This window comes from Hemitrygon akajei, chromosome 19 (genome assembly GCF_048418815.1).
Source record: "Hemitrygon akajei chromosome 19, sHemAka1.3, whole genome shotgun sequence".
NCBI lineage: Eukaryota > Metazoa > Chordata > Chondrichthyes > Myliobatiformes > Dasyatidae > Hemitrygon > Hemitrygon akajei.
Window position 1 is genome coordinate 45,294,547 of NC_133142.1, and position 1,153,433 is coordinate 46,447,979.

Sequence of the window (1,153,433 nt, forward strand, 5' to 3'; positions counted from 1 at the left end):
GAAATGGCAGAGCAGACTCAATGGGCCAAATAGCCTAATTCTGCTCCTACTTTGATAATAAATTTACTTTGAACATTGCATTATGTAGCTCCAGATATTCCTGAAAGATGCAGAGATAATAATGGTATAAGTCACTGCTTCCACTTTAAATGTTAACATTAACTATTAGTTCTTATATCAAAATTTATGGAGCCAAGGAAGAAAAATTAGGTCCATGTACAGATGATCATGACCTCATTGGATGGTGGAGTAGATCCTGAGGTTGAATAATCCTCTTCATTCTATAAACAATATGACACAGAATATTGCTCTTGTAGAGAAATCAATGGGCTAATTTACTCGTGTCTTTCTTGTTTTTGGAAGGGTTCTGTTGCAAATTCAAACAAGCACTAGTGGCAATAGAAACTTGTCCAATATTGGAAGATTATGAGGTTTTAGAACAGTGATAGGTCACTTGCAGAATTGCAACTTTGTACACTGTACAGAAAGAATCTCATAAAGGCATGTCATAGCCTAGCAAATCAACCATAAATACCACTCAACTCTGTTGGCTGTGGGTGCTTAATTGCCTTGACACTCAATTTTTTTTATTTAACTGAAACTTATAACATACCACATGCAGCATTAGTGCTGACATCATCCTCCCACTAGGTTTTATTTCAAACAGGGACTGTGAGTTCATAGAAAATAAACGTCTTCCTGCACTTATTGAAAAGCTTGTTGATTTATTTGTATACCAAACCATTCACAGATAAAGTGAGTTCATGTTCTTACTCAGCTGAAGCACTGGGGAGCATTTTCATAGTTCTCATGGAAACAGCAAACAAAGAAAAGAATACACAACTGCACAGAGCATCTTATACAGACATCCTTAAGGCTTCACGGGCATTGCTGTGAGGAGGGTGAAACATGGCCAGAGTCATATAGTAGTCAAAAATCCTTGCATCTCAATCCAAACACAACAAATGGGACCATCATCTCACTGTACCCTATGCAAATACTAAAGAATAATTCAAGATATTTCTTGTCCCAAAGGACTTTATAGCTAATGAAGTTTGTTGAACTGGAGTCATGATTCTGATGCAAGTATGTAACCTCAAACCATTTCACTGCATATATTTTAGGCTGCAACAGAATTCCCACAGTTCAGCAGCGATGGACAACCTTATTGAAAAAGGTCACAGCTTTAGTAAGATTAGATTATCCATTTCCCTAACTATTTACTATCTGCACTGTCAGGACACCATGCCCACAGGGCTACGCCTAAGACACCTCGTCAGCCTAAAAGGACCAAGGCAGAAGCCACCCTCTAGATCACACACCAACTTAGAAGCATAACACATTGTCACTGGGAAAACCGCGGGTACTTGCTCCCCTCAGCAATTCTTCTACAGTTCAAAGTGGCTCATTATCATCTTTCCACAGGCAATTAGTAATAAACACCAGCCTTGCTAGTGATACCCATATCCTGAAAGAAAGGAGGGAAATGGAAGTATTGTCCTGATACAAAGGGGAAAGTTTAATGCAAGGGACTGCTGTTGTTAACTGAATTCTGAAAGAGATCTGAAAGATTGTAAAATCAGCTCAACACCATACATGATCTCAGTCTGCATTGAACAAAATCAAAAGTAAAATTTCAATGTGGAGCAAATGAGTATCGGAATTGAAATGATTAGCAGCGCTTAGATGATCCACACAAATCCATAAGGCCAACACCACAAAAGTAAATTAAACCTTAGTTTGAAGTATTTTCTATAATGGAGTTATCCTTGATGTCCTGGCTCAGACTATGCCTCAGTCAACATCAGTAAGTATCAAAATGAATTATCTATCATGTTCAGAAAGCCTTTTGAGGGACGTTATGAGCAATTAGGCTACATTTCCAACATTGCAACAGATGGTAATTTCTAAAGTTGATTGGCAAAAGGGAAAGGGGCTTCCCTTCCTCCACTATCAACTCTGCCCTCAAACACATCTCTCCCATTTCATGCACATCTGCTCTAACCCCATTCTCCCGCCACCCCTCTAGGGATAGGGTTCCTCTCCTAGCCTTGTATCCCTTTTGCCAATCAACTTCCCAGCTCTTAGCTTCATCCCTCCCCTTCCTGTCGTCTCCTATCATTTCAGGTCTCCCCCTCCCCCTCCCACTTTCAAATTTCTTACTATCTTTTTTTTCCGTTAGTCCTGTTGAAGGGTCTCAACCCAAAACGTCGACTGTACTTCTTACTATAGATGCTGCCTGGCCTGCTGCATTCCACCAGCATTTTGTGTGTGTTGCTTGAATTTCCAGCATCTGCAGATTTCCTCGTGTTTCCATTTTTAATTCCTTTACTGTCAGATGCTTGTCAATGTTTTTGGTCTACTTGCTTTTTATCCCAAATATTCCCCTTTTGAATGGGAATATGTAGTAAACTTATTAGTTCATTAGAGTTTCATTAGGCATCATCAATATCACACAAGCAAATCTGAGGCAATGCCTTGCTAACCATTCAGCAACACAGCTATTGTTGTCATAAAAATAAATACTGGGACTGGGGGAGGGAGTTTCTTTTTATTATTAGAGATTAATGTCCAAATATTCAGGCAAGCTGATATATTGCTGGAGCTTGTTGAGGAAATTAGTGTTATAACTATATTAACATTGTTAACAACATGAACTGTATCATCTGCCTAATGCAAATATATAATGTGCCAGATGTAGTTAGTTTGCTTTGTCATTATAATCATTTCATTGATTTCTGTATACAGCCTGGAAAATCCTTATAGTCCTGATGTACTAATGTACCATTATTAAACAATTCGATTAATTAGTATAATTAAATACACCATTTTTTGTTTATATTATGTTCAATTATGATACTATTACACAGTATGATGTAGCCTGTCCAAAGCTTATAGAGGCACAAAGTTCATCTCAATGGAGAAACATGTTACAACATAGGCAAGCTATTCTCCACGGCTTGTTGATTAACTAAATAACCAATGAGATGCAAGCATGCCAAGATTTCCACATATCCAGGCAGTCTGAGTCATATTATATCTCCAGTATAATCAATGACCTTTAGTTTCAAAAAAACATTAAATCATAGAATGGCGGCACAGTGCAGTAGGAAACCATTTAGCCAAATATAGACAATTTCCTTAACATTTTTAAGCTTGCTCCGTGTTTTCTTAGTAATCCAAGATTACTCTTTTTGTTCTATAATGATGATATCCCCAGGTAAATTAAAGAGTGTTTCAGACTGCTGGGGACTACAGATGGATGTGAAAGACTTTGAGAATGTACACAAGGAGACAATAAGTCATAGGAGCAGTTTCTGGCCATTCCGCCCACAAGTCTGCTTAATGATTCAATCATGGCTGATTGAGTTGCCCACTCAACCACATTCTCCTGCCTCTTGCCCATAAATTTCAGTAGCTGGGTGCCCAGTCACTGGTGGGCACAGACGTTAGATACTTGGCAAAAGAACCTGATGCAGAAAAGGGGAGTTTTTTGTTCAAACAATATGATCTCAATGTGTATTGCCTAGATGTATAGTGAAAGCAGATTTATTAATTGTTTGCCGGAATGCTGAGTAAATACTTGAAAGGAATACATTTGGAGCCATGCAGGGCAAGGTAATGGAATAAGATAACTGGACAGATATTTCAAGGAGTTGCAGAGACACAATGAATCTATTGACCTCGTTTTAAGAGCAAAAGAAGAAATAGAAAAAGAGGCAGGCAATTTTGCCACTTGTTCTTGTTCCATGATTCAACAAGATTATGGGTCACCTTTTACCTCAATGCCACTTTCTTCTGCCAACACCCAGTCAGTTTGGAATATGTTCAGTGACTGAACATCCAGAGTCCTGAGTGATAGAGAATTCCAGTGATGTGCTATTCCCTCAGTAAAGAAATTTCTCATTGTTTCAGTCTTAAACAGACTTACTCTTTAGAGTCATAGCACAGCTCGGCGAGTCTGTATCAAACTATTATTCTGCCAGTCCCATCGACCTGCACCTGGGCAATAGTCCTCCTTACCCCTCCCAAGAATGTACTTATCTAAACTTCTCTTAAGTGTTGAATTTGAACTTGCATCCACCACCAGTGAAGAAATTCACCCTCAGGTTTCCACCTTTAACCTATGATCTTTAGTTCTAGTCTCAGCAGAAAAAGCCTGCTTGCATTCACTCTATCTGCACTACTCATAATTCGTATACTTCTATCAAATCTCCCCTCATTCTCCTACACTCTAGGGAATAAAATCATAAACTATTCAACATCTATCTGTAACTCAAGTCCTGGCACATCCTTATAAATTGTCTTTGTAGTCTTTCGATTTTTACTTAAGACTGTACTCTTAGACTTTTTCAGGGAGGGAAACACTCTCCCTACATCTACCCACCTGAACCCTTTTAGAAGATTAAATTATTTGGTACTGCATTGAAACACACAGTAGTTCTCTACTGCATGCAACATTGCAATTTTTTTTCATTTACTCCACTCAAACAAAAAGCAAAGACAATTGGAGGGCCAGCACTCTGGGAAAGAGTAAATAATACTTCAGGAAAGCTGACCATTTAGAGGACGAACCTGAGGAATTTTGCTCATGAAAGTATGCATACACATCAGGATGCCACTGCAGAAATCTATTCTGGAAACACTCCATATAGGTAGAATAAAGAAATGCCATTTACCTCTGAGAAGTTATATAAATGAAAGCTCATTAGGATGCTAGTCACTATTTTTTTCATGGCTAATAATACTCTATCTCTATGCAGATGATCCCACTGCCTTGATCTTTTATTACAGCCCTACAATTCCACACCAATACCATCAGTTTGCTTTTAAATATCACTGTCTAATCTGCTTTCTCCAGACATCCAAGCATCACATAATATGGGAGTTTTTCCACAAATAAAATGGTAGAGGCATTTTATGTTTCAGAAAAGCTGTAGTAACTCATTTATTGAACACCAAAAAACTGATCTCAAAGCGTGCTAAAAGCACTTTATGAAACGTCATCAGGTTAGACCAGCCTCTTAAAGAAAAATGTCGGTGGTTGTGAATTATGTACATTTCTTCCAGTTTTGTTGCCCTACATATTCCTGTCCAGAGTTCACTAAAAGCTGCATTGTGAGCCTGCCTGGAGCTCTGAAGAGCTGCGCGGCTTCGATCCTGTGTTCCATTCGTGAAGGAAACGTGTGCATCTGGCTTATCCAGAGGTGCGTTGACACAAGTATGGTCACGTTGTCACATCAGAGGCATGGCAGCAGAATACTCCAAACCTTTGTGGGCTGGTTCAAGGTGATTCAGGTTTGCCCCTCCTATCTATGATAAAAGTCTTTCTCCCATTCCAAAATGAAGAACAAAATAAGAAAGCCTAAGGGGAAGTTGGTGTGTGGCACGGCAGACAAAATCATATGAGGTGGAATGTAGGTCCACAGGAAGCCAAGAGTGCTGTACGACATGATGGCAGGTAGGAATAGGTAAAAGGAATTGAATTTACTGAGGAGAGTGGAATGCTGTTGAGAGGCCTTGTGGCATCAGGAATGAAATCACCTGGCAGTTATCATGGCCGTCTGTATCCCAACTCTGCCACAGGTGACTGCAGATTCTCTTTTGGAGCTCCCCTGAGGTCAAGTAAGCCCTCAGAGCAGCCCTTAAAACTGCTCATGTAGACGATTGGACTGTGGGTTATACGCCATGATGTGATGTAAACTAAAGCTGAGGTTCTGGGCCATCACAGCCCAGAGGTCTGAAATTAATTGGGGATCACCACCGGAGGAAATACTAGATAGAGTGCCAAACCAAGCCACGGCTACAGCCATCATTGAAGCTAGAGGGACAACCACTGGTCACCTTGTGGCATGTCCACTGGTAATAGGTGCAGGAAACCACAGGGCGGGGGTGGGGGGTGTGGTCCGTGGCCAAACCGTTGCTTCGGGACCATAAAAAGGTGTCAATGGCATCTGAACACGATGGTTAAGTTTTGCTCACTGGCAATACACACAAGCTGCAGTCCAATCGTGAACAACTTCTCTGATGCCATTCCAAACAAACTTTAGTGCAACAATCTTCTGTGGATGCGAGATGCGAGAGGCCACGGAGTCAAAAACAGTCCATCTCCAGTTTACAAACACAATGGGGTGAGGGCAAATAGCTGAGACATCGCACAGGAAAGAAACACCAGTTTTCCTGAACTTAATGTTAGCCAGTTGCAGGCCCATTACTGCTGTTCAGTAAGCCTGAACCTCTGGGTCAGTAACCTGGTCATAGTCAACCACTAAGTGTATGGCCTCAACAGCTGGCCATGAGAGGCAATCAGCCATGGCATTGTTTTTCCTCTTGCTGTATTGTAAATCAGTTGTGAACTCAGATATGTAGGCCAGATGGTGTTGCTGCCAGGCAGACCAAATGTCTGATATTTTGGCCATTGCATGCACTCAGATTTATACTCAATGAATGCTGTGAAATGGCAACTCTCCAGAAGAAAACAAAATGGCCGACAACCAGATAGAGACCAAGAAGCTCACGGTCAAACGTGCTGTACTTCCTTTCGGGGGCGGGGGGGGGGGGGTTTGTTGGAGCTGCTGGCTGAAGGAAGTGAGCAGCTACCACATACCTCTGACCAGCCATTCATGAAAAGCACCAGTAGCATAGTCTGAGGTGTCAGCAGTGTGACTATAGGTGCATTGAGGAAGCGAGTGCACCAGCAGGGTCATGTTAAAAACTGCTCGTTTGGTAACATCAAATGCCCTAGTCATGTCAAGTCAAGTCAAGTTGCTTTTATTGTCATTTCAACCATAACTGCTGGTACAGTACACAGTAAAAATAAAGCAACGTTTCTCCAGGACCATGGTGCAACATGAAACAACACAAAACTACACTAAACTAAGCGAAACAATACAAAACTCCGTTAGACTTCAGACCTACACAGGACTACATAAAGTGCACAAAACAGTGTAAGACAGTACAATAATTAATAAACAAGACAACAGGCACAGTAAAGGGCAAATTACAAAATAATAATAAATGATGTAAAAGTAAACAATGTCTTAGCAGGAATTGAGAAAGAAATGAGCAAAAATTGCAAAGAGAGAGAGAGAGAGAAATTTGGTGTCAGACTAGACTCTGGGAATTGAGGAGTCTAATGGCTTGGGAGAAGAAACTGTTACACAGTCTGATCATGAGAGCCCGAATGCTCTGGTACCTTTTGCCAGATAGCAGGACGGAGAAGAGTTTGTGTGAGGGGTGCGTGGGGTCCTTCACAATGCTGTTAGTTTTGCGGATGCAGCATGTGGTGTAAATGTCTGTAATGGCGGGAAGAGAGACCCCGATGATCTCAGCTGACCTCATTATCCACTGCAGGGTCTTGCGATCCGAGACAGTGCAAGTTCTGAACCAGGCAGTAATTCAGCTGCTCAGGATACTCCTGACACATCCTCTATAGAATGCAGTGAGGATGGGGGGTGGGAGATGGACAGTCAAGCACTTTATTAGGTGTATTGCCTTTAAGCTCATTGTACAGGATGAGCAGAAGATCAGCAGCTTAGGGAATGAAGTGGTAATAGAAATTCACCATAGATAAAAAGTCCTGCAGATTTTTAATAGTGTGAGGTGGTGAGAAATCCACAATAGCAGCTACATTTGATGGGAGGGGTTTCACACCTTCTGCAGGAATGTGATAGCTGGGAAAGTCAATGGTTGACAACTCAAACTGGCATTTAGCAGGGTTAGTAATCAATCCATATTGGCTGAAATGTGGAGAAGAGATGTGTTTGGATTTGGATGCACTAGTGACAAGTACGTCATCTAGGTAAACAAGAAGAAAATCTGAGTCTTTTAATGCTGAGTCCATCAGCTGTTGGAAAGTCTGTGCGGCATTCTTTTTCGTCCAAATGGCATACCCAGAAACGCAAAAAAGACCTAACAGTTTTGGAAATGCCTTCCGGGCACGGGGTCACCTGATGGTAGTCCCTAACTAGATCGACTTTGGAAGAAATTAACTTGGATGTGTGGAACTGGATAATAATTAGGGGTGGTAGCTTTGTTAAGGCATGGGTATTCAGTATATGGGTGGCAACCACCATCGGACTGAGGGACCATACAGTGTGGAGGGGTAAGCCAAAGAGCTATTCAACTGGCATACAGTGCCTAGTTTTTCCATGTTGGCAAGTTCAGCCTTCAGTTTTTCAGGGTCCAGTTTTGGGAATTTGGTGCTCAACCCCATGATTTGTGATGGCAGTGGAAAATGTGGGCTTGGTGAGGTTTGGAAACTTAGCCAGCCATCGAATAAACTCACACGTGGTAGTGCATGCACTTGACAGAGTTGCTGTGTGGAACATACTGAGAGAGCAGGGTAATGATACAATGTCCTTGACATGCACAAGCTGGCATTTCTTAATGTTGACTAACAGTCCTTGGGCACACAGGAATCTGCGCTGAACAGAGGTCTAGCTTCCTTAGCCAGGACAAAATCCCATGTGTAACATTGTCCTCTGAAGCAGAACACTACTCATCATGTCCTGTAGGTCTGGGTCTTGCAGCCGTTGGCAGACACCAGTGAGGTTTCATCAATCTTTGCCTTCTCAGCCATTGGTGATGTTGGCAACACACTCACTTGAGCACCCGTGTCACACAGGAAGCATCGCCCTGAATGGGTGCCTGTAATGAACAGTAGACGACCCTGGCAGCTGGAACCCACAGTGTTTACAGACCTCTGATGTCCTGAAGTGCTGGCACTGTTGAGGCTGCAAGGCTGTTATCACTTTCTAGCCTTCGTACCAAAGCGTTTGTGGTAAAAGCACAGACCCGGTGTTGTCTTTTTCACAGCTACCAGCGTGCATGCATTGGATTCCCTGCTGACCCGGTTTATTGAGGCAGGGAAAAGAGGAGGAATGATGCATCGTTGTCAGATTGAGTGTAGACTATCAGCCATTTTAACAAGCCATTTTATCTCCCTAAAGTCCATCCTGAGTGCATTAGCATGGGCTATACAAACTTAATCAGGATTCGCTGCATGAAGAGTTTTTTAAAAATAAAACAAGGATGGTGTTTTCTCTGGAGAGACAGCATGTGATCCATTAGTTTTGAAGGCTTACCATCGCTGAGGCCAGGCAAGGAGAGCAACTTTTTGACATGCTCAGACTCTGATAGTTCAAATGTCTGTAAAAGGTGAGTTTTTAAACAATCGGTATATATCGTTTTCAGGTGGGTGTATGAACCAAACTACAGAATTTTGCTCCCAAAACACAAGCAGTTTCAAAGCGTCTACATTGGCCAACATATTCAATAACCCTGGAATCGTCCCGGAACATCAGAGGCACCAATTTCACAAATAAAATGGCAGAGGCATTTTGTGTTTCAGAAAAGCCCTAGCAACTCATTTATTGAACACCAAAAAACTGAACTCAAAGCACACTACAAAACCTTTACGTAACGTCACCACATCAGACAGACCAGCCCTTTAATGCAAAACCCCAACTCAATGTTGGTGATTGTGAATTATGCACAGTTCTCCCAATTCTTTTACCCAAAAATCCTTCTAGGTGAGCCAGCACTTTACTTATGAGTCTGTCATTTATTGCATCTGGTTTTTTCTGGTGTGGCCTCCTCTGTGTTGCTAAGACCTGGTGTGGATTGGCAGACAATTTTGTTGAACACCTTCTCTCTGCCAACACAAGAGTCAGGATCTCATTTGACCACACATTTCAATTGTACCCCACCATTGCCACACTGACATGACTACCCATATCTCTTCAAGTGCAATGTTGAGGCCAGACACAGGTTGAAGAAACAACTCATGTTCCAATTTAGTCATCTCCAACCTGATGACATCAATATTAATTTCTCGAACTTCTGGTAACTACTCCCGTTTTCCTTTCCTCCCCCTCCATAATTTGTTTTCTCTCATTCATGTGCCCCTCACACCTTCTCTTCTCCTCCTGACCATCATGGCCTGACCATCATGTCCTTTTGGTTCACCACCTACTTCCCATTATTCCTTTCCTCTCAGATTGCTTCTACTTCAGTTCCTTGCCTTGCTTATCTATCGTCTCATAACTTCTGAAAGCATTTCCTTTCATGCCCCCTTACCCACATAGATACCTTCCTCCTGTCACCAAGACTTAACTATCACACACCAGGTTGTGCTATAGCCCTTTCCCGTACTCTTCTCTCATCCTTTCCAGTCTTATTGAAGGTTCTTAGCCCAAATGTCCCTCCATTCCATAGATGTTTCCTGACCTGCTGAGTTCCTCCAGCATTGTGTGTGTATGTGTGTGTGTTCAAGATTTTCCGCATCTGCAATATCTTGTATCTACATTATTCTTGCAATATTGCATTTCCTTCAAAAAGTCCACATTTCCACCTAAGATTATTTAAAATGTGTGCCCTTTGCTTACTGTTTTGCCTTCTAGGAGATTCAGTTTCTTCTCTATCTATATAAGCAATAAAGAGAGAAAATGCTGAATGTAAGCTAGCCAATAATATAAAAGATACCAAAAGTGTTTTTTCAGATATATAAAGAGAAGAATTAGAGGCATGAGTGTATATTGGACCGGTGGAAAATTACAATGGAACAGTAGTATTAGGCAACAAAGAAATGACAGACTAACTGACTGAGAACTTTGCATCACTCTTCACTGTGCAACGCCTGCAACATGCCAGAAATCTGAGAGAGCCAGACCACATAAATTCCATTATTACATTAGAGAATATGCTTGGGAAGCTGAGAGATCTGAAAGTAGATTGGTCACCTGGTTGAGATGGACTACACCTGGTAGCTGAAGAAATTGTGGAGACATTAGTAGTAATTTTTTCAAGAATCACTAGATTCTGGAATGGTTCTGATGGACTGGAAAATTGTGAATGTCACTCCACTGTTTAAGAAGGGAGGGTGGAAACAGGCAGGAAATGATAGGCCAGTTGACCCGAATTCAGGATAAGGTTTCAGGGTACTCGGAGGTACATGATATATTAAACTGATGTCAGTACAGTTTTGTTAAGGGGAAATCTTGCCTAACAGATCTGTTTGGAACTCTTTGAAGAAATAACCAGTGGGATAAACAATGTGCAGTCAGTAATGTGGTTTTCTTGGATTTTCAGAAGTCCTTTAACAAGTTGACATACATGAGGCTGTTAAACAAGCTATTACAGGAAAGATACTATCATGGGCAGAAGATTAGTTGACTGGCAGAATGCCGAAAGGGATAAAGCAGTCCTTTTTCTGGTTGGTTGCTAGTGTCCAGTGATTTTCTGCAGGGATGGGGTTTGGTCCCACTACTTTTATGTTACCTGTTAATGATCTCGATGGCAGAATTGATGGTTTTGTGGCCTATTTTGTAAATGATACAAAGATAGGTGAAGGGGCAGGTAGTGTTGAGGGAGCAGGGAGACTACAGAGGGACTTGGACAGAGTAGGAGAATGGGCAAAGAAGCAGCAGATGGAATACAGCATTGGGAAGTGTATGGTCATGCACTTTGGTAGAAGGAATAAAGGCATAGGCTATCTTGTAAATGGGGAGCGAATTCAAAAATGGAAAGTGCAAAGTAACTTGGGAGTCTTAGTGCAGGAGTCGCTAAACATTAACTTGCAGGTTGAAATAGTTGGAAGGAAGCCAAATGCAATGTTAGCATTTATTTTTGGAGGACCAGATTATAAAAACAAGGACATAATCCGGAGGCTTTATAAGGCATTGATCAGATCACATTTGGAGTACTGTGAGCAGTTTTAGTCCCTATATCTAAGCAAGGATGTGCTAGCATTGGTCAGAGGTAGTTTACAAGAATGATCCTAAAAATGAAAGTGTTAATGTATGAGGAACATTTTTTGGCTCTGGGCCTATACTCCCTGGAGGTTAGATGAATAAGGAGGGATCTTACTGAAACCTATAGGATATTGAAAGGTCTGGATAGAAAGTAATAGAGAAGATGTTTCCATTAGTGGGAGAGTCCAGGGCCAAAGAACACAGCTTCAGAACAGAATAGAAGGACAGTTCTTTAGAACAGAGATGAGAAGGAATTTCTTTATCCAGAGTATGATATATCTGCTGAATTCATTGCCACAGATGACTGTGGAGGCCAAGTCATTGGGTATGTTTAAAGCAGAGGTTAACATGGTCTTGATTAGAAAGGGCAAAGGTTAGAAGGGAAATAAATTGGGCAAAAGCAAATGGTGATTCAAACTTGATGGGCTAAATGGCCTAATTTGTTCTTATATCTTGTTGCCTTATATCAGAACTCATCAATTATCTATAATTTTTCTATGTGTAATGATGAAATATCATTAGCCCAATATGTTAACTCTGCTTCTCTCTCACAGATTCCACTTGACCTCCTGAGCGACTTCAACATCTCCTTTCAAAAGGCAGATCTCTGTAAATTGTGTGCTAACCTTCTCTGTTCCTCTTCTGAGACAGATATATTGTTATTTGAAGTGAATTGAATGTCCTTCAGTGCTGCACTATACTATGATTCTACTGAAAGGCAGCCAAGGTGGACACAGTTTGAGTTTCCCATTATTGTGCCTGTGTGTCTGAATATGTGTCTACATTGGGAGATTTGTGATAAACTTGAAGGCCACTGAGTTTGGAAAGTGTCACTTTCCTTGCCCAATGGGCGTGATTTATTTATGTCATTGCACTAATAACGTTGAGGAATGTGTTTGGGCTAACCATTATATAATACATATTTACTCAAAATTTAGTCACACTTGTCAAGATATTTTGACTGGAAACTGTCTGTTAGAATCCACTTGAGATTATGTCAGCACAATTAAAGTTTTCTGGTAAAATCTCCAAAAAACTACTGGAAATACTCAAGATGATTGCACACAAATGTCCATCATCTCCCCTGCATTGAAAATTTTGAGTTATGATTTTAGTATTCAATGCTTGAAGAAACATTTCATGTTTCTGAAATTAGCCCATAAATCAAAGTAATTCCAATCATTCATTAACAGACAACACATAGTTCATGAATTGTGCACTAAAACAATTCCATCAGTCTGATGTTGACTGATCATAAAAATAATCAGACCAAGGTTCCTGAATCTTCTCAGACAGAACTGGTCTCAAATCATTATTTTTCCCTATTCCCCTGAGCAACACAAATTCCACAGCTAAAATCAAAAATAGACTGGTCATTATATCACCTTGGTGGTATTTTGGTATGTTTCTATTATTATGTACTCCTAGAGTTCATTTTTTTCTGTGGACTGTCACTTTAAATTGCCGGGGACTGACTTTGGAACACTGTTTGAGCTGCTCCAGAGAGAGAGGGAGAGAGAGAGGTGGAGTTATTTGATGGGCAATCGATGTTATGGTTTCTCTGCAGCTTGTTTACTTTTTACAAGGACAGTCACAGTCACACAGATACACACAGCTCAGAGTCTAGATGGATTTGGTCAATGGAAGACACCAGTGAGTCAGTCATTGGTTTAAACTTTCAGTAGCCTAAAAGGGGTGAGTTAAGATCGATCCTGAGTATTGATAAATGACTCTTTCTAAGCAGCCCGTGAGAGCGAGTTTGTTTCCATTCGAATACGGAAGTGTGATTGGCACTTAGTTAATCCGCAGGAGTGGGTTCTCTGGTGAGGAGAAAACATTTGTGAAGACCATGTGGGTGTTTACCCTTTGTCTGGGTGTGCTGAAGAAGGCACCACTGTGGCAAATCACTGTTGAAGTTATTTTGTATGTCATGGAACTGGATAAGTGGCTATCACATTGTGTGTGATTGGGGTAACCTTGTGAAATCTATTGGTGTGTTGACCCTTGCCTGGGTGGTTGTTCCCTTTAAGATGGTCCCCTTTGTGATAAGCTACTGTTGGTGATAATCCATACATGGATTCTGTTTGAGTATCCTGCCTGCTACTTTGGGATGTCCCTTAGCTGAATTCGGGTGTGGTACCACTTGTGTTGAAAGGATATTCATTGAAGATCACTGATAGTGATATTTTGTGTGTGGAGTAGAGCAACTTCGTAGATAAAACCTACTGCTATTGTTATTTTGTATTGCTGTTGTGGGATCTGTGGAATATCGACGTAATTGCCTTCTCACAACATTTGCCTTTGGATTACAAATATCTCGTGTTAATTACCTGTGCATTTGAACTGAACTTTTCTTACATACCATTGTAAGACTGTATCATTTACCACCTAATCTTGAAGAAGTACATATTTACACCTATATATTCATAGCTGTGCTAACCCTTGGATTATCTGGTTGTAAGTTTACTATAATAGTAGTTCCTAATAAAATAGTGTTTGTTAACTGCAGAACCAGACTCCAGGTGTGTTCAATTGTTGCTGATACTTTCACAGGATTGTGTGTACATGACAATATGTTTACTACATTATAAAAGTGACTACACTCATTTTCTTCTTCATGAGCTGTGAAAACAACTTCTGGACATTCTAAAGTTATGAAATTAGTAATAGAAATGCAGATCTGTTCTTTTATTGATTCATATTCCAGGGAAGAGCCATGCATTATCTATGGTTTAATATGGTGTAGTCATCTATTTTTCCATATCGTTACAAAAGTGTAACTAACTTGGTAGGTCCTCTTGTTGATTTATTTCCCCTTTTTGAATTTTGTTGATATTAGAAGTTTGGACACAAAGTGTTTTTGCCTCACTGATTGTCAAACATTGCACTTGCTGGTCAGATTAATCAAAATCTGTATCCTGTAATTCACACAAATTAATGGGAATATATAAACAACCATGTAGACCTCAAGTTCTGCAGGACAGCTAAAGGAGATCCCAGAGTATTGAGAACAACAGATTTGAGATCTCGTGTATCAACCCGCTCTCATTTTCCTACTGGAATTCAAGCAAACATTACAATAATCAGAAAAAAAATCAGGATGCATAAATATCAATTAATTTAAAGCCTTGAAGCAAGGTAAACCAATTGCTAGCTTTTCTAATCAATGTGGTGCCTCTGTATACTCCCACACATCAATTTAAGACTCTCCAAACAATTTCAAATGCATCCTTTTCACTTTGAGCAATGTGGGCCTGAAGTTAACAACAGTCATGGAGGATGTGTGATCGTGGGACTGTTGCAGCAGGAGGAGGAGCGAGGGGCTTGGGAGAGCGCTGAGTGCTGGGAAGCAGCTGAGGAGCTGAGGTGAGTGTGCTTTAAAAGGAGCATGGAGCGCAACTGAAGGGTTAAACAGAGTGTTGATTAGTTGATTAGAGGGTGTGAGTACTTGAAATAATTGGCACGGACAAATTAAAGGAGGAGTAACTGAAGAGGAGGGGCCAGTGTGTGAGTGGCTCAGGATTGGAGTGGAGCTTTGAGGCTTTGGTGAACAGAGGCTGAGGATGAGCTTGCTCCTAGTGAGGTAAGGTTGGGTAAGTTCCTTTAATTAATTTAATTAACATAGGAGTAGGTAAAGGAGGCAGCAGATAGGGCAGTTGAGTGCTCTGTATGCAGTATATGGGAAGTCAAGGGCAGCACAATTGTCCCTGATGACTACACCTGTAAAAGATGCATCCAGCTGCAGCTCCTGACAAACTGAGTTACGGAACTGGAGCTGGAGCTGGATGAACTTTGGATAATTTGTGAAGCAGAGGCAGAAATAGACAGGAGTTTCAGGGAGACAGGCACCCCTAACAGTCAGGAGACAGGTAGCTGGGTGACTGACAGGAGAGAGAAGGGGAATAGACAGAAAGAGCAGAGCACCCCTGTGGCTGTTCACATTAAAGTATACTGTTTTGGATACTGTTGGTGGGGATGACCTACTAGGGACAAGTTGTAGTGGTTGCATCTCTGGCACTGAGACTGGGCCCTCAACTCAGAAAGGGAATAGAGGAGAGCAGTAGTGATAGGGGATTCAATAGTTAGGGGGACAGATAAGAGGTTCTGTGGGACAGATCAAGAATCCCGGATGGTCTGTTGCCTCCCTGGTGCTAGGGTCTGCGATATCTTGGATCGAGTTCTCGGTATTCTCAGGAGGGAGGGTGAGCAGCCAGATGTCATGGTCCATGTGAGGACTGATGACGTGGATAGGAAGGAGGAGGAGGTCCTCCAAAGAGTTTAGGGAGTTAGGTGCAAAGTTGAAGGACAGGACCTCCAGGGTTGCAATCTCAGGATTGCTGTGTGCCACGTGCTAGTGAGGCTAGAAATAGGAAGATAATGCAGCTAAATATGTGGCTAAGGAGATGGTGCAGGAGGGAGAGCTTCATGTTTCTGGACAATTGAGCTTTGTTCCAGGGAAGGTGAGGCCTGTTCTGACGGGATGGTTTGCATCTGAACTGGAGGGGGACTAACATCCTTGTGGGTAGATTTGCTAGTGCTGCTCTGGGGGGGGGGGGGGGGGTTTAAACTAAATCAATATATAGAGGTAACTACGAGAGAGGGTGCAATACTTGATCTCCTAATAAGGAACCATACAGGTCAGGTGACAGAAGTATGTGTAGGTGAACATTTTGGGTCCAGTGACCATAATGTCATTAGTTTCAAGTTAATTATGGATAAGGATAGGTCTGGTCCTCGAGTTGAGGTTCTAAATTGGAGAAGGGCCAATTTTGTGGAAACAAGAAAGGATCTAGGAGGAACGGATTGGGATAAGTTGTTTTCTGGCAAGGATGTGTTCAGTAAGTGGAAGGCCTTCAAAGGTGAAATTTTGAGAGCACAGAGTTTGCATGATCCTGCCAGGATTAAAGGCAAATTTACCAGGCATAGGGAACCTTGGTTTTCAAGGGATATTGGCAATCTGGTTAAGAAAGAGGTGTATAGCAGGTCTTGGCAACAAGGAACAAATGAAGTACTTAAAGAGTATAGAAAATGTAAGAAGATACTAAAGAAGGAAATCAGGAAGGCAAAAAGAAGACAAGGTTGCTTTGGCAGATAATGTGAAGTTAAACCTGAAGAATTTCTACAAGTATATTAAGAGTAAAACGATAGTAAGGGACAAAATTGGTCCCTTAGTAGATCAGAGTGATCATCTATGTGTGGAACCTCAGGAGATGGGGGAGATCTTAAACAGTTTTTTTTTGCATCAGTATTTACTCAGGAAACTGGCATAGCATATATGGAAGGAAGGAAAACGAGCAGTAGTGTCATGGAACATGTAGAGATTGAGGAGGAGGAGGTGCTTGCTGCCTTGCAGCAAATACAGGTAGATAAATCCCCTGGGCCTGACATGATATTTCCTCGGACATTGAGAGAGACAAGTGTAGAAATTGCAGGGGCCCTGGCAGAAATATTTAAAATGTCCTTAGCAACGGGTGTGGTGCCAGAGGATTGGAGGGTAGCTCATGTTGCTCCATTGTTTAAAAAAGGCTCCAAAAGTAAACCAGTTAATTACAGGCTGGTGAGCCTGACATCAGTAGTAGGTAAATTATTGGAAGGTGTTCTGAGAGATCGGATATACAAGTACTTGGACAGCCAAGGACTGATTAAGGATAGTCAGCATAGCTTTGTGCGTGGTAGATCGTGTTTAACGAATCTTGTAGAGTTTTTTGAGGAGGTTACCAAGAAAGTAGACGAAGGAAAGGCTGTGGATGTTGTAAACATGGACTTTAGTAAGGCTTTTGACAAGGTCCCACATTGGACGTTAGTTCAGAAGGTTCAGCCACTAGGTATCCATGGAGAGGTTTCTAAACTGGATTTGAAATTGGCTGTGTGGGAAAAGACTGTGGTAGAGGATGATTGCTTCTCAGACTGGAGGCCTGTGACTAGTGGGTGTGCCTCAGGGATCTGTGCTGGGACCATTGTTTGTTGTCTATATCAATGATCTAGATGATGATGTGGTAAATTGGATCAGCAAGTTTGCTGATGATACTAAGATTGGAGGTGTTATGGACAGCAAGGAAGGCTTTCAAAGCTTGCAGAGGTATCTGGACCAACTGGAAAAATGGGCCAGAAAATGGCAGATGGAATTTAATGCAGACAAGTGTGAGGTGTTGCATTTTGGAAGGACAAATCAAGGTAGGACATACACAGTAAATGGTAGTGCACTGAGGAGTACGGAGGAACGAAGGGATCTGGGAGTTCAGATACATAATTCCCTGAAAGTGGCGTCACAGGTAGACGGGGTTGTAAAGAAGGCTTTTCGCATCCTGGCATTCATAAATCAAAGTACTGAGTATAGGAGTTAGGATGTTATGGTGAGGTTGTATAAGACATTGGTGAGGCCAAATTTGCAGTATTGTGTGCAGTTCTGGTCACCTAACTATAGGAAGGATATCAGTAAGATTGAAAGAGTGCAGAGAAGATTTACTAGGATGTTGTCGGGTCTTCAGGAGTTGAGTTACAAGGAAAGATTTAACAGGTTAGGACTTTATTCCTTTGAGCATAGAAGAATGAGGGGGGATTTGATAGAGGTTTACAAAATTGAGGGGTATAGACAGTAAATGCCAGTAGGCTCTTTCCACTTAGATTAGGAGAGATAAATACAGCAGGACGTGGCTTTAGGGTCAAAGGGGCAAGGTTTAGGGGGAACGTTAGGGGAAACTTCTTCACTCAGAGTGGTGGGAGTGTGGAATGAGCTGCCATCTGACGTGGTAAATGCTGGCTCACTCTTAAGTTTTAAGAATAAATTGGATAGATACACGGATAGGAGAGGCCTGGAGGGTTATGGACTGGGTGTAGGTCAATGAGACTAGCTGAATAAAGTTTTGACACAGACTAGAAGGGTTGAATGGCCTGTTTTGTGCTGTAGTGTTCTATGGTTCTATGCTGCTTCAAACACATTTTTCCACTGTCTGTTTGATAATCTCTTCAAATGACAGAAATCAGCGTGGAGTACCTTATCATCTCTTTAGTATCAGAATCAGGTTTATTATCATCGGCATGTGTCATGGAATTTGTTAACTTTGCAGTACAATGCAATACATGAAATAGAAGAAAAAATAATTAATATGGTATACATATATTGATAGATTAAAAATCATGCAAAAACAGAATATATTAAAAAAGTGAGGTAGTGTTCATGGGTTCAATGTCCATTTAGGAATCAGATGGCAGAGGGGAAGAAGCTGTTCCTGAATCACTGAGTGTGTGCCTTCAGGCTTCTGTACCTCCTACCTGATAACAGAGAAAAAAGGGCATGCACTGGGTGCTGAAGGCCCTTGATAATGGACGCTGCCTTTTTGAGACACCGCCCCTTGAAGATGTCCTGGGTACTTTATAGGCTACTATCCAAGATGGAGCCAACTAAACTTACAAACTTCTGCAGCTTCTGTAAGTCCTGTGCAGTAGCTACCCCCCACCCTCATATCAGACAGTAATGCAGCCTGTCAGAATGCTCTCCATGGTATATCTATAGAAGCTTGAGTGTTTTTGTTGACATACCAAATCTCTTCAAACCCTAATGAAGTATAGTTGCTGCCTTGCCTTCTTTATAGCTGTATTGTATATGTTGAGACCAGGTTAGGTCCTCAGATTTTGACACCCAGGAACTTGAAACTGCTCACTTGCTCCACTTCCAATCTCTCTATGAGAATTGGTATGTGTTCCTTCATCTTGCCCTTCCTGAAGTCCACAATCAGCTCTTTTGTCTTACTGACATTGAGTGCAAGGTTGTTGCTGAAACACCACTCCAGTAGTTGGCATATCTTGCTCCTCTATGCCCTCTCATCTCCATTGAAGATTCTACCAACAATGGTTGTATCATCATCAGATTTATAGATGGAATTTGAGCTATGCCTAGCCACACAGACATGGGTATGGAGAATGTAGAGCAGCGGGCTAAGCACCCACCCCTGAGGTGCAACAGTGTTGATTGTCAGCGAGGAGATCTTGTCACCAATCTGCACAGATTGTGGTCTTCCTGTTAGTAAGTCGTGGATCCAATTGCAGAGGGAGGTACAGAGTCTCAGCTTCTGCAACTTCTCAATCAGGATTGTGGGAATGATGGTATTAAATGTGGAGCTATAGTCGATGAACAGCATCCTGACATAGGTGTTTGTGTTGTCCAGGTGGTCTAAGGCAGTGTGAAGATCCATTGAGATTGCATCTGCCATGGACCTATTGAGGAGATAGCAAGGACCTGGACCCACTACAATTTGCCTAAGGCAGGAGTTCAGTCTAGTCATGACCAACCTCTTATAGCATTTCATCATTGTAGATATGAGTGCTATTGGGTGATAGTCATTAAGTCAGCCCACATTATGCTTAGGCACTGGTATAAATATCAAATCTATTGACAATACCCATATTTATGATGTTAAAGGTAATATTAACAAAAGCTACTCTTGGTTTGTTGGTAATCATTGTACAATTTTATCAACAACTTATACTGTACAGAAGTTCCAGACCTAAATCTTCATGATGACTAAGTATATAATTAAAGCTCAATACCTTATTAAAATCAACTCACTTCTAGCTTGTATCTGAGTAGCAATACTGAAGTGATGATTTTTACTAAGATACTGACTTTTAGAGCTTGTTAGCAATGATGTCATTCAACAAAAACTACCATGTGATGCCACAATTTATTTTAATAGATGACAGAGATAAGCAGTCTCACATCTGTAGCATACAAGATAATCATTGCTACTATGCAAAACAATAATCTCATTTTGGGATTTATATTGTTGGTTTGAAACCACCGCAGTTTCAGAGCATGATCTAAACCCCCAATTAGATCAAAGCCTTGTAATCACATCCCCATATTTAAAACACTTACAATACACACCTACAGTAAGAATTCTAAAACAAAGGAAGGCCATTCAGTTCATTTGACCTGTTCACACAATTACAAAATGGCCAATTTGCAACTCCCTTGAAAGTCACATCTAATAAAAACTAAAAAGTCCGGCATAAGCAGCTCAAAAGTTTGCTGCAAAGACTTTTTAGTAACAGAATTCCAGATTTAAAATATTTTCTAGTAAAAACTCCTGAGTAAGCTAACTGTTCTCAAATAGTCCCATTAGGGGGAAAAAAAACTGAAATCTTACAACACTTCAGTTTGATCATTCACCAAAGAGCTTTTTAACCCTTTTAGCCCCCATTTAATCTGGTGATATGTGATGTACTTGCTTCAGGATCAATACATCCCAATGCAAATACAACTTTCGGAATGCTTTCTGGGGTCTGCCCAAAACTTTCTACGATATCAGAGATGAAGGCTTTTGGTAAATTATTTATTATTTTGGCAAAATTACAGCCCAGTTTTCACAGCTATTCCTTTGTTGGGCAACAGAACAATCTATGCAAAATCTAAACATATGGGATCCATTGCCAATATTCACCACCCATAGTTTCCTCCATACAGTCACAAGCATGCTTTCTTCAGATATTTATCTAAGGAAGCTTTGCACCCTGACAAAGCTTTTCAATTAAACCTTTTAAAATGAAGTAAAATGTTAATTTAACATTTAGTACTGTTTACAAAAAATAAACTAAACTACAAACTTAAAACAAAAATCAAGGAAACACGATTAACATACGACGCATTCTATTCTTCCCTTTCTGCTCCACAGCCTGATTCAGATTCAAATAAACGCACCCCCGGATTCCGCACCAGAATTAACAAGACAATAGAACCCCTAAACGCAGGAGAATAAAAGCAAGCTCCTGTTCCGTCTTCGTAATCCATGGTCACTGGCAGCACTTGGAGAGCAACTTTATGACATCTGTTATCTCGAAATTTACACTTAGGCCTAGTGTTTCAATGTAAAAAAAAAATTAGGGCGGCACAGTAGCGCTTTACAGCGCTAGCTGTAAAAATGAGGTGCAATTCCCGCCCTTGTCTATAAGGAGTTTCCTTCAGGTGCTCCACATTTCCTCCCACATTGTAAAGGTATTAGCAAATGATGGCGCTGGAAACATGGCGACAATCGCGGGCAGCCCCCAGCACATCCCTGGCCGGGCAGTATTAGTTCCGACGCAAATGACGCACTTCACTGTGTTTCGATGTACACATGACAGATAAAGCCGATCTATCTTGTACCAAAATCAGAGTTTCACTATGTTGAGTTTCAGTCTGTCGGTGTGGTTGAGTTGAGCTGGTTGTTTTGTGCCACATGAGGGCATCCTGGTATCATTATTGAGCTACTGAATAAAATATGCCCGCTTTTACTTCATGAATTCGCTAGCTTTTGTGTTATTTTCTCCGGTCAGATAAGTATAAAAAGACATCAAAAAGGCTGGCCAAAAAAAAAAAGTATCATTTCCTTAGTTTATTAAGAAACCACGGAGTATTGTTTTAAAGTCATATTTTGCATCTTAGAGAAAAAAGAAATTATTTCTACCGAAGGGTTAGCAGTCGATAATTTAAGATGAGTTATAAATGATTTGATTTACACTAACTTTTGTCCGCCTAGGAGTAGTCGCCACACTCTTTCTCTGAAACTAATGAAAATATGTTACATGTTAAGTTTATGTGGTGTTTACAGTGAAAACACTACAGGAAATTCGCTCCTTAAATTGGCGGGCGGAAAGCACTCTCGCCTCATCAGATAGCAAAACGTTGTTTATGGTTACTGAAGTAAAGTGCTTTCAAATCCTGATGATTGAACATTAAAAAGAGTCAGGAGAGAAAATGAAATCAGATCCATTGAAAATCGATGTTAAGTGGCCCTTAGATAAATTGATAAAACGACCTGCTCTGATGGGTAATTAAAACCGCCTCCCGGGTTGGCGATGCCTCTGAGAAGGCATGGCTTGTTTCTGTTTAATTATTGTCTGATCGGACGAGACAGCAGTTCAGCATCTGAACACTTAAAAATTTGATTCCTGATTTTATTTTCAATTCAGAGCAAATCAGTTCAGCTGTGAGCTGCATCCCAGATTAGACCCGGGAATCTTCAGATGCTTCTGAAACCCTTCCATCTCCCCCGATCCCAGCTCCTTGGTGGTAAATTAGGGAAGGACATTTAAAATCTCTTCTGGAAAGATAAAACATGTAAAACCGGCTGTCTCCAATCTGGAATTCATTTCCACTGGCAGCATTTTAAATATTATGATCAATGCAATCTGTTAAATAGCCAGTAGACAGTTTTGTGGGAGTCTTGGATTGGTGATGCGACAGAAATCGTGGTATTATTCAATACCTTTTACTGTGAAATGCCTTTTTGCGCAAATTTATATTTACAGGTGGTGTGTACCTTCCTACAATTTAGGGGGCAGCTTTAATTTTAATTCCCCCCCCCCATTCCAATCTTATAATCCAAGCACCAATAAGATTAGAATAGGGTTTTAAGTTGCGTTGATTGTCGCAGCGTTTCCAAATCAGCTCGCTCTGCTCAGATACGATGCATTAACACTATTAGATCTATCTGCTGCCATCACTTAGCTAGCGGACGCGGCTCCGATTACATTTGCCATCTTTAGCCACGTGTCGGGGTCAGGTTATACCAGTGGTAGAGAGCGGTAAATGCAAATCTAAGCAGCTCTCCTTTTCTAATCGCGGTAAGTAAAGGCGGGATTGAAAGGTTATTATCTTAATTACAGTCATGAAAATTGCTTCACTACTTTTAGGCTCGCTCACTGGGCAATGTATAAAGGGAATTAAAATAAAGATTTATTTCACGTCACCTCTCGTTTTAAACCGGTGGTATTTCATTCCCAGATTCAGAGTTTAATTAACCCCTTTAATAGCAACAGTGCAATGTGGCCATTAATTCCCCAATAACCTATCCGGCCCACTGGTAGGGTTGACTCTGCCATGTCCTAGGTGTCGTCGGTGAGCCCGAGGATACAGGGTTCCTTGCGCAGTCTCACCTGTATATAAATCTGGATTCCCTGCTTCAACTCTTCCGATACACAGCAGTCGAGAGCAGTAGCAGCCCATGCGAATTATTACATAAATCCCGCATTTCAAATTCTCCTCAGCACTTCAAAGCAAGGGGATACCTACCAGGCATACTACAACCTAAAGGCGGGAAATGCAAGTGCACTAAGGGTAGAGTGGCTGCTGGTGATTGGGAAGGGCTAATGACTCTCGTTAGATTTGGGCACTGGTAGAGAAGAGTAACGCCAAAAGAGCGGAGCGACAGAGAAGTCAGAGAGGAAAATGCAGTTTGTAAAGCGTCGCATTGTTCTTGCAATTTGGGAGTTATTGCGAGTTCCCCCTTTTTAAAAATGAGCGACAGAGTTCAACTATTCCTCATCGATGAATCGATCATCTGAATCGATTATTGGATGAGGGTGAGATCGGATAGTGGTGATCAATTGAGAAGACTGGTAAAACAGGTGCTGAACAGTTTGGGGGGGGGGGGGGGGGAAGCGTTATCCAATGACGTTGCACGGCTGAGAGATTACCAGTATCCAGCGGCACAAATTAGTGGTGACAGTCGGTTTAAACGGGTTCCACTTTTTTTTCTGAATTGGCTCGGCCGCCGATTTAGGATGGCACCTGTTGCTTCTTGTTTACCGATTCCCTTTTAATAAAGTGTTTTTACAGTGAAGGCAGATGGTGCCAGCTGAAGACAACCGCTTCCTACTTCCAAAATGATTAGATAACGATAGCTCGATGGATAGAGGACACATGCCGCAAGTTTAGAAAGATAAAGTTAGCTTTTTTTTTTAGCCATTATCGTTCATGCTGAAGCAAGCGGCAGAAAAAAAATGATTTTTAGTATTAGACACTGGGTATAATGGAAATGAATCAATTGAAACCAATGCAATATTGCCACAGAGCCTAAACAAAATTCAGGCTAGCGATGAAGAATCGGGTGTCACTCTGGTATTTTGATGGGATTTTCTTACAGGACCAAATTTGTTCTGATGTATAAAATCCAGTTCACCGCATCAGATTTCCGAAAAGAAATAAAATGGGAATTCGCAGGCATTCCGCATGACATGCTCCCCTCAGCTGTAAGAAGCTGTTAAAGAATTCAGCAGTATGGCAATAAAGCCCTCCTCTACCGCCCACCCTATCTCCGACATTAACCCGAGGGACTCGAATCCAAGCGATCACCATCAGTTGCTACATGTCGGAGAGTCTCTCACTTACCCCACCACAGATTGCAACGTAATGCACAGCCACAAGGTAGGAGCGCGAGCAACTAATGCATTTTATAATCATGCAGTATTTTAAATTAAACTTAACGATGCGCGTTCAACAATTCGGCGCGGGGCGGGCTATGTTTTGATGTCTTGAGAGTTTACTTGAGTATTATTTTTAGCTCCGTATGTGCATGGATATTAGTTTACCGTGTCTGTTTTCCCCAGGAACAGGATTGCTAACCCTCAGCACCGAATCGATGGTTTGCTAACTGCAGTGATCCAGGGTGGAGTTGGGACATAGCGTCATTGCTCTCAGCTGAAGCCACTAAATCTTTTCCTTCCCCATCTCTTCCATCTATACCCCCCCCCCCCCCCCCCCCCCCAACCAACAACTCCTTCCTCTGCTGTGCGAGTGCCTTTTCACTGGTCGAATCGAAGCGATCGGGGACTGGATGAAGGTCTGCTGCAGAGAACGGCTCATGCTCAGAATCATGTCGACACCACACGCTCCTTAAGCGGGAGAGAGATTTCCTATGGTCCCGCTGGGCGACGGGTGCCTTCATTGAAGGCGTTTTTAAAAAAAATAATTATTTCCTCACTTCCCAATCTACGCATGGATTCCGCTTCGTGCAACTAGTCCAACTTCCCTTAGCTTCATTTTTTATTGGAGACAATAACGGAGATCGCGAGATTATTGAAAATTTCCGTGTACATATTTAAACATAGACGCGAAGGCGGGATAAGCTGTTCACCAAGATGTTGCCTTGTGTAGTATGACTGCCACCAGACTCCAAACAGAGGTGCCTTTTAACTTAGTTTGATTGCAACTCGAGAACAGCTGGGAGGTTTAACGATGTTCTGTACAGGGAGAGCGCTGCACACCTTGTGGAGATTGCTTTGGTGGGCAGCAGTGGTGTGCGGAGTGAGTTTAGCCCAGGAACCGTTCGCGATTCATTCCATCAGGACAGACGGAGATCTCACCTTGGGTGGCCTTTTCCCAGTGCACGCTAGAGGACCGAAGGGGACACCTTGCGGGGACCTCAAGAAGGAAAAGGGGATCCATCGTTTGGAGGCGATGCTTTACGCCTTGGATCAGATTAACAGCGACCCCGATCTTTTGACCAATATCACTCTGGGAGCTCGCATCCTGGACACCTGTTCCAAGGACATCTACGCATTGGAGCAATCTCTTACTTTCGTTCAGACTCACATTCAGAAGGACTCTTCGGATGTGAGATGCACGAACGGGGAGCCCCCGATCTTTGTCAAACCTGAGAGAATAGTTGGAGTGATTGGGGCATCGTCTAGCTCTGTGTCCATCATGGTGGCCAAAATATTGAGACTCTTCAAGGTAGGGAGAAACTGCTTTTATTTTCCCCCACAATGTTTTGAATGTATGACTGATCGTCCTGTCTCACCGCGCGACCCTGTATCTGGGCTGCGGACACTCTGTGCTCCAGAACAGGTCAGCATCATGGAACAAAAGTAATCAAGGGTAATATTGTGCCTTTTTGCGGGAGTGGACATTAGTTCCACGATTTGATTATAATATTCTTTTTTCTCTCTCTGTGCACGCTCCAACTGTTGTTACTCTGAGCGGATTTGTGATTTCCGCAAGCGGTTTATGTGTTTGCGTGTGTTTGTGATTCCAGTATACAGTTCACATGATTGCCATTGTAGAACATGTTACTGAGCAGTGCAGTTACGTTCTCTTAATTTTGAACACAGGATGTATTTTACTTTGAAAGAATATGGTCCTCCACTTGTACTAATCCGCGGCAGCACTTCCTGCTTGTCAAATCCCCTCGGGGAGCAACAAAGTAGATTTCTAATTTGTTGCAGGTCGCGCCGAAGTGTTTCGCCTCTCCCGCCACATTTACAGAAGGCTGGGTATTCGTGACGGTTCAGCTATAATAGGCCAGCGATTAAATGGTCGGGGAGAGAGAAAGACCGATCGCGCGCTGCGAGCAGCAACTCAGACAGGAGCGAGCTTCAGCTAACTTTGAGTGGAATAATTATCAAGTGAGACTTGTGGACCATCGGTGTATAGAAGGGGGAGGGGTGACGATGGCCCGGAGTTGATGGAGATGAAAGTAATAAAAGGTACATTCTGTCAGATGTGGACCCGCAAAACGTGAAACATCGCCTCATTTATCACAGCCCAGTGGTACAAGATGTGTTCAATCTAGTAACGATACACCTGGCTGCTGGTGTGGCTGTACCACAGGGAGAGGATTAGTGGCGCTCTGAGTCAACATCAGCTCGCTAAAGCAATTTCTACCGAAACTGAGCACCATCTTCCCCCATAACATCCTTGTTCGGCGATTTTCTTTTTTTGCAAAGTGTTATAAGCAGCGTCTTTAAGGAATGGAAGAAGTGTATGTTACGTTTTGCTGGCAACGTGCAGTAGATGATTATCTTTTATTAATTTATTACTGCTCTGAGGAACATCGCAAACCCAAATCCGCTGAGTTACGGGGGGGGGGGGGGGGTGGAGTCGAGAGGGGAGACACCTGTTCCGCCCATGACCACCAAGCCAGGATACAGTGAACGCAGGGGATCCTTAGAGAACCGCGAGGGTAAATTCTGAACCCGGAGCCCCTTTCTCACGTTAGTTGTGACTAAACCTATCGCCACAACGGGAGTCGGGGTTGAGGTACCTTTCAGCACGGGGCTGTCTGGGGAGATGTGTGGTCGGGAATTACAGAGGCATAACAGATCTCGCAAGCCCGTTCAAACATACGGGGGCGGGATTTTAAGACCGCCTGCGTCAAAATAAATGACAATTCGGAATCCAATGAGTCATTTTTGCTCCGAGTTATGGCGGAGAGCTTTCATTAATGTCCCCCCCCCCCCGATTTGTTACATTCTAATGCCGAGAGCACCAGTGGGTCAAGTCTTCGTCCTTGCTTTCAAATCAGTTTGCGTCAAATCCAATCAATTTCCATACAGATGACCTAATCACGACATCCCCCCCGGGTTTAGTGCATGCATATTACATCGTGGTTTGCCCGGTTAATACAGTGATTAGCAAGAATCTCGATCATCTGTGCATCCAGATATGCACTGCTCTAAAGCCAATGCATATTCAGTATTGTGACGTTACACTTGGTGGCAAGGATATCGATATCCAAGGGGTTAACCTTCCGCTGGATCGAAATTAAACGCTTGCTCTAACGGTAGCACTCATGCCGCCGATTGAATTGGCGTAATGACGCCGATGGTGAGATTTGTATTAACTTTCAATCTGTCTAAACAAAGTATTCTAATTTAATTTGCCGTGAAACTTCTCAATGAAAAGGGTATTAATGAGTGGCCATGAATGATTTTATTTAAACAGTATATATTTGTATTTAATATGCTTTAAGCAAACCGTTTCGCCATCTCTTCTACATACCCTACAAACCGTCTGTCACCCAGCCCTCCCACGGGAGATACAATCTTTTGGAATTAACAACAATGCTTTCTTAATTGACCTATTGATTTGTATTGTCATTGTATGTTGCTGGGATCCAAATAGGTTTTGATACGGTTTTATTTGATATGCGAAGGAAGTAAAATATGGTATCTGGGAGAGAAGGTAATCCTGTGTATCTCTCAAGCCTGTCACAAGCGGTTACGGTGTATATTGTAACCGGAGCTTTCTCTGAATGTAACCGCCCATTCTTTCTCATTGGTCTATGACCAAGAGGTTTACAATAAATCAATCCCATTCATTTTTTAAGTTGAGCCTTCTTTAGTTCAGACTTTCATGTGTTGTAAAGGGTCTGATAGGTACATATAAGTTTAGTTTATGTGATTCCACCCCTTCCTATTTTAGTCGATATACTTGAATGTGGCAATTTGACGTTAATCAGTCTCTTGCACTTTTTGCGAGGGGCCTTTTTCTGAATTTAACGCGATAGCTACAAGTGTTTCGACTCTGCTGGTAGCTTGTGGGTTAAGTGAACTGTCATCAACACAGCACTAATTAAGTTGAACAGTTCACTTCCTATCGCGGTAATGGAGTAGGATGGAGATAGATATTTTTAGCAGTCCGATTACATTTCGACAGAGATCGTATTTAAAGTATTTTTTTTACATTCAATAATCCATAAAGGACATCGGACGAATGCTTCATTTAGTTTTGCAGCTTTGAGACTCCCCCCCCCCGCCCCAAAATGTGGAAGAATATTTAACTAGCGACTGCTACCTACCGAGGAAAGGATTGGTTGACTTTGAGGTGCATACTAATGAGTATAGAGATGTGGAGATCAGTTTAGGACCTCCTTGTGAAATAAAACACACAAAATGTAAAACAAAATGTGTGAAATTTCGAAGCTGGATAACCCTGTCTGCCATTGTAGTCTGCAGTTCCAAGAAGATGCAATTGAATTTATTGCTCTGTTGATTTTCTGCTTACTAACTTTCCCAGGTCCTAAGGGCCAACAAATTCACTTTTCCTAAGGTCTAACTGCATTTTGACAAGAGTGCCAGAGTTATCTTGGATGCAACGTGTTTGTGGATATGATTCAAGGTAAAACTGCAGCCCCTGGATGAAAATATGTTTTGTTATATCCATTATTTTCTCTTTAGACAGGTTATTAAATAATGGAATTAACATGTGGATTGATTGTTGAAACAGGTTTGGGAGGCTGAATGTCCACCATTACTTCCTATGTTTATTTGCGTCATTGAACACAGAGAATAGAACACCGCAGCCCTTTCGCCCACGATGTTGTGCTGACATTTTAACCTACTCTAAGATCAACCTAACCCTTCCTACTTACATAGCCCTTATCATCAATGTGCCTAAGAGTTGCTTAAATTACCTCAATGTGTCTGCTCCTAACACTACCCCTTGGCAGCATATTCCACAGACCCTCGACTCTCTGTGTAAAGACCTTGCCTCTGACACCCCCACCTATTTTTTTTTTCTCCTATCAGCTTAAAAAAAAACCTTGTATTAGTCATTTCTAAACTGGGAAAAAATCCCTGGCTGTTCACTCAATCTATGCCTCTTGTCATCTTGTGCACCTCTATCAAGTCACCTCTCCTCCCCCTTCACTTCTGGATATTGAATTGTGCATTATAACTAGGTTGTAGGAAAGGCATAATATGTGCATCATATATCCCTTTCAAGCTGTCCCAGGTTACTGTGAATGTGCTTTCTTGTCAATGAACATCAAAGACTCTGCAGCCATTCTCTGCTTTAAGCAATAAATATTGGTCAGATTCAAAAGTAGAATTGCAAGAGGACACCTCTAACGCTGTCAAATCACCCTGCATTTTGCCCTGGGATGGTAACCTGTGTTCAAGGCTGTGGAATAGACATGTAGTTCAAACAACATTGCTGTTCGGGAATCTATAAAATGGAAGTAACTGGTAGAAAGCTGTTAGCTTTGTCAGATCCAATGTTTTCACAATTTGATTGTAGTATCAAGGATGTGAGCACTTGTCCTGACTAAAATGCGACTTCCACATTGCCTGTTTGTGCAGAACATCTGTGAGCAAAGGCCTGCAGTAGTGGTCCTGTTACTTGACGATGTAAAAGCCAATCTCAACACCACTGCAAGTTTCTCCCGAGGCTGTGTTGAGAATGAGAATGTTCTCCTGTCTGGCTGTACGGTGGTGTGGAGAGAGACTGTTGTTCTTATTCAACTCCATAACACAGAGCACTACTGTTCCCAGCAGGGTATCAGTTGCTTCTGGACATCCTGTGGTCCATATGAACTCCACTGCTGTTTTTAGAAGGGGAATCTATCCATGACTGATGAATGTTAAACAGTATCTGACAATGAATCTGTGCTGCAGGGATGTCTATAGTGAAATGCAAGCTTCTGAGAGCCTGTAGGAGAATGTTATTGGGCCACACTCTACCTGTTAATGAACCATCCAAAGGTATAAAGCAGATGATAGATACATATATAGTGTATTTTTATAAGACTATCTTTTATACTCTTAGATACATGTATATTTACAGAAGAATTAACTTCAGGGTAAGTACGATAGTTTGGTTTAGTTCACCCGCTGTCAAAATACAGTAAATTCGTGGAATAAGAAATCGGATTGTGAATGGAGCCAGAGTCTAGAAACAAACTTTTCACTCCAGGAAACCCATGCTGCCCATCAAGCACACGCTTACACTAATTCTGCACCAATTCCATTTTATTCTCCTCACACTCCTGTCAGCTTCTTCAGATTCCACCACTCAGCTATGCACTTGGGGTCATTTAGTGGTTGAACAACTTACCAACCTACAGTAGTTTGGGATGCGGGAAGTAGCAACACCCAGAAGAAAGCCATGCAGAAAGGTGAATCACACAGACAGCACTGGGGGTTAGGACTGAACTTGGCTCACTAGAGGTGTGAACCAGCAGCTCTTCCAGCTGCTCCCCTGGGCTGCCCCAAAATGAATACCACACTTTGATCAAACTTGTGCCTGCAATGTGAAACTTGGGCAAGCTTCACAAATTTCAAGAAGTCACGACATGTCCAAGTTCTTTGTCTCCAGTCACTTCTAAATGCCTAATGGGTTCCACAGTGGATATGCTGAGAGTACATGAACAAACAGGTATCCATGCTTCATACTACTTATGGAACCTTACCCATACATAGTGGAATCGTGCTAGTCTGAGAGTATACATTGGTGCATCCTCTTACATAAGGTTGCCTGACAAGCATCCAACATGTGTTTTATTCAGAAGTTACCCTTGGTTGTGAAAGCCCTTCTTGGTACTGTCTGAGTATTAATCACTTGTGTCTGAACAGGGTAGGTGTACCTGCCCTGTTGAGGGACTGCCAGTATTCGTCTACCACCAGCCTCCAAGTTCCTACCTTGCTCCTTGGAACTGCACCAACCTAGTCAAATAACATGAGGGGGATGTGTGAGGAGAGGAAGTAGCAAAACTAGGTGATGCAAGGTGAAGCTGGAAGAATACTTGGCCAGGCAACCGTTTGGAATCAGAGTGGGTGTGTGGGGGAAAGTGGGATGGTACTGTGGATGAGCCTTTATGTTCCAGTCTGCCAGAAGATGGAAGCATAAGGTAGAGTAAAGACCTTGAAAATCAATGGAAGCATTATGGTTGGACCTCCAACTAAATCTTGCATCAAGCTATGCTACTGTAGAGTTTTGAGGAAGTGATATTAAAATAAAATTAATTTTATTGTATTATTACAAGTACGAAGGGGGCAATGAAAAACCTTGCAGCAACATTACAGGCACACAGCATCATACAAGTAGCATCCACTAAATAAACACACTTTTTATAAGGAAGAAGCAATTGGAACAAAATAAAGTTCATTTTAGTGCAAAGTGATCAAAATGGTCATGACATTGTTAAACTGCAGTGATGATTAAGGACTTGCGAGGTAGCTCATGGTTGAAAGGAAGTAGCTGTTCTTGAATCTGATGTTATGGGACTTTACTTCTGTACTTCTTGCCTGGTGGTAGCTGCAAAATGATGGCGTGACCTGGAAGGGGGAATGAAGATGGAGGTTGCCTTTTTGAGGCTGTGCCTCCTGCAGATACTACCAAAGACGGGGAGGGATGTGCTCTTGAAGTACTGGGCAGAGCCCACAATTCTCTGCAGATGATATTCCCACACATTTCAATTTTCATACCAGGCTATGATGCAACTAGTTAGGATACTTTCAACAGTACATCCACAGGGGAAACAGATGTCATATATGATGTTTGCTGTATAGTGTAAGCCCTGTGCCTCCATGTGCTTACACTTCTGTGCACAGAATTACAAGCAACAATTTTAGCTCATCAGACATCCTGATCTCTTTCATGGTAGATGGGATTAGCCTCCCATGATGTATGAGCTTTGTAGTGATTTGAACAGGAGACATTTTAATACCTTACAACTTTGAAATATTTCTTTAAAAAAAAACATCTTTGCAGTAGTGGCTTTGAAATTAAGCTCGAATGTTCTTAAAGCTATATCTGTTGGATTAAAAACAGTTGAAACGTTAGCCAGTGTATCAAAATGCACAAAATATACAATGACTGATTATGTTCCTCAGTGGGTTGAATCACTTATCCTCAGGGCAGCAGCTGAGGAAGCTGTACTTGAGGTTTAGGTAGCTGGGGGTGAATGAAGTCACCTGCTACCAAGTATGTGTAAGATTAAAACTGGTGCCTGTGCCTTTAAGTCGTCAAGCATTCTGCCAAATCTGACCTCTCAGAGTTGACTGCAAATTTTTCTGGTGATATTCAAAAGATTGTATCCAGCCAGTCAGAAATAGAGGAAATGTGGGGTCAGAGGAGACTGACAAAAGATGACTTGTCAAATTTCTTAATTAAGCAGCTGCTACAATAAGCTATTGACCTGTTAAAAATTTAATTCTTGCTGTTAGGTGGGGCAGTGTAAGCCTTGTGTCTGAAAGAGTGATGCCTTATGGTGATCCCAATCCATTCATGTATAAAGCTAATCATTGCTTAGTCTCCAGGAAATTTACTTGATTGCCAAAAGATGGGAAACATTTTCTAATACAAGCCTTCCCTGAGAAATGAGCACTGGACTTCCAAATACTCTGCATATGAACAAGTATTTGGGAGACTGCCAGGATGGAGGAGGAGGAGTTGCACGCTGCTGTGGGGTTGCACACATCTTTTTGGTTTGTGGGAATGTGCCTTCTCTCTCAACCCTAGAACTGCAACAACTGGCTAGGTTGAGCCAAGCAGAGCTGTGAGTGCAGATGAGACTCACTTGTTCACTTAGTGAGGCTGGTTGGTGGTTGTTCTTCCTGCACCTGCACGCTCTCTCATCACAGTTGTTTCCGCGATCCTCTCCTACTCATAGTTCTACTTATTTCTAACTTATCAAAAATTCAGGTTACAAGCAATTCTCATAAATAGAACCCTATCACAAGTTAGATGGAAAATTCATGTGGAAATTGGAATGGAAAGATATCTGTGGTATTTAAAAGCAGCATGGACCAATTCGGGAGAATGGACCATTTTTTTGTGTGTCTGCTTTATGCAATAGTTTTTAATGTAATAGGCTTAAATTCTATTTTTGCTTTTCAGGTTTATAAGGCTAGATATCTGATGTACATCCAGCATTAGTTATGGTCAAGGATGAATAGAATCATGACCATGCCAATCCCATATTTCTTTTGAAACAGTTGTTAGCATGTAGATCAGTAGAGCTCCCTTAAAAATACAGGATTCTGAGTGAAATGAAACTGAAGACAAAGTTGAGCTTCATCCATTCAGTACTTTGCACTATTCCCCAAAGTTTTTGGCAGTTCAAACAGTGTCATAATTTGGTATAGTTTAAGCAAGTCCTGGCATTTACTCATGGTAATATAAATTATTTCCTCTGTATCTAGTGAAAGAGCCTAGATTGGCTATTCAAGCTGAAATTGTTAATGCAATTTGTGTAAAAGTTGGCAGTTTAAATATTTAGAAGGAAAAAAATCTGAAAGATATACAGTAATGTGATTTCACACTGGGATATATCTGCTTTAACCCATTTCTACCAGAGGAATGGAATACTCAAAAGTATCCTTGATTTGTTTGAATGTAATAAACCATCTGTCTAACTGATTTGATGGTTGAAATGAAATATGATTCCCAATATAACTGGTTCTGAATGGCAATAGCTCTCCAAAAAATGTGGAATGTTTTCAAACAACCATTTTAAGGGATCACTCACTTCTGTCAGAATGGTGCAAAAGCCACAACAGAACTCCAAGCTTCAGTCACTTGCTTGTATTGAGTTAGATGATGTTGGCCATGTCATTTAGCCTGTTGCTTCTGCTGACATCTATTTCCCAAGACTTTCTAGTTTTTTGAGGTTGTTAGAGCTGTGGATGGTAATGGGGACAAACTCCCACTACCTATTAAATACTCCCAATGGTGTGCACCTCAAATAGCCTGACAACCAAGTCCAGTTCCTGGTCTTCACGTGTAGCTTAGCTACTAAGCCCTGCTGATCTGTTTCTACTGATAGCAGAAGGGGTAAAGGCAGATTAAAACCATTCGCTTCAGATAGATGCAAATCACCAGCTGTGGTTGGCAGCTTAACTAGGAGATGGAAAACTCTGATCTCAAACCTCTGCTGCTTTATGGCTATACCCACTCATGGGGAAGACTTCAGGAATAAACCCCAAGGGAAAAATCCAGAGCTGGATTCCCTAAGGCAGTCCTACATTGAATTCAATGCTGACTGGCAAACCTTGCAACACTGCTGTTACCAAACTGTAGCAGTCCCTGCCGTTCCTTTGGGTTTATCAGATGCATGGAGAGGGGGAGGTTGCTACGTGGACAACAGCTTGCTCTCCATATCATACAACGCAGGCTTGCATATCTAGACAGCTGAGTCACAATATCCATTGTCAACTCTGATTGAGAGAGGCTCTCACCTCACCTAGAATAAGAACTAAATTTGCCTGTTTCTATATACCTTATCTCTTTCCAGCACTTTGCTGCTCAAAAGTGTGTGCATGCTTGCAAGTTTATGCTCGTCTCTTCCTAGAATATAGAACTGGCTGATGCACGTCATTCAGAATGAACACCACAAAAGGATGGACTCATTGCTCTGGTTTGGACAAGACAAATCAACCAGGAAGGGAGAACTATTGACTCTCTGTATATTTGAAGGGAAGAGATGAAAATTGTACACCAGCACAACAGGTGTGCTCTCTTTTAAAGTCTTATGTAAATTGAAATAAGACATTGTAGTTCCAAAGTTCAGGGTGCATTTTTTTTATCAAAGTATGTGTGCAGAATGCAACTCTGAGATTTGTCTTCTTCAGACAATCATGAAATACAGAAAACCATGGAAGCTGTTCAAAGAAAAAAACATCAAGCCCCCCCACACAAAAAAATAACAATCAGACAAATGGCAAGAGGAACATCAACACCCCCCATGCACAAAAGAAACAAATCATGCATATGGCAGCAAGTATATCAACCTGACCCCCACAAGCAAAAGCAAACAAATTGTGCAACTGGTAACAAGAAAGAAGGGTGAAAACACAGAATATAAAAACATAAAACTGCAAGAGTCCAATTGAACTGTAGTTCGATCCATAAATTGCAAGCCCAGATCTCCCTATCAACCTCTGACAGACTGAGGGAGGGAGAGATCATTCAAATGAAATAAAAGCAAATGTATCACTTGAATTCCTAAACCATTCCAACACATATAACTCACCTTTCAATGACTTTTGAACAAGTGTAGCACGGTACCTTTGAAATTAACAGCATCTAATATCACCGATTTTGTACATAAAACGTTTTGTTTTTTACACCAAAGTAGATGTCCTTGCATTTTTCGAAGTGTGGTCTATCTGCCGCAGTCATAGAATCACATCAGTGCATGCAATGAAATGCATCCTTTGACCCACCTCATCCATGTCAATGGCCCCATGGCCCCAATCTGTTTTAATTATACTTAACTGCAAACTTTTCCTATCTGGGTATCTAATCAAATGTCTTTTAAGCAAGAGATTCTGCAGAAGCTGGTAATACAGAGTAAAACACACAAAATGCTGGAGAAACTCAGCACGTCAGGCAGCATCTATAGAGAGCAGAAAAAAGAGTTGATATTTCAAACTAATTTTTGGGATGAAGCTTCGTGGCCCAAAATGTCAACTCCTTGTTTCTCTCCACAGACGCTATCCAACCTGCATAGTTCAACTATCATCTTGTGTCATTAAAACATTGTAATTGTGTCTTCCCTTATTACTATCTCTGGTAGTTTGTTCCAGGTAATCATCACCCTTCTGTATGTAAAAATTTAATCCTTGGACCTCCTATAAATTTCTCCCCTCAAATACAGCTTTGTGACCTCTAATGCTAAAGTCCGCTGCGCTGGAAAAATACTTTATGCCCCTTCAAGTTTACTGTGATCTACACTTGGTGTTAGCCAAAAGGCTGAGAAGCCTTTGTGTGCATGTGATTTGCTAAATGTTTTCAACTACTTGATATCCTCTTTGTATCCTCCCTGCTCACAATCCCACCTAGTTTAGTATCAAAGCCATCTTGGAAACAGACAATTCCTCCCCTCAGGCAAATTAGTGATGTAGTTGATGAATGCCTGGGGCCCTAGCAACAGTTCCTGCTGCTCCCAACTAATCATAATCTGTTACTCTGAGAGAGCTCCATTTATTCACATTTTATGCTTTCTTCTGATAACTCTCAGTTCTATTTGCTGCATTTTTGTCCACATCAACAGTGGCATCATAATTTCTGTTCTTTCTTTAATGACACAGAAAGAGATCATTTGTACCATCAAGTTTCTGCTGGGTCTCTCAACAACCCCATTCACCATCCTCTAAGAATCTAAGTACACCACATCTCTGTTTCACCCTTATTTATTCCATTCACATCTTCCATCTGCAGCAGATTAATCAAACATGATTTTCCCTTTCATTAATCCATATATGCTCGGTTTAGTGCTATATTTTGTCTCAAAATGTTCAGTTATTTCATCCTTCAATGTTATTGGAAATGTATGAAGTGCCCTCTTTTTCTCTTTGAAGGGTTTGGTTGATGAAGAAAATGAATAGGATTTTCTTTCCACTTCGGAAATGTACTTGAGCAATGTGTCCAAATCTCTGTTACTACACCATTTATAAACAAGCTGTAGAGGTGATAGGGCATCGCGAAAAGATGGCATATCAGATCAAAAGCAGTTTTAAATGGAGGAATGCACTGAAAAGCCTTCGCTGACTTTTGACTTTTGATTCTATGTCCCTCATGGAGGACAGATTTGGAGAGGATAAGAGATTTACTAATTATCCAAAGAGACTTGTATATTGTAATCTGTCAGTGAAAGATTAATATACCTGCTCTGAAATAGTGGTTTTGATAAAGATGATTTGCTACAGGACATGGGGAAATGAGAAGTTAATGCAAGGTATGATCTAGAAGGATGTGCAACAGCTTGAGGAGCAAATTTCATAAAGGATTTAGGAATACACACGCACAGGAAAATTTTTCAGGATATTGTGAATGGGGCAATGGGACAAACTGAGTGCTGCTTTCAAAAGGCTAACGTGAATGCCCTGTATGGTTGATTGAAAAGGAAAACAATCACTGACAGACAATAAAACCAAAGGGGTTATTTACCATTGTTTTTCCTGACGGATAAGAGGCTTATTTTATCAGAAATGAAGGTGTCAGCAACCAATTACCACAATGGATTCTGACCTAGGGTTTTCAGGTATGAACAGGGACACTGGCATCAGGAGGGTGTGCTCCTTTATTCCATGACCTGATGTTTTGCTGCCTTCCAGGCGATATCCTAAGAAGTGAAAAAGTGACTCCTCAGATATTCTCTTCCTTCAGGTCACCAACATTGACCCATGTCTCTTGTCACTTTTCACAAGTTGAAAACCAGCCTCCTTGCCACTGAGAACATCTTCAAAAGGCAATGCTTCGAAAAGGCGACATCCATCATTAATGAAACATGATTTTCCCTTTCATAAGTCCATGTATACTGTTTAGTGCTATATTTCCTCTCAAAATGTTCAGTTATTTCATCCTTCAATGCTATTGGAAATGTCTGAAATGCTCTTTTTTTTCCTTTTGAAGTGTTTGGTCGAAGAAAATAGACAGGATTTTCTTTACACTTTGGACATGTACTTGAGCTTGTTTCCAAATCCCTGTCACTATGTCATTTATAAACAAAGTAACTGTCATTACTGATAATAAAATAACTAAATAACTGGGCCCAGAACACATGTACTCTGATGACTCAAGCATTCTTTTCATTTATTTGTGCCCAGAGATAACAGCGTGGCCACTGTCTCCCACACTGTTCTGAAATCTGAACAGAAAATTCCTATTTTATACAGAATTAGCCTATCAGTTATGGATATTGATCATTGTTTGAATTCCTTACTTGCAAGATCAATTACCATTCACAATAGAGGTGTTAAAGTCAATCAAAGCTTCAAGTGGACAGCTGATGATATATTGAAGTTAGTAAAGGAAATAGAGTCTTAGTTGTTGGGTATGTTTCACATTCATTTGTTATCTTGTTTATCTCTGGAACCCCCTAATGTATAAACGATTGCTATGTTTCAGGAAGACCTTTCTGGAAAAGTCTCACTGTAGAGGCCTCACTCATTTGGCTTGAGTACACACTTTTGTGTCTACCTTGACTATAATAAGCAGAGCTTTCTCTAATGATCTCACTTCAATGGTCTCATTTGACTACAACTGCTGCAGGTTATCCCTGCTTTATCATGACTTCCAAATCCCCACCACTCAGGACATGGCATTTTTCTTATTGCCATCATCAGAGAGGAGGTGCAGGAACAAGAAGATGCACACTCAATGTTTTGTGAACAGCTTCTTCCCCTTCAGCATCGGACAATTAATCCATAAATGCTACTTCATTATTTTTTTGCTCTTGTATTGCAATTCATATTTAATTATTAATATATATTTCTTATTTATAGTATATTTTATGTATTACATTGTACTGCTGCCACAAAACAACAAATTTCACAACAGGTGTCAGTGATAATAATTCTGATTCTAGTCTTCAGTATTGGCAAAGAGTAACTTGTATATTAGCCCAATTTGGATCAGAAGGTATGCACATTTGATGTTAGTGACTGCAGAATACAGCATGCAGGAGGAATAAAAGCAAAGATTTGTCAAGTGGTTCAGGAATCTCAGGGATTGTTTTAGTGTAGTGTAGACTTAATGGCAAGTGGCATTACCTTGAGAGATATCCTCTTTGCCACTTACTAATGGTGACATCCTGCTCAAAGCCTGAAGATTGAATGAACATTTCTTCAGCATTTTGATTACGAGTGCATAAAACTAGCCTGGTTCAGGTTAAGGGACTGGATCTGTGACACAGTACTTTCCTTGTGGGTTTCTTAGTGGTTGTTACATTTTGCAGTATACACTGTGAGAGCACCTTCACCAAAGTACATAAAGTTTTGTGGCAAAGAGTTCTGTATTTCCTGTATACATGAGCATCGGTATTTGGAAATGCTGATGCGTGTCTTCTGAGCTACCAAGGAACATATTAGCTTCTGCAGATCATCAGCATGTCATGAAGGACAAACTGCAGTTAGTAATGGACAACATGAGGGTAGGGGAAGTGAGAAAGGCTCCAGAAAATTGTTCTTAGTACAATTATAACAAAGAAGTTGAGAGGTTTTTAAATCGATTCAATCCCCTCTAATTTGCTGACTTTAGTGAGTTTTCATGGACTTCAGTATACCCAGAATGGCATATTTTGACTTTAAATATGCTATTAATCTTTATTTGTCGCTAATAATGTCATTGGAATAGTTTTGTTTCCATTAACTTTATTGTGAACTTACATTGTTTTGAATTGCTTGTTTGACTCCAGCAGTGATTAAGGTGGATAAGCTGTCTGCAGAGATAGTGGCAGTAAGTTCAAGAAAGTGGAGCAAGGTTTCAGAAATGGCCCAGGTAAATTTGAGGGCAGGGTGGAAGCTGGAGACAAAGTGGATGAAATCAATGAGTTCAGCATGGGTGCAGGAAGCAGTGCCAATGCAGTCGTTGATGTAGCACAGGAAAAATGTGGGATGGTCACCAGTTTAGGCTTGGAACATAGATTGTTGTACGTAGCCGACAAATAGGCAGTCATAGTTGGGACCCATGCAAGTGTCCATGGCTACTCTTCACAGACGTCTGCTCTTACCCCATCCACTTGCCATTCTAGCAGGGATAGGGTTCCACCTGTCCTCACCTACCACCCACCAGCTATCCTCCTTCCCTTCCCCCCTACCTTTTCATTCTCTTGTCTACCCCCTTCCTTTCCTGACCTAAGAAAGGTCTCAGTCTGAAATGTCGACTGTTTATTCATTTCCATAGATGCTGCCTGACCTGCTGAATTCCTCCAACATTTTCTGTTTGAGCAACTTGTACTGTGGTCCTTAAGTGCAATTTTACTGAATTTTATCTGTAACTTGGCCATTGTTACAGAATAATTTTCTCATTATATGTAGCTACATTGCATAAACATTGAAAGAATTCACTTTAAATTCCTTTTCTTTCTCAGAAGCTTTTAGGTGTAAGTGTGAGCAGCAGACTCTCAGGAATTCAGGAGCCATTGAATATCTACTCTCACAGCACTTAGTTATAAGAGATGTGCTTTGTGATTCCAAGCAGGCCTGATGAAAGCAGCTTTGGCTTCACTTGATTAACTGCTCCAGACTCCTTTGCTGAAATTTTGGCTCCAGGTTTTGGCCTAACTTTCTTCATTTTTATCAAAGGAATATTGTTTTGAGAGCTCCTTGCCAAATTTTGCATGTTTTTGAGTGAAGACCTATTTCTGGTTATCTGATTCTATGTCTATCCAAGCCATTGAGTGCCTGCCAACAATGGATGCAGAGACGACCCTAGAGGAGCTCAGCATGGCCATCAGCAGCTTGACCTCAGAGAAGGCACCAGGCAATGATGGGATTCCCTCAGACCTGATCAAGCACTGCATGACTATCCTATTGCACCCATTACATGAAGTCCTCTGTCAGTGCTGGCAGGAAGGAACTGTACCACAGGATATGAGAGACGCCAAGATCATTTCCCTCTCCAAAAATCAATGGTGAGAGAATCAACCGTAACAACTACACGGCATTTCTCCGTTGAATGTTGTTGGCAAAGTCTTTGCCCAAGTCTTCTTGATCTACCTACAGAAGTTGGCTGATTGTGTCTATCTGGAAACATAGAGTTGCTTCCGTGCTTTAAGGTTAACTGTAGGCATGATTTTTCTCTCTCTGCTAACTCCAGGAGAAGTGTAGAGAACAAAAAAGCCCCTTCATTTTGCATTTATTAATCTCACCAAGGCATTTTCAGATCCTCAATAAAGTGGGCTGCCCACCAAGACTACAAGGCATGATCAAACCCCTCCACAACAACATGAAGGGGACTGTACAGTGCATCGGCAGCTCTTTGGAGCCCTTTGACATATCAGCAGCGTTTAACGTGACTGTGTTCTTGCCCTAACACTTGTCAGCATTCTCCTTGCCCTCCTCCTGAAGCACATATTTGGCATTGCAACAGAGAGGACCTACCCCCGCACTAGATCAGATGGCAGGCTTTTTAACCTCATCTGCCTGAGAGCCAAAAGCAAAGTGCACAAGGCTTTGATCAGAGACCTGCTGTTACTGATGATGCAGCAATCACAACCCACACTGTGCAACATATACAGAGCTTGCTGGATTGCTTCCCACAGGCCTGCATCTCCTGGAGACACAGAATACCCAAAGCTGAGGTTCTCTCTCATGCAGGCCTCCGTAGCATATACTCCCTGATAGGGCAGCACATGCTGAGCTGGCTGGGCCATGTCTACTGTCTGTAGGATGGCCGTATCCCAAAAGACATCCTCTGTAGTGAGCTGGCTTCAGGCAAAACAGCCACTGGCTGCCTGCAACAAAGTCTGCAAGTGGGAGGTGAAGGCGCTGGACATCAACGTTGAGTCCTGGGAAGAACTTGTAGCCGACCGCACCACATGGAGACGTACTCTGAAACAACACCATAAGTCAGCCGAGGAAAATTTGTTGAAAGTGGCAAAAGGCAAATGGGCCCTTAGAAAGGAACGCTGCATCTTACAAGGATGTTGCCTGGATAGGAAGGCATACCTTATGAGAATAGGTTGAGTGAACTCGGCCTTTCTCCTCGGAACGACAGAGGATGAGAAGTGACCTGATAAAGGTGTATAAGATGATGAGGGGCATTGATCGTGTGGATAGCCAGAGGCTTTTTCCCAGGGCTGAAATGGCGAACATGAGGGGGCATAGTTTTACGGTGCTTAGAAATAGGTACTGAGGGGATGTCAGTGGTAAGTTTTTCACACAGAGACTGGCGGGTGCGTGGAATGCACTGACGCTGGCGGTGGAGGAGGCGGATACAATATAGTCTTTTAAGAGCTTCTTAGATAGGTACATGGAGCTTAGAAAAATAGAGGGCTATGCACTCGGAAAATTCTAGGAAGTTTCTAGAGTAAGTTATATGTTCGGCACAACGTTGTGGGCTGAAGAGCCTGTAATGTGCTGTAGGTTTCTATGTTCTATGTTCTGTCTCTGGCAGAGCTTAGAGCACTTATAGATGCAACCTTTGCAACAGAGACTGCCCCTCTTGTATTGGTCCGGTCAGGCACAGATGGTGTTGCACCAAAACATGGATAGCTAGAATACAAAATCCATGGTTGAACATGACCAACAGAGGGCCACAATATGTCTGTCCAAGTAAAATTTTATCAAAATGAGGCTCTCCAGGCAATCAGGTTGAAGAGTCCTCAGAGATGAAAATCTCTCAGACGTTGTAGCATCATTATGTAGGAGTTTGGTATGAAGCTGTGGAGTGTTGATTCTTGGCATCTGTAATCCTGCACATAATTTGGATGCGTAGATGGATAGGAATGGTTTAGAGGCATATGGGGCAAATACAGGCAAATAGGGCTAGCTTAGATGGGCATCTTGGTTGACAGGGAGAAGCTGGGCCTAAGGGCTATATAAAGCCACGTCAAAATAGACAGTATGCCTCCAAATTGCACTCACAATGATGTGGGAGAGCAATGTGGTGGAAGAGGTCAGAGGGAGCTGAAATGTGAGAGAACTGAAACTGAATCTTTTACCGCTATGCTTGCTGACCGAATCCCTGTAAAGGAGAAGCAACAAATCCCTGGTTAGGACAAGCCTCTGCATTGAAGGCCTGTCATTCATGAGATCAATCAGGGTGTTTACATCATTTTGTCATCACTGGATTTGCCTTGTAGTCTCTATATGTCTGCAGCTCACAGTGCAACACATGATCATTAAGTGCTACTGTGCTCACAGTACTAAATTTGGTAATCAGATTGCCAATTAAAATTATAGTTATCCTACACAAAATTACTCAGCCACATGAAGAATAAAGGAGGAATTTAAAACAAATTCAAATAGGTACTAAAATATGAACAGAGTGGTAGAATTAATGTTTTTTTCACTGTACATTCTCTGACAAGGAATGTGTAATAATACCAAAAAAACACATTTTATGATTTTCAGTACTAATTATATTCTGAAACAAAGGGATAACAAATCTGAAAAACTAAGACTTTCAGCTTGAGATTGTTAGAACAATAATTTTGGAAAACTATGCCATTTAAGAACTCATGAGTACAAAATCACCTGCCCTATTTATTTTATTACTCTGTGTGTCTAGTTGGCAAGTACATAAACTTCAGCCCTATCTGTCTGTTCTGTTGACCCTCACCCACCTTTTAGACCAGGGGTGTCAAACTCATTTTAGGTCACGGGCTGGATTGAGCAAAATGCAGCTTCATGCGGGCCGGATCAGTCGGACGCGTGCGAACGCAGCTTTCGTTGCCTCCATTTTTTCAGCCTGCTCTCATGTGTCTCAGTCTCTGCTATACCTACAAAGTGTTTCACTTTACAAATTCCGTTTCTTATGAAGAAGATTGCCGAGCAAGACTGCCGAATAAACACTAAAAACCCTGAAAACCTGGTACCTGAATAAGCTCAACATTAGCCATATCATACGCCATAGGCGCTTCGATTACTGGGGCCAGCTTTAATAGTAATTAGATATTATCTCGCGGGCCAAAGATAATTCCACCGCGGGCCGGATTTGGCCCGCGGGCCTTGAGTTTGACATGTATGTTTTAGACTGATCTCAATACTGAATTTATAAGCTATTTTTATTGTATTGTTTGAAGAGGAACATAATAATTCAGATTTTTGAATTAGATTTACATTTGCAGTGTGTGCATGTGTGTGTGTATGTATGTATATACATATATCATACATAAAATCTGTAAATATTTGCCTTCTTAAAATAATTTGTATAGTCTGTGCTTTACTGTTTCTCCAATGCAAGGTCTTTCTGTGTGTAGGTGATGTACAATAACGTAAATCCAGTGATATTTTAAGTTGAATCACTGTTCTCTTAATTGCCACCATACTAAAATCTGATGAGTTATCTTAGTGCTTTATACATTAACAGGGCATTGTAAATGCGCTTTGTGATGGGAAGGTGGGTAGGGAGAGGGTGAGATAGTTGCTGACCTTGAATTTGGAGAGTGGCTACCCAGTAATTAGGAGAAATGAAAATTGGACAGTAATTCAGTACACTTACCTATTGTGCAATGAGAAAACCAGTCACATCTTGCTAGCAGTTCCTGTGAAAAATGCTCCTCCTGCCAAAGACCAGACTGAGATTTTAAAAATAATATTCAATACCACTGGTGTTGATTTTTGGCTGTGTGGATTGGTGGGCTGGCAGTTAATGACTGGAATGAGCAATGGGCTAATGGGCTAATGGATCAGGCGATAAGGGTTTGAATGCCATCATATACAACATAGAAAAAGCCGCATTGGACCACTCAGCCATGCTGACAAATCTACCTACTGAAAATAGTTTCTTTTGTCTGCCTTTGGCTAAAAATTAATTTAAAACTGTATATTCCTAAATGATTTTTAAACATTGTAATTGTACCCTTCTCTACCAGTTTCTCTTGTAGCTCATTTCATTTGTCTACCAGCTTACATGTGGAAAATTTAGCCTATTGGGTCACAATTATTTCGTTTCCCTTTCCTCTTAAACCTACACCCTCTAGTTTTGGACCCCCCGACCCTTGGAAAAAGATTGTGACTGTTTTCTTAAATATTAGCTTTATTTGTCAAACATTACATCGAAACATGCTTTCAGTGTCCACTTCATTAGGTACCTTATCAACATAATAAAGTAACCACTAAGTGTATGCTCGTGGTCTTCTGCTGCTGTAGCCCATCCACTTCAGGGATCTTCATGTGTATTCAGAGTTGCCCTTTTGCACACTACTGTGGTAACACATAGTTATTTGAGTTACTGTTGCCTTCCTGTCAGCTTGAACCAGTCTGGCCATTTTCTTCTGGGTGCTCTCATTAACAAGGCATTTTTGCCCTCAGAACTACTGCTCACTGGGTGTTTTTCCACTATTCTCTGTAAACTCGAGACTATTCCATGGTCAAATTCACAAAGATTACGTTTATTCTTCATTCTAATATTTGGTCTGAATAACAACTGAATCTTTTGACCATGTCCCCATGCTTTTATGGATTGAGTTGTTGCCACATGATTGGCTGATTAGATATTTAATTTAATTCAGACAGGATGAAGAGGTCAATACTCCCCAATGCCATTAGGCTTTACAATTCAACCGCCAGGACTTAAGAACTTTTTAAAAGCTATTATTAATGCTTTTTGAGATAGTGATTTAGATGCATATCATATTTTTTACTGAGTTAAGTATTGTATGTAATTAGTTTTGCTACAACAAGTGTATGGGACATTGGAAAAAAAGTTGAATTTCCCCATGGGGATGAATAAAGTATCTATCTATCTATCTATCTATCTATCTATCTAATGAGCATGTCGGGTGTACCTAATAAAGTGGCCACTGAGTGTATTAATACTTTGGAAATAACTTAACTTTGAACTTATTTAGAATCCAAGGAGATCAGCAGTTTCTCAGATACTCAAACCACCCTGCCTGGCACCAATTTTTATTTTTTATTTTGTTTTTTCTTATTTCAAAGAAATAGTGTGGACCAGGCTGTTCCAGGCCAGCCAACAACCCTTTGATTTAACCCTAGTCTATTCATAAGACAGTTTATAATGAACAATTAATCTACTAACTGGTAGGTCTTTGGACTGTGGGAGGAAATCAGAGCACCCAAAGGAAACCCATGCATACATGTGACGGACATACAAACTTTCTTACAGAGGATACTGGGATTTAACTCCGAACTCCACTGCCCTGAGCTGTAACGGTGTTGCACTAACCGCTGTACTACTGTGGTGCCCTAGATGAAGTCATTTAGATCACATTTTTCTTTCCCATTTTGATGTTTGGTCTGAACAACAACAGAACCATGTCTGCACAATTTAATGTATTGAGTTGCTGCCACGTGATTGGATGATTAGATATTTGCATTAATGAGCCAGTGTACCTAATAAAGTGGCCACTGCGCATACAGAGAAATGCATCACATTGTGCAAAGGATTGCTTGGAAATGTGGCAGAAAGCCAGAGCACCTAGAGTTATCTCACATGGTCATGAGGAGAATGTACAGACTCCTCACAGACACTGGTGGGAATTGAACCCTGATCAGTGATTGTTGGTACAATAAAACAATTGCACTAACGGCCAAATTACCATGTTATCCTTATCTAGATCTTATCTATGTACTTCATATTTCATCTACGTCTATAAGCATCCCTCAGCCTCTTCTGCTCCATGGAAAAATCCCCAGCTTGTTCAGTCTCTCCTTATAATCAACAAGAGATTCAGATTCCAGCACGTGTAGTTTCTTAATTCTCTATATTGCAAAGAGTGATTAGATTCCCCAGTGTCAAGAAAGGAAATAGATCTGCTGCTCTTGTGCAAAACCAGAGAAGTATGGTTTTTAACTGCCTCCTAAAATGTATTGGCAAGCCATTTGATGACAAAATGCCCACTTATGAACAAAATATAAATAAAAATGTCAAGATCACTTTTCTGGAACTCCCCAGTCATCAATGCTGAGTAGCTATACCTATTTGAAAGACAGCAGCAGTTCAAAAAAACCAGTACGCTACTATCACTTTGCAGCACAGATCCTGACTTTGAAAAAAGCTGGTCATGTTCTGTAAATGGATAAATAAAAATACCTCTTGTGCTTGAGTTTAGGAGCTGCATCTTTGACGCTGTATTTTTTAAACCATATCTCAATCTATGATTCCTGTGGTGTGAAGATCAGAGGTGAATAGGGAGGTAGGCAGTTGAATGTTTCTTGTCCTCCACAACTATATAGTGGGAATGAGCCGAGGACAACTTTATTTGGAATGAGTCGACTGCTTAAGGCCACTGAACTTCATTCCAAAATCTTATGATGAATGTCTGTGAGGCATTTTCATGCACATCTCACGCTATGCTGTCATGTATCAGTACAAACAGTCCACTTTCATAAAGTCATGTGCTTAACAAATGAGAGACTGTGGAGAATAGGCAAACAAAGGCACTTTTCCAAGGATGGAAGCGAACTTGACCAAGCTAAATGACAATGAGACAGGGAACATTTAAATAAATTTTGTGGTAATTAGAGCAATGAAAATTTAAATGAGTTTTTCTTAAAGAAAGGTTTGATCTTAAAAAAGATTTATCAATTGTATTGGTTATTAAACGTAGTTGGCTTTTTCTAAAATATGTATAATGTTTATATTTTGTGGTAGTTTAACCAGCCCTGATGGAACACTGTATGATCAGTAGAGCCGGATAAAGAGGATCAGGATAATCTGTTTGAGATAACTTCATTAAGCAACAATAAACGTGCCTATTAATACCGGGGAGAGTTGGCCCCTAGTAGATCAGGGCACATTCTCTTTGATCTATTGGAGAAGAAGGTAAAAGGGTAGAGTGGGTGGGGTGGGGGACAGTTGTGCTATTAATCAGAAAATATCACAGTTGCATTCAAAGGGAACATGATGGAGGGCTCATCCACTGAGTCTTTACAGGTGGAACCTAAATAAGAAAGATGTATTCAGTCTGATGGCATTATACCACAGACCGTCCCCCTACCCCTCCCAGAATAACCTCCAGACCACTGAGGAACAGGTATGCAGGCAGATTATAGAAAGCTGAAAAAAACAAGGATGTCATAGTGGGTGATTTCATCTTCCCTAAGATAGACTGGGACTTCCTTATTGTACGAAGTTTAGATGGGGCAGAATTTGTTAGGTGCATCCATGAATCTGCATGTAGTTAGTCTAGCAAGTGGAGGAACCATACTGGACCTTGTGATGGGTCATGAGCCTGAGCAGGTGACTGATCTGTCAGTAGGAGAACAGTTAGGCAGAAGTGACCACAACTTCTTAAGTTTTAAGATGACTATTGATGAGGGTAAATATGGATCCTGTGGTGGAGTATTAATTTGGAGTAGGGCGAATTACAAAATTATTGGGGAGGAACTTGAGAGAGTTAATTGGAAACAGTTGTTTTGGGGTAAGTTCACATCTGACATGTAGAGTGTGTTTATGTTTCAGTAAGAAGGGAGGACAAGGATGGCAATGTAAGGGAGCCTTGAATGTTAATAGGCATGATGAATTTAGTCAGAAGAATATGAGAGATGGATGTAAGGTTTGGGTAGGTAAAATCAAACAGAGCCCTTGTGGATGATAAAGAGGCCAGCGAAGAAATTAAGAAGGGGACTGGGAAAGCCAGTAGGGGCCATGAAATCCTTGATAAGTAGGAATAAAGAGAATTCCAATGCATCTTTACATCAAGAGCCAGAGAATACTTAAGTAGTGGTAAGACCAATCAAGAATAAAGGAGAGAATATTTGCTTAGAGGCAGAGGACATGAGAGAAGTTCTAATATGAACTTTGAATCTATATTGACTAAGGAGAAGGATGTGGTGAAAAGGGAGATCAGTCTGGAATGGCCTTATGTGCAAAGGTATTTTGAGATGGGAGGTAGTTTTGGGTCTCTTAAAGGTGGGTAGGTTCCCTAAACCTAATAGGAAAAGCAGGTTATTAAGAGGGGCCAGAGAGGAGCTTGCTAGGGCTTGACCAATGTCTTCTAGCTACCGATGAGGTCCCTGAAGATTGGTGTGTAGTTAATGTTCTATTATTTGAGAAGGGAAATAGGGATAATTCTGGAAATGATAGACTAGTGAATCTCACCTAAATGGTAGGGAAGTTACTGGACTGGATTCTTATGGATGGGATTTATGAGCAATTGAAAAATCACTCTTTAATTAGGGACCATCAGCATGGCTTTGTGCAGGGTAAGTTGTGCCATAGTAACTTGACTGATATTTTCAAGGTGGTAATGAAGGTTATTGACTAAGGTACAGCTGTGATGTCAAGGGCAAATTATTCCCAGCACTGGTAAAAATGGGGGATCTAGAATTTCGGATGTACATTGCAGCCATTTTGGGTTGTCATGTAGACCTGAGACAGTGTGGGGTTTTTTCTGATCTCGCTTTGATTCATCTTTTCTCTAATAGGGAGACTTTGGATTTACAGTAGGGAGAATACATCAGGAGGACTGTCCTCATTTGTAAATTTTTCAGCTCTTTTCTTTTCCAAGGGTAAACGGGACAATCCATAAGCATTTCCATGATTAGCTGTTCATTTGAATTTGATCTTTTAATTGTGTCCTCCAAGAAGTGGAGCCCATCTCTGCATTTATGTCGCTGCTGTTAGTGGAACACCCTTCTTTGGATGAAAATGGACACCAGTGGTTGATGATCAGTAATGAGGGTAAACTCTCTCCCATACAAATAGTGGTTGAAATATTTTACAACCCAAACCAGACTCAAGACCCCTCTGCCAATCTGTGCATAACTTTTCCCTGCAGTGTTAAGGAAACGTGATGCAAAGGCTGTGGAGCATTCACTTCCATCACTCATAACACATGACATGACTGCACCTATACCATAAGGTGAGGTGTCACAGGCAAGCTTCACTGTATGGTGTGATTCATAATGTGTGAGTACAGTGTCTGTGTCACCATTTCCTTTGCATTTTGAAAAGTCTCTTCACACTCCTTTATCCATTGCTATTTCTTCCCAATTTGTAGTAATGAATTTAAGTGAAATATTCCTGTTATATTAATTGATAAATCCTAAAAAGGACCACGGCTGTGTCTCATCCTTTGGCATTGCAATATCCACCACTGCTAGAATTTTCTCTGCACACGTGTGTAATCCTTATGTGTTGACAGTGTGACCACTGTAGGTGATGCTTGGTTTAAAGGATTCACACTTTTTGCGTCAGCCCCTGAGCCCATAATCTTCTAATCTTTTTAAACACTGTCTTGTCTTAAGATACTTAAGATGTTTCTTGTCATCCTTACCAGTAACAATGATGCCATCCAGATAATACTGAGGGCCTGGGTAGCCTTGTAGCATCTAATCCAAAGTTTTCTGCCAGAAAGCAGGTGCATGGGTGCAGATGTAACTCCGAAAATAAGCCTATTATAGCTACAAAGCTCTTTGTGAGTGTTGATAGTGAGACTCTTCTTTCATCTCCATCTGTAGGTAGGCTTCAGCTAAGTCCATTTTACTGAAGTGTTACCCTCCAGAAAGGTTTGCAAAAATATCCTCTATCCTGGACAGGGGATATTGATCTACTTTCAGTACTGGGTTGATAGTGACCTCAAAATCTTCACAGATCCTGGGAGACCTATTCTTCTTAGTTACTGCGACTACTAGTGTTCCACATGGGCTCAATTCAACCATGAGACTCCAAGAGATCTAGCTCATTGGCTACTTTATCACAGATGCTATAAGGAACAAGATGGACTTTGTAAAACTTGGTTGTGGCACTTTCATGTAACATTATTTTACCCTTGATATGTTTGAGTTTTTCAGTGCCATTCTTTCACACTGCTGTGGCATTATCCAGTACTGTTCTTAATTTTCTTTCAGTTGACTCTTTGCAGGTGATGTGGCACGTAAATGGTGGATGGATCTCCAATCAAGTTGTAGTTGTCTCAGCCACTCATGTCCTCACAATGCTGGCCTTCCTGTTTTTACCAAATACAAGCCCAATGTGGCTTGTTAGTTGTTGGATTTCACTGTAATGAATGCCATTCCCACAGGAGTTATCTTTTTTTCAGTACAAGTTTTTAGTTGGATATCTTCAGGCTTCAGTTCAGTATCTTTGAAATGCTATTCAAACTTTTTTTGTGGCGTGACCGAAACAGCTGAGGTTGTGTCCAATTCTATTTTAATTAGTTTGCCATTCCCTTCTGGGGTAAACCATGTCTCCTGTCAGTTTCACATTGTAAATCTCAAGACACAGTACTGTGTCAGTCTCATCAGTATCAATATTTTCACCAACAGCATGCAGATCAGAGCCCTTTTTGAAACTGCAATTCAACGTTTTATCTTTTTCTGTACCCTATACAGTCTATTTATTTTTGTCTGCCTGACATGCTTTTGTATCTGTCCTACTTTGTTGCATTTTCTGCAAGTTTTGCTTTTAAATCTGCATTGGTCTGATGTATGTGAGCCCCTGCCTCAAAGGTAGTGCAATTTGTTCAACCAGACAGATTTCTGTACAGACGTTGCAATTTTGTTCGCACTTACCTTCATTCCTGTCTGCAAATCAAATGCATCTTTATCTGCTTTTTCCATTGATACAGCAATTTCAACTGCTCCTTTAACCGTGAGCTGTGCTTCAGTTAAGAACCATTTCCAAATGCTTTCTTGTAAGATTCCACAAATGAAACAATCTCTCAGTGCATCCTTAGGCTCATCACTGAACTGACAATGCTCGGACAATCTATTCTGTTCAGTCACGTATGCTGAAATGGGGTCACCTTCATTTTGATTCTGCTTTTGAAACAATGGTTTCAATTCTAAAAGTTCCTGCATTACTTTCATGATATCAGCAAAGCTGATTTTGGATGGTTTGATTAGACCATTCAAACTTCTAAACAAACTGAATGTTTTTCCACTCAATGCACTCAGCACAACTGACACTTGCTTTTCATTGGCTATTTCATTTACTTCAAAATAGTGCTCAGTTCACTCTGTATGATATCTAGATATCTTCTGTCAATTGAAGGTGTCTACCTTTCTGATGTAGTCAGCCATTTCTGCTCATTTAAGAAGTTTATTTATTATTATTACCTCCCAGTTCTCACTGTTTATGAACCCATGGATTTGTCCATTTTCTGCCTTTTTTTTGAACTCTTAACTTCTTGCTGAATTTCAATAGGTAGGTAGTCATCTCAGGTTCAGTTAAAACTTCCTTGTTGCCACTGTTATGTTTTGTAACTCCAAGGCATAACACTAATTGCAGGAAAACAATTAGAGCTGGGAGATGTGTGTGCTTAGTTTTGTTTTTACTTTAAGTGGAGTGCACACTTAGTGGTTGTGTGATAATGTATGCCATTCACGCACTTTTAAAGAGAACCCATAACGTTAAGCAAAGAATGTTTAATCAAACAATATATTTACAATATTACTCATATTTTACTGAAATATTGAATACACAATGTAACAAGTCTCTTAAAACTCTTCCCTCAATTAAAATTAAATGGTTTGAGTGGTGTAGATGGCTGATGGAAGAGTCCTGGGCAATGAAAACAACAGGCATGTGAGCAGCCTATACAATAAATTAAATGCAATGCTTTAAGTAATTTACTGTTTCATCTGGAACATGCAGTTGTGGCTTTTATGGTGTGAAAGGAGAAGTTAGAAGGGCAAATATTGAGTGGATAGAAAAAGAAATGAAGGTGATACACAGGAGAATTAGAATGAAAACATAATTACTTTAAGCTACCTCATTTCAGTTACGCACAACTGCAGGTCACAATATCATTCAGGTGCCAATTCAGAATAATTTCATACAAACATATCGATCTCTGACAAAGAGATTGGAGATGTTAGAGAATGTTAGATCCTTGCATTTAGAAGTACATTTCTGCAAGCACCACTGATGATTGGCAATTGAAGAAATCTATTCTTTAAAAATTTTTTTATGAGTTTTTCAAAACATTTTACAAAATTAAAAACCCCAAATCCCAATGAGGAGCATTAAAATAGTGCAAGATTAAGCATACAATAACAATATGCTACAAAGGAAGAGAATTTAACAAAAAAGCACCTAAATTAAAGACAAGTGAGCTTAGTGTCCTCCCCAAGCCCCACAACACAAGAAAAAAACAACAACAACTCCAGACCAACCACCACACAGTATAAAGAGTATAAGTCCGGACAGTCAAACTCCCAGACTGTGAATGCACTTAGCAACAGAGGATAATAATGCCTACTACCAGAAAAAAAAGGGAGCTGAAAGCAAGGGACCGAAAAGAAGAAAAAAAGAGAAAAAAACCCTAGTCAAGAGGAAGGTTATGAAAGTACTCGATAAAAGGTCCCCAGACCTTATGGAACTTTAGATCCGAATTAAGAACTGAATAATGAATTTTTTCGAGGTCCAAGCAGGCCATAATGTTGTTAAGCCATTGCACATGAGTGGGCGGGGCAACATCTCTCCATCTAAGGAGGATCAAGCGTCTCGCCAGGAGAGAGGCAAAGGATAGTATTCGGCATTTGGTCGGACCCAGACATAAATCTGTCTCGCCCCAAAAACAGAACAGAGCAATTAAGGGGTTAGGTTCTAGGTGCTGATTCAGAATACCCGATAATGTAGTGAAGACATCTTTCCAGAATTTCTCCAAGCTAGGACAGAACCAGTACATATGGATGAGAGAGGCCACACCCCTCTTGCATTTATCACAGAGCGGACTAATGCCAGGGTAGAATCGAGATAGTTTAGATTTAGACATATGGGCTCTATGAACTATCTTAAACTGTAAGAGGCAATGGCGAGCACAAAGGGGGGTTGAGTTAACCGATTTGAGAACTGAGTCCCAGCTCTCCATTCTTGTAGTGTTTGTACATATGATTTGAAAATCCTTGATGTGAATGATGGCAGGCCAAAGGAGAGTTTTTTTTTTCAAATCCTTCATTTACAGATGTATAGTTGTCAACTTCAGTGATGTTCACTCCATTAATAAATTGTTGTCTTATTAATCATCAGAGAATGTATTGGATGTTCATTAATGTGGTTCGAGTTGAGTTCTATGCATATTCCCTCCATCTTCCACTTTCTATTCCTCTCCCCTTGTCTCCCTCATTTGTGTTTCCCCCTTACTGCTTTGGTCTCTATGGCTACTACCCCGTAATAGTGTGAATTAGTGGAATCAATTGGAAACATGGTGCATTCCGTCTAGAAGTAGGGTCAGTAGCTGTATCTTCAAAGTTCCAGTCTATTTGATGAATCCTTTTATTAACAGAGCTACAAAGCTTTCTTGTCATTGAAGAATAAATATACTGAGAGGTTGTTTTCTTTTAACTTTCATCTTGGCTTAGCCACAAGAACACAATCGTAATCTCTTCATGCCTGTGTGATTTCTTTTCTTCAAAAAAAATCCTTCTGATATCCTTGAATTTGATTAAGAACATGGTGATGTGCTTTTTGAAATGATTAAGATGGATACATGAGTCAGAACCATGCAACTCAATATGAGTGCAATGGAATTCCATTATATGTAAGGTTTGAGTTGGGTATGATAATATATATATATAATATTTTATGTTATGGCTGAACAGATCTCAAACATAAATTGACTTTATTGCTTGCTTCACTTGAACTTTCTGGAGCTAGTACAGCTGTGAAATTTCCAAAGGACTTTGGGATGTTTTGAAGCTATCATTCCCTCGTTCTTATTGTGAACCCCCCCCTTGCTAATTTTTCCCTTCCCCATATCCTTTCATCTATGTTCCCCCTTTTCCCCTCGGTCACCTTTGCCTGTATTCCTTCACATGTCCTTCACAAATATTTCTTCTCCATATTCCCCTCATCCGTGTCTCCTCTCTACCCACCCCCCATGCTTATTTTCTGTGCCTGTCTTGTCTATTTCTCACGTCCATTTCCTCTCTCTCCGTGTGCCCTTTGTCTGTGTCCACTTTCATCTGTACCCCTCATGTCTTTGGGAAATGATGACTGTGATTCTCTTTTTTATAAGGGGAGGGAGACAGAAGGTGGGAATCTATAGGCCTGTTAGTTTAGCATCTTGCCATCAATAGAGTCAGAGTCATTCAAAGAAAAAATGACTAATCATTTAAGAAAGCTGAATATAATCAAACTTATCAACATGATCTTATAAAAGTAAATGTTTAAAAAAAGCTTGGTTTGAATTCTCTGAGGATGTGACATGGAGATTTGGCAGAGGGGAATCTATAAATGTGATGTATTTAGAATTACAAAAGACATTTGATAAGGCATCACATGGGAGGCTGATGCATAAATTAGGAGCCTAAGGTGTTGAAGGAAATGTGTTAGCATGTTTGAAAACTGGCTGTCATATAGAAATTGAAGAATTGGATTAAATAGATGTTTTTCAAGCTGGAGGATGTAACCAGTGGCATGTCCTTGGGATCTTGGCCATCCATTATTTGTTATTTATATTAAATGACGGCAAGGAGGAACAAATTGTAAGGCTTCCAATTTTGCTGTTCATATAAAAGAATGTGAAAGGGGATATTGTGATGAGGATATTGATCGCTCTCTGTGAAATAACAGCAAAACTTTCCCATCAAATCCTATTCAAAACATCTTCCTCCCACATAAACCGTATCCCAGCCTGATCTCCCTTTTGATACCCTAATGTGATAAAAAAAAAAACAAATTCTCATTGCCTACCCAATCCTTGCCTCTTCTCATTTCATATAGTTCTGGGTATCAGGGCCAGAGATAAGGGACGGGCCAGTGTTTAGCTTGCTGCTCAGTGTGTTTTATTCATCTCTGTGCTGAACTGAGACTATGGCCTGCAACTAGTGGGCTATTGGACCAGCTACAGTGCTGACTAGCTTCATGGCTATGAACTCACTTTCGTGAACTTTAGTTCTGAATGTTATTTCTTTTTTGGTGTTTTTTGTTTTGTGGACGCCTGTAAGATAAATCTTAAGGTTGTATATAGTATACACACTTTGATAATAAATATACTTTGAACATCTTAGCTTCTGTCTTTCCAGGGAAAATAACCCCAGCATATACATTCATTTCTTTTCACTAAAGTCCTCAAATCCATGCAAGAACCTACTGAATCTCCTCTGCACTCTCTCCATCACAAGCATATCCTCCCTCGTGTATTGTGACCAAAGCTACACACAATACTCCAAGTGTGGTGCAACCAGTGGTTTGTAAAGTTGCAACATAATGTCCCGTTTCTTACATTCTATATCCTGAACTATGGGGGCAAGTATGCTAAATTCTTCGTCTGTTGTCACTTTAAATAAACTATGGACTTGAACCCCAAAGTCTTTCGGTTCACCAACGTTCCTTACTGCCCTACGGTTTGGACTTTCCAAAACACATCACCTTGCACTTGTCAGGATGAAATTTCATCTGTCAATGCTCCAACCAAACTTACATCCTGCTGTGGCCTTAGGCACTGTCCACAATACCAGAAATTCTGAGCCATCTGCAGACTTCCATCAAAGTTTTTGATATATATCATAAACTACAGTGATACACTACTGGACATAAATGACCAATCTAAAAAAAAAACATCTTTTCACTCTTAATCTTACCTTCTACCTCCAATCACCAAGACAACTGTAGATCCAATTATCCAACTCAACTTGGATCAGCTCTATGAAGGATTGTGTAAAATGACTTGAAGTGTATATGGACAAGAATTCCCACACTTGTTATCATTTTTTTTTAGCTATTTCCTGGAGTACACTGTGAAAATAGTGAGGTGGGATTTGCCCTTTACAAAACCATGCTGGTCCTATCTGATCAGCCCCTGCCTTCCCAAATGCACACAAATACTGTCTCTTGTGATATTCTCCAATAACCCCCTTACCATTGGCCTATAATTACCTGACAAATCCTTAAGACTATAAAGACCATAAAATATAGGAACAGAATTAGGCCATTCAGCCCATCAAGTCCTTTCCGCCATTTCATCATGATTCATTTTCCCTTTCAACTCATTCTGCTGCTTTCTCCCCATCACCTTTCACATCCTGACTAATCAAGAATTTATCAAACCCTGACATAAATACACCCAATGAGTTGGCCTCCACAGCCGCCTGTGGTAATTAATTCTTCAGATTCACCACCCTTTGGCTAAAGATATTCCTCCTCATCTCCATTCTAAATGGATGTTCATCTATTCTGAGACTATGCCCTGTGGTCATAAATTCCCCCAGTATAGGAAATATCCTCTCCACTTCCACTCTATCTGTGCCTTTCAACATTCTATCGGTTTCAATGAGATCCCACCCCCATTCTTTTAAACTTCAGCGAGTACAGGCCCAGAGCTATCAAACATGCCTCACAGATAACCCTTTCACTGCTGGAATCATTCTTGTGAACCTGCTCTGAACCCTCTCCAATGTGAGCTCATCCTTAGGGTCCTAAATCTGCTCACAATAATCCAGGTGAGACCTCACTAGTGCCTTATAAAGCATCAATATTATATTCTTGCTTTTTTTTTATTCTAGTCCTCTCAAAATGATTGCTAATAATGCATTTGCCTTCCTCACTACTGACTCAACCTGCAAGTTATCCTTTAGGGAATCCTGTAGAAGGAGTCCCAGTCCTTTTGCACCTCGGAATATTGAATTTTTTGCCCTTTTAGAATATAGTCTATGCTTTTGTTCCTTCTATCAAAGCACATGACCATATACTTCCCAACCTTCTATTCCATCTGCCACGTCCTTGCTTAGTCTTTTTAAATGTTTCTGCAGACTCCCTGCTTCCTCAACATTACCTGCCCCTCCACCTATCTTCATATCATCCACAAACGTGACCACAAAATCATCAATCCTATCATCCAAATCATTGATACATAACATAAAAAGAAGTGGTCCCAACACGAGCCCTGTGGAACACCACTAGTTGCCAGCAGCCAACCAGAAAATTCTCCCTTTCATTCCCACTCTTTGCCTCCCACCAATCTGCCAATGCTCTATTCATACTAGTATATTTCCTGGCAAACCGGGAGCTCTTATTTTGTTGAGCAGCCTTATGTGTGGCATCTTGTCAAAGGTCTTCTGAAAATACAAATACACAATATTCACCGATTCTCCTTTGTCCATCCTGCTTGCTATTTTCTCAAAATAATTCCTACAGATTTGTCAGGCAAGATTTTCCCTTGAGGAAACCATGCTGATTTTGGCCTATTTTATCATTTGCCTCCAAGTACCCTGAGACCTCATCCTTGACAATTGACTCCAACATCTTCCCAACCACTGAGGTCAGGCTAACATAACTATAATTTTATTTCTTCTGCCTTGCTCTCTTTTTGAAGAGTGAAGTGACATTTGCAATTTTCCAGCCCTCTGGAATCATGCCAGAATCTAGTGATTCTTGAAAGATCTTTACCAATGCCTCCACAATCCACCCCAGCCACCATTCTTATCTCTGTGGTGTAGCCCATCTGGTCCAGGTGACTTATCTACCTTCAGACCTTTCAGCTTTCCAAGCACTTTCTTGCTAGTAATAGCATTTGCACTCTCTTCTGCCTCCCGAGTCCCTTGTACCTCTGTATTGCTAGTGTCTTCCACAGTGAAGATGGATGCAAAATACTTATTAAATTCATCCGCCATTTCCTTGTCCCCAATTACTAACCCTCTAGTGCCATTTTCTAGTGATCTGATATTTACTCTTATCTCTCTTTTTCTCTTTATATACTGTATCTCAAAACTTTTGGTGTCCTCTTTGACACTATTGGGTAGGTTACCTCGATATTAGCTATGAAGAAGGCGTGATAGCAGCTATATTTCATTAGTAGTTTGAGGAGATTTGGTATGTCACCAAACACACTCGCAAATTTCTATAGATGTACCATGAACAGCATTTCAACTGGTTTTATCGCCATCTCGTATGATGGAGAGTTACTGCACTGGATAGACATAAGCTGCTGAGAGTTGTAAACTCAGTCAGCTCCATAAAGAGCACTGGCCTCCGTGGTATCCAGGACATTTTCAAGGAGCAATCCCTCAAAAGAGCGGCATCCATTATTAAGGACCCCCATCATCTGGGTCATGCCTTTTTCTCATTGCTGCCATCAGGAAGGAGGCACAGAAGCTTGAAGGCACACACTCAACAATTCACAAATAGCTTTTTCTCCTCTGCCATCCTATTTCTGAATCAACATAGAACCCATGAAAGCTACCTGATTCTGGCTACTTTTTTATTTCTATTTTAGCACTACTTATTCAATTTAACTATTTATGAAAATGTGAATACAGAAAATATATATACTTACTGTATTCACATTTTTGCTATTATTATGTATTGCATTGCAACACTGCTGCAAAGACAACAGATTTCATGACATATGCCAATGATATTAAACCTGATTCTTATTTTGATTCCCTTTTAGATTTTCTCCACAAGTTATACTTCAACTCATCTGACTTACAGCAACTTGGCCCTATCATCTGCATATTCTTGCTGACAGTCTCACAGCACATTGCATCTAGTTGTATACCACAGCCCTATCATTCTGGTTCCTATCCCCATCCCCCTCCCCAACAGCTCTAAGACACCTGACAGCAAGGATATTCATCCCCCTTGAGTTCAGGTGTAACCTGTCCCTTCTGTAAAGGTCATACACTCCCCAGAAGAAATCCCAATAATCTGGAAATATGAAGCCCTGCCCCCTACCCCAGTACCTCAGCCATTCATTCATCTGCCAATTCATCCTATTCTTGCCCTCATGGTCATGTGAAACAGGCAGCAATCCACTGATAACTACCCAGTGGGTCCCACTTTCCAGCTTTCTATTTAACTCACTTCAGGACTTCCTCCCTTTTCCTATCTATGTTATTGGTGCCAATATGTACCAACACTTCCAGCTGCCCATCGTCTCCCTGTAGAATGCCACAGACTTGAACTGAGATGTCTCTAACACCGGCACCTGGGTGGCGACATACCATCCGCGTGTCTCTTTCACGTCCACAGAGTATCATTTCTACTGCTCCAATTTTGGATCCCCTACTACTACTGCAGTCATTTCTCCCCACTTCCCTTCTGAGCCACACCACCAGACTCAGTGCCAGTTAACCAGACTATGTGATAGGTCATCCCTCTCAATAGTACCCAAAGCAGTATGCATAGCATCCTTGATGCCCTTTTTAAATATTAGTGATCATTTAGTCTCTTGGCATTTCACCTGCAGCTTGCAAAGATGCAAAAAAAAATTAGGACCCTGGCAGTGTCCTCCTTTTCTCATCCTCCATTTTGGATATTCCTTTGCTTTGAGTTTCGATATGACTAAAATATCATAAAAGATCGAGCGCCTCCACCATGCAGGCTATGCTATCTTCTCACTGCTGCCATTGGAAAGGAGGTACAAGAAACCAGGTTCGGTAATAGTTATTTCCCTTCAACCATCAGGCTCGCAAACCAGTGTGAAAACCTCAGATCTGAACTGCTTTCACCACCTATGGAATCCCTTTCAGGGACTTTGCAACTCATGTCCTTGGTTCTATCAATTTATATAATTTTTATTTTTTGTGTTTGCACCCTTTTTGTCTTCTTTTGCACATTAGTTGTTTATCAGTCTTTGTTTATGTGTAGCTTTTTTTGAATTTATTGTATTTCTTTGTTCTACTGTGAATGCCTGCAAGAAAATGAATCATCAGGTGGCATATGGTAACATATACCTACTTTGATAATAAATTTACTTTGAACTTTGAAGTGAACTGAAACATTTAAGGCAGCACCTTGGTGCAGCTAGTACTGTTGTTCATAAACTGCAGATGGTGGAAATCCAAAATGCTGGAGGAACTCAGCAGGTCATGCAGCTTCTATGGAAATGAATAAACAGTTGACGTTTCGGGCTGTAATCCTTCCTCAGTGCAGTTGTTGCCACACAGATTCAGTGACCTGGTTTTGATCTTTACCTTCAGTGCTTTCTGTGTGAAGTTTGCATGTTCTTCTGTAACTGTTTGATTTTCTTACGGGTGCCCTGGTTTTCTTCACATCCTGGGCTGTGGGAGTAAACTGTCTACTGTAAATAGACTCTCGTGCATAGGTCAGTGATAGATTCTGGAGGGTTTGATGGGAATCTGGGGAGAACAAAATGAGATTGTTGTAATTGCCGATTGGTGAATCTTGATGGGTTGAAGGTCAAATTTCCCATCTGAATGACTTTGTATTTGGATACTGCAAATTTCTAAACATACTGTGCCTGGTGCACAAGAAAGCTGGTTAAATGAGCTAATGAGTTGAAAATTATGTTTCAGATGTAAATAAGAAATTAAAGTGTGGTTTAGTGATTTGTGTTGATTGGTACAAATTTGGGATGTCTAATGAGTGTCAGATGTTTCATGATCTGTTTCTAAATTCTACCCTGTGTTCAAATCTGAATATTCCAAGCCTGTGATTTTGACTTGTATGCAGTCGATTTGAGCGTGGTCCAAAATGTGATTCAATGCTAAATGCTCTTGGGGAAAATGGTCCATGTGCTATGTAGATTTGTCCTTGCATGGAACTTATTTTACATTTCCTTATGACTAGATGCTCACAGAACAATCTCATTTCTCACCACTAATTTTTACCTCCAATTCCTTCACACAATTTACCCAGATTATGACACTTGAGTTAATTTATAGTACCCAGTTATTCTCCAACGCACATCTTTGAGATTTTGAAGGAAACTGGACCACCCAATGGAAGCCCATGGGGACATGAAGTGAAGGAGCAAACTCCAGATAGTCTACACCAGAAGTCAGGGTTGAACTTGAATCACTGGAAATGTGATACAGAAGTTTAAGTGTTCGTATATTTTGAATTAAATTATGTACAATTATATTATATTTAAATCACCCAACAAATGAAGTAATTTGAGTTAAGATCTCCCAATACACATTTTTGTGAAGCCTGATTAAATGTTTGGAAGCCCTAATAGCTATATTACATCAATTGTATCTTGAAAACTATCAAAATTCTGGAATGAATATTCATTTACAGGACTGACGGTTGTATTTTAAAAAAATACATACTTAAAATTGGGTAAATATCTTTATTTTTGAAATTTTGTCTCAAGTATAAAGATAATATTATGATGCTTTAATATAATTCATGTTAATATAAGTTATTAAAACCATGTATTTTGTGTTAGTTGAAAGTGTAACATCATTGATAATATATGGAAATTAAACCTTCTACACTGAGCTTAGTTTGGCCAATTACAATATTGAGACATGATAAATCCATTCAATACAAGAATGAAAGATCACCATCTGTGCTCAGCTGAGGTGCAAGCACAGCATCGTAGAATCACGCTGAAAATGTAATTTGATTACATGTGTTGTCTATCTCAAATTTTCTTGATACGTCAAGCAATTGGAACAAAAACAACATGCTGAATCCAAAAGAGATACAGAAAATGTAGCAAATGTTCAGTAGGTCAGACTATATCTGTGGGACGAAACAGAAAGGCAACGTTTTGAGTTGGGACCCTTCATCAGAATTAGTCACCGTTATTCTAGGGAAATGAAATGCAGATCTCCATCCTCCTCCCAGTCTGACTGCTCTATCTTAGGCCTCCTATTGTATTCCAGGGATAGCAATTATCATTTCAAGGGACAACATCTCATCTTCCATCTTTCCATGAAACTCCCTTCTCTACCTTTATTTCAATCTATTAGGTTTCAATTAATTTCTGTCTCACTATGTTCCATCTTTAAAGTTATTAGTTTGACAACTTTGCACATCAAATCAAAGGCAGTCCCTTTGTTCTTCTCACCTTGGCGCTGCCTCTCCAGCCCATACTCACCTTCTCACTTGTCCAGTTTTGGTAATGGTCCAGGAACTGTGAGGTCAACTCCATTTCTGTCCCTTCTAAATTGCATGGCCTGTTAAACACTAACAAATTACAAACAGTCTGATGGAAGAACGCAGCGGGTTGAGCAGCATTTGTGGGAGGAAAGGAATTGTCAAAGGTTTGGTCAAAAGCCTGCGTCAGGACTGGGATAATCTACACACTTTTTTGCTAATCACTGATCAATTTGCACTGCCAAAAAAAAAACTGAACCTGTGGACACAGTAATTCAATGTTATTAAATTATAGTAGTGTATTGGTTAGCACATTGCTTTACAGAATAGGTGACACAGGTTCAGTTCTGGCTGGTGCCTGTAAGGAGTTTGTATCTTCACCCTGTGACTGCATGGCTTTCCTCCAGGTGCTCCGGTTTTCTCCCACAGTCCAAAGACATATTGGTTGGTAGATTAGTTGGTCATTGTAGGATCATTGTAGATTAGTTGGTCTTGATTAGGCTAGGATTAATTTGGGGGATTGCTGGGCAGCATGACTCAATGGGCTTGAAAGGCCTACTCAGCACTCTATCTTAATAAATAAATAAATAAATTAAATTTGGAAGAAGGAATTTCACCTACTTTCACACCTTAAGAAGACTTTGGTTTATAAAGAAAAATCTGAAAATGAGGCAAACTTGCAAATTAGGTATATCTGCAATTTGATGAACACAAGTTTTCACACCTCTATTTGGGCAAATTGCACGATGAAGAATTTTCAGTCTTAAGAGTATGAATAAAATTGAACAACGGAACTCATCTTTCTGTAATCTGGAATAAGCCCATTGTAACTTGATTATACTGTAGCCTGTCTTTTAAATCATTTTGAGAAGGGATGGTACTAAAAGTCTCATCCAATTATAATTGAAAGGAGTAACTCCCAACTAAGGGACAAGTGCAAGGAGTGGGACTAATTAGAAAGTTCAGTCAAGAACTTACACGAACACTGAACTGAACGGCAGACTCCTCAACTGTGGAATTGTACCTTAGTGAAAAAATAAGCTCTCTGGCTGAAACTAAATATAGATTCAACTCATTGAGGCAGATGTGTGAAGCCATTTGCTCATTCCCACTACCAAACTTGCACTTGCAATAACAGATCATGGTGACAGATGGTATAGGATGAGAGGTGTGGGAGTTACATGGTTCTTTCACTAGTGCATTTGATACTGGGATACATCTGGAGCTACTTAGTGGTGTTACCCATTTTTGGATCTAGCTGATGCAAATCACAGAGAGACTAGTGAATGCAAGCTAAGTTTTCAATCCTCTTACCTGCATAGTGTTGATTGGATAGGTATTAGCATGCTCTTTAAAAAATCAATATCAGCTTTAGAAATTACAGCAGTTTAGAAATGACTGCAGATGGATACAATTAAGTGTAATTGATTAGATTCTTTGGTGCAGTAAAGGAGTTTGTTCTCTTTTATCATTATGCAGTCTTGCTTGGAAATTGTCTCTTGGACAGCTGTTCTAATATACTTTTCTACATTGTTTCTACTTTTTCATTTTAGATTGTCACTTGGCCAAAAATGTTTGTCCCTAGCACAGAAGGACCATCAGGGCTCCTCTGTTCACCTTTCCATTGCACCATGTTTTCCGAAGAGTTGCTCAGTTGCGATGTCCCACCCTTGCCTGTGCAAATAGTAAGGAAATAAATACAAAACATCCACATCTTTAGGGATAGTTCCATGTTTTTAAACTAGCTTTCTGTTTGGTATTTTGTTGGAATTGACAAGATGATAAATATTAAATGAAAATCAAAATGTTGAAAGGAAACAAATATTGAAAACAGAGCAGATTGTGCAGCATTTCTGGAAAGCAAATGCTAACACTGTTTGCCTTTGCACAGATTTTGCCAGACATGCTGAGCGTTTCCAACATTTTCTGTTAAATGTCAATACTCAGCATATGATCAATCCGTAGAAACCCATGCACTCAGCTCCCAGTTGCACAGGTTTCTGTTCAGTCCCTTCATGTCCCCCAACATTCCTGGTGAAGTCCAAATTCAAATCTCCTGAAATGCAGAAATAACTAAGGGCAGAAGACTCGCTGTGATAAACCAATTCCAAATTGGTTTAAAGTTTTCACTTGAATTAGCACTTTAAAATCCATTTAAAATGTTCCAAATGTTCGAAGTTCAACATATGTTCAAAGTAAATTTATTATCAAAGTATGTATACACTTAGTGGCCACTTTATAAGGTACACTCATACAACTGCTTGTTAAAACAAGTATCTAGTCAGCCAATCATGTGGCAGCAATTCAATATATAAAACATGCAGACATAGTCAAGAAGTTCAGTTGTTGTTCAGACCAAAAATCAGAATGGGGAAGAAGTGTGGTACAAGGGATTTTGATTGTGCAATGATTGTTGGTGTCAGACAGGGTGGTCTGAGTATCTCAGAAACTGCTGATCTCCTGGGATTTTCATGCACAACAATCTCTAGAGTTTACAGAGAATGGTGCAAAAACAAAACAAAATGAAAACAAAACACATCCAGTGCACAGCAGTACTGTGGGCAAAAATACCTTGTTAATGAGAGCTGTCAGAGGAAAATGGCCAGAGTGGTTCAAGCTGACCAGAAGGCAACATTTGTGACATCAGTAACTATTCGCGACATCAATGGTGTGCAGAAGAACATCTCTGAATGCACAACATGTGGAACCTTGCAGAGGATGAGCTAGAGCAGTAGAACACACACTCAGTGGTCACGTTATTAGGTAAAGAAGGTACCTAACTAAGGGCCACTGAGTTGATGTCATTATATTCTACCTTGAGATTCATTTTCTTGCAGGCATTCATAGGTCAACAAAGAAATACAATAGAGTTAATGAAAAACTGCACACAATGACTGACAAACTGCCAATGTGCAAAAGAAGACTCACTGCAAAGAAACTAATCATAATGAATACATAAGTAAATAAATAATTCAAGAGCATGAGTTGTAGAGTCCTTAAAAGTGAGTGCACAAGTTATGGAATCAATTCATAATTGAGGTGAGTGAAGCTATTCATGCTGGTTGCAGGTTCAGGAGCCTGATGGTGGACAGATAATAGCTGTTCCTCAACCTGATGATGTGGGACTGAAGGCTTCTGTACCTCCTTCCTGATGATAAGCAGCGAGAAGAGTGGGGGTGGGCGACCTTCATGAAAGATGCTGCTTTCTTGTGGCAGTTCCCCGTGTAGATGTGCTCAGTGGTAGGGAGGGCTTTGCCTGTGAGGTATTGACAATGTAAGGTGTCTTAAATTGATCAGTCCTTTGGTTTTCAAATGCACCTTTGTGCATTGGGAATGGGAAAGAAGTTGGAAGCTAAGGGCCCAAAATCTACACTCCAGACAGCCAATTGTCTTGCCTAGAAATAATGGAAGTAATGCAAAGCGTGGTTTTAAACAATAATGAGAAGTAAGCTTGGTGGCAAAGGTATATTTGTTATAGATAGTTTGTCCAGTGTGATGACTCACAAATGATCTAAGTACCTCAAAGTGGCAAATGGTTCAGCTTTGCCAATCAACCCAGTGTCAAGGAAGGGTTATGTCAGCAGTTGTGACATGATTAACTCTCTTCAAATGTTTTTTTTTCAGGTGGCAACAACTTAGTATTCACTATCAGCATCAATACATCATCTAGTTTGCCCACCTGTGCAATGACAGAGACTCTAATTCTTGTTAAATGAAAAATATCCTGACCCTGTAATAAATCCGGCAGTTTATACAATTTCATTCTGTCTTGACAGATTTGTATCAAAAGTTTTGAATGTAAAATATTTTCCTACATGATCAATTTATTGCTGGACAAGATCCAGCTTCAGCTCCTTAACTCAAGTGCTCCACTGACAATGTTTTAAAATAAATTCTGTTGCCGTTAGTTTGTGAGGCACCTTGCATTTCATCTCATGGTTAAGTTGAAATTTGCGTTTTTGTCAAAGTGCCAGAATATTGTGCTTTATTATTAGGGTTGATTCAGATTACAAGAAGACCATTGAAAATCCTTCTCTCAAAACGAGTGTTTCATGCAATCAGGGGCATTTGATCATTGTCAGCAGTTTCATGCATTCTTCCCCTGGGTTTAGGTCATATTGGGTCAGTATTAGTTGAATTTTTCTGTAAGTGTCTTTGGCTTAGTTGCATGTGCATGTTATCTATGAACTTAGAATAACGTTGCTATGGTAGTTACAGATGATCAAGATTGAGTAATTATCATTTTTAGATCACCTTCTTGCCCTCTGTCATCATATTTCTGAATGATCAATGAACAAACTCATGAACACTACCTCACAATTTTTGCTCTCTGTTTACACTACTTATATATAAATATACCTGCATGTGTACATATATATGTTTACTGTATTTGTCAATGTGGAGCAGAGAGCAAGTTTGTAAATCTGGCAGGAGCAAAGGATGTTGGGAATGATAAGGGTGGTGCACCACAGGAGGGGTGTGGGGCAGATGGCAGAGAAAGAGTGCCAGGGATGGGGTGGTGGCCCGATGCAGTCATACAGGTCCTGAGACCACCAGGCTGGATAATTTGATTCCAAACAATTGGTTTATGGATCATTACAGAAAGTTGTCCCCTGACTCTTCCTGCTCCCACTCTCAGTCCACAAAAGAGACCCATGTCAGAATCAAGTTTATCACCACTCACATGTCATGAATTTTTTTTTGCAGCAGCAATATACTGCAAAACATTAAGTTACTGCATTACTGTGCAAAAATCTTAGGCACCCTAGCTATATATAAGTGCCTAAGACTTTTGCACAGGACATTATAATTTAGGGATCCTAACTAATGTTATTCTTTTATAGTTTTGCTAACCTGGCCTTGTGTTAAAAAAGTGTTCTGCTGAACTACAGGCTCTGTTTTTCCTCATTGATGTTTTAACATTTAATGCCTGTAGTCTTTTCCATCCTCTCCAATACATCTCCATATTAAATTTCAGTTGACACCTAATTGCCCAAATGTGACACCATCTTTAAGTATTTTAATGTTCCCTTCATTTTATCTGCATTATTTTTGCGTTCTCTACAAATGTTGCTGTTTAACCCCGTATTTAGTCAGATCAATAAATCTAATCCTGACCCATAAGACATCGCTATTAACCTCATTCCAACCTGAGAATCTTCTATAATGTACGTTCTCCAGTCCTTTTTCTCAGGCAACTTCTTATCAGTAGACCTCCTAAAACTAAATCTTTCATTAAAGAGTTTTGTGAAAACTAGATGCATGGTATTCACCTCATTTCCTTTCTTAAGAGCCTCCATTTCCTCAAAGATTCTTTCTACATCCATATAGCTTTTCCAATATCCTCACGAGGACCTAGACCTCATGTTCACAGTCAATGTTCTAGTTTTTCCAGTGCAGTCAGTAATGGTGGAAACAAACATTGCATCCAAAGCACACCATGCCATGTCCCACAGATAAGTGGCAATATCATTTATTTTTGAACAGCAATGTAGCAAGGATAATTATGTTGGAAATCAGTGGGAGACTTTTGCCCATTGACAAATTGAATTACAGGATATTTTATGCCCATTTGCAATTCAACAGAATTCTGGCCCCTCCAATTATGCTGTTCTTCCCTTTAAGCATCAGCTGAGATTAATAAACTCAAGTCCTGGAGTGAGACTTGAACCTATTATCCATAAGTGATTAGATGCAAAGACGTTAAGTGTATGTATTAATATTTGCACAGTGTAATTTTACAGCCAATGGCTCTTAACCACTGACCTCTTATAATTGAAGCCTCAAATCATTTTCTAAATTAGGGGATTGATATTGCAATCCAGTAATAGAAAAAATATTTATATGCCAAAACATCACTTTGAAGCAATGCTGCTTTTAAATTAAGATGGAAAAAAAAGTTGAGAAGATTTCAGAACATATTATTCAGCGATGCAGAGTTCCAGTGTTGTACTTCACTTGCACACAAATTCATCATTTTGGATTTTGCCATTGTCAAGGTTGATTATTTAAGTACTTCATATTGTTCTGAAGTTTGCTTCTAAGCGTGCAACTTAAAAATACCTTCGTTTAGTAATATGTTTTTGCGGCAAGTTTCAATTTACTTTTTTAATATAAATTTCAGAAGTAGACTTGATTTATAATAAAAGATGTACACTAAGGAAGCAACAATGCAAAGCAAACTTCTGCATTGATGACCAATATATTCAGTAATGGAAATTTCTAAAAAGAAATCCACAAACAGCACGATACCCATTTTCCCCTTTCATTGTTTAAGTAGCTTTCTCCCCCAAATCTGCCCCTCTGTGTGTGATAGTGGAATGACCCTGGACTGTGGTCCGTGTTCACAGAGTCTTAGCATTGACTGTACTGAACTGCAGTGCATCCCTCACCATGTACTCCTGCAGACTGGACTTCCAGATGGAAGATCAGCAAGTTTTAGGCAGCCAAAATGACATCCTTCATTGAGTTAATGTCCTTCTAATAGCATCTGATGTCCGTCTCACTGAGAACAGCTCATAGATCTGAGAGGACCAGGACATAAACACTTGCATCTTTCTCCACACCATCTAGGCAAATCCACAGTCGTGGGTGACCATCTCTTCATCATCACAATTGTCCCAAAGGTAGGGTACTTTGTGGGTGATGTGTCATTTGCACAGGAAAATGTATAGGGAGGACACCTCTCAATAGCAGCCAAGTGAGATCTTAGTGCTTGTTGGTCAGATCTGGTGTGGAGTCATTCTGCCAATAGTTTGGACTGTTTGTTCAGAAGGCACACCCAGAATCCATCATTTCCCTGTCCCACAATATGTATTGGGCTGACCACTTTGTGGAAGAATGTTTCCAAGTAAGCACTGCCTGTTTCATTGGAAGTATTCTTGCACAAAAGCCAAGTAGCATGATAATATCCAGCTGACTGGCAGCCCTATCTTCTGCAACACAGGGAACAGGTGAAATCTCAACATGTGGAGCCCACATATGTTTGGTTCACACTTGCCTGATAAAGCCACACACAAAGATGGTCATCAGGATGAATGCAACATTGAGTGTACTTTTGCCCCCATACTCTGTGGACTTGTACAATGTGAACCAATCGATTTGCTCCATCTTGGACCCCAGTTAAACAGGAAGAAATTCCAGGAGATTTTTCCAGGAACTTCCAGGAAATTCCTTTGAGACAAAGGAATGGGGAACAGGCCACAGCTGCACTAGGTACAGCAGTCATTCACATCAGACTCAGTTTCATGCTTAAATGTCAAGATCAGTTAACATAAATGCCTGTTTTAAAAAGGTGGCCTAAAGTTATAACATAATTGTAAATCCATCTCAATCCATTTCAATGAATATTTGGTCTTCTTCCAAAAGCTATTAAGTATCATTCTTCATGAAAGTTGTTGCAGAGTTTTATTCCTTCATGACCTCTACGCAACCTTTATCATGAAAATCACATGGTCCTCTTCCAATTCCATTCCTTTCTATTTCACCATTGTTGATTTCACCACAACTAATGAAAAATACCACAATTACATCCAGTATACATCCAGATCTCTACCACGAAATTATTTGGTAATTTTTTGAGCCCATTGCTCCATAGCTATTTCTGTTTATTGCACACTCCTCACTTGCAGACTGTACACCATCACATCCCAAATGACACTGAACCCATTGTCTTCTCTATCTCAAAAACCTCAATCTTCCTCCCAATTCTTCATTGCCATCCCCATGTAAGCTAATTTGTTAATTAAGACCTCATCCATATCTTTGTCTCATCTTCAAACTCAACCCAAGGCCAACCTCCCATCTTCGATCTGCCAAAAACATTTCAGCTCATATAAATCTCTTCTCTCTGTATCCTTTCTATCAGCAATCTACCTCCAAATACACTCTGGTCTTTATTTGTATTGTCTCAGTCTCTGCAATCAAAACATTTTGAGCCCTACTTTAATCTACTTTCATTTATGCTCTTCTCTTTTATTGTAGGACTTTCCATCTAAACTCACCAATACTATCTTCTACACCAAAAGATCTTCTTATCTAATCCTCTTCTATCAATCCACCCCACTGTCCTTTCATAAACAATTACCAGAAATCTTTTTTTTGTATGCTATCTGCTAGCCAAGATACTGATCACCCTTTACAACATCGATTTCTTTGGCTCCATGTTCACTTTTTTAATGTATTAAAGTCACTTCATTACAAATCAACTACTATAATTATTATCTGTAGCCACACCATTACACAAAGATTAAATCAGGAGAGAATGCATTAGAAATCCATTATTTTGTGAGGGAAATTAGCAGAAAGTTTTAAAACTGACTCATTCTCATAGATTCATTAATGAAGAGAATTCTGCTGTTGAATTTGTCAAGTTTATATAATCAGAATCTATATATCACTGACATACGTCATGAAATTTGTTGTTTTGCAGCAACAGTACAATGCAATACATGTAAGTATATATGTGTATGTGTGCAAAAGTCTTACGCACATATAAGAAATTCTATTAAGTGAAGATGCTTTTGAAACTAATGAAATTAAAAGTTTCTAATTATAAAAAAATAAAAAAAGCAATATACAGTTTAAAAGCTAAATCATATCAATATTGGGTGTGACCTCCCTTTAAAACAGCATAAATTCTCTAGGTACACAATCATGCAGTTTTATAAGAAAATCAACTGGTAGGTTCATCCAAGCACCTTGGGAACTTGCCACAGTTCTTTTGCAGACTTTGGCTGCCTTGTTTGCTTCAGGTAATCCCAGATCGCCTCGATGATGTTGAGTCCAAGCTCGGTGAAGGCCATGCCATCTGTTGCAGAACTCCTTGTTCTTTTATACATTGAGGATAGTTCTTTATGGTCTTGGCTGTGGTTTTGGGGTCATTGCCCTGCTGCAGAATGAAGTTGGAACTCTGATGGTATTGCGTCATGGATAAGAATATATTTGTACTTCTCTGCACAGAGGATTCCATTAATTGTAACCAGATCACCAACCCCATTTGCAGAAAGGCAGCCGCCTGCAGGGAACCTATGTCATGCTTCACTGATATGGGTCTTTATTGTGGACTGAGAGTGGGAAGTTGCTCAGTACTCTAAGTGGCGAGAGAAGGAAGAAGGAGTAATACTTTATCTACATATGCCATTGAGGAAATCTGCTGATAAAACCTGCGTATTTTGAGTGCGTTAGTTTCTTAAGCTAACCTATCCAGAGCAACAGAAACAGAACTGAAGAGATACAGTAACATGAAGCCAAGGGGGAAGACACAAGAGACTATCAATGCTGGAAATTGAAGCAAAAACAAGCAAAATGTTGGAGAACTCAATGGGTGAAGGGTTGATAGGAGAGATGAAATCATTGAGATTCAAGTTGTGAGAAGTAGAGAAACTGGAAACCTTTAGGACTGAAGGCTGCAAGGAACTTTGATGGAGATGTTCAGAATGGAAGAATTGTGTTATAAATTTGGAAGGACAATTTTCACAAGTTGGTAGCAAAGAGACAAAATACTAAGATCATTAAAGCAATGGAAAAAGTGAATGGGGTGTGTCAAAGACTGTATTCTCCAGTCTCATTGTTCCATAGATGTGCTACTGTTCTCTTTGTGCTGATAGTGCTCCCATTGTGGTATTCCAAGGTATTTTGTATGATCATAACCTAATGAGTACTGGGTGTCCTTAAGGGAGGCTGGGAATTGTCTATCAGATGAGCAATCAAAGTGAGTGGACTTTCCGTTCTCAGATACTACTTTAAAGCAGAATTAAGGCTTACCATTTATCTTTCAAACAAGATGATTTTACAACATAAAGTTATTATCACAACACTGTCTGTGGGCCTTGCTGTGTGAAATTTGGATATTGCATTTCCTTCATTTCAGAAGTGACCAGACTTTAATAAAATGCCACTGGATGCACAGCACCTGGTGGGCACGAAAAGGCTTGTTTCAAATGCACATCTGCCTCCTGTTCAGTTGTTTCTCTAGACAATTGCGCATGTTGATGTTGGTTTTTGAGCTGGCTATGGATGATTTTTATAGCCAAATGACTGGAAGAGGTGTTGCCTCAAAGTTTGTGCAGTTAAAGCTCAATCCTGAGTGCTGTTTGAATGGAGGTTGTACGTTCTTCTTCCCGTGACTGCTCCAATTACTCCCTAAATCCAAAGATATTTGGGTTGGTCATTTAATTGGCCGCTAAATTACTCCTAGTGTTCTTGGTACAGGAATAGGACAGGTGATGTGATAATTGAATGTAATTGGTACATAATTATTACAAATGAGTACTTATTGGTTAATGTGGTACTGGTGGGCTAAAGGACCTGCATGTAAAGGTGATTGTATGATGATTTATACTGTAGCTAAAGCATAGAGTCATAGAGCACTACAACATAGAAACATGTCTTTGACACATTTATTTCATGTCAAACGGTTACACTGCCGAGTCCAATAGCTTTCTATACCTGCATCCACGACTTTAGCTGGCAACTTGTTCCATGTTCACGTTAACCTCTGAAGGAAGAAATACCCCCCAGGATCTCCTGAAGTATTTCACCCTGACCCCTCACCATTAACATATGACCTCTAGTTCCAGTTTCACTCAACCTCAGTGAAGAAGGCCCTGCTTGCATTAACCCTAGCTATACCCCTTATAGTTTTGTATACCTTTGTCAAATTTCCCCTCATTCTCCTATGCTTCAGAGAATAAGGTCCTAATCTATTCAACCTTTCCCTGTAACTCAGGTCCTCAAGTCCCAGCAACATCCTGTAAATTCCCTTTGTACAATTTCAATCTTATTGATATCTTTTCTATAGCTAGAGTGGGGTAGAAACATAGAAACTTTTTTTATGATTTCTATAGGAAACATTAATTGATGGAAGCTCTACAGTCAAAAATGTGCTTGCGAAATATCTAGTTCTTCAAAGGAACAGCACAAGTGAGAACCTCAATATTTGTGACTCATCCTCATTGTTTGAATGTTTTCTTTTGTGTCATAGTTACAGCATGGAATTGGTAAAAAAAAATTGACTTCAAAACCAATCCAATGCTAATCCTCACAGCTGATCGATAATACTCCAGTAACTTTTGAATTTGTTGTTAATGAATCTTGAATCATAACTTTAAAGTGCTTGCTTAATATCCCATTTTTGAATACCAAAATGACCTACAAAACCAGTTACACAATAATCAGCATCAAAACCTAAAAAAGAAAATCGATACAATATTTGATTGCTCCTAGTTATGGAGACACTTGCAAGTCTCAAAATAGGTAGCATTTGACAACCATTCACTGGAAACAAATGGTGTTTCAAAGAAAAGCTGTCATGGATAAATACAATCACATTGTGGCCTAGAAATCTATTCTCATTCAAAGTGCCAAACTCCCTCTAATGTAGCCATAGGACATTGCATTCTACCTTTAAATTAATTAGGAACTGGAGTGTAATGCATTGTTGTTGTACATACTGAGAGCTACTGACTGAATTTCTAGGGGAACTCAATTATTATAAAACACCCTGGGACGTTTTACAGGACCTTGTTCACTGAAGCACATTAAGAGACAAGTAACAAATGGCTTGTGTTGAAGAATAGAAATTAAACTATAATGGAAAGGACTGTAGATGCTGGAGTCTGACTAAACAAAAAGCTGTAGGAACCTTGTGGGTCAGGGAGAGCATCAGAGAAGGAACATGGAGAGTCAAAATTTGGGTTGAGACCCTTCATCAGGACCACCCTTTATCCTCTAGTAAAATGCAAATTTCAAAATGAAAACGCATCATTAAACCACCTTCCACATGGATGAAGATCTCAGATAATCTGCAGAGACATAAATGAATAAAAATAAAGGAAGAGATGTTTGGAGATGTGAACAAAAGATGTAAATTTTCAGTAGGGTTTTCAGCCCATCGAGTCTGCTCCACCATTCCATCCTGGCTGATTTATTATCTTATTATCCCTCTCAACCCCATTCTCCTACCTTCTCTCCATAATTTTTGACACCCTTACTAATCAAGCACTTTCTAACCTCTGCTTTAAATGTACCCAATATTTGGCCTCCACAACCGTCTGTTGTAATGAATTGCACTGATTCACTACCGTCTAGTTAAAGAAATTCTTTGTTATCACTGTTCTAAAGACATGTCCTTCTATTCTAAGGTTGTGGCTTCTTCTCCCAGATGCACCCACAATAGGAACTGTCCTCTCCCACTCTTTCTAGGACTTTCAATATGATACAAGAGATGCAACGACCCTCATCAAGGAGTCTAAAATGAGTAAAATTCAGTCATTAATTTTTGTGATTTATTAATTCCAATACTTCATCAGTTTGAAATGACCCATGTCCTACAGGTTATAAGATACAATAGTTACAAGTTATTATGCTTGAACATATGCCTATTGTTTAGGCAATGCTGGTGTGGTCAGGATCACTGAATGTGATTGAAGTTCCTCACTTCAGACAACAGAAGCAAAATGTCATTTTGGCCTGGGTCACACTACTTATCGTAAAATCATTAAAAAATTACAGAACAGAAGGACATGATTTGGCTTATTGTACCCATGGAAGGCAAAAAGCTGTTTTCGACTATTCCATTTCAGCTCTGTAGCCACGCCATTCAAGTGTTCATCCAGGTACATTTTAAATGTCACAAGGGTCCAGCATACTTTCAGGGAAATATGTAGATTTATAGGTTTTTCCTTAACTCCATCTTCTCTATTTTTGGCCAGGTAATTTGTATGGGGTAATGTGATATCTTCCAGCTTCACTTTCCCCACTTTCCTTCACTTTCGGGTAGATAGAGGTCGTCTGCCTGGGAAGGCAGTCCAGCTAAGAGAGGGAAAACTCATATTTCAAACCTCCGCTGCCTTGCGGCCATACGCACTCATGGGAGAGGCTTTGGGAGTAAACCCTGAGGACAAATCCGGAGCTGGAGTCCTTCAGGCAGTCCGATATTGCCTTCAACCTCGTTCTGGCAACGACACTGGTGCCAAGCTGTATCAACCCTTGCCCTTCCCTTGGACAACATCGGTGTCGTGGAGAGTGGAGACTTGCAGCATGGGCAACTGCCGGTCTCCCATACAACCTTGCCCAGGCCTGTGCCCTGGAGAGGACACTCCAGTAGGCTTTCCAGGCGCAGATCCATGGTCTCGCGAGACTAATGGATGCCACCAACTTTCCCCAGTTCCCACCTTCACTTATTAATTCACTTTGCCAACAGAATTTTGTTTTCTTGTTCACCTTTTTATACACGTTGATGAAATCTTGTTTTACTCTGCTCCATATAAAACCTGCCCAAACATTACCGTCTCTCAGTGCATTAGACTTGTGGATACAATGTTGGCTTACACTTCAGTGAAAGCCACACTCTTGGGTATCTTTCAGAGTATGATGTATATAGAGTATGAGTAGTTGCTTGGACTGATTTCAGAACCACAGGGACTCACTGGTGTTGGCTGAGGTTGTATTCATTAATTGGCTGTTTGTGGGACCCTGCTACATGTAAATTATCTGCCATGCTTTCTTCTGCAACCACAGATATTACACTTTAAATGTGAATCCTTGATTCTGATTGATTGTTTTTGGATATGTAAGGTTGTGATGAAATACTTGAGTGTGTGGTTACAGTGGGGTGGGGGGGGGGGTGTATCTTGATATACACTTAGTTAAGCAATTTAATTTAAGCAATTAAACAGTGTTCAGCAACTGTTTTCTATTATGGCACATCTAGAGAGTATAATGCTTGTACTTGACTCTTAAGTTGAATTTACTTCATAATTGATCATTACAAGCCAACAGACAGCAGGAAAGGTTAATGAATTATTTGTTTTTCTTCATTTTCACTTGCTATGATTTTGCACCCTTCCATCATTTTTCAGCCAACCCTCACACACAGCTGAGGCAACTACAAAATGTGACCTCCAATTATACTTGTGTTATGAGTTTCTGCATTACTTGAAACTCCATCTCCATTACAGAGATTTAATTGTACTTGTTCCTTTGGAGATCTTCAAAGCAATTTGCTTCATCAGACATTTCAACAATGCTATTTACATTTTAAAGAATAGATTTAGCATCAATCAATTAATTAAAATATTTTCACAAAAATCATTCACAACTGAGTTGTTCATTTACTGATCTTAAGCTTTGATGTGACGGGCATCTTTAGGCACAATCCCATGATCTATCTAAATGTGCCTTTGTGTACCGTAAATCAGCAGCATGTACTGGGCTAGTCCATACCAGGAAATCACTCTATATCTGCAAGTGCCTCATTGATTTTTCACTGTACTGGAACAACTTATTTTCTTGTTTGTGTGTTGGGGTGAGGGTGGGAGTAAAACAAATAGCTCCTCCTGTTTGAACAAGAGCGTTTCTACTGAAATTGGAATGCCAAAGACTAATACAGTTAAAGTTATTCATTCCATTTGGTCTATGATGCTCTTGTAATATGACTCTTGAGATTTGCTTTGCAAAAATTGTTTTTAAATTTTGACTTGTCACTCACTTCCCAACTAATATAACTTAAAAAAAGCCTTGCATGTTTTAAAATCTTCTGAAAATCCTTTATCATCCACTTAAATGACAAGTATTTCAGCATCTCATAACTCATTTTCCATCCATGACATCATCCCTGTGGATTTGTGCTGCACTTTCTTTGAATTTCCTTTCCCTATTGTGGTTCTCAAGACTGTTCATACTCTGAATTATCTCTTATTAAAAGGTCTAACTTTCGATTTATCTGACTTGGACAGTTATTTCATCCGTAAAATGCACGTTAGTAGATTCAACCTTTTTGTTCTTTTTTTAAAAAAGTGCAATTTTCAAATTTACACTTTATACTGATAAGAAGGATACATTTCTGGTAGGATAGTTAAGGAGAGATACCATATCCTAAATAGTACTGTTTAAAAAGGTGGTCCAGAAGCATCTGGACCTTAGTATAAATACAAAGGTACCCCCACATTACAACCTCTTGGCTAAAGGAGATTCACCTCTACAAAAGTCCCATAAATCGCAAAGTAAAATTTTGAGATACAGTATAAAATTTACTCTTGGGGATATTATGTGGAGAAACTAAAGTAAATAAGCACAGTTTATCTTCTACTCTCATAATCTGAAGTGTGCTCAGATGATTCAGCTTCACGTTATGGGAAATTGTGATACAGACCGTTTTCTTGAATGTAAACCCACTGGTCACCTCAAAACAAATCATTGAAAATGGCAAGTGAAGTTAGTTAACTCTTTAATAATCACACATAGGAAACTGTTATTCTCATGTCAAAAATTAATTTCATTCATTAAGAATTCATGCACGGAATAATGGCTTACTTTACATTTACAGTTTTGTCAAGTCATTAATATATTACTAAATTAATATATTTAATGTATGAAGTACCCATGTCACAAAATGTTCTCCAAATATTTTGGGGAGAGATGGGGTGCTGCAGAGGACACTGCTTCTCACTAATAGTAGGATCTTAGATTGCAATCCTTCCCTATAGACTTTGCATTGACTGCATCAAGTGTCTGTGTATCCTGCAGACTGGAATCTGCCAAGCTACAGCATTCACTAATGGGCATGTCAATGTAGTGGGAGATCAAAGCATGCCTATCATCAAGCTGATGATCCTCCAGCAGTAAGTGATGTTTGTCTTGGTATGCATCACTGTGAGAAAGCCCATATACACAGTGGCACAGGAAGGCTATGCTAAAATTTTAGGCAAGCCCAAATTCTGGATTTAATTTGTGATGATTCTGAGATGGGAAATCTGTGCATATAGCAGGGCTAGTTGAATGCTGCATTTGGTTTTCTTTTATATCCTCATCAACTTCTTTCTTTTCTGGCAAGCTGAATTTGAGAGGATCTTAAGGGAGTGATTACATATGTACTATATGTCCAGCTTAGTGAAGAAATGAGTAGAAGTAAATGGATTGTTGGAATGGTGTGTATGAAAGTGTATCTTCCTGGTGTCTATATACAGAACATGATATAAAAATATACTGCTCCTATTTGAGTTGTGCCCTCTTTTGATTATACCCAATATCTGAAGAGGCACATTAGTGGCTTCAACATTGAGAATTTTAACAGCCAGTTGTATCAACGTGGGAAAAACGTATGTAAGTTGGGATGTGTTAGGTGATGAAGGATGGACAACATTGCAATGAACAAATCACTCTGAATAACTTAAAGACTTTAGAATGTCTCAACTTGCACTTTGCTGCAGGTGGATTTTGTGAACAAATTGACATTTCGATTTCCAATATTTCTTTCCTCACAGGCACCATTAACATTACAATGGATAATTAGGTTAATAAGTTATCAGAGAGATCTGAAGTAATGCTCAATGTCTCTCTCATTTAGTCTTCAATAGAATATCTGAATGTTATAAATCAATGAATGTTTCAGTGGTTACATAATGATTTAAGGAGAAACTGTCAGCTGCAAGAGGTCATTTAGAAGAAAAATACTTTTTTTGAGGTTGGTATATCATCAATAGTTTTTGGCACTCCCTTTGTGTTTAATGTACAGTGATTTTTTTTCCCAATAACTGTCTCATCAATGTCAGGTCAATTTCACTTCAGATTCAATTCATTAGACAGATGTAAATGTTGCCTGGCAGAATTGTCTTACAAGCAATAACAAAAAAAAAAACTGATTAGGTCACAATCTTTGGTGGTATTGTTGTTATGGAACTGTTCATCCATTCTATAAAATGGATCTGTGTTTCAAAATTAAGAACCCAACGGCACAAAGCTGGAAGAACAGTTTAAGAATGCTAGTGAGACTTCTTGATATGCTCAAGTTGCAAGTATATCTAACAATCTATATCAGGTAATGGTAATCCATTTGCTTTTGGTTAGGAAGATACCAAAAGGTTGATAAGAAAACCATTACAAATTCCAGCTAATTTAATGTGCATGACTAATAAAGAAGGAATCCCCAGGAATTTATTGTACAATTGCACGGCTTTAACGAATGGGTTTATCTTGAACTTTCTTGATACAGTGCAAAAGGAAGCAGTAGAACATTTGATTGTTTTCACATTTTGCAAACTTGCAAATTCCTTTTATTATGTACATGTCAAGTTGATAATTAGCATATTGCAAGTGAATTAGATCATAAGACATACGAGCAGAAATAGGCCATTTGGCCCATTGCGTCTTCTCCACCATTAAATAATAGCTGATTTATTTTTCCCTCTCCAATACCATTCTCCTGCCTTCTGCCCATAACATTTGTCATTGTTACCAATCAAGAGCCTATCAACCTCTGCTTTAAGAATATGCAATGATTTGGCCTCAGCTGACTATAGCGATGAATTCCACAGATTCACCACCCTCTGGCTAAATAAGTGTCTCGGCCTGAAATGTTGACAGCGCTTCTCCCTTTAGATGCTGCCTGGCCTGCTGCATTCCACCAGCATTTTATGTGTCTTGCTTGAATTTCCAGCATCTGCAGATTTCCTCTTGTTTTTCTTTTCGTCTCTGTTCTAAAGGGATATCCTTCTATTACAGAGGTCCCCAACATTTTTTATGCCACGGACCTGTGGACCCCAGGTTGGTTACCCCTGTTCTATTCCATTGCTGTGCACTCTGCTACTACACTTTCCCTCTATTTGAAACATCCTCTCTATGTGGACATTTCAATAATCAGTAGGCTTCAATAAGATTCCCCTAAACTTTATTCTTCTAAACTCCAACAAGTACAGGCCTGGAGCCATCAAACCCTCCTGATACATTAACTCTTGCATTGCTAGGGTCATGTCGTAAACTTCCTCTGGCCCTTCTCCAATGCCCACATTCTCACTAAGCTATGAGGCCCAATGTAGCTGCCTCTAGTAGCAGACTGCCATATTGACATCCAGATAGCTTTGTCCACAAGTACCTGCTTATAACCTCCTGTCTCTTGCTGCTGTTTAGATGTTGAGGTAAGAGAGAATGCTAAGTACAGTCTTACAGACTGCTAAGTTCAAAGGATAAAAGAGCACTAGAGAAGGACAAAAATGATCCATACAGAAAATATCAGGCTGGAAATACTTCAATGGAAAAAAATAACCAAATGGTCTTGATTGAAGTCTTAATTGTGAAGAACAGGTTTGATTAGGTAAATCTGGAAGTATCCATTTACAAAGAGGGTTAAAACTGGGAAAACCGCTGAATATATAAAGAACTCAGAAGGATTTTTTTTTAGTATAATTAGAAAATAGAATTTGCATTAACTGGCATAGAGGAAAGAATCTGGTCACAGGCATGGGCAATAAAAATCAGCACAGGTCAGTTGAACCAAATGACTTGATTATCTGTTGCAAAATTCCACGCAATCCACAATGCCTCCTATTCTTTGGGTCAGTGCTTGAAAGTTGCTGCTTTGATGTGAAGCTCCGAACTGTTCTTTTGTGTTTTCAAGTTTTATTGACAGATTTCTAGTATTTGCATTATTTAGTTATATTTAAAGCCATATCTTTTTCCAAGAACGTTCCACCTGAAGAAGCTCTATTCCTATCTTTGATAAGGTTTCTCTTTCTGGTCTCTTTCCTTCAGTTACATGCTATGTGAACTAAATTAGTCAACAGAACCATTTCTCGTAAAAGGGATTCCCCTTTTACAAGAAATGATTCTGTTGTCTAATTTAGTTCACATAGATCAGCATTAAAATAATCCCATTTGTAACAGCCATGTAGCGCCAGTCTTATTGCGTGTGACTGGTTGCCACACTCTTTGAGAAAATCAACTAATAGGCTATCAGAGAGTTCTAGGTATTGGAAGGAGGTAGTGAATAGAAGCCACACACTTCTGGAAATGAGGTTTGTTTATAAGGAAAAAACAACATTCTGTTTAGGTTCCAAATCTTAGATATCAACATAGCCAAATTCCTGTTTAGTTAGAATCAGTAATATTCATTAGAATAACCTTTGTTACTCCAATTTCTCTAATTAACTAGATCTAGTGTTATTCCCTATTTAAAGGTTTACAGAATAAACTTTCCTTTTTACTTATTCCTAGTTAGAAAACCAAATATAATTACTATTCTTAAGTATTATAGTTGACTTCAATTTCAGTTCAAGGCAGTATATCTACAAATTTAAATTCAAATTCAAAAATTATATATACACAGTTTAACTCTTTCATAACAATTCTCCAACATCACAACCCTTTAAAAAAAAACTAAATCTCATTCAGTAACTTACCAAAGCCTTTACAAAAGTAATCAGTTCTTGCAGAAAATCAAGTTTGGATTCCTCAAATGAAAATAACTTGTACAGTACGTCCAACCATATTAAATATTCTGCGTCATTACACATTTTGTTCCCACGCTTGTTCTTCATCGGGGTGGTTCGCCATCTTGCTTCTTGGTTGGTTGGATGAAGTAGTTGATCATCCATGGCAAGTCAATACACAAACTTGTACCAAAACGTGACAAAATCCCTTGGTATAATTTTATAGAACTAATTCCCGACTACACGGTAAGGATTTTAAGCTCTCGCCTCTGCCGATATTGTCTCATTAAAGCTGCCACTTGTTATAGCCGTAGCTTCATTAAATCTTTTACCGCTGTTGTCTATCCACCAGGGGTTTCACCCTGAGATTTTCAAGTTAGCAGGGTAAAGGTACTCACTATTAATTCCACTCTTAACAGTTCATGCCTTCAGCTTCTTATCGTTGCTGCGTTTCTCTCCTTGTCTGTACCTGTGTCTGTCACGCCTCTTCTCGCATAGCGCTTTTTTTTCCAAATTCTCCTTTTTTAAAAAAAATGATAGACCTCATTTTTATCCCTCCATAGGTGGAAACTTCTAGCATTACATCTTTGGTTTTAATTAACGTGGGTTACACTTTCTTGCTTACATCTTTCCATCTGTGGCCATTTAGAAGACCAGCTTTTCTGCTTGGCATGTGCTGCTATGCGCCTTTGAACTCCTCTTATAAATAGTGTCACCCTCGAGGTGTTCCAGAGCTCTTCATGCTCTGCTGTTCTTCATTCTTTAGGACAATGTGGTCAGAGGATTCTTAAGAGCAAACACGAGGAAATCTGCAGATGCTGGAAATTCAAACAACACACACAAAATGCTGGTGGAACACAGCAGGCCAGGCAGCATCGACAGTGTCGACAGTGCTTCTCCTTATAGATGCTGCCTGGCCTGCTGTGTTCCACCAGCACTTTGTGTTGTTAGAGGATTCTTAACCTCATTGGAAGTTCATCGCAAAAGCCATAAGGCATTGAATAGCTCAAACAAATTGTTCAGCGTTTTTCATTGATTGTCTTTCCAAGATATGCTACAAAAATTGTGACAATCTAGAAGAGCAGCAAGTCATGTTATATTCAACGATATTGTTGCTCTAAAATAGCAACCATTCTTTACAACCTGTATTGTAGATAATGGTGGTTGTCTGTCATGTCTGATGATGACAGGAAATCTGTGTGGGAGTGTTTTTAAAAGTGGAAAAGCCATTGCACAGGGGCAGTTCCACTCTCTCAACCTCAAAGGTCTGGGTCCAGTGTACAAACAAGTGTCACAAACTGGGGTGTTCCATGGCTCCAGTGGATGACCATGGCTACTACTGTTATGCCCTTCACCCTCCATAGAGCACTGCAGTACCACCTATCACTGTAGATCTCATCTGCCCAATCCACCAGAGCTGACTTCACATGCTAGGATAGGCATGTCCCTATCTCACCGTGGTAAGAAGCCACCGGCTACCCTCACTTGGTTTCGGCTGTCTGTCAAAGCAACTGTACCGGGGTGTGGCCGCTGTCACATGCCAACAGCTGCTTGGACCCACTGGTGAGAGCTGAATGTCCAGTACAGACCAAAAGTGTGTGAGCTGCCCCAGAATGGACATGACAAGCCCCTTCAACAGAAGTGCTACCCTTCCCTGGACACCCCATTATATATAATTGTGCCGGTATTAATTACTTTTGGATGGTGTTGGAGACCCATAAAATAGAAACATACAATAAAATCCTGAACTAATTGGTTTGTAGTAAACTTGTGCACTGCAGAAATTTTGTTCTGCATGTTAAAAATAAAATTAATAGCAGACACTGTCATTTGATATGTGAGCTTTCATTACAGTAATTATCTACTTAATAGTATTAATTATAATTGAAGATACAAAACACCAAACCGGATAATGTTGCAATTTGGAGCATTTTCTCAGGGAGAAATCTGCCATGTGCACCACACCCTGAATTTTATTGAATCTACTGGCTTTTAGAAACAACTTTCTAATCTTCGATTGAATGGGGACATTATTTTTCTGGAAGAAGAAAAGCCTGAATCTAAATATGTATCAATTCTTTCCTCGGTATTGGACTAGCATCCTTTGTGGAAACAAGCAGCTCAGTAATTATCTTGAATGTTCAGAACTGTATTGTTCCTAAAGTTTCATGTCATTTAGACTTGCTTCAGTTGTATCCTAAGCTCATTGTCGAAGATCAGGGACTTGCTGCTCATGACATAAAGAAATATAGCTGTTATTAGTAAACTCAGAAACTCTGTCTTCATACTTCCAACTAAGTGGCTTGCAGAATTGTCCATGTCATTATACTTTTCTTCGAGCTATAGTGAATTAACTCTTTTAATGAAGGCACTAGAAATTAATATGACCATGCCTCCTTGAGCTACAACTGAATCTCTTCCTTCAAGGCCTCTGTATTATCTTTCAATAGATATGGAGCAAGGCATTTATTATGACAACATATGTGATCAAGACATCACTTTCAACTTCCAAGCTGCCCCCACCACTGCTTAAGCTGCTCCCATATCTCATCAGTATTTAAGCCTGTTATTTTTTTAAACAGAGTCATTTTTGGAACCTTTCTCCAATCTCTATTATAATATTTAGACATGTTTCCTTCTCTTGGAGTTTGTAAATTTTGTTTGTAATCCCAAGTTCTCTACCCTCACAAACCCCCCTTTCTCCTAGTTATGCTCCTTTATAACAGAGGGTCCCAGACTTTTTTATGCCATGAATTCCTACCATTAGCTGAGGTGTCTGTGCACTCCAGGTTTGGAAACCCTGCTTTAGAATAATTCCTGGTTACTCCAAGCATTTTTTATGGATTTCCACAGATGTTGTCTGACAGATTTGAAATTTATTCTTGGGACGTGAACATTGCTGGCAGAACCAGTGTTTATCATTCATGTCCAGTGTTAGTGGTCATCCCCTCTAGTCATCTGATGGGAGCAATTCCTGTCCGATCTTGCAAGGTTCAAACAATGGCATAGATCAGTGGCAGTACAATGTGAGAAAGGGGATAAAAGTCCACACAGGATCTTGTATTTTATAAATAAAGACATAATGAGAGAACTAGGGTGTCATAGTGAAACTTAAAACAATTCTGGCACAGCCACATTTGGAGTATTCTGGATGCCACCATTTAGGATGAGTGTAAAGGCTTTAGCAGATTTGGGGTGGGTGCAGCTGATTTACTGAACTTATTCTAGGGATAAGGGGCTACGGTTACGTGGACAGTCTGGAGAAGCTGGGGTTTGCATTTTCTTTCATAATGTAAAGTTAATTAGTCTCATTGGGTTTATATTGATGATTAAGTGGAGCCCATTCCCTGTTATGTATTCTCATATCCCTCAAAAACAGTTTCCTACATTTCTCCCAGTACCCACCCATGCCAGAAGAAATTAACCAAATAGCCGCAACACGAGTGAATCTGCAGATGCTGGAAATAAATAAAAACACAAAATGCTGGCAGAACTCAGCAGGCCAGATAGCATCTATGGGAGGAGGTAAGGGTTTCGGCCCGAAACATCGTCACTACCTCCTCCCATAGATGCTGTCTGGCCTGCTGAGTTCTGCCAGCATTTTGTGTTTTTATTTCACCAAATAGCCGCCATGTCTTTGGAACATGATAAAATGGCAGAGCATCAGGGTGGAAACCTAGGTGATCCAAAGAGAACACATAAACTACACTGTACCAGATTACTCTACTGGCACCTCCTTGAGAGGTTGTGAGCAGGTTGGATAGACATAGTTAAATGCTATTGACAGAGCAGACCGCATGGCTCAGTGCATAGGGAATTGTGTCTCCCAAATTTGGAGAAGTGTTGAGGAAGGTTGACTAGGGCAGGGTAGTACATACTGTCTACATGAAACTTTTGATAAGAAATTTGACAAGGTCTTACATGGTAAACTGGACAGAAAATCAGATTCCATGGGCTCCAAGATGAGCTGGCCAATTGGATGCCAAAATGAGTTTGGTTTAGGAGTTAGGTTGTGGTAGTGAAGAGTGTTTTTCAGGTTGAAGGCCTGTGAACAGTGGTATGGTGGAAGGAGTGGTGTGGGCTCCACTGTTGTTTGTCATACTTTGATGGGAATATAGGCAGCATGAGTAGTAGGTCTGTGTAGGACACCAAAATTAGCCATGTGTGACAGAGAAGAAAGTTCATGGGTACCCATCTCATCTTGAGGCACTATTTTACACTGCATTTTCCTATCCATGGATAATGCTCTACTCAGCATATGCATGCTCTTGACCTCTTTGCAGCACACTAACTTAATCTATCTGAAAGCAACAATGCTGTATTGTTCACCATGATTGACACTGCATCAGAGCTCTTTCCTCAGCTTTCTTACCTGGGCCCAGGAATGCAGGATGCAACTGTTTAGGGCTTGGAAATATGTAAAAGATCTGAAAAGAAACTGAAGCACAAATGAAGATCAAAAACCTACACTTGTTGGAAATCATTAAAAAATGGTGAGAAAATGCTGCAAACACTCACTGTCGGGCAGCTTCCGCTGAAAAAGAAATGCCTTTCTTTCCCAGTTCTAAAGAAAGATCTTTAATTTGAACTGTTTGTAGTTTCATAAACGAGATGCTGCCTGGAATTTCCAGTATTTTCCATTTTTACTGTAGTAACAGTGTTTTCCACTGAAGTCACATTCACTAATTATCAGGACAGGATGCTTTCTTGTAGTTTTAAATGTCTGCTGCCGATCTTTAAATTTGAAGGCAGTATTTTTTCTGTGTCCATGCATATCCATGTTGTGATTCTGATTTGATCGGAATTGTCGTGTGCCAATTTTGCTTTGCAGAAATGTAATACTGTCACCACCTTTTAGATGGTCATCTTAAAATCTCAACATACAAGTAGTTTAGGTGTCCTGTCTTTCAAATTGGTAAACTTGCTGAATGCAGTGACTGTACAGAGATGACAGATAGAGAATATTGAAATACATTGACCTCTGGTTGGCAAGTTCATAGCATCAACATTTGGTTGCTCAAATCCAGTTGACTTTATTGTTCTGTGCACAGATGTGATGAAAAATCTACATGGAGGAATATCACAGGCATTTTGTGGTGTTCCTTTGCATCCAGTTGTATACAACATCATTTCTCCATGCCCTCTGTGTGTATCAATGGACATGTGTAGCACAGAAAGCCACAGTGGTATTGGGGCTGTCACCCAAATTTAATGGTATTGCTACCTCATTTCCCTCTCTTAGGAACACCAGCACGATTGACATGATTGACATTTCAGCTCTGCTGTAAAACAAAACGATGTGCTCCTTAAAGTGTGCAATCTACTGGCCGTTGAAGAAAGTGATATTGTGATGGCTTAAAACACTGTGATATGTGAGCATGATTCAAAAAAATTGGGGAAAAAGTACACAAAAACACTGGCAAATCTCCTCATGCCATGCAGGCTGAAAGATGTCTTCTTTAAAGATACTGTATAGGAATTGGAAGATAAATCTGGAGCTAGCAGAAGAAACTGAAAGTTGCTACACTTTTGGAATGAGGCACCAGGAGGACAGAAACATTTACTCAGAATGTTGCTACTTAGCTGCACGTGCACTTCTGGTGATTTTTAGATTGTGCCTTAACTGGTAATTGAACAAATTCAATCAAACCTGCTGAATACAGAATGCTGATATATGACAATATGATAGTTGTATATTTCTCAAAGCATTTGTAAAGTGTTACAAAGTTTTCCCTTATCTCCTACCCTATTCCTTCTATGGATGTGTTCCATTTTGGAAATTATTTTTGTTGACACTCAGCATTCAAAACATAGTTTGAACCATTCACTGCATATCAATAGATTTTAAGGTGTTGAATTTACTGATGGGAAAAACTAGAGACTCAAGTCAAGTCAAGTCACTTTTATTGTCATTTCAACTATAACTGCTATGTACAGTACATAGTAAAAATGAGACAATGTTTTCAGGACCATGGTGTTACACGACACAGTACAAAGACTAGACTGAACTATGTAAAAAAACAAAACAGAGAGAAAAAAAACTACACTAGACTACAGACCTATCCAGGACTGCATAAAGTGCACAGAACAGTGCAGGCATTACAATAAATAATAAGCAGGACAATAGGGTCCTGGACAAATGGTCCAGGCTCTGGGTATTGAGGAGTCTGATGGCTTGGGGGAAGAAACTGTTACATAGTCTGGTCATGAGAGCCTGAATGCTTTGGTGCCTTTTCCCAGACGGCAGGAGGGAGAAGAATTTGTTTGAGGGGTGCGTGGGGTCCTTCATAATGCTGTTTGCTTTGCAGATGCAGCGTGTAGTGTAAATTTCCGTGATGGCGGGAAGAGAGACCCCGATGATATTCTCAGCTGACCTCACTATCTGCTGCAGGGTCTTGCGATCCGAGATGGTGCAATTTCTGAACCAGGCAGTGATGCAGTTGCTCAGGATGATCTCAATACAACCCCTGTAGAATGTGATGAGGATGGTGGGGGGTGGGAGATGGACTTTCCTCAGCCTTCGCAGAAAGTAGAGACGCTGCTGGGCTTTCTCGGCTATGTATCTGGTGTTGAAGGACCAGGTGAGATTCTCCGCCAGATGAACACCAAGAAATTTGGTGCTCGTAACGATCTCTACCAAGGAGCCGTCAATGTTCAGCGGGGAGTGGTCGCTCCGTGCCCTCCTGAAGTCAACAACCATCTCTTTTGTTTTGTTCACATTCAGAGACAGGTTGTTGGCTCTGCACCAGTCCATTAGCCGCTGCACCTCCTCTCTGTAAGCTGACTCGTCATTCTTGTTGATGAGACCCACCACAGTCGTGTCATCGGCGAACTTGCTGATATGGTTCGAGCTGTGTGTTGCAGCACATTCGTGGGTCAGCAAAATGAACAGCAGTGGACTGAGCTCACAGCCCTGGGGGCCCTCAAGCTCAATGTGATGGTGTTGGAGATGCTACTCCCAATCTGGACTGACTGAGGCCTCCCAGTCAGGAAGTCTAGAGAGGTTAGGCTATGAACAAAATAATATATTGTATTATAAAGATAGGGTTGAAGCTTGTATTAATTGTAAGATTTGAACATATTTGTACCTAAATTAATGGGTATCATGTGAGAAATATGGTGGTTTGAGTCACTCCTCAATCAAAGGGAGATTAATGTCATAGTTGGAAATCAGTTATTAGGAGACATTTCTGTAGGAATTTGAAGATCAAAGCCCAATGTCGATCAGAAGAAGATTGAATTCCAAAGGTCGATCAGAAATCTGGAGGGTGTAATCCGATAGCCACTCCCTGGAAACCCAAAAGAGTGTGTGGGTGGATGGAAGGGTGGGAGAGAGTGAAGGGGTGTGTTTTGTTGTTGCTGTTTGTTGTGTTTCATTTTGTTGTCTTCTGTGTTGATCTTCTGAGCATTGCGGGCATTCTATGTTAGCACCATGCGATAAATAAATCTGAGATCATCTCATCCAGGGCAGGATCCTAGACCCAGCTGTATTCAGCTGCTTCATCATTGGCTATCCTTTTTTTCTGAGGTCAGACTTGGAGGAATTTCTTGAAGGTTGTCCAATGTTAATTTTTATTCACACCAGCAACCACCGGGACACTGAGGATTAAGGAAAGTTGTAAAAACAATAGGGTTGTTGTCACGGGGGCCTTCATCTTCCCTATTATAAACTGGAACATTCTTGGTGTATGAGGTTTAGATGAGACAGATTTTAAATATGCCCATCCAAGAGGGTTTTTAAAAAATTAATATGTAGATACCCCAACATGAAGAGGAGCTGTACTGATCTGCTGTTGGGTAATGAACCTGGCCAGGTGGCCAACCTTTCAGTGGATAAGCAGTTAGAGAACAGTGACCACGACTCATACACAACAGGGACAGGATGGATGCATCCCAAAGAAGAAATAATATTCTAAAGGCAGGATGTAACAAATGTGGATGACAATGGAAGTCAAAAACAGCATAAAAGTAGAAGAAAGGGCGTATAATAGAATAAAAATTATTGGGAAGTTAGAAGATTGGGAAGCTTTTAAAATTCGAGGTGGTGTTGAGACTGCCTCCTTTTACATTATATGTCCATGATTTGATGATAGAATTGATTGCTTTGTGGCCAAGTTTGCAGATGATGCAAATATACTTGGAGGGACAGGTAGTGTTGAGGAAGTAGAGAGGTTGCAGAAGGATGTAGATAGATTAGGAAAATGTGCAAGATGGAATACAGTGTCAGGAAGTGTATGGTGATGCACTTTGGTGGAAGGAACAAGAGCATAGACTATTTTCTAAATGGGCAGAAAATTCAAAACACAAGGTGCAAAGAGATCTGGAAGCCCTCGTGCAGAAATCTCTAAAGATTAACTTGCAGGTTGAGTCGATGGTGAGGAATGCAAATGCTATGTTAGCACTCTTTTCGAGAGGACTAGAATATAAAAGCAAGGATGTAATGCTTTATAAGGCACTAGTGAGGCTTCACTTGGCATATTGTGAGCAGTTTGGGGCTCCTTATCTAAAAAGAGATGTGATTACATTGGAGAGGGTTCAGAGGAAGTTCGCGAGAATGATTCTGGGAATGAAACTCTTTTCATACGAGGAGCATTTGATGGTTTCGTGCCTGCATTTGCTGAAATTTAGAGGGGTGCATCTCGTTGAAACCTATCGAATGTTGAAAGGCCTAGATAGAGTGGATTTGTAGAGGGTGTTTCCAGAAGTGGGGAAGTTTAAGACCAGGTGCACAGCCTCTAAATAGAGGTATGTCCATTTAGAAAAGAGATGAGGAGAAATTCCTTTAGCCAGAGTGTAGAGAATCTGTGGGATTTGTTTGGAGGCCAGGTCATTAGGTATATTTAAGGTTGAATTTGATATGATCTTGATTTGTCAGGGCATGAAAAGTTTTGGTGTGAAGGCAGGAACATGGCTTAGCCATGATGAAATGGCAGAGCAGAATTGATGGGCTGAATGGCCTAATTCTGTTCCTGTTACTAATGGTCGTATGTCAATGGTAGGCAAGTTACTGCAGAGAATTCTTAGGGATAGGATTTATCAGCATTTGAAAACCCACGACCTAATTAGGGAGATCCAGCATGGCTTTGTGCAGGGCAAGTCATGTCTCACTAACTCAACTGAATATTTTGACAAGGTGATGTGGTTGATTGATGAAGGTAGAGCTGTGAATGTTGTCTAGATGGATTTTAAGAAGGCATTTGACAAGCTTCCTCAGGAACACTCATCCAAAAGCTTAAGATGCATGGATCAATGTTGAGTTGTCAGATTGGATTCAGAACTGTCTTGCCCTTAGAAGACAGAGGTTAGTGGTCGAAGGATTTATTCTAGCTGAAGGTCTATGATTAGTGGTGTTCTACAGGGTCTGTAATGGGCACCTTTTCTGTTTGTGTGTGTACAAATGACCTGGCTGAGAATGCAGAGGTGTAGATGCAGATGTTTTGAAGATAGGTGGTGTTGTGGATAGCGTAAAAGACTAGCAAATAATACAATAGGATATAGATCAGTTTCGGACATGGTTTGAGAAATGGCAGATGGACTTTAACCCAGGCAAATGTGAGGTGTTTCACTTTGGTAGGAGAAATGTAAAAGAGACAGATCCTTAACAGAGCAGAGGGATCTTGGGGTCTGAGTTCATAGGTTCCTGAAAGTGACTACACAGGTTGATATGGAGGTAAAGAAGGCATATGGCATACTTGCCTTTATTAGGTGAGGCACTGAGTTCAAAAGTCACAAAGTAATGTTGCAGCTTATAAAGCTCTAGTCAGACTGCATCTGGAGTATTGCATATAATTCCGGCTGCCACATTTTAGGAAGGATGTCAAGGTTTGAAGAGGGTGTAGTGGAGGTTTACAAGCTTGCTGCCTGGAATACAGGGCAGGCGCTATAATGAGAGATTGGAAAACTTGGGCTGTTTTCTCTGGAGTAGCAGAGGTTGAAGGGAGATCTGATAGAGGTTTATAAGATTATGAGAAGCATGGAAGGAGCAGACAGATCATATTTTTCCCCCAGGGCTGAAATGTCTAATACCAGAGGGCATGCATTTAAGGTGAGAAGGGATAATTTCAAAGGAGAAGTTTTTTACTCTGAGAGTGGTGGATGCTTGGCCTGCACTGCCTGAGGTGGTAGTAGTGGCAGATATAATAGGGATGTTTAAGAGACATTTAGGTTGGCCCATGGGTGTGAGGAAAATGGAAGGATATTAACATTATGTAGGCAGAAGTACTGTAGCATTAGGTCAAGAGCTGCTAGGATGGGAATCAACTTCTTCCCCCAGGCTGTAAGACTACTGAACTCCCTGCCACCTCCCAGGTCTCATCACCAGTAGCATTATACTCTTTACTTTCTTTTAAACTTGCATTGTATATACAATGCCACTTTCTATTTGTGGTATTATCTATGGTGTTATGTGTATGAGTTATAAGTACTGTGCTATGCACCTTCGTCTGGAGGATCATTGTTTCATTTGTCGGTATACATGTGTGCAGTTGAATGACAATAATCTGAACTTGAACTTGGTATGAGATTAGTTTAGTTGGCCATCTGTTTGCTGATTTATTTGGTCCGGTACAACATTATGAGTCAAAGAGCCTCAAAGAGTCGAAGTGTGCAGCTTGAAGAACAATTGAAGCATGACACAATCCAGAAAGTGGCAACATAAATGAATAGGAGTCAATATATCACCATTCTTTTTTTGCTGGGTCCTTATCTGGAACTCCCACTCAATTCTGTATGCAACTGGATCTTCGATTTTCTCATTTGCAGACCCTGGTTAATGGGGTTTACCAACAACATCTCCTCCACAATCACCGTCAGCACAGGTGAACCACAGGCCTGCGTGCTTAACTCCCTGCTCTATTCACTTTAGACTTATGATTGAGTGGCTAAGTGCAGCTCCAAAGTAATAGTTAAGTTTGCTAATGATACCATTGTTGTTGGTTAAATCAAAAGTGATGATTAATCAGCATATAGGAGAGAGATTGAAAATCTGGTTGAGTGTGCTTCAACACAATCTCTCACTCAACATCCGTAAACCAAAGAGCTGATTACAGGAGGAAGAAGCCAGAGGTCCATGAGCCAGTCCTTATTAGGGGAACAGAGGTGGCAAGGAAAGTAGCTTTAAATTTCTTGCTGTTAATGTATCAGACAATCTGTCCTAGTTCTAGCATGTAAGTGCCATGACAAAGAAGGCATGGCAGTGCCTCTACATTTTTAGAAGTTTGTGTGGATTCACCATGTCACTAAAAACTTTGACAAACTTCCATAGATGCGCAGTGGAGAGTAATCTAATTGGTTGCATCATGGCCTACTATGGAAATATGAGTATACAGGAATGGAACAGACTACAGAACATGGTTGAAACAGTCCAGTCTATCACTGGCAAAGCCCTCCCCACCAATGCATACACTTACCTGGAGCTCACCACAAGAAAGCACCATCTATCATCAAAGACCTTCATCATCCAGCCATGCACTCGGCTCATTACTGCCATCAAGCAGGAGGTACTGAAACCTTAGGAACCACACCATGAGGTTCAGGAAGAGTTATTCTACAATCAGCAGACTCCTGAAGTAGCATGAATAGCTTTGTTCAGTGCTGCTGTGAACTGATAATGTGACCTATAGACTCACTTCCAAGGAACTTTATAACTTGTGTAATCAGAATTAATTTTACTTGCATAGTGTGTCTTCTTCTGCACATTAGTTGTCAGTCTTTGCAATGTTTTCATAAAATTGTATTGTATTTCTTTATTTTCCTGTAAATACCTGCAAGAAAGTGAATCTCAAGGTTGTGTATGGTAACATATTTGTACTTAGTGTGGTGAACTACATATACCTGTCTGGACACACCCCCCTGCTGACTGCTCCTGTGGCTCCTCCCACAGACCCCGGTATAAAGGCGATTGAGGTCTGAGCCCGGCCTCTCTGTCTCCAGGATGTAGTATGGTGGTCAACCACTGCTTGTTCATTCTTCCAGTCAATAAAAGCCGATATCTCGCTTTTACGCCTCAGAGTGAGTTATTGATGGTGCATCACTTAGATAATAAAATTATTTTGAACTTTGAGCAATTTGGTGGGAGTGCAATCACTGGAAAGACTGCAGAGGTTCAAGACAGTGGACCAACCAATAAACATTGGCCTCGCCGGTGATTTTCATATCCAAGAAATGAGTAACTAACAAAAAAAACATTGTGGTAACATTGTTGATTAATGATTGAAAGCTTTTGGTGTGATCATCTGCTTAACCTGGCTATATATAGCCCATGCTTGAGTAGGAAGTGTAAAATACTTGAGAACTTTGATTAGTATAATTGGTTCTAAATGTTCGGTTTTGGAGGGTGGAGGATGTCATAGTGCTCCTTTGACTCTTGCAAGGAGTGTAGCTGAATGGAAAATTTACTCTGTCATAATAAATCTTGTTTTGATACCAATTGTGCATGGGAGAGAGAGGGTTACAATCAATGGCAATGGGTGACTGATGAAGGATCTTTGCCTGAAATGTTAACTCTTTATTCCTTTCCATAGCTGATGCCTGACCTAGTGAGTTACTCCAGCACTTTGTGTGCATTGCTCTGGTAATGGGCTGTATTGGGATGTCTAATGGTAGGATCAAATATTCTGAAATGGCTTCAATTAAATCCCATCAACCTCTCCCTTCACCTCACATATGTATTATTTTAATTTCTCCACACTCTCCAGTAAACACTGAAGTTCTGTGAACTGATGATGCAACGGAAGCAAATTGTGGTGATATACCTATTGAGAAAATGATTTAATGCACCAATGCTTGAAAGGCTCTGCAAAACTGTTCAATAAAAGGAATAACATAAAAATAGTCTTTTGTGATTAAATTGCTAAAGTGGGCAATTTATTAAGACAGGCATTTTCCTTTAATAACATTTCTAATTCAATCGAGCAGTATAGTTATTGTGAAATATTTTTCCCCATATAAATTCAGTGCATAGGATAATCTTTTGATTACAGGTCTCTTGTTGATAAGTAGTGGATTAGATCAACTAAAGTACACTTGCTGTGGGCTATTTTTACATCTTGCTGGAGTTATTGAGCATCTTCTTGCCAAGCATCTAGATTGATTTGGGATTTGTGAAATGTTGTTCTTCTGCTACACCTATGTTCTTACTCTGGGGTCAACTGATTTTGACTGTTTGCAGACTATGCAAATTCAATCATTCTTTATTTGACTTCAGAACAGATTGTGGAGTTTGACATTAATGTAAATAAATTCCTCTGTCTTGCAGAGGAACAGTGAAAACAGTCACAAATCCCTGTGAACCCTTAGGTGCCCTGTTAGACCTACCACAGATTATTTTACATTTTGATACTATTAGAAACACATTCCAATATGTTTTTAAGTTTCACACAGCAAATACTTTAAGAACTCAGCAAGCCAGGCAGCTTCTCTGGAAAAGAGTAAACAGTCGACATTTCAGGCCGAGACCATTCATCAGCACTCATGTTGAAATGTGGCATGAAGCAGCCCGAAACATCGACTGTTTACTCTTTTTCATAGAAGCTGCCTGGTCTGCTGAGTTCCTCCAGCAGTTTGTGTGTGTTGCGTGGATTTCCAGGATCTGCAGATTTTCTTGTGTTTATATTCTTAAGCTTGGTCTTTATTTGAGGTCCAGGTATAGTTTTTTACAGGGCAAGATTAGGCTTATCAGCCTCTTCCTTCATTCAATTAGTTCACTGCTGCTTTCAATGCCAACTCTATTTCCCTGTTCTGATTGCTATCTTGAAGATTTTTACTGATCCCCATAACTCAGCAGTGTTTTTTCTCTGGACATCATTTTCAGTTGTTTCCTACTCTTTATGAGAAGATTAGCTATCTGACTTTGTTCCAAAGTAACTTAGCTCTCATACTGTGCTCTATTTTCTATTGGGAACAAATAATTTTTGTTCGTTTTATCAGGTTCCTCAATTATTTTAAATAGCTCAGTTATATCAGCTCCTGAATCTTTTGAAATCCTAGTGAAGTATATGCAACCTTTCTTAGTTATTTACCATTTCAGTTTCAATAACTTTTTATTTGGGCAGGTGACTGCTCTTCATATGTTGACATGGAATTAATATATAGAAAAGGAATCAAATGAAATACAAACCAAAGCAATTGCATGGCCTAACAATCTATGGGAGGAACGCAGTGGGTCAAGCAGTATCAGTGGAGAGAAGGAAATTGTAAATGTTTTGTGTTGACATCCTGCATCAGGACCATCCTTGTGTGTCCATTGTTTCTGCCTGCTGAACTTATCTCCTTTATCTTGACTCTATCCTATCTCTCCCTGTCCAGTCCCTTCCCACTTACGTCTGAGTAAGTGGATGCTCTCCAACATTGTGACAACTTTGGATAGTCCTGATGCAGGGTTTTGACCTGGTTTCTGTTTTCCCTAAACAGATACTGCTTGACTTACTGAGATTGTTTGTCACTCGAAATTCTTGTGTTTGTGTCTTCAATCACATGGCTTTGTTTGAGTTGTTCCTTGCTCCTCCCTCCACAGGTGAATAACTGGTTCTCAAATGCCCCCAAGTAATGCCACATGAATGATGTTCAATGCTCTAATTCAACGTAGGATAGCTCTATGTTGTACTTGACTTTGAATTGGAACTTTCCATTACTGTGAACCTAAACCTATCCTTCTTGCTCACTGACCCCACCCCAACCAATAGCTCATTAGATTAAAATAAGTTATCTGGTCATAGAAACCTTTGTGAAAGCTACAGGAAGAAAATGTTTATGCAGTTAAACTGGAAACTCACTGCCAATCCTTGCAAATTCAGGATGCTGCTGTTTAATATATGTGTGCACATATAGACATATTTTCATGCAGATCAGAATTGCCATGTGTTAATAGTCACCATAGAAACAACAGTTTTGCAGCAGCACATGCTGCTGGTACTGATTATGCATGTATGTTTGATGAGATTTAGAGATTTTGTTTTCATCATAGATTAGTATGGTTTACAATTTCTTTTAGTCTTTCAGCAACAAATTAGATAAAGTACAATTCTATTAATTAACAACAATTGCTTATGGGAGGTGGGGGACTTGCTAAGAAACATATTGTTTGAAGTCCACTTTTAAAAGGTTGGTAAACTAACAACAACAGTCCAATCCCCCAACAACCAGGGCGGTGTGGAACCACAGTTGGGGATTATTATGACACTATGGGGGCCGAATCAAAATGGGTGCTGGTGCTACAGAATTTGTTAATAGATACAATAGAGGAATTTGATCAAGAGTGTCCGATCCTGGTGTTTGAGCTGTGTTGAAAGCTGTTATTTGGCTTAACCTGGGTGAATGGAAGTACGATCACAAGTTATCAATCTTTTCTACTCTGAAAAATATCACAGTAAAAGGTTTTTTTGTCTTGTTAGTCTCCCCTCTTGCTGAGTGACACCTCTTTGCCCTTTTTTTTGGGGGGGGGGGGAGAGAGAGAGACCGTGGTATGTTGAATAGTTGGGTGATTGATTATTGTTTGTTGTATTGCAGATCATGGTCTTTCTTGGGAACTTTCCTATTGCTTGCTTGGTGGGTGGTGGGTGCTGATGCTTTTGGCTGAAGAGATGGAGGGGGGGGGGTTGATGCTTTACTACCACTTGTATGTGTGGGGGGGAGTAGGGGGAGCTTTGGGTTCTGATGTTTTACAGTTACTCATTCTTTGGGGTACCCTTCTATTTTCATAGATGTCTGCGCTGAGTAAGAACTTCAGGTTGTATATTGTCTATATTCTCTGATATTAAATGGAACTATTGAACTATTTCCCGTCTTACAGTAGTTGCCTGGTTTACTGAGAATTTGTGTCATTTTGGCATTTATCTTCAATTTCTGGCATCGATTGTGTTTTGGTTTATCTCCTTTAATAATCTCCAGTTAATACAGTGAAGTCTTGCTTTTTTATGACCATCCACCAGACATTTTGAAGCTTCTGGTGTCAGAAGCATTGTACTTCAAATGAATAAACAGCACTCTATCAAAGCTCTAGATAAAACTCCTGAGACTGGGAATTGATCAAGTGCTATAGCCTGGATAGTGTTCAGCTACTGTTGGAAACCTGACAGGATTTTACCCTTCATAAACAAGAGAAAAACTGCGGATGCTGGAAATCCAAGCAACACATACAAAATGCTGGAGGAAATCAGCAGGCCAGGCAGCATCTATGGAAAACAGTATGGTCAACATTTCAGGCCGAGACCCTTCATCAGGACCCTTATGGTCTAAGAACTCTGTGTATCACAGTTTTGTAATTTTTTTGTAATCCTTTGCCTCCTCTCTATTCATCTGTCGTGAGTTTAAGGAGCTTGGTGATTGAAGCACCTGAGAAATCTCCTTACCAGTGATTACTATGTTGCTCATTAATCTTGATGCATGTTGTTTTCTTTAGATGATTTTAATCAAGTTGCTTTTTGCCAACAGATGGACAATAAACACTAGTATTCTTTGCAACATCTGCTTTTTAGAGGAGAGAGGAAAGTGGCAAAGCCATTATTTGTTCTCAGTGATTTTAAGGGACCTGACAGGAACATGCTTGCCTTGTGCCCAGACCAAGGGTTAACATACTAACATCTGACCAGATCAAACAGGATGAGAAAAAGTGTTGGGAACTCTGTCAGTCTGCATTTAATTTGGTCACACATGGAAGACTGGAAGTGTAGACTGTTACACCTTAGAGAGAACGAGACCTTGGTGATAAGAGGTGTACTGTTGAGCCTGTGCTCCCCAAGTTATTCCGACAGTCACTGATGGGGCATACGTCCAGCTCAGAGCATCTTGTTGGCTCATTGGGTCTTAATAACTCAAAAGATTTTGGAAAAAAACTGAGGTTGATTTAAATAATTGAATGTTTTTAGAGAAAGATTAAAAACACCGATGCACAAATATATAATGAAATATTGATTATGATGCTCATTTTCTCACCTCATCTCCAGTCAAATGAATAGGATCTCCAGTTCTTTTTGATGGTATTAGACTTGTTGACCATGAAGTTCAAAACTCAACCAAATTCCCCAATCTTCAAAGGCTAGTTCGCTTCTGAGTTTATTCTCCACAGCAAATTTAGCTGCTAATACCCACTATTTGAGTAGTGGGTCCCATCTCCCTACCAAGGAGAAGATACTCACAGCTAACAAAGTTGTTTAAAACACAGTTCATTTATTTACAGTGATACACATTTAAATCCAAACAATATTCTCAAAACACATTTAAAACTCACAGAGAATTTCTATTTAAAACATTTCCAAATTACTAGCCATTTCTAAAAAAACAAAGCACAAAGGATTTCCAAAAACACAGGTACAATTCCTATACACTAAAAAGACATACCAATAATGCAGATAAACAGATCAACTGTTGCAGAAACTGAAGGCAGTAAAATGGATTCTACTTCACTCCATGTTTCTTTCATAGCCTCTTGTAGTTCTTTAGCTGAACCAGTACAGAGCCTCAACTGCTCTGTACAATTATACCCTTTTTTCTTTCACTTTGGTGACGTGACACACGTGATATTTCCTCAGATATCCTTTTCATCCAAAAAGTCTAAAACAAATAATCTTGGAGACATTGATCTTAGCTTAATGTTCATAGTTCATAATTAATGCTGCAAAGCTATCTTATTTAAGTACATACAACTCCTAGCTATAAACACATTAATTATTTGATATGTAAATGATGTAATCCATCTGGTCTACAAGCTTCCTTACACTAAGCAACCTAGTTTGCTTTATCTGTTTGAAACAAGCCAAATGAAAAATCCATTGTCTTATACTATACTGCTCGAGCAGCAAGACAGGCTGCTATAAACAGAGCTTGTTTGCAAAGATGTTCTATGGAGAGTACTTTTTAATTTCAAACTGATTACTGCTTTTCATTTACATTTTAAATACAGAAGATTGACTCACATTTATGACTAAACAAGCAATATTAGTTGTAAGTTTGCTCACATCTGTTTGTGGTCTTACAAATTGCAGATTCTGGGAAAGCTGAGATTTGCAAAAATCAAAATCAAGGGAAGTGAATATGCATCACACCTTCACCAGCTGCATTTGATGTTGAATTGAAGAAGTTAATACCCTAAAGTAATGCTAGAGAATCCCAAAACAATCCAACCCTCCTTTTGGGCCCCAGTTGGAATGTGCTGATGGAAAAGAATGGCAGATTCATGAGCATCTGTCAGTCAGAATGTGCCATGTCAACTTTCTAGGAGTAGCTAAACAACTGTGGTTCACAATCAATCACAGGCAAAGCTGAGCCAAATAATAAGTTTGAACCAGTAAGTTTTGTTAGAGGTAGAAAACATACAGAGGAGCCTGCTTCTCCTGCAGTAGATGTTGGTTGTTTTCCCATGGAAACCACGTTATCCCTTACCACACACTAGGTATGACTGCTATCCCCACAACAATTTATTCCAATCCACTGCTTCTAACTAAAGCAGATGATCCTAAATTCTTCATGTATATAGTTATCATGTAGACTTATTGAACTGGGTGGTCTCCCATGAGCAATTCCACCAGTGCCATTACTACACTCTGTAATCTTCTTCACTTGCCTGTTAACACTACACCCCTCTCGAACCTGCCACCACCTATAGTGAGGGATAATTTACAGCAGGAAAGAAGCTTCCTCATCAGCATCTTTAGGAAGTATGTGGAAACTGAAGGAAAGCCAGGCAGATATAGGAGAGCATGCAAACTCCACAGAGATGGTACCTGGTGTTAAGATCAAATCCTCATCACTGGTCACAACAGTGTCAACAGCATGTCAATTTTCATCTGTGGTCAAGTAAGTTGCACTTCCGTGTCACAGTCTTGAGCATTTGAATGAGACCCAATAATTGAAGTTTTGTTAGATCCCTTGATATATCCGTAGTTTGAGTTTTTTTAAAAAGTTGACAGGGAAAGCAGTGAATGATGAGTGCCACAGTAACATAAAGGTTAGCAAAATTGCTTTATAGCACCACCAATCACCGAGTAGGGTTTGATTTCTGTCTCTGTCTATAAGGAGTTTGTATGTTCTCACTGTAACAGTGTGGGTTTCTTCTGGATGCTCGGTTCCTCCCATATCCCAAAGGCGTACAGGTTAGCGTTAGTAAATTGTGGGTATGCTACGTTGATGCCAGAAACACGGCAACACTTGCAGGCTGCCTCCAGCACAATCCTCGATGACTTGATTTGACTCAAATGATTCATTTCACCGTATGCTTTGACGTTTCAGTGTGCATGTGATAAATAAAGCTCTTCTTTATCCTTGAACTGGCAAACTTTGAATATTCTGTACTAGTAACAACCAGAAGGACTTGGGATTGAGCTCTGCTCATTATTATTGGCTAGGGACAATCAATGCTCTTAGCAATTGGTAGCTTTTGAAGTGAAAAGATGAGAATATGTGAATATAATCAGCCAGAGCCTCTGCTACCCACTAATGCTGAAATCCCTGCAAAGTCTTGGGGATGGGGCTTGGACAGAAATGTCTCCCTGGAACTATAAACCAGAAGGTCTGTTTGTTGAGTATTTCATAGTGCAAGCTCTGCTTTCTCTTAGCTTTCCTTATTTGGTTTGCTCACTTGGATCAATAATGCTGAGGATTACACCTTTGCTTTTATCCACTATTTCCACACAAAAAGATTGGGAACAGTACCTGCCAACCCCACAATAATAAAGAATCCTTTCTGACTCAATCCCCCATCTCAATCCCAAGTTCAACAGTGCACTATATCTCATTGAGTGTGTGTCCAATTGAGTGTAATTCCAATTGGAATCATAAGTTATTGATAGCTGCATTCTACTGAGTTACTTCAACACTTTCTTGCACACAACTCTTAATTGTTAGTTTCTCTGAGATACGTAGAATCAGAATTAGGTTTAACATCATGGGATATGTTGTGAAAATTATGAGGGGAATGAGAGAGTTTGCCTCAGTACAATGACCTCATCTCATCCAAAGTATGACTTCTGACAATTCAATGTTGGCTTCGAGCCAAATATCTTGCAAGCAAAGAAGGAATCTTAACCAGTTAATCTCTGGAGGTGAATGAGTGAGGAATTTGTTGGGGCACTACATAATTTGTTCATCCAATACATCATCATGTTGCTTGTTCTTGGGTTAGAATCTCATTTGGAAGGCATTACTTCTCTAAGTGCAGTGTTGTGTCAATACTACACTATAGTGGCAACCTGGGTAACAACACCAATTTTAGTGAGATCACATTGCTCAGATTTCTTCATTACCCCACACATGCCTTGGGGGCAATGGAAAAATAAGAGCCCGGAAGTTGATCTGTTAGCCTGGAAACTGCTGCTCAAAAGACTCCAGGGTCCTCGCCATTAGGTGTATGGTGGGTAGCAAATGAAGCCCACCCACAACACTACTGAGGAAACTTCTGACAGGTGTCAAAGCCAGTTGCCCAGGTATGACATAAATTCAAGGTTATCAACTGTTTGAATGACATTTGACAGTATTGAAGAGATATGAAATTAAAATTTAAAATGATTGAAATAGAGAATTTGAAGATATTTAATTATTTAGAAGCTTCTACTAATGGATTCATTTATGTGGAATCATTTGGATTACAGTATATAAGTTTTTGGATGCATATGTCTTGACTTTATTTTGCAGTCTGTTCCAGGATGAAAAAAAAATGCACTCCATTGTGGAAGAGACTGCAATTGCCAACAGGACTTGGCCTAGTATTCTCAAGTATTTGAGTAGTACACAATTCATGACCATCTAACTTACGGGCGAGATGTCGCTCAATTGAGTCCAGCTTGATATTACAAGTTCCCTGTACTGTTCTAGTTGAGTTCTGGAGACTTATATGTATGTCAGGCTTTTTCACATTCAGTATCAGATATTAATACAGAAGTCATCTGTTAAGAGAAGAAGTCAGCTTTTGCAAAATGCAATTCTTTTCACGTTATTTGAAGATTAGCCGTAATAGTAGAGCTCTGCACAAAATTGTGATAGTTTTCAGTTTAGCTCTGAAATAGAAAGAAAAACCACCAAGAAGATTATTGTAGAAACAGAGATGGGACAAAAAAAAATAAAAAAAAAGCAAAACAGAAGGAAGTCATGAACTTCCATTGTGATAATTTAATCTTCACTTAAGTTTCAGAGGAAGATGACTCAATAGATCAGGTTATTAACATTGCATTTGGAGGGGAATCAATCATAATCATACTACAGAAGCATCTATTAACTTAATGGGCCATAATTAATTCATTACAATTCAGTAAAATGATTAACATGGTCCCTTTTACAAATTATGACTCCACCCTATTTCTCTGCAATTATTTTATTTGAGAACTTCTTTGTTGGATTTGCAGTGTGTAGTCTCTTTGTTTCTGCTTACTAAAGAAAATAATAGAGGTGGAGTTCTCAATTAAACATTCTTTATTGAAGGCAGTCAGTTCTTAAAAGTGGTGTCTGGTTCACCAACATTTAAACTTAATACATTGCATCCTATTTTTACTTTCATGACAAGTAGTTAGCAGTTACAATACCAGCATTTAAAGTTGATACATATTTTTCCCTGGTCTATGGAGGCAGTGAGGAGTGAGATGGCATAGTATCTTGTAATTCATTCCAGAACTTGTCATGTTGCTCAGACCATTGCATCCTGCGGTGGAAAGTGTTGAGACAAAGTATGGAGGGAGAAGTAACAAAGTGCATATGAGGAAGGCAAGCAAAGATCAACAAGGGAAACTCCCATCCATACGTGTAAGGTGAAGTTGGCACAAGTCCAGTGATTATGTTAGTGACTTAAGGCCATAAGACATGGGAGCAGAATTAGGCCATTCAGCCCACTGTGTCCGCTCCATCAATCTATCATGGGTGATTTATTTTCCCTCTCAACCCCATACTCCTGCCTTCACTCCATAATTTTTGATGCCCTTACTCACTGCTTTAAACCTCTGCTTTAAATATACCCAATGACTTGGCCTCCACAGTCATCTGTGGCAATTTCCCTTCACCTGATGGGCAAGTGAAACTAATTGCTTTTGCTTTATGGACTGTTGCGGGTGAGCACCAATATGAATGACAAGGAAGTGTTTGGAATTATAGCTTCCAAGGTTTTCAATCAGATGCTTCATCCTACTTAACAGATCACAACAGAGTACCAGTAGGTGTCAGATACAGTACAATGATATCATCAGGATGCAGAGATGGATAATCCTTCTATTGCAGCATGATTGTGCAGTTGAGCACAAAATCACAAAGCAGAATTCCCTGCCATTTATTCTGTTGAGGGTACAGCACACAAGCTCTAACATTGGGTGAAAATGTTAATGTTGGCTGAAATGCTGGCATTGAGGGCTTGTCTGTAATTTCAGCTATAGCTGTTGAGAAGACTCAGAAGGATTCATTGGAAAGTATCTATGAGCAGACATTGAATGTACTGGGGCACCTACGCAGGCTCCAGCTATGCCTGCAATTTCGTTGGCTACATAGAACAGTCCATGTTCTAAAAAGTTCCTGGTAATGCTCCCCAACTCTTCCTCTGCTACGTTGATGACTGCATTGGTATTGTTTCTTGCACACTTGCTGAGCTCATCAACTTCATCAACTTTGCCTCCAACTTCTACCCTGCCCTTAAGTTCACTTGGTCCATTTCTGACACCTCCCTCCTCTTACTTGATTTCTCTGTCTCCATCTCTGTAGACAAATTCTCTTCCAAAATCTTTTATAAATTTATCAATTTCCTCAGTTATCTTTACTCTTCCCACCCTGTCTCCTGTAATAACGCTATTCCATTTTCTCAGTTCCTTCAACTCCACCGAATCTGTTCCCAGGATGTAGCTTTTCTTTCCAGGTCATCAGAGATGTCCTCCTTCTTCAAAGGACAGGGTTTTCCTTCCTCCACCGTTAATGCTGCCCTCACCCCCATCTCCTCATTTCTTGGATGTCTGTGCTCACTCCACCTTCCTGCCACTTTAACAGGGATACAGTTCCTCTTGTCCTTACCTACAACCCGTTGAGCTTCCGTATCCAATGCATCATTGTCCGCAACTTCCACCACCTCCAAGGGAATCCTCGCACCAAGCATATCTTTACCTTCCCCCTCTCTCCGCTTTCCACAGGGATCACTCCCTTTGTGATTCCTTTGTCCATTTGTCCTTCCCCACTAATTTCCCTCCCAGAATTTATCCCCGAAAGTTGACAAGGTGTGACACCTTCCCATTTACCTCCTCCCTCACCTCCATTCAGGGCCCCAAACAGTCCTTCCAGGGGAGGTGACATTTCACCTGCAAATCTGCTGGAGTCATCTATTGTGTCCTGTGCTCCTGATGCGACTAATTCAACATTGGTGAAACATGTCATAAATTGGGGGCTGACTTCCTAGAGCATCCCTGTTCCACCCATCGAAAGCAAACTTCCCATTGGCCAGACAATTTAATTCCCATTCCCATTCCAACATGTCAGTCCATCATCTCCTCTTGTGCCATGGTGAAACCATCCATGGGATAGCGAGGCAACACCTTTAATTTCCATCTGGTAGCCTTCAACCTGATGGCATGAATATTGATTTCTCCTTCTGGAAAAATAAATTACACCCCCTCCATCCCTGCTTCTTCTATTCCCCACACTGGCCTCTTATCTCTTCTTACCTGCCTGTCACTTCTTCCTGGGTCCCTTCCTCCTTCCCTTTCTCCAATGGCTACCCATCTCCTATCAGATTTCTTTCTTTCCATTCATTAACTGTTCACCTGGTTTTACCTACTAGCTTCTAGTTATCCTTCTTCTCTCACCCTTTCTTTTCTGGCATTTTCCCCTTCCTTTCCAGTCCTGAAGAAGGGTCTTGGCCTGAAATAGCGACTGTTTATTCATTTCCGTAGAAACTGCCTGACCTGCCGAATTCCTCCAGCTTTTTGTGTGTGTTGCTTTGAAAGTATATAATTTGACCAGGGTACTGCCGATAAAATGAAACCATTCCACCATTATGCCAGCCAGTTGTCATAGAGTAGGGAAGCAGCAATGGGGTCCGAGTAGTGATATGTAATAAATGGAGAGTTCAGTTTTGGCTAAAATTCACATTGAGCGTGGAGAAGTACAGGTAGTTGGTATGAGAACAAGAGCAAAAATGCTTTGTTTACTGGTCTCCTTTGTTCTCAACAAATCAGGTAGCATCAACGAGCAAGTAGCAGTCAACACTTCATCAGAGCTGGGAAAGTGACTGTTAGAGATGGTGGGGGAATCATGTACTTAAACAAGGAGACTGTTGTGATGGATATTCACTTTGCAGAGCTTGACAGGCCTGTTGGTAAACACTAGCACAGTGGCATGAGCTTTCCAAAGGACCAGAGTTATTGGTGATAAAGTTAAACTTTTAACAAATATTTTTTACTCAGTTTTTTTTTAAAGAAGCAATTCCCAGTTCTTAATGTAAATTAAAGCTGCAATCAGTTTAAAGTTGGATCCATAGCTTTGCAAACAGTGTTACAGAATACAGGGTGCTATCTACCTTTGGTAGGCCTGCCTGCTAAGTGTTCTAATTTTAAAGTGAATAGGCCAGAAGACTTCTTGTCTGCATTAGCAAAACACAAGACGAAGGGGTCATGTCACTTAGTACATCAAACATGGTTAACAGTTGGGATGTTGGTGCATTCAAAGGGTCAGCCCTCACAGCATTAATTGTGGATGTTTTAGATTTCTGTCACCAGAAGCTTTTAAGGCCATCTGCCTGAGTTACTTTGTCCCAGCAGAAGGATCTTGAGGACAATACAAGCAGATGATGTCATCTTGTAGAACGTAGAATAATTATCAGGAGCATTGGGGATTGTTAGGAATGACAAGGAAAATAACAGAAAGATGGGGTGATGGAAAGAAGAAATAGAATTCATTCCTCAACCTTCGGTTTCTACAATGGATGACTTGATCATCTGCAACTTGTTGGTACGTTCTTCTATTTCATAGGAATTGTACCGGTGTTTGGAAATCCTTTGTAGTTTGTAAATACGAGGGGTAATTGATAAGTTTGTAGCCTAAGGTAGAAGGAGTCAATTTTAGAAAACCTAGCACATTTATTTTTTAACATACTCCCCTATTACATTTACATACGCAATCCAGTGGTCGTGGAGCATACGGATCTTGGACCTCCAGAAACTGTCAACAGATGGGTGATTGATAAGTTCATGGCCTAAGGTAGAAGGAGATGAGTTATACAGCTCTCGTTACATGCACATGCAATTCAACTCCTTGAGTGATTATGCAGAACATTTGAAGTTAATATCTCATCTCCTTCTACCTTAGGCCACGAACTTATCAATCACCCATGCTGTGGAAACTTTCCGGAAGTCCAAGATCCATACGCTCTACAACCGCTGGATAGAGTTTGTCAATGTAGGAGGGGACTATGTTGAAAAATAAATGTGTTAGGTTTTCTAAAATTGATTCTTTCTACCTTCGGCCACAAACATATCAATCACCCCTCGTATTTTGTCGAAAATCTTTTATAAATTAGAAATCCTCTGTGAGCATTAAATGTGTGTTAAGATACAATGGTCTAAATTTATGGCACAGCACATAATGATAATTATGTCTAAATTTAAATGTGTGTCATTAAAAATAAAATAACTGTACTTAAACTACTTTGTTAGCTGGAAGTATCTCCTCCTTGTTAGGGACAGGAGACCCATCACTCAAGCAGTAGGTATTGGCAGCTAAACCTTGCCACAATGACTAGACGGGGATGTAAGTTAGTCCCTGAAGAGTTGGTAGATTTAGTATAACCTCCCTATAGTGAGGGTTCCTATATGTCGGATTGGGAGTAAAATCTTTAGAGTTCAGGGCTTTGTTGTCAGTGAACCCAATGTTGTCACACTGTCACACTGTCAGTGTGGGATAATTGGAAATATCATAGTAAGGAATACCGTTAAGCATTCCTTACGGTATGGTGATGTAACCAGCCAATAGGCTTGACTGAACCAATAGGAGCTTGATCGAGATTGCTCGAGCAATTCATTGTGGAATTTAAGCACCAGATTTTAAAAGTAGGCAGGGCTTATTGGGACTTCATGTAGAGCTTGAGACCTTGCATGTAATTAGGCACCTAGCAAGTGCCAATAAAAAGGAGTAAGATTTAAGTGGAGTGGCCATTGTTGGAGTATGCTAAGGTTAGAGTGGGGAGTTGAGACTTTGACTCAAGAAGCTTTGGTGAGGAGAGACAGAGGCTAAGAGAAGTTTCTGGTAAGTTTCTTATTGCATAGTTATAATGCAATAATGTGGCGGGGTGAAGATATGTCTCTACCAAAGTAGGTGTAACGTGCTTCTTCCATCAGCTAGCCAGCAGGTCATCCTTGGGCAAGGTGTAGCTCCTGCTCAGCCAACTGAACAAGGTCACATGAAGCCATGAGAGCAGGTGGTGGTTGGTCGGAGAAGCAGCTGGTGCATAACACAAGTCCTGGTTATGCTTACCACTGATGCCAGGCAGACAATCTCTGAAGAGTATTGATAATGGCTGGGGTGACCCACTTTGTAAAGACACTGCCCAGAAGAAGTCAATGGCAGACCACTCCTGTAGAAAACTTTGCCAAGTTTAATCATGGTCATGGATAGACCATGATCGCCCACGTCATACGGCATGGCATATAATGATGATGGGTTATAACAGTGGGAATGATATTCAGAACAGTGTAGTGCTCCTCCTGCAGAATGTGGGAAGATAGGGAGACCTCCAGACCACATTTGGGAACTGGAACTGGATGACCTTCCAATCAAATAGAGGCAGATTGACTTCTGCCAGAGGCAGGGAGGTAGTTAGGTTAAGGGTGAAACATGAAATATTTATGGAGAACCTGACGGAAGCTTCACTCAGCGGATGGTGTGGGAATGGGATGAGTGGAAGTTTAGTATATGGGTGGGACTGCAACACTTAAGATGAGTTTAGATAAGAAAGTGGATGGGGGGGGGGTGGGGTGGGGAATGGAGGTCCATGGCCCAGGTGCAATGGGACTAGGCAGAATAACAGATCAGTATGCACTCAGCTGTTCATAGGGTCTGCTTCTGTGCTCTAGTGATAAGAGACTCTAGTCATAGAGACTCTTTGATAAGAAAAACTGATCCAATGTAATTATAAAATAAGGAAACAAGCAACAATGGGAGTCGTTAACACTAGTCATGTTGTTGCTCAAAATAGGGATGTGTGAATGAGGGCAGCATGTAGGTGGGGAAGTGCCACATGCAGTTTCCTAGCAATAGGAGGTATGTGAAAGGACTGGATATTCTTGGGTTGTTATTTTCCTCAAGACATTTAGAGGATTGAATTTGCATATAATCTGTGATATATGTGGTGGTAACGTGAGGACACAAAGACACAGAACCCTATAGCAGAACGATTATGTATTTCAGCACCAAATCTCAAAGCAGAATGACATACCAGATATTCTATTGAGGATACTACACACAACCTTTGAAGTTGGGTGAAAATGTGAAATATGTCTTCAACGTGGGAAAATGCTGAGCGTATTATTTGTCTTCACTTCAGTGTCCTGACTGAGTGGCATCTGTCATAGATACTGCTGGATGTCTGAGCAGTGATTCATTTTGCCTCCGGATATCTGAGGGACAGTGCTGCACGTTGAGCAACTTGCTGGTTAAATTGGCTGATGGCTGTTAATGAGCCAGCACCATGGGGAAGTCCAGACAGCCTGCTTTTTTTTTCTTGGTGTGCGGTGGGGGTCAGTTCAACGTGTAATAGTTTCAATTAATGATACCTGTCTATTTAAAGCCCAGAGGATACTTGAGCATGGAGCTGCAATAGATCAAAGTACAATTGAGTTCAAGCAATCTGAGCACCGAGCACCTCTGTCAATTACCCAATCAGCAAGAATATAGCTTTGTTCTCCATGTAAGGTCTTGCTGTTAAAGTGATGCCCCTGATGACAGCATATTGTAACCAAAGTTCTTAGAATCTCAATTTACTGTGGCAGTGAGGAGGAATGTTCTGTTCTAAACTTATAATCTCTTTCCTGCTCTATACAGCATAACAGAGGTACAATCCATATATATTAGATTTGTAATTTCTAAAGATAATTAAAACTTTATTGATCTTTTAAGTATCAATTAGCCCTTGCTATGTTGAGAGGAGACTGTGCATGCTCCATGCTATGCTGGTGTATTCTTCTGTAAGGTGAAAGGTAGGCCAGACACAGTCCTTAAAGAGATTCTGCAGGTGCTGGGATTCCAGCGGGGGGGGGGGGGGGGGGGGGGGCGTCTCAGCAGGTCTATCAGCATCTATGGTAAGGAATAAAAAGTTGATATTTTGGGCCAATGCCCTTTATTGGGACTGGAAAGAAAGGGGGAAAGAAGCTAGAATAAGAAAATGGTGGGAGGATTTCAAGCTAGCAGGTACAATCATTACAAAGCAGAGTCACAAAATGAAAGCGCAATTTCATACTGCCCTAAATAACACCAAAGTCCAAACTGCCTTAAGCATTGATGTAATTCTGAATTACACTTATTTCTATACAATAAAACAATGCAATATTCTTTAGTTGGGAATAAACAATGCATCATTTTAAAATAATATTAGATAGGTTCTTCAGCAGATTTCCTCTTCTGCCAGAAAATGTATGATATTCCTGACTTTAATATGAGGTAGGGAGAGAAACCCTAAGATTTGGAGCACAAGGAACAGAAGTAAGCACTTCATTTCCTCTGTGACAAGCAGACAATGTCCTATTTTGGTGCTTTTCCAGAAAGGATGCCATGCATGGAGAATGCTGTAAGGTTAAATCCTTCAAATGCGGTTGTTCAAATCAGGAGGCTTTGGAGTCCCATTCTTTAAAATGTCTTGACAACATATATAATGCATCGGTGGACTTCATTATGTATTGCTGGGTTTTTGCATATAATGCCATGGATTATTTGTCAGCCAATGTATGTGACTTGATAATATTAACATGCCTAGAATTTGGATCCCTTAGTATACATTTTTCATGAAGAAATTGTGCATAAAACAATTTAACTAGGGTTGAATCATAACAGTCATTTCCAAGTGAAAATGACGTCCATTTGGGAAATTAGACCAGGTACTTTAGTGTGATCTGCATCTTCTAGTCATCTTGCGGATTTGAGGTGCTTCTCTCATCAGGCATGAGTTTGACTGTGACTTAAAATACATAGCAAACAGCTTTTGATTTGCAACATAAACTGGAGCTTTTAGATGCAACCTATGACCTTTGACACATGACCTATGACCTTTGTTGAGTAGGCACAAAAACATGAGTACTTTTTAAAAATGCCATGAAGATCCGAACTCATTGAACATCCTGCACCTGCAGAAGCATGGGGATTCCTTCTCTCCCATTTATTTTCATTTACACTTGCCTCCATGGCAGTACAGCTGTTGAGTTGCTTTTTCAAAAATATGACAACTGAAAATTTCTCTCAAGTTTTTGTGAGGGATGAGAACTATCTGCAGCATATGCTTGCTTACACAATAGAAAGGATGGCATCCATTATCCAGGCAACACTTTAGTTCCTGACTTCATCCATGGAAGCTAAATCTGGATGTCGCTGAATTTCTCAGTTCCACACGGTGGACAAAATTCTAGAACAGTTGTAGTTATAGGCTAGCAAAGACAACAAATTGGTGATGAGGTGCTGTATTATATTTCAGCAGAAGGCTTACGCTCAATCCTACAACAGCAACAAGCTCAATTTGAAGTGGTGAAGTTGTGAAGTCAATTTTGAAGTTCCAATGCAAATGGAAATGTTTGTTCCTTGTGTTTGAGAAATTGAAACCCCTTCAAAACTTTTCACGTGCTACAAATTTTGAATGAAATTTGACACAATAATCTTTATTGTGCTGAAATTTAGCATAGTTTCCCCAGTACTTTGAACTGCTTATAATGGAGAATTAATTTGCTAAAGCAGAATTTGAATTAACACGGTTGGTTATCATAGTATTTTCCATTGTAGAAAACAAGTATGGTGTCTAGCTTATTGTCTCAAATTATTGACTATGAGCTAATATTATAAACCATTTCTAAAATTGTTAGTTGATAGGATCCTCAGCCCATTAAACTGAAACTATCTGTGTGCTCTTGGGGAGGCTAGATCATGCATTGGGTGGCACGGTAGCATAGTAGTTAGCACAACGCTTTACAGTACAAGTGACACGGGTTCAATTCCTGATGCTACCTGTAAGGAGTCTGTATGTTTAAATTGTCCCATGATCAGGCTGGCATTACATCCGTGGGCCGAAGGGTATATAATGTTAATCCTGATACGCTTGTTCTTCATAAACATCCACGAAAACAGAGAAGTGCCCCAAAGAATGAACAACAGTTATATGTGAGAACCCCAAAGTCCTCCCCCCTGCTCCCCCTTCTCATGCATAAGTGGCAGCAAGCAACAATCTCCCCCCTCCACCGGCATAAAATAACAAACATCAGCACTGCCACCAAGCACTGAAAAGTGAGCAAAGCAATAGCAAAGACACAAGCTTGCAGCTACCCCAAAGACTTCGCGTTTCATCCGGCATTCGACATACCACAGGTTCTCTCTTTTCCCCTAAATAAATTATGGAAAAAGTTAAATCAGTTCTGGACTCAAAATTCACCTACTTGATTACTACAAATATATTTGGCTTGAGAGGTAGGAATCAGAATCTGGAGAAGATACACAGAGGTCAGATTGTACTTCAGTTTTGTTTATTGTGTCAGGGAGCACAAATCAAGGGAAAGAAATTGTGTCGATTTCTCGTGAATGTACATGATGCCACTTTAAGATGCTGTTTTCAACCATTAGCTTCTGCTGTGTTTTAAAAGCTGGGTGGCATGGTGTGTAATGGTAACAGTATTACAGTCCCAACTGGAAGATCGGGGTTCAATTCTCACACTGTGTGCACAGAGTTTTTATGTTTTCCTCGCGACCACTTGGGTTTCCTCCAGCTGCTCCAATTTCCTCCCACATTCCAAAGGCATAGAGTTTACTGTTAGCGAGTTGTGGCCATGCTATACTGGCACTAGAAGTGTGGCGACACTTGGCTGTCCAGCACAATCCTCACTGATCTGATTTGACGGAAATGATGCATTTCACTGTATGTTTCATTATATATATGTATATAACAAATAAAGCTAATCTCAATCTATCCCAGCAACATTTCTTGTTATGTGAGTAGTACAGAGGCTGGTCTAGATTGTGCATTTCAGCTGCTGGTTGTTCTGAAGAGATCTGGGTGCTCTGTTGTTGAGGTTTCAGTTATGCGTGTTCATGGTCACAGCTCCAAGGCATTTGAGGGTGCAGTACTGGCTCAGCTGATTCACCGCTCCGCTGGTGATAGCAATGAAGTAGCAGCTTCCTGGAGGAAATAGGTGGATAGAACACATCTGATTCCTGCCTTTGTACCAGACAGGGTTGGCATAGGAATACGATTACATTCCTATCCTGCACCCATTTTAACAGAGCTGCTGACCCTCTTTAAAAATGTTGATGTGTCATTATACTTGAAGATTTTAATTATTTCGTAAGGCTTCAAAGTTTTCACTTTATTTTATTTAAAAGTTTTTAAATCTATGTAAACAGTTTTTAAGCAGAACCTGATTATGAGACACTATAAGCAGTGACCGTGGTGGGATTCTGGGCAATGTGGTAAGTTTAGGAAGCAGTGACCGCGGTGGGATTCTGGGCAATGCGGTAAGTTTAGGAAGCAGTGACCGTGGTGGGATTCTGGGCAATGCGGTAAGTTTAGGAAGCAGTGACCGTGGTGGGATTCTGGGCAATGCGGTAAGTTTAGGAAGCAGTGACCGCGGTGGGATTCTGGGCAATGCGGTAAGTTTAGGAAGCAGTGACCGCGGTGGGATTCTGGGCAATGCGGTAAGTTTAGGAAGCAGTGACCGCGGTGGGATTCTGGGCAATGCGGTAAGTTTAGGAAGCAGTGACCGCGGTGGGATTCTGGGCAATGCGGTAAGTTTAGGAAGCAGTGACCGCGGTGGGATTCTGGGCAATGCGGTAAGTTTAGGAAGCAGTGACCGCGGTGGGATTCTGGGCAATGCGGTAAGTTTAGGAAGCAGTGACCGCGGTGGGATTCTGGGCAATGCGGTAAGTTTAGGACAGTCCTAGCTTCACAAGTGGAAAATGATTGTGATAGTTTGTCCTTTCCCTTTTCAGAAAATGAAACCAGATTTTGCGTAAAAAGGCCTTGAATATTTCTAGACAAAATTAAATTCTTTTGTTATGTTTTGTATCTTCAAAACAGTAAGCTATTTGAAAGGAAGACATAGGAGTCCAAAACATGAGTCTAACTTTGTGCTTGTTTTAAGAAAGATGGGCATATAGCATTATGATGTATGCAATGCATGTACTTTTACATATAAACTGGAGTGAATTACTTAACCAAACAAGAATGCTTAATGAACATATATATATATATATGATTATTCAAATATTACTGAAATATTAAATACGCAATACTTTTTCCCTCAACACAATTTTAGATTTTTGTTTTCAAGAGCCATCTATTGCTACTTGAGATACAAATGTTATTTGATATAATCTGCTTCTTCCAAGCTTTAAAGCAATTTGGAATTGGATAGCTGCAGTCAAGGATAGTTCTGCTGTGGCCTAGCACATTGACTAGAAACAGGATTGCCTTGGTAGATTCATTGTTTCTGCCTGCTCTTGCCCCACCAAATTCATCCCTCATACTTTGACCTCATCATGCCTCCCCTTCCAACCTCCACCCTCATCCATTAAATCTCTCATGCCCTCCCATCTTCACCATGTACATCCCCCAGTCTCTATGTATTCCCAACACCAATCAAAAGCTCTTAGGGCCTTTGCTTCTTTCTAGAACAAAAGCCTAAGCTTCTCCCCTCCAACAATATTTCCATCCACCGAGCAGAACTTGTTATTGCCCTCAACAACTTCTCTTCAATTCCTCCCTATTTTCAATGAATTAAAAGTCTAGACTCAGACACTTGCCTAGGCACTGATTATGTCTCTCCTTTTATTGGCCATGTGGGACATTCTTTGTTTCAAAATTCTTCAGCACCCCTTCCCAATTCAGTCGTTGACAACTACATTAGTGTTATTTTCAGCACTCAGTCAGAACTTGTGAATTTTAGCACATTCACCACAAATTTCTACTCTGCCCTCAAGTTCACTTAGACTATTTCTACACTTCACTTCCTTTTGTGGATTTTTCTGTCTTCATCTTACCAACTTCCACCAATGTCTGTTATAATCCTGGGCAAACTCAACTGTACCTCCTCCCGCCCTGTCTCCTGTAAGGATCCATCCCCTTTTCTTAGTTTCTCCCTCTCCTCCATGTGTCTTAAAATGAGGACTTCTGAAATGTCCTCGTCCTTTGGGAAGTGGGCTTTCTTTCTGCTAATGTTAATGGAACCATTTTTACTATTTCCTTCATTTCCCACTTATCTGATCTCAGTTCTTTCATTCAGATGTCCTCACCTTTTGCCCAACTAGCTTATGTATCGAGCACATCATCCATAATGTTTTCTGCTGGCTCCAGTGGGTTTCCATCACCTTCCTCTCACTCCTCTTTCTTTTTTTCTGCAGGCACTACTCTCTCAGTGACTCTGTTCACGTATCACTTCCAACTCTCCCTTGCCTCTCCCCAGTACTTTCCCTAGCAACTGTAGGTGAGGAAAAATTTGTTCCTTTACCTTCTCTCTTGTCAACATCCAGAAGGACTGAAACAGATCTTGTAGGTGAGGCAGAGATTCATGTGCACACCCGTTAACCTGCATATTGCATTCTGTGCTTGTGATGTGGCTTCCACCATGACAGTAAGACCACATGCAGAAGAGTGACCATCTTGTACAGCTTCTGTACTCCATCTGCATTAGCTATCTTGAGATTTAGGTTGCATGTTACTTAGAATCCCCTTTCCTTTCCACACCTAAGGCTATCTTTCCTTAGCCTTATCCATTGGCATGGTGACGTAAAATGCAAACTAAAAGAACAACACCTTATATTCCATTGAGATAGCCTACAATTCAATTATAATTCATTTTCAAGCGCTGCGTTCTTTTCTTATTCCTAGCTGTCCACCATAGTTCTCTTTGTTCACCTTTTCTGTTCCGCCTCTATGTTACTGTTGTGTCTTTGCAGATATATAGTAATTAAATAAATGCACAAATGCGAGAGATGGGTTCACATTGCAGCAAGAGAGGGAGATGCATAGACAACATATCAATACGTAGTGCCTAGGGGAGTCATTGCTCCAAAGAAATAGATCCATACATTACAAATCCAGCCCCTTTAGATTAATGCAACATAAAACTGTATGTGTGCAAAACATTTAATTTCCCTTTCACAAGCAACATTCAAATAAGCCATAACTAACTTTACTGTTCTAAAGATTCATTGTTTTGTGTGGTGCCTCTGGATCTGTGGAGTGGCATCAGGTTTGGCAGATGTCTTTTCAGCGATAACATCCACGTAGTGCTTCTAGACCTGTGGAGTGGCATCAGGTTTGGTAGGTGTCTTGTCTAAGACAACATTCTCAATTGCTGGTTACATTGATGTCAATGACATGATCATCACTCAGAGTTAGTTCAGGTGGCTTTAATGTGTCCATCTTGTTGGATGCAATCGACTCAGGTGTATTCTTCAGTTGAGCATCCAGTATCTCGACCACATGACATCTCCATGTCTGATCTCCAACATGCACTTCGTACATCAGTGGTCTGGTTCTTGTAGCAATCTGCCTGTCTTTTTGGTAAGCATGTGCTAGGACCTCCTATTCACCCTCGAAGCTCCTTGTTGCTTCGCTTGGCAACTGGTTGAACTGTTTATTCTGCACTTCCCTCCGGAGGTCTGTTTTCAGGAGGTCTATGCGAGTTCTCAGATTCCTGCACATGAACAGCATTGCAGGTATTCGATTTGTTGTTGCATGAACAGAGCTCTGATATACAAAAAATAAATTGTCCTCCTTGTCAATCACTTTAATGGACTTCCTGAATGTTTGGAATAACCTTTCAGCTAACCCATCCATTGCTGGGTGGTGAGGAGCTGATTTAAAATGTTTGATGTTCTTCATGAACAATCATAATTCTTCTGGTGTGTATTGTTCTCCGTTGTCACACACAATTTGTTCTGATAAGCTATTTCTGGTGAAGATGGTGCTCAGGGTAGAGACAGTCTCTGCTGAGGTGGTTGACGTTATTGGTATAACCTCTGGCCACTTTGAATGACCATCCACAGCAATCAGAAACATGGAGTCCATGAATGGCCCAGCAAAGTCAATATGTACTCTTTGCCATGGTGACGACGGCCACTCCCATGGGTATAACAATGATTGTGGGAGTGCATTTTGAACTTTTAGGCATCCCAAACAGCTTTTGGCTAAGTCTTCAATCTGTTTATCTATTCACTTCTCAAACACCTTCTCATTAGCATTAAGCAGTTGTGATAGTCTCTGGTTAGTGCTACCATTTGGGCTGCAGATGCCTGTTGATGCAACATTGAGAGCTTTGATTGAGTGCCAGTTTAGGTGGATTTTTCTCACCCATTCACATCAAAAAACACTGGCCCTCAACTTTTCAATACATAAAGCTCTAACTGCTGTTTCTGGCCTCCATTCACTTTCAGTTTTCCTTTGGGAGACACCTTTTTCTCCTGTGTATGTCCTTGGCATCACTGAGGTCGTCTCTAAAGGTATCTTAGAAAACAGTCTGTTGTAGTCAGCCTCTGAAATTATAGACATAGCTGACCCTGTATCCAGCTCCATTTTCTGTTTTACACCAGACACATCTATTGTGATCCATATGATTTTGTGATCTGCTTCAGTAATATTACGCAATTCTAGGCATGACAGCTCACCTTTGTCAGACTCTGTGTTGTCTGATTCTGTTTTACGTTCTGTCACTTTATGCATTTGCGTAGTTTTGTGTTTGAGACTTTTCACTCGGTTGTGCATTTTGTTTGCCTTTCACACTCTCTGTGTGACCTTGTTTGTGACTCTTTCTGCAGACTTTTTCTTTGAAGCAACAGTCAGTTGCATCAAGGGAGGATTTGCCACATCATTAAAAATTTTGGCATTTTGCATCATTCAGGGCCATCTTATGCAGTTTGCATTCTAACCTCCTTTTCTCTAGTTTGGTTGCATCCTTTGCTTCAGTCTCTAATGATATTGCAATGGTCAATACCCATTCTAAAGTTAAGACTCTTTCTGACAGTAGCCCCTTCTGAGTGCTTTCACTTTGCATGCCACATACACACCTGCCCCATAATGCATCAGCAAGTCCATCTCTAAAGTCACAGTACCGGGAAAGTTTGCGCAGATTGGCAATGTTTTCAGAAATGCTTTCATCCTTTGGTTCCTTTAGTATAATCTAAATCTCTCAGCTATTACCAGTGGTTTAGGGCTCAAATGATTTTGTAGAATTATAACAATTTCATCAAACACCTTGCTTGCTGGCCTTTCAGGAGTTACTAAGTTATCAATAGATCAATGCACATGCACAGACAACAGATCAATACGTTGTGCCGAGGGGAGTCATTGCTCCAAAAGAGATAGATCCATACATTACATTTACCAAGAGGCATTACTCTCCCCAATCTGGTTCCATCGGCCTTTCACACACATCCCTATCCATGTGGGTTTCTAGCTCCTTTGTTCACCTTTCCTATTCTCCCACTTATCTGGGTTCATCTATCATGATCCCTCCCTTATCTGATTCCATCTATCAACTGTCAGCCTTTGCCTCTCCTCTCTTTCACTTCCCTCACCTACTGTGTTCCATCTGCCCACTCTCCCCTCCCCCCATCACCTCACTCCTTACCTATTCCACCTACCACTTACCAGCATGGGAATTACCCCTCCCTCTCATTTCTATATACTGGCGATCTTCCTTTAGCATTCTCAGACCTGATACAGGATCTCAACCATCCAAAATTCCAGCCACCTGTTTACTTCAGAGATGCTGCCTGACCCATTGAGTTCTTCTAGCGGTGTTTTTTTTTTGCTCAGATTCCGGCATCTGCTGTCTCTTGAATCATTGAAATCTTCTGTTAAGTCAAGTTTATTGCAGAAACTGAAGGTGGACGTGCACCATAAATGAAAACCATTATTTAACCAGGGTACAAATAGACTTTCTATAGTAGAGATTGCCATCTGTGTTAATATTTCTTATTTAATATGATCTGTTTGTGCTGAAACTAGGAAAGTGCAATATCCATAAGAAGATTTAATACTGCGGTATCAATCAGGAAAAAAAGTATAATGCGAGGCTGCCTTCTCTTTACATGTCCATGCATCACTGCTCTTTTGCTATTATAGGTCACAATTGATGGTTTTTGACATTTCTCATATCAATTTCACAGTACTTATCATCTTCCTTAGCTGACAATCTTAGTTAACCCCTTTCTGCCTTGATCTTAATTACGTTCTTGAGCTCCGGTGAAAAAGCTCAGATTTTTTTCCCCTCTTTGGAAGTTTCTGAATGAGTGTGTCACCAATTCTCAGGGAATGTCTGTTTAAAATAAGTATACACATCTTATCTCCAGTTCCTGATGATGTTTAGCTGCAGCTCAGTTTCATTAACAAGCAGGTAAAGAAATGGACTACCGGTACTTGTTGATACATTTTGTCTGTTCTGGTCAATTGCCTTGCCCTGCCCAACAGACATATCAAGGTAAATTTTATAGCTGTTATGTGGAAAGAGCCCCGGACGTGCGGTCAAGTACTTGCATGAGCCATGCACAGAGGGATATGGAATTAATGCAGCCAGGTGGGGTTGTTATAGATAGGCACAATGATCAGCACAGATATAGTGGATCGAAGAACCGGTTTCTCTGCTGAACGTGGAACAGTATAGCACTGGACTGGCCATTTGGCCCACCATGTGCAGATCTTGCTATCAATATACGTTAAGTAATCTGCTCCTGTTTATCATTCATATACTCCAATTCCCTTAAACTTCACCTGCCTGCCTGATTCCACCACTACCTCGGTAATAATATTCCAGGTGTGTACTATTCTCTGAATTTAAAAAAGAAACAATTCCCTCACATCACCTTTAAACTGTGACAACCCCCCCCCCCCCCCCACCCCAACATCTCTACCCTGGGTAAAGGATTCTGAATGGCTTCCCTAATGTATGCCTCTCCTAATTATAAAAAAAACTTCCCTCAGTTCTCCCCTTAGACTTTGAAGATCTATGGAGAACAACCCAAGTTTGTCCAACCTACCCTTATTACTCATACTTCTAATCCAGGCTTCACCCTGGTAAACCTCTCCTGTATCCTCTCCACAATCTCCACATCCTCTTTCTGGGGAAAACAGAACTATGGTCTAACTAAAGTGTTATATAGCTGCAACAAGACTTTTTTACTCTAGTACTCCTCACTCTGACAATGAAGGCCATTTGCCTTCTTCACCAGCATTATTCACTTGCGTAGCCACTTTCAGTGGACTATGGATTTCCGTATTTCTGTGCTCTTGAGGGGTCTACTGTCAGCTGTATGCTTTTTCCTTTCATTTAATCTTCCAATTTACAATACCTCACAGTTGCCAGCATTAAACACTAAATGATTTTTCTCTGCCCATGTCTATAACTGATCTATATCTTTCTGTATTCTTTCATAGTCCTATACACTGTCCATAACTCCATCCTTCTGGTGTCATCTGTAAACTTGGTAATCCACTCATTTACATTTTATTCAAATTCATTGATATATATCACAAACAACAAAAGTGCCTGCACCAATCCTTGTGGAATTCAACTAGTCGTGTATCTCCAGTGAGAAAAACAACCTTTCACCCCCAACCTATCTTTTGTGTGCAAGCCAGCATTGAATCCAAACTTGCAATATACCTGGATCCCTTGCACCTTTATCATGTGAATGAACCTACTATGAGGGGCCTTATCAAATGCTTTACTCAAAAAGTCCATGTAGATAACGTCCACTGCCTCATCAAAGTCCTTTGTTACTTCCTCAGAAAACTAGATCAAGCTTGAAATGCATGGCCTGCCCTGAACAAAGTCATGCTGATTTTCCCAAGGCAAGCCATGATTTGAGTCTGCGATTCCATGTGCTATGAGCCTCAGTTCATCTCTTATTGAGTCTGTAGATGAGAGTTTTCCTAGTTGCTCACTAGGTTAAAGTTCAACCTAGTTGCAAAAGGAAAATATCACTGAGATCTGCCTGGAGTTATTGAATAGCAAATGGAGTAGGAACCTTGATTGATATTTTCATCATGTACTATGCTTATATACATGAAGATGAATTGTGTTATCTTATGTAGCTGTTGCTTCAAATTCTATTTAAGCTAGCTTAGGATAGGATTTAAATGTGATTTCTCTCTGGTTATTATGGCTTACTAATGCTAACCAAATGGGAAGTGCAGAGGACTTCCTTCAACCAACTTGGTGTTGTTCAAATAACATAAAGTCTGTAAAATATATACTGCAAATGGATATACACATTTTCAGCAACTGATTTATCTTGTCCAATCACTGGTGTTGAGGAAATCAAACATATCTTAAACTGATGTACTTCTGTTTGTTAAGCAATGTGGCAGAGTCTTACCAAATTGTTCAAAGTCATTTGGGAGTGAACTTGGCTCACCAGGAGGTGTTCCTATTTTACTAATATGTCAAAATTGATGTGTGTGTTACATTTATCTAAATAATATGTTACAGGGTGGTTTTGTATTATTAGTTGCTCCATAGATTAATCTGTATGCAAAATGGGCACTGTGTTTAAAAATAATATAAGAAAGCTATTTGGGGTTTGCATTCTGTGGAAGAAAAACCTATGTTATGTAAGGATCAAAAATGAAAAATTTGCCTGACCTCCTGTATTTTCTCAGCATTTTCTGTAACGTCTGATCTCCAGGGTCTGAAGTATTTTTAGAAAATTTGATTTATTTCAGGAATTATGAATGGAGCTTGGATAAATAATTCTGGTTTAAATCTTGTAGTGACAAAGCAACTATAGAAGCTTTGCCCTTGCACTCTGATCTGAGGAACTCCTTGGCCACATCCTGCCATTGAGAGATTGGCCTCAAATTATAACAGCCACTGTATCATCCAGTGTCTGCTGTTTCGATTTTTATTCAGTGTTCTAAGTCTGCCTGCTGAATTTTCCTTCTGATCCCCAGCAGCTCTGATGGGTAGGTGTACTCTCCTCACCATGTGTTTGATTTTGGCAGATACAAAACTAAGTGTCAATGAGCAGCTTCCTGGCATATCAGGGACTATCAGACCATCAAGGTGGCTTTCCTCCATCAAGGTGTGATTTCTGTCAAGATTGTAGCTCAAATGCAGTTTAATATTAAGTTCATAGTGGACAGAGAGAGGAGTTACAGGGTCAAGTTATAGTCGGGTCAGGGATATGGAGGAGTTAGAGGTCAGGCTTGTGCTCCACATTTGAAGTCCAGTGGATGGGCGACAAAAGAAATATGGAGTCCAGGCCTCGAAGGCTAGTCAAGTGGACATGTGAAGAAAGGCATCAGGAGTCAAGGCCTCTGCTCTGTGCCCAAAGGCCAGCGAAGTGTCTGGGTGACAAAGATCATCCTTTGATGTTCCAGGTTGGTTTGTCCCAGGATCAGGTAGCCATCCAAGCAAGAGACGTGACGGTCAGCCTGTCATTCAAACTTGGAGGCTGGGGTCCTGTCATCGGTTTGTATGGGTGTCATTATTCAAGATCAAAACCTAAAGGTTGATTGGAATCCTGGGTCGATGCCCAATGGTTACAGCCCGGAAGCCTGACCTGGAGTTGGATGACTGTTGATTGTCCATGTGTGTGGATATCTGGGAGGAAGGAGAGGGGCTTATTCTGTTATGGTTGTTTTGTTTCTCTTTGTGTTCTGTGTTGTTCAGCTGAGCATCGTGGGCATGCTATACACCACTAGAATGTGTGGCCACACTTATGGGTGCCCCCAGTATATCCTTAGCTGTGATGGTTTTTAGCACAAACAACACATTTCTCTGTATGTTTCCAAGTATATGTGATAAATAAATCTGAATCTGTAAAATCTGAGTCATTGGGGAAGTGATAGAAAGGAAGCTGGTTTGGTGAGTTAGGATGAATGCTATGGAAAATGGTATGATTGCTCCACAATGGATCTTACAGATGGAGATTTCAGGTAGACTGCCACTTTGTTGGGTAAATGTTGGATATTGCTGCTGTGGCAGTCTGAGGTCAGCTTAGCTTTAGGAGCAGCTAGTTCCAGAGCAGGTGTTCAGCCCAACAGCCAGGATGTTGTCAGGACTCATCAATTTCTTAATGCTGTTGGATTGAAACACATTTATTGCAGACCGCCTTCTGTAACTGGCAAGGATCTGGAAGGTGGAGGAGTTTGCAAATGCATCAGCCTTCTTTTTCACATTCACTGCCATCACTGAGGAGGGTTTCAGAGCAGTTTCACCTGTTAGTAGTTCACTTCTCCACCAGTCTTGAATAAAGTGTGTCAGGACTGCAGAACTCAATTTAATCTTTTGTTTATGGGATTATTTAGCTTTGTCTATAATCAGGCTGCCTCAGCTGTTTAGTTCCTGTGTACACTTAAAATGCACTCGCCAAACCACATCACAGACTGATTCAATATATCCATTTCATTGAAAATGTATTCTGAATGCATGTGTATGCCTCTGCGAAATGTCTTAAAAAATCTTTCTAATTCAACATATTGTCAAGGGAATGGCAAAGTACTTAATCAGACCGGAGTCCATTTTTGCTTCCGAATGATTGAACGTACTTCAGGAAATCTACCAGCCTATCGTGGGAGTAATATCTCAAAGTACTGGATGTTTTTTTTCAATAACCATTCAACAAAGCTATCTGTAGCAATGAGAATAGCAATAAAGTTGTTGCAGATGGATATATGGGATAGTGTGCAAATTGTACATGTATGTCTTTGAAATGGCTTAAGGCAGAATTCAGTGGAAAAAATTAATCAAAGTTTTCTAGCTTGGTAACATGAGCTTAAATGGTTGGAGACTGAGGGAGTGCACTGTTCATCTTTCAGATGTATTTCTTCAATGTTCAAAACAGTTATTACATTCATATTTTTGAAGTGAACTGAGAACAAAAATATACTCAGGAGAAGACAGTGGTCCCCAATTAATTGTCTATTTATGGTGATATGCACCCTGAGTTATAATGGCCTGGCCTGAGACTACAAAGTGAGGATCCATGACTCTCACTGTCTTCCTCATTGTGTGTTTCTCTCCTTGCATTTATGGTGGGATCTTTGACTTTGAAATCTGAATGTAATGCATGTTAGATCATCATTGTTATAGTCATAGAGTACTACAGTGCAGTAGCAGGCCATTCAGCCCATTTAGTCCATGCCAAACTATTATTCTGCCTAGTTCCACGGACCTGCACCCGGACCATAGTCCTCCATAACTCTCCCATCCAGTACTTACATAAACTTCTCTCAAATGCTGAAATTGATCCTGCATCCACCACTTCTGCTGGGAGCTTGTCCCACACTCTCACCACCCTCTGAATGAAGATGTTTCCCCCTCATGTTTTCCTTAAATATTTCACCTTTCAATCTTAGTGCAAGACCTCTAGTTTAAATCTCATCCAACCTCGATGAAAATAGCCAGTCTGAATTTATCCTGTCTATAATCCTCATAATTTAGTATACCTGTCTCAAATCTCCCCTTATTCTCCTATGCTTCAGGGAATAAAGTCCTAACCTATTCAAGCTTGCTCTATAACTTAGGTCCTCAACTCCCAGCAACATTCTTGAAAGTTGTCTCTGTACTCTTTCAATGTTATTGATGTCTTTCCTGAAGGGAAGTAATCAGAAATGCGCACAATACTCCAAATTAGGCGTCACCAACATCTTATACAACTTCAACATAACATCCCAACTCCTGTACTCAACACTTGATTTATGAAGATAAAAGTGAATTTGTATTAGTATTGGGGAAGGTCTTCAGAAAACCCAGTCTGGTTTCAGTTGTTCAATGGTTCAAAGGTTGACTTATGTTGCGATGTTAGTTGAGTTGTTCAATAAAAAGACAAGAAACTTGCCTGGAGATAAGTTTAAAAGGTTATTCAATAAGGATTTAAAAATAGCAAATGAATTTGACAGGGTAGATAGCTAGACGGTAGTTATATAAATGCATATGAGACACCATTAATTTCTTAACAGTTTTTAACAAAAACTAGAACCATAACTCCCATCGCTTAATAGTGATTTCTACTGAATAAAAACTATTTGTTTTCTTTTTCCTGCTTTTTTAGATGGCCACCACGGACTTGAAACATTGTTCCTGTTTCTCTTTCCACAAATGCTGTCCACCCTGCAGTCTTTTCAGCATCTTCTGTTTTTATTTAAAACTTCTTATAATTGCACTTTTTGATTTGATTTTCAATTCTGAATCTACAAAGTAGCATTGTTCACTCAAATGCCAAATATCTGCCCAAGAATTTGCTGCAAGATTGCACACGTGCAGTTAGCTACCATTTACCCATCATTCCTCGGTTGACTTTCAATGTCTCAATTTCATCCTTCCTTGGTCTTGCCCTTCATGAACTCTGTACCATCTTCTAGCCCCAGATAACAAGCAGAAATGCTGGAAGAGCACAGACAGTCAAAGTTCAAAGCAAATTTATTATCAAAGTAGGTATATGTTACCATATACTATGCTGAGATTAATTTTCTTGTGGGTATTTACAGGAAAAAGAAATGCAATAGAATTCTCCAAAAAAATGGTATAGAAAAACAGAGACTGACAACAACCAATGTGCAGGATAAGACAAACTGTACAAATAAATATTTAGAACATGAGCTGAAAAGAGATCTTGAAAATGAGTCTGTAGATCATAGAATCAGTTCAGAGTTGTGGTGGATGAAATTATTCATGCTGGTTCAGGAGCCTGATGGTTATGGGGTAGTAACTGTTCCTGAAACTTGTGGTGTGGGACCTAAGGTATCTGTACTTCCTGCCAAATAGTAATAATGAGAAGAGAGCATGGCATGAATGGTGTGGATTTTGATGATGAATTTACCTATACAGAATAAGATTTACTTATTTATTTTCTATTATTACTATCATTGTTTTCTTCTAGATTGTGCATTGCACTGAACTGCTGCTACTAAGTGAACAAATTTCACGTCACATGCCAATGATAATAAACCTGATTCTGAATCTGATTTTGAGCACAACTTTGAATTTTTCCCCCCATTCACTGGCAGTCTGTTCCTATGCAAGCTTGAAATAGAAAGTCTCCTTTAGGAGTCTGACGTTGGGCATGCAAGTGCCATTTCCTGTCTTGTGTAGCCAACAAAGTGTAACTGAAGTTTAAATACAAGGAACGTTGGCCTAGGAGAAGGCGTTGACAGTAGTTTGACTATCCTTCTGATGAATTTTTGGAGGATTTGGCAAAAAAAAATTTTTTTGATTTTCCAGTGCATTGGGATTTTTTCTGGCATTCCTGTAACATGTTGGAGTCAGTTGTAACATTAACATTTTTAATTTAATGTAAGTTGTTGCAGATCAGGATTTATTTCGGCTTTGCAGGGTAACCTTGAGCGGGTTTGATGACTTCAGCCTGTGGTTAGATCTGAAGTAACTAAGTTTATTGCTCCGGCTTGTTTATGTTGTTTATATTGCCAGTGGAATCATGAATTGGGAGAGGTGTTTGCAGGCTAAAGCATGTGCAAACTAGAGACTTGGTACTGTCGTTGTTCTGCTCCTGGGAAATTGTTTCTAGTTATTTACACATGGTAGAAGAGATGTTGGAGTGTAATTGTTTCCTGCTGTTCCAATTTATTGTTGTCTAATTCAGAAGGAGTTTGATTATTTTTTTCCTCTGGTTGCCATAGGAAATGATATGCCGGCAAAGCAGAAGTGATCTTTGAAGTTGAGGTCATAATCCACCTTGATCTGTGTTCAGAATCAGTGAGATCATGCACAGAAGTAAAATATATTTCTGCTCATATTCTTCACTGAGCACTATTGCTGAATGGCAAATTAAGTAAAGGCTAAGAATAATGTGTAGACGATAAAGAGAGTTTGATCGTGGTATGAGTACTGAAGAGAGACCAGGTCTTTGAAGATAGTTATTGTTTACTGAACAGAAGAAGCATAAGCCTGTTGAGAAATAATCCAAGATTATTTTGGCTTTGAGAATTAAGCTACTCGCATTAAGTAGAGTACATAACTCATTGATATATTGACATAATTTGCAAGCAACAGGGAAATAACAAATCACGCATGAAGGATCAATAAAGCTATGTCATCGTCATCATAGCTATCCCTTGAGGTCAAGGATGATGGTCTTCGTTCAGTTTCCACATAGCGAAGACGCCTGTGCATGCACTCCAAGAAGAACATGAAACGTCACAAATCAACCAACTGATTCCAATGGCATGGAAACCACGACGACTGGAGCTGATGGATTTGTTGCAGCCTTCATCCGCCTTCACAGCCATTGAGTTCGAAGTAACTTCATCCGGCTGTTCCACCGTTGAGGTCTTGGTTGGATTGTTCTTTGTCAGGGACCTCACCCTCGACCTTACCACCATGGGTGACCCACCAGGAGCATAGCTCCAGACGGCATCACTCTCAGGATCTCAGGACCACACAAGCTTCTCCATCATGACAAGGTGACAATCCACGGAGAAGAAAGCTATGTATGGCATACACTCAGTGCCCACTTTATTAGGTACAGGACTTGAACTCAGTGTAGTCTTCCACTGCTGGAGCCCATCCACTTCAAGGTGTGCTGCTCTGTGCATTCAGAGATGCTCTTCTGCACACCACTACTGTAACATTTTTTATTTCAATTTCTGTTGCCTTTTTGTCAGCTTGAAACAATCTGGCCATTCCCCTCTAACCTCTGTCATTAACAAGGCATTTTCAACCACTCACTGGAAGTTTTTTTTTGATTTTCCACCATTCTCTGTAAACTCTAGTTACTGTTGTGCATGAAAACCCAAGGAGATCTGTAGTCTCTGAGATACTCGACCTTTCCGTTCTGACATTAACAATCATTCCACAGTCAAAGTCACTTTCCTTCCCCATTCTGATGTTTGATCTGAACAACAACTGAACTTCTTGACCATGTCTGTGTGCTTTTGTGCATTGAGTTGCATATTTGCATCAGATATTTGCATTAGCAAGCAGATGTATCTAATAAGGTGAATTCTGAGTATAGATGCTGTGTGTGTACAACACAAGATCAATTTTTGTTGATATGTATGCCTGAAAGGTCATAATTTGGCTTTTAAGAATGTCAGAAAAATGTTAATCTAATAAAATTAAGAACAATGAAAGTGTACCAGTGGACCCATGTTTCATAGTTCAGACTAGTGAGTGCTGGATTAATGAGAAGTGTTCCATTTGCCAAGTCTCATATTCTTCCTTTGATTGCAAAATATCATTACAAATGACACCCAATGTAAAGTTGTAAATACTAAAAAGGAAAGGTGATATCTTGCCTTAAGAAGTTTGTGGACAGAATCAAGTAAGAATTAAATTCCTTTAGAGAAAAGGAAAAGAAAAGAGCATGATTAGGTTCTCACAGTTGCAGGCAAACAGAGAGCATGCTGTGGGCAAACAAGACTCACTATTTCTTGATTATATTTAGAAGAAATTATCAAATTTCTAAACTTGAAATTACACAAGGATAATTTGAAATGGATATCAGAATTGCTATCACAAAAGAAATGAAGCCAACAGCAGCAACAAGAAGGATTAATGTATTTTTTTCAGTGTACGTAAACAAGGTACATGGCAACCATCCTTCTATGGAGAAGCTGAGTGGGTGTGTTATGAATAGCTAGGAAATGGCTTGTACGTTCAATCAAGTCTTTGAGAATTTTCATCAATGATTGTGGACAAAGTGACTCAGGATTTATAACCTACTTAGAAATCAAGCAAGAATGTTCAAAAGCAGTGATTTTTTGGCATGTGTTCTATGAGGACAGGTGGTGAGGTGGTTTCCCAGGAGAGGGGATGTGAAGAGAAAGCCATCTCACTTGATGAGGATGTAGTGGCAAATTTACTATCACCGCCAATAATAAAATAAAATAACTAAAATAACGGCCCAGAACACACGTACTCTTCCGACTCAAGCATTCTTTTTATTTTGTGCACAAAGAGAACAGTGTGGGCCCCTGTCACCCACACTATTCTGAAGTCTGAACAGAAAACTGCTATTTTTATACACAATTGCTTATCAGTTACAGATATTGATCATTGTAAATTTTATATGTTTGAATTACTTACGCGCAAAATCAATCCCCATTCCCAACAGAGGTGTTAAAGTCAATTGAAACTTCAAGCAGACAGCTGATGATACTTTGAAGTTAGTAAAGCCTTAGTTGTTAGGTGTGTTTCACATATTTCTCTTATCTCGTCTGTTTCTGGAACCCCCTATTGAGTAAAGGGTTGCTTTGTTTTAGAAAGAGCTTTTTGGAGAAATCTCACTACGGAGGACACACTCTTTTGGCTTGAGTACACACTGTTACAGTTTATCTCATCAAAAGTAAGCAGAAGTCTTACTTCAAAGGTCTCTCTTAATTACAACAGCCCCAGACTATCTTTGCCTTTCTACAACTTCCACACTTCCTCCTCTTTGACCTGTAAAAGACAACATATATTCATCTTACTGAATTTCAAATGCACAGAGTCTCTGAAACTCTGTGACAGTTCCATCAGAGGTGATTGGCTGTTGTATCATGATGGAGGTGGCTGTTCTGTGGGTTAGCATTCCACAGTCTAATCTCAGGCAAACACTAAAATGAGTATGACAACTAACAAGAATATGGCGCTCATTGCCCACAGTGGAGTTGCCCCAGCCCCCGAATAAAGAGTGAAGTCTGCTAAAGTGCTCTCAATGAGAAGATGGAGGCTTGTGGAGCTCTTTCTCAATTGCTCTAACCTTGGTGCAGTCATGTCACATATTATGAGTAATGGAACTGAACACCCCATAGTCTTTGCATCATATTCCTTTACTGCTGCAGAGAAATATTACTCACAGACTGACAGAGAGTCCTTGAGTCTGGTTTGGGGTGTAAAACATTTAAAGTAATATCTGTATAGGAGAGAGTTTGATTATTAACCACTAGTGTCTATTTTCAATCATAGAAGGGTGTTCCACTAAGAGCAACAGCATGAGTGCAAAGATGGGCTCTGTTTCTTGGAGGACACAATCATAAGATCGAATACAGGAGGACAATTAATAATGAAAATGCTGATGGATTGTCCTGTTTACCCTTGGAGAAGGAAATATCTGAAAAATTTACAAAAGAGGACATATCCCTTGACACATTCACCCTAATGCAAATCAAAAGTCTACCAATTAGATCAGAGATGATCAAAAGGGAAATCAAAACAGACCCCACACTGTCTCATATCTGCATGGCAACCCAAAATGCCTGGAATGTGGAGCAAAAATTATAATTCCCCCATTTTTACTTATGCCAGGACAAACTTGCCCTTAACAGGAGTTGCCTTACGTGGATTGAGAGCTGCTGTACAATCCAAGTGGAGAGCTAAAGTGTTGGAGGAGCTGCATGCTGGTCATCCAGGCATGGTCAAGATGACAGTGTAGGCTTGACACTTTGTCTGGTGGCCTTGGATAGGTCAGCAGATCGAGCAGATTGCCATGCAGTGTTCAGGATTCCAACATATCCAGAAGATGCCAAGATCAGTGCCTCTCTATCCCTGGGAATGGCCTGCATTTCCCTGGCAGAAGATTCATATGGATTTTGCTGGATCATTCATGGGCACAAAGTTCTTTGTGGATGCATCTACAAAGTGACCAAAGGTGTTCCCAATAGCCTCCACTGCAGCCTCGCGTACTGCTGATGTATTGAGAAGCCTCTTCTCAAGGACTGATGTCCAGAACACTTTGTCAGTGACAATGGACCACAGTTTGTTGTGGAACGGTTTCAGTCACTCCTAAATAAGAATAGAATAAGAAGTATTACATCTGCACTGTAGCACCCAGCTACGAATGGCTTGTTGGAAAGGTTTGACCAGAGTCTAAATAACAGATTGCAAGCAACATCAGCAGAACATGCTACATGGAATCAGAAGCTTGCTAATTTCCTTTCCATATGGCGTTGTTTATCATAATGCAGCACGCATCACAACCAATTATTCAGCAAGCATGGGTCATCCATTGTGCTCATGCTTGGATCTCCTCAAACCAATCTCAGATGGAATATGCAGAATGAACAGATGAGACAAACTGAAGGCTCCCCAAATAAGGAGGTTCGATGTTTCACACTTCTTGTCCTGACGAGGGACTACAGAGGTGATCATATGTGAGTACTTGGCAAGATTAAGGACAGAACTGGACCACTCTCCTTCACAGTTGAGAGTGTGTCTGATGCCATCTGGAGATGATGCATCAATAAGTGGAGGACAGCAGAGTCAATTGTTAGAGAAAAAAGGTGTCCAGTGCTGTCACAACATCTTCCTGTAGTCTCAGGGCCAACTCCTACAATCGCCACGGAGGAGACCCCAACCCTGAGATCTCTTCACAGCTGCAAGTCTCACCTGATAAACAGAGTGACACCCCCCCGACCCACATCAGAAAAGACGTTATCCCAGGAGAATAAGAAATTTTCCGCCATGATTGAATCTTCAGGCCTAAATATGACAATTGAAGATTTACTGCGTTGCGGATGTTTGTATAGTTGTTGTTTTATATCGTATAATCTGTGTATTTTTATATATTGGATATATATATATATGTATACCAGAGAGCAGTACGTTACATACTTGTGTTGAGATACATTCCATAGTGCAACGAATACATGTGATATTGGATTATTTTTCTCAATAAATAAATGAACAAGTATAAAGTTTTTTCTGTTATTTATTTACTTGGGGTCTCTTTATCTAGTTTAGGCCATATTTTTGCAGAAATAAAGAAAATTCTACAGGGTTCACAAACTTACTAGCACCACTGTATATTGAGTTGGAGATTATTGCTAAACAGGGAGGAGTATAGTATGGGTTATATGTAAGAAATAATAGGAATGACACATGTCATTATGCTATCATGCTATATGTATATACCTGACTAACATAAAACTAAGTAGGCAAATATCCTGGCTTCTGTGTTTTTCTTTTGATTAGCTTCTGGAGTTACAAAACTTAACACCAATCGACAGTGCTTGGGAAACATTTTCTTAGAAGTCTTACTAGATCAGTTCAAGGTACATTTAAGTCAATGTTTCACTTATACCCTCTGCACCCCTCCACTTCTCATCTTGTTGTTGAGAACTCCCACCTGTGTCAAGGCACCAACTGATGCTGGCCACACCGAGTACTCAGGAGGCATCACTTGGCGTAGGCCTTTTTGAAACCGTGCCTGGAGAAGGCAGTGGTACAGCATGTAGTTCATCTTCAGACTCCAGTGCTGATTGATTCTTCTCAAACACTAACGTAGACACTATTAGGCAGAAGGCAAGTAAGAATTGTCGTGTCTTTTGATCTTTGTGGCTCAATGTGGCAGGCGGGTAGGCCTCTCTGCCTCGTGTGGTGTTCCTTTCTTTTGATGAATGTTGATGATATCGTAGGATGGTACTGAGATTCTGTGTTTATGGATTGGACTATTGCACTTACGGTTTTTATACTCTGTGTTTGTATCGCCTGCTCCTTTTCTGTTTGTTGTGCAAGGGGAGGGTTTTTGGTGGAGTTGATGGTCTGTTGGTGTTCTGTTAAAAGAACCTGAGGGTTATATTTGGTGACATGTATGTACTCGGATGGTAAATTGTACTTTCAACTTTTGAACTTTTGAGTACACACTGCCACAGTCTATCTCATTTGTTGTAGGCAGGGGTTTCTCTTGTGGTCTCTCTTAACTACAAATGCCCCAGGCTGTCTTTGTCTTACTGCAACTTCCCCACTAGCTCGTATATTTAAATCTGACTGGTTCCTATAATTTTGAACGAGTGGTAAGAAAGCCAAGGCCAGTGGACACCTAACTGTTCAAGATGTACTGCATGCAAGGCTTCCCAATGGATGATGATTTTTATTATCAGTTCGATGGAATGGAATGCCAGAAATACTAGGGTAATAGGTACTTAGTTGATAAAATGTAGCCAACAAATATACCTCAGATAAATACTCTGTGGAGATTTGTGATATGTATGATTAAATGATATATATGTACAATGTCTGAAATACATCTTATGGAAATGTTTGTTTGATGATGAACTTCAATAAAAAATAAATTACAAAAAAAAAGAATTGAGAAATTAATTATGAATAATGGTGAAGTTCACAATTTATAAGTTTTTTTGCACTGAATACGACTTTTCCAGGTCTTCTGATCATTGTACTAAGACTGTCATGTTAACTTCCTGGTGGAGGAAGAGCAGCTTCTTGATCCTGATTGACTTTTGCTTTACATTCTCTTGCTCTGCTACTCTTTCAGGTGCCTCACCCAAATCATTACCTTTCACACATAAGCACTGATATTGTATGTGGACAGGCTATTCAATTGAGCATTTCAGAAAGTTTAGACCCAATCCAATAATCAAACATGTGTATGCATAATTGCTGATGTGAGTGCCATACTGTCTGGATGAGACAGGTAAAGCCATATAAATTGAGAGGCTGTGGCCAGTGCAAGGCTTGGCTGAAAGATGAGCTGCTTTAAGGATCGGTGGTAAAATAATTCATATTATTTGTCAATTATCATGTCGTTGCAAATGCTGGTATTCTATCAATAAAATCATTTATTTATTGACATTTAGTGTGGAATAGACCCTTCTGTCCCTTTGAGACGTGCTTCCCCGCAATCTCCCAGTTTAATCCAAGTCTAATCATGGGACAATTTACAATGACCAATTAACCTTCCAATTGATATGCCTTATGTCTTTGGACTGTAGTAGGAAACCAGAACACCCGGAGGAAACCCACGGAGTCACAGGCAGAATCTATAATCTCTTTACGATCAGTGGAGGGAATTGAACGTGGGGCACCTGTGATGTAAAACTTTGTGCTAGCCACAACGCTACCATATACTGACTCCTAAGGGTTCCTTTATTTTAAGCTCCTTAATCAAATCTAGTTCATTACACCGCACCCAATCCAGAATTGCCTTTCCCCTACTGGGCTCAACCACAAGCTTCTTTAAAAAGGAGCACACTAGATAGAATGAGCAATGACTAAATTACAAAAATAGTTTCAAATTGAAAAAAAACTTTTTACTACTCCTTAACTTCTCTTTAAGTTCGACAGAAACTTTCAGATTCATTCACACAAATGAAGAAAATCAGCAGTGAAATAGTGTTTTCTGCTCATTGCAGCATCAAATGTGGCTTTTATCTCTTTTTGCCTATTGCTGGTGATAAAGTAGTGAACTTTTTAAAATTATTTATAGTGTGAAGAGGAAGTTATTTCTCAAACTGGTAAAATCTCAGTAAAAATAAAGTGCTGCAGTGCTCAGCAGATCATGTAGCATGTGATCACCAAGTCTCTGTTTAGTTGCCTGACATTCTCATTTCGATGTGTTGGTCCTTGGCTGTCTTTGCTGCCATGATTAGGCTTCTCTCAGGTTGAAGACCAACATTTTTATATTCTGTCTAGATGGCCTCCAACCTGACAGCATGAACATCAATTTTTCTAACTCTGCTAACTTTTCCCTCCCTCCCCTTATCTCTTCTTCCATTCCCCATTCTGGCTCCCCTCTTACCCCTCTCTTCCCCTCACCCATCTATCGCCTCCCTCTGGTGCCCCTCTTGTTACCCTCTCTCTCATGGTCCACTCTCCTCTCCTATCAAATTCTTCTTCAGCCCTGTACCTCTTCCACCTATTACCACCAAGCTTCTCTCTTCATCCTCTCCCCCACCTACCTACCTACCTACCTTCCACATCACCTGGCTTCAGCTTTCATTGCCAGCTTATATTCCTTCCCCTCCCCCCACCTTCTTATTCTAGCTTCTTCCCCCTTCCTCTCCAGTTCTGATGAAGGGTCTCAGCCTGAAATGTTGACTGTTTATTCCTCTTCATAAATGCTGCCTGATCTGCTGAATCCCTTCAGCATTTTGTACGTGCTATTTTGGATTTCTAGCATCTGCAGGCACTCTTGTGTTTTTGGTTTCTGTGATGTCCATGAACCTCGATCATGAACATTGAATATAATGTGCTGCATTGGAAAAAGTGTAAGTGAGTTGCTGCTTCACCCATCCAGGTCCTTGAACTATGGGGAAAGCTCTTTTTCCACAGATGCTGCCTGACCTATGAGTGTTTGCCAATGCTCATCATCATCATCGTGTCATATGACGTAGGCAATCATGGTGACCATGATCATTCTTGGCATTTCTATGGAAATGGTTTACCATTGTCTTCTTCTGAGCAGTGTCTTTACAGGAAAGGTGATCCCAGCCATTATCAATGCTCTTCAGAGATTGTCTGCTTAGTGTCAATGGTCGCATAACCAGGACTGTGATGTGTACCGGCTGCTCATACGACCATCCACCTCCTGCTCCCATGGCTTCACATGACCCTGATCAGGGGGCTGAGGAGATGCCACATCTTGCCCAAGGGTGACCTGCAGGTTAGTGGAGGGAAGAAGCACCTTACATCTCATTTGGTAGAGCCATCTCTCCACCCTGCCAACCAAATAACAAAGCTACTATTTTTATTTCAGATTTCCAGCTTTTTCAGTTCTCTTGAATTTTGTCTCATCGTAATTTTACTGTTCCCCATAGTGCAAGGATGACAATTCATTGCTTGTTTTTGAGGAATGGGCTAACGCCCATTGTAAACAGAATTCAGACTGAATGACTTTGTTTTGATTGAGCATCCACTAATTTAAACTAGAAGGGGTGGTAGTGAGGCACTTAACAGTAATTACCTTCACCAAGAGGTCTTCAGAATGTGTTTCACTTCAATGGTCGTTCATGAGTTCAGATCATGATGCCAAATGGAGCATTAAACCCAGGTGAGGTTGCACTCCCCAGTCAGTTCCCTCATCCACATGGTGGGACCCAAACCTGTGACCTGCCTTGTGCTTGGAACCATGGTCAGATCGTTTGCACAGTCTGAAGGGCTTTCAGCTTTCCCTTTGTTTTGACCCAAGATGAAAGAATTTTCTACACTGACGTCTCCAATGTCTTACGCATTTTCATGAAAAATCCCAGAGACAGCTGGCACATATCTAGCTCTTTTTAACTGTGCATAGGCTGTCTCTCCGTCAGATGATCTTGGAAATGAGATAAATCTGATCTTGTAATTAGATGTCTGATTTAGAAGCTCTTACTTGTGAATCAGTGGCTATTCAAGTGAAGATCTGAAATTGCATTTCAATTTACGCTTATGTTAATAGCTATCAACATTACTCTTAGAGAATGATGGAATCACTGCATTATGTTTATGTGTAAACATAGTAATGTAGAAATTAGGCCTATATATCAGAAGTGATTTTCTGTTACTTGGATTTAATCGTTGCCAGGTTATTCAGTACACATTATGAAATTGGAATGGGTACTGTATTTGTAATTTGCCTTGGGGCTGCTGCCATTTGCACAATGTCAGCTGTGAAGCTGATGACTTCATGAGTGAAGTTGGAGTTGCTGGGATAGCAGAAATAAATTGGTGCACTGAGGTCCAATCTATGACTTGTGTTTATGGGACAAAAATGAGGAGGAAACCCTGAAACAGATCAATAGGAAGACGAATTGAAGGATTATGTATACAACATTATTGTTTAATCTGTAGGGTACTTTTTTCAATTCACATGCTGAAGTATTGCTGGGTTTCAAGCATAGATTGTAACAGGACACATTCAGATCCTTTAGCCTAGAATGTCGGTGCCAAGCATGACATCAAATTAAGCTACACCTCTTCTGCCTGTATATGAACCATATCTCTCCATTCCCTGCATATTGATGTCTATCTGAAGGCTCTTAAATGCCACTATTGTATTTACATGTACCGGCACCCGGACAGCCCATTTCCAAGCACCTACCACTTTCTATGTGGAAAAGAAAACAACTTGCATGGCACATCTCCTTTAAACTTTCCCCTTCCCATCTTAAATGCACTTCTTTAATGATCCCCGCATTCCCACGTTTTGGACCTTAGCGTGCTGACTCACAAAGTGAGAAGTCCTTTCCTCTCATTGGCACTGGGAGTCTTTCAAGCACTGGATTACATTGTTGTGGGTGATGCCACATGCAGCAAGCTGTTGCTTTCTTCATGACCCTAATTCTCCAAATCTTCATTCCCCTCCAGCCTGTTTGTATTTGCTCTTTGGCTACCACAGAGAAAGATTCTTTCAGGTCTGACTACCATTTATTTAAAGGGGAGGTGAAAGTGTTACTCGGAACTAAAAGGGGGATTGTTCTGATCAGATAGTTGATGGGCTGAATGGCCTCTCCGTGGTAATAAGCTCTGTCAGTACAGCAGCTGCGAGCTTTGGACATGGCTGCTGTTGGAGGATGGCACAGTCCTACTGTGGCAGATGAATCACTTTGCAAGTCATCGTTGTGTATGTTAGCATTTTCTGATAAAATCTGAGAATTATGCACCATGAAATAGTCTATTCAGCCTACCAAGTCTAAATCGATTATCTGTCACAGATTAACCCTAATCCCATTTACATTAGTACCGAAGTATTTTGCATGATCCATGTGAATACTGATGCTCCAAAAGAAGATGATTTCCAGCGGACAATTTCTGAGTAAGCCTGATTTACAGAATGCTATCATTTGGCTGTGCAGTGATTCTCTGTCAGTTCTGGCACAGACTAGTCCACACTCGTTGTGAAGCAGACAGCGCACTATGGAAGAAGCAGCACTGCCCAGTGATGTCAGTGCACAATCAGAGGCTGTTGTTTCAAGCTAACCACTTTATTGCTCTTATTGTTGTTATTTCTCAGCATAGCGCTCTCACATCCCATAGATCGAGATAGTGAGCCCTCTTGCAAAAATGTTCTGCAAAGCATTTGGAAGTACTGTGATGGTATTGGGCTCCCCACCTGCAAAGCTCTAAACTCAAAAGAAGAATTTTAACCCCATCTGATATAGATATCTATGAATGCCCTCACTACAGGGAGGTTATACTGTAGCCACCTTTGCTTCAAGGACTAGCTTAGTTCCCTGCCTCATCTCTGCAGTGAGGTCTAGCTGTCAATACCCACTCCCTGAATGGTAGGTACCCTCTCCCTACAAAGGAAAAGACTCTTTCAGCTAATGAAGAAGTGAAGAGCATGTCAGTCAGAGAATACAGTACATGCTTCATCTTCTGAGAGCAGTATTCGCTGGGATTCTAACTATTGTCCTCTGGTGTACTCAGTCATTTCAAATTTGATGATATACCACAGGAAATTATTTGTATAAACAGGAGTGCTTTTATATATCATTTTTAAACTTTTTAAAATCATCTAAAGGCAGAATACAGTTAATGAAGTATGTTTTTTATTGTTGTATATTAATGATAGTATAGGATAACTTCAGATTTTGAACGGCAGTAACCCAAGAAATAACAATGATTTGACATCACTTTGAACAGTTTGGTTGCTTGTATGAGGGATGATTATCAGCTAGGCACCATTGAACAGAAACCTTCTCAGAAAACAAATCAGAAATTGCATTTGTAGTGTTTAATAGGAGAACCAAACATCTACTGTTTTTATGTTAAAATATGACTATGTTCCTTCATCTTGATAATTTGACACCTGGACAAATATGCTCCCATTATAAAATAATCAATTTGAAAAACATCTGGTCAGACTAAAATAATTCCTCATCAGTTACATCTTCCAACTCCAACACATTAAAACTTAATTCAGGACGTGCATCATGAAGGCATAAAAAGAATGGGAGTTTGACAATTCTTTACAATCTAGATTCACAATGAGCTGTATCGATATGTTAATTTTATATGTTACTGTGAAACACTGGATTTCATCTTGTATCAGACATGGAAATACAATGAAAAGGTAGAAGTTTAAAACAAATGCACATTTGTTGCTACTGAGGTATGGAGGATGTGCAGAGTCTACATAATTTCATTTTCCAATACCTTAAGCTGGTTATAATTAAAACTCGAAATAAAAGCTTCAGATGTTCCACGAGACTTGCCTTTAATGACTTGGTATTGATAATTTCAGAATTACTACAAGCAACAGCTTCTGCCTCATCAAATACAGTTTTCTTTTGCTTTGAATGGGTTTGTGCTTTTCCTGAGTTGTCAATTTTACCTAAGTTCCTCATTACTTAGTCATCGATATTTTTCATGGGATTGGAGACTTCCATTCAATATGTCTTTGACCTTTTCTACCAATTCCTCTAATAATATGAGAATCCTAATCTTTGAACAGGAGACTAAAGCTTATGATATTTGAGTGAAAGAGAAATGTATCTGTCACAAATTTTATCTTTTTTTTCTGAGACTTATTTTATAGAATACATGTTGATCACTGCATAGACCATGGGCATCCTGTTTATAAACTTGGGTTATTCTTGAGTAAAGTTGCAAAAAGGGATCTCTGATTTCTATCCATGAGGCATGCCACTTAATTGATGATCACCAGATGCTTTTAACAAAAATCTAGAAGAGAAATCTGGTTTTGGGACCTGGAGGAAGAACCTGGCATGGAGCCAATTTCTTCTTCTCTGGTTGACTACTGAATTTCATCTTAGAGCTCTCTGCCAAAAAGCACTGTGCACATGCCTTTACCTAAAGGACTACAATGCTTTAAGGTGGCAACTCAACAGCATTTTCTCAAGGGCAGTTAAGTGTGGGCAATAAGATGTTACCCTTGCAGGTAACACACAGATCCCAAATACGAATAACTAAAAAAAATCTCCTTAACTATAGTAGATCTGGAACTAGCACTTGCAGGTTGGTAGGAAATCCTTCCTATTCCTTTGTACATTTAGTAAGAGGACACGTCTTCAATTTGACCAGATTGCCTAGCCCTAACCAGGATGAATGATGGGAAGATTAGATAATTTTCTCCCAGAGAGCATGTGCCCTCTAGAACTTCTAGGTTTGAAGTTCATGTCCAATTCTCAGCCATGGAATAATCTTGAAGACAGCTTTAGTGCTGAGCAGATGAACACATTAAAACAATGAGTGAGATAGAAAGCACAATGAGAGCTCCAATATATTAAACAGCATTCAGAGTTCACAGTGCATTGGAGAAATCAAACACTGATTAGTGATTGCTTTGTGAAGCACCAGCATTCAGTTTGTAAGACTGATGTGAGTTTCCAATTGCCTGTCACTTTAGTTTTTCATCCCACTCTCTGTCTGACCTATCTGTTGCCTCCTGCACTACTGCAAAAAAAGGCCAAATACAAGCTCAAAGAACAATATCTTATCTTTTATCTGGGTGCATTGCAAGATGAAGAACTCAATATTTAATTATTCAATTTCAAATTTCCATCTTTTTTTTTGTTTTCACAATGAAAGTATTTCTTCTCTAGGAAAGTCTGTTCCCCCTTCTCATTATGCTTTCAACTCTACATTGACTTCAAGTTCTCAAATCCACAGATTTAAAATGAACTTTCTGTTCTTTAAAAACTTCAATAACTTCACTTCTTCCCTCCTATATAACCTTTTCTGGCAAACTAGATCCAATATAAACTCTGGCCCCTTGCAAGTCTGTTTTCTAATCCTAGTGGTACCATCATCCAGATCAGACACATGTTCTACAGAGTTTGCAATTCTACTGGAGTATCAGAAGTTGAGAGTCTGTTTATTGAACAGTTTTTTGATGACAGTCCCTGCCTTTATTCCTGAATGATGAGGAGGATGCAATAAAAATGCATCAGATGGGTTGTACAGCAAAAAAAGCTGGCAACAATGAGTTTTTATTCATGGAATGCTAGTAGCAGCAGATAACATGATAATGGTGTATTAATTGATGGAATCAAAATCAAGTGTGTTATCACTGACTAGTAGAATGCAAACTTTATTGTTTAGCAATAGTTGTAAAGTGCAAAGATAAAATTGCTGTAAAATACAAAGTACGACAGGTGATCGATAAGTTCGTGGCCTAAGGTAGAAGGAGTCAATTTTAGAAAACCTATCACATTTATTTTTCAACATAGTCTCCTCCTACGTTTACACACTTAGTCCAGCGGTCGTGGAGCATACGGATCCCTTCTTTGTAGAAATTGGCGTCTTGGACCTCCAGAAAGTGGTCCACAGCAGGGGTGATTGATAAGATTGTGGCCTAAGGTAGAAGAAGATGAGTTATACAGCTCTCGTTACATGCATGTGAGTTCAACTCCTTGAGTGATTATGCAGAAAGTTTGAAGTTAATAACTCATCTCCTTCTACTGTAGGCCACAAACTTATCAATCACCCCTGCTGTGGACCACTTTCTGGAGGTCCAAGATGCCAACTTCTACAAAGATGCTCCCAGACCACTGGACTAAGTGTGTAAATGTAGGAGGGGACTATGTTGAAAAATGAATGTGCTAGGTTTTCTAAAATTGACTCCTTCTACCTTAGGCCACGAACTTATCAATCACACCTCGAAAATCATGCAAAAAGAACACAAGGTAGCTTTAATGGACCATTCAGAAATCTAATGATAGAGTGTAAGAAGTTGTTACTGAATCATTGAGCATGGGTCTTTAAACTTCTGTATCTTCTTCCCATTGGTAGTAATCAGAAGAAGGCTTACCCTAGATGGTGAGGGTCATTTGTGATGGATGCTGCTTTTTTGAGGCATCACTTCATGAAGATGCCCTCAAAAGAGGGGGAGGTTGTGTCCATGATGGAGCCAGTTGAGCCTACAACCTCTTGTAATCCTTTGCACTTGCGTTTCATTACAAACCAAACGTAGACCATGAGACCAGAAAACATAGGAGCAGATATAGGCCATTTGGCCCATCAAGTATGCTTTGCCATTCAATCATGACTGATCCTTTTTGTCCCTCCTCAGCCCCACTCCCCAGCCTTCTCCCTGTAACCTTTGATGTGGTGGCCAATTAAGAACTGATCAAATGCACCCAAATGACCTGGCCCTTTCTTCGTATTTATATAAACAATTTCACAAAGAGAAGAGTCTTGAGGATGGCTGTGTCAGATTATAAAATGGTATTTATTAAACTTTAGGAATAACCAAATAGTTGGCAAATGAATTTTTCCTGGGTGTGAAATTTTATATTTTGGTACAAAAAATAAGGTCACTCACCACTTGGAAAGCAAAATCAAAATTTAGGAACAGAGCAAAGAGACCTGGAAGTACAAATATACAAATCACTAACAGTAGTAACATCAGTTTTATTTTATCTTATAGCTTGGAAACCAAGTAAATCAAAAACAAAAGGATAGAAATGAATAATAAGAAGTTGGGCTCAACTTGAAGCAAGATCTGATTGGCCCCACATGGTTTGTGTAGTTTTACTTGGAATATTTTAAGTGCAATAATAAGGCACTAGAGAAAGCAAGTGGGATGGCAGAATAATGAAATTATACCTGGAAGGAATGAATCTATCTTTGGAAAAAGTGGCCTATTTGTGTTGAAAATTGAGAGAAGCAGAGTGTGTTTTCATTTATTCCATGAGTTAACCCTCACAGAGAGTGAGTTGCATGAACACAAACTCATGTAAACTAAACTCTTCAAGCACAAGTAGGAGAAGGAAATAGATTGATAGAGTTGAAGTAAGAATGGGAAAGGTTTGAGAAGTGTATGGATTGGCTGCACTAAATGATCCATTTTCCTGTCACAATTGTACATATCGTTGCTCTTGAAGATGTTTCTATTCATATCTACTGATCCTTTTCCTCTGCCACACCTACAATATGCTGAACTGTAGTCAATAAAGAGCATCCTGATGAATGCATATTTGCACTCTAGATGATCCAGATTTGAGTGCATGACAAATGAAATGGCATCTACAGTGGACCTGTTGTGCCAGTGGGCAAATTGGAGCAGATCCAAGTCACTTCTCAGTCAAGAGTTAATGTGTTTCATCACCTACCTCTCAGGGTGGCATGGTGGCGCAGTGGTTAGCAAAGTGCTTTACAGCAACAGTGACCCTGGTTCAATTCCCACAGCTATCTGTAAGAGGTTCGTAAGTTCTCCCTGTGACTGTGTGAGTTTCTTCTGAGTGCTCCCACTATCCAAAGATGGGGACAAAATTGGTAGGTTAATTGGTCTTGCAAATCGCTGCATGATTAGGATAGGGTTTAATCAGGGTTTGCTGGGTGGCGTGGCTTGAAAGGGCCAGAAGGGCCTATACAACGCCATATCTGAATAGATTAAACATAAATACATAAGCACTTCATCACAGTGGATGGACATACTACTGGATGATAGACCTTTCTATAAAGTGATACTCTTCACCATCCCAGCATTCCATAATTTAAATAAGTGTGAACAATTAATTTAAACATTGGTCAGTGATGTTCTTTGAGGTCTTTCTGCACCTACTTAGAGCAAAAAAAAATCAATGAAGTCTTTAGTCACTGATTAAAATTAGTCTTGGGAGAAAGAACACCGATTGTCTGCATTCTTTCTAAAGCACATCTGCTATTTTGCCAGTTAATGGAGCTGTCAAGTTTTTTGAAATGTTAGGAGCCAGAACATAGATTCATTTAAACAGATGGTGCTATGTTTATTTTTAGGAGTGTAATATATCAAAATACTCCATGCTTTTAAACATGGACAAATGAGTCTCTGAAAGAAAAGTGCTTTGCAGGTTCAGCTGTCAGGTATGCAAGTTCTTTGAAGTATCAGGGATGAACGGATGTGCATAGATAACGGCAGGCAATTGGGTTATGAGTGTAGTCAGAAGAGACGGAGAAAAGGAGACACATGGAGTGATTGCTGGTAAAGCATTAAATTTAAAGCCTTCTCCATCTCCTTCCTTATTACAGAATGCATTGTGTCAAAGCAGCATAGTGGAATTTTTTTTTCCCAGTTCTGATTAATATACTAGCAGATTATCTGCTCATAATCCCTCTGTTATGTTTTAAGGACTTCGCTAAATCCTAATTGGCCATATCAATTTTATTATAATAGTGCTGTACTTAAAACATATAAAGCATTACAGATTTGAGAAAAAAATGCTGCAGAAATGTAATTATATTGAGATGGAGAAACACTGAGCTGCTTTTTGCCTGTCTCTCTTGATCTCACTTGTGCGCATGCACACTAGCTCCCATGTAGATTGCCCCTCTGCTCTGTACTTGCATTTCTATAGGTTGGTTTGCATTTCATCTCTCCTACTTTCCATATTGGAAGACTTGGGCTGCTGAAGAAGCACAAATTAATGGAGAGAGTTAAATGGTTCAATAGGAGTGAGAGCCCTTAAATAGCTTAGTCTGTTTCCATCTCTCTATTCCATGTGACACACAGGGGAAAATAACTCATTTCAGAGTTCACTACAGTCAGGTAGAATCTCATTCTACACATTTTCGAAGCCACATCATTGAATAGCTTATCAGTCCAATGCTAAAGTGATAGAAAATTTATTTTGGTTAAAATGTGTTAATTGCCTTTATCAATATTCTGAGCAACACTTCACTGAGCAATTTTAACCGGTTTATTTCAAAATGTGATTAGTTATGTTGTGATTGTAATATTAATATTTGTAGGAAGCAAAATTACATTGAAAATATTGAGATGCATGTTTGTAAAGTGCAAGTATTTGTCAGCATGAAGATGATGCAATTTGCATTAAATAATAACATCTGGTTAGATTGTACCAGCTGTGCACGGCCTAACCATTGAGGATCAGTTCAGTGCTCAGCAGCAAGATGACAAAGATAGATTTGCAAAAGTGTATACTTAAGTTGGCAAAAAGTTTGGATAGTTAACTGCTAACTGCAAGTTTGGGCTCATCTACCAACGTATATTACATTTCATTTTAGAGTTTTATAACCTATTCCTAAAAGACAAAGCACTTGAACAATTTAAAAAAAAAATAGTTTCACAGTTTAAAGCAATACATGTTTAATTTCTGCTCTCCCTCTGGGCAGATGGGGCTCATCAGCTATGGCAGGCACTCATCTAGGAGAAGGAAAATTCTGATCTCAAACCTTCGCTGCCTTGTGGCTATACCCACTCATGGGGAAGGCTTCGGGAGTAAACCCTGTGGGGAAAAATCTGGAGCTGGAGTCCCTAGGGCAGTGCTACGTTGAGCTTGACACTAACTGCAGCCTCTGTGATGCTGCTAGTACCCAACTATTTGTGTTTCTGCCTTCCCTTTGGATTCATCAGCTGTGTGGAGAGGGGAAGCCTGCCCCATAGACAATTGCGTGCTCTCTCTATTACAATACCCTGGCTTGAGTATTGACTATGTAGACAGCTAGGATGCAATATCCACGGCTGATCTCAACCAATGGAGGGCCGAACTATGCTCTTATCAGCCAGACATTTCCATGCATTGAAAAACAGTAACTCTAACTTATGTAGAGTCGTGCTATAACTTTGTATATATATTATAAGTGGTAGATAACATCCTCTGTCAACATAATTTGTTGGAAGTGAGACAAGATATTGTGATGATAAAGAGTGCAAAAAGAGTTGGTGTAGTGATGTAGCTTTGCTTGGCAATGGTCTTTCCTGAAATTGATTCTGTTGTAGCCCTAGTTAGACTCAGTTGGTGACACTGACCAGAGTATATTATTTACACTCCTGACACTAGTCTCCGAAAAGCAGATGCACTGTGCAGAAGATTTAATGCTTCCTTGAGGAAATGTAGTATCCTTACCAACTCCTGGAAACCTTTGGACCATCACTATCAAAATGAAGCAGAAGCTCATTGGAATGGTATTGAGAACCTTGAGTCCATGTGTGAGCAGCAGGCTACTTACAAAGTACCCATTCACCCAGCCTGCCAGCCAATACCTCCTCCAGCTATGGAAGAGTCTGTATTGATCTCACCAGCTGCTGCAGAACCTAGGAAACCAAACTGGAAGCAAGTCATCCTTAATCCTAAGGATCAGAAGAAGTGAGAGGTACTCACTCTCGCTTGGAATCCACAACGGACTGGCATCAGAGCAATCAGCAAAATGATGGAAGGCTGCTAAAACACTCCTTTGCAACTTAAGTGTTCATGTTGAAACCCTGAAGTTGTTCTGAATTTTACAGACTATTGTCAGTCACCATTTGTCCATGAAAATGGGACAATAAAGCTGGAGCTTCTTTGTAAGAGTGGAATGAGCTCCAAGGACAGTTTTTACAAATGAAACATTGTATGGTAATAAGTCAGATTGTATGGAGCACTTAAAAATCTATGTATGATCTTTTACAATGTTACGGCAAATATTGTGGAAAATATTACCAGGAGAATGTAATGCAAGACAAGTGTTTGGAAGCTCTTCATGTAGTCCTTTATTCATTCTCAGCTTCCCACCTCATTACACCCCTTCCCAGGCCTTTAGAAGATTTTTTAAAAAATGAGATCGGTAATTGTTTTAAGATGAGATTTGTCACTATTGTACAACTCATTCTATTAAATATGAAATAAATCACAATTCATTTCCTAACCTTACTTCATTAAATTAAATGAAAGGCCACTCAGACTTAATTGTGCATTACGTTTGATGCTTATTGAAAATTATTTATTCTCACTAAGCTTCATTTGAAACTTTCTGTAATTACTTATTGTCAAGTAAATAGGGAAATGGAATCATGTAGAAGCACTCATTTGAAATTGAATTTAAGGTATATCCTTGAGGTTCTCTGGCCAAGGATGACTTAAGCTGTTTGTCAATGTAAAATCAAAATTCAATGTTCTAAGTGTAGAGTAATGCATATACATAATTCACAGCCACCAACATTGAATTGGGGTTCATCTTACGAGGCCGGTCTGACATGAAGATGTAATGATGTGAAGGTTTTTTGTAATCACGCTTTATGTTCTGCATTTGGTTGACAATAAAGTGAGCTGTTATGGTTTCCCTTATACTTAACACGCCTCTGCCATTTTATTTGCAACTGACCCCGATGCTCTAGGATGTTTCCAGAGTTATTTGACATATCTGCCAATACAGTCACTCTGAAACTGCTGGAACTTTGGAAGCTAAATGGTTGCTTGGTTTGTATAAGCTGAGGCCCCATTCGTGCTGTGAGACATCTGCGACAACAGCAGATTTTACTACATAGTAGCGTCCCTCAGTAGTTCCTTGGTGGTGGGAGTGGTGAGGTTGCTTCAGTAGCCACCTAAACTTGATAAGTACGGTATGCTGAAGACTCGCCTATTACAGACTTTTGGACTATCAGTGTTTGAGTGTGCCAAACAGTTGCTCTCCTTGCCCAGCCTGGGAGATGCTAGGCCTTCAGAGCTAATGGACCTCATGCCATCTCTAATGGGAAATCACCATCCTTGTTTTATTTTTAAAGAACTCTTTATGCAGCAAATGCTTGAGCAAGTTCACATACCCCTCACTAATGCACTCGTGAAGGACTTGTTGAAGTGGCTGATAGTCTACACTCAGTCAGGCAGAAGTGCATAATTCCTCCTCAGTTCACTGCCTCAATAAACCCAGTCAGCTGGTCCTCCAACTGTGGCTGAGAAGCAGACAATACTGGGCCTGTGCCTTAGTCGCGCCTGCTTTGGTGTGAATGCAAGGAAAAGCTGACCGCCTTGTAGCTTCAACTGCGCCAGCACGTCAGGACATCAGAGGTCTGTGAACACGGTGGGTTCCAGCTGCCAGGGTCGTATACTGCTCATTACGGGCACACTATCAGGGCGACGTTTCTTGTGTGGCACGGGTGCTCAACTGAGTGTGCTGCCAGCATCAGAAGGTAAAGAGGGACAAAACCTCGCTGGAGGCTGCCAACAGCAGCAGGGTCCAGATCTACAGACTCGACAGGTGACGCTCTGCTTCAGTGGACAACGTTGCACCTGGGACTTTGTCCTGGCTAAAGCAACTAGACCTCTGTCGCTGCAGTGCCCAAGGACTGCTGGTCAATCTTAAGAACTGCTGGCTTGTGGATTTCAAAGACTTTATATCATTACCCTGCTCCCCCAGTAAATTCCTCAAAACGACCCTGTCAAGCGCATGCACCACCACATGCGAGTTTACTTGACTGCTGGGCAAATTCCCAAACCTCACCAAGCCCACATTCTCCACTACGGTTTCGAAACATGGGTTTGAGCACCGCATTTCCACAACTGGCCAGCTGGTTCGTGCATGCATGCGTAGACTGGACCCAGAAAAGCTGGCAAACACGAAGGCTGAGTTTGCCAGCATGGGAAGGCTTGGCATTGTACGCCGGTTGAATAGACCCTGGGCTTTACCCCTCCACATGGTCCCTAAAACTGGTGGTGGTTGCTGCCCATGTGGTAATTATCAACACCTTAACTAGGTCACCACCCATGATCATTACCCAGTCTCACACAAACAAGATTTTTAGGCACGGTTAGTCGGAAAGTTAATTTTTTCTAGTGTCCTCAACTTCAATAATTCCTCCTTTGGCTCCTCCCACTTCTTTTAAACAAAAGGGGTAGTCATGGGCACTTGCATGAGTCCCAGCTATGCCTGTCTGTTTGTTGGCTACATGGAACAGTCTATGTTTGAAGCCTGCACTAGCGACCGTCCAACACTTTTCCTATGCTACTTTGATGACTGTATTGGTGCTGTTTCCTCCACCCATGCTGATCTCGTTGACTTCATCCATTTTGCCTCCAACTTCCACCCTGCCCTCAAATTTACTTGGTCCATTTCCGACATCTCCCTTCCCTTTCTCAATCTCACTGTCTCTATCTCTGGAAACAGCTTATCAACTGATGTCCATTCCAAACCCACAGACTCTCACAGCTACCCAGACTACACCTTGTCCCACTCTACTACTTCTAAAAATGTCATCTCCTTTTCTCAATTCCTCTGTCTCTGCCACCTCTGCTCTCAGGATGAGGCTTTTCATTCTAGAACGGAGATGCCATCCTTTTTCAAAGAAGGGGGCTTCCCTTCTTCCACAATCAATACTGTCCTCAACTGCATCTCTTCCATTTCATGCACATCTGCTCTTATCCCATTCTCCTGCCTCCCTACCAGAGATAGGGTTCATCTTGTCCTCACCTATCACCCCACCAGCCTCCGCGTCTAGAACATGATTCTCCGAAACTTCTACCACCTCCAACGGGATTCCCACCACCAAACACATCTTTCCCTCCTCCCCACTTTCTGTTTTCCACAGAGATTGTCCCCTGCATGACTCCCTTGAACATTCATCCCTCCCCACTGATCTCCCTCCTGGCACTTACCTTTGCAAGCAGAACAAGTGCTAGACATGCCCCTACACCTCCTCCCTCACTACCAGCCAGGGCCCTAAACAGTCCTTCCAGGTGAGGCGACACTTCACCTGTGAGCCTGTTGGGATCATGTACTGTGTTTTGTGCTCCAGGTTTGGCCTCCTGTATGTCAGTGAGATCCAGCATAGATTGAGAGAGCGATTTGCCAAGCATCCACCCTCTGTCCGCCAGAACAAGCGGGTTCTCCCAGTGGCCACCCATTTTAATTTCACTTTCCATTCCCATTCCGATATGTCCATCCATGGCCTCTTCTACTGTTGTGATGAGGCCACACTTAGGTTGGAGGAACAACACCTTACATTCCATGTTGGTAGTCTCCAATCTGATGACATGAACATTTATTTCTCCAACTTCTGGTAATGCCTCCCCACCACCCCTTCCCTTCTCCATTTCCGATCCCCTTTCCCTCTCATTGCCTGCCCATTGCCTCCCTCTGGTGCTCCTCCCCACTTTTTCTTTCTTCCGTGGTCTTCTGTCTCTTTTACCAATAAACTTCCCAGCTCTTTATTTCATCCCTCTCCCTCCGGATTTCACCTACCACCTGGTGATTCTCTCTCCCCTCCCCCTCTGCATTTTAAATCTATTCTTCGGCTTTTTGTCTCCAATCCTGCTGAAGGATTTCAGCCGGACTTGTTGACTGTACATTTTCCATAGATGCTGCCTGGCCTGCTGAGTTCCTCCCGCATTTTGTGTTTGTTTTTCTAAGGTTGACTTAGGAGCTACCATCAGGTGCCTATGTGCCCAGGGGGCATTCCCAAAACAGCTGTGATAACCCCATTTGGCTTCTTTAAGTTTCTGCACATGCTGTTTGAACCAAAAAATGCAGCAGAGGCTTTCCAACAGCTGATGGACTCTGTATTAAAAGAATTTGATTTTTTTTTTGTTTACCTGGATGACATACAGTACTTGTCACCAGTGCATGCAGGCCTGAACAAGTATCCCATCTCCGCACATTTTTCAAGCACTTAGGCCAATGGGGATTGATAATTAATCCTGCTGAATGCCAGTTTGTGTCATGAACCATTAACTCTCTTGGTCAATGCATCTCACCAGAAGGTGCAAAAGCCCTCCTATCAAAAGTCACCAATACTATGGATTTCCCAGCACCCCACCCTACTAAAAAAGCAACAGGAGTTTCTAGGTATGGTGAATTTCTATCACCGATTCATTCTGCGAACGTATGCTTCCCTTGTATTGTATCATGCCCTTAAAGGCAATGGCCCTGACCCTGATCACATGCTTGACTGGTCAGTGGACATGGCCAGAGAATTTGATGGCACCAAATGAGCTCTTTCCAACGCAATCCTACAGGCGCTTCTCAACGCACCCATAGCCATTACTACTGTTGCATCAGACTATGCTATAGGTCCATGATCAGATGGTTAGAGGCCTGAGGCAGCCACTCACCTTCTTCAACCAGCAGCTCCGTCCCCCCAAAAGGAAGTACAGCACATTTGACTGCGAGCTTCTCAGTCTCTATCTGGCTGTCTGCCATTTTTGTTTTCTACTAGACGTTCGCCACTTCACAGCATTCATTGACGACAAACTCCTCATGTAGGTGATGGCCAAAATATCAGATGTTTGGTCTGCATGGCAGTAGCTCCAACTGGCCTACATAACAGTGTTCTCAACTGACATCAAAGGAAAAATCATGCCTTGGCTGATTGCCTGTCATGGCCAGCTGTTGAGGCCATACACCTTGATCCAGGGGTGCCGGCTTGCGGAACTGCAGTCAGGGCCTGCGGTTGGCAGCTTCAGTGAGACCTTCTGCCTCAGCTGTGAGAGGCTTTGTATGGAGTCATAAACAGTCTGTCTCCAGTTTGCGGACATGACGTGGTGACGGCGAAGTTGAGACATCGCAGAGGAAAGAAAGCCCAGCTTTCCTAAACTTAACACCAAGCTTGTGTGCACTGCTTTAGAAAGGACGTGCATGATTGGACTTCAGTCGGTGTGGAGTGCCATCACGTCATCATGCCATCATTAACCATCACGTCCAGGCACCATTGGCTCCTTTTGAAGTCCCTGAGTAATGGTTTGGCCTGGTCAATGTGGACCTTGTTGGTCCTCTTCCCCCCTCCCGTGGTTTCATGCACCTGAAATATTAACTCTTCTTTTCTGCTCAATGGTTGTTGTGTGTATCTTTATCAAAATACATCCCTATTCTTCACCAAGGTCACTTTAACAATACTCTACCACCCAGAAGGAGAAGGACACAAATGCCATCTGTACATTTATAAAAGACCATCTATCAATTTGTTGATGGCATAGCTGGTGTTGGCAGAAACTCAAATGGTGAGGAGGAGGCATGCAGGAGTGAGATAAATCAACTGGTTGAGTGCTGTCACCACAATAACCTTACACTCAACATCAGTAAGACCAAGGAATTGATTTTGGAGTTCAGGACGGGTAAATTGAGGGAATATACACTGGTCCTCATCAAGGGATCAGCAGTGGAAAGGGTGAGCAGTTTCAAGTTCCTGGGTGTCAACATCTTTGAAGATCTATCCTTGTCCCTGCATATTGATGCAATTACAGAGAAGGCACGTCAGTGGTTACATTTCATTTGGAGTTTGAGGACATTTCTACCGATGTACCATGCAGAGACTTCTAACTGGCTGCGTCACCATCTGGTATGGACTGGCCACTGCAAAGAATCAGAAAAACTCCAGTTGTTGTACATACGTACAGTCAGATAACCTGAGCTTGAACTTGGGTGCAGACTTAGCCAGCTCCATCACGGGCACTAGCCTCCCCAGCATTGAAGACATCTTCAGATGGTAATGCCTTGAAAAGGTGGCATCCATCATTAAGGACCTCCGTCATACAGGACATGCTTTCTTCTCATTGCTACCGTGAGCAAGGAGGTATCGGAGCCTGAGGACACACACACAATGCACTCAGTGTCGTAGGAACAACTCCTTCCTCCCTGCCATCAGATTTCTGAATGGACAATGAACCAGCCCATGAACACTCCCTCACTATTGTAAATTATAGTTTTTTAATGTATCTCTCTGTACTGCTGTTGTAAAACAGATATTTCAACATCTTAGTGATATTATATTTGATTCTGATTCTGACTGCAAATGATAGCTTCCCCCCATGTTGTGCCTCCCAAATTTCACAGCATCCTTACTTGGACATAAATTGGTGTTCCTTTCAGCATCACTGTTTCTAATTGTTGGAGCATCCCATCCAGCAGCGTGGTGGAATGCCTTCAATAGGAAGACTGCAGCCATCATTTGAAGGTGGATTTGGAGAGGTGGTAAATAAATATATCAAGCTGAACAAGTCAATGGCTGTTCCACTTGGAAGTGATGTTTAGGTCCAGAAGCATGTGAAGGTGAGATCTCAGGGCCATGGGAAGGCGAGATCTTAGAGAAATGGATCGAGGTATTGTAGAGGTGCTGAATGTTATTCTTCAGTTTAATATAATATATTGTAAGGGGGAACTATTCCTCTAAACTTGTAGTCTTTTATTATGATTTTATCTCAATAAACTGTTTAGTAATTTTTTCACATATGCTGAAAGATAATCCTAATTGGAAGCATTGGCTCCTTCTGTGTATTTGAAGAACCTACTGGTGTTTAGAGTGCAATCAACACATCACATCCCATTGCCTCTTTTAGACTTCAGGAAGGGGACCAGTTATGCACGTGCTCCCATGAAGTTGACAAGATTAAGTGCTTTAAATTCCTGGGGGTGAACATCATGAACAGTCTATCCTGGTCCAATCTCAAAGACACTATGGCCATGAAAGTTCACCAATACCTCTACTTCTTCAGGGTCTAAAGAAATTTGGCATGTCGGCATTGATCTTTAATAATTTTTATTGGTATACCATAGAAAACATAATATCTGAATGCATCATGGCTTGGTAGAGCAACAGCTCTGCCCATGACCACAGGAAACTGTGAGAATTGTGCATGTACCTCAGCACATCACGGATACCAGCCTCCCCTCTGTCTTCACTTCTTACTGCCTTAGTAAAGCAGCCAGCATAATCAAAGACCCCATCCACCCCAGATGTTCTCTCTCCTCCTCTCTCCCATTAGGCAGAAGATACAAAAGCCTGAAAGTACATGACAGCAGGTTCAAGGACAGCTTCTGCCAACTGGTGTAAGAATATTGAATGGTTCTGTAGTACGATATATGGACTCTTGACCTCACAATCTATCAGCTTATTGACTACCTGCACTGCATTTTTTCTATAGCTGTTACTCTTTATTCTGTGCTCTGTTATTGTTTTATCTTGCAGTACCTCAATGGACTGTGTATTGAATTGATCATTGTGAATAGTTTGGAAGACAAGCTGTTCACTGTACCTCTGTACTTGTGACAATAATAAATCAATTCCAATTCAAAATTCAGTGGCTGCAGTACTGACATGAGTGAAATTGTATTTTGTTTTGCCCAGTTGCTCACTTGGACCTAGATGTGTATAAGAGCATTCACCCCACTTTTGGTTTTGATTTGCTCATGGATTTCCAACCATGTACATGTAGTAATCTTTAGTTCTGCTCATTTCAGATGACCCAGTGCTCTTGCACATATCCAATCAATTAAACCTAATGCAGCTTAGTAAGAAGAAACTCATCTGTATCCTTGCAGATGGCATTGCATTTTGACAATGCACCATCAAAAACAAAAATGTGATATGATAGATAGATAGATAGATAGATACTTTATTCATCCCCATGGGGAAATTCAACTTTTTTTTCCAATGTCCCATACACTTGTTGTAGCAAAACTAATAACATACAATACTTAACTCAGTAAAAAAATATGATATGCATCTAAATCACTATCTCAAACAGCATTAATAATAGCTTTTAAAAAGAGCAATTAGCACAAAGCGCAAAGTGCTGGAGGAACTCAGCAGGTCAGGCAGCATCTAAAGAAAGGAATGAACAGTCAATGTTTCGGGTTGAGACCCTTCATCAAGACTGGAAAGGAAGGGGGAAGAAATCCAAAATAAGGTGGGGGAAGAGTACAAGCTGGCAACTGAAAGGTGAAACCGGGGGGGGGGGGGGTTAGTTGGGTGTGGGAGTGTGTATGAAGTTAGAAGCTGGGAGGTGAAAGGTGGAAGAGGTAAAGATCTAAAGAAGGAGTAGACAAGGGAGACGCATAGAGCATATCATTTGAATTTTCACTACATTCTGTCTATTTGGCATGGAAAGTACTGGAAAAGAGCATGTTTTTCTTATGATACAGAGTAGTATTTGTTTTGATGTAAAGCAGTTTGCTTTAAATAATAATTCTGTTTTTAAAATTAATTCAAAATGTAACTACCAGTTAGTCCTCAAGCCATTTCTTTTCCAGAGGTGTTTGCTCAATTTTCCATAGTACCTTTGCTTAGCACTAATCTGACCATCTCTGAGTTAGAACTGACAGTTGACCTGGCATCAACTGGTATTTTAAAGAATCACTCTGGCTTTAACTGTCAGGTTGTGTTTCACAACTTTGCTGTCTGACCAATGTTAATAGTCCCTCTTTCTTCCTAAATCAAATCTCATATTCTGCACTGAATTAGGAAATGTCAGCCTACAGATTGAATTATGGAGACTGTTTTATCAGCATTATTGATCCATTTATTTTTCCACGAATACAGCAGGTTAAGCATTGATTCCAGGTTAAATTATTTCAATCATAAAGTTTGACTGGACACTACAAATGTTAGGGCTGTACACAGAGAAATGTGCCTTTCAGAACACTCTTTGACAATGTCGACCCTCTTGCCCATCTACACTAATCCCACTTGACTGAATTTAGATTGTATCTTTTTATGTTTTGTCTAAAGTCCACTTAAACACAGATTGTATCTGATTCTACCACTTTCTTTGGCTACCCATTTGCCATATTGACCCTGCTTTGTGTTTAAAAAATAATTTACCCCCAAACCTCTTTTAAAATTCAGAAATCTCACTGAAAACCTATATCCTTCTGTATTGGACACCCCAACCATTCTGAAGTGCTTCACATTCTTAAGGTGAGGATATACCTTATACCAGTTGATGGTAGGGGTCCATGGCATAAAAACGTTTGGGATCCCCTGCCTTGTGATATTGCTAGTCATACAATGCCCATTACAGATAACAACAGCTGTAGAACAGACTCAGAACTAGAGCTCAATACATTAGTTAGTTGTTAATCTTGCTAGACATGCTGATGACTTTGGAGATCTAATGGTCAATTTCATAACTGAGTGCATTCTTCCCAAACATCTTCCTGTATTGACAACGTGTGCTTCAATAGACACAGCACTTTATCAAGCATTTAATGTAAGCCTCAATGGTGATGCTGTTGGCCACACTCCTTATCAACAGGCATCATGGCTGTCCTGCTGTAGGTAGGAGGGGCCTTGGGATAGGGAGCCCAGACATGCCTATTGGTATAAAGCCTACTGATATAAAGTTTCAAAGACAAAGTAACCTACTGTCAACTCTCCACTGAACAATGTATTCACAGGCTCAGGTTTTCTGCAGCTTCATTATTAAAACATACAACTTTCTGGAGAAAACTTTTGGCCATGCTTTCGTGCCTGGACTGCTCCCTCTGCCAAAGTCAAGGTCACTCTGACTCTGAGCAATCCTTAACAGCAAGTCCCTGATAATCAGCCTGGTGAATTGGAATGATGCATGAAATCCTCTCACATCTTGCTGCACAGGTCCATCCGCAATGACTATAATACTTCAATCAATGATACCCACTGCTGGAATGTAAATACTTCACGGCAAAATCTACGGCACTGTGGTTAAACAATGGACCTCTACACAAAAGACACCTTCCCTCAGATCAACACACACAAAATGCTGGAGGAACTCAGCAGGTCAGACGTCATCTATGGAAATGATTAAACAGTTGACATTTTGGGTCGAGACCCTTCTTTAGGTTTAGAGAGGAAGGGGGAGGACGCCAGAATAAAATGTTTGGGGGAGGGGAAGGACAGCTAGAAGGTGATAGGTGAAGCCAGGTGGGTAGGGAAGGTAGAGGGCTGGAAGGAATCTGTTAGGACAAGGGAGTGGACCATAGGAGAAAGAGAAGAAGGAGGCAACCCAGGGGGAAGTGATAGGCAAGTGAGAGGAGGTAAGAGACCAGAGCGTGGAATAGAAGAAGAAGGAAGGAGGAGAGAATTTTTTCACCGGAAGGAGAAATCAATGTTCATGTCACCTGGTTGGAGGCTACCCAGTTGGAATATGAAGCATTGCTCCTCCACTCTGAGAGTGGTTTCATCATTGCATAAGAGGAGACCAGGGACAGACACGTGGGAACAAGAATGGGTATCAGAATTACAATGTTTGGCTACTGGGAAATTCTGCTTTTGGCAGATGGAGCGGAGGTGCTCGACAAAGTGATCCCCCAATTTACAATAGATCTCACCAATGTAGAGGAGACTACACTGGGAGCATTGAACTCAATAGCCGACCCAAACAGATTCACCTCACCTGGAAGGACTGTTTGGAGCCCTGTTGGAACTGAGGGAAGAGGTGAATGGGCAGTTGTAGCATTTCGGCTTCTTGCAGAGTTAAGTGCCAGGAAGGAGATCAGTGGGGAGGGATGAATTGACAAGGAAATCATGGAAGGAGCAATCCCTGCAGAAAGTGGAAAGTGGGTGTCGGGTGTCGAGGGAGAGGTAAAGATGTTTGGTGGTAGGATCCCTTTGGAGGTGGCAGAAGTTCTGGAGAATGATGTGTTGGATGTTGAGGCTCATGGGATTGTAGGACAACAGGAACTCTTTCACTGTTAAGCAGTAAGAGAATGGGGTGAGCATGGATGTCCAGAAATGGAGGAGATGCGGATGAAGGCACCATTAATGGTGGAGGAAGGGAAACCCATTCTCTGAAATAGAAGGACATCACTGATGCCCTGGAAAGGAAATACTCTTCCTGGGAACAGATGTGGCAGAGATGCAGGAACTGAGAAAAGGGAATAGCATTTTTACAGGAGAAAGGGTGGGAAGAGGTATAGTGAAGATAGCTGTGGGGATTGGTAGGTTCAGAGAAGATAAAGGCAAGGTGGAAGTTGGAGGCAAAGTTGACGAGCTCAGCATTGGTGCTTGAAGCAGCACCAATGCAGTTGCCAATGTAGTGAAGGATGAGTTACCAGGAAAAGCTTGGAACATGAACTGTTCTATATAGCCAATGAAAAGGCAGGCATAGCTGGGGCCCATGTAGCTGCCTTTGAGTCTAGAGAAAGCAGGAAGAGGTGAAGGAGAAATTGTTGAGGGTGAGGGTCAGTTCTGCAAGATGGAGGACGGTGGTACTCACCTGCCTATCACTTCCCCCTGGTGACCATCCAACTTCCCTTTCTCCTATGGGCCACTCTTCTCTTCTTTTAAATACCTTCCTCTCTAGCCCTTTACCTTTCCCACACACCTGGTTTCACCTATCACATTCTAGCTATCCTCCTTTCCCTCCATCCACTTTTTAGTCTGACATTTCCCCCCTTCTTTTCCAGTCCTGAACAAGGGTCTCCACCCGCAATGTGAACTGTTTATTAAGTTCTATAGATGCTGCCTGACCTGCAGAGTTCCTCCAGCATTGTGTGCGTGTGTTGATTTGTATTTTCAGCAGCTGCAGAATTTCTTGTGTTTCCTCAGAGCGGTTTTCATCTGCCTGTTTAAACATTAGTCAAGGTCTTGAACTTGCTGGATTGCTGCTCAGCATAGTCGATGGCTGCTCTGTGCTGCAAGAGCTGAGCGTGATGCACATATTGGCATACTGAACAGATTATCATTTGATGCATTGACAGATAACATTTCAGTAAAAAGATGCACAGTGATATGGTCTCCGATAAAGATTCGTCTTATGGCTAATTGGCAATTTGAAGGAACACATTGGGGCTTAACTGGTGAAATATCCGGGCTAGAAAAACCTTTCCTGGCTTCTCCCCTTCCCTTCCAATGAAGGGTCTCAGCCCGAAACCTGACCTGCTGAGTTCCTCCAGAATTTTGTTTGTTTCTCGATATTTGGATCTGATCAAAGCTCACAGACAAGGCACTACTTTTTAATTAATGCTCTCTTTCTTAATACTTCCAATATCTTATATAAAGTGTGTGTGTGTTGGAGAGTGGAGATCTCTAAGGTGGTGGACAGTACAAAGCAAAGCTTCTTACCATGCTTTCCTTTCTTACTTTATTTTCTGCCTCTCAGGAATATTTCATAATCAGCTTGCCTGTTACAATAAAGCTATACATTTTTGAAGTTCAAAGTAAGTTTATTATGAAAGTACATAGACGCCACCATATACAACCCTAAGATTCATTTTGTTGCGGGCATACTCAATAAATCCATAAAAGAATAATAGCCGTAATAGAATCAATAAAAGACCACACCAACTTGGGCGTTCAACCTGTGTGCAAAGGACAACAAATTGTGCAAATGCAAAAGGAAAGCAATAATAATAATAAGAAATAAATAAACAATAAATATCAAGAAAATGAGATGAAGAGACCTTGAAATTGAGTTCATAGGTTGTGGGAACATTTTGACGATAGGCAAGTGATGTTGAGAGGTTATCCCCATTGGTTCAATAGAGTGATGGCTGAGGGGTAATTGCTGTTCCTGAACTTAGAGGTATGAGTCCTGAGGCTCTCATACCTTCCTTCTGATCGTAGAAGCGAGAAGAGAGCATAACCTGGATGGTTGGTGTCCCTGATAATGGATGCTGCTTTCCTGTGATGACACTTCAAGGAGATGTGCTCAATGGTGGGTAGCACTTTACTAGTGATGGACTGGGCTGTATTCACTACTTCTTGTAGGATTTCCATTCAAGGGCATTGGTGTTTCTGTACTAGTCTGTGATGCAGCCAGTTAATATACTCTTAAGGACAATGCTTCATACAACATCTACCTACATTCATAGTTTATCTAAAGCCAGGAGACATTGCACATGCCATTTATGGACAGGGCATGTCAGGTATCACCTTTTCCTCCTTGGACATCCCTTTTGGTAAAGAATCAGTTGCATGCTTCAATATCATAGTTTCTGAGGTAACTGAACAATCCTATGCAGGATCCTTTGCTCTGCCCTAGGTTTGATAGGTTAGTTATGTGGTTGTTTAATGTATCATGTGTTGCTTTTGCCAAGCGTGGTTGACATACACATGCTCTTATTAGAGAGCCCTGGGGTGTTACTGCCCATTTTGGATCTGCCTTCCCCATTTTGGTCATAGGCTAGGGTTTCCTGACCAAATACATTTTTCAAAAAGCCATTGAGTGATTTTCTCTATCCTTCTGGAAGTATCTTTCAATTGTGGCATTCAGTGTTGAAAGTTTGTTGGTAGAGTCTGGGGCCATTTCAAAAGTAACAGATTGGGCAGGGTCAAAGGGAAATCACTTTTGACAAATCTATTTAGTGAAGTTGTAATTGGTTATTGATAGAGGCAGCCCAGTTGATGCTATGTATGGGGACTTTTATATAACCTTTTATAAGGCGTACAACATGTTTACTGAATGAAAATGCACACACTTTTGAGCTGAATAATGTTACACCCTGGATTACCAATGGCCTTTGACTATTATGGATTATCAAAGTCACTTGTTCATTGTAAATTTGGGATTTTTTTAAATTAAGCCACACCACATGTATTCTAAATAACTGTTAATTGCATGGACTAGAGTAGCACTACAATCTTATCACCTTGAGTAATGAAAATATATTTCTACTCTATTCTACAGTATAGACTTTCGGTGTTGCTTTATTCAGGCAACCTATTCTGCTGTTAGTGGCAATCAAAATGCTGTTCGAGTGCTTCAAGAATAAGTGAAATCTTGCACCTTGGCAAAGACCTTTTATCAAGTTTTCCACAGATCTAAGGAAAGTCTTTCTCCTCTACAATTTGTGAAGCTGGTAACCGGGCTTGTTTAACAGAGCTGAGAAGCTAGTTTTGGAAATAGTAACAACAGAAGCCATTGAAGTCAGAGTAGCCCATTAGACACCTCACTCTTGCTCCGACAATCAATAAGATCATGGATGATATTGTTAATGCTGAGAGTTATCCATTGGAAGGTGAAAACTTGATACACCATGTGCTGTACAAATTATGTTGAAAGAAGGAACAAGTGTGCTGTACTGATTGAATCAGACTGCCAACAATTTCAATATGAATTGACACTGCAGGAAAGAAGTCTATGAATAAATCTGCTTGTTAATAATTCTGGGTCAGAGTTGGCAGAAAAATAATAGCTACTTCTGCTAATGACAGGATGTAATTTCATTTATTACTTTTTATAAAACAATATATTAAATAACTAAGTTCAAACTGGATTACTGATGCAAATTAGCCTTGAAATTCAACTCAAGCTGTTATGAAAATGTCTTCTTAGCTGCTTAACAAGTGAGCTTAAGTATTTGCAACTTCCACTGTTAAATTTTGTTGGCGGAATTATACAAGACAGCTTTTCCATCAATTAACAGCTCTGTACTTGATATAAGTGTCAGTAAGTTGCAAAAGTAATTGCAGATTCATAAGGATCTGTCAACAGAAGCACGAGTGAGATTGATAATTGACCACTTCCTTGAAGTATAATTGAAGAACATATGACTAGATCCATGGGCTATTATAAGCCTTTGAGGCAAAATTGAAACATGTTGCATTTTCTGTCTGTTTTACAAATACTTAAAGAAATGTTTTTTAAAAATAGTAGCAGGAGATGGGTTATTTAGCTCCTCATGCTTTTAGCACCATTTCCCTGCACTTTGCCTGTATCCATAGATTTTCTAAATACCCAAAGATCTATTGTTCTCTGTCATGATTATATTCAATGACTTATCAACCCATGGCCCTTTTGAATAGAGATTTCCAGAGATCAGGTTCACAGAGTTGGCCATTCAGGCCCAAGATAATCATTTTGCACTGGGGAATCTCAAGGCAAACTCTCCTTTCAAAATTTCTTAAGACCTAAGTTATAAATAGTACAAGAATGATTGTTATTGTTTGGGCATTCCTACAACAAATTTGGAAACTGAGTTTCATCAAAATGTCCGATGCATAAAGCACCTAAGAATGGAGGGCAATGTAGGAGAGAAGGATTAGATTGAGTGTGTTAAAAGGTGGGCACAACATGGTGGGCCAGAAGGCCTGTACTGTGCTGTAGTATTCTATGTTCTAAATTACAAGTATTTAAATTTAATATAAACAATAACTGCATGGTTTTACTCTGGAAAAACAAACATTAATTGCCTTCTCTGATGATTATAATAAGCTATTCACTAGCTGATTTTGGTAATAAATAATCAAACTGCATTCATTGGGTTGCAAATTGTTTCAGACAATCATTACCTCATGGGCTGTCTTTTCTAATTTTGAAGTTGAGAGTCAGAAATTCTTGCAGTCAGGATCAAAAAAGACTGTGAAATTATTCAGCATTTAAGCAAGGTTGCTGAGAAAAGCTGTGATCGCACTTGGGCTTGAAGGACAGTTGGTGGTTATTTTGACTGAACAAAATAAAATGGCTTGTTAGATTGTTCAAAGGTGAAATGTATTCTTTGACTTGAGTCCTGTCATAACTCTTCCTCTGTGACTCAGTGTGTAATTAACATAGCTTAATTTGTATCGGCTATTTCTTACTCGATGTACCTGATACTCAGTGGCCACTTTATTAGGTACATTGTTAATGCAAATATCTAATCAGCCAATCATTGTGGCAGCAACTCAATGCATAAAGGCATGCAGACATGCTCAGGAAGTTCAGTTGTTGTTCTGGCTTAACATCGGAATGGGGAAGTTTTATGAAGCTTTGACCGTGGAATGATTACTGGTGCCAGACGGGCTGCTTTGAGTATCTCAGAAACTGTTCATGACATGGGATTTTCACATGCAACAGTCTCTAGGGTTTACAGAGAATGGTGTGAAAAACAGATTTAAAAATTCAGTGAGTGATAGTTCTATGGGCAAAATTGTCTTGATAGTGAGAGCGGTCAGAGGAGAATGGCCAGACTGGTTCAAGCAGACAAGAAGGCAACAGTAACTCAAATAACCAAGCATTTACAACAGTGGTGCTCAGAATGCATAACATGCTGAACATTAGCTACTGTAGCAGAAGACCACACCAGTTTCTACCCCTGTACCAGGGGTACCTAATAGAGTGAGTATAGATTCAGAATCTGTGCACTTACTCTGACACTTGATGTATAGAGTGTCCACTTCAGCAAAGACGTGGGAGCAATAAGCCACCAAAGGTTTCAAAGAAAGATCCTTGACGTGCAGCAATGATCCTTTAATCCCGAGTGAAAGGTATCAAGTGAAGAAGCTGTTATTATTTCAAAAGCCATGTATCTTGTTCAAATGGGAGTTGAGTAAGAGTTGATTTTCTAAATTTTCAGCACCAGTGAATATTGTGATCTAATAAGCTCAAATGGCCAAGGAAAACCTGCAATAAATGAGACAAAAGTGAAGTGGTATCACTGAAAAAACCATTACTGACCATAACAAAGAAATGTAGCTTTGCCTTCTAGGTATTTGTGATGATGAGTAGATGAAATAGTAGAATACTTGCAGCCTATCTTTGTAGACACAGATTTGAACAAGTAACAGGGTGCTACATGAGTAAATGAGTATTAACTTCAATCCATCAGTTAAAGCAGATTACAGAGTTTAATGCATCTGCAGATAATGGTCCTACTTGTCAGAAGAAGGCTTTTATAACACCCATTACAGAGGAAAATGTTCTAGCGCCATTTGACTGAATGGTAAATTCTTTTTAGGGTTGCTCACACTAAGCAGGGACCTTTTTAAGTGTCAGTAATTCAACAACATATTATGAAAGTGTCCTTGCTGGAGCACTAAAAGCCCAAATTGTTTCACTTCTGTCTGCCTGCTCTGGGGGTTTGAAATGTGACAGTTGCTGAAAGTGGGAATGCTACAAGCAGATTAGACACTGAGAAGCCAGAGAATTTATTTATCCCATAAAATTAAAGGCCTGATCTGCAGTAGAAGTACTTTATGATCTTGCTTATTCAAAATAGTACCTGATTCTGTCTCTGCCCTTGTTTCTCTGCTGTCAACACGCAATGCCGCATATATTCTAATACCCCATTAACTTCATCTGTAAGCCAAATTCTCACTTCAATTCTAATCATGCTGGGACCAGAAACTACCTTGGCCCCCAGTTAAGCAACTTATTAAATTTTAAATTCTCATAATCATATAAAATCTTTTGAATTTCCTGCCCAAGAATGCTCTGGGTTTATCTGCTGCTCCAGTCACAATTTTTTTGCATGTCCCTTATTGTCTTTGCTCAGCAATAAAAAGAAGTTCAGCTGGCTCTTTCCAACCCACTCAGTCTTGTCAGGTCTCATGCAACCCCTTTGATATTCCTTGTGACCTGCCGCTTTGACACAGGCTTTGGGCATTTGCTGTTTTATTTTCTCAAGTGGCGTTGTGTCCACTTGTTCAGTGTCACGGTGCAATTGAGATAAATGTTGATGTTTGCTGTGTAAATGTGAGTTTCCATCAATGTAGTATTGAACTTAACTTATTGTGGAACATCAGGAACTCTGAGTTGGGAGGGTGATTTAAAAGATTGATTGAAGATTCTGTCCTTGGGTTTTAGTTACGATTTATTTTGAGCTACAGCACGGTGACAGGCCCTCCTAGCCCAACAAGCCTGTACTGCCCAGTTGGGCTTATGTGAATAATTAACATACTGACCTGTATGCCTTTGGAATGTAGGAGGAAACTGCACCATGAGGCCACCCATGCAGTCATGGGGAGTATGAAGAAAGTCCTTAAAGATAGAGAGGGAACTGATCCTGGGTCACTGTAATAGTATTACGGCAAACACTATGCTACTGTGGCACCCCTGCAGAAAGAACAAGGCTATTCTCCAACAACTAATCAGTGGATAATACACACCAGTGCCAAAGTGATATCTTTGGGATGTGAGGCATATTGTCAAGGTGGGTCTCTTAGATTTCTGATGGCATTCTCATTAATTGACTTGCTTTTCAGCATGGGGGTTGGGTTTGATGTGCGATTTGAGAAGTTGCAGCTGAAGCACTAGTGTGAAATGAATTTGAATAAGTGAGAGGAAAGTACTGGCAAGAAGAGATGTGACAGCAGGGCAGCCTACAGTTTCTCTGCACCAATCTGTGGAGTGTCATTGGCAGAGATAAGGAGTGGCACTTTGGAATGGAAAGCTATACAGGAGCAGACTGTGACAGGGGAATGTGGCACAGGTAGTTGATGCATCTTCCCCAGGTTCAGAGTGGCTTAACCATCTTATTATTGTTAATATGAGCCAAATATCTGACATGTGCAGATGTAACCCATCTTCCATTCCATTGAAATACATGTCAACCATGCTAGTAGAACTGTGCCTCTCTATTTGTTAGAACATAGAAGAGTACAGCACAAAACAGGCTCTTTGGCTTTTGATGTTATGCCAGTCTTTTAACTGATTCTAATATCAATCTAACCTTTCCCTCCTGCATATCTGTCCAGTTTTCTTTCATCTATTTGACTACCTAAGAGCCTTTTAAATGCCCTTAATGTATCAGCCTCTGTCACCATACATAACAGTACATTTCATGCTATTAACACTCTCTGTGTAAAAAAAACCTCTCATGTTCCCCCTATACATTCCTCCAATCACCTTAAAAATGTGTCCTGTTAAGTCATATTAACCAGTGCCACCCTGGGAAAAAGGCATCGATTATCTACTCGATCTTCTCAGCATAGTTCTGCACTCTGTTACTGTCCTATTGTAACCAACAACAACCTTCTACAGTATCCACAACATCAGCAAACTTCATGTCATCTGCAACCTTACTCATCCATCCTTTCACTTTCTCATCTAAGTCATTTAAAAAATCACAAAGAGCAGGGGTCCCAGAACCGATCCTTGCAGAACACAACTAGTCATGGAACTCCAGGCAGAATGCACTTCATCTGCTACCACCCTTTGCCTTCTGTAGTGGGCAGTCTGGTTCCCAATCCATGCAGCCACGTTTCTTGGGATCCCATGCCTCACATGGGCCTACCATGAGCAGCCTTGTCCAACATCTTACAAAAATCCATATACACCACGTCCAACACTCTCGCTTCATCAATTTGTTTTGTCTCTTTCTCAAAAATGTCTATCAGGTTCATGAGGCATGAACTGTCCCCACAAAGCCATGCTGACTATCCCGAATCAGACAATGCTTCTCTAAATGCTTGTAAATTCTGTCTCAAAGAATATTCTCCAATAGTTTGCTCACCACTTATCTAATACTCACAGGTTTATAGTTCCCAGGGTTATCCTTGTGGCCAATGAGGATGTGAAGATCATTGCCAAAAATGCATCAATCTCTTTGTAAAGAAGTGTCTCGGCCCAAAGCTTTGACTGTTTACTCTTTTCCATAGATGCTGCCTGGCCTGTTGAGTTCCTTCAGCATTTTGTTTTTTGGCATGGATTTCCAGCATTGCAGATTTTCTGTTTCAATCTCTTTCCTCACTTTTTTTAGTAACCCGGGCTATATCTCATCCAGCCCCAGGCACTTATCTTTCAAAAGTTCCAGCAGTGCCTCTTTCGTAACTTTGACAACTTCTAGCACATTAACCTGCTCTATGCTAAACTCATATTCATCAAGTTCCTCCCTTGTGAATACTGAAGCAAAATATTAATTAAAGACCTCCCCTACCTCCTCCAACTACAGGCTCATGTTTCCTCCTTTATCCCTCACTCTTGTCATCCACCTGTTCTTCACTTACATGGAGAGACCCTTATGGTTTTCCCTAATCCTACATGAGGGAGTAGTGGTCACTGTCTTTGAAATGCTAGCCCACTTGACCAGCCTCATTGCCTAGTACTAGTTCATAAATGGCCTGTTTCTAGTTGGCTTCTGTTCACATATTGCGTCAGAAATCCTTTCTGGACACACCTTACAAATTCTGTCCCATCGAAACTTTTAGTCCAAGGAGCTGTCAATCATTATTAGTGAAATTGAAGTAATCCATGACACAAACACTGTTATTTTTACACTTCTTCAAAATTTGCTACCTATCTGCTCCTCAGTTTCCTTGTTGATATTGGAGTGGCTGTAGAATACTCCCTATAGAATGATTGCTCCCTCCCCGATTCTGACTTCTGCCAACACTAACTCAGGAGATGATCCTTCCATGATACCCTCCCTTTCTGCAGGTGTTGCATCTGCATATTGAGTTTTGGTGATGCTCGTGTAAAAGGTTACCTTTAGAATGCCAAGGCTTCCCAGTCTCTCCAATTCTCGATTCTTTGTACAGTAGGAAGCCAAGAATGCAGGTGAAGCTTTTCTTCTATCTTGAGCAGCTCCCTCATTCTTAGTGCAGTTTACCATGCATGGAAGTTACTGTTTCTGGAGTGACTTGATAGTAAAAAACTTAAATGTGATATTGATTTTAATGTACTGAGCATGCTGGTCATCTTGAAGTAGATTGAAACTGCAGCTAATTGATTTCCTGAATTAAATTACCGGAGGTATTTTTATAGACAGGCCATTACTGGTAAAGTTTACACATCACGTAGAAGCCAGTATTATATCTGTACTGTAGCTGCCCCAGAGGCATAACTAGTTTATTGGTGCAGGCTTTGAATATTAGAGCTGAGATTTTGCCCATTGATGAGCCCGTGAAGGGAATAAAATGGAATTAGTGTAAAGGGTGTTTGATGTTTAACATGGGGTTTGTTGGGCCAACGAACCAGTTCCTGATTTTGCTGTGTTTAATGCTGTCAGCCATTTCTTGAGAGGGTGTGGAGTGAATTGAATTGACTTGTGACTGGCTGCTGTAATGACTGGAACCTCAGGAAGAATCTGAGATCGATCATCTACTCGGCATTTCTGAGGTAGGTCATCGATGCAGCAATTTCGGCTGAGCAGAGTTGCAAACACTTCTTCAGCTCTCTTCTCCTTATCCGTCATTGGGGATGGGCTTGCACTTCAAGCTGCCTTGTCCAATTATCCGCTTAATTGTTCACCCACCGTTCTTTGGAGTTTTGAACTGGATGTGAGATTGCTTGGTTGTCTATTGCACATGTTGTGCGCTGTTTCGTTTTATGTTGACGTTTTACTGCATTGACACTTAGTGCATGGCATTCTGCACTTCCCATTAAACCTAGTAATGGTGGAGTGATAGAAAATGCTGGACTATGAGGTTACATATTCTAGTGGTGTAGGTTGCTGCTGCTGATGATGGTCCAGGTCAGCTCATGGACACCCACTTTTGAGCTGTTAGGTATGTTCTCTTGGTGCTTTAGTAGTGCCGCACAAATGCATGAAGGTAATTCTTGGTATGAGGGTGAGACTTTCTCTCCACAGCTGCCACAGGAATATTGGAAATAACAGACTCAAGTAGCTTTATCCCTTGTGTTGTTTCCTTCCTTGCAATGCTGCCTAATTTAGATGTACAACAAAGGGTGGCTGAGTTGTCAACTTAAAAAGTCTAGATTTTCCAGTTTTTGGAAAAAAACTCAGTGACCAAACGGAATTTCTCAAGTGAACTCCTTGTCCAATAAATACTGTAACTGTAATTAAGAATAATTAAGAATTGCTTTTCTATTTAGAACTGTTTCAATCTTTCATGCTCCATTATCTAATATTTACAGCACATACAATTACTGTTTACATCATCAGCAACCAACAGATGCTGCGTTAATTGCACTTTGTGCACTAATTTGTAGACAAAATGCTTACATGGAGCTTGTACACATTTTTCACTAGATTGTTGTATTTTTAAATTCCTCATGTGCTTCTTAATGTTACAGATAAAATTCAACAGAAACCACTGCTTTTAGTTGGTCTTTGGTAACATCATTGATGTTCTTCCATGTGTTGAGCTTCTTTTCTAGTATTGATGACTTCAGCACTGAAGTTATGTTGTCCATATTTGTCTTTGGTGGCAGATGAGCAGCCAATGCATATCACAAGTCCTGGTTGTGTGACCACTGATGCCAGGCAGATAATGGTTGGGGTCACCCTTCTTGTAAAGACACTGCCCAGAAGAAGTCAATGACAAACAACTTGTGTAGAAAAAATTGCCAAGAACAATCAGGGTCAAAAAACCAAGTCTGCTCACATCATACATCATGGCACATAATGATGATAATGATACTTGTCTTTAACGTATGTCTGTATATTTGTTTTATATTTGTCTTCATATACTGTACTTATGTTATATGTTGGCTGGATGGGTAGGGTGGTAGATTCCTTTCTTCAGACATAATGAGTTGTGTTTAAGAGTTTTAATCTAATATTTCTTGTGCATAACAGCAAACTACCAAATTAATTGACTACTACATTATAAAAAATAATGAACTAAATATTGCTATTCAGTACCAGAACCAATAGGGCATGGAATGGCACAGTAGGCATTCTTGATAGTGGTGTAACAGTGCATTGTTTCGACTGGTGCTACAAGTGATTTGTTGATGGTAATTATTCAGTGACTTTTTCAAGCTGATCTGGTTAAAATCCCCCAAAATGATGGTGAAGGCATCAGGGTGTGCTGTTTCATGCATGTTGAACCCATTGTTTCAAATCATCTAGAACCTGATTGACATTAGCCTGAGGTGGAACATATACTGCTACCAAAATGATTGCAGAAATCTCCCTTGGCTGGTAAAATGGACGGCACTTAATTGTGAAATATTCCAGGCCTGGAAGGCAGAATTGGGATAATGCTGACACATTTGTGCACTGAGGAATTGAGGAATTGATCATGAGGCATTACATTGATCATGAGGTATTACAGGCACAGATCAATGTGAAATTCATTCCCAATAATTTCCATGTGTTTTTATTGTTTCAGAAGACAGAAGGAGAAATACAGGAAAACAGGTTGAACCTTATTGTAGTCATCCATCAACAAAACAGTGAACAGTTTTAGTCAAAAGAACTATAGAAGAACATTATTGGGGTACCAATACAGCTTGGGCTGTTGAAATTCAGAGTTCAGGTCCAACACCATCTGTAAGGAGTTCGTACTTCTTTTCCGTGTCGGTGTGGGTTTCCTCTGGGTACTCCCAGTCAATAGACGTACTGGTTAGTAGGTTAATTGTCTAGGGTTAAACAGTGGCTTGCAGGGTGGCACAGCTTGAATCGGAATGATCTCTTCCGTGCTGTTTCCCTAAATAAATAAATATTTCCTTCTGGCAGGTTTAGAGGAAGCGAATGTGGGCAATATAAGTTACTATAAAGGACTCATGCAAGAAAACAGGATTTCTATATATTGATTCCCTGATGCCAGGCATGGGTATGGTAGGATTTTATGCTGTATGAAAGGCTGTGAGGGAAGGTTAAGTAAATGTAATCTTATTGCCTTAAAAAGATATTTCAAATGACCTGATGAATGTTTTCAATATCTTGAAAGGTATTGCTGCAGTTAATTCTGTCCATTTGTTCAGTTCAGTGAAGGGTTCAAATACTTGGAGAGACAAGTTTTTCAACATTTTTCTTCCTTCACAGGTAAAGTGCTCCCATTGGCAAAGGACTTAAATATTAATTTGTCAATACAATTTTTTGAATTCGGGATTAGTACATAGCTGCTCCAATACATACGAAACATATAGGTTTATTGCATATGGCTTTATAGCACTTGAACTCTCAACACCTTGGGGAGATTGTCCAATATTATGTCTTCAGTTTCATGGCATCAGGATATTTCAGACGGGCAGTAATCCAATTAACTTCTGAAGTCTGAGATTGTGTACTTCTAGTATTATGTACCAATTGAAGTAAACCTGCCATACGTCTAATTATTAGTGAATATGGTTGCAGTTGTTTGGGATGGATGAGAGATTTTATCCCACAGTTTCACATCTTTAGTCGTGTGTGACTGAATGTTAGGGCTTACCATGAGAGCGCACAACAGAGATTCTGGAAAACTTCCATTAATGCCAAAGATTTTTATTTTTAAAATTCCAGCGAAAACTTGAGTAAAAATGTCATTCACAGTTGCATCTTTCTTTAGTTGATTAATTATTAATAGAATCATGAAGGTATCACAAAATGGAATTGAACCATAATAGGGAATTATCATTCTAGCTGAACCATATCAGTGCTTCAGTATAGCTCTATAGATTTCAACTGCCGGTCTTCCACAAAAAAAAAACCCTGCCCAGGCTTGCGCCCTGGAAACTTTCCAAGGCGCAAATCCATGGTCTATCGAGAATAACGAAGGCCTACGACTAATACAATAGATTATTGGTATTAATTGCAACAGCTGTGGATGATCTAAGACCTTACTGAACTACTACAAATCATAGCCAATGTATTTAATCTCCTGTTCTATACCAGTGTCCTGGTAATATTTGATTTGTGCTTCTGTTTAATTTGCTGATGGCAAACTGAATATCTGGCATATCCTGCATTTTCTTCATATTTCTGATGTTCTAATTTCCATCTTTCTCCCTAGAATTGACTGCAGTGTTTCCTCGGCTTGTTTCTTGCTCCAAGTGTTTGTTACCTCATAGATTTTAGGATCATAGAACATAAATCACTTCAGCACAGTACAGGCCATATTAACCTACTCCAAGGTCCATCTAACCTTTCACTCCCACATAGCCCCCCAGTTTTCATGTGCCTATCTAAGAGTCTCTTAAATGTTGTTGGTTCCTATTGCTTCTAAAATACAAAGATTTTTTGGAAATCAAAAATGAGGCATTAAACTTGTTAATTTTCACTGTTTTATTAACTGTTATAAGAGCAAAGAAGGAGCATTGAGAGAACAAAGTAAAGAACAGACTAAAAATTATTTGTGGTCTTTTCATACCAAATGAGAAATAAGTGAAATTCCACTGATAACAATTAGTGAATAGACAGATTCAAGTAGTGTAACACCTACTACTCAACATAATATGTTTCTAGAACGATGCAGAAGTAACTGTACCATAATTACTCGAAAATTCACTTAGTAATTACATGTATATTGGTAATTATTTTAAAATACAAGCAAGTATAGGAAGGTTAATTTACAAGAAAAATACCAATTACACATCCCAAGCCAACAATGTTCCTAATGTGTCTGCCTCTGCCACCACCCCAACAGTGCATTCCATACCATATATCCACTACTATCTGTGTAGAAAAAAGCTTACCTTTGACATCCCTCCTACACTTCCCTCCAATCGCCCTAAAGGTATATCCCCTCATATTAGCCATCGTCATCTGAGGAAAAGGTATTGGCTGTTGACTCTCACTATACCTCCTATAGTCATACATCATGATTTCTTCAGGATATCTTATTAAATTTGATAAACATGGGGTTATTGTACAATCTTAGAAACTGTCCATCGGGTATTCTGCTTGTCTTCAAGAACCAGGAGTTGATGTGTCAGGACAAACCTAGTGGAGACAGCTGGAGGAGCCTTTCTCTTCTAAACTACCCAACTGCCCATCTTGTCAAGAACCTCTGTAACCAAAAACTCTCAGTCCCACATCTGCCACTTCATGGAGCACAGAACTAGACTGGAGGCAGTTCATTCTCCATCTCAATCAATGACTAATGAACGAGCAAAATGAGATTCTGTCAGGGCTGCACAATAGAACCTGAAGGAACTGTGCTGGTTCTGCAGCCTTAGTTATGGAGTATATTTTCCCTTGAAAATAAAATTAAATAGGTGTATAGACTCCTGGGTGCCAGGGCCAATGATGTCTAAGAGTGGCTGCACGATATTAAAGAAGGAGGGTGAGCAGCCAGATGGTGTGGTGCACATTGGCACCAATGAGATGGGTAGAAAGTGGGAAGAGGTCCTGCGGAATGAGTATAGGGAGTTAAGAAAGAGCTGAAAAGCAGAAACTTGAAGATAATAATCTCTGAATTCCTTCCAGTGCCACGTGCTGGAGTAGAAAAATAGAAAAGATGAAGGTGTGGCTGAGGAACTGGTGCAGCAGGCAGGGTTTCAAGTTTTTGGAGCATTGGAACCTCTTCTGGGGCAGGGATGACCTGTACAAGAGGGAACGGATGCACAATGACAGTAGGGGAACAGGTATCCTGGCCATGAAGAATGTTAAAGCTACTGAGGGGGAGGGGGAGTGTGGTTTGAACTAGTTTGGCAGGATTATGGGGACCAGACCACCAGGTTAGAATATGGTGAGACTGTGAGAAAGTTAGATGTAACTGCAAAGTAATAGGATGGATGGGTTGAAGTGTATTTCAATGCTAGAGGTATTATGGGTAAGGGTAATGAACATAAAACATGGATCAGTATATGCAACTATGATGTTGTGGCCATAACAGAGACTTGAGAGAGAGATGGGACTGGTTACTTAATATTCCAGGGCATCATTTCTTTTCTTAAGAAAAGAAAGAGGGGTGGTAAAGAGGGGAGACAATTGCACTATTTATCAGAGACAATATCATAGCTACTCTGAGCCTATATACTTGAAACTCAAAAATAAGAGAAGTGCAATCACTCCAATGTAATTATACTAAATAAGCCCGAATAGCCAATGGGACATTAAGGCATAGGTATGCAGGCACATTAGGGGAAAGTGCAAAAACAGAAGGGTGACTTCAACTTCCCTAATACAGGCTGAGACCTCCTCAGTTCAATAGGTTTAAATGGGGAAGAATTTGTTATATGCATCCAGGTAGGTTTCATAAATCAATATCTTGTTAATCCATTGAGGAAAAATAGCCATATTGGACTTGGTGTTGGGTAATGAGCTTGGGCAGGTGACTGACCTTTCAGCAGGAGGAGAGTAAGAGAAAAGTGATCACAACTCATCAAGATTTAAGGTAGCTATAGATAAGGATAAGTATGGACCTTGCAGGGGAGTACTAATTGGAACAGGGCAAATTGCGGGAGCATTCGGCAGGAGCTAAGGAGAGATAATTGGAAACAACTGCTTTTGGGCAAGTCCACACCTGACATGTGGAGGGTGTTTAAAGATCAACTGCACAGAGTACAGGACAGGTATGTTCCAGTAAGAAGGAAGGACACAGATGGCAATGTAAGAGAACCTTGGATGTTGAGAGAGAGGTTGTGAAATTAGTTAAGAAGAAAATGAAATTGTATGTAAAGTTATGGAAGCTAAAATCAAACAGAGCCTTTGAGGTTTATAAAGAAGCCAGGAAAGAATGCAATAAGGAAATTAAGAAGGCTAGAAAGGATATTGAAAAAGTCCTTAGCAAGTAGGATTAAAGAGAATCACAAGGAAAATGGTAGGGCACTGAGGAGTGCAGTAGATCAGAAGGATCTAGGAATACAGATACAAAATTCCCTATAAGTGGCGTCACAGGTAGATAGGATAGTAAAGAGAGCTTTTGGTACATTGGCCTTTATAAATCAAAGTATTGAGTATAAGAGTTGGAATGTTATGGTGAGATTGTATAAGGCATTGGTGAGGCCAAATTTGGAGTATTGTGTGCAGTTTTGGTCACCGAATTACAGGAAGGATATTAATAAGATTGAAAGAGTGCAGAGAAGGTTTACAAGGATGTTGCTGGGGCTTGAGAAACTGAGTTACAGAGAAAGGTTGAAGAGGTTAGGACTTTATTCCCTGGAGCATAGAAGAATGAGGGGAGATTTGATAGAGGTATATAAAATTATGATGGGTATAGATAGAGTGAATTCAAGCAGGCTTTTTCCAGTGAAGCTAGGGGAGAAAAAAAAAAACAGAGGACATGGGTTAAGGGTGAACGGGGAAAAGTTTAAAGGAAATGTAAGGGGGTCTTCTTCACGCAGAGAGTGGTGGGAGTGTGGAATGAGCTGCCAGATGAAGTTGTAAATGCGGGCTCACTTTTAACATTTAAGAAAAACTTGGACAGGTGCATGGATGAGAGGTGTATGGAGGGATATGGGCCAGGTGCAGGTCAGTGGGACTAGGCAGAAAAATGGTTTGACACAGCCAAGAAGGGCCAAAAGGCCTGTTTCTGTGCTGTAATGTTTTATGGTTCTGTGGTTCTAAGGCTTTCTGCACATGCATCACAAGCAAGAGGATAAGTAGGGGTGAAGTAGGACTACCCAAGGATAAAGGAGGAAACCTGCTTGGAGGTGGAGGATGTAGGTGAGGCCCTAAATGCATCAGTATTTATGAAGGAGGAGGTGGAAGATGGGGAGATTAATGTGGGCATACTAATTAGTCAGATATTTCAAGATAAATGAAGAGGTAGTGTCAAGTCTCTTCAAGAATATTAAGATGGATAAGTTTCCAGGGCTTAATGGGCTATACCCAGAAGGTTATTGAGACATGAGATTGCTGGGCCCTTGACCAATACTTTTGTGTCCTCTCTAGCCTCAGGAAAGGACCCAAAAGACTGAGCTGCTGATGTAGTTACATTATTCAAGAAGGGAAATGTATAATCCTGGGAACCGTAGACCAGTGAGTCTCACATCATTGGTAGGGAAGTTACTGGAAAGGATTCTAAGTGACATGAATTAAGAGCAATTGGAAAACAATGCTCTAATTAAGGACTGTCAATATGGCTTTGTACAGGGTAAGTCACATTTTACTAATTTGAGTTTTTCAGGGTAATTGATGAAGCTAGTGCTGTGGATGTTGTCTACATGGATTTTAGTAAAGCATTTGACGATATCCCTCATGGGAGGTTCATCCAGAAAATTAAGATGCCTGAGATGCACTGTGAATTGCTTCTTTGGTTTCAGAGTTGGCTTGCCCATAGAAGGCAAAGAGTGGTTGTTGATGGGGCTTATTTTGGCTGGAAGTCTAGACTAATGGTGCTCCACAAGGACTTATTTTAGCACCTCCACTGCTGCTGATTATATATAAATGAGCTGGATGAAAATATAGCTGGGTAGGTTAGTATGTTTGCAGATAATACAAAAATTGGTGGTGTTGTGGATAGTGTAGAAGACTGAAAAAAAGATATGAATTAGGTACAGATATGGGTGGAGAAATGGCAGATAGAGTTTAACCCAACCAAAGGTGAAGTATTGCCCTTTGCGAAATCAAACATAGGGAGAGCATACACTGTAATGAAGACCCTTGTTAGTGTTGATGGGCTGAGCAATCATATGGTTCAAGCTCGTATTTCCCTGAAATTGTGAAAACACGTTGATAGAGTGGTTAAGAAGGCATATGGAATGCTTGAGTTCAAGAGTCAGGAAGTTAGTTGCAGCTTTCAAATGCATCCGGCATATTATATTCAATTCTGGTCATAGGAATGATGTGGAGGATTTGGGGAGTTGGCAGAAGAGGTTTACCAAGATGCTGCCTGGATTAGAAGTCAGAAGCTATAAGAAGATGTTAGGCAAACTCAGATTGTTTACTTTGGAGTGGCGTGGGCTGAGGGAAGATCTGATAGAAGTTTGTAAGATTGAGAGGCAGTATCTTTTCCCCAGGGTTGAAATGTATAATACCATATTGTAGTTGGTCCTCTTTATCTGCAGATTCCGCATGCGCGGATTCAACCAACCGTGGAGCAGGAAAACCCGAAAGTTCGCTCTCCAGCACTCATTGTTTGAGCATGTACAGACTTTTTTCTTGTCATTATTCCCTAAACAATACAGTATAACAACTATTTACATAGCATTTACATTGTATTAGGTATTATAAGTAATCTAGAAATGACTTAAAAGTACAGGCAGTCCCTGGGTTATGAATGAGTTCCATTCCTGAGTCCGTCTTTAAGTTGGATTTGAAGTCGGAACAGGTACATCCAGTATTATTTAGTGTCAGTTAGTCAGACGTTTTTCTTAGTATATAGTACATATTTTACCTTTCTATGCATATAATACACTTAAGAAACATACGTATTTCAATAATTAAACCATTGCGTTGCTTAGTAATAATTGTAGCTTTCATCGGGACAGGGCTTTTCACATGCTCCATTAAAATTGTTCCGTTCATTGACCGACTGTAGCCTAACGCTTTTCCAATGACCGATGGCATTTCACCTCTTTCTGATCACTTTATTACTTTCACCTTATTTTCAATCACGATCGTGATTATGTTCAAGAACAGAAACACTGCGAATTCAGAGCTACGCCACCAGGTCCTAATGTCCACCGCACTGAACATGTTAAATAAAGTCCGGGATTCTGCTGGGTCCTAAAGACCACTGTATTGATTCAGGTTAAATAAGGGACTTGAGCATCTGCGTTTTTTGGTATCTGTGGGGGGGGGGGGGGGTCTTGGAACCAATCCCCCGTGGATAAGGAGGGCCAACTGTACATGCATCTACAGTGAGAGGGTATAATTTCAATAAAGATTGCAATGAAGATCACGTAGAGTGGTGGGTGCCTGGAATGCACTGCCTGGGATAGTGGTGGAGGCAGATGTGATGGGAACATTCAAGAGTGTCTTAGATAGGTATATGAAAGTACAGGAAATGCAAGGATAGGCATTTTGTGTGGGCTCAAAGAATTATTTTGGCATGAGATTACTGATTTGTTTGGCATAACCTTGTAGGCTATAGGGCTTGTTCCTGTGCTATACTGTTTTATGTTCTATGAATGGGTCCAAGACAAAAAAATAGTCAAAATATTTTAGTACACGATCATACTGATCGTTGAGCCATTATACTGTTGGCACATAATTAATATTTTATATCCTAATGGTGCCTATTTTTCTAAATGAGAGAAGGAAGAGAACAGGTGGAAGATACTACATGAACACATTTAAATTTTATGTTTAATAATCAGCCAACAAAGGTTCAGGAAGGAAGGATTCTTCATGGTGTAAAAAGGTAAAGTAGTATCTCATTCCATTATGCACCAAATGGCCTTAAAATCAATCTGATTTCCTGTCTCATTTAGCTGAATCAATAGATGTTGACTTGCAGCCAGAATGGTCAAAGTTAAGTAATGTTATTAAATACTTTTTCATTCATTTTCTCGCTTGGTTCAATGCCATTGTAATTGGTTCCAGTACAAATTGCTGTACTATTGCCTGTCCCAATGTATTACATAATAGCATGAGATACCTGCTCACTCCAGAGGTCCTTGATTCCTCTCTCTCATTTTTCAGGATGAATAGAAATAAAATCCATCCTTTTTAATCAACGATGGGCAATGTATGCCAGTGTACTGCAGGAATTCATACTTCAGTAAAAGTAGAGAATGGGACAATCTATGTAGATTGGAGGACATCAAATGTTTCTCCATTGTTTAAAAAAAACCAAGTACGTTAAATCCTAAAGTCTATTATAAGAGATGAGATTTTTTTAAAAACCTTGAAAATGAGATGAGACAAAGTGTGAATGAAAAAACAGAATGTACCAGATATTCGGTTTTCCGTTAGCAAATTAAAGAGAAAGGAGTGAAATATCAAAGGGCCATTGATTAAAGGGAAATTGTGTTTGGCTGGTGAGTTACATAGTGATGGAGTGTTTGTGTCCAACCTATTTGTAATGATTTGGCTAAGGGAACCAAATGTAATTTTAAGTTTAATGGGGTTGTGAGGGGGATGGAAAATGAATCCAATGTGATTTAGGGAGAATGAGTGAGTTGGCAAATGGGTGGCAGGTGCAGGATAACATGAATAAATGTGAAGCTATCCACTTCAGTAGGAAAGCTGGAAAGGCAGATAATTATTTCAGTAACACAGAATAGGGAAATGATGTTGGGATTTGGATGTCATGTACACTGCTGAGTCATAAAGCACAATAGCACAAAACAGGCCCTTCAACCCATCTAGCCCATGCCAAACTCCTGTTCTGCCTCATCCCATCATCCTGAACCTAGATCATAACCCTCCATACCCCTCCTATCCATGTACTTATCCAAATTCCTCTTAGAATGCAAAGAAACTGGATCTACCACTTTGGTGGCAGCTTGTTCCATGCTCATACTGGCTACTGAATGAAGACGTTTCACCTAAATTATTTTAGCTTTCCCACTTAAACTATGACCTCTACTTCAGATCTCAGTCAACTTTAGTGCATAACGTTTGCTTGCATTAGCCCTATCCATAATACCTCAAAATTCTATATACTTTTACCAAATCTCCCTTCATTCTCCCACTAGTAAATGAAAGAAAATATGCAGTTACAACAGACAGTTAAAAAGGCTTTTCTTGCCTTTGGCTACCAGAGCAAAGATATGTAAGAACAATTAGTATATAGGGTCTTAAAAGGACTATATCTGGAGCTTTATACATAGTTTTCATCTCACGCATCATAAGGAGAGAGATATGTTTGTCAGAGAGTGTAGCTAAATTTCACCAATCCAATTCCTATTGAATGTGGAGATATTGAGTCAAATAGTCTTGTATTCATTTTGATTTAAATGAATGTGCAAAGATTTAATTGAGAAATACAAAATTTTGATAGGGCATAAAATAATTGGTACATAGGCAGCAATTCCCCCCCCCCCCCCCCGACTAAGGTATCTAGAATGAGGAATCACAATCACTGGATAAGGGGTAAGACATGTAGGACTGAGATGCCGATGGTGAACTTGTGCAGTTCTTTATCACAGAAAGCTGTGGAGGCCAAACTACTGATTACAGGCTATCCACTTGTGGTTAGTGGGTGGGATGGAGGTGTGATGGTGGCTCATTCCAAGAAAACAGCATATCATTTTGTGTAAAATTAATCCATGTTATCTGCACATGCACCATGAAATATGACTTGGAAACAAAGTAGATTATGTGTATATCTAGTTACTTCACATACCTTTTGCAAAGGTGAATTTTATTCTGTATTTCAGTTTTGGGTAGTGATTTATGAAGTTTGAAAGGATGCATTTCCATTTCTGAAATGGCAATGGCATGTGGTTCACCTGTATATTTAAGGAGTAGATCAGGAGATACCAAACACACACACGCACACACGTGTTGAATATTAGAGGGCTAAGTGCCTGATACCTTCTCCTTTTCTTTGTTTTTGAAGCTTCCATGCCTCTTTTGGAACCCTGGATATAAACTTTCAATTTCACAGATTTATCAGGTTTTAAGTTTTCTGTAATTAAGAACACAAGAAATAGGAGCAGGAGTAGGCCATCAGGCCCATTGAGCCTGCTCCACCTTTCAATAAGATCATGGCTGATCTGTCCATAAACTCAGCTCCAGATACCTGCCTTTTCCTTATAACCCTTAATTCCCTTACTATGTAAAAACCTACCTAACTGTTTCTTAAATATATTTAGTGAAGAAGCCTTAACTGCCTCCCTGGGCAGCGAATTCCACAGATTCACCACTCTCTGGGAAAACCAGTTTCTCCTCATCTCTGTCCTAAATCTTCTCCCCTGAATCTTGAGGCAATGTCCCCTAGTTCTAGTCTCACCTACCAACTGAACCAACTTTGCTACTTCTATCTTATCTATCCCTTTCAAAATTTTGTATGTTTCTATAAGATCCCTTCTCATTCTTCTGAATTCCAGAGAGCATTGTCCCAGGTGACTCAATCTCTCCTCATAGGTTAACCCCTTCATTCCTGGAATCAAGCTGATGAACCTCCTCTGCACTGCCTCCAAAGCCAGTATATCCTTCCTCAATTACAGACACCAGAACTGCACACAGTACTCCAGGTGCAGCCTCACCAGTACCCTGTATAGTTGCAGCATGATCTCCCTGCTCTTGAATTCAATCCCTCTAGCAATGAAGGCCAACATTCTGTTTGCCTTCTTAATAACCTGTTGCACCTGCAAGGCAACTTTTTGCGATTCATGAACAAGCTCTTCCACATCCCTCTGCACAGCAGCATGCTGCAATCTTTCACCATTTAAGTAATAATCTGCTCTTCTATTATTCCTTCCAAAGTGGATGATCTCACATTTACCAGCATTGTATTTCATCTGCCAGACCTTGGTCCACTCACTTAGCCTATCTATTTCCCTCTGCAGACTTTCCACATCCTCTGTACAATTTGCTTTTCCACTCAGTTTAGTATCACCAGCAAATTTTGCTACGCTACACTCAGTCCCTTCTTCCAAATCATCAATGTAAATGGTAAACAGTTGTGGGCCCAGCACCGACCCCTGTGGCACCCCACTCACCACCGACTGCCAACCGGAGAAACACCCATTTATAACAACTCTCTACCTTCTATTGGTTAACTAATCCACTATCCATGCCAATACACTTCCTCTGACTCCATGCATCCATATCTTATTTATAAGTCTCTTGTGCGGCACCTTACCAAATGCCTTCTGGAAATCCAAGTATATGACATCCACCTGTTCCCCTCTATCCACTGCACTCATTATGTCCTCAAAGAACTCTAGTAAGTTTGTCAAACAGGACCTGCCCTTTCATAATCCATGCTACGTCTGTCTACTGGAACCACTCCTTTCTAAATGTTTTGCTATTTCTTCCTTAATGACAGCTTCAAGCATTTCCCCGACTACAGATGTTAAGCTAACTGGCCTATAGTTGCCCATTTTTTGCCGACATCCTTTTTAAAAAAGTGGCGTGAGATTTGCTGTCTTCCAATCCGCCAGGACCTGCCCATAGTCTAGAGAATTTTGATAAATGATTACCAACGCACCTCCTATAACCTCCGCCAATTACTTCAGCACCCTGGGATGCATCCCATCAGGACCAGAAGACTTATCTACCTTCAGGTCCTCTAGTTTGCTCATCACTATCTTTTTAGTGACAGTGATTTTATCAAGGTTCTCACCTCCCATTTCGTCCATAACATCCTTCTTTGGCATATTAGACGTGTCCTCCACTGTGAAGACCAACACAAAATAGTCGCTCAATGCTTCAGCCATTTCCTTATCTCCCAATATCAATTTTCCCTTCTCGTCTTCCAAGGGACCTACATTGACTTTAGTCACCCTCTTCCGCTTTATATATTTATAACAACTTTTTCTATCTGTTTTTATATTTTGTGCTAATTTAATTTCATACTCTATCTCCCCTTCCTTATTTCTTGTTTAGTTATTCTTTGTTGCTTTTTAAAGTTTTCCCCATCCTCCAGTCTCCCACTACTCTTTGTGACTTTGTACACGTAAGCTTTTAATATGATACTATCTTTTATTTCCTTAGTTATCTAAGACTGGCTCTCCCCACAATTACTGTCCTTACTTTTGACTGGAATACACTTTTGTTGAGCACTGTGAAAAATCTCTTTGAAAGTATTCCACTGTTCCTCAACTGTCCTACCAAATAGCCTGTGCTCCCAATCCATATTAGCCAACTCCTCCCTCATCCCATTGTAGTCACCCTTGTTCAAGCATAATACACTAGTTTTAGATCTAACTATTTCATCCTCCATCTGAATGCGAAATTCAATTATACTATGATCCCTCTTTCCAAGAGGATCCCTGACTACAAGGTTGTTACCTGTCTCATTGCACAGGACTAGATCTAAGATAGTATTTTCTCTTGTACGTTCACTACCATGCTGCTCAAGAAAGCCAAGACAGATGCATTCTATGAAGTCCTCCTCAAGACTTCCTTGACCAACCTGATTTACCCAAACTATGTGAAAGTTAAAATCCCCTGTGACAACTGCCATTTGGTTCTTCCTAGCCTCAGTTATTTCTTGATTAATTGCCTCTGCCACTGCAATATTTTTATTAGATGGCCTATAGACAACACCCACCAATGATATATTTTTTTCCCTTTTACTATTCTTAATCTCTACCTAGATGGACTCAACATTCTGCTCCATAGATCTTATATCGTTTCTCACAATCGCCCTGATCTCATCCCTAATCAAGAGCGCCTCCCCACCTCCTCTGTCTTCCTACCTATCTTTGCGTATTACCTGATAGCCTTGGATATGTAATTCCCAGTCATCTCCACCTTGCAACCAGGTTTCTGTAATGGCCACTAAATCATATGCCTTGGTACTGGTCTGTGCCACAAGTTCACTAACCTTGTTTCTAATACTACGGGCATTTAGATAAAGTGCCCTTATACTCATTGTCCTTTTAGAATCTAGTGACCTATGTGATTTTTGCACTCTACTTACTTTTCTCTTCACTAACTCTAGCTTTGGTCTCTACATTACTTCTCTCTTCTTTTCCGTGTGGGTTCCCATCCCTCTGCCATATTAGTTTAAAGCCTCCCCAATTCTGTATTTTCTTAAGTGATAATTACCTTAAAGTTCCACACTATCTTAAGACAGTTATTTCCCCAGCATTGCTGTTGGTTTTATTTCATGTCATATTGTGAGGAAAGAAGTGTTCTTACTGAAACATCTACATGATGCTAAGCTAGGGCACATCATCAGTGATGTTACCTGGGGTCTTCAGGTGTTTCGGGTCTTTCAACATCATACGTCCTTGCCAAAGCAACCTGACTGGGGTTGATCAGTCCCCGGCCTGTGCCCTAGCAGCAACCCACGGATCTGCCCTCTTTATCCAGAGCCATCTTGGCGTTTTCTCTGCTGCATCTGTGGTGGTAGAAATGGCTCTCCTTCTTCTCACTCCCGTGATTCCAAGTGCAGTGTATACTTTGCAGAGCGACTGGCCTGCAAAGCCATGACACCCAACCTCCACGGGCTAACATTTTGCTCTCCAGCCTCTTCTTTGGCAGTTGTTCTTCAGGTCTTCATACATGGCTCTTATTCACTTGTAGGCCTCCTCCATGCGTTCTTCCCAAGGCACGGTACGCTCAAGCATAAGAAAGTGCTTCGATGAGTCAGACCACAACACAATGTTGGGCTGCAATGTGGTCTCTGTGATGTGGGGAGGGAACTGCAGCTGTATTCCCAGGTCTGCTTTTAGCTTCCAGTCCTGTGCAGTGAAGAGCAACCCAGTTGCTTTCTGGTGTTCTGTTGGTCTTTCCCCCCTTTGACAAAGCTGATGGTATTCTTGACCAGACTTGTTTTCCGGCAGATGTTAAGGGTGATGCAGATTGTCTCAGCGATTGTCCAGAGGACCTGGTCATACCACCACCGATAACGGCCATCAGCAAGAGCTCTGGGGCAGCAGCTCAGAATATGATCTTCTCACAGAGGGGGCAAGCTGGTCGTTCTGCAAAGTCCCAGCACTACAGGTTGGATGGGCTAGGACGGACGTCATAAACAGCCTGGATGAGGAATTTGAAGCGGTGTGGATCCACCATCCAGAGATCGTTCCACGTGATCTTTTGAAATATTTAGTATCTTGGCTATTTCCTTATTCTCACCCACTCTTCCACTTTTATTCATTACCTGTCACTGTCACCTTAGAAATTACATTTTCTCAATCTGCATCATTGTAGAATATCGATTTTTAAACATCGTTTTTACTTTTTTTTTCTTGACTTTCTCCCTTAATCAAATTTTAGCCATTTATGAAAAGCCTGACAATCTGTCTCAGATTCCTACAGGACTTTTCAAATTTCGGAGTGGATTGGGGATCAAAATGGTTTTGTTCAAAGCAACATCTAAATTCACTTACAAATTTCCAGTTTTAAAAATGTTAAAATCCACTTCTTTTCATCTAATCAAACCTTAATCAGTCTCTGGTAGCTAGTCTTAATGGTCATAAATTCTCAGTGGAATTTCTCACTGGGATCTTTGAAATATCTCTATAAGCACTTTTTAAAAGCACAAAACTTTTAAATTTAACTTCTTAACCTAGCTCAGTCAAGTAAGCTCACATACATGCATACTGGATATGGTTCTCAAATAGAACCATATCCAAATTCTATTTTGTCATCACATTTCTCTGGAGGATTCCTCACTCTGATATGACTAGTTTTAGTTGTCTCAAAGGTAACATATTTCCTTAGCAGCTAGATATAGTTCACCATTTAACAACCATAGTCTCCACATTTAAGACATATCAGGCTATTTTTTTCACTGTCAGTGGATGATGGGCTCTTGGAACTCTCCTTCTCAAAATACGGTGGAAACAAAGATTTTGCAATATTCTTAAGACAGAAGGAAAGAATATTTGATAAACAAAGGGGTTAAAGGTCACAATGAGCAAATTGGAATAGGATGAAAAGAGAGTCAGCTATCTTGTCAGATGATGAATAGGTACTTGGGGGCCATGTCATCTATCACTTCTAATTTGTTTGTTCATTCTATGATGTGTCTCAAATGATCTCTGATCTCCCCACTGATGAAGAAAATGCCCACCCTTCTGTAAGCAGATTAAAATCTTAAAGTTCAAAGTACATTTATTATCAAGTTATGTATGCAGTATACAACTCTGAGATTCATCTTCTCAAGACAGCCAAGAAACACAGAAGACCATGGAAGCCATTCAAAGAAAAACATCAACCCCTCAAGCACAAAAGGTAACAAGTAGTGCAAAAGGCAACAAGGCCATCAACTCTCCCCATGTGCAAACAGCAAATCATGCAGACAGCAACAAGAATGTCAAACCCAAAACTGCCTCTGCGCAAATAAAAATCATGCAAACAGCACCAGGAACATCAAACACCAACATCCTCCACACAAAAAAAAAATCAGAATTGATCCTGAATTTACTCAGCTAGTTCAAATTGTTACCCCTCCCCCCATAACTACTATTGTTACTATTAAAGGAGTTCAATTTTATCTTCTGTCACTGTTTATTCTGCTTTTATTTGTAATTTCATTCCCTATTTTATTCATTCAAGATCTTGTTACTACACTTCTTCTATGGTTTTAATTATGAGAATTACACAAATTCTCTTTGCAAAGGAGAATCATAACTACAAACCCCATTTCCAGAAAAGTTGGGATATTTTCCAAAATGCAATAAAAACAAAAATCTGTGATATGTTAATTCACGTGAACCTTTATTTAACTGACAAAAGTACAAAGAAAAGATTTTCAATAGTTTTACTGACCAACTTAATTGTATTTTGTAAATATACACAAATTTAGAATTTGATGGCTGCAACACACTCAACAAAAATTGGGACAGAGTTAAAATAAGATTGAAAAGTGCACAGAATATTCAAGTAACACTGGTTTGGAAGACTCCACATTAAGTAGGCTAATCGGTAGCAGGTGAGGTATCATGACTAGATATAAAAGTAGCGTCCATCAAAGGCTCAGTCTTTGCAAGCAAGGATGGGTTGTGGCTCACCCCTTTGTGCCAAAATTCATGAGAGAATTGTTAGTCAGTTCAAAAGGAACATTTCCCAATGCAAGATTGCAGAGAATTTAGGTCTTTCAACATCTACAGTACATAATATTGTGAAAAGATTCAGAGAATTCAGAGACATCTCAGTGCGTAAAGGGCAAGGTCGGAAACCACTGTTGAATGCACGTGATCTTCGAGCCCTCAGGCGGCACTGCCTAAGAAACCGTCATGCTACTATGACAATTATAGCCACTTGGGCTCGGGAGTACCTCGGAAAACCATTGTCACTTAACACAGCCCGTCGCTGCTTCCAGAAATGCAACTTGAAACTGTATTACGCAAGGAGGAAGCCATACATCAACTCTATGCAGAAACGCTGGTGAGTTCTCTGGGCCCGAGCTCATCTCAGATGGACCGAGAGACTGTGGAACCGTGTGCTGTGGTCAGATGAGTCCACATTTCAGCTAGTTTTCGGAAAAAACGGGCATCGAGTTCTCCATGCCAAAGATGAAAAAGACCATCCTGATTGTTATCAGCAAAAGGTGCAAAAGCCAGCATCTGTGATGGTATGGCAGTGCATCAGTGTCCACGGCATGGGTGAGTTGCATGTATGTGAAGGTACCGTTGACTCTGAGGCGTATATTAGGATTTTAGAGAGACATATGTTGCCATCAAGGCGATGTCTCTTCTCGGGACGTCCATGCTTATTTCAGCAGGACAATGCCAGACCACATTCTGCACGGGCTACAGCAGCATGGCTTTGTACACACAGAGTGTGTGTGCTTGTCTGGCCTGCTGCCAGTCCAGACCTATCTCCTATTGAAAATGTGGCGCATCATGAAGAGGAGAATCAGACAACGGAGACCACGGACTGTTGAGCAGCTGAAGTCTTATATCAAGCAAGAATGGACAAAATTTCCAATTGCAAATCTACTACAATTGGTATTCTCAGTTCCAAAATGATTAAAAAGTGTTATTAAAAGGAAAAGTGATATAACACAATGGTAAACATGCCTTTGTCCCAACTTTTGTTGAGTGTGTTGCAGCCATCAAATTCTAAATTTGTGTATCTTTACAAAATACAATTAAGTTGGTCAGTAAAACTATTGAAAATCTTTTCTTTGTATTTTTGTCAGTTAAATAAAGGTTCACGTGAATTAACATATCACAGATTTTTGTTTTTATTGCATTTTGGAAAACATCCCAACTTTTCTGGAAATGGGGTTTGTATATACAAATGGAAAAAAAACAAGCCATTTCAAACAATAGGCATTTCATGGTGACTCTCTTAGAAGAATTCTAAAATATTAGATTTCCTTGGAATTGGTCATAATCAGCTACTATAACTTTTGCTGGAAGATTAAGGAAAATCTGTCAAGATGTTTTAATTGGGCATCAGACAATAAGACCTATAAGTAGAAATAGGCCATTTGGCCCATCAAGTCTGCACTGCTTTTCTTCTCTTTTTAAATTTTTTTTCTAATTAATTAGGAAACTAGATCATAGATAGTTTTCTGGGTATTGTATTCTTGGTCAAACATTTTTCCTTGTGTTCTGCTAATTACCCCCTACTTAGACAAAGGGTCATCAACTTTAAATGTTTCTGTTTCCACAGATGCTGCCTGTCCTGACTAATATCTACATTTTCCATTTTATTCAGACCTTGGATAAGTCTGTATTGCATATTCCATTCTGTATTGGGAATGAATTGCTTGCTTTACAGTCTGTGACTTGTTACATTTTCTAATTTTTTACACCTATAAACTATTATAGATTGGAAATTGTTAAAATAATTCTTCACATATTATTGTATACCAAAGTTCTTCTTTTTACAAGAGTTGAATACACTTCAGTTTGTTTAATGTAATCTATTGTTGCCAAAAATTATAAACCAAACATCTGTAATGAACCAGTCCAGCTGTTAGTAATGATGCTGGTTGAGCATGAGTTTTGGTCAGAAAGTCAGGATAAACAAATAGCGTCAAGGATTGATATTTAAAATTCACCTGCTTTACCAAAGTAAGCAATTGGTGACTAAGCTTAACAATGAATACACAATGAATGAAAGCACGGGACTCTGTGGTATCTCTAGAGCATTACATATACCGTTCACATTGAAACATTCTTTGAATCCATGATTTTCTGTTTCCTTTGAATGCTATGAACTGAAGCCAGTGGAGAAAAAAATGTCTTTTAGAAAGGTTCCAGAGAATGTGGAGATCCATCAGTATGGGAAAATATGCATAGTAACTTGAATTATACTGCTATGATGTACAGTAATATAGATGCAGATTATTTTAACTTCTATTGCTGCTGGCAGAGCTTTGCTCAAACTTCAGTCCACTGCACTTGCATTCTGCCACTTTATATTAATTGTTGCATACATCTTATAAATTTTATTGGGTATGAAAATTTAAAAAAAATTATCCTTGTTAGATATTCGGCACTGCATCACTGAAGTAAGTTGTTTCTTAAGTGGTGAGATGTTCTTTTTTGCATTAATTATGCTACTAATGAATTAGCTACAGCCAATGAGCCTCAGTACTTACTCCACTGAGAGTGCCCAAATTCAGTTTTACCCACTGAGATATTGGGACAATTTTTCTTGCACTGAGTTTCCCCCCTTAAGCGATCCAATGGGAAAGATACAATTGGAGTGCATTTAGCAGCAGAAGTCATTAAAGCCAATGTATCAGAACCCATATCTCAGAAACTTGACTGACCTAGATAGGTAAGTATTGAGTGCTGCTACTACAGAAATAAGTGTTGTGAAGTATTCATTGCAATTTAGATGGAAAATGGGAGACAAAGTAAAGAGGTGTTTTGGTTATATTGGAAGCATAGATCTATTTGTCATTCAGTGGCAAGATTTCTGCAACTACTGATATAACATGATAACAAATCAATACATGTAACGTGAACATCTGCACTTAAGTAAATTCAGCAATGATAGACACAATGGTTCATTAAAGTTCAGACAAGTTATTTTTTAAAAATCTCTCTCAACATACTGTACAGACTGACACTTGATAGAAAGATAGAATAGAGCAACAATGCAGCCCATTTAGTCTATTGTACCTACACTGGCTGTTTGGTCGAGTGATTCACTAGTCTGCTATACCATATAGCTCTTGTTTCCCCATTGAAGTAAATATCCAATTCCTTTTTGTAAGTCACTATGTTTAAAAAAAAATGGTGTCATCGCAGTTTCAGGCTATGTTTCTCAATCACAACTCTCCTTAAAAGCCTCTCCTTAATGTCCAGTCTAGTTGCTAAGTGAATTGTCTTAAATTTGTATCATTCAAGAACTGCCATTTGCTACTAGAAGATTTCTCTTTATTTTTCCAACAAAACCGCTCTTCATTTTGTAGGCAGATTTTTTTTAAAGAACATAGCTTTTCCAGCCCAGCAGTTACTTTTATATGTTGCACTGGAGTTCTCAGGACTTTTCAGATTCGGTTTCGAGAAGGGATTTACGAAAAAAAAGAAATATGATAGAATGTTTTGAAAAGCTCTACATAAACAAACACTGATAAACAGCCAATATGCAAAAGAAGACAAACCATACAAATAAAGATAATGCTGAGCACATGATGTGGGGAAAAATGTACCTGAAAATGAGTCTGTAGGTCATAGAATCATTTAAGAGTAGTGGTGAATGAAGTTATCCGGTTCAATAGCCTGATGTTTGTAGGGTAATAAATATTCCTGAACCTGGTGGTGTGAGTCTTAAGGCTTCTGTACCTCTTGCCCAATGGTAGTAATGAGAATGGACCTTGGCCTGGGTGAGAGGGGTCTTCTGTTGCTACTGGATAATTGGATAGTTAAATAGCAGATGTGGCTAGAAAGGAAGAATTTCTTACTTTTGTTTGTATGTCTCTATCCAAGAAGCCAAGAATCCCATATGGTTTTTCTAGCAGTCTTCGCAGTTTGTCCTGCCACCTTCAAATATTTATATACATACAACCCAGGCTCTTCTCTTCCTGTGTCTTTTACCAATTTTTCCATTTATTTGATATATATATACACAGATATATCCCCATTGTTATTTTTGTTTTGAATTTAATCACTTAACACTTAGTTATACATCTCATGATGACCTGTACTTGCTAAAATCATTTAGCATAGCATCTTGTCTTTCCTGTCTTTCTCACGGGTGGATACAGCCCAGTTCACCATGGGTAAAGCCATGCTGTCTTCTCCCTGCTACCATCAGCCAGAAGTTACAGGAGCCTCAGGACTCACACCACCAGTTTATTTCCCCTCAACCATCAGGCTATTGAACCAAAAGGGATAACTCCACTTAACTTCACTTATCTTATTATTGAAATGTTCCTGCAACCAATAGAGTCACTTTCATAGACTCTTCATCTCATGTTATTGATATTTATTACTTATGAATTATTATTTCTTTCATTTTTGTATTTGTGAGGCCTTTCTGAACTCTGGTTGAATGCAAAAGTTTGGTGGTCTTTCATTGATTCTGTTTATGGTTAATCTATATTATTCTATAGATTTATTGAGTATGTCCAGAACAAAATTAATTTCAAGATTGTATATGGTGGCATATGTACTTTGATAATTACTTTGAACTTCTGTTTACTCCTTCAAAAATTCCTCTTGGTATTAAACCACAGAAAACAAGGATAACTTGGTTACCTCAGTAGTTGATAATATGTCACGTGCTATGCTCATGTACCCCTGCAGCTTTTTGATCAGTGCTTTCTGTAGTTAAAAAGCTAACAATGAGGCATTGCCCTCGCTGGCAGTTTTCAACTCAGTACCGAGAAACCCACCATTCTCCAGCCTCGTATGTCCAGAGTATACACACTCTGATTCCTCCTTATCTGTAAGATTGGGATGTCTCTCCCAGCCAAACCCCCGTTTGTGTGAATGCTGTGTGATTTGCTGCCCTGTTACAGCTCTTCGGCAGGAAATAGCAGATCACACAATGCATACAATTAAAGGAAGTATATTTATGAATATTAACTAACTAAAGAGTTAGTAAAAAGAAGAAAAGAAACAAAAAGGGTCCATTATAATTAAACAGTCAAATATGCACAAGTTGGAGCTCAAATCTTCCAAGCATCATATTCACCGTTCTTTAGTCAACTCCCACACCTTGCTTCATCGAATCACAGTCCCCACCAGATCAAATCCTATAACTGGTTCTCTCCAGCATCATCTCCTACTGAACAAAGACGAAACTCACACCGGAATCAGACACAAAAAAACCCCACTTCCCCATCCTTCTCTCCTGGCTCACGTTCCTAAGCACCCATTATCTCTAACAATAACCCGAACACTACTTCTACAGAAAGACCATTACATGAAATACCCTACAATGTTAGCAGTGAAACCTTTACCAGAGTGTCACATTGATGCACCATCTATAACTCTCAGAGATGGGAAGCGAACAATAGGCTTTTATTAGCAGCAAAAGAGACCACAACATCCTGGAGACTGAGGGAGGAGCAGTGCCTCCAATCGCCTTTATACAGGGGTCCGTGCGAGGAGCCACAAGAGCAGTCAGCAGAGGGGTGTGTCCAGACAGGTATATTAGTGTACCACACACATAAACTAAAATAGAGGATAGCAAACATGGGCATCCATTTCTTGTTAGGATGAGAAATTCAGATTGTTTCATACATGGGCCCATTTCTATACTTGTATTCTCTCTGTCTTATTTTCTTTCTCTAAGAATTTGATCAATTGAAAATGTTTGTCCCACTTGAGGAGTTGCCCAGTGTTGAATGAATTTGGGAGAGATGACAATGATGCAGTGAGTAGATCTGCTAGTTCAAAGTTCCTGTGACATGGGTTTGAACCAGACTTCTGGCATTGCATGCTCTTCATATGTCTCAACATATGTGTTAATGTTAGTTGTTCAGCTGTAAATTTCCCCTGGCGTAGATAAGTGGCAAAAAGATCAAAAAGGGATCATTGATAGATGTGATTGAGACTGAGCTGCAGCATTACAGTGATACAAGGTGAATGGACTAATGGAATTGCTTTGTTGGCATCTAATGAGCTGAGAAGCCTACATTTATGCTGTAATGACTAAAGAATTCCCTGGCCTACAGATTGTTGCAGACTACTCTTTTGTTGATACAGCAGCCTCATGGGTCACTCTAATACTGTTTTTGAAAGTCACATAGGAATGAAAACTTGATTCTTGCAATCAACAGAAGAGTGGTGTTGGGTTTCCTTGTGCAACACTGTACTGAAACTAAAATAATCAGTGCCGCTGAGATATTCCTCCTGCATAGTAAGTTCTCACAGCAGTTATACTGTGACTCAGCAGCTGTGACTTTGCAGTCAATTTAGAATGAGGTTTATTATCACAATTTCAGGAAAGTTGTAGTTTTGCAGCATCAATACGGTGCAATACATTAAAAAAAAATAAAGCTACAATAAGTACTGTAAAAACGGTATTTCAAAAAGAGAGCAAAAATAATGAGGTAGTTTTCATGGACCCTTCAGAAACCTGAAGGCATAGGGAAAGATGCTGTTCCTAAAACATTGTGTGTCTTCAGGCTCTTGTACCTCCTCCCTGTTGATAGTAATGAGAAGAGGGCTTGTCTGAGTGATGAGGGTCCTTATTGATGGATGCTGCCACCTTAAGAGATCACCTTTTGAAGATGTCCTTGACAGGGGTTGGGGGGGGGGGGGGGCTAGTGCCCATGATGGAGATGGTTGAGTTTGCATCCCCCTGCATCTTTTTCTGATTCTGTACTTTAACTCTATACCAGGAGGTGATGCAACTAGTCAGAATGCTCTCCACCATGTATTTGTACAAATTTGCTCAGGTCTTTGGTGACGTACCAAATCTCTCCAACTGCTTATGAAATATAGCCGCTGGCATGTTTTCTTCACAAATCCATCAATGTGCTAGGCCCAGGATAGATCTTCATGAGATGTTGACTCCCAGGGAAATGAAGCTGTTCACTCTTTCCACTGCTGACTCCTTGATAGACTGGTGAGTGTTCGACTGAATTTCTCTTCATGAAGTCTACAACCAATTCCTTGGTATTACTGATGTTGAGTGCAAGGTTGTTGAAACACCACTCAACCAGCTCCTCTGTCTTACTCCTGCGTGCTGCCTTGTCACCATCTGAGATTCTGTCAACAACAGTTGTGTCATCACTGAATTTATACATGGTGTTTGAGCTGTGTGTAGGCACATAGTCATGAGTGTAGACAGCAGAGCAATGGGCCAGGCACACATCCTTGAAGGTGACTGTGTTGATTGTCAATGAGGAGGTGGTGAATACAGCACAGTATAGATCAGTTACAGATATGGGCAGAGAAATAGCAGATGGAGTTTAACCCAGACAACTGTGAGGTGTTGCACTTTGGTAGGGAAAAAGCAAGACCCTTAACAGTGTTGCCGAGCAGAGAGACCTTGAGGTCCAAGTTCATAGCTCCTTAAAAGTGGATAAAAAGTTCAGTGGGGTGATTAAAAAGGCCTATGGAATGCTTGCTTTTATTAGTTAAGACATTCAGTTCAATAATCAGGAGGTTCTGTTGTAACTGTAGAAAAGCCTAGTTATGGCGCATCTGGATTATTGCGTACAATTCTGGTCGCGGCACTAAAGGAAAGATGTTGAGGCTGTGGAGAGGGTGCAGAAGAGGTTTACCAGAATGCTGCCTGGTTTAGAGGGCATGTGCTATCATGAGAAACGGGAAAAACTTGGGTTGTTTTCTCAGGAGCAGCGGAGGTCAAGGGGAAATCTGATGGATGTTTATAAGATTGTGAGACGCATAGATAGAGAAGGCAGGGACTACTTTTTCCTCAGGTTAAAAATGTCTAGTACCAGAGGGCATGCTTTGAAGATGACAGAGGATGTGAGGGATAAGTTTTTTATGAGGAGTGGTGGATGCCCAGAATGTGTTGACTGGTAAGGTGCTACAAGGGAATAATTTTTGGGTTTTTTGATTTTTTAAAAAACTAGTTCAGGACAGCATTGTGGGCTGAATGGCCTGTTCCTGTGCTGTACTGTTCTATGTTTTGCTCGATATTATTTCTGATCCACATTGATTGTAGTCTCCCAATGAGGAAATCAAAGATTCAGATGCAAAGGGAGGTACAGAGGCCCAGATTTTGAAGTTTGCTTATTAGTACTGAAGGTATGATGGTATGATGCAGATCTGTATTCAATGTACAGTAGCCTGACGTTCAGGTGATCTAAGGCTGGGTGGAGAGCCAGTGAGACTGCATCCACTATAGACCTGTTGTGGTGGTAGGCAAATTGGAGTGGATCTATGTCCTCGCTCAGGCAGGAGTTAATTCTAACCATAATCTCTCAAGGCACTTCATCACTGTATATGCGAGTGCTACCGGATGTTAGTCATTGAGGCAGCTCTCCCTGCCCTCTTGGGCACTGGTATGCTTGACATCCTTTGAAGCAGGTGAGAATCTCCAACTGCAGCAGTGAGAGGTTAAAGACGGTCTTGAACACTTCAGCGAATTGGTTGGCAGAGGTGTTCATTGCCCTGCTAGTATACCATTAGGGGCTTGATGCCTTATGAAGGTTCATCCTCCTGATACGTACTGATGTCTGCCTCTGAGATGTCACAGGGTTGCCAGATGCTATGGGAATTTTCACAGGTATAGCTTTAAAGGTACATTCACCATACAACAAACTCTTCCAGCTGTTACTAAAAAGAGGGGGATGTCTTCTTGTTTGAGTGACTTCCTTTATGCAGCTGACTAAGATCTGGCAGACATCAGCAGCTGACTAAGGTGAGGGGTAGAAATATTCAGCAGGTGAAGCAGCATCAGTGGAGAAGAGGGACAATTTTTTCCTTTAATATTCCCTCATTAGACAAAGTGAAAAAATGTGCATTTAAGTTGCAGAGAAGGGACAGAAGGATGAATTGGACAATACTAGTTTTTGTGATAAGCTGAGGCTATTGTTGCTAAGGGAATGGGATGCAGGATATCTTCTGGTCAAATAGGACAGTTAAAGGGGGATAATACAAAAAAAGTGTAAAGTGTTTCTAATAGCAGAGCAGAGAACGAGCCAAGTGGGTCAGGCTACATACACAGTAAAAGTAAAAAAACATATGGGTGATTAGTAGCAGAATAGGCCAGTTCCGATACAAAGCCGAATAACCATGAGTCCTTTCTCCACAGGCAAAGCAGCTAATGCATGTGAGTCTTGTAGGAGACAACAGGTCTCAGAGATGACAAGGAATGTAGTCTGAGTATTGGTCTTTTAAATAGCAAAATGCAATTGGAGCTAAAATAACTGGGTTTCTTAGAGTAAGTGAAAGCTCAGTGAGTAAATATGGGAGCTCACTCTAGATGAGTTTTGTGTCTTGCGCTACTGTTGATATCATTTGAGCGAATTTTTAGGCAAAAAACAGAAGTGCTAGGTGGAATGAAATCTCTTCCCAAAAGGTGGATCCTTTTCCAAGCTGGCTTTCCACACATAACTCATTGCAGTGGCTAGTTATCACTGGGGTTGCCTGTGCCTGTGTAATGTGATGAATACAACAGCTGGGTTTCAGAGTACAAACTTAACCTTGTTAGGTTGCTTTGACATAGAAGGAGAAAGGGATTTGGCCTCTCAGAATGCTGGCAGCATCCTAATTATGAGACCTTGCCAAACTGAGAAACTCTTTTCCAAGTTAACTTTGTGCTTTCATTTTAGTATTATGATCTTGTCCTCAGCCCGACTCTTGGGAAATCATAACTAATGGAGAATTACTTGCTGTAGCTAGATATCAGTTCATGGATTGGAATGCTTCTGAATGAAAGCCCTAATTAAAAAGTTATTTGAGATGTGTTTGATCCCAAATACCTTGTTGAGATGGACGTGAACTTTGATGGGTGGTACAACTAGCAGAGCTGCTGCCTTGCTGCATCAGTGACGCAGGTTAAATCCTGACGTTGGTTGTTGTCAGTGACAAGTTTACATGTTCGCTCTTACTTTATTTTATTGTCACCAAACAATAGATACTAGAGCGTACAATCATCACATCATTCACTATTTCTGTGACTAGTTACAGGAGTTTTCTTCACGTATCAAAGATGTGCCGATTAGTATATCAATTTATCACTGTCCTGACGAAGGGTCTCAGCCCAAAACATCGACTGTGCTTCTTCCTATAGATGCTGCCCGGCCTGCTGTGTTCCACCAGCATTTTGTGTGTGTTGCTTGAATTTCCAGCATCTGCAGATTTCCTCGTGTTTGTAGCAAGGAAAGCCGTTTATGAAGTAGCACAGATTCGATGGGCCAAATGGTTTGATTTTGATGGTGTGGCAGTTCATTTTAATATAACTTTCCACTAGACTGTTTAAATGGAGTTCTCATGGGAACATCACCAGTCTGGCTAACCTGAATGCCATCTTGAGCAGGAGTTTATAAAGCTTCATTCTGTTACCAGCATCTGAATATGATGAAAGCAAACTGTTATAAGCATGGAAAATTGCTCGAGGTGCAATGTAATTTAAAAGAAATGTACATTTTTAATCTTAGATTTGGCCTGGGGTATTCACTTCATTTAACTTTGTGATTTTGCCAAAGATTTTTGAAGTACCACACAGCCTAGATATGTTTGCTGTAATAATTAGCTGGCTGTTTTGAGATGGATGTTGAACCAAGAGGCTAGATCAATCAATTCAAATATAAACATAGCCTGTTCCCTGTTCACATACGCTTGACTCTGAAACTTTTACTAACTGAGCAGCTCTTAATATTTCTTCAGTTCCAGTTGCTTTGTGAAGGCGTTTTGTATTTTCTGTCCTCTGCCTTCAAGTAATGAGCAGGGTGTTGACCAATAGGCACAAAAGAGAAATGGTGCCAAAGATATAATTTATATTACAGACAGCTGCAGCGATGGAAAGCTCATATATTGCTTTCTGCAGTACAGGTTGGAAACTAAGTTTAATTACAATAAATAGAAACTTATTTTCAATTTGTTCTTTAGTTTGCTGCTTCTACTAGAATAACCAGCAACCTACTCCCTTCTGCCTTTGCACCTTCCTGTCACCACTACTTAACGTTCAAGTTCAAACTTACTGTCATTCAACTCTACACATGTAAATAAACATCAATCCTCTGGGGCCAAGGTAGTACATGTAATCATACACAGCACATTGTAGTTACAATCCAGCACATATAATTCACACAAGTACCTGAGTGGTATGGCCTGCAGATTGACAGGTTGACAGAAAGTGTGAGGAGCAAGTTTATGTAGGATAGTGTAACGTTACTGGCATATTTTAATAAAACAAGCAGTTGTATGAATGTAAAACAGAAGCAATAATAGATGAAGTGACCAATGCAGGACGAGTGTGCCTGGGTTGGAGGGCTGTGGCCGCAGTGCTTTCGGACAGGTTAAAGTATGAATTCTCCCTATATAAATTTCCAGCGCAAGTCAATGGTAGCTCACTCATGGTATCTCTTTTCGTTAATGCCCAATCCTGAAGGACACTGGAAAATAGATTAACCATTTCTTCCCCTTAGAAGTTCCTATAGAAAACCCAGAAATCAGAGACAGAATGTGGATTTATTCCTCGAAATTGGAACCTTATTTCCACCCTTTTGCAAACCAAGCAGAAACCAATTGTTTTTAAATGAGCATAAAAAGAAATTTGGGAAAAAAAAGCAGCTGTTCATATGAAGCTTATTTCTGTGCCATGACATTTAAATGCATTCAGACATAGCATGGATAGGACAGGAAGATGGACAAAACACAGGTATATGGGACTAACTTTGGAAGAGTTGGGCCAAGAGTTGCCCTATGTAGCTGTTTGACTTTAACACCATGGTGTCTCTGTGACTCACATACCAACTTACTTTGATGCCAAACTAGTCTGCCAGAGAGCAAATGCAATGACTCGATGATAATCTCTTGTATAAATAATTGATCTAATCTGTGATGCTGTTTAAGGCACACTGAAGGAACTCCACTCTTTAAATGGTTTCATAGAATCACTCATCTCCAAGAGAAAATATTGATTTGAGACTTTGTATATATCAAGGAGTTCAAACTCTTGAGATTATTGCAAGATATATTAGCAACCCTTATAGTAAAAAGTTGGAAGTTACTGTGGAATATTTTAAAATATTGCACTATTTTAGCAATAAGGTTGTGGAGATCAGCAATATTTTGTTAGACAGTAAGTGATTTGATTTCTCTCAGTGATTCAGTTGATGTTCCTGTTGTAACTGAATATGGATATTGATTTATTGTTGTATCTATCTGGTATTTTGTGGAGAAATTCACATTTATAAATTTGTAGAGAAATATTCTATTTAAAGTAGTTTCAAATAACTTTGCAGGAAACAATCAAATTTTAGTGCTCAGCAACATTAGGTTTCATTTAAAATAAACATCTTTGGAAGCCACAGAAAAGTACCAGCAAAATGCAACAAACGAAGGTGAAAAAGGCATTTAGCATACTTGGCTTCATTGATCAGGCATTAACTACAAGAAGTTGATGTTACAATTGGACAAGATGTTTGTGAGAGTTCTCTTGGCATATTATATGCATCTCTGGATGCCTAGCTATGGGAAGGATGATGTCATTAGGCTCGAAAAGATGCAGAGTAGAATTATAAGGAAGTTGCCAGGACTGGATGGCATGAGTAATCAGGAGAGACTGGACTGGCTGTGGCTTTTTCCCCCTGGGGTGGAGGAAGCCCCAGGGGAGAAGATTTATAGGGAACCTGAGGAGAAATTTTTCAATACAGAACATGGTGGGCATAGTTATTGACTTATTTGTTATGATACATTGTGGAGAGGTTCTTCCGGTGTTTGGAGCCACACGACCCAGCAACCCCCAATTTAACCGTAGCCTAATCATGGCCAATTTACATTGACCAATCAACCTATTAACTGAAATGTCTTTGGACTGTGGGAGGAAACCCAAACACCTGAGAAAGTCCACAGGGAGAATGTACAGAGTCCTTACAGGTGATGTTGGAATTGAACTCTGATCCAAACTGTAATAGTGTCACAGTAGCTGCTTAGTTACCTTGACGCCAATGAGCTGCCTGAGAAAGTGATGGCGGTAGATGCAATTACAATATTTAAAATATATTTGAATGGGTGCATTAACAATGTTTAATGGAGATATGGCCAAATGCAAGTAGATAACTCTAGCTCAAGTAGACAATTTGGTTGGCATAGACTTGTTGAGCTGAAGGACCTCTTTTCATGCTCTATCTTTAAAGAGTCGGGCATGTGTGAACTAAGACCCTAGAATAAATTGTCATCTTTAAAGATGTTTTCTCAGTTTATTGGTGTCATTTCAATGGCAACACCTGTGATGTTGCTTTCAGTGCTACACAATGGTGCTTATCTCTGGAGAAAGATGTAAATTTGTAAGGAAGATCGATGTCAGGGAAATGAGACCTTTGTTTCTGTGGAGAATCCAGATAATCTGTGGAAAGTGGTATGGGAAGATTTATAAGAGAAGTTGAAAATTATAAAATAGAATATTTACACATATGCAACACAAAATGCTGGAGATATTCTGTAGGTCAGACAATACCTATAGAGGGAAATAAACTGTCAATGTTTCCTGCCATAGATGCTGCCTACACCGGCTGAGTTCCTTCAGCATTTTGTGTGTTGCTCCAGATTTCCAGCATCTCCAGTCTCCCTTGTCTCCAATTAACATAAAGTTATATAATTAAGAAAATTGTGTAAACAGTTAAATGCATTCTTTCAAAAAAAATTAAAATACATAGGCCCTGTATGGTCCCCTCCTCTGACTGACTGTGAATGATACAAACATAACCCTTCAGTTGAAGAGTTCTTTACTGCAGACTGGTGGAGTCCTTGGGGTAAATAGTACCATTTGCTATTTTTAGCAGTTTGTATTAGAACCTGGGATTCTTCCTGTAAGCTGGCAGACTTGTGATGGAAGATTAGCAGAGCTACCGTGTAATTATAGAGTGGTATATTTCTGATAACTTATCATCAGGATTGCAAAAAGTGATTTGTGAAGCCTAACAGGAGTGACATCGAAAAGCACTTTCTCCTGTTTTTGGAATTTTCTTGTAGTAAAGGCTAGTGATGTTAAGCTAGAAAATAAGTATCATGTGCAGACTAATAGTTGATACTGTGACCTGAATTGAAGGTTGTATTGTTGGCAAACCTGTCAGTGTTTACCATCAGGCCACCAAACCACAACTTAAGGACTGCACACAAGTATACTTACAGTGCTGTACAAAAGTCTCAGGTGTGTGTGTACATGTATGACAGGCATTGATCGTGTGGATAGTCAGAGGCTTTTTCCCAGGGCTGAAATGGTTGCCACAAGAGGACGCATGTTTAAGGTGCTGGGGAGTAGATACAGAGGAGATGTCAGGGGTAAGTTTTTTTACTCAGAGTGGTGAGTACGAGGAATGGGCTGCCAGCAACGGTGGTGGAGATGGATACGATAGGGTCTTCTAAGAGACTTTTGGATAGGTACATTGAGGGGTATGGGTAGCCCTAGTAATTTCCAAGGAGGGATCATGTTTGACACAACTTTGTGGGCCGAAAGGCCTGTATTGTGCTGTAGGTTTTCTATGTTTCTGTGTATATCTGTGCCAACCACGCACCTCAGGCTCTTCTTCTCTGCTACCTGCCCTACCTACATTCCTCCCGTGGCACTCCACCTTTGCTCTCTGCTCCACATTGACAAATACAGTACGTGCATAAGTCTTAGGCACCCTAGCTATATAAATATATATTTTTACAGACTTATGCACAATACTGTATATTCAGAAGGTGCTTTTAGTGATTCCCTGACTCTAAACATTATGCACAATTAATGTCACATTTTCCAGTGTAATTGTGAGATAGAGATGAAATAGAAAACTTTCAAGTTTGAATGAAATAAACACAGTGTAAAATATCCTGGATGTGTATCAACTATAGCTTAGTTTTTAACTAAGCAGAAGAATAGTTGCAGATTGTAGTATCTTCATTAATGTTTCATGATGTAATGGATTCTAAAATAATTTGGTGCTCCCAATACAGCCTCCTCTACATTGATGAGACATGTAAATTGGGGTCCACTTTGTCAAGCACCTCTGCTCCATCCACCAAAAGCCAAACTCCCAGTGGCCAAACATTTTGATTCTAGTATCTATTCCTGTTCTGACATGTTGGTCCATGGCCACCATGTGTGTCAAGATGAAACCTCCACCAGGCTGGAGGGGCCCCACCTTGTATTCTGTCTGCGTCGCTTCCTAGCTGTTTACATGAATATCACTTTCTCCTTCCAGTTTTCAAAAAAAGAGTGCCTCACCCTCCCCTCTTCTTCTTTTCCCCAATCTGGTCTGCCTATCACCTCCTCCCAGGTCCTATTCCTTCCCTTTCTGCTATGGTCCAGCCACCTTTCCTATCAAGATTCCTTCTTTTCCTACCTACCTGGCTACTCTATTATGTCCTACCTATCCTCATCTCCCTCCCCCCACCTTTTTATTCTAGTGTCTTCTCTCCCCCCCTCCCCGAAGTCCTGAAGAAGCGTCTCAACCCAAAAACCTCTGTTTACTCATTTCTATAAATGCTGCCTGACCTGCTGAGTTCCTCCAGGATTTTGTGTTATTTTTATATTATTTGTAAGCTCTGACCTCAACTTTAAGTTTAGTTTTATCTTGTGACATGTGAAATGTTTACATGTTTTGTAATAATGGTGCTTTTTCATTCTTGATTGTTTACCTGAGAGCCGCTTTGATGGTCATTAGGCTGCTTTGCCAGCCCGACAAGGTCACAGCTATTGGATGCTGGGGATTGCTTTGAACTTGGCTGATGGAGAAGAAATCCATGCCAGTGGCAAAAATCCTTGCAATGGCAAGTCATTGTGGACATTGTTTTTTTTTAAGGTCACTAGGAAGTGATGTTGCTTTGCAATTGACAGCAAAACTGAGATCGATGTACCTCAATATATAAGCAGTAAAAATAAAGAAACTTTCCATAAATAGGATATACTGAATTTCAGATCTTTGGCAGCTTACATTGATCTGGGGCTCCCTCTTTGGAAAATTTATGGTTAGAGTGAATTATACTGCCACTTTTGACATTTTTAAGATTGTTGCAATGACTGAAACAGTACTTACAATTTAGCATGAATTTCTTATAGAATCAACATTTTTTTTGTCTCCGTGGACTTCCCATTTTGGTTGTTCACTGAAAGACTTTCTACCTTTGTTAAACAGAAGCTTGCAATTATATTGCACATTTTAATATGGTAAAATATTCCTTGACTTTTGATAGCATTTTAAAATTAAAATATTTAACCTGCTTTTGATTGTATTCAAGAAATATTTATTTATGACTTGAATTAGAAATAGCTATTTGCTATTTGCTAGTGAATAATATAGTGAAAATTTCCTTGTAAACATGTGAGATTTTTTAGGTTTCGAAAGATCCTACCTTTCCCCTTTTTCATAGGTCAACTCCTTGTATATCTAAAAGTTGCACTTCAGGTAAAGGTAAAAGGAATATGTTCTGATTTCCTGCAGGATCCAAGAGCTCTTAGTAGTAACAGTGACTAGTCACCCCAATGCACTCTAGTCATACTTAATGCATTGCCATGTGTCATGTGATTATGTAGAAATTTTATAGAGGAACTTTACAAGGATATTTTGGGAATTCAGGACCTAAGTTGACTAGATCAGTACTTTATTCCTTGAAGCATAGAAAAATAAAGTAAGATTTGACTGAGGTATACAAAATTGAGGGATACACTGTAAGCAGTAAGTAAATGCAAGCAGGCTTTTCCTCTTGAAGTTGGGTCATAGGTTAAGTGTGAAAGTTCAAAAATTTAAGGGGAACTACTTCACTCAGAGGATGGTGTGAATGTGGAACAAGCTTCCAGTGGAAGTGGTGAATGCGGACTCAATTGCGACATTTAAGAGAAATTTGGATAGGTACGTGGATGGGAGCAGTCTGGAAGGCAATGGCCTAGGTACAAGTTAATGGCACTAGGCAGAATAATAGATTAGGTGGACTGAATGGCCTGTTTTTCATTGCAATGCTTTATAACTCTAGAGCAAAACTGAATAACTGGAAATCTGAAATACTGAGCAGTTGTAGACAATGGGCATTTTCAATTAATTTTATTGTTGTAGTAGTGTGCTCACTTAATATGATGTATAGCTGAGACACAATGGATAGCATTGATGCATTGTGTGCCTGTCTTTCATAGTTAGATTGTAGTATTTTATAACTACTACACCCACAGTTATACAACAGAATGCATTTCTAAAGTTATATTGAACCAAACTGTCATCCAATACATTTTGGAACTTACATTTCAGTTAGCTAAACATTGCATTCTTCTAAATCTAGCATTAAAAATATAATGGTCCAATTGGCTTTAGATAGATAAAGGTTGAAAGTATGATTGAGACAGATTAATAAAACAACAATCACTCTGAATTCTTTTGATAAATAAAAGATCAACCATCAAAATGCCACCTTTTACTTCTATTACTGATACTTTCAGTGCCTCTTTACTCAAATTGGTTTGCAGTAATAATTTTTTTTTAACATTGTCATCAGCTTTTCCTAGCAAGTAATTATCACGACATCTGTGTCAGCACTGAGGTTACAATTACCATGAGAAAATCACAGCTCATAAAATATTTTCAATTTTCATCCTTCTAATATTCATTGCATTGTTGCATAATTTATTGCTATTACATTGAAAGCAGTAGATGCAAGAAATTTAACATCTTCGATTATATCTTTGCAACATTCAAAAGCCCTCAATAAAACATATTGATCTATTAATTGGTATTTCTAAAACAATCAGAAGGTAATTTGAATTTATTTGCATCTATCATACCCTTAGGATCTGTCTAGGGAGTTACTGTTCTTAAGTGTAGATATTGTAGTTTAGTTGGTAAACATGACTCCCCACAGGCCACTAATAAGATGAATGACAAGTTGTTCTGTTCCTTGTGCAGATGCTGGACTGGCTTCATGATCAGTGCAGTATTGAACACCCTCACCTTTTCTCTAGGTCTATACTCGTACCACAATGCCCCCTCCTTCACCACATCAAGATGTGTTTAAATTAAACTTCCTGTCACTTGTTTATATTACTTTACATCAATGAGCAATTTGCCAACTGAGCTGTGTTCTACTCCTCAAATGTAGGCTTGTATTTAGCAAATCACTATTTCTCTTTTTATTATATTACTTCCCTCTTAAAACCTTGGTAGGATGCAGCACTCTAGATCATTGCTTTCCAATAATCAACACAGCATGCTCATCATTAATGAGTGAAATCTGCGATCCATATGGTGATCTTGTATCCATTCAAATATTATTAGATCATACAACCATATTGTATGGTAAAATAATTGGGAGTAAGATCGTTTGAGATTCCAAATAGATATGTTGTAGATACAGTGTTTCTCCATGATAGCTCCTTTGAGTCCAGAATTGAAAAGTAATTAAAAATAAATGACATGAGTATGAAACACTACTTTAACCATCAGCTCCTGTGTATTAGTACCATTAAATAAGAATATTTTTTTTGTGACTTCCAAGAATGCTGGGATTTGGGATGAATTGGGAGGGATGAAGGAGGAATTGGAGAGAAGAAAGCAATTTAGAGAGAGGCTGTGGACACAGGAACAAATTGGGGGGGAGGTGAGACTAGAAGAACTGAGGTGCAGAGGAAGCTAAGGTAGTGTGATGGGTATTAATTTATTGAGATGGTGTTGTCTGAATGAGAGGAATTGTAATGCTTCATGAGATTCAAGGAAAGTGAAGGTCACAAATGATTAGATTCTGAGCAAGAATGTTTTTAGTTTGAGACCATGGAAGAAATGAAAGTATACGATGAGAAGATGAGTGATGAGGATTTTCTGCAGGAATCCATGAATGATGCACAGCTTGGATTGAAGTTTACAGAGAATGGAGATCAAAATGACGAAGAGCAAAAGCTGTAAGAAATCAGGTCAGGCAGCATGTGTGGAGTGTGAAACATTTGACATTTTTAATTCCGTCAGAATTAGAAAAGGACCAAGTTAAAGAAGTTGGAGGGTTGAAAAGTACAAAATGGAGTATCTCTGATAGGATAATAACTCAGTCTGTGAAAGGTAGCAGTGGTACTGGCAGGCAAGAGTAATAAGGATGTTGTTAAATGGCAGTAGAATGCTGTGTGTTTCTGAGTGAGGGAAGCAGAAAGATTGAGATGATCACCCTTTCCAGTGACAGTGAACAATCAATAAATCATGGGGGTGGGGGCTTGTGGTAACAGTCAGGAGAGGGGTCCAGGAGAATTCTGAGAAGCTTGCAGGAAAGAACCCAAAGGTTGATAGGCTGTCTCATAGGGCCTTACAAGCAATGAGACAGTGAGAATGAGAGGTGATTTACCTGAAACATGTGTAAAGGGTTTTTTTTTTCTTTTCCTTTGTTACTGTGTATGTAATCAAAATGGCGTCTTTGTTTTGTTAAAAGTAGGAGTGCTGGCGCTTTTGTGAAAAGTAGGAATGCTGGCGTCTTTGTTATGATAAGTGCTGGAAGCTTGTTTGGGACTGTAAACTGATTGTTGGCGGGGATTTTGGGGAGTCGGCGCGATGGAGTGAGAGAGAGAGGACGGGATGCTGGAAGCTGGGCGACGGAACGGACCCCGAGCGGGGGTCCCCGGCCCAAGGTTTTCGGTGAGGAGAGGAGACGGCGACAGAGGAGTGTGGAGCGTCTGGTTAGCCACCGTGGGTGGTCCCAGGAGGCGGGTCGAGGAGTTCGGAGGGGATCGAATGCCAGAAGACTTCAGTAATTGAGCTCCAACGGTTGTGCACGAAGTGGTTTGGACTTTGATAAGTTTGGCGCCTTTTCTTTTTTTTTTCTTCTTCATATATACTGTATCGTTAGTAATCGCTTAGTTATAGTAATCTTTATAAATTGTACTCATTTAATCACATATGGTGTCCTGTTTGTTTTTTGGGCGAGGCGGGGACATCACACAGCATCCACACAACCTGATTACCCAGTTTGGCGGGGCCGAAGGCTGCTCGCCCTAGACTAGAACGAGTTTGAGCGATGCCTGAGGCGACCCAGGGGGTTACTGATGCACCATCAATAACTCACGCCGAGACTTAGGAGGTGAGATATCGGCTTTTATTGACTGAAGAACACTACATCCTGGGGAAATGAGGGAGAGCAGCAGGCCACAGTCGCCTTTATACAGGGGTCTATGGGAGGAGCCACAGGGGTAGTCAGCAGGGTCTTGGGAGGAGCCACAGGAGCAGTCAGACAGGTATATCTAGTTCACCACAGTTACATTGTGGGGTGCTGGTCCGGGATTGATTTCTGTGGAAGCTGTGTGATTGCCCTCTTTAAATTATGTCTGCGGCGAAGAGCTGGTGTGCCTTTGTGGGTGTGCGATTGCCGGTTATCTCTGCATGTGTGTTGTGTGGGGTGGCTGCTGTTGGTAGCCTGGAGGTCGTTGTTCGAGTTCCGACTAGCGCTGACGAAAAGGTGGTGGGGCCATTGGCTGTCCATGCTGTTAAGAGAGCGAGGAGTGACAGGTTGGGATGTTTCAGCAGTGGTAGGCTCCGCCCAGTTGTTGGAATAATGTCCAGCCCTAAAGGGGCGGAGATGTGGGCGGAGCAGACCTCTCAGTTGTTGGGTGAGTGGCAGTGCTTGGCTGAGGGAAAGCGACAGGGATTGGTTGAAAGTTTGAGTAGGCGGGCTGGTAGCGTTGTTAGAACTGTCGGGCGCAATTACCTCGAAGTGACAGCTGCCAGTTCTGGGAAAATGTGGGAAAATGCGTGTGGTTCGACTGGAAGTCATATGCCGCAGCTGGGGGGCTTATCATATCCGTGGCAGGAGATTGGTGGGAAGTTTTTAGGGTATCCCTTTTGGTTAGGAGGGCAGATAAATTGCTTGCGGAGCCAGGGGGATCTGTCAAGGGGATCAGTTGTTCCGTTGATCCGAGAGGTGTCGGGAAACTTAGAGGAGGCCCAGTGGGGGAACGGCTTGGGGTCTCTGGGGGAGCACGTTCCCAGCAATGTACCAAGGAACTCCCGCAAGGAACAGACCCTATTCCTGAAGGCTTAGAGGGACCACGCAGTCAGGTGTTGTTACGGATGGATGGAAGTCAAGTTAAAGCCATCCTCGGCACCGGGGCACCTGTTAAGTTGCTGTACAGTTTGTTTTATAACCGTTTTTGGAAGCCTTTACCCTTGACGACATTGACGGCACTGAAGATTTGGGGTACCAGTGCCGGTGATTATAAAGACGACGGTTGTTGGTCAGTGAAAATGGAGTTCTTAGAGGCAAATGTGGAGGTGACTGAGGTTCGTGAATCGTTAATGCTGATGTGTCCGGACACTGTTGAGACGGGCAGCGTTTTGGTTATGGAGAGAACCAATATCCTGTGGTGCGCTTGGGGCCTGCCCGGAGGAGGCGGGTGAGCGCTGTTTGGAGGCATTATCGATGCACCCAGAGTTTTGAGCTGCTTGTGCGGATGTGTGTAGCAGCATTGGGCCGATACTGAATTCAAACAAGAGCCGGTGCTGGTATGGCCTGGAGGAGTATCTGAGGGTACTCTTAGTGGACGCTGCGAAATACCACCAGGGAGGGGAGTTGACTGCTGAAGACACCTCGGTGAGGCAGAGGTTGCGGCGACTGGCCCCTACAGCCGTGGCAGACGTAGGCAGCGTGTGTGTGGATTATATTGGGCCGTAGAGGCGATGGCCTATCTGAGTGGTGCGAAGAGGTTTAAGGTGCTGGATCTGAGGAGTGGATGTTGCCAGATCCCGATGAGTGAGGCCGACAAGGAGAAGACGGCGGTTATAAGTTCCCTAGGAGTCTTCCGGTCCGAAAAGATACCACAGGGTATCTCCGGAGCCCTTGCAACCTTCCTGCAGGGCATGTGGAAGACCATGGGGGTGTGGAGGCGTTTGGAATTTTGACGTATGTGGATGATCTCTTGGTATTTGGATTTGCCTCAGGAGAATATGAAGTGAGGGCATTGCAGGAGCGGCTGAGAACTACAGAGTTAAAGTGTTTTCTGGACACGTGCCAGGGCTGGCGAAGGTCGCAGCTCGTGAGTGTCTGTCTCTACGGAATCAAGTTTGAATTGAAGACTGAGAGACTGGAGAGAGTGATCTGGAACCATTTGAAAGACTTACAAGTTGGAGAGAACGAAGAAAGTTGTTTGACTGAGGGCCACAGCAAACTGAGAGCCGGGAGAAGGGAGTTTGCGGAGGTGAAGAAATTGCGGACAAATTTCGGAAGGGGGAAGCGGTAGCTTGAAGGGAACCTGAAGATGACCATCGACAGTTCAAATGAAGTGCAAAACCTGAAGGTTGATCTGGAAGAAGTCATGAGGAGAAAAAAAGCTGGAGAGAAGTGCAGTGAATACTGAACTGGAGGGTGACCAATCTTTAACTGCTGCTTTTCAGGTCGGGGTGGAAGAAGCTGTTGGAGTAACTGCATTCAAGATTGAGATGGCCGGGATGCAGGAGTCAGAACTGCTGAGCCAGGGGCCAGAGAAGATGATAATCTCAATTGCAGGAGGCTGAAGAGACTGCAGGAGCAGTGCAGGCCACGTGTTTCCGTTTGGAGAAGATCAAACAGCAGCTACCAATCAAAGAAATGAGGAAGAATACGGATTCAAAGGCTGATGTGCTGGATGTGTGGTACATGCTGCCTTTTGCTGACTTTCCCTCGATTGAGGAAGAGAACTTTGGTCCTTCTTCCACTGAGTCAGGTGTAGTGGGGAGGGTTAGCTGTGTGCAGTGTGGGGCAAGAGTGAGAGGTTGAAAGAGGAATTGGTAGTGGACCCAAGGTATCCCCAGCTATGTCCTAGCCTAAGGGTTTAGGTGAGGGGAGTACGGAGGTCTCAGAAGGGTTAGGGAACGCCCAGATAGTTGGCCTATATAGCGCCTAAGGAACAGAACGTGAGGTTTACTGTGTGGGGAGGAGATGTCACTGCTTGTGCTTAGGTTACGGTGTGTTGGCAGGAAAGGTGACGAGTTATCTAATAGTCATGAGGACATGACTTTTATTTGGTGGGGGGAGAGTGTAAAGGGGTTTTTTTTCTTTTCCTTTGTTACTGTGTATGTAATCAAAATCGCGTCTTTGTTTTGTTAAAAGTAGGAATGCTGGCGCTTTTGTGAAAAGTAGGAATGCTGGCGTCTTTGTTATGATAAGTGCTGGAAGCTTGTTTGGGACTGTAAACTGATTGTTGGCGGGGATTTTGGGGAGTCGGCGCGATGGAGTGAGAGAGAGAGAGGACGGGATGCTGGAAGCTGGGCGACGGAACGGACCCCGAGCGGGGGTCCCCGGCCCAAGGTTTTCGGTGAGGAGAGGAGACGGCGACAGAGGAGTGTGGAGCGTCTGGTCAACCACCGTGGGTGGTCCCAGGAGGCGGGTCGAGGAGTTCGGAGGGGATCGAATGCCAGAAGACTTCAGTAATTGAGCTCCAACGGTTGTGCACGAAGTGGTTTGGACTTTGATAAGTTTGGCGCCTTTTCTTTTTTTTCTCTTCTTCATATAGACTGTATCAGTAGTAATCGCTTAGTTATTGTAATCTTTATAAATTGTACTCATTTAATCGCATATGGTGTCCTGTTTGTTTTTTGGGTGAGGCGGGGACATCACACAGCATCCACACCAGCTGATTACCCAGTTTGGCGGGGCCGAAGGCTGCTCCCCCTAGACTAGAACGAGTTTGAGCGATGCCTGAGGCGACCCAGGGGTTACACATGTAAGATCCTGAGGGGCTTGACAGGATGGATGTGGAGAAGATAGTTTCTATTGTGGGAACATCTGGAATTAGGATTCACCAATTAATTTAGATATGAAGTCAAAGGACAGTACTACACTGTCCTGGAATATTGATAGGCAAAGAGGTGAAAAGTTACAGGGGGAAGAAGAGCTGTGGTTCTAATACTGGAACATGATCAAGGGTTGAGTGATCTACACCTGCTCCTAATTATCAAATCAAGTTCAAGTTTAATTATCATTAAAACATACATGGATACAGCTGAATGAAACTGTGTTCCACAGCACATTCAAATTAGTGAGAAAAAAATCAGTCACACAAAACACACATAGCCCAAGTCCCTGAGTGATGTGTCTCACAAATTGATAGCACAGTTCCTGGCAGTGCGCAGATGCATTCAATCCAGCCAGTCATTCCACTCCTTGAACACTGGAGGGCAGCACTGATGGGAGAGGCCAGCTCCTAACTGAGCACAGACCACCTCTGGTGTCTCCTCTCCTGGACAGCAGCAGCAGATAAGCCCACGGCTTGAGGCCAAGTTTTCGCTACAACCAAGTTCTTGTAACTGGCAGCACAACCCCCGCTGCCAGTTGTGCCATCCAACAGGGGAAACAAAGCTGTGGCATCTCACATTATCAATGTCTAGCAGGGTCATGTAAATGTGAGAGAGAAGTCCAAGACAATCTCCCACAGTTACGTTGCATGCTGCCTTCGTGCACCAACTCCGATGCCTTTGAGTGGCAGGCAGCAACATGGTCTGCACCCAGGCTAGCTCCTCCAACATGCTGCCAGTATCTAGGTATGCATATTCCTAAGTGACAAATATATGCATGACTTTCTGCAGCAAGTAGGCTGAAGGCAAAGTAAGGGGGTGACAAATGGGAGAGTGTCTTTTTGCTGTGGGAGACATGGCATTTGAATGTAAAAACCTCAGTGAAGGAGGTGACATTTCCATAGATAGACAATTGGTTGACTGACAGAAAATGGCAAATTGGTGTTAAGTGTGTGGTAAGATGGTGAGTGACATGGGTTGGTGCCACTGCCTCAACATTTTACTGTTTATAAACCTGAAGTGGATGAAGGCACCAAAGCGATGATTAATGATAACACAAAAATTGGTAAGAAAGAAAATTATGAGGAAGACATAAGGGGATTCTAAAGGCCTTTTATCAAAGATCTGGTAAATAAATAGTAATATGCTATGATATGAAGTTGTCCATCTGGCAGAAAGAATTAGAACAAAGCATATGATATAGATTGCCAGGGACTGTGATATTGAGGGATCTGGGTGTCTTAGCGCATGATGCACTAAAGGTGTTGAGTAGGTACATCAAAAGTTAGGAAAGCAAATACTATTTATTGTGGAGAGTATTGGATGTAACAAAAGAGCTGTACTCTGGCATGGGTGAGTTGCCTGATAGTGTGTAGACGTAGGATATGCTGGAGCTGAGAAGAGTTAAAAGTAATAGGTAACTTGATTGAAACGCATGAAATCTTGAGCGGTTTTGACAAAGGAACATGGAGGGGATGTTTCTCTTTGTGGTAGAGCTGAGAACTCAGCGTCATTGTTTAAAAAAATAGGGGGTGTTCATTTAAATTAATGAAGTGAATTTCTTTCATAAAGTGTCATGAATCCTTGGAAGTCTCCAATGAGGGGTAGATGTAGAATATATTTAAGACAGAAGTGGAAATATCTGATTAGCAGAAGTGTGAAAGATTACCATAGATAAAACAAAATTGAGTTTATAGACAGATACAATATTACCTTGAAGCATGAAAGGCCGAATAGCCCACCACTCCTAATTTGTATTCTTGTGAGTGCAAATAAAGATAGACATAGTTTCACACATAGGCAATTTTTAGTGAGAGGAATGGCATGGAATTTGATGCAGGTACTGTAGAGGATTGCAATGGTCTAACATACACTGCAGCTAAATGTATAAACTTCTAATGTTTGAAGAACAGACATTACGAAATGACAGAAAGCAGATTATATGATTTATTGATTTTTTTTAAACTTGTATAGATGTCAATCAAAGTTATAGTAAATTATGATATAGACAATCCTGTAAAAGTTATTGTTGTCTCCAAAATAATAAATGAGGCAAATTGTTGTCAGTGTTGTCTATAGTTACAAATTTGACAAATTGCTTGTTTTAACAATTGTAAGAATTTACTTCCCATATTCCCTGTTCAATTATGAAGATTATTTTCTAAATTGGTAAATGTTCTATGAAACCTGAATTTATGAATTAGGATTTCTAGCTGTAATTAAAGTTTGCTTCAATTTTTTTCATGCGTCTTGGTGTTTTTGAATTAAAATATTTTTGATCCAGACAAATTATGAGACAAACAAGGGTTCTTGATATCTGACAATATCTATTTAGACCTTGAGCCATTTTGTATTCCTTTCTGGAAAACATTTCTCTGTTTAGTGGGAGTGAATCAATAATTTATTCAATGGGAGTCCCTAATCAGAGATTGCAAAACAAACATTTTATTCATAGTGCGTATCGTCAAATTTACAATGATTTGGGCAAATATTATCATGAACTGATGAAATTTAGTTTACAAAGTGAAGACTTTTGCAATTAGCTGAACTTTAGGTTTTACGAAACTATTTCTCTCCAACCTGACAATCAATTACAGATCTAGGCTAAGTGGTTTCTCGAGGTTAAATTTGAAAAAGACAGTTTTGTGGTCTCTAAGTAATTGAATTGTGTTAACAGAAAATCTCTTAAAGCCAAGGATAACAACAACGCATTTATTTTGTACTGGAATGTGATAGACATGCTCACAAATTTAAGTTTACTTATGACACCACGGTTGTTGGCAAAATTAAAGGTGGTGATAAGTCAAGCATGTAGGAGGGAGATTGAAAATCTGGTTGAGTGAAGTCACAGCAACAACTTCTCACTCAGTGTCAGCAGGACCAAGGAGCTGAGCACTAACTTCAGGAGGAGAAAACCAGAAGTCCAAAAGCCGGTCCTCATCAGGGGATGAGATGTAGAAAGGGTATGAAATTTTAAATCCCTTGGTGTTATTATTTCAGAAGATATGTCCAGGGCTCAGGACATCAGTGCAGTTATGAAGAAAGCATGGCAGTGCTTTGACTTCCTCAGAAAGGTGCAAATATTTGGCATGACATCCAATACTTTGCCAATCTTCTATAGCTGTGTAGTGGAGAGTATATTGACTGGCTGCTTCACAATCTGGAATGGGATCACCAATAACATTGAACAAAAAAAATCCTATAAAATATGTTGGATAAAGCCCAGTCCATCATGGGGAAAGCACTCCCCACCGTCGATCACATCCACACTGTGTTGTCGCAGGAAAGCAACATCCATCATCAGGGAACTCCACCACCAGGTCATGCTCTCTTCTCACTGTTGCCATCAGGAAGAAGGTACAGGACCCCCAGGACTCTCACCACCAGGATCAGGAACAGTTACTAACCCTCAACTATCAGGCTATTGAACTAGTGGGGATAACATCACTCAACTTTACTCATCCCATCACGGAACTTCCCACAATCTATGGACTCGTTTTCAAGGACTCTATGTCATGTTCTCAATATTTATTAGAACCATAGAACCATAGAACATTACAGCACAGAAACAGGCCTTTTGGCCCTTCTTGGCTGTGCCAAAACATTTTTCTGCCTAGTCCCAATGACCTGCACCTGGACCATATCCCTCCATACACCTCTCATCCATGTACCTGTCCAAGTTTTTCTTAAATGTTAAAAGCATTTACCACTTCATCTGGCAGCTCATTCCACACTCCCACCACTCTCTGTGTGAAGAAGCCCCCCCCCCCAATGTTCCCTTTAAACTTTTCGCCCTTCACCCTTAACCCATGTCCTCTGGTTTTCTTCTCCCCTAACCTCAGTGGAAAAAGCCTGCTTGCATTCACTCTATCTATACCCATCATAATTTTATACACCTCTATCAAATCTCCCCTTATTCTTCTACACTCCAGGGAATAAAGTCCTAACCTATTCAACCATACTCTGTGACTCAGTTTCTCAAGTCCCAGCAACATCCTTGTAAACCTTCTCTGCACTCTTTCAACCTTATTAATATCCTTCCTGTAATTCAGTCACCAAAACTGCACCCAATACTCCAAATTTGGCCTCACCAATGCCTTATACAACCTCACCATAATATTCCAACTCTTATACTTGATACTTTGATTTATAAAGGCCAATATTTATAAAGGCAATATTTATAAATATTGCTTATTTATTTTTGTTATTTTGTATTTACACTATCTATCTTTTGCACATTAGCTGCCCTTTTGGGTGCAATGTCTCATTTTGATTCTATGATGTTTCTTCGATTTGTTGAGTATGCCTGCAAGAAAATTAATCTCAGTGTTGTATATGGTGACATATACAGTATGTCCTTTGATAATAGATTTACTTTGAACATGGCTGCTGCTCTGAGGAATGCTTTTTGCCTACTGTTAGCATTGTCCTGTTGGAAGGCTGCATTGTGAAAGGTAACATGAGGTGTTAAATTGAAGTTTTGTTTGCTGCAGATTCTGAGAGTGACAGGAAGTTCACTGAGAAATGGAAAAATTTTCTAGTATTAATATTGACTGACCGTTCATCTCATTGTGTTTTATTATGTTGGCATATTTCCCATGCAATAATAAGGCATTTCCTGTAAGAAGTGCTCTAAAATTATAAACTGAAAAAGCATTATATGAATTCACCCATTAATATATGTTGAGGTTATATAGATTGCTGGAAATCATTTTCAATAAGCTTTTATACTCCACTCTGTCTATACGTTCCATTGATTAAAAACATATCCATTCATTTAAGAATGGTTTAATCCACAATGTGAACATAGGCTTGCTGCTTGCCAGTATTTTCGTATGTAGTGCTGTTGACTTTCCCTCTGTTTTGCTAATCATACTCTCTTACAATGAAACCATTTGGCCTATTGTATCAATGCCAAGTTTTAAAGCATTTCCATCAGCCCCATTCTTTTTTTAAATTCGGTACAGCCTATCCTTTCTGTCATGCTTATCAACACCCATCCTTTGGATCCCACCCCACCACCCCACAACCACACCAGATTTTCCTGCTACCCACCTACACTAAGAGCAATTTACAACAGCCAATTCAACTATCAACCAGCATGTCCAATTGTAGTACTCCTTTTGCTTGTGCAGTTGTGAGAATTGAGGCCGCAATTTGCTTTGTTCCAGGGGATCTAATCTCCGTTTGTCTCCTCAATATATCTTTTTTAAGAGTCTAACAGCACAGGAATGGATCCTTCACCCATTGGTTCAAGCCCTTAAAGATTCCCATCAAATCTACTCCCATCTGAGTGTATTTGGCCCATATAATCTCTAAGCCTTAACTATCCATGTACCTGTCCATTTAAAAAAGATTTTCCACATTGTAAAGCTCAAACCTGACGTTTCTTAGTCATCAATTTATGACTGTAATGCAAGCATAAAGATACAAGGCACAGAAGCTGGAGTAAGCCAGTTTCTTGGAATGGACAACTTTGCTAAAGGGAATGGTTTGGAGGTGCTGTGCTTGCTTTCCCTGGCTTGACAGAGGCGAAATGGTGACCTCTTTGAATTGTCTAAAAATGATGATCAGAATTATCTTCGCTGAGTAAGGATATCAAAGATAAGAGGACAATTGTTTCAAGAGAAAGGAAGGTGATTGAAAGGGGATCTGACGGGTAAGATTTTGCACAGAGGGTAGTTAGTGTAAGGTGCTCACTGTAAGGGGAAGTGGTGGAATCAAAATCAGTTATAATTCAAGATATATGGGCAGACACATATAAAGGAAAGGGATTGAATGATATGATACTAATTCAGAGAAATGGAATTAATGTTGTCAGGCATTTAAAATAAAAGATTGGCATAGATGTTGTGGGCCAAAATGTAGTTTCTGTGCTGTTCAATTTAGTGGCTAACACTAGGACCAAACTCATATCTTTGGCCTAATGGCAGAATGCTTGTTACTGATGTGGTGAGTTAAAAGGCTTGTTCCCATGTTATAACACAATGAAGCTTAGCAGAGCCAAAATGCAACCCAGTATCTCAGATTTAATCGTATCAGGTTACATTATGTAATTATTCATGGGAGGTCAGAGATTTTAATTTGTCTTGAGGCAATGTTTACTTTTAAAAGGAGACGAAACCAACATAAACAATTATGTACAACAATGGATAATTTTGGTAAAATTTACATGTAACACAGGCCAATAATTTAGTTGAGAAATTATCAAGAAAATTCTTACCAGAAGTAATATTGTTATCAATGTAGTGGTTTTGTATGTGTTGTATATTCAATACTCTCCTAGGCTTCCTCTGGCCCTACTCAGAGAATAAAGATAAACATGCCTAATACTAGTTAAGCAGAGAATTTAGGCTTGAGATCTCCCTTGGAATCCAAATGTCACACTTCACAGTGCCAAAAGTGTTAGTTGTCTGGTTTTTAATTCCTGAAGCTGACAGTTCATAAGTGAATTGCTACATGTAAACTAGCCTTGCCAAACAGCAGACATTACTGATTAACCTTAGGCTGTGTTTACTTACATGAATTTTATTCTCTGGCTTGCAAAAGAGATTGGAAATATTTCCAACTTTAGCTTTAGTATCACAGTTGATGTGCTACACAGAAAAAGACGATCCTTTTGAACAATACAGCATTCAAACTACCACCATTCTTTTCCATGAGAGGTTCAATAATAACTATTCTACCTGTAAAACATTACTGCACTTTATATAATTCTACAAATGGGCCTTTATACTGTGAAGAATCTTTCTTTCTATACACTCTTGCCAGTGGTAAAACATTTGAATAAAAATTTTGGTGGTATAACACTTAAATATTCTCTGTAACTTTTGATGTTAACAACAAAATCTTAAAAGTGTTGGATGAACTTGATAAATCAGCCATTTACAAAAAAAAGGAAGAAATCTTCTTGACACCTTTTGATTCTTTTGCAGAAAGATTATAGTTGAGATTATGAATAAATGAACTATGATAAAATAATCAGGATAAAGATATGAATCCAGTCCTAGTATTAGTCAAAGTTGTACAGCACAGAAAGTGCCTTTTGACCCATAACATCCATGCTAAGTTATTGTCCATGTGTACTATTTTTCATTTGCCTATTTAAACATCTGTCCAAATGCCTCTTTACTGTAGTAATTGCATCTTATTCCATCACCACCTCTTCCAGCATATTCTAGATATCAACCACTCTCCATTCATAAAAAAAATCCTAGCTCTCATTTATATCTTCTATCTCTCCTCTATTTCTGATACCCTGCATATAAAACAAAATGACTGTTTAGTATGTCACTTCTCAGTTTCTTTTCCAAGGAAAGCAAGCCAATCCTACCCAATGTCCACCATAGCTGAATCCCCACCTCCCTCCCTTGTCTCAACACTACACCATCCTCTCATTACATTCCATCACCTTTAGTGCCTTGTAGCTCCCACTTATCACTTAACAGCTGCTGGCCCTGTTTCAGCACATCCCCCCCCATCTGCTCATCACCCCTCCTCTCCTCACCTGGATCTCCCTATTGCCTGCCGGCTCTTGTCCTACCCCTTCCCTCTGTCTCTCTGCTGACTTCACCGCTCTTTCAGTCCAGATGAAAAGTTTCAACCTGAAATATTGACTGTCCATTTCTTTGGGAGGTTTGCACATGCAATTTTGTTACAATCTCTAGATGTAGTGTTCTAATTGTGAAGGCTGAGTTCAGCACCGAAACAGCATCTGTGCACCAAGAATTTTCTGTATCCTTGCTGTGACTGCTTGGGTATCTTTCAGGTGCTCTGGTTTCCTCTACACTCCAGAGACGTGGGTTGACTAGTTACATGAGTGTTGGTGGGCGGTATGCTCGTTGGGCTGGAGGGGCCTGTTGCAATGCTGCATCTTTAAATGAATGAAATAAATGCAATTCTGGTCATGGTGCACAGTACCAGGATTCTCCTTTTCCAGAAGAAAAGAATGGCAGGGTTATGATGCAAGCACTGATCAAAATGTGCAGAAGTAATCCATATTGACTGAGGAGTATGCTATTTAAAACTGGCACACTGTCCACCTAACTGGGAAAGTGGAAAGAGGAGAGGCAGATGGAGTTTCACTTGGACAAGTGCAAACTGATGCCCTGCTTTAATTTCCCAGAATATAAGACATGCACAGTGAATGGATTGGTTTATGATTGTCACGTGTACCAAGCTACAGTGAAAAACCTATCTTGCATTCTGTACATAGACATCCAATTATTACATGGTGTGCCTGTCCCAGTAGTAAAAAGTAAGAGTAACAATGATGAGAACCAGAGGTCATAGGTCGAGGGTGAAAGGTGTAATATTTAAGGGGGAACTAGAAGGGTAACAACATAATTGAGGGTAGTGTCAGTGTGGAATGAGAAGTGTTGGATGTGGATTCAATTTCAGCATTTAGGAGAAGTTAAGTACATTGATCGGAGGGGTATGGAATGTTATGGTCCAAGTGCAGTTGAATGGGACTAGGCAGTTCAGCATGGACTAGATGGGCCAAAGAGCCAGTTTTAGTGCTCTGCCTCTATACCTCTATTCTGACATCCCCTCTATACTTTCCTACAATCAGTAACTAAATATATGCTCTCATATAATTCATTGCTACCTTGGTGAAAAAGATGCTTGGTAACATCTTACCGGGGGGGAATGTCAAATGAAGCATTTGTACAACTCTGGACTTGGTCATATCATGACCTGATGAACATAACTAACTTAATGGGGCTGTTGGAGTTGTCTGGGTCACTGCTTTATTTAAGCTGACAGTGAATTTGGGGAACTTGTCAGAAATAACACTAGTGGAATACAATGCTTTGAGGAACCTGCTATAGGTTGTCCATAAGAGAGGGCTCTGATCACAACTGCACAAGGGTCAATGATGCCCTGAACTTCAAAGATCCTTTTCCTCAAGGCTGTAAGAGAGCTATAAGGTATATGGTGACCTTCATCAGTGTTGTGTATCTTCACTTAGTAATGACTCCTGGGCTATTGGAAGTTGTCCACATTTTACATGTCTTGTAGTAAATCTTATTATCGGGTAGCACACACAAAATGCTGGTGGAACGCAGCAGACCAGGCAACATCTATAAGGAGAAGCGCTGTCGACGTTTCAGGCCGAGACCCTTCGTCAGGACTAACTGAAAGGAAAGATATTAAGAGATTTGAAAGTAGGAGGGGGTGGGGGAAATGCAAAATGATAGGAGAAGACAGAAGGGGGTGAGGTGAAGCTAAGAGCTGGAAAAGTGATTGGCAAAAGTGATACAGAGCTCGAGAAGGGAAAGGATCATGGGACGGGAGGCCTAGGGAGAAAGAAAGGGGGAGGGGAGCACCAGAGGGAGATGGAGAACAGGCAGAGTGATGGGCAGAGAGAGAAAAAAAACTAAATATATCAGGGATGGGGTAAGAAGGGGAGTGGCATTAACAGAAGTTAGAGAAGTCAATGTTCATGTCATCAGGTTGGAGGCTACCCAGCCGGTATATAAGGTGGTGTTCCTCCAACCTGAGTGTGGCTTCATCTTGACAGTAGAAAAGGCCTTGGATAGACATATCAGAGTGGGAATGTGATGCGGAATTAAAATGTGTGGCCACTGGGAGATCCTGCTTTCTCTGGCGGACAGAGCGTAGGTGTTCAGCAAAACAGTCTCCCAGTCTGCGTCGGGTCTCACCAATAGATAAAAGGCCACACCGGGAGCACCGGACGCAGTATACCACACCAGCCGACTCACAGGTGAAGTGTCGCCTCACCTGGAAGGACTGTCTGGGGCCCTGAATGGTGGTGAGGGAGGAAGTGTAAGGGCAGGTGTAGCACTTGTTCCGTTTACAAGGATAAATGCCAGGAGGGAGATTGGTGGGAAGGGATGGGGGGGACGAGTGGACAAGGGAGTGGCGTAGGGAGCGATCCCTGCAGAAAGCTTTCCCTATGCGACTCTTTGCGAGCGGAACCAGTGCTACGTAAAGGAAAAGAAGAAGACATCAGAATAAAAAAAATGTGGGAGGTGGTGAGAGGAAGAAGGGTGGTTAAAGGGTGATGGGTAAAGCCAGGTGGGTGGGAAAGTTAGCAGCTGGAGATGAAGGAATCTGATAGGAGAAGAGAACAGACCATAGGAGAAAGGGAAGGAAGAAGGGAACCAGGCGGAGGTGATAAACAGGTGAGAAGTGGTAAGAGGAAAGAGTGGGGAATAGAAGAAGTATTTTACCAGAAGGGAAATCAATATTAATGCCATCAGATTGGATGGTACCCAGACAGAATAAAAAGTGTTGCTCCTCCATTCTGAGGGTGGCCTCATTGTGGCACAAAAGGATGTCATGGAGTGGTATGACAGAATGGGAAGCAGAATTAAAATATTTGGCCACTGGGAAGTTGCAATTTTGGCGGATGGAGTGGGGTGCTCAATAAAGAGAGGTCTCACCAATGTAGGGGATGCTGCATTGAGAGCACTGGATATTAACGGAATGGGTCAATTTTATCCCAACTTGTTGGTCTGAAAACTAATGGAACAAAGTACGTGGAGGGTACGCACTCCCATAGAGGACAATACCTGGAAGAGTGTAGATGTGGAATAGGAGTAAATCCTTGTTCCAATTTGTTCCTTGAATCCAGTTTTCCAGCAAGATTGATTACAAGCCATTATTTTGGGAGAGGTACCTTCTAGAAGAAGGTCAACAAAAGCACGAGAAAATCCGCAGGTGCTTGAAATGCAAGCAACACATACAAAATGCTGAGGAACTCAGCAGGCCAGGCAGCATCTCCTGATGAAGGGTTTTAGCCCAAAACGTTGACCGTTTTTTCTTTTCCATAGATGCTACCTGGCTGCGAGGTTCCTGCAGCATTTAGTGCATGTTTCTAGAAAGTACATTGCTCTCTCCTGATGAAGGGTCTCGTGCTGAAGCATTGACTGTTTATTCCCATCCATAGATGATGCCTGACCTATTCAACTCCTCCAGCACATTGTGTGTATTGTTCTGGAAGAATTTGAGATGAGAGGTTATCGATTAAGTAGAGGGCTAAGGGTAAGGGAAGAAGAATTCCACTTGGGAATAGAGAATTCTAGGAAGAAAGAAATATGGCAGAAGTCTCAATGGGTGAAGATTTGATATTAATTAACAAAACGGGTAAAATGAGAATATGTCCTATTTTCTTTAGAACTGATTGGATTTCTTTGCAAAAAAAAAAAGAGATAAAGGCCATTTTTCCCTGTGGAATGTAATTGGTGTGGCCATACTTGATTGTTTCCATGGCAACCATCTCAGACTTCATTTGAACTACATAATTTGATATACCTCAAATGAGCATGCTTTCAAATTTTAGCACATTTTGGGGGTTGGAAGGGGAGCAGGAAGGGAAAATGATCAAAGATATCAATGCCCCAGAATATCTCAGGTCCAAGATAAAGAAAACTCCTACCTACTGCAAATCTGAGACTGGAATTACACCACATATTTCTGTCCAATAGGTTCAGCGACACAACATCTGCTTCGAAAGCATTGGAAAATCTTCATTATTAAATTTTGTAGTCAGCTTGTTTTATTTTTACTGTTTCTGCACTTCACAACATCCCATTCAATAGTCATTGAAATGTTCAGGCGTCATATTTTAGGCTGGCAAATGCGTAACTATCAAAATATGGGCAGTATGTTGATCTATTTATGTTTTTAGATTCTTCACTGCTTCTTCAGTCTCTCAGGATGGAGACTGACTTGCATCTTCTCTAGCTTTTGTGGGTTCTGAGATGATGGCTTAGGTGAGAATCAGGTTTAATATCACTGACATTGTGGAAACAGCAGACCTCCAGAGATGGGTTGGGAGACGTTTTACAGGGAAGGTAAGTCCAAGGTCTGTGAGAAGATTTGCTCCTTCCACTATTTACCCAGCGCCCAAGAGTGCTCCTGATGCATGGGCTTGAGGTGCTCTGGAACTTTGAGCACATCCTTGTATCTTTTCCTCTGTTGCTTGGTAATTTCTTCCTGTAACAGAGGAAACTAAATTCTATTGTTTCAAAGGTTTGCTTCTGCACGTGGTGTACTGCCCACTGGGGCTGAGTGACTATGGCTTCAATGCTGCTGTTAATGGAGCGGGAGGGAACACTGACATTGTTCTTCCTGTAAATTTGACAGATGGGTGTAGTTTCAGAGAAATTTTTTAGACCTAACTGCTGCAGCTTATCCATGTTTCAGAAACTCTTAAGTGCAGAGATCACTGATATTCGACTAGAGAACATGATTCGGCAGAAAGGGATTTAAACTCTACAAAGATAATCAGTAGTTGTACATTGAAACTTTTGGCTTCATTTTGATAATTTTTGGAAGTCAAACCTTGAAACAAGACATGATGGCAGAATTGGGCCATTCAGCCCATCGAGTCTGCTCCATAGTTAAAACCACTGGCTTTCATTCTTGAAACTAAATCAGTGAATTTATATTAATTTTCAATGAATCTTAGCCTGTTCATGTACATCCACTGGCTTCCCTTTCTTGAAGATGCATTTTCTTTAAAGAAACTATTTCCCCGTTCAGTAACAATATTAATTTTGCCTGATTACATTGAACTTTTTCCAAGTATTTTCATTTAATAGCAGTTTCCAACATTTTCTCATTAAATTATCTAGCAACAATTTTTCCTCTTTTTTTTTACAATAGAAGAGTGATATTTGCTTGTTTCCAGTTTAATAGAGCCTGGGTTCACGGGATATCATTCCAGTTATCGGGGATATAATGTAACTCATATATACGATGAATAATGAAGATGATAATACTGGACTTGAGGATTCAAATAAGTAAATGAATGGCAGATCAAATTTAACAGTGGGCTGTGAATAGTCTGTTTGGAGGGTTAAAATTATATGTTCAAGGTGCAATTGAGTTTGGGAAGAAGAATGATAAGAGGTTATAAATATCTTATGATCCACGATTAAAGGGCCTTATAGCTTTATAAATCGTGGCATGCATTTCCGAAGAATTTAGATAGATTATTCATGTAAATTTCAAATAAGGTATTGGACTAGCCCATATATTAGAAGTTCAAACCTTAGACAGAGGAAAATTAATCTCCTTGAATTTCACCGTGATATAAAATTGTGTGGCAATGTCACAGAAACTAGGGTGGCTCTCTGCCTCAGAAGATTAAAGGGAGATTTAAAGTGTTCTTCAGAATTGTCAAAGGTTTTGCTCAGAAAATCAGAAGAAATTGATTCCAGTGGAAGAAGGGAGTGTAAACAGAGGTCACAGATATAATGCAATTGGAAAAAAAATGAGGAAAACACATTTTGCATATGGAGATGTTATGTGCTGGAATGAACTGCCTTGAAGCTTGGTGAATGCATCTTTAATAACAACATTCAGAAAGGATATGAATGTGCATTTCAAAGGAAATGAAATAAAAAGACAGGAGTAAAACTAATTGGAGAACTCTTTCAAAGTATCAGCATGGTATCAACTGAATGGCCTCCTGGGTAGTATCATTATATGAATCTCTGATTCTGCACAGCAGGCAAGGTCACTGATGCAGAATGAGTCAGATCCTGGAGAACTGGCAATATCCTTCATCTTTGCTGGAGTGAACGACTTCTAGAAAGGGAATAACATGACAAGTTTCCAGCCCACATATCATTTCATATATAACAGCAACTGCCCTTGAATATGGCAAAACTTATCAAAGGGTTTTCTCAAAAACAAAATTGAATTGCATGTGACACTGTGCAAAATATGATGTTTTTAGGATAAATGATCAAATGCTTGACAACTTGGAAAGGACTAACATTCATGGTGAGGTTAAAACTGAGGCTGGTTGATGAGAACCCAAAAGTAAATTCACTCTGTGGGAGTGCTTAATGCTGACTATCATTTACCAGGCTATCCTTTATTGGAGCAATATTTAAATTCTGCTGTGAACCCCGTTCTCGAGGCGACATACTTCAAATATCAAAATAAATTTATTATCAACATACATTTGTTATGTTATGATATGCTACCTTAGGATTTATTTTCTTGCAGACATTCACAGGAAAAAAGAAATACAATTAAAAAAATTTATGAAAAACCATACATAAACAGACCTAGACCAAATACAAAAAATAAATATTGAAAACATGATTTGTAAAGAGTCCTGTAAGGTGTGTCTATAGATTGTAGGATCAGTTCAAAGTTGTGGTGAGTGAAATTATCCACACTGGTTAGGTTCAGGAGCCTGATGATTGTATGGTAGTATCTGTTCCTGATTCTGGTGGTGTGGGAGCTAAGATGTCTTTACCTCCTTCCTGATGGTAGTAACAAGAAGAAGGACTGGCCTGGATAGTCCTGGTATTTGATGATGGATGCTGCTTTCAGGTAGCAGCACTCCATGTTAATATACACATTGGTGGGGAGGGCTTTGCCTGTGAAGAACTGGGCTCTATCCACCACTTTCTGTGCCTGGGCATTGGTGTTTCCACACAAGGCCATGATTCAATCATTCAGGATACTCTCAATCCTACTGTGCATCGATGAAATTAAGTCAAAGCTTTAGGTAACATGCTGAATCCACACAAACTGTTAAGAAAGTTGAGGTGCTACTGTGCCACCACTTGTATGCTGATCCAGGGACTGATCATTGTATATGTTAATGCCAAAGAGTTTAAAGGCACTGACCCTCACTAACTATGTTCCTTTAATGAGTACTGACTCATGGACCTCCAGCATTTTCCTCCTTCAGTGAATAATCAGCTCTTCGGTTTTGCTGGCATTGGGTTGAGAGGCTTTAGTTTTGGCACCAAAAAACTAGATTTTCAATCTCACACCTATACTTTGATTTAAAAATTCAAAATACATCTATTATCACAGGATGTATGCAGCATACAATCCTGAGATTTGTCTTCCCACAGACAGCCATGAAACAAAGAAAATCCTGGAACCCGTACAAAGAAAAACATCAAACACTCAATGCACAGGGAAAAAAAGAACAAATTGTGCAAACGGTTAAAAAAAATGAGTGAAAAACGCAGAATGTTAAACATCACTCCACAAGTCATTTGAAACAGTCATGGAATATACAATTTAGTTCAGTTCACTTCGATTGAGTGCTGTTTCATTCATTGGCTGCAGGCCGCAGAGCCAGTCCACTTGAATCAAAATTGCACAAAATAGTAATAAAAATGGAGTAACCAGAAACATCATAACTTGAACAACAGAGTCCAAAGCATAAACTGCAGCATTGAGCGAGTGGCATTGAGCGAGTGGGAACGAGGGTCCGGCTGCACCCAGGCAACTTCATGCGTGTGATCATCATTGGTCATAAGTTAAGTGTGACACGTATCACAGGAAAAACAATAAGTAGATGACTAAAACATATAATAAAATCACAAGGCATAGGACTGGAATAAGGCCATCTGGCCCTTTGAATCTGCTTGCCAATTATCAAAAATGGAATATGACTCACTGTGTTCAGGAGTGTTGGTGGAAATTCCCTGTCTATTAAGATTGTTTATTAAAATATAAATATATATACACATAAAACTTTAGTACTTGAGTGTTTTCTGTATATAAAACAAATACCTAGTATTGTTGTGCTGATCATCCTTACTGCATAAAACTGAAAATCTTTTTTATTATGCATTTGCTCAGTGAATGAATTTGCCCTTTCAAATTAAGTATTGGATTGTTTCTGTTGGTGCCACATACTGTAGACCTGTATATTTCTCCAGTGAATTCCTGGTTATGCTTGATCAGTTCAAGAAATGGAAGAAGGCAGCTTTTGCATTATAAATACCTTGCACCAGGAATGCAGTCATGCATTGAATTTCTGGATCTAATTCCAAGCTCTGAAACAGCTAACAATAGCAACAAATATGTCTGTTTCTATGTGTTCATTCACACCAGCACAGTGAAAATCACAACCATGTATAGTCTGGTTTAAGGGAGATTTTATATCTTGGGTCTTAAGCTAATTAATCTCATACCATTGAGCTAACTTGAGCATTTCCTGATTTTAATCCATTTTGGATCCATTTGTTAATGTAGTATAAGCTTATTGTAACATTTTTCTGGCTCCCAGAAAAACATTAATCCCCACTTTTAAAAGTTTTCAGGGTTGTTTTAGTGGTAGGGCCTGATTACAGTGCTATCCACCAATCTGTCACCTATCAGATCACAGTGTTGGGCTTGTGGATACAGGTCAAACAAGGCTGGCCCTCCACATGCAGTCCAAAGTACGTGAGGGTATGGATAGATTGCAATTCCTGGTGATGGATCTTAACCAGCATTATGCAGCTGTAAGTCTATTAATCACAGGACAAAAGGAAAATGGGCCATTCAGCCCTTTGAATCAATTCCAGTGTTTAGTAAGACCAAGACTGGAGCATACTTCTACTCCAGGCAACATTGCCTAATAAAAAGCTACTGACCATTTTCATAATAAGTTCTTCAAACAAAGTAGTTTCTTCATTACCAGTCCACTGAATCTTTGTTTTAATCATACACTTAGATTCTTAATCAATCTCCTAAAATCATAATTTAATAATTTTAAATCTTGAAATCACTTTTGTGACTTTGTGTTATAATGCATCTAAGGACAGTAACTTCTTCCTGTAGTAACTAGAAAAAAATTCTTTCAGATGAAAGCTCCACTCTGTCAAAGCATTGCCTTCTACTGTTGCAGTTACCCGGAGGTAAATTAATGCATCAGCCGTCATTGCATGTGTGTACCAGATCTTAATTATTTACATAGTCTTGCAAAAGTATTCAGACCTCACAACTATTTTCCACATTTTGCTGTCTTTTTTTTTACATTTAAAATATATTGAAGTAGGAATTTTTGAGCATAATCTACAAAACATTACACTTCATGTTAAATCAAAAGAAAAATTCTGAAACCTGTCAACAAATTACTAAAAATTAAAAACCCAGATTGTGAGGTTGAAAGAGTATTTCTTCCCTTTTAAATTACAATGCTAACTTTCCTCAGGTGCAATATACTGTAATACCTTACCAATTCACCCAATTTGTTGATGTAGAAAATTGGAAGATCACCTGTTTTCTATGAATTCATAAGAAATTGAATGGTCTGTTCTCCCATGTTTTTTTGCTGTTCCCTTCTCTCTGTGACGCCCAGCAGTGTGGTAGATTTTCAACAGACGATGCCAAAATGAAGAGAAAAGAACATATAACGTGGCAAATCAGGGAACTGATAATAGAAAAGCACCAATCTGGGGAAGAATACAAGACCATCTCAAAGGCACCGAACATTCCTTAGAGCTCAGTGCGGTCCATTGTGGAAAAAGTGAAAAAATATTATACCACAGCCATAATGCCCAGGTCAGGATGCTCCTCTTAAACTTGTTCACTGGAGAAGAATGATACTTGTAAGAGAGGCTACTGTTATACCAACAGTCACTGTGAGTGAGCTGCTGAATTCAGTGGCTGCAACTGGAGATGAAGTTCATGGCTCCACACTCTCAAAGGCCTTGCCAAAACAGGGTATTTGTGGAAGAGTGGCAAGAAAGAAGTACTGACTTAAAAAAAAGCATATCCTTGCCCACACAGAATTGGCAAAGAATCACTTAGATACTGTAAAGATGTGGAAGAAGGTCTTGTGGTCGGATGAGATTAAAGTGGAATACTTTGGCCTCAACACCAAGTGGTACATGTGGCATAAATCTAATACTGTGCATCAGCCTGTAACACCATCCCCACTGTAAATATAGTGAAGGAGTAAGGGGATGTTTTTCAGCAGCAAGGACTAGAAATCTGGTCAAGGTAGATGGGAAGATGAATGCTGCTAAATGCAGAGAGATCCTGGATGAAAGCCTGATAGCCTCTGCTAAAAAGCTTAAACTGGGGAAGAAGCTTGTCTTTCACCAAGACAACAACGCAAGACACACTGCCAGAGCAACCATGGAGTGGCTTCAAATGAAGAAAATTGATGTCCTTGAGTAGCTGAGAATCCTGATATTAATCAGATTGAACATATCTGGCAAGACCTCAAGATTACTGTCCACTGCTGTTCCCCAAATAACCTAGCACAACTTGAGCAATCTTGCAAGAAGGAATTGGCAAATCTTGCTCCATCACATTGTTCAAAGCTAATAGAAACTTATCCAAAAAGTCTGCTGGCTATAATAGCTATGAGACGTGGTTCAACTAAGTATTGAGCAAAGGGGGATGAATACTTTAAAACTGCTGACATTTCAGCTTTTGAATTTTTAGTTTTTCATGCTTTATAATCTTCTCTGTTTTCATTGGGCTCTACAATGAAAAAAGGAAGCATGTGATTCACTAATGAAATTTCTCAGTTAAATTGAGCAAAATCTCTGGTTGTAATACTCATTTATGTGAACAAAGAGTTGGGAGCTAAATACTTTTACACAGCATTGAATGGTCTGTTCTCCCATGTTTTTTTGCTGTTCCAGAATTCAAAATCCAAAGGTTTCAAAAGTACACTTAATGTCAGAGAAATTTATACAATATATATCCTGAAATTCTTTTTCTTCGTAAACATCCATGAAAACAGAGGAGTGCCCCAAAGGATGAATGGCAATTAAATGTTAGAACCACAAAGCCCCTCCCAGATCCCCCTCCCACACACAAGCAGCAGCAAAGTGACAATCCCCTCCTCCCCCGACAGCAAAAAAAAGCATCAGCTCCTTCCATCGAGCACTCAAGTGTGCAGCAAAGCATCAATAAAGACACAGACTTGCAGTATCCCAAAGACTATTCATTCACCTGGTAATTCGACATACCACAATCTTTCTCTCTCTCTCTTTCTAATAAGGGGAAAAAGGGATGACCCCATTTCACAGAAAGGGGGAAGACATAACAACACTGATTTACATGTTAAAAGTCTGTGGCGTTGCTTTTTCCAAGTTCTGTGCCCAAAGAACTTGGGTCTCTGAGCACACAGACAGCAGGCAGCAGCCAGCTCACTGCTTTTGATCTTCCTTCTCCCACGACAAACCAATTTCCTGCAGAGGCACCGACCTTGCATCCACCCGCCTCCAGAGCCATGAAACCCCGGAACCCTGAAGGCGCACTAGTCTTCTAGGCCGCGTCCTAGCTATATCGAAAAGTGGCCAATGGTGAGACCCTGAGAGCGGGTCCCATTCCAGCAAAGAACCAAAGTCAGCATGCAACTCCAAGTCGGGGTCTTCAAAAGAATCCTGAAAGGGGAAAGTAGAGATATTAAAGATAGAAATAGAGCTGTTTCTGAAGATGCAAGCAAAGTAGTCGCCGTTAGGTGCCATTAACCCTCCTAAGCTCCAACCTTTCAAAGTAAATTTTTTGTCCAAGTACATATGTCACCATATACTAGTCTGAAATTAATTTTCTTGCAGGTATTCACAGTAGAAAAAAGTAAATAAATTTGAATCAAACACACAAAGATGAACAAACACCAAATGTGGAAAAGAAGACAAACTGTGCAAATACAAAAAAAATATTCCTCTTAGTTATCATTTTTTGGATCCAAAATGAATATTTAAGGGGAGTAACAAAAAGAGGTTAGCTGGGACTTAGTGAGACTAGTCTTCCACAAAATAACTGCACTGCTTTACAATTTAATTTTTATTGGTGATTGTAAAGGAATAATTAAAACTTTATTTATCAGAATGTTAAAATTGTTTTGTGTTATTGTTATATCAGAAAACACCAAAATCTCTGTTAACTTAGTTTGCCTTCATAGACTAGTCTTGTGTTCCTTATTGCAATTGCTGCACATGGTTTTCAGTATGATATAAAAGGGGGAGAGTTTGGGGTTTATTTTGCCATTATGTGTATTTTCAGCTCTATTAGCCAAAATTCACAATCTGGTAAAGTAAAAGATGAGGGTGGAAGTTTCCTGCCTCTGAGGGTTGGTGCAAGTGTACAGATCAAAAGCCCAGAATTAGGCTCATAGTGTAATATTCACACAATGTAAATCTTCCCATCAGTTACCACTGTCACTAGTCTGATAACCTCTCCTTCCCAGCAGAGTAGATCTGGTGGGAAGCTGTAAAGTACTCTGGAATAGCAAAGGCTGTGAAAAGGTGGGAAGTTGTTGATGTCACATCCATTAGGTCTGTGCTATAAAATATCCTCTTGCTGTCAACACCTACGCAATATACGGTACTCTTGTTATCTTTAATTGCGTAAAAATATCAGGAGAGCTAATGATTGCTTTTGTCTTCTATCTCTTTTTTTTAGCTTTTTATGCCCTCAGATGTTTGGTGTTTTGTCCAAGCTTTTATGCTTCAAATTTGGGTGGCTGATATCATTGTCGTTCTCTCACTGTTCTAAAATAATGGTAATTCACCAGAAAATATCTGCACAGTTCTCATTAAAGAACTGCATTCCCAAGTGTTAACAAGCCTGTTCTCCTATAGTGACATACCAAATGCTGGAAACAGTCAGCAGGTCAAGCAGCATCTATGGAGGGGAATAAACAATCAATGTTTCAGACTGACACCATTCATCAGGACTGGAAAGGAATGGGGAAGAAGTCAGAATGAGGTGGTGGAGGGAGGGGAAGAAGTATAACTTAGCAGGCAACAAGTGAGGGGTAAGGTGGGTGGGTAGGTGAAGTAAGAAGCCAAGAGGTGACAGGTGGAGGAGGTTAAAAAATCTGAAAATAGAATCAGATAGGAGAGAAGAGTGGACTATGGAAGAAGGGGAAGGTGGAGGGAAACCAGAGGGAGGACAGATGAAAAGAAGAGTGAGAGGGGACCTAAAATGGAAAATGGAAAAAAAGAGGAGGAGGGATAAACTACTGAAAGTTAATGAAATTGCTTCACCTGGTTGGATTGTTTAGGGTTCTGAGTGGCACTGCAGTTGTAAGTGACGGGGCAAGTGTAGCACTTGTCATGACCGCAGGGATGTGCAGAGAGGAACGTGTGAACAAGGGAGTCACATAGAGAGTGAATCTCAACAGAAAGCAGGGGGTTGTGGGACAGAAAGATGTGTTTAGTGGTAGGAGATGGCAGTTTTTACAGTGAATGATCTGCTGGATCTGAAGGCTCATCGGGTGATAGGCAAGTACAAGGGAAGCCTAACTCTGTTATGATTGCGAGAGGGTGATGTGAGGGCAGCTGTCTGGGGAAATGGGGGAGATGCCAGTGAGGCAACATCGATGGTGGTGTCAGGTAAACCCCGTTCATTGAAACAAGGACATATCAGATGTTCCAGAAAGAAAATCCTCATCTGAGAACAGATGAGATAGAGGAAATGAGAGAATGAAATAGCTTATTTACAAATGATAGGGTGAGAAGAAATATAATCAAGTCTCCTATGGTGTCAACCCTGCAGAAACTGTTGCTGTAAATATTACCTAAATTAATTAGGAAAATAATGAATAATTAAAAACATACTTGATGCATAACAGGAAATATTTTCAGTACTAACAGACATAGCAACTGACTCATGATAACTAAATGTTATTTCATGAACTGAATAGTTAGTAAATTCCTGATGTTGTTAGTTAGCCTGGTGATTATGCTTTGGCTACAGTTACTGAACTTGATTTTTTTTAAAAATTGGAATGTTGCCTTAATTTTGAGCTTTTCAGTTTTCATGAAATCTTTGGTTATTGCCAGATGTAATCGGGGACCATATTACAATTACATTATTTTGCTCTCAAAAATTTATTGAAAAGTATTTTGGCACATTTTTTAATAATGCTGAAACTAGGTAGACACCAATGTTTCCTTTTTAACAGTACTCTGATTTTGGGTAATTGAAAATATGTTTAGAAACAACAGCTATACAAATACGTTTTTTGTTTATATTGTAGAGTAGTCAAGTTTCAAGTTGTCCGTTGAATTCCTGGTATCTAGTAAGGATGAAGCTTAAGATCCTAGACATGAGTGCAGTTGGTGTAAATTCATCATGATTAATTTGATCCAGGAGCATGGTCACAGATCTTAAAATAACATGTACTTTTGGAACATGTAATTTGCTTTGTGCATGAAATACCATCTTCATTTATGTGGAGTTGTCTGATTGCAAGTCAATTATGCTGGAAATGCCAGAGTAAGATCCAAGGCTGTGTGTTTTTGTTGATTGAATTAAACCATATTGATCTAGCTGTATTGGAGCTAAATTCACCCGTTAGATCCCTGATCTCAACAGGTTAAACAGTTCAATAACATTATAATACTCTCTGATTTGAATTGTAACTTTCATCTTGATACTGTCTTCTGTTGTGTGGCAATGCTACTGGAGTGCATACATAAAAAGAGTCAGAGAGTTCAGATTCACCTACTTCAAATCTGAAGGGTCATTGACCTGAAACATTAATTCTGTTTCTCTCTCCATATATGCTGCCTAAACCTGAACGTGTCTGGCATTATTTTGTTTTCAAAACTTTGGTAGGCAGTAAGTTGCAATTTTGGTTCAATTAACAATTGGAGTGTTGGAGCTGTTGAGGCTGGTGAGATTTGCAACTGCTGTCACATAATTGTATTTGCAGAACAGCAAAAAATGGATCGGATGTTAAAGGTACATTTTGACACCTGCCTGTGGTTGCCAGCTATTTTCACTCCTTGCTTGAACCTCTCTCATTGAAAAAGAAATGAGAAGAAAAAGGAGCAGATGACAGAGGCTATGATGGATAGATAATATTACTCAGACAGTGTGTATGACCTTGGGGGATTTTAGAGAGGCAGTTTCCCATAAGAAGGCTTGGTGTGCAGCTGTCCATGTGGTCCCAAAGAGTCGGACTCAACGACTGAACAACAGCAAATTCAGATACTTAATGGTTAAAGATAGTGTAAATAATTACTAAAAATACTGTTTATTTTTAAAAAAAATCATAATTAACCAAAAACACAGAAAATTGCAACCAATAAACTAAATAGAAATTATTAAAACAAATGGAACTTGACCACTTTATTTTCTTTTCCATAGCCCTGCAGAATCCTCTGTAATGAATCGGCCAGTAGATCTTGCAACATGTCTAACGTTATGCAGGATCTGATAGCTGATGCTCCAATGTAAATGCTAAGCAATCTTTGTGCTATCAAACTCTGCCACTGGGCTTCTTGAGGAGTCCCGCAATGAAGTACTGTGAAAGATGTGCCTGCCTAAACTATAAAGCAAGTTAGTGTCTTCTGTCTTTGACTACGCATGTGGAAATATCACAATTTCGCTAGCATTTACCAGGATTGTTTGGAGGTGATTGTATATGCAGTGTAGGTTAAACTTCAACTTAAACAAATTTGCCTTCAGTACATCCTCTGTGTCTCTCCTTCTGCCACCTTACTCTTTTCTCTTTGGATTATCCTAACTTAAGAACCTGACTTAAACAAGAGAAAATTTGCAGATGCTGGAAATCCAAGCAACACACACAAAATGCTGGAGGAACTCAGCAAGCCAGGCAGCATCTATGGAGAAGAGTACAGTCAATGCTTTGGGCCAAGACCCTTCAGCAGGACTCCTCCAGTATTTTGTGTGTTTTGTGAAGAACTTGACTACTTGCTTCAAGGTATGACATATTTTTGTTAAGGATGTGGAGCTACAGAGAGTCAATGAAGCAGAGCTATTAACCAAAAGGGTGACTGGCTTGTTCTTCTATTTCACTGAGTGGCTGTTCTCTGCTATCTTGTGTTATAGATACATCTGTGACTTCATTATAAAAGGCAGCATGTATAAAAGAGAAATTATCATGAACCTTCATTAAATACTGTTCTGATTTCTGTTAGAGTATTATCTTCAATTCTGAATATTACATTATCAGAAAAAAATATTAGAGGACCCAGAAAAGATTTATGGGACAGTTTCCTGTGTAAGGGACTACAGTTAGTAGGATAGATGATAAAGACCAGGGCTACTTTCAGCAGAGAAGATTGAGGGGAGATTTGCATAAAATGGATCGTAGAAAGCTGTTCACTTTGATGTTGAGAAGTAAAGGTCATAGTTATAAAATAAAGTGAAGAGAATTAAGAATGAATTAGGGAAGTATTTTCTATATTGGTTGGAACCTGCAATGCATTTCCTGGAGAAGTGGAGGCAGGTGCTATTATGGCCTTCAAATGGCAATTGGGTAAATGTATAGAATAAATTAAGTTGGAAGAAATGACTGGGGTATGAGATGAGTGAATTGCTCTGATAGAGTGTTTTGAGGGCATAATCTACCACTTTGCTATAACTGTGTATCATTGTCTAACTAAAAGGGAATTTACAGGCTAGTTACTGTCCATCTCTCTTCTATTCATAGTCACTGATCATATTGTCTTTGAAATGGCAGTCAGAAGCTTGGATGTCTTCTTGGCTTTAACAACCCTAGGTTAAAGGGGGCAATTATTGCACATTTTGAGACATATACATCTGAATACATCAACATTGCTAAAGTCAGTGCAGACTGAAGATCAAATTTGAAATCTTATTTGTCTCTGGCGGGTGTTCTTGAAACTTCATAAGTTTTTTCACTGCTCACTATCAAGTCTTTCAGCCAAATGTGAAGTGTGCTTTTTATGTGCTTAGTCATGTCTCAAAGAACTGTACATTCAAATAGTGGAGATTATTGCCAATTTGTCCACAACAAGGCCTCTAAACAGCAGGGATCAAATGGCTGGTATGTGTGAATTGGGAAAGAAACCTTGAATTTATAAAGGGTCATTTATATCCACTTAAGAATATAGAACAAGCATGGAGCTCCTGGCTTTCTGTTTTATCCAACAAAAGATGAGCATAACTTTGAACCGACAAACTCATCCAAAGAAAATTCAGACCTGATGAAGGGTCTGAGCCTGGAATGTCTACTATTTATCCCCCTACATAGATGCTGGCTAACCTGCTGAATTCATCCAGCATTTTGTGTGTGTTGTTCAAGATTGCCAGCATCTTCAGAATCATTGTGTCAAGGAAAGTCCACGTTTGGTTTACTAATTGGCTTGAGGGAGGAAATGTAATTTGATCTATATGTGACTCCAGAGCCACCAGTGTGGCTGACTCATTATTTCCTCATCATAGGGATATAGAATTCACCTGTCCTGTCTTGTCCATATTCTTTGAAGAAATCAAAAAAGTGCTTCACTCCCTCAGTAATATTACAAATTATGAAAAGCAAAATATAGGTTTATTTCCTACTTCAATAGAATTATTTCTGAAAACATTGCATTTTTATTGTGAGATAGAACCACTAATTGCCATTCTTGTCATTCTCATGGTTTTTAATTAGCAATGTTACTATTCATGGCACAATGCCAGTGCCTACACTTACCTGCTTTTTGGTTTTGGGCCTGCAATTGGTGAGTCTTGCTGAGGGATGGATTTCTGGCCAGATGCAGAAACACTGCTGTTTCTTTACAGATGGCAGGTCTTCAAGCCAAAGTACCTTTTGGTATTGCAGTCATCCATTGCAGCTGACAATGCTGTTTATTCCAGTACATCTCTCAAAGAAAACAGGGTCTTGTACTAATGTTCAAACCAATTTTCCATCAGTCACATCATTCCCACTGACTAAATACTGGCCTTCATATTTCTTCACTGTTAGTTGCCTCTGTTTGGGAATGGCAAAAGTTCTTACAGTCTGTCTTTATGTTCAGTCAAGTAGAGAAATGAATTGCATCAATCGTCATAACTTGATTATCATGACTGACTTCACTTCCTCCTTCAGTGCATATTTATCTTGCATGAAAGTGAAGTTTCTGAAAATTAAGATGCGAAGTAGCAATTGCACTTTCCATGCTGAATGAATGATTAGTTTTTTTCTTCTTCTTTCGTTTTCTTCAGATTCCGCAGATCAGCTATGCCTCCACAGCACCCGAGTTGAGTGATAACAGCAGCTATGCCTTCTTCTCACGCGTTGTTCCTCCGGATTCCTACCAGACTCAGGCCATGGTGGACATAGTGAAAGCTATGGGGTGGAATTACGTGTCTACTTTAGCTTCAGAAGGGAGCTACGGGGAGAGTGGAGTGGAGGCGTTTGTGCAGGTCTCCAGGGAAGCTGGTAAGAGCGTGCAAGTGCAGTTCAACACATAATACTAATTCATCCGTGGAGTACCAATCCAATTTCATTAAATGTTGCTTATGGTTATGGAGTGATGCTCAATCTTAATCAAATTTCAGTGCCTTTTGTCACTTTAATTCATGGTAATAGCACAAAACTGAACTGAGTGGTGGTGTCAAATGGGTGCAGAAAAGTGAATGCTTACATGATCAAACTATTGAATTCCTCAGTAGCGATTCACATGCTACTCTAACCCTAACCCAGTGAACAGGAACAGACAGACTCAGCTGCAAAGCTGCCTTTTAGACCCAACTCAATACCCCTGTCACTTGATGTAACACTTCCAATCTCAGTGGAGCATAAGATTTTGATTGAGTGTGGGGGTGGTTAGAATTGTGTATGAAGTTAGGGAGTAGTATGGAGATGAGTATATAGGTGGTGCCTGGTGTACTTCCTGTCCATTTACTTTGAACTGAACACACAGCTACATAAGCACTGGGGGCAATATCTGTATCCCCACACCTTAATCTGGTGGTAGGTTTTGCCCATTTATCAAGACCCCAGACCTGTCATTACCCTGTCACAACTTTTCTGTACTGGACGGTAGAGTGAGTGTCTCTGAGATTCAATATCATTAGCATTTCAGGTTGACAATTACAAACTGTACATTAAGCTGAACACTTCTGTTGAATCTCATTTGTGAATTGAGTATTGGTGTTGTGGTTTATTCAGACAACAATGCGTGATAACTTTGGAAAGTACAATTTGATATGTACAAGTGATAAATGGAGATAATATTTAATCTAATAAATCCATAGCAGAAAATGGTCAGAAAATACTGAAAATGTCTTTGAGAGCAGAGCATGACCGCAGAGTAAAATAGTGACCATGAAAATTCTGGTAGAAGTGTGTCAAATTCAGAACACAGTGCTACCAGTGGTGGGGTGAGTGAAAGGCAATATTAAGATGCACATTAGTTCAGACCTTGCTCAGAAATTCCTAGGAGTCAGAAGGCATGGGATGTGTTTTGAATATAAAGACTCACTACAATACTAGAAATAATTTATTTTGAGAGATTACATGCAGATAGGCCAAAATAATGTTTCTTCACTTCTTTTCAGGAGTATAGTAACTTTCCCATGAGATCAATTATTGCCACTGTGATTAGGGCAAATAATCTATTGTCATGTACAATTTGGTGCTCAGAATTTTGCCTGTGCCTCTTGAGAGTTTTTACCTAACAATGGAACACTGAAGTAGCAATCAACACTATTTGTTACAGTAAGTTGCAACAAGCCAGCTTTGCCCTAGTCATGTCAAATCAGAAGCATCTGGTATAAAACTTAAAACTCTTTGAAAAGCATTGTATCACCTTAAGTAACTATAATTAACTAGGAGAATTGAGTGTGTTTAGATCAAATTGGAAGTGATGAGTTGTGAATCCTTCCAGTGTCTGCTTTTTGAATCAATTGCTATTTCATTAATTTAGATATGAAATGTACCTGTAATCCGTAATGCAAAATTCCATATTGATTCTCAAATTTGCTCTTTAATCAGTATGATATTTACAATGAATTTACTACACTTAATGATTTATTTAATGGAGACACACTTTGAAAGGAATTTGTATTTGAAGAAATAATTGAAACTTAACTTTCTTTTTTTTCATAACAAGGAAAAAGAATGATTCCTTCTATCTAATAATTATATTCACAGTAAATGACAGTTGAAAAAATTGGTCAGCTAATTAATTTACATGACATTGCTGATGCTGTTGAGTGACTTAAGTTACGAATAGAGACTAAAGAAATGTACATTATTTTCCCAAGACTGTAAAGTTTTAAGAGGAGATGTGATAATGAAATTCAACATTTTTAAGAAAGAAATGTTAGAAGCATGACTAAGAAAATTGGCAGACAAAATAACAAGGTGAAGAAAGCTATTTGCTGGCACAATTCGAATCAATGTGTAAAACGTGGCCTGAAAATGTAGTGGAGCAGTTTCAATGATAAATTCCAGAAGGGAATTGAGTAAATGCTTGAAGCAGGCAGGAAAAATTAATGGGTCTTGGGGTTACAACCAGGAAATGTGAATAAATGGATAATTCTTTCAACGAACCAGGTCAATAATAATGAACTTGTGTGAATAAGTGATTGATTCCCTTGAATTTCTGAATAGATGAGTCAAATAAAAGTAACTTATCCCACGACCGAAGAGGCCAGGAATGCTCAATAAGTTGGGTGGCATCAGTGGAGAGAAAAAAAGGTTTATGTTTCAGGTTGATGACTTTTGACCAAACTTAGCCAGAGGTAAAAATTCAATGCTATAAATGAGGAAAGCAAAACGTCTTTCCTCTCCTCTATTCTTATTTATCTTCTTTTATTTGCATCCCTGAAGAGATAAACTGAAACTTAAGAAACCTTCGCACCCTCTCTCAGCCACTCTAGTTCAAGTTATCTTTATTGCCATATGCACAAGTACAAAGAGGTACAGTTACAAAGGAAACATGCTTTCAGCAGCATCACAGACACGTAGATCCCAATGACACACAGAATGTAAATTATTTACTAATTGTAGAAAAGATTGTTGGGGGGTGTTGGAAAGACTTCAAACCAAGACACATGCAACACCACTTAAGCTCCTCAGTCTATTGTGATCTTCACCTTAGCACAAGTACATCCTTTACTCTCTCCACTTCATCCTGTTACTTCTTCCTAATTCTAGTGAAAGATCATTGACCTGTTTCGCTATTCACAGGTGCTGCAGGACTTGCTGAGTATGTCTTGCTCATTCTGTTTATATTTCAGATATCCTGAATCTGCAGATCTTTTGCTTTTTCCGTAACTTATTTTGAATGGAATGATCTATTAAGGTACTTCTGCATGGTTTTGTATGGTGATCCCTCATATACGAGTCCCTTCAGTTAGTGACCCAGCATTTGGTGGGCACAATCATCACCTTTGAATGCAGTAACAGCCAGTGTAATCATGCAGCATTTGAAATTTAGGCATCCCACCCCAGTGAATATAGAGAAAAGTTAACGTCCTAACTGAGATCAACTAATTCATCGACTCAGACTTTATGGAGTGCTTTGTCTAGAAATGCCTTGACTTGCTGGGAGACAGTGGACAGGTTGAAAATATTAACACAATCACAGAATACTTAGTGCCTATCATAATCAGATTCCACTGCAATGCCTTTAAAGATGGCACTCTTGGAAAGCTTGCTCTTTTATCCGAATTTCTGAAGCATTCAGCAAAATCAGACCAGTACCAACATTTTACTAGAGTTTGTCATTTGTAACACAGAGAGAGTTGCTTTAGGAGTCGAGAGGATTGTTTATGGTTTCATTTCATGTCAATTACATTTCTATCAATTTTCAGTTAAAATCACAGTTAAACTAAACTGGAATGTGGATATTGAGTAATTTAGTTAACAAGCTAACACAAACAGCATACGGTATGACTACTTAAAGAACTAGTGACCTGCTATCTTGAACCACTGGAGTTCACATAAAAGTACTGACTGAGCATTATTTGATTGGGAGGTGTAAGATTTTCATTTGTGATACTGAAATAATTATCTTTATTCAAGATTAAACGAATGATAACCTGAAGATGGTGATTTTGCAATGTAGTAAACATACAGTTTCATGTGATCTTGGGTCCAGTAATTTTGGTTAATACAACTTTAACAATTCTATGCTGCTCTCTGCTTTTTTGCAAAGTAGCTTTGTGTGCAAATTGCCAAGGTATGTATGTATCTGAGGAGAAAATCAGCAGAAGAATGCTTTTTACTTTGTTGCTTGACCTGCATTTACTGTTTTATTGGATTGCCAACGCCTGCAGTTTCATAACATTTTCACAGTAGAAAGAAGGTTTCCTTGATGCAAGACATTTCGATCATTTAACTGAGGTGCATCAATGGCCCTTTAATGTTTATTGGTCTAAATCCTGTAATGTCTTTCCCGTCAGCACTGTGGGTGTACCTTTACCAGAAGGATTGTAGTCATTAAAGAAGGAAACTCACCTTCTAAGGTGGCAATGAAGGAAAAGCAGTAAATGTTGGACTTGCTCGTGACACCCAAAACCTGAAACATGAATAAATATTTTTTTTAAACTTATTAATTTGATTAACCAACATAATGGAGTCTAATACAAGTGTTGGTATTTTCTAGGAATGAGAGAAATTCATTTTGGTTATTTCCCTTTTGGTCAATAAATTTAGCATGGGATTTTAGTTCCCGTAAATGTGGTACAGGATTCCATAATACATGATGTGTGGAGGATCAGATATAGGTGTGATCCCCTGGCAATCTTGTTGCTATTTATGGATGCAAGTTACAATGAGATGGTTTTACCTATATAATGGAGTCTAATGCAAGTGTTGGTATTTCATATTGAAAAATCTGATCAACCAGTAATGGTGAGAGAACAGCCATCTACTCCTGAAATTCTTGATTACATTAACTGTTATTTAGGATAAAAGTTAATATACATTATGCTAATACATTAAAACATCTGCTAAGATATAAAAATAAAACTTCACTATGACTAATTCATACCCAATATGGGCCTAACTTATTCTATAATTAGCCCCACATTGCCATAGGTATTATAAGGGAAAACATGTCATTCAGCTGTATTTAAATGGAGTAATTTATGCTCATCTGGATTAAATGCTGATCTAGGCTCAAATGCTTTATCAGATCATTTAATCTAGCCAGGTGTAAATATGATACATATGATCTTGCCAGAGCCCAGATAACCAAGCTCCGCACAGGTTGTTTAAAATGTGATTGTAGAAGTGTGGTGATAATGTTTTGATCACTTATCAATGTTTTGTTGAGCACTTATTGGTCAGTTTTCTAAATACTGTAAATATTGTGATGTTGCTATTAAGCTTGGGCATGTTGTGACAAGGGTTTGTAATGGTGGGATTTGTGAGTAATTTAAAAATAATTTTTCAGTTTAGTCACTCTGTGTGTTTAGTTTCGTGTAAATTTTGATCATTTCATTTAGCAAGAGTGTGCTGGTTCTCTTTGCCAAACTGAACAAAGCGTTTCTAATATGTAGCTAGTATTCAGTTTGGTAGACGCAAATGTTCATTATAAATGTTTTTGAGTAGAGATGTTAGTGCGGCTGGTGGTGTTTAACTTAATGTTATTGATTTAGTAATACTGTGATCTGTAACACTATGGACAACACTGTGGTTGTTATTTGGAAAACATCATGATTGATAGTTGAATTAATGCTAATTGATCCATATTCAAAAGAAAAAATGAGAAAATATCAAACTGAAAACTTCCCATACGCATGAGCTGTCACAAAGCATTTCACAGCCAGTGAATTTCACTTCAGTAATTTCAAACTGGTGTTGATCAAGTCTGCTGCACTACCCAGTTTTCCAGTTGCTGTTCACTATATGGTGACAAGTCACCATCCTTGTGCAAACAGGGTTATGTTCCCTACAGGCTCCTTCCTCCCTTCAGTTTCCTGCTGCAGATCAGATATAACCATGTGGACTTTCAAGGTGTGATGGTAAAAAATCAATGCCGTCAACTGTATGCTTTCTTTGTCAAATGAACTGCAGAGCGTGTTGCATTAATTCCACAGATACTTCTGGGCAAGAAATCAAGGCGTCTAACTGCTTTCGAGATATCAAGCACCATTGACAACATTCTTTTCAAAAAACAGGAATGCAGTGTACTGATATTTTGTCCTCTCTATTGCAGTAGAGAGGGGAAAAAAATCAGCAAACTAAAAAAATAAATATATAAATAAATTGTTCTCTGCAGAGATCCATGTGATAGTAATCAGTTTAGTACAGTATGTGCTATGAGTTCGGGTAATTTGCCAATTGTTTGTACATTGTAAGACAGAGTTAATGTCTTGTATTAGAAATGATTTCATTTTTTGCAGATAGATCAAGATGCTTAACACACTGAGGCCTCCCTCTGGGCAACGTGATTGCTGTTGGAATTGTATCTGAGAAAGAAATTCCCGTTACCTTTCAGACAGAAATGCTGACATTACATAAAAAAACTTCTCTCGCTTTTCGGTAGCCATTTTGAAGTTTTCACCATGCAGATTTTGCCTTGATATATACCTCAAACTAAACAATAAAGATACGTTGTGATAGACTTAGTTTTATTGCTCAGACAAGAGGCATTTCTTGAATGGTTTGCAGAGAGGGGTGATATGACATGTTAAGCTGGAGCCTGATCAAATTTTCTTCATTCAGCTCATGGAGGGAAAACCAAGTGCCCTGCCCATTGGCATGTTTTCCTCTACACCTGTTCAGAGGTCCCTATCTTCATGGACCAAGCCATACTCAGGCAAAGAAGTCAAGAAATTTCTTTGCGATGTGACTGTATACTGTATCTTCGTTGATTTCAATATTTGCTTTTCATTTACATGCTTCAGGTTGCAAACCAGAGATGATCTGTGTCCACCACTGAAGAGTTCCTTACTTAAATGCTCTCCAACTTATTTATGACTGTAGTATGGGGTAGTTTCACCGCAATTAATATAACAACAGTAAATCTACAGTCACCCAAGTTCTCTTTCCCTATTCCCTTAAGCATTGGAGTAGTATTTTCACTCTCTAGTGAAAACCCATTATTTCTAAGCCCAGAGAATAACACTGGGAACTTACGGCTAAATCTGCATGTCTGTAGTATTTTTCTGAACACAGCATTTGGCCATAAATACTTGCACATTTTACTTCATCATTTCTCTGCAAGTAAATTTTTTTTTGTGTATAAACCCACAAAATGACATCGCTAAATAGATTTGGATTTACATATACTGTTAATATTTTTGCATCTTCTGTGAAAGATATTTACTTCATCTGCCCTTTTCATGTTCTAGATTGTAGTCTTGCTTGTGTTCATCATAAAAGTGTTCACATTTCCTCTATCCCACAAGTTTAACATAATCACAAAATATTTTTGTTGAAGATCCCTTGAAATTCTTTACATCTCTATTGGTTTCAGTATGCCTTCATTGATTTTTATTGTTGTCCTGCTACAGTTTCTGTATTTCAGTAATTTTATGTTTCTGCTTGATACTGCCCTGAGTTGGATTGCTGACAACACTGCTCTAAATGACATTATGTTCCAGAATTCCTTGGATATTTTCCACTTTGTAGCTTTACGTATTAATGAAGGAGCCAATTTTTTCTGGTCAATTTCCTTTGCACTTTCTTTAGAAGTGACTTCAAAATTTATACTTTGGTTCTAACATTCTATTCTTCATCCAGCTGCTAATAAAGTCTTTTCTTTCTTTCTTTTTCAATCTTTTTATTAGTATTAAAAGTATTATGAACAAAATACAGTTAATATATTAATAAAGGGATTACAAACATACAAATTCCCATTACACATGAAGGAATACATAAGCAATGAATACAGTATAAATAAGTTTTCCCAAAACATGAACCATATAGTATATATATGAACAAGGTAAATCCAGATATTTCATAATATATAATATATAAAAAAAAGAAAAAGAAAAAAAAATATATGCAAAGTTACTAACCTACTAATCTAATATCTAAGGAAAAAAAAAGAAAGCAAAAAAAGAGAAAAAACTAAAGAAAAAGAGAAAAAAAGGGCTGTTTATAGTATCTCACAAGAATACATAAACATCAATGTCGTCAACTCCGATCCTCTCAACATACATACAATTAAAGCTGAAAAAGCCAATAAGCTTGGCACAGGGCCATATTACATCATATGAAAATATTGAATAAATGGTCTCCATATCTTTTCAAATTTAATAGAAGTATCAAATACAGCACTTCTAATTTTTTCTAAATTTAGACATAACATAGTTTGAGAAAGCCAATGAAATACCGTGGGAGGATTAATTTCCTTCCAATTCAACAAAATAGATCTTCTAGCCATCAAAGTGAGAAAACCAATCATTCGACAGGCGGAAGGAGATAAATGGAGTGAGTCCATCATCGGTAAACCAAAAATTGCGGTAATAGGATGGGGTTGTAAATCGATGTTCAGTACCGCAGAGATAATATCAAAAATATCTTTCCAATATTTTTTCAAAAGCGGACATGACCAAAACATATGAGTTAAAGACGCGATTTCTAATTGACATCTGTCACAAATAGGGTTTATATAAGAATAAAAATGAGCTAATTTATCCTTGGACATATGGGCCCTATGTACAACCTTAAATTGTATTAATGAATGTTTGGCACATATAGATGATGTATTAACTAATTGAAGAATTTTATCCCAATTCTCAATAGGAATAATAAGATTGAGCTCTCTTTCCCAATCATTTTTGGTCTTATCAAAGGGCACTGAACGTATCTTCATAATTATATTATAAAGTTTTGATATAAGCCCTTTTTGAAAAGGGTTTAATTCAAACAAACTCTCCAAAATATCTGAAGACACAAAATTTGGAAACGTAGGAAGTACCGTACTTAAAAAATGCCTAACCTGTAAGTATCTAAAAAAATGAAATCTAGGCAAATTATATTTATTAGATAATTGCTCAAAAGACATAAAACAATTGTCCAAAAATAAGTCGGAAAATCTTAATAAACCCTTAGTTTTCCAAGCCGAAAAAGCTTGATCTATAATTGAGGGATGGAAAAAACAATTAGCTACAATAGGACTATTTAAAACGAATTGAGTCAACCCGAAAAATTTCCGAAATTGAAAGGTATATTTAACTATCGGGTTGTCAATTCGTTTTGGCAATTTAGAAAGAGCAAAAGGGAGAGATGTCCCTAAAATAGAACCCAGAGCATAACCTGATACCGATTTAGTTTCCAAACTCACCCAATGAGGGCCAAAAGGACCATCCCATTCTTTCAACCAACATAACAAATATCTAATATTAACTGCTCAATAATAAAATCTGAAATTGGGTAATGCCAACCCACCTTCCTTCTTTGTCTTCTGTAAGTATGTTTTACCTAACCTGGGATTTTTATTCTGCCATATATATGAGGAAATTTTTGAATCAACATTAGTAAAAAAGGATTTCGGAATAAAAATTGGTACCGCTTGAAAAATATATAAAAATTTAGGTAAAATAACCATCTTAATAGCATTAATCCTACCTATCAGAGATAAAGATAATGGTGACCACTTAGTAAACAAGCCTTTAATCTGATCAATTAAGGGTAGAAAATTAAACCCAAATAATTCTTTATGGTTTTTTGTGATTTTAATCCCTAAGTAAGTAAAAGAATCATTAACTAATTTAAAAGGTGAAATACCATAGCTTGGGACCTGTCTATTCAAAGAAAACAATTCACTCTTATTAAGATTTAACTTATACCCAGAAAACTCACTAAATTGAGCCAACAATGATAAGACTGCTGGAATAGATTTCTCAGGGTTAGAGATGAATAATAATAAATCATCTGCATACAAAGATACCTTATGAATATCTGTTCCACGATTAATACCCAAAATATCCTGTGATTCTCTGATGGCAATTGCCAAAGGTTCTAAAGCGATGTTAAATAGTAATGGACTAAGAGGACAACCTTGTCTAGTGCCCCGAAATAAATGAAAAAATGGAGATCTTTGATTATTAGTAAACACCAAGGCTACTGGAGTTTGATAAATCAGTTTAATCCAAGAAATAAAGGTCGGACTGAAATTAAACTTCTCCAGCACATAAAATAAGTAAGGCCATTCAACTCTATCAAATGCTTTCTCTGCATCTAATGAAATAACACATTGTGAAGTGTTATGTGAAGGAGTATAAACAATATTCAGTAATCTCCTAACATTGAAAAAAGAATAGCGATTTTTAATAAAACCGGTTTGGTCTTCCAAAATAATTTGGGGTAATACCTTCTCCAACCTGGAAGCCAGTAACTTGGAAAAGATCTTAGAATCCACATTCAATAAAGATATTGGTCTATAAGATGCACAGTCAGTAGGGTCTTTATCTTTCTTCAGTATTAAGGAAATGGAAGCTGTATAAAAAGATTGTGGCAAATTCCCCAATCTAATTGCTTCTTCAAAAACCTTGCATAGCCAAGAAGAGAGAGTAGCAGAAAAACATTTTAAAAATTCTACTGTATACCCATCTGGACCTGGTGCTTTCCCAGAATTCGTTGAGGAAATAACCCCTTTAATTTCCGCATCCGTGAACGGAGTATCTAATACTGAAAGATCATCGGATGATAATTTTGGAAAATTCAATTTCCCAAGAAAATCACACATGGTATTATGATCCTGAGGGAATTCAGATTGATACAGGGAGGTATAAAAGTCTTGAAAAGACTTATTTATCTCATCATGGTTAACTGTCAAATCCCCATTCTGCTGACGAACCTTAGTGATTTGACGTTTAACCCAAACATTCTTCAGCTGACTAGCTAACAGTTTTCCTGATTTATCACTATGTATATAAAAATCAGATCTGGTTTTCATTAATTGATTTTCAATCGGAGATGTAAGTAATAAACTATGTTCCATTTGGAGTTCAACCCTCTGTTTATAAAGCTCCCTACTAGGAGTAGTCGAATATTTCTTGTCAATCTCTTTAATTTTATCAACCAATAAAAGAGTTTCCTTCTTAATGCGTTTTCTCAGACCAACAGAGTAAGAGATAATCTGTCCACGTATATACGCTTTAAAGGTGTCCCAAAGTATTCCGCAAGAAGTATCTTCCATGGAATTAGTTGAAAAGAAGAAATCGATCTGCTCCTTCATAAATTTAATAAAGTCCGGCTCTTGCAATAAGGTAGAGTCAAATCGCCATTGTCTAGCACTTAAAGCTGTATCCATAAAATTAATAGAAAGTTTTAATGGAGCATGGTCAGAAATAGCTATAATATCATAATTACAACCAATTACCGATGGAATAAAACAAGAGTCAATAAAAAAAAATCAATTCTTGAATAGGAGTGATAAACATGTGAGAAAAAGGAAAACTCCTTATTATTAGGATGACGAAATCTCCAGATATCAAAAACTCCATTATCAGTCAAAAAGGAGTTAATACAAGTGGCCGACTTATTGGGTAAAGTCTGAATGGATGTAGATTTGTCCATCAAAGGATTTAGACAACAATTAAAGTCACCACCCATTATTAACTTATATTCATTTAAATTAGGTAAAGAAGTAAATAAGGACTTAAAAAAGTCAGGACAATCCACATTTGGAGCATAAACATTAACCATAGCAACCTTTTTATTACAAAGTAAACCCGTAATTAACAAAAATCTACCATTCGGATCCGAAAGGATATCATGTTGAACAAATGCAATAGAGGAGTCAATAAAAATTGAAACTCCCTTAACTTTGGCATTCGAATTCGAATGGTACTGTTGACCCCGCCAAGACCTAAAAAAGCAATATTTGTCCTCCTTCCTCACATGAGTTTCTTGTACAAAAATGATATGAGCATTAAGTCTTTGGAATACTTTGAAAATCTTCTTTCGTTTAATCGGATGGTTTAAACCATTAGTATTCCAAGACACAAAGTTAATGGTTTGAGCTATGGTTCTAAAGTCATCCCTATGGTATAGAAAGGGTTAACCATATTATAAACTCATGCACCCGGAAGAGGAACAAAAATAAAGAGCGGACCCGGAAGTGACGACATCGTAGACATATTTGTAGTTCAAGAACAGCCCGAGTGAAAAAACTAAAACAAATTGATAAAAGAAAAATAAAAAAGGAAAACAGACCAACCCCTACCCCATATGAAAAAGAAAAAAAGCCAAAATATGGCTAAAAAAAGGAAAAAATGAAACTAAATCTACCCCCATATCAGCGGCAGACCACTCCGTGTTTAAAGGATATATGAAAAAAAACCACCCCAACTTTAAGAATTATGATCGCAATACTAAAATCTGCGCTTCTTAATATGCTTAGTTGTAAAAAAAGAGTATAATCACTAAAAGTTTATAAATCGGGTTATAACCCAAACAAATCAAGAAGTATTTAAACTATGATAAGCGATGCATTATAGGAAGAAGACGAAAAAAGAAACAATAACGCCATCTTAAACAAAACCAAGAATATTTTGCAAAAAACTACCATCTTGATAATAAAAAAAAATCCCTTCGAAAGGTTAAAAATATACCTTCAAGGGAACAAAAATAGTAGTCAAAAATATAGTATAGTGGTTAAAGTGTATGAGACAGAGCGATTAATATAACGAAAGCACAATTTAACTTAAATATGAAGTATAGGATAACCCTACACCAATAGCCAGAGACTAACCCTGGTTTAAGGAATCGAAAACCATCTTTCACGATCAGAATCACTCATTTATTAGAGAGTAGTGTCTATAGCAGTAGGGAAGTTCCCCTCCAAATACTTTTTCGCTTCAAAAGTCAAAAGGAAAACCTGGCGAGGAGCGTTCGGCGGGGAGATCATGAGCTTCGCCAGGTATAAAAGCGCAGGTTTTAGATTTTTCTCATAACATTCAGACATCAGAGGTTTAAAAAGAAGCCTTTTCTTCATAATTTCAGAACTAAAATCTTCCACCAAACGGAAATAGTAATTTTGAAATTTAATCATCCCAGCCCTCTGAGCCTCACGAATGAGTTGTTCTTTGTCGTGTACGTAGTGAAACCGGACAATTACCACCGGGGGTTTGGCTGAAGCACTCGATGAACGACTCCAAATTCTATGTGCTCGGTCAAGTACCGGGGGGTTCTCTGGAAAGACCGACGGAAACGCATCTTTTAAAAATTGAGCAAAATATTTCGAAGGATCGCCTTTTTCTATGCCATCTGGGAGACCAAGTATGCGTAGGTTCTGTCTTCTGGACCGATTCTCCAAATCGACACTCTTGGCTTTATGTGTTTCCACCAGTTTAATGGTCGAAATTAAATCCTGTTGCAATTTTTCAATTGTCAAATCTCGTTTCCGAGCTTCTTCTTGGAGAGACGCGATAAGAACTTGTTGCTGGTTAATTACTGAATCCGTCTTAACCATATAATCTTGAAAAGCCTTTATATCTTGTTTAAAAACTTGATGTTGTTCATCAAATTTTCTATCCAAAACCTCTATAAGCAGTTCATAAGTTAACTCAGTGCGTTGCGGATGAGCTTGCTTCTTTCCATTACCGTTCGGGTTGCGCCCCGGTTCTCGTCCTTTGGATCTAAGAGCCATTTCTGTTTGCATATCTTCAAGAATTCACAATAAAATCTTAACGATAAGCCTGAGAAAGTAGCAAGAATCTTTTGGTGTAGGTAACAATAAGTTGAATAAGGGTGATCAAAGGTTAAAAAAAGCAAAGGTTATGGAGCGGATCTGAAACAGTACTCACTCCATGAGCGTCTCCCGCTGACCACGCTAATAAAGTCGAGTGGAGCTGGGCTTCTCTTTGTAAGATGATCTTCTTTGTAAGATGAACTAAATCTGGGTCATTACTTGTCATTCAAATCGTTTTCATCTTTTCCCTCATCAGAGTATAGCTCCAGTGCAAGGCTTCAAATAGCCTTTAAAACTTAAACAATTGCTCATCCCTCAATCTTTATGGAAATTTCCATCTCTCATTATGATCCAATTGTTTTATAGTTAGAACTTTTTGAATTATTTCAGTGGCATGGGCATCCGCTAGTCTCGTGAGACCATGGATTTGCGCCTTGGAAGGTTTCCAGGGCGCAGGCCTGGGCAGGGTTGTATGGGAGACCGGCAGTTGCCCATGCTGCAAGCCTTCCCCTCTCCACACCACCAATGTTGTCCAAGGGAAGGGCACTGGAACCCAAAGACCCGATGACTAGTGTCATCGCAGAGCAATGTGTTGTTAAGTACCTTGCTCAAGGACACAAACATGCTGCCTCATCTGAGGCTCGAACCAGTGACCTTCAGATTAGTAGTCCGATGCCTTATCCACTAGGCCATGCAGTGGCATATGGCTTGTAATAACTAAGTGCAAAGGAAATGGCTTTCATGTTGATCCCAGCCTCACTAACTTATCCCTTTGTCAGATTTTTCCAGGATGATCTCACATAATTTTTGTAAACACTAAGCAGCATTTTTGTTCCCTATGATTTGGAGGGGTAATTTATAAGGCTGCCTCTTAACATTTAAAATACCCTTTGTTGATGATTCAACCTTAGTGTGATGTGGTGAGTTAGCTTAAAATGACTGTCAAAACACTTCTTAATTGGTTTATCAATTGATGGACATTATCCTGCAAGAATGTTTAAATTCACATGACTTTAACTGACTTCCAGAATAATTTTCCTTTTGTGGTGGCATTCTGGGTAAGCATATTAAAAGTTTAAATCCTATCTGTGTGGCTTCACTTATTCAGGAGTGGTAATTCAGAGCAATGCCAACAAATTGATATCAAGGTGAATTGTTTGCTTCCTGCAGCAGACAAGTGAAACATTTGGATGATGGAGGGAAATTTTGACAGCATACTGGTCTGTATTCATCTTTCAAACTGTATCATTAAAACAGATCATTTGTAGGTTTGTGTGTCTTGGCTGGTGCAAAATATCTCCTGCATTTCCTACAATTCATCCATACCTACTCTTCAAAATCATTTCATTTACTGTAAATTGTTTGAGAATCACAAAAGATTATGAACTCTGTTATAAAAATAACCTATCTATCTCATCTATCAACTTTAAAAATTTGTTTGTGCTTCTCTATTTCTCCAGTTTGTTTTAATAGAGTAAAAGTGATATATCACTGTGCATTTCTGTCAAATGCCTGATGTCAATTTACTGTCCAAAAATGTCCTAAAATCACAGTTTAAATAAAATCCTTTGATTAATCTTGGATACTTCTGCGTGAAAGCCAAAATGCTTAATCAATGCTGAGTTTAAGTCTCTTGGAATTGCACTTTGCTACCTTTAAAAAAGTATCAGTTTTATCAAAATTATTGAGCTCTGTTATACTTAACATTTTCCTTAACTCTTCCAGTTTTCTATTCACCTCAAGAAAGTTTACATATACTACATTGATCATCATTATTCTGGGACCTAGTGTATTTAAAAATAAGAGCTGGATTGATGGGAAAAACCCCATGTTGGATATGGGATTGACTGCTGACAGAGGACTTCTATTAATGGAAGTGGTTTTGTGTGGATACTAGTTATAAAGGGAGTTCAACAGTGATCAGTCTTTGTGATGTACATCAGTAATTTAGGTAAAAAGATCAGTCTTTTGTTATTTTGGCAATTAGACAACGATGGGAATGAGTTCTACTGTTTTGCCTTACTTTAGCCATTATATAAAGAATTAATTTGCAATTTTACTACAATGACCAAGAATAGAACACAAAGAACACATGTAGAAATGAAACATCAGTGATAATTTAACATTTGGGTTTATTTTTTTTATCTGCTTTTACTTCTTGATTAATGAGAAATCCTGCTTGTAACTGGACTCTGTGCAGTGTCTGCTTTTCATGACAATCCTCTCTTAACATGGCGTCAGAAGGGTTTGCAATCAAGTTTGACCAAGACTTAAATAGAATCTTTTCCAATTTATTCTGAGTAATACTGTACTTAACATTTAACATTTCATTTTAACATCTAATCAGATTGTTATGAACAGGAATTCAGTGACCGAAGAATTGTGAACATGGTTTAAATAGTGATATTTGAAAGAGTATTTGATATACAAGGGGTAATTGATAAGTTCATGGCCTAAGGTAGAAGGAGATGAGTTATACAGCTCTCCTTACATGCACGTGCAGTTCAACTCTTTGAGTGATTATGCAGGAAGTTTGAAGTTAATGAATCATCAGGGGTGATTGATAAGTTTGTGGCCTAAGGTAGAAGGAGATGAGTTATTAACTTCCAACTTTCTGAGTAATCACTCAAAGAGTTGAACTGCATGTGCATGTAACAAGAGCTGTATAACTCATTTCATTCTACCTTAGGCCATGAACTTATCAATCACCCCTTGTATACTTGAAAATGTAATGATTTAGATAATAAGGGTAAAAAGCAAGGGATTGGGATTAATTGTACAGATCATCTAAAAGCACAATGGGCCAAATGATGTTGTTCTCTCCTATATAATTTATATTATTCTGTGTTTTTATTCACTGATTTAAAAAAATGGAAAGCTAAATATACAATATCATACTTGGAGATGTTAAATCCTGTGCAAGACATGCTGTGCATCAAATAAGAGGCACCATAGGTATGATGACGCAAATAGAATCTGTGTGCTATATCTCAATCTGGATATTTGCCATACTGTATTTGTGTTCAAACGTATCAATTCTGACATTGTGGCATGGTAGATTGATGTTAAAATGCTGTCCTCCTTATTTTGTGGTACTCTTTCCTTGATAGTTAGTTCCTAACAGTGTTTGCATTGGCATACTATTAGCAATAAGATATGAGAAACAGAAGTTTCCTCAGATGAGCTGACTTTGCATTACCAAGTGAATGGAGCTTGCAATATTCCTGGTCTCACTGACCACTCCCCCCTCCATTGCGGCAAGACAGCTTCAAGGTCAACCTCAGGTATTTTTTCTTGGTGCCCATTAATTATATGCCAACATGTGACAGTCTGCAGGCTGGTTGCTCACAGATGGCAGCACAACTTAATCACCTTGTTTCACTTGATGCACACATGACCACCTCTCTGGTAGAAGGGTCACTGGAAAACTGAAGTATTTGCTCTCAGAAATAAAATGTACAAATGCATTTATACTGCACAAAATAGGGCCTCTAACTTGTCTTTTAAAATGATGTCAAAAAGTCTGAAGTGTAAGGGAAAAATCCTCTGCACATCCACTCCATATAGGCCTTTCAGTATTCAGTAGAATTCATTGAAATCCCTACTCATTTTTCTTAACTCCAGCCAGTACAGGCCTAGAGTTATCAAATGCTCTTTGTACATTAATCCTTTTATTCTCAGAATCTTTCTTCTGAACTTCCTCTTGAACCACTTCAAGATAAGATGCCCAATACTTAGATAAAAGGCCTAATACTTCAAGTATGGTCTGACCAATGCCTTATAAAGCCTCAGCATTGCCTCCTTGCTTCTATATTCTACTCCTCTCAAAAAGAATGTTAAAATTACATGTGCCTTCCTTACTACAGATTCAACCTGCAAGGAGATTCTGCGCAAGAACTCCCAAGTCCCTTTGCACCTCCGATTTTTGAATTTCCTCCTGTTTTAGAAAATAGTCTGTCTTTATTCCTTCAATCAAAGTGCATGACCATACACTTCCCTACATTATATTATATCTGTTACTTCTTTGCCTATTCTCCCAATCTTACTATGCCCTTCTTTAGACTCTCTGCTTCCTCAACATTACCTGCCCCTCCACCTATCCTCATATCATCCACAAACTTAGGCACAAAACTAATGATTGCATCTTCGAAATCATTATCCTATCACAGAGAAAGGTGCAGTTTCAACACCGACCACTGCGGAACATCACTAGTCACAGGCAGCTAACCAGAAAAGGTCCCCTTTATTTTGCTTCCTGCCAATCAGCCATCTTCTTTCCATGCCAGTATCTTTCCTGTAATACCATAGGCTCTTATCTTGTTAAGCAGCCTCTTGTGTGGCACCTTGGTAAAGGCTTTCTGAAAATCTAGTAAGCAACATCCACTGACTCTCCTTGTCTATCCTGCCTGTTATTTCCTAAAGAATTCCAACAATTGTTTTTCAGGCAAAGTTTCCCCTTAAGGAAACCATGGTAAGTTTGGCCTACTTTATCATGTGCCTCCATTTACCCTGAAACCTCATCCCTAACAATGGACTCCAACATTTTTCCAACCACTGAAGTCTAACATATTGTGGTGAACTACATATACCTGTCTGGACACGCCCCCCCCTGCTGACTTCTCCTGTGACTCCTCCCACTGACCATGGCTCCTCCCACAGACCACAGTATAAAGACGATTGGAGCCTGAGCCCTGCCCTCAGTCTCCAGGATGTAGTGTGGTGGTCAATTGCTGCTTCTTTCTTCCAGCCAATTAAAGCCTATATCTCGCCTCACATCTTGGAGAGTTATTGATGGTGCATCACATATAATTTCCTTCCTTCTGCCTCCCTCTCTTCTTGAACAGTGGACTGACATTTGCAATTCTTCAGTCCTCTTGAAGCATCCCAAAATCCAGTGATTCTTGAAAGATCATGACTAATGCCTTCACAATCTATAGATACCTCTTTCAGAACGTAAAGGTGTAGTTCTTCTGGTCCAGGTGACTTACCTACCTTCAGACCTTTCAGCTTCCTAAGCACCTTCATAGTAATAGTAACTACACTCACTTCTGTCCCGACACTCTAGAAAATTTGGCATAATGCTAATGTCTTCCACTGTGAATTCTGATGTAAAATACCTCAAGTTCATCCGCCATTTCTTTATCACCCACTTTTCCTCTCCAGTATCATTTTTCAGTGGTCTGGTCTCTACTCTCACCTGTCTTTTACTCTTCATATATATGAAAAATTAATGGTATTTGCTTTTGTTATTGGCTAGCGTACCTTCATATTTCATCATTTCTCTCCTTATAGCTTTTTTACTTGATTTCTACTTTTTTTTAAAGCTTCTCAATCCTCCAACTTCCCACTAATTTTTGTTATATTATATGTCCCATCTTTCCCTTTTATGCTGTGTTTGACATCCCTTGTTATCCTCCCTTTAGAATACTTCAACTTTGGGATGTACAGTACTGTGCTAAAGTCTTAGACTAGGGTGCTCAATACTTTTGCATAGTATTGTATTTGTCAACATGAAGCAGAGAATGAGTTTGCAAATCTGGTGGGAGCAAAGAATTTTGGGAGCAGTGAGGGTGGAGCATTGTGGGAGGTGTGTGGAACAGGTGGCAGTAAAGAAGTGCCAGGGACAGAGGTGGTGCGGGTGCAGACATACCCAGCCCTGAGACATCAGGACATCAGGCAAGGTCATTTCGTTCAAAATAATTGGTTTATTGATCGTTACAGAATGTCCCTCTCATGCTTCCTGCTCCGTGCCCCCTTCCCACTTACAGTCCACAACAGAGACCCATATCATAATCAGATTTATCATCACTCACATGTCATGAAATTTGTTTTTTTTTCGCAGCAGCAGTACAAAGCAATACATAAAATTACTGCAGTACTGTGCAAAAATGCTATATACTGTGTGTATGTGTGTGTGTGTATATATATATAATACATATATAAAATATGTGTGTGTGCATGTATGTGTGTGCTTAAGATTTTTGCACAGTACTGTGTCTAACCTGTGCCTACAGAATTACCCTCAGAAGCTCCAGCCATTGCTGTTCTGATAGTGTCTTCAACAATCAATTTTTGCCGCCTACTCTCTGATGTTTCTATAATTCCCTTGATCCTAGTCTAATACTATACATCTCATTTTAGCTTTTCCTTCTCAAATTGCAGGGTGAATTCTATCAGATTATGAGAAACTGTCTCCTAAGGGTTCCTTTACCTTAAGTTCTTGATCAAATCTAGTTCATTACATAATATCCAATCCAGAACTGTCTTAACCTAGTGGGCTCAACCACAAGCTGATCTAAAACGTCATCTCATAAGCTTTCCATAAATCTGCTCTCTTGGGATGCAGCACCAACCTGATTTTGCCAATCTGCCTGCGTATTGAAATCCACTATGAGTGTCATAACGTTGTCATTTTTAACTGCCTTTTCTATCTCCTGTGGTAACTTGTATCCCAAATCCTGGCTACTGTTCAGAGACCTGTATATAACTCCCATCAGGGTCTTTTTACACTTGCATTTTCTTTCCCATAAGGATTCTATATCATTTCATCCTATGTCACCTCTTTCTAAGGATTTGTTTCAATGTTTACCAACAGAGCCACCTCGCCCCCTCTGCCTACCTGCCTGCCCTTTCCATACAATACATATCCGTGGATATTAAGCTCCTATGATCTTATTTCAGTGATGACTCAGTGATCCCTGCAATATCATAGCTGCCAATCCCTAACTGTGCTACAAAATCATCTACAGTATTCAGTATAATGTGTGCATTCAAATATAACACCTTCAGTCCTGTATTCATCACCCTGACTGTAATTTTCCTCTTATCATCTGACTGTTTTCACACAGTCTCACTATGTACGCTTCTACATGTATGCCAACTTCCCTATCCACAGCCTTAAACCCTCTTCAGCAGCTCTAGCAAACCTGCTGACAAGGATATTAGTCCCCCTCATGTTCAGTACTGACCTGTCCTTTTTGAACAGGTCATATGTTCCCTAGAAGAAATCCCAATAACCCCGAATTCCCCCTGCCCCAATTCCTCAGCCATGTATTCATCTGCCAAATCATCCTATTCTTACCCTCACCGGTGAGTCGCACAGACAGCAATCCAGAGATTACTAACCTGGCATTCCTGATTTTTATCTTTCTGCCTCCTCCGTTTTCCTACCTATATCTCTGTACCATGACTTATGGCTGCTCCCCCTCCCCCTTTAGAATCCCTGATCCTGACACCTGGGAAACAACATTACCACCTGGGTGTCTCTTTTACATTCCCAAAGTCTCATATCAGCTCCTCTAATTATGGAATCCCCTATCACTACTGCACTCCTCTCTCCCCACTTCCCTTCTGAGCCACAGAGACAGAGACGATCATTGTGGCTTCCCCTTGGCTGTCCATCTCCCACAACAGTATTCAAAGTGATAGGCATTTTATGAAGAGAAACAGCCACAGGGCTTCTCTGTTCTGGTGGCGTGCTTCCTTTCCCACTTCTGAAAAGTCACCAGGTACATGCTTTCTGCAACACAGGGGTGACTACCTCCTTGTAGCTTTTATCTATCACGTTCTCATTTTCCCTTACGAGATGCAGCTCCTCTTCCTTAACACGTGCCGCTTGAAGCACTCCAAGCACGTGTAATTATCAGGGAGAATGAAGGTCTCCAGAAGCTTGTGTAAAAAAACATACCACTAACTCTGGACTCATTCTCAGCACACTAGCTATGTGCTAATAGGCAAAGGAAGAGAAAGAAAGACTTAATAGAACCTCTGCCTGTGTTTGCTCAAGCTGTTCTCGTGGAGTCATGTTGAGCAAAGCTTGAACACTCTAACACTGTCCACTCCTACGATGGCTGCCCCATTTACAGCTTGCTTCTTTTCATCGACCTTTGCCAAGTGGCCAAGCATTCATTATGATTGCAGCCTGCCAAAAAGTTCCAAAATACACTGAATTCTTTTTAAATCTTGTAACACCTCAGCCAATCAACCAACTACTTGCGATGACTGCGGACTGTTGTTACGTTAGACAAATTGGAATTCTTTTCCTTGGACTAAAGGAGATTGAAAACTCATTTAACAAAGGTGTAGAACAGGGGTGGCCAACCTTTTACATTCCATGCGTCAACTTTTTCACTCACGAGTTCAGATACGCCATACAACTCTTGTACCCCCATTCAATTCTTGTAAAAATATGTTAATGTAGAACTCGTGCGTGAAAAACTTGCATCTGAACTTGGGCGTGAAAAAATTGACACATGGAATGTAAAAAGTTGGCCATCTCTGGTGTAGAATATTGTAAGAGGTTTAGTTAAGCTAGATCTAAATAAAACGCTTTCCAATTAACTAATCAGTCAAGGACATAGTATCACGCAAGAGGCCAAGGGGTGATATGAATGAAATCCTTCTTTATGCAATAAGTGATAATGATCTGGAGCTTGCTGCCTGTGAGGCTGATGGAAAGGTAGATGATCATTGATTTGATAAGAGGTGGAGATGGCAAGTCTAGAGTTCAGATTTTGTTGATGATCTACACAAGAGAAGCGGGAGATTTCAGGTTAACAGACAAGAAGAGCAGGCATGAGTGGCTGCTACTTTGCCTGTGTGTTAGGCTTCCAAGAGATTAAGATGCAGAAATCATTTAACTGGCTAGCATTATCCATATCAGTGTCATTGAGGTCAAGGGTGTACAACAGTCATAGTGCCATAAAGGGATGCAGCACAGAATTTGACCCACTAAGTCTCCAGAGATCATCAACCACCCATTTACTCTAATTCTACATTAATCCAATTTGATAACCTTCCCACGTTCTCCTCAACTCACCTGTACACTAAGGACAATTTTCAGTGATCAATTGCCCCACTCACACATGTTTGAGATGGGGAGGAAGTTCAAGTTCTACAGAGACAATACCCAAGGTCAGGATTGAACCCGGGTCTCTGATGCTGTGAATCAGCAGCTCTACCACCTGCACTATTCTGCTGCCATGGTGTTGAAAGTCTTTTTTCATCCTGTAGCATGGCCTTCAGGAAATTCTATGGAAATACAATTGTCCAGTTCAATATGTTTCTTATATTTCTCCTTTGCTCATTTACTTCCTGCAACATGGAAGCAGATTGACCACACAATCTCATTGCAGCAGTTGGCACCAGCCAACAGCACTGTAGTACAGTCCTCAATTCAGTCCTTCATATGGGAAATATTTGAGCTAGGATCCATCCTGGGTAAGTATTCCAAAGTTGTGATGTGATTGCTTGAGTGAACACTATAGTAGCAGTCAACAGTTCTGCACTTCTGCAGAAACACTTCACAGTTCTTGACTGATGAGCTTATCGATCTTGATCAGATCACTGTATCTGACACAAAATGCTGGAGGAACTCAGCGGGTCAGGCAGCATCTGGAAATAATTAAACAGTCAACGATTCAGGCTGAGACCCTTCTTCTGGACTGGAGAGGAAGAGGGAAGATGCCAGAGTTATAAGGTTGGGGCAGGGAAAGAAGAATAGCTGGAAGCTGTTAGGTGAAGCCAGGTGAGTAGTAAAGATAACAGGCTGGAAAGGAAGGAATCTGATAGGAAAGGAGAGTGGACCATTGGAGAAAGGGAAGGAGGAGGATCACAGTTAGAGGTGATAGGCAGGTGAGAAGAGGTAAGAGGCCAGAGTGGGGTATATAAGAAGAGGGGAGGGGGAGGAAAGTATTTTTTTAGTAAAAGGAGAAGTCGCTAATCATGCCATTAGATTGGAGCCTACCCAGATGGAATATAAGGTGTTACTCCTCCACCCTGAGGGTGGCCTTACCTTGGCATAAGAGGAGGTCATGACTGACCTGTCAAAATAGGAATAGGAATCAGAATTAAAATGTTTGGCCACTGGGTCGTTCCGCTTTTGATGGATGGACCAGAGATGCTCAATGAAGTGGTCCCTCAATTTACGACAGATCTCATCAATATAGAGGAGGCCACATCAAGAGCACTGGACACAATAAACCACCCCAGTAGATTTGCAGGTGAAGTGTTGCTGCACCTGGAAGGACTGTTTGGGGTCCTGAATGAGGGAGGAACTGGAAGGGCACGTGTAGCGCTTTGGCCACTTGCAGGGATAAGTGCTGAGAGGGAGATTAGTGGGGAAAGACAAATGGAACCATTGCTTGATTATTACTTTTAACCCTTACTTCTTTCCCCCTAGGCTCCCTACCAAAATATATGTTTTGGATTTTGAGGCCTTATTTGCTTCAGACTGATTTTGCAGCATCTTAGAATGTGCCATTGGAAATTCAGATCCCATTCAGTGAATTATTAAAGCAACAGAAACATAATTTGTATCTGAGCCAATCTGGATTTATGTAAATGTGTCAAAGGGAAATTCTTGCGAGAACTGTGCTTGGCATAAAGGGAAATTTAATTTCCTGAGGAGAAGGGACATCAGAATCAGTGAACAGAATACCTTCCACTTCTGCAATGTTTTATTAGCAGAACTTCTGTCAACAAAATGCTGTGTAACAGATTAAAGCACATTCTGTGTAAGTGCACCTCAACCCCAAAGCCATGCTGCAATCATGGTTATCTGTAAAACATGTAAAACAGAAGGTGCTCCCTATGGTTTGGCTTAGGTGGAGCCATCAGAAAAGTCTTATATAACATACAACACACACAAAATGCTGGAGGAACTCAACAGGCCGGGGAGCATCTGTGAAGAAGTGTATAGTCAATGTTTCCGGATGAGATCCTTCAGGATTGGAGAAGAAAAGATGAGGAGTCAGAGTTAGAAGGTGGGGTTAAAGCAGGATCTCCAGGTGGCCATCCATTTTAATTACACTTCCCATTCCCATTCCAGCGTGTAATTCCATGACCTCCTCTTCTGTTGTGATGAGACCACACTCGGGTTGGAGGAGCGACACCTTAGATTCCGTCTGGGTAGCCTGCAACCTGATGACATGGAAATCAATTTCTCAAACTTCTGGTAATGACCCCCTCCTTCAATATTCCCCATTCCCTTTTCCCATTTCCCTTTCTCACCTTATCTCATTACCTGCCCATCATTTCCCCTGGCCTTCTGTCCTCTTCTATTTGATTCCCCCTTCTCCAGCCCTGTATCTCTTTCACCAATCAATTTCCTAAGTCTATACTTCACCTCCCCCCCCCCCCCCCCACACACAAGTTTCACCTATCACCTGTGTTTCTTCCTCTCCTCTCCCCACCTTCTAACTCAGGCTCCTCATTTATTTTTCTCCAGTCCTGATGAAGCGTTTCGGCCTGAAATGTTGACTATACACTTTTCCATAGATGATGCCTGGCCTATCAGTTCCTCCAGAATTTTGTGTGTGCTGCTTGGCTTTCCAGAATCTGCAGATTTTCTCGTTTGTTTCTTATATAACATGAAATTGAAGCTACTCACCCTTTCCACTGCTGACCCCCTGATGAGGGCTAGTGTATGTCCTTTCAACTTTCACTTCTTGAAATTCACAATCAATTCCTTGATCTTACTGGTGCTGCATTCAAGATTGTTATTTTGACACCACTCAATCAGCTGATCTATCTCACTCCTTTACGCCTCCTCATCACCATCTGAGATTCTGCCAATAGCAGTTGTGTCATTGGTGAATTTATAGATGGTGTCTGAGCTGTGCTCAGCTGCACAGTCATGAGTGTAGAGGGTGGATGATGTTATTATCCATCTGTACTGACAGTGGTCTCCTGATGAGGAGACCTTCAGATGATGGAAAACTGAAATACAAATAGAAAAAACTGAGAACGCCCAGCAGGCTAGGCAGCAGTTGTGGAAAGAATCAATACTGCAGGTCAATGACATTTCATTGGAACTTCAGTCGGTAATCAAATCCAATTTCAATACCTCAGCCAGGTAGTCTTAAGGAAGTGTAAGACACAACACAGGTCACTGCTTGGAATGAAGGAGGACTGGATCTGGGCACCTATTTATTTTGCAGTGTCTCATGATATCTAAAACTGTGATATATTTTTATAACTTTTCCATTGAATATTGTGTGCTTTGAACAGTCTCCTGTCACATTGATTAAACAATGCTGTTTGCAGCTTTTCCTAAAGTACAATGATCTGAAAGTCTCCTCAATATTGGTGCAACTGCCTCGCTGGAATCTGACCAATAATATCTGGGGATGCTGGGGCCTTTGATTATGCTGGTTTCTTTATTAAAGTAGCAAAGATTATAGACAAACTCCATGGAGCGGAGGCTGGTTCCTGTGATGTGGTTCACAGGAAACTGGAACAGCCCATCCCTTATCTGTCCTGATTAGCTGCATTCTTTGAAGTTTGATTCTAACCTCATGCTGTCAACAGGCACCACAGTGTCTACTTCATGAAGGCTGTTCAATATTTTTGCTTGTTTCAGCAATTGCTGATGTGCAGAAAGTTGGAAACTAGAAATATTTCTACAATAAAAACATGCTACAATACTTACTCTCGCAAATTTCTATTAAATGTACTATGAAGGGCATTCTAACTGGTTGCATCACCAACTGGTATGAAGGGGATGCTCAACGAGATCATATAAAGAGTTGCAAACTCAGCCAGCTTCGTCATGGGCACTGGCCGCCCCAGCATCTTCAAAAGGCAATGCCTCAAAAAGGCAGCATCCATCATTAAGGAACCCCATCGCCCAGGACATGCTCTCTTCTCATTACTACTATTAGAGCAGAGGTACAGGAGCCTGAAGGCACATTCAATGCTTTGAGAACAGCTTCTTCCCCCTCCACCATTACATTTCTGAGCTGACAATGAGCCAGCCCATGTTTTTGCACTACTTATTTAATTTAATTTTTATGTTTTTATTTTTAATTGTAATTTATTATACTTTTTATATATTACACCATACTGCTGCTACAGAACAACAAAGTGTACGATGAACGCCAGTGATATTAAACCTAATTCTGATTCTGAATGCTTATCTACAGCCACAAATGTATTGCCATTTCCATTGCTCCCTCTGTGACCAACCCAAAGTCAGGCTTCCTCACTCCCATCTCCATAACTCTCTAATGTATTTTGTAGAAATTTGTTGTATTGCATGCAAACACATAAAAATCTATGAGTTACAAAAATAAATACTGCAAAACACATAATAAGGTAGTGTTCATGTGTTCATGGACTGTTCAGAAATTTAACAGCCCAGAGGAAGAATCTGTTCCTAAATGGTTAGGTGTGGATCTTGCTAACACTGAGTGTGATGTTGCTGTTGTGACAATACTCAACCACTGGATCTACCTGACTCCTCTAACATTCCTCGTTGCCATCAGAGACTCTGCCACTGTCAATTGGTGTATGAGCTGTGCTTATCCACTGTCATGAGTGTAGAGAGAGTAGAGCAGTGGGCGAAACACACATCAGTCAGCAAGGAGGGTATGTTATTGATCCGCACAGCTGGTTTCCCCAATAAGGAACTGAATGATCCGGTAGCAGAGGGAGGTAAGAAGCCCAGGTTTTGAAGCTTGCCTATTTGTGCTGAGGGATGATAATTCTGAATGGCAAGCTGCAATAGATAAACAGTAGTCTGATTTATTGCTAATTGCCGATGGGACATCAACCGTCTTGACTTCACCACACCCTGTTCCAATTCCAACCTCACTCCTTCCGAACGCTCTGCTCTCCACTCCCTCCGCACCAATCCCAACCTCACTATAAAACCTGCTGATAAGGGGGGAGCTGTTGTTGTCTGGCGTACTGACCTCCACCTGGCCGAGGCACAGCGACAACTCTCTGATACCTCCTCTTATTTACCCCTTGATCACGACCCCACCAAGGAGCACCAGGCAATTGTCTCCTATACCATCACCAACCTTATCAGCTCTGGGGATCTCCCATCCACTGCCACCAACCTTATCAGCTCTGGAGATCTCCCATCCACTGCCACCAACCTCATAGTTCCCACACCCCGCCCTTCCCGTTTCTACCTCCTACCCAAGATCCAGAAACCTGCCTGCCCAGGTAGACCTATTGTCTCAGCTTGCTCCTGCCCCACTGAACTCATTTCTGCATAACTTGACACTGTCTTATCCCACCTATGTTCGTGACACTTCTCATGCTTTGAAATTTTTCAATGATTTTAAGTTCCCTGGCCCCCACCATCTTATTTTCACCATGGACGTCCAGTCCCTATATACCTCTATCCCCCACCGAGATGGTCTCGAAGCTCTTCGCTTTTTTTTGGATTCCAGACCTAACCAATTCCCCTCTACCATCACTCTCCTCCGTCTAGCAGAATTAGTTCTTACTCTCAACAATTTCTTCTTTGGCTCCTCCCACTTCCTCCAAACCAAGGGTGTAGCCATGGGCACCCGTATGGGTCCCAGTTATGCCTGCCTTTTTGTTAGCTTTGTGGAACAGTCCATGTTCCAAGTCTATACCGGTATCCATCCCCCTCTTTTCCTTCGCTACATCGACGACTGCATTGGCGCTGCCTCTTGCATGCATGCTGAGCTCGTCGACTTCATTAACTTTGCCTCCAACTTTTACACTGCCCTCAAATTTACCTGGTCCATTTCCGACACCTCCCTCCCCCTTCTTGATCTTTCTGTCTCCATCTCTGGAGACGGCCTATCTACTGATATCTACTATAAGCCTACAGACTCTCACAGCTACCTGGACTATTCCTCTTCCCACCCTGTCTCTTGCAAAAAGGCTATCCCCTTTTCGCAATTCCTCCATCTCTGCCGCATCTGCTCTCAGGATGAGGCTTTTCATTCCAGGACGAAGGAGATGTCTTCCTTTTTTAAACAAAGGGGCTTCCCTTCATCCACCATCAACTCAAACGCATCTCTCCCATTTCCCGCACATTTGCCCTCACCCTATCCACCCGCCACCCCACTCTCCGTAACTTCCGCCACCTCCAACGGGATCCCACTACCAAACACATTTTTCCCTCCCCCCCTTTCTGCTTTTTGCAGGGATCGCTCCCTATGCGACTCACTTGTCCACTCGTCCCCCCCATCCCTTCCCACCGATCTCCCTCCTGGCACTTATCCTTGTAAACGGAACAAGTGCTACACCTGCCCTTACAATTCCTCCCTTACTACCATTCAGGGCCCCAGACAGTCCTTCCAGGTGAGGCGACACTTCACCTGTGAGTTCGCCAGTGTGGTATACTGCGTCCGGTGCTCCCGGTGTGGCCTCTTATATATTGGTGAGACCCAACGCAGACTGGGAAACCGTTTCGCTGAGCACCTACGCTCGGTCCACCAGAAAAAGCAGGATCTCCCAGTGGCCACACATTTTAATTCCACATCCCATTCCCATTCTGATATGTCTATCCATGGCCTCCTCTACTGTCAAAATGAATCCAAACTCAGGTTGGAGGAACAACACCTTATATACCGGCTGGGTAACCTCCAACCTGATGGCATGAACATTGACTTCTCTAACTTCTGTTAATGCCCCTCCTCCCCTTCTTACCCCATCCCTGACATATTTAGTTGTTTGCCTGATCTCCATCTCCCTCTGGTGCTCCCCCCCCCCACTCCTTTCTTTCTCCTGAGGCCTCCCGTCCCATGATCCTTTCCCTTCTTCAGCTCTGTATCACTTTCGCCAATCACCTTTCCAGCTCTTAGCTTCATCCCACCCCCTCCGGTCTTCTCCTATCATTTTGCATTTCCCTCTCCCCCCCCCCCCCCACTACTTCCAAATCTCTTACTATCTTTCCTTTCGGTTAGTCCTGACGAAGGGTCTCGGCCCGAAACGTCGACAGCGCTTCTCCCTATAGATGCTGCCTGGCCTGCTGTGTTCTACCAGCATTTTGTGTGTGTTGTAGTCTGATGTATGTTTTGTTTGGGTGTTCAAAAGCAGAATGGCTTTGAAATAACTGCTCTAATTTGACAAGCTATGGAGGAAGAGAGGGGATTCATAACTTCTCCCTGTATGCAGCTGTTCTTAACAATAAATGGAGGAAACATTGTGTTAATAGGGTGTGATAAGAAATTTAAAGGATGAAATAACTGGCAGATTTAACCATCCATGCATCCTGCAATCTTGTCATCAACTCATGATGTATATCCTCTTAATGCTCTTCCCATTACAATAACAAAGGAAAGGGAAGGACGAGACCAAGCTGCTGATGTTACTTGGAGCCTATGATACAGATGTGAATGTTACATGTTTAAATTAATTCAAACACTAGGTATATTTAAAGGAATGTATGATCAATAGAGTGAAGGTCTGTGGTGATAAGAAGAGACGACATAAAGTGGGAGAATGCCATGGTGGAACATAAATATTACTATAGATCACTGTGGTTGAATAATCCATGCCTGCACTTGTGAATGTGTGCAGTTATATATCATTCAGTTCAATGCATCAGTATCAAAATTTATGCTCAAATTGTGTCTCCCCCCATTTTAATTCCCCTTGCCTAACCTCCCATCCTCCCCTCCATCTCATTTCTTTATTAGAATTTTCCATAAACATATCACTCTAGCAATATCATGTGTCCATAGCATTCTGTTTAGAAATCGTAATATCCGAATCGCATCAAAAGCCTTTAGGAGTCAAACCATACCTTGTTAGGTTTCTCATAGTCTACCATAGAACCATAGAACACTACAGTACAGTACAAGCCCTTCAACCCTCCATGTTGTGCTGACCCAGATGATCCTTAAAAAAAAAGTACTAAACCCACATTACCCCATAACCCTCCATTTTTCTTGGGTCTACTTGGGTTGCCAAAACTTCAGAAGACGTTGAGAGAATTGATGGGTCAGGAACTCCCTCCCTTCAAAATCCATGCTGATTGTTTTAATGAGAATACTGATGGATGGAGTACTTTTGAGTTTAAGTAATCAATTCCATTACTTTACGCGCCATTGAATTAAAATTAATAATGTCCATAACTGTTTCTGTCAGTTCTGATTTTCTGTTTTATTATGGACACCATATCTATATCTCAGATTCACAGTTGTCTTTTCAGCATCCATTGACTCCCTGAAAATGATAGCCAGCATGTCACAAATCTCCTTCCTTGTCTCTTCATGCTCTCTGTAATGGATTTTAAATATCCTTGTGGATTTATTGGTTTCTGATTTTTTTTTAAAGTCCGCTCATGATACCCTTTTCAATTATAGCATTGATTTTACTGAGTGATGTGTGTTTTGAGAGGGTGCATGCTGATTTCTTCCCTTGTGAAAGTATTCATGCAGAATATCTATTGTGTGCACTAATCTTCCATTTCAATAGTTTGCAGTTTCTACCCTTCAGATGTGCATTTCCATAAGTCACTCTCTGCCCGTTGATGATACCTATATCTAGTTTGTATTTATCCAATTGAAACTTTCTCTTCTATTCTTGCATGAATTGTGTAGTCGCATTACCTACTGATCTCACTTTTAATTTGTTAATCCATGAAGTGCAGCATTCTGGACTGTACTTACTGATTTATCTTGCAAGCACAACATTAAACTTTTAACACTTGCCTCAAACTATTGATGAATCAACGTTTTGCACTTTTGTTATCAGACTGCTCAATTCATTTAATTGGTTCACGAGTGAATCTGCAGATGCTGGAAATAAATAAAAACACAAAATGCTGGCAGAACTCAGCAGGCCAGACAGCATCTATGGGAGGAGGTAGTGACGATGTTTCGGGCCGAAACCCTTCATCAGGAGTGAAGTAACATGGGATGGTGGAGAGGGGATAAGAAGTGGGGGGAGGGATAAAGTAGAGAGCTGGGAAGTGATAGGCTGGAGGGAAATGGGCTGGGGGAAGGTGGAGAATTATGGGAAATAAAAGAGAAAGAAAGGTAGGGCTAGGAGGAGATTATAGTGAGGGGGGAAAAAAGAGAGAGAAAGAGAACCAGACTAAAATAATAGATAGGGATGGGGGTAAGGGGGGGCAGTGGTATCAACGGAGGTCTATGAGTTGGATGTTCATGCCGGCAGGTAGGAGGCTACCTAGGCGGGAGATAAGGTATTGCATTTAATTGGTTCCCTGTTAAACTTTAGTTTTCAGTTCTTGCTCTTGCATTTTTCAAACTCTGAAAGAACCTTGTGTATTTCTGGTCACTGGCTTCTGTTTATTTTGAATTTGTTAAAGAAAACCAGATGAAACTGTGAATTTCCTTTCATAAATTGTTGGATGAATTGAAATACAAGGCATTATATCTACTGTCTGTATCTCTTAGCCATCTATTAGTATCTCTTAGTCTGTATCTACTGCCACTCGGGTTTTCCCAGTTTAAGTTAAATTAATTAATGTTTTCCACTAAAATAACATGCTTGTTCTCACATCCTTCCTATCCAGTCTTGGGATTGATTGCCCTGCTTTTGTCGATGATCTACATGATGCATCTTGAACAAGTTTTCATCTTTTCCGGATGCATTTTATTTATTTAGAGGTGCGGCACAGTATCTTCTGGCCTAACAAGTCCACACTACCCAATTACTCCTACGGGACCAAGTAATTTATTAATCTATATGTCTTTAAAGTGTGGAAGGAAAATGAAGGACCCAGAGGAAGCCCATGTGGTCACTGAAAGAACCTTACAGTGGTAGATTTGAACTGAAATCTTTGGTGCTGTAAATAGCTTTACACTTGCCATTAAGCTACTGTGCTGTTCATTGTATTCTACCTTCCACAGGACCTCTTATTATTCTACTGCCTCCTCTTGCTGTTGTTAATATTTTATAACATTGGCTGGCCTCAGTTCAAGTGTATTTTCCCGATCTATCATATCTCCTCTTGAAAGTATTGAACATATTTAAACCTATTCAACCTAACCCCTTTTTTTGCCCCTCTCTCCTTATTTCTTTTCCCCAGGCCATTTGGCTGCCAAAAGGAAGCCCAGTACAATTGCCAATTACTTTGGCTCCTGAGTATCAGCATTAAGGGTAATATCTTCTATTTTTGTGTTTCTCCTTCTTCTACACATTTCTACATCATTAAATGACACATGATCTTAATCTCACCACATCATCTCTTGTTCCTAGCCTAAAGTTCTAAGATGTTTTATCTGACTTTGCATATCTAAATCTATATGATATTTATATCCCTCTGTATATATGTGCCTGTTACCTTCTCTCTAAACTCTAATATTTGAACTTTGGTCAGTGATATGTGTGCCTACCTTAACTATCTGGCCTAGGACCTATTTAATCTGGGATCCATTCTCCTCTCATTTCTTTTCTGTGCAGCCACACATCTAACCTTTGTATCCAAAGACTTTCTTAAAAGGAAGAATCTGTACAGTTTACAATGTTTTGATTTTTGGAATGAGCTGAGCTGATTTGGATTCAGCACCTTGAGGGTTAACTTGAAATGACAGTGATTTGGTTCAGGGGCATGTGTTTAGCTGATATCCAGAGAAGAAAATGTGTTGTTTCTCCTGTCTTGTAGGACATGTCCTAGACTTAGGAATGACGTCCACTGTAAATCATTTAGGGATGTGTTGAGGGGGAAAGGGACAGAATGAGATCTCATTTGCGATCTCGATAAATTAATTAGAATATCCTGCTGTGATGTAGCTTTTGGCTTGCCTGGAAGTTTGAATAGTTTAAATGTAATGGTTCTTGGCAGATGATAGACCATGTTGGACTGGTACACTCTCAGGAAATCAATAGCTCTGCAAACTCAGAATTTCAGTCCACTTATTAGGAAAAAGGAACGTCTATGATTACATGTGCCAGTTTTCCCTGCCTGTGCTGACTGGGTGCAGCACACTCACTGCAGTAATTGCCAGATCACTAATTGCATTTTGTACTTGATATTATTTAAAATGTATGGTCTTCTTTTGCTGAATGTATAACAAGTTCATGGCCAACCTTTCACTCTTCTCAAACTAGGTGGTCTCCATATATTATTGCTGAGAAAGAATGACTTGTTTTGATACTACACCTTAAGGTCTCAAGACATCCCTAAATGTATGAAGTAACTTTAACAAGTAATCACTGTTGTAGGCAATGATAGTAGCCAATTATTGCTCCCATACATTTTTGTTTCAGTGATATTAAGTCAGAAATTAGACTAAACTCCTGAGTTTAAAAACTATGTATGGCACCTTTTATGATCATTTGCAGACTGTAAACAGAATCCTGATTTAACTGCTCATCTGAAAAAATGTGCTTTTTTGTTCGAGTCACTCTCCTTACTACATTGAAACAGTTACCTGCCTTGAGCCCCGTTGAATTGTTAACAGCACAGCAAGATGAACCTTGTATAGTTGAAATTTTGTCAGTTGTTTTCAAGTTCAAATATGGAGAAGTTATCCTATTATACCCTTACTAATCAGAGAATGGAATGAACTGGAGTTGAAGAACAAAGTCTTACACAGGGTTACTTCTCCTCCAAATAGAACTTGACATTCTCATTTGATTTTGCCTGAAAAGTACAGGAAGATAGTTCTGAAGTTACTTCATGATGTCTCAGGTCATCTGGGGTTTGTCAAGGCTTATGAATTAGTCAGAGATTGTTTCTCTTGGCCATGAATGAAGCCTGAAGTTGAAGATTACTGTAAGTCATGCATTTGTTGTACTCATAGAAAGACACTAGATTTTGACACCTTGCCAGTTTTTCAGTTGAAACCAGAAGATGGAATTGGTCCTGTAAAAATTCTCTATTGGAATAATCTTTTACCTCTTGGGCAGGGAGTACACCTTGTAAAAGACCACTGTAAAAGGAAAGAAAAAAAGGAAAGAAACAAGCTGAAGATAAACCAGACAATAGTGTGGCTTCAGTGGAAGGACATGAAGAGAAACTTGATGAATCCTTTGAATACTGTACAGACACAGAAGATGAGGAAATTGGAATGTGGTATGACTTGCCTTATGCAAACTTCCTAAGAAGAGTTGATGAAGAGATATTAGAACTGGTCAGTCTAGACCTGGATATAGTGGGGAAGAAAGACATCAAGTGATATTAAATAATGAAAGGGAACTGGACTCAAATATAATTGAAGATGAACCTGAATTTAGTCAGGTGGCAGGAGGAATTGAGTTGCAGGAAGGTATGAATGATAGACAGGATGAGACATGAAATGTCACAAGGAAAGACTGTAACTGAAGAAACTGAAACTGAGGTAAGAAGATCTCAGAGAGCCAGGACAGCTCCAGATAGGCTGGTATATGACACATCTGGAAATCAAAGTGTTGTATCAATCCCAAAGGTGAAATAAGTTACTTCAATTTACAAATGGGTTGGTGGTCATGTAATCACTTAATTTATTTGAATACTGTTAGCCATATGCCTGAATATTGTCAGAACATAAGTCACAACTGTTATTGTTACTGAGAATGTGATGTGTTACTGATAATGGATTTGAGAAGTTCCAAAGGCTTGCAAAGTTATGAAGACATGCCTATTTTGGTGGGGGAGAATGTAACACCCTGGTTTAAGCCCATGCTTTATTATATTAATACAGTTATGCTGTTGAGTATTTTATTTTGTGCAGATTTTCTGAAAATGCAATGTGTTCTTTCAATTTACATTATACCATTGGGCATTTCATTTTTTGCCATTTAAATTAATAGTTCAGTTGATTAAATTAGGCTTGTTGTAATAGCCAATAGGATTTGTCTTGTTAACATTTTGTTCAATGTCATGCCCTGGAACATTCTAGAGGGATTGGAGGGTAGCCATTTTCTGAAGAGAGTGCAGGAGTTTTGGGGGAAGATGGACAACAAACATAGCAGAAGAATATGAACTCATTTTGAAGGACAGGTACTGCTGTTGGAAAATCCTTATGTAGGCTTTGGTCTCACAGACAATGTGCAGATAACTTTTACTGAGGTAGTTATCACACGACCTTGGAGAACGTTCAACACATTGTACTTGCATGGATATTTATTTATGTTTCACTTGGACTGTGTTTTCAGGCAGAATTGTTCAGTACTGTGAATAAATGAAGTAAACTAAATCAGATTAACTATACAGCAATGAGCTTCAATGATTGTATGCACACTGTAGGGTAATATATACGTAAGGGCCCCTTTTTTATTTTGTTTGTTATAATTTAAAATATTTTATCAATATAATTTCAATTTAAGTTTATATTGGTGTGAGTTAAACTCTTTGCTTTCTGGTGAACAGTAAATTTGCAGGGGTATGTCAGTATTCATACAAGGAACAGTTCTATTTACCCTTAAAGAACATACAAACTGTTATGTTCTGTGTTTACCTGAATTATATTTATCCTAAATGTGTTTATTTCTTGGAAATGACCTTTTCATTATTTTTCAGCATGCATTGTAGAATTATTTTACTTTAGTTTGCATCACAGTGTTAGTTAACTCATTACAAGCTTATGGTGAGAGGATTACATCAACAGATCATAATTATTATATGTCGCCTTCTTTCAAACTGTATACTGAAGTTTACAAACAGAAGGTATTTGCAATGACGCAACCCATTACAAAGAGCTGGAAGTATAGTGACTGCCATCAAAATGCTGTTCCATCAGCCCGTATACTGCAATTGCAGACAGTATTCCTTCAAATGGATTACTCTGTAGAATGCTGCCTGAACCCTGAAGGAACTGGCAGATCAATGATATCAGTGTCCGAATGAATGATTTATGTTCATTTATTGTAATGCAGCAAATTCAAAGCAAGTGACGGGTACATTATTGCCTGGCTTAAAGATCTCATAGTTAGGCTAAACAGAAATCTAATGGTCACTCTAGCAGGAGATGCATCAGGGAAGTTATGGTATAATGAATACTTCTAAGATCACATAAATTACCATAAAGAGTAATCCTGTAAAAATATTCTGCTTGCCACAGGCTCAATATAATGTATATGATTACGTAATGATTCTTCATGGCACACATGGCTGTTATTTGAGCAAGACTTCTCTGAATACAGATAAGTTAGAGAGTAGTGTTTTTGTAGCTGCAGATTGGAATTACATAGTCCTATGTAATGAGATGACATAGTACCTTACCCTTTCTTCTTTTGAAACATACTTTGTATCCTCTGCTGTGTGAATGTTACATTTTCTCTTCACCACTGAAACTACTATTATTTCTTAGGCAGTTATTTAGGTTGAGGACATCTTCTGTTCCTTACTATTGACTCTGAGGGGTCAGACATGTCTTATGAGTGAACTCCACACTGTCATAGGCAGGGTGGGTAGATGTTAAGATAATTGGGTATTTGATTTGAATATTGTGTACTTTTTCCATTGATTTTTTTTTTTGGAGAGATCAGAGATACATTGTGCCTTCCTTTATGCTATTTTCCTTCTTGAACAGTTATTTCTAGGAAGCCCTGTGAGTTGGTGAGGACATTAGATTGTTTTTTCAAAGATAAAATTGCCCTTTGAGCATTTTCTCTGTCCTTCTGGAAATATCTTCTTGGGGTAAGGCTTGGAATGGAGTGTGTTCTTTCGGAATCTGTTGTCAGGCTTGTACATCCAGTAGATGATGCAGTCCAGCCACTGAATGTAAGCAGTCTCTTTGCTGGACATGTTGGCTTTGGTAGGATGGTGGCATTCATTCCCTTATGCCGATGATGTAGTATTCCATAGAGGCTATATTGGTGGTATATCTCCAACGTATTGAGATACTTAGTTTAATTTCACCCCACATTTGTATATTAAAATATGCATATAGAATGCAGCATCAGCCAGATGTACCAGTTACTGTTTATAATGCTTAGGGGAAATAAGCCTGCCTTTAGTGTTGCTCCAATTCCAATAATGATTCAGGTCTGAGATTAACTGAGCTGACCAGTTTAAGTGCTGCACGTATCCTGGATTTGTGGATCTGAGTCTGTGCCTGGCTAAAAGCCAGTTAACAGATCCAAGGGTGTCTAATGATGAAAGGGATCAATGGCGGGTCTGTTATATCCAGTGATCGGAGAATGGCTTACATTGTCCACACGTCTGACAATAGTTTCCTAAAACTCGAACCTCCATCAGGTAAGATATCTCCAGGAGCACACAGCATGTACTTAAAGAGCAGTTGTAAAGACCCTTAAAAAATATAACATCCTTACCAACTCAAAGTTCAGAGTAAATTTACTATCAAAGTACATACTGTATAGGCCATTATATACTACCTTGAGATTCATTTTCTTGCAGGAATTTACAGGAAAATAAAGCAATACAATATAATTTATGAAAAGCTCTCTATAAGAAAAGCTGACAAGCAATCAATGTGCAAATGAGGACAATTTGTGCATATAATGAATAAAAAAGTATATTAATAATAGTGAGAGCGTGAGTTGTGGGAGTGTTTGGAAGTGAGTTTATAGTTTGTGGAATCAGTTCAGCATTGAGGTGAGTGAAGTTATTCTTGCTGGTTCAGGAGCCCGATGGTTATCAAGCGCTCCCTGGCCCACTGCAACTCAGAATGGAGAAGTGAGATCAGAGAAGGCACTCGAGTCTTTCTGCTGAGGGCCTGCTGGCAATACCGAGTCAGCAAAAAGAACCCTGATCCCTCGGTACCAATTCCTCACCCACCCTGCCAAACTATATCTTGTCTATCCATGTAATCCAGAGACCTTGACTAAAAGGTCAAAGACAGTACAAATTCCATAATGGAATTTACTTTAGTTATTTTATACCGGACTTTAATGTACTAATTAAAAAGTAACAAAGAAGTCCATTTGATTCATTAATGTCCTTGAAGGGAGGAAACCTGCCAGCCCTACTCTGAACTTTCTGAGGTTCAGATTTATTTATTACTTGTACATGCTGTGAAATATGTTGTTTGCATTAACAACCAACTAAACCTAGGATGTGTGGGGGGCAGCCGGCAAGTGTTGCCTCTCATTCCTGTGCCAACATAGCATGCCCACAATGCTCAGCAAAACAACACAGAATACAACAAGCAACCAAACAACACCAGAAAAATATTATCTTTCCTTCCTCCCTCCCTTCCTCTCACCTACCAGCCATTCCTTCTGTGCTCATGGAGAGTCCTCCATGACAGGCTTCCAGGCTTTGGCCTTCGGACTTCAACTTCCAGTTAATATTTAGGCTTTGTTCTTCAGTATTGAACTCTGGACTAGCCAATGACAGGACTCAGAACTCCAGGCTTGAATGCTGGATACGCCGACTGACTACTGGCCATCGTGCCTCCTGCTCACATGGACTTCTGATCATTGGACACTCCGACTGGGACAGCCCAACATCCATGGCTGTCATTCATCACCTGTCCACGTCGCTGGCCCTTGAACCCAGGCCTACCCTTCTGGTTAACTCTTGAGTGCTGTTTGACAATGGCCGAAGAAGCCATTCGCTTCACGGGCATTGACAAAAGATCATTCAACTGGTTGCTCTGCTGCTGGACAGTTGCGAATTTGTGTCAGAGACTAGGCGTGTGCAAGCGCACGATGTATCTGGTCCTTCAACTATATGCCATCAATGACATGTGTACAGAACACAGCGCCATTCACATGGATGGGTCACCAAGCTTGAATTTGCTTCCTATTTTACTCGATTTCTATCATTTAAATGTGATATAATTAAGTTTTTTTAATGTCCCCTTTTTTAGAATCTTGTATATATCCATTTCATTGTTTCAAATGGTTAAGAATTGCTTTAGATCATCAAGGCTTCCTGAGGGGAGGGAATAGTGAGATCAGTGAATCTGGCTCCCAGACTATACTTGCTATTCATGGATTTGGAGGAAATTTTAGTCCAATGTTTATGCAGTCAAGGGTATAGCATGGATGATGGACCAGGCCAGGCACATTGTCACACACCTGTAGCTTTTGTCATACTTTTTTTTGTATTCCTAACTTTGTATATTGCATGGGTCAGCAACAAATGGGCTTTGTTGGTGAGCCTTAAACTTGGTCTTTGGTAGGTTGAGTTAATTCTAAAATCAGCGGCCACTTTGTGAAATTTTGTAAATGTTTATATATTTGGGAAACACATTGGAGTTTGACATCTGCATTGTAATACTCTTAGAATTAATTCCTGCTTTGATTTTTTTAATTGTGTTTTTTTAATATCAGGACTGTAAAGCAAAATCTGACAATGTTCCTTCTAATTTGTAATGACCAGTGTGCACAAAAATCTTGCGCTGTGCAACTTTTTGCCCAGTGACAACAATATGAGCGTACTGAATAATTCCATCAATAAAAACAATATAAGCAAGCTATTTCTAAAATCTGCAGTCTCCACATTGCAAGCTCCACAATGTCATCATAGTTCACATCAGAAACAGGAAAAGGAAATGTGATTGTGTACAATTGTGAATTATACCTAACGTGCCAGTGAGGTAGAGGGTGACAACCTTTGTGCACCAGTAGCAAAATGTGTGTGTGCGTGCACACCTTAGAGGGAACATTGCTGACAAATCATTCCATCTGTGCAACTACTGCCTCCCGCAATCCATTAGCTTGCTTTTTCTTTTGGGTGTCCTATTGTGGAAGGCAGTGATCTGTTGTGGAAGGCAGGTTCTGTTATTCTTGGGTCCCAAATGGTTAGCTTTCATTTGTGTGTTTTGGAAGTGATTATTAGGCCATTCCTGCATTGCAACAGTGACCACACCTCAAAAGCATTTCTTTGGTTACAAAATGCTTTATTAGCACTGAAGCCTCGCAACTTTGCTATATAAATGCACCTCATTCTTCTGTGGGGGTTATTGTCCCCACCATATCTTCGCAAGGAAGTACCTTAAGAAGATGGTCTCAATCATTAAGGACCTTCACCATCTGGGATATCTTCTTCTCACTTGTAGTATCAGGGAGGAGAGCCAGAAGCCCGAAGACCCACACTCAATATTTTAGGACAAGCTTCTTTCCCTGCACCATCAGATTTCTGAACAGTCCATGAAAACCATTTCACTATTCCTCTTTTGTAATGTTTATTTATTTCTGAAAGTAGTAGTTTTTTTATGTATACTTGCTCTGTACTGCTGCCATAAAACAACAGATTTTACAACATATGTCAGTAATAATAAATCTGATTTTGAGATTTACTTGCACACTCCAGCTAGGATTCACCTGATTTTAAATAGGGGAAATCTAAGTGCTTTTGTCTTCTCCCAGGATTACTGAGTTTATTTGAGGTACACATGCCTCTGCCTTGAGACTAAGATACACAAACCCAGGTCAGAACATTTATCGAATCAAGGTCCTCCCAAATCTCTACATCATTGGCACTCTGCATTTACCATCAGAGCAATCAGTCAGTGATCGCAAAACCCTGTTGGACATTGGTAATATAGAATAGTGCAGCTCTGGTTCACTGGCTCATTGGTGAGACCGATGGCTGGGGAACTATGTAGCTTGGTAGCTGCATGGATCCGGACCTCATGTTACAGTGTCTCCTGCTGCAGCCGCCCAGGAAGGATGCCCGAGAAGTAGTGTGGCTCGGCAGGTCTCCATGCAGGGTTGGGAACTAGTCCCTTCCATCAGTGCTGCCCTCCAGTGTTTGCTTGGTGGAAGAGAAGCTGGATTGCATTAATCTGTGGCTGCACCAGCGTGTAATGAATGAACTATTGCGGATTTGTTCTTGCCAACAACACCCCATGCACCATCACTCTTTAGAAAATAATATTCAGGGATTTTTCTTTTCCTGATGGTGTTTACTGCTATCACAATTATATGTACCTTGTGCTGAGCATCACTTTTGGTACTGTGTTTTGTACCTTGGCCTCACAGGATTACTTTCATTTGGCCTTATTTATGTATGGTTGAATGACAATTAAACTCGAACTTCAACTTGAGTGAGGAGGGTCTGAAGCAGCAGTACTTCTGCTTACAATTTGCCAGATATTTAATTCAATCTTTATGTATAATTTGCTTAGTTGTTGGCTATTGTCTGCCCCAAGTTGCCTTGGAAGATTGGTTGACCACCACCTTCTTGGACCATTACACCATTGCAGCTATTTGTCAGGCATGAGTGATATACACAGTGGCACAAAGATCTCCTCCTTAGGAAGATAGGAGTGCAGATAGACTTTGACAAGTCTATATGATCATTAAAGGCATGGAAAATCATGTTTGTATTAAACTTTCAAATTCTTGTCATGAGACATGAACCTTCATTCTCAATATATTATAGTCAACCCACTCGACCATTGGCCAAGCAATAAAACTAGTCATTCCAAAGGATCTGTATCTTCCAGTTTTTTACCATATGAAATCTTGTTTAGCCAGACCATGCCTCCTTCGGAAAGAACCTTGAAATGAATTTAGAACATTCCCAAATCAGTTTCTGCAAACTGGCCTAACCATTTAAATTAATGGTTCAATTAATTGTTGAATTCATGATGTGGAATTGTCATACTAAACACTCCAGCAATAATGAAATTGAGTTAAGTTTAAATTGATGCCAGGACCCAAATACAGTCAATAGGGGCTCATCAGGACCAGTACATTTTGAGCCAATTAAGCTGATGCCCCAATTTAGCTATAGTTGAATGGAAATAATTTAAAAGGTATAAAAAAATATAAATTATTGTTTAACTTAGTAGCAAATTATGTATTTAAATTAAGCACAGAACAAATTGGAGCACTACCAATATTACTACAGTACTGTACTATAAAACTGGTTCCTAATAGTTATTGATAAAGGAATTAATCTAGCGTATGCTGGCATGTTCTTTTGATTAATGGTAAAAGAGCAAAATCAGCGCAGACACTGAGCATAGACTGCCTTCAAACATTTTGTTTTGATGATTGCATCCTCCAAATATTCATTTTCATTCTAACATTCAAGATGATTATCAATACACTCAAATACTTTGTAGGTCCTAACTTGTTGAAGAAATGAATTTATTTCTTTTTCACTCCTGGCTGTTTCTGGCATCTCCAAGCCTGAATGCACTGAAGCTGATTTAGTAACTATTCAGCAAGTTCTCCTGTCCCATTTAAGTGACATAGCACCCCAAATAAACAAAGGTAATCCCAGCTATTTTCTCCATTTAGTTTTATTCTTCAGGAATTGTCCCAAATAAATGGCTGTCCCTATTAACTGATGGCCCAATTAACCAGAATCCATGGTGCTTAGTTAAAAAAGAATGCAACCAAATTTATTTTTCTCACTGGTGCATTTTGTCCTGTATTTGTATTTTTTTGTTCAATTATGCTAACTGGAAATTCTCTCCGTGTTACATATTCTTGGGATGTGCTCTTGCACATTTGGCAATTAGTGATATAACATTGATACCTGGAGATCTTTACATAATGATATTTAAATACAGTGGATTCCGATTAATTAGGACACATTGGGACCAATACATTTTGGCCCAATTAAGTGGCACAGTGTCCCAAATAAACAAAGGGAATCCCGGCTATTTTCTTGATTAGTTTTTGTTCTTTAAGAGTTGTCCCAAGAAAGCCGCTGCCCCAATTAACCAGAATCCACTGTATTGTTGCATTTTATGTTCCATATCTGTACTGTAACCTCTGATAATTATTATATATTTCATTATTAACATAGTTGTTGAATGTTGTTATGTTGCATGTTGTGCCAATACATCACAGAAAATTCCCAAATGTAAATGTATAAGGCAAATAAGGATGATCCTCGATCCATCCTCTCCCTACCACTTCACCTGTAGCAAGAAGCAAGATGTGTTGGATGTGGCTAGAATGAGATTAGTAAACAAGTAACTCAACCTCTATATTCCATTGCATGACACACAATATGCCTAATCGGAATACAGGCATCACATTAATCAGATTGTGTGTACAATTCTGCCTGGAGACACTGCAGCATTGAATATTGTATGTGTGAAATGCAGTTAATCAGGCATTTTAGATGCCAAGATTTTGTGACAGCATGTATGTAACTAGGTTTGGGGATGGATAGTGCATATTGTTACAATTTTTGCCTCAGGACCTGGCTCAGACAGCGAGGATGAAATCTTCTTTCAGAGAGCACCTGTGAAATATGTCTGAACAGTCTCAGCTTGATCTTTGACATGTTGACCTCACGGATGAAAATGTAATGCATTTGGAACAGTGCTAAATTAATAGATGTGAGAGTTTCATACGGATTTTCAAATGATAGCATCACTGAAAAATATAATTGTAAATGCTGAAAATCTGCTTTGCAAAAGTACCCATAAGTTGGCTTGTAGTGCCTTTAGCTGCGAGAAAATGCCCCATGGTTAACTTAAATAAAATGTTGACATTCACCTTAGATACTCTGCCTGTTTTATCGTGCTGCTGCCGAAGGTAATTATGTTCCGGGGCATCAACAGTCTTTGGAAATTTTTGGAATATTAACATTGGAGCAGACTAATTTGTGTTCTCTTGCAACTTGCAAACTTCTTTGAAAATTCTATTTGCTGAAGATGCCCTGTTCCTACTCCTAATTAGTAACCGTTGCTCAGAAGAATCCCAGGGGTACAGCACAAGTGACGGTTGTCCAGTTAAACATTTTAAGCTGTATAAAGCTTTCAATTTATTTTGGTCCTAGAATTTCATTATTCATGTTCAACTTTCCTTGTAGACCAAAATGCTTAAGGGCAAGAAATCTCTTTATATTCTCTCCACGTTGCAGACTTTCTGCAGATGGGAGTCATGCTGCCTGTTGAATTTCTGCACATGGTCATTTCTTCCTGGAATGAAAGACCGCAAAAGAACAAGTCTGTGATTTGTTCACAGGAGATTGTTGCTTGGATGTAATGTCCTGAGACGCTAATAACTTGTCTTCTGATTCCATTTCCATTATTTTGTGCTCATGATACCACATGTTTACTTCTGATCTCCACCACTTTTGGAGCAATGGAAGTAAAACTTCTGATCAGCTACCTATGTATTTCTAACCAATAACATTTATACTTCTATTGCCTGTTATCTGTAACAGACATTTTTCAAAATCTTTTTCCATTGAGCGTAATTGAAGGTCTTTTGATCTATCACTTTTCTCACGTAATAGCATTTTCATTGATCTCACCTTTCTCACTTACTAAAAATGGAAAGAACATTGAAAAAAATCCGAAAATGTTCAAAAGATAATCTTCAGCCCTTTATATTGAGCAGCAGCCTGCTGGCTTAGGCTTGTGGTCTGGAATCACTGCAGTTGCTAGTTTTTCAGTTCGAAGATTTGCCTTACAAGCCAAATAAGCTCCAGATTCTAGTGGCTTGGCCCTTTGGTTGCCATCTATCGGGTATTGAGGTGGTCCTGTCTCTGCAATACTACTAAAAGCTTTGACATTGATAAAGCTTCCACTCCCAGCTTTGCTCGGTGTAAAGTCTTTTTTCAGTTGAGAACTATGTAGTTTTTGCAGCAGAGGGGTGGAGCCAGCAGCTTTTCTTTAACTTGTGTCTAATTGACTGAGTGTGTAGTAATTCAGCCATTGAAAGGAAAATGGGGTAATGGAGAGTGATTATTATTGTGATTGGTCCAGTGTAGGAGTGCGGATGGGATAGGCTGGACTTACAAACATCTGTAGCTCACGTTTTTGCTCAAGAACTATCAGTGAGGAGACAGAGGTGAATAACAGGAAAGAATAGGGTAAGAATTTTTTATAGTTAAATAAATAGAACACTAAATTGCAACTAATTAAATAAAATGTGAATGCAGATCAAGTGCTGTGTTGTATCTGCAAGATGGGGACTTGGTGGATCCTATTTTAGTTACTTGTTGCCACCTGCAGCAAGTGTTGGTTGCTCGAGGAACTTGGGCTCAAAGTAGATGATTTGGAATTTGAGCTTCAAACAATGACACATCGGGGAAGAGTAAAAGAGAGGCAAGGGTGCACAACAGATCACTGGAAAAGTAGTAATAGTGAGCACAAAAATTAGTAATTATTTTCACTGTGGAAAATAACAGCAACATGCTGAAAAATCAAGAGAGTTGTGGGGCAGAAGTGAGTATGTATGCTGTTATTAAGGCAAAGGTGAAAGGTCCGAAGGTTGATAAATCACCTAGACCAGATAGACTATACATCAAGGTACAGAGATGGCAGTGGAAGAGATTGTGGAGGTATTAGTCGTGATCTTTGAGGAACCACTAGAGTCAGGAATGAATCCAGAAGACTGGAAAATTGCAAATGTCACTTCACTCTGAAAGTTGGGAGGGAGGCAAAAGACAGGAAATTATAGGCTAATTAGCCTGACTTCAGTTGGTAAGATTTTAGAATGCATTCTTAGTGCATGGTTGGGGGTTTCAGGTTCTTGGAAACATATTCAAATACGTTGAAGTAAGCATGATATCCTTCAGGGGAAATCTTGATTGACAAATCCATTGGAATTCTCTGATGTAGTATCAGGCAGGATAGACAAAGGAGAGTCAATGGATATTGCTTACTTGGATTTTTGGAAGAACCTTGATAAAGTGCTGCACATGAGGCTGCTAAACAAGATAGGAGCCCATGGTATCAGGGGTTAGTACAAGAAAATCATGGATAGAAGACTGGTTGACTGGCAGGAAGCAAAGTGTGGGAATAAAGAAGGCCTTTTCCGGCTGACTGCCAGTAACTAATGGTTCTTCAAGGGTTGGTGTTGCGTTCACTACTTTTCATGTTGGATGTTAATATCGGGAATTCAGATTTGATGACTTTGTGCGGAGAGGCAGGGGATGGATGGGGTTTTGGGTCCTTGGAAACACATGATTAAATACATTGTAGTGCTAAGGAAGTATTAAGTCTGCAGAATGTCTTGGATAGGTTGGGTGAATAGGCCAACAAGTGACTTCAGAAATAGAGCATAAGGAAGTTGTGGTTGAAGTGCAGGATTCCTTGAAGATTAATTTGCAGGTTGTGCCAGGTGTAAGGATAGCAATTACAATGCTAGCATCCATTCTGAGAGCAACAGAATAAAATAGTAATGATGTAATGCTGAGACTTTATAAGGCATTTGTCAGATGACATTTGGAGTATTGTGTTCAGTTTTTGACTCTGTATCTAAAGATGGATGTGCTGTCATTGGAGAGGGTCCAGAGGAGATATACAAGAATGAACCCTGGGTTGAAAGAGTTAACGTATGAGAAGCACTTGTTGGAGCTTGTCCTCCATTCCCTGGAGTTTAGAAGGGTGAGGTGCGAATCTCATTGAAATCTATCCAATATCGAAAGCCAGGATAATGAGGATATTAAGAGGGTGTTTCCAATAGTGGATAGAGTCCAGGACCAGAGAATACAGCCTTAGAATAAAAGCCTGTCCCTTTATAACAGAGAAGAGGAGGAGGAATTTCTTTAGCAAGAGGATGCTGAATCTGTGGGATTTATTGCTGCAGATGGTCCTGGAGGCCAAGTCATTGAGTAGATTTAAAGCAGAGGTTGATATGTTCTTGATTAGTAAGATTGTCAAAGGTTATGGGGTGAAGGCAGAAGAAATGGGTTGAGAGGGAAAATAAATCAACAATAATCGAATCGTGGGCTGATGGCTGAATAATGCTCCTATGTCTTATGGTCTAAATGGCAGGATTATTAATTAATAGATTTTAATGTGCTTCCCATTTTGAAACATTTTAAGATCAATCAATTATTAAATACATTTCTGTTTTATTTATTACTTTTATTTAACAGTAATTTTTATATATTATACCATACTGTTGCTGCAAAATAATACATTTAATGACATACATTATTGATAGTAAACCTGATTCTGATACTTTAATACTTCAGAATAATGAAATTTACATAATCAAACTCTTCAAACTGAACAAGCACTTTATTTTACAGAACACACTTTCAGATGTAATGCAGAAGGAAGCTAACCTTCTTTTCCTTGGCTTTGTATCTTCTTCCCCACAATCCCATTAATCTTCCCTAGGCCAACCTTGCCATAGGATGTGTGAGCCAGTTACTTGGTATAAGTAGTGTTAAATCTCAGAAAGCCTTGCTACTGGATGCCACATCAAGTCTTGTGGCAGAGTGAACTGGCAGATTGGCACAAAAGCAGAATTCGTACTCTGAAATTACACCTTAATTTATTAGCTTGAGTAAAAGCTCACAAATTTTGATACCTTTGTCATTCACCAGAAAGATCTGGAGTTAAACTGAATTGCCCAAAATTATGCAATCAGAAACATGGATAGAAATGTAATTCTGAGGCATAAAGTAACAAAATTTAGGATCTCTTCACTCGTGATTAAGTGCTTTTATCACTGACTCTTGTCACTCAGCACATGCAATAGGTCACACTGCATGTATAAGATAATATTGACTGGAAAAACATGGAAACCTTGTAATGGATATTCGAGTTCTGGGCCAGTGGACCTCTTGGTTTATTTGTCAAGCTCGATTTTCGAAATATAACTGCTACCATTTGTAAGATCAAATGGTGTTAAGTTAAACTTCCAAATATATCCTTTGTTTAGCTTCTGGTCATAAATGGGAGACAGTCTTAAGTTCTTAAAATGAAAATAGCATGCACTTTGAAGTTACAATGAAGCACTCTCTATACATCAGTTTTGCAAACAAGCTTTGTGTATAACAGATGCATTGTCTGTAAAAAGTAGGATGTACTTCACTGCACTTAATTTATTGCTGCTCAAGAGGAACAGTATAAGAGAATGGGTTATTTAATTTGGCTTGTTTCTAACAGACAACGCTTACTAGGTTATTTAATTCAAGGAAGTTTACAGACCAAAAAAAAACAAGCAGTTAGCATATTGATAACTGATTTATTAATAAATGGGGAATTTTATTTATTTGGAGATATTAGCTTTACTGCATTAATTGTGGGTATCTGGGAACTGTGGCTCCCAGGAGCTTTAAGACTGTTTGATTAAAAAGGGTATCTGAGGAAATATATACATGTGAAGTCACCCAGGAGGCAAAGAAACTACGTATATAAATATAGAGAGCTGTTCAGGCTTACTAGAAGTGGGGTAATGATCATCAAGAAGCATGAAAGAAACACGGGGTGAACTAAAATCCGATCCTCCTGGCTTCAATTTCTGTTACGGATGATCTATTCGTCTGTATCATTGGTATGTCTTTTTAGTTTATAGCAATTATACCTGTGTTTTGGAAATTCTGATTTAGAAATGGTTTGTAATTTGGAAATGATTGATAAGATAAAAATCCTCTGAGTTTTTAAAGTAGTTTAAGAATGTTCTTTGGATTTAAGTGTGTATCACTTAAAATGAACAAACTGTGTTTTAAACTGTTTTGTTAGCTGGAAGTATCTTCTCCTTGGTAGGGAGAGGGGACCCACCACTCGAATAGTAGGTATTGGGAGCTAAACATGCTATAGAGAATAAACAGAAATGAACTAGTCTATGAGATTGGGTAGTTACAGTACAACTTCCCTTTAGTGAGGGTGCTTGTGGCTATATATCTGATGGGGTTTAAGGTCTTTGAGTTTAGAATGTCACGGTCAGCAAATTCATGACAACCATGACATTCAAAACCGTGACAACCTATGGTACTGAGTTAAATTGTCCCTCTATTACTGATAACTAAATTACCTTAGTCTCGGAGGTAGATCCAGACAATCTGCCAAGAAGAAATCGTGACAGTGCTGTAATATAAACATTGTTACATTAAGAAGCTTGTGCATAGTTTGCAGATGAAACATTAAAGACTGGCTCTTAGATCTTGCAACAACACAATGAATGATCAACAACAGCATGATGCCATGCCTTCCTGGCATAATGGTTGCTTACAGCAATCTAATTACAAATTACACTTAAAAAATGTTGTATTATATTGAAAAGATGTGTAGCAAATGCACACTTTCATTTTGAGCCAATATTTCTCTGATTCAATGTTTTTCACTAGTCTCTGGTGATAACAGAGTTTCTGTAATGTTTAGATCCCGCTGGTTTTATTGGTCTCTAAATATTTGACACTAATGCCCTGCATTTTTTTTGGTAAGGATGAATAGTACTTTGAAGACACCAGGCAGGCATGCGATCAAGCACTTGTTCTCAAGTGCTGGCAGTTGTACTGTAGTAGCTGTTTGCAGCCAAGGGGTTTTAAATGTGCCTTGTCATTCATCAAAGGATATTGCTGTTGTCAAAAGCTTCTGTATTTTGAGATGAGTATACAGTGATTAGATGTCAAACACTGGCAGAATTGGTTGGTGAGCAACCCTGATGTTCGAAAGAAGTAATGCAAAAAAAAAGCATATTGCATAAGTACTTGTACATTGGTTTAAGTCATGGGGAGGAGGGAAGGGGAGGTTGTGTATCAATTTTATCACAAATGTACATTTGCACCAAATCCTGACAGGCTCATCTCTTTAGAGGTCATTTTCCTTCATGCAGATTTTATGTGTGTGCACTTCTCTGTCTGACACCACTTTAAAATGTAATGGAGCCTAGGAAAAAAAAAGAATTTAATGAAGGTGAGACTGCAACCCAGCCATCGGTGCAGATTGCCATTTGATCTTCAGTTCTAAATCCTGGTTCACTATCTTCATGAAACCAGTTTAAAAGGGGAAATGAATAAGTAAGTAAATAATTAAATTTATATATGTATATCCTCATGCTTAAGATTTGTTGTAAAATTTACACATTGTATTTCATTGGTCAGTTTGTGCACTGAAGGACTTTATAGCTTCTTTTGTGGACTTGTGGATGGAAGCACTGTTGGTAAGGGCAGTGCTTCTTGCCTATCCCTAACTGTCCTTGAGGAAATAGCGGTGAGCGATCTTCCTGAACTGTGACAGAACATCTGATGCAAGCACTCCCACAATGCCTCTGGGCAGAAAGATCTTAGGTTTAGGCACAGTGACAATTTTGGACAGGCAATGTATTTCCAAGTCAGGATGGTACGTATATTGTGAGGATAATGATGTTATATGGTTTGTTGTGACTGTGACTAAACCACTGGGGACAGAAGCTAGTAAATATGAAAGGCCCTTATTCAAGACAAGCAAATCTTCTGAAAAATATATTTTTCCTGTAAAGGTGTTCAACTGTACAGTAATGTTTTATACTTAAATATAAGGATAATAATAAGTGATTAACTGTAATTTTAATTAATCTAATTGCATAAATTTATATTTTGATTGTAGACAAGAAACTTTGAAAAATTATGTATTTATTGTGTGAGCATATCTCAACTGGCATAATTCCTTTGAAAATATTCAAGTACTAGGGGGTGCCTCAGGGTTATGAGCACAAAAGCCCAGATACCCAGAATATACTGCTTCTGTTACTATGTGGAGGGATGTCCCTTGGATGTACAAGCCACCTGAATGATAACTGACAAAACAAATATGCCACAAATTTTGTTATCAATAGCTTGGACATGTCATAAACAATGAGCCTATGCCAGAGCTGGCTGCTTAGCACCTCCACTGATCTTACCATAGGAGCTTACAATGAGGGTGATAAATATGAACAATTACTTATTGTCTTGCCCTGCTTGGTTCCAATCAGGAATGTCCCTGATCCTATCGCTAGCTCTGTTGGCTTTAAAGTATACATGGATGTTATACTGTGGGCTGGTTCTCCTTTAAATTATTTACCTGCTGTTGCCTATCCTATGGCTCTGAAAAATATCTCATACCTAATAATCCTTAACATTGGCCTCCTTGTTGGTAATGTTGTGCTGTTAGACTGATCCAGGGAAGTAAGTGTAGATAACCTGTCTCTGCCATGAGCAAGAATGGAGGAGGGAATGCCAAAGCTTGGGAATGGAGTGCCAATCCAGGGTGTGGTGCTTTCTCTTCGATGGTAAGGGAGTTCATAGAGCTGCACTCATTTGGGCAAGTGTGGAACATTCCATCCTGCCTTGTACCTGTGTCTCCACACATAGACCTTGGGTTGCCAGTTGGTGATTCACTAGATGCACACTCCTAGCCCCTGATGCCTCGTATCCACAGCACTTGACCTAAAGACATAGGAGTGGAATTAGGCATTTGGCCCATCGAGTCTGCTCCTCAGTTCCATCATGGCTTATTTATTATCCCTCTTCACTCCATCCTCCTGCCTTCCCCCATAACCTTTGACACCCTATCAAACTCAGCTTTAAATGTGCCCAATGTCTTGACATCCACAGCCATCTGTGGCAATGAATTTCACCATCCGCTGGCTAAAGAAATTCTTTCTCATCTCTGTTCTAAAGTAATGTCCTTGTAATCTGAGGCCGTGCCCTCTAGTCCAAGATTCCCCCACTATAGGAAACATCCTAACCATGTCCACTCTATCCAGGCCTTTCAATATTTGAGAGGTTTCAATGTTCAAGTTTAAACTTCAAAGTAAATCAATTATCAAAGTACATATATGTCACCACATACAACCTTGAGTTCGTTTTCTTGCGGGCATTCACAGTAAATACAAGATACACAAAACAATCAATGAAGGACGGTACCCAACAGGATGGACAAACAACCAGCATGCAAAAGACAAGAAACTGTGCAAATACAAAAGGAAAAATAATAATAAATTAATAAACAATAAATATCTAGAATGTGAGATGCAGAGTTATTGAAAGTAAGTCCATAGGTTGTGGGAGCAGTTCAGTAATGGAGCGAGTGAAATTGAATGAAGCTATTCCCACTGGTTCTACAGGCTGTTCCTGAACCTGGTGTGTGGGTCCTGAGGCTCCTGTACCACCTTTCTGATGGCAGCAACAAGAAGAAAGCATGGCCTGAATGGTGGAGGCCCTTGATAATGGATGCTGCTTTCCTGCATCAGTGCTCTATGTACATATGATCAATGGTGGGGAGGGTTTCACCAGTGATGGGCTGGACCTTATCCACTACCTTTTGTAAACCTGTCTGTTTCAGGGCATTGGTACTTCCATACTTGGCCACAATGCAACCGGTCAATGTACTCTCCATCATACTTCTCTAGTTTGTCAAGGTTTTAGATGACATGCTAAATCTTCACAAACTTCTAAGAAAGTAGAGGTGCTGCTGTGCTTTCCTCATAATGGAACTTAACTGGGTCCAGGCCAGGGCCTTGGAAATGATGGTTAGTATTGTAACCAGTGGAGAGCATACCCTTACTCTTGGGGATTTCACTTTTAGCAAGTTGTGTTGATGCTGCAATCAGTAAAATGATACTATGAGATCATATGCAGTCAGTCTCACCTCACCTCTGTATCTTGGCTTTGGTCTACATTTGGACCAACGTGTTAATGAGGTGTGACGTTACATGGTTCTTGTGAAGACAAATTGGATCTGGGTGAGCATACTTTTGGAGAATAACTAATCCTTGATAACACTGCCAATGCCCCATTCTATCCTTTGCAACTGAGAATTGAATCATTAGTCAGTAAGTAGCCAAGCTGGCTTTGCCTTTTTTATGAAGCCCTGGATTATATACAGGGAAAGAAGTCGTGGCATCGTGTTCGGTGTGGTGAAGGGGCTTGTTCCTGTGCTGTACTGTTCTACATTCTATGGTCTATCCAAGATCAGGAAGTTCTGTCAGAGCTGTCTTGATGAATAAGAACAGTGCACTTTGTGAACGGAAAGGAAGGTGAGTGAGCAATAGAGGGAAGTTGAAATAACATCGGGCATGAATTAATTCAGCATATGACCAAGCGAATATGCATTGCAAATTGAGGATGAGACCAAACCCTTAGCTTGCCTATGCCATGCTATTTTCCCTTCAGACATTTCAGCAATTTGTCATTTGGAGGCAGACACAGTACAGGTATTACATCCAGAGTTAAGAAAACGGGATCTTGCTTGCACAAGAGATTCTGCAGATGCAGAAATCTGGAGTAACACACACAAAAATGCTGGAGAAAACAGCACCTATGGAAAGGAATAATCAGTCGATGTTTCAGGCCAAGACCCTTCATCCTAGTTTACACAAAGTCTAATTGAAGTATATTTGCCTCCAATTTCACCTTTGTGGAAAATCCAAACCCACATCCTTTGGTTTTGTTTAACATTGTATTTCATTAGACTGTTGGAGAATTTTCACTGCATATTTACTATTATACTCTTCCAGAAATGGTTGGTTCAAACACATTTCTTCATTACCTGCTTAATGAGTTAGTTACTGATTATTATTCATTTCTTGAAAAAACTAACTTTGTTTACAAGTTAAAAGTTTAGATTTTGTGGTACATCATTTTATTATTATGACGAAGTTAGCTAACTCACCTTGAAATGGTTAATGATGTTTGTTCTATGATATTATAAATTCCATGGCAAAGCTGAGTACATTATTTGAACCAGTGATTGATTTGACTTGTGTTAATTGTACTGCATGTTTTATGAGCCAATACAGTATTTGGACTTTGGAAAGTGGGGAACAGGAAGATTGGGAAAACTTCAAGAAGTAAGCAGTTAGTAAATGGCAGAGAGGTGGTCAAGCACCATTGTTCCAACTGTTGCAAATGTGGGATTTCCCAGTGGCCACCCATTTCAATTTGAAATCTCATTCCTGTTCTGACGTGATTTTTCATCGCTTCCTCTTCTGGCACAATGATGCCACACTTATGCTGAAGGAGCAACACTTCATATTTGATCTTGGTAGCCTCCAACATTGTTTTCTGGTCATTTCTCCCCCTCCCCATTCTCTCTTTTTCTATTCCCCATTCTGGTTCTCCTCTCACCCCTTCTTCTCACCTGCCCACCACCTTAACTCTCCTTCCCCTCCTTCTTCCCTTTCTTTCATGGTTCACTGCCCTCTCCTATCACACTCCTTCTTCTTTTGCCCTTTACCTCTTGCATTTATTATCACCCAGCTTTGTACTTTATTGCCTCAGCCTCACCCACTGACCCCCCACCTGGTTTCACCCATCACCTGGCAGTTTGCCATCCTTCCCCACTCCTCCAACCCCCACATTCTCATTCTGCCCATTCCCCCTTGCTTCCCAGTCCTGATGAAGAGTCTCCACCCGAAACGTTGACTGTTTATTCCCCTCCATAGATGCTGCCTGGCCTGCTGAGTACCTCCAGCATGTTGTATGTGCGGCAATAAGCAGAAATATTGATTATGGAAGTAAGCTTGCCCAAAGTTCAAGATATTTTTTATAATCATATAATGTGGGGGAAAAGGAAGCCAAAGTGAATATAAGTCCCTTGGAAATGAGAAGAGGGAATTAATATTGGGTAATGTAGAAAAGGCTGAGGTTTTGAATTACTATTTGTTGCCACTCTTTGTGGTGGAGGACACATCTAACAGGCCAAGGAGATATGTTATGGATGTGATGGGAGGAGAGGACCTTAATGCAATCACTGTCACTAACATGGTAGTGTCGAGTAAACTAGTGGACATAAAGGTTGATAAATCAGCTAGTCCTGATGGAATGCATCCCAGCGTACTGAAAGAAATAGGAATTACAGTAAACATAGAAACATAGTAGAGACATTTTGTGATAATTTACTGAAATTCTCAGGACTCTGGACAGGTCCTGGCAGATGGGAAGACAGCAAATATCATGCGACTGTTTAAGAAAATGATGTAGACCTAAGGCATTGTGGTGAACTACATATACCTGTCTGGACACGCCCCCTGCTGACTGCTCCTGTGGCTCCTCCCTCAGACCCCTGTATAAAGGTGATGGAGGTCTGAGCCCGGCCTCTCAGTCTCCAGGATGTAGTATGGTGGTCACTCACTGCTTGTTCCTTCTTCCAGTCAATAAAAGCCGATACCTCGCTTTTACGTCTCAGAGTGAGTTATTGATGGTGCATCAGGCATGTAAATCTAAGCCAGTTATAACCTAACATCTTTGTTTGGGGAAAATACATGACACAATCTTTAATGAAGGAATAGTTAGATATCTGAACAGAAATGGTCCTATCAAGCAGACACAGCATGGATGCATGGAGGGCTGAGGATTCAAAATTAAGTGGAAGGGTGGATTGTTCAGAGGCTGTGGAAAGTCTCCAGAAAGATATAGATAGGTTAAATGAGTGACCAAGGGTCTGTGATATGGAGTTGGTAAGTGTGAGGTAATCCACTTGGGAAGGAAACAGATTAGATGATTATTATTATTATTTATTATTTAAATAGTGAACAATTGCTGCAATGTCTTGTGCAGAGGGTCTTGGAAGTATTTCTGTATGAAGGTACTGTACATCGGTCTCCTTCATTTTTCTGTGTTTTCTTTCTTGTTGATTGGCAGGTGGGTGATATGTTACTTTTTGTGTGAGGGAGGCATTGGGGATTTGGGGACTGATGTTCCTGGTGTTTTTACTGTGTGGGCGACCTTTTAGTTTTTATGTGAGGGAGGGCTTGGGGGTTTGATGTCCCAGCTGCTGTTTTCTGTGTGGGCGATCTGTTAGATTTAGTGCGAGGGAGGGTTAATGACTTTTCTTTCAACAACTCCTATAGTTGTCCTGAATTTCATGGCAGACTGGAGAAGATGAATTTCAGAGTTGTACTACACATGCAAACTTTGACAATAAAATGAATCTTTGAACCTTTGAATTGCAAAAGGTTGGTTTGCAGGAACAACCGGTTATCAAGAAGGCAAATGGAATGTTAGTCTTCACTACTAAAGAATTTAAGAGTAGGGAGGTTATACTGCTACTGTACAGGTTACTAGTAAAGGCACACCTGGAGTACTGTGAGCATTTTGTGTCTCCGTACTTAAGGAAAGATATAATGGTTTTGGAAGTTTTATAGAGGAGGTTCAAATCAACACGTACAAACAAGCTGGATGAACTCAGCAGGTCGGGCAGCATCCGTTGAAATGAGCAGTCAATGTTTCGGGCCGAGACCCTTCGTCAGGACCGAAACGTTGACCGCTCATTTCAGCGGATGCTGCCTGACCTGCTGAGATCATCCAGCTTGTTTATATGTGTTGATTTGACCACAGCATCTGCAGTGTACTTTGTGTTTCCAGAGGAGGTTCACAGGTTTAATTTTGGAGATGTGAGTTTAGCCTATGGGGAGAGACTGGGACTATACCTGCTGGAATTCAGAAGGATGAGAGGGGATCTTACAAAAAGATAGAGGAAGGAAAGTGGTACCCACTTGCAGGTGAGATTAGAACTAGGGAACGTGGTCTCAAGATTTGTAAGATGAGATTTAGGACAGAGATGAGGGGGAACTGTTTTTCCCTGACAGTGGTGAATCTGTGGAATTGCCTGCCCAGGGAAGCTGTAAAAGCTCCCTGATTAGATATTTTAAAGCACTGTTTGATTTCTGCATTGTAGTGGAATTAAAGATTATTTGCAAAAGCCAGATAGGTAGAACTGAGTCCATAGCCAGATACATCATGAACTCATCGAATGGCAGAGTAGGCTTGATAGGCTAGATATCCTATTTCTGCTCCTAGTTCTTATGTTCTGTGTCTATTTGTTCATCTTTTTGTTTGAGAAGCAGATGCTTGCATTGGTGAAAATTCAGAGAGAGTACAGGAAATGACTCCATTGGAAAAAGAGTATCGTCCTGTAAATAATGATCGTGTAGGTAAGCCAGTTTCCCACTGGAGTTTGGAAGAATAAGACTTTAATGATTCTGAGTGAATTTCATAAGGAAGCTGAGAGGATCTTTTTTGTGAGAGAAAATAGTAGGAAGGGGCGTTGTTTCAGAATATAGACTTTGGAAATTTCTAACCATGGAGATGTAAGACCAAGTCATTGAATATGTTCAAGGCTGAGAGAAATGTTTGGATCATAAGGAAATACAAGTTAATGGCAATAAAGCAATAAAATATAGTCCAGGCTGAGTTCAGGATTGAGTGGCATAGCAGGATTGAGCAAGTTATGTGAACTCCTCCTGTATCTTCTACAAATCTAAATATTTTGTTATATATTTCAGTCAATTTCACTGCTTTCAATATGTTGATTTGTTTGGTACACTGTGGCGACCCACTTCCCAGTGCACTCGAACTGGCTCACAAAGCGGCGCGCGCCGGCATTGAGGCCGGTCCCAAAGAAGGCGCCAAGTCTGCTTCACCAGCAAGGGGGAAAGCCCGCGTGCGGGACAGGACTATGAATACGCACCCCCTACAGCATTCCCGCCCGGGGAGGGCGGGATCAGGAAGGCTTTAAAGCGAGGCCGCGAAGTTTGAATAAACCTCTTTTGTAACTGCAGCTCACCGACTCCGTGTCATTATTGCACCGCTGCGTGTAGCACACCGCTGCAATTGGTGACACCGATGGTCCAAACGATATTTGGACCAGAGATGAACGACGCCGCATCTGTTCATGCAGTTTCGTTAAAACTGCCAAGCTTCTGGATTCTGCAACCTCACCTATGGTTCCAGCAAGCAGAAGCCCAATTCCACATTCGGCAGATAACCTCGGATGCCACACGTTACTACTACGTGGTGAGCTCCCTCGACCAGGAGATAGCCGCCCAGGTTGAGGCGTTCATACAGTCTCCCCCAGTGGACGGCAAATACACAGAATTCAAAGCCCTGCTCATAAGGACTTTCGGACTCTCACGGCGCAAGCGAGCTGCCCGCTTACTGCACCTGGATGGTTTGGGAGACAGGCCACCGTCAGCTTTGATGAACGAGATGCTCTCCCTGGCCGGAGGACACAAGCCCTGCCTCATGTTTGAGCAGGCATTTCTGGAGCAGCTGCCCAAGGACATATGCCTGCTGCTGTCCGACGTGGATTTCAGCGACCTTCGGAAGGTGGCGGCCCGGGTAGACGTGCTGTGGAAAGCCAAGAAGGAGAGTGGGGTGTCCGTCGCACAGATTACCAGGCCACGCTCCCAGCAGCAAACCAGACCAGGCCCGGCCACAGAGCCTGCTAACCCCAGAGGCAGGGGTAAGGAGACCAATGAACAATGGTGCTTCTACCACCAGTGGTGGGGCGCAGAAGCCCGCCGTTGTAGCCCGCCCTGCAAGTTCCCGGGAAACGCCAGGGCCAGCCGCCGCTGATGGCTATGGCAGCTGGCCATCGGGATAGCCTCCTGTATGTCTGGGACAAGCAGTCGGGACGCCGCTTTTTGGTCGACACCGGAGCCAAGATCAGCGTCTTACCTCCGACGAGTTACGACACCCACAACAGAGAACCGGGTCCCACCCTGAGGGCCGCGAACGGCAGCACAGTAAGGACCTACGGCACCCGTACGGTGCGGCTACAGTTCGGCTCCAGCCGGTTCACGTGAGACTTCACACTGGCCGCCGTAGCCCAACCGCTCCTGGGAGCAGATTTTTTGCGAGCTTACAGCCTACTGGTCGACCTGCCCAGGAAGAGACTGGTCCATGCCGAGACTTTTCAAACGTTCTCCCTGGGTGAAGCCCAGTTGCCGGCCCCACACCTAGACTCCATCACGCTGTCCGACAACAACTTCACCAGAGTCCTGGCGGATTTCCCATCGGTTCTGGCACCGCAGTTCACGGCAGCTATGCCCCGACACGGCGTACAGCACCACATCCTGACCCAGGGACCACCCCTCCATGCCCGCGCTCGGCGGCTTCCCCCGGACAAGCTCCGACTGGCGAAGGAGGAGTTCAAGAGGATGGAGGAATTGGGGATCATACGGCGGTCCGACAGCCCATGGGTCTCCCCCCTGCACATGGTGCCCAAAGCAACAGGGGGCTGGAGACCATGCGGCGACTACTGCAGGCTGAATGAGGCTACAACACTGGACTGCTACCCTGTGCCGCACATTCAGGACTTTGCAGCAAACCTGCACGGTGCACGGATCTTCTCCAAGGTAGACCTCGATACCATCAAATCCCGATGCATCCGGACGACATCCCCAAAACAGCACTCATCACCCCTTTCGGCCTTTTCGAGTTCCTCCGCATGCCGTTCGGCCTAAAGAATGCTGCACAGATGTTTCAGCGGTTAATGGACACGGTGGGACGCGACCTGGACTTCGCTTTCATCTATTTGGATGACATCCTCATAGCCAGCAGCAGTTGTCAGGAGCATCTGTCCCACCTCTGTCAACTCTACGCCCGACTGAGTGAATACAGCCTGACAATCAACCCGGCCAAATGCCAGTTCGGGCTCGACACCATCGACTTCCTGGGTCGCAGGATGACTAAAGACGGGGCAACCCCTCTGCCCGCCAAGGTAGACGCGGTCCGCCATTTCCCCCGACTCAACACAATCAAAGGCCTTCAGGAATTCGTGGGTATGGTGAATTTCTACCACCGCTTCCTCCCTTCAGCTGCCCGAATCATGTACCCCCTGTTCGCCCTGATGTCGGGTAAGGGCAAGGACATTACCTGGGACAAGGAGTCCGCTGCCGCTTTCATTAAAACCAAAGAAGCCTTGGCGAACGCCGCGATGCTAGTGCACCCCAGAATGGACGTCCCTACCGCCCTCACAGTGGATGCATCTAACATGGCAGTCGGTGGGGTGCTGGAACAACTCATCGAGGGTCGCTGACAACCCCTGGCATTTTTCAGCAAACCCCAAGACCACCCGAGCTCAAATACAGTGGTTTCGACCGGGAACTGTTGGCGCTATACCTGGCAATCCGGTATTTCAGGTACTTCTTAGAAGATAGGCCCTTCACCGCATCCACGGACCACAAACCGTTTACCTTTGCGTTCACGAAAGCATCCGACCCCTGGTCATCCCACCAGCAGCGTCATCTGTCCTACATCTCCGAATACACGACGGATGTCCGGCATGTCTCGGGAAAGGACAATGTCGTGGCGGATGCCCTCTCCTGCCCTAACATCCAAGCCCTGTCCCAGGGGTAGACTATGAAGCACTGGCGGAGGCGCAGCAGGCAGACGAGGAGATCCCTAGTTACAGGACTGCAGTCTCCGGTTTGCAGCTCCAGGACCTCCCCGTAGGCCCAGGTGAGAGGACCCTACTCTGTGACGTCACCACCGGCCAACCCCGCCCCGTCGTTCCAGCAGCCTGGCGGCGACGCGTTTTCAACTCCATTCACAACTTAGTGCACCCCTCCATCAGGACAACCATCTGGATGGTAGCCAACAGGTTCGTTTGGCATGGACTCCGCAAGCAGGTCAGTGAATGGGCCAGAACGTGCATGCATTGCCAAACAGCTGAGGTGCAGCGGCACACCAAAGCTCTGCCGCAGCAGTAACACCCCATCCGCTGGCATTTCAACCACATTCATGTGGGTATCGTGGGCCCCCTGCCAGTGTCGCGAGGAGTGCAGCACCTCCTGACTATCGTGGACTGGTTCACCAAATGGCCAGAGGTGGTCCCGCTCACTGACACCTCCTCCGAATCTTGCGCCCGGGCACTGATCGCCACCTGGGTATCCCTCTTTGGTGTACCGACCCACAGTACCTCCGACAGAGGTAATCACCTCCAGCCTGTGGTCAGCTATGGCCAGTCTTTTGGGGACACAGCTGCACCACACAACTGCCTACCACCCACAATCGAACGGGCTAGTGGAGTGTTTCCACCGTCACCTGAAGTCGGCTCTCATGGCCCACCTCAAAGGGCCTAACTGGGTGGACAAGCTTCCCTGGATCCTGCTCGGAATCCACACGACGCCCAAAGAGGATCTGCACACCTCGTCGACCGAGTTGGTGTACGGCTCACCCCTGGTCGTCCCAGGAGAGTTCATACCAGCCCCAAGGGAGCAAGAGGAAGAACCCACAGCAGTCCTGGGCAGACTACGCGAGAGGCTCGGTAACCTGGCCCCCATAACCACTTCGCAGCATGGACAGAGCCTGACCTGCGTACCCAAAGACCTGCAAAACTGTAATTTCTTTTTGTACGACGGGGCGGACATCGGGCACCGCTACAGTGGCCCTACGAGGGGCTGTTTACGGTGATCAGAAACAACGGGTCCACATTCGTGCTGGACGTTGGGGGGAGAGAGGAGGTTTTCACGGTGGACCGACTCAAACCGGCCCATGTGGACTTGGCGCAGCCGGTCGAGATTCAGGCACCGTGGCGCAGAGGCAGACCTCCCAAACAGCGTCCGGCCCAGACTGTGGACACTGGGGGGTGTATCACCGGTTCTGGGCGGGGGGGGGTTATGTGGTGACCCACTTCCCAGCGCACTCGAACCGGCTCACAAAGCGGCATTGAGGCAGGTCCCAAAGAGGGCGCCAAGCCTGATTCACCAGCAAGGGGAAAAGCCCGCGCGCATGACGGGACTGTGAATACGCACCCCCTATAGCATTCCCGCCCGGGGAGGGCGGGATCAGGAAGGCTTTAAAGTGAGGCCGCGAAGTTTGAATAAACCTCTTTTGTAACTGCAGCTCACCGACTCTGTGTCGTTATTGCAGCGCTGCGTGTAGCACACTGCTACAATACCATGTTTTCTTTACCTATTACCATGTATTTTTAATGTCCCTCTTAAATTGTGCACAGTTTACTGACATTGTCTACTGCAACCAGTTTAACTATGCATCAGTTGCAGTCGACCCCCCTTATTTGCGAATTCCGTATGCACGAATTCAACCAACCGTGAATCGCGAAAACCCGGAAGTGCTCTTCCAGCACTTGTTGTTCGAGCATGTACAGACTTTTTTCCCTGTCATTATTCCCTAAGCAATGCAGTATAACAACTATTTTACATAATATTTACATTGTATTAGATATTATAAGTAATCTAGAGATGATTTAATGTATACGGGAGGATGTGTGTGGGTTATCGTGGATCGGGATCAAATAAAATCAGAAGTTCTCTTACTAAGTATGTCAGAATAGGTATATCCGGCATTATTTCACGTCAGTTAGTCAAACGTTTGTCTTAGTATATAGTATATATTTTACCTTTCAATGCATATAAAACACTTATGTGCTGGGAGCACTCCCAAGTGGGTTGATGTGGAGGATCAAAAACACCAAACCCCCAAAACCCAATAATTAAACCACTGTGTTGCTTAGTAATAATTGTAGCTTCAATTGGGGCAAGCCTTTCTCACTTTATCCTTCAAAATTGTTCCGATTGTTGACCGACGTAGCCTAACACTTTTCCATTGACCGATGGCGTTTCACCTCTTTCTGATCGCTTTATTATTTCCACTTTATTTTCAATTGTGATCATGATTATTTTCGTGAACAGAAACACTGCGGATTCAGAGTTCTGCCGCCAGGTCCTAATGTCCGCCACACAGTTTAAAAAAGGTCTGGGATTCCGCTGGGTCCTAAGATCCACCACATTGAGACAGGTTGAATAAAGAACTTGAGCATCCGCGAATTTTGGTATCCGCGAGGGGTTCTGGAACCAATCCCTCACGGATAAGGAGGGTCAACTGTACCATGAACCAACACAATGCACAATATTGTTTTATTACGCTAATTGCAAATCTTGTTTTAGAGGTTCACTTAGTACTTTTTAACAGCACTATTAAGGATTGCTGATCTAAATTCTGCAGCATCCTTCTTGTTGTACTTACAGTATGTTGGAAATAGGTAGAACATTAAACGTTGCTGGAAGGATGTGTTATTGACTCAGGTTCACCAAACTAATTACACAGCATGACTTTGTAATTGTTGCCTGACTATACAATTCATTCTAATTTACAAGTATGAGAACTGAGTCCAGGAAAGATAAAAAATTAACAGTAAATTGACCCAGGAGGGAATTGATGGGCTTTGATTTAGATAATATGTAATCAGTAGGCGGTACATCATGCTTTCCATCTCTAATGTATCCTATTTTGTCTTCAACTGGTTCTGAGAGAAATAAGGGTTTCCTTACACTTTTAACTGGCAGCATAAATGAACAGTCCCAGAAGTTTACATGATTGTATTCAACAGATTATCTTAAAGCAACAGTGTTACGTAGGGCATGTTGTGTACAGGATCTTAAGCACACGATGCATGTGCAGTTTCTCATGAAGAATACTGGCCCAGAATCATCGCCTCAGTTTCGCCATGACGTACCCAGAGGTGCCAAACCACACATAAATGAATAGGCAATCAGACCAATGGATCGCTTGACCAACAACATAAAACAAATAAATATTTATGTATTAATAAACTTAACTGTTATTCCTTGTACATGTTTGTGCATGTTGCTTCGAGGTTGCACAAATTATTGCAGTGCTGACCAAGGTCAGTGTCATGTTATCACCCTCCTCTCTAGGACTGCTGAGCAATCTGGACAGCTGAAATGTTCTGTCTTCCCGTTTTGTGGTGAGTATTGACTTGGAAGGGCTGCAGAGTCAGATACAGTTGGGTCACTCTGGCATTGGGGCCTTTCATCATCTGGATCCATGTAAATGCCCAAAGGTCAGTATCCAAGTCAAACTCTTGCCCAAGTAGATAGTATTGTAGGCTGTGAAGTGCCCACTTGATGGTAAGACACTCCTTTTCTATAGTCGAGTGTCTCTCCTCCCTAGACAGAAGTTTACAATTGAGATAGAGGATAGACTGTTTTTCTCCTGCCTCCCCTTGTGCCAGCGCAGCTCCGGTACCCAAAGCTGAGGCATGCATCTGCAACAGGAATCACTTGTTAAAATTTGAGATTTACGGGATGGAAGATGAGCAAAGGTAGGCCCTGAGAGTGGAGGAAACCTTTTCAGTCTTTACTCCAATCCACCAGATTTTTTGCAGTCCCGGTGGTCGGGTTTATAGGGGTACTGCAATGATGGCAAACTGGGGAATGAACTACCCAACAAGCTCCAAGAATGATCACTCTTGTTTCTTTTTTACATGGTTTCAGACAGTTTTGTATGGCCTTGACCTTACCATCTGTGGCTGCATTTTCCTGTTACCCAGTTGGTCACGTAGGTAGGGCGTCTCTTGCTTTGCCCTGTCTTATTTTTGCAGGAGTAGTGTTAAGTACATTTCATGGATGTGTCTCATGGACCTGGCTCAGATGCTGGCGATGGTCACTTCAGGTGTTAATGTAGATGAGCACATCATTTAAAAATCCCACACAACAGTCTTCACGGCCCTGCAGCACCTGGATCATCAGTTGCTGAAGTGTTGCAGGTGCTCCACTGACAGCCCAGAAAGCATGGCAGTGAACTGGTACAAGCCTATCAGTGTTTTAAAACTCATGGACATCCTGGTCTTTTCTTCCAGGGGAACATGCTCGCAGAGATCTCATGTTGTAAAGTACCTGGCTCTTCTGATTCTCTCCAACAAGCTGTCAGTACGAGGTGTAGAGTAGGCATCAAACTGGGAGGCTGCATTGAGTTTCCTGAAATCTAGGCAGACTTGTAGTGAGTTATCCTTTTTGGGAACAATAGTTATTGGGCTGCTTCACTCACTTTTAGAAGGTTCGATTACCCCATTTCCCTCATAGTTGTAATCTTCCTCTTTAATGGGCCAAATAGTTATTCAGGCACCCGGTATGGTCTTTGACAGATTGGAGTGGGATCTTTCAAATGGATGACGTGCCATAATACCTGAGCTCTTCCAGGCCTCTGCTGGAATAGGGCTGGATACTCCTGGAACATCCCTTGCAACTCAGCAATTCGATCTTCCTTCAGGATGTTGCTTTAAATTAAAGGATGTTGCCAAGCCTCCATGTCACACCCCACTTATTCATCTTCCTCCACCTTCCCAGCCATCAGTGCCATCTCTGTAGTGGTTGCCTCTCTCTTTCCATTCTTTGATGAGGTTCACATGGTAGGTCTGCTTGTCCTTTCCCTTGTCTGAATGATGAATTTCATAAGTGACGGGGTCCATATTGTGGATCATGATGTTGGGTTTTTGACACTTAGCCTGGAGTTGGATGTTAGCAGCAGAAGGATTTTGTGACCAGACAGGTAGTCTCTATGGCGGGTGTAATGGTCATATTATCTCTTCTGTTTCTGTTGGACTTTCTAGAGGTTTCTCTGTACTGCTCCAGGTGTTTTTGCATCTGTACTACATACTACACAACCTCCTCCTGAGGATGTCGAGGTTGGTGCCTCCCAGCTCTTCAGCAGGTCCAGTGGACCCTGGACATGCAATTCATACAAAAGGTAAAAATCCTGTTGATACTTGTGGCACCTCCCAGTAGGCAAATAATAAAAAATGATGGCCAATTGTCCCCATCCTTGCCAGTATCTACTACAAACTTCCTCTGCAGATTCTTGAGGGTTTAGTTAAAGCATTCAGAAAGTCCATCTGTCTGTGGATGATAATGGCTGGTATTTGTGGTACTAATGCCCAGCTGTTGATTTAGCTGCTTCATCAGGTGGGTGGTGAAATTGATGCTTTGTCCATGAGTATCTCCTCTGTGATGCCGGCTCTGGGGAACAGCTGACCCGGTGTGCAGATCACCTTGGATGTTGTGATGGCTTCCAGTAGGAACGCTGAAGGATATTCTGTGGCATAGTCACAGGTGACCAAGATATACTGGTCCCCTGTACTGCTGTACTCCAAAGGCCCCATGATGTCGATGGCGATGCTCCAGATGGGGTGTTGATAGCCAGCAATGGATGCAGAGGGGCTCTATCAGACCTGCAGACAGCAGTCATTTTCTGACAGGTATGGCATGTGGGACAATATGATTGAACATCAGTGTATATTTCTGGCCAAAAAAAAAGGCACAGAAGCACATGTATGGTTTCTGGTGTGCTAGGTGGCCTACCTATGAACCATGTGTAACACTAATGGTCTGCGTTGTGTTGGGACAACCAAGTGCTTATTGGTTCCATCAGTCACTCCTTTTCACATACAGAATGCCATTCTCTACAATGTGTTCCCCTCCGCAATGATCAGACTTGTCCTCTCCCACTTGACTTGACTTATCAAATAATGGTTTCAGAGATGTAGCGACAGCTTGCAAGGCAGCAGTGTTATCGGGCACCTTCGATTCACCGACATCTAAACCTGATACCTTAATATCAGGAACAGGAGAACCCCAAAACCTCATTGTCTGTGTGATTTTTCAAGGCCTCTTTGTTCTGGCCTCACACAGACTATTATACAAGTCTGGTAGTGGCTGCAATCCAGCTTTCACTTGGGCTTGAGTGACCACCGGATTTGGCACATTGATTCAAAGCATTTTGTAACTATTAAAAGTTCATTCAGCACAGACAGATTCCTCCCCAAAATAATGTACCTGTCCTTGCTGTGCAATTGCAGTCATTTCACGGCCAACTCCTCATCCCCACCCGGGATAATCACCTTCCCATGGCACATAGCAAAACCCTGTCAACTTCGGCTTCCTTACTGGACACACTGACACTATTAGCTGGCTGCTGGCAGCAAAAAACACACCAGTCCCTTGCTAACTGCTGTCACTCCCTCCCCGCCCCCAGCCCAACAGGATTACCTTAGTGTCCTGTCTGTCATCCTGGTCGCTGGTATCCCTGTGGGCTGATGAGTGGGCCATTGTGGGCCCCTGTGGCAGGCGCTGATGCAGTGCAGGGTCAGTTTCATCACTGCCAGCCCATTGTCTTGTTCAAATTCTCTGACCCAAGTCCAGCTGTCATAAGGTAGATGTGCCAAGATGGTCACCTCTGCAATCTGCTCCTCCAGCAGTCTATTTCACAGTGGTGTAGTCTTTTAAGTGGATGTCTCTTCTGGTGGAGTTGTGGTTGCTCTGAAGCATTGTGATAGGACTCTGGTGAGATATCAAACGTAGTGTCTCCTTCAAGGCATCGCTGGTCCTCATCCATTGTACTGTAAGCCTCCAGTGCTTTGTCTGTGAGCAGAGTCACAAGTCAGCATGCCTACTCCTCCTTTGACAATTTCCATGTTCTTGCCATGTGCTCAAACCACACAGGCAGTTCTAATGTCTTCCCTATGCTGGTAAACGGGTGTCCATAGTTCGGTTCTCCAATGTGGTGATTAGATGTTGCCTTGAAACTGGGGCCGGATTGGAGGATAGTCAAAATCCTGCCCTCAACTGGAAGTGCGAGGCTAGTTTGCTGGAGTGAAGGGTTGCCTTTGGGACACTGATGTGGGCAGCAAGCTCTCTTCATCTGAGGTATTGGAGCACCTTGCTGCACACTGGTCCTCAGCTACCTCTAGCTGACTGGCTGAAATGGAGTTCCACAGACCTTGAAGCTCCTCTCTCAGGGTCTTGCCCTGCTTCACTTGGGTGGAAAGAAAGTTTTTGCATAGTGTAAGATGCACTATCAATAACTCCAAAAGACTGGAAGTAGAGTAAATACTGAAAGGCTTTTATTAGCAGTAAAACGGAGCATGTCCATACTGGATGACTGTGGGAGGAGCAGTGACACAATCACATTTATCCAGGGGTCTGTGGGAGGAGCCACAGGAGCAGTCAGCAGAGGAGCGTATCCAGACAAATATACATGGTTTACCACGGTGTACCTAGGTCCAGTTCAGTAGCTGGAGTTTTTGAGAAAGGGTCATCTCTTCTGGCACTGGTCTTAGGATGTGTCCCCTGTTGCATGAGGCCACTATGCCCTTGTTCCAACACCTCTGATGCCTCTGAATAATGCATCCTCTTCCTCTTTTACTCCCAGTTTACTGCCCTGAGATTGAAGGCTGGTACCCTTCCGCAAAAAAATGGGTGCATTTTCTTGCAGTGGGCCATCCCACTTCTGACATCAAATGCTTGTAGAGATATTTTCTGGGCTTTCTGCACACTGCATACATGTAGTTTCTCACAGGTCATACTAGTTCAGAAGCAGTGCCTCAGTTTTTCTGAGATGTACTTGGAACTAGCAAACCATAAGTAAATGAACAGAAAGACAGACCAGCGTGGGGCTCAATGAACATAAAACAAATTAAAATTTATTTATTAATAAACTTAACAGATATTCCCTGTATATGTTTGTGTGTGTTACTTTGAGGTTGTAAAATTTTTGCAGTGCTGCCCAAGGCCAGTGACAGCCTTCTGTCAGAAGCATACTTGTAAGTGATGGAGCAAAAAGAAACACGAAAGATTTGACTTTTCAGTTTTTGTTTGGGCCTGTCATTTATCAGCACTTTCTGCTGTAGCCTTAATATTGATGAATGGGTGTACAATTTGCAATGGTTCACCGCTGTATTTTTGTTTCTTCTTTTCCTCTCTAATGATCCAAAGATAAATGGTGTATGCTCAAAATGTTTAGCATAAACCAGTTGCTAAAAGCTCCTTTCTGAAATTTTTGAAGGTTTCTTGTTTAAATCTCAATCAAATCTGAATAGAGGGCAGAGTTTACTGAGGACTGCCATTGTTATACTCTGTAGAGCTCCCAAGAAGTCCTGAAGAAGGGTCTCTGTCTGAAATGTTAAGTGTTTATCCATTTCCATCATTGCTGTCTGCTCAACTGAGTTCCTCTATTATTTTGCATTTGTTCCCAAGATGCCCTTTTGGTATTAAGTGACGACAGAAACCACATGCTATTCAGATCTACAGCCATCCCATGTTATTCGGGAGGTCATAACCAGATAGTTTAACTATTGTTTTGGAGAGTGGATAATTTTTTTCTGGATGTTGACTTTGTTCCCGTCTATATCAGATAGTAAATATTGCTGAGATCCAATGCACTACCTAATAAGAGGCCAACACTTTTCAAAACCTTCTTTAAAAGCTGTTTATAAGTCACACCTTCTGATGGAGAGTTGCCCAAGTATTTCCAATATAAATTCAGTGAGAAATCTTCTGCACAATTCCTATTTCTTCTCCACAGATCTTTCTCAAAATGTCAAGAATTCCCAATGTTTCTGTTTTTATAACAATATTAATCCAACTCTGTTATTGGTCTTAGTCAAGCTTGCTTTACTAAATGATGTAGAAAAGAGTTAGGTATGTGGTCCCTTAACTCAGGTCAAGTACATAAAACTGGTTAATTGACCTTAAACTGGATTTACAATTGGTATTCTGAGTCCACGAAAAGAAACCAGGAGTAAATAATTCAGTGTTTCATTACAGGCCTACCTTTCAATAAGATCATGGCCAATTTTGTTTTACTCAGTTAAAGTTCTCTCCATGGTGTATCCGTAGAAATTTGTGAGAATCTTTGATGACTTATCAAGTCTTCTCAAACTCCTAATGAACTATAGTTGCTGTAATTGCATCAATATGTTGGGCCCAGAATAGATCCTCAGAGATGCTGACACCCAACAACTTAAAACCATTCACCCTTTTCACTGCTGATCCCTCAATGAGGACTGGTACGTGTTTCCTCAACTTCCTTTACCTGGTCCACAATCAGTTCTTATGTCTTACTGATGTTGTGTCAAGGGTGTTGTTGCAACACCACTCAATCAGCTGATCTATCTCAGTGCTGTACACCTCCTCGTCACCATCTGAAATTCCTCTAATAATAGTTGTGTCATCGGCAAATTTATAGATGGTGTTTGAGCTGTGCCTGGCCACGCAGGCGTAGGCGTAGAGAGAATAGAGCAGTAAGCTAAGCACACATTCTTGAGGCATGCCAGTGTTGATTGTCAGTGAGAAAAAGATTGTTATTTCCGATCTGCACTGACTGTAGTCTCCCAATGAGGAAGTCAAGGATCCAGGTGCAGGGGGAAGTGGTGAGGCCCGAGTTTTCGAGCTTGCTAGTTAGTACTGAGGGTATGATGGTGTTAAACGCTGATCTGCAATCAATAGAAAAAGCCTAGCATAGCTATTGCAATTGTCCGGGTGATTCAAGGCTGAGTGGAAAGCTAGTGAGATTGCATCTACTGTAGACCTATTGCATCTGTTGACCTACGCATTGCAGTGGGTCCAGGTCCTTGCTTAGACAGGAGTTGATTCTGGCCGTGACCACTTCTTCACAGTAGATGTGAGTGCAAATGGACAATAGTTATTGAAGCAGCTGATTCTGTTCTTGGACAGAATGATGATACCTCTTTCTTGAGTTTTTGGAAAGAGGTATGATACATCTTTCTTGAATTAACCTCGTATTTCTTCAAGACCTAAAAAGGTATTGATCTTTGTCTTTGGAATTCTCCAGGTAGGCAGACCATGGAGGCCCAGTTGCTTCTCATCCCTGTCCCTTATTTTGAGATGGTCACCTTGATAATGAACTCATCAGCCAGGGAAAACATAGGCTCTGCCACCTATCCTTTTAAGCCCTGTAGGTCTAACATATAAAGTATATGTAGAATACTTCAGAGAGAAAATATATATTGAATTACCTTTCCTTAAATCCATTGGAATATGTGTGACGTTCCTCCTCTCCCAGTCTTACTTCTCAGCCTCCCACTCCCTAAAGTTCTACGACTGAAGTTTGCATTCTTTACTGTACTTCAACTGGTAGCCAGTATCTGTCTGTGGATAGTTGTTAACAACCTGTTGTGCCACAAGAGGCATTGGTAGCTTGGACTGGTTCCTAACTCCCCTGAATATCAGTGAGGTCTGGTAAATCTTAGCTATGTTTCATAACTTATGACACTGAAGCAAAATCCTGAATGTATAACCTTCATGAGTCAGTTATTTGTGAAGGGATGTATACACCTTCAGTGTGATTTATTGAAAATTCTGGCTATATCAGGAAATCACATGCAGATATTTAAGCAGCTGCCCTACTGATGAACGGTTGCAAGGCGATTTCAAGAATCTGCCTTGAAGCCCTCTAGCAAAGTGAAGCTGCATTCATGAGGATGAAATTAAAGTAATTTTCCAGAACAAATGGTATTCTGTTTTTGTTCAAAGGAAACATTTTAAAGCAAATAGTTAAGCCAACACTCAAGTTTGCTTCTTCCCTTATTGAAGACGGCTTGTAAAAATATTTCTGAAAATTCACCCTGTAAAATAAGCATCTCAGCTCAGAACAAGTAAGCACAGGATTGTACTGCAATCTTAGTGATATTAATGCTATGTATACCAATAATGCTCAGTAAATTTCAGAAAACAGTGAGCTGAATCTATATGGAAGACAGCTGCAATTGGAATAACATCTGAAAATACCTTTTCTGTATTTCCATTTGTCCTGACAACAGCGGTCATTTTGGCCCATCACATCTGTACTAAAATCTTATTCACCACTGATTTACCCTGAAACCTGTTCTCTCCATATTTCTATCAAAAGCTGTTTCTCCTCCCACCCCAGACTGTATCACTTACCCATACATTAGCGCAATTTACAATGGCCAAATTACCTACCAACCAGAATGTCTTTGGGATATGGAAGGAAATCCAGATGGTTGCAATGAGAGTGTGTAAATTCCTTGCTGAAATTACTCAATATCAGGATTGATCCAGTGTCACTTGAGCAGTGAGCAACAACTCTATAACCTTTCTCTTCTGAAAGATCTGTCTACATGGGAAGTTTAGCCATTATAGTACAGCTCTAAAGACACTGCCCAGAAGAAAGCAATGGCAAACCACTTCAGTAGCAAAATTTGCCAAGTACAATCATGGTCATGGAAAGGCCATGATTATTCACGACATATGGCATGGCACATAATGAATGGATAGTACAGCACAGGAACATGTCCTTTTGCCCTCAATGTCCATGCTGAATATGATGCCAAATGAAACTAATCTAATCTACCTGCACGTGAACCATATCCACTCATTCCCTGCATGTTCCTGTATCGGCGGACATATCTCTTAAACACCACTGTATCTGCTTTCTTCACCATCCTTAGCAGCACATTCCAGTGACCTGCCATAATCTGTATGCAAAAAAAAGTAAAACTGCTCCTCAGATTTCCTTAAATTTTCACTCCTCCATCTTGAACATTTCTACCATGGCAAGAGTTTCTGACTATCTATCTATGCATCTCACAATTTTAGAAACATTGATGAAGACTTCCTTCAGCCTCGCCTTCCAGAGAAAGCAATCCAAGTCTCTCCTAACTCTCCTAATAGCTAATCCTCTCTAATCCATGCAGCATCCCGGTGACCCTCCTCTTCACTTTTCCAAAGCCTCCACATCCTCCTTATAATGATGCAACCAAAATTGTACACACAACTTCAAATACTGCCTAACAAAACCTTTTAGCCAGCTGCAACATGACATTCTGATTCACATGCAATGGCCTGACTGGAGACGCGGCGCCAAATGCCATCTTAATGACCCTATCTGCTTTGATGCCATTTTTAGGGAGCTGTAGTCTTGGGCACCAAAATTCCTCTGTAGATCAATGGTTGTAAGGGTCCTACCATTTACAATATATGTTCCCATTACATTTGACCTCTTTCTCTGAGGCCGACATCAGGTGGTCTTTCAGGAGGATGAACCTTTGCAAGGTGGCAGGTCCTAATGGAGTACCTGGTAAGGCTCCGAAAATTTGTGCCGACCAACTGGTAGGTATATTTCAAGACATTTTCAATCTCCCACTGCTACGGTCAGAAGTTCCCACCTGCTTCAAAAGGCTAATAATTATACCAGTACCCAAGAAGAGTAGTGTGATCTGCCTTATGATTATCATCCAGTAGCATTCACATCTACAGTGATGAAATGCTTTTGGAGGTTGGTTATGGCTAAAATTAACTCCTGCCTCAGCAAGGACCTGGACCCACAGCAATTTGCCCATTACCACAATAGGTCTATGATAGATGCAATCTCAGCCTTAGATCACCTGGAAAATACAAACACCTATGCTAGGATGCTGTTCATTGACTATAGCTCAATGTTTAACATCATCATTCCCACAGCCCTCATCAAAAGGCTACAGAACCTGGGCTTCTGTACCACCCTCTGCAATTGGATCCTCGATTTCCTGACCAGATGACCACAGTCTGTGCAGATTGGTAATAATATCTCCTTCTCGCTGACAATCAACACTGGCGCAACTTAGGGGCGTGTGCAGCCCACTGATCTACTCTCTCTATGCTCTTGACTGTGTGGCTAGGCACAGCTCAGTGCCAGCTATAAATCTGCTGATGATACAACCATTGCTGGCAGAATCTCAGATGGAATCAAGAGGGCATTCAGGAATGAGATATACAAGCTAACTGAGTAGTATTACAGCAACAACCTTGTCAGTAAGACCAAAGAGATGATTGTGGACTTCAGAAAGTGTAAGACAAGGGAACATGAACCAAACCTCATAGAGAGATCAGAAGTGCAGAAAGTGAATGATTTTAAGTTCCTGGGTGTCAAGAACTCTGAGGATAATCTAACCTGATCCCATCATATCAATGTAGCTATAACAAAGGCAAGACAGCAGCCTTTGAGAAGAGTTTGAGAAGATGACCAAATCAACTCAGTATCACCTAAAACTCTCAAACTTCTACATTTGCATCTTGGAGAGTATTCTGACAGGCTGCATCACCATCTGGTATGGGGGCGGTGTGGCTGCTGCACGGGATTGAAAGAAGCTACAGAAAATTGTAAAACTAGTCATCTCCATCATGAGCACTAGTATCCAAGACATCTTCAAGGAGCCGTTTCTCAGGAAGGTGACAGACAGACAGACATACTTTATTGATCCCGAGGGAAATTGGGTTTCGTTAAAGTCACACAAACCAAGAATAGTGTAGAAATATAGCAATATAAAATAATAAGTAAATTATGTCAAGTGGAAATAAGTCCAGGACCAGCCTATTGGCTCAGGGAGTCAGACACTCCGAGGGAGGAGTTGTAAAGTTTGATGGCCACGGGCAGGAATGACTTCTTATAACGCTCAGTGTTACAGCTTGGTGGAATGAGTCTCTGGCTGAATGTACTCCTGTGCCTAACCAGTACATTATGGAGTGGATGGGCGACATTGTTCAAGATAGCATGCAACTTGGACAGCATCCTCCTTTCAGACACCACCGTCAGAGGGTCCAGTTCCACCCCCACAACATCACTGGCCTTACGAATGAGTTTGTTGATTCTGTTGGTGTCTGCTACCCTCAGCCTGCTGCCCCAGCACACAACAGCAAACATGATAGCACTGGCCACCACAGACTCGTAGAACATCCTCAGCATCATCCGGCAGATGTTAAAGGACCTCAGTCTCCTCAGGAAGTAGAGACGGCTCTGACCTTGTAGACAGCCTCAGTGTTCTTTGATCAGTCCAGTTTATTGTCAATTCATATCCCCAGGTATTTGTAATCCCCCACCATGTCCACACTGACTCTTTTGATGGAAACAGGGACCACGGGTGCCTTAGTTCTCCTCAGGTTCACCACCAGCCCCTTAGTCTTTTTCACATTAAGCTGCAGATGATTCTGCTCACACTATGTGACTAAGTTTTGCACCATAGCTAGGTACTCTGCCTCATCTCCCTTGCTGATGCATCCAACTATGGCAGAGTCATCAAAAAACCTCTGAAAATGACAAGACTGTGCAGTAGTTGAAGTCTGAGGTGTAGATGGTGAAGAGAAAAAGAGACAGGACAGTCCCCTGTGGAGCCCCAGTGCTGCTGACCACTCTGTCTGACACACAGTCAGACTGTGGCATTCATTATTAAGGACCCCCATCACCCAGGACATGTGCTCTTCTCATCCTTACCATCAGGAAGGAGGTGCAGCAACCTGAAGGCACAAATTCAGGAACAACTTCTTCTCCCCTGCCATCCAATTTCCAAATTGACATTGAACCCATGAACAGTACGGCACTTTAAAAAAAATTATTTCTGTTTTTGCACTACTATTCTTAATTTAACTATTTAATATATAAGCAGGGGTCATCGACCTTTTTTGCACCGCGGACCAGTTTAATATTGACAATATTCTTGCGGAGGGGCTGGGGGGATGGGGGGGCTGTGTGTGTGTTAATATCAACCGGAATATAGGTGATAAGTCAACTATAAGTCACTTATAAACACACTCAATATCGTTTCTAAAAGGGTTTATCTAATGAATTTAATATTAAACACATAGTGCATATTTTCCTTGCATGAACATAGTGATATGTCAATTATAACTCACTTATAAGTCAATAGTGTTATGACCCCAGCCCCCTCCTTTGTGAGAATCGCAAGAGAGAGAGAGAGCAGCCTTACGGTTTGGAATGTGGGCTGGCCTCTCAGCCAGACAAAAGCCACGGACACGGCCATTGTCTTGGGAGACACCTTTGTGGAATAAGGGACTGGACTACGTGCAAACCCTCAGGGCAACGTGGGCTGGGTGATGGGGGAAAGATTGCCTCACCCCCACCCTGATTGACATCTACAACCCTGCCAGTCCAGATAAAAGGTGGGCTGCCAAGGCGGGGCCTCAGACGCACCAAGGAGACACACGAAGAAGACACGATAGCGCTACCCGTCGGAGCGGGAAGCCATTTTGAAGGATGCCACGTGCGTTAGATTCCGGATCGGGAGTCTGTGGCTGAAACCAAAGGAAAACCATTTTAACTAACAACGGGGATTTGCTTTGTAAAGACGACGGGCAAGTGTTCCTTCTTTCTCACCACTCTCTCTCTCCAACACGTGAAATGCCAGCGGTTCCCAAAGCGGGAAAGCCTGCAGATTTTGAGTGACTCTTATATTCCATTGGACTCAGTATTATCCCTAGACAATGATAGAGCTTATTTCTGATTGATTATTACTATACCTGTGCTTTAGATTGAGTTTTGACGACGTATATGATCTGAATGTTTTGTATTAACCATACGTTTGTGCCCCTTTATAAATAAAAAACGTTTGAAAATAGCACCATCAGACTTCAGCAGACCTCTCTATCTTTGCTGGTAAGTCACCCGGTTACTGGGAACGTAACAATAGCATCATAGCATTTTAAGTAACATTTGAATATTAAACACACAGCACATATTTTTCTAGTATGAACATATAAAATCATTGCCACACACCAGTGAGAGGACAATGTAATGGCTGGGAGTCCCCGTACCGGGGTTGCGGCCGTCGCAGTCCAGAGAGAGTGACTGACCGAGCGAGGAGTGCGACAGGGCGTGTGCCTGCCCTGCTTGTAGGTAGGTAGGATCTATCGGCCGACAAAAGTTTGGCTTGAGGGATGACATTCAGTAGATCGCAGCGAGGTAGCTGCTCTGCTACTTGCGAAACCCTGAGCCCGAATTAAGTCGTCTGCGAATATTTTAGCACTGGATTCCCCACGAACATTCGCTATGCTAAACCAGTTTAGAGGCGGTGCTCCAGGCCAGTAGCAATGGCACTTCTCGCCAGCCGCGTGAGGCGGCCGGTTACCCGAGGCCAACCAGTGATCCCTGGCGCGAGGGTATCACTGGGTTTAAGTGACTGATGACCCCGCGTGGGTAATGACTTTGTGTGCATAATGACCTCGCGTGGGTTCAAGTTCAACAGCGGGCATGACAGGGAATGAGGAAAGGTGCAGCTGATTCATATTGTTTCATATCGTCAAATATCGATTCCTCACGGCCCAATGACATATGCTTTACAGCCCGGTACCAGTCCGCGGCCCGGTGGTTGGGGACCACTGTATAAGTACATAGTGACTATTATTTATTTATTTCTATATTTATCATGTATTGCATTGTATTACTGCCACATTTCAGGATATATGCTGATCATATCTGATTCTGGTTTTTTTCTCTCTGCTAGATTATGTATTCCTTTGAACTGCTGCTAAGTTAACAAAATTCATGTCACATGCCAGTGATAATTAAACCTGATTCTGATTCTGCCCTCCCAAAATGCATAGCTCATACTTGCCCAGATTAAACTCCATCTGCCAATTCTCCACCATATTTGTAACTGATCTATATCCTGCTGTATCTTTTGACAAGCTCTACTCTGCAACTCCACCAATTTTTGTGTCATCTGCAAACCTACTAATCAGCCCATCTGCATTTTCATTCAAGCCAACAATAATCACAAATAGCAGAGTTCCCTGCACCGCCTCCTGTGGAACATTACTGGTTACAAACCTTCAGTCATAATAACACCCTTCCAATTGCAACCCTTTGATTTCTATGGACAAGGCAATTTTGAATCCAATTGACTAAGTCATTGTTGATCCCACGCATCTTAATCTTCTGGATCAGCCTACCATGAGGCATCTTATTGAATCTTTTACTGAAGAATGGATAAAAAATATTAACTTATTAAAGACCTTCTTACAAATATATAGGATAAAAATGTATGAGAGAGATGCATACTGGGTTGTGCTGTTCTTGGTGTATATGATAGCCCCTCAATTTTAGACCAGCAAAACTATGGAATGAATTCATGAGGTATTCAATGAAACTTAATTTTGTTGTTTCAGGGTAGAGAGGGTAAGGTAAGTATGAGGGTGTGGATATGAAATTCTGGTTGCAGGTGTGAAACTGGATGAATATTAAGTTCTGTTAACTGAAGATCAAATGATGTTTAGTTGGAACTGTTCTGCAGGGAACTGACTGGTTTAGGTGGATCTTGTAATGGCACAGACTGATCATTTGAACCTTTGATCTAGGATTAATAGGGTTGTAGCTCCTGCACTGGTGTAGGATCAGTGGAACCGTTGCTATGCTTGATTAACAACATCAGAAAGAAATTTGGTTTTCCAAATCTGACAGAAAATCTCAGGTGTATCTACCTTTGATGGTACCTGCAGGAGTGTCCAGGATTCAATAGCACTTCAATGCCTGGACATCACCAGGTTTGCTAGGAACCACGGCTAGTAGTGAGATACACTTCTAGCACAAGCCATATAAAATCAGAAAGGAGCCAATTCTATTATGTGTATGAGAAGATTAGGGGAAAAAGAAGAAATGCAAGACCCACATCCAATATCTCTTGCTGTGAAGTTCTTTATAAGAACAGAGAAATCCTGGAGTTTATCAGAATTAGCTTATTAATACGCCACCAAGGGCATTTCAGTGGATCAGCCGGGCCTCTTCAAAACAACTCAATAAGATGCCCATGTGGATCCAAGGCATTTCATCAGCAAATATAAATGAAAGCCATGCATCTTGATCTGGAGGCGTATTGAAATAGTGTATTGTACACCTTAGCAGCAAACTAGAATATGCAAGCTGATAGTGTTCTAACATGACCTGTTGTTCATTTGTGATTGTGTTATTCCATTTCATATCTTCTTCTCTGCCAACAGCATAGCTTTCATCGGGATCTCGCAATAGCGTTGATTGGTTTTACCAATATATTTTGGATATTCTTTTCTCACAATACATCAGGGAAAATCCTCAGCAATGCCATCTTCCACCATTCTCCCTGTGATGTTCCAGTTAGCTCGCCATGGAGCTCAATGTTACGATAAGAATCTTCTGCAGATTTCAGACGTCCAAAAGTAGGAAAGCTCTCATCAGCTTGGTAGCCTCCGCTCAAAACTGATGCTGAGTGAAATCCATTGTTGTTATTTATAAAAATTAGTGTTAATAACAGTAATTTATTTTTATTGTGTGGCTGCATTTAGCTGTACAAACATTAAACATAAATTGTGCATATTGTTTTTTCTTGTGAATGCTGCATATGCGATACTATTTGCCTGCAATGCTGTTGCAAGAGTTTCATTGCATCTGTACATATATGTGTAACACCCTGGGGAAGGTTTCACTGAGAATGTTTTTTTAATTGATTTTTTAATGCATTTTCTACAACACTACAAATAAAAAAAACCCCAAAACAAAGTAGACAATTAGTGCAGTGCAAGATAAACATACAATAGTAATATAATACAAAATAAGATAATTGAGAAAGCACCCAAATTGAAGTCATGTAAAGTTAGTGTCCTCCCCAAGCCCCTCAACAAAAAACTCCAGACCAACCAAAACAAAATGTAGAAAATATAAATCAGAACATTCAAACCCCCCAAACTGTAAATACGCTTGAAAACAGAAGATAATAATGCCTACTACCAAAAAAAAGCTGAAAGCAAGGGACTGAAAAAAAAAACTTAATTAAGAGGAAAATTATGAAAATACTTAATAAAACGTCTCCAGACCTTATGAAACTTTATATCCAAATTAAGAATTGAATAATGGATTTTTTCAAGGTCTAAACAGGACATGATATTGTTAAGCCATTGAGCATGCATGGGCGGGGCAACATCTCTCCATCTAAGGAAGATTAGACGTCTAGCCTGGAGAGAAGCCAAAGATAATATTTGACATTTAGTCGAAGTCAAGCGTGTATCTGTCTCACCCAAGAAACCAAACAGAGCAATTCAAGGGTTAGGTTCTAAGTGGTGATTCAGAATACAGGATAAAGTTATAAAAACATCTTTCCAAAATTTCTCTAAGGTAGGACAGGTCCAGTACATATGAATAAGAGAAGCCTCGTCACTTTTGCATTTATCACAAAGAGGACTAATGTTAGGGTAAAATCGAGATAATTTAGATTTGGACACATGGGCTCTATGAACAATCTTAAACTGTAAAAGGCAGTGGCGAGCACAAAGAGAGGTTGAATTAACCAATTTGAGAATCGAGTCCCAAATCTCATCAGATAAAGGGATATTTAAGTCATGCTCCCAAGCCATTATAATTTTATCCACAGGGGCATGCCGTAAGGATACTAATTTATCATGGATAAAGGATATTAAACCTTTACCCAGTGGATTAATAGAAAGAAAGAAATCCATGGCATTTCAGGGAAGTTGGGAATTAAAGGATTGATAAAGTGTCTGATTTGGAGATATCTAAAGAAATGGGCTTTAGGCAGATTGAACAGCAGAGAGCTGTTGAAAGGATGTGAAGCAAATATCGATAAAAAGATCTTCAAAATGTCTAATGCCCTTCCTATACCAATCATAGAATGTTGAATCATACATAGTAGGTAGAAAAAGATGATTATGTAAGATAGGACTAGAAAGGGAAAAACCAAAAAAAAAACATAAAATTTCCTAAACTGAGCCCATATTCACAAAGTATGTCTAACAAGAGGATTAACAATTAGTCTAGACAAACTACTAGGGAGTGCAGAACCAAGAAGTGCAGAAATAGATAGATCTTTAGTGAAATTCAGCTCCATTGCTACCCAATTAGGGCACTCAGATTGGCTATGAAAAAAAGACCAAAAGATAGTGCAATGAATGTTAGCTGCCCAGTAGTATAAATGAAAATTAGGTAAGGCCATGCCACCCTCTTTTTTAGATTTTTGAAGATAAACTTTATTAATTCTAGAACGCTTATTCTTCCACAGATAGAACAAAATAATAGAGTCTAAGGAATCAAAAAAGGTTTTAGAAATAAAAATTTGGATAGATTGAAATAAATATAAAAATTTAGGGAGAACGTACATTTTAACAACATTAATACGACCTACCAAGGACATAGATAGAGGTGACCATTGTGACAGACTCTGTTTTGTAGTGTATAAAAGATTGGCAAAATTTCCACGAAAAAGATCTTTAAACTTCCTTGTAACTGTAATACCAAGGTAAGTAAATTGATTATGAACTACTTTAAAGGAGAGGTCACAAAATGCTAATACTTGTGCTTCTTTATTAATTGGGAAAAGTTCACTCTTATGTAAATTAAGTTTATAGCCAGAAAACTGGCTAAATTGATCAAGGAGTGAAAACATTGGAGGTAAGGATGTGGATGGGTTTGAAAGAAAAAGTAATAGATCATCAGCATAAAGAGAAACTTTATGCTCAACACCCCCCCCCTCCAAATCCCGGTCAATTCAGGACAGCTTCAGAATGCTATCGCCAGAGGTTCTACAGCCAAATCAAAAAGAAAGAGACTTAAAGGGCATCCTTGACGGGTGCCACGTTTGAGGTTAAATAACTGGGATTGCTAAGAATTAGTCAATACAGAGGCAGTAGGACATAGATACAGCAATTTTATCCAAGAGATAAAACTTTGACCAAAGTCAAATTTTTCTAAAACTGCAAAGAGGTAGTTCCACTCTATATGATTAAATGCTTTCTCCGCATCGAGAGAAATAATGCATTCAGGAATCCCAGTTGAAGGTGAATATAAAATATTAAATAAACGTCATATGTTAAAAAAAGAAAGATGGTTTTTAATAAAACCAGTTTGATCATCAGAAATAATAGCAGCTATAACAGTTTCTAATCTATTAGCCAAGACTTTGGCCAAGATTTTAACATCAACATTAAGCAAAGAGATCGGCCTGTATGAGGAACACTCTGTTGAGTCTTTACCCTTTTTCAATAAAAGAATAATACATGCCTCATTAAATGAGGGTGGCAATTTACCACAGTTAAACGAGTCAGATAGTACTGAGAGTAACTGAGGAGAAAGGAGTGAAGAGAATGATTTATAAAATTCTACGGGGAACCCATCAGGTCCAGGAGATTTCCCTGAAGACAATGCAGAAATTGCAAAAGATATTTCTTCTAATGATATAGGCTCATTAAGTTTTGCTTTAAAATCAGATGAAAATGAAGGAATATTCAAGAGTATTTAAGAAAAGATCAACAGAAATATTCTCATTCAGAGATTCAGAGGAATAAAGCCGAGAGTAAAAATTTTTAAATACGTCATTGATTTCTGAGTTATCCGATGTAAAATCCCTGTTCTCCTTCCGGATCTTTGTGATATGTTGTTTAGCTTTAGAACGCCTCAACTGATTAACTAGAAATTTACCAGATTTGTCACCGTGAATGTAAAAGCGACTCTTACTTTCAAGAAGTTGACGTTCAACAGGTTGAGTAGAAAGAAGGTCAAATTTAGTTTGAAGTTCTACACGCTTCTTATATAATTCAGGGTTATTAGTTTGAGCATACAATTGATCTAATTCTTTAATCTGATTAATTAGGTCTAATCGATATATACGGGACTTTCTATTAAGATTTGCTGTATATGAGATTATTTGACCCCTCAAATATGTTTTCATGTTTTATTAGTGTTTAAATAAAAAGTTATCTGATCCTTAATAAATTTTAGAAAATCATCGTCCGATAATAAAGTTGGGTTAAAACGTCAATGTTTATTCCTCTGAGGGAGACCAGGAAAATTTAGAGACAAAGTAATTGGAGCATGATCAGAAATCAGTATACTCTGATAGTCACAAGAATGGACAAATGAAATAAGTTGATTATCAATTAAAAAATAGTCAATTCTAGTAAAGGTATGGTGAACATGTGAAAAAAAGGAATAATCTCTCTCAGTAGGATGAAGGAAATGCCATATATCAGAGATACCATAGTTAGAATGAAAAGAGTGAATAGCTAAGGCAGATTTAGTAGGTGATCTAGTAACAGGGGACAATCGATTCAAATTGGGATCTAACCAGCAATTAAAGTCGCCACCCAGTATAAGAGAATATGAATTTAAATCTGGTAGTGAGGAGAAAAAAACTTTCCAAAAAATTATCATCGTCAAAATTGGGAGCATACAAGTTTGCTAGTACAACTTTAGTATTATATAATTTACCAGAAACGATAATAAAACGGCCATTTGTGTCAGATATCTTATTATGGAGTTCAAAAGGAATATTTGAATGAATAAGGATGGAACCCCCCCTAGCTTTGGCCGGGAAGGATGAATGAAAATGCTGACCCACCCACTTTGACAAAAGCCGAGAATTATCAAAACTACGAATATGAGTTTCTTGAAGGAAAGCAATGTCAGCTTTGAGTTGCTTAATATGGGAGAAGACTTTCCTTCTTTTAACAGGATGATTCAATCCCTTTACATTCCAGCTCACAAATTTCAGTGTATTAACCATTATCAATTGTTAGTACATAAAAGGTAGTAGGCATATATAAAATCAAACATTGCAATAACAGTTTGGGAGCAAAAATATAAACATAAATCAGTAAAATCAGGGCAGAAACATGTCCTGAATAACAAGGGAAAACAGTAAATGGTGTTGGAACTGGAGAACCCACCCCATCCTCACAACCCAAAACTAGATGGCTACCCAAAAAAGCAGCTAGCTCTACAAAAAAATGTTACCCCAAAAATGACTTCCAGTTCCGTATCATTGACATATAATATAGCAAATACTAGCTAATTTATGCACTAGAGAGCAAAATTACAAATAGGAACAACATCGTCAGAAAAGGTATAAAACTTAATACAAAAACAATCCAAAAAAAACTAACCTACCCGCGAGAAACTATGAAAAATTAAAAAAAATAAAAGGGGGGTAAAGAATACATTTAAATTTAAAGAGAATACATATCAGCCGTTTAAAAAAAAAAGCAAATCTTATACCATAAATCAACAGGGAGACCTTCAATAAGAAACTCCAAGCCTCCAAAACAAATTAAGACCAATTGTAGTTCTCTATAGTTAAAGTTATTCAGAAGTAGAATAAATTACACAAGTAAAATCTAAAGTCCGCAGGGAAACATTAAATTTAAATCATCTATTTAAGAGAATCGCATCAAGTCCAGGGAGAGACTAACTAGAACCCTTAGAATCTCAATAGTTAATGTCTGAATTATTCAAGTAGAGTCTGAGTTCGCGAAAAAAACTTTAATTCAAGAAGCACTTATCAGCCATTTTAGAGAATCAAACCGTGTCCTAAGAAGTCAAGATGGCTGGAAGATTTCCAACAAACAACTCAGCCTCCTTCACTGATTTAAACCACTTATATTCTCCAGTAGTAAGCATAATTCGAGGATCGGCTGGGTTACGAAGAGAAGGTTTGAATCCACGATCAAAAAGCACTTTCATTACGCCTTTGAACTCAGCAAGCATCTTCAGAACCTGGGAGGCATAATCTTCCACGAAACGAATAGTAGTATTTTGAAAAGTCAGAGTACCTCTTCGGCGTGCCTCCATGATCAAACGCTTTTTCACCTGATATCGATGAAAACATAAAATAATCGGCCGTGGTCTAGAACCCAAAATGGCACGAGGAACATAAATCCTGTGAGCCCTTTCTAGCTCAGGTGGAGTCGGGAGAAATTCTTTCCCAAAAATCTCACAGAAAAGAAGAGAAAAATTCAACAGAAGAGCCCTTTTCAGTGGCCTCCGGCAAACCGAAAATTCGCAGATTGCAGTGTCTGCTCCGATTTTTGAGATCCGCCATTTTGGAAGTAAATTTACTGTTTTTTTCCGTTAGGTTGGAGCAGAGAGTTTCTAGATGTTGAACGCGGCGTTGTAAACCTTCAGAGGTTAGGTCGATGCGAGATACATGTTCAGCATGGTCATCCACTCTGGCATTAATCTGATCCAATTTTGACTCCAGCTGACTGATAGAAGCTCTAAATTCAGTCTTGATATCCGTTAGAGTATCTTGTCGATGCTGTTCCAGGATAGAGAGAATCTCAGCCGACAGAGCCATGGGAGTTTCTTTTTTCCCCTGAGTTTAGTACTTTTTGTAGTCATTATAAGATAGAAGTATTCGCAGGCAGATAAAAGAAAGCAAATAAAATAACAAACTAAGGTTTAAAAAGGGAGACACATGGTGTGAAAATAGGAAGTATAACGGAGCAAAAGTTTGAAGCGACTAAACAATTGCCATCTTACCGGAAATCTCCGGTTTCACTGAGAATGTAATGGTCTTTCTGTAGAAGCAGTGTTTGGGTTATAATTAGACATTACGGGTACTTTGGAATATGAGCCATCCAATAAGGCGAGTGTGTTTTTGTGTTGTGAACACCGGTGAAAACTGGGTCTCTTTGTTCGGTGAGAGATGAAGAAAGAAGACATTGGGGAGAACCGGTCGTAGGATGTGACGCAGTGGGAAACCTGTCTGTTTGAGATGGATTGGCAAGCAATGTCTCGTAGGGGTTGTGTGCTCTTGCACTGACCGAGGGCCCAGGACGTGAGTGACAGGCAAGTTCAAGATGAGCTTCAACTTGTGCACATTTGACTGTTTAATTATAATGGACACCTTTTTTTAAAATTCTTTTTCATTACTAACCCTTTGATTAAGTAAGATTCATAAATATAATTCCTTTAATCGTATGCAGTGTGCTGTCTATTATTTCTTGACACTGAGTTGTAACAGTAGCAAATTACACAGCATCCACACAATCTGGGGTTTGGGTTGGGAGAGCCTTCTCAATCTCATGGGTTTGGTGGGACCAAAGTGTGTATTCCCTAGTACAAAGCCAAGAAAACCAGATGGTTTCATGTGTACTTGACCAAATTACAATAAACTAAACTTTGACTTTACATGAAAATTATGTTTATAGCTTTATTTTTTATTTGCATTTTTTGCATGTTACTAAATGTTTCAGAGTTTTTGAGTGTGACAAGCATTCAATGAACTGCTCACATGACATTGTTGATGGTTTCCAAGTCCCAGAAAAGGTTGTACCTGCTGTCAAGTCAGTTCTGTGAGAGCAGCCAGCAATCTTCATAGAGACTGCTTGGGGACACACTGAAGTGATGGGAGCCAACAGCCGTAGTATACTGCAACGGAAGACAATTTGGAACTAACATTGTGACCCAGGTGCAACAGCCACCACCTTCTGAATCAACAGCTGATCTGTCTCACCGAACACTTCAGTAATTCCACAGTATAACCTTGGAGCTTAGTTTCACGTCTCCTAGGTATCACTGTGAGATGCCGGCTCAGTCTACCTCACCACATCAATAAACAAATCTCACTGAACCAAAATAAAAAGTTATTCAATAATAAGTCTTACAATTGCTTTTTGTTCCTCACAGTATGAATACCAAAATGGTCAGGAATACAAAAATGAAAAACATCATCTCCGATAATAACATTTACACATTGAAAACATGCAGTCTTAATACATTTCATTCATTTCTATAATATGCTGAAGGTACTTTCCCAAATAGCTAAGTACTTAAGGAGCATCACAAAACCTGATAGATTGAAAGTGTTTTTTTTAAACTCCTGCTTTCACAGTCACACATGATTAAACAAATGTGTAACTGCTATATATACATTTGTAACAGAATAAAAGCAGAGTAAAAGAGACTGTTTAATGGATCAGTTCTCCAGAGCATGATCAGCCTGTGCCTTTAAAAGATCCACCTAGTCGAGTTAGTTCCCTGCCGAACAGTTCCAACTAAACATCATTTGATTTTCAATTAACAAAACCTGATAATATCCATCCAGATTCACACCTGCAACCAGACTTCCATATTCACACCCTCATATCTCCCTGTCACCGGACCCTACTCAATCATGGTGAAACAAAATGAAGTTTCACAAAATACCTAATAAATTCAGTCTTTAGCTTTGCTTGTCTGAAACTGAGGGGCTATCATATACACCAAGAACAGCACAACTCAGTATGTATCTCTCTCATACATTTTTATCCAATATGGTTGGACCAAAGTCTTTAATAAGTTAACATTTCTTATCCATTCTTCAGTAAGAGATTCGACAGGATGCCTCATGGTAGACTAATCCAGAAGATTAAGATGTGTGGGATCAACAATGACTTAGTAGATTGGACTCAAAATTGTCTTGGCCATAGGAAGCAAAGGGTAGTGTTGGAAAGGTGTTCGTCTGACTGAAGGTTTGCCTTTTATGTTTGTTTCTCATCTTGAATGTGATTCTGGAACTGTTGGAGCCTAAGTTTTGCTGTTTGCAGATCGTTTGGGTGCTTCAGTGCTTGGCTGTCTCTGAGAGGATTCTGGGAGGCAGAGGCAGCGTGAATGAACCTTGTGGCGAGTAGGCTGCAGGATGGCGTGTGAGCCGATGGCTGACCCCATTTCATTGATTATAGCTTCCATTGTTATCTGATTAAAGTGATGAGGGAGGTTGAAGCATTGAAGCAAATGCAGAGGGTGAGTGCCAGCTGCCTGCCTTTTGATCGGTTGCTCTGTACTGGAGAGGGAGGAGCCTGCCGCAGAGCCCGGAGAACGTTGCTCATGCTTTGTCTGTGTTTTGGATGTGGCCTTTGCACCATAGACTGTTTCCTTCAGTCTTAGAGTTTTTTTACCTAATGCCCTTCCCTTGGACAACATCAGTGGCGTGGAGAAGGGAGACCTGCAGCTTGGGCAACTGCCGGTCTTCCATACAACCTTGCCCAGGCTTGCGCCCTGGAAACTTTCCAAGGCGCAAATCCCTGGTCTGTCGAGACTATCAGATTCAGATTCAGTTTATTGTCATTTAGAAACCACAAATGCAATGGGGTTAAAAAATGAGACAACATTGCTCCAGAATGATATCACAAAAGCACATGACAAAACAGACTACACCAGAAAATCCACATAACGTTTGGCAATCCCCAATCCAGAGTCCAGAGAGGCTGCTGCGTATTAATATCGCGCTACCGTCTTAGCGCGTTCCCCGGAAAGGAGCTCCAAATCCACCAGACAGAACAAGACCAAAAATTAAAGCTACAAGATCTGCACAAAACCACATAGTTACAACAGTGCAAACAATAGCATAATTGATAAATAAACAGTCCATGGGCACAGTAAAAATAGTCCAAAGATGTTAAAAGACTATAAGTTCAAAAGAAACCACCACAAAGTTTCCACAAGTCCTCAGGGTCCCGATAGACTCATCATCTCACGCAGGCAGCAGAAGTGAATACTCTGGGTATGGACTTCCATGGCGCCGCCCGACTCAGCCTCACAGACGCAGCACACAATGAAAGCTCCGTCGAACCCAGCTTCGCAGACACAGCACACACTGAAAGCGCTCCGACCGCAGCGGACTCCGAGTCCATCGAACCTCCGAGCCTCTGACCATCCCCTCCTGCACAGCTTCTCCGAGCACCATCCTCTGCTAGTCATGTTAAGATGCCCCTGCCAACAGCCATCGGTAATGCGACCCCGAGGACTGGAGGCTTGTTCTTCCCAGCAGAGACCCAGACCTCACAGCAGCAGCAACAACGAAGAAGGTCTTCCTGGAGATTTCCAGATGTTCCTCCGTGCTCCCACGTCCATTTTTCATCCGATTATGATTGCGCATGGCAGCCGGCTTCACAAATAACAGATAATCAGCTCTGGAGTGGCCGCTGCAAGCTGCGTCGCGCCGCCATCTTGGAATAACGGAGGCCTACTATAGTTTTTACATTCTGTGTTTTGTTGCTGGATCTTTTAAGCTTTTTTTTTTGTGCGGGGAGGGGAATTTGGGAGTCAATGTGCCTGATCTGTTCTGTTGTTTTTTCATGTGGGAAGACAAATTTGGGGGTTTGTGTGACTGATCCATTCTGTCTATGTCAACGACACGTCTATCATTGGTCTCTTCTACTGTTGCGACAAGGCCACACTCAAGTTGGAGGAGCAACACCTTATATTCCATATTCCATCTGTGTAGCCTTCAACCTGATGGCATGAACATCAATTTCTCGAACTTCCGGTAATTCCCCACTCCCACTTCTCTATTCCCCATCCCCTTCATCCTCTTTCACCTTAGCTCCTTGCCTGCCCATCCACCTCCCTCTGGTGCTCCTTCCCCTTTCTCTTTCTTCCATGTTCACTCCTGTTAGATTCTCCCTTCTCCAGTCCTATATCCTTTCACCAATTTCCTAACTCTTTACTTCACCCCTTGCCCCTTCTTACTCTGACTCCTCACCTTTTTTTTTTCTCCAGTCCGGCTGAAGGGTCTTGCCCCAAAACATCAACTGTACTCTTTTCCATAGTTGCTGCCTAGCCTGCTGAGTTCATCTAGTATTTTGTGTATGTTATTTGGATTTCCAGCATCTGCAGATTTTCTCTTGTTTGTGCCTGATCTGTCCTGTCCATTGTTTTTTTTTGTGTGGGAGGAGGGTTTGGGGGTTGATGATCGTGCTGCCTTTCTTTTCTTTCTTGGTTGCATGGCTACCCAGAGAAATGAAGAATTTCAGAGTTGTATACTTTGATAATAAATGAACCTTTGAACCTTAAAACTCACATCCAACAGCAGATTTGTAACAGAGAGCATCCTAAAATGCTGCATCACTGAAAGTTATGGAAACTGCACCGTGGTGGACAATAAGGCTCCTCAAAAGATAGTTAAAACTACCCAAAGCAATACCGGCCATCAAGGACATACAGAAAGGTGCCAGGAAAAGGCCAGTATCATCAAAAAAGGATCCCACCCCCTCTGCTTATCAATTGTTTGTCCCACTCCCCATCAGGGAGGAGGCTCCAGGACCACCAGACTCAAAAACAGTTACTTTCTCCAAGCAGTAAGGCTGATCAACTCCTCCACCAACTAGCCTACTGCAACAGACCCCTTGCCACCACAACATTTTCATAGCTTGTCAGAGACACTCCTGTGCCTAATGTCACTTTATGGACATACATATGTTGTGTATTTATATTTATTGTGTTTTTATTATTAAGCTTTTTATATTATTGCTTTGTTTTGTGCTGCAAAAAATCCAGAGCCACTATTGCTTGTTCTCCTTTACACTTGTGTACTGGAAATGCCATTCACCATCTTGAATTGAAGAAATTTTACATGCCTTATTGCCAAAGGTATTACACGGTTGTAGATTTAATGCATAATAAACTCTACCTATTCAAAGATCATTTGTGATGGGGAATAAATGTTGACTTTATTAGTTAATGCTCGGATCCTGGTAAAATAATTTTACAAATGTCTTCATACATGCTATTCCAATTCTGGGGTTTTAACTTTCACACATGCTGCTATTCGTGATCTGCAGGTCATGTAGATAGGCTCAGGTCAAGTGAAGAACATGAAGAACTTTGGAAACAAAGGCAGCAAAAGACCGTTCATTTCTTTGTGCCTGCTCCAACATTCAGTAAGGACAGGTCAGATCTATTACCTCAGCACTAGTTTTCTGTACTAATTTGATTCCATTGGTTGAGCTGTGCCATGCTAGCCTGTCTCAATATTCAGGTCCGGCTTAATTGTTTACTATTATAGTTTGTGTCATATGATTGATGATATACGTGCAACATTTCAAGCCTGTCTCCCTTTTATTTTCTGCAAATTCCTCCTTGTCCAATCAAGCTGGGTTTTGATTAGCCATGGCTTGATTAGATATGAGCTGCGTATTAAATTTGTATCTCAGCAAATCTTTCTGCTCTGCTAGAGAAGAAGTGTCCTGAAGCTGTTTCCAAATTGACAAGATCACATTGTTATTCTTCAACACCCATGAGAAACTAAGCCCACAGCAGCCTACTATTACAGAAGGTAACTGAGCTAGTATTTTGTTACAATTGGGCAAGCTTCCTCCTTCGCATGCTTTAAAGGGTTTGAGTTGAGGCTCATCTGTACTTCTGTAAAGCCTCAATCTGAATGGAATTGAATTTCCATGCAGAGGACAGTTAATGTTTTGATAGAAGCAAATGGAATTTGGGTCATCATACAAAGTTGAGAATAATTTAGCACAATAAAAATGTTTATACTTCAACAAACTTGCTGTACTACTGCTACTGGAATTGAAGAAAGTTCTGTTTTACTCCCATGGAAACTCTGAATCATCCAGAACATACAATCATAAGAAATAGGAGCAGAATTAGGCTATTTGGCTCTTTGAATCTGCTCTGGCATTGCATCATAGCTGATCCATTTCACTCTCAAACCCATTCTCCTGCCTTCTCCCTGTACCATTTCATGACCTAACTAATCAAAAACCTATCAACCACCACCTTAACTACACCCAAAGACCTGGCCTCTACAGCCACCTGTGGCAGCAAATTCTACAACTTAACCACCCTCTGGCTAAAGAAATTTCCTCCTCATCTCCATTCTAAAGCAACATCCCTCAATTCTGAGGCTGTGCCCTCTGATCCTAAACTCATTCTTCATAGGAAACATCCTCTTCAAATCCACTTCATCTAGGCCTTTCAGCACTTGATAGGTTTCAATGAGTTCCTGGCTCATTCTTCTAAATTTCAGGAAGAACTGGCCCAGAGCCATCAAACGCTCCATTCATTCCCGGAGTCATTTCATGAACCTCTTTTGAACCCTCTCCAACTTCCGCATATTCTTTCTGAAATAAGGGACCCAAACTCCCCTCAAAACTTCAAGTGAGGCCTCACCAGTGCCTTATAAAGTCTAAGCATTCTATCCTTGCTGTTATATTCTAGTACGCCCAAAATGAATACTAATATCGCATTTACCTTTCTCACCACTAACTCAGCCTGTAAATTAACCGTTTTGCTCCCAAGTCCCTTTGCACCCGGGATTTTTGAATTTTCTCTCTATTTAAAAAATAGACTATGCCTTCTACCAAAGTGCATGACCATACAATTCCCGACATTGCCCTGGCTGCTGTGCTTCTTGCCCACTAATAAGATGAACTGGTATCAAGGCTTTGGGCCTACCCCAGGCTGCTCCAGGACTCGGATTGAAGGACTCACTTTGGTTTGGAATGTACTTGCTCACTTCTATTGTTTGCATGTTTTTTTTCCTTTGCAGATTGGGTGCAAATTTATTTTTTTAATTGGGTTCATTCAGGTTTCTTACTTACTGACTGCCTTTAAGCAAATAAATCTGTGTTTTTAATACATTTTTTGATAATAAATGCACTTCGATACTTTGAATTTGAAACTGTATTCCATTTGCCACTTCTTTGCCCATTTTCCTGAGCTGGTGAAGTCCTTCTGTAGCCTCCCTGCTTTCTCAACAGCACATGCTCTTCCATTTATTTTTGTATCATCTACAAACTTGGCCACAAAGCCATCAATTGCATCATCCAAATCACCGATATACAATGTAAAGAGAAGTGGTCCCAACACTGACTCTTGTGGAACACCTCTAGTCACAGACAGCCACTCAGAAGAGTCTCCCTTTATTCCCACTCTTTGCCTCCTGCCAATCAGCCAATGATCTATCCATGTTTGTATCTTTCATGTAGCTCAAGCTGTAAATTAACCTTTTTGCACGAGGACTTTTATCTTGTTAAGCAGCCTCATGTGCGACACTTTGTCAAAGGCCTTCTAATATTCCAAGTATATAACATCCACTAATTCTCCTGTGTTTATCCTGCTTGATGCTTCCTCAAAGAATTCTAATAGATTTCTCAGGCAAGATTTTCCCTTAATGAAACCATGCTGACTGGTCTATTTTACCATGTGCCTCCAAGTACCCTGAAATCACATTCTGAATAATCTACTTCAACATCTTGCCAATCACTGAGGCCAGGCTAACTGGCCTATAATTGTCTTTCTTCTGCCTTCCTCCATTCTTGAGGAGTGGAGTGTTGTTTTCAATTTTCCAGTCCTCTGGAATCATTCCGGAATCTAGTGATTCTTGAAAGTTCAAATGCCTCAACAATCTCTTCAGCTATCTCTTTTAAAGTCCTGGTGTATAGTCTATTTGGTCCAGTTGATTATCTACCTTCAGATCTTTCAGCTTCACAAGCACTTTCTCTCTAGTAATAGCAACTGCAGTCAGTTCTGCACCTAAGACTCTCAAGATACTTCTACAGTCTCCCACATGTGAATACTGATGCAAAATAATTACTCAGTTCATCCATCATTTCCTTGTCCCCTACAACTACCTTTCCAGTGTCCCTTTCCTGTAGTCTAATATCTACACTTGTTTCTCTTTTACTCTTTATATATCTGAAAAATGTTCAGTATCATCTCTGATATTGTTGGCTAGCTTACCTTTGTATTTCATCTTTTCCCCTGCATATGGCTTTTTATCTGCCTTCTGTTGTTTTTTAAAAGTTTCCTACTCCTCTAATTTTCCACAATTTTTGCTCAATTATATGCCCTCTCTTTTGCTTTAATGTTGGCTTTGACATCCCTTTCAGGCCACTTACTGCACTTGATCCTTGTTAAGTCAATAGACGGAAGCTTCTGAAGAGCAAAATACTTCAGAAACCTGGAAACGTGTAAAGAAACCCAGAACATGACAATATTCTGCAGGTTAGGTAGTGTTCATTGAGAGAGAAATAAAGTAGTGTTCAAGGATGATAGCTTTTTACCTGACTGAAGCTTCCGCATGATAAACGCCATGAATTGTTGAAGGTTGCGTTGCAGCATATGCAGTCACCTGAAGCACCTCAGCTTCCCTGCCAATATTGACAACATGGCTTATATGTGTGGAATGTTTGTTCCTTCCATGAAGTTTACTATTGCATCTTCAAGAAACAACATTTTATGGAGGCCAGAAAGCAGACTAGTGGAAGTACTCAGCAGGCCAGGCAGCACCTGTGGAGATGAGGCTATTTGGGTCATGATATTCCATTGAGTTTGGATAAAGATAGAAACGAGAAAATGTTAACTAACTATCTGATGACATTTTAAAGACTATGTGTTACATTTGGGTTGTTTAAGTCCAGTATGATTAAGATATTCCTATGAGCGATTCATTAAACAACATTATGGGGTTTCCCTGCATAATGCTGTGCTATAACACTTTATTAGCATGACATGTTCTGTAAATGTATAGATCTGTCACAAGTTCTTTCAGCTGTTGGCATTTCACCTTGCAGCTACAATTTGAGCAGTCAGCTAGGAAACCCATTACTGTTGTACTGTGAACCTCACAGTTGGAGATCTTGATCTTTTTGGGATTGAACAAACAATCTGAGGGCAGCACACGTAACATACCAGCTATTAAACAGTTATTAAATGGCCAAGTCACAATGCAAGCAGCAGTCTTCCAGCTGAAGGCTATGCTACTACTGTAAATAAATAAATGCCACAATAACAGGAGAGAGATGGAGTTATCCAGTGTTTTAGAAGAATCTGAATGGCAAGTGGAGAAATATGCCCATTGATAAGAGTGTTTTTATACACATAGCTAAATACAAGTACTCTATAGCGAAATGTTTGTGGTAGGAAGGAAACTACTGAGGAGGTTTCTGTAAAACTGTTACTATGTGATTGATGTCTTTAAATTTCTGTGATAAAGACAGTTACCCCTGCACACTCAGCTGCTTCCTGGAAAATGAAGGAGGAACATATAAAATCTTTTCACCTTGAGTATATTGTAAGGCTGGTTTTGGTGTTTGTACAGTAACTGCAAACTGTGGTGTAGCAGAGATCGTAGATAGCCTGGAAAGTTCCTGGGGTTAGGAAATCACGCGCAACTGTAAGGCTGATTTTGGCCATTGCAGTTGAAACATGTGTCATGATGTTGGAGATCGAAGGAAGTTGCAAATCTTAGTAAGAGCAGAGGATATACTTAACCATTGTCTCAGCTCCACGGACCCGGGTTCAATCCCTACAATCTGGTGCTGTCTGTGCAGAGCTGACACTTTCTCCCGGTGAACATGTTGGTTTCTTCCAGGTGATGCGGTTTCCTCCCAAATCATTCCCACCTCTGTAAATTGCTCCCTAGTTTGCAAGTGAGTAGTAGAATATAGGGCCTGCAGTGGTTGAGGAAAATTTAATGAGTAAATCTATGAGTGGAATAAAAATGAGTGTTTGTTGGTTGCTGCCCTTAGGGTCAGTTCCAGTGCTGTATTTCTCTGTAACTTTAATCAATTTTTCTTGCAATAACTTGTATCCGGGAGAAGCAGAGTTGACGAGGGTTTGTTGTTCTGTGAGGAAATGAGAAATTTTTCAGACCAGTGGGGGGGAAAATCACATTGTAGTGAATGAATTTTGGGTGTTACATTATTGTTAATGCCATTTTGTTGTACTCAAAAGCAAAAAAAGGTGTAAGGAAAAGACTTTCTTGAAAGTACGGGCTTGACTTTGCTAAAACCTGCTAAACTGTGCATGAGTAGTATGGGTTAAGAATTGCCTAGTTCTGAATTTTCTTGTCCAATGTATTTTAAAATGCCGGGAAAGGAAGGAATCCTTCCAGAACTGCTGAGTGTTTCCACAATTTTCTCCATTATGTTGGATACTTATTGTGAAGCCTGGCTTTTAATTATGAAGGTACATCTCTACCAAAGGAGTGTATGGCACTCTTCCCCTCCGCTAGCCTGCAGGGCACCCTTGGGCGAGTAGCAGTGCTTCTGTAAACCCTGGTCAGAATCACGTGAAGCCCTGGCAGCAGGAGGTGCATAGTTGAATGAGAAGCCAGTGCATTATCACATGTCCTGGTTATGCGACCACTGAAAGCAGGCAGACAATCTCAAAAGAGATAATGTTTAGGGTTGTCTGTCTTGTAAAGACAACACCCAGAGGAAGGGAATGGCAAAGCACTGCTATAGAAAAAGCTACCAAGAACAACCATGGGCATGATCACTTGCATTTTGATTACACAAAGTTCGGGATCTGGTGGATAGTGTGGAGAGCCGTCAGAGGTTACAGCCAGACATTGATAGGATGCAGAACTGGGCTGAGAAGTGGCAGATGGAATTCAACCCAGATAAGTGTGAGGTGGCTCATTTTGGTAGGTCAAATATGATGGCAGAGTATAGCATTAATGGACTCTTGACAGTGTGGAAGATCAGCGGGATCTTGGGGTCCGAGTCCATAGGACACTCAAAGTTGCTACACAGGTTGACTGTGTGGTTAAGAAGGCATATGGTGTATTGGCCTTCAACTGAATTCAAGAGCCAAGAGGTAATGTTGCAGCTATATAAGACCTTGGTCAGACCCCAGTTGGAGTACTGTGCTCAGTTCTGGTTGCCTCAGTACAGGAAGGATGTGGAAACTATAGAAAGGGTGCAGAGGGGATTTACAAGGATGTTGCCTGGATTGGGCAGCATGCCTTATGAGAATAGGTTGAGTGAGCTTGGCCTTTTCTCCTTGGAGTGATGGAGGATGAGGTGAACTGATAGAGGTATATAAGATGATGAGAGGCATTGATTGTGTGGATAGTCAGAGGCTTTTTCCCAGGGCTGAAATGGCTAACATGAGAGGGCACAGTTTTAAGGTGCTTGGGAGTAGGTACAGAGAAGTTGTCAGGGGTAAGTTTTTAATGCAGAGAGTAGTGAGTGTGTGGAACGGGCTTCCGGCAATGGTGGTGGAGGCGGATACGATAGGGTTTTTTAAGAGACTCTTGTATGGGGACATGGAGCTTAGAAAAATAGAGGGCTATGGGTAACCCTAGGCAATTTCTAAAGTAAGTACATGTAGGGCACAGCATTGTGGGCCGAAGGGCCTGTATTGTGCTGTAGGTTTTCTATGTTTCTATCATATGACATGGTACATAACAATGACGAGCAGGGAAGATATTCAGGATAGAGATTAGCCGTGCCTATTTATTACAGTAACCGTTAGAGTCACGGAGTAAAACAGCACAGAAATAGGCTATTCAGCCCAACTTACCTGTGCCCAAGTAAGATAGTCCTATTTGCCCACATTTGGCCCAAATGCCTCTAAAATTTTCTAAAATGTGCCTGTTCATATGCCTTTTAAAGCTGTTATTGTACCTGCCTCATCACAAGCACTGATAAGGCACTCACTTTGTGGAAGCTGCATAAAGGTCAGGAATTTCCATTGCATGATTTGTAGGAGAGAACTGTTGCCCTTTCCTATCCAGTGATATGTCAAAACTGACGTCATTTGTTTCAGCATGGAGTTCATGGCTAATGATAAGAACACACATTGTGTGTGTGTGTGTGTTGCTCTGGATTTTGAGAATCTGTCAAATCTCTTGTGTTTATGACTTGCTGTCTAAGTGGCCTCCTTTCCCAAATTCAAAATCAAAGCTTTGCTGTCAAATTCAGTGTCTCTCAGGTAAAAAACCTTTTATAGCCATTTCTTTCCTCACTCTCGCTTTAAATGATTAATGTACCTGCTTTTTCTAGTTCTCCCTGCCCATTCATTTGTTAACGCTGTTTTGCTACATCACTGTAGGTCAAGCATGTTATAAGCATGTAGTGATATATTTTAGATTTAAGCCATTAGACTAGTATGCAAAAATGTTTGACAAGTTTTTTGTGAACACAATAACCCATTTCTTTGTAACGAATACATGTTTTTCAAATTAAAGTAATTCTGTTTTAACTTAGCTGAAGACAGTTTTATAATGGAATCCAATGTGAAATGGTAATGTAATGTGTTTAAAATTCAATATGTGGCTTTGGTTTTACTGAGTAACAGAATGTTTTGTTCAATAAGTTATGATATCTTGTTAGTGAGTGACCCATATGTAAACCAATGGTATTGCCATAGCTATAAATACTGCTTCCATTGGCTCTTGGCAATTGTTGTCTTACGATTTGCCAAATCCTTTGCTCCAGTGACTTTGATTATGCCTAACACCCTCCTATTCTCTGGAGAAAACCATTGCTTTTCTTAAATTTCACTGGGAGGACCCTCCTCCTGTTTTAATTCTTCAATATTTGTGTTTAGAAGTGTATAGTTTATGACTTTGAAATGAAAATTGAGCATGTTTTTCAAAGGTTCAAAGGTTGAATTTAATGTCAGAGAAATGTATACAATATACATCCTAAAATTCTTTTTAATTAGCAAACATCCATGAAAACAGAGAAGTACCCCAAAGAATGAGCGACAGTTAAAAGTTAAGTCCCTCCCCAGTTCCCCCCCTCCTGTGCATAAGTGGCAGTAAACAACGATCCTCCCTCCCCCACCAGCAAAAAAATGTGCATCGGTACCATCACTGAGCCCAAGCGGGCACTAAGCAATAGCAAATACACTGACCAAAGTTACCCCAAAGGCTTCGCATTTCATCCGACATTCGAGAAACCACAGGTTCTCTTTCTCCCTGGCAAGGGAGAGGGAGGTGTCCCCCATTTTAACAGCGAGCTGGAGACATAACAACAACCCGCTGGTTTACAAAGTTAAAAGTCCATTTCATCACTTTTTTCGAGCTGTGTCTGTAGATTGCAAAAACCTCGAGTCTTCAGGCCCACAGCAAAAGATTTTCCGGCCTCCCCGATGACACACAAGTCACCTGCCGTAACACCGACCCTCGATCTGCCTGACTCCAGAGCCCGGAGATCTTAGGGTTCCGAACACGAGCCAGACTCTCAGGCCAAACCCTTGGCATGTCGAATAACAGCCAGTCGTGGAACCCCGAAAACTGGTTCTATTCCTGCAAAGAACCAAAGCCTTTGTGTAACTCCAGGTCAGGATCTTCAAAAGAACCCTGAAAGTGAAAAATAAAGATATTAAGGGTGGAAATAGAGGTGTTTCTGAAGATGCAAGCAAAGGAGTCGCCGTTAGGTGTCATTATCCCTCCTAAGCTCCGCCTTTGTTTTATTATTAAAATTCTTCATTCCATTCATACAGTATATCCTATAACTTCATGCGTAGTGGCTCATGTCCTTCCTTTATTTACATTTTTTACCACGTCATGAATATTCTTGAATCAAATTTTCTACGTCCTTGATCTGATTAATGTTTTTTGTTGCCCTCATTAATGTTTGGCCAGGATCTGCTTGTCTTAATTGGGGGCTACTCTGCTTCTGCACGAAGCTTAGTAAGTTTTACAAATGCATAAGTTTTACAAATGAAGTTGTGGAGCTCATTAAAGCCAACACCAGCAATAATAAAATGTCTGCCTTATATGTAACACCTGTGTAGTTCCCATCTTATCATGTGCGGCTAGTCGCTGCACTCTTTGAGTAAGTCAAATTACATAGTACTACACTAGATGTTAGTAGGCCATCAGTAGATTCTAGGTATCGGAAGGAGGCAGTGAAAAGAAATCACACACTTTTGGAGATGTTCTGTTTATAAGAAAAAACCCCAATATGTACAAAATATTTACATGACTAAGTACAATTCAAAATTTCAACATTCTGTTTAGGTTCCACATCTTAGATATCAAACTACAACAATTCCTTTTTAATTAGAATCAGTGAGATTCCTTTATCACTCTAATCTCTCCAACTAATTAGATCTAGTGTTATTCCCTATTTAAAAATGTACAGACTAAACTTTCTTTTTTACTTATCCCTAGTTAGTTAGAAACCCAAATGTAATTCCTATTCTTAAGTATTGTAGTTAACTTCAGGTTCAGTTCCAGGCAGTATATCTACAAGTTTAAATTCAAATTCAAAAATTATATATACACAGTTTATCTCCATTCATGACAATTCTCCAACATCACAACTTTTAAACAAAGTAAATCTCATTCAGTAACTTATCAAAGTCTTTACAAAAATAATCAGTTCCTGCAGAAAATTAAATACAGATTCTTCAAATGAAAATAAACTTATACATCCAACCATATTAAATCCTCAATTTCATATTTCGTTCCCGTGCTGGTTCGTCATCTTGGTGGCTCACCATCTTGTTTTTTGGTTCATTGGATGAAGTAGTTTATCACCCATGGCAAGTCAATTCACAGACTTGTACAAAAACTCAACCAAACCCCTTGTTATGATTTTACACAACTAATTCCTGACTATATTCTAGGGATTTTGGACACTGGTCTCTGTCGATTATTGTCTCATTCAAGCTGCTGCATGCTATAGCTATGGCTTCAATAAATCTTTTATCGCTATTGCCTCTCCTCCAGGGGTTTCACCCTGAGGTTTTCAAGTTAGTAAGGTAAAGATACTACTAATTCCACTCTTAACAGTTCATGTCTTCAGTTTCTAATCATTGCTGCGTTTCTCTCCTTGTCCGTACCTGTGTCAGTCATGCCTCTACTTGCGTAGTGTTTTTTCTTCAAATTCTCTTTATTTTAAATCAGTAAACCTTGTTTTTATCCCTCAGCAGGTAGAACTTTCTAACATTACATCTTTGGATTTAATTAACCTAGGTTACATATAAATAAATAATCCCTTACTTATTTCAGAATCAGAATCAGGTTTATTATCACTGGCATGTGTTGTGAAATTTGTTAACTTAGCAGTAGCAGTAAAATGCAATACATGATATAGAAGAAGAAAAAAAAGAATAATAATAATAAATAAGTAAATCGATTACAGTATATGTATATTGAATAGATTAAAAATTGTACAAAGCAGAAATAATATATATTTAAAAAGTGAGGTAATGTTCATGGATTCAATGTCCATTTAGGAATCGGATGGCAGAGGGGAAGAAGCCGTTCCTGAATCACTGAGTGTGTGCCTTCAGGCTTCTGTACCTCCTACCTGATGGTAACAGTGAGAAAAGGGCATGCCCTGTGTTCTGCTGGTCCTTTATAATGGATGCTGCCTTTCTGAGATGCTGCTCCTTGCAAATGTCCTGGATGCTTTGTAGGCTAGTACCCAAGATGGAGCCGACTAACTTTACAACCCTCTGCAGTTTCTTTTCATCCTGTGCAGTAGCCCCACCACCCCTCATACCAGACAGTGATGCAGCCCGTCAGAATGCTCTCCACCGTACATCTATAGAAGTTTTGAGTGCATTTGTTGATATACCAAATCTCTTCAAACTCCTATTGACCTCTTGCCTTCTTTATAACTTCATCAACACGTTGGGAGCAGGTTAAGTCCTCAGAGATCTTGACACCCAGGAGCTTGAAACTGCTCACTCTCTCCACTTCTGATCCCTCTATGAGGATTGGTATGTGTTACTTCGTCTTACCATTCCTGAAGTCCACAATTGGCTCTTTTGTCTTACTGACATTGAGTGCAAGGTTGTTCCTACGACACCACTCCATTAGTTGGCATATCTCACTCCTGTACGCCCTCTCATCTCCAACAGATTTATAAATGGTATTTAAGCTATGCCTAGCCACACAGTCATAGGTATAGAGAGAGTAGAACAGTGGGCTAAACACACACCCCTGAGGTGCACCAGTGTTGATCGTAAGCGAGGAGGAGATATTATCACCTATCTGCACAAATTATGGTCTTCCTGTTAGGAAGTTGAGGATCTAATTACAGAGGGAGATACAGAGGCCTTTGGGGAGTGTAAACCTGGAAAGTTTGATTGACCAGCTTCCTAGCACCAATTTTGAAACGCAATGTGTGCATAAAATTAGCTTTGGCAAAAATGCTGTGACCAACCATTTTGATTGGCAGCCATTAAAATCTAAAGCTGTTACAAATTAAAATCTAAAGCTGTTACAACTATCAATGTAAATAGAGACACTGTGGCTCTGAATGACTTACAGACTGGAGGAGAATGTATTTTGTCCATGTATAGTTCTGGGTAAGTCCTTGTATCTTCATATGTTATACAAATTTGAAGTTTGCATTCTCTCTTTAATCTCATGTTTGAGTTTGTGCAGAATATCAATTTTTATGCACTTCTCCGAGACAGAGTATAATTGATTTCTGTTTTCATGTATGTCTTCTGTATTCATGTCTGCTTGTGTATTTCTGGTATTTCTTCAAGATTTCTTCAACCATCCTTTAAGTTTTTGTTTGATATTTGTGCTCTCTATATTTTAAAAATATATAAAAGATGTGCATACATTTTATGCAAACCCACTTAAAACATTTGTATTTGCCCATCTTCAGATTTGACTATTCTAATATAGAAACAAAAAAATGTTGAATAGCAGGCAGCACTTATGGAAAGAAACAGATTTAATTTTTTCAGACATTTCTAATGGTTATCTCATTAGTCCCATGCTTCGCTCTCTGAGAACTTCCAGGGGGAATAAAGAACTGCAGTAGACAGAAATCGGTGTGTGGGGGGTGGTGGTGGGTGTGGGTACATAGTTGTTGGGGGGTTTGGAGGTTGGCGGGGAGAATAATAAATACTGTAAATAATTGGCATGTTGGGTAGCAACTTTGTAGAGATACAAGTTGATTTTCTTTGATCAGAATTGGCCAAACTGGAAAAGCTGCTTATCTGAAATAGTTAAATTCAGGGGAAAGTACCGAGGGCTCTCATTTGTTATGGTAGACAATGAGATGCTGCTGCTTAAATTTAAGGTGGATTTTTGAAGTGTTTGAGAGGCTAAAGACAGAGGTGAAAGTTTATTTGAGAGTTTAAGTAAGAGTCACCGCTGTGAATTCAATGGAAGTGTTCTGTAAAGTATTCTTCTAATGCACATAGAAAGCACAGACAGCTGACTATTCTGAAATTAGCAACAATAATTTTTTTGCCATCAGATCTTTTGGATGAAGAGGAAAAACTCCTCAAATCTCTGCAAACTGAAATAGATTGAATCATTAAGCATTGCCCGAATCTTGTCAAAGTATAATTGTAAAACAAGTTAGCAGATTCGTGCTATTAACCTGTCTACCATAATGTAATTTGTACTTTCACCATAATGGGTGGCAATGAGAGAGAGAATACTGGAGGGGAAAGCTGCATAAAAATTATAAATTTCTCATTTTCTGTGAATAGTGTATATGTTTAGCAGTATTTAATATCATTGGTCATTCATTAAAATGCGTAAACAGAGCAACCCATGCAGAGTATTAAATAGTTTTCTTTGACTTGGTCAAAAAATGACATATTAAGAAAATTAACTTTAAGGAAGTGCCAGAATGGCATTCATTTTATTGTGTAGAAATTAGATTCCGATAGCATTGAGACTAAAAATGTTGGAGAAATGACAAGAATGGTTCTATTACTGGCACAAATACAGCTCTGCCCATTTTAAATCTTCAAATCCAACAAAAATAATCTTCCTTTAAAGAGAATGAATTTGATAAAGTGAAAGTTGGAAAAGGGAGAGTCCATTAATTCTTAGACTCCCATCTTTGAAGGGATTTGAAATGCAAGCAGTGTGATCTTCCATTTTAAATTTATCTCTCTCCTTCTCTTTGCTGCCCTAAACCAGAATGAATACAAATAGTTTATATTATTATTATTATTATTATTATTATTAGTAGTAGTAGTAGTAGTAGTAGTAGTAGTATATTATTATTATTATTATTCTGGTCACCGAATTATAGGAAAGATGTCAACAAAGTAGAGAGAGTACAGAGATTTACTAGAATGTTACCTGGGTTTCAGCACCTAAGTTACAGAGAAAGGTTGAACAAGTTAGGTCTTTATTCTTTGGAGCGTAGAAGGTTGAGGGGGAACTTGATATAGGTATTTAAAATTATGAGGGGGATAGATAGAGTTGACATAGATAGGTTTTTTCCATTGACAGTAGGGGAGATTCAAACAAGAGGACATAAGTTGAGAGTTAAGGAGCAAAAGTTTAGGGGTAACACGAGGGTGAACTTATTTACTCAGAGAGTGGTAGCTGTGTGGAACGAGCTTCCAGTAGAAGTGGTAGAGGCAGGTTCGATGTTGTCATTTAAAAAAAAGATTGGATAGGTTTATGGACAGGAAAGGAATGGAGGGTTATGGGCTGTGTGCAGGTAGGTGGGACTAGGTGAGAGTAAACGTTCGGCACGGACTAGAAGGGCCAAGATGGCCTGTTTCTGTGTTGTAATTGTTATATGGTTATATGGCTATATTATATTATGGTCTTTATGACCCTCAGATTTTGCAGAGCACTTCAGAGCCAGTTATAAAGATTAGCTTTGTTTGTCACATGCATATCAAAACCTACAGTGAAATGCATCATTTTTGCATCAAATCATATCAGTGAGAATTGTGCTGGGCAGCCCACAAATGTCACCACACCTCTGACACCAACACTGAATGCATACAATTTACTAACTCTAACCGCATATCTTTGGAATGTGAGCAGAATCTGGAGGAGCTCGAGGAAACACATTTGGTGACAGGGAGAATGTACAAACTGCTTACAAACATCTGCTGAACTTGAACCCCAATCTTACAGCTAACACTGTAAAGTTACGGCACCTAATGCTATGTCAGCACTTACTTTAGAAATGTTGCTGCCTTAAACTTAGTGTGCTAATGTACTTGTGCACAATTATCAGGAGTATGGGTGAGAAACCCTCAGTCTTGGAGGTAAGAGTTGTATCATTTAACTATGGCTGACTTGGGGAGGAAATAATTAAAGGGTCACAACATGTCCCTCACAATCAATGAAGAAGAATATAATTGATAGGACTGTTATTCGTGTAAAAGCTGTGAACAGTTGAAGGGTTGATCCTTGCTTCACCACCACGCCAGCATGTTGCAGCTCATTGCTGGTGACTGATTCCTGTCACATGCTGAGACAATTACAGACAATAAATTACCTTCCAGCTAGCACTTGCATTTTCCAATTCGGCTAGTTAGAGTTGCAGTTCAACAGCAGAAGCTAATGCTGCAATATTTTTCTTCTCTTTTTCATTCTCTTCAAAGTTGTAGCTTGAAACATAGGTTTAGTGACACATGGGAAAGCTGGAAACCTACTTTATATGTATGACAGAGAAAAATACAAATTAGATTGAAATAAAAACAAATTGACCGTGAAGTGACATGACAGCACTTTGAGCTCATTAATGTGATATATCCAACTCATCCCACCTTTTGCCAAACATCAGTATCAAAAACATTCCATACTAGCATTCTATAACAAAACAGAGAGGGAAGAATAAAGGAAGAGGAGTGTAGTAGAAGTGGGCTGTAGTATTAATATTGTGGCATTTCTTATACCTCAAGTTCGTTCTTCAGCTCCACTTCCCTTGTGCCCAAAACTCCATCAACTACAGGGCTCTGAGCCAGAGTACTTTATTGAGATCCAATCCCTAAAGCTCCTCCAAGATACTAGCAAAGCTTTAAGTATAGTTTCATATTTGAGGTAGCACTTTCATTTTTCTCAAAATCCATTTTGTTGCTTCCTTGAAAATGTAATTTAATAGTAAAGAAAGGGGACTTTGAAATAAAAAGCAAAGCAAAAGAAACACATTAAGAATATTCAGTCTGTCAGGGTCTGTGGTGGGGGGAGGGAGGAGAGGAGAGATACAGCTACCATTTCAGGTTTATGATCTTGCATCAGAACTGTGACAAGTTAATGTTAAAACTGACTTTTAGAGCATAGAAAGAGGTTGGGGGTGCTTATGTGGTAGGTTATGTACTATAATACTTGCAAGGAAGGTTTGTTCTTAGTATATTGTTGGGTGCTGGGATCTATATTCCATCATTCTCTTCAGTTGCTTTTTAAGGCTGCCATCTTTGTACATCTACTTATTCTCCTTCTTGCATCTTGAATCCACTTGCATCCCTACGGATGATTTACTTTTCATTTTTTCTGCTGACCCTTTTGAAGTCATGTATTCATCTCCTTTGATGCCCGCTTTTGGAATCCACTCCAAATTTTTCAACTGCGCTTTGATTATGTTTGACCTGCCGTGCCATACTTTGGTTACACCGTACTGGTACACTCTGGAAACTTGTTGCAATTATCCACTTCAGATACTCAGAGTTTTGGAACTGCCTCTGCAATTTGCAATTTAATCCTCTCTCAAAGCATCCAACTCAATCTGTATTGGTTTCCGGTTACTCACCAATTCTGTAAGTGGCGGGAGTCCTCTGAGCATTGAACTGTCTTTCAGAATTTGCCTTGTCTCATCTCTATTAGTAGTCTATGATGCAGTTGATCAGTTTTATCTCAATGCAGTACCTCATGATTCAGCTTTTGTATCTCATCATGTGTGTTGACTCTTCTAATAATTTGCCTGTTGCCCTGAAGCTTCTGTGAGTTGGCTCTCTCTGACTATTGGATTATGGTTCTTCCTCTGAACTCTTTTATATCTGAAAGTTCCTGTTAGCAGCTGAACATGCAGATGGTCCTTCGACTTAGTCCACTTGTTCTAGAGAAACCTTTACTGGCCGAAACTTTTGGAACACCTCTGATATTTTTGGTCTATTATTCAGTTCAGTTCCTTGCCTTCATTGTGGCCTCCATAGTTTCCACAGCGCTTCTTTAATTAAATCCTTCTTATAAGATAAGATATTGGAGCAGAATAAGACTATTCTGACCATCAAGTCTGCTATGCAGCCATTCTGCCCCATTACCTCATTGCAATCTTTATGTGGTATCTACTTCACTTGTTGGCCCATAGTGAAATAGAGACTGTCCAGCCCTAAACGGCAAACACACCTGGAAGAAAGTGGGGCAAATTCATGTTTCATGAAGAAAGCACGCAAAATTCCCGTTTGGTCCCTTAAAGTATATTTCTTGTTAATCTGATCCAGTTTCATTGGAAGCACATTTCCGGAGATAACTCATTTGCTATCATGCTGTTTATCACAGCCCTTGGCTCTAAATTAGAAAGCATTCCATCTATTCCTTTGAAATGCAACATCTACTCTGTTATCTCTTCTCAGGATCCTAATGTCTCACTGCTTGGATCTTTTGATAACCCTAACTTCAAATTCCTAAAACAACAGGTTGTCATCAAATTCCATCTGCATTCCATCAACGCATTGCATCGACACATTGCTACCCGTGGTATAATCAAAACACCTCCTTTTGTAATGAACTGCCTGAATTTGGCTCAGGCTCCTTCAGTGCTGTTTTTATCCCCTGTTCTAGATAATTTTACATTGGCCACTGGACTACCATCTTAATACTAATCATCGAATTGTTGATGCCTCCTAAACCCTTCTGATTCAAGTTGTGCATGGTACCTGGAGCTATTCACTGCACAATATGCAGACCTTGTCAAATGCACCACCCTTCAGCTTGAGAGGCTTTCTGAAATATATGGCACACACTAATACACACTCAAGACCTGGCACCATAATAGGCAACTGGACAGCACAGTTCAAACCCCACCCCCACCATATAATATACTGTTTCTTCTATGTAGGTAACCAACATTATTTTGTTGCTGTTTAACATATTTCAGACAAATGTGCATAAGGTTGTTATGTTATGCAAGGTGTTTTGTATGTGCAATAAAAGAAGGAAATGAGCATTTGTGTGGCTTGTGTTCTATTGTCAAAGAATCTCTTTATAGAATTGTCCTTACTGATGTCAATTACAGAAATGCTAAAAGTGCAGGTGTCAGAACCAATCATTTTTTTTTTGCTTCAGACATTTGTAGTTTATACAGACCTGACTTTATTTCGAAGGCTGATCTTCACATTTAATGCCTGTTTACGTATTGCCTGGTGTCAGATTGCTTTTCTTTCCTGTTCACCTCTCCGTGAAATGTAATTGCAAGCTAATTGCTCATATGACCCAACTGGGTAACATGAAGACAGGTTATAGCAAGGCTCTGGGCTTATCAATGGGCAATGTACTTGAAAGCTGAATCACCTTAATGAATGAAATTAAGTGTATGTTGGGATTTAAATCAGCATAAGTTAAGCTGTATACTTCAGAGAATCGATTGTAGTCTTCTGTCAAAAATTAAGCTGCATCATGTCCTGGTATGGGAACACCAATGCCTTTGAGTGGAAAATCATATAAAAGGTAGTGGATTCAGTCCAATATATCATGGATAAAGCCCTTCCCAACCACTGAGCACATCTACATGAAAACGCTGTCTTATCTAAGCAGCAGCCATCATCAAAGATCCTCACCACCCAGGCCATGTTCTTTTCTCACTGCGGTCATCAGGTAGAAAGTACAAAAGCCTCAACTTCAAGCTCGTGAATAAAAGGGGATAACTGTACTCACCCGCCCAGCTGTTGAGATTTACCCACAATGAATGATCTCACTTTAAGGACTCTTTATCTTGTTATCTCATTTTCTCGTTATGTATTGCTATTTATTTATATATTTGCATCTGCACAGTTTGTTGTTTTCTGCACTCTACTTGATCTTTCATTGAATCTTGTTAGATTTACTATTCTATAGATTTGCTGAGTTTGCCACAGGAAAAGAATATCAGGGTTGTATGTTGTGGTGATGTATATGACCTCTCATAATAAAATTTACTTTCAACATTGACCTTTGAACTTTAGACTTCAAAAGTGCAGGTCAGTAAAAATAATTGCACAGCAATCATTCTGGTAGAATGCAAGTCAGTGCAATGATGTTGTTGCTGCCATTTTAATAGCTACTGTCCAATTATTAATATCATTTGGCACCTGGTTATCATAACTAAACACTGAAGGGAACTACATGTGTCCAGTTATCTTCTCAGCAAATTTAATGAGACTCCATTAAATTTAGCAAGCATCAAGGAGGATAAAATTGTTTTCCCCATGACCATGTGGGTTTCCTCCTGCAGTCAAATAACGTAGCAGTTGGTAGGTTAACTGGTCATTGGAAATTGTCCCATAATTAGGCTTATGTTAAATAGTTAGATTGTTAGGCTAAAATGGCCTGTTCTATGCTGTATCTTGAAATAAAATAAAATAAAATTAAATTACATTAACATAAAAGATTCCTCCTATCTTTTTGTATCCACATTTTGTGCTCCACTTAAGGGACACAAGTCCATGACTGTAAGATGAGATTTTTTTTTATATAACAGTTGGCAACTTTAAAAATTGAGTAGCATTATAAAAGGGGTATTAGTTAACATTCCTAATGTAAAGGAATGTTGATATAGTCCATAGCTCACTGGAAATGGGATTGTATATCAGTTCAAATTGCAGTTTAATTTAATGAACATTACCTTTCTACTCTCCACCTCCCTTTGCCCTCAATATCCTTCTCCTCTGCTACCTCAAACTGTAACAGATGTCTTGTCCACTACTCCTTCCCCCTCTCCTCTTCCTCTACCTGATCAAACTTAATCGTCACTGCCTCTACCCTCTCAGTTCCCATTCCTAACCTACTGCAACCTAAATCTTCCCCAAGTCTTCATTTCCCCATGACATTCCTAATCCATCTCCCACTTAATTTTTCTATTCTTCATTCATTTCTGAGGACCCAACATTCTATTCCACTGTGGTATTAAGAAATTCTGCTGCTACTGAAAGGTTTGCACTTAACTTTAGTTGTGGTCTAGTGATAATTAGATACTGAGCTTGGACTCCAGTGATCACTTAACACACACAAGATGCAGGACAAGTCAGCAAGCCTGGCAGCATCTATAGAAATGTCCTGGCATGAAACGTCAACTGTGAGTCCTGCCGAAGGGTCTCGGCTGGAAACATTGACTATACTTTTTTCTATAGGTGCTGCCTGATCCGCTGATTTCCTCCAGCATTTTGTGGGTGTTGCTTGGATTTCCAGCATCTGCATATTTTCACTGTTTGTGCTTTTCACTCTCCTTGCAAGTATAGTTTTGGGAGATCAGGGGTTAACTAGATGCACATTCTCAACAGGAAGTTCCACTCTTTTAGCATGACAGTGAAAGTAGAAAGGAACCTATTAAAATATTTAATTGCATACTGCATCCTGGCTATTCCTCTGGGTTCCAAACTTCGTAAATGCATGCATCAATGCACAGAGTAATGGACTTGCTTTTTGTTAGGTTATGTGTCTCTTCTACACAAAAAAATACCCACTGTAGAGAAAGGTAGCTATGGTTGTTTACCGGTACCGGAAACAAATGGAACCTTTCTTATATGAATTCTTAATCCATATCATAAAACCAGACTCTATAAATAAATATTTGGGATTCATAACTCATTGTGAAATAAATTAATGTCTGCTGGTTAACAAATTGTGGCAATAGGGCAATTATTTTATATGCATAATATAGTGCATTACTGGACATGGAAAACTACTAAAGTATTGTATTTGAATAATTTATTGAACCCACAGTGATACATAATTAACATTAGATAGTTAGTCTATATTACTGAAATATTATTATATTATATATACTGAAATATTATTGAATAAGTTGTAGAGCTTTTTTTTTGTAAAAGATGAGCAATCAGAAATGTTTGCTTTAATGAACTATGTGAGATGTGAAGTGTCATCTCATTAGTAGCCTTATATATATTGTAGTTACATAGACATCAATCCTTGTATGTCCATGTGATTTGGTTCTACTGGGTCAGGATGAAAAGCCCTTCAAATATGTATTGGCTGCTTTATTCCCTTTTTATTTCAGGCATTGATTTGTCAATGTTTTTCTTTTTTAGCTTTGATTTCAACATAATGCTTTCTAAACCATGTGGCTAATGAATAAGCAAATGGTGTCTCTATCATTTCCAGTGATAGATTTACATAAAATCCTGTAATTTTATTAAGTTTTTGTGAATAGTGATCACGAGATACCAAGATGAACAGAAAATCCCATGAACCTTGGAAAGGGAAAATTTTCTTCGAAGCAAGATTTTCCCTTGACCAATATCTCAAAAGTGGATCAGCTATTTATAGCATAACTGTCTGCAAATAGACTGCTTTCTTCCAACATGTTATAGCAGTAATTATATCTCAAAGGTAATGGCTGCTAAGTGCTTTGATGCAAAGTAGGGCAGTAAGAAATGTTATATAGTGAGAAATATTATATAATGAGTTCTTCCTTTTATAATTATAGATACTATTGCTGGGTAATTAACATCACATCTCTGAAAAAAAAAACGATAGTTTGATTACTGAAGAATTAGTTGCAATGGCCTTATTAATCCAAATGATTAAGTCTAATACATTAGAACAACAACAAATTGGATGCAACTTTAGCAACATTGTGGTATCAATTGCAATTTAGCACTCAGCTTACAAAAATATATTAGATTGGATGGCCAAAACCTTGGTAAAAATAAAGTAAGTTTTAATAGAAAATCATAGATGTGAGAAAGTCTTTAGATGCTGGAATCCCAAAGCAACCCATATAAAATACTGGAGGAACTCAGCAAGTCAGGCAGCATCAGTGGAAATGAATAAAGATTAGATGTTTCAGGCTGAGACCTGTTATCTTCTAGCTATCCTCCTTCCTCTTCCCCCACCATTTTATTATGATGTCTTCCCCCTTCCTTTTCAGTCCTAGAGAATGGTCTTGGCCAGAAATGTTGACAGTTTATTATTTTACATTGACTCTGCCGGACTTGCTGAGTTCCTCCGAGTTTTGTGTGTGAAGTTTTAATAGAAATTGTTAAAGGAGAGTGAGATCGAGGGAAGAAAATCTTGGCCTTTAGGACCCACTCAGAAACCCAAGACTAAATGATGACAGATAAAATCCAAATAAATCCCCAGGAATTGATGAGATGTATCCCAGGTCCAAGGTCACTATGGGAATCAAGAAAAGAGATTTCTGGGATAACGATAGATTTGTTTAAAATCCTGGCAGGTGTGAGGTTCTAGCTGACAGAAGGACAATAAATGTGGCATCTTTATTCAAGAAGGATAACAGGGATAAACTGGGTAATTACAGGCCAGCGAATCTAACATCAGTATAGGAATTGTTAGCAAAGAAGTATTGAGTGACAAGGTTAATATACCCTTGGAAAGACGGATTAATCAGATGTAGTGAGCTTCGAATTTATTGAAGAGATCATGCCATCATGCCTGACGATTTTGGTGCAATTTTTCAAAAAGTTAACAAAGTATATTAATGAGTTTAGAGAGATCGATGCAGTCTGCATACACTATTTTTTAGAATCCTATATGGGAGACAGATCCAAGAAGTTACAACCTATGGAATCAAGGACAAGTTAAGAAATAGGATTCAATTTTGGCTTGGTAATGGGCAGAAGAGGTCGGATGCATTTCTTACTATCTTCCTTTCATTAGTCCTGACGAAGGGTCTCGGCCCGAAACGTCGACAGTGCCTCTCCCTATAGCTGCTGCCTGGTCTGCTGCGTTCCACCAGCATTTTGTGTGTGTTGCTCGAGTTCCCAGCATCTGCAGATTTCCTCGTGGATGTACTGGTGATTGGTTACCTGTGACCAATGGCGTACCACTGGGTTTGTGCTGGGACTCCGACTGTTTGTCATTTGCATCTGAATTTTTGAAATTTAATTGGAAAATTTGCAGATGGTGGTCTTAGGTTACGAGATGATATTGAGTAGAGATGAACAGAGCAATGGTAAATGGAACAGACCCTGAGAAGTGAGAGATAATATATTTTCGGAGGACTAATGAAGCAAGGAAAAACATAACGAATGGCAGGGCTCTTAGGCGCATTGAGGAACAGTGGGATTTTGGTGTTGAGTCCCAGTATCCCTGAAGTTAACAGTAAAGATAAATAACCTGGCTAAGAAGGTAGACAAAATACTGCCCTCATTAACTGGACTACGACATATGAAGGTAGCGAGATTATGATACAGCTGCATAAAATCTTGGTTAAGCTGGAGCTGGAATATGATGTACAGTTTCAGAGTATTGTAAGCAATTCACATTATGGGAGGTATGTGCTTGCACTGTGGAGGATGTAAAAGAGATTCACATTTTGTTAATTGGGACGGGGTGTTTTGGTTATGAGGAGAGACTACCTAAACTAGGCTAGTGGAGAAAACTGAAGGATGAATCTGATTGAGGTAACAAAATCATGATGAAAATAGGATAGATAATAAGAAACATGTCCCTTTAGCAAAGCTGTCTGTAACTGGAGACCACACAATCAGTTGCTACTTTATTAGGTACCTCCTGTAACTAATATAGTGACCACTGAGAGTATATTCATGGTTTTCTGCTGCTGGTGGCCATCCACTTCAAGATCTGATGATTTAGAGATGCTCTTCTACACAGCACTGTTACAATGCCTGGTTATTTGAATTACTGTCGCTGTCCTCTCAGCTTAAACCAGTCTGGCCATTCTCCTCTGATCTCTCTTATTAACACGCTGTTTTTGCCCACAGAGCTGCCACTCACTGGATGCATTTTGACCTTTTCACCATTCTCTGTGAGATTGTTGTGCGTGAAAATCCCAGAAGATGAGCAGTTTCTGACATTCTGAAACGACCCCATATGGCACCAACAATCATTCCATGGTCAAAGTCACTTAGATCACTTTTCCTCCCATTCTGATGTTTGGTCTAATCAACAACTGAATCCCTTGACCATATCTACATGCTTTCATTGCCTTAGTAACAGTGACAGCAGTAATCATTTGCTTTTTTTTCCCTAAATCTGTGGAATGACTTCCTGTCACAACATTAATACAGCTCTTGCCTGTAGTTTTCCTGATCGCCATTTCTTCAAACACATGTTTAGGAACTTATCCAAGTGAAGGAATATCAATGTCCTTTAACTCAATGTTCTTTGATTTGATCTCTGATTATTCAGAAAAATGCTCCTATTTGCTGTATTGGTTTGGGGATTCTCTGCATTCAGTGCCCAGTGGATGTGATGATGTCATCATTGCGAGCTGCTTGCTGCACAAGCTTGCCAACGGAGGAAAGCAACAATGCTGAAGGAAGCTGGTCAAAGAGTCACAGCATTTGGGCACCCAGAAGTGAAAATGGATGAAGTCGAAAAGGTTGCTGCTCCTCCACGTCACACTGCTGAGTGCAGCAGGGAGGACTGATTGAGAGGGAATCATTTCTGACCGTTAGACCTGAAGTTTTATACAAAGTTTGCTTTTTAAATAGCCATTTTCCTACTCGGCCAAAGCCATTGAAGAACTGGATGAATGTTGTCATTGCACTCTGACTCTGCTGAAAAGTGGCTAGTTCCAAGAATTGCTCCATGTTTTACAGGCACTCACCATTGGAGGGCAGTGTTGCACAATCGGTGGGGGAGGGGGTGGGTGTCGCAGGTTGGTCAAGGATCTTTGTCTTGTAGTCATTATGAATAAAGCCTGTCCTCTTACATCCGTGAATGAGTTGATGATGGCTTGGAGTTTGGCCTTCCAACAGACACCCAAATGTCTTAGTAGGCTTGTAGTTGAGACTTAAACAAGGTTAGTGACAACATAGTAATTAAATAAAAATATACCAAATTACAACTAATTAAATGAAGTTGAAATGCTTGATCAGGTGATGTGGAACTGCTGCATGATCTGGGAGCTGGTGGACCCCATTGTGGTTCCTGATGATCACATCTATGGCAAGTGTTAGTTGCTCATGGAACTTAGGCTCAAAGTTGTTGACCTGGAATCTAAGTTTCAAACTCTGAGACACATCGGGGTGGGGGAGAGTGACCTAGTTGTTGTTTCGAAAGGCTGTCACATCAATTAGACTAATTGCTACGGGTTTGGTCTGTAGTCAGGGACAAGAAGATGTAACTGTGAGGTAGGGGTTTCCAAGATGTAGTGCTGCAGGGACGTTGGCTCTTGAGCTTGTCCAAGAGGTCTGACATTCTTGCTTTCTATGTTGTAGGAATGATAAGCAACTGTGGTTCTGGGACCCATTCAAGACAGAGGTGGGGAAGAGAAAACTAGTTGTATTTGGGAATATTACAGCTAGGGGAATAGAAACTGTCCTCTGTTACATGGATTGAGACTCCCCAAGGTTGTCTTGCCTGACTTGACCCTGAATTCAGAGCATCTCATCTGACCTGCAGAGGAAATTTGAAGGGAGGGGAAGATCCAGTGTTTGTGATCTAAGATCATAGGTAAAAAAAAAGTGACTTTCTGCTGAGGGAACATGAGTAGCTAGGGACTAAATTAAAAGGCAGAACCAAAAAAGAGGTAAAAATATCTGAATTGCTACTTAAGTCACATGCAAATTGGCACAAGGTCAATAAGATTAGCGAGTTAAATATGCAAAAAAGGAATGGGAGAAGTGGGTTTGAATTTGTCAGAAATTGGCACTAGAGTTATGGAATTTGGTAGCTGTTTTGAGAGGATGGACTCCACCTGAAACACGCTGGTATCAAGGTATATGAAACAAGGAATGCTGTGTCTGTGCACAGATTAAATAAAAGCATGGATGCTGGAGATGGCCTTAACTGGTGTATTCACATTGCAGTGAGAGGGAGAGAACAAGTGCATCTGTAGACAACAGCACATATGCACACAACAGATCAATATGTAGTGCTAAGGGGGTCACCACTCTAAAAAAAGAATAGATCCATACATTAAACTTCCTCCCCCTTCAGATTAATGTAACATAAAACTGTATATGTACAAAACAGTCAATTACCTTTCATAAGCCCATATTCCAAAAAAAACATGCTTTCACAATTACAGTCTGTAACTAACTTTACAGTTCTAAAAGTTCAGTCTTTTGGGTGGTGCTCTGTTTCTTTCCGGAAAGTGCTTCTAGACCTGTGGAGTGCAATCAAGTTTGGCAGGTGTCTTGTCAAGGATAACATTCTCATTGTGCTTCTGGAACTGTGGAGTAGCATTGAGTTTGATAGGTGTCCTGTCAAAGACAATATTCTTGGTTTCCAAAGTCGCATTGCTTTCAGTAACATGATCATCACTGAGAGGTAAGTCCAGTGACTGTAATGTGTCCATCTTGTTGCATGCAATTGACTCAAGTGTGTTCTTCGGTTGAGCATCTAGTATCTAGTCCACATGATGTTTCCATGTCTAATATCCAGTGTCCACTTTATACATCAGTGGTCCAGTTCTTGTAACTATCCTACCAGGAGTCCATGCCTTCTCAGTAATGAGGTGCTAGACTTTCAGTCCAATCTTGTTGCTGTTTCACTTGGCAAATGGCTGAAATATTTATTCTGTACTTCCCTCCAGAGGTCTGGTTTCAGGAGGTCTATGCAAGATCTCGGATCCTTGCTCATGAACAGCATTGCAGGTGTTTGATTTGTCATCGCATGAATAGAGTTCAGATACACAAAAAGCAATTTGTCCACCTTATGCTGTAGATAAGTGTCCTGCTTGTCCGTTGTTTCAATTGACTTTTTGAAGGTTTGGATAAGCCTTTCAGCTCACCCATTCATTGCTGGGTGGTGAGGAGCTGACTTGAAATGTCTGACGACATTCATGAGCAGCCAGATTTCTTCTGACATGTATTCTGGTCCGTTGTGACTCACAATTTGTTTGGTAAGACATTTATGGCAAAGGTAGTCCTCAGAGGAGGGAGAGTCTTTGCTAAGGTGGTTGGATTCATTGGTATAACCTCTGGGCACTTCAAATTAGCACTCACAGCAATCAGAAACATGGAGTCCATGAATGGCCCAACAAAGTCAGTATGTGCTTTTTGCTGTGGTGACGACAGCCACTTTCACGGCTATAATCATGCCTGTGGGGTTGCATTTTGAACTTTTTGGCATCCCAAACAGATTTTGGACAAGTTTTTCATCTGTTTATCTATTCCTGCCAACCACGCATAGCTCCGGGCAAAACTCTTCATCTTGCCTCTATTATGCAGATTTTCTAACACTCTGAAGGGCAGTTTATAGTGACCTACAACACGAGATCCACACATCAGCGTTCTTTGACATGTCTACAGTCTCGTCTTGCTGAGAACTCTGGAAACATTGTGTTACCATGAGCTGGCCATCCTGGCATGGTGATTTCATAGACTTTTGATGATGTCAGGTCAGTCTGTGTGCCCTTTTGTATTTCAGAATTTGTTACTGGTGACTGGTCCACCAGTGTGGTGTGGAACACCTCTTCTGGGTCACAGTATGATGATTTTTCTCCTTCCATTGCCAGTTGTAGAAGGCATGACAAGCCATCAGCATTGCTGTGTTGTTTGGCACCCTTGAACTTTGACATAAGAGTAGTTTCTAGAAGTAGTGCCCAATGTTGTAACTGGTAGTGGTCATCACTGGAATTGCTTTCCTGGGACTAAAAATGGACGCAATGGGCTGGTGATCTGTCATTAGGGTAAACTTTTGTCAATAGGGGTAGCAGTGGAACTTTTTTATTCCCCATGCTAGACTAAGGGCCTCTCGATCAATTTGTGCGTAGTTGTATTCTGCACTCGTCAGTGATCTTGAAGCAAGCACAATCGGGTGGTCAGATCCATGTTTCATAATGTGTCACAAAACGACTCCTATGTCATGTGATGACACTTTGCACGCCTGTCTGATGGACAGGGATGGGTCATAATGGGTGAACAGTTCGTTGGATCTTCTTGGTCTCTTTGTTTCCTTGAATGTTTTTCCATATCTTTCTGACCTTTCCCACTTTGCTCCTGTCTGTAACAGTGCATTCAATGGGTGCAGCACTGTACCAATGTTTGAGAGATACTGGTGGTAGTAGTTTACAAGATACAAGTATGACCTGCGCTGTGACACATTTTCCAGTTTGGGTGCCTGTAGCATTAATTCAATCTCCTCTTGTGACTTATGTAAGCCAGGCTTGTCAATGACTTGTCCACAATATAAGATTTCGTTCTTGGGAAAACTCATATTTCTCTCTCTTTGCGCACAGGCCATACTCACTCAGCTTGGCAAGCACGTAACCAAGGTTCTGGAGGTGCTCTTAATTATTTTTGCCAGTCACAATGATGTCAACAAGGTTACATTGTGTTCCTAGGATATCTTGGAGCATTGCTCTTTGCCAAATTTCCGGAGCTGTTGCGACACCAAAGACGAGATGGTTATACTGGAACAGTCCCTTGATTGTGAGAAACTTCCTGCTTTGCTCCTCGATCTCCACTTGCAAACGGGGAAAACCTCTCCCCATCTGTCAAAGGTGCAGGGGATACTGCACAGCACTCAACCGGGTTGATGCTCACCTTGAAATCCCCACATATTCGAATGGCTCTGGCTTTCCCTTTCTTAATCACTGGGACAATGGGCATGGCCCAATTGCTCCACTCAACCTTGGAGAGAATTCCAAATGCCTTCAAGCTCTGCAGTTCGGTATCCACTTTAGGGCATAGTGTATAAGGCATTGGACCAGGTTTATGGAATCTTAGTGTTGCTGTTTACTCCAGTTTAATTCAGGCCTTCTTGCCTTTGAGTTTACCAATCCCTTTCTCAAACATCTTCTCATTAGCATTAAGCAGTTGGGCCTGTCGCTGGTTAATGTTACCATTTGGGCTGCCATTGCTTGTTGTTGTCACACTGAGAGCTTTACACTGAGAGCTTTGATTAAGTGCCAGTCAAGTTGCATTTTTCTCCTCCATTCATATCCAAAATGTGCTGTCCCTTCACTTTTCAATTATGATCTAATGCTCTAACTATTGTGTTTGGCCTCTATACATCACATTTACTTTCAGTTTGCTTTTAAGAGACACTCTTTTCCCTCTTAACATCACTGAGGTCTCCTCTAATGGTATCTTAGAAAATAGTCTGCTGTAGTCAGCCTCTGGAATTATGGACAAAGCTGACCCTATATCCAGCTCTATTTTCTGTTTTACACCAGACACATCTACAGTATTGTGATTCAGATGATTTTGTGATCTACTTCAGTTATATTATGCAGTTCTAGGCATGACCGTTCACCTTTGTCAGACTCTATGTTGTCTGATTCTGTTTTACATTCGGTAACTTTTTGCATTTGCTTGAGACTTTTCACTCAGTTGAGCTTTTGGTCTGCTTTGCACATTCTCTCTGTGAGATTGTCAGTAACTTTTCGGCAGACTTTTTTCTTTGAACCAAGTCATTTGCATCATGGGAGGATTTGCCACATCAATAGCATCTTTGGCTTTTGCACAATTCAGAGACATTTTCTGCTTTTTCCATTCTATCCTCCTTTTCTGTAATTCTGCTGCAGCCTTTGCTGCAGTCTCTTATGATATTGCAATGGTCAATGCCTTTTCTAAGTTTGGGTCTCTTTTTTGAATGCTTTGACTATGCATGCCACCTATAAGCCTGTCCCTTAATGCATAAGAAAGTCCATCTCTAAAGTCACAGTACTGGTAAAGTTTGTGCATTTCTGCAATGTATTCAGAAATGCTTTCATCCTATGGTTCCTTTTGTGAAATTTAATCCTCTCAGCTATTACCAACAGCTTAGGGTTCAAATGAATTAGTAAAATTGTAACAATTTTGTGGAACATCTTGTTTGTTGGCTTTGCAGGGGTTACCAAGTTACATAAGAGACTATATGCACTTGCACCCATTATGTCAGAAGTGCTGGGGCTTTCTTTTGCTCTTCCACATTGTTCACGTTACAATACAGTTCATCCCTCTCGATATACGACTGCCAGCCTTCATTAGCACTGTCAAATTCATCAACTTTCCCTACTGAAGCCATTATCACATTATTTTCAATTTAAATTCAGTGTGTCTTTCACTGTGAACTATGCTATACCCACGCCTCTGTTAGTGTCCGTGACGCCTTTCTCATGCTGTTTAATACTCTTTGTTTCATCCCATAACTGTCAGTGCCGTTTGCATTATTTTCTGATATTCAGGCTCGTACTTGTTGCTAATTTATTATGTCTGTGCACAACTATGTATCCATTAAATGAAAGCATAGATACTGGGTGTAGCTCTAACTGGTGTATTCAGATTGCATTGTGAGAGAGAGAGAATAATGTGCATGTGTAGACAACAGCACTTTGCAGAAAACAGATCAATAAGTAGTGCCGGGAGGCGGGTGGGGGGGGGGGGGGCGGGAGAGGTGGGAGGGTCATTGCTCTAAAAAAAATAGATCCATACATTTCAAGATAGATGGACTTCTAGTGCAGTTAAAAATTGGAAGATGTGACTCTGTGCCCATAGTCATGACTGAATGATAATAACAGTTTGGAGCTAAACACCCAAAGGTATGCATCTTATCAAAAAGACAGGATATTTGGCAGAGGGGCTGGGGTAAAAAAAAAAGAAAATAAGTTCTTAGCATGAAGTGACATTGGATTATAAAATGGAGAACTATTGTGGGTAGAATTAAGAAACAGCAAAAATTAAAAAAAAGTTTCTGATGGGAGTTGTATGCAGCCTCCAAATAGTATCCATAATTTGGGATCCAAATAGTAACAGGAGGTAGAAAAGGCACGTAAGAAAGACATTATCCTAATGGTCATGGGCTCTTCAGTACACAGATGGACCGAGAAAGTTAGGTTGACAGTGAATCCCAAGAGAAAGACAATGTAGTATGTCTGCGAGTTGGCATTTTCGAGTATCCCGTGGTCAAAATAATGAGGGAAAAGACAATTCTGCATTTGGTGTGCAATGAAAATAGGGTGATTCAGGTAAAGGTACTGTTAGGAGATAGAGGTCATGATGTGATAGAATTCACCCTGCAGCTTGAAAGGGAGAAGCTAAAATTGGATGTATTGGTATTGCAGCTAAGTAAATGTAACACCAGAGGCATGAGAGAGGAACTGCTCAAAGTTTTTTGGAAAGGAATATTAGGATGGATGATGGTGTAGCAGCAATGGTGGAGTTTCTGGGAGTACTTCAGAAAATTCAGAACCATTTAATCCCAAAGAAGAAGCAGTGTTCTAAAGGGAGGATGAGGTAACTGTGGCTAACAAAAAGTGTTAGAGGCAACGTAAAACAAATCAGAGCAAAACCAAAGGAGAGAAATATTGTAAAAATTAGCAAGAAGCTAGAGCATTTGGAAATTTTTTAAGATCAACAGAAAGCAAGTAAAGAGCATTAATTTGAGAAAAGATGAGCTATAAAGGTAAGGTTTCTAATCATATAAGAGAGGATGCAGAAGTTTTTATTTGATATATATATAAAGAGTAAAAGAGAGTTAAGTGTGGATATTGGACTGCTGAGGAAGTATTGTGGCCTCCGTTGGTCGTGGTTGACCATGGGTACTGTGCCTCTGGTAGTCACTGGGAGTGGCTTCTCCAGGGCACAAGCCAGAGCAGAGTTGATATGGAGATCCATCTGTTACCCATGCAGTGGGACCCCCCTCTCCATGCTGATGACAGGTCCAAAGGAATGATGATAGTCGATACAGTTTGGTGTCAGCAGCATCGCAGGAGTTGTGGTGTCGGTGCTGGGTACAGCAGTCAGCGGCCTTCGGGACTCCGACTCTGGATTTTTCCTCGGGAGTTACTCCCGAAGCCTTTCCCATGAGCGGGTATAGCCGCAAGGCAGCAGAGGTTTGAAATCGGAGTTTTCCCTCTCCTAGATGAGCTACGATCAGTGGTTAATGAGCCCCATCTGCCCAGAGCAACTGGCTTTAAGGAGCCAGTGGCAGGCTGACTGGCTTGTGTATTAAATATACTTGCCTCTTCTCCCATAGCAATCCATTTTCTTTTATCTCTCTTTTTCTCTCTTCGGCTCTTTAATGTTTTCCACTAACTGATCCTTGCAAAGTTAATTTTGTCCATGAAGCAAAATAACCTGAACTCATTGTTTGACTTGAAATGGATGTATCTGGTTTGAAATGGCCTGTTTCAACAAAAAGCAAAGGAATGATAGTTTCACATTTTTGCTCTCCTAATCTCCTAACCTAGATGATAGTTCAATTCCATCTGACCCTGCATTTTTGAAGCCACCCAGGGATGTCAATTATGTTGATTCTAAACTTGGTCAAGTAACTTGGGTTCAGTAAACATCCCACAAATCCTAATTTATTCTCACTACACACAGACAATGATGGAGGAATTCAGCAGGCCAGGCAGCATCTATAGAAAAGAGTACAGTCAATGTTTCAAGCCGAGACCCTTCAGCAGGATTTCCAGCATCTGCAAATTCTCTCTTTTTTATTCTAGCTCACAACCTTATTATATCAACTTTATTATATCAATGCAAATATTTTAACCCTGGGTTAAAACTTTTTAAAAGCTTTAATCCCTTTAGGACCAGTATGCACTCTAACTACTTCTCCCACTTACAGCACTGAAATAGGGGATCTCCCACTGGCCAAATGATTGATTTTCCTTCTCCCTGCCTCAGGCGTGGATGTCTTCCTTGCAATTGTTAGTGTCCTTAGAACCTTCATTACAGTACCTCTTTTTAAAATTTTTTTTATGAGTTTCTACAGTACAACTACAGAAAAAACGCATCAACAAAATGGAGATTAATACAGTGCCAAACAAACATATCTGGTATATAATTCATAACAATAAGGAAAAAGCACCCAAAATAAAATCATATAAAGTTAGTATCCTCCCCACCCTCCCACTACAAAACTCCAGGCCAACCATTACAATATGTAAAAGAAAAATTAATTGGAGCATTCAACCCCACAGAGCTGTAAATATATATAAAAAATATAATGCTTACAATCAAAACTATTAAGTAATTCCCATCAAAAAAAGGTAAAACTTACAGGGAAAAAAAGCTGAAAGTAAGGGATTATGGTACAGAAAAAAAAAACTAAATCTAAAGAGGAGTTATGAAATTGCTGTACCTCTGACGCCTTCATTTTAATGGAATTTCCTTATTAGTTCTGCATAATTATACTTCATTTCCACAAAATTTGACCTGTTTTGTCAGCCTGTGTCCACCTCTCATCAGCTCTGGTCCAAGGCTACAGGTGGCATTGCCCCATTGCTCTTATCCAGTGTAATGATATGGTGTCTTTCCTTAGCTTTTTGCTGAATCAGGCCATTTAAAACCAATTACATCCATTTAAAATCAGGAAATGAGCTCAGGCTATTTTGGTTTATGGACAATGACTATTCCCCTTATAGGCCCATGTTGATTCTTCTGCCTTATCAAAGAGCTTCCCACAAATTACTTCTTATCTGGAAATGATATCTAATTTAGCAGATTATTGATAGGGCCCTCAACACCAGCTCCATAGCAAAGAAAGCCCAGCAGCGTCTCTACTTTCTGTGAAGGCTGAGGAAAGTCCATTTCCCACCCCCCATCCTCACCACATTCTACAGAGGTTGTATTGAGAGCATCCTGAGCAGCTGCATCACTGACTCGTTCGGAAATTGCACTATCTCGGATCGTAAGACCCCTGCAGCGAATAGTGAGGTCAGCTGAGAAGATCATCGTGGTCTTTCTTCCCACCATTACGGACATTTACACTACACACTGCATCTGCAAAGCAAACAGCATTATGAAGGACCACTCGCATCCCTCATACAAATTCTTCTCCCTCCTGCTGTCTGGGAAAAGGCACCGAAGCATTCGGCCTCTCACGACCAGATTATGTAACAGTTTCTTCCCCCAAGCTATCAGATTCCTCAATACCCAGAGCCTGGACTGACACCTTACTGCCCCATTGTCCTGTTTATTATTTATTGTAATGCCTGCACTGTTTTGTGCACTTTATGCAGTCCTGGGTAGGTCTGTAGTCTAGTGTAGTTTTCTTGTCTTGTTGTTTTTTATGTAGTTCAGTCTAGTTTTTTTTACTGTGTCATGTAGCACCATGGTCCTGAAAAAACGTTGTCTCATTTTTACTATGTATTGTACCAGCAGTTATGGTTGAAGTGACAATAAAGGTGACTTGACTTGATGTCCAGTTTTGATTACTTTAATCCAGCAAGAGATAATCCAGAAAACAACAACCTCCAGTTATTGAACGACTTAGTGAGAACTAAGACGTGCTTTTTGTCTGTTCATCCACTATCCTTGACTTGTTCCACAGGATTTTAATTTCTTCAGGCCAAGAAGAGATTCTAGATGATATATTGTAATTCTGCCGTGCAAGTCTGCCAGCATTGATCAATGGACATCAGTAAATCCTGATGCAAACGTCTTGCTTCGGATTCTGTGTTTTCTTGGTAGATTGTTTAAAAAGCACCAAAATAAATTCTCATTGCATCTTCCTTGAATTGGCTCCTCTCAGCTTATCTAACCCTTGGGCTGAATCCTAAACATATTGGGCTGCTATTCAGAATTGAGAGTGATTGGTCAGCAATGCAGAATAACACCTATAATGTCATTTGTGGGAGGAAGGGATATTGGAGGGATATGCATTGGAGGATATGTATTAAAGGGGTAATTTTTTTTGCCATCAACGTCATGAATATTTATCAAAGAGCTATACTTCCAAGAGACTTCAGTAATTCAGTAAATGTTTCTGTTAAGGTTTTGCATGAAGTGACTATTTGAAGTGAGCAAGTGTTGAGGTTATAATCTTGTAGGAGAAAAGCCTTGCTTTATATAATATAAAGATTGAGCATGTTCATCTGACATTCACTTAATTAGCATCCTTCTCAGGTGAGACACAATGTGACAGCTATGCCAGCAGTTGCCTCACCAGTGTGACTACTCTATGTAAATCTAAAAAACATTACTTGGATGAACTGAAATCATCTTTTAATAGAGTTGGTGCATTTATAAAGTGTTATAACAATAGGAAATGACATTGACTATAAATGGAAAGTAAATTCTCTAAAATGTAAATATTCTAGTTCACCTCACACTTGCAAAATTATGAATAGGTGTAGAAGTTGTAGAGCAGGCATTCCCAACCTTTATTTATGCCATGAGCCCCTACCATGAACCAAGGGATCCGTGGACCCCAGGTTGGGAAACCCTGTTCTAGAATTATGTAAAAGTTGCCTCCTGTGTAACAGCAGACGGGATGCTGGGCAGCTGCCCTCCCTTTCATTTCTGCACAGCTGTACTTACGACATATCAGGGGGCAGGTATCAGATTGCTGTCCGCTGCCATTTGAAGAAATGGTCTGGAATAGCTGGCTTTAGATGCTTGTACCTGTGCTACCTGAGTGATAGGTGACTTAGTGACATTATGAGTGGGGACATCAGCATCAGCTCATCAAGCAACATTCCAGGCAAGCAGGTGAATAATAGTGGCAGTCAGACAGCTCCAGTTGGCCTCAGTGTCCAGACCTGGAGTTAAGGTGGCTGATGGACCTGTGGCACAGTGTTTTGTCCCTACTGCTTTATCCTCCATGGAGTCGGCTCACTTGCAATTGGACCGGAACCCTGTACCTAAAGAGAAGGGCTATGAATTGATTAGCAGCGGTTGTGATGGTAGGGTTCTGCTCCTGCAGAACATTGAGTTCCCATGTACCATATCCTTTCTTTGCTAGAAAGAACATGGCATCTCTGTTCATCCCTTTCCTTTCCACAGAGAGTAATGAACTGCTGATGGATGGTGTCCAACTGCCTATCAGGAGCTGTGAGCAATGGTCTGCTCATGCATGGCATTTCTTTATTATCCAAAGTCATTGAGCTGCTCCCTCCCGGGATGTCATTATCCTGTAGAGGCTTTAACAGTTCCAAAATTACTTCCATATGGTGGGGAGCAGACATCCAGATGGATCAGAGAAGTAGAATATCTATGTGCAACTTCTGACTGTGCCTCCTACTCCAGTGGGCTCTGTGTGATAGGTTTGCTATCTAGCTTTTGTGCAGTAGTGCAAATATTATCCAGAGTGGAAGTGATGGTCTCCTGTCACTATAAATCTCTTCCATGACTTGATGTTGGTGTCTCCATGCTTCTTGTCAGCTATTGATTTCATTGCAATAGCTACAAAATGCTGGAGGAATTCAGCAGGTCAGGCAGCATCCATAGAAAGGAGTAAACAGTCAGATTTCAGGCTGAGACTCTTCTTCAGGACTGGAATGGAAGGGGGAAGATAAAGGAATAAAGAGGTGGGGTAAGGAGGATAGCTAGAAGGCGATAAGTACAGCCAGGTGGGTAGGAAGGAATCTGATAGGGGAGGAGAGTGGACTATAAGAGAAAGGGAAGGAAGAGGTGATCAAAGGTGACAAGAGGTAAGAGACCGGAGTAAGGAATAGAAGAGCGGAGGGGGAGGGAATTATTTTTACCGAAAGGGGAAATTGATATTCATACCATCATGTTGGAGGCTACCCAGATGGAATATATTTCATTCATCTGTCTCATATCTTTGACACATGTTGCAAGTTTCAACTGAAAGCTGATTTCTACTATTAAACCTGTACTTTTGAAGTATGGGGCAGGGGTAGGACATGTTAGGCCAAGTACAAGCAACAATGCATCAATAGGATTAAAAATTTTTACTGAGGCATGTTAGCCAGTGTGTACTTCGGGCAACTGAGAGTGGGGGAACTATAAATCGGGCCTGCTGAGATGAATGCATGTGCACATGAAAGCCCAGTGCTCGCTGCATGTAGGACGCCCAATTGATTCTCCATGCTGTCAATAGACTGAATACGTACTTGCCAAATTCTCAAAATCGATCTGATATGGTTCAACATGCATATGCTGTTCAATAATTTTAACACTTTCCTTGGAAGGATGCAAAACATAAATGTTTAAGTCAGGTTTATAATGTATTGAAGAGCATGATAGACCTCTGCAGTTTTGGAATGCCACTTGAGGGGAAAAGATCTGTGTTCTCTCTGTCTGTGGTTGCTCACATCATTAGAAGCAATTGTGCTGATTTCTACTTCACACTTTGACTGTTGGATGTTTCTGGCTGAGAGTTTCACTTGTACCTGCAATACCTCAAAGTTCAAAGTAAATTTATTATCAAAGTATGTAGCTGTCGCCATACACTGTGGGTCATTGAACCCATGAATACTACCTCATTATTTTTATTTCTATTTTTTGCACTACTTATTTAATTTAACTATCTTATACCCAAATACTTGCTGAAAAAACTGAAATACTTCAGTTTTTTTCTCTTTGTTATCACATATCTCAATATTATCATATATCTCAATGCACAGAGTATAAGAAATAAGGTGGATGATCTTGTTGCACTAATGTAGATTTTCAGCTATGATGTTGTGGTCATCACTGAATCGTGGCAGAAGGATGGTTGTGGTTGGGAGCTGAATGTCCAAGGTTATACGTTGTATCAGAGGGATAGGAAGGTAGACAGAGAGGGTGGTGTGGCTCTGCTAGTAAAGAATGGCATCAAATTAGTAGAATGAATTTAACATTGGAAGACGTTGCTACTTCGTGGGTTGAGTTAAGAAATTGCAAGGGTAAAAGGACCCTGTTGGCAGTTATATACACGCCTCCCAACAGTAGGTGGGATGTGGACAACAGATTACAACAGGAAATAGAAAAGGTACATCAAAAGGCTAATGTTATTTGAATTTAATTTTGAATTTGAATTTATCTAAATCTTACATCCATCCTACAATGTGAGGGGGTAAAAATCTTTGCATTATGATTCCATCACAATGTACAGACATGTGAATTTGTAAGCTTAATGGCTCGTAGAAAGAAGCTGTCCTGTAGCCTGTTGGTCCTGACTTTAACGCTGTGGTACCATTTAACAGATGGAAGCAGCTGAAATAGTTTATGGTTGGGGTGACTAGTGTCCACGATGATCTTCCAGGCTTTCTTTCTGCACCTGCTGCTATAAATTACCTCAATGGAGGGCGGTTCATGTCCACAGATGCACTGTTCAGTCCGTACTACTCTCTGTAGTGTCCAGCAATCAATGTTCATGCAGTTCCCATAACAGGATAGTCATGTGAGAGGAGAGTCAAGTTGATTGGGAATATCAGGCTGGAAATGGATCTCAAGAGAGTGAGTTTGTTGAATGCCTACAAGATGGGATTTTAAAGCAGTTTGTCATTGAGCGTACAAGGGGATCGGCTATACTGGATTGATTGTTATCTAATGACCGGAGGTGATTAGGCAGCTTAAGGTAAAATAACCTTTAGGAGGCAGCGAACTAAATACGATTGAGTTCAACTTGCAATTTGATAGGGAGGAAGCAGTATTTCAGTGGAGTCAAGGAAATTATAGTGTTATGAGAGAGGAGCTGGCCAATGTAAACTGGAAGAGATACTGGCAAGGATGACAGCAGAGCAGCAAAGGGTGTATTTCTGGGAGAAATGAGGAAGGCGCAGGATAGGTATATTCCAAAAACATAGAAATACTCAAATGACAAAACAGTACAATCATGACTGACAAGGGAAGTCAAAGCTAATGTAAAAGCATAAGAGAGCCCACAAAACAAAGCAAAAATTAGCTGAAAGATTGAAGATTGGGAAGCTTTTAAAACACACACAGAGAGCAACTAAAAGAATCATTAGGAGGGAAATGATGAAATATGAAAGCAAGCTAGCAAACAATATCAAAGTGGATAGTAAAAGCTTTTACAAGTACAGGTATGTAAAGAATAAAAGGGAGATGAGAGTGGATATGGGACCACTAGAAAATGAGGCCAGAGAAATAATAAGTGGAACTGGACTCTAGGGTTCTGAAAGAGCTAGCTGTAGAGATTGTGGAGGCATTAGTAATGATCTTTCAAAAATCATTGGACTCTGGCTTGGTGCCAGAGGACTGGAAAATTGCAAATGTCCCTCCACTCTTTAAGAAAAGAGGAAGGAAGCAGACAGGAAATTATAAACCACTTAGCCTGACCTTAGTGGTAGGTAAGATTTTGGAGTCAATTGTTAAAGATGAGGTTACGGAGTATTTGGTGACACAGGGCAAGATAGGAGAAAGTCAGCATGGTTTCCTTAAGGGAAAATCTTGCCTAAGAAGCCTTTTGGAATTCTTTAAGGAGATTACAAGTAGGATAGATAGAGCTGTAATGGATGTTGTATATTTGGACTTTCAGAAGGCCTTTGACAAGGTGCCACACATGAGTCTGCTTACCAAGTTTAGACTCCATGGTATTAATTCAAAGTTGCTGACATAGTTAGAGCACTAGCTAATGAAAAGGAGGCAGCGAGTGGGAATAAAAGGATTCTTTTCTGGTTGTCAGCCAGTGACTAGTGATGTTCCACAGTGGTCGGTGTTGGGACTGCTTCTTTTATGCTGTATATCAATGATTATAGATGATGGAATAGATGTTTTTGTTGTGAAGTTTGGAGATTATATGAAGATTGGTGGAGGGGCAGGTATTGTTGAAAGGGGTGGGTTTTAGAAAGACAGATTAGGAACATTGACAAGAAAGTGGCAAATGAAATACAATGTTGGAAAATGTGTGGTCCTGCACTTTGGTAGCAGAAATAAGTGTGCAGACTATTTTCTAGGCAGGGAGGAAATCCAAAAATTTGAGATGCAAAGGGACTCAGGAGTCCTTGTGCAGAACACTCTAAAGGTTAACTTGCAGGTTCAGTTGGTAGTGAGGAAGACAAGTGCAATAGTAGCATTTATTTCAAGAGGTATAGAACACAAGAGCAGTGATGTGATGCTGAGGCTTTATAAGGCACTGGTGAGACCTCACCTTGAAAATTGTGAACAGTTTTGGGCTCTTCATCTAAGAAACCATGTGCTGGCATTGGAGAAGGTTCAGAAGAGGTTCTCAAGAATGATTCCTGGAATGAAAGAGTTGTCATGCGAGGAACATTTGATAGTTCTGAGTCTGTACTCACTGGAATTTAGAAGGATGAGGGGGATATAATTGAAACCTTTTGAATGTTGAAAGGCCTACACAGAGTAGATGTGGAAAAGATGCTTCCAATGCTGAGGGAGTCCAGGACAAAAGGGCTCATCTTCAGGATACAGAGCATCCATTTAAAACAGATGTAGAGAAATTTCTTCAGTCAGAGAGTGCACCATTTGAGGAATTTGTAACCACCAAGCAGCTGTGGAGGCCCGGTGTTGGGTATATTTAAGGCAGAGGTTGACATATTCTTGATTGGACATGGCATCAAAGGTTACAGGGAGAAAGCCAGTGAGTGAGGCTGAGGAAGGGAGAAAAGGATTCAGCCATGATTGATTGGCAGAGGAGACTCGATGGGGCAAATGGCTAATTCTGCTCCTCTGTCTTCTGATCTTATGGTCTTATTTATTGCATTGTACTGCTGCCGCAAAGTTAAAAAGCATATGCTTGTGATATTAATTCTGATTCTGATACTACCTTGAGGTTTATTTTCTTTCAGGAGTTCACTGCAGAACAGAGAAATACAGCAGAGTCAATGAAAAACTACACACAAAGAAAGTCTGAAAAATAACCAAAGTGTGTACTTTGACTCAGGCTCAGCTTCATCGGCAACTGTGCTTGAGCCGCAAGCTGCACTTCATGCTAAAATCATGAAACCTATTCTTGAGAGAAATATCTGGCTTTGTCCTAGTCATCTGTTGTCAAATTAGCACCATGCAATGATGATATACAAAATCTTGATTCACTGTGAAGTGGATCATCATGAACAAACTATGTGACTAACCATCCTTTTAGTCCTGCTGTTGAACAGCCCCATGCACACTTGATATGGCTCATCTAAATATAATGGTCTAATCAGCGTCAGTGCAATGGTACACATTGAGACCTAAAGCATTGAGTTTATCATGGATGTCATGACATGTTTTGCCTGAAAATTGAATTACCTTTACTTAACTTTGTTAACAACAATAGTTTAACTCTGGGATTAGGTGCCCAATATCCTTCAGAAAGATAAACACAAGAAATTCTGTGGATGCTGGAAATCCAGAGCCACACGCACAAAATGCTGGAGGAACTCAGCATCTATGGAGAGGTATAAACTGTCAAGGTTTTGGGCATCAGGAATGGAAAGGAAAGGGGAAAGCAGCCAGAATGAGAAGGTGGTGCAGGGAGTGTGTCTTTGGGATCAGGTGGAAAGAGTACAAATTGGCAGGTGATGCATGCGACCAGGTGAGGGAGAAGGTGGTTAAGTGGGGGAGTGAGGTGAAGTGAGAAGCTGGCAGGTTAGAGGTGGAAGAGTTAAATGACTGAAGAAGAAGGAAATTTTTTAAAACAGTTTCAGGCCTGTTTGGAGTGCAAATCTTAGAATTACACTGTACCATGCAAGACATTGAGATGTAAGTTGTTTTTACAGGATAGATGTGGGATTGATGTTTCACCTGTCTGAAATACTTTAAAATAAAATGTTATTCATGAGAAGAAATTTGTTCTGCTGGAGATTTTAAATGTTTACAATCTTAACCTACAGGAGGATGTATTAAATCCAAAACATCAACAGTTATTTAGGGGGTGAAGGAAAGCAGCATCGAGTAGCAAAAATCCACCATGACCTTACTGAATGAGATAACAATCACGAACAGCTGACTGGCTTACTCTTGCTTTGGTTTCTTATATTATGGATTTTCACTGAATGACAACTGTAACATGGGGGGAGGGTGAGTGTGGAATGCAGTAGCATTCCAGCACTCAGGAACATACATCCTGAACACACATCCAAAGGGAAAAATGGTGCCAAGAAACTAAATGGCAGCCTTGCTGTTACTGGGAATGTTGGCCTTTTCACTGAGTTGGTACGTGGACATCGGGAGATGGTGTGGGATCAGCAGGTGGTCAAGAATTGTTGGATTGGTAAGTGTGGCAAGTGGTGTGAGTCAGGAGGTCAGGAAGGGTTTTTGAGATGGCCATCAGGAACCAACAGTTGCTACTGTTTTGGTGAATGCATGTCAAGAGGTGTTGAAATAATGGGTTGTCAGGTAAGGGCTGTTGGGAGGCAGAATTAGAATAAATTCTTTGAATAAATTCCATTGCAGTTTAAGCACTTGATATGAAATGAAAAAGGATGTTGGCTATGTACCTTTAAGTGTATTTGTAATTAGCTGGATAATAAGTTATGCATGATGTCACTGACTAGTAATATGAGACATAACTTGATCAATCTGAGTATTAAGGTATAATTGAGATAATTAATTCCAGTAGAATAATCAGTGCAATAATTGGCCACTGAGGTAAATTGTAGTCATTAATTTAAGTCATTAATAATTGTGGTCATTAATTGGGCATTTTGCAGTTTATTTGAGGTTTATTTGAGGTATTAATTGGGTACAAGTCATTGGATGCTGAATCGTAATCGGGTTTTTGTCTCAGTATCTGCTGTATTATATCTGTAGCATATATGGGTCATTAGTGAGATGTGAGGCATAATTGTGTTATTAATCTGGGGACTAAAGTCTAATTGGATTCAATAGCTGGTTGTTATGAACAATTTTGAGTTCAAGTTCAAATTTATTGTCATCTGACTACATTTATACCAAAAAATGAAGCAACTTTCCTCTGGACTTCAGTGCACTCACAAAACATATATCACACACGGTACAAAAAGACAAAATATTACCATAATAATAAGTTAATTCAAAAATGCCTCTAGTGCACAGCACAGATAAATGGTAAACAGTAAAGTAAACAATAAAAACCTCACTGTCCTATTGACAAGACCTCGGTGGTAGCAGGGTATTTATTGGTATTTATTAGTCTCACAGCCTGAGGGGATAAAACTGTTAGCCAGTCTGGCAGTCCTCGCTCTGATGCTCATGAAACTCCTTCCTGACAGTAGTGGGTCAAAGAGATTGTGGGGTAGGTAGTAGGGATCCTCAACAATATGATTCAAAATGTATTTGATGAAAACCAGGATATTTCAGCTTTATTTTCAATATTGGGTATTTGCAAATGGTTACATCTGCATTACTTAGCAAATTACTGTAGGTTGAGGATTTCATCTACAAATTCTCAGTTTTTTACATTATGTACATAAGTGTTATGCAATTAGTTTATAAAACTGGATATTAGAGGGCTACCTCCAGATTAACACTGAGCTGCAAAGTGAAATGTGAATATGCCAATTTATAATCATAGATGAATATTGTCCATTTTACTAAAGTGACTGGGCAGTACCAGGAATACGCATCTATGAATACCACAGGCTTCTACTAACAGGACATAAATTTTCCTGTAAATCATAAAAGACCTCTGTGTGTGATGCCTGATACTGTATTCTTTCCGTGCATAACTCCTGTAATTGTCCAGTCTCATGCATTTGATTAAATGAATGGAAACCACATGCACTGAATGGAAGGATCCATCTTTGAAATGTTTTTATTTAATGTCACTTCCAAGTCTTTGTAAAACCTCAGAGTCATGGGGAAAAATGTGGAGAATTTCCAAGGCCAACTAACTGCTATTATACATTATAAAAGGTTTGTATGAAAAGAGCTATTGAGTCCCAGGGAATTATAATGCAGTCAATTTCACAATCCTCCATACAAGGAAGAGATACATTATTATGAAGCTGCTTTCATAGCTCCTGGGCATCCCAAAGCATTTTAAGTTGATGAAGTAATTTTGAAGTGTAGCCACTGTTGCAATGTAGGAAATGTAGCAGGGAATTTGCCCATAGCTAGCTCTCACAAATAACAATATAACAACGTCAAGATGGCATATTGTTTAGGGCAGTTGATTGAGGGAGAAATAATGGTAAGAATAGCAGGGATAACTTTCCTGCTGTTTGAACTTGTGCTATGGGATACTTTCCATACTCCTCTGAGAGCAGTGAAAGACTCCATTTATCGTGTAATTTAAAAATGGCACATTCTTTTCATACTGCATAGAAAGGCTAGACTAGAGATTTGCATCCATGATTGAAGGGAGAGAACTTGACAACTTCTGTCCAAGTCCTGTTGTGGGCAAATACTGTGATGGCTTGAAAGCCTTTGTGTTAATTAGTATAAAATGCTTCTTTGGAGATTAAATAAAAACTCATTTTAAAAAGCAAATTGTCACCATAATGCATTTGAAACTCATAGTCTGATTTAAAAAATAGAATTACAGATCATCCAGACAGAATGTGAACCTGCATTAACTGTTACATAGACCTGCACCAATAATAATTAAAATGATCAGTGAAGTAACTTTGCAAAGGTGAATCACTAAATTCAGTGTTCGGGTATTTGACCACAGAGAAATTTATTCATTTTTATTTAGCGAGAAAGCACGGTAACAGGTCCAATTACACGCACATGGCCAATTAACCTATCTACCCGTGCGAGAGGAAACTGGAGCCCTTGGAGGAAACCCACATGGTCATAGGAAGAACATACAAACTCCTTACAGACAGTGACAGGAATTGAACCTGGCTCGCTGGTGCTATAAAGTGATGCACAACCTTGTGTTTGGAAAAAAAAATGACTGCAAAAGCTGCAGCTTGTCATATGAATATTCAATGGGTTCACCCCCTGCCCTTCAGTGATAGGATGCAGTCTGATTGTAGATCTCTTGTCTCTCAGTCCCAAGGTTCTGGGTTTAATATGAACAACTTGTGCACATAATACAGTATTTCTAAAAGAACAGTAAGGATATCTCTGATGTCCATGTGAAAATGTATCATTTAATCAACATTCAGCATCAAAAAAGAGTGAGAGCAAAACTCAATATCCAATTATTCAGAAGTTCAAGTTGCTTAGTAACAGGCTCATTCATTAGTATCATTAACGTGCAGTCACTTATTTTCTGTGCTGCTAAGTGTGAAAATCATTGTTAATTTTGTTTTTTGAAACTATCTTCACTCACCAAATCACTGGCTACATTCTCCACTTGTTTTAAAGACATAATCTTCTGTTTCCCACTTGTTCTCGCATTCACCGAGAAATTCTGCTCTTCTGTAATAAGACTTTAAAACGGGCAAATTAAAAGTGAGATAGAATTAGGAATAACTTCCACCAGTTCATAAAGCCCGCCAGTCTGGTACCACCAAAGTCGTGAGGATGAGAGATAATTGGAGTTTTCCTGTATCTGATTGCTATTGCACTGTTGTTTATGGGAACTTGCTGTGTTCAGATTGGTTGCTACATCTTCAGTCTAACTATCCAGTGGTACTTCATTAGCTCTAAAGCAGTATGACATATCTTGAGATCCTAAGAAGAGTTAAATAAACAGGAGAAAATCTGCCGATGCTGGCTCGATGTGGCCACACTCCAGCTTTCCGTTAGGGTTGCCTCCAACTTGATGGCATGAACATTAATTTCTTGAACTTCTGCTAATAGCCCCCCCTCCACCATTCCCTTTTCCCACTTCCCTCTCATAATTACCACCTTAATTGACCATCAGTTTCTTCCATTGTCTTCTATCCCCACCTATCAGATTCTCCCTGCTCCAGCCCTTTATCTCCTTCACCAATCAAAATCCCAGCTCTTCACTTCACCTCTTACCCCCCTCCCAGTTTCAGCTATCACCTGCCACCTTGAACAACTTCTTCCCCTTCTCCCACCTTCTTACTCTGACTTTTTAACTCCTTTCTTTCTAGTCCTGATAGTCTCGGCTCAAAACATCGACTGTTTACTCATTTCCATAGATGCTGCCTGACCTGCTTAGCTCCCCCAGCATTTTGTGTGTGTTGCTAAGAGTTAACTAAAAGCAGGTCCTTTTCTGTCACTCTCTACTTCCTCTAGTCAACATGATTCCAAACTCAAATTTCCTTCATGTAGAATATGGATAACTTCTCTCACCTCAACACTACGCTGATCACTGCACTTAACCTGCGGACTGACTTTCAAGGACTCTACAATCATGTTCTCAGTATTATTCATTTACATTTTTGTTTATTATTATTATTTTGCAGAGTTTGTCTTTTGCTATCAGTCTTTGTGTATAGTTTTTTTTATTGATTCTAAAGCATTTTCTTGTTCTACTGTGAATATCTACAAGATAATGAATCTCAGTTATATATAGTGACATACACATATTTTGATAATAAATTTACTTTGTAGTATTGACAGAGAAATTAGCAATTGATGCTCAAGAATCAAGACCAAATTAAATAAAAATTCACTACTAGAATTATAGAAAAGTACAGTACAGAAACAGGCCTTTGGCCCATCTAGTCCGTGCTAAGCAGTTTAAACAGCCTATTCCAATCAACTTACACTGGGTTATAACCGATGGTTACAATGTTGCTGCTTCTGTAGCAAATCTGAACTAAATTTGTATGTAAAGTGCCTAATTTGTTTACCTCTCCTTGTGCTCTCCATGATGTAATGGTTAACTTGTGCCTGCAAAGTTTTTCACTGTGAGACTCCAAGCTACCAAAGACAGAAAAGCAATTAAGTTTAATGAATTTCCCAAAATAATGTGTCCCAGGATCATTAAGTGTGCAGTCTTTCAGGTTATTACATCATCCGTAGTGTGAATGAAAGACAGCAATGCAAATTGCTGTTCAGCTCCTTAAAATTATAAACTGAGACCTAGTTTATGTACAACCCATTAAAGATTTTAGTGCACTTTTTCATCAGATGCAAATGAGTGTGAACTTGCAGGTAAAATGAAGAACTTGAAAAACAAATGGTCTTTACTTCAAATAGGCTGGAGAGCAAAAGTAAAAATATATTTCCTGAAGTTGCACAGTGCTTTGGCAACATCCTTTTTTTTTGAGTACTATGTGTTCTCTGTACCTGAAGGAGGAGCAAAATTGCCTTGAATTGTTTTGATTGAATGCTCGGATGAGAGGATTATCCTGTGAGGAAAGATAGTGTAAGATTGGACTATACTCAATCGAATTTAGAAGAATGAGAAGTGATCTCATAAAAGCTAATAAGATTCTATGATGGGTTCACAGAGAGGACATTAGATTCTATTTTCTCTGCATGGAGAATCCAGAATTTGGAGAACTACAGTCTTGTATGAACAGCCTGAAATGTGATGGCAACTAATTTTTTTATGCAGCGGGTCAGAATGGGGAAGAAATTTGATTTAGGTGACACTGACTGCAGAATGATTGTTGGTGCCAGACAGGGTGGTTTGAGCAACTCAAACTGTTGACCTACTGGGAATTTCAGGCAGAGCAGTCCGAAATGTTGACAGAGAATGGTGTGATAACCAAAAAAAAACATCCAGTGAGTGCAAGTTCTGGGGATGAAAATCTCTTGCTAATGAGTAAGGTCACAGGAGCATGGCCAGACTGGTTCAAGCTAACAGGAAGGTGATAGTAATTTCAAGTAAACGTGTGTTATAACAGTGGTGTGCAGAAGAGCATCTCTAAATGCACAACACATTGAACCTTGAAGTGGATGGGCTACACAGCAGAAGACACAAGCATACGCTCAGTGGCCATTTTATTAGGTACAGGAGGTAAAGTGGCCATTGAGTGTATTTATAAGTAAGGTAGATAGGTTTTTAGAAAATTAAGGATATGGGAACAGGTGGTAAAGTAGCTTGAGGCATGGTTACAACCATGATATTGAATAGCTTAATGATTTATTCTTGCTAATCATCATGCTTTTAACATTCAGCTTAGAATGAGACATTCCTGTTTGTTTATGGGTGAACAAATCAAGTTTATGAGGGAAAGAAAAGGGTAAAAAAAAACTCAATAGAGTAGCAACGGAAGGTTGTATTCCAGATTACCTTTTGAACTTTTTAGGCGATTTCTAGGCAATTCCTTCCATTCTATTGGAAATAAACTTACACAGGACTGGCTTTGTTTAAACTCAAATCAATGGCCAGCAGTTTGTTCACTGTTGGTTACATGACTACATGATATAAATGCCAGTCTTCAGTACTGTATAGCATACATGATGTTACAGGTTGTTCTGATTACTTGTGCTATATATAGCCTATTAGCCAGTGATGATTAACATACATTCATTGACTATCCAATGTAGGGCTAGCTGATGCTTTCATTGCTTTGACCACTAGGTAGGCCCTAGGAGAAGCTCAACCAGTCAACATCAATGGAACCCCAAAATAATATCAGGTTGGGGAATCAGATAGCGTGCAAAAAGCTTTTTTGCGTTTGGAAATCTGAACAGTTGCGTATCTTTTTTTGGAGTGAGTGGATATCCTTGTGTTTCCCTTTGCGAAGTTACAATGCCATAACAAATTTCATCCAGCACTTTATAGGTGAGAATTTATTTAATTGCTTTTTAAGGCAATTTAAAAAAAAAGATCTGATAACTCCAAAATGCACATTATACTTTAGAGAGCCAGTGGGCTGGTTAATTATAATTTACAAAAGGTTACCCTTTATCACAATTCTTTGTACTTAATGACAAAGAATAAGGGTTACTGGATCCCCAGTGGGAGATTGCATGAACAGGGTTAAGAGAATGAAGCCAAATCTGATTGGACCTATGACGGCCTCTGATAATGTTTGTTGGATTTTTTTTTACTGATAGCGATGGGATCAATGGATTCTGCAGTGGTAGTAGTAAACATTGTGTTGTAGGATCTCACTGAATATAGAACTCCGAACTTAAAACTATAAGTGATAAGATTAAGTGATATTAACAGCCCTCTAAATAAAATAACTGATGGCTAATACAACATTGAGAGGAGAAAAAAGATCTGCAGCACAAAAATTTTGCCGGAAGTATGCAACTATAAGTTAAAATCAACAAATGCACAAAGTTTATTTCTCTCAAATTATTAACATAGAAACAAGTATAGAAACATAGAAAACCTAAAGCACAATACAGGCCCTTCGGCCCACAAAGTTGTGCTGAACATGTCCCTACATTAGAAATTACTGGAATTACTCATAGCCCTCTATTTTTCTAAGTTCCATGAACCTATCGAAAAGTTTCTTAAAAGACCCTATTGTATCCGCCTCCACTGCCGTTGCCAGCAGCCCATTCCACACACTCACTATTCTCTGTGTAAAATACCTACCCCTGACATCTCCTCTGTACCTACTCCCCAGCACCTTAAACCTGTTCCCTCTTGTAGCAGCCGTTTCAGCCCTGAGAAAAAGCCTCTGACTATCCACATGATCAATGCCTCTCATCATCTTATACACCTCTATCAGGTCACTTCTCATCCTCTGTCACTCCAAGGAGAAAAGACCGAGTTCACTCAACCTGTTTTCATAAGGCATGCTCCCCAATCTAGGCAGCCTCCTTGTAAATCTCCTCTGCACGCTTTCTATGGTTTCCACGTCCTTCCTGTAGTGAGGTGAACAAAACTGAGCGCAGTACTCCAAGTGGGATCTGACCAGGGTCCTATATAGCTGTAATGTTACATCTCAGCTCCTAAATTCAATCCCACGATTGATGAAGGCCAATGCACCATATGCTTTCTTAACCACACAGTCAACCTGAGCAGCAGCTTTAAGTGTCCTATGGACTCAGACCCCAAGATCCCTCTGATCCTCCACACTGCCAAGAGTCTTTCCATTAATACTATATTCTGCCATCATATTTGACCTACCAAGATAAACAACTTCACATTTATCTGGGTTAAACTCCATCTGCACTTCTCAGTGTAGTTTTGTATCCTATCAATGTCCCGCTGTAACCTCTGACAGCCCGCCACACTATCTACAACACCTCCAACCTTTGTGTCATCAGCAAACTTACTAACCCATCCCTCCAATTCCTCATCCAGGTCATTTATAAAAATCGTGAAGAGTAAGGGTCCCAGAATAGATACCTGAGGCACACCACTGGTCACCGACCTCCATGCAGAATATGACTAATCTACAACCACTCTTTGCCTTCTGTGAGAAAGCCAATTCTGGATCCACAATGCCATGTCCCCTTGTATCCCATGCCTCTTTACTTTCTCAATCAGCCTTGCATGGGGTACCTTATCAAATGCCTTGCTGAAATCCATATACACTACATCTACTGCTCTTCCTTCATCAATGTGTTTAGTCACATCCTCAAAAAGTTCAATCCAGCTTGTAAGGCACGACCTGCCCATGACAAAGCCATGCTGACTATTCCTAATCATATTATTACTTCTCCAAATGTTCATAAATCTTGCCTCTCAAGATCTTCTCCATCAACTTACCAACCACTGAAGTAAGACTCACTGGTCTATAATTTCCTGGACTATCTCTACTCCCTTTCTTGAATAAGGGAACAACATCCCCAACCCTCCAATCCTCCAGAACCTCTCCTGTCCCCATTAATGATGCAAAGATCATCACCAGAGTCTCAGCAATCTCCTCCCTCGCCTCCCACAATAGCCTGGGGTACATCTCATCCGGTCCCAGTGACTTATCCAACTTGATGCTTTCCAAAAGCTCCAGCACATCTTCTTTCTTAATATCTACATGCTCAAGCTTTTCAGTCTGCTGCAAGTCATCAGTACAATCACCAAGATCCTTTTCCATAGTGAATACTGAAATAAAGTATTCATTAAGTACCTCTGCTATTTCCTTCAGTTCCATACACACTTTCCCACTGTCACACTTGATTGGTCCTATTCTTTCACATCTGATCCTCTTGCTCTTCACATACTTGTAGAATGTCTTGCGGTTTTCCTTAATCCTGCCTGCTAAGGCCTTCTCATGGTCCCTTCTGGCTCTCCTAATTTCCTTCTTAAGCTCCTTCATGTTAGCCTTATAATCCTCTAGATCTCTAATATTACCTAGCTCTCTGAACCTTTTGTAAACTTTTCTTTTCTTCTTGACGAGATATACTACAGCCTTTGTACACCACGGTTCCTGTACACTACCATAACTTCCCTGTCTCATTGGAATGTACCTATGCAGAACTCCACACAAATATCCCCTGAACAGATGCCACATTTCTTCTGTACTTTTCCCAGAGAACATCTGTTCCCAATTTGTTTCCAGGTTCCTGCCTGATATCCTCATAATTTCCATTACTCCATTTAAACACTTCTCTAACTCGTCTGTTGCTATCTCTCTCCAATGGTATTTTAAAGGAGATAGAATTATGATCACTGTCTCCAAAATGCTCTTCCACTGACAGTTCTAACACCTGACCAGGTTCATTTCCAACATACCAAATCAAGTGCAGTCTCTCCTCTTGTAGGCTTATCTACATATTGTGTCAAGAAACCTTCCTGAACACACCTAACAAACTCCACCGCATCTAAGCCCCTTGCTCTAGGGAGATGCCAATCGATATTTGGGAAATTAAAATCTCCCACCACAACAACTCTGTTATTATTACTCCTTTGCAGGATCCGTTTCCCTATCTGCTCCTCGATATCCCTGTTACTATTGGGCGGCCTATAAGAAACACCCAGTAGAGTTACTGACCCCTTCCTGTTCCTAACCGCCACCCACAGAGACTCCGTAGACAATCCCTCTATGACTTACATCTTTTCTGCAGCCGTGACATGATCTCTGATCAACAGTGCCACGCCCCCACCTCTCCCTGTCCTTTCTGAAACATCCAAAATCTGGTACTTGAAGTAACCATCTCTGTCCCTGAGCCATCCAAGTCTCTGTAATGGCCACCACATCATAGCTCCAAGTGCTGATCTCCACGCTTTAAGCTCATCCGCTTTGTTCACAATACTCCTTGCATTAAAATAGACACATCTTAAGCCGTATTCTTAAGTAACACTAAGAATGCTAAATGCATTAGGAATACATTTTAATGATACAACACATGGTATTTTTGTTATTGCATATTTTCAAGTGTTTTCGAATATAAACAGAACAGAGGCATTCCTGTTCTTGATTATATCTAATAAGAGAGATTTATTTTTTATTGGGAACTCTGTTTGTCAAGTGGGAACAAGTTACTTCAATTAGGATTTTAAAACACAATTCTTCCAATAGCAGTAACATATCAATAACCGGTGGGAGCGTTTTTTTGGCAAATTGCCACACAGTTCGTTTGGGATTGACCATTTTTTGTCATGGCATTGGATGCTGTACTCAGTTACAACAATTGCTGACATTTTGTTATTCCCTTTTTTTTATAGTTGTACACGTGCCCAGAAACAGACCAGGTTCCTACTTCTGTAATTGTACAGTAAAATCAATGTTTTCAAGACAATCTAAGCTCTTTGCTTTCTGATGATGTGCATTCCTGAAATGAAGTGTACATTTGTGGTTGGCATATTTTCATATGTAGAAAACTGGCCAAAGGGTTCCCTGAATGGACTCATAAAGAGCCTATCCTTTACTAAACATTTCACACCTACCTCCACTCTCATTACAAACCTTGCCATCATTTAACAGCTATTGGTCATTTGCAAATAATCCATTTGTAGACTCAGCTCTCATGTACCTTGTCATGTTCGGTTGTTCCTGAGTATCACAGATTTGATGAGGTATCTGGCCTTTTCATTTACACACGCAATTGCTCTTCAGACACTGAAGCAAAAGCAAAGGATTCCTAGTGTTGGAAATCTGAAATAAAATAAAAATACAACAAAAAATAGTTTGAAATGACAAGCAAGGTAGCATTAGAATGTTTAAGCTAGTGGCACTTTATCCAACAGCAAGTCCTTTAATTTATCTATAGCCACAGAATATTATGATGTTTGTTGTGCAAAGGACAACACAGTTGGGTAAATTGTTTATTGTTGTTGCATGTACTGAAGTATAGTTAAAAAAGTTGTCTTGTAGGCCATACATACAGATCAACTCATTGTAACAGTGCATTGAGGTGGTGCAAGGGAAAGCAATGGCACTGTTCAGAATAAACACTGTCACAGTGTTTACAGCACAGAGAAAGTGCTGTGCAGGTAGATAGTGAGAGACAAGGTCATAATGGCCTCGATCGTTATTTAGCATACAAGGGAACAATTCAATAGTCTTATAACAGTAGAACAGAAGCTTGGTGGTACGTGCTTTCAGCTATTTGTTCTTCTGCTCAGTGGGAGGGAGGAGGGGAGAGAATGTCCAAGTTTGATGAGATCTTTAATTATGCTGGTTGGTCTAACGCGGCAGTGATATGTATAGACAATCAAAGAGGGACGGCTGGTTTTTGTGCTGTGCTGAAATGTGTCCATTGGTAAAAACTGATGAGTGTTAATGGGGACATGCCAAAATTCTTTTAGACTCCTGAGGAAGTAGAGCCACTGGTGAGTTTTCTTAGTCAAGGCATCTCACTGGCTGGACCAGGACAAGCTACTGGTGATGTTCACTCCTACTGAAGCTCTCAACCTCAGCACTCTTCATGTAAGCAGGAGCATTTGCACCAACCCTCTTCCTGAAGTCACTGACTAGCTTTTTATTAATTTTGCTGACATTGAGGAAAAGATGATATCATGACTCCATTAGGCTCCCTATCTCCTTCCTGTGCTCTAACTCATTGTTATTTGAGATACTGCTCACTATAGTGGTATTGTCTGCAAACTACCATGCAGTCATGAGTGTACAGGACATAGAGTAGGGGACTGAGGAAGCAGACTTGTGGGGCAACTGTGTTTAGATTAATTGTGTCAGAGGTGTCCCTGCCTATCCTTACTGATTATTTATTTACTTACTCATTTAGAGATACAGCACAGAATCAGCCTTTTGACCTGCACTGCCAGAAACCCCCTGACTTAACCCTAGCCAAATCACGGGACAATTTGCAATGACCAGTTAACCCACCAACCGGCATGTGTTCGGACTGTGGGAGGAGACAAGAGCATCTGAAGGGAACCCACACATTCCACAGGGAGGACGTACAGATTCCTTACTGAGGATGATGAGATTCAGCTCAATTACTGACACCCTGAGCTATAATAGTCACTCACTAACTGCTACACTATCATGGTGCCTTGTGTTTGTGGTCAGTTGGTCAGGAAATCAAGAATCCATTTGCAAAGTGTCAAGTCCCAGACTTTTAGAGTTTGGTGGTGAGTTTGCTTGGAATAATAGCTGAAGACAGAACTGTAGTCAATACATGATAGTCTAATATAGGCACCTTTGTTGTCTAGATGCTCCATAGGTGAGTGTAGAACAGGGAGGGGATGTATTGTCAGCGATGCAGCCTAGCTTCATTTTGTAGTCTGTTATAGCACATAAGCCCTGCTACAACTGCGGGCTAGCCTGATACTCAGTACTGGACGGGTATTGTCTTTTGGCATTGCTGTTAGCTTTATGGAGATTGTATCTCGATTTCTTGTAAAAGTCAGGGTCACCTAATTTGAAGGCCACCTAATTTGACTTCAGTAGGGAATGGATCTTCAAGTTCATCTATGGATTCTGATAATATGCTTGCTGATAAGTCTGTGAGAGTGGCAACATATTCATCAGGTTCTGAGTCTCTGAATATAGACTAGTGTACTTAAACAAAGCACTCCCTGCATTACACGGGATGTATAATGCCTGTATTCTAAATAACTCCTTGGGCTTGGGCATGGGCCCAGATTAGAAAATGAGAATTATTTCACCATATGGTTTCTTGATGACCTGAAAGCAATAAGTTCCCATGGTAACAGTGGCATCAGTTGATCTATGTAGATGTTTAATTGGCAGAGATGTGTTAAAGCTTGTAAGTTCTGATGCTGCTATGGCCTTGAGGCTGAATAACAATCCAAGTATCTTTGTCGCTCCCTGAAAAACTCAGGCTGGCCTGCCAACTGTAGTCAAGCTTGGCTCTCTATCAATATTTTTGTTTGTGAAATGACATTTTCTTTTGAAAATCAGTTTAATTGTACTATCAATATCTAAGCACAAGCTGTTTATTAAATTCTCAAGAGCATTTAGTGGATGAATTTGGGCAAGAGGGCATCTTGAATGATACTATGATTTTACAGTGAAAATGAATTTCAGTGAATATTCAATCCTGTGTGAAGGAGATGATCTGACACAACAGTGGTTCTAGGGACAGAAGTGACTGATGAGACCAAGTTAACAGTTCCTGCTCAATTTTAAACCCAATGTATCCCAAATCAAGGAAGGTTAGGATAGATAATGATTTTGGGTTTGACAGCCTTTTAAACAAATATCCTTGTGTAATTTTCTCTCAAGTTTGTTAATCTTGGTGCTCTGACTTTGGACTTGTATGTTGGATAAGTTCAGGATGTTTTCTCTGGATCATTGATCTGAGGGAAGTTTATAATATCTGAGAAATAGATGGTGATAATATATTTTTTCTAAGGTGGAAATATGAAATACCAGAGGGGATCCATTTCTAGTGGGATTGGGAAAAATTAAAGGAGATGAGCAGGGCAAGTTTTTTTCATTTACACGGAGTGGTAGGTGTCTAGCATGGGCTGCTTGGGGGAATGGTGGAAGCAGATACAACAGTGGCATTTAATAGGCTGTTAGAACATATGCATAGGCAGGGTATAGAGAGATATCGATTACAGGTGGAAGGGTTTAATTTGGTACCTTGTTTGATTTAGATATTGGAATCATCAGGGCTTATTCCTATGCTTGACTGTTCTATATTGAATATTCATTTGCTTCCCTCAGTGGCATATGTGCCTTCCTTCCTCTAGACTTCAGTGAATAGATTTTCTTCATTACTGCCACCTTTCTTAACTTCTTCGAGACTGATACCTCCACAATCTAAAATATATAGTGATAGTTCTGTGAGTCACAAAAGCAAAATTAATCAGGGTAGGATTACCATCCCTAAATCAATGCCAGAATAATGCATGGCATGCTGTGGCTGGGGAAAGAGATTGCACATTTGAATTGTGGAAGAAGAGAGGAATTTTCTGAATCTGGAGAGAGTTGGGAGAAAGGACTGCCTTAGAGATAGGAATGCATTAAGTTGATGTGATGATCTGTGGCAACAGGGATGTGTATTACGAAATGCTGAATGGCAAAGATTGTCCCCTTGACAAAGCTTTCTTGTAGCTGGTCTTCATTGATTTCTGATTATAGCCACTGTGATGTTGTTATAATATTTTAAAGGTGATGTCTAAATGCCCTTATAAAGACTCTTGTTATTTAATTTTCTGTCAAGCTTACTTCTTCAGTATTTCTTTGCTGTCTGTCAAGGAAATGTGCTGGAAAATGGTTTGAGCATGAAAACAGACACTGGCAAGTCATAGCAACAAAGTTTTGTTTGTTAGGATTGCAGTACTTTGGAGGTTAATATTTGAATTAATGTTTCTGTTTATGATATTCTAGTTACCATCACAATTATTAATGCACAGTGACACCCATAGATATCTGTAATATATGGGTGTCACTGTGTATTAGTAACTGTGATGTTCACTCTAATATTTTGCATTCAAGAAAGTTGCTGTGTGAGTGTAAGTTATTTTTTTGAATTTTATAAATTATGTTCTGGTGGCCAGGGACTTGATTAGAATTTCTATTCTGCAATGTTTTGAAACTGGAACTACAGATTGGTAAGAGTTAAGAAGACAAGAATGCTGAGTTTCTGAAGCAGACTATTGGTCTGACTTTACCTATATTATTATTGGAATCTAGGTGTCAAATTTGCAGAAAGTCTTCAAGTCAAAGGTTACAGAGCTAGTAGCTGGGATTAAATATATATTTAATATCTCTTTTTTTTGCAAGGGAAATAAATAAGTACATGAAAACAAGAATTGTTTAGGACTATGCAGAAAGAGCAGCAGACAGGGATTAATACTAGAGTTCTTTCAAAGCCTTGTCTAGTTGGGTTGAATGGCTTGTTCTTGTTCTTCATGTTTCTAATGTCCTTAAGCCTGTCTCTGTGTCAGTATTGGCCAAGATTCTTTGCTACTCAACGTTTGCTTTCATCTACTGTATGGTATATTATGACAGTTTTCTTTACATGCACGAAACTGTTCTTGTTAACTTTACATGCTTCAGTTTGAAGGGAATATCAAAGGATAATGCAAAACCAATTTTAGACTCCATGCTGCAAAAGCACCATGGGATCTATAGAGTCTGCCAGAGCAGACATCTGCCTCAAACAGAGTAGCTGATTTCTCTTGTAACTAAAGTTATTAAAAGTTTTTTTCTCATTCATCCCGTCAGGAATTTGTGAAATGCCTTCCTGAAGGTAGCTCTTGTTTGTGAGATTCTCTTTAAAAAGGACATTGAATTGAAATGAGATCCTATACTAAGGAGCTCCAGTATATAATTTTGGAGTAAAAAGAAAACAAAGAGTTCAGTTGAACAGAAGTGGTCCCTTGATAATCTATAATACAGCAAGTAGTTTAAACCTGTTAGAATTAAATTAGGACAATTTCTTTCCAGCTGCATAATTTTATTGTATTCACATGAATTGCTTTCTCACATCTCTTAGGTGGGATTTGCATTGCTCAGTCTCTGAAAATACCAATGGAGTCAAGAAGAGCAGAATATGATAAAGTCATCAGACGCCTTTTGGATACACCCGATGTTCGTGGCATAATCACTTTTGCCAATGAGGATGATATCAGGTGAGAAGGACATACCTTTGATCTGAATGTTAGCATCACCACCAGGTTCCGGTAGAACAATTGATGAGACATTAATAAAAATCTTCATATCAAAATGTTTCATGTGGCATTAAAATAAAGCTCACTCCATACTTATTCAGAAAATAAAGATAGAGGTCTTCAGGAAATTTAAAGGAGGTTTTGTGTCATTTATCATTAGAGGAAGTGAATAGGAGAGTGATTGCACATATGTTCTCCTATGTTGTACTAGGCTTTGGCTGGGGTCATTGTAGGTGTGTTGAAATCAACAAGAGGGATTAAAGGGTAAGCCATAAGTTATAACTTCTGCCTGAGTTATTGAGCAGCAATATATTGAATAAGTTGGTGGATGGAAATAGGGGAGTAAGGAGAGAATTAGAGTAGTGGATCATTGAAGTGAAGGAATCATGTTTGGAGAGTTTGTAATAATCTACAATGTATAGTTTACTGTAAAAATATATATTTCAATTCATCTGTATGTGCCATAAAATTGCAATGGCTTGCTGTTTCAATGGGGTGATTATGGAGTGGAGATGAAAGACAGAGAAAATGGAGGTGGAGATGTTATGAAGGTGGAAATGGTGGCAGAGTGGTCATTTAATTGGACAAACAATCCAAAAATTTGGATTAATTATCTGCAGTTCAGTTTCTCCTGTGACTGAGTTGTGGCAGAGGGCCAGTTGCTTCTTTTTGGCTTGGAATAGCCTTGAAAGTCTTCAACAGTGACTTGAAGCCCACAGAATATTCAGATATCAAAATCCTCCAGCTGATCACAACTTCTGCCCACTGATGAGTCAGTATGGCTCTACATTAATATGGAAAAAGCAGTGAGGATTGTAGAGGCATGAAACGTATTGTGTGTATGCGATTAGTGACCTTCAATGGGAGGCTCAATAACATCATTACTAATTGAGATGGATGAGTACTGAAGGACACTAGGTCTCTGGTAGATGAGAAAAATAAAGCCACAAACCTGTTTGACCTGATGTTTATCAATTTTCTTGTTCAAGAACAATTAGTTGGAATGCCTTTTCTACATACTTTGTACAAAGGTATATTGCATCATTGTAGTGAGCACACCTTCCTTTCCTTAGTGTGGCACTGTACTTGTGCTAAGTGGTTTAGTTTAGAACCAGTTTAGCAGCTCACATGTCCTTGAGGTGCTGAAAACCATCAGCAATACCTGCTTTCTTTTGGCCATGATATTAACCTCATGGCATAGCATATTCTGCTCTGTGCCGTTTTTCTTAAGTGAGAGAGGAATCCTGGTTTAAGGGAAAAGTACAAGAGCTTGTCAAGAGCATCAGCAGAAGTACCTGAAGATGTCCCGATATGGTGAAGCTAAAAATATAGGATTGCATGGGTGTTGACTCATAAAATGAGTCCCACAACCAACAGATCAAATCTGATCATAAACAAGGGAAAACCTGCAAATGTTGGATATCCAAGCAACACACACAAAACGCTGGAGGAATTTCCTCCAGCATTTTGTGTGTGTTGCAGAGATAAGATCTGATGAAATATTGATGTTAAACGTACTGCATAATGGCAATTAACCCATGACTAAGCGTGGGAAGCTCCATTAACAGATCCTCCAGACATAATGAATTCTCAGAGCCTAGAATATTGGTATGACAAAGCTGAAACATTTGCAACCATCAATTAGAAATGTAAAGTCAATGATTCAACATTCTTCAACTCATGAAGTGTCTTCCATCACAATTACTATATTCAGTACATTCAGTTCAAGAAATGATGTCAAGAAATGATTGGGAGCATTGGGTACAATGAGACACTGGGCCTCAATGTAGAGTGAAGGATTATGATGCAGAATTAATTCTGCTTGCTGAGGATATCAGTGTAGAAGCAGCTCTGACAGCTGTCTGACTATGTGGAAATTGCCTACAGGAACACCATTACGTCTGGTCTGTTCTGCTATCATTATTACACCAGCTGTCTGCACTCTTCAATGTAGAGGTAGAAGGTGTCATTGATAATGGTGCTCTAATACTGCAATTACCAATTGTCAATGTTCAACCCTTGTTTGTCCTGCACACTTGGCTCTGAACACCCTAACATTCTTGGTGCAAAGTATGAACACATGAGCTGAATTCTAGTGTTGAGGTGGGAGTGACTGCCTCTGTCACCGAGGGGGGAATTTAACTGAGTGTGGCATCAAGAAATGCTTTGAAATATTTAAGTCAACAGGAATCAGTGAAAAAGAAAATATTTGTCTTTTCTTTCATCAGCGAAAAAGAGAATGAAAAATGAGAGGTGACTTAATAGAGGTTTACAAGATGATAAGAGGCATAGATTGAGTAGATAGCCAGGTGCTTTTTCACGGGCCAGAAATGGCTAACACCAGAGACATAATTTTAATGTCCTTGGAGGCTAGTATCGGGGGTACGTCAGAGGTAGATTTTTATACAGAGAGTGCTGGTAGAGGCAAATAGATTAGGGATAGTTAAGAAACTCTTAGATAGAGATATCACTACAAGAATACATTCTGGTTGTTTAGTAGAGCCAGCCATCTATTGTTTTCTTAATGTTTTTACCTTCAGAATGTCATAAACAACGGTATTCAGTGTTTTGGTCCATTTGTATCCTCAAAGATTTTTTTAAAAAGTCCGTATCAGTATGTAGCAAGACCTCATAAACATTTCGGTTTGAGCTATTGTGGCAAGTAATATTTGAGCCATGCGAATGCTGATTATCTCCATCTTGATGAGAAATACCATGAACGTTTCGTTTATAAACTCATGATGAGAGTAGCCAAGGCATATTTGTAAATCTGAAAGCGCTATATCTCAGAGACCTGGATCCTGAGATTCAGGGTTGAGCCTCCTGTGCAGTGCCCAGGATTCTACAAAACCAGATGTCTGCATTTCAGGTGAAGCATTCTGTGCTGATATTGAATATAAAAGATCTTGTAAGGCAAAGGAGAACAATAATTATGAGTAGTGTACAATCATTTAAGCAGTAGCAGGGAATACAATTATTTGCTCATTGTCACATTGTTCAAAGGAGCTTACTGTTTACAAATTGGTGGCCAATTTTCCTAATTCCACAAAACCTTTCATTTTTTTTTACAAATCACACAAGCAGTATAATGGAATATTCTCAATGTCCATGAATAAATGCTTTTCAAGTTGTTTGTTTCATCATTGATGGGCTGAAACACTGAATATTCCTATAACTGTATCCTGGAGGTATATTCATCACATAGATGTCACAGTTTGAGAAGACTACCTTCCTAAGAGAAGTTGGGGGTGGATAAGATCTGCTGGCCATGCCAACATTGGTCCACAATGAATGGGTGAAAAAGTAAATGAAAAGTGTGGTCTTGATAATGGAGTGAATGCATAGGCAGATGCTAACTTCAGGATGGAGCAATGCGCTAAATTAGGCATGATGCTCTCAACCTGCTTAAGCTAATAAATACCTCCCATGTGGTTACTGCTTAAAATAGTCACATCTGAAGATATTATACGTACATATGACACCTTCCAGTAGTATAATTCTAGAGTCATTTATTAACTTTATTTTGGGAGGTGTCTGACTGTGAATATGTAAATCATAGATCTGCACTTATTTCTAAGAGCCTCAAGCTTTACATTCTTAAGCATGTTGGAATGCTAGAAGCCAATGATTTTATTGTATGCTATATGCATTCTAGTTTCCTATTTGGATTGGGTTAAGCTTTGAAACCCAATTTTTCTTTTGATAGCAAGCTGAAACCTTTTGGTCAATTATGTCCATGCCAGCTCTCACGGAAGCAATCCTATCAATTCTATTCTCTCTCCCCTTATTTTCTCTCACACATGCCCATCAACTTCCCATTGTATCTATCCCATTAACCTGCAGTAAGGGATCATTTAGAGTGACAAAATAATTACCGTCATGTCCTTGGGAAATGTGAGAAAACTAAAGCGCTCAGGATAAACCCTCCTCATCACAGTGGAAACGTGAACTTTGTATAGTCAGCACTGGAGGCCAGGATCAAACTGGGTTCCTGGAGTGGGGAGGTAGCGGCTCCACTGGCTGTTTTACTGTGCAATATTAAAACCAGTTTTACAGAGTTACAAATCAACGCATCACAGATACATTCCCTTCGACCAAACCAACCTATGCGGAACACAGTGTCCATCCAGCTAGTCCCAATTTTCCATCTGCAGAAAATATCCCTGTAAGCTCTTCCCACAATTACCTGTAAAGTTGCTTCTTAGATGATACTTTAGTACCTGCCTCAACTGCTTCCTCTGACAGTTTGTTCCATATATTCACCACCCTCTCTGTGGAAAAAAAATTGCCCTCAGGTCCAATTTAAATCTTTCACTTCTCACTTAAAGTCTAGTTTTGGTCTCCTCTACCTTGGGGATAATGCTGTTGCCATGCACCTTATCCATGCCTCTCATAATTTTAAACATTTATGTCAGGTTGTTCTTCTTTCTCCTAAGTTCCAAGGAATAGAGACCTGCCCTGGTCAACCTCTCGACATAACTCAGATGCTCTAGTCCTGGTAAAATTCTCATATCTCTCTGCACTCTTTCCAGTTTAACTACATCTTTCCAATACCTGGGTGACCAAAATTGCACTTAGCACTCCAAATGTGGCCTCACCAACAATTTATACATCTGCAATATAATGTCCCAACTCGCACACTCAATGTTATGGCTGATGAAGGCTGTCTTCTGAACACCTTTTTCACCACACTGTCTCTGTGATATGTTGTACAGGTTGTAAATTTTCAAAACCATAATTCTACAAGCAATAAATTTCACAATCTGCTCTCTTTTCATCCTCTTTTTTTTCACCTAAGTGTGTTCCTCTGGGCTCTCTAGGATCCTGCAATGTTACAATGACTTAATGAGAGATTAATGAGTAACTGTGAATTGCCCTTTCCTGTTGATAATGACAAAAAGAATCAAAAGGAACTTGATGGACTTGTGTGAGAGAGAATATGTTGAAGGGTTAAGATGCACAAAAAAGCTGGATAAACTCAGCAGCAGCATCCGTTGAAAGAAGCAGTAATCAGGTCAACCCGAAACGTGGACTGCTTCTTTCAACGGATGCTGCCCGACCTGCTGAGTTCATCCAGCTTTTTTGTATGCCTTGATTTGACCACAGCATCTGCAGTGCACTTTGTGTTTACTATATGTTGAAGGGTACAAGGAAGTTAAGGAGAGTGGAACTAATAGAATTTCTGTCTTTCCCTCCATCCCCCAGGATAGGAGCAAACATAAAGTGGTCTTTCCAACAATAGTATAAACTGGAATTTTACCTCTGAGGAGAATAGACCTTCAGTTCTGACTACTAAGAACCAGATGCCAGAAAAGTTATTTCATATTAGACCACTGAACAACTTCCATTAACAGTTGTCTCACCATTAACGAACCATCAAAAAACATTTCACATGAGTTGAAACTTAGGATTTTAACAATACACTTATCAATTCTTGGTTATCTACCAAGAACCCAAGGTGGAGAAGAGAATTGATAGTTCATGGCTCATGTACCTAGAGGACAATGTTTCTGTATTGAATAGATTTTTTTAAGAGAAAAATGGTTAACTCAGTGCTTATAATGAATGATTCTGGTTGGTCCAGATCAGGCCGATTTCATTAAGGCCAGGTCACCGAGTGGAGCAGCCGGTAGAGCATCTGCCTCCGGTGTCAGAGACCAAAGTGAGATCCTGACCTTGGGTGCCATCTGTGTAGGGTTTACATTTTCTCCCTGTGACTGTATGGATTTCCTCCTGGTGCTCAGGTTTCCTCCCACATGCCAGAGATGTGCAGGTTAATTGGCCACTGTAAACTGTCTCTAGTATGCAGGTAGGTGATAGAATTTGGAACAAATTGATAAGAATGTGGGGTAATATTTTTTTAAAAAGGATTTATTTAGGATCAGTATAAATGGGTGGTTGATTCTCAGCACAGACTCATTCTGTACTGCGTCTCTCCATGATTGTAAGAATTTCAATTAATTATTCATTCCAATTGCTAGTGTCATTTGTCCCCATCACTGACCAAGGTGTTGCAGGTAACTGGTGAGTTCATTTTGGCATCATTTGGGAAAGAACAGAAGTGCTATCAAATTAGCCCATTAGAACACCATCGTTGTAGTTCATTAATCTTCACATCCATTTAAGCGTTTCATTTGATGTGTCCAACCCAAGCTCGCCTGACTAAGGAACTATTGGTTATTTTATGCAGGCAGGTACTTGCAGCTGCCAAAAGAGCAAACAAAGCAGGCCATTTTGTCTGGGTCGGCTCCGACAGCTGGGGCTCGAAGACTTCTCCAGTAAAACAGCACGGGGAAGTGGCTGAGGGGGCAGTGACCATTCTGCCCAAAAGAGCCTCTGTAGAAGGTAAGAACTTGGTAACTCGCAAACCAATCTCCTGTGTTTGCAATTTTGTTTTGGACAAATGGGGTGAGGCTACTCAATCTGTTGTGTGTTCCAATTGGTTGCTTGGCATATCTGTGATAGAAATCATTCATACTATAGTGGTAATATTGTCATGACGACTCCAAGCTGTGATCAGACTATATTTGTGTACATCAAGCTTAAACACTGGTTCAATTGTGTTAAATGGGTACTTTGGTAGATTTTGAATTGGCCTATCCTCCTGAGCAGTAAATGCAGATGTGGTATATGTCGTGTTCATATCTAAAGGCTGCAGGTGTACCATTCTGAAATTCAAACTGGTGGTCAGTTTGTCATTAGTTCTACATCGTAACTTTAATCTCTAATGGAATCCTATTAATGTAATTATGATAAATGCTCTAATTTTATATGATTACTCTGGTGATTGCAAATTATTTTCATGGTCTGTTAGGCTGTTTGCCTTTCATGCGACTGTAAATACAATTTCATGAATGAATCTGAGCTGTATTGCTGGTGTTTCAAGTAATAGAAAAATATACTTTGAAGGTTCCACAGCATCAGGCTCTGCAACAGCAGTTGAAAGGGAATTGGATAATGGCTTAAAGGCAAAGCTGTAGACAATAGACACGGAGTAGTGGATCTGAAGTTATGGTATTAATCCTTTAAATAGCTGTCAGTCATGTGATCAGCCAAATATCCTGCAAATGTGCTGTAAAATACCACAGTACCCAAAAATCGCCACGGCTTGAGCGCGCATAATGTGCGTACACACCTGAACTTGATGGAGGCCTTATTCTTAAAAGAAAAGCTGTGGCAATTCATAATTCTATTGTGTGATTGTTTAGGGTGCTTATAAAATATGTCAAGCTTGACAATAACGCTCCCCATTCTTGCACATGTTGCACTGACATGTCTCCCCGTGTATCATATTATGACTTCTCATTTGAGCGTTGATAGTTTTTCATGCCTTATGTCCTTGTACAATTTTTACTCGTGCCAAAAGAACTTCATTGCCTTAGATTCAGTTTCAGATTTATTGATCACATATATATCAAAATGTACAATGAAAGCAAAAGCACTCCTCTTTAATAGCACCCCCCCCCCCCCTCCAATCTCATACTAAGACTGGCCTCCAACCCCAAGACAGGCTACCTCTGGGCCTCCAGTCCTTGTCCCCAAAATCCAACAAGAGGCTCGTTCTGCCTCTTCCCCCATCCTATGAGCTGCTTGTTTTTTGCTCCTTTTGTCCAGGCCCAGAGCTGACAACAACCGCCATACTGAATTGGCTGGGAAACCTCTGCAGCCAGTCTCCACAAGGAATAACCATGCCTGCCATCCCTTGTCTTTCCACTCCTGCACTAAGGGCTGGTACTTTTGGTTTTGCTCTCCAGACTTGCTGAGTTTGACTTTTGGGCCTCCACTTTGGAGCTCGCATGGATTTTTGACCCCGATGACCTGAGGTGGGGGAGGTCACTGGCCATCATGACTTAAAACCATACCTGAGATTCACCACCGATACAGGCATTCAACCCAGGGCCAATCTCTGACCTAGGGATCGCTGGTCTCCTCAGTGAGGTGACAAGATTTCTGGGATCACTGACACTTGACCATGGAGCACTTCAACCTGGACTCTGAACCCTACCCAGACATTGCATTTACTATCCCTGACCTTGATGATGATGATGGTTGGTTCTTCGCTTGTGAGGATCAGGAGGGAACTTTATTGCTGTAGGACTTTCCTTCCCGCCTGTGCTGTGTAGTTTTATAGTAAGGATCGGTGCGCGTGGACCAATTCCATTCTTTAGGCTAGGGGATGTTCCGTAATGGTGCAGTGAGCTGCTGCAACCACAAGGCTGTAGGTTGAGTATCAGAATCTTCCTTCTCCTAGACAGACTGGCTGGCAAGGCTAACGAGTCCCATATACCTGACTTTGGAATCAGAGTTGTCCTTCTCCTCAGCTGGCTGTCAGCCAAAGCTGATGAGCCCAGCCTGCTCGCCCAGTTATACCACTGGACACTTGGTCACGCTATGACATAGCAAACTCAGTAAGAACAGGGACACCTCATGAAGGTGTTGGGATGGGCACCGTAGTGTAGGAAAGGCCTTAGGCGAGTGACCTCCTGCATGGCAAGGCAAACAGTGGTCATGTGGCGATCACTACATCTAGAAAGGAGAGGATACGGGAGACGCTTCACCTTACTTTAGTAAGCGGGATGTCCAGCCTGGGACTCACCTGTCCCCAATTCCCCCTCATCCCTGTCTCTAAACCCCAATCTGACCCCTGACTCTCCTGTCTCTCCCCAAAACCATCTTTATGAACTGAAAAACACAATTAAATCTGAGCCATGACATTGGAGGTTGCAGCTCAGGGTCATCCTGACCCTTCACGCAACCATTATGCCACCCTTCTGATAATCATAACTTCTGCCCAGACACTTTTTTCCTGCTCCAGGGCACTTCCAAGGACTCATCTTTGCCTGGTATCCTTGACCCTTGTTGCAAAGAGTTCTGGGAATTATTCTCTTTATAGTAATTTCGGCTTACATGTTGTACTGAACTTGCCTGAATCATGTCACACAGATTCAAAATGATTTTATTTGAAGCATTGTCAGTGTACAAAATACTTTAACACACTATTTGATTCGTCATTTCTCAATAGCTCAGCAGTTTAATCCAGTTCTCCCCCAACCATGCTTTATGCCTTTTTATCCAGATCCCTTTCAATGCTACTATTCGGGAAGTGCATTTTGATCATAATAATTCACTTTCTTTAAAAAAGAAGTTCTTTTCCTCCTGCTGCCAATGCCCATATAACTGTGTCCTTTGGTTACTGGCCTCCTTGAGCTGAAAATGTTTTTGATTTTATTGGTGTTTTGTTTCTGTAGATTGAATGAGGCTGAAGGAGGGGAAGTGTGTTCCGTTTTATTGCAAACTATATCCTTATACATGGGAGTAAATTGCATTTGTCCCAATTTTAAAATTCCTTTCGGCTTAGAGCTGAAGATAAAATGTTACTGGGAGAAAAAGTAATTCTTCACGGCAGCTTTGAAATTTACTCTTAGCTGAAAAATCGCGACTCTACTAAAATAATATTGTGTTATCTGTAATAATGTTATCAGTGGAACTGATTGCTGCAAAATCTCTCTGACTCAATGAGTAATACCACAGCCCCACATCTCCAGTGACTCAGGTGCTATCCTGACTACCAGTGCTGTCTGTGTGGAGTTTTCACACTCTCCCCGTCTTTGCATTGGATTCACTTGGGTGCTGCAGGTTCTTCCCCTCCTAAAGGTGATGGTTCGTATGAAAATTGGCTGTGAGAGATAGATAGACACTTTATTGATCCCAAAGGAAATTACAGTGTCACAGTAGCATTACAAGTGCACGGATATATAATATTAGAAGAAAAATGGAAAGAAGAAAACATAAGTTACCTCAGACAGTCTAACAGGAGGGGGTAATCACTTCCCCAGCTATAGGTTGACTCATCATAGAGCCTAATGGCCAAGGGTGAGAATGACCTCATATAGCGCTCTTTGGAGCAGCTTAGTTGTCTTAGATTGTCCCTTGTGTGTAGGCGAGAAGTGGATTTAGGGCAAGTGCTTGGTTCATGGGATTGCAGAGGAAATGAATTGGGATTAGTGTTGCTTTGGTGTAAATGGGCACATATTGGTCAGCAGTTGATTGACTGAGAGCTGATTCTGTTTGTATGACTCTGACTTTAAATTCAAGTCCAGTTCTCAACAATTTCAGCAAGGTTGCAGGGAGGGCATTTTATAATAGGCCCATCCTATTATATGGTTACCCTTTGATTAAGTGTTTGATGCATTAATCTGATTGGGACTACAGCCCTGCAGATCTATTTTCATGGTAGAGCATTCTAATTCATTTTCAACAGCCTGATGCAAGTTTATAAGATTATGAAAGGCATCAATAAGGTTGGTAATCAAAATCTTTTTTGACGTGGCAGGGTTATCAAAAACAAGAGTGCCTAGCTTTAAGGTGAGTGGAAGGAATTTTAAAGGGGATCTTTGAGGAGAAATTTTTAGAGTGCAGCTGTTTTCTGAAACTTGCTGTCAAAGGAGATGGTGGAACCAGATATAATCACTATGCTTAAGTAACATTTTAAGAGACACATAAATAGTAAAGGACAAGAAAGACAAAAATCTAATACGTAGAAGTGGATTGAGTGTAGGTTAGCAAGGGGGTCATCATAGGGATGGTGAGCCAAAGGGACTGGTTCCACACTATACAACTAATTTCTGTTCTTCACGATTGATATGTTAATATGCAAACTGGCCTCCAAGCTACTGACAGCAACCAGATGTGAAGCAGTTTTTAATAAATCTAAATATGGAAATCATTCTCCAAACATGAACAACTTGAGATATGTTTTCTCTTGCACAATACTCTTTTGGCTCAGATCCACATTATTGTCTTGAATTTGTTTTGTTTATATAATGCAATTATGCGAGTAACCAGCAGGGGGATCCTAAACCTGTGTTTACCTTTCAAGTTATTGGCTGAACTTCACCAGAATTGATTGCAATGAATGATGGTTGCTGACAGGGAAAGAGGCAGAAGTGCTGATTGACTCTTCATTTTACAATCTTAGCTGAACACTCATGGGTGCTCATGTACACATATTTGTGTTTTATTTTATTGATGCTTGCTTCACTACCACTGAGAGGCCCAGTTCCTTTTCAATTATAATGTTGCCATGTCTGCATCTTGTGTTGATGGCCAGCATATTGTGGAATAGGGGCTGGGTCAGCTTGTAACCTACTGAGCTCAGAACCAATAGAACTGACCCAAAGGTACTTATCCTATTAGACTGGAGAAGCACTGTTCCTCCTGCTAGCACGATCTTAATACCAGACCATAACATAATCATTTGTGTTTTATTTCACATTACGGTTTTTATTAAGGTTGCCTGGTTTTCTGGACTGTAAGTCCTTTTGAAGCTGCTGACCCAGCTTTAGTTCGTGTTCTGGGTCAGCATGTCTAATGTTGTAGAGCAGATGTAATGCAGAAAGAGATACAGATGGCATCCTGTCCTGGTGACTGGACTTTAAGAAGTTTATGAAGATCTTGTAGAGGATACAAGTAGATTTGTTGTAGGGTTTAGAGGTTTCAGCTGTAGAGTTTATCTGGTACGCTAGAGTTATTCTTCTTGAAAAATAACAGGAGTTGGGCTAGAATTGAGCAATATCATGACAGCTTCAAATAGAGTAAAAATATCCTCATTGGAGGATGATTCAATGACCCAGACATGGATTTAAAGTTTAGGAAGCCTCAGAAGAATGTGAGGGAAAAGTCAGGGATATTTAAGTTCTGGATCTCACCATCTGTAAGATTAACAGAAGCAGAAGCAATCAGAATTTTTAAGAGGAGTAGGTAGACGCTTGAGATAAAATGTTTTGCAATGCTTGAGAGGATGGGAACTATCAGTATTTCTTTACTGAAAACTGACATCGACTTGATGTGACAACTGGCCGCCTTCTGTATTGGGAAAAACTCTAACTATCTCTGAAATGCTGAGAGTAAGGCTGACCTATTTCTGTTAGTGTCGACTGTCCACAGCACCTGATCCAATAGTAATTCAAAATCTAATTTACAATGGATGTGTTACTAATAGTGAGAATGTATGAGACTTCTTCGGCTTATTGAAAAGACATCAGCGCTTTGCACTGTCTGAAAAGAATAATCAGTTGCATCTTAGATGTAGTTTGATGTTGCATTGTATTTCTTACGTTATCCATTATTCTTTACTCTCTGCTTGTCCGAGTATAGATTCATCATTTCAGTCTGAGTTTTGCTGGCAAGTTGCACATTGGGTTTGATTTAAATGGAGGGTGCAGTTTACGGAGTTGCTGCCTCACAGCACATGACACCAGGTTCAGTCCTGACCTCTGTTTCTCTCAGTATGGAGTTTGCATGGACTAGGTGTGACTTGTTTGGGTTTTCCTCTGTCTACTTACTTTTCTTCACACTTCGCAAAATCATGCAGAGTGGAAGGCTAATTGGTAACAGCAAATTGGTCCTATTGTGCAGTATACTGTAATTGGGGAGGGGTGCCGGAGACAGGTGGCCCCATAATAAAATGGGATTAACATAGGTTTAGTGTAAATGGGTGTTTAATATTTGGGTAGAATTAGTTGGCTGAAGGAGCCACCCTTTCCTCTCAGTCCTTCCACTGGTGGCAAGCATGAGGTCCCCTCCTCACGTTTTGACTGAGAATCCCATAATGTAAAAGGACTAGATGGGATTGAGTTTGTCAAATGTGGTCAGGAAACTTTTCTTAATCAGAGCATAGAAGTCCCAATGAGGAAGCGTGCATTACTGGATCTGCTGTTAGGGAATGAGTCAGGACAGGTGGCAGAATGACAGAAGATTGTGAAGGGGCACACTTTGCATCTAGTGACCACAATGCCATTAGTTTCAAAGTAAATGTGCAAAAAGATAGGTCAGATCCATGGATTGAGATCCTAAATCGAGGGAAGGCCAGTTTTGTTGGTATCAGAAATGACCTGGCAAGTGTGGAATGGGACAGGCTGTTTTCTGGTAAAGGTGTACTTGGAAAGTGGGAGGCTTTCATAAATATTGAGGACCTGGTTAAGAGAAAAAAGGAAGTGCATAACAGGAAAAGGCAGTTAGGAACAAATGAGCTGCGTATGGAGTAGAAGAAGTGCAAGAGAACACTTGAGAATGAAATAAGGAAGACTAAAACAAGACATGACGTTGCTCTAGCAGAAAAGGAAAAGAAGAATCCTAAGGGATTCTACAGATAAATAAATAAATTTATTGCAGCTGTATTTTCTCAGGGGATGGAAAGGGAGTCTACAGAAGTGAGGCAAAGTGGGGTCAATTTCATGGGTTCTGTTCAGATTACAGAGAAAGAGGTGTTTACTATTCGGAGGCAAATCAGGGTGGATAAATCCCCAGGGCTTGACTAGGTGTGTCCTTGGCCCCTAAACAAGACAAGTACAAAAATTGCTGGTGCCCTAGCTGAGATAGTTAAATCATCCTTAGTGACAGAAGAGTTAACAGGGAATTGGAGCATAGCCAATGTTCTGCTGTTTAAAAAAGTCTCTAAACATAGACCAGGATGTTATAGGCCGGTGAGTTTGACATCAGTTGTGGGAAAGTTATTGGAAGATATTCTTAGGGACTGGATATATAAGTATTTGACTATTAGACATAGAAGCAGAATTAGGCCATTAGGTCCATTGAGGCTACTGCACCATTCAATCATGGCTGATCCTTTTTCTTTTTCCCTCCTCAGTCCCACTCTTTGGCTCCCAAGGATGGACGTGGACTGATTTAAGGATAGTCAGCATGGCTTCTTGCAGGGTCGGTCATGTCTAACCAATCTTATAGAGTTTTTCGATGAAGCTACCAGGAAAATGGATGAAAACAAGGCAATGGATGTTGTCTACATGGACTTTAGCAAGGCACTTGATAAGGTTCCACATGGAAGATTATTCAAGAAGATTCAGTTGCTCAGCATTCAAGATGAGGTAGTAAATTAGATTAGGCACTGGCTTTGTGGGAGAAGCCAGGGAATGGTAGTAGATGGTTGCCTCTCTGACTGGAGGCCCGTGACTAGTGGTGTGCCACAGGGATTGGTGCTGGGTCCTTTGTGTTTGTCATCCATATCAGTGATCTGGATGATAATGTGTTTAATCGCATCAGCAAATTTGCAGATGACTCCAAGATTGGGGGTGTAGTGGACAGCGAGGTGGGCTATCATGGGTTGCAGAGGGATTGTATCAGCTGGAAAAATGGGCTATAAAATGGCAGATGGAATTTACTGCAGACAAGTGTAAGGTTTTGCACTTTGATAGGACCAACCAGGGTAGGTCTTACACAGTGAACAGTAGGATACTGAGGAGTGTGACAGAATCTGGGAATACAGGTTCATTATTCATTGAAAGTGGCATTGCAGGTAGATTTTGTCATAACAAAAGCTTTAGGCACATTTGCCTTCATACATCAATGCATTGAGTACAAAAGATGGGATGTTATTTTGAAGATGTATAACATGTTGGTGAGGCCTAATTTAGATTATTGTGTACAGTTTTGGTCACCTTCCTACAGGAAAGATGTAAACAAGTTTGAAAGAGTACAGAGAACATTTACAAGGATGTTGCCGGGTCTGGAGGACCTGAGTTATAAGGAAAGATTGAATAGGTTAGGACTAGATTCCTTAGAATGTAGAAAATTGAGAGGAGATTTGGTAGAGGTATACAAAACTATGAGGGGTATAGATAGGGTGAATGGAAACAGGCTTTTTCCACTGAGGATGGGTGGGACTACAACTAGAGGTTATGGGTTAAAGGTGAAAGGTGAAAAGTTTAAGGGGACTGAACATGAACTAAACTTCTTCACTCAGAGGGTCATGAGAGGATGCAACGAGCTGCCTGCACAAGTTGTGGATGCAAGCTTGACTTCATTATTTAAGAGAAGCTTGAATAGTTACATGGATGGTAGGGGTATGGATGGCTATAGTCTGGGTGCAGATCGATGGGTGTAGGCAGTTTAAATAGTTTTGGCATCGACTAGATGGGCCAATGGCCCTTTTTTCTGTGTTGTATTTCTCTAGGACTCTATGATTCTAAAGAACTTCAGATATTGCATGTTTGTCAATATGAGTTGAGAACTGATTCCTAGAGCTGAAGTTATCTGTTTGAAACTTATTAATGATTGTAAATATATGAATGTGGCTTGGTTTATTCTGTCCTTTGAACATGTGGTGGATTGAGTGCCCAGGTGCGGCCAATTATCACATCAACCCAACTGCCTCGGGTTTCGATGTTCTTGCTGCTCTTTTGTCCATTCCCAATTCAATCTCAATTTCTCAGTAGTAAAAGGCGCAAACTCAGTTTACTCCCTGAATTTTTCTACTTTCCTTCCTCAGTTTAAGATACTCTCCCCGCTGTGGATCTATCATATTGTGCTGTTTAATGCATCGGTGAAGCACGTTGGGAAAAATACTAGAGGTTATGGGTTAAGGGTGAAAGGTGAGATATTTAAAGGGAACATGGGGATGTGCACACAGTGCACAGCACATGTGGAAAGAGTTGCCGGTGGAAGAGGTGGATGCGGGTTCAATTTCACCACGTAAGTGGAACTTGGATAGCTACATGGATAGAGGGGTATGGAAGGCTTTGCCTGGGTGCAGGTTGATGAAACTAGACAGCATGGAGCAGATGGGCAGAATGTTCTGTTCCTATGCTGTAGTGCTCTATGACTCTAAATGATTTCAGGGCTGAGTTCAGTGTTGCTTTGAATGAAATGAACTCCGCTGTAGGATTTTCAGTGCTGGCATCTGTAATATATTGCACAGGGTGCAGATTGTTTTATATTCTGGAGATGTTGTCATAGTGTCTGGTGTGCTCTAGGAAACAGGTTATAAAAACTGAAGTGATATCCCCCAGGTCTGCTCTGAATTGACTCAAATATTTGCATCCCTCTTTATTCTATCAATGAAATCCCTTGTGTGTCATTTCACTCACCAGTGATTCTGCCTGTTAGGTCTGTTCTGTTCTGTGACCACCTTTTCACCTTGACTGTGCAGACGTCTAACTGAAGAGACAGTGTCACTTCACTTACTTTATCAAATGTTTGAGCGTTTACCCTGATATTATTCAGATATCTCACATAATCAGTGTCACACAGAGAAGCCAAGTTTTCTGATGTTCTGTCAAGTGACACCCAATATTTCATGCCTGGGTTGGTCCTGTCTTCTGTAGTTGTCTACTTGTGGTGGGCACTGGAGTGGAAGCTGGACTGATACTAGTGATGTCTCCTTGGGTCAATGGTGTCATCACAGAACTTGAGTCTGCTGCTGTTACAATGAATAATTCACTGTCTGAAGTGAGGCAGAGTAGACGGGGATCACAAGGAAAAATGAGGAACATAAGAAATCAAAGCACTAATTCACCTGATCCCAAAAATGAGGTTATGGCTGTTAATTTAAAGTTGACACTTCTTTCTGCTTCCCGTAACTCTCAGTTGCCTTGGTTTCTCAAAATCTATCTCCAACCTTGAAATGATTGAATGACTGAGTATCATAGTCATCTGGGGAAGTGTATTCTGAAGTTCAGAATCTCTGAGAAAAACATTACCTCCTCATCCAAGACCTAAAGGCAAACACTATTATCCAAAGGATAATGATATGGCCCCCAGTTGTATATACTCCAGTCAGAGGACACAATGCCTCAGCACTTACCGGAACTCTATCCAAGCTTTTCAGATTCTTGTAACCTCCATTGATTTAACTTTCCATTCAACAAAACTCTACTGAGTTCAGTCACTCATTCAGTCACATTTATCCCATGAATCAGCCTTGTGAATCTACATTTAAATGGCTTCAGGGCAATTACATCTTTCTTTTGGCTTAAAGATCAAATGGAATGGTTTTTTGATCTACTACCTCAGACCAATGTTAACAAAATTAAGGTGAAAAAATATAGTTAATGGGTTTAAAAACCTAAGCCTCTCATTTTGACTATTTCAATGCATTGGCATGACTCCTATTTTCACACATATGTAATTTGATTTTATTCAAAACTGTAGCCCATATGTAAAGTTTGAATTTCAAAGTAAATGTATTATCAAAGTACATATAAGTCAGCATATATTACCTTGAGATTCATTTCCTTTCGAGCATTCACAAAAAGATGGACAAACAACCAAAATGCACCAAGTCCTGTTCCAAATCTATTGACCAGAAGGGGCTCCAATATGTTAAACTTCACTTTCAATATCCACTAAATTGCCTCAAATCTCTCTGTGACCTCACTGATTCATGAGGTTGCCTCCACCAGTCCTACTTTCCTTCAAAACCTCTGTGCATCTCCAATTCTGTTCCTCTAATTTCAGTAAACTCAGTTATAGGTAACTGTCCTAGAGTTGACTGGAGGCTAATCACTAGAATTTTCTCTCTTATCCTTGCTGCATCTCAGCTTCTCTTTACTTTTCAAACCTAGAAATCTACAGCACGTTACAGGCATTTTGGCCCACAACGTTGTGCCGACCATGTAACCTACTCTAGAAGCTGCCTAGAATTTCCCTATCACATAGCCCTCTAGTTTTCTATGCTCCATGTATCTATCTAAAAGTCTCTTAAAACATCACTGACAAAATGTTTGGGTCTCTGTTATCTTTCTGTGTCAGATGTAGTTTGTGGTGTCAACAGGTGGTCATGTTATTCGTTTCATGTCAATACCGTGGGTTAGCTGTGATAGTCGGGTGTAGAGCAGATGGAGCACTAATAAATCAGGTCAGTCCCTTATGCTAACTCGCCTTGCTGGGATTTGAACTCCAGACGTCTGGGCTCCTGGCCAAAGGACCATAAACATCAGGTGGTCAGTTACTTCCAGAGGATAGTGGCATTACAAGCATTGTGTACAAATGAGAAGTTCTGTTGAGACTGAGGAAGCAGTGGGCTCATGCACACTTTGTCTGACCACTCCGTGCAGGAATGGTCAGGATGCCAACCCCTCCCATTCTGCCTATTTTTCTTTGTGTGGCAGAATTAAGATCCTGCATCACTGTGACATATTCAGGAATTGTGAATGTGGCCAGGGAGTACACTCACAATTCACATTTTTAATCGATGTGCAACATTCCAATAAATAGCATGTGATTGTGAGGGAGAAATAGAGTAGATGATGGCTTACTTAAGAGAAAAGAATGAGTTAAGTTTAAGTACTGTGGAGTAGACTTCTGCAGTTCCACTGTACAGATGTGAAGATGCTCAAAAGTTATTGTTCCCTTGATTCCACATTAGGAACTAAGTGAACAAATGTGTCTGTTCCCCAGGGTCACCAACTCTCTGACAGTAAATGAATTCTGCTCCAAATATTGAGGTTTTCCCATTGTACTATAATCAGAATTTTTTCTATACAATCTAAAGGCAACACACTTAGTGACAGGGTTCTCCAGTGATTTCTATAGAAGTAAGGAAAATGAACTGGAAATGGCTACTAAATAGTGAAACATGTCAGCTAGCAGACAGCACAAATCAAAAGACATGGGTTGTGACACTGCAAATATTATCTTGATGATCTCAAGGGGCTCTTATTCTTGCAGCTGCAAAATGTTGCCGTCTGTGTATGGGATCTCCACGTTGTAGTTTGACATCCATTACATTTGCTCGCAAGGGCAAACACCGAGAGGTGCAGACATGGGTGCAGATCTGTGATATTAAACATGCTGGATCTGGCTAGCAGCGCACACAGCCAATTCAAGAGAGATGATTAAATCAGGTATGAAGTCACAACTTGTCAAACACATACAATATCAACTGGTTGAAGAGATGATGCCTGTTTGTATATACATTACCTCTGCATCCTGATGATTGGCTTCTGACCTTGCTGAGGACACGTCTGATATTATATATTGTGATAAATTTCCTGCTTGCTGGCACATAACTCTGAGAGTTATCATGATGTTTTTTGTACATTCAACCTGCCCTATTTGGGCATGCTGCAGGTGACCTTGACATCACAGCTTTAGGAAAGCATTTTGTATATGAGAATTGACTGAAGGCAAGGTCTGCCTTAGCTGTGCTACCTGAAGGAACAGGTCCCTGTTTTGAGCTAAACTTATTTTTTTTATTATTAAAGTTAACCCAAAGCAGAACTATTGGTACAACTGGCAGTGTCAACAGTAGAAGGGAGCAAGAAGGCAACATAAACTAAAAGTTAAAGCAGGAATCTCTCAGAGCTAACTGGAAGCTGTTTTGTCCAGGGTTTGATTGCTGTGACAATATGCAGGTTCTTTTTCAGTTTGCTCGAAAAAAATACAATCATAATAACATCATTGTGTGATGATGATTTGCTGTCATAAATGCCATTGCATTTATCTTGCACAGTGTGGGTTAGATGCCTTTGTAAATAAGGTTATGTTCAAAGGTTTCATCTGAGAAAGAAAAGCTGAATAGTCAATCAGCTCAATGAGAAAAATAAAAGTGACAAGCTTTGAATCTTGTCATTTACAAAGACAGTGTTTTGATTTCCACTGTTATAAATCATCATCCAGCTTTGAGGGAATAGAAGTATTTCCCCAATTTAATATGTCACCAAAGACACTCACAAATTTCTAAAGAGAGCGTTCTAACTGGCTGCATCACCATCTGGTATTGTGGGGTGAGGGACTACTACACAGGATTGAAAGAAGCTGCAGGTAGTTGTGAACTCAGTCCGTTCCATCATGGCCACTAGCCTACCCAGCATCCAGGACATCTTCAAGGAGAAGTGCCTCAGAAAGGCGACATCCATCATTAAAGAGCCCCTGCATCAGCCAGCACATTCCTTGTTCTCATTGCTGCCATCAGGAAGGAGGTACACGAGTCTGAGGACACACACTCAATGATTCAGGAACAACTTCTTCCCCTCTGCCATCTGATTTTTGAATGGACATCGAACCCAGGAACACTACCTCACTACTTTTTTTTACACTACTTATTTAATTTAACTTTTTAATATATATATACTTATTTTAATTCACAGTTCTTTTCTTCTATTATTATGTATTACATTGTACTGCTGCTGCAAAGAAAACAACATTCACAAACTATGCTGGTGATATTAAATCTGTTTCTGGTTCTGATTTCCCTGATACAATATTTAGAAGTGGATAGAAGGACACTTAAATCAAATTATAGAAGAATGCATTACAGGAACATATCCTTCCGCCACCATGACCCAATAAAGCCCAAAGGTCTCATTGGAAGTTGAGGCCCGATACTGGAGACCAAAGGCCACCTGTTCTGTGTTTGGAGGAGGGAGGGAGGGAGGGAGGGAGAGAGAGAGAGAGAGAGAGAGAGAGAGAGAGAGAGAGAGAGAGAGAGAGAGAGAGAGAGAGAGAGAGAGAGGTAGGAGGTTGGTGTGTGTTGCTGTTGTTCTGTTGTTGTTTGTGTTGCTTTGTGAACATGATGGGTATGCTATGTTGGTGCTGTAGTGTGGCGACACTTGCAGACTGCCTGACTACATCCTCGGGCTGTGTTGATTGTTGATGCAAATAGCACATTTCACTGTATGTTTTGGTGTCATGTAATGGATCAATAAGTAAATAAATCTGAATCTGACTAAATTTTTTTAAATCAAAAGTGGTATGGAGTAAAAATAAAAAAATATTTTTCAGCTGTTCACTCCTGTGCAAAGGTTTCATTTGTTGGGAAACTCACAGATACTGAAGGGGCAGAAGAGATTCTCAAAGATTGGACCTGAAGATTTACAAAGAGGCCTTTGTAAAGAGGAAAATGTATCCAGAGCAAAAGGTAACGAGGAAGTGAATAGGTCCCATAAAGGACCAGTGTTTGTTGGCTCTGAGCCTGTTTTCACTGGAATTCAGAAGAATGAGGGGTGACCTTATTGAAACTTATTGAATGGTGAAAGGCCTTGATAGAGTGGATGTGGAGAGAATGTTTCCAATGGTGGAGAGTCTAAGACAAGAAGACAGCCTCAGGATAGAGGGATATCATTTTAGAACAAAGATGAGGAAGAATTTCATTAGTCATAGAGTGGTGAATCTGTGGAATTCTTTTCCACAGGCAGCTGTGAAGGCCAAGTCTCTATGTATATTTAGGCAGAGGCTGATAGATTCTTGATTGGTCAGGGCATGAATGGATATGGGGCGAAGGCAAGAGGCTGGGGCTGAGAGGAAAATTGGATCAGACATGATGAAATGGCAGAGCAAACTTGATTAGCCAAATGGCCTAATTCTGCTCCTATTTCTTATGGTCTTATGGTATGCATCTATGTAAGTCGTCACAGGAGACAGAGATTGTCTTAAATTAATAATCCTTGAACTCTATTTACCATGAATCAAATCATGGAAGCTAGCAAGATCAGGGAGGAGAGTAGTGATCTCCTGAGACATACTGGCATTATGAAAACGGGGATGTCTGTGGAATTGAAGCACATAAATGTGGTTAACACCCTGGCACCTGGCCAGGTGTATCAAAGGATGATTTGGGAATTAAGGAAAGAACCTGCTGCGGCCTGGCAGAAATATTCCATCTTTGTTAGCAGCAGGTGACATACCAGATGACCATTATTTGAGAAGGGCTACAGGACAAGGCAGGGAATTTACACTATGTTAGGTGTCTATGTTAGGTGTCTCTAACATAGTGGTCAGAAATTTACTAGCAAGAATGCTGAGAGATAGGGTCTATAGTAGTGTGCAAAAGTCCTGGGTACGTATACACTAGATTGCGGGGGGTGCCTAAGACTTTTGCATAGTATTGTAGTAAGCTTATGCACTGCACTGTACTGCTGGTACAAAACAGAACAAATTTCATGATATACTGTATGAGTGATGATAAACCGATTCTGATATGGGTCTCTATTGTGGACTGGGATTGGAAAGGGAGCAAGGAGAGGGGAGGCAGCAGAGAGCATCAGAGAGACATTCTGGAATTATATAATTGATAATGCTTATTTTGCACTGTATTAATCTTCACTTTGTTGTTGGGTTTTTGTTTGTAGTTGGTTTGTAGAAATGCATAAAAAATTAATGAAATAAAAAGAGAGACATTCTGTAATAATCAATAATCCAATTATTTGGCATCAAGTGACCTTGTCTCAGGATTGGGTGTGTTTGCATCCAAGCCACCTGCCGCCCTTGGCACTCCTTCTCTGCCACCTGTCCCACACCCCTCCAGTGGCGCTCCACCCTCACCATTCCCAAAATTCGTTGCTCCCACAGATTTACAAACTGTCTCTTTGCTCCACATTGACAAATACAGTACTGTGTAAAACTCTTATGCACCCTTGCTGTGTACAGTGGCATGTAAAAGTCTGGGCACTACTGGTCAAAGTTTCTGTTGCTGTGAATAGTTAGGTGAGTAGAAGATGAACTGACCTCCAAAAGCAATAAAGTTAAAGATGAAACATTCTTTTCAACATTTTAAGCAAGATTAAGCAAGATTCCTTTTTTGTTATTTTGAAACTGTAAAAGATGGAAATAAAAAAGTAATCTTGCTTAAAATATTAAAGAAATGAGTCATCTTTAAATTTATGTTTTTGGAAATCAGGTCATCTTGTACTCACTTAGCTATTCACAGCAACAGAAATTTTGACCAGGGGTGCCCAAACTTCTACATGCCACTGTTTATGTGTCTAAGACTTTTTCGCAATACATTATCTGTTTCTAGAAATGAGAGTGCCCTGGGTACTATTGTAAAATGGAGGCCTAGATGGTGCAGGCACATAGTTTTCTGAATGTGGTGACAAAGGTAAAAAGGGTTGTGGAGAAGGAATAGGGCACACGTGCTTTTTCAGTCAGGTTGCTGAGTACAAAACTTGGGCTGTTATAGCTATCGTACTTGTAGTACTATGTGGGGCTCCAGTTGCCATGCTAAAGTGGGAGTGGCTGTGGAAACGAGTCACAAGGATGTTGCCTAGATTGAGTTATAAGGAGAAACTGGAAAGGCTGGGGCTGTTTTTCCCTGGTGTAAAGTAGACGAAGTAGTAATATAAAGTCATGAGGCGTATAGGTATGATAAAAGATCACGGCCATTTTCCCAGGGGAGGGAAGTCTGAAACCAAAGGACAGAGGTTTAAGATGAAAGGGGAACAATGGGACCTGTGGATAGATTGGAGCGAGCTGTCAAAGGAGGTGTTAGCGGTGGGAACAATTACAAAACATAAAACACATTTGAACGGGTGCATGGATAAAAACAGTTTTAGAGGGTTGTAGATTCAATGGTAAATAGATTATGTCCTATATATTTAAGATTAAAAATAGAAAATAGGGGAGTTGGAGAATTTTCTTTTCTCAGGATGTGTAATGGTGAACCACATACAACAAAGCAAGCAGAATAGATAGCAGGAAGAGGAGAAAATTTGGAAAACAATTAAATGAAGAGAACAATTGTCTGGAGAGAATAGACCAGCTGATAGATTTTTTGGAGGGAATATAACAGAATTTAGAGATTTGCCTCTGTTAGTTTTTTCCAACAAGTAAGGATAAGATAACTGTTTAAATTGGATCAGCATGTCCAGTGTAGTTGAAGAAAATAATTAGACCCATTAAAGAAGGCAAAAATTGCCTCATGTATTTTCATTGTGGTGAAAAAGAAATGACATGCAGCATTAACGTTACTCTGGACATCTGTTACTCCAGAAACACACGCAAAGCTAATTGCCAAAGTCGCTAGCAGGTAGCAACAAAAGCTTTGTGCTTTGAAGAATAAAGTCTTCAGAGCCTCAGAAAACAATTTCAACAGCAAATGCACCTTCAATCATTTTTTTTTCCCATGCCTTGATAGTGAAGTGAGATGCTCAGGTGTTGAGCTTCCAAGCTGCTAAAGCTCATACAACTAAAACTGAAAAATGTTGGAAGTCATTTGGATCTAGCACTTGTAACTTCTGTTTGGAAAAGAAGGCTAGTCAATACCATCATTAATCAAACTATCACTGATATTGTTTTTAATTGAAACTGTACTCTTTATTTTAAACCCTTTCCATTCTCAAGTTTTTAGCATAGTGCTTAAACACTTTTTTTTAGAGAATACATTGCAGTTCAGAGGTTATTTGCTCATTGCTCCCTACATTTGTTTCGTTCCAACTCATAATGTCATAGTTCCATTCCACAATGAAGAGGTGACCTGTTAATCAACTGGCACATAATGCCATATGAGAGTATTTGATGAGAGGCATGGATTTGACCTAGTCCATCATAGATAAAGCCCTCCCCATCACTGAGCACATCTACATGGAGCACTGTCACCATCAAAGACCCCTACCACCCAGGCTGTTTTCTTTTCTCACTACTGCCATCAGGAATAAGGTACAGGAGTCTCAGGACCCACACCACCAGGTTCAGGAACAGTTCTTAGCCCTCAACCATCAGGCTCTTGAAACAGAGGTATTAAATTCACTCAGCTTCACTGGACCCATCACTGAACTGTTCTGACAACCTATGGACTCTGTTTCAAGGCCTCTTCATCTCATGTTCTCGATATTTATTGTTCATTTGTTATTATTACTATTAGTTCTTTTTTTCTTTTCGTACTTGCACAGCTTGTTCTCTTTTGCACATTGAGTTGTCTTTTGCACATCGATCCTTTGTCTGTCTGTTGGGGACAGTCTTTTCAATGTTTCTACTCCGCAGGATTTTTAACCCTACTCCTACCGAAGGGTCTTGGCCCGAAACATTGACTGTACTCTTTTCCATAGATGCTGCCTGGTCTGCTGAGTTCCCCCAGCACTTTGTGTGTGTTGCTTGGATTTCCAACATCTGCAAGCTTTCTCTCGTTTGGGAGCAGTCTTTTGTTGATTTTGCTATGTTTCTTATATTTACTGTGAATGCCCGTGAGAAAATGAATCTCAGGGTTTCATATGGTGACATATAATAAATTTAACTTGAACTCTGATAAAGAGCCTTGGCTCCATGCAGTAATAGAAAAAGTTTTAAACTGGCATTTTCATACAGGAGGCTAAATAAATTAGTTTGTAGTTTTAGCAGGAATGCACCAAATTGGTATTTCTTTCTCTTATTTTCCAACTCAAGAAAAATATTGATCAAAATCCCTACTTTCTTTGTGGTATTGTTGGTTTATATCTGTATAAAAAATATTTTACCAAACCAGTCTTTCAGTCATATATTGAGGTTTTCTTAATAAAGTCCCTCCATGAAATTGTTTCATGGCAACTAATGTATGTTTATACACAATATTAATGACTTTTTATCCCTCCATCTCTGAGTTGTGGCTTATCTACTTCCCTTCTTAGTTAGTTGTACATTGGTGCCTTTTCGTTGTAAACTTGACTCTTCCCATGTTCTTGTATCCTGCTGGAAAATCCCACCAGTTTCACTGATAGCAATATTTGTGATTAATTCATTTCTTATTCTTTCCTTGACCACTTACCACACCACCCCTCACCCCCAACAATCTGACTTCATTTCTTGAGTTGGGTCCTCAATATACAGTGCCTTGAAAAAGTATTCAGCCCCCACAACTATTTTCACGTTTTACTGTCTCATTTTCAAAATTTAAAATATATTGAAGTCTAATTTTTGAGCTAATCTGCAAAGCATTGTGCCTCATGTCAAATCAAAAGAAAATTTCCAAACCTGCCAACAATTTACTAAGAAATTAAAAACCAAAATTGTTAAGCTGAAGAAGTATTCATCCACTTTGTAATTACTACATTAACTTTGTAGTAATTAACGGATCTGTACTGTATAGCAACTCAGCAACTCATCCAATTTGTTGATGTAGAAAGTTAGAGAATCAACTGTTTTTAATGAATTCATATGAAGGAATAACTTCCCTGTCTATAAGTTCCAACAGTATGGTAGATTTTCAACAGATCAAGCTAAAATGAAGAGAAAAGAGCATTCAAGACAAGTCAAGGAAATGATGATAGAGAAGCACAATCTGGGGAGGGTATAAGTTCATCACAAAGGCACTGAACATACCCCTCAGTGCAGTTGACTGTGAAAAAGTGGAAAAAATATGAAACCCCAGCCAACTGACTAGGTCCTCTCACTTAGCTGCCGGAGAAGAATGGTGCTTGTAAGGGAAGCTACTGTGACCCTAACAGTAAATCTGAGAGAGCTTAAGAAGTGGCTGCAACTGGAGATGAAGTTCATGGCTCCACAATCTGTAAGGCCCTGCACAAATTGGGTATTTGTGAAAGAGTGACATGGCAGAAGCCCTGGCATAACTAAAAAACATACCATTGCCCATAAAGACTTTGGAAAGCATCACCTAAAAAGATACTCTAAAGATGTGGAAGTAGGGTTTGCAGTCAGATGAGACTAAAGTGGAACTTTTTGGCATCAATGCTCAGCAGTAAATCTAATACTGTGCATAAACCAGGTAATGCCATCCCTACTGTTAAGTATGGTGGAGGTAACATCAAGCTGTGGAACTGCTTTTCAGCAGCAGGGACTAGAAGTATGGTCAGGATTGATGGGAAATGAATGCTCACCATATACAAGTTTGTCGATGACACCACTGTTGTGGGCTGTATCAAAGGTGGTGATGAATTAGCATACAGGAGGTAGAATGAAAATTTGGCTGAGTGGTGTAATAATAAGAGCCTCTCACTCAATGTCAATAAGATCAAGAAACTGATAGTAGACTTCAGAAGAGAAAAGCCACAGGTCTATGAGCCAATAATCATCAGAGCTGGAGAGGGTCAGCAACTTTAAATTCCGGGATGTCACTATCTCAGGGACTTATCCTGAACCCAGCATATAAATATAATTACAAAGAAAGCACAAAAGTGCCTCTACTTCCTCAAGAGTCTGCAAAGATTCGGCATGTCATCAAAAACTTTGGGGAGCGTCTTTAAATGTGTGGCAGAAAATGTGCTGACTGGTTGCATTACAGCCTGGTATGGGAAACCAATGCCTTTGAGCGGAAAATCCTACAGAAGGTAGTGGATTCGGCCCAGTACATCACGGGTAAAACCCTCCCAACCATTGAGCACATCTACATGAAGTGTTGCCATAGACAAACAGCATCCATCATCAAAGATCCTCACCACCCTGGCCATGCTCTTTTCTCACTGCTGCCATCAGGAAGAAGGTTCAGGAGCCTCAGGACTTGCATCACTAGATTGAAGAACAGTAACTACCCCTCAACCATCAGGCTCTTGAATAAAAGGGGATAATGACAGTCATTTAAGGACTTTTATCTTATTATTTCATGCTCATTATTCATTGCTATTTATTATCTGCATTTGTGCAGTATACAGTTCTTGATGTTTACAGGTGCTGCTCCATAGATTTGCTAAGTATGTCCACAGAAAATGAATCTCAGGGTTGTGTGTGCTGACGTGTATGTATTCTGATAATAAACTTTACTTTGAACTTTGATGCCTGCTAACCTCTGCCAGAAAGCTTATACTGGGAAAGAATTTCATCTTTCAGAAGGATAAGAACCAAAACCACACTGCCAGAGCAACCATCAAGTGGCTTCAGATGAAGAGAATTGATGTCCTTGAGTGGACACTCAGATTCCTGACCTTAACCCAAATGAACATAACTAGCAAGGTCTCGAGATCGCTGTCCACTTCTGCTCTCCAACACATGGCACAGCTGGACCAACTTTGCAAGGAGGAATGGGCCTTTTCTTGCTCCATCATGTTGCACAAAGCTAACAGAGAGTTATCCATAAAGAATACTGGTTGTAATAGCTGCGGGAGGTGGTTCAACTAAGTACTGAGCCAAGGCGGATCAATACTTTTGAACTGCTGACATTTTAGTTTTTGAAGTTTTAGTTTTTCATGCTTTACAATTTTCCTTGTTTTATGGGGTTCTATAATTCACAAATAGAAATTCCCAGTTAAGTTGATCAAAATCCCTTGTTGTAATACTCATTTGTGTGAACAGGGGCATTGCAGGGCAGAATACTTTTACAAGGCACTGTATGTCCACATTACCTGATTTAATCCTCCACAGTACGCTACACATTCTCCCACCCAGTGTCCCATGTAGTATTCCAATCAACCACTCTTTATGAATCTATATTTTCTTGACAATGCTCTATTTCAACCCAGGGATCATGAGGATTTCTCCTTCAATGCCACTGGGTACTTTATTATTTCACACAGTATTACACACTTTGCTTACCACTTCACAGTGCATTAATAGGATTCCTGTTATTGTTATTTGCATTGCCCAGCTTCCAGACTCAATTAACTACTAATTGTCCTCTGCCATTTCAGCCACTTTCAGTTTGATGTTTTTTTTTAATGTCCCCATTCTCCTGTCCATTCCCATTTCCAGAGAAATGCTTGTGAGTCCCCCCCCCCTTTTATTTTGAAGCAGTGAATGTATTGATTGTGTATTCTGACTTGGATCTCTTCTACCTTAAATTTCTTCACTAGGTCCTGAATTTCCAAAATATTCATTTTTTTAACCAAAACATTTTGGTTGATCAGGTGTTGTGATGGGTCACGTATCAACAAATGTTGATTCTTTCAACTACACCTGGTGTTATTACCATTGGGCTAACTTTACCAAATATTTTCCAGAATTCTGTTTAATCTTTATCTTCACGTTTGCATTGATTGGTGAGGTGGACTTCTCTTTGTAGGCAGTTCTTTTAGAGAACCTTGCAGAGGTTCTGAGCAACTGGTTAAATTACTACAGAGCTGGTACACATCCAACCTGCTGAAGGATAGTTATTCTTCTCTTTCATCTTCAGCACTCAAGTGACTTTCAGTGCTATAATTTATCCATAAGTAATAGTGCTGTAGCAAAGTGTCCTTTGCTATATTACTTGTCACATGGCGCTATCACCTGATGCACGCCAAATTCCTGTGTTTCAGTATGACCTTTATTTGTTATTGATTATATCTTTTTTTCAGAGGTGGAGTATATTTTCTTGAAATTAATGGTCCTAACAGCTTAATCCTAACTGTCTGGGAGTTCTAGGAAGGAATATGCACACAGAATAAACTTACTGTAGTTATAAAGGGGAAATTTACTGATTCAGTTACTAAACACTGTCAAGATGAGAAAATCATTGCCAACGGAACAACAGAAATATGATAATTTTAATTTTTGTTGCAAAACGTGTATTCCGTGATTATCAGATGAACAGAATGCTTTAAATGTTTTTAATATGAACAAAACAATAAAAAACCTCAAAATCTTAGACATATTTAATCCACAGCACAGAAGTTGCATATTTAAATGCAAGAATGTGCGCTAACCAAACTTTGGTAAACAGTTCAAAAGAAAATCTTCACATCAAGGCAGTGTTTGGCTGATTGTGAAGTCAAGGAAGTGAAACTAAAAAGAAAAAGCCAACAGATATGAGGAAATCTGCAGAATCTGGGAATTCAAGCAACACACACAAAATGCTGGTGGAACGCAGCAGGCCAGGCAGCATCTAAAGGAAATATAGTCAACTGTATTTCTTCCTATAGATACTTCCTGGCCTGCTGCGTTCCACCAGCATTTTGTGTGAAAAGCCAACAGATGCTGGAATCCTGAAATAAAAACAAAAAATGTAGGAAACACTCAGAAGCAATTGTGGAGAAGGAAACAGACAAAATGGATTGAAATTCGGAAACAAAACGCAAAATAACATGTAATACCCATTTCAATTAATTAGAAAGCATCTGTAAGAAGTTTTAATTGTGTTCTCATGATTCCTTTTGTATCAACAAGTCAAATAGGGTGGAACATGACACGTTGGTTAGTACTGCTGCTCAGAGTTCCATAGGCCCAAGTTTGGGCAGGACCTTGCATGCAGTCTGTGCGGAATTTACATTTTCTATAGGTGCTTTGGTTTTCCCTCATAACCCAAATAATTGTTTTAGCTACAGTAAACTGCCCTGGTGTAGATGGGTGGCGCAGGAGAGTCCTGGAAAAGTGGGTCTTGATGGGAAAGCAAGAGGAAAACTGGGATGAAATTAGGACTGGAGCAGATATATGCTTGCTGCTTGGCGTGGACTCAGTGGAGTAAAAGGTTTGTTTCCAGGATGCATGATGCTGATTCTATAGGACCATAAGACATAGGAGCAGAATTAGGCCACTCTTGCCATTGAGTCTGTCCCTCCATTCCATCATGGCTAATTTATCATTCCTCTTCGTCACCCCTTCTCCTGCCTTCTCATAACATTTGATGCCCTTACTAATCAAGAATCTATCAAACTTCACTTTAAATATATCCAATTGACTTGGCCTCCACAGCTGTCTGTGTCAATAAATTCCAAAGATTCACCATCCTCTGGGTAAAGAAATTCCTCCTGATCTCTGTTCTAAATGGATGACCTTCTAATCCAGGGGTTCAAGGACCCTTGCTTAATCGTATTGGTCTATGGCATTTAAAAAAAAAAGGTTGGGAACCCCTACTTTTGAGGCTTTGCCCTCTGGTCCTAGACTCACCCACTATAGGAAACATCCTCTCCACATCTATTCTATTTTGGCGTTTCGATATTCGATAGATTTCAATGTGATCTCTGTTCATTCTTCTGAACTCCAGTGAGTAGAGGCCTAGAGCCATCAAATGCTTCTCATATGTTAACCCCTTTCATTCCCAGAGTCATCGTCATGAACCTCTTCCTGACCCTCTCCAATGCTAGTAGATATGTTCTTAGATGAAGGGCCCCAAACTTCTCTCAATACTCCAAATGTGGCTTGACTGATGACTTATTACATCCTTGCTTTTATATCCTAGTCCTCTCGAAATGAATGCTAACATTGCATTTGCCTTTCTTACCACCAACTCAAACTACAAGTTAACCATTAGGGAATCCTCGCACCTTTGATTTTAAAGTTTCTTCCTGTTTAGAAAATAGTCTAAACCTTCATTCCTACTGTCAATGTGCATAGCCTACACTATACTTGATCTGCCACTTCTATGCCCATTCTCCTAACCTTACTAATTCCTTTTGGAGTTTCTCTGTTTCCTCAACACTACCTACCTCTCTAGCTATCTTCGTATTGTACGCAAATCTATCAATTCCATTACGCAAATCATTCACATATAACATGAAACACTAATCACTAGTCACCAGCAGTCAATCAGAAAAAGGTCCTCTTTATTCCCATTCTTTGCCTCCTCACAGTTAACCAATCTTCTATCCATGCTAGTATTTTCTTCGGTAATACCATTGAGCTCTTATCGTGTTAAGCAGCCCCATGTGTGGCACCATGTCAAAGGCCTTATGAAAATTCAAGTAAAGAACTTCCATTGACTCTCCTTTATCTATCCTGCCTGTTATTTCCAACAGATTTGTCAGGCAAGATCCCCTTAAAGAAACCATGCTGGCATTGGCCTATTTTAACTGGTTTCACATACCCAGAAACCTCATCTTTAATAATAGTCAGATTAGGGGAAAGGGTAAAGAAATGGCAGATGGAATATAGAATAGGGATTTGTATGCTCATACACTTTGATAGAAGGAATGAAGGCACAGAATATTTTTCTAAACGGAGGAAATTCAAAAATCATTGGTGTAACCAGGTGCCAGCTGGCCTGTAATTTCCTTTTTTTTCCCTGTCTCCCTCCCTTCTTAAAGAGTGGAGTGTCATTTTAACTTTTGCAGTCCTTTGGAACCATTCCAGAATCTAGTCATTCTTGAAGTATAACTCCCAATGCCTCCACAATCTTATTAGCTACCTCTTTCAGAACCCTAGGGTGTTGTCCATCTGATCCAAGTGACTTATCTACCTTCAGAGTTTTCAGCTTCCCAAGCACGTTCTCCTTAGTAATAGCAATGACACCGACTTCTGTCCCCCAATCTCAACTTTGAAAGTCTTCAAAAACTGAGCAACGCACAGCCTTTTTGGAAGGGAATTTAAATATTTAATAAAATGGTCCTCATAAGAGTCCAAAATGCCTGTGGTCTGATATTGCTTTCTGAGGAGGAAGTAATGTCTTGGCAAGTAGTTATTCTCCAACCCATGCACATCCTTGTTTGGACATTATCAGGGTCTGATCACTGAGGCGGGTCAAAGTTCTGGAACTCCCTCTCTAGCAGCATTGTGCATATACCCACTCAAGAAAGATGGCAACAGTAGAGGAAGCAGTTCACCATTACATATTTGAGGGCAATTAAAGATGGGAATTTAAATACTGTCTTAGCCTATTAAGTCCAAATCACTTGAACAAATATATATATATGTATATATATGTAATATCCTGTAAAATCTTCTCAGAATCTCATATTCTCTTTTGAGTTCCAATGTATTCTTTTAGCTCCCTTGCTTGTTAATTTAAATAATCACCTTAGTAATATTTTATCTCATTATTAGAGCATTTTCAGGTGTTTCAATTAGTCTAGTTTACGTAACAAAATAAATTTTTCATAAGGACTTCCTAGTGGTTTATCACACGTATGCATTGAGCAGAGTGTCATGGATGGAAAGTAATGTGCTATCCTTGTGTGATACCCCTAGTTCAAGGTGATGCTGCGGAATGCACTTTGCAGGAAGGTTTCCAGTTGATTAGAGAGACCCATTATCGTGTTGTACAGAGCAGAAAAATGTGACCTTGCTGTTGAAGTTGTCACTGAAATTGAATGTTTGCACACGCCTTTAACTTGGTAGAGACTGTCGGTGGGCAGATTTCCAAGTTCAAGACTGGGAGATAGTGGAAGTCTGCACAGCCTTTAAGGACATCCACTGGTGCAGTGCAGGTATCACAGGGGCTGGAGTAGAAGGTTACACTTCGGCCAAACCTCCTGCTGTTATGAGTGCACTGTCTCCATTCTGGACCCTAAAATGAGAGGCTAGTAAGATAGCTGGTGGTTTAGTTGTGTTTACTTTTCCAGAGCTCTCTGCATTTGGGAAAGGTTCTTCAAAGTTCAAAATAAATTGTTAAGGAATGTATACACTATCTTATACAACCCTGCAATTCATTCTCTTGAAGGTGTTTGCAGGAAAAAAGAAATACAGTAGAATTAAATTTTTAAAACAACATACATAAACAGACAAACATGAGATAATCTGCAAATGTTGGAAATCCAAAGCAACACACACAAAATGCTGGAGAAACTCAATAGGCCAGGCAGCACCCTAATGAAGGGTCTCGGCCAAAATGTCGACTGTTTACTCTTTTCTATTAGTGCTGCCTGGCTTGCTAAGTTTCTCCAGCATTTTGTATGGGTTGCCATAAATAGGTGAATACTGACAAACAACCAATGAGCAAATAAAAATGATGTTGAGAACATGATTTGTAAAGTATCTTTGAAAGTGAGTCTGTACATCTTAGAGTCAGTTTGCGGTGAAAGAAGTTATCTGTGTTAGTTCAGGAGTCTGATGGTTGTAGAATATTAACTGTTCTTGACCATGGTGATGTTACCTCAGGCTTCAGTACCTCCTCCCCAATGGAAGTGCTGAGAAGGGAGCAAGACCAGCATGGTGCAGCTCTTTTACAATGGATATTGCTTTCTTGTGGATGCATGTGAACATACTCCATGATGGGAAGGGCTTTTCCTGTGATGGGCTGGACTGTATTCACCACTTTTCATAACCTTTTCTATTCCTGGATATTAGTGTTTCCATACCAGTCTGTGAGGCAAACAGATAAAATATTCTCCACTGTGTTTCTATAGAAGGCTTCAGGTTTTAGTGACTATTTCAATTAGAAAATAGCAAAAGAAAATCCTTTATTTAAAAAGGACTGAGGCAGAAGCATTCAGCTTAACAAATGTTATTTGGAAAATATTAGAAGCTATAATTAAAGTGTTTGGCGAAAACCTGGGTAATCAGACTAAATCAACATGGTTTTGTGAGAGAGAAATCATCCTCCACTAAATTATTAGAATTGTTTGAAAAATTAATGTGGTGCAGATAAAGAAGAACCAGTGAATTCAAAGGTTGTTATAAAAATAGAAGAACATGGTGTAGGAGGTAACAGTGAGGAGAGAAGATTAGCTGACTAGAAGGAAAATAAATAATAGGTAAAAGTGTCTTTTTCTGGGTGGCTAGATTTAAATACGGATGTGGCAGGTTAGAAGAAATTCACTGGACTAGTTCGTGATATAAGCTGAATTTTGAGTGCCTTAAGAAATTGGATTGGTATTCCTTGACATTTTGAAGAATGTGGTGTGATTTTATTGAAGTACCTAAGATCCGAAGGGGACGTGACAGACTAGAGGTTTCCATAAACGAGGCGTAATAGTTCTAAGACAGGAAGGCAATGTGTTGGAATTTCCTCCCGTAGAATGTGGGGAGTCTCTGAAATTGCCTGTTCTGTAGGGATGTGGAGGCTGGATCGTGAAAGATTTTGAAAGAAAATGTTGATAAATATTTGAATGATTTCAAAAATGAGGCTACGGGGATATGGCATAGAAGAGGAGTTGAGCCAAGTGTAGATCAGCTATGATTATGTTGGATAGCAGGGCAGACTTGTGGGTTTTTATGGCTTACTTCAGCTCAGCTTCTTCTGTGTCCTTGTGTGCTGCAAGGCACCAGTTCTGTGAATTCAACTTTTTACCATTTATTTAAATGTCCTTAATGATAAGACCAGTGGTATGGTTTGTAAATTTGCTGCTGGCACAAATACAGTTAGGAAAGTAAAGCATGAAGAGGACATATGGAGGTTATAGGAGGATAAACATATGATAAGTGACTGGGCAATGATCTGCTAAATGGGATTATAAGGTTGTAATATGTGAAATTGTCTATTTTGGCAAGAAAAATAAAAAGGAAATGTCAGTGGGGAGAGATTGGAGAATTATGACATACAAAGGAATCGGAGTTTTCCAGTGCTTGATTCACAAACATCCTGCATACAAGAAGAGTAAGTAACAAATAAATTCAATAATATTACTCTTTCTTGCAAAGGAAGTTAATACACAAATATATATATCATGATACAAAGCATTGGTGAGAACACCTGCAGGGTGGTGGATGCAATGCGAGACTCAAACACAAAAAACATTCTTCTATTAAGTATGAAAAAGTTTTACAAGATTAATATTTGGAATGGGCAGTTGTCCTAGGAAAGGTTGGGCAGAAAAAAAATTGTGTTTATTAGAGTGAAAGAAAAGCTGACTAAAACATGTGAGATTATGTTGTGTCTTGACAGAGTGGATGTTAACAAAGTGCCAATTTAAGGTACAGCTGAAGCAAAATGTTTTCCTTCAGGGTTGTGAGCTTTTGTAACTCTCTTCCTGATTGGAAGCAGGGTTTTTGGTGACTAGTTTTATGATTGAAGATAAAGAAAATGAGCTTTATTTATCACGTGACATTGAAACATACAGTGTCATTGCGCGTAAACAACAAACACAGCTTGAAGATACGCTGGAGGCAGCAGCAAGTGTCTTCATGCTTCTGGTACCAACACAGCATGCTGAGAACTTACTACCCCTTACCCATGCTGCTTCTGGAATGTGGGGGTGATAGTTTACTTGGGGGAGGTGGAAGTTCAGAGCTGAGGATCCAATCAGATTTAACACGATGTTCTCAATGAACAAGCATGCCCTTTGACTGAGTGGTCTTCTCCTACTCAAAGTCATATGTCCATATGGTCTTGCATTACAGCTATGACTGCACATTAAAAAGAATGTGGATGACTGTAAGGTGGTTTGAGGCATACTAAAGTTGGGAAAGATCATATCTAAATGAAACACCAGGAAACCATCCAGCCCCTCATACCTGCTCCGCTTTTCATGAAGAATATAGTATTGAGATAGCAGGTCTGCTAGGACCATGTTGAATGGCAGCGACAGCCTGAAGAGTTGTGCCTACCTTTTAACCTACTCCTGGGATCAATTTAACCCTTCTCTCCTACATAGCTCTCTATTTTTATTCTTGTATCGTTTTACCTGTGTTAACCAATCCTCAGAACATGCCAGTATACTTATTTATTTATTCAGTGATGCAGAGCGGAATAGGCCCTTCATGCCACATAGCCCCAGCAACCTCTGACAAACCTGATTGACACTAACCTAATCTCGGGACATTCTACAATGATCGATTAACCCAACTGGTACATCTTTGGACTGTGGGAGGAAACCGGAGGACCCAAAGAAAACCTGTGCATTCCACAGGGAAGACGTACAGAGAGTCCTTACAGATTTGCACTGGAATTGAACTCCAAACTCCAGAATACCCTGAGCTGTAATAGTATCACACCAACTGCTATGCTACTTGGTTTCACTGGTAATACTGTTCATTCTAATTTTATTTTTTAATCTTTTATGCAGAAAATTGTCAAAGATATTAGAAAAGTCCAAGTAAACTACATCATCTGGTTTTCTTTATCTTTTCTGCAGGTTTAAAACCGCCAAAAAAAATTCTAGCTCATTTGCCAAATATGATTTCTCTTCCATAATTTCATGATGATCCTGGCTAATCCAATTACAAGTATTATTTTCTAAGCCCATATTACTGTTTCCTTAATAATAGGTTCCAGCAATTTTACTAGTATAGCTATAACAACAGAGGATTTCCCCCTTTTCCCCTGTTTACTAAAAACAGATACTCAAACAGTTAATAGCCATCATCATTTGGTAAAGTTTACTTCAGGCAAAACATAAATTAACAATGTATAAGCATATGAAGAGAAAAAGGTTAAGGGAATATTTAAGAGAATATGAGAAGGAGGCCCACTGGGCCTCCCTCTCATAATTTGCAAAGCTCACTTTCAAAACATAGCAGCTGTCACTTGTGAGATCAAACAAGTTAAAATAAACTTCTAACTAGTATCCTTTTATTAACGTGGTCATAAAGAGAAGCTAGTCTTCAGTTCTTAAAATATATATGGAAATTAGTAATCAGCTTTTAGTTAAAAACAGAACTTTGCAGACAAACATTGCTTATAGCTCTTACCTTGTTTCCCAGAGGTGTAGTTTAAGACAAAGGGTTGTTTAATTTGGCTTGTTTCAAAACAGACGAGAGGGCTAAGTTGCTTAATTCAAGGATGTTCACAGAGTAGATGGATAACAATGGATGCATGTCAAATAACTGATCTGTTAATGTTCGGAGTTGTATTTACTCAAGGTTTTCCAGCACTAATTTTGGAAATGTGTTTCCCAAAAAAATTTAGACTGTGTAAAAAGGGTAACTGAGGAAACATCATAAATGTGTGAAGTCAACCAAGTGTCAAAGATATAGTATAAATGTAGAAAGCAATTCAGTTTTACAGTGATGTAAAATGAATTACAGAAGCAAGAGAGAGGAATTGGCTAGAATTCATAGAACCATAGAACATTACAGCACAAGAACAGGCCTTTTGGCCCTTTGTAGCTGTGCCGAACCATTTTTCTGCCTAGTCCCACTGACCTGCACCTGGGCCATATCCCTCCAAACCCCTCTCATCCATATACCTGTCCACGTTTTCCTTAAATGTCAAAAATTCATGGAAAAAAAACACTGGCAGTGGTGACAACAGAGCAGCAATGGCTGGAATTTGTGGATACAATTGGGAAGGCACAAGAGATGTACATTCCAAAGAGGAAAAAGTATTGTAGAGGAAAAATGACAGAAATGTGGCTAACAAGAGAAGTAAAAGCCAAAGGGAAGGAAGGCATATAATAGAGCAAAAATGAGTGAGAAGTTAGAGGTTTTGGGAAGCTCGTAAGCAACAGAAGGCAACTAAAAAGTCAATAAGAAGGTACAGATGGAACCAAAAGTAAGCTAGCCAATAATATTAAAGAAGATACCAAAAGTATCTTCAGATACATAAAGTGTAAAAGAGAGGTAAGAGTGGATGTCAGAGTTCTGGAAAGTGATGTTGGAGAGGTAGTAATGGGGGGCAAGGAAATGGAAGATGAACTGAACCAGTATTTTGCAATACACAAAATGCTAGAGAAACTCTGCAGGTCAGGTAGCACCTATGGAAAAGAGTACAATCAACATTTTGGGCCAAGACCCTTCATCAGGACAGAAAAAAAAAAGATGAGACAGAGTAAGAAAGTATGGGGAGCGGAGTAAGAACCACAAGGTGATAAGTGAAACTGAGAGGGTGAGGGAAGAGTGAAGTAAAGAGCTAGAAAGTTGATTAGTGAAAGAGGTACAGGGCTGAGGAAGGGGGAATCTAATAGGAGAGGACAGAAGCCCATGGAAGAAAGAAAAGGGGAGGCACACTAGAGGGAGGTGATAGGCAGGTAAGGAGATAAGGTGAGAGAGGGAATGGGAATGGGAAATGCTGAAGGAGTGGAACGGGGCTTTACTGGAAGTTCGAGAAATTGATTTTTATATCATGTTTGGAGGCTACCCAGAGGAAGGCAAGGTATTTGCATCAGTGTTCATGGTGGAAGACACTAGCAGTATGATGGAAGTTGCAGGTGCCGGATACAATAAAGTGTATGAAGTTACCATAACTAGAGAGAATGTTCTTGAGAAACTGGAAGTTTTGAAAGTAGATAAGTCACCTGGACCAGATGGTGTACTCCCTGGAGGAGTGGCTGAACAGATGCATTAGTGAGGCATTAGTAAGGTAAAAAGAATCACTAGATTCTGGAATGTCTTCGGAAGACTGGAAATTTGTAAATGTCGCTCCACTTTCCAAGAATGGATAGAATCAGAAGAAAGAAACCTATAGGTGAGGTAGTCTGACCTCAGTGGTTGGGAAGGTGTTGGAGTCGATTGTTAAGGATAAGGTCTCAGGGTGCAGGGATGGACATGATAAAATAGGCCATAGTCAGCATAGTTTCCTCAAAGGGAAAATCTTTCCTGACAGATCTGTTGGAATTCTTCAAAGAAATAAGAAGCAAAGTAGTCAAAGGAAAATTGGTTGATGTTGTGTACTTGGACTTTCAGAAGGCTTTTGACAAGGTGCCTCACATGAGTCTCCTTAACAACCTGCAGGCCAATGGTATTACAGGAAATATAGTATGGATAAAGCAGTGGGTGATTGGCAGGAGGCAAAGAGTAGGAATACAGGGAGCCTTTTCTGACTGGCTACCTGTGACTAGTAGTCCACACTGGTCTGTATTGGGACTAATTTTTTTTACAATATATGTCAATGATTTGGATGATGGAATTGATGGCTTTGTTGTGAGGTTTGCAGATGATATCAAGATAGGTGGAGGGGCAAATAGTTTTGAGGAAGTAGACAGGCTAAAGAAGGACTTGGACATATTAGGAGAATGGGCAAAAAACTGACAGATGGAATATAGTTTAGGAAAGTGTATGGTCATGCACTTCGGTAGAAGAAACAAAAAGTTTGACTATTTTTTAAATGGAGTGAAAATACAAAAAAAAAGAGGTACAAAGGGACCTGGGAGTCCTTGTGCAGGATTCTCTAAAGGTTAACGTGTAGTTTGAGTCTATGGTGAGGAAGGCAAATGCAATATTAGCATTCATTTAATATAAAAGCAATGATGTAATGTTGATACTTTTTAAAGCACTGGGGAGGTCTCACTTAGGGTATTGTGAGCAGATTTTGGCCCCTTATCTCAGAAAGGATGTCCTGAAATTGGAAGGGGTTCAAAGGAAGTTCATGAAAATGATTCCAGGATTGAATAGCTTGTTATATGAAGAGCATTTGATGGCTCCGGGCCTGTATTCACTAGAATTCAGCAGAATGAGGGTGAACTCATTGAAGCTTATTGAATAGTGAAACGCCTTGATAGAGTAGATACGGAGAGGATGTTTCCTATGGTGGGGGAGTCTAGGACTAGAGGACACAGCTTCAGAACAGAGGACATCCTTTTAGAACAGAGATAAGGAAGTATTTCTTTAGCCAGAGAGTGGTGAATCTGTGGAATTCTTTGCCATAGTCAGCTATGGAGGCCAAGTCTTTATGCAAATTTAAGGCAGAAGTTGATAGATTCTTGATTGATCAGGGGATGAAGGGATTCGGGGAGAAGGGAGGAGACTGGGGCTGAGAGGAAAATTAGATCAGCAATGATGAGATGTCACAGCATACTCAATGGGCCAGATGGCTTAATTCTGCTCCTATATCTTATGGCTTTAATTCAAGCTTATTAGGAGGGATGAGGTAAGGAACATCAAGAAACTTGGAGGAAAGGCATGGTGAACTAGAATCCATTCCTTTAGCTTTGATTTCTGTGATGTTTTTTTGTCAGCATCGGTGGTATGTCTTTTTACTTTATAGGAGTTATACCTGTGTTTTAGAAATCTTTTGTGATTTAGAAAGGCTTTGTGTTTTTTGAAATGTTCTGTGCTTTAGAACTGGATTTCAATTTGGAAATGTTTGAGATGGAAATCCTCTGAGTTTTAAGTGTGCTTTAAAATGTTTAGATTTAACTCTGCATCGCTGAAAACAAATGAACTGTGTATTAAATTACTTTGTTAGCTGGAAGTATCTTTTCCTTAGTGTAGAGTGAGGGCCCACCACTCGAACAGTGGTCATTGGCAGCTAAACTCACAATGGAGAATAAACAGGGAATTAGTCTTTGAAGATTGGGTAGTTGCAGTATAATTTCCCTCATGAGAATACTTGAGGCTATTTATATCCAATATGCCTTAAGGTCTTAATTGAGGTTAGAACATCACCGTCTGCAAACCCAATTCCATTGTAAAGCAAGCCAGATTGAAGAGCGTTTTTAATATGTTATCAAACTATGAAATGCCAAAAGACCTGCAGTGTCAGAATATAGAACATAAAATATAGAACACTACAGCATAGGCACATTGTCTCCCTCCCCCAAATCTGTGCTGACCATGATACAAATTTAAACCAATCCTGCTGGCTCATCGATCCATATTGCTCATTTCTTTGCTTGTTCATATGCCTATCTGAAGGCTTCATAAATGCTACTGTCACATTTTCTTGTACCTCTACCCCTAGCAACCAGTTCCAGGCCTATAAAATTCTCTGAATACAAATAAACCTCTCATTTAAACTCCTGTTATGGCAAATCTTCCTCAAACTCTCATAGTTCCAGAACACAATCAGGAAAGCACACCAACGCTGAACAGAGCTGGACTATGCACATCTACCGCATACTCAGTCATTCTAAAGATGCACAGTGAAGATTATCCTGACACGTTGCATCACCCACAGTATGGAAACTGCACTATGGTGGACAGGAGCGCTCTACAAGGGCAGTCAAAACTGCCCAACACAAAACTGACACCAGCCTTCCCACAATCAAAGACATAGATACAGAAAGATGCTGGAAAAAGGCATCATGAGGGATCCCACCCACCATAATCCTGGCCTGTTTGTCTCCCATCAGGGAGGAGGTTACGTAACATCTACAGCCAGACCACCAGGCTCAAAAGCAGTCACTTTCCCCAAGCAGTAAGGCTCAATCGACTCCTCCACCCACTAACCCACACCTCCAGCCCCACCACCACTACTTAATCATTTCCTGTCAGTGTCACCTTACGTATAGACACTCCTGTGCTTCCTGTCACTTTATGGGCATAAGATCAATCTACGTATATAAACTATCTTATGTATTAATATTCATTGTTCTTTTTATTATTGTGCTCTTTATCTTACCATTTTACTTTATTGCTGCATTGAGTCCGAATAACAATTATTTTATTCTTGTTTACACTTGTGTACTGGAAATGCCATTAAACAATCATAAATTTCTCTCACCTTAAAGCTATTTTCTCTTATGTTTGCCATCTATGTCCTGGGGATATGATTCTGCATATCTACCCTATTTATCCTCTCATTACTCTATGCATTTCTATCAGGTTTCCCCTCAGCCTGTGACACTCCAAAGAAACAAATCCAAGTTTATCCAGCTTTTCCTTACAGCTAGTACTCTCTAATCCGGGTAGCATTATGGTGAACATCTTCTGTACCCTCTCCAACTCTTCCAAAACCTTCCTGTAATATAGCAACTAGTATACACACAATACTCCAAATGTGGCTTAACCTAAGTTTTATACAGCTGCTAACCGACTTCCTGACTTCTATACTTAATTCTCCAACCAATGAAGGAAAGTGTGCCACAACCTTTATCTATCATCCTATCTACTTGTGTTGTTACTTTCAAGGAGCTATGGATTTCGGCCCCAAGTTGCCTCCATGCATCAATGCCACAAAGTGCCCTCCCATTTACTGTACTTTTCTGTCTTACATTTGCCCTCCTAAGTGTGACCACCTCACACATGACCAGGTTAAATTCCATCTGCTATTTCTCTACCCAATTGTTCTATATCCTGCTGAATCCTTTAACATCTTTCTCACTGTCCATAATTCCCTCAATTTTTCAAAGGCACCTAGGTGTCCTTGTACATGTGTCACTGAAAAATGCAGATGCGCAGAGGCTGTTCCACCCAAATGAGGCATCACTGTTTCAGAATAAGAAGTTAGGATAGAGATGAGGACAAATTTCTTCACTTAGAGACTGGTAAATGTGTGAAATTCTGTATCTTAGAGAATCATGGGGAGTTAATCATTGAGTTCATTCAGAAAGGATATAACTTTGTAATTCATTTTTAAATGTAGTTAAGTGATTAACATTTTTTGAAATGTTGGCAACTTTTTTTTTTACAAAGGCCGATGGTCGTTGGAGCTGATTAAGTCAAAAGGTGTGTGTCTGATAGCAGACCTTAATTCGGTGTAACTATATAGAGCAGCAATGCCTTGCTAGTTTTGCCGGATGAATGTAAAAGCTGTCCTTCATCAGCATCACAAGAATAATGTTTTCTCATCAGGCAATGAATCCAATAATGCGTCAAAAAGTTGTGCAGTGCACAATGTACATCATGAATATTAATAATCTGAAATGAATACAAACAGCAGCAAAATATTTTGAAAAGTACCATAAATATCCAGACCTTTGGATCAGGAGGGATTACTGTAATACCAGTTTTCAGCAGGATAGACAGATTTCTAAATAAAATAAAAATGACTCTCACGTCACATTAGCCCACAGTTTGCTGTTAAGTGCTGAATGGAACTCCTGGCATTTACCTTGTGAACAGCAAATACAGAATGTGCAAATACTCAGGGGCAAAAGTAACGGTCATGAACATACTAAACTATACCCATCACTGTGTCTATTAAAGGTTTTTCTCTTCCCTCTCCACTGAAAGCTGTTGGCTGAGAGTTATGTTGGCGAAATTGCTGTGGGTTCCAAGGTTCAAGATGAGCTTCAAGTTATGACCTACAGAATAGGAACTGTAGGACAGTGTGGACTGAAAAGGGAAAATTATGTTTCTTCTATTTTGTAGTCTGTTGTTGACTTTGAAATAACTTAATAGGAACTGATACTTTCTATTGGTGTTGGGGAGTTGACTACTAAGAAGGTAATTAGAGGGGTTGGATTTTGTTGAGAAGATGTGCATGGGAATTGTCAGTTATCATTATGATAGACTAGCTCAGCTGCAGATGTGACTGCTGTTTTAACACATTATCTTCAGTGTCTCAGCTTGGTTGCAGTCAGTCTTTAGCGTATTCTTTGCAATCAGACAGTTCCTGAACCCACTGCAATGGTTGTGGTGATAGTAGTACCACAAGAGCTGGCCAAGATGGGTTGCCATCTGTGACTTCTGGTGGAAGATATTGGCCAACAATTCCATACCAGTGGTAGATAATGTAAATTATTGGAACTGGCAAAACTGCAAAATGCTGATCTCATCATTGGTTAAGGCATCTCACATCTGCATTGAGCATGCTCCTTCCATTGGTTAGTGGATTTTTCTGATTCAGCTTTGCCTAGCGAGCAATCCATTTTTGGCTTGGTGCTGCCCTTCACGTGCCCTTCAATAGCTATTATTAAACTTGGGTTAATCCACTGGCTTTATTGAAAGGATAGAGTGAGGAATACAAGTCATCATAGGCTTATCGATAATGATAGAATACAACTCTGCTGCTGATGGTGCACAATAAATTGTGAATGTCCAGTTTTGAAATATCAGTTCTGTCCCTGAATTGCCCGCATTTACCAATATGGTAGTGCCACAGAATGCAATGGGGGGTATTGTTGGATTCCAGTGCTTTTATGATCCAAGGGTTCTTTGGAAGTCAAAAATGAGGCATAAGTCTTGTTACTTACAATCATTTTATTAAGCATTACAAGAGCAGAAAATGAATAAGAAAGAAGCTGAGAGAGCAAAGAAAATGCCAAGGGAAAAAAAAGTGATTGTGGTCTTCTCATACTCAAACCAGAGATAAACAAAATTTCACTGATAACAACTAACCTATAAAATAACCAATTTCAAGTTGTGTGACACCTGCTACTGAAAACTAAGAAGCTTCTGGAAAAATACAGAAGCAACTCTAGTGCAATTACTTGAAAATTCACTGAACAATCACATGTATATGTGATAATAGAAAATACAAGCAAGCAAAGGAAAATTAAACTAAAAGAAAAATGCAATTCTCCATTCTAATCTAACATTATCCTCAATGTGATATTGGAAGCTCATCCACCAAAAGACTGCTTACAAGTCACTCATACCAATGTTACATTGGTTAAATTTTCCTTTGACTAGACTGTTGGTGAAACAAGTTCAGATAATTTTTCTCATGTCACTCTCACGGCTTGTGCCAATTGTATCTTTAGGGCTCTATGAATGTGATCTGTAGTGGTATCACTGAGCCACTTTAAACGCCATCACCACCATCCCTTCTTATGAGTGTTCATTTTGTGCCCTAGCTACTCTGTGCTTGCAAATGCAGTACTGAAAGTTGCTGATGTCTTGCCCATATTTGACAGTCCTGCCATATGATTTCATTGTTCTGGAGTCAGTATTAAATACTTTGCAAAGCTGCTCCTTCCTGACTGCATTACCTCAAATGGGTCTATCCTATTCGTAAAGGTATATATACCCAGCAATAGGGACAAATGGATCCAGGACATTGCCACAAGACGTGTCCCTCTGAATGTGAGCGAGTTAAACAGTTTTTATTTTGACCTGTCCATGGCACAATTCTCCAAATTAAGGACACCAACAGATATTTGTGGTGTGAATCTAGTGACTTTTTATGTTTGAATATGATGATGCCATATGTTGATGCCAGATCACTCTGGTTTTACTGCCATGGAAGCTCGCTACTGATTGACTTTGCGGACTACATTAAATGTAGATCAGTGCAGGACAGCTCCTTCAGCACATGATGTCTGTTTTGAGCATGATGCCGAATTGAACTAAACCCTCTTACCTTTACATGAACCATATCCCTCCATACTCCGGGTATTCATGTTTATCCAAACCATATCTTCTTCCATCACTATCCCTGGCAGCACATTCCAGACACCTACTGCTCGCTGTCTAACAACAAAAATCTTTATGTGCTTATTCTCATTAAATGTTCTCCCTCAAACCTTAAAGCTATGCCCTCTAGTGTTTAACATTTCTACCCTGGAAAAAGTTTTTGATTGTCTAGCGTGTCAAATGCCTCTCATGAATCTTTAAACTTCTATTAGGTCTTTCCACAGCCTCCAATGAATCCAAAGGTGGTTAATAGTCAATGATGACTGGTTACATTTGGGGCAGAGGGGTTAAGGACAACAAACTTCCATTCCTGACACAAATGGGAGTTCACAATCATCCAGTTGTTTCATGATCACTGCTAACATTGATTGATATGTATTAATTCCAGATTATTTAGACAACTAAACTTGAATTGCTCACTTGTGAGGAGAATTGGTTATAAGGTTAATTAGTAGGGGAATATGATTAATCTATGAGCTTCCATGTACTCAGATTGGCCAAAAAGTGTCTTTTGTCATGTGGATATAGAGGCAATATGTTAGTTCAGATATGCCCCATAATTTGGCTACTTACAGTAACCTCCCCATCTATAAAATACCATGGTCTCATAGTGCTCTTTTTCATTAAGAAGTTAAATAACCACTGTTTCAGTCCTAATTTTGCTTTCCCTGCTATTTCATTTATGAAAACATTAGTCATGCTTATGGAAAGGCTAGAACAGTTTTACCATGAGCCAGTCCACTGGAAATTTAATGGAGTTTTTATTGAGCTGTGAGAAAGAACATGAAAAACACAGAAGGCTACAAACATAAAAAATATCAAGAGGGACTTCATTGAGGCACATAAAATATTAAATGGTGCAGATAGTTAAGAGAATATCTGGATTAATAGTTTAGGTGAAGATAGGAAGGCAGCAGCCAAGGACTTCAAGGACAGGCGTGGCTTCAAGTAACTATTGTTTCAAATAACCTGAACCAGGAATGGAAACAATAGCACTGAGCAGCATAGGTCAATGAGATGAAAGCTTGACAGTGAGCTGCGAATGGAAGTATAATAGCCCCCTTCTTGGAATTATTTGTTGTTGTCAAACAGATCTGGAGTGCCTGGTATTTGTTTTCTTTTGTTAAATCCTCAGTTACAATTTTTTTTTTGTTTTCTTCCCCCAACCCCTGTCACATTTCAGAAAAATGGAATTTTGATGTTCCTGGGGATGTTAAAGAGTCTCGGAGTCAGTTTGAGCAGGATTTAAAGCCAAGTGCTCAGTTAAGCAGAATTTATGTGGAGTCTAAATGGGAAAGCTCCCCAAAATATAGATGTGATTCATGATTAATGCCCCTTTAATGGTTTTCAACTCTATGCTGCTCGCTCTGTACTTCCTAAGAAGGTTGGCGTCATTCAATGTCTGTAGTGAGATGCTGAAGATGTTCTATAGGTCAGTTGTGGAGAGCGCCCTCTTCTTTGTGGTGGCGTGTTGGGGAGGAAGCATTAAGAAGAGGGATGCCTCACGTCTTAATAAGCTGGTAAGGAAGGCGGGCTCTGTCGTGGGCAAAGTACTGGAGAGTTTAACATCGGTAGCTGAGCGAAGGGCGCTGAGTAGGCTACGGTCAATTATGGAAAACTCTGAACATCCTCTACATAGCACCATCCAGAGACAGAGAAGCAGTTTCAGCGACAGGTTACTATCGATGCAATGCTCCTCAGACAGGATGAAGAGGTCAATACTCCCCAATGCCATTAGGCTTTACAATTCTACCGCCAGGACTTAAGAACTTTTTAAAAGCTATTATTAATGCTTTTTAAGATAGTGATTTAGATGCATATCATATTTTTTACTGAGTTAAGTATTGTATGTAATTAGTTTTGCTACAACAAGTGTATGGGACATTGGAAAAAAAGTTGAATTTCCCCATGGGGATGAATAAAGTATCTATCTATCTATCTATCTATCTATCATTTAGAATTCAGCAGAAGGCCTCCAGTGCTAACAGTGATGATGGGTGAATCTGTGGCACAGCCTGCTCAAAGCCATCCTGTACTCTGTGCAGGAGGAGGCTCATTGTGTCTGTTGCTGGTGCAGAGAGACACTGAGGGCATCATTGCAAAGAAAAGGAGCAACACAGTGAAGAATACATTCCAGGATGTTCCAAATTTGCCCTATGGGCTTGAAGGAAAGAGGTATTTACGGTGATTAAGGACGGAGTGTTAGCATCTGATGCAGAGCCACAAGCATGTTTCAGTGGTCCCACACTCATTATGAAGGCCAGCTATGTACTTGGTCCCTCTATTTCACACATACCCTAAGGCCTAGTTATTCACTTTACAGCTCCAATCCTGGTGTGAGTTCCCAAAATGCGATAAATATTAGCTTTATTAGTCACACGTTCATCAAAAGATGGAGGGAAATGTGTCATTGGCATTAAATCAAATCGTGGGATTGTGTTGCCAAGCTTCAGGCGCCAGCATAGTATGCCCACAACTCACTAACCCTAACCATACAGGTTTGGAATGTGGAGGGAAACATTCAGAGGACACCCACCACAGCACAGGGGGACGGGGCAAACTCCTTACAGACAGCAAACCCCAATCTTAAGCTGGCATTGTAAAGCATCGCATTAGTCGCTATACCACAGTACCTCTTTTATCCAAATAGAAAGCCATTTGCCAATTTTCAACCTCTTATCTAACTGATCAAGGCCCCCCTGTCACTTTTGGTAACCTTCTGTATGTCTTATCCCAGCAACTGCTCTACCAGCCTGGGGTAAAGCCCATACTATCATTTAGCTACTCACTGTCTCCATCAATTACCACATGTGCCCAATCTCTCCTTCACATACAGCACAATGGTAGCCTCCCTTTCTGCCACCTGTTCAAGTATGATGACTATATCACCCTATCATAGGTCAAAGTAGAGGACAAAGTGGCACAGAACTGGAGATTGCAGGAGCCAATAACCAGGGACAGTTGAAGGGACCTCCATTTCTATGGAAGCATTTTAAACCAAACCATTCAATACATTCAAGAAGCCATTAAATATTTTTTCTAAGGATTGGAGGGATTAATGGAGTTGGGATAAATTTGAAACAAGAGTTCAATTTGAATAATCAGCCATGATCGTATTGATTGCTTGAGCAGGGTCATCATATCAAATGGTCTACGGCTCCTATTTTCTATATTTCTATTTCAGAGGCTCTTATCAGTAACAGAGTTAAACTATTAGGCTATGATGATATTCTCCCACTTGTGTTCCTTCCCACATTCCCAGCTTATCTAAACCACACTGTTTTCTCATTTAAAATCTGTACGTTGTCTAGTATGTACCTTCCTCACCGCAATCCTCCTCTGATACCTTTCGCATTTAAAATGGCCAGGAGAAAGGCAGAAGTTGAAGAGCAAGGACAAGTAACAAAATGAACACTCCAGAGTGAATTCACGTTTACCGGCCCCAGTCTAGTCAACCCAATTTAGCTTTGAGGTGGGATATGATCGTGGTGAGACTCTGGAAAAGTCGAGCTGCAGTCAGTGCAGGGGAACGAGCTACCCAGATGCTATCAGATCAGATTTGAGTTCAATTACAGAGAACTCACACGTAGATTTGAGGGAAATGCAGTGAATCTGTCTAATGTGAATCAGTCTAATGGAGATCCATCATGAAAAGCTTGGTGCATCAGGAGAGCTGCCAAGAAGCTTGCATCAGTATCAAGATGTATGAAGGAATCTGGCATTGACTTTGAAGCACACACTGCCCAATATAGAAGTGATGGGAATGCAATATTCCACCAATGGAGCTCTCCATGATTAGCTCTAATCTTCATTGATGATGGTCCACCTTCCATTCAGCAGGACCAGAAACCATCCAATGCATGAGCACTGCTTTGCAAGCTCACATGTAACTTCAACCAACATGCATTCCTGCTACTCGTATGAGCACAAAATAACCTGAAGCTAGAGCTTCAGAAGATCATCTTCTAAGCCCAAACCAAGCATCCTACAATATATGAATCATTCTTACTCGGCTGCAATCTATAGGTTAACACTGCCTGGGAGGACTGTGATAGATAAAGAAAATGCTCAAATATCAGGCATTAGCAGAATGCACAAGACAATTAGATAATGTAACTTCCCTTGCAATACAAGCTAAGTTCTCTGACAAAGTCACTTGCAAATTTTCATTCTGTGTAGATTTCTATTTTCCATTATGCCTAAGCATTATGCTTAGCAGAGGAACCTGGAGGTTTGTGAATGAGGGATTGACGTGGGCTAGCTGGTAGCACACTTAGATAAGCTATTGACTGATAGCTGAGGCAAAACAGCTGTGTGGGATGTTTTCTTTCTTCCTCTTACACTACTTGTCCTCCTACCGCTTCCCTTCATTTTAGTATCTTACAGTGCTGTTGGTAATGAAGGATGAGCACTCAGGATGGCAGCATACCACAGTGTTTCTTGACTCCTGTTCTGCTGAGTCCCTCATGATACTTCTAAAGCTGCAAGATGGGGGATATTTTGTTTGGATGCTTTGACTGTTGTCTTTCAACGGCAACATGATCTTCACTGTTCGTTCATGGCCTTGTATGCGTGGGTTGCACAGCCTAATTATAGGTAAATTCATCAGCTAAAAGCACTTTCCATCCAATGGCTGCCCTTCAGTTTGTGTAGTTTCTCAAATGCATATAGCACAGTAAATTGCTTTAGATCAGGATGCAGCTGCGAAAGTGGCCAGGACGATTTCTCAACCAATGGTCACCACTGGCTGACTATTGACAGAATAGCATTCCTCATTGACGTGAAGAGTCCAATGAAGGGAAAGTGTTAGCCACTATCAAGTTGTACATGGGGCTTCCTGCAGTCTTTGTTACATTGTCGCAATATTGGCTGCTACCTTGCAAGAGAGGTTGCAATGAATGATGGCTGCTGAGTGGACCACGTGCCTTTTGGTGAGAGACATTTTCAACTTCCTCCTTACCCCTCTTCCAGAAACCTTTTGTGCTCTAAGTTACTTCTGCCTGTTCTGTCAGTCACAAGGACGATAATTACCGAAGCACCAATATCAGGGAGCAACTAGTTTGCACAGAGTGTAGAGGTCAAGAAAAAGATCCACAAGAAAAGAGACAATCATGTGCACCATGAGGAGGACCGTGCACCCTACCTCTTGCACTTCCCTTCTTGGTCTTCTGTAGTAGATAGCAACATGGTATACAATAAACCCAACCCAACCACGATCAAGCAACTCACTAATGGGGTAGACCTGTGCAGTACTTCATGTTCTTCATATCCAGCAGTGTATTGCAATGGTAAAAAAGATGTAAAGTTACATCTTTGCTTGGACCCAGAGCACGTCGCCATTTTACCTGGTCAATCCTTCCTTGATTGGCATATGAGTGATAACCATATCACAGAAGAACTGATTATTTTCAATGTTTATAGCAAGTACCCAGTGAAAATAGATCCTTCGACCTTTTCCCCTAGGATGAGGACAGAGTTGGCAAAATAGACTTTAGGATGCTACTTTCTCTCTTACTGTCTCTCCTCCTTCTACATTTTTTTCTTTGCTTTCAGGTGTCAGGTGTGGAAGATATTGCTGAGAGTAGCGGGCTATCTTCTACACTGAGATATTCTAGGGAAATTATAGCTCTCAGCTCTTTTCCTATCTCTTTCTATAACATGCTCACTCCCATTGGAGGTCATACTCATCTCCATCTCCTTCATCAAGATAACCACGCAGTTTTTGTATTCAATATGAATCCCCCTTGCCCTACCTCCTTGTGATTAGATGGAGTGTTCTCACTTCAGCTTCAAACTGCAAAGTGTCCTGCTGCTTTATCTTAACGATGTGATGCATCTGATGTCTTTCATTGCGTCTGTGCATACATGTACAGTAAATAACAGTAAAATAGACTTTGGCATTGTCTTGCTTGCTCTCATTCACTGTACTATCTGAACAAGTGCATTAGTGTGGTGTTTTATATGGCTTCCTATGATGAACATCAGATTCATAATGGATGCTCTTGAATGGTAAGAATAGAAGCTTACCCTGCTTTGCCAAAACATGTGTGAGCTCAAAAGCTGGATAAAGACATGGCTACCTCTGCGTATACTTGGACTGCGCCAATGCCAACTAACTGTTGCTGAATCTAGATAAGAATGAATGTGCACAAAACTGAGGTAATATTGGAGTTTATAATGGAGCTATGTTCAATACATTCACCCGGATGGAAAGTAATCAATACAATAAGAAAGTGCTATGGCAGAAGTATTTGGAGCTAAGAAGTTGTTCTAATCCTGTTAACTATACTTCGTGGTCGGTGGTGAAAATAATCAGTTTATCAAGGCATAAATGGTATCTTATTTCATAAAGTTGTTACAAACTGAAACTGACAGGCCTGAGTCACATATCCTGCACATTCAGCAGAAGCTGTTCAACAGTCAGTGTTGTACACTAACAAAGTTAACCTTCATCCATTTTAAGACTGAAGAACATTAACTGTTTAATTACTCATTGCTTGTCTTATTTCTTAAACACTTTAATCAATGAAGCAACCCATACCAGCATACAACAATACCTAAACAACATGGAATTGGAAATAAGAAATTCCCTCCACTTCTCTTTTCTTCTATTCCCCAGTCTGGCCTCTTACTTCTTAGCACCTGCCTATCACATCCCCTGGGTCCCCTCCTCGTTCCCTTTCTCCTGTGGTTCAATTTCCTCTCATATCAGATTCCTTCCTCTCCAGTCTTTTGCCTTTCCTACCCACCTGGCTTCACCTTTCACCTAGCTATCCTCCTTCCCCTCCCCCATCTTTTTATTCTGCCATCTTCTCCCTTCCTTCTCAGTCCCAGAGAAGGGTCTCGGCCTGAAACATTGACTGTTTATTAATTTCCACAGATGCTGCCTGACCTGCTGAGTTCCTCTGGCATTTTGAGTGTATTGCTATGGAATTGGAATTTTTTTTTATTGTCACATGTAGCGAGGAGCAGTACACTTGCCTTGAATATTGTTCATACTGTGCATTGAAGTAGTACAAGCAAAGCAATAACAGAATGCTGAATAAAGTGTTACAGCTACAGAGAAGTGCAGTAAAGAGAGACAATAAGGTGCATGATCATAATGAGGTAGAGCGTGATGTCAACAGTCTATTTTACTACTGATTCAATAGTCTATAACAGTGGGGTAGAAGCTGTTCTTAAGCCTGATGGTACATGCTTTCAGGCCTTTGTATCTTCTGCCCAATGGGAGAGGGGTGAAGAGAGGATGTGTGGGGCGGGTGGGGTCTTGGCTGGCTGCTTTACTGAGGAAGCAAGAAGTAACCAGAATTGGTCACACTAGAAGAATCATCAACAAGCCTAACCATTTACACTTGATGTTCAATCACATGGCCTTTGCCACACGTTCTCCATTCATCACCAGAGGGACCAGAAACTCAGCTGGATCAGTCACGGGACTGTAAGTGTAGAGGAATAGTCAGGTATTACACATCAAACAACCCAGTCCTTGATACACAATGTCATTCCACTGTCTACATAGAATGGTGTCACCAGTGTCATAAAATCATCCAAATTTGTGTGAATGAGTGCATCTCTAACAATATTCAATGCTGAATACTATCCAGAACATAAGCACCTATTCAATTAGCACATGGTCCACCACCCAAATAATCACTCCCCTTACCTCTGGTATTTGTAGTGTGTGACATCTAAAATTATAATGCCTTTATTTGGCTTGACCACTCCAACCTTGCAACATTTACCCTCGGGGCCCAGGAAGGGCAAGGACAGCAGATGCACAGGAACTCTGGCTGTTGGTACCCCACCAATGCACACTCTATCTAGACTTGGGAAAGATATTGCTTTTTTCATCATTTCTATATCTGTACTCTAAAAACCTACTCGAAGCACCATCACCTTCCCCATAAGTAATACGGTGATTGAAGAGCCGGTTGACCTCTGGGAAGATTTTGTTCAGCTCTCTTACCAGAATGCTTAAACCCAGAGGAGTTAGTTTCAGTGTGGAAATGTGAACCTGTCTTCAGTTTCCTTGTCAGTTACAAAATATATACCATTCTTTCTTACAAAACAAATATCACTACTTGATTGACACTAACAACTTCCTGTTGATGGTGCCACCTATGTCCAAAAAGAAGACATAAGAAATTGCCCTCCACCACTGCCCTCTTCCATCTGATGGAACTGATCCTTAACCCTCATCAATTTCTCTCTTGATTCCTCCCACTTTCACCAAACCACCAGTGTAGCCATGCACACCCACATGAGCCCTAGCAATGCCTGCCTATTCATCGACTAAATGGACAATCCACGTTCCAAGCTATACTGGTAATACTCCCCAACTCTTTCTCCAGTACATTGGGTGCTTCTTGCACCCATGCTGAGCTCGTCAATTTGAACATTTTGGCTCCAACTTTCACCCTGCCCTCAAATTTCCTTGGTCTAAATCTGACACTTCTCTCCTCTTTCTCAATCTCTCTGTTTCCCTCTTTGGAGGTAGATTTTCCACTGATATCTTTACAAACTTACTGAGTCTCTCAGTTATCTTGAGTATACCAGCATCACTTGACTCAGTTCCCCAGTCTCTGCCACATCTGTTCTCAAAATAAAGCTGTTCATTCTAGCACATCTGTGATGTCCTCCTTTTTCAAAGAAATGGGGATCTCTTCCGCCACTATTGATGCTGCCCTCACCCACATCTCTTCCACTTCATGCAAGCTTGCCCTTGGCCCATAACAAGGATAGGGTTGTACTAGTCCTTACCTACCACCCCACAAGCCTCTTATCCGGTACATCATTCTCTGTAACTTCCAGCATCTCCTACCATTAAATGCATCTTTTCTTCCCCACTACTCTCTGCTCTCTGTGGGAATGTTCTCTTGTTCACTTATCCCTTCCCATTGATTTTCCTCCTGGCATTTATCCCTGCAAATGTTACACAAGCTACATCTGCCCCTATAACTCCTCTATCACCGCCACTCAGGGCCCCAAACAGATTGTATGATACTTCTCTCACGAGCCTGTTCAGGTTATCTATTGTATTTTGTGCTTCCGGTGTGTCCTCCTCTGCATCGCTGAGATTCGATGCAGACTGGGGGACCAATCTGTCCAGCATCCTATCTTTGTCCACCACAAAAAGCAGGGCCTCCCGGAGGCTACCCATTTTAATTTGGCTTCCCATTCCCATTTTGACATGTCTATCCATGATGAGGTCAAACTCAGGCTGGAGGAGGAACACTTCATATTTCATCCAGGTAGCCTCCAACCTGATAGCATGAGCATCAATATTTCTAACTTCTGATAATTACTCTCCCCTCTCTTTTTCCATTCCCCATCCTGGTTCTCCTCTCAGTATTTCTCTTTTCCTCATCTGCTCATCATCTTCCTCTGATTCCTCTTCTTTCCTTTCTTGCATGGCCCACTTTCCTCTCCTATCATATTCCTCCTACTTCAGCTCTTTATCTTTTCCATCCATCCCCCTACCCATCGACACACCTATCCCCTCAGCTGGCCTCTTCTATTGCCTACCACTTTGTACTCCTTCTCCTCCACAAACTTATTCTGGCTTCTTCTCCCTTTGTTCTCAGTCCAGATGAATGGTCTCATCCTCTAAGGAGGGAAATACACCAAGACTGTTTATTCGCCTCCCTAGATTGTTCAGTTCCTCCAGCATTTTTCTGTGTTGCCTAACGACTTGTACAACTATAAGAAAAACTCCCTAATTTCAAAGTCTATCCCCTTCACAATAAAAGCTAAGGTATTATTTGCTGCCTGAACTACTTGTTGGACCTGCCTGCTAACTCTTTATGATTCTCACACTAAAACACATGGATCCCCCTGAACTTTACTTGTTTGCATTCTCTCTCCATTTGGAAAATAATCCAGCTTTTGGCTCTACTTATCAAATTGCAAGTCCTCACACCTCCCAGCGTTAACCTTCATTTGCCAGGTTTGCGCTCAATCATTCTATTTCTGTCTGGTTAGAATCACAACATCCTCATCACAACACCTGTGATCATTGGCAAACATTGAAACTTTAAATTTTTGTTGCCCACCTTACATTCACAAGAAAGGCCAAGCTTCTGATCTAGCCAGCTATTTTTTTTCCTAAATGAAGATTAAAAAAATATGGTAGTATGTAATTGACTTTCTTGGTCTCTTATGTGCACACTCAAACCTGGCCTGATGTTGATCTACTTTTTGATAATGGTCACTCATATTTATGGTCCTGTATATGTACACCAATTCCTCATTATCTGCTGATTTACTGCTCACACAAGTTGAGTATTGCTTGGAGTAAGCATCATGTTCTCTCCAGTTGTACATAGTCAATCGTGTCTGCCGTGTGATTTATTGTATCTGATATCTTAAAGTTCAAGTTCATACTTAATTGTCATTCAGCCATATATATGAATGCAGCCAAACAAAACACTGTTCCTTCTCGGCCAAGGTGCAAAACACAGTACCAATGGCACACAACACATATAGCTCCTGTAATTATGATAGCAGAAAAACATACACTTACAAAAAATATATTTTAAAAGCATCGATCAAATCTGTGAGTATCATTGGCCTGTGGACTGATAGTGCATGGATGTTGTCTAGATCCATGTCTTTGCAAGAACAAGCCCGCAGCAGTTTGCCATCTCATGCAAGTGAAGCTGCATAGAAATGCGATTCAGATTGTCTTCTACTAAGCGAACACTTGTGCTGATCGAAAGGGAAATATCTATAGTTAATTTTTAGCTAGGCCTAAGGTTGGGATTACTGGGATCTTGTCTGCAGACTAAATGGCAGCCAGAATCAGGACCGGGTTCAAGAAAACCAGAGGCCAGAAATATGCATAGGGTTATGGCTGGAGCCATGGTGTGGGGTAGTGAGTCAAATGTGTGACTGGAGCTGAGCTCAAGATAGGGAGCACCGAGTCAGGAAAATGGGAAGATTTGCAACAGGAATCAAGGTCCAATGTTTAACCAAGCTGAATCACACAAACTAACCTTCCATCAAAGTTGCATCTATGGAAGGGTTAATCGTAGTACATCATTCGAACTTTAGTTTCATTGCTAGTGACTTAAGATAGATAGATAGATACTTTATTCATCCCCATGGGGAAATTCAACATTTTTTCCAATGTCCCATACACTTATTGTAGCAAAACTAATTACATACAATACTTAACTCAGTAAAAATATGATATGCATCTAAAATCACCCTCTCAAAAAGCATTAATAATAGCTTTTAAAAAGTTCTTAAGTAGTTTACTTAAATACATTGAGTCCTAACCCCGGCACTTCAACATATCTTACTCCTGGCGGTTGAATTGTATAGTACTATCCACATGTTTTGCTCTCTAGTGTAGTCCTTGACAGAATCCCTCATAATTAATTTGGGCTTAGAGTACACATTTGCACTGTCCCTGCCTGACATTCCCTCCGTCCCTGCAGTTGGACTGATTATTATTAACTATAGACACCTGCCACCTTGCAGTTTAAAGACCTGCAAATTCTGAATTTTAACATACGCAGCAGAAATTGAGTCACGTTCTGTTAGATATCCCTCATTCTTTTTGCATCAGAAGATTTTTGACTCTTCATCCAAAGATGACAAATCTAATTTTATGTAAACAGCCATATACAGAATGGGAAGATGTGAGAGCAAGAGAAGAAAACCTAATAATGAAATCAGTTAGATAAAAGTTCCTTCTTCCACATGGTAATTTTGGTGTTGACAAAAACTCTGTATACATTTTGAAATGTATGAATAATGTCCACTAAATGTTCTGTTTTGTTTCCATTGGTTTATCTTATTCCCCACATGCCCCCAGGGAATGCTGATGTTTGTTGACAATCGCTTTCCCTTTGGGAATTAAGGCAACACTATTGCCAATGAGAGTCATACATGCAACATGCCGCATGCACCCTCCCTTTGTCACTCTCAGTAAAGCTGCCTGATTCATCTCCTCAAAGCTGTCATTAAACCATATCAAACATGACCTGAATTGTAATAACATTACATAGGGAAGTCCCAGCTGACGAGCCCGAGGTGTGATTTCAAGCTACTGCAGAGAGATGACAATTTTTTTTTCTGAACTGAATAGCAGATAAATCTTGCAAAGTATCAAATTGTCAAAAGGACTGATCCAAAAAAGAAGTGCTGATATATGACCTGGATCACTCTCTGATTTATGGTTGCTTCTGTTATCCGGGAATAATTGGGTTATTTCATCCTCAATTTATGTGTCTTTGTAATTTTTGCATGTTTCTTATGCAGTAGCCCATTGCAATTGTGAAACAGAACTGTTGGAGAGTAGGCCAACATGCAGCTGAAGGAGTCAACTACTTCAGATAAACAGTGATTTTGATTAAAATATTATTCAATTACAACATGAGAAATAAAATAAATGAAGAAAATAAATTGTGTATGGGAAAATTAAAAAATAATATGACTATGAAGAGTGATGGTGGATCCTGGTGTGAAACTGCTATGATGTACTGTTATCTTGAAATAAATATTACCATCACTATTGTGCGAATAGTTCATCATATTACACAGAAGTAGTCTCTAAAGTAGACCTCTGTTCTAGACCATGTTACTGCTAACTTGGCCTAAGATCTTCTAAGACTAGTAGAATGAGAGGTCACCTCATTAAGACATGCACAATCCTTCCAGGCTACTTCCTATCCTCCTTCAGGTTTCCTGTTTGCAGTGTTGGTTTGGAACATGGTTCACTGAAAGGAAACTGTCCTTGGAATGGTCTCAGCCAGAAATGACGACTGTACTTTTTCCCCTGATGCTGCTTGGCCTGCTGAGTTCCTTCATCATTTTGTGTGTGTCGCTTGGATTTCCAGCAACTGCAGATTTTCTCTGGTTTGGGACAAGATTACCCTGTTTTTTGGAAGAACTAATTCTGAATATTGATTTGAACGCATGGGTAAGTCATTTTTTGGGATGAAAGTAGTGTCTGAAAGGGAACAGCTGTATTTAGTTGCTAGATATGTAATTGAAAATACATTATTGTATTAATTTATTATTGTCACGTACTATATACTAAGATACAGTAAAAAGCTTTTGATTTGCATGCCTTCCAGACAGAATGTACAACATGCACTAATGAAAACAATGTAGAATATAATGTTTCTATTGCAGAGTACAGGTAGACAAGTAATATCCAAGAGCTACAATGAGGTAGATTGGGAGACTGTGTTCATCTTATGGTATGAGAGGTCCATTCAAGCATTGTTGGGATAGAAGCTGTCCATAAGTCTATTTTACATTCTGTGCAGTGTTGTGAAAGAGGTTTGAGTTTCTGACCCTTTGCAAAGCAAAATAGAGATAGATCCTGAAAGTCAAGCCAATTATTCATTTCATGGAGCTCAATGGTTCTAAATGTTAATACCCTTCCCCATATTGGCTTAATCATTAGATTAATATTTGTCTTCACAGCAAATATTGCAGAGTTAGTAAAGACAGACTTTGCTTCAGGGTTTGACTTTACTCTGGCTTCATGGATGCAATGCACAAACCACATTGTGCTAAGCTGAGTTGCACCTCCATCATTGTGTGGTTTGGAGCCGCCACCAAGCAGGATAGAACCAGACTACAGCGCTCAGTGAGGACTGCCGAGCGCATCATTGGAACCTCCCTGCCCTCTATTGTGGACCTGTACTCTTCCAGGTTGAAGAAGAGGGCGGGGAACATCATAAAGGACTCCTCCCATCCTGCGCACGGACTGTTTGATCTGCTTCCATCTGGTAGGCGCTTCAGATCCCTCCAGACTAAGACTAATAGGCACTGAAGAAGTTTTTTCCCTACTGCGGTCACTTTGCTGAACAGTTAACTGCCGGTTAACTGTCGGCTAACTATTACTTGGATTGCACTACCTGTATGTATAATCTATATTTTCATTTATATTTATCATTATTATTGTTATGAGCAGAGAGACAACATCTGCCGGAAGTAAATTCCTTGTATGTGCATAGGTACTTGGCGATTAAAGTCTGATTCTGATTCTGATTCTGATAAACTTTCCCATTGTCTTTTTGGAAGTGGTTCTCTCCTAAATAAAAACAAATTTTAAAAAGTTGCACAGTTGATTATAGAGTGGATTGATTGAGAAAACTTTGAGGTATTTTAAGCACAGGTCTTTGCCTGAATTCTTGGGTGCAGATATGAAACAAAATAAGCATTAACAGTGTTTGGATCGAAGTAGAAAAGCTTGCACCAAAGTGTAATCTAGCAACAAACTAACCAGCTGAAGTGTATTTAAATGGACAAATTCCTGCTTGTGAGAACATGGATGATGTTGCCTTGATATATCACATCTATGTAGGCAATCTGAAAGCAAAAAAAGAAAGACAACTCACAAACAATGGCCTTGCAACGAGATACTGATCTAGCTCAATGTTACAAAGGTCATGCTTCACTGACCTCTAGTTGAGCCCTGCAAATATTTTAATTCTGAAGCAAGACTATTGAATTATTTGCAATGATCCTATTGGTACCTTTCAGCTAAAGTCTTAGAAAGGTATATCTGAATCCATTTAAGCAACACACAGAAAATGCTGGTGGAACACAGCAGGCCAGGCAGCATCTATAGGAAGAAATACAGTCGACATTTTGGGCTGAGACCCTTTGTCAGGACTAACTAAAAGAATAGATAGTAAGAGATTTGAAAGTGGGAGGAGGAGGAGGAGATCCAGAATGATAGAAGAAGACAGAAGGGGGAGGGATAAAGCTAAGATCTGGAAAGTTGATTGGCAAAAGGGATACAGAGCTGGAGAAGGGAAAGGATCATGGGATGGGAGGCCCAGGGAGAAAGAAAAGGAGAGGGGAGCACCAGAGGAAGATGGAGAACAGGCAACGAGTGATTATGAGAGGGACAGAGAGAGAAAAAGGGGGGGGGGGAAGAGAGAATAATAAATAAATAAGGGGTGGGGTAAGAAGGGGAGGAGGAGCATTAACTGAAGTTAGGCCTCCCGTCCCATGATCCTCCCCCTTCTCCAGTTGTGTATTGTGTATCCCTTTTGCCAATCGACTTTCCAGCTCTTAGCTTCATCCCTCCCCCTCCTGTCTTCTCCTATCATTTTGGATCTTCCCCTCCCACTTTCAAATCTCTTACTATCTTTTCTTTCAGTTAGTCCTGACGGAGGGTCTCGGCCCGAAACGTCGACTGTACTTCTTCTTATAGATGCTGCCTGGTCTGCTGCGTTCCACCTGCATTTTGTGTGTGTTGCTTGAATTTCCAGCACCTGCAGATTTTCTCGTGTTTCTGAATCCATTTTTTACTTTGAATGAAGTTATTCCCACTTCCAACAACTCAATCATGCCCCCACCAATCTTTACCAAAATTCATGAAGGCTTGGAGAGTTGGTCCTTTATCTAATTATTGAAGGCCAGGAGATGTGGCCAGTTCACACACCCAAAGCCTATGAGATATCCTACCATATTCCATAGGGGCAATCATTATGTCTCCTATTCGGTTAAATAAAGCCTGACATAGAGGCAATCCCATTATCCACAGAACCATACAGATGTGGAGACAAATGAGGAAGCATCTGAAACTCAGAGCACTATCTTTTCTTGTACCTGTAAGAGCAAACCCCTCTTTTATCCCTTTGTGTATAGATGGGGCCTTTGATGTATGCCAAGAATTAGGGATATGCTGTGTTGAAGACTTATACATACAAGGGATTTTTGCTTTGTTTCAATAACTCCAGGACAAATTCGGATTGCAAAAGAGTCATTTTTTCAGGTATCTCCAGCTAAGACACTATATAAGATCACATCTTTCTGGTTTTGAGATGGCAGAACCTGATAAATTAGATAATCATTTACGATCATGTTCAGGTACAGAACAAATCATCGCCTATTTGTATAATGCTTTACAAAACAATTGCCATACAACAATGGATTATATTAAAAGAGTGGAAGAAGGAGTTGGGTACAGAGATAGAGGAGGTTCTATGGAATGAGGCTTTGGAGTATGTTAACTCTTGTTCCATCAATGCCAGGTATTGTTTAATACAATTTAAAATCCTACATAGACTACATTACTCAGAAGTAAGGATTCATAAAATATTCCCAAAGGTGTCCCCAATGTGTGAGAAATGCAAGTCCTCAGAGGCAAATTTGTTACATAGTTATGCTTTATGTCCCAGGATACAAGAGTATTGGAAGCAAATATTTGAGGTCCTATTGAAGGTACTAAAGGTTCATATAATACCGGACTCCATTTTAATAATTTTTGGAACCTCTGTGAGGTCAAATAAATTCCAGGCTACCCAGCAACAGCTCCTGATCTATGGCATACTTAATGGAAAGAAACTCATACTGATGTTCAGGAAGAAGGAGGAAACTCCATCACTGGCTGCATTAATGGTTACTCTGCATCTAGAGAGGATAAGATACGTTATCAAGGACAGACTCAAGGAACATGAAAAACCTGGCACCCATTACTGTTGTGTTTAGAAGAGACCGACAGCTGAACCAAGCGTGGGGGGTTACGGTAGGACCTACCCAGCACATATGGGAGGGGCAAGGGGAGGGAAGGGCTGGGAAGGGGAAAGGAGATGGGGTGGTATGTTGTTATAAGAAAGAAAAAGAAAAAGGAAGCATTGTACTCTAGGACATTGTCTGCTGTGGTTAAGCTGATGTTGCTTCACAATAAAAACATTTGAAACAAGCCCATGAGATGAGCACTTACCTAAACATTTTGTGTTGCCCAAAGTAAATACTATGTTTTTGTTGAATAGGACTATTTCTTTAGGTGGGGCTAGGCGAATCACCTAGTATGTCATTGGAAGAGACATTTAAAGGCAGCTTATGTTCCAATTACATGTGCCTCAACTGCAGTTTATTCCCACAGAAGGGAATCACAAAAAAAATTAAATACTTAAAGCAATATTTGTCTTCATTTTCCAAGGCATTTTGTCTTCTATTAATAAAGCATTGATGCGATGTAATATCTCATGTCCAAAGGCCTTATGATGCTATTTACTTGGGGCAATATTGTTGTTCTTAAAATATTATAGAATGGTTTACCCCCTCCCCCCTTTACCAGTAAAAATAAATTACCCTCCTTGATACAGTCACTTAGGTGACCAGCTCAAATGCAACTTAAATATCTAGTTATAAATGTGAAGCTGTCAGTAATAGGTTCTCAGGGAAGAAAACATTTTGAAAATATATGCATTCCTTTATGGAAACCTTGACATAGCTCATTCATGCTGCATATTTGAAAATGAAAAGGCTGCAATGTGATAGGAGAAGAGGTGACCTCGAATTATGATTAATTCCTATCATGCTGGGTTTCTTGGATGCCATTAGAATAAATTACTTGGCCAGCCTGCTCTTGAGTTTAGCAAAATAGGGGGTGATCTTATTGAAACATATGGAAATCTTACAGGGTCTGGCAACATAGCTGCATGGACATTGTTTCCACTGGGTAGGGTGTCCTGAAACAGATGTCACAGTCCCAAAATAATTCAAGACAGAGATGAGAAGAAATTTCTTCTTGCAGTAGTTAGAAAATCTCTGGAATTCTCTACTCAAGCATATTGTGCATGCTCAGTTGCTGAGTATATTCAGGACAGATATAAATGAATTCTTAAGGGAGTTGTGAAATGTTTTCAGTGCAGAAAACTGGTGCTGAAGTAAAAGATCACCCATTATCATGATGAGTGAAGGAAACGCACAATGGGACAAAGGGTCAGCTCATGTTTCTATTTCTTATGTGTTTATTATACAGTATAACTACATAAAAACCATCAATTTTATTGCTGGATATTGCCTACATGTTACATTGGGTTAGGGTTCTTCTTGTTCATCCTATCATCAATGCTGCATCTAAACCTACTGTGGGTCCTCTTTCAGCCATATTTCCACTTGCAGGACATTACATCCCTTTTAATAGATACAGAGACAGAATCGGACACAAGGACATGCTCACAGTTGTCACAATCTTCAGGAGACTTTAAATGCAGAATTGCAGGGCAAATATTCAACATTATTGGCTTGGTGTTTGTCTTTCCTGTTATGATTGTGGCAATATGTTCTACATTACTTGTAAAGTTATGGGATAGCTCAAAAATTTCAAGATAATTTATCATGTTCATTGTATATGTTTTGTTTGACCCCTGCTTCAGAAGAGAGAGTCAAAGATTCATAGTGCACCACGACACAGAAATAGGCTTTTCAGCCCATCTACTCCATACTAAATTTTAATCTGCCTAGTTTCATCCACCAGCACGCAGTCATAAAACAAAATTAAAGTTTACAAAATTTAATTTTGCTTCAAAATTAAAACAAAAATTTATGTTTGTTTTGCTTTCTATATTTTCTACTTCATTTTTCTCTTGCCACCATTTCTTCCCCTCCTCCCTTTCTCATTTTGACTTTCTTCCTCATTTTTCCTTTTCTTCCCCTGCCATGGGAGAAAAGTTAACAATGACTAAAGGTGTCATACCAGGATACTTAGAAAAATTTAGAACTTATTAAGCAAAGTCAACATTGTTTCTGAAAGGAAAATCATGTTTAGTCAACTTATTATGGCTAGAAGAAGTGCTGTGGAACGGGAATATATACAACACTTTTCCTATGTTGTTTACTCATGTTAAACATAAAAGGTTTTTGGAGAAATGGAAGTTCACAGTGTAGGAGGAAAGATATTGAAGAACATAAAAGATTGGGGAACAGGAGACAAGTAATAAGCATAATTGGGTCTTGTTTCTGGTTGGCTGGTTTGTACATGTTTATATAAATGGAGGAAGACACCAAAAGATACATAGATAGGATAATAACTTGCTGATGAGACAAAGATAGGATAATAACTTGTGAAGAGGATATAAGAAAGACATTGAGTGAGTGGGCAGAGATGTGGTGAATAGAGTATGATATTTAAACATCCATTTCAGTAGGAGTAATGAAAACCATTTTATCTAAATGCTGAGAGATGAAATGCAGAGCAATATGACTAACCATAATTCACAAAAACAACTTATGGGTATACAGCAAGTAAGGGAGAAAGCTAACAGAATTTTTGCTAGATAAATTGAATACAAAAGTATGGAAGTTATACTTCAGTATTATAGGGCATTGGTGAGACTTTAGGAGCACTGTATACAACATTGGTCTTACTTAAAAAAGGATGTAAAGCTCTGAGACAGTTTAATAGAATTTTCCGGGAATGAGCAGGTTGCCTTAGGAGTGAAGATAGATCAATTTAGACCTGTATCTACTAGGGTGACTGAATACTTGATTCAATATATAAAAAAATACTTGATTCAATATATAAAATCTTGAGGGCCTTGGCAGATTGGATTGGAAGAGGTTCTTCCCTCTTATGGAAGAAACTAAAACTTTGTTCAGAAATAAGGTATTATCCATTTAAGGCACAGGTAAGTGTGTTAGGGATTATTCAGGAGTTTGAATTTATGTGAATTTAGCAGATATTAATTCAAATAAGATCCCAAACAAGGGAAAATCTGCAGATGCTGGAAATCCAAGTAACACACAAAAATGCTGGAGGAACTCAAAAGGCCAGACAGCATATAACCATATAACATATAACAATCACAGCACGGAAACAGGCCATTCCGGCCCTCCTAGTCCGTGCCGAACTCTTAATCTCACCTAGTCCCACCTACCCGCACTCGGCCCATAACCCTCCACTCCTTTCCTGTCCATATACCTATCCAATTTTACCTTAAATGACACAACTGAACTGGCCTCTACTACTTCTACAGGAAGCTCATTCCACACAGCTATCACTTTCTGAGTAAAGAAATACCCCCTCGTGTTTCCCTTAAACTTTTGCCCCTAACTCTCAAATCATGTCCTCTTGTTTGCAGCATCTATGGAAAAAAGTACAGTCGACATTTTGGGCCAAGACCCTTCAGCAGGACCAATTCAAATGAGAAACACTTTTCTGTTTTTACTGTAAATTACAAGTAGTAATCAGTTTGAAGTTAAAAGGACAGTTTTGCAAACAAACATCACTGTTTATGGAGCACAGCTGCTGGACAACAGCGGGAGTCTGGTTGCTAAGAGATTTTCTCATATGCATCAGCCAAACGTTAGATGATTGGATTATGTTAGCTAATCTATCAATACTTGGGATGTTTATGTCCTCAGAGAGTCAGCCCTCACAATACTAAATCTTGGATGTCCAGGTTTTCAGTCCTCAAAAGATTTTTCGACCATTTGTGTGAATTAATTTGACAAGTAAATATGTTTGAACCTTCAGACATGTCTTAGCAAGTATAATGTTCTTCCACTGTGAATATGTACTTCTTAGTAACTATTTATCAGACACAAAATATTGAATTAAGCAATGTCATTGTAGCTTTTGAAATTGGATTCAATCACCTACTGTTACAGTTATCCTCAAGAGTATAAAATCTTGATGTGCTTTGACTTTGAGAAACTCTATCAAGAGGGTCACCAAGAGAATGTCTGTTCATTGTGATGAATAAAGACTTTCATATCCACCATTTTATCCAGTGACTTAGCTGAAGTCAAAATAGGTTATTATTTCTCTCAGGGTGATGTGTCTTTGGAACATTCTTCACTCAAGGGCAGAATCTCTGGACATTTATTTCAGTAGATTCTTGATAAACAAAGAGATAACCGGTTACGGGGGAGAAGACTATAATGTGGAATTGAGGTTGCAGTCAAATCAACCATGATCAAGTTCAATAACAGCAGATTCAAGGGCTGTCTGGCTGCCTTCTACCCTATATATTTGGATGATTCTCTCACTGATCATGTTTCATTATCCAATTGTTTAGATTTGCTGCAAACAGTGTGTATTCTCTTTCCTTGCCAGGTTTTGATACCTACTTCACAAGCCGGACTTTGGAGAATAATCGAAGAAATGTCTGGTTTGCAGAGTTCTGGGAAGAGAACTTTGACTGTCAAGTGACACGAACTGGATCGAAAAAAGACACAGCCAAAAAGTGTACAGGTTATCGATCTTTCTTTCTGTTTTCACTGTCGATTTTCAGAAATGAGACTCATGAATGCAATAGTTTAGAGTCAATTTTTGTAATGAAATTTGATGAAGTTATGCAGACCAAAGAATGTATGGCGTAATGTAACCACCACACTGACTTTATTCTTTCATATTTTATGAGGTGACATATTCCATTTTGTATTTCACATATCAATAATGTAAGCATACTGCAGATTTGAGTTTAGCATATTTTAACAAAAGGGGAAAAGTGCTTTTCATTCTGACTTTTAATACGATAGGTACATCATTATCACTGATATGTAATAAATTGGTTGCATAGCTGAATTCATTATTCTGGAACTGACATGAGAGTAGTCATTTGTCTTAGCTGACTCAAATGATTAGGTATCAGGTGTTCTTTCTGGGTTTGATAAAAAACAATCACAATGTGCACATTAATGGGTCGGGCTGATCTTCATACCAGAAGCTATATAGTTTAAGGTATTTTTTTCATTAGTTTTCTTTTATTCTTTTCTTGAAGTGCTAGTTTACCAGGGGTTTTGTTTCCACTGGCTATATTTCTGAGCGTAGAAAGTGGGTAGATCATTTGTTCAGGGATGGCACTGAAACTCAGTCTGAATCTATCATTTTATTTCTAATAGATATCTTCATTTAACAACAAGATCAGGAACACCCCTGTTTATTTTCCCTCCTCAAGGCTAAAGGATTCTCGTGATGGAATAATCATAGAACTGTTATGTTCACATGAGTTAGTAGCATATTATTAATAGTATAATATTCCTGATCGCCGGTCAAAACGTCAACTCTATTCCTCTCCATAGATGCTACCTTATCTGCTGAGTTCCTCCAGCATTTTGTAGGTGTTGTCTGTGCTGAGCTGGATATTCTGGGCTTCCAGGGTGGAAACACACACAAAATAGTACACAATATGAATAACGCAGGAGTGTTTATTTCCTGAAATAAGTGTGAATGAACACCTGCATGTATTGTCATTGCAGCCTGGGAACATTACATATATGCAGATTAGCTGGCCCCCACTGAATTAGCTGTCATCCAAAAAAAGGAAAACCCTCAATTCATGAGGGAGACAGAGCAAATTTAGACGTGGAAATTGTAAAAGCAACTGAAACAAATAATATTATTACAACACTGATTAGTATTCTTCTCCCTTCTCCCCTCACCCCAAGAAGAAGTAAATGAGGATATTTAAAGCTTTATATAGAAAGCATACATCTTTCTGTTAACAAAGTTATACTTCCTGAACAAAATTTGCAAGGCTTGGGTAAAAAGATATAAGATTAATTGGATTGTTCCTTCAAAGAGTTCACACAAGAATAGAAAGCAAAATTGCTTCTTTAATTCCCATGATTCCATTCAGAAATCACAAACTATGAATGAAATTTCACATTACTTCACTGGGGACCAGGATTTAGCACATGGGAGGAAGGAGTTATGTTTGTGGAGATAAGCATATGGAATACCTCTGAGATGAAGAATGAGGTTCCCATAATCCAGTTTGGTAATGAATGCTGGATTGAGTTATTAGATTATGTGTTTTCTCATATAGGAAGCCAGAAGGTAAGTGTATGGTTTATTGCTGATATGAAGAATGAGTGTTCATGTAATCCATTTTAGTAATGAATACTAATCTGAGTTATTGAATGTGTGTTCTCTTATACTGGTGCTAAACTGAAACCATATTTGCCCCATTAAAGCACAGATAGATAACAGGAATCCAATGTCAATATAATGATAACATTCCTCACTCAACCATCGATTAGTTAGTTCTATAATGTTACGTTTGGATTTTCTTGCACTTATTTCTGAAGCCTTTTTCTAAGCACTGATGATGTAATGCGTGGATAATATATGAAGATGTAATCGATATTTGAATTCAGAGCTTGCTTTTTTAAATCAGTTTGGTTAACACGTGGAAGCAATGTTGTTTGTATAGAATCATAGAGCATTTACAATACAGTAGCAGGTCAAGAGATTCATCATATTCATGTCACTGTTCAATTTAACCCTACCATAAAACTTGAGCCTTATCCCTAGAGAACAATTTTTTTAAAAAAAATTAAACATACAAACACATTTTACATGCAATGAGGGTTTCTGCCTCTAGCATCTTTTCAGGCAGAAAATTCCATAATCCCACTCATGGAAAAAATATCATCATCATCATCACCATCAGGTCTCTGGCTCTATGGCTCAGAAGTGAAGGGGGTAAGGGAGTAGAGGGGAGCAGTAGTGATAGGAGGTTTGTTGGTTAGGGGATCAGAAAGCAAGTTCTTTGGACGAGAACCAGATTCCCAGGTGCTGTGTTGCATGCTGGGTGCCAAGGTCAGGGATATCTTTGAATGAGTCTACAGCACTCTTAAGTGGGAGAGTGAGCAGCCAGAGGTCATGGTCCAAGTAGGTTCCATTAACATGGGGAAGCGGTGTGACAAGGTCCTGCAAAGTGAGTTCAGGGAGTTAGGTGCTAAGTTAAAGGACAAGAACTGCAGGGTTGTGATCATGACCAGTAATATATTAAAATTGTGCACTTGGAACATTAAGGGGAGTCATTCACCAATAAGGAGAAAGAAAATCCTACTAAACCTGAAAAAGGAAAGGGTGGATATAGCCTTATTGCAGGAGACACATTTAAATGATAAAGAACATCTAAAACTGCAACAGAGTGGATTTGATCAAGTCTATTTTTCATCCTTTAACACCAGGAGTAGGGGGAGGGGTGGCCATTTTAATTAAGAAGAACTTACCTTTTAAGTTATTAGACAGCATTAAAGATAAGTATGGGAGATTTGTGATTGTTAAGGCTTCAATATATGGAGAGGATTATGGTATTCTCAATATTCACTGCCCTCCAGCTCATCCTGTCAAATTCCTAACAGATGCTTTTTTCCAAACTTACAAGCTTTTCAATACAAAACATTATTGTAGGTGGGGATTTTTTTTCTCTCATGGACCCATTGATGGACAGAGTGCCTAGTGGTCCCCCATTGCCTTCCTCACAGTCCAAAACAATCATGGGCTTATGTGGAGAACTAGGACTTGTGGATATCTGGAGGTTGTTACATCCCTCAGACAAAACCTTCACAATATTTTCTAATCCACACAAGTGTTATACCAGAATCACTTTTTTCTAACCCCCAAAATGCTCCTAGATTTAGTTGTATCCTACAGAATTGGAAATATCGCTATTTCTGACCATGTAACAGTATATTTAAATATTAAGCCCAAAGATAATTCAGCACGATCTAGACATTGGAGGCTGAATCCTTTTATTCTAAAAGATAATAAATTTATAGACTACTTCCGAATTCAAAACTTTCCTATCTATTAATTCCAAATCAGCTAGTAGTCCATCGATGCTCTGGGAAACCGTTAAGGCCTATGCAAGCGGATTAATTATCTCCTACTCTGCTAGTAAGAAGAGACAAGCTGCGGAACAGCAGCGCCTAGTGGAACAAGGCTTGCGGCAGCTGAAATGGATTATACTAATAAGCCTTCTGCAGCCAAGTTACAGATTATCACAGCCCTACGCTATACACTAAACTCTTTACTTACACAAGCAGCCGAAAGAAAATTGACATTTGCTAAACAGCGATTGAACATGGTGAAAAACAAGGTAGGTATTTGGCTTACTTAGCTAGAAAGAAAAGTGCCTCTCAGACTATTGCTTCAATTAGGGATAGGACAGGGGCCCTCACTAGTAATTCTAAAATGATTAAAGTTGTGTTTAAGAATTTTTATTCTAAACTGTATCAATCTGAGTAATGTAATGATGGACAATCTAGGATGGAGTCTTTTTTCAGGAATTTAGATCTCCTAGGCATTTCTTCTGAACAAGAGTCCCTCTTCAATGCTCCGTTACCTTTTCATGAGTTACTGCACCTTCCCTCATTCCCTGACACGCCCACTGTTGAACTTGAATGCACGCGAGGTCACCAGTCGGTCACTAACCTGCAACTACTCGATGAGTCAAACACAAATGTCATTTGAGAGTTTCTTTGGAAGAGGTGGTAGGGGACATAAAAGACCTAACAATGATGATAACACAGAGACAGCTGAGGTTGAGTCTGCAAAAAAAAAAAAGAAAGCTTCCCTTCAACAGAAAATACAACGAGTCGTACATAAAATATGGCTTTAATGCAACCGGTGACTCTCACGCTCCAAGCCCCCTGTGTGTGATATGTGGAGACAAGCTGTCTAATGAGGCAATGAAGCCCTCAAAACTGCTTCGGCACCTTGAGTCCAAGCACCCTGCACTTAAAGACAAACTCGTTGAGTTTTTTGAGCCGAGAAAACGTGAGCAAGCGGGACAGAAGCAAGTGCTGAGAGCCACCACCTCCTCAAATACTGCTGCTCTGAGAGCATTGTACTTAGTGGCTAGCCGTATTGCTAAGGCTAAGAAGCCTTACACTGTTGGTGAAGAATTGATTCTGCCTGCTGCCAAGGACATGTGCTGTGTACTATTAGGAGAAGCTGCAGCTAACAAGATGGCACAGGTTTCTCTTTCAGCTACCACAGTTTAAAGGAGAATCGATGACATAGCGGAGGACATCAAAGCACAGCAGTTGGAACGGCTTAACGAGTCACCACGGTAGGCTATCCAGGTCGACGAGTCTACCGATGTCGACAACAAGGCAATACTGCTGGTTTATGTGCAATATATATTTCAAGACGAGGATAGGTTGTGTGCACTGCAGCTGCCAACTAACACAACTGGGCCAGAACTATTCAAGTCTTTAAATGACTACATGTCAGGCAAACTGGACTGGTCATTCTGTGTTGGAATATGCACAGACGGGGCTGCAGCAATGATTGGACGGCTGTCTGGTTTCACTACCCAAGTCAAAGAGGTTGCTCCTGAATGCCAGTCTACACACTGTGTCATACACAGGGAAATGCTGGCTAGCCGAAAAATGTCACCTGATCTTAACAGCACATTGAGTGGCGTTGTTGAAGTTATCAATAACATCAAAACAAGAGCCCTTAACTCACGTCTGTTTGAGCAGCTTTGCGAGGAAATGGATGCTGAGCACAAACACCTTCTCTTACACACTGACGTCAGGTGGCTATCAAGGGGGAGAGCCCTGGCCAGAGTTTTTGAGTTAAGAGAGCTGCTACAGAGATTTCTTTCAGTAAAAAAGTCAAAACTGGCAGCACACTTCAGTGATGAGGAGTGGATAGCAAAACACACTTATCTGTGTGACATCTTCAACCTGCTCAATGAACTCAATTTGTCACTTCAGGGGAGAATGACAACTGTCTTTAAGTTGGCAGATAAAGTGTCTGCTTTCGAAGCCAAACTGGAACTGTAGGGATGGCGAGTGGGCAGGGGCATATTTGACATGTTCCCAACATTAGCTGAGATTTTGGGAGAGACTGAGGCTGCACCATCCATCTCACAGCTGGTGCGCGATCACCTATCTTCGCTTGACCCAAGACATGCAAAGGAATGGGTCCGTGACCCATTTGTGAATGTCCCCGGTGAATCACCCATGTCAGCGCAGGAAGAAGATCAACTCCTTGAGCTTGCAAATGATGGTGGACTGAAAAGTATGTTTGTCTACCAGCATTCTGGATCAAAGTCAAGGCTGAATATCCTGAGATAGCCACGAAAGCACTGAAAACGTTGCTTCCATTTCCAACATCATATCTCTGCGAAGCGGAGTTTTTTGCGATGAATGCAACGAAAACTAAATTGCAGAATAGACTGGACATAAGAAACCCCCTTTGAGTATTGCTGTCTCCCATCACCCCTCGATGAGATTGTCTTGTTGCAGGGAAACAAGCCCAGGGCTCCCACTGATTCAGCGGTATTGGTGTGTTGCATTGATTTTATATGTTCATACGAGGAAAATATGTGTTTAATATTAAATTCTTTTAGAATTGATATTATAATAAATTAATAATAACAACACAATAATAATTAATATAATAATATCAATAATATAATAATAAATCAATATAACAATTAATATAATTAATTTAATATAAACCCTTTTAAAAACTAAATTGAGTGTATTAGCCACTTATAAGTGACTTATAGTTGACTTATCATCTATATTCCAGTCGTGATTAACACTCCCCCCCCCACCCCCCCACCGGCGGCCGGTCCACAAGAATATTGTCAATATTAATCCGGTCCGCGGTGCAAAGAAGGTTGGTGACCCCTGCCGTAGATCATCTAACAATATCGGAAGATTACTTAATGTAATTCAGGCATTCAGGCATGTCAGCAACAGGCAGTGGACAGCTTGGTTGTTTCCTTAGATGCAGAAAAGGCCTTTGATCGTGTCGAATGGCCGTATCTTTTTTTCACTTTAGAATGATTTGGTTTGGGCAATAATTTTATTAAGTGGGTGAAGGTTCTTTATAACGACCCTTTGGTTGTGATTCTCACTAATGGTATTAGGTTGGTTAATTTTAGTATTCTGAGGGGCAGCCGGCAGGGCTACCCTTTATCACCACTACTTTTCACACTAGCGATGGAGCCATTGGCTGAGGCTATTCGGCGAGACCCCAAAATATCTGCTCCGGACATAGGACTAAAGTCACGTAAAATTACATTGTATGCAGATGATGTTCTAATTTTCTTATCAAACCCTGCTATATCAGTGCACGACCTCATACAATGCATCAATTCATTTAGCGCCTTTTCGGGTTATAAAATCAACTTTACTAAATGAGAGGCTGTGCCTCTGGGGAACCTGCAGCAGGTACCTGACACTCAGCGTGTTTTCCCCTTTAAATGGTCGCAGACAGGTTTTGTTTACTTGGGCATCTTTATCACACCTACATTTGATCAATTGTTCATAGCTAACTTTACACAGTTACTTGACAAAATCAAACAGGATCTTGAGCGGTGGAGCACTCTTGGCTTGGCCGAATATCCTTGCTCAAAATGAACATTCTTCCTCGTCTGCTCTACCCAATACGAATGATTCCAGTCATTTTTACCCAACAAATACTTAAAAAATAAATGGCTGATTTGTTTCTTTCATCTGGAACAAAAAAAAGACCCTGTATTAAAATGTCTTAAGTTACAGCTTCCCAGTAGTCTAGGAGGTCTGGATTTTCCAGGCATCAACAAATATCAATTAAGTTCCTTTTTATCTTATGTGGTTGATGGGTTTGCAGGGACCCCTTCTCAATTTGGCTAGCCGTTGACGTTTCACAAGCAAAATGCCCTCTAATTAATTTGATTTTCCTCAATAAGATGAAACTAGTTAAGGAATATTGTCACAATCCAATAGCAGTTAATACATTCAGGGCTTGAAGGGCAGTGCGACAAATTGAGGGCAATACAGCAAAAATATCACCCTTCACTCTGATAACCGGCAGCCCAGATTTTCAGCCTGGCATAATTGATTCTGGATTTAAACTTTGTATTTCTAAGGGTACTTTCTATCTAGGGGATTGGTTTGATGAAGGAACGATAATGTCTTTTAGTCAAATAGTACAGAAATTTAACATAGACGACAAGAATCTTTTTTGTTTCTTTCTGCATAGAAAAGAGGGTGTTTGGTTCTAAGGGTGAAGTCTCCATTAGTACTTTTTACAGCATCCTGAGGGAATGTTCTTGTGGAGAGGCTGAGCAGCTGGGAAGGGTCTGGGAGGAAGAGCTGGGAGTAGAAATTACAGCTGAAACATGGGAAGACATCTGTGATAATGCAACGAAGATGGAGCTTGAACTGGACCCAATGTCTTTTCTCTTAGGCTTACCCAGCAGTCGTCTTATTAATGCACATCAGAATCAGGATTTTTAACATCCTGACTTTTTGTGTGAGGAAGAACATTTTACTTTGTTGGATATCCGATAAGGCCCCTGGACTTTTTGGTTGGCATAAATTAATCATACAATATATTCCTTTGGACATTTTGACATGTATGGTACACTCAAAAACAAATAGTTTTCATAAAACATGGCAACCTTTTCTGCAGTATTTAGATATAAACCTGTCTGCTATACTAATAAGGGCTTTGTATAGGATGTTGTGGTGATGTCTATATTTTGATGGAAGTGTTCTGATAGCTGATATCTGTGAGGAGAAGAAATGAAAATGTATCTGGAAATTGAAAGTTTTGTTATGCTGAGCAAAAAATAAATTAAATTTAAAAAAAAATTAAATCAAGATTTGAACGAAAAGTTTGCAAAGGGTCAAACATGGGTTTCAACATTTAGCAGTGAAATTAACATAGTGTACTTCCGCAGTTGGTAGAGTTTCTGTCTGTTGAGGGTTGGAATACTAGCCACTCATTGGGACAACACACACAAAATGCAGAAGGACCTCGGCAAGCCAGGCAGTATCTATGGAAAAAAGTAGAATGGATGTTTTGGGCCAAGACACTTCGGCAGGACTGGAGAAAAAGATGAGGAGTAGATTTAAGAGGTGGAGGGAGGACAGAGAGAAACACAAGGTGATAGATTAAATCAGGAGGGGAAGCCATGCAGAAGGGTAGTTAAGAATATCAGTGCAGTGATGAGAAGGAATCTAGGCTCAGAAAAAAACATAAGATAGAATTAGTGTGAGAAAGCATGAAAATTAACTTGAAACAGCAAACAATGATGGGAGTTGTCTGAAGGGCGTCTAATCATTTGACTCCCTAATTGCCCGTAAGAAATAGCAGCAGGTTACAATAAACATAATGCAAAACATGTGGATGACATTTATTTTCATGTTGATTGGACAAATCAAATATGCAAAAGTAGTCTTGAGGACGAGTTCAATAAATGCAATTGAAATATGAATAATGTAGGGCAATACTCTTCCTGAAATAAGTACGAATAAAGACCAACATGTAGAGGATAAGAACATGTGAAGACTGTGGGCCAGAGGTCCTGTTCCTGTGCTGTACTGTTCTATGTGTACAGTTTAGCCGGCCCACACTGAAATGGCCAAAGTTATCCAAGTAATGACAAAGCCCCAACCCATGATGGTGTCAGAGATGGAAATCACAATGACAGCTGAAACATACCTAATTATTTCAAAACTAATAACTTTGTCTCTTCCCACCACAAGAAATATGAAATTGGGAGATAAAGACAATTAAATACATACGGGGGGTGAACTGGTTAAGGCATTTTTAAATGCCCGTCATTGCTTACCTACTTCCATATCTTTTAAATAAGTATTTCATATATTCACTGAAATAATATTCACTAAGAAGTGAAGCTTGCAAATTTCTACAGATGTCCCGTGGAGAGCATTCTAACTGGCTGCATCACCATCTGGTATTGGAGGGGAGATACTGCACATGATTGAAATAAGCTGCAGGAACTTAGGCAGTTCCATCATTGACACTAGCCTCCATAGTATCCAAGGCATCTTCAAGGAGCAATGCCTCAAAAAGGTGACATCCATCATTAAGAACCCCCATTACCCGGTCATGCCTTGTTTTCATTGCTAGCATCAAGAAGGAGGTATAGAAGCCTGAAGGCACATACTCAATGATTCAGGAACAGCTTCTTTCCCTATGCCATAACTAAAAGAGTTACTAAATTGAAAAATGTAGGTCTGAATTTAAGTGAATTGTAAGAAACAGTAAAAGAAGGGGAAATAAATGAACTAGGATGAAACTTAGAAGCAATAAGATGTTTTAGAATGAATTAAAGGAAGAAATTGTGAAAATAAATATAGATGCTAAGACATGGAACTTAAAAATGGGGGATAGAGAAAAGACAAAAACATTAAATGAGTATTTTATGTCTGTTTTTACCAAGCATCAGAAGAAAATGAGGAACTTACAATAATTGGTATTACAAGATGCACAATGAGAGAAAATCCTGACAAATCTCCCTCTGACTGAGTCATCACATATATTCAAAAATGATATGGATAGTGTGGTGAACTACATATACCTGTCTGGACACGCCCCCCCCCCCCCCCCCCACTGACTGCTCCTGTGGCTCCTCCCACAGACCCCGGTATAAAGGCAATTGGAAGCACTGCCCCTCCCTCAGTCTCCAGGATGTCGTATGGTGATCACTTGCTGCTGACTGCTCTCTTCTAGCGAATAAAAGCCTATATCTCGCCTCACGTCTCCGAGTGTTATTGGTGGTGCATCAGATAGGTTAATGGATTTAGGAGAAAAAGGAGATTATGGATACCAAACAGGAAGGTGAAACTGAGGCCTGAAGTTTACACAAGCCACAATCTTTTGAAATTGAGTGACTGAATGGCTTTCTAGCATTCTGTTTTTTTAATATATTCATGTATCAGTTCAGCATTATTGGGGAAAAAAAACTAGAGGGATTTTTGGTGTGTATTTAAGGCTTTGGCAAACTTCCTTTACTTGAATCACTGATAGCTATTTGTCTTGTTAATGATAGCAATTAGGAAGTTTGATAAATACCATCTGATGTTGTACCCTTCTCTTCAGTTTCTACTGGTGCATGGGAAGGAGTTAAATCTCATGATTTTGTTCTGTCTTGCCTCTTGGTTTATCTTTCTGACCAGAAAAGTAAGTGGACATTTATCTCATTTGATGTGCTTGAGACCTTACTCTGTACAAACTGACTACCATTCTTCATTGATATAACAAAAGGGAGTGCACTCAGCTACAATTTGGTGACAGTGAAAGTTCTTTGATTGGTCTGTAGAAATAAAAGGTATTCTGTACAATGCATAAGCCATTTTGATTTTCAATTTTTTGGTTCTTATGATGAATTAGATAAGATCATTTGCTGGGCTTTTACTTATGGCAATAATGAGTCAGATGGAAAACCAAAAAAACATTTGATCAGTGGAATTAAAATTAATGCTAGCAGCCATGATTAGGTTAACAGCTAGAATCGATCCTGAGGACGATCTATCGTGCATCACTCAGGATTGGTCAAAATAAACTCCGGTTGGATAGATTCTGAAAGAGATCCAAATGGAACTCTGCCTAAACTAATCAGGAAATCACTTTACACTTGCTTAATATACTAAGTGAGAGTCTCAATTTCCATGATTACACAGACCTAGATTACGTGCAGTGGCCACTCTATTAAGTACACCTATATACATTTACTCATTAATGCACATCTCTAATCAGCCAGCCATGTGGCAGAAACTCAATGCAAAAAAAAACATGCAGACATGGTCAAGAGGTTCAGTTGTTCAGACCAAGCAGCAGAATGGGGAAGAAATGTGATCTATGTGACTTTGACTGTGGAATGATTGTTGGTGCCAGATGGGGTGTTTTGAGTATCTCAGAAACTGCTGACCTCCTCGGATTTTCATGCACAACAGTGTTACAAGGATCACTCTCCTTAGTAATAGTGATAAAGGAGGCACAGAGAGAATCTTTATTTACCAACAAGTACCTTTATTGTCTAAACTAACAACCATGTGAATTCATACACTAAGTACCTACGTGCACACCCACTAGATTTCCCTGACTCTCCCGAAAAGTCAAAAAATAGTAAAGGTAATACCTGGGCAAAGGAGTATGTGCTGAGCAGATGTTCCTCGTAGACCTGATTCGTGCTTCATGTGTTCCACATAGGGTCGCTCATGCTTGTATCCGCAGTGGTTATTCTCTGGAGTTGTAGCTCAAAGCCTCTGCTTTTACGTACGTTCCCTACCAGTTCAAATATTGTATTTCACAGTCATTGGCTATGGGTCATCTGACTGACCTGAAGCGCTTTCCCATTGGATGTGTTCCAAGGACTACACAACTTCATGCCTTAGGTGACTTCTTTTGCTCACTTTGATTCTGGTTCAAACCAAGTCGCTCAGGCACTGGGCAAAAATAACAAGATTACTTCTGCAAACCTGCCATTGTACACGATACACAGCTTATCTGAGAATGATTTCAGGTTTAGCAGGTCAATAACAGAAACTCCTTGAGTCCACATTCAATTGCTCTGACTAGGTTATCACAGAGCAAGAATTAGTTCCCAAACAGTTCACAAAATGAAGGTTACAGAGAGCCTTCACAAAATGCCAGCCTCTGTTCCTTCAGACACATGGCAAGAGTAATGACAATTGGTTTGCTTACTTCTATTGCCGTTGATTATTTTGAATTCACTGATTTATGGACTGTAGTTCTTTCTGGCCAATAACAGTCTCTAGAGTTTGCAAAGATTGGTTAAATAAACACAACATTCTTGGAGCAGCATTTCCATTGGTGAAAATGCTTTGTTGATGAGAGAGTTCAAAGGAGAATGGCTAAATTGGTTCAAGCTGACAGAAAGGTGACAATAATTCAAATAGTCACATGTTACAACAGTGGTGTGCAGAAGAGCATATCTGAATGCACGACTCATTAAACCTTGAACTGGATGGGCTACAACACCAGATGACCGTCGACATACGCACAATGGCCACTTTATTAGGTACTGGACATACTTAATAAAGTGGCCAGTGAGTGTTGGTTGCATTTTCACAACTGTTTGAAAATACATCGGAAACACTCAGGAATTGTCTCTCTCATTAGGTAAATTTCATGGTATCTGTTAAGATTTTGAGGAGATGAACTAATAATTGTGGAAGTTTCTTTGATGAAGATTGTCTTGATAAATCATAGTTGATGCATTTCCTTCATTTTGTTTGAAGATCTTGGCATTTCATGTTTCTCATATTTTTCTGACCCTGTGTTTCTTAAGATGCAGCCACAGCTCTTGAAATATTTTCATTCCTGTCTCACTTCCCCTCACCTTGTCTGTTCAGAGACCCTCCACTTTCATGGTCCACTGGTCACCTCAAAAGCACAGGCAGCAAAAGTAGTTCCTCAATGAATAAGAAGTCCATTCTTCTGGCCACTTTTCTGTGAAATCCACAGGTTAACCAAGAGATGTAAAACCAGTTTTCGCTGGGTACAATTCATTAGGAGCATCCACCCAGAATAGCCGAAGGAAGTCAAACAATGACAAAACTTCTGCCTTGCTTGTACTGTGGCAAGCTACATGCACTTGCCATTGTGCAACACTTTTTTGGTGACTATCATATCACTGATAGCTTCTTGTTTTCTTCCTTGTCAGAGATCATTTATGTTGAGATGATCAAATGTTTCCACAGTCTTAAAGACCTCATGCCTTAAGCTGTGTTTATCTGTCAGCACTGTTCTTTGCACCTTGGCCCCAGAGTAATATTGTTTTGTTTGGCTGTATACATGGCTATTCGAGTACTGTATGCTTGAATGACAATTAAATTTGAATTAAATTGAATTGATCTTCAATTGGATAATCCTTAGGATTTGGCTTTTAAGAGAGAAATCACTAGCATACAGACCGTATCCTTTATTGACAGATATAATCTCACAACGTTAACATTATTCTTGCCAATATTGTTCATCTCCTTCCATGTGACTCATTATCTTGTTTCAGTATGGGCTACCAGAACTAGTATGATCTCAACTAAAACCTAGCAAAAACTTCCATTTTTAAATTTTATTCCTTTAGAATGAACACTTGGCCTTGGTTTATGGCATTATGATCTTACTTTCTTACTTCTGGTGGTTAGCTTTCTCTTGAAAAATAATTTATGACCTCCTTTTATATATATATTTAGCAAAACATACATCTGAATTATCTGTGGTGATATTCATCTGCCAATTTTGTAACTATTGTGAAAATTTATTAATGCCAAACTGAAAATTGTGTACAGTCTTCCTCATGTAATAAATCCCTTCACTATCAGATCTGAATTATATATTTAGAAAAGTATAATAGTGATTTTGTTTCCAAAGTAAAAACTCTTAATACAGATTGCAATCACTTCACTGTTCATTCTGATTATATCTTTGTACCTTAAGCCATTCTGAAAAATTATTATTTGCCTCTGCTTTCTGACTTTTATCCTTCTAATTATTCTGTTCTTTGTTCCCTGATTTTGCATGCTCTGAAGTTGTTCATTCCATTGAGGAACTTTTTCAGGAAATCTGCACCTGCTACATCCTCTGATAAGTCTTCAAAGAATTCAATACAGCTAGTGAAGCAAGACTGTCCTTTTTGAAGTCCCTGCTGACTGTTCAATACTATATCTTTGCTTCCTGGATATTTTCAATTTTTCCAGGGAGGATTAATTCCTTTATTCTTCCACCTCCAAAATTGATGTTGCTGTTTATTCCGCATAGTAGAATTCCTGTAAGCTTGATATTCTCTAAATAGATTGCTGTAATCACCATTCTAACAGGCTCGAATTGCAATTTTTTCTTTGAATTAACCATCCAACTTCAACAGAAACACAGAACAAATTATTCACTGATTGCTGGTTTGTGAGGGCAACACTCAGTATTAATCCCAACCTCACTATAAAACCTGCTGATAAGGGGGGAGCTGTTGTTGTCTGGCGTACTGACCTCTACCTGGCCGAGGCACAGCGACAACTCTCTGATACCTCCTCTTATTTACCCCTTGATCATGACCCCACCAAGGAGCACCAGGCCATTGTCTCCTATACCATCACCAACCTTATCAACTCTGGGGATCTCCCATCCACTTCCACCAACCTCATAGTTCCCACACCCCGCACTTCCCGTATCTACCTCCTACCCAAGATCCACAAACCTGCCTGTCCGCATAGACCTATTGTCTCAGCTTGCTCCTGCCCCACTGAACTCATTTCTGCATAACTTGACACTGTCTTATACCCCCTTGTTCAATCTCTTCCCACCTATGTTCGTGACACTTCTCGTGCTTTGAATTTTTTCAATGATTTTAAGTTCCCTGGCCCCCACCATCTTATTTTCACCATGGACGTCCAGTCCCTATATACCTCCATCCCCCACCAAGATGGTCTCAAAGCTCTTCGCTTTTTTTTGGATTCCAGACCTAACCAATTCCCCTCTACCATCACTCTCCTCCATCTAGCGGAATTAGTTCTTACTCTCAATAATTTCTCCTTTGGCTCCTCCCACTTCCTCCAAACCAAGGGTGTAGCCATGGGCACCCGTATGGGTCCCAGTTATGCCTGCCTTTTTGTTGGCTTTGTGGAACAGTCCATTTTCCAAGTCTATACTGTTATCCATCCCCCTCTTTTCCTTCATTACATCGACGACTGCATTGGTGCTGCCTCTTGCACACATGCTGAGCTCGTCGACTTCATTAACTTTGCTTCCAACTTTCACCCTGTTCTCAAATTTACCTGGTCCATTTCCAACACCTCCCTCCCCTTTCTTGATCTTTCTGTCTCCATCTCTGGAGACGGCCTATCTACTGATATCTACTATAAGCCTACAGACTCTCACAGCTACCTGGACTATTCCTCTTCCCACCCTGTCTCTTGCAAAAAGGCTATCCCCTTCTCACAATTCCTCCATCTCCGCCACATCTGCACTCAGGATGAGGCTTTTCATTCCAGGATGAAGGAGATGTCTTCCTTTTTTAAACAAAGGGGCTTCCCTTCGTCCATCATCAACTCTGCTCTCAAACGCATCTCTCCCATTTCCTGCACATCTGCCCTCACCCCATCCACCCACCACCCCACTCGGGATAGGGTTCCCCTTGTCCTTACGTACCACCCCACCAGCCTCCAGGTCCAATGTATAATTCTCCGTAACTTCCGCCACCTCCAACGGGATCCCACTACCAAACACATTTTTCCCTCCCCCCCCCTTCTGCTTTTTGCAGGGATCGCTCCCTTTGCGACTCCCTTGTCCACTCGTCCCCCCCCCCCCCCCATCCCTTCCCACCAATCTCCCACCTGGCACTTATCCTTGTAAACGGAACAAGTGCTACACCTGCCCTTACAATTCCTCCCTTACTACCATTCAGGGCCCCAGACAGTCCTTCCAGGTGAGGCGACACTTCACCTGTGAGTCGGCTGGTGTGGTATACTGTGTCCGGTGCTCCCGGTGTGGCCTTTTATATATTGGTGAGACTCGACGCAGACTGGGAGACCGTTTCGCTGAACTACGCTCGGTCCGCCAGAAAAAGCAGGATTTCCCAGTGGCCACACATTTTAATTCCACGTCCCATTCCCATTCTGATATGTCTATCCATGGCCTCCTCTATTGTCAAAATGAATCCAAACTCAGGTTGGAGGAACAACTCCTTATATACCGGCTGGGAAGCCTCCAACCTGATGGCATGAACATTGACTTCTCTAACTTCCATTAATGCCCCTCCTCCCCTTCTTACCCCATCCCTGACATATTTAGTTGTTTGCCTGTTCTCCATCTCCCTCTGGTGCCCCCCCCCCCCCCCTTTCTTTCTCCTGAGGCCTCCCGTCCCATGTTCCTTTCCCTTCTCCAGCTCTGTATCACTTTCGCCTATCACCTTTCCAGCTCTTAGCTTCATCCCACCCCCTCCGGTCTTCTCCTATCATTTCGCATTTCCCCCTCCCCCCTCTACTTTCAAATCTCTTACTATCTTTCCTCTCGGTTAGTCCTGACGAAGGGTCTCGGCCCGAAACGTCGACAGCGCTTCTCCCTATAGATGCTGCCTGGCCTGCTGTGTTCCACCTGCATTTTGTGTGACTCAGTATTAATACCCATTTCTATCAGACAGAAAGGGTGCCTAAGGGGAAGAATGGAGGAACAGGCAGGCCATTTCAGTGAATCAGCTGAACATAACTGACCGTGTCATTTTCCCTTTTGACAACTTGTTAATCCAGTCTTACTAATGACTGTTTCGGTCAATGCCTGTCTTTGACAATAATGCTTTGACGAATTACAGTGTCAAATACATGACCCATGCTTTCCACTTCGGAGTGACCCTGTGCATGAACCTGCTGGCTCCTCTGAACACTTCAGACATGACTAATCCCATGAGTTTGTGCTCAGACTGAATATTTATACAGGCCACATTGCAGTGGTTAAAATACTTTCAGCTAACTGAAGAGAGACTAACATTGAACATTGAAGAGTAAAGCACCAGAACTGGTCCATGATGTTGTACTAAAATAATTAAGCTCATGACACCTAATCCCTTCTGTTTGTACATGGTCTATATCCCTCCATTATCTGTATATGTGCCCATCTAAGTGTGTCTTAAACATCATATTGTATCTGTTTCACCACAACCAACCAAACCACCCCCAATGCTCTCATCAGTGCGTTCCAAACCCACCACTCTTGCATATAAAAAAAATGGTGTGCACATCTGATTTGAATTTTCTCCCTCTCACCTTTAATGCATGCCCTGTAGTATTAGACATTTTGTCTCTGGGTAGAGATATGAGCTGTCTACTCATTGATTAACGCTCAGATCTGAAATCACTTTGCATTATGGTGACTAACATATACTTAACTTTTTTCCAGACCTTATGTATTCTCAATGTGAGGTGACCTAATTGCCCCACAATCTGCCGTTTTACCTCTTGCTGTTATTTTTAATGAGGATTTTAGGGAAAAGGTCAAGAAGCAATTTGAGAAGTGGGGATGGGGTGAAATCAGACAAGCACACTCAGCTCAATATCTTCAAACAGAATCCTGGGGGTTGTATAGAGCAAATGACCTACTTGTTCAGTGTAATGGATTGGGAACTATGTCTATTTCCACTAAAAATTCCAGATCATCTAGAAAATATTTTCTGTGCTGTCTCTTGAATCACAAATAGTATCTTTGCCTATTTTATTACTGGGACAGGCTTCTTCAGGTACCATTTTGCTCAGGCAGCCATTCAGAGAAAGAGTACGTCGTACTGACCTCTACCTTGCTGAGGCACAGCAACAACTCTCTGATACCTCCTCTTATATACCCCTCAATCATGACCCCACTAAGGAGCACCAGGCCACTGTCTCCCACACCATCACCAACATTATCAGCTCAGGGGATCTCCCATCCACTGCCACCAACCTCATAGTTCCCACACCCCGCACTTCCCGTTTCTACCTCCTACCCAAGATCCACAAACCTGCCTGTCCAGGTAGACCTATTGTCTCAGCTTGCTCCTGCCCCACTGAACTCATTTCTGCATACCTTGACACTGTCTTATCCCCCCTTGTTCAATCTCTTCCCACCTATGTTCGTGACACTTCTCACGCTTTGAATTTTTTCTATGATTTTAAATTCCCTGGCCCCCATAGCCTTATTTTCACCATGGTTCTCCAGTCCCTATATACCTCCATCCCCCACCAGGGAGGTCTCAAAGCTCTCCGCTTCTGCGTGGATTCCAGACCTAAACAGTTGCCCTCTACCACCACTCACCTCCATCTAACGGAATTAGTCCTTACTCTCAATAATTTCTCCTTTGGCTCCTCCCATTTCCTCCAAACCAAAGGTGTAGCCATGGGCACCAGCATGGGTCCCAGCTATGCCTGCCTTTTTGTTGGCTTTATGGTACAGTCCATGTTCCAAATCTATACGGGTATCCGTTCCCCGCTTTTCCTTCGCTACATTGACGACTACATTGGCGCTGCCTCCTGCACGCAAGCTGAGCTCATTGACTTCATTAACTTTGTCTCCAACTTTTACCCTGCCGTCAAATTTACCTGGTCCATTTTCAACACCTCCCTCCCCTTTCTTGATCTTTCTGTCTCCATCTCTGGAGACGGCTTATCTACTGATATCTACTATAAGCCTACAGACTCTCACAGCTACCTGGACTATTCCTCATCCTACCCTGTCTCTTGCAAAAATGCCATCCTCTTCTCCGTCTCCACCGCATCTGCTTTCAGGATGAGGCTTTTCATTCCAGGACGAAGGAGATGTCTTCCTTTTTTAAACAAAGGGGCTTCCCTTCATCCATCCTGCACATCTGCCCTCACACCATCCACCCGCCACCCCACTTGGGATAGGGGTTCCCTTGTCCTCACCTACCACCCCACCAGCCTCTGGGTCCAACGTATAATTCTCTTTAACTTCCACCATCTCCAACGGGATGTCACTATCAAGCACATCTTTCCCTCCCCCACCTTTCTGCTTTCTGCAGGGATCGCTCCCTACACAACTCCCTTCTCCATTCGTCCCCTCCATCCTTTCCCACCGATTTCCCTCCTGACACTTGTCGTTGTAAGTGTAACAAGTGCTACACCTGCCCTTACACTTCCTCCCTCACCACCATTCAGGGCCCCAAACAGTCCTTCCAGGTGAGGCGACACTTCATCTGTGAGTCGGCTGGTGTGGTATATTGCATCCGGTGCTCCCGGTGCGGCCTTTTATATATTGGTGAGACCCGACGCAGACTGGGAGACTGTTTCGCTGAACACCTACGTTCTGTCCTCCAAAGAAAGCAGGATCTCCCAGTGGCCACACATTTTAATTCCACATCCCATTCCCATTCTGATATGTCAATCTATGGCCTCCTGTACTGTCAAGATGAAGCCACACTCAGATTGGAGGAACAACACCTTATATACCGGCTGGGTAGCCTCCAACCTGATGGCATGAACATTGACCTCTCTAATTTCTGTTAATGCCCCTCCTCCCCTTCTTACCCCATCCCTGACATATTTAGTTTTTTCCCCCTCCCCTTTTTTTTTTCTCTCTCTGCCCCTCACTCTGCCTGTTCTCCATCTCCCTCTGGTGCTCCCCTCCCCCTTTCTTTCTCCCTAGGCCTCCCGTCCCATGATCCTTTCCCTTCTCCAGCTCTGTATCCCTTTTGCCAATCACCTTTCCAGCTCTTAGCTTCATCCCACCCCTCCGGTCTTCTCCTATCATTTCGCATTTCCCCCTCCCCCTCCTGCTTTCAAATCCGTTACTATCTTTCCTTTCAGTTAGTCCTGACGAAGGGTCTCGGCCCGAAACGTCGACAGTGCTTCTTCCTATAGATGCTGCCTGGCCTGCTGTGTTCCACCAGCATTGCTTTACTTTTGACAGTTTAAGAATATTGTAAATGTACTCATTGCCAACAAGACCATTTGGCAAAATGTCTTTGTTGTTTCACTCCATCTTGAAGACTGCGAAATCTGATATAATATTCAGTACGATTGCTTTAAATTTATTACACTTTGAATATTTATGATCTTTTATTTTATGGGAACCTACAAAATGGGTAGCTGCTTTTGATTAATGACATAATTACCATTCTCAGCAATGTAAAGTAACCTGAAAAGTGGCTAAAGATGCACTAGAACATAACAACCAATTCTGTGATGAATTTCTCTGAATGTTTTTTTAATGTATGTTACCTAAAACATTAGAGATGAAAGAAATAGAGTATTTTAAAATTTCAGAAATAAGAATTAAACATGGCACGGGAAGGCCTTGCATTGAAGTATGTCATCCAGTTATCACATCTATATTTGTGCATAATTATTTCAGATCAGCATCATGCTGGATCCTAAACTGTCACAATGTAGGGACGTATTGTGATAGATTATTCACTAGTAAGGGGGCTAATGGTTATGGGGAGAAGACAGGAGAATGGGGTTGAGAGAGATAATAAATCAACCATGATCAAAGGACAAAGCAGACCTGCTAGGCCAAATGAATTAATTCTGCTCCTATAGCATAACATCTATATTTAGAATTTGTGATCTAAAAGAAAAGAACTTGGAATCTAATGCAAGTTATAGTAAGTTGCTTCCCACATGTGTTATTATTGAATTATGATATCAAAGCACATATCTTTATGTTTAAGAGGATTGTACGATGGATACCAGCCGCAGGCCCAAGTGTTTCTTCTACATTTACACTCTGATGTGACAGAGGGCTATTCCACATTGGTCAGCTGCTGGACTCACTGTGCAGCTGACAAAACCCCGCACCCAAACCAAAGCTCCCATTTCCAAAGCTGTAAATGTCCATAGCAGAGTAGAGTACGGGAACAGGCCTTTTGTTTCATAACATTTGTAGCAAACATGACACCAAATTAAAATCTTTCTGCCTGTACATGACCTGTATCCCTCCATTCCCTGCATATGATATAAGTATGTTCATTTAACAGCCTCTTAAACACCTTTGTTATATCTGCTTTCATCACAACACATAACAGTCCGTTATAGGCACCCATCTTATTCTATGTAAATAAAAAAGACTTGGCCTGCACATCTCTTTACACTACACCCATCTTAAATATATGTTCTCCAGTACTTGAGGCAAAAAAAAAAGAATCTGTCTACCCTATTCATACCTTGCATCAATTTATAAACTCCCTGTCAGGTCTTCTCTCAGCCTCTGACATTTTCCAGAGGTAACAGCCCAAGTTTGCCCAACCTGTTCAATAAAATTTAATAAAACTTGCAATTTGATAAAAAATAAAACTTTGAAACAACCCTGGTTTGTTGGCATGGACTCAGTGTGTTTACATTTCTGTTTCTGTGTCATTCAACTCTGTGATTTCTTTGTCACTCTCTGTTGAGGCATTGAGTTCAACAGTCAGGAAGTTATAGTGCAGCTTTAGAAAAAAAACTCTAGTTAGGCTGCATCTGGAGTATTGGCTATAGTTCTGGTCACCCCATTATAAGCAAGATGTTGAGACCCTGGAGAGGCTGCAGAAAAGGTTTACCAGGATTAGAACAAGGGTTCTATAACAAGAGGTGGTCAACGTAGGGTTGTTTTCTCTGGAGGTGCGGAGGCATAGACAGAGTATACAGTATCTTTTTCTTAGGGTTGAAACATTTAATGTCAGAGGATATGCATTTAAGGTAAGAGGAGGTAACTTTAAAGGAGATGTGAGGGTAAGATTTTTTACACAGAAAGTGGTTGGTACCTGATGGTTATGCTGGTAGAGGCAGACACATTAGGGACTTTTAAGAGATGTTTAGATAGGCACAGAAATGTGGGGGAAATGGAAGGATATGGACATTGTGAGGCAGAAGGGATCAGTTTAGTTAGCCATTTGATTACTAATTTAATTGTTTCAGCACAACATTGTGGGCTGAAGGGCCTGTTCCAATGCTGTAGTATTCTATGTTCCGTGCTTACTCACCCTCAGTCATAACTCCACAAGGAATCCAGCGGTGTGTCACTTGTGGTAGGTAGAAAATGCTGCCTCTGGCACAGGTCCTTGCCAGTGCTGTAAATTTGGACTTCCATACAGAAACATGAGCAAATGCCAACATGGCAAAAGGAGATCCTTGGGTGAGACCGCTCAATGGAGAATATTGCTCAAGTCTAGAAGTGCAATACTGGTGCAAGTGTGGCACCCTACTCTGACCCAACAAAGACAATTTTGTGCCTCCCACAACAACCATCTTATGACTTCATTCACTGTGTCAATTAGTTTAAAATTACTGTAAATGCAGTATTGTGAAATGGTGCACATGAACTGGTTCTGGACTAACAATGACCAACATCAATTCATATAAAGTCGTAGAATCTACTTGATGCAGGAGATTTTTCATCTCTTAACAAGTCTGATCTGAATTTGGCTTTTGAGGAATGCAAGATTAGTGCATGGTTCTTTGAAGTTAGGTTCAATTGCTGTGTGTGTAAGCAATTGAAATATTTTGTAATTGACAGGACTTTATCTTGGGATCTCAGGAGTCCTCTGAAGAGAAAGTGAAACCCAACATGATGTGTTGAGAAGCACTGGAATCATATGGATAAATCTCTGCAGGTGGCAAAGGTGCAGAAATTCCACGTAGTGGGTGACTTCAATGATATCAGCACATGGAGCTTGGTCATCCTGCTACTGATCTAGCTGGCTGAGTCCTGAAGGTCACAGTAGACAGTCCTGGGTCTACAGTCAGTAGTGAGTGAATGTATTTGGGGTACAAATCTACAGCATCACCATTTTTTGTGGCATATTGATCTACTCAGAAAAGCTTCGGTTAAAGTGACCATTGCACATTCCTTCTGGGGACCATTTCCAGCTTCCTATTGATGGCATTCATAAGTTAATTCGGGCTACCGGCAGCAACAGAAATGTACACCAGCACAGTCTATAACCTCATGGCCTAGCACATTACTTACTATACAATTACTGTCAAATAGGGTTTTCAACCCTAGTTCAGTGAGGGGAAAAGGAAGGGCAGCATCAGCCATACCTAAAAATAAAATACCTGGGTGGTACAATACAGTACCACATGCATGTTAAACAGCAAAAATAGCATGCAATAGATAAGCTCAGTAATCTCACAACCAATAGATCATTTCAAAAGCGCTACAGTGCTTCTGCATTTATTTGTAAACATTGTTGGATTATTAAACAACTATTAATAGGAGTAGGAGGCTCCAAAAGCAGTCCCATCTTGAATGATGACTGGCCACAGTATGTGAATGCTAAAGTTAAGTTCAAAGCATTTGCAGCCATGTTCAGCTAGAACTGCAAAAGGATAAACCATCTTAGTTTCCTTTGCAGAATCCAGTCACTCATCCAGGGGTTCCCAACCTGGGGTCCATGGTCCCCTTACTTAGTGGTATTGGTCCTTGGCATAAAAAAAGTTTGGGGACCCCTGCTCTAGCCTGTGACCAGAAGTGGATACAGCAAAGTCTTTTAGGGCCTGACAACTTCCCAGATGAAGCACGGCACTCTAGAACTAGGTGCACCTTTGGTGAAGTTGCTCTGCCACATGAGCATTATAGTAAAAAGGGCACATCCAATTCAGGTCTGATAGGGAAGGAAGTTATTATAATGTGGGCCTGATCACGGATAGTCAACACGGTTCTGTGCATTGCGCGTCATGTCGAACCAATCTTAGAGTCTTTCTGAGGAGGTTGCCAAGAAGGTTGTTGAAGGAAAAGTTTGTTGACATTCTTTACATGCAATTTAGCAAGGTCTTTATTAAAGTGCTACATGGGAGGTTAGTCTAGAATGTTAAGTTGCTTAACATCAGGATGAAGTAGGCAGTTACATCGGACTTTGACTTAGTGGAAAAAACTATTGATAGTAGGTAGATGCCTCTCTGATTGGAGACCTATGGCTAGCAGTATGCCACGGGGTTCAGTACTAGGTCTGTTGTTGTTTATCATCTATATTAATGAATTATATGATAATGTGGTAAATTGGGTCAGCAAATTTGTGGTTGACATCGTGTTATTGACCCAGACATCTTCAGCTGCTTCATCAAAGACCTTCATAGAATGAGAAATGAGAATGTTTGAACAATGTTCAGTACCATTTGCCTTCAGCAAACAAAGTAAGCCCATGCCTGTCTGCAGTTAGACCTCATCACCAGTCAATCATGGATTGACAGATGGCATGAAATATTTGTGCAATAAAATGACTATATCTAACAAGAGGGAATCAAGCCACTTACCCTTGGCATTTAATGGCATGGCAATCAATGAGTTCCCCTACCAATGATATTCTAGGCACCATCATTAACTAGAAACTCAACCGGACCAGTCCTTTGTAGCATGGCTACATACACAAGTCAGTGGCTAATAAACTTCCTCGAATTCTGAAGCTTTTCTCAGCATTTGAAATTGAATACTCTTTACTTGTCTTGATGGGTACAGTTGCAACAACACTCAAGAAGTTCAACACCATTGAGGAATAAAAAAGCCTGCTTGATTGACAGCCTATCAATCATTTTAAATGTTCATTCTATTCACCAAGGGGTAGACAGTGGCTGTGGTGTATACTGTCTATAAAATGCAGTGCAGCTACTCATCCAACTTACTCCAACAGTACCATCCAACCTGGTGATCCCTACAGCTTCCAAGGGGATATGTGGGAATACCTTCAGGTGGTACATCAAAAGGTACATCATCCTGCCTTGGTAATGTATCACTGTTCCTTCATCATTGCTCTGTCTAGACCGTGGGAATCCCTACTTAATGGAATTGTTGGAGAATCTTCACCAGAGTGACAACAGTGCCTGAGGTCCAGGGCTCCCCAATGTTGTCTCAAGGGAAAATCGGGATATGCAATTGAGGAAAATGAGTAGATAAATTCGCAAAAAAAAAAAGAAACTGTTTATGCCATTATTTTCTGGATTTTTAAGGCAACAACTCTTGTTATTATCAGGTAGACTTTCTACAGTGGTTCACAACCTCATTCAGTAAAAATGAAAATCCTGTGGGTCAATAGAATATGATCTCCTACCTCTGAATGGATATTTGTTGGACAAACCAAGCAAACAAACCACATTCTTAAAGAATGGAGAGCTTCCCTGCTACCCACTTGCCAAAGCTATGTGCTTGATGTAAAGTGGCCTATCCAAATCTGTCCAATGTTCAGTATGCATGGCTTACAGATGCCTGACATCCATGTAAATCAGAGTGTCAGTGTGTTTAATGTGGCTGCAATCACTGAATATTTATCTCAATTGTGAAGCAGGCTATTTTAACTTAGCAGACTCCATGTAGTAAATATTCCACACAATTTTTTTTTCAATTGAGAATCAATATCTGGAGCCATGCCAAATGAAGACTGGCAATGTAACAACATATGGTATTTCACTATATACTTACTTCAGAGATGTGTTTTGAATATTAAATTATCAGCATAATAAAGGATTTGCTTCAGTCAATTCACACTGTGCTGTACCATGATTTTTTCTCCATTTGCACATTAAATTGAATATGCATATTATATTGGGTGTAATTGCCGTGAATATGGTCTGGACTGCCTACATGATGTCACTGATAGAGGAGTACTTTCCCACGGAATTTGTGAAAATGCTTTTGATATCACCAAAGCTACAGCAACAATAGTCAATTTTCAAGAAGTGTTTAACCTACTTATCAACCTTTCATATCCTACTCCATATGTTGTTGAGCAGTGTCAGAAAGAATTGGGATGCTTGGACCTCTCTGTACATTGCCATTTCTACTTTTCAAATTCAGACTATTGATGTTTAAGTGCAGGAGAATAAAATATTCACAGTTAGGAAAATACCACAGCTGTGCCAAATTTGACCTGATGAATCATTTTAATGCCTGAGTGATCAGCACAGAATTCCGGTAATGGCTAAGAACATAATGAACAGCAATAAACTTGGATGTGTCACACATCTATGTCGTTAATATGAATGGGAAGTGGCCAAGAGGCCAATGCTTATCCATTTGGCACTATATTTGTAACAGCCTGCCAACTTTAAATATATATTTATTTCTATTCTATGTTTACTGTTCAATTGTTGGAACTGAATTAATGCAAATGCTAGAAATCTGAAATAAAAATATAAAATGCGGGAGGAAAATCAGTAAGTCAGTTAACATTTTAGGTTGACAACCCTTCTGGTGAGCCTTGACCTGAAATCTTCACCTTTTCTTCAGATGCTGAATGGTTTGCTAAGTTGTCCCAATATATTCTACTTTGGTGTCAATAAATGGTCTTCTAATTCAAGAAATGTTATTTCATTTGCTTGTGAGAAGAAAGATGGAAGTTTCTAACAAGTAGTTGATTGAGGAGGTGAGAAATTAGTAAAAAGACTATAAAATGAGATTGTTTGGTAGGACAAACTCACTGGTGAGGCAGCATCAATGGGAAGTAATCAACATTCGATGTTTTGGGCTATGACTCCTCAACAGGACCTGAATGCAGGGACTCAGCCGGAAATGTTGACAGATGATTCCTGTCCATTGATGCTGCCTAACCTGCTGATTTCCTCCAGCATTTGTGTGTGTTAATCTGAGCTTCAGCATCTGCAGAAACTCTTGTGTTTGGTAGACGATAAGATATAGGGGCAGAATTAGACCATTCAGTCTGTCAAGTCTTCTCTGCCATTCCATCATGACAGATTTATTATCCCTTTCAACTTCTTTCGACTGCCTTCACACAATAACCTTTCACATCCCTATTAATCAAAAATGGATCAAGCTCCGCTTTAAATATACTGAAAGATTTGGCTTCCGCAGACAGCTCTGGTAATGATTCTCACAGGTTCACTAAACTCTGGCTCAAGAAATTCCTCCTCATCTCTCCTCTAAGTGGATGTCCAATCAAGTTAAATCAAGCGACATGGGACTTCCTTCCAGATGAACTGCATGCCTTCCAAGCTTGCTTTGACTGTCAGAACATGGGGGAAACATCATGAACCCCACATCACCCAATAATTCTCTGATCTCTGTCTCTGAAGCTGACAAGTGGGCTTCCTTCCATGGAAAACATACAGACCTGACAGGGTACCTGGCCACATACTAAAGACCTGTGCTGACCAACTGCCTGGTGTGTTCACTGAGGTCTTTTACCTCTCACTTCAGCAGGGTGTGGTGCACATCCAATTCAAGCAGATTTCAATTATGCTGGTGCCCAAGAAGAGTGTGGTGATCTGCTTCAATGCCTAGCACTCTGTTGCACTTATAGCCACAGTGATAAAGTGTTTTGAGAGGTTGGTGATAAAACATATCAGCTCCTGCCTGAAAGGCCACTTCAATCTGCTCCAATTTGCCTACTGGAGCAACAGATCCACAACAGATGCCATTTCATTGGCTCTTCATTCAATCCTGGAACATCTGGGCAACAAAGAAAGATATATCAGGATGCTGTTTATCAATTGCAGCTCAGCATTCATTACCATCATCCCCTTAAAAGTAATCAATAAGTTCCAAGACCTTGGCCTCAATACCTCCCTGTGCAATTGGAACCTGGATTTCCTCACTTGTAGACTCACTTGTTGCCATATTCAGGTTTGGTAGATGACACAGCTGTGTGGGAGAAAAAATGTGATTAATTAGTATTCAACTGGAAGTTTGGCTGAGAGGTATCATGACAGCAATCTGTCATTCAATGTCAGCAAGTCTAAATAATTGATAATAGACCTCAGGAGAGGGAAACCAGAGGTCCATGAGCCAGCCTTCATCAGATGATCGAAGGTGGAGAGTGTTAGCAGCTTTAAATTCCTTAGTGTTACTATTTCAGTGGACCTGTCCTGCAGTCAGCACATAGGTGAATTGTGAAGGAAGCACAGCAGTACCTCTACTTCCTGAGAAGTTTGCAGAGATTTGGCACGATATCTAAAACTTATGACAAACTTCTACAGATGTGTAGTGGAGAGTGTACTGACTGGCTGAATCACGGCCTGGTATGGAAATACCAATCCCTTTGAATGGAAAATCCTACAAAAGGTAGTGGATTCGGCTCAGTACATCATGGGTGAAGCTCTTCCAACCATTGAGTACATCTACATGAAGCGTTGTTGTAGGAAAACAGCGTCCATCATCAGAGATCCTCTCCACCCAGGCCACACTCTTTTCTCACTGCTGCCATCAGGTAGAAGGTACACAAGCCTCAGGACACACTCCACCAGGTTCAAGAATAGTTACTATCCCTCAGTCAGACTGATTAATTCATGCTGATACAATTTTATCTCTATGCTTTATTGACTGTCCTGTTGTACATACTCCTTATTATAAATTACTATAAATTGCACATTGCACATTTAAACGAAAATGTGATATAAACATTTTTACTCCTCATGAAGGATGTAAGTAATAGTCAATTCAATTCAAATCATCAAGTTCTTGAATAAAAAGGGGTAACTGCACTCAATTGCCCCATTATTGAAATGTTCCCACAACCAATGATCTCACTTGAAGGACTCGTTATCTCATTATCTCATGTTCTCATTATATTTTGCTATTAACTTATATAAGTATTTGCATAATATACTGTCTCCTGCACTCTGATCTTTCATTGATACTGTTTAAGGTATTGTTCTATAGATTTGCTGAGCATGCCCACAGGAAAATTAATCTCAGGGTTGTATGTGGTGACACGTATGTACTTTGATAATAAAATTAACTTTAAATTTTGAACTTCGTCCTATACTGAGACTATACTGTACAGTGCTAAACTCCCCCACTATAGGAAACATACTCTCCACATCCACTCTATCTAGGCTTTTGAACATTTGATGGCTTGAATGAGATCCCACCTCATTCTTCTGAGCGCCAATGAGTACAGGCCCAGAACTGTCATATGTTAACACTTTAATTCCCGGAATCATTCTTGTGAACCCTTCCAATATCAGCACATCATCTTCTTTTAGATAAGGGGCAGAAAATTGTTAACAGTGTTTTAAGTGTGGTCTGACAAATGTCTTACGAAGCCTCTGCATTACACCGTTCCTTTACATTCTAGTCCTCTTGAAATTAATTCTAACATTATATTTTCCCTCCTTACACTGACTTAACCTGAAAGTTAACCTTTAGAGAATCCTGCACAACGACTCCCAAGACCCTTTGCATCTCTGATTTTTGAATTTTCTCCCCATTTAGAAAATAGTCTGTGCCTTTATTCCTTCTACCAAAGTACATGACCATACACTTCCCTACAATATATTCCATCTGCTGCTTCTTTGCTTATTCTCCCAATCTAAGTCTTTCTTCAGACTCCCAGCTTCCTTAATACTACCAGCCCCTCCACCTATCTTTGTATCATCCACAAACCTGTCCTCAAAGTCATCTATTCCGTCGTTGAAATTATTGAAATATTGTATAACATCAAAAAAGAGATCCCAACACTGACCTTTGTGGAACATCACTGCTGCCAACCAGAAAAGACCCTGTTTATTCCCACTCTTGACCAGTCAACTGATCATCAACCCATGTGAGTATCTCTCCTGTAATACCATGGGCACTGAATTTGTTAAGCAGCCTTATGTGCAGCACTTTGTCAAAGGACATCTGAAAATTCAGGTAAATAATATCCACTGACTCTCCTTTGTCTATCCAGCCTGTTCTTTCCTGTAAGAATCCCAATAGATTTGTCAAGCATGATGACTTTGGCTTATTTTATCAAGTCCCTCCAAGTACTCCAAAAACTCGTCTTTAATAATGGACTCCAACATATTCCCAAACACTGAAGTCAGGCTAACTGGACTATAATTTCCTTGCTTCTGCCTCCCTCCCTTCTCAAAGAGTGGAATGACATTTGCAATTTTCCAGTCTTCCAGACCCACTCTAGAATCTAGACATTTTTGAAAGATCATTACCGATGCCTCCACAATCTCTTTAGCTACCTTTTTTAGAACCCTAGGGTTTAGTCCATCTGGTCCAGGTGAATTATCTACCTTCAGACCTTTCAAATTTCCAAGCATCTTCTCTTTAGTAATATCAACTGCACACACTTAAGGCCCCTGACATTCTTGAAAAATTGTCATAATGCTCGTGTCTTCCACAATGAAGGCTGATACAAAATGCCTATAAAGTTAGTCCCGTTTCTTTGTCATCCAATTTCTACCTCTGCAGCATAATTTTTCAGCAGTCCAATATCCACTCTTGCCTCTCTTTTACTCTTTATACATCTGAAAAAAAATCATATCCACTTTTGTATTATTAGCTAGCTTTCCTTCATATCTCATCTTTTCTTTCATCGCGGCTTTTTTAAAAAAACTTCTGAATCCTCTAACTTCCCACTAATTTTTGCTATGTTATATGACCCCCCTTTTCCTTTTATGCCGTCCTTGACTTCCATATTGTCCTTTTAGAGTGCTTTATCTTTAGGATGTATCTATCCTGCACCTTCTGAATTTCTCTTAGAAATTTCAGCCACTGCTGTTCTGCCATCAATTCCTGCTCGTGTCTCCTTCCAATCAACTTTGGCCAGATCCTCTTTTGTGTCTCTATTGTGTCCTTTTACTCCACTGTAAAACTGATACATTTGACTTTATCTCCACCCTCTCAAACTGCGGGGTGAATTCTTATTATGACCCCTGCATCCTGAGGCTTAGGACATCTGACATCTGACATCTGACATCTTAGAGCATCTGACATAAGAGTAGAAATAGGCCATTTGGCCCATTGAGTCAATTCCTTTCCCATAAGCTCACTAATCAAATCTGGTTCATCACATAATACCCAATCCAGAACTATATTGCTCCTAGTGGGTTCAACCACAAGCTGTTTAAAATGCCATCTCAAAGGCATTCTACAAATTGCTTCTCTCGGTATCCAAGATTTTCCCAATCTACCTACATGTTGAAATCCCACATCACAATTGTGCATTGCCCTTTCTACATGCCTTTTCTATTTTCTATTGTAATTTGTATTCTACGTCCCGACTGCTATTTGGAGGTCTATATATAACTGCAATCAGTGTCTTTTTACCCTTAACTCTACCCAAAATGATTCTACACCTTCCAGTCTTTCTGAGGATTTGATTTCATTTTTTAAGAATAGCACCACCTCAGCCCCTCTGCCTACTTGCCTGTCCTTTCAAATCGCCTGTCAGTACAGCATCTTCATTTCCCCCTTCCCCTCTGAAATCGGAGCAAGATTTAGTGCCAGAGACCTTGTTGCTGCGTCTTCTCCCAGGAGGTGATCCCTTCCAACAGTATCCAAAGGAATGGCCACTGGGGTACTCTGTACTATCTACCTGTTCACTTTATCACTGCTAACAATCATCCAGGTACCTGCTCCCTGAAACTTAGGGGTGACTACCTCCTTGAAACTCTTATCTATCACATCCTCATTCTCCCATATGTGCTGAAGGTCATCCAGCAGCAACTCCAGCTCCCTAACACAGTCTCTAAGGAGCCATGTCTCAATGTACTTCATGCAGATGTAGTTATCAGGGAGACTGCAGGCCTTCCAGAGTTTACACATTTCATAAAGATAATACCACTAACCCTGGACCCATTCTTACTGCACTAGCTTTGTACTAATAGACAAATAAAGAAGGGGGAAAAATCTTACTCGAAACTTATTAATTGAGACTGCACCTCTGCTTGTGCTCACTGAAGCTGGTTGGTAAGACAAATCAGTGTTTTAATAGATAAGAAAATAGTTAAAAATCTGTAGACAAAGGAAATTGGAAATTCAACAGAAAATGCTTAGAATACTCAGGAGATCAGGTAGAGAGAGAAATACGGAGTTAATATTTCTAAACAATTTCCCATGTATGGGATCTTCAGGAGTTGGTTCATAAAATGCAAATGGCTAACCTGAAGGGACAAGCAGTTAAGAAGGCAATTGATATATATGTCTTCATCAAGAAAGCAGGTTGGAGTATAGAGAAAGAAGAAGCACTGTGTAGTTGTAGCAAGCCTTGGTGAAAGCACATCCAGAACATTTGTGCAGTTTTGGTTTGTGTACACAAGGAAAGATAAACTTGCAGTGTAGATTCATTAGAATGATTCTTGGGGTTAGAAGATCATTTTATAAGATATTGAGAAAGGTAGGCTATGTTTTATGGAACTTAAAAAAAATGAACGGTCAAGTCAAACAGGGTTTTGTGAAGTAATAATATAAGCGGATTCTGAGAAGCTGTCTACTCTGATGATGAGTCCCAATGCACTGGAGCTTTTTCAGGATAAGCAATCATTTCCCTCTGGCCAAATTGTAGAAAAGATTGTATATTCGGAGAATTACAATTTTTTGAAATTAGCTACTTGTGAGAGCTGCAGTTTGAGAGCTAGCTTTTGAGTCCATTCAACTGTGAGATTAATAACTATGTGAGCATGAAGTGTTTGATGAGATCTGGGAAAGTGGGTTGAGGTAGCAGGTCAGCATTAGAGTCATAGAGTTGTACAGTGTAGAAATTAGACCTTCAGCCCACCGTGTTCATGCCAATATTTTGTGATTCCTCTTTATCCGCATTATGTCTCTATCCATAGCCTGTCTATCTGAATGACTCTGGGGAAAAAAAAATTGATTGTATCCTCGGAAAGTAATTGATTGTTCTGCTCTCAGTGTGTTCTAGATATCAACCATTTCCCCTCAGTAACTATCCCCTCGGATGCCTTTTAAAACTCCTTCCCTTTACTTAAACCTATTCCTTCTTGTTTTTGATAACCCCTACCATTAGTTAAAACAAATAATTTTATTCATCTTTATTAGTCTATCCCTCAGCCTCCATTACTTCAGGGAAACCTAACCCAGTCTATCCAATCTCGCTTTAACACTGAAGTCTTCCATTTCAGGCAACATCCCGATGAATTTCCAGTGTAATCACATCCTTCCTATGGTGTTACAACCAACCTGCACATGGTGCTCTGTGGGGTCTAACGGGTAGTTTGTAAAGTTGCAATGTTATGTCACAACTCTTATATTTTATGCACTGATCCATAACAATAACATGCCATGTTCCTTTATAACCCCATCTGTCAGTTACCTCTTTCAGAAAACTATGGACTTGAACCCTTAATGTGTTTCTGCAATAAACAATGTTCTTTAATGTCTACCTCTATATGACTCCCAAAATATACCACGTTGCACATGTCAGGATTAAATTCCATCTGCCTTTCCTGTGACTATCTTTTCATATGATCCATATTCTTCCATAGCTGTAGGCATCCTTCTTGGCTATCCATAATGCTATCAATTTCTGTGTCATCTGCAAACCAACAGTATTTATCATGGCTCCAAATTCACACCCATAATATTAATGTAATGTACAAATATCTACAGTCCCATGCACACCGTTGTGGCACACTGAGTCAGAATCAGAAAAGGCTCCCTCCTCTATTACCCTCTGCCTCCTATCATCAAGTCAATTCTGATTGCAATAAAACAGCTTGCATAGGATCCCAACTTAACCTGTTAGACCTATCAGCTGTGTGGTACCTTGATAAATGCCTCACTAACAACCATAGACACAATGCTTAGTGTTGTGCTTTCATCAGTCTTCTTAGTCATCTCTTCAATACTGTATATAAAAAAAAAATAAGACAGGAATATCCCTGCACAAATTCCTGCTGACCATCTCTGATCAACCTCTGCCTTTCCAAATGTACGTAAGTCCTGTCCGCAGATTTCCCTATTAAAGACATAGTTTACCGGCCTGTAGCTACCTGGCTTTTCCCTGATCTTTTTAAATCAACAACCAGCATTAACAATCCATGATATTAAGTGGTGGAAGAGGCTATGGTACAATATGGCTTATTCCTTTCCCTTCTGAACAGCACAAAATGATGTGGTAAATATGTCAAACTACCTCTCTGAAGCAGCTTTCAAGCAGCCTTTCTGAAAGATCGGGCTGAATTTTAATGTGGAAGAATGCTTTCATTTGGGAGCAGCTGGGACGTGAAGACCAAAGAAATTGACAGCATGTCAGGAAACTAGTACCCAAACCTCTGATCGCAGTACTTAACCGGAGTAGGTCAGACTGTATACAAACGGCTGCTTATTTAAAGGCAGCTTGTCAATTGCCATCTGTTAATCACCCAACTGTGGTGACATTAATAAGGCTTTCGTAATTTACCTGAGAGACCATGGATTTCCTTCGCTTCCTGGATCTCTCCAGTCAAAACAAGTCAAGAACACAAGCCAACTGAAGAGCTGAAGAAACAGCAGGCAATGATGTCAGTAACTACTGATACCTCAGTTGTTTCCTTTGCCACTTTTGTTCATAGTCATTGAGTTACCACACACAAAACAGGTAGCTCAGACCACCAAGTCCATACCCAACAAATCTACCAACACGCATGCTTTCAGGGTATGGGCAGAACCAGGAGCACCCAGAGGAAACATGCAGTGCTGCAGGGAGAGATTCTGCACAGACAGCACCAGAGGTCCGGCCGGATTGATTCTGCATTACCGGAGATGTGAGGCAAAATCTGTGTGACTAGTGGGGTTGCTGTTTCATAACTCCAATGATCATGGCATGCTGAAATGTTATTTCATTATGGGGGCAGCAAAGAAAAAGAGCAACCAGGGCCATCAAAGAGACTTCTGAGCAGGCCTTCAGATGGCTATGGATCAAAAGGAGTGACCTGCGGAGGAATGCTGCTGGGTTACAAGCCTGGGCCCGATCAGCTCTGGCTGGGTCGATAAAGGCAAGAGTGTCTGATGTTGAAAGGCACAGGACACCTAATGACCGCAGGTTACATCACTGATGATGTTTCCCAGTGCATCCTGGGATGTATCTCAGCATCATAATCTTTGGAAATGTGTGCACCCAAGATGCAGTCTGTTAGACCCATAAGCCTGCTTTGCATCATGAATTACGTTGGGCCTCACATCTCCTCTTCAGCCCATTAGTTTTGAGGATGATTTACTTCCAATACAGAAGCCTTTGTTGCAAATGTCATGTTATCTCTCCTTGTGACACAGAACAAATCTATTTTGATCAAAGCTCAAAGTAAGTGTATTATCAACGTACATACGTATATGTCACCAAGTACAATCCTGAGATTCATTTTCTTACGGACATTCACAGTAAATACAAGAAACACAATAGAATCAATGAAAGGCTGCACCCAGCAAGATGGACAAACAACCAATATCCAAAAGGTAACAAACTGTGCAAATACAAAAATAAATAATAATGATGATAATAATTTTATAAAGAATAATAAGAACTGAAATGACAAATTTTAGAAAACTATATACATTTGAATACACTTAGATTAACACTCTCTAGGACAGGAAGAGGAATAACATAAAAACATATTTACACAAGTCAGATAAAACTTCCATGGATATATTTTCATTAATGAAGTTAATGATTCAGCACTCTGTGCAAGTATATGCAATTCTGATAAGTATCCACCACTAAACTTAATGAAAGCATAACCCAGAAAAATGAATATATTATTACGACAGAAGAAAAAAACGATAACCAATGGAAGATCAGGACCCTCCATGGAAGACATCCCCAAGATCTGAGCAGACCAGATATGGAAAAGGAAGCGATCAGCCGGCTCAGAGTTGAAGGCCTTTTCCCAGAAACAGAGGGGTTCCTTGTGTCAATACAAGACCAGGTGATGAACAGAAAAAATGGTCAAAAATACATAGTAAAAGACAAACAAATTAATGATGATAAATGCAGAAAATACCAAGGGGAACCAGAAGCAATCCAACACATTAAGGCATCCTACAGCAGCTTAACTCAGTCTGATTACTTACACAGACACAATCAAGTGGCAAATATCATTCACCAAAATCTTGCTTTAAAAAGAAACACAAAAAGACATCATACCTTACTATAACTTAAAGCATAATTGAGTTTTAGAGTCAGAATCCTACAATTTATATTACGACCAATCCATTATTACATATAGAGCAATCCAATTAACTGTCCATAAATAATATTACAGGATAAACAAGCAAAACAACTTACTTAATAGATATAGCCATTCCAGACATACATAACATATGGAAGTCAATAAATGAAAAACACCAAAATTATTCTGAATAAACAAAGGGGGACAGAAAGACTTTGGAACATGGACAGCATATACGTTGTCCCAATAGTAATATCTACAACTGGCATCACCCAAAGTCACTAAACAATAGCCTTAAACAATTATGCCTATACAGCAATATTTATGTAAATCTCCAGAAAGCCACAATACTAAACACCACTAAATTAGTCTGAAAGTTTCTAGCAATTGAGAAATCAGTGTCCTTGGCTATGCCCGTACCTCAGGTTTTACCAGCTTGAGCTGAGAAAAAAATACAATATTAATAATAAATAAATAAGCAATAAATATCAAGAACATGAGATGAAGTGATGAGATGAGATGGTTGGATTATGTCCTCCTCAGCCTCCTCCATTACCTCCAGGATTTTGGTGCATGTGTTGAGAAGCATAGCATGTAATTCCACACTCAAGTGAATTAAGGGATTATGAGACTTTATCTGATAGCATAAAGTTACTGATAAATCAGCCCTGATGGTTTTTGATGGCAAAACACACCCTGTAAAAACAGTATTTGTTTTCCATTTGCTTTTCCTGCAAATATACCCACCTCAGGTGGTGATAATTCATCAGTGTCAGAAGCTGTTGAAGCTCCTTGCTTCTCAGAGACCTGGGGCTCTACAGGAAATAAAGAGAATCAGAAAAGAATTGTAGCAGTCAGCAGGTAAATGGCTCAGCTAGCAGAGCAACTTTCTCACAGCTGCAGTGACCCAGGTTCAATCCTGACCTTGGGAGCTGTCTGTATGCAGTTTGTACATTTTCCTTGTAATTGCCTGGGTTTCCTCTCATGTCGCAAAGACCTGCAGGTTGGTAGGCCAATTGGAGAGTAAGTTGCCCCTAGTGGGTGGGTCAAATACAGAATTTAGGGGAAGGTGTTAGGAATGTGTGCAGAATAGGTTACAGAGAAATTAACTCAGGGATGGAATTTTCTATAAACTGGTATAGACTTCATGGGCTAAAATGTTCTCACTGTGTCATAAAGAGATATTAAAATAACTAACATGGACAATGACTCTAGTGATTCAGTCAGCTTGAGAATGCTGCCAAGTGTTTGAAGTTGCTTGCGAACTGGTTGACTCAACGTCTGCCATCTATTAGTAGTCATTCACTAGCAGGGCATGGTAATATCATCACTATGCTCGCCTTCATCTGTTCTTTCAGAGCTGTGGTTAAAGGCATGCTGAGGGTCTAGGTTACCAGCCTACATGATGGATAAGCTACAGTCTTTTTTGCCGGAGATGGCAGTCATGTGCATTTTGCTGTGACATTGAGAGATAGAATGACAGTGCATGGGTTGGCAGCTCAGTTTAGTGCTTGTGCCATGGCTCCCACTGGCTGTACAAGCAAGTCGAACTTTGGAGAATTCATAGGCATTTTCCTGCACTCCCTCCTGTAGGAAGTATGACTACTCTGTGGGTGTGTAACTACACCTAAGAAGTTGAGAATATTTTTAGTAATCATTACGTACATTTCATTCATTGTTAATGTCATGTTTGCTTCATATAATTTTCTACCCCACATTCCTTTAGACTTTTACTTCTGTTGCTGATCTAATGTCCAAGCTTGCCTTGACTCCCCAATATCCAGCCCATGAAGAAGCTGCTGGCATGCCAGCTTTGGTTCTCTTTTCCTCTCCTGTGCTCTGTTAAATAGTGGAAGCTAACATTTATTGAAAGCAATAGAGAATATAAGAGACATGACCTCATGTACTGTCAATTGCGGATGGACAAATGGGGATGTGAGGAAGTACCTGGTCCAGGGCAGATGTGTACGCCACATCGATGATAGAGCTGTCCTGAGCTTAGCAACGAAGCTGAAAATGGTGGGGATCCTGTTATGACGGTGATAGATGGTAATTCCTATGTAACTAATTGGTGACAATTCCCACAACACTATGATTGTTGGCAATTCCAATATGATTGTGACTGATAGCAATTCCCACTGGACTGATTGTTGGAGGGTTTATGATATGTGTGTTACTAGTCTTCCAATAACTCAACACTTACTTGAAAAATGGCTCTTTTACATATGAGCATAACATTGCAATATGCCTATTACACTCATAGGAAAAAGCTGAGTTGGAATTGTAATTGTGTGATTCAAAACACAATTTCTAGCTGATTAATGTGTCATTAAAGTTAGCTCATTTCAATCTCTTCAGTTGTGACTGTATCTGTCTCTTTCAAATCTGACGGTAATGACCACCACCTGAATGAATGGCATTCTATTAGAATAAGTCATTTTCTACCACTCTCAGACTAAGTAGGAATTTATTTATTATTTACTGTTTGTTCAGTTTCAAAAACTCAAATGTTATAAAGACATGGATTGCATAGATATTAGATTAATAAACTTACCAATGTTACATAAATAGATACTGATCCTACATACAATAGGTCAAGGACTTATACTTGCTCTGCATTGAATTGCTGCAAATATAAGTACAAATCAGGATCCATTTAATCCACTTGATCCTTCTGTCCATTTTAAAGATACTTATCATCCCTCCTCTTCAAATCATCTGGTGCTTTGTGAGTGATTCCAGTTTTTCTCCATCAATGCACTTGGGAAAACTCTTCCAAATAACAAAGTCATTAAGTGGAGCATGTTTTGTAATAACACGAATTGCATTATCACTTACAGAGTCTTTGGGACTGAGGTTTCTTTTTCTATATTTGCTAGTTGGCTTATGTAAAGGAATAGCTTTCTTCAACAGAATAGTTAGTGTGGCAGCAGTCCTGATTTGTGAAGGACGGTGTGACAGTTAATCAGGAAGCTAACATTTGCTTCATGGATTGCAATACGCTTTCGGTTCTACACTTCAACACCGCGTACGCATAGAGTAAGGACACAAGAACATGAAAGCATCATTAAATTTGCAGATATATCTTGCTTAGAGAGGAGTAAAAGTAGATTTAGATTTATTACAGGGAAAACATACAGTGAAATGTACTATTTACGTTAACAACCAACATACCTAGGGATGTGCTGGGGCCAGCCTGCAAGTGCACGCACGTTCCGGCATCTAAAATAGCATGCTCTCAATACTTGGCAGAAAAACGCAGAATGGAACACAACAGGCAACAAAACAATAACTGCATTCCTCCGTCATACCCATCATCCACATCAATGGCATTTTCTGACTCATTTTTTTCACACGGATGCTGAAGGTCTTGCCTTGGTTTCTTATCTCAGTTAATATGAAATATTTTGTTCTTTATTGGCAATAGTTGGTAAAGGAATAATATCCTTTCTAAGGGATACCTTTTTCTTCAACAGCATGGGAGAACTGATTTTTTAATAAAGTGGATTCCAATTAATTGGGCGTTGGTTAATCATGGGAGCTATTTATTTGGGACAACTCTTAAGGAACAAAAGCTAAATCAAGAAAAGATTCCCTTCATTTAGTTGGGTCACTATGCTACCTAATTAGAACAGGAGACAATTGCCAAATAAGTCTGTAACTAGTGTCAGACATGTGCAGTTGTGTGGTTATTAGACACTGCACTGTGCTTAGACTGATCAGTTTTTTATAACATCAGTTTTGTGTGTATGTGTTCAAAAAGCAATGATTTTGTCACTGATAGTTGGTGAGAAAAAAGCAGTAAGGATATTCACTGCAGTTTCAAGCATTCGGGCTTGTGGATGCCACAAACGGCCAGAATTGAAAATGAAATGATTTCACTACTTAGGAATTATTAATTGGGTCAAAATGTACTGGTCCCGATGTGTCCCAATTAACTGGAATCCACTGAAGATTAACATGAAAATCAGCAAGACCAAGGAATTTATGGTGGACTTCAAGGAGGGAAGTCAGAAGAATACACTGTGGTCCTCATCAAGAGGTCAACAGTGGAAAGAGTGAGCAGCTTCAAGTTCCTGGGCATCAACATGTCAGAAGACCTATGGACACAAGACACTAAGATAATCACAAAGACGGCATGCCGGTGGCTCTACTTCATTAGGAGTTTGAGAAGATTTGGAATGTCACCAAAGACTCTTTCAAATTTCTACATTTGTATAGTGGAGAGCACCTTGACAAGTTGCATCACCACTTGATGTGGATGTTCCAAAGGGACTGCTGAGGGTTGTAGACTCGGCCAGCTCCATCATGGGCTCGGTCTTGCCCATCATCAAGGACACCTTCAACAGGTGTTGCCTTAAGGAGTTAGCATCTTTCATTAAGGACGCTCACCATCTAAAAAATGCCTTCTTTTCTTGCAGAGCCGACTCGATAGGCCTAATGGCCTAATTATGCCCCTATGTCTGATAGTCTTCTTAAGGCATGTGTGACTATGAAGATACATACACACTACTACATACAGGGACAGCTCCTTGCCCCCAGCTATCAGATTTCTGAATAGTCCGTGAACCCATGAACAGTATCTTTTAATTCATCTTATAATAGATAGATAGATAGATAAATAGATACTTTATTCATCCCCATGGGGAAATTCAACATTTTTTCCAATGTCCCATACACTTGTTGTAGCAAAACTAATTACATACAATACTTAACTCAGTAAAAATATGATATGCATCTAAATCACTCTCTCCAAAAGCATTAATAATAGCTTTTAAAAAGTTCTTAAGTAGTTTACTTAAATACATTAAATACAATCAACCCCGGCACTTTAACATATCTTACTCCTGGCGGTTGAATTGTAAAGCCTAATGGCATTGGGGAGTATTGACCTCTTCATCCTGTCTGAGGAGCATTGCATCGATAGCAGCCTGTCGCTGAAACTGCTTCTCTGTCTCTGGATGGTGCTATGTAGAGGATGTTCAGGGTTTTCCATAATTGACCGTAGCCTACTCAGTGCCCTTCGCTCAGCTACCGATGTTATACTCTCCAGTACTTTGCCCACGACAGAGCCCGCCTTCCTTACCAGCTTATTAAGACGTGAGGCATCCCTCTTCTTAATGCTGCCTCCCCAACACGCCACCACAAAGAAGAGGGCGCTCTCCACAACTGACCTATAGAACATCTTCAGCATCTCACTGCAGACATTGAATGACGCCAACCTTCTAAGGAAGTACAGTCGACTCTGTGCCTTCCTGCACAAGGCATCTGTGTTGGCAGTCCAGTCTAGCTTTTCGTCTAACTGTACTCCCAGATACTTGTAGGTCTTAACCTGCTCCACACATTCTCTACTAATGATCACTGGCTCCATATGAGGCCTAGATCTCCTAAAGTCCATCACCATCTCCTTGGTCTTGGTGATATTGAGACGCAGGTAGTTTGAGTTGCACCATATCACAAAGTCCTGCATCAGTTTCCTATACTCCTCCTCCAGTCCATTCCTGACACACCCCACTATGGCCGTGTCGTCAGCGAACTTCTGCACATGGCAGGACTCCGAGTTATATTGGAAGTCTGATGTGTACAGGGTGAACAGGACCGGAGAGAGTACGGTCCCCTGCGGCGCTCCTGTGCTGCTGACCACCGTGTCAGACCTACAGTCTCCCAACCGCACATATTGAGGTCTATCTGTCAACTATCCATTTATTTTTGTAACTTGCTGTAGTTGCACTTTACTAAAAACAACAAATGTCGGTGATAATATACCTGATTCTGATAATTATGTTTATAAAGTTGTCACCTTACCTCTTAATTCCTTTCTGCTACCTACCCCACCTGGTGCACCCTGTCAATCATCTGACACTGCTCCAAAATCCACCAATCATTTTAGAATCTATTCTCACCACTCCCCTTATTCTCTTTATACTGGCCGCTCAGCTCTCCACCCTCAATCCTGTTGCAGAATTTGGACCTGAAATGTTGTTAGTTCCTTCCTCTCACAGATGCTTCTTGAATCCTCAGTAGATTTTTTGTTTCAGATTCCAGCATTTACATGCTTGTGTCAAAAAATTGGTGGGTTCTGTATTATCAAATATATAGGATGGACATAAAAGTTCTCAAGACACTTCTTTGAACAAACTCACTGGCTTACAATGGAATCCCTGATGCTTATAAACTAGGCAATTATCTTGCAAACTTCCTTGTTCCTTGATCAGGTTATCCCATGATTGGGGTATGCTCCTGTCTTGTAAAGAACATTGGAAAATAGCTCACTGTTCAATAAGCATGGAGTCCACTGGAGGCTCAAAGTGTGAGTGTGTGTGTGTGATCTCAACACATTGATGTCACTACCACTAGATCATAACATTGACTTTTTTTTTCATAAGGCTGGGCTTGAAATTTTTAACACATTAGCTATTGTTATTTGGATACAGCATCCAACAAAAAAAGAAATTGCTGAGAAGTTTCAGACATGAATCTCTGTGGAATGTTGAACTGCTGGAGAATAAAGAAGCTTAGTTCAACTGTTGTCAACAGCATATTAGTTGACAGAAGACAAGACATCAAATCAGCATCTCTCATCGTGCTACTTCCATCTGTGTTTTGTTCAGAATTGCCTTTATACTTTATATCACAAACAGCTCAGTTGGTTGTATTCTCATACAATATCGGGTGGTCTACAGGAAGGAAGTCATCTCTCTGACACAGTGGTGTCAAGAAACCAACCTCTCCCTCAATGTCACAAAAACAAAGGAGCTGGTTGTGGATTACAGGAGGAATGGAGACTGGCTAGCCCCTATTGACATCGATAGATCTGGGGTTGAGAGGGTAAACAGCTTCAAGTTCCTCGGCATCCACGTCACCGAGGACCTCATGTCTGTACACACCAGCCATGTGGTGAAAAAGTGTCTATTTCACCTCAGACGGTTGAGGAAGTTTGGTATGGGCCCCCAAATCCTAAGAACTTTCTATGGGGGCACAACTGAGAGCATCCTGACTGGCTGCATCACTGCCTGGTATGGGAACTGTTCCTTCCCTAATTGCAGGTCTCTGCAGAGAGTGGTGCGGACAGCCCAGCGCATGTGTAGTTGTGAACTTCCCATGATTCAGGACATTTACAAAGACATCTGTGTAAATGCGTAAATGATCCCATAGGATCATTGAGGACCCAAATCACCCCAACCACAATCTATTCCAGCTGCTACCATCTGGGAAACAGTGTTGTGTAGGCCTCCGTTAGTCTCAATAAACCATGGACTTGTGCCTTGGAAAGTTTGCGGGGGCAAGCCTGGGCAAGGTTGTATGGAAGACCGGCAGTTGCCCAAGCTGCAAGTCTCCCCTCTCCACGCCACCGATGTTGTCCAAGAGAAGGGCAAGGGCCGATACAGCTTGGCACTGGTGTCATTGCAGAGCAATGTGTGGTTAAGTGCCTTGCTCAAGGACATACACGCAGCCTCAGCCAAGGCTTGAACTAGCGACCTTCAGATAACTAGATGAATGCTTTAACCACTTGGCCATGCGCCAACACTGTACCACAGCATAAAAGCCAGGACCAACAGGCTCCGGAACAGCTTTTTCCACCAGGCCATCAGACTGATTAACTCATGCTGATTTGAGTGTATACTATGTTAAATTGACTTCTATTTATTATAAATTACCATGAATGCACGTTGCACATTTAGACAGAGAAGTAACATAAATATTTTTACGCCTTAGGTATGTGAAGGATATAAGAAATAAAGACAATTCAATTCAATTCTTTGGGTTGAAGGTTTGAGCCTTTTCCCAAGGTAAAGATGAAACTTCAATGTAGTTACAAAGGCATTGCAATATCAGTTTTATAGGATAGATATAAAAGATTCCATGATACTACCTTGAATAAGATGGATTGTTCAAGCTCACTGATTTTCCAACATTTTTGATGGAACCTTATTTGTTTGTGCTGGGCAGTTTATCATTTATTTCTACTTTTTTTTGAGTATCTTCCAGCTAAGTTATCTCAATATTATCAAAGCCTTTTGCGTCTGCTGTCTACTCTGTTTCCAGTCCACCTCTATTGAACGTACAGTTATGGAACTACTGTTTGACCAAACCTCTAACCCTGAAATAACATTATTAGAATCAGTTTTATGGCTTATCAGTTATGGACAATAAATTTCCTGACATATGCCTGTGATATTAAAGCTGATTCTCATGGCCATTTTATTTTGTTGTCTAAGGGAACTTCCTATATCTCCTATATTATAACAATTACATTTTCATCAGCTGGACAGTTGCTAGAAATCTGAAATAAAATCAAAGTAATGGAAATACTCAAATTGGAGGAAAAGAAAAGAAAGTAACTCCTTTAGTACTTTTCAAAATTAGGAGAAGTTAGTGATGAAGTGAGTTTATAGAGAAAGGTGATTCAGTATTCAAAATTATTTATCACTTGTGCACTGAAACGTACAGGGAGAAGGGGTGGCCATCAGCTCTTGTTCAGGCAGATCTACTGGCCTCACATCCAACTACGATGTCCCTTGTCTGCATGTTGGACTTTGAAAGTGGATCGGAGGCTGCCTCCAGTATGACCTTTAATTCCCCTCCATATCCTTGTCCTGACCACTAACTCCCCTCTCTGTCCCAAACAACATCCCTAGGAATCTACAAAAAAAAAGAAAACAACATTAAATCTGAGCCATGACCTTGATGGATATTGAAACTCAGTGCCATCTTAGAAACAAAATGAGGAAGGTGAGGCTGAAGGGATGACCTGTTATAGGTTGAATGGCTAGAGAGAATAATGGACTAAAGAGGTGACATGGCAAGACCAAAGTAGATGGTAATAAGAAATAAAATAGCTGGAAATGTTGATGTTGTTGAACTCCATATTGAGTTGGGAAGGATGTAATGTGCCTGGTCATATGATGAGGCGCTGTTACTCAAGCTTACATTCTGCTTCATTAGAACAGTGAAGGAAGCTAAGGAATGAAAGAGGCATTACACAAACTGCCAGTCTGCAATTGGTTTCCTCTGTTTACCTGTGAACAACTACATGAACAGTACATGCAGCACCCCACATTCAGGAATGCACAAGTAACTCACAGCAAGACCTTGAGATGGCGATGAACCATGTGAAGTCAAGACCGGAGGGGTAACTTTTTCGAGTTCAGGGAAAAGAGAAGTTAATAGCACCTCCAACACAATCACTTTATCTGTAAATGGAGGGAATTGGAGTTAGACTGAAATATGTTTGTAAAGGATCAGCAGCACTTGGGGCCATATGGATTTCTATGGCAACGCATGGTATTTGCAGATCTTGCAAATGTTAAAGGCATAATACAAATGGGCCATTTTTAATCAACATACACTGAATGCTTAAATTAACTGAAATAGAAAGATGAACCATTCTTCAGTCACAGTTGGTTAAAGAGCCACTTTCCTTAAAGCAGTTCATAAATATTTGATATAAATACATAATTCTGAATAGAAACTTAATACCAGCCACACTTCACAAGCTCTGGAAGCTGATGAATTGAGTAATCTTGTGATTTAAATTTTATGAACTTGGGTTTATAAGGATCATTAGATTGTATATTAGATTGTATTTTCAATCCATTGTTACCGAGAACTTTCTTTCCAAATTATTATCTTCAGAATTTGCAGCAGTTAATTATTTAGAATCCATTCCATAAAGATCAATTGTGAAAAGCAACAGACATCAAGTAGAAAACAAATAATACTGCAGATTCTGGAATCTGAAATAAAAACAGAAATGCTGGGAGCACTTGGCCAGCCAAGCGGTACCTGTGGAAAGAAAAACCAATCAATGTTTTGGATCAGTAACTGTACCTCAGAACTACACTGACTTTAAGGATAGAAGTCAGATTCTTAAATTACCCTCATGATGGCAGCTGCAGGACTGCCTACACATGTGAAAAATGGATGGAGGAGCTAAAGAGGTGGAGGCAGAAAGGCAGAAGAAATGGAACTTCGTAATGTTTATAAAATTCAAACTGTGCAATGGGTACATTAAATCTCCATGCAGTGATTTGCCCGATCATGCTTCAGTGCGGTTTCTGATTCGTTTATTTATTATGTATATTGAAGCACGCTGTGAAGTTCATCATTTGCACTAACAACCAAAACAACCTAACAATGTGATGGGCCAGCCCGCAAGTATCAACACATATTCAGGTGGCAACATAGATTGCCCACAATGCTCGGTAGAACATAGAGCACAACAGGCAACAAAACAACAAAAGCAAAACAAGCCCTATTACTCCCTTGCACCTATGCACGTACACAATACTCCAAACCCAGGACAGCCCGACTTTTCCCTCCAGCAGACTCATGGATTTGAAGACATTAGTCTTTGACTTCACTCGCAGACTCGTAAGGATTCGCTGACCCAGACTTCTGGACTTTGAATTGAATTGAATTGACTTTATTATTTATATCCTTCATATACATGAGGAACAAAAATCTTTACATTACATCTCCGTCTAAATGTGCAATTTACAATTATAGTAATTTATAATAAATATTATGTATTATCTACAACACGATAGTCAATAAAACATAGAAATACAGTTGCATCAGCATGAATACCATCTCCTGGATGATAGCAGCTGGAACGGGTTGTGGTTGGGGTGACTCAGGTCTCCAATGATCCTTCGGACCCTTTTTACACACCTGCCTTTGTAAATGTCCTGAATAGTGGAAAGTTCACATCTACAGATGAGCTGTGTTGTCCGCACCACCCTCTGCAGAGTCCACTGATTGAGGGAAGTACAGTTGCCATACCAGGCAGTGATGCGGCCAGTTAGGATGTTCTCAATTGTGCCCCAAAAGAAAGAATTTGGGGGGCCATACACAACTTCTTCAACCATTTGAGGTGGAAGAGTTGCTGTTGTGCCTTTTTCACCACACAGCCGGTACATACAGACCATGTGAGATCCTCAGTGATGTTAATGCCAAGGAACTTAAAGCTATTCACCCTCTCAACCCCAGATTCATTAATGTCAATAGGAGTCAGCCTGTCTCCATTCCTCCTGTATGCCACAACCAGCTCCTTTGTTTTTGCAATGTTGAGGGAGAGGTTGTTTTCTTGACAACACTGTGTCAGGGTGATTACCTCCTCTCTGTTGGCTGCCTCATTGTTATTTGAGATTAGACCAATCAGTGTAATATTGTCAACAAATTTAATTAGCAGATTGGAGCTGTGGGTGGTGACACAGTCATGGGTATACCGAGCGTAAAGGAGGGGGCTTAGCATACAGCCCGGAGGGCAACCTGTGTTGAGGGTCAGAGGGGCAGAGGTAAGGGAGCCCACTCTTACCACCTGCTGGCGATCTGACAGGAAGTCCAGGATCCAGCTATACAAGGCAGGGTGAAGGCCAAGGTCTCTGAGCTTCTTGTCAAGCCTGGAAGGAATTATGGTGTTGAGTGCTGAAATGTAGTCCAGGAACATTATTCTCACGTAAGCATCCCTCTTCTCCAGATGTGTAAAGACGGTGTGTAGAGCTGTGGCTATTGCATCATCTTTCGATAAGTTGTGTCGGTAGGTGAATTGTAGGGGGTCCGCTGTGGCTGGCAGCATGCTACTGATGTGGTCCTTAACCAGCCTCTCAAAGCTGATCGACCTTCGGACTCAGTCTTCACTATTGACCTCAGGACCCGCTAATGAGGACCGCGAACACTAGGCCTTGGACTCTGGACTTGCCGACTCCATTTTCCTAGAAGGTCACCAGCCCTTGTGCCTCCTGCCTCCACGATACTGGAATGTGATGATAACTCGCTTACTGGGCGGGGTCCACCAGCTCTCGTCCTCACTGTTTGGCCAATCTAACATCTGACCACGGATGTCCCATGTCTAAATCACTGGCCTTCACACATGAACCAGAGGCTTATATTCCAGCCTGACCTCTAATGTTCCCACATCACTGTCCCTAAACCCTAACTTGACCACTAAATCCCTCGCTGTCTCCAAATCGATCCTCACAAACCTAAAAAAAACTAAAAAGACAACTAAAGCTGAGCCTCAATGAAGATTACAACTTTGTGCTATCTTAAGCAGAATCATTAAGAATCATTTAAGGCCAGTGATCTTTACCTTAAACTTCCATATTCTGAACAGAAATTCCGCCACCTTTGTCAATGATGCCTATAGATGAAAGTGCAACAAATAACTCGTATGATGGCAACATCTGTTGCCAAAATATCAATACCCTGATGAGTTTGAAAACACCCACTAATGATAAATTTGTTGTGGTATGTGTCCAGTTTCATGAATAGGGTCTGGAACAATGTTTCCAAAACATGCATAGAAGGTTTCAGACTTGCAAATTATATCAAACACACTTACTGCTAACAATCCTGCAATGTTTGAGCTGGTTACACTTATACCGAGGATATTAAACTGTCAGAGCTGAGAAAGCCGAGTTTTTGTGAATGGTTGCTTGTCAAACATCGTGAAGTAAAATTTTATATGTTTGAAAAAAATATGACCCAATGTTCACCCTGAATACTGAATAATGTTGGACGGTTTGGCAAGAGTCTATTCAGAAAACGAGAAAAGTCTGATAAGAGCGTTTGGTAGAGTTTTATAGTCAAAGCATGGGAGAAATAATGAAGGTAAACTGGTAGGAGTGTTTTTGTTCGTTTAGTATCAGGGAGGATTGATGGCTAGAGTTTGGTTTGAATGATAACATATTGGTAATATTATGTGGCTTTTCCCAGGACGTACTAGCAGAAGACTATGGAATGACCAAGAAAAATTTACACTCTTGATAATCCAGAATACTACATATGCTCTAAATCTGAAAGATGCACAAAAATGCTGCATCTGTGGTGAATGAAACCAAATTAGCATTTCCAGTCAATGAACTTTCATCAGAATGGGAAAACTATGGAAAGAAATGTGTTTTAATTTGCACAGAGGGGCAAGGCTGGCCAGATCTGGGCAGAGACAAAGACACCTAGGGTAGGAGAAGTGCGATTGGTGCTGTTTAAGAGTCTTGATGATCACAGGAGGAGAGTAAATAGTCTGATGTGAACAAAGCCTGTAGAGCTAACAGAAACTGTGCTAGATTCTGAAATGCCAAACTGAAGAGGAAATCTGAAATGAAAGGGAATACTGGAAATAGGAAATCCAGTCATCACCTGTAAAGAAAGAAAATCTATATTAAAGCTGCAGGTAAATGACCGTATTTCAGATTTGCCAGTTCTGAAACAACTCAGAAAGTGTTGAGTTCAACCAGGTGCCCAGGTGGCTGCAATGTGCCTGGACAGAAAATGGGGTGTTCCTCTTTGATGTTGCATCAAGCTTTACTGGAAAAAATATAGCAGTGTTTTTGGTCTTCAACTCTGTTCCAGATACTACCTCCATTAATAAGTCTGAAATAATGTGTACGGTGATTGGAAGAGACTGGAGTTAACAACTCTGAAGAAGTTCAACATTATCTGGGTTTAAAAAGTTCACTTGATCAGTGCCTTCAGTCACTGGCTGCGTATCTGCAGAAGACCTTGCAACATCACTAAATTTCAATTTTTTGGAACAAAGTGGGATAAGGGTGAAGGCACATGGGCATGTTACCACCTTTTAGAATCTTCACCGCATAGACAGCAGCATTTTAAGCTGACTTTTAACCTTCTCATGGGTAGCTACAATGGGCCAGTTAATTCTGGTCCTTCCTTGGATGTCTGAAACATAAGGATGACTATCAGGAAAGAAGACATGGTGACAGTTACATTGCTGGATGCTTTATGTTGTGTTTCAATAGACTAACTGGTCTGACATCATCCAGTGATGGGTATTCATTGTTTAAACCCCAGGGGTCTTTTTGCCAAGCTCAACTTTCTAACACAGCAGCTGACACTTCGGGAGATCAAAAGAGTTATTTTTGAGTAAGTTAGACTCCCAACCAATATTCACTGCTCAGCTTCTTGTCATAAACAAGAACCAGTCTTCAGCTCTTAATGTAAATTGCAAGCAATAGTGAATCTGAAGTTAGAAGGACAGCTTTGCAAAAAACAGTGCTGTCTACAGAGCACAGTCCGCTGTCCCACAAAACCAGGATACCTATTCAAAGGTACAGTGTAAGAAAAACTGGCTATGTTCAAGGAAGTTTGCAGACCAGACTGACACTCTTACCTAGTGCATCAAACACTGTAGTTGATCTATCAATAGTTGGGAGATTTGTGCACTCAGAGAATCAGTCCTGACAGCATTAACTTTGGGTGTCTGGGATCTCTGCCCCATCTGTTTGTATCTCCCAGTAAAATATCTGAAGAAATGTGTATGAAGTCACCAAGTAGCAAATAAATAGTATAAATGTTGGAGAAATGTCAGGCTTGTTAGGAATGCTCAAGGAACGACAGGAAGAATGACAGAAAAATGGGGCGACTAAAGGCCCATTACTCTGCCTTTGATTTCTGCGATGGATGATTCATTAGCCTACAACTTCTTGGTATGCCTTTTTAGTTTATAGGAAATGTACCTTTGTTTTGGAAATCCTTTTGTTTTAGAAATAGTTTGTAATTTGGATATTTTTTATAAGATAGAAATCCTCTGTGAGTTCTAAAAGCGTTTAAAGAATTTTATTTAAGTTTAAATATGCAATACAAAAAAATAAATGTACTGTGTTTAAACTACTTTGCTAACTGGAAGTACCTCCTGATTCATAGGGAGGGATGACCCATCACTAATTAGAGAGTTTGGCAGCTAAATTAGCAATGGAGAATAAACAGAGAGGTGGTCTAGACATTGAAGTATAGGTGGCTAGAGTATAACCTCACTTTAGTGAGGATAGCCATCACAATTAATATTGGATAGGACTTAAGACACCCACTTGAGTTCAGAACTTCATGGATAGCTAGATAGCATACCCAATACCATCTCAATGCTTAAATGTTATATCTTTCTGTTCAGTTTAAGGTTCCAACTGCTTTTTAATTCTGCTGTTTTTGTCAAGTTAATATAACACTGTACACTTCATTAATCATGTGAACAGTACACTCAAAATAAATTTCAATAATGTTTCTTTAAGTTACCACTTAATCTATTAGCAATTTATTATTTGATATTTTATGAGAAATTAATTAAAGACAAATGAACAGCCTATAAACATTTTTAATGACTAATCCTTCTATCCATGAATTAAATTAATTTATTAAGCAAACAGTTAACACAAACATTGATTACTTGCAGGCAGAAGATACTCTTTCCAGTCTGTTAACTAATTCCAGTGCCAAAAAATAGTATTAAAAATTATTTAGGATAAGAAGTCATTAAATGCATTGTATATTAATTTGACAAATTAAGTGTAGTTGGACTTGCAAAATTATACAAGATAACCAATTTATCTGATGTATTTAATCTGAGTTGCAATCATTTATAACTGCAAAATAAAGATAGTTAATGCAAACAATTTCTTAAATCCTGAATTGTGTGTGGTATCATAAAGCCAATCTGATGCAAATTTGTACCTTTAGAATTTGACCAGTATCTTTTTTCAAGATTCAATTCAAGATTCAAAAACTTTATTGTCATTCTAACTGTACATCAACTCTGCAGGGCAGAATGAGACAGCATTTCCCAGGAGCAGTGCAACCATAACATAACAAACGCAACACTAAATAATAAACATAACAATAAATAGTAAAACACAACAGCCACATGTCAGTTAAAATCAAGTTATAAATGTCCAGTGCAAGTTAAAAGTGTCCAAAGCAGAGTCTGGTAGAGCAACTATTTAGCCGTCTGACTGCCTGTGGGAGGAAGCTGTTTAGTAGCCTTGTGGTTTTAGTTTTGATGCTCCTGTAACATTTGCCTGATGGCAGAAGAACAAACAGTTCATGGAGAGGGTGTGAGCGGTCTTTAATGATGTACCGTGTCTTCCGGAGGCATCGACTCTGAAAGAGGTCTTGGACAGAAGGTAGGGAGACCCCAATAACCTTCTCTGCTCCCCTAACCACCCTCTGCAAGGCTTTTTTGTCGGCAGCACTGCAGCTGGAGTACCAGGTTGTGATGCAAAATGTCAGCACACTCTCAACCACTCCTCTGTAGAATGTAGTTAAGATGTTAGTGGGGAGTGATACTTGTTTAAACCTCCTCAGAAAGTGCAATCTCTGCTGGGCTCGTATCACAATCCCAGTGGTGTTCCTGGACCAGGTGAGATTGTCCGAGATCTGCACCCCAAGGAACTTCATGTTTTCCACTCTGTCCACTGTGGAGCCGCTGATGCTGAGGGGTGTGTGCTCAGGCTGAGACCGTCTGAAATCGACGATCATCTCCTTGGTTTTGGTGACATTTTTTATTGAACACACCATGATAAGGTTTGAATCTTATGAGGTTCTATAATTATTTTGTGTTTGTGAGGAGGTTTGACTGAGATCTTTTTTCTTTTTATTGTGGGGTTTATCTTTTATATTTTTCTATATTAAAAAGGCATTACTGAAAGAAGTTGTTGATAGAAGCATAGCAGCCAACTTCTGGGGGTAAACTGTTTTCAGCCAGATGAGAGTATTAAATGGTTCCAATATGAATATTGAAAGTTGCCTTTTGGAGTTCCACCAAACAGGTTTTGGAAGAGCACACAAGTGACTGAAAGTTGTTTAATATTCCCTGTTTGCTTCAAAGAAAGGGATAGCTCAAGCTTTCTTAAAAAAAAGGACAAAATAAAATGGAAATTTAAATAATACAGCATGCAGACTATTATTAAGGACCTCTACCACCCAGGACATGCCTTTTTCTCATTACTACCATCAGAGAGAAGGTACAGGAGCCTGAAGACACACTCAACTTCTTAGGAACATCTTCTTACCCTCCACCATTAGATTTCTGAAGAGACAATGAACCCATGAAAGCTATGTTTGCTTTCTTTTTGCACCACCTATTTAATTTAAATTGTTTTATGGATTTTTAAATTATAATCTGTAGCATTTTTATGCATTCCACTGTACTGCTGCCACAAAACAATAAAGTTAACAGCACATGTCAGTGTGATTCTGATTCTGATCCATTGGCTCCAACGCCTGCTTAACATGGCAAATACCTCAGAATTATTTTTTTTTTACTTTCAGCACAATCAATTCAGGAAAGTAATTTCACAATATTAGAAAAGGCAAGCAAACTTTTCCATGTGTCAGATATGCAGTGCAACCAATGGTGGACTTGAAAGATCTAATTATTGATACCACACCGAAATACTGTTTGGTAAGGAAAATGTTGTGCTCAGAGCAATAAGTAGAAAAAGCAACCTTAGCTCAGGCAGCCTCCCTGAACTGCGATGACTTACTTCCACTTTGGTTCTGTGTCTTCCAAGGTAAGTAATGAAGCCAGTAGAGAAATTGAAGATTTGACTATGGAGACAAATCAGAATTGGTAGATAGATAGATAGATAGATACTTTATTCATCCCCATGGGGAAATTCAACTTTTTTCCAATGTCCCATACACTTGTTGTAGCAAAACTAATTACATACAATACTTAACTCAGTAAAAAATATGATATGCATCTAAATCACTATCTCAAAAAGCATTAATAATAGCTTTTAAAAAGTTATTATTTAAAAAGTCCTGGCGGTAGAATTGTAAAGCCTAATGGCATTGGGGAGTATTGACCTCTTCATCCTGTCTGAGGAGCATTGCATCGATAGTAACCTGTCGCTGAAACTGCTTCTCTGTCTCTGGATGGTGCTATGTAGAGGATGTTCAGAGTTATCCATAATTGACCGTAGCCTACTCAGCGCCCTTCGCTCAGCTACCGATGTTAAACTCTCCAGTACTTTGCCCACGACAGAGCCCGCCTTCCTTACCAGCTTATTAAGACATGAGGCGTCCCTCTTCTTAATGCTTCCTCCCCAACATGCCACCACAAAGAAGAGGGCGCTCTCCACAACTGACCTATAGAACATCTTCAGCATCTCACTACAGACATTGAATGACGCCAACCTTCTTAGGAAGTACAGTCGACTCTGTGCCTTCCTGCACAAGGCATCTGTGTTGGCAGTCCAGTCTAGCTTCTCGTCTAACTGAACTCCCAGATACTTGTAGGTCTTAACCTGCTCCACACATTCTCCATTAATGATCACTGGCTCCATATGAGGCCTAGATCTCCTAAAGTCCACCACCATCCTTGGTCTTGGTGATATTGAGACGCAGGTAGTTTGAGTTGCACCATATCACAAAGTCCTGTATCAGTTTCCTATACTCCTCCTCCTGTCCATTCCTGACACACCCCACTATGGCCGTGTCATCAGCGAACTTCTGCACATGGCAGGACTCCGAGTTATATTGGAAGTCTGATGTGTACAGGGTGAACAGGACCGGAGAGAGGTATCACAGGTATATGTCGTGCAATTTGTTGAACTAACCGTGAAATTTGTTAACTTTACAGCAGCAGTACATGAAATACATAATAAATAAATATAGAAAAAGACTGAGTTACATTAAGTGTAAATAGTTCTATTAAATAGTTAAATTAAAATAAGTGCTGCAAATAAAAAAAACAGAAATGAAAAAGTAGTGAGGTTGTGTTCACGGGTTCAATGCCCATTTAGACATCAGATGGCAGAGGGGAAGAAGCTGTTCCTGAATTACTGAGTTTGTGCCTTCCAGCTTTTGTACCTTCTTCCTGAGAGTTACAGAGGGACTGCCGTGGGTGGTGGAGATCCGTAATAATGGATGCCACCTTCCTATGGCACTGCTCCTTGAAGGTCTCTTGAATACGACAGAGGTTAGTACCCATGATGGAGCTGACTAATTTTACAAGTTTCTGCAACTTACTTTAATCTCTGCAGTAGCCTCCCATCCCCATGCTAAATGGTGATGCAGCCAGTCAGATTGTTCTCCAGGGTACATTTGAAGAAGTTTGAGTGTTTTCAATTGACAAACCAAGTCTCCTCAAACTTCTAATGAAATATCGCTGCTGTCTTGCCTTCTTTATAGATGTGTCTACATGTTGTGTTCAGGATGGGTTCTCAGAGAAATTGACACCCAGGGACTTGAAATTGCTCACTCTCTCCACTGCTGATCACTCTATGAGAATCGGTTTGTGTTTCCTCAACTTACCCTTTCTAAAGACCACAATCAACTCTTTGGTCTTGCTGATGTTGACTGCAAGGTTTATGCTGTGACACCAGTCAACTAACTTTTATATCTTGCTCTTTCATCACCATCTGAAATTCTGCCTGTAGTGGTTGCATCAACAACAAATTTATATATGGCATTTGAACTATATCTAACCACAGTCATAGGTGTAGAGAGGGTAAGACAGTGGGCTAAGCACATGTCCCTGTGGTGTGCCAATGTTGATTGTCAGTGAGACGAAGATGTTATTTCCAATCCATACAGGTTGCAGTCTTCTGGTTAGGAAATCAACAATCCAGTTGTACCACGAGGTACAGAGGCTCAGGTTCTGTAGCTTTTTAATCACGACTGGAGGAATGATGTGTTAAATGTCGAGCTATAGTCAATAAACAGCATCCCGACATCAAAATTTGCACATGGTTCTTGACAGGGTAGATGTGGTAGTGCCTTCTTCCTCCAGTTGTAATAGGATTCTGTTTGCTGCTGATGCATGGATTCAACTTTCTCAGTGCCAGTCTGAATGCTCCTTCTCCACTTTAAGCAGAATGGGCTAAAATTCCCAAGAGTCAACAGGGATGTTACTGTTTCGAGAGGAGGTTTTCAGCACATAATTAAATCCTTTTCTCTGTCTCCGTGCTACCTCTTCCCATGATAGAACTTGGAATAGAGCTTCAATCACATTAATCTGGTTTTGAGACATCAAAGCTATGTTGTCTGCCCCTTAGTGCAGGTTGAATGTAATCAGAGCCTTTGTGTTAGGGATGTTGGCCTGGAATAGGACATTGACATTGATTCATTTATCCGTGTAGTGGATAGCTGCCAGTTTCTTTGGTACATTGCCAATGATATTTTGCGACTCCTCTGGCATACAGTGTTGTCTGTGTTGAGGTTTTTGAACTATGCTGTCTCTGTTTGAGTAATCTTTTTATGAATTATCATATAATCCCCATAAGTCAATGGTGATTTAGTATTTATTGCTATGTTCTGTTCACAGTACTATTGGAATCATCTGGATTCTAAAACATTATTGCATCAGTTACTGCATCAAAAATCACTTAAATTATCTATAATACCAAATATAAATACTGTAAACACGTAAAGCCTATTGCATCTATCTCTAGAATGGGCCAAACAGCACATTGTTCATATCCTGTATCATTCTTTACAATGTTTCCTGTATCATTCCTCATAATGATTCCTTATATCTCTAAATCTGCAGATGACACAGCTATTATTGGCAGAATTTCAGATGGTGATGAGGAGGCGTACGAAAGAGAGATAGCTCAGCTGGTTGAGTGGTGTACCAGCAACAACCTTGCACTCAGTGTCAGTATGACCAAGGAATTGATTGTGGACTTCAGAAAGGAGATATTGAGGAGACACACTCCAGTCCTCTTAGAGGGACCAGAAGTGGAAAGGATGACCAGTTACAAGTTCCCAGGTGTCAGCATCTATGAGGATCTATCCAGGGCCTAACATATTGATGTAATTACAAAAAAGGCACCGCAGTAGCTATATTTCATTAGGATTTTGAGGAACGCTGTCTCATTTAGCTATATCCAAGTATGATTTAAATGACAATTAAGCCTGATTTATTTGAATTGGTATGTCACCAAAGTCACTCACAAGTTTCTAACGATGTACCATGCAGACTATTCTAACTGGTTACATCGCAATCTGGTATGGAGGGACCACTGCATAAGATCATAAAAAGCTGCAGAAAGTTGTAAACTCTGCCAGCTCTATCATGGAAACTAGCCTTCCCAGCATCCAGGGTACCTTAGAAAGGCAATGCCTCAAAAAGGATCCCTATCACCCAGGATATAGCATCTTCTCATTTCTACCATCATGGAGGAGGTATAGGAGCCGCAAGACACACATTCAATGTTTCGAGAAAGCCCCCCTCTCTCCCCCTCTCTCTCTCGTCAGATGTTTGAATAGTTAATGAACTTATGAGCACTACTTAAGTATATTTTCTCCCTTTTTGCAATACATATTTTATTTGAATTTCCTTTTTATATGTACTTAATAGAATTTAGTTTTCATTCATATGTATTGGAATGTACTGCTGCCGCAAAGCAACATATTTCATGACATACACATGCCAGTGATTTTAAACCTGATTCTGATTCTGAAAGTGGCCATTCATTCCATTGTTTATGCCAGCTCTCATAGCATTGCCATTGATTATAGTTCCATATTTATTTCCCTGTAACCTATTCTCAAACGCCCACTAACTTCCCTCTGATTCTCGTATTATGCACATGCACTGTGCTAACTTGCAGTTACCAATTAATCTAACAATTGCTATGGACTTGAGAAGTGGGAGCACCCAAACAGTCACAGAGCAAGTCCACACAGACACCACTAAAGGTCACAATTCAAGATCAGTGGTTCGAGTTGTGAGGCAGCATTACAAACCTTTGCATCACTGTGATATCATGAGCAGAACTGCTAAAAACTGTGTTGAGGGTCTCAATGGTTGACAAGTAATGGGTTAAAATCATGCCTCTAAATGAGGCCAGACTCTGTAAGACTGATTTGGTATCAAAGTTGTTGGAGCTGCATGTACAGCAGATTTGCAAGGTCAGTTAAGGATAAATACTGAGTAAGATAACAGTACCCTTGTCAAATCTGAATACCTTGATTATCCATGTGGGCACTGCCAAGTCTGTGATGAGTCCAGGAATGCTCAGCCTTTGACGTCTCCGTACACTGTATCAAGGAATTCAAGCATTCCAAGTCAGCATGCAGCAAATGAACACAGATGCAGGAATTAAACTGTATAGGGTCATTCATTTCAAATGCCCCATGCACCACCAATTTTGGCATAGCTGTTTAATCTATACTCAGGAGTAGTCATGGGCCTTGAGATAAATCCATGTCAGCCTAGAAGAGCTGCTCAGCACAATAGGCTTATGGAGCCTATAAAATCTACAGGCCTTGTTGCTTTGCTTTGCTTTGGCCCATGATGATTATTGCAATTTGTCTGTACTCTTAGTTTTCTATATTGTTTGTGAAATTGAAAGTCAAAGGATGCTTGTAGTCATCAACATATTTGATTTTACTAGTTTGCTGAAGCCAGTAATATTTTATTGTTTTTCTTTTTCCTTTGTTAAATAATTAAAGTGCCAGGTGTGACTTTCAGACTTATCTTTCCAATTCATTGTGTCAAATCAATAATCATTGAATTATATGATTCACTGCCCATAAATTAGTTATTCACTGCCTACACTCAATAATCACAGTGCACAGTAATACCTTGGAGACCATTTGTCTTGACGGGTGGGGGAGGGGCAAGATATTTGTGGTAAATGGCCACTGAGCCACTGATTTAAGGGCTTAAGATATTCTGGCACAACTGCTCCATGTTATACTTTAACTGCAGGAAATCAATTGTTAGAAATGATTAGGCTTTTTAATGGATGGGATGGTATCCATGTTATACGGATATGGCTTAACATCCAATATTGATCTTCATCATCACATGATATAGAGTTAATGTTGCTACTGCAACATTTTATTGCAGAAGAAACTTCAAAAGCAGAACATTATAGATGGATGAAGGCCTATTCTAATCTAAGTTAATGGATCCATCCTTGCCTGAGAGGCCATCAAGGAGCCTGTCAGTATCACTGCAAAACAATCCTGTCAGTCTGATGTCACAGCTAAGACCAAGTTCCATCTCCAATGGCATTCTGTCCTGCCGTCTCTCAGTGATGCATAGTAGCCGTTTCCCATTTCCGGTCTGCCAGTTAAAGTCAGCCCATATTAAGATCACAATTTCATCCAGCATTGAGTTTTCTTTCTGCTGGGGTTTAGAATGATTTAAAATGTAGGTGATAATACAACTAGAGCATTGATTATGCTTAGAAGACTTGGAACTTCCAATATCTCTGGGTGAGAAAGTAATTCCACCATAGTATGATGGTCAAATGCCACTTCAAGATTTTTCAAACTCAAGAAATGTTCACACTTGAAGAAGGAGGACTTACCTTCCATTTTCCTGATGGCATTTCCTAATTCCCAAGGAAAGGACTAAATGAGGGAGAAATCTTCCTGGTTCAGAGGAATCAGTCAGCTCTTCCTTTGTGGATGAATGTCTGAGAATTTAGGAATCTTGTATAAGAGTGAATATATGTTATTCAAATGAATGCTCGAACATGGATTCAAATGAATTTTGTTGGAATGATTTACACATTGAGACTGGAATAAATAAACTTGTTCTTTTCTAACCAGAAAAAAGTCAAAGTGGAGGTATATAATACCATGAAATGTTTCAAAACTGGATAGCATCTTCATTCCTAAATCTTTTTTTGTCTCTAGATAACATCTGAGGGCAAAAGAAAGGTCTGCAACAAACATGCTATTGCACTAATAGGCTCTCAGCCGTATTAGACCAATATGCACTCAGTGGCAATTTTATTAGGTATCGCCTTAACAAGGCATTTTTTCTCACAGAACTGCTGCTCCCTGGATTTTGTTTTTTGGGTGTTTTTTGCACATTTTCCTGTAAGCTCTAGAGACTGATATGTGTGAAAATCCCAGGAGATGAGCAGTTTCTGAGATATTCAAACCTCCCTGTCTGGCACCAACAATCATTCCAAGATCAGAGTCCCTTAGATCACGGTTCTCCCCCATTCTGATGTTTGATCTGAACAACAACTGAGCCATTTAACCATGTCTACATACTTTGATGCATTGAGTTGCTACCACTGAATAGATGTTTGACTGAATAGATATTTGCATCAATGAGCAGGTGTACAGATCTACCTAATAATGTGGGCAGTGAGTGTATATTGCATACTTCATCTGTCACCTCCTATACTCTTCCAAAATGTACTGAATTATCAACCATGTCAGGATGCACATTATATCCAAACATGCCACCTTTTCACCATAATATAGCTTATGATCTTCAATGACTGGACACAATTTTAGACAGGTATTTCCACAAATATTTCATCTGTTTTACCTTCAATGGAGATAATACATTGGAATCATTCGTCCTTGAGTTTAGCAAACAGTGCTAAATGCCATTCATGCCCCGAGCTGAATTTCAGCAGAAATTCTCAGTTATCACAATAGTTCAATATTTCTGTAGTTCCATTTAATATCAGAGAAATGTATGAAATACACATTCTGACATTCTTGTTCTTCGCAGACATCCACAAAAACAAAAGATTGCTCCAAAGAATGTGTGACAGTTACCTGTAAAGCATTAGAACCCCAAACCCCCTACTCCCCACCTCCACCTGCTGCCACAAAAAAAATCAGTACCCTCCACCCACCTAGCATGCAACAGCAAAGGCCCCCAGTAAAGACCATGATCTGCAGTACAACAAAAACTGATTGTTGACCTGACAGTTCGACATGGCACAGGCTCTCTCTCTCTCTTTCCCCTTTCACAGTGAGAGGAGAGACATAACAGAACAACTTGCTGATTTATGTTGTTATCCATTACCTTTCTTATTGAAATCATGTGGTAGAAGAGATTTGTACATCAATTATATCCTAGAACAAATGTTGTAAACATTTTCTCCATGATAGAATGTAGCCTTAATAGAGCTCTATATCATAGTGTCAATAACAATAGTCTTATGTTTAATACTTTCATTCAACAGTGAATATCCATTGTGTTTTAATTTTTAAAAATCGTATACTAAGCTATCCAACTGAAGAATGCAATCCTATTAACTATTTATCAAGTTATGTCTTTTATCTTCTAGCTTACAAAATGAGTTCTCTTCGGATGAGCGTTTTGTGACAATTATTTTTCACTGTTGATTTTCCCTTCCCACAGGAGAAGAAAGGATTGGATTGCACTCCCAATACCAACAGGAAGGTAAAGTTCAGTTTGTGATTGACGCTGTATATGCCATGGCCCACGCACTGCAGAACATGCACAAAAATTTGTGCCCTGGCTACATTGGCATCTGTCCTGCGATGGACCCAATTAGTGGAGAAGACCTCCTGCGGTACATCCGCAATATACATTTTAATGGTAAGTGTGTTGATTTAACATTGTCGGAGAAGTAAAGGAAAATTCAACCTCATTTGTATTCATTGTGTATTTGCCGTTATTCAGTTACATAGGCATTTCACATATGATAAAATCAAATGTTCTGATTTTCATTTAATTTTAACAATCTAATAAGTAACTACTCTGCAACATATGTCATTTTAAACTTGGTCACATTAAGTATGTCTTAAGTAAACTGTAGTCATTGTCCAAATGGTCAACAAATGTGAGATTGTGTTACCATCTTCTCTTTCTTAAGTTTTTAATAAATTGCACCAGAGATAAGATAACTTTGAATAATAAATACAGTTGGTGCAAATCTGGACTTCGTTATTGTAAATGAAGTTAATAGCAATAATGAAGTTAATAGTTAATAATGAAGTAAATAAAAGTTAAAAGACATGTCAATACTGGGTACAGTGAGGTAGCGGTAACTGCAAGGTTTTCCATGAATATTTTGGTATTGAATAGGGAATGGCAAGAATTGGTGCAAACATGATAGAGACTGCAATGCAGATAAGGAATTGTTAATACCACAGTGGTAAGAAATCCAATTTTAGAAAATGGAAGGTTCTATTCAAATGAATTGTAAACCTGAAGGCTGAATTCTCAAATAAACTCTCTTGCTTTTATGTCTTTTTCTTCTAAGCATTTGGGTCTCTCTAATCATCTCTTTGACATTTTCCTGACTTTGTTCTCATTTTTTACTTCTGTGTGCCACCTATTGTGAAGTAGATGGTGATATGGTGCCATGTAACCTTTTCATTATTGTTAAGAGAAAAATGAGGATAACAGCATGGGGTTAGGAGATCTGCTATATAAATACTGTCACTGCCATGGAAACTGCTGAAAGTAAACACCTGCAACCAAGCATGCTGCTGTGACCATAGGTGATGAGGTCACCTTGAAAAGACACTATCAAATATTTATTAAAAGGAAGGGTGATAATCCTATGTATAGAAAAGGCACATAAAAAGGACAATTTTGTGATAAGAAAATCAGGTTGGTATTGGATCCCAAGAGAGAGAATTTTAGAATGCCTATGAGATGACTTTTTAATAGCAGGTTCTGGTTGAGCCCACTAGGGGAAAAGCAATTCTGGATTGGGTATTCAGTAATGAAACAGATTTGATTAAGGAGCTTGAGGTAAAGGAACCCTCAGGAGTCAGTGATAATAACATGATAGAAATCACCCCTGCAGTTTGAGAGGCAGAAGCTAAAGTCAGACGTATCATTGTTACTGTGGAGTAAATAGAATTACAGTTGTATGAGAGGGGAGCTGGCCGAAGTTGATTGGAATGGAAGACTTGCAGGGATCACAAATGGCTGGAGTTTCTTGGTCCAATTTGGAAGGCACAGGATAGATACATCACAAAGATTAAGAATTAATTTAAAAGGACGATGAAACAACCATGGCTGACAAGGGAAGTCAAAGACAGCATAAAAAGCAAAAGAGAGGACATACAATGTACCAAATTTAATAGGAAATTAGATCATTTGGAAATTTTAAAAAAACAGCAGAAGACAATAAAAAGCCATAAGGAGAGTAAAGATGAAACACGAAAGCTAGCCAATAATATCAAATCGGATGCCAAAAATTTTGCTCAGGTATAGAAAGAGTGAAAGTGAGGTGAGAATGGATATTGGACCACAGGAAAACAATGCTGGAGAGGTAGTAATGGGGGACAAACAAATGGCAGACAAACTTAATAAGTATTTTTTATCAGTCTTCTTTGTGGAATACACTAATAGTATGCCAGAAATTCAAGCTGGTCAGGTGCAGAATTGAGTGCAGTTGTTATTACTAAGGAGAAGGTGCTTGGGAAGCTGAAAGGTCTGAAGATATATAAGTCGCTGAACCATTATGCACAGTGTTCTGAAAAAGGTAGCAGAGGAACCGGTGGATGCATAAGTAATGATCTTTCCAGAATCATTTGATTCTGGAATGGGTCTAGGGGACTGGAAAATTGCAAATCTCACTCCACTCTTTGTGATGGAAGGAAGGCAAAATAAAGGAAATTGATAGGCCAGTGAGCCTGACTTCTGTGCTTGGCTAGATGTTGGAGTTCATCGTTAAGGATGGGGTTTCAGATGTACTTGATGGCACATGATAAAATAGGCCAAAGTCAGCATTGTTTCCTTTAAGAGAAATCTTGTCTGACAAACTTATTGGAATTCATTGAAGAAATAACAGGCAGGATAGACAAGGAGAGTCAGGTAATATTGCTTACTTGGTTTTTCAGAAGGCCTTTGGCAAAGTGCCACACATGAGGCTGCTTAACCAAATAAGAGCCCATTGTATTACAAAAAAAGATACTAGCATGGATAGAGCTTTCGCTTTTTGCAGGAAGCAGAGTGGGAATAAAGAGGGCCTTTTTTGGTTGGCTGACAGTAACTAATGGTGTTCCGCAGGGATCTATATGGGACTGCTTCAGTTCATATTATATGTCAATGATTTGGATGATAGAATTGATGGCTTTGTGGCCAAGTTTGTAGATGATACAAACATAGGTGTATGGGTGGGTAGTGTTGAGCAAGCACCAAGTCTACAGAAGGACTTAGTTAGATTAGAAGAATGAGCAGAGAAATGGCAGATGGAATATAATGTATGGAAGTGTATGGTCATTCACATTTGTAGAAGGAATAAAGGCATATGCTATTATCAAAACAGGAAGAAAATTCAAAATTCGGAGGTGCAGAGTGACTTGGGAGTTTTTGTGCAGGATTCACTAAAGGTTAACTTAAAGGGTTGAGTCGATGGTAGGAAAGGTAAATGCAATGTTAGCATTCATTTTGAGAAGACTAGAGCACATGAGCAAGGATGTAATGCTGTGGCTTTAAAAGACATTGGTCAGACTGCATGGAGTATTGTGACCAGCTTTGGGCCCTTTATCTAAGAAAAGGATCAAAAGGTTCAATAGGTACAGTTAATGTCAGAGAAATGTATAAAATATACATCCTGAAATGCTTTTTCTTCATTGCTGGCATTGGAGAGGCCCCAGTGGAGGTTCATGAGAATGATTCTCGGAATGAAATGATTAACATATGAGGAGCAGTTGATGGCTCACGGCTTGTACTTGCTGGAGTTTAGAACAATGAAGATGGTACCTCATTGAATCCTATCGAATATTAAAAGGCCTAGATAAAGTGAATGTGGGAAGATGTTTCCTATAGTGAATGAGTCTATGACTAGAGGGCATAGCCTCAGAATAGGGGCATATATATGTAGAACAGAGATGAGGAGGAATTTCTTTAGACAGAGGGTTGTTAAACAATGGAATTCATTACCACATATAGATGTAGAGGAAGGTTAATAGGTTCTTGCTTAGTTGTTGCATCAAAAATTAAGGGGATAAGGCAGGAGATGAGATTAAGAGATATAATACATCAGCCTTGATGGATTGATGGAGCAAATTCAATGGGACAAATGGCCCAATACTGCTCCTATGTCTTATGGTCTGGTGTTCTTATGGTCTAAGAGTTAGAGTACATACTTCTGCTGAAAGACACCAGAAATCCTTCAGTCCACACACCTCATCGATGGATCAGCAGTGGAAAGGGTAAGCAGTTTCAAGATCCTGGGTGTCAACATTTTTGAAGGTCTATCCTGGGCTCAAGGTTATTGATGTAATTAGGAAGCAGGTATGCCAGTGGCTATATTTCATTAGGAGTTTGAGGAGATTTGGTGTAATGCCAGAAGTTCTGTAACAAATTTCTATAGATGTACTGTGGAGAGGTGCTAATTCATACAATCACAAAATGTTGCAGAGGATTGTATTCCCAGCCAACTCCATCATGGGCACTAGCCTCCCACCATAAAGGACACCTTCAAATGGTAATATTTCAAAAAAGGTGGCATCCATCATTAAGGACCCTCACTGCCGAGGACATGCCCTCTTCTCATTACTGCTACCATGTAGAAGATACAGCAACTTAATGGCACACATTCAATGTTTTAGAAACAACTTATTCACCTCACCCATCAGATTTCTGAATGTTCTATGAATACTACTTCTCTATTTTGTTCTCTTTTTTGCACTATTTTCTTATTTTTTATATAAATTGCAGTGTGTTGCTGCCAGAAAACAACAAATTTCACAACATATGTCAATGATAATAAACCTGATTCTGATTCTCACGTGCATTTGAGAGTAAAAACAAAAGGAACAAAGACAAAGAATTCTGGTTAGGAGGCAGAACTGGACTGTGGTAGCAGATTTCTTTACAACATTCTAGTAAACTGTTGTGAAGGGAGGGAACAGGCCAACTGCATTCCATTTGCTAAGCATACTTGACTACAGTAATTGACTGTTTCCATATGTATTGTCAGTTAAGGAACCATTAGGATATGCATCCAGTTTCAAAAATAAAGATGGTTACTTTAATCCTAGCAATTCTCACTAAACACTGGTTCTCATTCATTCAACTTTCATCCATGCAGTTAATACCTTGATGAGATAAAAATAGATTAGAGGAGTGACATCTGGTGGACTTGCAGAATGAACCATTTGTTTTGCTTTCTGCTGATCCATGAGGAATTGTTGTTGTGTAAACAATGAGGCAAGGGAATCTTCATCTAATTTACTTACAATAATTTGAATTTTCTATCATTATAAAGTAATTTGAGGAACAAAAAATCAACTCTTATTAGAACAAGACTTCCCCCGGTGAATTCAGGAAATTGGACATTCTCCTGCATATTTTGAGTTTACGGTTTCTGTTTCAGCACTGCTGGGTACATAAGTTGATAACATTATGGCAAGGACAATGTAAAGTATGCTTCTACTACAATTTGTATATGAAGCAGAAGTACTGGAATGGTTGGAAATGTAAATCAACAACAGATGATGCTGAACCTCAGGCAGCAACACAGCTCTGGTATAGAGGGAAAACAATTTTAATATTTTAACTTAATGACGTACAATAAAAATGCTAAGTATTTAGAGTATTTTCTGTTCCACATGGAATTGATCACATTAGTTAGAAATGAAGAGGCCAGTGGCCCATCTCCTTATGGCTGAGATTTAATGGCTGAGGGAAAAGCCAGAGTGTGTATCCATGTCTTTATCCTCTTATGCCCATTATTCCATTGGCCACTGTAGAGGTGAATAGTGATGAGAGGGTCAACAGTTACAATGCCGTGACATTCTTGCTGTGGTCACTCTGTAAGGAGTGGGGAGTAAAGTCAAATCAGTGCAGGGAAATAAAGGGTAGGAAAGCTACAGAGAGAAGTAAAGAATACACAAATATTAAGAATAAATGAAAATTATAAATTTTGAAATTTTTGCTGCTTAAAATAACAAGTGTTCAAATGTTTTGATTTAGGATCAGAAAGTTTAATTTGGCAATGTGCTTAATTATTATGGTATTTTAAGGGCACATACATTTTTTAATGACCATAATAATACTAAATGACTATTGATGAAAAAAAGACAGACTATTCTTCAATGTGACAGGGATTCTGAATCTGAATCAGGTTTATAATCTCTGACATGAAATTTGTTGTTTTGCAGAAGTAGTGTAGTGCTAGACATAAATATTACTATAAGTTACAAAATATAAATAAATGAATGGTGCAATGACGGAATAGCGATGTACTGCTTACAGACCACTTGGAAATCTGATAACAGCGGGGAAGAAGCTGGTCCTAAAATATTGCATGTTATTCTTCAACTCTCATATCTCCTCAATAGTGGTAGACCGAAGAGGGCATGATCTGGATAGTGAGGGATCTTAACGGTGACACCACTTTTTGAAGATGTCCTAAACAATGTACCTGAGTCTAGACCATCTGCAGACTCTTTTGATTCCACACACTGGAGCCTTCATAACTGGCTATTACACACCAGACACAATTCTGTCCACCATACATAGACATAAATTTGCAAGTCTTTGGTGTCAAACCAAATTCCTTCAAAATCCTAATGAAGTAGAATTACTGATGTGCCTTCTTCATAATTGTTGACCATTGCATCAAGTTGTTCATGCAGCAGGGGCAGCAAGGTAGCATAGTTCTTAACGCAATGCGTTACACTACTGATGACTCAGGTTCAGTTCCTGCCACTGCCTGTAAGGAGTTAGTATTCTCCCCATGACCATGTGCGTTTCCTGTGGGTGCTTTTGTTTACTCCCACAGTCCAAAGACACCGGTTGGAAGTTTAATTGGTTATTGTAAATTGTCTGTGATTAGGCTAAGATTAAATTGGGGTTTACTGGGCGGCGTGGCACTGTATTTCACACTGTATCAAAATGAATAAATGGCCACTATGTTACTGAGGTTCATTGCACATCTCGGAATCCCCTCAATATGGAGACTGATTTTTCACATTCATAGTGCCATGCTGCCACTAACATGCTATTGTTTATTCCATTGCGATATGGGCGAGAGAACTCTGAGAGATATCTCAAAACAACAGAAAAATCTTTCAAAGAGAGTTGGCATTCCAATTTGATCAATACTGGGCACAGCTGTAAACAAAAAGAGAAATATAGGGCACTAGAAATGTTAGAATTTGAAGAAGGATTGATTTGTCACACTCCCCCCTTCAAAAAGCCACCATTTTGGTGAGAATTAAAGCTGGATGCTTCCATCTTACTTGGCGGATTTGTTTCTGCTTCTGTGTTATGGATTGAGCTTGGATAAATAATTATTGATACTTTAGTTTCAGCATGAAATGAAAACTTGGTAGTGTAAGGAAGCATTTATTATCTTTGCTGCAGGAATAACACAACACAAAACCAGGCTTTGTTGTTTTGCAGAAGCAGCACAGTGCAAGACATGAAAAATTACTAGAAGTTTACTAAAATAAACAAACAAATAAATAAATAAATAGTGCGATAACGGAATAGTGATGAAGTGCTTCCTGTACAGCACTGTAGTGAAGCCAGCACAGCTGCTGTCTCATGGCTTCAGGGACCTGGGTTTAAGCATGATTTTCAATGTTAACTGGGTGGGATCTATCGGTTCTCCCATTCACTGTGTAGCTCCTGTGCTCCAGATTCATCCCACATCTTAATAACATATCTATATAACCATATAACTATTATAATTACAGCACGGAAACAGACCATCTTGGCCCTTCTAGTCCGTGCCAAACGCTTACTCTCACCTAGTCCCACCGACCTGCACTCAGCCCATAACCCTCCATTCCTTTCCTGTCCATATACCTGTCCAATTTTACTTCAAATGACAATACTGAACCTGCCTCTATCACTTCTACTGGAAGCTCATTCCACACAGCTACCACTCTCTGAGTAAAGAAGTTCCCCCTAACTTTTTGCCCCCTAACTCTCAACTCATGTCCTCTTGTTTGAATCTCCCCTACTCTCAATGGAAAAAAACCTATCCACGTCAACTCTGTCTATCCCCCTAATAATTTGAAATACCTCTATCAAGTCCCCCCTCAACTTTCTACGCTCCAAAGAATAAAGACCTAACTTGTTCAACCTTTCCCTGTAACTTAGGTGCTGAAACACAGGTAACATTCTAGTAAATCTTCTCTGTACTCTCTCTAATTTGTTGACATCTTTGCTATAATTTGGAGACTAGAACTATACACAATACTCCAAATTCGGCCTCACCAATGCTGTATACAATTTTAACATTACATCCAAACTCCTATACTCAATGCTCTGATTTATAAAGGCCAGCATACCAAAAGCTGTCTTCACTACCCTATCTACATGTGATTCCACCTTCAGGGAACAATGCACCATTATTCCAGTATTCTACTGGAATACCAGTGTTCTACTGCATTCTTCAATGTCCTACCATTTACCATGTATGTCCTATTTGGATTATTCCTACCAAAATGTAGCACCTCACACTTATCAGCATTAAACTCCATCTGCCATCGTTCAGCCCACTCTTCTAACTGGCCTAAATCTCTCTGCAAGCTCTGAAAACCTACTTCATTATCCACAACGCCACCCATCTTCATATCATCTGCATACTTACTAATCCAATTTACCACCCCATCATCCAGATCATTAATGTATATGACAAACAACATTGGACCCAGTACAGATCCCTGAGGCACACCACTAGTCACCGGCCTCCAACCTGACAAACAGTTATCTACCTCTACTCTCTGGCATCTCCTATCCAGCCACTGTTGAATCCATTTTACTACTTCAATATTAATACCTAATGATTGAACCTTCCTAACTAACCTTCCATGCGGAACCTTGTCAAAGGCCTTACTGAAGTCCATATAGACAACATCCACTGCTTTACCCTCGTCAATTTTCCTAGCAGCCTCTTCATAAAATTCAATAGGATTTGTCAAACATGACCTTCCATGCACAAATCCATGTTGACTGTTCCTGAACACCTACGCTCGGTCCACTAGAGAAAGCAGGATCTCCCAGTGGCCACACAGTTTAATTCCACGCCCCATTCTCATTCTGATATGTCTATCCATGGCCTCCTCTACTGTCAAAATGAATCCAAACTCAGGTTGGAGGAACAACACCTTATATACCGGCTGGGTAGCCTCCAACCTGATGGCATGAACATTGACTTCTCTAACTTCTGTTAATGACCCTCCTCCCCTTCTTACCCCATCCCTGACATATTTAGCTGTTTTTTTTCTCTCTCTCTCTCTGCCAATCACCCTGCCTGTTCTCCATCTCCCTCTGATGCTCCCCTCCCCCTTTCTTTCTCCCGTGGCCTCCCGTCCCATGATCCTTTCCCTTCTCCAGCTCTGTATCACTTTCGCCAATCACCTTTCCAGCTCTTAGCTTCATCCCACCCCCTCCGGTCTTCTCCTATCATTTCGCATTTCCCCCTCCCCCCACTACTTTCAAATCTCTTAGTATCTCTCCTTTTAGTTAGTCCTGATGAAGGGTCTCGGCCCAAAACGTCGACAGTGCTTCTCCTTATAGATGCTGTCTGGCCTGCTGTGTTCCACCAGCATTTTGTGTGTGTTATTTGAATTTCCAGCATCTGCAGATTTCCTCGTGTTAGAACACAGGAATTCTGTTGGAAAAGCAAAAGGATTTCAGAGTCTAGTGAAAGTCAGAGCGTAGTTACAGAACATAATAAAGCTCTTTATCTCTAGGGGTTTAAAATACAAAAAGAGTAGAAAGAATGCTTTATTTATGAGAAACTTTAATTAGAGTACCCCTGGCTTTCTGTAATGCAGGAAGGAAATCTCCATTAAGCATTTCACAGATCCACTGTCATAATCACATTCTAACCACATTAAGTGATGAGAACAGTTTGGATAACCTTGTCCTTTACTTATATGAGTTTAGATAATGGACAATGGATGTAACATATAACATTTTAAAAAGGATTTGTTAGGCTAGGTCCAAAAACACTATAGTGTATTATGGAAAAACAAATGGAGATAATCTGAAACAGCACACACAAAATTCTGGAGGAACGCAGCAGGCCAGGCAGCATCTATGGAAAACAGTGTAGTCGATGTTTTGGCCCAAGACTCTTCATCAGGACTGGAGAAAAAGATGAGGAGTCAGAGTAAGAAAGTGGGAGGAGGGGAGGAAGAACCACAAGGTGATAGGTGAAATAGAGGAGGCGTGAAGTATTGGTGAAAGTGGTACAGGGCTGAAAAAGGAGGAATCCAATAGGAGAAGACAAAAAGCCATGGAAGGAAGAAATGGGATGAGCACCAGAGGGAGAGAGGTGATAGGCTAGAAAGGAGATAAGATAAGAGTGAAATGGGAATGGGTAATGGTGTATAGGGTGGCATTACCAGAAGTTCAAGAAATTAATGTTCATGCCATCAGTTTGGAGGCTACCCAGACATCCAAACTGAATATGGCCTCATCATGACAATAGAGGAGGCCATGGACTGAAATGTTGGAATGGGAAGAGGAATTAAAGTGGATCTCAAAGAATGGGTCTTCACTTCCTCCACCGTCAACACTGTCCTCAGCAGCATCTCTTCTATTTATTGCATGTCTGCCCTCACCCTCCACTGCAACAGGGACAGGGTTCCTCTTATCCCCACCTATCACCACATCAGCCTCCACATCCAGCACATAATTTTCCATAACTTCCACCATCTCCAGTGGAATCCCACTACCATACTCATCTTTCCCCCCCCCCCCCCACTTTCTGCTTTCCATCGGGATCACTCCCTACGTAACTCCATTGTCCGTTCGTCCCTCCCCACTGATCACCCTCCTGGCACTTAACTTTGCAAGCAGAACAAGTGCTACACCTGCCCCTATGCCTCCTGCCTCTCTACCATTCAGGGCCCCAAACAGTCCTTCCAGGTGAGGTTGGGGTCATCTACTGTATCCAGTGCTCTGGGTGTGGCCTCCTGTATATTGGTGAGACTGGCGTAGTTTGGGAGACCGCTTCACTGAGCACCTATGCTCTGTCTGCCAGAAAAGGTGAGATCTCCCAGTAGCCACTCATTTTAATTCCACTTCCCATTCCCATTCCAACATGTCAGTCCATGGCCTACTCTACTGTTGCAATGAGGTCACACTCAGGTTAGAAGAACAACACCTTATATTCAGTCTGGGTAGCTTCCAACCTGATGGCATGAACATCAATTTCTCGAACTTCCATCAAAGGACCCCTTTGCCATTGCCCATTCCCATTTCCCTTTCTCAGCTTACCTCCTTACCAGCCTATCACCTCCCTCTGGTACTCCTCCCCATTTTCTTTCTTCCATGGCATTCTGTCTTCTCCTGTTAGATTCCCCCTTCTCCAGCCCTGTATCTCTTTCACCAATCAACTTCCCAGCTCCTTTCTTCACCCCTCCCCTCCCTCCTGGTTTCACCTATCACCCTGTGGTTCTTCCTCCTCCGCCCCTCCCCCAATTCTTACTCTGATTTCTCATCTTTTTTTCCCAGTCCTGATGAAGGGTCTCAGTCTGAAACATTGACTGTTTATTCTTTTCTCTCAGCGCAGCCTGGTCTGCTGAGTTCGTCCAGCATTCTGAGTGTGTTGGCTTTGATTTGTCTGCAGATTTTATCTCATCTGAGGTAATCTTAAGATCAGGGTTACTCATATTTTCTTGTCTATAGCTTAGGGCAAATATGGATGGCACCATCTGATGCTATCAATGAAATATTTCAGAGCTGATATTAATAGAGGTTTCTCAGGGAACTCCAGTTATACAGACTACAGTGATCATGCCAGCTCCCGGAAGATTAATTCAATTTCTCTTCTTATTCACACAATGAAGATACTTATTTTTTCATTAACCACTCTTAATTATTTCAAAATAGTCTGAAACCAAGAGGCAATTTAATAAGTAAGCAATCAATAAATCAGCATACCTTTTGGGATCTGGGAGGAAACCAGAGCTCCTGAGAAAATCCATGCTAGAACATGCACAACCTGAACAGGCAGCAGTGGATCGACACACACAAAATGCTGGAAGAATTCAGCAAGCCAGGCAGCATCTATGGAATGGAATAAACTGTTCACGTTTCTAGCCATTACCCTTCATCAGGACTGGAAAGGAAGGGGGAAGAAGCTGGGGGAAGAGAAAGTGTACAGGCTGGTAGGTGATATGTGAAACCAGATGAGGAAGAAGGTGGGTGGGTTGGGGAGGTGGGGGGTGGGGATTGAACTAAGAAGCTTAGAGGTGATGGGTGGAAAAGGTAGAGGACTGGATAAGAAGGAATCTGGTAGGAGAGGAGTGTAGACCATGGGAGAAAGGGAAGGAAGAGATGTCCCAGGGAGAGGTGATGAGCAGATGAGAAGAGAGGGAGTAAGAAGGGAGCAGAATGTGGAATGGAAAAGGAGAGAAGAGGAAGGGGGAAAATGTCCAAAAGTTAGAGAAATTGATGTTCATGCTATCAGGCTGGAGGCTACCCAGATGGAAGATGAAGTGTTGCTCCTCCAACTGGAGAGTGGCCTCTTCGTGGCAGTAGAGGAGACCATGGACTGGCATGTCCAAATGGGACGTAAAATTAAAATAGGTCATTACTGGGAAAACCTGTCCTTTGTGGTGGACAGACCGAAGCTGCTTGACGAAGCAGTCAACAATCTATGTCAGGTCTCACTGATGTGGAGGATGTGTACTGGGAGTACCACAACTATGGATGAGCCCCAACAGACTTACAGGTGAAGTGTCATCTTAACTGGAAGGACAGTGTGGGGCTCTGAGTGGTGGTACGGGTGGAGGTATAGGGGCAGGTGTAGCATTTGTCCTGCTTATAGGAGTAAGAGCCCAGAGGGAGATCAGTGGGAAGGTATGAGTGACAGGTGAGTCATGTTGTGAGCAATCCTTGTGGAAAACAGAAAGCGGGAGTAGAGACAGAAATTTTTAGTGGTATGATCACGTGAAGATGGTGGGAGTTGTGGAGAATAATGTGCTGGATGTAGAGGCTCATGGAGTTATAGATAAGGTCAAGGGGAACTCTATCCAGGCAATGCCAGATTTCAGGACTGAACCTGGCACCCAGGAGCTGTGGGACAACAGAATTATCCATTGTGATGGACCCTCATTCTGCTATTTGCTGTATAATACATGCAAATAATCCTTTAACATAATCGTAGAATCACTGGAGCAACACCCAAAATGCTGGAGGAACTCAGCAGGTCAGGTGGAATTTCAGGTTGAGCCTCATCAACTGACCACATCCACTTCCCTCAGCATAAGCTGCCTAAATTCCTTCAGTACGTCGAGTGCTGTTCCAGATTCCACCATCTACAGTCCCTTGTGTCAACAAGATCGTTGATTCGTTTTAGAAGGTTCACCATCCGCTTAGAGATTTATTGTCATTCCTGAGGACAATGAGATGGCAGTGCTGCTTCATTCAGTGCAAACCAGCATACTGGCAATTTATAATCTTAACAATACATTTCTAAGTTTCAAAAAGCTAATCTAATATTTCGTCGTTGCCCAAATTTCATATTTGCAACAATACCCCTCCCCACCAAGATCGACAACTATCAAACTTTGTATTTTGGTCTGGATGAACGGTCTCGGCCCAAATGTCAACTGTTTATTCCCTTTCATAGATACTGCTTGATTTGCTGAGTTCCTTCAGCATTGTGTGGGTGTTACTCTGGATTTCCAGCATGTGCTGAATCTCTTGCATTTACTAAATTTGGATAATTCTGCATTGTTAGTTTTGAATAATTCATTAAAGATGTTCTCCTCTCTGAGACCTGTGCAATTAAATGGAAGTGGTATCATGATGCAGCAGTGAATACTGCTACCTCACAAATGCAGGGACTCAAGTTTAAACTTAACCCTGGATTGTATCTGTGCAGTATGCACATTCTCCATTTGACAAGCAGGTTTCTATCAGCCTCTCTGATTTCCTCCCACAATCTATAGATGAACTGGCTTCTCTATATGAGCTCCTTATTTAAGTGAAGTGGGATAGAATTAGTTGCAGTATAGAAGAGATAAGGAGAAGGGGAATATGACTGATGGAATTGCTCAATCGACCAAATCATTGCACTCTGTGTTATTAAGAAGTGACTATAACAATTTGTATTTATATAACTGTATTAACTTGGCAAAATATTCATTAGCGACAGTGAACCGCAGATAGATATTAGTGCAAGTAAAAGGAAGGGTTTAGGGAGTATCTTTGCGGGAGGTAGAGATTTTCAGGAAAGTTTGATCTTCAAGGGATATCCAGCTGTAGGTCTTAACTCGTGTACCTGCATATTCTCATGGGGTCCTATTGCATCACTCCCTCGACAAGAAAAGCCTTAAATAATGGTCATTATTCAGTGTTCTTTTTGGCTGTCATATTTATGACTATTCAACAAAAAATAATTTGCTATCACTTCTTGAGAACATTAATGGAGTTGTAGAAGTGCACACACTGATTTATTTCATTGTAACTATTCATTGTAACTGTTGATACTAGACAACAGGGCAATTATAAGACTAAATAATAAGGCTCAAAGTAATTTTGATATAATTTGTACAAACAATTTTGGCCACAATAGGAGTTAATTCTGAACAGAAATGCAATATATTTCAGGGCATGTTTAGATGAAAGAAATTGCAAACTGAATCAAAGCCAAACAGTTCTTATCATTTTCTCATACAACATTCCCTTTTGCTGAAAGAGAAGAAAGTGAAGGGAAGCTGTTTTTGGGTGCAAGTTAAGATTTTCCAGCTGAGTCTGGCCTCTAGTGACACTATCTCTCACAGGAAGATGGAGCACTATTGCAATAAGAAAAAGAATATTTACTGCCTTCATTCTCTGTCCTGATTCCTCCTAAAGAACTCTCCTGGGGCTTAATTCTACTAATCTATGCCATGCAACATTTTTTCTCCTTTAGTTTGGCTCAATCAATCCCTTAAAGCAGTTCATTTTAAATTTTGTTAATGAATCTGACAGAATGATTGTAATTAATTTGCGACCCTTCCAGAATTTCTCTCTCTGAGAGCCTGTGTTGTCAAATCTCCACTCAGTTTAATTGGTTCTTTTCCCTTCTCTCTTCAGGTAGTGCTGGAAATCCTGTGATGTTCAATGATAAAGGTGATGCTCCAGGCCGTTATGATATCTTCCAATACCAGCTCATTGCCAACAATACCTGGGACTACCGCATCATTGGGCAGTGGACAGACCAACTATATCTTAATGTAAGTCACAACCTGCTAGACTGTTAGTATCACGTATGTCAAGTCAGCAACTAGTAAAACCAAGAGGCCACCTTATTTGAAGGGAACATGCCAGTAACATGGGGCTGGAGAACTGTTGCTTTAATTTTCTGGCCAATGTTTCATCCCTCTATAAATCACTAACTACACTAGACTTACCTTATTGCTGGTTGCCTAAGTGTTTCATTGCAGCCTTCAGGCAGTTGTAGATATCAAATAAACTATTGGAATAGTTGAGGCTGTTTCTAATAGCAACACATCATTTGAGACAGCACATATACTGCTTCTTGGTTGATTAATTTACTGCTGTGAATTGCTCCTTGTGCGCGGCTGATTGCTAGAATCAGCAGGAAATCAATGGGATTGTGGGGAAAAATTAAATGAATTAATGTAAAGGTTAGTTGGCACAGGCTTGGTGGGCCAAAGGGCCTGTTTCCACCTTGTATGACTCTAGGAGGGAAACTTGGGACTTCTTCATGTTTATGCATATGCTTATACAGATTTATCACACGGACATTGAAACATACAGTGAAATGAGTTGGTCATGCCAGTGTTACCCGCGCCTACATAGCATGCTGCAAATGTTCAACTAAACAACACAAGCAGCAATATCAACAGCAGAACAATAGCAAAACAAGGCCAACCACTCACATATATAGACAGTCCTTCAACCCCAGCACAGTTCGCCTCTGAGCCTCCAGGCTCCCATGGAATGGCAGATTTGCAACATCAGACCTCCAATTTCCAAAGTGGTCTCACAGATTCAGGGCTTCAGGCTTCTGGATTCGCTTTTGGCCTTCAGTATGATCCCCAGTACATGCCTATGTCAGGACCCTGAAGTCCAGGTCCCCAATTCCAGATCAGCCAACTTGTTGACTGTGGAGTGGGGGGTGGTCACCACAGTGCTTCACATTATTTATATTTACATATTATTTGAGCATATTTTCCCCAATACAAATAGGAATTGATATAACTGCAAAATGATATCCTTTTAAAGTATCTATCTGATCTAAATAGCAGAGGAAATAACAGAATACATAATAGAGAAGCAGCAGATGAAGAGACTGACGCTGACATATGTACTTCACTCCACTTTAAGGCACCTAATCCAAGGGAGGATTGCAGAGACATTGTGCTTTGATCACATCCACAATACTTGTTTCCTGCTAGCAATCATTAATATGTTGCTAGTGAAGTACAACAGTAAATCCCTGCTGTGTTTATGGTTTCCTTAGTGAGTATCGACACTTATTGGGCAAATGATGTTGGTAACTTTGTTTGTGTGATTTTGAATTGGAATTTAAAATCTGTGTGATATTACAAAGTCTTGCTGCTGACTGTGTTTCATAAGCACATACAACTGCTGACAGGATCCTCCTGGATTAAAGGTCTTTAGAATAAAGATCACATAGAAAATTCAAGTGACATCCTCAAAAAGAAAGTATAAGAACATTTGACAGTCAACTAAACTGAGCCAGGTGACAAATATGGAAAGCAGGCAGTGCTTTTCAGATCACCCAAAATACTCAAAAACCGAAGAAAGTTATAAAAGTTTTCCTTTATAAAATCAATCAAGTAATATCAAGAAACTTAAATGGTGACATATTCTAAAGCACACAAAATATAGTACAGAAAGCTAAAATAATAAACACTCAATATCATTCCCTTGGAAATATTCCCTTCTTTCAAATCCATGCAAGTCCCATCTGCTTCCTTTCTCCGACTTGAGAAGGACCTTTGGTCTTAATTTCCTCCATTAAAAATGGCCATAACCTTCTATATGCACATTGAGTTTCCTCCATGGGACTGCAGTCAATAATTCACTGACCAATGCTTCTGGATTCATGAATGGGAAAGCAGAAGTTTCTGTCAGTTATGGACACTGATAGATGATTCTGACTCATTTTCCAACACAATTCAAACAAAGCTAACAGATTTCTACTAAGTGCCAAAAAAGAACTTGAAAAAGTAAAGCAAATTGAAGCCTAAATAAACACCCTCAAGATACATTGTCTGCAGCTTTCGCTGAAGTTCTTGTGCAAAGGTGTGTGCTGTGGGGGGGGTTTATGATATTTGTGGAAGCACAGAAACATAGTCACAGAAGGGCAGGACTGGTAACTCAGTGTTCCAGATTATAGAACAGAGGTTCTAAACCTGGGGTCCACAGACCACTTGGGGTCAATTAACTGGATGGGGAAAAAATTACATCTTTATTTTCACTAACCTTTAACTGTAATTTAGCATTTTCTTCAACTATGAATGTTGGCAATAACCCACAGTAGTATTAGCAGTATCTGTGACTTTGCCACCAATAGAAATCACAGATGTTTTCATATCATATTACAGTTGTTAGAAATATCTCAAAATACTGTATATTGCATACTCATCACTGCTTTGAAATTATGGTAGTTATTGGACGCACTGCTAGATCAACCATGATTGCAGTCTTCCTGACTGCAGACGCTCATGCAACATAACTGGCCAACTCTTGGTCAGCCCTGCGATTGGATGGCCAATGTGACATGGATGTTGCTTTGTCAAAGACCACCCCACAGTTTAATGTTCTTATTCAAGCTGAGCAACAATAGCCTTCTCACTGACATGTATTTAAAAAATAAAATTTATTTTTAACTTATCTAGATTTTAAATGTATAGTCCTGTAATTAAATGCATTAATAAAGAAGTACATATATTACTATACCACATTTGAAAAAATGTTTGATAAGTGTATTTCAATATAACTGGTTTCTTTCGCAATCCTATATATTTTTATACAGTATTTAAATAGATTATTCTGAGAAGGGGTCCATAGGCTTCACTGGACTGATGAAGGAGTCTAGGGCATAAAAAAAGGTATAGAAAGTTCAGAGGTGATAGAGATTGATTTAAAGGAGAAGAGAAAATTGCCTTATTAATCAAAGAGAATGTAATGACAGTATTAAAGGGAGGGATCCTTCAATGAGTCCATAATGGTAGAACTTAGGATAAAGTTGGGTCTTTTGAATTCATTACATTTTTAACTACATCCCAAAAGAAATTAGTTATTTTCTTTTATAACTATAGAAATAACATAAAATGAAACAGAATGAAAATCATTCTTTTTAGGTAGAGACAAGTCTTTATCTTTTTTGCAACGTTGAATTTCAGAATTTTTCATTAAGTTCTATTACAAGCGAAATAATTGGCTTCACAACATTCAACAATTTCAATACTCCAATTTTCCTTGTTGTGGTGGTAATTGGATTCTATTTTAATCTGCAAACTGCCTTTGTGCCAATGATAGGATATATCAATGCAACAGTTATTATAGGTCTCACTTGTAGACCACAAAACTGTTTTCCAAAAGGAAAGCATATGTTTTGCCAAGCAATCAACTAAGTCATCACTCGTGGTTTGAGAAGGAGGCAGTGGAGGCAGAAGTCGAAATAACACCAATAATAAAGCAGGCAATGTATCAAGTGCCTGGATTTAAAACAATAATTTATTTTGAAATATTTGGGAGAAATTCCAAGCTCTTCTGGCTTTAATAAAACAATGAAGCAGAAGTAACTGAATTTGATAGTAACATCGAAAAGTACCAACCAGGCTTATAGAAAGTGCAGTTGCCTGTGTGGGAGACTGCTCATGACAGCTGATGTGATTTATGACTTGTATTTGAATTTCTGGCCAGCACAAGCAAAAGGAAGATTGCACTTAATGTCAGTATATAATTGCTAGTGTAGTTTCAGAAAATAAAAGAGGTTGTCAGGGAAAACGATAAACTTTTGCCATCAGGATATACTTGGAAATTTATGGCAGTACTATTTCTAATATTTATTAAGGTAGTATTTTTTTCTCAGTTTTGATCCTTGCAATTAAATAGAGAAATCCATGAAGATGTCTATTGATTTGGGTGCAATTTTCATTCTAATGTGATAGAATTGAAGGGTCTTTTGTAGGAAAAATTGAATCATAGCAAAAGAGCAAAGTGTGTGGCTGTTTCTTCCTATAAATAAGCTCAAATATTTCAGGGAGCAAAATATAAAACATTTTTCAGTGCCGTCCATGCAAGAAAAATAGTTTAATAATGTTCTTCAGCTAAATACTCATCTAAAAATGGTCATCATTAAAATATATAAACTATCACATTACTTAACTACAGGTGTCATTTAATTACAACAAGAAACAAATTGCTGGAGGAGCTCAGCGGGTGTGTCCACCTGACTATATAGAACTCGATCTGTATTAATGACATACTTCTGAACACTGCAATTGTAGCTAGAGTTTATTTTTTATCAGCCTTTATTAACTCTAGCCAATAATATTGTAAAATAGTGACAACAGAGAATAAAAAAAACTGCAAGATCGATAGCATGCTGTATTTTACTTCAGCATTTGCAGCAGTCAAGTTGAAACTTAATTGTCACTCAACTATACATGAATACTCGTAGAAACAGCCAAACCAAACATGATTACTCCAGGGCCAATGTGCAAAACACAGTAGCAATAGTCACACACAGTATAAGGCACATATAAGATAGCAGACACATATTCAGTTCCCTGACTTTGAGTAGAGTTACAGTATGGGGTCATTGCCTCTTGCACTCTTGATAATCATCTCTATGGTTCTCTGTTCTGGCTGCCTGTTCAGTGTGTTTCCAAAGAGTCCACTGACAGCCCCTTCTGAACAGAGGAGATTTCTCCCACTCACCATTTCACTGGCTAAAATTATATTCATAAAAAGATACATGCAGAAGGTATCTTTTATTCAGTACATGCCGATCTTTGCGTTCATTACCAACAATGCACCAATGTCACTCATGTTGCTTCTTTAGTGCACCAACAGGAAGAGTTACTAAACCAAGCCATGATGCATGCAGTTAAGATGTTTCAATGGCACAAAAAAAATTGGTGGTGGTCAATGGGGACATATGAATTTCTACAGCCTCTCAAGGAAGCAGAAGCACTGGTGCACTTTCTTGATGATGCCATCTGTCTGTATGGACCAGGAGAGGTTTTTGGTGGTGTTCACACCTAAGAACTTGAAACTCTCAATCCTCTTAACCTCAGTACACTGATGAAAAAGAGATTGTGTGCAACACCCCACTTCCTGAAATCAATGAACAACTCTTTTTATTACAATGGAAAAACAAGGTATAGGCATGTATCAACCGGCTTAAGATAGCTTCTGTACCTCGGTTATCAGACTCTTGAACAGATCTCTCATCCACTAAAGATGGTTTCTTGATCTCCCAATCTACCTTATTTTGGCCTGTGCACTTTATATTGTCTACCAGCTCTGCGATTTCTCTGTAGCTTCAACACTATATTCAGTGACACAAGAGATCGTGGAGATGATGGAAACCTTGAGCAACACACAACAGCTGGAGGAACTCAGCAGGTCAGGCAGCATCTACAGAAGGATATAAACAGCTAATATTTCAGCTATTGATTATGTTTTGTATTCTGTTTCTTTTTTATTATTTCCTGGTAATTACCGTATGTATGGCATGATCTTCCTGGCTGTATCTCGGTACAGACCAGTAGCAATACAACATACAAAGAGGTAGGCAGTCATCTCCTCTGCATTTTCACAAGCCAAAATCATTAATATCTCTTATGTTTTGCCATTTCATGTCACAGGTTACAATCAGCTTGTCAATGAATGCCATCATGGTGACCCTCCCTTTTAAAAGGTGAATGTTTGCTGCTCACCAATCATAAAACTGGATTAAGTAATCTTGATAGACAGCCATGTAGCTATCACTCATTAAATGTTAAAATCAGCACGCTGGATGAATTTCATACATAGACTACATTGGATGAAAGAGAGTGGCTTTATCACTGTGAGCCTAGCTTCAGTTTCTGACTATTCCCAAGGACTGTAAAGGCAAGGACCTTATGCTAATCATTTTGTAAAATAACATTTGAATCTCAGCTGGAAAATTGTATACATTTGGAGACAACCACAACTTATGAGGTAAGACTTCATGGTGTAGAGGAGATTTGTTATAACAGCACTCAAATTCCATGTAGATACCAAAGAAACTAGGATTGTTCTTATCACTCTTTGATCAAGGTTATGGAATGATTTTGACAGACATATTTCAAAAATGTAAAGAATTTGATATATTAATTAGCGGCTATTTTCGCTGACAAGAAGGTCAGTGCCAAGGTCACAGATCTGACGTTAGCCAGAAAAGCAGAATGAAGAAAAGGAAGATTGCAATTCCTTTCCTAGCAAGTTATTATAATTTGGAATGTGGTATCTGAAAGGCTAGTGAAAGTAGACCAAAAAATGATTTTGAAGAAAAAACTAGATAAATAGTTGAAGGGTAAAATAATTCGAAGCCTATAGAGAAAGAGCAAAGAAGTGGAACTAAGTTGATTGCCTTTTGAAAATTGGCATAACACAATGGGCTGTATGCCCACCACCTGTGATACAGGATCTTAAGAGTTCCATGTTCAATTTCCAATCTTAGGCATGAACTAATCTCAGCTGAAATGATAGCAAGTATACTACAACTGACTTGGAATCTCCAGGACAGAACAGAGATATTTGGTATTTTACCTACCCTCTACTCTCAACGTTTCTCTCTATGCATGGCAGTTCAAAGTATATTTATTATCAAAGTTCATATATGTGTTACCATATTCAACCTGAGATTAATTTTCTTGAAGGCATTCACAGGAGATCAAAGAAATATAATAGAATTAAAGAAAAACTATGCACAAAGACTGATCAACAATGTGCATACAAAGACAAATTGTTCAAATACAAAAAATAAGTAAATAAATAATGTTCTGAACATGAATTGTAGAGTCCTTGAAAGTGAATCCATAGATTGTGGAATCATTTCAGTGTTGAGATGAGTAAAGTTATCCACATTCAGGAGACTGTTACTGAACCTGGTAGTCTGAGATCTAAGGCTCGTGTACCTCCCTCCTGATGGCAGTAGTGAGATAAGAGCATGGTCAGGATGGAGAGGGTCCTTGACGATGGATGCTGCTTTCTTGTGGATGAGCTCCTTGTCAATGTTCTCAATGTGAGGAGTACTTTTCATTTGATGGACCTGGGTATATCCATACCAGGCCAAGATGCAACCAGTCAAGATATTCCACACTGTACATCCACAGAAGTTTGTCAAAGTTTTAAATGACATGCTGAATCTGCACAAACTTCTAAGAAAATAAAGGTGATGCCATGCTTTATTTGTAACGACACTTAATAGCTGGTCCCAGGACAGATCTTCTGAAATGATAACACCAAGGTATTTAAAGCTACTGACCCTCATTACTTCTGCTCCCCTGACAAGGACAGGCTCATAGATAGCCTGTTTCCTCCTCCTGTAGACAATAATCAGCACTTTGGTTTTGCTGATGCACAGAGGTTGTTGTAGCACCATTTGAACAGATTTTCAGTCTCCCTCCTACATCCTTATTCATCACCACCTTTGATTCGTCGAACAACAGTGGTGTCATCAGCAAACCTAAGTATTCTGTTGGAGCATAATTGCAGTCATAAATATAATGTGAGTAGCGGAGGGAGCTGAGCAAACAGACTTGTGATGCACTTGTGCTGATGGTGAATATGGCAGAAATGTTGTTGCCAATCCAAACTGATTGGAGTATGCATGTGAAGAAATCTTGTATCCAGTTGCACAAGGAGGTATTACGGTCTAGGTCTTGAAGTTTATTGATTTATTTCCAAGGTCATGAGAACATTCAATGCTCAGTGATAATCAACAAGGGTATCCTGATTCGTCTTCGCTGTCAAGATGTTTCAGAGCTGAGTGAAGCCTATGAAATGACATCTGATGTTTACTTATTGTGCTGGTAGGTAAATAGGAGCAGATGCAAGTCATTCCTCAGGCAGGAGCTGATATGTTTCATCACCAACCTCTCAATGTACATCATCACAGTGTGTGTAAGTGCTACTGGACGATCGTCATTGAGACAGGTTGCCATGTTCTACCTGGGCACCTGTATGACTGAAGCTTGCTGAAAGCAGCTCAATACCTCAAACTGCTAAAGCAATTACTCCAGCCAGTTGATTAGCACAGGTGTTCAGTGTTTGGCCAAGTCCATCATCTGGGCCAGATGCAGATGGGCAGTTGAAGATGGATTAGCAATAAGACCTTCTGTAGTTGTTAAGTCTGCTATCACTTGCTGCTAACATTTATCAAAGGACAAATGACTCCTCTCGGGCTTCCAGCCTGGTACAAGTTTCGATTATAACCGATGTTCCAATGACAAACTCTGCCATCTTCATCAGGGATGATGCCTGGTCATGTCTAATTCGATAATATTTATATCCTTGTAGTCGGTCCTTCCTGATGGTTAGTCCTCATCCAATCAGATTTTTGTTCTCCCACCTTGTTTACAATCAGATTCCAGTTCTTATTTAGAGTGAGACCATTGAATTTGTTAAAATTCTTTTTTTCTAGTTTTATTTCAATGGCTTACTTTACCAGGTGATCCCAAAAGTCATTTGTACAGCACAGTAGTTTTGTGCCATCAAAGTCAATCCTATGGCCATTGTGAATGCAGTGTTCTGCTATCACCAATTTCTCCAGGTAACCCAAACGAATACACCTCTTGTGATCCTTGATGCGAGTTTCCACCATGCATCCCGTCTGACCGATACGCTGCTCCTCATTCACAGGGAATCCTGAGAATTTGACTGTTGATTAAATACCACTGGATTAGACATGCCGAGACATCATCCCTGATGAACACAGCAAAGTTTGTCTTTGAAACATCGGTTGTAATCAATACCTGTATCCGGCTGGAAGCCTGAGAACAGTTTATTTTTCATACACGCTGGGAAGGCATTAAATCCATTTATCAAAGTAATTATTGAACATTGCATCCTGGGCACCCTTCAATTCCTATCCTTTGGAAGAAAATAAACTTAATTAAAATGCAATATTAATTAACTTCAGGCTTTGAACAGGCTATGCTTAATCTCCTAACCATCTGTTTACCATTTGACATTGAACTTATGAGAAATTAGTCTAAAGAATATAAATTTAACATGAACAAAAAAGTATAGGTATCTGTAGGTATAATTTCAGACTGCAATGGTTGGAAGTGACAAAAGTAATCAGGATAGACAAATGGAATCATGGAGTAATACAATAAAGAAAGTTTCCCTCAAACCATTGGCTCATACTCACCTAAGTTCCAGTCTGGCCTAGACCTGTTTGGTCTATATCCTTCTAAATATTTCCAATCCATACCTATATCAGGGTGCTGTTTATTGATTATAACTCAGAATTCAATAACATCATCCCCTCATTGTGCATCACCAAGCTTCTAAATATGGGCCTCTGTATCTTCCTCTGTAAGTGAATCCTTAACTTGCTCAACAGGAGACCACAGACAGTTTGGATTAGTGATGACATATCCTCCTTGCTGGCCATCAACACAGCTGCAGCTCAGGGATGTATTCTTAGCCCATTGCTCTACTACCTTTATAGTGAATGGCATCTTTTTTTATAGTAGGGTGATCAAAACTAAACACAATATTCAAAATGAGGCCACACCAAAATTTTGTACAGTTGCATCCAAACACCTCAATGTCCCTTGCTGATGAAGACCAGTATGCCAGAAGTCGCCTTCGCCATCTTGTCAACCTGTGGTACCACTTTCACTGAACTATATGCATGATCTTCTAGGTTTGTCCCTAATTCAAAGTAAACTAAAACCCGGGTGCGGTTCTTTTGTAAAAACTGAAGTCTATTTTGAATTAATTGATTTAAAGAATAGGCTCAGCAAACATTAAAAAATCCATGCAACCATGCAGGAATATAGATGCCCTGACTAGTTGTGGCTTTAATGGTAGAGATATTGACTCTCTTGGTAGCTGTTTCAAGGTGTTGAACTTTACAGCAGAGAGCAGGACAGTGATAGAGAGTGTTCTTAAGTAATCAGTCTGAAGTGTCATCACTTTGCAACAGATTTGAACCAGGTAGAGAAAAATAATAATGATTTGAAAGTACTGATGAGACTAAGGCTATATAATTTTAAAATAAGGATAATGAAATTACTTTTTTGAGGGTATAAATCCCTGGCTGAAATTTGCTTTTTCATTGCTATTGCCTTGTTCAGTAGTTTTCATGAATCAATCTATTAAAATTTCCCAAGTCCACTATTGTGAGTTTCTGTTTCTGACTTCCATGCAAAAATACCCATTTTCTGAAATTCACCACCCTCTCACTCTCGAGGGCTGTCAGCAGAGCTCTCTGGACTAGAAGGACAGCTCAGATAGCAACATCGGCATTCCTAACTCAATTGCATGTTTGGATGTCAGATATTGCTGTTATTTTTAACTCTATTACCCAGCAGTAATGACGGGCATTGACAACTTTTACTGTTACTATTGCAATAAAATCCTGTTGTCTGACTTGGATCCGGACCCTTTCACCAGGGATATTTGTCTCTTTTTCACTTTGGGTGCATTCTGAACAGACAGATCGCAGCAATTCAAAAAATTGGCTAACTTCCACTTTCTTGTGGGGAAGAAAGTGATTAGAGAAAGGTAATGTATGATAAACTTTGAGCAATGAAGGATGGAGGGGAATTCTGCCCACATCCTCTAAATTGAATGAAAACATCTACTCTCTTGATATATTTTTAACACATTAAGTACTTTGATCAGACCATTCATTCTTAGGTATTCATAGGAACATAAAGTGAATACATAAGCTCATAATTCTTAACACGCTAAACCATTTACTATTAATCAGGCTATTTGATAATATAGATTATCACATGACAGCAAATTCTAAAAATTATAAACAAACTTATTCCTAAACAAGAATGGACCATGCATACAGTTCAAAAGGTGCTTTGAGAGGTAATTATGAAATGTTTATAATCACAAGATGAGGCAACATTTAAAGGTGGAATTTTCAACACAAAACAATAAATCACTAGGACCTAGTAGAAAACAAGACCTTTGCTTAAAAGCAACATAGTGTGAATCAAAGGGTTAATTTGTTTGTACCTATAAAGATCATCCAAGATCTTTAAATAGTTCATTGAATTTACAAAAAAATAGAAATTTTTTATGTTAGTGCATCTTAAGAATCAGATATGATTTTAGAAAACATTATTATGCGTGAGATTGCTTCAGTTGTAATGAAACATTCATCATTTCTTTCTGATGACATTGTGTGATTATTCGAACAGTTCTCCTGACATCCATCAGGACACAGCTTCGGTGCTCTTCTCTTTAAGCAGTATTGTTTTGATGAAGGGCACAATTATACCTTTAGCAATCGGTTTACCAGAATGTAAGGTGTAGTGCAAATGTTTGTTCTCCGCTGTGTTGGCTCTCTGCTGTAGGCAGTGGACCAAAACTAGTTAACCCTTTGTATATCTGAAAATCAGAAGGAGCAATGGCTATAGATTGGTAAGACAAGGAGGGAATACACAAGAACAAGAGATTCTGCAGGTGCTGGAACACCGCAAAGTGCTGGAGGAACTCTACAAGTCAGGCAGCATCTGAGCCCAGGGTGCTCTTCCCTAGAGTTGTGATTACTTCCATTAATTTCAAGTTCAAGTTTAATTGCCATTCAACCATACAGATGTATAGAGCTTAAACAAAATGGCTTTCCTCCAGGGCCAAGGTGCAAAATACAGTACTTTCTCTCAAGCAATGCATACAACACATAGTTACGATATAATCTTAAATCACAGTTTCAAAAGGATTACAAATTCATTAACCAAACTTGTTGCCCTGTAAACTTCTTCACGGGGCAAATGAAAATTAATACTTCATTTCCGTGTGGAATTATGTGTGGCAAACTGCAGATATTGTCAACTTTATAGTACTGATGTAAAGTAACTCTACCCTTTCTCAACACTAGATTGTTAATGCAGTTCAAAAACTCATGAATTTTCTTCTGAGTCAGGAAGGTGTGAATCCCTAGCAACACCTCTTCTAGATGGATGACATTATTTGACCTGACTGTCCAACAATTAATGTTTCCACACAATACATAATTCAGTCTTTGTGAGAAACTTTACAACATGTGATTAAATATTGGCCTCATGTCTACCGTGCATTAAAAAATAGAATTCTACCAAAACACAGATACAAATTCATTGTGAGTGCGTACATGTGATGACAATAGGCACAAGGGTTGCTCAGCATTTGCTGTAACATTATATGACACATACACGATGTATTAATATGCAGACAAGGCCAGAATATATGCTGAGGAAGGACTTAATTGGAAAGTTTTTTTTCTTTGTTTAGAAATCTGGCCATACCTGAGCTGCTGATACAGGATTCACCTACAGGATTCTTTATTCATAATTTGCTACTCGTCCAAGGGTTACCATTTCCCCCCCAGAATTTTTTTTCGGTTATCTACTCTAGTCCCTGAATTTGCCCCCACCACATCTTCATCTTATTAATCATCTCTCTAACACCCTTATCATCTCACTCACATCTTTCTGTTTTAGCCATTTCATTCGCCTCTCACTGACACATAAGATGATAAGACATAGGAAGCAGAAATAGGCTATTTGACCCATTGAATCTGTTTAGCCAATCCATGATTGCTGATCCATCATCCCTCTCAACCCCATTCACCTGCTTTCTTGCAAAACCGTTCATGCCTTGATTAATCAAGAGCCTATCAACTTCCCCCTAAAATACACCCAATGACTAGGACTGCACAGCTCTCAGTGGCAAAGGATTCTACCTATTCACCACTCTCTGCCTAAAGAAATCAAGCTCTCCCCCTGAGAGGGGGGACGTTTAATGAAGATTTATGAGGTAGGTTTTTTACCCAGGATTGGGAGCTACCAAGATCGGTAACAGATGCAATATTAACTTACAAGTGGCTTTTGAACAGGGACATGAACTGGCAGGGAATAGAGGGATACAGGATTTTTGCAGGCAGATGAGATTAGTGAGATTGGTATGATCAGCACAGATATTGTGGCTAAAGTGCCTGTTCCTATGCTGTACTATACTATGTTCAGAAGCATTATGTCACATTCATTGGATTAAAGTCCATCTATCTTTTCTCTGCCTTTTTGAATGCAAGGTCTGTTCTAATGTATACAATGCCTTAGTGCTCACATTTGATCGTATTGCTACTAGGATCCACCCACAAAATTGCCTCTTGTTGTGCCTATGCCGACCAAATTATTCCATCTTTTCAGGTGCATTACAATTTCTTCTTTCAGTACTTTAATAGTACATTGTAACCTTTGCTAATAGAACTATTCTTTATACAAAGAAGGCTCTTCTACTTCCTCTACTGAATCCACAGTGCCAGGAGTAAACCCTTTTCAAAAAGGTTACACGTCCCATTGATAATAATTGCAAAAATTGTATTAACTGATTATGGGAGTAATTTGAATGTTTCTCTAGTTCCTCAATAAAGCAGGACAGATTCTCAGTGTAATTCCCAACCATACATGACCAAGTCTATACTCTAGCATTGTAGATCTCAGCTCTTCAGAAAGCTTTCCAGGTTCTTTTTAAGTGTGAACTAGGTTTTTGCATCCATCACCATTTCAGTTATGGAGATCCATTCTTCTTCCACTTAATACATGAACAAATCTTTCATCATTCCTCCTGTGACTTTCTTACATTATCAGTCATCATCTTTATTAATGGCAGGTGAGAGCAGCTGAATGGTCTACAATAGCTATCATTTCCTGGAGGATTACATCAGAATTAGAATGTCATGTAAATATGTTCTTGAGAATGAAGGTGATGCAATCGTGGCTAAGTTGCTTGTCCATGCCTAGTTGTTTCAAAGGTATTAGGAGCCAGCTGCAAAATGCAAACTAGAACCAACGTAGCATAAATGAACCTGTTGTATTTTTATGGTAAGAAGCTTGCAGTGATCAGGAATATTTTCCTATAGAGTTCCATTTTCCAAATTATTAAGCTGATACTTGAAATCATTACCCAAGAATTCTCACTAACAAACCAAAAAAATGTATTGAAACATACAAGGCTTTCTAGTTTATATTGTGCAGATTTTTTTGCATGACATTCCTGTCCACAAATCATTCAAAGGAAATCTACATCAATCTACCTACATTGTCTGTTGGAAAAATATCTGAGCTCCTCCAGTCAGTCCTTGCTCTCCTGCGTGCTTTTTAGAAAATGTTCAAGGTGTTTTTAAAGCCTCCCTGAAATAATACAAACAGACCATTAGATATAGGAGCAGAATTAGGACATTGCCCTATCAAGTTTGTTCATGACTGATTTATTTTCCCTCTCAACCACATTTTCTTGCTTTCTCCCCATAACCTTTGGAGCTATCCAAGAAGCTATCAACCTCTGCTTTAAGTATACTCAATGACATGGCTTCCACGGCTATCTGTGGTAATGGCTTCACAGATTCACCACCCTCTGGCTAAAGAAATTCCTCCTCTTCATCACTATTCTAAAGGGACATCCTTGTATTCTGAGGCTGTGTTCTCTGGTCCTAGACTCACCCAATGTAGGAAAGATCCTCTCCAGGATCACTCTATTTTGGCCTTTCAATATTCAATAGGTTTCAATGAGATCTGCCCTCACTCTTTCAAACTCAGCAAGTACTGGTACAGATCCATCAAGCGCCCCTATTATGTTAACACTTTCATTTCATGATCATTCTCATAATCAAAATCATCACTGACTTTTAGGATACCATGGTCAGTGACTATTCAAGATCGAGAATTAAGGATCAGAATAAGAACCACAAGAGCATATATTGGATAAGCCTCAGAAGTAGTTCACCACCTCCCAAACTGCCCTCTTGCCAAGCAACACCTGCCCCATTGTGATATATCTGTGGTTGCAATGATCACCTTGTTATCCAGTTTAGTGGAAGCAAGCATTCTCAACCCTGTGGGACAGCCCAAAGTGAACAGAATCCAAGATATGAAAGCGATTGGTGGATTAGCATGATTAATGTATTAACAAGAAAGAACTCATGTCATCACAAAACTAATTCTTCACTGCTTGTCAGCTCATTATTACTTTGAATAACAGTGTGATTCATGCAAAGAACAGTTGTTAGATAACCACAAAAGCTATGGAGAAAGTGACATTTGTCTTCCATCAGTGGGACAGTTTTCAACTTCAGGTCATCTATTCAAAAGTGGTTATTGATCATTCTGTGCACAATCTGACTGCTCACAGAGTCCGCATCAAATTCAAATGCTGAAGTTACCCCTAATGTTATCTATTTAATTAGCCCTTTGTGATGCTGTCATGCAATTGTCTTGTTTTTTTTTAAACAAATTCTTATCCAGCTTGCTCACAATAGATTGTGTGATTCATGAGGATAGTTTGGCCATTTCTTTGTGAAGTCCAAATCAAATAAAACAATTGAGACAACAGTCATCACTGGATTAGCATGGGTTAACGTGTATTTCAAGCTTCTTCAGAAGAACTGGTTGATCTGCAAAAGTTTATCTACTATTTCAGGCGGGGAGAAATTAGGTAACCACGGAAATGTCAGTTTAACCTCAATTGTTAAGACTGTTCTGTAATCTGTGCTTGATAATAGTTACTTATTTAGATAATATTGTATCAATAGATTACGGAGAATCAGTTTGAATTTGCGAAGAGAAGGTCATGTTCAACTAATCCAGCTTGTTGTCTTTGGAAAAGTTATTGGTGTAATGGAAAATGTAACTTCTTCTGGCATTGTTCACATTAAGTTATGAGGAATTTGCACAAAAATGAGTTGGAGAAAGACTTTTGAATTTGTTTGGAATTTAGTTTAGAGAAAAAGTGAGGAATATAGGAATAAAACATTTGTTCTGATTTACTAGATGTGATTATTTATATTTCTCGTAGCACTGGACAGCACTGTAATATCCAAAAAGGTTACCACGGTGTGATTGTAACTGGAAAAAAACCTTGGCAGATGTGATGAATATGCAATCATTCCTTCAAAGTTCAACAGTCAAAATAAATTCATCATTGAAGTTTGTTATGTTTCCATTTATTAGCATGAAATTCATTTTCTTGCAGGCATTTACAGGTACAAAGAAGTGCAAATGGAATTTACGAAAAGGCAAAGGCTGACAAAAAAGCAATGTGCAAAAGACAGGATGTACAAATAAAAATAATGCTGAGAACAGGTGTTGTAAAGAATCCTTGAAATGAGCCTGCATGTAGTAGAATCAGTTAAAAGTAGTGGTGATTGAAGTTATCCAGGACCTTGATGTTTGTAGGATAATAACATATTAAATCTATGTATTCAAGCAGGGACAATATTGAATGTGCTCCTAATGCTGAGGAATCAGGAATAGTAGAGGAGGAAAGAATTTTATTAGTTTATAAGAATCAGATAACTACAAACAAGTATGAGATGACTGATCCATGTTAATAGAAGTTATAATAATACATAACAATCTTAAATACTAAAAGGAAAGACATAGCTCTAATCTACTGGGTTCCATTTTGGGCTTTTTGAAAGTATGCATAGACCTTGCGGAAGCATCAGTGTAAAGTTACAGAAATAATTTCAGGAAGCACAGTATTATAGCAGTTATTGATGCTGTCTCAGCTTCAGTTTCAATCCAAGGCTCAGTGCCACTTGTATAGAGTTTACTCATTCTCCCCATCCTTGTGTGCTGCCTCCTGGAGCTGTTGGTTTTCTTCCATTTCCCAAAGATGAGCTGGCATGTTAAGTGGCCACTTTAAATTACTATGTTGTGTAGGTTAATGACAAGAAGAATCAAAAGAATTAGTATTAGCAAAAGAAAATATGTTGATGGAATACAAGGGCATATGACACATGGTCTTAATAGAATTTATCCCCTCGAAGCTGGCAGAGATCTGATTGGTTGGATAATCTCCTGTGTTGTTATAAATGCAACATAAAATTCCATGGAGTTCAATGATTTAATTAAATCAGTTCAAATCGCAAACAAATTTGATGGGTTGATTTAAGTAAAAGATTCTTATTGGTGTAGGAAATTTCAATTGAAGAGATGAAATCTTACAGTAAGAGCATGGGCATAAATAACTGAAATTGAGAATTACTTTTTCACAAAAAGATGCTGCAAATCTCAAGCAACCCCCTCCTCCAACAATCCAAAATCGGTTTGGGGCAATAGAAGTTTTCAATACTAAGAGTGGGACATTTAAAACATCAGGAGATACAGATGAAGGTACATTAAACTGTAATCCAACTGAATAGTACTACAGCTTCAAGGGATTATATGGCTTCCTCTCTTTCTATAAGGTGTAGGCAGATTGGAGAGGATATATCCAGTTCTGCAGCACGATTGATTGGTAAATCATCTGCAACGTTCATCATCAACCATGCAATCATATTTCTGTTCAAGAAGAATCAGATTAGCTTACAGACCACATTTGTTGGATACATAGAAAAGTATTGATCAATTTAAATTTGAGTCCTTTTCAGTTCCTGTGAAAAGTCATTGATCTGAAATATTAAACTCTGTGTCTTTTCCTCCCATTTGCCAGAATCAGATTCTTTCATTATATGATGTGTAATTTGTTGTTTTGTGGCTGCAGAACAATACAAAAGCATAAAATTGCTATAAATGACAACCTAAACACATTGTGCAAAAAATGGATTTTGAGATACTGATTATGGACCATGCAGAAATCTGATAGATGAGGACAAGAAGCTATTTCTGAATCATTGAGCATGTAGATTCAAGCTCTTGTACTGATGGTAGTAACAAGAAGAGGGCACGTCCCGGATGGTAGATGCTGTCCTGATGGTGCACTGCCTCTTGAAGACATCCTCAATGATGGAGAGGCTTGTGTCCATGATAAATATAAGAGCATTGAAAAAGAATCACAAAGATGTTGAGACTTCAGGACTTGAATTATAGGGAAAGGTTGAACAGGTTAGCATTTTATTCCCTGAAGATGGGAGAATTAGGGGAGATTTGTAGAGACATTTAGACCAGTACATGGATGGGAGGGGTACAGAGGGTTGTGGTCTAGCTGTGGGTCGATGGGACTAGGCAGAATAACAGTTCAGTTCAAAAGGCCTATTTCTGTACTGTAGTGCTCTGTGGCTCTATGACTCCATTAAAGAGTTACACATTTTTCTATTGAAATGTATCAAGTAGAATGTATCAAGTGTCATATTTAAAATTGTGCTACCAGATGTTTTCTTCAGCAAAATTCAGCTGCTGAATTTTCCCACAGGTTCATTGAGCTTACAATATCCAACTCTCCATGTTACAGATGGCGAGCTGGCATCTCTGAGAAACAGGCTGGCTGAGGAGATAATGTAATGTAAAGTTTACTGTAACCTAGGGTCAAAGAAATGGTTATCATCCATGATAATTGCACCAATACAAAATAACCCTGGAGGTTTTCTTTTAATCAGATTTGTCAGTACATACTTACGAAATACTCAAGGCATAGACTACCATAACTAATTAATTGAATGTCCATCTTTTCACAGCAGTGACTGTTATTACTTTGGTGTTTCATACTGGCAGTTTTAAATTTGTTTTAGTCAAGTTTTTCTCCAACTTTTCTGAATGCTCTCATCTTCTCTGTAACATCTATTCGTGGAATGAGGATCTCCATGTTTCCTCAATCACATAGTAATTCTTTGACCATATGCAGAGGTCATAAATAACCCAGGACAGGTAACAAGAGAGGGCAACCACTTCCACAAGCAGAACAAATGGAGGAGATATTTAAGGTCTGAGTTAAGCCACAGAAGGATGTAACCAAGGAGAAGTTTACCCAGAGCATTGTCACTCCAAAAAAAGTTATCATTTGTCCTACAGATGTCCACAGGACAGATGATTTTACACTTCTCAAAACAATTTTAGCCCTTCCTCAAAAGTACTTTCCTTGAGGACTTTGGGATGTTCATGGAGATTATTGTGAAGAGAAGCAGGTAAACCAGAAATAAACCAACTGCAATATATTTGGATTGAAAGCTACAAAGAAGTTTAAATACAAGCTCTTAAAGTCGAGGTTAGCAAGCTGATTTATGTTCCTTCAATTACTTCATGATTAACCATTTCACCCCTATTGACATAAAACAAAAAACAATTAGCAAGCATAGGGACTGCACCAATGATTAGTGTTGGTCCTATTTTTTGTTGGTGTGAGTCCACATTGACTGATGATTCATCATGCAATATTGCCTTCACAGTTCTTGTGAAGCAAATAATTGTCTCAGTAACCTTACCTCCTGTGGAAAAGGATCTCAACAGCTGTGCTTCTGGAGTGGGTCTCAGCATGAAACCTTCTAAAGTGATTACATCTTGGAGGAAGGGAATTAAATTGATGAGTGTGATTATAAAATAGAGAGCATCAAGATCATGTGCATATTTGAAACAGCATGAGGGTTATAAGAATCTGGTATAATTGTTTAATTCATCTTTGCCGGGTTTGGAATCATTCCAGCTGACACTTTGCTCATCATAATCTTCACATAGGTGATTCAAATATTATTCAAAGAAAGTTAGCAGAAAGATATACACAGATATTAATGTCAGTGAATGGGTTTTAATATTGACCAATGATCATCTCATTCCTCTCAAATATCAATAAGTATAAATTACCAGAAGTGAACTGTGCTAGTTTGAACAGATGATGTTACAATATGCAGCTTCAGGGAGCTGATGAATCAATAGCAGTACGCGTAATACCCATTTACAATGGCAAAGAGGCCATAGGCTGAGCTAGAAGCATTAAATAGAGTTGAAATATTCCTCAATTATTCACTGATGCAGAATATTCCAGCTTTAGTGAATTTTTAAAGAACCTCATCAGTTTAGAAATAAAACCAGTATTTCCTATTTATATGCAATGTCTTTCTACTGCGGGTCTCTAGGGAGGTGGCCCGTTGGCTCCTCACTAACAGCCACTGGGCTCAGCGGTGAGAAAACCACCTTTTTCAAACTTCATATGTCTAGGGTTGACATGACTTGGGTCCCACCAAAACCGACAAGTTGGGATGTCTCAACAATCCGAACCCTGGTCTGTGCGAATACTGTGTAAATACTACCCCCGTGCAATTAGCCATTGTCAAGAAATAACAGCTCGTACACTGCATACAATTACAAAGAAAGTATATTTACAAATTTCAGCTTTATCGAACAGATAGTAGGAAAAAAGAAAGGAAGCAAATAACAAAAAAGGCCAATCACAGTTAACCCAGTCCAAATGTGCACTTCAGTTGGAGCTCATCTTGAAGTTGTCTTTAACTCACACGTTGGACCCACGGACTGCGTGAAAGCCCATACCACCTTCTGAACGCTGCACGAAATCCATCTCAAACAAACAGGTTCCCCCACGGGAATATTGGTCCGTCCTCCTTGAAGCTATTCATCTACACAAAGCACCACAGCATCCTCAACCATCATCTCTCCTACCTTCTCCCATCTCCTGCCAAAAAAGACCTCGAGCCACACCAGCATGCATCACAAAAACCATTCCATCCTACGTTCTGTAGAACCTTCTCCCAATCCCACCATCCTGATTGGCTGACACAACATTCCTAATTTGAACAAAGTCGCCCCTTATCTTTTGCTCAAACCTGAACATGCTAAAAGCAGAACAGACTGCTCTTACAGAACTGCTAAAATTAAATACTTACAGCATAGTAGTAAAAATCTTAACCAGGGTATTAAATATATTTCACACCCATTGGGAAACTTTTGGGAGACACAAGCAATCATCTCTGTAGTTCTTAGACAGCAGTGGGTGGGTGGAGCTCAATTATTGTGTACCTATATTGCACGGTATTGTGTAGTAAACATCCTTTTTAGATTGGAAAAGCAAGTGGTTGAAGCAGAATCATGACTACAATTTAATTGCAATCTGCGTTAATCGCAATATTTGCCAACTCTATCTGTGTTATCTAAGTGTCTTTATGAAGCGGGAAATGCGTTATCTGTCCCGACTCCTTACACTAGCTGTAGAAAAACAAGGCCTTCAGTGACTTGCTGCGTTAACAATGGGATTCTGTGGATAGACTAAGTCTCTGATAGATTAGGGAAGAGAGATTTGTTCATTTAACATAAATGAACCTAAAGACTTGAGAAAACAGCCAGAAACTGATCCATTGTTATACCTAGTGTATTATGTTGTTACACTATTTTATGCACTCTTCTATGAACTCTGATTACAGTTCTCACTGTTTTGGTAAAGCAGACAATAATATCAACCCCCCCCCCCACTCAACCCAGAAATTCTCTCTTCTTCCTCCCTCCCATTGGGCAGAAGATACAAAAGCCTGAAAGCATGTACCACCAAGCTAAAGGACCACTTATATCTTCTGCTATAAGAATATAACATCCGAGGACAATAAGATGGACTCTCAATCTCAATCTATCTACATCATTATGACCTTGACCTTGCACTTTCTCGGCAACTGTAACACTTTATTCTGCATTCATTTGTTGTTTTACCTTGCACTAAATGAATGCACTGTTGTACCTTAGTGCATGTGACAATTATAAAACTCAGTGATTGCAGATACTGAATACTTTGCTAGGGGGTTCATTCTTTGATAGGTGCAGGGTTATATTAAAGAACTGACTTTCATAAGGACCATTTATTTCTCCCTAGCAATTGGGATTTTGGAAAATACAGTTCTGCCTTCCTACGTACCCAAGAAAAGGGAAAAAGTTTGTTAAAAAAAAGATTTTATGGAGCAGGAAAGAGGGAGACTGGGGAGAAAAGCTTTGATAGTGCCTTGTTATTTGTGTATATTAACATTGTATAAAAATTTCAGATTGTCTCAGAAAGTGAGGACAAATCAAGACCTTCACCTTAGCAATAGTAATTTAAAGAATCTTAGTTTTGTAATAGAGTCTATTAACCATCTACTGTTAATTTCTTTCTAGGGGATTGCTCACTAGCAACACACGAAATACTGGAGAAGCTCAGCAGGTTAGGCAGGATCTATGGATAGGAATAAATAGTTGATAATTTGGGCCAAGACATTGTCCTGATGAAGGGGTCAGCCCAAAGTGTTGCCTGTTTTATTTTCCCTTCCACTGATACTGTCTAACCTGCTGAGATCCTCCAGTATTTTATGTGTTGGTCTGAATTTCTATCTGCTGCAGAATCTCTTGTGTTTATGATTGCTCATGATTTTAACTTATCTGTTAACATGCAATGTTAAATTAAGGGCAATCTATTGCAATTATTCCTTGACATTCTGTACTCTTTCCAGTTAGGAAGGCAAGCAAGATGTTACTTTTATTGTAAATACTTTAGTATGTTTTGCTCCAGTTATTAAGACCTTTGGTAGGTTCACACCTGGAATACTGTGGGCATATTTGATATTCCTACCAAAAGAGTGATACATTTCTGGTTAATGGAGTCCAGTGATGGCTGAGTTTGGTTTTGACCTGAAATATTGACTGTACTGTTTTTCATAGATGCTGCCTGTCCTGCTGATTTCCACCAACATTGTGGGTGTGTAGTTATGAAAACACTGCTTGCTAGTTTGTGATGGTGGTAGAGCAAAAATGTTCACAAACTTTATGAAATATTTCAATTAGCATTAGATGCATGATATAGACAGGGATATGCCAAGCACTGGGTTCTTGGTATGGCCTGTACTTTGCCTAGTTCAGGTAGAAATCTTGGTTTTCCTTGAACTTATTACCCTTACCCACACTAACATAGGCCCTCTTGTGGGTACAGTTCTGTACGCTCTAATTCTTCACAGATTAAAGATTCAAGATTGTATAACGTTATTTCCAGTACACAAGTTAAAAGGAGAACAAAAGAATTGTTACTCCAGATATGACGCAGCACAAAAAAACAAATAAGACAAAGAACACATTAATAAAAAATATATAAAAACTTAGTAGATTTTATGCATAGAAAATGTCACAAGGTACCGGAGTGTTTGTGTGTAAGGTGACTTTGACAAGAAATGATAAAGTGGTTGGGGGGGGGGAAATGTGGAGGGTATCAATTAATGGGTAGAGGTGTTGATCAGTCTTACTTGGGGAAAGTAACTGTCTTTGAGTCTGGTAGTTCTGGTGTGACTGCTACCACTGACTGGTACCAGTGATGCATTGGGCAATTTTGACTAACCCTTGTACAGCCTTCCTGTCTATCACAGTGCAGTTTCTAAATACATTCAGCAGTACATTCCCAAATGACCATGAGTCATGTGTGAGTCTCAGTAATGAGTACCACTAAGCTGTTTGTCCACAGAAGGAAGGCCATTATGTTTACCCTTGTCCTCGCCTCATGTGTACTATTCATATTGGATGAAGGTGGTTGATAAGGAATTGGAAACCAAGCAAAATCTTTAGCTGTATTTGACACCATTAATATTGGGGAGGGAAGTTTAATTGTGAAGGAACATGAGGAATTGAAACTGTCAATGTGGTGGCAGAGAAAGATGAGGAGAACTTAAATATGCTTCTCAAGGCGATGGATTCTGATTAAAGGAATATGGACATATAGTTTGATTGTTGAAAGAATTGAAGATGAGGAAAGAGCAAATTAAAGTCTCCAGGAGAATTTTGAGAGAAAAATGAAATTTGTTAAAGTAGTCATTTATAGCATGGAAATCTTCAGTACAGAATGGTTTAAGGTCAAGAGATTTTCCATTTTAGAGCAAAGTGTCACAATTACTAAGGCTCCTGCTTCACAGTTCTAGAGACTGCATTCATTTCTGACCTCCAATACTGTCTACATGAATTTAGACATTTTCCTTGTGATTGGATGGATTTCCGCTAGGTGATCTGGTTTTCTCCCACATCTCAAAAATGTGCAATTTGGTAGGTTAATTAGTACTGTAATTTTTTCTCTGCTGTGAAGGTGAGCAATAATCTGAGGGAGTTGATGGCAGGGAATAGTGTTACTGTCACATAATGTTTGAAGTGAACTCTTGTTGGCTAATGGGCTTGTTTCCATGCTGTTTGGATCTGTGATTATAAAACTGAATAAAGGCAAGACATGGAACTATGAGGAGGAGGTGAAGCAGATAAAAACTCAAAGCTGAAAGCCATTTCCCTGAATGTATAAATATCATTGTGACAATAAAGATGAAATTGAAAAAATGGGTATGAGTGAATATATTTTACAGAGGTATGCTTACAAAGTGACTAAGGCAGGGATTTAAATAGTCCAAGAATGTTCCAAGAATAGAAACAGGCAAAGTAGCCCCATTGCTAATGAATGGAATGAAGTTAGTAGAGAGGAAAGACCTTAGCTCAGAATATTAAAAAAAATCCTTCTCTTTCACATACCCCATTCCCATTTTCTTTATCTACTTATCTGCCCATCACTTCTCTCTGGTGCTCCTCCCCCTTCCCTTTCTTCCATGGAGTTCTCCCTCCCCTATCAGATTCCCCCTTCCCCAGCCCTCTATCACTTTCACCAATTGACTTCCTAGCTCTCTTCTTCACCCCCTCCCTCCCAGTTTCACCTATCACCTACTACCTTGTACTTGCTTCTCTCCTCCCCCACCTTCTTACTCTGACTTCTCATCCCTTTTTCCAGTCATGATGAAGGGTCTCAGCCAAAACGTTGACTGTTTACTCTCCCTCATAGATGCTGCCTTGCCTGCTGAGTTTCTCCAGTATTTCATGTGTAATACGTAAAGCAGAATTAGTTTGGGTGGAGCAAAGAAACAGCAATGAACATAAAACATTAATGGAGCTGTCAGAAGATTCCCCCAATCAGATATGCTAATTAGTAAAACAAAATGAGTAAATTAGATGGAAAAGTAACATGGTTAACACAGTAATTATGGTGGAGTTACATGCAGACAAACAAGATTAGCTGTGCAGAGAATCTCCTATAATTTTGCACACTAGGGATTTTTATCATTGGGTTACAGCTAAACCCAAAGGGGACCAATATGCTTGTAGGTAGGTTTGCTAGAACTGTTGGGAAGGCTTTAAGCTAATTTGACAGGGGAATAGGAACCAGAATGATAAGAGCTGAGGATGGGGCAGTTGGTGTACAACTAGGTACAATGTGTAGTAAGACTGTGAGGAAGGACAGGAAGATGATAGGGTGAAATTTCAGTCAGTGGAATGAATTACAGAGTACCATGGGAACAAAATTATAAAAGGTGATGAATACAGGACCAAAGGTGTTATATTTGAATGTATGTAGTATATGGAATAAAACAGATGATCTTGTAGCATAGTTAGAAATTGGCAGGAATGATGTTGTGGACATTACTGAGTCATGGCTGAAACAAGATCATAATTGGGAGCTTAACATCCAAGGATACACATTATATCAAAAGGACAAGCAGGTGGCAAGAAGGGGTGCAGTGGCTCTGTTGGTAAAAACATTGAAATCAAATCCTTAGAAAGAGGTGACATAGGATCAGAAGATGTAGAATCCTTGTGCATAGAGTTAAGAAATTGCAAGGGAAAAATATCCTGATGTGGCATTATATACAGACTTCCAAACAGTAGACAGAATGCCAACTACAACTTAAACAGGAAATAGAAATGGCATGTATAAAGGGTAATGTCGCGATGATCATAGGGGATTTCAATATGCAGATTGGGGAAGTCTGGTTTGTGCTGAATCACAAAAGATGGAACTTGTAGAATGTCTATGAGATAGCTTTTAGAGCAGCTTGTAGTTGAGTCCACTAGTAGGAAGGCAAGTATGAATAGGGTGTTGTGTAACAAACCAGTCTTGATTCTTGAGCTAAGGCTGAAGACACCCTTCAGAGGCAGTGATCATAGAATGATAGAATTCACATTGCAGTTTGACAGGGAAAAGCTAAAGTCAGATATATCAGTATGATAGTGGAGTAAAGTGGATTATAGAGGAGCTGGCCAAAGTTGATTGGAAGGGGAAACTAGAAGGGATGATGGCAGAACAGCAAAGTCTAGACTTTCTGAGAGCAATTTGGAATTTGCAGGATAGATACATCACAAATATGAAGAAGTATTCTAAAGGGAGGATGACACAAATGTTGCTGACAAGAGAAGTCAAAGGCAACATAAAAGCAAAACAGAGAGCATATAATATTGCAAAAAATAGTAGGAAATTTGAGGATTGGGAAGCTTTTAAAAATCAACAGAAAGCAACTAAAACACCACAAGAAGAGAAAAGATGAAATGTTAAGTTAGTCAATAATATAAAAGATGTACCAAAAGTAAAAAAAAATGAGGTGATAGAATATTGGGCCACTGGAAAATGATGAATAGTGAAGAATAAATAAATTGTGGATGAACTTAATAACTATTTTGTATCAATATTCATGATGGAAGATGCTAGCAGTATGCAGAAATTTGACGAAGGGTCTTGGCCCAAAACGCCGACAATGCTTCTCCCTATAGATGCTGCCTGGCCTGCCGTGTTCCACCAGCATTTTGTGTGTGTTGCAGAAATTTGAGAGTGTCAGGGGCAGAAGTGAGTGTAGTTGCTATTACAAAGGAGAAGTTGGTTGGAAAGCTAAAAGATATGAAGTTAGATAAGTCACCTGGAGCAGATGAGCTATGCATCCATAAGGGAAAATCTTTCCTGACAGATCTGTTGGAATTATTTTGAGGAACTATCAGCTAAGATAGACAATCAGTGGATGTTGGATTATTGGATTTTCAGAGGTCCTTTAACAATATTCTGCACATGAGGCTGTGTAGCAAGAAAAGAGCCCATGATATTAGAGGGATGTTGTTAAATGGACAGAAGATTGGCTGACTGGCTGGAGGCAAAAAGTGGGAATTAAGGGAACCCTTTCTGGTTGGTTGCCAGTGACTAGTAGTGTTCTGCAGGGGTTGTTGTTGGAACCACTTATTTTCATGCTATATGTCAATGATCTGGATGGTGGAATTGATTACTTTGTGGAAAGTTTGTGGCAGGTAGTGTTGAAGACACAGGAGGTCTTTAAGAAAGAATTAGACAGATTGGGAGAATTAGCAAAGAAGTGATAGATGGAATATAGTGTAGGGAATTGCATGACTATGTACATTGGTAGAAGGAATAAATGCATAGACTATTTTCTAAGTGGGGAGAAAATTCTAAAAGCAGAGGTTCTGAGTAATTGGGAGTCCTTGTGCAGGATTCCCTCAAGGTTAACTTGCAGGTTGAATCAGCAGCAAGGAAGGCCAATGCAATATTAGCATTCATTTGAAGAGAACTAGTACATAAAACAAGATGTTATGCTGAGGTTGTATAAAGCATTGGTCAGACTGCATTTGAAGTATTGTGACCTGTTCTGGGCTCCTTATTAAATATGTGCTTCTGTTGTAGAGGGTCCAGAGGAGGTTCATGATAATGATTCCAGGAATAAAAGGGTTAACTATTGAGGAGCATTTGATGGCTCTGGGCCTGTACGTACTGGAACTTAGAAGAATGGCGGTGGTGGGGTGGGGGGGTGGATCTCATTACAAATATTGAATATTGAAAAGCGGAGATAAAGTGGACATGGAGAGGATGTTTTCTATAGTGGGGAGTCTAAGACCAGAGGGCATGGCCTTAGAATAAACCATAGAACCATAGAACACTACAGCACAGTACAGGCCCTTCAGCCCTCCATGTTGTGCCGACCCATATAATCCTTTAAAAAAGTACTAAACCCACACTACCCCATAACCCTCCTTTTTTCTTTCATCCATGTGCCTGTCCAAGAGGTTCTTAAATATCCCAAATGTTTTAGCTTCCACCACCATCCCTGACAAGTCATTCCAGGCACTCACAACCCTTTGTGTAAAAAACTTACCCCTGATGTCTCCCCTAAACTTCCTTCCCTTAATTTTGTGCATATGCCCTCTGGTGTTTGCTATTGATGCCCTAGGAAACAGGTACTGACTATCCACCCTATCTTTGCCTCTCATAATCTTGTAGACCTCTATCAAGTCCCCTGTCATTCTTCTACACTCCAAAGAGAAAAGTCCCAGCTCTGCTAACCTTGCTTCATATGACTTGTTCTCTAAACCAGGCAACATCCTGGTAAATCTCCTCTGCACCCTCTCCATAGATTCCACATCCTTCCTATAATGAGGTGACCAGAATTGAACACAATACTCTAAGTGCAGTCTCACCAGAGATTTGTAGAGTTGCAACATGACCTCTCTACTCTTGAACTCAATCCCCCTATTAATGAAGCCTAGCATCCCATAGGCCTTCCTATCCACCCTATCAACCTGTGCAGTGACCTTGAGCGATGTATGGATTTGAACACCAAGGTCCCTTTGTTCATCCACACTCTTAAGTAACTGACCATTAATCCTGTACTCAGTCTTCTGGTTTGTCCTTCCAAAATGCATCACTTCACACTTGTCCGGATTGAACATCTGCCATTTTTCTGCCCAACTCTGCAGCCTGTCTATATCCTCTTGTAACCTTTGACAACCTACAGCTCCGTTCACAACTCCTCCAATCTTTATGTCATCCGCAAACTTACCCACCCATCCTTCCGCCTCTACATCCAGGTCATTTATAAAAGTCACATATAGCAGGGGTCCCAGGACAGATCCCTGCAGCACTCCACTAGTCAACGACCTCCAGGCAGAATACTTTCCTTTCAAAACTACCCTCTGCTTTCTTCCTTTAAGCCAATTTTTTTATCCAAAGAGCCAAGGTTTCACATATCCCATGCCTCATGACTTTCTGGATAAGTCTCTAATGAGGGACCTTGTCAAATGCTTTGCTAAAGTCCATGTAGACCACATCCACTGCCCTACCCTCATCAATTTCTTTTGTTACCTCTTCAAAAACTCAATCAGGCTCGTGAGGCACAAACTTCCCTTCACAAAGCCATGTTGACTATCCATAAGAAGAATGTACTTCTCCAAATGCTCGTAGATCCTATCCTTAAGAATCCTTTCCAGTAGTTTGCATACCACCGACATAAGACTCACTGGTCTATAGTTCCCAGGTTTCTCCCTATTACCTTTTTTAAACAAGGGAACTATTTTTGCCATTCTCCAGTCCTCCGGCACTTCCCCTGCAGCCAAAGAGGATTCAAAGATCATAGTTAATGCTCCTGCGATCTCTTCTCTCAATTCCCACAACAACCTGGGGTATCATATCCGGCCCTGGGGATTTATCAATCTTAATATTTTTAAGAAGATCCAGCACTTCTTCTTCCTTAATTTCCACATTGTCCAGCACGCAGACCTGCTCTGCTTCGACCTCATCCTGATCAAGATCCTTTTCACTTGTGAATACTGAAGCAAAGTATTCATTTAGGACCTCCCCAATCTCCTCCAAGTCCAGGCACATGTTGCTCTCTTTATCCTTTAGCGGTCCCACCTTCGTTCTCGTCATCCTCATCATCATCATAAAGGGACATCCACTTAGAAAAACAAGAGTTTCATTGGAAAAGGAGAGAGAGGATTGACTTGATTGCAGAACACTTTAGATTTCATAAGCAGAATCAAAAGGAAGAGGAGTTCATTTCATAGCACGTGGCAGAATTGATGGAATTGTCTGACCATTCTCAGTACATAATGTACTGTGAAGTACTTTTGTTTCTGGAACCTTAGAAGAAAGCATTCAAATACAACTCCTAACTGAATCACAACTGGCATTTAAAAGAATAATTGAAATTTTTGTATCGGGGAAGCAGCAGATAAAGACACAATTGAGTTGCACTCAGGAATGAAATTGAGTGTGGATAAAATTCAAAGTCTAAATAGAAACCTGCCGAGATGAACAAATGGCGTTACTGTTGTGGGAGTGGCTCACATACACCAAACTATTGCAGGTTTAAAGGTGAAACTTGCAGAAAATGCGACTAAGTAGGGTACATACAAAAAGCATGTCAAGCAGACAGAAATAAATGGACTGCAGAGGAAAAAGATAAAGATATTAAGTCAATCTGCAGTTTCAAAAATAGCTCTAAACTGCATACAATGACAGAAAAATCTAATACTGATGAGAGTGTCACAGGACTAAGTGGCCTTGGGATTTAAAATGTGAAACTAACGGACTGGTGCAGAGCCAACAACGTGTCTCTGAATGTGAACATAGCAAAAGAGATGGTTGTTGACTTCAGGGGGGCACAGAGCGACTACTCCCCGCAGAACATTGACGGCTCCTCGATCGTTAAGAGCACCAAATTTCTTGGTGTTCACCTGGCAGAGAATCTCACCTGGTCCCTCAACACCAACTCCATAGCAAAGAAAGCCCAGCAGCGTCTCTACTTTCTGCGAAGGCTGAGGAAAGTCCATCTCCTACCCCTCCCCCCCCCATCCTCATCACATTCTACAGGGGTTGTATTGAGAGCATCCTGAGGAGCTGCATCACTGCCTGGTTTTGAAATTGCACCATCTCGGATTGCAAAACCCTGCAGCAGATAGTGAGGTCAGCTGAGAAGATCATCGGGGTCTCTCTTCCCACCATTACGGACATTTATACTACATGCTACATCCACAAAGCAAACAGCATTATGAAGGACTCCATGCACCCCTTATACAAACTCTTCTCCCTCCTGCCATTTGGGAAAAGGCACCAAAGCATTTGGGCTGTCACGACCAGACTATGTAACAGATTCTTCCCCCAAGCTGTAAGAGTCCTCAATACCCAGAATCTGGACTGACACCAACCTACTGCCCTCTACTGTGCCTATTGTCTTGTTTATTATTTATTGTAATGCCTGCACTGTTTTGTGCACTTTATGCAGTTCTGGGTAGGTCTGTAGTCTAGTGTAGTTTTTTTCTGTGCTGTTTTTACATAGTTCAGTGTAGTTTTTGTACTGTTTCATGTAGCACCATGGTCCTGAGAAACATTGTCTCGTTTTTTACTGTGTACTGTACCAGCAGTTATGATCAAAATGACAATAGAAAGTGACTTGACTTGACTTGACTTGAGACAAGAGATATGGCTTACACCAGAAGTGAACAGCAAATTAATTAAAGTGGAATTGGACACTGACTTAGCTGTTTCAGTCATTACACAAAATGAGTTTGAATGGCATTTCAAAGATGTTGAACTGAAGTCTGCGGATATCCGACTTATACTAGAGAAGAGATTACTCATGTGGGAATGACATTCATAATAGCGAAATACAATAACCAACAAGCCACATTGGACCAGAATTGTGGGGCTGTGTTTGGCAGAGACAACTGCAACTTGACTAGAGATCCATCCACCATTTACATGCCACATCCCCTGCAATAGTTAACTGAAAGTGAATTAAGAAAGGTACTAGACAGCGCCATGGCAGTGCTCAAGGATGGCATTGGGAAACTCAACCGTATCTAGGGTAAAATAGCACTAAATGAAAATGACACACTGAAGTTTTACAAAGCCCATCCTGTTCTTTATACCATCCTTGATAAAGTAGGCAATGAGCTGTATCATGTGGAGGAGCAGACTGTATAGCAGTGGGCTCTGCACCTACCCTGGGGCATTTGTGTTGAGGATAATGAGGAGATGTTAGAATCATTTGTCCATAGCAACTTAATTGTGTTCTTCAAATATTTGTCAGTTTCTTTTGGATAATCAGAGCTGAATTTCCTTCCACGTAACTTTAAGGGAGCATAGTGCAGGTCTACAGCAGCTTGTTTTTTTAAACACGTTTTTCATAGTCCTGATTATTTTGTTGGTTGTCTAAAATTCATGCTTCTCGTTTACTGACTCCTCCAGTACTGGAAACTGTTTGTATGTTCTTGTTGTAAATCCCTCTTAAATTCAGGCTTCCTTTATCCCATTGCCACTCCTAAGTTATAGATTTTATTTGACTTGACAAGTATTAATCAAGAATAGTATAGGAAGCCTTTTCTGTATTGAACCAAAAACTGCCTGCAGCATCAACAGAATGTGCTTTAATTTCCTTCTGGTATATCGTGGACTATTATCAAATAACAGCAAGATGTATTCTGAACCTTATCTCAATATATAAATCACCTTTGTTTTCCTGCACGGAGTACTTGATGCTCAGTGAATAACAATAAAATGTTCAAGGATGAAGCCTGCTATATATTATCAAAGCCTTTACATACAGATGAAAATTGGCATGGCAATGGATATTGTTATACCAAGGAGTGTGTTGATGTGACCAGTTAGACTGAATTCAGAACAATGAATCACCAATCTTGGCACTAAAGTAAGGCTAGGGAGAGGTACATTATGAAGCCCAATTGTCTTTGTGAGCAAGCCTTGGGTATGGTTTATAGAAGAAAACTGGCTGAACAAGCATGGTTATCCATACAGTACATTTTCCATATATTGCCATGAACATAGGAGGCCATTTCACTCATCAAGTCTATGCTAGATAAGAAGACAATCCCATTCCCTGACTAACTTTCCGTGAACCCCATTCTTCCCACATTTCCAATAATTCTACTGTTCACCTTCAGATTATAGACAATTTACAGTGACCAACTGCAAATGGAAGGAATTCACATAGATTCCAAAGTTTACCTTATGAACAAATGCTCTTTACTTGAAACTAATATCAACAGGAGAGCCACTTATCTTGGAATGAATGCTGCCAATCCAAAATTATATAAAGATAAATATTAGCTTGGAAAAAGTACAGTCAACGTTTTGGGCCGAAACCCTTCAGCAAAATTCAACCCTGCGTCTTGCCTAAGGGCTTCAGCCTGAAACGTCCACTGCACATTTTTCCATAGATGCTGCCTGACCCGCTGAGTTCCTGTAGCATTTTGTGTGTGTTGCTTGGATTTACAGCATCTGCAGATTTTCTCTTTTTTGTGATTAACTTTACTTGTCACTTATTCATTGAGACATGCAGTAAAATCCATTGTCCTATATCAAATGGAGTCAAATTGTGAAGTTACACCACACTTCCAGTGCCACCATAATCTGTCCACAACTTACTAGCCATAACTGTACAACTTTGGAAAGTGCAAGGAAACCCACCTGGTCATGGAGAAAATGTACAAACAATTTACAGGCAGCAGAATGAATTGAACCTTGATCTGACAGCTGTCAGTGGAAAGCGATGAGCTAACTATTTTCAATTATTCTCTTCAATATTCTTTCCATTATTCTTTCTTATCCATCTTTATCTCTACTCCTCATGCCTTGCATATACATAGTGGGGTTAGCCATTTGTTGTGTCAAGCTTCAGTACCTATCTGCTATGTGAGTCATTAACCTTCAGTGCCCACTGTGCTACATGAGATGTATGCAGATCTCCCTTCCTCTTCAATACACAATTGCAAGCTTCCATTCTGCAGTTTTATAGGACAGTTTCTCAGCTGTCAACCTGGCATTGGTTTGCTATAGTTCATATCAGCTTGTAACTTGTGGTTTGGATCACTTTGAAGTGGTTCCAGCTATCCTTTACTGACACCAACCTTGTAGAGTGCTCCTTAATCTTTCTGTAACAAGACCCTGTTCACTGCAGAGCTCCAGAGCCATTTCACTATTCTCCACTGCACCAATTAACCTACCAGCCATTATGTTTTGGGCTGTTTGAGGAAATCAGTGTACTCAGAGAAAATTGTAGTCACAAAGGGAGCATGCAAACTGTGGACAGACAGCTCCAAAACCTGGATCATCGAAGGTGTGAGGCAGAACTTTGCTAATTGTGCCGATCTAATTCCAGGGATGCATTAATTAATTACAAAAATCACTGAAGTGTTCTTAGATTGGAAGTGTCCTCAAAAGGCTTGTGGTGAAAGAGTACAATTAAAGTTCCACGGGTGAACTTTCAAATCAAAGGTAAATCTTGGATCTCACCCAGAAGTTCACAGATGGAGATCCATTATTAAAATAACAAAGATCAAAATAACAAAGTAAAAATAGAAGAGACTTGCAAGCCGCTCCTGACCATGAAGTTGTGCTGTCTTCATCTGGTACTAAGGATAAATTGTAGGAAGTAGGAAGTATCACAGCTATAGATGCAGTGTCTATGACTTTGTTATTTAAATGCAACCCAAAATATTGTACCAAAACTATACAGATACTGTAACTTTGGGGAAACTTTCTGTAATGTGGTAGCTTTTGAGGAACATTAAAATTAAATGAATTAATTGACAGGGCAAATTATATTGTTGGGGGCAACTGTTTCCTACAATGCCTGAGAGTGAGGGAGGTGTTATGTGTAGAGGAAGGTAAGGGTTGCCAATTTCCCAAAAAGATAATGTTCTTTTAGTGAATTAGCAGCACATCATCTTCAGGGCACAATGTAGACTCTGACCTGAAGGATTAATTTATGAAGGTCAATACTGGACCCCAGAAATTTATCCCAGGTCGATACAGGGCATGCTCCATATAGTGGTAGTAGTACATTATACTTTATTGACAAGAGCTGGTTCTATTGACTTTAATATAGAGTTTTCTGGACTGTTTGAAAGGATCAAATCCTATGGTAGATTTATGGTAATCATTATTGGAAAAGATGTGCTAACTTTCATTTTGTATAATTTTTTTCACCTAGATCACAGGAGAAATAATAAAGGAACTGCAGGTTAATGTATGAACAATCAGGCTTATAAACATTCAATTGACTAATTTTCACTTAAAAAACATTGATGCTTTGAGGATATATGCATCCAATTTACAAATCAATTTCTTGTTATAGCAAATAGCATGCCACCCACTGCTCTTAAAAATACGCTGTATGAAAATATTCACAACACGTTTCAATCAGACTCAAGTTACAAAATTTAACTTACCGTTCACTATCTAGGAATACATCAGTTTTGTGAGCTCAGGATAGTGATTCCTTCTTTTCCTTTAATTCCAGTTATGACTTTGTTAAAATATGCAATGCAGACAAATTCAGGCTCACTCCTGGAGATGATTTGTGTTACTGAGAGAGGCTAGAGAATTTGGACCTATATTCCTTGGGATTTAGAAGAATGAGGAGTGACTTTATTGAAGCATAAGAACATAAGGAGGCTTGACGAGATAGAAGTTGAGATATTTTCACCAGTAAAGGAGTCACAAATAGTAGGATATAGCAATAAAATAAATACTTAATTTAATACTGAAGTACATAAAAATTTAATCTTTCACAGAGTGGAAAATCCTTGGAATTCTCTGTCCCCAAGAGTGGTGAAGGCCAGACCATCCGAAGTATTTAAAGTCTTGAAGGAGTTCTTGGTCAGAAATGTCGACTGTTTATTCATGTCCATAGGTGCTGCCTGACCTGCTGAGTTCCTTCAGCACTTTGTGTACATTGCTTTGGATTTTCAGCATCTGCAAAATTCCTCATGTTTATACTTAAAGCAGTGATTGATAAATATATGGAAGATTGAGGAATTGTGTGATGGGAAACTGGTACAGAAGAAGAGTTGAGGCCAGCATAGTGGGGCAGGCCTGAGTGATTTGCATCCTTTTGTCATTTTGAGGATGAAGTGTGGAGTCTCACAAGCCTCGTTGTGACCCAACAAGTTAATGGCAGTTACATCTGGGATAAGGTGCTGGATTTCATAAGTTATAATCTCAAACTGTTCTTTCAAAGTAGTAGCTAGTCCTGACAAGCACTGAATAACTAGGCATTTTAGCACATAACGGATGACAGTTCTCATGTCACATACAGATGAGTCGTTTAATGATTTTTAGCAACACTACCACTGAGGCACTAATGACAATTGATTATTATCAAACCCAATTATTATCCTTTAGTAAATGCTGAGTTCAATGCTGCTGTTGGCTGATGGCTAAGAAGCTCAGGCAGGCTGCAAAAATTAGGTCAACCTGCTCTTAACATTTCTGTGCAATCTCCCAGGATTAGTTAGTGTGCTTATATGTAAAAAGAAATTCAAACCAGTTACACTCAATTCTGAAAAGTACAAAATGATTGCAGTGTTGTAATGTTGGGTGGCGATTTAACTAGATAGCTTCAGAATCACTGTTTTCACAAAATAAATTATCCTAAAGTCAATTAAAAAATGATTCTACTAGTCTTTACTTTCTCTTTGGTGGAGTCAGTTTTATTTCAAGATGCAAGATTCAAGCTTGTTGAATATCATTTCCAGTACACGAGTGCAAAAGAGAACAAAATAATTGCTACTGCAGATCTGGTGCAGCACAAAAAACATGATAAGATAAAGAACACAATAATAAATAAAACACAATAAATAGAAATACAGATAGCTTATATACATAGATTAATTGTATTGGAAGACAGTGGAACAACAATGGCAGGTATTTTTGGGAATAATGCAGAAGGTGCAGGATCGGTTCATTCCAAAGAGGAAGAAAGATCCTAAGGGGAGTAAGGGGCGGCCATGGGTGACGAGGGAAGTAAAGGGCAGTATAAAAATAAAAGAGAAGTATAACAAAGCAAAGATGAGCGGGAAACCAGAGGACTGGGAAACTTTTAAAGAGCAAAAGAAGATAACAAAAAAGGCAATACGTCAAGAAAAAATGAGGTACGAAGATAAACTAGCCAAGAATATAAAGGAGGATAGTAAAAGCTTCTTTAGGTATGTGAATAGCAAAAAAATAGTTAAGACCAAAATTGGGCCATTGAAGACAGAAACGGGTGAATTTATTATGGGGAACAAGGAAATGGCAGATGAGTTGAATAGGTACTTTGGATCTGTCTTCACTAGGGAAGACACAAACAATCTCCCAGATGTAATAGGGGCCAAAGGAACTAGGGTAAAGGATGAACTGAAGGAAATTTATATTAGGCAAGAAACTGTGTTGGATAGACTGTTGAGTCTGAAGGCTGATAAGTCCCCGGGACCTGATAGTTTGCATCCTAGGGTACTTAAAGAGGTGGCTCTAGAAATCGTGGACACATTGGTAATCATTTTCCAATGTTCTATAGATTCAGGAACAGTTCCTGCTGATTGGAGGGTGGCTAATGTTGTCCCACTTTTCAAGAAAGGAGGGAGAGAGAAAACAGGGAATTATAGACAGGTTAGCCTGACGTCAGTGGTGGGAAAGATGCTGGAATCAGTTATAAAAGAGGAAATTACGACACATTTGGATAGCAGTAGAAGGAACAGTCCGAGTCAGCATGGATTTATGAAGGGAAAATCATGCTTGACAAATCTTCTGGAGTTTTTTGAGGATGTAACTATGAAAATGGACAAGGGAGAGCCAGTGGATGTAGTGTACCTAGACTTCCAGAAAGCTTTTGATAAAGTCCCACATAGGAGATTAGTGGGCAAAATTAGGGCACATGGTATTGGGGGCAGAGTACTGACGTGGATTGAAAATTGTCTGGCTGACAGGAAGCAAAGAGTAGTGATTAACCGGTCCCTTTTGGAATGGCAGGCTGTGACCAGTGGGGTACTGCAAGGTTTGGTGCTGGGACCGCAGCTGTTTACAATATACATTAATGATTTAGATGAAGGGATTAAAAGTAACATTAGCAAATTTGCTGATGACACAAAGCTGGGTGGCAGTGTGAAATGTCAGGAGGATGTTATGAGAATGCAGGGTGACTTGGACAGGTTGGGTGAGTGGGCAAATGTATGGCAGATGCAGTTTAATGTGGATAAATGTGAGGTTATCCACTTTGGTGGCAAGAACAGGAAGGCAGATTACTATCTAAATGGAGTCAAGTTAGGAAAAGGGGAAGTACAATGAGATCTAGGTGTTCTTGTACATCAGTCAATGAAAGCAAGCATGCAGGTACAGCAGGCAGTGAAGAAAGCTAATGGCATGCTGGCCTTTATAACAAGAGGAATTGAGTATAGGAGTAAAGAGGTCCTTCTGCAGCTGTACAGGGCCTGGTGAGACCCCACCTGGAGTATTGTGTGCAGTTTTGGTCTCCAAATTTGAGGAAGTACATTCTTGCTATTGAGGAAGTGCAGCGTAGGTTCACAAGGTTAATTCCCGGAATGGCGGGACTGTCATATGTTGAAAGATTGGAGCGACTGGGCTTGTATACACTGGAATTTAGAAGGAGGAGAGGGGATCTGATTGAAACATATAAGATTATTAAGGGATTGGACACGCTGGAGGCAGGAGGCATGTTCCCGCTGATGGGTGAGTCCAGAACTAGAGGCCACAGTTTAAGAATAAAGGGTAAGCCATTTAGAAAAGAGATGCAGAAAAACTTTTTCACCCAGAGAGTGGTGGATATGTGGAATGCTCTGCCCCAGAAGGCAGTGGAGGCCAAGGCTCTGGATGCATTCAAGAGAGAGTTAGATAGAGCTCTTATAGATAGCGGGGTCAAGGGATATGGGGAGAGGGCAGGAACAGGGTACTGATTGTGTATGATCTGCCATGATCACAGTGAATGGCAGTGCTGGCTAGAAGGGCCGAATGGCCTACTCCTGCACCTACTGTCTATTGTCTATTGTATGCCCATAAAGTGATGTTAGGCACAGGATTGTCTGTACATGAGGTGACTCAAATAGGAAATGATAAGGTAGTGGTGGTGAGGGGTGTGGAGGGGTGGGTTAGTGGGTGAAGGTATCCATCAACCTTACTACCTGGGGAAAGTAACTGTTTTTGATTCTGGTAATCCTTGTTTGGATGCCCTAGACACTACACCCTGATGAGAGTGGGTCAGACAGTCTATAAGGAGGGTGGGTGGGATCCTTCATGATCTTATTTGCCCTTTTTTTGGCACCTTTCTGTGTATATGTCCTTGGTGGCAGATAGACTGATGCCAGAGATGCATTGGGCAGTTTTGACTTACTGTTGTAGAACCTCCTATCCTCCACAGTTTCCATACCATGCGGAGATGCAACATGTTAGGATGCTCTCTACTATCCATCTACAAAAGGACATGAGTATAGACGTGCATAGATGAGCTCTCTTCAGCCTCCTTGGAAAACAGAGGTGTTGGTGAGCTTTCAGAATTGTGTAGGATGTGTTCTAGGACTATGAGATGTTGTATGAGGTATGGTACACTCCCAGGTATGGTTGAATGAGGTGTACTCGCAGTTTTCTCTGCTATGCCACCAACGCAAAGAGGGGTGTGAGTTCTCTTGAAGTCGAGAACCATCTCCTTTGTCGTGTTGGCATTGAAGAAGAGCCTGCCATAGACCTCGAGCTCTTCCACCTCCTCTCTGTAGCCCATCTCATTATCTCATAAATTAGAAATAGAATAATAAATGTATTAAATTTTATTTTATCATTGCACAATGTTTAATACATGTCATCAGGCCTTTTTATTGATTACATATACAAGAGATAGTACAGCAAAGATACTCTGCCCTGTCTTATTGTTGTTGTTTCTTGGTGAAAATATAATGCTTCTGGTCTCTGTTTGGAATGGATTTAGTCTGCATTTAGACAGTTTAATGGGTTCTATCAGAATAATTAAATCACTGGGCTACAGTGTAACAAGCTTATCATGACTGCTTGATATAAAATCCAGTTTTCTCATTATATTTATTCAGGTACTTTTGTTTCTTTTTAAAAGAACATAACTCAATCTACCTTGATATTTCATGTGATCAGTAAAACAGAATTGCTTCATGCTTTTCAAGTGTTGCTTTAAATCCCTGTAGGAGAGATAGCAATAATTCTTGTTTCAGGGCACATACATTTATAACAGCAGTCTCTTAATAATTTTCATCTAATTTGCTTATAGAATTGGACTGATTTGATTACTGTGGACTTTTCCAGTAATCTGCAAATCAGTAATCAGTAATGATAGAATGCAGGTTACAAAAGAAGCACCATTTACTTTGGAACCATTGCAAATGAATAGATCTGACAGATCTGTGTTTTATTTTTATTTCTTTTATAACCATAATTACATCAAATAGATCATCTGGGAACTTTCAGTTTTGAGCATTTTATAATGAAGAGTTTGCTCTTGGTCAAACATAATCATTAAAAAAATCACAACCTTTTACTCAATGTGCGATTAGTGTGCAAGACAACTTCTTTATATTTTGACCTTCTTTCTCACGGTCAATACATAGATGTGTTTTTCTGATGGGTAGCCATTTTCACTAGCCATTTAATTCCACTTCCTTGCTTCATAACTGTCTCTCATATTATCATTCAGTTACATTGCACATCTCAATCTGTCCCTTACGAGTTTTCAGTCCAGTGATAGTGCATGAACGTAATACAGGCAAACTGCTGTCAGTCTTGTAACTGAGATTGGATAAAATATGATGTCACATAAATTTGGTTTATATTTGATCACTGGGACATTAAAATTCAATGTCTTTTTAGAGGTAATTAGAATTTTAAATTAGCAGTGTCTATGAATCATTTAATAACTCAAAGCAAGTTCTATTTTTACTTAAATTGAGCTGTCGTTTGTGATGGCATATATTGATGGTTGACATCAGGGAAGTAAGAGGCTGTAGGGACGAGCAAAGAAGAGGAAATGAGGCCAATACAGGTCAGCCATGATCATACTGATGGGTCTGGCTGGAGAGTGCAGCTGGACTATATCTGCTCCAAATAACAGATTGGCGATGCATATTGAGCATATTGAAACTAAAAAGAAGACCGATACAAAATAGTGCAGAGTATAGTGACTCATTGCAAGCTGCTCCCTGCAGATCGATTCACTGCTATTATAATCATTCTGCTCTTTGCCATGCCCTATGTAATGATTTGATCTGTGTGACCTGTATGTAAGACAAATATTTCACTCCATCTGGGTACACGTGACAATAATAAACCAATTCCAATTCCAATTTCCTTTTAAACCACTGTATTTTTGTGTCTTTCAAAACTATGAGGGCAAATAATACAAGACAGACAGACTGAAGGGTCACTAACTTAAAACATTAACATCTGTTAACCACTGGGGTTGAAAAATGCAAGAGAGGCAAAGTGAAGTATCTCTGACTTCAAACGTTAACTATGTTCCTCTTCCTCTTATCTGACTGTTGACTGCTTCTGGTATTTTCTGATTTTAACTCCAGTTTATGATATTAATTTCAACATAAATTTAGGTCATTGGGTGAATTCCTCCATTGCTCAAGTGCCATGAAATTCTTAACAACCACCTCTGAGAGATGTGGAAAATTCCAGAGATTCACCAACATCTGTGAAAAGAAGTTTCTGCATACGATTGGCTTTCAACAGCCCTTTCATTCAAAATGTTAACCTTGTTTCTCATTCCACAGATGCTACCTGACATGTTCGTTGTTTCCAAGATTTTGGTTTTTACCTCAGTTTTCCAGCCTCTACAGTCTCTTCTAGATGTTCACACATTGGATTATGTGGTTATTTACACTTCGCTGATTGTAGGCACCTGCTTTACAGACTATTTTCCATGATTCCCCATGAGTACATTTTACCGGCTGTTAAGGAATTTAATTCTGAGGTGCATTGCATGTCTGGTAGTTAAAATCAAGTATAAATTTCTTACCACTGTTCCTACCCTCCCTTTGTTTTGCATCATTAGGGTTCGTATAGAAAATACTAACCACTTTAGGGTAAGCATCTTTACTCAGCTAGCTTTAATGTTCCCAATGCACTACTGATAGTGGGCAAAATCAGCAGAGTGGAATTTAAATATTTACACCTCTACAAAACCTTAGAAAAGTTCTTCATTTATAGTGTTTAGCCAAGATCAAAGAATCCAAAATAAAGTGTAACACTGCATGGATAATCAGCTTAAAAACAGCAAATGGAGCTGCTGTGACTTTTCTGCCCAGTCAGTGCTTATAGTCTGGCTGTGATGCCATTGAAATTTTTAAGCTAGTCCATTGTTGGACATGGACAATTACACTAAAGTATCTATGAACAAGGGCAATATTTTAATAAGAACAAAGATGATTTATGCAGCTGTGGCATTTACATTGACTGGTGCAAATGCAGGACAAGATGCTTGATGTTCTAGGGTCTGGATGTTTCAAAAGGGATAGGGAGGGAGGTAAAAGGTGAGAGTGGAGTGGTATTGTCACTGAGGGATAGTATCCTGCTGAGTCAATGTGGGTTGAATTCAGAAAAAGGAAGGGAGCAATTACTCTCTTAGACTACCCAAATGCCATCAGGAGCCTGAGGAACAGATCAGGAGGTAGATTTTGGAAAGATGCAAAAAATAGCAGTGTTGTTATCATGGCTGATTTTGACTTCCTACTATTGATTGCTACCTTCTTATTGCAAAAAAGGGTAGATGGGTCAGAATTTGTTAGGTATCTCCAGGAAGGATACTTGACAAAACATATGGACTAGAAGAGAAGATGTTCTGGGTCTAGTACTGGACAATGAACTGGTCAAGTAATATACCTCTTGATGTGATATATTTCAGAGATAGGGACCATAACTCCCTGATCTTTGGCATAGCTGTAGACAATGACTGTAGCAGATGTTATGGGAAAGTATTTAATTGAGGGAGGGCTAACTATGATGGCATGAGGCAGGAACCAGTGAGTGTAAATTGGAAACATGTTCCCAGGGAAATGCAGAGCAGAAATGCGAAGATTGTTTCAGGAGAACTTACATGGGGTTCTGGATAGGTTGTCTCACTGAGACAGGAAAAGGATGGTAGGGTAAAGGTCCCATGATTGACAGAAGATGGAACATTTAGTTGAGAGGACAAAAGAGGAAGAAGGAAGCATGGAAGCTTAGGAATGAAAAATCAGACTGGGCTCGTGAGAATTATAGGTACCAAGGAAAGAGCATAATAAGAGACTTAGGAAATCTAGAAGGCAACATGAGAAGGCATTGACAAGTAGGAGAGTAAGGAAAACCCCCAAGGTGTTCTACACAGTCCTTTATGAATACTTTAGTGTTCACCAGGGAGAGGGACTTTGATGAATGTGAGATCAATGCAGAACAAGGTAAGTGCAGGAGCATATTGAGGTTAAGAAAGCATGTTGAAACTTCTGAAAAATATTAAGATATATAAATCCCAAAGCCAGACAGAATAAGCTCAGTGTTAATACAGAAATTGAGGGAAGAAATTGTTGGGGGTTTAAATTTGGACTTTGCAATCACTAGAGTGGTACCAGAAGACAAGAGGATGGCAAAAGTTGTTTTGTTGTTCAAGAAAAGTAACAGGATTTTACTAGGAATTATAAACCAGTGAGTCTTACATTAGAGGTGGGAAAACTATTGGAGAGAATTCTTTGGAACAGGATTTATGAACATTTGGCAAAGCATAGTCAGGAATAGCCAGCATGCCTTTGTGAGAGACAGGTCAATCCTCATGAGCCTAATAGAGTTTTGTTGAGGAGCTGGCAAAACAACTCAATGATGGCAGAGTGGCATATGTGGTGGATTTTAGTAAACCACTTGGTAAGGTTCTTTCAAAATGCCATGAGGCTTGGGATCCATGGAAACCTGGCTGCATTGAATTGGCTTGCCCATGGAAAGCAGAGGATGGAAGTAGATAGACCGTATTCTGCCTGCTGGTCACTAATGGTGTTCAGCAATTATCTGTCTGGGACCCCCTACTGTCTATGATTTTCATAAATGGCCAGGATGAAAGAGTGGAGGAGTGGATTAGAAAGTTTGCAGATGATACATAGGCATTGTAAAAAGTTGTCATAGGTTACAACAGAATAGAGAAAAGATGCCAGTTGGGCAGAAAAGTGGTAGGTGGAGTTCAACCCAAAAAAAGTGTGAAGTGACACACTTTAGAAGATTGAATATGAAGGCAGAGTAGAGAGTTAGTGACAAGTTTCTTAGCAGTGCGGAGGAAGAAAGTGATCCTGGGCTCTAAGTCCATTGATACTTCTAAGTTGTCTTGCAAGTTGATAGCATTGTTAAGAAGTCATGTGGGATGCTGGCCGTCATAAGTCAACGAATTCAGTTCATGAGCCACGGGTAATGTTGCAGCTCTATAAAACTATTGTCAGACTCCATTTATTGAGTTCATTTCTGGTTGCCTCATTATAGCAAGGATGTGAACGTTTTGGAGATTGTGCAGAGGAGATTTACCAGGTTGCTGCCTGGATTAGCCAAGATGTTTGTTGAGGAAACATTGGGTGAGTAAGGACTTCTCTCTTTGGAGTAACAGAGAATGAGAGGTGACTTGATAGAAGTACAGTATATAACACTATAAAGGACATAGAGTGGACAGCACCTTTTTCCCAGGATGGCAATGGCCAATGGACATCCAATTATGGTAAGCAGTAGAAAGTTTAAGGGAAATGTCCAAGGTAGTTTTTCTTAGAGTGGTGGGTGACTGGAAAACGCTGCTACATTGGTATTTGAGGATGATACATTAGGGACATTTAAAAGACTCTTAGGTAGGCACATCAATGCAAGAAAAATGGAAGATTATGGACTGTGTAGGAGAGAAATGTTAGATTGGTCATCAATCAAGTTTATATTGGTCGGCACAATATTTTGAGCCAAAGTGCCCAAATTGTACTAAACATCCTACGACTCTTTTACTGAAACATTTCAGAGAGTTTCATCATCCCTGAGTCTTACCCAATTCAGATCTGGAGTTAGGTGTAAGCCTGTCCCCCTAAGGGTAGCAGGATTTCATCTTGGAAAGATATGTTGGTGGTAGTCAGCATCATTGCTGTAGTAAATCTGGTTGGCAAAATATTGAGCAATGAAATAGCATGGGTATTGCTACTGAAGGAAGACAAGGACTTACGAATTGCATTGTTATTGTCATATTATAAAATAACAGTGAAAAACTTTGTTTTGCATGCCATTCATACAGTTCATCTTGTCACATTAGTACATTGAGAATAAAGTGTTACAGATACAGAAAAAAATGCAGTACAGGCAGACAAGATGCAATGCCATAACAAGATAGATCGCAAGGGCAAGAGTCCATCTTATTCTACCAGAGGGCCCTTCAATGTTCTTATAACCATAGGATAGAATCTGTTCTTGAGCTTGATTTTATGTCCTTTCAGGCTTTTGTATCTTCTGCCAGATTGGAAAAAGGAGGAGAGAGTGTATCTGGGGTAGGTGAGGTCTTTGATAATGTTGTCTGCTTTACCAAGACAATAAGAAGCATATAAAAATGGTTAAAGAGAAGGCAGACTATTCAGCAATGAGATGGACAGGTTATTGCTATTGATAGAAGACAAAACTTGAGATGAATGATGAAGAAATTTTTTATTGTTCTCTTTCAGAGAATGCTGTTTGAAAGAGAGCCAACGTCTTTGAAAGAGTCGTGGCTAACTGATCCAGAATAATTGCACACAATGTACAACAGAAAATTTTTGAAATGATTGGCAAGTTTGAGAGCATCAGAGGATAGAAGAACAATTTCAAGCTGTAGAACCTTCATCAGAACTGGGAACAGAAATTTTAAAAAACATTTTAACAAATACAGGGGAAGAGGGAAAAAAGGAAGGTTTTAATAGAGTGGAAGATGAGAGAGATGATATGATGAAAAAAGGATGGTGGTGTGGGAAATCGGACAGTGAGGTTTGGCATACTGACAGAAACACTTGATTGAGGAAGTAAAAATTTGAGCAACAATTAGAAGCAGGGAATAGTTCTAAACATCTTTTGTGGGCTAGAAGCAGGTGTATAGTTGTGTTTTCCAAAAGGTCAGTCCATCTTAGGTTCACTGATTTTCTCTTTGGTCTTTGCTGTACAAGGCATAACGGACAGGTAAGGTGACTAAAAAGCTTGGAGATGTAGTAAATGAACTTCAGGAGGAAGAAGCCAATGGATGGAATTGTAGGTGTAATGGACATGTTACAGAAGAATGTGAATATTATGGAGAAGGAGGCTGAATTCTAAAAACAATGTACTTAGAAAGTCTGAGCCCAAAATGTTGACCATTTTCCCCCTCTGTAGATGCATCCCAACCTGCTCATTCCCTCCAGAACCTCCAAAATTTTGTGTGTGTTGAAGATTTCTTTCATCCGCAGAATCTCTTGTGTCTATATTTGGGATTATATTTTCATATATACAAGTTGGTAAAGTAGATGAAAAAGTATGCAAGGTTCTGTCTTTTACAGAAGAGGCATAGGTCTAGAAGTTGGATCCCTATGTACCTGGTTTAATGCACTAAAGTAATTAAACCTGTACTATAGGACATTTCTGGTGAAAACTCTGCCTGTTCCATTTCCAGATGTGGTTCACCTAACTGCTTTTGTAATTGTTTCAGGTTCAGTCTTGCATGAAATGTTGTCCTGGTTGCACAAACCATATTTTCTTCTTCAACATGTAGGAGTTCTTGGGTCTAATTTGCAATGTTTGTTAAATAATCAAATAAATTCAAGGTACATTGCAGTAATATTGAAACGTGAATATAAAAAAATCCACTTTGACTTCGCTGCCTGCCTCAGATTTCAAACCTCAGGGGACTGGAAGCCAGATCACAGATTGATCTGTTGTTGATGTCTGCCTTCTGAGATGATGTGCATCAGTGCTACATGGTGTGGTCTCTGCTTCCCTATTCACTTTGTTGCTGTCAGTGGCATGGAACCGCTCAGTACAGAAGTTTGTCAAGCTGTCAATCACTAGGGTGTTATTCACACAGAGTTCATCTCTATCATCTCTAATTTGCCTCACCTCTATGCAGCTTTGTACTCATTTGCTTTGTGGCTGCCTTATGTGGAACATTAAACAGTACAGCCCAGGAACAGACATTTGGTCTATAATGTCCACGGTGAACATGATGTCAAATTAAATTAAATCTCAGCTGCCTACACATGATTCACATCCCTCTATCTAGACCTCTCATAATTTTATAAACTGCCATCAGGTCTTCCATTAGCGTCTAATGCTCCAGACAAGTCTATAAAAATGTCTTTGTGGTCATTCAGAAACAGTGTCACAGGCTGTTCAGAAAGGAACTTAACTTAATTTCTGAGCAGCTCATGAATACTACTTTGTTATTCCTTTGTTTATGCTCTGTTTATCTTTGTAAGTTGTAGATTTTCGTGTCTTTGCATTGTGCTGCTGCTGCAAAGCAACAGCTTTCTCATCCTTACTCTGTTACAACAGTGGTCTTGTGACCATAACAACTGCTAGCATGCCACAACAGGGAGCATTCAGTACCTTCTACAGTATCACTGCCCTGCAGTAAAACAATTGCGGTTGAAAGACTAACAGGAAGCTGAGTAAGATTATGGATTATGGGGATAGCTGAAGGAATTAGGCTCACTATGGGTACTACTGTCTCCAAGAATGGAGGCATCCTTAGGGAAGGATCTGCATTGAAATGTAAGGTTAGCTATCTAACAAAATACTGCATGTTAGCCATTTCTGGAACAGCTTCTTCCCCTCCACCATCAGATTTCTGCATGGGCAATGAACCCATGAACACTTCTTCAGTATTTCCCCCTCTTTTTGCACGACTTAGTTAATTATTTTTAATACCTAATTTTAATTGTTATTTATAGTTTTTATTATTATGTATCGCAGTGTATTGTTGCTGCAAAACAACACATTTCATGACATACCGTATGCCAGCGATATTAAACCTGATTCTGATTCTGATTCTCGGGTGAATTACAGAGGCATGCTAGGGCTCTTACATTACTCTGGAGATCTCTGTTTCTGTATGCCACAGATTTCAGGTTGGATTATCGACAAAACATGGAAATAAATTTAAATGTGGCAATTAACCAATTGGCTAAGTATGGTAAAGAGAGCTTTATTTCATTATACAGTATATCAATTCCATGACACCGCAAACACTATTGTTTAATGGCCATAGTTCAATAGATATAATATAAGACCATAGCTTGCTGGGCTCCAAGTGGCTATCAGAAATTCCAGTAGAGTCAGAGTCATAGAGAAATCCAGCACAGAAACAGACCCTTCTGCCTACTGATATACTGGCATCATAGGAAGAGGCCTCCCCACCATAGAGCTCATCTCCAATGAGCACTGTTACAAGAACGCAACATCCATCATCAAGGACATTGATCATGTGGATAGTCAGAGGGTTTTTCCCAGGGCTGAAATGGTTGCCACAAGAGGACTCGGGTTTAAGGTGCTGGGGAGTAGGTACAGAGGAGATGTCAGGGGTAAGTTTTTTACTCAGAGAGTGTGTGGAATGGGCTACCGGCAATGGTGATGGAGGCAGATATGATAGGGTCTTTTAAGAGACTTTTAGATAGGTACATGGAGCTTAGAAAAGTAGAGGGTTATGGGGAAGTCTGGTAATTTCTAAGGCAGGGACATGTTCGGCACAACTTTGTGGACCAAAGAGCTTGTATTGTGCTGTAGGTTTTCTATGTTTCTATGACCTCACCACCTAGGTCATACTGTCTCCTTGCTGCAGCCATCAGGAAGGAGATATAGGATCCTTAGTTCCCACAGCAACAAGTTCAGGGATTGTTATTACCCCTTCAACCATCAGGCTCCTGAACCAGCATGAATAATGTTACTCACCTCAACACTGAACTGATTCCACAACCTTTCACAGACTCTGCAACTCAAGGTTTCAGTATTATTTATTTACTTATATTATTATTATTATATTTTGTATTTCCACAATTTGTCTTCTTTTGCACATTGGTTGTTTGTCAGTCTTTGTGTGTAGTTTTTCATTGGCTCTATTATATTTCTTTCCTCTACTGTGAATGCATGCAAGAAAATGAATCTTAGGATAGTATATAGAGACATATACCTACTTTGATAATGAATTTACTTTGAACTTTGACTCTGTACGAGCCATAAACAACTCACTGATGCTAATCCTACATAAATCCTATACTCTGTTCTGTCTACCTGGTTATCAACTCTTCCCAGGTTCAACCACTCACCTGCAAACACTCTGTGTAGTTCACAGTGATCAAGTAACCTCCCAATTGATGTGCCTTTGGGGCGTGGGATAAAACCGGAGCACCTGGAGGAAATACACTCACTCAGGCAGAACGTACAAACTCCTCATACAGAGCACCAGAGGTCAGGATTGAAGATGGATCCCCGGCATTATGAATAGTACTAGATCTATTGTGTTGCGTGTTAAAGTATGAATTAAAACAAGGATCATATATGTGATACTCCTAGCAGGCAACTGGATACTATTTAAACTGACATTTGGCAGTGACTCTAAAAGTGAGGCTTTTAATAATATATCATTTGCTTTTAAGTTAACAACTGTAGTAGCAGTTCAGCATCATTGTTGCAATGAAAAATATATTGCTGGCTCTACATTCTGAGTTTATCCTCCAAGACAAACATTACTGCGTCAAGGAAATTAAATTAGTTGTGAAATTAATGTCAAAAAGGAGATAGCATGAGGCTATGCAGTTTTATCAGAAAATTGGGGGATGTGGCAATAATTTATATTTAATACTGAACACATATTTTTGAATACTGAATACACACCGAGTCATTACTATATTAATTCTGAATTGAGATGCTACTGGTTGTCTTTCAAGAACTAAATATTGTCAAAGGTTGATTTTGTAATTAGAAATTTCCACACTGGTTTATTTTAATGGACAAAGGACATGCATGATAGACTTGCCACTGAATTGATTCAAAATGTTCCATTTTCATAAAATTGTCCCAGGTTCTGGCATCAGTTTGAGTTCACTTGATGTTCTGATTAAAGAGGAAGGATATCAGAATTAACTTGTGTTTTTTTTTAGTAATCATTTAAAGCAGTCAAATTAAACCTTTTTACGTACCCTATATCTGATACTGAAGGAACTTTGCGAAGATGACTCATGCTGTGACATGGAAAGTTGTTAAAGAGTTGTACTGCACAGAAATGAGCTATGCAAACTATCATGGTCATGTTCAAAGTTCAAAGTAAATATATTATCAAATTTGTATGTATCACCATACACGATCTTGAGATTCATTTTGTTGTGGACATATCCAGCAGAACTAAAAAAAAACACAATGGAATCAACAAAAAACTACACACAAAGACAGGCAAACAGCTAATGTGCAAAAGAAGACAAACTGTGCAAATGCTAATAATAAATAAATAATACTGAGGACATGAGTTGTAGAGTCATGGAAAGTGAGTCCAGAAGTTGTGGAATCAGTTCAGTGTTGAGATGAGTGAATGTTAGTCATGGTGGTTCAGAAACCTGATGGTTGCACTGTTCCTGAACCTGCTGGTGTGGGATGTAGGGCTCCTGCATCTCCTTCCCTAAATATCGCTTAAATGTAGTAATTGTATCTAACTCCACTACCACCTCTGGTAGCAATTCCAGATATTGACCACTCTGTATGGGGAATAGAACTTAATACTTGGGTTCCCTTTAAAATTCATCTTGCTCATTTTCAATCTCTGTCTTCTTATTTCTGCTACCTTCACCCTGGGGTGTATAGAGACTTGGTCTTTAAACTTTAGCTGTTACAAATTCATATTCACCTGGATTGCATCTCCAGTGATTTTCTGAAGCAACAAAAAGCCAGAGGAGCGTAACACGTCAAAGAGCATCTATGGAGGAAAGTACACAGTTGAGACACTTTGTCAGGACTGAAAAGAAAGAAGGGTGGTAGTGAGTGAGTGAGTGAGAGTGAGAGAGAGAGAGAGAGAGAGAGAGAGAGAGAATGAGAATGCCAGTGCTTATACTGGCAAAAAGACATACAGACATTCATGTTCTCTGAATCATCAGTTTTGGACTGTCTGAATCAAAGCAATTGTAGAAATTGTCGTGCATTACAGGTGGCTTAGGTCCAGCTGAAGGGCAATGACACTGCTTTGCGGATGACTGGAAATGGGTCTGTAAGCAATCTTGGTGTTTCTGTGAAAATTTAAGAATCTCTTGTCAAATGAAACTGAATTTTCCTCCCAACTTCAGAATAGGAGCACAAGTGACAGAAAAGAATTGTTGAAAGAAAAGAGATAGATATCACTTCATTGTAATTGTGTATAAAATTGATTTGTGTATCATTAGTTTCCTTGATTTATTCAACTGGATACTGAAGTCAATAGAGAGAGCAGGATCATGAGTCACAATTTAATTGTTGAGGTCAGGTATGAGTTGCCTCTTTCCTTGGAACCAAACTTTGAAGTTGTTGCAATGAAATAAGAACTATAAAGAAAGCCAGATCATGAAGCCAGTTAACATCTTCTGGGTGGATCAGAAACATAATATCCACAGTGAAAAGTGTGATGGCAACAGATTCATCACTCTTTTAAATAGATTGATGCGCCATATCAGCGCATCAGCAAAAAATCCTTCAAGTTGAAGGTGGTTAAGTCCTTAAGATATTATGAAATTGACATATGTTGAAAGAACATATCCATTCTCTTTTTTATTAGCCAGATATTGCTGGAGATGTGCATTCATTGCACTGGGCTGTACTCAGTCATGGTTCATTAACACTTGAAATGCCAACCCACTTTTATGATTCAAAACCTAATGATCCAGTTTTATCCCAGCCGTTGCTAAATGTCTATGAAGCTGTTCACCTATGAAGTGATGCTAGTTCCACTGGGCCCATGTGAACTTCAAAGACTCATTCATCACAAGTCATGTCTGAGAACTCAACATGAGTTTTTTTTCCCCTTATACCTCAGCTGGTATAAAATGCCATTTCTCAAATCTCACTCATGGCATAGAATGATACAAATTGATTCTTGCAAATATCAGAACTTCAATATGACACAAGCTTTGTTTGTGCTATTTAAATGCAGTGTTTCACAAGTCACTATCTGCAAAAGCTTGAATTATCTCAGGAAATAAAGATGCAGTTTAGAAGCTCCCTACCATGAGCATTCTTTAATCTGTCATTACCTTAAGGGTTATGTTGATGGATCAAGCATGATGCAACTTGACTAGTAATCCAGAACAATACAAGATGCTAGAGGGATTCATTGGGTTAGGCAGCATTTATGAGGGAAATGGACATTTCTCACCATAGATGCTGTCTGACCTGACTTCCTCTAGCATCTTGAGTGTTGCTCCAGATTCCAGCACCTGCAGTCTCTTGTATCTCCAGCAATCCAGAGCTCTAGGCTGACAATCCAGAAGTTGAATTTAAATTGTACTATTACAATTTTCAATCATGTTAATAACCTGCTGTTTGACCGGTACAATTGATAGTCAGCAGATGTGATGTTGGATCTCAGAGATCCATTGAGAAAACATATTATAAGATAGATGTAGTGTACTAATGACCCTTTAACCAATATAAATGATATGCTCACCTCTGGATAGACATGTCTTATTCTTACTTGACCCATTCATATTGGACTAACATACCTGAGAACAGAATGTTGCATGTTAACTATTGTGATGTGTAACAAACTGATAACTCAAATTATTGTTGCTACTGTTTGAAACATTTGGAAGCAAAGTTCAATTATATGAAGGCAGATAGACTTATGACTAGAGAGTGAGATCAATACGTTTTCTGTTTCATATAAAACTGCTACAGTTTTTTTAAGGTTGCACTGTATACTCTGAATCAAATTTCAAAAGATACGTAACAGAACGTCTAACAATAACCACTGATCAAACTGTTCCTCAAGTAATCAACCTTGCCATACTTTGCATCCCATTTGCAGCTCTGCTCAATGTGAAAGCAGTTTCTACAACTGCTGCCCCTCAAAGAAGATTTTCTTTTTCTCAAGAAAGTTAGAATACACAGTATTGCAGAGGTTTTCCTAAATCAAATCTCTGGATATCCCTGAAAAATAAGAGGAACTGTTACAAACACTTCAACAGTTTTGACAGATGGCAAAAAATATGGTGGTTTAAGGTTTATCAGAGCCTTGGGAAAACATAAAATTGAAGTCTCCTTGAATCTTTTTAGTGAGGAAGGTGCTAGCAGTGGCACATGTTAAGGGGGCAAACTGTCCTCTGTTCCTATGGATGTGTGGTAAAACTAATATTGAGAGAAAAGAAGTGGAAATTATAATACAGAATTTGCTAATTGCCCATTCCTGAAGTACAGTCCCTATAAAAAGTATTCCTCCCCTTTGGAAGTTTTCATGTTTTATTGTTTTACAACATTGAATCACAGTGGATTTAATTTGGCTTTTTTGACACTGATCAACAGAAAAGATTCTTTCATGTCAAAGTGAAAACAAATTTCTACAAATTAGTTTAACTTTATTACAATTATTAAACACAAATTAATTGATTGCATAATTATTCACCCCCTTCAAGTCAGTATTTAGTAACTACATTTTTGGCAGCAATTACAGCCTTGAGCCTGTGTGGATAGGTCTCTATGAGCTTTGCACAGTTGGATATTTCAATTTTTCCTCATTCTTCTTTACAAAACTCCTCAAGCTCTGTCAGATTGCATGGGGATTGTGAGTGAACAGCCCTTTCAAGTCCAGCCACAAATATTCAATTGGATTGAGGAAGTCACTCTGTCCTGGCCATTCCCATGTTGCAATTCTCTTTCAGACTGCATCAGGTTTCTTCCAGGAGTTCTCGGTATTTCGCTGCATTCATTTTACCCTCTACCTTCACAAGCCTTCCAGGACCAGCTGCATTGAAGCATCCTCACGGCATGATGCAGCCACCACCAAGCTTCACGATAGGGATAGTGTGTTTTTGTTGATGTGCAGTGTTTGGCTTACACCAATCATAGCATTTAATCTAATGGATAAAAAGCTCAATTTTGGTTTCATCGGACCACAGAACCTTCTTCCAGTTGAATTCAGAGTCTCCCACATACCTTCTGGCAAACTCTAGCTGGGATTTCATCTGTGTTTTTTTCAACAGTGGCTTTCTCTTTGCCACTCTCCTATAAAATTGCAACTGGTGATGACCCAAGACAACAGTTGTTTTATGCGCTGTCTCTCCCATCTCAGCCACTGAAGCTTGGAACTCCTCCAGAATTGTCTTTGGTCTCTTGGTGGCCTCCCTCACCAGTCTCCTTCTTGCATGGTTACTACGTTTTTGAGGATGGCCTGCTGTAAGCAGACTTACAGCCGTGCCATATTCTTTCCATTTCTTGATGATTGACTTAACAGTACTCCAAGGAATTTTCAGTGACTTGGAAATTTTCTTGTATCCATCTCCTGACTTGTGCTTTTCAATTACTTTTTCACGGAGTTGCTAAGAGTGTTCTTTTATCTTCATAGTGTAGTTTTTGCCAGGATACTGACTCACCAGCAATTGGACCTTCCTGACAAGTGTATTTTTACTACAATCAATTGAAAAGCCTTGACTGCACACAGTTTTGTATATAGCTAGGCCACCTTAACTAATTATGTGACTTCTAAAACAAATTGGGTGCTGCAGTGCTAATTTGGTGTGCCATATTAAAGGGGTGAATACTTATGCAATCAATGATTTAGCTTTTTAAAATTTGTAATTAACTTAGATCACATTGTTTTCACTTTGACATGAAAGAGTCTTTTCTGCTGATCAGTGTAAAAAAAGCCAAATTAAATCCTTGTGATTCAATGTTGTAAAACAATAAAACATGAAAACTTCCAAGGGTGGTGAATATATTTTATGGGCACTTTATTACCTATTGTTAGCAGCTCTGCTGTTCTCTTAGTATGGGTCTTAATTCAATTTTAATTTAGTGAACAATAAGGACAATATTATTCAGAAAGAAGTACAAAAAACTTCAATGTTTTAGGAAGTTGTTCATACCTGCCTCTTAGAAAACAAACATTTCTCACACTGCCAAGCCCTCACTGTTCAAGTCAGATTATATCCTCCCTGCCCAATTCCAATGACCACTGGAAATCAAATAAAACCAAGTTGCTAGATTATGAAACAAGAACAGAAATGTTGGTAAAATTAAGCCAATCAAGCAGTATCTGTGGAAAAAGAGATCTGTTGACATTTCAAGTAAAAAAAACTCTTCATCAGAACCAATCACCACTGCATTTCACATCGTTCACATTTGCATGCCAGCCTCTGACAAGCGGAAACTCTGAGGTGAAGGCTAAGGGCAGAGTTGGTAATTCTAAGAAATTTATAGCACTCTGTGCTTGAACCAGCTCCTTGAAATAGCTCTTTAAAATTGTAGTTAATGGCACTGATAGATCTGTGCCCACTAACACTGTGATCCGTGCCAAGCAAAACTGTGATGCAGTGTTAAGCACTGACAGACCCATGCCAACCCACACTGTGACCGAGCACTAAAAATTGGCAGACCTATGCCCATTTGTACTACACCCAGCATAGCATGACGGCAGAGTTTTATACACCAATTTCGAATCATCACTAATTTTTGCAGCATCACTCAACCAAGTGTCCTATCTTACTCGAGTAGACTGACTCATCACCATCTCTGATTTGTCCAGCAATTGTAGTGTCATCAGCGAAATTGAAGGCCGTATTGGAGCTGTGCTTAGCCACACAGTCATGTGAGTGTAGAGAGTAGAGCATGGGGCTAAACACATGGGCGTGAAGTGCATCTGTGTTGGTACTAAATCTATGTGTTTAAGGTCTGCGAATGAGGAAATCAAATACCAGTAGTAGAGGAAGGTACAGTAGCTCCAGTTCTAGAAGTTTGATACTAAATTTGGACCTGAAAATAGTATTGAATGGCAAGGTCCAATCAATGAATGATAGCCTGACCTATGAGTTGCTGTTGTCCGGATCATCCAGAGCACAATGCAGACCAAGAAAAATAGCACCTGCTATTGGCCTGTTCTAGCAGTAGGCAAATTGGAACATAAGCAGGTCATCGCTGAGGAAGGAGTTGATTTGTGCCATAACCAACTTCTCATAGCACTTCATTATGGTTGATGTCGGTGTCACCACACACTCTTCAAAGCGACAGATCACTACTATGCTCTTGGGCATCAGAATCAAAATCAAGTTCAATATCACCAATATATGTCATGAAATTTGTTGATGTACGGCAGCACAACAGTGCATGATACATTAAAGAAATTACCATAAATTACAGCAAAAAATAGTGTGAAATAGGAAAGTGAGGTAGTGTTCATGTGTTTATGGATATTTCAGAAATCTGATGGTGGAGGAGAAAAAGTTATTCCTAAAATGTTGGACAGTTCCTAAAACCTTCAGGCTCTTGTAGCTCCTCACTAATTATAGTAATGAGAAGAGGGCTTAACTACCTTTTGATGATATTGTTGATGGCGAGGAGGCTTGTGCCTGTGATGGAGCTGGCTAAGTCTACAACTCTCTGTAGCCTCTTTTGATCTTGTGCTTTGAAGTTTCCACACCATGTTGTAATGCAGCCAGTCAGAATGCTCTCCATGGTACATCTGTAGACATTTAGGAGAGTCTTCAATTTTGTACCAAATCTCCTCAGACTCCTAATGAAATATAGCCACTGACATGCCTTCTTAGTAATTGCATCAATATGTTGGGCCCAGGATACGTCCTCTGAGATGTTGACACCCAGGAACTTGAAGCTGCTTTCCCTTTCTACCTCTGGCCCCTTGATGAGGACTGGTCTGTGCTCTCCCGACTTCCCCTTCCTGAAGTCCATGATCAAATCCTTGGCCTTGCTGATGTTGAGTGCAACATTGTTATTGGGACTACACTCAAACAGCCGATCTATTTCACTGCTGCACAGCTCCTCGTTGCCACCTAACATTCTGTCAACAACAGAGGTGTAATTGACAACAGCAGTGTACAATAGGCAGTTAGTCCAATAGATGCCTTTTTAATGAAGGTGGGATCTTTACACCACAGAAGCATGAGTTTCAATATGACCTTAAATACTCCAGCCTATTGATCCACACAGACCTTTAACACTTGGCCATCTATGATGTCTATTATAGAGGCTTTGCATTGGTTCATCCTCTTGAAGAATGCTTGGATATCAGTCTCAGTAGAAGCCTTTGGATAGGCATGTGAAGATGCAGCCTTTAGAGAGTTATGGTCCAGCAGCAAGAAAGTGGGACTAACTGGGTGGACACTGTGGTTGACATGGACTGAATGCACTAAGGGATCTGTGTCCATGCTGTGTTGCTCTAAGACTTAGTATCATTTTGGATACACAAGACATCATAAATTCATAATCTGGGTTGGATTAGCTATAGCTGGAATATTACTCATGAATTCAAAGGAATAATGTTCAACACTTTTGATAGCTGGGCATTATCAATCTTGCTTCTTCAAGGTGCAGTTGCTAGTACTCTAAAAGTAATTGTATAATAAATAATTATCATCCATGTATAATAATTGCAGGATAGAAAGGAGGAATGCTGTATTCCTCTTTTACTTCACTTTTATTTTCATTTTTTCTCACCTTATCATCAAGTGGCAGAAGTAGTTTATACTTTGAATGCCAGGTTATTGGGAAAAACCTGTTTTAATTTTCATATGATGCTTCCTCTGCGCCATAATTAGATTGAGTCGAGGGTATCCTACATGATGCAACAAATCAGTCTGGTCCTTTGAACTGTTTGACAAAAACTCATTTTGCAATAAATATGTTTTCTAATTATCACTAAGCATTTGGCCATCTGTCCAAATATTTCCAGTCATGTCTCGGTATGAAATTTTGTTTAATATCTTGAAACACATTACAATAAATGAGATATTATTGTGTAATCATCTTACAAATCAAATTGACAAGTTAACCTGAACATTATGGTCTTCTGATTTAATACATGTGTTATTTTTTTTTTGATTGGAGGGAACTTGGTACACAGCCTACATTACCTTTAATGCATAAATGCACATAGATCCTGCGCTACATTGTCCAGTCAAACATATTGATGGAATTTCCATTTCTTAATGATTCTGATCTGCTTTTACAAATTATTTGTTTTGCATTAGACAGGTGGCTGCCCAAACTCTGGAGGGAGTCTTACAGGAAAAAAATATCAGTGGATAACATTCAATTTTTAACATTGACATTAAATAGCCTTTGGGAGCTCTAAACCTAAACTAAGTGTTGACACACCTTTCTGAAGAAATAATAAAATTGATCAAGATTTGTACAACACACTTACATGCTGGACAAAATGTTATATTGAAAATCAATTTTATAGAACCTATTAGTTTTATCTCCTGATTAATGCTAAAGCTTCTGCCAATTGGAAGAACTTTCCACGAAGCAATTCCTATAAAGAGTATAATATGCCTACTTTGTGTGTAAAATTAAATTTATTCCAATGAAGTTGGTTATTTCACCATCACTATTTCACTGTCTGTCTATAGTCACATTAAGGATTGTCTCCTCACCTATTCTGTTTTTAGTTCTTGCATTACAACTAAGATTTGCATTTATATAAGTTATTTCATTGAAGGATTATCAAATACACTTTGAAACCAAGTCATGTAGGAGTCTTGAGGGAGGCAGTGAAGGTAAAATAGTAGTTAGTTTTGTGAAAGAAATTTCAAAGTTTAATACTGAAACACAAGCATTCTCCCAGTAACCATTCCGGTCAATTTATTGTGCTATATTAACTCAAAACGCAAAGTAAACATTAAACAGAATTAATAAAATTAACAATGTTGTTTTCCTCCAACTCATCCTTTCTCTCCCATTCTTTATGACATTAATTTCACATTTATTTTACCTCTTGCTACTTGAAACCTTTGCATATTTGAGATATTAATGACAACATTTTCACACTTTCTGTACATTCAGAATGACATTTAGAAGATGTTTGTAACTGCGAAAGATTTGCATTCTAAAATTCACTTAGCACATTAAAAAGTTACCAAAATGGTGACTGACAGGAGAAAGATTTGATGAGGATTAAATATAATGTGGATAAACCAAGAGATTCAAAATCTGCTGAGGGTTAGATCAATGGCTTTCAGACCTGGTGATCCAGGAAAGTATAAGGGGTCCAGTTATGACCTCCAGAAGACCATCTCACAAACAAACTGCAATTCCGGACTAAAACTTGAATCACCTAGCAATGCTCGATAACTGTGGCAGGGCTTGAGTGCTATCACCTCCTACAAAGAAAAACCAGGCAACAAAAATGATAAAATGGTTTAGCTCCCAGATGAGCTCAATACCTTTTATTCTCACTTTGACTGACAGAACATAGAGTCACCTTTATGAACTGCCACAGTCCCTGATGACCATGGGAACTCAGTTTCAGAGGTTCACGTGAAAGAATTATTCAGGAGGGTGAATCCCCAGAAAGCATCTGGCCCAGACGCAGTACATGGCCAAGCATGAAGATCTGTGCGACTTAACTGGCTGGAGTGCTTACAAACATCTTCAAACTCCTGCTTCGACAGTTTAAAATACCAATCTGTTTCAAGGAAGTTTCAATGTCCAAGAAGAACATAGTAACCTGCTTCAATAATCATCATCTTGTGGCATTTAAATCCACCATGACCAAATCCTTCGAGAGCTTGGGCCCAAAACCTGTCACCTCTTGTCTGAGGATTGACCTGGTCAATTCCAATTTGCCTAACATTTCAACAGGTCAACAGCAGGTGCTATTTCATTGGCTTTTCACTCAGCCCTGGAACATCCAGACAAATAAAAATGCTTACATCAGGTTGCTTTTCATTGACTACAGCTTTGCATTCAGCTCTATCATCCCCTCAAAACTCATCCCTAAGCACTAAGAGTTGTGCCTCAATATCTCTCTGTGCAACTGAATCCTTGATTTCCTCACTGGCAGACAGACCCCAGTCAACACAGATGGCAACAAAATCTCCTCCACACTCACCAATAGCACAGGTGCACCATCAGGCTGTATAAACAGTTCCTTGCTTTACTCACTCAATACCTATTATTGTGTGGTGAAATAGAGCTCCAACACACATATTTTAGTTTGCTGACAGTACCACTGTTGTTGACTGAATCAAAGGTGGTGACAACTTGGCATACAGGAGGGAGATTGAAAATTTAGTTGAATGGTGCAACAACACCTCACTCAATATCAGTAAAACCAAAAAGCTGATTATTGACTACAGGGGGAAGAAGCTGGAGGTCCATGAGCCAGTCCTCATTATGGGAATAGAGATGGAGAGGCTCAGTAGTTTGAAATTCCTTGGCATTAACATATCAGAGGATCTGTCCTGAGCCCGGCACTTAAGTGCCATCATGAAGAAAGTGCATCAGCGCCTCTACTTTTTTAGGAATTTGTGTAGATTGACTTGTGACCAAAATCTATCTACTACTAAAACTCTCATGCTCTGTTTGTGACCTCCAATTAGCTCAAACGGTGCATTACAGCGGTACTTTTTTGACTAAATCAACTTAAAATGTGCTAACTTACAGAATGCATGCAAAGTTCAGGGTTATATATTCATATAAAATCGCTCACTCATCAATCAAAAAGCCCCGCTTTCCACGACTGAGCCGATTCCAGCTTTAATGGAAACCACGATGCGACACCACGACGCATGCGCACGGCCAGCCTCAGCAGCGCCTCACGATGCTCACAGCAGTGACACCAAGCAGAGCAAAAGGGCAGGGCAGCTCTATTTCAAGTGGTCACATTCTGCTAATCACCTTCAGCATGTGCAGGATTGGGACAGATCTAACTGCAACCCATCAATAAGAGACAATTAAATCTAATTGTAATGACGTACTTCCGAACACCCATCAAACCCTTTGCTGCTGTCAAAGGACAGCGATGACTATATCACGTCCATTTAGGAGAGCGTCAACCACATCAGCAAGAATAATCAGCATCCTGGAGGCTTTCTTGTTACTGGTTTGTATCCTCTATCCAGCATTAAGGTAAAATAATATGGTCAGTCTATTTATGCCACGTGGAAAGAGAAGGAGGACAATATGGTCAAGAGATGATGCCAAACGTCGTCGGGAAGCATTAAGGAGAGGGAGAGAACAGGAATCGGATGAGGCCAGGGCCGCACGTCTCCAGGATCAGAGACAAAGAACAAACAGCAGAAGAGATGAAGAGACTGGGGATGAAAGGGCTGCACATCTCCAGATTGACAAAAACAGGCACAGAAGGAGGAGAGAGGAAGAGAAAAGGAGAAGAGTAATGCATATCACCAGGATCAGAGACAAAGAACAAACAGCAGAAGAGATGAAGAGACAGGGGATGAAAGGTCTGCACGTCTCCAGAATGACAACGAGAGGCACAAGGGTGGCAGATCAACCAGAAATGTTGCCATCAAAAGTGTCCTTTGTTAAACAAGGAGGAGCTATATTTCCCTTGCTGTGCATCCTTCTGCTTTAATAAACTGAGGTTTTCTTCTTTGATTTCCAAAGCATATCACATCAGACTGCTCTACCTTTCTCTCGAGGGGTGCCCCAATGGGTCACCCGTTAGTCTAGTCTTTGACAAACTTCTATAGATGCACATTGAAGAGTATCCTAACTGGTTGTATCATGGACTGGTTTGAAAACACCAATGCCCAGGAATAGAAAAGTCTATAGAAAATGATGGATACAGCCCAGTCCATCACAGGCAAAGTCCTCTCCACCACTGAGCACATTTACATGGAGCGCTGCTACAAGAAAGCCACAGCTATCATCAAAGACCCTCACTATCCAAACCATATACTCTCCTTGGGACTATCATCAGGCAGCAGGCGTAGAAGCCCTAAGTTCCACACCATCAGGTTCAGGAACATTTATTATTCTACAACCAGGATGAATAACTTCACTCACCACAACTCTGAACTATTTTATGACATACACTGACATTTTTGGCAGTACACACAAAATAACTTAGCAGGTCAGGAATTATCTATGGAAATGAGTAAACAGGCAATATTTCAGACCGAGACCCTTCATGAGCCCTGGTTGAAGGATCTCTGCCTGAAACATCGACTGTTTGCTCATTGCCATAGATGCTGCCTAACCTGCTGAGTTCCTCCAGCATTTTCTGTGTTTTGCTCTGGATTTCCAGCATCTGCAGAATCTCTTGTGTTTATGAATCTTTCTCATGGGCTCTTTACAACTCATGCTCTTAGTCCTACTTTTATTCTTTTTATTTGCACAATTCATCTTCTTTTGCACTCTGGTTGCTTGTTGGTCATAGTTTATGTGTAATTTTCTGTAAATTCTATTATTTCTTTATTTTCCAGTAATTGCCTACAGGAAAATGAATCTCAAGGTAGTATAAGGAGATATATATGTACTTTGATAACAAATTTACTTTTAACTTTAATGCCAGTGGGATTTCAAGAAACTATCAGCCTACACCATTCTTCAACATTGTGGAAGAGATGTTAAATCATTAATCAATACATAATATCACAAACAATTCTAATGATGGCAGTAATACTGTATTATTTCAGACAGGTGAAAACTATGGCTCAGAGTATTGATATATTATTCCTTCAATAATTAAATTAACTTAGGAGGCTTACAGTAAAAAGAAGTCAATTAATTGATTAAATCAATTATCTTTTCACAGGTATGAGAAGGGTATATTCTTAATAATTTAGTTAAATATTCTTGATACTTTATTTTTTTATGATATTCCTTAATGGAAATGAGGTGGAAGATGAATCAGAATCAGATTAAACAGTTATGCCAAATGGCAGCAGATTAAGTGGACAATTTGGGTTGAATTGTTCAGAATTTGAAGATAGTAGACATTATGATCAGATTAGTCCCTGGAGGTGTTTGAGCTCTACACAAACCTTATCCTGTCAAATAACTATATTATTCCTTTATCCCTTCTGCACTACTGCACATATGCTTTTAGCCTCCTCTGCTCTACAGTGTAACAGGCTTCCTTTCCTAACCATAATTAGGAGATGGAATAGGCTCAGCAGCTGTGTTTCTGTAAAGAATGAAGTCAGTTGGGTTAGTGGGATTGCCTGTAGATAAAATGAGCTTGCAGGGTCTGCTAGTCGGAGCTTCTTGGAAGCAGGATCATCGTGCAAAGAAACATTTGGGAAGTATACCAATGATGAGTTCTTTGTATACACTGCATCTCTTATCGGTCACAATAATAGGATTGCTGGATGTTTTCCAGAGAGTCCAGGTGCATCAAATTCTCATGTTCAGTACTGGAAAAGATGGTGGGAAACAGATTTGAGCATATGTTGAAAATGCAGAGTTAATGAAGAAATGCACTTGAAAACCCGAATTAATATAACTGAGACATGACTCTCTCTACTTTTGTGGGCTTTAACTGATGTAACAGGAGAATTCATACAGTTTCTCTTCAACATAAATCTCTTTCAGCAAAACACAGCTATTATGGTCTCACCAACTAGGCTCCTTCACTAGAGATATGAAGGTGGCATGAATCCACATTTATTATAATGTGCTAAGTGTCCTCTCTCTCTCTCCACAGGTGGAGGACATGAGGTGGGCTGGAGGCAGCCGTCAGCCCCCTACATCTGTCTGCAGTTTACCTTGCAAAGCTGGAGAGCGCAAAAAAATGGTGAAAGGCGTGTCTTGCTGCTGGCATTGTGAGCTTTGTGATGGATATCAGTATCAAAGAGATGAATTCACCTGCTCCCTGTGTAGCTATGACATGAGGCCCAATGCAAACCGGACTGGCTGCAGCCAGATTCCAATTGTGAAGCTCGAGTGGCATTCACCATGGGCCATTATCCCTGTCTTTCTCGCTATGCTTGGAATTATCGCCACTATTTTTGTGATTGCCACCTTTATACGGTACAACGACACGCCCATCGTGCGGGCCACCGGCCGGGAGCTCAGTTACGTCCTCCTCACTGGGATATTCCTTTGTTACATCATCACCTTCCTGATGATAGCCAAACCGAACACAGGAATCTGCTCCTTCCGTCGTATCTTCTTGGGCCTTGGCATGTGCATCAGCTACGCGGCATTATTGACTAAGACAAACCGGATTTTTCGCATCTTTGAGCAGGGCAAGAAGGCCGTGACAGCACCCAGGCTCATTAGCCCAACCTCTCAGCTGGCAATCACATCTAGTCTCATTTCAGTCCAGCTCCTTGGAGTTTTCATCTGGTTTGGGGTTGACCCACCAAACACAATTATAGACTACGATGAACAGAAGACCTTAGATCCTGAACTTGCCAGAGGTGTCCTCAAATGTGATATTACAGATTTACAAATCATATGCTCCCTGGGATACAGTATTCTTCTAATGGTGACATGTACTGTTTATGCCATCAAAACAAGGGGCGTCCCAGAGAACTTCAATGAAGCTAAGCCTATTGGATTCACTATGTACACTACCTGTATAGTTTGGCTTGCCTTTATTCCAATATTTTTTGGCACTGCAAAATCAGCAGAAAAGGTAAGTGGACTTTTTTTATATTATTGTTACAACACTTTGGTCTTGGTTTGAACATATATAAATATTGAGTTTGATATGTTTCTTTGTTGTATCAGTTGGCATTTGGTGCACTAGGTATTGTTGAACTTGATAAACACAGGTACCAATTGCGATACAATAGAGATGAACTTGGTAATGAACAACCTGGAAAATCAATATAGCCTGGCCTGAATTCTGTTCCTCAGTGTGAATAACTGTTATTACTAACTTGTCCTTCATTCTATCCCTGTTTTTTTTTTAACTTGCTTATTGCCTCACATCTGCTTGGAGTTAAGAATTTGCAGACTCTCATTGCAAAATGGGAAACAAAAATTTTGATTTCTGGCCCTTGCTCTCTGTAAGAATTCAAACATTGCCCCTGACCCTGAACTGAGAGTTAACTGTCAGACACAAGCCAGAAGTCTCAATTTTTCAGCTCAGAAATATGAGTACAATCAGAGCATTCAAGACTGAGATAGCCACATTTGTGTTGAATAGAGATATCAAAGGGAAGTTGAGCTAAGATGGTAAAATTGAAGTGAAGTATGATGAGATATGATCTAATCGATTGGTGTATGGAGATACTGAATTTTGCCTGTTGTTCCTATGTTCTTAGACATTCACAGTGCAGCCTTGATTAACTATATAATTAGACCATAAGACAATCTAACATAGGAGCTGAATTGGGCCATTTGGCCCATTGAGTCTGCTCTACCATTCAATCATTGCTGATCCTTCTTCCCCCTCCTCGGCCCCACTCCCGGCCTCTCCCTGGAACCTCTGATGCCATGTCCAATCAAGAATCCTTGCCTTAAATACACCCAACCACCTGGCCTCCACAGCTGCCTGTGGTAACAAATTCCATAAATTCACCACCCTCTGGCTAAAGAAATTACTCTGCAGCTCTTTTAAATCCTGGAGCTGTACCCTCTTCTCCAAGACTCCCCCATGAATGGAAACGTCCTTTCCACATCTACTCTGTCTAAGACTTTCCATGTTTGAAAGGTTTCAATGAGATTCCCCTCATTCATCTAAATTCCTGGGAGTGCAGAGCCAGAGCTATCAAATGTATCTTATATGATAACCTTTTCATTCCCAGAATCATCCTTGTGAACCTCCTCTGAACTCTCTCCAATACTTTTTTCTTAGATGAGGAGCCCAGATCCGTTCACAAAGCTCAAAGTGAGGCCTTACCAGTGTCTTACAGAACCTTTATATCACATCCGTGCTCTTGTATCCTAGACTTCTTAAAATGAATGCTGGCATTGTATTTGCCTTCCTCACCACTGACTTTATCTGCAAGTTAACCTTTAGTGTGTTTTGCACAAGGACTTCCAAATCTATTTTGCACTTCAGATTTTTGGATTTTCTCACCATTTACAAAATAGTCTGCACATTTATTTTTTATACCAAAATGCATGACCATGTATTTTCCAAATTGTATTTCATTTGCCACTTTCTTGCCCATACTCCTAAGCTGTCCAAGTCTTTCTGCAGCTTACCTGTTTCCTCAACATGATCTGCCCTTCCACCAATCTTTGCATCATCTGCAAACCTGGCAACAAAGCCATGTATGCCACCATCCAAATCATTGATATACAGCATAAAACATAGCGGTCCCAACACTGACCCCTCTGCCTCCTACCAATCATCCAATGTTCTAACCATGACAGTAACTTACTTGTAATACCAAGGGCTCTTAACTTGGTAAGCAGCCTCATGTGTGGAACCTTGCCAAAGTTCTTCTGAAAGTCCAACTATACAACATCCATGGCATCCCCTTTCTCAATCCTACTTGTAATCTTCTCAAAGAATTCCAACAGGTTTGTTAGGCAAGATTTCCCCTTAAGGAAACAATGCTGACTTTGTCCTATTTTGTCCTGTGTCAGCAAGTACTCCATAACCTCTTCATTAACATTTAACTTCAACATCTTCCCAACCACTGAGGTCAGGCTAAATAGTCTATAATTTTTTTTTCCTCTGGTGCTTTCCTCCTTTCTTAAAGAGTGGAGTAGTATTTGCTATTTCCCAGTCCTCTGGCATCATGCTAGAGTCAAATGATTTTTTGAAGATCATTACCAATAACTCCACAATCTCCACCATAATCTCTTTCAGAACCCTAGGGTGCAGCTCATCTGGTTCAGGTGACTTATGTACCCTTAGGTCTTTGAGGTTTTGAGCACCTTCTCCCGTGTAATAGTAACTGCAGTCACTTCTCTTCCTTCACACCCTTCAACATCTGGCACACTGTTACTGTCTTCCACAGTGAAGACTGATGCAAAATACTTACTTATTTCATCTGTCATCTGCTTGTCCAGCTTGATTATTTCTCCAGCCTCATTTTGTGGTCCTATATCTACTCTCATCTTTCTGCAATTTTTTACATAGTTGAAAAAGCTTTTACTATCCAATTTGATATTTTTACTAGCTTGCTTTCAGAATTGATCTTTTCCCTCCTGATGATTTTTTTAAGGTGCTCTCTGTAGGTTTTTAAAACCCTCCCAATCCTCGGTCTTCCAGCTATTTTTTGCTTTGTTGAATGCCCTCTCTTTTGTTTTTACATTAGATTTGACTTCCTTTGCTAGCCACAGTTGTACTATTTTGCCTTTTGAGTATTTCTTCATTTTTGGAATACATCTATCCTGCACCTTCCTCATTTTTCCCAACAACTCAAGCCATTGCTGCTCTGCTGTCATCCCTGCCAGCATCTCCTTCCACTTTACTTTGGCCATCTCGTCTCTCATACCACTGTAATTTACTTTACTCCACTGAAATATTGTTATGTCAGACTTTGCTTTCTCCCTATGAAAATTCAAGTTGAACTCAATCATATTGTGATCACTGCTTCCTAAGGGCTCCCTGAATCACCTCAGGTTCATTACATAGCACCCTATCCAATATAGCTGATTCCCTAGTAGGTTTAACAACATTCTGCTCTAAAAATCTATCTTGTAGACATTCAACAAACTTGAGATCCATTATCAACCCAATTCTCCCAATCGACCTCATGTTGAAATCTCCCATGATATCATGACAATTCCCTTTTGACACGCCTTTTATATTTCACATTATAATCTGTGATTCATATCTCAACTACTGTTGAGAGCCCTGTATATAACTGCCATCGGGGTCCTTTGATTTTTGGGTTGAAATTAGCTTGCTTCTGTTTACATTGTTTCAGGAGATTCTGACAGACTTGCCAACAAAAAATGAAAAGGAACATCAAGATACACAAATTTAGTAAAAAGAGGAAATATTGAGATATATAGTTTTAAATAACTTACAATGTATTTCACTGTTCAAATTTCCTAAAGATTAATCAAGTACATTTCAACTACTTCATCTTAAAATTAGTCTTTGTATGAATTTGCTATATTTTTAAGGATCTTCTTCACTCTCCTGAAAGGTAGACCTGAAAATATCTTATGAGACTTTTTCTGCTGCATGTATTGCGCTCGGTAAATAGCATCTTGAAATCATGAATTTTCACTCTCCTCGTGGTGCTGCTAGTGAATGAATGAACAACTCGATTGGAAGTTCCTAGATTTACCTCATGTATATATATTGCAATATTCTGCATTTGAAAAAAAACTAAGAGAAAATGTCAATTCTTTTGAATTAGCTTAGAAAATGTATATAGTAACTAATACTTTTGCCAGTTTGCCACACAGAGAGGCTCTAGTATGTATGTGCGTATTAACGTGTGGGATCATGCAATAAATATACCATTTTTACATATGTACATGTCATTGGCTATCAAGGCTTATGCTCTGGAGATCCCTCCTCAAACTTTTCCATTTCTTCCTTAAGTATATTCCTTAAGCCTGCTCTTGAATTTTTCCGAAGGCAATGATTTTGCCAGTTGATCCTATTTTCGTGTTTTCTGTATTCTTTCAACTGTTGAACTGAGAGCTTAAGCTGCAACATTTGAGACACCTATAGAAAAGCTGTTTGTGATCCACGTAATAAGACCAATGTCTATATGAACTCAGTGCCCACATTATTAGGAATCTCCTGTGCTTAATAAAGTGGTCTCTGAGTGTACATTTGTGTTCTTCCGCTATTGTAACCCTTCCACTTCAAGGTTCAGAGATGCTTTTCTACACACCACTGTTGTAACACATGGTTATCTGAGTTATTATCAACTTTCTGTTAGCTTAAGCCTGTCAGGCCATTCTCCTCTGACTGCTCACATCACAAGGCATTTTTTGCCCATAGAACTGTTGCTCATAGAATGTGTTTTATTTTATTTTTGTTTTTCACACCATTCTCTGTAAACTGTAGAGACCATTGTGTGTGAAAATCCCAGGTGTTCAGCAGTTTCTGAAATATTCAACTGACCTCACCTGGCACCAAAAATAATTTCATGATCAAAGTCAAAAAGATCACATTTCTTTTCCACTCTAATGTTTATTCTGAATGACAACTGAACCTCTTGACCATGTTTGTATGCTTTAATACATTGAGTTGCTGGCACATGATTGGTTAATTAGATTTTTGCATTAATGAGCAGGGTTATAGGGTCCCTTGAGTGTACGTCTTGCCTCCTGCTTACACTCAGCCATCATTATGGTGAAAGGAGAGAGATAACTGTAACATCTGGCATGTCCCAAAAGTATTGGACTGGGATAGACAAGCATCATGGCTCCAGGAGACATTCTGCCCTTTCCCCAATATGGACGCAAGGCTGAATTCCAAAGTCAACAACACTGTAGGATATATTTTCATGAGCATTTTTACCCTTTCTTCTCACTATGACTCAGTTTGCCCCCGTTGCTGGGAAATTATGAATAACATGCCCTTGTCCATCTGCCTGGTGAAATGTTGGACCTTTCCCTGCAGGAAAGATCAGTGGACAAGCAAGAATTTGACTCTTGGGTTGTATACTGGGCTCCATTGATTTAGAAGAACAAGGTGGCACAAACAAGGGACCCAGAATTCTACTGCTGTTTCTTCACTGTCATCAGCTCCAAATCTTGGATCACGCTTACTGACAGCAAAGGGGATACAATTACTGTAAGGATCCTAGGGATCAAAATCAGCTCCTTGAAGAACAGTATTACCAACACACCTAATTTTCAGGAATGAATAATATAATTTTAACATGTCAAAAGTGAAATTCTATACAGACTGCTTGCCAATATTGCATAAACCACATTAAACAAAGCCTTGATCCCAATCTCCTCCACTTTGTAAAACGTAATGACTGAATTATCAAAATCAAGCAAGGATCCTTAAGATTTGTGGCATTTGACTTGACAATCAGTAATCATTTGGTGATCATTACATTTATAATTGCCACATCAATAATAATTTCCCTAGACTTTTGATGAGCTTCTAATTTACAGTATATAGTGTACACATTTGATTCAGATTTTTGGCTTTGTAAATAATGTATCCTTCTTCATAAATTCCATCAGTGAGGAATATTTTGCTTGAAAGACAGTCTCGCACTTCTACATGCATACCTTCACACCATCTCTTTTAAATTTTATATGTAGAGAAGTGAGAAAAGTGTTTTATTTTCAAGAACTTAAAGAAGCTGAAAATGGATAGTCTTAGGATTGTTGTGACTATGTTCTGCTCTTGCCAAGAATATGTTTGTTAATGATTCAAACAAAAAAGAGACAGCAGAATTTTGATTTTGTGACTGTGTTGTATATCTGGATGATATAAACATATTCCTATAGGTTTGATTCTTAATTTGCAACTTCGTGCTTAGTGTGACTTGTGAGGGTTAGCCTGTGTACCCCCAAATTTATGGAGAGCTGAGATTATAAAAAATCATTGTGCGTTTAGCTTCCAAGTTTTGTTGGATAAATTTAAAATGTCTTAGTGAAGGAGGAGAAGGGAAGACTAAGAATGAATCTCAAGGTCGGTCATGGTGAAATTTACATATATTGACTGTGAACTTTGAACTCAAGTGCTGAGGAAATAACTTGGGGACACCAGATGATACTGAGGGGCAATACCAGGGAGCATCATTTTAAGGTGATTTGAGGAAAGTATGGGGGGTAATATTAGAGATTAAGTTCTTTTCACAGAATGGTGGGTGTGTAGATCGTCCTTCCATGGGTGATGATAGAGGCAGATACATTGAAGACATTTAGCAAGCTGTTAATTAGGAACATGAATGATAGAACAATGGAGGTCTATGTAGGAGAGAAGGCTTAGATTAGGGTATAAGGTTGGTGTGTGTGTGTGTGTGTGTGAGAGAGAGAGAGAGAGAGAGAGGGGGGGGGAGAGGGAGAGGGAGAGGGAGAAGGGAGAGGGAGAGAGAGAGAGAGAGAGAGAGAGAGAGAGAAAAAAAAAAGCCAGGAGACTGAGGATCATGAGAGATTTGTTAGGGAAGAAAAAATAAACAAGTTCCAACTTTTACAAATCTTACTTCTAATTCTTTGCAGCAGATAAAACACTAACAACATCATAGTTATTGGAAATAATAGGGTTATTTATATGAGGAAGCATTATTAACATATGCAAGGAGGAAAATATATCTGAATGGTATGATTATAGCATATCAATTGCTAGCATAGATTTAAAATGCCAGGAGTTGATATTTCTAGTTGTTATTTTAACATTAAAGTATCATCACTATATTTTTCTGTTAGTATTCTCTTCTGACCAGGAATTAGACTTATTTGCATTAAAACAGCATTAATTTTCAGTTTCTCTACGATTTCACAGTTTGATAATGGTTGTAGGAAAGAACTCTTGAAACTTCCTGTGAAATACCTGAATTTATCCACATCCCTCCCTAACGATCCTCCTCAGCTGCCAGCATGAGAGATTGACTGAGAGATGCTGATGATGGCTGAAGTTATTGATCTGATTTTCTTTTGATCTTGAATTTGCAGATTTGTGGCCAAAATCCCTTTGAGATGGAAAATTCTCATAACTCAGTTTTCTTGCATAATTAATAGTGAGATGCTGTATCTGCCATATATCTGGAAATGTTTTGCAGTTTACCTCTGATCTTAATCTGCAAGGGGCAGGGTAATGGATTGCAGTTATATATCTTACAGCCCCAGTGAACTTTGAAATCCTTAGAAATCTCAGGGAGGGGTAAGTGGGCAAAGGGGTGTTTAGAGAGTGAAACCTTCTCTGTAATTGTACCAAAGTGCAACTTCTAGAAGTAATCAGCAAGTCAGGCAAAGAGCTTAAAGCGTGTGAAAGGAAATCCTCCAAAAAATTTCAACATGTAAAAGTAACAGCCTGTGCCTTTGGTGAACTAGCAGCTCTATACTCTGTGATCACTGTATTACGTACGTACTGTACTGAGTAATGTTGCAACTGAGTGTTTGTTAATGGACTTCTGCTCTTGTACCCCATCCACTTCAATGATCTTCTGCACACCGCTGATGTAATCCATGGTTATCTGATTTACAGTTACCTTCCTGTCAGCTTGAACCAGCCTGGCTATTCTCCTCTGACCTCACTCAGTAACAAGGCATTTTGTCCACAGAACTGCCTCTCGCTGGATGTATCTATAAGGCTGTCATATCTATTTTATCTATATCTATATCTTTATCTATAAGGCTGTCATATTATGGGGGAATAGTGGGGATAAGCTCTCACAATCTATTAAATGTTCCCAGTGGTGCGTATCTCAAATAGCCTCTGACAACCAATCCAGCTCATGACCTTCACGTGTGGCTTAATTAGTAAGCCTGGTGGAACTGTTTCTGCTGACCAGGGAAGATACAAAGGCCAGTTACGGGCGCCTTAAAACTAGTCGCATCATGCAAACGGGGCTCATCAGCCATCTTTAGCAGCTCATCTATGAGGAGGAAAATTCAAATTTCAAACCTCTATTGCTTAGCGACGATACCCACTCATGGGGAAGGCTTCGGGAGTAAACCTTCAGGAAGAATCTGGAGATGGGGTCCCTAAGGCAGTTCTACAAAGAGTTCAACACTGACTGGCAACTCCTACAGCACTGCTGATATCTGCTGTTTCAGCTGTATGCAGAGAGAGAGCCCGCTGCATGGGAAACAGCTTGTTCTGCATATTGTACTGCCCTAGTATGCATAGACAACTAGGATGCAACATCCCTGGTCAACCCTGATCAACAAACTGCAACTTCTGAGATCTCAAACCACCCCATCTGCCACCAAACCACCCCATCCACAGTCAAAGTCACTTCAATTACATTTCTTCCCCATTCTGATGTTTGGTCGGAACAACAACTAAACCTCTTGACCATGCCTGCGTGCTTTTATTCATTGAGTTGCTGCCACATGATTGGCTGATTAGATACTTGCATTTATGAATTGGTGTACAGGTTTAGCTAATAAGGTAGCCACTGAGTATAAGGTAAAGATTCTACATTAATTGAACTTCTGTCTTTAAGATGCACTTTCAAGATTTGTTGTAAAAATAATTTAAGTTATTGTTTAGGTCAAGTTAAGGTTAAGGTTAGGTTACTTTAGATTTTGCCATGCTCCCTTATTTAAACAATATTTAAGTAATTTCAATGTAATGACAGTAGTAAAGCCAAACCCCACCTGACTGTCCATATCACTATATAAGTAAATGTGCAAAGGCAGCTGTCCAGGACACAGCAGTGATTTATTAGTTGTGAAGTTGGAGGTAAGTAACGATCCTATTATAAATTAAGACCTTTTTAGAGGATTGTGATTTTCTACATGAAAGGCACTATAAATATGCAAATTGACCTAAATGTTATTTTTCCTCTGATTCTGCTGTCTTCTTCAAAAATAGTGCTTCATGCGTAATAGGGCTGCGTAATCCAGTGATAAGGACTAATAATTAAGAAAATATCAGTTCATATCCTATTATAGCAATTTGAAAATTAAGTGAAAACAGATGGTTTGGTTAAGCTCAACCATTTCATCATTGACATGATTTGGAGAAAGAAATTTCTTCTTTTCTAATGTGGATTCAATGTGACCCCAATTCTGGTTGAAAGCTTTCCTTGTGGTTCCTATCTAAAGCACAACGTCCTAGTGTCACAGAGCGGAACAACACAGAAACTGTTTCTTTGGCTCATCAAGTTTACATTGACTATTAACCACTCATTACACTAATCTAAATCCAATGCATTTATCCACCCTGTATGCTTATCAACTCCTTCTCATATGCTACCACTCACCTTTCTCACAACAAAGGTACACAGTAGAAGTATTTCCCTAAAGAAAAGACTAGTGTTGACAGGTTATTTTCAATCAATGGTCGTTGAAAGGAAAGATACAATATCAAGGAGAATTAATTGTTTCTCACTAACCGAGGATCAAAAACATTTTGAAAATAATGAACAAAATTTCATCAGAGAAAAGCGACAGATCATGCTGGACACACTCTGCCATTCAACGACAACAGTGCAGTAGACTTAGCCTTTTAGGTCTATGAGCCTTCACTTATATTTCAGATTTCCAACATCTAATTTTTGCTTCTTTTCGTGTCCTGTGTCTAATGCCAAACATTACCTTGCGAATTGCCCATGTTTGACTTTAATAACATTATAACCTTTAGTAACTGCAATAATTCAGTATTTTTGGTATGTTTTCAATAAGAATTTCAGGATATATAGTGTATTCATTTCTCTGACATTAAATGTACCTATTGAGAAAACATCAATGTTGTACACAGAACCATTTTACTTTCAAATATTGCTTTGACTATATAGTCATAATGAATCTTGGAAGTAAAATATATGTCCACAGGAAAAGCATCTTGAAAATCCTGAGCTAAAAGGACATCCTTAGAAAATGACAGGTGCCCAGTACAAGCAAGAGTATTGAAGTAGAAATGACCTGTAAATGCATCACACTTGTCTCAGGAAAAAGTTTGGTATATATTTTGGAATTATTTTCTGTGGTGGTGCAAACAATGTAGAACATGTTTAAGATTTGAACAAGATTGAAGTGAATAAAATTCACTTGTCAAATAGCATAGACTACTGGAAACATTTCCTCCCCCCCCCCCCCCACCTCAGATGGAGATAAAGCAAGACAGCATAGATTTCAAGTTAAATGAATGAGATTCAAAGGGGATTTGAGGGGAACCTTGTTCACCCAGGTTAGTTTGCATCCTTGGTCCCCTACTGTACTCCCAGTTACACTCAAGTCTACAAGGCCAAATTTAGCTCTAACTCCTTCTACAAGTTTGCTGATGATACACCTTAGTGGGCTGAATATCAAATAACAATCAGTCGAAGTACAGGAAGGAGATAGGGAGCTTAGTAACATGAGGTCATGACAAGAGCTTTTCCTTCAGTGGCAGCTGAACAAAACAGCTGGTCACTGACTTCAGGAAATGAGAAGGTGCACATGCTCCTACCTACATCAACAATGTTGATACTTCAAGGGTGTAGCGCTCATTTCCTAGGATTGAACAAAACCAATATCTTGTACTGGTCTAACCTCAGCCGAGAGAGTTTAGTGATGCTTCTACTTCTTCAGAAGGCTAAAAAAAAAATTGGCATGACCCCATCAATCCTTACCAGTTTTTATCAATGCACCATAGAAACAATCCTAACTGGATGCACAATAGCTTGATAATAATAATAGCATGCGGCTACAAGAAACTGCAGAGTTTTGTACTCAGCTCAATACATTATGGAAGCTAGTCTTCTCTCCATAAATTGTCTATACTTCTCAAGGATTAAGGATCAGATTTATACATGTATTAAGGAATCTGCAGTGAGAAACCTTCTTTTTCCAGACTCTGTATCTCTATGGTAGATATGACATGAGGTTGGGATGTCTCACCCAGCTGAACCCAGATTTTGTGTGTAACTTACTGCTCCCATTCAGTCACCCGTTGGCAAGAAATAACAGACTGTACACTGCATACAATTATAAAGATAGTATATCTAAGAATGTTAGCTTAGCCACACAGTCATTAAAGAAAGAAAGAAAAAACAGAAGGGTCCATAATAATTAAACTGTCAGATGTGCATAGGTTGGAGCTGAAACCGTCCAAAAGCCATTGTGTCCGATGTTCTTGAGGTGCCAACTCCTATTCACCGATTCCTGGTAGAGTTCCCCTTCTTGGGCTTCATCAAACGTAACGGCATTCCCGTCAGATTCCTACCACCAGTTCTCTTGAATTTCTTCTCTTTCCATCTCTCACCAAAAAAGACCTTGAATCACCTCAGTGTCCATCAAAACACCTCTCTTCCAGCGTTCTTTAGAACCATCTCCCAGTTCCACCAGCATGATTAGATGACGCAATGTTCCTGAGCATCCCTTATCCTTAACAGTAAACCAAACACTACCAGCAGAACACACTGCGTCTACAGAAAACCATTACATGAAATACCCTACAACATTAGCAAAATCTTTATCAGGGAAACTTAAATGGGAGACTTGATTGGATACACGTGTTGGGCCAAAGGACTGTTTTTGTGTTGTATTACTCTACAAATCCATCATGTCTTTGACTAGTAATGCCAATAAATGCAGGTAAGGCAGACAGCAAATAAGTCAGGGAGTTAGTCACATAATCCACCATTTGGTCTCCGCTCCTTAACAACGTAGATGTTTAAGACTGGAGTGGCTCTCATTGAGGGAATCTTGATGTCTTGTGCAGTCAGTAGTTTTCTCCTTACATCTTCTAGCAGATGAGCCTGGTTGTGTTCCACAGAGACTTCCACTCTTCCCGCTCATTAGCCTTACTCAGTGTCTGCGTTGGTATTTTTTCTGCCTCTTTTCCCTCAAACTTTTTATAAAGATTAGCTTTATTTGTCACATATACATTGAAACATACAGTGAAATGCATCACTTTTGTTAAATCAAATCTGTGAGTATTGTTCTGGGCAGCCTTACAAGTGTTATAAACATAAGCCATAGGAGCAAAATTATGACATTCAGCCCATCAAGTCTGTTTCACCATTCCATCATTCTAACATGCTAATTTATTATCTCTCTCAATCTCAGCCTCCTGCCTTCTTCCTGTAACCTTTTACATGATGATTAATCAAGAAACTAAAAACCACTTTAACCTCTGCAATGAATTCCACAGATTCAGTACATCTAGCTAAAGAAATTCCTCCTCATCTCTGTTCTCTCTATTCTGATGCTCTGCCCTCTGGTCCTAGACTCACCCATTATAGGAAACATATTTTCCACATCCACTCTAACTAGGCCTTTCAGTATTGGATAAGTTTCAGTGAGGTACACTCCTCATTTTCCAAAACTCCTGTGAGTATAGGCCCTAAGCCTTCAAATGCTCTTCATACATTAAACCCTTATTCCCAGAATCCTTTTCATGAACCTCCTCTGGACCCTCTCCAATGCCAGCAGATCTTTTTAAATAAGAGGCCCTTAGCTACTCAACATACTGTAAGGGAGGTCTAACCAATGCCTTATAAAGCTTCAGCCACATCCTTGCTTGTATATTCTAGTCCTCTCAAAATGAATGCTAACTTTGCATTTGCCTTTGTTATCATTGATTCAACATGCACGTTACCTTTAGGGAACTGCATGCGGACTCCTAAGTCCTTTCACATTTCCGGTTTTCTCCATGTTTAGAAAATAGTTCTACATGCACATTTCTTCTACCAAAGAGCATGACCATACACTTCTCTACATCATATTCTACTTGTTACTACTTTGCTCATTCTCTCTATCTGTCTAGTTCCTCCTGCAGCCTCCCTGCTTTGTTAACTTGGCCACAAAGCCAACAATTCAGTCATTAAAATCATTGATATATAACATGAACACTGTCTCAACACTGACCCCTGCAGAACACCACTAGCCACTGGCAGCGAACAAGAAAAGGTTCCTTTTATTCCAACTCTGCCTCCTGCCAGTCAGCCAGTCTTCTATCCATGCTAGACTCCTTCCTGTAATATCATTGGCTCTTAGTTTGTTAAGCAGCCTCGTGTGTGGCACCTTATCAAATACCTTCTGAAAATCCAAGTAAGTAACATCCACTGACTCTCCTTTGTCTATCCTGCCCATTATGACCTCAAATAATTCCAACAGATTTATCAGGCAAGATTTCCCCTTAAAGGAACCATGCTGACTTTGGCCTATTATATCATATGACTCTGAGTACTCTGAAACCTCATCTTTAATCATGGACTTCAGCATCCAGCTAACCACTGATTCAGTATATTCAGTATAGCTAACCACATGTTAGTAGGGAAGTGGTGTTAGGTAAATTGAAGGGATTAAAGGCAGATAAATCCCCAGGGCCAGATGGTCTGCATCCCAGAGTGCTTAAGGAAGTAGCCCAAGAAATAGTGGATGCATTAGTGATAATTTTTCAAAACTTCTTAGATTCTGGATTAGTTCCTGAGGATTGGAGGGTGGCTAATGTAACCCCACTTTTTAAAAAAAGTAGGGAGAGAGAAACCGGGGAATTATAGACCGGTTAGTCTGACATCGGTGGTGGGGAAAATGCTAGAGTCGGTTATCAAAGATGTGATAACAGCACATTTGGAAAGAGGTGAAATCATCTGACAAAGTTAGCATGGATTTGTGAAAGGAAAATCATGTCTGACGAATCTTATAGAATTTTTTGAAGATGTCACTAGTAGAGTGGATAGGAAAGAGCCAGTGGATGTGGTATATTTCGATTTTCAAAAGGCTTTTGACGAGGTCCCACACAGGAGATTAGTGTGCAAACTTAAAGCACACGGTATTGGGGGTATGGTATTGATGTGGATAGAGAATTGGTTGGCAGACAGGAAGCAAAGAGTGGGAGTAAATGGGACCTTTTCAGAATGGCAGGCAGTGACTAGTGGGGTACCTCAAGGCTCAGTGCTGGGACCCCAGTTGTTTACAATATATATTAATGATTTAGACAAGGGAATTAAATGCAGCATCTCCAAGTTTGCGGATGACACAAAGCTGTGCGGCGGTGTTAGCTGTGAGGAGGATGCTAAGAGGATGCAGGGTGACTTGGATAGGTTAGGTGTGTGGGCAAATTCATGGCAGATACAATTTAATGTGGATAAATGTGAGGTTATCCACTTTGGTTGCAAGAACAGGAAAACAGATTATTATCTGAACGGTGGCCGATTAGGAAAAGGGGAGATGCAACGAGACCTGGGTGTCATTGTACACCAGTCATTGAAGGTGGGCATGCAGGTACAGCAGGCGGTGAAAAAGGTAAATGGTATGTTGGCATTCATAGCAAAAGGATTTGAGTACAGGAGCAGGGAGGTTCTACTGCAGTTGTACAAGGCCTTGCTGAGACCGTACCTAGAATATTGTGTGCAGTTTTGGTCCCCTAATCTGAGGAAAGACATTCTTGCCATAGAGGGAATACAGAGAAGGTTCACCAGATTGATTCCTGGGATGGCAGGACTTTCATATGAAGAAAGACTGGATCGACTAGGCTTATACTCACTGGAATTTAGAAGATTGAGGGGGGATCTTATTGAAACGTATAAAATTCTAAAGGGATTGGACAGGCTAGATGCAGGAAGATTGTTTCCGATGTTGGGGAAGTCCAGAACGAGGGGTCACAGTTTAAGGATAAAGGGGAAGCCTTTTAGGACCGAGATGAGGAAAAACTTCTTCACACAGAGAGTGGTGAATCTGTGGAATTCTCAGCCACAGGAAACAGTTGAGGCCGGTTCATTGGCTATATTTAAGAGGAAGTTAGATATGGCCCTTGTGGCTAAAGGGATCAGGGGGTATGGAGAGAAAGCAGGTACAGGGTTCTGAGTTGGATGATCAGCCATGATCATACTGAATGGCGGTGCAGGCTCGAAGGGCCGAATGGCCTACTCCTGCACCTATTTTCTATGTTTCTATGATTCAAGTTAACTACCTATAATTTCCTTTCTTTTGCCCTCTACCTTCTTGAAGAGTTGATTAGCATTTGTAATTTTACAGTCCTCTAGAAACATTCCAGAAATTAGTGATTCTTAAAGATCATTAATGATGCCTCCACAATCTCTTTGGCCATCTTGTACAGAATCTTGGGGTGTAATCTATCTATTCCAGGTGATTTGTCTATCTGCAGACCTTTCAGCTTCTCAAGCACCTTCTTCTTAGTAATAGCAATAACACTTACTTCCACCATCTGACGCTCTTAAAGTTATTACATACTGATAGTGTCTTCCACGGTGAAGACTGATGCAAAATACATTAAGTTCAATTTCTGCCATTTCTTTGTTCCCCACTACTACTTCTCCAGCATCATTTTCCTGTATTCCAATATTCTCTCTCGCCCCTCTTTTACTCTTTATATATCTGAAAAAGCTTTTGGTATCCTCTTTTATATTATTGGCTAGCTGTCCTTCATATTTCATTTTTTTTTCTCTATGATTTTTTAGTTGCTTTTTATTGTTTTTTTAAAGCTTTCCAATCCTCTAACTTCATACAGATTTTTGCTATATTATATGCCCTCTCATTTCTTTTATGCTGTCTTTGACTTCCTTTGCCAGCAACAATTACCTCATTTTCCCTTTGGAATATTTCTTCCTTTGGGATATATCTAGCCTATACTTTCTGAATTTCCCCTGAAATTCCGGTCATCGCTGTTCTGCCATTATTCCTGTTAGTGTTATGCACCTCTGCTAGTGCCATTATACCACTTCTGGCTCCAACATAACACACCCCCAACTCACCAACCCAAACCATACATCTTTTGGAATATGGGAGGAAGTGGAAGCATCAGGAGGAAACCTCCATGGTCATGGGGTAACTGTGCAGACTCTTCATAGGCAGGAATTGAACCCTGATCGGTGAACACTAGTAATGTAATGTGCTAAGCATTGCATTAATATGCCATTCCTCTTGAGTCTCTTTGCTTTGCTTCTGGTATTTGCTGTTGTCTGGGCAATACATTACTGTCCTACTGTGTGAAAAGCTCATATTAAGAGTCTGGAAAGCAATGATTCTCAGAATCAGAATCAGAATCAGGTTTATTATCACCGGCATGTGACATGAAATTTGTTAACTTGCAGCAGCAGTTCATTGCAATACATAATCTAGCAGAGAATAAATAAATAAATAAAGTAAAAAGTAATAATAATAAAGAAGTAAGTCAATTATGTACATTGAATAGATTTTTTAAAATGTGCAAACAGAAATACTATAATTAAAAAAAAGTGAGGTGGTGTGCAAAGTTTCAATGTCCATTTAGGAATTGGATGACAGAGGGGAAGAAGCTGTTCCTGAATCGCTGAGTGTGTGCCTTCAGGCTTCTGTACCTCCTACCTAATGGTAGCAGTGAGGAAAGAGCATGCCCTGGTGCTGAAGGTCCTTAATTATGGACGCTGCCCCAAATTCTATCCCATATATTGAGAGGAACTTCTCAGCCACAGCAGACATTGTTGAATTTTGCCAATGCCTGCACTGAGCCAGCATGACCTTTGATTGATTGAGTACATGGATGTACGATGAACCAACAGTAAGCCACTGGGCAACAGTGATACCTGTGCTGTTGTACAATAACTGGACTACCCATAGCTGCCTTTGGAAGATATCACAAATTCTGTCTCCACAAGTTCCTCCAAATTCACTGGAAAGACAAGTGAACCAATGTAAGTTTCCTGTTGCAGGCCAGCATCCCCATTAATGAGATCCTAGTTAGCTACGTTGGACAGGTCTTGTCGCTCACAAATCCAACACCAGACTCCCAAGACAGGCACTGTATTTCCACACTGCTTCTGGTAATTGCATGGCATTCAATGAAATAGCACTCTAGAGCTGCTGACAGCTGAAATGAAGAACTGGGGAAGGAGAAGGTCGCCCTCATCCATTAGATTGTACTCCACTAGCTGTGGAGAATATCCAGCCATAAAGTCTCTTTGAGCATCAATGCTTTGTGTTTGCTTCCCACATGTGTTGATAGCCTGTAACAAGTTGCTCAGAGAAGCAGTGGAAATCTTTATCAGAAGGTCCAGGTCAGCAAAGGAAGCCTGTGTAGTATGAGAATAGCCAATTTCTATCCGTACTTGTTGGAATCCAGCAACAGTAGCACATCCCAGTGCCCTGGAAGCCACCTGTTCCTCAGTGAAAGCAAAAGAGATGGAACCACCTTTCCTCACGTTGAATGCCTGGCTGAGCTCCCTGCTGAAACAGTGAACAGAAATTCATGAGAAATGGTGGAGGTTACTGTGGCCATTTGTCAACAGCTTGCAGATAGGAAGATGAGAGGCGGGTGACCGCACAGATAAATATCTGAGATGCTATTGTAGATTTCACAAAATATTCATGGATCACCCCTATCCCCCAAAATAAGGCATGAATTCCATTCTCTTATCATGATGATCTTAAAAAGCGCAGACTTCAGTTTTCCTTCACGCATGTTCTTGATCTTGAAGAGCAATAACAAAATTAGATTAATGGAAGAGTATAGCACTGATTTTGGAACAAGCATTGGTTATTCTGCAACTAAGAATGGTTCACCAATTAATGTAATAACAGATCTGTGGCAAAACTGCACACTCGCATTTTCCTTGTAGTCCTTTGCTTTATGCTGTCTCTTTGAAAGAGCTTTCTGAATATTGCACCCCAAGTATAGAGCTCATTCCTTTTCAATTATTGTTGAAAGTATTCTTTAGATAGTTATTTTTGCCATGCTTTCAGATACAAGAGGCTGTGGATACTGGAATCTGGAAAAAACATACAAACTACGGGAAGAACTCAATGGGTGAAGCAGTGTCTGTGGAGGCAAAGGGCATGATGAGCATGTGTTGAGACCTTGCACAAGTGTGTAGAGGGAAAGAAGCCAGTATGTAATAGTGAGAGAATGCTTTCAGGCTGACTTTCTGGATATTAACAACTCACTGTTGTAAAATAAAGCTTTTGTTTACAGTCCAGGGACTAATTACATTAGCACTTACAGATTTATTTGAAGTTATTTCTATCTGAAGCTTGCTGTGTTGTAGACAGAAATAGCCTGAAGAGAATAAAGATATGAATTCAGTAAGAGCCATCCAATCCTTCAATCCAGTTCCATCATTCAAAAGCATTATGCATACTGTTCCCTGTTCACTATATTGTCTTTTCCCATGCCAATCATCTGTCAAACTCAAATGTACTCACTGCCTGAACATCTGTACCCCTCTGATGAAGGGAATGTCTCTGTCATCTCAGTCCTAAATGGCTGGCTTTTTTTCCTGAGACCTTGCTTATGTTGTCTAGAGTTTCCAGCCAAGGAATACAGTGTCTCATCATCTGTTGACCCCTTTTACAATGAATTCTGATTAATTGGGAACATTGGGACCGGTACATTTCGGCTCAATTAAGTGGCTGCCCCAGTTAGCTGAAGTTTCACGGAAATAGTTAAAAAGGATTAAAAAAGACATGCTACCATTTAACTGAGTAACAATTTATGGGCCAGAAGGGCTACTTTGTTGAAATGGAAAGATGCTACTCCTACTTTGATACAATGGTTTTCTCGGGCGATGCTATGTCTTAATTTGGAGAAAATCAGAAGTCAAACTTTTGATCCTCGATTTGATTTTGAGAAAAGGTGGGGTTCATTCGCCCGCTACTATCATCTGATTTGAGTTAATTAATATGGTTTCCTTCCAATTTTTCTTTAAATGGATTTGAGTTGGCCGATTGATGTTTTTTTTAAGGAAGCTTGTATGATGTATAGCTCCGGGGTTGTGCTCCCAATGGCCTTTTTTTTCTGTTTTTTTCAGTTAGTAGGGTTTTTTTAGTTAGTTAGTAGGGGTTCTTTTTTTTCCTTCATTTTTCTTTCAAAAAATATTCTTAACACTTTATTTTTTCTTCTTATTATTGATATATTGCTTAGCTTTGTTCATCAGTTATTTGCTAACTTAATTCTTGTACATAATGACATATTGACTTAATGTATCTTTTTTGTTGATCTTCAATAATAATTAATAAAAAAGATTTTAAAATGAAAATGAACAACTTATGCATTTAAATGAAATAAAGAACAAATTAGAACACTACCAATACCACTACAGTACTATAAAGCAGCATATTATTTCAGTTATTGATAGAGGAATTTATCCAGTGTACACTGCTGTTCCTATGATTAACTGTAAATGAACTAAATCAGACACCTGGTATAGAAAATGAACTGTCTTCATACAATGCAATCGACATTCTCCAACTTACCCCAGATTCTACTGCTCAACTAAACCAGGGACAATTTACAGAGGCCAAATTAACCTACCAACTGACTGGTCATTGGAATTGGGAAGAGATCAGAATATCCTTGGGAAGCACATGCAGTCATAGGGAAACTGTCCAAACTCCGCACAGACAGGACCTGAATCAGCATTGAACCTGGACCTCTGGCATGGTGAGACTACAGCTTCCCTAACCACACCACTGTGCTGCCCTTCATTTTAAAGAACTTAATCCGGTAAATGTACATTTCACTGACTTCTGGACAAGTATAAAACCTGCAAATGGTTCTAGTCCTGGGTGAGTGGAATTAACTAATTGAACTAAACTAAATGAAAACATTACTTTGTTACAGTACTGTTTGACATCTAAAAGCGCTTGACATAATAAATTGTTTGCAGTCTTTTTGTTGGCATCTGTGCTCTGGTACCCTGCAGAGCACAATGCGAACAACAGCATTGAAAACCCAAAATAAATTGATAGATGCTTGCAGAAAATCTGAAACCTGGGCAAAGTTTAAATAGAGCTTCTCTACATCGTGTATTAGCAGGGTCCTGACTTTCATTATTTTCTGTGGAAGATATCGTCCTGAACGTGCCCAACAGTGAAATTGTCTCAGTGGGGGACCCCTCTATTGCGACTTTGAGGGGAAGATCTAGAAATAATTTGTTCTTGTTCGGAGAAATGTAGGTCATTTCTTTCTAGCAAAACAGCAAAGCAAATGGCGTGAACCAGTGGTGGCTGCCAGCAGTGTTGGAAGATCAGTTATAAAAACTCAAATCAATGACTCCCTGGAGTATGTTGCAATTAAAATAAAAGTATGTCCCCCATGGGTACGGCACTGCGATTAGAGAATAATTCAGGAGCTGCAGCTTCTGGTTAATTATTATTCATATCTTGTGAGTGTGATGCATCCTGAAGAAGATTTTGTATCTGCATTATAACTGTACATGTAATGACACATCTGTTGTAGTGTGTGTCAGGGATGATGAAATGTTTTTAAAAACCTGTTAAACGGGTGATTTGTATTCTCAATTAAAACAAATGCTTAGAGTGAACAAAAGATAAATGGTAATCTGCAAGTGGATCCAGGATTTATCCCCAGGTGAGCCAAGGCTTTATTTTTCAGTAAAACAATTAGAGTACATTATTAATATATTGCAGTTGCTGTGGTGAGTGGATACTGACTGATGTAGAATTTGTTTAAAATTGTGTAACTTTGTTTCATATGTTATTCTGGAAACTGGATGATTTGACAAAGACAGCATTTTCTGGCCTGCCTTAATTTGTGGAGTCAGCAGCGAGCTACCTCTCTGAAGTGCTGCGTTCATTCAGCTGAAAGTGATGCCACAGTATTGGGTCCAGAGCTCCAGTGTACGGGACAAGAGATAATGAAGGACCAGAGACTGGGCCTGGTGGTATTCTCATGTGCCTGTTGCCTTGACCTTTTAGAGTGGCATATGTCATGGGTTTAGGACGAACTGCCAGAAAAGCACCTGGAGTAACTATTGCGTTTTTTGTAGATGGTGCACATTGCAGACACTGTGGCTAGTGGGGCAGGAAATGCATGTTTAAGGTGTTTGATAGAGTGCCAGTTTGGCAGGCGCTTTGTCCTGAATGGTGCTGAGCTTCTTGGGAGCTCTTGGTGCAATATATTTTTCAGTTATATAAAGAGTTAAAGGGAGATGAGAGTTAATATTGGATTACTGGAAAATGATGCTGGTGAGGTAGTAATGGGGGAAAAGGAAATGGCAGGGGAGCTTAATGGGCACTCTGCATCTGCCTTCACTATGGAAGACACTAGCAGTGTGCCAGAGGTCCATGAGTGTCAAAAAGCAGGAGAGAGTGCCATTGCTTTTACAAAGGAAAAGGTGCTAGGCAAACTCAAAGGTATTAAGGTGGATAAGTCACCTGGGCCAGATGGACTACATCCCAGAGTCCTGAGAGAGGTTGCTGAAGAGATAGTGGAAGCATTGGTCCTGATCTTTCAAGAATCACTTGTGTCTGGCATGGTCCCAGAGGACTGGAAGATTGCAAATGTCTTTCCACTCTTTAATAAGGGAGGTAAGAAAAAAAAAGGAAATTATAGGCCAGTTAGCATAACCTCAGTGGTTGGGAAAGTGTTGGAGTCTACTATTATGGATGAGGTTTTGAGGTACTTGGAGACTAATAATAGAATAGGTCAAAATCAATATGGTTTCTGTAAAGAGAAACCTTGCCTGACAAATCTGCTAGAGTTCTTCAAAGAAATAGCAAGCAGGGTGGAGAAAGGTGAGGTAGTGGGTATCATTTACATGGATTTTAGGAGGCACTTGATAAAGTGCCACACATGAGGCTGCTTAAGAAGATAAAATCCTATGACATTAAAGGAAAGATACTGGCATGGATAGAGGAATGGGTGACAGGCAGGAAACAGTGAGTGGGAATAAAAGGCACCTTTTCTGGTTGGCTGCTGGTGACTAGTGGTGTTCCTCAGAGGTCAGTATTGGGACTGTTACTTTTCATTGTTTGTCAGTGATTTAGATAATGGAATTGATGGCTTTGTGGTAAAGTTTGCAGATGATACGTAGTTGGAGGATAGGTCCAAAAAGAAGTGGAGAGCTTTGAGACCTTCCTGGTGTGGGATGGAGGTATACAGGGACTGGACGTCCATGATGAAAATAAGGCGGTGGGGACCAGGGAACTTAAAATAATTGAAAAAATACAAAGTGTGAGAGGTGTCACGAACATAGGTGGGAAGGGATTGAACAATGGGGGATAAAACAGTGTCAAGGTATGCAGAAATGAATTCGGTGGGGCAGGAGCAAGCTGAGACAATGAGTTTACCTGGACAGGCAGGTTTGTGGGTCTTGGGTAGGAGGTAGAAACGGGAAGGGCGGGGTGTGGGAACTATGAGGTTGGTGGCAGTGGATGGGAGATCTCCAGAGCTGATAAGGTTGGTGATGGTGTGGGAGACAGTGGCCTGGTGCTCCTTAGTGGGGTCATGACCGAGGGGTAAATAAAAAGATGTATCAGCGAGTTGTCACTGTGGCTCGGCAAGGTAGAGGTCAGTACGCCAGACTACAAAAGCGCCTCCGTTATCAGCGGGTTTTATAGTAAGATTGGGATTGGTGCGGAGGGAGCGGAGAGTGGAGCGATCGGAAGGAGTCAGGTTGGAATTGGAACAGGGTGTGGTGAAGTCGAGACGGTTGATGTCCCGTCGGCAGTTAGCAATAAAGAGATCCAGAGCCGACAGAAGACCAGCGCCAGGGTGTCCATGAAGAGGAGGAGGGTTGAAGATGGGAGAAGGGGTCATCGTTAAGGGTGGAAGAGTCCTTGCCGAAGAAGTAGGCTCGAAGATGGAGCCGGCGGAAAAAGAGGTCAGCGTTATGGCATACGCAGAACTCGCTGAGGTGTGGGTGCAGGGGGACAAAGGTAAGGCCTTTACTTTGCAATTTATTTATTTATTTATTAGTATTTTTAAATTTTTAAAATTCTTTTATATTATGTATTGCTTTGAATTGCTGCTGCTAAGTTAACAAATTGCACGACACATGCCAGTGATAATAAACCTGATTCTGATTCAGATCAAGGCATCCAGTTCATGTCCACAAAATATCCTATCAGTTCCCCTTACTATTGAGTCCCCTATCACTACCGCTCCACTCTTCTCCCTCTTTCCTTTCTGCAGCACGGACCTATGCCCAGTGGCAGTAACCAGGTCTCTGTGACGTTCCCCGGGAGGTCATCCCCCACAACAGTATCCAAAATGGTATACTTATTATTGAGGGTAATGGCCACAAGGCTACTCTGTGCTAACTGCCTATTCATATTTCCCTTTCTCCTGACAGTCACCCAACTACTCACCTCCTGAAACTTTGGGGTGACTACTTCCCTGTAACTCTGATCAGTTATCTCCTCGCTCTCCCGTACAAGCCAAAGGTTATCCAGCTGCTGATCCAGATCTAGGAGCTGCAGCTGGATGCACTTCACACAGATGTAGTTCCCTGGGAGACCCTGGGTCTCCCAGGACTCCAACATCCAAAGTGAAGAACACTCAACAGCCATTTCGTACACTAGGTCCAGTAAGAGAGAGATAAAAAGGAACTTGAACAGAACCTTACCCAGATCCAACATTTATTTTGAGCCAAAGCTTTCTTTGAGTCAAAGCCGGACACTCCTACTTCCAACAGTGGCCCATCTATACTTTCAAACAAGCATTGCCAACCTGTCAGAAACGTCATTGCTGTGGCCTGGTCCTGCTGCTGATTGGGCCATTGGAATGAACACCTGCAAAGCTCTTCCTTTAAACAATCATCACTGACCTGCAAGAAACCTCATCACTGTAGCCCACTCCTGCCGCTAATTGGGCCATTGGAATGATCCTGAATGCCCACAAGCTCTCCTTTCAAACAAGTGTCCGACCTGCAAGGAACCTCGTGGCTGTGGCCTGCAGATGATGAAACACAAATCTATTTAAAATGAGAGATGTTTGTTACTATTAACTCCAGAATGTCCTCAATTAATCACCACTTTTCATAAGTTGCTAGCAAAAATCCATCCTTTGATCTAGCCTCTGTGACCTAACTTGATGTATCCTCCTCTGCTTGGACTCGTGTTAAAGTCTTTTGCTGTGACATTTGTTACATTATGGGTGCTATATAGTCATAAATTGTTTTTGCGGTTTTACACAGTACATTGGAAATCTGCTTCTTCAATGCACCAATGAGGCAGTGATTTACAGCTGGGTCTAAATATATACTTTTAATTTCATGCCTGGAAGCTGCATGCTCCACTACTTGTCTGTTACTCCTAAATTTCTAAAGTCATGGAGTTGTGTTAATATTCCATGTCAATATGAAGTAGCAGGTAACAAAACTGAAACACATAAATAAAAAGTAATTACTAAAGTATGTTTTTATTGTTGTACTTACTGCAGAAACAATTGCTTCAGGCCACTATTTATTCTTTGGCTATAGTAAGGAGATTTGTCTCTTAATAGAATAGATTCGTCCTTATATCGTATCTATGCATGTCAGAAATCGTGAGATATCAAACCCCTTAAATTTATTCTTTTGGACACGTTCAATTAGTCAGAAGTTTTATGTATTAAAATATTATGCATTTTCTTGCATTATTTTAAATCATATCACTGAACCAATTTAAAGCAAATTAAATCCGTTGGGACTGAGTGTAATCCAATTGTAAAGATGCAAACTTGGGGAATCCAGATTGTGGATGTTTTTCCACTTCTACAAACAGTCTCTGTCTGCCATATTATATCTTTAAACAGTTTATGAATATTCTCCCAGTCCATGTTAAATATTAATCAAAACCACGGGAGGGACAAAAATTTCATCATACTTAATTGCCCTTGTAACAACAATGGCAATTAAACAAAATCATGGAAATAACTTCTAAAATAGAAAAAATACACATTATTTCAAATAATATAGAACCCTTTAGGACACCCAATATCTCTTCAAGGATGCTGTTGGGGTTACATTAAGTGAATTATTTGGAAATTTGAACTTGGCAGCTATGAATGGATCTTATTAGCCAAGCCTCCACTTTATGATAATTCCACTTTACTGGTAATTGTGAAACAGAGGACATCTGTTTTGAAAGGTGTTTTACCTCACAAATAGTTGCTAAAACCTATTGCATATTGCCAAGTTTTTTTTCTGGCTAAATGCCCATCCATTGAAAAAATCAACCAATGGGGATTATGGACTGAAATTCATCTGCCAATCCAATTTGAACTGAAGCCTCTTCAATCAATGAACAATAACACCCCACAAGCCTACTAATTCACACCACTTCTTGGCTCCAGTTGTAGTTTGAACCACCTTGTCCATTCTGCAATTATTAAGTCTATCCCACAGCCAATAGTGGGCCATCACCCTGATAAGTACCCCAACTCTGGTCCTGCATGCAGGTAGTTTAGCCTGCTGTAAATCATTTGACTACTGTGCCTTTAAAATTTGGACCATAATCAGGGATTCTTGACCCTGCCTGCTGTCAGATTGAACTCTAAATCCCAAGCACAACTGACAGAGCACATTCTACTTGTAAATATGGATCAACAACATGAAATAGAATAATACATGAAAATGCAAAATACATTCTTTTTCCTCATGTATAGCATTTCTGAATAGACACAAGCTTTCAAAGGAGAACAAAACACTTTGAGTCACATTGTCAGTCCACGACCCATAGTGACCCAATTTAAAATGACAGATAACTTTTTTGAAAAAATCTGAAAACTATCTTCAAGTTATGTTGGCATATAGAATTATGCTTCTCCATAAATTTATAATAGAAATCATTGAAATCCTTTTTATTATTCTTCCCAAAAATTCTATCTGAATATTTACATTGGTCCTTGAAGATCCCCAGTTAGTAGAAACTCTCAATAATTGATCAAGATGGCCTCATTTAAAAATTTTAAAATACCTCAGAAAAGGAATTTTGCATTACATAATTGTAAAGAAAAGTTTCATTGGTTTGCCTCATGCTCTTAATTTAATGCATCTTTTCAAGCAGCATTGAATTGTAGACAATGATATTAAGAAGCCCTTCAGAATTATCCATTACCTTCTCTATAAGTGTATTGCCTTCATCTTTCCTATCAGCAAATCTTTATCATTCCATCTCACATTGGAATCCCACAGCCTTTTTTCAGTGGTATGTGTAAAACATGTCTCATGTATTGTTGCCATTTTTCAAAATGCCAATGGTATTTGAGTCAGCACAGTGGCACAACTGGTGAAGATGCTGTGTCACAGATCCTGTTTAATCTTCATGTGGAGTTGGCACGTTTTCCCTGTGACAGCATCGGTTTCTACTGGGTGCTCTGTTGGAGTCTCATTGCATACTGGCACTGAAAGCCTTACAGCAAGTCTTCTGTCCCCAGTCCCAGAACAAGTGGTAGCCCAGTTCTGTAGTCAAATGACCAAGATGTTGAAGGATGTTTGGTTAAATTCTCAGAAAGAAACTCTTTCCATTGCCAGGAAGAAAGAGTCTACAGGAAACATCTTGATAAGAAGACTTTTCTTTCTTTAGGCATTTGCTCATATCAGTTGGAAAGATAAACTGAAATAAATGTAATAGTAGCCTTCAAAAGGTAACTGAATAAAGTTGGCAGAGACTGCACCTTGCATCATTTTACACTTGATTATATTGATATTCCTTTGTCTACAGTCTTAAGTGTTCTTCTGCTACACCTTTATTTAATGCCTTTTAGCATTTAGTTTTCTCACAGGAGAAAAATTTGGCATGGTTCCTGTCACGATGCTTGGATTTTATTTGTTTAATAAATATCACCATTTCTTTTCAGGCAATTCAGTCTGGCTTATTCCCCATCACTCTTACTATATTCCATGATGGATTCGTCACTGGCTGAGTGTCTGACTCAAACTTTGCACACACCTACCCACTTAGCATTTTAAATCTTTAAACTAATGTTATCTGTCAGCTCTTACTTAGCTCATTGGTGATGGCATCAGTACTTTTCAGCAGTTTAACAGCTGGTATACTTCAAGTCAATGGACTGAATATTCTCTTTTGAGGAATGGAAAAGTTTTAGCTTTTTTGCTCAGACAGCAGTACAACTTTCAGTTAGCCTGATGATGTGGGTTGCATTACATAAGAAACCTTGCCCTAGCCTATATAATCTGCTCAGAGTGAGCATCTTCATTCTGCTTACGACCAAATGTTATTTGGTTTACTGCAGGTTACTTCATTCAGCATCACATCCACACAACTCTTTTCACTCTAGATCTGTCACAGTCTAACAATGAAAGTTTAGTTTAGCATACTTAAATAAATGTTTTCATTTTCAATCATATGGCATCATTTGTATTTCTTAGGAAAATGAATACAGTAGGCAACCTATTAATGTTATAATTTTGTTCTTTTTTTCTTCTTTGCTGGAAGTAAACCTCTCTGTTGAACATAGTAAAAACTGTATATGAAGCATTGTCCTTATTGTTGGGCTTCTATTACACCATAAACAGCAATTGTTTTTTGTAGATCCAGATTACTTTACCCCTGCCTTGGTTATCCATTACGTTACATAAAGTTCATTACAAGAGACCTATAAATACATAAAAACATAAGAAGTATGAATAGGAATCAGCCAAAGGAACACTCTAGGGTGCTTTTCCATTCAATAACATCAGAAATGATCTGATCTTGCCCATTTTTCTGCCTTAACCCATGATTCCCTGATAGGCCAAAAATCTATGAGGATTTTAAATATATTTAGTGACCATCTCCACAGCTGTTTGATGGAGAAGTATTCCAATGATCATCAGTGTCCGAGGGAAGAAAGTCTTCCAGCTTAAATGGAAGACTTTACATTCCGAATCCATGTGTCTTGCTTTTAGATTCACCAGGAACAAGAAAAATCCTTTCAGATTTATCCACCCATCCCCCTCAGAATCATATTTTTCAATAAAATCACTATTGATTCTTCAAAACTTCAGTGAGTACAAAGCCAGCCAATTCAGAAATTCCACATATGCTTTCCTTCTCTCTAAAGCAGGATTCAACCCCATGAACCTTCTTGTAGCTGTCTCAACTGTATGTGTATCACACCTTATTGACAAATACAAAAAATATGACCAATATCACAGATGTGGTCTCAAAAATACTTTGTACAGTTGTAATAAGAGTTTATTTTCTTTAAACTAAATCCCCCAAAGCAAAGAAGGCTGTCATTTTATTTGCCTTTTTAATTAGTTGATATCCCTACATTCTATTTTTCTGTACGTTGTAAGGACATATGGCTCCCACATAAAGTAGAATTCTGTAATCTAGCTACATTTAACTCATATTTTGCTTTCCTATTCTTCCCACCAAGGTAAGTAGCCTCACATTTTCTCATGTTATATTCCATCTACCAATATTTTGCTATTTCATATACTCGTCTTTATTCCCATGAAGGCATTTTGCATTTTTCTTCTACCTTGCTTTCCCATCTGCTCTCAAAGCATTAGCAAATATGTTTGCAATTACGATAGATATTCACTGTCCAGGGCCTGGGGACTTCTTGCCAAGTCTGACCTTCTAACACAGCAGCTGACACTTCTAGAGGTCAAAGAGATGTTTTTAAGTGAGTTAAGCTCCCAACCTTTGGTCAGCTTCTTGTTGTAAGCAAAAAACAATCTTCAGTTGTCAATGAAAATTGAAATTAATAATCAATCTAAAGTTAAAGTGACTGCTTTTCAAATAAGCAGCACAGTCCATAAGAGCACAGATTGCTGGGCAACAGCATGAGCTGTCTGCTCAAGAGATGCAGTGTAAGACAATTGGGTTGTGTTAATTAAGCTTGCATCAAACCAGCCAACATTACCTAAATTATTTAGTTCAAGGAAGCTTGCAGACCAGACAGATACTATCACTTAGCACATCAAATAGCTGATCAGTAGTTGGGAGATTTGCATACTCATTGAGTCAGCCCATACAGCACTAATTTTGAGTGTCTGGGATCTCTGACCCCACAGCTTTTACATCATCTGTGTGAATTTCCCAGCAAATGTATCTGAAAAAAATAGCATGGGTGTAAAGTAACCAGGTAGCAAAAAAAATGTAAGAAAGCAATCAGGCATGCTGTGAATGGTCAACAAACAATAAGAAGAATGACAGAAAGATGGAGTGATGAGAATCCTTTTCTCTACCTTTGTTTTTTTTGTGATGGACAGCTTCTTCATCTGCAGCTCATTGGTATGTCTTTTTAGGTTGCAAGATTGTTCTTGTGTTTTAGAAATCAACTGTAATTTGGAAATCTTTTATAACAAGATGTTTCTAGGTCATTAATATACACTCTAAGTAGTTCAGATCACTGATCACCGAAGCATTTATTGGGTTACAACTTGCTAATTAAAAAGTAGTTCATTCGTCCCATTCTCCCTCTCATTTTATTCTTGCCCATTCCCATTGGTTCTGCCAGGCTCTACCATTCACCTACACACTAGGGACAATTTCATAGAAGCCAGTTGCCCTATGTCTTTGGGATATGGAAGGAAATTGGAATACATAGGGGAAACCCATGCAGTCATGGAGGTAAACTCTGAACAGACTTCACAGGCCAATGGAACAGCAACTGTTCAGGTACATGATTGGCTGACATACCTGCATTTACTGGTAAAGCAGTGTTGTCTTGGGAATGCTCAACAACATTGTCACTGAAAAAAAAAACATGGGCCACGTTCCCAGAAAGGCTAAAAATGATTGTGTGGAGAAATGTTGCTCCAAAGTCCATTATATTGAAATTATGTTCACTTTGCACATCTGACTGTTGACTGGAAATTCCTACTAAATATTCCAGTGATGTTGAATGACCCAGAAATTGTCAATATTGTTTTTAACTCTAGAAAAAAAAGTCAATTTTTAGCAGTCTAACAATGAGAAAAAGCTTTCATAATATGTTTTGGGTAACAACTACTTATCTGGCTTGCCCTTAAATATTTATACATTATTGACTTCTGCTAATTCAGGTGAAGTATGTCTAAATGTTTTCAAAGCAAAGAATAACAAGCTGTTAATGAAAAAATGTTTCCTTATAGAACAGTACAGCATAGGAACAGTCATAGCACAGTCCAACTGTGCACAGATGAAAGCAACGTTAGTCAGTGTAGGAATGATGTCAGCTGGAACATTTAGTCAGGGAAGGGAAAACCTGGTTTGGCAACTGCTCTGCTCAAGAGCATGAGAAATTACAGAGTTGTGGACACAGTTCAATTCCATTATGAAAATCAGCCTTCCCTCTATGGATTACACTTCTACCTAGCTAAGGAAAGCAACCAATTTAATCAATAATCCCTCAAGCCCTCGATCCTTTCCCTTCACTCCCCTTCCATTAGACAGAAGATACAAAAACTTGAAAATATGCAGCACCAGGCTCAAGGTCAGCTTCTATCCTGCTCTTGGCTGGATGTCTTGTATGATAAAGATTAACTCTTGCCCTCACAATCTACCATGTCATGGCCCTTGCACCTAATTGCCTGCCTGCATTACTTTCTCTGTTACTGTAACACTATATATTGCACTTGATTACTTCTGTATCCCTTGTAATAGAGTTATAACATGGTCTATTAGGATTGCATGCAAATCAAGACCTTTTCCCTGTATCTCGTATATGTGGCAATTAAAGATCAATTACCAGTTACCCAGTTGGGTATGTTGAAGGTGGCAGAGAGGAGCTGCATGGGATAGGGAGGGAAGGTCTGGGGTTCAGAATAGAGTGCAGCAAGGCAGAGAGAGTGTAGAAGGGGAGGCAGAGGCAGGAACAGGGAAAGGTTGGATGGGATTGGGCTGAATAACATAATGGAAGGTCAGATGTTGATTGGTTGCAGTAAGGTGTGGGAGAGAGGTGGAGTAGGGCTTAGCAGTGTCAAACATAGAGAGGGAGAGGTTGGGTAGAGGGAAGAAAGACTGGGTGCATGAGTAAAGGAAGAAGGTGTTGCACTGGACAGTCTCAAAATGGACATTTGAAGATTATTCTTTCCACTTGCGGCATTCTCCAGAATTCCTATCCTCAATCCCAACAGGATTTTGGCTTGTAGCCCAGATTTAATGTGGAAAGTGCTCAGAGTACTTAATCTAACTTTCCTTAGGTGAAGACTGGCCCAACAGAAGTGTTTAGGCTTTGATTATGTGATTGATCAGGCATCTCAAGTTTCCTACTCTGGTCACTAACACTCCGATAATGATGTGCATCAGGGATGCAGACAGTATCTACATCTGTCTTCTCTCTGCTTGCCTTGGCTTAACCACATGGTCAAAGATCTTTCCTCAATCATTCATATGCTTTTTCATCATCCACATACCACTCCCTCTCCATCTCTTCTCCTAACCTTCACTTTTTTACCCAAAGCCCTCATACCATAATTTCTTTTCATTATTTAATCTCTTTTTCACTTAGGAGCTTACTGTTTTCTCTCTTCAGCCATAACCTCTATCATGAATTTCCACAATCATTTGCCTCCAGGTCAAAGACAAAGAAGCAGTAGACAGTTGGAACTGTCTCTCATCTTTTTTTCTAAGAGGATGTATTTTTCTTGAAAGTTTGGTGATTAAAGCATAGAATGAGGAAGAAAATTATTTTTTTTGCGCTCATGGAAGGATAATTTCAGGATTCAATAGAGAACCTACTCGCAAACAGAAAGTCACTGAGATCCTGCAGTTTATATTAACAGAAAGCAAGCTCCTCACACCAACCACCTGGGATGATTGACATGGACTGTTGAATTTTTGATGTTCTATCTTAATTATACTTTAATATACTGTGTAATAGACACTCAGCAATTGAGGTTAAGATGTGGTGTCCAGGCATGTAAATTCTGTGCATTTATCTGAAAGAAATATTGCACAAAGGCACATAAAGTATCTTAAATTACGACACTTTAGACAATCCAGCAACTGGTTGCTTAGCAACTGAACTTGCTTCTGGAAACCATTGTATTCAACTCTAGCAAAAGAGCTGGAAGCTACCCAGTCTTTTACCTCTTTAGCATTGATTCTATCACAAATTGTGATGATAATTGTAAACTACATGCCAATAGTTCACCTATTTAAAGAAAACCTACAATGAAACCTATCTGTAGTATTTGCTGTGTTCCATTTGTTTCTCAGTTTTTTTGTCACTGTCTCTGCTTCTCTCATGCCCTCACTTTCCTTTATCTCCTCCTTCTCTGCTTTTGCTCTTCCTTTCATTTTTGCCTTTTCTCACACTGTCTTCCATCCTTTTTCCTTTTCACCTTCACTCTTCTTCCCTATCAATCCTGTTCATCTTCTTAGTGAAGGAATTAAGTTTTGTAGTGTCAGTTTTTTTCTTCTTTGGAAACCCACCCCCACCTCTAATCGTTGATTTCTAGGTTCGCTTGAGGAGTATTTTGAGGTCCCAATGTAAGTTAAGGGTCCTGTCAGTATTCATCTTTTGCCACACCAGGGGGTCTTGCCCTCTAGCCTTCAGCTTTTTACTCTATTAATTCATTGAAATCACAAGTAAATAATTGTGTGTATAGGGAGCAGATGATTGAAGACCTAAAAGACTAGGCTCATCTTTTTCTTTATCAATCATGTTGAAGGCTGAACAATAAACAGCAGAGGAACTGTAAAATAAAGTATTATTTAAATCAATTAATCTAGTAGCAAATCAGGTCCAAAAAGAAGAAAAAAATACTAGGTTAAGGGAAAAATGCAAAAAGAAATTTCCTTTTCATTTTTAAATCAAAGATATAAGCTTATGATTATACCGGAGTGAATGATAATGTGGTATTTTTCAATAAGAGTCACAAGCTTAAAATACAATTACCCTTCTTATCTTTCAGACAAATACAGAAAATAAAGTACTTTAGACCTATTTGAATGCTGAGGCAAATAATAAAATATTGTTCTCAAAAGGGCTTTACTTAGAACTTGGATCTTAATTGAACTTAGAAAGGATTTGAATATAACCACTTTATCTGAGGATCCTTTGAAGTCGCTGAACGTTGTGTATACTATAGTGAGTGCCATTAACAATCAATTTGATGGCAAAATCTGGAAGTTGCCTCCCACTTCTTCAGTGAGTTGAGGCATTTCTATCTTTTCTCTTGATACATACAAATTGGCATCTGCAAGACAATCCTGAGCTGTTTCTAAGTATCAAACCTTATGCTGATAAAATTCATTTTCCCATTTATAAGGTGCTAAATTGTTGCTATATGTAGTGCTAAAGACAAAGTGAAAATAACCAAAAATATTTGAGAAATCGAGGCCTTCTTTGAGAAGACCTTGTGGGTTGTCTTCCAGTAAGAAAAGCTACAATTGGATCTTCACAATTCAGTCACAGAATTTGCATGTTGGTCCATGGAAAACGGGTCAGTGCTATTAAATGGATTTCGCTGTGCTTGCAGTTGAGGTCAGATGGGATAAGAAGGGAAATCACAGAGGTGGGAGGAATATGGGGGGAGGGGTAATCCAGTTTAAGGATCTACCAAGGGTGACCTTTCCCTGAGCTCCCCTGATCATAAGCATCACTGGATTACAGTTCATAGTTATCAGTTTACAGAAGACATGGTCTGAACTGGATTATGTTAAAACATAGTTTTATAGAAGTGAATTTAGAAATGATGATTTTAATACACAAAACACATCTCTTTGGATACTCTTTAAAGTCCAGCAAGGTTTCTGATTTTCAACATATAATTCTTCTTGTTCAACTGGCATAACATTAAACCTCTTGGTCAAATTTGGTAATTAACGGGGTCCATAGCATGTAATGTGAGTGGAAAACACAGTTGGTGTGTGAATTACATCAGGAATTTGCTATACAGGGAGTTTTAAAATGATCGGAACTATTAGAATAAATTGCAGAAACATTTCAAAGCGTGCCCTATATCAGCTCTGGTGGACCATCTATGCTTCAATAATGGCTCATCTGCTCTCTTTAGTACTATTCCTAGTCTATCATATTCAAGAATTCTTTACGTGCTGCATTTAAATTAAAATTGGGAGATTGTGGTCAATGTTCTTTTCTATTCCAGGCAATTAACAATTACATAGTAGTACTCATTATTTACTCATAGTAAAGGGTTTTCAGGACAGTTAATCAGGCCAGCCACTTATTTGGGACCATTCTCAAAAAACAAAAGTTAATCAAGAAAATAACTGGGATTTCCTTTGTTTATTTGTGACATTATGCCACTTAATTGGGACAGGAGATGGTGTCAGTTTGTAAATGACGTCAGTTGTGTGCACTTGTGTCTCTACTTCCTGAGGAGACTGAGGTCCTTTAACGTCTGTCGGACAATGCTGAGGATGTTCTACGATGTTCAACGAGTCTATAGTGGCCAGTGCTATCATGTTTGCTGTTGTGTGCTGGGGCAGCAGGCTGAGGGTAGCAGACACCAACAGAATCAACAAACTCATTCGTAAGGCCAGTGTTGTTGTGGGGGTGGAACTGGACTCTCTGACGGTGGTGTCTGAAAAGAGGATGCTGTCCAAGTTGCATGCCATCTTGGACAATGTCTCCCATCCACTCCATAATGTACTGGTTAGGCACAGGAGTTCATTCAGCCAGAGACTCATTCCACCAAGATGTAACACTGAGCATCATAGGAAGTCATTCCTGCCTGTGGCCATCAAACTTTACAACTCCTCCCTCGGAGTGTCAGACACCCTGAGCCAATAGGCTTGTCCTGGACTTATTTCCACTTGGCATAAATTACTTATTATTATTTAATTATTTATGGTTTTATATTGCTATATTTCTACACTATTCTTGGTTGGTGCGACTGTAACGAAACCCAGTTTCCCTCGGGATCAATAAAGTACGCCTATCTGTCTATTTTGTTAGACACTGTTAGAGAGAACAGTTTTTAAAAAGTGTCATTTACTTGTGTTCATGTTCAAAAGCAGTGACTTTTGTCACTGATAGTCGGTAAGACAATTCAGAATTGTTTTGCTCACTGTGGTTTCAAGCATTCAGGCTGAAGTGGCCAGGAATTAAGATGAAATGATTTCACTACTTCAACAAGTTCAGAACTATGAAAAATTTGAAGGTATCAACAATAATTTTGAATGTTACTATGAAGATGAATATTTGGAGGATGCAATTGTTGAAAGCATTGCATGAAGGCAGTAAGTTATCTGCACTAGATGTCTGCACTGATTGTGTTCATTTATAGTCAATCAAAAGAACACAGCAGCATACCATAAGATATAGGAGCAGGATTAGGCCATTTGGCCCATTGAGTCTGCTCTGCAATTTCATCGTGGCTGAAATAATTTTCCTCTCAACCTCAATCTCCTGCCTTTTATCCATATCTCTTCATCCCCTGACCAATGAAGAATCTATCAACTTCTATCTTAAATATAATTCACCACTCTCTGACTGAAAAAAAATCCTCATCTCCATTCTGAAAAGACTCACCTCTATTCTGAGGTTCTGTCCTCTGGTCTTAGGCTCTCCTATCATAGAAAACATCCTCTCCACATCCACTCTATTGAGGCCTTTCTCCTTTTGATAGGTTTCAATTAGGTCACCCCTCATTCTTCTGAATTCTAGTGAATACAGACCCAGAGCCAACAAACACTCTTCACATGACAAGCTGTTTAATCCTGGAATCATACACTGGATGATTTCCTTCACCAATAGTAATCAGGAATTAATATCCAGTTTTATGACCGTGTGGTAGGATTGGTATTATTCTAATTTGTTCTTTTTTATATTAATAGACAATTTGTAACTCAATTAAATGATAGTTTGGCTTTTTAATAATTTTTAAATTATTTCCATGAAACCTCGGCTAATTGGTGCAGTGGCTTAATTGGGCTAAAATGTACTGGTCTCAATGTGTCCCAATCAGCAGGAATTGACTGTATTTAACATATTTTTGGTACAATTCTCTCAGTGTTAATGCTTTTGTTGTAATGATTATTTTAGATAGTGAATGTTCTCAGCAGTTAAATTTTGGAGACTGTACTCCTACCTTGATTAAGAAACTAGACTATTTGTTTCACAGCTGGAAGCTTAAGATAAAATTATGTCCAGAGTTCAATCTATTACCCCAGGCTTATTCTGCACAAACACAGTGTACCATTTAAAATTGAGCTTTTGTATATTTTGTTATTATAGAACAATATAGCACAGAAACCGTCCCTTTGGCCTATTTAGCCAATACCAAATTATTATTCTGCCTAGTCCCATTGAGCTGCACCTGGAGCATAGCCTTCCATACTCTTCCCATTCATGTGCCCATTCAAATTTCTCTTAAGTGTTGATAGATAGATAGATAGATAGATAGATACTTTATTCATCCCCATGGGGAAATTCAACATTTTTTTCCAATGTCCCATACATTTGTTTTAGCAAAACTAATTACATACAATACTTAACTCAGTAAAAATATGATATGCATCTAAATCACTCTCTCAAAAAGCATCAATAATAGCTTTTAAAAAGTTCTTAAGTAGTTTACTTAGATACATTAAATACAATCAACCCCGGCACTTTAACATATCTTACTCCTGGCGGTTGAATTGTAAAGCCTAATGGCATTGGGGAGTATTGACCTCTTCATCCTGTCTGAGGAGCATTGCATCGCTAGCAACCTGTCGCTGAAACTGCTTCTCTGTCTCTAGATGTCTCTGGATATCGAACCCACATTCACCACTTCTACTGGTAGCTCATCCCACACTCTCTCCACCATCTGAATTAAAACATTTCTCCTCATGTTTCCCTTAAACATTCACCTTTCATCCTTAACCTATACTAACTCTAGTCTCACTGAGCTTCAATGGAAAAATTCCATTTGGATAGATTTTTGCAAAATAGGAGAATTAAGGGTTACGGGGAAAAGGCAGGTAGGTGGAGATGAGTCCATGGTCAGATCAGCCATGATCTTATTGAATGGCGGAGCAGGTTTGACACACTGGATGGCCCACTCCTGCTCCTACTTCTTATGTTCTTATTAATTCTGCTTACATATACCTTATCTATACCCTTCATAATTTTGTATACTTCTACCAAATTTCCACTCATTTTGCTACCATCTAGGGAAGAAAGTTTAAACCCATTCAACATTTCCCTATAGCTCAGGTCTTCAGGTCTCTGCAACATCCTTGCACAATGTTATACACTCTATCAATCTTATTGATGCCTTTCCTGTAGGTAAGTGACTAGAATTGCACACTATATTAGGCATTAGCAACTTCTTATACGACTTCATATAACATTCCAATTCCTATACTCAGTGCTTTGATTTATGAAAGTAAATGTGCCAGAAGTTCTCGTTACAACTCTATCTACCTGTGATGCTACTTTCAAGGAACTAGGAGTCGGTATTTGGAGATCCTTCTGGTCTACCATACTTCTCGGTGCCCTAATGCTAACTATGCAAGTCCTACCCTGGTTTGTCCTACCAAAGTGCAACACCTCACACTTGACTGCATTAAATCCCATCTGCTGCTTTCAGCCTATTTTTCCAGCTGTTCCAGATCCCAATGCAAGCTTGAATAGCCTCAAAAGAAGTCCAATGCAATGAACAAATAGAATACCTTTGAATCATGCAAAATTCTGATGGGGGGAATACAGGGAAGATATTTCCCCAGACTGGCCTGTCTTGAAACACCAATGCCCTTGAATGAAAATCATACAAAAAAAAGTTACCCCAGTCCATCGGGGTAAAGCTCTCCCCAGCACTGAGCGCATCTACATGAAGCATTTTTGCAGGAAAGCTGCATCTGTTATCAGAGATGGCCACCATCCAGGTCATACTTTCTTCTCGTGGCTGCCCTCAGGAATGTGGTAAAGGAGCCTCAGGACTCACACCACAAGGTTCAGGAACAGTTATTATCTTCCAACCACCAGGCTCTTGAACCAAAGGAGATAACTTCACTCGATTTCCTTAGCTGCATCACTCAAATGTTCCCATAACCTATGGACTCACTTTCTAGGACTCTTTGTCTCATGCTCTTGATATTTATTGCTTTATTATTATTATTATTATTATTATTATTATTATTATTATTATTATTATTATTATTATTATTATTATTATTATTATTATCATCATCATCATTTCTGTTTGCAATTGCACTGTTATTTGTCCTTTGCACACTGGTTGAACGCCAGTTGGTGTGGTCTTTCATTGATTCTATTATGGTTATGATTCTGTTATGGATTTATTGAGTATGCCCACAAGAGAATGAATCTCATGGTTGTATACAGTGACATATATGTACTTTACTAAAATTACTTTGAACTTTGAATCAGCAGACACAGTCTCAAATAAGGGTGGACAAATCTGGACTGAGATAACAAAATGTCTTCACCAACTCAATGCTCATTCTGTGTAATTCTCTATCCAAGATGTCTGTGAAGATGCAGTCACTGAATTTATTTAGTAGATATTGATGGATTTTTGGATGTTAAAGGGAATCAAGGGAGGAATCTAGTTGTACAGGAAAACAGCACTGAGGTAAAAGATTAGTTATGATTCCTAGTGAACAGTCAAGCAGTTGTGAATAGGTTAAATAGTCTGTTCCTGTCTCTATTCTAAACATAACATACCATGTTGATCACAATTATTGGGATTTTAATCCCTTTCTAAATGCTGATATTGTGCACAGAGAGTTCACTGCAATTACCTGTTCACACAGTCCATATTTATTAAGTGGTTCAGATCAAATAGAGTTTGGTGCAGACTATTCTTTGCATCTTCTCATGCCCTTAAATATTAGCTTTTCCTGATTGCCTTTGCTTAATAGTGTCATGTGCATCAAAAACCAGATCTAATTTCATAAAGTATATAACGTCTTGGATCGTCCTAGAGCAATATAAACTATACAGAAGGATGAAGGAATGCAGGTGCTTTCTACATTGCAAATACTGTAAATATCTTTTCAATATAAACAAAGCTGTTAATGGATCAGCAGAGCACTAAAAAATCACAAAGGAGTCTTGTCAGAAAATCGCTTTCTCATGTTGTATTTTTTCTAGCTCTAATTCCCCTTGGCATTGTTATCTATATCTACATCTTCAAACAAGTCACCATTCAGTAACTACAAAAACATCCTTTCTGGCAAAGGTTCATTGACAAATGGGCCAATTTTGTACAAGTTTGAGAATGCAATAATCTCGTAAAATTAGTGGTTTTCTTCTTTTAACTCAATTAATGAAATGTTATGCTATCATTTGAACCTCCAGCTGGATGAATGGTATTAACATATGGAGAACTGAATGGTACTTTCCTTCCCTTGATGCTCAGATACTCATAACTCTCTCAGATTATATGAAATTAAGTGAGCAAGTCTAGAGACATGGATATACTAATTGGCCATTTTATTGGGTACACCTGTACAGCTGCTTTTTAATGCAAATATGTAATCGGTCAATCACATGGCAACAAAGCCTGCAGATACAGTTAAGAGGTTCAGTTATTGTTTGGATCAGATATCTGAATGGGGAAGAAATGTAATCTAAGTGACTTTGACCGTGGAATGATTGTTGCTGCCAGCTGGGGTGGTTTAAGTATCTTAGAGACTCTCTATCTCCTCGTATTTTCATGCACTACAAGTGTCTAGAGTTTACAGAGAATAGTGCAGGAAACTAAAAATACAACTACTACTGAGTGGAAGTTCTGTGGGTAAAAATACCTTTTAATGAGAAGGGTCAGAGGAGAATGGCTAGGCTGGTACAAGCTGACAGGAAGGCAGAGGTAACTCAAATAACCACACATTTCAACAGTGGTGTGGAAAAGAGCGTCTCTGAATGCTGGACGACTGCAGCAGAAGACCACAAACACACACTCAATGGCCACTTTATTAAGAAGAGTAGGTACCTAATAAAATAGCCACTGAATGTGTATTGCCCATTGACAACCCATAGTTAGCAGTTTGTAGCTCACACTATTCAGGTGCTTGGAGTTTATTAGGCTCATTTCCTTTATGAAGCATCTTCTAACAACTTCACTGTTGTAGGCAAAATCAAAGTTGGTGATGAATCAGCGTATAGGAGGGAAATTGAAAATCTAGCTGGGAGTTGCCGCAATAGCAACCTCCCACTCAATGTTAGCAAGATGAAGGAACTGATTATAGACTTCAGGAGAGGAAAACCAGAGACCAATGAGGCAGTCCTCATAGGAGGATCAGAGGTAGAGAGTGTAAGCAACTTTAAATTTGTAGGTATTACTGTTTCAGAGGACCTGTTCTGGGCCCTGTACATAAGTGCAATTATGAAGAAAGCATCTACTTCCATAGGAGTTTAGGAAGATTCGGCATGATGTCTAAAACTCTGATAGGCTTCTGAAGATTTGTAGCGGAGAGTATATTGGCTGTTTGCAACACAGCCTGGTATGGAAATACTAATGCCTTTGAACAGAAAATCCTACAAAAAGTAACAGATTCTGCCCAGTCCATCAGGGGTAAAGCCTCCCAACCACTGGGCACATCTACAAGAAACATTACCATAGGAAAGCAGCATCCATCATCAGGGTTCTCCACCACCCAGGTCACGCTCTCTTTTTTGCTGCTGCCATTGGGTAGAAGGTACAAGAGCCATAGGACTCACTCCACCAGGTTCAAGAACAGTTACTACCCCTCAACCATCAGACTCTTGAACAAAAGGGGATTAGCTTCACATGCCCCATTGTTGGAATTTTCCCACAACCCATTAAGTCACTTTCAAGGACTCTATATCTCATGTACTCATTATTTATTGCAATTTATTTATATTTGCATTTGCACAGTTTGTTGCCTTCTGCACTCTGGTCGAAATTTCACTGTTTCTGTATATTACTACTTTATAGATTCATTCAGTATGCCCACAAGAAAATAAACCTCATGGTTGTATATGGTGACATATATATCTATTTGATAATAAAATCTGCTTTGAACTTTGAATTTTTAAAGGGGAGTACGGTGGAGATATGTCTCTACTAGAGGTAGTGTAATGTGCTCTTTCCCTCTGCTAGCCTGCATATCATCTTTGGGCAATGTGTAGCACCTGCTTAGTAGCCCCCCCTAGCCCCCACTTGATCAGGGTCACGTGAAGCCGTGGGAGTAGGTGCTGGATGGTTATGTGAGCAGCAGGTGCATATCATAAGTCCTGGTTATGCAGCCACTGATGCCAGAAGGAGTATCTCTAAAGAATATTGACAATGGCTGGGGTCACTCACCTTGTAAAGACACTCCCCAGCAGAAGGCAATGGCAAACCTCTTCTGTAGATAAATTTTGCCTGGAACAATCAAGGTCATAGATAGAGAGAGGGAGACCATAATCGTTCACATCATCTGACATGGCACGTAATGATGATGATGGTAATAATACTCATTAAATCCATAATATAATAACATTAATATAATCAATGAAAGACCACACCAATGTGGGCATTCAACACTGTGCAATTACAAAATTAATGAAAGAATAATAATAAATAAATAAGCATTCAATATTGAGACCATGAATGTGAGTCCACAGGTCATGGGAGCATTTCAATAGCGGGGCGAGTGAAGTTAAGTGAAGTTATCCTCCTTGGTTTAAGAGCCTGATGATTGAGGTGAATCTGGTGGTGTGAGTCCTTAAGGACCCTATACTTTCTTCCTGATGACACCAACGAGAAGATAGCAAGTCCTTGGAGGTGCAGGTCCCCGATGATGGATGCTGCTTTCCTGCAATAACAAATAGTGTAGATGTGCTCAATGGTAGGGAGGGTTTTACCCAGGTTGGACTGGGTGTTATCTATTACTATTTGTAGCATGTTTCATAAGGTCAGACAGTTCAACACCATTTTACAATAAATATGATACTTTTTGAGGTATATAAAGTGCTGCAATCTAAGAAAATTGCTACAGTCAATTTACATCCTGAAATATCAGTTCAATACTGATTAAGAAATCCAGCCAGAGAACCATGATTAAGTTATAATAGCCAGAACACCAGGGATGACTCTCCTCATTTCTTCAATATTGTATCAGGAAAATTTAAATGTCCAACACAGAGAGTGGTCAGAATTGTACGGGTTATGTTGTCGTATTGCTGCTTCCACAATATAACCTAATAATTTTGTAGTCCGGTATCTGGAATGCATCTTGAATAGGCAGGTTTCTGACATGGAAGCTCTGTGTGTAGTAGTAAAGTGTACAATGCCATTAAGTGCAGTGGTAACAAAGTGTGGACTTGAATAATGAGGTGATTTCATTTTAAATATTTGTTTAATTTGCATTTTTGTCAGATTTACTTAACCTTACAGAGTTTCGGTTGCAGTGGTAAACAGGTGGCACACAATGTCAAAATGTAGCCTGCCAGCAAGTCAATATGTGCGAGACCTGCAAACATAAAGCCGTGGGTTCTGCTAAGGCACCATGTGCCGTGCTCACTAAATTCAGCTAGATAACACTAAAAACACAACATGATATTTTTAAAAACATGATCAATTAAATTGATTCCATTAATTAAACTAAGATAGGGAAAGCAGGGAAGATATTGGAGCTGAAGTATGTGGGATGTAACTATTGCAAATATGTCGACAGTGTGTGTCTGCATTTTGGGGTGGGTGGGGGGTTTGCTCAGAGCTGGTGAACTGAACTTTTAGATTTTGACACTGAGATGCACTGGAGAAGGGGAATGCTGCATTGACACTACATTCCAGGAGCAGTCACAAACATAAGATTTGGTACTGCATATTTGGTCAGTCAAGAGAAACTGGCGGTGAAACCATGTTTCTGATTCAGATTCAGATTCATTTATTTAAAACACGTACATCAAAATGTGTCATTTGCATTAACAACCAGCAGAGCGTAAGGATGTGGTGGGGACAGTCTGCAAGTCTTTCACACATTTCAGCGCCAATATAACATGCCCACAATACTTGGCAGAACAATACAGAACACAACTAAAGAGAAGCAAAAAAAAACAACAGCAAATTAAGCCCCTGAAAAAAGCAAACACACACACACACACACACACACACACACACACACACACACACACACACACACACACACACACACACACACACACACACACACACACACACACACACACACACACACACACACACACACACACACACACACACACACACACACACACACACACACACACACACACCCTCCAGTGGACTTTCAGACAATGGGCTTCCAACTTCACCAATGAACTTCAAGCTCATAACCCAGGCTTCAGCCAGTGGGCTTTGACTTCCGGACTTCCGATTTATCTTCAGGCTTCAGTCCCCAGGGCTAGCTGATGATGGGACCCCAAACTCTCGGCCACAAACTATGGACTTGGTGTCTCACATACCTAGGGGGTCACCAGCTCTCAGACTCCTGCTGACATGGACATCTGATCCTGGAGCTCACCAACCTAGGGGTATTTTCTGACATGACCAGCCTTCATCTTTGCTGGGATCCTCAACTGCAGCATTTGCTAGCCAACTATCAACCTTCTTTGTGACACTGAACATCATTGGCTTTCGAGTGCTGCCACATTTGTGGATTCAGAAAGTAGCACTGGATGCTTCTTACCTCATACACTTGTTCAATAATTACAAGGTCCCAGTTGCCTGTGTAGATGGGGGAGAGTCAATGGACAAGATAAATGAAAGAACAGTTAGATGAAAGAACAGTATCTCTGTAACCACATGTATCAATCCTGAGGGGTGTATTCCTTGCTCCCGGCTTGAGTCATCTTGCCTGTAGTGGGGAAAGACCTAGATTTTGTGACCTATGTCTAAACCAGTATTGATATGGCTAAGGAAGGATGTTCTTTCAAAATGGTGGGGAGGATGGGAATCTATGTTTTTCTCTGTGAGAGCCCAACTTAACAGCAGAAGAATAAAGCCTTCAAATTCTGGATTACTATCTGAGATGCGCACGCACTGACAAAGTGTCAATAAGGTTAGAGAGTTGATCATACGAATAAATGATTGTTATGGGAGAAATGGATTCTATTTCATGGAGTACTGGCACTAGTACTGATGAAATAGAAATCTATTATTTCTGCATGGGGTAGTTACATAGTGACCAAAGTTGAGAGATAAAGCTTCCAAGGTACTATTAGAAGAGAGAGGAAAAAAGAGGAGGGATAGGTATGTCTGGTAGCATGAGTAGGATAGCTAAGTCCATAAGGCATAGGAGCAGAATTAGACTATTTGGCCTATCTAGACTGCTCTGCCATTCCATCATGGCTGATTTGTAATCCCCCTCATACCCCATTCTCCTGCCTTTTCCCTGGAATTTCTTGACACCCTCACTAATTAAAAACCTATGGACCTCCACTCTAATATATCCAATGCCTTGATCTCCACAGCCATCTGTGCAAATGAATGCCACAGATTCACTACCCACTGGCTTAAGAAATTCTTAGTCAACTCTCTCATCTCTGTTCTAAAGGAATTTATTTTTAATTCTGAGGTTGTGTCCTCTGGTCCAAGACTCCCCTACAATAGGACATATCCTCTGCATATCCACTCTAATTAGGCCTTTCAATAGTTGATAGGGTTCAACGGGATCCCCCACATCCACCTAAACTCCAGCAAGTGCAGGCCCAGAGACAACAAATATACTTCCTACATTAACCCTGTCATTCCTGGGGTCATTCTAGTGAACCTCCTCTAGATCCTCTCCAAGTCCCCACATTCTTTCTTAAATCTGGGGTCTTAAACTTTGCACAATACTCCAAGTGCAGTCTGACCAACACCTTATAAAGCCTCAGCATTATACCTTGCTTTTATACTCTAGTCCTCTCGAAATGAATGCTAACATTGCATTTGTCATTCTTACCACTGACTCAGCCTGCAAGTTAACCTTTAGGGAATCCTGCACAATGAATCCCAGGAACTTTGCCACTCTGATTTCTGAATTTTCTCCATGTTTAGAAAAAGTCAATGCCTTTATTCTTTCTACCAAAGTGCATGACTGTACACTTTAACCCACCTGCCTTTTTTTTGTTACCCATTCTCCTAATCTGACCAGGTCCTTCTGCAAACTCCCTACATCCTCAACACTATGTACCCTATCCACCAATCTCCATATCATCCGGAAACATGGCCACAAAGTCATCAACTCTGTCATCAAAATAATTGATATATAATGTGAAAAGAACTGATCCCAACACTGACCCCTGTGAAATATCACTAATCACCGACAGTCAACCAGAAAGGGTCCTCTCATCCTTAATACAGACACCAATACCTTAGCAACCACTGAAATCGGGCTAACTGACCTATATAGTAGTAAAGGAAAAGGATCTTAGCTCACAATCAAGAAATAGAATTAGTTTGGCTGGAGTTAAGGCATGCAAAGAACAGAAAATGTTTGTATATAAAGTGCAATAACAATTATGTAAGGTTTGTATATCAATTGATTTTGAAATAGTGTAAGAAAATTTTGCTGAGGTAAAGTATTGGTTATGAATTGACTGAACGTCAGACCAGGTGCTAGAGGCCAAATGACCACCTCCTATGCTGATTTTCCCATGCTATCTAAATTGAGGCTCTGGGGTGTCAATGTAGCATAATAGGGGCAGCATTGTAGCACAATAGCTAGTGCAATACCTTACAGCATCTGCAATCGTGGCTCAATTCCAACTGCTGAGTGTAAGGAATTTGTATGTTTTCCCCATGACTGTACATGTATTCTAAAGACATACATGTTAGTAAGGGTTGGTATGTTGTGAGCATGCTATGTTGACATCAGGAGCATTGCAACACCTGTGAGCCATCCCAGCACATCCCAGAACACCCTAGCACATCCCAGCACATCCCAGAACACTTCAGCACATCCCAGCATGTCATTGACACAAACAACACATTTCATTATATATTTCAATGTACATGTGACAAATAAAGTTATTTTTTAACCTTTAATCCCTAATGATCTCTAGCTCTTGCAGGTGCCTCCTTTGTTTAGTGCATTGCTGCAAGAATGGTTTTGGCTGCCTACTAAACTTCTTTATAATTCAAAGTATGGTGGCTATTACACCTCCTACATTAGCATCCGCCAAACGATGAGCTCCCCATTTTTAATATACAGTTCAGCAAAAAAATATGGCATAAGCAAGAGCATAACAGATGACCTCAAAATCTCATCTCTCAATAAGAAACAAGAAGCATTCTTAGCACAATGCCTCAAAGACTTATGCAGCTCATTAGAATTGTAAACATCTTTGGAAGGCCATTAATAATGTAAGCCCTTGAAGGCATAATTATCCAAATGAAACTTTTTTTATGTCATAGTTCAATCAAATTCATTGGCCTACTGAATGCTTAAATAATATAAGTATTGGGATTTTATCTGTGCAATGTGAATATGGTTTTCACATTGTCATTTCTGAATTTCTTTTCATCGGCAAAGCATAATTTTGGCAAGGTATTTAAATTGCCATGGTCTCATTTGGTACTGCCAAGTAATTGAGAGAGTCTCCAGTTGTACTGTTGTACTTTTCCAAATGGGCAGGAAGTACTCTTGATTGAAGTGCTGAAAGCAATCCAGGTTTTCCCCAGTATAAATGTGCAAATTGTGCGTAATCCCAGCACCTGAAGCATAAACTATAATTGCTTTATCACTGTAAATTGCTGATGATTACATTCAGAAGATAATTGAAATTCCTATGGAGTAGCTATTGGTTCTTATGACTTTAATTAAGGAAAATAATCTTCAGTTTAAAATGTTTCTGAAATGTAGGTTGAATCTAGGTTAATGCCACCTGGAATTCAATTCATTAAATATACAGTAGCATTATTTTAACTTGAAACCACAGTTAGCTCTATGATTCTTTAGACCTATTCCTGACAGTACAATAAGGCAGCAATTAGATCCAGAAACCTTGATTCAGTCCTAAACACATGATTGTTGTGTGGAGTTTGTATGTTTATTCAATGTGTGGGTTTCCTTCCATACCTCAAAGATTGTATATGACTGGGTTAATTAGGCACTGTTATTTGCCCTTGGTGCATAAGTGAGTGGTAGAAATGAATGGGAAGTAAATGGTTATGTAGGCAGATTAAAATGCGATTAGTATAGGATAGGGTGCTTGATGGTTGGAGTAAACTCAAAGGACTGAAGGGCCAGTTTCTGTGCTATGTGTTTCTATGACTCCATATTTAATTTTATCTAGAGACTCAGTATTTCCCATATTATTGAATTTTACCCAAGATAATCTTACTTGAAAATCTATAAAAATCCATTGTGATTGTAGTGTCTGGAAAGCTGTAGTTTAGATTTATGATTTTGAAAATCCAGTGGATCTGATTTCTGGTGTGTGGAGAACTGCTCTCAGTATGTAACCTGTGCAGAACTGTTAACTTTGTTTGCTTCCTCATTGAATTTTTGTAGTTGTCTCCCAATGGCGTTTTGGTTTTAATTATTGAGATACCTGGCGAGGCATGGCTTGAAAATTTGGATAAATAATGGAATTCTGAAATAATCTAGTATTCCTCCAGTCTTAGTACTCACATCATCAGAAGGCATCAGAAATATCACCCAACTGCTTGGGACTGAATTGAGCCATGATCATAGAAAAAGGGAAATAAGTACTACCTTCAACAATAAATATATGTAAACATTCAACAGAATTGCTGGTGGTAGAATCATGCTTAACAATGTTAAAATATTGAGGTGAACTCAGTCATTGATAAATATTAAACTATAAAGATTATCTTTATTTGTCAAATGCACATCAAAACATAACAAAATACATTGTGTGTGTTAAATCAAATCAGCAAGGATTGTGCTGGGAAGTCCACAGGGATGACAAGAGCGGAAGGTGAGCGGGTGTTCACTGCTGTCTGCCTGCATTTGAACTGAATTAAACTGAACATTCCCAGACTGCTTCAAGTCTTTGCGGTTTGATATTTAATATTCTGTGTGGGTTTTTTTTGCGTGTTTTTTGCTGCTTGCGTGATTTGTTCCTTTTTTGTGCATTGGGCGTTTGATGTTTTCTCTGGACGGGCTGCATTGTGTACCTCTATTTTGTGGTTGTCTGCGGGAAGATGAACCTCATGGTTGTATACTGCATTCATACTTTGATAGCAAATGTACTTTGAATCTTTGCATCTTTGTAGTGTCACTGTGCTTCTAGTGACAAAATAGCATGCCCAAAACTCACTAACCCTAACCTATACATCTTTGGAATGTGGGTGAAACTAGAGCACCCAGAGGAGACCAGAGCAGTTGGAGAAAACCCATGCAGTCACAGGGGAGAACCTACAAGCTCTTAATAGAGAGAAGCCGGAATTGAACCCTGAACTTACAGCTGGCACTGTTATATCATCATGCTAACAGCTATATTTCCATGCCACCATTTGTAATTTTTATTGAATGCTAATGGAAATACATAATTATCTCATTCCTTGCTATGTTCACAATTGTCCAACTATGGTTGTTTGTTGATGTTGACTAATATTCAGTTTTGATAATTTGCTATAGAATGCTTTTGAGTCTTCATCATGCAGGATAATAAGTAGAAATTTCATTGAACACAATAGATTGACTTATTTTGATTTAAAAGTTTTGAAATCTGTTAATGAGCATAAATAAGTGAGAAAGATAAATAGATTTTTGTAAAATTATTTAATGAACTTATGTCATTATGGCGGGTGGCGTAGTGACATCAGCGCTGGACTTCGGGGCGAGAGGTCCTGAGTTCGAATCCGGCCGGCTCCCTTGCACACTCTCCGTCCATGCTTGGGTTGTGTGTCAAGCTAGCAACTCGACCTCGTTAAAAAACCTGGAGAGAGATGGGTTCTGCCAGGTTTCAGATGAGCAATCACCAAAAAGATCGATGCAAAAAGCTTGTCATGACTGCACCCCGATGACTCCACCAGGAGTTATGGGTGCACACACACGTTATTCATCTAGTTCATCATCACTTAGTAGATCAATCCTTTAATTTTGATCATCTCAGCAAATTCCTACCTTTTGATTCAGTTCTCTACCCAATTTCTACCCTGACCTCTCTGCCTTTGGTCTCTTACACTATTCGAATAAAACCTAACGTAAGCTTGAGGAAAAACAACTGTTCACCAAGAGTGGGTACCTTAATGCCAGTAGGCTCAACATTGAAATCAATAACTAAAGGAAATTCTACTTTCCTCGTTGTGTCTGAACTGATCAGTTTTGATGTAAGGTCATCAATCTATAGTGTTAACTTTGTTTAAAAAGGATCTAGTGCTTCCCTGGCATATATGACAAATATACACTTGGCTTCCGGTTAGGTACAGGTATCAATTATAACCAATGTTTCGATGACTAACACTGCCATATTCATCAGAGATAATGCTTGTGCAAGTCTAGTCTGTTGGTATTTATAATTCCATTGTCCATCTCCCCTGACTATTAGTCCTCATCCAATCAGGTTTCCACTCTATCATTTTGTTTACAGTCAAGTTAACTTTGTTTCCTGCCACATTTGCTGGGTATTTCTGTTTTACATCAGTTTTCTAGCAACTGCACTGTTCTGCAACCCACACTATTTTCCAGTATTTTTCTCTTACTGTTCTCATTCATCCTCCTTCCTCTACACTTCCTCCAGATAGATCAGTACTAATTAGCAAACATTCATCAGTCTTTCTCAGCTACATCAGCATAACTTCTGTTATCCAAATTCTTCTGCTCTTCACCCTATCAAAGAAAGTCCCTTTATTCACTCATACTTCGTTTTCTGTATTTATAAAAAAAGAGATTCTGTAGATGCTAGAAATCCAGAGGAACACAACAAATTGTTGGAAGAACTCAGCAGGTCAGGTAGCATCTGTGGAGAGGAATAGATAGTTAATGTTTCAGGACAAGACTCTTCATCAGGCTGACCTGCTGAGCTCCACCTGCATTTTATGTGTGTTTTCTAAATCTTCCTACTCCTGATATAACTCAGTTAGCCCAGATATTAGCAACATTCCCACTGCCAGTATTTCTGGTATTTCCTGGCTTTCTTCTTTGATTTGAATTTTGAATTCTGAAGAAATTGATTATTATGGGTTATAATTAATTTGGATGTGGTAGGAAATGTTTGGAACATCGTAGTTTGACTAAACAAAATACATTACCCCTTAACAGAGTTGCAATTCATTTTGGGAAGTGCTTTCTTCATAGATTGATTTGTAAATTTGGTTGATGAATGTTGCTAGGCTCTTTTCTGCATTGTTAGCATTTTGCAGGGAGCTACTTCAATGCAAGCCATTTGATTAACTTATTCATGAAATATTTTTCTTGTTAAATATCTATGCACTCAAAGATATAATCAGAAAGCAAATTAATTCATTTGAGCAAATTAAGATGAATTGGATAAAAATAGGGTGCCATTTTCATTTTAAGTTTTTCAGCCAAAGCGAAATTTTCATTTGTACAACCTTGTTAAACAGATGCCTTTGCCAGCATTATGACAGAATAATTCATTCATTTTACCCAATTTATTTTAGGTTGCTAATGAACATTTAAGATCAATTTGGCACTCAGCCGCTCGTAGATTTATTCCTTCAGATTATACTTAAGTAGGATCTCATAGGAACATGGGGAAGATAACAGGCTAAGTCTCTCTTGCTGTCTACAATCCTGATTGTCAAATGATACAGCAGTAATAGTTGACAATCACAGTTATCACACTTTCTATCAATTAGCTTGCAAGAAACCTGGAAACAATATGATGAAATCCCCAAATTCATAAATCTTAGATTCAACATAGTTGTTTTATTTCCATTCATGTGACATTTGCCACACTTAATGTCTTAAAGTGTACGCCTATGCCTGGATGTTGTTCATTAACAATAGCTCAGCATTTAACACCACAATTCCAGCAATCCTGATCGATAAGCTACACAACCTGAGCCTCTGTACTTCATTCTGCAGTTGGATCCTTGACTTCCTAACCAGAAGACCACAATCTGTGCGGATTGGTGATAATATCTCTTCCTCGCTGATGATCAACTCTGGCGCATCTCAGGGGCGTGTGCTTAGCTTTGCTCCCTCTACACCCATGACTGTATAGCTAGGTGTAGCTCAAATACCATCTATAAATTTACAAATGATACAACCATTGTTGGCAGAATCTCAGATGAAGATGAGAGGGTGTACAGGAGCGAGATATACCAGAGGTGTTGTTGCATCAACAACCTTGCACTCAATGTCAGTATGGCAACAGAGCTGATTGTGAACTTCAGGAAGGATAATTAGAGGGAACATGATCCATTCCTCATAGAGGGATCAGAAGTGGAGAGAGTGAGAAATCTCAATTTCCTGGATGTCAAGATCTCTAAGGATCTAAACTGGTCCCAACATATCGATACAGCTATATAGAAGGCAAGGCAGCTGTTGTATCTCATTTGGAGATTGAAGAGATTTAGATTGTCAACTAAAATGCTCAGAGATTTCTATAGGTGTACTATGGAGAGCATTATGACAGGCTGCATCACTATCTAGTATGCAGGGGGCTACTGCAATTGACCGAAAGAAGCTACAGAAAGTTGTAAAATTAGTCAACTCTATCTTGGGTACCAGCCTCTGTAGTACCCAAGACATTCTTCAAGGAGTGGTGCCTCAGAAAGGCGATGTTCATTATTAAGGATCCCAATCACCCAGGGCATGCTCTCTTCTCATTGTTATCATCAGGGAGGAGGTACTGAAGCCTGAAGGCACACACTCAGTGATTCAGGAATAGCTTCTTCCCCTCTATTAAACAATTCCTAAATAGACTTTGAACCTATGAACACTACCTCACTTTTTAATATATTTTTTTTCTGTTTTTGCACTACTTTAAGCAATTTAATATACAAACATATATATACTTAATGTAATTTATTTATTTTCTTCCTATATTATCATGTATTGTATTGTACTGCTTATGGTCAGTTAACAAATTTCACCACACATGCCGTTGATAAAAAACCTGATGCTGATTCTGTAAAAATAAAGTGAAACTATAAAGCCAAAGTCAAGCTTATTGTCACATGCAAGAATACTTGTATGCAAGAGCAAGGACAATGAAAACTCTACTTGCAGCAGCATCATCGGAACATACAATAGTATCAGAGAAATATATAGCTCACATGAAAAACATAAATTATTGCACATTATTTACAAGAAAGAATGCAATTAGATTGATAGATGGATACTTTATTGATCCCAAAGGAAATTACAGTGTCACAGTAGCATTACAAGTGCACAGATTTACAAATATAGTAAGAGAAGTAAGAAAAAATAAAAATAAGCTAACTTACAATAAGATGTAGAATGCTTACAAGTCAAAGATGACAAAATCACTTCCCCAGCTATAGGTTAACTCATTATAGAGCCTGATGGCAAACGGTAAGAATGACCTCATATATCACTCTTCGGAGCTGCACGGTTGTCTTTGTCTATTACTGAAGATGCTCCTCTGTTCAGTCAAGGTGGCATGCAGGGGGTGAGAAGCATTGTCCAGGATCGCCAGGATTTTCTGGAGGGTCCTTTGTTCTACCACAGTCTCCATTATGTCCAGTTTGACTCCTATAACAGAGCCAGCCTTTCTAATCAGTTTTTGAAGCCTGTTGGCATTACCCATGTTAATGCTATTGCCCCAGCACACCACCGCACAGATGACTGTATTGGTGACAACAGGCTGGTGAAATGTGTGAAGGAGAGGTCTTCTATACTCCAAAGGACCTCAGTCTCCTCAGGAAGTAGAGGTGACTCTGGCCCTTGTTGTACACAGACTCTGTGTTGGTGCTCCACTCAAGTCTGTCATCCAGGTGCACCCCCAGGTACTGGTAGGTCTTCACCACATCCACATACTCACCATCAATAGTAACAGGAAGCAGTGCAGGTATGGTCTTCCTAAAATCCATCACCAACTCCTTTGTCTTACTGATGTTGAGCTGCGGATGATTCAGCTTGCACCATTTGACAAAGCCCTCCACCAGGACCCTATATTCATCCTTCTGCCCTCCCTTTATACTCCCAACTAGTGCTGAGTCATCAGAGAATTTCTGCAGATGACATGGCTCAGTGCTGTATCTAAAGTCCAAGGTGTACAGAGTAAACAGAAAGAGAACCAATACAGTCCCCTGTGGGGCTCCAGTGCTGTTTATAGCCACATTTGGCACACAGCTCCGAAGTCACACAAACTGTGGTCTGCCAGACACATAGTCCATTATCCAGGATACAATGGAATTTCCAACCTGCACTGAACAGAGCTTTCCCCCAGCATTAAGGGCAGTATGGCTTTGATGCACTAGAAAAACCAAAATAACATGATCCTCACAGAGCAAAAGAAGCAAGAAAAGTCCATTTTGTACAAAGTGATCATGGTTTTGCTCTGTTGGCAGCAATTGGGTTTCAGTTTGTGCTGTTGTTTGTAAGATTAATACTTCCTCGCTTTGACCACATGTGCTTCCTCTAGGTGCTCCAGTTTCCTCACACATTAGAACAAATATGACATGGCCTGGCTGGTGAGGAATTTCGATGATAAACGTTGCCTTTTGAGGCAACAGCTCATGTAAATACTACCAATGTAATTGTAGTGTATTGGATACATAATTACTATCAATGCCCATCTTTTCCTCCTACTAATAAAACCAAAATGTTTCAAAAAGTTAACAGCATCCTTTTCCATTAATGCAAATCTTAAAATATACAGCTACCTACCAGAAAGAAGGTGGTTCAACAATCTGCCTTTTGCAACACCACTGATAATCGAGATGGTGGGTGGGTAGACACGATGTTATTGATGTGGGTCAACTTCTGAGATTGTGGCATTGTCAGGCTATGGGCATAAGTAGCAATGTTTATTGGTATGATTAGTGGACTTGAAGGAAATGCATCAGCTCATTCTAGGCAATGGGTTGTGTTTTAAAGACAATAACTTCTCGCAATTTATCCACCTTGCTGCCATGTAGGGTGGGAGTTTCCTGAGACCACTGTTACTTTGCCCTTTGTCCTTAAAGCTGGTGATAGCTAAAATAAAGTCAGGCAATCTCATCAAATTTAAACAAAGTGTTACGAACCCCGTAACTGGGTCACTTACCAGCAAAGATAGAGAGGTCCATTGAAGTCTGATGGTACTATTTTTAACAGTATTTATTAGTAAAAATACACAAAAATAACATCAATGCAAATATACAGATAATATACGTCGTCAATACTAAATCTAAAAGTGCGGGTATAATAATTATCAATAAGAAATAAGCTCTATCGTTGTCTAGGGGATAAATGTATTGTCCGATGGAAATATAAAAGTCACTCAGTTCATGCAGGCTGCAGCCTTTGGGGACCTCTGGGTTTGCAATGGTTGGAGAGAGAGAGAGTTTTGGGAGGAAAACTTGCCGATTCCTTTTATGATTTCGATCCGTCGGGAGTCCCGTTGGTGTGCCCGTTCACTTGTGGCCTCTCCTTTAGCTAAAGCCGTTCTTCCGTGGCGAGCCTGCCAATCCCAGGCAAGGGAAGGACGCACACGAGCCCCCACCGGCTGTGGCTATTAAATGCTGTCACAGGATTTCTAGCGTTTCTCCTGGTGCGTCTAAAGGGGTTGTTCCCCAGACCCTCTTTTATCCTTACTCACGGGGTCTCAGATGTCAATCAGGTTGGGATGATGCAATCCCTCAACCAGCCCACTCTGGTCATCCCCTGAGGGCTTCAATGAATAGTACAGTACTCAATACACAATGCAATGCTCCTCAGACAGGATGAAGAGGTCAATACTCCCCAATGCCATTAGGCTTTACAATTCTACCGCCAGGACTTAAGAACTTTTTAAAAGCTATTATTAATGCTTTTTGAGATAGTGATTTAGATGCATATCATATTTTTTACTGAGTTAAGTATTGTATGTAATTAGTTTTGCTACAACAAGTGTATGGGACATTGGAAAAAAAGTTGAATTTCCCCATGGGGATGAATAAAGTATCTATCTATCTATCTATCAATTCCGTCTCCAAGAGACAATAGCCGTTATCAGGGGTTTTTGTTTCGCTGAGGCCAGGACACATTCCAACCCTTGTGGATTCTCTCTCATTTCCTGAATCCCAGCCCTGAATTAATAGCGATCTTGCGATTCTCAAAAAGGAGGTGTTACTGACTTTGTACCCTTTGGCCCCTCAGAGTTGTGGCACATTCGTAACAAAAGAAACTGTGATTAATCAGATGGCCTGTCTGCAAGTTGATGGCAATTGCATTTTCACCCTCTCTCTTTTAAAACTGGAAGTGGATGGATTTAAGCCGTTGTTCCAGATATTTTTTCAATATAAACTCTGATATGATCCAGACATTGCTGGGACTTAAGGCCTAGGTTATGGCCTTTCCTGTCCTCAGATGCCTTTCAAAAGCAGCATATCAGTTTAGATATCAGAACAAGCGTGGACTCTAAATCCTATGTTAAGTTGGCCAAGCAGCAAGGTGGTGGGCTTGATTATTTTCATTGTAATTTGATTTTGGAATTATTCTTGAGGCATAGTCACAGAGAGATGTAGCACAAAACAGTTCCTTCAGGCTATTGAGCTCACGTTTGTCATCTATCACCCATTTATATTAATCCTACATTAAAAATTATATTAATCCTCTATTATTCTCCCCATGCTCTCATCAGTCTTTACAGATTCTACCTCTCGCTCACACACATTTGCTGCAATTTATAGAAACAAATTAATTCACTGACCTGCACATCCTTGGGTCAGAAACATAGAAAACCTACAGCACAATGCAGGCACTTTGGCCCACAAGGCTGTGCCGAACACGTCCTTACCTTAGACATTACCTAGGGTTACCCATAACCCTCTATCTTTCTAAGCTCCATGTACCTATCCAGGAGTCTGTTGAAAGACCCTATCATATCCATCTCCACCACCGTCGCTGGCAGCCCATTCCACGCACTCACCGCTCTCTGCATAAAACCTTGTGGTCACAGAGGGTGTGAGCAAACTCCACATAGACAGTACCAGGTGTCCTTGGCACCATGAGGCAGCAGCTCTGGAAGCCTCTTCACTGTGCCAGCCCATGAGTGAACATGTTATAGCATCTTGTGATTATTGATTAACAGTTCATGACACCATTAAATTTTTCTTAACTAATGCTGCAAAAACTAAATATTAATTTTGCTGGTTTTACTTTCTTTCCTTATATTGTACGATAAGAAAGACTACATTCCAATTCAAGCATCTTTCTGCAGTTTGATTCAGCAACAAATCATGGTCAGGACTTGAAAAATCGTCATGAATTTAAGTGCATAATCTCAGTTGATATTTAGGCTCAGTTATAAGAGATACCTACATTTTGGGGGTGCAATCTTTTAGAGAAAATGTTAAAACTTCTGTGACAGGGTAAGTGACGATAGGCTCTACAGCACTTTTCAGAGATGAGTAAAGAGTAATGTTGCTGTTGTAGTAATATTTCTCCCTTGACACGCTCTCTTCTCATTCATTCATTGCTTCTGGGAGCTGATTGGCTGTTACTTCTATCAACAAAGCATTAGTAGTTGCTTCTCAAAATAGAACAAAAATATTTCTTGTAAAATGGCAATAAGAACTCTGAAAGTTGTTATACAAATGAAAATGTTTATCTGTGATGGGGCTCCAAACAAACATAACAAAATTAGCATTTATAAAGAGCTATTAATAGGGAATAACATCCAACGGCATTTTACTGAATTGATTCTTTGCATAGCATAGGAACTAAATCTACTAATATCCTTTCTTATTGTTTGCCTGTGATCAATTATCTATTAAAAGTGTCTGGAAGTAATCAGAGTTTTGAATCTTGTTTTGAAATAAGTGTTCTAGTTACATGAAATCTTTCCACTAAATACATTAATACATTCCTTCAACAAAATATTGTTCAGACGATTAACCCCCTTCTGCTATCTGGCTCCAAGGCCCATCATCCTTCTATCTATTAATAGTATAGATGACAAAATTAATCGGATAGTGTAATATCAGTATGATCTTTATATTCTGGAAGGTATGGCTTGTCCTTTTTGCTTCTTTCTTCATTGTGATTGCTAATGGAGTTGCCCAAGGCAGATTTAATTATTCAGTAATGCCTTGTTCAAGCACTTTCACTTGAGCTTTTAAGTCAGCCTGTTTTGATATAGAGGGATGAGTAGTGGTATCTTCATCACTCATTCTCCATGTTCATGATTTAATGTACTGAAGTATTTCATAATAAATGTTAGAGAAAGCAATTAATTTATACAATTATTTACAGTTTTTAATGCTTCATTCCCCATCTGAGCTTTGTTGTGTCCAAAGTGAACCCATTATTTGTTTTCTTTTTGAAGCAGTGCATTCATGTAATGATATTTCATTCATTTCTGGTGCAAGTTAAATGATTTCAACATTAATTTTATGGTGTATGTTCTGTGGAGGGGAATAAATCCCTACCCCAAATGTGCTCTAGGATCGTAGTATCTTACTTAGACAGCAAAAGAACTGACTGGCATCTCTGAAAGATGTTTCCGTGATTTGGAATGTAATCTAAGCAGCATTGGTGCATTTCTAGTACAGGTAGATGTAATGGTGCTATCATAAATATTTTCTGTTTAAATTTTATTTGCCATATTACTCTGAAATGAAAGATTGTTTAATTGTTATCAGTGTATTTTCAACAAGTCTGTATGCAGCCTTTTATTTCTGAGGACAGTTAGCATGTGGGTGTTTCAGTGCACTTCCTGAGATCAGCTAAGAGGATATGCATCAGGCTTGAGCCAGTCCTCATGAGAATCGGATGTGGGAAGGGCTCAGGAGGCATATCAGAGGATCTGCCCTGGAACCAGAGGTAAATGCCATCACAAAACAGTCAGAACAGCGCCTCTACTTTCTTAGAACCTTGCTTAGCTTCGGAATCTTATCTAAAACTGTGACAAAAATCTTCTGATGCCACAGTGTCGAGTATTCTGAGCGGGTACACCACTGCCTGGTATGGAATCACCAACGCCCAGAAATGGAACATTCTACAAAAATTCATGGACACAGCCCAGTTCATCACAAGTAAAGTCCTCCCCACCACTGAGCACATCTGAAAGCAGTGGTGTATAAGAAAGCAGCATCTATCATCAAGGACCCCCATCATCCAGGCCATACTCTACCATTGGGCAGCAGGTAGCAGAGCCTTAGGTCCCACACCACCAGATTCAGGAACAGCTAATACCTTACACCCATCCTGAACCCATGGATAAATTCACTTACCTCAACACTAAACGGAGTCTATAATGAACAGCACACACAAAATGCTGGTGGAACACAGCAGGCCAGGCAGCATCTATAGGGAGAAGCGCTGTCGACGTTTCGGGCCGAGACCCTTCGTCAGGACTAACCGAAAGAAAAGATAGTCCTGACGAAGGGTCTCGACCCAAAACGTCGACAGCGCTTCTCCCTATAGATGCTGCCTGGCCTGCTGTGTTCCACGAGCATTTTGTGTGGGTTCTTGTTTGAATTTCCAGCATCTGCAGATTCCTCGTGTTTGCTCTATAACGAACAGACTCGCTTTCAAGGACTCTACAACTCATTCTCAGAATTACTTTTTTTAATTAGGTGCACGATTTGTCTTCTTTTGCAGATTGGTTGTTTGTCAGTCTTTGTTTAGATATAGTTTTTTCATAAATTTTATTGTAAATGCCTGCAAGGAAATGAATCTCAAGGTAGTACAGTATACGGTGACATATACGTACTTTGATAATAAGTTTACTGGGAACTTTTGAACTTTGAGTCAGTGAGGACAGAGTATCTTGTGAGATGATATGCAGCTGTGACAACTGCCAGTAATAAAGCTCTTATGGCAATCACCCGTGGCAAATTTGAGCAGAAAATAATGATGAGCTTTGCTGCATAGATGCTCTATTTTAAAACAAGCACACATACAGTTCATGCAAGTGGTCATCACAATATAGGGATTTATGATCATCTCTTGAACTCGCATGACGGTAACTGAATGCTTTTTAGTGTGTTGTTAAGTCACCTCAGTGAAAAGCAGAATCAGGACCTTAATGAGTATTATTAGTGTTAAAACATTGAAGGTCACAGACAGGCTATATCATCCCATGTTGACATTTTACATTCACAAATGTCACTTGAAAGTAGCAAAGCAGTTAATTAGAATCAATTATAAAAAGGGAGAAAGTTTAGAAAAAGTTGAATGAGCAGCGATGCTAATAGATGAGAGAAAATGATTCCATGACATATAGCCAGCTGTCTCCACAGTCAGTAACCATTCTAAATGTAATGCATTAGGAGGAACAATAATTGGTTAGCTAAAGTCATTTATTCAATTAGATGAAAATCTGGACTGTGCCAAGGAATAATAGGCAAAATTAGTTTCTAATGGAAGGCAGCTGTAAAATATAATACGTGTTATCATCATCAATAACCTGTTGACTGTTTGTATATTCCTTGCACATCCCTCTTAAACATTCATATTCAGAATCATTACTGAATATATTTAATCATGTGTGAATCCTTTTAATCTTTCTGCGATGACCTAGAAAAGCTTACAAGATGGAATCTGCTAGAACCTCTATATTTATGAGCACTCACAGGCATTGCTACAGATTCTGGGCACACGTACTTTAAAACTACCTTTCATACTGGATCAGACAAAATTGCCTTCTCCACTTTATGTACTATATTGACATTAGTTATTCAAGTATTTATAATTAGGCTACATCCAGATCTACTGATATTGGTGTTTTAGTACTCAGTGTAAGAAATGAATGAGTTTTGCAGCAATAAAATACTTTAATCAAAATTAAATAGCGCTGTAGTATGAATGCTTTGAGACCAGCCAGATCTAATTAAGTACTTTCAATTAATGTTAAGCAGTCGGAACAATTAAACAACACTAGTAATAATGATGCTGGAAATACTATTTTCTGTTTTTTTTTCAAATGTCTCATTTTCAGCATTTGCTTTTTGATTACAGTAAGTAAAACTGATGACTGTCATTGGTGTCAGTTTTGGCTCAGTGAGTATCACTCTCATTGAGTCTGGAGACTGTGGTTAAAAACTAATCTAAATACTTACTGCATGTTGCTTCTCTTCAGACTGAAGAGCAGTATTAAGGAAGGTACTTACTTATGTACTGCTGTTATGCCGCTGGCGTTTAGGGCAACAATGAAGGTCCTCCATCTCTGTCTGTCCATACCATCGCACACAGATATAGGAATCTTCATTGCAGTTTCTGTTAGTATTTCTTTTGAACAGTCAGAGTTGTTAGTACCGAGCTGAAGCCCTGAACCTGGAGGAGTGGTGAACCATTCTTAGTCTGGCCTCTACCATTTGACCTGTTTGGTATGGGTGATACCACCAAAAACCAAAGCATAAGGTCCTGACTCCGACCAACATAGCTCCCCGGTAATCGAGGCACGTAAGCCTTCAACCCCCATGTTAGGTTAATCCACTTGGAGGATTAAGGAAGGTAGTACAATTGTAATTATATCCTTTGGGTAAGATTTTAAACTGTGACTGTGCTGTCTGAAGATGTCATGATACTCTTCATGGAGGATGCTGGGTTTTTTTGACTTCATGGCCACCATTTGGCTGTTAACAATCATCACTCAGGCAGCCTAACTAGTCATTTATTTATATTTCCTGGTCTTTATGAATTTCCCTGCATTGTAACATCATGTGCATTTCAACTGTATGTCATGAAGTGAGACATTCATGTGGTATGATTTGGACATTCTGAAGTTGTGAATGGCATTGCATAAATGGTTCATCATTAATCATTGCAACCTCAAAGACTCCTCCATCTTGAAAATTGCTTTCTGTGTTCCGATTGTCGGTCAGAAAAGACAGTGCTTTAAATAATCTGTGTATTAGCTCTTACAAAATGATTTTATTTTCCTCCTGATAGAATGATTTGGTAGATGTGGCTGCCTGCATGTTCATGATCCACATCTATGTACCTTGCAGCAAAGCAATTCACCTCATTCTTTCACTCTTTACAAGGTGCTAGTTATAAATCTGACTGGCTCATCTGGGTCAACATAGCTGTAGCAAACCATTGAAACCATAGCACCATCCAGATTTACATATTCACTTCCAGAAACCATGGCTTCAGTATGAACAAATTATACAACGCACTGTAACATCTTATCTATATTTAGAGTCATAGAGTTGTACCGCACGAAAATAGGCCCTTCATTGCAACTGACCATGGCAACCTAGGTTTCCATTTGCCTGGGTTTGGACCATATCCCTCTAAACTTTTCCAATCTATGTACCTATTCAGTAAATTTTTTAAAGTGCCTCAATCACTTCCTCTGGGACCTCATTCTATGTACAGACTACCCTCTGAGTGAAAATGTTGCTCATAGGTTTCTATTAAATTCTCCCTCTCCCTCTCCCTTTCCCTCTCACCCTCCCTCTCCCTCTCACTCTCTGCCTATCCCACCCCTTCCCCTCCCTCAGAAAAATGTGTGTGCATTCATTATAACTATTCTAATAGGCTAGCATGAGAATGGTTAGTGTAACACTTCAAAATCCCAGCAATCATGAGATCAGAGTTCAATTCCTATCGCTGCCTGTAAAGAATTTCTTTTGTTCTCACTGTGACTACATGGGTTGGGTTTTCTGCTTTCCTCCCACAATCCAAAGATTAGTAATTTAGGGTTAGTAAGTTGTGGGCATGCTAAGTTGGCACCGGAAGTGCGTTGCCCCCCCCCCCCCCGGAGCACCTACAGACTGTGCTGGTCATTGACAGAAATCATGCATTTCACTATATGTTTCAATGTACATGTGACAAATAAAGCTAATTGTGTCTCAATCATGGTTCTTTGCACCACCAGAAGATCACCTTTCTCCATAACTTAGTTGTTTGAATCCCAGCACTCGTATGAGCTAAATAGCATCTTTCATATAGCAAAGTGACCAAAACTGAAATTGATGTTTCAAATCTGGATTTGCCAACATCTGGTACAAAACGCTTTCCAAGGATTTATGCCTCTAAAACTGATATAGTCAACAGGAATATAGGAATACCACCCTCTGCAATTTATCTTCCAAGTTACACATTGCCTTTACTTGAAAATATGTCATCTTTCTTTCATTGTCAATGGGTCAAATTCCTTGAATTCTTCAGCCAGCAACACTCAGGAACTGCTGCACATAGTTTGAAGGAAGTGGCTCACCATTACCATTGCAGAGGTAATTAATGATGGGCAGCAAATGCTGATCTTGATGCTAAAGCCCACTTCCTACGACTGAAGAAACTAAAAATCTCAGCTGAAGATTAATTACAGATGCAGGCTTTTTTTTTCAAGAAGGAGTGTTCATTGCTAGAAGATTTCCAAATTAGGTCGATTTCCATGCGATTGATCATGAGTAGAACCGAGAGGTCTCTGAAATGGCTCCTGACACAGCAACTCGAAGTTCACTTGTTTATTTATTGACATACAGCATGGAGTAGGCCTTCTGGCCGTTCGAAGTCATGCTGCCCAACAATCGCCCAATTTAGTCCTGACGAAGGGTCTCGGCCTGAAACGTTGACTGCTCATTTCCACGGATGCTGCCCGACCTGCTGAGTTCCTCCAGCATGTTGTACATGTTGCTTTGACCACAGCATCTGCAGTGTACTTTGTGTGTGCCCAATTTAATCCTGGCCTAATCACAGGACTGGTTACAATGATTAATGAACCAACCAACTGGTATATATTTGGACTGTGGGAGGAAACTGGAACACCTGGAAGAAACCCACATGGTTATGGTGAAAACGTACAACCACCTTTCAGGCAGAGGTGGGGATTGAACCCAAGTCACTGCTACTGTAAAGCGTTGTGCTAACCACTATGCTACCATGCTGCCCCACTTAGTTCTTATTGGAACTCTGTCTATTCTAAATTCTTACAGTGCTACCTCCAAGCATCAACACAATGCCGTCAACTTTCATAGGACCTGTAGATGTAGTGTGTTGGATTTCATACCGCAGCTCTGTGAATGCAGCGCAAGTTTTGAACATCTCTTATTTTACATCCTTAGAAACAAACGGCATGTATCTTAAATTATCCACAGAATTTCCAGGCTCAGGGTTTGTGTCTGAACATGAACTTCCCAAGTTGGCCAATTGTATACCTTCTATTTTAGAGAATTAGGTCAATTATATAGACAATAAGAAAACCTATAAGAGCCTTAAGACAGGTACAGGAGGAGACTTATCTTTCCGTCCCAGTGGAACTTCAAAGCAATTCTATGAAATTCCCAAAATTGGATGGAGTTAGTTTCAAAAGAATTCAGTCAAGTATTACGTGAGAATGGGTGGTGAATGGGCAAAAGGAAAGAACTGCTTTCTATTTCCTTACGAGAATAGAGAATGCAGTAAAATTTAAACTATTATTTCTAGATTTGCATTTTGACCAAGAAAAATGCTTTTATATTCCTTTGTTGATGTGTTCCCTAGTGTAAGGAGCCTGGAAGGCAACCACAAAGTCAAAATTGTTGTCGGCAGCATTTTCTGGGGGAAAAAAATGCATCGGTGTCAAGTAGATAAATGAGAATGAAATGAGATAGATCTATCCTTTCAGCATCTGCCATTGGCAGCTGTATCCTCCACAGCTCAGTAAGGTTTATATGGATGTTGTCAAACCACTCTTAGTTATAAAATTCCCATACAAAGCATATTCTTTTTCCCTTGATACATTCAGTAGTTCCAATAAGTATTCAACAGGGAACAATACTGATACATCATTTGAGGAAGAGCAGAATACGGATATATCATCACACAACTTCATGAGGTTTGAAATTGGTTTTGAAGTTTTTCGTGGTCACTCTGCTGACTATTTAATGATCACTTTGCTGCCTCAGCAACTGGGCACATTCTACCAGAAGCCCTGGAGAAGTCCTGGGTGCTTATTGAAATGTGTGGCTTTGTTTGTATGACAGTCAGGTTGTTGCTTGATTGATCTGTGTGAGCAGCCTTGAGACATTAATGAGAAAAACTCTGCTGGATTCAGAACCTCTGTGGCATTTTGCACTGTGATCGATGCCAGACTGCCTAGCTGGTTTAATTATTATTTACACTTTATTTAGCAATTTGATGCAACTGGGTGACTTGCTTGACTATATTAGATGTCAGGTAACAAAATTGGCAGTATATGTAGTTTTAGCATTACCTAAGAAGATTTCCTTCCCTTGAAAAAACTATCAGCCAGATATATTTCTGTGGCAATCCAGCAGTTTCAGAATCACTATTAATGATATTAACGTTCCAGTCTAAAATTGTTTATATTGTTGAACTGAGTAGTAGAATGTGATAACTTATCATCTCCTATAAATTACAATTGGAATCATAAGTTTGTTTTGAATTTTAGTGGATCTACCAGCCGGTGGGTGGGGTGGGTGTCTGTTGTATATCTTCGAAGTATGATATAGTGGAAAAAGAAATAGGACAAGGAAGAATAGTTAACAAGCCATGACGCTGCTGTAGCTCCCAGCCACTATCACATGTTTGATTATATCAACCCTTTATTATTCAGTTCCAAAGTTGGCCTATTGCTAGGACAACTTGAATTGAAACTACGTAGATCAGATAAGGTATCTGAGTGACGTGGACTTTTCCCCAACAACATTACTTGTCATCACTGAAGACTCAATTATATATTGTAGAGATTTTTGAACTGATAATCTAGCGACATGTGACAGTATTGGCGGATCTAAATTTCTGAATGGCATGATTGGAATCCTCACTTTTAGTTAAAGATTATGTGATGGCAAACCAGTTAACAGAGAGTATAAAAATTCAACAGGAAAATATATATTTTCTTGAATGCCTGTCACATTGCCTGTAGAATTATGTTGTATTTATTGTCCAGGAATCTTTGAATGAAGGTCTTATTCTTTATTCTGGAGACTTCTGGACCAACTGGCACTCTGGTGCAGTCGGAACAATCTAGAGCTGAACACGCTCAAGACAAAGGAGATGATAGTGGATTTCAGGAGACATACCCCCGCTATGTCTCCCCTCACAGTCCTCAGCAGCCCTGTGTCCACCGTGGAGAACTTCAGGTTCCTGGGAACCACCATCTCTCAGGATCTGAAGTGGGAGCAGAACATCAGCTCCATCCTGAAGAAGGCCCAGCAGCGGATGTATTTCCTGCGGCTCTTGAGGAAATACGGTCTGCCTCAGGAATTGCTGCTGCAGTCATTGAGTCTGTCCTGTGCACCTCCATCATTGTGTGGTTTGGAGCCGCCACCAAGCAGGATAGAACCAGACTACAGCGCACAGTGAGGACTGCCGAGCGCATTATTGGAGCCTCCCTGCCCTCTATTGTGGACCTGTACTCTTCGAGGTTGAAGAAGAGGGCGGGGAACATCATAAAGGACTCCTCCCATCCTGCGCACGGACTGTTTGATTTGCTTCCGTCTTCAGATCCCTCCAGATTAAAACTAATAGGCACTGGAGAAGTTTTTTCCCTACTGCGGTCACTTTGCTGAACAGTTAACTGCCAGTTAACTGTCGGCTAACTATGACTTGGATTGCACTACCTGTATGTATAATCTATATTTTCATTTATATTTATCATTATTATTGTTATGAGCAGAGAGACAACATCTGCCAGAAGTAAATTCCTTGTATGTGCATAGGTACTTGGCGATTAAAGTCTGATTCTGATTCTGATTCTGATTCTGATACCTTGCACCCTCCTTCACTTTTACTGTATCCATACTTTTCCAAGTAGTTGAACCTATGCCTCGACTATTTAGTTTAAAGTTCTATCCACAGCGCTAGTTATCCAATTCACCAGGACCCTGGTCTCAATGTATTTCAGATGGAGCCAATCCCATTGGAACAGCTTCTTCCTTCCCTACAACTGCTACCAAAGTCCCACAAATTCAAACTTATTTGTCCCACCAGACCAATCTTCGAGGCACATTCTCTCTCTGATCTTGAGAGACCGTGTGGCAATGTGTTATTTACAGGTTGCTTGTAAAGAATGGGTAGAGACATTTAATTTTAGTTCTAGCTGGGCTGCAGTTGGGTTGGAATGCATCTAAAACATTTTCTAGAGGTCTCATCCCAAGGGTTTTTAGCAAACTACAATCTTCTCGCTTTGTGAGATACTATAATATCTAAACTTCTGGCAAGTCATAGAGAATGCTGTCTCTTCTCTACTGTCTCCATTCTCCAGACAGGTAATTTATTTAGAAAGCCAACAGCTTGCCTGTCTTTATTTGTTCCAGTGTGTCCTTGCTCAACTGAATCACGTAGCTTTCTCTCAGGTGCTATGTCGATTGGGAAGGATCACACACAATATTTGACACATCACTTAACATCTAGGATTTCTGACATGATGCCTTAGTTACTCTGTCTTTCGCTTTCTCTTTTTTGTAATTTATTTTTTATTGACATTCAGCATCATACAAACATTTCCATAAGATGTACAGTATTTCAGATACTGTATGTATATATCATATATTCATGTTTGCCACAAATCTCCACATAGTATTTATCTGAGGTATGCACTTATGGAAAGGAAAGAACAAACAAAAGGGAAACTATGTACGAGCAGGAAGTGATTTTTTTTTTACAATATAATCATTGATTTGTGAGAATAAAATCAGGCGTATGGGGTGTTATGTAGTTAAACCATTTTTCCAAGTATGAATCAAATTGTTCCAATTTATGATTGATAGATGCTGTTATCTTCTCCATTTTGTAAATGCCCATTGTAATTTCCATCCATACGTTTAAAGTTGGGCTCTGCTGTGATAACTTTTCCTGGTAAGAGTCCTTTTACCAGCCACCAGCAGTATATTTATGAAATATTTATCTCTTTTCAACCATTCTTGAGGTATATAACCAAAATATATGGTCTTACTTTCTAAGAGTATTTCACATTTAAAAATATCATTGTGGCATTGTGTATCCCACTCCAATAGTCTTTGATAACGGGGCAATCCCAGAAAATATGGCAATAGTTTGCATTCTGATTTCCGCAATTTCTCCAGCAAACAGGGAGGTAGGCCGTCTTTTGCTTTCTCACACTCTCTCACCGTATTCTCTCACTTGCTTTGTCACTGCGATGATGCAGCTATTTCAGAATTCCATCAACCCAGATTCAAACCTGATTTCTGATGTTCTCTGTTCATACTTTGATTCTGTGGGTTTCACTCCCAATTCTCTGGTTTCTCCAACATCCCAAAAATGTACAATCAGTAGGTTAATTTTCCCATTCTGAATTGCTCCTTGTGCACTAAGAAGTAGTATAAGCTGTGGGGAATAGATATGAATATGAGGAAAACAAAATGGTTTAGTGTGTATTTAACGTAAAAATAGGTGGTTGATGATTAGTGCTGACTCCATGAGCTGAAGGGAGAGTTTCATTGCTGTCTGTCTTTCTGATTCTATGACCAAGATGCCAGAAAATAGCTGGTGATTTTATGCACAATGTAGAATAGAAATTTGCTTATATAAATAGTGCACCATGAAGAAGTCATCAAATATACATGGAAGGGAATTACTGAAAGAGGTTAAAATCATTAAAATTGCTCCTGTTTGATCATCATGGACAAGCACAACACCACCAACTCAAGGGATGATGAGCAGACCTATTGAGGGACATGTAGGCAGAGAGACTAGAACCCGACTGTTGATAACATGCAGAATGCTAGAATCAGAGATGCAAAATAGTGTAGGAGGACAACTGGAGGAGGTGAAAAGAAAATAGACACACTATTCCAACAAAGGTGCTAAAGACCTGGTGTGACTAAGACTTACAAGCATCATGAAGATGTAGCCCACATCAGATGGATGTTAGACTTGGCAGAGGTAGTAACGAGTTGGTGTAGGGCAAAACCCAATGGGTGAAGGCTTCCCAAGATGGTGGAGTAGGCACTACATCATTGAAGAGAGAAACCTGTTGGGAACACATGCAGCAATACCAGAAAACATTCTTCTAGTTCTGCAGAACTTGAACATTGTGTCCCAGCAGAATCATAATCAATTAGGAATGGATCTGAAAAGACAATCCGTTGACCAAGATATCTTGATGACATTGTTCTGAAGTAAAACACACACGATTATTGGACACCTGTGAAAAGAATGCTGTTTTGATGCTGTAAGTTTTCCTTTTATTTATTGTAGGTTTGAATTTCTTAGTATCTTTGATGAAAAGAGTAGTATTGATACAAAGGTTACCTCCTAAATCCATCTCAATGAACAGCCTTTCTTATTTGATTTGGCATCCATTTTGTCTCTTGAAGATTCTTAATTTGGAATGTTTCCCAACAAATGGCTTTACATTTGCTTGGGATTGAACAGCATTGGACTTGCCAGCACGATCAGTTTTAAGCTGCTAGAAGTAAAAATATTGCACAACTACATGCTTAACTGCTGTCATAAATCATAGCTGAAGGAAGCTCTGCACTGTTGGATCTGGAGATGATATTGTTCAGATGGTTCTATGTAAGTCAAGGATGAGGTGCATATCTTGTGGTTAAACTGTTTTATTTGATGTTCCTAACAAAGAAATTAGAGTTACTTGACATTGCTGGCAAGTAACATAGAAGCAGGTAACCGACTAACTGTAACCAGTTCATTTTAACAAAGATCCTGCCTCATGGTAACAAACATAAAATGGTGCATTAACTCAGCAGGTCAAGTAGGATCTACGGAGAGGAATAAACAGTCGGCATTTATGGCCAAGACCCTTCATCAGGACTGGCAAGGAATGAAGAAACAGCCAGAAAAAGTTGGTGGGGGATAGGAAGGAGTACAAGCTGGCAAGTGATAGCTGAAACCAAGTGAGGGGGAAGGTAGGTAGGTGGGGGGGAAAGGGAGAGTGAGAAGCAAGGAGATAATAGTTGGAAAAAGCTAAAGATGAAGGAATCTGATAGAAGAGGAGAGTGAACCATGGGAGAAAGAGAAGGAGGAAGGGCACCATTGGGAGTTGGTGGGCAGTTAAGGAGAAGAGAAGCAAGAGGAAAACCAGAATGGTGAATAGAAAAAAGAGAGAGGGGGAAGGGGGAGAAATAACTGGAACTTGAAATTGATTCTCATGCAACAGGGTGAAGACTACTCTGAAGGAATATGATACAGATCTTTATGCTGAAAATGGGTTCAAACTGGACAGATAAGGTAGTCTTTTCTGATCCAAATAGCCTGTGAGACAACAAGAACAAGCTTGATTTATGCTGCCATGACATCTTAGATGACAGACAAAGAAGCTACAAAAGTACAGAAACAGTTATACTACAAATTGCTGAACATTTACAGATAAACAAGTGATTATACAAACATATAAGGAAGCCATAAAGAAAGTTAAACTATAAGAAAAATAACAAATTATTTCCAAATCCAGCACTGCATAAAAATGTCAGAATTATTCAAAATTGGGTGGCCATGCCTCCTGCAGATCTGTGCTCACTGACTCAATGTGTCTTTCGTGCTCACCCTCGAACAATCAGTAGTTTATTTTGTTAAGTGTCAGGCTCGTGGATCTTGTATTCTTGCTGGATACTCACAACCATTCACCTATGCAGAATGAGTGAAAGGAGTGCCAAATGATAGGAGGAGGCATGATGGTAGGATTTAGTGAACAGTTATCAGCTTATTTTCTTTGTATCCCCCCTAGAACATGACTGTCAAAAAGAATCTTCCTCAGTGCTTTAACATGCTCCTGTTCTTTTCTGCTTATATTTTCCTCACTTTTTCTCCTGCTTCCTCATTTGCCCCCTCTTTCTGAAGGATATAGTGTTGACAGAACATAGAACAGTATGGCACAAGAACAGGCCATTTGAAAATGTTGTGCCAAACCAATTAAATTGGGAATCAAATGGCTTTCTAAACTAATCTCTCTGGTTACACAATGCCCATATCATTCCATTTTCTTTACACTAATGTCCCTGTCTAAACATTTCTTAAAAATCTCTATGTTTCTGTCTCTAATGCCACCTCAGGCAGCACATTCCAATCACCCACCACTCTCTGTGTAAAAAACTTGCCCCTCACATCTCCTTTTAAATTATCCCCTCACACCTTAAATGCATGCCATCTGATATTAAGCATTTCAACCCTTGAAAAATATATTGTCTGTCTACTCTATCCATTCCTTTCATAATCTAATGAACTTCAACATAACAAATAGAGGACAGGGAAAAGTCATTCACCTGTATGTGTCTGCTCCACCATTCAATAAGATCATGGCTAATCTTTTACCTCAGTGTCAGCTTTATGCAATAATTCCTTGAACATTGACGTGTGTGGTGTCTAAAATCCATCAACTTTTAACTTGAGTGATAGATAGATAGATACTTTATTCATCCCCATGGGGAAATTCAACTTTTTTTCCAATGTCCCATACACTTGTTGTAGCAAAACTAATTACATACAATACTTAACTCAGTAAAAAAATATGATATGCATCTAAATCACCATCTCAAAAAGCATTAATAATAGCTTTAAAAAAGTTCTTAAGTCCTGGCGGTAGAATTGTAAAGCCTAATGGCATTGGGGAGTATTGACCTCTTCATCCTGTCTGAGGAGCATTGCATCGATAGTAACCTGTCACTGAAACTACTTCTCTGTCTCTGGATGGTGCTATGTAGAGGATGTTCAGAGTTATCCATAATTGACCGTAGCCTACTCAGCGCCCTTCGCTCAGCTACCGATGTTAAACTCTCCAGTACTTTGCCCACGACAGAGCCCGCCTTCCTTACCAGCTTATTAAGACATGAGGCGTCCCTCTTCTTAATGCTTCCTCCCCAACACGCCACCACAAAGAAGAGGGCGCTCTCCACAACTGACCTATAGAACATCTTCAGCATCTCACTACAGACATTGAATGACGCCAACCTTCTTAGGAAGTACATTCGACTCTGTGCCTTCCTGCACAAGGCATCTGTGTTGGCAGTCCAGTTAAGCTTCTCTTCTAACTGTACTCCCAGATACTTGTAGGTCTTAACCTGCTCCACACATTCTCCATTAATGATCACTGGCTCCATATGAGGCCTAGATCTCCTAAAGTCCACCACCATCTCCTTGGTCTTGGTGATATTGAGACGCAGGTAGTTTGAGTTGCACCATATCACAAAGTCCTGTATCAGTTTCCTATACTCCTCCTCCTGTCCATTCCTGACACACCCCACTATGGCCGTGTCATCAGCGAACTTCTGCACATGGCAGGACTCTGAGTTATATTGGAAGTCTGATGTGTACAGGGTGAACAGGACCGGAGAGAGTACGGTTCCCTGCGGCACCCCTGTGCTGCTGACCACCGTGTCAGACCTACAGTCTCCCAACCGCACATACTGAGGTCTATCTGTCAAGTAGTCCACTATTCAATCCACCATGTGAGAGTCTACTCCCATCTCCGTTAGTTTGTGCCTTAAGATCTTGGGCTGGATGGTGTTAAAGGCACTAGAGAAGTCAAGGAATGTAATCCTCACAGCACAACTGACCCCCTCTAGGTGAGAGAGTGAATGTACTTAGTAACTGAACCTCCATAATCTTCTTGGGCAGTGAATTTCAAAGAGTTCATTGTCATCTGGAGAAATTCCTTCTCATCTCAGTTGTGGACAGTTGACCCTAAATTTTGAGACTGTACCCCTACCAGGGGAAATGCAAACTTCCTGTCCACCCCATCAAGGTCTGTATTAATTTGTATTTTCATTTGAATTGACTGTCATGCTGCTAAACTCTAAGGGTTTCCTGGTCCGCAGAGTTTCGTTTTGTCAATCAAGCCTTTTCAAAATCATCTGGTGAACCTTTATTGCATTCCGTTTATTCCAAATATTTCTTTTCTCCTGTACACGGAATTCCAGATTTAGTTTCAGCAGGGCTCTGTTTAGTTGGTGAAAAATCTCTGCACCCTTGTTCTGAAATTCTGTTACAAGAATCAGAATCAGGTTTATTATCACCGATGTGTCACAAAATTTGTTGCGTTATGGCAGTACTACAGTACAAGATATAAACATTACTGTTATAAAATAAACAAACAGTGCAAAAGACTAATAATGAGGTAATGTTCGCCAGTTTATGGACCATTCAGAAATCTGATGGCAGGGGGAAGAAGCTGCCTTTAAAAAAAATTGAGTATGGGCCTTCAGGCTTCTTGATGGTAGTAATGAGAAAAGGGCATATCTTGGATGAGGTCATCTACCTGAGGCACCAGCATTTGAAGATGTCCTCATTGATAGGGAGGATTGTGCCCGTGATGGAACTGGCTGTGTCTACAACTCTATGCAACCCCTTGTGATCCTGTGCATTGGAGGCTGCATATTAGGTGGTGATGCAACCAATTAGAATGCTCTCCACTGTACACCTGTAGAAATTTGCAAAGGGCTTAGGTGACATTCTAGATCTCCTCAAATCATAATGAAGTAGAGCCACTCGCATGCTTTCTTTATGATTGCATCAATGAGTTGGGCCTAGATGCTGACACCCGGGAACTTGAAGCTGTTCACCCCTTCAAGCTGCTGACCCCTCAATGAGGACTGGTGTGTTATCCCTACTTCCCTTTCTTGAGCGGCTAACATGCCATTTACCTTTTGAATTGCTTTTTGAAACTGGACATTAATGTTTAGTAGTTTGTGTTCAAGGCCTCCAGTAATATTGAACACCAATGCCTTGTAATTTAAAAAAAGTATATCTTTCTACTTATGTTGATGTTTATATTACCTCCTTAAAATAACTGTGTCATCCATTTTCATTCTGGACACTACCCCTTTTGTGGGTACTTTGTTTTATTATGCTTACCACAAAATTCTGCGTTAGTATTGTTAGCAAAGTTTTTGAATATGTATAAAAAATTATAAGAATTAGATTTTTTTGTCACAGGTGCATCAAAACGTACAGTGAGATGCATTATTTATGCCAAATGAAATCAATGAGAATTTTGCTGGGCAGTCCTCAAGGGCGTCACACTGCTAAAGCTAACGTGGCAGACCCCCAGCTCTCTAATCCTAACTGTACATGTGGGAGGAGACTGGAGCAAGGAAACCCACATGGCCGCTGAGAGAACGTACAAACAACTTACAGTGGTGAGAATTAAACCCCAGCAGCAGGGGCTGCTGGCTAACATGCCACCCATTCCATTCTCTATTCTCCTGGCTCCTCCGCCACATCTTAGGCTTGAGTTAAGGATCTCACTACTCAGCAAGGTTGAGTGCAGCTTCAAGGAAGTTATAGACCCATGAAGGTCCCAAAAGCAAATCAACTTCTAGCCAATTCCTTATGACAAGATATATATGCACTAAATTTATGGAAGTGGAATCTTCCTTTGAGATTATTGATACAATCTGTTGAAAACATTGCGAATCTGTAACCACACAGTATTCACTAGGAATGGAACATTTATTTTTCTTTCCCCTTTTCCCTGTGTTGTATGATTAATGGTCACTTCAGTCTTGATTCATCATTTGAAAACAAAAATGAACAGTTGAAGTATATAACGAGCGCAGATGGAAGGTTACCCATTTGTCAGAGCGCCCATCTGTCATTCTGATAGATGGGTACACTTCCATCTGTGATACTACATGTGGCTACAATAACTGGTATACAATTTCTGATCATTGAGGAGACGACTGAAAATTGTTGAAGGGGTAATTATAAAACACTTCAGCCTCAATAGATCTGGAGACTCAGTGGGTTAGGCTTACAGGGCCTGGAGTTGAATCACATCTAAATTAATGGTTATATTTCTTCTGAGACTACAACTGTTGCCTTAAAGGAGTCTGTGCACTCACAAACCCATCCCAAGAAACTGTGATTCATAGTTTACAGCGAATCAAAAGAACACTAAGTTACCACTCTTAACAAGGGATCATTAGGTCATTCATTGATGATGCAGCACCAGGAGCTTGGGAGCTTTCAGCTTTCTTTCGTCAGGCTGTAATCAGCGGAGGAGGTCATTCGATAGTGACGCAGTGCCAAGTTTAAAAGGAGCTCTGGATCTTCCAGCTTTCTTTCAGTGGGTTAAAATCAGTGTGGGGCCAATAAAAAGAAAGGAGGTGTAAGTGGAGTAGCCATTGTGTGAGTGGGCCAGTGTTAGGGTGGCCTTGCACTGGCTTGCAGGCTTGGGCAGGCACAGGCAGCGGTTCTAAGTAGGTAAGTAAGAAAGTTTCTATTATTTTTCTCTGTTAATACATAGCTAGTGTGCTGAGAATGAGTCCAGAGGGAGTGGAATGTTCCTTGTGTGAGATGTGGAATATTTGGGAGACCTCCAGTCTCCCTTCTAACTACATCTGCATGAAGTACTTTGAACTGCAGTTCCTTAGAAACCGTGTTAAGAAACTGGAGCTGCAGCTCCATGACCTTCAGCTCATATAGGAAACTGAGGAGGTGATAGGTAGGAGCTACAGGGAGGTAGTCACACCTAAGTTGCAGGAGGCAGGTACCTGGGTGGCTGTCAGGAGAGGGAAAGTGCAGGGTGTGCAGAGTACACCTGTGACAGATCCCCTCAATAACAAGTATGTATCTTTGGATTCTGTTGGTGGGGATGACCTTCTGGGAGTAGCCTCAGTAACTGGGTCTCTGGCATTGAGTCCTGCTCTGTGGCTCAGCAGGGAAAATGGGGGAGGGGGGTAAGAGAAGCTCAATAGTGAAATGGGATTCGATATGTAGAGGAGCGGAAAGCAGATTCTGTGGACAATTAAGAGACACCCATATGATGTGTTCCCTCCCAGGTGCCAGGGTCGGGGATGTCTCAGATCTGATCCATGCCATTCTGAATGCAGAGGGTGAACAGCCAGAAGTCATGCTATATATTGGCTCCAGTGACATAGGTAGGAAAAGGGAGGGGGTCCTGAAGGAAGAGCATAGGGATTTGGGCAGAAAGCTGAAAAACATGATCTCAGGGTCGTAATCTCTGTGTTGTTGCCGGATTTCTAAAGGGGAATTCTTGCCTAACAAATCTGTTGGAATTCTTTGAGGAAATAACAGCCAGGATAGACAAAAGAGAGTCAAGGGATGCTGTTTATCTGTTTATTTGGATTTTCTGTAGGCCTTTGACAAGCTGACGCACATGAGGCTGCTTAACAAGATAAGAGCCCATGGTATTACAGGAAAGTTAATAGCATGGATAGAAGGCAAACACGAGGAAATCTGCAGATGCTGGAAAATCAAGCAACGTACACAAAATGCTGGTGGAACGCAGCAGGCCAGGCAGCATCTATAGGGAGAAGCAATGTCGACGTTTTGGGCCGAGACCCTTTGTCAGGACATTGCTTCTCCATATAGATGCTGCCTGGCCTGCTGCGTTCCACCAGCATTTTGTGTGTGTAGCATGGATAGAAGATTGGCTGACTGGTAGGAGGCAAAGAGTGGGAATAAAGGGAGCCTTTCCTGGTTGGCTGCCGGTGAGTAGTGGTATTCTGCAGGGGTGGGCATTGGGGCCACTTCTTTTCACTTTATATGTCAATAATCTATATGACGGAAATGATGGTATTATGGCCAGGTTTGTGGATGATACGAAGATAGGTAGAGGGGCAGATGGTATTGAGGAAGCAGAGATTCTGCAGAATTGCTTGACAGATTGGTGTAATGGGCAAGGAACTGGCAAATGGAATATAATATGGGAAATTGCATGGTCATACACTTTGGCAGAAGGAATAAAGTTGTAGGTGCAGAGGGACTTGGGAGTCCTCTTTCAGGATTCCCTCAAGATTAACTTGCAGGTTGAGTCAGTGGTAAGCAAGGCAAATGCATTGCCAGCATTCATTTCAATACAAAAGCAAGGATGTAATGTTGAAGCTTTATAAGGCATTGGTCTGACTACATTTGGAGTATTGTGAGCAGTTTTGGGCCCCTTATATCTGAAAAGATGTACTGGTATTGGAGAGAGTCCATACAAGAATGATCCCAGGAATGAAAGAGTTAACATATGATGTGAGTTTTAATGGTTCTGGGTCTGCACTCACTGCAGTTTAGAAGAATGAGGGGGGATCTCACTGCAATTTATTGAATATTTAAAGGTCTGGCTAAAGTGGCTGTGGAAATGACGTATCCTACAGTAGGGAGTCTAGGACCACAGGGCACAGGCTCAGAATTGAGGAACATCCATTTAGAACAGAGATAAGGAAAAAATTATTTAACCAGAGGGTGTTGAATCTGTGGAATTTGTTGTCATAGGCGGCTGTGCAGGCCAAGTTATTGGGTACGTACAAAAGCTGAATGAACTCAGCAGGTCAGGCAGCATCCGTTGAAATGAGCGGTCAACGGATGCTGCCCGACCTGCTGAGTTCATCTAGCTTTTGTACATGTTGATTTGACCAAGCATCTGCAGTGTACTTTGTGTTTACTACAAGTTATTGGGTATATTTAAGGCAGAAGCTGATAAGTTCTTGATTAAACATGGTGTTAAATTAGAAGGAGAAGGCAGCAAAATGGGGTTGAGAGGGATAATAAATCAGCCATGATAGAATGATGGGGAGGATTTGATAGGCTGAATAACCTAATTCTGCTCCCATGTCTTATGTCTTATACTCACAGAAAAAAAAACAAAGTCAACTAGAAATAATTGAGATCACGTATCTAGATTAAATGAAGAACAGACAGAATTACCTATTGCAAATCTGAAAACCTAATAGGGGATAAATCTCCAGGATACAATGGCCTGCATCTTAGGGTTTTGAAGGATGATGCTACGGAGCAGCGGATGGACTAGTTGGTATAGCCCAAAGCTTTGACAGATTCTGGAAAATTATCATTCATTGATAAAAGCAAATGTAATGACACTAGCTTGCAAAGATGATAACACAGTAGCATAACCAATAAAGTTGCTACCTTACCTCACAGCCCCGGTGACTTCAATCCTTATCTCCAGTGCTCCTGGTATGAAGATGGCACGTTCTCACTGTCATCATGTTGGCTTCTTCTGTACTTGCATTCCACGATGTTCCTGACATGGTGGACCTGTTCTGTTACAAAATATTATTAAACAGATTAGACTCGATGTTCTGGAGTACACAAGAACTAGAAGTGATCACATTGAACTCTGTAGAATTCTCATGGGTCTTGACAAGGTTAAAACTTGAGTGTCTAGGACCAGAGTTCACAGTCTCAAGAAAGGTGCCAACTGTTCAGGACAGAGGTGAAATGGATCTTCACAAAAATATCTGTGATTCTTCAACATTATCTCTCCAAGAGAGCTGTGGAGGCTCAGTAGCTGAGTATATTCAAATCTGCAACCTGCAACTGTTTAGATATTATTGGAATTAAGTTGTAAGTGTTCCTACAGAAAAAAAAGGAATAAAAGGTACTGAGGTAAAAGATCAGCCATGATTATATTAAACATCAGCAAGGGCCAAAATACCTGTTCATTCTCTTCTTATGTTTCTATGTTTTTGAAAGGTTATTAGTGAAAAGACTATCTTAGTTGATGGCACTTGTTACTAATATCAGAGGCTGAAATAGAGATGAATTCCCAATTCCAATGACCACCCTCATTCCTTACCAGATCACAAAACCAAAGGGACATCCTCAGGTACAATAATCAGCAACCGTTCGATTTAGAGTTTGCTTCCTCCCACTCAGTCTCTATATGGATCATAGAGCCATAGAGAGATACAGCACTGAAAGAAGTTCTTTGTTCCATGGAATTTGCGTTAACCATCAACAGACAGACAGGCGGATATACTTTATTGATCCCGAGGGAAATTGGGAAATCACTCATTTTTACACTAATCTTATCCAAATCCAAGCTGATTTTCTTCTCCCTATGTTTGCATCAACTTCCCTCCCACAAAAACTGAATCCTCACACTCACCTACACATTAAGCACAATTTACAGTGGCTAATTAACTTTTTTATCTACCCTGATTTGGGACGTGATTTTCAGTTGTTTTTCCACTAATTAGCAGCACCAATTCTGAACCTGGCAGTCATTTTGCTCTAGTGTAAAGCAATTGTGTTACAATATTAATATTAATCTCTATATCCTCATTATCATTCATTGCCCATCATCAAACATGTGGACTATTAAGGAAGAGTGACCTATCTCAATTTAAAAAAAACTTTTAAGAATGGTAAATGAATTGGAAATTAAAATGAGTGCATCGGTTATTCATATTCTGCTCATTAACTATGGGGAAAAATGGCTCTAAAGGTATCTCAAAGAGAGGCCTTCAGGTACTTAATAATAAAATTACTGTAAATGAAAGAGATAGAGCTGAATATATCCTATCTGAAAGCAGGTAGTAACCAGCATAAAATAAGTTTCGGCAGAATGATTTGGTTCTCATGGGGATCGTTCAATGACTGAAAGCTGTCCTTTCTTTTGCATAGATGAATAGAGATTAAATTATTGAGTTACTGGTTAGAAAGAAAGGGAGTTGCAATGCGGCAGTTCATTACACCTCTGCTGGGTACGTCCTCACAGCCTGTGGAACTCACATGGAACTGATGCATATCTTAAGGAATCTGTAAACTTTTGCACAATATTTATGAATGATCAATGGAAGCTTATTGAAACACAAAATTATTTTAGATTTGGATCCTTCAACACCATGTATTATTCACATGTCAGTCTTCAGAAGGATAAATTAAATATCATTTAACAGAATCAGACATTTCAAGGGATAACCAATTTTGTAACATTTGCTTTTATCTAGCTCAGCAAGGGTGGTTACATAAGATCCTTGACCTGATGTTGAATATCTATTAAATTGTCCTTGCCAGTTCTTTCAAAGCTGTTTGTTCATAAAGTGTAGCCCCAGGGCAAAGTATGAAGATAAATTTTTAAAGAATATTAACATGTGATATTGAGAATTTATTGATGGCTTCCAGGAATAACAAACCACAAGAGATCAAAAAAATTACACCTCGTAGATTACAAAACCAAGAAATAACATTCTAAACTCATTCTATAGTTGTACCTCAGGGAGAGAGTGGATTGCGTTTAGAGCCACATTGTTTCTTCCAGACCTGACAGATTACAACATGTCATTGCTAGTATTTCATTCTGGTTAATCAGCAGATGCATCTTAGCATTATTGATGAGGTGGAAGATTAATGACAGAAAGTTAATTAGAAATTTCCCCATTAATCATATATGCATCGAGTGCAAAGTCTCTTAAGCCTTCTCCCTATTCTTTTTCACTTCATATCTCATAGTTTAACACTTCTTCCCAAGAACCAATTTTATTGAAAATTGGCATGTTCTCTCAAAATGAAGTTAATGTTCCCCAGAGCAACTTTACATGTCTGTCAATCAAAATAAAGCAGTGTTGCCTTTGTATCTGTAGTTAAAAAGAAAGTGATATAACACACTGTAACATAAGGTGAATAAAGAATCTCACTGCATTTATGTCAAAAATCCAGATTTTACATTCATTAGATGCATATAATCTTTCTATTTTTATGTTAATATGGCACATTAATCAGCAATAGTTGCAAAGTGCTTTCAGGTAGTGGAAAAACTGTTTTCAAATACTGCAACTGTAAAATGAAGAAACAAGCTTACATTTAGTTATTGCCTTTCACATCCTGGGGTTCCACCCAACATACCACTCACTAAGTTCACTTAATCAAAATAAGTAAAAATTATTCTCATGATTAAAGCTAAAAGAAACATAATCCATGTCTGCTGATGTTGACTGTTGAACAAACCCAAATGAGAAGCAATGACTGTCCAGTCTCAGGTTTGATTTCAAACACGCTTTTTGATTTTGATTTTGATAGCTTGTGTGTATTTGCTTCATCAGACTATAAACTCCAATCCCTTTTTGAATAAATTAAAGAACAGGCAAACTAGTAAAGGTTAATGTGACATTTTGTCTTGAGATATAAAGACGCTTGAGAGGACTGCTTCAAAGTCAATAGTTGAGGGAGGTCAAATTTCACTTTTGACTTGAGCATTTGTGCTTATATAACGGCTGGGACATCTTCAAGTTTTGTGATTAAAAGCAAGCCACGTAAATACACTTTTTGGAGACATAGAGTCACAGAAAATTACAGCAGAGAAACATGCCCTTTGGCCCATCTAGTTTGAACTGAACCATTTAAACTGCCTACTCCTATTGACCTGCACCGGGACCATAGCCCTCTGTAACCCTACTATCCATGTACTTATCCAAACTTCTCTTAAACTTTGACCCTTTCACCTTTCATCCTTAACCTATAATGCATTCTCAGTGGAAAAAGCTTGCTTGTAGTTACCCTACCTATACTGCTTATAATTGTGTTCATCTCTATCAAATCTCCCCTCAATCTTCTATCTGTATTCCCAGATCCCTTTGTTCTACCGCCATCCTCTGTGTCCCACCGTTCTCTGTGTAAGACCTATCCTGGATGGTCCTACTGAAGTGCAATGCCTCACACATGTCTGCATTGAATCCCATCTGCCATTTTTCAACCCATTTTCCCAGCTGGTCCAGATCCTGCTGCAGGCTCTAATAATCTTACTCATGATCCACTACACCCTAAATCTTGGTGTCACCCACAAATTTGCTGATCCAGTTAACCACATTATCATCCAGATCATTGATATAGATGATAAACAACAACAGACCCAGCACTGATCCCTACAGCACCCCACAAGTCACAGACTTCCAGTCAGAGAGTGCCCAAGAATGGAAAAGCTGACAAAAAGTGATGGATACAGCCCAGTCCATCTCAGAGAGCACATCAATAAAGAGTGCTGGCACAAGAAATCATCATGGACCCCCCACCATCAAAACCATGATGACGTTTCATTGCTCCCATCAGGAAACAGGTCCCACACGCACCACCAGGTTCAGGAACAGTTATTACCCTTCAGCCATCAGGTTCTTGAACCAGTGTAGATAACTTGACTCACCTCAACACTGAACTGATCACTGAACACAACCTTTCAAGAATTTGACAAATCATATTCTCATTCTTATTTATTTATTTTTTATTCTTATGTAGTTTGCATTTGCACTGTTTGCCGTCTTTTGCATGTTGGTTGCTTATCAGTCTTCCTGTTGGTGCATAGTTTGGCATTGATTCTATAGGATTTTGTTTAGCTGTGAATGTCTGCAAGAAAATGAATCTCAGCTAATATATTGTGACATATACATATATGCTTTGATAATAAATTTACTTCATATGAAAATATCTGATGGTCATGTTAGTATTTCTAGAGCATCCTGTAGCCTGTACCTTGCAGAGGGTACTGTTTGCTTACCCAGTGTACCTTTTGATGTTTGGTTATTGTTTATAGTTTACATTTTGAAATAGATTTCAATTTCAAAGTTCAAAGTACATTTATTTTCAAAGTATGTATGCAGTATACAACCCTAAGATACCCAATGTGCAAAAGTGAACACATCACATAAATGGCAAATAAACAAGCAAATAGCACTCCAAATATTAGACATCAAACCACAGAGTCCTTGAAACAATCTAAGAAGGTTCAGTTTAGTTCAGTTCAGTTCCATTTGGTGCTGTGTTGTTCATTCACTGCAGGCTGCAGAGCCTGTCTGCCCTGATCAAAATCACAATAAACTGGGAGCAGCCAGAGACACATATAACATGAACTGCAGATCCTCTAAAATGAGTCCAAGCCACAAACCATGCCAATCAGACCTTGTTCAAGACCCAACACTCCTGCATCTTCCTCCAGCAGCAGCCATCATGAAGACTGGATCTTGATTATATTAGTAACTGTTACCTCTTCAACTGCAGAAGGATGTCTCATGCCTATTCATCCCTATCACCCTTCATTAAGCCCATCCAGATTGACCTTTAAATTAGATACCCCTGTTATAGCCAGAATTGCAAAGTTTAATCAAGATTTGCCCTGCTTACTCAACATGATATTTTACTGCACCTTTCAAAGAGCTCTTTTGGCTATCCTCATTGCCATTCTTTTCTCAAGCAGGAAAGGCTGTCTTTCATTTTCTGCTTTGGAGAATGTGAACTGCATCTCTAGATCAACACAAAATGCTACCTAACAACAGTGACTATACGCGAAGAGTAATTTCTCAACTCTAACTTCTTCAGGATTAGAAAAAAGCTATCCAAATGTACATTTTTTTTAATTGCCTGCAACCAAGTTGGTTGAAAAGAGATAAAAAGCACACAGAAATTACCACAGCAGGATCCTTCGTTTGATTTTGCCTGAACATGAAACATCTACACAGTTTCTCCTTTCATTGATGCTAACTGAAGTGCAGAGTATTTCCAATACTTTTTGATTCATCGAGTCATAGAGCAAAAGCTCATGATTACAGGCCTTTCAGCCTAACCAATTCATGCCAATGATGGCGTTGACCTAGCTAGTCCTAATATTCTTAATTTGGCTCTAAGCCCCACCACTGCATGTAACTATCCAACTGCTCCTCCAGTGATACTATTATAACTGCCTCAACAACTTCCTTAGGCAGCTCATTCCAAGTTCTCAGCAGTCTATAATGCTTTCAAAGTTCAAAAAGTTCAAAGTAATATGTATTATCAGAGTACATATATACATGTCACCACATACAACCCTGAGATTCTTTTTCATGCGGGCATACTTGGTAAATCTATAGAACAGTAACTGTAAACAGAGTTAGTGAACAACAAACTGGGCAAATGCAAAATAAATAAATAGAAATAAATATTGAGCATGAAATAACAGATAACGAGTCCTTAATGTGAGACCATCAGTCATGGGAACACCAGAAATATAACTAGTTATCCCCTTTTGTTCATGTGCCTGATAATTGAGGGGTAGTAACTGTTCTTGAACCCAGTGGTGCGAGTCCTGAGGCACTTGTACCTTCTACTTAAAGGCAGCAGTGAGAAAAGAGCAAGGCCTAGTTGTTTAGCAAGACGATTCACACACATATAATCACACACGATGCGGGAGCCAAACAATAGATACAAGGCCAAGTGACAAAAGATTGTCAAATCGGTAATTTTCAGTCACATCTTAAATCAGAGCGAGGTGGAGAAGATTAGAGAGCACTTGGGGAATAAATGGTTTAAAGCTCAGAACCTATGGTAAGAGAAGAAGCAAGTGCTGGATAAGCACTGCATTCTCCTAGAGTTGTGACATTAGCAGCAGCTACAAAGGTAAAGGTGGGGGTGGGAGGCACAGAAGGGCTTGAATTTGAGTGTGAATGTTCTCAGAAAATGTGAGACGATATAGGGCAGTCCATAGCAAGTTATTAAGCAAATGATGTGACAAGACACAGGCAGCAGCATATTGGTCAATGGTTTTAGAGGGCAGGAGCTTTGAGGTTGTGCTGGAAGAGATTGGAAGGGTCAGGTTTTTGGCAACAAAAGCATGGAGAGAAGTTTCAGCAGCAGGTGAGCCAAGGCAAATGCAGCAGTGGCTGATGATATATAGGTACAGCTTTGATATTTAAGAGAACATGAGCATGAAGGTTCTTTGAAAATAAAGTTAGAAAATTGCTCATCCTGAACCAGAAATGTCAAATGCCAGCTTACACACTGGAGATCAGGCAGCTTATGACTTAGAGCCGCAGGAACACTTCAGAGGCATGCGGGAGGGGCGAGAAAACAGCTCGGGCGGAGGAGTGGTTTAGGAGCTCGAGTTGTTACAGAAACATCAGCCTTTTAAAAGAGGCAATAAATATGTGCACTGAGGGAATTAATGGGTTATGGTCTAAAGGATGTTTAGACATGTCTTCCAGGTCTCTGAATGTCCAGTCATAAAGCATTACATTGGTGTTTACTAAGCAACAAACACGCAAAAGTGCTCTCAGTTCTGCAGTCGCTTCACAGTCTGAATTAATTGCTTTTCCACACTCTTACTGGAATGCTATTTTGTATCTACAATTTAGAGTTTTAGCTTGAGATTTAAAAAACTGCCTCACTGAGCTAAAAGAATGTCCTGAGTGACATGTTAGCGTTGTCCAAACACCAACAGCCTGACCTCTCCAAAAAGTTCTTTCCAAACACTTCACCACTGTTCAAGATGGAGAAGCAGGCCTTTGGGAGGTATGATCTACAAGAAGGCAAACAAAAAGTAAAATGCAAAACTTTGCAATCTATCTTGTTCAAGGATGAGATTTGAAAGGGCTTTTTAATGAAACAGAATACTGCAGTGGAATGAGATAGGAATGAGAGGGGTGAGTAGACTGCTACTTTATATAAAGTCAATTAATCTACTGTTTACATAACTAATGGGAGTGTTTATTTGAAGTAGTTAATATTGCAGTATTAAGCAAGAAAACAGCTTTGTAAAGGTTTCCTGCCCACACCTAGTCAATATGTTAAAGGTCAGAACGGTGCTTGAATTGACAGGCATAATGAGGTTCCAATTATTTATTCCTCTGAGACGCTTGAACTGACTCAAACTCCTAAACAATAAGACTAGGTGTGTGGGTGGTGATAGCAGCTTGTTCCTGTGGAATGTATATTTTTGGAGCAATTGTAAAACCTTGAATTTGATTCAACCTGAATGGAGTGTTTTGTGGTATTCTTCATGCTGTCATCCAGTGGAAAGGGAAAGAAAAATTGAATTTGCTTTTGCTGTATTTCAGAGAAATAGACTTCTGCTTCTCCAAAAGCAAAATAGCTAGCTGGCGTACAAAGGAGTCACAGTTCAAATTAATTGCATTGAAAGGAGGTGATTTACTAAACTCATCTGACGTGTGGTGTAAGATACAGAAGAAGCCTTTAGTCATCAAACAACCAACACTCCACATTCTTCCCCAAGCAGATCAGTAGTTCAAGATTGCGTCAGTTCAAAGTTCAAAGTAAAATTTATTATTACATGTCACCATATACAACCCTGAGATTCTTTTTGCCTGCAAACATACTTAGCATATCTATAGAACGGTAACTGTAAGCAGGATTATTGAACAACAAGCGGTGCAAAAAATAATGAGAACATGAAATAACAAGATAAGGAGTCCTTAAAGTGGGAGTCGCTTGTGGGAATGCCAGAAATACAATGAGTATAGTTATCCTCTTTTGTTCAAGAGCCTGACAGTTGAGGGGTGGTAACCGTTCTTGAACTTGGTGGTGCGAATCCTGAGGCATTTGTATCTTCTACCTGATGGCGGCAGCGAGGAAAGAGAAGGGCCTAGATGGCAGGGGTCCGAGATGATAGATGCTGCTTTCTGGTGGCAGTGCTCCTGTAGATATGCTCAATAACGGGTAGGGATTTGCTTTTATGTACTAGGCTTTATCCACTACATGGTGTAGGCTTTTCCCTACTTGGTCATTGATGTTTAATAGTGGATATTTATACCTCTTATACACCTACATCAGGATGCTGTTCATTGACTATAGCTCAGCATTTCATACTATCATTCCCACAGTCTTGATTGAGAGGTTTCAGAACCTGGGCCTTTGTACTTCCCTCTGCAGTTGGATCCTTGACTTCCTAAATGGAAGACCACAATCTTCGCGGATTGGTGATAACACATCCTCTTCGCTGATGATCAACACTGGCGCACCTCAGGGGTGTGTGCTTAGCCCACTGCTCTACTCTCTATATACACATGACAGTATGGCTAGGCATAGCTCAAATACCATCTATAAATTTGCTGATGATACAACCATTGTTGGTAGAATCTCAGGTGGTGATGAGAGGGTGTACAGGAGTAAGATATACCAACTAGTGGAGTGATGCCGCAGCAACAACCTGGCACTCAATGTCAGTAAGACAAAAGAGCTGATGGTGGACTTCAGGATGGATAAGACAAAGAAACACATACCAATCCTCATAGAGGGATAAGAAGGGGAGAGAGTGAGCAACTTGAAGTTCATGGGTGTCAAAATCTCTGAGGATCTAACCTGGTCCCAGCATATCAATGTAGTTATAAAGAAGGCAAGACAGTGGCTATACTTCATTAGGAGTCAGAAGAGATTTGGCGTGTCAACAAATGCACTCAAAAACTTCTATAGTTGTACCGTGGAGAGCATTCTGACAGGCTGCATCATTGTCTGGTATGGAAGGGCTATTGCACAGGACTGAAAGAAGCTGCAGAAGGTTGTAAATTTAGTCAACTTCATCTTGGATACAGCCTACAAAGTACCCAGGACATCTTCAGGGAGCGGTGTCTCAGAAAGGCAGCATCTATTGTTAAGGACCTCCAGCACCCAGGGCTTGCCCTTTTCTCACTATTACCATCAGGTAGCAGGTACAGAAGCTTGAAGGCACACACTCAGTGATTCAGGAACAGCTTCTTCCACTCTGCCATCCGATTCCTAAATGGACATTGAAACTTTGGACACTACCTCACCTTTTTAAAAAATATAGCATTTCTGTTTTTGCATGTTTTTTATATCTATTCAATATACGTATACTGTAATTGATTCACTTGTTTATTTATTAATATTTTTATTTTTTTCTCTCTGTTAGATTATGTATTGCATTGAACTGCTGCTGTTAAGTTAACAAATTTCATGTCACATGCCAGTAATAATAAACCTGATTCTGATCCCGATTGTGATTCTGATTATTATTCAGTGCCAGTACTGAGGTATCATGCTTACAAAATGTCTATATATGTGAGTCTTTTACTGATCTGCATGCCATGTCAATCTCCCCAACATCATGTGTAGTTTCTCATACATTAAAATAGAAGATAAAATTAAATCTATCGATGAATAAAAATGCACATAATTATATGCATTGGTGCTTGGCTTCTCCTGGATCTTAAGATCACTGAAATAGTTCTGAGCCAACAATCCAGTAAAGAAAATACTTTACTGGGAGTAAAGAAACAAGCAAGCAACTCACCCTTTATAAATAAACTCTTCTTGGACTTCTAACTGGATGCAGATATTGATTGTAACTGACATTTTGATGACAACTCAGCCTTCATCTTCAGGGATGATGCCTGGGTAAGTCTAGTCCAGTGGTATTTATACTCCCATAGTCCATCTCTCCCAAATGATTACCCGGAGAAACCGGTGGTAGCAAAACATTGCATTTGCAATGGCCATAGGATTAACTTATACGGCACAAAACTGCTGTGCCATGCCAGTGGCTTTTACAAAGCCCTGGTAAAGGAAGCCACCAAAATAAAACTAGAAGAAAAGAATTTTAACAAAGATGAAAGTCTCGCTTGAAGTAAGAATTAGCATTTGATTGTAAACAAGGTAGGAGAGCGGAAATTGATTGGAGAGGATTAACCAGTACCACTGCACTGGATTTAACCAGGCATCATCCCGGAGGAAGATGGTAGAGTTTGCTATCTAAACGTCAGTTATAATTGATGTTATAATCTACCAGAAGAAGTTGTTCAAGCAGTCACGTTGATCAAGGTCACTGGAGAAACACAGAAGCTGGTGATATAGAAGTCTTTATTCAACATAACAAGCATGCCTTCTTATGGACGCACTCTCGGTAAACACTCATAAGCCCAAAGTATATCACATTTTTATAACAGTACGTGATTCAATACAGTTTCAATAGTTACAATGACATAGTTTACTTCAATACTTTGGGTTGACAATGCTTCCTTTGAATTGCACATCTACAGAGAGAGACACCTCTCAATGTTTAAATACCTTGCCTGGGACACTTCCCTGTACTTATTTACAATGTAATTGAACCCATAATTGAAAGGATTGCAGGCCAATTAACACAACCCCATTGTCTTAATGTTTGGCTGATGCTTATGAATTCTCCTAGCCTGTGAGCCAACCTGTGCATTTAACCTCAGTTTACTGCTTGTAATTTATAATAAAACACTTCAAACTTAACACTTGTCACTACAGTAACTCAGATGCTTTCATATCTATTTCCCAATATATTTCCATCCTGATCTATATAGCTAACCATCTGCCTTCCAGAGCCAGTTTTCATTACAAAGTACCATTATCATTAAACTGGAACACTTTATACACAGGCTTTCTGTGTCTTCTCATTCGTGTTCCGTTCTCTTTCATCCACGGGTCTACTTTCATCAGATGTGAAGCAGCATGCTGGTGTTTACAATGAAGGTTCTCTGTAATGACGCTATTATTGGGTGGATTTGATCCATTGTTCTGTCTGTGAAGGCAACAAGAAGGTGAGTCATAAAGGTTAACCTGACTCCACTGTTTCTACTGACTGCCTCACCAGGTCTGCACACAAACACTGGTGTCATTTCTCAGAAGCAACACCTGTGATCCTATCCACCTGGGAGCAAACCAGAAAACAGTCGTTTTGGACAGCTCCCTTACCATGACTTGGTCACCTAGCTGAGGGAGGATTATCTTGCCTCAGTCTCTGACTTTCTACAATCAGCTATATTTGTTTGTTCTGACCCTCAATATTTTAAGCCGGTTACAATGGTCCTTCACATCTCTATATAATCTTATTAAATTGGCTCCAGTTGTTTCCTACTGTATACTTTCAAGTTCAGTTGATTTATGTACCTTTTCTCTCTTTGCCCCATGATCCGCACAATCATTCCCTTCCTTCACCTTACTCTCCCCATTCTAGTGTGTCTCCAGGAAGCTGCAGTGCTTCTAAAAGTTCTTGACTGTGTTTAACCTTTGGGACCCCTGACGTGATTCACGAACATTGTGCCTTGTCCTGCCCTTGTTTGGAGCTGCTCTTTTTCACTGGGCCATTTTGTCTATTCTGTGAATCCTTGTCCCGGAATTGTCCATGTTATTTCTCCTTTTCCTGGGACAATGATGGCACCTCCACTCCCCCTAACTCAAGTTCCTGAGGCTCACTTCTCTCTGCCCTGCACAGGTAATGTGAATCGCCTATCTTGTTATGGTCAAGGGTAGATCAGTTATCAATCCTGATGACCTTGTGTTCGCTAACACATCGCGTTGTTGTTCCCCTAATAAACCTTTTGTGTACATCTGTAGGTGAGCACCACTGGAAGCAAATGCTGCTGCCAGCCACTTGTCTGACCTAAATGCTGTCCTCACCAGCTCTGTAATCTGGTTGGACAGAGAAGGCACTGCTCTCATTTCTACCTGTTTTGGTGGGTGACTCTCATACCTTTCTCTCTTTTTAGGACAGTGTCTCCAACTATAGCCCGATAGACCACAGCAATAACATATTATCTCCTTTATCCTTCTACATCTATTCTGCCATGTTATTTGATACTCTGTGATCCCATGGACATTGACCTGAACAAATCTAATCAATGATGAGAGGCATTGATCGTGTAGATAGTCAGAGACTTTTTTCCAGGGCTGAAATGGCTGTCACAAGAGGGCACAGGTTTAAGGTGCTTGGGAGTAGGTACAGAGGAGATTAAGGGGTAAGTTTTTTACGTAGAGAGTAGTGAGTGCATGGAATGGGCTGCCCGCAATGGTGGTGGAGGTGGATACAATAGGGTCTTTTAAGAGACTTTTGGATAGGTACATGGAGCTTAGAAAAATAGAGGGCTATGGGGAAGTCTGGTAATTTATAAGGTAGGGACATGTTTGGCACAACTTTGTTGACTGAAGGGCCTGTATTTTGCTGTAGGTTTTCTATGTTTCTATGGGTGCTCCTCTTAAAAATACTCACTCCTTAGACTGTTTAAATTGCTAGCAACAAAGTGGATCATCAACGTATCCCGGATGAGCCCTAAAATGTTGTGACTACAATCGAAGTTACTGGGGAAGCACTGAAGTTGATGATATAAAAGTCTTTATTCAGCAGAACAAGCAAGCATCATTCTGGAGACATTCTCTGTAGAAGATCACAAATCCAAAGTATGTCACAATGTTATAGCTTTATGATCATGGGTACATGATTCAATACAGTTTCAATAGTTACAATAACAATGTTTATTTCAATTCTTTGAGTTGACAATGTTTCTTTTGAATTGCATATCTACAGTGGGAAACACCTCTGAATGTTCATATACTTTGGCTGGGATACTTCTGTGGACTAATTTACAATGGGGCTAATTACATAAACCCATAGTTACAAGTCAGTTAACACAACCCTATTATCTTAATATTTGGTTGATGCATATGCAGTCTTTTAGTCTGTGGGCCAGCCTGTGTATTTAAATTCAATTTACTGCTTGAAATTTACAATAAAAACTGAAGGCTGCTTCTTGCTTGAATTAATATCTCTTATATTCACACAACTCCAGAATACTCTCTAACAGGCACATCAACAACATTTCAAAGGCATGTGGACGGGTACATGGGTGGAGAGGAAAGGTTTTGGGCCAAATGCTAGAAAATGGGACTAGCTTAAATTGGAATCTGATCAACATGGAACCGATGGTCTGAAGAGTTGTTTCCATGTTTTATTTGCCTCTTCCACCACCTCTGCAATTTTATTCTTCTAATGTTCCACAAGGGTAAGGAGCAAAACATGAAAATGTTGCAGTTAAGTTATATCCTGGTACATGGTCTGAAAGTAACATGGAGCTTTTTCAATGTGGGTTCAAGAACATTTTTCTTTATTTGTAGATTGTAGATTATTGGAATCTCTTCCTGGGAAGATGTGACCTGTAGAAAAGGGATAGATCACATCAGAACTTCAGGAGGATCAATACCTATGTAAGAAAGTTTGTTAGAGCTGTTGTGGATGAGTTTAAATTCATTTGGGAGGTGCATGGAAATGAGAGTGATAGAATAAGGGATGGGGCAGTTAGCATCCAGGGAGATGCAGCATGTAGAAACTATGAAGAATACTGGGCACTGGATAGAGCAAAATTTCAGTCAGTTTGATATGTTGAATTGTATATATTTTAATGCAAGAATTATCAGAAATAAGGGTGATGAACTTAGAGCTTGAGTCAATACATGGAACTACGATGCTGTGGGCAGTATAGAGGGCAGAAATTGCTGCTAGATGTTCCAGGGATTAGATGTTTCAATAGGACCACAAACCCCGCCCCCACCCCCACCAATAGCAACTGAGACATTGAGGATCAAGCAGCAAATTTTGGAAAGATGCAGAAATTACAGGATTATTATCATGGATAACTTCAGCTTCCATAACATTGTTTGGCACTTCCTTAGTGTAAAAGGTTTAGAGGATGTCACTGTAGGACTGTCTGGGTCAGTCTAGGAAGGATTCATGACACGACATATAGGCAAGCTGACCAGACGACAGGCCATCTGAATCTGGTACTAGGCAATGAACCTGGTCAGCTGACAATGACCACAACTCCTTGAACTTTACCATAGTCTAGACAGGGATAGGGATAGGAGCAGATCTTCTGGGCAAGTATTTATAGGGAAGAGCAAATTATAATGCTATTAGGCAGGAGCTTGCGATCATAAATTGAGAACAAATATACTCAGGGAAATGTACAGATATAATATGGAGGTTGTTTAGGGAGCACTTGCATGGGATTCTGGATAGGTTTATCCCATATAGACAAGGAAAGGAAGGTAGAGTGAAGAAATCATGGTTGAAAAGAGATATGAAATATTTAGTCAAAAGGAAGAAAGAATCATACTATGGCTGTGGCAGCAAGGATCAGACAGGGCTCAAGAGAACTGCAAGATAGTCATGAAGGAGCTTTGGTATAGACTGAGGAGAGCTAGAAGGTAACAAAGAAAGCCATAGTGAGTAAAATGGAAGTGAACCCTAGATATTCTACATGTATGAACATGAGGATGACTAGTATGAGGATAGGACATAAAACATAAAAGAGGAGACACAAGCCTATTATCAGAAGAGGTAAGGTGGTCTTTAATGAATATTTTACTTCAGTATTTATCGGTAAAAAGGACCTGGATGAATGTGAGGACAGGATAAAACAGGGTAATGTGCTACAGCATGATCATATTGAGAAGGAGGATGTGCTGGAACATCTGAAAAATATTAGAATGCCTGGGGCCAGATGGGATTCAACCTGATTACTGCGGGAGATGAGAAGGGAGATTACTGTGCTGTTGGTGGTAATCTTTGCATCTAGACTGACCACAGGAGTATTACTAGGAGACTGGAGAGTGTCAAATATTATTCCTTTGTTCAAGAAAGGTGATGCAGTTAACTCTGGGAATTATAGCCCTGTGAATATTGTATCAGTGATGGGCAAAGAATTGCAGAAAATTCTTAGAGACTGGATATATGAGCATTTGGAGAAGTATAGTCAGATGAGGGATACTCAGCATGGTTTTGTGTAGGATGCCTCATGAGCCTGATTGAATTCTTCAAAGAAGTGATTAAATAAATGGATGAAGGTGGAACAGTAGATATGATGTTTATGAATTTAAGTAATGCATTTGATAAAGCTCCCCATGGGCAGACACTCAGTGATTCAGGAATAGCTTCTTTCCATCTGCCATCTGATTCATAAATGGACATTGAATCCATGAATACTGCCTCACTTTTTAAATATATACTATTTCTGTTTTTGCACGATTTATACATATACTATAATTGATTAACTTATTTATTTTTCCTTTTTTCCTTCTATATTATATATTGCATTTTACTGCTGCTGCTAAGTTAACAAATCTTGCAAAACTTGCTGGTGATAATAAACCTGATTCTGATTCTGATTCTAAAGAGATGGAAAGGTATTGTGTTCAGTTCTGGTTGTTTCATTATAGGAAATCTGTGGAAGCTTTAGAGATGGTGCAGAGGAGATTTATTAGGATGGTTCCTGAATTGGAGAGTATGTGTTTTGAGGATAGGCTGAGCAAGCTAAGGCTTTTCTCTTTGGAGTGATGGAGATGAGAGATGACTGTTTAGAGGTGTACAAGATGATAAGAGGCTTAGATAAAGTGGACATCTAGAGGCATTTTTCCCAGCTGAAAATGACTAATACCAGGGAGCTTAATTTTAGGGTGATTGGAGAAAGGTTTAGGTGGGATGTTAGAGGAAGGTGTTTTTTACTCAGAGAATGGTAGGTATATTGAATGGCAGGGGTGCTGGTAGAGATTAGGGACACTTAAGAGACTTAATAGGTACATGGATGATAGTAAAATGGAGTACTACGTGGGAGGGAGGGGTTAGGTTGATTTTGGAGTAGGTTAAAAGGGTCTCTACTTTGTTGTACTGTTCTATCTTCTTGTCTGTTTTTAGCAAACCAGAGCTCTGTTTTATCCCTCCTACATAGAGGCATCTCCAAGTTGCCTGCTGGGGTCCCCAAACTGAAATGGATAACTCACTAGCTGTGGGCATGCCTGCAGTTCTTTTGCAAAGCTGAATACTTGCATCATATGCTATTCTTTGATCAACAAAAATTGAAATATTGTCAGGGGTAAAAGAATAAAGCATCAGCAAACTTCTAACCAGAGCAGACGGCAAAGTGTATGATGTTGCATATGTCTTCATCCCAGCTAGAAGCTGCTTAGTTGCATAATAGATGCACTAAGTCCTAGACATCATTAACAGTGCAGTTTCTGCTTGGAGTTGCAGGTGAAGTGGACACCAGATTATCCTTGCTGAAACACAGTAGCCTTGCACACTGTTCATCACTGAGGTTCAGTAAGATGGACATGGCCTTCTGCTGAGAGTTCTCCAAATCTTCTCTGTCCTCACACTTCACACAGTTTTTCCTGTACTCTATTCCCTGTGTTTATTCTCCCACTTAAGCTCTGCTCCAAGACGTATGTGACCAAAGGACTTGTGCCTGAAGGCAACTGGTTTGCTTGAAGAATGAAATCAAGTCAAAAGTTATTTAGAACCTGTGCAGATTACTTTGTGAATTTTTGGACCTTTCAATCATTTAAAATCAAACAGCAGTTAGCTTGCAAGAAGTTAACATTAATTTTAAACAATATTGGTAGGGAGATATTCATCAAGGGAGGTTAAAGAGGATATTGACTGTAATATTGAGCTGCAGTTTATACTGATGGCATTTACTCAGCATGACACATTAAAAGAAATCATGATTTTCCCACTTGGCATACTTCTGGTATATTTATTGTGTAACATATCTATAGCCTTAACAATATGGTGCTCAGTAAATCTCACAATAAACACATTGTGATAACCAAATAGGAGCTAATTTGTAACATTGGCATGTGGCCAAGTGGTTCAGGCATTTGTCTAGTGATCTGAAGGTCACTAGTTCAAGCCTTGGCTGAGGCTGTTTGTGTGTCCTTCAGCACGACATTTTGCTCTGCAACGATGCCGGTGCCAAGCTGTATGGGTCCTAATGCCCTTCTTTTGGACAAGATCGGTGGCGTGAGAGGGGAGACTTGCAGCTTGGGCAACTGCTGGTCTTCCATAAAAAAAAACCTTGCCCAGGCTTGCGCCCTGGAAACTTTCCAAGGCGCAAATCCATGGTCTATTGAGACTAACGGAGGCCTATAATTTATAACGTTCAAAAACAGAAGCAACAGAGGCATGTTGTGTGACCTAGAATCAAGACAAAGCCATTACAAAAAAAGATGGAAAATAACATTTTCTCAAAGTAGTCTGTTCTGGTGTTCTTTTCAATAAAATGCAGTTTATAGAAGAAATGATTTAAATTAACAACTATCCTAAAAGAATCTGGAAACTGAGGTTGTTAGAATTAAGGATATATTCTATCTATTTAGTAGCTCTAAATCTCATTTAAAGTTTTGCTATTGCAAATCAAGTAACCAATGTGGTTGCACTGGCAAGGTGCTTTACTGTAATATCTGAGCCCACAAGCAGGTACGATAGGTTTGATGAGCCAGCTTATCTTTTCTTTGTTATTTATAATATATTCTGCGTTCAGCTTTTGTTTTTCCCTTTGTGCTACCTTTGTGTATTTGTATCTGTATGGATGGCATGGAAAACAAATATATGTGGCAATTATAGACTGAATTATTAGTCCATAAATTCTTCCTCACTCACAGATATTAAACTACAAAGTTGGGCAGGCAGCATGGGGTGGAGGCAAGATTGCAAAAGGGGATCAGATTGTGGCAGAAAAGGTGGATTTAGAGGTTTTAAAAGCTGATGAAGATGATGTGTGACATAGATACAAGCAGGGAAGGCACAATATCATAGCTAGTATAGTGGCTGCCTCATAGTTCTGTTGACCTGGCTCCGTCATGGTCTTAGGTATTGTCTATATGCAGTTTGCCCTTTCTCAAGCTTCAGACTTTTTTCCAGGTTCCTCACACATCCCAAAGATGAGTGGATTGGTAAGTAGCCTCTATAACTTTCCCCTACTGTGTAGAGTGGTAGAAACTAGGGGAAGAATAAAAAGAGATTAGTGTAAATGGATGGTCAGCATGGTCTTACTGGGCTGATGGACTTGTTTATGCGCTGCATGCACATATGAATGAGGTAAACTTTGTACCCCAGTAACAATGTAGAAGGATGGAATTGGGCAAAACATTATCTCTGAATCTTTTGCTGGTGGTTTGGGAAATAAAGGCTGGCAAGATACTCCATTGGTATCAGTGTGTTCTGTGCTTCAATAGCTGCACAGTGCAGCCTAGAAGTTCTTCTGTCTCTATTAGCTGTGACACTGCACTATCCCTCAAGAGGTGTCTCATCCACAGGAAATTCTGTGGGGTGCCAGTGATTCAGCCTTGATTTCTGCCAATATTCCAAACCCACCACCTGCACCTTTCCCTGACACACGTTCATCGTGCCGATCATCGGCTGCAAGCCAAGAATGTGGGACAAATGAATCTTTTCTCACTGTTCCTGAGGCAATAAAATCCGGCCAATTACAATATCATTCCACCTTTGTTAGTTTGAAACTAAGCGCACAAGTTTAGCACTGAGAATTTATAATTTTTTGAGAATTTATCATTTTTGTCTGTGCTGTAGATGAATTGTTTGTCAGTATTCTGATTGCAGGAAGGTAACTTTATTAATGCTTAATCACATTTTCATTTTTTTCAGGGCATTAAACATTTAAGTGGATTTGAAAGCAAATGGACAGCTAATTTCTAATTGCATTATACTTTAATTGGTTTTAAATTATATACTCAGAAGACTATTTTCGCCCATCGTTGCTGGGCTTGCTATTCCAGTCACACACTCTTGCAGCAGTTAAAGTGGCATTACCCAATGTGGTGCCCTAAATTTGTACAAAACAATCAATAAACACATTCATCTTATACAATAGTATGATAATTCATTTGACTATGATATATGGGGATAATATTTGTGACACTAATATCCTACATATCACCAAGAAGATCTTGTAATGGGTTGACTGGTCTCCACCAGGAAGTTAAGCAGATTTGTTTCAGGATCCTGAATGTTTACTATCTGTAGAAACAATTTCTCCAAAAATACCTGAGTGAATCATGTCGGACCAAGCCTGGGGTTCATAGTAAGCATCTGTCCTAACTATTATGCACTCTAAGAGCCTGTGGGTGTCACTGCTGTTACATATGCACAGAGTAAGAATGACAACAGAGTAGCAGGATTAAACTTTTTTACTGAGTCACGTTAGCCACAATACTCTCTGGACAACTTGTAGTGCAGGAGCATTGAACTAGACACACTGAGACAAAAAATGTGCATACTAGTAAGCCCAAACAAGAGGGAGGGCCTTCCCATATAGGAGACCCAATCAATTCACTGCACTCAATTGGCTATATGTGCACTTCCCACATTCAAGCAATCAATCCAATACGATTCAACTGCGTCAGCCATTCAGTGAGACAGAATAGAGATAGTGAACAAAGCAAAGCAGAAAGGGCAGAAACTGGATGCTTGTCTATGGACTGACCTGTGGCTCATCTGATAGCTCACACTATCAACATCCTTTTCACTGTTTCTTAATTTGTCTCATGATCATAGATGTTTAGAAACAATTAAAATGTCCATAGAAAGTTGAAAAAATATTAAAAGATGGCATTTAATATCCGATGCATGCAAATAGGATTAGATGAAGACAAATGGCAGTAGTATAGATATGCAAAAAGTGCAGCATGAATATGTTGGGCCGAAGGCCCCATGTCTATGTTTGCAACTCTGATTCCATGAATTCACATACAGGTGTTCCCCCCCCCCCCCCTTTACAAAGGTAGAGCGTTCCTATGAAACCTTTCTTAAGGCAAAATGGCGTAAAGCAAAGAACCATTAATTTATTTGGGAAACATTTTCTTAAAAGTGAAAATCCTCTTTGTAATGTGAAAACTGGTTACTAATATAGATCTTTTGTAAAAGCAAAGTGGCGTAAAGCGAACATTTGTAAAGCGGGAGACACCTGTATTGACCTGATGTGAAATATAATTATGAAGCAAAGTACATCAGTTCCTCACTTTGAACTCTGTTACATTCCCATGTGTGAGAGAACCAAGGGAATTAGCAAAGAGTTGAACTGCACGTGCATGTAACGAGAACTGTATAACTCATCTCCTTCCACCTTAGGCCACAAACTTATCAATCACCACCTGAAGGTCCAAGACGCTCTCGTTACAGACACATGCAGTTCAACTCTTTGAATGATAATGCAGAAAGTTTAAAGTTAATAACTCATCTACTTCTACCTTAGGCCACAAACTTATCAATCACCCCTGTATTAACCTCACTCTATGTAAAAAAAAATCTTTCTCCTTGGGTTTCATTTAAATCTCTCCTTTCTCATCTGAAGCCTATGCTCTTCAGTTTCAGACTCTCCTATTCTGGGAAAAAGACCTTGTTTTTTTTACTTTCTAATCCAATATTAGGTCACCTCTCAGCCTCCTTCATTCCAGGGAAAGAAGTTCCAGGCTATCCAGCCTCTCCTTATAACTCAAGGCCTCCATCATCCTTGTGAAACTTTCTGCATCCTCTTTATCTTAATTACTTTCTTCCTGCAGCATGGCAAGCAGAACTCACATAATATTCCCAGTGTGTCACCAACATTGGTGGCATCTAATCACTTAATAATCATGCCATCTGCATTCTAACCCATTCTTGATTCTGAGACATGAATAAAAAATATCACTAGAATTTGTGTGAAATTATGATGGCAAAAGAGCAACCCACACACATGTACAGTTCTCTAATTCCAGGACCGGCAGTCTTCTTTAGCCCCCAGCCTGTAATGGACTCATGGATTCACAGGAACTGCACCTTCAGCTTCCCCAGCAGATTCACAGAGGTTCACAGGCTCAGGGTTTTGGCCATCAGACCAGACTTCTGTACTTCCGATCGCCCTTCTGTCTTTGATCTGCACTTCTGATCAGCTTTTAGTCTTCAATATTCCAAGTCTATTCAGGAGTCACTGATGATGATGAATAAGGCCCTGAAATCCAGGCCTTGAACTCCAGGCACGCTGATGATGGGACCCCGAGCATTTGGCCTTGTACCCTGTGTACTGACTCGTGTACCCAGAATGTCACTGGCTCTCATTCCTCCAGCCCACAAATATTGCTTAACTTGAGTTAGGTTGTATTATAAGACTTCTGACAATATTCCGATAAACACACTGCCAGGGGTTTTTACTTCATCCCTGACATTATGACAATGTTGTGTTCACTGTGAATGTTATATGCTGCATTTGTGACAACTCTATTTGAATAGACCAAACTGGTGTCCTGGATTACATAAAGAAATGCTGAATTTAATGAACATTAAACATGACAGGATAGAAATCTAGTAAATACTGGCCAAAGAATCTTGAAATGCTTTAAAGTTTAAAATTACAGACTCATTAGGAGCCCAACGTCAACTACTTGTCAAACTCCAGCTCAGTTTATTGTTGTTCAATCATACACATGCATACCGCCAAACGAAACAATGTTCCTCCAGATCAAAGTGCACAACATGGTACATATAACTCACACACACACACACATATAAAGTAATATTACCACAAATAAATTAACATATCATAAATTTATGACAGAAGTTAAAAATACAGTACTGTAGAATGCTATTGACACTTTATATGCGATGAGACCTTGGTGGTTGCAAGGAGTTCAGTAGTTCAAGGCCTGGGGGAAGAAGCTGTTTCCCATCCTCACAGTTCATGTAATAATACCACACCACCTTTAGTATGAGGATAGGGTGACAAAGAGATTGTTGGATGGACGGGAGGGATTATTGACAATGCTAAAGGCTCTGCGTATGCAGCACTTTGGATTAGTATCTCTGATGGGTGGAAGTGAGACTCAAATGATTTCCTCAGCAGTGCACACATTCTTTTGTAGGGACCTGTGGTCAGATGCCTTGCAATTTCCATACCAGATGGGATGTAGCTGCTCAGGACATTCTCAATGATGCTGCTATAAAAATTAAATGGAACTGGAGCCTCACTCACCTCAATCACCTCAGGAAGTGGAGATACTGCTGTGCTTCCTTGACCAAAAAGGTGGTGTTCAGGTGACCAAGTGAGATTATCCATTACATACACTCCCAAGAACTTGGTGCTCCTAACTCTCTCCATTTATGTGCAGTGAGGAATGGTTAGCCTTCACATTCCTAAAGTCCACAATAATCTCTTCGGTCTTGTCCATGTTGAAACTCAAGTTAGTCCTGATGAAGGGTCTCGGCCCAAAACGTCAACAGTGCTTCTCCTTATGGATGCTGCCTGGCCTGCTGTGTTCCACCAGTATTTTGTGTGTGTTGTTTGAAACTCAAGATGTTGTGTTTGTACCATTCTAACAGCCATATGACCTCCTCTCTGTATACTGTCTCATCATAATTGTTGATGAGGCCAACCACTGTTGTGTATTCAATGAACCTGATGTTTTGGTTTGAAATGATGATTCCTTTCCATAGATGTCGCCTGACTTGCTGAATTCCTCCAGCATCTTGTAACTGTTACTCTGCTTAAAGCTCTAACTTTACAGATGATATATCTTTAACCAATGACAATTTTTATCAAATAGCAGACATATCTTTACTATTTACCAAAAATCTTTGATTAATTATCATTTCAGAATGAGTGGATTGAGCTGTAATTTTCAGTAACATTGCTGAGAATTTCTATTATTCCCCGCAGCCCCAATTAAACAGCTTAGAAAATTAAGTTAATTGTCTTTATATTTAAAGAAAATAAGCTTCATCGTGAATTATAGTTGATGGTGCCAGCCAGTGGGGTAGTGGAATCAGCACTGAACTTTGAGGCAAGTGGACCCGAGTTCGAATCGGACCGGCTCCTTGTACGCTTTCCATCTGTACTGGGTTGAGCATTGAGCTAGCTTGTACTCAGCTTTGGGAACAAGCAGTCAAGTGCTGTGGAAATGGCAAAAATGACGCTGGATGCGTCACAAGGCACAAAAAGGAACAGCATTAGTTGATGGTATCAAAAGGTGAATGATTATTATGTATCATTTTGCTTTCCTTTTTGCAAAGGTAACCAATTTATCATAAATAGGTTAATGCTTTTATTAAAATAGCAATGAGGTATTACACTTCTCATTCTCACTATCACTTGCAATTGTTAGACTGCAATCCATAAATATCAGTCGTACTTCGTGACCTGTTAAACCCAAACAGTGGGAGGAGAATGACACAATAATTTGGAATTAAATTTGACCAGAAGCATAATACTGATGCATGATTCATTGTGTCAACTAAAATAGTTAGGTTATTGCATAGATTAGTCTTCTGTATTACTATTAAAGGTTAGCCATGAAGAAAGATAGGATCAGTTATTCAGAACATTCTAAAGTATTCTGCTCTTCTACTGTTACGTAGGGAAATATGGCAACTAACTTGTTCATGACAAGGTCCCGCAAATAACAACTGAGGTTTATTTCTTTTTTTATTTAGAGCCAGCATGGTTACAGGCCCTTTTGGTTTAAGTGTGTCCATGCCACCCAATCACACACATGTGACCAATTCACTTACTAACCCAGCCATCTTTGGATTGCGGGAGGGAACCCGCAGAGAAAACCTAAGCAGTCATGCGGAGAACATACAAATTCCTTATAGGCAGCAGTGGAATTGAACCTGGGTCACGGGCACTGTAATCGGGTCACTTGCTTCACTACTGTGCTGCCCCTAGTACTACCATGCCACCCCTTAATAAAAGTCCTGTCAATTTGATTTTAATGGTATTGGTTAATTATGGAGTGGGTGTGATTCTGTATACTTATCAGAAAATAGGAGTATTACTATGAAAGGCAAATGGAGTTTTAGATTTGTATCTCACTTGTAAAATGCTGAGGGGAAACTCAATAACATTGAGATGAGGTAGTTGGAGCCTACATTATTCTGAAAATCCATACCACAGGCCCAGTCTCACACCAACACAGTGCTAGATAATTATTGTGGTCAGTGATGCACCATCAATAACTCACTCTGAGACGTAAGAAGTGAGATATCGGCTTTTATTTGACTGGAAGAATGAACAACACAACATCCTGGAGAATGAGGGCCGGCCTCAGGCCTCATTCGCCTTTATACAGGGGTTTGTGGGAGGAGCAGTCAGCAGGGGTCTGTTGGGAGCAAACCACACTGGTATATGTAGTTCACTACAGTCAGTATGCGCCCCAGTACAAATTCCTTTACGTCAAAAGTTGGACATAAGTACAGAAGAATTCGTAAGAAGGAAATAACCTCTGACCCTGTAAATGTCACCACATGAGGTTTTTGATTTTGAATCTGTATAAATCCCCGCAACTTTCTTCTGTGTTCCTTTGTCATCATCTCATTATTAATGTACACCAGCTGCAGAGTAGATGACAGATAATCCAATACCGTGCATGTAGAAATCTGAAGCATGAACTGAAAAAATACACAATAAGTCACCAAACCCAGAGAAGTCCTCAGAGTATGGATGAAGGCACTGAGAATGCGTGAGGTATAACTCATGACTTGGGGGAATGATTCATTCCCCTTTTAGAAAATGCCTGGGCTGGCAAATTCAGATTCCTAAGAGCTACCAAGATTCTTTGCCTGTGAGCCCTATTTTTCACACTTCGCTCCTCTCCGCTCTACTGCTTGAATGATTTAACTCTCCACTGGACATATCCTTGCAGTTGTAATGATTGATTTGAAATGTTAATTCTGTTTCTCTCCCTGAGGACCCACCAAGTATTTTCAATCATTTTCTCTTTTATTAAAGCTAAAGTGTTGGTCATTGGCAGTGCATCCCCACTGACTGCAAACTAGAACAGCTTCGTCAGTAACAGAACTGGCTCTTAAGTCCCAGAGCTTCTGCAGGCTGAGTTTTAGTTTATGGCCTGTCTGGTGCTTTTAAAGAAATGGGCTCTTAGTAGAGCTTTTGGTAGTTGTTTATCAGAAGCTGCCAGTCCCGAGGGGTCATTATATATGTGTTATTTAGTAATATTACCTCTTCACCCAGTGACATACAGCAGGAAAATTGCCAGTTGTGGCTGTGCATCCTTACTGAACGAAAGAAATGCACATCAAAGTCCCTAAGTAAACAGATTCAGCAAGGGGCAAGCCATTTCACCCGGTCTATTGTAAATTGGGATGGTTTATATGATTCTGTGAGTGACAAATCTCTTTCCCTATGTAGTTCTAATGTTCCTAGTATTATTTAGTTTTATTTACACAATTATTCTTCCTTTGCACATTGGTTATTTGTCAGTCTTTGTTTATCATAAGTTCTATTGCATTTCTTTATTTTCCTATAAATGCTGCAAAGAAATTGATCTCAAAGTAATACTCTGACTTTGACTTCTGTCCCTCAGTATGTTTATCCAATAAATAAGCCTCAGCTATGATCTTGGTACATAAGTGGATTTGCCAAGCAATGGGTAATAAAGTTTCTGTGATGACTGTTGTCTGGTGTTCTAACAGCAACAGTCTGTATTTAGGAGGTGTGTTTAATAAAAAAATGTTTTTTATTTCCTGGAGAAAATGACATTGGCTAAATATCAGTTTAGGACAATTTTAAGGAACTCTTTAAAGAGTAGATGGATGGAAAAGTTTAGGGAAAAAATCCAAGAGTGTGGGAACATTAATATCTACCCAAAGTTTGAAACAATTTTCCGCAGTGAGTGGGATGTTGTAGAGCAGCACACTTTAAAACTAAAGTCCAAAGAAATGAAGTAGTGAGGAAATTGATAGAATTGAATAAATTTAAACTAAATTAAATTTAAGTAAAGGCACAATGTCAGAGAGACCTGGGAAAATGGATTAGAAAAAGCAGTTGATAGGCAGTGGTGGACATTTAGAGATATATTTCATAATGCTTGAGAAAATATATACCGTTGAGAAATAAAAACTTGAGAAGAAAAATGACCCATCACTGGCTAACTAAGAAAGTTAAAAATACTATCAAATTGAAAGAATGCAGCACACCGTGTTGTATAGATTAGTGATAATCCAGGATTTGGGGAAGTTTTAGAAATCAGCAAAGGTTGCTATAAAGAAATTAACAAGGATCAAATAGATTTGAAGAGCTTGCTTTGCAAGAATATAAAACAGGGAGACTAATATCTTCCACAAATATATAGAAGAACAGCTAATGTAAATGCTGGTCTTTCACAGCATGAGACTGGGCAGAAAAGAAATGGGAGCGACTTTGACTGTGCTAGAAGATGCAAGAAACAATCCAATGACAATATAAAGCCAAGGGAATCTTAAAATAATCAGAACCAGGAAAGAAGCAGCACTGCTAAACGAATGGGAATATTCGAGAAAACTCAAATTGGGCATCACATTAGTGTAGCAGTTATTGCCACTCTATTACAGCTTGGGCTATTCTGGAGTCCGGAGTTCATTAAGGAATCTACATGTTCTCTCTATGGAATGCTTGGATTTTCTCTGGGGCTTCCAGTTTCCTCCCACAGTCCAAAGACATACAGAGTAGGTTAATTGGTCATTGTAAATTGCACTGCGATTAGGTTAGGGTTAATTGGGTTTGTCAAGGGTTGCTGGGGAGGTGTGGCTTGAAGGCTAGAAGGGTCTTCTCTGTGGTGTATCACTATTTAAAAATAAAAATAAAAGCTCTAGACCAGAAAGACTTTATTTTGAGGTGTTTATAGTAGTATTCGTAGAGGAATGGATTCACTGGTTGAGGTAGTGATCATTCTTGTAAAGCCACAAAGCATCAGAAAAGAACAGAAGTGACCCATCACTTTCAGAAGGGAGGGCTGAGGAATGGCAAATGGAGAGTACGGTAATTCAGATATGCATGAGATGTTGCATTTTGGTAAGTTAAATCTAGGAAGGGGGGAATGGCAGGACTCTGGGAAGTGTTATAGATTGATATTGATTTACAAATACACAGCTTTATTAAAAGTAGAGTCTTAGGTAGACAGGATGGTAAAGGAGGCTTTTGCCATACCGATTCTTGTAAGTCAAGGCATTGTATAAAAGTTGAGATGTCATGGCGTAATTATAAAGGGCAATGGTGAGGCTGCAGTTGAAGTATTGTGTTCAGTATTCTCACCACAGGAAAATGATATTAAACTGTAAAGAGTGTAGAAAAGCATTGCAAGGACACTGCCAGGACTTGAGGCACTGAGTTATAGGGAAAGGTTGGACAAGCCAAGATGGTATTCCTTTGAGTGTACAAGTCTAAAAGTTGATCTTGTAGAGGTGTTTAAACTCTTGAAGGGCATAGATGGCATGAGTGCACATAGTGTTTTCCCCCCAGAGTTGAGGAAACAAAATCTAGAGGGCACATGTTAAAGGTAAAAGGAGAAAGCTTTAAGACAATGTCATGGGCCAACTTTTTTACACAAAGGGTGGTAGCTATGGGAATCAGCTGCCAAAGGAAGTTGTTGATGCAGGTACAAAGCAGTTTTTAAAAGACAGTCAGACAGGTACATGGATTGGAAACATTTAGTTAGGTTCTGGGGCAAACTGCCAAATAGGATTAGCTTGGATCCGGCATCTTGTTGATCATGGACCAGTAAGGAGGAAGGGTCCACGTTGTATGCCTCTATGGCTCTAGTGAAAGAAAATCATAACTCCATCAACACAATCGATGTTGTTTCATGAAAGGAAAATGTTCTTTGACGAATTTATTACTATTTGTTAATAATCTAATGGGCAAGTGGATAAAGAGGAATTAGCTGATTTTAAGAAAGGCATTTGGAAAAATATCACTTTCTTCCTTTTCCAACTGAGGACACTATATTCATGGTTCTACAAAGACTCAATTGTGTATAAACAATATTAAGCATATAGTTGAAGGGACTGAGAATATTGTAACCAATTTTGTTGTAAGCACAAAGAAAGGTGGGAAAACAATAGTGCAGAGGACACTGGGGCTGAAATATATAAATATGGGTAAAGTGATTGGCAAAAAATATGACTGTGGAATGTACTCTGGGGAAATGTTATCCATGAGGAAGAACAGAAAGGCAGATCATGGAGAATGTCAACAGAATGCTGCAGACTAAAGAAATCTCCACTCACGCGAAAATCACAGGAAGTTAGTCTGAAGTACAGGGACTTGAAAAACATATAGTATGTTGGACTTTATTGCAAAGGATATAGTATCCAACAGGATGGAAGTTTTCCTATAATTGTACAAGTTGCTTCTGAGACCAACATAGAATGCAGCCATGCAATTTTGGACTCCTTATTAGAGGAGAGCTCAATGTTTATTGGAGAGTGTCTAGAGAAATTTGCTAGGTTGATTCATAAGATAAATGGGATGGCATATGAAGACAAATTGATCTTTACACTTGAGAGTTCAAATGAATGAGAGGTGATCTTATTGAGTCAAATTCAGATGGAGCTTAGATGTAGAGGAGATGTTCTCTCTAGAGCAAATCATGACCTGGAAGGCATAGCTCTGAATAAAAGTTCAGTTCTAGTGCTATGTGGCTGTGATGCTGCTGCAGGTAAGATTTTTATTGTACCTGTACATGCATATGCTTGTCCCTGTAATGGACTCCCTGTAAGATTTTTAACAGCCTTAAGTGTGGTTTTTGAATCAAGAATCTGAGGATTAGCAAGTGATCTTTTAAGAAACTTCTCTTGTTTTTGTATGTAATGTCTCAACTAGTAAAAAAGATCTCTTTTTTTTCCACAAACTTCTTAATTTGCCTCATCGGTTTCAAAATCTTATCTCATGACTCAAGCTATCTTTAAAAATTGGCTCTTCCTTTAATTTTTAAGCAGTTCTGGTGTAAGTTTGAGTTTTTTAATTAGATGTGGATTTCTTGATGCAAATCATATTGATTGGAGAATTGCTTTTCATTTTACTTTCTCAAAATTCCTGTGGAACAACAACTACAATTTTATATTCTGGTCATTAAGCCAGATAACTCTGTATCAGGCCAATGTATCACTGTGAAATTTTAGTGTAGCAGATAAAATATCTTGTTTCGTATTGATAATCACATTCATCCACTGAGAATTTTTAATCTAGTACTGATTAGCCAGTGTCAGCATCTTCAATTGGAATTGCATATGATGAAAGTTATGGTGATAAAAAGTAGTTGTAGATCAAAGGCAGGAATCTTCTGAGTTAAGTCTTTTGTTCAATCTTTGTAGCTTCTTATGAACTCATATCAATTTTTCAGATTTCATTAAGGTTAGAGGTAGATTGTTGTGAAGTTAAAATCTAAAATTTTGGCTAGGCTTGGGTAGAGATCTTCAGAGGAAGAGAAAATCAGATACATTGAAGATAAACACATCTCTCACCTCCACAGGGGCACCATCAGCAAAGTTTGTCAATTAAGGAGTATTTACTTCAGCATTCAACAACCAAAAAGAAAAGTGCACACAAAGGTGAGAGAATGGAATATTCTTCATCAGGACAAATCTCGGCCTGAAATGTTGACTATACTCTTTTCCATAGATGCTGCCTGGACTGCTGAGTTCCTCCAGCATTTTGTGGGTGTTTCTTGGATTTCCAGCATCTGCAGATTTTCTCTTGTTTGTGAACAGAACATGCTTTCTCCTTTGAAATTGAGGAACTGAATCATAGAGGCAGAACATATGAAAGGGTAGAGCTTCGTTCTTCAAGATTCTGAATTGTTTTCTAGCCCCCAAACCACCATGAAACTAATAAGGTTTGGGGAACAAATGATGTTGGTTTCATGTGGGCTGGGTTTGAGCAATGACCAACAAAGGCAAAACCCAAGACTTGATGCTATAAATGAGTGATTACCAGACAGTTGAATCATTAAAGTAATGTTGTGTGTCTTTTTATATTAATACCACTTTGTGTTGTGTTCCTTTGGGAATTAAAGCACTAAACTTTGTTAGTAGAATGTATTCTGGCATGCAGTTTACCTTGGGATCATGGAGGTTGGGGGAAATAGAACAATTGAGGACAGAAATTTTTGATATGGAAACTGATTTAAAATAACTTGAGTAGATCTCAGCCATAAATCAACTATTGGTGGGCTGCTTTCTATTTTGATTACATCATAGGTAATAAAATGAGCTTCAATAGTTTGGCCAAATAGAACCACAACTAAATAAGATTGACCACCACCTTAAATACACAAATTAATAGAATAAAATAGTTTATTCAGGTTGTCTGCTTAATGGTTAAATGTTGCAAAAGCTTGGAAAAGTGACAAAATACGGTATAAATGATACTGCTGCTTTAAAAATATTGTGTTGTGGTCGGTTCATCCTTGCTGTGTAAATAGCAATGGTTTTAATTTTCAAATAGGCGATTTGAAAGCCAACAACTAGAAGCTAGAAAGATGTTTATGCAATTTTAACAGAGATGATGTGAGAATGCATGGTAATTACTATAATTATCATGATTACCTCAATTTGATTGTCAAGTTGATGAATTTATGCTGCAATTTTTTTTGTTCGACTTTTTTAATACTGATCCACATCTAACCTTTAATTGATAAAAGATTGTTCAGTTACTATTGGAATAAAGGTTATTCAATTTAATGTGAAAAGATATTTTTCAAATACTCCTTCTATGGATTAAGAACTGTAGGCATAGAGATAAAATGTGTGGGCTGCTGCATTTTTGAAGTTGTCGCTACTATTTTAACTCGATAATTACCTCTGCCATAAATGATATAATGTTCTCTCTCTCTCTCTCTCTCTCTCTCTCTCTTGCTCTCTCGCTCTCTCCTAGTCCTAGTCCTAGATAGGCAGGACTAGGCTGTGTTCACAACTCTCTGTAGGTTCTTGCAGTCTTGGGCAGAGCAGTTACCATATCAAGTTGTGACATATCCAGATGGGATGTTTTCTGTAGTAAATATTGGTGAGGGTCATTGGGAACATTTCCCTATTTGTTTAGTGTTCTGTAGAGGCCCTGGTGCACTTTTTTGGCCATTTCATCTACGTGGATAATGAGTTAAGATGGACATGGACAGAGTTAGCTGAAGAATTTATATCCGTGGTGCATAATTTCCTGACTTTATGTTCCCATTGTATATTTATCTTTTGAAACCGCAAGATGTGAATTAGTTTATGGGTGCTCTTAAATAATTTTTATTTCTGTAGGTTGAAAGGGAATTAAAATTATTCTGGAAATCATAACTAAGCATTTTATCATTAATTATGATCGTAGAATTGTATTATGGAAACAAAATAGATTTGTATTCTGCTACAACGCAATAATATAAACAACGAGTTCTACAGTTTTAGGCAACCCTTCCTCTGGGAGTTCTCTCCCTCAGTCATACCCACACCTCCCCACTATTTCCCTCATTTTTTCTGATCTTGTCATCCTCCCATTTTTGCTCACTTTCCCTCAATATCCCCCCATCACCTCCAGAATCCCGATTACCCATCCCTCCCCCCATTCACCCAGCACACATACAATTCACCTATAGGTTTTCTGCCCCAAATTAATTAGCTGTAGTTCCATCTGTCATCCACTTTCCCCTCAGGGCTCTAATTATCACCTCCTGTACTTATCAGAGCCCAGCACTGATAAAGCTTTCAGGTCCTATTTTTCTCCCTCCTTCACCTTGCTCAAACCTTACACTCCCCTCCCACGTTTTCCTTGGTCTGCCTCTCATTTATTTTCCTCTCTCCCTTTGTCTACCATCATTCACTTGCCACTGTCTACGAATTCTACTTCCCTCCCCTCTTGACACAACTTACTCGTCATCTTACAACCACCCCTCCCCTCAGTATCACCTCTGACTCTGGTCTCACCACTCCTCTTCTCTTCTTTATACTGGCCATCTCACCTCCCCTCTCTCAGTCCTGATGCAGGGTTTCAACTGAAACATTGACTGTACCTTTCCTTCCACGGATGCTGCTCAACCCACTGTCCCTCCAGCAGATTGATTGCAGCCATTGTATTAATTATAGAGGTCAAAGGTGACTAGCTACCATTCTTGTTCTGTACTACTGATGGGGCCAATGTGGAACTTAGAGATTCTGCCCCAGGTAGCATTGGAGATGCCTGGCAGTGTGGTTGGGATGTGTTTGGCAGGTGGTATCTTCTTCCCACTGTTCATGCTGGGCTCTTAAAAAATGTTACCGAGTTTCACAAAGGTCATTCCAAATGCTCATTTCTTAGGAACAGCTTCTTCCCTTCCACGATCAGATTTCTGAATGGTTCATGAACCTGTGAATACTGCCCCACTACTTTACTCTCTTTTTGCACAATTTATTTGTATTTGTTTTATTTGTAACTTGTATTGTATTTTTTAATGTATTCCACTGTACTGCTGCTGCAAAACAACAAATCCCTTCATAAATGTCAGTGAAAATAAATCTGATTCTGATTCCATTTTGACCAGTAATAGACTATGGATTCCCAGGAGCCATTTGGGATATTACACTTTTTCAAGTATGCTTTGAAATATCTTTGAATATTTCCATCATCCACCTTTGTTGCTATGGGGTTATGTGCCAGGATTCCTGAATGCAGTTGATGTGGCCAGTTCATTGGAACTAATTGCCACAGAAGAATACTAACATTACTTCTCTTACCACTGGCTGTCAGAAGTTCTGGAGACAGCATTTTCGGTATCTCCCAGTACTCTCGTGGGTAATGTAGGTACTCTAAGGTCTGGAAGTATTTAGGAGGACTAAATTACTGCTGCCTTGTGGGACACAAGCACTGTGCAAGGCTTGAGGTCTAGATCTGTGTAACATCTTCCTTGGGCAAAGACTTTGCTGGTATGATGAAGTCAATGGTAAATTTCTTTTATCAACATCTACCTTCATTGAGAGTGGCTCCACAGGTATGGCAAGAGGTCTGTAGTTTCTAGGGCAGATTGCTCGAGGACCATTGTATGGATCTGTGAAATCAATTTTCTCAGATGCTTTGATGAAGGGACTGATAATGATTTGAAGTCAAGTCTCCTAATAGGCACTGACAATACCACAGTTGCAACATTTTAAAAATGTGTATTAAAATTGAAACCTGGCAAAAGCATTGACTGGTATGATAGTTTATAATATGGTTCTCTTGATCATATATGCTTGATATTTGAAACAGTAATTAGAAGCAGAGATAATGTGTGGAACAACTTCCAAAATGTATTGAAGTATTCAAGCTTAGGAGAGTAAAATGATTGTAGACTATTTAGTGATTGAGTGAACTTTTTGAGCTGAGAGTTTGCACAGTTGCATAGTGGTTAGTGGAATATTTTACATGACGCCAACTGTAAGACCATGGTTCAATTCCCGCTGCTGTCTGTATGGAGTTTGTATGTTCTCCAGTGACTGTATAGGTTTCTGCTGGTTTTCCCCCACATTCCAAAGATGTATGGTTAGGGTTAATATGTTGTAGGCACGCTGTGCTGGTGCCAGATACTTGTAGGCTGTCCCAGCACATCCTAATGCAAGCGATGCATTTCACTGTATTGTAAAAGTAATCTTATCTTTAGCTTAAGAAACAAAAATCAAGCTGATTTATTGAAATGAAAGGAAGAGAGGTTGGAATTTATGTGCAGTACTACGTGACTTCAGAAAATCCCACAGACTGGCTACAGCTAATAAAGCCCCGTGGAAATTAAGTCACTTTGTCTAGTGGGAAGCTCAATCATTAGGACATTCGAGAACTGCATAGGGAATGACTAACCCATGCATCCCAGGTGCACAAATTGAAATTGTAGGAATGACTAACAATGAAGACTGCCTAGTGATATTTTTGGATTGATGAGAAATGGCCAAGACGTGACTGCTACCTTCATGGAAATAATCAAATACTGAAAAATATTAAGCTTCTTGGGCAGTTTCTTTATTCCCTTTACTATTCTTGTGATCTTAAATTTGTGCTTTCTGATTAAAATATTGCTACTGTTGCAATGCAGGAGACTCAGCACCTTACTTTGTGCACCATAATGTCCTATAAACAACTTAAATGCAGGAAAAACAATGTGAATAGAATAAGAAATATTAGTTATGGCATTAAGAGATACTAACACCCCCTCTCTCATTCCCCATGAAAGCAATGGTTTGGTTGTAGGCTAACATAATTGGGAGAAATGTATATAATTCACAACCTTTGACATTGAGTTATGGTTCTGCTTTAAGAGGCTGTCCCGATATGATGACATGGTTACATAAGGACTTGAAGAACACTTTTGTGTTTAGGTTTTGGAGTTTAATAAAATCTGTTATGGATTTCATTAAATATAAAGCATCTCACATCATTTTATTTGCAAAAACTTTAATTTGTGATCCCAATGTTCCAGGACATTTCCAGAGTAATTGAACATGTTGGCCAATGCAGTCACTTTGAAACTTAGGGAATTTTGGAAGCAAAATGCAGTCGCTTGGTTTGGACAAGTTGAGGCCCAGTTCTCAATGCAAGAAATCACTGCCGATGACACCAAATTATACGGCGGTTGCGTCGCTCAGCAATTCTATGACTGCGAGAGTGGTGAGTCCGCTTGAACACCCGTCTGAACACGATAAATACCGATGGCTGAAAACACAGCTTTTACAGGCTTTTGGACTATCGGAGTCTGAGCTCACCAACAGTTGTTCTCTTTACCCAGTCTCGGTGATGCTAGGCATTTGGAGCTAATGGACCACATGCCGTCTCTCCTGGGAAATCTCCATCCTTGTTTTATTTTTAAAGGACTCTTCATGCAGCAAATGCCTGATCAAGTTTGCATAGTCCTCGCTAATGCACCCATGAAAGACTATAGGGAGCATGCTAAAATGGCTGATAGTCTGTACTCATCATTTCTCCTCCTTTTGGTACTTCAATAAGCCCGGCCAGCAAGGTCCCCAACATAAGAATGTTCGCCGCTGCGAAACAGAAATGCCAGACCTGTGTTCTTACCATGCTTGCTTTGGTATGGACACTAGGAAGTGCTGACCAGCTCACAACTTTGACAGTGCCAGAACATCGGGACATCAGAGATCTGTGAACACCATGGGTTGCAGCTGTCAGGGTCATCTACTGTTCATTACAGACACCCTTTCAGGGTAATGCTCCTTATGTAACATAGGTGCTGAAGTGAGTGTTCTGCCAACAGAGCCTATTGATGAGAAGGCAAAGAGCGAGAAAACTTCACTGCAGGCCACCAAAGGCAGCAGGATCCAGACTTACAGGACAAAATGGGTGACACTCTACTTCAGTGGGCCACGTTACACATGGGACTTTGTCCTGGCTAAAGTGGCTAGACCCTTGCTCGGTCCAGATTTCCTGTGTACCCAAGGACTATTAGTCAATCTTAAGAACTGCCAGCTCGTGAATGTCAAAGACTTTGGATCAATACCCCGCTCCCCTGGTAAATTCCCCACAACAACTCTGGCAAGCACATTCACCACCATATATGGGTTTAGTCAGCTGATGGGCAAATTCCCAAACCTCACTAAGCCCAAATTCCTCACAACAGTTACAAAACATGGGGTCGAGCAGCACATTTCCACAACTGGCCCTCCAGTCCATGCCCGTGTGTACAGACTGGACCCAGAAAAGCTGGCAACTGCGAAGGCTAAGTTTGCCAACACAGAAAGACTCAGCATTGTGCACCAACTGAATAGCCCCTGGGCTTTGCCCCTCCATATGGTCCCTAAGTCTGATGGAGGTTGCTGCCACGTGGTGATTACTGACACCCAAACGAGGCCGATGCCCCCGATTATTACCTGGTCCCACACATCCAAGACTTTTTGGCATGTTTCCTAGAAAGTTAAATTTTTCCAAAGCCGATTCTGTTAGGGGCTACCATCAGGCGCCAGTGTGCTCAGAGGGCATTCCAAAAGCAGCCGTGATAACCCCGTTTGGCCTTTTTGAGCTCCTGCGCATGCCAGTTGGACACACTTTCTAACGGTTGACAGACTCTGTATTAAAAGACTTAGATTTTCTTCTTGTTTACCAGTGTTCAAATCCAAACAAATATCTCATCTTCGCACACGTTTTGAGCGTGTAAGCCAACATGGGTTGATTATTAACCCTGTTAGATGCCAGTTTGAGTTGTTACAATGAATGCTATTATGGATTTCCCAACTCTCCGCGCTACTGAGAAACTGCAGGAATTTTTAGGTATGGTAAACTTCTATCACCACTTCATTCTGCAAGCTGCTGAACTTACGCTCCCTTTGTATAGTGCGCTTAAAGGCAGTACCCCTAATCACATGCTTGACTGGTCAGGGCATTAGAGGATACCAAATGAGCTCTTTATATCACGACCCTAATACTTCACCCACTCCTCAACACATCTATAGCCATTACTACTAATGCCTCAGACTATGCTATGGATGCTGTGCATGAACAGTTGGTCACCTTCTTCAGCTGGCAGCTCTGTCCCCCTGAAAGAAAGTACAGCATGCTGTCTGCCATTTTTGTTTTCTTCTAGAGGGTTGCCTTTTCACGGCATTTGTTGACCACAAACTCATCATGTACACAATGGCCAAAATATCAGACCCTTGGTCTGCACGGCAACAATGCTACCTGGCTGACATATCCGAGCTCCTAAATGATATACAGCATACCAAGGGGAAAAATAATTCCATGGCCAATTGCCTCTCAGGGCCAGCTATAGGGGCTGTCATGTTGGCATGGCAGCTGACCAAGTTACTAACCCGGAGGTCCATACTTGCCCAAAAGCAGTCATGGGCCTACAGTTGGTTGACATTAAGTTCATGGGAGCTCGGGTTTCTCTTCTGTGAGATGTCTAAACTGGTCACCCTTGCCATATCGTGACTGCAAAATGGAATCGGACTGTTTTTGTCTCCATACACGGCCTCTCGCATCTGGGCTGGAGTGTCTCACTGAAACTGGTTTCACTCAAGTTTGTTTGGCACGGCCTCAGAAGTGACATGCATGATTGGACTGCAGCTTCTGTAGAGTGCAAGCAAGCAAAAATTAACAGTCGTGTTCAGGCACCATTGGCAACTTTTTAGGTCCCTGAGCGATGGTTTGACCATGCCAAAGTGGACATTGTTGGTCTGCTTCCCCCCTTTCCACAGGTTCATGCACCTTCTTACTATGGTGGATCTTACCACCAGCTGGCTAGAGGTCATCCCTTTAGCATCAACAATGGCTGTAGACATAGCTCAGGTGTTCATCAGCACCTGGGTTGATCGGTTTGGTGCCCCACCTGATATTTCCTCTGACCGCGGTCCTCAATTCACTTCAGATCTCTGGGCTGCAGTGGCCCAGAACCTTGGCGTTAGGCTACATTATACCAATGGCCTATGTGAGGGGATTCACAGCTTCTTAAAGACTGCTCTGAGGGCACCTCTGACCAATGAGTGTTGGCATGATTGTCTCACATGGGTCCTGCTGGGGCTGAGCGAGCTCCAAAAGATGATAGCAGGTTCTCTTTTGGAGCTCGCTCAGCCCCAGCAGGACCCATGTTGGTATATGGACAGCCGTTATGAGTCCCAGGTGATTTCATTCCCAATGCCACGACTGCCTGGTTGGCCTCTCAACAGCATTCCACCCTTCTCAGTAAATTCAGTTTCTTTTCAACTGCTCCTATCTCCCATAATGGCGAACAGCACTCTGGGGTTCCTGTTGACCTACATTCTCCCTCGTTTGTTTTCATCCACCATGATGCACACTATCATCCCTTTAGGCCCCCCCCCCTTACAATGTCCCATTCTGTGTCTTGGAAAAAGGAGTAAAGACTTTTATCACAGATAAGAGAGGTAAATCTGAACATATTTCAGTAGATTGCCTTAAACTGGCCCACAAAGATTTGGAATATTCTGCTGCCTTGCCTCTGGCATCACACCATGACCATGAACACGTCAACACACCTCTGGATGAGTCAGAAGCATCTGCCATTCCTCCACCCATAGAACACAGGACCCAAGTCAGGCAGCTCATCCGAGCTCCAGGTAGGCTCACAATGCCAGTTTTAGTGAATTCTGGGTGGCCTGTGTATGATAACATAATTGGGAGAAATGTATATAATTCATAACCACTGACGTTGAGTTGAGGTTTTGCTTCAAGAGGCTGGTCTGATGTGGGTACATAACGATTTGGAGCACGCTTTTGTGTTTAGGCTTTGGAGTTCAATAAAATATGTTACGAGTTTCATTAAACTAAAACGCCTCACTTTGTTTAATTTGCGGAAACCTACACGGTGAATAAACAAAGACTTGATTCAGTGCTTCACATAATAGTAAAGCAACCCTCAGTGCAGCTTTAGGAATCTTAATCTAGGTTTCCTCTTAAATTTGGAGTTGGAATAAAACTTGCAAGCATCTGAATCAAGGACTTGAAATATTTTTAAAAAAACAACTGTTTAGTGGTGGCATTGTGGTGTAGATGATACAGTTGATACCTCGGAGTTCCCCTGCTGTGGGTTCAGTTCTGACCTCTGGTGCTCCTATGTATGCAGTTGCACATAATCCTCGTGACTATGTGGGTTTCCTCTCGGTGCTCGTTTCATCCCACATCTCAAAGACATGTGGACTGTTTGTCTAATTAGCCACTGTAAATTGCCTTCGTTCTGTAGGTAATATCTAGTACGGAGTGTTATGAATGTACCACAGCTCTGAGGGGCCGAAGGGTGCGGGACCAGCCCCCTCCAAGAGAATTGCAAGATCGCTATTAATTCGGGTCTTGGACCCAGGAAATGAGAGACAATGCAACGGAGTTGACCATTGTTCTTAGAGGCACCTGTGTGAATTGCAACTCTATAGTACGTGCCAGCTATCAGGGACAAGGACTCCCTCGGGCAATGTGGTATGGGGATGGTATCACCCTACCTTGATTGACATTTACAAATCTGCCAGCCATGATAAAAAGGAGACTGCTGGAGGCGGTACTCCAGCGACGCACCAGACGGAGACCATCGCTCATTCCTCTCGTAATAACGGGAAGCTGCTCGGAAGCCACGTGTGATTTGGATCCCTTAGCTAGGGAATCGAGTGGCTAATAACCCCGAAAAGGATTTCGGACTGACAACGAGGAACTCCCGTTCTCGATCTCACGCTTTGAGTCCAGAAGGCTGGCAAGTTTATTTTCTCTCTCCAACCCGTGAACACCCAGCGGTCCCTCAAATGGCAAAAAGCCTCCATGAACTGGCGAGACTTTTATATTTCCATCGGACAATCGTTTAACCCCTAGACAACGATAGAGCTTATTTCTTATTGATTAGTACTATCCCTGCGCTTTAGATTGAGTATTGACGACGTATGTTATCTGGATGTTTGTATTAACCTTACTTTTGTGCCCCTTTATAAATAAAAACGTTTGAAAATGGTACCATCAGACTTCAGCGGACCTCTCTATCTTTGCTGGTAAGTGATCCAGTTACGGGATACGTAACAGGAGTTATCGAGAACATGGGGAAAATGAAATGGGATTCGTGCAGATGGGTGCTTCATAGTTAGTCTATGCTCAGTTGGCCTTATAACTCAATGTTTTATCAGATTCTGATTCCCAAACTGCAATAAAGCAGTCAGAAATATGAGTGGTTGGGCTGTGAGAAAACTATATAAATTGACAGTGACTTGAAAAAACTTAGAGGCGTTTGTACAAAGCAATCCTCAGGCAAGGCTTGCAAACACAACACCCTCCTCCAGATCAGCTGATACAAGAACTCCCAGCAAAGCAAACTGGCTCATCAAGGAAGGGTGTCTTTGTTCATTTATGCCACGTAATGCTAACTGAGAGAAGTAAAAGGTATAAAAACTCTAGGTCTTGCTGCACCATGTGGTGGGTGACTTTTGGAATATTATACTCCAAAAGAAAAAGAAAAGTCCATGTCTAAACATTGTCAATCATATGCAGGGACTGCTTGGAAATTGTTTGTTTGCCTGACTCCAAAAGACAAACGGTTTAAACTTAGGATGAAGAAGTGATTCTGTTGTGGAGATAGAGAATTTTTTCTTTCCACTTGTTGCACTTAGCTCTCAAAGCTATGGAATGGAACGTTTGCAATGAAGCTTCAGCTTTACATTAAGTCAGCTCGTTGTTGCTTCAGTGCAATGGTTGGAAGCTGATGGGTGCTACACACGTTAGACCAAGCTCCAACACCTTTAGCAGTCTTAGCACACAAACATAGTGAAGTTGTTGACTACTCATGGCAATCAATGTATATCATTTAGTCTCCACAGAACCAGAAATGAGGCTAGAAGACCTGGTGGGAAAGCATTGAGATTAAAGGATCTTTCCCCCCAAGCCTGCTCCCCTCACTCACACCCCAGAGCTCACTACTGCCAGTTAGTATACATGCACTAACTTCGGTTTTAGGTAATATTTTACTGTACAAATTTTGTAGACATTCCCAGAGTAAAGGACTAAGTCATCACGCATGATTTTTAGAAACAGAGCCACCTCTTGACTCACGGTTAAAAGTGAAAAGTGAGTATAGCAATTTGGATCTTAATCACTCAGATGCTTTAGAAAGGTGGGGCTATAAAATATTCCTTGTAGGAGCATTTAACCTGCAGATTTTTGCCTTTCTAGAAATACTAATTCAAATTATTAAAGCAACAAAAACTTTTGGTGTTTATTATTCACCCAATTCATTATGTTAAAGCTGTTTCAATATTCTTTTTAAACCCTCGTGAGTCAACTTAATAACTGGTCATTTAAATGAACATAAAGCATAACAGACTGTTCCTTTGATGTTCAGAAGTATGTTGTAATTTTCTAAAAACAGCAGTGTTCACCATTTGTATTCATTCCAAGCAAATGGCATACTGGGGAAGCAGAAGTAAAATTCCTGCTCTTGAGACAATTATTGCATTTCACTGTAGGAATTGATTGCAGCAATAAATAAATGGCAGAAATTAATTGTCCACGTGGATACTTATGTACATGGGCCTTCTGAGCAGCTGGGTGATATTTACCTTGTAGATTCATAGCACAAAACATTCCATGAATCCTAACTCAATTGACAGCCACTCATTCACATGGTGTGGCATATTGTAAAGCTGCCCCATATTTGCATAAACTGCTGCAGTATGCGATGTGGCAGGTTGAAGAATGTTCTATCAATAGTATCATCAAAAGTGTAATTTATCATGAAAGAGGGAAGCAATAAACTTTTGATAATTATGTTGAAGTTTCCCATTCACAATGTAAGACATCTTTCGATTGACAAAGCAACAGAGGTTTAATGCTGGAACTTAAATTATTATTCATGTAGGGTATACCTATTACTCTGTAGTGGCACGTATACTGCTTGGGTTTGATAATTGTCCAACTTTGGGCCAGCATTTGACATGAAGTAATATGGAGTTTTGACTTACTTATGCCCTTACAAAAGCCAAATATATAAATATACTTCCTTGGTGCTTGATTTCATTATTTATACATCATAAATCATTGTGCAAGCAATAAATTTACATTGAACTGATGTGAGTTAGCTAAACAATGCATAACTGATACTATTATAATGTCTATAATGTCTTCAAAGGCATCGACACAGACTTCAGTTTGATTGACAGGTCATATATACTCTCCCCAATGGACCTTCACATTTCAAATAGCTACAAAATAATAGTGCCAGCAAAACCTAACCCAGATGAAAGTGAAATGTAAGTACACTTACCTCTCCCCCTTCTTCAATGAACATCAGAAAGAATTCTGAAATTAATATATTTTTTAATCCAAAATTTGAAGATGTTACTCTGGCACTATAAAGTTTGCAGCTGCCTTCACTTGGGCTGTCAAGGTATCAACATTTTATATTGACGTTTACAAAATAGCTTTCATACCCCAGCTCAGCTCAAAAATGGTCTCATTCTGGATCTCCACGTGGAAAGAAATTCAAGTTCAAACCATCATTCATGAGGTGGAAAATTGGACCTCTGCTTTAGAGTCCAGAGGTTAGAATCCCAAGAGGGAGGGTTAGGAACTAATACCTTTTCATATTGCATTGCTTTTCACTGCATAAAAGGATTCCAAATAATTTATCAGGCCTCTGCCAGATCTAAATACATTCCTATCAATGTAAATAACTTGCCCACAACACTCATTATGAAACAAATATGACCAAATGTCCTTGAGATCACTATGTATGCAGTAGCTTTCTCACAGAGAAACCAATACATTTCTCTGAACCAGTGAGGAATATCTCAGTGAACACATATATTTCTGCAAGAGACAAATGAACTGTTGGGCAGAGACTAATTGGAAGAAGTGACCAAAAGGCCAGTCAAAAATATAGTGATCTTTTTTAATCCTAATATAGGGTCTTGATTTGAAATATTGTTGATTTCTTTCCCACTACAGTTGCTATCTGACCCATTCATTTCCTCGAGCAGTTTTGCTTTCTTGTTTCAGATTACAGCATCTTCAGCCTTTTTGCCTTAACTGTAACTTGTTAAAGTTGATCCTAGTTACTTTGAGTGCATCATTGCTTCTGAGACAGTAATTCAAATGTAGGGCAGACCTTACCAAGGAATGTAACGTCCATTTGAAGGTCACTGATAAGTTTGTTATATCTGTAGGATGGGCATAGCTGTACAGCTAGCAGAGCTGCTGTCTCATAGTTCCAGGGACCCCAGGTTGAGTCCTGGCCTCTGGTGCTGACTGTGTGGAACTTGCACATCCTTCCTGTGAATGTGTGGGTTCCTTTGGCTGCGGAGGTTTCCCACTGCATCCCAAAAATACGCGATTCAGTAGATTAATTTGCAAATGGAAAGTTGCCCAAGTGTGTAGGTGACTGGTAGAACCTGGAGAGAGGGGAGGTGGGTTGATGGAATGTGGGGAGAATTAAATAAAATGGTATAAGGGAGAGTTAGTGTAAAAATGGGTGCCTGATGGTCAGCACAGACTCAATGGCTCAAGCTGTATCTCTCAAATGATTATACAACAATTATAATTTTTAAGATGTATTGAAGAAATGTAAGCCTAAGATATTGGAGCAGAACTGGCATATTTGGCCTATCGAGTCTGCTCTGCCATACCATCAAGGCTGATTTATTACTCCTCTCAATCCCATTCTCTTGCTGTCTCCCCATTATCTTTCATGCCCTTACTAATCAAGAACTTATCAGCCTCCACGTTAAACATACCCAATGACTTTGCCTCCACAACTGTCTGTGGCAATTAATTCCATAGATTCACCAACCTCTGGCTAAATAAATTCCTCCTCATCTCTGTCCTAAAGCGATTTCTTTTTATTCTGATGCTGTGCCCTCTGGTCCTAAGCTCCCCCATTATAGCAAACATCTTCTCCGCATTCACTCTATCTGGATGTTTCAATATTTAATAGGGTTCAGTGAGATCTCCCTCATTCTTCTGAGTACAGGCACAGAGCCACCTAATGCGCCTCATGCATTAACCCTTTTGTTCCCAGGGTCATTCTCATAAAATTCCACTGTACCCTCTCCAAATCCAGCACATCTTTTCTTAGATAAGGAGCCAATACTGTTCACGATACTCAAGTGCAGCTGACTAATGCCTTATAAAACGTTAGCATTATGTCCTTGCTTTTATACCTCATTAGGTTACTTAGCTGCAAGTTAACATTTAAGGAATCCTGCACAAGGATTCTTAATTCCCTTTTTATCTCTGATTTTAAATTGTCTCCCCCTTTAGAAAATAGTCTATGTACAGTATTTATTCCTTATCCTTTAACATGTAATTAAAAGATAACTACAGAGGAAGGGAATGAATATTTTTCTCCAGCATTTACATTAAGGTGATGAAAGGCTTTGCCAATGATATTGGAGCATAGGTTATGAAACATTAAAGGACCTGACCCTGGAGGAGAGGAGGTAAAATTATAGATGACTACAGAGGCAGGAGCCTTTACAGGACTGGGAAGTGAATTTAGGGTGTAATACTGGAAATCAATGTATCAAAGAGGATAAATGATCAGAACAAGGAATGGGCAACTGGTCCATTGTGATTTGTGAGGGGTGCCAGCAAGGAGTGCAGTAGGACAATCAAGCTTAGAGATTTCAGCAGCGGAAGAAATGCAGTGGTATTGGTTGTGGGTGGTGTTGCAAAGATAGAAATAAATGGTGTGGATAACATCAGCAACATCTTGAGTTTACATAACACCTTTAATGTTGAGGGAAGTCTCCCTGGGCACTGCAAAGAGGTAATCAGATAAAAATGGATGAGTGCCAAAGAAGGCTGAAGTTTTACTGTAAGATTGCTGAAGAAGAGGACTGGGGTGAATTAGTGGAAAATTTTAAGGAGGAAACTGCAATTTGAGACAAAGACAGCATTAGTGAGTTAAGCTAGATGCACCTGTGCCTAACAGGAGAAGACATAGTTATTGGTGAGTCATAGGAATGCGGACAGGAGGGAGAGAGATAGAAATTTTAAATTAAAATATCACTGGGCTGGAACCTGTTGTAGGTCAGTTGTTTGAGGAAACAGTGGAGAAGTAGGAAGGAGTGGAAGATAATAGGTGAGCAGGACTTTGACTGTAGATTAAAATCCTCTCACCAGACAAGCATTGGAACAACAGGTGAAGAAAGAATGCACGTATAAGTGATGGCTTGGTGAAGACTGAGATGTAAGTGATCAGTGTTATGGAAATAATTTTAAAATTGGCAATCCACCTGGGGTTCAAAAAGAACGTCAAGGTTACTAACAATATGGTCAACTTGTAGAGTGGTTGAATTGGGATGGAATTGGTGATACTTAATAGGGTTTAAAGTGACTATTGGAGAAAAGGATGATATTTAATCTCCTCCAGGGCTGGATGCTGGCCAAGTGGTAGGACAACACATTCTGCAGGGGCACTTCGGCAGAGATGGGCAACATTTGCGGGCTGAATGTGGAAGCAGAAGTAGAGTGATCCAAGAAAGATATTCAGAGAACACAGTTTTAAGATGAAAGATGTATTTGTCACATCCATATTGCAACATCGAAACATATATTGAAATGTGTCGTTTGCATCAATGACGAGTGCAGTCCAAGGATGTGCTGGGAGCAGCCTGCAGGTGTCGATATGCTTCCAGCATCAACGTAGCAAGCCCACACCACACGAACCCTAACCCGGATGTCTTTGAAATGTGGGAGGAAACTGGAGCACCCAGAGGAAACCTGCATGGTCATGGGGAGAATGTATAAACTCCCTACAGGCAGTGGTAGCAATTAAACCCTCAAAGCTGTTTTCAGCCAAATTTCCATTCTCCCTCCTGTATGCTGATTCATCACCTTCTTTGATATGGCAGTAGTGCTATCAGCAAACTTGTTTTGATGTACGTAGCCACACAGCCATTGGTGTAAAGTGAGCAGAGCTGGAGGCTAACCACACATCCCTCTGGAGCTCCTGTACTAATGGAAGTTGTGGAGGACATGCTTTTGTCAATTTGAGCTGTCTGAAATTGGCAAGAGAAGAAATTCAGGACTCAATAGGACAAGGGTGTATTGAAGCCCAGATCTTGGAGTTTACTAATTAGTTTTAAGGGAACGATGGTATTAAATAATGAGTTGTAATTGATAAGAAGCATCCTGACATTTGCACCTTTGCTGTCCAGATGTTCCAGGGTTGTGTGAAGCGTCAATGAGATGGCATCTGTTGTGGTCATGTTGCTTCGGTAGCAAATTGGAGCAAATCTAAGTCACCACTGCAACAGGATCTGATATATTTCAACACCAGCCTCTTAAAACACATCAATGATTGCCACTGGGTGACAGTCATTGATGCCGATTGCCACGCTCTTCTTGGGCACCGGTACGATTGAAGCCTCCTTGAGGCAGGTGGGTACCACGCACAGCCGGAGCGAGACAATGAAAATATCCGTGGACACACCAGCCAGTTGGTCAGCCCAGGTCTTCCATACTCAGCCAGATACTCCATCTGGATATGTTGCTTTCCTCGGATTCACTCTCTTGAAGGCAGCTGGCATGTCATCCTCAGATACTGAACCTAAGGATCATTGGTAGACATGGGGGTGTGTGATGGTTTATCCCCATTCTGGTGGTCAATGTGAGCTCATCTGGAAGCAAAGCTCTGTTGCCCCTATGTCGCAAGATTTAACTTTGTAGGAGATTATGTCACTCAAACTGTGCCACAACTGTTAAGCATCCTCGTTGGTTCCAGTCTAGTTCAGAATCTCCACTTCACCTGTGAGATGGCTTTCCAGAGTTCATACCTGCACTGTTTGTAGCACTCTTGATTTCCAGACTTGAATACCTCTGATCTGACCCTCAGCAAATTCAAGATTTCATGGTTCCTCCAGGGCTTCGGATTGGCATAAACCCTGAACAATTTAGTGGGGATACACTCAACTTCAGCTGTTCTAATGAAGTCTGTTACGACCCTGGTGTGGTCATTCAGATCCTCAGATGAGTGCTTGAACACGAGCCAGTCCAGCGACTCAAGGCAATCTGTAACCATTCCTCCATCTCCCATGACCATCTCTTAGTTGTCTTGATCTCTGGAGCCTTGCTGTCTGTGTATGCAGGTAGTAGGAGTACAGCCAAATGGTCCAATTTGCCAAAATGTGCTCTTGAAAAGGAACAATAGGCATTTCTTATCATAGTGCAGCAGTGGTCTAGTGTGTTGGGACCTTCAGTGCAGCAAGTTACGTGCTGGTGATAATTGGGCAGGGTTTTCTTCAAACAGGCCTGGTTAAAGTCATTGGCTATAATTTGAAATGTGTCAGGATGGGCTGTAGGTGACATTGTACAGTTTTGCAAGTGCTTGCTTATAATCAGCTGCCTGCTTATTGGTTTCCAGTCAAGATGGTGCCTAAATACAATGTTCCTTGACATCTTTTGGATAGATTCTGAAACCATATATTTGACTTATTTTATGTCTTTTATGCTTGTTTTTCATCTTGAATGTAATTCTGGAACCATTGGTGTCTGTGATTTGCAGTTTGGAAATCATTTGGATGTTTCACTGCTCTGCAATCTCTGAGGGGATTCTGGGAGGCAGAGGCAACATGTGTGAACCTCATAGTGAGAAGGCTGCAAGCTGATGTTTGACTCTGTTTCACCAATTAAAGCTTCCGTTGTTAGTCGATTGAAGTATTTTTATCGCTGGTGAGACTGCTCTGCTGCTGGAGAGGGGTGACTGCCTTTCATCACTGGTGAGATCCCTCTGCTACAGAGAGGGAGTATGTTGCCCAGGTTTTCTGCATTTTGGATGTGGGCTTGGACTGAGGACCATTTTTTAATGTTTTTTTTATATTCTGTGTTTTTTACCTGATCTTTCTTGCTTTTCATTGTGTGCGGGGTAGGGGGATTTGGGGGTCAACATGCCAGTTTATTTTGGTTCATTTTTGGTGGAGGAAGGAGGGATTTTGGGGTTGATGATCATGCTGCCTTCTTTTCTTTCTTGGTTTCATGGTTGGCTGGAGAAGTAGAATGAAGAATTCCGAAGTTGTATACTTTCATAGTAAATGAACCTTTGAACCTTTGAATCTTTGGTGGTATATAAACTGCAGTCAGGATCACAGAGGAGAACTCCTGAGGCAAGTGGAATGGTCTACATTTAATAGTTAGGTGCTCTAAGTTTGGAGAACAAGAGGTCGACATAACTCCCAAATCCAAGCACCAAAGGGACTTAACTAAAAAGCACATGCTGCCGCCTTTTTCCTTATTGGAGTTCGTGGTTCGATGCATACTGAAATCTGTTGAATAGCCGCATCTGGTGTGTTCTCTGTTATCAAGGCTCAAGGCACTCATCAGCCAAGGGAAACTTTTGAACCCTGTAAGAATTTTGCAAGTTTCAGCAAAGTTACTCATTCCTTAAACCACAGCTCAATCTTTTCCATCTCTCGGCATTCCCATTATCCTATAATCAAACAGGAGGGTGCAAGGGGGAGTCTTTGTTATATTTCCCTAATGGAGGTATTTTCTGCTTTAAGTGAGACCAAAACTGAGCACTCCAGATGCAGTCCCATATAACCAAAATAAGATATTTCTGTATTCAAATCCTCTCACAACAACAGCTAATATATCATCTACTTTCCTCATCACTAGTCAGTCCTTCACATTAGTTTTCAGTGATTTGTATGCCACAACATCTGGGTCCCTTTGAACATCTGCCTTTCCTAATCTGTCACTCTCTTAAATCATTCCACATTTGTTTCCTGTACTGAAGTACATGCCTTCAAAATTTCTCCACATATATTCCATATGGCATATTCCCACAACTCAGTTAGCTTGTCCATTATCTCCTTGAACTCTTTTCATCTTCCTCCCTAGTCACAATCCTGTCTGATTGGGTTTCATCGCAAACTTGGTCATTTTGGATCCTCAGCTAAATTGTTGATAAAACTGGTGAACAGCATTGGCCAGACACCCGCCCCTGAGTTATCCCATGGGTCACAGTGTGTCACATGAGGGAGACCCACTTCCTGTCTGTTAATCACAGAAGACTCCTTTTGTGATCTTGATCAGATTCATTTCAAAGATTTCAAAGGTATATTTAGTATCAGAGAAATGTATAAAATACACATCCTGAAATGCTTTTTCTTCACAACCATCCACGAAAACAGAAGAGCGCCCCCCCCCAGAATGAATGACAGTTAAATGTTAGAACCCTAAAGTACCAACCAGCTCTCCTCCCTCCTGCATGGAAGCGGCAGCAAGCAATGATCCTCCTCTCCCACCAGCAAAAAAAAAGCACTGGCTCACACCACCGAGCATTCAAGCGTGCAGCAAAGACACAGACTTGCAATACCCCAAAGACTATTTGTTCACCCAGTGTTTGACATACCACAGGTTCTCTCTGTCCCTAATATGGGAGAAAGAGGTGTCTCCGTTTCACAGCAAGGGGGGGAGACATAACAGACAACTCGCTGGTTTACGATGTTAAAACTCCATTGGGTTACTTTTCCTGAGCTCTGTGCCCAAAGATCTCAGGTTTCCGAGCACACAGCCAAGGATCTTCTAACTCTCATGACACCCCAATCTCCTGCTGTGACACCGACCTTTGATCTGCCTGTCTCCAGAGCCTTGAAATCTTGGACCTCCAAAGGCAAGTGAAGCTCTTAGGCCGCACCCTTAGCACATCAAATAATGACTAGTTGTGAAACCCCAAAAGCAGGGCCCATTACCACAAAGAACTGTCGTCAGTGTGTAACTCCGGGTCAGGGTCTTCAAAAGAACCCTGAAAGGGAAAAACAGAGATATTAAAGATAATACTGAGAACATGATTTATAGACTCCTTGAAAGTGAGTCTATAGACACAAGATATTTTGCAGAAGCTGGAAATCCAGAGCAACATACACAAAATGGTGGAGGAACTCAGCAGGTCAGGTAACATCTATGGGAATTAATAAACAGGTAAGTTTTGTGCTGTGACCTCTCATCAGGACTGGAAATGAAGGGGGGAAATGCCAAATTTACATGATGAAGGATAGGAGGGAGGACAAAATAGAAGCTCATAGGTAAAGCCAAGTGGGTGGGGGACAGGGGGTATAAAGTAAGAAACTGAGAAGTGATAAATGGAAAAGGCAAAGGCCAGAGAGGAAGGAATCTGATAAGAGAGGAGAGTGGATCATGGGAGAAAGGTAAGGAGAAGGGACAACAGGCGAAGATGATAGACAGGTGAGGAGAAGAGGTAAGAGGCCAGAGTAGTGAAATGAAGAAGAAGGAAAGGGAGGGAAAGAATTACCAGAAGTTGGAGAAATTGTTGTTCCTACCATCAAATTGGAGGTTGCCTTGATGGAATTTGAGGTCTTGCTCCTCCAACCTGAGACCGGCCTTATCATGATAGAAAAGGAGGTTATGGACTAATTGGAATGGGGATAGGAATTGAAATGTTTGGCCACTGGGAAATTTTGCTTTTTCCATTTGGAGCTGAAGTACTGAGAAAGCGGTCCCCAATCTACATCAGGTCTCACTAATGTAAAGGAGGCTTCATTGGGAGCACTGGATACAGTAGACAACCCCAACAGATTAATACATGAAGTGTTACTTCTCCTAGAAGAACTGTTTCAGGCACTGAATGGAGGTGAGGGAGGAGGAAAATGTGCAGGTGTAACACTTTTGCCATTTGTAGGGATAAGTGCTAGGAGGGACATTAGTAAAGAGGGATGAATAGACAAGGGAATCACAGAGGGAGTGATCCCTGCAGAAAGTGGTGAGTTGGTGGGGGGGGGGGGAGTAAGTAAAGATGTATTTGGTGGTAGGATCCCTTTGAAGACGGCTGAAGTTGCAGAAAATAATGTGCTGGATATAGAGGCTCATGGGGTGCTAGGTGACGACAGGAGGACCTCTATCCCTGCTAAGGGAAAGAGAAGATAGCATGATAGCGGATGTCCGGAAAATGGAGGAGATGCAGTTGAGGGCAGCATCAATGGTGGAGGGAAGAAACCCTGTTCTTTGAAGAAGGAGGACATCTCTGATTTGCTGGAAAGGAAAGCCTCATCCTGGGTACAGATGCAGTGAAGAAAAAGGAACTGAGAATGGCATTGTTAAAAGAGACAGGGTTGGGTGAGTTTATAGGTTGTGGAATTAGTTCAGAGTTGAGGAGAATAAAATTATCCAAGCTGGTTCATAATGGTTGTAGGATATTGACTGTTCCTGACCTGGTGGTGTGTGATCTAGGCACCTGTACCTCCTGATCAATGGTCGTAGTGAGAATAGAGCATGGCCTGGGTGTGGACTTACTGTTCAACTCCAAGGGATTCACAGGAAGCTTGTTTTGGTAACTGTTTCCCAGGAGGGTGTAGATCAGCTGAGACTGTGGAAAAAGAGACAATGCAGCTGTCAGGAAAGTTTTCACTCCTTCCATTTGATTGATATTCATGAGGTTGAGTTTGGCCAACCTTCATGTTGAATTTATTGTAAAGGGCATATATACCAAAAGTATAAATACCATTAAAATAAACTTTTTGGAGCAGCAGTGCAGTATATTACAGACATAAATTACTATAAATTAGACATAACTTGGATGACGAAATAAACCAAAGTATACATAGCAACGTTTGTGCTAAGTAAATATAGTCTGAGCTAGAATCTGAGCTTTTCAAATTGGTCCAAGAATCTAATGGTAGTGGGGAAGAAATTATTGAACATTGAGATGTAGGATGTTAGGCTTTTTAACCTCCTGTCTGAAGGCAGCAATGAGAAGAAGGCATGACCAGACTGTAGGGATCCTTAACTAAGACATTACATTTTATACATATCCTCAATGGTAGGGAGTCCAGTACCCATGCAGGAATCTGATGCATTGTCAGCCTTTTCTATGGGGAATCCAGTCAGTGATACAGGGTTAACTGCTAATTATGTTGTTGGTATCACACTACTTACAGAAGTAAAGTCTTCACCTTGTGCTCCCACATTGACCCAGCTGTTACAATGTGTTTGCCATCCAGAAATTAATGAGCAAATCAAATGTGTGTGTGTGTGTGTATACATATATATATTCAATTCAAATGTCACAAAAACTCTCTGATGTATGTCTTTTACTGAAATAGTTTCCTTTCCTTGCCATATCTGCAGCCATCCAGGTTAATCATTACTGTAATGTGCTTGTTGAATAAAAATTCTGCTCTATTTAAAGCAATATCACTCATATCACAATGGAATGAAATTTTGTCTTCTGGAAGTCTTCCCAAGCATTAGCTTTAACAAAAGCATTTGAGTGTACAAGTAAAATAATCTCACTGGAATTACTTGGCCAGTGATCGATTCTAACATGGCCAAAATTCTTCTCTCAAATTATTGCATCTTTAATCTAATTGTTTTCTGTTTCCTGGACCTTTCTTCTTAACAAAATGGAAATGCATTTTGTTTGTGATTACCTTTTTCTAATATTCCTTCAAACCCCCTACCTTCCCATTTTAATGTACAGTGTGTCATTTTGTTCTTGAAACAAGTTACTTTCTTTTTGGGGAGTTTCCCTAGGTTATATGCTGATTTGCTGTTGGGTTCTCCATCAAAAAGCAAACAGTTTTACGTAAAGGTCTGTCAGCTCTTTGTCTCATTGAGAGTGTGTGCAACCAATGGTATGTTAGGGATGTTACCCAATTCCAGGAATATACGTGGTGTTGAGATTAGCTTCAGGATGATGACCCTGTGATGGGGCGGAATTCCATTTCGTCACACCGCATCTCATCTATCGAAGGACAATTGAGTTCATGTTTCCTTTCTTTATTAAACTGCAATCCTTTAGGTCACACATTCTCTCGATTGACTTGTGCAGTTTGCAATATCCAGCAGAAAAATGTCTAGAAATTGGATTACATAGCATCATCTTTATTCAGCAAAACATAATTGAAAATTGATCTTACATAAAGTAAATTCATGTATCAAGTCATGCCAAATGAGAAATTGGACTAGAAAATTGGAGCCACATTGTATCTGGGGTGTAATTACATGGTCTCAGAGGTAATTACTGGGAAGCTTGTGCATTAGTAAAATACTTTATCCTTAAGTCTCCCTGACTGCATAGTCTGCCATGCTGTTGCCCTCCTCCTCTGCAACTAGGCATAGAACAAGGTATTAGTAGTGGTAAAGTGAATACTGATTGAACATATACTGTAAAGGGATAAATGTGATTTAAAATGAATCTGCTTATAGAAGCTCTCTGTAAATCTGATGTTTCATTTCTTCCCCAATGACCGAAATTCCAAGGCTCCACCTGCAGCAGACACAACTCTGAACGGGCATCTGGTTATTCTCCCTATCAAGTCAAATCTTAGGGCAAAGAACTGGGCAAAACATATTTGTCCAAGGCAATTGCGTGATTTGTTGCAAATAAAGTTTTCAGTCACAAATGTAATTGAATTTTGTTGCAGAACAGCAGAACAGGGTGGATGTTAGAATTTGCAACAGTAGGGAAAGGATGGTTGATTTTTTTTTAGGTAAGCTTGTTTATCACATGTACATCAATACATTGAAACACACAGTAAAATGTGTTCTTTGCATCAGTGACCAACATGAAGTCTGAGATGTGCTGGGTGCAGCCCACAGATGTTGCCAACATAGACAGCATGCTCTTTACTAACCCTAGCTCATACATCTTTGGAATGTGGGAGGAAAATGGAGCACTCCAAGGAAACCCACACTGTCATGGGGAGAACATACGGTCTCCTTACAGGTAGCGGCAGAATTGAACCCTGATCTTACAGCTGACATTGCTATAGTGTTATGCTAGCTAGCTGTGATACTACCACACTGCCCCCAATTTGATAAATAAACAATTGAAAGGCTTGTAAGATATTAAACAGCAGAATTACAGAGAGCTTGTAAGAACAAGTCCATTTCAAATCACTTTTGTCCATTCATTGCATATAGTCAGTGAGTATTAATTACTTGTTCCATTTACCACTACTGTTAGTTACCATTAATAAAAAAGATGTTTGTTTAGAAGCTCTATGCTATTCGGTTGCAATATACCTGAAGTCATTGCATGCTGTGTGTTATATCATTATTCATTCTGAATTCTCTATGTAAGATTTTGCTTTTGTCTTAGTATTAAAATTAAACCATTTGTCACTTCATCCACACCCAACAGAACTGTTTGTTTCCACTTCAGAGCTTCTGTTATCTTACAGAGTTTGTTGATTAAGTCACTGAAGAAAACATACTTTTGTTCAACTCATGGTCACTGTTCTATCCACCATTCCAAAAATCTGTCAACTGTGCCCTGCATCTATGCTTACTCCCAAATCAACCACATAAATTTCCTATGAGTTAAGATGACCTATTTTCGACTCTTTCCTTCTGGAGTTTAGGGCAACTTAATGTGGTGTTCAGGCAGTCCTGAATATTGGGAGGTGATAACTGCTGGATATGGTGTTAAAATCAAGATTTGCAGAAATAGATGTAAAATATCCCACACCACTAATTAAAAAGAAATCTCACTCTCATTCTCTGTCTGCTTCACAAGCAAGAGACAGTCTGCAGATGCTGAAAATCCAAGCAATGCACACAAAATGCTGGAGGAACTCAGATGGCCAGGTCACATCTATGGAAAAAAGTACAGTCAATATTTTGGGCTGAGGCCCTTCATCAGGACTGGGAAAAAAAGATGAGGATACAATCACTTTCGTGTGTACTGTTCTGTCTGCTTGTTATGGCCCCAACGTCTCTTGTTTAAACAATGTAGATTATCTATTATAAACACAGGAGATTCTGCAGATGCTGAAAACCCAGAGTAACACACATAAGAAGCTGGAGGAACTCAGCAGGTCAAGCAGAGTCTATGGAGATGAATAAAGAGTTGATATTTTGAGCAGAGACCCTTCATCAGGTTTATCTGTTAGAGTGCTACTTGTGTGACAATACTGTGGACAGTTTGCTAGGGTGTGATAGGTCATAAAACACGAGAACATCTGGAGATGCTGCACCAATTTAAGTCTTTTCTATTGTATTGATTTTAATTATGGCACTGAGTTTCCAAACTTACAGTTCTATTGTTACACTATACTTGCAGTGAAAAATTAACATAGTGCAATTTCTGTAATTACGTGACAGGAAACTGTCAGTCTAATAGAAACATATATATCTCTTGATAAGTAATTATATTCCCTCTGTTGTTATTATAATCAGTGATGAGAGGCAAATTAATGTAGATCTCAGGTGCTGGATATCAAAGGTAGTGACCTCATTTCCTATAAATCAAGAGGTGTTCAGCTTCAGGAACATTGATGAGGTCCAATTACTTCCGAATGAAGTCAGATTACTTAAAAATGCATTACAGATAGCTTACTGACAGATCTGTTGTGGTATCATTTTTCACTTAAAGGTAATACTCACTTGGGGGTAGCACTGAATACTGACTGTGACATTATTTTAGAGGTTAACCAGCCAATATGGGAAATCCAATTTATATGAATTGTTTATTTCTTGGTGCTCTCACCTGGTGGTTTGGAACCAGCTGGGAAATACGTAGAGATTTTGTTACTGAAACTTGCAGCTTCCTTTAACATTTCAGCTTTTTATTCTAGTCAACAATGAATATTTACAAGGTTTGCCAGTTTTCTATGGATTTTACAATAAAAGAAAATGCCAAATATTTGTCCCAAAGATCAAAGTTAGGTTTTCAATAATATCATCAACAACATTAAATAGCGTCTGAAATATAGTTACATACAGTAGTGTGTAAAAGTTTTAGGTTTGTGTAAAAAATTCTGTAAATTGAAGATGCTTTCAAAAATAATGAAATGAAAGGTTTATAAATAGCAAAAAAAATCTATAAGAGCAGTAAACAGTAAAAAAAGTAAATTGATTCAATATTTGGTGTGACCACCCTTTGCCTATAAAACTGCATCAATTCTCTTAGGTTCATTGTTGTGCAGTTTTATAAGACAATCAGCTCGTAGGTTGTTCCAAGCATCTTGGAAATCTTGCCACAGTTCTTCTCCAAACTTTGGCTATCTCGTCTGCTTCTATCTGTCCAGATAATCCCAGATAACCTCAATGATGTTGAGACCAGGGCTCAAGGGAGGCCATACCATCTGAAACCATCGGGTGCCTAAGACTTTTGCACAGTACTGTATGCCAAGGCACATGGCAGGAGAAAGCTTACATTCTTTGGTTCCAGTTTTAGAGAAAATGTATTTTAAAAGGCTAGGAAGCAAGTGTCACTGCCTTTATTTCTGAAACTTGGCTGTGTAACCCATCAGTCATTGGTTTGACTTGCACACACTGCGGGTGATGATTGATACAGAGCTTTTTTCCTGACAGCATAAAGTGAAATGAGCTTCCTACTACATTCACAATGTTAATACACATATAGATAGATCAGAGAAGCTCTGCTTAGCCACTCATTTATCATAGCAGGCGGAACTAAACCCATGGAAGTGTGTATCCGTTTTCTTTTACTCTCCATGTTAATCAAGATATTTCAACTTAATTTAATTTCAAAAATGTTCATAGAGTCATTAAGTAGAAGACAATATAAAAATCTTTTCCCACATACATTATTTGACTTTTTCTCCTGTGCTCCTTTTCACTTATTAGTGTGTTAAGGATTAAGTATTAGCACAATATATGTTTACAGTTCTCTATTTATCTCTCTTTCCCTCTTTTCTTTCTCCATATCTCTCCCTTTTTCATTACCTCCACATCATCTGCAATGTGACATTTCCAGCAGCATTTGGTGGGCATGCTAACTCAAAACATAACCAAAGGCTGAAATTAGTTGGGATTAGTTGCTGACTTTCCAGCTCTGAAGTAACCTAAAGTTAGTCTTCCAGTCATTTCAAATGTTAAGTATTAATGTTGTTGTGAATCATAGTTTTTCTTTCTGATTAAGCTTTTCTTGGTAATATAAATGTTAAGGAATTACAAATGGTAAGCACACCTGTCGGCTAATGACATCAGATGTACCATATGTGATGAACTAAAATATTCACTGTTCATTAGAAATGAACTTGCTAATAAACTTCCTCTAGGCCAGATTGTGCTGTATTGCGGATGGAAGTTCCATCAGAAACCGCCCACCCACTGCCATTTATCGCATACTTGACACCTCCATCAGTGCACTTTAGCCCGGAAGCATGTAACTTGCTGGCAATCAGAAGTATTAGCATCTAGACTCTTACTCCATTTTGCTGGGCTTATGGTTAACTTCACAATTAAAAGACACTTGGGCAGTTCTGGAACATAAATAGGAATTGTTCAGAGGGATAAAGGACAGATGTAGACAAAAGCTTAGGTGACATTTTGATTGGCATGGAGAAGTTGGGCTGGGGTGCTTGTTTCTGCGCCGTATTTCTCTATGACTTTAACTCTTGGTGCAGCTTTGAAATACACTGAGCTGAGGGCACTGCCGCAAGTTGTGTTCCGTACCTTAGCAAGTGGTGATCCCATTCATCTGAAAGAGGTCTCTGACTTCCACAAATAATGTCCAGGAGTTTTTTCTTTATTTCACTTTACGTTTATTTGTTAAGATAATGTACAGTCGTAGCATGCCTTTAGCTAACTTCACAATTTAATAATATTGAATAGGGTTTTCTTTTGCATCCATAGGTTTTGAGATGTTCCAAGTGAGAAGTGCTTTGGCGGCAGCGATGTATTGGAAATAATCGGGTGTGCTGGGGTCAGGGCCTCATATAATGTGACATGGGTGCCACATGTGTTCTGTTAATCATATTGGCACTTGATAGTGGACGGTGCAGGTCTGGACTGGAATTATCAATTAGACTGGTGAATTTAGTGAAAAGTGGAGACATGAAATGACATTGTATAAAGTTTATCTGCAGTGCTTGAGAGGTTGTGAAGCATTAATTAATACTTGGGTATTGTTAAAAATGTACTTTGTAATAATGATATAAATGAGATGATTGCTGTCAGCCACACTGTTATTTTCATAGCCAAATCTAGGCCAATGTATATTAAACAGTGAGGATGTGGTTGGTTACATAATTTTTAAAAAATATTCATGTGTTCAGAAAGTCTCACAGGTGGTTGCATATTTCCCTTGACAATTAAATAATTTGAATACCAGTATGATGAACAAGGTACATGTGATTTAAAAATATCCATTGCTCCAGTGTGCTGCTCAAAACTTAAGGAAAAATTACACATTGCTGATAACACTAAATTTTAAATACATTGCTCTATTGTCACCTTGTTATATTTCTGAACGTTTTCTTATGGTAATTGTTTCTGGCATCTTAATTCCTGATGTAAGTTAATTACTAGATTACACATATTGTGAGTGCACATCTCCTCAGACTAACACACCTGCACTGAGAGAATAGCTTGGATGTGTGACCAATGCATTGGACATGTTCTCACCCTCAGGATACATAGTTGCCAAAGTTTTATACTATAGCTTTCTTACATGACAATTACAGACATATTAAATGAAGTATTGTTGTGCTCTATGGAGATTTATGGAAAATTATGCTAGCCCCTAAAGCAAAATTCTGATTAGATGTGACATCTGAGCACAAGGCATAAACAGCTGAGGATTCTTATAAACATGTGTCTATTGACAGGATTAAATGAGGAAAACCACAGTCTTTTTTTACTAGTCAAAGTAAGTACTTAATGGTATGACATGATCTGTCTCAATGCATACAAAACAAAATCTTCCACTCTATCTTGACACGTGACAGTAATATACCAATACCAATACCCAGTAATCTTGACTTGAGCTTTTAGATTTTCATGCTGATTTTTGAATTTTAGTGTCATCTAGTAGATTGAAAGCATTTGGAGTTAAACTCAATCATTTCACAATCAGATTTCTGGTTCATTTGGAGAGAAAAACACATGCAAAATGGTTTTACCGACCAATTGAAGCAAGGTGTTACTATAAATATTAGGTTATTTAAGGATAATGGTCATTTAGCAAATTATGGTCACAGCTGCTGTATTGTTCTCAAGTTAGGCATTGAGAAGTAAGTCAACTGTTAAAGTGCATTTGCTTTGAGTACTTCAGCATTAAAGGCTTCCCTGAAGTTGAAGAGGGATGGGTGAGAACATTTTCCTGTATGGTTACCAATTTCTCCCCTTCCACATAAAGTTCTTCTCTGATCCACCTCTGTGCCACTTGTGACCCCAGACAAGTTACAGACTCAACAATGGCACCATCTTGCTCTGAGGTGTTTAAGATAGAGATGCTACAAATATTGGTAGTGGGCTTAAGACCTTACCTCAGCTAATTAGCTAATTAACTTGGGTTAGGTAAATGAGTACTCAAATCTTGATAAATTCAAACTCGCACTTTATTGTATCAATGCAAATATTCCATGTAAACTTGTTATGATTGACACAGGGTCAATACTTTAGGTCCTTGAATGCTATTGCTCCTTCCAGTATTAATATTCACCCAGACCCTTGCTCCAACTTCTCCAACTTGTAAGACTGAAATAGGGGATTTCCTGTTGGCCAAACAATGATCTTTCTTCTCTCTGGCCCTGGCATGGGAGTCTTTCTCGTGATAGGTGCTCACTCACTGCACATACAAAATCCTTCTTTACTATTTTTTTTATTCTACCAGTTTTGAACCATTATACCTTGATTCCATTGATTCTGACTTAACTGGTCAGCCTGTGTCTGTTTTTCATTGGTTCTGGCTCAAGGCTACAGATAATTTAACTCATTATTCTTAGCCCAAGTAAGAATTCACCAGTGATGTTATTTCCTTGCTTTTTCCTGATTCCAACCAGTTCAAACCAGTTATGGCCAGTTCAGCTCACATACTGGCCTCAGCTTACTTCAGTTCACAGGCACAAACTATTCTTCTTTTCAGCCTTCATTGACTCTTCTACCTTATCAAAGGCCATCCTACTACTAACTACTTAATTGGAAATTATCTCTGATTTAGCAGATTATTTTGATTAGCTTGATCCAGCAATGATTAGTTCAAAAAAAGTTGGCAAAATGGTGGTCACAACAACAGTGTCATAAAATGACAGCCTCCATCTCTTCCATCCCGTGCTGACAAGAAAGACATTATTTTGTTGCTTACTTGTCCACTGTCCTTGACTTATTCCAGCTAGCTGTTCCACAGATTTTAAATTTCTTCAGGCAAACAGGGACAATAAATGTTAGTAAGCGGAAGTTCAGGAGAAATTACTTAACCATTTCAAAGAACGCATCGGGCAAATGAATACTTTTTAAAGGGACACAGGATGAAAAAAAGCACAAAGAAAGAATAAATGATATTCCGGTTTAGGTAGAAAGAGAGTGGTGGGAGGGGACTGTGATGCAGGAACCACTAAAGACCAATTGTGTAAGCAATCTTCTTCAGTATTATTAATCCTATATATGTGGTGAAACCACCTTCCCTTCTAATTTTGAGTGGAGATAGATTGACGAAGAAACTCAATCACATAGAAACATTGAAAACCTACAGCACAATACTGGCCCGTGGACCCACAAAGTTGTGCCAAACATGTCCCTATCATAGAAATTATGAAGCTTATCATAGCCCTCTATTTTACTAAGCTCCATGTACCTATCCAAAAGTCTCTTAATAGACCCTATCGTATCCGCCTCCACCACCATTGCCAGCAGCCCAATCCACGCACTCACCACTCTCTGTGTAAAAAAAAACTTACCCCTGACATCTCCTCTTTACCTACTCCACAGCACCTTAAACCTGTGTCCTCTTGTGGCAACCATTTCAGGCCTTGGAAAAAATCTCTGACTATCCACATGCCTCTCATCATCTTATACACCTCTGTCAGGTCACCTCTCATCCTCCATCGCTCCAAGGATAAAAGGCTGAGTTCATTCAACCTATTCTCATAAGGCATGCTCCCCAATCCAGGCAACGTCATTGTAAATCTCCTCTGCACGCTTTTGATGGCTTCCACATCCTTCCTGTAGTGAGGCAACCAGAATTGAGCACAGTACTCCAAGTGGGGTCTGACCAGGGTCCTATATAGCTTCAGCATTACTTCTCAGCTCCTAAATTCGATTCCACAATTGATGAAGGCCAATGCACTGTATGCCTTCTTAAACACAGAGTCAATCTGCGCAGCTGCTTTGAGTGTACTATGGACTCGGACCCCAAGATCCCTCTGATCCTCCACACTGTCAAGAGTCTTACCACGAATACTATATTCTGCCATCATATATCATATGGAACAGCTCTTTTCTATACATGGACAGAGCAAAATGTGATCATGATTGTTTCCTTGACTTTTTGTCCAGCTCTTAAATTTGACTGGCTAATCTCTGGTGTGAATCGTAAATAAGAATGTGACACATTATCATGTAAACATATCAAGTGACATTATTCCCTGTGTGCAAGAAAGGGGATGCACAATGTGTTAGGTCATGGCCGTAGTTGAAGTTTGCATCAGTGGGACCAAAATCGAAAACAGTCTTTGGTGCACGACACCAGTCATACAGGGTGCTTGAAATGATGAGCTACAATTTCCTGAGTCATTGTGTATTAATGTTCCATTTTAATCTAAGGGCTCCTATTGCAATGATACAATAAACAAAAAATACAAAAATTGTGATTTGGAAAGTAATGTGCTGTTTTTTGTTCCTTCAGTGCACACTGCCACAATAGGCCTTGATATGCATTTTAACAGTAAAAGTGGCACTGTTGCTATGGTCACCATCATGATATGAAAAACCTTAAATTCTTTTAATTTGCCAGCATGATATATTGCAGATGTTTATCTGAGAACTCTATTTAATTTTATAAAAGTCTTCCTAGCACCCACACTAGACATCCAAAGTTGCTAAATGTTGAATCAGACAGTGACTGATTGGAATTCACAGCTGGGACTTTATTTTTTTTACACAGCAGCTGGATGCTGTTGGGAGATTGAGTGGTGTCTGTCCTTAATTGTCCTCTGGCTGAGTGACAGGCTCAACCTTTCTGGAGGGCAATTGGAAGCCAACCACATTGTTGCAGGTTAGGAGTCATTAGGCCTGGTAATAATGAAAGATTCCCTTCCCTGAAGGATGCTGATGAACCAGATGCCTTTTTACAACAATCAAGTGACTTTGTGATCATTATTATTTATGCTACACTTTTATTGCAGTTTCATGAAACTAGCCAAACCCAAGTCAACAGTTCAGCTCTTGTCAGAATCTCTACAATCTGTTTGATGATCCCATTTCTCCTTCCCAGCTCCAATTCTGATATTCGTTTGCAGCTGCCTGTCACCAAGCCTAATGTCAATGATTACATAATAAGTAGAAATACAAGCTGAACTGGGCTTTCAGGTGATCTGATTCTGAGGTATTAAATGACAGATTTACTTCCTGCTGCACTGTGGTCCTTACTAAACATTTGAACAAGTGCAGTGCTTGATTTTAGAATATAGGAGCAATTCAAGTTTATGAAGTTTATGTCAAGTGCACAGGTACAGTAAGATACAGCTACAGTGAAAAACTTGCTTGCAGCAACATCACTTGCATGCATATATCACACTCAGAACATGTAAATTGTACAAGGCAGTGAAGAAAAAAATGTGTGAAATAGGTGCAATCACTCGAGTCAGGTATGATGTTCTCCTGAGGGGTAGTTCTTCAAATGGTTGTCGATGCCGATCGGGGATTGACAGATTTTGGTGCAGTGTGGGAAAGAAAGTGGTGGCTATGGTGATATTAGTACAGAAAAAGACAGATACACATTGATCGTGATTCAAGATTTGGACCATTGAGCTCCTTTGCTGAGATTAGAAGTTAGTTCATGATGGCAGTAGGAATGTAGTTATTCCTGAATACCATGTTACGTATTAACTCTCCCAGCACTACCTTGGTTTAAAAAAACAGTATGCAGAAGTCAGTCAAAAGGTACTCCACAGCCTTCTAACTGAGGACCGTGAGTTGTACTGATGACAGTGCTAATACAGACTTTTTCATTTGTGTACTATTCACCTGAATGCAGCAAACAAAGATTTGGAAAAGCTCAACAGGTCAGACTGTATCTGTGGAGGAAAATGGACAGTCGACGTTTCAGGTCAAGACACTGTAACTGGACTGCTGAAAGGATCTGATGGAGTGTCTCAGCCTGAAACGTTAAGCATCTGTTTCCTTCCCCCACACTACCTGTCCATTTCCTTTCATAGATGCTGCCTGACTAACATTTTGTTTGTTGTACACACCAGCTGTGTGGTGAAAATAGCAAAACAACACCTCTTTTACCACAGATGGTTGAGGAAGTTTGGTATGGGCCCGCAGCTCCTAAGAACTTTCTACACGGGCACGATTGAGAGCATCCTGAGTGGCTGCATCACTGTCTGGTATGGGAACTGTACTCCCCTCAATCGCAGGACTCTGCCAAGACTGGTGTGGACAGCCCAGTGCATCTGCAGTTGTGAACTTCCCATGATTCAGGACACTTACAGAGATAGGTGTGAGAAAAGGATCACCCCAGCCACAATCTGTTCCAGCTGCTACCATCCAGGAAAAAGGCAGGACCAACAGGAACTGGAACAGCTTCTTCCACCAGGCCATCAGACTGATTAACTCACGCTGATTTGAGTGTATTTCTATGTTACATTGACCATTCTATTTATTATAAACTACTATGATTGCACGTTGCACATTTAGGTGGAGATGTAACAAAAAGATTTTTACTCCTCATGTATGTGAAGGATGTCAAGTCAATTCAATTCAATTCAATTCCATCACCTGCAGTTCCATTAGAATCCAGAAGAATTTAGAATTCAGAATCAGGTTCAATATCACTGACATACAGAATGTCACAAGATTTGTTGTTTTGTGGCAGCATTATAGTGCAATACATATAAATACTATAAATCACAATTGGAAAAATACAGTATACAGAAAATAAATTAGATAAGTAGTGCAAAAAGAGATTTAAAATAGTGAGGAGGTGTTAATGGGTTGGTTTGTTCAGGAATCTGATGATAGAGGGGGGAAAAGCTGATCGTAAGAAGTTGAATGTGTGTCTTCAGGCCCCTGTACTTTCCCCTTGCAGTAAAAAGAAGACAGCACATCCTGGGTGATGGGGTTACTTAATGACAGGTGCTGCCTTTTGAAGATGTCCTTGATGCTGGGGAGGCTAGAATCCATGATGAAGCTGGCTGAGTGTGCAACCATCTGCAGCTTTTTCTGATCCTGCACAGAGACCCCTCTACCCGAGATAGTGAAATGTCTCCATTAACCTGACTGCCTCATATTTTTTATGGAGGTTTGAGCAGGTATTTGTATTTTGACTTAAACTGCGTTCTACAAGAATAGAAACAGCAATGGTCATGAGGGTAGTGTGCTCCATTCCTTCTGCATCTTTCAGCTGGGCTAAAACTTATCAGTTACAACTGGTGCTGGTCCATTGGCATGGTCAGGTAGGATGTAGCTGGATTACAGACAGGCAATGATCAACAGATACTTATTATTCCTCTGCACCATCGATATTGAACAAAAGTGTTCAGTTGGACATTATCCCACTACAGTCCTTAAAGTGCAATATATCTTCTCAACAAATGTCCCTTCATCAACCAATAGCATCAAAAGCCGATTAACTAGTCATTCATCCAAAGCTGGACCTCATTAAATGAGATTTGGAGTGAATAATAATCAGAAAAGATTGTGCAGTTGGCATTCAAGAAACGCAATGAGCTGCAATCTCTAAATGAAAAACTCCTTGCTCGTCTGTTATTATTAGGCATGCATTTTTAAAAAATGATGTATTAACAACTCAGAACAGACTTTATCTAGGCACAGATTTGATCAGGAAATAATAAAAGAGTTAAGTTGGTTACCTTAGATATTCAAGCAAACTAAAATGTAAAATATTCATGGTGTATATTTAGAGTTGATCAAAATCTACTTGGTACATAAAATATTACATAGAACATAGAAAACCTACAGCATAATACAGGCCCTTCGGCCCACAAGGTTGTGCCGAACATGTCCCTACCTTAGAAATTACTAGGCTTACCCATAGCCCTCTATTTTTCTAAGCTCCATGTACCTATCCAAAAGTCTCTTAAAAGATCCTATCGTATCCGCATCTTGCTTCACTTTGATCCATTAAATGGTATTCCTACTCTTGCATTAAATGTATTGATCAGTGATCTTTACATCTGCCAATGTCAGTCAGGAAACTGGTAAAAGATGCTATAGACTTTGGCAAGGTCCAATTGAATTAGACACAGGCTCCAATATTGGTAATTATCCCATGCGTGTATATATCTGAACACTTCATATTGATGGAAATCACAAATTGAAATTGACTTAGTTATTTTCAAGTTTTGAACTCATTCCCAGTACCAGTCAGCGGTAAAGTTAATAAGATCACTGGGAAACCGTTACTCGAGTTACCCAGAAGATAATGGAAGGTTGTGTATGATTGCTGGTTGCTATTGAGTTCAGCCCCAGCACACGACTGCAGGTTTTTTTCCATGCAGTGCTATGCCCCAAACACTGTCTGTTTCGTCAGCAAACTTTCCTCCATTGTAACACCACACGCGAGGCTATTCAGTGATTTTTTGCCTTGATTAGCTCTATTTAAAATTCCTCAGAAGATTTTTTGTTTGGTGATACATAAAAGCCTTCAAAAAAGGCAGAATCAAAAGCTTATTTTTGTCTTCAATTGCATCATGATTACCAAATCCCCCACTACTGATATCTGCAATATCAATATTGACCAAGAACTCAGTAGCTACTGTACCCAATGAAAATTATTCTTTACGAAAATGATTCTAGGAATGAAAGGGTTACCCTGTGAGGAACATCTGGCAGCTTTTGGGCAGTATTCCCTGGAGCTCAAGAGAATGAGGGGGGTTCTTGTAGAAACATTCAGAATATTAAGAGGCCTGAACAGATTAGATAGGGCAAAGTTATTTCCCATGGTAGGGGATTCTAGGACAAGAGGGCATGACTTCAGGATTGAAGCACATCCTTTTAGAACTGAATTGTGGAGAAATTACTTTAGTCAGAGGGTGGAATTTGTTGCAACGAGCAGCTGTGGAGAACAGTCATCTGGTGTATTTAAGGCAGAGATATATAGGTTCTTGATTAGCCAGGGCGTATATGGGTATGGGGTGAAAGCAGGGGAGTGGGGATGACTGGAAGAATTGGATCAACCCATGATTGAATGGCAGAGCAGACTCAATGAGCTGAATGGCCTACTTCTGCTCCTATATCTTATAGTCTTATGATCTTATAAACAGAATCTAATGGTTCTGGTCAGTAGCTGAATATATAGTGGCATGATCCTCATGTTCTATTTTTTCCATTTCTTCCAAGCAGAATTTTAAATGAATAGTATCCTCTTTTCCAGATGAAGGAAGAGACACCAACTTTCAACCATCCACCCAGTGTTGAGTTGCAATTTATCAACAGTTCAAAAGTCATTGCAACCAATCACAAAAGGGCAAAGGTATCAAATGTATAGGAGCACCTTTGCTGACACTTTGCTGAGGTTTTGTTAGACTGCACACCAGTTTTTGGACCCTTTTTGAGGAAAGGATGTGCTGGCATTGGAGAGTCGCCAGAGGAGGTTCATGAGAATGATCCTGGGAATGAAAGAGTTAACATATGAGGAGCCTACACTCACTGGAGATTAGAGAAAAAGCCTATTGAATATTGATAGGGCTAGACAGAGTGAATGTGGAAAGGATGTTTCTTATAGTCAGAATAGAGAGCTGTCCATTTAGAACAGAGGTGAAGAAGAATTTCTTCAGTGAGGATGGTGAATCTGTGGAATTAGTTGCCACAAATAACTGTGGAAGTCAGGTCATTGAATATATTTAAAGTGGAGGTTGATAGATTCTTGATTAGTAAGGACTTCAGATGTTATGGGGAGAAGGCAGAGGAATGGGGTTGAGAGAAATGATAAATCGGCCATGATGAAATGGCAGGATAGACTCAATGGACTGAACAGCTTAATTCTGCTCCTGGTCTTATTCTCTTATGGTCTTACCTTGCTGAGTTGGCCTTACTGTTATTGCCTATTTGATGGAGAGCTGAAACCATGAAATATCCTACTCAACTGTATTGCAAAAGTACATTCAGCACAACTTCTGTAGCAAATTAACATCAAATATCATCAATGTCTTTTTAAGGGAAACCAGGGAGGGCAGTTAAAGTTGCTGTCATCAGTGACACCTATTTCCCATGATGAGCACCTTCTAGACAATGCTTAAGCTTGCACCCAACTGCTGGTAAATAACCACCCATCCCGTCCTTGCCACTCACACAAACGTGGAACTCCTGAGATTTCTATGCAGACTCTGCTGGCAATTTCTCTGCTGCACTCCAACACTGGACCCCACGTGGAGTCCAAGAGCAGATTTGGTAATGCCAATTAACCTCTACTAGCTAAGTTGAATGGATAAGTTCAGTTACTTTAAAATGCAAAGAGTAGGAATTAATAGGTAGGAATAAACTGGTAATTGCTGCTCAACTTAAGTAGTATCCATTTGGGAAGACATTGAAGGGAACAGGTAATACATGAATATACTATTAAAGCAAAAGTATTGAAGAATCATTAAACTCGGTAAGTAGCAGCAGAATGTAAGTACTAATGAGGACCTCTGAGTAATGGTATTAGAGCAAGATTAAGAATGTTTAGAGCAATGAAGAGGAATTTCCTCAACCAGAGGGTGACGAGTCTGGAATACGTTGCCACTGGCTCTGTGGAGGCCAAGTCATTAGGTGTACTTTTGGAAGTGGTAAATAAATTTTTGATTGGCAAGAGGGATTATTGCTACACAGGTAGAGCCAGGAGAATAGGGAAAAAGCATCATCCACATTTGAATGGCAGAACAGACTTAATGGGCCAAATAGCTTAATTCTGGTTTAATACCTTACGGTGATTCACAATTTTTTAATTATTTCAATTTGCGTTGATCTTCTGAACTATTTTGTAAGTGATCAAGTTTTTTCAATGTTTATTTTAGAAATAATGGTTTCGTTCAGTTTTGCTGGTTGTTAAAGTTTCCTTCTGTTGTTAGTTGTTGGGGTGTGGATAGGCTCAAAGGCATGGCATCATTACATTATGTAAAGCCATTTTCTTTGGCCTGAGGTGCCACCTACCACAAAGTAACTCGTGCTACACAGCTCCAGTGACCAAGTTTGATCCTGTCCTCAGGTGCATGTTTTTTTTTCCAGTATTTATGTGAGTTTCCTCTGTGTGCTCCAATTTCCAAAGGTATACTGGTTGATAAGTTAATTGGCCACTGCAAATTCCTCTACAATATGTAAGCGACAAGAAAACCATAGGGAGTAAACAGACATGTAAAAGAAAAGGTTAAAAGGAATTGAATATGTGAACAAGACTAAAGTAAATCCTCTAGGGGTGGGGGGGCTGATATTAACTTGATTGCTAAATGACCTCCATGTATGCTTATAAGAAATATTATGAGAAGACTTGCAAAAATCCATTTTCTCGCTGTAGAGTAATAGTAAGTGCTGTCAAACTTAGTGCAAGTAGTATTTCTTGTTCCACACATTACTTTAATATTCAGGTGCATTTCCCATTAAGTGTTTTCTAGGGGAATACATTGAGAGAAATAGGAGCAATAGGAACGATGAATAGTTAAAGATGTCAGAAGAGGAAGAAAGCTTCTACTGAGAGTTCAATAAGATAGAAAACCCAAGAAGGAAAGAGTAAGAATGATAGAAAATGAGCATTAGCAACACACACAAAATGCTTTAGGAACTTAGCAGGTCAGGCAGAATATATGGAAATAAATAAACAGTCACAACATCTCAGGCCAAAATAGGTGGAATGACTTTAAGCAGACTTTTGTTTTATTTGAATTATCTCACAGTGAGCAGCTATAAAGTAATTCAACAGATGTTGGGTTAATACTTATAGCCAACATTTAACAGATTAATGTATTTATTCTAAAAAATAACCCATTTGGAAAAATGAATCAAATATCTTGATCTTTATTAGGGATTAATGATATTTTCTCATGTAAAAGTGATAGTTCAAAAACTAGTTTAGAAAGCACGAACATTTTCAGCATGAGTTCGCTTTGAAACAAAAAAATTAATATAATTAATTGGCTGTAATGTAAAAATAGGACATTGCACACAAGCATTCCTCCACCACATTGCTCGTTGAGTACTTTGCTTCTGCTTTCTGTCCTTTCAAGACATTACAACCTTCCGTACGCACTGATCTCACGGTTGATACGTAAATTCCTCACGTTGGGGAATGCAAATTTTTGTCCCACCAATTGTTAATGTCTTTTTCTGTGGTAATTAGAAATTGACTTTGAGGGTATTGTGTTAGACCTTTGGAAAGTAAGTCCATCTCATAAAGATGCCATTAGCTTAGTATCAAAGTGATTTTGATGACTTTCTGAAGATGTGTTGATTGGATTGGTTAATTAGCTGCTATCAGTGATCCCTATGTAAGTGGGTCACAGGTGAACTGGGAGCAGTGGATAGGCATGTGTTGGAGAATAGGTGGGAATAGGGAAACAAATATGGGATTAAAATTATATTTATAGTCTGATGTTGGCATACACTCAATGGGCTGCATGTTGTTTTTTCTATGTCTCTAGAGGAAAAAAATAGGAAAACAGGTTTAAAAATTAAGCAGCAATCTTCATCCAACCCTTTGTTTGTTTTCCAGATGTATATACAGACCACCACCCTCACCATCTCCATGAACCTAAGTGCTTCGGTAGCTTTAGGAATGCTCTACATGCCGAAGGTTTACATCATTATCTTCCACCCAGAGCAGAACATTCAGAAGAGAAAGCGTAGCTTTAAAGCAGTGGTTACTGCGGCAACGATGTCTTCACGACTATCCCACAAATCCTCAGACAGGCCGAATGGTGAAGCCAAAACAGAGTTGTGTGAAAATGTAGATCCAAACAGTAAGTAAACGAGACATGTGGGCAACCTTAGTATTTAGTTTGTCTCTAAAGTCTAGACCAACTATCATCTTCATTTTCAAAGCTATTGAATTCATTGTAAGAGGAATTCCACTTGATTAGCTATTGCATTTTTAATGAACCGTAATGTCTAACAATCAGCACTAACCTGTATCGATGACACAAATTGAGTTTTGTTCAATATAATTAAGCCAAAAATCATTATATTTACTGAGTATTAGTTGCTCAGAGTATAATCGAGAATTAAAACGTAGGAAAACAAAAAAAAATTGCTGGAGACGTTCAGCAAGCAGACAACATCTGTGGAAAGTGAAAGAGAGTTTCCAGCATCTTCTGTTTCAACTTGAGTTCCAGTTTCAACTTCAACATTCCAGGTCTCATCACGCATGAAGTGACAGTAGTGTTATTCACTTTTTAATGTGTCATAAGTGCACCTTACGATTTGTTAATATACTCATGGCAATATTACTTTATGTGGTTATGCATGTGAGTTATATGTACTGTGCTGAGTACCTTGGTCCGAAGGAATAGTGTTTTGTTTGGTGGTATACCAAACAAATTGACAATAAATTGAACTTGAACTTGAATGCACCGAATGCATTGTAAGTATTTGTACCTTACTCAAGGATTTGACTAAAGAAAGTTGTCAGTTCTCCATTTGATGTCAGCTGTTGAATGGGTTTGTTAAAACTTGGATCCATCTTAGAATGCTCTGTGATTCAGTAATGTCAGTCATTTCAGTAAACAATCAGTGCTTTGTTTTTATAGGAGTGCTTCACAATCCCTTTTATCTTCATGATCTTAGTTAATATCTAACATTGTATCTTCAGATAAGTGTGAGGTAGCATTTTGGAAAGTTAAATCAATATTGGATTTTCACAGTAAGTGGTAGGGTCAAGTGGAGTGTTGTAGAAAAGAGGGACCTAGGTCTACATGTACAGTATTTGATTCCCTGAAACTGGAGTCACAGGTTGACAGAATAATGAAGAAGGTTTTTGGCATGCTGGCGTTCATTATAGAAGCCGGGATTTTATTTTGCAGCTGCACAAGATACTGATGAGGCTGTATTTGGAGAAATGGGTTCAGCTTTGATTGTTCTGCTATGGGAAAGATATTACTAAAATGGAAAGAGTGCAGAAAAGATTTACATTGATGTTACCAGGGCTTGTGGAACTGAGTCATAGGAAGAAGTTGGACAGGTTAGGCTGTTTTTACCTTGGAGTGCAGGAGACTGGGAGGTGATCTTATAAAGTTATATAAAATCATGAAGGGCATTGATAAGGTGAATCTACTCAGTCTTTTTCCTGATGTTGGAGAATTAAGAATAAGAGGGTATAGGTTCAATATGAGATGGGAAGGACTTAATAAGAACTAGAGGGGCAACTTTTTTTACACCAAGGGTGGTAAATTGAATAAACTATTAGAGGAACTTGTTGAGGCAGGTACAATAACAAAATTTTGTGACATGGTGGTATAAGTACATGGATAGAAAAGTTTTAGAAGGATATAGGCCAAACAAAAACAAATGGGACTAGTTGGGATATGCATCTTGGTGACCATGGACAAGCTGGACTGAGGGGCCTGTTTCTGCATTGAATTCGTCATTATACAAAACTCTGGCATACAAGAAAGCAGTTTATTCTGTAACAGAATCATAGAGCACTACAGCACATGAAAAGGGCCTTTGGCCCATCCAGTCTATGCCGATGGGGTTTTCTGCCTCATCCCATCCACCTACACCCAGACCATAGTCCTGCATAGCTCTCTCATCTATGTAACCATCTAAACTTCTCTTAAATATTGCATTTGAGCTCGTACGTACCACTTCGATTGGCAGCTCATTCCCTACTCACACCACCTTCTAAATGAAATACCACCCTTTCAGATTCCCTTTAAATGTATCGCTTTTCACCCTAAACCTTTGAGCTCTAGAGTTGTTCTCACCCAATCAATCTTAACTGGAGGATTAGACCTATCCTTCTCCACAATTATATTGTAACTAAAGGAATTATAATTATCAGATCCGTAGCGTTCCCCTCTACTCACTTCAGTCACCTGCTCTATCTCATTCCCTACAGGAGATGCAACATTGCACTCTCTCTGGTTAGGACCTCTATATATTAATTCAGGAAGCTTTCCTGAACACATTTGACAATCTCTATCCCATTCAGCCCTTTTACAGTATGGGAATCCCAATAAATATGTGGTAAGTTAACGTCAACTGCTATCTCAACTTTATATTTCTTGCAACTGTCTGAAATTCTCTAAAAATTCACTCTTCTAAATCCTGATGAATATTGTGAGGTCTATTATATATTCTCTTTAATATAGTCATTCCTTTTTTTATTCCTCAGTTCCCAAATTGCCTCAGTTGATGAGCCCTCCAATACATCTTCTCTGAGCACTGCATGACATTTCCCCTAATGGATAATGCCATCACTACTGTTTTAATCCCTCACTCTTTAGTCGCTCTCCCTCTATCATGTCTTAAACAAAGGAACCCTAGAACATTGAGTTGTCTGTCCTGCTCCTCCTGCAATCAAATCTCACTAATGGCTAAAAACATCATAATCCCATGTTTGGACCCATACTTTAAACTCATTTGCCTTACCGCTAAAACTCTTTGCATTGAAATAAACACCACCCCGAGCATCAGCCCCTCCATGCGCAACCTTTTGGTTTCCACCTCTGCTGATAGTCCCAACATGTACATTCCCTGCAGATCTTCAGTGACTTTACTTGCTGTCCTCTCCATTCTGGCTCCCTCACTCCCGGCATCTCTAGTTTAAACCACCAGCAAACCTCCCACAAGGATATTGATCTCTCTCTAGTTCAGGTGCAAACCATCCCATTTGTACAGATCGCACCTGTCCTGAGCTCAATGATCCCAAAATATGAAGCCCTCCCGCCTGCACCATCTGCTTAGGCATGTGTTAAACCATGTTATTATCGTATTTCTTGCCTCGTTAGCATATGGCATGGGGAGAAGTCCTGAGGTCCTACTCTGGACTCCTGCTCCTGTCTTTTAACTTAGCACCTTAGTCCTTGAACTCACTTTCAGGGACATTGTCACTTTTACTACCTATTACTGTATTGGTATCAATGTGTACCATGACATCTGGCTGCTGCACTCCCCCTTGATCCAATGTATATTCTCCATGGTTTTTTTTGTACCTGAACTTCTTTGATTGCATTAGAAGTAAACTCATGGCCCCTTAAACCTGTTTAACTGTTCAGTAAGATCAAAGACAGTCCTAGACCTTGCCAACCTCCCTGACCATTCACTGTAAACCCTTGATCTTCTGAATGTCCAAAACTTGTTAATACACTGACTATCCATGATCATCTGGCTGAAGAAAAAATTTTTATTGGTTCAGTCCGAAGTGGCTAATCCTTATCCTGAAACTATTCCCTCTAATTCTGTGGTCTCTAGCCAGAATTTTGTAAGTCCCATATAAATGTGTAGATAAAAACAAACAGTAGTCCACGTTACATAAAGCCAACTAATTGATAAACAGAAAATATTGATTCTGTTTATTAATTAGATGCCTATAAAAATTGCTAATGACCAATATCAGTTACTTCCATCAAATTAAAATTGATTTTTCATAATATGAAAATAACAAATGTTAGATCATTTCATTTTCTTTCTTCAATTTAAGTTCATTTTCAAATCATCCCATATTTCAGCTTATGAACTACCTAATTTGCTGCAAATCTCACAGAATGTTCTTTATAAGGCATGGGTTGACTGCTGTTTTAATCAAACCACCTCTCTGTTAAATTGCTAAGCCCATCAGCTTGGTTTGCAAGTGAGTGATGCTGGGTATGCATTAAGTGTATACATGATGCCAACTATCTTTCACTGTTATTTAATTGTAACAGTGATTTAAATACCATGTCTTAGAAAAACTTAAATCTGTCATTATGTAAGCAAAACGATTTAGAGGGCTACATTCAATTTAATATTAATACTTCCAAGATATACCTGAAACTGAGGTCAATAAGAAGAAAGGAGGTGTGACCCAGAGCAGCCATTGTGTGAGTGGTCTGGCTTTGACTCAACAGGCTTGGGCAAGCACAGGTAGAGTTTCTAAGTAAGTAAGAAAGGTTTTAGTAAGTTTTTTTCTCTTTTAGTAGATAGCTAGTGTTCTGAGAATGGGTCTAGAGATTGCGGTATGTTGCTTGTGTGAGATGTGAGAAATTGGGACACCTCCAGTCTCGCTGATAACTACGTCTGCACAAAGTTCATTGAGCTGTAGCTCCTCAGAGACCATGTTAAGGAACTGCAGTCGCAGCTGGATGACCTCTTGCTCATACGGGAAACGAGAATGTAATAGACCTACAGAGAGGTAGTCACCTCAAAGTTGCAGGAGAGCGTACCTGGATGACTGGCAGGAGAGGGAAAAGGAATAGGCAGCCAGATGAGAGTTCCCCTATGACCATTGTCCTCAATAATAAGTATATAACTTTGGAGACTGTTGTGGGGTACGACCTACCGGGGAAGCCACAGTGTCCAAGTCTCTGGTATTGAGTCTGGCTCTGTGGCTCAGAAGGGAAGGGGGGAAAAAGCGGAATGCGCAAGTGATAACTAGAGGAGCAGAAAGCAGGTTCTGTGCGTGTTTAAGAGACACTCAGATGGTATGTTGCCTCCCAGGTGCCAGCGTCAAGGAGGTTTCCTTTTGGGTCCATGACATTCTAAAGTAGGGGCTTGAACAGCCAGAAGTTACAGTACATATTGATGCCAATAACATAGAGAGGAAAAGGGAGGAGGTCCTGCAGTGAAAATGTATGGAAATGACTTGGCAGATGAATGCATGGCTAAGGAATTGGTGCAGCAGGCAGGATTTCAGATTTCTAATTCATTGAGACCTCTTCTGGAGAAGGCATGCTCTGCACAAAAGTGACAGGTTACACCTGAACCCAAGGGGAACCAATATCAGGCAAGCTTGATGGAGCTGTTGGGGAGGGATTAAATTAATTTAGCAGGGAGATGTGAAACAGTGATGGGGCAGTTGACATACAAGTAGATGCAATGTTAGTGACACTATGAAAAAGCATTGGCAGATTATAGTGCAAAATTGCAGTCAATTGGATGGGTTAAAATGGTGCAATAGGGGACCAAAATCAAAGAGGGTGACGAATACTGGACTGATGGTGTTATATTTGAATTGATACAATATACGGAATAAGGTAGATGATCTTGTTGCACAGTTAGAAATTGGCATGTACGATGTTGTAAGCATCTCTGAGTCATGACTGAAAGAAGATCTTAGTTGGGAGCTTAACATACAAGGATACATGGGGGGTAGGGTGGTTCTCTTTGTAAACAATGAAATCAAACCCTTAGAAAGAGGTGACACAGGATCAGAAGACGTAGAACTCTCCTTGTGGGTAGAGTTAAGAAACTGCAAGGGTTAAAAAGTCCATGATGGGAGTTGTACACAGGCCTCTGAACAGTAGTCAGGATGTGGGCTACAAATTATAACATGAGATAAAAAAACACGTGTCAAAAGGGCAATATTGCAATAATCATGGGTGATTTTGATATACACTTAAATGGGAGAATCTTGTTGGTGTCAGATCCCAAGACGGACAATGTGTAGAGCAGCTTGTGGTTGAGTCTACCAAGGGAATGGCAATATCTGGATTAGGTATTGGGTAATGACAGAGATTTGATTAGAAAATGTGAGGTTATGGAACCTTTAAGTGACAGTATTCATAATATTCACCCTGCAGTTGGAGAAGGAGAAGATAAATTCAAGTGTATCAGTATTATAGTGGAATAAAGGGAAGTAAGATGCATGAAAGAGGAGATGGCCAGAGTTGATTGGAAGGGACATTAGCAGGGAAGGCAGCAGGACAGAAGTGGCTAAATTCAAAAAGCACAGGAAAGATACAGTACATCCCAAAGATGAAGAAATGTTCTAAAGGGAATATGAGGCAACCCTGAGCACATGGGTGACAAGGGAAGTCAAAGGCAGCATACATGCAAAGAGAGGATACGTAATATAGCAAAATTTAGTAGGATGGTAGAGGATTGGGAAACTTTTAAAAACCAAAAGAAGACAATAAAAAAGCCATAATGAGAGAAAAGATGGAATAGGAAGGGAAGCTAGCCAATAATATAAGAGGTTGCAAAAAGTATTTTCAGATATAAAAAGAATAAAAGAGATGAAAGGGGTATCGGACCACTGGAAAATGATGCTGGAGAGGTAATAATTGGGGGAAAAGAAGTGGCAGAGGAAGTTAATAAATATTTTGCATCAGTCTTCATTATGTAAGATACTAGCAGAATGCCAGAAATGCGAGTGTCAGGGGCAGATGTAAATGTCTTTGCTGTTACTAAGAGGAGGGTGCTTGGGAAGCTGAAATAGCTGAGGGTAGAAAAGTCACCTGGAACAGATGGACTAAAACTCACAGATCTGAAAGAGATATCTGAAGAGTTCATGGCGACATTAGTAATGATCTTTCAAGAATTACTAAATTCTGGAATAGTTCCTGAGGACCGGAAATCTACAAATATCATTCCACTCTTTTAGAAGGGAGGGAGGGAGAAGAAAGGAAATGATAAACTAGTTAGCCTGACTTCAGTGGTTGGAAAGATGTTGGAGTCTATTATTAAGGATGAGGTTTCAGGGTACCTGGAAGCACACAATAAACAAAGTCAGCATGGTTTTTTAAAGGGGAAACCTTGCCTAACAAACTTGTTGGAATACTTTGAGAAATAACAGACAGGATAGATAAAGGAGAAACAACATCAGCGGATGATGTTTATTTGGATTTTCAACAGGCCTTTGACAAGGTACTGCACTGAGGCTGCTTAACAAGATAGACCTTGGTATTACAGGAACTGTACTAGCATGAATAGAAGGTTGGCTGGCTGACTGACAGGAGGCAACAAGTGGGAATAAAGAGGGACTTTTCTGGTTGGCTGCCAGTGACATGGGGATCAGTGTTGGGACTGCCTCTTCTCATGTTGTATGTCAGTGATTTAGATGAAGAGAATTGATGGCTTTGTGGCCAAGTCTGAGGATGATACAAGTTGGAGGGCCAGGTAGTGTTGAGGAAGCAGGGCTGTCCACAGAAGAACTTAGACAGATTAGTGGAATGGGCAAAGAAGTGACAAATGAAATATAGTATAGGGTAGTGCATGGTCATGCACTTTGGCAGAAGGAATAAAGGTATGGACTACTTTCAATGTGGGGATAAAGTTCAAAACTCAGAGGTGCAGAGGGAGTTGGGAGTTGTTGTGAAGGATTCCTAAAGTTTAACTTGCAGGTTGAGTTGCTGGTAAGGGAAGCAGTTGCAATGTTAGCATTCATTTTGAGAGGACTAGAATATAGAAGCAAGGATGTAATGCTGAGGTTTTTATAAGGTATTGGTCAGATTGTACTTGGAGTATTGAAACCAGTTTCTGGTCCCTTATCTAAGAAAAGAAGTGCTGGCATTTCAGAGAAAGTTCCCAAGTTTGATCTCAGGAATGAAAAGGCTAAAATATGAGGAGCAGTTGATAGCTTTGAGTCTGTTCTCACTGGAGTTAGAAGAACTGTGGGGGGGGGGGGGGGGGGGGAGGGCGCATCTCATTGCAACCTATCAAATACTGAAAGGTCTGGAGGAAGTGGATGTGGAGAGGATGTTACCTATATTGGGGGTGGGGTCTAGAGCCAGAGGGCACATCCTCAGCATTGAGAACATCCACTTAGAACAGAGATGAGCAAATATTTATTTAGCCAGAGGATAGTGCATTTGCAGAATTCATCGACACAGATGGCTGTGCAGGACAGGTCATTGGGTATATTTAATGGGTTCGATGGGTTCTTGATTAACCAGGGAGTCAAAGGTTATGGGGAGAAGGAAGGAAAATAAGGTTGAGAAGGATAATAAATCAGCCATGATGGATGGCAGGGCAGACTTGATGGGCTGAATGGCTTAATTCTGCTGTTACATCTTATGCTGATATGGTCTAATATAATTTCAACTGTAACAGGACTATGAAAAAAAGTGATTGCTTTTAAAATGTTGACATGCATCTGCTTTTGATGGCTTAATTTTATTATAATCCATCAAGCAATGCAACTGAATGAAAGGCTTAGGACCAAAAGTTTAAGAAACGATCACAGGGTAAAAAATGCAGCATAGTGCAGGTCCAAATTCTGGAACAGTTAACAGTCTTAAAGGATCATTTATACTGGTTAATACAAAATCCTGGTCACGCTGTGCATAGTGCAGGTGTAAACATCGTTAAGATATTAAAGAAAGTTGATTTTCTTTCCTTTTTATTTAAACTGTTCCACTTATTGTAAAATACATTGAAAGACTGAATTAAAAGGCAGTTTAACTGGGTGGAAGGTCACATGATTAAAAACTCTAGGAATTGCTCCAAACAGTATAGGCATTAAAAATCTCAATATAAAACATAGGTATTCAAATTTTAAAAGGATTATTTGAAGTTCTTTATCTCTTAGTTTAGCAGATAACAAATGGTTCAATGCCTCTGCTAAAATATGAGAGAGTGATAATCTCCGAGAAGCAAATTCTTATTTACATGCCAGCATACCATAATATCAAGACAATATAATTTTCATTGAACAACTGCAAAATTAAATTTGGAAACCATAATCACAAGAAGTTGGTAATTATAATTTACTGCTTGGGAGCAAAGTTTTTGTATCACATCACAGGTGTATATTTTTTATTATTTGGTAACACCTTGTAATTTTAAGATCAGAAATAAATTTGGCAGATTGTTAGCATGATGATAAAATGAGAACAGAGAATTCTTTCTCAATCTATTATTCATGATATATGGGAATCTCATTAATTGTCTCCGATAAAAACTAATTAGTCCTGTATTTATTTACCTCATATAAAGTACATGAGTATTTTGAGAATTAGTTATGAATCCAAATATGACTCACTTGTGACTTTGTAACTTACAGAAAACATATAGTTGTATAGTTATCCTCATTTTTTAGCTATAGAATTAGGTCCACACTACTGTGTCAAATTTAACCCATTCTTTAGACAGTCCCTTGGAGCAATGGCTGTGTGATGTTACTCCACTATTGTGGACTCTGCAGTGGCTGATGGGGCCAAAATGGGGCCTGCAGTCTCTGTCATAGATGGGGCAGAATGAGTTCAATGGCTGAGTGGGCGTGGTTGATTGGCTGAGATGAGAAGTTGTGCTCTCCTTTCACCACCTTTTGCTGAGCTGCCCTCTATTGCCAACAAAGAGACTCCAAGATTCAGAGTACCATTTTGATCAGTGACAGGCCAATGATTTTAGCATTGGATAGCTCAAAAGGTCTACATATTCAAACACAATTACAGCAGTTTGAGGACCCCAGTTATTCTCTACATCCCAGAGGTGGGTACTCATGTTGCAGATTTATGGCCAAGGTTTGTCACTCTCACGTTTTCAACTAAGTTGGTTATGAGCTGACAGCTAGCCTTTGCATAAAACCATACGACATACGAGCAGAATAAGGCCCATCGAGTCTGCACCACCATTCCATCGTGGCTGATTTATTATCCCTCTCAATCTCATTCTTCTATCTTCTTTCCGTAACCTTTGATTCCCTGAATAATCAACAAACCTGTCAACTTCTGCCTTAAATATAAGCAATGACTTGGCCTGCACGGCCATCTTTGGCAATGAATTCCACTGGCTTATCTCCTTCCAGCTATAGCATTTTTTTTCCTCATCCCTGTTCTGAATGGATGTCCCTCAATTCTGAGGCTCCACCCTCGGGTCCTAGACTTCCCCACTATAGGAAATGTGTTTCAGCTTCTTTCTCAGAAGTAACAGTGACCTGGTTTGACTGGGATGGTATCAAAAATATGCATGCCAAAGGCAAGGTAGCAATTAATGAGATCTTCAAAATGTTAATTCGAGCACATGATAACTGCTGTTTGCTCTTTATAAGCTGACATCTATTCTTGGCTCCAGGTGGAGTGAATCCTTGGGTGTTTGGGACATGGATGGTTTTGCTGGAGAGTCCACACGGATCACCACTGTCAACAATCTGCTAGAACTCTTGCTCTTTTTTTTTTGGCTACCAGTCATTCTTTACATCACCAATTTTCTACTGGACCTCTGACTTTGAGAGAGTCATAATGTCATGGAAACATGATCTTCAGCCCATTGAAGATCAATCAAATATCTGCACAATCCCTACACAAACATCCATACTTTATTTACTTCAATAGATGATGCCTGATCTTCACCTTACAATGATGCTATTTGTCTATGATGCTGCTGGAAGTAAGTTTCTCATCACACCTGTACATGCATGTACATTCCCATATTACATTAAAGTCGACTTTGACAATGTTGCTTCTCTAATATAACTAAACATTTTTTAAAGTGTTGCTTCATCAATATTTTTATGATATTTTTTGTTTATGACAAACCACTTGAAGTTGAACAGAAATATAATTTCAGACTACTTGCATCATATAGGAATTTGGAGAAACAAGACAATAACTTTTATTAATTATATTGCATTTAATGGCATCACAATGCAGATGCTATGCAATAGTTCAACTAAGCCAAAGATGTTTTGTTGATGATTTTCATTTGTACTCCATCTCTGAGGCTTCTTGTTTAATTGTCCAACAATGATCAACCAACATTGATGAATTCCAGTTGCCCTGATATCGTTTCTCCATGACTGCAAACTCCTGGTGAAGCATTTCACCATGCTTATCACTGACAGCACCAAGATTTACAGGGAAGAATTCTAAACGGGAATGCAGAATATTAATCTGTAGTGACATGTTCCACTTCATGGTTTTGTATGCTTGAAGCATGTTGTCAACCAGCTGCACAGTTTAATTCTCTGTAGTTGCCAAGAAACTTTTCAACAACATCCTTGAATGCCTTCCATGCAACTTCTCCTGTCTCACTAGAAGTTCTTTGAATTGCCTGTTATTGATGACCCATTTGATTTGTGGACCAACAAAACTGCCTTCCTTAATCTTGGCATCAGTCATTCTGAATTGAATTATGAATGGAAATAACAAATATAGGTGTTTGTTAAAACATGGTGCATGATAGGGAAATATCTTGGTGCTTTTCACGATCAGCAGCCCAAAGCACAGATACACCCAAAAGTATTCATGAAGCAAAATCTTTGTTGTCCAGTGTAATCCGAAGAGTCACAATGAAATAATTGAAAATGGGGACTGTTTGCCATACACATAGAAGTCAGCTTTTGGTGAGGGTTGCCACCAATAATGAACCATCATTCCTTTCAAAGCAGCAGCAGACTTTTTGGAAATCTGGAGATACTACAAAAAAACAGAAGTACCTGTAGAACTCAGCTGATCAAGCAGCATCTGTGGAAATAGAAATCATTTAATACATCAGATTGAAGATATTTAAGTGCAACTTCAGATGAAGGGTCTTTGACTCAAAGCTGGACAACATAGTCTGCTGGGCAGCAGCAACCTTAGCCTTCCTGTGTGCTTACCTACAGCAGACATCTCAGAGTACTGAAGAAATACAGCAAACACTGTCTAGGCAAAATCCTCCATATCTGCTTGCAAAGTAATTGAATGTAAATCTGTGTTCTCTCCCAACCTAAACAAATCAAAACCTGTTAGGTAGCCCTGGACTCCAAATGCAGACATAATGCTCTAAGCTCTGTTACAGCAACAGACATGGGAAAAAAAATCAAGAATGGTCCCAATGATGAAGGAACATTCCATAGAATACCGAAAGCCTTGAGTATATGCCCATATCAAAGCCTTGTGAACATTTGGTGAAGTGTGGCACCACACAAGTTATCTGAGCAAGACATACAAAATGCTGCAAGAACTCAGTACATCAGGTAACAACGATGTAGGGGAGTAAAATGTCGGTGTTTTGAGCCAAAACCCTTCATCGGGACCAAAACAAAAGGGGAAGTAGCCAGAGTAAGAAGGAAGCATGAGGGCAAGGAGAGCGAGCAGGCAGGTGATAGGTAAGACTAGGTGGGTGAGTGAGTGAAGGAGGGTGGATGAAGTACGAGAGGAGTCAATGAGAACATGTTTGAAGAAATCAGCAAGGGCAGCAGTAAGAAAGGGTCTCACTGAATTCCCATTGAATACAGGATTTACCCTACTTCAGGGTAGGCATACCTCAAGGAGACTTTGCAAAGGAGCAGCAAATCATAGGCACAAGGGACTACCTATCTATTCTGCTTTATACCTCCTGCTCTACCCATTGCAAAGTCTGTAGGTGCCACATTATTCTTGTCAGACAATTCAAAACCCATAGAACTGGAGTAGGAACAAACCATCCTCAATGTTGAGGAGCAGCTGAACAAGGACAATGTGCAAAATATAGCAATGGGAAATGCTCTGAAAAATTATCTTAATGCATTAACTATAGATGAGACTAAGCTGAGGTCATGTCTTCCCCTTTAGGTAGCAGTAAAAGTTCTTAAGGCATCCTTCTGAAAGAGCAGCTGTGGAACTATCCTTGTGATCTGGTCAATAATTATCCCTCAGCAAATGTTACTGAAAGATTAGTTCATGCGCTCATTAACATTGAGTCATTTTGCAGATGCTGGAAATCCAGATCGACACACAAAATGCTGGAGGAAATCAGCAGGCCAGATAACCTCTATGGAAGGGAATAAACAGTCAATAATCTTGGCTGGAATCCTACCTAATGTCTTGATGAAATGTCTAAGGCCCAAAATATTGACTGCATATTTCACTCCGTAGATGCTGCATTACCTGCTGATTTCCTCCAGCATATCATGTTGTTATGTAGTCCTTATTAGAGGCCTTTTTCTGGATGCCACAATTTGCTGCCAGACATTTCTTGCAAGAGGAAAGATACTTGGAGATTCTGAAAGAGACATAAAAGGTGTAATATTCATGGAATCTGCTTTACTTTTAAACCCATGGAAATAATTGCCTAAGTCCAACCCTCTGATTCTATCTAATAAACGTTTCTTTCTCCACAGTACCACTTTAGTGATGTTATAAGTACCTTATGAAATAGTTGTATCATATAGGATGGCAAGGTGCAAATGCGCCTCTATCAAAGGAAGTGCAAGGTGTTCTTTCCCTCTGCTAGCCTGTGTGTCACCCTTGTGCAAGGTGTAACATGATCAGGGTCATGTGAAGCCACAGGGAGCAGGTTGTGGATGGTCGCACGAGCAGTTGGTGCATATCGCAAGCCCTGGGTAAGCAACCACTGATGCCAGGCAGGCAATCTCTGAAGGCAATGATTGGGGTCACCCATCTTGTAAAGACACTGCTCAGAAGGAGGCAATGGAAAACCACTTCTGTACAAAAAATTGCTAAGAACAATCATGACCATGATCACCCACGTCATACGACATGGCACATAATGATGATGGTATCATGTAATTCAACATTGTGTTTGTGTTTAGTTTCACACCATTGCATTATAATGCAATGTTCTGTTAGTGAATCTTTCCCCACTCGCTAGTGGAACTTGCAATTTACCTTTCTTGACTTCCGCAATGCTACATCACAACTGCAATTTATTTCATGACTAAAGTGAATTTCTGCAGTTTCTGCTTATCAGTTTGGGGCCTGAGTTCTTGTTTTACAATGCTATTTGAAGTATTTAGAACGTAGAACATAACAGCACAATACAGACCCTTTGGCTCTCTATATTGTTTTGACCTTTTAATCTATTCTAAGATCAATCTAACCATTCCCTCCATGGTAGCACAGTGGTTAGTGCGAAACTATTACAGCTCAGAGCATCAGAGTTCAATTCACAGGCCACCTGTAAGGAGTTTGCACATCCTTCCTGTTAATGTGTGGGGTTAATAGGTTAACTGGTCATTGTAAATTGAGCTGTGATTAGGCTAGGGTAAAATAAATGAATTGCTGGGCAATGTGGCTCATTGGTCTGGAAGGGGCAGTATCTCTAAATAAATAACCATCCAGTTTTCTATCATCCACATACCGATGTATGAGTTTCTTAAATGCTCCTAATCTACCTGCTTCTACTATCACACCTGGCAGGGCACTCCATGAATCCAGCACTCTCTGTGTAAAGAACTTGCCTGTCATTTTCCTTATACTTTCTGACAATTGCCTTAAAATTATGCCTACTTGTACAGTATTAGCCAAAGTTTCTGGCTTTTCACTCCATCTGTACTTCTTATCATCTTGTATACCGCTTTCCAGTCACCTCCCAACGACACAAAGTGCTGGAGGAGCCCAGCAGGTCAGGCAGCATTAATGGAAATGAATAAACAGTCACTGTTTCTGGCTGAAACCCTTCATCAGGGCTGGAAAGAAAGGTGAGGTGGGTGGGGTGGTGGGGGAAGATTCCTGAATAAAAAAGTTGGGGGTAAGGAGCACCAGCTAGAAGGTGTTAGGTGAAGCCAGGTGGGTGATGAAGGAGGGATGAAGAAAAAAGCTGGGAGGTGGTAGGTGGAAAGGCAAAGGGCTGGAGAAGAAGGAATCTGTTAGCAGAGGAGAGTGGATCATGGGAGAAAGGGAAGGAGGAGGGGCACTAGGGGAGGTGACATGCAGTTGAAGAAAAAAGATAAGAGGCTGGAATGGAGAAATGACTAAGAGGGAAGGGGGGAGGGGGGAAATTACCAGAAGGAGAAATTGATGTTCACGCCATCAGGTCAGAGGCTACCTAGATGGAATATGAGGTGTTCTTCCTTCGCTCTGAGAGTGGCCTTATCGTGGCAAAAAAGGAGGTGATAGGCCGGCATGTTGGAATGGGAATTGGAATTGAAGTGGTTGGCCACCGGGAGATTCCGCTTTTTGAGGATCATGTGGAGATGCTTGACAAAGCAGTCCCCTAATTTATGTTGAGTCTCACCGATGTGGAGGAGGCCACAGTGGTAGTACCAAATGCAGTAGACGACCCCAACAGATCTGCAGGTGAAGTGTTACCTCACCTGGAAGGACAGTTTGGGTCCCTGAATGGAAGTGAGGGTGGAGATGAATGGGTAGATCTAGCACCTCTGCTGCTTGCAGTGATAAGTGCTAGCAAGGCAATTAGTGGGGAAGGATGATTGGACAAGGGAATCATGGAGGAGTCATCCCTGTTGAAAGCAGTGAGTGCGGTGGGAGGGGGACATAAAGATGGGTTTGGTGGAAGGAGACTGTTGAAGATAGTGAAGGTTGGAAAGAATGATGTGATAGATGTGGAGGCTTATGGGGTGGTAGGTATGAACATGAGGAACTCTAGAACTGTTAAGGTGGCAGGGAAATGGGGTGAGTGTGGATGTCCAGGAAATGGATGAGAAGCAGGTGAGGGCAGCATCAATGGTGGAGGAAGGAAAACACTGTTCTTTGAAGGAGGACATCTCTGATGTTCCAGAAAGAAAAGCCTTATTCTGGGAACAGATGTGGTGGAGATGAAGGAACTGAGAAAAGGGAATGGCATTTTTACAGGAGACAGGATGAAAAGAGGTCAAGATAGAGGCAGTAGTCTATAGGTTTATAAAAGTTATTTGTAGAAAATTTGTCTCCAGAGATGGAGACAGAGAGATCAAGAAAGGGAAATGAGGTGTCAGAAATGGACCAAGTGAATTTAAGGGCAGGGTGGAAGTTGGATGCAAAGTTGATGAAATTGATGAACTCAGTATGGGTGCATGAAGCAGCAACAATGCAGTAATCCACGTAGGGCAGAAATAGTTGGAGAGCATTACCAAGGAATACTTGAAATATGGACTGTTCCCAGTAGCTAATGAAAAGGCAGGCACAAGTGGAGTTTGGAGAAAGTGAAAGAAGCTGAAGGAGAAATTGTTAATGGTAAGGACCAATTCCACCAGACACAGGGTGATCATGGAAGTGAATGGGTCAGGTCAGTTGTCAAGACAGAAGCAGAGAACGTTAAGGCCTTATCATTGGAAGATAGAAATCAGAATCAGGTTTATTATCACTGGCATGTAATGTGAAATTTGTTAACTGAGCAGCAGCAGTTCAATGCAATACATAATCTAGCAGAAAAAAATAATAAACAAGTAAATCAATTATGTATATTGATAAATTTTTTAAAAGTGCAAAAACAGAAATAATATATATTTTTTAAAAAGTGAGGTAGTGTTCAAGTGTTCAATGTCCATTTAGGAATTGGATGGCAGAGGGGAAGAAGCTGTTCCTGAATCACTGAGTGTGTACCTTCAGGCTTCTGTACCTCCTACCTGATGGTAACAGTGAGAAAAGGGCATGCCCTGGGTGATGGAGGTCCTTAATAATGGATGCTGCCTTTCTGAGATACTGCTCCTTGAAGATGCCCTGGGTACTTTGTAGGCTAGTACCCAAAATGGAGCTGACGATATCTACAACCTTCTACAGATTCTTTCGGTCCTGTGCTCCATGGTACAACTATAGACGTTTTTGAGTGTAATTGTTGACATGCCAAATCCCTTCAAACTCCTAATAAAGTATAGCCACTGCATTGAATTCTTTATAACTACATCAATATGTTGGAACCAGGTTAGATCCTCAGAGATCTTGACACCCTGAAACTTGAAGCTGCTCACTCTCCCCATTTTTGATCCCTCTATGAGGATTGGTATGTGTTCCTTCGTCTTACCCTTCCTGAAGTCCGCAACCAGCTCCTTCATCTTACTGATCCTTTATTCTGCCTTTGAATTTGACCTTCTAAAATGTATCACTTCATATTTTTCCCAGGTTGAACTCAGCCTGCCACTCCTCAGCCCAGCTCTGCATCCTGTCAATATTCTTTTTCACTGTGACTTGTTTATTGGATTTATAAGAGCAAGCTAACTCACCATAGGTAACTATCCTTGAAATGCCATCTCTTTATTCAAATTGATTCTTGTTCTTTGCAAAGAGTTTCATTTGGTTTAAGAGATGGGAATAAATGGTTTTATCGAAAGCCTGATAAACCAAGGTGTAGTTTGTCACCTGCAGAACTTTCAATCTCTAACAAGCATATCATCATAAAATCCCAAACTCTTTGGCTCATGTCTTTCCTTTAATAAATCCACACTATCTTTTATTTATCATCCTTACTATCAGAAGTTGGCTGTATTGCTGTTTCTTTGCTGACAGTAAGTGATGAGCTATCTAATATGTCACTGTAAACCTGGTATATTTTCAATGGTAATTGTTTAATTTCAGAAACATTACATATTGCCATAATAGCTCTGATCCATGGAAAAATAATGACCAATGATATTATGCAAATTATCTCCTGATATAAAAATCTGTGTGTTCAGATAACTTAAATATGGGAGATTGTTTCTGTCATCCATGCAAATCAAATCAGATATAATTAATAGAAAATTATACTTCGCTATTTTTGTGGAACTTCTGACAAATCAAGACTAATTTAATGTTTCTTAATCCAGTAGTAGTTTTTAGCTGAGTAAAGTATGCCTACTTGTAACTCACACAAAATGCTGGAAGAACTTAGCAGATCAGGCAGCATCTGTGGAAGGGAATAAAGAGTTGATGTTTCAGCTTGGACCCTTCATCAGGACTCATGATGAAGGGTCTTGGCCCAAAATGTCAACTCTATTCTTTCCTGTAGTTGGTGCCTGACCTGCTGAGTTCAATCTTGTTGTCACATTTCCTGCTCCTCTTCCACATTATTGCCAAATTAAACTTGCTAAAGGAAGGACATGAGTAAAACATAATGTGCTTTGTTTCTGAAGGCATACTGTATTGCATATCTTCCCCCCACAATGTGACAGCAAGCAAGAATGCCCTTGTTCTTTTGCTAACCTATTGGTAATAAGAATTAAATCATTCAGGCACATAATTTGATTCGGTTCATGTAGTATGTAATGTTTCATTACAGCTTGGATTCTGTGCAGTTTGTTTCTTTTGCGATTATTCTACAACATGAATAAGAAGATACGTTTACTCACTTGAATTTCCTCAGAATGCCCTCATTCATGGTCTTCACATTTCTTTTCATTCATTTATGATCCTTGTAAATGAGTCCCACATTTAAGGCCTGTCCCTTTATGATCCATCTCAAAGTGGCAGACAGCAACCCCTGTTAGTGACAAGCAAATAACACATTCTTTAAAAATTTTACTGGAATAATTGCAAAATATTAATGCATTGGGATCCAAGGTGAGCTGGCTATTCATGGTGTATTGCATGGATTGGTGATGGGACCTTTGATATTTGTTAATGAGTCGGAGGTGACTGCAGGAGGTATAATAAATAAGTTTGATGCCAATAAAATTGATGTTGTAGACATAGAAAGATTGTCTAAGACTACAACAGGATATAGATCAGATGAAATACTGGGCAGAACAATGGCAGATGGAACTTTAACCCAACAAGTTGGTAAGTAAATTAGAGGTATGACATGAATAGTAAATTCTAGCATACCAACGAATATTGATGAACAGAGAGACCTAGGGGTCCAATACATCAGACTACGTTAGATCAAAAGAGTAGTGTAGAAAGAATATTGCATGCTTATGCCTTCCCCACTACTCTGGTGAACTGAGCACCAGCACTTAAGCAAAGTGAAGCTTTTTTGTTGTATTTAAACAGTTTGCCTTCTTTCGCACACTGGTTGTTTGTCAATCTTTGTGTACCATTTTTCACTGATTCCATTGCATTTCTTTGTTCTGCTGTGGATGCCTGCAAGAAAACAAGTCTCAGGGTTGCATATTGATACTTTGATAATAAATTTACTTTAAACTTGCATGGGTTAATTAATTAAAGCATAAACTGTAAGAGTGGACATTATATTGTGGATTTACAGAACACTGGCTATACCACACATGGAGTATTTTGTGCATTTCAAGTTCCCACAGTATAGGAAGGGTGTGGTTTTGCTGTAGAAAATGCAGAGGTGATTTGCTAATGGAGCAAGTTAGTTGTGGGGTTTGTTTTCTCCAGAGTGATGAAAGCTGAGGGGTGACCGATTGAACTATACATTTGCAGTGCCGAAGCCAGATTCAAGCTGTGAGTTAAATGTCAGGTCCACAAATTTGTAGTCGGCAGCTCCAAAGGAAGCCAAACTGCTTGTTCCATCCCTTTCAATCTCCAGTCACAACCCTTAAGTGGTACTTTTTCAAGTGCCCATCCTGCCCCCTTTTGAAAGCAATGATTGCCATCATCCTCGCCGGCAGTGACTTCCAGATCATGATAGTTTTTAAGGAAGTATTTTCTTATGCCTGCTTTTTTATCTTCTAGTCAAATTATTTAAATTGCCCTTGAAAAATGTGATTAGAAGTACCTTCTCTCTAGATAGTCATGATTTAATGTACCTCAATCCTGTGGTTGTTGCTAGCAAGGTGTGTAAATTTTGCCTCTCCTTTTTTGAATTATTTTTAGCTTGGAGAACAACCCTAGTTTTTCTCCAGGCTAATTTTATAGCTAAAATCCCTCATCTATGCAAGCATGACATTATACTTTACCTACACAGTTTCGGGGATCACAACATTCTTGCTAAAATGTAACGACGTGAACTGGATGGAGCTCTTAAATAGTGGCAGAGCCAGCGACTTATACAAGTCCGAATTACTTTCTTGCTTTCATATCTTGTATCTCTTTTTGAGTTCCAAGATCAGTTATACTTGACCCCCACCCCCCAATCTGCCATACTGCCTTTTAAGTGTTATATGCATACAAGATCTGTCCAGGTCCTACTGTTTCTACACATATCCCTGAATTATATTTGGACTGCCATCTCAGCTTTTTCCAGTAGCTTCTATGTGATTTTTTTTTTGATGTCTAGTTCTAACTTCTGCATTATTTAAACCTTCAAGTTTCATGCATCAGCAGATCTGGAAATTTTATCCTGGCTGTATTTGAGTGTATGTTAGATTCTTTGTATAGAGCAATGTTTCGAGCACAAATTCTCAGGGAGCACTCCTGCCAAGATCCTCTGGATTTAAAAACAATCATTTACTTCTTCTCCCTGCTTTCTGCCTCTAAATAAATTTGCAATCTATACTGCTATCGATCCTTTAATTCTGTGAATTTCAATTCTGCTGACTCAGGGCTTGTGTGGGATTTTGTCTAATGCTTGAAAATCCACACTGACAGCATCTCATCCATTCCTTCATCAACCTTCTCTATTTCCTCATCAAGAAATTCAACCACATGAATCAAGTACTATTTGCTTTTATCAGATTCATGCTGGTCCTCTTTTACCTACTCAAGCTTCTCCAATTGCATATTGATCCTTTGTTGATTAGAGTTTCCACGAGGTTCAGCACAAATGAAATTAAACTGACTGGCTTGTAGTTACCCTGGCATCGAACAGGGATATTGCAGTTGCCATTTTCCAGTTTTCTAGCACTTCCTCTGTATGTAGGGTTGGCAGATCATGGAAATCCCTTCTGCAAAGTGCAATTATTTTATCAAAAGTGAGGTTAGCACCATTAACGAGTAACTTAAGCCACTTGTCCCAAATGGCTGTGTGTAGAGTAATTGCAATATATGGAACATAAAAAGTACAAAACAGTCTTCTTCCTCTTCTTGCACCCTTAACTCCTGGTGGAGTCGACGGGGAGCCATCATGACAAGCACTTTGGTGATTGTTCATCATGCGGCATGTCTTGGGTATCTGAAACCTGGCGGAGCCTATCCCTCTCCAGGTTTGACCACAGCCGATTTCCTCCAACTAGGTGGCTCGCCTTGGTCGTGAACACGTGGCCGTTATAGTTCATCTGAGAGCCTTTCCTCCCTGGCTGGTGACTTAATTATGGAAGTCATTTGCCCAGTGGTGTCATGTTAACACCACCCTCTCACGTGGTGTAGCCTGCCAGCTGAAGTGGTTTACCGGGGCATGGCGCTTGGAGCCAACACATGAGAGATTTAGGAGATGGATGAGGACTAGTGATGCCCATCCACCCTGTCTGGTGGGGAGCCACATGCCAGACATCAAGGGTACTACCTTTATCCAGAGCCCCCTATACAACACAGTACAAGTCATTTAACCCATGATAATGCACTGATATTTTAACCTACTCTAAGATAAAATAAAAATTTACTTCTCCCATTGCTCACCATTTCCTCCCCTCCCCTGCCCACACCCCATGTGCCTAACTAGGAGTCTGTTAAATGTTTCTAAAGTAGCTGCATTTACCACCACACCTGGGAGCACAATTCATGGAATGACTGCTCACTGAGTAAAATTCCTAGCTTTTATACTATCTTCTAATAGCCTAAAATTATGCCCAATCATATCAGCTATTTCCACCTTAGGTAAAAGAGGTGCTGGCTGTCCACTCTTTCAAAACCTTCCATCATCTTACACACCTATCAAGTAGAATTTCATCTTCCTTCGCTCCATCCAGAAAAGCCTTAGCTTGCTCAGACATTCCTCATAAAACATGCTCTCTAATTTAGGCAACATCCTGGTAAATATCCTCTGTACCTTTTCTGAACCTCCCACTTTCTTCCTCTACTGAGGCAACTAGAACTGAATCCAAGTAGCTAGGTTTCCCTGGATCCTATGCCCCCTGACTTCTCTGTATGAAGATATCATGGGAAGCATTACCAAATTCCTTATTCAAATCTATATAAACTCCATGCACGAGTCAACACTCATCACTTTATTTTGTCACTTCCTTTAGGAACTCAATCAGACTTGTTCAAGTTCAGGTTTAATTATGATTCAACCATATACAAATATCTGTGAATACAGCTACACAAAATAGTGTTCCTCTGGGGACAAGATGCAAAACACAGTGAAACACAGCAAGGTACATATCGCACATATATAACAAGTAAACATATAGTCACATAAAAAATATAGAAAAACATAGAAATCCTACAGCACAACACAGGCCCTTCGGCCCACAAGGCTGTGCCAAACATGTCCTTACCTAAGAAATTACCTAGGGTTACCCATAGCCCTCTTTTTCTGAGCTCCATGTACCTGTCCAGGAGTCTCTTAAATGACTCTATCGTATCCACCTCCACCACTGTCACCGGCAGCTCATTCCACGTACTTACTAAACTGTTTTTAAAAATAAACTTACCCCTGACATCTCCTCTCTATCTACTTCCAAGCACATTAAAACTGTGCCCTCTCGTGCTAGCCATTTCAGCCCTGGGGAGAAAGCCTTTGACTATCCACATGATCAATGCCTCTCATCATCTTGTACACATCTATCAGGTCACTTCTCATCCTCCATCGCTCCAAAGTAAAAAGGCCGAGTTCACGCAACCTATTCTCAAGGCATGTTCCCCAATCGAGGCAACATTCTTATAAATCTCCTCTGTGCCCTTTCTATAGTTTCTACATCCTTCCTGTAGTGAGGCGACCAGAAATGAGCACAGTACTCCAAGTGGGGTCTGACCAGGGTCCTATATAGCTGCAACATTACCTCTCGGTTCCTAAACACAATCCCACGATTAATGAAGGTCAATGCATCGTATGCTTTCTTAATCGCAGAGTCAACCTGCACAGCTGCTTTGAGTGTCCTATGGACTGGGACCCCAAGACCCCTCTGATCCTCCACACTGCCATGAGTCTTACCATTAATACTATATTCTGTCATCATATTTGACCTTCCAAAATGAACCATCTCACACTTATCTGGGTTGGACTCCATCTGCCACTTCTCTGCCCAGTTTTGTATCCTATCAATGTCCTGCTATAACCTCTGACGGCCCTCTGCACTATCCACAACACCCTCAATCTTTGTGTCATCAGCAAATTTACTAATCCATTCCTCCACTTTCTCATCCAGGTCATTTATAAAAATCACGAAGAGTAGGGGTCCTAGAACAGATCCCTGAGGCACACCAATGGTGATCAACCGCCATTGAAAATATGACCCATCTACAACCATTCTTTGCCTTCTGTAGGCAAGCCAGTTCTGGATCCACAAACCAATGTCCCCTTGGATCCCATGCCTCCTTACTTTCTCAATAAGCCTTGCATATATATAGCCCAAAACCAAGTGACGTGTCCTATAAATTGATGGTGAATGGGTGTTATGAACAAGAAAAATTGATTCTCATCAATCCACAGCCAAATGTCTACCCACATGCAATCCAGCTTGTCATTCCACCGATTGAACACTGGAGGGCAGCATTGATGGGAGGGGCCAACCCCCAACCCAGCATGGACACTGCACTACACTGCCTCTGGCATCTCCTTTCCGGGACTACAACAACAGGCAGGGTCACAGCTTGAGGCCTAGTCCTTGCTACAACGGAGGCCATGCAGATCACCCACCATCTGTCCCGCCAATAACCAAGGGCAACAGACTTGCTGCAGTTTACCTTATCAATGTCTAACAGGGTCTCGTGAACACAAGAGAAACATCTAAGACAGTCATTCATTGTTAAATTGCACATCGCCTTCACACGTCAAATCCAATGCCTTCCTGCAGCAGGCAGTCACACAGCGCACACAAAGTCCAGCTGCTCCAGTTCCTCCACCAGTGAGCAGCTTGCTGATGGGGTGGACCTGCAGTACTTGAAGGTCTTTATGTCTACCACAGTCTTTCAATCATAGAAAAAAAATATTTAAAAAAAGACAAAGTCACCTCTAGTTGGCTCTCAAGAGGACTTTATGTCTGAACATGCCACCATTTTACCAAAAAATTGTAAGGCATGGCCTGCCCCTCACAAAGCCTTGCTGTCGTAAGCTAATCAGCCAGTGCTTCTCCAAGTGCTTCTAAATCCTGTCCTTAAGAATCCTTTTCAATAGTTTGCTCACCCCTGACATAAATCTAGTCTATAATTCCCAGGATTATCTCTATTGTCTTTCTTGAACAAAGGAATAACATTTGCCATGCTCCTAACTCCTGGTACTACTCCTGTCACCAGTAAGGATGTAAAGGTCATCGCTAAATGCACAGCAATTTCTTCCCTCATTTCCCATAGTAACCTGGGGAATGTTTCATCTGGTCCTGGGGAATTATCTATCCTAGTGGTTTCCAAATGCTCCAGCACATCTTCTTTCTTAATGTCAACATATTACAACATTTATAGCCTGTTCCATGCTGTCCTCACTCATACAAAGGTCCCTCTCACTAGTTAAAACTGAAACGTTGTATTAGGTCACATGACTATAAGACAAAGGAGGAGAATGAGGCTGTTCAGCTCATCGCACCTGTTCCACCATTCCATCATGTCAGCTTTATTATCCCTCCCAATGCCATTCTTCTTGTAACCTTAAACACCCTGATTAATCAGGAGCCTATCAAGTACTGCCTCAAATATACCCAATGCTTTGAACTCCACAGACATCTGTGACAATATAGTCCAAAGTTTACCACTCTTCAGCTAAAGAAATTTTTACTCATAGTCATAGAGAAGTACATCACAGAAAGAGGCTTTCGGCCTATCCAGTCAATGCCAAAACCAATTAAACAGCCTGCTCCCATTGACCTGCACTGGGACCATAGCCCCCATATTCCTCCCATTCATGTACCTATCCAAACTTCATTTAAATATTGAAATTTACTACTTTAGCTTTAATGCCGAGCGATTAAACTTTTTTGGCCAACCATCTATACAGGACCTTGTCAAATGCCATGCTAAATTCCATATGGACAGCATCCATACTACCTTGCCTTCATCCACTTTCCTGGTTACTTCCTCAAAAAATTTAAGATTGGTTGGACATGATCTACCACGCATGGAGACATGCTGACTATCCTTAATCATCTCTGATCTAAATGGACATTCCTCAAGTCAGAGGCTTTGTTGTCAGATCCTAGATGCCCCCACTACAGAAAACATCCTCTTCACATCCACTCCGTCTAGGCCTTTTAATATTCAATAGGTTTAAATGAAATCCCCATTCATTCTTCTAAACTCCAGCAAGTACACACTCAGAGCCATCAAACATTCCACATGTATGAATCCTTTCATTCCTGAGATCATTCTCGTGAACCTCCTCTGGACACCCTCCAATGCCAGCATATCTTTTAGATAAAGAGCCCAATACTGCTCACAATGTACCAAGTGCAGTCTGACCAGTTCCTTCTAAAGCCTCAGCATTACATGCTTGCTTTTGTATTCTAGTCCTTTTGAGATGAATGCTAACATTGCATTTGCCTTCCTTACCCCTGACTCAACCTGTAAGATAATCTTAGGGAATCCTGCACAAGGACCCTCAAGTCTCTTTGCACCTTGGATTTTTGAATTTTCTCCCCATTTAGAAAATAGTCCTCGCCTTTTCCTTCCGCCAAAGTGCATGGCCATGCACTTTCCTACATAATATTCTATCTCCCATTTATTAGCCCATTGCTCCAATCTTTCTAAGGGTGTCCTGCAGACACCCTGCTTCCTCAACACAACCTACCCCTCCACCTATCTTCATATTGTTTGCAATATTGACATACAATGTGTAAAGAAGCGGTCCTGATACTGACCCATGTGGCACACCACCAGTCACTGGCAGTCAACCAGAAAAGGCTATGTTTATCCCCATACATTGCTTCCTGCCAATCAGAAAATGTTCTATCCATGCTAGTATCTTCCCTGCAATAGCATGGGCTCTTATCATCTTAAGAAGCCTGATGTGAGTCACATTGTCAAAGGCCTCCAGAAAATCCAAATAAGCAACAGCCACCAACTCTCCTTTTGTCTATCCTGCTTATTATTTCCTCAAAGAATTCCAACAGATATGTCAGGAAAGATCTTCCGTTTAGAAAACCATGCTGACTTTGTCCTATTTTATCATGTACCTTCAAGTACCCTGAAGCCTCATGTTTAATAATAGAATCCAACATATTTCCAACCACTGTAATTCAGTTATCTGGCCTATAATTTCCCTTTTTCTGCCTCCGTGAAGAAATATTATGATCACTGCCTCCAAAGGGTTCCTTTACCTTAAGCTCCCCAATCAAATTTGTGACAGTTCATAAAACCGAATGCAGAATTGCTGTTGCTCCAGTGGGCTCATCCACAAGCTACTCCAGAAATCCATCTGGTAGACATTCTACAAATTCCCTCTCTTGGGATCCAGCACCGGCCAGATTTTCTTAATCTACCCACATGTTGAAATCCCCCATAATTATTGAATCATTGTCCATTAAGAAGGAAAAGATGGTATATGAAAGTAAGTTGGCCGATAATATTAAAGAGGATACCAAAGGTTTCTTCAGATACATAAAGTGTAAAAGAGAAGCGATTGTAGATATCAGATTGCTGGAAAATGATGCTGGTGAGGTAGTAATGGGGGACAAGGAAATGGTGGAAGAAATGAATAAGTATTTTGAATCAATCTTCACTCTGGAAGACACTAGCAGTATGTTGGAAATTCAAGAGTGTCAGGGCTCAAAAGTGGGTGAAGTTGCCATAACTATAGAGAAGGTTCTTGGGAAACTGAAAGGGCTGCCAATAGGTAAGTCACCTGAACCAGGGTTCTGAAAGAGGTGGCTGGTTGTGGAGGCATTAGTAATGACCTTACAAGAATCACTAGATTCTGGAATACTGTAAAATTACAAATGTCACTCCACTCTTCAAGAAGGGAGAGAGGCAGAAGAAAGGAAATTATAGGCCAATTAGTCTGACTCTGTGGTTGGGAAGATGTTGGAATTAGTTGTTAATGATGTGGTTTTGGAGTACTTGGAGGCAGATGATAAAATAGGCTACTGTCAGCATGGTTTCCTTAATGGATAATTTTGTCTGATAAATTGGTTGAAATTCTTTGAAGAAATAATGAACAGGGTAAATGAAGGAGAATTGTTGAATGTTGTGTACTTGGATTTTCAGAAGCTTTTGACAAGGTGCCACACATGGGGCTCCTTACAAAGACAATAGCAAATGGTATTACAGGAAGATACTGGCATAGATAAAGCAGTAGCTGATTGGCAAGAGGCAAAGGGTGGGAACAAATGAGGCCTTTTCTGGTTGACAGGTGACTAGTGGTGTTCCACAGTGGTCTATGTTGGTACCACTTCTTTTTATGTTCTATGTTAAGGATTTGAATGATGGAATTGATGACTTTGTTGCAAAATTTGTGGACGATATGAAGATATGTGTAAGGGCAGTTAGTTTGGATGAGTAGAGAGGCTACAGAAGGACTTGTAGAGATTAGGAGAATGGGCAAAGAAATGGCAGATGGAATACAGTGTCAGGAAGTGTATGGTCATGCATGTTGGTAGAAGAGATGTGAAAGAGTTATCTATTTTCTAAATGGAGAGACTTGGGAGTCCTTGTGCAGGAATGCCTAAAAGTTAATTTGCAGGTTGAGTTGATGATGTGGAAGGCAAATTTGATGTTAGCATTAATTTCAAGAGAACTATAATATAAAAGCAAGGATATAATGTTGAGTGTTCATAAAGCACTGGTGAGGTCTCATTTGGGGTATTGTTTTCAGTTTGGGCCGCTTATCTTAGAAAGGATGTGTTAACACTGGAGAGGGTTCAAAGGAGGTTCATGAAAATGATTCCAGGATAGGAAGTCTTGTCATATGAAGAGCATTTTATGGCCTATGCCTGTACTCACTAAAATTCAGAAGAATGGGTGGTGGGGTGACCTAAATAAAACCTACTGAATGGTGAAAGGCCTTAATGGGGTGAATGTGGGAAGGATGATTCCTGTTGTGGGGGAGTCTAGAACCAGAGAACACAGCCTCAGAATAGAGGGATATTCTTTTATAATGGAGATGAGGAGGAATTTCTTTAGCCTGAGAATGGTGAATCTGTGGAATTTGTTGCACACATTCTGTGGAGTCCAAGTCTTTACGTAGATTTAAGGTGGAGGTTGATAGATTCTTTATTGGTCGGGGCATGAAGGTATATGGGGAGAATGCAGGAGATTGGGGATGAGAGGAAAAATAGATCAGCCATAATGAAATGGCAGAGTGGTCTCAATGGGCCAAATAGTCCAATTCTGCTCCTATATCTTATGGTCTTAATTCTTTCTTCTTTTATACTTGATCAGTCCTACCCTCACTATAGCCATCCTCCTATTCTTTATGTATGTGTAGAATGCCTTGGTCTTTTCCTGAATCCTACTCACTAGGACCTTATCAAGTCCCTTATGGCACTCCCAAGTCCATTCTTAAGCTATTTCTGGATAACATATTGCTTCCTAAACCTTGAGTAAGATTATTTTTTCCTCCTGACTAGATGTTCCAGAGCTTTTGTTAAATATGGTCCCTTCACCCTACCATCATTTCCTGTCCAAACAGAACGAACACATCCAGAACCTCATTCAAGTGCTTCCTAAACAACCTTCTCATGACCATTGTGCATTTCCTTGAGGAAATCTGTTCCCAATTTATGCTCTCAAGTTCCTGCCTAAGAATGATATAATTTGTTCTCCCTCAGTTAAATACTTCTTCATACCGCCTATTCCTATCTCTGTCCATGGCTATAGCAAAGGTCATAGAATTGTTGTCCCTATTTTAGAGCAAGAGATCTGTCACTTGACCAGGTTTTTACATATTGTGCCAGGATTTTTTCTGGACACACCTAACAAGTTCCACCCTACCATTTTTATTTATTTTTGCGGTAAGCAGGTGCCAATATTCAGGAAATTGAAGTCACCCACAGAAACAACATTGCTTATTTGCACCTTTCCAAAATTTCCCTTCCAATCTAGTCCTAATTGTTTCTGTTGCTATTGCAGGGTCTGTTGAATAGAGTGATTTCCCCCCCCTTCCTGTTTCTGACTTCTATCTACACTGACTTATTAGACAAGCACTTCACAATGTCCTCCCTTTCTGCAGCTGTGATACTAACCACAGTTAGGACTGACACTTCCTCATCTCTTTTACCTCCCTCCCTGTCCATTTTGAAACATTTAAACCCCAGAGCATCCTGCTTGGATGCAGGATGCTTTGCAACAGATAAGTCTCTTTAATGGCCATAACATTGTAATTCCATATTTTAATCCATGCTCTAAATTCATCACCCTTATTCCTGGTAATTCTTGTATTAAGATGGACATATTTCAACATCCAAATAATTACAATTATGCTCTATCTGCTGCTGATCCTTCCTCATTCTCCATATTGCATCTATCTTTACACCAACTGCCCTATCCTCTGACCTTTCATTCTGGTCCCCATCCTCCTGCCAAGTTGGTTTAAACCTTCTCCAACAGCTCTAGCAAACCTACCCACAGGAATATTGATCCTTCCCAAGTCCTGGTTATATTTTTGCCAGAAAAGATCCCAATGATTCACAACTCCAAAACTCTGTACCAATCTTTCACCCACACATTCACCTGTCATATCATCATATTCGTTAACTCACTGGCACATGGCCAGTGATTAGTTCCCATGATGTCCATCTTTTCAGCTTCCTACCTTAATCACTGCATTCTCTCTTCAGAACTTCATCCCTTTTTCTACCTATGTTGTCGGTACAGATTTGTACCACAATGTCTGGCCGTGGACATCATCTGAAATGTCTCTGACGTGGGAGGTATTATTCCACTTAGGTGTCGTTTACATATCCATATACTCTCCGATTTGCTTCTCTAACGTTTGAATCCCCTATCACCACCAATCTCCTCTTCACAGCAGGACTCAGTGCCCGAGATCTGGTCGCTGTTGATGTTCCCTCGTATGTTGACCCCCTTTATTCCACCCCACCAGTATCTATAGTGATTAACTGCTCATTGAGGGGAACAGACAAAGAGGTATTATCTGCCCATTCTTTTTCTTTCTCCTGATTGTCACCAAGCTATCTGCCTCTTGCAGCTTAGGTGTGACTACCTTTCTGTAGTTCTTATTTATCACCTCCTCATTATCTAAATGAGCTAATGGTGATCAAGCTCCAGCTCCCTAACACTATCTGCAAGGAACTCAGCGCAGAAGCACTTCTCACAGATGCAGTAATCAGGAGACTGAAAACGTCTCATTTTCTCACACATCTTGCAGGAGGTATACACTTCGCTGGGATAGTGTTGCCAAATCCTCTTGAGCCAAAACCTTAGTTCCCCACTCTAACTCTGTTCATTGCAACAATAGTGTTTCCCACAATGGCTGTTCCACTAAAACCTTGCCAACTGCCTCATATTCCAAGTGATCTCGAGCGCTGCAGAAATTCCCAAAAGGCTCTGCTAACTTTTTAAAACCTGGTGCTTTCTGACCATGAGCAAAGGCTCCCGAGATCTCAAGCTCTGTAGATGCTCTATTCACTGGTATTCACCTATGTCTCTACAACTTTAGCATCTATATCACTGTTAGATTTGCTTTGGTGAATCTATATGACACATCCTTTCTAGCATTGATATGGACGTATTATCACGGTCAATATGAAAATACTGTACTATTGAGTAAAACAGTTTTGTTTAATTATTATGTGATATGGATGTTACTAGCAAGGCTGGCATTTATTGTTCAAACCAAAGTGCCCTTGAGAACACAATATCAGCTAGCTCCTTAACCACTGTGGTATTTATGGTGGAGGCACTCTTGTGATGCTGTTTGTTGAGGAGTCTCAGTGCTTAGGTGATTGATTGATTGTCCGTTGTGTCCAACAGGGACAGTGAAACCTATTTGGGAAGTTTATAAAAGGGGAAAAGATGTTGCACTAGGGCAGTTCCACTCTCTCTACATTAGAGGTCCAGGACCAGTTTTACCAGTCGTTGTCACAACTGGACTCTTCCTTAGTTGCAGTGGGTGACCTTGAATATTTCTATGCCTAGACATGCCCTTCACTATCCAGGAAGCATTACAGAGCCACCTTCCTGGCTATTGAATCTCGCCGTTGATCTCATCCAACCAGTCCACCAGCATTGATTTCACATGCTACGGCAGGTATTTCCCAATCTCACTGGGGTAGGAGGCCTGCCGGCTACTCTCACCTGGTTCAGCTTGTCTGCTGAAGTGGGGTACTGGGTTGTAGCCACTTTTACATGCAAACAGATACTTGGAGCTGCAGGTGAGAGCTGAGTGTCCAGTGGGGACTAAAGGTAAGTGAGCTTCCCCAGTATGGACACGACATGCCCTTCACCTCCCTGGACACCTGGACACCGATACAGCATAAACAAAGGGATGTTGATAAATTTCCAATTGGAATGCCATGTGACTTTATAAGGAAGTTTGTAGGTGCTAGTGTTTCCTTTCTTACTAGTACAGGTTGTAGGTTTGGGAGGCCAGGATGATCAACTCTTTATAGTTCCCTTTTCTGATTTTGTCTACTGTAAAGTGCAATGATGGTTAATGTGAAATGCATCAAGTGTAGCAAGGCAAGTAATATATTAGCACAACCAAGTGTTAACTATATATCACATTCAAAAATGAAGAAAATAATTGATGCAAACATTTTACTGCATTTTTTCTTCCATTCCATTCCCTACCTTTCTTTTAAAAGATTAAAATGACATACATCTGCCTAACATGGTAGCACCAAGATGTATGTTGTAACCACTAGGGTGATCTTGTCGATAATAGCTTGTGACTTCCATCAAATGTCAGAATCATACGTCATTCTCCAATGACAGAAAAATTGATCAACTCAGAACACACAGATTACATGTTCTGCATTACATAATAGTGAAAAAGTGGTCTTATTATAATACTTAATACCTGTACACAAAAGCTACAGGAAATCAGTTCACTAATTGGTCATTCTTCAGTCATTAACATGACAACATTTGTTACCCTTCTTCAATTACACTGAACTGAATTTGCTGAAGCATTATATACTGGGAGTCCTAACAAAAACCCCTATTGGCCAAAGACACCAGCTTCTCTTTCTTAAAGGATATTTAGCAAAAGGAATTGATTTGTGAGCTTGATAGATTTAGAGTGGTAGCTGGTGTGCCTTGGTGTCATTTAATAACACTAACTTTTTTGATAATATCAGATTTATTAAATTAGATGAAAATTTCCATGGTGAGAATTGAACTTGAATGTGGGAATTTTGATGTGAAAGTTTCTTAGTAAACGATTATGGTATCAAACTGATTTTGCTGAAAGTTCAAGTGACCCTGCTCAGCCCAAAGATCTGATGTGTTTTGTTACAGTAATCACATCAACAGTAAGTATTTGTGGAATGAAACAACCTGTTTTATGATTTTTATTTCATAATCTGTCAGAGAAGCAAAATTCCATCAAAAATCAGTTTTTCAATTGATCACAATTGATGCAGTTATGTCTAATATATTTTTTCTGTACTTTGCAGATATTTCTCTGTTACAACACACTTCTGAACTATGTTGAACCTTTGGTCTATGTTCCCCAGCATCTTAGATTTATCTTCACGTAAGCTCATCGACTGAACCTTTTTCCTCCTCCCAGCTGTTGACTTTTTCTAGTTAGTTGCTGTTAACTTGTCAAAATTTCATTACCTTCGCCTTTTGTTTTACAGTCTTTTTGAAAGACTTCTGTATTTAAAATCTTTATTACTTGGTTTGAAATTGTTCCAAGGCCTTTGTTTGCCTGCTCTGTAAACTCTTAACCCTATGAAATAGTGTATTCCCTAACTCTCTCTTTTGCTCCTTACTGGCCAAGTTTCTGTCCATCTATGGTCCATGTTCTGAAATGAACTTAATAAATCTATTTGCCATTTGATCCCTACCTTCACCTGAAGATGCCCTCAATACCCATCCCTTTTTGATTTCAACTTCCTACAATCCAGCAACTATTTGAAGTGCTTAGCTGAGTTAATGCATATTATACTTTAATGCTTGCTAGTTTAAGAATATATATATTTAACAAGAAGCACCTATATCTGGTAGAAAAACAGAACATTTATTGCCCTTAGGTATATAAGAAGTAAGGTTACAAATCATAGATTATGAACAACAAGCTTACAGCAAGTCAATTAAGTAAATGCAAATGGGTTGATGTTTACCCTCCTTTAACAGGCAAGAAATAGCCAGGTTAGGGCAGTTATACAGTTTAATATGAGGAACTCCAATCCAATTTGCCATGTAATAGACTGCTCCAGTGCTTGGATATCAGGGTATCAAGTGTCCTGAAGCAAGATGGATCTCGTTGGCTGATTGTGGGTCTGTTGTAAATGGGCTATCACTGTACGGTGTGAGGAAATCCAGCAGGAAAAGAGAGCTAATGGCACTACATATAATAAGCCCATTGGAGGCATGAGAGTAGTATGAGCCCTGCCACATCCCTAAGCTCCAGATGCCCACTTCCCTCTATCTGCTTGCCCATCTATCTAACCCACCCTACCACCTCCCCAATGATGGCCCTCCTATCTATCAACTATGATGGGCCTTCCTTGTGTACTGCCCATTTCACCAGATGCTGCATGGGATATGGAGTTAAAAGGTGACTGTCGTTAGGTTTAGCCTAGCTGGGGTCTTTAATATTTGGAACTTTATCCCGATAAAGAAGGACACTAAAGGACTCACTCAAGGAAAGCAGAAAAGATGAACTGGAAGAGATATCACTTATCTTCAGCAGTCATTCATCATACTTTGCCCTGTGAATATTGAGCTTTTTCCCGGGTTTAATATACCTATATTTTGATATAAGATAACAATTGTATCAGGGCAGGGAGGACCATTGTTCAGCGTTCCCAAAAGCATGCACAAAACCTCACATTTATCTACCAGTGATGACAATACAGTTTACCTTCTCTGCTACAATATTATTCAGTGGATATCATTATAATAAGGTGGATGGGGACAGAATTCTGCAGAAGGCACTCCATCAATGCTTAGCTCATTTCCAGCAATTCTAGCTTTAGTGCAAGAAGCAAATGGGATTAAGGGTGTCCAAGTCATTCAATTATTGTGGAAAAAGTATATGATAAAATTTCCCATCTTTGAAAGCTCTCATGATCTGAGCAAGATACAGAATGTGATAATGTGTAGAGTCATTAGCTCCCTTTCTTTGGCGGATTGTTAGTTTTAAGTTAACTATGGGAAAGGACAGAACTGGTCTACAAATTAACTTTCTGAATTGCAGCAAGGCAAATTTTGATGCTATCACCCTGGAACTTGCAAAAGTTGATTTGATTAGTTTGTTTGCAAGCAAGTGGGAAGATTTTTAAAAGTGAGATAGTGAGAGTTCAAGGTTTTTATATTCCTGTTAGAGTGAAGAGTAGAACTAGCAGGAATAAGGAGTCCTGGATGACAAGGATATTGAGGCCTAGGTCAAGCAAAGCCAGCTGGGGTCACAAAATTCTCAGGAAGAGTGTAGAAGGTGCAGGAGTTTGCTTAAGAAGTGAATCTGTAAGGCAACAAGACAAAACCATGAAATACCTTTGGCAAGGAAAATGAAGGAGAATCCAAAGATATGCTATGGGTATATTAAGGGGAAAGGAGTAACTAGGGAGAGAATAAAGTCTTTCATGACCAAATGAGGGTAGAAAAATCTCCAGTGCCTCACAGAAATGTTCAAATTCAATGAGTAAAACTAGAGAAGAACATGCAGTAGCAGTTGCTAAGATATTTGCATCATTGTTAATGATGGGTGTGGTGCCAGAAGACTGGATGGTGGCTAATGTTATGCCTTGCGTCTTCAAGTAGGAATGCAAAGAAAAACCTGGGGACTATAGATTTTAAGCACAGTATCTGTGATTGCAAAGTTACTGGAAGGAATTCTGGTGTATAAGATGTATAGTACGTCCATGCATTTGGAATGCCAGGAACTGATTAGGCAGAGTCAGTATGACTTTGTTCATGGGAGATAATGTTTTGCAAATATATTTGAGGGTTTTTTTTAAGTGTTCTAGCGACTAAACCAAAATGTACCTTAGAGTAAGCTAAGTATAATTGAGCTTTATTGAGCTTTAGCAAAAGATAGGAAATCCACCGGTCCCCAGCTACTACAAACTGCAATGAACAAAGCATGAAGATGTAATTTATTCTCTTCACTTTTACCACACCCCTTTCATGTAACTAGTTACCATAATAAACACAGAATACAATGCAGATAGGGAACAGATGTATAGTTCCTACAAGGGTCCTAGAAGGTTAACGCCGGCAAGGTGGTAGATGCATTCCAAATGGACCTTATCAAGGTCTTTCTTAAGGTTCTGCACCTTAAGATGTTCGGGAGGGCTAGATTGCATGGAATCCAGGGGTAACGGACTAAATGGATAAAGAATTAACTTCATTGTAGGAGGCAAAATGTGATAGTGGAAGGCTGTTTCTAAGATGAGAAGCCAGTGATGAGTAATGTGCCTTAGGGTTGATGCTGGGCCCATTATTTTCTCTAATCTACATCAACAGGCTGCACAAGAATGTGCAGGGTATTGTGATGGATATTCACTCTCCAGAGCCTTTGAACCAAGCTCAGCTTTCTAATACAGTGTCTGATATTTCTAGAGATCAGAAGGCTGTTTTTAGGTTAAATGTCCAACCAATATTCTTTCTTCAGCTTCTTGTCATAAGCAAAAAAGTCTTCAGTTCTTAATGTAAATTGTAAGCAATAATCAGTCTGAGGTTACAAGGCCAGCTTTGCCAACATACAGAACAGTCTATAGAGCTTAGGCTGCTGGCCTACAGTGTGGGGCTTACATCTCAAGAGATGCAGTGTAGGACAATGGGGTTATGTTAATTTGCCTGTATCAAAGTTTGCAGCCCAGATTGATACTATCACTTAGTACATCAAATAGCTGATCTATCAATATTTGGGAGAGTTATGCACTCAAAGTCAGCCTTCACAGTATTATTTTCAGGTGTTGGGATTGTTGTTGCCAGAAGCTTCCAGACAATCTGTGTGAAAAGGTATCTGGAAAGAATGTGTGCAGTCACTAAGTGGCAAAAAAATACATAAAAATGTAAGAGAGTAGTACATTTGTCAAGGAAAGGTAACAAGAATGACAGAAAAATGGGGTGATTTGAATCCTTTCCTCTGCTTTATATTTCTGTTATGGGCAACTTGTCAATTTGTGATTCATTTTAGCTTATAGGGATTGTACCAATGTTTCGGAAATCCTTTATGGTTTAAAAATCATTTGTAATTCAGAAGTCTTTTATGAGATATAAAACCTCTGAGTTTTAAATATGTTTTAAGAATCTTTTGTAAACTTAAATGTGTATATCATTAAAATTAAATGAACTGTGTTTAAACTACTTTATTAGCTGGCAGTATCTCCTCCTCGGTAGGGAGGAGGAACCCACTATTCAAATAGTAGGTTTTGGCAGCTAAGCTCATCATGTGGCTACAGTGTTGCCTGCAGCCATCTATATCAGATAGGGCATAAGATCTTCGTGTGAGTTCTGAACTTCATGGACAGCAAGCCCAATACCATCACAGTATAGTTAGTAGGTCTGCAGATGACACTAAAATAACTGGTATCATTGACAGTTATAAAAGGTCACCCGAAATTGTAGTGGAACATTGTTCATCTGGGAGAGTGGCGGAGGAATGGCAAATGACGTTTAGTTCAAATGAATGTGAAGTGTTGCATTTTGGGAAGTCAAACCAAGGATGGACATTCACAGTGAATGGTAAGGCCTTGAGGAGTGTTGCAGAACCTACAAATTCAGGTTCCCGGAAAGCAGTGTTTGAGGTAAATAGAATGGTGAAGAATGATTTTGACATGCTAGATCAACCTTCAGTCTCCTATGCTCCAAGGAATAGAGGTCCATATAGTCATGAGGGCACTCCGTCTTTTTTCACAGGACTGTGGAATCAACGACAAGAAGGCATAGGCATACAATGAGAAGAGAGAGTTTTAATAGGACCCCAAGGGGCAGCTTCTTTCACACACAGAGTAGTTAGTATATGGAACAAGCTGTCAGTTTAAGTTGTTAAGGTAGACAGCAACATTTAAAGGACATTTGGAGAGTTATATGAATAGGAAAAGTTTAGAGTAATATGCGTCAAAAGTGAAAAAGTGGGGCTAGCCTCAACAGGTATATTGGTCAGCCTGGCTGATTTGGGCCAAGAGGCCTGTTTTTGTGCACAAAGCATGTATTCATCTTGGTGTCAAAGAGTACTTTAAGCATAGAGTGCAGGCATTTTAAAAATCCTTTGAAGTTTGCCATGACCTTGGTAGACAGTTCAGGGCTTGGGTAGCGTTCAAGCCATTTTCCCACACTATTCCAGGTATGGAATGGGTCATGAGGGTAAACACTATGGAAATAAGCTCCATGGCCCAATATCTTTTGTTGTTAACCTGCCTGATGCTGCACGTTGTTGTAGTATCACAAGTGAAAAGAGCAGAAATAGGAAAACAACTGAACATGAAGCCTTTCAATATCTCAGAGCCATGAACATCCATGCTACCAACCCTGTCAACACAAACACAGCCCATTGATCTACTGCCCTGACCCAAAATGGTGTCACACAGCTTCAAAACAATTCTTTCAGCCCACCATAGCTGCACTAACCATCGAGGTGTTGTATATAAATGATGCCATTGATGAGAAACAAACAAAATGCTTAGAGAGAAAGAAATAAATGTTAATTGTGAAACAAGGAGATGAAATCAGACTAGGTGGATCTTGCAATGAATAGAGATGTTGGCAGCAATGATTTTCCTGGTCAGTTTCTGTGCCATGCATCCAATGTAAATAATCCTGGGATTAATAGGCCATAAATTCCAGGCCCATCCCTATTCACACTTTGCCCTTGATGAATAGCAGTCGGTGTAACGAAGATCTTATTTGGAGTAGCCTCAGTACTTTCAAGATGACGACGAAATCCTTGTGAAGAATTGCATTCAAATATTCAAAGTACATTTTTATCAAAGTATGTATACAGAATACAGCTCTGTGATACATCCTCCCACAGGCAGCCACAAAACAAAGAAACACCACCAAACCCATTCAAAGTAAACATCAAACACCCAACATATGAAAAAAGAACAAATTGAGCAAATGGCATAAAGCGAGCGAACAACACATAGGGTATCAACATCAAACCAGGAGTACAGGAACATTCAGTTCAGCTGCACACTACCACTTGACTACAGGCCACAGAGCCTGTCTAAAACAAGACACCCCAATCTTCACTAATCACCCTGATCAAACCACTCCGAAACAGCAAAAAAGGGTAACCAGAATCCAGAAATACACATAACATGAGCCTCCAGTCCCCCAAAATGAGTCCACAGCCACAAGCCTTGCCTTTCAATCCTTGCAATATGGAACACAAGGCACCTGTACTTTACTCTGACAGCAACCAGTGAGATGGAGAGGGAGACTAGTCAGACACTGACAGTGGCGCCAGACACCTGACTCTACTCCACCCTCCCAATTGGAGAGAAGCAATGGAGTCGATTATGGGCTTGAACACTGCTTCCAGGCTTCCAGACCAACAGGCCATGCCTTCCGCTTTCAACCTCATCAAAATCCCTTGGAGTCAACAAAGCACCAGATCACTCAATTGGCCGAAGAACACACCATCAAAATGGAAATCCAGCTTCCAATCGTATGCAGCTTAATAATAGAATCATATATAAAAGACTAAGTAAAAGAAACAAAAGTTTCATGAACTGCCTACAGGACATTGCCGTAGATCATGATTTTTGCTTGCGCCATCTTGAACTTTCATTCTCCCCAGTTCACCAAATTCTCATCCCAGTGAATATCTCAAAAAGATAATCAAATCTATCACAGTGTTCCATCACCATCGTCTTCTGTGGGATGCATGAGTTGGTTTCCAGTTTCTGGTTTGACCGTGATTATTGACAGGAGTAGTTCTGTTTGCCCTACCATTTGTCCCTGGCAGATTTAGTCAGCGGTCAAGAGCATATGTAACACCTAATAAGTGAGGTCCATTTTCTTTCTTCTCTCTTTTAACATCAAGTTAACTAAAAGTTTGTCTCAGGATTTAGTTTATGAGGCAAGTCATGAACAGGTTGGTGGTCATTTATACAACTGTATTATTGAAGAAATTGCATTTGTAATACAATATTTTCTCTGATGTTCACAATATTCATCCTAACTCAATAAACATTACGAAAATATTTTGGTGATGATTGTAGGATGAGTGTGGGATGCCAGCTCGTGTGTTGTATGGATAGAAATTTTGACCTGACATTTTCAAAATCTTTTCAGCTCATCGAAAGATGGAACTAGATTCGATTAATTTATAATGAGTGCTTTTTTTCTGAACATACAACTAAAATAGCCCCCAGCTCTAAGCCTGGAGTATCTGGGGTGTAAGCCCTGCTGCCTTTCAGAACTTCTATTAATTTTTAATGTTGGAGTATAATATCCACTTCATGTGACTGGATTTTCATTTGGCAAACAACTAGCCAGATTTTTTTTTTATGTTGCACTGTGATAGCACCAGGGCTGCAGGGCTAGGATGTTATTTGACTGTTTAGCTGCCTTTTGAAGCTCAGCTCTGTTGGATTTCATGGATGTTATTCAGGGTGAAGATGGTGAATTGGAACAAATGCAAGAAAAGAGGATAAAGGCTGCATTCTGCTTGCATTCCAGATTTTAGTTTGTTTTTCATCTCAAACAATTTAAGTTCTGTTGTACTCAAGGAGATCTTATCAGACAGCAGATCCCTGTCTACACAGTCACTCCTTGTCTTGCCAGCTGCAATCATTAGTCACAGACTGGCAATGCCTAGTGGTTTTCTGGAACCATACAGCTCATTCACAGATAACAACAGAAAATTGCATGAAATTGGGTCCAATTAGTGACAATATTTCACTTTAATACATTTCTAGATGTGAAGTATTCTGGGAATTTATATGGGAAATGAAATTAAGCAGTCATGTCATTGGTCTTTGAAATGGATGCTGCTAGAGACAATAACTGTTCCCACACTAATGCTGGAGGGACCAGAGAGTGGAGGAATGCGGCTCCTATGGTCCAAAAAATCCTTAGTACCCACCACTGGCGAGAAGAGCACCCAATGAGGTACTGCACCGCAAAACATCAAGAAAGCTTCTCAAATCTGACCTTTCTCTTGACTTTAAAGAGAATAAACATGATTATTTAATGTTTACTTATAGGGTCCTCCAAAAATAATTCAAAGACTGGCCTATCTCTCCTAGATCCATCTTGTGATTGCTATTTAAAGGATCAAATTTTAATTTCCAGTTACATTCTCGAATTTATGGAACACAGCTCAATTTATTTTGCACTTGTTTCTCTTTGAAATAATTCTGCACTAAACCATTCATACACAAATGCTAAAATGGTATGATAAACCCATTATCATTTTGTCAAATCTGATGTTGAAATGAAGTGGATCCTCATGGAAAGAAGGTGTTTGGTAAAGACATTCACTGATATCGTACTGGTAATCTTGTCATTTAGCTCAGCTCTCAGCAGTGAATGTTGAAGCAGGTTTTTTTTACATGTTATCAGGAGATTGTACGGCAAAAGAGAGTCTTAAAGATAACAGGCAATAATAAGGTCACAATAAATGGATCAGCACAACAGATGGTGTTGGCGCCTCACACCTCCAGCTGCTTGGCTTTGATCCTGACCTCAGGTAGACTTCATGTTTTCTCTGAGACAGCAGAAGTTTCCTCTCACATCTCAAAGACCTGCTTGTATGTAATTCAGTGACCATAAATTACTCCTTTGAGTTGGTGAGTGGCAAAAGAATTAAAGGCATCAGAGAGAGAAGTTGCAGTGGTATGGTGGAATGGGATGGATAGGATTGCTGTACCAGACAGACAGAGACAAAGACGTACTTTATTGATCCCGAGGGGAAATTGGGTTTTATTACAGCCGCACCAACCAAGAATAGTGTAGAAATATAGCAATATAAAACCATAAATAATTAAATAATAATAAGTTAATTGTGCCAAGTGGAAATAAGTCCAGGACCAGCCTATTGGCTCAGGGTGTCTGACACTCCGAGGGAGGATTTGTAAAGTTTGATGGCCACAGGCAGGAATAACTTCCCATGACACTCAGTGTTGCATCTCGGTGGAATGAGTGTGGTACCAGCATCAGAATAAGAGTGAAAATCAGGATCAGGTTTAATATCACCTGCATATGTCATGACATTTGTTAACTTAGTGGCAGCAATACAATGCAATACATGATAAATATAGAAAAAATGAATTACAGCATATATGTGTATATTAAAGAGCTAAATTAAGAATAGTAGTACAAAAACAAAAATAATAAAAGTGAGGTAGTGTTCATGAGTTCAATGCCCATTTAGAAATTAGAAGCAGTTCCTGAATCACTGAGTGAGTGCCTTCTGGCTTCTGTACCTCCTTCCTGACAGTAACAATGAGAAGGGGCCATGTCCTGGGTGGTGGGGGTCCTTAATAATAGATACCACCTTTCTGAGGCACCACTCCTTGAAGATGCCATGAATACTAAGGAGACTAGTATCCATGATGGAGCTGACTAATTTTACAACTGTCTGCAGCTGATTTTGATCCTGTGCAGAAGCTCCCCCATGCCAAGCAGTGTTGCAGCCTGCCAGAATGCTCTCCACGATACAGCTGTAAAAGTTTTTGAGAATGAACCCAAAGGACCGAATAGATATTGTCATAATAGTTAAGCAAATCTGCACATTGTGAACTAGTTCTCAACACCTTTGGGTCTGAGAAATAAATAATTTCTTCCTCTCAAATTTGCAGCTGGTGTGTAACCAAGTACAATATTCTCCACGGGATTCTCCCTGTATTCGAATGGCCAATAGACCATTCTTGCTGGCTGTGCAACCTCACCTAGGGTGTAAACTGGAAGAGAGCTTTGCAGATTGGTGGCAGCACAGGAGTTGGTGCTTTCAGGGGAAGGAAGAAGAAAGCTGGTTAGGGAGGGAACAGTAACTAATGTTTTACTGTTGGTGCACTTGAGAGACTGGAAACATTAAACAGAAAGAACGGAAGTTGTAAATATCAACTAAACAGAAATTGAATGAGCCTCAGAAATTTGATTTTTGTTTCTACTTGTCAACTTACATCTTATCTCATGCCTCAGTGAATCCCACACAGATAAATTAAACTGGCATGTATAAAATGGTCACCTCTTCATATCAGCCATCCATCAATACCTGGATCTATCAGTCATTCACTGCATCCTTCAGTGACCAGGAACCTTTCTGCCATCAACATTTATTAAAGATTCAAAGCAGACAAGTGTTTATTCTTTTCTGTTGTAGACCATATGTCATTTTTTTCCTCTGGTAGTTGTAGAAAAACATGACCAAAACACAAAATATATTGAGCACCTTATTTAAATTCATTTGCTATGATTTCTTTTCAAAACCTAGTCAGTAGTTCAAGAATGGAACAGGCGGTAAACAGCAACATTCAGATGAATTCAGGGTATGTGTCTAAAAGTGATGAGAAAAATAATCCAGAGGTCTGTGGAGAGTAGGGATGGAGTGGGACCAACTGGGACACTCTTATATGAAACCTCCATTCAGGTTGTAACTATTTTGTGATTTGGTGACTAATATTTTATTTACCTCACTTATTACTGTAAAGAAAGGGATAATTCTACTTCTGTACTGTTACAAAAATAATATAAACAGAAACGCTAAGAGAATTTACAAGTAAATACATAAATTTTGCCTGAAATGGTAATTGAGGTCAATAATTCCAAGGGACCGAGTGAGTTGTTAGTATGGTGAAGCCACAGCAACAGATTGATTGCTTGACCGTTGAGATTCCCACACTATAGGTGCAGACATTTATCTTACAAAATGCAGATCATGCCAAAGCTCTGCACTCATGACATATTCATTCAAGGCAGGTGGTGGACAGAGCAAATGGCTAATGGACTGCAATGACTCAATGAGCATGTTCCACAGTGATAATAGAATCTCACACAGTCATGGCTAACAACAATACTGAAGCACTTGTAACCATCTTCAACCAAAACAACAATGTGGTTGGTCTACTTTGGCATCTTCTTGAGATCCCTGCTATCATGAATCACTCTGTGATATCAAAAAACAACTGAATTTACTGGATTCTTCCCAAAGTTATATCAGCCCTTATATCAGACAGCCTATAGGATTGCAGATTTGTGCTCTAGAGCTGACTGTGTTCCTAACTCTGCTGTTCTTACAAAAGTGTCAACTCAATGTAGTGTGAAAGAAATCTAATAATAATGTAACCCAAGTGCAGCAGATACCACTGATCAGTCAAAGTCACGGATAGCGTTGCCAAGCAACACCTATACATTGACAGTCAGTTTTGGTTCAGTAGTGACCACTGGGTTCAAGACCACATTACAGCCTTGGTCTATAAAGTCATAAAACACAGGAGCAGAATTAGGCCATTGGCTTATGGAATGTTCCACCATTCCATCGTAGCTGATTTATTATTATCTCTCTTAACCCCATTCTCCTGCCTTTTTCCCATAACCTTTCATGATCCTGCTAATCAAAAACCTATCAAACTTCACTTTAAGTATACCCAGTAGCTTGGCCTTTACATCTGGCTGTGGCAAAAATTCTGCGGATTCACTGTCTTAATTTCTATTTTAAAGTGACATCTCTGGTCCTGGACTCCCCTACTTAGGAAGCATCCTCTCCACATGCACTCTATCTAATCCTTTCAATATTTGAAAGGTTTCACTGAGATCCCTGTTATTCTTCTAAACTCTAGCACTTACTGGCCCACAGCCATCAAGCAATTCTCATTTGTTAACCCCTTCATTCCTGGAATAATTCTTGTGAATATCCTCTGGACCCTCTCCAATGCCAGCACATCCTTTCTTTGATAAGGGGCATAAACTACTCATAATATTCCAATCACAATCAAGACAAAACTTGCAGATGCTGGAAATCCAAGCAACACACACAAAATGCTAAAGGAACTCAGCAGGCCGGGCAGCATCTATAGAAAAGAGTACAATCAACGTTTTGGGCCAAGCCCTTTCAGCAGGACCCAACTAGGGTCTGACCAATACTTTATAGAGCCTCAGCAGTACAGCCTTGCTTTTATATCCTAGTCCTTTCAAAGTGAGTGCTTACAGAAGCACCAGGACTGTTTTCCAAAGCGGAGTAGACTTCTGTGGTGAACTACATATACCTGTCTGGACTGCTCCTGTGGCTCCTCCCACAGACCCCTGCTGACTGCTTCTGTGGCTCCTCCCACAGACCCCTGCTGACAGCTCCTGTGGTTCCTCCCACAGACCCCTGTATAAAGGCGATTGAGGCCTGATGCCCGGCCTCATTCTCCAGGATGTAGTGTTGTTCATTCTTCCAGTCAATAAAAGCCGATACTTCGCTTCTTACGTCTCAGAGTGAGTTATTGATGGTGCATCAACTTCCTTGACATGAAGAAAGCATTTCACAGAGTGCAGTTTCAAACATCCTGAGTAAATCTGAAGTCATGGTAAATGAGAGGGAGAAAACTGCACAGTTTAAAGCCATACCTGATAATAGTTGTAGATTATTATGGTGGTTGACTGCCAATCATCTCAATCCCAGGTCTCCTCAGGGCAGTGTCCTTAGCTCAATCATCTTCAGCTACTTCATCCCTTCAAGCAGAGCTGGGAATGTTCAGTGTTGTCAGGATGATTTCAATTGCATCATAACTCAGTTAATTAAGCAGTCCATCCATGCCAACAATCACATTCAGGCATGATATATTACAAGTTACAAAAAACAAATGACAGGGAATGACCAAGCCAAGCATAGCAACAGGAAATAGAACCATCACTTCCCTTAGATTGTCAATGGTATCAACATTGTCAATTCCTCTATCAGCAATATCCTGAAATCACAATTGAATGGAAACTTAACTGATCTAGCAACAATTCTTATTATGGCTTCAAGAACTAGTGGTTGTGTAGACAATCTGCACTGCACTCTTTCAGTAGCTTCTAAACTGTATTCTGCATTGCAATTGCAACATGAGTGAATCTGCAGATGCTGGAAATAAAATTAAAAAAATGCTGGCAGAACTCAGCAGGCCAGACAGCATAATTCAATACCTTATCTCCCGCCTAGGTAGCCTCCTTCCTGCCGGCATGAACATCCAACTCACTGACCTCCGTTGATACCCCTGCCCCCCACCCTTACCCCCATCCCTATCTATTATTTTAGTCTGGTTATAGTCTGGTTCTCTTTCTCTCTCTTTTTCCCCCCTCACTATAATCTCTCCCCCCAGCCCTACCTTTCTTTCTCTTTTATTTCCAATAATTCTCCACCTTCCCCCAGCCCATTTCCCTCCAGCCTATCACTTCCCAGCTCTCTACTTCATCCCTCCCCCCACTTCTTATCCCCCCTCGACCATCCCATGTTACTTCACTCCTGATGAAGGGCTTCGGCCCAAAACGTCGTTATTACCTCCTCCCATAGATGCTGTCTGGCCTGCTGAGTTCTGCCAGCATTTTGTGTTTTTTATTTCGGCATTGCAATTGTTTTTTTTAATCTTATTCTAACTCAGTTCACTGTGTAATGATTTAATGATATATAGAAACATGCTTGACAAGCTTTTCACTGTATCTTGGTACATGTCACAAATATAAACCAATAAGAATACTTGCTTGCCGCAGCATCACAGGCACTTAGCACTTTATAAGCTGTTTTTACAAGAAAACCATAAACAAAACCTAAGTTAAACCCAATTTTTACAAGAAAGGATGCAAATAGAATAAAATCAATTTCTGTGTATGGTCATCGAATTGATCATAGTGTTGCTAGACTGCAGTCATTAGGGTTTTACTGGTGGTTCAAGAACTAAATGGTTGAAGGGAAGTAGCCTTTCTAGAACCTGGTGGTGCAGTACTTAAGGTATCTCCAGCCTTATTGTAGCTGCAAAGAGATGCATGCCTAGATGGTATGTACTTTTGATGATGGATGTTGCCTTCTAGAGGTGGACCTCTTGTAGATCCTACCAGTGGTGGGGAGGGATGAGCCCATGATGTAATAGGCAGTGTCCACAATGCTCTGCAGCTTCTTACTTTCATGTACATTTGAACTGCCATAGCAACCAAACTCCAGAAGCCTTACATAATCCAGAATTAATCGGCCTGCTTGATTGGTTCACTGTCCACTACTCCAAACTGCCACAAGCAATAAATTAGGATTGTTGTGCAAGATGCCAGCACTAAACCTCTGACACCTAGGAAATCACAAGCAGGTCTTTGGTTTACTCTCTATATTGGACAGCATTGTATCTTGGAAATGTATCATTATTCCTTCATCACCAACAGGTTAAAAGTACTGGAAACTAATAGAATCTGAATCAAGTTTATTCTCAGTCTTACAAGAGATGAAATTTGTTGATTTTTGCAAGCAGTATAGGGCAAACACACAAATAAGTTGAAAAGTAAAGAAGTAGTGCAAAAAAAGGGGTAGTGTTTCTGGACCATTCAGAAACCTGATGGTGGAGTGGAAGAAGCAGTTCCTGAAATGTTGAATGTGGGTCTTCTGGCTCCTCCACCTCCTCCCTAATGGTAATAGTCTGAGGAGGGGGCATCCTGGATGGACAGCATAATAGGAGTATCTTCATTCCACACAATGTGCTTGTTTAAAAAGGCAATTTACTTTCTCAAGGACAAACAGGAATGGGCAATAAATGCTTAGCCTGTCAGAGAGACCCATGTCCCATGAATGAATAAACAAGATTAAAGGTTGTGATGCAGTGAACAACCTACTGCTCTGAATAGTTTTATTATGATGGCAAGGGAAATATTCTGAACAATATTTCAGTGACAGATCCTTGAGTAAGGAGTTTATTCTATTTAACGAGGCAGTAAAAACAAATAGTCAACGCCGCCAACAATTTGTTTTAGAACAGTACAGCACAGTCCAAGATCCTCAGGCCATGATGCTGTACTAATATGTTAACCTGTCCCAAACCCAGTGCAAGTGCTCCCCATTTGCATTGTGCATTTCTCTGAGTATATCTATCCTCAATTTATGCTTCCAAGTTCCTGGCTAATAACATCATAATTTGCCCACAATCATTTAAATACTTCCCTGTACCAGTTGCTCCTATTCCCTTCCAAGATTGCGATAAAGATCAAGAAGTTGTAGTCACTCTCTCCCAAATGCTCATCCACTGAAAGATCTGTCACCTGACTAGGTTCATTGCCTAGTACTAGATCCAGTTGCCAGTCTACATACTGTGTCAGGAATCCTTCCTGGGCACATCTAATAAATTCTGCCGCATCTAAACCTTTTGCACTATGGAGGTGCCTTTCAACGTAAGAGAGTATGAAGTTATCCATGACAAATACCCTGTTCTTTTTCCACTTTTCCAAAATCTGTCATTCAATCTGGTCTCTCTGTTGCTATTGGGGTTTCCATAAACTTCTTCTTCTTCATATACCTTGCGTGTTACACGCTTGAGCGATCGTGGTTCTCCAGATCGAAGGATCCCTGGTAGCGTCAATGATATCTCACAAATTTAGATTTGTTAGTTCTTTCACAGTGTCCATATATTTTCTTCTTTGCCTTCCTCTTCCACGTTTCCCAGGCATACGGCCTTGTAATGTAAGACATTCTATTTCTCCCTTTCTGATGACATGGCCCAGGAAATTAAGTTTCCTCTCATTTAATGTTCTCATTAAAGATCTGTTTGTATGGGCACATTGGGGTACCCTATCTCTATATGATATCTTCAGTATTCTTCTAAGAAACCACATTTCTGTTGCTTCTAAGTTTCTTTGGAGTTCTGGTGTTATAGTCCATGTTTCGGAAGCATACAGCAAGATTGACCAGCTGTAACATTTTAGTAGCCTAAGCCTTGTTGTCATAGAAATGTGTCTAGTGGTAAAAATGGGTTTCATTTTTTGGAAGCTGGTTTTGGCAATGGCACTTTTTCTTTTGATTTCTATTTGACTTCTAGCATTGTGTGATATAAAGCTACCAAGGTAACTAAAGCTGGTCTTTTGTTCAATCTCTTGGTTACCGATGTACAATTGGCAGTTGGGAGTATCCTGGTGTTTTGATATTACCATACATTTGGTTTTTTTTTACAGTTGATACTCCCAACAGAGTGATTGCTCTTTTCATTTTCCTGACTTCCACCCACACCAATTCAGTAGAACATTGCCCCATGATGTCCTTCCTTTCTGCTGCTGTGATACCTCCCTGATTAGCAATGCCACTTCTCCACCTCTCTTACCTCCCCTGTCCCTTTCTAGGTAAGGTATCTAAACCCCAAAATATACAGCAGCCATTCCTGCCCTTTCAACAGCCAAATCTCTATAATGGCCTCTAAATGTAGTTCCATTTACTGACCCATGCTCTAAGTTCATTACCCTTGATCCTGATTATTTATTAGATCAAATTAGACACAAAAACCACCCAACTGATTGCAATTATGCCTAATCCACTACCTATTCTTCCTCACTGTCTGTCTACATATCCAGAAGATATTCTGATAATCCATGAATTTGCATCCCTGCCCTCCACACTAATTCCTCAACTATATATTCCTCTCCCAAATCATCTTAATCTTGCTCTCTCTGGCACAGTCACTCAGCTACCTACCTCCTACAACTTAAGCGTGTCTACTTCCTTGTAGCTTTTATCTGTCACTTCCTCATTCTCCCGAATGAGCTGAAGGTCATCCAGCTCCTCTTCCAACTCACTAATGTGAGTTGCAAGATGCTGCTTCAGATGCATCTAGCAATCGGGCAGTCCTTAGGTCTCCCATCCCAGATCTCCAACATGAAGATCTCACCACTGGCCTGGGTTCCATTCACACTACTCTAACTGGGCACCAATAAAGAAAACAAGAAAGAAAGATACTTGACAGAACCCTCAACCTTGTCTCAGCTTCAACTCACTAACACCTTTTGAGCCAAAGACTCAGTTCCCCACTCTAACTCTGTCCCCCTTACACTATTTTCAGATTCTATGTGAAGAAATTTTGTAATTACTTGTTAAACATTGTATTTTGGTGCATGCATAAAAGACATTGTTTGATATAATTTGATATCTTTAGCCAAGGTGTTGTGGCTAAAACAAAGGATGTCGTTTCTGAGATAACTGGTGTTACTACTGAATTTCATATTTCAACTGTTCTCAAAAACATCTAAACGTCTCCAGCCCATATCCGTGGCAAATTTGAGTAACCCTGATCACATACTCAACTCTGCTCCACAAAGGACTATCAGGTCTGATTAACAGGATAAGTAACTAACATCTCATCAAGTCTGGCCCAACGTGGACGCTTGTTTCATTTACAGTACATATAAAAGATATCAGAATAACTTACTTTTATATACAACCTTTAATGATTTCATGAACTTCTAAATTCTTTATAGCAATTCGAACATTGTTAAAATGCTTTTAATGTATGGAGCAATGCAGTCAATTTGCCTGTGGCAGTGTCTCACAATTGTACTGCATTTGTAGAAAAACAAAAATCATTCAGAGAAAATAATGGGACTGAAAGCCATTAAATTCTCATGACCCTCATCAGAAGGGTTAGGAAGAGATGAATAGAAAAATTGTGAATATACTGATCATCTTCAAAAAAATCTATACACTCTAATATGATTCCAACAGAAGTGCAGTCCCAATATAAACTGTGAAAGGGGGTGGGGGGAGAGATAGAGATCAAGAGACTGTTGCTCAGCTTGACATCAGTAATAGAAAATATGTTATAATATTCAGGGAGTGGCTACAGAGAACATTGAACATAATGGGCAGTGTCAAATAGGTTTGTGAAGGGGGAATCATGTTTGATGAATTTTCAGAAGAGATATGGGTAAACCAGTTGATGTTTGGGATTTTTGGAAGGACCAATAAAGTACCTTAAGACATTATTAGGCAAGATTAGAGCACACATGGTTGCATATGATATACTGCTGCGGACTGAGGATTGACTAATCGATAAGAAAAAGTTGAAACAAATAGGTCATCTTCAAGATAAGAACTGTGACCAGTGCACTAGTGGACTAAGGATCAACATAAAGGACCCCCACTAATCAAAATCTCTTTTGAAAGGACCCTGTATAAGAGGATTGCTGATAATACTGAGCAGTGTGAATTGTATGAGGACACAAAAGGATTCAAGAAGATTTAGAGAGTCAATGTGAATGGATACCAACATGGCAAATGGAATATATTGCACAAAAATGTGAGATAATCCTCTTTGGAGGAAGAATGGTCAGCTGAATATATTTTTGAAATGGTGAGAGACTGTGTAGTATTAGATTTTATTTATTTCATTTAGAGATTCAGTATAATAACAGGCCATTCCAGTCCAATGAGCCAGCGCAGCCTGATTACACCCATGTAGACCAATTGACCAACTAACTCATATGTCTTTGGAATGTGGGAGGAAACCTGAGCAACCAATAGAAGCCTAGCAGATATGGGGCGAACATGCAGCCTCTTTACAAACAGCAGCAGAATTGAACCTGGGTTGCTGGCACTGTAATCATGTTATACTACATGCTATGATACCATGGCACTACTTGTATTTACAGGCATCTGACAGCCCTTTGCATACAAGTCATTAGTAGCTTATGTGCAAACCATCATCCAAATCATTAACACGCAATGTGAGAAGAAGTGGTCCCAATACTGACTCCTGCAGAACACCACTGGTCACCATCAGCCAACCAGAACAGGTCCCCTTTATTCTGACATTTTTCTTCCTACCAGTCAGTCAATCTTCTATTCCTGCTAGAATCTGTCCTGTAATACCATAGGCTCCTACCACCTTAAGCAGCTTCATGTGCAGCACTGTGTCAAAGGACTTCTGAAAATCCAAGTAAAACAACATCCACTGACTCTTCTTTGTGAATCCTGCATCAAAGAGTAATCTGCCTACTTTATCATATTGCTCCAAGTACTCCTAAATATCATCCATAACAATGGATCCAACAGTTTCTCCAATCAATGGAGTTAAGCTTACTGCCCTATAATTTCCTTTCTTCTGCTTTCCTCCCTTCTTGAAGAGTTCAGTGACATTTGCAATTTTCCAGTCCTCCAGAACCATTCCAGAATCTAGTAATCCTTGAAAGATCATAATTAATTCCTCCATAATCCCTTAAGCTACCTCTTTCAGAACCCTGGAGTTTAGTCCATTTGGTCCAGGTGACTTATTTACCATCAGACCTTTCAGCTTCCCAAGCACCTTCTCCTTGTTAATAGCAACTACACTCACCTCTGTCACCTGACTCTCAAATTTCTGGCATTTTGCTGGTGTCTTCTGCATGAGTTAAATCAGCTGATTACACATGAGTCCAAGAGTGATTACACGTGAGACCACATGATGAAGTAGCCCCTTGAGTTGAATGCGATTTTGGTCCTGCCCAAGACCACCATGATGGCCTTTGACAGCAAGGCATTATAAATGACTGTGCAGAATTTTTAAATGCTTCTAAGTCAGGCATTTAAAAACTACTGCCTGGAAAAGAAAACAAGGATTGAAATAGTTAATAACACATTAAAATACTAAAATATTGGGAGTCACTGCCTGTGAACAACTGCGACTGGGGTGAAACTAAGTTTCCATTCGCAAAATGGTTGAAGACCCTCTCTTGAGCATGCAGGACCCTGCTGCTGGATTCACTGAAGGACACCAGCAGTGAAGTAGAAGGTGAGATCTTCTAGCGAACTTCTGCATATCAAGGCATTCACGGAGGTCTGAGATGCGGTGGTCATAAAGACTATGAGCTAGTGAGATGTCCTTTGGAATGTGCAGGCAAGACCTGACAATGGCTTAACATAACTGTAAATAATGTTAGTTCTGTTGAGAGATAGATACAAGTCAGGACACAAGGAGAAAACACCTGTGCAGCTGTTTGAAATACTGTCACCAGAGAGTGGACTCACTTTAACATAACATTTTAAAGACTTGGAGGAGATACTGCATATTTGATAACTAAATTGTGCTTGGCAAGGGGAATAATGCTTACATTCTTCTATCCACATTGACATCTCTCCCTGGTAGCCAAGCAGGCCGATGGGATCTGTTTACTTTCAGGAACAGTTGAATGATGTTTTTGTTTAAATTAAAAAATAGCAAATTCAGGCAATAAGAGGGACTTCAGATGTTTGATCAACAGACACAAAATGCTGAAGGAACTCTACGGGTCAGGCAGTATCTATGGAGGAAAATGAACAGTCAACATTTTGGCCTGAGTCCCAATGGAGGGTCTCATCTAAATTATTCACAGTGCATTTTTCTCTATGAATGCTGCCCGACCTGCTGAGATTCCCCCATAATTTTTTTGTGTTGCCAACAAATCAAAGAGAACATTTTGAGTGGTTGCAAACCAAAACCATTGACGTGTTCTCTCTCCACTGATGCTGTCTGATTTGTAATGTATTTCTAGCACTGTCTACTTTATTTGAGTTTCAGAATGTTTTCTTGATCTCCATTGGCTTTTCTCACCTTCATTTTAATTACTGTGTGTAATTAGTGCAGATGAAAATTGCAAAATCATAGCTGATGACTGAATGAAGAAAATTTTCTTTCCCATTGAGTAACTGAAAATATTTGTGAAAGCCAAAGCTATTTTCTGGTTTTTCTCATTTGTTACTCAGTACCTGCCATGCATCATTATTTGTAACGTTCCCTCTTCCATTTTAAGTGGAATAAATTCCAAGAATTCAGTGTGTCTGTGAATTTACAGTGAAAGTCCCTTAACCAAATGCACACCAAGCATAGGAAATAGAGTAAATCTCCAATAATCTACTATCCATTTATACAAAAATTGCAGTGGTTGCCATCTTGCTCATTATGTGATCTTTCCTGTGCTCTTTCAAAGGAGGTTAGAGAAACTGGACCCTGGTTTCTGCACTCCCTTTAAGTTTATCAGGTTCACTGGAAAATTTACTATCCTACTGCATTTTTTAAAGTAAATTAAGACTGTGCTTGGATGTCAATAATATGACAAATCTGCCAGTCCAGTATCACTGAATTCCTTATCACATAGGATTAAAGGAGTTTTACTGAATCATTGTTCTTCTCTGACATATATCATGGACAGTAATACAGTGAAAAAGAACCATACCTTTTAGCCCACTATGTATATAAGAGGAAGTGATATGAAGTCTATTATATTTGAGAATATCTCTTGTAACCTTTGAAGATGTTGCAACATCGCTTGACAAATATGACTGTTCAGGTTATAAGGAAAGTCTTATAGAGAGAGTGCAGAGGAGATTTACAAGGATGCTGCCTGGAATACCTTATGAGAATGGGTTGAGTGAACTTGGCCTTTTCTCCTTCGTGCGATGGAGGATGAGAGGTGACCTGATAGAGGTGTACAAGATGATGAGGGACATTGATTTTGTGGACAGCCAGAGGCCTTTTCTCTGGCTAAAATGGCTAACACGAGGAGGCATATTTTTAAGGTGCTTAGAAATAGGTACTGAGGGGATATCAGGGGTATGTTTCTCACACAGAGTGGTGGGTATGTGGAATGCACTGGCGGAAGTGGGTACAATATGGTCTTTTAAGAACCTCTTAGAGAGGTACATGGAGCTTGGAAAAATAGAAGGGACTCTGGTAGGAAAATTATAGGCAGTTACATGGTTTACACAACATTGTGGGCCAAAGGGCCTGTAATGTGCTGTAGATTTCTATGTTCTAACCAAATATTTTGCATCTACACTAATGCCATCTGCCTGTATTAATGCCTTGTCTATTCAATGCCCTCTCTGAACGTGGGTGTATCAAATTCCACTATCTCCTCTGGCAGTGAGTTCCAGATATCAACTACACTGTAAAATAACTTTTCTTTCAAATCCCCTTAATCTCAAAACTCTTCAAATTTAGACCATAGTTTTGCAATTGCTCACAAATCCTATCCCAAAAATCCTCTCCAGTAACTTTACGACTACTGAACAGTCTATGGTTTCCAGGATTATCCCTATTTCCCTCCCTGAATAAAGGAACAATAATAGCTACTCACCAGTTCTGCAGGACCTTGCCCGTGGATGGAGAAGACATGAAGAAATTGTCAGCAATCTCGTCTCTTACCTGTCTCAATAACCTGAGTTATATCCCATCAGACCCTGGGGACGAATCCACTTTACTGTTCTTTAAGAAACCAAACACTACCTCTTCCTTTATCTCAAAATGCCCTAATAAATTAGCATGCACCACAATGATCTCCATATCCTCTATATCCTTCTCCTAACATGCTGAAGCAAGGTACTAATTTTGGACCTCATCCACACTCTCTGCTTGCTTTATTGTTGAATGGAACTCGCTCCATTGAGTGGTCCTACCCATTGTCTAGTTACACCCCTTGCACTTAATTTATGAATAGAATGCCTTGGGATTTTCTTCAATCCTAATTGTCAAGGACTTTCCATGGCCTTATATATAGCTATCATAAAACTTAGAGGTTGTGGTAACTGCTTCCAAACTGTTCTCCCATGGAAAGGTCAGTGACTTGGCCAGACTCATTATCAAACACCAGCTCCTCTTGGTGGACTATCTACATCATATTAATTTAAGAAACCGTGATCTAATGATCTAATATGTTACTCAATATTAATTATGGAGCACATAATCAATTCTGTCCTATCTAAACCCCTTTCATTAATGAGGTCCCAGTCTATACAAGGGAAGTTGAAGTTACTCACTATTTCAATCCTATTGTTTTAACACCTTTCTCTGTTCCTCGACATCCCAAAAGCAGCTCCAACATGGCCACTCTGCTTGACTTCAAGTACTTTTCATTGTTTCTGTAAATAGATTTATTAGCCAAGCAAATATTAATTAACAACCAGGAAATGTATTCCAAGTCCTGACTCCTATTAGGTAAAGTTCACCAGAATGCCCTAAGGCTTGCCTCTTTTAAACCCACACAACTCTAATTTCAAGTCCCATCTCCTGTTCTTTGCACTCATTCCAGCTTAATGACACCCTCTCTATAAAAGGGTGACCAAAACTGTACACAATACTCAAAGTGTGGTCTCACCATCTTGTATAACTACAACATAACCCATTCAAAAAGGTTCCCTATTGGTGCTAGTCTGTAAATTTCTGATCCCATCTTATTTCAGAAGTTAAACCTCTTGACCTAGCTGGGGAGGGGGCGTGCAGGCTACAATGTCAGAGCTTTCTAGATGCCACAATAGTTATAGTGAAATTTTTCACCTTGATTGTCTGAGTTCAGCCTTTGCCTAAAAAAACTGTGCTACACCCATTCTTTGCATCCTAAATAGATGCCACATTTTGCTCTCAAGCCGCATCAAGATCATAAAGGATGCAGAAATTGGAACACTCTTTTAAGTCGGAGAATTGCATACGATTATTACTTAAGTAGGACCTTCATACATATCCTTTGAAAACTTTTAATTGCAAATTAGCAAAGATTGTGTAAATTATCTCAGACCCACTGAATAAATACAGTCAGTGAAATTGTAATGTATATAGCTGTTCAGAAATCTCTATTTGAAGCTATTTGAAAGAATGTTAAAAGGCCAGATGGGATATGTAAAATATATTTGCATGGTGCTGATAGCATCTTCACAGTCTGTGCACCAGCACTGATATTGTGTCCCAAGCCACTTTGTAGGCTGGTCACGAAACAAATTGATCTTCACATGAAATGCCCATGTTTTCTGACTGTTCTTTCATGTGTGAAAAAATAATGCAGTTTCATTTTGTCTGCTCCTGTGTTAGTTGTGAATTTTATTCAAAAGTGGGTGTGGGGGACAGACTCGTGAAGCAGTACATGCAGAGGGGAGAAGCAATGAAGAAGTATTCAAATCTTCATAAATCTTTAGAGCACCATTAGCCTTTGTTATATTAGAACAAAAACCTTCAAATGGTGCATTAGCTTATTATCCAGGAAGCTGTTTGGTATAGAAGATATTTTAAATCAGAAGAATGTGGTTAAGTTCTATGAAGCAGTGATTAACAGTCTAATTAAATTTAGACAGAGCCAGGAACATTCTTAAAATTAATGCTAAATGGAAGTGGCTTTCCAATAAACTGGACTCTATCATGCTAGTTGCTGACACAGTGTGAGGGCATGCCTTTGAACCCATCAGCATTGGAACAATAGACTTGATTTTGTGGACTCTATTTAATATAAAGTACAATGTCAGTTTGAATGTTCTCTTCTACCTAAAAGTGCCTTCAGTCTGCACTGTGAGAACTGAACAGCAGAAAATATAAATGAGTATAATTTACACTAACAAAAAATGTGATATTCCTCAACACGAGAGACTCTGCAGATGCTGGAAATCCAGAATAAGACACAGAAATACTGGAGGAACTCAGCAGGTCAGGCAGCATCTACAGAGTGGAATGAACAGTTGACATTTCAAGCTGAGACCCTTCATCAGGACTCATGAATGACGAAGGGTCCTGGTGAAAGGCCTCAGCCTGAAACTTCAGTGTTTGTTTATTCCTCTCCACAGATGCTGCCTGATCTTATATGTTCCTCCAACATTTTGTGTGTGTTACTCTCATATACCCCCTTAGTTTAATGGAACTGTACATCTTGTGAATTGTTCAATTTGGTGAAAAATATTTACAAGGTGTTCATGCAGTGAAGAACAACATTAAACAAAGCACAAGGGTATGCATGAATTATGCTCTAGAAATAGATATAATTATTCCGAGTATGCATCACAAAATTATCTGCTATGGATATATTGTGTCACTGCTTTTAGTAGAATATGGGTCACACTTTGATGGGATCACTTAGTCAGCCTTGGTGGAAATTATGCAAATATATAAGGAACTGGGGCCAGTAAAATAGTCTGATCCTAGATTACTCACCATTGATTCATACTGTAATGAACACGAGTTAGGGACAAGAGCAGGACAATGGTGTCATCAACACTTTGCATTTATTTTACACATATAATATTAAAAGATGTTTCAATAGATTCAGGATTAGTGAGGCAACCAATTAAGAAGAACTTTAAAAAGAATCTTTGAGGAACAGGAGGAGGAGAGTTAGGGGTTTATGCAAATAGATTTCAGAAACTGAATAGAGTTTTTGGAGATGGTGGTAAGCAGCCTTTTAAGGTCACACATTTATGGGGTTGGAAGGACATTCAAGTAAGATGTCAGCCTTGTGATCAGGATGATGCCATGGATGAATTTTATTTTTAATCAAGTCCACAGGTGAACTGTCTACCAACTCTCATTGGCTGGTATGCATGTGAATGTACAGTACCTGAACGTTCTTCCCTTTGATTGAATTTTGTTTTTTCAAGATGTTCTTCCAACTTGCAGTAGACATGCTGTCTCTGCACTAAGCAATGACATGATAGAAGTGCCTCTAATTTCTCTGCATTCAGAGCACGCATCTGGCCTAAAACCTAAGATCTAAGCCCAGCGATGAAATTACATTGAAAATATTATTCACAGCGCAATAAAGCAAGAGATCATTTTGGTAAATATTTGCTTAAAAGTTGAATGGGATTTCTGAACATGAAATCTCAGCATTCAATTTTTTAAAAATACTTTGATAAACATAGGTTTTTATCTACACTGATCTCTTGATCGCTGATGCTGAGATTCCGTCATCTGCAAAACTTCAACAAGCTCTTTGAAGTAATTAATCAGACACTGCTATTCAGTATGAATGCTATCTAATTAGCATACATTTCCCAGCTCTAACTTTTTTTTCCATTTGCTTTCTTGTAGGCCCAGCAGCCAAAAAGAAATATGTGAGCTACAATGACCTTGTAATTTAACTGCACTGACCTGAAGAGGAGGTCAAGTTCTTCAGGCATATGGTCATTCATCTGGCACAGGCCTCCACATGCCCTACTGCCTGCTGGTGGAGGGGCCTGTAAGCCAGGCTTTACCTCAGAGATTGAACACAGAAGATCCAAGTGTTTGATAAGCTCCTTGACAAACAACTCCTTCAAACAACCATTGGACTTGCAACCCACTGTTGTATTGTTACTTGCGTGACCTGACGCATCAGTCAGAGCTGAGACCAATGTATCTTTTCTTGTGGACAAACTGCAATGAACAAGTGAGATCTCACAGGGCCTATTAAGTCTTTGAGTGTACTTCCAGACTGCAGTTTTTGACAAAGAGAAAAAAAACCCATCTAATATAGTTTGTGAAGTTTTGCGTGGTGCATCTTTGTTGCTTCTGTTTCACTGTTGCTTCCTGAATGCAGTCACACTTATTAATTGGTCTTGGAATTTCCTGTTTAGTCAACAGTTCATGTCTTGTTATGTCCCCTATGGAGCTATGTGATAAAGGACTATGAAAGCATGTTCATTTTCTACAGTTTGTTTGTAACAAGTATTGACAATAATCTTGCTGCTTATGTGCCAATATTGTGGAATATTCCTTCATTCAAACATTTTTTTTTCATATGGTCACTTGTTAATTGGGACAATGATGTGTTATTGTCAAAGAATGTATCAGCACAAGAAATAAAACCATTTGGATTAATTTTCTATTCATGCAAAAGGTGTTTTCTGGTATTATTCTATTGTGATGAACTCAGTACAAATAAAAGGATGATGCACCAACAAATGATTTTAGAAGCAAGAGCAGGCCACCTAAGCATGTTCTATCATTCAATGATTTCATAGCTGATCTGGCTGTATTGCTGTCTAGTTATGGTAACCTTTCACCCCCACAATCCTTGCTTACCTATACATATCTACCTTTTAAATATTCACAGATTCTGCTTCCACTACTCTGAGAGGAAGAAGATGCTATAGACTCATCATCACCATAAAGAGAGAAAAAATGCCTCCTGAAGTCTCCTGGAAATGGGAAAACATTTACTTTTTGGAAGTGACTTCCTAGTTCTAGGTTTTCCCATCAAGGGAAACATCCTCCCCATATTCCTCTACTCAAAATGTAATGTTATAATGAAATTCTTCCTTGTCCTTCAAAATTCTAACAAACAAGCAGAGTATAATCTAACCTTTCCTTGTCTAGTCTAAGTAATAGTTTCAGCACTGCTGCCAACACATTAAAAGCATTGATATTAGCGAATGTTTAAGTAGCTGCACTCTAATGCATACAGGCATTGTTTATACATTTGCTGCTTTGCGAGAAGCTATTTGCCAGAAAGATTATATGACCTGAACATCTGAGCAGTTAATATTTGGGAGTAGGATGAGCCAGCGGTGATGAAGGTACAGTAAAAATTGTGTTTGAACTTTGACAGACATAGCTGTCACAGGAACAGTGACATTTCTCATCCAGTCAGAATCTAGCCCCAAGGATTGCATGTGAGGAACACCTACATCTGCAGAGTACATAAAGTGCAGAACAGTTGGGATCATGTATAGCAGGTTAAAAAGACCTACTGAAACTAGGGAGAATGATAAAAGCAGAGTAAGTAAAGATAAAATTGCTAAAGTAAAAATAAGTATTGGAGTTCAGAGAATGTAACAAATGGAAATTGCTAAGAGGAATTAAGAAATAGAAAAGAATTTAGAATTGTAGGAGTTGTGTATAGATATAACAATAAAAGATGCAGCAAAAAGCAGCTGTAACAAATAGAATGTATAAAAACATGCATTGCATAAGCATGAAGCAAAGACAAGATTGGCTTTAAAGGAGGAATTAAGTTCAAAAATTATAAGGATTGAGATAATCAGATTAGCCCAAGGCATAAAAATACTGGATTTGCTTAGTGTGTTCAGTTTTTTTTTGACAATATTACCTCAATACAAAATGAGCAGATGAAGTTAGAATTCTAAAAGTAACACTGCAACTGCAGATAGCAAAATGGTGAAACGATCAAATAAATATGTTGCATCATTACCAAAAATCAATTGGATTTGCATTTCTTCTTTCACACCCTCAGTATGTCCCAACAAACATTACAATCTATTAAACATTTATGAAGTCTTTTGTGGAAACGCTTAATCAGCAAGGCAATCAGACAGGTAAAGACAATTGTTCACTTCTCAAATAAATTTGACCAGATTTCCTATATTAGCATATTATGAGCAACAAAGAAACTTGAAAAACATGTTGATTTGAAGAATCTATAAAGAGTCATTCATACAGTGATTCCTACATGACTAATCCAAGGACACAACTCTTTTAACTGCTTTCTCCAAAAGGTTAGTCAACAGACAAATGCTCACTAGAGTAGGAACTTTACTTCACCATAACAAAGCTTTTCTGTGACAAGGACTTATTAAATAAAAGGAATTTGTGGTACTATGTTACAGCAGAAAGGACGAGGTTTGCATTGAAACCAGATTGCCATGGGTATGATGTGTGTTTTAAAATAAAGGTCCTTGGGTAACATGCAAAGAAACCGCAGATAGGGATGATCACCTGTATGACTGGGGACAAGCTCTTTCAAATGATTTCCAGAAGAGTCATGTTCAGAGTCATAATTAGACTGAAATACATGAGAGTTGAAGTTAATTTTCAGTCAAATGAGTTAAAGGTGTGTGATGTTGCTGAAACACAAAGGTCACATTTAGTGCACGATATTTTGTAGTGTTTTATATCAAATAATCTTTTGTAGTTTGTTGTAAGATTTTATGTTATATTATTTGTGGTGCTTGCATTTATATTATTTTATTTGTATTGTTTAATTAATTTAATAAACTTTTAAATGAATTCTGGGTTGTGCTGATCTGAGACCTTTAATTAGCTTTAACATATCCCAAACAAGTTTAGGAGAAAAAAATAGCCATGCAAATTTCAAAATTCAAATTAAATTTATTATCAAAGTCCTCATTGTCGTCGTGGCTATCCCACGAGGTCGAGGATGATGGTCTTTGTTCCATTTCCACAGAGCGAAGACACCCGTGTGTGTATTTGTTTAACATGTACTTGACATTGCACTCCAAGATGCACATGACATTTCACAAATCAACCAACTGATTCCAATGGCATGGAAACCACGACGACTGGAGCTGATGGATTTGTTGCAGCCTTCATCCGCCTTCACAGCCGTTGAGTTTGAAGTAACTTCGTCCACCTGTTCCACCGTTGAGGTCTTGGTTGGATTGTTCTTTGTCAGGGACCTCACCCTCGACCTTACCACCATGGGTGACCCTACCAGGAGCACAGCTTCAGACGGCATTGCTCTCGAGATCTTCTCCACCACAACAAGGTGGCAATCCACAGAGAAGATTATCAAAGTACATACTGTATGTGTCACCATATACAACCCTGAGATTCATTTACTTGCAGACATACTCAATAAACCCAATAGCGGTAACAGAATCATTGGAGGATTTTGCCAATAGGGAGGTCAGCCAGTGTGCAAAAGACAACAAGTTGTGCAAGTACCATACCATAAAACCATAAGATACAGGAGCTGAATTTGGTTATTTGGCCCATCGACTCTGCTCCACCATTTCATTATGGCTGATCTATTTTTTCTCCCAGTCCCAAAACAAAAGAACAAAAATAAAATAATAATAATAAAGAAACAATAAATATGAAGAGCGCGAGATGAAGAGTCCCGTTCAATTGACAAAAACTGTAAGATTGAGGAATCCTCTGTTGGCTTTGAGATCAGAAGTTCACCCTTTTGCTTCTGATGCAGGGTTTTCATTTAGGAAGTGTCTATTTGTTTTATAAGGCTACCATTCAATAGTTTGATGATTACTGCTTTTGAAATTAAAACTGGAAAGAAATTTTGAGGGTAGTGAAGAAACTAATACTGTAGCATGTATTCCCCAATGGTTAAGGGTAGTTGTGAATCAAGAAGGGATGTTAACATTAGATCAGGAAAACATGCTAAAATCAGTAAAGGTCCCTACTGCTTTAAAAAAAATGCTCAGAGATTAATCTCCAGATGGAAGTTACTGATAACCACAAAATCTGATCATTGAAGTAATTTTACTAAACAGATAAAAGATCGGGACCTCAAAGCCCGTAGTTTCTAGATTGCTTCAGGTGACAAGCGGCTAAGCATAGGATTAGAAGGATAGGTCAAATTAATGTGTAGTTGTAGCGATGGTGAAGTGAGGTGAGCTCTGAATTCTTGGGTCATAGGAAATATTTCAGGGGAAAGTGGTAACTGCATAAAAGAGATGGGTTGCAACTAAAATCAGAATGGGACCAATATCCCAGCTGCAGGATTTGCTAGTACTACAGGGAAGGGTTTAAACAGAATTGTCTTGGGAAAACAACTCAGAGTAGATATTCAGATGGGGAGGTACAGTCACCCAGAGGAGAAAAGTTATCAAATCCCATCAGCAGAACAATGAGTAAAATGATGTGATACAAAGCTAAATTGCATCTATTTAAATGCAAGGAATCTGATCATATGTGTTAAGTACGAGCAGCAATAGACACAAATTGAGTCAGGTTTTAATGTTAAAACCACTATCTTTATTAGTATCTACTCAAAATATAGAGAATTAAACAAAATAAACTGAAGTTAATGGTGTATTGCGTGTATATGTGTGTGTGGCTCCCAGACAGTCAAGCGTAGGAACAATTATTAAGGTCTTAAGATTCAGATGGCAAAGTAGAGAGATTCAATAATCCATGGAATAAATGACAGGAGAGATTTGTAAATCCACGTTAAAATGTAGAGAGAAGGCAATTACGAATGATTTCATGGGTTCCACTGGGTAACCAAAATAACAGTCACCATAGTTCTTATCCATCGAGTCGTTCTGAAATCCATGTTGAAATAAGGTGACAGTCATGAAATACCTTTCTTCCAAGTGGTTACCACATAACACCCCGGAATCCAGGTAAGGATCAGCAACAGAGGTCCCACCGGATATTCCAACAAAGTCCACGTATGGATTATACGAAGTGTGAATCACTCAAATAGCATACTACAGAATAACGTAAAATATTGTAGAAGTGCATTCAAATAATAAATTCCACTCCATTATTAATATTACATTGCAAGCTTAACATCTGAAAAGACAATCGGCAATTATATTATCCGTGCCTTTAATATGAGATATCATGAGATCATACTCCTCAAAATCAAACTCCAATTTAACAACCATCTATTTTGGTTTTTCACCTTGCAGAACACCAATGGATTATGATCTGTATAAATCACAAGTGGTTTCTGAGCTGTGCAAACATACACATCAAAATGCTGCAAAGCCAAAATAGGTGATAATAATTCTTCCTCTATGCTGGAGTAACTTCTTTGATGTTCATTGAATTTCTTTGAAAAATAAGGCACAGGATGTTCAACATCATCATAATCAGCCCTTTGTAGTAACACTGCTCCTGCAGTTTCATCACTGGCATCCACAGCTGTGGAAAATGGCTTTGCAAAGTCAGGTGACCTGAGCACAAGTTGGTGACATAAGATGGATTTCAATTGATCAAATGCCTCCTGACAAGGCACTGTCCAAACAAACGTTTCACCCTTCTTCAGGATGTTAGTCAATGGGAGGGCAACATCAGCAAAATTCTTACAGAACTTGTGATAATATCCAACCATTCCCAAAAATCTTCTAAGAGCTTTTTTACCGGTTGGAATGGGAACCTCAGAAATTGCCTGAACTTTTGCCTGAACAAGGAGCCAACCTGCCCTCACCTATAACATAACCAAGGGAGGTCACAGTGGCATGGCCAAATTCACTCTTAGCTAAGTTAACTGTAAGATTAGCCTTTGAAAGCCTGTCCAGCGGCATTTCCACTGCAGAGATATGGGCTTATCATGTGTCATTTCCTGTGACCAAATCATCAATATTGGCATCTGTATGTTCTAACTCTTGAATTACAGAATGAATCATTCTCTTTAATGTTCCTGAAGCATTCTTCATTCCAAATGGCAAAACATTGTATTCATACAACCAACCCAGAAGGAGTTATAAATGCAGAAATTTCTCCACCTCTATCTGTTAATGTAACACACCAATACCCTTGTAACCGATCAATCTTTGTAAGAAACTTAGCCTTTCCAACCTTGTCTACACAATATTCCACTCTGGGGGTGGAATCAGCATCTGTTTTTGATATAGCATTCACCTTTCTGTAATCAGTGCAAAACCTGATACTACCATCTGGTTTAGGTACCATAACAAAAGATGAATCCAATCTGAAGTAGAATGCCTAATAATACCATTTTCTAGCATAAACTCAATTTCTTCTTCAGCAAGCCTACATTTTTCAACATTCATGCAATATGAATGTTGTTTTATGGGTTTAGCTTTGTTGACATCTACATCATGTGAAGCTACTGTGGTTCTTTTTGGGACATCAGGGAATGAATCCTTAAATTTTGTGATTAACTGTTTCATCTGCTGCCATTGCTGTGGCTGTAAATGAGTCAATTTCTCATCAAGGTTTTCCAAAATAGTCGAATTGGTCAATCTGGCTGAAATAATGTTTGATTTAAAATAAGCCTCAGATGGATCAGCTAGTACATTCCCAGAAAGGTCAAAATTATCATTTTTGACAACAACAGTCACAGCTGCTGTTTGTTTCTCATTGTAAAATTTAAGCATGTTTATGTGACAAAGCTCTATTGCCTTTCGTCTATCTGGTATTTTGCCTACATAATCCACATTATTGATTTTAGACACAATCTCATAAGGACCATGAAATTTTGCTTGCAAAGGGTTGGTCTGGACCAAGAGCAAAACAAGCACCTTGTCTCCCACCTGGAATTACCTCCTTTTAGCTTGTTTATCATACCAAATTTTCATTCCTTCCTGAGCTGATCTGAATTTTTCCCTTGCTAAATCACAAGCCCTTTTCAATCTGTCCTTGAATTTTAAAACATAGTCTACCAAATTAATATGCAGGTCATTGTTAACCCACTGTTCCTTTAATAATACCAAAGGTCCTCAGACCTGGTGTCCAAACGTGAGTTCTAAAGGGCTAAAGCCTAGGGACTCTTGCACTGACTCCCTTACAGCAAATAAAAACAAGTGAACTCCCTCATCCTAATCCTTATCATTTTTAATACAGAATGTCTTAATCATGGACTTGAGAGTAGAATGGAATCTTTCTAAGGCCCTTTGTGATTCTGGATTGTACGCAGATGACATAATTTGCTTGGTTTGTAAACTGCCTGCTGGAATAATCCTGAGATGAAATTACTTCCTTAATGAGACTGGATCTCTTTGGGCAAACCAAATAGAGTGAAGAACTTTATGAGAACCCTCAACACAGTTTTAGCTTTTATAATCCTGAGAGGTATTGCTTCTGGAAATCGAGATGCTGTACACATGATGGTTAGCAAATACTGGTGGCCAGCTTTAGTCTTTGGCAATGGGCCAACACAATAACTTTAGAAAATGGTTCAGAAAATGCAGGAATAGGCTGCAGTGGGGCCACTGGACTGACCTGATTAAATTTACCCACAACCTGACAAGTGTGACAAGTCTGGCAAAATGTTGCAATATCTTTCCTCAAACCAGGCCAGAAGAATAGTTTCAAAACTTTGTTCACAGTTTTATTCACACCTATCCACCCAAGGACATACTATGGGCCAAGGTTAAAATCTCATTCCTATAGACTTTAGGAACCACAACCTGGTGAACAATGGCCCATGCCTCACTTGCAGGAATATCAGGTGATCTCCACTTCCTCACTAACACTCCATCCTTGAAATAATACCCTATTGGCACTTTCTCAATCTCATCACCTGGGAGAGCTTTTTCTTTGAAAGCTGCAATCTCAGGGTCTCTGCTCTGTTCTGCTATAAACTCCTTTCTGGACAAAGACAAATCTTTAGAGTTAGACCTAATACAAGGATCCTGTTCCAATAATGAAGGAAGGAAGGTCGCTGACAAGTCATCAAAATCTGAATCCAGATTTGGCTATCATAGGTAGCAGAACAATTCTCCACAGAACCATCCGCATTGGCAAGTTTCTTGGCCATAACTCGAGTTATTGCGCAGGAGGGATAAATGTTAGAATCCATCTTTGGATCATCAGTGATTTATTTAGTCATCAGCTGCACTGCAGAAACAACTTTGCCACCTGCTAGGTCATTCCCTAACAACAAAGAAACATCTTTCACCAGTAAACTGGGTCATAGTCCTATCTTAACCGGTCCTGAAACTAACTCTGACTTCAAAATCACCTTATGCAGAGGCACAGAAACAATGTCACATCCAATGCCTTGAATAAGGTTTACCTCACCAGTGGGAGTCTCATCACTAAACTATAGAACATTGTCTAACAAGAGTGACTGAGAAGCCCCAGTATCTCGAAGAATTTTCACTAGTACCGGAGGTGACCCCTCATTCGCTGACACAAACCCATCTGACATAAAAGGGAGGAATTATTTTCTAACTGGGCCAGACATCTTAGCCTTTGACAGAGCTTCATCAGAATGTCCATAACCCTGTGAGTTCACAGGAGTTTCACAGTGTTGAACATAAGCATCTGGAACTGCCTCCATTTCCTTCTTCTTCAAGAGGAAACAGTTAGCCTTAACGTGACTGGGTTTCCTACAATAGTGACAAGTAGGACCAAAGTGTTTCTCCTTTAATTGCTTCCCTTCATCCTTACCTTTGTCACTAGTCCCAGATTTGGTTCCTGGCTTACCCTGATTATCCATGTTACTCTTTTGAAAGGTCTTATTCGGGGTAAACTTAAACTTGTGGGTTAAGGCAAACTCATCTGCTAATTTAGCAGATTCTTGCTAAGTGGTGGCATCCTTCTCTTCTAAATATGTCTTTATATCATTACGGAAGCACCTTTTAAATTCTTCAATTAAAACCAACTCCTTCAGTTTGTCAAAATCACCATCCACATTTTTAGATTTGCACCATCATTCAAAACACACAGACTTCTAATAAGCAAATTCTACATGAGTCTGGTTCACAGATTTCTTCAAATTCCTAAACCGTTGCCTATAGGTTTCTGGAACCAGTTCATAAGCTTTAAGCACAGACTGTTTCACGATTTCATAATTAGCTGCATTGTCAACTGATAGGGCAGAATAATCCTGCTGAGCCTTACCCTTAATTACACTCTGTAACAAGAGAGGTCAGCCAACTTTTGGCCACTTTAGGCTTTGAGCGACTTTCTGAAAATGCTGTAAGTATTTATCAACCTCAGTTTCATCAAATGGAGGGACCAATTTAACTTCCCGACTGGCAACAAACTTATCACCAGAGTCCAAAGCTAGACCTCCTTGTTGTAGTTTCTCAAACTTCTCTAGCTCAAACCTCCTTTGTTTGTCTTTTTCCGCAGCTTCAAACTGCCTTTGTCGTTCATTTCCTCTTTCAGAAGTCTCCAGCTCTAATCTAAGTTTCTCTAACTTGATTTGTTCCAGCTTCAACTGGATCTCAGGGTTAACTGGTTTACTTTCAGGAAACCTTTCTAACACCTCCTCTTCAAACATATGCATAGCTATATAGTGCTCAGCTATTCTCCTCTGAATCTCTGCCTTATACGATTTTACTGCAGTAAGTTCCAGCTTCTTAGCGATGGCCAACAAGTTGTCCTTTCTGGCATCCTCTAATGCCTCAGGGTCTGGTGATGCCAGAAATGCCCCAATATCCATTTCTGCTGGTTTCCACACAGAAGTCAATCAAAAAGAAAGTAACCAATCAGATCGATAATCGATCAATCAATAAGCTCCAATTTTGTTCATGTCACGGACAAGCACCCAACATTTTCATTACGTACCAGCAGCAATAGATCACAAATTGAGTCAGGTGTTAATGTTAAAACTACTAACTTTATTAGAATCTCCTCAAAATATAGAGAATTAAACAAAATAAACAGAAGTTAATGGTGTATTGTGAGTTTATGTGTGTGTGTGTGGCTCCCAGACAGTCAAGCTTAGGAACAATTATTAAGGTCCTCAGATTCAGATGGCAAAGTAGAAAGGTTCAATAATCCACTGAATAATTGACAGGAGAGATTTGTAAATCCACGTTAAAATGTAGAGAGAAGGCAATTATGAATGATTCCATGGGTTCCACGCTAGGTAAACAAAATAACTGTCCACAGGATATTCCAACAAAATATCCAAGTATGGGTTATACGAAGTGACAGTCACACATTTAATCCATTAAACAACCCAATCTTTTGGACATGGAAAAGTAGCAGACTTAACCCATTTCTTTTCAGCAAGCCCCCACTGGCAGCTTGCAGTCCAAAACTTCTCTCTCTCTCTCCACACTACTGACAATCCCAGCGGTTACACTGATATCATAGTCCCGCCTCATTCAGGCGTCTCTTAAAGTGACACTCACAGCAAATGAAACCTGTGGGCACATAACAGATGAAATTAAAGCTTTAGCTAACACATGGGACTGCAATATAGTTGTTACAACTGAGACATGGCTGAAGGACAGATAGGATGGCAATGTTGGGTATCCTATGAAATTGAATTTATGGTCTAGACTGAAGGGGATGTAAAAGAAAGTGCCATTGCACTGTTTGTCAAGTAATGCATGTTCAGTATTGAGAGAGGATATTCTAGAACAGCCCTCAAATGAAGTTATATGGGCAGAGATTAAGAATAGAATATGAAGATCAACAGGAGGTAGAGGAACAGATGCTAGAGCATAAGTCATAGAAGCAGAATTCGGCTCATCAAACCTGCTCTGCCATTCCATCATGGCAGATTATCCTTCTCAACCCCATGATTCTGTCTTCTCCCCATGACCTTCAATGCCCTTACTTATCAAGGACCTATTAACCTTCTCTTTAAATATACCCAATGACCCGTTCTCCACAACGTTCTGTGGCAATGAATTCCATAGATTCACCACACTCTGGCTAAAAACGTTTCTCCTCATCTGTGCTCTAAAGGGACATCCTTGTCGTTTGACGCTGAGCCCTCCAGTCCTGGATTCCCCCACCATATCCTCTCTACATCAACTCTATCTCTGACCTCAATATTCAATAGGTTTCAATGAGATCACCCCCTCATTTTTCTTAACTCCATGAATGTAGGCACAGAGACATCAAATGCTCCTCATATATTAACCCTTTCAATCCCAGGATCATTCTCACGGGCTACCTTGGGAACCTCTCCAATGCCCATGCATGCTTTGTAAGACATGGGGCACAAAACTGCTCACAATACACAGATCCTTTCTGACCAACACCTAATAAAGCCTCAGATTTATGTGAACAAAAACCAGAAAGATGTGATAAAAATATATTTATAGTACTAGGGTACTAGATGACTTCAATCTCCCAAATAATAACTACAAAAGCCTAAGTGTAAAAGGCTCAAACTGATCAATGTCTTTCAGGTGCCCATGAGAACTTGTTAACATAGTCTGTAAGTAGACTAATAAGTGAAGAAACACTACTGGATTTTATCTTGGGGAATAAACCCAGGATCAGGTGGATGGAGTATCTGTGGAGAAGCATTTTGGAGAAAGTGGACATAATACTACATGATTCAAAGTGAATATGGCAAAGATGGAAATGACAGAATAGAAATAAATAAAGTCCAATTGCACTAAAAAAAAAACAAGACCTGGCAGTGGATAAATTGGGGCATCTTCTTGCAGTAAATCTACATCTGCACTCTTTGAAGTATCAAGAGATGAAATAATAAGAGTTCAGGACTGCCATGCTCCTGAAAACCAAGTGATACAAGGATAGGAAACACTGGGTCTCAAGGGCATAGATGGCGGATAATTACTTGGAGAGGGATGAAATTTATAGGGGGAACGGGTGGAATTCAAGAGAAGGGACTACTGGGCTGAGATTTTCCGATTTTTGAAGGCCGTTAGTGAGGAACCAAATGACTATGGTACAACAAATCTGTTACTAAACATGACCAACAGTTACTTGGAAAAGCAGAGACTAGCCCATGATAAGCAGCATGGTTTTGCCCATGGTATATCTTGACTGACCAATTTTGTGAAGAAGAAACAAAGTGTATTGACAAAAGCAGTGCAGTGGATGTGGTGTTCATGGACTTCAGTGAAGCTTTCGACTGGGTCCCACATGAGAGTCTGGTCCAAAAGGTTAGGACCCATGGGCAAGTTGGAAAACAAGTGTAGAACAGACTTGGCAATAGGAGACAGAGGGTACAGGTAGAGGGTTGTTTTTGTGATTGGATGCCTGTGACAAATAGTGTTCCAATCTCAACTTTATCATTATAGTCATACATAGGGTAGAAATGCCTTGAAATTCAGCTTTTTGCAGCAACAACAGAGGAGTTCATGTTGTTTTTTGCATTGCTGCTTGAAGTAGAAGCAAATGATTTGAATATAGATGTTAAGATCAGTAAGTGTGCAGATGATGTTAAGATTAGACCATAAGACCATAAGACATAGGAGCAGAATTAGGCCACTTGGCTCATCAATTCTGCTCCGCCATCCTAACATGTCTGATTTATTATCCCTCTCAACTCCATTCTTCTGTCTTCTCCCCATAGCCTTTGACCCCCTTACTAATCAAGAAAGGTCAAACTCCACTTTAAGTATACCCAATGACTTGCTTTCCACTGGCATCTATGGTAAGGAATTCCACTAACTGAATTGAATTTGAATTGACTTTGTTTCGTAGATCCTTCACATACACGAGGGGTAAAAATCTTTAGTTACGTCTCTGTCTAAGTGTGCAATGTGCAATCATAGTAATTTATAGTAAATAGAACAGTCAATGTAACAGTCACTCAAATCAGCGTGAGTTAATTATTCTGGTGACCTGGTAGAAGAAGCTGTCACGGAGCCTGTTGGTCCTGGCTTTTATGCTATGGTACCATTTCACAGATGGTAGCAACTGGAATAGATTGTGTTTGGAGTGACTCAGGTCCCCAATGATCCTACGGGTCCTTTTTACGTGCCTATCTTTATAAATGTCCTGAATCATGGGAAGTCCACAACAATAGATGTACTGGGCTGTCTGCACCACTCTCTACAGAGTCCTGCCATTAAGGGAAGTACAGTTCCCATATCAGGCAGTGATGCAGCTAGTCAGGATGCTCTCAACTGTGCAACTGTAGAAAGTTCTTAGGATTTGGGGGCCCATTCCAAACTTCCTCAACCATCTGAGGTGAAACAGGCGTTGTTGTGCCTTCTTCACCACACAGCTGTTGTGTACAGACCAACTTGGTGAAGTTGTTGACAGTGTGGAGGGACATCAGACTAGAGAGTAATATTAATATGTTGGTGAAATGGGCTGAGGAAAGATCAACCAAGTTTACTTCTGATAAATGCCAGGTAATGTGTTTTGGGAGTACAAAAGAGACCAAGACATACATTGTGAAAATTAAAGTCCTAGGGAGTACGAAAGAACAGAGAGGGTTGTTTTTCATTCCCAAAAATATTTAAAGGAGGGAACACAGGTAAATAATGCAGTTAAGAATGTATATAGGACACACTCAATATTAGTTAGTCACAGAATACATGAGTAGGGAAGTTATGCTCCAACTTTGACAAATATTGATCAGAATTCAACTGAAGAATTGCAAGCAATTCCAGTCAATACATTGTAGGACAGATATGATAATGTTTGAAAGGATGTTTCTCTAAAATGGAGCATTTAATGTATGAGGACACACTGGAGAGACTAAAGCTGTTTCCCTGAAGCAGATGCGGTTAAGTCATGATTGTGGTATAAAATTATGAAAGATATGATAAAAGGGCTGCAGAAATCTTTCCCATAATCAGTGGCGTCCAGGAATTGTCACCCTGCACAGTATCTAATTTACAAAAGGCTACCAACAGAATACTATCCATTACACTGCAGTATGTGCTTGGAGAACAACATGAGGAAAAGTTAAACACAGAATATACAAGGTTAAATTCAACCAACTGTTCTATCAGAACAGTATAGTGCACCGAAGAAAGGTCTCAGCCTGAAACATTGACTGCTTGCTCATTTCCATAGATGCTGCCTGACCTGTGGAGTTCCTCCAGCAGTTTTGAGAGTGTTGGTTTGGATTTCCAACAGCTGCAGACTTTCCCGTGTTTATAGTATAGTGCACTGTTAGCCAGACTAAAAGAGCCAGCTGAGGGTTGAGTACGGACCAGTGTTCAGCTGACAGCTCTGAGAGGATTTACTTGCCTCTGCACTGAATTTACTCCACGGCTGTGTCTGCAGCCATCAGCACTCACCTCAGCATGGCACCTGGCTCTGTGGCTGTGAACTGCAACTGTATCTGGACTGGCTGCAGCACTGAACTTGCTCTGTGGCTGTGAATTAGCTTTGGGACTCTGTGGCTCTGGATCCGAATATTGTTTGTTTGTATTTTTATTCTTTGTATGATTTATTCTTCCTTTTCCTGACTTTGTGATTTTTCAGGAACTCCATTGTATTTCTATTGGCTACCTGCAAGAAGATGGATCTCGTGGTTGTATATAGTATTGGTAACGAATGCACTTTGAATTTTGATTAAACTGGCTAAAATAGGGATAAACGTACCCCTGAGACTTACAGGCAATCAGTAACTACTTTTTGCCAAATTTTAATTGGAAAATGCTGGAGATTCATGTGGAAAGATGGCACACCTCATCTACCATGGTGCTTATGACACGAAATCAGTTAGGAAAGAGGAGGAATTTGATTAATAGCATAATGACTGGAATTAATAAGGCAGAAAAGACTTACAGTAGAATAGATGCAATAACAATTAAGCGTGAATTCAAGAAAACACAGCAAATTAAGACTTTTGTAAAAACCAAACCAATAGTTTAATGCAGCAACAGCTATATAAGACATAGGAGTAGAATTTGGCCATTCAGCCCATTGAGTCTGCTCCACCATTTCATCATGGCTAATTTACTATCCCTCTTAAATCTATGCTCCCCGTAGCCTTTGATACCCTTACTAATCAAGAATCTATCAGCTACCACTTGAAATATACTTCATGATTTAGCCGCCAAAACCAATGAGTTCAATAGTTTCACCACTCTCTAGCTAAAGAAATCCCTACTCATCATTGTTCTAAATAGACATTCCTTGATTCTGATGCTGTACCCTCTGGTTCTAAATTACTCCACTATAGGAAACATTATCTCCACATCCAGTCTATCTAGGCCTTTCAATATTCAATAAGATTCCTCCTCATTCTTCTGAACTCCAGTGATGACAGGCCAGAGCCATCAAACACTCCTCATATGTTAACCCATTCTTTCCAAGAATTGTTCTTGTGAACCTCTTCTGGATCCTCTCCAATATTAGTGCGTCTTTTTCTTAGATAAGGTTACAATAAGGTTATAAATTGCTTACAATACTCCAAGTCCGATCTGATTAATGCCTTATCAAGGCTCAGCATTACACCTTTGCTTTTGTATTCTGATCCTCTCAAAATAATGCTAACATTGCATTTGCCTTCCTTACTGCAAACTCAACTTGCAAATTAACCTTTGGGCTATCCTGCACAAGGGCTCACCAGCTCCTTTGTACCTTTGATTTTTGAATTTTCTCCCTATTCAGAAAACAGTCTATGCCAGGCCTTCCCATCCTGGGGTCCTCAGACCTCTTGCTTAATGGTATTGGTCCATGGCATTAAAAAGGTTGGGAACCCCTAACATATGCCTACATGAAGACCTAATAATTGTTGTTTATTTGTGAAATATATTGGGAATATTTTTTATACTGTCAGACAAATGGATCTACTCATTTGGATCAAAAGATCAGCTTCTATGCAGCCCAGTTTGATCCATGTATGGTGCACAGATACTGGCTGATAGAGCAAACCAACCACAAAGTGAAGCAACTGAAAAATTGATATCAATTTGATTATAATAGAAATGAACATAAGGTTTTGCCCCAAAACTTCAACTGTTTATTCTCCTTCATAGATGCTCCTTGACATGCTGAGTTTTTCCATTATTTTGTGTGCTGTCCAAGATTTCCTTCATCTGTAGAATCTCTTGTGGCAGGTTATCCAATCTCACCTGTTACAAATTAAGGATAAGCATTATTGTCATGTGTATGAAACATATGAAACATACAGTGAACTGTGTTATTTGCACTACCAAGGATGTGCTGGGGGCAGCCAAATTGTTTCTATGCTTCTGGTACCATAGTAACAAGCCTGTAACTTACTAACTCCAGTACCTTTGCAATATGGGAGGATAACAGAGAACCTAGAGGAAACCCAAATGGTTACACCAAACTCTTTTTTCCAGAGGAGACAACCTGTACATGTTAGTATAAACCAGATGAATTCATCCATCGATAACTATTAGCATATACTACACAGAATTATAGTACTGTAATAGCATTGGTGGTGTTTTGATTTATACTGTATTTCATTTAAGTACATTATTTGCTACTCAGTTAAGTGGTGTTTTGTCTTTTTTATACCTTTTTAACTATTGCCATGAAAGTTCGGCTATTTGGAGGAGGCACTTAATTCAGCCAAAATGTACTGGTCCTAATTAACTGTAATCCACATTAGCAAATTTGACACTACCTTAGATATAGGAGCAATATTAAGTTTTTCAGTCCACTGTGTCTGCTCCATCATTTGATCACGACTAACTTATTTTCTCACTCAACCCTTTTCTCCTTCCCTTTCCCCGTAACTTTGACACCCTAACTAATCAAGAAACTATCAAGCTCCATTTAAAATATTCCTTATGACTTGGCTGCTGCAGCTGACACAGGAAATGAATTCCATATATCCATTGCTTTCTGGCTAAAGAAATTCCTCCTCATCTCTGTTCTAAAGGGATGTTCTTGTATTCTGAGGCTTTGCCCTCTGGTCCTAGACTCTCCTGTAACTTGAAGCATCCTCTTCATATCCACTCTATCTAGGCCTTTTAATATTCAATAGGTTTTATTGAGACCTTCCCCCCCCCCACCCCATTCATTCTTCTAAACTCCAACGAGTACAGGCTCAATGAATTATTGTGATCCTAAATTCAAAATGAGGATAACTGAGCATCATATTGCTCAGCCTGCATTGTGGGGATTAAATACAAGATGAGAAAAGGGGAAAGGCAGATATAAATATCAACTTTATTCCACACTGGCAATAATTAATGAATTGGGAGATAACAGGCAAATATAAATTCTTGAAAAATAATCATCCCCTCCATTGATTTTCATTCAATTGATTATTGATATCTGGTAGTGACAGAGAAATTATGACAAAATCATCAGCAGTGGTGGAAGTAAATTGTGCAAGGTCTTAGTTTACCGTAGGCAGGAGGTGGTGTTTTAGAAATGACTCATTCACTTGATCCAACTGGGAGCAAATTCTTATCGCCAACTGGAATACATTTCACTCAAGGTGAACCAATATCAATAAGTTCATTCAAGTGAAATTTAAAGGCAATTGGCACATTTACACATAAAATGGACCAAATATTCAATACCAGCATGTCTTTAGGAATATTAAGATCATCATTTGTTTTAAATAAAACTGGCTGCAGCCTGAAGGACACAATTGCTTCCTTCAAGACTTCCTATAATGTGATAGGCCACAGAATTTTTATGTCAAATGTAAGTATTTCCGGATGCAGGAACTTTTGAGACTACTGATAAGCTCAGAGTTATTCCCCATCAAAATATTTCATGGGAAAATTGAAGAGGACCTACTAAATCAATTCATTCATAAAGTCATGAGGATCGCTGGCCACAGATAACACATTCAAAATGAACATAAAACATTACAGCACAGGCCTTTCGGCCATTATGTTGTGCCAGCCTTTGAGACCTAATATAATGGAGTGTATCAGTCAAATTCAACTGTCATAAAAGGGATTCTTGGGGGCAAGAGAGGCAACTTGCTTGTTTTTTTTCCAGAAACGCTTGCAAGAAAATGAATCTCAAGGTCGTATTTGGTAACATATACTTTGGTAGTAAATTTATTTTGAACTTGCAAGTGAGTTATAGAGTGGGATCATCGCCTCTATAGATGGAAATAAGAAACACCAGTATTACAGTGAGCCAGCTTTTACGTCAAAGTTCGAGACTAGAACAACTTAAGTTACAGTAAAAAACTAAAGCTACAAAAGAAATTTCAAATGCAATAGTCACATTAGTGCATTGTATACTGCGGTAACTTATATCATTTAACCTTCTGTACTTTTTTGCAATAATGCATGTTATTTATGATGCTTGCATCTACTGTATGCTATGTTGTTTGAATTTACTTAATTTGAATAAATTTGTGAGTTGTTGTAATGCCACTCTGTAATTGTTCATTAGTGTTACGCCAGACCCAGCAAGTAAGTTGAGAGAAATAGTATACCTAGAGCTTAGCAAGAAATACTGATGGTGACGGATGTTGTCCAAGACCACAGCTCTTCTTTGAAACAGCACTATGAAATGTTCCACATTTGACAGCAGCAGATAAAGCCACCCTCAGAATCTCATCCTAATGTGTCAATACAACACGGAAACCACCTATCAGCCTATATTTTTACCAATCTACACAAACACCATTCTCTCATATTAAGACTGTATCCTTAAATACTTTATCTAATTTTGTGCCTGTTTAAAAGTCTCTTAAACATAGTTTATCTGATTTCAACAGCTTCTCTGATAGGGAATTCTAGGTATCAACCACAGTTAGTGCAAAAAAATAAAATCCCTCAAATCCCAAAATGCCATTACTATGCCAAAAATCTCACGGAAAATACTTTTGAATCAGTCTGTCAAAAAATTAATGCAAGAAATAAACAGAGATAATAATGGAGATAATAATGGTGCTGGTGCAGTATTTGATGAAAGACAGAGAGCTCTGCAGATATTCTAACTTTAATCCTAATTTGGAAACCACTCTTTTAGAATGAAAAATTGTGCTTGTCACTTCACGTTTACAGAAGAAAATGAAGAAGCATTGTATATGTGTTGGGTCTTTGACTATTCATTACATTTATAAATATAGAGGGTGGATTAGAAGTTTCCATATATGTTTTCCAGATGAGACAGAAACAGAGAGCTATGTAAACAATGTAAGTAGAAGCTCACCATTATAGGGACACTAACAGATTATCCAAATGAGTATAACTGTGCCCAAAAAACTTCAATGTTGGTAAATGCACGGTCACCCAAACTGGAACAAAAGTATTTCCAAGCCAGAACCCGGGTATCCATTTATAAAGATCTTTGTTTAAAGTCTGATAGATTGTACATAAATTAATTGAATGGCCTTTGCTAAATGTGGAAGACTGGATTTCAAAGGGTTAGAAATGATGTTATAATGATACCAAAACCTGGTTACATTGCAGCTGGAGTGTTGTGAGCACTATATCTTAGAAAGGATATACAGATGTTGGGGTCCAGTTATAGATCTACTGGAGCACACCTGGTTTTCAGGAGGTTAAATTATGCAAAGGGCTGAGGGTTTTTTTTTAATTCTGGGAAATAAGAGTGATATAAAGTACCATTAGCAAATAGAAAAATAATTATTTCCATTAGAGTCATGAGTTAAGGACACAATAGAAATACAATATGCAGTCAGGAAACACTTCTTTCCACAAAGGACAGCAGAATTCCACAACACTCTTCCACAAATGGTACTTGATGCTTAGTGAATTATTAATTGTAAATCTGAGATCAATACACTCCTGTGAACCAAAGTTCATTTCCTATTCCCATTTCCCTCTCTCAACTTATCTCCCTATTTACCTGCCCATCACCTCCTTTTGGTGCTCTTCCCCCTTTTTTATCTTTCCTGGCTTTCTGTCCTCTCCTTTTTGATTCCCCCTTCTCCAGCCCTGTATCTCTTTCACCAATCAACTTCCCATCTCTTTCCTCACCCCTATCCACCTCCCAGTTTCACCTATCTACTTGTGTTTCTTCCTCCCTACCCCCTCCCAACTTCTTAATCTGACTCCTCATCTTTTTTTCTCCAGCCTTGATGAAGGATCTTGGCCTGAAATGTCGACTGTACTTTTTTCCAGAAATGCAGCTTGGCTTGCTGAGTTACTCCAACATTTTGTGTGTGTTGCTATAGAAGAATGTGGAATTCAGTCATAATAACCCAGGATCACAATGAAGGGCAAGTAACCTTGAGGGATCAAGTGGAGTGATGATATCCTCCTGAATAATATCAGTTTTTTTTCTAATTCTCTTGGTTTTAAAGAAAATGTTTGCAAGGTTGTTATAACTAAAGCCTATTAAATTGAATGGCTATGGTCTACTTAAGACTGCTGTGAAAATGACTATTAAAAAATCTTGTCCAACACTTTCTTTGATTTGAAATATTTTGTTATTCCTTCCTTGTCAGTGGATCTAACTTACCAACAAACAACAATGTGAAAGCTGATTCTTTTTGAGCAGGGTTAAGGATTATTTATTTCCACTCCTGTTCTCTGCTTTCTAAGGTGGCTGACAAGGCCTATGTGGGATCTGCAAATTTTGCCATAGACATACCTTTCCGGGAAGAAGCCTAATAGTTTCTGAGGTGATGCACTCTGTACATAGTTTATGCTTCTGTGTAGTTTGAAGGCTACCAAAGCTATTCCAATTACCCTCTGAGCATCTGTTGAACTGTGGTCTCACACATCTCTCAGTCAACTGTCATAGTCACACTAAGTGATAAATTCTAGTTCAATGTGGAGTGCAGAAGACTGCAGAATGGTGTGAAACATCCAAATCACATCTAGTAATCAATGGTGATGGACAATTAAACAGTATATGGGAAAAGGGAATGCCATAAGGACATTAGGGCCCAAAATGAGTTTGCTAACAAGACTGGGATATTATATTTGCAACAAACTTTCACAAGAAGTATTGAGTTGATCATCTGCTCCTGAGATTCCAAACATCAGTGAAAAGGGCCCTAGATTTACTCCATTTTATGTATAGATATGGCAGAGTGCACTGGAAATAAAGACATGAGGACCAGTCAAAATCTCTGTTATAGTAATGAAGACTCCAGAATTAGAAAATCATCTAGCCAAGTATTTCCAAGTACATCTACAATACTGGCATCCATCAAACAATTTGGAAAATTGCCTAAGTGTATCTTGTCCAAGAAACAAGTCACTCCATTTCAGCTAAACACTGCCGCATCAGTCTAATCTGAATCATCAATAAAATAATAGACAATAGACAATAGGTGCAGAAGTAGACCATTCGGCCCTTTGAGCCTGCAACGCCATTTTGAGATCATGGCTGATCAACTACTATCAATACCCGGTTCCTGCCTTGTCCCCATATCCCTTGATTCCCCTATCCATAAGATACCTATCTAGCTCCTTCTTGAAAGCATCCACAGAATTGGCCTCCACTACCTTCCGAGGCAGTGCATTCCAGACCCCCACAACTCTCTGGGAGAAGTTGTTTTTCCTTAACTCTGTCTTAAATGACCTACCCCTTATTCTCAAACCATGCCCTCTGGTACTGGACACACCCAGCATCTGGAACATATTTCCTGCCTCTATCTTGTCCAATCCCTTAATAATCTTATATGTTTCAATCAGATCCCCTCTCAATCTCCTTAATTCCAGCGTGTACAAGCCCAGTCTCTCTAACCTCTCTGCGTAAGACAGTCCAGACATCCCAGGAATTAACCTCGTGAATCCTCGCTGCACTACCTCTACAGCCAGGATGTCCTTCCTTAACCCTGGAGACCAAAACTGTATACAATACTCCAGGTGTGGTCTCACCAGGGCTCTGTACAAATGCAGGAGGATTTCCTTGCTTTTGTACTCAATTCCCTTTGTAATAAAGGCCAACATTCCATTAGCCTTCTTCACTGCCTGCTGCACTTGCTCATTCACCTTCAGTGACTGATGAACAAGGACTCCGAGATCTCTTTGTATTTCTCCCTTACCCAACTCTACACCATTCAGATAATAATCTGCCTTCCTGTTCTTACTCCCAAAGTGGATAACCTCACACTTATTCACATTAAACGCCATCTGCCAAGTATCTGCCCACTCACCCAGCCTATCCAAGTCACCCTGAATTCTCCTAACATCCTCATCACATGTCACACTGCCACCCAGCTTAGTATCATCAGCAAATTTGCTGATGTTATTTTCTATGCCTTCATCCAAATCATTAACGTAAATGGTAAACAGCTGTGGTCCCAATACCGAGCCCTGTGGCACCCCACTAGTCACCACCTGCCATTCCGAGAAACACCCTTTCTCCGCTACCCTTTGCTTTCTATCTGCCAACCATTTTTCTATCCATGTCAATGCCTTCCCCCAATGCCCTGAGCTTTGATTTTACCCACCAATCTTCTATGTGGGACCTTATCAAATGCCTTCTGAAAATCGAGGTACACTACATCTACTGGATCTCCCCCGTCTAACTTCCTGGTTACATCCTCGAAAAACTCCAACAGATTAGTCAAGCATGATTTACCCTTGGTAAATCCATGCTGGCTCGGCCCAATCCTATCACTGCTATCTAGATATGCCACTATTTCATCCTTAATAATGGACTCTAGCATCTTTCCCACCACCGATGTCAGGCTGACAGGTCGATAGTTCTTTGTTTTCTCTCTCCCTCTTTTCTTAAAAAGTGGGATAACATTAGCCATTCTCCAATCCTCAGGAACTGATCCTGAATCTAAGGAACATTGGAAAATGATTACCATTGCATCCACAATTTCCAGGGCCAACTCCTTTAGTACCCTAGGGTGCAGACCATCTGGACCTGGGGATTTGTCAGCCTTCAGTCCCATCAGTCTTCTCATCACCGTTTCCTTCCGAATGTCAATCTGTTTCATTTCCTCTGTTACCCTATCTCCTTGGCCCATCCATACATCTGGGAGATTGCTTGTGTCTTCCTTAGTGAAAACGGATCTAAAGTACTCATTAAATTCTTCTGCCATTTCTCTGTTTCCCATAACAATTTCACCCAATTCATTCTTAAAGGGCCCAACATTGTTCTTAACTATCTTCTTTCTCTTCACATAACCTAAAAAAGCTTTTGCTATCTTCCTTTATATTCCTGGCTAGCTTGTGTTCGTACCTCATTTTTTCTCCCCATATTGTCTTTTTAGTTAAGTTCTGTTGTTCCTTAAAAACTTCCCAATCATCTGTCATCCCACTCACCTTAGCTCTGTCATATTTCCTTTTTTTTAATGCTATGCAATCTCTGACTTCCTTTGTCAACCACTGTGGCCCCTTTCCCCCCTTTGGATCCTTCCTTCTCTGGGGAATGAACTGATTTTGCACCTTGTGCATTATTCCCAAGAATACCTGCCATTGCTGTTCCACTGACTTTTCTGCTAGGCTATCCGTCCAGTCAATTTTGGCCAGCTCCTCCCTCATGGCTCCATAGTTTCCCCTGTACAACTGCAACACTGACACCTCCGAGCTGCCCTTATCCTTCTCAAATTGCAGATAAAAACTTATCATATTATGATCACTACCTCCTAATGGCTCCTTTACTGCAAGATCCCTTATCAAATCCTGTTCATTACATAACACTAGATCCAGAATAGTCTTGTCCCTGGTTGGCTCTCATACAAGCTGTTCCAAGAATGCATCCCGTTGGCACTCTACCAACTCCCTATCCTGTGGTCCAGCACCAACCTGATTCTCCCAGTTCACCTGCATGTTGAAATCCCCCATAACTACTGTGACATTACCTTTGCCACATGCCAATGTTAACTCCCTATTCAACTTGCACCCAATATCCATGCCACTGTTTGGTGGCCTGTAGATAACATCCATTTGGGTCCTTTTGCCCTTACTGTTCCTCAGTTCTATCCACACAGACTCTACTTCTCCTGACCCTATGTCCCCCCTTGCAAAGGACTGAATCTCATTCCTCACCAACAGGGCCACCCCACCCTCTCTGCCCACATTTCTGTCCCTACGATAGCACGTATACCCTTGTACATTCATTTCCCAGGTCTGATCTCCCTGCAGCCATGTCTCCGTTATCCCAACAACGTCATAGTTACCCATTCGCACCTGGGCTTCAAGCTCATCCGCCTTATTTCTGACACTTCGTGCACTCAGATATAGAATTTTTAACCCATTTGGAAGGTCTAATGTAGTAACTCCCAAAGGGGGGAGCGGAACCATTCCCCAAGGAGGCGATTACATGTCTTAAGAGGGTGTTAGAGGAACTGGAAGTCCTGGGGGGCGTGGGCTTTCAAGATTCTTTGGGTGGGTGGGGGGTAAGCAGCACAATAACTTGAGGCATGAGATCTGATCGACTGTGTCAACTCATTGCTGTCATCAATATCCAATAAGTATTCTCAGTTTGCCTTAATATTGTATTTTAATTTAGCTACATTAATGATGGATAAACACGTAAGATGCAGTCTCTATAATTCTGGACAGTGAAGCCTTGAATTCTAATCTTGTGAAGAAACTGAAACTACAGAATGTGTGTCAATACAATGTTACACACTTGGAGTATGGCTTTATATTGTTCCCTTTAGATCAGCAATGCCCCATGTGTCTTACATGTAATACTGTACTGTCTAAAGAAACCATCATGATTACAGTAACACTCCCATAAAAGACAGCCTGAAAAAGCGATGTATGATATTACTCAGTTCCAGAAGATGAAAGAAGCATTTGAAGAATGTTACACACTTGAGTCGTTTACCAAGAAAGCTAAAAATGACCTTGATAATGGTCTCACTGCTTCTTATAAAATTTCCAAAATGATAGCAAAATGTGGAAAATGTCATACAATTGGTTAAAGATTAATAATAAACGCTGCATCAGAAGTGCTCACCACTGTTCTCAAAATGGATATCAGTATTTTAAAATCAATTCCTCTGAGTAATATCTCTGTAGCTCATCGTATTGATGAAATAAGTGAAGACATTGGTTATCAACTATGCACAGAGCTACAGAAGACAGAATTTGGGATTCAATTGGATGAGTCAGTTGTGCGAGACAATGAGGCATTGCTAATGGAATATGTATAGCTTTTCAAAAATGCAAAAGTTTATGAAGAGATTCTCTTTTGTACAGATATCAATGATCAAGATGGTGGCACGATGCAGCAGTTTGCAGCAGCCACTCCGGAGCTGATATCTGTATTTGTTAAGCAGAGTGCCGTGCTCAATCCTAATCTGATGAAAAACAGACATGAGAGTATGGAGGAACATCTGGAAATCTCCAGGAAGGCCCTCTTCATTGCTGCTGCTGCTGCTCTGAGGTCCGAGCCTCTGCTGAGAAGAACAGGCCCCCAGTCCTCGGGGTCGCGTTGCCGGTGGCCGTTGGTGGAGGCGTCTTAATATGCTCTGCAGAGGATGGTGCTCGGAGGAGCTGTGTCGGAGGGGATGGTCAGAGGCTTGGAGGTTCAACGGACTCGGAATCCACTGCCGTTGGAGCGCTTTCATTTTCTGCTGTGTCTGCGAGGCTGGGTTCGATGGAATTTTCACTGTCTGCTGCGTCTGCGAGGCTGAGTGCGGCGGTGCCGTGGAAGTCCATAGTGGGGGTATTCCCTTCTGCCACCTGCGTGGAATGACGAGTCTATCGGGACCCTGAGGATTTGTGGAAACTGTGTGGTGGTTTCTTTCGAACTTATAGTCTTTTAACATTTTTGGACTATTTTTACTGTGCCCATGGTCTGTTTTTTTTTTATCAATTATGCTATTGTTTGCACTGTTGTAACTATATGTTGTAACTATGTGGTTTTGTGTAGGTCTTGTAGCTTTAGTTTTTGGTCTTGTTTTGTCTGGTGGATTTGGAGTTCCTTTCCGGGAATGCGCTGAGATGTAGCGCGATATTAATACGCAGCAGCCTCTCTGGACTCTGGATTGGGGATTGCCAAATATTATGTGGATTTTCTGGTGTAGTCTGTTTTGTCATGTGCTTTTGCGATATCGTTCTGGAGGAACGTTGTCTCATTTTTCAACTGCATTGCATTTGCGGTTTCTAAATGACAATAAACTGAATCTGAATCTGAATGGAGAATCACTGTACAATGAGCTCAAAATGCATATTGAGGATAAAGGTATTCTGATGCGGAAAGTGATTTCCTGTGCAACAAACAACAACACACACAAAATGCTGGTAGAACACAGCAGGCTAGTCAGCATCTATAAGGAGAAGCGATGTCGACGTTTCGGGCCGAGACCCTTCATCAGGACTAACCGAAAGGAAAGATAGTAAGAGATTTGAAAGTAGAGGAGGGAGGGGGAAATGCGAAATGATAGGAGTAGACCGGAGGGGGTGGGATGAAGCTAAGAGCTGGAAAGGTGATTGGCAAAAGTGATACAGAGCTGGAGAAGGGAAAGGATCATGGGACGAGAGGCCTCGGGAGAAAGAAAGGGGGAGGGGGGAGCACCAGAGGGAGATGGAGAACAGGCAGGGTGATGGGCAGAGAGAGAGAAAAAAAACAAACAACTAAATATGTCAGGGGTGGGCAAGAAGGGGAGGAGGGGCATTAACGGAAGTCAGAGAAGTCAATGTTCATGCCATCAGGTTGGAGGCTACCCAGGTGGTATATAAGGTGTTGTTCCTCCAACCTGAGTTTGGATTCATTTTGACAATAGAGGAGGCCATGGATAGACATATCAGAATGGGAATGGGATGTGGAATTAAAATGTGTGGCCACTGGGAGATCCTGCTTTCTCTGGCGGACCGAGCGTAGGTGTTCAGCAAAATGGTCTCCCAGTCTGCGTCGGGTCTCGCCAATATATAAAAGGCCACACCGGGAGCACCGGACGCAGTATACCACACCAGCCGACTCACAGGTGAAGTGTCGCCTCACCTGGAAGGACTGTCTGGGGCCCTGAATGGTGGTGAGGGAGGAAGTGTAAGGGCAGGTGTAGCACTTGTTCCGTTTACAAGGATAAGTGCCAGGAGGGAGATTTGTGGGAAGGGATGGGGGGGATGAGTGGACAAGGGAGTCGTGTAGCGAGCGATCCCTGCGAAAAGCAGAAAGAGGGGGGGAGGGAAATATGTGTTTGGTAGTGGGATCTCATTGGAGGTGGCGGAAGTTACGGAGAATTATATGTTGGACCTGGAGGCTGGTGGGTTGGTAGGTAAGGACAAGGGGAACCCTACCCCAAGTGGGGTGGCAGGTGGATGGGGTGAGGGCAGATGTGCGGGAAATGGGAGAGATGCATTTGAGAGCAGAGTTGATGGTGGACGAAGGGAAGCCCCTTTGCTTAAAAAAGGAAGACATCTCCTTCATCCTGGAAAGAAAAGCCTCATCCTGAGAGCAGATGCGACGGAGACGGAGGAATTGTGAGAAGGGGATAGCCTTTTTTCAAGAGACAGGGTGGGAAGAGGAATAGTCCAGGTAGCTGTGAGAGTCTGTAGGTTTATAGTAGATATCGGTAGATAGGTCATCTCCAGAGATGGAGACAGAAGGATCAAGAAAGGGGAGGGAGGTGTCGGAAATGGACCAGGTAAATTTGAGAGCAGGGTGAAAGTTGGAGGCAAAGTTAATGAAGTCGACGAGCTCAGCACGCGTGCAGGAGGCAGCGCCAATGCACCCTGTCTCTTGCAAAAAGGCTATCCCCTTCTCACAATTCCTCCGTCTCCGCCGCATTGACCTCTAACTTCCGTTAATGCCCCTCCTCCCCTTCTTACCTGACATATTTAGTTATTTGCCTGTTCTCCATCTCCCTCTGGTGCTCCCCCCCCCCCCCACCTTTATTTCTCCTGCCGTCCCATGATCCTTTCCCTTCTCCAGCTCTGTATCACTTTCGCCAATCACCTTTCCAGCTCTTAGCTTCATCCCACCCCTCCGGTCTTCTCCTATCATTTTGCATTTCCCCCTCCCCCCTCTACTTTCAAATCTCTTACTATCTTTCCTTTCGGTTAGTCCTGACGAAGGGTCTCAGCCCGAAAAGTTGACATCGCTTCTCCCTATAGATGCTGCCTAGCCTGCTGTGTTCTACCAGCATTTTGTGTGTGTTGTTGTTTGAATTTCCAGCATCTGCAGATTTCCTCGTGTTTGTTCCTGTGCAACAGATGGAGTAACATACATGACAGGTCACCATGCTGGTTTAGTGACAAATATGGAAAAAGAAATTCTAGGTCACTTTGCAATTTATTATGTAATTCATCAACAACATCTCACAGCCAAAATCCTCAGCCAGCGACTTTCTTCAAGCATGACTCTTGTAATATCTGTTATCAACAAAATTAAACCTCATCCATCAAACAGCAGAATATTTCACCTGTTATACCAAAATAATGATGAAGAGTTTGAACGCTTATTTCTTCACACTGAAGTGTGTTGGCTGTCAAAAGGCTGCTGCTTAAAACATTTCTTTGATCTTTTTGACACTGTTTTGATTTTTACTGAAATTCGACAAAAGCTTACGAAACAAGACTGAACTACTAGGTGGACATATGGCATATCTAGACAATCTGTATGACAAAACGAACAGACTAAATATGAAACAGCAGGTTGAGAAATTAATGTTAATCCAGGCAAAAAGTGGACTGTCCACTTTTATCAGTAAACTGGAAATATAGAAGCAAAACATTGGGCGAAGAATATTTTCACAGCTTCCTTGCATGGAAAGTATGACACTCTGTTTCACAGTTGGTGATTTGCAAGAGTACTGCTTACACCTGCAGTTACTGAAAAGGGATTTTCAGAATCAATTTATAGATTTGAAAAACTTGGGAATTCTGGATCGGGTTATTGTGTCTGTGCAACTACAGATCAATTAAATAAAAGTACATATGCTGGAGATGGCTTTAACTGGTGTATTCACATTGCAGTGTGCAAGACAGGGAGAGAGATCAATACTCATGTGTAGACAACAGATCAATGCACATAGGTAAGTTATCAGTTCCTACATAGTGCTAAGAGGTGTCATTGCTCTAAAAGAATTAGATTCATACATTGCACTGCCTCCTCCTTTAGATTAATGCAACATAAAACTGTTTATGTACAAAACATTCAACTTCCCTTTCACAAACCATGTTCCAAATAAACATGCATTCAAATAACTGTCCATAACTGACTTCATTATACTAAAGATTCAGTATTTTGGATGGTACTTCAGGATAGCGCCTTTGGACCTGTGGTGTAGCTTCAGGTTTGGCAGGTATCATGCCAAAGACAACATCCTCAGTTGTGGTGCCACATTGCTGTTCATGACATGATCATAACTGATATGTACATCTGGTGGTTGTTAATGGGTCCGTCTTGTTGGATGCAGTCAATTCAGGTGTGTTCTTTGGTTGAGCATCCAGTATCTGATCTACATGACGCCTCCATGTATGATCTCCAACATCTCTGGCATACATCAGCAGTGCAGTACTTCTCAATGCCACCCTAAATCACCTTCATACTTAAGACACCCATCTAAGGCACAATATACTTTCTGGTGCCCCCATAGTGTGAAAACATGTCTACTATACGGTAACATGAGCAATTGATTCTGTTTAAAATGTTTATTTGTCTTTAAACCGAGCTCACACAGTACTTCTGCACTGTACAGCAGCTTCAATATCAACGTGATACTTGAGTTTGATGGTTTTTAGTAAGAGTTGAAATACCTGGTTCAATTTGTGAAATCAAAAGCCATAAGCCCCTATGAATAACAATATCCAAGTGGTTTCTGGTTTTTGTGGGTATGTGGTTCACTGCACTGAAGCCTCTTTCAACAAGGTAGGAGAATAGAAATACAATGAAGAGCAGTTTGGTGCCTCTCCATTGAGCACAAAACTTTGTATTACAGTGTAGCCACATACCTAAATAGCCAATATTTTTGAAAAGCATTTTTGCTTCTTCATCATTCTGAATTTTGATAATGTCTTCTTGAAAGCTCATTTCCTGTTCTTCCACTTTGGAAATAAATGGGTTAATTACCCATATAATATATGGATCTATTTCTTTTAGACTAATGACTCCCCTTAGCACTACATAAGGACTGTTAGCTTACCTATGCACATTCAAAGGTTTCAAAGGTACACTTAATGTCAGAGAAATGTATACAATATACATCCTGAAATGATTTTCCTTTGCAACCATCCACAAAAACAGAGAAGTGCCCCCAAGGAATAAATAACAGCTAAATGTTAGAACCCCAAAGTACCCCCAGCTCCCCTCCCTCCAGCGTGTAAGCAGCAGCAAAGCAACGATCCCCCACCTCCCACCAGCAAAAAAAGCGTCAGCACCCACCACCGAGCACTCAATGTTAAAGTCCATGGTGTTGCATTTTTTGAGCTCTGTGCCCAAAGATCTCAGGTCTCTGGCACACAGCCAGAGATTTTTCAACTTCCACGACATACTGATTTCCTGCTGGGACACTGACATCCAATCCACCCATCTCCAGAGCCACGAGGTCCCAGGCCTCCGAAAGCAAGCTAAGCTCTTAGGCCGCATCCTTATCACGTTGAACAAAGGCCGGCTGTGAAACCCTGAGAACAGGTCCCATTCCTGCAAAGAACCAACATCAGCATGTAACTCCAGGTCAGGGTCTTCAAAAGAACCCTGAAAGGGAACAATAGAGACATTAAAGATGGAAATAGAGCTGTTTCCGAAGACGCAAGCAAAGGGGTCACCATTTAGCACCATCATAACTAAGCTCTACCCTCTTTAACTATTGATCTGTTGGCCAAGCATGCACATTGATCTCTCTCTCTCTCTCTCTCTCATGCTGCAATGTGAATACACCAGTTAAAGCCTTCTCCCACGTGTGCTTTTACTTAACTGATATGTAGTTGCACAGACACAACAAATTGGTGATGAGTACGAACCTGAATGTCAGAGAATATCACCAGCTGCACTGATAGTTATGGGATGATTGCGGGACATGAAAGTGAGAGGAAATACCAAAATAGTATGGAGAAAACCGTTAGACACTAACAAAGGGAAGCGTGAGTAACTACATATTACACAGTGAAAGACACACAACTAGCAAAGTTAAAGTGAAAGTAACATTACGATGGCTTTAATCAGGAAAGTTGACAAATGTGATAGTGCTAATAAGGCTGGGAGTCATATATTGAGTGTTGAACTGTATTGTAAGACGAACGACATGGATGAAGAATAGAAAGTCTCCACACTTCTTAGCTTAATCGATGTTAGAATGTAATCCCTTATGCAACTTAATAACTCCTGAAGAGCAAGCAAGCAAGACGTTCACTGAATTTGTTACAAATTTACAAAATCACTTGAGCCTTAAACCGTTGGTAATAGCTGAGAGAATTAGATTTCAGGAAAGGAACCAGACAAAGGATGAAAGCATTTCTGAATACAATGTAGAACTGTGAAAACTTTCCCAATACTGTGACTTTAGAGATGGACTTTCTGATGCTTTAAAGGGCAGGCTTGTAAGTGGCATGTATAGTTAATGCAGACAAAAGAGGCTACAGTCAGAAGGAGACCTACCCTTAGAATAGGCATTGGCCATTGCAATATCATTAGAGACTCCAACAAAGGATACAGCAGAACTACAGAAAAAGAGTCTAGAAGGTGAAATGCACAAAATGTCCCTGAATGGTGCAAAAAGCAAAAATGTTATTGATGTGGCAATCTTCCCATGATGCAAATGAATGTTGCTTCAAAGAAAAAGTTAGCAGAAAGTGTCACAGACAAGGTCATATAGAGAGCGTGTGCAAGGCAGACACAATGTACAACAGAAGAGAGAAAGCACACCAAGTGAAAAGTTTCAAACACAAAACTATGTAAGTGCATAAAGTGACTGAATGTGAAACAGAATCAAACAACACAGAGTCTGGCAAAGGTGAGCTGCCGTGCCTAGAACTGCATAAAATAAATGAAGCAGATCACAAAAGCAATAGATGTGTCTGGTGTAAAACTGAAAATGGAGCTGGATACAGGGTCAGCTTTGTCTATAATTTCAGTGGCTGCTACAACAGACTGTTTTCAAAGTTACCATTAGAAAAGATCTCAGTGATGCTAAAGACTTACACAGCTGGTAACATTTCTCCCTAAGTCAAACTGAAAATGAATGTGATGTCAGGAGGCCAAACACAGCAATTAGAGCTCTATCTGTTGAAAAGTGAAAGGCCAGCTCTCTTTGGACATGAATGGTTGAGAGAACTCCAACTAGACTGGCACAGAATCAAAGCTGTCAGTGTGTCATCAACAAATAACTGCAGCTCAAATGGTCGCACTAACCGGAGACTGTCACAGCTACTTAATGTTAATGAGAAGGTGTTTGAGAAGAATATTGGTAAACTCAAAGGCATGAAGGCCAGAACTGAATTGAATGTAGCTGCAACACCAAGATTCTATAAAGCGTGTCCAGTGCCTTATGCGCTACATCCTAAATTGCATTCTGAACTTCAGAGCTTGGAGGTCTCTGGAATTCTTTCCAAGTCTGAGTGGAGCGATTGGATGATGCCTATTACCCAGTGATTAAGAAAGGGAAGGTCAGGTCTATTTGTATATGTGGGGATTTCAAAGTGAGCGTCATCATGGTGCAGCATACTGTGTATTATCCCCTGCCATGAATAGAAGACGTTTTTGCATCTTTGGCAGGTGGGAGAGGTTTTCAAAGGTTGACTTGTCACAAGCCTATCTGCAAATACAGTCTGAAGAGCCAAGCAGGAAGTTCCTCACAATCAACACCCACAAGGGACTGTTCCACTATAATCATCTTGTCTTTGGCATTGCATCAGCTCCAGCAACTTGGCAAAGACCAATGAACCAAGTGTTCAAAGATATCCCAGGAACACAATGTTACCTTGATGATATTATTGTGACTGGCAAGAATGATGAAGAGCACCTCCTGAACCTCGGTAAAGTACTTACCAGGCTGAGTGAATATGGTCTGCATGCAAGGAGAGAGAAATGTGAGTTTTTACAGAATGAAATCTCATATTGTGGACATGTTGAGAAGTATGGTTTACTTAAGAAGATTAAAGCAGTGCTGCAGGCACACAAACCCGAAAATGCGTCATAACTTGGATCATACTTGGGCATTGTAAACTACTACCACTGCTTTCTTCCAAACATTGCTAGAGTGCTGCACCCATTGAACACATTGTTACAGACAGAATGAAAGTGGAAATGGTCAGAAAGATGTGAAAGAGCATTCAAGGAAACAACATCAGATGAATGCTCACCCATTATGACCCATCTCTACCCATCGGACTGGCATTCAATACATTGGAGGTATTTTGTCACATATTATGAAAGATGGATCTGATATCTGATGGCATTTGTTTCACGATTGCTGATGAGTGCAGAACGCAACTATACACAGATTGACTGAGAGGCGCTCAGTCAAGTATGGGGAACAGAGAAGCTCCACCACTACCTCTATGGACAAAAGCTAATGCTAGCAACAGATTGCTAGCCACTTCTGTCCATTTTCAATTCCTGTGATGTCTGCTACCCAGTTACAATGTTGGGCACTTTTCCTAGGAGCCCACTCTTATGGCATCAGACAGACAGAGAGACAGACAGACACACTTTACTGATCCCGAGCAAAATTGGGTTTCATTACAGCCGCACCAACCAAGAATATTGAAGAAATATAGCAATATAAAACCATAAATAATTAAATAATAGTAAGTTAATCATGCCAAGTGGAAATAAGTCCAGGACCAGCCTATTGGCTCAGGGTGTCTGACACTCTGAGGGAGGAGTTGTAAAGTTTGATGGCCACAGGCAGGAATGACTTCCTATGATGCTCAGTGTTACATCTCGGTGGAATGAGTCTCTGGCTGAATGCACTCCTGTGCCTAACCAGTACATTATGGAGTGGATGGGAGTCATTGTCCAAGATGGCATGCAACTTGGACAGCATCCTGTTTTCAGACACCACTGTCAGAGATTCCAGTTCCACCCCCACAACATCACTGGCCTTACGAATGAGTTTGTTGATTCTGTTGGTGTCTGCTACCCTCAGCCAGCTGCCCCAGCACACAACAGCAAACGTGATTACACTGGCCACCACAGCCTCATAGAACATCCTCAGCATCGTCTGGCTGATGTTAAAGGACCTCAGTCTCCTCAGGAAATAGAGACGGCTCTGACCCTTCTTGTAGACAGCCTCAGTGTTCTTTGACCAATCCAGTTTATTGTCAATTCATATCCGCAGGTATTTGTAATCCTCCACTATGTCCACACTGACCCCTTGGATGGAAACAGAGGTCACTGGTGCCTTAGCCCTCCTCAGGTCCACCACCAGCTCCTTAGTCTTTTTCACATTAAGCTGCAGATGATTCTGCTCGCACCATGTGACAAAGTTTCCCACCGTAGCCCTGTACTCAGCCTCATCTCCTTTGCTGATGCATCCAACTATGGCAGAATCATCAGAAAACCTTTGAAGATGGCAAGACTCTATGTTGTAGTTGAAGTCCGAGGTGTAGATGGTGAAGAGAAAGGGAGACAGGACAGTCCCCTGTGGAGCCCCAGTGCTGCTGACCACTCTGTTTGACACACAGTGTTGCAAGCGCACGTACTGTGGTCTGCCAGTCAGGTAATCAATAATCCTTGACAACAGGGAAGCATCTACCTGCATCACTATCAGCTTCTCACCCAGCAGAGCAGGGTGGATGGTGTTGAACGCACTGGAGAAGTCAAAAAACATGACCCTCACAGTGCTTGCCGGCTTGTCCAGGTGGGCGTAGACACGGTTCAGCAGGTAGACGATGGCATCCTCAACTCCTAGTTGGGGCTAATAGGCGAACTGGAGGGGGTCTAAGTGTGGCCTAACCATAGGCCAGAGCTGCTCTAGAACGTCTCTCCAGGTTCTTCATGATGTGGGACGTCAATGCCACCGGTCTGTAGTCATTGGAGCCACTGGGGTGCGGCATCTTCGGTACAGGAACGAGGCAGGATGTCTTCCACAGCACAGGAACACTCTGGAGACTCAGGCTCAGGTTGATGACATGGTGAAGTACTCCACATAGCTGGGGGGCACAGGCTTTGAGCACCCTGGGGCTGAAACCATCCGGGCCTGCAGCCTTGCTTGGGTGGAGACGTTTCAGCTGTCTTCTCAAGTGTTCAGTTGTGAAGCCCACCATGGTGGTTTCAGGTGAGGGAGGGGTGTAGTCAAGAGAGCATGGTGGGGGGCTGTGAGGAGGGGTAGGAGGGGAGAGTGGATTATGTGTTGGTTGGGGGCCGACAACAGATGAATCATGTGGGGGATGGGCAGGGGCCACAGTGTCAAATCTATTGAAGAACAGGTTAAGTTTGTTGGCCCTGTCCACACTGCCACAACTAGCTCTGTTGCTAGTTTGCCGGAACCCAGTGATAGTCCTCATCCCACTCCAGACCTCTCTCATGTTGTTCTGCTGGAGTTTCCACTCAAGCTTCCTCCTATACCTGTCTTTAGCCTCCCTGATCTTGGCTTTCAGGTCCCTCTGTATTGTCCTCAGCTCCTCCCTATTTCCATCTCTAACCGCCCTCTTTTTAGCGTTCAGGATGTCGTTAATGTCCTTTGTTACCCATGGCTTGTTATTTGAATAACAAAGGACAGTTCTTGCCGGAACATTGCAGTCCACACAGAAGCTGATGTAACCAGTGATGCACTCTGTGAGCCCATCAATGTCCTCTCCATGTGGCTCACAGAGTGCCTGCCAGTCTGTCACCTCAAAACAACCCTGGAGTGCCTCATAAGCCTCCCCCGACCATTTCCTCACTGACCTCGAGGTTGCAGGTTTACTCTTCACCAGAGGCACGTAACAGGGTTTGAGATGCACCAGATTGTGATCTGACCTTCCCAGTGGGGGGAGGGGAGAGGAGCTGTAAGCATCCTTAACGTTAGCATACATCAAGTCCAGGGTCCTCTCCCCTCTGGTTGTACAGCTCACATACTGCATGTTGGGCAGTGTTCTAGCCATGGTAACATGGTTGAAGTCACCCGAGATGTTATGAGTACACTCGGGTGCTGGGTTTGTAGTCCGGCTATGATGGTGTGAATGATGTTACACGCTGACGTCGGGTTGGCAGAGGGAGGGATGTACACAACAACCAAAATTACATGTGAGATTTCCCTTGGCAGATAACATGGCCGGAGTCCAACAGCAAAAAGTTCAATATCCGGGCTACAAACACGTTCCTTGATCGTAATATGACCAGGATTGCACCATCTGTTGTTAACCAGAACAGCAAGCCCCCCTCCTTTACGCTTACCGCTCTCAGTGCAATTCCCATCGGCCCGAACGGTCTGGAAGCCCTCTATGGAAATGTTTTGGTCGGGCATGTCCTCGTGCAGCCACGTTTCAGTAAAACACATAACACTGCTCTCCCGAAAAGTCATCTGACTCCTGACTAGCGCCGTCAACTCGTCCATTTTATTACCCAGTGATCTCACATTGCCCATAATGAGAGAGGGGAGACACGGCTTATAGCTCCTCTTCTCCATAAGTCTCTGTTGTCTCGACCCAGTCCTCCTCCCTCGCCTCTTTGATCCCCCTCTGCATCCTCTGTGTGTTTTTCTCCGGATTTCAGCAGGGGTATCCGCCACTCTATTCGCTAAACCGGCCGGCTTAAGCATGATCAGCTGGTCCCCGGAATATACTATGCGACCATGCCGCTGCTCCGCTAATGAGAAATGTCCGAATGTAAATATTTCCAGTGCTAAAGACTAGAATAAAGCTCTCTCTCCACCAGCATGTTAGAGAGGGTGCAGCTTCGACGTGTTACCGTGAAAGAAAAAAAATACAACAAATAACGTAAGTTAGAAAAGTAAGAAAACTAGTCGGAGCGGCTGTAACAGGCTGCGTGCACGGCCAGCGCATGCCCACGGAGTATCGAACTCAAAGGTACCGAACAACACAGTGATGCTGGCTGCTTGTCACATGCTTCTCTGTTAACAACTACAGACAAAAAGTCTTTACTGTGACCAGCAGAATTGTTCCACTTAGTACTGGTGGACCAGTTGTTAGTAACAAATTCTGAAATACAAATGAAAACAAGGAATGACCCAATGTCATCAAATGTCTATGAAATCGCCATATAATGATAGCTAGCTCATGGTAACCCTATGTTTCCAGAGTTCTCAGTGAGGCAAGACCAACTGTCAGTATATCAAAGAATGCTGATGTGTGGATCTTGTGTTGTGGTTCCCTCAAAAATGTGCAGGAGAGCGTAGAGAATCTGCAATCAGGACATTTGGGTACAATCAAGATGAAAAGTCATGGTCACGTCTGGTGGCTAGAAATAGATAGACAGATTGAAGACTTGACCAAAAGCTGTTCAGGATGCAAAGAAGTTCAAAATGCACCCCACAGGCACCATTACAACCATGGAAGTAGCTGCCATCACCATGGCAACGAATACATATTGACTTTGCCAGGTGATTCATGGATTCATGTTGTTGTGGATGCTTATTTGAAGTGGCCGGAGATTATACCAATGAAATCAACCACATCAGAAAAGACTGCATTCTGAAGACTATCATCATTAGAAACGTCTTACCAGACCAAATTGTGAGTGACAATGGACCACAATGCATATCAGAAGAATTCAGACCATTCATTCAGAAAAATGGCATTAGATGTTTCAAATCAGCTGCTCAGAATTCAGCATTGACTGGATTAGCTGAAAGATTTATCCAAAATTTTATTAAGTCTATTAAAGTGATGACAAGGATGACATTTCTCTACATCACAAGTTGGACAACTTCTGTTCTGTGTATCATAACTCTGTTCATGCTAAGACAAATCAAATACCTGCAATGCTGTTCATGAGCAGGAATCTGAGATCTTGCTGGAACTCCTGAAACCAGACCTACAAAGGGAAGTGCAGAATAAACAGTTCAACCAATTGCCAAGTGAATCAGCAAGGAGGTTCGAGATTGGACAAGAAATCCTAGCACGTGATTACCAAGAAGATAAGTGGACATTCGATAGAAAAGCTACAAAAACTGGACTACTGATGTACACGGTGGTTGTTGGAGATTGCAATGGAGACGTCATGTGGACTAGATACTGGATGCTCAATGGAAGAACACACTTGAATTGACTGCATTGAACTACACGCACCCCTGTACAGGCATCAGACTTACCTCTCAGTGATGATTATGTCACTGATAGTAATGTGACACTGCAACTGAGGATGTTGTCTTTGACAAGACACCTACCAAACCTAATGCCACTCCACAGGACAAGAGGGGCTATCCTGAAAGAAACGGAGCTCATCCAAAAGACTGTATCTTTAGTATAATGAAGTCAATTTTGGACTGTTATTATGAAAGCATGTTTATTCGGAACATGGGTTGTGAAATGGAAATTGAATGATTTGTACACAAACAGCATTATTCTAACAGGGGAGGAAGTATAATGTCTGGATCTAATTTTTTTAGAGCAATGACTCTCCTTAGCACTACTTATTGGCCAATAACTTACCTTTGTGCATTGATCTGTTGTCTATGCATGTGCATTGATCTCTCTCTCCCTTGCTGCAATGTGAATACACCAGTTAAAGCCATCTACTGTGTGCATGCTTTTATTTAATTGATATGTAGCTGCACAGAAACAACAACCCAGTCCAAAATTTCCAGATTGCTCAAATCTCTGATTCAATTCTGAAAATCCTTTTACATTGACTGCAGGTATAATCAATACGCTTGCAAATCATCTATGAAAGAGAGTACCATACTTTCCATGCAGGGAAACTATGAAAATGTTCTTCTCCCAATGTTTTTCTTATATATTTCCAATTTTCTGATAAAAGCGGACACTGCACTTTTTGTCTGGTTTAAATTGAAATTCTTATCCTACGGTTTTGTATTTAGAATGCTCGTTATGTCATACAGACTGGCTAGGTCTGCCATATCTCCACCTAAAAGTTCAATCTTGTTGCCCAAACTCTTGTAAACTTTGAGCAAGAATTCAACCACAATGACAAAAAGACCAAAGAAATGTTTTAAGCAGCAGCCTTTTGACAGCCAATGCACATCAATATGAAGAAGTAAGTATTCAAATTCTTCATCATTATCTTGGCATAACAGGCAAAATATTTTGCTATTTGATGGATGAGCTTTAATTTTGTTGATAGCAGACATTACAAGAGTCATGCTTGAGAAAAGTCAGTGCTCTAGTGTTTGGCTGTGAGATGTTTATGAATTACACATTGGATTGCAAAGAGACTTGGAATTTCTTTTTCATAAATGTCACTAAACCAGCATGGTGACCTGTCATAAATGGTGCTCCATTTGTTGCACAGGAAATCATGTTCCTGATCAGAATACTTTTATCCTCAATATATATTTTGAGCTCATTGTAGAATGAATTTCCTTTGATATTTGCTTTTAAATTTGTACAAAAGAGAATCTCTTCATAAACTTTTCCATTTTTGAAAACTACATGTGCCATTAGCAATGCCTTATTGTCTCGCACAATTGACTCATCCAGTTGTATCCCAAATTCTGTTTTTCGTAGCTTTGTGCACAGCTGATACTCAATGTCTTTGCTCATGTTGACAATACAATAAGCTTCAGAGTTATTAGTCAGGGGAATTGAATTTAAAATACTGGTATCCATTTTGAGAACATTGGTAAGTGCTTCTGGTACAGCAGGTATTATTAATATTTTGCCAATTGTATGAGACTTTCCTCACTTCGCTATCAGTTTGGAAATGCTATAAAAAGCAATGAGATGACTATCAAGGTCATTTTTAGCTTTCTTGGCAAATTACTTGAGTGTGCAACATTTTTTCAAATATTTCTTTCATCTTCAGGAACAGAGTAATACCATAAATAGCCTTTTCGGGGTATCTGCTATGGAAGTGTTCCTGCAATCATGATGTTTTTATGGCTTCATTAGACAGTATGGTATTACAAATGAGACACATTGGGTGTCGTTGAACTGACAGGATCAGAATAAAACCATACTCCAGGTATGTAGCGTTGTATTGACACACTTACTGTAGTTTTTGTTTCTTAGCAGGATTTAATTCAAGGCTTCACTGCCGTCAGATTCATAGAGATCACGCACACATATTTATCCATCATTAATGGGGCTAAATTAAAATAAAAAATTAACACAAACTGAGAATGTTGGCAACTGCAGTGAGTTGACATGGTTGGTTATGTCTCATGCCTCAAGTTAGGGTGCCGCTTACCGCAATCCATTCAAAAATCTTCAACATCCCATCATGACTTCTATTTCCACTAACGCTCCCTTCAGGATACTTAACCATCCCCATGGGGTGGGGGGGGGGGTGCAGAAAAACCCATATTACAATCACTGGTTTAACTCTTGGAAAAAAATTCTGTCAACCTACTTTCTCAATGCCTCACCTACTCAGAAACTTATAAACCTTTATCAAATCTCCCCTCAGCCCGCACTGCTCCAGAGAAAATAGTACAAGTTTGTCCAGCCTCTCATTATAGCACACATCCTATAATCCAGACAACATCCTGTTATACCTCTTCTGCAACCTCTCCTTCTTATAATGGTGGCAACCAGAACTGTTTGCAATCCTTCAGGTGCAGCCTAACTAGAGTTTTATAAAGATGCAACATAACTTCCTGACTTTTGAGCTCAGTGCCTTGATCGATAAAGGCCAACCTACCATATGCCTTATCAACTATCATGTCAAACTGAGTAACCACTTTCAGGAAGCTATGAACTTGGACTCTATGATCTCTCTGCTTATCAACACTGTTGAGGATCTTCCCCTTAATAGCTTTGCATTTGACCTACCAAGGTGTATTTGGCTGGGTTAAACTCCATCTGCCATTTCTCTGCTCATATATGTAACTGATCTACATCTCATTGAATTCTTTACCAGTCTTCTATGCTATCCACAACACCACTAATCCTCATGTCATCTGCAAATTTACTAACCCTCCCATTTACATTTTAATCCAGGTCATTTATATACATCACAAACATCAAAGGTCCCATTACAGTTCCCTGCGGAATACCACTTATCACAGACTTTCCTCCAGAGTGAGTCCCTTCTACCACTGTCCTCTGTCTTCTATGAGTGAGCAAGTTCTGTATCCAGTTGGCCTACTCATTGATCCCATGCATCAATCTGCCTGCTGAAGCAACAAGTCTACAGCAGATGCCTTCTCATTGGCTCTTCACACAACCCTGGAGCATCTGGACAGCAAAGATGCATACATCAAAATGCTCTTTATCAATTACAGCTCAGCTTTTCATACCATCATCCCCTCAAAACTAGTCAGTAAACTTCAAGTCCTGGGCCTCTATATCACCTTGTGCAATTGGATCCTGGATTTCCTCACTTGCAAAGCCCATTCAGTTTGGATTGGCAAAAACACCTTCTCCACAATCTCCATCAGCAAAGGAGCACCACAGGGATGTGCTTAACTCCCTGCTCCACTCGCTTTACACATAATACTGAGTGGGTAAGTAGAGCTCCAACACCATATACATTTCTGCTGATGATACCACTGTTGTGGGCCATAACAAATGTGATGATAAATCAGCATTCAGGAGGGAGTTTGAAAATATGGCTGAGTGCTGTAGTAACAGCAATCTCTCACTTAATGTCAATAAGACCAAGAAGCTAATTGTAGACTTCAGGCGAGGTCCGTGAGCCAGTAATCATTGGAGGATCAGAGATGGAGAGAGTCAGTAACCTTAAATTCCTGAGAATCACTATCTCTGCGATCCTGTCCTGGACCCATCATATAAATGTAATTGCAAAGAAAGCACAACAGCATTTTCGCTTCCTCAGGAATCTGCGGAGATTCGGCATGTCATATTGTCAACCTGTAACTGTTACATGCTCAGTTGAGGGAAAACACCAGAGACACGAAATTATCTCTGAAACGGTTTTTATTCAGAGAGGAGTTCGCAGCCCCACGCACTTCGAGCGTAAGGTAGCTCACTTCCAATTTGTCGGTTTACAAAGGTCATACTTATACCCAAAAGCAGGGTACTACATTCGCAAATATGGTTACCGATTCGAATTCATCAATTGATTGGCTATTGCATAGCTAAGCATGCGAACTACTCAGAATTTAGCAAAGGTTAAAGTGTAATACCTAGAATTAATACTGACGTACTCCAGGACACTTGAAATAGGTATCCTTAAAATATTTTGCCAAGCACATTGTCTTGTGGTTGTAGGTTCCCTTTTCCTTGTGGTCTCCAGGTCTGGCCTGGCACCTTATTTTAGCTACCTCTCCTTACTTCCCCAATGACGTACCTCTCTCTTGTCCTGTCTACATATTTTGCTACACTTAGCCCTCGCCCACCCCCTCTACACGTACCCCTTACCCTTTTCACTTCTCATTCCCTCCTGTGATCATGAAATGATCACTTGTCAATATCGTGAAAATCCTCTGGTGCAGGTTCGAGGAGTTCGGTGGCCTCGCCGGTTGCCCGCATTATCATCAGTGGCTTAGCCGGCAGCAGGTCCCCTAGCGAGGCCATCATGCGGTTCAGGACACATTTGACAATGGCGATAGAGACAAAAATCCCGATAATAGCCATCAGCGCGTAAATAGTCCCATTGATCAACCAGTCCTTCCACGCACTTAGTCTCCAGTCCCCCCACCCTGCCCAACCTGTTCCTTCCTTGATGGATCCTAACTGTTCATCTATTTTGTTCATGTACCATGTTATGTTGGTGGTAGCATCGTCTAGCCCCATTATGCATTTGTCCTTTACGATAGCACAGAGCCCTCCCTCCCTGGCGAGGAAGTAATCAAGTGCATAGCGGTTTTGCATGAAGAGCCGCAGTTGGTTAAGGCTGTCAGTTATGAGTCTTAATGCTCCCCTGGTGGCATTCCCGAGGCTCATGAGACCACAGGCCAGATAGTTCCGATTGTGGACTGCCATAGCGGCTCCTGATGCCCCCAAAGAGAAAAAGCCAGCTGCCCCGTATCCAGCCACCTGACCTGCGGTTAGGGTGGTCAGGACTTGGTAATCTGCACAAAATTCCTGGGAGACCTCTCTCGTACCTCCCAGGTGGGCGGCGTGAGGGACCCCAAGTTCAGGGGAAGGGACCGCTGTAGGGAGGAGGGTGCCATAGGCCATCGAGGAAGGGTAAGGGTACTTCAGGAAGTTGGTGGCAATGCCGTTGTAGAAAAAAAAATACCCCAGGAGGGTATACATGATCTCAGTGCAACCCTCACCCTTTAGGTGTACGGTATCACTCCATTCTGCTATACAGCAGGGGTGTACACTCGTTTGGCGCCCCTGCAATACTTAGGTCATAGGAATACCTGATCATTGACTCGGAGGTGGGTGCGGTTCCCCTCCCCACAAAGAAGTTGCACCCCCCTTGGCCAGGGACTGGCACTTTGTCTCATGGCAAGAGCAAGAGATCCCTAAGGGGTCCTTGGTGGGGTGACACTCCCTTTTTCTACAGGGCTTGGAGAGGCAGGCGACGTTTTTTGAGACATACACGTCTGAACACCCCCACCCTGTTCCGAAGAAGCCGTTCTCATATACTCGGTCACCTTTCGGGGGCTTGGGATTCCCTTCCCACCAGAGATCTTTTCTCATCCACCTGTTGGACGGGGGGAATAAACAGTCCGCGACCGGGGCTGTGGGAGAGTCATAGGTGAGTTCCACCCTCTTTCCCTCAGGCAATGTTTTGCTGGCAGGGGCATATTGGAAGGGCTGATCAACACGGTCCCAGTGCGGGGAAAACGGTAAAGAGCGAGGAGACACTGGTGGGGTGGGGATAGCAAACGATGGTTGTAGTGCCATACAGTCATTTGTGCATGAAATAGTTGCCACTTATAAACTCTGAGGAGGGTCTTTCAAGGGTGGGGCCTTTGGGGAAGCCCCAATCCCTTTTCTGCCTTGAAATGTCCCCCTTCGATCCTTTCAGGGGTTTTGGTTCCTCGTCCAGTTGTCCCTCAACCTTTGCCCTATACCCCACTATCCCTAAAAGAATATAGATAACCAAGAGCATCCTACCTTCCATTACCAGAGCACAATTTCAATGATGTGATACCACAAGGAAAAAGGAATTCAAACACACAACAGTTCAATCAAGTTCCTTCATTTATCTGTGGTTTCTAGCGAGTCCGAGGTCCAGCGCTTGCAATTGCTCAGATGAATCCAACGTTCTTGTCCTTTCACCCTGACAGCAGAGGGGGTCTGCAAGAGGACCTGGTATGGTCCTTTCCACTGGGGTCCCAGCTTGGGTCGATCCCAGTTCCTTATTAACACCCAACCTCCTGGTTCTGCTCCCTGCCACTTGCCTTCTCTGTCAGGAACAGGTCTTGAGGCTTCCTTCACCTGAGTGTGTAGGGACTTAAGGGACAAAGTTAAATGCTTGAGGTAACACTGCAGTTCCTCATCCATCATTTGTAGATCTATTTGTATTGGCGGGGGGTTCTGGTCACTGCCCCATGGGGTTCTATTTGGGCGCCCATACACTATTTCAGCAGCAGTTAGCCTGGTACCGGTTTGAAGTGTAATGTGCATGTGATACAGTGCCAGGGGAAGGACTTTAAGCCAATTTAGTCCTTTTTCAAGGGTCAATTTAGTTAGTTTGTACTTCAGGGTGCCGTTTGCACGTTCCACGATTCCTGCGGCTTGGGAGTGGTAGGTACAGTGGAATTGTTGTTCAATCTTTAGTATTTCGCAGAGTTCTTTGTTTACTTTCCCAATGAAGTGCAGGCCATTATCAGATGATAGTCTTTGTGGGATACCAAAACGAGGAATAACTTCATTCAGTAGCATCCGCACTACCGTGGAAGCCTTCTTGTTCATTGTGGGGAAGGCTTCAATCCATTTACTAAAGACGTCGATTATAACCAAACAGTACTTATAACAATTTACCTTAGGTAACTCGATAAAGTCTATTTGTAATGTGTCAAATGGTCCTACTGGGGTTGGGGTGCACCCTTTATCACATCTAATAGATTTACCCGGGTTTACTTTTTGGCAAATTAAGCAACCCTTTGCCCGTTTCTCCACTGCCTCATTCAAACTGGGGGACCACCATGTTTTTAATAACAACGTACACATTCCCTCCTGGCCGAGGTGAGTGTCAGAGTGGAGGCGGTCGACCAGGACAGGCAGGAGAGTATCAGGAATACAAATCTGACCTGCTGGGGTCTGCCAGAGGCCCGCTGTGTTATTAATAATACAAACATGTTTTTTTCCAACATCAATTTCTGCTGCAGCGGCGTCCCCCTGTAATCGCGCGATGTCGGATATGCCTGGGCTATCAACCGTCTGCCTGGCAGGCAGAAGGCGCGGGGTCGAATCCACAGTTATTGCTTTAGAGGAGGAGGCTCGCTTGGCTGCCAGGTCTGCTCTGGCATTGTCTTTACTAACGGGAGAGTCATCGGATAAGTGGGAGATAGCTTGTGTCCTCCTCACAGGCGTACTGAGTGTCGCTGGCCAAAAGCAGGTCATCAACGTACTGGATGAGCACTGAGTTTTTAGGGAAGGTGAGGTCCTTCAGTTGGCCACAAAGGGTCTGTGAGAAAATAGTGGGGGAGTCCCTAAAGCCCTGGGGAAGTCGGGGATATAGGCGGCTAAGGCTACGCCTGCCTCCGCAGTCACAATGGCAAAGACTGAAATTGGGAATTCAGTTCCCAAGTGTGGGGCGAATAAGGCTGCCAAAACCTCTGAGCGTCCTGAAGGGTCGTACGCAAGGGTCACATGGGGAGTGTATGGGGGCTCGAGGGCAACTGGCGAGCAGGAGGGGAGGTAGGCGAGGTCCAACGCCCACCATTGCGGGGGAACGTGAAGCCAGAACGCCCAATGGGTAAGAGATTCGGTCAGGGTGAGACCATCACTGGTGCAGGTGACGGTGAGACGGAAACGACAATGTCCCTTCCTGCCAGGTTGACGCCCAAATTGGAGGTTACTGCAAATCTGATAAGAGACTCATAGTGGTTATAGCAAGTAGGGAGTTCTTCGGTCATCTGGAACTCCTGCACCGGAGCTGACAATCCCGAAAAGGGAAGTCGGAAGTGCATGGGGGGGGGGGGGGGGTGGCGATCATGGGTCAAAGGCACAGGGGGGTGGAAGGCTCCGAAGGTACAGGCGGGGTGGGATTCGCAGCCCTCACCAAAGAAGGGACCTGCTGCTCCTCCTCCTCCTCAGTGTCCTCATTAGGGTCAAATAGGGTCGGCAGCCCAGTCATATCCGGTGCCGGCCTTTTATCACCAAATTGTACATTATGATCATCAATCCTACGCTGTTCATCATAGATTTCACATAAGGCCTTCAGTACCGGCCAGCCCCTGGGTTTTCCATTACTACCATTGATGGGTATCTTCCTATTTTTTGCATTCACCTCCCAGGAGGTCTGGCGGGAGCGCTCATTAAGTCTGCTGGCCACGGTATACCACGTGTAATTAGATCTTTCCATTTCTGTGAGACATTCTGTCGCCACACCTGTCCCTCTGCTTGCTTACACTTCTCAAGAACCCAAGTTCCCGCTAATGGCCAAAATTCATTCCCCAACTTCTTATTCATCCGCGCGCTCAGTCTCCGTAAATCTGTCTCGTTTTCAGGGAATTCTTTACACATTTTCCATAATGGCGTATTTGGTCCTGATTTATCTAGAGTCTGGCCCATTTTGGTAACTTACTCTCGCATCCACTTCAGTGTCCTGACCTTCACGTGGCAGATTGCTGCTCTTAACAACCAGTCTAAGGCAGGATGCGGTTTCAGTTAGATGTTGGGACCAGACCTTAATCAAATTAAATATGTATTGCTCCGGAGCTTGCAACCCCACCCCATGCAGGGACTCTAACCCCACTTCCTATACCAGGGGATTCGAACCCCAAACTTCCTTTTTTAAATTTTATTTATTTCTTCTTTTTACCAGGGGACTCGAACCCCAAACTGTTTAACCAGGGGACTCGAACCCCAAACTATTTTAACTAGGGGACTCGAACCCCAAACTATTTAACCGGGGACTTGAACCCCAAACTATTTTACCAGGGGACTCGAACCCCAAACTATTTTAACCAAGGGACTCGAACCCCAAACTATTTAACCGGGGACTTGAACCCCAAACTATTTTACCAGGGGACTCGAACCCCAAACTATTTAACCGGGGACTTGAACCCCAAACTATTTTTTTAAATTAGTTTTTCAAAGCATTTTACAAAATTAAAAACCCCAAATCCCAATGAGGAGCATTAATACAGTGCAAGATTAAGCATACAATAACAATATGCTACAAAGGAAGAGAATTTAACAAAAAAAGCACCTAAATTAAAGACGTGAGCTTAGCGTCCTCCCCAAGCCCCACAACACAAGAAAAAAACAACAACTCCAGACTAACCACCACACAGTATAAAGAGTATAAGTCTGGACAGTCAAACTCCCAGACTGTGAATACACTTAGCAACAGAGGATAATAATGCCTACTACCAGAAAAAAAAGGGAGCTGAAAGCAAGGGACCGAAAAGAAAAAAAAAAGAAAAAAAAACCCTAGTCAAGAGGAAGGTTATGAAAGTACTCGATAAAAGGTCCCCAGACCTTATGGATCTTTAGATTCAAATTAAGAACCGATTGAATAGCTAAGGCAGATTTAGTAGGTGATCTGGTAACAGAGGACGATCGGTCCAGTTTAGGATCCAACCAACAGTTGAAATCACCACCCAATATAAGAGAGTATGAGTTTAAGTCTGGTAGTGAGGAAAAAAACCGTTCAAAAAAGTTAACATCATCAAAGTTGGGGGCATACAGGTTTGCTAGTGCAACTTTAGTGTTATATAGTTTACCAGAAACAATAATAAAATGGCCATTTGTATCAGATATTTTATTATGGAGTTCAAAAGGAATATTTGAATTAATAAGAATGGAAACTCCCCTAGCTTTAGCGGCAAAGGATGAATGAAAATGCTGACCCGCCCACTTTGACAGAAGCCGGGAGTTATCAAAACAACGAATATGAGTTTCTTGAAGGAAAGCAATGTCAGCTTTGAGTTGTTTGATATGTGAGAATACCTTCCTCCTTTTAACAGGGTGGTTCAGTCCCTTTACATTCCAGCTCACGAATTTAAGTGCACTAGCCATTATCAATTACTAATGCATAAAAGGCAGCAGGCATATAAAAAGTCAAGCAGTACAATAGCAGTCTGGGAGCAGAGATGTAAACATAGATTCGTAAGGTCAAAATATAAAAACATGTCCTAAGCAATAAAGAGATGTTGGAACTGGAAAACTCACCCCACCCACACAACCCAAAACTAGACGGCTACCAAAACAAGTAGCTAGCTCTACCAAAAAAATTAACGCAAATACAACTTCCAGATCTGTGTCAGTAACAACATTTCCGTATAAATATTATAGCAAATAATAACTAGTTTATGCACTAGAAAACATAACTACAGATTAGAACACCTTCTGCAGAAATATACAACTTAATACAGAGAAAATCGGAAGAAAACCAAAACTAACCTACCCACGAAACATTATAGAAGAATAAAGTAAGAGAAAGGGGAAAAAAAAGGTAAGAAGGAAAAAGAAAAAAAAGAGGAAGGGGAAAGTTATAAATTCAAGACGAGTGTTTATCAACCATTTACAGAGAAGGGAGAAAAAAATTCAGAGATTAGAAAAAAGGGGTGAAGAAAAGAAAAAGATAAAATAAATAAATATTTAAAACAAAGGAAAAATAAATCAGCAGTTGAACTGTGAACCGACAAACAGGGAGGCCTTCACTAAAGACTTCGAACCTCCAAAACAAGTTAGAATTAGTTGCAGAACTCTGTAGGTAAAGTTATACAAGAATAAAAATAGATTACACACACACCAAATCCCAGGAGAGATTGTCAACGGCCCTTAAAGTTTCAATGAATAACGTCCGAGTGATTCAAGTGAATTCCGAGTCCAGAGAAAGTAATTTTACTACGAGGAGTACTTATCCACCATTTTATGAGGTCCGATCAGATTCCGAAGATGGCTGGATAGCCGGAAGACTTGCCACAAACGCTTCAGCTTCCTTTGCTGATTTGAACCACTTATATTTCCCGGTATTAAGCTTGATTCGTAGATCAGCAGGATTATGAAGGGAAGGTTTGAAACCACGATCAAAAAGCACTTTCATTGCGCCTTTAAACTCAGCGCGCATCTTTAAGGTCTGGGGTGCAAAATCTTCCACAAAGCGAATGGTTGTATCCTTGAAGGGAAGCGACCCCCTGCAACGTGCCTCTACGATCAGACTGTGTTTTACCTGGTATTGATGGAAACACAAGATTACTGGTCGCGGGCATGGAAACACAAGATTACTGGTCGCGGGCGGGAGCCCAGAATTCCGGGGGGGAACGTAAACTCTGTGTGCCCGTTCGAGCTCGGGTGGCTTCCGAAGCAAATCTTTCCCAAATAACTCACAGAGAAACTCGACGAAAAACTTCACGGTTGATCCCTTTTCAGTCGCCTCTGGTAATCCCAGAATTCTGATGTTACAGCGTCTGCTACGGTTTTCGAGATCCACCATTTTGGAAAGAAGTTTGTTAGATTTTTCCTCTAAGCTGGAACAGAGAGTCTCCAAGTATCGAACACGACTTTCTAAATCTTCAGAAGTCGAATTGATGCGAGATAAGTGTTCAGCATGTTTGTCCACTTTATCGTTGATCCGATCCAGTTTGTCTTCTAACTGTTTGACAGCAGTTTTAAATTCCTTTAAGATTTCGTCTCAGAGCTTTCCAAGCGCAACCAGCGTCTCGTCCGACGGGGTCATGGCTTCTTTTCCCCCGGGTTTAGAACTCTTGCGGAAGTCCCCAGCGGTTTTAAATTCTTTTAAGATTTCGTCTCAGAGCTTTCCAAGCGCAACCAGCGTCTCGTCCGACGGGGTCATAGCTTCTTTTCTCCCGGATTTAGAACTCTTGCTAGACATTGTAAGTTAGATATATTCACAGGCAAGTAAGAGATACTGAAATAATTCCTAACTAAGGTTTAAAAAATGGAGACATTTAGTGCAAAGGTAGCGACAGTAACAGAACAAAAGTTCGGAGCAGCTAAACAATCGCCATCTTACCGGAAGTCCCCCTAAACTATTTAACCGGGGACTCGAACCCCAAACTATTTTACTAGGGGACTCGAACCCCAAACTATTTTAACCAGGGGACTAGAACCCCAAACTATTTATGTAGTTCTCACCTATTATCCGTGTCTCCCAACTGAGGTTCTCCTTTTGGTCCGTGGAGGCCGTAGGATGGTCAGCCGGAGCCGAAGGGGTGGGAACGGGGAGTCAAAGAGGGAGAGAGAGACCGAGAAAAATCTCTTGGTTGGCCCTTTCGTCTCAACCCACTTGTACTTGCCCGCCGATCGCTTACACCAGATCCTGGACTGCCAACCGTTCAGCTCCTGGCTGGCTCGCCAAATTGTCAACCTGTAACTGTTACCTGCTCGGTTGAGGAAAAACACCAGAGAAACAAAATTACCTCTGAAATGGTTTTTATTCAGAGAGGAGTTCGCAGCCCCAAGCACTTCGGGCATAAGGTAGCCAACTCCCAATTTGTCGGTTTACAAAGGTCATACTTATACCCAAAAGCAGGGTACTACATTCGCAAATATGGTTACCGATTCGAATTCATCAATTGATTGGCTATTGCATAGCTAAGCTTGCGAACTACTCAGAATTTAGCAAAGGTTAAAGTGTAATACCTAGAATTAATACTGACGTACTTCAGGACACTTGAAATAGGTATCCCTAAAATATTTTGCCAAGCACATTGTCTTGTGGTTGTAGGTTCCCTTTTCCTTGTGGTCTCCAGGTCTGGCCTGGCACCTTATTTTAGCTACCTGTCCTTACTTCCCCAATGACGTACCTCTCTCTTGTCCTGTCTACATATTTTGCTACACTTACCCCTCGCCCACCCCCTCTACACGTACCCCTTACCCTCTTCACATTCTCAATATAAACCTTGACAGACTTCTATAGATGTGTGTTGGAAGGTGTACCTGTTGGCTGGATTATGACCTGGTATGGGAACAACATTGCCTTTGAGCAGAAAATCCTACAAAAGGTAATGGATATGGCCCAGTACATCAGGGATAAAGCCCTCCCAACCACTGAACACATCTACATGAATCGGTGTCATAGAAAAGCAGCAGCCATCATCAACATCCTCACCACTTGGGCCATTCTCTTTTCTTGCTGCTGCCATCAGGTAGAAGGTACAAGAGCCTCAGGACTTGCACCACCAGGTCCAAGAACAATTACTACCCCTCAACCACCAATCTCTTGAACAAAAGGAGATAACGACACTCATTCTATTTTTGATGTTCCCACAACCAATGGTCTCACTTTAAGGATTTTTTATCTTGTTATTTCAGACTCGTTATTTTTTTATATTTGTATTAGCACAGTTTGTTATTCATCGATCCTGTTTACAGTTACTATAGATTTGCTAAGTATGTCCTCAAGAAAAATAATCTCAAGGTTTTATGTGATGGCATGCATGTTCTCTGATAATAAATTCTATTTGAACTTTGAAATTTGAATTTAATATTCTGGCTAAGCCTCTCATGAAGGATTCTGTCAGATGCCTTACTAAAATCCATCAACAGACAACATTCACAGCTCTGCGTTCATCAATCACCCTCGTCAGCTCATCAAAATACTCAAATCATTAGTAAGACATGACAAAGAAACTTCTCTACCACTGATATGAGACTCACTGGTCCATAGTTTCCAAGATTATCTCTGGTTCCCTTCTTGAATATAGAACAGCATGAGCTACTTAACAATTCTCTGAGACCTCTCCTGTGGCTAGAGAGGACACAAAGGTATTGGTGGTGGCCCCAGCAAACTCTTCTCTTACCTCTTTCAATAACCTGAGGTATATCCTATTATCCACCTTAATGCTCCTTAAGAGACCCAATACTACCTCCTCCTTTACCTCAAAGTGTTCTAGCATATGAATACACTCAGAAATTATCTCCATTTCCTCCACGTCCTTCTCTTTGGTAAGTACTGATGTAAGTATTCATTAAGGACCTCATCTACATCCCCCACATTCAAACAAATGTTTCCACCTTTCATCCTTGCGAGTTCCTAACCCCTCTTTAGTTATTCTCTTCTTGACTAAATTCATCATTTATCTCGACACTCAAGATTCTCTGACCTTGCCATCCTACCGCAAGATACCTGACCTGTACTCTGTGCAATTGGTTTTTAAACATCCTCCACATCTCAGATGTGGACTTGCCCAAAAACAACTGTTCCTAATTAACTCTCTTTTGTTCCTGCCTAAGGCTCTTGTAATTTGTTCTTAATGTGAACAAAACAAAAGAGATGGTTGTTGATTTCAGGAGGGCATGGAGCAACCACTCCCCGCTGAACATTGACAGCTCCTTGGTAGAGATCGTAAAGAGCACCAAATTTCTTGGTGTTCACCTGACGGAGAATCTCACCTGGTCCCTCAACACCAGCTCCATAGCAAAGAAAGCCCAGCAGCGTCTCTACTTTTTGCGAAGGCTGAGGAAAGTCCATCTCCCACCCACAATCCTCATCACATTCTACAGGGGTTGTATTGAGAGCATCCTGAGCAGCTGCATCACTGCCTGGTTCGGAAATTGCACCATCTCGGATCGTAAGACCCTGCAGTGGATAGTGATGTCAGCTGAGAAGATCATTGGGGTTTCTCTTCCTGCCATCACGGACACTTACACTATATGCTGCATCCGCAAAGGAAATAGCATTATGAAGGACCCCATGCACCCCTCATACAATCTCTTCTCCCTCCTGCCATCTGGGAAAAGGCACCGAAGCATTCGGACTCTCACGACCAGACTATGTAATAGTTTCTTCCCCCAAGCTATCAGACTCCTCAATACCCGAAGCCTGGACTGACACCTTGCCCTACTGTCCTGTTTATTATTTATTGTAATGCCGGTACTGTTTTTGTGCACTTTATGCAGTCCAGTGTAGGTCTGTAGTCTAGTGTAGCTTTCTCTGTGTTGTTTTTTTTATTACGTAGTTCAGTCTAGTTTTTTGTACTGTGTCATGTAACACCATGGTCCTGAAAAACGTTGTCTCATTTTTGCTATGCAATGTACCAGCAGTTATGGTCGAAATGACAATAAAAGTTGACTTGACTTGAATTTGCCCTGCTCCAATTTAAAAGTCTCTCGCAAGATCTAGACTTATCAATAGTGATCTTAAAACTTAAGGAGCTGTGGTCACTGTTCTTAACTGTTCATCCACTGAAAGGTCAGTCACCCAGCCAGATTTATAACCCATATCAGATCCAGTATAATCCCTGCTCCTGTTGGACTATGTACATACTGATTTATGAAACCCTCCTAGATGTAACTAACAAATTCTGCCCCATCTAAATATCTTGCATTCAGAAGGTCCCAGTTTATATTAGGGAAGTTGAAGTCCTCCATTGCAACACTAATGTTTTTATACCTCTCTTTAATCTGCCTGTTTGTCTGTTCCTCAGTGTCCCAGTGGCAGGCAAGATTTGGAGCCCATTATTAAGGAAGAGGTTTCAGGTTACATGAGGGACATGATAAAATAGGCCAAAGTCAGCATGGCTTCTTTAAGGGGAAATCATGCCCGACAAATCTGTTGGAATTCTTTGAAGAAATTACAGGCAGGATAGACAAAGGAGAGTCTGTAGATGCCGTATACTTAGACTTTGAGAACTTTGACAAGGTGCTACACATGAGGCTGATAACAAGATAACATGGTGTTACAGAAAAGATACTAGCATGATTGACAGGAGGGAAAGAGTGGGAATAAATGGGCCCTTTTCTGGTAGGCTGTCAGAGACTAGTGATATTCTGCAGGGGTCGGTGGTCAGACCGCCTCTTTTCACTCTATCCAATGTTAAACTTTGGATAAACAGAATTGATGGACAATATGAAGATAGGTGGTGAGACAGGTAGTATTGAGAAAGTAGGAAGTCTGCATAAGGGCCTAGACAGATTTGGGAATGGTCAAATAAGTGGCAGATGGAATATAGTGTAGGAAAGTGTATGGTCATGCACTTTGGTTGAAAGAATAAAGATGAAGACTATTTTCTAAATGGGGAGAAATTTCAAAAATCTGAGGTGCAAAGGGACCTAGTAGTCCTTGTGCATGATTCCCTAAAGGGTGACTTGCAGATTGAGTTGGTGGTATGCAAATATAATGTTAGCATTCATTTAAAGAGAACAAAAATATGGAAGCAACTATGTAACGTAAGGCTTTATAAGGCATTGACCAGATTCTACTTGGATTATTGTAAGCCGTTTTGGGTCTTTTATAGAGACCAGAGAAGGTTCATGAGAGTGGTTCCAGGAATGAACAGGTTAATATATGAGGAGTGTTTGATTGCTCTGGCCTGTCATTGCTGGAATTTTGAAGAATGAGGGCAGGATCTCATTGAAATGTATTGAATATTGAAAGGTCTAGATAGAGTGGATGTGGAGAGAATGTTTCCTATAGTGGAGGAATTTTGGGTTAGGATCAGAGCGTACAGCCTTAGAATCAAGGGATGCCTTCTTAGCACAGAGATAAGGAGAAATTTCTTTAGCCAGAGACTGGTGAATCTGTGGAATTTATTGCAACAGATGGCTGTGGAGCCTAAGCCATTGGGTATACTTAAAGCAGAGGTTGATAAGTTCTTGGTTAGTCAGATGTTACAGGGAGAGGGCAGGAGAATGAGGTTAAGAGGGATAATGAATCAGCCATGATGGAATAGTGGAGCAGATTTGATGGGCTGAATGACCTAATTCTGTTCCCATGTCTTATGATGTTATGGAAGGAAGGACACTTAAGCTTTGGGAAGCAAAGATCAGACAGGACTCTTGAGAGCTACCAGGTAGGAAGAAAGGAGCTTAAGAAAGGATTTAGGGGAGCTGGAAGGGAACATGAAAAGTACTTGGTGAGTGGGTGTAAGGAAAAGCACAAGGCGTTCCTCACATATGTGAAGAACAGGGGCATGACTAGAATGAGTGTTGGACTGCTGAGGAAAGAGGGGGATACATGTCCCTGGAGTTGGTGGAGGTAAGAAAATAATTTGCTTCAGTGTTCACAAGTGAACGGAACCAAGATGAGGTTCAGCGTAGACAGACTAATGTGCCGTTATGTGTTGAAGTTAAGGAAGGGCAGTGTTGGAGTTTTAGAAGAATATTAGGATAGGCATGTTCCCGGAGGTTGAAAGGATATACCCCGACTTGCATAGTATCAAGGGAAGAGAACGTTGGGGTGTTGAAGATGATGGTTGCATCCTTGCTGGCCACAAGATTGGTACCAGAGGAATGGAGGATGGCAGAAGTTTATTCAAAAGTGGTATTAGAGATAATCTTGGTACTTATAGACTTTTCTATGTAGAGAATTTTAGGGACAGAATTTATAATCATTTGGAGAAGCATAGTCTTATTAGGGATAGTCAGCGTGGCTTTGTGTTGAACAGATCGTGCCACACAAGGCTTACTGACTATTTCAAAAAAGTGGCCGTAAAAATTACCAAAGGTAGAGAGCAGTGTATGCAGTGTATATAGGTTTTAGTAAGGCATTTGATAAGGTTCCCTATTGAAGCCTTATCTAGAAAGTCATGAGGCAAGGGATCCATGTAAAGTTGGTGGTGAGGATTTGGAACTGGTTTGCACCAGTGTTGGTAATGGATGGAACAGATTCTGACTGGAGGTCAGTGATTAGTGGTGTTTTGCATGGATCTGTCCCAATGCTCATGATAAGAAGGGCAGGAATGGCTGTTTGAAGTTCCAGGGGTATAGATGTTTAGGGGGAATCTCTTTTCATTTGAATTCTTTACAGAAGGGCCTAAAATTTACTGTCAGCCTCAAGCAGTCTGTGCTTATTATTGACTTTAGAATGAAGCATCGAATTTCTGTCTTCAAAAAAAAAAATGGCTGCTTTGTGAGAGGAAGCTGGCTTTCATAATGCCCTCTGTGAAATAATAAAATTGCTTCAGGGGCAGAACAGGCCCTGATCCTAAAAAGGACAATCAGCTAACCATGTCCTCGACATTGGCAGAATTGATACTTCAATTTCTCACACTATCAGAGCATCCTGAGACTTGCAAAAACTATTCATGTAAATAAAACTTTAAAAAAAGCTATTCAGAAATTAAGATAATTCAAAAGTTTTATTAAAAAGTCCAAGGTGAAGCACAAAAAAGGCATGGATAACATGAAGAAAAGGTTGGACTTGCAACAATGCAATAGAGCAGTGAACATGGTGAAGGTTTCTCAGACTGGTGAAAGGTAAGTAGTACATTCTCCAGTAACATGTATTACTGCCACTATTTTTTAAAAAAAACTATGCTAATGGAACAGACCTGGTTTTACAAATAGCAAAGTAGATATCAGTAGATGACAGTACAATATAAACAGGTTGGGGGAACAAGCAGAGGAACTTAGTACATTGCAATGTGGCATAATTCTGAAACAGTAGCTTTATTTGTCATATGTACATTGTAACATACCATGCAATGCATCATTTTCATCTAAGACCAACACAGCCTGAGGATGTGCTGGAGGCCAACTGCATGCGTTACTATGCATTCTGCACCAACATTGCATGTCCATAACTTACTATCCTGTACGTCTTTGGAATGTGGGAGAAAACTAGATGATCCAAGGGAAATCCAAGTGGTCAGGGTAGAACAGAGAGATGCCAGAATTGAACTCTGAACTCTGATAGCCCCATCTACAATAACATCATGCAAACCCTTATGCTACCATGGTTCGTTGAACACTTACCCAAGCACCTCACAGCCATTTCCCTTTTGCTGAAGTGAATGGTGAAACATTCACCATGACAGGATGGACTAAGTGTCAGGAGGAGAAAACAGAAATTTGTCACTCTCTCACTTATATAAGCACATTGAATAAAGTATCAATGAATAGCTGATTGCAACACTGGGATTTGCAAATAATATGTAAATCTTGTAGCTAATCACTGTTTCATGAGAAATATAAAGTTACACCTACAATTGTCAATATTTAGACATCTAAGCCATTTAGGGATCTCATGCCCACATGCAGTTAAACTGGGACAATATTTCAAAGTTTAGTTTACTCTCCCCTCTCTGTGAGAATAATAGTGAATTTTTATCTTGAGTGTTTATCCTCCCCACACCCATCAGTGATTCACCATCTCTGCAATAATTATAACAACTCACTAAGTCTATTCCAAAATATTCGCAAAGAACACAACTTGCACTATCTAGAGGGCATGAGAACACCGCCATCCACAATCCTCTTCCATGTCACACAGCATCGTAATGTGGGTACATGTTGCTCCAACTGAAATATTGATACAAAACATATAAAATACAATAACCTTAGCAAGGAACAACTCTGGCAGGAATGCCATCCCCAGTGTGGAACTCTGAGAAGACAATAACCGAAGAAAGTGGAGGGGCTGGTAGTGTTGAGGAAGCAAGGAGTCTGCAGAAGGACAGGCAGATTCAGAGAACAGGCAAGGAACTGGCAGAATGAATATATAGTGAGCAATTTTGGACCCCTTATCTAAGAAAGGATGTGCTGGCACCGGAGAAGATCCAGAGGTAGTTCATGAGAATGAAAGGGTTAATAGATGAGGAATGCCTGAAGGCTCTGGGCATGTACTATTGGAGTTTAGAAAAATGAGGGAGAATTTCTCTGAAACCTATTGAATGTTGAACAGCATAGACAGAGTGGATGTGGAGAGCATGTATATATACACCAGCCCAGGTCCCTTGTATGAATTTAAAAGTGTCGCTGCTCTATAACTACCAGCTAAACCTTGACACAGCACAATAGGGAAAGGAAGGCAACTTTAATGAACAACAGGTTAAGATGAGAGAGAAAACGAACAACAGAAGATGGCTTGCAATGGGTTAAGAGTAATCAAAGGCTGGAAGTGTTTTCAGTTTGAAGAAGTCACATCTAAGGATAGTTGTTAGTCCCTGATGTTGAATCAGAATGCCAAGAGAATACAGACAATAACAGTAATGCTAACCTAATTGGAAGAGTATTCTCTGATATTGATTGACCGATCACAGAATGATGAGTCAGGAAATGCTTAGAGAAGACATCTGTGCCAATTAAATTGTGAAAAATGGACGGAAGCTTGACCTCCATGAGACAAAGGAATAAAGCTGCAAAGTAACATCTTTTCAGACTTATTATCTTCACTGAGAAGCTGGTGAATTCAAGGTCTTAGTCTAAAAATTGAAAATAGGAGTGCAACCATCTAGGTATAGGGAAATAAATAATGGGCTTACTCTAAAACATTTCCCATAGTATCCAAAGCCTCAATAGTGGGTAGAAGGGCTAGCTTTTGTCATAGTAATAAGAGATAACTAGAAGACTAGAATAAATTATTGAAATACCTATGTGAAATGAGTTGCACATGAGTTCCACACAGAGAACTGTCAGGAGCAATGAATTCCATGCTCCTGTGTCTGCTTGGTTCAGTTGGAATTTGAGCTCCAACTGAAAAATTGGTACAAAAACATAAAAAATACAATTACTTTGGCAAGGAACAACTCCCGCAGGAGGACCAACCCTAGTTTGGAACTCAGAGAAGGCAAACCCAAGAACGTGGAGGGGCTGGTAGTGTTGAGGAAGCAAGGAGTCTGCAGAAGGACAGGCAGATTAAGAGAATAGTCAAAGAACTGGCAGATTGAAGATGTAATGCCCATCTTTACCATTCTGCTGTAGGTATTTTATATAGCAGCTCTGTAAGAGCAGTTGGTTCTGCTTTCAGCCTTTTTGAGTTATTGTTGAAGATAAGGGAAGATGTGGAATGTGTGCCATCCAATTAGCGGGAGGTTTTCTTGGTGAGGGATAACAAGGTTGGGCTTGGGGTTTTTGTTCGAGAGGAGATGAAGAGAGAACCGGTCGCAGCATACAATCGGTGGGAGACCTGTTGGTTGGAGGTGGATTGCGTGCGACGTTTGAAAGGTGGTGTCTGCTTTCACGTTGACCGAGGGCCCAGCGCGTGAGTGACAGAAGTTCAAGATGAGCTCCAACTTGTGCGCATTTGACTGTTTAATTAGAATGGGCTCTATTCCTTTAGTTATTCTTTACTAAACCTTCAGTTAAGTAACCTTCAGCATACTGTCTATTTTGTGGCATTAATTTGTAACAGGGTAGCAAATGACACAGCAGCCACACAAACCAAGGTTTGGGGTGGGATCAAGTGTACCTCAATCTCAGGAGTTTGGCAGGGCTGGAGGTTGTCTTCACTAGACTTCCGCAGCCAAGGAAACCGGGGTGTTTCAAATATACAGTGAGCAGTTTTGGACCCTTTATCTAAGAAAGGATGTGCTGACATTGGAGGAGATCCGGAGGTAATTCATGAGAATGAAAGGGCTAATGTATGAGGAACGCCTGAAGGCTCTGGGTCTGTACTTGTTGGGGTTTAGAAGCCAGAGGGAGAATTTCTTTGAAACCTATTGAATGTCGAAAGGTGTAGACGGAGTGGATGTGGAGAGGAGGTTTTCTATAGTGTGAGTGTCTAGGAACAGAGGGCACAGCCTCAGAATACAAGGACATCCCTTTAGAATAGAGATGAAAAGGAATTTCTTTAACCAGAGGGTGGTCAATATGTGGAATTGATTGCCACAGATGGTTGTGGAGGCCAAGTCATTGGGTATATTTAAAGTGGAAGTTGATATGTTCTTGATTAGTAAGGGTGTCAAAGCTTATGGGAGAACACAGGAGAATGGGGCTGAGAGGGATAACAAAACAGACATGATTAAAAGGTGGAGCTGACTCTATGGGCCAAATAGCCTAACTCTGCTCCCATGTCTTATGGTCTGATCAGTTCTTTTCACATGGATAGGATCGGAGTACAAGATGAGAGTTACTGGTTTTAAAACCAGAATAGCATGTGAAATGTGGAATCATTGTGAGTCATAAGACTTAATTGAATGATCGTATTCTTTAAATGATCTAAGTATTAATAAAGAGGAGTTCAATTATAGTTTGAATGTGTTATTTTTCCACTATGTTAGTTGACCCCTTAGAGAATCAGATGAACAACAAAAGGGTTAGGTTAACATTTCTGTTTGAGTATTTTACGTTGTAGATCACAGAAACAAACCTCCCCACTATGAAGAACCTCTTCAAAAGCTGGTGACTCAAGACTGTATCTGTCATCATGGACACCATCTGGGATCTGCCCTCTTCTCATTGCTACCATCAGGGAGAGCTACAGGAGCGTGAAGACTCAAACTCAACATTTTCAGAAAAGCTTCCATTAGAGTTTTCAATGATTTATGAATGCTACTTCATTGTACCTCTTTTGCATTATTTATTTGTGCAGCATATAGTAATCTTTATGTCTTGCACTGTACTGTTGCTGCAAAGCAACACATTTCACAGCAATGCACTGATAATAAACCTGATTCCGATTCTAATATTATTGTAAGTTATAACATCAAGGTTTGTAAGAGAAACTATTTGTTTGATAATGGAATTTAATTGCCAACTATTTCATTCTAATTATTTTACTCTGCCGTCACAAAACAATGTAACTCAGTGGCCACTTTAATAGGTGCATCTGATGAATGTGGTGTGGTCACCTGCTGCCATAGTCCATTTACTTCAAGGTTAAATGTGTGAGTCAGTTTGGAGATGCTCCTCTGCACACTACTGTTGTAGCGTGTGGTTATTTGAGTTACTGACAGCTTGAAACAGTCTGGCCATTCACCTCTGATCTCTCTTATTAACAAGGTGTTTTCACCAATAGAATTGCTGCTCACTGGATACTTTTTTGTTTCTTGTACCATTCTCTGTGAACTCTGAAGACTTTTCTGTATGAAAATCCCAGGAGATCAGTTGTTTTGGAGTTACTCAAACCACCCCATCTGGCATTAACAATCATTTCATAATCAAGGTCACTTAGATCACATTTCTTCTCCATTCTGCTGTTTGGTCTGAACAAAACTGAATCTCTTGACCATGCTTGCATGCTTTTATTCATAAAGTTGCAGCTACATGATTGGCTGATTAGATATTTGCATTAATGAGAAGGTGTATAAGTGTACCTAATATAAAATGTCCATTGTGTGTATATATCCATTACATTTCTTCGGCTGTTTGAACAGGGCATGAATGCACAAGCACGTGGACATCAGCCAGTGAGAACAGTGGGAAGAGTTACAGATTTACAGAGCGGGTGTCAGAGTAGTGGGAGACAGAGTAGGAAGGCTTAGACTCAATGGGGCTTAGGCGATAAAGGGTCAAGGTCAAGAAGGTTATTTGTTTAGAATACAGTCAAGATACATGTGTGAGGCCGGTTTTCTGTGCTCGATGACAGATGTGAGAGGTCCTGGAGACCCCCGGCTTCCCAGATGACCACATCTGCACCAGGTGTGTCGAGCTGCAGCTCCTTAGGGACCGTGTTAGGGAACTGGAGCTGCAGTTCGATGACCTTCGTTTGGTCAGAGACAGTGAGGAGGTGATTGAGAGGAGCTATAGGCAGGTAGTTACCCCCAGACCACAGGAGACAGAGAAGTAGGTAACAGAAAGGAGAGGGAAGGGCAAGAAGCAGGTGCTAGAGAGTACCCCAGTGGCTGTTCCCCTTAACAATAAATACTCCTGTTTGAGTACTGTTGGGGGGGACGGCCTACTTGGGAGAAGTAACAGTGACATACGCCTCTGACATAGAGTCTGGCCCTGTGGCTCAGAAAGGTAGGGAAAGGAAGAGGATGGCAGCAGTGATAGGGGTCTCTATAGTTAGGGGGTCAGATGGGCAATTCTGTGGATGCAGGAAAGAAACGTGGATGGTAGTTTCCCTACCAGGTACCAGGGTCCGGGATGTTTCTGATTGCCTCCACGATATCTTGAAATGGGAGGGAGAACAGTCAGAGGTCATGGTACATATTGGTACCAATGACATAGGTAGTAAAAGGGAGGAAGTTCTGAAAACAGACCACAGGGAGTCAGGAAAGAAGTTGAGAAGCAGGACCTCAAAGTTAGTAATCTTGGGATTACTGCCTGTACCACATGACAGTGAGTATAGGAATAGAATGAGGTGGAGGTTAAATGTGCGACTGAGGGGTCTCCAATGCAGGGGGCAGGGATTCAGATTTCTGGATCATTGGAACCTCCTCTAGGGCAGGTGTGACCTGTACAAAAAGGACGAGTTGCACTTGAATCCCAGGGGTCCAATATCTTGGTGGGAAGGTTTGCTAAGGCTACTGGGGAGCGTTTAAACTAGAATTGTTAGTGGGGGGTGGGAACCAAACTGAATAGATAGAGGAAGGGGATGTTGGCGCACAAATCGAGAAAAATTGGAATCAGTGCAAAAGGGAGGATAGGCTGGTGATAGAGAAGGGATGGACTCAGACTGATAGTTTGAGATATGTCTATTTTAATGTGAGGAGTATTATGAATAAAGCAGATGAGCTTAGAGCGTGGATCAGTACTTGGAGATATGATGTGGTGGCCATTACAGAGACTTGGATGGCTCAGGGATGGGAATGGTTACTTCAAGTGCTGGGTTTTAGATGTTTCAGAAAGGACAGGGAGGGAGGCAAAGGAAGTGCGGGCATGGCACTGTTGATCAGAGATAGTGTCATGGCTGCAGAAAACGAGGAAGTCATGGAAAGGTTGTATACGGTGTCTCTGTGGTTGGAAGTTAGGAATAGGAAGGGGTCAATAACTCTGCTGGGTGTTTTTTATAGACCACCCAATAGTAACAGAGATATCGAGGAGTGGATAGTGAGACAGATTCTGGAAAGGAGTAATAATAACAGGGTTGTTGTGGTGGGAGATTTTAATTTCCCAAATATTGATTGGCATTTCCCAAGAGTGAGGTGCTTAGATGGGGTAGAATTTGTTAGGCATATTCAGGAAGGTTCCTTGGCACAATATGTAGATTCAGGTTCAAGTATCAGGTCTCTCAGTGGGAGAGCATTTTGGAGATAGTGATCACAATTCTATCTCCTTTACCATAGCATTGGAGAGGGATAGGAACAGACAAGTTAGGGAAACGTTTATTTGGAATAAGGGGAAATATGAGGCTATCAGGCAGGAACTTGGAAGCATAAATTGGAAACAGATGTTCTCGTGAAAATGTACAGAAGAAATGTGGCAAATGTTCAGGGGATATTTCTGTGGAGTTCTGCGTAGGTACATTCCAATGAGACAGGAAAGTTATGGTAGGGTACAGGAACAATGGTGTACAAAGGCTGTAATATATCTAGTCACGAAGAAAAGAAAAGCTGACAAAAGGTTCAAAAAACTAGGTAATTATAGGAAATTAGAAGATTACAAGGGTAGCAGGAAGGAACTTAAAAATGAAATTAGGAGAGCCAGAAGGGGCTATGAGAAGGCGTTGGCAGACAGGATTAAGGATGACCCCAAGGCATTCTATAAGTATGTGAAGAGCAAGAGGATAAGACATAAGAGAATAGGACCAATCAAATGTGATAGTGGAAAAGTGTGTATGGAACCGGAGGAAATAGCGGAGGTACTTAACAAATACTTTGTTTCAGTATTCACTACGAAAAACAATCTTGGTGATTATAGGGATGACTTGCAGCGGACTGAAAAGCTTGAGCATGTAGATATTAAAGAAGAAGATGTGCTGTAGCTTTAGGAAATCATCAAGTTGGATAAGTCACTGGGACTAGACGGGATGTACTCCAGGCTACTGTGGGAGGCGAGGGAGGAGATTGCTGAGCCTCTGGCAATGATCTTTGCATCATCAATGAGGACAGGAGAGGTTCTGGAGGATTGGAGGGTTGTGGATGTTGTTCCATTATTCAAGAAAGGTTGTAGGGATAGCCCAGGGAATTATAGGCCAGTGAGTCTTACTTCAGTGGTTGGTAAGCTGATGGAGAAGATCCTGATAGGTAGGATTTATGTACATTTGGAGAGGCATAATATGATTATGAATAGTCAGCATGACATTTTCAAAGTCAGGTTGTGCCTTACGAGCCTGATTGAATTTTTTGAGGATGTAGCTAAACATATTGACAAAGGTAGAGCAGTAGATATAGTGTATATGGACTTTAGCAAGGCATTTGATAAGGTACCCCATGCAAGGCTTATTGAGAAAATAAAGAGGCATGGAATCCAAAGGGACATTGCTTTGTGGATCCAGAACTGGCTTACCCACAGAAGGCAAAGAATGGTTGTAGACAGGTCATATTCTGCATGGAGGCCGATGACCAGTGATGTGCCTCAGGGATCTGTCCTGGGACCCCTATTCTTTGTGATTTTTATAAATGATCTGGATGAGGAAATGGAGGGATGAGTTAGTAAATTTGCTGATGACAAAAAGATTGGGGGTATTGTAGATAATGTGGAGGGCTGTCAGAGATTACAACAGGACATTGATAGGATGCCAAACTGGGCTGAGAAGTGGCAGATGGAGTTTAACCTAGATAAGTATGAGTTGGTTCATTTTGGTACGACAAATATGATGGCAGAATATAGCATTAATGGTAAGACTCTTGGCAGTGTGTAGGATCAGATAGATTTTGGGGTCTGAGTCCATAGTACACTCAAAGCTGCTATGCAGGTTGACTCTGTGGTTAAGAAGGCATATAGTGCATTGGCCTTCATCAATCGTGGGACAGAGTTTAAGAGCCACGAGGTAATGTTGCAGCTATATAGGACCCTGGTCAGACCCCACCTGGAGTACTGTGCTCAATTCTGGTCGCCTCACTACAGGAAAAATGTGGAAGCCATAGAAAGGGTGCAGAGGAGATTTACAAGGATGTTGCCTGGATTGGGGAGCATGCCTTATGAGAATAGGTTGAGTGAACTCAGCCTTTTCTCCTTGGAGCGACAGAGAATGAGAGGTGAGCTGATAGAGGTGTTCAAGATAATGAGAGGCATTGATCATGTGGATAATCAGAGGCTTTTCCCCAGGGCTGAAGTGGCTAGCATGAGAGGGCATAGTATTAAGGTGCTTGGAAGTAGGTACAGAGGAGAAGTCAGGGGTAAGTTTTTTTTATGCAGAGTGATGAATGCATAGAATGCGGCGGTAGTGGAGGCAGAAACGATAGGGTCTTTTAAGAGACTCCTGGATGGCTACATGGAGCTTAGTAAAACAAAGGTCTATGGGTAAAACCTAAGTAGTTCTAAGGTAGGGATATGTTTGGCACAGCTTTGTGGGCCAAAGGGCCTGTATCGTGCTGTAGGTTTACTATGTTTCTATATTTGTCTGGCTGCTAAATAGCTACAACTTAGTTTATTTGAATATTAATAGTTGAAAATAAAACAAGATTTTAATTTGATGACTTCGAGAATTTCCAAAATGCCATAGAAGGCAAAATATATTTTTGAGCCTCCTTAAAATGATTTGTTGATCAATTTTGATAGATTTGTTAAGTGGGACAGGGTTATTGTTGTGGAGAGGTGAGGTGGAAAGAGGTGTGTTGGTACTGAACCCAACCCCAGTACAGGGTCAGGGCATTCAATTCAAAAAGGGGGATCTGGAGATAGCACAGAGGGTTTTAAATGCAAAAAAAAAATTAGCAAGGCCAACTGATTGTGAAGATTTATCGAAGCTAGCAATTATCTTTCTGGCCCAGCAGCATTGCTTATATTTTGGATCTTGGATTCTTCTTTGCCAAGTTGCCTTGGAAAACCAAACAAAGCATGTTAAAAATAAAAATAAAACTTGTTAAAAATGACAGCAAAGAGCCTTCTCAAACTGGTTCAATGCCAGTTCTGTTTCCACAGAGAAGACTGATTACTCTGCCTTTTTTGAGGAGTCACAAAGCACTGAAATGCATCAGGACACTATGACCACACCAGTCATTAAATACCTATCTGTACTAATAGAATTTTCCTGCACACATTTCATAGCCTATGTCATGATGCTTGAAGTGTTTATTCAAACAGCTTTTTAAAAAAAAAGTTGCACTTGCCTCCATTACTGCCACAGTGAATGGGGTTGAGGTGCATTAGGTTACCATTTCAAAATGCCAGCATTTTTACCCCTCAGCCAAATTTGGTCTTTCCGTGTGGTTGGTTAAGGTTAAGATTCTCCTATTAAAATGCCAATAAACTCATGCAGCACACGAAGTACGGAGGAACTCTGCAGGTCAGGCAGCGTCTATGGGGGGAATAAACAGTCGGCATTTCAGGCTGAGACACCTGACCAGAACTGGAAAGGAAGGGAGAATGAATCAAAGTAAGAAGGTGGGGGCAGGAGTAGGTGTACAGGCTGGCAGGTGATAGATGAAACCAGGTGAGAGGGATGGTGTTTGGATGGAAAGGGAGAATGAAGAGAAGTGCTGCAAGGTGATAGGTGGAAAAGGTAAAGGATTGAAGAAAAAAGAATCTAATAGGTAAGGATAGGAGAAAGGGAGGGGTTGGGGAACCAGAGAGAGGTGATGGGCAGGAGAGAAAGAAAGGAATAAGAGGGGAGCCGGAATGGGGAACTGGAAAAGAGAGAAAGGAGAAGAGTTGGAGAAATCAATGTTCCTGCCACCAGGTTGGAAGCTACCCAGATGGAATATGAGGTATTGCTCCTCCAACCTGAGTGGCCTCTTCTTGGCAGCAGAGGAGGCCATGGACTGACGTGTTGGAATGAGAATGGGAAGTAAAGTTAAAATGGGTGGCCACTGGGAAATCCCGATTGCTGTGGCAGATGGAGTGAAGGTGCTCGATGAAGTCGTCCGTCAATCTATGTCAGGTCATATTGATATAGAGGAGGCCACATTAGGAGCACCAGATATAGCAGATGACCCCCAACAGACACACAAGTGATGTGTTGACTCATCTGGAAGGACAGTTTGTGGTCCTGAATGGTGGTGAGGGAGGCAATGAAGGGACAGGTGTACTCTTGTCTCACTTGCAGGGAGGGACATCAGTGGGGAGGGGTGAGTGACAAAGAAGTCATGAGAAAGAAATTCCTGCAGAAATTGGAGAGAAGAGAGGAGGGAAAGATGTGCTTAGTGTGTTTGTAAGGGTCTTGGCCTGAACTTTAAATGCTTATTCCCCTCCACAGATGCTGCCTGACTTGCTGAGCACTATGTATGTTGCTCTGAATTTCCAGCATCTCCAGAATCTCTTGTGTCAAGGTTCTCAAATCTTCTGCAGTTCGAAACTAGTCTGTCACTGACCAAATCATTCCACATTAGGATCTTACTTGCCAGATTTCAATGTAATTAATCAGTCTGGGTCCTAAAAAGTGGGTAACCCACAACACCACTAATTGTCCCTAAACTGTAATTTACAATTCATGTGGAAGTGCCTTTACTTGTGTTTGACAAAACAATATGTGAAATTCATATATTGGAAGATTATGGGCAGTGATACAAGTCCTTGTTATAAAGTGAAACAGATACTTCAACAAAGCATAGTTACAATAATTAGATTTCATACTTTTCCTTTTGCACTGCAGAGCTCAGAAGGCATTATGGAAAGGTTTTGTATCAGACTTGAGATGTCACAGTCGTACAAGATGATGATTAATAATTGAAAACTGCAAAAACTATGAGTATAGATCCAAGGATACAATATTAATTCAAAATAATATGCCTGCAAGACTTATTGCAATTGATAGAAATGGAATAGAGGAGTAGAGCTAAGAGGGTTCTTGGATTGCAATCAAATTTCTCTGAATATGGCTAAAAGTAAAAGAAAATTGTCACAGAGGGTAATCGGTGGAGATAAAATCTACAATTTCTAGATGATAGAAGTAGTCAAAATAAAAACTAATACCTTTTCTTTGAATTTATTATGAACAAAATAGATGGGATACAGTTTCAGAATTTTGTAGTTCCATTTTTGGTGGACCAATACAGATTTTCATGCTTTCAGAGTCTCTGTCAGGAGGATTGCATTAAAATCATTGATCAGCCATGCCAGAAGTGCTGATCTTAAAACAAACACTTTTAACTCTACCCCTCATCTTTTTTTCTCCAGTCCTGCTAAAGGGTCTTGGTCCAAAGTGTTGGCTGAACTCTTTTCCATAGATGCTGCCTGGCCAGCTGAGTTCCTCCAGCATTTTGTGTGTGTTTCTTGGATTTCCAGCATCTGCAGATTTTCCCTTGTTTTGTGAAATGCTTCAATTGTGAGCTTTGTGTTTTCACTGGCATCTCTGTAAGTAAATTAATTCTATCACAACAGCAACAAAAAGCCTTATGGGTTAAAATAGGACAGGTGTATTATTATTTATTGAGACACAGCACGGAATATGCCCTTCTGGCCCTTTGAGCCATGCTGCACAGCAATCCGCCAATTTACCCCTAGCCTAATCACTAAACAATTTAAAATGAACATTTAACCTACTAACTGGTACATCTTTGGCATGTGGGAGGAAACCAGAGCACCAGGAAAATACCCACACATTCCAAGGGGAGGACACACAGTCTCCTTACAGATGATGTCAGAGTTGAACTCTGAACTCTAATAACCCCAGCTCTAATAGAATCATGTTATCTGCAATGCCACTGTGGCACCCACACCCAAGGTTGATAGAGCTGGATACAAAAGGATGGGATGTGGCTAATGTGCAGCATGAACACAAGCTCCAATCAGTTGGTCCAAGTGACTTGTTTGTTCTAATCACTGAAATAACTTTACTGAAGAGCCCTATATTATCCCAAATACAAAGTGTGCACTTTTTAAATTTTTTTCAAAACAGCTGGAGTGCCACCACTCCAGTAGTGTATGGCAGCTATTAGCTTAAATCAGTTAGCTACCAGATGGAAGTCAGACCCAATGAAGGCTTTACCTGATGTCTCGCAAATAACAACACAAGTCTTATTCCTTATTAAATTTCCTTCCTACATAATCCAATGATATCTGGTATAGATTGGATTAGCAAGTTTAGCGCTGACCAATGATGAAATCTGGAGGGATTTCAACAATGAGATATGTTGTAGACTGAGCAATACACTAAAAATTATGGAGAAACTCAACAGGTCAGGCAGCATCTATGGAGGAGAATAAACAGTTGATGTTTCAGGACAAGACCCTTCATCAGGATGAACGTCAACAGGAAGGCTGACTGTTTATTCACCTCTATAGATGCTGCCCAACTTACTGAGTTAGCATTTTGTGTGTGTTGCTCAAAGTTTCCAGCATCTGCAAAATCTCATGTGTTTATAGTATTAGCCTGGCTGTTTCTATGAGCCACGAGGTTATGGAAATCATTGTCTCTTGATACAAGTCCAAGTGCACAAATTGGCCCATATTTCAATGTAGCCAGCTGGTTTGTGAGATTGCAACAGCATGGTAAGCAGTATTATCATTAAGTTCAGGTATATTTTGGGACAGAATAACACGACCAATGCACTAAATCTGTCAGGATGAGAGATCTGACTCAACTAGATGATACATTTGAGAGAAAGTAGGAGCAGTAGTAGATAACCAGCCCTAAATCCTGTCCCATTACCATGATCATTCATGTCTGCACCTCTGTTTTAAAAGACTGCTCACTTATCTTATAATTATGTTCTTTTAGGAGCTCTGTGGAGAGGGTGAGCCTGCTGCATGAGCAACATCTCATAGTGTCCTGCCTGCAGACTGGCTTACATATACATAGACAGCTAGGACACAACCTCCTTGGCCAACCGCCACCAACGGACAGTCTCCATGTGTTTCGCATCTTCCACCATCATTGACTGACCTTCCCTTTAGTATATCATCCAATCCACTGCATCATATCACTGCAATTGCATTAATTTAAACTGACAACCCTGTCTTTGGTCCAATGTGTTTGGCCTGAAACTGTACCCAGTATTCTATATTGTGGTGTTAGTCCCTAGAGGATCCTTCACTTAAAATAAATTCAAGAGATGTGGGCTTTGCAGCATTTAATTGCCCATCCCTAACTGCTCTGCTACAGTCTGTGTGGAATGGGTATGCTCATGACATTGGCAGGGAAAGACCCAGCAATGGTGAAAGAAGGGTGATATATTAACAAGTCAGGATGTTGTGAGGCTCTGAGGGCGGCTTCTAGGTGATGGTGCTCCCGTGCTTTTGCTGACAGTCCATAGGTGTGGAACTTGCTGCCTATGGAGATCTGGTAAGCTGATGTAGTACATTCTTCAGGTGGTACAGACTGCTTCTGCTGTTCTTCATTGGTGGAGTGAGTGAACGTTTTTGGAAGTGGTGCCTAACAGGTTAGCTGCTATGTTCTGTTAGTGTTGAAATTCTTCACTATTGCTGAACCCTTCCTCATCTAGTCAAGTAAGAGTATTCTATCATGAGTACAAGATTTCTCATTTATTCTGCCTCATTACATACACCAAATCTAAACTAGCTGGTTCTCTAATTCTAAGAAACCATCTTCACTGCACTCTAGAATTCCTCTTCCATGGTATTCTTAAACTGTTTGATATGATTCAATATATAGATTCAAATCAATCGGATAAAAGTATTCTCTTCTTACACTTGTTCAATATTTCTCCATTTATGCTTTGTCTTATCAAGAGGCAGCAAAAGAGACCTAGGGATCACTAACGATGTCTCCTTTACCTTGGTATTCCTTCATTCTGCCCAAACTAATCAGAAGGTAGGGCTTTCAAAACTCAAATTCAATTATCCTGATGACCCAAAATATCTAATAAAAGTTTTTAGAATGTTAGGTATGCAGACACTGGCAAACTGCAAATGAAGCCAATCCTAATAAAGCATCTCTCTGATCACTCAAACCTGGAGCTGACTAATTAGTCCATAGGCAATGTAAATAGGGAATAGACCCAAACTCAACATTCCATGCGGCAGGAAATTTCAAGAGATAGACAATGATATCTTTTCTTGGAGTTGAACCAATACTCTGGAGAAGCCTCATTGTGCACATATACTACTCCATGCACAGTAACAAGATGGAAGCAGAGATGAAAAAGGTGATGAATGTGCACTTATGAGCAAGAAGCCTGATCTATGAGCAGCAAAACTTGCCCATAGGCCTAGCTCCATTCATGAGATGGAGACTGAAGCATATCTGGCAAGCCAGCTGGCCTACTTCAGCCCAGGTTTTCTGGACTGCCTCCTTCTTGGCAGCACCAGGGACTGACCCACCATTCTGTTTGAGTGATTGAGCAGAGTCCTCTCAAATGTAGTGAATTCCTGGCCACGTCACTGCTTAGATCTTCTCCCATATCTCAGGCTGTAACTGAGTTGATTATAGAGTACAGTCTTTGACAAATGGTTTTCCTAGAGTCCTAGACTGTGTGTTTACGCAAGTGTGGACTGTTCCCTTAATGACCATTGATCACTTTGTCCCAAATACCTTCAAGTTCATTGATTTCTGAGAGTAAATTACTCAGTCTCTGAACCCAACTTCCACAGTGTTCAGAACGGATTAATAAGGTCAATTCATGTAAATCTCTCAGTTGACAATTAGCAGCTTATTCCAAACAAATGAACACCCTTTCCAAAAATGACAAAGGTTTTGCTTTATTTTATATGACGCTCAAATAAAGCCAAGATAGCAGGAGTGATTAACTATGCCTTGAGCTTCATTACTGATGTGGATCTTGAGAGTTTGTTGAGAGCCTGTGCCATGACAACTTTTTCCTTACTGCTGTTCGCTATGGACTAACAGCATATGCATCGAATAACTTGTCTATCATGATGTGCAACTAATCCAGAGAGTCCAAAAAAAATGTGACTTGATCTGTGAAAAACAGATCCTAAATTGTGAGCTGATTGACATGTCTTCCCCTCTGAAATCATCTCATGCTGAACATGCTGCCATGGATTCTAGACTTAATTAATGCACCAGTCTGAGTCTTTTGAAAAGTTTTCCTGAGCAGAATAGAGGAGAACATGCCAAAACTTGTATTCATGAAGACACAGCCTTGCTTCACACCAATATCAATGCTAGGTTCAGATGATGTGTCCTGATCATACAGGATGGTGAAGTTCTTTCCCTCATGGAAAGGAACTGATTTCTGTGTAGATGTTGTTTCTATCAACTATTCTTAATCAGTGAATGCCACATGGAGAAGTGTGCTTTCTTTACTGTTTTATTCTTACAAAAAGAACAATTTGAAGGATATGGTTATTGAGAAGCTGAAATCCAATCCCTGGCTCCATGGATAGACTTTTTCACCAAGGATTCTCAGCAAGAGCCATGTTAAGGTTGGCATGGTAGTATAGCAGTAGCACAGTTGCTTCACAGCACCAGTGATTACTGATTGTGGTTCAATACACACCACTGACAGTAAAAAAAAACTGCATGTTCTCACTGTGACCCCATGGTGCTCGGCTTTCCTCCCACATTCCAAAGATGTACAGTCATGGTTAGTGAGTTAGTGGGCATGCTCTGTTGATGCCAGAAGCACGGTAACACTGCAGACTGCCCACAGCACAATGCTTGCTGTGATTGTGATTGATTTGATGCAAACAGATCAATTCACTGTCTGATTCCATGTACAGTACATGTGACAAATGTAACTAATCTATAATCTTCAAGGAATCACGCATGGAGTTTTATGATGATACCAAGTGAAGATATCCCTTGTTAAAGCATTAGAGTCAGGACTTTCCAATTTATCTTTGCATGTGATAATTAACTTTGCATTTTTCAAATCCTGGAGCAAATGGTCTTCTTCTCTGTAGACACAGAGAAATACTTGAATGCTCACTGCAAGCTTTCTTCAGGAGCTCCTTAATTACTGTACCTGGCTACAGTTGGCTGCTTTCCCCAGGCATGATTTATTGAAAGTCTGTCATTTTTGAGAGTTTGTGCTTGGTCTAGATTTGACACCACTGGAAACTGACAGAAGAGTGCACTTTTCGGGGGACATCACATGATGACGGTGGATCGAGACATGGAAATCCAGCTCTCCCGTAAAAACCAGTAAAATAATGTTTAAGTGAAGAAAAGTTAGTAAACATTTTTAAAAAATTACTTATAAACTACTCAGGATTGTCTTAAGATATGTCTCCTAAACAGAAGCAGAAGAAAACTACTACTTTGAAGACAACACAAGTTGAAAAAGAATCAAGGCCGGCCGACATCAAAGAGCCTCGGGCTCAAGTGCATTTTACCTCCAGCGATACAGAACAGGAAACTGCGGCAACATCAACTGTCTCCAAAAAAAAGAGCAACAGGAATTGCACATGCGTGAAGGAAGGGGCATGCACAAACACGAGCAACCCAAACTACAAATCCCAGCTATGATCGGAACCGAAGTGAAAGTGAATATGAGGTGGAATCAGATTTTCTGGACAAATCAGATGAAGATGAAGAGACAAATAAAGAAGAGCAATAGGAAGAGGTTGGAGGTGATATTGGAGAAATAAAAAATCTTTGGTGCAAATAATGTATGAATTAAAAGCATTAAAAGTAATAAAAAATATATTAAAATTATGAAGATTATGTTTGATAAAATGATGAAAAGACAGGACAAAATGGACAAGAAAATTAAAAACTTGGAAGAAACAATGGGAGACACTATTGATAGAGTGAATAAAATGGAAGATAGTATTTCTGCCTGGACATCAGAAAGAAAACGGTTGTTGGAAAAAGTGGATGTACTTGAAAATTTTAGCAGACGAAATAATATTAAGATTGTTGGACTTAAAGAAGGTATAGAGGGAGAGGATCCAATAAATTTTTTTCAAAAATTGATTCCGGAAATTTTGGAAATGGAAGAAGGAACCCAGTTAATGGAAATTGAAAGGGCTCACAGAATCTTAAGATCAAGACCTCAAGTTGATCAAAACCCATGATCAATCTTGATAAAATGCTTAAGATATCAAGATAAAGAAAAGATCCTGAAGGAGGCTGCCCAACGTGCCAGAAAGAGAAACGGGCCATTGATGATAGAAGGGAAAACAGTTCTTTTCTATCCTGATATAAGATATGACCTTTTGAAGAGAAAGAAGGAATTTAACCCAGCGAAAAAAGTTTTATGGGAAAAGGGTTATAAATTTAATAATTTTTTTGGATGACGGAAAAAGAAGATTTTTTACTGATTATCGAGATGTGGAAGAATTTGCACAAGAACTCCCAAATATTCGCTAATCACAGCCAAAGATTTTAAAGTGAAAAGGATTAAAGATGAAGACAGGGACAGTGAATGGAGTTGATGGATGTTTAAAGACAGAAGAATATTTAAATATTTTCTTAATTATATGATATAGGGGAGAAAGGAAAAAAATTGAGAAATATTAATTGAGAGTAGTAATATTATTTTTTCTTCTCTTATATATACTTTTTTATGTTACAGGGGAGCTGGGGGAACTTTGGATCAATTGCTATGGGATTCACGTGTGTAATCATGGTGATTGCCATGACCCGTACAACGGAAGGGGGTAATGTTGTGTTTTTTTTTATTCACAACATTAGTAGGGGGGTATTATTTTATTTTTTTTATAATCTATTTTTCTTTAATCTTTCTTTCTTTGTCTGGACAATCGGGGGGGGGGGGGGTGGTGGAGACACATAGCAACACGGAGAATTTTAAAAAGATTCCCCAAGGTACTACGAAAGTTGAAAAGTTAGGTATTACTATAGATTGGAGTAACCCTTTTAAAAATAATGACTAATTTACTGAATTTTTAAAAGTTTTAATGTTAATGGGCTTAATGGACCGGTGAAAAGAAAAAGAATTTTAACATACGTTAAGAAAATGAAAATAGATATAGCTTTTTTACAAGAAACACACTTAACAGAGATAGAACATCAGAAATTAAAGAGAGATTGGGTCGGAAATGTTATTGCAGCTTCATTTAATTCAAAGGCGAGGGCAGTTGCAATTTTGGTTAATAAAACTTTACCAATTAAAATACAAAATGTATTAATTGATTCTGCGGGGAGATATGTAATTATACATTGTCAATTTTTTCAGAACTATGGACTCTTATGAATATTTATGCACCAAATGAAAATGATGTAAAATTTATACAAGAGGCCTTTTTGAATTTGGCTGATGCACATGACAAAATATTAATAGGTAGAGATTTTAATTTTTGTCTAGACCCAGTTTTAGATAGATCAACAAAGGTTGTTACAAAATCAAAAGTAGCAAAATTAACTTTATCATTGATGAAAGATTTAAATTTGATTGATATATGGAGAAGAATTAATCCAAAAGAAAGAGATTACTCATTTTATTCAAATAGACATAAAACTTATTCAAGGATAGATTTTTCCTATTATCAACGAATATTCAAGACAGAGTGAAAAATATGGAATATAAAGCAAGAATATTGTCAGATCATTCCCCCTTGACAATGACAATGATAATGATGGATAAAGAGGAATCGATTTACAGTTGGAGATTTAATTCAATATTATTAAAACATCAAGATTTTTGTGATTTCATGAAAAAGCAGATTCAGTTTTTTTAGATACAAATTTACATTCAGTTGATGATAAATTTATAGTATGGGAAGCAATGAAGGCATATTTGAGAGGCCAGATAATGTTATACTTCTAAAATTCAGAAGGAATATATGGTAGAAATAGATCAATTGGATAAAGAGATTACAAAATTGGAAAAAGAATCTCAAAGGTATATGACAGAAGAAAAATGAAGACAACTTGTTAACATGAAGTTATAATATAATACACTTCAGACATACCGAACAGAAAAAGCAATTATGAGAACTAAACAGAGATATTACGAACTAGGTGAAAGATCTAAAGATCTAGGTGGACAAAATTCTTGGTTGGCAGTTAAAAACAGACCAGATTTCCAAAACGATAAATGCAATTAGAACAAGTGTAAATAAAATTACTCATAAACCTTTAGAAATTAATGAAACTTTTAAGAAATTTTATTCTGAATTGTATCAATCAGAATCACAAAATGATAATGTTGAGATAGAAAGGTTTTTATCACAAATAACTCTTTCAAAATTGAATTCGGAAGAACAGAAGGGATTAGATTTGCCTTTTACATTAAAAGAGGTTGAAGAAGCTTTAGGATCACTTCAGAGTAATAAATCCCCAGGAGAGGATGGTTTTCCACCTGAATTTTATAAAAAATTTAAAGATTTATTAATTCCTCTTTTTATGGAGTTAATATACCAAGTGGAAAGAATGCATAAACTTCCAGAATCTTTATCGACAGCTATTTTAATAGTATTGCCAAAAAAGATAGCGATCTTTTAAAGCCAACATCGTATAGACCTATTTCTTTGGTGAATACTGACTATAAAATAATAGCAGAAATTTTATCTAATTGATTATCTAAATACTTACCAAAATTAATACATATGGATCAAACAGGATTTATCAAAAATAGACAATTGGCAGATAATGTAACTTGGTTACTTAGCATAATTCATTTGGCACAAAAAAGGGAGGAAATGAGTGTGGCAGTTGCCTTAGATGCAGAAAGAGCATTTGATAGATTGGAATGGGATATTTTATTTAAGGTACTGGAAAAATATGGATTAGGAGTATCTTTTATAAAATGGATTAAAACCTTAAATACTAATCCCAAAGCTAAAGTAGTGACAAATGGTCAAATTTCAACATCATTTCAGTTAACAAGATCAACTGGACAAGGTTGTCCATTATCACCTGCTTTATTTCCGTTGGCAATAGGACCATTATCTGAATTAATTAGAACGGACCCAGATATTATGGGTTTCAGAGTTAACCAGGAGGAATATAAGATTAATTTATTTGCTGATGATGTTTTACTTTATTTAACAAACCCATTGTATTCGCTGCGTAAATTATCTTCTAGATTGGAAGAATATGGGAAAATATCAGGCTACAAAATAAATTGGGATAAAAGTGAAATTCTACCCCTTACTGAAGGAGATTATAGTCAACGTTGACTAATAACTCAATTTAGATGGCCGATAAATGGTATAAAATATTTAGGTATAAGAGTAGATAATGATATAAAGAATTTATATAAATTAAATTATTTACCATTATTGAAAAAAATTCAAGAAGATCTTGATAAATGGATTATATTACCAATAATATTAGTAGGCAGAGTAAATGCTGTAAAAATGAATATATTCCCTAGATTACAATATTTATTCCAAACACTACCAATACAATTACCGCAGAAGTTTTTTCAAGAGTTAAATACATGTGTGAGGAAGTTCCTTTGGAAAGGCAAGATGTCAAGAATATCGTTGGAAAAATTGACATGGAAATTTGACCTAGGAGGGTTACAACTTCCAAACTTTAAGAATTATTATAAAGCAAATCAACTTAGATTTATTGCATCTTTTTTTGATGAAGATAAATTGACATGGATTAGAATAGAATTAGATAAAATAGGAGAAAATATATCAGAAGATTTTATATATAAGTGGGAATCTAAATGGATATGGGAAAAGAAATAATCTCCTATATTAAAACACTTGATTGATTTATGGTATAAGATAATGTCATTATTAATTATTAATTATACATTAATATATTAATGTCATTTGATCAATTAAAGAATAAATAGAAAATATCAAACAGGTGGGGACCACACAGTTCCGGAATATTAAGTGTGTAGTAGAGAAAGGTGAGGCAGAACAAGTGATTAGGAGGACGCATGTACAGAGGGATGGTCTGACGGAACATGAAGTTAAATGTGTTGAAAGAATAAGTAAATTTAGGAAGGACAACAAAATTCTAGGGGCGTATAGCCCGATGGGAGTTCAGGGAGCTGGGTTAAGCACAATAGGCAGCGATTCAAGCAGAGAGAGGAGAAATGGGCTAAAAATTCTATATCTGAATGCACGAAGTGTCAGAAATAAGGTGGATGAGCTTGAAGCTCAGGTGCGAATGGGTAACTATGATGTTGTTGGGATAACGGAGACATGGCTGCAGGGAGATCAGACCTGGGAAATGAATGTACAAAGGTATACGTGCTATCGTAGGGACGGAAATATGGGCAGAGGGGGTGGGGTGGCCCTGTTGGTGAGGAATGAGATTCAGTCCTTTGCAAGGGGGGACATAGGGTCAGGAGAAGTAGAGTCTGTGTGGATAGAACTGAGGAACAGTAAGGGCAAAAGGACCCAAATGATAGATAGATAGATAGATAGATAGATAGATAGATAGATAGATAGATAGATAGATAGATAGATAGATAGATAGATAGATAGATAGATACTTTATTCATCCCCATGGGGAAATTCAACTTTTTCCAATGTCCCATACACTTGTTGTAGCAAAACTAATTACATACAATACTTAACTCAGTAAAAAATATGATATGCCTGTATACAAATGGGTGTTGTATACAGGCCACCAAACAGTAGCATGGATATTGGGTGCAAGCTGAATAGGGAGTTAACATTGGCATGTGGCAAAGGTAATGTTGCAATAGTTATGGGGGATTTCAACATGCAGATGAACTGGGAGAATCAGGTTGGTGCTGGACCACAGGATAGGGAGTTTGTAGAGTGCCTACGAGATGCATTCTTGGAACAGCTTGTACGAGAGCTGACCAGGGACAAGACTATTCTGGATTTAGTGTTATGTAATGAACAGAATTTGATAAGCGATCTTGCAGTAAAGGAGCCATTAGGAGGTAGTGATCATAATATGATAAGTTTTTATCTGCAATTTGAAAAGGATAAGGGCAGCTCGGAGGTGTCAGTGTTGCAGTTGAACAGGGGAAACTATGGAGCCATGAGGGAGGAGCTGGCCAAAGTTGACTGGACGGGTAGCCTAGCAGAAAAGACAGTGGAACAGCAATGGCAGGTATTCTTGGGAATAATGCACAAGGTGCAAAATCAGTTCATCCCCCAGAGAAGGAAAGATTCAAAGGGGGGAAAGGGGCCACAGTGATTGACAAAGGAAGTCAGAGATTGCATAGCATTGAAAAAAAGGAAATACGACAGAGCTAAGGTGAGTGGGAGGACAGATGATTGGGAAGTTTTTAAGGAACAACAGAACTTAACTAAAAAGGCAATACGGGGAGAAAAAATGAGGTACGAACTCAAGCTAGCCAGGAATATAAAGGAAGATAGCAAAAACTTTTTTAGATATGTGAAGAGAAAGAAGATAGTTAAGAACACTGTTGGGCCCTTGAAGAATGAATTGGGTGAAATTGTTATGGAAAACAGAGAAATGGCAGAAGAATTTAATGAGTACTTTAGATCTGCTTTCACTAAGGAAGACACAAGCAATCTCCCAGATGTATGGATGGGCCAAGGACATAGGGTAACAGAGGAAATGAAACAGATTGACATTAGGAAGGAAACGGTGATGAGTAGACTGATGGGACTGAAGGCTGACAAATCCCCAGGTCCAGATGGTCTGCACCCTAGGGTACTAAAGCAGGTGGACCTGGAAATTGCGGATGCATTGGAAATCATTTTCTAATGTTCCTTAGATTCAGGATCAGTTCCTGAGGATTGGAGAATGGCTAATGTTATCCCACTTTTTAAGAAAGGAGGGAGGGAGAAAACAGAGAACTATCGACCTGTCAGCCTGACATCGGTGGTGGGAAAGATGCTAGAGTCCATTATTAAGGATGAAATAGTGGCATATCTAGATAGCAGTGATAGGATTGGGCCGAGCCAGCATGGATTTACCAAGGGTAAATCATGCTTGATTAATCTGTTGGGGTTTTTCGAGGATGTAACCAGGAAGTTAGACGGGGGAGATCCAGTGGATGTAGTGTAGCTCGATTTTCAGAAGACATTTGATAAGGTCCCACATAGGAGATTGGTGGGTAAAATCAAAGCTCAGGGCATTGGGGGGGAAGACATTGACATGGATAGAAAACTGGTTGGCAGATGGAAAGCAAAGGGTAGCGGTGAATGGGTGTTTCTCGGAATGGCAGGTGGTGACTAGTGGGGTGCCACTGGGCTCGGTATTGGGACCACAGCTGTTTACAATTTACGTCAATGATTTAGATGAAGGCATTGAGAATAACATCAGCAAATTTGCTGATGATACTAAGCTGGGAGGCAGTGTGACATGTGATGAGGATGTTAGGAGAATTCAGGGTGACTTGGATAGGCTGGGTGAATGGGCAGATACTTGGCAGATGACGTTTAATGTGAATAAGTGTGAGGTTATCCACTTTGGGAGTAAGAACAGGAAGGCAGATTATTATCTGAACGGTGTAGAGTTAGGTAAGGGAGAAATACAAAGAGATCTCGGAGTCCTTGTTCATCAGTCACTGAAGGTGAATGAGCAAGTGCAGCAGGCAGTGAAGAAGGCTAATGGAATGTTGGCCTTTATTACAAAGGGAATTGAGTACAAGAGCAAGGAAAATGCTCTTGCATTTGTACAGAGCCCTGGTGAGACCACACCTGGAGTATTGTGTACAGTTTTGGTCTCCAGGGTTAAGGAAGGACATCCTGGCTGTAGAGGAAGTGCAGCGTAGATTCACGAGGTTAACTCTTGGGATGTCTGGACTGTCTTACGCAGAGAGGTTAGAGAGACTGGGCTTGTACACGCTGGAATTAAGGAGATTGAGAGGGGATCTGATTGAAACATATAAGATTATTAAGGGATTGGACAAGATAGAGGCAGGAAATATGTTCCAGATGATGGGAGAGTCCAGTACCAGAGGGCATGGTTTGAGAATAAGGGGTAGGTTATTTAGGACAGAGTTAAGGAAGAACTTCTTCTCCCAGAGAGTTATGGGGGTCTGGAATGCACTGCCTCAGAAGGTAGTGGAGGCCAATTCTGTGGATGCTTTCAAGAAGGAGCTAGATAGGTATCTTATAGATAGGGGCATCAAGGGATATGGGGACAAGGCAGGAACCGGGTATTGATAGTAGATGATCAGCCATGATCTCAAAATGGCGGCGCAGGCTCGAAGGGGCAAATGATCTACTTCTGCACCTATTGTCTATTGTCTATTGTCTATAACACTCTTTTTTGTTATTTCCAATTAAGGGCTTATTTAAGAGATAAATTGGGTCAAGCAATGTTATTGCGGAAACCTAATGAAATAGAAACTTTAATTCAAAAAGGAAAAATTAAAGAATGTATTTCTTGTATGTATAGTTTGATTCAAAAACAGGCAATTAAACAAGGAATTCATAAGTCAAGACAAAAATGGGAAAGTGATTTGAATATTAAAATTGAAGTAACAAGTTGGTCAAGACTATGTCTTGACAGTATGACAAATACAACAAATGTCCAGTTAAGATTAGTGCAATATAATTTTTTACATCAATTATATATTACACCACAAGAAATAAATAAGTTAAACCCAAATTTATCTGATCAATGTTTCCGATGTAATCAAGAAATTGGTACTTTTTTACACTCTACTTCGTCTTGTTTTAAAATTCAACCTTTTTGGACATATTTAAGAGTTTTATTGGAACACAACTTTCACATAATCCAACATTATTTTTACTAGGCGATATTGAAGGGATAAAACCGAAATCCAAACTGAATAAATATCAGAAAGAATTAATAAAAATTGCATTGGCAGTAGCCAAAAAGGCTATTGCAGTTACTTGGAAATCGGATTCATACTTAAGTATAGATCGTTGGAAGAATGAAATTTTCAGCTGCATTCCACTTGAAAAAATTACTTATAATTTAAGAGATAAATATGAAATATTTCTGAAAATTTGGCACCCTTATTTACAAAAGATAGGATTAAATACATAGGTGCTCCGAAGATAAAATTATTGGTTATTTGGGGAAAGAAATAAATATATATACTAAAGTTGTTACGAACTCCGTGGAGAATGTGGGGATCTCCCGATATCCAGGCACTCTTTCTTTCTTTCTTTTTTCTTCTCTCTTTTTTTCTCTCTTTCTACAGGGATATTTTAAGGGGGAGGGGTTAAGGGGAGGGGGGAAGGGTTGATTATTTTTTTTCCTTTTATAACTATTTGAAAATTCAGTAAAAAAAATATTTAAAAAGTGCACTTTTCATAATGCTCAGTGCATAGGGAAGACCAGTGTGTTCATTAGAATGCTTTTACATCAGCAAATACTTATAATAAATACAATCAGAGTCTCCTTGATTCCTCTTACACTTAACTAAGGAAAGCATAGTAGTGTTAACATAATCCTACTACAGTGCCAGCCACTCAGATTCAATGCTCTTTGCTGTCTGTATGGAATCTGTATGTTCTCCCTGTTACTGCGTGGGTTTCTTCCCACACTCCAAAGATGCTTGAGTTAGCATGTTAATGATCACGTGTTGTAACTGAGCAGAGTGTGCTTGTTGGACTAGAAGGGCCTGTACTATTGTTGGCGCGTAGCCAAGTGGTTAAAGTGTTCGTCTAGTGATCTGAAGGTTGCTAGTTCAAGCCTTGGCTGAGGCTGTGTGGGTGTCCTTGAGTGAGGCACTTAACCACACATTGCTCTGCGATGACACCAGTGCCAAGCTGTATGGGTCGTCTAATGCCCGTCTCTTGGACAACATCGGTGGCGTGGAGAGGGGAGACTTGCAGCAAGGGCAACTGCTGGTCTTCCATACAACCTTGCCCAGGCTTGTGCCCTGGAAACTTTCCAAAGGCACAAATCCATGGTCTCATGAGACTAATGGAGGCCTACACTATACCAAATAATGAAAAAAATAAAAAAAACTCCCACTTTCAAGATAGGTCAGAATCCTCTACACAGATCTGTACCTTGGGACAAATTCTCTAAAAATTCCCTACACCACAGCCGTGGCTTCTGAAATTGTAAGTACAGGAACATATTGGCTAGCTAAGTATTTTTTTTTAATTGTCTTGGAGCAGCAGATGTTTGACTGATCAGGTTATTTACTCTATTTTGCTACTCCGAAGAAAATGTTGACGGGAGCCAGTACCTGGTTCCACATAATTTCCCACAAGAAAAAATAAGAATCAGATAAGACGAACCAAGAACAAAAGGCAATGGAACCATCTGCAACATGTGCCAAGAGATACTAATGGCCAGCGTGATTGGAAACGTCCTTGCAAAGTCATGACTGAAAAGTCTCTGTCCTTGGGGAACAGGCTACACCGTGACAGCATAGATTCTGGGAAGCATATGCTAACTGATACTTAAAAGTTTTAATTGATAATTAATAAATGATTATTATTATCACAAGTACAGAGATGCAATGAAAAAGAATTTACTTGCATGCCATCCATACAGATCATTCTGAAACATATGTAGAGTGAGGTAGTACAAAGGGAAGCACAATAACAGTATATAATGTTACAGTTACATTACAGAGAAAGGGCTGCAGAAAGTGAGAAATTTATTTGTGTGGTCTAGGAAACAGAAAGTCAATATTGCGAATGGTTCAAGAGTATAGATAGGAGAGTGGCAAATGTTATTCCTTTGCTCAAAAAAGGTAATAGTTATAACCCTCGGAATTATAGAGCAGTGAGGCTTATGTCAGTAGTGGACAAACTATTGGAGAGGATACCTTGATACAGAATATACAAGAATTTAGAGAAGCATAGGCTAAATGAGTATTTTCAACATGGCTGTGAAGGGCAGGTCTAGCCTCATGAGCCTTGTTTAATTCTTTTGAGGAAGTGATGAAATAAATTGATTAAGGCAGAGCAGTAGCTGTGGCGATATGAGTTTCAGTAAGGCATTTGGCAGTGTTTCCCATGTAGACTCACTCAGAAAGTCAGGAGGCATGAGATCCAGGGAAACGTGGCTGCATGGATTCAAGGGTTTCAGCCCGAAATGTCGACTATACCTTTTTCCATAGATGTTGCCAGGCCTGCTGAGTTTCTCCAGCATTTTGTCTGTGTTGCATGGATTCAGAATTGGTTTGCCCATTGAAGACAGAGAGTGTTAGTCGATGGAGTGTATTCTGCCTGGAGGTCTGTGCCTAGTTGCACTTCACAGGGATCTGATCTTGGACCCCTGCTCTTTGTGATTTTTATAAATGACTTGGATGAGGAAGTGGAAGTGTATGTTCCTAATCATTGCGGACTTCAGGCATGCTAGGAGCCACACTCATGTCCCAATCTACATTAGCGGAGCTATAGTGGAGCATGTATCACACTTCAAATTCCTTGGTGTCCACATTTCCGAGGATCTCACCTGGTCCCTGAACACCTCCTTCCTGATTGAAAAGGAGCAACAGTGCCTTTATTTCCTGAGGAGCATCAAGAAAGCTCACCTCTGTCCCAGGATACTGACAGACTTTTGCTGCTGTACCATCGAGAACATACTCACCAACTGCATCTCAGTGTGCTATGGCAATTGTCCCGTATCGGACCACAAAGCACTCCAGCGGGTGGTGAAATCTACCAGCGGATTATCAGCACCCAATTCCCCACCATTGAGAACATCTACGCTGCCTCCATGCTGAGAACATAAATACTGCCTGGGCAGGGCGAAAAGCATTATCAAGGATGCATCTCTCTCTAACCATGGACTTTTCACTCTCCTCCCATCCGGTAGGCACTTCAGGAGCCTCCGCCCCCGGATCAGCAGGCTCAGGAAGAGCTTCTTCCCTGAGGCTGTGACCCTGCTGAACCTCACATCACAGCGATAAGCAGTATTGCACCCATATTGTACTGTCTCAGTACTTTTACATCTGTGTGCTGTAGCACTTACTTTTTATTCACATTTATTTTGTAAGTAACATTATTCTTTTGCACTTCTGGTTAGATGCTAATTGCATTTCATTGGCTTTATATCTGTACTCGGCACAATGACAATAAAGTTGAATCTAATCTAATCTAAATAAATCTGAGAATAACATGAAGGCTGGTTATGTTGTGGCTAGTGTAGCGGTTGTCGTAGATTACAACAGATATTGATTGGATGCAGATCCAGGCTGAGAAGTGGCAGATGGAGTTCAACCTGGAGAAGTGTGAAGTCATATGGACTGAAAAGTCAAAATTGAAGGCAGAATACAGAGTTAATGGCAGGATTCTTAATAGTGTGGAGGCACCATGCGTTCATGGGATCCACACCCATAGATCCCTTAATGTTGCCATGAAAATGATAGGTTTCTTAAGAAGGAATATCTTAAGAAGGCTTTTTATATGTTGGTGAGACCCGACGCAGACTGAGAGACCGTTTCACTGAACACCTACGCTCTGTCCGCCAGAGAAAGCAGGATCTCCCAGTGGCCTCACCTTTTAATTCCACGTCCCATTCCCATTCTGATATGTCTATCCATGTCCTCCTCTACTGCCAAGATGAAGCCACACTCAGGTTGGAGGAACAACACCTTATCTTCCGTCAGGCTAGTCTCCACCCTGATGGTATGAACATTGATTTCTCTAACTTCTGTTATGCCCCTCCTCCCCTTCTTTCCCCATCCCTTATTTATTTATTTATTTATTTGTTTATTTAGTTCCCCCCCCCTTTTTATCTCTCTCTGCCCATCACTCTTTGCCTGTTCTCCATCTCCCTCTGGTGCTCTCTTCCCCCTTTCTTTTTCCCTAGGCCTCCCCTCCCAAGATCCTTTCCCTTCTCCAGCTCTGTATCCCTTTTGCCAATCACCTTTCCAGCTCTTAGTTTCACCCCACCCTCTCCTGTCTTCTCCTATCATTTTAGATTTCCCCCTCCCCCTCCTACTTTCAAATCCCTTACTATCTTTTCTTTCAGATAGTCCCAAAGGGTCTCGGCCCAGAACGTCGACAGTGCTTCTTCCTATAGAAGCTGTCTGGCCTGCTGCATTCCACCACCATTTTGTGTGAGTTGCTTGAATTTCCAGCATCTGCAGATTTCCTCGAGTTTAAGGAGGAATATGATGTGTTGGCCTCCGTAAGTTGGTGAATTGGGTTCAAGTGCCACAAAGGAAGTCTGCAGCTCTTTAAAACCCTAATTAGGCCACATTTGGAGTATTGTGTTCAGTTCTGGTTGCCTCAGTAGAGAAAGGATGTGGAAGCTTTAGAGAGGGTGCAAAGGAGATTTACCAGGATGCTCCCTGGATTACAGAGCATCTCTTATGACGATAGGTTGTGTAAACCATGGCTATTCTCTTTAGGGCGAAGGAAGATGAAGGGTAACTTGATTCACAGTTCAAAGTACATTTATTTGCAAAGTATGTACATCATATAAATCTTCCTGAGATGCACCTTCTTGCAGGCAGCTTAAAAACAAATGTTAGAATTCACAAAGAAAACAAAGTCATACATCCAATGTATGAAAAAGAAAGAACAAATTATGCAAACAATAATAAAAAAAAACAAATAAACAATCCACAGAACATGAACTGCCGAATCCCTGAAATTAAGTTCATGAAGTAGTGAGCTGAACAGTGGTTTATCCTCCACCCTTGGCCTCGATGCCTTGATCTGAATAAATCGGCCAAACTTCAGTTCATTATTTGTGCTTGAACCCAGGACCCACCTCTTCAGCAATGACTGCCATGGCCGTACCTGGATACTCAAGAGTCCACTTCTCTGAATATTTCATGATAACACGAAAAGGCCAGGTTGTACAGGTGGCTCAAAAGCTCACCTCCCAGCAGAAAATTACAAGCTGCGGATTGCAGTGATCAGAGTCGCGAGAACGTAGATTTAGTAGAATTGTTAATCGTTTTGTTAGCTGCCTATAAAGTATTGCCGTGTCTTGCTAGTGCCACCTTTGAAAGATAGAGATGTACCAGATGATAAGAAGCACAGGTAGATTGGACAGCCAGAGATTATTTGCTCGGACTGAAATATTAATATGAGGGGACCTAATTCTAAGATGACTGGAGGAATTTATCGGGGGGGATGTCAGAAATCTTTTTTTGTTTCTACAGAGAGTGAGGAGTGCACGGATGAGCTGCCAGGATGGTGGTGGATCCAGAAACATGAGGGACATTTTTAGTTAGGCACATGGATGAATGATAGACAGAGAGCAATGGGATAAAGGGCCTGTTCTGTTCTGTGCTGATGTTCTATGTTCTATGTGATCAAGGCACTGACAGCTTGTAGATATACGCAACCAACTCTTACTTGAAATATTTGTCGATACTAATTGCACCATAATACGCATCACTTGCTTATTAAAGGGCACCTTTCTGATTGAATTGCTACTCTCCTCATATGTAATTTCACAAATCTTTGCCAACATTCTGCTGACATTATAGCAAAGGGTCAGAAGGACTGCGAGAGGAAACTCAATTCCAAAAACTTAAGAAAATTGCATGGAGCATTGGCAGAAGAAATTACCAGAACACTTGTACTGGATCTGGCTTATGTGAACATGAGGGAAGTGAAGTTCAGGTCTGGTGGGAAATCCAGCTCCCATCTCTATGGGTATTAATAAGTCCAGTATATCAGTTCAGAAATGGAAGGTGTTTTAGGTATTAGCAGCAAGGGCACGTAACTGCTATATATAAAACTGAACAGATGCAGCAAGACTAAATATTGATTGTTCAGCAATGCTGCAATAAAAGGAGAAAAAAATTCTGGAAAAGAAACAGCAGAATGGAGGTTTTCACAACACTGAGATAAATCAACTTTGCAAGGAATGCACATGACACAGGATATACCCCATAGGAGTGACAAAGACAGAAATAGTAAAAGTTAAGAAAAATCCATTAGTCTAATGTAAGTTAAAATCAAAAATATGCTCTAACAAGAACTTAACAATTTTTGGTCAACTTTTCATTTCTGATTTGATTGGCCAACATTGTCAATATACCAAATTTGGGATGAAGTCCTTGTGAGATTTGCGAATGGATTGAAAAAAACATTTTCAGCACAAATAAATTCAAGAACTCTCTGAAACAATAGTACATAGAAGAGTACCGCACAGGGACAGACCCTTCGGGACATCATGTGGTGCCAAATTAATTAAACTGGTAGTGAAATGACTGACTAAACTGATCCCTTCTGTCTACACAATGAGCATATTGCATAATCCCTGTACATCAATATATGACTATCGAAGAGCCTTTTAAAACCCCACCAACCACCCCTGGCAGCACAAACCAGCAATGTACCAGTCTGTGTTATAAAGAATCGTGACCTGCACATCTCCATTGAACTTACACCATCTCACCTCTAATTCATGCCCTTTAGTATTAGGTATTTCAACTCCAGGGAGAAAGATACAAGCTGTGTGCCTTTACCACTTATAATGTTAAAAAAAAATACATCTATCAGATTTCCCCTCTGCCCCTCTGCTACAGACAAAAGAACCCAAGTTTGTTTAATCTCTCCTCATAGCACATGTCTTCTGTACTGTTTCCAAATCCTCCACATCTTTCTTATAATGTGAAACTGAAATGAATGCAACACTCCAGATGTGGCCTAACTAGAGTTTTATAAAACTACAATATAACTTCCCTGCTCTTGAACTCGGTGCCTTGAATAATAAAAGCAAGCATGTCGTATGCCTTCTTTACTGCCTAATCCAACCTGTATAGCTTTGTTCAGGGAGCCATGGACTTGGGGTCCAAATCCCTCTGCACATTAACAGTTAATGATCATGCCAGTAACAATGTATTCTCTTTTGTATATAATCTGTTATAGTGCAACATTTTTCAGTTGGTCAGGCAAAACTCCATTTCCCATTTATCTGTCCATATCAGCAAATGATCTTAATTCCCTGTATCCTTTGGTAATCCTCTGTACCAGATATTCCAAACATTTTTTATGCCATGGAGCCTTGCCATTAACTGAGGGGTCTGTGGACCCCAGGTTAGGATTCCTTGCTCCATACTGTCCACAGTGGATGGGATAAACATTTTGCTGTTTGGGAATTTATCAATCTGCTCACCCATAATTATATTAACATTATTTATATATATATAAAATATCATATATGTGTATGTGTGTGTGTGTGTGTGTGTATATATATTTATATATATAATGAATTGAAAATACATGTGGACTAAGATGATAACTGTCCTGTGCTATCATCAGTTGATCTGCCACCTGTCTTCAGTTTTGGCCCACTTATGATCAAGACTCCCTCGAGGTGGTGGGCCAGCAGTGCTAAAGCACCACCTCCCACTGATGAGCTTAACAACTTGGCATCTGCCTCTGTCAGAGTTGTTGGTCGCTTCCATCCAACAGATAGTCTACTCTTTAGGTATCTGTGCAGCTACTGAAGAGTTTACAAAAGATGGATACACTGTCCGACTATCTGCCCCTCTGGACATACTTAGTCCACACCCATGATGATCCTGTCACTGCTGCCTCAGCTACAGCCCTGTTGGTTGACTTGATCTCTCTTCTAGTAAAGCAAAGGTCACGTAGCCGCTTCTGGAAAGTGAATGCAGTAAAGCCATGGCAGTCTACTTTGAATGGATAGCATGAGACCTTCCACCCTCTGTCTCTGCACTCTGATCTTAATTCTGCATACTTGGTTAACTTGCACTCATGGGGTTCATCGATGTTGTCTTCCCAGGGGACTGTGAGTTCACCAACAACCACTTCTCTATTGGTGTCAGACCAGATGATTATATCTGGACGCAATGTGGTGAAAACTATTTGCTCCGGGAAACTGCCTTTCCCATCCAGGTCGGCCTTGACACACCAATCATTGGCTGAAGAAAGTATGCTTGATTGTGGGCCTGCGCTGTACACCTTTGACTTGGAACCTTCTTTCACAAATGATATGCGATGTTCTGTGCAGCATGGGGCATGAGATAAGTTGTGCTGCAGTACCCTCTGCTCAACCACTTCTGTTACAACTTTGAGAATGTTATGTCTCCAAGTGTACATGCCGCTGGAAGGATTGACTCTGCATGCACTCAAAGTATGTTGAAGTGTTCCCTTCTCGCCACAAGCAGCACACCTGTCTGTCTTATCTTCATACCAGGTGCTGAGGTTTTGCAGGTGTTGGGAGCAGGTCATACATTGCTCTATATAGAAAAGAAAAGTAGAGCAGTTCCATCTGCCACAGAACATTCCAAGATAGATGTCATTGTTCAACACTTTCCCACCAGGTCCAAGACCCTTGTTTGGTCAGGCCAGCTGCTTTAGCTAACCTCTTCTCCTCTTCTACTTCTCGTATTTCATGCGTTACAAGCTCATGACGCTCCTTACCTGTAGAAGGTGACCACCACTTGTGGGTTGTCCATCCAAGTCCCTGGCGGCCTAGCTGGGTAGCCCCAACCATCTCCTTGTGCTTCAATCTAGACACAGCCTCATCAACTGCTGCCCGGGCTGATCACTTCCTGCCTGATCTCACATCCGGCTGGATGTTCTTGATGACAGGGTCTTTTGAGTCTCAAAGCATCAAGAATGTTCCTACCTTGGCTACCATGACCTCTTCAACAAGGGATTGCACTGGGATGGCAAGCTTTGTCTGGCCACTGTGGATTACAATATTGGTGAGTCTGCTCGGTACCCTAAGCCACTTCTTCACATATATATATATAAAGCAGAAATCCCTTTGGAACATCACCAGTCATGTACCACCATACCACCTGTCTCTATGGGCAAGCCAGTTCTTAATCCAAATGGCCGAGTTACCATGGATCCCACACACCATAATCTTCCCGATGAACCTCCTGTGAGGGACCTTGTCAAACACTTGTTAAAATTCATGTAGGCAACATCCACAGCTCCACCTACAACACTTCCTCATAAAACTTAAGTTATTAAGATGTCTTACCCTCCACAAGGTCATGATGACTGTCTCTAATTAAGCCACTCTTTTCCAAGTGATCATATAGCCTATCCGTACCACTAACATGAGATTCACCAGGATATAGTTTCCAAGATTATCCCCATTTCTCTTCTCAAATAATGGAACATTAGCAATTCGCCATTCCTCAGGGACCTCGCCTATAGTTATAAAGGATACAAAGATCTTGGTCAATTTATTTCTTGCCTTGCTCAATAACCTGAGGTATATTCCGTTAGGCCCTGAGGACTTATCCACCTAATGTTCTTTAAGACACTCAGCATATTAGGATTTTCCAGGTTAATTTTGCCATCCTTCATATCCTTGTCCTTTGTAAATACTGATGCAAAATACTTATTTAGGTTCTCACCCACATACTCCCTTCCCAGATTCATGTTCTCTCATTTATACTTGAGTGGCCCTACTCTCTCTCTAGTTATGATTTTTCTCTTGATTATGTATAGGATTTCTTGGGATTCCCTTTAATCCTACTTTTCAAGAACACTTTATGGTCTCTCCTGGCTCTCTTAATTCCACTCGAGTTCTTTTCCAGTTTGTGTATAATCCTCAAGGGCTCCATTTCATTTTAGCTTCCCAAGGCTTACATACATCCTTTTCTTTTCTTGACTAAATTCACCATCTCTCTCAACATCTAAGATTCCCATACCTTGTCATGGTGATCCTTCCTTATTACTGAAATACTCCTGCCTTGTACTCTGTAAGTTGTCTTTGAAACATGTAAAGTGTGAACTTGCCCAGAAACAGCTGTACTCAAATAAAACTCCACTCAAGGTGTGGAAGTGCCTGATACAATCATTCCTGTGTATGCACATTTATTATGGTGAAAGAAGAAAAAAACCATCTTAGTATTTATTTATCTATTTATTTACTTACCGGTATTTAGAGATCTAGTATGGAACAGACCCTTCCAGCCTGGTGAGTCACGCTGCCCATCCACTCACTTATCTAACCCCAGCCTAATCACAGGATAGCCGGCCGGTGGTCTGGTGGCATCCTCACTGGACTTCGAAGTGAGTGGCTCCGGGTTTGAATCTGGTCGGCTCCTTGCACGCTTTCCATCCGTGCTGGGTTGAAAATCAAATCTAGCAACGTGGCCTCATAAAAAGCAGACAAATGCTAAAAACCCGGCTAGGTTGCTGCCCAGTGCACCACAGACTATGGAAAGGAACACCGATCAATAATCATAGGAAAATTTGCATGACTAATTAACCCACTAACGAGTACATCTTTAGACCATGGGAGGAAATCTGAGCACCTGGAGGAAATCCACAGTCATGGTGAGGACATATAAACTCTTTACAGACGATGCTGTAATTGAACTCTGAACTCTGACACCCCAAGCTTTAATAGCATGGCACTAACTACTATGCTCCCATGCCGTTCTGTTGATTAACAGATCTATGATGTGTTAGCGATGAAGCATACAAGGCTGTGTCATACCATGGAACAAACAATAAGGGAGGCAAAATATATTTCTGCTATACAAAGATTCCCTGAAGAAGATCGCATCAGATAATGGTTCATGATTTCAGTTTGAATGATTCATGAACAACTGTGAAATAAAATACCACTTTACTTCTCCTCACGATCCAGCTTTAAATGGGAAAGCTGAAACCCCAGGTCACTTTGTGAGAGGTATTGAAGAAACAGACTACACAACGTCAATTGAGCTTCACCATTCAACACTGACAGGTACTATTCCTTCGGCAACTGCAGAAATATTATTTGATTAATAATGAAGAACACAATTGTACAACCCATTTTAGATGGATGAATAAAGGAAAAATGATTAAAACATGGGAAAGCATCACAACTTAAGTGACAAAGTGAAGAGGTTCAACCTATATTGATGCTTTCCAGCAAGCCAGAATTAATGAGTTGAATTTGCAGAGAAATTTCTTCATGCTCATGTTGACCATGTAATCCTAGCAAATGATTGCAAGACTGAGGATGCTTCTAAAGGCAGTGCAAATATTATTCAAGAGTCATTATGTAATGCATATAATAAGGGCAAAGATAAGAAGATATTAACTTCAGGAGTTTAAAAATAGTGCGAAAATAAGATCTGTGACTTCAAATATCTTGCACATTAGAACCTTCCGATGGGCAAGTTGGTCAGCATTGCTGAGTTGGGCCAAAAGGCATGTGTCCATGCTGTGACTCCAGTAATGACACAGGAGAGATGCTCTAAATTGGACAGTATTGACTCACCGATGAGTGTCGTGATTTTTTTTTTCCTGTCCAGAATTATAGGTTTACTGCAAATTACCTTTTGGAAGTAGTAAAATTAAGATAAATAGCCAAAATATTAAATTAAGTGGAGATGATAATTAGACATTTAAATAACTTATAAATTAATTACCAGAATAAATAAATTGAAGAATTGAAGATAAACAGCATGAAGGATAAAGAGACTGAAGGAGCATGAAAAGTTGAAATTTTACTATGAAACACAGGTGATGAAACAAGGACAACTGTTTCTCTTTTGATTGACAGCTCAATTATGTAAAAGTCCAGAGACATCAATTAAAGTTAATTGATCAACCAAAACGACAGATTAGAGGTTTGCTTTAGATCATGGATGAGCAGCCAAAACCTGTTGCTTACAACTCTAGTGCCAAGTGCAAACTTCAGATTAATTCTTCTGTCCCGGAGCATGACCTACGTAGGAAGTGTACCCAGCTGTTTGATCTCAACCTCAGGATCTTTGAACTTGAGGAGGTCATAGGATTCACTACAGGTCATCTGGGAGAGTGAGAGCTTCCTGGATTGTATGTTCCAAGAAATATTCACTCCACGGGCAGAGAGAGTTCAAGACAATAAACAAATGACCCTTGGTAAAAGAGAAGGCAGGAAGGAGTGCATCCTTTGGACATGTGTTGGTACTACGCATTGTAAGCTGCAAGGAATAACTGTTTAGAAGGGCATCAATGAGGAAAAGGCAGAGGAAAGAAGAACATACAGAACTAGCAGTAGTATCAGAAATTCCATAGCAAGGCATCATATAGGCTTTTCCACAATCTTGTTTCAAATTTCAAATGATGTGTTGCCTTCCGAGTGCTAAGGTGAAGGACATCATAGACAGGTGTAAAATATTTCACTTGGGAAAGAGTCAGAACTTGTAGTACACTTGAGTACCCTCAATGCAGTCAGGGAATAGAGATTTTACAGTCAGCTAAGAAGGATGCCAAAAAAGTACGCTATCCAATGTTGCAATCCTGGCTTATTCCCAAGTAATGGGTCAGTCAGAGTGGAAATAAAGAAGGATGGAGGATCAGTGCCTTTGATTTGGTACAGGAAAGAGGCCATTAGATTTTTCAGAACACTAGGAATAGTTTTGGGACAAAAGGCATGTATTCAAAAGTGTAGATTATCCTTCTAGAGGACTAATAACTGCAATGTTTAGAAAGAGCCTAAATTAATCTAATGGGAAATAGGGACCAGTATATATTGTTTTAAACTTGTGTTTCTTAGTACAGATGATATGGCTTTGTAATACAGAAAATTATGATACAGACCATTTTCTAGTATTACAATCTTGCCATTCCCAACACCCCAACAGAAAGGTTGCCCATACTATTTTAGAGACTAAAAACTCCAAGTAGACAAAAAACTACAAAGAAAGCAAAGAAAGGCTTAGATACTGAAAGTAATGGCTGAATAACTTGGTGAGCTACAAATACAAATAGCCATATGGGAAACTGATACAGGTACCCAGAGGATTGGTAATGCTGACAATTACTGTGTCCAAGAAAGATAAATGGGGATGAATAAAGGTAACTGGGTTGGAGCACTTATCAGAGGAGACATCATCATGTTGGACAAAGAGCAAGACCTTCACAGGACAAGGACAGAATTGCATCAGTTATAATTGAGAAACAAAAAGGAAGTGAAGATGGGTATAGAGAGACAGTGAGAAAATGGGACTAGCTAAACTGTTGTAACACAGAGATGGTTCAGAATGAACATACTTGATTTTTGCTATTTATAGTCATGCAGAAATTCTATTCTATAAGCTCCTGAACACTGAGCAGCACTTGGAAGTACAAACCTTTTGGGAAATTATAATGATATTCAATACCAGAGTAGTGTTAACAGGGTACTCGTGTTTGGGTAAAGGCAGACAGCAACAGTTTTTAAAAACGTTGCTTCCTCAGAGATTTTTTTGTTATGATAGACCACGTGAAGCTGAACACAAATATAATTGCAGACTACTTGTATCACATAGGAATTTGGAGAATCAAGAAATTAACTTTAATTGAATATAATGTGTTTAATTTCATAATGATACTGATGCTTTGCAATAGTTCAACTAAAATAAAAATGTTTAGTTGATGATTTTTGCTTGTACTCAGTGTCTGAGGCTTCTTGCTTAAGTATTCCAATGATAATTAGCAACACTGATGGAATTCAGTTGTCCTGATACCTTTTCTCCATGACTGCAATGTCTTGGTGAAAATTTTCCCCATGCTCAGCATTCACAGCACCAAGATTTGCATTGAAGAACTCTAAATGGGAATGCAGAAAATGAATCTTTAGTGACATGTTGTATTTCATGGTTTTGTATGATTAAAGTATGTTTTCAAACAGCTACACGTAGCTTGGTGCTTTGTAGTTGCCAACAAATTTTTCAATAACATTTGTCTTCCATGTAATTTTCTCCAGTCCAACTAAAAGTTCTTCAAATTGCCTGTCATCAATGTGGTTGATTTGTGGACCAACAAAAATTCCTTCCTTAACTTTGGCATTGGTTATTCTGTCTCAAATATCAAAATCCTTCATGGGAATTTATAGCCTTTCTAAAGCCTATCCTGCTATGCAGCATCTGCCATGCCTAAGCATTCCCAAGCCTGCCAGGACAAGTTAGAAAACTTTTCAGCTTATATTGTGGGCAACATTTTAATTGACTTGAATTAGGAAATGAAATAACAAATTGAGGTGATTTTTTTAAAATGGTGCAATAGCGGAATTTCATGATGATTTTCATGATTTGCAGTCCAAAAACCATAATACCATAAGAAGTATTCAGAAATCAAATCTTTATTGTCCTGTATAGAGTGAAGGAAAAGGAAGGAACTTCTGAAATAAAAAACACAAAATGCTGGCAGAACTCAGCAGGCCAGACAGCATCTACGGGAGGAGGTAATAACGATGTTTCGGGCCAAAACCCTTCATCAGGAGTGAAGTAACATGGGATGGTCGAGGGGGGGATAAGAAATGGGGGGAAGGATAAAGTAGAGAGCTGGGAAGTGATAGGCTGGAGGGAAATGGGCTAGGGGAAAGGTGGAGAATTATGGGAAATAGAACAGAAAGAAAGGTAGGGCTGGGGGAGCGATTATAGTGAGGGGGGGAAAAGAGAGAGAAAGAGAACCAGACTAAAATAATAGATAGGGATGGGGATAAGGGTGGGGAGCAGGGATATCAATGGAGGTCAGTGAGTTGGATGTTCATGCCAGCAGGTAGGAGGCTACCTAGGCGGGAGATAAGGTATTGCTCCATTGACCTGTGTGTGGCCTCATCTTAACGGTAGAGGAGGCCATGGACAGACATGTCGGAGTGGGAGTGGTCTGTGGAATTGAAGTGTGTGGCCACAGGGAAATCCCGCCATTGCTGGAGGACTGAGCGCCGGTATTCGGCGAAACTGTCTCCCAGTCTGCAGCGGGTCTCCCCAATGTATAAATAGCCACATCGGGAGCACCGGATACAGTATATCGTCCCAGTTGACTCGCAGGTGAAGTGGTGCCTCACCTGAAAGGACTGTCAGGGGTCTAGGATGGTGGTGAGGGAAGAAGTGTGGGGGCAGGTGTAGCACTTCTTCCGTTTGCAGGGATGAGTGCCCGGAGGGAGGTCCGTGGGAAGGGATGGGGGGGGGGGGATGAATGGACAAGGGACAAGTTCTGCCAGCATTTTGTGTTTTTTATTTATTTCCAACATCTGCAGATTCACTCGTGTTGCCTTTGAACTTCTGAAATATTTCCAGGATTCAAACTTAAAGACTGTTATGTGTCATTTCCAGTAAATAAGTGTAAAGGAGAACAAAATAATTAATAAAATGTACCATCAAAGCACAATCAGATGATGAACAGAATAATAAAAACACATAATAAATATAAATATATAAGATAGCTTATATACACAGATTAATTGGATGTCCATAAAGTGAGTCTAGGCACAGGACTGTCCATACATCAGGTGACTGACAGGAAATGATAAAGTAGTGGGGAGGTGTTCATTAGCCTCACTGATGAAAGTAACTGGTTTTGATTCTGGTAGTCCTGGTGTAGACACTATGTAGCCTCCGCCCTGATGTGAATGGGACAAACAGTCCATGAGCAGAGTGGATGGGATCAGGAGGTCAGCTAAGCAGAGCAGGCATCAGTGGGGGAACATCTGGGTAAGTGTTATCATCTTGACATAAGATTTGGATATATAGTTAAGAAAGGAAAAGAAAATTTAAAGCACAACTGCAAATCTAAGAGAGTTAATTGCAATTCGTTTAGCAAAATTGAACCGCATCAAAGAGTAATCTCTGAGGAGGACATTTTCCATAAATAGACCAAGTACATTTCAGCAAGAAGGAAATGTGGAGAAAACAAGGAGACTGTTGCTTCAGTATTAGTGATGATGAAAGTGGGATAAAGGTGTGTGATGCAATCCTAGGGAATTATCATGTGAGAGCCGGGCTAAATACAACAAATTGCAAGAAGAACCAAAGCAAGTGTATATCTGACAAAATTAAAAGAGAAGATCAATGTGGAAGCAAACAGAAATGTGGCCAAAAAGTCACCCAATGAGTACTGAAATCTATCAGAGGCATAGAAAGTGATATAGGCTAAAAACACAGTGCAAAACCAGAATAAGAAATGAATACTCTAATCATGGTGTAAGTGTACACTGGTGAATCTCTGTGGGCTGCAGGAATTTGTACCAGTTTTCCTCTTAAGTATGCTCCTTTTGAACTACTTTTGCTGCAGTCTGTAGCATGTAAATTTCCTCTTAACAATGGACTATGAAATTACATCAATGATCTTGAGATTACACGTTCGATGGTTAAATGCGCAGCAGTTAGGTACCTTTAAAGGTCAACACAGACAGACAGACATACCTTATTGATCCCGAGAGAAATTGGGTTTTGTTACAGCCGCACCAACCAAGAATAGTGAAGAAATATAGCAATATAAAACCATAAATAATTAAATAATAATAAGTTAATCTTGCCAAGTGGAAATAAGTCCAGGACCAGCCTATTGGCTCAGGGTGTCTGACACTCTGAGGGAGGAGTTGTAAAGTTTGATGGCCACAGGTAGGAATGACTTCCTATGACGCTCAGTGTTACATCTCGGTGGAATGAGTCTCTGGCTGAATGTACTCCTGTGCTTAACCAGTACATTATGGAGTGGATGGGAGTCATTGTCCAAGATGGCATGCAACTTGGACAGCATCCTCTTTTCAGACACCACTGTCAGAGAGTCCAGTTCCACCCCCACAACATCACTGGCCTTACGAACGAGTTTGTTGATTCTGTTGGTGTCTGCTACCCTCAGCCTGCTGCACCAGCACACAACAGCAAACATGATAGCACTGGCCACCACAGCCTCATAGAACATCCTCAGCATCATCCGGCAGATGTTAAAGGACCTCAGTCTCCTCAGGAACTCAGGAGTGGCCTCAGATGGCCGAAAATGCAGCAGGAGAGGCGAAATTCAAAACAGGGTGGAGGGATAAAGTCTCCCTTACTCAGCATCTTGTTGGTGAATGTACGTGGAAAATAAGATTGATGATCTCAAGGCAAGGTTGCTGAACCAGAAGTAGATGAGGCCAGTCTCAATTGTTTTTTGCTTTGAATCTTGGTTAATTGTGAATACACCAGATGCAGTGTTATGACTGGAATGGTTTACAATTTTCAGTATGGATTGAACCGTGAGTTCTGGTAAGGAAAGTGGTAATGGCGTATGCTTCTTAGTCTATGCATGGATGTTGAGGTTATGTCGACTTCTTGTTACACTGACTTAAAATAACTGATGATTTACTGTAGACCATTTTATTTGCTTCAGGAATTCTCATTCATAATCCTGTCTGCAGTTTACATAGCAACAGTGACCGATTATAAGCAAGCACTTGCTAGACTGCACAATGTTGTATGTAAGCAAGAAACAGCTCAACCCAACACATTTAAAATTATAGTTGGCTACTTTAACCATGCTTGTTTGAAGAAAACTCTGCCCAATTACCACTAGCATGTAACCTGTTGCATCAGAGGTCGCAACACGCTAGATTACTACTACGTTATGATAAGGAATGCCCATTGTTCTCTCCCAAAACTGCATTTTGTCAAGTTGGATCATTTGCCTGTACTCCCACTACCTGCATACAGCCAGAGCCAAAAAAGAAGGCTCCAGAGATCAAGACAACTAAGAGGGGTCGTGTGAGGCAGAGGAATGGCTGTAGGATTACCATGACTCGGAGGAATGAGTTGTGTTCAAGAACCCATCTGAGGACCTGAATGACTACACCAAGGACATTACAGACTTTATTAAAACAGCTTTTGATAACTGTGTCCCCAGTTTTCTCTAATCAGAAAGCCTCGATGAACAGTGCAATCTGGAATCTGCTGAGAGCCAGATCAGATGCATTCAAGTCTGGAGATCAAGAATGCTACAAGCACTGCAGGTCTGACCTTCGTGTAACCCTCAGGTTCGGCCAGCCGTGTTAATCTAGGGCAAGACAGCCTGGCCAACTTGAGAAATCTTGTTTGGGTGGATGTTGCGTGATTTGTTCCCGTTACATGTTTGCAATGTTTGTAGTGAGATGCTGAAGATGTTCTATAGGTCAGTTGTGGAGAGCGCCCTCTTCTTTGTGGTGGTGTGTTGGGGAGGCAGCATTAAGAAGAGGGACGCCTCACGTCTTAATAAGCTGGTAAGGAAGGCGGGCTCTGTCGTGGGCAAAGTACTGGAGAGTATAACATCGGTAGCAGAGCGAAGGGCGCTGAGTAGGCTACGGTCAATTATGGAAAACCCTGAACATCCTCTACATAGCACCATCCAGAGACAGAGAAGCAGTTTCAGCGACAGGTTGCTATTGATGCAATGCTCCTCAGACAGGATGAAGAGATCAATACTCCCCAATGCCATTCGGCTTTACAATTCAACCGCCAGGAGTAAGATATGTTAAAGTGCCGGGGTTAGGACTCAATGTATTTAAGTAAACTACTTAAGAACTTTTTAAAAGCTATTATTAATGCTTTTTGAGAGGGTGATTTTAGATGCATATCTTATTTTTACTGAGTTAAGTATTGTATGTAATTAGTTTTGCTACAATAAGTGTATGGGACATTGGAAAAAAATGTTGAATTTCCCCATGGGGATGAATAAAGTATCTATCTATCTATCTATCTATCTATCTATCTATCTATCTAAATCAGTACCACAAAATAACAAACAGTGCACAATATGACATAAACGATTGAGCTTTATCATTCTTAATTTGACTATAGGGTTGGTAAAGAAAACAAAAAGTAAAAAGGCCCATTTTAATGAAACAGTCTAATGCGCACACTGGAGCTCACTGTTTCCCTGTCTGTTTATTCTTCATCAACTCCCGACCCCATTCCAAGACCGCTCAGTCCTGCAGTCTATGACTTCCCCATTCTAGCATCTTCTCTCTCCATCTTCTCCCAAACCAAAGCCCACAAAATCTCTTCTCTTGGGCACATAAGAAAGAAAAACACCTCCCCTCATCGGCCAGTGCACATTCCAAAGCCCCTGTTATCTCTAGTCATGACCCAAACACTGCAGCTACAGAGAAACCATTACACTAGCACTGAACCCTTTCCCAGATCATTATACTCTCTCCCCACCAAATTCAGTCATGTCTTCATGACTTTGAGATAATTTTCCAACCCTTCCTGCAAAACACAAAGTTCAACCCAGCTGTAAAAGGCCGTGACATAGCTCACCAAAGCAGTAGGGGTCACATTCTTTTTCCCCGGTGCTACATAGGCCAGCCTATCCGGTGGTTTCCTGATTCTGTGAGACCTCTGTACCCCCTCATCTACCTCTTCATGTTCCGACACTACTGGGGATACTTCTGGCCTACCTGGTGAGGTCTCTCCCTAACATGCCCACCTGCAACTCGGACCCCTCTGCAGAGTCCCACTGCAACCCAGACTCTCCACAGATAGCACCCCCACCCCCCAATTTCACCTGACTCAGCGTGAGCAGGGCTGGGAGTCTTTCCCTCAGTCAGTGGGGAGTTAGAAAAAGGCATCAAATTCCACACCTCCAGGTCCTCAACCTCTGAATCAGGGGTGGGATCCGGCCTAACCTCTCCAGCTGTTGGTCTTGCAGTCTCCGCAGAGTCTTCTTACTAGGCGTAGGCTCCCAGACGGGCTCTGGGTCAACCTGCACCTCTTGTCCCACAGGCAGAAGGTGATTCTGATGGAGAATCTTGACAGGCCCATATTCCCAGATTCAGGTTTCTGCTGGAAAACTGGTAGGTTTGTTATCTGACTCTCCACCACATAGGGGGTAGCCGCCCAGTGGTCAGCCAACTTATGCTTCCCAGGTAGCCCCAAATTCCTTATGATGACTCAATTTTCTGGTAAGAGATGGGAGAATCTCACTTTTTGATCATACCTCCTCTTATTTCCTTGATTCTGTTTGTCAGTTGCAACCCCAGCTAATTCATAAGCCCTTTTCAGCTCCCTTCTCGTATCAGACACATACTTCAGATAAATCTTTGGTGGTAAGTCCCCTTGTCAGTCCCAAAACAAAGGTCAATGGACGACCTTGCCTTATGCCCAAACATCAGATAGTATGGAAAGTACCCGGTAGATTCATTTCAGGTACAGTTGTAACTGTGAACCAGATGCCCAATATGTTGACTCCACCTGCTCTTCTTGCTGATTTCCAAGGTCCCGAGCTTGTCTAGCAAGGTTCCATTAAACCTCTTGCCTGGGGACCACTCTGCGGATGATGGGGAGTGGTTCTCAACTTTTCAATCCAAGCATGCCCAATAACTCACGGATGAGCCTACTGTTGAAATCCCGTCCCTGATCACTATGTATCTGCCTGGGGAGGCCATAATAAATGAAGTACTTCTCCCATAACGCTTTGGCCAATGTGGACGCCCTCTGGTCCTTGGTAGGGAAAGCCTGGGCATATCTGGTGCAGTGATCTGTGATGACTAAGACATTTGCCATGTTGCTGGCAGCTGGCTTTATTGACAGGAAATCCATACACAACGGGTCCAGAGGCCCTGCACTCTACAAGTGGGACAAGGGAGCTGCCCACATAGGCAGCATCTTCCATTGTACGCAATGAATGCACGACTTGCAAGTATTCTTCGACCTCCAATTTCATTCAGGGCCAGTAAAACTGGTCTCTGAGCAATCCATAGGTCTTTTCAACCCCCAAATGTCCAGAATCTTCATGAAGTGACTTCGACACAATCCTCCGATACTCCTTTGGCCGAACCAACTGGGAAAGCTGAGGTCAGTCCAGAGGTGATGTGACCCGATATAGGATCTTGTTCCGTAACTCCACCTGGGCATATTGGGACAAAGCATCAGCATCAATGTTCCTGCTTCCCAGCCGGTACTTCAGGCTAAAATCATAGGCAGACAATTCCACTAACCGCCAATGGCCTGTGGCATCCAATTTCACTGAAGTCAGGATGTAAGTTAGGGGATTGTTGTCCATTTGCATCTCAAACTTGGCACAATAGAGGTAGTCACTCAGCTCATCCACTATAGCCCATTTCAATGCCAGAATCTCCAACTTGTGCATAAGATAGATTTTCTTGGAGGACGACAGACTTTGGTTGACATATGCAATTTGTTTCAAACCATTGCCCTGATCCTGATACAGGATGCCCCCTAACCCTCTTGGCTGGAATCCGTATGCAGTATATATGGCAAGTGGGGGTCTGCAAAAGCCAGCACAGGTGCTTGAGTCAGAAGCTCTTTCAGAAACATTTGTACCCTCCTCTCCTTTCTCCCCCTACCTTTCTTCCCCAAGGGAGAGTAACCACACAGGAACTGATTCAATGGGTGACTCACTCACGTAGCCCTTCACAAACCTTCAACAGTAACCACAGAACCCAAGGAACAAGCACAATGTGCTCACAGTCTGGGCCTTGGCCAGGTGGTTACTGACTCTATCTTAGCCGGATCCATATCATGAGACTATGTGCCCAACATAGCTAACAGACATCTTGCAGAGTTGGCACTTGTCCAGGGAAAGTTTTAACCCACCAGCTCTCAGAAGGCCCAGCACCTTCAGTGACCTCGCTTCATGTTCTTCCAAGGTGCACCCAAACACTGTGAAGTCATCCAAAAACACCAATACCTCAAGCAAGTTCATATCCCCCACTGTTTTCTCCATGACCCATTGGGAGGTTGCTGGGGCATCCTTTCGAACTGGAAGAATCCCAGGGGATGTATAATTGTCGTCTTCTCTTTGTCGGCCTCACTCATTGGGATCTGATAATATCCACTTGTCAAGTCCGGCACACTGAACCACTTTGCACCACTCAGACAGGCCAGTGCGTCTTCCATCCTTGGGACCCTGTACAGGTTAGGGACAGTATGCCTGTTTAGAGTCCTACAGTACACACACATCTGTACCTTCCTTTTCTTCTTTCTGCTCACTACTATTGGGGATGCATAGTGACTTTGGGACTCGATGATGATCCCCAGCTTCCTTCAATACAGACAAATGCTGCTGAATGTCCTCCACGTTTGCAAGGGCAGTCGCTGCGATTTCTCCCTCAAAGGGGGTGTCCTTGGTCACCCGGATAGTGTGACGAGTGCTCTTGGAACAACCCACATCAAACTTGTCAGTCAAAAAGACACCGTCAAGCTTCAACAGCTTCTCTACCAACCTCCTCTTCCAACCCGCAGGAACCGGGGAGTCAAGAACAACATAAGAACATAAGAAATAGGAGCAGGAGTAGGCCATCCGACCCATCGAGACTGCCCTGCCATTCAATAAGATCATGGCTGATCTGTCCGTAAACTCAGCTCCGTCTACCTGCCTTTTCCCCATAACCCTTAATTCCCCGACTATGTAAAAAACTATCTAACTTTATCTTAAATATACAGTATTTAGTGAAGAAGCCTCAACTACTTCCCTGGGAAGAGAATACCACAGATTCACCACTCTCTGGGAAAAACAGTTTCTCCTCATCTCCATCCTAAATCTTCTCCCCTGAATCTTGAGGTGATGTGCCCTAGTTCTAGTCTCACCTACCAATGGAAACAACTTCACTACTTCTATCTTATCTATCCCTTTCAGAATTATGTATGTTTCTATAAGATCCCCTCTCATTCTTTTTGAATTCCAGAGAGTATAGTCCCAGGCAACTCAATCTCTCCTCATAGGTTAACCCCTTCATCTCTGCAATCAACCTGGTGAACCTCCTCTGCAAAGCCAGTATATCCTTCCTCAAGTATGGAGACCAGATCAGCACGCAGTACTCCAGGTGTGGCCTCACCAGTACCCTGTATAGTTGCAGCATGAACTCCCTGCTCTTGAATTCAATCCCTCTAGCAATAAATGCCAACATTCTGTTTGCCTTCTTAACAACCTGTTGTACCTGCAAGCCAACTTTTTGTGATTCATGAACAAGCACTCCCAAGTCCCTCTGCACAACAGCATGCTGCAATCTTTCACCATTTAAATAATAATCTGCTCTTCTATAATTCCTTCCAAACTGGATGATCTTGCATTTACAATTTGCTTTTCCACTCAGTTTAGTGTCATCAGCAAATTTTGCTATGCTACACTCAGTCCCCTCTTCCAAATCATCAGTGTAAATGGTAAACAGCACCAAACCCTATGGCACCCCACTCACCACTGACTGCCAACCAGAGAAACACCCATTTATACCAACTCTCTGCCTTCCATTGGTTAGCTGATCCAATATCCATGCCAATACACTTCCTCCAACTCCATGCATCCGTATCTTATTTATAAGTCTCTTGTGTGGCACCTTATCGAATACCTTCTGGAAATCCAAGTATATGACATCCACCTGTTCCCCTCTATCCACTACACTCATTATGTCCTCAAAGAACTCCAGTAAGTTTCTCAAACAGGACCTGCCCTTTCTGAATCCATGCTGCGTCTGTCTAATTGAACCCCTCCTTTCTAAATATTTCGCTAATTCTTCCTTAATGACAGCTTCAAGCATTTTTCTGACTACAGATGTTAAGCTAACTGGCCTATAGTTGCCACACAGCTGTCTAGCCTGCTGTGTTCTACCAGCATTTTGTGTGTGTTGTTGTTTGAATTTCCAGCATCTGCAGATTTCCTCGTGTTTGGCCTATAGTTACCTGTCTTTTGCTTACATCCTTTTCTAAAAGGTGGCGTGACATTCGCAGTCTTCCAGTCTGCTGGGACCTGCCCAGGGTCTAGAGAATTTTGGTAAATGATTACCAACGTGTCTACTATAACCTCTGCCAATTTCCTCAGCACCCTGGGATTCATCCTATCTGGACCAGGTGACTTATCTACCTTCCGGCCCCCTAGTTTGCTCATCACTATCTCTTTAGTGACAGTGATTTTATCTAGGTCCTCAACTCTCATTTCATCCATAATATTCTTCTTTGGCATATTAAGTGTGTCCTCCACCATGAAGACCAACACAAAATAGTCATTCAATGCCTCAGCCATTTCCTTATCATCCAATATCAATTTCCCCTTCTCATCTTCCTTATTTCTTGTTTAGTTGTTCTCTGTTGATTTTTAAAGTTTTCCCAATCCTCTAGTTTCCCACTACTCTTTATGACTTCGTACAAAGAGTTTTTAATTTGATACTATCTTTTATTTCCTTAGTTATCCAACGCTGGCTCTCCCCACACTTACTGTCCTTACTTTTGACTGGATTATACCTTTGTTGAGCACTGTGAAAAATCTCTTTGAAAGTATTCCACTGTTCCTGAACTGTCCTACGAAATAGCCTGTGCTCCCAATCCACATTAGCCAACTCCTCCCGCATCCCATTGCAGACTCCCTTGTTCAAGCATAATACACTAGTTTTAGATCTAACTATTTCATCCTCCATCTGTATGCGAAGTTCAATCATACTATGATCACTCTTTCCAAGAGGATCCCTGACTACAAGATCATTAATCTTACCTGTCTAATTGCACAGGACTAGATCTAAGATAGCATTTTTCCTTGTAGATTCACTACCATGCTGCTCAAGAAAGCCAAGACAGATGCATTCTATGAAGTCCTCCTCAAGACTTCCTTGACCAACTTGATTCACCCAATCTATCACTAAATCCCCCATGACATCTGCCATTAGAGTCTTATAAGCCTCAGTTATTTCTTGGTTAATCGCCTCTGCCACTGCAATATTTTTATTAGGTGGTCTATAGATAACTCCCACCAGTGATTTTTTTCCGTTTACTATTCTTAATCTCTACTCAGATGGACTCAACCTTCTGCTCCATAGATCTTATCTCTTACAATCACCCTGATCTCATCTTTAATTAAGAGCATCACCCCACCTCCTTTGCCTTCCTGCCTATCTTTCCGTATTACCTGATACCCTTGGATATTTAATTCCCAGTCATCTCCACCTTGCAACCAGGTTTCTGTAATGGCCACTAAATCATATGCCTTGGTACTGATCTGTGCCACAAGTTCACTAACCTTGTTTCTAATACTACAGGCATTTAGATAAAGTGCCCTTATACTCATTTTCCTTTTAGAATCTGGTGACCTATGTGATTTTTGCTTTTTTCTTTTATGCACTCTACTCTTACTTTTTTCTTCACTAACTCTAGCTTTGGTCTGTGCACCACTTCCCTCTTCTTTTCTGTGTGGGTTCCCATCCCCCTGCCATATTAGTTTAAAACTTCCCCAACAGCACTAGCAAACCATCTCCCTAGGACATTGATCCTAGCTCTGCCCAGATGTAGACTGTCCGGATAGTACTGGTCCCACTTCCCTCAAAAGTGGTTCCAATGCCCCAAGAATCAGAAACCCTCCCTCCTGCTCCACCACTCAAGCCACATATTCATTCTAGCTATTCTTTCAACTCTGGTTAGCACATGGCACAGGTGATAATCCTGAGATCATTGACTTCGATGTCCAACTCTTTAATTTATCTTTTAGCTCCCTAAATTCGGCTTGTAGGACCTCATCCCGCTTTCTTCCTATATTGTTAGTACCTACATGCACCATGACAGCTGGCTGCTCACCCTCCCCTTTCTGAATGCCCTGCAGCTTCTCAGAGACAACTCTGACCCTTGCACCCGGAAGCAATACACCAGACGGGGGTTCTGTGTGCAGCCATGGAATCTCCTCTCTATTCCCCTTACCATGGAATCCCCTACCACAACAGCTCCACCACACTTTTTCTTGCTCTCATGCACAGCAGAGCCACCCACGGTGCCATGATAAGTAGACAATAGACAATAGACAATAGGTGCAGAAGTTGACCATTCGGCCCCTCGAGCCTGCACCGCCATTTTGAGATCATGGCTGATCAACTACTATCAATACCCGGTTCCTGCCTTGTCCCCATATCCCTTGATTCCCCTATCCATAAGATACCTATCTAGCTCCTTCTTGAAAGCATCCAGAGAATTGGCCTCCACTACCTTCCGAGGCAGTGCATTCCAGACCCCCACAACTCTCTGGGAGAAGAAGTTCTTCCTTAACTCTGTCCTAAATGACCTACCCCTTATTCTCAAACCATGCCCTCTGGTACTGGACACACCCAGCATCTGGAACATATTTCCTGCCTCTATCTTGTCCAATCCCTTAATAATCTTATATGTTTCAATCAGATCCCCTCTCAATCTCCTTAATTCCAGCGTGTACAAGCCCAGTCTCTCTAACCTCTCTGCGTAAGACAGTCCAGACATCCCAGGAATTAACCTCGTGAATCTACGCTGCACTTCCTCTACAGCCAGGATGTCCTTCCTTAACCCTGGAGACCAAAACTGTACACAATACTCCAGGTGTGGTCTCACCAGGGCTCTGTACAAATGCAAGAGGATTTCCTTGCTCTTGTACTCAATTCCCTTTGTAATAAAGGCCAACATTCCATTAGCCTTCTTCACTGCCTGCTGCACTTGCTCATTCACCTTCAGTGACTGATGAACAAGGACTCCTAGATCTCTTTGTATTTCTCCCTTACCTAACTCTACACCGTTCAGATAATAATCTGCCTTCCTGTTCTTACTCCCAAAGTGGATAACTTCACACTTACTCACATTAAACGTCATCTGCCAAGTATCTGCCCACTCACCCAGCCTATCCAAGTCACCCTGAATTCTCCTAACATCCTCATCGCATGTCCTGGGTCCTGCTGCCTTCACCTGATGAGCCATCTCCCCCAACAGACTCCAAAGCGGTATATCTGTTTTTGAGGGAGATGGCAGCAGGAGACTCCTGTACTATCTTCCTGCGACTACTCTTTCTGTTGGTCACCCATTCCCTCTTTCCTTAGATCCTTACACTGCGGTGTGACCAACTCACTAAATGTGCTATCCACAACATTCTCAGCATCTCGGATGCTCCAAAGTGAGTCCGTGCACGGCTCCCGTGCCGTCATGCAGTCTATCAGGAGCTGCAGCTGGACACACTTCCTGCACACGTAGTCTTCAGGGACACCGTCAGCCTTCCTGAGTTCCCACATGTCACAGGAGGAGCATGGCACGGGCCTGAGCTCCTTCCGATGTGGATGATCTCGCATTTACCGACATTGTATTCCATCTGCCAGTCCTTGGCCCACTCATTTAACCTATCTATATTCCTCTGCAGACTCTCCACATCCTCTGTACAATTTGCTTTTCCCCGAAGTTGGATGACTCAGCAGTCAACTTCCCCCCACCCTTCCAATAGTTACTCCCCGGCTTGTCTCACAGGGACACTAGATGTTACCATCACTCGGAATAGATGCACCAGGGGCATCCCTCACTTGAAGGTGACCTCCCTCTTCGTAGTGTTCCAGACAGTTACTACCATCCTGCTTGCCTGTACAATCAAGGGCTTCTGCAGTTCGGGCCTCACCAGTACCCCAGCAGGAAATCCCAACTCCACCTCGTGGTCTTCACCCTCACCCTCAGGCATTCCAGGAAATTTAGTGGTCCCCATCACTCTCGCTGCTTCGCCGGGCTGTAACACTATTGGCTTTGACTGGATAAACCACACAGTTCCTCGTCCAAATTCGGTTTCCAGTCCAATGAAGCCACGCACTTCCACAAAAGCAGCTTGAAACACTGGGTGCAGGGATAATGTTCCCAGAAGGCTCTCCACAGCCTTCTCTTTGCAGGTCCCAATGAGCCTCCTCACCGGAGGAGTGTTGGTCCCAACCAGGATTGAAACATTGTTCTTCTCAGTGGGGTCCAGCCAAACCAGCACTAATGTATCAAGGACCTCAGCCAATCCCACGTTGGCCTCTGAAAACTCCAGTTTCACTGAAAAATAACCATGGATAATGAACCACACTGAGACCCCAGAGCTCCAGTGCACTGATTGGGATCAATTGTAAGTGTGTCAGATTCCAGATTGTAGAACGAATGGTACAGCAGTGTTATTAAGTATGGCTTTGGTGTAAATACACTCTATCCATAGTGATACACTGGAGCATGGCCCTACTAAGCCTTCAGGGGTAGGGTCTTTTGCTTTGGGGAGTTCCTTGGTGTATTGCTGGAAATGTGTTCCCCCAGAGTTGCCAGACCTTTCCCTCACTGGGTCTGCCCTAAGTTTTCCCAACGACTCCCTCTGCTTAGGGGCTCACTCTCCTTCTCGCATCACACCGACTGCAAACACCTGCTGATAACAACTAGGACATCTCAGTTCTCAACTCTGCCACTCCTTTACCACTCCCTGGGGCAGGCTATCTGTGGTCACCTCACTGCAGGGGACCACTACTGAGGACTGTACCCTGCTGACGGAGGCCTCCCGCACCTCCGACGCATTCTCCTCTTCTTGTTCTTCTCTGATCAGTTCAACAAATGACGGAGGGGGGTGCATCTTACGAGACAGTTGGTGATCCCAAGACATCAGGTCCCGGGACTGGGTGCCCTTTGCTATCTGCTCCATTCCTAACTGATCCACCTCAGCCACTTGAACGACCCCTCTGCGCTGCAAGCAATTTAGCTGCCTCTCTAGCCGAAAGATGTAGGCAGAAAGCTTCTCCCCCTTCTCCTGATGCATGTTCTGAAACCCCACCATGAGCTCCATTGGGCTTCCTGTCAGGCCAAAGGCATTTTCTAGTGCTCACATGTCATCACCCATAGTTTTAGGGGTACCGTGACCTGACGGCTCTCATGTCAGCAGCCCGCCCACTCAAACTCAACCAATCTCTGTCACTTTACTCATCTAACAGCTGAGAGGTCTGCTCTGCCCAAGTCTCATACACCTCTTCAGCTTTAAGAAGAGAAAAGAAGAAAGCTCTTAACTCCAAGTGGAATTATTGGGATGCCATCATAATGGTGGTCTTTTTAGCAGGTTTTATTGTTTTTATGAGGCTGAGTTGCTAGCTCAACACTCAACCCAGCAAGGATGGAAAGCGTGCAAGGGAGCCGGCCGGATTCAAACTCGGTTGCGAAGTCTGGCGCTGATGCCACTACAGCACCAGCCGGCATTCTTCCCCTTTAAGGGTGGCCATTATTCTACAGAATAGGTGGAGCCTACCATAGCTGTAACTTTGAATCTGGGTATCTTTCCATTTATTCACAGAGCGGTAAGGGGAATATGACCTCAGAATTCTCACTCTTCCCTAGGCATTCCAAAACTGACCACTCCTTCCCCTCGCTCCTCAGAAATCACAGAACCCTGCCTTTGAAGTCTCCGCCCCCAGCTACAGGAAAGTCGACTTGTGATTCAGCCCACTCTGCTACCGTTACATCAGCGTTTGTTTACAGTAAACCGAGGTCTGTTCCCGCCATTTTATCAAACATCTGCCCTGCAATTTTAACAGTACCTAACAGGTGAATTAACGATTCATCTGGAGTACGAATATCTACCCCACTCAACACGCACGCGTTAGTTCCGGTAACACCAATGGAAGAACAGCACTGCTCCAGCCCAGCAGCATCCATACTAGCACAGACTTAAAACACACAACTCGTTGGTTCAATGCTCAGGGCAATCACACAGTATCTAACTAATTCAATCCCGAACGATGCCCCCATAATTGTAACCCTCAGGTTCGGCAAGCCACATTAATCTAGGGAGAGAAGCTGTGAAAGCTTGTTTGGGTGGATGCTGCATGATGTGTTCCCCTATTACAAATCAGTACCACAAAATAACAAACAGTACACAATGCACAATTAAATGATTGAGCTTTATAATTCTTAATTTCACTATAGGGTTAGTAAAGAAAAAAGGCCCATTTTAATGAAACAGTCTAATGCGCACACTGGAGCTCACTGTTTTCCTGTCTGTTTGTTCTCCATCAACTTCCCCTGGGCATTGTCGACTCCCAATCCTGTTCTAAGTCTGCTCAGTCCTGCAGTCTATGACTTCCCCGTTCTGGCATCTTCTCTCTCCATCTTATCCCAAACCAAAGCCCGCAAAATTTCTTCTCTCAGGCACATAAGAAAGAAAACCACCTCCCCTCATTGGCCAGCGCACATTTCAAAGCCCCCGTTATCTCTAGTCATAATCCAAACACTGCAGCTACAGAGAAACCATTGCATTAGCAGTACAACCATTCCCATGGCGGTACATTCAGAAAGTCCTTTCTCAGGCAAAGCGAATATTCCGGACTACAACTGGAATCAATGAGATATGCTTGACAACTGTGGCAGAGTTTGAATGTCATAACCTCCTACAAAGATAAACCTTGTGACATAGGAGATAGTAGAATTCTGCTGTCAATTGAGCTCAATGCTTTCTATGTTTACTTTGATCATCAGAACAGGGAAGAACCATCACTCCCCCATGTCTCCTGATGATCCTTTGGTCTCAGTATCTGAAAATGACATGCTGGCTGCCTTCAAGAGACTGAATCCAAGGAAAGCATCTGTTTCAGCTGGAGTACATGGCTGTGTATTGAAAACATGTGCCGACCAGCTGGCTGGGGTATCCAAGGATATCTTCAGCCTCTTGTTCCAGTAGTGCATGGTACCCAACTGCATTAAGCAGGCTTCAATCATACCGGTGTCCAAGAAGAGCATGGTGACCTGTCTAAATTACTATCACCCCATGGCACTCACATCCACAGTGATGAAGTGTTTTTAGAGTCTGGTGTTGAAGCACATCAGCTTCTGTATGAGTCACAACTTGAATCCACTCCAACTCACTTTCCAAAGCACTTTCCACAGCAGGTGCTATCTCATTGACTCTTCACACAACCCTGGAGCATCTGGACAGCAAAGATGCATGCATCAGGATGCACTTTATCAATTACAGCAGGGCATTTAACACCATCATCCCCTCAAAACTAATCAGTAAATTTCAAGACCAGGGCCTCAATACCCTCTTGTGCAAATTGATGCTGGATTTCCTCACTTGTAGATCCCATTCAGCTTGGATTGGCAAAAACTTCTCTTCCACAATCTCCATCAACACTGTAGGGATATGAACTTAGCCCCATCTCTACTGACTTTACGCCTGTGACTGTGTGGCTAAGTACAGCTCCAACACCTAAACAAATTTACTGATGACACCACTGTTGTGGGCCATATCAAATGGTGCTGATGAATCAGCATACAAGAAGGAGATTGAAAATTTGGCTGAGTGGTGTAATAACAGCAACCTCTCACTCAATGTCAATAAGACAAATTAACTGATGTAGACTTCAAGAGAGGGAAACCAGAGATCTATGAGCCAGTAATCATTGGAGAATCAGAGATGGAGAGGGTCAGTAACTTTAAATTTCTGGGTTTCACTATCTCAGAGGACCTGTCCTGGACCATTAAATAAACATAATTGCAACAGCATCTCTACATCCTTGGGAGTCTATGGAGATTCGGCATGATATCAAAAGCCTTGGCAAACGTCTATAGATGTGTGGCAGGAAGTGTGCTGACTGGCTGCATTACGGCCTGGTATAAGAATACCAATGTCTTCTAGCAGAAAATCCTACAAAAGGTCTTGGATTTGGCCCAGTAAATCACGGGTAAAACCCTCCCAACCATTGAGTGCATCTTCATGAAACATTGCCATAGAAAAGCAGCATCCATCAGAGATCCTCATCACCTTGGCCATGCACTTTTCTCACTGCTGCCATCAGGTAGAAGGCACAGGTGCTTCAGGACTCACACCACCAGGTTTAAGAAGAGTTACTACCCCTCAATTATCAGGCTCTTGAACATAAGGAGATAACTACATATTTAAGGACACTTATTTTGTTATTCCATGCTTGTTATTTATTGTTATTTATTTATTATCTGCATTTGCAGTTTGTTTACTGTTTACAGTTCTTGACGTTTACAGTTTATAGATCCCATTTGCAGTTACTCTTCCATAGATTTACTAAGTATGCCTGCACAATAAGAATCCCAGGGTTGTATGTGGTGACATGTATGTGCTCTGATAATAAATTTTACTTTGAACTTTGAACTTTGAATATTCCATCCAAATAATTACTAAAATAGTAAATATGTGGCAAGTATCATTCATACCACACACGTGGCAGGTAATGATGTTATCCAACAGGAGAACATCTAACTATCATCCCCTGATATTAGCATTACTGAAACCCCCTTCTGTCAATATCTTGAGGGTTACCATTACTGTAAGCCCTCTGTTAATATCCTGACCTAATGATTTCTGAGTCCCCTCTGTCAATCATTCAGTAATCATTACTGAATTCCTCTGTCAATATCCTGAAGGTTAACATTACTGAATCCCCCTTGTTAATATCCTGAGGGTTACCATTACTGAGTCCCCCATATGTCAAAATCTTGAAGATTAACATTATTGAATCCCCTATGTCAATATCCTGAAGGTTAACATTACTGAATCCCCCTTCTTAATATCCTGAGGATTACCATAGACCAGAGCAGAACTGGAATAATCACAAATACAATATGGCTACAAAAAGTATGCCTGAAGCTAGGAACACTGTGCAAGTAACTTGCTCCTAATATCCCAAAGTTTTCCACCACCCATAAAGTTCAGTTTAGAGGTGTGATCGAATACTCTCCGCTTGCCTGAATTCGCAGTTTCAACAACACCCAAGTACCCTGGCAGCATGCAGAAAATGCCAGTCCACTTGACCTCATCCACAAGGATTCACTTACTCCACCACCGATACTCATTAGCAGCAGTTTGTACCATTTGCATGATGTGAGGGAACACCATCACCTGGAACACGTACAACACGCTGGAGGAACTCAGAAAGTCAAGCAGCATCCATTGAAATGAGCAGTCAACGTTTCGGGCCAAGACCCTTCATCAGGACTGAAGAGAGAGGGGGCAGGGGCCCTATAAAGAAGGTGGGGGGAGGGTGGGAAGGAGAAGGCTGATGAGTGTCAGGTAAAAAACCAATTAGAGGAAAGATCAATGGGTGGGGGAGGGAAAGCGGGGGGGGGGATAGGCAGGAAAGGTGAAGAAGGAATGTAAGGTGAAAGCACTGTGTAGTAGAAGAAGGCAGAATCATGAGAGAGGTGATATGCAGCTGGAGGAGGAGGCAGAGTGAAACTGGGTTGGGGGAAGAGAGACGAAGGGAATTACCAGAAGTTGGAGAATTCAATGTTCATGCTAAGGGGCTGGAGACTACCCAGACGGTATATGAGGTGTTGCTCCTCCAACCTGAGTTTGCCCTCATCATAGCAGTAGAGGAGGCCATGTACAGACATATCCAAATGGGAATGGGAAGTAGAGTTGAAGTGGGTGGCAACCGGGAGATACTGTCTGTTGTGGCAGACGGAGCGGAGGTGCTCGACGAAGTGGTCCCCCAATCTGCGTCGGGTCTTGCCAATGTAGCGGAGGCCGCACCCCAACAGACTCACAAGTGAAGTGTTGCCTCACCTGGAAGGACTGTTTGGGGCCCTGAATGGTGGTAAGAGAGGAGGTGTAGCAATTACACTTGCAGGGAATAAGTGTACTTAATGTTTACCATCACCTGGAAGTTGTCCTCCATGCTACAAACCATCCTAACCTGAAAGTATACAACTCTTCCTTCACCATTGCTTTCAAAATCCTGGAATCACCCTCTCTAACAGCATTTGGATGGCATGGTAGCATAGTGGTTAGCATTGTTCTACTACAATGCCAACGACCCAGGTTCAACTCGGCTACTGCCTCTAAGGAGCTTGGACGTTCTTCCTGGGACCATATGGGCTTCCTCCAGATGCTCTGGTTTCCTCCCACATTCCAAAGATGTGCGGATTAGCAGGGTAATTGGTCACATGCAATTAGGCAGTGTGGGCTCATTAGACCAGAAAGGCCTGTTACTGTTATTCCTGCATCTGAAGGACTGCAGCAGATCTCGAAGGCACTGCCTTCTCAGTGGTAACTGGGTGCTGGTTGATAAACTGCTAAGTCAGACTGTAAAAGCCTACATCCCCTGAATGAATATTACAAATAGGATGTTGATCAAATATTAGGAGAGGCAATGATAGTAGACATAATGGATAGTGGAAAACACACACAGATTTCAGGAAAGGATAACTTTGCAATCATTATTTTAACTGTAGTTCAGCAAGAGCTTCATAGAGGCTCATTAAGTAGTGTAAGTAAAAATGGTTAATAATGATTGGTACTTCAAGGTTATTATTAATTCAAGGATTGTGTCCTTTAACCAAATGCTCTCTCGATTGTGACAAAGTTGGAAGAATTTTAGAGATAGGCAGTCTATCAAGACTGTTTAGATAAAACAGAAAAAATACATTTGAGGCTCTGCATATATTACACCAGTACATTCTGCAACAAGTATTGGTAACAGGCACATTTATATTTTCAAACTGTGTCTCTTATACTCAGATTTTCAGATTTATTTAAGAGGTGCTTCATAGTAAATAAACAGCAGAATAATATCTGATGTTAAAATTAAGATTTTATTAGTATATCTGAGTTATGCAAAGCAGACTTAAGATAAACATTTGTGATTGGATTAAGGAAAATGGTGTGGCTGTGACTAATAAAATTCTTCAAATTACTGGCACAAACATTACTAATTGTAATTTTTCTATTAATGTTTTCAGAAAACAGTATCACTTTATATTTGCCTAAATGTCTGCAATCAGCAGAAGAACAAGCACGTACATTATTAAGTTCATGTTCATAACTCCTGCTTGAAATTAAATCTACAAAATTATAAAGTACAGTAGAAATTGAATCAATCACTGCATGGTTCTCCCTTATGATTAATAAGATTTTTAATATCCCATTTTAATATGGCATTTATTAGCTCTGGACTAAAATGACGTTTTGCTTTGTGAAAATTACCCTGACACCCAAGGATTTTGTCTGTAAGATTGGCACTACTGCCAATGCAAAGGGAATTTATTAAAAGGCAATCTCAATGTATATTATCACTGTGGAGCTGGGTACAACTGAACAAAATGTAATAAAACTTTTTCCTAGGAGCTGGTCCCAGTGGCTTAAAATGTCTTCTGTATTATGTTGGATGACGTTCTTTGGTATGTTCTGTATTTAAATGGCAGCAGCAGGGAAATGAACCGAACCCATGAGAGTTCTGAGGTTTGCTTTTTGATTGATGAAAATTCATAACTCCTTATTGAAATGCGGGTCGCTAGACACAGAAACGAAAGGAAAAGAATACCTTGCGTAAAAACTGTCAGTACACAGAGATAATGGTTGTGGTGGAGGGAAATCGCCCTCCATTACAAGCAGACAAGTTACCAAAACAAGAGGCTGTGAGATCAGGGCTTGGGTGGGGCCATTTTCCTTTACACATAATCCTGACCTGTGGCCTCCCCGGCTCAGCTGTCCCAGGTCTCCATCTCCTTCTCCCTCTACCCTCACCTCCAACTCTCCTTCATCCTCCTCCTCACACTCTGAATCGGGGTCTTCATCCATCTCCAAGCCTGGGTTCGATTCCAATTCTCCCTCCTGTTCTGGGTCTCCTTACTTCTTGATGACCCTCATTCTCCCTTCCTTTCCTTCGTCACCCCTTTTTCCTTCTTCCTTCCCCCTTCTACAAGGCTCTCCCTCCTCCTTCTCTACCACTCCACTGAGTCCAGGCTGTGGGGTTACATGCAATTTGTGTTTGACTCTTGCACTACCCACCGGTACAGACATAGTTCCAAAAGATAAATTAAGTCATGGTAATTAAATGTCCTTACTTTGAACCAATTAAATTAATTTAAATGCTTGCATTTTGTTAGTTTTATAATAATATTTTTCAACCTTATCATAAGTGCCTGCAAGCATTGGAGACGTTTAGTTGCTAAGATGCAACAAGATGTGGCAGAGATAGGGACTCTGGGATCTGCCACTTGAGGCCTATATGCTGCTTGCAGACTACTTTGCTTCAAGGAACAGACTATTATGAGGAATTCTCATGCTTGTTTTGACCAACAGGGATGAAAGAAGTTAAAACAATATTGGGGCTATAAGCACAAGGTTAGATTGAGTATGTTTACATTCATTGTTTGATAAAAGTGTGTGGCAATCAGAAGGTCTTCAACATCTGGACCAATGAGAATAATGCTATTAGTTTGTTCCAGAAGTATCCAATATAACTTGCTGAAAAACTGAGATCTTTATTTTTTTCTCTTTCTATTAAACTATATAAATAACTGGTGTGAAGTGAGCTGAAAGTAATATCCATTTGGTAACAGCAACTCATAATTATCTACTGCTATGTTTGGATCACTCACTCCTTCTCCCTTCTTTTTCTTTAAGTCACCCATTTTTCCTTCTTCCTTCCCCCTTCTGCAAACCTCTCCCTCCTCTTCCTTCTCCACCACTTCAGATAAGAGCAGCTGATGCACTAAATGATTATGCTTGCTTGAAAAATATTATCCATAAGTTAGATCATTATTCAGGGAGGTGCATTTTAGCCAGTACCTTCACAAGCCTTAAGTTAACACATATTAAAGTATATTAGGATTATGCCTCATCTGTTAACGAATAGAATTAATAATAGGATTGATTAACTGACTGTAGTGCAGCTTGTGCTACTAAAGCTAAGATTTTACTCTGCTAAAGCATAAAGTCATTAGTCTACACTGCAACTGAAAGCAAATCATTCCACTTAGCTTGCCCCAGGAATGACAAAGAGAATGATGGCGAATAATTTCATCTCTTCCACTTAATTTGTTAACATATTTATTTAACTAAGCCCATGCCTGGAGCTTTTCAGCAATGCGCTAAACCTATACCATCTCTAGAAAATGAACATAGTGAAAAACTTGCAGTATATGTTTTTCACTGTGTCCATTTGCCAGAGATTGCCAGGTTCTCATCTTCCTTTGCAAAACACTTCTGGTCATTCACTGCTGACCGAGGACAAGTCAGATCTTTGGGGAGAAATCTCCAATAGTGAATGTTCATTCACATTAGTATTCATATAATTAGTTTTATTTGCATTCACAGGCTGCATTCAAGCCTACAGATTTTGGATTTTATCATTGATTCAAACTTAGCAGTGACTCAAATCAGACTTGTAATTCACCAAAATTAATGTAGTTATACAGCATAGAAACTTTGTTATTCAGCCTGCTAAGTCCATACCAAATATTAAGCATCCCCCTACATCAAACCCACACTAGCCTAGTTAATCCTTCATATTCCTCCCACTTTATCTTTCATTGTACCTCACCATACCTGTGCATATGACAATCAACAATTCACATTTTGCTCCAGATTCCACCACTCAGTGTACACATAGGGTAATTTATGGTAAAAAGAAAAACAAAATTAAAAATGTAGATACTGCAAATCTGAAACAAAACTAGGAAATGCTGGAAACACTCAGCAGATCAGGTAGTATCTGTGGAAAGAGCAACAGTGCAGGTCTGGGAGCCATTATCAGATGTTCAAACAAAGGTTCTGGATTTATTTCTGATGAATGTTCTGTGACCGTAAACATTAACTGTTTCTTCTATATTTGTTACTTGCCCTGCTGTTTGATTCCAGCATTTTCCATTACATTTGTGGATAACATATGTGCTGGTTATTCACTTCCTGAGCCAGGAGGCCTCATGTATTTGCTAAGCTCGGCATCTTAACTGCAGCACCTGCCACTTGTAAGATCAAACGGATGGAATAAGGAACTGGATGGGCACTTACATTAACACTATGTTACCCTTGATATGTTTGAGTTTTCCAAAGCCATCCTTGAACACTTCTATGGCATCATCCAGTAACTTTCTTAATTCACTTTCAGTTGACTCTTCTGCAGGGGAATGTGGCAAGCATATGGTGGATGGATCTCCAATTAAGTTGTACTTGTCTCAGCCACTCCTGTCCCCATAATGCTGACCCTCCTGTGTTTAACACATACAACCTCAATATAGCTAATTGGTTGTTGTATTCCACTGTTATGAATGTCATTCCCTTGCATTATCTTTTCTCCAGTATAAGTTCTTAATAGGATATATGCAGAGATCAGTTCAGTATCTTTGAAATGCCATTCAAACTTATTTTGTGGAACGAATGAGACAGTTGAGCCAGTAACGAATTTCATTTTAATTTATTTGACATTCTTTTCTGGTGTTAACCATATTGCTTTGTCTCTTGTTAGTTTTCACATTATAAATATCAAGGTTAGTCTCAGTCCAGTGTCACTCTCATCATTATCAGATTTTTCTTCAAAAGCCTGCAGAATAGTAATCTTTTTGAAACTGCGAAGTTACTTTTAATTTGTTTCTCTTTCCTGTGCAGTCCATTTATTTTTGTCTTCCTCACATGCTCTTTGTATGCGTCCTATTTTCTGCCAGTTTCACCTTTAAACCTACATCAGTCTGGTGTATGTGAGCATTGCCACAATGGTGGCACAAGTTGATCAGATTTCTTATAAGTGTTGCAATTTGTAGTCACTTTCATTCCTGACTGCAACTTACTTGCATCTCTGTCTGTTGTTTCCATTGATACAGTGACTTCAACTGCTCCTTTAAATATGAGTAGTGCTTCAGTTAGGAGATGTTTTGAATGATTACTTGTAAGATTCCACAAAATAAACCGTCTCTCAGTGCATCCCTAAGCTCAGTATTGTGCAGGTAAAGTCAATTCAGCCTTGTAAACTGAAGTGGACTCCCCTTCTTTATGATTCCGCTTATGAAAACTAAAGCATTCTGCAGTCAACAATGGCTTCAGTTCGAAATGTTCCTGCATTATTTTCATATCAGCAAAGCTCATTTCAGCTGGTTTGGTTGGAGTAGTCAAACCTCGAAGCAAACTGTATGCTCTTCCACCAATTACACTCAGTAACACTGGCACTCGTTTTGCATTGGCTATGTCATTTGCTGCAAAATATTGCTCAATTCGCTCAGTATACTGTATATATTCAGGTTATGAATGGTGCAACCAATGGCATCGATGTTTACAATGGAGCCAGCCATTTCTGCTTTTGCTTCATTTACTTATTATTATTACTATTATCATCATCATCACATGGTACTCACTAATTATAACCCATAAAGGACATCCATTTTCTGCCTTTTTGTAACTCAAATGTCTCACTGTGAAAAAATAAGGACATAAGTCATAGGAGCAGAATTAGGCCATCTGACCCATCGAGTCTGCTCCACCATTCAATCTCCTCAGCTCCACCCACCACCTTGTCCCTGTAACCTCTGATGCAGTGTCCAGTCAATCTCTGCCTTAAGTACATCCAATGACCTGACCTCTACAACTACCTGTGGTAACAAATTCCACAGATTCACCATCCTCTGGCAAAAGAACTTACTCTGCAGTTCTGTTGTAAATGGATGCTCCTCTATCCTGAGGCTGTGCCCTCTTGGCCTATACTCCCCCATGCATGGGAAACATCCTTTCAACAACTACTCTGTCTGTGCCTTTCAATATTTGATTCCACCCCACCCCATCCTTCTAAATTCCAGTGAGTACAGACCCAGAGCCATCAAATATTCCTTGTATGATACTGATACCCATTTCATTTCTGGAATCATCCTTGTGAACCTCCTCTAAACCCTCTCCAACGTCAACATACCTTTTCTTAGATGGGGAGCCCAAAACTGTTCACAATACTTAAGGTGAGCCCTCACCAGTGCCTTATAAATCTTCAGCATCACATCTCTGCTCTTGTATTCTAGACCTCTTGAAATGAATGCTAACATTGCATTTGCCTTCCTCACCACTGAGTCTATCTGCAAGCTAACCTTTACAGTGTCCTGCGCATGGACTCGCAAGCTCCTTTCCATCTCAGATGCGTTGTGCTTTTTTTAAAATTCGAAGGTCTCCCTTTCCACCTTGTGAAGAAAGAAGGTGTTGCACTTTCACAGGCAGATAGTCATGTCCGATTCATTTCAAAACTTACTTGTTGCCACTGTTACGTTGCGTAACTCCAAAACTAATTTAAAGAGAAACACGAGAGAGCTGGGGATAATACATGTAGGTTTAGCTTTGTTTTACTTTAGTGTGGAGTGTACACATGATCTGTTAGTGTAATGATGTATGCCATTTACATACTATTACATACAATCCATAATGAATTATACAAGCAAAGAAGTATGCTTAATCAAACACAAACACGAGGAAATCTGTAGATGTTGGAATTTCAAGCAACACACACAAAATGCTAGTGAAATGCAGCAGGCCAGGCAGCATTTATAGGAAGAAGTACAGTCGATGTCCTGACGAAGGGTCTCGGCCCAAAACTTCGACTGTACTTCTTCCTATAGATGCTGCCTGGCCAGCTGTGTTCCACCAACATTGTGTGTGTGTTGCTTAATCACACAATATGATTACAAAATTACTTTAAACAACACTGTTAAACCCAAAGGATTTCTGACATGGTACAAATATGAAGCTGATGGTAAAGGTAAGGTTTGGCTATGTGTAATGTGAAGGGTTAATTTACTCGCTGGGCAAAAGCCACTTCTACCATGCCAGTTATTGATTGGCCCATTTGAGGGATGCAGCAGCTCTTTCCCATTAGTTGCTTTAGGGCAACAGCATCAATTTCCTATCCTGGGTGCCTTAGGGTTATAGAACTAGCACATGTGAGAGACCCACACTCTTTCCTTTGTCTCCTGGGGCTCAGCTTCACACTGAGGTCACAATCAGTGCTGAGGAACCATTGGGAAAGTGCTGCAGATGTAGGAGGGCCTATGCACAAAATTAACTAAGTACTTGGTTAGTTTTGTGGTTTTGTAACTTGGGGAGACTTAATGAAGTACCTGCTGAGTTTGAAGTGGTACCGAATGTCTTGTATAACTTAGGGTGGGTTAGATACATATTTGTTTGACTCAGATGTTTAGCCAAGTGTTTTACTGTTTGTTTGTATCAGAAGACACTGGGCGATCTGTGCTGCCTTACTTGCCATTTGCTTTTTCTCTGACAAAGTTGCATTTACTACGGAAATAGTCTCATCTGGCTCGGACTCAGATAATCTTAGATTAAAGGAATCTGCAAGCAATGAATATTCTAATTTAAATATCACTAACTGGCCCTAACCTCTTGGTTATATATAAACTAATACACTGGAACCCTTAATACTTGCCTCTGACAAAGTGATTGTTCCTGTCCACTTAAACATTTATTCTGATTACATTACAGATGAAATGACCGTGGATAGATGGAATGGCAAAAAAAAGTCACTTACAGAAATGATTAATAACACCTAAACAAAACTGAAAGATTTCAGCCCAGATACTGTTGTGGGAACATGACATTGAAAATTGTTAGACTAGAACATTGTGAAAGATCCTATTTGCTATTGAAGACTTCTCCATTAGACAGATATCTGATTGCACTTTCTGTTTGTGGCCAACAAGTATATGAACATATATAATAAAAAGATGTTACTATTTCTCCAATTATGGCCACTCTTCCATTCCATTGTAAAATGTCATGGTAACATGACAATTTTCTGCATTTCAGGGTTATGTTCTAAATGGTTCAGCGAAGCCCTTGACCCAGGTTTTTGTTTGGGATGACAAGATGGAAAGATACACTGAAGCAGAAGCTAAGATAAAATGACAATGTTTTCCTCCCTGGTCAAGTGAAACTGATAATGCCAATAAGCTTTTTAGAGATTTTAGTCCCACAGACTATTGTATCTACCCAAATTTCCTGTTAACTCTTAATTAAACAGTTATGAGTAGTTTATGATGTGGTGCATATAATACCTTACTATGAAATTAAGTTCAGAACCATTGATATATTTATGAATTCAATTATATTTCAGATAGACTTCAACCACAAGCTGGAAAATGGGGAAACAAACCTACAACAAATCTAAATAGACGTTGTTACATACACAGATAAGCCTTCAGTTATTTCTTTTTTTTAAAAAAAATTTTTTATTAGTTTTTCAAAACATTTTACAAAATTAAAAACCCCAAATCCCAATGAGGAGCATTAATACAGAGCAAGGTTAAGCATACAATAACAATATGCTACAGAGGGAGAGAATTTAACAAAAAAGCACCTAAATTAAAGACAAGTGAGCTTAGTGTCCTCCCCAAACCCCACAATACAAGAAAAAAAACAACAATTCCAGACCAACCACCACACAATATAGAGAGAATAAGTCCGGACAGTCAAACTCCCAGACTGTGAATACACTTAGCAACAGAGGATAATAATGCCTACTACCAGAAAAAAAAAAGGGAGCTGAAAGCAAGGGACCGAAAAGAAAAAAAAAACCCTAGTCAAGAGGAAGGTTATGAAAGTACACGATAAAAGGCCCCCAGATCTTATGGAACTTTAAATCCGAATTGAGAACTGAATAATGAATTTTTTCGAGGTCCAAGCAGGCCATAATGTCGTTAAGCCATTGCGCATGAGTGGGCGGGGCAACATCTCTCCATCTAAGGAGGATCAAGCGTCTCGCCAGGAGAGAGGCAAAGGATAGTATTCGGCATTTGGTCAGACCCAGACATAAATCTGTCTTGCCCCAAAAACCGAACAGAGCAATTAAGGGGTTAGGTTCTAGGTGCTGATTCAGAATACCCGATAGTGTAGTGAAGACATCTTTCCAGAATTTCTCCAAGCTAGGACAGAGCCAGTACATATTGATGAGAGAGGCCACGCCCCTCTTGCATTTATCACAGAGTGGACTAATGCCAGGGTAGAATCGAGATAGTTTAGATTTAGACATATGGGCTCTATGAACAATCTTAAACTGTAAGAGACAATGGCGAGCACAAAGAGAGGTTGAGTTAACTGATTTGAGAACTGAGTCCCAGCTCTCCTCGGATAAGGAGATATTTAAATCCTGCTCCCAGGCCATTTTAATTTTATCCACAGGGGCCCGTCATAAGGCTGCTAGTTTATCTTGGATAATTGAAATTAAATCTTTACCTAGTGGATTAATGGAGAGAAATAGGTCCATAGCATTTTTCGCAGGCATTTCAGGAAAGTTAGGAATTAAAGGAGCAGTAAAGTGTCGGATTTGGAGATATCTGAAAAAGTGAGCGTTAGGCAGGTTGAACTTAACAGAGAGCTGTTGAAAAGAAGCGAAGCGGTTATCAATGAAGAGATCTTCAAAATGTCTAATGCCCTTCCTGTACCAAACATGGAATGCTGAATCGAACGTGGTAGGTAAAAAAAGGTGATTATGTGCGACAGGGCTAGAAATAGAAAACCCCTGGAAACCATAGCATTTCCTGAACTGAGCCCATATACGCAAAGTGTGTCTAACCAGAGGATTAGCTATTGATCTGGGCAGACTGCTAGGGAGTGCAGAGCCAAGAAGTGCAGATATAGATACTTCTTTAGTGGAGCTCAACTCCATTGCCACCCAGTTAGGGCACTCAGGTTGACCGTGGAAGAAAGACCAGAAGGCAGCACAACGTATATTAGCTGCCCAGTAATATAAGCGAAAGTTAGGTAAAGCCATGCCACCCTCTTTTTTAGATTTTTGGAGGTGGATTTTATTAATTCTAGAGCGCTTATTCTGCCACAGATATGACAAAATAATAGAGTCTAAGGAATCAAAAAAAGATTTAGGAATAAAAATTGGGATAGATTGAAATAAGTATAAAAATTTGGGGAGAACATACATTTTGACAACATTGGTACGACCTACCAAGGACATAGATAGAGGTGACCATTGTACCAGACTCTGTTTTGTAGCATATGAAAGATTGACAAAGTTTTCACGAAAGAGAACTTTAAACTTCCTTGTGACTGTAATTCCAAGATAAATAAATTGATTATGGACTACTTTAAAAGGGAGATCACGAAATATTAGTTCTTGTGCTTCTTTATTAATTGGGAAAAGTTCACTCTTATGTAAGTTGAGTTTATAGCCAGAGAGCTGGCTAAACTGGTCAAGAAGTGAAAACATTGGAGGTAAGGATGTAGACGGATTTGAGAGAAAAAGTAATAAGTCATCAGCATAAAGAGAGACTTTATGCTCAACACCCCCTCTCCAAATCCCGGTCAGTTCAGGACATTTTCGAAATGCTATCGCCAGAGGTTCTATAGCCAAATCAAAGAGAAAGGGACTTAAGGGGCATCCCTGACGGGTGCCACGTTTGAGATTGAATACTTGGGATTTCTGAAAGTTGGTTAGAACAGAAGCAGTAGGACACAGGTACAGCAATTGGATCCAAGAGATGAAACTTTGGCCGAGGTCAAATTTTTCTAAGACTGCAAAAAGGTAGTTCCACTCTATACGATCAAATGTTTTCTCCGCATCAAGGGAGATAACACATTCAGGAGTCCCAGTTGGAACTGAGTATAAAATATTAAATAGACGCCGAATGTTAAAAAAAGGGAGACGGTTTTTAATAAAGCCTGTTTGGTCATCAGAGATAATGGAGGGAATAACGGTTTCTAATCTATGAGCCAACACTTTAGCTAAGATCTTTACATCAACATTGAGCAGAGAGATCGGCCTGTACGAGGAACACTCTGTTGGGTCTTTGCCCTTTTTTAAAAGAAGAATAATAGATGCCTCATTGAAAGAGGGTGGCAATTTGCCGTAGTTAAACGAGTCAGATAATACTGAAAGTAACTGAGGAGAAAGAAGTGAGGAGAATGATTTATAAAATTCCACAGGGAACCCATCAGGTCCAGGAGATTTCCCTGAGGACAGTGCAGAAATTGCAAAAGATATTTCTTCTAGTGATATAGGCGCATTAAGTTTGGCTTTGAAATCAGATGAAAGTGAGGGGATATTCAGATTCTGTAAAAATTGATCCACAGAGATATTGTCATTCAGGGATTCAGAGGAATAAAGCCGAGAATAAAAAAATTTTAATGCGTCATTAATTTCTAAATGATCCGATGTAAAGTCTCCGTTCTCCTTCCGGATCTTTGTAATATGTTGTTTGGCTTTAGAACGCCTCAGCTGATTGGCTAGGAATTTACCAGACTTATCCCCATGAATGTAAAAGCGGCTCTTGCTTTCGAGAAGTTGGCGTTCGACAGGTTGAGTGGACAGAAGGTTAAATTTAGTTTGGAGTTCAACGCGCTTCTTGTATAATTCAGGGTTCTTAATTTGGGCATATAATTGATCCACATCTTTAATCTGGTTAATGAGGTCTGCTCGATCTGCACGGGATCTTCTATTGAGATTTGCTGTGTAAGAGATTATTTGACCCCTCAAATATGCTTTCATGGCATCCCAGACAATCTGGGATGGCACTTCAGGTGATGTATTAGTGTTAAAATAGAGGGTTGTCTGGTCTTTAATAAATTTTACAAAATCATCATCCGATAATAAAGTTGAATCGAACCGCCAGTGTTTGTTCCTCTGAGGGAGACCGGGAAAGTTCAGAGAGAGGGTAATTGGGGCATGGTCAGAAATCAGTATACTCTGATAGTCACAAGTGTGGGCAAATGGGATAAGTTGGTTATCGAGTAGGAAATAGTCAATTCTAGTGAAGATATGGTGAACATGTGAGAAAAAGGAATAATCTCTCTCCGTAGGATGGAGGAAACGCCATATATCAGAGATACCAAAATTAGAGAGAAACGACTGAATAGCTAAGGCAGATTTGGTAGGTGATCTGGTAACAGAGGACGATCGGTCCAGTTTAGGATCCAACCAACAGTTAAAGTCACCACCCAATATAAGAGAGTATGAGTTTAAGTCTGGTAGTGAGGAAAAAAACCATTCAAAAAAGTTAACATCATCAAAGTTGGGGGCATACAGGTTTGCTAGTGCAACTTTAGTGTTATATAGTTTACCAGAAACAATAATAAAATGGCCATTTGTGTCCAATATTTTATTATGGAGTTCAAAAGGAATATTTGAGTTAATAAGAATGGAGACTCCCCTAGCTTTAGCGGCAAAGGATGATTGAAAATGCTGACCCGCCCACTTGGACAGAAGCCAGGAGTTATCGAAACAACGAATATGAGTTTCTTGGAGGAAAGCAATGTCAGCTTTGAGTTGTTTAATATGTGAGAATACTTTCCTCCTTTTAACAGGGTGGTTCAGTCCCTTTACATTCCAGCTCACAAATTTAAGTGCACTAGCCATTATCAATTACTAATGCATAAAAGGCAGCAGGCATATAAAAAATCAAGCGGTACAATAGCAGTCTGGGAGCAGAGATGTAAACATAGATTCGTAAGGTCAAAATATAAACATGTCCTAAACAATAAAGAAATGTTGGAACTGGAAAATCCACCCCACCCACACAACCCAAAACTAGATGGCTACCAAAACAAGTAGCTAGCTCTACCAAAAAAATTAACCCAAATACAACGTCCAGATCTGTGTCATTGACAGCAGTTCTGTATAAATGCTATAACAAACAGTAACTAGTTTATGCACTAGAAAACATAGCTACAGATTAGAACACTTTCTGCCGAGATATACAACTTAATACAGAGAAAATCGGAAGAAAACCAAAACTAACCTACCCGCAAAATATTATAGAAGAATAAAGTAAGAGAAAGGGAAAAAAAAGGTAAGAAGGAAAAAGAAAAAAAGAGGAAGGGGAAAATTATAAATTCAAGACGAGTATTTATCAACCGTTTACCGAGAAGGGAGAAAAAAACATTCAGAGAATGGAAAAAAAAGGGGGTGAAGAAAAGAAAAAGATAAAATAAATAAGTATTTAAAACAGAGGAAAAATAAATCAGCAGTTGAACTGTGAACCGACAAACATGGAGGCCTTCACTAAAGACTTCAAACCTCCAAAACAAGTTAGATTTAGTTGTAGAACTCTGTAGGTAAAGTTATTCAGAGGTAAAAATAGATTACACACACACCAAATCCCGGGAGAGATTGTCAACAGCCTTTAGAGTTTCAGTGAATAATGTCTGAGTGATTCAAGTGAATTCCGAGTCCAGAGAAAGTAATTTTACTACGAGGAGTACTTATCCACCATTTTAGGAGGTCCGATCAGATTTCGAAGATGACTGGATAGCCGGAAGACTTGCCACAAACGCTTCAGCTTCCCTCGCTGATTTGAACCACTTGAATTCCCCGGTATTAAACTTGATTCTTAGGTCAGCAAGATTACGAAAGGAAGGTTTGAAACCACGATCAAAAAGCACTTTCATTACGCCTTTATACTCAGCGCGCATCTTTAAGGTCTGGGGTGCAAAATCTTCCACAAAGCGAATGGTTGTATCCTGGAAAGAAAAAGAGCCTCTGCGATGTGCCTCCACAATCAGACTGTGTTTTACCTGGTATTGATGGAAAGACAAGATTACTGGTCGCGGACGGGAGCCCAGAATTCCAGGGGAAACATAGACTCTGTGTGCCCATTTGAGCTCGGGCGGGTTTGGAAGCAGATCCTTCCCGAATATCTCACAGAGAAACTTGGCGAAAAACTTCACGGTTGACCCCTTCTCAGTTGCCTCTGGTAATCCCAGAATTCTGATGTTGCAGCGTCTGCTGCGATTTTCGAGATCCATCATTTTGGAAAGAAGTTTATTAGATTTTTCCTCTAAGCTGGAACAGAGAGTCTCCAAGTATCGAACCCGACTTTCTAAAGCTTCAGAAGTCGAATCGATGCGAGATAAGTGTTCAGCATGTTTGTCCACTTTATCGTTGATCCGATCCAGTTTCTCTTCTAACTGTTTGAAAGCGGTTTTAATTTCCTTTAAGATTTCGTCTCAGAGATTTTCAAGCGCCTCCATCGTCACGTCCGACGAGGTCGTAGTTTCTTTTCTCCCGGATTTAGAACTCTTGCTAGACATTGTAGGTTAGATATATTCACAGGCAAGTAAGAGATACCGAAATAATTCCTAACTAAGCTTTATAAAGTGGAGACATTTAGTGCAAAGGTAGCGACAGTAACGGAACAAAAGTTCGGAGCAGCTAAGCAATCGCCATCTTACCGGAAGTCCCGCCTTCAGTTATTTCTGTGTAACACCATGGTATTATCATCAGCAGGAAGAAAATAAATGATTGGACCTAAGACATTAATGGTTTAAAAATATACAGTATTAGAGTAAAATATTTAAAATAGTATAATATTAGAGTAAAGCTGTCTTTACCGTCATGCCTACACAATGCTCACTCTCAGTATCACAGATGTGATCCTTTGGTTCACTCGAAATGTGAACATTTCTGATGACAGAAGTTGTTCAGACATGTTGCTATCTGAGGATCACACACTTCTGGAAATGACTCTTGGAGTAATTTAATTATTTAATCTAAGTTGCGTATCTTAAGACAGAAACACAAGTCCAGTTTTAAAGAATGATTTATAATGGATGCCACAAAGAATGTTCGAAAAGGACTTGATATTCACCAACAAGGGCTAGAATAAACTCAGTCAAATTGAAAGAATATTTCCCTATACATTATGAGAGTAGCTGAACTGACTCAATCAGACAAGTGAGGCACCTTCTTCTATAAGTTTCCTTTGCAATCCAATACTAAGCCCCTGACTGGTTTAATGCTTTAGGTGAACCTATAGCTAAGTCCTTTCCAGCTGTTGCACATTTGGTTTCCGCAGCAAAGAGTAGAGCTTCCAGGAGGACTGCCACAAATTTAAATTGGGTTACAGATATTTTTATCCAGTCTTCCAATGGACAATTCCCCTAGCCATTGGAATTATTGATTTTGAAGAGCTCTTTTTGCTGAAATGTGAAGCCTGCAAGGATGGATATTTGGTCAGTTCTGTGCTTTGTGTTTTGTATTATGGTTCCACCCCTAAGACTCCGTTAACTCCAAGAGCTGCCCTACGCTACCATAGTTTATCTCTCGTGTGTCTGCTTTGTTATACACTCCCTGAAACTCATCTCTTTACCTATTCTTCTGGTTCGTCCTTAACCCCAGAAGAGTGAAGAGCAGGGGCTGCCTTGATCATGTTTTCATTGCTCCTCTCCTTTTCCTAGTATTGATCACTACCATTGCATACAGGTATGCAAGTTTCTCGTTTCACATTGAGGGTGATTTGGATGTGGCTCTTATGAATAATTCGCCTACTACCACAATCCCACTAAAAGATGAGTCGAAAAACAGTATTCTTCATTTACTGACTTGGATATTGCAATTCTGCTTTTTAACATAGGTAACACTTTATCTATATGGTTCTTAAGGTTTTATATATCATACATTGTAAGTATATAATTTATGGCTAATGATGGGATTATACTATCATGGTTTACACATTTGATATATAAAACCATCTATCTGACGACATTGTATGTGTTAAGTTGTTCAATGGTAAAGGTCTTAGCAGGAGGAGAAAGATAGCTACCCCTGATGAATGCTATACTCCTGATAACCTATTTACCTATTCTATCGTAATTTCGCTGGAAAGAGCAATGTAATCCTCGGGCCTCTAATGTCTACAAAACATTATATTGTCACAAAGTAGAACTATTTGAATGAGTTTTACTTACTACATGGGTGTTAATATATATATTGCTTATGTGGTACACTTACAATGCAAAAAGTAGAACCATTGTGTCTATTAATGCTGCTATTTAATGTTACTAGAACAATCCACAGTATATATTTGCTTGATGAAATCCTGTGGTCTGACAGAACAGATTGAGTAGCCTTGCTCAGTTAAAGTTTTCTGGGAAATCACAAATGTTGGGAAAATGTGTCAATTCTTCTCAGTCAGGCCCAATCCTTAACAAAATTCAAGAGAGAAGACCTGAACAATTATACCCTGACTCTGAGACTCTGGGAAGAAATTTATGCAGACAGTATTGTTGGTATCAGAATGTTAAGTTACAGCACACCAATTGGTGTTTACTCCCATGGGAGGGACCTGACCAACACTTATGTTTTGACATCATATTTTTCTGGGAGCCCAGAATTAAACATATAACCAGAATCCTCAAGAGAAGATCCGTACTCTTCTACAAATGTTTACTTTTTATGTATATTATTATATTGCAAAATGTAGCTGATGGATACATGCTGAGCCATTAGGAACAAGTGATCATAACATTGCTACTCTTGAAGTTTTTTGGGAGAGTTAATCATTAGAAAAACAAAGCTAAACTGAGTTTCAGAAAAGCAAAGTTTGTGCAGATGAGGGAAAGACTTCAGGAGGTAAACTGGAAGGAATTGCTTGATGTTGAGTCAGTTGAGGAACAATGGGGTTGATTTAAAGAGGTAATATGCACAGAATAGGAAATGATCATAAAGGTTGGGAGAAGCAACAAAAACAATAGGTCAACTACAAGGATAAATAAAGATATATTTTAAAATTATTGAAGAACAGACAGCTGTATAAGGAATACAGAAAAAATAGTAATGATGTAAACTGTAGGCTATATGAAAATATGAGAGCTATAGACAAGAAGGAAATTTAGATTGCCAAAAGGCAATTTGAGAAGGATATTACTGATAATGCTATGATTGACCCTAAAATATATATTTTCAATACTTTAGTAGTAAAAGAAAAGTCAAGGGAGAAGGTCAGTGTATCAGGAATAATTCTGGAGTGTTAGGTTATGTAAAGAACATAACCGATACTCTTAACTCTTATTCTGTTGAAGTATTCACCTGTGAAGATGTGAGCAATATTCCAGTAATTGTGGAGAATAATAACATTGTTTTAAGTTACTTAGAGATCTTAGAAAGTGAGGTCCTGCTTCACGTTTATTTGGTAAAAGGCTGAAAGTTAATAAATTTTCAGGACCAGACAATACAAATCCAAGGGTACTTAAAGATGTCTGTGATTATATATACAAACTCCTAACATGTATTTTTCCAAAAGCCATTGAAGACTGGTGAAATCCTTAAGAACTGGAAATAGGCTAATGTTGTCCTAGCATATAAGAAAGGTGACCACACTGACCCATGTAATTATAGAACTGTAAGCTTAACATGCATCACAGGCAAGATAATGGAAACAATGATAAAGATTGAGAGTGAAAAGCAACTGATAAGAACAGACAGGTTAGCAGAAGACCAGTATAGGTTCAGAAAGGGGAAATCATATTTTGTTAATATGCTGGAGTTCTATGAAGAGGCATCTAAAATTTATGATAACAAAAGAGAAGTTGATATAATTTGCTTGGACTTTCACAAGGTGCACATGAGAGGTTAATAATCACATACTAAGGTATGAATTCAGGGTAAGGTTTGCAAATGGGTGCAGAATTGGCTTAAAAACAGAAAATCAGAAGTTATGGTGAGAGAATCATTTTCACACTTAGATGTTAAAAGTGGGGTTCCGCAGGAATTGGTCTTGGAGCCACTGTATTTATATTAATGATTTGGATAAGTACATAACAAATAGCTAGTAAAATTTTTTGAAGACACAATACCAGCTCCATAGCCAAGAAATCCCAGCAGTGTCTCTACTTCCTATGAAGGCTGAGAAAAATCCATCTCCCACCCCCACCCCCATCCTCATCACATTCTACAGAGAATGTATGAAGAGCATTCTGAGCAGCTGCATCACTGCCTGGTTTGGGAGTTGCACCATCTCGGATTGCAAGACCCTGCAGAGGATAGTGAGGTCAGCTGAGAAGATCTTCATGGTCTCTCTTCCCACTATTGCAGACGTATACACCACACGCTGCACCCGCAAGGCTAACAGTATTGTGAAGGCCCCCACGCACCCCTCATACAAACTCTTCTCCCTCCTGCCATCTGGCAAAAGGTACTGAAGCTTTGGAGCTCTCACGGCCAGACTGTGCAACAGTTTCTTCCCCCAAGCCATCAGACTCCTCAACACTCAGAGTCTAGAGTAACATCTACATCATTTATTATTACATTGTAATTTGTCCTTTACTGTGCCTATTGTCTTGTTTATCTAATTATTGTACTATCCTGCACTGTTTTGTGCACTTTAAGTAGTCCTGCGCAGGTCTGTAGTCTAGTGTAGTTTTTATGTTTTATGTAGTTTAGTGTAGCCTTGTGCTGTCTCACATAGTCTAGTATAGTTCTGTGTTTCATGTAGAACCAGGGTCCTGAAGGAACGTTGTTTCATTTTTACTGTATACTGTACCAGCAGTTTATGGTCGAAATGACAATAAACTTGACTTGACTTGACTTGAAAATTAGTGGGATGGGCTGATAACATTCAAGCAGCAGAATCAATACAGTTAGATCTAAACAAAATCCAGAAATGGGCAGATAAATGGCAGATGAAATTTAATGTAAATAAATGTAAAGTATTACATATAGGAAGTAGAAATATTAGATATAAATATACAGTGGGGGAGCCTTAAGTTAGAAATCAAACTGCATGAGAAGGATTTGGGCATCCTGGTAGACTCATCACCATCAGCATCTAGACAATGAACAGAAGTGATAAGGAAGACTAATAGAATGTTGGGCTATATTATGCACTCAGTGGAGTTCAAGTCATGCGAAATTCTCCTTAAGCTGTATAATCCACTTGTGAGGCCACACCTTGAATACTGTGTACAATTTTGGTCTCCATATTGTGTGAGGGATGTGAAGGCATTGGAGAGAGTCGAGAAAAGGGTAGCTAGTCTCATTCCAGGTCTGTGGAGTATGAGCTTCTCACAGTCCCGACCGTTAATTCCCCATTTTCTCCTAATTTCATTTGATTGTGCCATGGTTCCAACCATTAATTCCCCATTTTCTCCTAATTTCTTTTGATGACAGAACACCAGGTTTTCATCAAGACCTGCAGCATAAGAACCCTGGCTTTGCACCCACTAGTTGCCAGATCGTTGGTTTTGCCAGTGTGGTAATTAACTCTTTCCAGCCGCTTAGGATTGTGTGTCCTAAGTTTTGCTTCAGTACTGAGATTTATCTGTGAAACTCAGTCTCTTCATGTCAAGATCAGTTTTTAAGTTCTACTTCAGTTCTGAGGTTTACCTTTGAAACCCAGTCTCTCCATGTCAAGATTAATTCTGCCTCTCCCCTGCCTTTCTGCTCTCCCTCCTGTTTGCTGTTCAACGTTCATGGTCGCGTCTGCATCCTCTCTGTGCCTGTGTCCTGCGCTTGGGTTCGCCTCGTTCATTGCAACAGAACGATCTGGCCACCATGGACCCAGCAGAAACAAATACCCTTCAACAAGCCCTTGCCAGCCAGGGTTCCCTACTGGGTCTGCATGAGCAGCTCCTTTGGGAGGTCATGGAGAACCTCCATTCCCTGTCTGCTGATGTAACAAAGATTGGTGACCGGGTGGACTGTACATCCACTCCTGGAACCTTGTCGAACCAGCCCAGACGGCCTGTAGTAGTAACACCCCCACCAAGGGAGCCTCACGTTCCTGAATTGGAGCACTACGCTGGGGATTTGGGGAAGTGCTGGCCTTCCTTCTTCAGTCCTCCTTGGTGTTCGAACAGCATTCGTCCACAAACTTCACAGATAAATCTAAGATTGTTTACATCACAGGGTTGTTGCGAGGAAGTGCCTTAGCATGGGCCACAGCTGTACGGGATAATCAACCTGATATCAACTCTTCTTTCGCCACCTTTATCGCGGAATGAGAAAGATCTTTGAACAACCTGTCCATTGTAAAGACGCTACCAGGAATCTACGTGCTCTCAGTCAGGGCTCATGCAGTGTTGCCAAATATTCTATGGAGTTCTGGACATTAGCGACCAACTCGGGGTGGAACGATGAGGCACTCCAAGGGGTATTTCAGAATGGTTTCAACGACATGGTAAAAGACAAGTTGGCGGCAAGAGATGACACGGACAGCCTGAATTCCTTGATCATAGAGAAAGAACTGGTTGTCCACCACCTTTGGCCACACCACGGCACTCATTTCTGCCTCCCGCAAGAACAAGCCTCTCTCTTCCTCCTGCTCCTAGAGTAGCTCCCAGCCCGACCGTTTCCACTGCCCCGGGAGAGGAATCCATGTAGCTGGGACGGAACCGCCTTTCCCCCACAGAACGACTACGGAGATTGAGAGTGGGTGAGTGCCTATATTGTAGCCAGTCTGGCCACTTCCATGTTACCTGTCCCCTTTGGCCAAAGAGGGAAGGCTCATCAGTAGAAAGGGGAACCCTGGTGAGCCAGACAATATTCCCTTCCATTCACTGAACCCGGATCCAGCTTCAAGCTAATTTACATTACAACCAACAGATCCTGCCTCTGTCAGCACTAATAGACTCCGCCAATGAGGGAAACCTTTTGGGTGAAGACTTAGCTTTCCCGGCCGGAATTCCTTGTGAGCCGTTGAGTACCCCTCTGGAAGCCCAGGCACTGGACGTTAGACTACTGGCCCGAGTCACACCACCCCTGTCTCTCCTTCTCTCCAGGAACCATTTGGCACAGGTACAATTCAATTTAATTTCCTCTCCTCAAGCTCCTATAGTAATTGGTACCACTGGTTAATCTGACTTAACGCCCACATTGATTGGTCCTCTGGGAGGATAGTCAGCTGGAGTTCATTCTGTCACTCCACTTGTCTACAATCAGCCCTTTCCCCAGTGGCAGTCACCGCGACCTCGTCTGCCTCTGAACCCCCCGACTTATCCAAGGTTCCATCCGAGTATCATGATCTGGGAGAAGTGTTTAGCAAACAACGGGCTCTTTCCCTGCCTTCTCACCACCCTTACAATTGCGCAATTGACCTTCTCGCCGGAGCCCCTCTACCCAGAAGGTAGCAATGAGGCCAGAAAGGGAAGCAATGGAGGATTACCTAAATGACTCTCTTGTGGCTGGCATTATCTGACCCTCATCTTCTCCTGTAGGTGCAGATTTCTTCTTTGTGGGGAAGAAAGATGGCTCACTGCGCCCCTGCATTGTCTACCGTGGCCTGAATAGCATCACCATAAAGAATAAGTATCCTCTGCCCCTTATCAACTCTGCTTTCGAGCCCCCTCACGGAGACACAGTTTTTCTAAGTTGGACCTGCGGAGTGCCTATCACCTGGTCAGGATAAGGGAGGGAGAAGAGCGGGAAACAGCTTTAAACACCACTCTTGGTTATTTCAAATATCTGGTCATGCCATTCGGTGTTGCCAATGCCCCTGCCATATTCCAAGCTCTGGTAAACGATGTCCTGAGGGACTTTATTAACCATTTCATTTTCGTTTATTTGGACGACATCTTAATCTTCTCCTGCAGTCTTCAGGAACGCACCCACCATATCCGTCAGGTTCTTCAGAGGCTTTTGGAGAACAAGCTATTCGTTAAGGCAGAGAATTGCGAGTTCTATCTCCCTTCTGTCATTTTCCTGGGGTACATCATCGAGAGCGGGCAAGTGAGGGCAAATCCCAAAAAGATCCGGGCAGTGGCGGAGTGTCCAAAACCCACGACACTCAAGCAACTCCAGTGATTTCTGTGGATCGCTAACTTCTACTGTTACTTCATCAGGGATTACAGCCGGGTGGTAGCTCCCCTTACTCAACTCACCTCTCCTGCGACCCCTTTTCACTGGACCCCTGAAGCGGACTCAGCCTTCCCGGAGCTGAAGAGGCGTCCCACTTCCGCTCCCATCCTGACCCAACCTGACCCTTCTCGTCAATTCATTGTGAAAGTTGATGCCTCCGACTCTGGGGTGGGAGCGGTCCTCTCCCAACGCTCTGGCCCAGACCAAAAGCTCCATCCCTGCGCCTTCTTCTCTCGTTGTCTTTCCCCCGCCGAACGGAACTATGACATTGGGAACTGGGAGTTACTGGCCATCAAACATGCTTTGGAGGAGTGGAGGCATTGGCTGAAGAAAGCTAACATCCATTCATCGTCTGGATGGACCACAAGAACCTCACGTACATCCAAACCACAAACACCTAAATTCCCGCCAAGCCCGTTTTGCATTTTTTTTGGCCGTTTCAGATTCACACACCTATCGTCCTGGCTCCAAAAACAGGAAGCCCGATGCTTTCTCTCGTCAATACGTCTCCGAGGAGGGCCTCCTGATCCCCGAGACCATCCTTTCACCATCCTGTGTGGTGGCTGCCCTCACGTGGGAGATCGAATCCATAGACTAAGAGGCCCAATGGATTCAACTAGACGCAGGCAATGGACCCCCTCCTCAATTGCCTCTTCATGCCTAAATCTGTTCGGTCTCAGGTTCTCCAGTGGGCGCATACTTCTCGTTTCGCCTGCCATCCCGGAATCGATTGAACTCTGTCCCTTCTGAACCGACATTTCTGGTGGCCCTCCATGGATGCTGACACTCGCTCTTTCGTCTCTGCCTGTTCAGTTTGTGCCCACGTAAAAGCCTCCCACCGACCTGCTGGGTTGCTTCGTCCTCTACCTGCCCCTAGTCGCTCTTGGTCTCACATTGCGCTGGATTTTGTTACTGGACTACCCTCTTCTCATGGGAACACTGCCGTACTCACTGTGGTGGACCGCTTCTCCAAAGCCACACACTTCATAGCCCTTCCCAAACTCCCTACAGCCCGTGAAACAGCTGATCTCCTTGTCCATCATGTCTTCCGCCTTCATGGAATTCCCTCTGACAGTCATTTCTGACCGGGGCCCCCAAGTCATCTCTCAAGTCTGGAGATGCTTTTGTCAGCCTTAGTAAGCCCGTCTTCCAGCTTCTAACCACAGATTAATAGTCAAATGGAACAAGCAAACCAGGATTTGGAAGCAGCACTGCACTGCATAACTGCCAACAACCCGTCATCCTGGAGCACCCATCTCGTTTGGGTTGAGTGCGCCCACAACTCCCTGGTCAGTACTGCCATCGGCCTGTCTCCCTCCGAATGCTGCCCCGGTTACCAACTCCCTCTATTTCCTGCACTTGAAGATGACATTGCCGTGCCTTCAGTCAGGCCCATCTCCGCTGGTGCCACAAGGTTTGCAAGGATACACACGTGGCCCTGCTCCAGTCAGCCGACCGCAACCGGAGGATTGCTGATCACCATTGAATTCCTGCACCTGATTCTTGGCCTAGTCAGAAGGTTTGGCTCTCTTCTAAAGACATCCCCCAAAAGAAAGAATCCAAGAAACTTGCCCTTCGCGAAATCATGCCATTCAAGATTGAGAGCATTATCAACCCCTTGGTGGTCAGACTCAAACTGCTCAGATCCATGCACATTCATCCCACGTTCCACGTCTCCCAACTGAAACCTGTGTCTGTCAGCCCTTTGTGCCCATCTGCTGAACCTCCTCCACCTGTCCGGCGAATACTAGATGTGAGCCGCTGAGGTAGGGGTCTCTAGTACCTGGCTGATTGGGAGGGGTACGGCTCTGAGGAGCACACCTGGATTCCCCGCTCCTTCATCCTGGACCCTTCTCTCATCTGCGATCTGTCATCAAGACAATCCAGACAAGCCTGGTAGTTCGCCTGGAGGCTCCCGTTGGGGGGGGGGGGGGGGGGGGGACACTATCATGGTCCTGACCTTTAATTCCCCATTTTCTCCTAATTCCTTTTGATGTCGGCACACCTGGTTTTTATCAAGACCTGCAGCATAAGAACCCTGGCTTTGCCCCTTCTAGTTGCCAGACCATTGGTTCTTCCAGTGTGGTAATTAACTCTTCCCAGCCGCTTAGGATTGTGTGTCCTAAGTTTTGCTTCAGTACCGAGATTTATCTGTGAAACTCAGTCTCTCCATGTCAAGATTAATTCTGCCTGTCTCCTGCCTTCCTGCTCTCCCTCCTGTTTGCCGTTCAATGTTCACGGCCGCGTTTGCATCCTGACTAAACCTCTGTGTCTGTGTCCTGCGCTTGGGTTTGCCTCATTTGTTGCAACAGAGCTATGAAGAAAGGTGATAGAATTAAATCTTTTTAGCCAAGTCATGAATGAGAGGAGACATAAAAGAGATGTTCAAAATCGTTAAGAATATAAGAAAGGTGGATGCCAGCTGCCAGTTCAAAATTAATCCATCATCAAGAACAGGGGACCATAAGTGGAGATTAGTTAAGAGGAGATTTCAGACTAAAATCAGGAAGGATTTCTTTACACAATGAGTTAAGGACTCATGGAAGAAACTACCTAGTTGTGTAGTTCAGAGACTTAGAGACTTTCAAATATAAACTCAATAGTTATTTCAACACATCATGTGAATAGGAATTTGGCATGCTTTGTTGGGCTGAATGGCCTGTTGTTCTCAAAACTTTCTAATGTTGCACTGTTCTAAAATGTGAGATTACCTATCCTTAAGCAAAGGAAGACAGCAATACACAATCAGTAACTTATTTGCAAGACATAGTATCAGAAAATTTGAGTAAAATCATGCATTGCAACAAAAGCAATGCAGACACTCTGTGAAAGAAATGAACTGTCTTCAGATTATTGAAAGACATTGCTAGCTGACCTGATGAAGTATGGAAACAGAAACAATGATTCAAACTTGTATCAAGGAAATGGCAAGAACTGTTATTGGGAAAGAAGTTATGAAAGATGGACTAGTATGGACTCATTATATAGATACTGATGCTTCATTGTCAGCCATTCATGGAAAATTATAATGGTGACACTCCTTTGAGGCTTGGGATGTGTGTGCAGCTGAGATTGAGGAAGTAAGTACTCTAATGAGAAAATCACATAGAAGCCCCTGATTTGGGACATTCTCAATGAGTTATTTTAGCATCAGATTGAAGAAAGCCTTTCTAGTATTGCTAACCTACAGCAACAGTTGGTGGAGTGATAGCTATGTTCCCAAGAGGAGTCTTGGTTAGAGTCTTGATCTTGAAGCTGATATCCTTAGGAAGAAACTGGTTTAAAAATCTTTGCATAGTGAGAGTGGGGTGTAATAGATATTTGCTTCCTGGGCCAGGAGACCTTATGGTTTTGGCAAGCTCAACTTTCTAAACATAGCAGCTGCCTCTTGTAAGATCAAACAGTATATGTTAAACTTCCAATTGTATGCTCTGTTTAGCTCCTGATTGTAAACGGGAGCCAGTGTTCAGTTCATAAAATGTACATGGTAAGCAGTAATCAGTTTGAAGTTAAAATGAAGCACAGTCTATTAAGCAGTTTTGCAACAAGCTCTGTATATAGCACATGCATTGTCTTTTAAACCATTTGTGTAAAAAGAGTATATGAGAAAATACCATAGATGTGTGAAGTCCCCCAAGTGGAAAAGAAACTGTATAAAAATAGAGAGCAGTCCAGGCTTTTTAAGAAATATTTAAAGAACATCATGAAGAATGATAAAAAGATGAGGGCACTACAATCCATTCCTCTGACTTTGATTCCTGCAATGAATGATTCGTTCATCTGCATCTTTTTTGGTTAGAGGAATAAATCCTGTGTTTTGGAAAGCCTTTGGGAATTAGACATGGTTTGTAATTCAGTAATATTTTATAAGCTATAAATCCTCTGTGAGTTTTGAATGTGTTTTAAGAATGTTGTTTTGGATTTAAATATGAATCAGTGAAAATAATTCAACTGTGTTTTAAACTACTTAGTTAGCTGGAAGTATCTTCTCTTTGATAGTTACCAAACACTCTCACATTTTTAGCAAGAGTGCCAAACAGAACAAACAAACTCCACACAGAGAGTGCTGGAGATCTGAATTGAACCCATTCACAGAGGCTGTGAGGCATTTGCTCTACTAGTAACATCACTGTGCTGGCTTTAAAACACGTAGTAAGTTTGAATCATTCATCACCAAAAGTGACAGTTTACATAGAAATTAATAAAAAGAATCATACAAGCAGGGCATTAGTCCAAATAGGTAAAAAAAAAACAGTCTCAATCGTACCTTACCTTATCTCAGTTTAACATTTATTGCTTATTTATTATCTCCTCTTTATAAAGAAACACTATGTGATTCAGAATCAGATTTAAAACCATTGGCAGATGTCATGAAATTTGTTATTTAGTTGCAGCTGTACATTACAATACATAATAATAAAACCTATAAATTACATTAAGATGTGTATATAAGAAAGGAGATTAAATAAATAAGTAGTGAAAAAAACAGAGGAAAAATACTGAGGTTTTTTTTTAGGGTTCATTGTCCATTCAGCAATCTGATGGTGGACGGGAAGAAGCTGTACCTGAAATGTTGAGTGTGTGTCTTCGGGCTCCTGTACTTTCTCCTTGATGGTAGCAATGAGACAAAGGCATGTGCTGGGTGATCAGGGTCCTTAATGATGGATACTGCCTTTGTGAGGTATTGTATTTTGAAGGTGTCCTGGATGCTGGGGAGGCTAATGCCCATGATGGAGCTGGCAGAGTTTACAACTTGCTGCAGATTTTTCTGCTCCTGTGCAGTGGACACTGCATTCCAGGTGGTGATGCAATCACAGTTAGAATGCGCTTCATTGGTAGAATTCTGAGAGTGTCTTTGGTGATCTACCAGTTCCCCTCAAACTGCTAATGAAATATAGCCGCTGCCATGCTTTCTTTGTAACTGTATCAATATGATAGATCCTCAGTGATGTTGACACCAAGCAGCTTGAAACTGCTCACCCTTTCCACTTCTGATGCCTCGATGAGGACTGGTGTGTGCTTCATTGACTTCCCCATCCTGAAGTCCACAATTAATTTCAGTGCAAATACGAGGAGATCTGCAGATGCTGGAAATTCAAACAACACACACAAAATGCTGGTGGAACACAGCAGGCCAGGCAGCATCTATAAGGAGAAGCACTGTCGAATTTTGGGCTGAGACCCTTCGTCAGGACTAACTGAAAGGAAAGATAGTAAGAGATTTGAAAGTAGTGAGGGGAGGGGGAAATGCAAAATGATAGGAGAAGACCGGAGGGGGTGGGATGAAGCTAAGAGCTGGAAAGGTGATTGGCGAAAGTGATACAGAGCTGGATAAGGGAAAGGATCATGGGACAGGAGGCCTCAGGAGAAAGGGGGAGGGGGAGCACCAGAGGGAGATGGAGAACAGGCAGAGTGATGGGCAGAGAGAGAGAAAAAATCAAACAACTAAATATGTCAGGGATGGGGTAAGCAGGGAAGGAGGGGCATTAACGGAAGTTAGAGAAGTCAATGTTCATGCCATCAGGTTGGAGGCTACCCAGCCGGTATATAAGGTGTTGTTCCTCCAACCTGAGTGTGGCTTCATCTTGACAGTAGAGGAGGCCATGGATAGACATATCGGAATTGGAATGGGACGTGGAATTAAAATTAAAATTAAAACTCTGCCTGTTCTCCATCTCCCTCTGGTGCTCCACCCCCCTCCCCTTTCTTTCTCCTGAGGCCTCTTGTCCCATGATCCTTTCCCTTCTCCAGCTCTGTATCACTTTCGCCAATCACCTTTCCAGCTCTTAGCTTCATCCCACCCCCTCCGGTCTTCTCCTATCATTTCACATTTCCCCCTCCCCCCACTACTTTCAAATCTCTTAGTATCTTTCCTTTCAGTTAGTCCTGACGAAGGGTCTCGGCCCGAAACGTCGACAGTGATTCTCTGTATAGATGCTGCCTGGCCTGTTGTGTTCCACCAGCATTTTGTGTGTGTTGTATTAATTTCAGTGCAAGGTTGTTGCTGCAGTGAAACAGCTCATCCACCTTGCTCCTGTGCACCTCTTCATCACTATCTGAAAATCCGGCAACAATAGTTATGTCTTCACAGTTAATGGTGGAGAAGATGCCTGCTCCTGAGAACCACTGTACTGTTAACTACATCAGGTATGAACACTGGTAAAAACTGGAATGTAACTCTGCTATGAATATATTCACCCTTGTTCAATTCACCTGTTCATCAGCTTAGAGGGTCAAGTGGAAGGTTTGTTTTAGGCTGACCTTAACTCAGTGACCTAATAAAGATGTATCATTAACTAACAATAGCAGATCTATCTTTTTTCAAGTCATTCTCTTTATTTTATCCTCTTGATCAAATTGAGTCGAATCCAGGGCTGCTTATCATTAGTCTAAAGCTTGAGTAAACTTCTAGGGCGAGCAGCGGAATGAAAAATTACTAGAGCGTCTTATTTCAAACCCAGTCTTCTTGTCAACTTCCACATGTGCTGTGTTGCACCTTTTCATGCTTTGTGGCACATCAGACAGCATTTATAGTTTGCCATTTCCTTAGCATCTGTCTGTTCTTTAAGACGTCGAGTTGTTAGCACCATACTCAACCCAGCATGGAAGGAAAGCATGCGAGAAGCTGGCCGGATTCAGACATGGGTTGATTTGCCTCAAAGTCTGATGCTGATGCCATTGGCTGGCACATGTGCTGCAGGACTGCCATTTATAATTTTTTTTTCTTTTCCATCCCTTGCTGCCCATCCCAAATTTAGCCAAGGTTCTGGTTTGATAGTTTGATAGCTTGTAATTTTACCTTGTAAGATTTTAAAGAAAACCATGCTATAATCATCATACTATAGCAAAAAAATCACAATACTGGAAAAACTTCCAGTCTAATAATACGTATGGTGACTGAATCATGTTTTGTTTGATTGTACCTAGCTTTATTACATCCAGATGAACTGCAAATGACTTAGTCCCTCGCTCTGTATTATTAAAATAGAGCTTATTACAGCTACGTTATCTCTCCATTTCTACCTTCATCAGCTGTTCCTGTGTTCATTGAGTTGACATGTGTGCCCCTCAATGCTGATAATACATTCACAAATCTTTGTTACACTTCCTGCATAATTTCAACATTGCCCCCCCCCCCCCATAATATTGAGTCCACAACTGCATGTGCTGCTCCAAATACAACACAAGCAGTGTTCTGCATGAATTCAATGTTGCTGCCCTGCCTTTATGTTCTTTTCATTCAGAATAAAAAAGCAATATTTTTTACCGACCGGATCATCATATCAACTTGCATTTGCATCCTTAGTAAATCATGTATCTGCATTGCTAGATTTCTTTTGCTTCACTGCCAAATTTAGTGTCTCACCTTCCACATAATAACCAACCTCTATATCAGTCCTAATGAAATGAATCATCTCCCACTTTTCTACTTTGAAAGTAATTTATAGTTTATCTGTCCACTATGCAAACCTATGATAGAGCTGTGGCATTGAAAACAAGGAAAGTGATAGAGTTCTATGATGAAATTTTCTTATTTATCCCAACAGGGCTTCAACTTCAGTTTAGTTTTAGGAAAATAAGTCATAGAATAAATATTTTATGTTGAAAGCTCATATTTTTCTCCAATTGCATGAGTAGCAGTCAAAGCTGTTAACTATTGAGATACCCTCAAACACTGGTTGGGGCTGGTATCTCAAGAGAGAAGCAGTGCGAAGCAGATGTTCTGCTCCTTCAAATGAGGGTTGGACTTGTTTTGGTTCTGACACAGATCAACCCATAAAAAAGGTGGCAATGAACACACTAATCAGGATCAAAGTGACCTGCCACATTAGCTTTATTTGTCTGAAGGAGCTGGAGAGGTATTAGAAACATAGAAAGATAGCACAGAAATGGATCCTTTCAGTCAACCTCATCCATGCCAACTGTGATATTTTTCCATGTTAATCCCATTTATGTATGTTAGCCCATATCTATCTATTCATTGCATAAGCATTTCTTTTTGCATTCAAGGTTTATTTCATTATTTTAATTTAAATTGCCCAAACAGTCATGGTGGGATTTGGTGAGAGTTAAGGTAAGAAGATGAGTTGGACCACAGGCTGGTGCAAAGTGGAAGATATCAGTTTGGCTAGAAGCATTTAGAGATTACAAAACATTGGAAGAGCCTTCTCTAAGAGGTGAGGTGAAATGCATCGATCTGAAATGATGTTGCAATGTATGGAGTCGTAATAGCTTCACAGTCAGGCACACTGACTAGATTTCAAACAATCTTAATCAAAGTGTGAGTGTTGAGAACTTTACTTCAACAACTCTGCAGAAATGTCCACAAATAACAAAACCTGAGATCCTATTTCCTAATTGGCCTGTGAATAAAAATGTGAGGAAAATTTTCTACGCCAAGAATGGGTTTTCTCCTTAAATTGTGACCCATTTATTGAAGCCTGCATTGTCACATCAAATCAGAGTGGATGTGGAAGTGCTGCATCCATCTTGGAGTTGCAATGAAGACTGTGAACTTGAAAATAAGTTGATGGTGCTGTAAAGTGGAAAAATGTGTTTGTTGATCATCTTTATTCCCAGAGCAATTAGCTATTGTGGATTTTGCAGCAATACGCACTGGACAGCTTTGCTACTATTGTCAATGGAATTGGCATGAATTGCGGTGATGGATTCCCACAATGAGAACCAAAATTCTCAAATTCACTCCAAAGCTTTCCCTGTCCACTAGTTATCCCTCCAACATCAACAGTAAAACAGATTATGTGATCATCATCACAAATTAGATAACTGGAATTTGCTACATGCAACTGGCTCCTTTGTTTCCTGAACTAGAGCAATGACTGATTGGAAGGTACTTTGTTGGTGGAAAAGCATATGACTAATAATGAGATGTGTCATATTTAGATACAAGTCTTTTTCTCTATTATTTCGTAATCTTTATTGAGACTCTCAGCATATTTAAATCACACACTATGAAATTGACTACTGGTGTCTATTACATGTAAATACTTATATATAACTTCATTGACAAGAAGCTTTTAAAATATACATCTATTTGTTTCCCTTACTAATATTTGATGACTAGCTATTATCAGTTTCTAACACAGCCTTATTTCTTTTTGTACTATATATGTTGTTATCCATAAAATGACATGAATATAATAACGTATAATTTTCTCTTCCCACTAGACTGCTATTTGCTTCGACTTTCCAACCTTCACATCCCAAATAAGAATTACATCATTTGGGCTATTTATTTCTAGTGGATTATTCCAATTCATCAAATTTCTAGTGGAGTTAGTATGCTACAACAGAAAATGGAATATATACAGTATAAGTCTCATCTTCAAGGTTAGCCCAGAGGTACTGAAGTTGTTTCTCAAGGAGCAAACACATTTGAGAGGGGATTTGATAGTAGGGTATTGAATACAACCAGATTAGGACAAGATGAGTAAAGGTATTCTTAGAGGAAGGATTAAAGGCCATGAATCCTTGATTTAAAGTTGTGCATAATATATCTGAAGGACATGGAAATGTTTTTTTTTACATGAAAAATTGTTGTGATCTGCAGATCAGGGTGGTGGTGGAATTAGAGTCAATCACAATATTCAAAAGGAAATTAGAAAGGCACAGAGGAGGACAATTTGTAGAGGTGTTGGAAAATATTGGAGGAAATTACTGGTAGTATTGCTCTGCTAGATAACAGCATAGACTTTCTCTTTTTCTCTTTCTAATATGTATTTGATTCTATAATGATAGGTTGAATGATTTCCTACCACACTTTGGTGCTGCTAACACTTACAATTCTTTAACACAATCTGATACCAGTACTGACTTATGCTTTCTGTAATTTTACCTATAATGACTGAAACTCCCATCAAATTGAGGAGTATCAGTAAAGAGAAATGAAACATCTTCTTGCTTTGCCAAAAATATCTCAATACAACATTTAAAAAGAATCCCAAACTCTGAAGAATGTTTCTTTCACCGAATGTTGTACTTAATTCTAAAGAATATTTGTTGTGTCCTTTATAGTTTAAAGTAATCAGTAAAATTATTAATTATGTCATATCTTCATGGAGTAGTACACAGTTAACTACATAGAGTAAATATTATGATTTCTTTTAAATTTCCCAGTTCTGTAAATAAAAAGTGCTAGATTTAGACAATAAGAGAAAAGGATCGAGAGATTTGATAAAGGATTATAAAGTTATGAGGGGTATAGACAGTGTAAATGCAAGCCGGCTTTTTCCACTGATGTTGGGTAAGATTAGAACTAGAGGTCAAGGGTTAAGGGTGAAAGGTGAAATGTTTAAGAGAAACATGAATGGGAACTTCTTCACAGTGGGTTGGTAGAGTGTGGAATGAGCTGCCATTGGAAGTGTGGATGCGGGTTCAGATTCAACACAAGATAAATTTGGATAGGTACATGAGTGGGAGGGGTATGGAGGGCAATGGTTGAGGTGCAAAGCAATGGGACTTTGCAGAATAATAGCTTGGCATGGACTAACAGACCCAAAGGAGCTGTTTCTGTACGGCAATGCTCTATGACTCTCTGATCACACCTCAATAATATATTGTTGAATGAGGGGAATTTAAGGAAATAGTAGTTATGAACTATGTGTTGTGCAGTGGCTAGCTGTTTTCCAAAGCTGAAACTGAAACATATCTAATTTATCCCCAGCCTAATCACAGGACAATTTACAATGACTGATTAACCTACTAACCGGTATGTGCTTGGATTGTGGGAGGAAACCGGAGCACCCAGAGGAAACCCACGCATTCCACAGGGAGGACATACAAACTCCTGTAAGAGGACGCTGGGAGTGAACTACCTCTGATGCCCCGAGCTGTGTTAGCGTCGAGCTAGCCATCACGCTACCATTTCCAGGAAACAAGTGCCAAGATAATGAAGACTTTGATATTTATGTAATGAAGCTTAACATTTGCAATCAAAGTGAATAATAAATAAAACTGACTGAAGTGCCACTAAATTAAGCATTTTGCTGCTTAAAAATTCTTGCTGAGCCTGTCGGTGAACATCCTACATTATTTATTGATCAGATAATATTTTTTTGAATGCCATCTCTTTGATAATCATCTGACAAGTCCCAGTTTTGTGGGTACTTTGTGTGGAATCTCTGTGATAACCTACTAATTCTGTCTATCCATCAGAAGCCTACCAAGCTCCTTTTGAAGCAGCTGTGAAATATTACAGTGAAGTTCTAAAACAATGTGTGAATTACCTCAGCACAATTTACTGATATGGTGATTTACATTCATCACACTGTTAATGGAAAAGCTTTCTACCACATCATAACCAGAGGAATAGTAGGTGGTTTAAATTCAAACTGGTCCCATGACAGACATGTAAGTTGCCTCAGTATAAATCATAATACAGTTTATAGCAAGAGATAGAAGGACACATTTCCATTTGCTTCTTGGGGAGCAGAAATTTGGATTGATTGCACATTACATAATGTTCCCAAAATTTATTTCCAACTTCAGTCCAGGTGGGGCAAAATAGAAAGCTACCTAACATTTTGCACTAGCATGAATAACTTCCCTCTTACCTAGCCGTTTCTCTGCTATGCTATGCTTTGTGCAGTCAAACTACCTGTATATTGACTCTGAGAATCCCTTTGATTTTACCAACTATGGTTTCCCTGAGTATCTCTACAAACTTGTCAGGAATTACTTCATATGGTTCCCGTTACAGGAAATTTTGAATTACAGGGCCCAAGGAATAAGGGAATATATTCTTACATCTCAACTATCACTGAATCTTTAACACAGATCATTGCCTCATCAATAATCCAAATCCTAGGATTGATCCTGATTTGCCTCACACTTGGTTCTCATTTGAATGAAAGCATTGTTAAAATTTGAAGTATTTATGCCAGATGTCTCTTTATTAAAATATTCTATTGATGAATCATTTCACTCGAGTGAATACAAGGCAAATCTCTTAATAAAGGTTTCTTGTCAATTTTAAGTTTCTTAGTGTTGCATGGAATATGTGGAGGATATATTGAAAAGGGTCATATCAGGAATCCTCAGGCTCTCTTACTGCTATAACTCTAATTATGCAGTTAAAAAAATAAGAAGACTCCAAGAGGAAATGGCCAATATAAACCAATTTCTTTGATCAGAATTACATGTCTTCTACCTGGAACACATAAATCTCAATTAGAGTATTATTTTACTTCAGCATTGGAGAAAAGAAAGAGAAAACATTGCTTTACTAATCACATGTACATTGAAACATCAAAACATACAGTAAAATGAATTGTTTGTACCAGCATGGATTGTCTTTGGAAATTGGGAGGAAACTGGAGCACCTGGAGAAAACCCATATGGTCATGGGGAGAAAATGCAAAGTGGTTACATGCCACGGTGGAAATTGAACCCCAGTTGGTGATTGCTGGTGCTGTAAAGCGATGTGCTAGCCTTTACATAACTCTGCCGTCCAACACTGAAGTATAAGCTATATCAAAGACCCTAAAAAGAACCATACTCAAGCATGAAGATCATTAGAATTAAGTTACATTGAGCAACAAATCCTATAAAAGGGTCTCAGGCAGTTTTCAAGCCAGGGCTAAGTATAACCAAGACTCCCTTTGGAAGTTGAAAAAAATCTGGAAGACCTTGATAAATCAACCAATATCTGTAAAAAAAAACAGTATTGAAGCAAACATTTCAGAAATTCAGGGAAGAGGAGCTTTAAGGTGTGGAACAAAGGCAAAGTTTGGGTATATGCTAGACTACAGGCATAAATAAATTAAAAGTAAAAATAATGATACAAAACTAAGAAAACAAAAATGGTCTAGAGGAGAAATCTTAGCTGTATCTGCTCTCCCAAAAGGGAGAGGAACGTTGGATGTATTTACTATTGACATAGATTTGTATGCCACCAGTCAAGTGTATATTGACTCTAAAATGACACGTCCCATTTCAATCCTCCACCTTTCCACCAACTTCCTCCAGATTCTTCAACTTGTTTTCAGATGAATGGCAATTTATAGAGACCAGTTAACCAAATGAGCAACATATACCCCTCTAAGTACTTGAGTACCTCCTTGATTCCCTTTTTTACAGGCTGGTAGAATGACTACAGTTAGTTATTCCAGCTGTAGGTAGATGTGAAGAGAATCTGAGTACAGGGGTGGGAGTTGTTAGATATTTGGGGGTAAAATGCAGTTAGTGTAGTGGGGATTTAATGGTCAGCATGAACGTTATTTTGGAACATCGCAGAGTACAGCACAGGAACAAGCCCTTTGGCAGATAAGGTCAGTGCTGAACACGATGCCAAATTGAAATAAGTATTTGGTTTCCCTCCATTTCCTATGTACTTATGTGTCTATCTAAAAGTTTCTTAAATGCCACTCTCATATCTACTTCCACCAGCACTCCCCCTGGCAGCCTGTCCCAGGCACCTATCGCTCTCTGTGCAAGTAACTTGACTCACATGTCTCAACTTTCTCCCTCTCACCTTAAATGCATAAATGTATGTGACATTTATGCCCTGGGATAAGAAGACTCTGTCTAACTTATCAATGACTATCATTATTTTACAAATAATCTTCCGTCAGCTCTCCCCTCAGACACTGATGCTCCACAGAAAACAACACAAGTTTGTCTAACCTTTCCTCAGAGCTTACACCTTCTAATCCAGGCAACGGCCTGGTAAACCTCACCTAGCGTCCATTAGTAAGGATCTCCAGCACCCAGCACGTGCCCTTTTCTCACTGTTACCATCAGGTAGAAGCTGCAGAAGCCTGAAGACACACACTCAGCAATTCAGGAACAGCTTCTTCCCCTCTGCCGTCTATTTCCTAAATGGACGTTGAAGCTTTGGACACTACCTCACTTTTTTAAATATACAACATTTCTGCTTTTGCACATTTAAAAAAATCTATTCAATACACATAATTGATTTACTCGTTTATGTATTATTATGTTTTATTTTATTTATTATTATTATTTTTCTCTCTCTGTTAGATCATGTATTAAACCGCTGCTGCTATGTTAACAAATTTCAAATCACATGCCGGTGGTAAAAAACCTGATTCTGATTTTGAGAAATACATACTGTTCTTGTGTTCAATCAATCAGTGACATGAATAAAGACCTTCCATCTCACAATTATGGTCTTGCCTTTTTTCAGTCTGGAGTTTTACAATCTTGCCTAGACAGACAGTTAACATGCCACAACACAGGTCATGCAACTAAGCATTACCATGCTGTTTTGGTGATCAATTGATTCCCAATATGGCTAGACATTGCTCTCTCTGGTATTAAAGGAGAAGCATCCAACAGGTCCTTAGTTAATTGTACCTTTACAAGCCTAGTATGAAGAAATGAACTTGACTCTTCAGGTTTTTATAAGCATCTCCACAAATTTGGAACCAAAGGATTCTTAACATATTAGTGCAGTGTATAGTACGAAATTTTTCATTTTTTGAGAAATGGCAGTTTTTATGAAGGCAATTGGTTTGAAGTAGAAGCCCTAAATGGCATTCCTTTATAATTAACAAAAATGACAAAAATAGGATCTCTGAACATTTTCCCACTGCTAAAACTGCATGAATTTCTAAACACGTCACAATTACGCAATTTCACTATGTATTAAAATTAAATGAAAAAATAATTTTATTGAAGAAGATTACCTCAACCATTTGCAAAACTGATGATCTTTTTAAAAAATTACGTATACTGCCATTAAAAAGATATAATTGGGAATACTTTAGCTTTTTTAATCATTTATTTATTTCCACCTGAATTGTATTAGCATGTTCCAGAAGCATTTCCTCCTCAGTTTATGAATATCCTACTTTTGCGCAGTCTGTACAAATGATTGAGCATTTGGGAGAGTGGCGAGATGGGTTTGCCAGCTGCTGCAGGGCTGGGAGCATCTTCTGAAGTGTGGAAAGTCGGTTCATGGCTGTATTTCCAATTTGCAAACTATCTGAGTAACAAACTATTCACGGGAATAAGGGTTTCAACTCCTGAGCACATTTACACGAAGAGCTGACTCAAGAATGCATCATCAAGCACGCTCACCATCCAGGCCACAATATTTTCTCACAACTTTCTTTGGGAAGTTGGTACAGGAGCCTTATGTCCCACACCACCAGGTTTAGGAATAGTTATTATCCTACAGCCATCAGAGTCCCGAACCAGTATGGATAACGTCCTACATCTCAACCTGAACTGATTCCATAAGCTATGGATTCACTTTTCAAGGGCTCTATAACTCATCTTCCCAGAGACCAATCTGGCATCAGAAGTTTTCAGAGGAGAGGATTTCAATCAGGTCCACTGCCAGAGTAGAAAAGGCAGCAATGGGTCACTACAGTGAAAATGAGCTTTGACCAGTGACCAATTGGCATTTGGGATTGATTAGCTATAAGTAAATTAAAGGAAGGCAGGGGCAAATGCAGTGGCTGTTGTCTGACTAGACAGAGTTAGAGTGGTGATCATGAGGCTTTAGCTCTTCGAGGTTTCTGTGAAGGGAGGCTTCAGTCAGAGAAAGCAAAGAAAAGAAAAGCTCAAGGTTAGGCTTTTTTCCTTCTCTACTTTATATCTGTTCAGCTAGGGCAGTAGAGATGCTAGTCAGGATAGTCGAATGCCTCCAGTATCCCTGACAACTACAAATGCAAAAAGTGCATCAAGCTGCAGCAACTAACAATCTGTGTTAAAGGAGTTGGAGCTGGAAATGGATGAACATTGGATCATTTGGAAAGTTAAGGGGGAGATAGCTAGGACACATTGAGATGTACTTACACCCAAGGTGCAGGACACAGGAAACCGGGAGGCAGTCAGGAAGGAGAAAAGGCTTAAGGGGCCAGTGCAGAGTACCACTGATCCCATCCCCCTCAACAACAGGTATATCACTATGGATACTTTTGAAGGAGGGGAGGGGGTTGTCCAAACAAGTTTCAGTGGTCAGATCTCTGGCACTGAGTCTGCCTCTGCCATTCAGAAGGGAAGGTAGGGGGAGTGTGAGAAGAGGCACACTGTGGTGATAGGAGATTTGTTAGTTAGAGGAATGGACAGGAGGTTCTGTGGGTAAGAACGAGATTCCCGGATGGTATGTTGCATCCCGGGTGCCAAGGCCTGGGATATTTCAAATCGCGTCCTCAGCATTTTTAAGTGGGAAGGTGAATAGCCAGAAGTCGTGGTCCATGTAGATACCTATGATATGGGTACGACGAGTGACAAGGTTCTGTATAGGGAGTTTAGGGAATTACATGCAAGGTTAAAGGGCAAGACCCACAGGGCTGTGGTCTCAGGGTTGCTACCCATGCCATGGGGTAGTGAAGCCAGAGCTAGGAAGATCATACTGTTTAACACATAGCTAAGGAGTTGGTGTGGGACAGAGGGCATAAGATTTGTGTATCATTGGGCTCTCTTCCAGAGAAGGTAGGACCTGTACAGAAGGGACAGTTTGCATCTGAACTGGATGGGGACTAATATCCTAGTGGGAAGGTTTGTTAAACTGCATGGTGGGGTTTAAAATAGACTTGCAGGGGGATGGGAACCAGAATGTCAAAAAAAGTTAGTTGAAAGGTTGTGGAGGCAAATGTTGGTAAGGCCTCAGACAAAGTTGAGCATGGTGTGATTATTGTCCTGAGCTGCTTATATTTCAATGCAAGAAGTATCGTAGAAAAAGCAGACGAGAGCGCTGTAAATGAGGCAGATGGTTTACAAGCAGACGCAATGAGAGGAGAGGCTGCTGATAGGGCAAAATTGCAGACAACAGGATGAGTCACAATGTAAAAGGTGGACAAAATCGAAAAAGGGGAATACAGGACTGAAGGTGGTATATCTGAATGTATGCAGTATATGGAATAAGTTAAATGAACTTGCAGCACAGTTGCAGATTGGTAGGTACAGTTGTAGGCATCACTGATCATGGCTGAAAGAAGGTTATAGTTAGGAACTTAATGTCCAAGTAGGAGGCAGCGCACAGGTCCAGGAGCGAAGTTTAAAAGGGAAAACTTCGCGGGAACTCAGCTATAACTGGCACACCAATCGTGTGTTGGTGAACAGGGAAGTTTCAGGCATAAAAGGAAGACACTGCCTAGCGGAGCGGTCATCAATGCAGTGGTCTGAGTCAGAGTGGTAGGGCTTTGGTGAGGTAAGTGGGTAAGTGGACTTTATTTTTTACCTTGCATTTTTTGAGGAATAGAGGGCATGTCTGTAGGGTTAGTACTTTGCTCTGGGTGTCAGATGTGGGAGTCCCGGGAATCTTCCAGTCTCTCAGATGGCCATATCTGTGCCAGGTGCACCGAGATGCAGCTCCTGAGAGACCATGTTAGGGATCTGGAGCTGCAGCTTGATGACCTGCAGCATATTAGGGAACGTGAGCAGGAGATAAATAGGAGCTACAGGGAATTAGTCACCCTGAGGTTACAGGAGATAAACAAGTGGGAGATTGTCAGGAAAGAGAAGGGTAAAACTCAGATAGTACAGAGCACACTGTGGCCATTCCCCTCAGTAATCGTTATCTTGTTTTTTGGATGCTACTGGGGGGAGTAGTCACCTGACCAAGGATGACCACAGCGATTGGGTCTCTGACACTGAGCCTGGTTTCGTGGTGCAGAAGGGAAAGAGGAAGATGAGGAATGCAGTAGTCATAGGGGATTCCATAGTGAAGGGAACAGACAGAAGATTCTGTCAGCCTTATAGAGATACCCACATGGTGTGTTGCTTCCCAGGTGCCAGGGTATGGGATGTTTCGGATCGGGTGCAAGAGTATTCTGAAGAGAGAGGGTGAACAGCCAGAAGTCTTGTTACACATTGGTATCAGTGACATTGGTAGAAAAAGGGAGGAGATCCTGAAGATAGAATTCAGGGAGTTGGGTAGGAAGCTAAAAAGCAGGACTTCCGGGGTAGTAATCTCAGGATTGCTGCCTATACCACGTGCTAACGAGCGCAAGAATAGCGTGATCAGTCATATTCATGTGTGGCTGAGAGACTGGTGTAGGGGACAGGGCTTTGGCTTCCTGGATCATTGGGGCATCTTCTGGGGGAGGTACGACCTGTAGCCCGGAGGGCCTCCCACTTATTCTACACCTCTCATTTCTCTTCACAGTGCCAGACTAGAGTCAAGCTCAACAGGGTCTTCTTTCCCTGCTGATTCTGCCAAGCCCGTTCCCTTGGCTGTGGTTTTGCTAGATAGTAGGTAGGGACAGTGGGACTCTCGTTCATCCATTCATGCGCGTCACTAATTAGATGACGAGGCATTTGGCTATTAGAAACACTGACTGGTCAAAAACCAGCTATGTGCACTTTTTGTGGTTTTACGTGTCACGTCCACAGAATGAATGGATTGTCCCTACCCCTATCGGGGAACGGGTCGTGCCGATGTCATGGGCAAATCGTCTTACTCACTTAGGACTCTAACAGGTCTCCTAAGGATCTTGATTTAGTCGGCAGGAAGGTGACAAAGGGGGATATGAAGCAGATTTTTTTTTAATAGGGTTGGGGTTAGTGTTTTGTCAGATGTTACCCATAATCGAGAACGTGAGCTATGATCAGACCATTGACATTTATCGTGACTAAGAACACGGGAATGTACCATTGTCGTGAATTTTAATCTGTGTGCCTAACTTTTCTAGACATACCCGGACGTATCGGATAAGCCAGGAAGCTGTGGCACTCACTTAATGGTAAGCAGTCATCGTCCATCTTATTTGCTCACCTGACTGTTACCTTTCACCAGCTAGCCGTCCATGAACGTCTGCAGGACGGATTATACCGGAACCCAAAGGGGTCCAATATCCTAGCAGGCAAGTTTAATAGAGCTGTTAGGGAGGTTTTAAACTAATTTGGCAGGGGGATGGGAACCGAAGTGATAGGGCTGAGGAAGGGGGTGACAGAAATAAATCAAAGATAGCGTGCAACAGAGATAATAGAAAGGAGCGGCAGGAGATGTGGCTTAATCACAGCCAGTGGAATGATTTACAGGGCAATAGGGACATGGTGCAGTTAAAACAGAAAGCAACAAGTACTGGACTGGAAGTGTTATATTTGAATCCACTCAGCATAAGAAATAAAATGGACGATCTTGGAACTCAGCTAAAGATTGGCAAGTATGACATTGTGGCCATGTCATGAGGTGGGGACAAGGGTGCTGGGAGAGGACCCACAAGCAGGACACAAACACGTTTTTCTTAGGTACAATAAAATAGCGTTTATTACTTGCTACACAGAAGATCAGGAAATCAAGGAGGACAGAGAGGAACACGAACTCGGACTAGGGGACTACGGACTAGGATCACTGTGGACCTGGGACTTGGAAACAGGGAACTGGGATCGCTGCGGCCATGACTTGGACAGGGAGAACATGGACAGCCGTGGACCTTGGACTTGGACAGGGGAACATGGACAGCAGCAGCCATGACTGGGACCCTGGGGACTGGGACCGCCACAGTCCTTGGACTTGGAGACTGGGACCTTGATTCACCGCTGCCAGACACTTGGATACCATGGATCGCTGCAGACAGAAATGTGGACACCAAAACACAGGACAAGGAATCTTGAATCAGGACTCCTCCTCCAGATCAGGCATCGAGCCGGGACTCTTCTTCGAGGGTAGACAGAGACACTGGGCATGACATCGAGCCGGAACTCCGCCTTCAGTTCAGGCACCGAGCCGGGACTCTTCGAGGGGTAGACATGGACAAGGGGCATGAACATCGAGTCAGGACTCTGCCTTCCACTCAGACACTGAGCCAGGACTCTTAGAAGGGTAGACACGGACAAGGGGCATGAACGTTGAGTCAGGACTCCACCTTCCACTCAGGCACCGAGCCGGGACTCTTCAAGGGGTAGACACGGACAAGGGGAATAAATGTCGAGTCAGGACTCCGCCTTCAACTCACCCCTGGTAGATTGACCTTGCCTGGACCCACTCTGGCGATGGAAGGCGAATTGCTGGTACTCCGATGCAGGCTGGATCACTCTGGTTTGTCGTAGCAGCAGTGGCGGCGACTTGCGAAGGCTTCTTAACACTCTCGCCCTGAACGGCTAAAGCCAAGGGCTTATAAACTGCCGGTTCTGGTCGAGGGTAGATTACCTTGATTGCCAAGCTCAAGGGATGCATGAAACGGAATTAGAAGGGAACAAGGCGCCAATGGTCCGGATCGCAACCTAACTAAATTTAAAGGGGAACCGATCCGGACCATGACAGGCCATCTCTGAAACTAGGCTGAAGGATGGCTGACATTGGGAGCTGAACATCCAAGGATATATGGTGTATTGGAGGTCTATTAGGCAGTGGGGGTGGTGTGGCCCTGTGTATAAGAAATAGTATTAAATCATTAGAAAGATGTGATATAGGATCAACATAATAGGAATAACAGTGCATAGTTCCCTGAAGGTGGAGTCTCATGTAGATAGGGTGGTGAAGAAGGCTTTTGGAACGCTGGCCTTTATAAATCAGAGCATTGAGTACAGAAGTTGGGATGTAATGTTAAAATTGTACAAGGCATTGGTAAGGCCAAATTTGGAATATTGTGTACAGTTCTGGTCACCGAATTATAGGAAAGATATCAATAAATTAGAGAGAGCGCAGAGACGATTTACTAGGATGTTACCTGGGTTTCAGCACTTAAGTTACAGAGAAAGGTTGAACAAGTTAGGTCTCTATTCATTGGAGCGTAGAAGGTTGAGGGGGGATTTGATCGAGGTATTTAAAATTTTGAGAGGGATAGAGTTGACGTGAATAGGCTGTTTCCATTGAGAGTAGGGGAGATTCAAACGGGAGGACATGATTTGAGAGTTAGGGGGCAAAAGTTTAAGGGAAACACGAGGGGGTATTTCTTTACTCAGAGAGTGATAGCTGTGTGGAATGAGCTTCCTGTAGAAGTAGTAGAGGCCAGTTCAGTTGTGTCATTTAAGGTAAAATTGGATAGGTATATGGACAGGAAAGGAGAGTAGGGTTATGGGCTGAGTGCAGGTAGGTGGGACTAGGTGAGATTAAGAGTTCGGCATGGACTAGGAGGGCCGGAATGGCCTGTTTCCGTGCTGTGATTGTTATATGGTTATATGGTTATAAAAGGTGTAGAGCCTCTATGGATTGAGTTAAGAAATGGCTATGGTAAAAGGACCCTAATGGTATTGTATACAGGCCTACAAAACAGCAGCTGTGATGTGGATTACAAATTACAGCAGGAGATAGAAAAGGCGTGTCAGAAGGGAAATGTCATGATAATCATTTTAAGATATTTTTATCAATTATTATTAAAGATCAACAAAAAAGATACATTAAGTTAATATGCCATTATGTGAATAAAGAATTAAATCAGCAAATAACTGATTAACAAAGCTAGGCAATATATCATTAATAATATGAAAAAAATAAAGTGTTAAGAACATTTTTTGAAAGAAAAAAGAAAGAAAAAAAGAACCCCTACTAACTAACTAAAAAACCATTGGAAGCACAACCCCGGAGCTATACATCATACAAACTTACACAAAAAAAAATCAATCTGCCAACTCCAATCCATTTAAAGAAAAATCGGAAGGAAAGCATATTAATTAACTCAAATCAGATGATAGTAGCAGGCGAATGAACCCCACCTTTTCAAATTGAGGATCAAAAGTTCGACTTCTGATTTTCTCTAAACTAAGACATAACATCACCTGAGAGAACCATTGTATCAAAGTAGGAGCAGAAGCATCTTTCCATTTCAACAAAATAGCCCTTCTGGCCAATAATGTAACAAATGCAATTACATGTTGGTCTGATGGAGAAATACCATGAATATATTAAGGGATTATACCAAATAAAACTGTCAATTTATTAGGTTGCAAATTAATTTTTAAAACTTTAGATATTATAGAGAAAATAGACTTCCAAAAATGTTTCAATACAGAACATGACCAAAATATTATGTGTCAATGTGGCTGTCTCAGTTTTACATCTGTCACACTGACTATCAACATTAGGAAACATTTTAGACAGTCTCTCCTTTGTCAAATAGTAACGAGGTACAATTTTAAATTGAATTAAAGAGTGACTGGCATAGATCGAAGAAGAGTTAATCAACTTCAAAATCCGCAACCAATCTTCGGTTATCAAGGTCATGTTAAGCTCTCTTGCCCAATCTTGCTTAATATTAAATGAAGGGTAACTGTGCTGTTGTAACAATGAATTATATATTTTCCCAATAAAACCCTTCACGAAAGGATTCATTTTTAAAATAATATCTAACAGGTCAGAATCCTGTATATATGGAAAATTACTTAAGTATTTTTGTAAGAAGTGTTTAACCTGAAGATATTGCAAGAAATGTGAATACCAGAAAGAGTATTTAGTTACTAATTTCTCAAAAGACATCAATTGACCATCTTGGAAAAGATCCGTGAAGGAATAAACTCCTTTATTCCTCCAAAGAAGAAAGGTAGGATCACTTAATGAAGGTTTAAATAATAAATTTGAAAAATTAAACTAAAAAGTTTAAATTTTTTGTGATTGAAAAAATCACAAAACTGGAACCAAATTCATAATGACTGCTTAATCACAGGGTATACATTTAAATTAGTAATTTCGGCCAGTTGTACAGGTAGAGAAGCTCCTAATAATGAGGTTAATTGTAACTACTTCAAAGCATTCAATTCCAAATCAGCCCTTTCATTTCTATCCACCCAATATAACCAAAAACACATATAACATATATCAACAGCCCAATAATACATTCTTAAATTAGGCAAAGCAAGAACTCCATCTTTTTTTAATTTTTGTAAATGATATTTACCAATTCTTGGTCTTTAATTATTCCAAACAGAAGACGAAATAATAGAGTCAACCTGATCAAAAAACTTCTTAGTTAAAAAAAGGGTTATTTTGAAATACATATAAAAATTTTGGTAAAATGATCATTTTAACTGCATGAATTCCGCCGGCTAATGAAAGTGTAAGTGGAATCTATCTACAAAATAATTGCTTCATAAAATCCATTAAAGGAACCAAATTAGCCTAATGAAGGTCTTTATGATTTTTAGTAATAATAATACCTAAACATTTAAATGAGTCCGTAACTCTAAAAGGAATGTCATCATATATAGAAGCAGAATCATTTGGGTGAAATAATTCACTTTTATGAAGGTTTAGTTTATATCCTGAAAACTTTCCAAAATCATTTAATAGTTTCAATAAACTAGGAATGGATTCTTCAGGATTCGAAATATAAACTAAGAGGATCGTCAGCATAAAGAGAGTTCTTATGAACAGTCCCATTTATGAGAATTCCATGAATATCTTTAGCTTGACAAAGTGCAATAGCCAAGGGTTCCAGCACCAAATTAAATAACAAAGGACTTAATGGACATACTTGTCTCATACCCCGCAAAAAGGAGATCTGCAACTATTAGTAATAACAGTAGCAATAGGGCTTTTATATATCATTCTGATCCACTTATTAAAATTAATACCAAAGCTGAATGTCTCTAAAACATTAAATAGGTATTTCCATTCAACTCTGTCAAATGCCCTTTCAGTATCAAGAGAGGCAACACACTGGGGAATCTTAGTAAAGGATGACTATATAACATTTAACCATCTCTGAACATTAGAGAAGGAATAATGGTCCTTTACGAAACCTGTTTTGTCTTGAGAGATAATTTTAGCTAGAATATTCTCCCGCTGTTAACCATTATTTTTGAAAGAATTTTAGCATCCACATTTAATAATGAAATAGGTCTATATGAAGCACAGTCAGTAGTGTCTTTATCTTTCTAAGAATTAAAGAAATAGAAGCTTCATAAAATGTAGTAGGTAATGTCATGATAATCATTGGAGATTTTAACAAAGAAGTGGATTGGGATAACCAGGCCCGTACTGGATTTCAAGAGAGGATTTGTAGAATGTCTAAGGGATGGCTTTTTAGAACAGCTTGTTATTGAGCCCACTAGAGGATCGGCTGTGCTGAATTGGGTGTTGTGCAATGATCTGGAGGTGGTAAGAGAGCTTAATGTTAAGGAACCTTTAGGGAACCATATAACAATTACAGCACGGAAACAAGCCATCTCGGCCCTTCTAGTCTGTGCCGATGCTTACACTCACCTAGTCCCACTGGCCTGCACTCAGCCCATAACCCTCCATTCCTTTTCTATCCATATACCTATCCAATTTTACTTTAAATGACAATACCGAACAGTGATCACAATATGATTGAGTTCACTTTGAAATTTGAGAAGGAGAAACTAAATTCCAATGTGTCAGTATTTCAGTGGAATAAAGGAAATTACAGTGGCATGAGACGGGAACTGGCCAAAGTTGACTGGAAAGGGACACCAGCAAGAAGGACAGCAGAGCAGTAATGGCTAGAGTTTCTGCGAAAAATGAGGGAAGTGCTGTCATGGTTCCAGTTGGCTGTTCCCCTTTAATGCTCCTTTCTCCCTGATTGTGCCCTAATTTCAGTCATTGGATCTCCAATTGCTGCTAGTTTACTCAATTACAGTACACCTGGTTTTCATCAGAGACTGTGAAATAAATATGATGGCGTCACTATCACAGGTTGCCAGTTTGTTGGTCTATTCCCATGTGATAACTTAATTTCTCGGCTGCTTAGAACTGTTTGTTCCAAGTTCAGCTCCAGTTTCAAGATATTCCATGGAGACCCTGTCTCCATGTCAAGACTCCATATCAGAACTCTGTGTCAAGATTCCTCTGGTTTGCTGTTCAACATTCACGGCTGCGCCAGCATCCCCAACTCAATCTTCATGCGTGCGTCCTGCACTTGTGTTCTCCTCATTCTCTCTATGCAACAGAACAAACTGGTCATAATGAACCCACTGGACACGAATCCCCTGCAACAAGCCCTCTCCAGCCAGGGCTCCCTTCTGGACTTGCATGATCAGCTGCTCCGAGATGTCATGGAGAACCTCCGTTCTCTGTCAGTGAGCGTAAGAAAGGTCAGTGAACAGGCCGACCAAGTATCCACCCATCTTACCGTGTCAACTCCAGGAACTCTGTCTGACCAGCCCAGACAGCCTGTAGTGGCGGCATCTGATGTGTCAACAACACGCCCGCTAAGAGAATCGCACATACCTGAACCAGAACCCTACGCCGGAGATGTGGGGAAGTGCTGTGCTTTTCTACTGCAATGCTCCTTGGTGTTCAAGCAGCAGCCATCCATGAACACCATCGACAGATTGAAAATAGCTTACATTATGGGGTTGTTGTGAGGCAATGTCTTAGCATGGGCCACTGCGATTTGGGAGAATCAGCCAGAGACCTGCTTTTCCTTCCCCACCTTCATCTCAGAAATAAGGAAGATTTTTGACCATCCGGTCCACAGTAAAGATGCCACTAAGCGTCTACTCACCCTCTGTCAAGGCTCATGCAGTGTTGCCGAATACTCCGTGTAGTTCCAGACATTAGCGGCTGACTCGGGCTGGAATGATGAGGCGCTTCAGGAGGTATTCCGGTGAGGCTTCAGTGATAAGGTAAAGGACAAGTTGGCAGCTAGGGATGACACAGCCTGGATTCAGTGATCTCCCTAGCCCAACCAGGCTGGACAACCGACTCCAAGAAAGTCAGAGAGAGAGAACCGGTCGTCCTACTACTTCGGCTACCCCACAGCATGCTTTACCATCTACTCCCAGCCCTAACCTCTCTCCTCCTCCCGTTCCTAGAATAGCTGCCACTCCGGCCATTTCCACCACCCTCGGAGAGGAACCAATGCAGCTGGGACAGAGCTGTCTTTCTCTCCTAGAGCGACTCCGGAGATTCAGAGCAGGAGATTGTTCCTATTGTGGCCAGTCTGGTCATTTTCGTGCTACCTGTTCCCTTCTGCCAAAAATGGAGGGCTCACCAGTAGAATGGGGGACCCTGGTGAGTCAGACAACATTCCCTTCTGTTTCCCAATCCCGGATGCAGATCCAAGCTACTCTAAGCTATAACCAATAGACCCTGTCCTTAGCTGTCTTGATAGACTCCGGTGCTGAGGGGAATCTGTTGGATGAAAACATAACTTCCCACACCAGAATTCCTTGTGAGCCACTGAGTACCCCTGTGGAAGCCCGGGCACTGGACGGATGACTTCTGGCCCGAGTCACTCACTGTAAACCACCACTGTCTTTGATCCTCTCTGGGAGCCATTGGGAACAGGTACAATTTAACCTAATTTCCTCTCCTCAAGCTCCGATAGTTCTTCTTGTTACGTTCCCCAGTAACCAGGTGACTTACCAGCAAAGATAGATAGGTCTGCTGAAGCCTGGTGCTATTTTCAAACGTTTTTATTTATAAAGGGGCAAAAACGTATGGTTAATACAAAACATTCAGATCATATACGTCGTCACGACTCAATCTAAAGCACAGGTATAGTAATAATCAATCAGAAATAAGCTCTATCATTGTCTAGGGGTAATGTATATATTGTTCGCTGTATATCTGAAAGTCTCTTATGGCCACTGCAGTTCCACCAGCTGCCGTCTGTTGTGGTGTCGCGTTGGTGCACTTTTGTTAGAAAGAGAGAGAGAGAATTGAATGAAACAGTTACCCGACAGGTTTTCCAACCTGTAGGAGTTCGGTTCTTCGGAAGTCTCGTTGGGGAATGGACTCTCATCTGTGGCCTCCCCTGTAGCTACGCCGTTCTTCCATGGTGAGGTTGCCAATCCCAGGCAAGGAAAAGACGCACACGAACCCCACCACCGGCTGTCGCTATCAAAACGCTGTCGCAGGATTTCTAGCGTGTCTTCTGGTGCGTCTGCGGCCCCTCCTCGGCAGCCCACCTTTTATCTGGACTGGCAGGGTTGTAGATGTCCATCAGGGTGGGGGGGCGAGGCAATCCTTCCCCCATCACCCATCTCACATTGCCCTGAGAGTTTGCACGTAGGACAATTCCTTATCCCACAAAGGTGTCTCCCAAGACAATGGCTATGTCCGAGGCTTTTGTCTTGTTGAGCGACCAGCCCACATTCCAAACCGTAAGGCTCTCTCTCTCTTGCGAATCTCACAAAGGAGGGGGCTGAGGTCATGACAGGTACCCCTGGTTAAGCCGCCATAATCCTTACATTGATTGGTCCACCGGGAAGATAGCCAGCTGGAGTCCATTTTGCCACTCCACTTGTCTACAGTAAGAACCTGTAAGAACCACCAGGACCTCATCTGCAGTTTAAACCCCCCGACTTGTCCAGGGTTCCAGCAGAGTACCACGACCTGGGGTAAGTGTTTAGTAAACAACGCACCCTTTCCTGCCTCCACACCGACCATACAATTGTGCTCTCGACCTCCCCAGAGCTCTTCTACCCACCAGTCGGCTGTATAACTTGTCCTGGCCAGAGAGGGAAGCAATGGAAGGTTACATCAGTGAATCTCTCACAGCGGGCATTATCTGACCCTCATCCTCCCTGGTGGGCACAGGGTTCTTCTTTGTGGGGAAGAAGGATGGCTCTCTCCATCCCTGCATCCAACTACTGAGGCCTAAATCATATAACCATAAAGGACAAATACCCACTGCCTCTTATAAGTTCACCACTTCACGGAGCCACCATCTTCTTGAAGTTGGACCTTCGAAGCGCTTACCATTTGGTCCAAATAAGGGAGGGGGATGAGTGGAAGATGGCATTCAATACCCCTTTAGGCCACTACGAGTACCTGGTCATGGCTTTTGGCCTCACCAATGCCCCCACAGTTTTTCAAGCCTTGATTGACGATGTACTAAGAGACTTTATTAACTGCTTTGTGTTTGTCTACCTGGATGATATCCTAATCTTTTCCAGCAGTCACCAGCAACACATGCACCATGTGCGTCAAGTCCTGCAGAGGCTGGGGAAGAATAAATTATTCATAAAGGTGGAGAAATGCAAATTCCACGTCCCCTCGGTCAGCTTCCTAAGTTATATCATTGAGAGCGGACAGGTGAGAGCTGATCCCGAGAAGATCCGGGCTGTGGCGGAGTTGCCCAAATGCAATGTACCACAAGCAACTCCAACGGTTCCTGGGGTTTGCGAACTTTAATCGCCGGTTCAACGGAAACTATAGTCAGGTGGTGGCTCCCCTTACCTGACTTACCTCACCTGTCACACCTTTCCTTTGGAACTCTGAGGTGGACTCAGCATTCGCGGAACTAAAGAGGCATTTCATGTCTGCTCCCGTTCTGATTCAACCGGACCCCTCCTATTAGTTCATTGTGGAGGTTGATGCCTCTGACTCCGGGGTGGGAGCAGTACTGTCCCAACGTTTGGGCCTGGATCAGAAACTACATCCCTGTGCCTTCTTCTCTAGCCGACTGTCTCCCGCTGAACGGAACTATGACGTGAGGAAACGGGAGCTACTGGCAGTCAAACTGGTGTTGGAAGAATGGAGGCACTGATTGGAGGGGGCGGAACATCCATTCATCGTCTGGACAGACCATTAGAACCTTGAATATATTCAGACCGCCAAACGCCTGATTTCTCAACAGGCCCATTGGGCATTATTTTTTGGCCGGTTCAGATTCACCCTCACCTATCGTCCAGGGTCCAAGAACGGGAAGCCCGATGGTCTCTCCCATCAATACGTTTCCGAGGAGGACCTTCCAAACCCCGAGACCATCCTGTGTAGTGGCTGCCCTCACCTGGGAGATCGAGTCCAGAGTCAAAGAGGCCCAACGGACTCAACCTGACCGGGGCATCGGACCTCCCAATCACCTCTTTGTACCTGATTCTGTTCGATTGCAGGATCTCCAGTGGGGGCACACTTCTCGTTTCGCATGACATCCTGGAATCGATCAGACCCTGACCCTCCTGAAGAGACATTTCGGGTGGCCCTCCATGGACGCTGACACCCATTCCTATGTCTCTGCATGCTCCGTCTAAGCCCATGGAAAAGCCTCCCATCGGCCACCTGTAGGATTACTTCATCCCCTACCTGTCCCTGGTCGTCCCTGGTCCCACATTGCTCTAGATTTTGTCAACGGTCTACCCCCTTCACATGGAAACACTGCCATACTCACTGTGGTGGACCGTTTCTCCAAGTCAGTACATTTTGTAGCCCTCCCTAAACTACCTTCTGTGCAGGAGACCGCAGACCTTCTCGTCACCCATATTTGCCGACTTCACGGAATCCCTTTGGATATTGTCTCCGACCGGAGACCTCAATTCATTTCATAAGTTTGGAGATCCTTTTGTCAAGCCCTTGGTGCCTCAGTTAGCCTGTCACCCGGATTTCACCCACAGACGAGTGGGCAAACGGAGTGCGTCAACCAGGAGTTGGAGGCAGCTTTACGTTGTATAACAGCCAACAACCCGTCTACCTGGAGCAACCATCTTGCATGGTAGAATACGCCCACAACTCTCTTGTCTGCACTGCTACTGAAAAATCTCCATTTGAAGGCTCTCTTGGGTATCAACACCCGCTGTTTCCCGTCCAGGAAGGGGTGATTGCGGTGCCGTCAGTCCAGGCCCATATACACAGGTGCCAGAAGATCTTGGAAGACACATGCACGACCCTGCTTCACTCAGCCAACTGTAACTGAAAGATTGCCGACCGCCATCATACCCCTGCTCCTGAGTATCAACTTGGGCAGATGGTGTGGCTCTCATCTAAATACATTCCTCTCAAAAACAACCCCAAGAAGCTCACCCCCCACTTCCTGGGACCCTTCCAGATTGAGAGCATTATCAATCCCACAGCAATCTGGCTCGAACTAACTACGTCTATGCAGATCCATCCTATATTTCACGTCTCCCAGTTAAAACCGGTTTCTGTTAGCCACTTGTGCCCTCCGACCAAACCCCCTCTACCCACTCCCCCCCCCCCCAGATCATCAACAACCATCCGGCGTACACCGTCTGGCAGTTATTGGATGTACGCCGTCGGGGCAGGGGTCTCCAGTTGACTGGAAGGGGTACGGCCCGGAAGAACATTCCTGGATTCCCCGCTCCTTTATCCTGGACCCTTCTATCATCCGAGATTTCCATTGGGACCATCCAGATAAACCTGCGGTGTCGCCTGGAGGCTCCCATTGAGGGAGGAGTACGGTCTTGGTTCTGGTTGGCTGTTCCCCTTTAACGCTCATTTCTCTCTGATTATGCCCTAATTTTAGTCATTAGATCACCAGTTGCTGCTAGTTTACTCAATTACAGTGCACGAAGGTGTCACTATCACACGTTGTCAGTTTGTTGGTCTATTCCCATTTGATAATGTTGTTTCTTGACTGCTTAGAACCATTTGTTCCAAGTTCAGCTCCAGTTTCAAGATATTCCACGGAGACCCTGTCTCCGTGTCAAAACTTCATATCAGAGCTCTGTGTCAAGATTCCTCTGGTTTGCTGTTCAACGTTCATGTCTGCATCAGCATCCCCAAATCAATCTCCGTGCCTGTGCCTGTGAGCACTTGGGTTCTCCTCATTCACTCTGTGCAACAAGTGCAAGACAGATATATTCCAAATAAGAAGAAATTTTTGAATAGAAGAAGGACACTACCATGGCTGACAAGTGAAGCCAGAGCCAAAGTAAAAGCAAAAGAGAGGGCATACAAGGAAGACAAAGCTAGTGGGAGGATAGAGAATTGAGAAGCTTTTAAAAACTTGCAGAAGGAAACTAAGAAGGTCATTAGGAGGGAAAAGATGAATTATGACAGGAAGCTGGCAACTAATATCAAAGAAGATACTAAAAGATTTTTTAAGTATATAAAGGATAAAAAAGAGTTGTGTGTAGATATAGGACCAATAAAAAATGATCCTGGAGATATTGTAATGAGAGACGCAGAGATGGCAGAGGAACTGAATGTGTATTTTGCATCAGTCTTCTCAGTGGAAGACATCTGCGGTATACCAGACATTCTAGAGTGTCAGGGAAGTGAAAATTATGACTGAGAAGGTGCTTGGGAAGCTTAATGGTCTGTGGGTGGATAAATCTCCTGGACCTGATGGAATGCACCCTTGTGTTCTGAAGGAAGTAGCTGGAGAGATTGCGGATGTATTAACAATTTTCTTTCAAGAATCGATAGATACTGGCATTGTACTGGATGACTAGAAAACTGCAAATGTTACTCCACTATTTAATAAGGGTGGGAGGCAACATAAAGGAAACTGTAGACCTGTTATCCTGACATCAGTGGTTGGAAAGCTGTTGGAATTGACTGTTAGCGACGAGATTACAGAGTACCTGGAGGCATATGACAAGATAGGCCAAAGGCAGCATGGTTTCCTGAAAGGCTACTGCAATTTTTGAGGAAATTACAACCAGGGTAGACAAAGGAGATGCAGTACATATGGTATACTTGGATTTTCAGAAGGCCTTTGACAAGGTTCCGCACTTCAGGCTGCTTAGCAAGATACGAGCCCACGGAATTACAGGGAAGCTACTAGCATGGGTGGAGCATTGGTTGATCAACAGAAAACAGAGTGGGAATAAAGGGATCCTATTCTGGCTGGCTGCCAGTTACCAGCGGAGTTCCACAAGGGTTGGTGTTGAGACTGCTGCTTTTTATGATGTATTTCAATGATTTGGACTATGGGATTAATGGATTTGTGGCTAAATTTGCTGATGATACAAAGATAGGTGGAGGTGTGGGTAGCGTTGAGGAAACAGCGAGCCTACAGAGAAACTTAGATAGTTTAGGGGAATGGGCAAAGAAGTGGCAAATGAAATACAACGTTGAAAATTGCATGGCATGCACTTTGGTGGAAGAAATAAACTGGTAGAATATTATTTAGATGGGGAGAGAATTTGAAATGCAGAGATGCAAAGGGACTTGGGTGTCCTCGTGCAGGATACCCTGAAGATTAACCTCCAGGTTGAGTCAGTGGTGCAGAAGGTGAATGCAATGTTAGCATTCATTTGTAGAGATATAGAATATAAGAGCAGGGATGTGATGTTGAGGCTCTATAAGGCACTGGTAAGACCACACTTGGAGTATTGTATGCAATTTTGGGCTCCTTATTTTAGAAAGGATATACTAACATTGGAGAGGGGTCAGAGAAGATTCACAAGAATGATTCCAGGAATGAAAGGGTTATCATATGAGGAATGTCTGGCAGCTCTTGGGTTGTATTCTAGCGAATATGGGGGGAATCTCATAGAAACGTTCTGAATGTTAAAAGGCCTGAACAGATTAAATATGTCGAAGTTATTTCCCATGGTAGGGGTGTCTAGGACAAGAAGGCATGACTTCAGGATTGAAGGACGTCCATTTAGAACAGAGATGCGAAGAAATTACTTTATTCAGAAGGTGGCAAATTTGTGGAATTTGTTGCCATGACTATCTGTGGAGGCCAAGTCATTGGGTGCATTTAAGGCAGAGATAGATAGGTTTTTGATTAGCTAAGGGTAAGGGGAGAAGGCAGGGCAGTGGGTGACTGGAAGAATTGGATCAGCCCATGATTGAATGGTGGAGCAGACTCAATGGGCTGAATGGCCTACTTCTGCTCCTATATCCCATGCAGTTCTGGTCTTATGGATACACATTGTATCAAAAGGATAGGCAGGAAGGCAGAGGGGGTGGTGTTGCTCTGTTGGTAAAAAAGTAAATCTAATCACTAGAAAGAGGTGACATAGGGTCGGAAGGTGTTGAATCATTGGCACTGCAGGGGTTAAAAGACCCTGAATGGAATTGTATGTGGACCCCCCCCCCCTCCAAAGTAGCATGGATGTGGCTTACAATTTACAATGGGAGATAGGAAATGCCGGACAAAGGGGAAATGTTAGGATAGTCATGGAGGATTTCAATCTGCTGGTAGATTAGGAAAATCAGGCTGATACTAGATTCCATGAGTGGGGATTTCTAGAGTGCATATGAGATAGTGTTTTAGAGCAGCTCATGGTTGAATCTACTAGGGGATCAGCTATTCTGGATTGGGTATTGTGCAGTGAACCAGATTGATTAGAGATCTTAAGGTATAAGGACCCTGAGGAGAAAGTGATCATAATATGATTCAATTTAACCTGAAATTTGAGAAGGAGAAGGTAAGGTCAGATGTATCAGTATTTCAGTGGAGTAAGGGGAATTACAGAGGCATAAGAGAGGAGTTGGCCAGAATAGATTTGATAAGAACACTGGCAGGGATGATGGCGGAGCAGCAATGGCTAGAATTTTTGGAAGCCATTCAGAAATATATACATTCCAAAGAAGAAGAAATATTTTAAAAGAAAGATGACACAATTGTGGCTAACAAGAAAAGTCAAAGTCAACATAAGAGCCAAAGAGAGGGCATATAATAGAGCAAAAAAGTAGTGGGAAGTTAAAGGATTGGGAAGCTTTTAAAATCCAATAGAAAGCAGCTAAAATTTTTATTAAGAAGGTAAAACTAAGCTATCCAATAATGTTGAAGAGGATACCAAAAGTTTTTTTAGATACATAAAGTGTAAAAGAGAGAAGAGATTGGATATCAGAGTGCTGGAAAATGATGCTGGAGAGTTAGTAATGGGGACAAGGAAATGGCAGATGAAAGATAAGTATTTTACATCTATCTTCACTGTGGAAGGCACTAGTGGTATGGTGGAAGCTCCAGGTGTCAGGGATCATGAAGATTGTAAAGTTATCATTACTAGAGATACATTTCTTGACAAATTGAAATGTCTGAGTCACCTAGACCAGATGGTGTACAACCCAGGGTTCTGAAAGTGGTGAATGAAGAGATTGTGGAGGCAGTAATAATGATCTTTCAAAAATCAATAGATGCTGGAATGGTTCCGGAAGACTGGAAAATTGCAAATGACACTCCACCCTTCAAGAAAGAAGAGAAGCAGATGAAAGGAAAATATAGGCCAGTTAGTCTGAACTCAGTGGTTGCAAAGATGTTGGAGTTGATTATTAAGGATGAGGTCTCAGCATACTTGGAAGCACATGATAATATAAGCTGTATTCAACATGTTCCCTTAAGGGAAAATCTTGCCTGACAAGGAAATGGCAGACAAAATGAACGAGTATTTTGCATTTGTCTTCACTGTGGAACACACTAGTAGTATACTGGAAGTTCAAGAATGTCTTTGGGCGGAAGTAGTGCAGTTGTGAATATCAGTGAATAGAGCTTAGTGAACAGAAAGGTCTGAAGGTATGTAAAGCATCTGGTGCTGATGGACTACTGAGATAGCTGAAGAGGTAACTGAAGAGATTGCGGAGGCATTAGAAATGATCTTTCAAGAATAAATAGATTCTGGCGTGGTTCTGGAGGACTGAAAAATTGCAAACGTCACTCCACTCTTCAAGAAGTGAGGGAGGTAGAATGAAGGAAACTATAGGCCAGATAGGCTGAACTCAGTGGTTGGGAAGATGTTGGAGTTAAGGATGTGATTTCAGGGTATTTGGGGGCACATCAACATTTAGGCCAAAGTCATCATGGTTTCCTTAAGAGAAAACCTTGCCTGACAAATTGTTGAAATTCTTTGAAGAAATAACAGGCAGGATAGGCAAAGGAGAATTGGTGGATGTCATGTACTTGGATTTTCAGAAGGCCTTTGACAAGGTGTTACACATGAGGCTGCTTAAGAAGCTACAAGTCTATGGTATTACAGGAAAGATTCTAGAATCAATAAGGCAATGGCTAATTGGCAGGGGGCAAGCAGAGCGAATAAAGGGAGCCTTTTCTGGTTGGCTGCCGGTGTCTAGAAGTATTCCACAGGGGTTTGTGATGGGACCGATTCTTTATACGTTACATGTCAATGACTTGGAAGTTTTTGGATCTGATGAAATATTTTTGGATAATATGAAGACAGGTGGAGGGGTAAGTAGTTTTGAGGATTAGAGAAGCTACAGAAGGATTTAGATAGATTAGGAGAATGGGCAAAGAGATGACAGATAGAATACAGTATCAAAAAGTGTATGGTCAAAGAAATGAAAGGGTTAACTGTTTTATAAATAGAGAGAAAATACAAAAGAAAAATGAGGTGCAAAGGGACTTGGGAGTCCTTGTGCAGGATTCCCTAAAGGTTAATTTACAGGTTGATTCTGTGGTGAGAAAGATAAATATAATCTTAGCATTCATTTCAAGAGGACTAGAATATAAAAGCAAGGATGTAATATCGAAACTTTATAAAGCGTTGGTGAGGCCTCACTTGGAGTATTGTGAGTGAGTATTTAAAAGCATGCACTGAAACTGGAGAGTGTTCAATGAAATTTACAAAAATGATTCCAGGCTTGAATGGCTTGACAGAAGTTCGCTGATGACACGGCCATAGTGGGGTGTGTCAGGAATGGACAGGAGGAGGAGTATAGGAAACTGATACAGGACTTTGTGATATGGTGCAACTCAAACTACCTGCGTCTCAATATCACCAAGACCAAGGAGATGGTGGTGGACTTTAGGAGATCTAGGCCTCATATGGAGCCAGTGATCATTAATGGAGAATGTGTGGAGCAGGTTAAGACCTACAAGTATCTGGGAGTACAGTTAGACGAGAAGCTAGACTGGACTGCCAACACAGATGCCTTGTGCAGGAAGGCACAGAGTCGACTGTACTTCCTAAGAAGGTTGGCGTCATTCAATGTCTGTAGTGAGATGCTGAAGATGTTCTATAGGTCAATTGTGGAGAGCGCCCTCTTCTTTGTGGTGGCGTGTTGGGGAGGTAGCATTAAGAAGAGGGACGCCTCACGTCTTAATAAGCTGGTAAGGAAGGTGGGCTCTGTCGTGGGCAAAGTACTGGAGAGTTTAACATCGGTAGCTGAGCGAAGGGCGCTGAGTAGGCTACGGTCAATTATGGATAACTCTGAACATCCTCTACATAGCACCATCCAGAGACAGAGAAGCAGTTTCAGCGACAGGTTACTATTGATGCAATGCTCCTCAGACAGGATGAAGAGGTCAATACTCCCCAATGCCATTAGGCTTTACAATTCTACCGCCAGGACTTAAGAACTTTTTAAAAGCTATTATTAATGCTTTTTGAGATAGTGATTTAGATGCATATCATATTCTTTACTGAGTTAAGTATTGTATGTAATTAGTTTTGCTACAACAAGTGTATGGGACATTGGAAAAAAGTTGAATTTCCCCATGGGGATGAATAAAGTATCTATCTATCTATCTATCTATCTATGAAGAGCATTTATCGACTCTGAGTCTGTATTCAGAAGAAAGAGGTATGACCTCATAGAAACCTATTGAATAGTGAAAGGCCTTGACAGAGTGGATGTGAAGAGGCTATTTCCTATGGTGAGAGAGCCTAAGACCATAAGACACAGCCTCAGAATAGAGGGGTGTCCTTTTAGAACAGAGATGAGGAGGAATTTCTTTAGCCAGAGAGTGGTGAATCTGTGGAATTCTTTGCCACAAACAGCTGTGGAGGCCAAACATTTATGTATATTTAAGGCAGAGGCTGATGGATTCTTGATTGGTCAGGGCATGAAGGGAAATGGGGAGAAGGAAAATTTGATCAGCCATAATGAAATGTCAGAGCAGACTCGCTGGGCCAAATGTCCGAATTCTGCCTTTTTTATGGTCTTAGGTTTTTATTTATTTAGTATAATTTTGTTTTGAACATTGGTTGTTTGTCAGTCTTTGTTTATGCAGTTTTTCATAAGTTCTACTGTATTGCTTTGTTTTTCTGTAAACTGCTTGCAGAAAAATTAATCACAAGGTAATATATGTTAACATATGGTACTTGGTTAATACATTTACTTTTAACTTTAAGCTTCAACTGAGGAGGGCCTGTATATTTCTAATTATTGCACTCATCATGAAAACTTTCAATAGTGGTTGAAGTTCTTCTTCAGAACTGTCATCACAGCTTCCTACTAACTCCATCCACAACACTAGCAATCCATGAGATTCTAAAATCCAAACAAATCAAACACTTATTTTTATTTCTTGAATTCTCTGTACTCCTTGTCTGACTTAAGTCACCCCATTGTTTGAATATTTTTTGTTTGGGAAATGTTAACAGATCAATGTTCTATTTAAACCGTTTAGAAAAACGCCACTTGAAAACTTCTGTAACACACACAAATGCTAGAGGAACTCAGCAGGCCAGGCAGTATCTATGGAAAAAAGTACAGTTGACATTTGGAAAAGCAGAGTAGATAAGGAATAAAACCACTTTCCCCACAAATGGGCAATTACAGAGGCATGAGAGAGGAGCTGGTCAAAGTTGATTTGCAAGGGACACTAGCAGGGATGATGGCAGAGCAGCAAAAGCTGGGGTTTCTGGGAGAAATTTGAAAGGTTCAGGATAGATACATCCCAAAGAAGAGGAGGTATTCTAAAGGCAGGATGATGCAACAATGGCTAACAAGGGAAGTTTAGGCCAACATAAGAGCAAAAGTGAGGGTATATAAAAGAGAAAAAATTAGTGGGAAATTAGAAGATCGGAAAATTTTTAAAAACTAACTGAGGGCAACTAAAAAACCCATAAGGAGGAAAATGATGAAAAATGAAGGTAGTCTAGCCAATAATATCAAAAATGATACCAAAAGTTTTTTCAAATATATATAAAAAGAGAGGTGACAGTAGGTCCTTTCAGAGGTCCTTGCAAATGCTTGGCTCTCCACTCCCTCTGCACTAATCCTAACCTCACTGTCAGACCCACAGATAAGTAGGGTGCTGTAGTAGTCTGGCAGACTGACCTCTACCTTGCTGAGGCCCAGTGACAACTCTCAGACACCTCCTCTTACTTACCCCTCAACAGGTCTCTACTAAGAAACACCAGGCCATTGTCTCCCACAGCACCACCAAACTTAATGATTTTGGGGATCTTCCATCCACCACCACCTACCTCATAGTTCCTGCACTTCCATTTCTACATCCTACCCAAATTCTAGAAACCCGCTTATCCAGGTAGAACAATTGTTTCAGCTGTTTCTGCCCACTGAATTCATATCAGCATACCTCAACTCTGTTTTATCTCCCCTGGTACAGCCCTTTCCTACCTATGTCCTTGACACCCCACACACTCTTGATTTTTTCAATGATTTCAGGCTCCCTGGCCCCCATCATCTTATTTTTACTATGGATGTCCAGTGCCTATACACCTCTGTCCCCCAGCAGGAAGGACTCAAAGCTTTTCATTTTTTTCTGGACACCAGACTTAACCAGTTTCCCTCCACCTAGCGAGTTTGTTCTCACTATAAATAATTTCTCCTTTAGCTCCTCTCACTTCCTTCAAACAAAAGGTATAGCCATGGGCACTGGCATGGGTCCCAGCTATGCCTACCTGTTTGTCGACTACGTGGAACAGTTTATGGTCCAAGCCTACACTGGTGACGGTCCCGCACTTCTCCTACGCTACATCGACGACTGCATTGGTGCTGCTTCCTGCACCCATGCTGAACTCGTCAATTTCATCCATTTGCCTGCAACTTCCACTCTGCTCAAATTCACCTGGTCCATTTGCAACACCTCCCTTCCCTTTCTTGATTTCACAGTCTTTTATCTCCAGAGACAGCTTTACCACCGATGTCTATTACAAACCCATGGACTCTCCCAGCTACCTGGACTATACCTCGTCCCACCCTGCTACTTGTAAAAACTCCATCCCCTTCTTTCAATTCCTTCATCTCTGCCGCATTTTTTCTCAGGATAAGGCTTTTCATTCCAGAACAAAGGAGATGCCCTCTTTCTTCAAAGAAAGTGGACTCCCTTCCTCCATCATTAATGCTACCCTCAATTGAATCTCTTCCATTTCATGCAGGACAGCTTATACACCATCCTCCTGCCATCCTATCAGGGATAGGGTTCCTCTTGTCCTCACCTATGACCCCAGCAGCCTCTGCAGCCAGCACATAATTCTCCAAAACTTCCACTGCCTCCAATGAGATCCCACCACCAAGCACATCTTTCCTCCCGTGCCCCACACTTTCTGGTTTCCGCAGGGATCACTGCCTATGCAACTCCCCACTGATCTCCCTCCTGGCACTTATCCTTGCAGGTGGAACAAGTGCTACATCTGCCCCTACACCTCCTCCCTCACTACCATCCAGGGCCCTAAACAGTCCTTCCAAGTGAGGCGACACTTTACCTGTGAGACTGTCTGAGTCATTGACTCCCAGTGCTCCCAGTGTAGCCTCCTATCGGTGAGCCCTGACGTACATGGGAGACCGCTTCGCTAAGCATCTATGCTCTGTCCACCAGGAAAAAGCGGGATCTTCCAGCGCCCACCTGTTTTAATTCCACTTCCCATTCCCATTCCAGGAAGGATAACACAGGGGAATGTGAACCAATCAACATAGAGGAATCAGAAGTGGAGAGAGTGAGCAATTTCAGGTTCCTGGGTGTCAAGATCTCTGAGGATCTAACCTGATCCCAACATATTAATGCAGCGATGAAGAAGGCAGGGCAGTGGCTACATTTCATTGGAAGTTTGAGGAGATTTGGTTTATCACCTAAAACACTTGAGAACTTCCACAGTTGTACTGTGGAAAGCATTCTGATAGACTGTATCAGTGTCTGTTACGGGTGGGGTGGAAGATGGAGGGCTACTGCACAGGACCGAAAGAAGCTACCGAAAGTTGTTATATTAGTCAGTTCTGACTTGGGTACTAGTCTCAATAGTATCCAAGACATCTTCAAGGAGTGCTGCCTCAGAAAGGTGGAATCCATTATTAAGGATCCTCATCACTCAGGACATGCCCTCTTCTCATCGGGAAGGAGGTACAGGAGCCTGAAGACACACACTCAGCGATTCAGGAAGAACTTCTTCCCTCTGTCATCCAATTCCTAAATTTACATTGAACCCATGAACATGACCTCACCTTTTTATATATTATTTCTACTTTTGTACTATTTTTAATTTAGCCATTTAATGTACATACGGATACTTACTGTAATTGACTTATTTATTTTATTTTTTCTACATTATCATGTTTTGCATTGTACTACTGCCACTAAGTTAACAAATTTCATGACATTTGCAGGTGATGGTAAACCTGATTCTGATTTGGAATGGGGTTAAGAAAGAAATGGTATTTACTGTGAACATCCTCAAGAAAATCATTCTCAAAATGACCCAGGATGATTCCCGTACCTCTGTCCTGATGGCAGCAGCGAGAAGGGAGCACGGCTTGGATGGTGAGGCCCTTGATGATGGATGCTGCTTTCCTGCAACAGTCCTGCTTGTGATGTGTTTAATGATGGGGAGGGCTTTAACTATGATGGACTGGGGTGTGTCCATCATTTTTCTGCTCAACAACATTGGTGTTTCCACACCAGACCATGATTCAACCAGTCAGTTTGCACTCCACCACACATCAGTAGAAGTTTGTCAAAGTTTTAGATGGCAATTCAAATCTTTGCAATTTTCTTAGGAGAGCAATATTCATACCTTCTTTGTAATGGCAATTATGTGCTGGACCCAGTACAGATCCACTGAAATGACAATGCTGAGGAATTTAAAGTTGCTGACCATCTCCATCTCTAATCTCCTGATAAGGACTGGCTCATGGATCTGATTTCTTCCTCCTTTGGTCAATAATCAGCTGTTTTGTTTTACTGACATTGCATGAGATGTTGTTGTGGCACCACTCAGACCGGACTTCAGTCTTTCTCCTACTTGCTGATTTGTCACCACCTTTGATTCAGCCAAACATAGTGGTGTCGTCGGCAAACTTAAATATGGCATTGAAGCTGTACATAGCCTCACAGTCGTAATATAAAGTGAGTAAAGCATGCAGCTATGTACACAGCCTAATGCTGCACCTGTGTTGATAGTGATTCTGGAGGAGATTTTGTCTCTTGCTTGTATGAAGTTCACTGAATAAAGAGCATTACTGGTAATAATAAATAAAATATTAAATACCAGTGTTACCCCGTAACTGGGTCACTTACCAGCAAAGATAGAGAGGTCCGTTGAAGTCTGATGGTACTATTTTTAACAATATTTATTGATAAAAATACACAAAATAATATCAATGTAAACATACAGATAATATACTTCGTCAATACTAAATCTAAAAGCGCGGGTATAATAATAATCAATAAGAAATAGCTCTATCGTTGTCTAGGGGATAATGTATTGTCCGATGGAAATATAAAAGTCACTTTAGTTCAGTCAAGCTGTAGGCTGCAGCCTTTTTGGTTGGAGAGAGAGACGGAGGTTTAACTTGCCCATTCCTTTTATGATGTCAATCCTTCGAGAGTCGTTGGGGGACTGACTTCCCCTTCGAGGTTAGCTAAAGCCATGCTTCCGTGGCAAGACCCACCAATTCCGAGGCAAATGGAAAAGGACGCACGTGGGTTAGTTCCACTGGCTTTCGCTGTTACGCTGTTACAGGAGTTCTAGCATTTCTTCTGGTGCGTCTAAAGGGGCTGTTCCTCAGACCCTCTTTTATCCTGACTCACAGGGTCTCAGATGTCAATCAGGGTGGGATGATGCAATCCCTCCACCAACCCCCCCCCCCTCGGTTCATTGCCTGGGACTTCGATGCATCGTACAGGATTCAATACACAAGTCCGTCTCCAAGAGACAATAGCCGTTATCAATGGTTCCGCCTTTCAGAGGCCAGGACACATTCCAAACTCTTTGTGGATTCTGCATGTCTTTCTCTCATTTCCTGGGTCTCCTGACTTGAATCAATAGCGATCCTGCCATTCTCAAAAAGGAGGGGGCCACGGGCGTAACACCAGGTTAAGTGCAAGCAGAACGACGATGCAAAGAGCTCATGCAATTTGATGTTGTGCAAAAAGAGATGCTAAAGTGACAGTGGAATAACCAAGAGAGGCAGAGTTTAGAGTCTGAGAATGTGGCAGCACCACCAGGTGGGGGTATGAAAGAGGTGATTAATTCAGAAGTCTGATAGCAGTTGGGAGGAAGCTGTTCTTAAACCTATTAAACTCAATGATTAGGAAGATTCATTACCCTCTGGGTGGATAAAGAAATCCAATTATCTCCACAGGAACCAAGGTGAGAAGATACCCAGTGTAACATAAAGAAAATGCTGGAGGTACCCTGCATGTCAGATCATATCCATGGAGGAAAATAAACAGTCGATATTTTGGGCTGAGACCTGATGAAGGATCTTGGCCTGAAACATCAGCTATTTAATTCCGTCCATAGATACAGTCTGACCTGTTGAGTTCCTGCAGCATTTTTTTGTGTGTTGCTCAAGTTTTTCAGCATCTGTAGTCTCTCTTGTATTTATGGAGGAGATACCCAGAGCTTTTTGAATCCATGTGCTATTTTCTGGACATGTGATTGATTTATCATTCTGCAGAAACTTCACAATGTCCATATCAAAATTTGAAAATGATAGCAGGTTTCTTAGGATGGGCAGGGGGCTAGTAGTGTGGGATATATAGTTAATGCTGGTAACAGTGGCTGAAATGATATGTACATAGGAAAAAACAACAGTGTAGGTTAATATACTATGATGCATCTTGATAGAGGAATATAATCAATGGGAGAGAAGATATATTAAACTGCATTTAGGATGTTGGCTGGACTACATTATAGAATTGTGCTCAGCTCTGATCATCATGTTACAAAGACAACGCATACTGTAGATGCACTGGAGAAGGTGGAAAAAAGAATGGCAAGTTTATACAGAGTATAAATCATATATGAATGAAGAAATAAGAAATATTGAACAAAGAAAAGAGGTAACTGAGATGTAATCTGATAGATAGGTTTCAATGTCCAATGCTAGCAATTAGAATGAACAAAGAAAAAATGTTTGGGTGGCAATTACTATCATTTTTAAAGCAAACAGTAATGATATACAGTATTTTAGGGGAAATTACAGGAAGGAGTCAAGGATGGATTCCAATTCACTGGAACATTGAAACACTGAAAAGGACTAGTCCATTTTGGTCCAATTAAGTGGCTGTCCCAATTAGCCAAAATTTCATGGAAATATTTTAAAAGGTATAAAAAAGACAAACTACTGTTTAACTGGTTAAAAATGTATTTAAATGAAATACGTAAATTAGAACACTACCAACATTGTTACTGTTGCGTCTTTGCTTATCAATCAAAGTAAAAGCACACACATGGGAGATGGCTTTAACTGGTTTGTTTACGTTGCAGTGAGAGAGAGAGAAAACAATGTGCATGCATAGACAATAGATCAATACACATACGTAGACAAGATCAATTTGTAATGCTAAGGGGAGTCATTGCTGTAAAAGAAAAAGATCCATATATTACACTTGCTCCCATTATAGATTAATGCAACATAAAACTGTATCTGTACAAATCATTCAATTTTCCTTTCATAAACCATATTCAAATAAATATGCTTTCACAATAATAGTCCATAACTAACTTCACAGTTGTAATGATGCAGTCTTTTGGGTGGCTCTGTTTCTTTCAGGATAACGCCTCTGGACATGTGGAGTGGCATCACGTTGGGCAGATGTCTTGTCTAAGATAACATTCTTGGCTTCCAGTATCACGTTGCTGTTAGTGACATGATCATCACTGAGAGGCAAGTACGGTAGCTATAATGTGTCTGTCTTTTTGGATGCAATTGACTCAGGTGTGTTTTTCAGTTGAACATCCAGCATCTGGTCCACATGATGTCTCCACGTATGACCTCCAACATCCACTGTATACAGCAGTGGTCTCGTTCTAGTACCTGTCCTAAAGGGTGTCCACGGGTTTTCTCAGTAATCACACACTCGGACTTCCTGTCCAATCTTGAAGCTCCTTGCTGCTTCACTTGGCAACTGATTGAACTGTTTATTCTTCACTTCCCTCCGTAGATCTGGTTTCAGGAAGTCTATGTGAGGTCTCAGATTCCTGTTCATGTACAAAGTTGCAGGTGTTTGATTTGTTGTTGCATGAACTGAGTTCCAATCTACAAAAAGGACATTCTCCGCCTTGTGCTGTAGAGAAATGCTCTCCTTGACCATCACTTTAATGGACTTCCTGAATGTTTGGATAAACCTTTCAGCTAACGCATTCATTGCTGGGTGGTGAGGAAATTACTTTGAAATGTCTGATGTCATTTTTCTTCATGAAGATTCAGAATTTTTCTGACGTGTATTGTGGTCCATTGTCACTTATCATATCTGGTAAGCCATTTCTGACAACATAGTACTCAGGGTAGACACAGTCTTTGTTGAGGTGGTTGACTTCATTGGTATAACCTCCGGCCACTTTGAATAAGCATCCACAGTAATCAGAAATATGGAATCCATGAATGGCCCAGCAATGTCAATATGTACTCTTTGCCATGGTGAAGATGACCACTCCCACAAGTATAACAGTGCCTGTGGGAGTGTATTTCAAATTTTTTGGCATCCTAAACAGCTTTTGGCTTCAATCTGTTTATCTATTCCCTTCTCAAACACCTTCTGATTAGCATTAAGCAGCTGTGTCTCTGGTTAGTGCTACCATTTGGGCTTGCATAGCCTGTTAATGCCACACTGAGAGTTTTGATTGAGTGACAGTCTAGTTGGATTTTCCTCAACCATTCACATCCGAAAAGTGCTGGCCCTCAACTTTGAATACATAAAGCTCTAACTGCTGTGTTTGACCTTCGTACGTCACATTCTCCTTCAGTTAGCCTTTGGGAGACCCTTTTTCACCTGTGTAGGTCTTCTGTAATGGTATCTTAAAAAACAGTCTGTTGAAGCCTCTGGAATTATAGACAAAACTGACCCTGTCTCCAGCTCCATTTTCAGTTTTACACCAGACTCATTTATTGTGATCTGCTTTGGTAATGCTATGCAGTTCTAGGCATGACTGTTCCCCTTTGTCAGACTCTGTGTTGTCTGTTTCACCTTTGGTCACTTTATGTATTTGCTAATTTTTATTTTTGAAACATTTCACTCGGTTTGTGTTTTCTCTTTGGTTGTGCTTTTTGTCCAACTAGCACACACTCTCCATGTGACCTTGCCTGTGACAGTTCTTGCAAACTTTCTCTTTGAAACAATAGTCATTTGCATCATTGTAGGATTTGCCACATCAATAATATTTTTGGCTTTTTGTACCACTCAGGAACATTTTGTGCAGTTCACATTCTGAACCCTTTTTCTGTAGTTCTGCATTCCTTGCTGCTGTCTCTAACAATATTGCAATGGTCAATGCTCAATCTAAGGTTAGGTCTCTTTCTGACAGAAACCTCTTTTGAGCCACACACAAGCCTGTCCCTTAATGCATCAGAAAGCCCACCTCTAAAGTCACAGCATTGGAAAAAGTTTTCACATTTCTGTAACGTATTCAGAAATGTATTCATCCTTTGACTGGTTCTTTTTGTAAAATCTAAATCTCTCGGCTATCACCAGTGTTTTAGGACTCAAGTGATTTTGTAAAATTGTAAGAATTTCATCAAATGTCTTAGTTGCTGGCTTTTCAGGGGTTAGCAGGTTGCATAAGAGACCCTTTGTCCTAGCACCCATTGAGCTAAGAAGCGTGGGGGCTTTATTTTGGTCCTCCACATTGTTTGCATTACAATGCAATTCCACCCTTTCAATACACAACACCTGGCCTTCATTAGCACTATCAAATTCATCAACCTTCCTGACTGAAGCCATCATTACATTTTTTTTCACTGTGTACTATGCCATACTCACGAATTCCTTTGTTAGCGTCCTTGACAGCTTCTGTACTGTTTAACTCTTTCCTCTCACTGCTTCATCCCATATCTGTCAGTGCAGACCGTGATATATTTTGACATTCAGGTTCATACTCATCACCAATTTGTTGTGTCATTGCAACTACATATCAATTAATGTAAACGTGTGCATGCAGGAGATGACTTTAACTGGAGTATTCACATGGCAATGAGAAAGAGAGAGCAATGCGCGTGCATAGACAACAGATCAATACGTAGTGCTAAGGTGAGTCATTGCACTGAAAGAAATAGATCAATACATTACAACTACAGAACTATAAAACTGTGTGTTAGTTTGTAATAATTATTGTGGGAGGAATTCATCCAGTGTACACTACCATGTTCTTTTGTTTGACCGTATATGAACAATGTTAGTACATAATGCAGATAATGGACTGCCTTCATGCAATGCTTCCAATACTTGCATCCTCTAAATCTTCATTTTCATTGTAACATTCAAGATGATTGTCAATACCTTCAAATTCTTCATAGTGCTTAACTTGTTGAAGTAGTGAAATTGTATCTGTTTCGTGACTGGTGTTTTCTGGCATTTCCAGTCCTAAATGCTTGAAACTGTGGTGATCAAAACGGTTTTGAGTTGACTTCCAGCTTATTTCTTGCAAACTATCAGTGACAAAAATCACTGCTTTTTGAACATAAACAAATGCAACTGATGTTACTTAAAAACTGTTCACTAATGGCTGCACAACTGCAAACAACTGACTCTAACGAGAAACTGTTCAGCAGTTGTTTCCTGCCCCAATCAAATGGCAGAGAGCCCCAAATAAACAAGGAAATCTCAGGTATTTTTCCAATTAGGTTTTTGTTCTTTAAGAGTTGTTGCAAATATGTGGCCGCCCCGATTAACCAATGGCACAATTAGCCAGCATCCACTATATTAATAAATTTTAATCTGATCTCTCTTTCTCCCCTCACTATAATCTCCCCCAGCCCTACCTTTCTTTCTCTTTTATTTCCCATAATTCTCCACCTTCCCCCAGCCCATTTTCCTTCAGCCTATCACTTCCCAGCTCTCTACTTCATCCCTCCCCGCACTTCTTATCCCCCCTCAACGATCCCATGTTACTTCACTCCTGATGAAGAGTTTCAGTCCGAAACATAATCACTACCTTCTCCCATAGATGCTGTCTGGCCTGCTGAGTTCTGCCAGCATTTTGTGTTTTCATTAATAAAATAGAGAATTAGATTAAATAGTCTCTTTCTCTACTGTTAATATTACGCATTATTCAAGTCAGGTTAAAATCATGTTTTCAAAACTACACGTGTTTATACAGATTTTAAAGCAGTGTCTGTTAAACTCAAATAATTAAAAACCTAACTTGAAATCAATGCAAAGAGAAGTCACAATATACTATAGTAATGGCAAAACAAAGTAACTAATTCAGAAACAAGAGAAAAACAGTCAATGCTGGAAATCCAAGCAACACACATAAACTGCTGGATGACTCCGCAGGCCAGGCAACATCAGTCAGATGAAGGGTCTAGGCCAGAAAAGTCCAGTCTTGATGAAGGGTCTCAGCCTGAAACATCTACTGTCAACTCTTTTCCATAGATGCTGCCTGGCCGGTTGGGTTCCTCCAGCATTTTGTATGTGTTAACTGATACAGAAAGCCTGGGTTATCCAATGTAAGTTGAATATCTTGCTCATTAACGGAAAGGTCATGTCTCCAACAGTGTATTGACTTAGGAGTGTAATTTTTTTTAATCAATTAACTATTAATTATATCTGTGATTAAGATGTGATGGCTGATTACTTGATTAAATAATTGCTGCTGGAGGCTGTGTCTACTAACTCTGTGATCACTTATTCACGTGTCTGTGGCTTGGTCAAGTACTGTGATGAGATTCTTCTCTTTGCAGCTGAACTGCAATGTGACCCTTAATAGATAAAGGGCCAGTGTTACATCTGCTTTATCTCATTGCTAATAAAGACCATAGCAATCAGACCAGAACATAGTTATTCTGAGACCTCAAAGAGTCTGTCATGCATCAAATATTTACAAAATTCAGATGAAATCCATTCATTGATATAAACATCTGCGTGGGAGGGTGAAACATTTTGAAAAAAAGTCCTGGAGCAAGAAACCTGATATCCTTTTTGATGCTTTACCCAAAATAATTTTTATTTCCTCAAGCAATTGTTTTATTTTATTAGATCTTTTCATTATGGCTCCATCTTCATTTAATTAACCCACTTATAGATGTCTCTGTAGATAATAGCCCGTGTTTGTAGCTGACATGGTTAACCTGGCATTGAACTGGGATGATAGTGATCACTCTATCGTCCGGAGACTGGGAGTTCTACAGTGTTCCATTCATTTATTTGTGCAGACAGATTTCATTCAGGGACATCCTATTTATGAATGGCACTGCTTTTTTCTCCCACCATTATAAGGAAAAATTGAACGTTCTTTTTATATGGTTCTTTGTATTCTGAAGAAGCTAAAATAACATACTGTATACCATAAATTGACTTTTAGTTAATAAAAAGAAATTGTCTGCACCGTCCTATATTTCCAGTGTGGCTACGTAATTATGTAAATGAATGTTTATAGATTCATATGCATAATTAATACAACATATTTATGAGATCTGTAATGTTTTTTTTCTTATTTCCTTTACTAAAAGAGGTTTGTTTAATAATTACAGCTTTATAGCATTACAATACTACAGCATTCTATGATGCACAATGCAATGGATTCTGGTTAATTGGTCCATCGGTTAATCAGAGCACCGTGCCCTGATAAGATGGTAGCATTTCAGAAAGCAGTGGCCAATCAAAGGTGCACTTTTCTTTATAAAATGTATTTTTATGATCATAAGACTACACTGTACAACAGGTCTACTGCATTAGTCATCTGTTCGTGGTTCGGAGCTGCTGGCCAGGCTGTCAAATGAGCAGGCGGACGAGTTGGAGAAGTAGAAGCCGGCGGGATGGGAGAAGGAGAAGCTGGTGGAAGGCTGGATGAAGAAGAAGCCATCAGCTGAGTCAGAAAAGGAGAACTGGCGGGTGACTGGGTGAAGGAGAAGCTGGTGGATGAATCAGAGAAGAAGTCAGCAATCGACTGGAAGAAGGTGAAGCTGGCAGATGAGCTGGAGAAGAGGAAACCAGCAGGCAGTCAGCAGAAGGTGAAGCCAGCGCTTGGCTGAGAGAAGGAGTAGCCAGGAGTCAACCAAGAGAAGGTGAAGCCGATGGGCAGTCAGGTAAAGATGAAGCTGGTACATGAGTCGGAGAAGGAGATGCTGGTGGTCAGCGAGGAGAAGAAGCCAGCAGATGGGCCGGAGAGTGTTTGGAGGAGGTGATCTGGCTGCAGACCATGCTGCTTCTTGCTGCTCAAAAACTTTGGAGTTGGTGCGTGAAATCAGCAGGCAGTGTAACCCTGAGTGGCTGTCTTGGACGTTTCTCTTGCAATCATAAGACCCCGTTGGACATTGATAATGTGAGATGCCGCAGGCTTGTTCCCCTAGTTTGGTAGTGAGACAGGAGACAAAGCAGCAGCGTGGCTTTGGTTGTAGTGAGGGCAAGACCTCAAGCAGGCTTTCGTGCTGCTGAAGTCCAGGCAAGATGATGCTGGAAGCGGTGCAGTGTGGAGTCTGTGCTCAGTTCCAGACTGGCCTCTCCTGTCAGTGCTGCCCTCCAGTGTTCAACCAGCGGAAGGTCAAGCTGGGATGCCAGGAGCTGTATCATCAAGTTGCATCTTGCTTAGGGACTTGGACTATATATGTGTTTTCTTGCGTAAAGATGTGTGTGCTTTTTTTTTGTCTTTTGCTATTTTGAAAGTATGCTATGCACCTGGCCCCCAGAGGAATGCTGTCTCATTTGACTGTATCATGTATGGTTTGATAATTAAACTTGATTTGACTTGATGCCACTTAAAGGGACAAGAGCCTGTTGCCAAACACTTTTTAACTCTGGCAGCTCTGATCTCCTCTTTTCTCTCACAATTGACTCTGTTCTCTTCAACTGATTAATGTGACTTTTCCAGATGACATTGGATGCAATCTCCACTGTGTGGGACAGTGGACTAGTTCTGTCCTTATTCTTTGCAAGTACTCACTTCTGATCACCTCCTGCTTGTTCAGGAGTGAAACATCGAACCTCCTTGCTTGAGGAGACCTCAGTTTGTCTCAGCTGTTTGTCCTGTGTACTCCTTCTGAGATTGGGTTTGAGGAGATCTAAGTGTGAGCACGAGGAACAACGTAGGAAGAGCATAGCTGATGAGTTGTTGGTTGTGCAGTGTGCTGCATTGTGATATGCAAGAGGAAATTGGTGAGGTTCTGATTCAATGCTTGGCGTAGTGTACTCTGGTGATGTTGCTCACAGTGTGTTCATTAGATTCTGGTCAAACCTTTCTGCCAAACCATTTGTAGCAGAGTACTAAAGTGAAGATGTAATATGTCTTATTCTATTCATTTTCACAAATGACTGAAACTGTTCCCCAACAAACTGTGGTCCATTGTCAGTGACTCAGTCTTCTGGAACACCAGAAGAAACATCTCAACACATCAACAGTGTATGAGGCTGTAATGGAGGCTACTGGAAATGCTTCTGGCTGCTTTGTAGCTGCATCCACGAAAAATTACCAGAAAAAAATTGTGCCCACGAATGTGCCCGGCAAAATCCATATGAATTCTGGGCCAAGGGCAATGCGGGCAATTCCCAGGGTTTGAGAGGTGCTGCTCCTGGCATCTTCTGGATGTGTTGGCAACACGAACAGTGCAGGGCAAGCTGCTCAATCTGCAGATCTACCCCAGGCCACCTAAAAGCTTTGAACCAATGCTTTCATTTTTAACCATGCCTAGATCGCTGGCATGTAGCTCCTCAAACATTTTTGCTCTCAGCTTGGATTGTATAACAGTTCTCAATCCCCACTCAAGGCAACCTCCATCATTGGCAAGTTCATCCCGATGCTTGTAAAAATGGAGCAATTGGCGTTTCCGCTGCACATTCCAGCCATTTTGGATGGCCATGTAGACCTGAGATAGTGTGGGGTCTTTTCTGGTTTCTGTTTACATCATCTCTGCTGTAATAGAGAGAACTTTAATTTGCATTAGGGAGAATGTATCAAGAGGAGTGTTCTCATTTGTAAGGCACTTTCTTTTCCAGGGGTAAATGGGACAGTCCATCAGCATTTGAATGATAAGTTGTCCTCCTGAATTCAATCTTGTAATTGTGCCCTTCAAGGAACAGAGTCTATCTCTGCATTTGTGCCACTGCTGTTAATGGAACACACTTCTGTGGATTGAAAATGGACACCAGTGGTTGATGATCAGTAATGGAGGTAAAGTCTCTCCCATACAAGCACTGATTGAATTATTATACACCCCAAACACAAACCAAACTCAAGGCTTCTCTGACAATCTGTACCTAATTTTTCTCTACAGCTGTAAAGCAACATGATAAAAAGGCTATGGGGCATCCACTGTTACCACTCATAACATGTGACATGACTAACATGAGAAAATCTCCAAATGCTGGAAATCCAATGCAACACACACAGAATGCTAGGGGAACTCAGCAGGCCAGGCAGCATCTATAGAAAAGAACAATCAGTCAACATTTCAGGCTGAGACCCTTCATCAGGATCCTTCTCCTGTCCTGATGAAGGGTCTCAGTACAAAAGGTCAACTGTTTGCTCTTTTCCATGGATGCTTCCTGGCCTGTTGAGTTCCTCCAGCATTTTGTGTGTGTTGCATGTGATATGATTGCACCTATGCCATAAGATGAGGCATCACAGGCAAGCTTCACTGGATATGTCATTCAAAATGCATCAGTACAATGTCTGACATCACTATTTCCCTTACTCTTCTGAAAGCCATTTCATATTTCTTTGTACGTTGCCATTTCTTCCTGATCTGTAGCCAAGAGCCTGTTATAGCAATTGACAGAAAAAGAACTGCAGTTGTGACATGCCCTTTGGGATTGGGATCCACCACTGCTTCGATTTTCTCAGCACTGCTCTATCATCCTTCTGTATCAATGGTGTGACCACAGTAAGCAAAGTTTGATTTAAAAATTTTACGTCATGCTCTGAGCCCATAATCCTCTAATCTTTTGAATACTGTCTTGAGATTTTGGAAGTTCTCCTTGTCACCTTGTCATCCTTACTAATAACAATGATGTCATCCTGGTAACACTGAGTCCCCAGGCAGCCTTGCAGCACCTGGTCCATAGCTTTCTGCCAGAGTGCAGGTGCAGATTCTAGTCTAAAAATAAGCCTGTTGTAGCAGTAAAGCCTTTTGTGAGTTATAATGTTGAGAAACACTTTGGACTCTTCTTCTATCTCCATTTGTAAGTGGGCCTTAGCTAATTCCAATTGGCTGAAGTGCTTCCTTCAGAAAGGTTTGCAATGATATCTTCCAACCTGGGCAGAATGTATTGATCTACTATCAGTACTGGGTTGATGATGACTTTAAAATCACCACAGATCCTGTTAGGCCAGTTCTTCTTTGCTACTGGGACCAGTGGTGCTTCCCATGGGCTCCTCTCAAACTGAGAAATAATTCCTTCAGTCTCTGTGTGATCTATAGTTGCAAACTGGATACATTATTACAGATGGCATAAGGAATCAGACAAGCTTTGTAAAACCTGGACGTGGCATTTTCATTTAACATTACTTTGCCTTTGATATGTTTGAGTTTTCCAAAGGCATCCTTGAACACTTCTGTGGCATCATCTGGTACCTTTCTTAATTTGTATCCCGTTGATGCTTTTGCAGGGGATATGGCATGCAAATGGTAGATAGATCTCAAATCAAGTTGTAGTTGCCTCAACCAATCATGGCCCTACAATGCAGCCTTCCTGTTATTACCACACACAACTTCAATGTGGCTTGTTGTTGTTGTACTTCACTGTAACAAGTGTCATTCCCATAGGAATGACATTTTCTCCAGTATAAGTTCTTAGTTGGGTATATGCAGGCTTCAGCTCAGTATCTTTGAAACACCATTCAAACTCACTTTGTGGATGACTGAATCAACAGAGCCAGTGTCCAATTACATTTTAATAAATTTTCCATTTACTTCTGGTGCCAGGCATATTGCTTGTCTCTTGTTGGTTTTCACATTTTAATTCTCAAAGCTACTCAGTCCTGTGTCTCTCTCGTCACTATCAGAATTTTCATCAACGGCATGCAGGTTAGTGCTCTGTTTGAAACTGCCACTTGACTTTTTATCTTTTCTCTTTCCCATGCAGACCATTTGTTTTGTCTTCCCAACATGATCTTTGCACGTGTCCTACTTTGTTGCAACTTCTGCAAGTTTTGCCTTTAAACTTGCATTGGTCTGGTGTATGTGAACTGCTGCATCAATAATAACATGATTTGTTCAACCAGGATATTTTCTGTGTAGACATTACAAATTTGTTCATGCTCATTTTCATTCCTGACTTAAACTCAGTTGAAACTCTGGCAACTGTTTCTATTGATACAGCAATTTCAACTGTTCTTTTTAATAAGACTTCACAGACTAAACAATCTCTCAGTGCATCATTAAATCTATCACTGAACTGATGATGCTTGGACAATCTTCAATTCAGCCATGAAAGCTGAAATGGACTCCCCTTCCTTTTGATTCCACTGATGAAACCTGAAGCATTCTGCAATCAACAATAGTTTCTGTACTAAATGTTCCCGCATTACTTTCACAATATCAGCAAAGCTTATTACAACTGGTTTGGTTGGGGCAGACCAATTTTTAAGTAACTCAATTCTCTTCCATAAATTACACTCAGTAACACTGGCACTTGTTTTGCATTGGCTATTTCATTTGCTTCAAAATACTGCTCAATTCACTCAGTGTATATATTCCCATTATGTGTTGCAATGTAGCTACTTTTTCTTTATTTATTTATCAGCATTCTTATCACCTGGTACTCACTGTTTATGAACCCATGAATTTCAAACATTTTCTGACTTTTTAAAAAATTTGAATGTCTCACTGTACTTCCAAAGATGAAAACACATGCTGTTTTATACTTCTAAGCTCAAACGTCTTTCTCTGTCCTTCTTGGATTAATTTTAAAGCTATGTTTTGTAACTCTAAAACATAAAACCAATTGTAAGTTAAACACAGAGCTGGTAGTACTCGCGTACTCTTAATTTTGTTTTAATTTAGTGATGTATGCATTCACATACTTTTACATAATGAATTTAAATTTCTTAAACAAACAAGGAATGTTTCATCAAACAATATATTTACAATATTACTCAAATATTAATGAAATCTTAAAATCACAACATCATCCACTATAGGAAACATCCATTCTGTCTAGGCCATTCAAAATTTTTACAGGTTTCAATGTGAGCCCCCCTTGTTCTTCTGAAATCCAATGAGCACAAACCCATAACCATAAATGCTCCTCGTACGTTAATCCTTTCATTCTTAGAATAATTCTCGTGAACCTCCTCTGGACTCGCTCCAATGCCCGCAAAACTTTTCTTAGATATGGGGCCCAAAACTGTTCACAATACGCAAGTCTGTTTTGACCAATGCCTTATAAAGCGTTAGCAATACATCCTTGTTTTTGTATTCTTGTCTTCTCAAAATGAATGCTAACATTGTATTTGCCTTCCTTATCACTGATTCAGCTTGCAAATTAACGTTAAAGGAATTTTGCACAATGACTCCCAAGTCCCTTTGTACCTTGGAATCTTGAATTTTCTCCCCGATTAGAACATATTCTAAGTCTTTACACTTTCCTCCCTCGGCTATATTCAATCTTCCAATTCTTTGCCCATTCTCCCAATCTGTCCAAGTCCTTCTGCAAGCACCCTGCTACCTCAACACTACCTGCCCTTTCACCAGTCTGTGTGTCACCTGCACACGGCCATAAAGCCATCAATTCTGACATCCAAATCATTGAGAGATAATATGAGAAGATGTGGTACCAATATCAACCTTTGCAGAACACTACTTGTCCCTGGCAGCCAACCATTATAGGTGCCCTTTATTCCGACTCTTTGTCTTCTGCCTGTCAGATAATCTTCTATCCATACTAGTATCTCTACAGTTATATTATGGGCTCTTATCTTGTTAAGCAACCTCATGTACGGCACCCTGTCAAAGGCCTTCTGAAACTTCAAGTAAACAACACCCAATGAGTCTCCTTTGTCTATCCTGCCTGTTCCTCCTTCAAAGAATTCCAACAGATTTTTCAGACAAGATTTCTTTTTAACAAAACCATGTTGACTTTGGCCTTCTTTATCATGCACCTCCAAGTACTCTGACACCTCATCCTATATACTGTATTTTTTTTATGTGACTATGTTTTATTGCTGTCTTATATGTGCTAAGTGTGCCTTGTGCTCTGTGTGACTGTTGGCACTCTGTTTTGCATCTTGGCTCCACAGTAATGCTGTTTCATTTGGCTGTATTCATATTTGAATGAGAAACTTGAACTTAATAATGGATTCCAACTGCTTCCCAAACACTGAAGTTAAACTAGTTGGTCTATAATTTCCTTTATTCCATCTCAATTGTTTCTTAAAGTGTTGAGTGGCTTTTGCAATTTTCCATAACCATCGCATGATCTATTGATTCTTGAAAGATCAGTACCAATGCATCCACAATCTCATCAGCCACCTCTTTCTGAAACTTCAGATGTAGTTCATCTGGTCCAAATGACTTTTCTACCTTCAGACCTTTCAACTTCCCAAGCATCTTCTCCTTAGTAACTCACTACACTCACATCTGCCCCTGACAATCTCAAATTTCAGGCATACTGCCAGTGTCTTCCGCAATAAAGTCTGATACAAAATATTTATTCTTATCTGCCATTTCTGCGTCCCCCATTACTACTTCTCCAGCGTCATTTTCTAGTAGTACAATATCCACTCTCATATCTCTTATATTCTTTATATATCTGAAAACGCTCTTCATATCCTCTGATATTTTTGGCTAGCTTACAGCTTACTCCTTCGGCTTTTTTTTTTGGTTACCTTCTGTTGGTTTTTAAAAGCTGCAAAATCCTCTAATTCCCACCAATTTTTGCTGTATCATATGCCCTCTCTTTGCTTGTATGTATGCTGTCTTTGACTTCCCTTGTCATTCGCAGTTGCCTCGACTCCCTTTTGAATACTACTTCACCTCTGGGATGTATCTTTCTTGCACTTTATGAATTGCCTCCAGAAACTCCAGCCATTACTGTTCTGCCAACATTGCTGCTGGTCTCCCCTTGCAATTAACATTGTCCAACTCCTCTCTCATGCCTCTGTAATTCCCTTTACTCCACTGTAAAGCTGATACATCTGACATCTCCCTCTCAAACTGCAGGGTGAATTCTATATTATTATGATCATTGCCTCCTAAAATTCCTTTTCCTTTTGCTCCATAATCAAATCTGGTTTTAGAACAACACCCAACCCAGAATTGTTTTTCTCTTAGTGGGTTCAGCCATAGCCGCCTTATAGGAATTCTACAAATTCCCTCACTTGACATTTAGCATTAACCTGATTTTCTCAATCTACCTGCATATTGAAAATCCCCGTGACTATTGTAATATTGCTTTTCTCATGAAATTTAAAGCTCACATCCTGGCTACTGTTAATAGTCCAGTATTTAACTCCCATCAAAGTTTTTTTACCCTTGCAATTTTTTAACTCTACCCACAAAGATTCTACATCTTGTGATCCTATGTTTCCTCATTCTCAGGATTTAATTTCTTTTCTTTTCAAATCTTTTTATTATTTTTTTAAGAAAAACATAAGAAAAATATTAGTACAAAACATTTGAGAGTACATAATAGATTAATTAACAATCAAATATGTATTAATCAATACATAGAGTCTCTCAAACTCATAGTATAATGTAAAGGAATTAAGAAAAAAAAAGAACCCCCCCCCAAAAAAAAGACAACAACTAAAAAAAACTAAAAAAAAAAAACTAACCAACATGGGCAATCGCATAATGTTAAATACATACAGCAGTGCCAATGACTCCCAACCTCCATCCACACAATTCAGGATAGTAACAATAAGGTTCAGGATCAGACCATTTAATTCATATGAAAATGTTGAATAAATGGTCTCCAGATTTAATTTCACCAACAATGCCACCCCACCCCCTCTGTCTACACGACTGTCCTTTCAATGCAATGTGTATCCTTGGATGTTAAGCTGCCAACTACAATCTTTTTTCAGCCACAACTCAGAGATGCCCACTGCCAGTTTCTAACTGTGCCACAAGATTGTCTAACTTATTCTGTATACTGTTCAGTATCATTTGATTTTGCTCACGTTACATGTCAACTCATCCCACTGAGAGCAATTTTGCCCTATAATCTGCCTGTCCATCCTCGCAGTCTCAGTATACACTGCATCTACTTGTTTAGCAACCGCTCCATCCTCGGTCCTATCAGTTTGGTTTCCCTCCCCTTGCCAACTTAGTATAAGCCCTCCCCAACAACTCTAGCAAACCTGCTTGCAAGGATATTAGTTGCCCTTGGGATAAGTTTTTGTACAAGTCATACCTTCCCCAGAAGAGGTCCCAATAATTCAGAAATCTAAAAAACTGCCCTCTTTTCAAATTATTTTTGTATATAAAAGTTTCTAGAGCAGTGATTATGCAAAACATTCTATTTTCGCTTTGGGCAGATTTAATCACTCCTTTGGTCCTTGCTGCAGATGCCAGGTACAATTTATCCTCTCTCCAAAGAACGCATATGCAGATCCTTCATAGTCATACAGCCTGTTAGGATAAATTACTCTTTTCCTTCATTGCTTCTGACTACTTGCAGTCCTGTTCTCGGTGTATAGCCACTTACAAATAATCCCTATCTGCTGATTTGAATTCCTGCTTTTACTTAATTGCTATTAGCTTTCTCAATAAATCACAACAACAAGCAGGACATAGTGAGGCTCAAATAAATGTTATAAATGCGATCAGCTGTAATTTTACTTGTATATCCAGGCAGAGGATTCAATGATGTCATTATCTCATTATTTATCTGAATTTCCCATTCCATCTGCACTTCTCCTTTTCCACTATGCCTACATCCATCTTCAAAGTTGTCATTTGCCTGTAGATGATTAGCCTCCTTAGATCCTCTTTAAGCTTCCCACACACCTCATGTTTGATGCAAGTGTCAGGTGATACAACGATGCCATTTTGGACCACATGACCCAATGACATCTATCACCTACTGATAGAGTGCTTGATACTATTCATTCTTTTACTCTTCCATCTAGAATTATTTAACCTCTTGTATTCATTGAATAAGTAACATCCCCAAATCATATATTAGCTTATGCAAGACACATAGTACATATTATACTAAGAGTCCTAATTTCTATATCTTTAACCATAGTATTTGCTAAAGATTGATTATGTTCTTAATATTTATACTACTGACTTGCTACAGTATCTACTCTTAAATGATTTTTAATTTGTTGTTTTCTTCAGCTACTCAGATTTGCCACATAATGATCTCTTTGTGGTTTCTTACCTGCAAAATACAAAACACTGCCATCACAGGTGCAAACCTACAGGTTACATCAACTGACATTATTTCTTTTTGTTAGATTAATATCTTCCTAACCAAAATTAATATGTTTGACTCTTTCAAATGTGTTTTGAGGTTTGATCTTTGAAGCAGAGGTGAGTTTAAGTAGCTGTCTATAAAGCCAATGGCACAGTTAAAAAAAAATAAGCAATGATTCTAATTGCAATCAATCAGAACTATTTGCATTGTTTGAGACAATATTATTCTTGGTTAAAACTAAATCTTAATAAGTATAAGGATTTTTTTAAAAAATCTCAATTATTTTAGACCAGTTGCTAATCATCAAATGTATTTTTTAAATTCTCTAATGATGTGAAAATGAACTGAATATGCTGGAAATTGAAAATAAAAATGGACTTTTTTTGCATGATTTGTTTTCTTTTGCATACTGCTTTTTGTTAGCCTTTGTCTTTGTATAGTTTTGCAAAAATTCGATTGAATTTCTTCACTTTCTTGTAAATGCCTGTAAGAAACTGAATCTCGGGGTACTAATAACCAAACACCTAAAATACTTTTCACATTCATTCTGTCTCATGTAACTCAAAAACAAAATGTTGCCATCTCTCATGCATCTTTTTAAAGCTCAGAAAATATTTGCACACTTTCAGTGTGGTGCCGTGGCCCTGCTGGTAGAACAGTAGCCTCCCAGCTCCTTTCTCAATGCCAGCCTCCAGTGCCATCCACTTAGAGTTCACTCATCCTGACTCTGCCTGCATCTGATTGCCTGGGTGTCCAGGTTTCTTCCCAGGTGCTTAAGTCTTGCAGATGGGGGGGGGGGGGGATTAATTAGCTAATTGCCAATTGTAAATTGCTTCTACTGCAGGACAGAAGTGGAGTAGGTGAGAAGGTGGGGAGAATATATTGCAGAAAAAATTGTGGAATTGGAAAGTGGCATAGACGTGATGGGACAAATTACCTCCTTTGCTGTTGTAGGGAAATAAAAACACTCCTTAAACTTAATTTATCACTGTCAAAGCTCAAGCATCAAAATTCCAATGATCATTATGGTAATAAAATAAACTTATACAGCCTGGGTTCATGCTGTCCCTTAGTGCTCAATGTGTACTGTTTCTAACTCCCCTGTGAACTGCACCTGAGACAGCTGTTATCTGCTTTATGAAGCCTAACTTTCCCTCTTATCAAAGTCTAAAGCTTTCGCTTCTGATGTTGAGTTATATCACATGATGCTCAGCAGGTGGTGAATTATCACTTCTTCTGGACAAACCTCTTGACTTGATATGATGCTATTTTTGATAGTCTAACTCTTAGCATATTAATACAATATTTTCTGCCTCATATTAAATTGACGTCCTGGAATTGGCACTGAGGTCGGTGTGATTACTGATGGTCCTATCAAAAGTGACATGTATTCTGAACTGACAATGTCTTAAGATGTGAAGACGTGGAACATAGGATTAAAGCCATGAATAAGTTGAAGGGGAATTTGAAACAAAACAGATTCTAAAAGCCCTCTATAGTCCTGTGACACAAGAACAAAACCAGACTGCTGAATTTAACTCTCTCAATACGGGCAGTGAGTCTGCAAGCATGTTTGTCAGAGCTCTCAGCTGTCTTGGCTGTTCCTTGAATTTCTGCTGTAGATCTGCTCTTAATACCTAGTCTAACATTAAGGAGAAAAAAGCCTCTCAAATCTGAGCAAGCATTCATTGATTTTTTTTTCTGTGTTTAGAGATAATATATTTGCTTAAGGTATAAATCTGCTACAAATTACAATTGATAAGGGACATTTGAAAGTGCTTGAAGTGGTAAAACATTCAGTGGAAACAGTATTACCTGGTACATGCATGTGTAATTTGGGTAAAGCCTGTGGATGGATTAATCAGCATCTTGGTCCTAAATTGATCCAATTAATCCTTTGAAAAATCAAAATCTTAATTCTATCACATTTGTATTGTTTACAAAATGCATTTGTCCTGTTACAAACCTGCTGACCAGAACGTCCACAAAGGGGATTACTCAACATTACAGAAAGAAAAACAGGAGTGTATGCTCATGAGGCTGGTTCTTTGTGCAGAGTCATTTGTTCTATTCAGGGGAGGCTAGACAGTTTGAGACTGTATCCCTCACAGTTTCAAAGAAGGAGGGGTGATCTCATTTAAACATAAAAGATCCTAAGTCAGTTCAACAGTGTAAATATTGAGATGTTTTCACTAATGGGAAAACCATGACAAACAGGACATAATTACAAATTAAGCGGGTGGTCAATAAAACTGAGGTGCACAGAAATATCTTCTCCAGAAGACAGTAAATCTCTGGAATATCTGTTTTATTATTGGATGCATTTAAGGTGGAGACAGATAAATATTTAAAAGATCAAACAATTGAGGATCGTAGGGAACTGGCACAGAAGGTGAGTTAAAGCCACCATGTATCTGCCATGTTATACTGAATACAGTCCAATCCCCTGTACAGTGGATAAAATGGATTACAGAAACGTTGATGAACTCCAACCACACCATTGATATTGACAGAAGAGGCTCATCATCAAATGAGCAGGTGTCGCAGCTCAGGGTAAGTCATCGAGATCTTGCACAGCCAACAGCTCTTTTGTCGCCAAATTCCATATCTACCTTGGGTATCTGGAACCTAAGAACCATTTATCAGACCCCAAAATCCACCATCACAGCAAACGAGATGAAACTGTCAATCCGTGGACATGGAGGAGAGACGTTGAGGCCGAGATTAGACGATGGGGACACTCTTGGTCCACCCTCAAGAAACTGGCTCAGAACAAAGGGTGATGGAGATGGGAAATCATCAATGGCCCAAGCTCCACTGGGAGCTAAGAGATCAAGAAGAAAATAGTGAATCCTGAGCAGACATGGGGGCCTCATAACTTACTCCTCCTAATTTCAAGTGTTCTTGCTCTTGAATGCTAGATATGTGAGCAATTAATGCAGGTGATGCACTTATGGAAAGAACCACCTTTTGCATTGTAATTTTTCAGCTTTGCAGACTGCTCTGGTAATTTCCATTGTTGCTTTTATCCAAGGTCAGTAAAAAGAAGCACTTTTCCATATTCACACTTTTGGTCCAACTGGTTAAATAAGGCATTTGCGTCATTAACATATGATCTGATGCGTATATTCCCCTAGGTTGGTAACAGCTTTGTTAAAACTGAAGAATGCTGTAAATAGACAAAGTCTGTGTTGCACTTCTTAAACCGCTTTCATGCTCCCTGCTCCAGTTAGGCCCCTATTTTTAACACGTCAGCTCCCCATGCTGTGCTGATTTCCAGTTAAAATCTTTGTACATCCATCTGTCATCTTAATATCTGTGATGTGTCTATTCATTCATTTATCTGATCTTAATGCACATTTCAAATCCTCTCTCATACTTAAAGGTTGTTCCTGATTTTAATGAGCAGGCTTCCCACTGGCAGCAACTATAATTAAATATAGCACATATAAATAGTGAGGCAGTCACCGCATTACTTTAGTAGCAACTTCATGCTTGTATAAAATACTCTTGTGATTACATTAACAAAGCTGTAACCTAAAAGACATATCGAACATAATCTTCTAGGTATTTTTTATATTTCAGCAGTGACTATATTTCAGAAGGACTTCAGCAATAATTCAGTTTTTGCGGTGGTGAAGGATTTCATATATATATACACACACCTCTTCCTTAAATTTGCTAAATTTGCAATCATTTATGTCCCTGAGTGAATTCTATAGAAGTATATACTATTCAAAGTGCAAAAATAGGTAAGGGGAGCTAAGCAGATAGTTATGCTATGCACATGCTTTCTCTTTCATTATTAAGTTCATTGCATCAACGTATTATATCTCCAAGTTCAAAGTTCAAAGTAAATTTATTATGAAAGTGTCATATACAGCTTTGAGATTCTTCTTCTTGCAGACACTCATAAAAACAAAGAACACAATTGAATTCACTAAAAAACACAAAGAACAGGATGGCCACATATCCAATTTGTTAAACAGGGCAAAATGCACAAATAGTTAAAAAGAAAAGTAAATGGAAACACATGGACATAAACGGCAGAGTCCCTGAAAATGAGTCCACAGCTGCAGTGCCCGTTTAGCACTGAGGCATGTGAAGCCTGTCCAGGAGCCCAAGGGCTGCAAGTTAACAATTACTCCTAAACCTGGCGGTGTGAGACTCAAGACTCCTGCACCTTGCAACCAACAGTAGTAGTGTGATGGGAACGATACTGGTCAAATGCAGGCAGACGTCACTGAACATCTGTTAGGTTTCCACTCTTGACCTCGATGATCTTAATCTCGCTCTATGCTTTAATTGGCGTGAAGCAATGGAGCCAACCATGCTCTGCTGTCAGGCCTCGATGCAGCTTCCGACCCCAGTGATGGCCGCCCCTGCTGTACCTGCATCCTCAACAATTTAGTTTGCCAAACTTTCCAGGAGACTGCAAAAGCACCAGATCATTTAGTCAGTTCATAAGTTCTCCCTTGAAAGATAAACTACAGTCTGTGGACTGCAGTGATCACAGTTCAGAAGAAGAAGCATATCTACTGGAGTATCTAGTAGTTTGTAAGCTGTCTGCAAAACGTTGCTGTTGGTCCCTGGTGCCATTTTACTATCTGACAAAGAAACAAAGAAATACACCAGAATCAATGAAAAACTACACACAAAGACAGACAAACAACCAAAATGCAAAATAAGCCACACTGTATAACTATGAAATTTAATGTGGACTGCACATTTTTTCCATAGATGCTACTTGGCCTACTGAGCTCCTCCAGCGTTTTGTGTGTGTTGCGCAGCGTTGAGGTAGGCAAAGTTATCCATGCTGCTTTAGAAGCCTGACGGTTAAAGTGCCATTTAGAGTAATCCCAAACCTCTCTTTAACTCACTCCTTATAATCTTTCCTTTCCTAGCTCAGCGTGAATTGCCTAAGTGGTAACTTGAGACTTTTATCATGATTAAACAACCTACATCAATGCAAACTTTTTTGAAGAACAATCACAATGCTCGCAAAAGCATCCATAAAGGTTTACACTTTCTTACTCCTGGGAGAATCAAAACATATTTTTGATGTAATGTGTAGAACAAGAATTCAAACCATTGAATGAGAAAACAGTCGAATTGTTAGTCTTGGCTTCGTCTTGGGTTAGATTGTTAATCTTGCTGCAAGTTAAAACCCAAATGTAGTTTCCAAGTCACACTGTGCTGATTGATTACAGGTGATATTCTTGAGATCTGCAGTTTGAAACATTAATACATCTGATATGATAGAATATGAAATGCAGAAAATGGCAAAAAAATTCTGAACTTAATGAACAAATAAATAGTCTATGGAAATTAATGTGAAACATATATGCTGATGAGGCTGAGCACGTCACATACAGTCTCAACAGCAATGTGTGTACTCCGCCAGGGAAATCCAATACCACTGCTTTCTGGATTTCAAAAGCAGAGTACAACATATTCTTGCTGCAAATTCAATTCCTTTCTTCTCTCCAACATATAAAACCATTATCATTATAGAAGTAAACTGGCTCTTGAGAGTGGGCCATGGAAGAAAGGGAGGTGGGGGTGGGGGGGTGGCACCAGCGAGAGATGATAGGCGTGTGAGAAGAAGAAAAGGCATAAGAGTGGGCAATGGGAAAAAATAAGTGGGAGAGGTGGGGGAAATTGTTGGAAGTTATAGAAATTAATGTTCATGCTGTCAGATTGGAGGCTACCCAGACGGAATATGTGAAGTTGCTCCTCCAAACTGATAGTGGTATCTATGTGGCACTAAAGCAGGCCATTTACTGACATGTTGGAATGGGAATGGGCAGTGGAATTAAAATAGTTGGCTACTTGGAAATCCTGCTTATTTCAGATGGAGTGAAGGTGCTCAATGAAGCGGTCCCCCAATCTACCAATAGGTGCTGCCTCCTCTACATCGGGTCTCACTGATACAGAGAAGGTAGCAACGGGAGCACAGGATGCAATAAATGACCCCAGCAGACCCACAGGTTAAGTGTTGCCTCACCTAGAAGAACTGTTTGGGGCCCTGAATGACGGTGAAGTGTTATGATACCAGCCCCCTCCTTTGCGAGAATCGCATGAGCCCTAGTGAAGGGGGGGGGGGGTCAATGACCCAAGAGAGAGAGAGACGTGCTGAACAGCCACAGGAAATGGGAGAGAGAGGGAGACGTGCTGAAGACCACATTCCCCCGGGAAGCAGAATAAAGCGACCCTGGCTATTGTCTCATGAAGACCACGTGTAAAGCCCTCGGGCAAAGTGGGCTGGTTGAGAGAGAGATTGACACCTGCGAGCTCGTGAGGAAGTATAAAGGAGGGTCTGGGGGGGACGAGCCCTTCAGACGCACCAAGGAGACACGATAGCGATCCCGTCGTAGTGGGAAGCCATTTTGAAGGAAGCCACGTGCGTTAGATTCCGAATCGGGAGTCTGTGGCTGGAATCACGGACAATCGCTTTTAACTAACAACAGGAAAGCCTGCTCTCCTGATTCCACCGCGTTGCTTCGAAGGACCTGGGCAAGTGTTCCTTTTCTCACCAACCCCTCTCTCTCTCTCTCCAACACGGGAAACTCAGCGGTTCCCAGAAGGCTGAAGCCTGTCGATTTTTTGAATGACTGTTATATTTTTCCAAATGAACAAGATATTATCCCCCTAGACAACGATAGAGCTTATTTCTGATTGATCATTACTATACCTGCACTTTAGATTGAGTATTGACGACTTATGGTATCTGATTGTTTGTATTAACCTTCCTTTTGGACCCCTTTATAAATAAAAATGGTTTAAAAATGGTACCATCAGACTTCAGCGGACCTCTCTATCTTTGCTGGTAAGTGATCCAGTTACGGGATACGTAACAGAAGGAAGATATGAATAGGCAGGTGCAACACTTCAGCTTGCAGGAATAAATGCCAGGAGGGAGATCAGTGGGGAGGAGTGAATGGACAAAGGGATCATGGAGAGTGTGATTCCTGCAAAAATCAGAGATTGAGGGGAGGTGAAGATGTGTTTGGTGGTAGGATCCCATTGAAGTTGGCAGAAGTTGTGTTAGATGAAGAGGCTCATGCAGTCATAGATGGGGACAAAAGGAACTATCTTTGTTAAGAAGTTGTAGGGAATGATGTGCTGGATGTTAAGGCTTATGGTGTGGTTGTTAAGTGTTAAGGTCAAGAGGAACTGTATCCCTGTTAAGGCAGTGGAAAGATGGACTGAAGGCAGATATCTGGGAAATGGAGGAGATACAGGTGATGGTAGCATCAAAGGTGGAGGAAGAGAAACCATGACTTTGAAGAAGGAGGTCATCTCTAATGTTTTGGAAAGGGAAGCATCAACCTGGAAATCTTAGATGCTTTTAAAATGGGAGTGCAAATCATACCATTTTTAACTCAAGGAGTCCAATATAGAGAATCAATACCATAATGATCTGTGTTGATTTTGATTACATTTTGGTGTGACATTTCACTGTGCTAATCTACCTTGGTCTGTTGAATGGACTTCTAGTTGTCTGGTAAAAAGATTATTACCAAAGAAATAAATGATTTTTCAAGTAGGAAGTCTTGTTTTTAATTTTTTTGGCTCTGCAGATCTGAAACAAATAATCAAATAAATATCAATTTGGCAATTGACGGAGTAAAATCTTTCCTTGTGTTTGAATCCCATTGAATCATCCCATTAGCAGCTTGAATCTCCATTGCTGGCATTGCTCATGTAATGTTACACAGAATGGAACAGAAATGGAATTCAATTGTGAATTGAAACTACAGTGTATGAATAGCCCAAAGTTACATTAGGCTTGGTGATTGGAGCTAGCTTAATGCATTTGTCGGCAATATTGATAATCTTCCACTAATGATCTTCTTTCAACGTGATATTAACATTCATTAACCAAATGGATATTTATGAAGAAGGTAATTAATTTGTAATATAATGCCTGCACCTACATATTGTTTGGCTAAGTGCTAATGATAGCATTGTTCATTGCCACTCAGCCATGATCTGAACTATTTATAAACAGCAGTAAACAGGTAAGCAGAATATCAAAGCTTCCTTTGTAAACAACTTATCATTACAAATCATCACAATAAACCAACACAGGCATAACTCTAAGAGAAGATTCAGATATATTTATCATGTGTACTCGAAATATACAGTGAAAAGCATTGCTTGTGTTAACAACCAACACTCCCAAGGAAGTGCTAGAGCCAGCTAGTAAGTGTTGCCACACGTTCGGACGCCAACATAGCATGCCCATCATGCTCAGAACACCCCAAAACACAGCAAAACTAAATATACCAAGTGACAAAGCAACAACAGCAAAACAAGCACCATTTCTCCTCCCAGCAAGGATGTATTAATGTATAGTGTATTACAGAATATGTATTCCTCAGTAATTTCTTGAAATACAGTATATCATGTAATTTCTTTGATAAATTTATATTCATTATATTCCACTTTTAGCACCTGTTCAGTCTTAATAAACTTTTAAATGAGTTCAAGATATGTCCTGCTGTATGAGGCTTGACTGGTTTGAGTGCATCTGGACTCAGAGAACAGGTGTGAGAGATACTCTCTACAATACTGTAGCAGACTGAAGAGATTCAGTCTAAAGTGCATTCTCTGCAACACACTATTCTGGTTTGGGAACCCCAGGAAAACTATGGGAAGGAAATAATCAGCAGTGGTAGATAGTTAGCCCTTCTGTGATACATGCTACAGTACAAAGCCAAGGTGAACTGTCCACAAAGCTGAAAGGGAGCGTGCATCATTTGTTTACTTTTAATAGTTTATATGTCACTTGCTTAGTAAAAGAACGAATAAGTCGCTTGGAGCAAATTCACAAGAAATTTGGCTTGGAAGTTACATCCCAATCTGATGGCTTTACAGTAAAAATCTCATGTTAATCAAAATGAAGTCATAGCTGGTTGCAATTAAAGTGCAAAACTGACAGAAAGGCACCTATAAAGAAAAAAAAGATAGGCATTGAAAGTATAGTCTTCATCGTCCTATGCTTCCAAAAAAGGAATCATTTATTCTGTATGGTATATGCTCATTTGGAATTTGAACCTATCATTCCTACCTACAATTGGAATGAGTTCCAACAAATTGAGCTGTTGTGACTGTGATGAAAGTCACCTGAGAGACACTGAAGCTGGTGATATAGCAGTCTTTCTTCATCACAACAAGCAGGCATCATTCTGGAAACGTTCTCCGCAGAGGTTTACAACCCAAAGGTGCATCACATTTTAATATCGTTAATTTTAATAAGATCCAAGAAAACAGTAGGCGATTTTCTTATCTTTTGTCACTCCAAAACATAACATTATTAGAAAGAAAAACATGGGTAGACTGGGAGAAAGTGTATGTTTAGTTTTTTTACTATAGTGTGGCAAGCACATCTAATGTGGTGGCGTGATGACATATGCCATTTACGTAATTTTATATATAAGCTGTAATTAATTATTTAAATGAATAAGAATGCTGTATCAAACAATATATTTATGATATTGTACAAATATTACTGAAATATTAAATACACAGCCCTCTTCACTGCTCTTACTCTTGTCGGATAACATCTTTCCTGACAAGAGGAGTCACTCTGCTTGGCAGATGAAACTTGTGATGGTGAAGTAATCTTCGGTTCTGGGGGCCTCCTCTGTGGTGGTTTTAGGAGTTGACTCTGGCATCACGTCAAGTGCTACTGGTGGCTCTGGTCTCCTTTCTTCTTTGACAGTTGTCTCAGCTTTCCTCAACTGATCAATGTGTCATCTCCAGATTACATCGGACGCCATGTCTGATGTAATCAAGTTTGTGACTTATTGGTTGTGGAGTGTGCTGCATTATGACATGCAAGGAGGAAATTGGCAAGCTTCTGATTCAGTATCACTGTAGCTTGCATCTCTTTCCACCAAGCCCTTTGGTGGTATGGTGCAGATGTAATATGCCTTATTCCCTTCATGCAGTGTGGAGAAACTGAGAGATCTTGGAGTCCATGTTGATAGGACACACAGAGCTGCTGCACGGGTTGACAGCGTTGTTAAGAAGGTTCATGGTATGTTGGCATTCATCAACAGTGGGACTGAGTTCAAGAGCTGTGAGGTAGTGTTCCAGCTATATAAGACCTTGGTCAGACCCCTTGGCGTACTGTGTTCAGTTCTAGTCACCTCACTATAGGAAAGATGTGGCTACTATAAAGAGAGTGCAGAGGAGATTTACAAGGATGTTGCCTGGATTGGAGGGAGTACCTTATGAGAATAGGTTGAGTGTACTTGGCCTTTTCACCTTGGAGCGCCGGAGGATGAAAGGAGACCTGATAGAGGTGTATAAGATGATGAGGGGCATGGATCATGTGGATAGCCAGAGGCTGTTTCCCAGGGCTGAAGTGGCTAACACGAGGGAGCATAGATTTAATGTGCTTGGAAATAGTACCAAGGGGATGTCAGGGGTACGTTTTTCACACAGAGAGTGGTGGGTGCATGGCATGCACTGCCAGCAGTGGTAGTGGAAGTGGATATGCTAGGGTCTTTTAAGAGCCTTTTAGATAGGTACATGGAGCTTAGAAAAATAGTGGGCTATGTGTTAGGGAAGTTCTAGGCAGTTTCTAGGGTTACATGGTTGGCACAACATTGTGGGCTGAAAGCCCTGTAATGTGCTGTAAATTTCTATGTTCTATGTTCTATTTTCAGGAATAACAGAAACTGTTCCACAACAAACCATGGTCTATTGTTAGTGACTTTGTGTTCTGTGACCACAGTGCTTGTGAAGAGGCTTCTCATCACATCAACCGTGTGCACAGCTGTAGTGGAGGCTATCAGGAGCACTTCTAACCACTTTGTAGCTGCATCCACTATTACCAAGAAATTTGTGCCCATGAATGGTCTGGCAAAATCCACATGAATCTTCTGCCAGGGCAATTTCCAAGAATGGAGAGGTGCTGCTCTTGGCATCTTCTGGATGTGTTGGCATCCTGAACAGTGCATGGCAAACACTCGATCTGCTGAACTACCCCAGGCCACCCAACAAACCTTTGAGCCAATGTTTTGATTTTGACCTTAACTAGGTGATCAGCATGTAGCTCCTGCAACACTTTAGCTCTCAACTTGGATAGTACATCTTCTCTCAATTCCCACAAAAGGTAAACCCCATCAAGGGGAAGTTCATCCCAGTGGTAGTAAAAATGGGGGAACTAGAATTTCTGCTGCACATTGCAACCATTTTGGCTTGCCATGTAAACCCAAGATAGTGTGGGGTCTTTTCTGTTTCACTTTGGATCATCTCTGCTCTAAGAGGAAGACTTTTGATTTGTATTAGGGAGAATACATCAAGCGGAATTTCCTCTTTATAATTTTTTGTAGGTATTTCCTTTTCCAAGAGTAAAGAGGACAAACCATCAGCATTTCCATGATTAGTGTCTCTTGAATCTGATCTTGTAATTGTGTCCTCCAAGGAAAAGAGCCTATCTCTGCATTTGTATTGCTGATTTAGGGAACGCCCTTCTGCGGAATGAAAACATGCACTAGTGGTTGACAGTCAATAATAAGGGTAAACTTTCTCCCATACAAATAGTAGGTGAAACGTTTTACACCCCAAGCCACTCACTGTTAAGCTGTGCATAATTTTTCTCTGCAGTAGTAAGGCTGCGTAATGCAAAGGCTCTGGGACATTCACTTCCACATACATAACACGTGACATGACTGCACCTATACCATGAGGCGAGGTGTCACAGGCAAGCTTCACTGGATGGTCTGACTCATAGTGTGTGAGTACGGTGTCTGATGTCACCATTTCCTTTACATTTCCGAAGGCCCCTTGCATTGTTTTGTCCATTGCCTTTTCTTCCTCATCTGTAGCAATGTGTTTAAGGGTTGCAGCACAGTAGATGATTGACAGGAGCCTGTTATATTAATTAACAAATCCTAAAAAGGACCACCACTGTGACTCGTCCTTTGTCTTGGGGCATTCACCACTTGAATTTTATCAGCACACTTGTGTTATACGTGTGTGTCAATGGTGTGATCACAGTAAGTGATTCTGAAGAAGTGAAACTGTTTTGAAGAAGGGTCTCAACCTGAATCGTTGACTATTTGCTCTGGCCTGCTGAGCAAGTTCCACCAGCATTTTGTGTGTCTTGCTCTGGATCTCCAGAATTTGCAGATTTTCTTGTGTGCAGTAAATATGTTTTGTTTGAAGAATTCACATTTGTTGCATTGTTCTTTGAGTCCATAATCTTCTAATCTTTTTAATACTGCCTTGAGATTTTGTAGATGTTCTTTGTCATTTTTACCAGTAACAATAGTATCATCCAGATAATACAGAGTGGCTGGGCAGCCCTGCAGCACCTGGTGCAGAGCCTTAGGTCAGATGCTACTTTAAAAATAAGCCTATTATAGCAATAAAGCCCTTTGTGAGTGATTATGGTGAAAAACACTTCGGGCTCTTCTATCTCCATCTATAGGTAGACCTCAGCTAAGTTAACTTTGTGGAAGTGTTTTCATTCTGAAAGATTTGAAAAAATATCCTCTATGCTGGGCAGAGTGTATTGATCTACGTTCAGTACTGGGTTGATAGTGACCTTCAAATTATCACAGATCCTGACAGCCCCATTCTTCTTGGCTGCTGGAACCGCTGCCATTGTCCATTGACTCCACAAAACCTTGGAAAGAATTCCTTCAGCCTCCATGTGATCTAACTCACTGACTACTTTACTTTATCAGGGATAATATCAAAAAAGCTGGATAGGTTTGCAAAACCTGAGTGTGGCATTTTCATTTAATGCTATTTTATTCTTGATATGTTTGAGATTTCCAATGCTATCCCTGAACATTGCTGTGGCATCACCCAGTACCCTTCTTAATTCACATTCAGTTGACTCTGTTGCAGGGGATATGGTATACAAATGGTGGATGGATCCCCAATCAAGTTGTAATTGTCTTCATCAATCACATCCCCACATTGCTGGTACTCCTGTTTTCACCACATACAAGCCCAGGGTGGCTTGTTGGTTGTTGTATATTACTGTTGCAAATGTCATTCCGTCATGAGTTAACTTTTCTCCAGTACAAGTTCTTATCTGGATATCTGCAGGCTTTAGTTAGTTCAGTATCTGAAATATGGTTCAAACTTGTTTTGTGCAATGACTGAAACAGCCAAGCTTGTGTTCAATTCCATTTTAATTAATTTGGCATTCATTTCTGGTGTAAGGCTTGTGTATTGTTAGTTTTTAATTTAAATCATAAAGTTATGTAATCTTGTGTCAGTCCCATCATTATCAATTTTTTCATCAACAGCATGCAGATTAGTGCTCTTTTTTAAGATGCAACTTGTTATTCTATCTTTTTCTCTTCCCTGTGAAGTCCATTTATATTTGTCTGCCCAATCTGCTCCTTATTTGTGTCTTAATTTGATGCATTTTCTACAAGTTTCACCTTTAAGCTTATATTGGTCTGGTATATGTGAACCACTGCCACGACATTAACACAATTTGTTTGGCCAGGATTGTTTCTTTTTAGACATTGCAATTTTGTTCATATTCACTTTAAATCCTGCATGTCTGTCTGTTGTTTCCATTGATACAGCTACTGTATTTCAACTGTTGTTTGAATCTTTTAATTGTAAGTTGTGCTTCATTTAGGGGCCATTTTTTGAATGTTTTCTTGTAAGATTCCACAGTGTTAAAGCAATCACTGAACTGACAACCCTTAAACTTCTTCAATTCAACCACATAAGCTGAATTGGACTCCCCTTCCTTTTGACTCTGCATATGAAACCTAAAGCATTCTGCAATCAGCAGAGGTTTTAGTTCTAAATGTTCCTGCATTACTTTCATGATATCAGCAAAACTAATTTTAGCTGGTTTAATTGGAGAAGTTAAACATTTAAGTGAACTGTATGTCTTTAAACCCAATAGAAACACTGGCACTCACTTTTCCTTCACTGCTTCATTTGCTTCAAAATACTGTTCAATTCAGTCAGTACACAAAATTCAGTTATCTGTTGTATAATTTAATGCATCTATCATTCCAATGTAGTCAGCCATTTCTACTTTTTTAAAAACTTTTTGTTATTATCTCCCAGTATTCATGGTTTATGTGCTTGTGTATTTTCCCATTTTCTGCCTTTCTTTTTAACTTGATCAACTCATTCTTTTCCAAAGAAGGACATACTGCAATTTTTGTTGAACTTAAACATCTTGCTATGGTTGTTATTTAACTTGAAAGTCTCACTGCACTTTTTAAAAACTTGAACATCTCGCTGCACCTCAACAGGGAAGTAGTTGTCTTCGGTTCATTTACTTTGAAACTCCCTTGTCGCCACTGTAGCGTTTTGTGACTCCAAATCGTAAAACTAATTGAGAGAAAATCACAGGGAGACCAAGAGAACATGGATGTTTTGTTTCTTTACTTTAGCAAGGTGTGCACATGACATGGTATCATGATGATATATACCATTCACGTACTTTTGCATATAAGCTGTAGTTAATTATTTAAATGAAAAAGAATGCTTAATCAAACAATGTATTTATAATATTATTCAAATATTACTGAAATATTTAATACACAACAGATTCAATACAATTTCAATAGTTCAACGACATTGTTTACATCAGTACTTTGGGTTGACAAATGGTTTCTTTGGGAGACATAGTGGAGGCACACTGGAATTGATATGACACCTCTGAAGGTCCAAACATCTTTGGGAGAATCCAATTAACACAAATATTCTAAAACCTTTTGATGATAGAGCTTGGCACCTAATTTTAATGTTGTCAGGACTGTTTCTGAGTACTCAAATATGGTGAGTACACAATAACTATTGATTGCCTATACTTGTGACCATATGCTAAGTGACAACATTCACCTAGTTTGCTAACTTGCACTCAAGTCACAATGGTGCAAATAACTTACCCATGTTGCCTGCTCTGATGCAAGCCAATTAACACAATCCTATTGTCTAAATGTTTTGCTCTTGCATATGCAAACTCAACGTCTATGGAACAGCTCATGCTTTTAACTTCAGTTTACTGCCTGGAATTTGCAAAACAAAACTGATGGCTAATTGCAAGCTTCCTGAACTTATTGAAATTTACAATAAGAAGTGAAGGGTGGTATTTGTTTGAATTAATATCTGCTCTATTCACCCTCCCCTTGGCATCAGGACAGAAATCTGTCCCAGGAAGGCAAAACTTTAAGGACGATCTGATTAAGTAGGGCAGAAAAAAATGCCCTTCACTTACGATCCCTTCTACAATGACTAACCTACGTGTGCCTACTTCTATACTACCTAACATCTTTAAATGACTATCTACAAGACTGTACAGAGCTGGCAATAAAATGTTACAGAAATTTGATTGCTGACTGCTGAACTATCAGTAGTTACCCTGTAAGGAGCATCACAGCAAGGTAATGTTGTTTCATGTTCACAGGCAACAGTTCACATTCCATGCCATGAATAATCTTGATAACCAGTCTTTTTGATCGACCTACGGGGAGGTATGGGGTGGTCTTTATTTGAATAGCTGCAAAGGCTTCGCCTCGATGGCACTCTCTCCCAGACTATCATTTCAAACACTGCCCAACCATTGAAAAGGTCTAGCTCAAACGTTCAACAGGGATGGCTGCAGTCCAACATTATGTGCAATTTCTTCTCTCTTTCTCGGACTCCCTTGCCATCAAGATTGTGAAACTTGATGTCTCTGTCTTAACTGGGATCCCTTCCAATCTATGTTCCCCAATAGCCTTCTATTCTGATCTATGCAACTAACCATCTACTGTATTTCTTCTGCATTTGTGTTTCCATCCTTTTTCATCTGTGGATCTACTTCCAAGAGAAGTGGCTAGATGTAATGCAGTAGGCTGGTGTTCATCGCTTAGATTCTCTTAAATGACACTGTTAATGGGTGAACTTGATCTCTTATTCGGTCTGTGAGAATGACAAGGTGAGTCATACAGTTGAACCTGAAACCAATGTTTCCACTGGCTGTCTTGCTCGGTCTGTACACAAACACAATTGTCACTTGTCAGAAGCATCACCTTTGCTACCATGTACCAGGGAGTGTTAACCCTGTTTTTTCAGGTAGCTCCCTTATCATGACTTGGTCTCCCAACTGTGGGAGGACTATTTCCCTCTGACTTTCTCTGATCAGCAATATGTTGCTGTTGTTTCACTCAGTCCCCTAATACTTTAAGCTGATTACAGAGGTATTTTAGATAAAATGGGTCATTTTAACCCTATAAGTTCCTGGTTCACCACAACCGGTAATCACCCCATAAGGGAGTCTCATTGTTTGCCCTGTCAGTAATTTGTAGAAGCTCTGACCCCAGCGTGTGGTTTGGGGTTGCTCACAATCTTCTCAGGGTTCCTGGCAATACATCAACCCATCTCTTTCCTGTCTCCGTCATAGCTTTAGCTAAGGCAGTTTTGATTATTCAGTTCATCCTTTCTATCATTCCGCAGCTCTGAATGTGGTAGGGTTTGCAGAAGTGTTGTCAAATTCCTAACAGCTTGCACATTTCCTTCATCACTTTCCCTGTAAAAATGTACTTCCTGATCTGAGCCCACCTGGGCTTGGGTTCCCCACTTGGAAAATATTTCCAGAGCTAAAATCCGGGCCGCTGTGCAGGCAGTGCAATCTCTCATTGGCAAAACTTCTATCTGCAGGGAGAAGTGATTGATGAATATGAGACAGTACCTATTCCCCCTCTTTTTTGGCAGGGATCCTCTGAGCTCCATCTGGATGTGTTCCCAGGGACACCTCAGCCATGGCTGCTTTGCCAACTGCACCTTTATGCCCTTACCAGAGTTATGCTGGGCACAAATGATACAATGGTGACAGAATTTCTCAATATCTCTGCCCATTTCTGCCCTGCCAGTAACTTGTAGGGGCTCAGACCCAGCATGTGATTAGGGGCTGTTTGCAATCTCATCAGGATTCCTGGCAAAACACCAACACATACCAGAGGGTCATGATCATGCTGTGCCTTCCCTGAGGCACTATCTAATGATATAACTTCAGTAGCACCTGCCTAGTACATGCTGGGGCTACTGAGACTCATGCCTTCCCATGAGTCCAGCTCCCATGTGATCCTTTCCTTGTCCCCTCTCTCCTCCATTTCTCCTTATCTTCGGCCTCCACCTCTTCCTATCATTTCCAAACTGGCTCATCCTGTGTTCAGGAGCTCTACAATGATTTGGGGTGTGTGTAGTATGAGTTGTCCCATCATCACAACAGATTTACTCACTCGTACTGCTCACTCTGCCCAGTCTAAAGCTGCTACGCAGCAGGGAATTCCTGCTACAACAGGTGCCTGCTTTGCTGCATAATATGTCACTGGTCTTCTTGTATTCCCATGGGCCTGCACCACTACTGCATTGCTGCAGTAAAGGTGAAAGTGGCGAGTTGCATCGGGTAACCCTGGTGCACATGCAAATATTCTTCAGCTCTTTAAAAGCCTTTTCCTCATCTGCCCCCATTTTACTTCCATCACAGGGGCTTCCCACCCTTGATTAAGGCCTGTATTGGAGCCACAAGAATAATAAGAGCCCTGGTGTGAAATTTTGGCAGCAACCAAATAGACCCACTACGTTCCTCACTCCCCTTACATTGAGTGGATGGAGCATGGAGCTGATTGTCGAACAATCTGTCATCTGACACGTCCTTTCTCTGGTGCAAAATTATGTATCCTAGTTACTGTACAGTTTGTTTCCTTATCTGAGCCTTGTTTAGCCTGATTTTAAAACCCAGTCTCACAGTATTGCTATCGCCCCTACATGACTTGCTTCATCCTCTGAGGCAATTAGTAGATCATCTACATATTGTAAGATGGTCAAGTGGTGGGGTATTAAATTGAGCTTTCCCACAGTCTGTGCCATGACCTTATGAAAAATGGCTGGGCTAGTGTGGAAGAAGCTCCACAGTGTGGGGGAGCTTAGTCCACATATACTGCTGCTCACCCAGGCTGAAGGCAAATTGGTCTTAGGTGCAAGTGGGAGCCATCAAAATCTATTAGCATTGCCCAGGACTAAGTAAATTTTATGTTTTGAAGAAAGGCCTTTCTGGATTGTGGCAGGGCTGACCACAATGGAATACCTTCTCATTGCGGTCTTATTGACGGTGGTATAGTCTATTGTTAACTGATAAGATCCTCCTGGTTAGTTTTCTGGCCATATAGATGTATTAGTCGTTGACAAGGTCTCTGTTGGTGTCCCCTGGTGTTCTAGTTCCTTCTCTATATTCTGCACAGCTATCAGTGCATCTTGTTTTATGGGATACTGTTTATGGGCTTCATGCAGATCCCTCTCTATCGTATCTGGGCTTATTTTCACGTGACCACAAGCTTGCTTGTGCCTAGCCCACACCTCTGGGAACTGCTGACAAATTAACCCATAGACACCATGGTGGCTCCGATCCCTGATGACTGAAGCATCTGCAGCTATGCTGGCTGGGTTGGATACTGCGTTAGCTGTTTGCTGCCACTGAGTTGTGCATGTTATTTCTTCCTTTCCGAAGTCTATAACAGTTCCTGTCCCCTTCACTCTGTCTATTCCAAGGATCGTACCCTCATTACTTGGACAGGCTCAGAAATACACTGGAAGTTACACTTCATTGATTTTGAATTTCTGTGATTCGTTTCACTGTGATTTCTGCCTTCACTGTTTATCCCCCTACATCCATAATATAAATAGCCTTTCCAGTCATTGGCAAGAATAGGTCAGTTTTCAATACTGTTGCCCCTGCATCCATTAATATATTGCATTCCAGCCCCCTAACAATGCTATTGTGTACATCCGTGTGTCATCAGTGGTAACGATGGGGGCTGCTATTTGTCTGACCTTGAGCCTGTCTTTGTTAGTTCTACAATCTGATCAGCAGTCAGATTGGACAGACTCTTTTTTCCCTGTAAGGACACTGTCTCCAACCATGAGCTGTTCCTCTAGGCTCCAGGTCTAAACCCACCCACCAACTAACCCACTGCCAGGTGAGGCAGTAGAGTCAGATACATTAGGGACATTTAGGTGATTTTTAGATCATCACTTGGATAAAAGAAACATGGCAGTCTACGTGGGAGGAAAGGGCTAGACTGATCTTAACAGGTCAGCACAACATTGTGGGCAGAACAGTTTGTACCATCCTGTGTTCAATGTTCTAAATATTGCATGTAGAATTCATGATTGATTAGATTAATCTTTACATTTATGCCAATTGACTCAAATTTCCTAGGACACAAAGGCAGCCTGGAATGATGTTGCGTTCATGAACAAACGGGGTCTATAGCACTGATAGAAGGAGGCCATTAATCTGCTGTAAAGTATTAGCATAATCTCCACACCCCATGTGCAGGAATTCATACAGCATAGTGCTCTGCCTCTTATTCATTTATGAGACTATACTTGACCTGATTTTAGTTATTTTACTGGGATTTTTTTTTTACAAAATGTAATCTCTTGATTTTAAACTCCACTGCTTCCATGCTGTGACTTGATCTTGCAACTTATTTAATGTGCTGCTTTACCCATCTTCATTACTCATTCACATTGGTGGCATTTAGTAGCAACAACCCACAGAGACATTTGTTGCTTTTAAAAGGCCTGTAGCATGACTCAGAGAGAAATCTTCTATATTTCCTCATCTTGAAGTTTCTTCAGTGATTCAAGAATAATGCTATGGTTGGCATGTTGTCCAGAGGATGAGTGGCAATGAGAGGAAATCTTGCAGTATGATTTGCAAGGTCAGCACTGTCCTATATCTACTGGTGTCATCCGCATAAGCTGATGAACATTATCGGCTCAAATTTCCTTTCCAATCTTTAAAAGTACTGTCCATTCCAACCTACTTCTTCCATTCCATCCCTTCCTCCACCCCCCCCCACAATCTTCCACACCACATGCACCTTCCATCCTGACTCCCTTTACCAAATATGATCATGGCCCAGCCACAAACCCGAATCTCTTTATATGCTTTATATTGACCTTAACAAGTATCATACTGATTTAGTAGCCTTGTGCCTGGATGTATAGTGTTGATTTGAAACATCGACGGTCCATTTCCCTCCACAGATCCTGCCTGACTTGCAGATTTCCTTCAGAACCTTGTTCTCTGCTCCAGATTCTGGCATCTGCACTTTCTTATAATCAACATATAGAAACATAGAAAACCTACAGCACAATACAGGCCCTTTGGCCCACAATGCTGTGCCAAACATGTACTTACTTTAGAAATTATCTAGGATTACCCATTACCTTCTATTTTACTAAGTTCAATGTACCTATTCAGGAGTCTCTTAAAAGATCCTATTGTTTCTGCCTCTACTACCATTGTTGGTAGCACATTCCATGTACTCACCACTCTCTGTGTAAAAAAACTTACCCCTGACATCTCTGCTGTACCTACTCCCAAGCACCTTAAAACTTTGCCCTCTCGAGTTAGCCATTTCAGCCCTGGGAAAAAGCCTCTGACTATCCAGACGATCAATGCCTCTTATCATCTTTTACACCTCTATCAGGTCACCTCTCATCCTTTGTCTCTCCAAGGAGAAAAGGCCAAGTTCACTCAACCTATTCTCATAAGGCATGCTCCCCAATCCAGGCAATATCCTTGTAAATCTCCTCTGCACCCTTTCTATGGCTTCCACATCCTTTCTGTAGTGAGGTGACCAGAACTGAGCACAGTACCCCAAGTGGGGTCTGACCAGGTTCCTATATTGCTGCAGCATTACCTCTCAGCTCCTAAACTCAATCCCACAGTTGATGAAGGCCAATGCACCATATGCTTTCTTAACCACAGAGTCAACCGGCTTAGCAACTTTGAGTGTTCTATGGACCTCTGATCCTCCACACTGCCAAGAGTCTTTTCATTAATATTATATTCTGCCATTGCAGTTGCCCTACCAAAATGAACCACCTCTCACTTGTCTGGGTTGAACTCCATCTGCCACTTCTCAGCCCAGTTTTGCAGTCTATCAAAGTCCTGCTGTAACCTCTAACAGCCCTCTACACTATCTACAACACCCCTAACCTTTGTGTCATCAGCAAATTTACTAACCCATCCTTCCACTTCCTCATCCAAGTCATATGTAAAAATTTACGAAGAGGAGGGGTCCCAGAACAGCTCTCTGAGGCATATCACTGGTCACTGACCTCCATGCAGAATATGACCCATCTACAACCACTCTTTGCTTTCTGTGGGCAAGCCAGTTCTGGATCTACAAAGCAGTATTCCCTTGGATCCTGGCCTCCTTATTTTCTCAACAAACCTTGCATGGGGTACCTCATCAAATCCCTTGCTGAATTCCATATATACTGCACCTACTGCTCTAACTTCATCAATGCTTTTAGTTACATCCTCGAAAAATTTAATCAGGCACAAAAGGCACGACCTGCCTTTGACAAACCCATCTGACTATTCCTAACCATATTATGCTTCTCCAAATGTTCATAAATCCTGCCTCTCAGAATCTTTTCCATCAATTTACCAACAACTGAAGTAAGACTCACTAGTCTATAATTTCCTGGGCTATCTCTACCCCCTATCTTGAATAAGAGAACAACATCTGCAACCCTCCAATCCTCCGCCACCTCTCCAGTTCCTATTAATGATGAAAAGATCATTGCCAGAGGCTCAGCAATCTTCTCCCTCACCTCCCACAGTAGCCTGGGGTACATCTCGTCCCAACCCTGTGACTTATCCAAAAACTCCAGCACATTCACTTTCTTAATATCTATATGCTCAAGCTTTTCAGTCCACTGTAAGTCATTCCTACAATTGCCAAGATCCTTTTCTGTAGTGAATACTGAAGCAAAGTATTCATTAAGTATCTCTGCTATCTCACTTGGTTCCATACACTGTCACAATTGATTGGTCTTATTCTCTCATGCCTTATCCTCTTGCTCTTTACACACTTGCTCTTCACATAATTCACATTCACATCTGATTATTATCATCAACATATCACCTGCAGCACCAGGGGGCCCAACACACTCACCCATTGCTACACTATCAGAAGGATGCCCACTGTTCCATCGCTAGATTGCACTTCTGTTAATCTGATCACCTGGCTGTCCTCCTCCTACATGCACAGAGGCAGAGGCTAAAGAGCAAGGCTCCAGAAGTAAGGACAACAAAGAGCTCATCATGGGAGGCAGAAGAACGGCTATGGGACTATTTCAAGTCAATGGACTGCGCCACGTTAAAGGACGCATTAGAGGATCTGAACGTATATGCTGTCATACACTTTATGAAGTCAGTGGACGAGTGTGTCCCCACAAAATCATTTAGACTCTTCCCCAACTAGAAGCCGTGGATGAACCAAGAGATCATCAATCTGCTAAGGAGCAGATCAGTGGCATTCAGGTTTGGCGATCAAGTAAATATCCTGAAGACCAAGTGTGACCTCCAGAAAGCCATCTCACATGCAAAGAGGCAAATCCAAACCAAACTGGAAACATGAATGATGCTTGACAGGTGTGGTAGGGCTTGAATACTATCAGTTCCTACAAAGTAAAATCAAGTGACGTATGTGATGACAAGGTTTCATTCCCAGATGAGCTTAATACCTTTTATATCCACTTTGACTAACAAAACATGCAGGCACCTTCAAGAACTCCCACAGCCTCCAGCGACCCTGTGATTCCAGTCTCCAAGGCCGATCTGAGAGCATCCTTCAGGAGGGTGAATCCACAGAATGCATTTGGCCCAGACGGTATATCTGGCTGAGGACTAAAGACCAGTGTTGGTCAATTGGCTGGAGTGTTCACCAATATCTTTAACCTCTCACTTGGCAAAATAGGATATCCATCTGCTTCAAGCCGGCTTCAATTATATCAGTGCTGAAGAAGAGTATGGTAACCTTCCTCAATGACTATTATCTAGTAGCACTTAGATCCACTGTCTTAAAGTGCTTTGAGAGGTTGGTGATGAACCACACCTCCTGCCTGAGAAGTGTCTTGGATTTGCTCCAGTTTGCCTAACACCACAACAGGCCTACAGCAGATGCCATTTCATTGCCTATTTACTCAACCTTGGAGTATCTGGACAGTAAAATGTGTACGCCAGAATGCTTTCCATTAACTACAGCTCTGCATTCAATATTATCATCTCCTCGAAGCTAATCAATAAACTCCAAGATCTAGGCCTCAATATCTCCTTCTACGACTGGATCCATGATATCCTCACTTACAAACCAGTTTGTTCAGATTGGCAAAAATGTCTTGTCCATAACCACCATCAGTATAGGTGCACCAGTAGGCTGTGTGATTAGCCATCTGCTCTACTCAGTTTATACTTATGACTCTGAGGCTAATCACAGCTCCAATGCCATTATTAAGTTTGCTGATGACACCAGTGCCATTGACTTAATCAACGGTGATGATGAATCAATATACTCTATAGTAAGGAGACTGAAAATCTGGTTGAATGGTGCCACAACAATAATCTCTCACTCAATGTCAGCAAAATCAAAGGACTGGTCATTGACTACAGGAGGAGGAAGCCAGACTACAGGAGGAGGTCTATGAGCAAGTCCTCATCAGGGGATCAGAGGTGGAGAACATCAGCAACTTCAAATTCCTTGGCATTGTTACTTCTGAGGATCTGTTCTAGCTCCAGCATGTAAGTTGCATTACAAAGAAGGCACTGCAGTGCCTCTAACTTATTAACGTTTGTGAAGAATGCCCACAAGAAAAATTAATCTCAGGGTGGTGTCTGGTGATATGTATGTACTTTGATAATAAAGTTATTTATCTTTTTGAATTTTTCTATCCACCAAATGCTGGAGAAAAGCACCACTGGATTAATCATGTGATTCTGTTATTTGCCCTAGGCAGGTAGAAGAGCCTCGACGATACATAAAATCCACTACACATCCTTCTCTACAGGTCCATTAATAACTGAATCCCTGCTTCAATCACTTAAATGGCTTGCCACAACACCTCTGTGTTTACTGAGAAGTGTTATCTCACTGAAAGAACTCAAATTTCCACATGATATACACTTCCCTATAAGGATCTCCATTCTGTAGGTGCAGATAATAATATTCAGTTTCCTCGACATATCTGGTGGAGTGAAGGAATTTTTGTTCCGCATTTCTTCATTGCATGGGGGAGGGTTCTGCTTCTTAGAGTAAACTCCGTATTGCAACTTTCGCCCAGCTCTTCATTTGCTGGTAGATCTCCTGATCCTGACCCCAGTCCCCGCCGCACTGATTGCCCCCTCTGTCAGGTCTCTGAGTATTCTGCCCAACCCTTTAACTGAATATGGGAGCGGTCTCTTTCTCCACAGCAGATTCTGCATCCTGCATGACAATCAGAATGCATTCTGGCCAACACAGGGAGTGTGCCTTGAAAGGCTAACATCCTTCACTGGTGGGCACATAGCAGAGTGTTTGTAGATGCATGAAACTGGGTTGAACTGTACATCTCATCTTAACACCGTTTCATGCGAGATTCTGGTCAACTTTGCTAAGGGAGCTAGTGCTAAGCACAGCCATGTTTTAAACAACAAAAATAAGCAAACTCAATTTCTAGGCATTATTATATGAACTTTCTATTTGTGAGCAACTTCTATGTTTCCTACCTTTCCAAAAGGCTGTTGTTTATTCCTATTGAAACAATGAAAGAGGGAATTATAACAATGATTAATCCCATTATTTACTTTCCTTTATTTTAAAACACTTTAATGTGAGTGTAGGTTTATCTAGGTGAGTGTGTGGGAATTATAAATATTGTTCTACTGACTTCTGATGAATTACTTCACTAAGTTGGTGCTTGCAATTTTGGACTCTGTCTTCTAATGAAGATATTTATCTTTTGTAATCAGTTTCCAATGAATGTATTTATCTGGCATGATCTGTTTTATTAGATTTTAGTTGCCTGTGTTTCTCCCATCCCTAACTGCAATCCCCCACCTTCTCATAAATGTCCTTTTTAAAATGATATACCTCACTCCTGATATTGCTGCTTCTACGCCCAAGCTGACGTCTATTCTCTGGCATATTCTTCCCAAGGGTGATGCATCTTCATTTGGCCTACAATTATTACAAATTCAAATCCAGATATATAATGGTTTTAGAAGATATGCCAATTCATTGAACCATTGTACAACATTACAGCACCATACAGACCCTTCAGCCTACGAAATTGCCGCAACCCTTTAACCAACTCTAAATTCAATGTAACTCTTCCTTCCTTCAAAACCTTCATTTTTTCATCATCTATATCTCTATCTAAGTTTCTTAAATGCCCCTAATGTATCTGCATCTAATACCAACCAATGGCAGGACATACTACCATTCTGTGTAAAAAATGTACCTTGACATCCACTTACACTTTTCTCCAATCATCTTAAAATTATGCCCCCTAGTGTTCTGTCTGTGGTCTGAATCTATATTATGCAGCTGTAGACATATTCTTCTTTGTAGCTGTACTTCACCAAAGTTTGTACACATGAAAATAAATTTGACTTGACTTGAGAGCCAAGATAATAATCCTATCAAGCAGTAAGATGAAATGACCAACAGAGAAACAGTTCCCAGGATCCTGATGTATTGTAGGTGAACCCACTATAGAATAAGCCAGATAAGACTGTTTTGGTGATGGGTGGGGTAGCTGCCTCACACTCCAGGAACTAGGCTTTGATTCTGACTTTCAATTCTGTCTGTTCAAAGTGTGCATGTTCTGCCTATGAACATGTGGCTTTCCTCCCATTTCTCCCATCTCAAATTCCTGCTGATTGGTAGGTTTGTTATTCACTGTAAGTTGCCTCTAGTGCAAGAGCCTTTAGGAAAAATTGAGGGCGGCAGGGCAGGGGATGTATGAGGGACAGGTGAGAGAGAATGGGTAACAGAGAAGTAAATGGGGTAATAGACAATAGACAATAGGTGCAGAAGTAGACCATTCAGCCCTTCGAGCCTGCACCGCCATTTTGAGATCATGGCTGATCAATTACTATCAATACCTGGTTCCTGCCTTGTCCCCATATCCCTTGATTCCCCTATCCATAAGATACCTACCTAGATCCTTCCTGAAAGCATCCAGATAATTGGCCTCCACTACCTTCCGAGGCAGTGCATTCCAGACCCCCACAACTCTCTGGGAGAAGAAGTTTTTCCTTAACTCTGTCCTAAATGACCTACCCCTTATTCTCAAACCATGCCCTCTGGTACTGGACTCTCCCAGCATCTGGAACATATTACCTGCCTCTATCTTGTCCAATCCCTTAATAATCTTATATGTTTCAATCAGATCCCCTCTCAATCTCCTTAATTCCAGCGTGTACAAGCCCAGTCTCTCTAACCTCTCTGCGTAAGACAGTCCGGACATCCCAGGAATTAACCTCGTGAATCTACGCTGCACTTCCTCTACAGCCAGGATGTCCTTCCTTAACCCTGGAGACCGAAACTGTACACAATACTCCAGGTGTGGTCTCACCAGGGCTCTGTACAAATGCAAGAGGATTTCCTTGCTCTTGTACTCAATTCACTTTGTAATAAAGGCCAACATTCCATTAGCCTTCTTCACTGCCTGCTGCACTTGCTCATTCACCTTCAGTGACTGATGAACAAGGACTCCTAGATCTCTTTGTATTTCTCCCTTACCTAACTCTACACCATTCAGATAATAATCTGCCTTCCTGTTCTTACTCCCAAAGTGGATAACCTCACACTTATTCACATTAAACTTCATCTGCCAAGTATCTGTCCACTCACTCAGCCTATCCAAGTCACCCTGAATTCTCCTAACATCCTCATCACATGTCACACTGCCACCCAGCTTAGTATCATCAGCAAATTTGCTGATGTTATTCTCAATGCCTTCATCTAAATCGTTGACGTAAATTGTAAACAGCTGTGGTCCCAATACCGAGCTCTGTGGCACCCCACTAGTCACCACCTGCCATTCCGGGAAACACCCATTCACCGCTACCCTTTGCTTTCTATCTGCCAACCAGTTTTCTATCCATGTCAATGCCTTCCCCCAATGCCCTGAGCTTTGATTTTACCCACCAATCTTCTATGTGGCATTTTTCAAATGCCTTCTGAAAATCGAGGTACACTACATCCACTGGATCTCCCCCGTCTAGCTTCCTGGTTACATGCTCGAAAAACTCCAACAGATTAGTCAAGCATGATTTACCCTTGGTAAATCCATGCTGGCTCGGCCCAATCCTATCACTGCTATCTAGATATGCCACTATTTCATCCTTAATAATGGACTCTAGCATCTTTCCCACCACCGATGTCAGGCTGACAGGTCGATAGTTCTCTGTTTTCTCCCTCCCTCCTTTCTTACAAAGTGGGATAACATTAGCTATTCTCCAGTCCTCAGGAACTGATCCTGAATCTAAGGAACATTGGAAAATGATTACCAATGCATCCGCAATTTCCAGGGCCACCTCCTTTAGTACCCTAGGATGCAGACCATCTGGACCTGGGGATTTGTCAGCCTTTAGTCCCATCAATCTTCTCATCACCGTTTCCTTCCTAATGTCAATCTGTTTCATTTCCTCTGTTACCCTATGTCCTTGGCCCATCCATACATCTGGGAGATTGTTTGTGTCTTCCTTAGTGAAAACAGATCTAAAGTACTCATTAAATTCTTCTGCCATTTCTCTGTTTCCCATAACAATTTCACCCAATTTATTCTTCAAGGGCTCAACATTGTTCTTAACTATTTTCTTTCTCTTCACATACCTAAAAAAGCTTTTGCTATCTTCCTTTATATTCCTGGTAGCTTGCATTTGTACCTCATTTTTTCTCCCTGTATTGTCTTTTTAGTTAAGTTCTGTTGTTTCTTAAAAACTTCCCAATCATCTGTCCTCCCACTCACCTTAGCTCTGTCATACTTCCTTTTTTTAATGCTATGCGATCTCTGACTTACTTTGTCAACCACTGTGGCCCCTTTCCCCCCTTTGAATCCTTCCTTCTCTGGGGAATGAACTGATTTTGCACCTTGTGCATTATTCCCAAGAATACCTGCCATTGCTGTTCCACTGTCTTTTCTGCTAGGCTATCCGTCCAGTCAACTTTGGCTAGCTCCTCTCTCATTGCTCCATAGTTTTCCCTGTTCAACTACAACACTGACATCTTATTCTTTCAACACATTTAACTCCATATTCCGTCAGACCATCCCTCTGTACATGTGTCCTCCTTATCATTTGTTCCGCCTCACCTTTCTCTACTACACACTTAATATTCCGGAACCGTGTAGTCCCCACCTGTCCTTTATTCTTCCTCTCGCTATCCTCTCTCACATTCTGGATCCCCACCCCCCACAAATATAGTTTAAACCCCCCCAAGAAGCACTAGCAAACTTCCCTGCAAGAATGTTAGTACCGCTCCAGTTCAGGTGTAAACCGTCCCTTCAGAACAGATGCAATTGATGGAAATTTCTTTGAGACCTGGCATACACTTGATGGGCCAAAGTATCTCCTTTCATTTCACAAGGAAAAAATGACATTGTGCAGGTTAGTGGTAGACCTCCATGGGAGTCTGTGGTGGCCAGTGCTATCATTTTTGCTGTTGTGTGCTGGGGCAGCAGGCTGAGGGTAGCAGACACCAACAGAATCAACAAACTCATTCGTAAGGCCAGTGATGTTGTGGGGGTGGAAATGGACTTTCTGATGGTGGTGTCTGAAAAGAGCATGCTGTCCAAGTTGCATGCCATCTTGGACAATGACTCCCATCCACTCCATAATGTACTGGTTAGGCACAGGAGTACATTCAGCCAGAGACTCATTCCACCGAGATGCAACACTGAGTGTCATAGGAAGTCATTCCGGCCTGTGGCCATCAAACTTTACAACTCCTCCTTCAGAGTGTCAGACACCCTGAGCCAATAGGCTGGTTCTGGACTTATTTCCACTTGGCATGATTAACTTATTATTATTTAATTATTTATGGTTTATATTGCTACATTTCTACATTATTCTTGGTTGGTGCGACTGGACCAAAACCCAATTTCCCTCAGGATCAATAAAGTATGTCTGTCTGTCTGTCTTGAATATGGATTGATCAGGGGAAGCTGGTGAGATTTGAGAGTAGGAGGGAGACAGGGGCTTGTTCAGGCCATTGTACAGGGTAGAGGGAGCAGTAGTAAATGTGTTCAGATAGAAGACTTTGGGGACAAGTCAACGAGCAAATAATGAGGGAGATTATTTGAGGGAAGCATTGATTAGAGACCTATCAAAGTCAGCGTGTTGAGATAATAATCAGGATTGGACAAAGTAAGCATTATAAATGAATACTAAAAATAATATTTTCAAAAATATTTTTTCTTAATTGAACTCTAATTTCAACTCAGGTAAGGTGAGGGGAATCCCTTTAAATATTGCCAATCCATAAACCATTTACCTTTATTAATCCTGTCTTTGAGTATATGGCCTGCAGTTTAGTGGGCCTCATCTGCACAGATGCTGTTCAATGTTCATCCTTGTCACTCAGCAACTAAAGGTTCTTATATAAATGCTTCTGTAGACTAGGTTACAGATGGAGGCTGATAAGTTTTGTTCACTAGGGATATCTCTATTAGCTCCAAACAGTCTGCAAAATGTTTCCCATAATGAGCTATTTCCAGTTTGTAAATATTACTCCCTTTTCCATCTTCCATTGGTATCTTTATGACAATTTGCACCTGAAGTTTTATTTTGCTATTAATTCTTTGACTTTTAACTTTAATCTTAATATCTGAACTGTAGATGTCAGATCTCTTTGAAAAGTGGGGTTTATTGTATTTTTTTCTATTTATTTTGTGTAAAAACAATATCTATGGAACCTCCAAAGACTTAGTTAATGCTTCAATCTCTGCTTATCTCCTGTCAGGTACTTTATCAAATGTTCCGCTGTGCTATATTTCAAAACCATTTTGTATAATGCTGAAAATAATTTTCTTTGTTTGGAAATGTAGCCATTTCTACAAAAAATGTCTTTCAGAGATGCTCCTTGGAGATGAAGAAATAAATGAGTTTATCAATAGGCTTAAACTTTTCACAAAGCAATCAAAAGGAAACACTCTATCACTTTCTTCACTGACACTAAGCATTTTCAGATTGGTTGAAAGTTCCTAGGAATCAATCAAGATGTACAAAGAGACAGTGAAGTCAGCAATATATTATTGGACATTTTGCTTGTCTAATATGTGTCTAAGCATTTCTGTCAGTAGATGTAGAGCTACTGTAATTAAACCAATAGCTAGAGGCCATGACCGTACATGCATTTTTCATGAAGTATTTTCATCTCTTTATCAAATAAATTCCTATTGTACCATCATTTTTTTAACTTTTTTGAATAGTATGAATGTATTAAAAAGCTTTATGGGCCTATCGCTTCTATAATCCCCACACCCAGTCGACTCTGTGTAGTTCAAGAGCTGAAATTCATTCAATTATTTACACTGGATCTTCTTCCTTGGTCCAGCCAACTTTCCATCATTTTATTTGCAAGATGGTGCCAGAAAATGGAGGCATGTTGAATATTCAATTCCCAAGAGAAGAATCAAATGCTCCCATTTAGAAATACTACAGCTGAAATCTGTGCTACATCTGTGCTTCAATAATTCAATACACAGAATTCAAGGTACAGGTAGTCCCCGAGTTACGAACGTCCGACTTACAGACAACTTGTACTTACAAACCAAGAAAAGAGAACGCCATTCGCCATTTTCAGTCAGATCGCGACGCCGTCCACCGTTTTAAGTCATTGCCGTTGACACTGTGTTGAGTGTTTCACTTTGTATTTGGCTTAAATTTTTCTTAGTAAGATTCGTCCTGACTTAATAAATGTATGTATTCCAATAATTAAACCACTGCGTTGCTTAGTAATAATTGTAGATTTCATCGGGGCAGGGCCTTTCACATGCTCCATTATTCTCAATTTATCCGTTATTCTTTAAAATTGTTCTGATCATTGACTCACTGTAGCCTAACACTTTTCCAATGACCGATGGCGTTTCACCTCTTTCCAAATGCTTTATTATTTCCACTTTATTTTCAATTGTGATCGCTTCTCGTCAATGGAACAGAAACAGTGCAGGGGGTGGGTTCCGAGCTCCGCTGGCTCCCAAGGTCCGCTGGGTCCTAAGGACCACTGCACTGAGACAGGCTAAATGGGACAAGTGAATTGATTTTCAGGCCATTATTTTCTATAGGGCAAAGCCTAACATCATGAAAGGATGTAATGCTTCACTCCCCAATGATCTCAACAACACCTTTTATGTATGCATAGAAATGGAAAATAAAACCTTAAAGTAAGAATAAATCCTTAAAGTACTTGTTCACCCTGTGAAAGCTGTTTCAAATACCCACCTCAGAACATCTCTCAAGAGGATGAACCCTTGGAAGGCATTAGGCCCGAAGTGTACCTGGCAGAGCACTGTAAACCTGTGCTAACCAACTGGCTGGAGTGTTCAAAGACATCTTCAGACTCTCACTGCTGCTGTCAAAGCTTCCCATCTACTCAAAGAAGCACAGGGTGAGCTGCCTCAACGGCTAGTGGATAGTAGCACTCACATCTACTGTGATGAAGTGCTTCGAGAAGATGGTCATTGCTAGAATGAGCTTTCACCTGATCAAGGACCGAGACACTCTACAATTCACCTACCACCACAACAGATCTACAATGGATGCAATCTTATTGGCTTTCCACTCAGCCTTGGTAATTCATATCAGGCTGATGTTTATTGATTACTGCCCAGTGTTCAACAACATTATCCCCTCAGTACTAATCAATAAGCTTCAAAGGCTTGCCTCTGACCTTCTTCTGCAACTAGATTCTTAGCTTTTTCATCACAAGACCGCAGTCAGTGCAAATGGGAAATAACAACTCTTCTTCACTGGCAATTAATGCAGATGTACCTCAAGGTTAATAATCATATTTCAAGTAGGTTCACCAATCTTGTCAAAAGATAGCAAAGCGTTGACATAATAAGAATGGCAACATAACGTTACCAAAGACTCTTTCTTTCTAACACACTAACCTTGGCACTTATTTCCTCTTTCTCATTTATTTGAAAACCCCCCATACGCGCGCGCACACACACACACACACACACACACACACACACACACACACACACACACACACACACACACACACACACACACACACACTCATCAAATACAATTGAATGACGTTGACTTAGTGCTAATGACATGTGGCACAATGGAGGGTTGCATTTTCCACCATTTAATGTAATTATTGTGACAGAGAAATGACGGTGCACTCATGATAATGTATATTTTAGCTGATATCATCAAGCACTCAGACACACAATAGTCATTTACCACTCTAAAGACAAACTAATATGCTAACTTATGCAGAAAATGCTGTAGTTCATTATGATCCCTAAAATGAGTTTCGATGCCTCTATGTGTCCTTGGTCCTTCTATAGAAACTGCCCATAGCAGACAACACATTCCAAAGAACATTTTAGGCCCAAATGGCCTTAATCTGTGGAACACTGAGTTCCCAAGTTTGAAATACAAAGATCTGGTTATCTGTCCTTAATAAATGAATAAGAGATATAGTTATAAAAGGGCTGCAGACAAGAAGGACCTGGAGATAAGGGTGCACGAATCATTAAAAGTGGCAGGGGAAGTTAAGAAAACAGTTAATAAGGCACGCACAATTCTGAACAGCAACAAAGCAATGGAATATAAAAGCAGAAAAGGCATACTGGGCCTTCAGAAAATACTGATCTGACCTTAGTGTTTAATTCTTGTCTCATTCTGGAAAAGATGCTGAAGTATTGAAAAGGGTTGAGAGGATATTTACAAGAATGGACCATAATGAGTGACTATGATTACAATGATGGATTGGGAAATTTGGGATATTTCTCATTAAAGAAGAGAAGATTGAAGTGCAATCTGATAGAAATATGTCATAAAAACATTACATAAGAAATAGGAGCAGGAGTAGGCCCGTCAAGCCTGCCCCACTATTCAATAAGATCATGGCTGATCTGTCCATAAACTCAGCTCCAGATACCTGCCTTTTCCCCATAACCCTTAATTCCCTTACTATGTAAAAACCTATCCAACTGTATCTTAAAGATATTTAGTGAAGAAGCCTCAACTGCTTCCCTGGGCAGAGAATTCCACAGATTCACCACTCTCTGGGAAAAACAGTTTCTCCTCATCTCCATCCTAAATCTTGTCCTCTGATTCTGGAGGCAATGCCCCCTAGTTCTAGTCTCACCTACCAATGGAAACAATTTCCATTCTACCTTATCTATCCCTTTCAAAATTTTGTATGTTTCTATAAGATTCCCTCTCATTCTTCTGAATTCCAGAGAGCATAGTTCCAGGTGACTCAATCGCTCCTCATAGGTTAACCCCTTCCTCTCTGGAATCAACCTGGTGAACCTCCTCTGCACTGCCTCCAAAGCCAGTATATCCTTCCTTAAGGATGGAGACCAGAACTGCACACAGTACTCCAGGTGCAGCCTCACCAGTACACTGTATAGTTGCAGCATGACCTCTGTGCTCTTGAATTCAATCCCTCTAGCAATGAAGGCCAACATTCCATTTGCCTTCTTAATAACTTGTTGTACCTACAAGCCAACTTTTTGCAATTTATGAACAAGCACTCCCAAGTCCCTCTGCACAACAGCGTGCTGCAATATTTCACCATTTAAAGAATAATCTGCTCTTCTATTATTCCTTCCAAACATTTACCAATGTTGTATTCCATCTGCCAGACCTTGGCCCACTCACTTAACCTATCTATATCCCTCTGCAGACTCGCCACATCCTCTGTACAATTTGCTTTTCCACTCAGTTTATTGTCATCAGCAAATTTTGCTGTGCTACACTTAGTCTCCTCTTCCAAATCATCAACGTAAATGGTAAACTGCACCGAAACCTGCGGCACCCCACTCACCACTGACTGCCAACCAGAGAAACACCCATTTATACCAACTCTCTGCCTTCTATTGGTTAAACAATCCACTATCCGTGCCAATACACTTCCTCTGACTCCATGCATCCGTATCTTATTTATAAGTTTCTTGTGCGGCACCTTATCGAATGCCTTCTGGAAATCCAAGTATGCGACATCCACCTGTTCCCCTCTATCCATTGCACTCATTATGTCCTCAAAGAACTCCAGTAAGTTTGTCAAACAGGACCTGCCTTTTCTGAATCCATGCTGTGTCTGTCTAATGGAACCCCTCCTTTCTAAATGTTTCGCTATTTCTTCCTTAATGACAGCTTCAAGGGTTTTCCCAACTACAGATGTTAAGCTAACTGGCCTATAGTTCCCGTCTTTTGACTGTGTGATTGGTAAATAGTTGATGGCAATTAAGGTGAAGTCTCACTGACGCAAGAAATATTTGTCAGAACTCCTTCCTGCCGAGTATATTTCATGTCTTTGATTTTCATAACAATTTACATTCCTTTAACACATGCCAGCTGCTGTCATTAACCCTGCAAGCACTATTTATTCTCAAGGCAGCTCTTGTCTCTCCCCCTACAGATATTCCACCTCTCCTACACATCACTCACTCTACCTTCATGGCAGCTTCTGCTTCTCCCTTTCCTAGTTCTGATGAAGTGCATACAATCAGAAAAGTTGACTCTGTCTCCTTCCCCAGATACTGCCTGATCTGCTGATGGTAGCATTTTTTTCTGCTTTTGTGCACAACACAAGAAGGCAGGAGATTAAGTCATGAGGAGAGTTTGTTAAAAGGATGCAAGGGGTAAGATTGCTTGATACCTGGCAGATGAGGTTGTGGGATTAGATACAATCACAAGATTTAGGTGGCATTTAAACTGCAAAGTATGGAAGGATATGGTCCCAATGTAGGCAAAATGAGATTAATATAGATGGGCAAACGGGATGTGGTGAGCCAAAGACCCTGTTTCTATGCTGTATACATCTATTGCTGTTTCAGATTTCCCGTATCTGCACTTTCTTGATTGATTTCAAAGATTTCAAAGGTACATTTAATGTGAGAGAAATGTATACAATATAGATCCTTAAATGCTTTATCTTTGCAATCATCCAGGAAAATAGAGGAGTGCCCCAAAGAATGAATGACAGTAAGAACCTCAAGGTCCCCCCCCCCCCAGCTCCCTTCCCTCCTGAGCGTGAGCAGCAGCAAGCAACAATCCCCCCTCTCCCCACCAGCGAAAAAGCATTGGCACCCGCCACCGAGCACTCAGTAAAGCAACAGCAAAAACACAGACTTGCAGTTACCCCTAATGCTTTGTGTTTTACCCAGTATTCCACATACCACAGGTTCTCTCTCTCCCTAATAAGGGAGAAAGCGGTGTCTCCATTTTCACAGTGAGCAGGGAGACAAAACAAACAACTCGCTGGTTTATGATGTTAAAAGTCCATTACGTTGCTTTTTTTTCTGAGTTCTGTGCCCAAAGATCTGGGCACACAACTGCAGATATTCTGACTCCCCCGACGACACACGAGCCTGTTGCCATGACACCGACTTTCAATCCGCCCGTCTCCAAAGCCCCAAGATCCTAGGACTCTAGAGCTGAGCTGGACTCTTGGGCCAAGCCCTTAGTGTGCCAAACAACAATGGCTGGTTACGAAACCCTGAGAGTGGGTGCCATTCCCGCAAAGAACCACAGTCAGCATGTAACTCCAGGTCGGGGTCTTCAAAAGAACCCTGAAAGGGGAAAATAAAGATATTAAAGATGGAATTAGAGCTGTTTCCAAAAGATGCAAGCAAAGGAGCTGCCATTAAACACCATGATCACTCCGCTCCACCTCCGAATTTCTTTGTTATATGTCATAGATCCAGTCAGTTTGATCAGATTTTGTTGGTGAATCTGTTCGCTTTCTATAAGTAAAATCATCCATTTGTTTTGGATGCTGCTGATAGTATTGAAGCATTCATAAGTTAGCAGTGCTATGCTTCCACACTTTGTCTTTCATAGCTTTGCTTGCCTGAGGTAGGGTCATGCCAGGTAAATTTCATAATAGACACTGATAGCTAACTGGACACTGGCCTGGAGTTCAAGCATGTCTATGAAAATCACGTGCCCTATAAATCGTGCAACGGATTGCTGTGCCCTGTAATAACTTTTCTTTCCATGGTGAACAGGGTTATAGAAAAAAAAAACGTGAGTCCACAAATCTCTTCAGCTACCAAAGTTTACGAGTCACTGGAAAAATACAAAAATGCACAATAAATTAAGCTGTAGACTGGCGACAGGCTTTGCATCAAAATCATCTGGTAATTATTTCACTGTGAAGCACTCAACAGATCTGTCAGAGTGAGCACTTCACACCTTTAGAAATGGAACCCACCTGTGCCAGTTCTAGGCTCACAATAGAGAAGTCTTGACCCTTCCGTTCTTCAGCTTCCCCCCCCCCCCCCCACCCCCGGCAAATCCAAATAACACTTATAGCAGGCATTTGAAGCTCGGTGGTGGTCTAATTTAGTTTTCTGTTGCCTCTGCCTCATTGTTAAGGTTGACATTTATCAGGTTTAATTTTGTCAGAAAGCATTACAGTTCATAATGAATCCCCATTCCCTTTGTAACCTCAAACCTGTGGACCTGAAATCTGCTTTAGTCAGAAAGTTGAATCACTGCACCATCATCACTGCCAGATGGCTCTTAATGAACAATTTACAGCCGATGCAGCCCAAAAAAAAACACCGGCCAAGTTTGAAAGCTCTTCATCTACATGAACATGAAATGTGCATTCCCTAAAAAGGAATGCATTGACAGTCAGTTTGACCTGATACAAATTCTTGAGATGCAAAATCACAAATAATCTAAACTTGGATCATTTAGTATTGAAGTATCAGAATGCAATTAGAGATTTAGCATTTCCTCTGAAGCAATTATGCTGTGAATGTGGAATTTTTGTCTGTTTGACCAGGGCTTTTGGAGCTCTGCTGAAACTTGTGAGCTGAATTTGACTCTTCTTTTTGCACAAGGAAGGAGTACGATAGTGCTTCATCCATGGCAAGATCATCTATCATTGAGGGATTTTCCAATTCACAGTTAACCTTGTTCAACAGAAAGCAAAGTCATCATTGATGGTGAACATAAATAATAGAACATAGAACATAGAAATGTGCAACACAGTACAGGCCCTTCAGCCCACAATGTTGTACTGACCATGTAACCTGCTGTAGAAATTCCCTACCATATAGCCCTCTAGTTTTCTAAGCTCCATCTAGCTATCTAAGAATTTCTTAAAAGACACTATTGGATCCGCCTCTACCACTGTCGCTGGCACACACCCACCACTCTCTGTGAATAAAACATACCTCTGACATCCCCTTTGTAACTACTTCCAAGCACCTTAAAACTATGCCTGGGTGTATAGTGTTGACTTGAAACATTGACAGTCCATTTCCCTCCACAGATCCTGCCTGACTTGCAGACTTCCTTCAGAAGCTTGTTCTTTGCTCCAGATTCTGGCATCTGCACTTTCTTACAATCAGCATGCAGTAACATAGAAACATAGGAAACCTCCAGCACAATACAGGTCCTTTGGCTCACAATGCTCTGCCAGACATGTGGTTACTTTAGAAATTACCTAGGGTTACCCATAGCCCACTATTTTTCTACACTCCGTGTACCTATCCAGGAGTCTCTTAAAAGACCTTATCGTATCTGCCTCCACCACAGTCGCCGGCAACCCATTCCACGCACTCACCACTCTCTGTGAAAGAAACCTTACCCCTGACTTCTCCTTTGTACCTACTTCCAAGCACCTTATGGCCCTCTCATATTAGCTATTTCAGCCCTGGGAAAAAGCCTCTGGCTATCTACACAATCAATGCCTCTCATCACCTTGTACGCCTCTATCAGGTCACCCCTCATCCTCCATTGTTCCAAGGAGGAAAGGGCAAGTTCACTCAACCTATTCTCATAAGGCATGCTCCCCAATCCAGGCAAAAATCTCCTCTGCACTCTCTCTCTAGTATCCACATTCTACCTGACGTGAGGTGACCAGAACTGAACACAGTCCTCCAGGCGGGAACTAACTATGGTCTTGTATAGCTTTAACATTTCCTCACGGCTCCTGAACTCAATCCCACAGTTGATGAAGGCCAGCACACCATACGCCTTCTTAACAACATTATCAACCTGCGCAGCAGCTTTGAGTATCCTATGGACATGGACCAAAGATCTCGCTGATCCTCCACACTGCCAAGAGTCTTACCATTAATGTTATATACTGAAATGAACCACTTCACATTTATCTGGGTTAAGCCCCGTCTTTCACTTCTCAGCCCCGTTCTGCATCCTATTGATGTTCCACCGTAACCTCTGATAACCCTCCAGACTATTCGCAATATCCCCAACCTTTGTGTCATCAGCAGACTTACTAACCCATCCCTTCATTTCTTCATCCAGATCATTTATAAAAATCACAAAGAGGAGGGGTCCCAGAACAGATCCCTGTGGAACACCACTGGTCACCGACCTCCATGCAGAATATGACCCTCTACAAACACCCTTTGCCTTATGTGGGCAAGCCAATTCTGGATCCACAATGCAAGGTCTCCTTGGATCCCATATCTCATTACTTTCTAAATGAGCCTTGCTTGGGGATCCTTATCAAAAGCCTTATTGAAATCCATACGCACTACATCCTCTGCTCTACTTTCATCAAAGTGTTTTTAGGCTCATAAGGCATGACCTGCTCTTGACAAAGCCACCTCACATACGTAGAATGCCTTGGAGTTTTTCTTAATCCTGCTCATCAAGGCCTTCTCATGGCCCCATCTAGCTCTCCTAATTTAATTCTTGAGCATCTTCCTGGCTCCCTTGAAATTTTCCAGTGTTCTAACAGTACCTAGTTTCTTGAACCTTTTGTAAGCTTTTCTTTTCTTCTTAAGTAGATTTTCTACAACTTTTGTACACCATGGTTCTTTTACCCTACCATCCTTTCCTAGCCTCAATGGAACGTACCTATGATGAATGCCATGCAAATGCTCCCTGAACATTTGCCGCATTTCTTGCCGTGCATTTCCCTGAGAACTTATTCATTGTCTGAGGAAGCCTTTACCCTGTGGCAACCTTAGCCAGTTTACAGTGAAATTTATTTGGGGTGTGTTTGCCAATTTAGGAGTGGGGTTTCAAGAGAGTGTCAATCTGGAAATTAGATAGCTTAAGATTGGCAAACTATTCTTTGTCAATGGTACAAATAAATAGACAATTGACATTTTTTCTTCGGCTATACTGATGAAATGAACCATTCAATGACCTGAACATTGCCTAGAACTGTACAACTACCAGCTAGCATATTTGTTGCAAGAAGTTTTTAATTGATCTGGATACCATCTAGAATCAAGGAGTGAGTTAACTCAGAATAGGTAGGGATAGCAGGAGTGGATGGGAATGCTGGTGATCAGTGACAGAAAAAGAAGACGATATGTTCAAAACAATAATTTCCTAATTTAGTCAGCATGCATCAAACATTGATTGTGACCTACCCAAGGCACAGGCTAGTTAATAATTTAAATACAATTGCTCAGTAAAAGGGACTTTGAATATTTGGGGAATCAGGGTTTCCTGGCTTCTTTAAAACTCTCCAGAGTCACCTTTGCTAGAGTATAGAAACATCGGATGTCATTTGACTAATTGGAACAGTAACTTCATTATCAAGGATCTAGTTATTCAAGTTCAAGTTTATTGTTATCTGACGGTAAATATATACAACCAAATGAAACAGTGTTGCACTGGAGCATGGTGCAACCACAAAACATATATCACACACAGCACATAAAACAAAGTATTGCCAAAAATAAGTTAATAGAATATACTTCAAAGGGAATGTGGTGCACAGCACAGTGAACAGTAAACCGTTCCAGTGATGACACCCTTGTGATGGTAGGGTATTCATTTGTCTCACAGCCATTCTTCTGTAAGGTCTTGCAGTCCGATGCCTTGGAGCATTCATACCACAGACGGACAGGACATTCTCAAAGGTGCTCCTCTAGAAAATTAATAGAATGGGCTGGGTTGGGGAGCCTTGCATGCCTCAGTCTCCTCAGAAAGTGTACATGCTGCTGCACCTCCTTAACCAGTGAGGAGGTGCTGTGGGTCCAGGTTAGGTCATCTGTTATGTGCACACCAAGGAAATTTGTGCTCTTTGCTCTCTCCATGGCAGAGCAATTGATGTGCAATAGAGAGTGGCTGACCCATGCCTTCCTGAAGTTTGCAATCATCTTTTTTGTCTTGTTCATGTTGAGACTTGGTTTGCTCTTCTCACGCCATTTGACGGCGCTCTCTACCTCCTCTCTGTATGCTGTCTCTTCATTGCTGCTGAGGAATCCAACACTTTAGCATCATCAGTGAACTTGATGCGATTTGAGCTGGATCTTGCAGTGCGGCCCTGGTTCAGCAGTGTGAACTGCAGTAGGCTGAGCTCACAGCCCTGGGGGGTGCCAGTGCTCAGCATGATGGAGATTGAGATGTTGCTACCAACTTGGACTGACTGGGGTCTTTCTATCGAGAAGTCCATGTTCCAGTGACAGACAGGGGTGCTGGGTTCCAATGACAGCAGTTTATCCACCAGCCTCTGAGGAACTGAATTGAATTGAATTAACTTTATTTCTTATATCCTTCACATTCATGAAGAGTAAAAATCTTTACATTACGTCTCCATCTAAATGTGCAATGTGCAATTATAGTAATTATAATAATTTATAATAAATAGAACAGTCAATGTAACATAGAAATACACTCAGATCAGCGTAAGTTAATCAGTTTGATGGCCTGGTGGAAGAAGCTGTCTTGGAGCCTGTTGGTCCTGGTTTTTATGCTGCAGAACTGTTTCCCGGATGGTAGCAGCTGGAATAGATTATGGCTGGGGTGACTCGCGTCCCCAATGATCCTTCAGGCCCTTTTTTCACACCTGTCTTTGTAAACGTCCTGAATCATGGGACGTTTACAACTACAGATGTGCTGGGCTGTCTGCACCACTCTCTACATTCCCATACCAGGCAGTGTTGCAGCTAGTCAAGATGCTCTCAGTTGTACCCGTGTAGAAAGAATGATGGTGTTAAATGCTGAGTTGATGTCGATAAACAACATCCTGAAGTATGAGGTATTGTTTTCCAGGTGGGACAGGATGGAGTGGAGGGCCGAGGCTATGGCATCATCAGCGGACTGGTTTGAGTGGTAGGCGAATTGGAAAGGGTTCAATATACCCGGAAGGTGGGATTTTATATGGTCCATTACCAGCCTCTCAAAGCATTTCATGATTGTTAAATTCAGTGCCATTGGGCAGTAATCGTTCAGGCCAGTTACTGTCGCTCTCTTGGGCACCTGAATGATGGTGGCTGCCTTGAAGCCTGCAGGGAGAGTGAAATGTTTCAAAGAGATACTAAAGATGTCTGTTAAGACCTCTATTAGCTGAGCCTCACAATCCCTTAGCACCCAGCCAGGTATGTTGTCTGACCCCACAGCTTTGCGTGGGTTTACCCTGGCTAGGACCCTCTTCACATTGGCTGCTGCCAGACAGGGTGCCTGTTCCTCAGGGGAAGAGGGGTTTTTCCTCTGTGTCACATCATTCAACATGCCAAGTCATGCATAGAAGGCATTCAGCCTATCAGCAAAGGAGGCGTCACTTCACTGTTGCTGACATACAGGGTGGACTTGCAATTGGTTATTGTTTGTGAGTCTGTGTCTGTGTTTGTGAGTTTGTGAGTCTGTGGTGTTACAAAGGTGTCTGTGGATATTTTGTACATACTCATACTTTGCCTCCCTGATGGCATGAGAGAGCATGGTTCTTGCTGACCTTAGGATCACCCAGTCCCCTGATCTGAAGGCAGCATTCTAATTCCTATGCAGTGCACAAACCTCTGCAGTCAGTCATGGTTTCTGGTTTACCCCCGTAGTATAGTATTTAATATACAGTCGGCCCTCCTTATCCGCGAGTTCCGCATGCACAAATTCAACCAATCGCGAATTGAGAAAACCCGGAAGTGCTCTTCCAGTACTCATTCTTCGAGCATGTACAGACGTTTTTTCTTGTCATTATTCCCTAAACAATGCAGTATAACAACTATTTACATAATATTTACACTGTATTAGGTATTATAAGTAACGTAGAGATAATTTAAAGTATACAGGACGATGTGCGTAGGTTATTTTGGATCTGGATCGAAAAAAATCATTTCTCTTACTAAGTAAGTCGGAACAGCTACATCCAGTATTATTTAGCGTCAGTTAGTCAAACATCTGTCTTAGAAAATAGTATATATTTTCTATGCATATAAAACACTTAAGAAACGTATGTATTTCAATAATTAAACCACTGCGTTGCTTAGTAAAAATTGTAGCTTTCATTGGGGCAGGGGCTTTCTCACTTTATCCTTTAAAATTGTTCTGATCGTTGACCGAATGTAGCCTAACGCTTTTCCAATGACCGATAGCATTTCACCTCTTTCCGATCACTTTATTATTTCCACTTTATTTTCAATTGTGATCGTGATTATTTTCGTGAACAGAAACACTACAGATTCAGAGCTCAGTCAGGTCCTAAAGACCACCGCTCTGAGACTGGTTAAATAAAGTCCGGGGTTCCACTGCCTAAAGTCCATCGCACTGAAACAGATTAAATAAGGGACTTGAGCATCTGGAATTTTTGGTATCTGCGAGGGGACCTGGAACCAATTCCTCGTGGATAAGGAGGGCCGACTGTACTGTATATGGGTTTTCTCCGGGTGTTCCCGTCTCCTCCCACAGTCCAATGACAACCCGAGTAGGTTAATTGGTCATTGTAAGTTGTCCCTTGATTAGGTTAAGGTTACGTTAGATTTTCAGATGGGGTTTGTCAGCCGTGGTTGGCAATTTATCTGGGAGATGGAAAACTCTGATCGCGAACTTCCACTGCCTTGTGGCTATATCCACCCATGGGGAAGGTTTCGTGAGTAAGCCCAGAAGGAAGTTCTGGACTTGAACCTCTACGGCAATCCTACATTGAGGTCAATACAGAGTGGTAACTTCTAAAACGTTGCTAGTACCAAAGTGCATTGGTCTCTGCTATTCCTTTGTGTTCATCAGAGGCATGGAGAGGGGGAAGCTTGCTACGTGGGCAACAGCTTGCTCTCCATATTGTATAGCCCAGGTTTGCGTATGTAGACAGGTAGGACACAAATATCCATTGTCAGCTGTGACTGACGAATGCCCTCACCTCACCTCACCTCACCACAAATTGGGATTGTTGGGAGTTGCTGGGTGGCTCTGCTCGATCGGCCAGAGGGGCTTATTCCACGCTGCATCACAAAGTGAATTCTTCATGGTAACATCCTCAATGCATTTTCCTATGTAGCTGGTTGCTGATCTTGCATATTCATCACTGTAGTCACTCTTTGGATGTGCTCCAGTCAGTGCTTTTGAAACAGTCCTGCAATGCTGTGGTGGCACCTTCTGGCCAGGTCCTGATCTTCCTCTAAACTGGTTTGACTCATTTAACCAGTATGGTTTGTATGCAGAGATTAGCAAAATGGATATGAGGTGAGGGTGGGGCGCAGCTTTGTGGGATCCAGGAATATCAGATCTAATACATTTTCTCCACTGGTTGTGAAGCTCACATGCTGGTAGAACTTTGGTAGGCCTGACTTTAAGGTGGCTTAATTGAAGTCACCTACAACAATGAAGACACCATTAGGGTGAGTGGGTTTGAGGTCACTCATAGCACCATAGTGCCTCCTCAGCACTAGTACAGTGTGGGATATAAACAGCAATAATCACAATGGCAGTGATCTCCTTCAGTAAGTAAAAGGGCCATTAAACGCTCTATCTACGGTGACCAGTGAGCCATTCCTTCCAAGACATCCACACTCAGTTCCTTTTGATGCCGACTTACAAACCTCCTCCAAAGGTCTTACCAGTACGTGCAGCATTTCTACCCACCCAAAATGAGAGTAGGCCTTCTAGCTAGATGGTCGAGCCTGGTGTCCTGGGGCCACACTTCTGACAGGATAAGTGTGCAGCAATTCCTCACCTCCCGCTGGTTCAGACGCATACGCAGGTAATCCAGTTTATTTTCTAGCGATCTAACGATTAGCGAGTAGAATCGTCAGGCACTCAGGCCTACAGAGCCGCGCTTTAAGTCTCACTTGAATACCAACATGCTTACCGTGCTTTTGCGCTCTCACACACCACTTCCGACAGTCGCTTCCCCGAGTAGCAGTAATTAGCATGAGGTAAGAGCCCGCTCCCCATGTTAGTCCGTAACTGCTCAGCACCTTCGTTATTCTGCTAACAAGCAAGGTAAACCTGCAGGTTTTAGTGTTATTTATGATCAGCAGTGTTTTCCAGTCATATGAAAAACCAAATAGACCAGAAATGTCACTGTTGATTGGAGAAGAGTGGCTGCTGTGACTGTGCAAGCCATCCTGCAGCCAGTATATTTGCTTCTTTGCCATTTGCATCTACATGTAATAGGAATTTGCTTCTAATCAATTCACTGCTTTTATCAAAGGATTTTTTTTGGAATGGCAACCTTAAAATCCTTGTTGAACTCCATTGCTTGCCGTAAATTCATGTACTCTCCTTTTTTTCCACATAAACATGTAGTATAAGTGCTTGATTGACAGAGAATGCTGAGGGGTAAATGATGGGTTTGCACTGCATTAGAAGTTGTGAGGCTGGTGGTCATTTAGTGCCTGGTCAGGATCCAGGAATATATATTCAAATGTTTGCAGACATATGAATACTGTTTGTACTCCCTGACCCTGATCCTGACTTCTCCCTGCTACTGGACTTGTGCTATCCTAATTTCATTCATTGTTTATTTTCTCTGCCACTTTAATTTGCACTTGGAGGGTTTTCAAGCCCCTCTGTTGAAAGGACACTATTCCTCTTCTCCATCTAGCCTGTGCCCAATTTCTTCCATGCATAACTACATTTCCTAGAAAGTCCTCATGACCTTTGCAAAGACTTACTCCCCTAGTTCCAACCACAGATCCTCCTGTTTACAAGGTACAAAGTGGCTTTAATCTTCTTAAAGTAGCATAAATATAAATGAGCTTACCTTGGGTTCAGGTAATGCATACAAGTGACATTTTTTTCCAGTTATTTCTATAGATTGAAGATGTGAATCCCTTTACTGAACGCTCTCATCCAACTTCTTAGCACTATATTTTAAAGTTTTTAAATGGAAATTTGTATAAAACCCGCTACTAAATTGTGAAATACAAATTATAATACAAAGGTATCCATTATTCTTGACAGAATCTATCCAATGTACTGAAATAAGAGTCCAGTTTGTGATTACCTACAGGATATCTGCTATTTTGAATTTAAGCTATGAGTTTTCTGCATCTAGCTCACTCCCAGGTATTCATCATTGCACATAATCTGCTCTTTTTATATAACACTGATGTCACCACACAGAAGCCCAGCTCACAGGAGAGGAAATTTCATTTCATAGTTAATGGAACAATTCAGGACTTTGAGACATGTATTTATTGAGAACTGGATTGGTTCTCAATAAGTAATGAGATTTTTGAGGGAACCATTTAGCCATATTGTGAATAGATTAACATTTGCAAAACACGAATGAAGCAAATTAACTTGATGTTTAAGAATGTGCTATTATGTGAATGGTCGGTGAGCCATATTCATCAATTACCTTCACTCTCATCATGTTCAGTAGAGGATGCTTCCATGGAAATAAATGGGAGATATATTCATCCCCAATCCCCAAGGCAAACTTACATAGATAAAAGAAATTCTAAGGTCATCATATTCTAACGTTTATTCCATCTGCATGAAGTACTTACTGCTTCTACAATGTTTTCCACTCAGCAGCCAGACACACTACGGTTAATAGTCTCTTCTATACTCTGCATTTATATGATAAGCCTGACACAAAATTCCCTTATATCTGGTCCGTCTTCTCAGCAAACATGGAACCTGTGCATCCATGGAAAGATGAAGAGTTCTGAAAGCCAGAACAATGCACAGCATTTACGATAGGTTGTAAAAAGACTGAAAACAGGGGAAGTTGGTGGCTTGTGAAAGAAAATAAGTTGAATGTCTTCAGGGGTTGGGAAGCGACGGGCTGATGATTTTGCTCTTCTTGGAGCCAGCATGGATTCAATGGTCTGAATGGCCATAAAAACATAAGACAATGGAGCAGAATTAGGCCATTTGTCTGTTGAGTCTGCCTCAATATTCCATCATGGCTGAATATTATCCCTCTCAAACCTTCTTCTCCTGTATCCTTTGATGCCTTTACCAGGTACAGAAGCCTGAAGGCACATATTTAGCGATTCAGGAACAGCTTTTTCCCCTCTGCCATTCAATTCCTAAGTGGACATTGAACCCCATGAACACCACCTCACTTTTTTAATATATATTATTTCTGGTTTTGCACAATTTTTAATTAATTCAATATGCATATGTGTAATTTATGTATTTATTACTATTTTATGCATTTGTTTATTCTTCTTTTATGTTATGTATTGCAATATCCTGCTGCTGCTAAGTTAACAAATTCCACAACACATGCCGGCAATAATAAACCTGATTCTGATTCTAATGAAGAATCTATCACGCATAAACACTTCCCGGGCTTTCAGCTGGGTCCAGGTGTTAACTGATGTTTTAATGACAAACTCTGTCGTTTTCATCAGGGATGATGCATAGGCATGTCTAGTCCAGTGTCTATGTACATATAGACACACATACATACACACATATGTTGTGATATAAGTTGTGTGAGTGAACCTCCGATAGACGCCATGTCCGAGGCTACCATTGGGTTTTGCATCCTATTAGCATGTACAGGAATGGAAGGCAACCATTCTTCACTGTCTCCATCAGAAATTGAATGTTTGTATGTATATTGTTCAGATGGCTGTGGAATTGTTGGAGTGTCTGGAGTCCATGTGGTCACACTATGATGGTGTCATCGACATATTTGATGAAGCACTTGGGGCATAAGGGCCATGCGGATCTTGAAGAAATACTGGATAAGTACCATCCACAAACCCATTAGGAAGCTCAAATCCCAGCTTATGCAGGTCAAAGATGAGCTGGGACTCAGGATGGCTTGTGTTTACAGGGGTCCCTATGAATTCAGAGCAGCGTATATCGGCTAGATGGGACACATGGTAGAAACACACATCAAGGAACTTAAAAGATGTATCTGGATTACGTAGAGAAATCGGCAGTACCACAACAATGCATATGCAATGACCACAGGATTGACTTTGACGGCACAGAACTACTGTGCTTTTCGGACCGCCTAGTGAAGGAAATCATTGCAATAAGAATTTCAACAAGGTTGAAGGTCTCACTCTAAGTAAGAACAGGAGTAGATTTTAAACAAGGTGAGACAATGGAAACCTAGTTAGTTGAGGACTAGCTCAGCAGGGGAATGGAAAATAGTAGTTGAGTATATATACTACTGGTTGTTATCCCTTATGACAATAGTGGAGTTTGTCATCAAACATACATGCCTGGAAAGCATTAAATCCGTTTTCAAAAATCTATGAATTTCCACTTTAAATACTGCATACCCAACAACATGGCCTCCACAAACAGCTGTGTCAATGAATTCCACAGGTTCACCACCCTCTGGCTAAAGAAATTAACAAGTAATACGATGATATTTTGATGGATCTTTTGTAATTTCTTCTTTAGGTGAGAGATGTGTTTTACCTTCTGTCAAAAATTCAGGCAGTTTTTCATTTACTTGCATGGAGGAATATTGCACTTTAAGCTATTGATGAAGTTTGTCCCTGTATGCAATCATGTCATTCTCAAGTACTGTTACTCAATATTGTACATGCTTTATGAATGTGTTTACTAATGACCATTTCATGTGTGTCCTTCTTCTCTTAACTGCTGGAATAGCCAAGTTGAAAGTGGACTGCTTCCCTGGGAAATATATGCAGCAGTCACAGCATGTGGGCTACTTTGAATGCAGGCTGCATCTTTTTAGGGTTTCCTGGTGCCTGCCCACCTATTCAGCAGTGCACCACTAGCAGTTCACTTACTGTCAAGCCCATCGCTTGCTCCAGGCATGCTCTGGTAAACCCCAGGCAGTGTCTGTATCACTCTTTTCTGTAGACGTCTCTCAATTTCTTAAAGGAAAGGGTATTGTTTTTAATACCTCAGCTCCAGGTGGCAAGAAAAAACTGGGGTACAGGGATAGCCACTCATTTCTCAATTGTTAGGAACTTATGGACTATTTTAGAGGTAATTATTACTGGAGCTTTCTGGGGATTTATATTAATATTGCTGTGCAGGACTAATTGTTTAATGCTATTGTGTAGTGACTTTGGGGTGATACCAGATGTAGCTACTACTTTTCGGACTATGTATACTCTGTTCATGTTCCATTGTCTTTGAACTTCCTCTTTTAATTCAGCAGAAGTCTGGTGTCTTTCACTTCTTAATTTCTGTATGTTACGTGTGTTTGGAACGGCTATATCTATTCAGTAAGTTGTTCTTGCTTGTTTATCCTGTAATATTATATCCAGATAATTATTATGGATTCCACTTTCTGTAATAATACATCGGTTGTAGAATAATTTGTAGGACTGTAACTCTAAAATTGGATCAGTCTTTTATTTATGAGTTTGTATTTGAAAGCAAGGTTTTGGTGAATGACGTTTACCACTTGATTGTGCCTGTGTAAGTAATCAGATTGAGTTAAACTGCTGCAGGATCCTGCAATGCATTGGATTATTTCTGGTTTCTCTTGGTACTTTCTGCATTTATCATATTTTATTTGAAATATTGTAGAATATTGCACTTGTTGATCTTTTGTTATGTATTTTTGATCATTTTCATGTTAACCATCTGGTCCTGCATTGCCACAAGGAGTCCCTCTGTTTCTGGGAAGAAGTCTTCAACACTTTAGCCAGGCATTCAACGCTTCTTTGTCTGTATCTAGTCTGCCTGTCATAAAGAGCGGACTCAAATACAAGACACAGGCACTGGACTACCAGGAACAGGACTAGGCATGAGTAGGAAGCAAGGGAAGTGGGGAAGAAAGGATGCTGGACATGACACAGGCCCCAGACGAGACAAGGCCTGGGCTTGGACTTGACTAGGATAGTGGAACCAGGACACGGAACTGGGAACTAGGAGCCAGGGCTAGGACTCTGAGCCAGAGACTGGACAATGACCCAGAACCTGGGTCTTGACTCGGGCTCGGTCCCCGGAACTAGGCGAGGACACGATGAGGCTTGGGTATGGACTCCAAGCCAGAGATTGGGCAAGGACCCAGAAGCTGGGTCTTGACTCAGGCTCGGACTCCAGAACTAGGCGAGGACAAGGCATGGCTACAGGACGAGGAGAGGCAACAGGACTGGACGTGAGACTCCTGGACAGGACAAGGGAACCCCAGCACCGGGCCAGGCAAGGTACTCCTGGGCTGGGCGAGGTACATGGACAAGACAAGAACACAAAGCTGTGGCTTGGACAGGACAAGGTTCTTGGACATGCCTAGGACTGGACGAGACAACGAAGCCTAGACTTGGTCAAGGAAGAGACAGGAACACAACGCCCTGGTCAAGGGAGAGACAGGAACATGGAACACAGAGCCGGGACCCCTCCTTGGAAACTGGAGGCAGGTCCAGGACTCAAACACAGAACACAGAGCTGGGACCCCTCCTTGGGTACAGGACGTAGGGCCGGGACTCATTACACAGAATGCAGAATACGACAAGGCATTTCCCAACACAAGGTAGCAGCAGACAGCCGGACCTACCTAGCAAAGGTGCGGACACAGACAGTTCCCAACACTAGGTAGCAGCAAACAGCTGGACCTACCTAGTGAAGGTGTGGACACAGACAGTTCCCAACACTAGGTAGCGGCAAACAGCCGGACCTACCTAGCGAAGGCGAGGACACAGAGACAGTTCAAAACAACGAAAGACAGTTCCTTATCTTACTCCAGTGGTTGAACTTGACAGCGGTGAAGGCGAGGCGAGGTGAGGCAAGGCAAGGAATACAGACGGGGGGGTTTGGACAGGAACAATCCAGCAGCCAGAGGCCGAATCCTGAAGCTATTTAAGAAGCCAGCACAAACAAGAATCAGTTGCCTCAACAGAAACTGGGGAAAACTGGAAAACCTGGAATAAGGAACATGGACCGGACCATGAACCAGAATGCGGATTTCACGGACCAGACCATGACACTGCCCAGATCATAGGGTTGTCTTCCATGGAGGCTCATGCTCTTCCATTGGTTAACTTTCTATTCTGTAGTGACAATTTCTTCATTTTTCTGGGTTGTGCTTTCATTTCAGTTTAGTGGTGTGTACCTCTTTTTAGAATTGCATATGCTCAAATGGAGTGCTGAATCCTGTTTTCATTGATGAAAATATATCCTTAGAAGTTTTATCTGACTATCGTGCAAATTATTTACACTTGTTATTCATCTTCCTCTGTCCTAGGTAGAGTTAATCCAGGTGTGTTCAAGTGTAAATGGTGTTTTTTAAAAACTTGTCATTTCAGTACTTATTTTTCTTTGTAGATTCTCCAGATCTATTTCAGACCAAGATCCTGTGCCGAAAGAATATGTTAAAATAGGTGTAGCAAATCATGTTTATTGTCTTTGTTATATTTTTACTGTTTAGCTCTGTTTGGCAGATTTTCTTCAGCTTTGATATAAATTCTGTTGGAAGTTTTCCTTTGTCACACTGTGATCCATTTGCTTTACTTTTCAAACCCCAGATACTTGTATGTTTCATATTTATCCGTTTGTTGTGTTGTATCCTGTTGCTCAGCGTATTGTTATTTTTTTTCTCAGCTCAAGCTGGTAAAACCTGAGTTACAGGCATAGCCAATCATACTCATTTCTCAATTGCTAGGACCTTTTGGACTTCTCTAGTGGTGGTTAGTATTTTGGCTTTCTAAAAATTTACATACATATCGCTGTGTAATTTTAATTGTTTAATGCCATTGTGTAGAGTCTTTGGGATGATACCAGTTGTAGATATTATTATCAGCACAGTGTGTTCATGTTCCATAGTCTTTCAATTTCCTCTTTTAATTCAGCATATTTTGGATATTTCACTTATTAATATCTGTCAGTTATGTGTGTTTATTATTATTTGCTATATTTGTATTTGCACAGTTTGTTTTCTTTTGAAAATAGGTTGATTGTCTGTCTTTGTGTGTAATTTTTCATTTATTCTATTGCCTTTCTTTATTCTACTGTGAATGCCCACAAGAAATGAATCTCAGGGAGGAATGTGGTGACATTTGATGTTATGCACTTATGATACTAAATTTACTTGGAACTTAGAACTTTTAACAACACATTTTGACAGTGGAATATTACCTGCAAAGACATCTGATAGTTGATTTGCCCTATTGGATGCAATGTTCTCAAGGGTCAGCACAACATGGTCCCATTTGGAGCTTAAACCAATAGCTTTAAAATCCTTCAAACTTACAATTTGCATTTGGGAGAATGTGTCAAGAGGAGTGTTCACTTTTGTAAATTGTTCAAGTATTTCCTTTTCCAAGGGTAAGCGAGACAATCAATCAGCATTTCTATGATTAATTGTCCTCCTGTATTCAATCAAGGAGAAATTTTTTTAGCCAGAGGGTCATTGATTTTTGGAATTTGTTGCCACATACAGCAGTGGAGGCCTGATCATTGAGGGTGTTTAAGGAGGAGATTGATCTAATTAGTCAGGGTATCAAGGGATATGGGGAAAAAGCCGGAACTTGGAACTAGATGGGAGGATAGTTTGGCTCATGGTGGAGAGGCAGAGCAGACTCGATGGGCCAAATGGACTACTTCTGCTCCTTTGTCTTGTCGTCTTGTAATTCTGTCCTCCAAGAAATGGAGCTCATCTTGGCATTCAAATTGCTGCTGTTAGTGGAGCACCCTTCTGTGGATTGAAGATGTACACGAGTGGTTAATCAGTAATGAGGTTTGACTTTGTCACAAACAAGTACTGGCTGAAATGTTTAACACCCCAAACCAGACTCAAGGCCTCTCTGTCAATGTTTGTGCAAATTTTCTTTGTAGCAGTAAGGGAACAAGATGCAAAGGCTATAGGGCATTCACTTCCATCCTCATAAAGTGAGGCATCACAGGCAAACTTCACTGGGTGATGTGGATCATAATGTGTGAATACAGTGTCTGAAGTCACTACCTTCGTCTTTTGTCTGTTGGAAAGGCACATGACACTGCTTTCTCCATTGCCATTTCTTCCCGATCTGTAGGAATGAGTTCAAGGAGGTGGAGCACAATAGCCAGGTTCGTCAGGAACCTGTTATAGTAATTGACAAATCCTAAAATGGACTACAACTGTGACACATCCTTTTGTCTTGGGACATCCACCAATCTGTGAATTTTCTCAGCAGGCTTGTATAATACTTCTGCGTCAATGGTGTGACCATAGTAAGTGATGCTTGCTTTAACGAATTCACAATTGTTGTGAGATGCTCTGAGCCCATAATCTTCTAGCCTTTTTAGCTCTGTTTTGAGGTTTTGGAGATGATCCTTGTCATCCTTACCTGTAACATTAATGTCATCCAGGTAACACTGAGTCCCTGGAGTGCCTCACAGCACTGGGTTCATAGCTTTCTGCCGAAGTGTGGGTGCAGATGCTACTTCAAAAGTAAGCCTATTATTGCAATAAAGCCCTTTGTGAGTTTTTGTTTAAAGCTTACTCATTGCTGCTGTTATACTTTGGACCTCCAAAACTAATCAAAAGAAAAACATGGGAGACCAGGAGAAACATGTTTCATTTTTACTTTAAACAAGGCACAACCTTATGACATGGAGGTGAATGATGTATCCCATTCACGTACTTTCATGCATAATCCCTAATGAATTATGTAAACAACAAAGAATGCTTAATTAAACTATATATTTACAATATTACTGAAGTATTAAATACAAAATGTGAACGTTTGTTTATAAAGCATTTCTTTTTGCCACAGAATTCATTTGCTTCAGCAAATGCAATTTTAAAAAAAACAAGAATTCTCCAGTAGATTGCAAACAAAAATGAATAACAAAACTTAATGAATAACATTATAGTGAAATGAAATCCTTTGTGGGAGATCTAAATTTGCATTCTTCTGAAAGCAGCTCTGATTAATGAAGTGTTGTACTCTTTGCTTTTCATTCTGGTACTGCTGCCGTAAAGCTTTGATGGACAAATATTGCAAGTAGAGCATTTAAACAACACAAGAAAGCTTAGACTTTGATTATTCTCTGCGGAACAAATGTGGAGACATCTTATATCACTTAGGTATCTTGACAACATCAGAAATTGCTATTAACTTTTAGCAGTGTCAAGTTATCCAGCTTTATGAAGAAAGCTAGGTACTTGTGGTGTAGCGGAGGAATTGCATCCGGCACTTGAAGCTTTTTATTTGCTCCGAAAGAAAGCCCCAAGTGGGATGAAACAAATCTGAAGATTGTCCCACTTGGAATAAAAAGGTCATGTTGTGGATTGCCAGAGAAATGAGCTGATCTCCCCAGTTGCCAGCAAGCTTGCTTATGCACAGGTCACTGACAAAAAACACTCAGTCTTGCTCTAAATTAAAGGAAGGTGGGCTTAAAAGTTTTAAGTTAAAGGATTTCATTTTTTTTTAAAGGAGGGTGAATTATTTAGGAAATATCCATCTCAGTTACTGCAAAGGCCATATTAACAGGACAAGAACAGACCATTGAGACAACCAGACTGTTCAATGAGTTAATGGTTCAATTCTACACTCTGACACTCCTGAACAAACACCAACTCTGATACTGAACAAACTCCCATCAATTCCAGGCTTACCTATGGGAGAGAATTCTTCATTTTTAACTTCCTGATTTCATTCCTGCTGTCTTTGTTCAAAATTCCTCTTGGGGTAAAAGTGCAGGACCCAGAATTGAGTGTCAGTAGAGCTGAAGCACGACTGAATTACAACTTCCACCCCATTCGTATATTTGAAATCATTGGCATCATTGCCTAGAAATTCATCCCTGGATGGTATCATCCATAATAATCTAACTCTGTAAAACTTTCCATATAACAACCTAATCCCACAGTGCAGCAGTACCCTCTGACAATTAAGGTGAATGGTTAATACTGGATAACATGATCACATGGAACAGTACGAAACAGGAATAGACCACTTAGCCAATGATATCTGTACCATTCATAATGCCAATTTAAACTGGATATGATCTACCTCCCTCCATTGTCTGCCTGTTCATGTGTCTCCTTAAACTTTGCCAGCATACCTGCTTTCACCACTTCCCACCTGCTTCTGTTACTTCCAATAACTTGGTTAGTTGACTTTGGTTGGTGGACTGGAAACAGCAAATAGGAATATATGGGTAATTTGGAAAATGATGACAAGTGGGGTGCCAAAGGTTTCAGTACATGAATCACAACTGTTCACAAATAAATCAATAATTTGGATCAGTCAAATACGTGTATAATTCTAAATTTCCCCTAATAGAAAGAGCAGAATTATGAATTTTGAAGAGGATGTAAAGAAGCTTCAAAGCAATTGAGTGCAAGAAAATCGTAGAGTTGTACAGTATAGGAACAGGCTGTTTGGCCCACCATGTCCTTGCAAACAAATATACAAACAAAATTTATCCCATTTTGCTGCATTAATTCTATATCTTTCTATGCTTTGCTTGTTCAAATATATCTCAAGATATCTCAAAAATATTATTGCTGTTCCTGCTTCCACTTCCTCTGGCTGCTTATTCTGGATTGCAACAATATGTTTAGGGAACAATTAGCCCCTCAGATCCCCTTTAAACATTTTCCCTTTTAAACCTTATACATTAAACCCATATCCTTTAGTGTTAGACACTTCAACTTTGGGAATTGGATATTGTCTATCTATCATATTTATGATTCTCATAATTTTCTATTATATTGCATTACCTATCACTTGCATTGCTCCTTGGAAACAGATGCAGCTTTTCCAACCTGTCCTTACAACTCAAGCTCTCTGATTCAGACAACAGAGTTGTGAGCCTTTTCTGCACATTTGGCAGGTTAATCATAACCCATTTATGTTTATCTATTTTATAATGCATGACATTAGTTAAGTTGCACAATGTGATGATCAGAGTTTCACACAAAGAGCATTCTGCAGCTTAGCAAACATTCTGCAATATAAAATGGATAAATGTGAAATTACACTGGACAACAAATTTTTTCGAAAAGTGGTGCTTCCTCAGAATTTTGTTTGTTTATGATAGACCAATTGAAGCTAAGCACATATATATTTCTTGACTACTTGTGTCATGTAAGAATTTTTAGAAACAAGACATTAACTTTATTTGAATATAATGTGTTTAATTGCATAAAGGTGGTGATGCTTTGCAATAGTTCAATAAGCTAAAGAAGCTTTATTGATGAATTTCATTTGTAATCTGTGTCTGAGGCTTCTCACTTAAGTGTCCAACAATAATCAGCCAGCATTGAGGGATTCCAGTTGCCCTGATATCGTTTTTCCATGACCGCAATGTCTTGGTGAAACCTTTCACTATGCTTGTCACTGATAGCGCCAAGATTTGGAGGGAAGAAGTCTAAATGGGAATGCAGAAAATGAGTCTTTAGTGACATTTTGCACTTTGTAGCTTTGTATGGTTAAAGCATGTTGTCAGCCAGCTGCATATAGTATGGTGCTCTGTAGTTGCCAACAGAATTTTCAATAATATCCTTAAATGCCTTCCATGTGATATTCTCCGGTCCCACTAGAAGTTCTTCGAATTGCCTGTCATTGATGACCTGTTTGATTTGTGAAGCAACAAAAATGCCTTCCTTAAACTTTGCATCAGTTATTCTGGAAAACATCTACCTCAAATATCAAAACCTTCCATGTTTTCTAAAACCTGTCCAGCTATGCAGCATCTGCCCTGCCTAAGCCTGCTCAGAAATGCCTGAACACAATAGAAATTTTTTCAGCTTACGTTGTGGACAAAATCTTAATTGATTTGAATTGGGAATTAAAATAAAAAAAGGTAATTTCATAAAATGGTGCATGATAGAGAGAGAAATTTCTTAGTGATTTTCATGATCAGCCACCCAAAATCCATAAGGTACACCCAAAAATCAAAGACTTTCTTTAACCATTGTCATTGTCACATTTATAGCCGCAAATTGTCATTGTCACATATACATGTATGCCAGGAACAGTAAAGAACATTAGAGATACAACGTGCACAAAGAAACAATCAATTAAACATTAATTATACAAATTTATGGAAGGAAGAACACATCTAGAACAAAGTAGAAGCTCCACGGGAGATCAAAATGATCAACGTGGTCATGGTAAAGCACACAAAATGCTTGAGGAACTCAACAGGCCAGGAAGCATCTATGGAAAAAGTAAACAGTCAACGTTTCAGTCCAAGACCCTTATTCAGGGCTGCATAGGAAGGGGAGAAGTCAGGGTAAGAAGGTGGGAGGAGGGGAGGAAGTAGTACAAGGATGCAGGTGATAGGTGAAAGCGGGAGAAGGGAAGGGGGTTGAGGAAAGAACTGGGAAGTTGATTGGTGAAAGAGATAAAGGGCTAGAGGATGGGGGAATCTGATCAAGGAGAACAGAAGGCAATAGAAGGGAAGGGAAAGAGGAGGAGCACAAAAGGAGGTGATAGGTAGGTAAAGAGATAAGGAGAGAGGGGGAAACAGAAATGGGGGGGCATTACTGGAAGTTTGATAAATCAATGTTCCTGCCATCAGGTTGAATGCTACCTAAACGGAATATAAGAGGCTGTTTCTCCTACCTGCATGTGACCTCATCGCAGCAGTAGAGGAAGCCACGGACTGACATGTTGGAATGGGAATAGGAAGTGGAATTGAAATGGATGGCTATAAGGGGATTCCACCTTTTCTGATGGATGGAATTAGATGCTCAGCATAGCGATCTCCCAGTCTACATTGTGTCTCACCAATATACAGGAAGTCACACCGGGAGCACCAGATATGTACAGAAGATGACACCAACAGACTCGCAGGTGAAGTGTCACCTCATCTGCGAGGGCTCTTTGGGGCTCTGAATGATAGTGAGGGAGTAGGGGCAGGTGTGGCACTTGTTCCGCTTGCAAGGTTAAGTGCCATGAGGGAGATCAGTGGGGAGGGATGAGTGGACAAGGGAGTTGCATAGGGAGTAATCCTAATGCAAAGTGGGAAGTAAGGGGTCGCGAGGGAAAGATGTGCTTGGTGGTGGGATCCCGCTGGAGATGGCAGAAGCTATGGAGAGTTATGTGATGGACGCAGAGGTTAATAGTGTGGACTTATCATGACAGTGGAGGAGGCCACAGATGGACATATCAGAATGGGAATGGGAAGTGGGATTAAAATGGGTGGGCACTGGGAGATCTTGCTTTTTCTGGCAAACGGAGTGAAGATGCTCAGCGAAGCTGTCACTTAATCTACATCGAGGCTCACCAATATACAGGGAGCTACACCGGGAGCACCAGATACATTAACTGACACAAACAAACTCACAGGTGAAGTATCACCTCACCTGGAAGAACTGTTTAGGGCCCTGATGGTAGTGAAGGAGAAAGTGTAGGAACAGGTGTAGCACTTGTTCCACCTGCAAGGATAAGTGCCAGGAGGGAGATCAGTGGGGAGGGACAAATGAACAAGGGAGTTGCGTAGGCAGAAAGCAGAAAGTGACGGGGGGGTGCAGGAGGTAAGATGTGCTTGGTGGTGGAATCCCGCTGGAGGTGGTGGAAGTTTCGAAGAATTAAGCGCTAGATGCAGAGGCAGGTGGAGTGGTAGGTGATGACAAGAGGAACCCTATCCCTGGTAGGGTTGTGGGAGGATGGGGTGAGAGCAGATGTGTGTGAAATGGAAGAAATGTGGGTGAGGGAAGGGTTGACGGTGAAGGAAGGGCAGCCTCTTCCTTCGAAGAAGAAGGACATCTCATTAGTTCTGGAATAAAAATCCTTATCCTGAGTGCAGGTATGGCGAAGACAGAGGAGCTGAGAGAAGGGGATGACATTTTTACAAGTGACAGGATGGGAAAGGGTATTGTCCTGTTAGCTGTGAGAATCGGTGGGTTTATGTGTTTAGTCTACTAATGCAACCAGTCAGAATACTTCCAACAGTACATCAAGTGAAGTTTGTTAGAGTGTTCAGTGGTGTGTCAAAACTCTTTAACCTTTTCAGAAAGGAGAGACGCTATACTAAAGTGACATAAAATGCTGGAGGTACTCAGCAGGTCAGGCAGCATTTATGGAAATGAAAAAACAGTCAGCATTTCAGTTTGAGACCCTTCCTTGTGACTGGAAAGGATGGTGGCAAACACCAGAATAGAAAAATGGATGGAGGGAAGGGACTAGTTAGAAGGTGATAGATGAAGCTAGGTGGGTGGAAAAATAAAGGGCCGGAGAAGATGGAATCCAATAGGAGAGGAGAGAAGATTTCAGCATCTGCAGAAGCTTTTTTGTTTAAAATTACTGGCAGGATAGAACACTGCTCAATAAACAGAAGGTACAAGGGGAAATGGCCCAGGGCTCAATGACTTTACCTGCTTCTATCCTACAAGAAGAATCCACCATACTTTAATTGTCAATACTTGCTGTAAAGTCACTCTAAACAATCTTGACCTGAAGGGTCTGATGCCTCTTTAACTCACCTCCCTCCCAGTGTCTGACTTCCTACTATAGAAACATAGAAACATAGAAAACCTACAGCACAATACAGGCCCTTTGGCCCACAAAGTTGTGTCAAACACGTCCCTACCTTAGAAATTACTAGGCTTACTTATAGCCCTGTATTTTACTAAGCTCCACGTACCTATCCAAAAGCCTCTTAAAAGACCCTAACATATCCACCTCCACCACCGTTTCCAGCACCCCATTCCACATACTCACCACTCTCTGAGTAAAAAACTTACCCCTGACATCTCCTCTGTACCTACTCCCCAGCACCTTAAACCTGCGTCCTCTTGTGGCAACCATTTCAACCCTGGGAAAAAGCCTCTGACTATCCACATGATCAATGCCTCTCATCATCTTATACACCTCTATCAGGTCACCTCTCATCCTCCTTCTCTCCAAGGAGAAAAGGCTGAGTTCACTCAACCTATTCTCATAAAGCATGCTCCCCAATCTAGGCAACACCCTTGTAAATCTCCTCTGCACCTTTACTATGGCTTCCACATCCTTCCTGTAGTGAGGCGACCAGAACTGAGCACAGTACTCCAAGTGGGGTCTGACCAGGGTCCACATAAAATTTAGCCAGCTTTCCATTCTGAATTGTTTCAATGTGGAAAGGAATTCAAAAGTTGGAGAGATCCTTAATCCATTTAATATTAACTCAGTCAAATTTATTCTTCCAGGGGCTAAGCACCTCACTCATCATTCCCACCCTACCTTTCATTCCCTGTCTATTTCTGAGGTATCTCCACAACCTATGAAATGCATGCAATCCTCGGTAAGAGGCCCATGGTCGAAGCTCATCAGTTAAATGCAATTGAAATACAAAATGTTGTCAGTGTGGCAGTGAATAGAGTTGATATGGTGAAGAATCAGACCCAGCAGCCATCATTCCGAGAGCTCTGAGAGCACCGAGTGATAAATTATTGATCCTTTTACTTCTTCTGAACCTAACCTGAAGCAAAAATTAGTGATAATAATTGGACAATTTTTCAATCCCGTCAAAAAAATGCCTCACATATCCCTGCAGCACTGGTGAACCATGTCAAATTTCTGTTGGAAATTTATATTTTCCATTTAATTTCTCTTCCAGGTTGCATTACTTTAAGATGTTACAGTCATTGAAGTAATGAGTTAAGGTGCATTACAAGATTAATTTGAGCTTAGTTCTTAAACATATTATTCATAAATGATACATATATTCCTGTACATAATGAGGTCATTCCATTAATCTTCTAAGTATGCTTAGTGATAAAATGCATTGTGGTAATAAATTCCTTTGCAAACTATCATATCCAAGGGTAGAAACATATTGTAATGAATCGGAAGGCTTCAAATATGTACGTTATCAATGAAATGTTTCCATTGATGTTTCGCAGTGTGTCAGACATGGATTTGTTTCTGCTGTACCACAATTATTCTTGCCATGTCGTAGATGAGTATGCGATATTTGTTTACTCTGTATTTGTAAAACTCTTGGTGAGTCAGTTGTCACTTTCTTCAAGACTTCAGTGGAAGACAAATAGAACCAATCCTTAAAACAGCATAGCCAGAGTCTTCAAAAGAAGTGTGTTGGCAGTGATTTATTGGGGCTGACTTATAGTTCCAACAAAGGTCTCATAAATGACCCAAGGGTTTTAGGGCTTTGGGCCACACGTTGCCAGATGATCTAATATTATGCTAAGCCATGCTCTCTTCTCAACACCACCATCAGGCAGGAGGGACAGGGGCCGCAGGTCACACATCACCAGGCTCAGGAATAGTTATTACCTTACAACCATCAAGCTTCTGAATCAGCATGGATAACTTCACTCATCTCAACACTAAACAGATTCCACTATTTACACACTCATTTTTGTGCTCTCAGTATTGTTTCTGTATTTATTTTGCACAATTTGTCTTCTTTTATATATTGGTTGTTTGTCAGTCTTTGATTATGTATCATTTTTCATATATTATATCTTATTTCCTTATTTCCTGTAAATGCCTGTAAGTAAATGAGTTTCAACATAGTATAGATAATATATACATACATTGATAATAAGTTTACTTTGAATTTTGAGCTCTGACTTCCTAGGGTTCAAGCAGACAGCACTTTTTAAATTTCAGTATGAAGATGGAAGCATAAACCAGGTTGTCACAGAGGGAGCATTAATGAAGGTGGTAGAAGTTACAGAGACAAATATGGATATTTTTGGAGTAGTTGGTCTCTTCATTTTGGTTTCTGGTGCAAAGTTTAGTGTAATGTGGAAGAACTGCAACCCATCTACCAATGAGGCATGCCAGAACACATATAACTTAATGCTCATTTCACCAACTTCAAATACTCAGTCTTTTGGGTGTGAAACAAATTTGGTCCTTGGGAGCTTGGTTGGTGTCAAGGAAAGAAATTAATGGGCAGGAATGCATCTCATTTTCTGGTGAAACATCATCAATCTAAAACATTAACTCTGTTTCTTTCCCCACAGATGCTGTCTAGGGGACAATGGTATTTCCATTGTTTATTGTTTTACTTTTGATTTCAGGAATGTTAGTGCGCTGCTTTGAAAATTCCCAGTATTGTTTTATTTTGTCTCTTCTCTGTTTTCAGTTATCTCATGCAACTCATATCTCTGGCATGATGGGCATTGGGACTGCAGATTTGGCATCAGATGTTAGGACTGAATTCGGGTTGCTGAAACTGCAAGGCAGAGCTCAGCAATCTGCAGCTCCTCTATTTCACAGTTCAAAAATTTTGGCTTTTGTTTCTCAACTGGAATTATTCATTGTTGCTTCGTTTAAAATCCTCCAGATTATGACTAATCAGCATTCTTTTCTCTCTTCTCAGATGTTGCAGAAAGCAACAGATTCCCTGATCTCCCCAATTCCTTTGTTCTCTCTCCCTTCAAAGCTACCTATCTTCTTGCTTTTCCATTGTTAACCTGAAATGTCTGTTTCCTTCTCTACAAATGCTGCCTGATCTGTTTGGTATCCCTGATTATTTTTTTTTTGTTTTTTTTTTATCACCAACAGGTAAAATAAGAAATAAAGGATCAATGGAGAATCTTTTTCCAAATAAGTCGAGGTTCACATTCAAACTAGGGGCTCACCTGAAAGCCGTTTAACTGAGAGTATCTAGCTTGTCCTCTATGTTCAAACACTTGGCTGGAAGACATTGCACATTAGTGGAGCTAAATGAACCATGCAATTAGATGAGCTCATTGTTCCTCTGAAATCTGAACACAGCTCCGCTCTGCAAAAACAATGCAGTGGATTTCAGAGAGAGAGAGAGAGAGAGAGATGTGATTAAAGTTACTGTATAAAAAGTTTTGTGCCACTGACCAGAATATGAAAACACACATTTTGTTTCAGCCTTCCCTCACAAGACAAATACTCCATCCATTAAGAATCAATCTGGTGAACCTTCCATGTACTCCATTCTCTATGCAGCGAGGACAGATGTGAACACAATATTCCAGGTGCAATCTTACCCAGTAATACGTAACTTCACAATATGGTCTTCACTTTTGCCTTCAATATTACATTGAATCTTAGCTTCATAAAGAAGATCTTTAAACCTCTTAGACCATAAGATATAGGAGCAGGATTAGGCTAAATGGCCCATGAAGTCTGCTCTGCCACTTCATCATGGCAGATCCATATCTCTCTCATGCCCAATCTCCTGCATTCTCTACGTATCCTCTCATGCCCTGACTAATCAAGAATCTATCAAACTCTACCTTAAATGTACATAATGATTTGACTTCCACAACCATCTGTGCCAACAAATTCCATAGTTTCCCACTATCTGGATAAAGAAATTTCTTCTCAACTCCATTCTAAATGGACATCCCTTTATTGTGAAGCAGTGCCTTCTGGCCCTAAACTCTGCCACCATTGTAAACATCCACTCTATCTTGGCCTTCAGTAGGTTTCAGTGAGATCCCCTCTCATTCTTCTGAGTTCCAGTGAGGGCAGGCCCAGAGCCATACGGTCCTCAGATAGTAACCCTTTCATTCCCAGAGTCATGCTCATGAACTTCCTCTGAACGCTCCCCAATGTTTGCACATCCTTTCCTAGTAAGGGCCCTCAAATTGCTTGTGATAGTCCAAACAAAACCTCTTCCTCATTTCCTTGAGATCACCTAACCTCACCGAAGAAGAAAAGCTCTACAAAGTTTTCGCTTCAACTCTCTATCTGAATTGAAACACACTCTTATTGCTGAACATTGCGTCACGCTATGTGGACACTGTAATGTGTGGAGACACTTGAGAGCTGCCCCGGCACATCCTTCTCCGTCGGCTTCTCCCTCTACCTTCAAACAAAAGGTGTAGCCATGGGCACTCGCATGGGTCCCAGCTATGCCTACCTTTTTGCTGGCTACGTGGAACGGTCTATGCTCCAAACCTACACTGGTATCATTCCCCAGCCTTTCCCATGGAACATCAACAACTGCATCGGTGCTGCTTCCTGTACCCACGTAGATTTCATTGACTTTGCCTCCAACTTCCACCCTGCCCTCAAATTTACCTGGTCCATTTCTGACACTTTCCTTCCCTTTCTCCAGCTCTCTGTCTATCTCTAGAGACAGATTATTTAATGATAGCTTTTATAAACCCAGGGATTCTCACAGCGACCTGGATTATACCTCTTTCCACCTGTTACTTGTTAGAATGCCATCCCTTTCTCTCAATTCCATCTCCGCCACATCTGCTCTCAGGATGAGGTTTTTCATTCCAGAACTAAGGAGCTGACCTCTTTCTTCAAAGCAAGGGTCTTCCCTTCTTCCACCATCAATGCTGCCCTCACTGTATCACTTCCATTTCATGCATGTCTACCCTTACCCCATCCTCCTGCCACCCCACCAGAGATAGGGATCCTCTTGTCCTCACCTACCACCCCACCAGCCTCTGTGTCCATCACATAATTCTCTGCAAATTCTGCAATCTCCAGTGGGATCCCACCACCAAGCACATCTTTCCCTTGTCCCCCATTTCCTGCTTACTGCAGGGATCGCTCCCTACACAATTTCCTTGTCCATTCGTGCCTCCCCACTGATCTCCCTCCTGACACTTATCCTTGCTAGCGGAACAAGTGCTAAACATGCCTGTACACCTCCTTCCTCAGTGGCATTCAAGGCCCCAAACAGTCCTTTCAGGTGAGGCGACATTTCACCTGTCAGTCTGATGGGGTCATCTACTGTATCTGGTGCTCCTGGTGTGGCCTCTTCTATATTGGTTAGATCCGACGTAGATTGGGTTTGCCAGAAAAAGTGAGATCTCCCAGTGGCTGCCTATTTTATCTCCACTTCCCATTCCCATCCGTCATGTCAGTCCGTGACCTCCTCTACTGCCATGATGAGACCACACTCAGACTGGAGGAGCAGCACCTTATATTCCATTTGGGTAGCCTCCAAACTGATGGCATGAACATTAATTTCTTCAACTTCCAGTAATGCCCTCCCTCCTCTGTTCCCCTTTCCCAGTCTCACCTTATCTCCTTACTTGCCCATCCCTCCCCTTCCCTTTCTTCAATAGCCTTCTGGCGTCTTCTATCAGATTCTCCCTTCTCCAGCCCTTTATCCTTTTTACCCGTCAACTACCCACCTCTCTACTTCACCCCTGCCACACTCCCAGTTTCACCTATCACTTAATACCTTGTGTTTCTTCCTTCCTTCTCCCCACCTTACGCTGACTTCTCACCTTTTTTCTCTAGTCCGGATGAAAGGTCTCGGCCTGAAACATTGACTGTTTACTCTTTTCCATAGGCGCTGCCCAGCCTGCTGAGTTCCCTCAGCATTTTGTGTGTGCCGCTTGAATTTCCAGCATCTGCCAATTTTCTCTTGTTTGTGACATCCTTAGATGTGGTGATTTTAAGAATAAGGGGTAGGCCATTTAGAACAGAGATGCGGAAAAACTTTTTCACCCAGAGAGTGGTGGATATGTGGAATGCTCTGCCCCAGAAGGCAGTGGAGGCCAAGTCTCTGGATGCATTCAAGAGAGAGTTAGATAGAGCTCTTATAGATAGCGGGGTCAAGGGATATGGGGAGAGGGCAGGAACAGGGTTCTGATTGTGTATGATCAGCCATGATCACAGTGAATGGCGGTGCTGGCTAGAAGGGCCGAATGGCCTACTCCTGCACCGACTGTCTATTGTCTATTGATTGTTAACATAAATCATGCATTTCACTGTTTGTTGTGATGTACTTGTGGTAATTTGAGCTGAGCCTGACATTGCTTAACAGTTGGCTGACCTCAGCCTGATGTCACAGACCTCGTAAAAAAGACTTCAAGGCCAAATGTTATTGTCAGTCCTGTGTCCTCCTTGCAAGTTTGGTATTCTGTATTACTATATTTGAATTTTCAGTCTACTCTAATATTTAATATCAGTTAAAAAACCCATACTGAATATTGTGCAATTGAGTCTGTTATCGACGTAATTGCCTTCTCACAACATTTGCCTTTGGATTACAAACATCTCACATTAATTAACCTGTGCATTTGAACTGAACTTTCTTACATACCACCGTAAGACTGTAACTCTTGCCACCTGAGCTTGAATAAGTTTGGGAATTTTATTTACACCTATATATGCATAACACTGTTAACTCTTGATTTACCTAGTTTAAGTTACTGTGTGACGTAGTTAAAAATAAAATAGTGTTTTGGTAATAGCAGAACCAGACTCCAGGTGTGCTCTATTGTTCTTGATACTCCATCAGGGTTGTGTGTAAGTAACAGTTCTTATTCATACAGCAATTAATGCTTTCACGAGCTGTTCTTAAATCACAGAAACTATGCTCCACAGTTAACTACTGACACCACCCAAACCTCTCTTATCACAATGGGCACTGCAATGTCAGAACCCAAGTGCAGAGGAAAGACTGTCTCCAAGGTAGACACAGAGACTAGAGTGTATTCATAGGAAGCCCAATAGAATATCAATGGCTTGGCTGACTGATACTGCGACACATAACATTCTTAAAGTTAAGACCCTGTGATCAGTGCTAATCAGGCATCCACTTAAATAATACAAGTAACATGGAATCCCCAAGCTTATTGAAATAAACTGAACTAGTTTAATCAGAAATCACCAGGAGACCGCATTACAAAGATCGAGTTGTTCAGGAAAAAACACAGGGAATTCTAAATGATTAACAATTCTTGTTAAACAATAATCAACCAATTCAGGTGGTCTAAAAAACCTTGGAGCCTGATGCTGTCCAGCTCCCTACATAAACCTGAAGAACTTATGCATTTCCAAACACCAGTGCCCCCTTCAGGTGAATTGTCTCTTTCAAATAATGAGAAATAATTTCAAATAATTTCACAAATAACAAGACAATCAATAAATGCAGGCAGGATCTCAGCAAAACTTTTTCATCTCAGAAGTATTTGGACTATGGAATGTATCTTTTCATGGAGTAGTTATGATGAATAGAGTTGCAAAATCACATGGCACAGAAGCAGTCTTATCAAACTATAGAGTCCATGATGACCACTCACCTCCCATTTACAGTAATCCCACACTAATCCCAATTTATTCTCTCCGCTTTTTTATCAATGCACCCCCAGATTCTACCACTCACCCACACGCTCAGTACAATTTACACCAGTCAGTTAACTTATCAACCTGCATTTGGGACCTGAGGGTAATACATATAGGGACAAAACCACATGGGCAATACCTGAGGTCAGGATTGAACCCAGGTCAGCATGAGGCTTGAGTTGAGCTACTCTGCTGCTGCCAAATACCAGAGATAGATTTAAGAGGAAACTGAATAAATGGTGATGGTAGGTGGGTCTTGTGTCCTACAACAACTTAAGTACAGAACACTTATGAAGCCTAACCATCACCATTCAGGCTCAGTTGTTCCAAATCTGTATTTCGTAGGGTAGCTGAAAACCCCAACTCTCCCTTCATTCCCCACCTTCTCCAATCTCTCATCACATATGCATCTCCACACTTCCACCAAGCAGTGAATCAGGTGAGGGTGGATGCAAGAAGCTCAGCTACATTACTTGACAAGAAGAAAAGGAAGAGAGCAGAAGATGTACCCATTTCCATATCCATGTTAATGGATATTAACGTTCCTGGCAGCAAGTTAAACAATCTGATTTAATAGCAAATGACATTCTGCTCTTTTGATCGAGGTCAGCATAACATCATGTTGAAGGGTCTGTACTAGCTGTACCATTTTATATTCTATGATCTTACTTTTTGCTTTTGCTGAGCATATTCACTTGACAGCTTTCAAGTTCCAGGAAAATCAGAATGTTATCGAGTGCCTCTGTTTTTATAATGCAAGAGTTGGCCTTTGCCAAAATATCCCTGCTGAGTGTACCACTGCAGGGTACCTCTCCAGAATGGGTGAGAGATGTTTTTCAAATGCACTTACAAGTGAATGATTTTTTAAAAATGCCTTATAGACCTGTGGAATCAACATCAAAACCTTTTTCATTAGCATTTTAGCATTTCATCAATATGATATCAAAAATTCATACCGAAATTAAGAGAACACATGGCCAAATGGTTGAGAAGGTGGCCAGTGGTTGGAAGGATGTTAAGGATGTGGTTTTGTGGTATTGGAGTCACATAATAAAATAAGCCAAAGTCAGCATGGTTTCCTTAAAGGAGAATCTTGCCTGACAAATCTGTTGGAATTCTTCGAACAAATAACAAGCAGGATTGATAATGAAGAATTGGTGGATGTTGTGTACTTGGATTTTCAGAAGGCTTGTGACAAGGTGCAGCACATGAAGCTGTTTAACAAGTTCAGAACTCATGGTATTATCGGAAAAAGTACTAATGTAACCCTCTGGTTTGGTTGGCGGCACTAGTTTAAGGGAAGACAGTCCCCAGACCCACCAAACTAGTGAAACCTCATTGGCGTGTTTGCTGCATTATGTTTTCCCCCTTTACAAATCATTACCACAAAATAACAAACAGTACACCTTATGCAATTAAACAATTAAGCTTTATAATTCTTTATTGGACTATAGGGTTAGTAAAGAGAACAAAAAGGAAAAGGGCCCATTTTAATGAAACAGTCTGAAGTGCATGTAGGAGTTCACAATTTTCCCATCCATTGGCTCTCTATCGACTTCCCCCGGGCAACGTCAGCTCCCGACCCCATTCCAAGTTCATTCCATCCTGCAGTCTACGACCTCTCTGTTCTGTCATCTCCTCTCTCCATCTTCTGCTGAACAAAAGCCCACGAATACCTCACTTTCGGCACACTCCCTTCAATGGACCCCGCACATTCCAAAGCCCCTGTTATCTCTAGTCATAACCCGGACACTGCTGCTACAGAGAAACCATTACATTAGCAGAGAAACCTTTCCCAGGGTATTACACTCTCACCCTACCAAATTTAGTTATGTTCTTATGACTTTGAGATAATTTGTCAACCTGTCCTGCAAAATGCAAAGTCCAACCCAGGTGTAAAAGGCAGTGACATAGCTCCCCACAGTGGTAGGGGCAGAACTCTGATCCCCTGGTGCTACATAGGCCGGCTTATCAGGTGGTCTCCTAATTCTCTGAGACTTTCATTCCACCTCATCTACCTCTTCATGTTCCGACACTACTGGGACTACTTCTGGTCTACCTGGCAAGGCTTTTCCTGGCCTATCACTCATGCCCACCTGTAACTCCCACCCCTCTGTCCCTTGATTGAGCCCCGATTCATCCCTTGCAGGGTCCACAGATAATCCCCCCAATTTCACTTGACTCAGCATGAGAAGGGTTGGGAGACTCTTCCTCATTAAGTAGGGTCTTAGCAAAAGGCAACGTATACCACACTCTCATGTCCTCTTCCTCTGAATCAGTACCACACTCAGGGGTGGGGCTGGTCTCATGTCTCCTGCTATTGGTCCTGCAGTCGCCCTGTGTCACCACAAAGTTCTCTTTGGTGTAGGTGTAGGTGTAGGCTCCAGGTCGGGCTCTGGGTAAACCTGCACCTCCTGTTCCAGAAGCAGAAGGTGGTTCCAATGGAGACTCTTGACAGGCCCATTCCCATCCTTTGGTTTCACCCGGAAAACTTCATAACTTCAGCTAATTCATAAGCCCTTATCAGCTCCCTTCTCATATCAGACACTTACTTCAGATGAGCCTTCGGTGATAAGTCGTCCTTGTCAATCCCAAAACAAAGGTCAATGGGCAACCTCGCCTCGTGCCCAAGCATCAAATAATATGGTGAGCTTAATATGGTAGCTTCATTTTGGGTACATTTGTAACAGTGGACAAGATATCCAATATGTTGACTCCACCTGCTGTGCTTACTGATCTCCAAAGTTCTGAGCATGTCTTGCAAGGTCCAATTAAACAGCTTGAACTGGGAATCACCCTGTGGGTGATAAGGAGTAGTCCTCAACTTCTTGACTCCGAGCACGCTCAGTAATTCGTGGATGAGCTTACTATCAAAATCCTGTCCCTGATCACTATGTATCCTCCTGGGGAGGCCATAATAAATGCAATAGTTCTTCCATAACACTTTGGCCAACATGAACGCCCTCTGGTCCTTGGTAGAGGAAGCCTGTGAATATCTGGTGTAGTGATCTGTGATGACGTGTTGGCGCGTGGCCTAGTGGATAAGGCATCAGTCTAGTGATCTGAAGGTCACTGGTTCGAGCCTCAGCTGAGGCAGCATGTTGCGTCCTTGAACAAGGCACTTAACAACACATTGCTCTGCAATGACACCGGTGCCAAGCTGCTTGGGTCCTAGTGCCCTTCCCTTGGACAACATCGGTGGTGTGGAGAGGGGAGGGCTTGCAGCTTGGACAACTGCCAGTCTCCCATACAACCCTGTCCAGGCCTGAACCCTGGAAACCTTCCAAGGTGCAAATCCATGGTCTCACGAGACTAAAACGGATGCCTACTACTATTATGATCTGTGATGACTAAAACATTTGCCATGTTGCTGGCATCTGCCTTTATTGACAGGAAATTCATACTCAACAGGTCCAGGGGCCCTGCACACTGCAAGTGGAACAAGGGAGATGCCCGCGTAGGTAGGGTCTTCCTCCCTGTGCATTGAATGCATAACTTATTCAACCTCTAGCATTGTTTGGGGTTAGTAGAATTGGTCTCTGAACAATCCATAGGTCTTTTCAACCCCCAAATGTCCAGAATCATCATGAAGTGACTTTAACTCAAACCTCCGGTACTTCTCAGACAGAACCAGCTGGAAATGCCGAGGTCGGTATAGGATCTGGTTCCTCAACTTCAACCTGGGCCATTCTCTCAGTAATGGAGGCACTACAGCGTGTTTCGTCTTCTCCGCTTGAGCTATGTCTCCCTTTTTGACCACTGACCAAGCTGTATTGATGCCCGGGTCATCTCGCTGAAGAGCTGCCACTTCCCCAGAGTTCAATTCCGGTAACTGGTTTGTCTTCAAAGCGGTTAGGTTTCAGTAAATTTGTGGAATGGCGTCATCCGAAGCTCCCAATTGATCTTCCGCTCGATCCGCCCTTGGTTTCCGTCCGCCTTCACCGCGATGACAAACTGACACATGGCTTACACCCCCGGGGTAGGAATGCTCTCCACTCTTTGTCCCAGCCCAGCCCTTCATGCACATGTCAGGACAAATGATCAGCATCAATGTTCCTGCTTCCCTTCCAGTACTTCAGGCTGAAATCATAGGCAGATATTGCCACCAACCACCGATGGCCTGTGGCATCCAATTTCGCCGAGGTCAGGATATATGCATTCTCCTCCTCTCGTACTTCTCTGATCAGTTCAACAAATGAGGGAGGGGGCGCATTTTACGATGCACGAATCAGGTCCTGGGACTGGATGCCCTGTGCTATCTGGTCTATTCTTAACTGATCCACCTCAGCCACCTGATTGGCCCTCTGCGCCGCAAGAAAATTAGCTGCCTCGCTAGCCAAAAAATGGAGGCAAAAAGCTTCTCCACCTTCTCTTGACGCATGTTGTGAAACCCCACCATGAACTTCATTGGGCTCCCTGTCATGCCAAGTGCATTTTCCAGTGCTCCAATGTAATCGGCGGCATTGGCTAGGGGGTACCGGGACCTGATGCAGCAGACTGCCCATTGAAACTCTAAACCAATCTCTGTCACTTTACATCATCACAGTATTGCCACTCATCTAACAATTGAGAGGTCTTCTCCACTCATGTCTCATACTCCTCCTCCCCTTTAGGGGTGGGAGTTATTCCAGAGAATAGGTGGAGCCTACCATAGATGGGACTTTGCACCTGGGCATTCTTCCATTAATTGCCAAAGAGGTAAGAGAGGATACTAACTCAGAATTCTCACTCTTCCCTGGGGGACAGGGACTAATTAGACATTCCAAATCCAATCGTTCCTTCCCCTCACTCCTCAGAAATGATAGAACCCTACCTTCAAAGTCTCCACCCCCAGGTACGGAAAACTCAACTTGTGATTTGGCTCGCTCTGCTACTGTTATGTCAGTGTTAGTCTGCAGTAAAGCGAGTCTGTTCCCACCACTTTATTAAACTTCTGCCCCGTAACTTTGTCGACAACTTTACAGGTGAATTAACAATTCATCCGGAGTACAAATATCTACCCCACTGAATATGCACGCATTAGTGACTGCTCCAGCCCAGCAACATCCAGACCAGTATGGACTTAAACACACAACCCACTGGTTCAATGCTCAGGGCAATCACACATCATCCAATGAACTCAATCCCGGATGAACCCCCACAATTGTAACCCTGTGGTTCAGCTGGCAGTGTTAGTCTAGGGGAAGACAATCTCTGGCCCCACAAAACTAGTGAAATCTTGTTTGTGTGGATGCTGTGTGATGTTTTCTCCTGTAACAAATCAGTATCATGAAATAATAAACAGTACACCATATGCAATTAAATGATTGAGTCTAATGTGCATGTAAGATCTCACGATTTTCCAATCCATTCATTCTCCATCGATTTCCCCAGGGTGTTGTTGACTCCTGACCCTATTCCATGTCCACTCCGTCCTGCAATCTATGACTTCTCTGTTCTGGCATCTTCTCTCTCCATCTTCTGCCAAACAATTACCCATGAATACATTGCTCTCGGGCACACAAGAAAGTAAAATACTCCCCTCATTGGATGCTGCATATTCCAAACCCCCAGTTATTACTAGTCATAACCCAAACACTGCTGCAACAAAGAAACCATTACATTAGTAGTGAAACCTTTCCCAGGGCATTACAAATACATAGTAAAAAACCAACAAATTCAATGTGATAAATGTAGAAAATTTTAAGGAAAACCAGAAACAATCCAACACATTACAGGATCCTGTAGCAATTTAACACAATATTTTACATAGACACAATCAAGAGGCAAAACGTTCACTAAAATCTTGCTTTAAAATACAAACTCATGAAAGAAATCAGACCTTATTATTATAAATATAGGCTTGATCCAGTTTTAGAGTCAGAATATCACAGTTTATATTATGACTGATCTGTTATTATATATAGGACAATCCATAATAATCGTCCAGATGTAACAATATAGGATAAACAAGCAAGAGCAGCTTACTGAATAGATCTATCTATTCCAAACACACATAACTTACAGAAATCAATGTGAAAAATACCAAGAATATGCTGAATTAACAGAGGAAATTTGAAGATTTTGGAACAGGGTATACATTGCCTCATTTAGTAATATCTACAACTTGTATTATCCCAAAGGCACGGCACAATAACATTAAACAATTATGGCTACTCAGAAATATCTATGTAAATCTTCAGAAAAACACAATACTAAACACCACCAGAATAGTCTCAAAGTTCCTAGCAATTGAGAAATGAGCATGCTTGCTTTGTCCGCACCTCAGGTTTTACCAGCTTGATCTGAGAAAAAGTATGTTTTTTAAATAAATAAGCAATAAATATTGATAGCTTTAGATGAAGAGTTCTTGCAGATGAGTCCATAGGTTGGGGAAAGTGAAGTTTAATGACTTTATCTCCTTTGGTATGGCAGTACCTCTACTTCATTAGAAGTTCCGAAGATTTAGCATAAAATCTAAAACTTTGACAAACTGGTTGTGAGTATATTGACTGGTTGCATCACAGCCTGGTAGTTGAAGGGTGATAACTATTCCTGAACATTGTGGTGCTAAGGTTCCTGTACAGGCAGTCCCTGGGTTATGAATGAGTTCCGTTCCTGAGTCCGTCTTTAAGTCAGATTTGTATGTAAGTCGGAACAGGTACATCTGGTATTATTTAGTGTCAGTTAGTCAAACATTTACCTTAGCATATACAAACGCAGTATATATTTTACCTTTCTATGCATATAAAACACTTAAATGTATGTATTCCTATAATTAAACCATTGCGTTGCTTAGTAATAATTGTAGCTTTCATCGGAGCGGTGCCTTTCACACCATTATTCTCACTTGATCCTTTAAGATTGTTCTGATCACTGACCGACTGTAGCCTAACGCTTTTCCAATGACCGATGGCATTTCACTTCTTTCCAATCGCTTTGTTATTTCCACTTTATTTTCAATAGCTATCAATTTCCGTCAACGGAACAGAAAACTGCAGATTTTATGTTCTATCGCTGAGCAACAGTAAACCATCTGATTGGCCTATCAGAGTTCTCTTTAGGAACTAGTTGACTTGATCAGCATTTCTGATCTGGCTATTGTTCATGATCTCACTTAATAAAAAAAATACAGCAGCAGCCGCAGGCAGCGGGTCGCTCCGGGTCCTAAAGTCCACTCGCACTGAGACAGGTTAAATGGAACAAGTGGGGGTGATGCTGACTGGAAAAGGGGGATCAGGGTGAATCTTGCTAAGAAATATTTAAGCCAAACACAAAGTTACACACTCAACACAGTGTTAACGGCAATAACTTAAAATAGCGGATGGCGTCATGATCTGACTTAAAATGACGGATGGCATTGTCCTCTCTCCATTCGTAAGTACGAGTTTTCCTTAAGTCGGACATTCGTAACTTGGGGACTGCCTGTACCTACTTCCAGAGGGTAACAGTGAGAAGCGAGCATGACCTGGTTTCTGGTGATCCCTGATGATGGAAGCTGATTTCCTGCAACATCGCTCTGTGTAGATGTGTTCGATGGTGGGGAGGAATTTACCTCCAATGAACTGGGCCTTATCCATTACTTTTTGTAGGATTTTACATTCAAAGATATCGGTGTTTTCATACCAGGCTGTGAGGCACTGCCATACTTTCTTCATTATTATACTGATGTGCTCAGCCCTGAAAAGGTATTCTGAAGAGATAGTATTTAAAGTTACTATCCTCCTCTGATCCCGCAGTGAGGATTGACTCATGGATCTCTGGCTCAGGGACAGAGGGGAGTTTAAGGTGTCAGTAGATGAGACATTTACCCCAGGATAATTAGCTTGTTGTCAAACCATATCATCAAGTTTGCCGATGACACGACCATGGTGGGTCTCATCAGCAAGAACAATGAGTCAGCTTACAGAGAAGAGGTGCAGCAGCTAACGAACTGGTGCAGAGCCAACAAGAGCGACCACTCTTCACTGAACATCGACGACTCCTCGGTAGAGATCGTTAAGAACACCAAATTTCTTGGTGTTCACCTGGCAGCAAATCTCACCTGATCCCTCAATACCAGATCCATAGCCAAGAAAGCCCAGCAGCATCTCTAATTTCTGCAAAAGCTGAGAAAAGTCCATCTCCCAGTCCCCATCCTCACCACATTCTACAGAGGTTGTATTGAGAGTATCCTAAGCAACTGCATCATTGCCTGGTTCGGAAATTGCACCATCTCGGATCGCAAGACCCTGCAGCGGATAGTAAGGTCAGCTGAGAAGATCATTGGGGTCTCACTTCCTGCCATTACAGACATTTACACTACACACTGCATCCGCAAAGCAAACAGCATTATGAAGGACCCCACGCACCCCTCATACAAACTCTTCTCCCTCCTGCCATCTGGGAAAAGGCACCGAAGCATTCAGGCTCTCACGACCAGACTATGTAACAGTTTCTTCCCCCAAGCTATCAGACTCCTCAATACCCAGAGCCTGTTCTGACACCTTACAGCCCTATTGTCCTGTTTATTATTTATTGTAATGCCTGCACTGTTTTGTGCACTTTATGCAGTTTTGGATAGGTCTCTAGTCTAGTGTAGTTGCTTTTTTTTCTCTCCATTTTTTTTGTGTAGTTCAGTCTGGATTTTGTACTGTGTCATGTAACACCATGGTCCTGAAAAACGTTGTCTCATTTTTATTATGTACTGTACCAGTAGTTATGGTTGAAATTACGATAAAATTGATTTGATTTGACGACTTGACTTGACTCTGTCCTACTTTTGTAGTCATGATACTTATGCGACTTTTCCAGTCAATCCATGAATCAATTTCTACTCTCAAAAAATTGAAGCAAACTGGAGGAAATCAGCAAGTTGAGTAGCATCTATGGAGGGAAATAAATAGTCAATGTTTTGGGCTGTTGCTCTTTATCAAGTCCTAGTTGTAATGTTCATCATGTTGACTGCTTAGTTCCCTCCAAAGATGCTGCCGGACTTGCTTTGTCCAACATTTTTTTTTGTAGTTCAAATTTTTATTATTATTTGTTCTTATTTTACAAAGCAGCACAGCATATCATAGAGCAGATACAGTACAGTGTATTTATACAGCCATCCCATGACAGGAAAACATGTAAAACTAAGAAACAGAAAAAAACTTATAATTTAAGTTTAAATTAACATACAACCAAAATTCATCACATGCGTCTTGCACTTTTCCCTCACTGTTAATTCTTCCCAACATGTGTTCATGATTTGGGAGTGTTTCATGGTTCATCCATTTTGGTGTAAAGTTCTTGATTTGCTGGGGAATTCATCGGGTCCTACACTGCCCTTGTGCCCACGGCTTTGTCTCCTGGGTGATAGGACAATGATACCTAATGTAAACAATGACAGATTTACTATTTTAAAGGTGGGTCTCATCACAGCTGCAAGAATTATATTGCAAAACTGGAAAAAACCCAGATGTCCCACTGTGAGGGAATGGACTGAGGAAATGGTTAAGATTTCATCATATGAACACATGTTGGGAACAACATTTTTATGTGTTGCCCAAGAATCCTAGCATCAGCAGAATCTCATCTGTCTTTGAAGTTGTGAGACTAACCTATGGTAATTTTGTTGAACGCCAGGGATTAGCAATTATACTTATTCATGATAATGATGGTTATTGTGTTATTGTTGGTGGTCACTGACCAGATCATGTGTGATGTTGCCTGGGTCTAGCTGCTTGTAGGCAAAGGCTGTTCAATCTGCTGAGGAATTGAACATTGTGCAATGACCAGTGAACAGCCTCATTTCTGATCTTAGGATGAAAAGAAAGCCATTGATGATGTAGCTAAAGATGGTTGGAAGTCAATGGTAACACCCTATGTCATTTGGTCAGAAGGATGTGCATATAAGGCTTTATTTCACACTGCTGTCACCTTCCGACTTGAGTTAACCAAAACCAAGCCAATGTAACTCTTCATACATTTATTCAAAGGTTTCAAAGGTACATTTAATGTCAGAGAAATGTATACAATATATATCCTGAAATTCTTTTTCTTCACAATCATTCACGAAAACAGAGGAGGGCCCCAAAGAATGAATGATAGGTAAATATTAGAACCCCAAAGCCTTCCAACAGCTCCCCCTCCCACACGTAAGCAGCAGCAAAGCAATACTCACCCCTCCCCAACACGAGAAAAGAAAGCATCGGCACCCCCCACGGAACACTCAAGCGTGCAGCGAAGAATCAGTAAAAACATAGACTTGCAGTACCCCAAAGACTTCTTGTTCACTCAGTAATTGGACATACCACAGGCTCTCTCTCTGTCTCTCAAAAAAGGGAAAAAGAGGTGCCTCCCTTTCACAACTAGAGGGGAGACAAAACAAACAACCTGCTGATTTACAATGTTAAAGGGCTATTGCATCGCTTTTTCTGAGCTCTGTGTGCAAAGAACTCGGGTCTCTGGGCACACAGCCAGCAGCCAACTTGCTGCTTTCGATCTTCAATTTCCCACACCGATTTACTTCAGAAGCACCGAGCTCAAGTCTGCCTGCCTCCAGAGCCATTAAATCTCGAAACTCCAAAGGTGTACTAATCTTCTAGGCCACATCCTTGGAATATCAAGTAACAGCCAGTTGTGAGACCCCGAGAGTGGGTCTCATTCCCGCAAAGAAATGAAGTCAGTGGGTAACTCCAGATCAGGGTCTTGAAAAGAATCCTGAAAGGGGAAAATAGAGATATTAAAGATAGAAATAGAGCTGTTTCCGAAGATGCAAGCAAAGGAGTTGCCGTTAGGCGCCATTGTCTCCTAAGCTTCTCCCTAACTTATCCCCCACAATTGTCGACACAGCAGTAATTACACTTCAGAAATAATTTTCTGATGGAGAAATATCTTCCTGAAATTGCATTACAATAATAAAAAAGCCTATTTTCTCATTTCTGTCCTCACAATCATCTTAGTTGCAGATAAAATGAACAAATGTAAGAAGTAATTTGGCTCTTATTGTCACAGGAACACTAACTCACCTCATGTCAAATCAATAAATTGATTTTTTTGATGGTCCTTTTGAATATTTGCTTTGCACTAAAGTAATGACCATCAGAGAGGAGGTACAGGAATCTGAAGACACGAACTCAACATCTTAGAAACAGCTTCTTCTGCTCCACCATTAGATTTCTGAGCAGACAATCTACCTCACTATTACTGCACTCAGGTATTGGATTAGCTCAGGCAAATCACAGCAAATACAGTTTCAGTCTGTAATATGAGCAGATTGGTGGCTTTAAATAAATACATTACTGGTTGTTTCATCAATCAGTAGTGTACATTTTCTGATCTTTGAAGCCCAGTGTGTGAGTGCTTCATCTACACATATTGCCTTTCATTGTGCAGTATATAGTTAGGGTTAATATAGATGGATTACAACTTAACTAAAAATAACAAAAAATGCAGTGGAAACCGATGGATCAATTAATCATTTGGAAACCTTCTCAATTTGAAAATGCAGTCCACTGATTTTTAATAGGGATGTTTCTGCTTTGATAATTAGACAGTTGGATATGTGCAACATAATTACAGAGGAGAAATGGAGTTCCCTAATTGGGCATAACATAAGGATCCCAACTTGTTAGTTAATGCGGTTTGGAAGATTATTGCCAACTTCTGAGTTGGCAGGCAAAGTACAGCCTTGCAGACAGTGGAGCAAATAGCAGAGCAGTACATATCACGTAAACTGTTCTCAATCTTCCTTGGATTGCAAAGTGTACTTGTCATAACGGAGGAGGTTGTATTGGCAGGGCAACACAGTGAAAGCAATGCAATCCAGAAATCTTCAGTTTAAGGAAGTTCCAGGGGAGAAGAGAAGTGGTAACTTCATTTTCTATCCATACAGTAAATCTCCTCTGAGGAGCATCACTTTGTCAATGGGAGAGACTCCTGAGTTCCTGAGATCCTGTAAGTGATGTCTTTTGGAGCTCAGCTCCTGGCAGGGTCACTCACGGCAGTGAGGTTAAAAGAGAGCTTCCAGACAAAAAATGGCCCAACCAACACTTGGATGGTGGAGCAGGTGGAAGATGATCACACAATGACAGTGAAGGCAGAGGAAGGCTGCAGCAGTGTAGGGTCCCCAACCGTCTTGCATCCCATGTCATGGACCCTGACCCCAATCTGTTAAGGACCACGTAGTAGCTGCCCGTGCATCAGACTCCCTGTGTTAAACCAAGTCATGCACAGGAATTTTCCATTAAGGGAATAACCCTTGGGAGTTCATCTTACTCGACTTGACCAAATGGACAGCCACTGCCACCACACCACTACCAGCAGAAAGGGAAAAGAATACTGTGGCAAGCATTTGGTCCATGATGACAGATGAGAAAAGCTTGTTTAACTCAACTACTGTTTTTATTGCAATAAGCACAAAAACAGACCAGGCACTATGAACCGAGGAGAGAATTGCCCAGTCACATGCAGACATGGGAGGTGATTAACATACACTCCGGTTACAGTCAGGGTGACCCATAAACACATAAGCAAATAAGTGTTTAACCCAAGCTAAAATGTAACAATAAATGAACTTGAACATCGCACCATAATCCCATGAATGCATTTTCAAACAAGAACAATAAATAGCACAGGCTGCCAGGAATGCTGGGGTGAGGGTTGACCAAACCCCCCAGCCCCCCAGAGCACAACAATACTTTGATTACAAACATGTGCTATTGAGTATAATACAAAAAGGGGCAAACAGTGAGAATACCATCTCTTATGCCAAGAGTTGAATTGAAATTGTTTTTGGTATTTTCAAACATTCATGCTTTAGGATCAAGAAAACAAAATAGTTTGATTATCCAAAATCCAGTTTTAAATGACAGAGTAACTTATACTCAAAACCAAGCCCTAAAGATTGTCCATATTTTGTGCATCTCCCTTCATGAGTAGTTTCTCCATTAGGTAGTCTCATACCTTCTGTGCTGAGGGAGTGAAAATCTTTCATGTACACTATTAGGAAGAACTTTTACAGGCACAGAAGTGTAGTATGCCCTTGGGGAGCCAATGACACTGGCAAATTCACTATGTCTGAGATACCTTTTGTACGTCAAAACAGCAAAGTAAATTTAATAATTTTCTTTGCAGACACAAAAGCTTTTGAGAAGTCTCTGATGCAGTAGAAAGCAGAGATTAGGAAACTTACAGTGGAAGTTATTTGGATCAATTTCCAGTAAAGTTTTTTTCCATCCAATTTGCATTTAGAGTTTGTCTGTCCTCCTTGCTGGTTTGAGTATTGGATAATTGGTAATTCATATTAAAATGTTATAGGTACAGGCAACTTCTGTTGAGATGCAAAGAAACAAGATAAAAAAGAGTACAAATCATTATTTCATGCATTATAAGAAAACTACCTATGATGCCTCAATAATTCAATGAAAAAGTAAAATCATTTGTATTCTGAATTTTGTATTTCATTTCCTGCCCCACCTCAAGTAAATTCCTCACTCCTTTCAGTATGGCTCATATTAGTTTTTGTAATACAGTCAACTTCAAGAAGGTCCGTCATTGAAGAAGCAGCTTGAATGGATGTGAGGGTATATTAATTTAAAGTCTTTGTTGATATGTGATTTGTTGACAACTTTGGTGTAAACTGGATAATTTAATACAATTTGAAATTGAAGAGTTGCACCACAAGTTTAACTTGAATGTATTCCCATAATTCAGAACATTGTGCTTGAAAAGTGCGATGTATAAAGTACAATTTCCATTATCCTAATCTATTATGTAAAACCAAAAGTTTCAGGAGTTTAGCATTGATGTCACTCAATCTGGGAAGGGCATGATCTCAGTAAAGCTTCTCAGCAGGTACACTGGAGAAGCTCCCTTCTGAACCTCATCAGATTAGACATAGCACAGGAGCAGCAAGTCTTTCATTTGAATGGAGAGGAATACCTGTGAAGGAGCAAAGTATATTAATTACTTATTCTGTCATATTTTAATTGTTTAAGGGCTTTTCAAGTGGTTTCAATACCTTATCATTAAAATTACACTTTTATTTTCTAATTGTATAATTAAATATTATCTTTTAAAAATACATTTGCATATCTGTGCAAGGGTATTATATTACATTGAGCAATACACACAATGCGTTGGAGGAGCTCAGCCAGTCACGCAACACCCATCAATGGAAATAAGCAGTCGACGTTTCAGTCTGAGACCCTTCATCAGTAATATTATTCTACATGCACATGGAAAATATATGTTGCTTGTCCAATGTTTATTTTGCTTGAATCTACAACATACATTACTGTACACAAGTCTTAGGCACGCTAGATTTTTTGTATGATTTCAGATGGTATGGCATTTACAGCCTCAACATTTTGAGGCTGTCTGGGATTACCTGGAGGGACAGAAGTAAGGTCAGCCAAAATCTGCAAAAGAACTATGGCAAGTACTCCAAGATGCTTGGAATAACCTACCAGCTGAATTTCATATAAAACTACATGATAGCATACTTAAGAGAATTGATGCAGTTTTAAAGGCAAAGGGTAATCACACCAGATATTGATTTGATTTTTCTTTACTGCTTGCTGCTCTTTATCGTATTTTTTGATATTTAGAAACTTCTTATTTCATTATTTTTTAAAGCATCCTCACTTTACAGATTTTTTTACATGTATCTAAGATGTTTGCACAGTACTGTAATAATTCCTGGAACTGTTGCTTTTCTATGAACCATTAAATCATTAATTTCCTTAGCTACCAGAGAGACTGCAATCTACGAATAAGTTAAAACCTCACAGAAGCTCATGCTCTCTAATCCAGGCAGCGTGCAGGTAAATCTCTTCTGTACCTTTTGCTCAGAAAAATTCCCCGACAGCATTGCAGGCTGCCAAAGCCTGGTGGTGTGGTTTTGTAAATGGAGATGTTACAATTTGTGTTCTGGGTGGGGCATGTTTACAGCACTGAAACTGATCACTCGGTGCAACTGGTCCTGTTTATTTTTCAAACGAGTCGCATCTCACTCCTCACTGAACCCTATTATCTTATCCTTTGCTTCTCTCCTTCATGTTGATATCATGATTCAACCTTAAAGTCCTGTGTAGACCACCTTAGCCAGAAGGTGTTCCATACACCAACAACCCTCTACTAAGGTGTATCTCCATAATTCCTAATAGAATTTATTAGTGACTATCATATACTTAGTCCCTATATTCAGTACCAATACACAACAGAAAGCCTCTTTCTTTTGGGTTAGGAAAATGCTTGAGCTTAATTGTCACTGGCAGATCTGGAAGAACATCCACGGCAGTTTCTAAAGCCTTTCAGCTGCTGCAGAATTTACACAATAGAAATTAACTAACAAGATTACATTTGGAAAGTTCGGCTTACTCACTGTTCAAGTTTGCTAATGCCTGCAATCTTACATTCCTAGTTAGGCAGATCATGTAAGGATAATGGCAAAAAAACAGAATTTAAAAAGAAAAGTTGATAAAATAGTTTCAAGTCAAACCATATAGAGGCATGCTAGGCCAGTGGTACCTTTCTCTGAGATGAATGAGCTCTATAATAGACAATAGACAGTAGGTGCAGGAGTAGGCCATTTGGCCCTTCTAGCCAGCACCGCCATTCAGTGTGATCATGGCTGATCATATACAATCAGTACCCCATTCCTGCCCTCTCCCCATATCCCTTGACCCCGCTATCTATAAGAGCTCTATCTAACTTTCTCTTGAATGCATCCAGAGACTTGGCCTCCACTGCCTTCTGGGGCAGAGCATTGCACATATCCACCACTCTCTGGGTGAAAAAGTTTTTCCGCATCTCTGTTCTAAATGGGCTACCCCTTATTCTTAAACTGTGGCCTCTAGTTCTGGACTCACCCATCAGCGGGAACATGCTTCCTGCCTCCAGTCTGTCCAATCCCTTAATAATCTTATATGTTTCAATCAGATCCCCTCTCATCCTTCTAAATTCCAGTGTATACAAGCCCAGTCGCTCCAATCTTTCAACATGTGACAGTCCTGCCATTACAGGAATTAACCTTGTGAACCTACGCTGCACTCCCTCAATAGCAAGAATGTACTTCCTCAAATTTGGAGACCAAAACTGCACACAGTTCTCCAGGTGAGGTCTCACCAGGGCCCTGTACAGCTGCAAAAGGACCTCTTTACTCCTGTACTCAATTCCTCTTGTTATAAAAGCCAGCATGCCATTAGCTTTCTTCACTGCCTGCTGTACCTGCATGCTTGCTTTCATTGACTGATGTACAAGAACACCTAGATCTCGTTGTACTTCCCCTTTTCCTAACTTGACTCCATTTAGATAGTAATCTGCCTTCCTGTTCTTGCCACCAAAGTGGATAACCTCACATTTATCCACATTAAACTGCATCTGCCATACATTTGCCCACTCACCCAACCTGTCCAAGTCACCCTGCATTCTCATAACATCCTCCTGACATTTCCCACTGCCACCCAGCTTTGTGTCATGGGCAAATTTGCTAATGTTACTTTTAATCCCTTCATCTAAATCATTAATGTATATTGTAAACAGCTGCGTTCCCAGCACCGAACCTTGCGGTACCCCACTGGTCGCAGCCTGCCATTCCGAAAGGGACCCGTTAATCGCTACTCTTTGTTTCCTGTCAGCCAGCCAATTTTCAATCCATGTCAGTACTCTGCCCCCAATACCATGTGCCCTAATTTTGCCCACTAATCTCCTATGTGGGACTTTATCAAAAGCTTTCTGGAAGTCCAGGTACACTACATCCATTGGCTCTCCCTTGTCCATTTTCATAGTTACATCCTCAAAAAACTCTATCTGGAACACTGACAAAAGTTGGAATCTTGGACTTGGTAATCCATCCTATACAGGGGTTCTTAATTAAACTCGTGCCTCTAAATAGGCTCCATCACAGAAAGGATCCAAACAAGTCATAAGAACGTAAGAAAAAGGAGCAGGAGTAGGCCATCTAGTCCATTGAGCCTGCTCCACATTCAATGAAATCATGGTTGATCTGACTCATTTCTACCTACTTGCCTTTTCTCCATAATGCTTAATTCTCTACTATGCAAAAGATCTATCCTACCTTGACTTAAATGTATTTACTGAGGTAGCCTCCACTGGAGAGAATTCCACAGATTCTCTGGGAGAAGCAGTTCATCCTAATCTCAATCTACTTCCCTGAATCCTGAGGCTATACACCTAGTTTTAGTTTCACCTAACAGTGAGAACAAATTTCCTGCCTCTATCTTATCTATCCCTTTCATAATTTTATATGTTTCTATAAGATCTTCTCTCATTCTTCTGGATTTCAGTGAATACAGTCCCAGGTAACTCGAACTCTCCTCATAATCTAACCCCTTCATCTCTGGAATTAACCTGGTGAACCTCCTCTACACAGTCTCCAAAGCCAGTATATCCATCCTCAAGTAAGCAGACCGGAACTGCATGCAGTACTCCAGGTAATGCCTCACCATATCCTGTACAGTTGCAGCATAACTTCCCTGCTCTTTAATTCAAACCCGAAAGCAATGAAGGCCAACGTTCCATTTGCCTTCCTTGATAGCCTGCTGCACCTGCAAACCAACCAACAAACACTCCCAAGTCCCTCTGCACAGCAGCATGCTGCAATTTTGTACCATTTGAATAATAATCTGCTCTTCTATTTTTCCTTCTAAAGTGGATGACCTGGCATTTACCAACATTGTACCCTATCTGCCAGACACTTGCCCATTCACTTAACCTATCTATATCTCTCTGCAGACTCTCTGTGTCTACTGCACAATTTGCTTTTCCACTCCATTTAGCATCATTAACAAAGTTAGATGCACTACACTTGGCCCCCTCTTCCAGATCATTAATTTATATCTGAACAGTTGCAGGCCCAGCACAGACTCCTGCAGCACACCACTCACCACTGATTGCCAAACAGAGTAACACTCATTTCCAAACTCTCTGATTTCTATTAGATAACCAATCCTCTATCCATGTTAATACATCATTGTCAACTCCGTGCATCCTTATCTTATGAATAAGTCTTTTATTGAACGCCTTCTGGAAATCCAACTAAATAAAGCCCATTGTTTCCCCTTTATCCACTGCACTCGTTACATCCTCAAAGAACTCCAGTAAGTTTGTCAAATAGGACCTGCCTTTGCTGAATCTATGCTGTGTCTGCCCGATAGATCCATTTCTTTCCAGATGTCTTACTATTTCGTCTTTAATGATAGCTCCAAGTTTTTTCACAACTACAGATTTTAAACTAACTGGCCTGAAGTTACCTACCTTTTGTCTAAATCCTATTTTGAACAGTGGCATGACATTCACTGTCTTCCAATCCCATGGGACCTGCCCAGAGTCCAGAGAATTTTGGTAAATTATCACCAAAGCCTCTACTATAACTTCTGCCATTTCTTTCAGTAACCTGGAATGCATTCCATCCTGACCAGGGGACTTATTTATCTTCAGTCTCACGAGTTTGTTCAGCACTACGTCTTTAGTGATAGCTATTGTATTGAGGTCCTCACCTCTCATCACATCCATAACATCTCTCTTTGGTATGTTAGATGTGTCCTCCACTGTGAAGACTGACACAAATAGTCATTCAAAGCCTCAGCCATTTCCTCATTACCCAATCTCAATTACCCCTTCTTGTCCTCCAAGGGACCTACGTTCACTTTAGCCTTTTCCGCTTTATATAATTATAAAAAACATTTACAATCCATTTTCATATTTTGTGCTAGTTTATTTTCATAATCTGGTTGCTCGCTTAGTGGCTCTTTGTTGCTTTTTACAGTTCTCCCAATCTTCCATTTTCCCACTACTCTTGGCGATTTTGTATGCATGAGCTTTTAGTTTGTTGCCTTATTTTATTTCCTTAGTTATCCAAGGCTGGCTTTCCTCATCCTTACTGTCCTTGCTTTTAACTGAAATATACTTTTGTTGAGCACTGTGAAAAATCTCTTTGAAAGTCTTCCACTGTTCCTCAACCACTGATCATATAGTTTGTGTTCCCAGTCTACACTAGCGATATCCTCCCTCATCCCATTGTGGTCTCCATTGTTTTGGCACAATACACTGGTTTTAGATCAAACTATTGCACCCTCCATTTGTATGGGATATGATGAGATGTCCAGGGAGAAGACCAATCTTGGGGAAAAGACAATAAAAGAGAAATCAACCCATTAGTTCAGTAAGAAGTTACCCACTGGTATATCTGTAAGTGTGCAAGTGGTTCACTGACAATAGAGATAAAAAGAAAACAACGGGACACTGATTCACTCCTCATGAAAGAATGTTTAATTCAATGGTCAAAATGACAATGGGAGCTTGGCCATCAAACTTCTCAAGGTGGAACTAATATTGACCTTGGATTGCTCACTTCAACACCTTCATCCATTCAGAGAAATAATCAAAGATTCAGCTGTTCTCTTTCTTTTTCAATCTTTTTATTGTTTCAAATTAATAAACATAGCAATAATGATAATGATACATAGAGATCGGGATTACATTAATAATGGTTAACATGTACAAACACAGATTCCAAGTAACAAATGGAGTTTAACCTCCCAATCTCTTAGTAACTAACCATGAAAAAGATATTTTATAAAGGGAGAAAAAAAACCCTAAACTAAAAAAAACAAACTAAGATTGGGCTGCCATATTTCATCTGTTAAAATTATAATTTGTCATTAACTCCACTCCTCTGTACATGAGCAAAAAATTACTAAAAAGGGATTCAGAAAGGGTCAACTTCCATCATATGAAAATATTGAATAAGTGGCCTCCAGGTTTCTTGAAATTTACCCAAAGGGTCCATACAACCACTCGTAATTTTTTCCAAGTTTAAACATGCTATCGTTTGGGAAAACCATTGAAATATGATAGGGGGATGGGAACCTTTCCATTTAAGTAAAATGGATCTTCTGGCTTTTAATGTAACAAATGCAATTAGATGACAAGCTGATGAGGATAAGTGACTGGAGTCTATCACTGGTAGTCCAAAAATTGCAGTAATAGGATGAGGTTGTAAATCAACGTACAGAACTACTGAAATAATATCAAAAATATCTTTCCAATATTTTCCTAGAAGAGGACAAGACCAGAACATATGTGTCAAGGAAGCTACTTCAGAATTACATCTATCACAAACAGGATTTGTATGGCAGTAAAAATGAACTAACTTATCCTTGGATATGAGCCCTATGAACCACCTTAAATTGTATCAAAGTGTGTCTGGCACACAGTGAAGAAGAATTAACTAGTTGAAGAATTTTCACCCATTTCACTGTCGATAAAGATTCAGCTATTCTCTGTCCTGCTACACGACCACTATGCTTCCTGCCCAGCGCCTATTTTACATAATTACGTTACATAATAATTACTGTAACTGGAGTAACTGTAACAAACCACTAATATCTCAGACCATTGGGGGGACTGTGAACTATGGAAAAAGTTCCCCTTTAATCTAAGCACATCCTGTTGAATCTCTATACCCTATACAAGGCTTCCTGTGGTATGGTAGAGTAGTAATCTGCATGTCTCTGGAAGGTGGAAAGAAATTAGAGCACAAAGAAGAAATTGACACTGTGACAGGAGAAAGTACAAACTTCACACAGATAGCACACAACAACAGGTAAAACCTTGGTCATCAAAACTGTGGGAGTTGCAATTATTGCATTTGCCTCCCCAAAATATTCCCATATTAGAACTACCCCATGTAGCTCAGTCATAATAGGTTTGAAAATGACAATGACATCAAGTTTGGGTTGGGGCCAGATTAACCACAACAACAGAAATTGTAGGAAATACTTAACTGGTCAGGCAACAATTGTGGAAGGATTAACAGATCTGGCATATTAAGTCCAAGAATCTTTGTCAATTTTTATGCAGTTACTATAGATCAGCTATGGCCCAATTATTGATTTTCAGATCGGCCATGGTTGGATTGGGTTGAGTTGTGATTAAGTTATACTATTATAGTAACCCAAAATAGTTGTGTGTGCCAGCTCCCCACCTTCTATTTCCCCATGTGCCTATTCACCCAAACACTCTTCCCACAGATTTCGTTCTCTACTTCCTTCTCTTTATTCTATGCTCCATCATCCTTTCCTATCTTCAGTTCTTTGTCAATCCACCTCTCAGTGTTCAGGTTGTAGAAGGTCTCATGGTTGCTGCATATCATTCAGGTTTGTGTAATATATGGGTCAGTCCTGAAGTCTCAATGTAGTCATTAACAGAGTATTTCCCAGGTCTGCAGGAAACTAAATTATTTGAGTCATTTTATTCAGGGAGCTCCATCTATCTGATTTAATGGCATTCAATGCATCTGAATGGTCAAGCCAGTTATTTCCAATGTCCTGAGGAGAAAGATATTTTCTAGATTTTCTTATTTCCTCAAGACTTGGGAGAAGATAACTTGGCCCATCGGGACAAAACTTGCCCACGAAGCAATCCAATTTTCACATTAGTTTTCCCCATATTCCTATCAATTCTATTACTCATATTACACTAGGCACGATGTTCAGTAGCTAGCTAAACTTATTTATTATTACTCTTTATTTATTTTATTAACTTCTTTCTTTTCTTTCTATATTATTACGTATTGCATTGTACTGCTGCTAAATTAATAAATGTCACGACACTTACTGGTGATAATAAACCTGATTCTGATTCTGATTAATCTGACAACCCACAGATCTATGAGAGGAATCTTGAGCATCTGGAGGTAACTCACATTGTCACAATGAGAATGTGCAGACTCTACAGAGACCGCATCAGAGGTCAGGATTGGATGCAGATCAGGAGCTGTGAGACAGCAGCCTCACTGACTACTCCACTGTAATTGGCAGTCGGATAGATTACAATACCTTCTTTGAATCCTTTATCCTATACAGCCTGCACTGCACTGAATCACATTGTAAATGGCACACACTGTTCCTGCACTCTTCAGAGTAATACAATAATATTCTTTTTGTGGGTGTATAGGGTATTTGCCAGATACTGATGATGATGAGTCAGGCAGAGGATTTTTGAGGATTCCTACTCTTTCACGAGCCTTTCAAACTGTTTCTGCCACAGCATAGAATGAAACCTGATTGCAAAGCGTGGAGCCTGTAACTAATGAGAGTTTGCAAACTTATAGGAGGAGGTGGGTGGGGAAAATCGTGAGCAAACTTCCTCCGCGATAACATTGATTTGTGTTCAATGTGACAGGCTGGCTGCCACCCACTGGAGAGACAACTCTCTGGAATTCTGAAGAATTTTATAAATTTAATTTGCTTTGCAACATCAAACAAGCTATTATAATGCAATTGTGACAGGATAGCTTTAAACATCATAACTTACTGAGTCAGTAATAGTTGTCTACATGAATAGATAATATGATTTGGATTGAAGAAGGTCCTCGTGCAGTGAAAGGAGACTGTGCCTGGCAGGGTGGGTAGTTTCAATATAAACGAGTGGTTTTAACGAGCTGTAGCCTGTAGCATGGAGGTGGAAGTCTCAATGTAGGCACTCATTCAAAATGATTTATTAATGAGCAAGTTTATTTTCTGTAAGAATTACATGTAGTTTCATTGCAAATTTCAGGAAATTGTACTAACAGCAATCAAAAGTGTTTGTAGAGTAATAAAAAAATTAGTTCCAAACTGGTTACTGACATAACATTTTTGATGTTTTACTACAGTGGTAATTCTAAAAGTAGTTAAGATGTGTGTTACTCAATATTATATTGTCGCAGAAAAGTAATTTCTGTTTTGCCTTCATTTATGAAACTTCATGTAAGCATGTACAAAAAAAGCTGCCAGAACAAAGGACCCTCACCATCTGGGCCATGCTCTCTTCTCACAACTACCATTGGGAAGGAAGTAAAGGAGCTTTAGGTCTCACACTACCAGGTTCAGGAACAGGTATTACCTTTCAAACATCAGGTAGCCAAACCAACAAAGATAAATTTGTGCACCTCAACTCTGAACGGAATCTATTGTCTATAGATTCACTTCCATAACTCATTTTCAGTACTATTTATGCAAATACAAGGAAAAAAATCTGCAGATGCTAGAAATTCAAGCAATACACACAAAATGCTGCTGGAATGCAGAAGGCCAGGCAGCATTTATAGGAAGAAATACAGTCAGGATGAAGGGTTTTGGCCCGAAACGTCAACTGTACTTCTTCCTATAGATGCTGCCTGGCCTGCCATTTTGTTGCTTCAGTATTATTTACTTTATTTTTATTATTTCAACTATTTTTCTTCTTTTGCACATTGGTTGTTTGTCAGTATTTGTACCTAAATTTTCATAAATTCTGTTGGATTTTATTTTATTTTGCTGTAAATGCCTGCAAGAAAGTAAATCTCAAGATAGTATATGTTTACATATACATACTTTGATAATAAATTTACTTTGACTTTGACTTAAAAAGGGGTGGCTGTAGGATGAGTGTAAATGGGTACTTGATGATCCCTGTGGAATTGGACTTGGAGAAAAGACTTATTTCGATGTTGGTATGACCCCATTGCTTTGAAAACTGCAGAGGCTGAGGGCCAATACTTGATTTCAGAACTGAAACTTGCTATCCAAGGTATTGTGATTGTCTATCATTGCTGAAGATGGAGTAAGATGTTGATGAATGAATGGCTGAGCTTCATTTGACCTCTTTTTCTAACTTCTAGAACATAGCTATTGGTCAGCAAAGGGGAATTTAGAACATTATAATCTAGTGCTAGCAGCTTTGAGGAACAAAATAATTAGTTGATACCTTTCATAAAGTGTGTTTCTATGACATCATTCAAAGCTCATACCCGAAAGACTGTGGATCTGAGCTGCCCTGCAATGTCTTGGCACTAAAATCTTGACTGTCACTTCAATGTACTACTGAGGGAATAATGTCTTGTTGGATATGCTGTCTTTCAGAGAAGTTTAAACATCTGATTGTTCATTTGAATAGAAAAGATTAAAATTATAATATTTTGAATAAGGGCAGAGGAGTGCTTCCCATTGTCCAGGTCAATATTGGACTTTCAATAAAGAAACCAAAAGTAGTAACTTTTCTGGCCATTACAATGCTGTTTGTGGGAGCTCGCACTACAACATTGCTTCAATATACATGGGAAAATAAGAAACATGAGGAGGCCATCTGGTCTGCCGAGCCTAGTCTGTCGTTTAAGAAGATCATGGCTGATCTTGCTATGGACACAGCTCCAACTACCTGTATTTTCCCCTTAACCTTTAATTTTCATACAATGCAAAAATCCATTTAATGCTGTCTTAAATAGATTTAATAATGTGGCCTCAAATGTTTCCCTGGGCAGAAAATTCCTCAATTTTGCCTCTCTCTAGGAAAAGCAGTATCTCTTCATCTCTATCCTAAATCTAATCCACAAAATCTTGAGGCAATATTAGTGTCATCTACTAGTGTAACTGTTTCACTGACTCTATTTTATCTATTCTTTTCATATTTTATGTTTCTATAAAATTCTCTCTCATTCTTCTGAATTCCAGTGAGTTTGTTCCCACATGACTCAATCTCACTTCAGAGGCTAACCCCCTTATCTCCAGAATCAATCTGGTGACCACCGCTGCACTGCCTCCAAAGTCAGCGTATCTTTCCTCAAGAAGGTGAACAGAACTGCATGTAGTACTCCAGTTAAAGCCTCACCAGTGCCCTGTACAGTTGAAGCATAACCTCACTCTATATATATATATACACACAAAATTCAAAATTCTCCATATAACACCATAAGACCTTAAGATATAGGAACAGAATTAGGGAATCAGGCCATTTGGCCCATCGAGTCTGCTCCAATGTTTTGATCCAATGGCTGATCCAATTTTCCTCTGAGCCTCAGACTCCTCCCTCCCACTCACACCTCCCCACATCCCCCCATATCCCTTCATGCCCTGATCAATTACGAATCTATTAACCTCTGCCTTAAATATACATAAATAATTCGCCTCCACGGATGCCTAAAACAAAGAATTCCACAGATTCACCACTCTCTGTCTAAAGAAATTCCTCATCTCCATTCTAAAAGGACACTTCTCTAATCTGAGGCTGTAACTTCTAATCCTAGAATCTCCCACCAGATGAAACATCCTCTCCACATCCACCTCGTCACGGCCTTTCACCATTCGATGGGTTTCAATGAGGTCACCCTTCATTCTGAATTGAGTGAATACTGCCATCTCTTCATATGGTAAGCCATTCAATCCTGGGTCATTTCTGTGAACCTCCTATGAACCCTCTCCAGTTTCAGCACATCCATTCTAATATAAGGGGCCCAAAACTGCTCCCAATACTCCAAGTGAGGCCTCACTGGCACTTTATAAAGTCAACGTACAAACTAACCTTTAGGGCAGTGGTCCCCAACCACCAGGCCGTGGCCTGGTGGTTGGGGACCACTGCTTTAGGGAATTCTGCACAAGGACTCCCACGTCCATTTGCACCTCAGTTTTTTTTGTATTTTCTCTCCATTTAGAAAAAAGCCAACCATTTCATTTCTTCTACCAAAGTGCATGACCATACACTTCCCAACACTGTATTCTATCTGCCATTTCCTTGCCTATTCTCCTAAATAGTCTAGGTCCTTCTGTAGCTTGTCTACTGCCTCAAAACCACCTGCCCCTCCACCTGTGTTCCTGTTGTCTGCAATCTTTGCAATAAAGCTATCAATTTCATCATTCTAATCATTGACATATAATGTAAGAAGAATCAGTCCCAACACAGACCCCTGTGGAACATCACTAGTCATCAGCAGCCAACCATAAAAGGCTCCCTTTATTACCACTCATTGTCTTTTGCCAATCAGCCACTGCTTTATACATGCTAGAATCTTTCCTGTAATACCATGGGCTTGTAGCTTGTTAAGCCGCCTCATGTGTTGTACATTGTCAAACTCCTTCTAAAAATCCAAGAACACAATATCAACCAATTCTTCTTTGTTCTTTTCTGCCTATTTTTTTTTCCAAAGGATTTGAACAGATTTGCCAAGCAAGATTTTTCCTTGAGGAATCCATGCTGACTATGACTTATTTTATCATATGCCTCCAAGTACCTCAAAATCGCATCCTTAGAAATTGACTCCAATACCTTCCCAACCACTGATTGCAGACTAACTAGCCTATAATTTCCTTCCTTCTGTCTCTCCCTTCTTGAAGAGTGGAGTGACATTTGCATTTTTCCAGTCTTCCAGAGACATTCTAGAATCCAGTGAATCTTGAAAGGTCATTACTAATGCCTCCATGATCTCTTCAGCCATATCTTCCAGAACCATGGGGTGTATACCATCTAGACCAGTTGACTTATCTACCTTCATGCTTTTCAGTTTCTTGAGAACATTTTTCTCTAATAATGCTAACTTCACACACTTCATGACCCTGACACATGGAACTTCCACCAGGCTGCTAATATCTTCCACAATGAAGATTGATGCAAAATACTTATTCAGTTTGTCTGTTATTTCCCTGTTCCCCTTTACTACCTTTCCAGTATCATCTTCCAGCAGTCCACTATCCACTCTTGCCTCTCTTTTACACTGTGTATCTGAAGAAACTTTTGGTATTGTCTTTAATATTATTGGCTAGCTCACTTCTGTATCCATCTTTACCTTCTTAACTACTTTTGATTTTATTTGTCTTCTATTGGTTTTTAAAACCTTCCCACTAATTTCTGGTGTATTATATGCCCTCTCTTTGGCTTTCCTTTTGGCTTTGTTAGCCCCCGTTGTGTCATCTTGGCTTTAGAATATGTCTTCCTCTTTGGGATGTATATATCCCGTGCCTTACAAATTGCTTCCAGAAATTCCAGCCATTGCTGCTCTGCTATCATTGTTCTTTTCCAATCAATTCTGGTCATCTCCTCTTTCCCGCCTCTGTAATTCCCTGTACTCTACTATAATACTGCTGCATCTGACTTTAGCTTCGCCTTCTCAAATTTCAGCATGAATTCAATCATATTATGATCACTTTCCCTTCAGGGTTCATTTGCCTTAAATTTTCTAATCAATTTCTGCTCATTGTACAACACCCAATCCAGAATAACTAATCCCCTAGTGGGCTCATCCACAAGCAGCTCAGAAGAGCCATCTCATAAACATTCTGGAAACCCCCCCCCCAACTGGAATCCATCAACAACCTGATTTACCCCAGTCTACCGGCATATTGAAATCCCTGTGACTATTCTAACATTCCCTTTTGGCTTGCATTTTCTATCTCCAATTGTAATTTGCAGATCATGTCCTTACTGCTGTTTGGGGGGTCTGTATACAACTCCCATCAGTGTCTTTTTACCCTTGCAGTTCCTTAGTTCTATCCATAATGATTCTATACCTTCCATCCTTACGTCACCTCTTCCTAATGATTTGATTTCATTTTTTTTTGTCAACAGAGCACACTTTGCCTTCCTTTTCATACAACCTGTATCCTTAACATTAAGCTCCCACCTATAATCTTCTTTCAGCCATGATTCAGTGATTCCTAAAATATCATACAAGTTTATCTACCTTATTCTGTATACTGTGCACAGTTAAATATAACACATTCACCTTTTCCAATTTTGTCTGCCTTTTACGTTGCAACTCATACTGTTGACAGCAATTTTGCCCTGTCAACAGCCTCTCTTCACTACACCTTGCTTCTGTTTATAAACCAACCTCACATTCAGCACCATCTCTCCAGTTCCCATACCCCTGCCAAATTAGTTTAAACCCTCCGGAGCAACTCTAACCAGCCTGCTGCAAAGATACTGCAACCCCTCTGGTGTGTGTGTCACCTATCCCTTTTGTACAGGTTGAAACTTTCCCTGAAGAGATCCCAATGATTGATAAATCTGAATCCTAGTGCCCTACACCAGTTCCTCAGCCACACATTCACCTGCCAAATCATCCAATTCTTACTCTCACTGACACATGGCATAGACAGCATTCCAGAGATTACTACCCTGGAGGTTCTGTTTCTCAACTTTCTACCCTGCTCCCTAAAACCTCACTTCAAGACCTTCACACCATATGTCATTGGTGTCAATATGTTACAAGACTTCCAGCTGCTCACCTTCTCCCTTGAAAATGCCATGGACCTGATCTGAGACATCCCTGATCCTGGAACCAGGGAGGTCACATACCATGTGGGTGTCTCTATCGTGCCTACTGAACCTCATCCCTTTTCCTGACTATGGAAACTCCTTTCAGCACAGAAGAAGTTCTCTTCATCTCTCTGCTATTCTGAGCCAGAGACCCAGTCACTGTGGCTCCCCCCCCCCCCCCCGGTAGGTTGTCACCCTCAATAGTATCTAAAGTTGTATGCTTATTATTGAGGGGAATGGTCACAGGTGTACTCTGCACTGGCTGAAAATTTCCTTTCCTTCTCCTGACAGTCACCCAGTTACCTGCTTCCTGCAATCTAGGGGTAACTACCTCCCTGTAGCTCCTATCACCTCCTCACTCTTCTGTTTGCATCAAAGATCATCGAGCTGCAGCTTCAGTTCTTTATTATGTTCTCTCAGGAGCTGCAACTCAGTACACCTGGTGCAGATTTATCCGGGAGTCAGGAGGCCTCCCAGGCTTACAACATCCCATACATAGAACAAAACACACCCATTCTCACTAAACTACTATGCTGTATCAGACAAGGAATAAACAAATAAGAACAGAAAGAGTAACTTACAAGATACTTTATCTCAACCGAGGATGATTTCGCTTCTTGCCGATGAGCTGCTCCTCAACTGAGAAACTGTCGTGAAGCTTTGCCTTTAAAATCATGATCGCCGTCCTAATTGAAAAGCTAGCTCCTTTTACGCACAACTGTTATTGTCTGTCCTACTCCAAGAAAACTCTGCATTAGGCAAGTCGATGTGAATTTGAGTTCCACAAGTTTACTCTTCTGGTGCGGAGTACAAGATAGAATTGAGCCCAGGAGCACTAAATATATAGGACTGAAAGAGAATCACCTCAATGTGATTCACTTTTATTTCGATATCCAACAGTCAAGATTATCCATGGGCAAACATCTGCAATAAATAACAAAGCTTGTACTTTCATTATAAAATGAGTTGAAAATGCTGAAAAGTATTTTACACATCAAAATACTAATCATCACAACAATTTCATTTGCTTATGATCAAATTATGCAAAACATATTTCTCTAGTGTTTCCGTTATAGTTTACCCGTGTTGTTGTTCTTCCAGGTCAACATCCACGTTGTTCCAATATTCTCTCTTGGGATTTGTGGCTTCTTCCTTCTCTGCGCTAAAGATCCATCTTCCTGGAAATCACCATGTCCAAAGCGTTTTGCACCTGCAGTGAGTTGGTGTAGAAATAATTTCTAGTAGATGCCTCCTTACTCCAGAAGATTTTTATGCAAACCACATTCCACTATGTTCTGCACAGTTCACTTTTCCATTCAATTTGCTGTCATCAGCAAAGTGAGGTCTGCTTCTGTCAGTGCTCTCATCCAAGTCATTAATGTATACCGTGACCAGTGGCAGACGCAGCACTGACCTCCACAGCACACCACTTACCACTGAATGTCAGCCAGAGGACAGGCAATTCCGTCCACTATGTTATGCCAAACCAGCTAAAAAGCAGATCAAAAACACCCAAACACTAATCCCTCCTACCTACACATTGTTCATATCCCTCCACCTTCCTTACATCCACATCAGTCCAAATATCTCTTAAAAGCCACTAATTTATTGCCTCTATCACCATACCAGACAACACATTCTAGTCATCCACTACTCTGAGTAAAAATCTTATCCCTCACATCCTCCTCGAACCTAGCACTCCGCCCCCCCCCACCCCCCACCTTCAATGCGTGTTCTCTGGTATTAGACATTATAATGCTGGGTAAGTGATATCCTTGTTAATGTTATCTATGTCACTTAGTCTTATAAACCTCTATCAGATCTCCCTTTAGCCTTGCTGCTCCAGAGAAAACAATCCAAGTTTATTCAGCCTCTCGTGATAGCACATGCCCTCTTATACTGGGCAACATCCTCTGCACCCTCTCCAGCACCTCAACATCCTTCCTCTAGTAGGGCAACCAACATTGTATGCAAACCTGAAGATGTTGAAGGTTGTTCAGGTTGAAGAAAACACCCAAACACTAATCCCTCCTACCTACGCATTGTTCATATCCCTCCACCTTCCTTACATCCACATCAGTCCAAATATCTCTTAAAAGCCACTAATTTATTGCCTCTATCACCATACCAGACAACACATTCTAATCATCCACTACTCTGAGTAAAAGTCTTATCCCTCACATCCTCCTCGAACTTAGCACTCCGCCCCCCCAACCTGAGTTTTATAAAGTTGCAACATAACCTCTTGACTTTTGAACTCAATTCCTCAATTAATAAAAGCAAGCAGTCTGTAAGTCTTCCTAAGCACCATATTGACCTGTGCAGCCACTTTCAAGGAGCTATGAGTTTGGATCCCATGATCTCTCTGCTCAGCAACACTGTTGAGGATCTTGCTAAGGATGTAGCCTCTGTTGCTGAAGCAGCCCCTGATGTCACGCAAATAGGGGTTTTGCAAAATGAAGTGAAAAGCCTGCAGGCCAAGGTATCTAGTTTGACGTCAGCTAGTACTGCTGCAAAACATGACACATCAGCTAGGAAACCTGACCCATCTCTGTAGGACCTACTGAGCAGAGGAATGCCGCTGAAAGGGGTCTTTTGACTAGGGAAATGACCGGTAGTTTCCATTACAACTGTGGGAGGGTGGACATTTCAAGTGGGAGTGTGAAGGACAGGAAAACCTTTGGAAAGTAACCCAATGGTTGCTTGAACAAAAGAAGGAAGATGGGAAACTTTGGTGAAAATGGGTAAGAGAACGGCCTGGCATCTTGGAGAGAACATTATCCAATCAGTATATCAAGGAAAATACTGAAGTGTAAAACATTATTCCTGAAGGTTTACTGGGACCAAACTCTGATGTACCTATATGGATTGAAAGTATTTATGCTAGAGCCATGTTAGTCACATGTACTCCAGTTACTTTACTTTACAGATCCTTTTACTAACAGTGTTTGACATATATACCATTGATGCCACTCAGTGCCTTTCAGATTTGGGGGCTGAATGCTGATGATTACCTATACGACTGTTATTTGCCTTTGCAACTGGAGTTATCGGAAGCAGATCTTGGAGTATCTCAGACAATTGATACACTAGTGGGGGTCTGCCCAATCCAGTTAAAAAAGGTGAAGCTTCCATTCTTATGAGAACAAATACTGTACTTCCATTGTGAGACGTCTCGCATGGGGAGAATTTTTTTAAAACATTGTGTATTCTACCAGTATTTTTTGCCATAGATGCTGCCTGGCCTGCTGACCTCGTCCAGCATTTTGTGTGTGTTGCTTGAATTTCCAGCATCTGCAAGCTTTCTCTTGTTGGCCATTCCTTCTTTGTCACTGGGTCAAAATCATGGAATTCCCTCCCTAACAGCACTGAGAGTGTACCTACACCTCAGGGACTGCAGTGGTTCAAGAAGGCAGCTCATCACCACCTTCTCAATGGCAACTAGGGATGGGTAATAAATGCTGGCTTAGCTGGCAGTGTCCACAAAACATAAATGAATACATGAAAAAAATCTATATGGTGCCAAGTTCGAGTTGAAGACCAATAACAATCCATTGACTTATAATCTGACCTCAGCAAAATTGGATGCCACAGGTCATAGCTGGTTGATGGCATTGTCGGCTTATGGTTTCAGCCTTAAGTATCAGCCGGTAAGTCACAACAAAGATGTCAATGCATTGTCATGATACTCACATGAGGTGCTGCCAACGGACAGTGAATGGGAGGAAGTTCTTGCCTCTGGTGTTAAAGCACAGTTGGAAAATGAGAGCCAAGACTATGTCCTTATAGAATTGTGGATCATTTGGGAGCTTCTAGTCTTTCCATTCCACAAGCATTTTGCAACTTGATCATGATGAATACAGACCACGCCTGCCTGAGTCCTGCGGAGTTGGCAGCCACTCAGCAAGATGACCATTGTACGGGCGTCATCTGGACATCTGTTGTGAAAGGAGATATGGCTGAAATTGAGAAGACAAAACACCTTACCATACCCCTACTGATGAAGCAATAGGACAAGCTGGAGTAGAGGAACATAGTTTCCTACATGGTTATATCTCCTCCAGACAGACCTCAGTGTTCCTAGCCTTATTACCTGAGAAGAAGAATGTACTAAAATCACTTTATGATGACTCAGGACATTTGGGGTTTGACAAGACCTGTGGAATGGTCTGAGATAGTTCTGTTGGCCCCAAATGAAGCCTGAGGTTGAAAACTAAGTCAAGCATCTGATGTATTTGGAAGATTGACACTGTCTGAAAGAGTTGCTTCATTTTCTCATTTACAAAGTGTGTATGGATTTCTTTTCCACAGAGCCTGATTTCAAAGATGCTGTGAATGTCTTGGTCATCACAGATCACTACACCAGATATCCTCAAGCCTTCCTGACAAAGGATGAGAGAGCAGCTTCAGTTGTCAAAGAGTTCTGGAAGAAATGCTTTGTTCATTATATCCTCCCAGGAAGCACACACAGCAATTAGGGAAGGGATTTTGAGAGTCAGCTCATGCATGAGTTACTGAGGATGCTTGGAGTTGAGAAGACAAGGATCATACCATATCACCCTCAGGGTGATTTTTGGCCTGAAATGTTCAACAGGAAATTGCTGAGCATGCTTGGAACTCAGGATATCAGCAAAAAGAGCAAGTAGAGCCAGCATAATGGACATTTGGTAAACTGTTATAACTGCTCACAGGATGAAGCCACTGGCTACTAGCCTTACTTTTTGATGTTCAGAGACATCCTGAGATTACCTATAGATCTATGTTTTGGAACCAGCTATGAAGATGCCACAGAAAACGTATCTCAGATATGTGTCTGACATGAGGAAAAAATGCATAAAGCTTATGAGTTAGCAATGGTTTCTGCTACCAAGGAAGCAGGAGGAGATATGATCAAGAGATCAGGTTCTCTTGTCTGATGCTTGAAGACAGAGTTTAAACAAAAAAAGTTGGGGCTACAAGGAAGCATAACTTGGCTGGGTTTTTATGCCTTATATAGTGGAAAGCCAGATGCCAGTTTTCTGCGTGAAGCTAGAGGATGGGATTAAGCCTGTCAAAATTCTCCATTGCAGTCATCTTTTACCCCTAAGGCAGGAAGTATATGTTGACCCAGAGCCTGACAGCACAGAAGGAGAACAGAAAGGCAACAAGCTGACTGTACTGTGTGCAACACACAAAAAAAATGCTGGAGGAACTCAGTAGGCCAAGCTGAGTTCCTCTGACCTGCTGAGTCCCTCCAGCATTTTTGTGTGTTGCTTGGATTTGTAGTATCTGCAGATTTCTCTTGTTTGTGACAGTAGGAACCAGAAGGAACCAGAAGGAACCAGAGGAACCACCCACTGAATACTGTACAGGCTCAGCGGATGAGAAAACGGGAGTGCGGTATGCTTTACCTTATACAAACTTCCCACAAACTGATGAAGAGATGTCTGAATCTCACAGCTCTGACTTAGGTATAGTCAGGTGGACTACCAGTGGACAGTCAGACATGATCATATTGAAGGGAAACTGGGCCTCAATATAATTAATATAATTGGAGATGAAGCTGAGTTCAGTCGGGGACAGGGGGAAATGAGTTGCTAGAAGATACGAGTGATAGACAGTGGGATGCATCCCCAAGTAGGCAGGAATGGTGATTGAAGCTGAAGAAACTGAAGATGAGTTAAGGAGGCCTCAGAGAGCCAGGAAACCCCCAGATAGGTTGGCATACAATCCATCTGGGAAACACAGTGTTGTGTTGATCACAATAGTAAGATTGTTATTTCCATTTACAAATGAATTGGAGCTCCTGAAACCACGATGTTTTTTGAATACTGTGTTATTAACAAGGGCTATATTCCAAAAGCTTACAAAGTCAGAGGACATGACTATTTTTGGTGGGGAAGAATGCAATGCCTTGCTTAGGAGCAGGTTTTATTGTATTTTACTGCTATGCTGAGGGATATTTTTATTTTACCGGTGTTTCTGCAAATGCAGTGTGTTCTGTAAGTTAAATTTCATAGACTAGTGGTTTGGCTTTGGCTAAAGATAAGGAGCCTTTACCCAATTTAGGAATGTTGTGTCATCCAATCAAGTTTATTTTGGTAACGTGTTGTAACATTCTGCCTAGGGGGTTGCCATGGAAGGTACGAGAGAGCAGGACAGAATCAGATTTCTGAAGGACAGCAGTCTGCTTTGGGTTCTTTTGTGAAGAAGTGTGAAGGAAATCACAAGGGAAAATGCTTATAGGATCCCACCCACAGGAGAGACCCTATTACAAGGAGTGCTTTGTGCAGACAAATGTTTTCACAGAGGAAGTGCCAATATTTCTAAGTTAGTCAATTTGTTGGTGACGAACTTTGAGGGAGGTTCAACCTGTGATGGGAATTCAGTGCTATGATAAAAGCAATATCCCCAACTACTACAGAAATGAGCTCCAATGTTTATGTGCACATTTGGATGGGTTTAACTGTAATGGGTCCTTTTTTCTTCTCTTTATCTATTAACTGTTTTTTAAAGTTGAAATATTGGTAAATATACCTCCACTGTAGCTTTCCTGTATGGTTGAACCAAAATCATACGGACCCTAGATGTATGTTGCTTATTGAAGATACCTATGAGATGCTGAGTCCCATGGCTGATAGCCAGAGTTAACAAACAAGCCAGATTTGTTATGAGCCCGGTGAGCGGGTTCCATCACAAATAGTAGAGGTCCCAGTACAGAGCCCTGTGGAGCACCACTAACTACAGACCTCCAGCTCAAACAACTGCTTTCAACTGCTACCCTATCTTCTATGTATATGCCAGTTCTGAATCCAAACAGCCAGTTCACCGTGGAGCCCATGCATCTTAATCCTCTTGATTTACCTAACATGAGGGATTTTGTCAAACACGTTACGGAAATCCATGTACACAACATCCACTGCCTCATCAAACTCTTCCGCTAATTCTGCTCCTATGACTTATGGTCTTAATTTCTTATCACCTTGTCAAAAAAGCTCAAGTTAGTAAGATACAACCGGCCCCTCATAAAGCCATGCTAGCTCGTTAGGCCACCGGCTTCCAAATGCTCATAAATCCTATTCCTAAGAATTTTCTCCAGCAATTTCCCTACAACTGATATGAGACTCACTGGTCTATAGTTCCCAGAAGATCATTCAACACAGACCTCCCCCCGCCCCCCAGGTCCTCCATATCTTTTTCCTTGGTAAATACTGAACTAATACCTCACTCACATTGTCCACATCCAAGCAAATGTTCCCCTCTTTTGAGAGTTTCCACTCACTCCCTAGTTATCCTCTTGCTCTTGATGTATGTCCAGAATGCCTTGGGATTCACCTTGATCCAGTTTGCCAAGGATTTTTCATGGCCCTCCTAGGTTTCCTAATTCCCATCTTTAGTAAGAAATCTTTCCTGATTTCTTTACAATCCTCGTGTTTCATTTGACCCTAACTTCCAAACCTTTACATAGTTTTCCTTTCTCTTCTTGACTAAATTCATCACCTCCCTGAACGTCAAAGGCTCTTTTATCTCTTATCCCCATCATTTCATCTAATACTTTCCTGTACTCTGCACAATTTATCTTTAAACACCTTTTACGTGTCTGATTTGAACTTGCCAGAAAAAGATGTTCCCAAATAATTCTACTTAGTTCCTGCCTAATGTCCTCACAATGTGGACTATTCCAATTTAAAACTCTCTTGTTTTATTTAAGGGAGCTAGGGCTTTACTCTTTGGAGAGAAGGAGGATGAGAGGAGACATGATAGAGGTGTACAAGATATTAAGAGGAATAGACAGAGTGGACAGCAAGCGCCTCTTCCCCAGGGCACCACTGCTCAGTACAAGAGGACATAGCTTTAAGGTAAGGGGAGGGAAGTTCAAGGGGGATATTAGAGGAAGGTTTTTCACTCAAAGAGTGGTTGGTGCATTGAATGCACTGCCTGAGTCAGTGGTGGAGGCAGACACACTAGTGAAGTTTAAGAGTATATGGAGGAATTTAAAGTGGGGGGTTATATGGGAGGCAGGGTTTGAGGGTTGGCACAACATTGTGGGCCGAAGGGCCTGTAACGTGCTGTACTATTCTATGTTCTATGTAAGGAACATACCTGTCCATATCTATAGCTATCTTGAAAGGAGTTGCGGTCGCTGTTCCCCAAATGAAAGATTAGTCACCTGGCCAGGTTCATTACCCAACATCAGGTCCAGTATGGCTTCTGATCTCATTGGTCCATCCACATATTGATTTAAGAAACCTTCCTGCATACACTTAAATTCTGCCCCATCCAAACCCCTGCACAAAGAAGGTTCAAGTTTATATGAGGGAAGTTGAAATCCCCCTTGACAACAACCCTATTATTTTTACACATTTCCTTAATCTGATTACATATCAGTTACAATGTCCCAATACCTTTTTGGGAGTGGGGGGGAGGGGTCAATAGTACAATCCTGTCAGTGTTCTTGCACCCTTCCCATTCCTGAGTTCCACCCACATGGACTCAGTGTCTGACTCCTCTATGTTTATCCTAAGTGTAGCTGTGATATTTTCGCTGATTAGAAATGCAGTGTCCCCCAGCACCCCACACGCTTACTTCCTCTATCTTTTCTGAAACTTCAAAAACCTGGTACATTAATCACCCATTCCTGCCCCTCTCTCAGCCTAGCTTCAGTAATGACTACAACATTGTAGTTCAATGCACTGATCCATGCTCTAATTTCATCACCCTTACCCATAATACTTCTAACATTAAAATATATGCACTTCAAACTATCTGACCTATCATACCTGTTATTTTAATTTTGCCTTTCAATACTTTCCCAGACATGTACCTTCTGGTCTGATTCTTCCCTTACTGACCTGGTTCCCAGACCCCTGCAAAACTAGTCTAAACTCTCCCAAGTAACACTAGCAAACTTCCGGGCCAGGATATTCGTTTCCCTCCTGTTCAAGTACAATCCATCCCTCTTGTACAGGTAACCTTCCCAGAAAAAGTTTCAATGATACAAGAGCTTGAAACCCTGTCCCCTGCACCAGAACCACTCATTCATCTGTGCTATCACCCCATTCCTACCAGCACGAGCTCTTGGCACATGGAGTAATTGGGAGATTACGGCCTAGGTGGTCCATCTCTTCACCCTCATTTCTAACTCTATATACCTACTGTCTAAGACCTCTTCCCCTTTTCTGCCAATGTCATTGGTGCCAATATACCTGACTGACTTCACCCTTCCCTGATCAGCCTCAGAGCCAGTCACAGTGCCACCAGCCTGGCTGCTGCTGCAGTGCCCCAGTGGGTCATTCCCCCTCGCCACCCCCCAGTACCCAAAGAGGTATACTTGTTGCTGAGTGAAATAGGGGAATAGGGGAATCGCCACAGGGGAACCCTGCACTGACTTTCTAATCCCCTTACCTCTCCTGGTGGTCACCTATCTACTGTCTGAAGCCTGTACTCTGCGCGTGACCACCTCTTCAACTGTCTCAGCTACAATATCATCAGCTTCCCGAATAATCCTAACTACATCCAACTCCAGCTCCATCTCCCTGACCCGACATCATTTTCCCTTGTTGTTTCAGCAGTAGAGTGTTCACGAAAGCTATCACAAATTGCTTTTTATGAAGTCTTTTTCAAATTTGCCTCAACCAACTTGATTTGTCCCATCTATCTAAAGTCCCTCATGATAACTGATAGTCTATTCTTTCATGCATCAGATATTTCTTGATCTATTGCCTGAGCCAGTAATGTTATTTAGTGGCCTGTAGACAACTCACACCAGTGATTTTTTTCTTGCACTGTTCCTAATCTAAACCTTTTCTACTATACAACGATGATAACTCTTTAAAAGTGTCACTGTCTATAAAAAGTCAGTGGTCATTTGATTACATCTGTACGCTTGCTCCTTAATGCAAATATGTAATCAATCAATTATTTGGCAGCAAGCCAATGCATAAAAGCATGCAGACATGGTCAAAAGGTTCAGTTGTTGTTCAAAAGAAATATCAGAATAGGGAAGACACATAACCTGAGTGACCTTGACCATGGAATGACTGTGGTGTCACACAGGGTGCATGAAAATCTCAGAAAATGACTACTTCTGCCATTTCCTTGCACAACAGGCTCTGGAGTTTAGAAAGAATGGTGCAAACAAAACAGCCAAATAACATCCAGTGAGCAGCACTTCTGTGTGCAAAAATGCCTTGTTAATGAGACATGTTAGAGGAGATTGGCCAGACTGCTTCAAGTTAACAGGAAGGCGACACCAACTAAAATAACCACATGGTACAACAGTGGTGTGCAGAAGAGCATCTCCGAATGCAGAAAACATCGAACCTTGAAGTAGATAGGCTACAGCAGCAGAAGACAACGAACATACTCGCAGTGGCCACTTTATTAGGTGCAGGTGGTAGCTGTTAAGTGGCTACTGACCGGAGGTACTTTATTGTTTTGAGGCCATATTTATTTGGAGGCGCTGAAAGTGCCGGCGTCAGAGCACATCTGAGCCACAGCAAAGCACTATCATTCATTAAGACAAGGTTATTTACTGGGGAATTCCTAGACTGTGGTTGGCTGTGTACAGTGCCGTCCACAGATAAAGCATACAGCACCACTGTATGACTTTATTTTTATCTCTTTCACGCTTCATTCCATTGCGTTGGTAGTGAATATTAAGCAGCTTGTTGCTCGAAATGACAGGCCTGGATGAACCAGATTAGGATTTTGTGAGCAGGGCTGCTACAGTATTTGCTGAATTATTAAGTGCATATGCAATAAGCCTACAAATTATCACAGTATCATAAATATGTGGCACAGCAAGAAGGCCACACAGTCAATTCAGTCCATACCTCCAAACAGGCATATTTCCAGGGTAATCCTTCTTCTCAGGTCTTAGTGAATAACATAGTAGTTTATGGCTACTGAATATAGACAAAACTAGTTAGAGTGGACATGGAGAGGATGTATTCATTATGGGAGAGTCTAGGATCAGAGGATAAAGCCTCAGAATAGAAGAACATCCCTTTAGAGAAGAAATAATAGGGAATTTGTTCAACCAATGAGTGGTGAAACTGTGGAATTCATTGCCACCATGGCGATGGAGGCAAAGTGATTGGGTATATTTAAAGCAGAGGTTGATAGATTCTTAATTAATAAGGGCGTAGATGGGGAAAAGGCAGGAGAATGGGGTTGAGAGAGGAAAATAAATCTGTCATGATGGAATGGGAGACTCAATATGCTTATCCATGGATTTTTCCTCCCAAAACTGTTCTTTTAGGCTGTGCGATTAGACCACAGCTAATCTTCAGTTTAACTCTTTCTATTCTTTTCTCTTACACAATGTTGTCTTGCTGCTACTGAACCTCGCTAACAATCCAGTCTGAAGCATTTGAAGGGACCTGACCTGACCAAAAGTTTTGCCAGCATTCCTGCACACAGCAGCACATTATTTGGCTGACCATCACCCCAAAGCCCTGAATCACCCAAGCAGTTTGACACAAAGACAGAATTCTTACTCTGTGGCTCAGCAATCTGCTACACAAATGAACCTCACACCTTAGGCATATACCACCGCAATTCTATTCTGGGAGATGTTGGGTCATGTATTGATAGTGACATTAATGTGACTGTACAGTTTCAGTAAAGAACTTCTTACTTTGAAGCTACGTTACTTAACCATCAACAAGGCAGTATTTCCATTTTACTTATCACTTAGCTGTATTTTTTTATCAGTCACTAATAGCTTGGAATATAACAATTGTTTTCTGTTTATTTAATAACAGAAATCTTTTTTCAAATTCATAACAGTAATTCAAATGCAATTTATTGGCAGCCACTGGTTTCATTCCTATATCAGAAAAGGGAATTCAAACCTAATATTTTTAATTAAAACAAAGGAAATAACTTCTCATCACCAAGACTATAAGGCATTGGTACAGAATTAGGCCATTCAGCCCATCGAGTTTACTCTGCCATTCCATCATGACTGATCTATAATCCTGTTCAAATCTATTCTCCTGCTTTCTCCCTGTAACCCTTGATATCCTTACTAATCAAAAACCTATCAACATCAATTTTCAACATACCCAATGACTTGTCCTCCACAACAATGAATGCCATAGATTCACCACGCTTTGGCTAAAGAAACTCCTCACCTCTGTTCTAAAGGGATGTTCTTCTATTCTGAGGCTTTGCCCTCTGGTTCTAGACTATCCCACTAAAACTCCTCTGGACCCTCTCCAATGCCTTTTTTTGTTATGAACCTCAAAACTGCTCACAATACTTTAAATATGATCTGACCAATGCCTAATAAAGCCTTGGCATTATATCTTTGCTTTTATAGTCCAGTCCACTCAAAATGAATGCTAACATTGCATTTGCTGTCCTTACTACAGACTCAGCTTGCAAATTAACTGTTAGGCAATCTTGCACAAAGACTCCCAAGTCCCTTTGCACCTTTGATTTCTAAAATTGCTCCCTAATTAGAAAATAGTCTACACCTTTATTCTTTCTATTGAAGTGCATGTCCTTACACTTTTCCACACTGAATTACCGGTACTTGTGAATGTTAAGCTGGTTGCTGTTGTTAGTGATAAAATGGAGCGTTAATAAATAAATGATAGCAAAATCCCAAAAAGTGTTGGACTGGCAAATTATCAGATGTTACTTCTATTAATACCCAAACACTTATTTCATTTGTTTTTGTTATATTTTGTTAAATTTCCCAGTGAACCCTGTGAATTTAAAAGGAATTCTATGAGTTTCAGCCAGTATTTAAGATTGACACAGTGTTCCAGCCCTAAACCTGATCTTGGCCACACTCTATACACCCAGCTCTGTTGTACAACTGATTGTACTTCAGATCCCCTGCTTGTTCTTGGCCTGGTGAATGATCCAGATGCTGAACCCTATTCTCCAACATGTCCTTGAATTTTTAAGAATTAAACATTTATTTCCATGGAACAAGTGCCAGTAGTCTGAAGGAGAAATAAAAATACTTTGAACATTCTTACACAATTATCAGAGTTGGAAAGACAAGTTACAGAACTGTTAGGAATTTGCCAATGTGGTACAGAAGTTCAGAATGCTCAGTGCCAGAGATGGTGGGAGTTAATAATGCAGTAACGAATGGAAAATCCACAAAATTGGTTCCAAATATCATGTGGTGTCATGAATTGCTTCTCCTGTTTTTTTTTTTTGGTTAACAGCCTGTTTGCCAGGCTATCAGGCTAATGAACTTGGAGTGCCGAAATCCTACAGTAGGTGGGTGAATGAGAGGTTCATATAGGCAGCAGATGGTAGGACTGAAAGTGAGAGGGGTAAAAATTTAGTTGGATGATGTTTTCATTGATAGAATGGGTGGTAGAGCATATTTGAGGGGACCAGCGAGTGGTCAGGAGGGAGATGGGATTAGGAAGTGTGATTAGAGATGAAGCAATGGTAGGTCAAGATGATCATAAACCCTGAGAGAGAGAATAAAATAGTCAGAATGAACCAGTTCCTTTGTTTCTCCAGATCTTCAACATCTGCCATATCTTAAATCACTTTACCCTTCCTCATTGAGTTTACCTTTGTGGATCCAGTAGTTGAATTCTGCCTCTGGGCAGGGAAAGTGGGTAGGCTGCAGAGAGATGAACATGCATTTCAGCATCTTGACCTACCGTTCAAGCCACGTTAATACTCTGTGTTGAAGGTGATTCTATCATTTGCAATCACCCATCATTTCACTGGTAAGAAAAGCAATTACATGCTTGACATTTCATACCATAATATCATAAAAAATATGGGAACAGCATTGGACCATTAGGCCCATTGAGTCTGCTATTCAACCAAGACTGATTTTTTATACTCCATTTCCTGCATTTTCTCTATAACCCAAACAAGAACATATCAGTCTTTCTTTTAATTTACCAATTATTTGGCCTCTTCATTCCTCTGTGGAAACAAATTTCACAGATTTACCACTAACTGGCTAAAGAAATTTCTTCTCATCTCAATCTTAAAGAAACATCCTTATATTAGGAGTCTGTGCACTCAGATGCTAAGCTCTCCTACTAATACAATTATCTTGCAGCCACTCTGTCCAGGCCTTTCTTTGTCTAGCAGGTGTCAATGAGATCCCACCCCCAACTCCTCATCCTTGTGAACTCCAATAAGTACAGGCCCATAGACATCAAACACTCTTCCAGAAATGCTAGCTGACCTGCCTGGTTCCTCCAGCATTTTGTGTGTGTTACTTCTTATAGATAGATAGATAGATAGATAGATAGATAGATAGATAGATAGATACTTTATTCATCCCCATGGGGAAATTCAACTTTTTTTCCAATGTCCCATACACTTGTTGTAGCAAAACTAATTACATACAATACTTAACTCAGTAAAAAAATATGATATGCATCTAAATCACCATCTCAAAAAGCATTAATAATAGCTTTTAAAAAGTTCTTAAGTCCTGGCGGTAGAATTGTAAAGCCTAATGGCATTGGGGAGTATTGACCTCTTCATCCTGTCTGAGGAGCATTGCATCGATAGTAACCTGTCACTGAAACTGCTTCTCTGTCTCTGGATGGTGCTATGTAGAGGATGTTCAGAGTTATCCATAATTGACCGTAGCCTACTCAGCGCCCTTCGCTCAGCTACCGATGTTAAACTCTCCAGTACTTTGCCCACGACAGAGCCCGCCTTCCTTACCAGCTTATTAAGACATGAGGCGTCCCTCTTCTTAATGCTTCCTCCCCAACACGCCACCACAAAGAAGAGGGCGCTCTCCACAACTGACCTATAGAACATCTTCAGCATCTCACTACAGACATTGAATGACGCCAACCTTCTTAGGAAGTACATTCGACTCTGTGCCTTCCTGCACAAGGCATCTGTGTTGGCAGTCCAGTCAAGCTTCTCGTCTAACTGTACTCCCAGATACTTGTAGGTCTTAACCTGCTCCACACATTCTCCATTAATGATCACTGGCTCCATATGAGGCCTAGATTTCCTAAAGTCCACCACCATCTCCTTGGTCTTGGTGATATTGAGACGCAGGTAGTTTGAGTTGCACCATATCACAAAGTCCTGTATCAGTTTCCTATACTCCTCCTCCTGTCCATTCCTGACACACCCCACTATGGCCGTGTCATCAGCGAACTTCTGCACATGGCAGGACTCTGAGTTATATTGGAAGTCTGATGTGTACAGGGTGAACAGGACCGGAGAGAGTACGGTTCCCTGCGGCGCCCCTGTGCTGCTGACCACCGTGTCAGACCTACAGTCTCCCAACCGCACATACTGAGGTCTATCTGTCAAGTAGTCCACTATCCAATCCACCATGTGAGAGTCTACTCCCATCTCCGTTAGTTTGTGCCTTAAGATCTTGGGCTGGATGGTGTTAAAGGCACTAGAGAAGTCAAGGAATGTAATCCTCACAGCACAACTGACCCCCTCTAGGTGAGAGAGTGATTTGTGCAGCAAATATGTGATAGCATCCTCCACTCCCACCTTCTCCTTATATGCAAACTGAAGAGGATCCTGGGCGTGCCTGGTTTGTGGCCTCAGATTCTGTATTATCAGCCGCTCCATGGTCTTCATCACGTGCGACGTCAAGGCAACAGGTCTGAAGTCATTCAACTCCTTTGGTTGTGGTTTCTTTGGTACCGGGACAATACAGGATGTCTTCCACTGTCTGGGTACTCTTCATTATGTTAAGCCCTTCATTCTTGGGGTCATTCTGCACCTCCTTCCTTAGATTCAGGGTTCAAACTTGTTCAAAATATTCAAATGCAATTTGATTGATGCCTTATGAAACCTCTGAATTACATCTTGCTTTTATACTCTAGCCTTCTCAAGATAAATGCTAACATCATATTTGCCTTCTTTCTTTTAATGTTGAACTTTTTCTAACAAGGGGTTAAAAATCAATGTTCTTAGTGACCTTTAAAGGATGATAGGGTATTTAATAGAGAACAAGGTGAAGTGAGTTCGGAGCACAGCCACAAGATTACGCTGGGAAATGGAAGAAGGCTTATAATTAACTAGTGCAGAAAAGTCAAGATTGAGCAAGTAGATACACTGTAATATGGAATTTTAGCAACAGCAACCCTGTCCACCTAGAAGGTGCAGGGATACTCTTGGTCATGTCCTGGGGATTTGCCTACCTTAATATGTTTCAAGGCTGACAATACCTCCTTCCATGTAAGATACATACTCCTTAATTATTACCCTCATTTCTTTGGCTTCAGTGATATCCTTCATAAACATTGTGGAGAAATAGACATTAAAACTCTGAGCCATCTCCTGCTGCTCCACACATAGGCAGTCCTGCTGGTATTTAATCCTGAATGTCTCCCTAATTATCCTTATACTACAAAAATAACTGAAAGCCCGGTTAAGATGGCACCTGAATACAATGCTCCTTTGGTTGACATCTTCTGTATCTATCAAGAAACCATCTATTTAACTTCTTTTATGTCTCTTACATTTGTTTTTCAATTTTGGCTGCCATTCTGGAACTGCTGGAGCCTGCGATTTGCTGTTTGGAGTTTGTACGGGTGTTCCAGAGCTCTGCATTCTCCAAGTGGATTGAAGACAGAGGCCAGGGGGCGGAATGCGAGCTGATGCTAAACACCATTTTGCTGATTAAAGCTTGCGTTATGCGCCAATTAAAGTGCATACTAAAGGGAGACTGTAGTATCGAGGCAAGTGTGAGGGGTGAGAGCCACTGCCTGCCTTTTGATGAGGAGAGAAGGGAGCCTGCCACTGGGCTCAGAGAGTGTTGCCCAAGTTTTCTGCATTTTGTATGTGGACTTGGACTAAGACTTTTTTCCAATCTTTTTTTTTAATATGCTTTGTGTTTTTTGCATGATCTTTCTCTTTTTTTGTGCAGGGAGGGGAATTGGGTGGTTGATGTGCCTGTTCCGTTTTATTTTGTTTTTTGTGTGAGAGGACAGATTTGGGGGCTGATGGTCGTGCTGCCTTTCTTTTCTTCCTTAGTTTCATGGCTACTCAGAAAGAATAATTTCAGAGATGTATACCTTGATAATAAATGAACCTGTTGTCCCTGCTTCAGTTCAGGTATGTAAACTTCTTTGATAACTATTTAAAAACTGATAGTATTGTGGTCACTGGACCCAAATGGTTGTTACAGCCACAATATCAAAGTCCTTAGAGGCAACCCACTCCTTCAAATCATCTGACTTGTATGTTAAGTTCCATGCATTGAAACAGATGCAATTTAAAGCAATGGTTCTCTCTGTCCTTTAAACATGGCTATCTTGATTGATAGACTTACACACTGTAGTTGCAACATATATCCTTATTTTCCCATTGACTTTGATCACGAGGCCTACCCCATTGCAAATCAAGTTTAAACACTCCCTAGCGCAAAGACATGTTTCCCGTTAGGATGTTGGTCCCTTCTGGATCAAGTGCATCCTGCCCCTCTTCTATAGACTACTTCAACCCAGGGAGAGATCCCAATGATCCAAGAACCTGAATCCCTGCCTCCTTCAGCCTCTCATTTCAGCTGGCCTACCTTTCATTTCCTAAACTTGCCAGCACATGGCACCAGGAGTAATCTGGAGATCACACTCAAGGTCCTGGATTTTAACTTCTTGTCTTACTCCCTTCACTCTCTATTATTCTTAGTTCTACTGATGCCATTTGTACCAATGTGTTCACTCAACTCCTTGAGAATTTTCTGCAGCCACTCAAGGAGACAATCTGGACATCTCTTCAACAGCCACAGTAGAATTGATTGTCCTCTAAACTCTCAAGATCAGTCTGACTACACACACACACGCACACGCACGCACACGCACACACACACACACACACACACACACACACACACACACACACACACACACACACACACACACACACACACACACACACACACACACACACACACACACACACACACACACACACACACACCTGTTAGTGAGGTGAATGGTCCTGCACTGACTGCCTACTCCTGCTGCCCATCTATCTGAAGCATGTGCGACTGCCTCAGTGAGAGTCTCATCTATGAAGACTTCAGTCTCCTGGATGATCTTGAGTACCACCTTCAGTTCCTCAACCCGGACTGTAAAGAGCCACACTTCCACAGACTGAGTGAGCATGTGGTGACCCACTTTCTGCGCAGGCGAACCAGCTCACAAATAGCCAGCGCGCGGGGAGAGACTTTGGTAATGCACCTCTGACGTCATTTCCGCCCGGAGAGGGCGGGCGCTAGGGATTAAATGCCAGCGCCGCGTAGTTTGAATAAACTAGTCTCGAAACGGCTTACCAACTGCGTGTCATCTCTAGCTCTGTATGTAGTACATCACTACATTGGTGACCCTGACGGTCCAAACGGGATTTGGACCAAAGATGACCAACTCTTCATCTGTTCACGCAGTTTCGCTAAAACTGCCGATTTTCTGGTCGCTGTGACCACGCGTGTGGTTTAGCCAAGCAGAAGCCCAGTTCCAGATTCGGCAGATAACCTCTGATTCCACGCGTTACTACCACGTGGTGAGCACTCTTGAACAGGAGACGGCCGCCCAGGTTGCGGATTTCATACAGTCGCCCCCGGAAGAAGGCAAATATGAAGCATTCAAAGCACTGCTCATTGGAACCTTTGGCCTCTCGCAGCATAGGCGGGGTGCCCGCCTGCTTCACCTGGACGGTTTGGGAGACAGGCTACTGTCAGCATTGATGAACGAGATGCTGGCCCTGGCTGATGGACACAAGCCCTGCCTCATGTTTGAGCAGGCGTTCCTAGAGCAGCTGCCTGAGGACATACATCTGCTGCTGGCCAATGCATATTTCAGCGACCCCCGGAAGGTGGCAGCCCGGGCAGATGTGCTGTGGAAAGCCAAGAGGGAGAGCGTGGCATCCGTCGGTCAGATTACCAGGCCACTCGCCCAACAGCAGACCAGACCAGGCCCGTCAGGGGAGTGCACACAACACAGAGGCAGGAGTGAGGAGGCCAGTGAACAGTGGTGTTTCTACCACCAGCAGTGGGGCACAGAAGCTCGCCGTTGTCGCCCGCCCTGCAAGGGCCAGGGCCAGCAGCCACTAATGACTATGGCGGCTGGCCATCAGGACAGCCTCTTATACGTCTGGGACAAACAGTCGGGACGCCGCTTCTTGGTCGACACCGGAGTGGAAATCAGCATCTTGCCCCCGAAGGGGTACGACACTTGCAACAGGAAGCCAGGACCCACCCTGAGGGGCGCAAACGGCAGCACGATACGGACCTACAGCACCCGCACAGTGCAACTGCAGTTCAGCGCCAGCTGGTTCACGTGGGATGTCACACTGGCTGCTGTGGCCCAACCACTCCTGGGGGCAGACTTCTTGCGAGCTCACAGCCTGCTGGTCGACTTGCAAGGGAAAAGACTGGTACATGCCGAGACTTTCCAGATGTTCTCCCTGGGTGAAGCCAAGTTGCCGGCCCCACACCTGGACTCCATCATGCTGTCGGACAACGAATTCACCAGAATCTTGGCGGACTTTCCATCAATTCTGGCACCGCAGTTCACAGCAGCCATGCCCAGACACCATATTCCAACCCAGGGACCACCCCTCCACGCCCGCGCACGAAGGCTCCCCCCAGAAAGGCTCCGTCTGGCGAAGGAGGAGTTCAAGAGGATGGAGGAATTGGGGATCGTACGAAGGTCCGACAGCCCATGGGCCTCCCCCCTGCACATGGTGCCCAAAGCAGCCGGGGGTTGGAGACCATGCGGTGACTACCGCAGACTGAACAAGGCTAAAACTCTAGACCGCTACCCCGTGCCGCACATACAGGACTTTGCAGCAAACTTGCACGGGGCAAGAATATTTTCCAAAGTAGACCTCGTACGGGGATACCATCAAATTCCGGTGCACCCTGAAGATATCCCCAAAACAGCACTCATCACCCCTTTCGGCCTGTTTGAGTTCCTCCGAATGCCGTTCTGCCTGAAGAATGCCGCACAGACATTCTAGTGGCTAATGGATGCGGTGGGACGTGACCTGGACTTTGCGTTCATCTATTTGGATGACATCCTTATAGCCAGCTGTAGTCGTCAGGAGCATCTGTCCCACCTCCGCCAGCTCTACTCCCGCCTGAGTGATTTCGGCCTCACGCTCAACCCGGCCAAATGCCAGTTCGGTCTCGATACCATTGACTTCCTGGGCTACAGGATTATCAAAGACGGGGCAACACCTCTGCCCGCCAAAGTAGACGCGATCCACCACTTTGCCCAGCCCAACATGGTCAAAGGCCTGCAGGAGTTTGTTGGTATGGTGAACTTCTACCACCGTTCCCTCCCCTCTGCAGCCCGTATCATGCGCCCTTTGTACACCCTGATGTCAGGTAAAGGCAAGGACATTACTTGGGATGAGGAGGCCGCGGCCGCTTTCGTTAAAGCCAAGGAAGCCTTGGTAGATGCCACGATGCTGGTGCACCCCAGAACAGTTGTTCTGACCGCCCTCACGGTGGATGCATCCGACACAGCAGTCAGTGGAGTTCTGGAACAGCTCATCGAGGGGCACTGGCAACCCCTGGCGTTCTTCAGCAAGCACCTACGACCACCCGAACTCAAGTACAGTGCTTTCGACCGGGAGCTGTTGGCACTGTATCTGGCAATCCGGCATTTCAGGTACTTCTTAGAAGGCAGGCCGTTCACCGCGTTCACGGACCACAAACTGTTGACCTTCATGTTCACGAAGGTGTCCGATCCCTGGTCGGCTCACCAGCAGCGACATCTGTCCTACATCTCCGAGTACACGACGGACATCCAGCATGTCTCGGGAAAGGACAACTCTCGTGGCGGATGCACTCTCCAGACCAGCTGTCCAGGCCCTGTCCCTGGGGGTGGACTATGCAGCACTGGCGGAGGCGCAGCAGGCAGACGACGAGATGCCCAGCTACAGGACCGCAGTCTCGGGTTTGCAGCTGCTGGACTTTCTCGTAGGCCCAGGTGAGAGGACGCTTCTCTCAGGTGCGATGTGGCTACCGGCCAACCTCGCCCCATTGTCCCGGCAGCCTGGAGGCGGCGAGTCTTCGACTCCATACACGGTTTGGCGCACCCATCTATCAGGACAACCATCCGGCTGGTCTCCAGCAAGTTCGCGTGGCACGGACTTCGCAAGCAGATCAGTGAATGGGTCAGAACGTGCGCGCAGTGCCAAACAGCCAAGGTGCAGCGGCACACTAAAGCCCTGCCGCAGCAGTTCGAACCCACCCACCGGAGGTTCGACCACATTCATGTGGATATCGTGGGCCCCCTACCAGTGTCCTGAGGAGCGCGGTACCTCCTAACTATGGTAGACCGGTTCACGAGGTGGCCAGAGGTGGTCCCGCTCACTGACACATCTGCCAATTCCTGCGCCCGAGCACTGATTACATCCTGGGTAGCACGTTTCGGGGTACCGGCCCACATTACCTCCGACGGAGGCACCCAGTTCACCTCCAGCCTGTGGTCGGCTGTGGCCAGCCTTTTGGGAACGCAGCTACATCACACTACTGCCTACCACCCACAGTCGAATGGACTAGTTGAACGCTTCCACCGTCACTTGAAGTCGGCTCACATGGCCCGCCTGAGAGGACCTAACTGGGAGGACGAGCTTCCTTGGGTCCTGCTTGGAATTCGCACATCGCCCAAAGAGGATCTGCACACCTCGTCGGCCGAGTTGGTGTAAGGCGCACCCCTGGCCATCCCAGGAGAATTCATACCAGCCCCAAGGGGGCAAGAGGAAGAACCTGCAGCAGTCCTGGACAGACTACGCCAAAGGCTCGGCAATCTGGCCCCTGTGCTGACTTCACAGCACGGACGGACCCCGACCCATGTACCCAAAGACCTGCAGGACTGTAAGTTTGTGTTTGTACAAAGAGGCGGATACTGGGCACCGCTACAGCGGCCGTACGAGGGGCCGTTCAAGGTGATCAACAACAACGGGTCCACGTATGTTCTGGACATTGGGGGGAAAGAGGAGGTTTTCACGGTGGACTAACTCAAACCAGCCCATGTGGACTTGGCGCAGCCGGTCGAGGTTCAGGCACCGCGGCGCAGAGGCAGACCTCCCAAACAGAGGCTGATCCAGACTGTGGACATTGGGGGGTGTATGGCCAGTTCTGGGGGGGTAGTTATGTGGCGACCCACTTTCTGTGCAGGTGAACCTGCTCACAAATAGCCAACGTGTGGAGAGAACCTTTGGTAATGCACCTCTAATGTCATTTCCGCCTGGAGAGGGCGGGCGCTAGGGATTAAATGCCAGCGCCGCAAAGTTTGAATAAACTAGTCTCGAAACGACTTACCGACTGCATGTCGTCTCTAGCTCTGTATGTAGTACATCACTACAATCAGACAGATCATGTCTTCCGACATCTTGCAGGAGGAACATTCTACTACCCTAAATGCCATCCTCTCTACATTCAATTAAGGATTAAGAACGAACAACAAAATAAACCTCGACTTTTGTTAAGTCTCACCATCAAGATCCAGGACCTGCTTTGTAGTCGTGTTATTGATGGGAAATCAATGGGCAGAGTTTCAGTTTGTTGACCACTTTGTAGAAGGACTGACTGTATTTCAAAAGTATGTTGATTAAAAAGGGCTAATGACTTTTAAACAAGGATGGGGAAATTGCACTCAAATGACAATCAACCACAGTGCAGCTGAATAGCAGATCTGATGTGGTGAGTGATTTCATCTGACTCTGGTGTTACTGTATTTTTGGTTGCAAGGTGGTTATAGTTTTGTGATAGAATTAGAACGCTAGGTGGATGTGAATGTTGTATCTGATGCACCCAGATACTTCAAGAAAGAAGATTCACAACAGCTGTGATCACTCTTGCTGTTCTGAATCTACTCCTGAAGGGAGTCTTCTATTGATATCTGCTGATACATGCCAGGGCACGAAACAGCTCCTTAACTTGCAAGCTTGTGGGAATCGACACTGTGGCTGTCTCTTCTCTATAAAGTTCCCTGTTTTTCAAATGTTTTTTCATTTTCCTATAAAACATTTTCCTTGAATTATAGTTATTAGATAATTACCCCCATTACCTGTGGACTGAAGCAGTTCTTGCTCAAAAATACATGAAGAAAGCCTGGTGTGGGTCCGTGTAGACCTATGGAGAAAAATGACATAGTAATGTTTTATTTCTTCCCTTCTAAGTTTTCCCATGTTTAATCTCACTTGGAGACCACTGGCATTTCTATCTCTTCTCCTTTTCCTTAATAAACAAAGCTAAAAGTAATGTTTGTAATTTCAGTGATAATGGTGGTTATTTGCATTTAGAATGCTAAGTGATGGTATAATGAGAATAGTAATATATTTAAATTGTTACATCTCGTTTGGGGAATCTTTTTTTTCCCGAAGTTGCTCTTAGAGGACCTATTGTTTCTTGTCATTCTTGCTTTCATCGGTCAGGGTCATATTTTGCAAGTGCTTTATTTACAGATTTATTTGAAAGCTTAAAATAACACTTATCTCACTTCTGATATCCGAATCCAGGCATTCATCCAACTCCTTTAGGTATTAATCAATGCAGGACAAATGAGTCTTCTGGCTTTCTATTTATGACAATTTATAATTACCTGCTTGGGTGCCACATTATTGTTGTTTTAGATTCGTAGATTATCTCTCTATTCTTTGTTTTTTGTTTGTCCATATTAAATTAATTCATCTCTTTTACATACTTTTAAATTCACCCTCATCACCTACCCTGTATTGTAGACATGAATGAATTGCCTATGGTATTCATTTGTTGAATAGGGGTTTCATCAGCAAGGCTCTCCTGCAAAACTCTTAGGCACTTATGGATAACTAGCGTGCCTAATACTTTTGTACAGTATTTATACTTATAGTATAAGTATACTATATAGTATAGTATACTTATAGTATTTTTATGTTTAGCACTGTACTGCAGCCACAAAAAAAAGACAAACTTTATGACATATGTGAGTGATGATAAACCTGATACTGATATAGGACTGAGAGTGGAAAGGGACAGGGAGAGCAAATCATGGCGAGGAAAGGGAACTGGAAGCACCAGAGAGACATCCTGTAAAGTTCAATAAATGAATAGTTTTGAATTAAAGGACCTTCTCTGGTGTCTCAGTGCTGGGTGTGTCTCCACTCAAGCCAACCACCACCCCCCCAATCCTTGGCACTCCTTCTTTGCCACCTATCCTACACATCTCCCACAGTGCTCCACCCTCAACATTCCCAACATCCTTTGTTCCCACCAAATTTACCACTTTGCTCTCTGCTCCACGTTGACAAGCATGGTACTGTTCAAAGTCTTACGCACTCTAGCTATATAGTATATTTTCCAGACATTGTGTGTTTGATGTTTTCTTGAACAGGTTCCATGGTGTTTCTTTGTTTCATAGCTACTTGTGGGAGGATGAATCTCAAAGTTATATTCTGTATACTTATTTTGATAATAGCTGTACTTGGAATCTTTGAATCATGATTTTATATAAAGTTACCTTCAATCTGCTAAACTCCTGAGAAAGAGCTCCAGCTTATCCAGTCTCTTCCTATTTCTCGAGCACTCCAGTCTCTATAACATCCCTCTGGATTATTTCTGCATTCTTTCCAGCTTAATAAAGTCCTATAGCTTAGCAAGCAGGACTGACCACAACAGTCCAATACAATCTCGTAAATGACTAGTAGATTTGTAACATGATTTCCCAACTCTTGTACCTGTTGCCCTGAACAAAGAAGGCAAGATTGCCAAGTGACTTTTTTACTAACCTGTTTATCTGTGTTATCAGAGACTTATCTACAAACATACTTGCATCCCTCAGTCCTTCTGTTCTACAACACTATCCAGGGACTGCCATTTACTCTATAACTCCTGCACTGGTTTAACTGGCCAACATGAACCATTTGTCCAAATTAAATTCCATCTGCTATTCTTAGGCCTAGATTCACAGTTGTTACAGATCATGTTGTATCTTAATTACCTTCTTGACTGTCCATGATAGCACCGATTTTACTGTCATCCACAAACTTGCTAACCGTGCCAACTACAGTGTCATACTAGTTATTAATATAGCTGACAAACAACAATGGACCCAACACAAATTTCTGTGGCATACTGCTGTCACAGGCTTCTGGTATGAAATACAACCCTTCAGAAGCACATTCTGATTCCATCCACCAGGTCATTTTTGTATCCAATTAGCCAACTCACCTTGGATTCCATCTGATTTAATCTTCTGGCCTTTCCAAATGCACATAGACCCTACTATTTTGATCCTCAAAATCTGTGACTGGCTAGTTGTGCCATTAGTGCAACACTATTACAGCTTAAGGCATTGGAATTTGGAGTTCACTTCAGCCAATGTCTAGAAGCAATCTGTATGTCCTTCCCATGAGCATGTGGGTTTCCTCTGGGTGCTTCAGTTTTCTCCCACATTCCAAAGACATGCCGGTTTGTAGGTTAATTGGTCATTGTAAATTGTCCTGTGATTGGCTAGGGTTGCTGGGCATTGCAGCTTGTTGGGCTAGAAGGACCTCTTCCATGCTGTATCACTAAATAAAAGAAGAATAAATTACCACACACACACACGCACGCACGCACGCACGCACGCACGCACGCACGCACGCACACACACACACACACACACACACACACACACTCACACACACACACACACACACACACACAATGAGCTCTGCTCAATAACAATGTTACATTTGACAGGTACATCCATTTTTATTTGTTAGAGTAGATATCCTCAATACCACATATGCAACTACATAATCCTGAGGATGTTTCCATCACTATTGTTAACCCTGATTTTTTTTTACAAGATATCTGGTGAGGTCTCCAATCTTTCCCATCCCAGACCTCATCAATCAAAGTAGAACGGAGGACCAAAAGGAGAAGGGTGTTCAATATTTGGTCTCCTAGCACTCACAAGTTACTGTAAGAGTTATGGAGATAAGTTTGACAATGTCCTTATCATCTCCTGCACTTGGCCAAGTTAGCCTAAGAGTGTTGTCATGCTGAGGTTTTTGACTCCATTGTCTCCATTTACACTTCCTTCTGCTTCACAGTAGCATAAACACCTCTCCCACCATGATCATTTTCTCTTCTCCCTACTCCTGATTTGCAGTAAATACAAAAGCTTGAGAGTACAAACCAGTAAACTCAAGGACAGATTCTATCCTGCCATTATCAAATCCAGCATGGATCTCTCATAAACGCAAAGACGAATTCTTGATCTCTGAATTGACATTGGTGGCCCTTGCACTTCATGTGTCCACAAACATTGCTCTTTCTCTGTCACTAGATTCTGTTTTCTTTTTTACTATCCTGATGCACATGAATAGCACACAAACAAAAGCTTTTCTTTGTGCAAGTGACAGGAATCAATTAATTCCAATCCCACCTAATGCCCCACAATAGCACAATGGATGAGTGAGACGTTGCAAAAACCATGGTGAGCATTCTAACAGGTTGCATCACCATCTGGTACGGGAGGTAGGGTGGGAGAGCTACTGCACAGGATTGAAAGAAGCTACAGAATGCTGTGAAATTTGTCAACTCCATATTGGGTACTAGCTTCTGTAGTATCCAAGACATCTCCAAGGAGCGGTGCCTTGGAAAGACAGCACCAATTATTGACGACTTCCATCACCCACGACATGCCCTCTTCTCATTGTTACCATCGGGAAGGAAGTACAGAAACCTGAAGTCACACACTCAGCAATTCCAGAACAGCTTCTTGCCCTTTGACATCGATTCCTAAATGGACATTGAACCCATGAACACTACCTCACCTTTTTATTTGTTTATATATTATCCCTGTTTTTGCACTATTTTTACTTTAACTATTTCATTTACATATATATACTTACAGTAATAATTTACTGATTTACTTATTTATTGTTTATTTTTATCTTTTTTTCTGTCTATATTATCATGTATTGCATTGTACTGCTGTCGCTAAGTTTCACGACTCTGATATTAAACCTGATTCTGATTCTCAGGTCAAGTCAAGTCAAGTCAAGTTTATTGTCATTTCGACCATAAACTGCTGGTACAGTACACAGTTAAAGTGAAAGAACGTTCCACCAGGACCCTGGTGCTACATGAAACAACACAAAACTGCACGAGACTATGTGAGACAGCACAAGGCTACAATAGACTACGTAAAACAACATAATAACTGCACTAGACTACAGACCTGCACACGACTACATAAAATGCACTAAACAGTGCAAGGCAGTACAATCATTAATAAACAAGACAATAGGCACAGTAGAGGACAAATTACAATATAATAATAAATGATGTAGATGTCAGTCTAGACTCTGAATATTGAGGAGTCTAATGACTTGGGGGAAGAAACTGTTACACAGTCTGGTCGTGAGAGCCCGAATGCTTTGATACCTTTTGCCAGATGGCAGGATGGAGAAGAGTTTGTGTGAGGGCTGGGTGTGTGGAGTCCTTCACAATGCTGTTAGCTTTGTGGGTGCGGCGTGTGGTGTAAATGTCTGTAATAGCAGGAAGAGAGACCTCGATGATCTTCACAGCTGACTTCACTATCCGCTGCAGGGTCTTGCAATCCGAGATGGTGCAATTCCCAAACCAGGCAGTGATGCAGCTGCTCAGGATGCTCTCGATACAACCTCTGTAGAATGTGATGATTGATGGTGAGTGGGGGATGGCATTTTCTCAGCCTTCGCAGAAAGTAGAGATGCTGCTGGGCTTTCTTTGCTATGGAGCTGATGATGAGGGACCAGGTGAGATTCTCCACCAGGTGAACACCAGGAGATTTGGTGCTCTTAACGATCTCAATGGAGGAACCATCAAAGTTCAGCAGAGAGCGGTCGCTTCGTGCCCTCCTGAAGTCAACAACCATCTCTGTTGTTTTGCTCACATTCAGAGACAGGTTGTTGGCTCTGCACCAGTCCATTAGCTGCTACACCTCCTCTCTGTATGCTGACTCATCGTTCTTGCTGATGAGACCCACCACGGACATGTCATCAGCGAACTTGATGTTCAGCTTGGAGGGATGTCAAGCCCCTGAGGACTTAAAGGAGAATTAATACTGGGAAAGCTTCATGACAAGACTGATAATAATGTACAACAGCATGGTGGGCATGTTGTAGGCCTGCTGAGCCAAATAGAGGTGATGATCTCAGGAGGTTGTGACACCCGCACTGGATGACAGATATCCTTCTTTGTTGCTGCCAAGCAACTTTCCCACCCAACAGCATCTGGTTCAAATCGCTGCTTTGTGAGGTTTACCCGTTTCTGCGCTGAACTTCAACTCATTACTCTGTGAGGTTTACTCATTCTGCACTGAACTGTGGCTGTGGCCTGCCACTGTGAACTGTGGTTGTGTGAACTCACTTTTGTGAACTTCAGTCCTGACTGCTATTTGCTTACTTTTATTGTTTGCATGTCTTTTTATTTCTTTTTCTCTCACTGCATGTTGGATGTTTGATGGTCTTCTTTGGGTTCTATTGAGTTTATTTGTTTTCTAGCTGCCTGTGAGAAAATGTATCTCAAGGTTGTATAAAGTATACATACTTTGATGATAAATGTACTTTGACTTTGAGTATCTTCTAGTGCAGGTGATAGTCACTGTGGAGACACAGAAACTACCCAAAATCTTTCCACCCCATGTAATCTGAACACCATATATCCTGTCCTACCTGAGGTCACCCAGCCTGCAGGTTCAGGACATTAATGTCTCCTTTCACAAAAGTTCAGCTCCTGCAAAAATTCAAAGTTTAAGGTAAATTTATAATAAAAAGCATAATGTATATGTCACCATGCACAACCCTGAAATTAGTTTGCTCGTGGGCATTCTCAGTAAATCCAAGAACTATAATAGAATCAATGAAAAGTTGCACCCAACAGCTTTGACAAACAACAGATGTGCAAAAGAAAACAAACTGTGTAAATACAAAAGACAGACAAATAAATAAATAGATAGATAGATAGATAGATAGATAGATAGATAAATAAATAAATAAATACACACTTACTGTTGAGAACATGAGATGAAGAGTCCTTGAATATGAGTTCATAGGTTATGGTATCAGTTGAGTGATGGGGCAAGTGAAGCTGACTGAAGTTATCCCAATGGTTGAAAAGCTCCAAACTGGCAGTGTGAGTCTGAGACTCCTGCACTTTCTTCTTGATGGCAGCAACAAGAAGGGAGCATGGCCTGGGTTGTGGGTTCCTAATGATGGACACTGTTTTCCTGCGATAGCACTCTGTGTAGCTATGCTCAATGGAGGCAAGGGCTTTACCCTTGATGGACTGAGCCATAGCTAACAATTTTTGTAGGATTTGCCATCTATGGAAGTTCGTCAAAGTTTTAGCTGTCATAGCAAATCTTCACAAACTTTGAAGGAAGTAGAGGCAGTGCTGGGCTTTCTTCATAATTGCTCTTACGGGCCTGGCCATGGACAAGTCCTCTGAAATTACAAATCCAAGGAAATTAAAGTTGCTGACCTTGTCCACCTTTGATTCCCTGATGAGAAATGGCTGATGGATCGCTGGTTTCCTTCTGTTGAATCTATAATCAGTTCCTTGGTCTTGCTGACATTGATTGAGAGGGTGTTTTGTGACACCAGTCAGCCAGATTTTCAATCTCCCTCCTATATGCTGATTCGTCACCACCTTGGATTTGGCCAAAGACAGTGGTGTCATCAGCAAACTTAAGTGTGGCATTGGAGCTGTGCTTAGCCAGTGTAATGTGAAGCAGTGTAAAGCAGGAGGCTAAGCACACAGCCTTACAGTGCACCTGTGCTGATGGAGATTGTGGAGGCGATGTTCTTGCCAATTTGAACTGACTGGGGTCTGCGAGGTATTTAAGTCAATGTCTTAAAACTTACTGTTTAGTTTTGAGGGGATGATAGTATTGAATGCCAAGCTGTAGTCAATAAAGAACATTCCAATGTATGCATCTTTGCTGTTCAGATGTTCCAGGTTTGAGTGAAGAGCCAATGAAATTATATCTGTTGTGGACCTGTTGTGCCAGTAGGCAAATTAGAGTGGCTCCAATGCTTCTCAGGTAGGAGTTGATCTGTTTGTCACCTACCTCTCACAACTTTTCATCACAGTGGATGTAAATGTTACTGGACCATAGTCACTGAGACAGCATACCACATTCTTCTTAGCCCTGCTTGAAGCACGTGGGTACCTCAGACTGAAGAAGCAAGAGGTTGCAGATATCGGTGAACACTCCAGCCAGTTGACCAGAGCAGGACTTTAGTAAGCGTGATATTTGTAATAAAAATTGGTACCAATTCAAAGTTTGCACTTACACTGTAATATTTCTTTGACAGGATTATTCCAGCGTCTGAGTGTCTCGCTCACTGAATACAATGGTAAGAAGGCTCTAACTCAAGCTCTTTCATTTAATTAATATAATGTTCTGTTTTTTAATGTCCAGTACTTTGGAGATTAAGGAGACAGATATAATATCACTTCTTCCCTTCAGGTGCTCTGAGGCAGGGGCTAAAACTTGCCCAGAATCTAGCCTTCTCCTTCAATTGTCTCTCTATGGCTTTTAGAGCAAGATCTTCTTGTCAGTCATCAAGGCCATTGTGCAGATTCAAATGGAAAGGGTGCCATCTTCCAGCAGCTGGGCCACAGACTCACATTGAACATCACTCATTAAGAATGGGGTGTGTAGCAGTGCAGTTGTTAGCATGTCGCCTTACAGCACCAGTGATCAATTCCCACCATGGCTTGTAAGGCATTTATACATTCTCCCTGTGACCGTGTGGAGATTCTCCTGGTGCTCTGGTTTTCTCCATTAAAAAGATGTATGGTCAGGATTATGAATTGTAGGCATACTATGTTAATGTGAACTGCCAAGCACAATCCTTGCAAGTGGAAATGATGCATTTCATTGTATGTTTTGATGCTTTGATGTTCATATGACAAATAAAGCTAATCTTTATCTTTAAATCGTTAACTATTTTGTGAAAGGCATCGCCATGAGATAATTAAAGACAAATAACATGGTTTTCAATTAATTCTATCCTAAGCTAAGGAAAGGAAAACAATTGCACAACAAAAGGTGCCATTATTTGTTGAAAGGTAAGCAAATTTATAGAAACCAACAAAATTGAAACTGGGTATGCAGCTGTTTTCATCCAGATGGGACAGTTTTGTGGAAATCTGAAATTAATATTCAGTATTAAAGTGCTAAAACTTCAGTTGTCCAGCAACCAGGGAAAATCAAACGAATACCCTTGTTGTAGGAGATTAAAAAAAAGTGTATTTGGTTTTATAAATTTTATGGGGTATTTTAGAGCTGATAGTGAGCAAATAAATACTCATTACTACACCTCTGGGTATCTCCCATCTGATCTGTAAGATGTTTTGGCTCTGGAAAGTGGAAGAAGGTCACTTCCCTGGTGTTCTGGAACCTTCCTGGATAAATGGGTGGATTAATTAAAAGCAAAGAGGAAGTTACTGTTTCCAGCAACCACACAGCTAGATTTGGACGGAGGTGGTCAATAACAACATTTGTTCCTGGACTTAAGATCAAAGTACAAAGGGAGTTCCATGGTTTCACTAGGGAGCAAAATACCATCTTTTCCAATCCCTCTTCACCATATGTGATGCCTCTTTCTTCATCTGCTAGACTCCCGTTCTTCTCAGTTCCCATCCCTCCATCAAATCTTCAACCTATACTTACAACCATACATTGTAGCAGATCTTTTACTCTTTTATTCCTCCACCATTTGCTTCCTTCAATAACAAATTAATGCTTCCCCCACCCCACCCTTCTGACAGAACAATCCGCAATCTACCACGGCACACTTGCACATCTGCTCACATCTCCAGTGATCCAAGGTCAGTCCTGAGTTCCGTGGAGTCAGTGAAGTGCTTGCATATTCCCTGTGTCAATGGATGGATTTCCTTCAGTTGTTTTGTTGTCCTTTCATACCCCCAAAAAATGTGCAGATTTGTAGGTTCTAATGAAGGACTTCAGTTGTTTTTCTTTCCACAGATGCAGCCTAACTTGCTGAATATTTTCTGCATTTTCCGGTTTATTTCAGATTGGATAATTGGATGCAGTAACTTGTTCTCAGTGTGTAGGTGCATGGTAGAATCTGGGGTGGGGTCAGCAGGAGATTGATCTGAATGCGAGGAGAACAAAATTGGGTGAGTATAAATGGGTGCTTAATGGCTGGCTCTGACTCAGTCAGCTGAAGGAACTGTTTTTGTACCCCAGGGCCCCATTACTCAAATTCCTTCCAAAGCTCCATACACATTGCATGAAAATGGATTTGCAGTACCTCTAGCAGTTCACCATCATTCCTCTCATCACAACCCTGATTACCATCACAAAGAAGTTATGCCAGCAGCTTTAGTCTGGAGTTTGAGGAGACTTTTACCAAATTCTCTATATGTTCAGTGGAAGGCATTCTGACTTGTTGCATCACAAGCTAGTATGGGAACTACAATGCACAGGATCACGAGAAGCTACAGGAACACTTGATTTGGCCAGCTCCATCACAGACACAAGACTCCCCATCATTGAGGCTATCTCGAGGAGTCTTAAGAAGCTGGCATTCAATAATAAGGATCCCAGCCATTAGAGGCATGCCCTCTTGTCTTTGCTAAAATTGGGGAGGAGGTACAGGAGTCTGAGACTCACATTCAATGAATCAGGAACAACTTCGTCCTCTTCACAATAAGATTTTTGAGCAGACCATGAAACCATGAACTTTTCACCATTATTTCTTTTTATTACACTATTTATGTTTGTAATTTATAGTTATTTAATGTCTTTGCACTGTACTGCTGCACAAAGCAACAAATTTCATGTCATATACTGTATATCAGTGATAATCAATTTTTTTCTGATTCTGCTTCTGATTCTAACATGAATGTTTATTGATTCATTAACTCACTCAGGATCATCACACTCCCAAAACCAGAGACATTTGCATCTCACCAAAGCAGCTGTAGACCCTGTGCATCAGTGACCCAGCAGAAGCTTCTGGAAAGATGAAATATTAGTGATTGTAATTTGATGAAGGATTATAGGTTGTTAGACAGATTGTATTGAGTTTACTGGGGCAGTGACTTTGGTCGAATAAAAGCGAAGAGATTGGGGTGTCATGTTTCCAAGTTATCTTTTGCTGATGCAAGTTAGACATAGGACAGATTAATCATAGATTAATACAACATGGAAACAGATCCTTCAGCCAACTTGTCCATGCCAACCAAAATGCCCATCTATGCTAGTCTATTTGCCGATGTTTGGCCCATATCCATCTGAACCTTTCCTTACCCATGTACTCAACCAAGTTGATTTTTACTGTTATTGTACCTGACTGAGCCACTTCCTCTGGCTACTCACTCCATAACTGCACTGCTCTCTGCAAGAAGAACTTGTCCCTCAGGTCACTTTAACCCTATGCCTTTGAGTTTTTGATACCCTTTCCCTGAGGGAAAAATGCCATCTGTATTCACCCTCTCTACGACTAGCATAATCTTTATAAATTCACCTTTATAAATTCACCCCTCAATCTCCTATGTTCCAAGAAAAAAATTTCACATCTGCCTAACCTCTCCCTATAACTCAGGCCCTCGAGTACTATTAAGTTTCTCCTAAATCTTCTTTGCACTCTTTAAAGCTTAATGGCATATTTTCTATAACAGGTTGACCAAAACCGTACATGGTACTCCAGGCGCAGCCTCACCAATGTCCTGTACAGCTGTGACATAGTCCCAAATTCTACACCCAGCACCCTGACTGATGAACAGCAGTATGCCACACGTTTATTTTACCACCCTGTCTACCTGTAGTGACATTGTCATTGAACCAGGACTTTTAATCCAGGTTCCCCGTTCTGTGTTTTCACTGATGTCCTCCAGTTGATATCCTAGCCTATTTCTGGATCAAGATATGAGATACAAAGAAGCTGATGAAGTTAATCTGAATCAGTTTGTTCTTTGGCATTAACTCTGAGCATCTAAAGAGGATCAGAGGAATTGTGTTCATAATTGGATAATCAATCTAACAGTGGACTAGATATTGTGTTTCAAAGTTAAAAGTTCAAAGTAAATTTATTATCAAAGTACATATATGCCACCACAGACAACCCTGAGATTCATTTTCTTGTGGGCATACACAGTAAATCCTAGAAACATAATTGAATCAATGAAAGACCACACCCAAAAGGATGAACAAACAATCAATGTGCAAAACACAACAAACTCTGCAAATAGAAAAGAAAAATAAATAAATAAACAAACAAACAATAAATATCAACAATATGTGATGAAGATCCTCGAAAGTGAGTCCCTAGGTTGTTGGAACAGTTCAGTGAGGAGACAAGTGAAGTTGAGTGATGTTATCCCCACTGGTTCAAGAGCTTGATGTTTGAGGGGTAATAACTGTCCCTGAACATGTTGCTGTGGGTCCTGAGGCTCCTGTACCTTCTCTTCTTCCTGATGGCAGATGCAAGAAGAAGGCATAGCCTGGGTGGTCAGGGTCCTTGATGATGAATACTGCTTTTTGTGACAGTGCTCTGTGTAGATGTGCTCAACAGTGGGGAGGGCTTTACCTGTGTTTGGATGGGGCAGCTTAACTGCAGGATACCAGGCAGAATGATCAATAGATCTTTTCCTGCCAACTATTTCTTGTACTACTGCAGTGCTTTTTGATTACATAAAACTGCACATAAAATTCCAATTTTCTCCTCATTTATGATCAGCAGTTCAGAATAATTTTCTTTGACACTGAGCCATATTTGAAATCTGTTTTAATATTTAGTTGCCTTTCCTTCAATAAAATGACTCAGTTTCATCTTGTAAATGTCAGATCCATTCCATTCTAATATAGAGTGTACACCACCATGTAACATTCCATCAACCATTCCCTAATTCGTCACTTTGTTGGTACATGTTTTTGAAGAACAGTCCTTTCACTCATCTTTGCTATGAGGCCAGACAGATTAATAGAGTATTTTGCAATTTTACACAAAGTACTCTTGTCCACTTAGGAAAGATGAAAACAATAGAGGATGTAAAACAAGTCAAATAACCCTCTACAGTCATGCTAGCTAGCTTCTCTAACTTCAGTGTTGTACTTTCTGTACAATGTTCTATAGGATCATCTGAATTTCAGGCAGAGCAGCATCGCTGAATCTTCTGCAGTTCAGGCTTAGCAGTATCCTCCCGTAATTCTTCCTTTTTTTATTCTTGCTTGCCATGAATGGAAAAAAAAAATCTCCTTTCTCTTTTAGGTAGTTAAAATCTCAAAGATATAACCCATTATAGTTTCCAATCACCTTGAAACGTTTGTCAAAGGTATTAAGTTTTATTTTTATGTTTCCAAATGAAGAGGGGTTTCAGTAACAAGGTCAGATCAGAGAGGCTGGGGATGTTCTTCTTGGAGCAAAGAAGGATGAATGGATACTTTATTCTGGCTGGTGGAAGTTGAGGGGAGACCTGATAAGAAGTTTATTCATTTTAAGAGGCAGAGACAGAATAGACAATTCGCATCTTTTTCCCACCATCAAATATCTAATAATAGAGGGCAAGCATTTAAGATGAGAGCGGGCAATGTCAAAGAAGATGTTTGAGACAGGTTTTTTTTACACAGAGATTGGTAGATAGCTGGAAGTGGCTGCCTGCGGTGGTGGAGAAGATATGAAAGGGGCATTTAAAAAGCTCATAGACAGTTATATGAGTATGTAGAGAATAGAAGGATATGAACCATGTGCAGATAGAAGGAATTAGGGATCAATAACTTAATTTGTTCAGCACAACAACATTGTGGGCTGAAGAGCCTGTTCCTGTGCTGTACTGAACCATGTTCTATTTGACTGAGGCAGGTATAATTATGATTAAATTATGATAATTTGCATGGTTGTGAGTATAAAGCAGACAGATATCATTGCTGTGCTGGAGATTGGAGTACACCCAAGGGCTGAACGGCCTCATTCTGACTGTAACACTTCATCAATTGTGGTCAACGACGTGTCTTTTTGCAGCTAATCCACAGCTTTCGAATCATTTAAATTAATTGAATCATAAATTAAATTCTAATTCCCAACTTCCCATGAAAGGATTTGAAGACATATTCTTTGGATTATTGGTATAGATTTCTGCAATAGCAGTCAGCAATATAATCAATCCATCACTACATCCAACAGTACATTACTTCAATCCATGATACTGAAATTGTCTAAAATGTCATGTGCCTTGTATTTTTCCCGAACGATCAGTTTACTTCTTGTCTTCCCTAAGGAGTGCACCATTCTCTTCCTGTCACCAAAATATCTTGCCAACAGTTCGAAAACTTGTTTATGCCCAGGGTTATCTTCTAACTTTAAAAAATAGTACTTAATTAAACCAGTCAATATCTTCCCTAGAAATGATTTTCTCTCCCTCTGCTGTATACAAAGTGTAAAATATTTCACTTGAGAATGCATGTGATGTTTAGAAATGTTCAAACACAGGATGTATGAAATGCAGGGAAACATATGCACTACACTGGGAACAGAAGACCACTGTGGAAATGCAGGGTTTTTTAAACTGCTTGAAGCAGTAAGAAGATGAATTATTATGGTAAGAGATGCACCTGGCATTTTATTGCCACTGCTGAAAGGTCACTTCTAGATTTAAAACTCCAAAAATTATACATAGGATTATTTGCATTTTTGATAGTTTGGCATCTGTTTGCCCATTAGTCTAATATATGAGTTGGAATTGTGACTCGTACTGAGGTTCGAGAGTATGGTTGGAGTTGGATAATGGGTCTGGATTACCAGACATTAGGAATGTATGGAGTTTTGTGTTTGGAGCTGGGATCTGAAATACTTCTATACTTCCCCACTCTCTTTGAACTCAGTGGGTTGACGGGGAAAATAATTTTATGGTATAACGTATAAAAACAATGAATCGAATGTGTTAATGAAGAATAATATCTAGAAGCCCAAAAAATCTGATCATCTTGCAGTCATCATCATCAGCATTATGTTCTGTGTTTTATGATGTGGGCGATCATGCTCTTTGACCATGATTGTTCTTAGCTAGTTTCCCTACAGAAGTGGCTTTCTTTTGCGTTCTCTGCACAGTGCCTTTATAAGACGGGTGATGCCAGTCATTATCAATACTCTAGTCTGCCTGGCGTCAGTGGTCATAACCAAGATTTGTGATATACACCAGCTACTCATATGATCATTTACCACCTGCTCCCATGGCTTCACTTGGTCCTGATCAGTGAGGAGGGCAGTGGTGGTGCTAAGCAGGTGCTAGACTTTGACCTGCAAGCAAGCGGAGGGAAGGAGTGCCTTACACCTCCTGTGGTAGAGAAGTACAGTATCTCCACCCCGTCACTGAGTATGGAGTATGTTGACTATAAACAAGGGTGTGAAAAGACATCAGGGGCACATGGGCAACATGGACTTGGTGTTGTATGGCAGAGAAGATGTAAGAACTAAGTGGTCAACTCCTGTTCTGATTTTTTTAATGTTTTGCCCCCCACATCCCCAATTCTGAGGTACTGCAATCAGAGAACCATTCATTCAGCACATCCCTTCACAACCCATTGCTATCTGTCACACCTCCAGCACTAGAGGCTACCACACTGTGAGCAGAGTACTTTAACTTTCCCCATTAAACACAAAGTAGCAGTTAGTACTGCACCCACATAGGCCCCATTAGCTATTTCAGAATCCACATAACTGGAGTAGTCAGCCAGAGATCCTGAACCCAGTGGGGCCATCTAAGACAGAGAACTCCCTGAAAGATCTTCCCATTAGCTCAGATTCACTGTTCTTGCAGCAATTGTTTCCTTTTTAAGCAGATACCCATTGCTTTCTGGAAAACTAGCAAACCATAGATACTGGAAATATGAAATAAATACAGAAAACGCTGAGGATACTGACCAAGTTAGGAAGCTACTGAGTCACTACTTTCTTAGACATTTGCTAAGATTCGGCATGGTATCTGAAACTTTGACAAAACTTCTAAAGATGTATGGTGGCTAATATATTGACTGGCTGCATCGCTGCCTGGTATGGAAACACCACTACCCTTAAATGAAAAATCCTACAGAAAGTACTGGATGCAGTCCAGTCTATCACAGATAAAGCTCTCACCGCCATTGAGCATATCTACACAGAACGTTCTTGCGGGAAAGCAGCATCCATCATCAGAGACCCCCTCCAACTCCTTCCTCACTGCTGCCATTAGGAAGAAGAAATAGGAGACACAGAAGTCACACCACCTGGCTCTTCAACCAAGGAAGATAACTTCACCCAACTTCACCTGCAAAGGAAAGGTGTGTACATCAGGATGCTCCTTACTGACTACAGATTGGCATTCAAAACCAGAATCCCCTCAAAACTAATCAATTATATTCAAGACTTTGGCCTCATTACCTCATTGAGCAATTGGATTCTCAATTTCCTCACTTGCAGACCCCAGTCAGTTCAAATTGGCGACAACATCTCCTCCACAATCTCAAACACAGATGCACCACAAGATTAGGTAAAACACCACTGTCGTAGGCTGAATCAAAGGTGGTGACTAATTAGAATGTTGGAGGGAGATTTAAAATCTAGCAGAGTGGTGTCACAACAACAACATTTCACTCAATGCCAGCAAGACCAAGGAGCTGATTATTGACTTCAGGGGGAGGAAAACAAAGGTCTTCATTGGAGGATCAGAGGTGGAGAGGATCAGCAACTTTAAATTCCTCAGTGTTATCATTTTAGAGGAGCTGACTCTGGCCCAGCACATAAGTGCAACTACAAAAAAAGCATGGCAGCTACTCTACTTCTTTAGGAGTTTGTGAAGATTCAGCATGAGATCTAAAACTTCGACAAACTTCTGTAGATGTGTGGTGGAGAGTATGTTGATCCGCTGCATCACAGTCAGTATGGAAGCACCAATGCCTTTGTGTGGAAAATCCTACAAAAATAGTGGATACAGCCCAGTCCATCATGGGTAAAGCCCTCCCCACCATTGAGCACATCTACACAAAGTGTTACCTCAGAGCTCACACCACCAGCTTCAGGAACAGTTATTACCTCTCAACCATTTGGCTCTTGAACCAAAGGAGATAACTTCACTCAACTTCACTTGCCCCATCATTGAAATGTTCCCACAACCTATGGACTCATTTTCAAGGATCCTTCATCTCATGTTCTTGATGTTTATTGATTATTTATTTATTATTGTTCTTTCTTTTTTCTTTGTATTTGCATGATTTGTGGTCTTTTGCACATTGGTTGAATGCCCAAGTGATTGCGGTCTTTTAGTGATTCTATTACAGGTATTATTTTATTATGGATTTATTGAGTATGCCTGCAAGAAAATATATGTCATGGTTATAAATGGTGACAAATATGTACTTCTATAATAAATTTACTTTGAACTTTGAATTTTGCCCATCACTGAACTGTTCCCACAACCTATGGACTCACCTTCAAGAACTCTTCCACTCATGTTCTCAATATTTATTGCTTATTATTATTATTATTATTATTATTATTATTATTTATTTCTTTTTATTTTGTATTTCACAGTTTGTTATATTTTGCTCACTGACTAACCACACTACTGGGTGCAGTCTTTCAGTGACTTTGTTATGAGTATTGAATTTACTGAGTATGCCCACAAGAAAGCTAATCTCACGGTTGTATATGGTGACATATATGTACTTTAATAATATAACTACTTTATGTACTTTGAACTTTGAACCTTGAGAGTTGAACTGAGAGAAATTGGGTTAATGTTTTGGGTTGATGACTCTTTATGCTCTTTTGAAACATTAATTCTGTTGTGCTCTTTACAAAATGCTGTTTAACTTGTTGATTATCTCCAACATTTCCTATGTGTAATCCATTTCCTTTTGGTAATTGCACATCAGTGTTCTTTCCCAATCCTGACAGCTAATATAATCCAGATCCTTAAAACTTATTGCGTAAAATGGAGTTTTCTTCTTTCCCTCCTCGCATTTTTGCCAAGACACCACGCATTGTGTCCCCTGATTATAAAACATCCAGGCATTGGAAATAATTCCTCCACTTCTTCTCTTTCATAACATCTACCCACCACCTTTTTGGTACTTGAAGAAGGATAGAAAGATGGCTGACAGGCATAAGGCAAAGAGTAGGAGTAAAGGGGACATTTATTGGGTGGCTGCCAGTGATTAGTGGTGTCCCACATGAGTCAGTGTGGGGACTGCTTCCTTTCACTTTATATGTCAATGATCTGGATGATGGAACTGACGTCTTTGTGGTCACGTTTACGAATTATACAAAGATAGGTAGTTAGAGTTTGATAGGTTTTGATTAGTATGGGTATCAAAGGTTACAGGGAGAAGGCAGGAAAATGGGGTTGAGTGGAATAACAAATCAGCGATGATAGCATGGTGGAGCAAATCCAATGAGCTGAATGGCCTAATTCTGTTCCTATGTCTTATGATTTGATGATCAGAAATTTCCCTGCCTCTTTGGATTGCCATTTCCACTTCAGAAATCCATGCCTTTGACAGCTCTTCCAAAGAGCAGTGTCCATAATTGCATTAAACTCTGAGGATTAATTCACAGACCTGACTGCAAAACACACTTAAATTTGTAGCAATGCACAGTCTTCTGGAGGAATCCAGTAGGTTAATTTCTTCCTCATACACATCCTACTTGACCCACAGAGTTCCTCCAGAAGATTCTTTGTTGCTCCAGATCTCAACATCTACAATCTCTTTGATTTTCTGTTCTCTGCCACTACTTATGAGCCAAATATGTGGATCTTTTTCAAAGGTCTGTGTCTGTAATATTGTCTAAAAGAGTTGATTTTATTGAGCTAATATGTGGCAAGTTACAATGGAAGAGGGAAGCAGCTATAAAATCCTGCCAAGTACTTTTTCTTTAACTGTGTATAAATGTGCCTTGTTATATAATTGTTAGGAGACTAAACAACTGACACAGGAGAGTTATACAGAAAAGGGCCTTTTGGCCCATTATGTCCATGCTGACCTAGTTACCCATTTACACTGATCACATTTGTCTGCATTAGGACCATATCCTTCACACCTAAGGATATTAAAACATAGCATTATTTCAATGCTTGCAGGTTTCTTTCTTTTAAAAACTAGGCCATTTAACCACAAAGCATTGAGTGCAGGAAAAGATTTATTTTCTATTTCTGCAGAGAGCACTGGAAGATGGTCAAAGTAAAAAACACGTTTAAAAAAAAGACAGATAATGCTAGAAATATTCTTCACAACATCTGTTAGGAGAGGAAAAAAATAAATTCAGTTCAATGACATTTCATCTTAAGTTTTAATCATGAGTTTATTCCATAGATTTAATATTAGATTCAGTTTGAGGTTTAATAGAGGAATCTCTTGGTGATGACTTGCATCATCATGGCGTGTTACTATCTTTCCACAGTCATGGTTATCATGATCCTCCACATCCAAAGGCAATAATGTAGTAAGATTCACTGAACTCTCTCACTGGATGTTGATGGCAGGTTCCTCAAGATCAATGGACTAACAACCAGCAGTTACATGAGAGACTCTTCATTGTCAATCAACAGTTGTTTGAACTGTTCAAAAACACGAGTTCCAACTAATTCTACCTTGTCCAATTTGGTAGATTAATAACCAACAGGATGCAATTGGTCTCTATCTGTCCTTGATGAAGAGTCAGGATTGCTGTCATATAACCATATTTCTTGTTGACACACAGGCTAAACAGTTCACCCATGGCAGGGACTCCTAATGCAGGTGCTGCGTCTAATGTCATTTCAAAGTTTAAAATGATCCCAGTTCTTCTTTAAGAGTCTCAAGGTCATCTGAGAGTTCACTGCTCTTCAGCAGATTGTTGAGTGATTGTGCAATTTCAGCAAATGAATTAACCCATGCTCTGTTCGAGTTAAACACACCCAGAAATGAGCAAAGTTGCTGGACTATTGTGGGTGATTTTGCTGATCTGCTAGCTTTTGCACAGGCCTCGGTGATCTCCCACTTGCCTTGGGAAATTTTCTGTCCCAAGTAAATTAGTGCTTTCTGTTACAATTGTTCCTTGTCCGAACTTGCTTTGTGACCGTCGGAAGATCAATAATCGAGTAAGTAAGGCACATTATATTATGCTGCTCTCCAATATCAGATGCAATCAAGATTTCATCCACATACTGTATGATAGTTGATCAATGGCTGGTAAGTCCCTCAGATGCTGTCTCAAACCCATGTGATTGACAATGGGACTGATGGGGAGTCCTTGAAGTCCTCTTGTCCACTAGCATTATGGAAGCTAATCACAGTTTACAATAACGTTTGATAGCAAGTTCTGCTGAAGTAAGTAACTATTGAGCATCCACTGGAATAGAACATAGACATAAGCTTGCAGATGTACGAAGGCTCCCATGCTATGACAGAGGATACTCAAGGGAACAGAGAATAATCTCAGCATCTGCTCTGGAATTTAGCAAGACAGCATTTGGTCAGCAAGTTGGTCTCAAAATATGAGGCAGATCTTTATCTGATTTTTGGGTTGCCACCACAGATACTTTCATCGGTTGTAATCATTCTTCGCAACCTGGTGTAAAGAAGTAATCTCCTGAGGAGTTCTCTTGCATTGTAATATGTTACACGGAGGGTTATAACCATTCAGAGTGAAGTTGTTCTTTGCCTAAGAAAAAGTACAATTCACAGTCACATGAGAGTTTGATACCATGTATGGAGAGACAATGTCCTCTCTAGCAGTACCTCATAAATAAAATAGAGGCAGTAATGTATCCTGTCAGAATTACAGGAGAGATTCTGCCTTAGCAGAAGAATGGATTAAATGTGGAACCCACAACACAAGGGAGGGATTGAAGCACCTAACATAAATGGATTTCATGGGAGGAAGATATAAACGAAAAGGAAGACAGCCATGCTGATGGAATAAAATGAGGAGTATTATAAGGATTCCTGTGGGAACTACTATCACCAGCACATACGGACCATCCAATTGAATGAATAGATTCTGTACAATACAAATATGTCATAATAAAAGATACTTCTTCAACATCCAGTATGACCAGGAGCAGAATTAGCCCTCTTAGCCTATGTAGTCTGATCCACCATTCCATCATGTCTGATTTATTATCCCTGTCAATATTTTGGGAACATGAGTGGAACAGAAGACACATTTGTTCAAAGTGTCAAATCATCATTACACTTCACATCCACATGCCACTGTTGTGCAAATCAACAAACACACACTAAGTTTACTGAAAACCCCATTTGTACTCTCATATAAGTTAGTATTAAACAAGCACTGTGGTTCTGAGGACGTATACTGTAAGTTGGAAGAAATCTGAAAAAAGTCCAGCTTAAACTCTTACATAAGTTATGAAAGCAGTGCTTCATTTACTGCTTCACCATAGTAGATTTTTTGCGGGGAAGTGGTTGTAGTTCTGTACGGAATTGCTGAAATTGTCCCACATAAGCTACAGTGTGTCTGGGACTTCACTGGGTGTGAGCACTAAGATGGAAGTCTCAAATGTTTGCTGCCAGCTGTGTGTTGATATGGAGTGAAGGAGTTCAGTGGCAGAGTGTGAAGCTATCACACTACCAGTAGACAATCTGTTTGAAGGAACCTGCACCTGGTTGTGGGCAATTAAAATGTTATTTTTTTCTTAAAACAAAATCTGCTGTTTGAAATTGTTCTCGTTATTTCTTTACTAGCTTAATTAACTTTTAATTAGAGTCTCATGAATATTTTTGAAACATACATACGTCTTGAAATTTGATTCTGTATTCCTGCTTTATTCAGCAAAAGGCAATACAAATATGATTTAACCTGGAGTCACTCACTTTGCTGATCACTTTCAGTAAATTATTCTCAACTGCAAAACTGGATCAGCCGAGCATCAGACACGCATGTAACGTTGTTGATGGTTGTACAGCATATATTCAAACCCCTTCAGCTAGAATTTTCAGATCTAGAAAATTGCCATTGAATAATTAGAAAAAAAATCAGCAAAGAGCAAAATGTGCTTTTTTCATTTTGACATTTCTTGAAGTTTCACTCCGCGGGCATAAGGAGATTGCAAAAGGTAACTCCAAAATTGACTGGGATGTGCTCAGTCATTCGAAAATGGTTAGTCTGTGTTCAAACTAACTAGAATTGTCTTCTAACTAATAAATAGATTATGTTATTCTCCTCAACAATCAACCCATGTATAGTATGAGTGTGTGGGTCACTGTGGCAGGTGACTCTGCCAAGAAGGCCCCAAACATGAGCTTCCCTGCAACAAGTTTCCTCTCACCAGTGTCGCTTCTGCATGAATGAGGTTAAACTGTGATGGGGATGACTGACCCTCTGAGACTGACAATCATTCCTGAGTAAAATGACAGGAGCTGAGATGCAGCTCTTATCAGGGCCTGCACAGGGCACCATTCAACGCATCCTTCATGGAATCTTTGTCAGCGTAGTTCAACCCTCCTTTTTAACCAATTTGACTATTTGTCAACAGGAACAGTATTTGATGCCAGGGCTACATGCAACAATATTTCGGTGCATAAACCAAGGTGAGATCCAGTACCTAGGCAATTGTGTTTTGATGGAATTGGCAGATAGTTAAAGGCATTGCTCAGCATGTCAATGTTTTAGACATCATATCGACCAAACTTAGTTCTGGCACCCAACTCTCACCCACCATCTTGGAACAAGGCCAATGACCACTTAAGCCTGTCAATACATTGTTCACTGGAGTGGTCCAGATCAGGTATGATGCCTCTTACACAAGATGGTGCTGTGCTAGTGGCAGCTTATTGCAGTAGCTCCTGTGTTTTGCCATTTTTTGTATTATTTTATGTTATTTTTATGTTTTTTTGTGTGTCCTTCTGGATTATTGTGTGACAGGACCATTTGTGATGGCTACCTGGTGTTTGCGGTAAAGGTTGTGCTTATTCCAGAGACCAGCTGATTGAGCTATGCGAACTGACACTATTGCCAGAGCATGGCCCGAGATTTCGCAGGAGCTTGGAAGCAACGACGAGGCTGCAGGGCCAGAGCGAAAGTTGATGCTTGGAAGAAGTAAGGTAGATCTTCTGTCCCCACAATTGCCATGGGAGGCATAGGGTCCTTGGGAAATAAGGTGGAGAAGCTTGGTGCACTGATTGAGACCCAGAGGGAATACTAGGAGTGCAGTGTATTTGTGCTTAAATGGGGCCTGGCTGTATGTGCATTTCCCGGACTGTGGTGTTACCATGCCCAGCTTCAAGACCATATGAGCGGACAGAGATGTATATTATTATTCTGTACATTATTATTAGTTAAATCTGCACATTGCTAAGTGTGTTTTTAAATGTTGCTGCTGTTACAAAAGAATTTCTCACTTCAGATTAATGAAGTACTTTGAAGTACTTATTGTTACTATTATTAACTTCCAAGGCAGAAGGTTCTTCACTGATTTCCTATCCTGAAATCCCTATAGAAGTGCGGCATTGTCAGCTTTGAAATCACCAGGGCATCTATTGAATGCATTGCTCAGCAGCTGAATACCAGAAAGAAAACATTCATTGTCGGTTTTATTCCTTACCTCGTGAACGTTGGAACATATTGGTCTAATCTGCATTACATTATTAAACTACTCAAACTTCCCAATGTCAGCAAAGCATCTTTTGTGTGAGGAAGTGCTGCTCTGCGTGTATTTAAAACTATCGAAAGGTTTTTGATTCTTCCTCTGACTTGGAGATATTTTATTAACGATTGCCTCAGGCAGTGGCTGACCAATACATGCCATCAATTTGAGCCTCAGTTCACTTCCTTCTAGTTCTACTGGTTTAAACTTATCAGCAACTAAAAGAGAATTCAGTTAGAAAGGCGCGTTCACCATTAAGGATGCCAGGCACACAGGGCATGCCCTCTTCCCACTGTAACCATCAGGAAGGGGGTAGAGAATCCTGAAGGGACACACTCAGCAATTCAGGAACAGCTTCTTCTCCTCTGCCATCCATTTTCTAAGTGAACAATTGAACCCATGAACACTACCTTACTACTTTTTAATTTGTTTTTTTTACACTACTTATTTTAACTTAACTATTGAATAGACATATATAAACATAATGTAACTCAGCTATTTTGTTCTCTAATTTTATTTATCATGTATTTTATTGTACTGCTGCTATAAAGTTAATCAATTTTACCTCATATGCTGGTGATATTAAATCTGATCTGATTCTGATTCTGAATATCTTATGAATCTTCATTGCACATGTGAAGTTTCTTTTCATGAACCTCTCAAAAACTATTATTGAAATTCCAAACCTTTGGGACAATTTACCTTTTGCAGTTCTGTTCAGTCGTGTAAAACATATTCAAATTTTTAATAAATAGCTTCACTGTTTTTAACTACGACACTGAAATGTTTTAAGAAATGCCACATTTAACGTGCAATATCTATTAACGTTAACTGAGCTGCTGTTTAAGCTCTCAAGTTTTATTAGATTTATATCAAGTTTATAGTCATAATATCCCACTAAAAATTTTGGAAACAGGTTAGCTTGCAACCAGTTCTCCCTATATCTGCAATTAGTTGGAAGCTATTTAAGTGATGTCAAGGGACCAATCTCAGTTAATCTCCTCTTCTTCAGTAAAATGTTTATAATTTAATTACCATGGCACATACTTTCCTTTGGAGCTGAAAATGATAAATTTTCCAGGAATGTGCTGCACATTGTAATAAGATAATAATATTTCTGAAATACTCAGCAGGCCAGGTAGCATCGGAAAGAGAAATAGGTCAATAATCTTTCAATAGCATTTATTTCAGATTTCCAGGATCTATACTATATTGCATTTGGAGCTTTGATACAAAGTGATTGGCCCAAGACATTCCTTCTTCCTACATACTGTGTATTTCCAGAACTTCCAGCTATTATTTTGGATTGCGGGCATCCATTGTTCTTGCTTTTGGAATTGTGGCATTTACTACACTCTTTCCAATGTTTAATATGACTTTTCCTAGTTACACAATTTCTGTGAATTGCACAAAATCCTGAAATTTGACAACCCATGGTGAATTTAAATAGTTAGGACATTTGTACATAGTTTCCAAGATTTTACCCAGGCTTCTTAGAAGCAGTATTTTATTTAGGCAAATAAAAATTTGAAATGACTATTTCTTGAAATACCCATACCATAAAATAATAACAGCAGCCATCAATATTTCACTGTAGATCATATCCCAACATACAACAAAACTGTAAATAGATGTAGGTAAGTTTCAAAACTGCATGTATATTATTGGAAACATCTGTTATAATTTTAAAAGAAAAAATCTTATGTATTGCAGCTGTTATCAAGACCAACTTTGCTGATATTTGGAGGATACACAAATGTTTCTTTGGTCAATAATTCTGACAGTGGGAGGGATAGCTTTTTAGTGCTAAATAATGTCAACATAATAAGGACTATTAATATAATGTTTTATTGCTGATCTTGTGGAATAAGTATGTAATCAGGTGACTGCTGAGTATCATATTTTATTGTTAAAATGCACTTATGTATTCACCCTGGTAATGCTAAAATAGCTGCATGTGCCTTTAAGAAAAAAACAGTGACATCATTACATCTGTGTGGAGTAGAAAGAAGAGTTGCAAAGTTCTGGAAAGGACGTCAAATGCTAGTCGTATGGTGAAGAAAGATTTTCATGAGTAAGATATCAGCGCTGGACAGTGTGGTTGTATGAAGCTCCTTATCGGCTGAGTAGCATGAACAAGGAGAACTCGTTTCAGGGTCTAGCCTATATGTGTTTGGAAGTTAAGCACGTGTGTGCCAAGGTAAGTATATCTCTTAGTGAAGATGAGATGTATTTATTCACATTTTTGATGTTGCATATAAGATACAGAGTTGCTGGGATTCTAGTTTTGTTTGTATTGTATTTTTCAGAATTGCCACTATCATATTGGTTTTGTATATTTTGTTTTATTTATTTTCAGACTGCATAGATAACAAGAGTTGGGACCGAAATTAAGCTGAGATTGTAACAGCAGGAAATGTTTTTTTTTAATTTGTTTAGCTGTATTTATTTTGACATCCTTCTGCACTAAAACACCTAAAACAGATAAAGGAATTAAAGACCCAAAAAGATGTTTGTTGTCCTGCGTGTGTATTTGTCCCCAGGCTACAAAGTGAAAAGAAAAGTATATATTATTGGTCTCCAACATGGTGCGAGCAAAAGGAATTCTTTAAGCCCGTATTCATTAAGTATTCTGTGGAAGCAGACTATCTGAAATAGGAGCAGGAGTAGGCTATTCAGCCCTCTAGCCTGCTCTGCTATTCAACAAGATCACATCTCATTTACTGCCTCAACACCATTTCCCTGAATTCATCTCATATCCCTCTGGTCTTCACTGATCTAAAAACCCATTTATCTCCATTTTGAATAAAATCAATTTTTGAGCTCCCAATGTAGAGGTTTACTACTCTCTATGTGAAGAAATATCTCATTTCAGTCTGAAATGTTCTTTCTAATTCTAAATGGCTTACTCGTGGGAGACAGGGAGCAATCTCAGTAGATCAGCCTTATCAAGTTGGCAGATTTTGATCCTGACTCTGAATGGGTTTGTTCAGCACTTCAGTCAGCAGTCAGAAATCCCAGATAGAGCAAAACTTTTAACACCATGACTTGTGGCTAAGTCAAACTGAGTTGATCACCACAAGTACAGCAAGGTACAATAAAGAACTTGCATAATGTATACAGCATTGCAGGAAGATAGATTCAGACAACACACAGAAGAAAAATGGAAATGGATGATATGAGGGGTCAGTGTTTTAAGCTGATTGGTGGGAGGTATAGACAGGATGTCAGAGGTAAGTTTATTACAGAGAGTGGTGGGTGCGTGAATGCCCTACTAGGGATGGTGGTAGAGGCAGATGAATTGGGGACACTTAAAAATTCTTAGATAGATACATGGGTGATAGAAAACTGGAGTGCTGTGGTAGAGGGAATGGTTAGATTGATCTTCGAGTAGGTTAAACATTTGACTCAACATTGTGGGTCGTAAAGCCTGTACTCTGCTGCAGTGTTCTGTTTTCTAAGACAAATTATACATAATTTCTACATGATGTTCAAGAGAGAGAAGATTAGTGCAACCTCACAGAGGAAGAGGCTTCTCTCTGAGGTTGCCATGTTGCAGTTTTGAGTGCTTATTGGGCACTTAGCTCATCCTTCTCTTTAGCACAAAGAGAAGACAGCAGTCCAACAAGAGGGCAATGAGTTGGCACGCCCTTCTGTGCATGAACTTCTGCAGAGAGCAACACTGTCACTGTCAGGATTATCACATTCCTCACATTCTTTATAAGACTGGCTCCCTGAAGAATGCAATGAAGATTAGCAGGAGGTTGTGATGGTGGTGCAGCTGTAGAGGCCTAGTAAGGCTGGAACCTAAGGCCTACTGAATGTTAGCTTGAGGAAGAGAGTCAAGATTTTGAGTGTCTAAAATAGACCCAACATTTCCAGAAACTTTGAATCTCCCTCAGTCAGTGTAGCTACTCTGGTGAGACACATCTGAACTGATAAATGCAATCAGCCTCTCTCCCCAGGACATAGCATCAATGCTACAAGAAGATTAATGACCTTACACACAGAGCCAAGGTAAGAATTATTGCTTGTGTCATCTCATTTCTCTGCATCACAGACTGGCACATCTTTCTTCCTCTCCACCCAAACTCCCCCACCCCAAGATTCACACTCCCATCCCCTCCCCCTCCATAATCTCCAACACTGCAAGCTGCAAAAAAAACCTTCTGCCATCCTCTTTACAATTGGACTATCAGAAATGGCTATTGCAATCGCAGAAAAAAAAGGATTATTATCACCTGGTTGCACCAGTGACAAGGTAAAAGCTGCAATGTTAGGAAAGTGCACTTAAAAAGGATATTACAGCAGACAGTCCCTGAGTGAATATGCTTCATTTCTGTCAGTTGTTCTGCTCAGAAAAGAAAAGCAGACTGTTGCAATCATCTTTATCTAGAAATGTGCCCCGCAGAGAGAGCATTAATGAACCAGATGTTTTTTTTTAACAACCATCAAGCAATTTTATGACTGAAACTAGCAATTTTTTTCTTAAGTTCTAGATATTATTTAATTAGTTCAAGCAAAACTCCTTAGTTGCTAAGGTGAGAATCAAACTGGTTGGTCCAGAGGTTTGGTTTCCAGCCCCATAATGATCTCATCTTATGGAGATGACATTATCCTGTCATATTTGTATCAATGATGGTCAGAGAATTGGATGGGACACCCAGAAGCTTGGTCCCAACAAGTTATTTGAATTGGGCAGGGCTGCATATGATGGAGCCTGAATTAGTCCTTGATGAATCAAGCTGAAATGCAGATTGTCTGCATTATTGAAAGAAAACATAGTGAAAGTAAGCAATGCCAGCAACATCAGCATTTCATAAACACAACAGAGATTCTGCAGATGTTGGATATCCAGAGTAACAGACACAAAATGTTGGAGGAACTCAGCACATCAGGCAGCTTCCATGGAAATGAGTGAGCAGTTGACCTTTCATGCTGATACTCTCCATCTGCACTGGAAAGAAGGGGGGGGGGGTTAAGTCAGAATAAGAAGGTGGGGAGAATGGTAGGAGTACGGGCTAGAATGTAATAGGTGAAACCCGGTAGGAGAGGGATGAAGTAAGAAGCTCATTTGAATAAGGTAAAAGGGCTGGAAAAGAAGGAATCTGATAGGAGGGATGAGTGGAACATGGGAGAAAGAGAAGCAGGAGGAGCACTAAGGGTGATGATAGGCTGGTGAGGAGAAGAAAAGAGGAAAGAGGGGGCCAGAGTGTGGAATTACTGTGTGGAGGGAAGGGGGTAACGTTACTGTAAGTGAAAGAAATTGATGTTCATGTCATCAGATCGGAGGCTACCCTGATGGAATATGAGCTGTTGCTCCCCCATCCTGAGAGTGGGCTCTTCATGGCAGTAGAGGAGGACGTGGACCGTAATGTCACAATGGGAGTGGGAATTGGAATAAAAAAGGATGACCACTGGGAAATACTACTTTTTGTGGATAGAATAAAGGAGCTCCACAAATTAGTGTCTCAGTCTACATCGCTACATCGGGACTCACCATAGTGGAGGAGGCTGCATCAGGAGTACCAAATACAGAAGATGTCTCCAACAGCTTCACAGGTGATGTGTTACCTCAGCTGGAGGGGCAGTTTGGGGCTCTGAGTGGAGGTGAAGGGAGAGGTGAAGCAGGTGAACAGAAGTAGCAGTTTTTCTGTTTACAGGGATAAGTTCAAGGAGAGAGGTTGGTGGGGAGGGATAAATGGACGAGGAAATCATGGAAGGAACAGCCCCTGCATAAAACGGAGATTGGGGGTGAGGTAGAGATACGTATGGTTGTAGGGTCCCATTGAAGATGATGGAAGTTGAGGAGAGTGATATGCCAGACATGGAGGCTCATGAGGTGACAGGTGATGACAAGAGTGCCTCTATCCCTGTTAAGGTGGCGAGAAGATGTCCGGGAAATGGAGGAGATGTAGGTGAGGTCAGTACCAATGATGGAGGATGGGAAACATGTTCTTTGAGGAAAGAGGACATCTCTGATGTCCTGGAAGGGAAAGCCTAATCCTGGGAGTGGATGCGGCAGAGACAAAGGAGCTGAGAATAGGGAATAGCATTTTTACAGGAGACAGTGGGAAGAAGTATAGTCGGTAAGCTTATAAAAGTTATCAGTAGACAGCTTGTTTCCAGAGATGGAGACAAAGAGATCGAGAAAGGGGAGCAAAGTGTCAGAAATAGACCAAGTGTATTTAAAGGTATGGTGGAAGCTGAAGGCAAAGTTGTAATTGATAGGTTCAGCATGGGTGCATGAACGAACTCCAATGTAGTCATCAATGAAGTGCAGAAAGAACTGGGGAACATTAGCAGTGAAGGCATGGAACATGGTCTGTTCCATGTAGCTAACAAGAAGGCATGGGTGCCCATGGCTATCACTTAAGTTTGGAGGGGAGGAACTGAAAGAGAAATAGTTCACTTTGAGGACCAGGTTTGTTGTTGAGAAAGAAACAGAGAGTTTTAAGGTTTTCTTGATGGGGGATAGAAGTGGGCATCCATGGTAAAAATGAGATGATCAAAACCATCGAATTGAACCTTGTTGAGGAGATTGAGAGGCTGTGAAGAGTCAAGGATTTAGGTTGGAAGGGTCTAAACCAAGTGGGAGGGATAAAATAGAGTTGAGGTATGTGGACATGATGTCCTCACTGTGTTGTTAGAAAGGGCATTTTTATTCACATTCTTCTTCTCTGGCATACTTAATCATGGAATTATTCAACACAGAAACACGTTCTTTGACCTAATTCTTCCATGCTAACCAAGCTGCCTAACAGAGCTAGTCCCATTTTTTCTGTATTTGGTCTATAACTTTCTAAACTGTCCAAATGACTTCCAAAAGTAATAGTTGCACTCGGGGTACATTAGCATTATGACAATTACAAGATCAGAAATCACTGATTGAAAATACTGATCATGAGAAATCAGCTTGAATCCTACCATGGCAACTGGGGAACTTGTAAACTTACGTAATTAAATAATATCTTGAATTATAGAGAAAAGCTAGTTTTGAGGATGAGGAAATGAAACCATTGGATTGTTGTTGAAAAACAACACACCTGACTTCAGAAAGGAAGCGTTACTTTAGTGCAGACCAACCAGGAGGTACTTTATTGCCTCCTGAGTACAAGGACAATAACAGATAGACAATAAATGCCGGCACTGCAGGCGATGTTCTTGTCCTGTGAATGGATGTATTCATAAGAGAAGCCTACAAATTTCTATTAATAGCCCTTTGATGCAACAAAAGGTACTCTAGAGATCTGCACCAGACAGTTGCATTTTGTACATGAATGATTGTTCATTCTCTTTTGAAGCCAGAATGAGCAAACTTTCTTCAGTGAAATGAAGCTTGATGTGAATAAATGATTGCTTTATATCACAATAGGAGCAAAATGCAGAACAGCACTGATGGTTGGACTCAGAAAGATTCAAACTGTGCAACTTACCCTCATGTGATAAAACACAATAAAGAATCTGGCATGTTCTACCACATCAATTGGTTGACATATGACTAAACAAAGATTATACCTGACTAACACCTGCTAGACACTACACTTTTTCTGCTTGACTGCAACAACTTTTTCACAAAAACTTCATTTGTTTTCTATAACCTTTATAATCTTATGAAATTCATTTGGAGAAATAGTTAAATACTTCAAATGGTTCAAATAGTTCAGTTTAACATCTGTGAATGTATGTAATATACAACCTGAAATTCTTACTCTTCACAGACATTACAAAACAAGAACCCCTAAGAATGAATAATAGAAACATCAGAACCTCAAAGTGACCTTCCCACTCCCATGCACAAGCATCGACCCTTCCCCTCCTCCTAACTCCACTTGTGCCAACAGAAGCACCAAGACCCTCAAACCCTGCCCTCCATCATGTGAGCAGTAACAAAAATCCCCCAAAAGACTTTGATCTCAAGTCCATAACCCAGAACTTCAGTATCTCACACAGGTTCTCTCTCGCTCTCTTCATTGAGTGAGAGAGCAGTCACTCAATCAATAAATAGTATGTGTGCTGCTATTTAATCATTAACACCATGTAGAGAATTGCCTATTATTTGCAGCTCTGCAGAAGCAATGGCATTATTAGGTAATTAACACCTTAAAACATCTTTCATTCAACATGTTGGTATATACTCTCCTAGATACAAATTTGTTCCTGAATAGACACACTAATGCTATATTGTGCAATTTGCCTTTGGTGTTGAGATCCTCATGCAAATAATATCGTGGAACCTTAACAGATCATGCTAGGATGGTAATGATATACCCTTGCTCGGTATACATTACCTTGTCATAGTGGATAGATTGATAAGTTGCTGGGTGATGCCATCTTGAGTTTAGCCACCTGGCGCCTCGCTCCTGGTAGGGTCACCCATGATGGGGGTAGATCTCAGACAAAGAGCAATCCAGTCACGACCTCAATAGTGAAGTCCCAGTGGCAGTGAAGGTGGAGGGAGGTTGCAGCGGTGAAGGGTCCCTAGTGGTCTTGAATTCCATGCCACTGGACCATTGATCCTGATCTGTCAAGAACCGTGAGATAGCTGCCCATGCATCATCCTCCCCACGTTAAGCAACATCATGCACAGGTGTTGTCCTTTAAGGGAATCCATCCTAACATCCTGGTTATGTAGATCACAGACTGTCCACTATGACCACCTGAGGACCGAGCAATAGTAAAATGCTTTGCAGAACATCACAGTCAACTTGTGTGATCGCTATTATATCCTTGATATAGAGAGCATAATGGACTATGCTTCAGTGTCTCTTAAGGCAAAAGGCAACACCATTTGAAATGTTTATGCTTCAATGGATGCTAAAGCTGCTGAAATCAGAACCTTATCATTGGTAGCTGATGTTTTCAGGGGCAGAAAGAAACTGACAGAAGCACACAGTGTAGTGCTTATCAGCTGCTGTGTAGTGTAGGTGCTGCGTTGTAAGCAGTAGATGACTGGAGTCACATCAGAAGCTCAGTTTTCTTACCAAATATATAACTAAGTTAAATAATATATAATTTAAATTTAAAACTAAATTTATAACTAAACACATCTTTCACTCCCCTCACCTCCACTTTCTGCAGCGATCACTCTCTGCATGACTTCCCTGTCGACTCATCCCACTCCACTAATCTCCATAGTCCTTCCAGGTGAGGTGACACTTCTCCTATGAGTCTGTCAGGGTCATCTACTATTTCGGATGTTTCCAGTGTGGCCTTCTCTACATTAGCAAAACCTGATGTAGATTGGGAGATGGCACTGTCAAGCACCTTCACCTCATCTGCCTCAAACGGCAGGGCTTCCCAATAGCCATTCATTTCAATTTGAGTTCCCATTCCCATTCTGATATGTCAGTCTATGGCCTCCTCTACTGCCACAATGGGGCCACATTCCATCTGGGTAGCTTCTAGCCTGATGGCATGAATATCAGATTCTTACGGAGATTTCTTCCCTCTTCCCTGTTCTTTCTTTTTCCATTTCTCATTCTGATTCCCCTCTGACGCCTTCTGTGCTCCTCACTTGTCTATCACCTCCCACTAGTGACCCTTTTCCTTCACTTTCTCCCATGGACATTGTCCTCTCTTATCAGATTTCTTCTTCATCATCCCTTTACCTCTTCCAACTATCACCTCACAGTTCCTCACTTCATTCCGCCCTTGCTTCACCCATCCACCTACACCCCCCCCCCACCTGCCAGTTTGTAATATTTCACCTCTCCCACCTTCTTATTCTGGCTTCTTCCCCCTTCTTTTCCAGTCCTGATGAAGGGTCGTTATCTGAATCATCGACTGTTTATTTCCCTCCATAAGTGCTGCTTGATCTGCATTGTTCTTCCAGCATTTTGTGTATTTTGCTCAGGATTTCCGACATCTGAAGAACCTCTTGTGTTTACAGTTTTAGTGCTTGCTTAGAGCTGGAAGAGTGTCAGTGGCATTGTAGAGCAAAATAGGCTTGTATATTCTCACCGTCTCTCCTTCCTGCACTGACTCTCAAGTGGTGGCCTTGAGCCACCTGCTTCCTAGTTGCATCCTTTCACATAACAACAGGACAGTGGCAACTGGGCTTTCAGTTTCAGCTGATTTTTGTTTTCCAAAAAAATCTGCAGATGCAGGAAATCCCAAATGAAAGCCAAAAATGCTGGAAAAGTTCAGTGGGTCGGGTAGCATCCATGGAATGTATTGAAGACAGCATGCTTGGGGTTAGAGCTTCACACAGATGCCCGTCTGACTATCTATTGTTGTGGTCCTGAAAGAGAGCAGACTTCAATCTGCTCACATAGGTGGAAATACTAGTATCTGCAGGCTGAGTTGGAAAGTTAGTGGGAAAAAGCACAAGGGTGACCGGTCCATTCCAATAGTTCTCTCTGATTTTTATTAGTAAGTTATCTATGTTGACTTTATTTACTTGTGTTCATTCCACCTCATGAATGAAAAATACAGATGAAGTAATGAGGGAGGCTTTGGAGAAAATCTACTCAAAATGCCTTTTGGTGGAGCGACCTTTAGTGCAAATTCATGCAAGTGGACAGGCAAAGTAAAGAGGTGTCCACTCCTTTCAATGTCTGCATATCCTGTAGAAATTTTGGAATTTCCTTGCAAAATACAACTGGCTTTGGGTTTATGGTGTAAGTGCCAGATAGTGATAAGTATTAGATAGCTGTAACATTTACCACTAGCAGTGAAAAGGGTGAGCAGTTTCCAGTTCCTGGATGTCAACATTTCAAAGTTTAAATCTGAAAGTAAATTTATTATCGAAGTATGTATACGTTGCCATATATGAAACCTCTGATTCATTTTCCTGCAGACCTACTCAATAAATCCATGACAGAATAATAACCATAATGGAATCAATGAAAGAATGCAGCAAAAAATGAACAACTAGTGTCCAAAAGACAATAAGCTGTAAACATAAAAATAATGAAAAAAATAATCATGATAATTCAATAAGCAATGAATATTGAGAACATGAGATGAAGAATCCTTTAAAATGAGTCCATAGGTTATGGAAACAGTTCAGTATTGGGTGAGTGACGTTATCTCCTGATGGTTGAGGGGTAATGACTGTGCATAAAACCTGGTGGTGTGAGTCCTGATGCCCCTGGACTTTCTTTCTGATGGCACCAGCAAGAGGAAAGCATAGCCTGGGTGGTGGGGACCCTGATGCTTGATGTTGCTTTCTTATGGTGGTACTCCTGAAAATATGCTCAATGGTTGGAAAGGCTTTAGCCGTGATGGACTGGGCTGTATTCACTACTTTTTTTTGTAGGCAACATGAGTGAATCTGCAGATGCTGGAAATAAATAAAAACACAAAATGCTGGCAGAACTCAGCAGGGTAGACAGCATCTACGGGAGGAGGTAGTGATGACGTTAAATTGGACCTTCGAACCTTTGAACATTTAATAGTTCAGTAATTCAGAATGTTGAAGCAATTAAATGGATAGAGCACTTAATTATGATGAGTGTCTGTCTTTACACTGCCTTCTCAATGCAAGGCAGTGTTCAATTTGCCCACAAGTGTAAGGTAACATAAGTAATATCTCAAGGAGCTGCAGTGATTTACTGAAATATATTATCAATTTTATGTTTGTTTCCATCTGTCTTTTAATCTATAGTGCTTGCAAATTGTATGTAAGACTGTTATTGGTATTGGTTTATTCTTGTCACTTGTATCAAGATTACAGTAAGAAGCTTGTCTTACATACTGCTTATACAGATCAAACTGATTTCACCGTGCTTTGAGATAATAAGAATGCACAATAAAGTGTGAAAGCCACTGAAAATGTACAGTGTATGTAAACAATTATAATAAAATTATTTTAAAATTTGTTCCTTGTTCCTTATCTGCAAACAAAAGAGGCACTGTATACATGTTAAAGGCTATAAGGAATTACTTTATTAGAGATACTGTACATAAAGAATAAAATAAATGACAATGGTTGATAAAATAGAAAAAATAATACTTATCAATTAAGGAGCAGAATTAAAGTTTATCAACTACTCACAAAGCCACACCACACAAACACTGCTGATGGAAGCACAAGTGTCCGACTGTTTTTCCAGTCCCTTGTTCCCTCTTTCTCTCCCACTCAATGTCCTTGCCTCTATCCTCAGCTCTTAGCAGCAGTCACAAGCCAGCCTGAGAAGATTTGCATTTGCATAAGAAATTGCTCCTTTTTATACTCTTCAAGGCCCAGACGAACATGTTTTTCTCAGAACACTCATATACCCCAGACTAACGTCATATTGTCTTGAAACTTTCATTTTATGTTACTTATTTTATCATATACAAAGGAGGAATCAAACGTAGTTCTTTTCATACAAAAATAAAGTGCAAGATCATAATAATGCAGATTGTGAGAACAAAGTCCATCTAATCGTACAAGAAGTCCGTTCAAGAGTGATAACAATGGGATAGAAGCTGTCCTTGAGCCTAGTGGTATGTGCTTTTGTATCTCTTTCCAGGAGGGAGTCATCACTTCTCCAGCTATAGGTTGACTCATTATAGAGCCTAATGGCCGAGGCTAAGAATAACCTCATATAACACTCTTTGAAGCAGTGCAGTTATCTTACTCTATTAATAAAAGTCTTCCCCTGTTCAGCCAAGATGGCATACAGAGGGTGAGAAATATTGTCCAGAATAGACATTTTCTGTAGGGTCCTTTGTTCTACCACAGTCTCCAGTGTGTCCAGTTTGACTCCTATAATAGAGCCAGCCTTTCTAATCATTTTATTGAGCCTTTTGGCATCACCTTTGTTGATGCCATTGCCCCGGCACACCATCTCACACTGGCTACAACAGACTGGTAGAACATGTGAAGGAGAGGCTTGAATACTCCAAAGGACTTCAGTCTCCTCAGGAACTAGAGGTGACACTGGACCTTCTTGTACACATCCTCTGTGTTGGTGCTCCACTCAAGTCTGTCATCCAGGTGCAACCCCCAGGTACTTGTAGGTCCCTACCACATCCTTGTCCTCACCAACAATAGTAACAGGGAGCAGTGCAAGTCTAGTCTTCCTTAAGTCTGTCACCATCTCCTTTGTCCTACTGATGTTGTCGATAATTCAGCTTTGCACCATTTGACGAAGTCCTCCATTCATCCCTCCCCACTGATCTCCCTCCTGGCACTTATCATTGCAAACAGAACAAGTGCTACAGCTGCCCCTACACCTCCTTCCTGACTACCATTCAGGGCCCCAAACAGTCCTTCCAGGTGATGTGACACTTCACCTGTGAGTCTGTTGGGGTTATGTGCTGCATTCGGTGCTCCCAGTGTGGCCTCTTGTATATCGGTGAGACCCGACGTAGTTTGGGAGACCGCTTCGCTGAGCATCTACGCTCCGTCCACCAGAACAAGTGGGATCTCCCAGTGGCTGCCCCGTTTAATTTCACTTCCCATTCTCATTCCAATATGTCCATCCATGGGCTTCTCCACTAATAAGGCTGCACTTAGGTTGGAGGAACAACAGCTTGTATTCCATTTGGGTAGCCTCCAACCTGATGGTATGAACATCGATTTCTCAAACTTCCAGTAATGCCTCCCCACCTTCACCATTTCCCATCCCCTTGTCCCTCTCTCATGTTATCTCCTTGCCTGCCCATCACCGCCCTCTGGTGTTCCTACCCACCCCCCCTTATTTATTTCTTCCATGGCCATCTGTCCCTTTCTCCAGTCAACTTCCTAGCTCTTTGCTTCATCTCTCCCCCTCCATGTTTCATTTATCATCTGATGTTTATCTCTCCCTTCCCCCCACCTTTCAAACCTACTCCTCAACTTTTTTTCTTCTCCAGTCCTGCTGAAGGGTTTCGGCCTAAAACATTTTTTTATGTTTTTAAACTTATGTTGTTATGGTCTGGTCCAGTCCGGAGCCCGCATTCTGGGTCTTGATCTGGTCCGCGGACTCCGGACTCCGGGTCTTGTAACCATCCCTCCTTTCACCCTTAAACCCAAATAGAATCATCTTGGCTTAAGGAGGTGCACCTGAGACCTATCGGCTTGCAGGTGGATATAAGGGGCTCTGGGACTGAGTCTAGGTGTGTGATCCTGGCTTGTAGATAGTGACTGTGGAGAGTTTGGAAGGTGGAAGGTGGAAGGTGGAAGGTGGAAGGTGGAAGGTGGAAGGTGGAAGGTGTTTGGAACTTGTTGAGGAAGAGAGTGGGGAAGGAGCAGGAGGAATTGCTGGGAGGGGGTTGCCTGGGTCTGGTAATGGCAGACAAGGTGAGAGGAGGGGCTGAGGGAAAGAGAGTGGAGAAGGAGCGGGATAGGGATTTGAGATCAGAGGTAGGCAGCTGGGGAGAAATGGATTATTGTGAAGGGAGAAATAAAGGGAATAAAGAGATACTGAGGGGATGGATGAATGAAAACTGAGACAAAGGGAATAAAAGAATAAGAAATGACAGTGGAGAGAGTTCTGAAAGTGAGGAAGATAAACAAGTTCAGAGATGAGGTGTTGTCATAATTAGGTATAATGAGAAGGTGCAAGGACACATGAAGAAAATTAACCTGTTTGTGCTAACAACAACTCTGGCAAATAAGATAGGGGAAATAGTATTTGCAAAAGTCCTTAATGATGGCAATCTATTGGTAAGGTGTGCGAATGAGGAACAACTTGAGAAAGCACTCAAGCTAAAAGAGATAGGAAAATGCAAGGTGGAATATACAGGGAGGGTGGGAGCACAAAATGGTGGTTGTAAAGGAGTGATCACGGGTGTACCAATGAGTATAAACATGGAGGAGTTGAAGAGGAATATCAAAGGGGGGAAAGTAATTAATGTTCTAAGACTGAAAACAACAAAGGAGGGAATGAAAAAGGAAAATGAAACAGTATTGATTGAATTTGAAGAAGAGTGCCAAGGAAAGTGTTCCTGGGTTTCATGAGTTACCCAGTAAGGGTATATGTGCCAAAGCCATTGAGGTGCTATAATTGTCAAAGGTTTGGACACATAGCTAAAAACTGTAAAAGGCAGAGGAGATGTGCTAGATGTGGGGATGATCATGAATATGGAAAGTGTGGAACAGGAGTGCAACCAAAATGCTGTAATTGTGGAGGAGCTCATAATGTGGCGTAAAGTGGGTGTGAGGTTATGAGACGGGAGAATAAAATTCAAGAAATAACAGTGAAATGAAAGATCACTTATGCAGAAGCTGTAAGAATGTCAAGAGAACAGAATAATGCTGCTAATGACCAGAGAGCAATAGGGATGCAAGAGATGCAGTGAAGAGTAAATGACAGGATTTATGTGGAAAAAAAAGCTCTAGTAACATTCATTGCAGGAGTGATTAATAGTACGGCAGAGGTAAAGTCAAAAAGTGACAAAATTCAGCTGGTGGTCAAAGCAGCAGTAAACCATTTAGGGTTAGTAGGACTGACATGGGAAGAAGTGAGGGAGAACCTCACTAATCAGTCAAGCCAGGAAGTGTCATAGGTTGGTTAGTACTCATTATGGTGATTCTTTTGCAATGGAATGCAAGGCCAGAAATTTAAGGAATTTATTAAGGAAATGGTTGTAAAACCGGATGTAGTGTGTATTCAGGAAACTTGGTTGAAACCAGCTTTAGATTTAGTGGTACATGGGTATACAATGATAAGGAAAGATAGAAATCTAGGGGGAGGAGGAGGTTGTGCTATGTTAATCAAGCAAGGTATACCGTATAGAGTACTGGAAAAAGGAGATGATCAGGAATACATAGTGGTGGAAATATGGGAGAGAGGGGAGAGAGTGGTTATAATTAACTACTACAATCCATGTAAAAGGTTGGATTTGGACAGCCTACTAAGGATACAAGGACAAAATAGACATAAAGTAGTGTGGTGTGCAGATTTCAATGCTCACAGCACAATATGGGGGGATCCGATTACAGATTCAAATAGAACGGTAATTGAAGATTTGATGGAAGAAAGGGATTTGGTATGTATGAATGATGGTAGAGGAACAAGGATAAACATAACAGGAACTGAGTCGGTATTAGATATTACGTTAGTGTCTGATGTCTTGGCTGGCATCAGTAACTGGGGAGTTTGGACTGCTTCAACAGTAGGCAGTGATCACTACCCAGTTTTATGTTCAGTGGGTGAAAGAGTTGAAATAAGACCAGGTGAGGGAGTCCCAAAGTGGGTGTTTGGAAAAGCAGATTGGAGTAAGTTCCAGAAGTTAAGTGAAGAAACATTGACAAAGATTGACATTTCTGGAGATATAGATGAATTAAACAGTCAGGTGACTTCAGCAATTATTATGGCAGCAGAAGGATCTATACCTAGGAGTAAAAATAGGATGAATAGAAAAATAGTGCCATGGTGGACAGAGGAATGTTGTCAGGCTGTAAAAAACAGGAATAGGGCATTCAGGCTGGTTAAAAGAACGCATAATATGCAGCATTTGATTCAGTCTAAGAAGGCACAGGCAGTGGTGAGAAGAACTATATGTCAAGCTAAAAGGGCAAGTTGGAGGAGTTTTTGCAACAAAATAGGAAGAACAACGCCTGTGGGAATGATGAAGAGGATGGGGGGAGATAGAAGGGATTGGGAGTATCCAGTAATGATATCTGAGGAGGAAACAGCAGTCTCCAGCAGGGATAAGGCTGAGATCATGGCCAAGTCATTTGTAAAGATACATAGTTCAGAAAATTTGTCTGAAGAAGGGAGAAAGAGAAGGGAAAGAACAATGAGTCAATACCCAGGTGTGTTAAACAGGAGGAAAGAAACAGATGATATAACTGATGATCCATTTACTTTGGCAGAAATGGTGAGAGCAATAAAGAGATTGAGACCAACCTCCCCAGGGAAAGATCTAATATGCTACATTATGCTAAAATATCTAGGAGAAGGAGCACTCTTGAAGTTACTGCATTTTTTATAACAGAGTGTGGGAGGAGGGAAGATTTCCAAGTGCATGGAAAGAAGCAGTAGTAATTCCAATAAGGAAACCTGGCAAGGATCCGTCAAAACCCACTAGCTACGGGCCAGTAGCACTAACATCAAATATATGTAAGGTAATGGAAAGGATGATAACTGAAAGGTTATCATATGATCTTGAGAAGAGAGGAATGCTGGCAAGTTATCAGAGTGGTTTTAGGAAGGGATGGAATTCCATGGACTCAGTGATAAGGTTAGAGACTGAAATAAGAAAGGCCCAGGCAAATAAAGAATCAGTAGCTGCAGTGTTTTTTTGACATTGAAAAAGCCTATGATATGATGTGGAAGGAAGGATTATTAATTAAACTGCACAAGATGGGGGTTGGGGGGAGAGTTTTTAATTGGATTAAAGATTTTTTGTTTGGTAGAAAAATTCAAGTTTGGATTGGATCAGAATTATCAAAACAGTACATAGTGGGAAATGGCACACCTCAGGGTAGTGTGATTAGCCTGTTACTTTTCATCATTATGATCAATGATGTCTTCACAAAGGTGCCAGTGGATATAGGTAGGTCACTGTTTGCGGATGATGGGGCCTTCTGGAAAAGAGGCAGGAACACAGAACATATAATCAGGAAACTACAAGGAGCAATTGATGAAGTGGTAGAGTGGGGTTATGATTGGGGATGTAGATTTTCAGTGGAAAAAATCTCAAACTGTATTTTTCACTAGGAAAAGAATTGAAGTAGGGAAGAAGTTAAGGATGTATGGGATTGAATTAGAAAGGGTTGGATCATTTAAATTTCTGGGAGTTATATTTGATTCACGATTAACATGGGCAGACCATATCAGGAAAGTTGAGGAGAAATGTAAAAAAGTAATAAATGTGATGAGATGTTTGACTGGTAGGGAATGGGGAGCAAGTTGTTCCGCATTAAAGAGAATGTATGTGGCTTTAGTAAGATCTGTGTTGGATTATGGAAGTGTAGCATATGGATCAGCAGCTAGGTCTCTTATAAGGAAACTGAATGTGATTCAGGCTCAGGTTTTGAGAGTGTGCAGTGGGGCTTTTAAAACATCGCCAGTATCAGCCCTGCAGGTAGAAATGGGAATAATGCCTTTGGGATTAAGAAGGATGCAATTGATGGCAAACTACTGGGTTAATTTGCAGGGACACAATGTTTCTCACACTGCTGAAGGAGTGTTGCAGGAGTCCTGGGAAAATGGGAGGTTTCAGAGGGAAAACTTCAGTCGGGTAGGGAATGATATTGCTAGATCATGTGGAGTGTTAGATCTAAGGATAAGTCCTTCAGTAGTTTATCTGCTTGTAGCTCCATGGAAGCTGGTATGGCCTGACGTAGACTGGCGTTTGTTAGAGGTAAAAAGGAAAGGAAAGTATAAAACTGATTTGGTAAGTGCATTTAACTGTTATGTGATGGAAAAGTATAGTGATTATACTCAGGTCTATACAGATGGTGCTAAGGAACCTGAGACGGGAGTGACAGGGTTTGGGGTGGCTATACCAGCAAAAGCAATTGCAATCAGCAGAAGAACATCTGATAAGTTAGCAGTGTGTACAGTGGAGATGATGGCAGTGTTGGTTGCGTTGCGTGGAGAAAACTAAACTAGTCAAAGCATTGATATGCTCAGATTCATCTTCAGTACTAGCAAGTTTAAGGTCTTCTCACTCAAACAGCCGGCAAGATGTACTTCATGAAGTCCTTCAGTCAGTCACAAGAGTTGCAAATCAGGGAGGTCAGGTTAAATTTCTATGGGTTCCAGCTCATGTAGGGGTGAAGGGCAATGAAAGGGTGGATGAGTTGGCAAAGAAGGCAATAAAGAAAGAAAATATAGAAATGCACATTAGTATTAGTAAAGCAGAGGTTAAGTGTGTAATCTGGGAAAAAATTAACCAAATGTGGCAAGAAAATGGGACAGGGAGGGGAAAGGGAGACATTTTGCAGGTACTAGGGTAGGAAGTAGATACAGAAGAGAGGAAATTGTGTGGACTAGATTAAGGCTGGGGCACTGTGCACTAAACCAAACATTGAAATAGATAGGGAAACACCAGACAGGATTGTGTGTGGAATGTCAGGAAGAGGAGTCAGTAGAACATGTAGTTCTGAGTTGCAGGAAGTATGGGATACAGAGAGAGATGATGAGAATTAATCTAAGGGAATTGGGGGTGCAGGAATTCACATTAAAAGGATTGCTGGGCATGGGTGAGAGAACACAGGTCAGGGTATTTTTAGCTTTCTTAAGGAGTACAGGGGTTTTTTATAGGATATGATGGATAAACAGAAATAGGGTACTAGGATGGGGAGGATAAAGTGTAGGTTAGGGTATGTGTGCGATTGGGTGAAGGGATTTAGAATGTGAGTCCATCGCATACTCCGGAGCAGAAGGTGGCGGTAATGCACCATTAAGCTGGGTGCCTACCGCTGTAAAACAAGACAGAGAGCGAGGGAGTCTAGGTGTGTGTGTGTGTGTGTGTGTGTGTGTGTGTGTGTGTGTGTGTGTGTGTGTGTGTGTGTGTGTGTGTGTGTGTGTGTGTGTGTGTGTGTGTGTGTGTGTGTGTGTGTGTGTGTGTGTGTGTGTGTGGTTTGCCTTGTTTGTGCTGGCTATCCTGTTTTGACCCTGGCTTGGAGTACCCACTGTTAATCATCTAGTTCTGTAAGTCTGTTCTTGTAGTCACCCTGGACTGAGCTCCCTTCTGATCCCTTACCTCTATTGGGTAAGCAGACTGGACTGCTGTTGCCTGGTGGGGGGACTCTGACCCTTTCCTACCCCTCTCTTCTGATGGGTGGTGCCCTGCGTCTTGCCCAGGCCCCTGTGTTCCTTCCTGGGAGGTGGCCCTGCCCAGGGGGCTATCCTCCCAGCATTCCTTGTCCCATAGACCTGTCCTTTAGCTTAGCCAGGGTCCTGCTGTTGCCATGAACTTTCTGAACCCCAGGATCACTGTTGCATGCCATGGTTTTTCCCATCTTGTTCTATCCTTCAGTGGTTCCTGTCCTGCCCCTAGTACTTCAGTGCCTGTGTCCTGCATTTGGGTCCAGTCTCCATGTCCCCTTGAGACATATGTATTTTTTTCCATAGATGCTGTCTGGCCTGCTGAGTTCCTCTGGCCTTTTCCACCCCCTGACTTCACCTATCACCTTCAAGCTAACCTCTTTCCCCTCCACCTCCCTCACCTTTTTATTCTGGCATCTTTCCCCTTCCTTTTCAGTCCTGAAGAAGGGTTTCCACCTCAACTGTTTACTTTTCTCCATAGATGCTGCCTGACCTGCTGAGTTCCTCCAGTATTCTGTGTGTTTTGCTTTGGATTTTCTGCATCTACTGGCTTTCTCGCAGTTATACATAAGCTTGTGACTTTGTTCACCTCCAGGTAACGGCAAAGAAGTCTCTCACTGTGGGACTCTGCAGTTGTACAAATACAGCAAATTCTCCCCTTGTTCCAAGTTGTTCAGGGTGATTTAAAAGAATCTCATGCTACTCATTTCGATTGATGTTCTGAAAGTCTCTTTGAAGTGATGCAACATCCCCACTCTGGATGTTTTCCGAACATCCCTATGAATCTTTGCCTCAAGACAGTTCAATGCAGGGACCACAAATTTGACACATCACAGATTACTTCAAGTTCATGCTTCGAAGCCCAAGGAAGCCCAGCTCAAATGAGGGAAGAAATGTTCTATAGATCCCATGTTGACCTCATCAGTCAATTGCAAGCCTACAGATTTGGAGAGGAAGCAATCATCTTAAAAGGAAAAGTATGAGTTTGCTGGTGTAAGTCAGGCCTCTTTTTATAAATCTCAGGATTTGTAGTATTTATAACCACTTTCTTGACCTTCACTGCTACTTTCAAAGACTTGTTCACACAGAGTACAATAGTGCCAGGCCATGATTATCTTCAACTATCTTCCCTACATGTTCAATATCTGTGTTTGAGTCCTGGTGCCTGGTGGGAACGGTGGCATATAGAAGACCCCTTTTCTCCGACAATGCTCATCGGGCCCCAGGTCCTCTGATTGCGGCCTAGCCTATGGATGATGTGATGCCAGTAGCAACCCCTGGCTCATCAGGATGGGGTCTTCTCAGAATCGAGTTGCTTGAGAATGCAGCTTGAAGTGGGTGGTAAACACAATCTAGGGCTAAATTTTAGTATGAGGCTGATAGACAACAATTACTATAAGGGAAAGTTGAAGCAAACTTTGAAGAGAGATCAAGAAGGCATGAAACCACAAAGAAGTATTAGTGGAACGGTAACATAGTGGCTAGTGTAATGCTATTACAGGGCTTGCAACCCGGGTTCAATTCCTGCAGATGTCTGTAAAGATTCTGCATGTTTTTCCCATGAGTGCAGAGGTTTCCTCCAGGTGCTCTGGTTTCCTCCCACATTTTAAAGATGTACAGGTTAGTTGGACACATGGCTTTTATTGGGCAATGCAAGGTCATTGGGCTACAATGGGCTGTTACTGTGTTATATCTCTAAAAAGAATCCCATAGATCAGCACTAGCAGAAACTCAAATGAGCCAGATATATATATCATTTACCACTCTAAACATTCAATCTCTCATTCACCAGTGTAGCAGCACTTAAGGATGTGAGTTCCAGCACTAAGAAAGACAAGAGCTTCATGTGGTTCAGAATATTACAGCCTGCAGTTTCTCCTCTGTCACACACCATCTGGATTTGGAAATGTATTGATATTCCTTCATTGCCATTGGGCCCATATCCTCAAACATCCTCCACAATAGCACAGTGAGAATGCCTTCCTCAAAAGGACTGAAGTGGTTCAAGAAAATGTCTCCTCATCACATTCTGAAGAATTATTAGAGATGGACACCAGAGGCTGACATTATCAGAAGTCCTCAGATTCTTAAAAACAACTTTCATTTATTGATTCTCCACATTCTTCCTACAATAATGTTCAATTTAGTATTTCTCTTTTCTAAAATTAGGTATACAAGAGGGAATTTGAAAATCTTGAGTGGTGCACAAAAACAATCTCTCATTCAATGACAGCAAAACTAAAAGATCTGATTATTGACTATAGAAGGAAGAAGCCAGAGGTCCATGAGCCAGTGCTGATGAGGGGAACCAAGCTGGACAGTGTCGGCAGCTTAGGATTCCTCAGAATTAACAATCAGAGGATCTATCCTGAGACCAGCACTATAAGTGTCATCACAAAGAAGCACGACAACACCAGTACTTTCTTAGATGTTTGTACAGGTTCGGCATGACAACAAATACAAGACCAAAAAATATTATTCATTACCTTTGTCAGTTATCTGCAGTTTTATTTGTCATTTGTCATAGACGGTTTGAAGTTGCAACTGAGAAGACAATTATCAATTGAAAACAATGAACACATCAGGAAGATAGCTCTTAGCAGTAGGAATCTAATTATCTACATCATTACTTGCCAATCATACTTGCTCCTCCTTACACATAATGGCCCAATTAGAAAATAAATTGCATTTGACATGTAGAGGACATGTAACAATCAAATTGTTGAAGTATCTCCTTGTCACAGCCATAGACTCTGCCGTACAGTCTGGGCACCCTCACAGGCAGTCTGCAGAATGGGGTCAGCAATTATGTTTGTTCCAGCCAATCAGTGTTTCATTGTGATTGCATCTAACTCCCTTTCACTTGTTTCAGTCTTGTTGAATCTTGACTAAAGGCACAGCAATGCTCCCTGCTTACCTTTGTCCTTGTTCTAGGAATTTAGATCAAGGTTCCCAAATGGGTCCATGGTATAAACTTGGTTTAGACTGATGCTGTAAAGGAGTGATATTAATTTGTCTTGTTACTGTTTCCAAGCTGTCTTATCGGCATTAGCTTTTAGTTTGAGAGGTTTAGTTAATGGCCTTGTTGGTCTAACACTTACTGTTTTACCTTTAATTCTCCACAGTTCTTAATGAAAGGCAGTAAACATTTCATCTGCTCCTGAGTCTCTTTTTTGGCACTCGGGCCATAACCACACATCCTTGTCAGCAAGGTTCAACCACGAAGAAGAGGGACCCATTGGGGAGAGAATAGCTGTCCATGACCCTGACATTCATTGGTCGGACAAGAGAGAAGTTACAGTCAGTGGAGGCTGCATTGGCAAAAGTGACTCATGCAGTGCAACAGCTACTCTCAGAATGAAAGCCTAAGCCATAGTCCATGGAGGAGAAGCTAAAATCAGAAGAGACTGGGTTCACCAAAGTGTCTTGCACAGTGCAATAGCTACTATCAGTCCAAGAAGGAAGGACAGATGTCAGTCCGCACAGCAACTCACCCCAGGCAACTGGAATTAGCTGGCAGTGACTACTGCTCTCACAGCCATAGTTCTATGCTTATGACCCACAGCCAGAATCAGGTAGCAGCCATTACCACTCTCATGTCCCAAACGCCCAGCAAAAGTGGATACCCAACAGCAGGAATGGGAATTCTGAAGGGTCAATTCTCCCTGCAAGCATCTTCCACTAAGGGTCTCGGCCTGAAATGTCGACTGCACTTCTTCCTATAGATGCTGCCTGGCCTGCTGCATTCCACCAGCATTTTATGTGTGTTGCTGTTCCCAGCTTCCTTGTCATGTGGGCCCCAGACCTATGAGCTTTAGGCATTTGGACTCCAGAGCAGCTGGGAACCTCAGAGATAGCTGCCAGGTTCAAAGGTGAGAGAGAATATCAATATTATGGTTCTGGATGTTTGATCCATCTTTCTACAGAAATCCTCCAACTTGTGCTGGAAAGCAACCATAGGGAACTGCCCTCCTATCTTGTTGATTTGGCTGAACTGCCTCTGCTGCTTGACTTTCCCTGCTGTCTCAACACAGCCCATGGATCAATTAGTCCCTAACAGTGCTGCAAGTTTAGGAACCTGCATGTCTGTGCACCTGTCTGATACAGCTCATGCTGCTCTCAGTGTACCCCCTTCTGTTCCAACTGCTAGTGCGGACCTGTCTGGTGTTCCAGCTGAATGTACTGACCTTTGTGAGGTCTTCAGAAAGTAGAAAACCATCTCCCTGTCTCCACATCGGCCATATGACTGTGCCATTGACCTCTTATCTGGTACTTGACTTCCCCAGAGCTGTCCCTTTTCCCTCTCTCATCCTGAAACAGTGACCATGGAAGAATACATCAGGAAGGCTTTGGCCTTAGGATTCATCAATATGTCAGCCTCACCAGCGGGGGCAGCTTCTTTTATGTGAGCGAGACGGATTGCACGCTCCTTCCCTGCATTATCGGTCCCTCAGCAGCATCACAGTGAAGAAATGTTACCCTCTTTCCCTGCTTGCCTCTGCGTTTGAACATATCCAAGGAAGATTCTCCAAGATATATCTGTGCAATGCTTACAAACTGGTTCATATCTGAGAAGGGGACAAGTGGAATACATCATTCAACTCTGCCACTGGCGATCATGACTACCTCTTAATGCATTTTGGTCTGGCCATCACCCCTTGCTGATTTTAAGACCTGACCAGCAATGTGCTCCAACGCATGTTGAATCAGTTTATGATTTATTGAATTTGAATGATATTCTTATATATCCCTCCTCTTGCCAGGAACACTACTAGCATGTCCAGAAGATTCTCAGATGGCTCCTTGAAAACAACCTTTATGCAAAGCCAGGTAAGTGTGAGTTACACAAAGAGCAGGTGTCATTCTTGGGCTATATCCTCACCCCTTCCAGTGTTCAAATGGACCCGTGTAAAGTTCAGGCTGTAACAGAGTGGCCCAAACCATCAATGTTGAAACAGGTGAGGCACTTTATGTGGTGTACAAACTTTTGTCACCACTTCATCAGAAGTTTCAGTTCCATCCTGGCCCCCATAAGTACACTGACCAAGAAGAGCTCTGCAGGATTCTTATGGACAAGTGAACTTAAGCGAAGGTTAACAACTACCCCAATGCTGCAATGTCCAGACCCACCTCGTCCATTCATTGTTGAGGTTGATGCATCCGATGTCAGCATTGGAGCTGTACACTCTCAATGCTCATTTAGCTGCACCTCTGTGCTCTTCCTTCCCTTCGCTTGACTCCTGCCTTTTTATGTCAGGAACCGAGAGCTTCTGGCTGTCAAGGATGTCCTATTCACTCGATATGGGGTATGGGGCAGTGTCCAGTACCTCATGGATTGGAAGAGTATGGCCCTGAGGAACTTTCTTGGGTTCTAGCCCATGACATCCTGGATGTCTCTAACCCGGGACTTTTAGTGGGCACAGCTCTCCGGCACCTCAGGAATCGCACCTAGGGAGGGGGCCTTGTCACAGCCACAGACTTTGCAATGGAATCTGGGTTCCCTCATGGGCGGTCTGCAAAAGGGTCAGCAATCACATTTGTGAGCATGCATGTAACAGCCAATTAGTGTTTCACTGTGATTGTATTTAATTCCCTTCCTCTCATTCCAGTCTTGTCAAATTTGGCCAAAGGCACAGCAAATTCAATGCTCCCTCCTTGTCCTTGTTCTGGAAAAGAAGACTATCGTTTAATTTGACAGTGTGAAGGAGCGGTACTTATTAAGTTATTAAATTACCTCTTCCGAGCCGCAGTGTTGGTGTCAACTTTCAGCTTGAGTTTTAGTTAACTGTTCTGTTGGCCTGGCATTTATTGTTTTTCCTTTATCCTGCACAGTTCTTATTAAGAGTCGGAGAACTGTTCATCCACTTCTGTGTCTGGGCCATAACCACTCATCCTTGCCACTGTTAGTAAGAATGTCAGTTCCCAGACAGAGTATGACATTGCAGCAGACGTTTAGCTAAATGTTGTTAATATCACTTTGTACTTAAGCTCATGACATCAAAGGATTTGCAAATAAAAGTAATGTGTCTAGAAAATAAATCAAATAACTTCCTATTTCTGTGCACTTTGTAGTTCAATTTCAAAGGAAAATAAAGTATAATGGGGCAAATAGTGACTTGTCTCAATGATGGCAACTCTTACCTCCCGCTATAGATGTCATCTCACACGCAGAGTTCCTTATTTTTTCATCTGTTCCCCATATTCCAGCATCTGTAGCCTCCTATGCCTTCAGTTGAAGACTTCCAATGATTTGTACAAAGTTCCTGGATTTCCTCCTGAATCAGCATAGTAACTGTTATATTGAGCATGTGTGTTATATGGTCTCAAATGGCCTCCAGTTCATAACTGGTTGCCATTTCCCTAATTTTCATTCATGAGCCACACCTGCTTTGCAGGTTCAAAGCAGAAGCAGACCTTCAGAAATATCCCATTCCTGCTTCATTTTTCTTACTTTTGCAAAATGAGACGACATCAAAATGAATACTGCAGGAGGATTTTCAGTGCTCACCAATTGCAGATGAAAGGTATTGCTAAGTCACTTTCTACTCTTTCTTGTTTTTATTGTTTACTCATTTTCTCCTGATAGTAAATAATTGTACTAAATGTGAATACAGTAGATGGATTTGTAGTTAAAGGTAGCACTTAACAAACTTCCTTCTGTAAACAGAATGAAAACCAAAGGTTGTCAGAGTATAATATTCAATGCTAACTTCTTACAGACATTAAGTAAACTACTTAAAAGAGGGAGGTTATTCATTCTCAAAAAATCTATCCCCAGTTTTAGCAGGTTGTAAGGAAAATTTTAACCCAAAGCAAAGAAAATTTTAACCCAGGCTAAAACTAATAGTTCTACAGCCAGCCTGACTTACAAATCTTCGATTGATTTTGAAGGATTGGAAAATTGAGATTCAGCCTGTAAAGCTGACAGCCAATCCAATTTAATCATCCTGCAAGGTAGGTTAGTACTGCCCTGTTTCTGTATAGTTTAATAGGGTTGTAAATGAATATCCTTGGTCTCATCCATTTTCTTCTAGATGTACAGTATATAGAAACATATTTAAATAGTGATATTTTTCTATCTAAAACAATTATCCATATGTTTTTTTCTTCAGCCTTTTATACATGATTTCAGCATTGATTTAGCATTTATAATACTTGTAACTTCATCTAGTGAGCTCATTCAAATATTGATGTCACTGAACGATTATCTGTGAAGTGGTCAAGCTGACTTTGACATCCACAAGTTCTTGCTTCCTAACTTTTTTCCTACTTCTTTCCCAGGATATCAAGCAACCTTCCTCCCTCCTTCTCTTTCTCTTTTTCTTTCTCTCTTTCGTGTTCATCAAAATGCTAAGCTGCATCTAAACCATTTTACCTCTCCTCTGTTCTAAAGTCACTTTTGATGGAGAAACAATCGTTCCAACAAAGAATGTGGTGTCAGGTGTCACCAGATTCAGCAGTGTGGATTTTCTACTCATACATTTTATTGGATCATGAGAATTCTGTATCACTGCCACAATCAATATCTCATTAAGTTTGCTTTTGAAATATTGCAAATGAGGACAGTTGTGAAAATAGAAAAAAATAACACAGAAGCTGGAAATCTAAAATAGAAACAGCAAGTGCTGGAAATGCTCAGAAGGTCAGGTCACATCAATGGAAAATAAACAGTATTAATACTTCAGATTGAAGACAATTCTTCAGCGCTGGAAGAGAGAAACAATGAAGATAAAAGATAAACTTAACTTTATTTCTCACATGCACAATGAATCATACAGTGAAATACACCATTTGCATCGAGAATGTATTGACGGCAGCTCATAGTGTCACCACGCTTCCTGCACCATCATAGAATGTCCATAACTTACTAATCCAAACTTGTACATATTTGGACTGTGGGAGGAAACTGGAGCACCTGAAGGAAACCCACATGGTCACAGGGAGAATGTGCAAACGCTTTACAGACTTGGCTTGAATTGATCTGTGATCTTACAACTGGCACTATAAAGCATTTATCCTACTGTGCCACCCTAGGAAGGGTCAGGAGTGGGGATATCTTTGATAGGCTCAGATCAGAGTGACTGTGCGCATAAGCTACAAAACAAGGTTATCTGGTCAATGAGTAAATGGGAAAAATTAGAACATAGACGATTTACCATAGACAAAATTGTGTGAGAATTATGGGGAGAAGGCAGAAGAATGGTGATGAGAGGGATAATATTTCAGCCATGATTTAACCAGTGAACAGACTCAATGGGCTAAATGGTCTAATTCGGTTCCTATGTCGTATGGTTGTGAAACGAGGAGCAGGAAGAAATATCTGGCAGATCAGGCTGGGTATGTCCTCCACTCTCAGAGGGTTCAAAAAAAGAGAAGAAAAACAATCCGAGGCAAGATTGCAGTTGGACAACTGAAACAGACAGAGCAACCAAGTTACCTGGAATTCAAAAGAAGCTGTCCTTCAGCCTTGCTGTGCATGATCCCAAGTTTGTATATCTTCTGCCTGATAGGAGAGGGGCAAACAGTGAGTGGGAGCAACCTTTGATTAGGTTGGCTGCTTTGCCAAGGCAGTGGGGAGAGTGGACAGAGTCAATGGAGGAAATATTGTTTTGCCTGATGGACTGGACTGCATACACAACTCTCTTGCAAGTGTTCAGGGGGAATTATGAGAGAAATCTGAACATAGGTTATTTATTAATTTCAACAAGTAATCCCTTCATTAAGCAGTTCAGCTTCAACAACTTTTATTTACTTATCATCATCAGTGCGGTAATGTTCCAAGACATTCCCAGAGCAGATTTGATGACATTGGCAGTAACAGTACAGTGGCACAGCAGCCCAGCAGTTCCAACGTTTCATCAAGATTGGCCCCAGGATCTTAGAACTGTGACTATGTGTTCCACTTTCCTTTTAGTTGAATTGCAAAGATAAATGATGTGCAACTGTTAGTATAGCTGTGGCTGCAAAAGAATCAAAGGGGATTTGATAATAATATGAGATATAATCATCTATAGAGGGGGAAAGGAATGATGCTCTTGGAACAGCTTTGCTGCAAGCAGACATGGATCTGACAGCCTGAATGGCCTCCTTCTGTAAAGTCACTTAGCAACTCAAGAAGATAATTGCTTCCCAAATGCTGTAGGCTTCCTTTCTTAGGCAGTTTTTCAGGACTGATCCATTTCCAACTCAACATTTATAGGAAAGGAAGATGCATGACTTTGTTTAATATGTAGTTGATGCCCATATCATTTCCCTCAGGGCCTTGTCATGCTCCATTGATAAGGAAATCCTAGTTTTGAGCAAACAAGCATTGCTATATGGACAGAAGATTTAAATACACTCATACATAGCTGTGGATGCAAAGCCAACACACACTCAACACATCCCAAGAGACCCTGACCACATTTAAATATATTTTTAAAAAATGTTAAAGGAAAGTAAAAGGGATAGAGGGGTTATGAAGTTCAAGAAGGAACTCCAAAGCTTAGGTATTCTTTTGATCTCGCTGCTGGTGAGCACTTAAAATATTGGGCTGGAATTTCAGGTCATTCTTGGGCAAAGAATGAGTTCTGTTTGTGTAAGCATCCATAAGTCTTAAAATACCACAGAATTCACTCAATCTGGTAACCACAGCTCCATAAAGTTAAAAAAACAATGGCATCTAAAACAGCTATGATTGATAAGAAAGAGCAATTATTAGAAGTGGAGAGAGAGAAATGAAACTGTTCATAAGAATGACTGTATGTATGTACATTGGACTTTGAAATTAAGAAGAGTATGGCAATGCATTTACAATAAATTGCCACTTTATTAGGTGAACCTGTACATTTGCTCATTAATGCAAATATCTAATCAGCCAATGGTGTGGTAGCAATTCAATACAGAAAAGCATACAGACATGGTCAAAAGGTTTGGATACTGTTCAGAACAAACATCAAAATGTGCAAGAAAAGTGACCTAAGTGACTGACTGTGGAATGATTGTTGGTGCCAGATGGTATGGTTTGAGTATCTCAGAAACTGCTGATCTCCCAGGATTTTCATGCACCAGTCTCTAGAGTTTACACGGAATGGTGTGAAAAACAAAAAAAACATCCAGCAAGCAGAAGTTCTGTGGGTGAAAACACCTTGTTAATGAGAGAGGTTAGAGGAGAATGGCCAGACTAGTTCAAGCTGACCCGAAGCCAGGAATAACTCAAATAATCACGTTAGAACATAATGTGCGGAAGAGCATCTCTGAATGCACAACACATCAAACCTTGAAATGGATGGGCTACAGCAGCAGAAGACCATAAGTCGTAAATCAGGAGTTCTTAACCCACAGATAGCCAGTACAGATTTCTCAGAGGCCTGTAGAATTAGCAGACCAAGGTAGAGAAAAAGAGAAATAAGGGATGACTTAAAAACAAGAAAGAAAATTTGAGTTTGAGACCTTAAAACATTCTTTGTCTATGAAAAGCAATAAAGCTTTGCCCACAAGTGGTGTCACTACATTCGGATGTTGCCCTAGTGTGGAGAGAAAGACATTGAAGCAGGTCGATAGTTCAAAGACTTTAATGTGAATAGTATTTTAAGGGAAAAGAAAACAATAAATGCTAGGCCAAACAGGGCTATTAACTAAAACTCTCAAATGGAAAACTGAATGCCAATACTGTGGCTGAAAGGAATATCTAAATATAAAACAAATACCGCTAGTCTCCAGTATCAGTCGACTTGATTGACCACTTTCACAGGCAAGGCCGAGTGCAAGCAAGCAGCATAATGTTGCTGTGTTTTGCTCAAGTATTGACAAGTGTTACAACAAAAAAGAAATATGAAAAGAACCATAAAGAAATATGTCATACTCGGGCAATGAATGAATAGCTGACATGTGAATAGTCATGAGCGCAAATGTCAAATCTGCTGCACAGTTGAGTCCATGGTTATGACAAGTGGTGGCTACTAAATGGAAGATGAAAGCAGGTTTTGCCTTTGCCCTGCTTCAAACAGTTTACATAAATACAGAAAAACTACAATTCAATTACAGCCAGATTTTTAAGGAAGTTCAATACTTTTGAAAATGTAATATTGCATAATCTATTCAGTTTGCTCTATTGTGGGTAATGGTAAATATTTTTGAAGTCTTCAGAATCTCATCAGGTTTCAGAATTCCATTTGTTCTACAGGGTCATTGAGAATAAATGTCTTTTAAAAAGAAACTTTCAGAATAGTTTCTGCAAATTGAGCTATATGGAAGACAAGAGACAAAGAAAAACAAATACTTTTAATCAATTGCTCTATACAGTGGTCCCTGTCTGATTAAACCATGCAGCATCCTTGCTTTGAAACTTCTGCAGAGGAAGAACCAAACCAGGATCCTCAGTTAAAACAAACCTTTTCTTATCCCTATTCAGATTGGAACAATGCAGGGAATAATGTAACAGCTTTATCTGAATACACAAAGCCAAATCATTATCAGGAGGTTCATTATTTTATCATTCCCCTAAATGAGAAAAAAATACAAACTTGTGTTATTTCAAGGAGCAATGAAAATAAATATCTTGGAAATGGAACGGGTCTGCATTAATTATAATGGTCTATGCTCTACCTTCCCTAAAAGTTCTCTTAATCCTGTGTATAAACTTTTCCCCAACTTTTCAAGCATGTTCTACTTATGAGAAAAAAATTAAGGGGCCAAAATTTTAGTATAATTTTTGGCATCTCAAAATTGTGAGTCTGGTCCTGCAAGTGTGGAAAGCATATATTTAAGGAAGAACAAACAGAGGAAGTTAATCATGCAATAATTCTTAATTTTCTATTTTAAGAAGTCTGGGTCAAAATCAAAATTGAGCTTATTGTATTATGCACAAGTACAGCACAGGTGCAATGAAAACTTACTAGCTGTGGCATCACAGGTACCTAACATAAACAGCATTTACCAGAAGGACATAAATTAAATACAGGTATAAAAAATACAATGATCATAAGACAAAAACTCAATCAGAACAAGCAAAGGTCCATTTTAGAGCAAAGTGATCAGAATAGTGAATGAAGTCTGTGAATTTGTCTGGCACAGAACATCAGTGTTTGCAATTTTATTTTGCTCTCGCCTTAAATGATATGCTGCTCAAAAGAGGGAGTTTCTTGAATTATTAACTTGCACTAATAATGTAGAGGAAACAAATGCTTTGCATAACTTATGTTCATAATAATGTGGAAGACTGAGTTAATTGCACATTTTCTGGTGATCAATTGGATGATAAAATATGCATAAATTTTACCAGTTCTGATAAAGATCACTACTGAATAAATGCAGATCTTTCTCCAATGTTTTCTGATTTGGTAAACACATTTCAACAAGTTCTGTAGAAACAACTGCAACAATTTGAACTGATATAGCACTTTTGTGTAATAATGAACAACATGGTGTCCAAAAGTCAAAGAGTAATTGGGCCCAATTCATCCATTCAACAAAGTTGGTCCCATCTGTCCACATATTCCTCTAAACTTCTTCTATCCATGTACTTATCCAAATGTCTTCGGAATGCTGTTATTGTCCTTCCCTTAACCACTTCCTCTGGCAGTACATTCCTTATAGGCATCAACCTCTGTGAGAAGAAGTTGACCCTCAGGCCCTTGTTCAACCTTTCTCCTCTCACTTTATAACTATGTCCATTAGTTTCTAGTTCCACTTCACTGGGAAAAGCAGACTGTGAATATTCACTCTATCTATGCCTCTTATGATCTTACATAAACACAAGAACACAAGAGATTCTGCAGATGCTGAAAATCTTGAGTAACACACACAAAATGATGAGGAGCTTAGCAAGTCAGTCAGTATCTATTGAGAATAAAGAGTCTATGTTTTGAATTGAATGCAACTGGCGGAGAATCGCACCTGGTCCTTCAACACCAGCTCCATAATAAAGAAAGCCCAGCAGCACCTCTACTTTCTGCGAAGGCTGAGGAAAGTCCATCTCCCACCCCCCATCCTCACCACATTATTCAGAGGCTGTATTGAGAGCATCCTGAACAGCTGTATCACTGCCTGGTTCGGAAATTGCACCACCTCGGATCGCA

At 40.5% G+C, this 1,153,433-nt stretch overlaps 1 protein-coding gene across 5 annotated transcripts; it reads left to right on the forward strand.

Moving 5' to 3' along the window:
* Nucleotides 1–24,658: 24,658 nt before the first annotated feature.
* Nucleotides 24,659–788,100, forward strand: LOC140741904 (metabotropic glutamate receptor 7-like). 5 transcript variants are annotated; one of them, XM_073072445.1, is made up of 11 exons: nucleotides 25,269–26,244; nucleotides 234,765–234,981; nucleotides 379,737–379,872; nucleotides 386,102–386,256; nucleotides 445,628–445,765; nucleotides 506,249–506,449; nucleotides 520,874–521,013; nucleotides 583,719–584,654; nucleotides 729,827–730,073; nucleotides 762,098–762,177; nucleotides 787,328–788,100. In XM_073072445.1, the coding sequence occupies exons 1-10, from the start codon at nucleotides 25,747–25,749 to the stop codon at nucleotides 762,133–762,135; spliced, it is 2,706 nt and encodes a 901-aa protein (XP_072928546.1). In that variant the 5' UTR covers nucleotides 25,269–25,746; the 3' UTR covers nucleotides 762,136–762,177; nucleotides 787,328–788,100. The 5 variants fall into 5 exon arrangements, with proteins under 5 accessions (XP_072928547.1, XP_072928546.1, XP_072928545.1 ...); XM_073072446.1 differs by lacking the exons at nucleotides 25,269–26,244; nucleotides 762,098–762,177 and adding an exon at nucleotides 24,659–24,936; XM_073072444.1 differs by lacking the exon at nucleotides 762,098–762,177.
* The last annotated feature ends 365,333 nt before the right edge of the window (nucleotides 788,101–1,153,433 follow it).

What these genes read in the sequence shown, in the direction of transcription:
- LOC140741904 (XM_073072444.1), top strand. Translation starts at nt 25,747, where the DNA reads ATGTTCTGTACAGGGAGAGCGCTGCACACCTTGTGGAGATTGCTTTGG. An exon ending in GCAGGTCTCCAGGGAAGCTG is followed by an intron (nt 234,982 to 379,736) that starts GTAAGAGCGTGC and finishes CACATCTCTTAG; the next exon opens with GTGGGATTTGCATTGCTCAG. An exon ending in CAAAAGAGCCTCTGTAGAAG is followed by an intron (nt 386,257 to 445,627) that starts GTAAGAACTTGG and finishes TTTCCTTGCCAG; the next exon opens with GTTTTGATACCTACTTCACA.